This window comes from Triturus cristatus, chromosome 1_1 (assembly GCF_964204655.1).
Source record: "Triturus cristatus chromosome 1_1, aTriCri1.1, whole genome shotgun sequence".
In the NCBI taxonomy this organism is placed as follows: domain Eukaryota; kingdom Metazoa; phylum Chordata; class Amphibia; order Caudata; family Salamandridae; genus Triturus; species Triturus cristatus.
In genome coordinates this window covers 49,417,216-50,570,648 of record NC_140579.1, presented here as the reverse complement: position 1 = coordinate 50,570,648, position 1,153,433 = coordinate 49,417,216, and the positions used below count along the sequence as shown (strand labels likewise).

The window sequence follows — 1,153,433 nt, the reverse complement described above, 5'->3', positions numbered from 1 at the left end:
AACAGGGACCTCGATAAGGGGTAAACCAACTTCCCTCTCTAGGCTGTTTCATGAGTATCGTTGATAATCAGGGTAGTCATACTGTGCGGTCTGGTACATCTGTCGGGTCGTTGTTGGTGTGGCAGCAATAGGCTGCGGTGGTGGAGCTGGCATAGACTGTTGCGGAGCTGGCATGGCCTGTGCATGCTGCGGGGCTCCTAGTTGGTTCTGATCCTGTCTAAGTGGCCGTGGTCTTTCTTTTGTAATACCTATGGCGATATTATGTTTTAAGACTGGACAATCGTGTATATAATGACCTGACTGTTTACAATAGTTGCATGTCCCTTTTGCAGAACCTGCTGAAACACTGGACTGTGTCATACCCTTTTTATGACCGTCAGCTGGAACTGTCTGGGAAACTAGCATTTTCATTTTCGTGTCTTTCATGCGTCTTTGTTCATGTTCTTGTTCCTCTCTAATTCTATTGTGATGGTACTGTAGCATTTGTAACATTTGTGACGGAGTGTTACCTTGCCAGGTACTCTCGAATTTCAATACTCTATTCTTAACTTGGGGCAGGGCATTTTCAACTAATTTTGTCACAAACAGATGTGGATACGATTCGCTACTTGCTTTTATTCCACTATTTATACCAAAACATTTTTCGAATCGGGCATAAAAATCACTAGTGTCTTCATCTTGCTTTTGTTTACAGGCTGAGATTGCACCCCAGTCTTCCTTTTTCGTAGTTAATAAACGTGGCAGTACCTGTACTAATAAACCTGGTAGTATTTTGGTCTTTTCCCCAAGCCCTAAACCTGGACCTCGAGCTGTTTCTTCGTTTTCTAATGCTGTCCAATCTATCTTTTGGTCTCCCACCTCCCAATCCTTTTCTTTGAGTTTTTCATAAATGCCCGCAGGCATTAATACCTTTAATATTTTCATATTGTCGGGATAGGTATACTCTCCCATGAGCAACATGTCTTTAATTTCACGGTGGAAACCCGCTGGGTCTTTGTCATGACTGGGTACCACTTTCTTCATTTCTAATAGTTCCATTTTAGATATGGGTGTGTATACAAACACACGTTTAAACTGATTGTCCTCACCTTTTATCGGGTGGACTTCGCGTAAGGGATTCTGTCTATCCATATAATACGTCGTTCTTTCCTTGATGGGCAGTGAGACATGTTCGGGGCATACAAAAAGAATGTACTGCTTTCTGGATTCTAGTATTTCTCTAATTAACTCAGTACCTGAACCTCTCCATTTATTCGAGAGTAATTCAGTTAATATATCAGGTAAGGGACCAGGATCGGAGTGTTGGCTTTTATATAATATAAGGAGTTGTTGAATCATGTAGATACCAGCTAAACGCTGTTCATCTGGGGTGAGGTTCAAAAACGTGTGCGCTAGTGTATCATCACTATATTTTCCGGGACTGTCAACCCAGTGAACGGCTGACCTGGCTAATTCTTGTTCATCCATAGAATCTAGTATATGATAACCCCTTCGTTCTCGAAGTAATTTGTCAGCGGCTTGGAACGAATGTTCGGGGGACCTTATATTTATTATAGGGGTTTGGAAATCTCTGTTATTAACTGGACGTATCGAACGTATCGGATCAGTAAAGCATCTAGTATTATTACAAGATCTTCCTCTACCTACATAGGCCATTGTTTCTAACTGTCCTGTGGGCAGTTCTAATTCTTCCTCCTCCTCGTTTTGTTCAGGCTGGTCTACCGCTAATCTCTCTTCGTGTATTCGTTCTACTTCTTTGCGGATCTTTCGGCACATAGCTACTATACTTAATAGTTTATCATGTCTCCCCTCTGATATATTCCGACTCCATGTGGTAAGAATCCGCATTTCTTCCGGATTTACCCCTGGTCGGTCTTGATTTCTGATCACACAATTTATGAGGAAACGTAACAGTTCCCCCTGTATCTCCACTTTCTGGTACTCCATGGCTCTATTAATACTTTCAGAATCTCGCCCTGACTGGACAAAGTGATATATATTTTCTAAATGTGTAGTCATTCCTGGTAGCCTCCCCAAATATATTGCAGCTCGTCGGATACGTAATGATGCCAGCAGCATTTCATCCTCTTTGCCGGGCACAGGGTCATATCTACAATCTACTAGAAGTTCCTTAAGCATGTCGGGAGTTACTAGTTTGGGCGTACGTTGGTGGGCTAATTCTTGAAAGGAAAGTTTATTTACTCTGGGTGGCGTGGAAAAAATGTTTGTTGTACCGCCTGTAGCACCGCCTGGGGTGCTGGATGTGAAAGGATTCGTTGAACGTGATATAGCAACCATAGGTGTGGGTACAGCTGTAGAAACAGATGTGCTTGCCGGAACTAGTGTCGGAGTTTGTTGTTGCGGAGGTACAGACGGAGGGTCTTGGCGTTGAACCCCCTCGGCAGGCGGTCTATGCGGTGCAGTATTAGCATACTCGGGAGCTGCGTCGTCTAAATAAGAGGAAAGGAAAACATCTTCTGCGGTTCTGGGATGCCCTTTGGGATGTGCTTTTATCGGAAACAATGGAGGTGGTAAGTCTTTGGGTATCTCCAGAGTAGCCTTAGGTAACCCTTCGGCCAGGAGAGGATACATACCATTCTTAAGGGCATTTCTTTGTCTGTCTACTTGTTCTGCTTTTGCTCGGGTACCTTCTTCAATTAATAGATTTTCTCGGACTTTATTTGAATTCTCCTTACTCTTCTCTTCCTGTCTGAGTGCTTTTTCTGTACGTCTATACGATTCTTTACGCCATAATTCAATGGCATCTTTCTGTGATTGTCTAGCTTTCTTTTTCCATAATTCTTCCTCTACTTTCATGATGCAATCTGCATCCCAGGTCCCAGCTGCGGGCCACCTCTGACTTTCTGGTAATTCCTTGGTGTAGTCTACCCATAAATCAAGAAATAATATGGCGTCTAGGCCATGTTTATGATACATGAAGTACCCTGGAGTGTCCCTAGGAGGAATGGGAACAGCTTCTTCGAGTACCCCTTTTCTAGTTTTGATCTGTCTTAATTTTGAAAAGAGCGGCATATTGAGAACTGATCTGATACCTAATTTTGAATGCGTTTAATACAACAAAACACAATAATGAACAGTCATTCACACCACAATATGTAGAACGTATTTAAAACATTTAACATTTAACATTTAATGAACAACAATGATGGCCATTTAGGGATCTAGTCACTAAGCATAATACTCGGCACTAACTAGGTAATTCTGAATTATATACTAGACATACTAGATATACTGCTAAACAGTACAGATACACTGCTGAAACAGTGCAGACCGGATTTGTGTACCCAAACCCGTCTTGACCGGCACAACCTATGTGCACGTCAGAACGCCTCCCCGGCAATGGTACTCACCGGGTAGCTCGGAACGGAAGGCCTCGGAACTGAACTGAACTGGACTTGGACCGGACTGGACTCGACTCGAAACTTCGGAACTTCGGAACCTGGTGGGCCTCTGTATACCTCGGATCTTGCTCTCTCAGCTAGGCTCTGGTCGGGATACTTCGCACTTCTCACCGCCTCGTCTGGGTGTTGATCGCAGCCTCAGTTACCCCCGCTCGGCAGGAGGGAGATACAGGAAATCCTGTGGGTACGCGTTGTTGTCCGTCCAGCTGTGGCAGGAGACCGGGTCTGCAACGCACCTCCGGCGCGTGAGATGAGAAAGTGTCCCTATTCGGGCGCCATATATGTGGTAAATAATTTAATTACCGGTACTTAATTTGATGCGGAAAACTAATAAGATCAGCTCAGTAAAATAAGAGGCAGAATCCGTGGTATTAGAGGTTCGGAACGGGCTTTATTCCTATACAAAGGAACCTAATTCGAATTATGGACCTTCTATTCCATCACCACGAAAGTTCAGGAAGGAAGGAACAATACATTATTGACAGGTAGGCAGTTTTATAGAAAATACATTACAGTAAAGCAGATGCAAGAGGCGTAACAGCTGATAAAGGTGCATACGTAGCTAATAGAGGGCGTAATTTAATAAACGTCATCATACATGATGTCATGAGTGGGTGGTTCCATGAAAGAATTTCGCAATGTCAGCAGAAATACTTGGCAGAGATGCGCGCGCAGCAGCATGACGTGTGATTTGACGTGCAACTAGGGGGAGAATGGGACTTGACATTTAGCTCTACATGTGGAGACAGAAGTCTGGGGTTATGTCAACCTAATCCCAAATCATATCTAATATCCTATGTTTAAAGAACTGTGTTATCCAAAAAGAGAGGTCTCTTAGGATAGAATCTTATTCTATACTGACTATACTGACTGTTAGTGCGTGTACAAGCGTCTAAGTGTCTACACTAGATGCGAGGGGGTAGGAATATTCCATGGTAACGGGGTTATGAATTACTTGCATGAGGGCAGCGAGGCCTGGCCCTTTGCACGGTAGTTGGAGGAATGTTTACCTAAACTACTAGACAGGAATGCATCGGATGAGGAGCGAAGGAGATAATCTCGAAGGTGAAATACAGTTTTTTGGCAGGCGACGGGCCGAGTCAGTCACCGTTAGCCGCGCAGGGAGTAAGACAAAGTTCATGGTCACAGATGCAGGCTCAGACTGGAGCTTTCAGAGGCAGAAGGCAGGAAAAAGGCTTGGTGGCAGAATCAGGGCCTATTCGCCTGAATCTGTAGAAATGTGGAAAGTGAACCATATAAAGCCGGTGGCCTTTTATACTTAGGAATAGAATATCCGGCCCATTCATGGCGGATCTGAAAGAGGACATGTTGACGGTGGACGCACATGTGTTTGCGTCTTCATAACTGGAATTGGAGGGAACATACATGTACTTGTGATTTATACATGAAGCCGTTGGGGTCCAAGATAGGGGACATAACCGACCATAAAAATCCATATTTCCACATGGAAACTGCCCAGGAAGCTGGCCTGAGGTGACAGAGGGTGACAAATAGAGGGAGGGAGAGGGGGAATGAGAGGGAAGGAGACAGAGGGGGACACAGGGAGACAGACAGAGGGAGGGAGGAGGGTGACAGAGGGAGACCGACAGAGGGAGGAGGGTGACAGAGGGAGGGAGGAAGGGAGACACAGGGAGACTAAATCACCCTTGGGTGGTGTGTCCATGTCCACTCGTCAGCCGGTGGACTGTGTGCATGCAGACAAGGTCTGGCAGTGCCTCAACCCCCCCCTACCGTAGCTGAAGACCGGTCCATGTGTCAATCTGTGCACGAGTCCATCCGTGCTGCAGGCACAGACCTAACCACACACCCAGTATACCCACCCACTGTGTCGGTAAGAACCCTGTCACAAATGCTTCAGTCACCTACCTGCAACATCAAATTGCCTTGGCAAAACACCATTTGGCCACGTACAGTGCAACACGTAAGGCGCCTCTGCATGGCTCGCTACGCCCGCACACCACACTGCTGACTGTGTACCCAAATAGATGCATCAACTAAGATTGTGTCACACATGCGTAAAGCCATGACAGCTGTGGCCAAGGGACATACCCATGCACAAGTGCACTGTGAGAGGAATGCAAGACAGATCCAACTACCCAGAGGAAGAGTGCCAAATCAGAAATGCATGAAACATGGATGCCACATGTAACACTGTTAACATTGTCTCTCTCACACACAGGTCAACGTCGACGATCACCCCCCAACACTGGGGGGGAAGTCTCACAGGACCAGGCTCCGCGGGATGAGGACCCCACCGCCAGCGACGACTCTCACCACTCCGTGGATGACCCAGACCAACCTGGCCCCTCTGGTGTCCAACCACCTGCAGCACCTGCGTCAGGTACAACTGTGCCAACCACCACCCCCATTGCTGCCACATCCCAGGAGACGTCCAGGAGCCCTGCCCGCACACGACCACCCAGCCAGTCTGCCCAGGAGGGACACGGTCCTCCGGGCACCCAGGAGGAGGCAGGCGGCAACGCAGATGCCATCCCTCAGGGGTCCCGGAGACCCGATGTGCCCACAACGGTAGGCCAGGTGCACGTGGGCAGGGGTGGCGGGAGTGGAGGACGGCGGAGGCGCGGACCTGACCAGGGAGCTCAGGACCCGGTAGTGTCCCAGGTCAGCAACATCCTGGATACATACCGGCGCGACACCAGGGGCATGGACCAGATTGCGTCCACCCTCAATGACATCAAGGGGACCCTCGAGGAGATGAAGACCCTGCAGGCCCAGCAACATGCCTGTCAACTGCAACACCAAGGAAGGATGGAGGATAGACAGGCTGAGCTCGTGGCGGTGCAAACCCAAATGACCGGTGTACTCCGTCGGATTGCCGACAACATGGGCAACCCTCCCTGTGGCACCAGGCGAAGGCCATTACCAGACACAGGAAGGGATCAGGAGGAGGAGGATTCATCCGACGGAGCGTCACAGACATCGTCGCGGCCTGCTTCCGAGGGTCCCCGCAGGAAGGTGGGTCGTCCACGTAAAAGACTGTGAGAGTCAGCAGAACATCACCATCTCCCAGGTCACCTGGCCTGGCACCTGGCCCTCTGGCACATGACATTCTCTGCCACATGGACTTGCTGGTCACTGTCTGACCTATGTTGACGTAGACTGTGGCATGGACTCTGACATTTCGCTACGGCAAGGATAGCAACTCCCCCAGTGAACTTTGGATACTACACTCCCGCTGTGCACCTCTTGTCATCCCCACAAACCCGTACCCCACCACAAATAAATTAATCACACTTACAAGATGATGCCGTGATTCTGCATTATTACAATACATGTGTGTGTCGTAAAGTCAAAGCATGCCTGATCTCAGAATTAACTCCAACCATCCAAACCGTGGGGTCTCAGTCTTGCCCAGGACACACATGGGTCCCAATGTATCATCTGATACAGACATGGAGTACCATACTCACCTGTGCTGGGCCCAACCAGCTGAGTGGTTCCCGCACAACTGTGGCTACAGACACATTCAGGGGAGCAACAGTCATGCGCAGAGGTCAGGGATTATGTGGAGTGACCTGGCTTGCCGCTCCCAGGTATGTCTAGACATGTGTCCCTACCATGTCCTGCATGCTAGCGTCAGGCGGATGTTGAGAATGGTGGCTAGGCCAAGGTTGGATGCATGGAGATGCCAGAATGCAGTTTTGGATCACAGTGCCACATGGTTGTGTTGGGGTTGTGGGCTGCATCATGAGTGTGGGCGTGGATCGAGAAGGTCATCCTGCAGCTGGCTGTGAATCATTCCCCCCATCCCGTTTGGACGTTGATGTGGCCTGGTTGCCCGATGCAGTAGCAGAGCTGTGCAGATGCACTCCGGATATGGACAAGTATCATGGGAGTCGTAAGGCACATGTCTGTAGACTGCAGGGTAGGATTTGACACGGATGTTGTAGTTGCCCTGGGGGATGGTCTATCTCGCCTTGAGGTGGATGGAACTGTGCATCTTGTGCATAATACAGTTTCCACTCCCTGACAAACCGCTAGCATCTTGCTACTCTACACATAGACACATATGCACCACCTCTGAAAACTATGCCAGACATGCCGCACGCACAGTGGCAACAGGCCACCATTGACAGGGAAGAGGCACCTTGGACACAGAGGGACAAATTTATTAGTCATGTGTGTTGGAATGACAATGATACTCTGTCAACACATACACAGGTCATGTGGATGAACATGTGGGAGCAACACTGGCACCCCCCATTGCAACACAGATGCTGGTATTCCATAGAACTGGCACACAAGTGACGGATAACAGCTAAACACCCCCTGCTGCCACGGAGAGGCTGCTATACACCATTGAGGCCCTGATGGGGCAATCACACACCATGTGAACCCGGTGCAACCTGTATGTTTCCGAGGCCAGTGTTACACACATTGATGGCCTCATCACAATCCCCAATCCCCTGACACATGACAGTCACCAAGTCTGACCATGGCTCCAGGTGAAGCCTGCCCCATGTCATGTTCCCCATGTAGGATCCACATGTATGCAAATTGACCACACATGAACCGGAGAAGTGCACACAGACTACAAACAATTTACACACCCAAAACGCCGTGAGGCATCCCTTACCCTAAGGAGATTTCCAAACTTGCCCGTGCATGTGACGCAGAATCAGCACATGTTGCTGTGTTCATGAGGAGTAGCAGGAGCACAACAATGCCACCAGCAGACAGCATGCCCATGGACCTGTGGAAGAGAGACACACAAGGAGTCAGCCCAAACGAGCACATCCGCAAGCATGTACTCAACACGTATCATGTTGTCAACATGACAGGTGACAATGATGACTCTCTGACAACATCCTTCCATTGCGCCCTCACTCGAGTGACACTTCAATACACACCACTGACTCACTTGGCAAACATGCAGATGGACACACACATTGCAACACATGCCACACACGGCCCAATGCGTGCACACTCAGACACTGGAACTCACCACTAAGCAATCAATCAATCAATCAATCAATCAAAGGCATTTATAAAGCGCACTACTCACCCGGAGGGTCTCAAGGCGCTGGGGGGGGGGGGGGTCCGCTACTGCTCAAACAGCCAGGTCTTGAGATTCTTCCTGAAGGAGAGGTGGTCTTGGGTCAGGCGTAGTTCGGTGGGGAGGGCGTTCCAAGTCTTGGCGGCCAGGTGGGAGAAGGATCTACCTCCTGAAGTCGCTCTGTGGATGCGGGGGACGGCTGCGAGGGCGAGACTGGTCGAGCGGAGGTGGCGTTTGGGAGCGTAGAAGTTGAGGCGGCTGTTGAGGTAGGTCGGGCCTTGGTTGTGTAGGGCTTTGTGTGCGTGGGTGAGGAGCCGGAAGGTGATTCTTTTCTTGATCGGGAGCCAGTGCAGGTCTCTCAGGTGTCTGGAGATGTGAGTTCGTCTGGGGACGTCGAGGATGAGTCTCGCCGAGGCGTTCTGGATCCGCTGGAGTCTCTTCTGGAGCTTGGCGGTGGTACCGGCGTAGAGGGCGTTGCCGTAGTCCAGTCGACTGGTGACGAGGGCCTGGGTGACTGTTTTCCTGGTCTCGGTGGGGATCCACCGGAAGATCTTACGTAGCATGCGCAGGATGTTGAAACAGGACGAGGAGACGGCGTTGACTTGTCTGGTCATGGAGAGGGAGGAGTCCAGGATGAAGCCCAGGTTGCGTGCGTGGTCTGTCGGTTTGGGTGCGTTGCCCAGGGCAGGGGGCCACCAGGAGTCGTCCCAGGCGGAGGGTGAGGAGCCCAGGAAGAGGACTTCCGTCTTGTCTGTGTTCAGTTTCAGGCGGCTGGTCGTCATCCACTCGGCCACGTTTTTCATCCCTTCGTGTAGGTTGGCTCTGGCGGTGGCGGGGTCGTTGGTCAGGGAGAGGATCAGCTGGGTGTCATCGGCGTAGGAGATGATGTTCAGGTTGTGTTGGCGTGCGATGGCCGCAAGGGGGCTCATGTAGACATTGAAGAGGGTGGGGCTGAGCGAGGAGCCCTGAGGGACGCCGCAGGTGACTTCCGTGGCTTCTGATCTGAACGGGGGCAGGCGGACTCTCTGTGTCCTTCCGGTGAGGAAGGAGATGATCCATTCCAGTGCCTTCTCCTTGATCCCGACGTTGCTGTGGCGCTGCACTAGGGTGCGGTGGCAGACAGTGTTGAATGCCGCGGAGAGGTCCAGGAGGATGAGGGCCGCTGTTTCTCCGTTGTCCAACAGGGTTCGGATGTCGTCTGTGGCAGCGATGAGGGCGGTCTCGGTGCTGTGGTTGGCCCGGAAGCCTGACTGGGAAGGGTCGAGGGAACCAGTCGTCTCGAGGAAGGCTGCCAGTTGCTTGTTGATGGTCTTCTCGATGACTTTGGCTGGAAACGGGAGGAGCGAGATGGGGCGGTAGTTCTTGAGTTCGGTGGGGTCCGCCGTTGGTTTCTTTAGTAGAGCGCTGAGTTTGGCGTGCTTCCAGCTCTCAGGGAAGGTGGCGGTGTTGAGGGAGGTGTTGATGATGTCCCGCAGGTGGGGTGCGATGACAGCGTCGGCCTTGTTGAAGATGTGGTGAGGGCAGGGGTCGGTTGGGGAACCGGAGTGGATGGAGTTCATCGTGCTGATGGTGTCTTCGAGGTTGATCGGTGTCCAGGCGTTGAGGGTGGTGGTGGGGGGCGTTGGTTTGGTCGTGGGGAGCGTTGGTTGTGTTCTGAAGCTGTTGTGTATGTCAGCGATCTTGTTGTGGAAGTAGGAGGCGAGGGAGTTGCAGAGGTCTTGCGATGGGGTGATGTCGTTGGTTCCGGCGTTGGGGTTGGAGAGCTCTCTGACGATGTTGAAGAGTTCCTTGCTGTTGTGTGCGTTGTTGTCCAACCGGTCCTTGAATGCTGTTTTCTTGGTGGCGTGGATCAGTTGATGGTGCCTTCGGGTGGCGAGCTTGAGGGTAGTCATGTTGTCCGGCGTTGGGTCTCTTCTCCATGCTTTCTCGAGGGCTCGGCAGTTCTTCTTGGAGCTCTTGAGTTCGTCGGTGAACCAAGGGGCCTTCTTGCTTCCGGGTCTGCTGGGTGGGGTCCTCAGAGGGGCGAGCTCGTCCGCGCAGGTGGAGATCCATTTCGTGAGGTTGTCGGCGGCTTGGCTGGGGTTCGGTGAGCTGGCGGGAGGGTGCTGGCTCAGGGATGTGGTGAGTTGTTCGGCTGTGATCTTGTTCCAGCTTCTTCGTGCGGCCTGTTGCTGGTGGTGGTGGACCGTGGTTCTTTTGAAGGTGAAGTGGATGCAGCTGTGGTCCGTCCAGTGGAGTCCAGTGGCGTGGCTGAAGGAGATGTCTTTGCTGGACGAGAAGATGGCGTCGAGTGTGTGTCCGGCGAGGTGGGTGGGGGTGGTCACCAGCTGCTTGAGTCCGAGGGTGGCGAGGTTGTCAAGCAGGGTGGTGGTGTTGCGGTCGTTGTTGTTCTCCAGGTGGAAGTTGATGTCCCCGAGGAGGATGTAGTCGGCCGAGGGGAGGGCGTGCGGGCTGATGAAGTCGGCGATGTCTTCGCTGAATTGAGTGCGTGGTCCCGGGGGTCGGTAGATCAGGGTGCCTCTGAGGGTGGTCTTGGGGTCGGTGTGGATCTGGAAGTGCAGGTGTTCGGCGGATGTCAGGGTGTTGTCGGCGTTGGTCGAGATACGGATGGTGTCTCTGTGGATGATGGCGATGCCTCCTCCAGTCTGGTTGTCGCGGTCTCTCCGGATGATCTTGTAGCCCTCTGGGACGGCGATGGCGATGTCGGGCGCTGAGGAGTCGTTCATCCAGGTTTCCGTGAGGAAGGCAACGTCAGGAGCTGTGGTGTCGAGGAGGTTCCAGAGTTGAACGGCGTGTCTGTGGACGGAGCGGGTGTTGAGCAGGATGCACTTGAGGTGGTTGCTGCTGGTGTTCGGCTTGGCGGGTGCTGGTGCGGGGCAGGTCCGGATGCAGGTGAACTTGCAGGTGAGGCAGCTGAAGGGTCCGTGGGTGCGTCTCGGAGTGGCTCGGTAGCACCCGGGGGTTCGGCCGGTGTTGAGTGCGTTGAGGGTGGCGGCATCGTAAGTCAGGCGGGTGGGCTGGGGTCTGCGAGGGCCAGGGGTCCTGGCACTGGGCGCGGTCCAGGCGCGGACGGGCGCAGACGGGCTTACCTTTGGCGCACCTTCGGCGCTCATTCGGTGCTCCCGCTGCGCGCGTCCGCTGCGCGGTCGCTCTGGGGGCGTCATAAGAGGGGAGCCGGGAGGGAGGGTCTGCGGGGAGGCGGGGAGCGCGGGAACCAATCGGCGGGCGGGGGGGCGGGGTCTCGTGGGCAGCGGCGGGAAACCAGGGGGCTCGGTGGCGGCGCTTGGCGGCCCTGTGGCGGCTGGGGCGGCGCTCGGCGGCCCTGTGGTGGCTCAGGCGGCAGGCGGCAGCAGGAGGTCCAGCAGGTAAGGAGCAGGCGGGAGGTGTGTGAGCGACCAGGCCGAGGGCACAGTGGTCACACCTGGGACGGGGGAGAGGGTCCCCTTAAGAGGGGAGCCGGGAGGGAGGGTCTGCGGGGAGGCGGGGAGCGCGGGAACCAATCGGCGGGCGGGGGGGCGGGGTCTCGTGGGCAGCGGCGGGAAACCAGGGGGCTCGGTGGCGGCGCTTGGCGGCTCTGTGGCGGCTGGGGCGGCGCTCGGCGGCCCTGTGGTGGCTCAGGCGGCAGGCGGCAGCAGGAGGTCCAGCAGGTAAGGAGCAGGCGGGAGGTGTGTGAGCGACCAGGCCGAGGGCACAGTGGTCAGGCAAAGAAGTTGCGTATGAGCCGACTCCGCATGTCCTCCACAGCCTCCTCCTCCTCCACATCACTTGCCCCGTCACCAAGGCCTTCATCCTCCACGGGTGGATGGTCCTGGTCATCTTGATCCAGTATGAGTGGAACAGCTTCCTCCACTGCCATGTTGTGCAGCATGCAGCAGACGATGATGATCTTGCACACCTTCACCGGGGCATATGGGAGTGCTCCGCCGGTCTTGTGGAGGCACCGGAATCGGCTCTTCAGAAGTCCAAACGTCCTCTCAATGACTCTCCTGGTCCGCCCATGGGCGTTGTTGTAGCGGTGCTCGGCAGCCGTGCTGGGGTTGCGGACAGGCGTCATCAGCCATGGCATGTTGGGATAGCCAGCATCCCCTACAAGGAAACATCATGGACAGAAGTGTGTCAGCACAGGCAGTGAGATTGGAAGATGACGCCAAACACTGAACTGCCAGAGTCTACCCACCAACAATACATGCTCGCTCGTTCCGCAGCTGCAGCATCATTTCAGGCAGCCTGCTACGCCTCATGATGAAGGCATCGTGTGCTGATCCTGGAAAGCGAACACAGACATGTGAAATCACCATGTTGGACAGACACACCACAAGGGCATTAATGGAGTGATAATGTTTGCGATTCCTATACACCACCTCCTGTGCCTGTGGTGGTACCAACGCAACATGTGTCCCATCTATGGACCCAATGACATGGGGCATCCCTCCCAGGGCATAGAACTCACGCTTGACATCTGTTAACTGCTCACGAATTGGGAATTTAATGTACTCATCCAGGTGAACCAACATGGCCTCTAAGAAATCATGCAGAACACGGCTGAACATCGTCTGGGACATGCCCCCGACGTCAGCAATGGTATGTTGGAACGTACCCGTGGCAAGGAAATGTAGGGCTGCCATCACCTTCAACTTGGGTGTCAGTGCACTGGGATACCTGTGGCGCGGGAGGAGTTGTGCTTCCAGCCGGCCAGTCAACTCATCAATCAACCGTTGGCTGAATCTGTAGCGGCGTATACAGTCCCGTTCATGCAGGGCAGCCATGTCTGGCATACGTCGAGGGAGAGGCGGAGCCCTGCAGTGAAATGGAAGGAACACCGAAGAGTGAGCACTGTACAACGACATTGTCAATGCACTGAGCACATGTTACACAGCCAATACACAAATGCCACATTCTGAGTCAGGTCTGTGCCACATTTCCTGGACACGTACGCCAGTCAGGTGACACTCCTACCAAGGGACAGCCACTAACGGAGTGGGACAAGCTCACGATGACATGGCATGAGACTAGCTGTGGGCCAGTGTAAGTGAACATGCACACGCATCACAGGATTCACAGACATCCACACATGTGCAGAAGTAGTATGCGTATGGTACAGACAGGTTGGTGGATGCGATATGCACTGGTCACATGTCATAGGAAAAGGACAGGCCACACACATTGCCTTGGAGGAGTACATGTCGAGACAGAACATACATAGAGAGCATGTGGATATGTACTTGTTTTGATACTCCGTGTAGTTGCATACATACACACCTCATGGCAGATCACATATGTGGGCTGGTGTGCGGAACAGTGTGCCATGGCCATCTACACACAGACACATGTTGGCAGCAGCAACTGCTGATGCATTGGACCACACACCTACAGCAAAAGCATGGAAACACATGCCACACACATGACATGGTTGCAGCGTGCAACGCAGCCATACACATGTCATGTGTAATATTGCGTGTACCTGGCATCAGGGGACAGGTGCGGGTGTCCGTGACAGGGACATGCAAGTGACTCATGGCTCCACTAGTGTGTACGACATGCACACATGTCAAAGGAGTGCAGGGGATGTGTGGTACAATGCGCACCATCACACACGACATGTGTACACAGATAATCGTACATATGCTTTGCCCACACCTCAGGGGTAAAGTGCCACATCACATCCTGACACACCTGTGTCACACACATGTGGTATTGCACAGACAATGCATTGGTGTCCACCCTTGGCAAAATCTGACCGCTCCATTCCTGTCTGTGTGCCGCCTGTCACCACTGACAGGTGTGAAACGCACCGTACATACGCTCTGAGTGCGTGTATAGGGTCCCTGGGCCAATATGTGCGCTGGCGTATGCGTACGCCACAGTAGGACGGACTGTACACGCGCTTGTACGGTCTGGATCACAATATGGGCGCTGGCGTATGCGTACGCCACAGTAGGACGGACTGTACACGCGCTTGTACGGTCCGGATCACAATATGGGCGCTCGCGTATGCGTACGCCACAGTAGGACGGACCGTACAAGCGCTTGTACGGTCCGGATCACAATATGGGCGCTGGCGTATGCGTACGCCACAGTAGTACGGACTGTACACGCGCTTGTACGGTCCGGATCACAATATGGGCGCTGGCGTATGCGTACGCCACAGTAGTACGGACTGTACACGCGCTTGTACGGTCCGGATCACAATATGGGCGCTGGCGTATGCGTACGCCACAGTAGGACGGACTGTACACGCGCTTGTACGGTCCGGATCACAATATGGGCGCTGGCGTATGCGTACGCCACAGTAGGACGGACTGTACACGCGCTTGTACGGTCCATACTACTGTGGCGTACACATACGCCAGCGCCCATATTGTGATCCGGACCGTACAAGCGCGTGTACAGTCCGTACTACTGTGGCGTACGCATACGCCAGCGCCCATATTGTGATCCGGACCGTACTAGCGCTTGTACGGTCCGTATCACTGCTTGTGGGGTGCCCTAGGGCGTGGAACGCACCGTACCTGTGTGTAAATGTATGAAATCACATAGGGGACACATGAGGGACAAGTATAAGGGCCTAAATGCATGATGGTTGCCATGGAGACTGAGTTAGATTTTTGAATTTGAGCACCAGGTGCCCAGCAGAAGTCAGTTTGAAAGAATCTACATTGTTGCAAAGTGGATGTTGACTTGACATCATCATCAAAACTGAAACCATGCAAAGCCACACACTGGGGTAGGTTTGAAGGGATTGGATGAAACGTAGGATGCAAATGTGACTGACCAATCAATCTGTACTCCTGTACATGAACAGGCCAGCCAGGCATATATAAGGCAGCCAGGTCCCATGAGAGAGCACTTGCCTGCACATCCATTCATCCATGACCACTGCTGCTGATAGTGATTCCTCTGGCACCATGTCCAGGACTGTGGAGAGGTCACAGCCATTCACCCAGGAGGAGAACCTTGCCCTGATAGATGTGATCCTCCCACAGTTCCAGAGCCTGTATGGTCGACCAGGGGTTCAGGTGAGTGCAGACTCCACTAGCTTAGACTGTGTCCCTTTCGTGTGACAGTGAATTCTGGCATTGTGTCCATGTGTGACAGACATGCACTGTTGTTTAGAGTGGGTCCCAGGGTGTGGAAGGCCTCATGTCACCCATGCAGAGCATGCTGTGTTTCCTGTGTGCACTCCTCACTTGCATAGTGCCTACTGTGACAATGAATGCATGGTGCATGCCACATTCTGCCTGCATACTCCTCCTGGGGATGTTGTTTCCACAGTCCTGATGTGATCCTGTGTTCCCCCCAGTGTGACAGGTGACAGTACCCATGGATGTGTGTTTGTTCAGTGTACCTGTGCTGTGAGTGTCCAAAGGCCGTGTTCGTCCCCTGCACATTGGTGTGTGTGTAAGTCCCCTGTCATGTGGGTGAGTGCATATGGGGAGTGTTGCACACAAGCAGCATGAGGGATGGATATAGCCTGGCCATCCGATGTGAGCAGGGAGCAGTGCTGTGTGCATGCCGTGCTGAGCCAGCCCCACACCTGTGACACCCCCGTCTACTGGCACATGGGCAGAGTGAGGTGTGTACCCGCAGTTGGCAATGCCATGTGATTGTCCTGTACCTGTGTGTGTCTGTGTACTCTGCTGAGGTAGCATCAGTGTGCTGGGGCAGGTGACTGCTGTGAGGTGCTGTACATAATCCTGGTGTAGCCTGTGAGGGACAGTGTGATCCCTGGTCAGTGAGTGTGTGGTACCCCTCATGCCACCCGTGTACTTTCAATGGCACGTAGTGCATTTGGCCTTCCACAGTGGATAATGTCCCTATGACAAAGGTGCAATCAGTTGCATGCATACCATGGCCTGTTCATGAAGAGGATTGTACTATATGTTTGTCTCTGTGTCTTTGCTCATGTGGATTAATGTATTCTCACTTTTGCATCCTCACAGGTAGGCGCCATTGCCAAGGGCGAGATCTGGAGGGAAGCCGTCAGTGCCGTGAGGGGTACCGAGGGTCGGAGGCGGAGCCTGTCTCAGGTGAGGAAACGCTGGCAGGACATCCGGTGCTGGACGAGGAGGATTGCACGGCTCCTGCTGGGGGACTCACCTGAGAGCCGTAAGAACCGTGGGCGCCGTCGTCTGACCCACATCCAGAAGCGTGTGCTGGCGGTGGTCTTCCCCGATATGGACAGGCGCCTACAGGAGAAGCAGCAGCAGGAAGGGGGTAGGTACATGTGTGTCAGTTGTGTGTTCCCAGCCAATGTACGTGCGCAGTTGCATGGATACACTGCCAGGGTTTGATTGTGCAGTGCGTCAACTTCTCCCCAAAGTAGCCCGGTGCTGTTCTCACTCCCTCCCTTCCCCTCCTTGCCATGTGTTCCCTGGTCTGTGTGTAGCCACTCTTGCACAAGGTTATTTAGGCAGGCTGTTTATGCTGGTGCCCAATGCTAGCAGCATCACGTGTGGGGGTGATGTGTCACAGGTCTGGGGACCTTGCGTGTGCCATGGCCAATTTCAATCATTGTGGGGTCCATGTCACTTGGCAATGATTGTGAATCACGCCATAGGGGTGTGTCTCCAAAGTGTACAGCCTTCCAGCATGCATGTCCAATTGTGTGCCCTCTGACATGATGTGCCTGAGTGGGAGGCCTGCTAAGTGCAGGGACGGGTGCTTAATTTGCAGTCGTGTCCATCCTGGACCATGGAGGAGTGTGGGCACTACTGTGCCCTGGGGCACCTCTTCCTAGGTATCATGTGCGTCATCCAACAATATGGACATTCACTGTGTCTTCGCCAGGGGTTGGGTAGGGTGGCATTGTACCCTGGGCTCAACTGTTATGACCTACAGGATGCTACATGTGTCCACTGTACAGGGGGACCCATTTAGCTTGTGCATACTCACAGTGGGCATTACCTGTGTGTGTTGTTAAGACAATCTGATGATGTTTGCTTGTCAATGATGTGTGGACAGGCGCACGAGGGGCAGTGTGTGTACAGTCATGAATTAGTGGAGGCCATGTGTTTTCATCCCAGAGTAAGGGGTGTACATACTTTCTCCGTCTCCATGAGATTGTCTCAGGTGTGGGTGGTTTGTGCGTACAAGGCCTACATGTCAGGAGCTCCATCCTCCTTGCTGGCTTTGGCCTGTGTGTGATGTTTGACTGGACATACGCTCAAGGTGCAGTGACCCGGTCGTGTTTGGCATGGTTTCATGTATTGCCTTTGCAGCATGTGCCAAGAGTAAATGGATATGATTCCTGCTCATCCCTTTTTGACGACGCAGTGTGGTGCAGATGCTGTGCACATTTGTCCCCAGAGGCTGGCTCCTCTGTAAAATTTGAAGTGAAGTGATTTGCTATTGTGTCATGCTCTCCATTGTTTCTCAGTGGCATGGTGGGTCGACAAACTGTGTGTTCCATGGCCTACATGTGTACATTGTTTTGTAGGTGTAACTCCTGTTGCTTTTCAGGCTATGCAATGTGACCTATGTATCTTTGACACATGTGACATATGTGTACAGGTGTCTGATTATCTCCTGTCTCTTCACCTTGCCCACAGCATCGCCGGGGGACACGGAAGGAGACACTAGCACGGACCGGGAGGAGGGATTGAGCACCAGTGCCAGCAGTGCTGTCCTGTCTGGCACATGGAGTGGCACGGAGGCCGAGGGGAGTGAGGCAGAGGACCTGTTGACTGCCAACACAGACTATGACGCAGACGGGTCCGAGGCTGAGCTCCCAGAGGTGGCGGAGTCTGCCCACCCAGCTGAAGGCAGCCCTCCACATCCCCCCGCCACCTCAGTTTCCATCACCGGCCTCCCACCTGCTCGTGGCCCTTCCCTCCGTGCTCGGTCCCCACATGTCTCCTTCCTGCCAGGCACCGCACCCCCTGCCCCTGTCACCACTGCTGCGGTGAGTGCGGAGTCTGTGGACATCCTGAGGCAGTTGCAGGTTGGTCAGACTGCGATGCTAAATGTCCTCCATGCCCACACCCAGGTGCTGACCCAGATGGAGGCATACATGGAGGGCATGTCGGCTGCGCAGTCTGACCAACGGCAGTTGCTGAGGTCCATAGGCTCCACACTGACTGCAGGACTGGATCTCCTGCAGCGCTGCCTACCCCCCCTACCCCTGCCCCATCCACAATTCCCACTCCCGTGCCTGTCCCACGCACATCCAGACGTCAGCGTGCACGCACCCCAACAGACACAGGCACCACACCACCAGGGAAGTCGAAGCGCACACCTCCTGTCACGCACACACAGGGTGATGTAGGCACACCCACTGGGTCGGGGGGGAAACGTACAACACGCAGCCACAGTGGGAGTCCGCAGTCCACACAACCCACTCCCTCCAAATCCACTCCCCTTAGCTCTCCTGGCCAACAGTCGGTGACAGCATCATCCACTGCAAGTGTGCCCCCCAGCCCCAGGATGACACCACCCCGCAAGCGGTGGAGGCGGGACCCGGCCAGGGGAGTTCAGTCCCCCACCCTGTCCACACCCTCCCCCAGTGGCGCTGCGACCCATCCCTCTGCCCCCCCCCCCTCCTTGGGGCCTGTGGTTCGATTGGGTGCGGGGGAGTCGCTGGGGGAACTTGCCGACGTGTGCAGCGCCATTCTGTCCTCCACCTTTGGCGCTGGCACCCCCCCTGTGGCAGGATCATCCCTCCCTGCACCCACAACACCTACCCTTGCCCCTCCTGTCCCTGCGGTGCCTGTTTCCACCCTCCCCCCTGATGCCCCCTCTTCTGTGGATGAAATGGACATGTGAACTGTGCAGGCAAGCTAGGGGACACACGTCCCGATGTGTACCCCCCCCCGGACTTTGCTGCTGGCCTGGCCCATGGCCCTTGTACATAGTGGACATTTTCTCAGAGATATTTTCCTGCTGAATAAAGCCTTTTCTTTTGGTTTTGCACACTGCTGCTTTCCTGGACTTGCTGTTGGTGCTGGTGCTCCCTGAGTTGGGGTGGTGATAATGTGTTAGGGGTCTGTGAAATGTTGGAGTGTGCTGCTCATGGGGTGTACCCTGCCATCTGCGTGCCATCACAAAGGTCTCTGCCAATGGTATTTGGTCATGTTTGCTCTCACTGTATGGTGACATTGTCCCAAGGTGTGTTCCATCCTCTGTGGAGCAGGCCATTTTCCCTGCAGGGTGTCTCCCAAATGCTGTGCTGTGCTGTGTCTACATTTCCTTGATGTGTGAGGGTTGCCTTTCAATATAGCCATGCTGGCTCAGCGAAGGCTCCACCTGCATCTGGGGTATCACCCTTGTTGGTCACTGTACTTGTTGATGGGGTATATTGTCCTATGTCTGGGCACTGCTGGGAGGACTCTGCACCCACTCCTCCTGTGTCTGGGCACTGCTGGGAGGACTCTGCACCCACCCCTCCTGTGTCTGGGCACTGCTGGGAGGACTCTGCACCCACCCCTCCTGTGTCTGGGCACTGCTGGGAGGACTCTGCACACACCCCTCCTGTGTCTGGGCACTGCTGGGAGGACTCTGCACCCACCCCTCCTGTGTCTGGGCACTGCTGGGAGGACTCTGCACACACCCCTCCTGTGTCTGGGCACTGCTGGGAGGACTCTGCACACACCCCTCCTGTGTCTGGGCACTGCTGGGAGGACTCTGCACACACCCCTCCTGTGTCTGGGCACTGCTGGGAGGACTCTGCACCCACCCCTCCTGTGTCTGGGCACTGCTGGGAGGACTCTGCACCCACCCCTCCTGTGTCTGGGCACTGCTGGGAGGACTCTGCACACACCCCTCCTGTGTCTGGGCACTGCTGGGAGGACTCTGCACCCACCCCTCCTGTGTCTGGGCACTGCTGGGAGGACTCTGCACACACCCCTCCTGTGTCTGGGCACTGCTGGGAGGACTCTGCACACACCCCTCCTGTGTCTGGGCACTGCTGGGAGGACTCTGCACACACCCCTCCTGTGTCTGGGCACTGCTGGGAGGACTCTGCACACACCCCTCCTGTGTCTGGGCACTGCTGGGAGGACTCTGCACACACCCCTCCTGTCTCTGGGCACTGCTGGGGGTGTTAGGCACACACCATTCTTATTGCAGGTTAGGTGCGTACATAGACGGGTGGTGGTTCGGTGCATACATACACGGGTGGTGGTTGGGTGCGTACATACACGGGTGGGGGTTCGGGGCGTACATACACTGCTGTGGTGGGGATTCGGTGCGTACATACACGGGTGGGGGTTCGGGGGCGTACATACACGGGTGGGGGTTCGGGGCGTACATACACGGGTGGTGGTTCGGTGCGTACATACACGGGTGGTGGTTGGGTGCGTACATACACGGGTGGGGGTTCGGGCCCTACATACCCGGGTGGGGGTTCGGTGCGTACATACACGGGTGGGGGTTCGGGGGCGTACATACACGGGTGGGGGTTCGGGGCGTACATACACGGGTGGTGGTTCGGTGCGTACATACACGGGTGGTGGTTGGGTGCGTACATACACGGGTGGGGGTTCAGGCCCTACATACCCGGGTGGGGGTTCGGTGCGTACATACACGGGTGGGGGTTCGGTGCGTCCATACACGGGTGGGGGTTCGGGGCGTACATACACGGGTGGGGGTTCGGGGGCGTACATACACGGGTGGGGGTTCGGGGCATACATACACTGCTGGGGTGGTGGTTGGGTGCGTACATACACGGGTGGGGGTTCGGGGCGTACATACACGGCTGTGGTGGGGATTCGGTGCGTACATACACGGGTGGGGGTTCGGGGGCGTACATACACGGGTGGGGGTTCGGTGCATACATACACGGGTGGTGGTTGGGTGCGTACATACACGGGTGGGGGTTCAGTGCGTACATACACGGGTGGGGGTTCGGGGCGTACATACACGGGTGGGGGTTCGGGGGCGTACATACACGGGTGGGGGTTCGGGCGTACATACACTGCTGGGGTGGTGGTTCGGTGCGTACATACATGGGTGGGGGTACGGGCCGTACTTCCACGGGTGGGGGTACGGTCCGTACATACCCCTACCCACGCTCTGCGTGCCTGGGTACGGCCCGTACCCATGCCTTTGGTGGGTTGGTACGGTGCGTCCCCCCATTGTTGCGGTGCCGTGGGGTCCGCACCGTACACAGGCCTTGGGGGCGTGGCTACGGGTCGTACCACGCGTACCCCTACATGACCCCAGCAATGCTGTTACGAGCCGTACCACGGCCTTTCTGACGTGGGTACGGGCCGTACCGCCATTGTTGGAGTGACGTAGGGGGACGCGTGGTATGTTCCGTACCCACGCTCTTGCGGCCTGGGTAGGGTACGTACCGGTTCGCGTGACCATCCACTTCCGTTGTGGCGGACGCTTGCGTTGCTGGCCTCGCCCCCACCCCCTGGAAGTGACCAGGCCCTGATGGTCAGGTATGTCCAGGCCATGTGTGATTTGGTACCATGTGTTGGTGTTGTGTGTCCTGCCCCTGCCCCCCCCTTTGCCCCTGGTTGTTGTGCTGACCTTCTGCGGCGTCTGCGTCGGTTCCTGTACGCCAGGTGGACTGCTAGGAGGGCAGGGATGGCACGTAGGTTCGGGTCCATGTCTGTTCGTCGCGTCCAGCTGCTCCTTGCGTGTGTCGTCCTGATTTCCCGGCAGTTTTTGGCAGCCGGTAAATATTTTCCGTGCGGGATGACGTCGGTTCGATTCGTACTTCCTGGTTCGTGAAACGTAGGCTGGATGCGTACCGACGTCAGGTCGGCGCCTTTCAGGATCGGAATTGTGTTTAGATTCTGTTCGGTCGGTGTTTTGTTCGATTCGTACGGAAATGATGTTTCCGTGCGAATCGTACTTGCATTTTCGGATGGATTTCGCACCGGGTACGAGTCGGACGGAGAAACGGCTCTGTCCGACGGTTCGTACCAGGTTTTTACCGGATCGGAATTGGCACCTATATCTATCAGCCCGTAAAGGATACAGTTCTTCTGCGTCTCTGTGCCTCATAATTCCAGTCTTAGTACGAAATGTCAGTTTTCTTTCTTTAAAACCCCATACATATCTCAAATATAGTAAAATCTATTAACAAACTGCATTATTATGATCGTAACATAGCAGTCTCAGTGAGTAATTAAAACCACGCGGCCATTTTGTTCCTTTCTTGCTGTCTTTAATCACCATGTAATAAAGTTAAGACGTGGTGTTTATTTACATTGTTAGTGACTTAAATGGCCCTGCAACATAGTTTTTTTTAATACTAAGGCTAACTGTTTATCAATTGTAGATGTTGTAGAGAGGATGTAGCCTTACGGCTAGAGGGTCGACCTCGAAGCTGGGGAGCCGGGTTTGAGTCTCCTGTGATTCTGGGCAAATCACTTAATCTCCCCGTGCCTACCAAAATGAATGTGTCCTTCTGTAACAAAACCAGTGCTCTTGTAAAGCGATCTGATACCCGATGTCTCGGGTGTAGTTTGCGCTATATAAAACTCTAAAAAAATAATTTAAAAAAAAGTTATTTTTACATCAAAAACGTCATTATTTCAGCTACAGGTTTTAGGAGTTAGCTGCAACCTGATTTTGTGTTGTTACTTATATATTTCCTATTCTTCATACAGTCATTAAGGCAACACACCGACTTTTTTTTATTTTGCTACTGCTTTGTTTATTTTATAGATGCAGCATAAGTGTATATTTTGTATGTCACCATAATGCACTAATTATGAACTTTAATAGCAAAGTGATCTGCATGTCGTTCGGTCCCATAAGTGTGTCAACCGTTTGTGCTGCATTATATGCAGAATCCTTATGGTGACTAACTTTTAGATAACCACTTGGATCAGGCTTGGAAGTTTTTCTTTGTGTCGGCCTCGGTTCAGCTGAACTACAGCAAACCTTCGTCAGGACAAACCTTCTTCCTAAGGGTCCCACAAGTCTCATGTCTATGGGTGCAGATGCTCACATCGTTGAAAGGCCGCTTCCGCTGTGTCTCACATGGTCATGTGTTGGCCTGGTGTTTTGAGTGCTAGAGTTCTCAGTTGGCTGACTATTGCATATTAAGCCTCTTTCGCAGCACCCTGTCTAGCTAGCTGCTCGTAACATAATGCTCTCAATTTTAGCGTGCATATAATATTCAGGTAGTTCTTCCATATGTACTCTTCCGATTGTCTTCCGCAGTGGTGTAATTGCATATATGTCAAATTATCACTTCACTGCAAACAATAAATATAACTAAAAAACAGTGTAATTTACAATGCCAAAAGCTCCAACTTTTAATAATGCGATACCTATTGCATTGCAAATGCTTGTTAAGCCATGTTGCCCAGCAACCCACGCTATTGTGCAACATGTTAAAAAAAGCCAGGGTGGAGGGTTGGCCCCAGCCACAGGAGGGTGGTGTAGGGGAGGAGGAAGGGAGCAGCAACAGCAGACAGTGGGAGGTGGGGGAACTAACACAAGGTAGGCGTGGGGGGGAGGAGCGCAGAAAGCTACATGAGGGCGGTGTGGGGGAGGAGGAAGGGAGCAGCAACAGCAGACAGTGGGAGGTGGGGGAACTAACACAAGGCAGGCGTGGGGGGGAGGAGCGCAGAAAGCAACATGAGGGCGGTGTGGGGGAGGAGGAAGGGAGCAGCAACAGCAGACAGTGGGAGGTGGGGGAACTAACACAAGGTAGGCGTGGGGGGGAGGAGCGCAGAAAGCAACATGAGGGCGGTGTGGGGGAGGAGGAAGGGAGCAGCAACAGCAGACAGTGGGAGGTGGGGGAACTAACACAAGGCAGGCGTGGGGGGGAGGAGAGCAGAAAGCAACATGAGGGCGGTGTGGGGAAGGGAGCAGCAACAGCAGACAGTGGGAGGCGGGGGAACTAACACAAGGCAGGCGTGGGGGGGAGGAGCGCAGAAAGCAACATGAGGGCGGTGTGGGGAAGGGAGCAGCAACAGCAGACAGTGGGAGGTGGGGGAACTAACACAAGGCAGGCGTGGGGGGGGGGAGCGCAGAAAGCAACATGAGGGCGGTGTGGGGGAGGAGGAAGGGAGCAGCAACAGCAGACAGTGGGAGGTGGGGGAACTAACACAAGGCAGGCGTGGGGGGGAGGAGCGCAGAAAACAACATGAGGGCGGTGTGGGGAAGGGAGCAGCAACAGCAGACAGTGGGAGGTGGGGGAACTAACACAAGGCAGGCGTGGGGGGGAGCGCAGAAAGCAACATGAGGGCGGTGTGGGGGAGGAGGAAGGGAGCAGCAACAGCAGACAGTGGGAGGTGGGGGAACTAACACAAGGTAGGCGTGGGGGGGAGGAGCGCAGAAAGCAACATGAGGGCGGTGTGGGGGAGGGTGCAGCAATACCAGACAGCAAGAGGAGAGGGGCATGGGGGAAGCAAAACAAAGGAGGTGCTGGGGAAGAAGCACCTGCGTGGGATAGCAACACCGAGAAGGGGCCGCTGGGAGGGAAGGAAGCACCACGCACCATGGGGGGCAGGGGGAGAAGAAATAGTACCTCAATCACAGCTCAAGCAGTAGATGGGCCCTAATTAGGTAGAACCAGTCTATGCTTGGTCCATACTCCATAGAAAGGAATGGCAGTGATGCTTGGCATGCAATGGCTAATTGGGAGTCAGCAAAAAAGAGTGACAATAAAGCCAACGAACGGTAAGCAATGGGCGGGCTAAAAGCCTTTTAGTGTAAACCATGAGTCTTGAAAGCGAGAGCGCATGCGCTGTTGTGTGCTCGATCTAAAAAAGTGTTATGAAAATCTGAAATGTGCTATTTGCTGGTGTTTGTAATTTTGAGAGATGCAGGCAATAGAGCACTTCAGGCCCCTGATAAAGTAAACCTATAAGTTATAAAAAGAATATCTTTTGGCATTTCTCTGTGATTTTATTTCTGTTGTTTTATTAAGCACTCAGACAGTCAGAAGGCCACTTCAAAGCGCTGTTTAAATGTACACAGGGTCAAAAATCTCAAACACCATGAGACATTTGTAATGTATCACACATAGTTGTATTTTACTAAATGTCATCACGTGTCACATTTCAGCTACAGTTCACATTTTCTATATCAAAGAAGTCTCTAATTGATCACCGTATTTATTTATAAGTAGAGAAATTGAAGTCATAATTTAAAATTGGAAATATCCAATATCTACTTCTGCCTTGTGCATCAACATTGTCCCTAAGCACTCTGGTATAGAAATGCTACACCTCCCCCTTTCACACTGTAACGCACCACCCTGCTACATGTCAAAAATAATTCAAGATGAGACTAAACATGTATCCTTGCCACCCTGTACACTTGATTGTAGCGGTACACTGACGTGCTTTCTCCAATTGAACTCTGTTAGATATGGCTAAATGTTTATAATATATCATTTTATGTACTTTAATCTTAGTGCATAGTGGAACAAGAGTTACTACTACTACTTTCATGTATCTAAGGGACAACGTTGGGCTTCCAGCTGTAGATACTGAGCCTGGTTCTAGTGGACTAGTTTGCCAATTTGATGGGCTTTCTATGGCGAACCTGCCTTGGCATCCTTCTGTGAAAAGGGTAATTAAGCGTGAATACTGTGACTTGGCGGCTAGATGCATGAAACCTTTTTCTGGTCTCTGGTTTACAGAATTGGGGTGTTTGTGATTACAACAATGCCTTTCTTACGTACAAACCTCAAATTGTGATTAGCTAACTAGTTACCAAGTTGCAATTCGGGTTTGCAACCCCATATCAATTGGGTATTGGGAAGGGGCATGTTTCCGGTGTCCCTTCCAAATAGCAGTGGTATGGATTAGTATTTTGCAGCCGAATTCCATCACAAGACATTAATCTTTTACCACCTCATCAAAGGAGGTGGTAGGATTTTCAAGTGGGAAGGGGTCCAGAAAGACCCCTTCCCCTTTATCAATATTGACAAAAACATGGACAACTGCCTTATCTTAAACAAGCATTTACAATGCAATTGGTCTTACCTCTGGGACCTTATATGTATTTAGCTATGCAGCACATTAGCCTGGGTACTGAAACATTTACTGTTCTTTAACATGGAGGGAAGGCAATCACCAAACTGCGTGACACGCCCGGTATGGGAACACATGGAGAGAAATATTGCCTTTCAGCAGGAAATGGTATCGTCCAAAGCTCTTTTTTTCATATAAAAAGAGGGCCTTTGGTGGTCGTATCACTGAAAATACAAGATTTGAAAAAAATATAATTGTCTGCGGGTGCTCGTGGAAGACAATTTCTATGGACTGGAATCTAGAGAATGCTAAAGTGATTCTGGTATTTTACTGACCTCTGCAGGTCGTTTTCTATCAAGACAGTTAAATAGAGGCCGTTGCCAGAAAAATTAAAAAAATAAAATCCCTCAGCAGAAAACAATTCTGGTATTTTACTGACCTCTACTGGTCGTTTTCTATCAAGAAAGTTAAATACAGGCAGTTGCCAGAAAAAAAGTCCCTTAGCGGAAGCAGAAAAGTTCTAGGGCTGAACTCCAGAGCCCACAAAGTACATACACAGATAAGTATATACTAAAGTATATATAAGAGGTCTCTAATGCTCGACCTAAAAATGATACTTACACTTTCAATTATTTTTCTAATGCATCCCGTTTTCCTTTACAGGTTGAATTTAAAAAATGCTTAATTTAAGATCACAGATTTGGTGGTCTGCTCACCTTGGCAGGCCACCATCCCTGTGATGTCTGCAAATTCTAGTGGTCGCAATTTGCGACCAACCTCATTAATATTCATGAGGTAGGTCGAATAGCGACCCACTGGGAATCGGTAATTTGTGAACTGACTCATTAATACATTGATGATCACACTGGTGATAGAAAAACTGCTTGTAAAATGCAGCTAGGTCTCAGTACATCTTGCCCTTGGATCGTGTGCCCGTTCCAAATTTAATGTCTTGTCTATGTCCTCTGGAGGCCACTGAGTCAGAGTGTCCCCAGACTGTGGTAGTAGAGCCTTTGGTAACCAATCTGGTGAGAAGACTTACATTCACTCCAGAAGACGCTTCTACTGATCTTGTCTTCGTATGAATGCTGCACTATGCCACACTTACTCTGCCTTCCATCTATCTCACCTAACTGGGATATATTCGGCTTTTGCTTCTCACGTACTTGTAAAGACGGTTTTAGACTCTGTTACCAACAAGGAGGGTGGGGACTGCGCCAATCTTCTTATCAAAATGGAAGCTCAAGCCAAAGTTTTATCATATATTTGCTATGATGGGCTTTATCCATCTACCCGAGCTGTGGGTGCCTCCTTGGTACCCTGGCACTATGTTTGAGCCAGAGATTAGAAAGTGGAATGAGTCCAAAATCCCACATCCTGAAACTGCCTTTCCATGGCTCTAAATGTTTTGGTCGGGCATTAGACAACCTGCTACATAATGCATGTGTAGTAAGCTGGCTCTGGATATACTTTTCAAACAACAAAGATCTGGCCATTGGGGCACTTTTTTCTCTTTTTAGTAAGACCGAAGTCAGGGGGTCTTCACCTCATCCTAACAACTGTTTCAAGGATTATACAGTCTAATACGGTCTTCTGTGCCCGAAATACTTGGTTAACTTAAAAAGGAGTCATAAAACAAGTTTATGTCAGACCATTTACAACGACACATCCACTTAACATTAGAATATGTGTCCCACCCAAAAAATGTGTGTGGAAAAGAGAAAGTGCCTCACGTGCGCACCACCAGAGGAGCTACTGGCAGGTTCTCATCAGCTTGCCCACGTAATCCTCATCATCAGCAACTTTCTCATGTGAAATTATACAGTGTCCAGAAAAACAAATGTGCAGAGGTGTACTTAGTGCGAAAATCACTAATAGAGAAGAAAGAAAGAAAGAAAACCAGATCCCGTGAGGTGCAGGAGACAAAGTTGTCTCAAACCAAAATTAAAAATGAGCTAAGACTCACATACACAATTTTGACCCTTTAATCTGAAATCGTGAGCTTGCCCAATATTAAAAATACCAAGTAAGGTATAGTGTGCATAGAGTCCAGCGGATCCCAAGAGGCTTTACAGAGGCTAAGGTAGATAATACCTTACTCTCTTATGTGGTAGCGTGGTTGAGTAGTTAGGCTTATCAGAGGGGAGTGTTAAGCATTTGTTGTACACACACAGTCAAGAAATGAGGCGCACACTCCATGACTATCTCCATGTCCAATTTTTGTATTAAAATATCATTTTGTTTCCTTTATTTTAGAACCAAGAATAACTCAGTTACAGGTCAGGGCCAGTTTAGAAATAAAAAATACTTGAAGGTACAGTAAGGATATTTTGCAAATAGCAATAGGAAAACCTTGCAGTAGTATTAGAAATACTTTGTGGTGTGAATCAACAATTGCAATACTTAGCATGTAGAAAAATAGACACTTAGTGCAGGTTGCAAGAAAAACAATGTAATCCTATGGAAGGAAAACAGTTCTGCACCATAACAGGTAAGCACGCAATTTGCAATCCCAGTCTTTGGGGGTTTGGATCGTCACAGGGCAGGGTTCAAGTGGACACCAAATCTGCACCCCCAGCGGCACATGGGCAGCTGGGTGCAGAGGTCAAAGTTGGTGCCCGGAGCCCAATGTTAGTCTGTGGAGACTGGGGATGCACGGTTTGCAGCTAAGTAGCCGCAGTTTCAGGGCACAGGCCACGGGGTCTAAACAAGCACAGGAGGGGTAGAGAAGCCGCACTGAGCTTACAGCGCCAGCGGCAGAGGGGCGGCCGAGCGAAGGGTGCAAAGACAGCATTGAGTGCCCAATGCAAGGGAATGGGGAAACTCTGTTTCACAAAGAGGCTGCAGGCTCGGATCAGGAGGCTTCACGGAGGTGAACAATAACTGGGAAGGTACGTTGGGATGTCGGTGGACGCCTGGGCACCATCAGATGGGCTCCTCAGAGGCGGGGGGTTGAGGATGCAGGGGTGCCCTTAGATGTTGGAAGATCTGTACCGGAGCCGGTTGCGGTCAGGGGGACCCTTTGTGATGAGGCTCCAGGCTTCTTCGTGGAGTCCAGGAGAGGTCAGCGACCGATGGTTTTGAGGTCAGGAATGCCGGGGACACTTCACTGGACCGATGGGCCTCTCAGACTTGGGCCGTGGCTGTCGGTTGCAGAGTGGGCAGGACTCGCATATCCAGACGGGAAGGGAGTCCTTTTTGTTGATTTCTTTGTGGATAGGGCCGCTGTCCTCAGGAGTTCTTGATCTTTAGGGAAGGCAGGCAGTATTCCCAGAATTGTGGAGGTCGCTGGGCCTGCAGGATGAGTCGCTTCTTCGAGCAGGTTTCTTCGAGGGCTGCAGACAAGCCGGTAGTGTTGGGGCCAAATCAGTTGTCGTCTGCAGTCTTCACTGATGCACAGCTCTTTGGTCCTTCTTCTTTAGGTTGCCAGGAATCTGAGGATCAAGGTTCAGGGTTGCCCCTAAATATTCAATTTAGGGCTTTACAGGTACTGCCTGTTATGTTATGTTATGTTAAGTGCAATTTATAGAGCGCGCTAACACCAAAGGCTTCATGGCGCTTTAAGACAGAGTGAGTGAGAGGGAAGCGTGAGTGACGATGTTTTTAACCAAGGGGTGGGAAGAGGTGAGTTTTCAGTGATTTTCTGAAATTCAGGAGGGAAGGGCTGGATTTCATGAAAAGAGGAAGAGGATTCCAAAATCCGGGAGCTAGGTGGGAGAAGCGACGAAAACCAAATTTCTTGGTTTTGGCTTTGGGGGTGACTAGCAGATGAAGATGGGCTGATCGAAGGTTGCGCGTTGGTCGATGGGGAGTGATTAGGGATTTGAGAAATGCGGAGCCGGCGCAGTGGAGGGCCTTGAATGTGAGGCAGGCCACCTTGAAAGCTGCCCTTTGGCTTATTGGTAGCCAGTGCAGGCTGTGAAGTAGAGGTTTTGCCGATTGCCATCTAGGAGTTTTATGAATGAGGCGGGCCGCTTGGTTCTGGACAACCTGAAGGCGGTGCAGCAAAGATTGTGGGAGACCGTGGTAGAGGGAGTTGGAAAAGTCCAGACGAGAAAGTACTAGCGAGATGACGACCTGGGTGGGTGTGGCAGGCGGAAGTAGGTGGCGAACTTTGCGGATCTTCCGGAGCTGGTACATACAAGATGAGATGAACGCACCCACTTGAGCTTTGAGAGAAAGTTCGGTGTCGATAATCACACCCAAGCTCTTCACTGATTTGACCGGGACTGGGGGGGGACCTAGCTCAGGGGGCCAGAACTGCGAACCCCAGTGAGCATGGCTGAGTCCGAGGAGAAGGAGCTCGGTTTTCCCGGGGTTCAGTTTTAGCTGATTCAAGTTCATCCAATGTTGGATAAGGATCATAACAGTTTGAAACGTATTTGATGGCATGAGGTGAGTTTAGAGGGAGGACAATCTGTAAATCATCGGCATAGTTGTAAACAGTAATGTCCCATTTCTGAAGTGAGTGGATCTAGGGCCGGAGGTATAGGTTGAACAGGAGTGGTGAAAGGGAGGAGCCCTGAGGGACTCCACAGGTCGTGGGGGTTTTTGTTGCGGTATAGGGGCCCAGGCGGGCAGCCTGTGTTCTTCCAGTCAGGAAGGACTCGACCTACTTAAGGGCGGTACCCTGGATGCCTGCCTGTCCGACACGGTGGAGAAGGATGTTATGGTCCACCGTGTCGAACGCGGCCGACAGGTCCAGGAGTACAAGGGCTTGGGGGATCCCTGCGTCCGCATTACTCCTAAGCCTGTCCAGGACTGCCAGAATGACGGCCTCAGTAGAGTGGGCAGGTCTGAAGCCAGCTTGGTTGGGCTCAAGGTGGCAAGAAGATTCAATAAAATTAGACAGGCATCGGGTGACGTGGGCCTCCATTAATTTGGAAAAGTAGGGAAGGAGGGTGATGGGACGATAATTGGATGGTTCCGCGGGGTCGGCCCCAGGTTTTTTGAGGAGGGGCACTAGGATGGCCTCCTTGAGAGAGCTAGGAACAATGCCGCTGCTGAGTGAGCCATTCAGCAGGGTTAGGATACAATCAGGTAGATTGAGGCAGATATTCTGTAAGACAAATGGCGGACAGCAGTCGTTAGGGAAGCCAGATTTGACACGAGTAGCGAGTTCCGCTAATGAAATAGGGTTCAGAGCCGGAAAGGTGGTAAGAGTCAGGGGGTTGTTGGAGGAGGTGTCCGAAGAGTGTGGCTGGGATGGGGAAGGGATAGAGTTTTTAATTTTTATGATTTTTTCCACAAAGAAGAGGTTGAGAGTGTCACATGTTTCTTGAGTGGGGGTCTGGGCTGGGAGGGTTCTGTCGTCTGTGGTGAGTTCATTCATGACTTTGAACACCTCCTTTGATTTATTAACCGCAGACGAGATCCTATTGGAAAAATGTTCCGATTTTGCTAGGGTAATGGCAGTTTTGTATTCTTTGCGTGCAGCCATGTAAGACAACCTGGCTGAGTTAGAATAATCGCGTCTCCAGATTCGTTCCAGCTGGTGCGTTTTTAATTTGTGATGCTTGAGGTCATCAGAGAACCACCTATGGGAGTTATGATGCCTAGTGCGGGGGAATTTGGTAAGGGGGGCAAACTGGTCGCTGGCTGACCTCAGCCAGGAACCGATGTCATTTTCTATAACGTCGATGTTGTCAGTGGCATTAAAGACTGGGCGGGTGTCGGCCAGGGTAGTGAGAAAGCCCTGGGAATCATATGTGCTCCATTTCCGTGAGGAGCCACCAGCCATCAGAGGAGCAGGAATCCGGCCGACGACAGTGATGGAAGTGTCAACTAAATGATGGTCTGACCAGACGCAAGGGGATATTGCTGGCTGAGACAGAGCCAGATTGCAGGTCCAGATCTGGTCCAGGATATGGCCCTTGATATGAGTGGGTCGGGTGACCTGTTGGATAAGGTTTAATCTGTAGAGAGACTCAAAGAGCTTAATAGCATGGGGGCCGGCGTTGGTATCGTTGAACCAGTAGTTCAGGTCGCCGAAGAGGGCGAAACTGGAGTGTTGCGTTAGTAGATTGGATAGCTGTTCGCTCATGATGGTAGAGAAGGATGGCATAGGATATGGAGGCCGGTATAAGAGGAGGAAAGTGAGGGCACCGGCTCAGTTTCCAAGCTAACCAGCAAGTTGTCCACCTCTGGAAGGGGGAGGGAGTAAGAAGAGGTAGAGTTCAGGCGCTTAGATATGACGGCTGCCACCCCACCCCCGGGCCGGTCACCGGGGCGATCGGTGTGGAGGATGTAGTAGTCAGGGGGGAGGGCCGCCAGAATATCTGGGAGGGATTCTGATGTTAACCAAGTTTCCGTTAGCAGGAGTATGTCAGGGTTGTTATTAGACAACAGGATGTCAATGTCCTCGTGGTGTTTTACTAAAGAGCGGGTGTTCAGATATGACACCCTGATGGAAGTGGCCTTCCTGGTCGGTTTAACTGTAGGAGTGCGTCCACATGGAGAGAGTAGAGCAGGGCGCATAAGGCCGGCTGTGTGTATACGGCTGTGGGAATTAGGAGACACCGGGGGGGTAAGATGCTGTAGGTCTTTGAGAGCTTGTGCTGAGTATGAGATGGGACGCCCAGCATGGTTTGCCCTAGGGCCCGGCCTGGCGCGGACGGGCGCAGACGAGCTTTACTTTGGCGCGACTTCGGCGCGCAAGCGGCGCGCCCGCTGCGCTCGTCCGCTCCGCGTCCGAAAGCTGCACATGATTTATAGGTCTGGAAGGGCGGTGGCGGGGGGCGTGGCCTCTGAAGGGGGCGTGGCCTGCGGCCTCGCCGAGATGGCGGCAGGAAGAGATTGTTTGCTCTGGGGGCCTCGGCAACGCTAGATCCACTGCGCGGAGCACAACCGGAGCAGAGTAAGTGACACGTGCAACAAGTTAAAAGTGACAATCAAATTATTCGTAAATGTTTTAAAAAGAAGTAAAAACGCTCTCGGCTTCTGCCTCAAGAGCTCGGTTCAGTCTGTTAGTAGCCAGTGGCTACTTACCTTTAGGGTAAAAACACCCTTTGTATGTCTCCTCCTTTTGGGGGAGGGCACCCCTTAATCCTATTGGCTAAAATCCTTTCATCCAACATTGAGCATTTTAAAAGGAGAGGGTCACTTCAGCTCGGGTCCTGGCGTAGAGGAGACACACCTCTCCTGATTATTAATTTTCACACCAACAATGCCGCCAAAGTGGGGCTTGGTCAGGGGGGTGGACATCTCCACTAGCTGGAGAGGCCCTGGCTAACATAACAAAGGGCATGAAGGCTTTGAGGCTCGCCACCCTTGAATACTGTTTCTGCTTGGGGTAGATGTGAAGTACCTCCACCCAGAGCAGGCTTTTTTTCTGACCCACAAGAGCACAAGGCTCCCACCTCAGGGGTTCAGAAACATATTTGGAAGTGGCAGGCTGCTGCAGACCAGTCAGTTGCACATCAGAGAGTTGGTTGTTTTTCAAGGGCATCTCTAAGATGTCCTCTGAGTGCATTTTACAATAAATCCAACACTGGCATATTATGGGTATAGTATGCTGAGGCATTCAGTAAAGCCATCATGGAGCTGTGGAGTTCGTAATGACAAACTCCCAGACCATGTACTCAATATGGCTTCAGTGCACTTGCAATGCCTAAGAATGGACTTGGGCACTATAGGGGCATATTGCTCATGCAGCTATGCCCCCACTTGTGGTATAGAGCACCCTGCTGAAGGCCTGTGAGGCCTATTAGAGGGGTGAATTACCTGTGACACAGGCAGTGGTTTGTAGGCATGGCACTCAAGGATGTGTGCCATGTCAACTCTTCAGTTTTATCTGCACCAAACACACAGTCTGTAATGGCAGTGGGTATGTGTTTGGTGAGGGGTCACCATACATGCTGCACCCCTTAGAGGCCCTCTCTGGTCACAAGGCTCTTGGTACCAGTGGTACCATTTACGAGGGACTTGTATGTCGGCCAGACGAATGGCAATTGCAGAAACAATGGCACATTTTTGGGAAAGAACACAGGCACTGGGAACCTGATTAGCAGGGACCCAGGGCACATTCAGTCAAAGTACATCAGAAGTCGGAGGCGCGGAATCGCCAGCGGCAAAATGGTTGCACCTTAGGCGAGCTCTGCCGGCTGAGCGAAGAATCCTGCCCTATCCTGGCTCTGCTGCATTCCAGGCACCCACTGCACTGTGCATTTCAGCATTCAGACGGCTGCCAACCCAGAAGCCACTGTTAGCAGAATCCTGTGGGCCGCCATCTTGCCTGGGGTCACGCGTCCTCCTGCCTGACGAGCGCGGCCTATCCTCCATCGGCTGCCGCGGCATGGCCGCGCCCCAGCCCTCGGCCTCTGTCTGCTCTCCGGTGGGAGCTCCGGAGTGGCCGGGGTTGAGACTGCGGCAGAGACTCTGCAGTGGGCAGCCCGACTGAATCCTGACCCCCTACTGCTGTGTGGCCTGCGCGGAGGGAGCGGTCCCACCTGTCTGGCCCCAGCCCCCTTTCCGAGGGCTCTGACTGGTGCGGCATGGCCCGAAGGACTGTATAGGAGGCCTGTGCTTTACCCAACACTGCACCAAATACCGGGTAAAGAGAGGAGGAGGTGGGAATCACAGAGCTGAAGGCTGTTTCGATAAATTCCCTCAGCATCGCGGAGAGTAACTGCACACTGCGGAAGCGCGCAACAGCGCACTGATCTGATTGCCAGACAAGTCCAGGGGCCACTTATCCGACCTGCTCGTTTCTCCTTTGCATTCCTTTGCCAGAGCATCCTTCCCGTCACTGGATCGGCGATGGGCTTGCCTAGAGACAGGTACTAGATTGGTGCCCACGTCCTGCCCCAGCCTGACCGCCCTGTTTTGGACCCACTAAGGGCCCCTGCGATCTCCGTGCAGCCCGGGCCCTGGCCTTTATTCCCGGGCTGTAGTACACACTTATTCAAGTAGAAGGTTGGAAGGCAAGCAATCACTCCTTAGCCCCCTGGCCTGGAGGCTCGGAATTTGCACGAACGCTACATTGCTGCTCCCCCTGCTCGCCATCTTGTATTTCCCTACTTACGGCCTTGCTGGGACCCTGTCAGCCACCCACGTGCTCTCCCCGCGCTTGTTTAGCGAGAGCAACTCCTGCTGCTAGACGACTCTGTGGCTGCGTGGCCCGGTCCCTCGGCTCGTAATCCATCATGGGGAAGGCTGACGCAGAGCAATCCAGACTCACCTTCAAGGGCCACAGGGCTGGTTGGCTGGAAGAGTAATCTCAGGATGCTGGGCAGCATGCCACGCACTGAGGCCATGGAGGCCCAAGATGACAGCGTCCGCTCCTTGCTCCTCGAGGTAAAATCCAGTCTAAAAACTATTGATGAGAAGATCGGCAACTTCATTTCACGCCTGGACCAGGTAAACCAACGAGTAGACTCGCATGACCCCCGCATCGCGCAGCTCGATGCTGGGGCGGCAGACAAACAACAACTCATAAAAATGGACAAGGTGCTTGAACTTATTTGCGCCCAAAATGAAGACCTTGAATCTTGTTCCCGTAGGAACAACATATGCACTGTTGGCCTTCCTGAATCCACCGCCCTAGACAAAATTGGAGACTTACCTGGAAACACTACTTAGAGAGCTGTTCGGAGAGGCCCTGTCCGACTTATTCATTGTTGACCGTGCGCATAGATCGCTTGGCCCATGTCCCCCTCCTGCGGTCCCAGCCATAGTGGCTTGCTTACTTATTTATTGTGACCGCGATGAGATACTCCGCAGGGCGGGAGAGCTGGGGGAGGTCAGATATCAAGACAGCCTATTGTCCTTCTATCCTGATTTTACCAGATCTGTGCAGACATTCTCCCAGCTAAGCGCCTCCTTCAGCAACTTCATGTGCCATATGCCCCCCTGTACCCTGCTAAGCTATGCATAGACTCTGGAAATAAACCCCGTTCCTTTACGCACCCAAAGGCAGCCCTGGTGTTTGACAAGCAACTACAAAGCCAAGTTCCCGCAATCATCGGTCCCCTGCCGAGGAAGACCATCCAAGTGACAATGACTGACTCCGCCCATGCCGGTCCTTGATTTGCCTGGCTTGTCCATGCACTGTTCGTCTACTTTTACGGATTAATTGCTGTGCCATAGCCCACTCCCTTCTCTATGCTCAAGTTACCCTTATCTTCTCCCCTTGCTCGACTTAGCCACGCTCGGCCACCCAGCCGGTTTGGGGATGCCTGGCTGAGTCCACGTACCCCTTTGGGATGACTCCCGCCACAATTGTGTGTTCACCAAGTTGGGGTTCCCTGGGCGGTGGGAGGGTGATGACTCAACCATATTGGGGGGTTGGAGTGGGTGGGGGGGCAGGAGGCTTTTTGCGGAAATGTATGCCACAATCGCACTATTGTTTAATGATATGTTTTATAATTGCATACCTTTCCATGTACGAATGTTCATGGTAATTTGCACATGACAGCCTTGCACCGACCTAATGACTGAGCTAACACTCATGACGTGGAATATCAGAGGTATGAACAACTTTCGAAAAGCCCGTCTCATACATGCTTATCTTACCAGACATAAAAACAATATTTGCTTTCTCCAGGAGACCCACCTAACAGTCCAAAATGCTGTTAGGCTCAAGTCGAGACACTGGGGTGACACCGATCCTTCCTTTTATTCCAACTACCCCAGGGGCGTTGCAAATTTGATCAGGAAGGGTCTACCATGGGGTCCTGTTCACACCATTACATATACTGAAGGTCGCTATGTGATATTACTGGCACTCTATATGCCCAACCTGTGATCCTTGCAGCTGTCTATGGCCCAAACACAGACAGTCCTTAATTCCAAACCCATGTTTGGAAGCTCATCTCCTCTTTTGACCAGCCCCCATTACTATGAGGTGGAGACTTCAACATTGCCCCACACAACATTCTTCACCAATTTGGCCCACCCACACTCCACCCACAAGCTGCGGCCGGTCTGCGCTCCATAAGATTGTATGACATAATTTCGAAAGACAAAAATTCGACCTACAAAAATATCGCAACAAAAATATCGTGGTCAAGAATATCGACATCCTATCTACAACATGGTAAGTACAAAAATATCGATAATTTAATATCGATGTCAAAAATATCGTAATTCAAAAATATCGGTTTTTTTTTAGTTTAAAAATATATGTAAAATAAACCAAATAATACTTATAAATCAAAGAAACATAATTAAATATATTTTATAATATGTAAAATTTATAATAAATATATATAATTAAATGAAACTTTAATTAAACATATATATATAATATATAATATATACACTTATTTAATAATTACTTTTAATAATAATTTCTGTAACATATAAATTATTAAATATTTATTTAAATTACCAATACATCTATACACATAAAACAATAACATTCATAAATATTAAATAATTACATATAGCAAATAATAATCAATAATTTTAATTTGAATAATTTTTATTATTCATTATATATTACAATAGCTAAAATATTACAAAACATATTTAATATCACACACAATAAAACTACTAGTCCAACTTCAACAAAAACAACAGTAAGGAAAATGTTGGATAGCGTAGGGGTAAAAATAACTATTCCAACTCCCGAGAGTGCAACAGTAGGGAAAACATTGGATAGCGTAGGGGTAAAAATTACTATTCCAACTCCAAAGAGTGCAACAGTAGGGAAAGCGTTGGATAGCGTAGGGGTAAAAATTACTATTCCAACTCCAGAGAGTGCAATAGTAGGGAAAGTTGGATAGCGTAATGGTAAAAATTACTATTCCCACTCCAGAGAGTGCAATAGTAGGGAAAGTGTTGGATAGCGTAAGGGTAAAAATTACTATTCCCACTCCAGACAGTGCAACAGTAGGGAAAACGTTGGATAGCGTAGGGGTACAAATAACTATTCCAACTCCAAAGAGTGCAACAGTAGGGAAATCGTTGGATAGCGTAGGGTTAAAAATTAGTATTCCAACTCCAGAGAGTGCAATAGAAGGGAAAGTGTTGGATAGCGTAAGGGTAAAATTTACTATTCCCATTCCAGAGAGTGCAATAGTAGGGAAAGTGTTGGATAGCGTAAGGGTAAAAATTACTATTCCCACTCCAGACAGTGCAACAGTAGAGAAAACGTTGGATAGCGTAGGGGTAAAAATAACTATTCCAACTCCAAAGAGTGCAACAGTAGGGAAAACGTTGGATAGCGTAGGAGTAAAAATTACTATTCCAACTCCAGAGAGTGCAATAGTAGGTAAAGTGTTGGATAGCGTAAGGGTAAAATTTACTATTCCCACTCCAGAGAATGCAATAGTAGGGAAAGTGTTGGATAGCGTAAGGGTAAAAATTACTCTTCCAACTCCAGACAGTGCAACAGTAGAGAAAAGGTTGGATGGCGTAGGGGTAAAAATTACTATTCCAACTCCAAAGAGTGCAACAGTAGGGAAAGCGCTGGATAGCGTAGGGGTGAAAATTACTATTCCAACTCCAGAGAGTGCAACAGTAGGGAAAGCGCTGGATAGCGTAGGGGTAAAAATTACTATTCCCACTCCAGATAGTAAAACAGTTGTGAAAGCACTAGATAGCATAGTGATTCTATGAACATTATAACCAATTCAATAATTTCTTATGAAAAATTTGCATGTTAACAATGTTTTAAAACAAAAATATTATTAAATACCAATTATGTCAAATAAATATTTAAATAAATAAATTTAAATTACATCCCACACTATTCCCCCTTTGACACACAACACACTACACATACAAAATACACAATAGATTTATATATCAATTTCTCTCTTATTTGCAATTAATAATACATTCTTTATAATTAATATAGTTATTAATTGACTAATTAATACATATTAACTACGAAATTACAAATATTCACCTATTAGTTATTAATTAACAATACATTAATTAGCAATAACAACAAATAAAATACAATAATAAATTATTTATATTTACTATATTTAACTAACTAATAACAATTAATTAATATTAATTACAAATAAATAAAATATATCATTATTTATTTTATTTTAATTACATCCCACCCTATTCCCCTATAAACCCACAACCCACTACACATAAAAATTCACATAATTAATTTAATTATGAATTAATCACTTAATAAAATTAAATCACCAATTAATTACTAATTAACAATTAATTAATTAACTATAACAATAAATAAATATTATTAATAAACTAATTATAATGTATATAATTAACCAAATAATAAAATATTTTTACAATTAATAATTAATTACCAATTAATTAATCTATTAATCACATTAATTACCAATTATTAATTAATTACCAATTAATTAATCATAAATACCAATTAAACAATACATATTAATTCATTAATTATAATTAAATTACTTCCCACCCTATTCCCCTATAAACCCACAACCCACTACACATAAAAATTCACATAATTAATTTAATTATCAATTAATCACTTAATAAAATTAAATCACCAATTAATTACTAATTAACAATTAATTATTTAACAATAACAATAAATAAATATTAATAATAAACTAATTATAATGTATATAATTAACCAATTAATAAAATATTTTTACAATTAATAATTAATTAACAATTAATTAATCAATTAATTACCAATTATTAATTAATGCCAATTAATTAATCATAAATACCAATTAACCAACACATATTAATTCATTAATTATAATTAAATTACTTCCCACCCTATTCCCCTATAAACCCACAACCCGCTCTGATACTAAAACGCTAAATTAAATTTAAAATAATTATTAATCTCTAAACATTTATTTTTAAATGTATTAAAATACATTACAATTATCTTTAACATACAAATAAAATACATATTAAATGACATTACACTAAATAAATATCGATATTATTGACATCGAAATTTTTACTTACGATATTACTTACATCGAAATTAATCACCTCGATATTATTAACTTCGATATTACTTACCTTGGGATCGATATTCTGTCCCTCGATATTCTTGACTTCGATATTCTGTACCTACGATATTAAAAACACGATATTCTTGTAGGTCGAAATTTAAAACTCGATATTTTGGCTAAACACCCTCCATAATACAGGACAACTGCCTGATTGACGGCTGAAGACACCACCACCCCGAGAAGCGCAAAGGTACTTACATTTCCACCACTCACAATTCCTGGTCTCGCATTTATCTGTGGCACCTCACCCGCGATGTGCTGGGCTGGTTCACTTTCACTTCACACCTTGCGCGAATATTATCAGATCACTCACCCATGCTCCTGACTATCCAAATCCCGGATGCGCCAAAACGCATGATTGCATGGTGCCTTCCCCACACGCGCTTCGCAATACAGCGTTCAGAGAGGAGCTCCGTGGGCCTATAGTTGAATTTTTAAAATTATTGTCAGCTCTGTGGATTCCCCTTCTACCCACTGGGAAACATTTAGAGTTGTGATCAGAGGTTCGTGTATAGCGAGGCAATCGGGGGTCCTCAGATCCCTTAGGGGTACTCTGGAGAAGCTAGAAGCGGAACTCAAACAACTTGATTTAAATTATAGCAGCAACCCCATCCCTCCTCTATTAGCTGACATACGCCTAAAAATGACTGAATACCAGTCGGAAGCCGAACGCGAGGTTACACGCCGTGGCCGTGAAACGCAAGTGCGCAGGTATGGTGAGGGAGACCGCCCAGGAAGGACCCTCGCACATTTGCCCCATGCTTCCTCCTATATCACAGAACTACATGACGACAGCGGGGGCAGAATCATCAACCCTCAAGGCATACTTGACAAAATCTCTTCCTTTTATTCTAATTTATACACCGCCGGTGCCGAGACTCCTCCTGATGCCCTCACACAATATTTCAACACTATTGAGCTGTTATGGCTCCGTAACGTGCATCGGGAATACCTGGACGAACCCTTCACTACCAAGGAGGATGCACGGGTGATCGCTGGCCTCCCCGGCGACAAGGCGCCTGGTGCATACGGACTGACGGCAGCCTTTTATAAAGAATACGGGTCTATCCTCATCCCACACCGCAATGTATAACGAATCCGTTGAGGTGGGACACTTCCCTGACTACTCTCCGCGAGGCATTAATCACCCTCTTGCTTCAGCCTGACAAACCTCCTGAATCTTGCGACTTGTACCGCCCACTCTCAATCAATACAGATAATAAGATTCAGGCAAAACTGCTCGCCAACGGCCTTCTCCCCCTCATGTCTCTTATTGCTTGCCCAGATCAATCCGGTTTTATCCCTGGTCGTGGCACTATGCACAATCTGCGGACCATTTTTTCTATTATACACCGGATTAATCACAGCCTGCCAGCAGTTGCCGCCTTGTTCGATGCCACTAAGTCATTCAACTCTTTAGAATGGCCTTTGCTCTGTGCCATGCTTGACCAAATGGGGCTTAGTTTGTCTTTCATTAGAAAAATGAAGCTGTTATACACGTTGCCAGCGGCACAAATCCGTATAAATGGTCAACTCACTGAACCTATATGCATCCCCAGGGGCACCAGACAAGGTTGCCCTCTGTCTCCTATGCTTTTCGCCATTGCCATGGAACCATTCGCGGCGCGGCTGCGGCAACATCACACGCAGAGGGGTATTGGGTTCTCAACCCGCGGTCTGGTAACATCTATGCATGCGGATGATGTGGCACTTTTTATGTGTGAACTTCCAGAAAACTTAGCTCCCATGACCAGAGAGGTTATGGGTACAGATCAATTGGGCAAAGTAATTCCTGTTTCCCTTAACGGGCGCAACCCACCCCTTCCCCATGGAATACACGATACAGTGGGCAGCTGGCATGACCAGATATCTGGGCATCTGGCTCACGAGGAATAAGGGGAGCTGTGTTGTGCTAGCTACAGTAAAGCAATAAACTGGCTTGAGTCCAACATTTCTACCTGGAAAACCCTCCCCCTCTCCCTTGCGGGCAGAATTGCACTCGCCAAAATGGTTATCCTACCCAAATTCCTGAACCTGTTTTTAGACATTCCGATGCCGCTCACATCTCACTTTTTTCAGCGACTGCGTTCTAATATGATCACGCTTTTCTGGGCGGGCCACCAACCACGCATAGCCTACAATACACTAATATTACCCTTCTCCCGCATACTCGGCTCAGGGCAGCTTTCTCTACTTTTGGCTGCATCCCGCACCATTCCAACCACATTTCGCAGTCAAGACTGACCTTGTCTCCCCATGGCCACTGCAGTCGGCTCTATTCCTTCCTTACACGGCCCCAAAGGGTGAAATAGACACAGTAGAATGCATGTGGTGGGCCTGGGATGGGATTCGCAAACACACAGGAGTTAAGACTTTATATGCTTCAGCGATGCAGCTTGGTGCATGTGTGTGCGCAACATGTGTGCACAGTTCAATTTCAGGGGTGCAACAGGGTGTCCTTTTTGACACCCTTGCACCCTTGAAATTGCATGCACAATTTGCGAGTACCTATTGGTACACGCAAATTGTGCATGCAATCTCCCATTCTTTCCTATAGGCATGAAGGCCCATAGGAAAGAATGGGAAGGCATTCCTTAATTGCGACTCGCAATTTGCGAGTCGCAATTAAGGAATGTTTGGGAATCGCTAATTTTAAAGCGATTCCTACGTGCATAGGTTTTTGCAATTCCTTAATTATCGCAATTAAGGAATCGCAAAAGCCAACATTGATGCATGTGCCTGTTAGTCTGCCTAACATGCCCAAAGTGGCATCTGCGAAGTTCTCTGTCATCATGGGTTCCTTATCAAATTGGCCAAGCCCACCTGCACCACAAGACTAGATCTACATTCATCAGACCTGTTTCTGGATGCGTCTGAGTGCAGTGTTTCTAACTACAATCTCATGTTATATCATTGGTGAAGGGAAAATCTATTCTGGATTGGCTTCGAGTCCAGGATGTTATGATGAGGTTGGACACTACACACACAATCATTTACCGGCTATCTCTGATTTCTCATTATTGTCTTTTTTTGTCGGCTGATATAATGCTTGTCTGTCCATGGATGATGTTGCGTTTGGGTACAGTCTGACAGCACCGGAATCCTACAGATTGTCTTCTTGATGTCCCAATTCCTTCAACCTCAGTTATTCACCACAAACGGCACTAGTGACTGAAGAGAGAACACCTTGACAAAGCGATGCCTCTGATTTTACCTAAGCCCCTCTTGCTGAACATGGACGCTTCAGGTCTCGCATGGAGAGCAATATAGTGGTCACTCTTAAAACAGTGTCTTTGTCAGACCAGCAACTGGGCATGATTGTGAAGCCAAAGGAACCTCTGCCTTTCAGCCACTACTTTTCTCTAGTGTGTCAATCTGTGGTGCTCCATATGGACAACCTGGTGTTCAAATCATATGTAATTCAACAGGGAGGGACCAGATCCTGGTCTCTAGCAGCAGTTGCAGTATGGACATATTCCTAGGGAGCCTAACATATCTCACTGTCAGCTGTGCACATCAAGGGCCTCGACAGTGGGTTGGTGGATCAAGGTTGTTTCATATTCCCTGGGCTTGTGTCTGGCTCCAGAGATGGTTGCTAAATTATATAATTGATTTAAGGTCATTCTCTGGACCTCTTTGCTCTAAGAGGTAATACCTTGTAACACCAATCCTGCCGTTGTTATTCAGAACCAGATGCATGAGAGAGTAGATGGGATCCTCTGCTCTTGTCAAACACATCTGTCGTATGCCTTCCCTCGGCTTCCTTTCAATCCTTGTGTCCTCCTTCAGATCCAGAAAGAGAAGGCTGTTGTACTGTTGGTGGCTTCAGCTTGTAGAATTTGTAGGATGGCTTATTTTTCTCTCTTTTAACAGTTGTAGATTGCCAGGGAATGGAGTCACCTATTGTATTGGCATCCTCTGAGGTTTCTAGGTCTCTGTCGGTAGGAACATTCAGAGGTTAACTCAGAAAGGGCTATCATGAAGGGTAGCGTTGGACAAGAAAGCCTCGAGATAACCTGCTTTCCTCAGGACTTGTGACCATCGTGGGCTGTAATCCTCCTCAGATACTGGAGTTTCTTCAGGAAAAACTTGCTTCGGGTCTTGCTCCTTCTAATCATAGAGTGCCATGGGCTGCCACACTGTGCTTCCATGGACACTGGTGGAGTCTTCAGGGCATTGAAGGTTTTCTTCCCAGATCGCTGAAGGACTTCTTCTGGTCTTGTCCTCGAGTAAAATTCCCAGCTGCTATTTGAGATTTACTTTTGACGCTTTTTGCTCTGCAAGATTCTCCTTTTCAACCACTGAAATCCATTTCTTTACGTTTGCTTTCATTCAACGTACCAGTTCTAATAGCTATCACTGCAGCTCAAAGGTTAGATAAGCTTGGATCTTCAGTTTTTCATGCTCCTGTCTGTGAGTTTTTACGGATTACTTGGTTCTTAGACAGGTTCTCGGTTTTGTGCACAAGGTCTCTCAGAATTTCATTTTAACCATGAGACCACTTGGCTGTTTTTTTCTTGAATCGTTCATCTTCAGAAGAGATTAGACCGCACTCTCTTGATGTCTATCTGTTTGTATTTACCTAGATTGCACTTCAAGGGTTTGACAACTTGACAATCTTTTTGTTAATTTTGACTGGTCACTTTGGGGTTTTAAGCTCTCTGTATCTTCTCTGGAGTGATGCTTCATTCTGTCATTTTGGTGTCCTATGATAAAGTTGCTTTGACATTAGTTGATCAAATTCTCTGATGGTCTACCCAAGGCATGGCAGCTGCTTGGCCTGAATCTACGCGGATCTCCATTCCTGAAATCTGGAATGATGCAATTCTGGTTTCCACTTCAACACTCATATACTACTAATAGTTGGAGCTGTGGTGGTAATGTGTTTGGTACCGCTGTGTTGTCGGCTGTACCACCTTGCTAGAGGTTAGCATGATTTCATTTTCTGAAGAAATTGGTGCGCATTAGACTTCCATCTGGACTCATTTGTGACAGTAAGTATACTTGAGTATTTTCCCCATTTTTAAGGACTGGGTCGATCAGGTAAATCTTTGATTACATACAGGTAGTCTCATTACTCCGAATCCATCTGCCTCATCACGGTCCTTCTGTCCAGCTGGCCTTCCATTTTAAGGCCTGCTTAATTTGGAGATTCGGTAGTCAATATGAGATTAGCTGCAAGGCGAGCTTCTGGGTTATAGTGCCGGGACTAGGGAGGGTGGAAATTCCTGATTGGAAGACGCAAGAGATATTTTACAGCAGGGCAACAGTCTCAGATGTACAATTATCCAACTTTTAAGGCCTAAAATGAGGCAGATGGAATAAGATTAATGGGATTATCAGTCAGTAACCAAATCATTCACTGATTTGAATTTCCAGACAACGAGTCATTTGCATGTATGTTTAGTATAGATATGAATAATAACATGGCTATATTTTTGTTGATGTTCACATAGATGTTTATCTACTATATACAGTCAACACAGTATTTCAGCTCTGACTCTACGCTAGACCTACCTTTTTAAGTGAGCAATATGATAGTGTTTGGATATATCCCTTCATGTGGCATCACTTAGGTCCAGATGTACAACCCTAGTAAATTACGACTCACACTTTGCGCTCGATTGCGAGTCGCAATTTACTACGTACAACAGTGTCAGAGCCACTGATTGCGATTCCTAATGGGGTCGCAAAATGCGAGGCTCATTAATATTAATGAGTCACTCGCATTTTGCGACCCCATTGGGAATGGCTGGCCCTTCCAGGGATGGTGGCTTGCTGGGCTCAGCAGACCACTATGTCTGGGACTGCATTTAAATAAAGCAACATTTTTTTTTAGTGCAGCATGTTTTCCTCAAAGGAAAACGGGATGCATTAAAAAAAATTAAAATGAAACGTTTTCGTTTCATTTTTTAGGGGCAGGCTGTGGTCCCTGGGACCACTGCCTGCCCTTAACCTCTTCAGTGCCCCGCCCTTTCCCCGCCCTGTGCCGGGCGTTGCATTAGCAGGCGGGGTTCATGACGAGATAGTCTCGTCACGGGCACAGCGCAACCGCGCTCCATGACGAGACCATCTCGTCATGGGCACTGAAGGGGTTAAAAAAGATTTTTGCATGACTTTGCAAAGGGGAAGGGGTCCCCTGGGGACCCCTTCCCATTTGCGCATGCAATACCATCTACTTGAAGTAGGTGGTAATTGCGAGTGTTTTGCGACCGCAATCGCGGTCGCAAAACATTAGTACATGGGTTAGAGAGTCGCTATTTGAAAGGGAACGCCCCTTCCAAACAGCGAATCTCTAAACACTTTTTTGCAAGTCGCAATTCATTTATGACTCGCAAAATTGTGTTAGTACATGGCCATACCAATTTTAGCATGCGCAAACGGGTCTCTAACCCGTGTGCGCTTGCTAAAATTGGTCGTACATCTGGCCCTTAATGTGGTATCATTTAGAACTGCCTAGGCCAGAGATTGTTAACCTGGGGGATCCGTAACACCTACTAAAGCAGTCCGTGATTGTCTAGAAAATTCAAAGATATATCAGAGGACTATTAAAGCAGTGTGTTTTTATGTGTATAAGTGTGTGTATATATATATATATACATATTTCCATAGACAGAGCATTTTTTAGTTTGCTAATAACTTTAGCCTTGGTGACAAATTTTCTATAGCAAAAACTGCTGCCTGGAATGACACTAAATTTGTCAGGAAGCTAGATCTTGGTCCGCAGATTGTGCTTTTTGTAATTTGGTCTAAATCCGTTCAGTAGTTTTCTAGAAGTTAAGGGTCAAAAATAATTGTACATTTTGTCAGTATTATTTATTTAATATGTTTCATAAAGCACAAACATGACCATCACGGATCAGAGCGCTGTACAGCGAAAGAGTTGATAAAGGTTGCAGTACATTAAAACACCTGTCACCTAAGCTACACTGTACGTAGAATTCGAAGAGCGAGGTAACCCAAAAGAATACAGTATCATATAGAGTGAGATGACAGTTTCAAAATAGTTCTCTTAAGGCACATGTTTTTCTAGTAGTTTGGCTTTTACTTCCTTCTTGTAAAGCCTGAGTGAAGTAATTGCTTTCCTTGACTGTGGTTGGGAGTTCCAAATGTTTGGAGCAGATCCAGTGAAAGTGCGGCTGTGAGTTTTCCTTTTTTTTAATCCGGGTAGTTCTAGTATGAGGGATTCAGCACTTCTTGAATCACTTCCACCTCCTGAAAGCTTGATCCTATTTGCCATGTGTTTGGGACCAGATTTGTGTAGGGCTTTGTGTGTTATGCAAGCAACCTTCAGTTGGATCCGAGCTTCAACTGGGAGACAGTAGAGGGCTCTGAGGGATGGGTAGATGCGATCATAACGGCGGGTACCTTTTTAAAGACAGTCTATGGGGTGTGATCCCCAGGGGGGGCGTGGAGTCCTGGGAAGGGGGCAGGCATTCCCCAGCCTCACTTGTGCCTGGAATCCAAAATGTTTGCTTTCGTTTTGGAAAAAGACAGCCGCCCTGGGATGGCTAATTTTGATCATTAAAAGGCTTCAGCAGAAGTTTCATGAATTGAGTCTCCTGTGCTGTGAAAAGCTTTCGTGCCATGGTGCCTGCTTGTCTGAATGAAATGCAAATGTGCGCTATTGGTTAATCCGCAAGTGTAAAGGGTGCTTGGGAGCCGGTCTTGGTTTTAATTGATTGAATCACTCCAAGCCCTATGATGATAAAGATTTGTTTTTTTGAGTGATAGTGCAAAGAGTTAACAACTGGACTGTGAAGTGAGTGCTTGAATCATAACTGTATTTACAAAGCCCTTAGAATCCCTAAGGAGGTTTTGAAGGGACAGTTATGTAAAATACATTGCATAACATACACTATGGTATTACTAAAAGCTACATATTGGAAGCACCATTTTATCGCAAAATTATTTTCACATTTTGTATCAGTCTATTTTATACTGTGTGTAATGAGAACAGAGACGCAGCTGTAGCACTGCCTAGAGGACTAAGAATGAGGAATTACCACTGGAAACTGAGACGCAGCTTCAGCACTGCCTAGAGGACTACGAATGAGGAATTACCACGGGGAACAGAGACGCGGCAAGCAGCACTGGCTTGAGGAATCAAGAATGAGGAATTACCACTGGAAACGGAGACGCAGCTTCAGCACGGCCTAGAGGACAGAGAAAGGGGAATCACCACTTGGAACAGAGACACAGCTGCCACGTTTGTGACCAGATAAAGAACAAGATTGACAGCCCTGTTTACAGAAAACGAAGCAACGGAGTTCTAAGTGAGTGAAACATAATTAATGATAAGAACTAAAGATTTGGTGAAAGGTTGCTAGCGAGTAAAGTTACATTTCTAATATTCTAACTTCGTGACTGCTCAACTCGTTCTTCAGAGACCCAAACTCTGTAGGTCATAAGTGAAAGCTAAGGTGCGAAGGGACGAACACACGGAGAAACAGTGGGTGGGAGGGCAAAGCAGTAACAGTGGTCCGCTGCTCGTGTTTGCATCATTTCCAGAACATGGGGCAGGCAATCAAAAAAAATTGTGCATAAAACAAACTGAAATGGGCAGAAGGTAAATGAGTCCTGTAACAGGGCCAGACGCTATGGAAGGGAACGACAGACCATACAAGCATTTAAAATGCAATAGGTCTCGCCTTTTATTAAGTTAAAGCCATTTGCTTTGATATATAATACCATTAGCCAAGCAAATGGCTTTAACTTAAGCAAAGGCAAGACCTATTGCATTATCAATGCTTTTTAGGTCTCGCTGAGTCAGCGCGCATGCGCTGCTCAGAGAGACTTTAGTAGGTGAGTTTTCAAAGTGCTGCTGGCTGGCGACAAGCCTGCGTTCACGCGCAAACTGCCAGCCTTCAGCGTCATCTGTCTTTCCTCTTGCTTGATCCCCGCCTCCGCCCCTCCCCCCGCCTTCGCGCTTACAAGCGTTCGGGATTCTCCCAGTGGGTGCATCTCCATCAGGCAATATCACACCCACCTTAAATGTATCTTCCATCGCTGCCTCAACAGGCTTTCTCTTTCCACAAACTCGATGTTTGTGTTCCTTTATTTTGAGATGCTTTTAGTATTACTGTTTTGTGACTTAAGGAACATTAAGGAAATGTTACCGTGAAACTGGACAACGTTCACACTGTTTATTTCTGATCGCAGCGGCTGCTTCATGTCCGTTGCACCATTCAGGGAGACCTTTTGTTGGCGCTTTCATGATGACATGATGAGGAAGCTGGAAACTTTTGGCACATTCTCTTTAAAAGCACAGCATGTTGGTGACTGCTTAGTCGGTTAGACCTTTGTTGCGCTTTAGATCTCAAAGCGCTATGGTGGGTGCAGCAGTTATAACTCATGAAATATGGGGTGCAACTCACAAGGAGGGGGCAGGTTTGAGTGCCCATTGGTTGCAATCGAACTCTTAACCCCTTGTGCGCTCATGACGGAACCTCGCCGTCATGAGCCACGGGCGGCGTGTGCTCATGACGGCGTGGTTCCGTCATGTTGCGGCTGTTGGCTGCCGCTCCTCCCACGCGGCACTAATTCCCCGCCTGTGCGGGCGAAATAGACAGTGGGCGGAGTCGTGACGGAACCACGCCGTCATGAGCACAGCTCTCCCGTGACTCATGACGGCGTGGTTCCGTCATGAGCATGGCGGCGCCGCGCTCACCCCTCACCCCCCCCCAGCGCTGCGGCGGAATTCTCGCCGCAGCGAAGGGGTTAAGATGATGGGCTGTGTGTATCCATTATCAGCACTCAGTCTTCGCTAAGTGATCTTGTTTTGTTTTTGTTGTTGTGTCAATGCTTTGCTGCGCCCGTTTGACTTACAACGTGCTTTCTCTTTCTCCAACTCGATGTTTGTGTTCCTTTATTTTGAGATGCTTTTAGTATTACTGTCACACACACAACCACACACACAACCACAACCACACACACCTCCCCCACACACACACACAACCACACACACACAACCACAACCACACACACAACCACACATACAACCACACACAACCACCCAACCACACACACAACACACACACACACACAACCCCACACACACACAACCACAACCACACCCAACCACACACACCACACATACACAACCACACATACACAACCACACACACAACCACAAACACTACACACACAACCAGATACACACACACAACCACACACAACCACCCAACCACACACACACAACCACACACACAACCACAACCACACACAGAAGCACACACAACCACACACACAACCACACACAAAACCACACACACACACACACACAACCACACACACATAACCACACACAACTACACACACAACCACACACAAAACCCCACGCATTACCACACACACAACCACACATACAACCACAACCACACACACACAAACACACACACAACCACACACACATAAACACACACACAACCACACACACATAAACACACACAACCACACACACACACAACCACACACACACTCAACCACACACACACAACCACACACACACAACCACACACACGCACACACACACAACACATACACACACAACCACACAACCACACACAACCACAACCACACACAGAAGCACACACAACCACACACACAACCACACACACAACCACACACACACACAACCCCACACACACACAACCACACACACACACAACCACACACAACTACACACACAAAACCTCACACATAACCACACACACAACCACACATACAACCACACACACAACCACACACACATAAACACACACACAACCACACACACAACCACACACACATGAACACACACAACCACACACACACAACCACACACACACTCAACCACACACACACAACCACACACACTCACACACACACAACACATAAACACACAACCACACAACCACACACATAACCCCACACACAGAACCACACACACACACACAAACACACACAACCACAACCACACACACAACCACAACCACACACACAACCACAACCACACACACAACCACACACACACAACCAACCACAACCAACCACACAACCACACACACAACCACAAACACAACCACACACACAACCACACCCAACTACACCCACAACCACACAGAACCACACACACAACCACAACTACACACACAACCACACCCACAACCACACACACAACCACACACCACACACACAACCACACCCAATACACCCACACCCACACCCACAACCACACACAACCACACACACAACCACAACCACACACACAAAGGGAGGAGACAACTGCAGCAGGACCTTCGGCTTGATCAGGACAGCAGAACCACCGGAAAAGGAACCCCTCGCCACGACCTGGGCAGCAAGAAGTTGTCACTGGAGACATTGTGATCCTATGAACAATAGTGTCATCAATGATCTAATCCAAACTGTAAACTGTGACAAATAACATCCCTATATTTTGCAGTACCACAAAAGCAGCAACAAGCATTGGCATAGCCAATAGGTCTCGCCTTTGGGACCTTATAAGTGTTTTGCCATGCAACAGTTGTTGTTGCACCAAGGATATTGTGCTGCATAACTAAATATTTATAAGGTCCCAAAAGCGAGACCTATTGGCTGTGCCAATGCTTCTTTTTTTAACTTTTCAGTATGCACTCTTGGAGAGAGCATGCCTCTGCAGTCCCTCTCCTTCACTTCTACCCTCTGTGGTGTTAGCCGTACCCCTCCTGCCGCTCTCCCGCTCTCCGTTGGGTCATTCGTCCCCATCTGCCCTCTGTGCTGTCAATCCTCCGCCCTCACGATTTCAAGCTGAAGGAAGCAATTGATGACGGAGTAGTTTGTTCTAGCTGCACGAAGAAATCTGGTTAGGGTGAAGGCTCTAATTAATGTTCACAGAAGCACTTCATGATTTGCTGTTGTAGTGAAATGCCTCTGCAGTGCCTCGCCTTCACCTCCGCCCTCAGTGGTGTAACCCTTAACCCCCCTCCCGCCCTCCTCTTGTTTTCCATTGTGTGACTCTCCTACCCCACCCACCACCCACCATCAGATCTTTTTATCCTACCCTTCTCCCGCCATCCCTTTTTTGTTAAAACATCCTCGGCAGTTTTCTTTAACCCACACCACTGCTTCCCGCTGCACATTCTTTGTTTCCTACCCTCTAGTTGCTTTCTCACCCCCCCAACTCCACCATACTGTTTTAAGGCATATTGCACAGCAATGCAGGCTGCTGCGCAACACGGCTTAAAGTAAACAAGCAAAGCCCCATGGTGCGTTCCTTGCGATCTGCTCCATAGTGCTGTTTTCCTCAAGCCATGTTGCACAGCAGCCCATGTTGCTGTGCAATATCTTTAAAAAACATTTACAAAGCCAAATAGCTTTCGCAGAGCTATTTGCCGTTGGCAATGTTTTTTAAAGATGCTGCACAGCAGTGCGGTCTGCTGCGCAACATGGCTAAAAGTAGATTTAAAAAGCGCTATGACACGCTCAGCTCAGGCCGCACCATAGCGCTTTGTTTTTATTTACTTTGAGCTATGTTGCACAGCAGCCTGCTCTGCTTTGCGACATCTTTAAAAAAACACATGGACAATGCCAATAGGTCTCGCATAGGTGAAACCTTTTGGTGTTGCCAGTGCTTGTTTTGCTGTGTACCTCGAGCACGTTCCTTTATGTGCTAGAGGGCTTCCATGTGTCATGAGTATAAAGCCATCATCATCTTCCGGTATTACCCTTTTTAGGTCTCGCCTGACCCAGCGCATGCGCTGGTCTGGCGAGACTTATTGAGAGGGCTCCAAAAAGTGCTACCAGGCCAGCCTAGAGCTACAGTGCATGTGCGCGGGCGTGCGCACCGCACTTTTCCGAGATTTCTTTCACTTTCGCGGCCACACGGCCGCTTTGATGTTTGATCACGATCGCGATCACTTTTGCGGCCCCACGGCCTCCCCATAAAACCTTATAGGTTCATTTGTCTCGTCTTTTCTTGGGTTTTGACAGTCTTGCTGTTCTTGGTATTTTATTAATCTGATTTCTTACTGCATCTATTCACATTAAGGCTTAAAACAAGTCTGTGTCAGTTTTTGCATGCTGGCTTATATTTGCATTTCTTGAAATTGGTTTCTGCTATTCATGGCGGTGTATTTTCAAAATTCCAGCAGAACACATATCTTACTTTTAATTTAGGTTTGTCCTCTAAAGGTGCCTCATTGCCACTCTGGGAACTTCAATCCCGCTATAACCTAACATCCCACATACTTCACGGATAGAAATCCCATCACCGTGTGCTTAGACGTCCATCCTCCAACCATCACTCTAAGGCGAGAACTGTATGAAAGGCAGCTCAGCATTTAAAAACCAAGGGAGTGCAATATATAATCCTTTTTTTTTTCTTTAATATAGTTCTTCATTCACACTTTTGCTGCTAAGAGGTGTGTAACTAACCGTGTGGTTCCGTGAATTCTGAACCCATTTAATGAAGGTTGTCGTATCGTGATGGTTTTGGTATCGGCGAACCGCGACTGACAAGTGCGGTAAGCGTTTTCGTCATGCTACACTGATGGATTCACTGTGTAGTTGACGATCTAGTTTGCACCCTTGGGTTCCATTTTGTGCATAACCACCATTTTGTGGTTGCCCTCACATAGGCTAATGACTACAGGATGACTATGGCCGAGCGAGCCTCTAGGACGCATACACCTTAGCTTGAATACTGGCCGAATTCGTGTTGCCCGAGGCTAAACTTGTTGAGCCAGTACCTTGTTAAGCAGCTGGTCAGATAGAGATCAAAGAGCAGGACATTATTGATTCTATGGCACACGCACACACCCCTCTATCTTGCTTCTCATCTGTTTCTGCTCCTTCCTTTTATGGCCTTATGGCCTAATTATTGATTTGGGTTGAGGTCTTTTATGATGGACCCGTCCGGCCTGTTCGAGCAAGAATGCTGGATTTATGCTTTGTCATTGGCGATGGGTTGGATAACTGAAAGTGGGTTTGTCGTTATGTGATGCCTCTGTAAATATCATCCTCTGATTGGTCAAATTTGTGAGTAATTGATGCTAGCCAGGAACTCGGTTTTTGGCATAAAAGACGATGCTCCGCTCTATTATGTTGAGCAGTCTCCTGAGAACATACACCGTGTTGTACTTCTAGGATCTCTGTTACTGGCTGCAGCTAATAAATTTGATCTTTGATATCAACAGAAGAATCCCGTGTCTCTGTACTCTAAGACAGGTGAACCCGAAGACTTCGGGCGTGTCCCCTGCGCCGCTGGGTTTAAATCCCGGTTCTTCAGTTGGCGCCCAACATGGGGCGACTTCAGCGGTACTGGTCCAAGCCTGAAGATTGTGAGGAGCTTTGTGTGAAAATTCTGGAGGGAGGCCTACCACTTCATCGACCCCTGTATGTCGTTGTGGTCCGAAAGTCTTTGCTGCGAAGTTCCCCGCATTCCGACGGCTACGAAGGACTGCTGCCCTGACTGTCGCCCTGTCTTGGAGCCCTTTGATGACTTGTAAAGCGAGACGATAGACGGGTCTTCTGGCGACGTCATCGATATTTCAGTTAAGTATGAGTGGAGCGTCTCCCAGTCCTTAGTTTGTTTTGGTATCCTTCGGGATCGCTTTGATTTGGTACCTGCAGGCCCCAAAGCCGAGGGACTCGTGTATTCACGAGGCTATCGTTTTGATATTCCCTTGAAGTTTGAAGCTAGACTAGTGAGCGAAGATGCCTGGTCTTAGCAGACTTGGAAAGATATTTTGTTATGGTTGTAATAGGGATTCCCGATTGGAGGACTCGTGTCCGGTGCCTCCGATTGGAACTCCGACCTATGAGCTCTATTTAAAACACGGCGTGGGCCCCATCACGTATAATGATGTATGGATTAGGTATACTAGGAAGGATGGTATCCTAAAATGGCCCCAATATGGTAGTTATGACACGGAGATTTTAGATAATTTAGAAGTTAGACTCTTCAAAAAGAAAGCCCGGCCGGCAATGTTTGACTCTTTCCGCCTTTGGCGAAAAGAAGCCAAACAGAAGGAAATTAGGTTAGCGAAGCGAAATAAGCGTGCACGAGGTATGTCGATGGTGCAGGCTGCTGTACAGTTTAAGGATAATGAGGAAGAGCAAGAAAGCGAACAGATGTTTAGGCAACGTCAATTAGCGGTAGACAAATGTTATCCAGCTTTGCCGCCTCAACAGCAAGAAGAAAAGAAAGATCTTGCGAAAGATCCTTTAATGTCGCATCTATTAAGTTCACCACCCCCTTATGCTCAGAGTGCTACCGCACCTCCGCCACTTGTAGTTGCGCAACCCCCGGTTGTTTTACCTGCAGTGGTTCCTCAACAGCCAGCTCTCCCTCTACTGGCTACTACTGCCTCGGCGCAGCCTTCTCAAGGGCCGCCGTCTTTGCTACCTCCTTCGTCTGCTACTCCTATACCTGTGTTGTCTGTTCCTTCTGTTACTGTTCCGACTTCGGTTCCTTCTCATTCTGCTTTGTCTCCTGTTCTTTTGTCACCTTCTCCTTCTGCTCGACGGAGAATGACTAATGCGGTTGCTAGTCTTTTTTCTCCTCTAATGGGTTCATTGGGTATGTCTCCTGTTGTAGAGCGTAAGCAATTGCGTAGTCAATTGCCTGGTCCTGATGAACGGACAGTGTTAGATCACTTGGCGCGTAAATGGGTTACCTTTCCTTCGCACTATGATCTTGAGGGTGTTATGGATGTTTTCCATCAATGGGAAGCACCGAAACAGAGATACGTATTTGATATGATGTGTTCTTTCCTTCGTGAACAGTGGGAAGATAGTGAGGTAGGGCAGACTCCGCCCGAGTTGTTCCGTGTGCGGTCCGAGTTTGCGAAAGGAACTATAGTGGGTTTTGATGTTGAAAGAGCAGTCGCGACATTGTTGTCGTTTAGGAGTGAGTTTCCTTCTAAGTCATTATTTGAGCCTGATTCTTCAGTTAGGAGAAAGGCACGTCAATATCCGATGCATGAGGTTCCTCCCGTTTGGAGACCTGGCGATGCGAATGCTAATCCACCTGTTCTGGCACATTTCCAGCGCGTTTGGGTACATGTTCCATGGAAGCGTGCCGAAGTCCTAGCTCTAAAACAGACTCTGCCTGATCCACGTAAAAATCCTGCGGGGTTTTATAAGGAGCTATCTCAAACCGCGAGTTCCTGTATTATGAATTTGGCTGATATAGATATGTTATTTGGGAATGTTGTTCCACAGCCTATATGGAGTAAGATTCGTCATATGGATCATGCGCAGGAATTAGGTGATACATGGAATAACCTTAGAACTGCAGATGAAAGACAAATAGGTGGTGCTAAATCCGTGAATGTGATTGCTGATCTCCCTGGTAGAATTATTGAGTATATGAAGACTTTGATGCCTGCTATGCGTGTCAATTGGGACAAGTTGTCTGCATGCAAGCAGAAGAAAGACGAAACTGTGTCTGACTTTTTCACTCGATTTGAAGAGACATTTGCAGACCACAGTGGTCAAGACATGAGTACAGAAGGTCGTCAAAGGTTGTTCGTTGACAAGTTTGTGCATAATTTGCTTCCCGAGTTGTGCAATAGGTTGAAGAATTCTGAAAGTGCCTGGGCTGTTTCTTCGTCAGCACAGATATTGGCTACTGCCCAGTACTATGAGAATAGAAATAAGGATGAGATAGAGAAAGCGGATAAAAAGACTAAAGAACTGAAGACTAAGGTTCTTTTGCAGCAAGCATACCCGCCTCGCAATACCCAGCGTGATTATCAGCAACCCCAACAATATCAGAGAAACTCGCAAAGGTTCGAGTCTTCTCAACAGCGTTTTTCTGTAGGCCCTAATCAGTGTGCGTATTGCAAAGAAGAGGGTCACTTCAAGAATACTTGCCCGATTTTATTAAAGCGCACAAATGGTGTTTCTGGTATGAGAGGTCGAGGTGTTCAACAAGCTCCACGAGGTCGAGGACGTGGTATGTCCCAGATTGCGCGTTCCTTGCCTCCGCAGAATTCGATGAATTGTTTTGATCAACAGAATGGCGCGCCTGGTAGGACAGCTCAGTATTATGCGGACGATTATTACGTTGAAGGTGAGAATATGGAAGGTAATGATTGCTAGGACAGCCACAGACAAAGAGAGGGAGTCGTTTCAGTTCCAGTAGATCAGAGTGGACCTTATGTTGAAGTGATTGCATCAGGTGTGTCAGAGCCTTTTCTGTTGGACACTGGTGCTGCGAAGAGTTCTATCATGCACTCTAAACTCCCTGGCGCACCTTTGTCTGGCTTAACTAATGTTTCAGTGGGTTTTTCTGGCACCCCGGTTAGAAATCCGATTTCTAGTCCTTTGTCTCTTTCTGTCGGACCTTGTGAATTCGAAGCACCCCTCATTCTGACGACAGGTTGTGGTGAGAACTTGTTGGGATTGGACTTGTTGAAGAGATTGTATGCAACGCTTTATTGTTCTCCTTCAGGAGTACAGCTTACATTGGGAAAGAGAGTGATCTCTCCGATGTATTTGGCTAAAGACCAACTTCCAGCTGAATTGTCTTCTCTTCCTGATTCTCTTTGGGCTACTGGTCCTAATGATGTGGGTCTTTTGGAGATTCCGCCATATGTTGTGACATTAAAGGCGAATGCTAGATTGCCACGCATTCCACAGTATCGTATCTCAAGTGATGGTGAAAGAGCACTCTTGGCGATCATCTCTGATCTGATTGAGAAAGGTGTGATTGAGGAAACGAGAGGTAATGTGTGCAATAGTCCGGTTTTGCCTGTTCTGAAGAGAACCAATTCTTCTCAGTCTCCTGTATATAGGTTTGTGATCGATCTTCGCGAGGTGAATAAGATCGTTGTTCCGCAATTCCCTGTCGTGCCTGATATCACCGCTTTACTGACTTTGATTCCGGCTACAGCCACGTGGTTTTCGGTGATTGATCTGAAGAATGCTTTCTTCAGCATCCCAATTGCCGTGGAGAGTAGAGATATTTTTGGCTTCTCTTTAGGAGGCCGAAGTTTCCGGTTTAAACGTGCTCCTCAAGGCTATTGTGAGAGTCCATCGATCTATAGTCAAGCCTTGAAGACGCAACTTGATTTGTTGGTTTTACCTGATGGTGCTGCCCTTATTCAGTATGTTGTAGAGAGGCTACTCTGTCGTTGTTACGTCACTTGTCTGATTTCCATCATAAGGTTTCTCTTTCGAAGTTGCAATATTGCCGACAAGAAGTTACCTACTTAGGTCACCTCTTATCGAAGGAGGGAAGAAGATTGACCCCAGAAAGAATTCAAGCGATTGCGAAAATGAGTGTGCCTACGACACAGAGAGAAGTGCGTGCGTTTCTAGGTATTACATCGTACTGTAGACAGTGGATTGCTAATTTTTCGTTGCTTGCAAAACCTTTGATAGCTCTTACTGTTAAGGATACTCCGAATCCTATTCCTTGGACTGACGAATGTCAGAAGAGTTTTTCAGAATTGCGTGATGCGCTGTGTTCAGCTCCTGTGTTGGGTACTCCCGATTACAGTAAACCCTTCACATTGTATATCCACGAGAGAGAGGGATGTGCATTGTCAGTTTTGACTCAACAGTTTGGCGATAAGCAACGTCCATGTGCTTATTTTTCGTCGGCTTTGGATCCGGTAGCTAGAGCGTTGCCGAGTTGCTTGAGAGCTACAGTGGCAGCGGCTGTTTCATTCCGACAGTCTGCTGGTTTGGTGATGGACAATACACTGACTGTGATAGTTCCACATGCAGTGGATACCTTGTTGAACCGTACCAAGACGCAGCACTTAACTAGTGCTCGGTTGTCAGGTTACGAATTGACCTTGTTAGCAAGTCATGTACATATAAAGAGATGCAACACGTTGAACCAGCCACGTTGTTGCCGATCTCAACTGAGACAGATGATACCGAACAGCATGATTGTTTTCTTAGGACTGAGGAAGAAACGAAAGGGAGAATAGACCTTAGGGACACTCCTCTTGCGGAATGTGATGGTACTTTATGGGTTGATGGTTCGTGCTTCAAGCTTCCGAATGGTGATACGACTGCGGCATATGCGGTTACGACTTTGCATACGATTGTTGAAGCTGCTCGTATCCCACATAATTCAGCACAAGCGGCAGAGTTGATTGCATTGACAAGAGCGTGTGTGTTGTCGAAAGGGAAAAGAGTGACTGTGTACACGGACAGCCAGTATGCGTTCAGTGTTGCTCTTAGCTTTGGACGATTGTGGAGAGAACGTGGGTTTCTGACTTTGCATGGGACCAAGATCCAACATGGTCAATTGGTGAATGAACTTCTTGAATCTCTTACTCTACCATTGCAAGTTGCGATCGTGAAATGCAGTGCGCATAAGAAAGTCACGGATGATGTTGGTCGTGGTAATGCGTTTGCAGATGAAGTCGCGAAAGAGACTGCGAGAGGGGGAACAACCTTTACAACGCAACTTTTACAACGCACTACACTTACAACGCAATTTTTACAACGCAACATCCACTACAACGCATTACATTACATCGCATGACACTACAACGCATTTTTAAAAACTACCTTTACAACGCATTCCATTACATCGCATACTACCTTTACAACGCATACCATTACAATGCATAATATTACACTACACTATCCAACACTTACCCTACTGTTGCACCACCTGGAGATAGAATAGTAATTTTTACCCCTATACTATCCAACACTTACCCTACTGTTGCACCCCCTGGAGTTAGAATAGTAATTTTTACCCCTATACTATCCAACACTTACCCTACTGTTGCACCCCCTGGAGTTAGAATAGTAATTTTTACCCCTATACTATCCAACACTTACACTACTGTTGCACCCCCTGGAGTTAGAATAGTAATTTTTACCCCTATACTATCCAACACTTACCCTACTGTTGCACCCCCTGGAGTAAGAATAGTAATTTTTACCCCTATACTATCCAACACTTACCCTACTGTTGCACCCCCTGGAGTTAGAATAGTAATTTTTACCCCTATACTATCCAACACTTACCCTACTGTTGCACCCCCTGGAGTTAGAATAGTAATTTTTACCCCTATACTATCCAACACTTACCCTACTGTTGCACCCCCTGGAGTTAGAATAGTAATTTTTACCCCTATACTATCCAAAACTTACCTTAAATGCAATGTAATATTATGCGTTGTAATTGTATGCGTTGTAAAGGTAGTATGCGTTGTAATGGAATGCGTTGTAAAGGTAGTTTTTAAAAATGCGTTGTAGTGTCATGCGATGTAATGGAATGCGTTGTACTGGATGTTGCCTTGTAAAAATTGCGTTGTAAGTGCATGCGTTGTAAAAGTATGCGTTGTAACGTCATACATCCCTGCGAGAGATGTGATGAGTCGAATGTATGTTGCGGGTTCGGCGAGATGGATTCCAGATAGAAGTATGTGTGATGATACGATTGAGAGTGTGAAATCCATCCAAGCTGAAGCTACAGAGAAAGAGTTGAATGAATGGAGAGAAAGCAAGGGTAAATTGGACTCGAATGGTTGTTGGGTTGAGTTGTCAGAACATCAGCGATGGTTGTTGCCTGATGCGTATGTACTTCCAGTGGTTACAATGGCACATGGAATGGCCCATATCAGTGTGAAAGGGATTTGTAAGTTGTTGGCCCCAGTATGGCAAAATGCTGGAATTCCTAAGTGTGCAGAGAATTTGGTCAAGAACTATATGGTTTGTTTGAGGTACAACCCTGGTAAGGGAACTCCAACTCCAGCTGGTCATTTTGCTCCTCCCACGTATCCGTTTGAGGCTTTGCAGCTAGATTTCATCCACATGGAGAGGTGCAACAACCTGAAGTATGTCTTAGTGGTTGTTTGCTCTTTTTCTAGATGGGAGGAAGCCTACCCTTTGAGGGACAACACTGCCTTGTCCACAGCTTAAGCCCTTATTAAGGAATTTTTCCCTAGGTATGGGTTACCGAGATGGTCTGGAGTGACAATGGGAGTGAATTTGTGGGTCAAGTGATGAAGAGAGTGTGTGATGGGTTAGGAATCCGGCAGAAGTTCCACGCTGCCAATCATCCCCAGTCAGCTGGTCTAGTTGAGTGCTACAATGGCACGTTAAAATTGAAATTGGCCAAAATTCAAGCGAGCTCTGGTCTACAATGGCCTGATGCTTTGCCGGCTAGCCCTTCTGTCCACAAGAATGACTGTGCATTCGCGAATGGGTCTGAGTCCTTATGAGGTTGTGTTTGGTCGCCGGCAAATATTTGGGGAGTGCCGCGGCCGACTAAATTTAGTGAGATAGAACACCCTGTATTCCTTGACTACCTGTACGAATTGACGGCTAAATTGCGTATTCTGCATCAACAGGTTCATGATACTTTGCCACAGGTTTCTGAAGATCCAGGGCACACCATTGAACCTGGCGCGTGGGTGCTCGTGAAGAATTTTCAGCGAACCAAGAACGAGCAGCCCCGCTGGACAGGACCTTACCTAGTGTTATTGTCCACCCGTTCTGCGGTACGAGTGCACGGTAAAAAGAACTGGATTCACGGCGTACATTGTAAGAGGGCCCCTTTGCCTCTGCCGTACGACCGGTGGGTCCAAAAAGGACTTCCTGATTCTGAGACTGAGACCGTGCCTCGTTTTCTGCCTTTCAGCGATGCCCGTTTGATTGGAACAAACACTCAGCCAGAAAGCGATAATCTTCTTCAAGAAGCTGTGCCTCCATCGAACCGTTTGAACACTGTTAAACCTGAGCTACTTTTCAGAGAACAGACATTGCCTGGCAAAGAGCGTTATAATTTGCGACCACGAGTCGGGGGACAAATAACAAATTAAGTTCCTTCTTTGTTTTTTTAAGGTTAGCTCCCCTCCGAGAAACTATTTTGATTTTTGTTTTTCGAACCACCATCCGGGTTCAGCTGTAGGGTCGCGGTGCCAAGTCCTTGGAGTGCAAGCCGAAGACGTTAGGTCGACGGTTCTGGTTGGTCTAAGGGCGTTCCCTGGACAGACAGGCGCATTCCTTAGCACGGAACACCCATCCGCCGCGAGCAGCACGGTTAGAGGATGGAGTTTTTCGGGATGGAGAGACCTACTAAAAGAATGAGCTTCAAGAACGAAATGTGTATAATAATGAGTAGAAAATGTTTTTTGATATTATGTCTGTTTATACTGTTTAGTTTAATGATGTTTTTAATTGGATATGTGACATTCTCTATTCAAGTAACATTCATGCCCACTGCACAACCCATGCCTCCTCCTACTGTTTCTTCGCATTCTTTTCACCCTCTGCCCGAACATGAGTCCATTAGGAGAATGGAATTCGCTAATAATTCCTTTGTTCAGCTTCTGCACCAACACCAGCTAGTAGTGAACACAACTAATTGTTGGGTGTGTGGCCTTATGCCCCATACTACCGATAAAGGTATTCCTTACCTGGTCCTGCCATTTAGCTACAATGGTTCTGTGTGGGCATACAGAACAATGTTCATTTATGCCTGTGAAGTCAACCCCCAACGTTCTGTGAAGGATAATCCGAAGACTAGTGCTCTGGTCAAGGGAATAGTCGACATGATTAGAGGAATAGGTTCTTATGAGACTATCCCGAGAGATGAGACGCTAGCGTATATTGGATGGAACGTTACTGGATATGGAGCTAGTCTGAGTGGGAACCAGCGAGCGAAGAGATCCTCTCCGATTTGGATAGTACCCCATCAGGGTCATTACTGTCTGCAAGGTAATGGCAAGAATCCTAGAGCTCAGCTAGGGAAGAGTGTTTGCATTGAGACATACGTTTTTGCATCCAAGACTTCCCCACCGTTTCTAGCAGCTAAGGGTACCTACTTCATTTGCCATGACAGAGCGTATACATGGTTGCCCCCTGATTTCTCGGGCACATGTTTTGTCTCGTTCTTGTTACCTCCTACATTTACAGCTGCGACAGATTACCACAAGATGAGAGTCGTTAGAGGTGTCTTCAGAAAGGAAGATACCGCAGGACGAGAATTGGGAGATTTCTTGAAGGGTTTTCTGCCGTTTTGGGGACCTATGGTTAACAGCAGGAACATACGGCAATTGACAAGAGTAGTTGAGTCCACCATAGTCGAGACTGCCAGCGCCCTTAGTAATTTGACTGCTGAGCTCCAGTCGGATCGCCTTATGACTCTTCAGAACAGAGTTGCGTTAGATGTCATACTTGCAGATAGAGGAGGGGTCTGTAAATTGATCCAATCAAGCTGTTGTGTTTTCATTCCAGACAACGCTCCGACAGTTTTCCAAGCCATCTCCAAGCTACATAAGCTCTCCGAGTCCGTACATGTGGACGAAGGAGATTGGTCGTTAATTGGATGGTTCTGGGGATTGTTATCCACCTGGGGATGGAAGATTCTGATGGTCATTGGGATGGTATTAGCTATCCTTTTCCTGTTCTGTCTTTGTATACAGTGTGCTCCTGCTATATGTGGCCTTTTTGCTACCTCGTGTTCGAGGAGACCTGTCCAGAGAGAGTTACTAAGTACCAGGATGATGCTACAGCAACATCTCAATGATCTGATGAACATAGACCTGGATTCAGATTGACGTGAGTTTAGGTTATTGCCTATGTAAGGGCAAAAGGAGGGTCTGTGGTTCCGTGAATTCTGAACCCATTTAATGAAGGTTGTCGTATCGTGATGGTTTTGGTATCGGCGAACCGCGACTGACAAGTGCGGTATGCGTAAGCGTTTTCGTCATGCTACACTGATGGATTCACTGTGTAGTTGACGATCTAGTTTGCACCCTTGGGTTCCATTTTGTGCATAACCGCCATTTTGTGGTTGCCCTCACATAGGCTAATGACTACAGGATGACTGTGGCCGAGCGAGCCTCTAGGGACGCATACACCTTAGCTTGAATTCGTGTTGACTCCTGTTTGACCTAAGTCAACTGACCCTGTTGCCCGAGGCTAAACTTGTTGAGCCAGTACCTTGTTAAGCAGCTGGTAAGATAGAGATCAAAGAGCAGGACATTATTGATTCTATGGCACACGCACACACCCCTCTATCTTGCTTCTCATCTGTTTCTGCTCCTTCCTTTTATGGCCTTATGGCCTAATTATTGATTTGGGTTGAGGTCTTTTATGATGGGTCCGTCCGGCCTGTTCGAGCAAGAATGCTGGATGTATGCCTTGTCATTGGCGATGGGTTGGATAACTGAAAGTGGGTTTGTCGTTATGTGATGCCTCTGTAAATATCATCCTCTGATTGGTCAAATTTGTGAGTAATTGATGCTAGCCAGGAACTCGGTTTTTGGCATAAAAAACGATGCTCCGCTCTATTATGTTGAGCAGTCTCCTGAGAACATACACCGTGTTGTACTTCTAGGATCTCTGTTACTGGCTGCAGCTAATAAATTTGATCTTTGATGTCAACAGAAGAATCCCGTGTCTCTGTACTCTAAGACAGGTGAACCCGAAGACTTCGGGCGTGTCCCCTGCACCGCTGGGTTTGAATCCCGGTTCTTCAACCGGGGTAGTTCTTCGTTAATTGAACGGTCCTACGTTTACCAGTGTTAGATTGATAGAGGACTCAGTTGTCCTTACTGGGATTTGGACTTGTGGCTTGCGGATGTCCGCAGCTAGCGTTCACCTCACTGTACTACAATTTAATGATTCAACCAGTGTGTGTGAAATCCCATCTACCCCATTATGTAACCCGTGTTTTTTGTTCTCTCCAACACAGCTCACTGTTCAGTTGCCTCGGTGAAACTCAAAACAATAAAATGGATTTTGAATGTTCCGATAGTTTGTGAAAATGTCAAGTGGCTAAACCTTTTGTACTTGGTATCTATCCGGAATACACAAGTCAAGCCTAGTTTCGGGAGGGAATCCAATCATAACTTATATGTCGCCTGATGTGGGAAACATCAGCCCTGCCAAGCATTTGCTCATCCTGACAGAATTACTGTGGAATCCTTTGCTCTACGGAACAATGCTCCTCCCGCTGCAACAAAGCTCGCTGGTGCTGCACACCTCTTATGCACTGAGGTGACACTGGCCTTTTCAGTGGAAGGTGAGAAAAAAATCAAAGAACGAGATCTTAAGACAGTAGCTTGAGAGATTTGGTTCACATGATCCAGCTAATAATTCTATGATGTCGCACTACGAATGGAGAGCCTGCCCCCATATGGAACCTCAAATTGACTTTTATATCTGGCATTAGCCAAGAGCTTTTGATTTTAATAAAAGTTTTTTTACATATAAAAAATGTACAACTACATATATTTTAAGTCTATATATATATTTTTTATGTAGCCCCGCACACACTCATATATGGGCTTGTATACTTTTACTGCGCAAAATGCAGTGGTATTGAAAAAAACATATTTCACAGTGAACAACGGACATGCTTTACAGTTCCCTGTGAAATGAGGATTTCATATTAATGAGAGCTCCCACGCCACTATTCCAGAGGTATAGCATTGTATGGGCTACTAGGATTTTCCGCAATAGATTACCAAATTATTCAACAAGGTTTTTAACCTGCGTTCCACGGCCTGCTTTATCTAGTCTATGAGCACTGTTTTCTTCAATGATTTTCCCCTATTCAACCCACGACGGGCTTTCCTACAAGGCAGCACACCGCCCTCATTTATATTTTAATTAGTAATTGCGGTTTGCTTTAATTATAGCGGCGCGCTGCTTTATTTATTTACTTTGGCAGCGTGGTCTGCTTGAAGTATAGCCTCCGCGCTTCTTTATTTAATTTGCCAAAGCGGTCCGCTGTTACTGCAACGCTTCTTTATTTATTGTATTTGTCAGCGTGATCCGCTTTAACTTTAGAGGCCGTGCTACGAAACCTTTTTTTTTTCCGTCTTTGAAAACGCTCCATAACATGCTTTCAATTTAATAGTGGCCACGCCCCTTTTTTAGACTTTCCTTGCTGTATTCCGGTTATAGCGAGCCGCGTCTAAACAAAGGGTCGCTGCCGCCATTAAAGTGAAAGCAAGGCATGGGCCGCCTTTACAAAAAAATATATATATTTGTGAACTTGGCAAACAAATGTTTATTTGTTTGTAAAAGCACCCCATGCCGTGCTTTCACTTCAATGGTGACTGTGCCCCTTTCTTTAGACACAGCTCGATGTAACCTGAGTACGGCGAGCAGCATCTAAAGAAAGGAGCACGGCCACCCTTAAAGTGGTCTTGCATTTGCAAGAGTTTGAGCTATTGGCATTAGAAATTACAATGCCTTTTTAAATGCGCTTGTTTGCAAAACACATCAATAAATTGCATTGTCATTTACAATGCCAATAGCTTAAACTCTCGCAAATGTGAGACCTGTTGCATTGTGAATGCTTGCTTGCAAGTGCTTCCTAGGCATATACACAAAGTAGTAGTCCGGGCATTGATTTTATCACGTCTGGACTACTGCAATATATTGTATCTAGGTCTCCCTGCTAAAACTGCAGCTGGATTACAAAGAGTACAATACTGGGCAACAATACTACTAATTGGAATTAAGCGATGGGATTCAATCTTTTCAGCCTTAAAAGAACTTCATTGGTTACCAGTCAAAAACAGAGTACTTTTTAGGTCTCGCCTGAGCCAGCACATTCGTTGCACTGGCGAGACATTTAGTGAGTGGGCTTTAAAAAGCCTACCACAGCTTTTTGGGTGGCATACTGCGTGCGGTTACGTGCACAGGCACGAGCAGAGGCGCCACCTGGCTTTCCACTCGCTCTCCCAAGCACGCGCTCTCGCTCCGCCTCTGTCTTGCTCGCCCCTCCCCCTTCCCCACCATAGAGCGTGTCTCGCGGCCGAGCGTCTTGTTTCATGTAAGTGGGCTTTTTTTTCTTTTTCCTCTGCTTGTTTAGTATCTATCCTGTTGTGATTCACTTTGCTGCTGCTGCCCTCCCCGTTGTCCTATTCCCTATGTTTCCTTTGATCACAGCCCATGGTCTGTCGTTTCATCCCCCCGTCGCCTCCTCCGCTCCTTTGTCTGACCAAGGCGCCGGGATTAATATCTTTCCCAGATTGATGAGTACGGGCAGCAGGGCGACTGCGGAATGTTTCTCCCTTCTCCGCTAACACGCCTTTCTTCTTCACTTGCTTCAACTCTGTCCTCCCTTCGCGCTGGACCCCGTCCCAGAGATATATAAAGATACCTCAGCTTCAAGCGCCCGGTTGTATAGGGGGGACAGGGAGGGTTACAGACCTCTTAGTGGATTGCCTGTGCCAGAGTTGTCATGTTGACGAATTGGGGGGCGGCGCGGGTGCCTGAAGAGTGTAGGGTGGGGTGCATACTAAATGTGGCTGACTGTTGTAGGATGTTGTCACTACAAGGGGGGGATAGTTTTTTATTGTTTATGTGCATGGGTGCCGAAATTGGAGAGGGAGGGATGGACAGGGATGCTTCTCAGAGAGGGGGCTGGAAAGAAGGTGACTTACTGGAAGTGTTGCGATGGCTGAGGAAAGCTTTACGGCATTGACGTGGAATGTCAATGGGTTAGGCAATAAAATTAAACGGGGCTTGGTTTCCACTTATCTTAAAAGACTTCAAACCGACATAATATTCTTACAGAAGACACATCTGCTGGGTTCGAGCTGTTCTTTCCTGGGTAGAGGACACTATAATACCCTGGCGCATGCGGGCTTCACTAAGGATTCGAGAGGGGTGGCGATTCTCATTAAAAAGTCTCCCCCCTTTCGTGTCATTCACCAATGGGTGGACCCAGATGGGACCTATGTAGCAGTGAAGAGCAGCTGGAATCGTAAACAGTTTTTCCTTGCAAGTGTCTATGCTCCTCTGCGGCTACAGCAACGCACACTGGATAAACTGACAGCTCTTACTTATAGCCGAGCCTGCCACACATAATATAGGGGGGATTTTAACGACGTACCTGAGCCCTCGATAGATTGAACCCGAATAAGACCGGGATTCCATGGTCCTATGGCATTGGCACAGTTCCAAAACAGCCTCAGATTGACCGATCTGTGGCGCCGACACCATCCAACTGACCAGGCTTATTCCTATTTCTCAGGGGCTCACAGGGTGTTCTCGAGATTGGACTACCTCTTTGCTCCAGCAGGGGAGGTCGCAAAGGTGGATAAAAAAGAATACTTGGCTAGGGGCGTTTCCGATCACTCACCACTTCTGTTGAAGGTGGGAGGGAGGAGCGGCAACCAGGTAGAGTTTTGGAGATTGAGCCCCTGGGTTTTGAAAGATGACAGGGTTGCGGAAGAGCTCAAGGTGGACTCGGAGCTGTACTTTAAAGAAAACACTGGCTCTGTCCAATCGGCGGCCACCTTATGGGAGGCCTATAAGACAGTACTTAGGGACAGGGCACAGAATATTATCGCCCACAAAAATAAACATGAAACCCAAGAATTGGCTACCCTAGAAGGCACACTGCTATGTCTACAAAGAGAGAATACCACTACACCAGATAGCCACACACTGTGTCAACTTGAAGTAACTAGAAGAGAGTACCAGGCACTGGCGACCCGTGAGGGGCAGGCTCAGCAACTGGCAGTTCAGCACCGACTGTACGAAACAGGTGATAGGGCAGGAAAACTACTTGCGTGGTTGGGCAGGAAGGAAATGGAGGCGAGATGGGTATTGTCTATCCGGGAACACCAATGTACACCAATGTACATACACCACACCCGCAGACAACGCAGGGGCCTTTTCCCATTACTCTAAAGACCTCTATACCGCTAAGACCCAGATGAGTGTGGAGCAAATCACCCACTACTTGGACACAATTACGTTGCCCTCACTCTCCCAAGAGGATAGTGACAGACTGGAGGAGGACCTAACTCTTGAGAAAGTGACGGAGACCATTGGCTGCCAAAAGTCAGGGAAAACCCCAGGTCCAAATGGACTCCCGGGGGAATTTTTTTAATTAAATAGTGGCCTACTGGCCTCACACTTGCTACGGATGTAGCAGGCGTCAAAGGAACAAGGGATTCTATCACAAGACCTCCGGACACCCACTGTAGTGGTAATCCACAAACCAGGGAAGTCACCGGAAGACTGTGGGTCCTATCGGTCCATATCTCTGCTCAATATCGAAACAAAGATCCTGGCCACTATTCTTGCGATGCGCCTCTTGACAGTCATTGCCCCCCTGATACATAGTGACCAATCCGGTTATATGCCTAAACGTGCCACCCGATTTAACTTATGGCGCCTGGCTAATTGGATGGACACGATACAGGGCCGGCATAGACCCCATCTGCTCCTTTCTCTCGACGCTGAGAAGGCGTTTGACACCATTCATTGGCCCTTTATGAGATGCGCTTTACAAACATTTGGATTTGGCCCTACGTTTAGGGAATGCGCCCGAGGCTAAAGTTTGAGTCAATGGGTCGATGTCATGAAGTTGGCTGATTTAACGAGGCACTAGGCAGGGCTGTCCCCTATTATATGCTCTCATACTGGAACCCACGGCCTGTTTGGTTCGAACCAGCCAAGGCCTAGGTGGTTTTATACATGACTCCTGATATCTAGAGCCCGAACGCATATCGCTATATGCCGATGATGTTTTACTGTACGTTACAGACCCGGCTGAGACACTGCCCAAAATTCTGCGAATCTTTGAAGTATATGGCCGCCATGTGGGATATAAGATTCATTGGAACAAATCTACCCTATACCCAGTGGCAGGGGTGATGGAACCCCAAACCTACCCGAGTTGCCTCAGATTGTCCCTGGAAGGGTTTACATGCCTTGGTCTTTATATCACTACTAACTTGGAGGTTAACGTAGACCGTAATGCCAGGCGTATCCTTTTTCATTTTCAAGACAATGTTAAGAGGGGGAGGAAACTCCATCTAACGATCATGGGCTGAGCGGCTTTGTACAAAACGATCACACGCCCACAGTTGCTATATATTTTGCAAAACTCTTACTGCAAAATTCCAGAGACCGTATTCACAACCCTTAATAGCGAACTCCGCCCGCTTCTGTGGGACGGGGCCCAACCATGTATAGCGCTACAAACACTACAGCGAAACCCGTACAACGGGGGGCTGGCCCTACCAGATATCAGGGCTTACTATAGGGCGGCTCACCTCATTATAGTTAACAAATTGAATCGCGCACCTAGGGACCACCCCACCTACATGTTGGAGCGCCTGCAATTTAGAGACCATACACAATTACACTACCTCCATGAGGGTAAAGGCTGTAGCCAACTCCTCCCTGCCACCCAACGAACAGTGGAGGCGTGGAAACACGCGGAAAACAAATGAAATGGGATAAGAAACCCACAAGGGAAACTCCTTTATGGGAGGGAACTAGATTGAAGGAAATTGGCAAACTGAGCGGCTTTAAGCAATGGGATTTAATCGGCATCTCCAAGGTGGGAGGAGTTCTGGAAAAAGGCACATTGGCCCCGTTTACCTCGCTCCAAGCCACTTATCAATTTCACCAGACCCAATCCTATGCTTATCTTCGACTGCAACATGCCTGGCGAGCTGGAGTGATGGACGCGGAGACAATGCCTGAATATGCCCCCTTAGAAGGCAGACTCCTGCAGGAAGAGATCCCGATCAAGCCATCTCGTTAACATACGAAACACAAATTAACAATATGCCCGACAACCCAGGCCCACTTCGCACTAAGTGGGAACTCACCACTGGCCCGCTAGAGGACATCGACTGGGAGGCCGCCCTTATGCACCCACGTGAAATGGCGATTAAGTTACGACTGAGGCTTATACAATACAAAATCGTACATAGAACCTACTTTGATAGAGCGAGACTGCACGCTATGGGTAGGGCGGATAACCCGGATTGCCTTAGATGCCACACAGAATGCGGTACCTTTATAGACACCCTCTGGGAATGTAACAGGATTCAAACATATTGGAATATGGTAGTACAGGAATTAAATAATATACTGGGGGCTCCGATTGAGATGGAACCTCGACACCACTTCCTGGGAATCTCCACAGAGGTGGATCTCCCGCGACATCCGCTGGTGTTGATTAACCTGGGACTGGTAGTAGCTAAAAGAGATACAGCTCGCTATTGGGGTGCACCCCAACTCCCTACACTACAGGAATGGAGAAACTGTCTGAATCTGTACATGGTAGCGGAGAAAGTGCCATATGCGGCAAGGGGGTGTCTTCGAAAGTTTCGCAAGATATGGACTCCATGGCTACAGTAATATGGTTTAGAACTAGGACCAGAGGGGGAGAGACTAGATCCGGTATTGGGAGCACCGGGAACAGAGCCTTGATCCTTGTACTACCTGACCTACTGTGAGAACTGATGGTTGACTCTGCTGTGACCGTCAGCACATGTATATTTGTACCCCTGCAAAATCTGATTGTGCTCTCTCTCAGAGGAAATGTTGTACTGTTTTCTGTCACACATACTTCTATTGTTTATATGTGTCAATGTTTACAAGCAACTAAAAAACTAAATCAATAAAAAAATACAAATAATGAATCCCAGAAAGGTCATGGTCGGGCTAGGGAGCAGAGCCATCTTTACCTGGTTTATAACAAAACTCGTTGTCTGCAGAAGAGAAACCGCTGTTCTGTAGAGGTCTTATGAGACAGTCTGGAGACTCATCTATCAGGAGAATGTCCTATAGAAAGATGATCGTCTGTTTCCCCTTTGCTGGTGGAATCTCTGCAACCAGCTTGAGCACTTTCTTGAAGCACAAGGGTATGGCCAAAGGTCAAATGAAGTGTTCAGAATTCTTAAAGTTGGTTCTTCTAATGAACTACAGACTTCTATGATAAGCAGAAACATGTGGGTTGTAGGTCAGCGTCCTTCAGGTCTAGGGTCATCGTCTGTTCAGTCCTCCTGACAAAGGATGTCCCTTAACAGGTGGTTTCCTTCCATGTTGAAATGGCAGAACACAAGCTACTAATTGAAGTCCAGAGGCTAATCACAGGCCCTTGCTCCTGTCCTTGTTCTCCATGAGAATTTGTTTTCCTATTAAGTCTTTTGGATGAGCTACTGAGTGGGAGATGGCTCATTTCCCTTCCAGGCCCGCTACCTCCTAATCTGTTAGTTGTGGTTGAGGGAACAAAAGCATTATTTATCTCATGTGGCTTTATTGTTTTGGTGAAACATAAAGCTCTGTGGAAGCCTTTGATTCTCTGGAGGACGCAGGTGTTTGATGTTAGTTCCATGCAAACTCTGACAACCTCTCGCCTACTCTTAAAAGGAAAAAACAAGACTTATCCAGTATTAGGGTATCTTTCATAGATTCACATGCCTGAATCATTCCCCGTCGTCGGGAATGGGAGTCACCGGTAAATAACAAAGTAATGTCCAGAAGACATAAGACAGCCATAGGCCTCAGAGGCCTTAGATTAGTAAGCTATCCACGTCCTTATGTAAAAAAGGACCAAATTTTGGCCAGAGCCAATCAGCTAACACCACCCTCTAGAACCTTCCTGGTAGGAGCTCTAGTCCCTCAGATTTTCTACCGCACGTCGTGCTAAGAGAGTCTCCACTGAGCTCTGCTCATTTCCTTGGATTTAACAGTATTTCTTCTCAACTTTCTGGATTTTCAGCATGGCTGATACACCTAAGAAGGGTTTATTCAGGCCCTGTGCCTCTTGCGGAAAGAAGAGGCTACATATCGACGACCAACATAAGGACTGCTTGTATTGCCTCTATCCCAGTCACAGTTCTAAGAACTGCAAGGTATGTCGGACTTTCTCTTCTAAGACCTTGAAAGACCGAGAGGGGCACCTTTTAATCTGGCTGCAAAGGCTAAAGGACAAGGAGGCTGTGGTGTCCTCTGAGGAGAGTGAGAGTTCCTCAGTTTCGTCTCACTCTTCACGTAAAAGACCAAGGGTGGCATCGCCGGGCCCTTCGTCGCAGCCACCTCAGAAGAAGATGCAGAAAAAGTCTTCAGAGGTCCAGGATTCGCCTATTCCAGGGAGCTCGTCTCCTAAGGTGATGCCCCACACCTTCAAAAAGCCTATTGCCACCTCGTCGACAACAATGTCGACAGTAGCGTCGACAAGAAAATCTCCGTCGACAGCGATTTCAGTTACATCGTCGACGACGACTCTATCGACGATGACATCTCATTCCATGTCCTCGACGACGACAACTCCATCGTCGACGGCAGGCAAGACAATCTCGTCGACGTTAGCCATAAAAAAGTCGTCGTCGTCGAGTAAGCTGTCGACGACACCGTCGACGAGAGCTCCATCGTCGACAACAACATCGTCGACGACGAGGACTCCGTCGACGAAGCTGCCAACGACGAAGACACCGTCGACGACGAGGGTACCGTCGACGAGAACATCACCGTCGACGCCATCGTCGACGCAATCGTCGACGAGGAAACCGTCTTCATCGTCCTCGTCGCTGACGACGACCCCGACGACGATCCCGTCGACGACATTGATACCTGTAACGTCGGTTACAGCTATACCATCGAGCCCCTTGAGGGGTATGGACACGGAAGACCAGAGTACATTTGTGCATGTACAAATAACGAAACGTGCATTAACTCCGGCCCTCACTTCACCCAGTAAGGTCCCAACCTTGCCTCCTACTCGCCTCTTTGAAGAGGAGGATTCGGACGACGCTAGTCTCTTTCCTGTGGCGACTAGTCCATCACAGCTCCATGTAAAGTACCAGGATGTCTCGGATTACGAAGACATTCCCCAGGATGATGAGGAGGTTCCTCATCAAGAATACATGCCGCCTCCACCTCCCATGGTGTGTCTACCGGCATCCTTGGTCACAGACCTTCAGTTCTTAATATCGGACTATAAACAGCGATTTCCGACTCAAGCACCTCCACCAATGCCTGCGGGGCCTTCCACTCCACGGCCACGACCGCCTCCACTACTTTTGCAACCGGAGAGGAGGGCATCTCCGCCTCGCCCCACCACGGAAGACGAGGAGGAGGAGGAGGAGGAACCAGAGGAAGGAGAACTCCAGGACGTCCAATCCCAACAAGATGAATGGGATGATTACATCCTTCCAGGTCCGGTTTCGCCAGTCCCTACCACAGCCGACTCACCGCCCGACGACATCGGCGGTTTCCACAACATCGTTGAAAGAGCGGCCCAGCGCTTCCAGATCCCGATGCCTTCGCATCAACAAGACTGTTTCTTATATGACTTTAAGGAACCCTTCAAGAAGTCCGTCCGGGCAATTCCGATAATTGATTATATTTGGGACCAGGGCATAAAAATAATGCAGAACCCTTCATCAGTACCACCGGTTCTACCACGCCTGGACAAGAAATATAAAGCTCCGGACACTGCTCCGGTTTGTCTTACAGGCCATCCAAAGCCGGACTCGGTTATCACTCAGGCTGCGCAGAGGAGGTCAAACAACCCAGCTGCGCTGTTGACAGCTCCGCCGGATAAAGAAGGACGACGTATGGATAACATAGGGAAACGTTTCTCCTCTATGTCAGCCTTAACAGTGCGTGCCTCCAACGCTACTGCACTATTGGGACGGTACAACCGACAAATGTGGGCGGACATTGCCCCATACCTAGCGGATTTGCCTTCTGAATCAAAAGAAGAGGCAAGGAAGATTCTGTTGGAGGGTGAAAGATCTGCCACGGAACTGATAGACTGTGCAATGGATATTGCTTCCACAGGTTTTAGGCAGCTGGCTGGTGCGGCTGTTCTCCGGCACCAGGGTTGGCTCAAGGCAACTTCTTTCAGGCCAGAGGTCCAGACAAAAGTCCTGGACATGCCTTATGATGGCCAGCTTCTATTCGGTTCTCTTATTGATGAGGCATTGCAAGGTATCAAAAAAGATACAGATACTGCCAGAGCCCTGGGGTCTCTGCAATCTCGCAACCCTTACTTTCGTGGGTCAAGAGGAAGAGGTCAGACTTCCACCAGAGGAGACTTTCAACAGCGTTCCTCTTTCTCCTCTTCCCAGCAGTACCGTCCACAATATCAGCAGCGACAACAGTCTTCTTACCACAAAACTTCCTTTCGTACTAGAGGAGGAAGACAAAAGGGTGCCGCGCGGCGGCAATGACTTCCGGATGCAGCCGGTCTCAAACTTGTCTCCACCCTACAAGATTGGCGGAAAAATCTCCCATTTTCTCAAAAATTGGCAAACGATAACTACGGACCGATGGGTCCTCCAATTAATACAATTCGGCCATTCCCTGGAATTCATACAAATTCCTCCTCAAACTCCTCCACGCCAAAGGACTCACAAAAACCTACGCCCATTGCTCCAAGAAATAAAGATTATGCTTCTAAAGGGAGCTATAGAGAAAGTTCCCCAAAGCCAACGAGGGAGAGGGTTCTACTCCCATTTCTTTCTCATCCGAAAGAAAGAGAAAAAATGGAGACCCATATTGGACCTCAGAAATCTCAACAAATTTCTGAAAAAACAGTCGTTTCGAATGATTACCATACAGGAGGTTTTGCATTTACTCAATGCAAACGACTACATGGTGTCGGTGGACCTTCAAGACGCCTATTTTCATGTCCCAATACACCGCAACCACAAGAAGTTCCTGCGTTTCATGGTGGCGGGCAGGCATTACCAGTTTCGGGTTCTGCCATTTGGGCTCAAATCGGCGCCACGCATTTTCACCAAATGCCTAGCACCAGTGGCGGCGTACCTACGCCGTTTCCACCACCAAGTCTTCCCGTATTTAGACGACTGGCTTATCAAGTCCCCATCTCAAGAAGGCGTGATAAGATCTTCCAACGCTTGTCTGACACTCTTCGAGTCACTGGGGCTCACTCTCAACCACGACAAATCTGTCCTGCAACCATCCCAATGCATGCAATTTTTGGGAGCTACACTAGACACCATCCACAGGAAAGCATTCCCGTCACAGGAACGCCAGGACAAACTTCAATCTCTGGCACTCCAGGTAATGACAAGAAAGACGCTGTCGGTGCGCCTCTTCAAATCCCTCCTCGGGATGATGTCCTCCTGCATTCTATTAATCCCACATTGCCGCTTACGGATGCGACCCCTACAAGAGGCTCTGTCGAACCAGTGGATCCAGTGTACAGGGTCTTTCGACGACGTCATCCAAGTAACCCCGGCGATCAAACAGGCTCTGCAATGGTGGGTTTGACCCAAGAACCTTTCGCAAGGCTTGCCTTTCTTGCTTCCTGCTACTCCTCATATAATCACCACGGACGCCTCCTTAGAAGGCTGGGGAGCTTTCCTTCAGGAGCTACAGATAAGCGGAAAGTGGTCCCCTTCGGAGAAAATGCTTCATATCAACCTTTTAGAGCTCCGAGCAGTCTACCTAGCTCTAGTGGCTTTCCTCCCGAGGATAAAGAACTCAGTAGTGCTTGTCCGGACAGACAACACCACGACAATGCACTACCTGAACAAGCAGGGAGGGACTCGTTCACTGACGCTTTCGCGCGAATCGCAGAAAATCTGGAACTGGCTGCTCCGCCACAACATCTCTCTCCGAGCAGATTATGTTCCAGGCACCCACAACGTGTTGGCAGATTATCTAAGCAGGAGGCAGGCAGCGTGCCACGAGTGGGAACTGGATCAGCAGGTCCTCAACAATATCTTCGCCCAATGGGGCACACCTCGGCTGGACCTATTCGCCACCCAACGCAACGCCAAATGCCAATACTTTGCAAGCTGGCATCCCCAACCAGGATCCCTGGGGAATGCCTTTTCGATAGCATGGTGCAACGTCTTTGCATACGCCTTTCCGCCATTTCCCCTGATCCCCAGGGTACTACGGAAGATGAAGGCGGAACCTTGCACTTTGATATTGATAGCCCCAGCTTGGCCACGCCAACACTGGTTCTCGGAACTTCACCTCCTCTCCCAGGAACCTCCGATCAGACTGAAAACGTTTCCATCTCTTCTGACGCTCAGCGATCAGCAGATTCAACATCCGGATCTAGCCTCTCTCAGGTTATCAGCTTGGCTCCTGAGTTCAGAGAGTTTCGGGGCCTAGACATTCCTCCAGACTGCAGACGAATTCTAGCTCGGGCTCGAGCAGATAGTACCAACAAGACATACTCACTCAAGTGGAAAAGATTCTGTATCTGGTGTAAGACGAATAGGTTGCATCCTTTCTCTTCCACCCCAGGACAAGTCTTACCCTACCTTTTACATCTGGCAGAATCTGGTCTTGCTCATGCCTCCATTAAAGTTCACCTAGCTGCAATCTCACATTTCAGAAGATCTTCTTCCGGCCCCTCTTTATGGTCTCATAGACTCATAAAGCAATTCATGAAAGGACTGTTTCGCACATTCCCTCCAGTAAAGCCTGTTCCACCGGCTTGGCACCTTAACATAGTTCTAGCTCAACTAATGAAGCACCCGTTTGAGCCCATCCACAGAGCTGACCTTAAATTTGTTTCCTGGAAGGTGGCACTTCTACTAGCTCTTACCTCGGCAAGGCGAGTGGGGGAGCTCCAAGCGTTCTCTATCCAGGACCCATTCCTGCAATTCAAAAAGGATAGAGTCCTTCTCCGCACAAATCCAGCTTTCATTCCCAAGGTTCCATCTCACTTCCACCTCAACGAACCTATTGTTTTACAATCATTCTTCCCAAATCCACAAACAGTGGCGGAACGAACTCTACATTCACTAGACATTCAACGTTGCTTGAAATTTTACATTGAGAGAACGAAATCTTTTCGTAAATCAAATCAGCTATTCATAGCCTACAGCAGACCTCGAAGAGGGCTTCCGCTCACAAAACAGAGCATTTCCCGCTGGATTTCTTCGGCCATTTCCTTCTGTCACCAATGGTCCGTGCCCACTCCACAAGGGCCATGTCTACTTCCATGGCTCTTTTTGCTGGGGTGCCCATTGTGGACATTTGTAGAGCGGCCACATGGAAGACGCCGCATACCTTCACCAAGCATTACTGCCTGGATGCGGAGATCATGAAGGATGCGTCAGTGGGTCAAGCGGTACTACGTCATCTTTTTAAATAGAGGTGAGCCCTTTCTTTCATCCCACCATCCTGAGTTTATGCACATTTCGCACTATAATGTATGCATTACTTATTCATTGCTTTACAGTAGCACTGTTGTTTATCTCAGATAGATGTGGTTATCTAATACCTGTATGTTATCCATATCTTTCGAAATGTGCTTTTTTCACTGCTTGCTACTCTGATTCAGGCATGTGAATCTATGAAAGATACCCTAATACTGGATAAGGAACGCGTTACTTACCTGTAACTGCGGTTATCCAGTATTGGTATCTTTCATAGATTCACATGCAACCCACCCGCCTCCCCTGGAAGGGCTCTCTCGGATCTCTCAGTATACAGCTGCTTAGCACTGTGCTCACGAAAATCTGAGGGACTAGAGCTCCTACCAGGAAGGTTCTAGAGGGTGCTGTTAGCTGATTGGCTTTGGCCAAAATTTGGTCCTTTTTTACATAAGGACGTGGATAGCTTACTAAGCTAAGGCCTCTGAGGCCTATGGCTGTCTTATGTCTTCTGGACATTACTTTGTTATTTACCGGTGACTCCCATTCCCGACGACGGGGAATGATTCAGGCATGTGAATCTATGAAAGATACCAATACTGGATAACCGCAGTTACAGGTAAGTAACGCGTTCCTTACTATGGGGACTGCTGGCTCTCTGATGACCCTCTGTTTCCGTGTGTTCTCTCCACTCCAAAGTCCTTGGCTTCTTCTGTCACGTCCAATATCTTGGTCCGCAAACTAGTGATGTCCAACAGTTTGCCTTGGCAAGAGCACTGCGACTGGTCAGTGCCCTTCTTCCGATCCTTGACAAATTGAGCTAGAAACATCACCATCCACTTGTCAATTTTGGCCATTATCACCACCTTGCTAATTGAATTAGTCGCATAATGTTCGGTGATTGGGTAATTGTATATGTAGATCTGGTTGCTAGTTAAGGGTTAAGCATGTGTTTTTTTTTTTTTTTTTAAATAATAATAATACTTTATTGCGTGATTTTAAAAAAACCATTGCAAGTGCAAAATTAAAATATCAAAAATTCATTTAAAATAGAACTAATTTAGTCCGGTAAAAGTAGGGATGTCGGGTGGCGCCTGGCAAAACATTATGCCGATGGAGGATCGCTGACTGGGGGTCCCTCACAGAGTTTTTTTTCTGCGTGAGCCATGAACCTTACTAGGGCACAGTTTAATTTAGTGTTCTTGGGATCAAAGCAGGCCAAGACTGCTGCTCTACAAGTTCTAATCTTTTTTGTGTTCCAGTGGTGCTTGAGAAGGGCCCGTCTTTTAGTCAGTAATTTTGGGCATAGACATATGATGTGTATAATGTCTTCTTTATGATCCCCATAAAGTCGGCAGAGATCTCGTCCATGCTCTCTTTTCCATTTTGGCAAATGAACCAGCAAGTTAATGACACCCAGTCTCAATTTTAAGAAGCTTAGTTTTGTTCGTGCAGTAAAGGGGACAGTTAGGTACTGCTGTGGGATCGACGAGGCATAGGATTGCAGCGTCAGCCACCCGGGTCTTCTTTTGGCTAGGCGAGCCTTGTCATCCACTATTGAAAGTTGTTTTGTGCTTGTTTTCGCTAGCCGTTTGAATTCCTTCTGGCTTATGTGCATGCTCCAGAGATCGTTTAGGCCTAAAGTTGTTAGGCCTTTTACCAAATAGTTGTGACCTGCTCGCCATGTGTTTGTGTCGAGACTGGCCCACAGGTGGTTGCCTAGACTTCCCTCCTTAGATGACCTTAGTTTGTGGCAGCAGACAAGAAAAGACATAGCTCTGGCAAGTGGTTGCTGGCAGATTCCAAGTTCCAACCTGATTTGTGCTGGTGATGTTTGGGTTGGTAACTTGAACACCGATCTGTAGATCTTTGAAATTATTTTGTTCAGTTGGCAGCTGTCTAGTCCTTTGAGGACTTCGCTGCCATAGGTTAGGGTAGGGATGATTTTCGCCTGCGCGACCTGTGGTATAGGTGCGAGAGTTGGACCTTGTAGTTTCTTTTGGATTGAGCCAATTGCAAAAGCAAGTGCAGCACCCTTCCTTTTTAGGTCTCGGGACCATCCGGTCTGCCGAAGGCAGAACCGGAAGTCGAGAGATTTAATGACTTGGAGAAGAGGGGCTTGAACCCGCCCCTCTTCTCCCCTGTTCTCCATTGGCTGGCCTCTTGAATGCTGGCCAGCCATTGGAGAAGAGGTCAGTCATTCCGATTAGGCCCCGTCCTTTTCGGGTCGGGGGGCGTGTTTTTTGCAAGAAGTCTCATTCTCTCCTCCAGCCAATGGCTGGAGGAGAGAAAAGACAAACACGCCCCCGAATCCGAAAAGGACACTGCGTTTCTCCGAGGCATTTCTTCTTGACCTCGGAGAAAGACAGTGGTGTGCCTTTTGCTCTGCCTTGTTTCAAAATGGACTTACATCTTAGAGTCTCGCGACACCGCTTCACTGAGCCACCTGGAGGCACTTCTGTCCTGCCAGAAACTGAACATTAAAGCAGCAAACAGCATAGAGGAGCAGCTCTGTGGTAGGGACCCGCTGGAGTCACAGCACTCGGCCGGTGGCCTTCTGTCCCGAGGAAAGCTGCGAAAACGCGCATAGATTCCTGATTTATTGCCTTGTTCTTTTACCCTCTTATCCCTTCACCCCCACACCCTCAGCCCCTCCAGATTTGCTTTCACTCACCCTCCCAAGTATTTCCCCGTCTCCACCCCCACCCCCCCACACGGGAGGGGAGAATGAAGGCAGAGAGAGGAGAGAGGGCGGAGAGCTGGGAGTGAGTGGTACGCTGCACGTTGGAGAGGAATGGGTAGATCTGAGAGACACTGCTGGGTACGGGAGGGCAGAGGGAGGGGGGAAGACTGATGGAGGCGAGCTGGAAGTGAGAGTGCAGGGAGGTGGAAGGTTACAGGGCAGAGGTGCGCGAAGAACGAGAACCGCCAAGAGGGAGACTGCCGGAGGAAGGAGCTATGGACTAGGAGGTAGGGTGAGAGTGAAAGGGAGTAGGGGAGGTGGAAGTCTGCAGGGGCTGAGAGGGAAACTAAGGTGGAAGGAAGAGGCGACCTCACAGGGGACGGGTGGGTGCAGGCTGCACGAAGGACGGGGTTGACCTGAGAGGAAGATGGAGAGAGGTGACAGACTAGAGCAGGGGGGCTGCAGGAAGGAGAGACCGGGAGGAGAGCTGGGAAGAGACCACAGTGGGGAACGGAGGGAGGTGGCATAGGGTGACCAACTGGCATGGGTGCAAATTCAGGACGGTGAGTGTAAAAATTCAGGACAAAGGGTCAAAATTCAGGACAAAAATTCAGGACAGGAGGTCAAAATTCAGGACAAAACGTCAGGACAAAGGATAAGTTTTACAGACACATCAGAGGAGGTCGCGCAATAGTATATAAGTAAGCCCACATATTCAACCATTTGCAAACCTATACATCATGTATCCTTCCATCCACCCTTTCACTCATCCTTCCATTATCCATCCATCCACCCTTTCACCCTATCCATTCATACAGTCATCCATTCACTCTTCCACCCATCCATTCACTCATTCATCCAGCCATTTACCCATCCAGCCATCCTTTCACTTACTCATCCATTCACCCAGTCACTCATCCTTCCACCTATCCTCCCTTTCTCTCGCCATCAATCCTTTCACTTAGCCATTCTTCCTTCCATCCATCCACCAATCCATCTACTCATCCACTCATGAATCCATCCATTGACCCTATCACTCATCCATCCTTTCTCTCATCCGTCCACCCTTTCACTCCTTCACTCATCTATCCATCCTTGTGTCCATCTACCCTCCCTTTCACTCACTCATCCATCCTTACATCCACCCTTTCACTCATCCATTCATCAACCTTGGCCGATGTCCGGTGAAGATGTCCTATGCAGCTATAGAGGTGTTTGGCTCGGGCCACCCCTAGGCCGTCACCTACCCAGCCGGACATCGGACATTGTTTTCCTCGTCTCCCCGTTGTGTTTCTTTTCCCTCCCCCACCTCTTCCCTCCGTGATTCTTTGTCTGCCTCCCCTTTTCCAGCCTGACTTTTCTGTGTCCCCTGAAGTATTTTCCCCCTTGCCGGTTTTATTTTCTAATGTTATGCTATGCTTTTGTACGTACCGCGGTGCCCGAGAAACCTTGGCCATTGCCCCGTGGAGCTGTCACATGCAGCTGTAGAGGAGTTTGGATCTGGTTCACCCCTTGGCCGTCACCTACCCAGCCGGACATCGGACATTGTTTTCCTCGTCTCCCCATTGTGTTTCTCTTCCCTCCCCCGCCTCCTCCCTCCATGATTCTTTGTCTGCCTCCCCTTTCCAGCCTGACTTTTCTGTTTTCCCCTGAAGTATTTTCTCCCTTGCCGTTTTTTTCTAATGTTATGCTATGCTTTTGTTACTTATGTAACTACGTTATACTGTTTCCCTTTCTATGTTATGCGACGCTCCAGCAACTGATGTAACTGTGTAACAATGTTCTGAAACCAATATCTTACTTCATGTGAAGCACTCTGATACCTCTGGGTCTAGCCAGCACTATATAAAACTTTTCAAATATAAATAAAATAAAAATCCACCCTTTCACCTAATAATTCATCAATCATTTCACTCATCCATCCACCCTTTCACTCATCCATCCACCCTTTTACCCACCCATCTACTCTTCCACCCATACATCCATCTATTTCCCTTTTCTCTCATCCATCCTTTCTATCACTCATCCATCCTGTCTCTCATCATCCATCCATTCACCCTTTCATTCATCCATTCACCCTTTCATTCAGCCATCCAGCCATCCACCCATCCCTACACTTACTCACTTGCCCACCTTGTCATATTAATTATGAGCTGAGCCTTTGTCTGCAGAGTTGCAGACAGGAGAGGCCAATCAAGAATTTCACCCTGGCTGTAGTTCCTAAGGCAAGGGGTGGGTTGGGGGAGGGTTCACTATGCCCCTGCACATAGGCAATCTGAAAAAGTGGAAGTCATGAGTCATGCATGATGCACAGTGCCAGGCCATGAGGTGACTGTGACATGGTGTTGTTTCCAGGGCTTTAAGTGGGATGAAAAAACTGGGGGGGGGGGGGGTCTCTCCAAAGGGGGTGTTCGATGTAATTAAGGGCGTGGCATAAAACACCTAAGCCCAAAATATGTGCGCCCCACTGGTATTTTGCCTCTTCTGTCATTGTATCCAGATATATAAAACAACAAGAAACGTTACACCTACAACAAGCCTGAACTATTGGCTTTGTCAATAGTTGTTAGTTGCATAAAATAAAAAAGCAGCAATCATGGCTTCCTTGAATATAATATTGCAGCCCAAATTGGCACATTGACATTCTGTATGTGACAAACCGCTGCATACAGAATGACAAAGGGCAGGGTGGGGCTGCTCTTGTGCTCAAAGGAGTGCGTTGAGGCCGTCCCATCACAAAGTTGAGGCTTCATGCAGGGGGACAGTGTTGTTCCCTGCAATGCCCAAAATTACGGACAAACGGTGTCCGTAAAAGGGATCATCACGGACAATGGACGTGAGATCCAAATTACAGATGGTCTGTGAAATTTACAGACGGTTGGTCACCCTAAGAGGAGTACTAAACATCCAGCGTTTGTTTCACACATGCCAACAGCCACATCTTAGGCAGGAGACTCCCGATTTTCTCAGAAAAAAATGGCTTTCTTTTAGCAGTCTCCTGTCTAAATTGCCTTTTCTTCATGTCAATGGGGGGAAAATGAAAACTCCCGATTTTTTTATTCAAAATCTCCCTCTTTCTAGTGTCAAAATGCAGACGTGTGTTTGTTATTTGGTGAAAGGGAGGCCATGTGGCAGAGTGAACAAAGCTGCCCTTTGTAACTGGGGACCATGATCCTGGGCAAATTAATTCATTTTTCCATGACCCTAAAAAAAAAAATTCTGTCCTTGCATAATTTAATCTGGTGGTCATGTAAAGTGCTGCCATGCTCTTGGGTCGTGTTTGCACTATAATAAAACTGCAAAAGGAAAAAAAGAAATCATTTCTGTCAAAAGTAACCGTGTTTTTGTGGTATTTTGCATAATGAGGGCTTCAACAGAATATCACTGCCTAATTCTTAAACCTTCCTTTAGAGTGTTTTTAAAGGCTCACATATGAGAGTTTTTTGAATTGCTGCATATTAGCGTGTTCCAATTAGAGTACATTTGCTGTTAATAATTTACTGAAATGTGACAAAACTACATTATATTATTTAAAAAAACATGAAGCTTCTGATGTACGTGCAAAAGGTTCCTGTAATTTCTTTGCGCCTTAATTTGTAAATCTATTGTCAAGGCATCCCTCCTATTTAGTCATTTATGGGCTATTCAGCCTACCTTGAAAAATACCCCATATTATGAGGTGCACTGTATATATATTGAGAGATATATTTCCCAACTACAGTAATGTAACTGCTTTCTTATGGTATTACTCTTGATTTAGTACTACTTTCTGATGAGAACCTTAGCGTAAGAACGCCTCTCAAATAGAAACTTAATGCATGTGGAGCAATAAATGTGTGTGTGTGTGTGTGTGTGTGTATGTGCGAGAACCACATGTGAAACATTTCTAAGCCATTCTTTGGCTTTGACATTATTACCAAAACGAGCGGTGTCAAAATAGATTTGGCTTTTATGGGCTGCAATGTCTCAGGTACACCACTCATCCTCCTCTCATAAAGAAACATCACCCAATGTTGTTCACCCTACACTAACAGAGACACACTACCTACCAAGAACTCACAAGGGTGCACCATCCAGGCGCGCAACACCCATTGGACTCAAAGGGCTTCAGCCCTCCCCCCCCCCCCCCCCGTGTGTGGCAGCCCGGGATGAGACACCTTCCCGGGCAAAAAAGCAGCCGCACCCGAGCATTTCACAGGTCTTTAAAAGACCATTTGCATGTTAATGAGGCCTCGCTGCTGTTTCACCCCTTCTAAGAGCCCCTGCAGCTCCACTCTGCCTATTGCTTAAAGTTCAGTCCCCCCCCGAAATTTGACTCTAGTTGCGCCTCTGGCACCATCCCACTGGACTGAAATAACACGCAGTCGCAGTGCACCCTGAACTCACAAGCACTCCTCTCATCCTGTACTAACAGAGACACCACCTTACCCTGAACCCACACCAGTACAAGCCTCACTCTGCACACCTGGTGCACACCGGTCTCTCTGCATAGGTACAAGAAAGGCATGCACCTCAAGCACTTTGCTCACGATGCACTCACACTCGTCCACAAGTACAGTTACTGGGTATCCTAAAGATGTGCGCAACAGGGCAAATGAGAACACCAGCGAGCTCTAGGATTGGCTGACGGCTTTCAAGCCAATCCTAGATCGCTTTGTTTGTTCTTTCACAGCAAAGATTGGAGCAACGATTGGTGATAGAAAGGCACGATTGGCTGTCACCCAACAGCAGGTAAAATTACGGACAAATGGCGTCCGTTAAAGAATCCTTCACGGACAACGGACAGACGGCCGAAATTACGGACTGTCCGTGAAATTTACGGACGGTTGGTCACCCTACAGGTGGCAAGCTCCAGGGGAGGCACGGGCTGCTGTTTGTGTGCAAGGATAGTTTCAGAACAGGGGCGTAGCTTCCAACAGAGCAGCAGGCGTAGTGGCACCAAGCCCCAGGTATGTTAGCGGCCCACCTCACCCCAGTTACTAGCTGCGTTTTTACTACCAAAACAGGGCGTGGAGTCCAATCTGATTGCTTGCATTAGGGACCAAGGCACCCGTGCTACGTCACGGATGTAGACTTCACGAGGAAGTGAGAGAGAGTGGAGAGAGACAGTATATCCCACCATATGGAGCAACAACAGTCCTAACATCCTGCGTTACCCCTGAAGAACTCTCGACTTCCATCAGGATGATGGAACCCATTATTTTACAAAGAACCGGGAAATAGTTTCCATATTTCACGGTTCCCTGGGAAAATTGGGTTTTTATACCACTGCATTTTGTGCAATAAAACCACAAAAAAACATGCAATATATGTATAATAATTTAGTGACCTTGGAGGTATTAAGGAGATGTTCAAATTATCACGATCAACCAGATAATGTTCATGTCAAGAAGGTACGATATAGGCTCCTATACAAGATCTAAAGCTTACTAGCTTGTTTAGTGACTATTCACATTCAATTATGTAACATGGAAGTCCAAAATATCGGTTTAACGTTAACATCGACTAGTCTTCAGGCGAAAACCTCGAAACTACCCATCATCCCAAACCAACAATTCGCTAAAAGAGTAAGAAAAAAAAAAAAATTGCCACGGTTCAAGTTCACATTTAGTGGTAGCACAGTTCAACAATTCCAAAGGTTCGGTTGCACAAGAGCAATGACTCAGCAGTTTACATAAGAAGCTATAGCAGCGACATGCCAGAAGGGAGGGGCGGGGAGCACGCAGCCTTGCCAACAGAAGTGTTCGCCGTGTTACATAACAGCTCATCCCGATAAGACTAACATGCCAACCACAGCAGTTCGAAAATATAATTTGTGAGACAGGAGCTTTACTACTTTTTAAGTGAAGTGCTTTTTAAACTAATTCAAGGTTACAAGCAACGACCATCCAGTGGCAGAACCTCTGCACCTAGCCGCCCCCTTGTTAATGGCTTGCACCACCCCCTTGTTATCAGAGCATAGTGTTAGTTTCATGTTCTTTAACTCCTGTTTCCATATTGTCATGACCACCACAATGGGGAACAATTCCAAAAATGTTATGTTGCCTGTGAGACCTATTCTGTGCCATCTCTCCGGCCACTGCCTAGCACACCACTTCCGGCCAAGAATTGCCCCAAATCCCGCATTGCCCGCTGCATCGGTGAACAAGGCTATCTGCCTGGCTGTTACCCAGCCCTTCCTCCATATGAGGACGCCATTGAAGTTTGCGAGAAACTTATCCCACATACATAAGTCTTGTTTGACCCCCGTTCCTAACCGCACGTGATGGTGCTGGTGTGTGAGGCCTGCTGTCAACTTCGTGAGCCGCCTTGCGAACACCCTACCCACCGGGATAACCCTGGCAGCGAAGTTAAGCTTCCCAATCAGCCTTTGGAGTTCCCTGAGCGTAGCTTTCTTCTTACCGCACAGGCTTCTCACTTCCGCCCTAAAGTCCTCTACCTTGTCTTGGGGGAGCTTAGCCGTTCCGGCCACCGAATCCAACTCAATGCCAAGGAATGTGAGCTGTGTGGAAGGGCCCACTGTTTTGTCTGGGGCCAAAGGAATCCCTAGCGCCCCCGCCAGCTCCACAAACGCCGCCAACGTGCTCCCACAGATTGGTGACTGGGCGGGACCCGTGAACAGGAAGTCATCCAGGTAATGGAGCTTCCCCCCTTTTGGGTGTCTATCGTGCAGCGCCCATTCCACGAATGTGGCGAACATCTCAAAGTATGCGCATGATATGGCGCAGCCCATGGGCATGGCTTTGTCAATATATAGGTCCCCTTCCCACTGGAAACCTAACAGATGAAAACTGGAGCGGTGGACAGGTAACAGACGAAAAGCGGACTCTATGTCTGCTTTGGCCATTAATGCCCCCCTCCCAGCCATTTTAACCATATCTATAGCATCGTCCACGGATGCATAGTTCACCGAGCATGCCTCTGGGCTTAGACCATCGTTTACTGAAGACCCTTCCGGGAAAGAGAGGTGGTGAATGAGCCGGAATTGCCCCGGCTCCCTTTTGGGCACGACCCCCAGGGGGGAGATCACCAGGCCCTTTTGGAGGTGCCGTGGTAGAGGGCCCTCTATCCTGCCCAATGACTTCTCCTTTGCCAATTTCTTGGTGACCACCCCTGGGTGCTGCCTAGTGGATTTCAAGTTCTCCGCCCCCCCCAGGGGAGGTGTGCCACTGAACGGTATAACAAAACCCTCCTCGAAACCATTGACTAATGTTGCAGCGTCTGTTCTGTTGTGGTACTTATTTGCCAGTTCACGCAGCTGATGTACGTTAATTGGGGACCTGGCTAACTGGCAATCCTCCAGACCCCCCCGCTCCCCATCACTGCTTATTTTTCTTGTCCTTTTTGTCCCTCTTCTGATCCTGCTTGCCTCGGCAGCCAGCTGACGGGTGCCCACCCCCGCACTTGGAACATGCGTGCAAGAACTTACATGCTGCGCCCCACGTGCAATCTCCGGCATCAAATCTCCAGCAAATTGCCGCCGGGCCGTTAGATGGGTTCGGTTTCCCCCCGCCAAACTTGGGTCTGTGGAACGCCTTCCCCTTCCCTTTATAGGAGGTCCGAAAGGACTGGTCACTCTTTCCTGCCCAGGCTTTGACCTCTTTGGCCACTAGCATCTTATGTATGAACCCAGAGACATCCTCCTCGTTCCATTCCATCTCTGGATGTCTCTGCATCTTCAATCTGAACCCTTTATCATATTCTAGCCACGCATCACCAGGGAATTGCCTTTGGGCCCAATGAATGTTAGCTTCATATAGCCATAAATCCGCTGCGCAGCGCGGGAATTTCTCTACAATGATGCATGCCATAATTCTGAATGCATCTAACCAATTATCAAAGTTTCGCTCCTTCCTGGCGCCGCGCCTCTCCCTCCTGTCCTCCTCCTTCCTATCACAGGCTGTGAGGTCCAACCCCTCCATTTGAACCTCCAGCAAGGAAAAAATATCTATGAACTCTTTCCGCCATATCCTTTCCTTGACCGCTACCGGGATAAGACTTGCCAGGCCCGTAGCCCTTGTGGTCAAGGACGCAGGGCCAGGGGATGGCCTGCTGTAGCCTTCAGTGGCCTGAGACTCACTTGCTGGGGTGCTTACGCCGCCAGCGTATCCCCATGCTGCCACGGGAGACCCCGCTTCGCCCTGGCTACTCTGCCCACTTTGTCCTTGCAGTCTAGCTTGCCGTGCCCACCCGGGATCTATCAGGTGCCATGGCAAGCCGGTCGTGTCCTCTGCGCGCTGTGTCCGGGCTTCCCCAGCACCCTGCCCAAGACCCTTCAGCAATAAAGGCGCCATTGATTTAACACATTCCTGCACAATAGTTGCAATATGCTCACCACTTGTCGCTCTGCTGGGCTCTCCCTCGCTGTCGCCTTTTGTTGCGCCCCCCGCAGGTGGGTTCCTCTTTTGCGGCTTCTTTCTGGGCACCTTCCTCTGAGCCAGCCCCGGTGTGGCGGTCTCCGGCGCTGTCCTCTTCAGCTTTTTCGGTGATGGTGGATCAACGTCCTCCGATGCCTGCGTTTCCGCACTCTCCTCTCCTTCGAGGCCCAGATGTGGCTTCAGCCACTCCCTGCCGTGAATCTCCGCCGCTTCTTTGATGCGCTTGAGGAGTTCAGCAATTTCTTCCGGCTGCCCTTCTGCCATTGCTGCCAGCGGGGTGCTGCCGCTCACTTATGCACCAAATTGATTATAGCTGATCCCCCTTTTCCAAGCCCTCCGAGCCGGGCAATGCTTGTTTTTTGTGCTGCTCGTGCCTTGCAAGGGGGAGGGGGCGCGTGATGCCACCAAGGCCTGCCGGCCCGTGACCTATGCCCCCCCGAATCCTTCCGGCGCGTTTCCAAAAGCCGGGTGCACCCGCGACTCGGCGCGCGAGTGTCGATGTAGAAAGACGGAGCTGCTCCGCCACGCCCGTTGATGCCGAGGACTCCGATGAGCTCCTCCCTCTTTTTCCGGGTTGTTCAGGGGGGGGCCCCTGGATCGTTTCTTTTGAACCTGCGTCTGAAGAATGCCTGGCCCTTCACTGCAGTCCTCCGCTCCACCAACTGAGCTATCAAGGGCTCCACCGGCGCGCAGTGCACCTGCGTCGCTGCTGCAGAAGCGGAGCCAGCTGTTAGGGGCACCGACGGTCCCGAGAGCGGTGTTAAGAGGTGAGTCTCACTTCGGGGCTGGTCCTGTCCGTCCGCTCACCTCAAACCCCCACCGGCGAAGGCTGCAGGCGGGTCTCGTTCCTTGTGGCTCCGGTAGACTCCTCACCCAGCGCTCTCCCGTTACTGGAAGGGCGCTTCGCTCCACGGATGCAGGTCACGACCTGATAGTCCCGCCACTCCGCAAGTTGGCTGCCCTGGTCACCACCGTTCGTACCTCGCCGTCTCCTTGCGCAGCACTTCGTCCGGGCAGTACTTCGTCCTTCGTCCTTTGCAGAAACCACGTCGGTGCGCCGCTCTCCCTGCTCCCCGAAGTTAGGAGCTCCCTGGGAGAGCGGCCCCTTATATCCCTCATCTTCTTTTTCCCGCCGATCGTGCCTGCCCCCCCATTGGGGGGTTTGCATCCTGTCTCGCCCCCCCATTGGCTGCGGGGGGGAGTGGTAGCCGCGAGGCCAGCGCGTGGGCAGGAGGGGCTACTGCTCGCTGCTTTTGGTCGCCAAGGGCGCCCAAAACCGGTTCCTTCTTGTCACCTTCGGCGCGGCGAGGGTTATGGCGCCGGCCCCTGAGCCTCTCCCCCCCTACGGGGAGGAACGGCGGCCTCTGCAATAACAGCTCATCCCGATAAGACTAACATGCCAACCACAGCAGTTCGAAAATATAATTTGTGAGACAGGAGCTTTACTACTTTTTAAGTGAAGTGCTTTTTAAACTAATTCAAGGTTACAAGCAACGACCATCCAGTGGCAGAACCTCTGCAAGTTTATGAGCCCCGCTGCAAGATCAGCTGGCGGTGCTTAAAGTGGAGGGGGCATCAGTGGATAAGGGACATGGCTGTTAACAAGCCGCCCAATGGACGTCTGTATGACGCGTAATGCTGCTTTTGCGCCACTTTATAAAGGAACTTTGGGGCATATTATCAAGCCAGGCGATAAAATTATCGCCGCTTTAGCGGCAGAAAACTGCCGCTAAAACGGCGACAATGGGCTTGATAATAGGCTCTATGGAATTCCAATTGAAGCCCATGTTAAATGTGAAGGACATCTAACCTGAGCTTAGATGTCCTTCACATTTAACATGGGCTTCAATTGGAATTCCATAGAGCATATTATCAAGCCCATTGTCGCCGTTTTAGCGGCAGTTTTCTGCCGCTAAAGCGGCGATAATTTTATCGCCTGGCTTGATAATATGCCCCGAGTTACAGGGAGACAAGATGACCTGGTTTAACCAGAATCAAACTAATGAGGGAGGCAATGTGGGATGTCAACTAACCTTTGATGTTATCTCCTTTTACGACTACGTTATGTTGGCTAACTGGCTCCTTCACACACCGGTTTTAGATTCACTTTGAATTAACATAAATGTAAGCCACGCGCTATAAGAGTTACAGATCCCGCCCTAGCTACGGTTCAAATACCCGCTAGAAATAAGCGAAATTATTGAGTTAGGCATAACTAAACAGGTCTAATAGTACAGCTAGAAATTAGGAGGTGGGAGAGACAAACTAACAGGGCGAGTCGAGTGAAGGGTCAGGTTGGCTCTTCGAGCCCGCGCACGTCCAGAGCCATGAAAATGTCCCCCATGTGCACACAACATTTAAAGTATGCAGGTCTCTTCAAAATGAAAAAAAAACATTAAAAAAAGTATTAAACATGCGGTAGCTTTGATATTAATAGGTCACATTATAGCAATGCACTGAGAAGTACTTATTAAAAGTTAACTTAGAACCTGGCGACAGTGTCATTGGTGAAATATGAGGCAAGATAGTTGTCATGTGAACCCGATATGTGACCCGGATTCTTACTGTTCGAACATCATTTCTGTGTATTAAATCAAACAATAGGGTTGTGTATAGCTGGTATTCTGACGTCGCGCATTTCAAGGTGCTTTCGCATGCGATAGTGTAGAAAAAGGAGGATTCGTAAAATCGAATATCTGCTAAAGATCACACAGTTCTGTTAATCATGGCTTCCTCGATTAACCACATTTTACTGGTGTTACTTTGTACAAATAATGCTCTTTTTACTTTTGTGCATGAGGGTAGAGCGAGTGGCTGGCAGAAGCCACAAAGGCTTAGCTCGTGGTTTCAAAAGGACCTCGAGCCGAGCCGAAGCCAGGGGCTTCAGGGTCGAGCATTCAGCGGCTCGCCCACTTCTACCTGGAACCAACAGCATGACACAACAAGCATTTACAATGCAATGGTCTCGGCATTGTTAAAGTTAGACCTATTGGCATTGCTCATGACATTATTTTTGTTTATGTTTTTGTTTTTAAAACATTTAAAGAAACGGCATTGTCATGAGCAATGCCAATAGCTCTAACTTAAAACAATGCCGAGACCGTTGCATTGTAAATGCTTGGTAAACGGACTGCCAAGCTCCCGGACGCCAACTGGTGATGATACACCAACAGCCAAGAGAGGAGGTGCGTCTCTAAGAGAGTGCAAAGAAGGCGTCAATTACCAGCGGAAACCATCTGCCTGACTAGCAACAGAAACATGCGTTTCTGTGTAAGAAAATCTCACCCATGCATTTGTGGCATGCTTCATCATTAGCAACCGTACCCCATCCTTGCAACATAATAGGCGATGCGGGGAGCACACGGTAAGTGCTTTTATTTTAGTTTGAACCGCCGAAGGAGTAACCAGCATTTACAATGCAATGGTCTCGGCATTGGTAAAGTTAGAGCTGTTGGCATTGCTCGTGACATTAGTTTTGTTTTTAAAACATTTAAAGAAACGGCATTGTCATGAGCAAACCCAATAGCTCTAACTTTACCAATGCCGAGACCGTTGCATTGCAAATGCTTGTTTGTTCTTCTAAGTGGGATTTGTATTTGTCATTATTATTGTATATGACTCCAGGGTACTTGTGGCAGTTGGATTTGACGATGCTTTCCTTATTCAGGGTCCAGGACAATGTCTTGGCTTTCCCGGGACGAACCGCCAGGATTTTGGTCTTCTTGTTGTTGATCACAAGCTTGTTCTTGTTTGAATATTCAAGAGTGGCGTCCAGAAGCCTTTGCATTCCGATCTTAGTTTTGCTCAGAAGGACCATGTCGTCGGCGTATAAGAGGTTTGACAACAACAGGCCGGTTACTTTGGGAGCGTGAGAATTGACCTTATTTAGAGCTTCTGGGAGGTCGGATAGAAATAAGTTAAAAAGTGTCGGGGCCAGGACACAGCCCTGTTTTAAGCCTTTTCCCGTTGGAATTGGGCGGGATAATCTTGAGCCGTCCCCGACCTTGATCCCTACCCATGTATCTTGATGTGTGAGAGTTGGATGGCTCTTAGGAGGTCGGCTGGGATGTTGAGGCTGGACAGCTTCTGCCAGAGCTTTGATCTGTTCACGTTGTCGAAGGCCGCTTGGAAGTCGATGAATCCCATATAAAGTGGGCAGGAGCTGAACTTAGCTTGGTCAATCAGACAGGAGAGGGTCATGAGATTGACTGATGTGCCTGTATTGCTTGTAAACCCTGTCTGATTCGGGGGAATAACAGAGTTGTCATCCGCCCATGCCCGGAGTGAGTTGAGCAACACTCCTGCAAAGTACTTCGCTTCGTTATCGATGAGGGCAATGAGGCGGTAATTCCTGGGGGATAGTTTTTTCCCACCTTTGAAGATTGGTACGAGGATTGATCCCCGCCAAGAGGGCGGTATGATGTTATTCTGCCAAATTGAATTGAATAAGGTGCTTAGCTTCCCAGCCCAGAAAGATGCATCTTCCTTAAACAAGGCTTGAGGGATTCCTCCTGGACCTGGGGCCCCGTCCTTCCGTCCCTTTTTAATCAGTTTTTCAATATCTGCCTTAAGGATTGTTTTAGTTTCAATGCTGCTTTGAGGCAGAGGGCTCTCTTTTGTTATTTTCATTTTTGGTTCATCGTTCCGGCATACTTTCATTGGCGGATTTGTGATATTCGGAACAAGTGCCCAGTCGGCTGCTTTATGTGCCGATTTGTCTTCGACTTGGAGCCTCTGATTTTGGATATTTGCATCCCGATCGTTGAAGTGGAGATGGAGGAACACCGCCCACTCTGACTCCAATATACTTGATGTAGCGACTTTCGATACGCGACCAGATGCACTATTGATTGTCCTCCAAAACCTTGCGGAGTTGTTCGTTTTAATGTCATGCTGTAGTTTCGCCCAGAACGAGTTCCATTGGTTACTGCGTAGCTCTCTTTTGGCTTTCTTAAGATGGCTGCGGGCCGCTCTCAATTTTGTTATTTTTATATGGTCCGTTGGATCACTTTTTAGCGCCCGCCAAGTCCGGTTCATGGATCTTGTTGCAGCTTGTATCTCAAGATTCGAGCTGGGCGTCTGCTTCAGCCCAGTCTGGATCGCGTGCTTTACTGGTTGCGCGTATTTGTCGGTGAGATCAGTTGCAAATATTGACCAGTTGGAAATTGTGTCATCCGGGCATCTGCTGTGGCGCTCGATAAATCCTTTGGCCTCTATTGCTACTTGTTGGAGATTATTGAAGGAGCATTTGATTCGTTTTAGGTTGATTGTGAAGCTCTCGGATGGCAGTGCCCTTCCTTCATCGAGTTGCATGACACTGGTCCTCAGCGATAATTCTTGGGGACAATGGTCACTTTCAGTTCTGCTCCCTAGACTGAAATCTATTATTTGATGGAAAAAAGAGAGACTGGCGAATGTGTAATCTATTAGTGAAGTGCCTTTTTTCGATATATAGGAGAAGCGAGGGGGCTTGTCTGAGGGAAAGCGTCCGTTGAGGGCTCTGAGGCCCAGATTTTCAAGATTGCCTTGAAGGGAACGTCCCTTTGGATCGTTCTTGTGCCATCCTGGCCGGACCTGCGGTGGAATCTCCCAAGTGCTGTCATGTGATTTGGTGACCTCGTTTTTCTCTAAGTCTGACATTAGCCACATATTGAAGTCACCGGTTAGTAAGATTTCTGGATCAAGAGGTCCAGTTTTCACTCTCACTACTGTCGCAATCGCTTCTTCTATAAAGGATTGCCTTGATGCTGTAGTTGGGCGGACGTAGGCATTCATTAAGATCAAGATCCAGCGTTGACCTTTTCTAGGGGTGTAAGAAGTTCCCACACATTGGAGACAGTGTGGTGAGCCCAGAAGATCCCAAGAGGTAACTGCGTTTTTAGTTGATATGTAGATTGCGAGGCCGCCGCTTCCTCTTCCCGGCCGATTTAATTTATGGGCTGGAATGTGATGGATTTTAAAACCTTCTATGTGCTGCGGTTCAAAGAGCCATGTCTCTTGTAGTAGTAGTATGTCGAATTCCTGAAAGTAAGAGATTGTGGCATTATCCTCCAGTTTACTTGTTAGGCCATTGATGTTCCATGAACAGATCTTTAAGGGAGGTGTTTCGTGGCGGTTTTCCCTGTTGGGCTGTCATCGTAAAAGTCGAGTTGTGTTCAGGGTGCCTGCCAACCATGACCATGTTCCGGCCTTTTCCAGATCCCTAAGTGGTGTAATACCATCTTCTCTTGGTTCCCACTGTTTGTGAGCAAGAGTGGGGGTTTTGTTGCGAGCACCCCTGAGGACCGAATACACTGCACCCCTCCCTGGTCGTCTGTTTTCCTCGCCATGGCTTGCCTGCAGAATGTGTGGATAACCCGGTCCCCTGCCCGGTTTTATCTGTATACCCCATTGCTTAAAGGTGTCAGTTTGCCCTAGGATGTTATTCATTGCCTCTACTGAGCTCCAGGTGACCTTTGTTGTTTCGTTTGTTTGGCCCTGACACGGTGCAATAAATTCTATCGATGTTATGTCTTGTGAGGTTATTAGATTTGACATACCTGATGCTTGAATCAGCTTTATGATGTTGCCACGATTTAGGACGTCATGGCTGCCTTTTGACTGGTATTCTGGATAGAAGTAGGTAAAGCGGGCGTCCCCACTCATTGCTGTTCTTAGCGTCCTTGGAGTTGCCTCTGTTCTTTGTGCGCTAGACGTGTGAGCTACTTTTGGCTGAGGGCCCGTGGCTTGGTCTTCATTCTGCACTCCTACGAGCTTTTCATTTAGCCCTTGTCCCACAGTCCCTTTGCTACTAGCTGGAATTGCGCCCTGTTGGTTATTGGCGCGGCTAATTGTAGATGCCTGATTTGAGGTCATGGTACCACCGAGATGATTTGTCATGGGGCAGGGTGGTTGGCTCTGGGTCGTGATGTTCTGCATAATAGGTGTGTTTGGGGGAGCCAGGTGGGTGCTTGTGGTTAGATCTTTTGTCCCACTGTGCGCCCTTTTTCCTGAAGGTGCCATTGCTGGGTCCTTTTCCGTTGTCGGAGGGCTGAAGCCACTCTTCCTTTTTACGCTATCTTGCGTAGTCGGTTGTTCTTCCCTTATGTTTAGTGGCACGGCAGAGTTTTTTGGATCGTCGACCCCTGTGGCTGCCGGACGTCTAAAGGTGTTGAACATCGGGTAGAGGCTTAGGTCTTGTTTTCCCCTTCTCATTTTGTTTCGTCCTTTCCGCTTCCTTTGTCTTTTCCCCTTCCCCGAGGGGTCTCCCTGCTCTTGTTCTGTTGAAGTTAGGCAGGTAGAGTTTGCTCTGCTGTTGACCGGAGATGATTGCTGTTCCCTCTTGTGGCTCACAAGCCCAGATAGATCATGGGGTTGAGGGGAGTTGGTCCCTTCAGCCCCTCTTGGCCTTGAGTTAGGAGCTGTTGTTACTTGAGGATCTTCGCATGGGTCTCCTAAGTCGACGTCACTGCCTTTTCCGGGGATGGGTTTGACTTTAGCTTTTCCATTATCCCTGGGAGTGAGCTGAGCTTCTCCACTATTGGTGTGCCGTCACATCCTTGTTGCGGGCGGTCTGCCGCTTCTTGGGCTCGTCTGATCAAGCTGTTTAAGTTTGAGACCTGTCGTCAATTTTGACTACATACACGGCAAGCGTGTTTAGAAGGCTGATTTGGATATCCATTTTGTTCGCCTGATAAGTCATAGCGTCGGCTGACTTTTGAAGAATATCAAGGGCGGTAGCCCATGCCATCTCTTGTGAGGGGCCCGCACTTTTGTCCTGCCTTGGTGACAGTGGTGGCAGCGGGTGTCCAAAGGTGGTGTTCCCGTATGAATGCAGCATATTTTCCCATTCCTTTGACTCGAAGTAGGAGAGTTCTTTAGTGCTGCCATCTGCCTCAACTGCGTCCTCTGTAATTTCCGTGGGGTCCGGTTTCCTCACTCTATGTTGTTCCTGTTTAGCTGAGTCTATTGCGCCGTCCCCAAGGGTAGTGAATACTCCTTCCATCCTCGAAACCGTGGGGCTAGCCATTTTGGGGTAGTTTGAAAATTCGCCATTTTGGCTGCACGGAATGCTAAAACTGACTTTGTTTTGCAAATCGCTTGAGTCGTTTAAATCGTCTGAATTACTTATTTTTTCTCCAATTAGTTCTACTTGTAGGTCCAGTGGCTTATGTGCAGCGTTAGGTTTGGCGACATAAGATGGTGCTGGGTTGTGTTGACGCACTTGCTCGATTGGAGAGGACTTGATTGCTTCCTCTGGTGGCTTAGTAGTGACGCTGGCTGGCGTGTAACTGCTTCGCGAGGTCCCCCCATTTGCCGCTGAGCTGCCCTTGATGACTGTCACTAGGGGACTTAGGGGGGTTGGAAGGCCAGCGATGTTCATGTTGCTTGAGAAGATCGCTGAGCCGGCGTCTTTTAAGTAGGTGAATTTTGACGTTATCTTGGGCTGGTTGCTGAAAGGTTTGCAGGCCTTACAGGTAGATTGGGGCGTGCTGTCAGTTGTGGGTTCAGGATCATACAACAGCAGATTGGGTACAGGCTCAGAGTCTGTGTTGACAATCGTTGTTTTCCCTCTGCTTTTCTTTTTCTTTTGTGGGTCCAGAGCCCTCACTTTGCCAGATCTCATCTCGGGAGACCGGGTGTGGCAGGAGAGTGTGGCAGGAGGGTGGGCGAGAGCACGGGACCCCCTACCCACACTTCAACTCTACTTCTGCTTCCTTTCTGCCACTTGTCTCTGGCCGCTTGTTACAGATCACAGCCACAGGTCACGGGTCGCAGGTGCTTGCTTCGCCGGCTGCACACCAGGCTAAGGTGCTGTGGTGAGCCGCGCGGGAGGTTTAACACCCCCCTCACCCTATTCACTTCCCTCGCCTCTTCACGTCTCCCCTCTCCACCAGCTGTAGTAGAGAGCACCGAGGTCACTGCGGCAGGAGGGGTAAGGGGAGGGGAGCGGTGGGACGCGGCTGAAGCTGCGGGCTCTGCAGTCTAGTGCAGTCTAGCGTGGTGAGGCGATGGGGCGGCAGAGCTCCCTGCAGGCACCTCGCTGCTTTGCCCCACTGCAGTCGCCCACTCGTGGCCACCAGCTGTAGCCCTACCTCCTCTTCCTCCTCCTCCTCTGGCGTGGTCGTGACAGTGCTCGGACCCGGCAGTAGCTCGGACCGAATCGGACCTCCCTCGCCAGGCCGACTGCACTGCACGGCACGGCTCTCCTCTGCCCTCCTCTCTGTGTCCTGCTTTGCTCATGGCTCTCACGGCTCCCGGCTGCTACGTGCTGCTACGTGCCACTACGTGCTGCTTACCGGGGTAGTTAATCCGATGTAGTACGGCCCTTTGTTACGATATTGTTTAAGCATGTGGGTTAAAGTGAGAGAATTCTGTTAAACTACAGGATGGAAACATGTTTTGGAATATTGTTCTTTTCTGGAATGTTGTAATGTGGAGGAAGGAGGTTAGGACGTGTACAGTGATTTTGAAGTTAATGTTATCTTGTGGAAATAGGAAGAAAACAATGGTTATAGGGAGTATTCAGAAGTACAATTTATGTAGAGAAGAGACTGTTGCGAGGCAACTAATGTTCAGAGCAATGGGACAAGAAATATGAGCTGCTTACTTTCAATGTTTGCTCATTTATTAAATGAGATAGATTTCTATTATGGAGAGTTGGTTTGGATGTGTGTGTGTTTGTGTGTGGATGCATACATCCATATGGTGTCTGTGAGTGTTTCGACTGAATAGCAGTCTGATACTAAGTGGCGGGAAGCCTTGTGGTAGACTGCTTTGTACTTGATGGTGTATGTTTATTTGTCCTCCTAAATAAACACCTGTTCATCTCCACTACAATCTTCCTTAGATTCAACATTTGAGCAATAAATATACCATTGTATCCTATTACCCAGTTACATCAGGGTGTTTCACAAGTGCTTGTTGTTTGGTCAATCAGAGGCATTGACAGTCGTATACAGTAGAACAGAGCTCTAATGTTATATAGGCACACCTTAGGTGCCATCCTCGCACAGCTCTAATGTTATATAGGCAAACCTTAGGTGCCATCCTCGCACAGCTCTAATGTTATATAGGCACACCTTAGGTGCCATCCTCGCACAGCTCTAATGTTATATAGGCCCACCTTAGGTGCCATCCTCGCACCAGTTCCACTTGATAACGCAGATCATCGTGCATTTCACTAATTTGTGTTCTATTAATTTTGTTTCAGCGAATGGAGTACAGTGGCGGAGGAGTCATTCTGTGACTGAAGCATGGTCAAATTAGAAAGACCAGCACATCATTTCCATTCACTTGATTTTGTTATTTAAAACAGAAACACTGCCCTTCTTCCCAGGACAGCCTCATTCCACTTCTGAGCTCCGATTTAAATTTGCCGCTCCAGATTATCGTGGTAGAGGTCGATTGCTCTTTCTACAAGAATGACTGTTGGACCTGCCTTTGCTGCATCGCTGTTTATCGGAATAGTAGATTTAAAAATGCCTTCAGTAAAACAAGTTGAAAATAAAGATTTGTTTGTAATATTTTATTATGTGTGTAATTTCCTTTCCACTTTTATTTTTTAGGTCGAGCCTAGCGCAGCGCGCATGCGCTTCCCAATGGGAGGCTTCTTGTGAGCACTCCAAACTTCCCCTAAAATTGTCCTTGTGATTTTGGTAACTCCCACAGATTTCATTGGCCATTTCGTGTGTCTTTCAAAAATGAAAGCACGCAATTGACCAAAGGCGTGTGTTTGTCCCACCTTTTGTCTAAATGTTCACTCCCATAGCGTTTTGGTGTCGGGAGCGAGCAGCGGCTCGCATTGTGGCATCTGCATTCTACCCTTGGATCATGTTACTAATGAAAGACAAGTTTTTTGTCCTTGTGTTTGAATAAATTGCATGGACTAAACATTATTTTCAGATTGAGGCTCAGACGCTGATACTTTACCTTGTCTTTCTTTCAGCTGTCTACATCAATGCCTATACACGTGTTTCCATGGTTCGTTTTCCTGTAATAAAACTAAGTTAGTCGTTATTTGTGCAGAGATTGGTGTGTTGAAGTTTTAAGCTGTCATTTCTGGCATTGTAGTCCGTCAATGTTATGAACGCATTTTTGTTTTCAGCATGACCCACATAATGCATGATTTCTTTTTTCAATTGTCTTTTGCCCTTCTCGCCTTTTGTTGCTTGGCGAACAAAGCTTCTTGCCCCCTCATTTGTCAGGGCTGACGGCCGACTGTTGTCCTTGTCTGCCATCTGTTGTGGTCTGAAGAGGGCCTTTTGCCACCATATGCCAGGTAGTGGCAGGGGCGCCGTCTTCTGCCGTAAGGAGCAGATTGCAGTCCACTCATTGTTGAGAAGCATGTGGTGTTTTCGGTGTTTTTAGGACACATTGCAGGAGGGAGGTAAAGCAGACCATCGCGAGACCGGCGTCTCCGTGACCATGCCCTTTATATGTGCGTTTACCTAATGCACCTGTTCTTCACAGAACATTTACCCGTAGCATGTACGAAACTATTACCTCCATTAACCACCCACTTTCACCTCAGAAACGTTCACACGCTCTCCCGTGTTTTTTTTATGAAATGCGCTTCGTGCTCTGTGACCTCCGCTACCTTCAACGCTTCATAGCTACCCCCTCACAGAGCACCCTGTTCTCAGGCTGCCTCCTTCTGCCCTCATGGGAATACTTCAGTCTACTTTTAAAACTGAGTGCACTAATGCCTTCAACCCGAAGCTTGTGCTAAACTGCCCATAAGTGGAGAAAATGGGTTCTTATTCTAGTATTTTTCTGACGGTAAAAAACTACCTGAGGAAATTGTAACCAATTGTTCCTACTTGAATAAAAAATTAAGAAGACGACTCCTTCAGTCAGTTATCTTGATGATGCGTTTTACCCATCTTGTATCTCAAAGTACTATCCCTAGCTCTTTCTTGTGCACATTCGATATTAAGTATTGCTTAAGTACATCTTAATGTGAATTAGTCTAGCCTAATGTGTATAATGAGTTTCCATGCGCTGTATTTTTCATATGTGTTTTAATTGCGTTCAACCTGACATCCATGGAGGTGTGTTGTCTTTTAAACTTCATAGGGCTTCTCCTAGTGGTATGCCTAGCCTGATCAATTCGGAACAACAAGCATAGCCAATAGGTCTCGCTTTTGGGACCTTATAAGTATTTAGTTATGCAGCACAATATCCTTGGTGTAACAACATCATCCTTTGCATGGCTAAACACTTATAAGGTCCCATAGGCGAGACCTATTGGCTATGCCAATGCTTGTTTTTACTGCGTTTTCCACAGTGTGTGTGTTTAATTTGTCCAGTGAGAGAGAACATTTCTTTATCAAGTCTGCCCCCACCATATAGTGTCACAGACCAAGAAGAGGACGACTAAGGGTTTACAGTCCTTATGGTTCTGTCATCAATGAATGGTGTAAAATGCAAACAGAACTGATTCTTGGTGGCTTTAGTCCGTCCCAACCTCATTGTCTTAAACACTGGATTAACTTGTGGAACATGCTGTTAGTCTGCGCTCTGTGACATACGATGCACCAGAAAAGATTTGTGGTCCATATACTCTTATTCTTTTCCTGCTTGTGCGTATTGAAATCTAACATGGCGCGGGCAGGTGGGTAGAGGAGTGCTCAACGAGTGACTGTCCCTCATAGTATCATAAAATGATGGGCTCTGCAAAACTGTAAAAGACATAAGAAGCTCATGGTACCTCCTTGGCAAGGTGTAATGCCCACAGAAGAGACTCCAGGACCATCCACGCTCGTCCTTTTGATACCTTGGAATGTAGTCAGGTGTAGTCTTAACTACAAAACTCTTCCGTATCTGTCAAACTGTGGGAGTTCCCTATCCGGTAATGCTTGTGACAGTGTAACCACTAGACAATAAAGTGGCCAACGGCAGGGTCCTGCTGGAGAGAAGGCTACACGAATAGTATTTCATTGACCTGAAGTCAGTCAGGAAGTCACCACTCTTCTGAGAGTTTCAACTCCCCTACAGCCAGGCGCCATGGGGCTACGACACACCTAAAAGTAGTTTGTCATGAGTAGTTTGCCCCTCAAAGTTTCGGGCTAACTTTGAATCGCAGTGGCTAGTAGAGTTTAGGCCAGCCGCCACAGTATTGGGAGTATGCGGAACCTTTTCCAATATATCCTCTGGTCACCCTTTACTCAGAGGTCTGCGCAACGGTGTAAAGGAAAGTGAGGGCCATAGCCAGTATGCTTGGCTGTCTGCCAATTAACGGCTGCACCCCGAACCAAGGGGAAAAAACTTCGCTGCTTCATCTGAAGAAGGCAATTTCTGCCTTTCATGTGGAAGGAACCTCCTTATTTAAGGTAAAACCGAAGTCCAGCAATTTAGGGTGCTGCTGTGAGGCAGGAATAATGGCCTGAGTGGAGCCTGCAACACACTGCACAGCCGGACTTGTGGTCTCCCTTGCTAGTGGCACTTCTGGATTTTGCAGCTTATTTTGAGAGCTGTCAATTTGCGTTGCAAGCATTGCCCTTTTCATTTTAGCTAGGTCACTTTTATACCATTTGGTAGTTGATTTTATTCTTAAATGTTTGCCTCCTAAGCCAGTGCTGTGCCAGTTGAAATATTTAGTGTCCATGATGCAATGTTATAGAAGGGGGCAAGCAAGATGTCTGAATTAGTGCTGATAAATGGGCTAATTTTAGAAGCTGTACACTAATGTTGTAGGAAATGTAAAAACTAAACATGCTGTATAAAATATAACACACGAGAATATGACGCAACAACAAACCCCACCAGAAAATGCACAGCAGTTCATGGTTAAAAAAACAGTTTAGGATTTAGATCTGTTTTTATTATTTCAAAATAGGGACAATACAATGCTACCCAACTACATCCATTTGGCCGGTGGTAGTGTAAGTAATAAGAGAAGCGGTGCGTTGTAGGCGTAGAGATTGCAGAGTCAACTAAGGAAAAAATAACAAGAGGGGTGGGTCTAGAAGGGACAGAAAGAGGGGGGAGAGGCTGTTGCTCGTCCGCATTAGAGTCGGATGTGCAGTCAGGCAGTGTGGTGCTCGTTGGGCACACCTGCTGGCTTTAAACGCAGACTTCGAAGGTAGCCGGGGCATGAGAGGTACGTAAGGGCGAGCTGCCACATCTTATCAAACAGGGGAGCATGCTGCGTTGCCACGGCCATTAGTTTCTCCACCCCTATAATGTCCCACGATGTGTGTAGCCAGTCTAAGTGTGTCGGTTCTCCATTTACTCAGAAGGAGGTGTTTGGTGGCCCCGAGTGCGAGGATGATAGCTTTGCCCTGAGGGGACCGCAGAGGGTAAGTAAAGGGGGTTGGGAAGCCCAATAATACATAGCTGGGAAACCTTGGAATATCTGTTGTGTAAATGGTATTTATCACATCTAAGACGCCTTCCCAAAAGGGTTGTGATTTGGGGCATTGCCATAGAAGGTAAATGAGTGTGCCTTTTTCCCATCTGAGGACTATACGGCCATTTTAGCCGGTGTGAGATACCAGTAGTGTGCAATTTAAAAAACATTTCTTTACTGGTGGTGTTCAGAGCAGATGCTCGGCGCGGTGCAATATGTCAGTGAAGGGTCTCTCACATTCCCATCTGGCTTGCCCTGGTGATTTTAATGGGGATTGCGGCATATTTAACAAGCATTTGCAATGCAATAGGTCTCGCAATTACACGAGTTAAAGCTATTGGCATTGTAAATGACAATGCCAATAGGCATTGTTATTTGCAATGTCAATAGCTCAAACTCGCGTAAATGCGAGACCTAATGCATTGCAAATGCTTGTTTTTCTAAGTTGTCAAAAATAGTCAGGATAAATGCAGAACAGCGCACGGAAGAGGACAGGTTTCCCGCCTCCGTGCCCCGCTGCACTCCTTAAGCATAACTCACGAGGGGTACACAAAGGGCATAGACAATGAGGGCCGTGGGGAGCCTGCTTATACCTCGCTGGGGTGGTGATGAGAAAAGCAAACCCATTCTTTTTATTGAGCCAGCCCCACCCTCCTCGCCTCCCCTCATGCACACTCCCTTCCGAGGGGGTCTGTGCCGTACAAAGAGTCTTCCCTAAACCCTGTGCCCAGGTGCACCTCTGAGCCGCGCGAGCAGGGGGTCCGAGTGTGTGTGGGGCTCAGCCTCACCCGGTGCACCCACTGACACACTGGTAGGTGTACAAATGCCGCATGCTGGTTACAGCGCAGGGGGTTAATGCTCCTAGCACACCCCGCTCCCCAGTCTTCTGTCCTGTATTATCAGCCCGTCTTACGCTAGCCTCGCGCCTCCTCCTCACGCGAGTAAACATTTGGCTAAAGGCCTCAGCTCAACCTGAATGGCGGGGGTGGCCTTGTGAAGTGCCTCGCGCACCCCCCGATCGCTGATGGTTTTGTGCTGAAGTACACAGCTGATAACAAGCCTGTGACCCCGGCGGCGGCCGGGCCGTTAGAATTACAGGGTAACCAGGCGAAAGCTGGCTGCAATACACATATATCATAGATGTTGGGAATCTTTGAGCCGCTGACTATCTGTCAGGTCTTGCGAATTCGTACTGCCAATACAGCTCTAGGTGGGATTTCGTGGTGATGAAGGGCGGGTAGATGTGCCCAGGTGTCACTTCTTCTGCTTTTCGTTCGATTAATGTATTTAAACACCCCTTGCAACCAACAGGCACTTTCAATGAGATTCATCTCGGGCAGCGCTGCGAGGTCATAGTAGTGCAATGCAACGCTGCACAGATCTCTGTAACATAACATTCTAGTCACCTACTCTGTCATGGGGTATAAATCAACATCAGGGCTTTCTATCTTTTAAAATCTGCGCGCCAAGCACCCCTCCCTGCCCCCGGCCCGTTCCCTACAGAAACACCTGGACTCAGAGCTGATGACGCACATCCCATGCACGCGACCGGCCAGGGTGCACAGAGAAGCGCGTGGCGCCACGTGAAGTGCTTTGCATAATGGTACAGTTACAAACAAGACCCGCGTCTACTCTCAATCGGTGCCCGCCCTTTGCATATTAGCCTCGAGAGACAGATGTTTTTCCAAGAGACAATATGAAAATTACCCTCTGAAGAACATCCCGGCGGCCGGTGGGCCTCGGGTCCCAGTGACGAAGCCTGCAAATCCAAGTTACAATAAAAGCATGTTGACTTTTGGGTACTCTTGTGTAGCCAGAGGAAAAAGTGAACTTTAAAGCTGTTCATCGTATGATGAACTAGGCGGGCATACTCCAGAAGGAAGGGCACGTGAGGGAAGAGAAAAGGGGCAATTTTGCAAGGCTAATGTCTGGTAGGACAGGACCGGTGACAGCCTGACAAAAACAGATATGCTTTGAAGTCACTGCAATCCTCTTTCCATCAGGCCTTGACGCTTCCATATGGAGGGTGCATGTCAATTGCCTCTGACCCAGTTCACATCCCAGCCAGTGGCGTAGCTAGATCTTTTGGTGCCCATGGTGGTCCCTGCGTTTGCTGTCCCGCGACGGCAGTAGGTAAGAGCGGGGTGTAATTTCTGGGTTTAATATGCCTGTTCAAAATATTGTAACGTTGAGATATTTTGGTACCCAATTGATGATATATGGAGAAAAAAAAGTGATGTCATTACGACGTGTGCTCTGCACTGAAGTGTGTCTTTCAGAAGGAGACCGCACAAGTACCGTTTTGCGCAGCTCTTAGTTTCAAAATCCTATCCTTTATACTGAATGAAATAAAAAAAAAATACATTGCAATGTGAGACTCCAAAAGCCCTGTTCCTGTATGGTTATCATTTGTGGAAAAGCAGCTCGACCGTGCATATATCAAAAGTGTCTGGGTTGCAAAGACATGCGTTTTTGTGTATTTTCAAAGCACTGCCTATTTGGGTTTACCCTGTCGTGTCTGCAGAAGGGAAGCAGCTTGATTATCATTTTGACATGAAAGAGTGAAGATGGACAAAGTAAACGATTGTGACGAAGAGACGTGGGGCAGAGCAGAAAGCAAGCGCCAATCCGCTATGAGTGGTGTAATCAGGTCTTCGGACACTCGTGCACGGGGCAGTCAGTACCTGAAGTTCTGCCCACGTATACAAGTCGGGGGCAAATGACGTGGGAAATGGGTAAAAAAACACAAGACAAGCCCGCCGCTGGAAAAAAACATGAAGCTGACGAGGAGGGAGTGGGAGGGGCTTTCACTGAAAGTGACACGGCAGTGAAAGGAAAACAAACAAGCCCGGCGGAGCGTGGCGCGAGCGCTTGGCAGGGCAATTTAAAACGACCCATTGCTCATTGAAGGTGGGAAAAGGCTATGCGTGCAGCCAGAGAAAATAAACAAACGAGAGGGGAGGGGGGAATGCCAGCAACAGAGGAGCCCGCGAAAGTGAAAGTGATCACGATCGCTACGAAGGGCACATGGCGCTGCGCGCGTGCACGTTTACGTGCACTGTAGCTTTAGGCCACGGCAGCACTTTGAAAAGCCCAGATATAAAATGTCTCTTAGAGCCTTTGGCTCACGAGACCTAAAAAGGTCCATAGGTCAGAGAGTATTTTCTTGTCTGTGGATCGCATAAGCAGCCATTTTTCAAAAGGTGTCAACACTCTACTAGCATGTGGCCGAATCCACGGCAGCGTCACCCAGTGAGCTACTGCCAGGTATTGCCATATCGTGACTTCGGGAGGCCATAGGAGGCTTGGAGCATGGGAAAGTCCAAGGTGGCCTTCAGGGTTGAACAGGTCCCCAATGCGTTTGGAGTTGGCGTCCTGCCAGGCCGAATACGCCACACCTGTGGCTGCTGGGGGGAAATCAGGGTTGCCTATCAATGGAGTCTGGGGGGATATTGGCGTAGAGAGCCTGTGCCGTAGCTACAGTGAGTCCCAGACCCCAATAGTGTCATGTGTCACCGGAGGGACATAAACACTGGGCGGCCTACGGGTTTTCAGAAGCCAGGGAATTTTCCAAATGTGCATGCCTGCAATCGCCTGGTCCACAAAACACCAATGCTTCTCTATTAAGGTTCGGGACCATTCCACCATGTAGCGTAACTGCACTGCTGGATAATAGTAGCGAAGGTTAGGGATTAACAAGACGATCACCTCTAATGGCAAATAGGTGCGGATCTTGGCTATCCTAGCACGTTTGCTGGCCCAAATAACTTTCCAATGAGGGTCTGCAGTTTATCTGAGATTGCCGGAGGGGGTTGAAGCAGGAGTGTTTACTACACAAAGTATCTTGGGTAATAGTGTCATTTTAATGGTAGTTACACATCCGAGCCAGGATAAATTATGAGATCTCCAAGCGGTAAGAGTGGAGCGTGTGTTAGGAGGAGACCGTATTTCTGGGCAGCTGTGGACTGTAGCGTAGAGCGGATCTGGAGCCCCAGATATGTGATCCCGTCCTCCGCCATTGAAAGGGCATGAGGGGTGCCAGTCAAGCTCTCTCCATCACCAGGATGGTTACACCAAGGGCTAGCGACTTTTGCAAGTTGGTCTTAAAACCTGAAGCGGCACTGAATTCAGTCAGCTCAGTCACTACTGACGTTAAAGAGTGTTCGGGATCAGTAAGGGAAAGAAGGACATAAGGCATGATCTTGTGCTCTCTCCCAGCCATCCAGACCCCCCAATATTAGGATTATCCCTTATATGCTCCACCAAGGGCTCATATAGAGCACAAAAAGTAGAGGTGGCGGGGCAACCCTTTCATTTTCCACGCGTGATGGGAAACGGGGTGGATTTCATTCCATTTACCTACACACTTGCCCGAGGAGCATGATAGCACGACTAAAACCCTTTACAAAAACGGGAGCCCATACCTAGTCTCAGCAGGACATTCTGCAGACAGGGCCAATGCACCAGATCAGAGGCCTTTTCGCCATCAACAAAGAGGAGGAGGGTTGGTGTCTGAGTGCGCTGCACCTTGCACAGGTGGTTCAATCGCTTAGTATTATCACTACACCCCGCTCTGGAACAAAACCAGTTTGATCAGGATCTACTAGTCCTTGTACTGTACATAGAGGGCTAATCTGTGGGTGCGCATGCTGGTGAAAATGTTTGCGTTAACGTGCAGGCAAGAGATCGAATGGTATGAAGCGCAGCATTTAGGGTCCTTGCCAATTTTGGGGATCACCGTGATTGTAGCCAGACATACTGCATCAGGTAATGTGCCAGTGTCACTGAATGTGTTGAACAAGCGGGCCAGAAGGGAAGCGAGACGTGAGTGTAACGTCTCATAGACCTCAGCACTATAGCTGTCTGGGCCTGGTGCCTTGTTAGGTTGTAATTTCTGGTGTTATATTCCATATAGCAGTGGTGGCTGGTGACATTTGAAAGTGGTGGGGCGTAAAACAATTGTGAAACTTCACCGTTGCGAGCGAGCGTAGCCCGAACCACCTAAGGGGGGATTGGGGGTTCCCCCCCAAAGAAAAGTTTGTAAAAAGAGTGGACAAATGGTGCATTTTCAAGCAAATTTGAGAAAGCACTGGGAAACAGTATAATTTATTTTGGAACTTAATTCCTTGTTTCCAGCACAATAATTTGATGAACTGATATATTCTTGTGATGGTTCTACTTTTGGCCTGCAGAAGAATGTTGTCAGTTTTCGATTCGAGTAGCAATTTAAATGCCTGTGTTCAATAAATTATTTTGCTTGTTAGTGTTTACTAACCAATAAAGTTATTAGACTTGTTTTTTACTATGTTTTGCAAAAGGTTGCACATTTCTTAGCAGTGGAATTATGGAATTCAGTGAGCTCTTTTAAAGTAGTTAGTGCCATATGTATAGGTATAGTCACTCACTTCATGGTGCTGACGGGCCTCTTGCTGCTCTGAGCGGGCGCTCTATCTAATTATTGATGAACGGGGGGGGGGGGGTGCAGACACACAGCAAGGGCAACCTCGCAGACCCCATTAGCGGCACTGTTCTGGAATTTAAAACCAACATGGAGTGCCAAATCTAGAACTTTAAACTTCAACTCGAGTCCGACTCAAATCCCACGGTTACGTTTGTGAACGTAGCAAGTTGCAACCCATTAAAATGATACTTTCGCCCAAATACGCACGCACGCACAAAAGAGACACACACATACACTACGAACCTCACAAATAAACACAACACTCATAAAGACACACTGACACGCTTTTCGCATCAGACCGACTTGTCTGACAGCCTTCTCCCACCCCATGTAAAGACAAAAAGAGCAGGTTTTAGCTCACATTCTTCCCCAATTGCTTCTAATTTAAATCCTTCAACAATACCTGCTTTAAAAAAATCGTTGGGAGTTGATAATGATTAAAAATGAAAATTACCGGATGACGGATCCCCCTGGTTGAATACAGTATTTTCGTGCAATACATTTAGTTAACACAACATTTCTCTACATGGCTTGTGCGGGTGATTCGGGGTTAGCGCATGGACAGGTTTGCAAACAAAGCATTTTTCCCTAAACAAAATCTCACGTCGTCCTTGTGTACACACATGTACACTCACATCATCAATACTGTTTACATCAAAGGACGGAACACCCTGGCACTGGCAGGCCGTGCTGCTCGCTTTTAGCACTTTGTGTGCTTTACATTAAAGTCATATTCCTCATTCAATAAATACAATGTAAAGCCACTAAGTCACCCGCTCTCACTTGCAGGGCAGAGGGCACCGACACGTACTGAACTGCAAGTGCAACAGCACGGATATACAACTTTGATGTGTTACAATGGCACAATTACATTTAGACCGACAATTGTGGCAGAGTTCTGTTAACCTAAAAAAGACATCACACTCAGCGGGTGTCGGTGAACTTACTTGATAGTTTATTCTTCCCACACCTCATGAACATATTAATTTCTCAGCACCAACAGCTCCAAGGCGTGATTCATGATCACGAATCCATACTGTGTAACACAGCAAGGCATGGCTTCCTTCACACCTGCGATCAGAGACACTGCACTGATCTGATCTCACACACACTGCTAATACCATTAGATGTAGACACACAGCAGAGACCACACCTCGCTCTCACACACCAACTGCCACCCTCAGGCCTACAGCAGAGATCAGGCCTCTCGCACACTAACGGTAACGTAACGCTCGCTCACACTCACAGGCCTGATCTCCGCTGTACCACAGTCCACAGCATACCCCCAGCCTCTCGCACATGGCCGCACATCTGCTACTACTGCGCAGATCAGGCCTCGCGCTCTCACACCGTACTGTTTGTATGTACCACACACTACCTGTGCTTGCATTTGCATTGCAACTAGTAGTGTGATGTGCAAGGGCTGCTGGGCTGGAGATGCAGTACTGCGGCGGGGATATGGAGTAGAGGCTAGAGGACTGACCTGCTAAGGCCGGGCAATGGGGGGCAGTTGATCCGATCCAAGAAATGATCGCTGTCTCGATGAATGATGAATTGAATCGCGTCACGGACGGTGTCTCACAGAGAGTCTAGTTAGTAGTCTTGACTCTCTCCACGCGCTAGTCTCGACTACCGAGAGTGAGAGGAATTTGCCCAGCAACGGCACAATGGCCAATCACTGCATGGCTCAATAATAAACCATGACACTGATTGGCCATTGCTACGTTAGGCACTGGGCAGGCCCTCCCACCCCTGCGGATTGCAATGCAGTGCCAACTCCAACTCTAAGTAAGTTATACCCCTCGGCTGCAGCAGCCAATCCGGACGCAGATGCTGCTGTCGTAGGATGGGCATGAGCAGGCAAACTCGCCGCTCATTTTGCTCCTACTGGGATCTGCTGTTTTGGGCACCTCCCCCAGTCACCTTGTGCTTGCGGCAGCAAAGCCACTATGTGCATGCTGGGTTCCTGGCCGAGGAAAGGCAGCCGGCCAAACCCAACACGCGCACGCCATGTGACCACACGGTGCACATTGTGAGAGGCCGCGCCCCATTGAAAATCAATGCTGCCTGCCTCCTGCCTAACGGACATGGAGTCCGAGTTGTTGTCACGTGACGTGACACCGCGGCCGCGAGTGATGCGAGCGCGCCACTTTAAATTATTAATACAATTTCAACTTTGAAAGTTGAAATTGTATTAATAATTTAAAGCGGCGCGCTCGAAAATGTACACAAATAATTAAGTGGGGCAACGCCCCACCGCCCCAATGCAAAAACCGCCACTGCCATATAGGTACCCCAATATAGGCTCAGGTAACATCCTAACCCTTCAACTATATTCTTCCCTATATAACATACATAACGGTTCTTAGGGACTGACCTTTTACCTAGATACAACAATGCACACAGAATGCAGGATTTTCCCTGGTAAAGGCCTCATACATTATGCATGATGATTCTTGGAAACTCAGCAGGACTACCATCTCCTGTATAATAACTATGTATAACCGACGTCATCCTAAGTCCGACAAGTGGCACAGCAAGGTAGAAACCCCGGGGAGACCTTGGGGTAAATAAACATCACATCTTGTTGAGACAAGTAGAGGAGATCAGGATTTCCCTGCCGACACCCTGACGCGAGACGCTGAGGTTCCTGCATGCAGATACTCCAGCTCGTGGTGGTCTAACATCCCTTGCGGGGTGTACAGCTCGAGACCAAAGATGGGGTCCCACAGTCTCTCACTTCAGGTAATGGAGTTGACTTTATCCTGGAGGGATCCTTGGCTTACCACCTACATACATGCTAGGTACACTTAGGTACATCTAGTTAGGTTAGCATCGTAGGAGCATTTTATTGTCATGTATCTTATACACTTGCTTGTATTCATGATTATAGCAAAATGGTAGGAATCTACCATATTTTCCTTTCCTAGTGCTTCTAATTATTTATATCTGTTACTGTCTAATGGTTGTTTCAGCACACCTATTTTATACAAAAATAACGACTGTTCAATAAATGCTTTTTGGAAAACGTCCATACCGTTTATTCTGTGTATCTCTCTGAGACTAAGTGAGCTAGAGTGACTAGGTGAAAAGTAGTACACTGTTTCCAAGGTCCTGAGGGTTCTGGGTTGTCATGTTCGATAATTGCCAAGAACTATTCTCTCCTTGGTCAGAGGAGTTTCTAGTGGCACTGTGAGCTAGCTGGATTACATGCTGACATATCCGGTAGGGGTGTCCTGAATCAGTCTGACTCCAATCCTACAGTATATGTTGTATAAACGCGCAGATCCTATATAGATTTTATAAGAACTACACTGGATGGCCATTAAGATCTCTTGGGTGGGGATATCTGCATCCAAGGCAGAAAACGCTATGTCCACATCCCGCTGAAGGGGAGCACCATCTTTTCCCATTATCTCAGGGATTCTCCGCTCGATGTGCTGAACTAGGAGGCGGTGCGCTAGCATCCACCCTGCCTTGCTACCCCCGCATAGTCTTTTGGGCAGATGCGAAGTAGTGCATATTCTGCTTTACCCATTCCAATCTCCCAGAGTTGATTTCAGGCAGCTAATAGTTGGCTGCATTCTGCCACTGAGCCGGAATGCACAAGTTTGGCTTCAAGTTCCTTAACTAGTGTTTCAATTGTCTGCGTTTAGTCTGCCTCTCTCTGTTATGAGTTGTGGTTATTGTGATAAAATGTCCCCTAATCACCACTTTAAGTGTTTCCCACAAGGTGGCCAGAGTAGTCTCGGGTGTATCGGTAATGCCTAGGGAAGGGGTTTCATCAGCCAGCGTGATCCCTTGTACTTTGTCATATGTGTGAAGTTTCGTGTTAAGGCGCCAGGTTGGAAAAACCTGTGCCTGCCTGGTAATTCAAAATGGAGAGTGATGGGTGAGTGGTCAGAGAGGGCAGCCGCTCCGATGTCCACTGAGAGAGTATCGCTGGTGAAACCGGGCGTGATAAGGAAGTAATCGATGTGTTCATACGTTTGATGTGCGGCTGAGAAGGTGTATTCCACAGAAGAAGGATGTTTATGTCACCAAACATCGGTCCGACCCACCTCCTCCAACCAACGCCTGGTGTCCACAGTGAGCCCCCCTGTCTGACACACACTGGGCGCAGTTCGGTCCCTTTGTGTGTCCATTACAATATTAAAGTCCCACCAACTTATACATCTTTGTCTGCTGTGATCGAAAGTTGGCTAGGTAGTCCCTAATAAAAGATTCCTGTCCTTTGTTAGGGGCGTAGATCTAGCGCTAGAAAGAGAGATCTGCAAAGCCAATAACCTGCCTGATATGTCTAGGAGAACCGTCTCCACCCGTCCCGAGAAATGAGTGGCCACCAGGATGGCAACCCCTGCTTTTTTAGAGCTACCAGAGGAAAATATCTGGCAATCAAACCACCGGGAGCAAAGACGTCGCCAATCACTCTGAAGTAAATGTGTTTCTTGTAGCCTGCAGTTGACACATTTAGTGTTACTAAGATAGGAAAGGATCTCCAAGCGTTTAGACGGGGCATTAAGGCCTGGAACATTGAGACTAAGAATATTTAGGGCCGCACCATTACTTGATGGATGATGTGGCGGTATACCTCCCCCAGAGAGGAGCGCCTGATCTCAAAAGAGGAGAGTAGTAGAGCAATACTAAGGTGGAAATTGGGAAAGAGGTCATGGAGAAAGGTAGAGAGAACAATCCAAAAGGAGAGACAGCAACTCAAACATATCCCCCACTTGGGGCCAAACAACTGACATTTACTAGGGTGCATGTCATCGGCTAGTACACCAACAAAGTACTATCTATGTGGGGGAAGCTCTGCCGGAAGATGCATAGTCCTCAGCTGGAGTACAGCACCAGAGAGAGTTCAACATCCTTCGCAGATTGGCTAGTGAAGCGGGGTCAAGTAGGAGACAATGATTGAAGCTAGGCAACTAACGGCATTCAGTGCTCTCCAGTTGTTTGATTGAGGTGGCCATCCCGCTGGAGCTGCTGAAGTAGTTTAATACGAGCTTCCCGGCTGTTAGCAACGGATGGTTTACTCAGTATCTTCGCCCCCTGCCACCTGGAATGTCGCTTCGTGTGAGCCACTGCCATGTGGTCCCACAGCTGAGATGGCACCCTCGAAGTAGAAAGCATATCTGGCATCCCAGGGAGCGCCTGAGCGTCTTCTAGGGATCAAAATGTACGAGTTTCCTACTGCCACACAAACTGAAGGAAGGGATGACCCCACTTATATTTAATGTTACTGTCTTAAGATCTATGAGGGGTTTGAGCTCTCTCCTGCGTTGTAGTGTCATCGGCGAGAGGTCTTGGTAGAGCCACAGCCGATGGCCTTCGAAGTTGATAGTGCAATGGTCCCACGCAACCAGCACCTACTTCTGGTGGTAAGAGTGAAAACAGGTAAGTATGTCCTGAGAGTGCCCTGGCGAAGTGGTCGGTCGACTAACTCGGTGTGTCTGATCCAAGATGATCTCCTGGTCTTGCAAGGCAGGGGCGACAAGCTTGAAAAGACAGATAAATTCTTCAAGAGCCCCTGAGATTGCCTGTGACGGAACGCCCCTAATCCGTATGTTGTGGTGGCAGGATCTATTTTCCAGATCCTCAAGGTGAAAGCGGAGGTCTAAGTTGTGGTCGCACAGTGCTATCAATTCCTGTTGATGACCCTCGAGCTCCTCTTCACACGCGTCATGGCCTTCCTCCAGAGTTGCCATTCTCATACCCACTGCCTCCACGTCATGTCACAGCTCTTTAAGATCCGTGGCGATATCACGTTTGAGGCTGGTGAAGTCCTCTTGCAATGTCCCAAATAGGTGCTCAGGAAATGCCTTTGTGATAGGGGAGTAATCCCCGTCCAAGCCCTGGGGACCAGTATCCTCCGCTCGTGAGTCAGGGGCCCCAGTTCCCACCTTGACACCACTCTTCTTGGAGACAGACTTGGCAAAGATATTTTTCAAAGATGGCTCTTTCGTCCCTGCTTGAAGAGAGGACATGATGAAATGTGACTATACTGCCTCGACGACTCCAACAGATATGCTTCCTGCGAGGGGGACAACCCAGCCGAGAGTGTAGTTGATGCAATCACCCTCACTTCTGAGTAGAGGGAGTGAGACAGGCACACCTGGGGAGCCAAACGAGTCAACCAACAGGGGCTGGAACTCCATAAGCAGAGTTAAGCACAGGGGGGCCCGGTCACATGTGCCACCAAGGGGGACCACTCAACTCTCAGTCCTGGTCACCTCAGATGGGTCCTCAGTCTATCCCGGAGCCAATACCCAGGACCACAGCAGCACTTGGAGAGAAACCTAGGATCAGCAGGTAAATGACAGCTGGAGAGGGAGGCATCGGTAGTTCCAAGGCAGGCCGGCCCATCGCCTGTGGGCTGCAGAAGGCCACTAGCACGCCCTCACCTCGTGGATCCCCCCACAGAGTTATTCAGGTCTTAACTCTTGCCTGCACTGTCACAAGTAGGCCTCAACGCCTCGGGCCCCTGGGATTGCGATTGCCACACCTCTGTCAGCTGCGTTTGGTGTTTCCTCTTGCTCACCCTGTCTCACAGATCGGCAAAACTTCTCATGGCTCTCCTCTGCTGAGCACCTGCCAAGCCCCAATTGCCCTTTCACTTGTAGGCTGCTAGGTCTCGAGTCCAAGGTGCCAAAATCCACCGATGAATCTGTCTTCCCAGGGGGCAAAGGTCTGAGTCGGTAATCCCTGGTGGGGGGGGGAGGCAGACCGGCCCCAGTGCCCGCAAGTGTCCAGCGGCGCCCACTGCAGTCCTCACTCAACGCTGGGCAGCTCGCACAATCCCCCCGGGGCCCCAGACACATGCCGCTGGTCTGGCCGACCCGGCCATGAACAGCTTCACAGTAACACCCTCACCCCCGGACGAGCCGGTCACTAACCCTGTTCCGATGTGGGCAGCGATGGTGTTACCGCCCGAATGGAGACCGGGGCTCAGGATCACTCGGCCTGCCAGCAGCACCTCCATAGACCGCCAGCCGCAATGAACGTAGGGTGGCAACCAAGCCCCTGGGAGGACAGCACACGCACCAGGAAGAGGAGGCAGGTCAGGATCAGCCCTCGGTGTCGCACAGCACCTCGCTTGTCTGGCTAAGCTTCCCGAGTCCGGCGGAGCTCCTTGGTGTGCGACTTAGCCGGTCACCATCTTGGACACCCCCCCCAAACAAGCATTGGCATAGCCAAACGGTCTCACCGTTGGGTCCTTATAAGTGTTTAGCCATGCAACAGTTGATGTTGTTGCACCAAGGATATTGTGCTGAATAACTAAACACTTATAAGGTCCCAGAGGCAAGACCTATTGGCTATGCCAATGCTTGTTCTTAAGTGCCACTGTGGCTTATCTGGTTTTTGCTCTTGTTCCCACTGTGTTATTTTCTCTGACTGCAAAGCGCAAATTGAACTGTATACCTATCTAGCCTCAGGGCTCGATGCGGAGCACGCACAGCGGTGACTTAGCTAGAAGCTTTCAAATTTACAAAAATATAAGTGAGATATTGGAATTTGGGGTTCAATTTTCCTATGTAGTTACAAGGAGGTATGTAGGGGGGAGAAGGGTTAGTACCCATGACCTTCATTTTCAGAGAGATAGGACAGTCCTCTGAGAGATTTAGCTTCCAAGAGTGGCTGTAAGGTGTCCAGTATTGGGACTGATACTGTAAGGTGTCCAGTATTGGGACTGATACTGAGTCTTTTCTGTTTTGGGTCCAAAACTGTATTTTCGGATGGAAGTTCCTTGGAAGGAGTGTCTTTCCACTTAGGAATGGGTTTCGGCATGAGAGATTTATGAGGGTCCTTGTGCGCCGAAGGTTCAGAGTCCAAATGCTTACTTTTGGCATGATTAGAACCTGATTCTTTCAGAGCAGGATGTTTCGGCTCCGAGTGTTTCGGTGCGGAGGTTGACAGCTCCAAGCTTTTAGGTGCCAAGGATTTCGGCGTGGACGATTTCGGCTCCGAAGCTTTTTTTGGCTCTGAGGCATTCGGTGCCGAAGGTGTCTTCTGTGCCGCCGATGTAGGGAGTTGCACATTAGGCGGCTTATGTTTCGGTGCCGAAAGTGGTGTTTCAGTACCGGAATGGGGCCGGCTCGAGCCGGAAGTCTAGTCCTTATGTTTTGTAAGCATGCCGGAGCCTTCGTTTTTTTGGGGGTGCGTGGTCACATGGGGATTTGTACTCACGGTACGTTGACCCGGGGTGATGTTCAGGTCTTCTTCCATGTCGGAGTCGGCTTCGGAGACGGAGACCGGTTCTTCTTCTTCGGCCTCTATGTCTGTACGTGGTCGACACGGGTAGGCCCGACGGCACGCCTCGAAGTTCCTGATCGAAGGTTTTATGAATTCTACGATGTGCATCGAGTGGGAAACCACGATCGAAAGACAATACCGTCGAGGGTAGAGCATTGTGCGTCAAAGGGGTTTGAAAACAATACCGAACCGGAGCGCAGCAATACACTTGCGCTCTATCACCAAAAGGAGTCACCACCTACCTCGTAACTACAAAGACTTCTTCGAAGAAAAACAAAGTGCAAACATCCAGGCCCAACACCAGATGGTGATCTATGCTAAAGCATGTGATCTACAGCTCTTATGCCTCAAACACCAGATTTCTTACAGTCATGTAGACAGCTAGCATAAGCAGTATGGATCGAAGAGGACATATAAATTAACCTAACAAGCTAGAATTGACTTGAAGCAGTGATGATGTTCAGAGGCAGCTCACAAACTATTGTTCAAAAATTTTTTTGAAAATATGGCAACAAGGCACATTATTGCTGGCAATACAAGCTTATAGTAAGGTTAGCACCAGGAACCACACTGTAGTGAGAAAAAATGAATTATACAACAACAGATATTATTAATCCTTTCCAGGAGTTGTATTCCACAATTTATAACTCACAAAGGCGTGATGAAAGCATACTTAGCTATCTTCTCTTTTCCACCAGTCAACTCTGATGTTGTACATCTAGACAAACCTATTTCAAGACAATAGGTGATATTAGCTATTAAAACTATAAAGAGCAATAAAGCCCTCCGGCTGGATGGCTTTACAGCAACATCTATCAAGCTTTCTCTGATTTATTAATCAATCACCTGACTAACGTTTTTAACCATTTCCGGGAGTCTAGCAGAATAATAGACGCAAACTGAATCCCCACTCACCTTGTTGCTAAAAACCTGCTAAAGGTCGAACTATGGGGGGGCGTGGTCTGCAGCCCAAGATGGTGGTCGCTTAAGCGACGAGCTCCGGGCCGGGGCTTTACATCCGATTATTTCTCCAAATTTTCCTACCTTGTCGGACAGTGCTTTGGGCGCAACTGAACTACCCAGACTGGCAGGTTGCCCGATGGTGTTTCGTGGACGCCTGTGACCCCCCGGAGTGGTCTTGTGGGCGGCGGCGAATCCCGGCCTTGCTGCGGCCTGCTGGGCGTGTGGAGCCGAGGCCTGTCCTGAAGGCTGGCGGGGCTGTGGACGCCTGATCCTGGTTGTCGTGTCCACTCGCGGCCCCGGCTCTGGGCCTCTGCTTCTACACTGCCGCTGATTACCTTGATCGGAATCCTGTCGGGGCCTGTTACGGAGTTCCGGGTTCCCGACACGCTAGTGCGGCTGTTCCTGCTGCGGGGGGAGATCCCCTGGAAGGGCCCGTTCGTTTGCGGGGCCTCATCGTGCCGCGGACTCCAGCTGCACCCGCATCGCCATACTGGCCGGGGGGTGGCTAGGAGAGCCGGATTGATACCCCCCGCATCCGTGATGTGATCCAGGTGAGCACTGCCGCTGAGCGCCGTGGAAGTGGATCCTTGGCCCTCCCCCCGCACCGGGTGACGTCTGGAGCTTCCTCTCCCCGGGCTGCTGGTTGGACTGGAGGGGTGCAGGCCGCCGGGGTTGGTTGGAGTGCCCCCCCTCCCCTGTCTCTTACACTGGCAGTTGCGGCGAGGCGATTCCGGCATAACTGTGGGGCCGGATCCAACCACACGGCCACTGCGGAGTCTTGACTGGGCCGGTGGAGTCCAGCGTTGGATTGGGATTGGAGGCGAGTTGGGACTGTGGGGAGTGGCCCGCCTTGGCCTGCTGGCTGAGGGAGCGCCGGGCGGCGCCAGGGACTGATTGGACTGCTTGGCATTCACACCCGGGAGCTGCATGACACCCTATTGACGCCATTTCTTCTCATTCCGGCCCGGTGGGCTGGAGGGGCTCGCTGTTGTACGGGATATTGGCTGCCGCGCCCCGCCAGGGTACCCCGGGATGTCCTTGTGATAGAGTTGTGTGGCTTGCCAGACACTGGCTAGACTTGCTGGCTGGGGGTAGCTGCTTGTTCTCTGGCAAGGCTCTCCGCCGCCTGAGGAGCGGACTCTGATATCCAGTTACTACTGCTGGGGGCACACGGCCTGGCTTGGCCGCACCGCCGGCTATGGGCAAGGGAAAGCCTAGGGCGTCCATGAGGTCCGGGACGGCGGGATCTCTCTCTACGGCTTCGGGACATTCTTCTGCCCTGTCTGTCCCCACAAGCGGAAGGAGCCGTGGAGACCACCACTTCGGAGGACAAGCTGGACATGATCTTGCGGGAGATCCATGATTCGCGTTCTGTGTTGGAGGCACAGTTGGGCGTGATCTCGGTAGATCTCAACTTTTTGAAGGATCATCATAAGAAACTCGTTGAGAGGGTTAAAGCAGCTGAGCAGACGGTCGACACCGTGGTACCCCAGGTACAGTCCCATGAAGAGCAATTAAATCATATACGCCAGCAGATCGACTCCCTACAGGCACGGGCTGATGATGCGGAAGGCGGCGCACGCCAGAACAACCTCCGAATCGTGGGTCTGCCGGAGGGAACGGAAGGATCTACGCCTACAGACTACATTGAGAACTGGTTGAAGTCAGCTGTGGCCCCGACCGGATTGTCCGCGCACTTCACGGTCGAGCGGGCGCATCGGATCCCAACGCGTCGTCCAATTCCAGGCGCCAACCCGCGTCCCATCTTGGCCAGGATTTTAAATTACAGGGATCAAGATCACCTACTGCAGGCGGTGAGAGATAATGGCCCACTACAGATTTAAATGCGAAGATCTTAATATTTCCAGATTACACCTTGGCAGTGCAGCGCCGGAGGTTTTCCTTTATGGAGGTGAAGGCACGTGCTTGGGCAGCGGGCCTGTCGTTTGCCTTATTATTCCCGGCAAAACTGAAAATCCTGTATAACCATCGCTCTCTGTTTTTTGATACCCCCGACGGCGCATGGGAGTGGTTGGACAAGACGTTCCCTGATGTCCAGCCTATGAGACGCATGGACTCCTCACTGCCCAAATCGCAGCGCCCCCCTCGGAGGCGTAAGAAGGGGCTTCTTACTCAAAATTCAGTCTCCAGTTCTATGGTTCATCAACAAGCGATGGAGGGAAGGCGAAGGGCATTACACACTGCTGCAACTCTTCACATCACTCGCCTGGCTATCAGCCCGAGCCCGTCTGAGGGGTTGAACACGGACACTGACTCCGATGGTAGCGTTGCACTGTTTCCTTCGGAGACCTCATGTCTTAGCAAGGATCCCCCTGCCTCAGTGGAGTCATAGTTCTTTGTCTAATACCATTGTGGGGTATGCTTACCCTATTGTTGTCTTACTGTCCAGTCTGAAATGCGGTTGTTCATCATAGGCGCCTTGCTTGACTGGTAGAACATTATGAGACTGGGATGCTGTTACGACAGATGGGAACGGATGAGTAAGATCCCTGGCCCGGCCCGCGTTCTTGGCGCTTTAATGTGCTACTTACTTCTTTTGTGAGGTTGTTGATAGTGTTAGCGACCTTCCCCCAAAGGCGTTACCACTGGTTGAATGTGAAGCATGTTCATTTGGTTTTCACAGTTTGGTCGAACGATGTTTGGGCGTTGGACCCAGTATTGGGATATTGTTGAGTTTGTAGTAACTATGCCGCATGGTCTGGGGGTTGTCGGGGGGGTAGGTGGGGGTGGGTGAGTGGGGTTGGGATCCAGGGGGGTTTCTCATTCCTTTTCGATGATGCCAGCTGTTAATTCTTATAAATTTGTCTCGTGTAACGTTTGAGGGATGGGTTCTATGGCCAAACGACATAGAATAGCTGCGCAATTACTTCGCTGTAAGGCGCACATAATTTGCTTTCAAGAGACACATTTGATCCCCACTGAGACTACGAAACTACAAAGGAGATGGTGGGGTCAATTTTATGCAACGGCGTATTCGGCCTTCTCCCAGAGGGGCTGCCATCTGGATCCGGGCAGGCATCCCCTTCTCCCTAAATGAGAGCAAAATAGACGATCAGGGTCGGTTTGTACTGCTGCTGGGAACGTTGGATGGTAGACAGGTAGTGCTGGGGTCCCTTATGCACCAAACACAGATCAAGAGGCATTCCTTACACGGGTCTCCCGGGCACTTGCTGGCTGGTCCCATTTTCTGTGGCTTTTGGGTGGTGACTTAAATGCGGTGTTTGACATTAGTTTGGATCGTTCCCATCCCCCTTTATCTAACACTGCAGCGAGGGCACAGGCCGTGAACATGAAACGGTGGGCACAAGGCTGGAATCTGTTAGACATCTGGAGGGCGTTGCACGGGAACATGAGGGAATATTCATTTTACTCTTACCCCCATAAACTGCACACACGGCTGGATTACTTTCTTTGCTCCCCAGATTTATCCTCCTCCATCAAACATTGTGAGTATCTGGGCAAGACTATATCCACCCATAATCCCATAGAATTGCTGTTGACTCGGGGCCGTTCCCCTGCTCCAATTCCAACACAGAGAATGCAGCCTGTACAATTGGAAGACCAGGTATATCGGTCCGCACTGACTACAGCTATTGACACATATTTTGTGGAGAATGAGGGTACTGCCTCGTCCAGATCTATCGGGTGGGAGGCTTTCAAGGTCACTGTACGTGGGGTTGCCATGGGGACCCTGGCAGGATCGCGTAGGGAGACGATCAGGGACATCACTGACCTAGAAGGAGAATTGCAAGCCCTGGAGGTAGCGGCTCAGAGGAGTGTAGATGGCGCAGAGCCATTACAGTCCGCTAGGGTTAAATGTGCAGAGTTGTTGGAGCGCTTACGTCTGCTAGATTTTAATGCCTATACACTGCGTACACACTCTGAAGCAGAAAGGGCGGGTACACTCTTGGCAAGATTAATCCAACCCATGGTGAGGCCTACCCCTATTTTAGCAGTGAATACACTTAATATTGTATTAGTTACATCGCAGAGTGAGCTCAATGCTGCGTTTCAGGAGTATTATGCTCGTTTGTATACCGCCCCATGTTTAGATGTCTCGGCTCCCACACTTTCCTTTTTGTCCGAGGTTCAGCTTCCCACAGTTTCCGACCCAATTGCCGCAGATTTGGCTGCTCCGATTACTGCCACGGAAATCCGGGTGGCGATAAAGGCATTAGCCCGTAACAAGACGCCGGGCTCCGACGGCCTCCCTGTGGAGTTTTATTCCACTTTTGCTGATAAGTTGGTCCCGAGGTTGTTGCAGCTTTATATTACTTCCTTGGAGGACGGGGTCCTGCCTCCTACTACCAGGGAGGCGATAGTCACGTCCTTATTAAAACCGGATAAGGCACCAGCTGATCTTCTATCTTATCGACCGCTTTCTATTCTGAACACAGAATACAAGATACTCAGTAAGGTTTTGGCGTCGCGGCTCCTTCCACTCCTTCCTCGCTTGATCCATACGGATCAATGTGGATTTATACCCCAACGCAGTACTTCTCTGAATATCCGCCGGCTCTATGCTCTAATACACGCGGCGTCCGCCACGTCCCCGCTTGCTGGTTGCTTATCTTTAGACGTGCGCCAGGCTTTTGATACTTTGAGCTGGCCGTATATTTTAGCAGTGCTGTCTAAATTTGGTCTGCCCCAGTCCTATTGTGCGTGGATTAAATTGTTGTATACTTGTCCAACGGCGCACGCTAAGATGGGTAGGACCATTTCCCCCTCTTATATAATATCCCGGGGTACGCGCCAGGGCTGCCCCTTATCCCCTATGCTTTTTGTACTGGCCCTCGAACCCCTTGCGCAGTTCCTGCGTCAGATGATGCTCCCTTATGGCATCCCCTTGCGTGGGGTGATTCATTCAGTATCATTATACGCAGATGACATGCTGTTATATTTTCGAGATTTGGATGCTGATAAACGCATGATAGTTGCTGCCTTTTCTAGATTCGGGGAGATTTCAGGCCTAAGTCTTAACGCCTCTAAATCAGTCGCTTTTGCCTTCTATAATACCTGTGATTCTCCCACTCTACAATTTGGCCTGATGCACTTCCGAGTTGAGCCTGTCACTTTTAAGTATTTGGGGATTAATGTCTATAGAACAAATGCTGATACTATAGATGGTAACGTGGTTCGCACCATTGGCTCGCTGCGCTCCCAGATTGCCTTTTGGACTTCGTTGCCATTGACGGTGGTAGGCCGCGTAGCTGTGTCAAAAATGGTTATGCTACCCTGCCTCCTTTATTACTTTGTGAACTTGCCGGTGGTCCTTCCAGCCTGGTTTTTTAAACTTCTTGATACACTGTTGTCATCGTTGATATGGGGGACGGGCAGGCACCGGTTGGCGCTGTCTAAACTGCAGCTACCTAGTGCAGCGGGGGGCATGGGGGCACCTGATTTTAAAACGTATTGTGTAGTGGGACAGTTACAGTGGATGGTATATTGGTTGGCGGGTAAGAATTTATTTGAAATAGGGTATTCCCTGGAATTTTTGAAGGGTGGAATTCTTCAATCACAGCTCTGTACGGGGGCACTAAAGCTGCGTGATCCTCCTTACTTGCTGCACGTTGCATTACATTATTGGCAACAGGCGAAAAGACTGGCTAGAATGCCATTTCCATACGCCCCGAATATCCCCCTATGTGGACTGCCTACTAGGCGTGGGATACTTTTGATGAATCAAATACAGAGGGAAACACGGGAGGGGCTACAGACAGTCGCAGATTTATTTCTAGAGGGCCAATGGATGCCACATGCTGAGTTTGCACGTATTTACTCAGTGCCTGAAACCTTGTTTCTCACGCATTCTGCAGTAGTGCGCTTCACTCATACTTATTGGCATGCAGATCAAACAGAACCCCCAACTTTCCAATTGTTGAAATCGCTACACATTATGGGTCACGGCCGACACTTGGTGCGTTGGCTCTATCGTGGCTTGAGGGAACATCTACATGCTCCATTATTGCATCTTAGGCAGAAGTGGGACTTGCTCTTAGGGCGGGAATTAGAAGATAGAGAGTGGGCTCAAATGCTAGAACATCCCCGGCGAGTTTCTCGGAATTGTCGTCTCAAAACGATTCAATTATTTATATTACATAAAGCCTACCTTGCCCCGGCAACGATATGGAAGATGTTTCCAACTACGTTCTCGGCATGTCCGCGGTGTAAGCCGCCAGACGCTGATTTCCTTCACATGATGTGGTGTTGCCCGGTGTTGCGGGGGTTTTGGTCAGAGGCTGCCCGGGGGTTGGCGGTATTAACGGAGCGAACGCCATGAGACACAATTGAGGCCTGCCTTCTGGGACTTTTCCCTCTCCCTAAGAAGGCAAAATTGCTACGCAGATTTGCGGGATTGGCTCTGATGTTAGCTAAGCGTATGATAACGCAGCACTGGAAGTCCACTCTAGCGCCTCGTGCAGGCCCTTGGCGAGAGGAGGTGGGCAGATGGGCTGTGGCTGAGGGGGAGGCTTTGCGACGCGAGGAGCATAGGGGACTGTGGCAGCGGATGATCTCTTTGGACTGGGCACACTTGGTGGAACAATTTAGGGCTGTCGAGGGTGATGAGCTTGTGGAATCACAGAGTGGAGTGCGGGACACTGGTACAGTTATCTGACTGCTGACGATATAATGCCTGTGCACGCTCTGCCTGGGCACCTCCTGTTTCCTTCCCTCATCTCCGGCTCTGCTCCTTTTATTCCCCCCCCTTCTTCCTCTTCTCTCCCCTTCGGGGGCCCTTGTTTCCTCTCCCCTTCCCCCCCCCCTCCTCGCGCACCCTTCCCTGGGACCTCAGGCCTGATATGCACTGGACGCAGAGACATCAGCGTGGTGTACTGCCTATATGGTGGCGGTCAAGTTGCTTGTTTAAGTTTGGGAATGGTTGGGGTGGGATGTTTTGGGTAGGGGTGGTAAGGGGTACTGTAACTGATCGCACATATTGAGGTAAATATCCGATTTATGAATATATAGGTTGTACACTTATGATGAAAATATTGCTGTACTAATTGTAGAGAGTGTCTCCAACCCACGTAGGCTTTCCCTAAGTATGCGGATAAATTTATGCCAACTAGTTATTTTGAAATGTACTCCACTGCTTATTATCAATGGTGTGCATCTGTATGTTACTTGCAGTACTCAATAAAAATATTTTAAAAAAGGTTGAACTAAGTGTGGGTCTTATGAACCCATAGCTTTGTTTAACACGGACATGGATGTTTACACTGAAATTTTGGTTCCTCAGCTGCATTTGATATGGCCTACATTAATTTCAGAATATCAGACATGTTCTGTAAAAAATAGGCAAACTATATAGCAGTGTAGGACTTGGCCTTTTTGGCTAAAGTTCCCTAAACTTTTTGCTTTCCCCTAGACTGTTTTCCTGGCATAGAGTTGCCAATTCAGATGCTTTGGGTACTTTGCCACTACTGATCAGTGTCAAAGTACAAGGGTTCCCTGTGTAAAGTGTAATGGGGATTGGCTGGCCATGATTGGTATGTTTGCCTTACTAGTAAAGTCCCTAGTGATGTGCACTATGTGTGCAAGGGCTAGTAATGCAAAGACGCGCAGAGAAAGGAACTCAGGCCTTCAGTGTAGGGCCTGCGCGCAGAGTGCTAAGTTAGCATGTTGTCCTGACAAGTTTAACCACTTGTCAGGCCTTACTTTCTCTTTTGCGTACACAGTGGGCACCCCGGTGGTAGGTCCTAGGTAACCCTTGAGCAGGGTCCAGTGTAGGTAAAAAGCAGGACATATACTGAGGTGTGTGCTATGTCCTGAACAGTGAAAAATACTCCATTTTGTTTTCACTGGTGAAAGGCCATTCTGCCCATTGGACAGAATGAGGGAGGCTGGGTATTGTATTTTGTTAGCCTAGTTTCCTGTAAGTTTATAATGGAGAGGTGAAGTTTAGTATGTATGAACTCACAGTGTCATAACACATCTTTCTATGAAGGTGGTTTTGTCACTGGGTGTTCAGAAACCACTCTTTCAGAAAGTGGCTGAGTTTAGTGCTTTAAGCATTTCTGTGTGGCTCTGCTGAATGTGGATTAACTGTCTGGATCTGAGAGGTGCCAGGAGCTGGTAGAGGTCTTGACCTAGGGAGGGGTTGAGATGGCACCAGGCTGCCCTACATCTGGAGAGTAGGGGGAGGAGAAGCCCGGGAGGTGAAAAGGCCTGGGCTGGTGCTATAAACCAATTGACCCATCTCCTGCTGAGTGATTAAGGATCCAGACCCCCAGTATCAAAGGGAGAAAGGTGACACTGGGAGGGAGACACCCTGAACTGATTTAGGCAGGGGCCAGGGACCCCCGAGCACAACGAACTTCAAAGACATTGAGGGGTATAACTATGAGAGCTGAAACCCCTGAACGTTGGAATGAAACAGAAATGGATTGAGACTGAAAAGGCTTGGACCCGTTTTTGTGGTCAAGGGGAACCTCTGCTAAAGAAGGAGTAAATGAAGAGACTACTGGGAAAAGACCAATCCTTGATTCGTGATCTGGGGCTGGTCTGCAGTTTGCTGCTCTAACTAAGGAAGAGGCTGTTGGGACAGTGCTTGGAGGTGCTGGGTCCCCCTGCTTGACAAAGACTGTGCTTTGTGCTGTGTCTTGTAACCCCAAGGGCCCGAGGCGAGCTGGCTCCCTGTTTGGAAACACAGGAACATAAAAGTTTTTGGAGAAGTTTCAAGAGACCCTCGGAAGGTGTGCCCTGTGATCTTGGACACACGGGGAAGTGAGACTCAGACGCGCATGGTGCGTGTCGTGGTGCACAGGAGGCATTACGAAGAGCGCCTGGTCAATGTGTGCACTGAAGCTGAAGTGAGTCTCGGACGAGCTTAGTGCGTGTCGTGGTGCACCGCAATCGCTGGTGAGGAGCTTCTGGACGGCGTGTGCAACGGAAATGGAGTGAGCCTCAGACGTGCAGGGTGGGTGTTGGGGTGCACAGGAGGCATTGGTGAAGAGCGCCTGGTGATCGAGTGCACCGGAGGAGAAGTGAGGCTCGGACACGGTGAGCATGTCGAGGTGCGCCAAAGGGGTTGGTGACGAGCGCCTGGATATCGGGGACCTGGGACTGTGGAGGTGATCGGCTGATCATAGTGAGCACCGGAAGAAACTGAGTCTCTTCAGCGCGGTGAGCGTGTCTTGGTGCCAACTGAGACCGCAAGGAGGAGTGCCTGGTGAGCGTGCACTCGGAGTCGACGTGAAGTCCCATCAGCGTTGTGTGTGTGGCTGCGTGGCAGAGGAGACCCGGAGGGTGCGGTGGTGAATGTGCACCCGGAGTAAAAGTCATCTCAGGGGCGTGGGGTACGTGTGCCCTGAGGCTGCCTGAGACCTCCCTAACAGTCGCGGACCCGACCGGTAGCCCCGGAAGAGCTGAGCTGGCAGGCCGAGCCGCTGAGGCCTGTTGAGAGTACTGCACGGCAGTTCAAGGAAGGAGGAGAGGAGAGTGGGGTCATGCACCCAGGTGACATGGATTACTACCTGGGCGGGGTGCGGGCTCGGAGGAACACTCTCTCGGCCTCTCAGTCCTTCTGATGACGTGAGCCTTTTGCTTCGGCTCAGAGTGAGGCCCGTACTGACTAAAGGAGCGGCAGTACAGGGGCTAGAGTAATAAGTTGTGCTCCGTCGTCGTTTAACCGTGTGGGGGGGCAACTCTTATCGAAGAGGCTGATTGTCACAGAACACATTGCCAATATTGCTGCTAACGAACTGCCGGACTGTCTTCGGACGCCTGACATTATTATTGCCTAATGAAGTACACGATTGTAGCGCTACGCATTGGATTAATTCTCCCTTGCCAAGTACATGATTGCAGCGGGCCGCATTGCATTATTTCTTCATTGCAAAGTACAAGATTGTCGTTACGCATTGCATTATTCCTTAACTGCAAAGTGCATGATTGTAGCGGCCCGCATTGCATTGTTTCTTCATTGCAACGTACGTGATTGGGGTGTGACGCATTGCATTATTCCTTCATTGCACAGTACATAAAGATAGCGGTACACATTACATTATTTCTCCCATTGCAGGTACCGGGGTGTATCGTTATGCATTATATTATATCTCCTTTGCCCAGCACAGGATAATATCGTTACGCAGTGCACTATTGTTTGTCTATTGCAACGTGTGTGATTCGAGCATTGCAACCAGCATAGCATTTTGAAAGCGGTGGTTGGGATTTGAACCTACCAGCCAGCCGGAATGAATATTACCCTTTATTCTATGTTGGCTTATGTATCGTGTGGTCTGATCGTATATCTTTTTGTATAAAGTTTATACTCGTTTCTATCAAACTTGTGTGGAGTCCATTTGTGGTGTCACCGGGGGGTTGCTGTGGGGGTGGTTGCACATACTGAACACTCGTGCCTTGGAGATAGGCCTGGCTGCTCGTGCCAAGCTACTAAGGGGTTGAGCAGGGCTATCTCAAACGGTATCCTTACTTGACCTAAACGTTGAGTGGGGAGCGCCAGGTCGCACACCTGGTGACAGTAGTGCAGGACTGGGACTCCGGCTTCCAACAAGCGGATCTTACTAAAATGAAATCAGTCGTTCTAATGGCAAGAACCCCTTAACTAGGGTCTAGTGGAGGTTCCTATAAAATAGGACTAGACAATAACATGCCAATTTATATATCTATATATTAGAAAATGTTAAGGTTTCCAAGGCTAAAATAAACATTAATGGCAATTTTTTAGCCAATCTGGCTTTGAGAAGGGGTAGACAGGACTGAGAATTGCCCCCTCTACGGTACCATTTCCATGTGGCATTAAAAACGATCTAGAGATTCATAGTATAACCACTAAAAGTGTTCAGGACAAGCTAGTTCTTTTTGCTGATGACGTCTTGTGACGCAGCCGCAAAGGTCTCTTCTTGCTTTGACGCTTCTCAATAGTTTCCAGGTTCAGAGTTAACCATACTAAACAAATGGCAATGGGTGTTTTGGATTGCACTTGGCTCAACATACATCCCCTAAATATCTAGGGTCCCATTTCACCTGGATGGGGAAGGCTAGAGATTTCTTGGTTTCTATGGGTCTTGTCCATCAATATGAATTTCATACTGCAACTCTTGACATAGTATAGATGATACCACTTAGATTCGCACGTCAACCACTGCAACTATGCAAAATAAAAAATTAGCTTTCACTTGGTGTAATAAGATTCCTAGGTTCCTGTTGGACTTGGCCCTTTTTGGCTAAAGTTCAACAAACTTTTTGCTTTCCCCCTAGACCTTTTTTTCTGACGTGGTGTTGCCAACTTAGATGCTTTGGGCACTTTGCCACTGCTGATCAGTGTCAAAGTGCAAGTGCTCCCTGTGTAAAGTGTAATGGTAATTGGTTGTCCATGATTGGTATTTTTGTCCCTAGTAAAGTGCACTATGTGTGCCAGGGCTGGTAATGCAAATGCTACTAGTGGGCCTGCAGCACTAATTGTGCCACCCACACAAGTAGCCTTAAAGAGAGAACTCAGGCCTGCCACTGCAGCACCTGTGCGCAGTTTGTTAAACTGCCATGAAAAATGCACCCACTTGCCAAGCCTTACCCTTCCCTTTCTATGCACATCAGACACCCCTATGGTAGGTCCAAGGTACCCCCTGGGCAGGGTGCAGTGTATGTGAAAGTTAGGACATGTGTACCATGTCCTGACAGTAAAATACTCTCCATTTCATTTTTCACTGTTGAAAGGCCATCTTACCCATAGGACAAAATGGGAAGGCTGTGTAATATGTTTCCAGCCTATCTTCCCAAAGGCTTAAGATGGAGGGGTGAAGTTTAGTGTGCCTGAACTCACAATTCACATCTTTTTGTGAAGGTGGTTTTTGCATTGTGTGTTTAGAAACCACTCTTTTAGAAGTAGCTGGGTTTTTGTGCTCTAACATTTCTGTGTCTCTCTGCCTGGTTGTGGATTGACTGTCTGGATTTGAAAGTGATAACAATGGCTCCATCTCCTGCAGAGTGATTGAGGATCCAGACCCCCACTATCAAAGGAAGAAGGTGTCACTGGCAGGGAGACTCCCATAACTGATTTAGACAGGGGTCAGTGCCCCCTGAGCACAAAGGCCTCAAAGGCTTTTTGGGGGTATAAGTATTAGAGCCCCATGTGTTTGGGCTGCTGTTTGTCTGACTGGGGGAATTGCTGCTGCTGGGCCCCAGGAGGAGGCCGCCACGAGGGACTGCCTCCCTGCTGGAGGGCCCTGTGTGCTGGCATGCCCAGGCCAAGCTGTGCCCTCTTAAGCTTTGAGGACATCCAGGAACTGTGGGCTCAGCGCATAAGTGAGGACTGTACTTTCTTGGCCAAGGGAGAGGAGCTGGCTCAGCTGCAAGGAAATCCCGGCGTGTGGGATTCCCCCCTAAGTTGCGGATTTGTAAGGGGGAGCCCACCTTGCGTTTTGCTGTTGTGAGCGGGAGCCCACCCCGCATTTTATGCTTACAAGAGCCGGAGCCCACCCTGCATTTGCCAGAGGAATCACTGAGAGCGGCGATCACGGAGGAGTGGCAGGAAGTCAGGCCCCCATGCCTGACTTGGGGCGGGGCCATCTGGAGGAGGCTGCTGGGGCCGCCAATTACAGCACTACCGACCGGAAATCCGGGAGGGCTGGAGCAGTGTTCCTGTGAGTTTCAAGAGAGCCGCGCAGTGTCGGCCGGAAGAAGTACGGAGGAGCGGGAGAAGTCCCGGAGTCGGCGGATCCCTGAGCGGGGCCCCCGTGAGCTGTGGGAGCCCCACATGCCACCAGAAGAAGAGCAGAGTTCCCGAGGAGTCCCCAGTGGGTGGGGGCTTCCATTGGTGAAGCGAGGAGTTGAGGAAGTGAAGCCGGAAGGAGAAGCAGGACAAGAGCCTCACGGGCTCCCCATCGGACTCCTGTGTCTAAACAAGAGAGCCTCCAGAGAGCCCTGTTGAGTGGGGCTGCCATGTGTGCTGTTGGGGGGTTGATCGGGGCACATTGTCGGTGCCCTCCCCCGGTGTTCGGAAGTCCCCGCAGAGCCCCAGTGAGAGGGGCTCACCCTGAACATTTGTTGATGCTCCTGAGACACTTCTAGTGCGAGTGCCTATTTTCTCTCCACTGCTGCAACGCCGTTGCGGGCAGCTGCAACGTTTGGGGGCTATTTTCCTTCATTAAGGAGGGGGTGAGTTGCGCCCCACGCCCCAGCTTCTGCGCACTGTGTTTCTGCTGCATGGGCAGCAAAAGGGCCAGTAGAAGGCCCACCGCGTAACCCCTGACATTTTGGACAAAGGGCATTGGAGCCCAGTTAGCCTGGGCTCAACTCTATGGTTGGCAGGGCGCAAGGCCCTAAATTACTGTGCTACTGAGGTGCCCGGTTTAGGCTTATGATGCCTATTGCGTAATGTGCTTATGTTGCTGATTATGCCTAATCCAATGTGATCTATGCTATGGTGCTTATGCATAATGTATTTATGCCTCTGATGTTTATGCAGGTTGAGTTTTAGGCCTGAGATGGTATATTGCTGAGCACAGTATTTCACCAGTAGTTACTGGTTGTTTTATATTCACTACCTGCATTCTGATGGTTCTGACCGTGGCCCGATTGGCCTGGTCCTGCATATAATCCCCGGTGAATATATTGCCTAGTGCCAGTTGGCACAGTGTATATTGTGTGATTACTATTCTAATGTGTTTTGGATAATACAAAGGCTATTTTTATATATAACCTTGTGTGGAGTTTCTTTTGTGGTGTGTCTAGTGTGTTGCTGCTGTGTGAGTGTGTTGCGCAAACGCTTTACACATTGCCTCTGGGATAAGCCTGACTGCTCGTGCCAAGCTACCAAGCGGTTGAGCAGGGGTTATCTTCAACGTGTAACTCCCTTGCCCTGACTAGAAGCAAGGGTCCCTATTTGGGCTAAGGTACCTACCTCAGCCAACTAGAGACCCCCAGTTCTAACAGTTCCCAAGAGCCATACTATATAAACAAATATCTCAAAGATATATTAGCTTTTGGGATCTAGAGACCTAGATTACCTAGACTAGACTGGCCCTTGAAGGGATGCAAAAGCCCAACTTAAAGCCCTTGCTTAGAGTAGAAAAAGATCATTTAAGGCCTGCTTGGCATCCTTGTTATGATTGCCCCAATACATTGAGGCTAAGATGATGAAGAGACTCTTACGTCTGTTCGAGTTTACTAGATCACTGGAACAGTCGGGAAAAACAAGATAATCACAGATCTGGTGCCTATAATCCACAGAGTATATAACCCTGAGTTTCCTCAGAGATGATTGATGCAAGGTTCAGGACATGGAATCCAACATCCCCACCAGTACTAAGGAACCTATTTGAAAATGGGGTACTAAAACATGGGGAGACTTGTGTGGCAGAGTTTGATCTATCCCCTATAGATAATTTTAGATTGCTTCAATTGTTGCATTTCACCTAATCGAACTGGAATAGGTAACATGGGGCTAAAGATAACACAGCTACCGAAATCATTTTGAGTTGAGGGTAGGAAAAAGTATCATTAACCTCTACAAATTATTGAACCAGGCCACCCTCTATACCAAGCACAAAAATATAAAAAAAAAATGGGAGCTAAAAAATAAATGTGGAGTTTTCAGAAGGTTTGTGGGCAATCATCTAGATTAGGGCAGCCAAATCCTCATTTTTTTGACAATACATAGAAAAAACACAAAGCAACGCACCTAAAACCACCTTATGTGCATTCACCTGTCGACTGTGGAACAAACTCAATTTGGAACACTTAGAAACACAACTAACATCCAGTAAAGATCTAGACACAATAAATTCTGTTAAAAAGCTACATGAGTAGCTATAGGAAGCTTTGATAGCCTAATACCACTAAAAACGACACAACAGAACCAAAGAAAACAGCACCTTGGAGAAATACAGAGATAAAACAACAAATTAGAAAGCTGCAACGTGCCTGTCTCAAAACAAACACCAATCAAGACAAACTGCGGCTACAGAAACTTAACCGATTATGCAAGTCAGCTATCAAAAAAGCTAAGAAAATGTAATATTCAGACAGAATTAAAAATGCTAAATGTTTCGCAAACCAAATTGCCTAGAAGGAGCTCATCCCATTACTCAAGATTTCACAGACAAACTGGTAAATCATTACAAGGCTGAAGCAGACACGTTTGACGCATATTTAAAACAAAGAAAAAGCACCAACACTACCCTTTTCCAAAACAACAATCCAAGAATACTCTAACCCAGCCTCTCAATTCCTTTCAACAAATTTTACACAATGAATTTATGGACCTGGTCCAAGCAAGCATGCCTGCCGGCAGCCCTTCTGACCCGGTGAGCACCACAAACCTTCAAGACAATTATTCTAAGAACCTCTGCTTCCACACCAGTAAGAAGAATCATCAACAATTTCTTAACTAAGACCTAATAAAGTAATAAATATGCCCATTACCGCGACAACTACAGACAGATTACAAATGGACCTTTCCTGGGCAAACTGATAGAAAGAGCAGCATTCGCACGTATGTCACAATTCAATTGAAGATAATCCCTTGCTTTCGGGCTTCCAAACGGGATTCCGTCCGGGAAGAAATAATAATAAAGAAGTTTATAAAGCGCCTGGTTATACTAACTAGTATGTCCCCGCGCTGCGGTACAAATGGTCCGTCCTCAGTAAGCACTATCGATCAGAAAAGGAGAGAGAAGAAGAGACAAGCTACTCTATCCTGAAAAGCCAAGTCTTCAGTTTCTTCCGGAAAGTGGTTTCGGACTGCTCCAGTCGTAGTTCCACGGGGAGATTGTTCCATTGTTTAGCCGCAAGGTAACGGAAGGATCAGCCCCCCATTCTTGCTCTTTTTATAACAGGAACAAGAACACGCCCTGAGCCCGAGGACCGCAAGGCCCTGGGGGGCGAGTAGGGGGACAGCAGATCGTTAAGATAGATCGGAGCCTTCCCTAGGAGAATTCGATGACTAATGCAGAGGGCCTTAAAGGAAGCTCGTTCCTTAACTGGCAGCCAGTGTAGAGTGGAAAGAGCATATTTTGCTGAAGCCCTCCTGGGCAGCATCAAGACCAGTCGGGCAGCAGCGTTCTGGATATATTGCAACCTCTGCATGCTTTTATTGTTAGCGCCCAAGTAGAGGACATTCCCATAGTCCAAGCGTGAGGTGACGACAGGGCCGGACTGGGAACCAAAACCGGCCCTGGCAAAGTGCTCGGCCACCCCCCCTCTACGCCCCGTGGGGGGGTTGGGGGTGCCGCCAAGCTCTTTGCCAGGGCAGGTTTTCGGCCGATTTTGTTACAGGGCCGATGCTGCAAATACGGCCCTGTAACAAAAACGGCCCCCAGGGGCCAAAAACCGGCCCCCACCCATGCGGCGCACCGGGGGATTGCCCGGTGCCCGCTAGGGCCAGTCCGGCCCTGGGTGACGAGTGCGTGGACTAAGGTTTTCCTAGCCGCTACAGGGAGCACATATAAAACTTTCCGGAGGCCTTTCATTATACCAAAACACTTACCAGCAACTGTCCTGGATTGGTGGTCAAATGAAAGTTTAGAGTCTAACCATATACCCAAGTTCTTCACTTGTTCCCTCGGGGCAGGAGTAGGGCCGAGGGTCTGAGGCCACCACTTGGGAGACCATAAGTTGGTGTCCCTACCTACAATCAGTACCTCGGTTTTATCACCGTTCAATTTGAGGCAGTTGTTTGCCATCCAACCGGCAAGTTCTTGTAGGCACAGTGAAAAGTTGGAGGCGTCCTCAGCACGGGATTGAAAAAGAGATACAACAAGCTGTGTGTCTTCTGCATATGACACGACATTGACACCATATTTTTTTACACTCTCGGACATGGGAGCCATATAAAGATTGAAGAGCGTAGGGCTCAGAACGGAACCCTGAGGGACCCCCTGCTCTAGCCTGATGTTCTTGGAGTAGAACGGTCCTTGGGCTACTTGGAAACTCCTATCCCGTAGGAAGGAGCTAAGCCATTCCAGAGCCAGATTAACCACTCCGCTTTCCTTAAGACGCTGCAGCAGAATGGGGTAGGCTACAGTGTAGAAAGCAGCACTGAGGTCTAATAGGATCAGTGCAACCGACTGACCCGCATCGACCAAACTGCGGATGGTTTCCGTGGAGAAAAGCAGAGCCGACTCTGTGGAGTAAGTAGCCCGGAAACCCGACTGCGTGGGGTGCAGTAGGTTGTTCTGATTAATATGACTCACCAATTGCTCGTTGACCACCTTTTCTGCAATTTTAGCGATAAAAGGTAAAAGCGAGATTGGCCGCAAATTTTCCAGCTGACTAGACTTCATTCCGGGTTTCTTTTTGATAGGCACAACCACAGCCTGTTTCCATTCCCGTGGGACTAATCCTGTGTTGAATGAGAGTTGAATGAGGCGTCTAAAGTAAGGTGTCAAAGTGTCCATACTATCCTTCATGTTCTTAGGTTTCATAGGATCTTTTGGAGAACCCGACTAAACGCTTAGGGAAAGAGCATGAAAGTCAGTCATAGAAGGAAGGCTAAAGCTCGGGAGACAGGAGACCACATTCGTGCTCCCATCATTTGGTAAAGTGGATTTCCCATTACGAGCTGCCTCAGGAAAGGTAGAATAAATGTTCTCCACCTTCTCGGAGAAAAACTCAGCGATCCTGTCACAAGCCTCAGCTGAGTCCCTATTAGGGGGTGAAATTCTGTCCAGCGATGATAGTTCTTTAAAAATCCTGAACAGTTCTTTAGAGGAGTTCTCAGCTAATTCAATCTTGGTGTTGTAATAGGCAGCTCGTGTCTTTCTTATAAGAGAGTGGTATTTCTTGAGACCAGATTTAAAGGATAGTTTCCTATCTTCGGAAAAGTCCACTCTCCAACTACGTTCCAAACGTTTACATGAGGATCTGGCGACCTTCAGTTCTTCGTTGAACCAGGGAGCAGTTTTACTCTGTTTCCTCGGGGCACTAGAGGCCCAAGGGACTACCTTATCAAGCGCCTCATTGATACGGTGGGTCAAGGCACTGCAGGCAGTTTCCAAGTCACTCCACCCAGGGGCCCTCCTAACAGTAGGGCCTGATTAAACTTGGAGACCGAGAAACTGGCCCATTTCCTCTGAGGTTTACCTGTTATGAGCACAGTCTGAGGTTTGAGGATCGTAAAGCTAAAGGGGACCAGATAATGGTCAGACCAAGGGACCGGAATCGGAGCGTCCACCCTGATACCTTCCCAGTTGGCAAAGATGGGGTCTAACAGATGTCCCAACTGATGGGTAGGGAGAGTGGATTGGAGCATTAAATTAAGGGAGGTCATCTCCTGACAAAAATCTTGAGCAAGGGCATTATCCCTGTCATCCGGATGAAGATTAAGGTCGCCCAACACCATCACCTTAGCATACCGTAACGCTAAGTGGATGACCAATTCTCTAAGATTATTAGTAAATTGAAGGATAGGGCCGGGAGGACGGTATATTAGTAGGCCTTTGATAACATAGGCGCTATCAACCCCAATAGTAAAGAGACCTGCCTCACACGCCTCTATATCCGCCCTTTCCAGTGCACATTCAATAGAGAGTTTATGGATCAGTGCAATCCCACCCCCTTTATGAGTTGGATGGTCCAATCTCACCATTCCATAATTTGGGGGGAGTGCCACAAGGATATGAGGGACCGAGTCCTCTGACAACCAAGTCTCCGTCAACATCATGATGTCCGGCTGGCTATCTAAAAGGAGGTCATATAATTCAAGTTGGTGTTTAGTAAGGGATCTACAATTAATCAGCGTTATCCGGAAGTTATGTTCCTCTTTGGAGTCATCCTGATTGTTAGCCAGTGAGAAGGGGCAATGATTACATTTCTGAGTCTTGGAGGCTACCCGTATGCTGTGCGCACATGCAGCCAATGTAGGGGGGCGCAGCCTATAGAACAAGTTACTTACCTTCGGTAACGATGTATCTGTAAGAAACATTAGTTAGTTAGATTCCTCACCTTAGAATATCCCCAGGCGTCAGACTGGATCCGGAAGATTTTTCGTCAGCAATACCCCTTGCGCGTCGCTAGGCGTCGTGCGCCGGAATGACGTCGTCGGAGTACTTAGACGCCGCCCTCGCGCGCTGACGTCAGTTCTTGTACATAGCCTTCCGCGCCAGGAACGCAGAGCCATGCAAAGACCGACACTGGTGCCAAAAATAAAATCTAGGGGCCTGAAAAGGATAACCTTAACCCTAGATGTCAGTTCGCAGAACGGGGAGGATGGGTGGGTCGGTGAGGAATCTAACTAACTAATGTTTCTTACAGATACATCGTTACCGAAGGTAAGTAACTTGTTCATCTGAAAGAAACACGTTAGTTAGATTCCTCACCTTAGAATAGATACCCAAGCAATACCATCCCCGGTGGTGGGTCTGCGAACCAAGATCACACCAGAAAGTCCTGGAGGACAGAACGGCCAAAGAAGCCATCCCTCCGGACTTGGCTGTCAAGGCAATAATGCCTGGCAAACGTGTGTAACGAAGCCCACGTCGCCGCCTGACAGATGTCCTGCAAAGGGACTCCCCGTCCCAAAGCAGTAGTAGCCGCTGTGGCCCGAGTAGAATGGGCGCGCAGCCCAACAGGAGGGTCCTTTTTTGCCAAAGAATAGCAAATTTTGATACACAAAACGACCCACCGAGAGATGGTCCGTTTGTGCACAGCTTTCCCCTTCTTAGCGCCCACGTACCCAACAAAAAGCTGGTCGTCCACCCGGAACTGTTTTGTGCGGTCCAGATAAAAGGAGAGCGCACGTTTTGGGTCCAGACGGTGGAGCCTCTCTTCCTCTTTGGAAGGATGCGGAGGCGGAAAGAAGGTGGGCAAGGTGACAGACTGCCCAAGATGAAATGGAGTCACCACTTTCGGAAGAAAGGAAGGACGAGGCCGAAGGACAACCTTGTCCGGATGAACAGAGAGAAAAGGAGGCTTTGAAGATAAAGCCTGGAGCTCACTCACCCGTCTAGCCGAGGTGATGGCTACCAGAAAAGCAGTCTTAAGAGTCAGAAGACGAAGAGGACAATTGTGAAGAGGCTCGAAGGGAGCGCACATCAGGAATGTCAAGACCAGATTCAAGTCCCACTGAGGCATTACAAAAGGGACAGGAGGGAACGTGTGAGTAATGCCTTTGAGAAAGCGTGTAACCACAGGGGACTTGAAAAGAGAAGGCTGATCAGGAAGCCGCAAGAAGGCGGAGATGGCAGCAAGATAACCTTTCAGGGTGCCCAGGGCAGAGCCCTGCCGGGCCAAAGAAAGAAGAAAGAGGAGAACCTCAGAAAGAGGGGCGGAAAGGGGATCCACAGCCTTTGCTGTGCACCATGCCACAAATTTGTTCCACCGGCAGGCGTATACCGTCTTTGTGGAGGGACGCCTGGCTGCCAGAATGACATCACAGACTTCAGGAGGCAAGTCAAATGGCATCAACTGCCGCCGCTCAATCTCCACGCATGGAGGTGGAGGCTGGACAGGTTTGGGTGGAGGACCGTCCCCTGCTGCTGCGACAGAAGATCCTCCCGAAGGGGCAGACGTATCGGGGGATCGGTCAACATACTGAGTAGCTCGGGATACCAGTATCTTCGTGCCCAATCCGGAGCCACCAAGATGACTTGGGCCCGGTCGTGCCTGATCTTCTTCAGCACTCTGGGCAGAAGTGGTATAGGCGGAAAGGCGTACAACAGACCGCAACTCCACTCGTGACGAAAAGCGTCGCCGAGCGAGTGCCGCCTTGGAAATTCCAACGCGCAGAACTGCTGACATTGCGCGTTCTCTTCGGTGGCGAATAGATCTAACCAAGGCTCTCCCCACTGCTGAAAGAGACCTTGCGCCACTTCGGAGTTCAGACGCCATTCGTGATCCATCATGCACCGGCGGCTGAGTTCGTCCGCTCTGGCGTTCAGAGAGCCCGCCAGATGTTGAACCACTAGGGTGACGCCCTGGTGTTCCAGCCACGTCCAGAGGCGCAGAGCCTCCTGACAAAGGGTCCACGACCCCACCCCGCCCTGTTTGTTGCAATACCACATGGCGGTGGTGTTGTCCGTGAACACCTGCACGACACTGCCCCTGACAGAGGGAAGGAAGGCTTTCAGTGCAAGTCGGATCGCTCTCAACTCCAACAGGTTGATGTGGAGACGAGACTCCGCCGGAGACCAGAGGCCTCTGATCTCCGCCTCTCCCATATGGCCACCCCAGCCCAGGAGGGACGCATCCGTCACTACGACATGCTCCGGTTGGGGAAGGGAGAGGCTCCTGCCCATGACCCAATCGCGGTCCGTGAGCCACCACTGCAACTGTTGTGCAGTGCCCTCCGAGATCAAGACATGGTCGGACAGGTTGCCGTGATGCTGGGCCCACTGAAACTTCAGGTCCCACTGCAGAGCCCGTATGCGCCGCCTGGCGTGATGCACTAGTAGGATGCAGGAGGCCATCAGCCCCAGAAGCCGCAACACTAGCCTGACCGAAACCCAGGATAGAGGCCGAAAGATGGGAATCAGGGCCTGTATATCCCGGACCCGCTGTTCCGGTGGATAGACCCGGAACTGCGCCGAATCGAGAACCGCTCCGATGAAGAGGAGCTTCTGAGAGGGACTCAGGTGTGACTTTGGCACGTTGATGGAAAACCCCAGCAAATGCAGGAGATCCGCCGTAGTCTGGAGGTGGGAGACGACTGCCTGGGGCGAGCCCGCCTTCAACAACCAGTCGTCGAGATAGGGGAAGACTGGAACCCCTGATCTGCGCAGATGAGCTGCGACCACCGCCATCACTTTCGTGAACACCCGAGGGGCACTGGTGAGGCCGAAGGGGAGCACGGTAAACTGAAAATGCTCTTGGCCCACCGTGAACCGCAGGTAACGCCGGTGGGCCGGCAGGACGGGGATATGGAAGTATGCGTCCTGCAAGTCCAACGCTACCATCCAGTCTCCGGGGTCTAGGGCAGCTAGAACCTGAGCCAAGGTTAACATCTTGAACCGGTCCTTTCGGAGGAAGGCATTGACGTTCCGGAGGTCCAAGATGGGGCGTAGGCCCCCTTTGCCCTTCTTGGGAACCAGAAAGTAGTGGGAATAACAACCACGACCTACTTCTGGACTCGGAACGCGCTCGACGGCCCCCTTGGCCAAGAGGGCCGAAACTTCCTCGCGGAGAAGATTCAAATGATCCCCCGAGATACGGTGGTGCTGCGGTGGCATGGCTTGAGGGGTCGTCTCGAAGGGGAGGGAGTAGCCCCTTCGGACGATTTGCAGCACCCACCTGTCCGATGTAATGGACCGCCAGTGGAGCAGGTGATGGCGAACTCTGCCGCCCACTGGCGTGGAATGGGCCTGAAAGCTCGGACTAGGAAGGCTTTGAGGCGGATGTGGCGGGGTGGATGTGGGCTGACCACGTCGTCCTCCAGATCCGCCACGGCGGAAACCACGTCCGCGCGCAGGTTGGTTCTGCGGCTGGTGGCTGGGCGGACGTGAGGAGGCGCCCCTTCCTTGGCCACGAAAGGGGCGAAAAGCGGAGGTGTGCGCCCGCGGAGCCGAGAGGCCCAATGACTTGGCCGTAGCCCGGGAGTCCTTAAAGCGGTTCAGCGCACTGTCCACCTTCTCACCAAACAGGCGAGTGCCATCAAAGGGCATGTCCATGAGGGTGTTCTGGACATCCCCGGAAAATGACGTGGACCGCATCCAGGCGTGGCGGCGGAGCGCCACCGTGGTGGAAATCGCCCGACCCAGCGAGTCCGTGGTGTCAAGCCCACATCGTATGGCGTGCCGCGCTGCATCCCTCCCATCGGCCAAAGCCTGGGTAAGACATGTCCGGACCTCCTCCGGACACAGGGGCAGCACGTCCTCCACCGTATCCCACAGAGAATGGGAATAACGGTCCAAGAGACAGGCGGTGTTCAAAGACCGCAGGCCCAAACTAAGGGACGAGAACAGTTTCTTGCCAAACTGCTCGAGTCTCTTGGAATCCCGGTCCGGCGGAGCGGTCGGGAAGGAGGATTGGGAGGTAGAGGCCTGGATAACCAGACTCTCGGGGGTGGGGTGTTGGGACAGGAAACTGGGGTCACCCGGAGCAGGGCGGTGGCGCCTGGCAACGTTCCTATCCACAGGAGGAACTGTGGAGGGCTTGGACCAGGTGCCCTGCAGAACGTCAGTGAGGGCCTCATTGAACGGCAGCAGAGGCTCAGTGGAGCTTGCTGCGGTTTGAAGCACCTCAGTGAGGATGTTAGTCCTCACAGCCACGGCAGGCAGCTCGAGCCCAAGGGCTGCGGCCGCCTTGTGCAGCACCACAGAAAATGCTGCACCCTCCTCCGAAGCCACAGTCGGAGGAGAAGTGAATCCAGTGTCAGGCGAGGTATCCAGACCACTGGCCTCCCCCAGTTCATCTGCCCAGTCCTGTGAAAGCTGCGACTGAACAGCCATAGGGTCCTCGAACCCCTCCCAGTCACCCCGTCGTCCGATTCCTGATAAACAGGAGGAATGATCGGAGCCGGACTGTAGAGATGATAGGTCTCAAGAGGCGCCGGACGCGGCGTCGGTCGACGCCGTTGCGGCGCCGGGTCCGGAATAGGGCTAAACTGGGGTTGGACGCCGTCCGGAGTCGGCACCAAAGGCGTCGGCGGCACCGGAGGTGTAGGCGTCTGCGCCGGCGGCGCCGGTGACGGCGTCGGTGGTTCATTCGCCGGCGCCGGTGGAGGAGTGGTTAGGTCAACCGGCGTCGACGGGGGCCCAGGCATGGGCCCCGCGGGGACCTGCGGCGTCAAGACCGGAGTCGTCGACGGTGCCGGGGCCGAAGCCGCCGGCAGGCAAGGTCGCCCAGTCGAGTCCGCGGGGCCCGAAGTCGCGCCAGCGGGCGTCGACGGCGGGGCCAGGCTCCTCATGGCCGAGAGGAAGGCACTGACCTCCGCCGGCGTCGCGTTAGTCCCAGGGACCGGAGGGTATGGGGACGGACGCGGCGCCTGCGGCTCCGCCGGAGCCGCGGGGGTGGAACCACCCGGACCCTCGGCCGAGTCGCGCGACCGGCGAGGGGAGTCCGAAGAGCGATGTCGCCGCTTGGACTTCTTAGAGCGTTTGGACTTACCCGACGACTTGGAGCCCGACGATCGATGGTGGCGTCGGCTAGGGCTCCGCGAGCGATTCTTGGACCTCCTCCTGGACCGGGATCGCGCACGACGCGGAGCAGAGTGGCGAAGCTCGAGAAGCTTGCGGGACCGCTCCCGCCGAGCCTTCGAAGTCAGGGCCTGGCAATCGGAGCACGACTCCGCGTCGTGGTCGGGGCCTAAACAGTAGAGGCACCGGCGGTGGTGGTCGGTCACCGACATCAGTCGATGGCAATCCTCGCAAGCCTTGAACCCAGGCATCCTACTGGCACCAGATGTCGACAGACAAGGATCAAAAGTGATCAAAAAAGATTTAGTCAAAAAAGACTAAAAGGGGTAGCGCTCCCGGATCTGCGCTTACTGGCGCGGAAAAAAGAAAAACTGACGTCAGCGCGCGAGGGCGGCGTCTAAGTACTCCGACGACGTCATTCCGGCGCACGACGCCGACGACGGACGCGGAGCCGCAGACAACGCCTAGCGACGCGCAAGGGGTATTGCTGACGAAAAATCTTCCGGATCCAGTCTGACGCCTGGGGATATTCTAAGGTGAGGAATCTAACTAACGTGTTTCTTTCAGATAAGAGCATCAGGGGTGAAGCTGATGGTTGTTGGGGGACGAGCAGGGGTTCTGGCCCCAGGCCCCAGCCGGACGCGGACGGGCGCAGACGGGCTTGCCCTCGGCACGCCTTCGGCGCGCCCGCTGCGCGCGTCCGCTGCGCGTCCTCCCCAGCATGCACCTAAATAAGCCCCGCCCGCCTCCACACTAGACCGTCGACCAGTCAAGCTACCGGGAGACCGGAAGTGCCAATACCTACTTCCTGCCCTCCGTACAATCGGCACTAGCAAGCCGTGACGGACCGGGGCAAGGAAGGTCTAGTCCTGCACAGGTTCGTTAATTTTGTTTTTTAAAAGAGCTATTCACACAGTGTTCTTAAAACATAGTCACAAAGTATTGCACACACAATTGTAAAAAGTGAGCAGAGTTTCTCAGATTCAAGAGGCACAGACTCTGCCTTCGTTGCTATCTGGGATGACCTAAGAACACAGTTGACCACAGAAGGGTTGCTGCACTACTTCTCTTAGACCTCTCAGTTGCCTTTGATACGGTTGACCATGACACTCTGATACAAAGACTCTACGAAGCCGGCATAGAGTGGACTGCGCTAGACTGAATCACATCCTTACTTCACAACAAAATTAACGTCAGCCATACCCCCCCTTTCTCGCCCAAACCATACTTCACAAAAGCAGGGGTCCCTCAAGGTTCTATCATTTCACCCATGCTTTTCAACATCTACATGAAGTCATTGCCAGCACTGATCAATCAATTTTACCTTATGTGCTATAACCATACAGATGACACACATATACTCCTTCAACTGGAATGCCCAAATACATTGGTAACGTCCCACTTTTCAGTTGTCTCCGAGCCGTGGATCAATAGATAACATGGAGCCATCTCAAATTGAATGCTTCCAAAACGGAAATACTCACATGTGGAGGTTGGAAAAATTATGACCAGCTCGCCGTCTGACCTAATGATCTGGAAACACCGCCTAGTATCAAAAGGAAGTAAGAAACTTTGAAATGACCATGTACACCAAGCTATTAATGAATGCCCCCGTGGACAAACTAGCTAGATCGAGCTTTGTTACTATAAAAACTCTGCAACAAATCTTCCCCCACCTGGGATTTCCACACAAGGTCCAAGCTACCATCTCTCTTGTTCCGTCCAAGCTCAATCACGCCAATAGCCTCTACCACAGATCACCTTTAATAACTATGAAAAGACTACAACAGATTCAGAACTCGGCTGCAAGACTACTCTTACATATAAAGCCATAAGCCCACATCTCCCCTGCGTTGAAAGCCCTACATTGGTTACCGGTTGCCAGAAGATCCACATTCAAACTGCTTTGTATCACACACAAAGCAATATATGGAACAGCACCGCTCTTCATCAGGAATAAAATCACCAAATACATTCAACAAAGGATCCTCCACTCTAGAGTGACACCTCACTTCAAAATCCCATCATACAAGAAAAAAAACATGGGTGGCTCAACCTTCTCTGAAACTATGGCACTCTTTATCCCCAAACATATGATCCATGGATAACCACCTTATCTTCAGAAGACTACTCAGGAGGTGGTTTTTCCGCACATAACCACCATACTCAAACATAAATATACAGCATATCCTTCTGCATACAGGGGTGTGGAATTCCTATAGCCCAATGCCCAGGACATATTGTTTAAGGTCAAGGACAGCACGTTTTCATGTTTATTTTGTCATTGGGACAAGTAAACCCAACCCCCTGCTTCACTAATCCTTTGGCTTTCTAGTGTACAGTTCCACATTATGGATCAGGGAAGGGCATTGTCTGCAGTTAAGGTAGAATTTGTATCTATAGGTTAATGATGTTTGAACTTGTCTTTATGGTTCATTAATGCAAAGCCTTTATTATTAGGCTGAACGCTCTGAGGAAATGTAAGCACGGACTGCACTACTGACAGTGGTTCCAGTAAAAAACTGTATTCACACATTTGCAAAGTTTAGCAATATGAGGCAACATACAATGCTCCCAGAATGCTCTCTGATTAGATGCAATTATCTGCAGAAGCTTGAAAGCAAGACTGATGATCCTGTGCTTTCAAAATAAAATGTTCCCAAAACAAAAATGCAACCAGGAAAAAAATGTTTTGCCAAACTACTGTAAATATTACGTACCATTTCTTTGAAGCATCATTTAGGAAAATGTTGATGCATGCTAGAATTTACTAAAATATTCATAATGGAAAATCAGTCTAACCAGTTTCAAAATGATTATGGGAAACAAAAATAAACAAGCATTGACAAAGCCAAAAGTTCTGACGTTGGTATAGAGCATTTTAGTTTTGTCAATGTGTGACTTGTTTTGGCACGGTTTTTGTAAAACCTTATTGGTGTGGGTGCTGCCGGGTCCTTACCACTATAACAAACATTGGCAAAAGCAAAAATTGTTTTATGGCTTCAAAAAGCACACACTGCCACAGTAGTTAATGGCACTAAACAAAACTACTTTGTGTACCGATATGCTCCTTGTGAAAGAGCAGAATGCTGTCACTCACAGTAAAGCCAGCCGATAAAGAGAGACAGAATTTTAATAAACACAAAAGGTCAACGCCAGACCAAATTAGAGGCCCAATTATTAAAGAAAGCCTCAAAAGTGCACCCATGGTATATGTCCTTGCATTAAGTGCAGCTATACAGCTTTCGTGAATTCCCAAAAATGTACATAACTAGGACAAGAAATAGTACTCCTAGAAAATATTTATGAACTGCATTTTAGCATAAGCAAATATGCATGTGTAGATTTCCTCATGCGAAAATCTGAGTGTTTGCAAGTTCACTTTCCCTCCAACCACTTTTTTCCCCAACTCTGGAAGAAGGTTGACGTCCGCCATTGTCAGGAGTCAATTTCCAACATTTCTCAGTATGGGAAAAGAGTAGAGAAGAGTTGTTGAAAACCCTAAAAACATGCCAGTTAGTAGGTTTGCACACACTCAAAAGGGCATTCTAACCCTGGAACTATTGCTTACCACTGCCTTCAGCCCCAGTATCTAGATCTATGGGAAATGCGGCAATATACAGGGATTGCAAGGACTCAAACACTACTATGGTATGAGCCCTGGCATAATTAGAGAGGCTATATCAGAGCTTTTATATAATGAGACTGCTGCCATACTTTTCTGTTGCACTACATGGCACCAAAGGGACAAGTGGATTCTGTTACAGGACAAGTAGATTTATGAAGCAACCTACCCCATGGACAAGTAGATATTTTATTAAATTCCACACCCCTCTGCATATAGGCATTTATTGGACTATAGCTATGTACCTACAGATGTGTACTGCTTTGGTTAAAGTTACATTATTCTATATTTTAACATGTATATAAGTGACTGCATAAATAAGTAAATCTTTTATCATAACTATTTATCTACAATTGTTTCACAATTGTTTTACAAAAAATGAAAACAAATAAATTAAAGTACAACAACACTAGAAAGCTGGAGTTTTATTAAATGCAACTTTAATCTACATATATTACCTTTCTTATGCATATATATACTTTTCATGTAGTTATATATCTATATATTTATTACTTTGCTTCTAATTCAGCATATCCAATGCACTACCCTACATCTCACCCTATATCGCTTGCAATATATCCTTTATCTCCACTCACTCATCTCAAACCTTGTTCTACTACTCTCTCCAAAGCATTACCCTATTTCTCACCCTATACCGCTCTCAATATATCCTCTGATTCAACTCCGACTCCTCTCAAACATCATTCTACTACTTTCCAATGCACTACCCTAATACTCACCCTATACCTCTTTCAATACATCCTCTACCTCCACTGTCTCATTCATCCCAACACCCATACCACTACTATGATCCCCAAAAAAACCTTTCTAGACTCTTCCCTACTTTACCCCTCCTTCCATCATCTCATATCTCTTTTACTATTCAGTGCTCCCAAACAAGGTTTTCTAAACCCTTCCCTATGACTCTTCCCACTCCACTTCCCTTTTACTCATCCCAAACCCCCTCCTACTGCTATGAACTCCCCCCCAAAAAAAGATCTGCATAAATAACAAGTTTAACCATACCTCCATCCCAATTGACCTTCCCACTCTCTCCTTCCACAGCAGGCCCATCCCTTAACCTAAGCAAGACGCTCTAAAAAACATAAAAGTCTGAAAACAAACTACTCGGTCTCCAACTGTGCCACCCTCACCCCCAACAGCAGCTCCCCCATAAAAATGTGCTTCCACTGCCTCTATTTGCCTTGATAGGTCCTTCTAGCCCATCTTCAATTTCTATTGGTCCTTTGAGATTTTGTGGAGGAAGGCAGAAGTAGATAGTTTTGCATGGGGGTGTATTTGGTGGCTGAGAACCTCGGCTGGCTGCAGTGGCTATGACGTTGCCCAGGTCCTTCCAGAAGGCAACCCAAGGGAGTGGTGGCTGGCTGCTCCTCTTCCTCCAGGACCAACATCTATCGGTACACTACTGCAATTGTCTCTATTTTGTGGAGGCACAGTCAATCGGCTTTCTCCCACCAGGATTGGACCTTCGGGACATGTCCTCTGGCAGGAGTAGCTAGATGATCCAAAGAACGAGGAAAAAAAACTAACTGTGGTACTCAATGCAAACACTTGTTTACATACAGGAAAACAGTAGAAGAACATTGATTAGTTTGATGTGATTCTTGGTCACAAGGCCAAGATTTATCCCATACATACTTCACGTAATGCAGTTAGAAGGCGTGGTAAGAATGAATCCATGACCACCACAATAATCAAAAATAGATTTGTTCATATATATATATATATATATATATATGTTTCAGGCACGTTATAGTTAGGAATTGGCATTTAAAAAACATTAGAAATTCACTGAAAAAACCATAGGTTTCAGGGGCGTTCTAGTTAGCTGGACATTTCCCTCGTACAGAACCCTAGAAATTCCCCTGTTATAGTTAGTTCAGCTAACTATAACTCGCGCCCCCGCAATGCACTGCTGATGACGTCACATATTACATCACTCATGACATGGTCAGTGACATCACTAATGACATCACGGATGACATCTCAAATGACATCACTGATGACATCATCCATTGAGTATGTGTTTCTGAACAGTTTTATTATGTTTAATATATATAGGGAAAGGCCTGTTGAAAAATAAGTGGTTGTACAAGTGTGTGAATGGACGATTTTCTAGGTGCGTAACTGAGTCTATAAGTGAGTCATTAAATGTATCTTACTGCAGACTAGTGACTAAACTGTGTGAATGTCTGTATGTGTCTGTGTGTTGGTGTATAAGTGGCTGCATGGTTTTGTGAATAGCTACATGAGTGTCTATATGGGTTATTGATTGGTTGTCTGAGTATCTGTATGGGTGCCTGAGTGTTTGTGTGGGTAGGGTGTGTGTGACTCTGTGACTAGATGTGTGAGTGGGTGATTCAGTGGGTGCATGTTTTTAAGAGTGCATCTGTGATGGACTGTATGGTTGGGTGAGTGTATGTATGGGTGTGTTAGTGATTGAATGTATATCTCAGTTGTACATGTGTCAGTAACTACATATGTGAAACGCAGTGTATATGTGTGTAAGAGTATATAACTATCTATATGTGAGAGTGTGTGATTTTGGGAGTGGCTGTATGCGCCATAGTGCAAGGATATCTGTGTCATGTGCTGTTTGTTTTTCTGCAGGAAGACATAGAATTTGTTAGTATTTTTTATGAGTAAGTGAACTTGAGTGTTTTTAACTGTAAAGGTGAGTACATTTTACTGTGATTAATTATTTGCATGACTGACTAGATGTGTCAGTACCTCAATGGATGATTGGTGGTGTGTGAGTGTCTATATAGGTGTATAAATGCACAGAGTGACTATAAGTATGAGTGACTGTACAGGTGAGTGAGTGGAGATGTATGTAGACCTAAGAGTCAATGAGTGGGTGAGTAGTTATTGGTATTGGAGTATCTATGGTTGTCAAAATGGCCGTCTGAAATTTTGAGTCGGTGTATCAAAGGTTATATTAGGGTGTGAGAAGATGCACTAATTTATCACATGGATGACGTCATCAGTGATGTCATCAGTGATGTCATTTGAGATGTCATTTGTGATGTCATCAGTGATGTCACTGACCATGTCATGAGTGATGTAATATGTGACGTCATCAGCAGTGCATTGCGGGGGCGCGAGTTATAGTTAGCTGTACTAACTATAACAGGGAAATTTCTAGGGTTTTGTACGAGGGGAATGTCCAGCTAACTATAACACCCCTGAAACCTATGTTTTTTTCAGTGAATATCTAAGGTTTTTTAAATGCCAATTCCTAACTATAACGTGCCTGAAACCTATGGTTTTTTCAGTGAATTTCAAAGGTTTTTTAAATGCTAATTCCTAGCTATAGCAGGCCTGAAACCTATGTTTTTTTCAGTGAATTTCAAAGGTTTTTTAAATGCTAATTCCTATCTATAACTTATCTCTGAAGATATCATGTTTAATGATTTTGATTGGATTTCTATATTTTTCAAATTCAGTGTGTCATTTCATTAATGACATTTTTTTTAAAATACTTTTTTATCACCATTTTTAAATGTATTTTTTCAATTAATTCTTTTAAAAATTAAAAAATATTATTTGAACTTAATGGGTTTTTCAAACATATTTTTTAAAATATTTTTTTAACTATATGTGCAAAACTTTATTTTATATATTTTTTTTCCATGTTTTTGGATCCGCGCACCCTAAGCGCACCGTTCTCGATCCCTACGCAATAGCATCCGCGCATGGTATGCGTCGGGTACGTGGTTAGTGCGCGATTTCAATGCGACCGGTACGCGACTCCCAGCCTATACGCGGCAGGTTTGATGTACGTAACGCAACGTTTACGCGCTTCCGCGATGCGTCATCTGCGTCTATGACGTGGTGGGTACGCGGATCCCGCGAAGTATTTAACATTTAAAAAAACATATTTATGTATTTCATGTGAATATTAATTGAAGACAAACTCTAAACTAGTCTTAAAACTAATATATTTTGACATCTAATCCTATATGTCTTTTTAATTCAATTTCGCGGATGCGCGCTGTTTGCGTGCTGCGTAAGCGCACGGTGCGCGGATCCCATGTGACCTGCAAAAAAAGAGATTTGATTGGTTCATTACACTTCCTGTTCTAACTACTGAAAGACCCCACCCATTTCAATCATTCTTCTTTGAGCTTCTTTGGAGAACCACCTCTTTGGAGAGAAGAAGATTTTTTAGACTAAGTTTACACTTACCTCTAACTTTTTTCAACCAAAAATGGCTTCAGGCCAGCAGGCATCACCTCATACTTCTGAGGATGAATTTTTGCCGGAGTTTACTTTTCCCGAGGGGCAGAATAAAACCAATGCCACCTTGGTCACATGCAAGATTTGCAAAAGAGTCCTATCGAGAGGTGATCCTAACAAGAAATACTCTTGCGGCACGGCAAGTATGATGAAGCACATGAGGACCGTTCATCCAAACAATCTTGCAAAAGAAGAGTGCCGACGGATGAGAAACGCTCCTGCTCCTGCGCCATCCACCTCATCGCAGCCGAGCACATCAAGAGTGCATCCATCAGACCAAACCTTGGACATCCGTCCTCAATTTCAATTTTTAAAAGCCGCCAAGAAAGTCATATTTGCTATTTTTTTTTTTTATTGTTCCCTGAAGTTCATTCTTTGGTTTCTCCTGTTTTGTTTTTGGTTTTTTTTTTCAGAAAAACCAAAAAAATCACAAAATTGTTAGAAAACCCCCCAAAAATATATAAAAGAAGAAAGAAGAAAAAAAAAAGTTCTTGTAAGAACTAACTTTCCTGGTTTAAAAAAAGAGCTAAATTTCTTTGTTAGTGTGTGAAAGTTTAGATGAATGTATGTGTAGTACGTAATTGACTGAATGAATGCATTAGTAGCGTATGGTGAATGTATAAGTGCAGAACTATAAGGAAGTGCTGCAGCATCACACAGTAACCTCTTTAACTGCAGTGTGCTGTAGTACTTCCGAAGCACAGGGATGCAACATATGTACATAAATATGTTGCAAATCTATGCTTCTGTCTGCACGGCTGCTTAAACTGCAGCCATGTGGTGACACAGGCACCCTTGCACCATAGTGCAAGGATTTCTGTGTCATGTGCTGTTTGTTTTTCTACAGGAAGACACACCTTCCTGCACAAAAACAATGAGAAAATGCATTTTTCTCCTTCAATGTATGCTGAACATTTCAGCATGCATTGAAGATATAAAAATGTGGAGAAATTAAAACAATTCTCTTTGTTGTGCTTTCCTACACCAATTGTAGAATGGTGCACCATTCACACACATATCGAGATTTATGATTTCTGATAAATCTAGACATGTGTCTTGTTCTATGAGTATTAAGTGCAATCATGCACAACAACACTTATAGAACACCCTTTGAACACAAAGGTGCCGATCACGATCCTGTAAATACCGGGTACGAACCGTCGGACGGAGCATATTCTCCGTCCGACGCGTACCCGGTCGTCAAAATATACAAACATGGAATTACGATTCGCACGGAAACACCATTTCCGTACGAATCGTACAAAACCCCGACCGACGAAAATAAACGTACAAATGCGATCCGGGAAAGCGCCGACGTGACGTCGGGACGCACGCAGCCTGCCATTCACGAACCAGGAATTACGATTCGCACCGACGTCATCCCGCACGGTGAATATTTTCCGGCTGCCAAAAACTGCCGGGAAATCAGGACGACGCGAACAAGGAGTACCGGTACGCGACGGACAGACAGGACGACGCGAACAAGGAGTACCTGTACGTGACGGACAGACATGGACCCGAACCTACGTGTCATCCCGGCCCTCATAGCAGTCGACCTCCTCTACAGGTACCGACGCAGACGCCGCAGAAGGTCAGAGCAACACCCAGGGGCAAAGGGGAGGGGGGGGGCAGGGGCAGGCCACAAAACCCCCACCCAAGTCACACAGAACACATGCCCTGGACATACCTGACCCTCAGGCCCTGGTCACTACGAGGGGGTGGGGGCGTGTCCAGCTAAGCCAGCAACCGCCACAACGGAAGTTCTTGACGACGCGACCCGGCAACACAACCATACAGGTACGTCCCATACCCACGCCTTAAGAGCGTGGGTACGAGTCGTACCACGCCCACACCTACGTCACCCCAACAATGGCGGGACGGCTCGTACCCACGTGGCAAAGGCCTGGGTACGGCCCGCACAAGCATTCCACAGCGTGGGTACGGATATGTACGGACCGTACTCCCACCCACGTATGCATGGAGCGTACCCCCACCCCAACAGTGTACGTACGGAACGTACCCCCACCCCGTATGCATGGAGCGTACCCCCCACCCCAACAGTGTAAGTACGACCCGTACCCCACCCGCGTACGTATGGAGCGTACCCCCCACCCCAACAGTGTAAGTACGACCCGTACCCACGTATGCATGGAGCGTACCCCCATGCCAACAGTGTACGTACGGACGGTAACCCCACCCGTGTACGTATGGAGCGTACCCCCCACCCCAACAGTGTAAGTACGACCCGTACCCTCACCCGCGTATGCATGGAGCGTACCCCCCACCCCAACAGTGTAAGTACGACACGTACCCCCACCCGCATACGTATGGAGCGTACCCCCCACCCCAACAGTGTAAGTACGACACGTACCCCCACCCGCGTATGCAAGGAGCGTACCCCCCACCCCAACAGTGTAAGTACGACACGTACCCCCATCCGCGTATGCAAGGAGCGTACCCCCATGCCAACAGTGTAAGTACGACACGTACCCCCACCCGCGTATGCAAGGAGCGTATCCCCCATGCCAACAGTGTAAGTACGACACGTACCCCCACCCACGTATGCATGGAGCGTACCCCCCACCCTAACAGTGTAAGTACGACACGTACCCCCACCCACGTATGCATGGAGCGTACCCCCACCCCAACAGTGTAAGTACGACACGTACCCCCACCTCGTATGCATGGAGCGAACCCACACACGTGTATGTTCTAAGTGTACATATTGTGAAACAGGAGGGGTGTGTGCAGAGTCCTCCCAGCAGTGCCCAGAGACAGGAGGGGTGGGTGCCTAACACTCCCAGCAGTGCCCAGAGACAGGAGGGGTGTGTGCAGAGTCCTCCCAGCAGTGCCCAGACACAGGAGGGGGGGGTGCAGAGTCCTCCCAGCAGTGCCCAGACACAGGGGGGGGGGGTGCAGAGTCCTCCCAGCAGTGCCCAGAGACAGGAGGGGTGGGTGCCTATCACTCCCAGCAGTGCCCAGAGACAGGAGGGGTGTGTGCAGAGTCCTCCCAGCAGTGCCCAGAGACAGGAGGGGTGTGTGCAGAGTCCTCCCAGCAGTGCCCAGAGACAGGAGGGGTGGGTGCCTATCACTCCCAGCAGTGCCCAGACACAGGAGGGGTGTGTGCAGAGTCCTCCCAGCAGTGCCCAGAGACAGGAGGGGTGGGTGCCTATCACTCCCAGCAGTGCCCAGACACAGGAGGGGTGGGTGTAGAGTCCTCCCAGCAGTGCCCAGACACAGGAGGGGTGTGTGCAGAGTCCTCCCAGCAGTGCCCAGTCACAAGAGTGGTGGGTGCAGAGTCCTCCCAGCAGTGCCCAGTCACAAGAGTGGTGGGTGCAGAGTCCTCCCAGCAGTGCCCAGAGACAGCAGGGGTGTGTGCAGAGTCCTCCCAGCAGTGCCCAGAGACAGGAGGGGTGGGTGCCTATCACTCCCAGCAGTGCCCAGACACAGGAGGGGTGGGTGTAGAGTCCTCCCAGCAGTGCCCAGACACAGGAGGGGTGTGTGCAGAGTCCTCCCAGCAGTGCCCAGAGACAGGAGGGGTGTGTGCAGAGTCCTCCCAGCAGTGCCCAGAGACAGGAGGGGTGTGTGCAGAGTCCTCCCAGCAGTGCCCAGAGACAGGAGGGGTGGGTGCCTATCACTCCCAGCAGTGCCCAGACACAGGAGGGGTGTGTGCAGAGTCCTCCCAGCAGTACCCAGACACAGGAGGGGTGTGTGCAGAGTCCTCCCAGCAGTGCCCAGACACAGGAGGGGTGGGTGCCTATCACTCCCAGCAGTGCCCAGACATAAGAGGGGTGTGTGCAGAGTCCCCCCAGCAGTGCCCAGAGACAGGAGGGGTGTGTGCAGAGTCCTCCCAGCAGTGCCCAGAGACAGGAGGGGTGGGTGCCTATCACTCCCAGCAGTGCCCAGACACAGGAGGGGTGGGTGTAGAGTCCTCCCAGCAGTGCCCAGACACAGGAGGGGTGTGTGCAGAGTCCTCCCAGCAGTGCCCAGTCACAAGAGTGGTGGGTGCAGAGTCCTCCCAGCAGTGCCCAGAGACAGGAGGGGTGTGTGCAGAGTCCTCCCAGCAGTGCCCAGAGACAGGAGGGGTGGGTGCAGAGTCCTCCCAGCAGTGCCCAGTCACAAGAGTGGTGGGTGCAGAGTCCTCCCAGCAGTGCCCAGAGACAGGAGGTGTGTGTGCAGAGTCCTCCCAGCTGTGCCCAGAGACAGGAGGGGTGTGTGCAGAGTCCTCCCAGCAGTGCCCATGGAACGCAAAGGGTGGAGTAGCCAAAGATACCATGCCCACAAATGTCAGTCAGGTGCACAAAGACCCTGCAGTACATGTACCACATGTGTGCGAGGCTGGGAGTATACGCATGCATTGCGCCAAAAAGAAAACATGTCCACATGAAGTCATGTCAATAGTCCACATACACAAGTACAATGACTACCAAGGATGCCACGAATGATGCAGGTGGAGACATCGCTCAGCATGCATGTGCAAAGTTGAAGGAGTCCGTCACACACCCAGCAAATGTACACACAGCTCAGCGCTAAATAATGGCAACACCCTGCAGGGAAGATGGCAGGGTACACAGAGGAAGGAATACACCTTGGGACAATTTCACCATGCAGCAACTGCATACATGAACAGAGAAACATAGCTAACACCATGTGATGGCACACAGATACCAGGGTCCCCCCTCTGACCAGCACACTACTACATTTCCCACACACCCAACACATGAACACCACCCACAACCATGTAGCAGCCCCACCAACAGCAACACCAGCAAAGCAGTAGTGTTCCAAGGGAACAAAATAAATTGCTTTATTCAGCATGATCCAAAACCTCTTGTTTGTAGGAAGTTCAATATTTACAAAGCCCATAGGGCAGTCCAGAAGTCACAGCTGGATGGGGGACACAGTGGGATGCGTGTCCCCTAGCTTGCCTGCACAGTTAGATTCCGTCGTCTTCCACAGGGGTGAGGGCATCATGTGGGGGGGAAGGAACAGGCACCGCAGGGACAGGATGGCGAAGGGTAGGCGTTGTGGGTGCAGAGATGGAGGACTCCACCACAGGGGGTGGGGCAGGGCCAAAGGTGAACTCTAGGAGCTCGCTGCACACCTTAGCAAGGTCCTCCAGGGAATCCCCTGCACCCGAAGGAACCACAGGCCCCAAGGAGGGGGAGGGGTCAGAGGGATGGGTCGCAGCGCCACTGGGGGAGGGTGTGGACGGGGGGGGGGAATCAACCACCCTGACCGTGGACTTCCTTGACCGCTTGCGTGGTGGTGTCACTGTGGGGCTCAGGGACAGAGCGGCCATGAAGGAGTCTTTGGGGGAGATGTGGCCAGGAGAGCTGAGGGGAGGGGATTTGGAGGGAGTGGATTTGGTGGAATGCGGACTCCCACTCTGGCTGCGTGTCACACGTTTGCCCCCCGACCCAGTGGGTGTGCCTACTTCACCCTGTGTGTGCGTGTCAGGAGGTGTGCGGTGGACCTTCCCTGCTGGTGAGGTGCCTGTGTGTGTTGTGGTGGGTGCATGCTGACGTCTGGGTGTACGTGGGACAGGCATGGGAGTGGGAAGTGTGGATGGGGCAGGGGTAGGGGGTGGGACGTAGCGCTGCAGGAGACCCACTGCTGCAGTCAGTGTCGAGTCTATCGACCTCAGCAAGCTGCGTTGGTCAGCCTGCGATGAGTGAATGCCCTCCAAGTATGCCTCCATGTTGTTGAGGACCTGGCTGTGGCCATGGAGGACATTAAGGATCGCAGCCTGACCAATCTGCAACTGCCGCTGGATGTCCACAGACTCGGCATTGGCGGCAGCAGTGGAGACAGGGGCAGGGGGTGCGGTGCCTGGCATGAAGGAGACATGCGGTGACTGGGCACGCTGGGAAGGGACACGAGCAAGTGGGAGGCGGCTGATGGCAATGGAGGGGGCGGGGCGAGATGTAGTGCTGCTGTCAGATGGTGGTGCAGCCACCGCCCACTCGGAGAGATCATCCTCGGACCCGTCAGCTTCATACTCTGTTGTGCCAGTCGACAGGTCCCCGGCTTCACTCTCCTCCGCCTCAGTCCCACTCGATGTGCCAGCCACGATGTCACCGCTGGCACTGGTGCTCGGTCCCTCTGCTCCGTCTGTGCCCATGTCTCCCTCCGTGTCCCCCGACGATGCTGTGGGCAGGATGAAGAGACAGAAATTAATCATACACCTGTATACATATGTCACATGAGTCCAATCTACATAGGTTACAGTGCATAGCCTGAAACAAAAGAAGAGTTACATCTACAAAACAAGGTACATATGTAGGGCATGCAAGACACAGTTGTTTGACCCACCATGCCACTGAAAAACTATGGAGAGCATGACACAATAGCAAATGAGATGAAATGGAATTTTGACTGAGGAGCAAGGCCCTGGGGACAATCCAGCACTGCATCTGCACCACACAGCGTGGCAGGAAATAGGGATGAGCAGGGACCATAGCCAGGAACTAGAGGTACATGCAGCATAGGTAATACTGAAAACATGCCCACCATGACTGGCTCACTGCACCTTGAGTGTATGTCCAGACAAACATCACACACTGGCCAGTCCTAGCAAGGAGATTTCTGGTTTTGACATGTAGGCCATGGCCGCACCACCCACCCCCTACATGAGACAATTCTTTGGAGACACAGGAAGCACTTACATCTCTTAGTCTGGGTGAAATACACATGGGATGCAAAAATTCAATATTGCACACAAAATACCCAAGGTGCGCCTGTCCAAATAATCATGTACAAATGGGCATCATCAGATGATTGTAACAAGACACACAGGCAATGGCCACCGTGAGTATGAACCAGGAAAATCAGGTCAGGCTGGACAGTGGACACTTGTACTACATTTCACGTCAATATACATTGGGCCAGGGGACAATGGCACTGAGCACAACCTATGCTGTAGACACAGAGATTGTCGACATTTTCGGATTACACACATGATACCTAGGAAAATATGCCCCTGGGGACAGTAGTGGCCACACAACTCCATGCTCCTGAATGGGAATTACTGCAACACACGCTACTATCCCTGCACTATGCGTACCGCACACTCATGCACATCATGTCACAGGCCACCACATAGGACATGCGTGCTGTAAGGCCTCACACATGAGAGACTAACTCCCATGTCTGGACTCAGCATTAGTGCCAACTGACATGGAACCCACAAGTCCAGAACTGGACAGGGCACAGGCAAGGTCCCAAAACCTGTTACACACCACCCCCACACATGATGCTGCAGGCATAGTACACGTGGAGAAGGTGCCAGGCTACATAACCTTGTGAAGGAGTGACTACACACAGACCAAGGAACACATTGCAAGGAGGGGAAGGGAGGCAGGAGAGCACTGCAATACTGTGGGTAACAGGATCTGCACAGCACCATTAAACCCTGGCAGTGTATCCATGGAACAGTGCACTTACAAATGCTGGTGAAACACAACAAACACACATGTACCTACCCCCTTCCTGCTGCTGCATCTCCTGTAAGCGCCTGTCCAAGTCTGGAAAGACCACCGCCAGCACACGCTTGTGGATGTGGGAGAGACGGCGGCGCCCGCGGCTCTTATGGCTCTCAGGCTCGTCCCCCAGCAGGACCCGTGCGATCCTCCGCGTCCAGCACCGGATATCCTGCCAGCGTTTCCTCACCTGGGACAGGCGCCGCTTCCGACCATCCGCACTCCTCACGGCGCTGACGGTGGTCAGCCATATCTGCTCCTTGGCAGAGGCGCCTACCTGTGAGGATGAACAAGTGACACTACATCAATACACCTGCAACATGTCACAGAGACACAGATGAGAAGAAATTAGCTGGTTACAACAAGGCATGTCATGCAGCCAACGCATTGCACCTTTGCCATAGGGACATTCTCCTCTGGGGAAGGGCAAAAGCAGTACGTGCCAGTGAAAGTACACAGGTGGAATGAGGGCAAAGACACAATCAATGATCAAGGCTCACACTGTGCATCACACCCACCCCTCCTGCGTCTGGGCACTGCTGGGAGGACTCTGCACCCACCCCTCCTGTCTCTGGGCACTGCTGGGAGGACTCTGCACACACCCCTCCTGTCTCTGGGCACTGCTGGGAGGACTCTGCACACACCCCTCCTGTCTCTGGGCACTGCTGGGAGTGATAGGCACACACCCCTCCTGTCTCTGGGCACTGCTGGGAGTGATAGGCACCCACCCCTCCTGTCTCTGGGCACTGCTGGGAGGACTCTGCACACACCCCTCCTGTCTCTGGGCACTGCTGGGAGTGATAGGCACACACCCCTCCTGTCTCTGGGCACTGCTGGGAGTGATAGGCACCCACCCCTCCTGTCTCTGGGCACTGCTGGGAGGACTCTGCACACACCCCTCCTGTCTCTGGGCACTGCTGGGAGGACTCTGCACACACCCCTCCTGTCTCTGGGCACTGCTGGGAGTGATAGGCACCCACCCCTCCTGTCTCTGGGCACTGCTGGGAGGACTCTGCACACACCCCTCCTGTCTCTGGGCACTGCTGGGAGGACTCTGCACACACCCCTCCTGTCTCTGGGCACTGCTGGGAGTGATAGGCACCCACCCCTCCTGTCTCTGGGCACTGCTGGGAGGACTCTGCACACACCCCTTCTGTCTCTGGGCACTGCTGGGAGGACTCTGCACACACCCCTCCTGTCTCTGGGCACTGCTGGGAGTGATAGGCACCCACCCCTGCTGTCTCTGAGCACTGCTGGGAGACATGAGGCATTCCCCCCCCGGGACCCCCCCTACAGTACATAGCATGTGTGTTACACCTGGACACAATGGCAGAAGTCACAGTCACAAAAAAGGGACACAGTCTGTGCTAGTGGACTCTGCACTCACCTGATAACCTGCTCGCCCATACAGCATGGGGTACTGTGGGAGGATCACATCCAGCAAAGCCAGGTTCTCCTCCAGGGTGAATGGCTGTGACCTCTCCACAGGCCTTGACATGGTTGCAGGGAATCAGTAGCAGCAGCTGGGTCGTGGAATACAAAGATGTGCAGGCAAGTGCTCCCTCATGGGACCTGGCTGCCTTATATCTGCCTTGCTGGCCTATTTCATGCACAGGAGTACAGAGTGATTGGTCACTCACATTTGCATCCTATGTTTCCTCCAATCCCTTCAAACCTAGCACAGTCAGTGGGTTCTTATTCTGTTTTTTTCTTCAGCATGATGTCAACCCCACAAACACATTGCAACAAAGTAGATTCATTCCAACTGACTTCTGCTGTGCACCTTCCAGAACAAATTCAAACTTTAAACTTGGTCTCCATGACAACCAGCATGCATGTAGGCCTTAATACTTGTCCCTCATGTGTCCCCTATGTAATTTGGAGCTTCACACACAGGTACGGTGCGTTCCGGGGCCCTAGGGCACCCCAAATGCATAGCAACGGCCCGTACACGCGTGCGTACGTTCACTATCACTATGGGTGTCCTCGCGTATGCGTACTCGTAGTGGTACGGGCCGTACACACGCCTGTACGCTCCCTATCACTATGGGTGTCCTCGCGTATGCGTACTCGTAGTGATAGTGAGCGTACAGGCGTGTGTACGGCCCGTACCACTACGAGTGCGCATATGCGAGGACACCCATAGTGATAGTGAGCGTACAGGCGTGTGTACGGGCCGTACCACTACGAGTACGCATACGCGAGGACACCCATAGTGATAGGGAGCGTACAGGCGTGTGTACGGGCCGTACCACTACGAGTACGCATAAGCAAGGACACCCATAGTGATAGGGAGCGTACAGGCGTGTGTACGGCCCGTACCACTACGAGTACGCATACGCGAGGACACCCATAGTGATAGGGAGCGTACAGGCGTGTGTACGGGCCGTACCACTACCAGTACGCATACGCGAGGACACCCATAGTGATAGGGAGCGTACAGGCGTGTGTACGGCCCGTACCACTACGAGTACGCATACGCGAGGACACCCATAGTGATAGTGAACGTACGCACGCGTGTACGGGCCGTACCACTATGGGTGTTCTTGCGTATGCGTACTCGTAGTGGTACGGACCGTACACATGCCTGTACGCTCACCATCACTATGGGTACACATACGGCAGCACTCCCATAGTGATACGGGAACGTACACAGGCCCTCTTAGCAGAAGTACAGTGGTTTTCACACATCACAGTGGTGACAGGCAGCACACAGGAAGGAATAGGGCTGACATACTTGTCCATGGATGGACATCAAGGCATTGTCTGGGCAGTACTACATGTATGGGGCACAGGTGTGAAAGGCTGTGAAGTGGCACATTACTCCTGAGTCGAGAAGGCACCAGATGTATGATGAGATGTGTACATATGTAATGTGTGACGGTGCAATGTGTGCCAGGCATGCCCTTGACTCCTTTGACATGTGTGCATGTCGTACTGCACACTTGGGATGAGCGTCACTGGCATGGCACGGACACTAACACACGGAAGTGTCCCCTGAGGCCCGGTACAGGGGTTACCACACCTGACATGTCACTACACACGGTGCACGATGTGACTATGTCAACTATGTGTGGGGGGTTCCCATTAGGTTGATGTTGGAGCTCCCTCAAAAGCTGCAGCCGTTGCAGCAACCAACATGTGTCTGTGTGTAGATTGACATGGCACACTGTTCCGCACACGATGCCACATGTGGTATCGGATGTGAGGTGCGTATGTATGCATGGGACACGGAGTAGCGTAACAAGGACATGTCTGCATCCTCTCTATGAATGTGTGGTGAGTCATGACATGTACACCTTCATGGCAAGGTGTGTGGGCTGTCCTAGTGTAATGTCATGTGACCTGTGGCTCTAGTGTTCCGCTACCAGTCTCTGCAATCGACATCCTACTTCTGCTGATGTGTGGATGTATGTCACTCCTGTCTTGCGTCTGGCTGTTCATTTGCACTGGGACACAGCTAATCCCATGCCATGGCATGTGGAGGTTCACAATCTCCGTGTGTAGCTGGGTCTTGGTAGGAGTGTCACCTGCCAGCCATACGTGTCCAGGGCATGTAGCACATACCTGACTCCGTATGTAGCATATGTGTATTGACAGATTAACATGTGCTCAGTACAAATAAATTGCTGTTGTGGTGCACTCACTCTTCCTTGTCACTTCCAAATTACTGCAGAGCGCCGCCTCTTGCCCGACCAATTCCGGACTTGGCTGCCATACGGGAGAATGACTGTATCCGGTGCTACCGCTTCCCCCAACAGTTGATTGAGGAGTTGACGGCGAGGCTGGCACCACACCTGCAACCGCTGCACAGGTATCCTACGGCACTGACACCCAAGCTGAAGGTAATGGCAGCCCTACATTTTCTAGCCACGGGTACCTTTCAAAATACCATAGCTCATGTTGGTGGCATGTCCCAGAGCATGTTCTGCCGTGTGCTGCATGATTTCTTAGAGGCCATGTTGGTTCACCTGGATGACTTCATCCATTTTCCTACCCCAGAAATGTCGACTGGGGTCAAGCGTGGATTCTATGCCCTAGGAGTGATGCCCCATGTCATTGGGTCCATAGATGGGACACATGTGGCTTTGGTACCACCACAGGCACAGGAGGTAGCGTACCGGAATCGCAAGCACTACCACTCCATCAATGCCCTTGTGGTGTGTCTGTCCAACATGGTGATTTCACATGTCTGTGCTCGTTTTCCAGGATCAGCACACGATGCCTACATCATGAGGCGTAGCAGGATGCCTGAAATGATGACGCAGCTGCGCAACGAACGAGCATGTGTTGCTGGTGGGTACACTCTGTCTGTCCTGTATTTTGCGTAGACTTCCAGCACGACCGCTTCTCCTGTCCTACTTATGTCCATGTGCTTTCCATGTAGGGGATGCTGGCTATCCCAACATGCCATGGCTGATCACACCTCTCCGCAACCCCATCACGCCAGCCCAGCTCCGCTACAACACCGCCCATGGCCGGACAAGGCGAGTGATCGAGAGGACGTTTGGCCTCCTGAAGAGCCGATTCAGATGCCTCCACAAGACCGGCGGCGCCCTCCCATATGCCCCGGCGAAGGTCTGCAAAATCTTCATGGTCTGCTGCATGCTGCACAATGTGGCAGTTGAGAAAGCTGTGCCACTCATCCTGGATCAAGATGACCAGGACCATCCACCCGTGGAGGATGAAGGGCTTGGCAATGGGGCTAGTGATGTGGAGCCGCAAGAGGACATACGGACTCGGCTCATACGCGACTTCTTTGCTTAGTGGTGAGTACCAGTGTCTGAGTGTGCACGCATTGGTCCCCGTGTGGCATGTGTTGCGATGTGTGTCTCCACCTGCATGTATGGCACGTGAGTCAGAGGTGTGTGTGGATGTGTCACTGGAGTGATGGTGCCAGTGATGGGTGTATTTCCCCAGTCATAATTGTGACCTAGCATGTTGTCATCCATACATGTGTCGAGTACATGCACATGCAAGTGGCTGTGCTTTTTGTGGCTGACTTCTTGTGTGTCTCTCTTCCCCAGGTACTTACGCATGCCGTCTGCTGCTTGCATTGTTGTGGCACTGCTATTCCTCATGGACACGTCATCGTGTGCTGACTCAGCGTTACAGGCACGGACACGTTTGGAAGTCTCCTTAGGGTAAGGGATGCATCAGGGGTGTATTGGGTGTGGCAGTTGTTCACGATGTATGCACACTGCCCCTGTCGATGTTTGGTTCCTCTGCAGACATGTTGCATCACCATGGTACACATTACATGCAGCTGGGTACACCTGAATAGATGGTCAGACTTGTTGACAGTCATCAGTGATGGGATTGTGGAATGTGATGATGGCATCAATGTGTGTAACACTGCCCTCGGACACATACGGTTTGCATTGGCTTGACATGCTGTGGGACTTCCACATCAGCGGATCAATGGTGTATGGCAGGCTCTCCGTGAGCAGCAGGGGGTGTTTAGCTGTTAGCCGACCCTTGTGTGCCAGTTCCATGGCTATCACGCATTTGTGCTGCAGAAGGGGGGTGCCGGTGTTGGACCCACATGTTACTCCACATGAACTGTTCATGTGTACTTCGAGTTGCCTCTGCAATCCCGAATACATGACTAATAAAGGTGTCCCTATGCCTCCAAGGCGCCTCTTCTCAGTCAATGCTGGTGTGTTGCCACGGTGCATCCGGCATGTCTGTCATGGTTTTCCGTGATAGTGGCTATGTGTCGAGTAGCAAGATGCAAGCTGTTTGTGTGGGATTAGACTGTGTATTGTGCATGATGTCCATGACTGTGTGGGTATTGTGACATGTGCCATCCCCATGCATCCAACGTTGGCCAGGCCACCATTCTCTGCATCCACCTGACTCAAGCTTGCAGGACATGGTTCTGCCACCTGTCTACACATACCTGGGTGCCCCCCAGGACACTCGACATGATCCCTGACCTCTGCGCATGACTGTTGCTGTACTCAATATGTCTGTCGGCACGGTTGTGCGGCCACCCCCTCAGCTAGTTGGGCCCATCACGGGTGTGTATGGTGCTCCATGTCTGTCTTACCTAATACACTGTGACCCGTATGTCCTGTGCCAGACTCAGGCCACAGGGTGTGGATGGTTGAAGTCAAAAGAGAACTCAGGCATGTTTAGACTTTACAAGACACATGTAAGGTAATAATGCAACCAGCAGGCATCTTCTCTTCATGGTGTGACTTTTTATTTTAGGAGGGGGGGGGGGGGTTTGACATGACGGGCTTTCCGGGTGTGTGGAATCCAAAGTTCACTAGGGGAGTTGGTGTCCTTGCCATTAGAAATCCTCAGAGTCCATGCCACAGTCTTTGTCAACATTGGTCAGACAGTGACCAGCAAGGCCATGTGGCAGAGAATGTCTTTTGATGCTGTGCTGCTGTTGCTCCAGTGGGCCAGGTGCCAGGCCAGGTGTCCTGGGAGATGGTGCTGTAGCGCCGACCCTCACGGTCTTTTCCGTGGACGACCCGCCCTCCTGCGGGGACCCTCAGAAGCAGGCCGTGACGATGTTTGGGATGCTCCATCGGATGTTTCCTCCTCCTCCTCCTGATCCCTCCCTGTGGGTGGTGATGTTCTACGCCTTCTGGCACAGGGAGGGTTGCCCATGTTGTCGGCCATCCGACGGAGTGTACTGTGAATTCCCGTGAACACCGTCACGAGCTCAGCCTGTCTGTCCTCCATCCTCCATCCTCCGTTGGTGTTGCAGTAGACAGGCATGTTGCTCCGCATGTTGCTGGGCCTGCTGGGTCTTGATCCCCTCGAGGATGGACACAACCTGGGCCATGCCCGTGGTGTCCTGCCGGTATGTGTCCAGGATGTTTTGGACATGGGAAAATACCGGTTCCCCAGCCAACTGGTCAGGCTGGCGCCTCCACCGTCCTCCACTCCCACCACCCCTGCCCACTTGCACCTGGCCTGCCCTTGTGGGCACATCGGGTCTCCGGGACCCCTGAGGGGTGGCATTGGCGTTGTCGCCTGCCTCCTCCTGGGTGCCCGGGACACCGTGTCCCTCCTGGCCAGCCTGGCTGCTTTGTGGTGGTGGGGCAGGGATCCTGGGTGTCTCCTGGGATGTGGCAGGAGTGGGGGTGGTGGTTGGCCCCGTTGTACCTGACGCAGGTGCTGCAGGTCGTTGGACACCAGAGGGGCCAGGTTGGTCGGGGTCGGGTTCGTCCACAGAGTGGTGAGAGTCGTCGCTGCCGGTGGCTCCTTCATCCCGCCGACCCGGGTCCTGTGAGTCTTCCCCCCCCAGTGTTGGGGGGTGATCCACGACGTTGACCTGTGTGTGAGAGAGACAATGTTAATTTTGTTCCATGCAACATCCATGTTTCATTAGTTTCAAAGTTGGCACATTTCCTCTGGGAATTTGGATATGTCTTGCATTCCACTCACAGTGCACTTGTGCATGGGTATGCCCCTTGGGCACAGCTTTGGCGACTTTACCTATGTGTGGCACAGTCTTAATTGCTGCGTCAAGTGTGACTGCAGTCAGCAGTGGAGTAGGCAGGTGTGGCAAGCCGTGCATTGGCGCCTTTCGTGTGGCACTGTACGTGGCCACATGCAGTTGTTCCACACACTTATATGATGCAGGTAGCTGTCGTTGTGCTCGTGCACAGGTTGTGACATGGCCCTGTGTTTTGCCATGTAGGAGAGGGGGGGTGCTGGCACTGGCCACCCTTGTCTACATGCACGCAGTCCACCTGCTGACTGGCACACATTCCCACACACCACAAGGCTGATTTGCTCTCCCTGTGTGTCCCTCCCTCTCTGTCCCCCTCTCCCTCCCTCTGTGTGTCAGCCTCCTCCCTCTGTCCGTCTCCCTGTGTCTCCCTCCCTCCCTGTCCCCCTCTCCCTCCCTCTGTGTGTCAGCCTCCTCCCTCTGTCCGTCTCCCTGTGTCTCCCTCCCTCTCTGTCCCCCTCTCCCTCCCTCTGTGTGTCAGCCTCCTCCCTGTGTCTGTCTCCCTGTGTCTCCCTCCCTCACTGTCCCCCTCTCCCTCCCTCTGTGTGTCAGCCTCCTCCCTCTGTCCGTCTCCCTGTCTCCCTCCCTCTCTTTCCCCCTCTCCCTCCCTCTGTGTGTCAGCCTCCTCCCTCTGTCCGTCTCCCTGTGTCTCCCTCCCTCTCTGTCCCCCTCTCCCTCCCTCTGTGTGTCAGCCTCCTCCCTCTGTCCGTCTCCCTGTGTCTCCCTCCCTCTCTGTCCCCCTCTCCCTCCCTCTGTGTGTCACCCTCTGTCACCTCAGCCCAGTTTACTGTGCACACACTTTTTGCAGATCTTTGAATGGGCCTTGGATTGTTGATGTGAGTTTGTTTCTGATCTCCAGGCACCCATTGGGTGTTGTGTCTGCACTGCTGCTGTGGTGGTGTGTGCTGCCACTCTTTCACAGTGTTGGCTGTTCATTAGCTGCTGTCATGTGCAAGAACGTGCCGTCACCCCCATGTGTTAATGCAAGGCGTCCGCCATTTGCTGGCAAGTCTTTCCTGTGTGGGGACACACTGTTTGTCTGGCTGTGACCTAGGCCATATGGGCAGGGGGCATTGTTGTCTGCTTCTGAGTTGCACTATGTGATTTTTTGGGCCCACCCTTCCGCCATCCGGCTTACCGTGTCATGTGTTGGTGTCTTCTGTGGCCTGTGACTTGACATTGTCCAGCTGAGTGCATGGGGCATGGTGACGCCTGTGGCATGTGCGTGTTCATGGAGTGTGGTTGAGTAATGCGATAGCTTGGGGTGGTTGCGTGCCTGTTTGTGAGTTTGGTTGTGGATGACGTTCCCCCCATGTGAGGTGCATTGTTTGTGTACTCACCCGGGTCTCGGAGTCCTCCTAATCCCTCCACTGCCTCCACCGGCAGTATGGCCATCACCCTCTCCTCCCAGGGATGGTAGTGTACGGGTCTGCGGGACGGCCCTCCTCCAGTGACGTTGGCCTGGTTGTGTTCATCCGTCATCTTGGCTCGGACCCTCCTCCGCAGATCGTACCAACTGGCTTGGCATTCCTGCTTGTTCCTTCTGGTGTCCGCAACAGCATTCACAGCATCGACGATGGTCTGCCACATGGCTGTTTTTGCTGAAATGCTGGTCTGTCTGACCAATGTTCCAAAGAGGTGTGGCTCGACTCTGAGGATTTCATTGACAAGGACCTCCAACTCTCGGCTAGTGAACTTTGGATTCTTGTTGGTGGGCATGGTGAGGGGTGTGGGTGTGGATGGTGGGGGGGGGGGTGTGTGGATGGTTGTGGGTGTGGTTGTGCAGGTGTGTGTGTGAATGTGATGAGGGGGTGTTTGTGAGGGTGTGTGTGTGAAGGTGTGCAAGTGTAAGGTGTGGTGAAGCTTCTAGTATGGTGCTGTAGGTTGTCTGTGGGGTCTGGCAGCAGTGAGTCTGTTGCAAAGGCTCATGGTTTGTGTGTGTGGGCCCTTTTTATTGGTCCATTGGTGGGTGTGGCTGTGTTTGAACTTTGGGTGGGTGTGTTATAAGGAGTGGTGGTGTTTTAGGCCTCTGTTTGTTTTTGGCAGTTGCAGGTCAGTGAATGTGTTGTTTTGGTGGTTGTTGGACATGTTTTGTGGCTTTGTGCCATTCGAATGGTGTATTCTTGTGTCGTGGTGTTTGTCCTGGTTGTGTACGTGCGTTTTTAGCGTGTGTACGGTGTGTACATGGCCCATTTTGTGGTACAGTGCTGTCCTTGTGTGTGGCTTGGTACGACTCGTACATGCGGTTGTGATGTTGGGGCCTGGGGTGCGCTCCGTACTTAGGATGTTGTGGTGGGGGTATGCTCCATGCATACGCGGGTGGGGGTACGACTCTAACATACACGGGTGTACATACACGGGTGGGGGTTCGACACGTACAGGGGTGTACATACACAGGGGTGCAACACGTAAACGGGTGTACATACACGGGGGGGTTCGACGCATACAGGGGTGTACATACACGGGGGTACGACACGTACACGGGTGTACATACATGGGGGTACGGCACGTACACGGGTGTAGATACACAGGGGGGTACGACACATACACAGGTGGGGGTACAACACGTACACGGGTGTACATACACGGGTGGGGGTACGACACGTACAGGGGTGTACATACACGGGGGGTTCGACAAGTACAGGGGTGTACATACACGGGGGTACGACAAGTACACGGGTGTACATACACGGGGGTACGGCACGTACACGGGCGTACATACACGGGGGGTACGGCACGTACACGGGTGTTAACGGGGGGTACGACACGTACACGGGTGTACATACACGGGTGGGGGTACGACACGTACACGGGTGTACATACACGGGTGGGGGTACGACACGTACACGGGTGTACATACACGGGGGTACGACACGTACACGGGTGTACATACACGGGGGGTACGGCACGTACACGGGTGTAGATACACGGGGGTACGGCACGTACACGGGTGTAGATACACAGGGGGTACGACACGTACACGGGTGTACATACACGGGTGGGGGTACGACACGTACACGGGTGTACATACACGGGTGGGGGTACGACACGTACACGGGTGTACATACACGGGTGGGGGTACGACACGTACAGGGGTGTACATACACGGGGGTACGACACGTACACGGGTGTACATACACGGGGGTACGGCACGTACACGGGTGTAGATACACGGGGGTACGACACGTACACGGGTGTAGATACACGGGGGTACGACACGTACAAGGGTGTACATACACGGGTGGGGGTACGACACGTACACGGGTGTACATACACAGGTGGGGGTACGACACGTACAGGGGTGTACATACACGGGTGGGGGTACGACACGTACAGGGGTGTACATACACGGGGGTACGACACGTACACGGGTGTACATACACGGGGGGTACGGCACGTATACGGGTGTAGATACACGGGGGTACGACACGTACACGGGTGTAGATACACGGGGGGTACGACACGTACACAGGTGTACATACACGGGGGGTACGACACGTACAGGGGTGTATACACACGGGGGGTACGACACGTACACGGGTGTACATACACGGGGGTACGACACGTACACGGGTGTACATACACGGGGGTGTACGACATGTACAGGGGTGTACATACAGGGGGGGTGTACATACACGGGGGCTGTACATACACGGGTGGGGGTAGGACTCGAACGTACGGGGGCTGGGGGGAGTGTTGGGCGCGTATGCGGGCACATGTCTCCATGGTTGCAATGGGAGTTCGGTGCGGACGGTGTTTTTTCCATACGGTTGTGAGATCGGACGCACGGGATGGATCGTAATTCCGCGGTCGGACTTCACTTTTCACGTTTGTACGGTAAATCGTCCGGGGAGGTGTCGGACACATTTTCCGACCCGAGGACGTGTGGGGAATTATTCCCAATGCGACTCGTATGGGCTTTTTACCATGCGAATCGTGATTGCCAGTTTGTACGGCACTTGTACGAATCGTACGGTAAAAAGACCGGATACGAGTCGGACGGGCAATTTTTTTACCGGATCGTGATCGGCACCAAAGTGGTCTAAATGAAGAGGTTGTATTTACATGGAGTATAAAAAGTGCACAGAGTGCCTTTTCCTCTCTTTGTAAATATAAAAGAGTATCTTGCACAATAACTATGTTACAAAAAGTGACATATTTCCGTTTTTAAATTTCCTTGCGAATGATAAAAGTAAGCACAGAGTTTTGTCTGCAAAGATGTTCAAAGAAGAATGATTGAAATGATTGCGGTCCTTCAACAGCTAAAAACGTGAAATATTATGAACCCCTCAAATCTCTTTTTTTGCAGGTCACATGATATCTGATTATGGTCAGATTTCAAAACTACATAAACAGAGTGTTTTTAGAAACGTGTTTCAACTTTGTAGCTTCTTGCAGGCCACTTCATTCTGCATATTGAGACTTAGTTAAACTGACCTTCACAGTAATAGGAATTAAAATTTGTATTCATTTTTTGCTGTTTTTCATTCAAATATAAATTGTTAAAGATTTAAAAATTGCTTATTTTAAAATTTGGATCTGTGAAAGAAAAGAAAAAAATTATAACATATAATAATACATTTTTTACAACACAACATAATTTTCACAAAGTCATTTGTTTGCCTTTTTTGCTGTTCTCAGAATATATTGAATTTCACTAGAAATAGTGATTTCAATGGTACTCATCACTTAACAGCGGGCAAAAAAAAAACAATCAGAAGGATTGTTAAAAAAAAACAACATACTATTCTCAGTAAAATACCAGAGAATACAAATCATACATATATGAAATGCTTACAGATTACAAAAGTTTATAATTTTAACTCATAAAAACTGTAAATGTTGCCGCATTAAAATAATCACCGAATAAATGACCACCAAAAAGTCCATAATTCATAAATATACCTTTCCTTGAGGCCAAATGGTATTTTTGCACTTCTTCTTTATGTAAATTGTCCAATGGTAGTCCTATTAAATTATAATAATAAATTCCTCAGAGAGTGAATTATCTTCCTAAAACTTTGGCTTTAAAAATATTAGGTAGGAATTTTGTAATTCCCTAGGCAAACGTTGTTTGAAAACCAACTGGGCATCATTACAAAGTGTCCAGCCTTTGTCACATTTTAGATAGGCAGTGTAATGTCCAGATGTGGTGAAAGGACCATCATGGAAAATTATTGCAATTGCTACAAAAGTCCTTCCTGATATTGATACTTGTGTTGCTACAAACTGCTTTATTAAAGTATCCAATTTTCTTCCATCAGCTGTACAACGTTGCATCATTAAAATTATGTATTTTCCATATTTTGTTAAGAATAATGTGGATAACATTTCTGAATTACATTGGCTACACTCCATGTTTTGAATTGCACCTTTCACTAATTTATTGAAAGACACTGATTTACAGTCTGGTAATGTTAAATACAGAAATCTCTCAGTGTCTACATTGGTGCTACATGTATACATGCAATTGTCACAATAATGTTCCCATTTGTAAGAAAGGCCAAAAATATTTTCTATTTCTACACCTTAATTTTCAAAAATTGTAAGCATATACATTAAAAATTCCTGAGCATCTTGTTGGATATTTTGTGTAAATTGTGTAGAACCAGAACACACATCCAAAAGATTACGAACATCTGAAACAGATTGTATTTTACTTCTATCTGTTGTCAATTTTTCCTAAACAGAATGCAACAGAGAACAAAATCTTTTTTCCCCGATTCTGCATAATTTGTGCTTGCAAACCTTCCAGATATAGAACAACATTGACCACTACATTAGCATAGCAGTTGACACCAGAACTATTTTCAAACTGATAACCAACAATCTCTTCAACAGTGTCCAATTTCTTTTTACCTGCAATCGCAACATTATCTTGTTCTTTTCCCTTCTTGACATCTTCAGTACAGATATTCTCTAACCTTCTTTTTCGACCAACCACACGCTTTTCAAATACAGGATATTGACCTAAATTTGCAGCATACACCCTTCTTAACCTATTTTACTCTTTTACACAGTTTGCAACTGCAGTAACCTTTGTCTCATCAAAATCAATAAAAAACAAAACAGATAATGTTCTGACTCGCGACAAAGCAACATATGCCATACCCTCTTTAAATACAGTAGATCCAATGTTCACCAATGCACTGTCTACACTTAATCCTTGAGATTTATGAATAGTCACTGCATATGCCAGAGAAAATGGAAATTGTTTCCTACGGACATATAAATCTTTAACAAGCAAAAAACGAACTGAACGACCAATTTCTTTAACTTCATCAATCTGATCAAATTTAATTTTTAAAAATTCAATTCCTTCTTTTTTCTGATAATTCACAAAATCCACCACTTTACCCATTGCACCATTAACTAAACCTTTCTCTACATCCAAATTACGCCTTAAAATTACCCGACAGTTTACACACACATACAGTGTCTTTTCCAAACCAGCAGTTTTAGATATTTTTTTTTCTAAACAATCTAGTTTTGATCTCAACTTACCTGTCAAAATAATAGTGATTCCTTCATGTAGTATTTTATCGATGACTTCCATTTTAACAATTTCTTCATTTTCCAGTTTTAATAATTCTTCGTTGAATATTGAACACTCACGCAGTGTCGGCATTAAGCAAATCACTGACTTATTTTTAGCAATTTCCACGTACACTTTTGCAGCAACTGCATTTTCATTTGGAAATACATTGCAAAGTAATCGACTCTCCAAAGCTTCTGTCCCTTTTTTTGAAAGAATTCCAATTCTTATATCTTGAAGAATACTTCCATATTCAGCATCATTTGCCTGTCGCATATTTGATGTCAGTTCTTTGTATTCAAAATTACTCCAAATGTTTACATTACCAACACTGCCAAGAGACTTTCTGGTATCTTCATGGGCAAGTGTTTTAAATACCGGTTGTCCTTTTACCGGTGTCCGTTGCAGTAGATCTCCAAAAACTATGACGTGTTTTCCTCCAAATAACACGTCATACTCTGTTTTAAGAATTTGCTGCATTCTTAAATGCACAAAGGCAAGCATCAAGTTTGAGACCATGCTCACCTCATCAATAATGAGAAGTTTCATTTTCTTCAGCACTCTTGAAACTTCACAACAAGCTTCTCCAGATAGCTTGTGGTATTCCAATTTGTTCTCATGCTCTACTGGCAGCATTAGTAAACGATGTAAAGTAATTCCTTTCATGTTATGTGCTACCAACCCAGTTGGAGCAGTGACAACACAAGACAAATGCGACTCAGTTGTTTTTTGCAGATAACTTGTAATTACTTTAATTAAGAAACTCTTTCCTGTTCCAGCTTGACCACTCACATACATTCGGATAGGTTGAAATGATGTACATGAGCACACTCTCTTTTCATGAAGTAATCCATGGTCAATCTGCTCTTTCACTTGCTGATAAATTTGTTTCTGTTCAACATTTAGTTGCTCTTCCAAGTTTTCTAACTGTATTGCATCTTCTTGTGCTTCATACATTGCTGTTTCCACCTCATTCATTGCAATCGCGGCTTCATTTTCAACAATTGGTTGTCCCAGTGGATCTTGACTCAGTGCAGCAGAACTTTGACTGTCTTGAGAACTGTCTCTAGCAATCTCAGCTGCAATTGTAGCTTCTTGATCAATTTCATCATTCAACATTTTCACATAATTTGCGAAAGCACTGCATTGTATGCTATCTTTACAAGCATTAAATGAATCTTCATAGCTGGGAAAATCTCCAAGTAATTCCAGTTCAGAATGCCATGGTTTGAACATTTGCAAAAGGGCTAAATAGTAAAATTCCCTTTTGTCAGCAGTGTTGCAACTCAGCTTTCTGTGATTAATTAAATTTCCTTTCCTTTGTTTCACCAGACATCCTTCAGAACCAATCACTCCATATTTTCCATCGTTGATGTTCTCTGTAATATTCCGTTTAAAAGTGTAGTTTTGCAGCACTTCATAGAGACACATGCTCTCAAGATGATGACTTCTCTTTGGATAGTATGTGCCCAACATATTGGTTTTCAAAATATCTGTACTTTCAGGGTCATATTCTGCTAAATATTCAATTTCTTGAACAGATTTCAGTACCCGATTTCGCATTCCTGCAAGACCTAGACTCACATAAATGATTCTTCTACTTTTGGAATATAGACTTGCAGATGATAACCGATCTGAACATTCATATGCTCCAATTTCACGATGCGATAACATCTTCAAACTGAAACTGTATAATTTCTTACTTAGAGTCTTCTCGTGAGAAATCTCTTCCCACATTTCTTTCAATTCAGTCTTTTCTGATTTAGTAATGTAAGACGTTACGTATCGAGCAACTGCAATGGATTTGTCCGCAACATACTGAATATCCATGTTAGCGTTCCACATGGATAAAATAACTGGATTGTAGTCATTTATGTATTTTGATTCTTCGCTTCTTCTTAAGTTATAGGTGTTTTTCGGAGACTTTCTTGTGATGGTATGTCGTACAGCTGACATAAAACTGTTCACTCTTCCTTTGGCTAATACAGGACGTGGAAATCCAAAACGACATTTGGTATAGAACTTATCCTTTGACTTGTACTTTCGTCGACAGTATTTTCCACACCTATGGCTTTGAAATCGTAAGACTTGTTGTTTTAAGTTTTTCTCTTCTCTGCTATTTGGAAGAGCACATGTAGCATAATCTTCAATGAAAGACAAAACAGTTTCATCTGAATCTGTTCCAAATTTGGGGGCGTCCTTGACCCATAACAACATATGTATGTGAGGAGCACCTCTTGCTTGATACTCCTTTCTCCAAAAGAAATCCACAACTTCTCCAAGAGGAGGATTCTTTTTATTGCAGACGAAAGACATCATAGCTTCAAACCTATGATTGAAATGTCTGCATACATTGACAGGATCCAAAGAGCACAATTCTGCAGGTGTCTTGTATTCAAGTAAATCATCCCAAGCATACTCAGCACAGGTTAGTGTAACAAACCATGTAGGAGTTCCCAAGTTCCGTAGCATGCATTTCTGTTCTCCATGTCGACGGTACCAATATTCATTAGTCCCACGCTGACATGCCATCAGATTAATCAACTGAGATTCTAAATGATCATCTCTCTGATGCACTTTATCCATAAAATCCATTGCAGTTACATTTTGAAGATGCATTCCAGTTTTTAAAATGTGATTTACTGCATATGAAAGCCCAGACAAGTCACTTTCAAACAGAAGATGAAACATATAAGGGATACATTGTCGAAATCTTGGATCTTCTGCATATAATCTTGTTGTCCGATATTCAGATGCAGGAATCTGCACAGGACGTTCATCGTATCGTCCACCTTTTCCTGTTGGAAACAACTGCGGGAAACAACGAGCTTCCAAGCTCTCTTCCCATACACTCATGGGACTTCCTGTTCCTTTTTTTATTTGAAACAACTCAATTGTATTCCCCATCACCTCTTTGGAATGAAGTGGATGTACACTGTAATGTTCATAGATCTCTTCACATCTGGACATGTCCACTTTTTCAATTTGTCCACTTAATGTTTCACTATCTTCTGCTAAATCTATTTCTTCTTCTCCAACAAACACATTTCTATAGTACTCATTATTTTTTAACAGATACAATGAAGCCTTTTGCACTTTTCTAACTTCCACTAACTCTTGCCAGATTTTATTATTCTTAGTAGGAACACCATTAACTAGAATGACTTGTGGCTCATTTTCTGCATTATCTACACCAATAGTTTCAAAAATTTTCCTTAAATCTAATGGTAAATACACAACTCTTCCTTTCAATCCTCTTTGCAAATCTGATGGAGGTAATTTACTTGTTTTGGGCTCCATACGAACAATAGCCTGAAACGGGTGAACACATTGTATCAGAATAGACTCATACGTATTTAAATCAATCAGCTCTGGAGGAATAGCAACCAACTCTAGATTATTATGAACAGCTCTAGCAGGCATTTTATTCTCATCTAATTTATTATAACAATATTTGCAAATACGCTGCTCACATCCCAAATCAAAACAATCCTCTACCAACAAATAAGTTGCAAATTAACATCCACTTATAATTATCTTCTATTTCACTTTTTAAATACCGATTGACACCCCTAGTCTGATTTTTATAGTGATTTCGCCGACAACAAATACAAGAAACATTTGGTCTTTCACCTGAAATTACCTTAAACTTTGTGATTTCATCCTCAAATTTTTCTGTAATTACAGGTTCTACATTGTCTTCAACATTTTGTTCTACTAATGTGTCAGTTTCTTCACTCTCTTGCTGAGGCCCAAAGTAACAAAACTCAATATCCTCACAGACCTGCTTCACATCTGAAACTGACCCACGTAAACGAGCACTGTTCAACTCACTTAGCTTTAGTGCTGGACTTTTTGCATAATACAACCTTCGCACTAACTTCCGCATTTGAGTTTGATGTACTGCTAGCATTCTGAAATGGTGAAAAACACTTTCACAAACTTTCCTAGAAAGACAAGCCAGAGAATGACCTTGCAAACCAGTATGCTTTCTCACTCTGCAAGGGTCTAGTCCTTGCAACAGCTTAATCTTTTGTTTTACACTTTTTTTTAGTATAGACTCGTAAAAAACGACATAATTTTTCAATAGATTCCTGTCGTACACTACAAACACTACTGCAATCCCAAGTGTACACAGGGTTTTTAGCATGTCTCCCTAAAACTTCATCAGCTATCACTTCTGCATTTCTTTCAACCATTTTCTCTTTCTCCATCGGACAACCATCACTAACCTCATAACCTCTACCACTGGTGTCAACTGCATACAATAATGTTTCACTTAGTGAATAACTCTCTTCATTAAAAAAAGGCTCTGAACTAGAACTGTGTTTCCATTCTCCCAAAAAAACATCACAAAATGTTTTTTATTAATAACTCTTTCCCTCCTACTTTAGGCTTTCATTACATATATTGGTTTATCTAGGGATCGAATTCTGTTTAACAGTATAAAAAACAGTTTCCTTTTTACTTCAAAAGCCTTTTCCACAATGCTTTCAATATGCTTCTTCTTTTTATAAAATAAAGCTCTCTTTTTATATTTCTTCACATCTTTCAGCAAATTATGCACTACTCTCTTGTAAAATATTTTTTTGCGTAATTCCTTATACTGATTTTGTCTTCTTTTACCATACTTTATCTCCTTTGACTGAACATTTGCTTTTTTACTTTTCCTCTTATTTTGATTTTTTTTCTTCTGAAGTTGCAGCATTCTCTACATTCTGTTTGCTCCTACAAACATTTTTAATAAATTGCTTCGTGATCTTACCACAATTTTTTTTCCTTTTAGCCACATTATCTTGTTCATTCAATACTTGTGGTTGATGTTTCTTCAAATAATCCTCCTGTCTCTGTTCTTTTCTTTTTTTTTCTGGCATAATTTCTCGATTTTAACGTTGAAATACAGTATCTGCAAAAAAGAATCACAAATAAATGTATATTAATAACTTTAAAATTTATAGTATTCCATTACTGTACAAACACATTTTATATAAATACAGACTAAGAAACTATAGCCCTGACCACAAGTGTGACGATGATTAAAACACTACATACATAGTGCATACTACTTTGAAGCAGTTCATGCCCTAAAGCCTACCTCACTAAAAGACTACATGCTAAGTGACTGAATGATTACACTACTAAAAGGAGACACACTGGGTGAGTACCAGGGTGTTTGCTAGAAGTATATGAATACTAACTGGGGAATTGAAGGTGCGAAAGACAACTGTGTAGCTGATTAGAGAACTGAATGCATACTGGATAGGCATTTAAAGCAGTCCATGTGCTAAGGCCCGGCTCACTGCATGAGTACTTGGGTACTGACTGAATGATTAGACTACAGCAAGGAGACTGCCTGGATGAATTTATAAGTGGTAGGCTTTTCGCACAGGGAATGGATTAGTACTTGGTACTGAATGGGTCACTAGAAGAGTGCAAAGGGAGTGACAGGATGTTTGCTGGACTATATGGATACTGACTAGGGAATTGAAAGTGTAAAAGACAAGTCTGTAGGTGGTTAGAAAACTGCATGCATAGTGCATATGGGTTTGAAGCAGTCCATGTGCTAAGGCCTGGCTCAGTGCATGAATACTTAGACAGTGACTGAATCATTAGAGTACTGTAAAGAGAGTGTCTTAGTGAATTTATAAGTGTTTGGGTTTTGGCACAGTGAATGGATTACTACAGGGTGCTGAATGGGTCACTAGAAGACTGCAAAGGGACTGACAGGGTGTTTCCTAGAAGTGTATAGATACTGACTAGGGAATTGAAGGTGTGAAAACAACTGTGTAGGTGGTTAGAGAACTACATGCATACTGCATAGACATTTGAAGCAGTCTATTTGGTAATGAATGGGTCACAACATAAGTACTTAGAAACTGACTAAATCATCAGACTACTTCTAGGACAGTGCCTGGGTAAAAATTTAAAATTTTCAGCTCTGGTGCAGGGAAGACAATACTACATGGTACTGCACTTTAGTGTCAAATCATGACTCATTTTATCAATGCATAAGCAAACACTGGCTTCTAATGCTACTAAAACTTGACAACATGACAGCTTTTAAAACAGTTATCTGTCAGCAAATACACAATGTTACTAAACGCTTCTCTCACAGTGGTTCCCAAATGCACACAGACTCGCAGTGTGATTCTAGACAAGCACCACTATCCCTAGGAGTTTACCAAAACTCATTCACTACACTGGAAGTGGTAAGGGAACTGCACACAATCTACATATTTCACGACTACACTTTACTGTCAATACCTAACTCATTTAATGGAAGCATAAGCCATAACTGTCTTCTAATGCTACTAAAACTTGAGAACATGACATGTTTTAAAACAGTTATCTCTCAGCAAATACACGATGTTACCAAACGCTTCTCTCACAGTGGTTCCCAAATGTACACAGACTCACAGTGTGATTCTAGACAAGCACCACTATCCCTAGGAGTTTACCAAAACTCATTCACTACAGTGGAAGTGGTAAAGGAACTGCACACAATCTACATATTTCACGACTGCACTTTAATGTCAATGCCTGACTAATTTAATCAACGCATAAGCAAAAACTGGCTTCTAATGCTACTAAAACTTGACAACATGACAAGTTTTAAAACAGTTATCTGTCAGCAAATACACAATGTTACCAAACGCTTCTCTCACAGTGGTTCCCAAATGCACACAGACTCACAGTGTGATTCTAGACAAGCACCACTATCCCTAGGAGTTTACCAAAACTCATTCACTACACTGGAAGTGATAAGGGAACTGCACACAATCTACATATTTCACGACTACACTTTACTGTCAATACCTAACTCATTTAATAAAAGCATATGTCATAACTGTCTTCTAATGCTACTAAAACTTCACAACATGACCTGTTTTAAAACAGTTATCTGTCAGCAAATAAACAATGTTACCATATGCTTCTCTCACATTGGTTCCCAAATGCACACAGACTCACAGTGTGATTCTAGACAACAACCACTATCTCTACGAGTTTACCAAACCTTATTTACTACTATGGAAGTGGTAAGAGAACTGCACACAATGTGCAGATTTCAAAAGTGCACTTTTGTATCATTGCCTGACTCATTTAATCAATGCATAAGCAAACACTGGCTTCTCATGCTACTAAAACTTGACAACATGACAGGTTTTAAAAGAGTTATCTGTCAGCAAATACAAGATATTACTAAATGCTTCTCTCACAGTGGTTCCCAAATGCACACAGGCTCTCTGTGTGATTCTCTCTCTTGCACTATACCAAAACACATTTCTTCATCTACAAGGAGTACTACATTTTACTGCAGAAACATAACTCATTTCACAAATTCATAAACAATGACTGGTTTCTAATTCTACCAAACTATAAAAACTGCATAGTTATCTGTCTACAAACACATGAAAAAAACAAATCCTTATCACAAAATGGTGTCTACATGCACACACACTGTCAATAAGATTGTAGAGAAAAAAAGTACTCCCTACACTTTAGCAGAAGAAATACATTAGTCTGATTAAAATAAAAAATAGTCTACATACATCCCCTCACAATTAAATATCTCACGTTTCAAGATGTTTTGTAGATTAAGAAGTATATCAGTCACACACCAGATATCAGTCACACACCACATTTTCTTATACAGAATCTCTGCACTGTGCACCTGTCAGCAGAACCAAAGAATGGCAAAGTTTCCCTCTCATTTTCCACACACATACATGTAAACATCAAATCACATTCCTTCCCACATAAATTCAAAATCAAACACACATTTCTATTGGTTAAACATTTCAACCATTTCCAAATGACAAACTTCAACCCTTCCCCCAATCTGCCTTCTGCCCGTTACCATAGAAACAGGTCATGGAACACTGTACTGAGCACACAGGTCACAAGTTCAGCACACACAATGTTGCTAATCAAAACAGCAAGTGTGCTTGACTTCTCAACATATCAGCTTATCATATATAATGTTCCTTTCACACACTTTTTGTTAACCAATAAGAATCATGCGTTTAAAAAACAGAAACATGCACCCTACCTTTCAGTGTAGAAGGTTGTTAAACAACCAATGATTTCTTTTTTTTTTCAAAATTGCATCTTAGCCACCATTTTAGAAACATCTTACTTTCCAAACTGCCAATTAATTTACAGAGACCATCTGAGTGCATCCAGACCTCCTTACAAGATGCTTACAGTGTGGATTGTGGGACACAGCTACAATTTCTGGAGCCAAAGGTATGCAGAAAACAAAGGCATTCACAAAGACCTAGGTTTGCCAAATGTAGACATTAAATGGATTGGACAGAGAGGGTTAAAGTGGCACCAATTGATGCCATTGGTGAAATCCTTCATGCAAATCCAACACCCTGACCTCATAATAGTGCACTGTGGTGGCAATGACCTAGGCACTTTGACTGGGGTAGGTCTGGAAATGCTTATGAAGGACACCTTTGCACAACTGATTTCACTTTTCCCTAAAACTGCCTTTGTGTACTCTAACATATGCCAAAGGCAGAAATGGAACTGGTCCGATCATTTTTGTCCACAGATTGAGAAAGCTAGGAAACATGTCAATAAATCTGTTTCTGCTTTTCTCCGAGACTACAGGATGGGGTCCATTTACAATAACAATCTGCGCTTTCATATGCAAGAGATGTATAGGAGTGATGGAGTACACTTTACTGATGAAGGAAACAGAGTCTTCCTGAACAACTTTAGACTCTGTATAGGTACTTACTTATAAGTACCAAAAAATCTCAATGAACACAATGGCTCTTTTTAGAGCCACTCAAGAACAAAACACTTAAGCGTAATCTTTATCTCCCAACAATTTCATTTTTTTTCCCTTGGATCCGCGAACCCACCGCAAGAGGATCCGTGCATCCAACGCGATAGGATGCGCGCACTTCGCCGGTTTTACAAAAAAAAATGGGGGGGCCCCAGGGGGTCCTTCTGGGACCCCCTAAGCACCTCTAGAGGGTCAGAGTATTTCCACTCTGCCCCCTTTATATGTTTTACACACTTATTCCCCTTGCATCTTCAGCCTCGCTTCTACCGAGGCAGAAAATGGCCGCCAACAGTTCCTGGTTTCGAATGTAGAGAGACACTCGACAGCCAATTAGCATTCAGCGCGCGATCGGGAGGGTGCGCGCTCGGTTCGGGGAGGGTGCGCTTACGGTGCGGGTAGGGTCCACAGATCCTCCCCGGCCATAGATATCACTAACTTTTTTACCCTAATTTTCTCAGGAACTACTGAACAGATTCACACCATATATGCAAAAGGCACGAGTCCAAACTGAGGACTACCTCTTTGCCAAATTTGTTGTCATTCAGTTCAGCGGTTCGGGCTGTAGCTGCGACAACAGATCCTATGGGAAATTGCATGGGGAAAACGCGTTTTGGGACTCCCCTTTTTTCTCGGCCCCCGCTTGACGGATCACCGCAAAACTTTCAGGGTAGGAGTGGAGCGGAGCTGGCCAAAAGTTTGGAAAATTTCGCGAGGATTCATCAACCGGCGCCAACGTTATTCCTAATAGAATGTTGCGGATTTCCTATGGAAAATAGGTCCTAACTATAACTATCTACTTGCGACCGCCAGTAGATTATATATGTATATATATATATATATATATATATATACCACGAAATGCTCACTTACGGGTAAAGAAAGCAGGACACTGCTCCGGGATTCAAAGTGGCTTTATTCAGGCAGTTTGGAACGTGCAAAGAGGTCCGTGAAACGCTTGAGGCAGACGCGTTTCTGGCCGTAAGGCTTTCATCAGTGCCGGAGTCACAAGAGTAGTCTAATTCACCTGGAATGCTATTTGAGCCTGCAGAGATCACTCACAGTCAAACAGTCTCTTAGCTCCTCCTCCTTTTCCCAGGTGCGTGCCTCCTCGCACAGCATGTTCAGGCAGGCTGCATTCTGGATTACGTAGTTTCGTGGAGACTTCATCAAGTGGTGAAGAAAGTCCAAAACACACAGTGGTGTCCCCTATCATGGCGATTAACTACATGTTCCGCCGCTGCCTGCCCAGATGCAGATGTTCCGATTTGTGCCACTCGATACCCTTATTCAGGCGTAAAATACTCCTCCTCTCTCCCCTTGCAGACGGTACAGCTCCGTGGCAATATTTCTGCTTGGGGGGGCTCTGCGTTAGCAATTTCATTGCGCCATCCAGAAAGTTAGTTGAATTTCGCAGAGCACCTGACCGAGAGTGCGTGTCCTGTGCCAGTTTCAACCATGCCGGCTATAAACACCACGAAATGCTCACTTACGGGTAAAGAAAGCAGGACACTGCTCCGGGATTCAAAGTGGCTTTATTTAGGCAGTTTGGAACGTGCAAAGAGGTCCGTGAAACGCTTGAGGCAGACGCGTTTCTGGAGCGGAGCTGGCCAAAAGTTTGGAAAATTTCGCGAGGATTCATCAACCGGCGCCAACGTTATTCCTAATAGAATGTTGCGGATTTCCTATGGAAAATAGGTCCTAACTATAACTATCTACTTGCGACCGCCAGTAGATTGTATATATATATATATATATATATATATATATATATATATATATATATATATATATATATATATATATATATATATATATATATATATATTACCTACTGGCGGTCGCCAGTAGGTAGTTATAGTTAGGACCCTGTTTCCATAGGAAAACCGCAACATTCTATTTGGAATAACTTTGGCGCCGGTCGACGAATCCTCGCGAAATTTTCAAAATAGGTGGGGCGCTCCGCTCCGCTCCTACCCTGAAAGTCTCGGGGGGATTCGTCAAGCGGGGGCTGAGAAAAAAGGGGGGTCCCAAAACGCGTTTTTCCCATGCATTTTTCCATAGGACCTTTAGACACAGCTACAGCCCGAACGGCTGAACAGAGTTACTTGAAATTTGGCAGAGAGGTAGTCCTCCGGTCAAGGAAGTGCCTTTTGTAGGTCTGGTGTAAATCTGTTCAGTAGTTCCTGAGAAAATAGCATTTAAATCAATATATATATCTGTGGCAGCTTACGGTGCGCTTACGGTGCGCTTACGGTAAGCTTACCGTACGCGTACGGTGCCGTGCGCGAGCGCGAATCTGATTGGCTGTTAGATCTTAGTAAACATTCGAATCGGTCGAAACCAGGAAGCGGCGGCCGCCATTTTCTCTCTCGCACTCTGAGGGGGGGTTGAAAAACAAAGGCCAAAAACATGTAAAGGGGCTGTTTAGACAGCTCCTAAGCACATAGCCATGATGAAGGAGTCCCCAAAGATCCCACAAGGCCAAAAAGGCAATTTTAATTGTTTTGAAAATTTCGCCGATTACGATTACCCTACGCGTACGGTAAAAATTAAAAAAAAAAAAAAAAAAATAACCATACTCTCCCCACCCCGTGTGCAAATGGTGCCTGAAGGGCACCATGTGTGCAAGGCATATGACATTACAGAAAAATTAAAAGATTACCTTTCACAACGAAGCGCATAATATGTCCTCCATGTGCGCACGCTGCGCGAAGCGCATCGTGCGTACATGGCCCATCTAGCGTAACGTGGGCACACGGTGCGCGTAGCGCACCGCGTGCCCACCGTGCGTGCACGGCACTAACTGCGTAAAGTGGGCACGCGGTGCGCGAAGTGCACCGTGCGCGCACGGAACGAACTGCGTTAAGTGGGCGCGCACGCCACGAATGGCGTAAAGTAACTTAGCATTTAAAAAACCGTACAAATTCACTGAAATAACCATAGGTTTCACACACGTTATAGTTAGGAATTAGCATTTAAAAAACCTTGCAAATTCAGTGAAAAAACCATAGGTTTCACACATGTTATAGTTAGCTGGACATTTTACTGATAAAAAAACCATTGAAATTCCCCCGTTATAGTTAGTGCAGGCAACTATAACTCACGCGACCGCAATCCTCTGCTGATGACATATGTGTCTTTATGAAAAAAAAATATTTGTAATATATGTATAGCTAAAATTTAATGGAAGAAGACATGGGCAAATAAGTGTCTAAATACAGTATTAGCATCAGCAGAGGATTGCGGTCGCGTGAGTTATAGTTGCCTGCACTAACTATAACGGGGGAATTTCAATGGTTTTTTATCAGTAAAATGTCCAGCTAACTATAACATGTGTGAAACCTATGGTTTTTTCACTGAATATATATATATATAAATATATATATATAAATGATGGAAAGTTAGTCTTTTAATGTGGTGACACTTTCAACACATACTTAATAGTAATAAATGGATCAGGTGCCAATTTGTTTATGGAGAAAAGCTAATGGCATGTCATCATAAATTCCACTGGCTCTGCTCTTATCCTACTCCCTCCTGAGTTCCACATGGAGTGCCACACTAGTCTTCCACCCAAATAATGTTCTACAAAAACGTTTTTTCATGGCAATGGGGTAAGGAAGTGTAGGATAAGGTAAATCATAATATAACATTACAGGCTTGGCTATGGACTTGTTGGGCATGAGACTAACCATGTGCTAATAAGGTAAATCATAATAAAACATTAAAGGTTTGGCTATGGCCTTGTTGGGCATGAGACTCACCATGTGCTAATAGGCTCAGTCAAATAGTTAATGGAAGGAAGAAGATGGAACAGTAAAACAGTAATGGAAGCCATACAAAGTAGTCATTTTAAACTGTGGGGAAAATGTGCAGATACCAGGATGAGCTAGACTGTAGTCCCACTTGCTGATATGCAGCCAACCCAGTGTATCTTACTTCTGCTGAGCAGCAGCAAGCCTTGTTTTAAAAGGCATACAGTGACGGCTAGCAATCTCAGTCCCGCTTCAGAGAGTTTACAGTGAGAACAACTCATTGAGAGTCATTAATGGTAAAGGTCCAAATACTGGATAGTTTAAATGCAAAAGTATTCTGTTTTTTAAATAGGTCAGAACCCATTTTCCTACAGGACCCATGTGTTATTCAGACTCCTAATGACATTTTGATTTACAGACACACATGAACTGTCTACTTACTCTGGGCAACAATGTGCCATACATACTTACACGCATTGTATGAAATTATCTACTTATCTGTAACCGCAGTTCTCCAACATTGGTACCTTTTACATATTGGTTTTGAAGTTGGCTATTCCTTGGAGTATAATTAGGAAACATGCAATAATCCCATCATCTTACTCAGTCATGCAACTATTCCATCCTCTAAAGAGCACCCTCACTTGCTTCTAATAATGTCTAATTTTCAACTCCCAGTTTTGTCACTAAGGACTACTTTATTAAAAATATATTGTATACAATTGTAATGACATTAAAAATTTCACTAACTGTGTGTGACACAATTTTTCTAAATAAAAACACAATATTACATAAAGTACAGTACAATTAAAACATCATACAAAACAACATTTCATATGCAGAGAGAAAGACAACACGTGTAAGACCCGGTCACTCCGTCGATACGGAAGTGAATTGCAACAACAAGCGAGAGGAGGCTTGTAAAGATTTAGTCCCTCAAGCTGCGTCTATGGTAGGAGGTGTGATCTGAGACATACTACGATTCCCTGCTGTTTTAATTAAAGGTTAAGCAAAATACCAAGGGTCTACAACGTTTTTAAACCATACAGAATAGAAAGATAATCACGTAAGGCAGCCGTGAGCGCAGATTTAATATAGAGGCCAATTGAATAAAAAGGAAACTGTGCAGACATAAGAAGGGCTGATATATGGTCCCAACTTGTGCTAAATAGCAGCAGGGGCCCGGTACTTGCAATGACCAGGATGCTTAGAGCGACTGTATAATGAAATACACAGAGAGACTTGAATTTATCATGGTCTTGAAAAAGATGAACTATTAACAAGAAACCATCGAAACGCGTTGACGCAATTAATAGCATAATCTATGGGAACTCTTGGTCTTGTAAATGGTGTAACAATTAAGTGCATCAAGGCCTAGTTTTCAAACCTGTCCCAATCGATATGCTTTTTTTTTTTGAAACCTTTATTACAGAAGTCAAAAGAGATACAAAAATGGGCCTACAACCTTCGGGCCGGCCGCTAGCAAACAATAAGAGCATAGAATACAAGTGGGAAACACACGCTGCAGCGTGAGAGAGATCACAGGAGTTGGAAAGAAAAAAACCTTGGCGGCCACACCGTCTGGACCCCCCAGATGGCGGTTCCATTTTTATGTAAGAAATAACAAACAAATCCACAAGGCAGCAAGAAATCGAAGCAGCAGTATGCACTCCCCTGGGGAGGACCCTACCGATCCACAGGAAAAGCGGGGGGGGGGACAGGCCAGAGCGGAGACAAAGTGGACTCCGTACCCAGAACCAAGGAGACAAGGAGACTAGGGAGACGGGGCCAGTGCCAGAGCAGGCGTCAGCGGCGGGGTACAAATTCCGCCACGGTAGGAGTTCCAGGGGCCCCACACTTTCACCCATTTCCCAGGCTTACCTCTCGCGACATACACCACTTTTTCCCGAAACATACACCAATCCATGTTGTCCTTCCATGCCGAGATCGTTGGCGACCTCTGGGAGCCCCACAATTGCGCTATGTCACGCTTGGCCACCATATAGCCCAGAGTCACCCACCACGTCTGCGGCACTGAGTAATCAGTCGGCTCCCACACATTTAGCAGACACCTCCTCGCCTCAGGAAGCAGCGGCACATGTGTGACCGCCCGCAACACCGCATGCACACCACGCCAGAATCGCGCCACCTTCGGACATTCCCACAGAATATGGACGAAGGTCCCTAATGAACCACACCCACGCTTACACAACCCATCCACGGAATATCCCATACGCATCAGACCCGGCCCCGTGACATAGACCCTATGGAGTATTTTGAGCTGGACGAAGCGAAGGCGGGCCGGTATGGCCACCTCTTTCGGGGAGGCCAGCGCAGACACCCAGTCCTCGTCGTCCAGCTCCAATCCATCGGCGACCCACGCCTCACGAAGGCTCGCCAACAGTCCCGAGCGATCGTTGATGACCTTTTTGTAAATCAAGGAAATCGTGCCATCCGGCACATGCCCGTCTAGCACTCTATCTTCCAGAGGGGAGTACTCCGGGATGGAGGCAACGTTCGGGAATACGGAGACCAGCGCGTGACGGACCTGTAGATATCGAAAGTACTCCCTGTCCTGCAACTGGAATTCCGTCTGCAGCACATCGAATGTTTTGAATCCCCCCCCTCGTCCAGAGATCGCCCACCCTGCTGATGCCTATCATGTCCCACTTCTCAAAGCCCTTCGAGGTCCACAGGGAGCCCAGCCGCTCAGAGGCATACAGTGGCGTCGCCCGGGTCAATCGATCCTTCCACCCCATCGCCAAGTTTGCCGCGTGCCACAACCGTACCATGACCCGCGTAGGGCCCGTCAGACGCGCGTCGAGCGATCGAGAATAAAGCGCCCGATTATAGTCACCACCCGGCAGTAATAGTTTATCCATCTCAAAGGCCGGGTTCAGAGCGGGCCCGTAAAGGCCGTGGTTTATCGCGGCCAGCTGGGAGGCCCAGTAGTACCGTTTGATGTCTGGGAGGGCGACCCCTCCGTCATACCACGGGAGTGTCAGCTTCGCAAGGGCGATACGCGGCCTCCCATCCCAGAATAGTTGGCGCTGCAAACTCTCCACCTCGCGAAAGTAGCGCGCCGGGACAACATCCATCGTGTTCTGTAAAGCATATAGGAAACGTGGCAGCGACATCATCTTAAACAATGCCGCACGGCCAAGCGATGAGAGCGGCAAGCGCCTCCAACGCGCCACGTCCTCCTTCAGGCGCTGGAGGGGGGGGGAGCAAATTTTGTTTATATCGGGCCTCAGCGTCCAGGGTAATAAAGATACCCAGGTACTTAAATCCCTGCGGAGCGACCTGGATAGGGCAGCCCCGCGGTAGGATAGGAGTCTCCCCGGAGAGGACATACACACAGGATTTAGCCCAGTTGATGACTAGGCCAGAATTGCGGCCAGAGGAATGCAAGACATCCACTAATACAATCCGCGATTTACGCGGGGAAGCAAGGTATAAAAGGATATCATCTGCGTAAAGAGATACGCGATCCTCATACTCAGGGGTCCAACGGAGACCACGAATGGAAGGCTCCCACCGCAGCCACTCCGCCAGGGGCTCCAAGGCAAGCGCGAAGAGGAGCGGCGACAGCGGGCAGCCCTGCCGCGTACCCCTGCCCAGCTCAAACGGAGCCGACACTCTACCGTTCACCACCACCTGCGCCAGAGGTCCGGAGTATAACAGTTTCACCCAACCAATGAATCCCGGGCCAAAACCAAACTTCGCCAGCATCGCCCAAATATATGGCCACTCAAGCGTGTCGAACGCCATAGTGGCGTCCAAGGACGCCAAAATGGCTAGCTCTCGTATGAACGGGACCCGCGCGAGCACCCCGTGCAGACGCCGCAGATTAAGCGCGGTGTTGCGATGAGGGATAAAGCCGGACTGGTCCTGGTGAATCAGGTCGCACACCACGCTAACCAGCCGATTAGCCAGCACCTTGGCGAGAATTTTGGGCTCCGCATTCAACAGAGAAATGGGCCTGTAAGACGTGACCCGATCCCGCGGCCTCCCCTCCTTGTGATTAACCACGATAGTGGCCAAACGCTGGTCCAGCGGGAGGGAACCCGCCGAACGGGCCGCGAGGAACATAGCACGGAGATGTGGCGCCAGCGTATCCGGTCGCAGCTTGTACAATTCGATGGGAAGGCCAATAGGACCCATGGCCTTGCCGGAAGCGACCGAACGTATGGCGAGGGCAATCTCCTCAGATGTAGGGGCGGCGTCCAACGACACTTTATCCTCTTCCGAAAGGGAAGGCAGCGCAATGTCCCTGAGCAGAGCATGGGAATCCTCTTCCGAGCGGGAAGATACCGGGGAATACACCCCACGGAAATAGTCTGCGAAGCAATCAACAATTTCACCCGGATCAGTGACACACACACCATCCAATTTCTCAATCGACGGGACAACTCGACTCGCTCTCTCCTTTTTATCCAGTCACGCAATCAATTTACCAGCCTTATCACCCACATCATACAGTCTCCCATGCTGCTCTCTACTGAGGCCCCTGGCTGCCTCCGTGACAAGGGCCTTATAGTCCGCCTGCTTGAGCCGGAGAGCATGTAATTTGTCATCCGTCACCCCACAGTCCAGATCACCCTCCAATTCAGTTATCTCAGTTTCAATACGGGTCACCTCCTCCCGCCCGCGCCTCCGGGAATGGGAAATGAGGGACAGGGCCTCCCCCCGGATTACCGTCTTAAACGCCTCCCACAGAGAGACCGCAGACGATACAGACCCCACATTATCTTCAAAATACCGCTCAAGAGATTTAACCAAATCTGCGCGAATTGTGGGGTAACGCAGATACCAGGGATTGACCAGGACCACCCTCCCCTCCCTCCTCGGGACAATGTCGAAGTGCAGCAGGAGCGGGGAGTGGTCCGAAATACCCCGCGCCAAATGTCGTACCTCCCAAACCCTCCCCGCCTGTGCCGCTGGCATCAGAACATAATCAAGCCTTGAAAGACTGCCATGAGCCCCGGAATGAAAGGTGTACTGTATCTGCGTAGGGTGTTTCAGCCGCCAACAATCCACCAGCCCCAATGTATCCAAGAGGCCGGACAGCCACGCTTGGGCACGGGGGAGATCCCTAGGAGGGTGGCGGTCCTCGGTACCGGAAACTACAGCGTTAAAATCTCCCCCAACCACTAGAATCCCCTCCGGAAGGCCAAGGAGGAGGCGTCCCAGATCAGCGAAAGTAGTTGTTTGCAACCCTGGCGGGACATAAACAGAAACTAAAACAATCACTCTACCCTCCAATCTACCCACCAGAGCCGTGTATCGTCCCCTATCATCGTGGAACACCTCATCCATTTCCAACGGGAGCGAAGTTTTTACCATAATTCCCACGCCCCTCGAACCAGAGGTGAAGCCCAATTGGGCTATAAGGCGATAGCCCCGTCTATTCACAGCACGAAAGGAGTTTCCAATGAGGTGTGTTTCCTGCAGAAATACTATATCGGGAGAAATACGTTTTAAAAACTGCAGGACCACACCCCGTTTTATCCTGTCCCCCAGTCCATTAACATACCAGGACAAAAGACTCAGTCCCCTACCCCCCATCATAGCCGAAATCGAGCCATCTCCCCCCAGGGAGCACTGTAGAAGTAGCACAACAATACATCTGCCTTGTGGTACATATAAACAATACCCAACCCCAACCCAACAGCCCCAACAAAACTCCCCCCTCCCTGCACCCCTGCATGAGCCCAAACAGCCCCCCCAACTTGCAGTGTGCCTGTCGCCCCTATGTAAATGGAACTACTGAGACCCCCTAGAGGAGGAGGGTGAACCCCCTCGAGACCCAGCACAACCTCCCATGGAGGGGAAACAAGGCACAATAGGCAAAAGACCCTAAGCATGGCCAAAAGTGGCATCATCCGGGGTGAGCCACGGTGTCAGTACCTCAGACCCGGTCCGGTGAGCGCTCACCTCCCGTCGCCCCCCCTCCATCCCGACCATGTCCCCCAGTCAAAGTGTCCAACCAGTCCCCGGCCATGTCAGGACAGTCAAAAAAGTGAGTGCGACCATCCGCCTCCACCCGCAGCCTGGCCGGGAAGAGCATGGCATATTTTAGGTTCATGTCCCGAAGCCGCCGCTTGACACCCAGGAAACTCAGTCTCTGCTTCTGGACCGCCTGCGTGAAGTCAGGATAAAAGTTCACCTCCATGTTTTCCAGCTTAATCGGCCCTTGCAGTCTGGAAGCTTGCAGAATCGCATCCCTGTCCCGAAAGTTAAAAATACGGGCAATAAGAGGCCGCGGAGGGGCTCCAACCTTCGGCCTGCCTCCGGGAACTCTATGGGCCCTCTCCACCGCAAAGAATTTACTCAGCCCCTTAGGCTGGAGATGGGTAGAGATCAGGTCCTCCACAAAGAGATCCTTCGCCGACTCCTCCCGTCCCTCGGGCACTCCAATAATGCGGACATTATTCCTCCGGGCCCTGCTCTCGGAGTCCTCCAGGCGCCGATCCAGGAGCGCACTTGCCTGACGGAGCCGATGCACCTCCGTCTGAAGGGCCGCTACCTCAGTCGTGAGGCCCGACGCGGTGTGGGCCAAAGAGTCGACCCGGTCATTTATCGATATGCTTTTTGAATGACAAATTGTGCTGTCAATTTTCTCTTTCTCTCTGCATATGAAATGCTGTTCTGCATATGAAATGTTTTGTATGATGTTTTAATTGTACTGTATGTAATATTGTGTTTTTATTTAGAAAAAATTGTGTCACACACAGTTTGTGAAATGTTTAATGTCATTACAATTGTATACAATATATTTTTAATAAAGTAGTCCTTTGTGACAAAACTTGGAGTTGAAAATTAGACATTATTAGAACCAACTGGGGGTGCTTTTTAGAGGATAGAATTGTTGTATGACTGAAAAAGATGATGGGATTATTGCATGTTTCCTAATTATACTCCAAGGGATAGCCGACTTCAAAACTACTTAATAGTACTCCAGTCCCTTTGTGTTTAAAAGGGGTCTCTCTCTATTTTTATATATATCTTTTATATATTCACATGCTTGAATCATTCCATCGTTAGGCTGGGAATACCCGGTACATTAAAATAGATACATTGTAAAAACATATACAGTAGTGCTGTATAAACTGTGGGTCGCGACCCACTGGTGAGTCGCAAGCTGATTTTTGTTGAGTCACCAAAGTCCAAGCAATAAATAAAGATGCCTTTAAATTCTGTACATATGTCCCGTTTGCTGCGCTTCAAAAACAGAAGTCAAATGTCAGGCTAAGACTTCTGCTAGTTAATTTTTAACACAGAGACTGGTGTTTACACACACCTCTCACTTTGCAGCCAAAAAAAGAAAAAAAAAGTGAATTATGTGACAATTCTGATGGTGTACGTGAACAGTGAAAGGAAAGCTGAAGGGTATCCATATTTCCTAACACAACACAATGTAAAAAACCTGTACCTGAACTGTACACATTTAGCAGTTACAAAAGCACAATGAAGCACTTTGTTTTGTAAGTCTGAAGTGTGATGGATTTTAGCAGGATCAGAACAAATCAAGAAACTTTACTTGATGATGCAAATAATATTCACTGAAATCCGATTTCCAAACATTATCATTTGTATGCAGTATAGTTTTACCTATAAAACTGTATGTTTGTGCAAATTTAGAGATTATTTTAATGGAGCATGTGCTGTCTGCAAATACCAATATGCTACCCCACAATTCTTTATAACATTAAAAAAACACCTGCCTCATGATCATTAAAGCTAGGTGGATCATGAAATTTTGTCAAACTAAAACGTAGGTTGTGGTTTGAAAAAGTTTAGGAAGCATTGGTATACAGTGTAAAATGCCCATAAGCCTGAAAAACCCCCACTCCATTTAAAAGCACATCCACCTCATTTAAAAGAACCCAAATTCTGTCGTGCCAAGGCAAAGCGTCCACTACAAGGAAGACTAAGGACACATTCTACAAGAAGCATGGCATCTAATGCGGCACTCTATGCTGGGGCATCTGTGTGCCCTGCACGAATTATAATTACTCATGTACCATCCACACACCTGTGTACTCCAAGTTTGTAGAGGAAACAGCCTTTACAACGAGGTTTTTACCATGTTGTGCTTTTATGACGCATGTATTTACCATGTATATCCCTTTACAACATATGCCTTTACCACGCATTTAAGGTAAGTTGGGGGAGCTCTCCCCCCACAAATAGTTATTTTTATATATATTTAAATAATGCAAGGTAATGGCATTCATTGTAAAAATGTGTTCTAAAAAAAGTGGGGTTAAAATGTGTGGTAAAGACATGCAAAGTATTTCCATGTGTTGTTCTGTCATACAACCGTTTGTAGATGCCTTTCAGAAAAAAATCCCAGTATCCCCATCTCCTGCATGCATATGAAAGCACACACTTCACCTCTGCTTTCCAGACGCAATCCTTGATGAGCTGGTTGCCACATGCACAGGGCCGTTTTACGCACCTGTAGCATGATCATGATCATTTTTGTGGCATGAGGCCCTAGAGGAGGATACGTCTTTCAAATAACTCAATGACAAATGTTTTATAAAAACGATTTATTCATTTTCCATTTACACAGTGACGTTGATGTACACAAAGAATATTGCTGGTCTGTAAAAATCTCACAGTCCTAAAATAAATAACCCACCTGAATAAACTGGGAGGGAAAAGCATCATTGTTTTAGTCATGTTCAAAATATGTTCCCTTCAGTATCAATGTTTTTCATAACATTTTTCCCATCACTATCCCACCTGACCCCCAATAGGCAAACTGTAACAAGACGGAGAAATATTAGCATATGCCCCTATCGAGAAGAAATGATCCCTGGAACATGATAGCAAATATTGTACAAACATACAGACACCTAACGAATATGTTCAGTGTTCCTTCTGCAAACCATGCGTAGCGGGTACCTTTCAACTGTCCTATCACAGGTTCATCAGCTGGGTGATTTAATATAAAGGAACCGCCTGATAAAATACCTCTTCAGTGGGCACAAGGCTTTTTCCTTACAGAACAAAGGACACATTTCCAGAGGACTATAACATTTAAAGCCTGAAGGCCTCATCTTCAGAAGGTAAAAGGCATGGTTTTCTAAGGATGTAAGGCTTTGTATGCAAAGCGCAGAAGGGCTAACTGTCACAGTCTAAAAACCCTATCTTTCAAGGTTAAAAGGCCAGTTCATTCGGAGGGCAGAAAGTCTGGTCTTTAGAAGCCAAATGGTTTGGCCTGGCCTACAAGGGCAGAAGACCTTGCCATCAGGGGACAAAACGTCTCATCATCAAAAGACTCTTCTTTTTTAGAGGACAGCATATTTAGTCTTCAGAAGACACAAAGCCTGTGCTTTAAAATGCATCAGGAATTCAAGACCGTATCTTCAGATCAATGCCTCACTTTCAGAAAACCTGATACGCAAAAAAACTAAATGTGGTCCTTGCATTGCATAATGCCATACATAAAGCAGAGAGAATGTCGGTCAAAAGAGATAGTCTTCCAAGGGCTCATGCCCTTGCCACTTGGTGGCATTGTCATTAATGGAGGAAAGCCTAGAAAGCAGAAGGTTATTTTATTTGAAGGAGAAAATACATGATCTACAGAGGAGACTACATACTGGTCTTCAGAGAACTGAAAGCCTGTCCTTCAGATGGCACAAGTTATATTGTTTAGAGGACAGAAGTCCTGGAAAATACAAAATATACCTATCAATTTAACGTATTCCAAGTCCAGAAAAAATTCAGGAGTTAGAGATTTAGGGCTGACTAAAAAAAAACTACTAACAAACGTGTACTGAATGGGACAACTACAAAGGTCACAAACCCCACTGTTAAGTTACACAAAACAACTGAATTGTTTTTATTACAATGTTGAATTGGCATCTAGTTTGCTGCAATTACACCAAAAGGATGTTACAGTAGTTCAAAAGAACAACATAGGGCAATATTAATAGAAGCACATAACATTTGCCATGAGCATGGTCTTTGTTTACAAAGGGCTTCTTTAAGGCAGGTAATGGGAAAAGGAGAAAGACGTTGGGTGGTGTTTCCTTTTTAATTTTTTTCCCCTGCATCTGTGCAAATGAGGAAGAAGATCCTAAAGGGAGGAACCACAGTGTGAAATTAGATGAGAGAGCCTAACCACCTTGAAGTGTGAAAGTAAGAATCCAAAGTAAAGGAATAATTTTGAAAGTGGCAGAGATGTTAAGAAAATAAATGAAGCATTAATTTAGCACAGACGTACAGAAAAATAAACACTAGCAGAGACAAAAGAAATGAAAAGAACTTGGAAAGTATGAGACCAAAACTAAAGAGGTAAGATATAAAATCACAGATATGCAAAATTAAAAAATATCCCAAAAAATAAAATGTGAAATAATTTAATCCAAATGAAAGCTAGAAGTGAGGAATTAGCCAAGTGATTCTAAATTAAATGACAAATCAGAATCTCATAGGAAAAGACACAGACTTGCCTTTGTACTCACTGATTGATACGTTTTAAAATATGTAGGCTTCATTTTCTTTCACTAAGAAATATGTTGGAATTCATAGTTCCCTATAATTTTTAGGTGACACTAAAAAGAGGAATTGAATTTCTGTTCCAGTCACCCGAACTTCAGTTCACCCTCTGAATCACAATGCATCAACTTGGACAGTGGGAGCAACATCTTGTACTGATATTCTCTGTGCTGCATAATGGACATTAGCTCACAGTAACACAGTGTCAAAGAAATCTAGAACTGGAACATCTGCCCCTGCAGAATATACATTAGCCTGATTGCTACCCCTTACAAGTGGCATGCAGATCTGGGTCTTGACACCTGGTATGCCTCATGGAATGGATTTGCTAATCATTTGCCATCTAAAGCCATGGCATAGAAATTGTTCAAGGATCTCTGTGCGCCTATGGACAGGACATTAACCTACACACCTGCTGAGTAAAAATAACAGAGAATTCCTAGACAAAACTCCTATGAGTCCCTGGAAAAAGCAGCGGGTCACACTTCTTGCCCTGTGGTTACATTCTAAGCATCTTACATACATACACATACATACATACAACCATCTCACATTAGACTGTAGGGATCCTAAAGTAGAAGATGGTGGAAAGTCAGACTCATCCTCACTGTTTTCAGCACGTCATTAACAATGAACACTAGCTGAGGTGAAGTCTACCATGCACAACCATGTTGGAATCTCACTGGTAATATAGAGGCACAGTAAAACACTGAATTGGTTATTTTATATTAAGATAGCCAGCTAAATCGTAGCAGATAAAATGTTGGTATCCATGATAGATGGGTCCATTTGATGGTGCCCTCCAAGAATAGAGATAGTGGTCTCACATCAATGCAAAATTGGCATATCCAACCATATCAATACAAAGTTGGCATATCTGACAGGCAATCATAGAAACAGAATCTAATTAATGCTGGATAGGGGTTCCCCACAAGACGGGAGTTCTGGTAGAATTAATTGCTCTCCCAGTATACACTGTCTTGGACAGGAAAAGGAAACCAAATATAATTCTTCTAAACACTGATATGGCAAAATGGTTTAGGAATGTTTTATTAACTTCAGTGTCCTTATTACATCTTTCACATACTACGTTTTTGGTGCCAGGCAGCTTTCCTTATGAGGCAAAGTCCGTCATAAGAGGGGAAACACATATGCCTATCAATACATATGCTTATCAAAGTGTGCAAATTAAAATATATATATATTTCTTAAGGGACTGTGAGGTAACCTTCAGGGAGATATTCTGGTACAAAACACCCTAGCTACTTCAGCAGCATGTTGGGTTCAAAACTCCACACTCACCTGTCAAAGAAATGCCTTGTAAACTACAAACGTTGGTAGTTTAAAGATAGAAGTACGGGGCATGTAGATTTATTATCAAATTATCCAGAAATAAATACATTTTTATTGAATAGGGACACTTGTGCAGCCAAAAACAATGGCCACAAGTGTTGCTACTAGGCTCTTCCTAAACACACCCTCAGCCACTGTGGCTTCAGTCAATTCAGCAAAAACCACTGAGCTTTCAATCTCCAAATATTACTCTTAAGTTCTCAGGTTGAAGATTACAGATCTTAAGGTGCAGTTTTCCACAATGTCCATGTTTAGTTTTCTTCTCCCCAAGCAGTTCCCTCAGATTGCTAGTAGGAACGTCAAAGAACATGCCACCCCCCAATAAACAGGTAGCACTCAAATAAAAATGTACAATTACAAATTTATACCCAGCAGAATAATAGCCAATATTTAAAAGACTTTGAATTCAGGTTTGGGAGGTATCAATGACCCCAATCAGCCGAATGTCTTTCCCTTTGTAACAATGACCTCATCTGCTCTCTTGAGGTGTAGGTGTGCTGTTCAACAGGTCTGGGTAACCCAGCAGTGCATCCTGAGGAAGTGCACCTTCCATTGTGGAAACATATAACCACTCATCAGCAAAAAAAAGGTAAAACAAAAAAAATGATAAAGGCAACACTGTCCTTCATCAGTAAAACGGTCTTAAAATTATGTTTTCCATTGGTGAAGAGGGCAATTTACTATAAGATAAAATTGTCTCTATGGCCCCAATTCAGTCGCACCATAGAAGTTGGATGTAACTGGTAAGAGCTAGCAGAGAACCAGCAAAGGGGAGACAGGCCTGTTAGCTGACGTGCAGTGACCAACATGCAGGTCCCCATCTTTCTCATAGCAGTCTGTAAGGCATCTGCACTGAGAGCGCACACAAGTCTAACAGCAGCAGAGAATGGCCTCTGTAATCCTCCTGGCATTTTGATGTCCAGTTATGGGGATCTTTGATGATGAACAGCTGGAACAGGAAACAGCAGTTTATGAGTAGATAGTGATGACCTCTGTGCCACCCCCGCGGACCAAAAGGACTCTCTCCAGACCTTCCGTAAGAACCTCTAAGAATTCCATATCTGACAGAGTAGGTTAAGTATAAAAAGAAGATGCAGTAAGTATATTTGTCCCTAATGTAACATCTGCAAGTACTGTTTATAATGGAACATTCTCAATTACTCACCCTCTCACCACTCCAAACCGCACATTATCAGGCAGTGCAGCTTATAGAAAAAATGGCTGCCGTAATGACAGCGCATATTAAAAATTGTAGGTCTCCTGCAACACAAAACATAAGTCTTTATACTCCAAGGTGTAAATGGAAAGTCACCCATGATGCTTCACCAACAAGATGGGGAGCAAGTCTTAGTGTCACCCTGTAGGAAGCTCATTCATGAGAAAGATCATTTACTTACTGCTTCTTCTTCAATCTACAGTTTTGTGTTGCAGCTTGGTTTGGCCATTTGAAATAAGCCTTGCAAACAGGGGTGGAAGCCATAGCGTGATGGATGCGGACATAGTGGTCTCAAAGGCGAATATTACCCTGCTTTGATACGCAGAGTTCCACCAGCACTATCAGTTTTAATGTTAGAAGGTAATCTAAATCAATGCATAGGCCTGGAGCCCTCCTGGGAAAGAACTGCATCACTACAAAATGCACAGGTGAACCCATTTGTATAACTTTCCCTTTCACCTGTGCTTTGAAAAAGTGGAAGGATACTTAACTTGATCTTCTTGGCAAATTGTGCATCTTAGAAATCGCTGCAGCCATTAGACTAGATCTGGGATTTTTTATTTTTAGAAATGCCCCATAGTAACTTCAGCCTCACAGTCAGCAATGTTATCACTGCCATTCATGCCGTGATGTGTCAGTTCCGTCCATTCCCGTCAATAACCGCCATAACAAAATGTCAACCCATTAGCCACTGGAGAACCACTCTTTAAAAATGTGCCTTGCTTTCAAGTCGAGATATTGATGTTTGGCAAACATGCATTGGCCTCCAAGACCTAATTATCTCTCAGAAGCCCAGATGTTGGCACATACTTGGCAATGAATTTGCCCCAACAGTTACAGACATCTTTTATGTCGGTTCGCAACTGAGAGTAATCACAGCAGATCTGATGTCATTTGCGTTCTGAGAGTGTTTTTCTTTCTTCACCCTTTGAGAAACCAAACAAAAGGTGTATGTTAGCCTTTGTATTCCTCCTGTGAAGTGTGAGGTGGAGTAAAAAGTCTGCCAACAATCTCATTATGTGAAAATGTGAAACCACTTTAGGCAAGAACTTAGATCAGACGTATTACATTATCTTATAGAAACAGATTAGAGGGTTTATTTTAATACATCACCTGCAACTCACATTCTCCAGGAAAATGCAATAATCAACCAGAGTTGTTAGGGATACAATTCTATAGAGATCTCCCTTTTACTTAGAATAATGTAGCAGACTGATGTGAGCAGGAACCGGAGAGACGCCAAGCCCTGATGGAATTCCAAAAGAAAATGTGAACCTAAATGTAGGACTGAAGGAAGCCGTCTAAATTTGAAAGAGGAATACTTGCAAAAGCACAATGAATGTGCTCTAATTTAAAAAGAACAAAAATTATAACCATTCAGGGTCCTGAGGAGAATCCAAAAGGAATAAGAGGTTCGAAATGCATCGACTGACAAACTTGGGGAGTGTCTTCATTGTATTTAAGTCGTACAGTAGACATACAAAAAAAGACTTAATAACTGATAAAGTCTACTGTAACACAACTGACTTAGAACGACTAAGGTATACTAGTAGCAAGAGAGTTTGCATAAATAATCTTAGCAACTACAACCTTTGCATTTTGTTCATTATCAGACTGATCATATGAGTATGTGTCAATATATGTCACTATGGTATATAAGTAATATCAGAGTTTTGTACAGTGTTGTATAGTGTAAAAATGTGTCTTTTTATATATCTGAATGTGGTTTGACAGATATGTTTAAGTGTAAATATTGCATAGAAGATCACAAAATAAGTTGTGAATAAACACAGGTCAAACAATGTATTTACTTGACTGAAAACAAAGTGTTCTTTGAATAATTACATCTAGGGTAATCTGTTTTCTATCTGTTTTAAGGAGGCCCAACCCATCTGTTTAAAAGGGCCCTTTCCCAAATACAGTACATAAATAAAGAAAAAATATTATATTACAGACAATGTAAGGAACTAGTAATAGGTTGGTGAGAAGAAAGAGGTAGCTCAATTTTACTGGCAAAGATGTCTTAGAACCACTTGTCCTACTGCTACATCCCCTGAGGAGTTGAATCCAGGCAGTAGTGTTGCGTAAAGGTATGCGTCTTATTCCAGGTAGCTGCTCTGCAAATATCCTGGAGTGGCAGACCTGCAAACAGAGCTGTTGAGGTTGAAATACTCCTTGTAGAGTGGGCATGCACAGAAGTTTGTAACTGGTTTCCTGCTGCTTGGTTTCAGAAGAGAAATGTAGCAGATATCCATCTAGCTATGCTCTGTTTGGAAAGGGGTTGCCCCTTCTGTGGTGCACTGTAATGTGACAATTGGTTAGACTTACAAAAGTTCTTGGTCCTGTCTATGTAGAACTTGATGCACCTTTTGATGTCCAAGAGTGAAGAGCCCTTTCAACCGTTGTTGAAGGGTTTGGAAAGTCTTCAAAATCAGCGGCTCATTGAGGTGGAAGTCCAAAGGGTAATAGTAATAATGTGGTAAATAATTTAATTACCGGGACTTAATTTGATACAGAAACATAATAAAATAGCTCAGTAAATAAGAGGCAGAATCCGTGGTATTAGAAGTTCGGAATGGGCTTTATTCCAGTGGTCGATTATAATCGGTTGCTCCAGGTTCCATCACCACGAAGGTTCAGGAAGTGAAGTACATACATTATTGACAATCAATTACTTTTATACAATAGGCATTACAGTGAAGCAAATACAAGAGGCGTAACAATTGATAGTGGTGATAATATATTCGTACGTAGCAAAAATAGGCGTAACTGGGAGTGATTTAAAGAACGTCATCAGATGTGATGTCATAAGAGGGTGGTTACATGAAAGAATCCTGCAATGTCAGCAGAAATATTTGGCAGAGATGCGTGCGCAGTCGCATGACGTGTGATAGACGTGCAACTAGAGGGAGAAAGGGACTTGACATTTAGCTCTACATGTGGAGACAAAAGTCTGGGGTTATGTCAACCTAATCCCAAATCATATCTAATATCCTATGTTTAAAGAACTGTGTTATCCAAAAAGAAAGGTCTCTCGAACAAAATCTATTCTATACTGACTGTGAGTGCGTGTACAAGCGTCTAAGTGTCTACACTAAATGCGAGGGGGTAGGAATATTCCATGGTAACAGGGCTATGAATTACTTGCATGAGGACAGAGAAGCCGGGCCTTTTGCTCGGTAGCTGGAAGAATGTTTACTTAAACTACTAGACAGGAATGCATTGGGCAGGGATCGGAGCAGATAATTTCGAAGGTGAAATACAGTTCTTGGCAGGCAGCAAGCTGATGTCAGGCTTCGTGAGCCGCGCAGGGAATGAGACAAAGTTCATGGTCACAGATGCAGGCTCGGACTGGAGCTTCAGAGACAGAAAGCAAGAAAAGCTTGATGACAGAATCAGGGCCTACCTGCCTGGACTGTAAAAATGGCATAAGTGAACCATATAAAGGCGGTGGCCTTTTGTACTTAGGAATGGAATATCCGGCCCATTCATGGCGGATCTGAAAGAGGACATGTTAACGGTGGACGCACATGTATTTGCGTCTTCATAACTGGAACTGGAGGGAACATACATGTACTTGTAACATGCACATAGAACCGTTGGGGTCCAAGATAGGGGACATAACTGACCAGAAAAATCCATATTTCCACATTCCCTCCTTGTCCCCTACTTGCCCGTCAAGAGACATCAATCTTCATCAATCCATTGATCTGTTCGTATAGCATCATTTGTTCTTCTTTCTTCTTCCGGGATTTTGAACGAATGTTTTGATGTGGAATGCACGATGTGGCACACAGACCACAGATCGCTGGTCCACATTGCAGGCATAAGCAGCAACTGAATAGTATGAGAAGGCCAATACCTAGGAAGGATAGAACTCTCCATCCCCAGGCTGATAACACGCTCCAAAACCAACCGGACCAAGTCCAGGTGCCTGGATTCTGGTGTATCTGGCTTACAATCTTATGGAGGCGGGTTATGGCTTTATATACAGATGGCGAATTTTCTGGTATGAAAATGCAACAGCTTGATCCGATGACCCTACAAGCTCCGCCCCTATCGGCCAGGATGACGTCAAGGACAAGACGATTTTGAAGCACAACAATCCGCATAGCAGACTGCTCTTCTGTTAAATTGCCTAAGGCGGAAATAGTTTCGTTCACTACTGCTTCAAGGGTTCTAGTTAATCTACGTATCAGTTTACTATTAGTAACGGTACCTATATAGGGAAAGAGACCTTTATTGAAATCTGTGTATTTTTCCCATGCTGTTTCAGTGTAATCGACTATTGGGAGATCTCTCCTTTCTCTATTGTGTACTAACAGAGTATTTCTGTGATAATCAGGAGGAGCTAGGAAAACAGGTGGCAAAAGAAATCCAATGTAGCAGGTACCATCCCAATCTAGAGGCAAACGTACATATGCCGCCTGACCACATATGAAATAGGAATGGCGGGAAGCTCTAAATGTAGACTTGCCTTGATCACTAAATTCTATTACAGTGGTGCATCTACTATGGCCCATATATATGGAACCATTCTTTCTCACACATAATTCACCTTTTACTGAAAATACTGACATGGCGGGCAAACTTGGATTAGCTTCGGATTCGACATTCAAGATCAGGAGATTAAGCGTAAAATTACCTAATCCATATACTTCATTTTCTAGATCAGTTCCTGTTCTCTGGGGAAGTCCCTCCTTGTTGGGGTGGCAGACTTTAAGTAAAACTAAGTTCAGATTTCCCCATACCCAGTTATCTTGATAAACTGCAGAATTCGAATCTAGGGAATTGATTAAGCTAAACCATGCTCCACAGGAGCCGTTGTGTGTGAACGGATATGGAAAGAGAGGTAGAATTCCTTTATAGTTCTGATAGGGAGGGAGTCGGCCACATATCCAACAATTTGTAGTATTGCTAACCTGATGGGAATGATGTAACATTTTGATAAACGTGTTATTGCGCAGCGCAAATCTATATGACAATTCATGCGGAGGTAATTCACTAAAAGAATGTTCAGCAGTAACATTATAAACATGTCTAGAAATAGGATGATATATGTGCAACAATATACTTGCAGTAATTATTAAAAGACTTAAGGAAAATAAAATTAATAACGTCACTGTGCAATGACTACGCAGTGATTTACAGTACGCCTGTCGTTTCAACATTTTTCGGGTGTTATCTCTATTCAGGTCCAAGGGATACATGTCAGAGACAATTCAACCGCTTCACCTCGGAGAGGACTTAAACAATCAAATTGCTTGACTGATTGGGCCTGAGTTTTAGTTTATAATGTTCGGAATTACTTCTTTCAACAAGAGGAAGTTTTGAGTCAATGGGTGAAGACACACGAGGTGTGGTATTCACATCTGATTGTAGTCCATGAAATTTCTTGATATGACTTGAGTGGATCCAGCCTTTTCTGCCCTCGATCTTCACGGCTGTCCTTGTCGTTAATAACACGAGCTGAGGCGACCTCCACCTAGGATCCAGCTGAGTCTTTCGATCAAAGTTCCTCACTAAAACGAGATCCCCCGGAATTACGTCATGGGGTTTCACCTCAGTGTTGTCAGGAAAAGCTGCAGCTACCTGTGAACGACAAGATTGTAGTGCAGACATCAAGGAAGCCAAATAATCTGTCAGCATATTACAGTCAATATCAGTTATTTTACGTGGTATAGGCGTTCCCCACATATTTGGTGGTCTGCCGAAGATCACTTCATACGGGGATAGCCCTGTTCGAGAGTGTGCTACCATTCTCATGTAAAAGAGCGCAACTGGTAATGCTACTACCCAGTCGACACCTTTCTCCCTGCATATTTTGGACAATCTAATTTTCAGAGTCTGATTATGTCTTTCTACGAGACCTGCTGCTTCGGGGTGTCGGACACAGTGGAACTTCCACTGATATCCTAACAAAAGTGAAACGTGTTTCATTAATTCGGATGAGAACGGCTGGCCGTTATCTGAGTGAACAACACGTGGTAAACCGTATCGTGGGAAGAATTCTCGAACTAACTGTTTGGCAGTAGTCGGGGCCGTGTAATCTGAAACCGGGTATGCTTCCGTCCAACGGGAAAGAGCACAAACAACTACGAGAACATATTTGAATCCTCGACATCGTTCCATCTGGATATAATCCATCTGGAGGACTTCAAAAGGATGATCAGGAGGCTGAAATCCACCCTGTTCTACGGGAACGCTTTTTCCTGGGTTGAACTGGCAACAGATCATACAGGTACGAACTTTTTGTTTGGCTGCTGCTCGTAAATGTTTATTAAACCAAATGTGTTGAATGCTATCTAGCATAGCTTTTTCTCCTAGATGTGCGGGACTATGGACAGTGTTAATAATGACTTGGACCATTGAATCAGGAAGGAACCACACAGACTTTTCCTTCATCATCCATCCTTGATCCGTTTGGATCCCTCCTAATTCAGTCCATCTCTTTATTTCTTCTGGTGTAGCATGTGTCTGTATATCAATTACGTCAAGAGTAGGATCTTTAACCGTCATACAATGTGCTGGCGTCGGGACTATTGTCTTTGTCATGTCGGATGTTTGAGTTTGAGCAGTCTGTTTAGCTGTTCTGTCAGCTAAATCATTACCTTGAGAAATGATATCAGTAACTTTCGTATGAGCTTTACATTTCATAATTGATATTGCAGTGGGTAGATGTATTGCATCTAATAAAGCATGAATGAGGGGTCCGTGCTGAATGTGGGCACCGTGAGAAGTTAAATAACCTCTCTCTCGCCACAGCACGCCGAAGTCATGTACAACTCCGAATGCATAACGTGAATCAGTGTATATGTTGACTTTTTTATTTGTGGCTTGAATACAGGCTTGTGTCAGAGCGACGAGCTCTGCGGCTTGAGTGGACAAGGTATTTACGCAATTTGTTTCAATAATTTCAGTGTCTGTTGTGACTGCGTAAGCGGCCACTAGTTCTCCTGTACCTTTTCTCATACATGAACCATCTACATACAACGTCAGGTCTGGGTCTGACAATGGAACATCGGTTAAATCTTGTCTAGGTTTCGTCGTGATTGTAATAACTTCAATACAGTCATGAGCTAGTGGGTCTGTTCCATTTACAGGTAAAAGTGTGGCAGGATTCAATGTGGTACAACGTCTGATTTCTATATGTGGCTGAAACAATGTGAGTTCGTACCCTGTAAGTCTTGCTATAGTCAAATGTTGTGTCTGCGTTCGATTCACAAGAACCTCCACTGCATGTGGTACTTGTACTGTCAATGGATGTCCTAACACTATGGCATCGCTTTGTCTGATTGCTAAAGCTGTCGCTGCCACTGATTTCAGGCACGCAGGCAGAGCCTGAGCTACGGGATCTAATGTACTAGAAAAATAAGCACATGGTTTGTGTGATCCTGCTTGTTCCTGTGTGAGTACTGATAAAGCAGTACCTTCGCGTTCTGTAACAAAGAGTGTAAACTGTTTACTGTAACATGGTGTTGCTAAAACAGGTGCTTGGCATAGAGTTTTCTTTAAGTTTTCAAAAGCTTGTGTATGTTCCTGAGTCCAAGGGAGAACAGTCGATGTGGCTGCCTCCTGTGTTGTCAACTGAATGAGTGGTTTTGCTAGAAATGCATACTGAGGGATCCACTGCCTACAATATGAAGTGAGGCCTATAAAAGCCCGCACCTCCTTTTGTGTCTTGGGTATTGGCATGTTAGCTATTAACTGAATGCGGTCGGGTGTAAGCTGCCTTCCCTCCTTGGACAGCGAGTGTCCAAGATAAACAACTCGCTGGACACAGAATTGCAGCTTAGAAGGGGACACCTTGTGCCCCTTTTCGGCTAGAAATCGTAAAACTGTCAGTGATGCTTTCTCACATTCGGGTTCGCTTCTCGCGGTGATCAGCAGATCATCGACATATTGAAGCAAAGCAGTGTTGACTGGCATGTGTATACTGTCGAGTTCTCGTTTCAGTGCTTGGCTATAGATGCTGGGGCTTTCTGTAAATCCTTGAGGTGCGCGTGAGAATTTGAAGCTACGTCCATTTAAACTAAATCCGAACAAATATTGGCTTTCCGGATCTATGGGGACGCTGAAAAAGGCATTTTTGAGATCAATTACAGTAAAGAATGTTGCTTCGGAATCAATAGCTGTCAGTAATGACGAGATATCTGGAACCACAGGGAATTGTGGCACAATGCATTTGTTTAATTCGCGCAAATCAATAACCAATCGATATACTGGCGGGGCCTTCGGATCTGTTCGTTTAAGAATCGGAATTATCGGTGAATTACATACATTGGAGTCTGTTTCTACAACCACTCCTTGGGCAATGAGCTCGTCAATGATTTGCAGTAAAGCCATTACAGCATCTGGGGGTAACTTGTATTGTCGCATTCGTGGTAGTACCACTCCTGCCTTCAGTGTGACTCGATATGGTGTAATGTTCATGCAACCAACATCAGTAGGGCCTTGTGCCCATAGATGTGTAGGTAAAGTCTGCAATCGGGGATCCATGTCTCTAGACACATAATGACCTTTAAAATCACGTAAAAACAATCTTACTCCTTCTGGAGAACAACATATTATAGCTCCTAGAGCTTTCAGTGTTTTTATTCCTAACAAGTTTTCTGGACATGATTTAGTAAGCAATAAATCTGTAGTTCGGGTCAAAGGTCCTATCGTAAGTGGAAGAGGCTGTGACACTTCATTAACAATAGGTTTTCCTGAAAAACCAAGGGAAATATTCTGTGAGCCTGAGAGGGGTACCCCTGGAACTTCACTACGTTTTATAGTTGTTCGACTTGCCCCTGTATCGAGTAAAAATTTTCTGTCTTGACCTAATAATTCACTATGTACATAAGGTCCTTCTTGGTCTACAGGGACCTCGATAAGGGGTAAGTCAATTTCCTTCTCTAGGCTTGTTCATGCATATCGTTGGTAATCAGGATAGTCATACTGTGCGGTCTGGTACAGCTGTCGTGTCGTGGTTTGTGTGGCAGCAGCAGGCAACGCTGGTGCGGCTGGCACAAACTGTATAGACTGTTGTGGAGCTGGCATGGACTGTGCATGCTGTAAGGCTCCTTGTTCATTCTGATCCTGTCTAAGTGGCCGTGGTCTTTCTTTTGTAATACCTGTGGCGATATTACGCTTCAGGACTGGACAATCGTGTACATAATGACCTAGTTGTTTACAATAGTTGCATGTCCCTTTTACAGGTCCTGCTGAATCACCGGAATGTGTCGTACCCTTTTTATGTCCTTCAGCTGGAACTGTCTGGGAGACTAGCATTTTCATTTTCGTGTCTTTCATGCGTCTTTGTTCATGATCTTGTTCTTCTCTAATTCTATTGTAATGGTACTGTAACATTTGTAACATTTGTGATGGGGTATTACCTTGCCAGGTACTCTCGAATTTTAATACTCTATTCTTCACTTGGGGCAAAGAATTTTCAACTAATTTTGTCACAAACAGATGTGGGTATGACTCGCTACTTGCTTTTATACCACTATTTATACCAAAACATTTTTCGAATCGGGCATAGAAATCACTAGTGTCTTCATCTTGCTTTTGTTTACAGGCTGATATTGCACCCCAGTCTTCCTTTTTCGTGGTTAATAAACGTGGCAGTACCTGTACTAGTAAACCTGGTAGTGCTTTAGTTTTGTCCCCAAGCCCCGAACCTGGACCTCGGGCCTTTTCTTCATTTTCTAATGCTGTCCAATCTATCTTTTGGTCTCCCACTTCCCACTCTTTTTCCTTCAGTTTTTCGTAAATGCCAGCAGGCATCAATACCTTTAATATGGTCATAATGTCGGGATAGGTATACTCTCCCATGAGTAACATGTCTTTAATTTCTCGGTGGAAACCCGCTGGGTCTTTCTCATGACTGGGTACCACTTTCTTCATTTCTAACAATTCTATTTTCGATATGGGCGTATATACATATACGCGTTTAAACTCATTGTCCTCGCCTTTTATTGGGTGCACTTCTCGTAAGGGATTCTGTCTGTCCATGTAATACGTGGTTCTTTCCTTGATGGGCAATGAGACATGTTCTGGGCATATAAAAAGAATGTACTGCTTTCTTGATTCTAGTATTTCTTTAATTAACTTAGTACCTGAACCTCTCCATCTATTCGTGAGTAATTCAGTCAATATATCAGGTAAGGGACCAGGATCTGAATGTTGGCTTTTATATAGTATAAGAAGTTGTTGAATCATATAAATCCCAGCTAAACGCTGTTCATCTGGGGTGAGATTCAAAAATGTGTGTGCTACTGTATCATCATCATACTTTCCGGGACTGTCAATCCAATGAACGGCTGACCTGGCTAATTCTTGTTCATCCATAGAATCAAGAAAATGATAACCCCTTCGTTCTCGCAGTAATTTGTCGGCGACTTGGAACGAATGTTCGGGGGACCTCATATTTATTTTAGGTGTTTGAAAATTCCTGTTATTTTCTAGACATATCGGACGTATCGGGTCAGTAAGACATCTAGTATTATTACAAGATCTTCCTCTACCTACATAGGCTATAGTTTCTGACTGTCCTGTGGGCAGTCCTGATCCTTCTTCCTCGCTTTGCTCGAACTGGTCTACCGCTAATCTTTCTTCGTGTAAGCGTTCTATTTCTTTACGGATCTTTCGGCACATGGCTATTATACAATTTTGCTTATCATGTCTCCCTTCTGATATATTCTGGCTCCATCTGGTAAGAATTTGCATTGCTTCCGGGTCTACCCCCGGTCGGTCTTGATTTCTGATCACACAATTTATGAGGAAACGTAACAGTTCCCCCTGTATTTCCACTTTCTGGTATTCCATAGCTCTGTTAATACTTTCAGAATCTCGCCCTGTTTGGACAAAATGGTATATATTATCTAGATGCATAGTCATTCCTGGTAACTTCCCTAAATACACCGCGGCTCGTCTGATACGTAATGATGCCATGATCATTTCGTCCTCTTTGCCGGGCACAGGGTCATATCTACAATCTATAAGAAGTTCCTTAAGCGTACGGGCATTTATGAGTTTGGGGGTACGTGAATGTGCTGACTCTTGAAAGGTAAGTTTATTTATTCTGGGTGGCGTAGAAAAAATGTTGGTAGCACCTCCCGTAGCCCCATCTGGGGTATCGGGCGTGAAAGGATTCGTTGAACGTGATACAGCAACTATAGGTGTGGACACAGCTATGGAAGTAGCTGTAGGAGCAGATGTGGAAACAGATGTGCTTGCCGGAACTTGTGTCGGAATTTGGTGCTGTAGAGATACAGATACAGGATCTTGGCGTTGAACCTCCCCGGCCAACGGTCTATGTGGGGCAGGGTTAGCATACTCGGGAGCTGCGTCATCTAAATATGAGGAAAGAAAAACATCTTCTGCGGTTCTAGGATGCCCCTTGGGATGTACTTTTATTGGAAATAATGGGGGTGGCAAGTCTTTTGGTATCCCCGCAGTAGCCTTAGGTAATCCTTCGGCCAGAAGGGGATACATACCTTTCATAAGGGCATGTCTTTGTCTGTCTACTTGTTCTGATTTCACTCGTGCACCTTCTTCAATTAATAGATTTTCTCGGACTTCACTTGAATTCTCTTTACTCTTCTCTTCCTGTCTACGTGCTTTTTCTGTACGTCTATACGATTCTTTACGCCATAACTCAATGGCGTCTTTCTGTGATTGTCTAGCTTTCTTTTTCCATAATTCTTCCTCTACTTTCACGATGCACTCTGCATCCCAGGTCCCAGCTGCGGGCCACCTCTGACTTTCTGGTAATTCCTTAGTGTAGTCTACCCATAAATCAAGAAATAATATAGCATCTAGGCCATGTTTATGATACATGAAGTACCCTGGAGTGTCCCTAGGAGGAATAGGAACAGCTTCTTCGAGTACCCCTTTTCTAGTTGTGATCTGTCTTAATTTCGAAAAGAGCGGCATATTGAGAACTGATCTGATACTTGATCTTGAACAAACTTAATACAATAAACACGATAATGAACAGTCATTCATACCACAATATGCAGAACGTATTAACACATTTTAACATTTAACATTTAAATGAGCAAACAATGATGATGACGATCTAAGGAAAACTTAATCACTTAAACATAATACTCGGCATTATCTGAATTATTCTGAATTTATATACTTGATATACTAGATATACTGCTAAACAGTACAGATACACTGCTGAAACAGTGCAGACCGGATTTGTGTACCCAAACCCGTCTGGACCGGCACAACTTATGTGCACGCCAGAACGCCTCCCCAGTAATGGTACTCACCGGGTAGCTCGGAACGGAAGGCCTCGGAAACTGAACTGAACTTGAACCGGACTGGACTGGACTCGACTCGAAAACTTCGGACACCGGACTCGACTTGGGACTTCGGAAACTGGTGGGCCTCTGTATACCTCGGATCTTGCTCTCTCAGCTAGGCTCTGGTCGGGATACTTCGCACTTCTCACCGCCTCGTCTGGGTGTTGATCGCAGCCTCAGTCGCCCCCGCTTGACCGGAGGGAGATACAGGAAATCCTGCTGGTACGCGTTATTGTCCGTCCAGCTGTGGCAGGAGACCGGGCCTGCAACGCACCACCGGCGCGTGAGATGAGAAAGTGTCCCTATTCGGGCGCCATTCATGTGGTAAATAATTTAATTACCGGGACTTAATTTGATACAGAAACATAATAAAATAGCTCAGTAAATAAGAGGCAGAATCCGTGGTATTAGAAGTTCGGAATGGGCTTTATTCCAGTGGTCGATTATAATCGGTTGCTCCAGGTTCCATCACCACGAAGGTTCAGGAAGTGAAGTACATACATTATTGACAATCAATTACTTTTATACAATAGGCATTACAGTGAAGCAAATACAAGAGGCGTAACAATTGATAGTGGTGATAATATATTCGTACGTAGCAAAAATAGGCGTAACTGGGAGTGATTTAAAGAACGTCATCAGATGTGATGTCATAAGAGGGTGGTTACATGAAAGAATCCTGCAATGTCAGCAGAAATATTTGGCAGAGATGCGTGCGCAGTCGCATGACGTGTGATAGACGTGCAACTAGAGGGAGAAAGGGACTTGACATTTAGCTCTACATGTGGAGACAAAAGTCTGGGGTTATGTCAACCTAATCCCAAATCATATCTAATATCCTATGTTTAAAGAACTGTGTTATCCAAAAAGAAAGGTCTCTCGAACAAAATCTATTCTATACTGACTGTGAGTGCGTGTACAAGCGTCTAAGTGTCTACACTAAATGCGAGGGGGTAGGAATATTCCATGGTAACAGGGCTATGAATTACTTGCATGAGGACAGAGAAGCCGGGCCTTTTGCTCGGTAGCTGGAAGAATGTTTACTTAAACTACTAGACAGGAATGCATTGGGCAGGGATCGGAGCAGATAATTTCGAAGGTGAAATACAGTTCTTGGCAGGCAGCAAGCTGATGTCAGGCTTCGTGAGCCGCGCAGGGAATGAGACAAAGTTCATGGTCACAGATGCAGGCTCGGACTGGAGCTTCAGAGACAGAAAGCAAGAAAAGCTTGATGACAGAATCAGGGCCTACCTGCCTGGACTGTAAAAATGGCATAAGTGAACCATATAAAGGCGGTGGCCTTTTGTACTTAGGAATGGAATATCCGGCCCATTCATGGCGGATCTGAAAGAGGACATGTTAACGGTGGACGCACATGTATTTGCGTCTTCATAACTGGAACTGGAGGGAACATACATGTACTTGTAACATGCACATAGAACCGTTGGGGTCCAAGATAGGGGACATAACTGACCAGAAAAATCCATATTTCCACAGTAACACAACTGACTTAGAACGACTAAGGGATACTAGTAGCAAGAGAGTTTGCATAAATAATCTTAGCAACTACAACCTTTGCATTTTGTTCATTATCAGACTGATCATATGAGTATGTGTCAATATATGTCACTATGGTATATAAGTAATATCAGAGTTTTGTACAGTGTTGTATAGTGTAAAAATGTGTCTTTTTATATATCTGAATGTGGTTTGACAGATATGTTTAAGTGTAAATATTGCATAGAAGATCACAAAATAAGTTGTGAATAAACACAGGTCAAACAATGTATTTACTTGACTGAAAACAAAGTGTTCTTTGAATAATTACATCTAGGGTAATCTGTTTTCTATCTGTTTTAAGGAGGCCCAACCCATCTGTTTAAAAGGGCCCTTTCCCAAATACAGTACATAAATAAAGAAAAAATATTATATTACAGACAATGTAAGGAACTAGTAATAGGTTGGTGAGAAGAAAGAGGTAGCTCAATTTTACTGGCAAAGATGTCTTAGAACCACTTGTCCTACTGCTACATCCCCTGAGGAGTTGAATCCAGGCAGTAGTGTTGCGTAAAGGTATGCGTCTTATTCCAGGTAGCTGCTCTGCAAATATCCTGGAGTGGCAGACCTGCAAACAGAGCTGTTGAGGTTGAAATACTCCTTGTAGAGTGGGCATGCACAGAAGTTTGTAACTGGTTTCCTGCTGCTTGGTTTCAGAAGAGAAATGTAGCAGATATCCATCTAGCTATGCTCTGTTTGGAAAGGGGTTGCCCCTTCTGTGGTGCACTGTAATGTGACAATTGGTTAGACTTACAAAAGTTCTTGGTCCTGTCTATGTAGAACTTGATGCACCTTTTGATGTCCAAGAGTGAAGAGCCCTTTCAACCGTTGTTGAAGGGTTTGGAAAGTCTTCAAAATCAGCGGCTCATTGAGGTGGAAGTCCAAAGGGACTGTAGGGAAAACCTTTGGGTTTGTACGTAGGATGATCATGTCCTCTCTAAATTGTAGGACGGGTTCTTGATTAGCGAGGGCTTGGATCTCACTGACCAGTGTGGCAGAAATCAGGGCCACAAGGAGAGCAACCTTCCAGGACAGGTAGTTTAAACTCGCTCTGTGAATGGGCTCAAATGGGTTCTTCATGAGCTGTGATAGCACAGTCTTCAGATGACAAGATGAGGAGGAGGTCTGACTGGAGGGAAGATCCTAAATAAGCCTTTGAGGAATGGTTTGATTATTCTGGAGGACCATAATGAGGGTGACCTGGGTGATCATCTGAATCGAGTAATGGCCACCAGGTGAACTCTGATGAATGCATGAGCTAAACCTGAAGCACAAGTTACTTACCTATCGTAACACTATATCTGTAAGAAACATTAGTTATTTATAGATTCCTTACCTTAGAATTACCCCCAGGCGTCAGACTGGAACTGGAAAGTTTTTTCGTCAGCAGTACCGCTGCGCGTTGGAAGGTGGCGTCGGTCGGCTCCGCGTCCGTGTCGTAGATGCTGGGATGACGTCGCGGCAGCTACTTAGAAACCGACCTCGTGCACTGACATCAGTTCTTTACACAACTTTCCGCACCAGAAACGCAGAGCCATGCAACACACTGACCACTGGTGCACAAAACTAGGGCCCTGAAAGGATGTCCTTAACCCTAGAAATCAGTTCGCAGAACGGGGAGGATGGGTGGGGCGGTAAGGAATCTATAACTAACTGTTTCTTATAGATATATCATTACCAAAGGTAAGTAACTTGTGCATCTGAAAGACACCCATTAGTTATAGATTCCTTACCTTAGAATAGATACCCCAGCAATACCAACCCCGGTGGTGGGTCTGCGAACCAATCTCACACCAGAAAATCCTGGAGAACAGAACAGCTAAAGAAGCCGTCTCTCCGGACTTGGCTGTCCAGGCAGTAGTGTTTGGTGAACGTGTGCAGCGATGCTCACGTGGCCGCCTGTCAGATGTTATTCAGAGGTACTCCTCTTCCCAAGCCAGTAGTGGCTGCTGTCGCTCTGGTGGAGTGAGCGCGTAGCCTGACTAGAGACTCCTTTTAAGCCAGAGAGTAACAAGTCTTTATACACAACACGACCCATCGAGAAATGGTGCGTTTGTGTACGGCCCGACCCGACCCTTCTTAGCGTCCACGTAGCCAACAAAAAGTTGATCATCCACCTGGAACTGTTTTGTGCGATCCAGATAGGAGAGCGCACGCTTTGGGTCCAGACAGTGGAGCCTCTCTTCCTCCATTGAAGGAAGCGGAGGCGGAAAGAAGGTGGGCAAAGTAATGGTCTGCCCGATGTGGAAGGCAGTGACCACCTTAGGAAGGAAGGATGGACTGGTCCGGAGAACCACCTTGTCCGGATGAACAGACAGGAAAAGAGGTTTTGAAGAAAGAGCCTGGATCTCACTCGCCCTCCTAGCAGAAGTAATGGCTACCAGGAAAGAACTCTTAAGAGTCAGGAGATGTAAAGGACAGTTATGAAGTGGCTCAAAGAGAGCGCACATTAAATAAGTTAGCACATGATTCAAGTCCCACTGAGGCATAACAAAGGGGATAGGAGGAAAAAGATGTGTTAAGCCCTTTAAGAAACGGTTAACTACCGGGGACTTGAAAAGTGAAGGTTGATCTGGAAGGCAGAGATGGCTGAAGGATAGCCCTTGATAGTGCCCAGAGCAGAGCCCTTCCGGCGCGAAAGAAAGAAGGGACAAGAGTACTTCAGAAAGAGGGGCAGAAAGGGGATCCACAGCCTTTGCTGTGCACCATGCCACAAATTTGTTCCACCGGCAGCCGTATTCCGTCTTAGAAGAGGGACGCCTGGCTGCCAAGATTACGTCACAGACTTCGGGAGGCAGGTCGAAATACGTCAACTGCCGCCGCTCAATCGCCACGCAAGGAGGTGGAGACTGGACAGGTTCGGGGGGAGAACCCTCCCCTGCTGATACGACACAAGATCCTCCCAAAGGGGCAGCCTGATCGAAGGGCCGATGGCCGTGCTCAACAGCTCAGGATACCGAACTCTCCTAACCCAGTCCGAAGCCACAAGGATGACTTGGGCTCGGCTGTTACTATTCTTCTAAAGAACTCTGGGCAGGAGTGGTATGGGCAGAAAGGCATACAGGAGGCCTGAGCTCCACTCGAGACGAAAAGTGTCTCTGAGCAAGAGCCGCCTTGGAAACTCCAGTGCGCAAGGAGGTGGAGACTGGACAGGTTCGGGTGGAGGACCGTCCCCTGCTGCTGCGACAGAAGATCCTCCCGAAGAGGCAGTCTGATCGGAGGATCGATGGCCATGTTCAGCAGCTCTGGATACCAGACTCTTCGTGCCCAATCCGAAGCCACAAGAATGACTCGCGCCTGATCTTCAGCACTCTGGGCAGAAGTGGTATAGACGGAAAGGCGTACAACAGACCGCAACTTCACTCGCGACGAAAAGCGTCGCTGAGCGAGTGCGCCTTGGAAATTCCAAGGCGCAGAATTGCTGACATTGCGTGTTCTCTTCGGTGCAGAATAGATCTAACCAAGGCTCTCCCCACTGTCGAAAGAGACCTTGCACGACCTCCGAGTGAAGACGCCATTCGTGATCCATCATGCACCTGCGGCTGAGTTAGTCTGCCCTGGCGTTCAGAGAACCTGCCAGGTGTTGAACCACCAGGGATATGCCCTGATGTTCCAGCCATGTCCAGAGGCAGAGGGCCTCCTGACATAGGGTCCACGGCCCCACCCCACCCTGTTTGTTGCAGTACCACAAAGCGGTGGTGTTGTCCGTGAACACCTGCACTACCCTTCCCCAGACAGAGGGAACGAATGCTTTCAGTGCAAGACAAATCTCTCGGAGCTCCAGAAGGTTGATGTGAATGCTTTCATTGCAAGACGAATCTCTCGGAGCTCCAGAAGGTTGATGTGAAGCCCGGACTCCGCCGGAGACCAGAGGCCTATGACCTCCACCTCTCCCATGTGTCCGCCCCATCCCAGAAGGGATGCATCCGTCACCACATTGTGGTCTGGTTGGGGAAGGGAGAGGGATCAGACATTGACCCAATCTTGGTTCGTGAGCCACCACTGCAGTTGTCGTGCAGTGCCCTCTGAGATCTGGACGCATCGGACAGATTCCCCTGATGCTGCGCCCACTAAAACTTCAGGTTCCACTGCAGAGCCCGCATATGCCACCTGGCTTGATCGACCAGCAGGATGCAGGAGGCCATGAGGCCCTGCAGCCTCAGGGTCATTGTGACCAAAACCCTGGATAGAGGCTGAAGGATCGGAATCATAGCCCGAATATTCCGGACTCGCTGCTTGGGAGGATAGACCTGAAACTGCCTCATGTCCAGAACCGCTCCGATGAAGAGGAGCTTCTGAGAGGGAATCAGGTGCGACTTCGGCACAGTGATGGAGAACCCCAGCAAATGCAGGAGGTCGGCCGTAGTCTGGAGGTGGGAGACGACTGCCTGGGGCGAGCCCGCCTTTAACAACTAGTCTTCGAGATAGGGGAAGACTGAAACCCCATATCTGTGCAGATGAGCTGCGACGACCGCCATCACTTTTGTGAACACCTGAGGGGTGCTGGTAAGGTCAAAAGGGAGCACGGTAAACTGAATGTGCTCGTGGCCTACCCTAAACCGTAGGTGACGCCGGTGGGCCGGCAGGACAGGAATGTGACAATAAGCGTCCTGCAAGTCCAACGCTACCATCCAGTCTTCCGGGTCGAGGGCAGACAAGACCTGAGCAAGCATCAACATCTTGAACTTCTCCTTCCAGAGGAAGCGACTGACGTCCCTGAGATCCAAGATAGGATGCAGGGCCTTGTCCTTCTTGGGGACCAGAAAGTAGTGGGCGTAACACCACAACCTACTTCTGGGACAGGAACGCGCTTGATGGCTCCCTTGGCCAAGAGAGCCGTAACTTCCTGCTGGAAAAGGGCCAGATGATCCTCCAACATGCGGGGGTATCGCGGTGGCATGGCTGGAGGGATAGTCTCGAATGGAAGTGAGTACCCCCTTTGGACTATTTGTGAAACCCACCTGTCCAACATGATGGTGCGCCAGTGGGGGAGGTGATGGCGAATCCTGCTGCCCACTGGCGTTCGATGGGCCTGGAAGGTCGGACTAGGAGGGTTTGGAGGCTGCGGCAAAGGGGGGGGGGTTGGTGGACTGGCCAGCCCGCTGGCCCACTGAACCACGGCGTTGGTTCCCACGTCCCCAGCTGCGCAAAGGTTGGGTAACTTGCTGCGGCCTGTGGCTCTGGGTGAGACATAGTGGGGCACCCCTTCCGTAGCCAGGAAAGGCGCGAAAAGCAGACTGCGCCGGACGGGTGGCGAGGCGTTGTCTGCATTGTTGCCAAAAAGGCGACGGCCATCAAAGGGCATGTCCATCAAGGTGTTCTGGACAGCACCTGAAAAGCCAGTGGACCTCATCCAGGTGTAACGCCCTGAACGTCTCAGGATCGTTTAACAGACACGACAATGAGGACGCAACCACTTGTGAAGGGTTAGTTCTTTTAATGAAGGCAAATAAAATACAAAGAACAAACAAAAGTTATAGTCACTGGAATCCTCCAGGCTAAGTACGTTACCAGCCCACAGCACGGATGGTCCTAACCGTCCTCTGCATATACGCCGATCCCGGCGTATGCCAACAGAGGGCAGAAATGAAATGGCCGACAATGCCAATCGGTAGGCTGTGAGGGGCACGAAGAGTGTTGGGGAGAATCGAGGAGTCAGGGAAACACCCAGCCGGGGTCTCTACCTGAAGGGAGCAGCCGCTCAACCTCTTCCTCAGACTGCACCGGGACGCGGAGTCACCTCCTGGTGATGCGTCACCGATACCCCAATCACAAGCAAGAAGACTGAACCGAGAGCAGCCGCTCGATCGATCCTGTGGACTTCCGAGTCTGTAACGCGGCAAACACCTCCTGGTGTGCGTTACAGCTGGCAGTCCCTGTGTCTCTGGTCGGGCTGGGAGTTACGACTCCAACCAGCAAAAGCGCCACTGCGCTTGGACTCAGCCGAGTCAAAAAGCGAAGCTCAATGGTTGACCGGTAGAGCTTCCGGGTCCTTCACAGGTGACGATGGGGCAAGACACGGCCCAGGGAGTAACGACTCGACCTACCTCCGTTCTTGCCTTACTGGAGCACCACTCCGGAACACTGCTCTTCACGAAGCAGGTACGTCGGTGTAAACACAATATCTGACAGCCTTGTACCTCCCGGTTCCTCCCTTTATAGGGCGTGTTTTCCTTGAGTTATGTAACAGCTCTCCTGTTTACATAAGGGCGTGTTTCCCTTGAGTTATGTAACAGCTCTCCTGTTTACATAAGGGCGTGTTTCCCTTGAGTTATGTAACAGCTCTCCTGTTTACATAAGGGCGTGTTTCCCTTGAGTTATGTAACAGCTCTCCTGTTTACATAAGGGCGTGTTTCCCTTGTATGACAGGAATTCTTGACAGTACATCCTCCCTCTCAGCGGCTCCCCACGGGTCCAGCGCTGGCAGGAAAACGCCGATGGAACAAGGAGACCAAGCGCGGAGCATGAACCCCTTCAGCCGGTTCCCATGAATGCTCCTCCGGGCCATAGCCTTTCCACGCAACCAGGTACCACAGCTTCCCCCTGCGCCATTTGGACGCCCGTATGCCCGACACTTCATACTCCACCTCCGACTCCACGCATACCGGCCTGGGTGTCCCAGACGGCTTGGAGGGTGCTGGTTTGAGCAATGATACATGAAAGACAGGGTGTATCCGCAATGACTGGGGCAAGCACACCTTCACGTTCACGGGACCCATACACTTGGTAATTCGATAGGGGCCCATGTACTTGGGATGGAACACACTGTTCTTTCGAAACCTCATGTTTCTTGTGGATATCCAGACGTAGTCTCCAGTGCGGTACAGTGGCCCGGGCCTTCTCTTCCTATCTGCCGCAGCCTTGTATCTTCTCTTGGCCTCTATTAGGACAGCCCTTGAGCGCATCAACGTGTCTTTTATGTGTGCCACCCTGTCCGCTGTGGCGGGAATCCTGTCCTCTCTGAACGGATGTAGAAATGGCAAGAACCTGGGATGTTGGCCATAGTTGCTATAGAACGGAGATGACTGTGTGGAGCTGTGAGTGGCGTTGTTATAGGCTATCTCTGCAACCCATAGCAAGTCGACCCATTCTTCCCTGCCCTGGTCCACAAAACATCGCAGATACTGTTTGAGCGTTTGGTTCAGGCGCTCGGGTTGGCCGTCCGTTTGAGGGTGGTAGCTGGTGGACAGGGCGGTCTTAACATGCAGCGCAGTGCACCAAGTCTTCCAGAATTGCGCAGTAAACTGCGACCCCCGGTCCGACACGATCACCCCAGGTAATCCATGCAGTCGTACCACATTCTTTAGGAGTAGTGACGCCAATTCCCCGGCCGTAGGGACTCTCTTGCAGGGGATGAAGTGCCCCATTTTCGTCAAGTAATCCACCACCACCAGTATTGCCGTCATCCCCTGGTCTACCGGTAGGCCCACCACGAAGTCCAGTGATATGCTATCCCATGGTCTATCCGGGGTCGGAAGTGGATGTAAGAGCCCTTGGGTTCGGCCATGGTCGGCCTTCATGGTAGCACACGTAGGACACTCCTGTCCCCACCTCCTGACATCCACTCTCATGGTTGGCCACCAGAAATGCCGTCCCATGCTAGCCACCGTTTTTTCAAAGCCCAAATGACCTGCGCATGGAGAGTCATGGCACCAGATGAATGCTTGTTTCCTTAGCCTAGGCGTGGGTATCAATAGGCACCTGCCCTTCAGGGGTATCCCGTCCTTCAGTTGCCATTCTCTGTGACTGAGGAGCCACCTCCGCCATGCGAATGACCTGATCCCTCTCTTTATTCCCCTCAGGAAAGTATCCGGTTGGATAACCCCCAATACCATCCTCGGGGAAATGATGGAACGCTCGGTTGCAGGCAATGGTTCCTTAACTGCAGATTGACGGGACAGGGCGTCCGCCTTCCGGTTTTCCGTCCCCGGCCGATATGTGATGCGGAAGTTGAACCCCGCAAAGAAGATCATCCACCGCAGCTGCCTGGGAGAAAGGTGTCTAGTGGCCGTCATGAACTGTAGGTTCCGATGGTCCGTGTACACCGATACCACATGTCTTGCCCCCATCAACCAATGCCTCCATTCGGTGAAGGCGTCCTTGATTGCGAGAAGCTCCTTCTCCGCAATATGGTAGTTGCGTTCGGCGTCGTTGAGTTTGCGGGACATGTACGCAACGGGATGAAGCACCCCTGTGTCGTGGTTGCGTTGGGACAAGATAGCCCCCAGCGCCACATCCGACGCGTCCGCTTCCACCACGTAGGGGAGATCCGGATCGGGGTGAGCCAACACCGGCGCCTTACCAAAGGCGCTTTTCAGGGCCTCAAAGGCTTTGTTCGCTTCAGGGGACCAGACAAACTCCTTGGACTTCCTCAGTAGCTGTGTGATTGGGGCCACCACTCCTGAAAATCCATCTATAAACCGCCTGTAAAAGTTGGCGAAGCCAATGAAACTTTGGACGTCCTTCACGCTTTGGGGCACCGGCCATTCTTTCACCGCCTTGATCTTTCGTTCTGCCATCTCCTGTCCCTCTGGACTCAGCATCACTCCGAGGAATTCCACGGATGTGACGTGGAAGTCACACTTGCTGAGTTTACAAAACAGCATGTTTTCCCTCAGCTTTTGGAGCACAGCTTTGACGTGGTGTACGTGCTCCACACTGGACGAATAGATGAGGATGTCGTCGATATATACGACCACGTAGATATCCAACTCCTCTCTGAATACCTCATTCAAAAAGTACTGAAAGGCTGCCGGGGCGTTGCACAGTCCGAACGGCATGACGAGGTACTCAAAAAGGCCGAACCTGGTCTTAAAGGCGGTCTTCCACTCGTCTCCGTCCCTCATGCGCACCAGATGGTATGCCCCTTTCAAATCCAACTTGGTGTAGATACGAGCTTTCTTGACCTGTTCCAGAAGTACACTGATGAGAGGCAAGGGGTACCGATTTTTTATGGTTATCGCATTCAATGCCCTAAAGTCCACACAGGCTCTCAGCTCCCCATTAGCCTTCGGGATGAAGAAGAGTGGCGAGGCGGCCGGAGACTTGGACGGGCGGATGAATCCTAGCTTGAGGAGTTTATCCAGGTACCCCCGGAGATGCACGTTTTCAGGCTCCGTCAGGGCATACAGCCTGCCGCTGGGAACGCTGGCCCCTGGCACCAGGTCGATCTGGCAGTCAAACTGTCTATGTGGTGGTAGCACTTCCGCCTTCACCTCATCAAATACATCCTCAAAACTGTGATAAGCCTGGGGGAGAGCCACATCTTTTTCTGCCGCTGTAGCCACCGTCTGACTCCCGCTCTCATCTGCGTCAAGGGATTCCGTTCTTATTCCACAATGCAGGATGCAATACGGTGACGTCATTTCGATGCGATGTGTTGGCCAATCCACAAAGGGGTTGTGTTTCTGTAGCCACGGCAATCCCAATATGACGCCATATTGGGGCGCTCGGATGATGTTAAAATCGATTTGTTCCAAATGGTTCCTCCCATATCTCATCGGAAGGACCCCCGTGTGCTGTCCGATGGGCCCCGTCACCAATCGCCTTCCGTCTACCGCATAGACGTCTTCGGGTACTGCTTTGGGAAGAAGCACTAGCCCTAGCCTGCATGCCTCGTTGTGGTCCATAAACATGCCAGTGGCCCCTGAATCCACCATGGCCACAACGGGTATCCACTGGTCATGCACTCCCACGTGCACCGTGATAAACAGGTGTCGTTGTCCCTTAGTGACCGAGTTGGAAAGTGAAGGGATGGATGAGTGACTCCGAGATGCCCCTTCTCTGGTCTTGGAGTCCTCTAGTTTTCCGCCGGTATGTCCACCACGGCTGTTACCGACCGGTTGGCCCGATAACGTGACGTCTTCGGTTTGGCAGGGCATTCACGTACGTAGTGGCCTTTTTTGCCACAATATAGGCACAATCCTTGTTTACGGCGTGACTCTTTCTCCGTGGCTGTGAGGCTCGCTCGTATTGCGCTGATGTCCATGGGTTCTCCCTTGGATGCGGTGGAAGTTTCAGGACTTCCCACCGTCACATAGGATGGAAGGGATTTTCCTTTTCTCCCATGATCCCCCTTTCTTTCACTTAGCCTATGTTCCAGCCGTAATACCAGGTTGATAAGGCCCTCACATGTCTTGGGTTGAGGGTCAATATGAGCCACGGCGTCCTTGAGCTCATCGCACAGCCCTTGATGGAAGAGCGCCGTCTGTTTAGCAACAGGCCACTTGGTTTCCGCAACCAGCCTTCGGAACGCGTTGAGATACTGCACCAGGTCGTTGGATCCCTGTCTCAACTCAAGCATTTCACGGTCCGCCGTGTACGAGTCAGCCCTTCTGTCGAATACCTTCAGGAATTCCTCGCGAAAAGCACCCCAATCACATAAGAGGGGGTCGTCCCTGCTCACCAGAGGTACGGCCCATTGTGCCGCGTTTCCAGCCAAATAGGATATAAGGAAAGCCACACGAGCCTGACTCGTGGGGAACGCCTTTGGTTTGCACGATAAATGTAGCGCCACTTGTGTGAGGAATACCTGCACTGTGTTAGGATCCCCACTGTACCTCTCTGGTGTTGCCAAGGGGATGGCTACCGGCATTTCCACTACTACCGCAGGGGTCTGGTTCGTGAGGGAGGTGCTGGGCGTGAGCGGGTCCAATTGGATAGCATCCAGTCTGGCTTTTACATCGGCTGTTTCTTGCCTAGAGGCAGCCACTTCAACTTGCATGGCCGCTAAAGCAGCCAGCACATCATCAAGTGTTGCCATGTCTGTTATCGACCGGGAGACAGTTAGTGTTATTAAGGTCGGATATTTTGTAACGCCCTGAACGTCTCAGGATCGTTTAACAGACACGACAATGAGGACGCAACCACTTGTGAAGGGTTAGTTCTTTTAATGAAGGCAAATAAAATACAAAGAACAAACAAAAGTTATAGTCACTGGAATCCTCCAGGCTAAGTACGTTACCAGCCCACAGCACGGATGGTCCTAACCGTCCTCTGCATATACGCCGATCCCGGCGTATGCCAACAGAGGGCAGAAATGAAATGGCCGACAATGCCAATCGGTAGGCTGTGAGGGGCACGAAGAGTGTTGGGGAGAATCGAGGAGTCAGGGAAACACCCAGCCGGGGTCTCTACCTGAAGGGAGCAGCCGCTCAACCTCTTCCTCAGACTGCACCGGGACGCGGAGTCACCTCCTGGTGATGCGTCACCGATACCCCAATCACAAGCAAGAAGACTGAACCGAGAGCAGCCGCTCGATCGATCCTGTGGACTTCCGAGTCTGTAACGCGGCAAACACCTCCTGGTGTGCGTTACAGCTGGCAGTCCCTGTGTCTCTGGTCGGGCTGGGAGTTACGACTCCAACCAGCAAAAGCGCCACTGCGCTTGGACTCAGCCGAGTCAAAAAGCGAAGCTCAATGGTTGACCGGTAGAGCTTCCGGGTCCTTCACAGGTGACGATGGGGCAAGACACGGCCCAGGGAGTAACGACTCGACCTACCTCCGTTCTTGCCTTACTGGAGCACCACTCCGGAACACTGCTCTTCACGAAGCAGGTACGTCGGTGTAAACACAATATCCGACAGCCTTGTACCTCCCGGTTCCTCCCTTTATAGGGCGTGTTTTCCTTGAGTTATGTAACAGCTCTCCTGTTTACATAAGGGCGTGTTTCCCTTGAGTTATGTAACAGCTCTCCTGTTTACATAAGGGCGTGTTTCCCTTGAGTTATGTAACAGCTCTCCTGTTTACATAAGGGCGTGTTTCCCTTGAGTTATGTAACAGCTTTCCTGTTTACATAAGGGCGTGTTTCCCTTGTATGACAGGAATTCTTGACACCAGGCGTAGTGACGAAGCGCTACAGACGTTGAAATGGTCCTGCCCAGAGAGTCGGCGGTGTTCAGCCCGCAACGTATCGTAAACTTTGCTGCATCCCTCCCGGCGGCAACAGCCTGGGAGAGCACTGCCCGGGCTTCCTACGGACACTGAGGCAGCACTTGCGCCACCGTATCCCACACAGAGTGGGAATAATGGCCCAAGAGACATGCGGTGTTTACGGACCACAGTCCTAAGCTGGCGGAAGAGAATTTTCTTGCCAAGGTGGTCCAGCTTCTTGGATTCCCTTTCCGGTGGAGCGGTAGGGAAGGCGCTCTTTGAAGTGGAAGCTTGGACTACCAAGCTCTCCGGGGTGGGATGTTGGAAGAGGAAAGTGGGGTTACACGGACCTGGGCGGTGGCGTCGAGCAATCATTCTGTCCACGGGAGCCCCGCGTTGGGCCTGGACCACGAGCCCAAAAGGACGTCTGTGAGGGCCTTATTAAATGGTAGCAGGGGATCTGAAGAGCTCGCAGCCGGTTGAAGCACCTCAATCGGGAGGTTAGTCCTGACCGCCACCGTAGGAAGCTCGAGGTTGAGAGCCTCGGCCTGCGTATGACGCTCCCTCCTCCGTAGCCACGGTAGGAGGAGACAGCCTGCCAAGGTCAGGGGGTGTCCAAACCACTGGCATCCTTAGTTCCTCTCTCTTGTCCTGTTCTCCTTCTCCTCATCCTTTGGGTGCCATTGTGGTTGAAAAGGGACCCCAGGAGTGAACAGGGGCACAAAAAACCCAACCAGCACCAGATCCAGCGTCGAACGACGCCGGTCCGTCTCCGTATTCCCGTCGAAATGGAGGCCGGGGTCGATGCCGGCCTGGGGGGGCTGTCCGGCGTCGAACGCGGTAGTGGTGCCGTCGGAAGCGGCGCCGGTGGAGTTGTAACAAGGTCAACCGGAGCTGATCCGGTTCCAGGCCTGGATCCAAGGGGGGTCTGCGGCACCGGAGCTGCCGGCAGCAAAGACCTAGGCCCCCCAATTGAGTCCGCGGGGCCCGAAGGCGCGCTGGAGGGGTCGGTCTGCCCAAAGATGTCATGCATCGCCTCGTAGAACGTACGAAGCTAGGCGGGAGTCGCTCCGGGTCCCGGAAAGGGAGAGAAACTCTGAGTCGACCCTTCAGGCTCTGCGTGCGGAGCCACGAGAGGGGCACCACCCGTGTGCCTCATCGGATCGGCTGACCGATGTGGAGAAGTCTAAGAGAGACGATGATTCTCCGACTTCTTCCTATGCTTCGACTTACCCGACCCAGAGTGCAAAGACTTCGATGATTTTGAACCCGAATGGTGGTGGCTTCGCGACCGGTCCCTCGACCTCCCTCTCGACCGGGACCTCGAAAGGCACGGACGGAGCTGACTGTCAGTGTTCAAGCAGCTTTCGGGATCGCTCCCGCAAAGCCTTTGGCGCCATCGACTGGCAGTCGGAGCACGACTTGGGGTCGTGGACGCGCTCCAGGCAAAAAAGACATACGAGATGCGGATCCGTCACCGACATCATGCAATGACAGGAACCGCAGGCCTTGAAACTGGGCATCCCTTGTGCGCCTTTTCGGAGACGAAGACTCGAAAAAAGAAGTCGACAAAAGTCGAGAAAAAGTTAGTCAAAAAATGACTGAGGTACCGCTCTTCCCGGATCTGCGCTGGCTGGTGCGGAAAAAGAAAGAACTGACGTCAGAGCCCGAGGGCGGCGTCTAAGTAGCTGCCGCGACGTCATCCCAGCGACCACGATGCCAGACGCCACCTTCCGATGCGCAGAGGTACTGCAGGCAAAAATAAATTCCGTTCTGACACATGGGGGTAATTTTAAGGTAAGGAATCTATAACTAACGTGTTTCTTTCAGATAGTGCCAATTGCTATAGGTATGTTTATATATGTTCAGGTGAGGAGGACAGGGGATGTATCTGCTCTTGTTGACACCATAAACAAAATCTCTTCCACTTGTGAGAATAGGTTTTGTTAATACTGTCCGCTCTGGCCTTGGAAAGAATCTCCTTACATTCAGGAGGGATAGTCAGATGGGCAAATTCATTCTGCTCAGGAGCCAAGCCAATAAGTGAAGAGACTTAGGATATGGGTGCGGGACTTAACCCTCGCTTATCCTAGGCAGAGAAGGCGAGACCTTCAATCGGATGTGAGATTTCTCCAACAGCAGGCGGAGTTATGTAAACCAATGTTGGGGCTATCTGTATCAACCTGCAAGGTTCGATCTTCATCATTGTGGGAACCTTTGGAATCAGTGGAATGGGCGGAAAGGTGCAAGCAAAGATTCCAGACCATGCCATCGAAAATGCATTTCCCCATGATCCCGGATGGTGATGCCATCTTGCAAAGAGTCAGCATTTGGTGTTCTGAGGGTTCACCAAGCGGTTGAGACTGGGATTTACCCACTGTGAGAATATGTGGTTGACTTTTTCTTAATCTAGTTCCCGCTCATGGCAAGATGACCTCAGGTTGCTGAGAGTGTCTGCCATCTTATTTTGCTTTCCTGGGACATGCTCCGCTTGTAGATGCAACCCATTTCGGATGGCCCAATTCCAGATGACCTGTGACTCTCGAGAGAGGGGAAGTGATCTCATACCCCCTTGTTTGTTTATATAGTATATTGTTGTACTGTCCGTTTGTATGAGAACCTATGATTTCTTTATCTTGGGGAGGAAAGCCAGCAAGGCCAGATGTCCTGCCTTGAGCTCGAGCAGACTGATGTGAAAACGCTGATGGGGCTTCTGCCACTTGCAGCTGAACTATAGGTCTTGAAGGGATGCTCCCATCCATCCAAGGAAGCACCAGTGGTAATGACCAACGGAGAGGGTTGAGCTAGGAATGAAAGGCCGCCTGACAGTTGTGTCTGCTGTGTCCACCAAGCTAAGGTTTTGACCATGGCTTGAGTGACTTTTTAAAAAATTTCTTTTTTAGATTGTATTTATTAGTTTTCAAACAACATAACACCAATTCAATTAGCCTTCTTTTACAAAAGAAAAGAACAACAAAAAACACAAAGGAAAGGAAAAAAAAACTGCAGTTTTAAACACATCGGTTGCGTACTCTAGTACAGATGTGTTAGACCTGTCAGCCCTTTGGGTGGTCCCTCCTCATCATTATTTATTTTGTCCCACTTTTGCCTCAAACCCTGTTTGAATTTTTCCTTTTTGGGAACCACCAGACTTTTTCGTGTTGCTGCAGATTCAGGGAGCCATTTTAGCTACCCCTGAAACTTCTGTCTAAGGGCCTGGAGCACAAAATGGTGGCCACCTGTGACATCACCAGCATCCACTGGAACCTGCTAGCACCTTCCAGAACATTCCAGAACCCTGTGACAGTTGGAGGCGGTTTAGAATGTTGGGAAGCTAAGACAGAGAGGGGGCAGTTGGCACCTGACTGGTGAGGAGTGAGCAGCAGAAACTTGAAGGAGGAAGGAGTGAGGCAGCAGGGGTGGAAACTTGTGCCTGGAGTGGGGTCCATAAACCCACCCTTGATACTAGTCCCTACTGACTGAGCCCAGCCTGGAGCCCTGTGTGGGAAGAAGCCAGAAAAACCATCCTAAGGACCTGGACAGCAGGAACAGGCCTTAGAAACAGAGAACAGCAAGATCCTGACCTGGAAACTGGTTTCCCTGGAGTCCGACGTCGAGTAGCCTGAGACCCGGAGCCCGAGGTGGAGAAGCGGCGCCGACTGGAAAGCGGACGTCGTGCCCGGAGCCGCCAGAGTTCGAGAAAGGGCGCCATCAGAGGTCGTGAGGAGTACCAGAGGTCGAGGAGGAAGTCACCCGAGGTCGAGTGAGCGGCGTCATCGGAGGAGTGAAGTCCGCCCTCCGGAGTCGTCGGAGACCGAGGTGAGGGGTACCGGAGGTCGGGAGTGAGGATCGCACTCCGGAGTCGCCGGAACCTGAGAGAATCGTGCCGGAGGTCGGGAGTGGAGGTCGCACTCCGGAGTCGCCGGAAACCTAAGGAGAGGAGCACCGGAGGTCGGGAGTGAGGATCGCACTCCGGAGCCGCCGGAAGTCGACATCGAGTCAAGGCCGGCCGACGTCATCGAAGTTGAGGTCGCCATCGGACTGGAGCCGCCCGAAGTCGACATCGAGTAAAGACTGCCCGACGCCATCGAATCGGAGGTCGAGATCGAACCGAGGCCGCCGACATCGGAACCGGAACCGCCTACCGGCGTCGTCAAAGAACTGACATTGTGCCGAGGCCGCCGACAGCGAATCGGAACCGCCTCACGGCGTCGACACGACTCCAGCGGCGTCGGAGCATCAGAAAAAGGGCAGTAAGTGGAGTAGAGGGCGCCTAAGGCCCTGTGGAGACCTGAGAGACTGCTCTAAGGGGCTAGGGAGGTGCTGGAACCAACCTGACTGTGCCAGGGGTGAGCTGGGACTAATCTAGAGAAGTTGTGTGGAGGGAGAGAGCCAGGTCTCTGGTATTCCCCCCTTGATCTACCTCAGTTTAGGCCTCAGCCTTGTCCAAGCCAGGGAGTAGACACCCCCAAGCCTTCCACATCCCCACAAGCTGTGCCTGGGCCAAATCAGCCCTTAGGAATTCAAAAGTGATCTGATTCTATGAGTGTCACTGTCAGCTTTTAAGTATTTATTAGGGGCACTGTATTTATTGTATTTAACCTATTTATTGCTTCACTGTATTTATTGGTCCACAGTATTTATTGATGCACAATATTTATTGGTTTACAGTATTTATTGCCTCAGAATATTTAATTGCCTGTATGTATTGCACCTTTATTTATGCCTTCAGTATTTATGATCACCCCTATTTATTGAATCATTAGGCCAGTATTTATTTGACCTGCACTATCTAAAAAGTTTGTATATTGTGATTGTTATTTATTTTATCCAATCAGCAACTAAGAGAAAAAGAAGATAAAGAAAGATATTTTCATAATTTTTACGGTGTAGAGTCGTTTTTCGAACGGATGCACGCATGGTTATTGTATGGGTATGTCGTATGCTTAGCACGGAGCCTGATTCCTGACCACTCGAGCCAAGCTACCACAGAGTGTTCCGGAAGACCACCACCACCCTTTCAGAGTGGGAGTGTGGTTTTCTAACAAGATGAAACAGCACAATCCAAATAAGCAATAGCCTTTTCATCACAGCTACGATTCTCATTGCTCTGAGCACAAAATGGCAAAAATCAGTTTGACACTGTCCTAGGATTATACATGTTATTTCCCCGCCCCCATAATGGTGAGATGCACACTGGGTTCATCTTCCCCTCTTCCACCAGGCTCCCCCGATTCTTGGCCCACCAGGTATTGCTGGAACAGTCCCCAATAGGATTTGGGTCTGCTCTGTGAGAGGAGGAGTTCACTATAAGTGTCCGCCTAGGTATTACAGTATACCATGTCCTTGAACCACTCCTCTATAGTAGGGGCCGGGCCTCAAGCCCAGCGCATTGCCACCCTTCTTTTGGCCAACAATAGACCTATTGCAACTAGCCATCGCTCTTCCCTGCCTACTCCCTTATTATAGCCCAATAGCGCCAAGAACGAGTCAAGTGTGAGTGAAAGACCGGTGATATCACCGAGTGTCTGAAAAAGCTTTTCACAAAACTGCGATATTCTGGGGCAGTGCCAAGCTACATGTATGACTGTGGCTTCCGTCTCCGAGCAACGATGACAGGCAGCAGAATCCCTCAGACCGTATCTATGCAGCCTAGCTGGGGTATAGTGTATCCCATTGACATATTTAACATGAATGAGGCGGTGCCTGCTATTCAGGGAGATTCGCTTAGTGACCTCACAGCAGTATCGCAAGGTGTCATCATCTATTACTCTGGCTAAATCTTTTTGACAATGCAGCTGTGGTTTAGAGAGTAGTGGCCTTCTATTTTTTTGGTGTAATACTATATATTGTAGAGATTAGCTTAGATGAGGATGGGGTACGTATAGCATAGGTGAGGACTACCATCTCTTCTGGTTGTAGCATGCCATCCATCACCTAGCAGACTTTGCATTGCATGTTTAACTCTAAAAATCTGGTATTGCTCTAGTGGCTAATGCACTTTTCCCTCTCCAGAGACATCTTCCCACTCACGCAGTTCGCCATCCTGGAACAAGTCACCTACTACCTCAATACCCACTCTTTTCAAGTCTTTGGATACTTCCTTATCTATCCCCGTCGGAAGCCAGGTGCACAATTCTATTGGGATTCTGGGTGAGAACATAAGCGCTCCTGCTTTCCTGTAAATTAAGTTTCGCCATGCATGGATAGTAGCGTTGAGGGAGTCTAATATGCTGTGTGTGCGGGAAGGAGTGTTGGATATAACTTGCGGCAATGTGTTCCGGTTTGCAGCCACTCTCTCTATGTGTAGATGTGGGAGGTTCTGTGGGCCCTGCAGCCACGTATGAACATGTGAGCTAAGTACTACCCTGTAATATAATTCCAAATCAGGTGCGTTGAGTCCCCCCATGGAATACGGAAGTGTAAGTGTTTCCCACTTGACCCGGGGTTGCTTACCCGCCCAGGCTAGCTTAATTATGAGTGACCTGAGTTTGGTGAATATGTGTGCCAGGAGGAGCATGGGTATGTTCCTCAAGCTTCCCCACAGCTTTACCATAGTTATCCGTCAAGACTACCCCAGAGTCAGTGTGGATTTGTATCCCCAAGAAGCGGACCGATTCTGTGTTCCATTATAGAGGAAATTCCAGTTGAACAAGAACTGTCGCAGGGGTTAGAGGAAATATTAGAGATTTGGTCCAGTTTTTCTTTAAACCAGACAATTGTCCGAACCTGATCACCTCTGTGAGGACCGGGGTACGGTGGGTCTCCGGCTCCCTCACATATAGTTGCATATCGTTGGCAAATGCTTACACAATTAGCTGATAACTGGGGAAGCGAACGCCTCTCTGTCCGTGATATTCCCTCAATGCACAGAGTAGGGGCTCCGCAACCAGAGCATACAATAAAGGGGACAGAGGGCAACCCTGGCGAGTGCCTCTAGAGATGGGAATTGGTGCAGTGACTCTATTCACCAACCTGATCCTCGCCACTCGGGCCTCATATAATACCTGGACTAACTGTAGAAAGACCTCGCCAACTCCGATATGCCGTAGTACTGCCTCCACGAATGGCCATTCCACCGAATTGAACGCTTTCTCAGCGTCTAAAAACACAGCAACCGCTTTGGTTTCCGGGTTTATGTGTTGGATTGCGCCAAAGGCAGTTCTGAGGTTAAGGATTAAATTGCAGCCTGGAGCAAATCCTGCCTGCTCTGCAGATCAGGACAAGGGGAGCTATGCAGTTATCAAGAATTGTAGCAAAGAGATTTGTGTCCACCTTTAGGAGGGATAATGGCCTGTAAGATGAACAATTTGCCTGGGTTTTTCCTGACTTTAGTATAATGACGATTATTGCATTTCTCTCTCATCGACAGAGGCATCTTTTTCTGCGTTACCATCTCCTCAAATAATGTAACTAGTTGGGGCATGATCAGGTCTAGGTAAGCTTTGTAGATGGCCACAGTAAGGCCATCAGCGCCTGGTGCTGAACCTGATCGCATAGACAACAGCGCAACTCTTTTGTCTCTGGGTTCCAGTGGAGCTCTCTATGCTCATCAGCGAGCCATGCCATCTTGATGTGCGCTAATCTTCAGTGGCAGCAACATCTTGTATTATCTTAGTCCTGTCCGCAATCCCTTTCGAGTCGCGGACCTGAACACCCTGTTTGTTCTGTATTTCCACCACAGTGTTATTGTCCCTCTTAGGGTGCTGAAGGTTCACTAGTATAGCCCCCAGCCTCTCACCCTCACCATACACCCTCGCAGTAGCGTATTTACCTAGATGCTTGATTTCACTGTCTGCGGTGTCATGATACTTCTTGAGTGTTCGTTTAATCCCATCTAGTCTCGTCCTATCCCCAGTCCACTGGTGTTCCCTCACTAACTGCGCTATTTCTGTCTCTAGTCTTGCAAGTCTGTTTCAGATAGAACATAAGACTCCAGTGTGTTTTGAGATGGCCTCCCCTCTTATATACACCTTGAAGGCTTCCAATACCGTCAGGAATAAGTCAACTGACTCTATATTAGTCTCTAAATCGGACTCTATGGATGTGGCAATTTCCGCGTGGAAAACCGGGTCCAGCAGGGAAAAGGGAGGGAACCTCCATGTAAAAGGGGCAAAGTTCTCTGTTGTCATTTCTAGGTGGAGCTGAATGGGGGCATGATCAGAAGAGGTTCTTGGAAGGGGGATATAGGACTCAATCTGGAGGAGGAGATTCCTGGATGTCAGCCAATAATCAATTCTGATATGTGTGTTGTGAGGTGCTGAGTAGTGAGTGAACCCTGGGGAGTAACTGGCGGGCTGCTTCCATACGTCAACCAAACCCAATTGGTCCATAATGTCTTTAATTGCTACTGCCGTTGCAGATGGCTGCCTGGGTTGACCCTTGGATCCGTCACATGTTGGGTCTAATATACAATTGAAGTCCCCTACCATTAGTGGTAGGTCGCTACTTTTTATCAGGCGGGCCCGCTAGTGGGTGGTAAAATTGCGAATCGTCATGGTTGGTTCTGTATATGTTAACTAGCATTGCACTGAACCCCCTTTGCGGCATCGCGTGACAACAAATCTACCATTGGGATCCACATCAGCGTCTAGGAATGTGAGGTCTGATTTAGGATTAACCCATGTAAGGACACCCCTAGCATGTGAGGTGAAGTCTGCAACGCGTAACTGCCCCTGCAAGCACCTGGCGGACATCATCGCATTTGTGGGGGGGGGATGGGGGCTAAGTGTGTTTCCTGAATCGTCACATCAACCTGATGTTGCTTGAAGGAGGCCACCACTTTACGTTACGTAGTTTTCTATGGTCATTAAGACCTTGAACGTCCACATCTAGAGCCTCATCTTTTTCCTCAGCTTTCTTGAGTTTTCAGCTGCGAATTGTTTTTACCTGTGTAAGTGTGTCTGCCATCTGTGTAGTGTTCTTTTCTGTCCGAATCTTCAGAGTACGCAACTCTGTGTAAGATTATGACGTGCACCCAAACCCTCCCCCCTCCCACTCTATGCCAACCCCAACCTAGCATTATCGAAGAGAATCCCTCCAACCCTATAAAACCTAAACACGCCACTGTGGCGAAACAACCAATAACATTGATATCCTGGTGTAATACACACAGGGGCAGATGTTGCCGGCAGTCTAGTTTGTTTACCACCAGTCCAGCCCTTAACTAAAATAACATTTATGCTTCTCCAAATGATTAAACATACACCACCGCCCTCCACCATGTCATTAAATCACTCCCCATTACCACATCTTCCCATGTATCTGCGTTTCCAGTGCACAATCATATATGTCCGTGCGGCTAGTGGAGAATCCAGCTAGTGCCTCTTTTTAGTGTGCGGACCTGAAAACTGAGCAGTGAGCCGCAGTTATTGGTAGCTGCAAGTGCGAGTTTCCTCCATCAGCTTTGGGGAGTCGTAGACAGTGAAGGAGATAGAAGAGGACCAGGTCACGGCCTCCACGCTTGTTCTTGAGCGTTATCAGTGTCTGAATTCTCCAATTTAGTTTAGACGTACCCCATCCTGGCCATAACTATCCTCCCCTTTCTCGTGTAGGGAGCCACATGAAGCTCATATCCTGTCTCTTCCAGTGCAGCTAGCAGCCTGTCTCATTGTTCCTCTGGGTCCAGGGAGGCACCGTCCCGCTTCTCCTAAGACCTTGGGGATACTTCACGATGGCTTTCACGGTCTCTTTTTTTAAAAAAATTGCAGAGCATGCTTGGTTTCAGCAAAGACGTGTATATCTGTGCATATCCTCAGTTTCGCCGGGTATACCATGTTGTACTCTTGATTAAGTTCCCAAAGTCGACGCTTCACCGGCAGGAACTGGCGCCGCGCCTCTTGCACCTGATCGGTAAAGTCTGGGTACATGGATAAGTCCATATCTCGTACCTCAAGGTTCGAAGTTCTCTAGCGTTCTGAAGGGCCGCATCCCTATCTCTATAATTGAGTACTCTCAAAATGATGGGGCACTGGGGAGCACCCGGGATCGGTCTAGGGGCCAGGGATCGGTGTGCCCGCTCTATGATGAAAATGTCCGATAATGTATCTCTACCTAGCAGAGTTACTAACAATTTCTCCACAAACAGTTACATATTCTGGATACTTGCGGATTCCGAAATGCCAACTATGTGTACATTATTTCTTCAAGAGCGCGCCTCCAAGTCCTCTGCCGTAGCTTGCACATTGAGCAGTAGCTTATCCATTTTCATGGTTGAGAGCAGGTTGGAATTCAGAGCATCTTCCGCATCTGATACCCTTTTCTCCAGTGTCTAGCCTTTCCGTATGTTTGTCTAGGCGCTCGGACATCCAATCCATCCGAAATGCGAGAGCGTCTATCTCTTCCCACCTATCTTGGTTAGGCTTCGCTGCATAGCGGAAAGTATTTGCTTTAGATCCATATCAGCAGCCGAGTCACCCACCTCAAAACAAAATTCCGAAGCGTTTTTTTCTGCGTCTCTCTGCCTTGGAGTTTTTCGTGGTTAGAATTGTAACTTAGATTGGTACTTTTCTGTTTTTCCCATGTTGAGGGTGCGCAAGGCCGTAGGTTCGTAGGGAGGGTGTCTCCCCTCCCCCCAGCAAGTCTCCACTTGGTATGCCACTAGGTTACAAGCAACAACGCCGCTGCACGCTAGTACCCAGACCTCCGTCTAGCCTGACCTGCAAGGCCCCAGGTCGAGGCAGCAGGTGAAGGGATGCGGCGACCACTCTATCTTCCCCCTCCCCAGTCAGCAGAGGAACAGCCAACTCTTTGCAGTGCAGGTTCCGCACTTATCACTCCAGCATGTGTGCGGTCTCCACAAGCTCACTCCTCAGTGGCCCTTGAGGTAATAAAGGACAATAGGCTATTTGGGTCTGGCAGTCCTCGGAAGGGGCCCCCTTAGACCTTCTTTGGTTTCAGTGAGGGGGCAGTGAGCTGCACTTCAGGCTTCCGCTCCCTCTCACATGCCTTGCAGGTAAAGGCCCTCACTGCATCTGGTTGACACACAAAGGCACGCAGCGCCATTTTAGGCCTGACGGAGTTTTCAAAGTTGCCAGTCTTCACTTTGATCAGGGGGAGGGTGTCACAAGTGGCCGGAAGGCTGCGGAGCCATCAGGCTACGTGAAGACTCGCCACCCTCCTCCTCCCTCCCGCAGCTTCCCCCTACCTTAAAAGTCTGGCCGGTCGGAGTGTGACCCATTCACGATCCTCCCAGGTCCGTGCAGCAACAACTCATCAGACCCCCAGGGCTTCTGCTGGGTGTCTTGCAGCAGATCCCTCGATGCGTGCCGAGCCACAGGGAGGGGCAGCCTGAGGCTCAAGGTGTCTCCTAGTCGGGGCCGCCTCAGATTGCGAGCGCAGCCTGTGTTGTTCCAGAAGTGCCTCCACACTCCGGCTCAGAAGCGCGGGTCCCGATCCGCCGGTCACCTCCTTTTTCCACCCGGCAGCCTCCAGGAACACCAAAGGCACTTTCTCCAGGGGACCGCTTACGTACGGGTCCTCCCGGGCTGGACATAAAACAATGGGGGCGCTACCTACTCCCAGTAAAACCTTCTGTAGGACCGCTCCAGAGCGAGAGCCCGTAATGGGACCTTCTTGGCCCGTCGTCTCCCACTAGGCCAGGAGTCGCGTTTGCACTCTCTACTCTCCCGCCCGTGCTTTCGGTCACAAATCCGGCGGCATTCGTCTCCTTCAGTAGTCAGCACTCCCTGGCTGGGGGCAAAATTGAGGATTTAGCACTAGGAGAAGCAGGGTTATTAGTGATATATTAATGGGCTTATGGAGCTGCTCTAAGCCACGGCTATCTTTGAGCCAGACAAGCTCCGCCCCCCACGGCATGAGTGACTTGATGATATTGTTGAACAAACCTGTCGCTTGTACCCATTGGAGGTTTCTACCTGGAGGGGTTGCATCCTTAACCGGCAGAACAGAAGTAGAGGAATGCCTGATGACATCATCCCCAATATTGACTTGTAGATGAGTACTTAAAGAGACTCTTTTTTCAGAATAGACTTTTCTAATGTTATAAGCTTTACATGTCTTTCTGATGTGGGGCAAGCTTTGTTGGTTATAGTCCTCGTGTTGCTCCCAAAAATGGTTACAGTCCTTGATGGTTGTGGGCCTTGCTTTTTCCAATTCAGATTGCGACCTGGCTCGTTGAACAGGGCAATGCAAGCGTTTGTTGATTTTTGTGTTGCTTGACTTAAATGCGCCTTGAAGAGCCAGTCATATAAGTATGAGAACACCTGGTGTTTTTGTTTCCTTAGGAAGGCTGCTACAGGAGCAAGACACTTTGTAAATATCCTGGGGGCTGATTTCAGACCAAAAGGAAAAATCTTGAACTGGTAGTGGCTGACTGCTACTGTGAACCTTAGAAATCTCCTTTGGGAAGGAAGGACGGAGACTTGAAAATATGCATTCTGCAGGTAGAGAGTTGTTTAGATGGAGAATATCTTGCTATGTCACCATAAGGGATGATTGTTTTTTGAGATTTGAGATGTGTTGAGATCTCAGAGGTCGAGGATAGACTGCCATTACTAACAATTTTTGCGAATCGGGAAGAAACTGAAATAGAATCCCTTCCCTTGTTGCGAAAGAGTGACCCTCTCTATCTTTCCCTTCCTAAACATGGTCTCGAGCAGTTGTAAATGTTTGGGAATGGAGGAGTGCAGTGGGTTTAATAGTGGGTTCTAGACGAATTCTAGGGTGTGGCCAAATTGAACAAGGTCTAGGACCCATTGGTCCGATGTTATTTCTTGCCAATGTATTGAACTGGGATATCCTTCTAGTCTGAATGGTGAGAAGATAGGGGTACCCGGATCTTGTGACAGGTCATTGGGTAAGACCAGCATCTTTTACCTGATGTGTTGCTATTCCTCTAGGTGCAGGTCTGCTGTAGGCCACTTGAGGTGGTTGTCTCTGGGAATATAGTAGACAAAACAGCTGGGAGGTAGATGTGTAGGAGGGATATCAGTATTGCTGATAACCTCCCCTATATGATGGCATACGTCTTTCTCTGGACCCCACAAAAGGGCATCTTCTTGAACTCAAGAATCCCTCACAATTTAGCTGTCTCTGTGCCAGTCTTTGTTGCAAGGATGGCTTCATCAACATGCTTGCCGAACTAGGATTCTCCATCAAAGGGAAGATCTACATTTTATTTTTTACTTCAGGCCTAAAGGAAGTAGCTTTGAGCAAGCCTTGTCTGCTGAGAAAAGCAGAACCTGAAAGTTGCCTAAATGCAGTGGTGGCTATATCCATGACACATTCTATGATCTATGCTGATGTGTGCTCTCCCTCTTACAACATCTTTTTTGCTTCCAATTTCGTGTCTTCTGGAAGTTAACCTACATATAGGCTGATGTCAGCCTGCTGCTGGCAATCATATCTTCCCGAAACAGCCAGAGAATTTGCCGCTCTGTCAGCCCTGACATTGATGAAAAAAGTTTGCAGATTTTATCCAAGCATCTGCCCTCCTTGTCCAGAGCCGCAGAGATCGGAATGGAGGGGTTCTTTGATCTTTATTGGGCTGCTTACGTAATTACTTTGTCTGGCTTTGGATGGCTAGTTAGACAAGCCAAGCATCCTCTGGGGCTTTATATTTCTTATCAAGGCATGGAAGAAACGCTGTGACTGTAGCTGGATTTTTCATTACTTTTAAGCCCTCCTCCCAAATATAGCTGGCAATGGGCATGAACCTCACACTTTTCTGGAAAGGCTCCTTAAAATCATAAAAAACAGTCCATCAGCTTGGTGGGAATAGGGAGTGCAAAATGTTTAGCTGCCCTTTTCAACAAATTATGAAAACCCCCAATATCTTCCAGTGGCAAACCCACTCAGGTGGGTGATGGAGATGATTGCGTAGGTGTGGGAGTCGCAAAAGCTCTCCTTCCTCTCACTCATCTTCAGCTGTATCTGGATCATGGAGTATGGCTGCCTGTGGTGTATGCTTTACTGAGACAGGCAATGATGTAGTTTGTGCTGGAGTGGATCGCTGAGCAGCGCATGATCTGGTAGGCGTGGATACCTGTGGCGCCGTAGCTGTATTAGATGGAAATTGCTTCCTATAATCCGAAAGCACAAACTGCAAGTCAGAAACCAGAGAACCAGGTAGACAAACCATGTCCTCCTTGAATGGCTGCTGATACTGGTCATGGGAAGAAAATAGTGCTGTTCATATTCATCATCACAGACCTCCTCTTCTTCTTGGCATTTCACATGCAACTCAGAGGGACTGCGTGTGACACCAAAGGACCCGTCATCATCAGAGTCTTCTTCCTCCAAGAGATGAGCTTGAATTAGGATTGTCACTTTGCTTGGAGAGGTGTTTTCAGGGGTCAAAAACTTTGTTCTTTGATGTTTTGCCATTTTTTTCTATCTATGGTGGCGCTAACATCTTATTTGCAGTCGGTGGTGTAATCGTCGCTGGTATCGCAGTCGTCGGCAGGGTTATCGGAGTTGACGGAGGAGCCGAAGACAGTGTCGTCAATGATAAAATCAGGGAAATCTTCAGCATTGACGGTCATCATAGATGCCGTCGCCAACAATGTCGTCGTCAAGGAGGAGGAGGTGGGAGACAATGTAGTGATTGTAGCTCCTTTCTAGTTTTGTATTTTTGAAGCCAGATAAGTAAGCGTCCTTCTCTATCCTTCAAAGTTTTGGTTGAAAAGGTGCGACATACCGAACAGTCCTTAATAGAATGATTTGGGTACAGGCAATGAATGCAGTCTTGGTGTGGGTCTTCAGAGTGTGATCTCATTTTACTGCAGGTACTGCAGGCCCTGAAGAGACTTTTCTTCTCCTTGTCTGACATGATGGTTAAATGAAGTCAGATTTTTATGTAGGAAAACACTGAGGGTAGAAGGTAAATACTTCCACTGTACCAAAATATTGGAAATATTCTCTTGAAAGCATCCAAGTAAGAAATAACTGAGCAGAGCTCAGTGGAGACTCCCTAGCACAATGTGTGGTAGAACATCTGAGGGACTGGAGCTTCTCCAGGAGTGTTCAAGGAGGCAAAGCAGCCTGATAGGTTGCAAAATTGAAGGGCTTGGGGCCATTAAATTACTATTATATGGTACCGGGGACTCCCATCTCAACAACGGGAAATGATTCAAGCATGTGAATCTATGAAAGTTCCAGTACTGGAGTAACAGTATAATACCAGACTGCTTCATCAAGGAACCCATAGATGGTGTCCTTGACAATGGTATTTTTGCGCTTCAAAGTTGTACTACGCAGCCAAAATACAGTTGTTCACAAGAAACTCAAGAAATCAAAAAAATGAAATTTTAGCAAGGAGTTAGTTTCTTGTGCGATTTAAATGAAATTAGCATACGATAGAGTCAATATGTGTATCATTTGTTATAATTAAGTAATATAATTTCTTTGATTCTAGGGAACATATATGACTCAGGAGAAACTAACCCACACACAACAGTTCTTATGCTACACCCACTTCAGCCGAAGTGAGCGTATTTTATTTGCAATAACAATCCGGCAAAATAGAAAAATAGATTTCTGCTGTGTATTCACACTGTATACAAATTTATATTAGAACGTGACTTATGTGACCCCAGTGGAGTGACCATAACCAAAACAGTGAAATAGCTACAGTGAATAATTGGTTGTTGGAATGAAAGGGCTGTCCTTTGGATATCAGATTGAATCATTCGTTCTAGAGTATGTTTCTAGAACTCTGGGACGTTTCGACCCTCAAGTGGTACGGGGTCTCTTCAGAACGGGGATTCTGGGGACCTAGGCGCTATAAAAATACCGGAGACGTAATGAGATTCAATGGTCTGTTAATGGTTCGGTAAAGGATCCCAGTTGTAGAGGCTTAGGATGACCAGGATAGCCGCAATGGCTATAGTAATTCCATAAGTATTTAGATCAGCAGGAAGTGTATATTAATTCAATCGTCTAAAAGTAGTATGGTAAAGGATCCAATTTATGTCGGTGTCGGAGAACCAGGGTAACTTACGCAGCTATAGTCTATTCCTACAAGCTGAAGACCTGGATGGTACTGTAAACAGTGACACAAAAGACATTCACAAAGGGATAAACCAATTTACCCACACTAGAATATAGTCGATGCGGTATCTAATATCCACGGACGGAGGTCAGTCTGCAATCAGGACGATGCTAGCAAAGATGCCATCGACATCTGTCGGCGATGGTGCTGTCTGCGTCGAAGGTATTGCAGTCGATGACGTCATCAAAATCCTTGACGACTAAGCTACTGTAGTTGTTGATGTTGAAGATGTCACCTTCTTTGATGGTGGCCTCAGCAACGGTTTCTTTGATGACGTGTCTTGTTGACGAGGGGTCTGTCAATGCTTTTTTTAGTCTGATTTAGAAGGAACCTGAAATGAAAGAATGGGAGGCTCTGACCTGTATTTTTCAAGTTTTGATGAACAAGATGACTTTTTCTGCAGAATCTTCTTCGAAGGCAGGACTTCTCCCAGTGAGCTATTTCTCTTGGCCCTTAAGGACCTTCCAAAAGGGCTCATCAATAGAATCTCTTTCTGAGGAACCATCTCTTTTCTGTTTTTTTTTTTAGAGATCTAGAAGTTTCCTCACCTCTATCTCCACAGGATGGATCCTCTCTCCCTTTCATATTCTGGAGACAAATCAGTAAGCTACCCTTTTTGTCAATGAGAGTTTTTGCAGAGAAAGTACAGCAGTTCTTACAGTTCTTGGCCTTATGCTTTTTATGAAGACAGTACAGGCACTCCTTATGAGGGTCATCAGAGTGGAGCCTAAGCTTACCACACCAACCGTAAGACCTAAAAACTAACTTTTTAGAGACTTCAGTCATAATTCTGTCAGAATTAACACTGAAGTGATGTTAGACTAAAGGTTTTGTCAGTTGAGGTTGAAGACAAAAGTTGATAAAATCTACTTCTGAGAAAGTTAAAGTCAGCAAAGCGCAGGGAAGCTCCCCTTCACCTGACTTGCAGTAGGAATGGTGGTCCTAGAGGGGACAGGTGCATTCTGAGCTGCTTCCTGATTGGCTGGAGGTTGGTTGTTTTCAATGGATGTTAATTGGTTGACAGTATCGCTACTTTGAACTGTGTTAAGTTATGCTTTTCCTTTATACGGCTTGCTAAAATTACAGTGGGACTCCCACCTTGACGACAGGGAATATTCAAGCATGAGAATCTATGAATGATTGAATACTTGTGTAAAGTACCTTCCCACTAGCATGTTGTAAGTCTGTTAGATAGGTTGTACTGGAATGGGGGGGATATAGTAACCTTCAAATTCAATTCCCTTCCTCAGGGAATTCTGTTAACCTCCCCCATATGTAGCACCATAGACCTCAAAGTACCCTCCAGAAGTCAGCTTGGCTGTAGAAAGTACCAGGAGTTGTGTGAGTTGCGGGCATGTCTCACTGTTAAATGCATTGAGTATTATGTTCAAAAACAGCCTTGGGATCCATGCTTGATGCCATTGGGGCTATAATGTTGAAAGAAGATGTGGCAGAGGGCAGGGAAAAAGGAGGAACTGTCTATAAAAAGACCTTGGCCATTGTCTTCTGAAAATGGGCTGTTTCTGGGATGGATCCTTAAGGTAAACCATTTAGTAGCATCTTAATCTAACAAGAGGAGATAAGGAAGGCTTCCAAGCTGCTAAACACCACTGCTTACTCTGCTGTGAGAATGAGTGCAGGATTGGTGAGCTATGACCAAGTCGACCTTAGGCGTGACGTGGTTTGGAGTAATAAAAAGTTGAACAAAAAGGAATACGTTACTTACCCTGTAAGCATCTGTTTGTTGCATCTAGTGCTGTAGATTCACATGCTGTGCAAACACTTGCCATCTAGTGCTGGGCTTGGTCATTGCAAGTTGTTTTACTTCAAAGAAGTCTTTTGAGTCACAAGGTCTCTGTGACTCCTCCTCTAGGAATAAATGCGCATGGTCACGGACTCCAGTGTTAGATTGTTTTTCGCCCAAAGGGTAAGTGTAAATGAGGAGTAGTGTGCATATAACAGAACAATGACCATGCAAGCAGAAGGAAACGGATTAGAGGGAAAAAATCAAAAACTCTGCGTTAACCACTGGCTCCCGGAAATGAGGGTGGGCGCATGTGAATGTACAGCACTACATGCAACTAACAGACGCTTACAGGGTAACATATTATGTTGATAGAATGTGTGGCTGTAACTACACATGCCGTGCAAAGACTGAAAAAAATGTCTTCCTGTAAATTGAGGTTAGCCATTGGATGGGGCAGAGGTTTGAAACAATGTTCTGGTCAACTCTGGCTTGTTCTGTTGATAGCACGTCCAGACAATAATGTTTTGTAAAACTTTGAGGAGTGGGTTAAGTGTCAGCTTCACAGATGTCTGCTATGCAAATATTTTCAAGGAAAGCCACATTATCACCCTGTTTGTGGGTGGAATGTGGGCAGGAGGGTAGCTTTTTTTTCGCTTGATCGCAACAGGTTTGGATACACTTGACTATCCACCTGGATATCCCTGGCTTTGAAATGGCATGCCCTTTATGGGGTTTGGAGAAGGCTACACATATCTTCTGTGCCTTAGGAAAAAGTTTGGCGTTATCAATGTAATACATAAGAGCACATTCAATGTCTTGAGTGTAGAGTGCTCTTTCAGCTATTGAGTCAGGTTGTGGGAAGAAGACTGGGAGCTAAATAGATTGGTTGAGGTGGAAGGAAAAGGTCACCTTGGGCAAAAACCTAGCATTGGTTTTAAGAATTACTTTATCCTTATGGACTTGGAAGAAGGGATCTTTAAATGGGAGGACTTGCAACTCACTGATGTGTCTAAGTGAAGTAATTGAAAAAAGGAAGGCCACCTTCCAGGAGAGAAATTGAAGAGAGCATGAATTCATGGGCTCAAAGGGTTGATCCATCAGTCTTGTAAGGTCAATGTTAAAGTTCCAAGAAGGGGTGGGGAGTTCCATGGGTGAATTGACCCGTTTGAGGCTTTCCATGAAGGCTTTGATAAGAGGGATTTTGAAGAGACAAATGTTCTCTGTTTTGCATGTATGCTGCATTAGGGGTTAGGTGTAATCTGACTAAGGTATAGACCAAATAGGCTCTTTAAAAATATTAGGAACAGATTTGACCAACCCTTTTAGCATGGGGAAATATTGTAAAGAGTGCTCTGTCTTGGAGGAGTCTCCAAGATGAAATCCTCTTGGGTGGTGTAGGGATCCACCTTGTGATAGGCGGCGGCACACTGAAGACACTATGATATGCCGTAGTGTCATTGGGGAGTGAGGGATACAGGGATGTATTCTAAATCTGGGTCCACATCGTAGTCCTCCTCAGGGTGACTGAAAGCACCGTGGTACATAAGTGTGTAACCATCGGCTGATGAAGAGGGGTTTGGACTGCTAGTGTTGGAATAAGACGTCTGGTGACCTATGAGGTAGAGTAGGATGTGGAGGTGAAGATGGAAGAGGTGGACTGGGTGAGGGTAGAGAAGGAGTAGGAGGAGATGGTGGAGAAGGAATATGAGGACGCAATTTGCCCTTGTGCCTTTTGAGAAGACCATGAACCTCCAGTGGTTGAGTGTCCTCGGGAGCAACTTTGCCTTTTTGGGGTAGAAGCTTCTCAGAGGCTGCAATCTTTCCAGTGAGCAGTTGAATGATAATTTTGCACTGTCTGACGACCACTCCTCCTGGAACCTATTGAGCATGGGATGTTCACAGACGTCAAGGGAATGTGTTTTTGATGCTGGAGGCGGCTTTGACACCAAGGAGGGTTTCGGTGCAAGGGTGTCTTTGGGGCTGAGGAAAGCTTCAACAGCAGTTGAGGCTGGCGCCGGAAAGTCTGTGTCTTCAGTGTTGCTTGTGTATGGGTGCAGATGGGTATTCTCGGCATTGAGGCGGATTGAGGCTTGAGGGGTTTGGCTCTGTGGCCTTATTTCTGTGTCGACCAGTGCTGTGGTGCTCCTCAAGATGTGGCAGTTTTGGCAGTGGGCTTGATGCCCGATCCCTCAAGGGGGAGTGCTCGGCATCTACAGTACTCACTTGTGGTGTTATCTTGACACGTGGACCAGAGCCCACTTAGGTGGATTGGGCATCCTTGGTGGTATCATCTTCCTCTTTTGGAGGAACTCTTTGCCAGGCTCTGAGTCATCAGAGTGGATGTACTCATGGCTGGGCTGGCAGGCTGGGAGCTTGTTTGAATCGCTCATTTCCTCTTCTTCCTCTTTCTCCGCAGCCAGGGGTACGCTTCCCCAAAGATGTCGGGCATCTCCAATATAGACCAGGACAAGCTGGTGTGTGCCAACCATGAATCTTGGCGCGTGAAGAGTCTTTTTGCTTCAGAACGTCGAACAGCAGTTGCAGTGGCTTTTGTTATGGTCCGGCGATAGGCACAAGTTGTACACAGCATGGAGGTTGGCCCAGGGATATGTAGTGTGACCCTCGGGTCATCTCCTGGAGGTCGTCCGTTCACACACCTTAAGAGAGTCATCTTTTTCTGAAGGGAGGCTGGGGCATGCATTGGCCCAAAGTGCCCAGAGGGCCCTGAGGCCTGGACACTGATTGTTGAAGGAACCAGCCGATGGAACAGACGTGCAAGTATAGAGTGATGCATCAAATAGAGTATGCACAAGGTGGAAGTCAGCAGACTCAAGGCCATGACGGGAACCGACAAACTTGTCGAGACCTGCAGCTCACTGGATCACGTCAGAATCTAATGGCGGACAAAAACAATCTAACAATAGAGTTGGGTAATGATGTCATAAGTGTGTGTGGCCCTATTGTCGGCTCCAATGCTAACCCTGACAGCTCAGCGTCTATATTTACTTAGGCACTACTTTGTGCTTACTGCATGGATAAAAGTTGGCAGGCACATTTTGATATTTCAGTAAGCAGAGAATCTGTGTGACGGGTATTAATCGAAACCGGACATTTCAGTTTAGGTGATGGAATTTTGGAAATATTCCTGCGTGTCTAGCACTCTCATTTGTTTTCTTATGAGTTTACTTAGTTCTAGAGACTAAAACAAACCATTATGGGGTTTTACTGGGGCAACTGGCAGACAGAGTACAAAAGAAGTAAAGTGAATGAAAGAATTAACTAATCTGTAAACTGGATTGAAAAACCTGAAAAAGGATACAATTCTCATCACCGTCGGGGTTCTTGGGAGGCCCGGGCATATTCAGCAGGACCAGTTTGGCATCGTGCGACTTATTGACAATAACTTCATTCAATTTGACCGCCGTGTGCATGCGCCTCACATTTGACTGGTCCCTGAACACGAGAGGGAGGAGAAATAAAGGACAGGTTATACAACTCGGAGTATACTTCGAAATTACCACATCTGTACAAATTCACTTGTACAATGAATTTGTTGAATGTCATTCTTTGCTACTGCATCCAGACTCTACTGTAACAGAATCATTTTTTGTGGGGCACAACAGAGTCTGCACTAAGTCTCCATTTTAGCTTCACTTTTTAGCTTGACATCTTTTTCTGATGGTGACTTTTTACATGTTTTACACTTACACTATAATGTACTGAGAAGCTATTCTACATGTTGTTTATTTCTTAGTAAGCATTATTACCATGTTGGTTGTACACTCTGTCCAAGGCTAGGCACATGGAATGTGATGCCCTTGTATTTGTTTGTCCGGTTGGAGATAGCTCTAAGGCACCATAAACACTATTGCATCAGCTCTACACCTTTGGCACAGTGCGATTGGAACAGTGTTTTTATTATATTACCAGCCTCTGTATTACATTTAGCAGAGTAGCATCTCTGGTGGGATTGTCCTGGTAGTCGACGTGCTGTGGCTGAAATGCAGTCCTGCTGACTCTAACCTCCAATCTGCAAAGGACGATATCCTGTTCTATATAGGATGAGTTAGCTTCCTTATACATCACACTCTGGTATGGGGGGGTTTCAGCTAGCCCAAGGGATCTGGCCGAGGGCACTCCCACTATGCTCCAGATAGTGTAAGTAGTGTTAGGTAGGAGTATAATCTTCTAATCATATAATCACATAATAATGTTATCATGGTTGAACTGTTCATCTTTTTCAACATTCTTGTAATGCTGCTTACAATGCTTTGCTTCTCCTGCCTAATGATTGTAGCACACTCTTTGTATACAAGAATATAATTGTTTCAATAAATGGTTGAAGACCCAATTTGTATCTTTCTTGTGTTTACCTTGGGCATGCAAAAGTGAATAATGAAAAGATAGAACTGTTTAGACGATTTTCCTTGGGAACAAAGAGAGTGGTCAAGTTCAAGGTTGCTGATACCATCTGGTACCCTGGAAAGGTTAGGTGTTCAAATGGGGCACTGTGAGATAGCAAAGAATTAATTCAACATTTCCTATGTGTGAAGCAGCTATTCATATTCTCATGTTTAGGTTGTCCAGATACACAATCCTACTTAATTAGTAAGAACCGTATAACAAATTGGACTGTTGTGTACTATAAGTAGCACGCTGTATACACACATCTCCCCACGTCTCTACTTTGTATACACAAACTATGCTTCTTCCATCTCTACATTTCCCTATACCTCAAAGAGTAGTATACCTGTCAGGGGCTTTTCGTTTTCTGATAACACAGCGATACAGGAAATTGTCTACCTAGAAATGGATTGGTCCATAATTGACAAGCTATTTGGACTTTATATGGTTTGTGGTCTGGTATTAAAGAACAAGTTAATTACCTTCAGTAATGCCTTAGCTGCAGATTGATCACCTTTGCATTTTCTCCATGCATCAGACCAGATCTGGAAAATGTTCTTAAACAGTACTCCTGCACGCTGATCAGCTCCGCGTGGCGCTGTCCCTGCCAAAAGGGACATGTGCAATGCCCATATAGGTGCTCACCCCAGCACGCTGATGTCAGTTTCTTTTCATGACTTCCCACGCCAGGAACGCGAAGCAACGAAGAACACTGACCACTGGTGAGGAAAACAAGGGCTCTGAAAGGGGAATAACACTGACCCTAGAATCAGCTCACAGAGTAGGGAGGATGGGTGGGGCGACAAGGAATCTGTGGCTAGATATAGCCTCTACCAGATAGGTAAGTAACTTGTTCATCTGATCAAGACTTCTAGCAGCAGATTCCTCACTTTAATGCCCAAGAAATACCTCCCCGGAGGGGAGTCTGTGTAACAGGTTTTAGATTAAAAGGCCCTGCAGGACCTAATGGGCAAAGTGCCCATTCTGACAGACCAGATTGTCCAGGTAGTAGTGTTTGGTGAACATGTGCAACCTGGCAGATGTACAGGTCTGGAACTTCACATGCTAACGTAGTGGTTGCAGCTTTTGTTCTGGTGCAATGAGCTCGCAAACCCTCAGGGCTTGCTTGATAGCCAATGCTTTGCAGAGCTTAATGCAGAACATGATTCAACGGGATATGGTCTGTTTCTGCAAGTCTATTTCCTTCTTTGCTCCCACGAAGAGTTGGTCATTCGCCTGGGAACCTTTTGTGCGGTCAAGGTAGAACTGCAACACTCTTTTTGGGTCCAGATGGTGAAGTGGCTCCTCTTCTTTGGAGGGATGTGGTAGAGGGTAAAAAGTAGGCAAGGTGATGGATTGGCCTAGATGAAATAGAGTAACTACTTTCAGTACAAAAGAGCCCCTAGTGCGCAGAACCAGTTTGTCTGAATAGATGCTCAGATATGGAGGCTTTGATGATAAAACGTGCCCTAAGGGAAAAGGATACAGGGGGAATCCATTTTGATCGCTTAGCAAGAAAAAAACTTTTTTCCAGGCGATCCCTCACCCGCCAAGGTTCAAAGGGAGCGCACATGAGGAAAGTGAGCACAAGATTAAGGTCCCACTGAGCCATGATGAAGGGTGAAGGAGGAAACATGTATTGTAACCCTTTCAAGAATCTGTTAACAACAGGGAATTTGAAGAGGGATGGCTGATCAGGCAGCCGCGTGAAGGCTAAAATAGCAGAGTGATATTCCTTAAGGGTGCCCAGAGCAGAACCTTGCTGGGAGAGAGAGAGAATAAAGAGAAGGACCTGAGAGAGGGGAGCAGAGAGGAGATTAATCTGTTTCTCTGGACACCATGCCACAAATATGTTACAACGGCAGGTGTATACAGTCTTGGTAGAGGGACGCCTGGCTACCAAGATAAAGTTACAGACTTCAGGTGGAAGGTCCAAAGCGGTCAACTGTTGTCGCTTAATATAAACACATTTAAGTGGAGTGCTGGCAGGTTCAGGTGGAGAACCCTCCCCTGCTGCTACGACACAAGATCCTCCCAAAGGGGCAGCCTGATCGGAGGGCCGATGGCCATGCTCAACAGCTCTGGATACCGAACTCTTCTAACCCAGTCCGAAGCCACAAGGATGACTTGGGCTCGGTTGTTACTAATCTTCTAGAGAACTCTGGGCAGTAGTGGTATGGGCAGAAAGGCATACAGGAGGCCTGAGCTCCACTCGAGACGAAAAGTGTCTCTGACCAAGAGTCACCTTAGAAACTCCAGTGCGCAGAACTGCAGATATTGCACGTTCTCTGCTGTGGCAAACAAATCTAACCAAGGCTCTCCCCACTGTTCAAACAGACCTTGCACCACCTCCGAATGGAGACGCAATTCATGATCCACTAGGCATCTTTGGCAGAGTTTGTCCATCCTGGCATTCCGAGAACCCACCATGTGTTGAATCACCAGGGCCTCTTGAAAAAGGGTCCACGACCCCATCCCGCCTTTTTTGTTGCAGTACCACATGGCGGTGGTGTTATCTGTGAACACCTGTACTAGCCTTTCTTGATGGAGGGTAGAAAGGCTTTCAATGCCAGCCGGATCGCCTGGAGTTACAGAAGGTTGATGTAGAACTCTGATTCCGCCGGAGACCACAGGCCTCTGATCTCCACCTCTGCCAGATGGCTGCCCCATCCTAGGAGTGACACATCTGTCACTACTGTCAGATCTGGTTGGGGAAGGGAAACCCAATCATTGTTCGTTACTCACCACTGCAGGTCTTTTGCAGTTCCCTCTGAGGTCTGGGCCAGTTTGGAGAGATTCCCCTGATGGTGCACCCACTGGGACTTCAGGTTCCACTGTAGAGCAGGCATGTGCCAGCATGAGTCACAAGCAGGATGCAGGAGGCCATGAGGTCCAGCAGCTTCAGAGTCAGTCTCACCAAAATCCAGCATAGAGGTTGAAACATTGGTATAATAGCCTGAATATCCTGTACTTTCCTGCTTGGAAGGATAAGACCAAACTGCACTGTGTCTAGAACAGCTCTGATGAAAGGGAGCGTCTGAGAGGGAGTCAGGTGTGACTTCCTCATGTTGATAGTGAACTCCAGCGAGTTCAGGAGGTTTGCCTTAGCCTGGAGGTGGGAGACGACAGCCTGGAGGTGGGAGACGACAGCCTGGAGGTGGGAGACGAAAGCCTGGGGTGAGCCCGCCTTTAGCAGCCAGTAGACTAGATAGGGGAAGACTAGCACCCCTGATATCCGTAGATGAGCTGCAACCACTGCCATCACCTTGGTGAACAACAGAGGGGGGGCTAGTGAGGCCATCGGGAAAAACGGTAAACTGGAAGTGCTCATGGCCTACTGTGAACTGCAGGTAATGTCTGTTGGCAGACAGGATGGGAATGTGGAAGTATGCATCCTGCAGGTCCAACGCTACTATTCAGTCTTCTGGGTTCACGACAGACAGGACTTAAACAAGTGTGAGCATTTTGAATTTCTACTTCTTGAGGAAGAAGTTGAGAGGGTGCAGACCTAGGATAGTGTGGAAATGTGGATTTTCCTGATCAGTTATGTCCCCTATCTTGGACCCCAACGGTTCTATATGCATGTTACAAGTACATGTATGTTCCCTCCAGTTCCAGTTTCTAAGACGCAAACATATGTGTGTCTACCGTTGACATGTTCTCTGTCAGATCCGCCATCACAGGGTTGGATATTCGATTCCTAAGTATGAAAAGCCACCGACTTTATATGGCTAAGTTACTCCATTTTTACAGTTCAGGCAAGTAGGCCCGATTCTGTCCTCAAAGCCTTTCCCTGCTCTCTGTCTTTGACAGCTTCAGCTTGAGCTCGCATCTGTATCCATGAACTTTGTCCTACTCCCTGTGCAGCTAACGGTGACTGCCTCGGCCAGTTTTCGCCTGTCTGCCAAGAAGTTGTATTTCACCTTCGAATTATCTATTTTACTCTTCAGCCGATGCATTCCTGTCCAGTGATTTAGGTAAACATTTCCTTTAGCTCACAAGCAAAGGACTCAGCCTTTCCGTCCTCCTGCAAGTGATTCATAGCCCTGTTGCCATGGAAAGTTTTCTATCCCTCGCATCTCATATAGACACTTAGACGCTTGTACACGCACACAGTCAGTATAGAATAGATTCTGTCCGAGAGTTCTTCCTTGTGGATAACATAGTTCTTTAAACATAGGATGTTAGATATGATTTGGGATTAGGTTGACTTGACCCCAGACTTCTCGTCTCCACATGTAGAGCTAAATGTCAAGTCCCCTTCACCCCCTAGTTGCACGTCAATTACACGTCATGCTGCCGCGCGCGCATCTATGCCAAGTATTATCTTATAGATCCACCTATGTCTGATAATTCTAACCAATCATGTTTCTTTTATTCCTTATTACGCCTAGTTTCGATTATGTCACTGTTTTGTCACTTTTCTTATCAAATGTTACGCCTTCTACATTCGTTTCATTGTAATGCACTTATTATAAAAATACATGTCTGTTAATGAATTATTGTACTTCACTTCCTGAACCCTCGTGGTGACGGAACCTGAAGGCCGCGACTCGAGTCGGCCATTTTGAATGGAATAAAGCCCATTAGAAAACCTCTTATACCACGGATTCTGCCTCTTGTTATTTTGAGCTATTTACTTTATTTTAAGATTCCGTATGAAATTCAGTCCGGTATTTTTATTTACCACATAATGGCGCCCGAACAGGGACACTTTCTCATCTCACGCGCCGGCGGTGCGTTGCAGGCCCGGTCTCCTGCCACAGCTGGACGGACCATAAAACGCGTACCAGCAGGATTTCCTGTAAGCTCCCTCCGGTCAAGCGGGGGCGACTGAGGCTGCGATCAACCCAGACGAGGCGGTGAGAAGTGCGAAGTATCCCGACCAGAGCCTAGCTGAGAGAGCAAGATCCGAGGTATACAGAGGCCCACCAGGTTTTCCGAAATCCCGACGTCCAGAGGGTCCGATGTCCGCAGTTATCGAGTCCTGTCCATTCTCTGAGGCCTTCCGTTTCAAGGAGCTACTCGGTGAGTACCATCGCCGGGGAGGCGTGTTGACGCGCACATAGGTTGTGCCGGTCAAGACGGATTTGGGTACACAAATCCGGTCTGCACTGTTTAGCAGTGTATATGTACTGTTTAGCAGTATATCAAGTATTCCGAAGTATTCAGTTATTGTCAAGAATTCAGCGTGGTGATTAGTTAGGCAGACTGTCATCATTGTCGACCATTGTTATAATGTTTAATGTTTAAAGTTTAAAGTATTCAGAAATGTCTTGCATATTGTGGTATGAATGACTGTTCATTGTTCACTGTTCATTATTGTGTTTCTCGTATTAAGCAAGTTCAAGAGTAAGTATCAGATCAGTTGTAAATATGCCGCTCTTCTCGAAGTTAAGACAGATTACTACCAGAAAAGGGGTGCTTGAAGAAGCAGTTCCTATTCCTCCTAGGGATACTCCAGGGCATTTCATGTACCATAAACATGGCTTAGATGCCATATTGTTTCTTGATCTATGGGTAGATTATACCAAAGGATTACCGGAAAGTCAAAGGTGGCCCATAGCGGGAACCTGGGATGCAGAGTGCATAAACTTGTCTTTCAAGAGTCAGCGCATTCACGTACACCTAAATTCGTAAGTGAACGTACGCTTAAAGAACTCCTTGTAAATTGTAGATATGACCCAGTGGTTGGTAAAGAGGACGAAATGGTCCTGGCATCATTACGTATCAGGCGAGCCGCAGAATATTTAGCAAGGTTACCAGGGATGACTACGCATCTAGATAACATATATCATTTTGTTCAAACAGGACGAGATCCAGGATGTATTAACAGAGCTATGGAATTCCAGAAAGTAGAGATACAGGGGGAACTGTTACGTTTCCTCATAAACTGTGTAATCAGAAATCAAGATCGTCCGGGGGTAGACCCGAATGCAATGCTTATTCTTACAAGATGGAGTCAGAATATATCAGAAGGGAGACACGATAAGCAAAATTGTATAATAGCCATGTGCCGAAAAATACGTAAAGAAATAGAGCGTATTCATGAAGAGAGATTGGGAACAGACGAGTTTGAGCAAGATGAAGTGTCCGAATCAGGGAATTCCGCAAGACAGTCAGAGACCATAGCTTATGTAGGCAGAGGAAGATCTTGTGAAAATACTAGATGTTTTTCTGATCCCATACACTCCGTATGTCCAAATAATAGCAGAACGTATCCGACGCCTGTAATAAATCTGAAGTCTCCTGAACATTCGTTTCAAGCCGCAGATAAGATACTACGAGAACGAAGAGGTTACCACCTCCTCGATTCTATGGATGAGCAAGAATTAGCCAGATCAGCCGTTCACTGGATTGACAGTCCTGAAAAATACGGTGATGAGACCGTAGCACACACGTTTCTCAACCTCAGTACAGATGAACAACGCTTAGCTGGAATCTATATGATTCAGCAACTTCTCATATTATATAAGAGCCAACATGCTGACCCTGGTCCTTTACCTGATATATTAACGGAACTACTCACAAACAGATGGAGAGGTTCTAGTAATAAGCTAATTAAAGAGATATTAGTGTCACGTAAGCAGTACGTCCTTTTTGTAAGTCCGGATTCTCTCTCGCTGCCCCACAGAGAAAGAACGCCGTACTATATGGATAGACAAAATCCTTTACGAGAAGTGCACCCAATAAAAGGCGAAGACAATGAGTTTCACCGTGTATTTGTTTACACACCCATATCAAAAATGGAATTATTAGAAATGAAGAAAGTAGTACCTAGTCATGACAAAGACCCAGCGGGTTTCCACCGAGAAATTAAAGACATGTTACTGATGGGAGAGTACACCTTTCCTGATATTATGACGATATTAAAGGTGCTTTTGCCTGCTGGCATATATGAAAAACTGAAAGAAAAAGAGTGGGAAGTGGGAGACCAAAAGATAGACTGGACAGCATTAGCAGAGGAAGAAAGGAGCCGAGCTGCAGGTTCAGGGCTCGGGGATAAAGTTAAACTGTTACCAGGTTTACTAGTACAGGTACTGCCACGTTTATTAACTACAAAAAAGGAAGATTGGGGTGCAATCACAGCCTGCAAACAAAAGCAAGATGAAGACACAAGCGATTATTATGCTCGATTTGAAAAATGTTTTGGTATAAATAGTGGTATAAAAGCAAGTAGTGACTCATATCCACATTTATTTGTGACAAAATTGGTGGAAAATGCATTGCCTCCAGTGAAGAATAGAATATTGAAATTCGAGAGTACCTGGCAAAGTAACACTCCGTCGCAAATGCTACAAATGTTACAGTATCATCACAATAGAATTAGGGATGAACAAGAACACGAGCATAGACGCATGAAGGATACAAAAATGAAAATGCTAGTTTCTCAGACAGTACCAGCAGATGGTCACAAAAAGGGTGTGACACATTCTGGTGATTCTGCAGTTCCTGTAAAAGGAACCTGCAATTACTGTAAACAACTAGGCCATTATGTACATGATTGTCAAGTCCTGAAACGTAATATAGCTACAGGTATTGCAAAAGAGAGACCACGATTAGTTAGACAAGATCAGAATGAACAAGGAGCTATGCAGCATGGACAGTCCATGCCAGTTCAGCAACAGTCTATGCCAGCCTCACAGCAACCCATACAGTTTGTGCCAGCTGCACCACCGTTGCCTGCTACTGCCACACAAACCACAACACGACAAATGTATCAGACTGCACAGTATGAATACCCTGAGTATCAGCGCTACGCATGAACCAGCCTAGAGAGGGAAGTCGACTTACCGCTTATCGAGATTCCTGTAGATCAAGAAGGACCTTATGTACATAGTGAATTATTAGGTCAAGATAGAAAATTCTTACTCGATACAGGGGCAAGTCGAACAACCATAAAACGTAGTGAAGTTCCAGGGGCACCCCTCTCAGGCTCTCAAAATGTTTCCCTTGGTTTTTCAGGAAAACCTATTGTTAATGAAGTATCACAGCCTCTACCACTTACGTTAGGACCTTTGACACGAACTACAGATTTATTGCTTACTAAATCATGCCCAGAAAATCTGTTAGGAATTAAGACTCTGAAAGCACTAGGAGCCATAATATGTTGTTCTCCGGAAGGAGTAAGGTTGTTTTTACGTGATTTTAAAGGTCACTATGTGTCTAGAGACATGGATCCCCGACTACAGACTTTACCAGTACATCTATGGGCACAAGGCCCTACGGATGTTGGCTGCATGAACATTACACCCTATCGAGTTACATTGAAAGCAGGAGTGGTACTACCACGAATGCGACAATACAAGTTACCGCATGATGCTGTAGTGGCTTTGTTGAAAATCATTGATGAGCTAATTGCCCAGGGAGTAGTTGTAGAAACAGACTCCAATGTATGTAATTCACCGATAATTCCGATTCTTAAACGAACTGATCCTACTGCTCCGCCAGTATACCGATTGGTTATTGATTTGCGTGAACTAAACAAGTGTATTGTACCACAATTCCCTGTGGTCCCTGATATATCATCATTGTTGACAGCAATTGATTCCGAAGCAACATTCTTTACTGTAATCGATCTCAAGAATGCCTTTTTCAGCGTCCCAATAGATCCGGAAAGCCAATACTTGTTCGGATTCAGTTTAAATGGGCGCAGTTTTAAATTCTCACGCGCTCCCCAAGGATTTACAGAAAGCCCCAGCATCTACAGCCAAGCACTGAAAAGAGAACTTGACAGTATCCACATGCCAGTCAATACTGCACTGCTTCAATATGTCGATGATCTGCTGATCACCGCAAGAAGCGAGTCAGAATGTGAAAAAGCTTCTCTGACAGTTTTACATTTCCTAGCCGACAAGGGGCACAAGGTGTCCCCTTCTAAGCTGCAATTCTGTGTTCAGCGAGTTATTTATCTTGGTCACTCGCTGTCCAAGGAGGGAAGGCAGCTTACACCAGATCGCATTCAGTTAATTGCTAACATGTCAATACCCCAGACACAAAAGGAGGTGCGAGCTTTCATAGGCCTCACTTCATATTGTAGGCAGTGGATCCCTCAGTACGCATTTCTAGCAAAACCACTTATTCAGTTAACCACACAGGAGGCAGCCACATCGACTGTTCTCCCTTGGACTCAGGAACATACACAAGCTTTTGAAAGCCTAAAGGAAGCTTTATGTCAAGCACCTGTTTTAGCAACGCCATGTTATAGCAAACATTTTACACTCTTTGTTACAGAGCGCGAAGGTACTGCCTTGTCAGTACTCACTCAGGATCAAGCAGGATCATGCAAGCCATGTGCTTATTTTTCCAGTACATTAGATCCCGTAGCTCAGGCTTTGCCTGCATGCCTGAAATCAGTGGCAGCGACAGCTTTAGCAATCAGACAAAGCGATGCCATAGTATTAGGACACCCATTGACAGTTCAAGTACCACATGCAGTAGAGGTTCTTGTGAACCGAACACAAACACAACACTTGACCATAGCAAGACTTACCGGTTATGAACTGACATTGTTTCAACCACACATAGAGATCCGACGGTGTAATACATTGAATCCTGCTACACTATTACCTGTAATTGGAACAGACCCACTAGCTCATGATTGTGTTGAAATCATTGAAATAAAGACGAAACCTAGACAAGACTTGACAGACGTTCCATTGTTAGATCCAGACCTGACGTTGTATGTAGACGGATCATGCATGAGAGCAAGTACAGGAGATTTAGTGGCCGCGTATGCAGTCACAACAGACACTGAAGTTATTGAAACAAATTGTATAGATACTTTGTCAGCCCAAGCAGCAGAACTCATTGCTCTAACGCAAGCCTGTATTCAAGCCACAAATAAGAAAGTTAATGTATACACTGACTCACGTTATGCATTCGGAGTTGTACACGACTTCGGCGTGCTGTGGCGAGAGAGAGGTTATTTAACGTCCCATGGTGCCCACATTCAGCACGGACCCCTCATTCATGCTTTGTTAGACGCAATACATCTACCCACTGCTATATCGATTATGAAATGTAAAGCACACACGAAGGTTACTGATACCATTTCTCAAGGCAATGATTTAGCTGACAGAACAGCTAAACAGACTGCTCAGAATCGCACATTAGACATGACAAAGCCAATAGTTCAGACACCAACACAGTGTATGACAATTAAGGATCCCGCACTTGATGTAATTGACATACAGACACATGCCACAGCAGAAGAAATAAAGAAGTGGACTGAACTAGGAGGGATCCAGACAGATCAAGGGTGGATGACAAAGGAGAAATCTGTATGGTTTCTCCCTGATTCCATGGTTCAAGCCATTATAGCTACAGTTCACAGTCCAGCACATTTAGGAGAGAAGGCTATGCTAGACAGCATTCAGCACATTTGGTTCAACAAACATTTACGAGCAGCAGCTAAACAAAAAGTTCGTACCTGTATGATATGTTGTCAGTTTAATCCAGGAAAGAGTGTTCCCGTAGAGCAGGGTGGATTTCAGCCTCCTGACCATCCTTTTGAAGTCCTCCAGATGGATTATATTCAGATGGAACGTTGTCGAGGATTCAAATATGTCCTCGTAGTTGTCTGCGCTCTCTCCCGTTGGACAGAGGCGTATCCCGTATCAGATTACACTGCCCCGACTACTGCCAAGCAGCTAGTTCGAGAATTCTTCCCACGGTACGGTTTACCACGTGTTGTATATTCAGATAACGGTCAGCCTTTCTCATCCGAATTAATGAAACATGTCTCACTCTTGTTGGGATATCAGTGGAAATTCCACTGTGTCCGACACCCCGAGGCAGCAGGTCTCGTAGAAAGACATAACCAGACACTGAAAATCAGACTGTCCAAAATATGTAGAGAGAAAGGTGTCGACTGGATAGTAGCATTACCAGTTGCACTCTTTTATATGAGAATGGTAGCACACTCTAGAACAGGGCTATCCCCGTATGAGGTGATCTTTGGTAGACCACCGAATATGTGGGGGACGCCTATACCACGCAAAATAACTGACATTGACTGTAACATGCTGACAGATTACTTGGCTTCCTTGATGTCTGCACTACAATCTTCTCGTTCACAGGTAGCTGCAGCCTTTCCCGACAACACTGAGGCGAAACCCCATGACATTGTTCCGGGTAATCTTGTCTTTGTGAGAAATTTCGACAGGAAAAGTCAATTGGAGCCCAGGTGGAAAGCACCGAAGTTGGTCCTGTTGACCACAAGAACAGCCGTGAAGATCGAGGGACGTAAAGGGTGGATTCATTCAAGTCACGTCAAAAAATTTCATGGACTACCTTCAGATATAGACACTGTGCCCTGCACTCCCTCACAGACTGATTCAAAACTTCCTTTTGTTGAAAAGAATGACTCTCAGTGCTATAAATTAAAGCTTAGGCCCAAACAGTCGAGCAATTTGATTGTTTAAGTCCTCTCCAAGGTGAAGCGGTTGAATTGTCTCCGACATGTATCCCTTGGACCTGAGTAGAGAAAATACCCGAGAAATGTTGAAACGACAGGCGTATTGTAAATCACTGCGTAGCCACTGTATTGTGACTTTATTAATTTTGTTTTTCTTGAGTTTTTTAATAGTTACTGCAAGTATATTGTTGCATATGTATTATCCTGATTCTAAACGTGTTTTCAATATAACTGATGAACACTCTTTTAGTGACCTACCGCCACATGAGTTGTCCTATAGACTTGCGCTGCGTAATAACACATTCATTAGTATGTTACATCATTCCCATCAGACTAGTAATGCCACCAATTGTTGGGTGTGTGGCCGACTCCCTCCCTATCAGAATAACAAAGGAGTTCTGCCTTTCTTTCCACATCCGTTCACACACAATGGCTCCTGTGGAGCATGGTTTAGTTTATTAAATTCCATAGACCCAGACACAGCAGTTTATCAACAACATTGGATATGGGGAAATCTGAATCTAGTTTTATTCAAAGTCTGTCACCCTAATAAGGAGGGTCACCCCAGTAGAACAGGAACTGATTTAGAAAATGAAGTGTATAAATTAGGTAATTTTACGCCTAATCTTATGATTTTGAATGTCAAATCCGAAGTTGAACTAATTCTGCCCACTATGTCAGTATTTCCAGTTAAGGGTGAATTATGTGTAAGAAAAGTTGGTTCCATACACATGGGCCATAGCCAATGCGTTACTACAATAGAATATAGTGATCAAGGTAAATCTTCATTTAGAGCTTCTCGCCATTCTTACTTTATATGTGGTCAGACGGCATATATGCGTCTGCCTCTAGATTGGGATGGTACCTGTTACATAGCATTCCTTTTGCCACCTGTTTTCCTAGCTCCCCCTGATTATTATCGAAATGTTCATTTAGTACACAATAGAGAGCAAAGAGATCTCCCAGTTGTCGATTATACTGAAACAGCATGGGACAAGTATGTAGATTTCAATAAAGGTATCTTTCCCTATATAGGTACAATATCAAATAGTAAGCTGATACGCAGACTCACCAAGACTCTTGAAGCTGTAGTAAACAAGACTATAGCCGCCCTAGGCAATCTGACAGAGGAACAATCAGTGATGAGAATTGTTGTTCTCCAGAATCGTCTTGTCCTTGACGTCATCCTGGCCGATAGGGGCGGAGCTTGCAGGGTCATCGGATCCAGCTGCTGCATATTCATACCAGAAAATTCGCCATCTGTATATAAAGCTATAACACGCCTTCATAAGATTGTAAGCCAGATACACGAGAATCCAGGCACTTGGACGTGGTCCGGGTGGTTTTGGAGTGTGATATCAGCCTGGGGATGGAGAGTTCTATCCTTCCTAGGTATTGGCCTTCTTATGCTCTTCAGTTGTTGTTTATGCCTACAATGTGGACCAGCGATTTGTGGTCTGTGTGCCACATCGTGTATTCCACATCAAGGTTTTCGTTCAAAATACCGGAAGAAGAAGGAAGAAGAAATGATGCTCCATGAGCAAATCAATGGAATGATGAAGATTGATGTCTCGTGAAGGGCAAGAAGGGGACAAGGAGGGAATGTGGAAATGTGGATTTTCCTGATCAGTTATGTCCCCTATCTTGGACCCCAACGGTTCTATATGCATGTTACAAGTACATGTATGTTCCCTCCAGTTCCAGTTTCTAAGACGCAAACATATGTGTGTCTACCGTTGACATGTTCTCTGTCAGATCCGCCATCACAGGGTTGGATATTCGATTCCTAAGTATGAAAAGCCACCGACTTTATATGGCTAAGTTACTCCATTTTTACAGTTCAGGCAAGTAGGCCCGATTCTGTCCTCAAAGCCTTTCCCTGCTCTCTGTCTTTGACAGCTTCAGCTTGAGCTCGCATCTGTATCCATGAACTTTGTCCTACTCCCTGTGCAGCTAACGGTGACTGCCTCGGCCAGTTTTCGCCTGTCTGCCAAGAAGTTGTATTTCACCTTCGAATTATCTATTTTACTCTTCAGCCGATGCATTCCTGTCCAGTGATTTAGGTAAACATTTCCTTTAGCTCACAAGCAAAGGACTCAGCCTTTCCGTCCTCCTGCAAGTGATTCATAGCCCTGTTGCCATGGAAAGTTTTCTATCCCTCGCATCTCATATAGACACTTAGACGCTTGTACACGCACACAGTCAGTATAGAATAGATTCTGTCCGAGAGTTCTTCCTTGTGGATAACATAGTTCTTTAAACATAGGATGTTAGATATGATTTGGGATTAGGTTGACTTGACCCCAGACTTCTCGTCTCCACATGTAGAGCTAAATGTCAAGTCCCCTTCACCCCCTAGTTGCACGTCAATTACACGTCATGCTGCCGCGCGCGCATCTATGCCAAGTATTATCTTATAGATCCACCTATGTCTGATAATTCTAACCAATCATGTTTCTTTTATTCCTTATTACGCCTAGTTTCGATTATGTCACTGTTTTGTCACTTTTCTTATCAAATGTTACGCCTTCTACATTCGTTTCATTGTAATGCACTTATTATAAAAATACATGTCTGTTAATGAATTATTGTACTTCACTTCCTGAACCCTCGTGGTGACGGAACCTGAAGGCCGCGACTCGAGTCGGCCATTTTGAATGGAATAAAGCCCATTAGAAAACCTCTTATACCACGGATTCTGCCTCTTGTTATTTTGAGCTATTTACTTTATTTTAAGATTCCGTATGAAATTCAGTCCGGTATTTTTATTTACCACAATAGGACAAGGGCCTCTGTCCTTCTTGGGCACCAAAAAATAGAGGGAATAACAACTATGGCCTACTTCTGGCATCAGCACCCTCTCTATGGCTCCCTTGGCCAGGAGAGCTGTCACTCCGGGTGGAGAAAGGAGAAGTGGTCTTCTGTCAGTCTTTACTCAGTAGGTGGCATGGGGGGGCGTGGAAGTCACAGAGGGGAGGGAGTAGCCTGTTGGACAATTTGAAGAACCCACTGGTTTGAAGTTATAGACCGACAGTGGGGCATGTGATGGCATATCCTGCCTCCCACTAGTTTCCCATGATGGATTAAAGTCAAACTAAAGGGGTTTAGAGGCTGTGGCTATCAAGGGAGTGATGGACTGGCCAAACCTCTGGCTGGCCGACCCATGGGGTCTGTGGGTACCGCGTCCTCGGCCACGCAGAGGCTGGGAAGCTAGTGTGACGTGGTTGCAGGGCCTGTAAAGATGCAGCTGGAAGCCCCTTCTGTGGTCATGAAAGCAGCGAAAGGCGCGCTGGGGTTGGCGAGGGACCATAAATAGAACCCAATGATCTGGCGGTAGTCCTGCTATCCTTGAAGCGCTCCAGCGCCGAGTCTGCCTTTTCTCTGAAGAGAGGGGTGCCATCAAAGGGCACGTCCATAAGGAATGCCTGGACATCCCCTGAAAAGCGAGTCCACCTCAGTCACGTGTGGCGCCGTAAGGCCACCATTGATGAAACCACTTTGCTCAGCAAGTCGGTGGTGTCTAGTCCACATCGGATGGTGTGCATCCCTCCCGTCATTAACAGGTTGGGAGCTTGGGGGAATCTGGAGCCGTTGGCAGCACCTGTTCAACCGTATCACACAGTGCAGGGGAGTAGCAGCCCAAAAGGCATGCAGTGTTCACGGACCGCAGTACCAGGCTGCCGGAAGAAAACATTTTCTTTCCCAAGGTATCCAGCCTTTTGGATTCCCTATCCAGTGGGGTTGTAGGGAATGTGCCAGGATTTACACTGGAAGTTGAGGCTTAGACCACCAAGTTCTCCGGGGTTGCATGAGGAAGCTGGGGACCACTGGGGTAGGGCAGTGGCAGCGGGCAATCATCATTGTTCACAGGAGCCCCTGTGCAGGGTTTGGACCAAGACCCTAGTAGGACGTCCGTGAGGACTTCATTGACAGGAAGAAGCGGTCCTGAGAAAGACACATCTGGTTGAAGCACCTCTGTCAAGACATTAGTACTGTCGGCTACGGAGGCAGGCCAAAGTCCAGGATCTCAGCCACCCTCACCACCATAGCGAAAGAGCCTCCCTCCTCCGTAGTCACAGTAGGAGGAGAGACCATGTCAGTATCTGGAGAAGTATCCAGTCCGCTGACGGCCGGATGGTCCTCACATCAGTAAATGCTTGTATCTAGGGGCAGGTACCCTTCTGGTTCCAGCAACCCCTCCTACTTCTCCCTGAGTTCTACCCCATCGGAATGGGGTTCGGGAGTCCGACCTGCGAGGCAAGGCGCCAGTAAGCGCTGGAGCCAGCATTGGGCGATGTTCCTCCAGCTCCGTGTGAGAGTCAGGGATTAGAATGGGGACAGCGGCATCCGGGGCACCAGCATCGGAACCAGTGCTGGGGAACCATAGGCCAGAGCTGCCACCGTGAAACAAGTAGAGTCCCCACCCGAACCCAAGGGGCCCAAATGTGGGCTGCTCTACTATGAGGTGCACAGCCTCATAACACTCATGAATTTTTTTTTGGGGGGGGGGGGGGTTGCTCCGGCACCGTAAACGCGGGGAGGCTCTGAGTCGTCCCTCAAGCTGTCTCAACCGCGGAGCCAGGCCTCGAATGAGGGTGCTCCCTCGCCTCCTTTGAAGACTGAGACAGACAGAGCAATGCTGAAGACTTCTTCGAATTCTTGCTCTTCTTCATGCAGTGGGACTTACCTAAGTGACCCGACAATTTCAAATGCGACAAAGATCTTGGACTCCATGACCGATTGCAGGACCTTCCTCTCAACTGGGATTGAGCGCGTCCCAGCTTTGCAGGTCGAGCTGCCCTGAGCTTGAGGGAGCCGCTCCCTAAAGACCTTCAGGTTCATGGTGCGGCAGTCAATCGATCAATCAATCAATCAGGGGATTATAAGCACGCTACTCACCAGTGAGGGTCTCATCACGCTGAATGGGGGGGGAGGAGGGGGGCGCAGGTCTGCTTAGCCGAAGAGCCAGGTCTTAAGGGTCTTCCTGAAGGTGTTCAGGGAAGGGGCACTTCTGATGTTTGCCAGTAGCTCGTTCCAGGTCTTGGCTGCGATGTGGGAGAAGGACCTTCTGCCTGCTCTGGCTCTATGGATGCGCAGGGTTTCGGCCAGGCAGAGGTTGGTAGATCTGAGGTTTCTCTTGGGTACGTGGATGTTAACTCTGTCGTTGAGGTTTTTTGGCCCGTTGTTATGCAGGCATTTGTAGGCATGGGTGAGGATCTTGAAAGTGACTCTTTTCCCCACGGGGAGCCAATGGAGTCTTCGTAGGTGCTGGCTGATGTGATTGTGTTTGGGGATGTCTAGGACGAGTCTGGCGGCGGCGTTCTGTATAGTCTGGAGTCTGTGGAGTAGGGACTTGTTGATGCCGGCGTAGCGTACGTTTCCATAGTAGTTGAGTGCGTGGGTGACCGTCTTTCTTAACTCAAAGGGGATCCATTTGAAGGTCTCGCGGAGGATTCGGAGTGTGTTGAAGCAGCTGGAGGTGCCGGCGTTGACCTGTCGGTTCATGGTGAGTGAGAAGTCAAGTACGATGCCGAGGTTCTTGGCGTGATCTGTGGGGGTAGGCAGGCATCAGAGGGCGGTCGGCCACCAGGTGTGGTCCCATGCAGAGGGGGTGGTTCCAAGGACAAGGTTTTCTGTCTTCTCTGGGTTGAGTTTCAGGCAGCTGTTGGTCATCCAGACTGCGACGTCTTGCATACCTTTCTGAAGTTGAGTTAGGCGGTGGTGGGGTCTTTGGTGATGGAGAGTATGAGTTGGGTAACGTCAGCGCAGAATACGATGTTGGGCCGTGTTGTCGGACGATGGCAGCAAGGGGGGCCATATAGATATTGAAGAGGGTCGGGCTCAGAGATGACCCTTGTGGGACTCCACAGGTGATTTTTGTGGGATCGGAGAGGAAGGGTGGCAGTCTGATTCTTTGGCTTCTTCCGGTGAGGAATGATCTGATCCATTCCAGGGCTGTTCCCTGTATCCATGATAAATGTAGTCTGGCGACTAGTGTGCGGTGGGAGACGGTGTCGAAGGCCGCTGATAGGTCGAGTAGGATGAGTGCTGCGGAGTGGCCCTGGTCCAGGAGGGTGTGGATGTCGTCTGTGGCGGCGAGTAGGGCGGTCTTGGTGCTGTGGTTGCTTCGGAATCTGGATTGGGAAGGGTCGAGGATGGCGTTCTCTTCGATGAATCGTGTCAGTTTTCTGTTGACTGTCTTCTCTGCCACTTTGGCTGTGAAGGGGAGGAGCGAGATGGGTCGGTAGTTCTTTAGGTCGTTGGGGTCTGCCGTGGGCTTCTTGAGCAGGGGTCTGACTTTTGCACGTTTCCAATCATCTGGGAAGTTGCCTTCTGTAAAGGTGGTGTTGATGGTGCGTTGTAGTTCAGGTGCGATGGTGGCCGTGGTTCTGTGGTAGATATGAGGAGGGCAGGGGTCGGTGGGGGCCCCCGAGTGGATGCCTTTCATGGTCGAGGCGGTGTCTTAAGCCGTGATTGGTGTCCAGTTGGAGATGGTGGGCCGGCTAGTGTCTCTAGGGCACATGGGACCGTCTGTGGCGTCTGGTGGGTGGTCGATGAAGTCGTCGTAGAGGTTTTTAGGTCTCGCCTACACAGTGCGCATGCGCTGCATAGGAAAGAGACCTTTAGCCATCTGTTCCCTTTTTCGCCCAAAAACTTGCACGTGCTCCATTGTCTTCAATGGCAACGCGTGCACGATTGGAGATTCCCTTGCGGGAGCGAGCAGCTGGCGCCATATGTGATCAATTATCGTGCCTTGCTGCTCGCTCCCGCAAGGGAATCGCGCAGGCCCCCTCCTCTCTCCCTTCCCCCTGCTGCCGCGTGAGGCTTGCGCGCTAGTGCTTGTTTTCTTTTCCTCCAGCCACACCAGCTTCCTAGAATAGAGAGGAAAAGTAGTGAAGTTATGAAGCTTGGATCTCGATTAGGTGTGGCAGCTGCTACAGTGGGCATGTCTTTTGCACCCCTGGTACTGCACTTAGTACCACTAGTCTCAGTAATCATGAGGGCTGTGCAGGAACAGAAGGTAAACACGATTCCTTTCATTCTTTCTTTTCTAATCCGTGCAATGTTTTGAGCCCATCACAAGGCAATAAGAAGCTATTGGTTAGGAAGCTATGGGTAGGGCATGGGTAACATAGATTTTGTCACTGAGGGGTCAAATGATGCATGACGTCACTTCCGCGACCCTTGGGCATTTTGGTGATTTCGACTTTCATTTTAATGAGGCGAAGACCGAATGCCAGACGTGCGCCAAAAGCTCTCAACTAACAAGACGTGCGTGAGAGCGGTGCAGTCTGTGTGACTCCTTTTAGGCATCGGTGGTGGGCCTAATTGAGAAATGATTTTTAATAAGTGCTGAAGAGCTACAGGTCTTTCCGTGCAAGCGGCAAACAATCGTATCTCACGGCGGCTCATTACATATTCCTTTTGTAGTACAAGTGCCTTTAAAAGCGTGAAATTAGTTCTGGCAAAGTGTGCAGCAGAATACCCACGAGAGGAGGCTGAAGCAGTTCTGCATGGCTTCTCCAGGGCTCCACATGAAACGTTAACCCTTTCCTACCGCACGCATGCTCTGGACCTGGGCACATGCAGATGAATAAGGTTCCACTCAGTTTTAATTTAATTATTGCATTTTTGTAATGTATGTGATTCTTCTATTTATGCTTCTTCCATGCAATTTTTACCTCCAGGAGAGAGCAAAAAATGCCTCGTAGGCAGTGTGAACATGAAAAGGTGCCATGGGCATATGCACTAGCAAATTTGTATACATGGGCTCAATTTGCCCTTTTCTCAATCTGTATTGTGTGTTTTTCCCCCCTCAGCTGTGAAGCTGACACACACGCACACACACACACCCAGCTCAGGCACATGCACACACCCATTCACGGTATGCATGCATGCACGCACAAACACACAAACGTTCATACATACACACGCGCACGCAACATTACAAAAAGAAAACTTATTGGGCTGTATCGTGGGTGACAGGAGGGAAGTCTCTTGTTTTCTGGAGTAAGGGACTGAAGAATGATCTCACCACCTCCTCTCGCTGGCCAACCTGCCAATGACAGGAGGACCTTCATTAACTCATCACAGAATGGGATCAGTGAGAGTTGTAAACCCCACACCCTCTCTGATGAGTGTCACTGACGGACACTCTGCCTTGGGCACTTCAGGGCTTAAAACTGAAGCACACATGTCTGTGACACTAGCCCTCGTCATGAGGGGAGAGGGTGAGTCTCATAGAAGACTCTGCAGGGCTGAGGAGGTCATGCCCAGCGTGCTGTGAAAACTTCAGCCTGGCAAATTTCAGCTCCGGTAGTCATGTTCCTACAAATATAGCACATGTACAGTGCATTGATGACTGACCCAAACATGATGGATGCCTGTCAGATTGACCGTTGCTCAGCTTGACACACCTTCTTCATGAGTCAGAAAAATGTGAAGGGGCAGAGCTCCTCCGCTCCTAATGATGGGCCGCTTCTGCAACAAAACGGATTCTGTGCAGAGCCACCTATGATGCAGGAAGTTTACTTCTTTGGGGAAGTTCATTGTCTGCCACCTGCCTTTCTTTGATCTGTGGCAGGTGAAAGTGGCTCAGTGAAATTTTGCAGGTTTTGCATTACAATGCACTCACCGCAGGATGACCAGTAAAACAAGCATTGGCATAGCCAATAGGTCTCGCCTTTGGGACCTTATAAGTGTTTAGTTATCCAGCACAATATCCTTGGTGCAACAACATCAAGTGTTGCATGGCTAAACACTGATAAGGTCCCAAAGGCGAGACACTATTGGCTATGCCATTGCTTGTTAATTTTGCGGTGGAAGTAGGTTGAAAGTTTGTCGCAGAGGTCCTGGGATGGGGTGATGTCTGTGGCTTCGCTGCTTGGGTTGTTGAATTCCTGGATGACACTGAAGAGTTCCTTGGAGTTGATCGAGTTGGCAAGGATTTTGTTGTGGATGAAATTCCTCTTGGTGGTTCTGATTTGGTTGGGGTAGTCAGTCATGTCGTCCTTGTATGTTGAGTAGCTTTTGGTTGTTTCTTGGAGATCGGCGGTGAACCAGGCGACTTTCCTGGGTCGCTGTTTGCTGGGGTGGCGAAGCGGGGTAAGCTCGTCTGCGCATTTGTAGATCCAGGTGTGGAGTCCTCTGGCTGCGCTGTTTGCATCTGATGCGTCGGATGCCCAGGTGCAGTCGTCTCGGGTGAGGGTGGACTGAAGTTGTTCGTGGGTGACCTTGCTCCAGTTCCTTCGTGGTGGGTATGGGGCAGGTTTGGGTGCCTTGGGTTTGTCGACGGTGAAGGGTACGCAGTGGTGGTCGGTCCATGGCGGTTGTGTTGTGTGACTGAAGTGGACGTTGTTTCCTGCAGCGAAGATGGGGTCATGAGTGTGTCCTGCTCTGTGGGTTGGTGTAGTGACGAGTTGTTCAAGTCCGATGTTGGCGAGGTTGTCGCGGAGGGTGGTGGTGTGGTGGTCATTGGAGTTATCAAGCTGGAAGTTCAGGTCTCCGACGAGTATGTAGTTCATTGAGGCGATGGCGTGGGGGGCAATGAAATCTGTGATGGTAGTGGTGAAGGGATTTCGGGGGCAGGGTGGTCTGTAGACGAGGGTCCTTCTGAGTGTGGCGTTGGGGCTGGTCTGGATCTGGAAATGCAGGTGTTCGGCAGTGAGGAAGGTTTCGCTGGAGGTGTTGAGACGGAGGGTGTTCTTGTGGGCGATGGCGAGGCCTCCTCCTGGGTGGTTAGGGCGGTCCTTCCTCTGGATCTTGTATCCGTCCGGGATTGCTTTGTTGATGTCGGGCCGGAGGAGGCATTGGTTCATGTTTCTGTGAAGAAGGCGATGTCGGGTGAGAGAGAATCAAGTAGGTTCCAGATTTCCATGGCGTGTTTGTGTATGGAGCGTACATTGAGGAGGATGCACCTTAGGGTGTCGCTGGTGCTGGCGTCAGGAGTGTTGGTGGTGAAGGTCTGGCGGCAGCGGAGGCAGGAGAACTGGCCATTGGTTGTGTTCAGTGAGGCCTGTAGCCATTCTCCGAGTCTTCTGGGATTGACTGCGTGGAGGGTGGTGGTGTCGTAGCAGCGGATGGTTGGAGATACAGGGTTCCTGGTGCTGGTCGCGGACTGGCTTGCCTTAGGTGCACCTTCGGCGCGCAGCGGCCGCCATTAAGTAGGGGAGGGGGTGGGACGTGCAGCTGGGAGGCGGGGGTGGTCAGGAGAAGAGGATTTAGGTGGGAACGGCAGGCAGCACAATAACGGAAAAACAGATTAAACAGAACAATAGCAAGGGCACAATGCAAGTACAATGGAATTGAAAAGAAAGGAGATTAACCAGAATGAAAATAAACGGAATGAAAATAAAAATATACAAGGGCACAATGCAGGGACAAGAGGAGAATAATTACAATACCAGCGCGACAGGGGCACAAAACGCAGCACCGGGCACCAGTGAGGTGCACGACGCAGTCTTGAACCCTGCTTGGTGGGGTCAGAGGCAGAGCACGGCACAGCGAAGCTGCTGGGGAAGAGATGGGGTCTTGCTCACGCTTCCCCTAAGCAGCCGCCATTAAGTAGGGGAGAGGGGTGGGACGCACTGCAGCTGGGAGGCGGGGGTGGTCAGGGGCAGAGGATTTTGGCGGGAACAGCAGGCAGCACAATAAGGGAAAAACAGATTAAAGAGAAAAACAGCAAGGGCACAATACAAGTACAACGGAATTGAAAGGAAGTAGATTAACCAGAATGAAAACAAGCATTGGCATAGCCGATAGGTCTCGCTTTTGGGAACTTGTGTGTTTATTAATACAGTTTGGCTATGTTGTAGAGTATTGTGGCTGATTGTATAAGTAAAGCACAATGAAGCGTTGCCAATGTTTGTTTTAACAATAGGCTCTAGAATGACAGAGCGAACGCTGTTTTGACGAGACCTTAAAAAGCAGAGTATAGCAATGGAGGTCCCCAGGAGGGCAGGGCAACAAATTCTCAAGAGGACTTATGTATTGCACCAATTTCTACCTCACTTTGAATTCTGCTCTTCGTCTTGAACCGTTCGAAAGAGGGCCGTGGTTACCCTCTGCTTAGCATTGCCTGTGAAAAGATGCCGCTGTGGCTTTCAAGCTAACCTTTCAGGCATGTAATAGCGTTTTTGATTCATTACATTCTGTTTTTGCATCCACCAAGCTGGAAGTAATGCGCGAAAAGCTATCTGACCACCCTCCTCCTGACTGGTCCTGCGCGTGGTCATGCACACTGGCTCCAATTAACCTAAAGTGCGCAGGCACAAGAGCAGTATAGCGACACCATTTACAGACTCAAATTGGTTCCACCCCTTGGATGAAGCTGGGCATGCGCACAAGCATTCTACTCTGGAACGGAACGAGTGGCGGAAACCCCTCCTAAGACATGAGCACTTGCGTCTATAGCTCGTGTAGCAACCAGTTGGCTGGTGGCCCATGATTTTGACTACGGAACTGTCTGCATTGTGTAGATTGCAGAGATCTCAGCAACAAGTGTATTAACCTGCTGAGTTGTCCAACCGATTTGTGCATAAGGGAGAGATGTTTATTTGCAGCTGGTTGAATTTAAATGTTCTAAAAAAACAAGGCGCTATAAGTTGATGCTCAGCTGTCGCAAAGAAAAGAAGTCATAAAAACGGTATTTTCCTAACAGTGGACTTGAAATCCCAAAGCACCAGCTGATATGCAAACGATTGAGTCCTGCAGGTCTGACTATAAAAAACTAAGAGTTGATCGTGTGCATTTTATACCCAGCTGCTTGGTACTCCTCTTATCGACCTCTGAAGGATGAAAGGCTGAGAAGCCTCATTGGTCTTTGAGTCAGTGACTTGCATCAAGGGGTCGACCAGCAGACTTAACAGCGCCTCCTTTATTTTAGCAGTGACGTGCAGTAAAAAATCTAACGCACTTGCTCCTGACTGCCCTGAAGAAGTCCATACTAGTAAACGGATACCAGTCGTGCACTGCTTTTTGGCAGCACCAAACGCTGCACCACTGTGCGTGTGAAATCTAGGTGCTGCAGGAAGGCTTGCACGTTGAATCTCCAGCTCCGTGCATTATGGGTGTCTGGCTGGCATGTGGCAGTGTTGACCAAGAGCCCGTGATGCAGAAAATAGAGACACCAATGCCTCTTCCTAAACAAAAACAATGCCCTGAATGAACGGTGCGAGTGGTGCCATATTGCTGATAAATGCTCGGCATACCTAAAAAGAAAAAAAAATCCAAGTTAAGCAATCTTCACAGTGCTGGAGACCCCATACTTTCCTTTCAACCGGAGGCAAATAAAGGTCGTCATCGACCATGCAAAAAAACCAAGTTTGACGAGGAGAGGAGGAGGCAGCAGGGGGAGGGGAGAGAGGAGGGGGCCTGCGCCTGTTTCCCTTGCGGGAGCGAGCAAGAGGCACCATCTGTTTGCAAGTTAATTACAAATAGATGGCTTCAAAGCTCGCTCCCGCAAGGGAATCGCCAAACGTGCATGCGTTGCCATTGAAAGCAATGCAATGCGTGCACGTTTTTGGGCGAAAAACCGAATCGATTTCAAGAGGTCTCCTCCTATGTAGCGCATGCGCGCTGCGTAGGCGAGACCTAAAAAACAGAATGAAAATAAAAATATACAAGGGCACAATGCAGGGACAAGAGGAGAATAATTAGAATACCAGCGTGACAGGGGCAAAAAACATAGCACCGGGCACCAGCGAGGCGCACGAGGCAAGGCGCGGTCTTGAACCCTGCCTGGTGGGGTCAGAGGCAGAGCACGGCACAGCGGAGCTGCTGGGGAAGAGCAGATCTCAGACTGCATTCTGCTCTTGCACAATGTGCATTGACCCACAAAAAGTAGTCCTTTTGAACAGTTTTACAAAAAAACATTGACAAAACATTGACAAAGCCAAAGTTTTACAGCCAGCAAAAGACCTATTTATTGATTTTGCCAACACTTGTTTTTTTCCCTGCAGCACCATTAGTAGGGATACTTGTCGGCAATTGTGCTTCTAAATTACGACTTATTTTGGCTAATACGCTTTGTGGATGTTTCTGAATTGCACAATTATCTTGCTTTTTTGTGAGGACTTTTTGTCATGGGAAAAAACCTCACTACGGTTTCCTGTTAATAGAATTCAACCAAGCAAAAGCGCCTTAAAATTGCAGACATTTTTCTTTCTGGCATCCGGCTCAGGGAGCGAAATGACGCAGTATGTGGCAAATTGTTTAGGGGTAGAATTTTAGTAAACGGCTGCCTGGGGGAGGGGACATAAAGTAAACAAACTTGCGAGATAGAAACGTAGTTGGCTTTTTTAAATGGTGGCGGCAGAAGAGAAACCAGTGCGGGAGGGGAGCAGGCCTCTGTTGAGGAGAATGGGGGGGGAGGAGGAGGAGGGATTTTAAGCTGGGCATGGGAAGACATTGGAAGGATCCCGAGTGTCCAGAGGTGGAGGGGTCAGAAATTCTGCTTGGGTTGGAGGTTAGAGCCTGGGGCCAGTCAATCATGCGGGTGGGGGGTGTTTTAAGCAGGGTGGTATCGGAGATTAGAGAGGTGTACACGCAGGTGAAAACTCTTGAAATTAAAACAGAGCAGTACGCCATGGTTGTACTCGAGGTACGAAAAGCAAACAGAATGCAGGTACTTCACCGATATCAGTCAGTGACAGGCGCTGCAGGACTTGAAGTCAGCCTTTCTATATTGCACCTGCCACACCAGGAGCAAAACTCTCAAAGATTTGACAGTAGCTGAAAAAAGCTCAGTCAAAAAGTGACTAAAGGGCTAGCTCTCTCCAGATCTGCACTGACTGGCGCGGATGGTCGTGGAGTGTTGGTGCCTACATAGGCAACGCACATGTCACTTCCGACGTGGATAATGCCACTCTGAGCTGATCAGCGCCACCTACCGGATGACGCCTGGGGGAAATTCAAAGGTGAAAAATCTGGGGCTAGAAGTTCCTTTCAGCTCGTAGGTAGAATAATTCACTCTCTTCATTCATATGAAACTGCAACATCACTTCTAAGACAAAGGGGTAAGTCCAAAGATCCACCTTGCCACTATAGAAAACACAAACGTTCAGAGGAAAAAAGTTAGCTGCAATCCCTCTGTTTCATTACAGACAGACATCTTCAACGAAAATGTCTTCTTTTCCACAGGAGTCCGTTGGTGTGTTAACATGCTCAGGACCAGATTTATCTCACAAAACTCAGTCTTGTCTGTGAAAAAGATCTCCCCAACCCTGTACTGGTAAGCGCAAAATGAGAGTGGGGTAATTCTTCCTAGTTTCCACCTGCACCCACCTCCCATCTAAGTGATCCAAAAAGTTTCCTATCAACTGAGTGGGTTAATGTTTAGGGTGAGTGGCAGGATCAGTGCCATTTGGTTTTATACAAATGCCAAATATTAATATCTGATAAGAGACTTCTAGCTGCAGATTCCGTACCTTTGAATTTCCCACATGTCAGGCTGGATCCAGAACCTTTTGCTGAGCAATACCCCTCACACGCTCTATTCGGCTCCACCTGACGTTGATAGCGTCTGTAGCGTTGGTTATTACGTCGGGTGCCTACATAGGCACCACCCATGAGCAGACGTCCGTTCTTTTCTTTCCACACCAGTTAAGAGCCGATCTGGGAAGAGCTACCCTCCTGCTGCCTTTTGGCAGGCTTTTTTCTTGACTTTTGTCTAAATTTTTGAACAACTTTGTGTGCAAGGGATACCTGGTAGAAAGACGGGATTTAAACCATGTGGGACATGTTCCCACATGATGTCGGTTACCGATATCCACCGCGTATGTCTGTAGTGTCTTGAACGCGACCACGATTCGAAGACTTGTTCAGACTGTCAAGCGATGGCCCCGAAGACCTTGAGGGAGCGGGTGATGAAGTTGCTCGCGGCCCGGAAGTCGACACCGTTAAGCTGGACTCCGAGGTCACGGTCCCGTTCGAAGAAGAGGAGGTTGCGGAACCGCTCACGGAGCCCTAATCCTCTTCCTCCCATTCAAGATCATCTGGACACTCGGGAAAGAGGCACAAGAAGAAGAAGTCCCAGCGGACTTCGACTTCACCTCAACTGGTGTCCGTCATTGAGAGAGGTAAGGAGCAACGACGCTCTAGGCAAGGTTCTGCAGAGCCAGAGCCTTAGTCGACTTCGCACCTCGCCCCCTTTTCCTGGAGCCGGAGCGACTCCCGCTCAAATTAAAGATTTTTATGAGGCCATGCGCCGTGTATTTAAGCGGAACAACCCCGTTGGTGAGTCTTTGGGCCCTGCGGGGTTGGAGGGGGCCCCATCGGGTTCGAGGCCGTCGGCTTCAGCCACAGTGCCGGTGGGGCCTCAGGGATCAGATTCCAGATCCAGTTCGGCGCCGGTCGTGCCAACGTGATCTCCTGGGTGTCGAACCTGAAGTCAGTGCCTGCGAGGTCGCCGATGCCCGTCGGTGGCGTAAGCCCTATCCTTATCCCCGATCACACAGAGCCAGAACGTCGCCAAGCGACGCAGATTCCGACAGAACCCAGGGGTTCTATGTTGTTGCCTGAGCACTTTGTTGATGTGCTGGGCTCAGGAGAGGAATAGGAGGAGCCTGGAGACCCATTAGAGAACCAGGATGTCTCTGAGGAGACTATGGGCTGGTATAGGGGAACCTGGGGAAGCCAGTGGTCTGGACACTTCCCCAGACACTGGCATGCTCTCTCCGCCTACAGTGGGTACCGACGAGGGGGAGCCCTATGCCATGGTGGTTGAGAGGGCAGCTGAGGTCCTTGGACTGGAGCTGCCCTCAGTGCCTCTGAACCACTATTGCCCTTTAATGAGGCACTTACAGACGTTCTTCTAGGAACATGGTCCAAACCTAGCACACGGGCTCCTGTGAATAGGACGATTTACGCCGCCATCACCCAGCTCCGGGCGACCCAAAGTTCCGCAGCCAACACTCCACCCCAGAAAGTTTGGTGGTGCAGGCCTCTACTTCCCAGGGCACATTCTCTTCCGCCCCTCCGGATAGGGAATCCAAGAGACTGGACTCATTTGGAAAGAAGATGTTTTCTTCCTCCAGTCTGGCATTGTAGTCGGTGAATACTGCCTGCTTATTGGGCAGTTTCTCCCACTCTCTTTGGGAGACATTTGCGCAGGTGCTATCACAAGTCCCGGAGGAGGCCCGGGCTGTGCTCTCCCAAGCTGTCAATAACGGGAGAGATGCAGCGAAATTCGCCATATGGTGTGGTCTGGATACGGTGACCTTGAGGCGCCACGCCTGGCTTCATACAACTGGCTTCTCGGGGGATGTCCAAGCCAATTTGATGGACATGCCCTTTGATGGAACCCGCCTTTTTGGGGAAAAGGCAGACTCGGCACTGGTCAGGTTCAAGGACTCTCGAGCTACGGCCAGATCCTTGGGCCTCTCCTCCACTCCTCGTGGCTAGTCTTCCTTTCGGCCCTCTTGTGGCAACGGAAGGGGTTTCCAGCCGTGTCAGCCCTATCCTAGCCACCGTCCCGCTCAGACTACCAAAGCCATAAGTGGACGTGGTACATTCCGTCCTCGTAATGGAGGCCAGAAGTCGTTTGCCACACTGCCCCCAACAGCCACAAACTCCAAGCACTCCTAGGCGGTTTCTGCAGGACCATACCTTCTCCAGTGGGTGGGAGAATTCGTCATCATCCCCCCACTGGAGATCTATAACAACAGACAAGTGGGTCTTGCAGATCGTCCAGGAGGGCTATTCTCTTCCTTTCCTTTCTTTTCCTCCTCCTATTCCGCCTCAGGAATGGCTGACGGAGGATCATTTGAAGTTGCTCCAAGAGGAAGTTACACCCCCATTTGTCCCCTCCATTGACGACCAATTAACGCTCTGAAACCAAAGAAATCTGACAGCGTAGTAAAGTAAGTCAAACTGAGACACAATGCTACAGCCCGTAATAGACACCGTACCCAGGTATGTGGAAATGATAACTTGTATAACATGACCTTTCTTTCTTTGATGTTCAATAAAAATTATTTTTAAAAAAAAAAGAGGAAGTTACAGCTCTTTTGGCCAAGGGAGCTATAGAAAGGGTCCCAGCTTCAGAGGTAGGCGGTGGCTGTTATTCCTGCTACTTTCTGATTCTGAAGAAGAACAAGGGGCTTTAGCCAATTTTAGATCTTCGGACCGTCAATCTCTTCCTCAAAACTGAGAAATTCAAAATGCTCACATTGGCTCAGGTCTTGTCTGCACTAGACTAAGGAGACTGGATGGTGGTGTTGGACCTGCAGAATGCATATTTTCACATTCCCATCCTGCTGGGCCACAAGCGTTACCTGCGGTTCAAGGTAGGTTACGAGCACTTTCAGGTTACCGTGTCATCTTTCGGTCTTACCAGTGCCTCGCAGGTGTTCACCAAGGTGATTGCGGTGGTTGCAGCTCATCTGCGCAGGTTAGGAGTTTGTTTTCCCCTACCTAGACGACTGGCTGTTGAAGGTGTCCTCGTCCCAGGCAGTCATCTCCCACCTTCAGACTCCGGCGGACCTCCTGCATTAGCTGGGGTTCTCTATAAACGTGCCGAAGTCACACCTTACTCCTTCTCAGACGCTCCCTTTCATCGGAGCTGTTCTGCACACAGTGCAGTTTCAGGCTTATCCTCCCAAGCAGCGAGACCAGGATATTCAGGTTAAGATTCCGACATTTCAGCCTCTATCCTGGATTTCGGTGAGATTGACTCTGAGGCTGTTGGGTCTCATGGCCTCCTGCATCCTGTTGGTAAGACACGCCAGGTGGCGTATGCGGGCTCTGCAGTGGGACTTGAAGTTCCAATGGGCACAGCATCGAGGAAATCTCACTGACGTGGCTCAGATCTCAGAAGGAGCTGCAAAGGATCTGCAGTGGTGGTTAACTAACCACAATTGGGTCAACAGCAGACCGCTCTCCCTTCCCCAACCAGATTTCACAGTTGTGATGGATGCGTCATTTCTGGGATTGGGCAGCCACTTGGGAGAGGTGGAGATCAGGGGTCACTAGTCTCCGGCAGAGTCTAGCTCCACATAAACTTGTTGGAGCTCCGAGCGATTCAGTTGGCATTGAAAGCATTTCTTCCCTCTGTCAAGGGAAAATTATTAGTGCAGGTGTTCACAGACAACACCACCGCCATGTGGTACTGCAACAAGCAGGGGAGGGTGGGGTCGTGGACCCTTTGTCGAAGGGCCCTGCGTCTCTGGGCATGGCTGGAACAGCAGGGCATAACCCTGGTGGTTCAATACCTGGCAGGGTCTCTTAACACCAGGGCGGACAATCTCAGCCATCGATACCTTCAGGATCACGAATGGTGTCTCCAGGTCTCTTTTAACAGTGGGGAGAACCTTGGTTAGATTTGTTCGCCTCCGAAGAGAACGCGCAATGTCAGCGGTACTGCACACTGGAGTTTCCAAGGCGGCTATCGCTCAGTGACGCATTTCGTCGTGAATGGAGCTCAGGCCTGTTGTACGCCATTCCGCCCATACCACTCCTGCCAAGCGTTCTGAAGAAGATCAGGAGTGACCGGGGCCAAGTCATCCTTGTGGCGCCGGACTGGGCAAGGAGAGTCTGATATGCAGAGCTTCTGAGCATAAGTGTTGATCCTCCGATCAGGCTGCCCCTTCGGTAGGATCTTCTGTCGCAGCAGTAGGGGATGGTTCTCCACCCGAACCTGTCAACTCTGCACCTCCATGCATGGAGGTTGAGCAGCGGCAGTTGATGGCTTTTGACCTTCCTCCTGAAGTCTGTGATGTTATTCTGGCGGCCAGGCGGCCATCCACTAAGTCGGTATATGCCTGCTGTTGGCAGAAATTTGTATTATACGGTACAGAAAGGTCTATAGACCCTCTTTCTGACCCCATTTATACTGTCCTTATGTTCATTCTAACCCTTGCCCAGCAGGGCTCTGCTTTGGGAACTCTCAAGAGTTACCTTTCTGCTCTGTCTGCTTTTTTGCGGCTGCCAGACGAGCCTTCTTTCTTTAAATCTTCTATTGTAAATAGATTTCCAAAAGGATTGGTTCATTTATTTCCACCTACACCCATTGTTATGCCACAATGGGACCTTTATTTGGCCCTCACTTACCTGAAGTGCGCTCCTTTCGAAGCCTTTGCATAATTGTCCCCTCCAGCTTTCTTACTGGTGATTACATCGGCCCGGAGGGTGAGTAAATTACAGGCGTTGTCCAGCTCACCTCCTTATCTTATGTCTTTTCCAGAGAAAGTGGGGCTTCGCACCAGGACATCCTTTTGACCAAAGGTTGAGACCCCATTTCATCTGGGCCAATCGAACAAGTTACTTACCTTTGGTAACGATATATATCTGTAAGAAACATAGGTTAGTTATAGATTCCTTACCTTAGAATTACCCTCAGGAGTCAGACTGGATCCGGAAAGTTTTTCGTCCACAGTACGTCTGTACGTTGGAAGGTGGCGTCGGTCGGCTCCGTGTCCGTCGTTGGCGTCATGGTCACCGCGATGACGTTGCGGTAGCTACTTAGATGCTGCCCTCGCGTGCTGACGTCAGTGCAAGACACAGACCACTGGTGCACACAACTAGGGCCCTGAAAGGATGTCCTTAACCCTAGAAATCAGTTTGCAGAACGGGGAGGATGGGATGGACGGTAAGGAATCTATAACTAACCTAAGTTTCTCACAGATATATCGTTACCGAAGGCAAGTAACTTGTTCATCTGAAAGAAACGGTTAGTTGTAGATTCCTCAACTTAGAATAGATACCCCAGCAATACCAAACCCGGAGGTTGGTCTGCGAACCAAGTTCACACCAGAAAGTCCTGGAGAACAGAACGGCCAAGGAAGCTGTCCCTCCGGATTTGACTGTCCAGGCAGTAGTGTTTGGTAAACGTGTGCAGAGATGCCCACGTAACTGCCTGATAGATGTCATGTAGAGGAACTCCTCGTCCCAAAGCAGTAGGGGCTGGCGTTGCCCTGGTGGAATGGGCGCGGAGCCACACCTGAGGTTCCTTTTTAGCCAGAGACTAGCAGGCTTTAATACACAAAACGACCCATCTAGAAATGGTCCACTTGTGTACGGCCCAACCTTTCTTTGCGCCCACGTAGCCAACAAAAAGTTGGTCATCCACCTGGAACGTTTTTGTGCGATCCAGAGAGAATGAAAGCGCACGTTTTGAGTCCAGAAGGACGCGGAGGCGGAAAGAAGGTGGGCAAAGTGAAGGTTTGCCCAATGTGAAAGGAAGTAACCACCTTTGGAAGAAAGGATGGACGAGTCTGAAGGACAACCTTGTCCGGATGTAAAGCCAGAAAAGGAGGTTTAGAGGAAAGAGCCTGGAGCTCACTCACTCGTCTAGCAGAAGTGATGGCCACCAGGAATGCAGTCTTAAGGGTTAAAAGTCCTAAAGGACAGTTGTGAAGTGGCTCAAAGGGAGCGCACATCAAATAGGTCAAGACCAGATTCAAGTCCCACTGAGGCATAACGAAGGGAATAGGTGGAAAGAGATGAGTTATGCCTTTTAAGAAATTATTGAAAACCGGAGACTTGGAGAGAAGGCTGATCAGGAAGCCAAAGAAAGGCAGAAATTGCCAAAAGATAGCCCTTGATACTGCACAGAGCAGAGCCCTGCTGGGCCAAAGAAAGGAGGAACAAGAGAACTTCAGAAAGAAGGGCAGAAAGGGGATCCACAGCCTTTGCTGTGCACCATGCCACAAATGTGTTCCATCTGCAGGCGTATACCGTCATAGTGGAAGGACGCCTGGCTGCCAAGATTACGTCACATACTTTGGGAGGCAGGTCAAATGACGTCAATTGCCGCCGCTCAATCTCCATGCAAGGAGGTGGAGGCTGGACAGGTTCGGTGGAGGACTGTCCCCTGATGCTGCGACAGAAGATCCTACCGAAGAGGCAGTCGGATCGGAGGATCGATGGCTATGCTGAGCAGCTCAGGATACCAGACTCTTCGTGCCCAATCCGGAGCCACAAGGTCCGGATTGGGTCGTGCTTGATCTTCTTCAGCACTCTGGGCAGAAGTGGTATAGGCAGAAAGGCGTGTAGAAGACCACAACTCCACTCGCGACGAAAAGCATCGCCTAGCGAGTGCTACCTTGGAAATTCCAACGCACAGAATTGCTGACGTGCGTTCTCTGCGGTGGCGAATAGATCGAACCAAGATTCTCCCCACTGTTGAAAGAGAACTTGCACCACTGCGAATGAAGACGCCTTTTGTGATCCGTCTTGCACCTGTGGCTGAGTTTGTCTGCCCTGGCGTTCACTGAACCTGCCAGGTGTTGAACCACCAGGGATATGCCCTGATGTTCCAGCCATGTCCAGAGGCGGAGAGCCTCTTGACATACAGTACACGACCCCACCCCGCCTTGTTTGTTGCAGTACCACATGGCGGTGGTGTTGTCCATGAACACCTGCACTACTCTTCCCCGGACAGAGGAAAGGAAGGCTTTTAGTGCAAGAAGGATCGCCCGTAGCTCCAGAAGGTTGATGTGGAACCTGGAGTCCGCCAGAGACCAGAGGCCTCTGATCTCCGCCTCTCCCATGTGGCCGACCCATCCCAGAAGGGATGCGTCTGTCACCACTGTGTGTTCTGGTTGGGGATCTGCCGCAGAGCCACCACTACAATTGGCGTGCAGTGCCCTTCGAGATCTGGATGCAATCAGACAGATTCCCCTGATACTGTGCCCACTGGAACTTCAGGTCCCACTGCAGAGCCCGCATATGCCACCTGGCATGATCGACCAGCAGGATGCAGGAGGCCATGAGGCCCAGCAGCCTCAGGGTCATCCTGACCGATACCCTGGATAGAGGCTGAAAGATCGGAATCATAGCCCGAATATCCGGGACTCGCTGTTCGGGAGGATAAACCCGAAACTGCGTCGTGTCCAGAACCGCTCCAATGAAAGTGAGTTTCTGAGAGAGGATAGGTGTGACTTCGGCATCTTGATGGAGAACCCCAACAAATGCAAGAGGTCGGCTGCAAGAGGTCGGCCGTAGTCGGGAGGTGGGAGACGACAGTCTGGGGCGAGCCCGCCTTTAACAGCCAGTTGTCAAGATAGGGGAAGACTGGAACCCCTGATCTGTGCAGGTGAGCTGCGACCACCACCATCACTTTCGTGAGCACCAAGAGGGACACCGGTAAGGCCGAAGGGGAGCACGGTAAACTGAAAATGCTTGTGGCCTACCATGAACTGCAAGTAGCGCCGGTGGGCCGGCAGGACGGGGATATGAAAATAGGTGTCTTGCAAGTCCAACGCTACCATCCAGTCTCCAGGGTCGAGGGCAGACAAGACCTGAGCTAACGTCAACATTTTGAACTTCTCTTTCCGGAGGAAGCGATTGACGCTCCTGAGGTCAAAGATAGGACGCAGGCCCTTGTCCTTCTTGGGTACCATAAAGTAGTGGGAATAGCAACCACGACCTACTTCCGAGACAGAAACGCGCTCGATGGCTCCCTTGGCCAAGAGAGCCAAAACTTCCTGCTGGAGAAGGCCCAGGTGATCTTCCGATATGCGATGGTACTGTGGTGGCATGGCTGGAGGGGTAGTCTCAAAGGGGAGGGAGTAGCCCCTTCGGATTATCTGCAAAACCCACCTGCCTGACGTGATGGTGCGCCAGTGAGGGAGGCGATGGCGGATCCTGCCGCACACTGGCTTTTGATGTGCCTGAAAGGTCCGACTAGGAGGGTCTGGAGGCTGCTGCAGAAGGGGGGTTGGTGAACCGGCCCGCCCGCTGGCCCCCTGAACCACGGCAGTGGTACCCACGTCCCTGGCCACACGAAGGTTGGGGAACATGCGCCGGCCTGTGGCTCTGGGCAGGACGTAGTGGGGCACCCCTTCTGTAGCCACGATAGGGGCGAAAAGCAGATTGCCAAGGGCGGCTGGAGAGGCCCAAAGACTCGGCCGTAGCCTGTGAGTCCTTGAAACGATGTAGAGCGTTGTCCGCTTTGTCGCCAAAAAGGCGACGGCCATCAAAGCGCATGTCCATGAGAGTATTCAGGACATCCCCGGAAAAAGCCAGTCGACCTCATCCAGGCGTAGCTTAGAAGGGCTACTGACATGGAAATCGTCCTGCCTAGAGAGTTGGCGGTATCCTACCCACAACAGATGGTAAACTTTGCCGCGTACCTCCCGGCGGCGACAGCCTGGGAGAGTAGTGTCCGGGCCTTCTCCGGGCACTGTGCCAGCACTTGCGCAACTGTATCCCACACAGAGTGAGAAGAATGGCCCAATAGACATGCGGTGTTTACAGACCGCAGTCCCAAGCTGGCGGAAGAAAAAATCTTCATCCCAAGATGATCCAGCTTCTTGGATTCCCCATCTGGTGGAGTGGTAGGGAATGTGCCCTTAGAAGTAGAGGCTTGAAGCACCAAACTCTAAGGGGTGGTGTGTTGGGTCAGGAAAGTGGGGTCACCCGGGGCTGGGCGGTGGCGTCGGGCGATCATCCTATCCATGGGAGCCCCCGTGTTGGGCCTGGACCAGGTGCCCAAAAGGATGTCAGTGAGGGCCTCATTAAACGGAAGCAGGGGCTCTGAAAAGCTCGCTTGCGGTTGAAGCACCTCTGTTAGGAGGTTAGCCCTGACTGCCACAGTAAGAAGCTCGAGGGTGAGAGCCTCGGCTGCCCTACACAACACCACTGCATATGACGCTCCCTCCTCCGTAGCCATGGTAGCAGGAGACAACATGCCAAGGTCAGGAGATGTATCCCCCAGGTCTTCTCTCCAGTCCGGGTCATACTGGTCGGTCAGAGGGTCACCTGACCCCTCCCAATCCTCCTCCTCTTCCTCTGGGTGCCAATCTGGCCTAAAGGGACCCCAGGAGTGAACACAGGCACAAAAACCCTACTCGCCGCTGGATCCGGCATCGGTCGACGCTGGTCCGGCTCCGTGCCCACACCAGGATGGAGGCCGGAGTCGATGCGTTGAATGCGGGCACCGGTTGACCTCATTACACCTCCACCAGCACTGATCTAGATCCAGGCTTGGATCTAAGAAGGGCGTGCGGGGCCGGGGCCGGAGCCACCGACGGACAACGAGTCCATGGGGCCTGAAGCCGCGCCAGCGGGTTCGGGCTGCCCAAAGATGGTGTGCATCGCCTCGTAGAACTTAGGAAGCTGGGCAGGAGTCACTCCCGGGAAGGGAGGGAAACCCGGAGTCATCTCTTCAGGCTCCGCACGTGAAGCTGCGGAAGGGGCACCGCACGCATCCCTCATCGCGTCAGCCGACCGACAGGGAGAAGTCTAAGAGCGACGATGCTTCTTTGACTTCTTCTTGTGCTTCGACTTACCTGACCCCGAGTGCGAAGACTTAGAAGAGTGATGATGGCTCCGCAACCAGTCCCTCGACCTCCTTCGTGAACGGGACCTCAAACGGCACGGAGCCGACTGCAGAACCCCTCATGAAGCTTTCGGGTTTGCTCCCGCAAAGCCTTCGGAGCCATGTACAGGCAGTCGGAGCACGACTTGAGTCGTGGTCGCATTCCAGGCAAAAGAGGCACACGCGGTGGGGAACTGACATCAGTCGGTTACAGGAACCGCAAGCCTTGAAGCTGGGCATCCCTACGTGCACCAGGAGTCGTGAGGACTCAAAAAGGTGTCGACAAAAGTAATCAAAAAGTCAGTCAAAAAATGACTGGAGGTACCGCTCTCTCTGGATCTGCGCTGGCTGGTACGGAAAAAGAAAGAACTGACGTCAGCGCGTGAGGGCGGAGTCTAAGTAGCTACCGCAACGTCTTCCTGGCGACCACAACGCCAACGACGGACGTGGAGCCGACCGACGCCACCTTGTGACGCGCACAAGTATTGCTGCTGAAAAACTTTCCGGATCCAGTCTGATGCCTGGGGGTAATTCTAAGGTAAGGAATCTGTAACTAACTGTTTCTTTCAGATCATTACTTTGCCCAACTTCTTTGCTCACCCACATTCCTCTAAGGAAGTGGAGCGTCTCCACCGACTGGTCCCAAAAAGAGCGTTGTCATTCTACCTTGACTGCACAAAAGAGTTCCGGGTGGATGACCAACTCTTTGTGGGGTGTATGGGAGCAAAGAAGGGAAAGGCAGTGCAGAAAAGAACCATCTCTCGATGGGTTGCTAACAGACATTAAAATCTGTTACGCCTTGTGAAGCAGCAGCACCCTGAGGGATTAAGGGCCCACTCCACCAGGGGAAAGGCTGCGACTACGGCCTTGGCTCGGGGTGTCCCAGTCCAAGACATCTGTCAGGCAGCGACGTGGGCATCTTTGCACACGTTCGCAAAACATTATTGCCTTGATGGTCAAGTGTGCAAGGATGGGCACTTTGCCCGTTCAGTGTTGCAAGATTTCTTAGTCTAGGTCATGAGTCCGCAACCCACCGCCAGGATAGTATGGCTCGGGTATCTGATTCAAAGGTCAGGAATCTGCAGCTAGAAGTCTCTATCAGATGGGGGCGTGGCCGAGCCGAGCCGCAAGATGGCCGCCGTGTAACGGGGCTCTGCCGGCCGAACACAAAATCCGCATGCCCATCCGTACTATGCCTCCTTTTCTGTGCAGCAAAGATCAGGCGGGAGATGCCTGAGCGCTGGAGACCCGGCGACAGCTTTCGCGGCCGCGCTAGGTGGCGGCGCTCCGACGCGGTGGCCCATCGCTGCACCAGCGGCCTGCCCACATTGCACTAGGCGGCCTCGTCCGCTACGCGAGTCCCCGGTCGCGAGCAGAGGACCCGGCGCGCGGAGTGGAGCCGCCGCGGGGACTTGCGGGGGCGAGACTGGCCTGCCACACACAGCCGGATCGCTGAAGCAGACACCTGGCGGGCGGTGGGCTGGCTGACCCACGCGGGCGGCAGAGAGGAGTGCCGGAGTGCGCTGTGAGCTGATGAGGCCTTGGCAGCGAAGAAGCACCCTGCACTGCTGCATCCACTGACGCTCCCGCCGGCGCGGGGAGAGATGACTGCGGCGCCCCGGGGGTGAGAGCCGATTGGCCCCTGCTTGTGTGTGGCGCATGATTGCCCATCCATGAAGGTAACCATCCTGGGGAAAGGTGGTTTGCCGGCGGAGAGGACGGCGAGGCAGCTGCGCGGCAAGGGCGGACTGACATGCACAAGGTGACTGCCCATATGCCACACGATAAATGCGCACATACCTAGTGCACCGGAACCGATACACACCCACAGACGGAGCGCCCTGGTGACCTGCTGGGCTTGGCCGGCTGAAAAGGACTGTACCCGGGGCGGGGGCTGCGAGGGCGGCCCGGCGAGGGCGAGACTCGGGCGCCTGCAAGACCGGCTACCTTCGACGAGGACCGGAGCCTGAAGTGACCCATCGGGCCCCCCCCCCTGGGACCCTCCCGAGGTGTCTCCCCCGCAGAAACATGGGGAAGCCGGATGCCAAGCAGCCGAAGCTGCATTTTGAGAGGCGGAGTGCCCGGAACATTGAGGTAGAACCGGCGTCACAGACGGTGGTCCCTGAAACGCAGATGGAACCCACGCAAGAGGACGACATATGAAGTATGTTTCGCGACCTCAAAGGCTGCCTCAGGGAGATAGACAACAAACTAGACTCCATGGTTCAGCGAATAGACGGCATATCGCACAAAGTCGATCAGCACGAGGAGAGACTTGCGGCGGCGGAGACGCGGATTGCTGAATGTGAGGAGGGCCACAGTGACACCCGAGAAAAACTGCTACGCATGGATAAGGTCCTGGAAGTGATACGTGGGCGCAACGAAGATTTGGAAGCCCGCTCCCGCAGAAATAACATACGCATTATTGGGATTGCGGAATCCACAAATATTGGTAATATGGAGCAGTTCGTGGAGGGTATGTTCCGCGACTTGTTTGGTGCGGACCTGTCGGCCATGTTCCTGGTCGAGCGCGTGCACCGAACGCTGGGCCCACGCCCGGTGCCGGGGGCGCCGCCGCGCCCGATCCTTGCCCGAGTTCTAAATTACAGAGACCGAGACACAATATTGAGGCTGTCCTGTGAAAAAGGTGAGCTCACTTTCCAAAACATGGCAGTCTCCTTATACCCTGACTTCACACAAGCAGTGCAAGCTGCGAGGCGTGAATTCCTGCCGGCTAAAAAGATCTTCCAAAAAGTGGGGACCAAGTACGCCATGTTGTACCCTGCCAAGCTCAGAACAAGGGGAAACCGATGATCTTCACGGAGGCGAAGGAAGCGCTGAAGTTTGCACGACAGGCAGAGCGGTTGCATCGGGAGCTGCGCGACGGCCGAGAGACCCCCCCGGCTGGCCAGCTGAGTGACATTGAGTAGAACAGTGTACTGTTATGAGAACTATGCACGCCTGCAGCACTGAGAGACGCCCGGGGGATTTGCTGTTAAGTATACGCCATTTTCCTTACTAATGCTGTCCTGGGCCCTGGAGTGGGCAGGAGATGCAGGTAAGGGCTGACGGGGACAGTTGGACAAGGGCCAGAGACCATTTTTGATCCGTGGCTGAGCGCCACTACTATACTGGGTGAAGCGGAGGGCATATCCTGCTGTACTTAGACAGATTGCGAATATAGAAGGCGGAAATGTTCGGCCACCCTGTCGCTTTCAGATGGGGGAGTGTGCGGTGACCCCACGCCCTCGAAGGGATGATTCCCATGGTACTGTTACAGGAGAGTTGTTGTTGGGCCGGTTTGGGGGGGGGGGGTAATGCATCTCAACCTGATTGGGGGGTTGGAGTGGGAGGAGGGGGGGTATGTTCTTTATTGGTTTGTATTACTGTACTGCAGCATTTTCTTACACAACTAAATGATGAGACAGCACTATCACCTGCCGCCTATACGTTGCTGTTGGGTGCGAGACATGGTACACTAGGGCTCTTACCACATGCCCCACCTCTTGCGCCGCAGATAGACACACCGCTGAGTAGGACACATCTCCGTGCACATCTCTGACCGCGCTGCGCTGCCTGACATGGAATATTCGCGGTCTAAATGATCACCGCAAGATCCGATTGACTCACGCGCACTTGACCAGGCACCACATTGACATATGTCTCTTGCAGGAGACCCACCTGATGCAGAGAGCTGGGGAGAGGCTCAGGCATGCTAGATGGGGCGAAGTGCACACCTCCGGATGCTCCAGCTATTCCCGGGGAGTGGCCTTATTGATTCGGAAGGGCCTACCCTGGCAAACCTTTAAGGTGCACGCCGACACAGAGGGGCGATACATAATATTGCTGGGGAAATTGTTTCACATGCAGACAATCATTATTAACACTTATGGCCCTAACACGGACGACCCAGGCTTTTTCCGGCACGTTTGGCTCAAGGCACAATCAATGGGCGAGGGAGCGTACATTTGGGGCGAGGATTTTAATGCGGTGCTTTCCCTGGAACTCGACAGGGAGGGGGCCGCTCGCACACATCACCCACACACGGCGGGTCTTCTCCGAGGCCTCATGGAGGAATACAATCTGCTAGACTCGTGGCGGGAATTGCACCCCGAGATGAGGGAGGGCACCTGCTTCACCCCACACAGGAGAGCCTGGTCCAGACTGGATTTTTGGCTATTAACCCCACATATACATGCCTGGGTATCTGAGGTTCATCACAGAGCATGCACCCGGTCCGACCACTCCCAGGTTGAGCTGGTGCTACAAGTCCCCAAACCATATATTACACCTTTCACGTGGAGATTGCCGACGCAGGCCTTGTTAGATCAGGTATTTCGCGAGGACGTACGTCAACACATCCTCGACTATTTCGAACTCAACACAAACTCGGTGGCATCGGTTGGCACCCTGTGGGATGCGTTCAAGGTAGTTATCAGAGGCCACTGCATTGCGGGGCAGGCCAGAGTACTGAAGGACATCAGACATCCGCTCAAGCGGCTGGAAGACCGCCTACATGTCCTGGAAGTGCAGTACTGCTCTGACCCCTCGGCGACAGCGCTAGAGGAAACGCGCACCAAACTCACGGAATACCAGACTGAGGCGGATAGGGAGCTTACATTTTTACACAAACATGCGACGGCCCGCTGATATGGGGAGGGAGATCGCTCGGGCAAAACGCTCGCCCATTTGCTGCGATCGCAAAGAAATTCCTCTTACATCCCCGCAGTCGAAACACCGCGGGGTGACAATGCGTGCACACCTCCAGAAATCCTGGGTGCATTCCGGACCTTTTATAAAGACTTGTACCGTTCCCGGGGAGCGTCTACATTGGAAGACTTGTCCGGTTACCTAGACACGGTACAGCTGATCTGGTTCAATGCGCACCAACAAGGATATTTCGATCGCCCCTTCGCGGTAGAAGATGTCAAGGAAGCAATTGGGTCCTTGGCAGCCGGAAAAGCACCAGGGCCGGATGGCCTGCCAGTGCAGTTTTATAAGGAATACGCTGATCTCCTGGCCCCAAGACTATTAGCCGTGTATGCTGAGGCAGTTGAGGCGGGTATACTCCCAGCGTCGATGAGAGAGGCTATCATCATCGCCCTCTTAAAAACAGATAAGGATGCCCAGAAGTGCGACTCATATAGGCCACTATCCTTAATTAACACTGATGTGAAAATATTCTCTAAAATGCTCGCAACGCGGCTACAGCCGGTGCTGACACTCATGATACACCCAGATCAGTCGGGATTTGTGCCGGGCCGCTCCACGTCTCACAACCTTCGTACCCTTTTTGGGGTGCTGCATTATTTGGCCCCACACGTCAAAGCCGCAGTGGTGCTACTGGACGCTACGAAAGCGTTCGATTCCCTGGAATGGGGATTCCTGTTTCCTTTACTGCAGCGAATGGGGATGAGTGAGGCTTTTATTCGATATATCAGATTACTCTACACTGCCATCACTGCTCGTGTGCGGGTGAACGGGCTTATCTCTGAGCCCTTTGCCGTTAGCAGGGGCACGAGACAGGGCTGCCCCCTGTCACCCCTGCTATTTGCGATCGCCACCGAGCCATTGGCGGCCCGGTTAAGACAACACCATGCGGCCAGGGGCATCGGGTTCTCATCCCAGGCATTGACCGTCTCTATGTACGCAGATGACATTACACTCTATGTGGTGGACCCACATGAAAACCTCTCCCCCATGACAAGAGAGTTGATAAATTATGGCCTGCTATCGGGAGTGACCATAAACTGGGAGAAATCGGTCATTCTACCTCTGACGACTTGGACACCCCACTTTACTCCAGACTGCCCGCTAGAGTGGGTGACCGGTCCGGTGCGCTACCTGGGGATATGCAGAAATTGTGGGCAGAAAACTATGGGCGGGTGCTGCGGTGGATAGAGGAAAAGGTCAGCTGCTGGAAGCACTTGCCCCTTTCGCTGGCAGGGAGAATAGCTGTGGCCAAAATGGTCATCCTACCCAAGCTACTGTACTTATTTGTCAATATCCCGCTGCCCCTGACTGCACGTTTTCTGAACTAAGTGCGCTCGCAGATGATAGAACTGGCGTGGGGTGGAAGGCAGCCGAGGGTGGCCTGGGAGACCCTTACTCTCCCACAGAGACAGGGAGGCATGGCAGCACCGGATTTCACGCTGTATGCTTACTGCGCACAGGCGCAGTTCTTGCACGCCGTTTCAGCCACTTGTGGCGATAGAGGCGGATAGGGTGGCCCCGCTACCGCTCACCACGGCCCTATACACGCCACGCAAGAGGAGATGCACAGAAATAGACACGGTGCACGCACTTAAGTGGGCCTGGGACGGGTTGCGGCGCTGAGCCAAATTGGACCTCCTCTACACCAAGTCGGTGCCCCTGCGCGGGAACCCCATGTGGCCCCCGCTGCAAAACATGAAAACCGGGGAGCGTGCAGCGTCGCACGGCCTTAACACGGGAGGGGACCTATTCCCAGGCGATACTTTCATCACGCCGGAACAGATGTGTGGTGTGGAGGCCCCGACGATGCTCGACACACTGCTTTATTATCAGCTTCGCCATACATGTCAAAAGCTGTTTCCTACATTTCCGGCGCCGCCGCCGGATTTGTTGGCCCTGGAAAATGTGCTAAACGTGGAATCGGGGCGTAAACTTATCTCCCGATTGTACGGGCGCATGCAAAGCAATCATCCAATAGTGGTCCCAACGGCGCGCTGTATGTGGGTTACGGAACTGGGTACCAAAATCACTGACGATCACTGGGATATATGCTGTAGACTGCTTGAGACCCTCTCCCCTAACTATCGGCTCCGACTGATACATTTTAAATACATACATATGACATACCGTACTCCTAGCCGGCTCCATCGCATGGGCCTGAGGGACACAGACACTTGCTGGCGTTGTGATGCACACGGGGCTACTATCTTACATATGGCGTGGGAGTGTCCCACGTTGGCCTCCTTCTGGGCCAGGGTAATGGGGCTGGTGCGTGCAATCACTGGCCTACTGATCCCATGCACTCCGCAGACTACACTACTGGGGATCTTACACATGGTCAAGCCTAAACATCGTAAGCTGCCGGCCATACTCCTTTTGCTTGCCAAAAGACAGGTCGCGATGCACTGGGGAGCTACTACGTCGCCTAGCATTAGGGAATGGATTAAAAGCGCTGTATACTGCCAGACGCAACTCGCTTTATACTGGGAACTCTTGCCAGTGCGCTTGCGGCCAAAGGACAAATGGGAACCCTTCACACACTGGTTGGCTCAAACAACGCTTCAGGCACTGTAAAACGAGTGCTATTCACTGATGGTGGCTGGGCGGGGACGGGAACCAGGTAGATCATGGGGCGCTGAGGTCGATGAATGTGATATGGGGGATGTGGAGGGGCGGAGGTGGGAGGACCATGTGAATATTGCCGAGCACAGACAGGTTGGCACCTGGCAATCCTATTGATATTGTTGTGTTGGTGGGGAGCTGTATCGTCACTAGCATATCCTATGCACACTGCAGTGAATGGTATTTGTTTTGTTGCTGAAAATGCAAATAAAAAGAATTTAAAAAAAAAAAGAAGTCCATCAGATGAACAAGTTACTTACGTTCGGTAACGCATTAGCTGGTAGAGACTCTATCCAGCTGCAGATTCTTTACAGCCCCACCCATTCCGCCCCGCTTTGCGGACTGATGTGTTAGGACTAGCGTTGTTTCCCCTTTCAGGGCCCTAGTTTTGCACACGGTTATGTCAGTCACTTCGTGGCTCTGCCCTTCTGGCGTGGAAAAAACAAAACGTACTGACGTCCGCGAGCCGCCTATCTAGGCACCGCGACGCCATAACCGACGTCACGCAGAGCATGGAGCCACCCGACGTCGCACGCTGGGGGTGTTGCTCAGCATAGGTTTACGGATCCAGCCTGATGCCTGGGAAATTCAAAGGTAAGGAATCTGCAGCTAGATAGAGTCTCTACCAGATGTGTTGAACAACGCTGCGTCCTGGTGAAGGACTTCTTGGCATTCATCAAGGGATCCTAGTTCTTAGAGCAAAGACCTAGACGTACAAATGTTAGCTCTTCAAGACCATGTGTACAAGCTCAGAAAAGGTATAGATCAGTGTAAAACTCTCTTTCCCTTTATGGACATGTATGGTTTCTTCCCCAAACAAGTATGTGCAATGAATATAAAGTGACAGCAATAAGTACACTTTTGCTCAACCCCTGGTAAGCCACATTTTGAGAGGTTTACCTGCTGACTCTTATGTGGGCAGTAAGTGGGAAACTTATTGCAAGCCACCACTGCTAGGGGTACCAACCCAGGTGGGTGAGTTTAGGCACAGCAGGGCTCTAGTATTACTGCTTTGGTAGAACCTGTGAAGAAATTGGTCCACATTGCTTTCCACAGGTCACTTCAAGGCAGACCACAGGGAGGCTGAGGAGAGATCGAAATCACACCTCCTCGCATATGCTCAGTGCCGCCTATTGTGCAACTGCCCCAGTGTAGATGTCTCAGCCCAGAGTTGGGGTATAGCAGTTAAAGACCCCACACACTGCATGGGAGGATACAGATGCCACTGCCCATGGTGAAGACAGATTTTTATAACTTTGCTGCACACTTGTGAGAATGCGAGCCACATTGGCTGGAGTGCCAGAAGGGAGAAACTAGAGTTTCCCCCAAATTTCGAGAGAGCTGTGGTACTGTAAATAAGTTCAGTAGTAGTAGTAGTCCCTGGTGCAACAGGGTTGGTGTAAATAGATCAGAGTATGGTATGCAGCCTACTTTGCATGTGGTCTCACTGCGCTAGCAAGACACGCCTATGAATAGTTTCATGACAACAAGAGGTCTTTTTTCTGGGGAACAGATGATGTACTTTTGAAGAAGATGGAGCAGGTCTTATCCAGGCCAGGCTTGAGCCACCTGGATGAAAAAGCACCCAAAGTTCAGCCATATCTTTTGGACAAGCCTCGAAATAGAGGAAGTAGAAAATACACAAACAAAAACACCTGTGTCAGCACAGCATGTTTTTGGCTTCCTGAGTAATCAGAGCCCTGTGCAAAGTATTCTGATACTTGTGAAAGAAGAACTCATGATGGAGAATCCCATCTTCTAAGAATAAAAGCTGAGCCTCTCTATCTAGAAATAAAAGTCCTTACAAGTTCTGCAATCCTTCACCTCAAGATTAGGATAGAATTAGGTGAATATTAATTTTGAAGGTCACCACAGTAGATGACTCTGGCTGAATTTAAAACGTTTTTTCAGGCATGATGATAGTTTGAAGCTTATGATGGAAGAAGGAAACTATACAGTCCTGGAAATGCAGCAAGCATGAAAAAATGATAACAGACCAGCTTGGGAAGTGGAAATTGATTTGGGCAGCTGCTAAAGTATGTCAACAAAAAATGGCCAATTGAAAATAAATGAATTGGAAAAAGAGCACAATAGTTTCTGGAGTTAAAATCATAAGCTGAACCAAGAGGTAAACCGAGGAAAGCATCACTTTAAGCACACTGTAAGAATCTAAGAACAGCCTCTGGGAATGGATGTCAGACCTTATCCACTGAATGCTGGAGGCAGTAATTGTATTGGTTAACATGTAAATATTGCTCTGTACCTAATGGTTAGAATATCCCTATCCTTAAGACAGTCAATCCATGCTGATCTATGAAAGCTTTAATCGTAGAGAACTTCCACTGCTATGATCACAATTCATGCTGACACAAAAGACCTGCATTTCATCTCCTTGTTATGTCTATACTTTGCCCACATTCCCATTCCATTGCTTTGCTTTCATCTCCCTCCAGCTATGTCAGCTTCTCCCTGCGTTCTTAAATTTTGCTGGTATGCCCATACTTCCTGCTACAATTCATGTCACAATACTGCTGACGTTATCCTGCATGTACACTCAAAGAATAGATTGTGCTTACACCACCTTTATGCATACAAATCACACATGCTAGAGAACAGGTTCCTTACCTTCACTAGTGCGCTTTCTGGTGGAAGCTATATCTAACTACAGATTCCTCACCTTTTGAATTTGCCCAGGTTCCAGAATAGATCCGTAAATGTTACAGGAAGTGCTGTCATGCGCTGACAGGTGTTGCCATCAGACTCCGTGGCGGCCTCGTCCCACCTCTGGAAGTGACAGTGTGGAGCCATATGCAGACAGCACTCCTGTGCGCTGATGTCAGTTACCACCAAAGCACTCCATTCCCTCAGAATGTCAGCAGCAGCAACAGATATCACCTACAAATCTGCCTCACAGAACGGGAAGGAGGGAGGGTGGTGAGGATTCTGTGGTTAGATAGAATATCCACCAGAAAGAGTGTTACAAAACCTAAGGAACTTGTTCTTCTGATGGATATATCTAACCACAGATTCTGTGCCTTTTGAATAGATACCAAAGAAGTACCCTCCACAGTTAGTAGGTCTAACGGATGGGCTTTACATGAAAAAATCCTGCAGGACCGAGTGGTCAAAATAAATCTCCCTGAAGACTGAAAAGTTGATACAGTGGTACTTGGTGAAGGTGTGGATGGGCACGTTTTGGACAGTGGTCCCCTTTACATTAAGCGAGGACCACAAGTGCCGATTCCCCCTCCTATTAATGAATATAGGAATGGGTCAGCTTGACTTCATGATCTTTGTAGAAAGAGACCTTGGATTGCGGCCCAGTTCTACTCGTGCCTCAGTTTTCCCCTAAAGTATTTATAAAGATCAGTATAATACATGGAAAGAAATTCTGCCCCCTATATATGTACCATTGAGCAGCAATGTGGAAGTGCTGATGCCTGTGGGTTATCAATGATAATATTAATATGCTTGCTCCATTGCCCCTCTACTGATATGTACATTGGCATGAGTGATTTATCTTTCAGAGGAGTTTGGGGACAAGATATAGGGAGTAAGAAAAATAGAGCATGGGGATGTGGAGAAACTGGATGCCCTTCAAGCTATGGCAATCGCCACCCTGCAGCACGCTGCAGGGTGGCTAAATAATTGTGCTACGGTTGTTGGGCACACAGTGATGGTAGTGACAATTTGCACACAATTTTTAACTGGCCACGGTAACATTGTACCGCGGTCTTATGGCCCTGCAGAGTATCCTTGTGAGCTTGTACAGCCGCCTTGAACTACATTTCCCAGAAGGCAAAGCCCGTCGCTTGCTCAGACGTCACCGACCAGGTGCCGTGTTTCCCCTTTAGAACGTTGGCATGCTGCAATTGCGGTAACGTCAGTAGGAGATCAGGCAATTAGTAGGTATTTCAGCGAGGGTGATCTTTGATGAAGTAAGTCAGTAAGGATACAGAACCTTTCTCTCCCAACTACAAAATTGCCCCTCCCACTATGCATTTCTTAACCATGTATGCATGTTTGATTTTTAACCATGTATGCATATTTGGTTTACTACCCACACCGAGGTAGAGTGTGACTATAAGACTCTCCCTCCGCTCCTCCATGAGGCGAAAGATCCCCAAAAGTAGGTTAAGGATATTTGAAGCTGTATGAGTGACACATATGCCTCAATGAGATAAAATCTACGAGTGTTTTTTTTTGCACGTAACAAGTGGAATATGATTCAGATGTTAGGCCTGCACAAGCATGGGACTGCTAATAATGTGTACAATATTCACACGCCTCTCTATGATGTGACTAAAGTGGCAAATTGAAGTAGTATTGAATGCAAACTATAGTCACAAAGATCTGGCTACTACATACCTATGTCACTGTATAAGTGTATGTACATGTTACATGTATTGTTAGTAATTGACACGTTTGTTTTTATTGTATATGTTTTCATGTTCTCTCCTAGGAGTAACTTCCTAGAACAGAAGGTCCCGGACTGAACAGTGTAGAAATCTGGGTAGAATTGGAATGCATGTGTAATATATGTAAGCGAGTATTGTAGGGTCAAATTGGGTCCAACCTGGTCCAGAAGAAAGCCCAGGACCCCGTTGGGGCCATCGAAGAGCTGAAACATGTCGACCTTACCATTAGTGGACACTAGCACCATAATAAGGTTTTGACGGTTACCCCTTTTTCGTTTTTTAATCATCCCTCTTCCACCAAAGAATACAAATAATAAATACTAGTAAGTTTTGGATGGTAGGCGGTAGGGATTTTTATTGAACTCTTATTCCTTTTTTCCCTTTTTCCTTCTACTAACTGATTTACAGCCCTGAATGAGGAGCTTGCTCGCCATTAGAGGATGCTTTGGCAAACGCGGTATGGCCAATGTTGAAGCCTGTGTTTTTGTGGTCGTTTAACTTTCAGGGGAGAGCACCAACGGTTACCCTGAAAAACTTCTCCCATTCAATTAGACCCAGCACCTGTGGGGTTCATTGTGGTTAACACATTTTGGACAGCCCTTCCAAACGTCACGCTGGCAAATCCAATAAAGATTTGATCTTCCATGACGTGGTCCCTAGTCTGACGGAAATAGAAGCAAAGGGATTCTATTTCCGTCAGACTACTGAAGCCTCTCCAACTCTTCAGTGCAACATAGCGGAGAGAAGAAAGCAAAGAGTGTGAGGGACTACTCTACATGGAAGGGCAACACTACTTTCGGAAGAAAGGATGCTGGAGCCCTGAGCACCAACTTGTCTGGGAAAAAGGTGATAAAAGGCAGCTTTACTGAAAGATGCTACAGCTCACAGACTCTGTGTGCCGAAGTGATTGCAATACAATGTTAAAGGTCAGCAGTCTCAAAGAAAAACTGTTCAAGGGTTAAATAGGCAGAAATCAAAACTGTAAGCACTATATTAAGGACAAACTGGCATAATAAAGGGCTCAAAAGGGAAAATGCAAGTAAGTACTTTAAAAAAACAAAATAAGGCATAACCAATAGGTGATTTGAAGAAAGAGGGTTGATCGGGTAAATGCAGGAAGGCCAAAGGACCAACAAGTACCCTTTGACTAAGCTCAAAGCAAAACCATGCCAAGCCAAAAATAGAACAAATAGATATATATAGGAAAGTGTGGCCAGAAACATTTCGATCAGACAATCTTCTTGCACCAGGCTATAAACCTCATTCAGCCGCAACAATAAATCGCCTTTGTTGATGTGCAGTGAGCAGCCAACATCACGTCAACCACTTCACAAGTAGGTCAAAGCCACTTAGCTGGTTCCACGCAATCTCCATGCATGGCGGTGTTGGTTGTGGAGCAGAGCCTTGCTCTGTTGTTGGGATAGCAGGCCCTCCCAGAAAAGTAGACAAAATGGTGGGGGCGGTGGCGGGGAGTTAGCAAGCCCATGTTCAAACTCAGCAGCTTGAATACCAGACTCTATGAGCCCAGTCCGGGGCCATCAGGTTTAGCTCAGCATGGTCCCTACAGGCATTGTTCAAAACTCTAGGAAGTAGCAGCAGAGACCGGAACGTGTAAATAAGCCTGGAATCCCATGATAGGCGGATCTGTCTCCAAGAGAATCCTAAAATGGAAACTCTAGAGCGCAAAAAGATTGCGGGCATTCATGGAGGGGGAGAAAAGATCTACCCAAGGAGCGCACCACTGGGTGAACACACAATGAGGTTCGTACAGTGGAGGGGCCAAAATCTACATAAATAGTTCTTTCGATCCAAAAATCCTCATTGCAAAGCAAACATTAATTTCTTTAATGCATACAAAAACATACATACACATTACAATGAGTTCTCATGTGGCAGGATCAAATAATCTTATTGAGTTTCAAGTTACAATTTTAGTTCATAATGTTTTCCTTTTAGTCCATGTAACTTTCCTTTTGTATAGCCACTTTGCTTCTGTGTTCCTTATTAAAACACGAACATCCATAATGGGTGTTCTCGTTTGAATGCTCTTTAACCTGTTATAGAAGGTGGTTACTGCTAGAAAGTTACATGCACTAGATTACAACCAATATGTGTTTGGCAGTATAATACAGCTTCTTCAGGGCTGTAAAATACCATTAAAAATATAAAGATCTAAGACTGCTAAACACAACTGGATTAGAATCGTAAGCAAAAGCTAGTTGAACCGCTAATATCCTAAAAATGTAAACTGACTTTAATATTATTAATTATAATAACAAATATGGTGAAAATGTTCGTTTATTTGATCATTCATCATCGGTATCCAATCAATATGGGGAAAATGATTCTGTCACAATTAGCAGATAGTCCTTTGAATGTAATTTGACATAGTTTCCTAATTATTTCTGCCAAAACTCATATTAATATGAAACCTCAACAATAGGGAGAAACTCAGTTGAGCACATCAAACAGTGGAATTCCTGCATCATTCTAGATTTCGACAACATTCCTATGCTCATATAAAAATAACCTTGAAGTCCTAATGTTCAGCCGACACTGATCCTGCATATATAATTACAAATTACAATTCTAATTCTGAGCCAATAATATAGTTATCAGAATTCATACTTTAAACAAAAAGATAATAATCATGAGCACCTTACAGCAGTTTTTAAAAATAAAGCTATATATGATAGGTGGCAGTAATACATTTTGCAGGAAATTTGTTAGGCAGATTAGAATTATTCACAAGTTTCATCTATATACATAATGACATACATTAAATTATTTAGTGTCTTCGCCTAGATACTGTGTTTGCCTGTCACATGTCCTAGCTGCGCTTACCAATTACACCTTGATCTAATTTCTTAGTATCTGGGAACACGAGTAGTATGGTTCCAACGTCTACTTGCACACCAGCTACATGTTATCAACCACCCCCAATTGTCTATGGTAAAATGGATACCATTTCATCTAGAATTTGTAGATATAATATGCAAATAAATAACATTCACCTAAATATAACTAAGACTTCACTGTGACCTAAGATAGAGAGTATAAAATAGTCTGCTAACTTTGACAACACCATCATACAAACATAAAACAGCAGTGATGCGAGAAAAAATTAAGAAAACATTAATTCAAATTGCGAGGCTGATGAAAGATACATTAATAGTGCATACAATTAAGAGGATTCACAAAGTGGGCTAACTATGATCACTGCAACCTGAATTATTTCCAAACCTTTAGATTGATATCCCTGTTTGGCTGTTAGTAGCAAATGCTCCATGCCACCCTCATAATAAACCATTCTTATCTCTATTTATTCTATCTGTGTATACACCATAAGAAAGCCTAATAACCAGGTTACAATCTTATAAAATATTATATCAATTCCTTTCTCATTCTTAGCACAACCAATTATATATGCGTTTCGAGCCAATAGTACCAACCATGAGCAATCTATGCTGTTCACCTTCCGCATCAAGCAAACCTGTGTTATTGAAAAAAGGTTCTTAAATAACTCAGGATCAAGTTAGGCAACCAATGTCATGAGCAGGACATTTAACCACCTACGTTTAATTGAACAGTTAGTTAAATATGGGTTGTTTCAACACAAAGAAGATGTATAAGCACCAGACTTAACTCACAAAAAGTATAGCCTATATTCTTCTCTATTTCTTGTAGAGAATAATAAAAAAACAACAAAAAAAATGTAACCACCAAAATGAATTCAGTAAAAAGAAAAAGAAAAATCTGCAGAACTTGTAGTGAATCTTGAACATTGATCTCCTAAAAGCACCTAGATACCCTAACTGGTGATAAGCTGCGCTATATATATCTACAAATTTAAATTATAATGATTAATTCTCAGTCTGTCAACTGCCTCCTATGCCATGCCAGTACATTGACCAGTAGTTCACTGCGATGAGGTTCCTTGGTTAATGTATCCTATTACCCATAACACAAAAAACCCCAAAGGTAAGACTTTTCAAGAGTGAAAGCATTCTTCTAGAGGTAAAAAGAATCATACAGAATTCAATATTTTCCATTTATACTTAAGTGTATGTTACAAACTTTTTAGGAGGAATAGTAAACTAGATCCAAAAATATATAATCTTAATGTAGTCGGACTTGAACCATGATCTACTAAATACATTGCTCGGTCACCTATTCCTTGCACCACTCCCACAAACTACAGATTCAAAGGGTTGGAATGATCATTAATAATTTCATGACAGAGGATTATTTAAAAAAAAAAAAAAAAAACTATCACTAATAATGGTGGAAATAGTCGTGTCTTCAGAAAAACATTAGGAACTGGAACTGTGATTTGAAACTCAATAGGACTTTCAGATGCTGCTACATGAGAACGGATATAATGTGTAAATATCTTTGTTATTTTTACATAAAATAACATATGAAATGAATGATCATTGTGCAATGAGGACTTTTAGATATACAAAAATATTGATGCAGCTTTTGCTTCCCAACATTAAGTATTTTTTAAGATATCAACCAGATGGTTTACTGGCATAGAGGGTAGGAGAAGTACCTGAGCTTTGTCACTGGTTAATCCAATATAGTTTGACACTCCAAACTATCTCCAGGTGCAGAAATCACTCCTGGTCGACTAGATCGCATCTGATGAGCTTATCTGCTCTGCATTTAGGGATCCTACCAGGTGGTAAACAGTCAAAGAAATAGCCCAAAGGTCCAGTCAGATGGCGCACAGCTCCAGAAGACTGCTGGACTAGATGCATCACATCAGAGACCAGGGGCCTCTAATCTTCACCTTAGCCAGGTAGCCTTCTCATCCAGGAGCTGAACCATTACTACTACAAGCTCTGGATGTCATACAGGAAGTGGTCTCAATCCACCACTGAAGGCCCTTAATCATCTTTTCCAATCCCTGGATACGTCTGAGTGGCATCCCCACTGCTGCGCACATTGAAGGCAGAGGGTCCATGGCAGAACCCACATGTGCCAATGGGAATGAGGCACCAATAGGATACACAAGGCAGCATACCAAGCAGCCTCAGAACTATCTGGGCTGGAACATATGATTGAGTCCAAAATATCAGGATCATATCCTGAATGTTACAGATTTGTTGCAGAACATGTCCTATACACGGATTCCTCTGCCCTAGCGGAAGGTGGGAGTTTGGCTAGTTGATAGAGCAATCCGGGGTGGACAGTGGCAAAATGGCCGTCCCCAGGTGGTCCATGGCTGACTGTGATGAACCTGCCTTCAATGGCCAGTTGTCAAGGTATGAGAATACATGCAACCACCGGCCCGAGAAAATGGTCGGCGAACCACCACCATCACGTTCGTAAATACTCATAAAACCGATGTGAGGTCGAAGGCAAGGGTGTTTAACTGGAGATGCTCCTTTGCCACAACAAAGAGGAAAAAACATCTGCAAGGCTGCAGAATAGCTACATGAAAGTATGCAATCGGTATTCCTAAGGCTACCATCCAATCATCAGGATCTAGGGGTGGAAGGACAGATGCTAAAGTGATCATCTTGAACTTTCTTTCTGCAGGAAGGTGATCAAGAACCAAAGATCTTAAATCAGCACGAGTATCCGAATTTTAGGGTTACAAGGAGTAGCACCACTCCATCTTAGGGACTCTTTCTCTTATCTTTTTGGTTAGCAATGACTGGACCACTTTGGTAATTATTGAAACATGTTCTGCCGAAGTCTGAGTGAAAATAGGAGGGACTGGCGGCATGATGGAGGGTTGGACAGTAAAGAAAAGGGTGTAACCTGCAAGACTCACTGGTCTGAAGTAATTGCATGCCAGCAGGGAAAGTAAAAATACATTCATCTCCCTACTGGCAGCAGATGACTCCAAAGGGTGAATCAGAGAGGCCTGGCAGAAACAGGGGAAAAGGCAGATGAGGACTGCCATTCTCGATAGCCCTGTGCTCACGACGCCCCCCTGGTACTGCAAAAGAAGGGGAAGCGGTTTGTTGAATAGGATGTTAAATGGGCAGTCTCTGACAGTAAGCCAGGCCCTAGGAGTAACCCCCGGGTTTACGGTATTGTTGATGGAACTGGCAGCTGGGGTCACGAGCCGCAGGAGAGGGCCATAGCAGAACAATCCTTTATATGGTCTAAATCTCAATTTGCTTTGTTGCCAAACAGCCTGGAACCATCAGAATGCATATCTATAATGGATGCTTGCTCATACACAGAGAAACATACAGTGCTCATCCAGGTGTGATTACGAATCACCACACTAGTGCCATGGCAGAGCCCACATTGTAGTGTCCAGACCAGCCCGTAAAATGTACTTGACTGCATGCTGTTCGTTATGGAACCCCTAGGCAAAGGCACTACGCAACTCCTCCTGGAAGTCAGGCAACATTTCACTCACCTATCCCAGAGGGCATGAGTTGTATTTCCTAAGAATCAGACAGCTTTGAGAGACTGCAGTGCAAGACTGGTAGACGCGATCTCACTCCTGTTAAGCATATTTGTGCTCCTAGATTCTGTGTCAGGTGGCAAATTAGGTAGGCATTTGGGTTCACACTTTGCTGGATGAAGCCTGAACTATGAGTCTTTCTGGTGTGTGGGGAGCTATGTTAAAAAGGCATGGTCACTCAGAGCTGGCCTATGGCACCTACCAACTTACTGGCATGGTTTTCACCATGCCTTCTTCTTGGCTGGGTCTAAACTGAGGTGGCATGGTGAGGAAAAGAACGATGGATTTAACCCAGATCTATTGACTGGGAGAGAATGTTTGATTTGCTCTGCATTCCGTCCATCATCTGTGTGTTTTTGCTTTCTCACCCTAATTGCGCCGGCTATGCCCAAATGAGGGTCCCAGGCTCACTGTGCCACTCGATTCAAGCTAGCCTGGCTGATGAGGGGTGATGCCCTGAAACCGGTCCCAGGATGCTTGTTTCCGGTCAAGGGAGGACCTGGTTTGGCAGTTCGGTCAGGACTGTTCCCATGAGGCACAGGGTCAAGACTGATTTGCATATGGCTGGGTCTAAACTGGGTGGCATGGTGAGGAAAAGAACAATGGATGTAACCCAGATCTCTTGACTGGGGAAGAATGTTTGATTTGCTCTGCATTCCATCCATCATCTGAGTGTATTTTTCCTTCTTTCAGGGCTACACTGAAAGGCAGCAAAGGCTCTGAAGTTGCACGGCCAGGCTGCAAGATTTCTGTAAACAAATTGTTTTCAGTTTCCACTTGGCAACTGTAGTTCCAACACCTCTACAAACCACCACCACAAAGGTGGTGATTTCCACTGTGAGGGACCCAATAGGGAGTCCATCAGTGACTCGGGTAAGGTATCCTGGCCACTAGCAATCTGGTGGTCTAAAAACAGACCAGCTTCGTACAGCCTCCTCATCATGTGGAACATTCTGAAGGTCTTAAATTGCATCAGAGTTTGAACTGAACAAGGCCTCAAGATGCTTGGAATATTGGTGCCTTGTCAGAGGCACAGCCAAAGAATCTTCCAACAATAATAGGCTGTACTTTAATAATCTTATAATGAGACATTGGCTGAAATTTAGCTGAACTCTGCTCTGGATCGGAGACTGGCATTTGGGTCAGAAGAAGAGTACCATAGCCAGGGCGGGTGCCAAACCTTCTGGAATGAACATGGCCTTCGGCAAAAGAGTAGAGGCATGGCCGTGGAACTGGCATGGGCTGGGTAGAGACCTAACATTGCCAGTCTGCACCGAGGAAGGCACTGTCGGAGTCCTGGGGCTCCAGGGGGACCTGGAATCATTTGAAAAAGCTGCAGCATTGCCTTCTTGAAGGTGTTTGCCTCCTGCAGACTGAAACTTGGCCCAGGAAATTTGAAGCGCATCAGCTCCAGCTCTGGAATAAGGTTGGATCTGCATGAAAGGTGCAGAGTATGCCCTTTTGCTTGACGACTGCGCAATCTCTTCATAAAGGGCAGTGAGCAGGGAGTAGCCTCTTGTGTACACTTCTTGTGCTCGCACTTAAGATTTGTCCTTTCACTTCGTAATGGTCTTACCCAAAAAAGGAGAAAGAGATTTGGACTTAGAGCAGGAACGGGTTTACGATTTGGAGCGTGACCGACTTCGTTTCCAGTGCTCGAAGACATACAACTTTGCCTCCCACTCCCTGATGAAATTTGGATGAATCAGGAAGCATTTGCTGCATGACTTTGAATCATGTGTGGATCTGAGAAACCATAGATAGACATCATGCAAGTCCGTAACGAACATGTGCTTCATTCAGCCGGTAGTCTATACAAGAGATCTATCCCTAATACATTGTCACTAAAAAACGTTTTGGAAGTTGGAGAAGAACCAACAAAAGTTTGAGTGTAGCTTTGGATACATGTCATATGCTGTTCAAAAAAGGAACTGATGTCAGCGCACAGGGGTGGCGCCATTAAACATCTCTGCGCTGTCCATTTTGAGGCAAGAAGGTGCATAGGAGCACCTGCTGTAGACTTTCTGGGTCCAGTCTGGCGCCTGGGGGTATTCAAATAGTGAGGAATATGTAGTTAGAAGTATCCATCAGAAACATACCTCTTTATACTCCTGACATTCCATTGCTATTCTCACACATCCCCTTTCTTTCTGTGCTCCCACCACCAAACTGCTATACCCACACCTTTCCTTGTGATATATCGACCATGTCCTTCTACTGTGCCCACAAACTCTCCTGCAACACACAAAATCACCTTCATGCTAAATGAAAATCTTCATTCCTTTGCCAGCCCATACTTCTTTGCTGTGTCAACACCTTCATTGTGTTATGCACATCTTTTCTTCATTATATGCTCACTTCTCCCTGACTCTATCTATACTCCCATCCAATACTGGATGTAATCACAAGCCCATTTACAATCCTGATACTCACATTCAAAGCCCACACCTTCTACCTGTTTTCCAAACATCACCTTCCTACTATGTTCACTGTGTCACTACCATTTACAATTCTGGTGAGTCTATACTCTCCTCTTCCGTGTCAATAAACAAAAATGGCTTCCAATTTGCACGCACGCGCACTCACGGTCGTATGTTAAGTAGGTCCTGGAAGCCTTCCAGTGTCTTTGCCCGGCTTTGTGCTCGTGCAGCCAGGTACTTTTCCTTAGTCCAGGTCATGTGTACTTTTTCTTGGGTAGTTTCTGTCTCATCTTCCTCATCTGAGCCGATGCTCGTCAAGCGCAGCATTGAATTTCTGTCCTTTACCAGCTGAGCCTGAATATTTAAAAAAAAAAAAAAAAAAGAACTTCAGGTATCATGAATATCATTTCCTGTGATGGCCGTCATTACTCATAGTTGAGAACCTTTAAGGGTCTCATTCTGGAAAACTTGACATTTGACAATATCGCATATATTTGAATGCAAAGACTAGTTGAAGTGGCCCACTGCAAAGCTGTGAATGATGCATTCAGCATTCATCATTTAGACGGTAGAGGTTTGAATCTGGTCCCTTAAGGAAGCAGATGCTTCACGGTCTCAGAACATACAGTGAGGTCAGGCCGTTCATTTTTCCAGTCTGTGAAGCAGATATTTCTTATGTGTATGCTAGATTTCACGATTTTTCAGGTGATGTCTGCTGATTTATTCAATATTAACTATCGAATTCACTCTTCTACGGCGACAAGAACTCTACTGTTGCATTCCCCTCCTCCCTAGGTGCAGTCTCTGCCCCACTCTTTTTACAGCCATAATGTGGTCTCCTCTTAATTATCTTTCCGTGGTGAGAACAAATCTTGCAAGGACAGCACAGCAGTTTTTGCGGCCCTCCAGACTCTCACACCACTGAAGTGAGTGACATACGTCAAGTGAAGCCTAAATTACAAAGTAGGCCTTTTGGAGTAGATAAAACAACTGTGTACCTCAAGGTTTTACTTCGGTGAGGGGCTAAGGAAGGACACCCTGAAATGATCCCTCAAACAAACGGTGGAAAAGTGGTCAATTCTGCTTCTGGACATCTCTAATTGTTTGGTGTCAAGTTATGTGACATTTAGAACACAACCAGCAACCTGTTCAATAAGGTAATACTTTTCACCTTTGGAGACTTGTTTATCAAGGGCCTGAATATTCAGATATCCTTGATCATCAGGATCTGTCTCCATCAAGAGCTGCCTCGACATCCAGACCATGTATGAGACAATGCGCAGAAAAGGAATAAAGGAGAACAGTGGCTCTTCGTCATTTCAGCACGATGAGCTGCACGCAAGGGTCTCAGATGCCCAGCCCACCGCCCCCTCAGAACGATGACATACCTGCACATCAGAATAAGGTAGCTTACCAAAACAACTCCCCATGGAGGCTAGCATACAAAAATGTCATCCTAGTGCAGTGTATCCAATTCCTTAATAAACAAAATCCAATTGCCTCCAATACAGCTGTCCAGCATTGTTCCATTTCAAGGATTAAATAGTTGGATTATTCCCTGTTAAGCATGGTAACAACCCGGGGACAGGAATATCACACTGAAGCTTCTCTGGATTTGTACCTCGCTTTTTCCAGACTTAAACCCCTAACTTTCCATGCAGAGTGGATCCGAAAACATGTAAACTAAAGTGGTGACCTTTAAACGTGGCTGGCCTGGAGGAGGGAGGGAAGTCTTCTAGAATACAACTTAATTCTTACAAAGAGTGCAAGAGAATACCATAGGATTCCACATAAACAATCATAAATCAAGAGAGAGGACTTAGAAGTTTCTAAATCAGTCAGTAATCAGAGAAAGTTTATTTTAGAAACTTGAGTCCATAAAACAAAACAATCATTAATATACAGTTTTTCAGAATAGTTATGGTCAGGTAATAATCTCTTCAAAGCCTATTCCACTGCATCATAAAATCCCTTTGAAAAAGAATAAAAAACATTTTCGTAGCACACCAAGAAGTAACATTGAATTCTTTTGTAAAATAGCAACCAGTGGCATTCAAACAATTTCTTCTGGTCTACAATTTAAGACCATTAGCTTTCCTTATAAGCTCTACCATGAATAAGAACTTGCTTACAGCAAAAACAGTATAAATGGATGTGTCACCCTTCAAGACTCTCAATGCCTCCAAATACCTACGAATGCCATTGATACTTGCACACCGGACATATCATGTCCATCTAGTCTTTGTATATGCTGGACAGAAAAATAGCAAAAAATAGCTCTGTTTATTAACAGAGAACACATAGTACGTTCAGACAAGTTGGCAGTGCCCCTGTAAGGGCTCCATACTGCTGCGAATGACCACAATTCAAGAGCATCATAGCTACATTTCAGGTATAAAGATTTTACTAATTGTTGCAGCAAGAGAACGAGAAAGGTTTCATAAGAGACGATCCTTACTAAGCAAGAATTGGTTTGTCAGCCTACCAAGGGTGGAACAACAAGAGACTGGTTTGAATATACTCCCTATAGCGTATTTTTAGCTGGAGCTTGGAAGTAGCCACAAGCAAGGCAGATTCCGACCAGAATTGTCTAAGGTCCAATCTTTCAGACCAATGGCGGGCATGTTTGAACCACGGGAAGGTGAGGCCCTTACCAAGGGCTAACAATTCCTCAACTGACCTCCGATACGGGCTCAACTACTCAGTGGTTCAAAGCCTCACACAATATATGAGAGGCCCAAGTCTAGCTATCTCTCCCACCCTTTTTAGGTCGACATCATAAAACATTGGTATTAGAGGAGCGCTTGTGAGGAGATAGAGCAATGATCGAATTAACTTGTTTTCGCTTGAGGTGAGAAACTCCAGGGTGGCATATCTCCAAATTTCAGGTCCATACAAGGCAGCAGATTGGGCCTTTAGTTTGTATAGCAAGTGCCGATAGTAAGGCTCTCAAAGCTGTTCCCTGAAACCTCCTACAAATCGCAGAGGTTTGATGTTTGAGCACAGCCCTTCTTTGTAATATGTGGAGACCATGATAATCTGCTATCAAGCATTATGTGCAACTATTCAAATTTGAAAAAAAGTCTTAGTTTTAGCATGCTTAAATGTTTTGTGTGGTCTGACTGTCACAAATTTAGTTTTTGAGATAATAATCTCAAGGCCCTTAGATGAGCAAAAAGCATTAAAATTTACTAAAAGCGGTTGTAGGCCCATCAGAGTCTGGGAGATTAAAAAGGTATAGTCAGCAAATAAGAGTATGGGCACCCTGGGCGCGTCGAGTTTAGGTGCAACTATGTTCCCTTGTAGAAGAGCCTCCACTATGTTGTTGACATATAGGGAAAAGAGGGTAGGGGCCAGGATGCACCCTTGCCTCACTCCCCTGCCCCCTGGGAACTTGGGCATAATTGCTCTGGTGGAAGCTAAATATCTGGGCAAGGAGGACCTCCAGGACCCAGAGTTCCTTTAAGGATGCTGGGGACCAATCCAAAGGCAGCTCTGAGGTTGACGAATACAATATAAATATCTGGGCAAGGAGGACCTCCAGGACCCAGAGTTCCTTTAAGGATGCTGGGGACCAATCCAAAGGCAGCTCTGAGGTTGACGAATACAATATAAATATCTGGGCAAGGAGGACCGCCAGGACCCAGAGTTCCTTCAAGGATGCTGGGGACCAATCCAAAGGCAGCTCTGAGGTTGACGAATACAATATAAATATCTGGGCAAGGAGGACCGCCAGGACCCAGAGTTCCTCTAAGGATGCTGGCGACCAATCCAAAGGCAGCTCTGAGGTTGACGAGTACAATATAAATATCTGGGCAAGGAGGACCGCCAGGACCCAGAGTTCCTTCAAGGATGCTGGGGACCAATCCAAAGGCAGCTCTGAGGTTGACGAATACAATATAAATATCTGGGCAAGGAGGACCGCCAGGACCCAGAGTTCCTTCAAGGATGCTGGGGACCAATCCAAAGGCAGCTCTGAGGTTGACGAATACAATATAAATATCTGGGCAAGGAGGACCGCCAGGACCCAGAGTTCCTTTAAGGATGCTGGGGACCAATCCAAAGGCAGCTCTGAGGTTGACGAATACAATATAAATATCTGGGCAAGGAGGACCGCCAGGACCCAGAGTTCCTCTAAGGATGCTGGGGACCAATCCAAAGGCAGCTCTGAGGTTGACGAACACAATATAAATATCTGTCTCTCTGAGTCTAGTATGTTTCCAGAGCATAATCAGCAGCCTTAAGACTTGATCAATAGTACTCATTTTTGGTCTAAACCCTGCTTTGTATAGGGTCAAGATTTCTATACCCTCAATCCAATCGTTAAGTGTATTTGACAGTTGTCTTGCATACACTTTCTGGAGGGCATCTAAGAGGCGAAATGGCCTATAATTAGCCAAGATTCCCTGATTTCCCCCCTTTTACAAATGGGGATAACTTCCGCCCCTCTCCATGAACAAGGGATTGTGGCTCCTGCAATTAGTGCTGGTCAGACATTTGACATAGGGAACCCATACAGACAGATCTTTCGGCAATCTTGCCAACCGTTCCACCAAGAACTGCAGCCTGGTCTGACTTGGGGAATCTCGAGAACAAGGATTAGAATGAGGCAGTGAAGGCACCTTTACGGCTGCTATTGCAGCCCGGCTTAAGCTGATCCAACTTTAATACCTTCACAGAGTATATTTTACACACCATAGACTTTGGCGCATAGATGTGATCGCCTCCCTAACTTGTCTCCGTTGTGGCATCGGGGAAAAGGCACATTTATTTACATAGTGTGGAGCGGATGATGTTGTAATGCTTAGTTTAACAAGTGTTGGACTGTGAACGAGTTTCATAGATTCTGGTGGCTTGTGTGGGTGGGGTTCTCTTTGTCGATCCCAGTGGATCCTACACTTACCCTCATGCATCTCACCCATGATTTGGGTGGTAACAGATATCAATTATCTCCATTGTATTTGGGCTTAACTTTAGCTAAGTGGGTCATAGCGTGGGACCCACAAGTAGAACAGGCTCCCCCTATCCCTGGCAGTATGGAAGAAGGGAATAGACCATTGTAGAGGCTTGGAAATAGCAGTTTATGAGGCATTTGGCTGCTTCCCAGAAACACCGTAAGATATGGCAGAAATACACTGCTCGGAGAAATTAGAGGGGAGTGTAGCTGGTGTAAATCTAGAGTCACTGTCTTCTTGAGACCTGGCATTTGGAGTGACTTCTTTGTGCCTCTTGAGATGGGCAGAATATATTGAGATTTTTGGCCCAAGCTTCTGCATTGCTGGAAAAGGTAACAGAGATATCTAACAGGGCTGCTGTTTTCTTTACATTTAAACACATTTTATTTATTTTGCAATTTATACTAAGAACGGGGCCTATTAGGCCAACAAACAATGAAACAATGATTAATACGCACGCACATATCCACCCACCCCACATCCGGCAATAAAACACAGAAATAATCCACAGAAGACAATCAGTATGCCACATCATCATGAATCGACTAAGACCTGGGACAAACTGGGTCTAAATCTATGCCCCAGTAATCTGCCCATTTCTGCCATATCTTAGGGTGTTTCTGGGAGGCAGCCCCATGCCTTATAAACTGATATTTCCAAGCCTATACAATGGTCGATTCCCTTCTTCCATACTGCCAGGAATGGGGGGGGGGAGCCTTGTCCCTCCACTCCCGCGCTATGATCCGCTTAGCTACAGTTAGGCCCAAATACAATGGAGATAATTGATATTTGTTACCACCCAAATCACCGGTGAGATGCACAAGTGTAAGTGTAGGATCCACTGGGATCGAGAAACAGAACCCCACCCAGACAGGCCATCACGACACACCAGAATCTATGAAACTCGTTCACAATCCAACATTTGTTAAACTAAGCATTACAACATCATCCGCTCCACACTATATGAATAAATGTGCCTTCCCCCGATGCCACAACGGAGACAAGTTAGGGAGGCGATCACATCTATGCGCCAAAGTCTACGGTGTGTAAAATATACTCTGTGGAGGTATTAAAGTTGGATCAGCCTGAGCCGGGCTGCAAATAGCAACCGTAAAGGTGCCTCCAGCACCTCATTCTAATCCTTGTTCTCAAGATGTCCCACGTTAGACCAGGCTGCTGTTTTTGGTGGTACGGTTGGCAAGATTGCCGAAAGATTTGAGCTCAGTGACTGCAATCTTCTTGAAAGGCTTGTGGTTGGCGCACCTGGAGAATTCTTAAGTATCTCTGTGACTGTTTTGATAGGCTGGAGGCCATCATCCAGGTGGCATCCAAACATAGACTCTACACCATAAGGCAAATCCAGGCTGTGGCACTGTATGTCTGGTTGAAATCGGGTATACCGAAGCGAACCCGCATACTGTTATACAGCAGTCTCTGTTAGCTGTTAAATCAAATAAAAAATTCTTTATTGTTTTGGTTAGTTAAAACCGTAACTATGTTACTTATAAAACGTACAAATAGTTAATATATTGAATAAAACACATAAATATTGACTATTGTATCACTGTTCATGCTTTATCACTTAATATAAAACAAAACTAATTGTTTGTTTTCATTTGAACTGCTCGGATAAATAAATGAGACGCATACAGCCTAATACATAAACCCAGATTGCTTTGGATCCTCTTAATCCACATGGAAAATAATTTGTTTTTCAAAAGGGAACAGATTGATAAAATGCAACAATTCATATTCATTAATAAACAATGAAGTCATAACACCATCTAGTTAGCAGAAGTACTTATCAGGGAGTTCTTACTACTATTGACCCCTACGATTAACAGGATAGTCAAGGTTAACCCTATTATGTTCTTGGCCAACAGCCTGCCTTCACAGTTCAGTTTTGTTTCACAGTCTAACGATGGCAGTTGACCACCCACAAAGATGCATTAGGGTTCATTGCAATTTAAGTTGTATTGCCTTTTTGTGTAATGACAAATGCAATTCAGTTTGAGGTCAGCAGGATTAAGATGTTCTATTATGGCTGCCCTACATGTACACATGTGTACGTATGCCCCTGGCATTAATGCTCTTTTTAAGTAGAGTGACAAGTGACTTTTGTAAAGGATGGACATATATAAATCAGATGTATAAAGTCCTCCTTCTCGAATTCACAAAGTCTACATGATGTAGGGCCATTATATTTCCAAGACGGTTAGTCTACCAGTGATATTTGGCCAAACCTATTCTAACGTTCTATAGTTTACTAAGTCTCTGATCTGTGTCACTGCAACTGTGGAAAAAACGTATTAATGAGAGCATTCAACAGGCGAACCAGAGGGGCTTTTCAGCCTAAACTATACAATGACATTGTGTAGTTACTTCTAGCAAAAGAATATAGGTAGATATTTTAGAAACACGCTATTCTTTTTAGCATGCCACCTGATTGGGTTATATCCCTCATAAATACTCACTTTATAGCACATCTCATCATGTGCAATCCTCACTCATTGCTTATTCTAATTGCACGATCAACTTTTGAAGTTGTTGTGCCATTATCTACTTGCCCCTTATGAGTAATCATTCACTTTCCATGCTGGGGTACAACATGTCACTTGGTTTCACATCCCCCTCAGCACTAGACAACAGGACAACTCTCAATGGCTTGAAAGAGGGGCCATTCAATTTCTTGGCAAGTGTGCAAAATGCAAAGATAAGGGTGTTTCCCTGACATTAACTGTTTCTGCTCAAGGGAATTTGCTCTATTGTCTATATATGCTGCCAGGTATTTATTGCAGTTAACCTGCTCCAGCATCATCTCGTCCAGCCGGATCTTAAACGGGTGCCCTGGTCGATTCCCAATGGTCTTGTTTTCGTTTTTGTTGTATTTATTTCAAGTTTATTAGCAATGAAGTAGTTTTTCAGTTTAATAATTGATGTTCGCAATCCAACATTTGTTAAACTAAGCTTTACAACATCATCCGCATAGGATAGGTGTGATAGGCTTAGGGGGCACAGGCGTGGTGGAATGCAAATTTATCTGGGCTAACATTGGTGATAGATCCGCCATGAATATGTTGAAAAGAATAGCGCCAACACGCACTTGTTTCAGGCCTTTTCCCGTAGCAATCTTCCTCTAAAGCCTCGTGCCACATACCAACTTGACTTGAATTCAGGCTTGCGAGTACAATCGTTCTATAGCTCGTAGCATCTTAGCTGGGATGTTCTACTCACTTACTTTTCTCCACAAGATCCTGCAATCTACACAGTTGCATGCTGCTTTGAGATCTCTACAACAACGATGTAACAGTTTTTTTGCATCCACTTGCATTTATCTGCTATTAAGGAAACTGCTAAGATGTTCATGGTTGGACCAAACCAGCTTCTAAATCCTGTCTGGTTGACTGGGACCATGTTGTTCTTCTTGGACCACTTGATAAGGTCTGCAAGGATTACAGAAGCATAGTACTGAGCTTCTGAGTCTATTCGTGCTATGAGCCTGTAGTTGGCTAGACTGGAAAGATACCCACCGTGGAAAACCGGATTCCTGAACCTCGCCAGCTCGTGAGGATAGAGCCTGTTGGTTAGACCTCTTTATATAAAGCAGATAATGCAATTGCCTAGTACTGAGGGTCCATTTTAAAGATGGCCTGTAGTATACCATTTGGCCCAGACGCACCATCTTGCTGTCCCACTGATATAACGTTTTTTACATCATTGGGTGAATAGGACTGCTGTTCGTACTCAGGCATACATATTTGCATATCCAATGATGTATTGAACTCACTGTTTACCGTGCCTCTTGTATTACTTATATCATTTGATATAGTTTTTCTATCTTTTTGGCTACTCCCACTTAAGGGTTCTTGTGCTTATCAGTTTCATACATTACAGGGTTCTTGTGCTTATCAGTTCCATGTATTACAATGGTACAGCCCATTTCGTTGCCTGGAAGTCTTGTGTGTTCTTCTGTCACGGATACCTTAGAACAGGGACCACCGAATAACCTATCCGCCAGGTACACAAACCATGCTTGCTCAGCCACATCCGAGTTATTTATTACATTAACAGGTCTATCAAGCTCATTAATTATCTCCCAGAATAAACTGGAGTTGATCTGTTTGGCACTAAAAATTAGCTTTGCCCAGAACACGTCTGCCTTTGCTTTCAGATTTCACAGAACTGTTTTTTATAGTTTTTTTTTATTGTTTTCTCATGTTTTTACTTTTTACCATGGAGTAGATTGGGAGTTCATCTTTCTCAAGTTTCTGACTGAATTTCTGAATTCCCATTTTAAGATTTGTCACTTGAGAGAAAGGCCTATAGACCCCTTACCTAATTTCCACATGTTGTTTTTCACTTGGGCTGCATGCACTATCAAGCTAGCTGTAAATTACATCCATTTTATTGCTTGAAGTCTTAATGCTTGCTTCCAATAGTTATTTTGCTAAGTAGAACAGGCCAGTTAATGAGATGTTAGCTGTCGAAATCCCACATGGCATACATCCAAGGCAGTGTTGTTGATAGCAATAGATGCTTCTTTTCCAGCTTGAGAAAAGGCCTTGACTTCTTCCTTTTTAGGTCTCGCCTGACCCAGCGCATGCGCTGGTCTGGCGAGACATTTAGTAGGTGGGTTTAGAAAGTGCTACCCACATTTTTGTGCTGGCGACAAGCTACAGTGCACAATGGCGTGCACGCACACAGCTGCTCCCCGCATTCCCCCCTCCCTTCTCGCCCAGCCATCTGCCTTTCCTGCGCCAGCCTTCAGCACCATACCCCTCCCCCGCTGCTGCACGCGCATCCCTAGCGTACGTCATCGCGATCACTTTTACAGTGATCGCGATGAGGGATTGTAAGTGTGTAAGGGGTAGTTCAGAGTGCGTCGTGGTCTACACAAAGCAAGCATCACAGATCCGCTCACCTTCACAATCTAACGCCTGACAACCGCCGGCCGGGAAACAACAAAGGAACAACAGACCAAGGATGACTGACCCTACACTCGCCATTACAGCACTTCAGTTAGACTCGGAAAAAGAACGAACAGTTGCGCCCCTTTCTCTCTTCTCCCCCATGATTGTGTACTGCTCTATCACTCTAATCCCGCCCCACTCTTCTCCGTGGTCTGTCTACTGCTATAACCCTGCCTCCTTCAATCCCCTCTGTTTCCCCTTCTCCTGCCCGCGAGCTTTTCTACATTCTAGACCTGCCCATTCCATCTCCTCGCGCCTCTTCCTGTCCATGTGCTGCTTTCTCTATCCTCATAGCCCCGCCCTTCTTCCTCAATCCCAGTGCTGATCTAGAAACACTTTGATACCGCCTCTTCCGCCCTTCTCCATTCTCACGTCTGTGACCCCCCCTCAACCTTTTACGCTCGTGCCCGCACGTGCTCTGTTCACACACTGGGGGCAGCTTTGCATGATCTCAGCTGACAGGCGCCCTCTTCCCACCACAACATAAGCGGATTAAGAAGGGAACAAGGCGCATTAGAAATCTGTCTGTTTCATCCCTTTTCTTTTTAATCCCCCGATCATGCTGGACCCCTCCGTGTTACTGAAGTTCACTTAAGAAAATAAATATTTTTTGGTGCATGTAAAATCGATTTTTCAGCCTCTACCGCACAGTGTCCTGCATTGTTACGAATATATGGGCTCCTAAGTGTCTTTGTACGGCAAGAGCCTCCTGTCTCCAGGAGCTATGGGGCTGAGAGTACATATATTTCGTTTTATATTATTCTCAGTCCCTTTACATGGGATTTGCTAAATCTCTACTTATGTTGATGTAACATGTGACCAGTTCGAACGCAGGACTACTTCATAAAACAATTCTCAGTGCTTAATGACACACCAGGTGCTGCAAAAGGTCATCAGATGATGCAAATTGAGTAGAATTGGCTAAGTAAGTGCATTGAGATGAAATTGCACTGCCCCATAATGCATCCGGGAATATTAAAACAGGATATACTCAATTTCTCCATGTATCAGCTCTCTGTATCTCGCCATCTCGTGGGTACCCTTACAGCCGCGATTACTTTCACTTTTGCAGCGCCGCCATCTGCATAGCCAATAGGTCTCGCTTTTGGGACCTTATAAGTGTTTAGCCATGCAACAGTTGGTGGTGTTGCACTAAGGATATTGTGCTGCATACCAAAGTACTTATAGGGTCCCAAAAGCGAGACCTATTGGCTATGCCAATGCTTGTTTCTGGTATGAGTGCTAGATATGGAGCTATGTCATTCCACATCTGCTGGTCATATCTACCCAAGAAGGAAATAGGAACTGGTAGTGTGGGTGAAATTAGCTGCAAGTGAGGAGTTTCTTTCCCCAAACGCATTCATGCAATGATCTCCAATGTCAAGAGTCACTGTACAATGTGTGGATTAACTGCAAGCTCTGTGCAGCTTGAGCTACAATATAATCTGCTTTTGGGTGACTACTTAAAGTGTAGGTAAAGTCGCTAGACCAGAAACCAAGTTTTGATTACGTTTCTTCCCTTCAAAAGGGATATGGTCTACAATTTCAATGGCCTTGGAGGCCTTTCAAGGTGGATCTCTCAAGCCAAATATGAAGTGATCTTCTGGTTAGACCTTACAACACGAGAACAAATCTCTACATAACCTGTTACGGAGTGTAAAACTTGTTAATGTCGTCGAGCAGGGAATTTGCTGGTGGAGGTTCTCATTTTCTGGAAGTATGCGAAATAATCCTCACGTTATTGTCCTCAGTAGGATAATTTTGTCAAAAACCTATCCTTCACCTTCTACATCATCATCTTCAGAAGAATCTGGATCATGATGATGAGGTGGTGGATCCAGGGTAAGAGGGGGCAACAGAGGAGTGGACTGTTTGGGAAAAGCAGGTGCTCACGTAGCTGTGGCTGTGGCTGTGCTTTTGGCACTACCAATTGAGGGGGTACTGGGTGCTGTGCTTGTGGTAATGTAGGATGAAGTATTGAAGGTAACCTGGTATACTAATCGACCACCATGGATTGAAGTTCACGCAATAGATCTTTTGGCACTTGATTGGTAGGTGGTTCATTGTACCTGCTACCATGGTACTTCTGTTCATAATATGGATCCTATTGTGCATCACAGTTCTGGACACAGTACCCTCATGCGTGACTTGTATCCTTACCATGATATCAACATGAATTGGCCTGTGGCGAGTATTAACTATCTGGATCCTGATTATGGTCAGCATCCTTCCATTTGACAATCAGTTTGCCTGGGCTTTATGCTTGTCCAAAAGGGCCATCATCGCCTGATCCCTCATCACCCCCCTTCAATGACAGTTTCAAAGTTTTATTTGCAAATGGGGTCAGTGACATGTGAGCTCATAAAAACATGAATGGTAAGTCCAAATGAAACCTAAGTGCTAGTGATGCCACTACTGTCTTTGTCAACAAAGTGAGATAATATTTTCTGTCAATGGAGTAACACAAGGCTTCCAGGCTGATCTGAGACAGGCCTACCTCTGGAGGGTAAAGGGCGCTTTGATGTTGTGTCCACTTTTTAGGCACCTTCCAGGTGGGTTCTCCGGGGGCAGAGTTGTCCATATCTAAGGCTGTAAGAGAAATCTTTCCCTTTTCTGCACCTGACTCGCCTGCTTAGTGCCTTTTTTGACAAAGATGCAGTCGAACCGGGGAACAGCCGCTTTAAAGCGGGCGTTTTCATGCAATGCATTTACAACACAGCCCTCACCATGCACCTAACATTCCCATGCATAGTCTTTACCACGCGTGATTTCACGAGTATGCCTCTATCACGCATGCCTTTACAGCGAATTACGTTGTAAAGGTATGAACGCAAAAGGCATATGCGTTGCGTAAGTATCTTTACCTCAAAATTAGAGACCCTCTGCAGGAAAGACATCACGTCAGTCTTCAGAGCCACGTTTCAGTCTTTCCCCTTTTGTCTTAGTTTCATTTCTCCCCTTCTATTTAAAAAAACAGAAAAGAACACATGTGCGTCAGAGGAACTTCATACACCCTCGCCCCTCCCTTTAGAAGCCAAAGGTAAACATGGGGTTTTAGGCCTGAGAGCTTTTAGGGCTGATGCCACGTCGGTCTGGTATTGTGGCTCAGAGCGGGGGTCCGGGTTGTTTACAGGTGGTGTGTACCGGATTATAGCACTCAAGGCTGGGGGCAGGATGGTTTACAGGGCTGGGGAGAGGGGAGGAGTGGTGTTTAAGGCTTAGGGGTTGGGAGACTGAATTTGGATGGTGGGGAGGAGCTGCAGCGGGTGCAGGTATTAGGGTTCAGGGATGGGATCGGAATGTTTTAAGTGTTCGGAGTGTCAGTGACGGGTACCATTGCCACACATAACCTTTACCACACATATGCCTTTACAACGAAATTCATTGGAAAAGGCATGCATGGTAAAGACATATTCGTTATAAAAAGAATGCATGGTAAGGATGCATGGTAAACGCATGCGTGGTAAAGGCATGCTTTGCAACGGAATGCGTTCTTCTGTCATACAACCTGTAGAACCGTGAAGATAAATTTTGCCAGGTGATTCAGCCTGTGCAACACCATGTTTTCTCTGTTCTGGAGGTTTTTTCCCCAAGAATTTATAACAAAGTGTGTACAGAGGCTTATGATGCGGGTGCTGGCAATGTATGTAATTTTACGTCGGAACGAGAGGCGAGTATTATGCTCCTCTTTCTTCACTTTATTCAACAGCAGTATTGACAGTAACATGACACACTACTTTTCCAATGAGACTGCTTCAGCGGAAAAGGGCAGATTTACATATCCTCCCTATGTCACAGACTCGTCACCACACTACTCATTCATACATTCATTCATTGGTGGGGCCCATAACACCAACACTCATGAGTCTCACTCGAATCTGGACACAGGAGGAAAAGAAGCGCTGGACATGTGGGGGGGTACCTTGTTACCTGTCGGGAGTAATTCCTTTACATTATATACATCTGCACCTATAGAATCCTAACTTTAACATCAAGGCACTCCACCACTTGGTCGATGGACCAATTAGTTGGTCTGGTTGATGGTGATTTAGAACCAGCTAAAACACATTTAAAGCTTCGGAACCTTTCGATTAGCTTTTCAATACCTTATTAAAGAATCACAAACTCGTTTCTTATTAATCAAAGTTTTAGTTTATCTAATTAGGTCACGTTGTGTTGGCATATTCAGGATTACAGTTCAACAATTTCTCCTTTGAGCGATTTCCAGTCTTTGATCTCTAACATAAATTGACATGACATAAATTATTTACCTAAATTTGGACATTGGAGACCGCCTCCAGAAGAACCTGTCAACCCACAGCAATAAGCAAAATCCCTTCAGATGTAATCGTCCTTTTATCATCAAAGAAAACCCAGGTAAGTCCAGGAATTCTCCTTCAGCATGACACAGTCCCCACGATTTAGCCAAGGGACCAAGCGATCGCACCAACAATCCAGCAAATCGACTCTCCACACCAACAGCCTCTCTCTCTTCGAAAAATGATAATACTACATATCCCTACCCTCTTCTACCCTCACACTGACCCTAAGGTGGCAGGAGCTGAAGATGAGGAACCAGGTCTGTCTAGACCCTGGCTTCCATACCGCCCTTCTCAGAGTACGTCGGGCATGCTCGACCCCGACAACATTGTCCACCCACGCTCCTCAGAGTGGGCTCCGGCCGATATGGTAGCAAGCTATGTGACGGGGCGCATACATAGACCGCTAGAGGAGGCCTGCAGTTGCCTCCGGGCAGAGTGCCCGCCCGTCTCTGGAGGGGAAAGTGGCCCTTACCCCAGAAATTGATCCCCACATGCCACTTTCTTGCAGAAGAAATTTGTTAGGGACCCTAAGAAGGGGATCGACAGGTCATGGAGGGCATGCCAGGACAAGCTCCTGGATGCCCTGGGCCCCATGACAAAGATCCTCGACATGGCGAGGAGGCCATAGAATCCGGCTCTATGATTTCCACGGAAACCCTTTCAGGATGGGCAGAGAGGCACATTATATTTTTGGGCAATGCGAATTGCTCTCTTTCCACCGAACGCCGCTGCTCCCTGCTAAATAAAGTTGACCCGAAATTGGGGGATCTGGCGGACTCGGAGGCGGGCGCCGTTGCCCAGGGAGGTCTCTTTGGTGAGCCTTTGGTAAAAGAGCTCGGAAAGTTTGTCCACACTTTCACCCCATTAGATAAAGCACCGACCACCAAAAAAAGAGTGTTTCCTAGTGTTTTTCACGGGGCTGGCCAAGGCAGGGGCCCCTCGGCCGGTCGTCATCCCCACCAGGGTGCGCAAAGGGGACAAGGCTCCAAGCAGTATCAGGATCAGTCCCGTTTCAGGAATTTCTACCCGACCAGAGGCCGTCGCGGCAAGGGTAGAGGCTACAAAGGAGGAGTGACCACCTCAAGTCCCGGTGAGTGTTCTCCTTTTTTACCCATCTAAAAATAGAGGGGCGGCTGGCGAATTTGATCCAGGCCTGGAGTTTCATCACCCAGGAAGCGTGGGTACTGCAGAAGGTACACGGGTTCCACATAGAGTTTGTAGGGGAACCAGTTCAGCTTCCCAGACCCCGGACCATTCAGTTTTCACTTCAAGAGGCCGCCCTTGTGGATGAGGAAGTAGCATCCCTCCTCCACAAGGGCACTATCTCCCTATCCTCTCCACACTCACAAGGCTTCTTAAGCAATATATTTTTGGTCGACAAGACTGACGGTGGACGGTTATCAATCTAAGCGAATTCAACGAGTGGTTGGTCTACCGCCACTTCAAGATGGAGTGGATCCATCTCCTCCGGGATGTCTTGCGGCCTCAAGATTGGATGGTACGGTTAGACCTCAAGGATGCCTATTTGGTAATCCCAATCTTTCCTCCACTCAGGCGCTTCCTCCAGTTTGTTTGGCGCCATCAAACGTGCGAGTTCTCCGCTGTTCCATTCGCCCTTTCCTCGGCTCCCTGGTGTTTCACCAAGGTCCTCAAACCAGTGGTGGAGTTCCTGACAGCTCGAGGCATTCGGATGATCGCGTACCTGGACGATCTCCTTCGGATGGACTCTTGTCCTCGTCAGCTATCGGCCCATCTTCAGATTGCGGTGGAATTGCTTCAGAGTTTGGGATTTGTGGTGAACAAGAAGAAATCTCTGTTGGTGCCTGTGCAGTCCATTACCTTCCTAGGATTCGTAATAAACTCTGCTTCTTCCACCCTGAGCCTTCCCTCCAGGAAAGTGACCAAGATTCGGCACAAGCTGAGGAGTGTACTTTCCAAACAACGGGTGTCTCTCAGACAACTAGCTCGGGTGGTGGGCCTCCTTTCGCCGTCAATCCAAGCCATCTTCCCAGGCCCGATCCATTACTGGGCTCTTCAGCAACTAAAGGTATACTTCTTACGCAAGGGTTACCCTTACTCCCACAAGGTCTCCCTGTCCAACGACGCCCGGGAAGAGATCCAGTGGTGGCTGGATAACATGGAGGCTTGGAACGGCTGTGCGATTTTCGGCTCTGCACCAGATCTGATTATAGAGTCCGATGCCAGCAGGTTAGGCTGGGGCGCCAGGTGCGGAAACCTCTCTACGGGAGGATTGTGGTCTCCCGCCAAACAGAAGTTACAGATCAATTGTTTGGAACTTCTGGCGGGATCCTTCGCCGTCCACTGTTGGATGAGGGACTTGGTGCAATCATGTGTCCTCCTCGAGATGGACAACATTTCGGCAGTCCGGTATATAAATCACCTAGGAGGGACAAGATCCAAAGCCCTCTCGGACTTAGCCACAAGTTTTTGGCAATACTGCCCGGACAGCCAGGTTTCAGTCACTGCGGAATACCTTCCAGGGCGCGACAATCAGGTGGCGGATTTTCACTCATGGTATTTCAGATTCCAGTCTCTGGATGCTCGACCAGGGCATTTTTCCAATGTTGAACGACCGGTGGGGTCCTGTCAGGAAGGACTTACCGACTCTTCGCCATGGCCCGTGTACAACGATCCTCACCGTCCACATATCGGCACTAGGACCCCGGGGCCGGAAAACAGGCGAACTGTATCGGAGCCAATAACCAATCCCTTACGTCTGCCACCCTTACAGGAAGCACTCTCTCAGCTCCCGAGAGAAGGCGGGAGTGAACCCGGAAGTACTGAGGAGACCATGAAGAAAAAGAACCAATCACAGGACAGAAGGGGCGAAGAAGCCGGAGAGAGGAAGTACACAGAGGACGAGGCGTTAAGGAGAAGAGGTGCGGAGCACGGCAACCACGGCGGAACCAGAGCACTCCGAGGCGAGGAGGAGGAAGGCGACGAGACGTGGTGTGAGGAGTGGTGGATACCTCAGGAGGAGGCTGGAGAGCGGCCGCAACTCGGGAGAAGAGTTGCGGCGGAGCCGGTGAGTGGTACGGGACCGGGTCAGGGGGACGAAAGCGGGTGATTACAAACGAGGGAGGGGGGGACGTGTCGGGAGAAACCGGGAAACTGCGGGCACGTTCAAACTCTTACTTCTTGTGCACAGACCTCCTTTCTTTTGCCCTAGCGTGATAGCGGTAGCCGAGAATTAGGAAGGATCACGATAACCCCTAGCCTTGTGAAGTCCCCTGCCTTTATTGATAAATGCATGATTGATGTATATCTTGTTTTGGCACGTCCCGGATTGAAAGACGTAGTAGCACACCTGGGTGTTGGTGAAGGAACTATCCTGACCTCATGCTATATAGATTGGAACACTGACGAGCTCCTTTTTCTTTACATGCTCATGAGCCTCCGGGGGAACCCCACAACCCAAGAAGAAGAACCCTCCCGAAGGGAAACTACCGACAGGGACACCTGGGAAGGAAAAGAAGAACTACCCGAGGACACTGAACATTATTTCGTATCTCCAACCCCTTTGAACAAAGCACTGAATAAAACTCGACCATTATCCTCATACATACAGCCTCCGCGTCTGTTTATACGACCTGCCCTCCCACAAGTGGTGTCAGAAGTGGGATCCTCCAAAGACATGGAAGCTGTACTCGCCAGGATGGCCGATAACCAAGAGAGCCTGGGTAAGGCTATGGAGAAGTTTTTGTCGGTGGTGGAACAAGACAGAGGAAAGCTCCAACAAGTACTGTCCGACCAAGGACAAGCACACGATACCACCATGGGTAAACTTACGGATGTTATTGGGCAACAGAGGGCTCCCAGCACCATGCCTTCCGTTATATTGCAGAAATACGTGTCAGGAGAGGATCCGGACTATTTTTTCAACAATTTTGAGAGAATGGCCCTGGCCGCGGCATGGCCAGTTGATAAATGGGGTCAATATCTAGGACCTTTGCTATCTGGAGAACTACAAGCATCCTATCAAGCAGCTAATATTCAAGGAACTACCCCCTATGCCGATATTAAACGGTGCATCCTAGAAAGATTGGGGATAGACGACGATACTTATAGGATACGTTTAAGACAACTGAAAGAGGGTCCCCAAGAAACCCCCAGAGCATTATACTTCCGGGTAAAAGACATGGCTGATCGGTGGCTAAAGCCGCCCACTGCCACCAAGGACGAAATCATGGCAAAAGTTTACTTGGAACAATATCTGTCTTCACTCCATCCACCCATTCAGAAACGGGTTAGACAACACGCTAATCTAACCCTAGACACAGCAGTTGAAATTGCAAGTGCCTACAGCAGAGCCCAAGACGTACAGAAAGGGAGAGAAGACATATCATGGAGAACAGGGGTCAGTGGCCTGCATCGTCCGCCTCGACCAACCCTGCAGAGAAAGCCGGAACCGGCTGTTCTAGTCCCTGGTACACCGGTGTTCAGGGTTCCGGGGGTACCAGTCACAAGACCCTCGCAACCGGGTCCTCAATGTTTCCATTGCGGAGCCATGAGACACATAGCTCGGTTTTGTCCCCAAAAAGAGGAACCCATGGAAATTGGGATAGCCAGAAATTATTGTTGTATGTCACAAACCAGTACCGCCCCCCCCTATCATTGTGATATAGTGGTGAATGGTCGACCCATGACAGCTTTAGCCGACACAGGATGCCGACAGAGCGTAATACGGCCACAAGAATTGGGACCTGACCTCCAGATATCCGAAGAGATAGTGAACATACGATGTGTACATGGGGATACCAAGCCGTATCCTACCACCTATGTGCATATACAGCACCCCAACGATCCTGGTTCAAAATTAAAAGTCGGTCTCATCCCACAACTTCCTGAACAAATCATAGTAGGAAATGACTATCCACAACTGTCTCAACTATTGGATAAGGCCAAACCCGAGGACAGAGATTGGTGGGCAGATGCTCCCTTTTCCCGAGATGAAAATCCCGAGTGGCCCCCGTCAAAAAGCAGGAAATCCAAAACACAAAGACGTAAAGAACGGAAGAAACCCGCCATAGTCCTCCCAGTACAGACAGAGAACAATCCATGGGAGGAAGATCGGAACTTCCATGCAGCACAAAGAGAGGACCCCGTTCTTCAAGAAGCATGGAATCAGGCTATACCCAACGAAGACCCCTCACATGTATGTCCTTATTTTTTTATTAACAGGGGGTTGTTGTATAGGAAGGCTGAACCGGACTCGACACCCCAATTGTTGGTTCCAGGCCCTTTCCGGGGAAAAGTCCTATATATGGCCCACAGTCATCTGTTAGGGGGACACTTCAGCAACGAGAAAACGGAACGTTCCATCACGGAGCGATTCTATTGGCCCGGAATATACAGTCAGGTGAAACAATACTGTAGAGAATGTCCCGTTTGCCAGAAGAATAGCAGGTATCGACCACCTAAGGCCCCACTACAGCCCCTACCCATCATAGACGAACCCTTCCATAGAATAGGAATGGACATCATAGGCCCTCTTCTACCTTCTCGTAGTGGCTGCCGCTACGTTCTAGTGCTGGTAGACTATGCGACTAGATATCCAGAAGCCATCGCATTGCGACACCCAAATGCATCTAGTATCGCTAAAGCCATGATCACCGTCTTCTCTAGGGTTGGTTTTCCTAGCGAAATTATAACGGATCAGGGAACCCCGTTCGTATCCAAATTGATGAAGCAGGTGTGTTCTCAATTGGGCATTAAACAGATACGAACTGCAGCCTATCACCCCCAGACGGACGGTTTGGTGGAGCGTTATAACGCCACCCTTAAACTCACGTTAAAAAAACTGCTAGCCCTAGAATCAAGACGATGGGAAGATCTCTTACCCTTAGCTCTATATGCGATTCGTTGTAAACAACAAAAGAGCACAGGATATTCCCCATTTGAGCTGCTTTATGGCCACCAACCTCGCTCTCTGTTAGATATGACACGTGAGAGCTGGGAATCTGAACCTAACAACTCCACACCCCTCATCGAATATGTGAGTCAATTGAAAACGCATCTGCATCAGATACGTACCATTGTTAGGGACAATATGGAGAGAGCTCAAGAGGCCCAAAAAGCTCAATATGATAAGACCGCGAAGACCCGTAGTTTCGCCATCGGAGACGCCGTATTGTTAATGATGGCGTCATCTGATCACAAACTCTTAGGCCAATGGCAGGGTCCCTATGTTGTTCTTGAACAAATAACCCCCGTTACTTATCGAATAGAACTGGATAAAAATAGAAGGACATCTCAGATATACCATGTTAACCTTCTCAAGAAATGGGAGGGACCCCTTCCAGCTCACGTAGGCATCACAGAACCAAACCCTCCCCTATTTGTCCAATGCATTGATTCGGAGTTACCAGCCTCCCTAAAGACAACACTAGTCGAGGTCTTGACGCCCTTACAGGACATCTTCTCTCAGACCCCAGGGAGAACCACCTTGTTAGAACATTCCATTAAAACTCGTCCCGGTAAGAAAGTGCGTCTCCGACCATATAGGATTCCGGAAGCACGTAGACAGACCATACGAGACGAGGTACAGAAAATGATCAAGATGGACATAATAGAGCCCTCTATCAGTGAGTGGAATTCTCCCATAGTACTGGTACCTAAACCAGACAGCTCCGTCCGCTTCTGTATCGATTTTAGAGAGGTCAACAAAATTTCTGAATTCGATACCTACCCTCTACCGAGAGTAGATGAGATGATTGAACGAATAGGTAAAGCAAAGTACATCAGCACCCTTGATTTATGTAAAGGATACTGGCAGATACCCCTGAGAACCGAAGATCGGGAAAAGACGGCCTTCTCCACACCGGACGGCCTTTTCCAATTCCGAGTATTACCTTTTGGATTACATGGAGCACCCGCTACTTTTCAAAGGGCCATGAACATAATCTTGCGGCCTCATGAACAATATGCAGGGGCGTACATAGATGATATCATTATATTTAGCGACTCTTGGTCGGAACACCTTGATCACCTCTCTCGGGTAGTACGGTCCCTGGGAAACCATGGCCTAAACATCAACCCTGCCAAGAGTCACTTGGCGGCTCAAACCGTAAGATATTTGGGTTACCTATTAGGAGAAGGTGTCATACGACCACAAAGTCAAAAATTGACAGCGATATCCCAAATACCGTTGCCCCAAACAGCCAAAGACCTCCGTGCCTTCTTAGGGTTACTAGGGTATTATCGTAGATTCATTCCTCAGTTCTCCCAAATAGCTGCCCCTCTCACCGACCTCTTGCAGAAAACGGTAAACACCGAACATAAACTCCGACATCCTTCCCCAGAGATAGTCCGGGCATTTGAAAAGTTAAAATCATCCCTCACGTCGGACACGGTACTGGCAAGTCCTGACTACACCTTACCCTTTGTCCTACAAACAGACGCTTCCGATCAAGGGCTGGGAGCTGTCTTATCCCAGAGGGACACTCAGGGGGAGGAAAGACCACTGTTGTACATAAGTAGGAAACTGTTTCCGAGAGAACGGAATTACGCTGTCATTGAAAAAGAGGCTCTAGCCATCAAATGGGCCATCGACTCATTGAAATACTATTTAGAAGGACGCGAATTCACCCTTTATACAGATCATGCGCCCTTGGAATGGATGGCCCGTAATAAAGGGAACAACGAAAGGGTATTGCGGTGGTTCTTAGCCTTACAGCCCTACAAATTTCAAACCAAACATCGGAAAGGTACAGAACAGATAAATGCGGATTTCTTTTCTCGATATCCTCAAGGGAATCCCCCCATTAGAAAGACAGCAAGGGAAAGGAGATGTCAGGAAGGACTTACCGACTCTTCGCCATGGCCCGTGTACAACGATCCTCACCGTCCACATATCGGCACTAGGACCCCGGGGCCGGAAAACAGGCGAACTGTATCGGAGCCAATAACCAATCCCTTACGTCTGCCACCCTTACAGGAAGCACTCTCTCAGCTCCCGAGAGAAGGCGGGAGTGAACCCGGAAGTACTGAGGAGACCATGAAGAAAAAGAACCAATCACAGGACAGAAGGGGCGAAGAAGCCGGAGAGAGGAAGTACACAGAGGACGAGGCGTTAAGGAGAAGAGGTGCGGAGCACGGCAACCACGGCGGAACCAGAGCACTCCGAGGCGAGGAGGAGGAAGACGACGAGACGTGGTGTGAGGAGTGGTGGATACCTCAGGAGGAGGCTGGAGAGCGGCCGCAACTCGGGAGAAGAGTTGCGGCGGAGCCGGTGAGTGGTACGGGACCGGGTCAGGGGGACGAAAGCGGGTGATTACAAACGAGGGAGGGGGGGACGTGTCGGGAGAAACCGGGAAACTGCGGGCACGTTCAAACTCTTACTTCTTGTGCACAGACCTCCTTTCTTTTGCCCTAGCGTGATAGCGGTAGCCGAGAATTAGGAAGGATCACGATAACCCCTAGCCTTGTGAAGTCCCCTGCCTTTATTGATAAATGCATGATTGATGTACATCTTGTTTTGGCACGTCCCGGATTGAAAGACGTAGTAGCACACCTGGGTGTTGGTGAAGGAACTATCCTGACCTCATGCTATATAGATTGGAACACTGACGAGCTCCTTTTTCTTTACATGCTCATGAGCCTCCGGGGGAACCCCACAACCCAAGAAGAAGAACCCTCCCGAAGGGAAACTACCGACAGGGACACCTGGGAAGGAAAAGAAGAACTACCCGAGGACACTGAACATTATTTCGTATCTCCAACCCCTTTGAACAAAGCACTGAATAAAACTCGACCATTATCCTCATACATACAGCCTCCGCGTCTGTTTATACGACCTGCCCTCCCACAGGTCCTTTCTCAGTGGTCCTGTTCGCCTTGAGATTGGACCACCAGCTGCCCCGGTTCTTCAGCTGGAGGCCAGATCCCTCGGCGGTAGCCACGGATGCATTCCTCTAGGACTGGAGCTTGGAGAAGGGGTTCGCTTTTCCTCCCTACGTGATGATCACAAGAGTAGCAGACCTGATCCCCAGACGGTCAGCGGACCTTGTTCTTATTACTCCCCTTTGGAGATCGCAAGTCTGGTTTCCAGTTCTACTGGAACTTTCGTGGGATTCTCCAATCCTACTCCCCCACTTTCCGACCCTCCTCTTGAGTCCCGACAAAGATCCACATCCACATAGTGTTGGCGAACTCGCTGTGGCTCATGGCGTGGCAGATTTCAGGGGACGATGGGAAGTCCCGGGCCTTTCGCAAGAGGCTGAATCCTTCATCTCCAAGGCTTGGGCGGATAGCACCATCAAGAGGTACAGATCCGCTTGGGGCAGACGGTCCCGTTGGTGCTTGTGACAGGGTTTTGATCCCTTGGTCGCGTCGTGAATCTTTTGGCACAATTGTCCGCCAAGAGCATGGCTTACCGGCCAATAAACACCTTTCGTTCTGCGATTTCATCTGGGCATGTGCCATTTAATGACATGGCTATGGGTGCACACACAATGGTCTGCAGATTGCTACGCGGCATTCGACTCTCTCTAACCCACCCCCCCACCCCGAGCCTCATTACTTGGCACTCTGGGACGTGAACCAAGTCCTCAACCTATTTCTGTCTTGGCAACCAAATCGGTTATTCTCTAGAAAAGAGCTTTCCGCAAAACTAGCCATGCTCCTCTGCCTCATATCTTGCAGACGTGTTTCAGACCTCAGGGTTTTGGACATCACTAGCAGGATGTTTACTTCGGAGGGGGGGACCTTCACCCTTGTCAGACGCATGAAATGCCATATCAGGGTGATTTCTTATCCGGAATTTCCAGATTCTCCCAAATTGTGTGTTGTCAGATGCCTCAAGGCGTATGAAGAGATGACAGACAAATTCCGCCCTCTGGGAGAACGTCAACTGCTCATTGCACTTAGGAAGCCTTTTAAGGCGGTGTCGTCAACGACTATTGCTAGATGGGTCATATGGGTGATGCACGAGGCAGGTATCAACCTTGGTCAGTTCGGAGCTCATTCAGCTCAAGGGGCGATGGCCTCTAAAGCATCAGGTTGGGTGCCCGCTTGGAGGATATCCTCAATGCGGCAGACTGGTCTTCGGACTCCACATTTCAGAGATTCTATTTCAAGCCGGTGCTGAACATGGCTCCCCTCATTGTGAGCAAGCTTTGAACTAGCATAATTCTTGCCTCCAGTCCTGACACAGAATGAAAAATTTCCTAGCTAACTTAACGGAAAGTTTCAATTCTATTAAGGACTCGGAGGCGAGGATAATTCCACCCTAGAGTCCAAGAATTGTCAACCCTCCACATTCTGCAGTAAGTAATCTTGTTTACATACATGGGGTTGCATGGGTGTCTTTGACCTGTTGTGCTATGTTACGTTGACGTTGATCTTGCAGGCTGGTTCAGTCGAGGTGCCATTGGTAATATTTCTCTGTCTTTGCAGGATCTGGTGCTAACAAACAGGATGCCTGAAGGTGTACTGAGGGCTGACTTTGCGCAAAGAAAGAGGGCGAAGTGACACTGACAGAGGACTATGTTGGGCTCGGAGACCCCTGATTGGACACTGTTACATGGACTTGATTGGCTGTTTTTTCCACGTGTTTTTCTTTACTACCTTGCCCTAGGGTTCAGGGAAAATGTAGTTGTTAACCTTTTAATAGCTGCTATTAAATAAAGAGTGAAGAAGGTATAATCCTCGCCCCCAAGTCCTTAATAGAATTGAAACTTTCTGTTACGTACGTTAGGAATTTTTCATTCTCTGTGGGATGTAACTCAGGGACGCACAAGAGACTGAATACCCTGCCACTGAACTTACCTGACCACTGCCGTGAGGGGAACAGCCAGCAAGGGCAGCAGCAGTTCTTCCACCGCCATCAGCCTTCAGCGGACCGCCGTGAGGGGAACGGCCAGCGGGAACTACATTGCCCAGAAGCCCCATGCTCACCCCAGGCGCTTGTCTTTGACGTCCCTAGGCAGCGCCGGGGGAGCTTAAATCCGACGCAGGTGCCCCGCAGCGCGGGACGCGCGCAGGCAGCGCCCGGGCAAAGCCCGGGCCAAGGGCGGGGCCGTCTAAGGCCGTCACAGGCCGAAGGAGGCTGGGCTGGGCCACCCCTCTAAGCTCGTTAATAGAGGCCTGGGCTCCAGGAGATCGTGATTGTGGTGGGAGTGGTCTTGAAGGTAAAGACATTGGGACATTAAAACGCAGGTGGTGTTCAAAGGGGGTGTTGGAGGCCCTTACGGGTGGTACGGGAAACCTTGTAGGGGTTTCGTAGTGTGTGTGGTAGTTGCTGAATATTGTGTGAAAGTACGAGGCTAAACTATAGATAGAATGGCGGGCAAAGTTAGAACACGCTCAACCAAAACCAAGCCTAGGCTGCTCACCCCGCTAAAGCTGCTTACACAGGAAAATGGTATACTGCCCCCGCAAATTATTCAACCCATGGCAATCGATCGTATGCTACAAAAAGCAATTGGGGCAGTCTCTAGTGAAATCGAACGAACAGAGACGCCTTTCTCTTACCCCATTAACCGAGCCATTGAACCCAACCCAGGTGCTAGATTGTGAGATTGTGGATACTCCCCCTTCTTGCCCGCATGAGCTTAGTACCCTGGACTTACATTGTGCCCAGCAGATTTCCGAGGGGGAAACGGGGGACTTCATAATGGGTACACCAATAGAGGTATGTAGGAAACGCAAAGCCGGACCAATGAAATCTAGATTTAAGAAATTCAGAACCGGCAGCGCCCCGTCTAACACGAGAACTAAACCAGGGGAAGGGAGGGAGGCCGAGCCAAAACAACACACAGTCGTACCAATCTGGCTATCGCAAATAGTGGCTGACCTACAAACACATTTGGAAGCTTTTATTGTAAGCCAGATTAAACCACTTGTAAGTAGATTGGACAAAATAATTAATGAAATGAAAAATAGGGATAGGGCATATAGGTCAGCGGTGGATACGACTAACACCACAAATGCAACTAGCCCTAATCTAGCCCCTGCAATAGAGAGGCAAACTAGCAGACCTAAGGAGGGACAAGCTTTAGGCATGCAGATGCCAATACGAGAGGCCCATATAATGCAGCAGACCGAGATTATTAGATCAAATTAGAAGGATCAGTATAAAGGAGGGAGAGGACAGGGTTTATATACAACATCGAGGATCACTCAAGTTCCCTGAATATAACTCAGACAAATCAGGCGACTTATCAGTTAGTGAGTGTGCCTAGGATAGTACCCACTGCCCCTCTACCAACGATTAATCTACCCCCAGAGGCGTGCCCATTAGTGGTGATTCTTGCGGGGGTCCCAGAATTAAAGGGCGAACAGAAGGAGTCTCACCAGGAATTAAAAAATAAGATTATACATTGGTTGAGTCACAACAAACCGCTGCCAGAGGGGAAAGATGGGGAGATTCTCTTGGTCAGAAGGGTAAACTGGCTTGGAAATAGGCATAAAGATATCGTAGGAAATTGTATTATTATCAATTTCAGGGACAGTAGTGTAGTTAAACTTATTCTCAGTGAAGACATAGTAAATTACACTGGGAATATAAAACCCCTGCCCCTGGATTATTTCTATCCTCGTCAGTTTGCCCCTATTGAGGAAACACGCCATCAGGAAGGACGAAGGGAGAGAATGTACACAAGCTCCCACATGAACCAGTGTCATCATGGAGAAATGCTAGGGATATGGGAAGGGGGTTCGGCTAGCTGGAGAAACAGGTGTACCCCCCTGATGTCCTTAGGGGATAATGACTGACTAATTCCCTCTCCCGTTTCATTGTCACCGCAAAGAAATGAGGGAAAGTTAAAAAATGCGGTGGCTCTGAGGGAGGGACGGATGAGCCCACTACAGGATCGCTTTCCTCCAGTTAATTGGCCCATGGATAACCCCGAATCATTAGTGACACTGAGGGGAGTAAGAATAGAAGAGATTGCTGACCAGTTAATTCCATCTACCCGAGAAACATCGCAACCTATTAGGGTGGAAAGGGAGATAGAGAGAGGTGAAACCCCCCAGGGTCGCGAGGGAATGAATAGGGTGTTACGGTCTATGGGAGGGTTAAATGGGGCACAACAAAATATTCAAAGCCTGGGTCAGGCAAGGAAGGTAGAGGGAGGCTTAAGTATTATCTCCTGGAATACGGCTGGCTTAGCAAGCAAGTTTAATAACCAGGAGTGGAGGGAAAACATCGAACAATTTCAGGTAATTAGCCTCCAGGAAACTTGGGTGACCGATAATAGTTCCTTCCACATGCAGGGTTATAAATGTTTTTTTATCCCGGCTCTAAAATCTAGTTCAGGCAGAGCTATGGGAGGTTTGTCCCTGTATGTGGATTTAAGGGTGCAAGGTAAATGGTCCAACATAGCAAGCCCATCCCGCAATGTACAGGTTGTAAGGTTTGAGGGTAAGGGACTTGGACTGATCTTATACAACGTTTATAATCTGGGAGAAGGTAGGGAGGAAAACTACACCCTAGGGGTATTAGACTCTAAATTGAGTAAGGAATACCGACATACAAATGGGGCAATGAACCCATTTAATATAATCATGGAGGATTTAAACATTCATTTATGCCCATTCCTTCTCCCAACAAATCCAGATTGGTCACGTTGCCCTGCCAAAAAGGCCCTCATTTTGCCCATACACCAGAAGGAAGGGACCTGAGTAAGATTTTGTTTAGCCATGATATGGAACACACGATAAATATGATGGCCACGGAGAGTGATGGCACCCTCCCCCCGACTTTTAAGAGGAGAGGGTGTTCGTCAATTATTGATTACATTCTAGTCTCTAGGCCCCTCAAACACAGGATTGTAGCAGTTGGGATTGAGTGGAGCCCATTCAGTGATCATAACCCCCTAACAATGGTACTCCAGTATCAGGTTTTACCTAGGATACGTTCAGTGGGGGGCATTGTTGAGAGGGTGACAGACCAAGGAAGGCGACTCAAGTGGGCAAAAATAGGGAGTGCCACCTTCTATAGAGCCCTGATGGAGCAAGGGAAGCAGCCCATTGAAGAATGCCTAGACCTTGAAACTGATGGGCCACAATTACTAAATGCATTTGGGCAGATAACCAGTCTGATCGAAGGGCTTTTGACAACACGCATCTCAAAAAAAGCCTTTAACCAACCAAGATGGTAGGATAGGGATTGTTCACGGGCCCTCAGGGAGTTAAAAAGCTGCCTTAAACAGTAGCCCCGTGACATAAATAGGGTAATTCAGTGCAGAGCAAAATACAAGGTCGAGGTCAAAAGGAGAAAATTAGCACTACAGGGGGAAGTGTGGGCAGACTTAAGGGAGGCAGCGGAAAGAAGGGATATCACCAAATTTTGGAGCATAATTAATAAACCCTGCTTTCATGACAGCAGTGCCCCGGAGGTTGGGGCAAACATCCTACCGGAGCAGTGGGTCTCCCATTTTAAGAGCCTGGAGGAGGGTGCTGCCCCTCAGGAGCAGCTGGTCGAGTTCACCTCAAGGAGCGGATTCAGGAACACATCAGAGCTATCCGCAACAACAACAGGGATTACCCGCTAGCAGCACATTATAACACCACACATAAGGATTCTGAAGTTCTAGGAATTAGATTCCATGGGATTGCGGTATTAAAAGAGGACCCCAGAGGGGGTGATAAAACAATGGCCTTGAGGAAACTGGAGGCTAAATGGTTCATAAAATTACCAACTGTCGACTTGGGTCTAAATATAGATAGGGAGCTCCATGTATTCCTGAAAGACTAAAAAGTTTTATAACGTGTTTTCATCTACAATAAATGTAGAAATGGTTGCTTCATACTCCCATGCATGAATCATGTTAACTCTTGACTGCTTATGAGACCTACCCTGTTTGATCACTTATGTTAATCATGTTTCCATTTACACTGCACTGTATGTAAATGTATTCTATGACAGGCGGATTCATGATTGTCTATATGGATTAATTGAATAGGAGTATATTCAAGAGGAGGCCTAAGTTAGTACACAATACTTACCGATTGATGTATAAGTTTATTGTTCATTATACATTGACTTATGTATGTGAGGAGCACTAACTTACCTGGCATGATAACTAATTGCGAAGCTAACACTCTGGCGACTATGGTCGCTTATGTTTCTCTTAAACACTTGTATGTCTGTTATTTATCTTTCTTCCTTTTGCCATCTGCGATATTTATAACTAATGACTAACCGAGCTATAGAAGCAACATATTCTTTACTTATTATGTAACTGTTGTGGAGTGGCTATTTTCTTTTGGTGTTTGACTTCTTGAACTAATTGACAGGGGGGTAAAGTTACATTACGTTTTTCGTGTGGGGAGATACTAAATCCTCTAATAAAAATTCTGACATGGGCTTTTTTGTACTTTGAGGGTGGACACTCGGCACACGTTTTTCCCGATTTGTCCATACTTCTATTATTAATTCTTGGACACTAGGTAGTGTTTTTTTTGCGTTTTTAACAAGTAGGGATTATTGGGCAGATGTCTGTTTTCCAACAATTATTTTTAGGTAGTGTTTACAGTCTGGTTATTTGCTGATACTGTTTGGGTTTTTTTTTTATCTCGTGTAACATCTAGTTCCCTTTGATGTTACACTTACCCTATACAGAGGATAGAAGACCATTTAATTATGGCGCTCGTGAAAACTGCTAACCTAAATAATCCTAATGGGTCAATGATTCTTATGGGACGGGACATTGCTAGTTTTGCACGACTTGATTCAATGGAATTGAAATAGTGGTACGCGGGGATAGGGGGGGATTTATTACCTAAATTTTATCATAACTATCGACCCTCAAGTAAATAGGATTTTCTCTGAGGGAAATCTTGTATGTATTTTACTTTAATACTTTGGAGGTTTTCTTTTTATTTTGTTTTATGTGTAACGTTACACACGCGCTATTCTATGGTGTTATATATATATAACATGTAGGGTAGGTTACCATTCTAATATGGCGGCTAAACTGCCATGCCTTTTACACTTTCTAAACATTGTTTTTAGATCAGGTGACTCCATCTGACATCACGTGATACAGGCGTTTGGATATCCCGAACACGGGAGTTTCGCGCCGTTCACTTGTCAGCGAGACAGTGCGGATTGCGGTTATATTCTTTTCTCTGTGGAGACAGGTAAGAACCACAGGGCTTTTAGCTATATGGACTGGTGATATTTCACCTTCACTCATACTTATGGGATGTTTTTGGCCCTTATCTCTTTTGTTTTTTTCTTTGCGTGATTTTAGGCAGTGGGTGCACTCGTATCAAGGAGTCAGCACGCCACTAACTTCAAGAACTTTATTGAAAAGTTTCTATTTGCTCAATTGGAATGGACAACTGCTTACTTTAAATGGTATGTTTGTTCATGAGAGGGGGGTCACTCTTAGCTTTAACGCGACTTTCTTTTGTTTTGTTGTTCATGCAACTTAATTTATCAGCTTTGTATGTGATCATCTAATAATGTTTCATTCTGAATGTGCATTTAACCTACCAGTAAACTACTAGCTTTGGTCAGCATATATAGAGGAGAGATCGCAAAAAACATTCATAGTCACATGTTTATGACCTATTAGGTTTTTATGTAGTTTGAAGCGCTTCTGGCATATTCTGTGACATTATTGTTGCCACTTTAATGGAACCCTGGGATTATGGATGTCCAGGTGTGTATATATCTAGTATGGAGGGTTACAGTTTCTGGCATTAGATGAGAATGACACGGCTTGCCTTATGTCTGCCCTAGAGAGCCTTCGTAAGTTGACTTAATTGCAAATAACCGTATTGCTATAAGTTGAGCTTTAAGATACTCATTCTTCGTTAATGTTGATTAGTGATCTGATGGTGTTCTGTCCTCCCCATAGATGGTGTGATTTATCACGCGTTATAGTTACTTTGGACTTCGTGCTTTTGAACCACGCGTTCCAGAATATTATGAACAACATTAACCCAGCCTTCTTACGATTTGTGGTGGGTTGCTACGGTTTTGCTTTATATCTGACATACAGTTCATTTCAGCCGTACAACGCATGAGCAGTGTTTCCGACTTTTTCGTGTTCACAATCAATTTCTTTTTAGTGTTAAGAGATTCTTAAGTTACAGTGGTGCGATATATTTATTTCATTATATGGTTCTGATCTTCCTCTTGGCTTCAATACCTCTAATAGACCTTGGGAACTCTGGGTATCTATTTGCACATTTACTTTTGTTCATCACTAGTGTGGGTGAGCACTCTATTGTCAGCATTTTAACATTGATTCTCTACATTGCTTTTTTAAATTTGTATTGTAGGTGGATGTATTGAGTTATTGTGTTTATCTTTCCAGCCTTGAAAAAGTCTTTGTAAGACGAAACACGTGTCGGCTGGTCCGTGTAGTGGAACTTGCAATCCTATTAAAAAAATAAAGATGACAAGCAACTAATAACTAAGGGGTCTCGGATTTGCTATCAGACAAGACAACCAACTAATGAAACTGATCCTCTTATTTCCTTTGTTGACAAGCATATGCGACTTGAATTTAGCTGGCAAAATATATTAGTGGGGAACTTAACCCCCGTGTGGGAGTGCTATTTAAGTCTTTTCTTTTGCAACTATCGAGTTCACCTTAGCAGAAATTACTGAGGGCATTGAGGGACTAACTAAAAATAAACCACCTGGTCCAGACAGATCCCCACCTGACCTGTTCGTTAGTAACGTGGAGTTGTGGGCCCCCGATTATGACTAGGTTGATAAACGCAGCCATCATGTTTGGTCTGCCCCGATCTTGGTCAACTGACATCATTGTCACTATTTTCAAGAATGGTAACAGGGACAACCCTCAGTGCTATCGGCCCATTTCGCTGATTGATGTCTCTGTTAAGATATTGGGAAGGGTAATTCTTTTTTTTTTTTTTTTTTTTTTTTTGAAAACCTTTATTGACAGTTCAATCAAGAACAGGTATGGGCCTACAACCCCCCGGGGCCGGCCGCTAAGCAATCAAAGCAAAAACAGGCAAATGTAAACACAGGCAGCACTTCGGGGAGGAGAATCGTAATGCTAATACTGTGAACAGCGTAGGTAGGGCACCAGGAGAAAAAGGTTTTCATTTTATAATGAAACAAGGCAGAAGGATCAGGTGCCAGACAATTTTCAAACAGCAATTACAGGTATGCAGAGTAATAAACAGAAACGATTTACAGCAATCTGTTAGGTCAATGGCGCAAACACAAGAACGTCAGGATGGGGAAGAATATCGTAAGCAGTGGCGCCAGCAGTCCCCCGCCAGAACTCCCGGGGAGCACCCCGGAAATTGTGGTACACATGGAGCGGCAACGAGTCATAGCAAAGGAAGTGTATCACGCTGATCCCAGAAAAAGAAAAACAAAAAAGAATCAGAGAAGAAAAAGGAGGCCATGGAAAAAGAGAGAAAAGACTAAAGAATCCCCTCCCCCAACCCCCCACCCTGCACCTCTGCAGATGAGTACGGCCCCCCCCCCCAGCAGTGTGCCTGTCGCCCTGGAACCAGACCCGAAATATAGGAGAATAGGGAAAAAGAAGTAGGAAAAGAACCCCACCAGACGGGGGGTAGAGAAAGTATTAATAAACTGGAGGAGGGCCTTCAAAACATACCCCCGGCTTCTCCCTCCCGCACGGTAAGTTTCCCCCAAAGTGAACAATAAACAGCACAAAATCGATCTTCTCAAAGAAAGATGGGGAGCATTATGCACCTATTATGCTGTTAGCTATGCCAGGAGAGCACGCAACCCCTGAGCCCGCCCGTCCACTAGATGACCACCCCTGAAGGATCAGCCTTATCCCCGACCACTCTTTGGAATTCTGCCCATGCCTACCCCTCGACCCAGCACCATATCCGATGTTCCAAGGTAGAGGATTGTCCAATAACGTCCGAGAAGCGACGCACACAGGTGGGATGGAAGTCTCTGAGCATCAACACAGTCCGCAGCGTGGAGAAACAGGCTTCCCAGTGCTGCCCCAGGATATGCACTGCACGCAAGGTCCAGGAAGGCAGAAGCAGCCAAAGCAGACAATAGTTGCTGGAGCTGTCCTTGGGTCGCAGGAGGGCACGTACGGGACGAGGCTACCACATCCCATTCAGGGCCAATGCCTCCGGGGCAGATCAGGCCCTCAACTGGACGAACACACTGTAGCATACTGGCCGGAGTGTCCAGCTGTGCACTAACCTCAGGGGTGGCCGCCAAAGTGTCCTCCTGTGCGCAGTGTGAGTAGTCCCTGTGTACGTGCGGACAGGCGGGTCGCCATTGCCCCAACGCCGACGCCACACCGTTGAGCTTACTCCCCAAGACCCCGACACCATGAATCAAGGAGGAGTGAAGAGCACCAAGGGCCTCGAGGAGGTCGCCGTAACCCAGCACAGCTCTCTGGGATCGCGCCGCCACACTCCCGAAAGTCGCACTCTCACAAGCCCGCTGCGACCCAGCGGACAGGATGGTAGGCTTCATCGCAACAAGATGGCCGCCAAGTATGCCCGACCCTCACCGGGGCGGGAACCCTGGGACAAGCGTCTCGATGTCCACGTCACTGGTGACCGTGTTCCGGGGGCAGGCAAAAAGTTATCCGTTGCGTGGTCACGGGCAACAGTCGTCCCCACTACGGACCAGCTCCCGTAAAAATCCGGGGGCGGCCCGCAATGATCCGGGCAGGATACGGGCGGCGGCCGGGCAGCTCACCATCAAAGGCAGGGGCAACCACCGGAGGATCTGAGAATTGCACCCGGTCCGCTACGCTTGACAATAGAAACGACCACGACGAAATGTAGGCCGAGTTTGGCACCGCTCCGGTGGATCGACTCCACCCAGTCACAACAGACCGCTGTTGTTGAACTGCCACCCGGCCACGGCGTCCACTCGAGGTCCCGGCTCCGGGGCCGCACAGGCCGCAAAGTTCAAATGCACATTTCTCCGGCGGTACTGCAGCCAGAAACCTCGGAGTCACACAGTCGGGTGCCACTCTCCTTCAGAAACACGACCGCGTAGCACAGGTTGAGGATCTCGTGCAGGATATCCGTGCGGGATGCGGAGGTTCACGGAGCCGGGAGTCTACGCTGCCGTCCCGGTCGCCATCTTGGCTCCTCCCCTCGGGAAGGGTAATTCTTAACAGATTAATTGAATGGACCGAGGAAAAAAACATCATATCGGACATTCAATACGGTTTCAGATCAGGGAGGTCAACTAGTGATCAATGTTTGAACCTTTATATGCTAGTCGCCAAGTACACTAAAACAAGCAATGAAACCATTCATCTAGGGTTCATGGACTTGGCGGCTGCTTTCGATCATGTAAATAGGGACAAACTCTGGCTAATGATGGGCGAGCTTGGCATTGACCAGGGCCTGATCACCATACTCAGGAAATTACACAGGGACACCACAGCTAGGGTACGTTATAACACCGAGGGGGGCCTTACTGATCCCTTCCTGTGTACTAGTGGGGTGAGACAGGGCTGCATTCTTGCGCCCTTCTTATTCTCACTATACATTAACAATTTAGAGCAGACCCTAATTAATCTAAATGTTGGTTTCCCAAAAGCTGGTACACGCCACATCCCAGTTCTGCTCTACGCAGACGATGCGGTACTGTTAGCCCGAACGCCGAAAAGCTTACAGATCAATGGTTTTGTCAAGTTTCTGGGAACTTTAGATCTTTCCGTCAATCTTGGCAAATCATTTGTAATGGCGGCAGGCAATAAACCTCGGTCAAATTTCACGCACAGAATTGGGAGTCACATACTGGAAAAGGTGCAGACCTTCTCCTATTTGGGCCTACTGTTTGACGAGATGTTAAAATTCACCCCCTTGGTAGAGGAGCGATGTGGGAAATTAATATCATCAAATGGTGCAATAACCAGTTATGGGTGGAGGCTAGGGCAATGGTCTCCAGAACAAGCAATGAATTTGTACAGCTCCATCAGTTGTTCTAAAGCCATGTACGGCCCTTAAGTCTGGGGATTTGTAGATATAGAACAATTGCAGCGGGAGGAAAATAAAATTGCATGGTCAGTATTAAAAATCCAGTCAGAGTATTCCAGCTGTCATCGCCCACAGAGAGCTGGGAAGGCCATATATTGAAGATATGGTCAAGTACAGACCTATTCTATCGTGGCTTAATATCTGGACAAATCCAGAAGCTGCTATAAGTAGGCAAATATTGAGAGACTGTTTAGGAAGAGAAAGAAGCATGAACATACCTTGGCTTAAGTATGTTAAGACCAATTTGGAGAACCTGGGCTATAAAGATCTTTTGTTAATCCATCAGAAATTAGAGCCCAGGATAAACCCAAGTTAAAAAGATTGTTCCTGGCCCAAAGAAATATAAGTAGAATGATAGAAGAAGGGACCAAGGGAACAGTGAATGCCCATAGCTCCGTTAAGACCACCGAGGGAATGGAACCTTATCTCTACCTCATGCATAATGCACAGGATAGATTTTTAATGTCCTGTTTTAGGCTCAATCTTTTACCACATTTATTAGCTGACCCACTAGGTTACACTGTTTCGATTAAGCAGAAGGGTGCCTGCGCTGCGACAACAGGTCTCCGCAGGACACCCTTCATTTTGTACTTTTATGTTCTTTTTATTCAATGCCGAGGCGGAGATTTTTAATTGATATCATTAAAAGGGCCAAACTGACTCAAACCAAACCCGCGCTACTTTTCTTACAAAGGGCGGCTGATCCACTGACTCTGTGTTGTATATTGAATGTTATTAAAGTCGCATTGAGATTAAGAGCAACTAGAGGACAGGAGTAAATTGTGATTGTTATGAATTTTATGTACCTCTCTTGTGAATACGTATTCTTTTCTACCAGAGTTCTCATGATGTTGATTTAATTGGTTTAAAAAAAAAAAAAAAAAAAAATATATTGTGTATATATATCTTTTTATGTTGTTTTAACAACCGAATAAAGAACTACAGAACTGAACTGAACTCAGAAACAGAGGTCTGAGTAGCCCAACTGGAATCTGAATGAGTGTCCATCATACCTCCTAGTTTTCAGAGTGGAGTCTCACAGACATCCGCGTTGCTCCTCTCTGAAATTATGTTTTCTAGGAGGACCTTATCAGCATTTGTATGCTTTTGTGGGTCATTCCTCCGTTTTACTTTCTGAAATGGCCTATCAGGAGGTCTATCACTACTCGATCTTTAGTGGGTGTGGTGTTTATGTATGTGATTATGTTGTATGCAGGTGATGTTAGCGAACTAGCCAGAAAGGCAGGCATCTCATATGGCGGTTGCACCCCTTCCAGAGGAGCTGGTATAGCGTAAGGCAGAAGAAGAACCACGTTGACATCCTCGGATATCAGATATGGGGAGGAGATAAGGGCCTGAACCTTTTCAAACCTTTAGTTCTCCATGCAAACTATGTTTCTGAAACTGAGGCCATGGAAGTAGACACTCTGCAACGCTGAATTCCACATCAAAAGAGATGTTAATGCCAAATAAGAGTAATGTATGGATAATATTTATAGTGTACACTATCACATGATGCTTCTCGGATGGGGGGGGGGGTTAGGAGGGGTGCTAGCTGTTTGCAACTACCATGCCAAGCTTAGATGAATCGGTTCTCTGGGCAGTGAAGGATTGGAAATGTGCCATGTTGAGATCGTCCTAATCAACCACTTGTTCTCATTATGCTGAAGTTTGGTGGTTAAGCCACTGGGGAGGGTAGGTGACTTGATCCTTTCAGAAACCGCACAGGAAAAAAGCCACCCTCTTTCTATTTCCATCAAAGAGGACCAGTAGGAGCAGTGTCAGTAATTTCCAAGCTGTCCTTCCTGCTTGTCTTGGAGGCAAATCCATTCTCTGTTCTTCAATGTTCTAAGACATCTTCTAACAGATATTACAGTTCATAATGGCATGAGAGTCTAGAAGGTAGATCACACAAATCATTGTAGTCCTTGGAAGACATTTTCACACCAAAGAAAAGACACCTGTCAATGATAGCAGCCACGATGAATGGAAGCACAACAACACAAAGGAAAAAAGTCACCAGATGTTCAAAACTTTAAGTGAGAACAAAAGCCCTGTGGCAAACAAGTAACAAGCATTTTCAATGCAATAGGTCTCGCATTATTAAAGTTTGAGCTGTTGGCATTGCTAATAATAATGCAACACCAATAGCAGCTCAAAGATTCAGTAATGTGAGACCTATTGCATTGCAATTGTTCTTTGTGTGTTTTTTTTATATAGTACGAACTTGAGTGAAAGGTGTGTATTTATGTTGCATTGAGTACAGTGTAATTATGTGTTGTGTTATGTGGCAGAGTGGTATTGTGTGGAGTGTATTTATCTTGCATTAAGTAGAGTAATTATGTGGCGTGCAATTATGTAGTACTGAGTGGTATGTGGAGTGTATTTATGTTGTATTGAATACAGTGGAATTATTTGATGTGTAATCACACAACCACACCCAAACACAACACACACACATAACCACCACAACCACAACCACACACACAACCACGCACAACCACACACACAACCACCATCGAGGGAAAGGATTCTACTCACATTGTTTCCTAATAAGGAAAGAACAAAGTACCAAGTGGAGGCAGGTGATGGATCTAAGAGGTTTAAACAAGTACATCAGAAAGCAGCTCTTCAGAACGTTATTGCTGCAAGATATTCTGCTGATGCTGAACAGAGAAGACTATATGACATCTTTAGATCTATTAGATGCATACTGCCATGTTCCAATACACGTCAAACAGCGGCGGTATCTCAGATTCGAGGTGGCGGGGTGCCACTACCAATTCAATGTATTCCCTTTGGTCTCCGTTCCGCACCAAGAGTGTTCACAAAGTGCATGGCGCCAGTGGCAGCATATTTGAGACAAGAAGGACACAAGGTCTATCCATATCTGGATGACTGGCTGATAAAAGGTCCGATGTATCAGGACACTCAAAACTCTAAGACCTTGCAGGAATCTTTTCGTGTCCCTGGGTCTAAAGATAAATGTGGAAAAATTCCTCTCGGATTCCGTCCCAGACTCTACAGTTTTTAGGGGTAGTGTTGAACACAAAAGAAGCAAAGGCGAATCCATCGGAAAAGCGCATCCAGAAAATCTAAAAGCTGAGTTCTCAGATGCAAAAAAGAAAGTCAGTTTCACTGAGGATGTTCAAGTCCATGCTGGGAATGCTTTCATCCTGAATTCCGTTAGTCCCAAATTGCTGTCTTCACATGAGGCCACTTCAGGAAACTTCTTAACCTACAATGGGTACAAGCTCAAGGGTCTTTCAAGGATCTAGTCCTGATCACTCCTCTAATATAGAAAACACTGTCATGGTGGGGTATAAGAAAACATTTCTCGGCAGGTCTACTTTTCGAACCTCAATCGCCCAGTTACATAATGACAACGGATGCATCCTTGCAAGGATGGGGAGCACATCTGCAAGACCTAGAAATCACGTCCTGTCTTGCGATCTGACCGGTTATGATCAAAACATATGATAATAGAAAACAGGATCAGCCATTCACACAGGTACTGTGTGTTTGGCAGAGCCGTGTCCAGATGGACGCTTGTAGAAGTCGCCAATTGTAGTCCTTGACTCGCCACGCCAACATCCCCAGGTGGCGTCCTTTCAAGAGGCGTTTTGAGTCCCATTTTCACCCATAAATGATATACATTTCTAATGTGACTTTGCCTTCCCAGACACCTGCTACTAACAACATTTTGCTTTCCGTGTTATGGAAATCCAAACTGCCTGTCGTGCTAAAATGTTTACAGCTTCCTAGGAAATATGTACATGATTTGTATACAGGGGGGCCTGCATCTATTTCTTCTTGTTGATTGGATTATTTATTTATAAGGAATTCCATCCAGTTCAGGAGTCCGCTGATGCATTTAAAATAACTCAGACGAAAGCTATCACAGTGTACATATGTGCCATTACAACATACATGCTTTTCTATAGGCTGGCTTCAAATTCTCGTCATGAATAACGCTAAACAAATGCAATTTCAATTCAAGGTGCCCCGTATTAAGATTAAGTGTCCATACACAGCTGTGGGCTTTAGTGTATAAGCAGCATTGTATATATTTGTAATTCTAATAATTAGGGGAGCTTTAGGCACCTTGATTGAAGCACTGGTACTTATGTGTAGATTTAGGTAGGATTTAATGACATTTTTCCATTTTTTAAAATTCTGCTGACATTCATTAGACAAAAACAAAAAATGGCAATCTTCTTAAAAAAAAAAAAAAATTACCTTAAAAAACCACTGTCACCTATAGTGAAGAACAAAGGCTGAGGTAAAGGGCATTTAATCAATGGTCCGTGATCGGCTAAAGGCGTTAAGGGTCTTTACAATGTTTCTCTGAACACTACTTAGATAACAGGGAACGCTTTACAATAAAAGTGCATTACCCATGCACGACAAGAGTCCAGTAGCGTAACGCAAAGTGATGGGGGCCCCTGCAGAATATGAGGGTGGGCCCCTGAGTCTGCCGTATCTCATTGGGTTTGGGCTGAATGTGAGTCTCCCGACGGGGATGGGGGCTCCCTAACAGGTTGGACCCCCTGAATAGTGCCACCCGTCCCCCTGCACCGCAAGTGTTGCAGGGACCTGCTTTAGGGCCCTGCTATAAGTAGCGGCCATTTCAGTAGGGTGGGAGCGTATCGGTCCTATATTAAGCAGTTTACATTGGCTACCAATTGCTGATTAGATATAAATGAGCCTAGATAATGTTGCACGAAGTAATCCATCATGCACACACCATCACTCCAGTTTGAGGGTCGACACATTGTGTACACAAGCGGTTGCACATCGAATAGAATTTAATTGACCTGCCTTGCTTTTAATGCCACGACGCCTCAGGGCAGCAGTGCGCTTTACAAGACACATACATTTACATTTACAATAGAGCATGGGAGATCGCTTAGGTTTAGGGGAGGGCAGTGGTGGAGAGAAGGCGCTCGCGGTATTGTACATGAAACGCGGGCCCTTGTGCTCTGCGCTCCTAATCACCGCCGTCTGGCTGGGTGCTGCACCACGATCCTTAAGCATAGTCTTTTCGTGCTGTAAAGTGGGCTGAGTGGACATTCATTTGTTTTTTTTGGAGTGGTGTGTATTAACTGGCAAAATTAGCTCGAGCAGAGGTAGCAGCGCATGCCGCCCGCGGACTAACAGTGGACGCTGGTAGCTCTTATGCAGAGTGCAGCACTAACACTTACTAACCTCCGGCAGCTTCCACCTCTTTGGTCTCACCATGCACCCAATGTACTGCATTAAACCGCATAACTTCTTCTCTTTTGCCACCTATTACCCAAGCAATCCCTGCTGCTTAGCTATCTAATTCAATTAACCACCATTGATAAAGCCAATCGGCCCGACTTACTATCCGTATGCTGCTACTTCTCGACTCACATATCTGGATGCCATGACAAACCGCAAAATACAAATGGGGCGGCACACTATGCTAGGCACCGATTTTTAGCCACGAATTAAATGAGCCCGCAGCTGGCGTTATCCTGTCAAACCAATTTCTGCTGCTGTACTGCCCCTCACACTTCCTGAAATGCAGGCGTTATAGGGGGGGCTGTTAGGGCGGGATTCGATCTTATGTGGCATTGGAAATTGGAGGCGAAGGCAGGAGAACTCCTAAACTCCCATGGACAGAGGAGAGACACAAAGCCAGGCAGGATGTGAGGTGGCCGCCTGTGAGTGGGGGGCGCTCTTAGCAAGGCCCAGAAGGCATTAGTGCCGACATGACAACCCTCCCAATTCCTGCGGGAGACTACCGATTTCACGGCTAGTCTCCCAACCCTCTATTCATGCAAGCAAAAACCCAATTCCCCGGGCCTTTCGGCCGTCAGGGCTTGTTATTGTGTAACATGCTAATGCTTCGAGCAGTATCCGTGTAGCGATGCAGGGGCTCTATAAAGGGTGAAAAACCCACAAAGCCTCATTAACCAGCTAATGGTCAGATGAAGACCTGTGAAGTGCTTTGGGCGGCTGTGTGTCTGCTCGAGAAACTGTTTCCGCCGGGGCTGTCAACCCGGGGAGAGGGGGAGGGGGGGAGAGAGTTAGTGTCTGCCATTTATGCGGTATTATACCTCTACTTGTACTTTGTACGCTTATGAAACATGCGTTTGCTACCTCTTGTATTTTTGTTTGCTCGATACATGCACAATTGTCACTATTGCCTCAGGTAACATAACGTTTGCTTTTGTAACATGCTCACTTGTCATTACTGTTCCTATTGAGAAGCGCTGACACCTTCGGGTAAAGTCAGCGCTATATAAAAAACGCATTAAATAAACATAAATAAATAAGTGTATGCCCTGCCAGCAACCCGCCAGGCCAGTACTTAACACTCTCTCTCTAATTGCGATTGCACTCCATAATGTTGCCGACTGGTGCCTCTACGCCCCCGTGAGCAAATTCCCCCAGCCACTGTAAGAAATGGCGCCAATCCTGACTTCTGGAAATAATGTTTCTGACTATAGCTTTGCTAACTACACTCGCGCTGCCGATACGAGGAGTGGGTCGTAACCCCGTCTAAAGGCAGAAGACGGTCGATAACTGTTCGATAAATTAACTTCATAACTACTCTTTGTAGCGGAAACCGTTTGTATCCATGTTTTTTTTACCGTCGTCTCCTTATTTAATTTCCGAAAACACGGGGGGGGGGCTGGGGCGTGAATCCCCCTGCTCTCCGGTGCATGATCTGAAAGGCGGCATCCGCCCAAGGCGCACTCCACATGGAGCTGCTTGCCACAACTGCCCAACTGTACCACTCCTCCTGTTAACCCCAACCCCACGCTGTGTATTCTCTGGCTGCCTAGGTTAGCGCCCCCCCCCCACAACCGCACCGCTCCCCCTGGCCCGCTCCCCCTGCCCCCAACCCTACTCCCTTTGAGCTGCGACTTCGCCAGAGCCCAGGTACTACCAAATCCCCTCCAACACTGCCATCCCCCTGGGGGGGCAACCACCTCCACTGCCAGGCCTCCCCCGTCCAATGCTGCACTGCACACTCCCCAAAACAGTAACCACCCGGCCAGCGCTCATCCATCCCTGGAAACCCGCAGCAGCATCAAGACTCGCCCCGACGCTCCGCCACCAAACTGGGTGCAGCCTCTGACACCCCACGCATCCCCGTCTCCACCGCCCAGACAGCGGGAATTACCACGGCCACAAACTCCTTCAAAAACCCCACCGAACCTGTCCCCAGCACGTGATGCGCCCTCAATACCCCTGGACAACTGACCTACAACCTCCACTGTACCCGCCGCTGCATGTGGATGTAGAGTACGTAAGTAGATGATGTAACCTGTATTCTGTGATGTCAGTTCTCTTCTGTATATTCTTTGTTCTGTGGCGTGCGCTTATTGAAAGTATGTTTACTTTCAAGGAGCGCTTGTGTCGTGCCTCTGTTGCGGTAGATGATTCCAAACTGGAGATCTTGTTCAGCAGTTGGATTTCTACCGCAACAGACGTGCTCCAGTGACTTCCTTTCAAGTCTGAAGAATAAATCAACTTTCAACACAGACAACGATCTCTGGATTTCTTTGCAAGTTGCTTTTGTTTCCTGTAATCCTCACCTTTACATTTTGGCGACGATTTTGAAGAAAGGAAGATTTCACCAGACTTGCACGCTCTCCTCATTTAAAAGAAAAGAGGAAATTGATGTTGGCATTGACGCGTAGTACTTGTGGTGCTTTCCGGCGATCAATTATCTGCACGGGGGAGCAATCGGCGGAATTTTGAGTGCTTTGCAGCTTTTCAAGACGCACTCTTCTGACGCCTCACGCTCCAAGGTTGTATCTTAGCAAGGCATCGGAACAATACAACGTTGCGCTTCGTCACGCACAGACCGGACCGGTGGCCATTTTAAGGATTAAACAAGTGTGTTTCCATGGCAACGGAGCGTACGAGGGAAAGAAATTGAATGGGAAGGAGATTTCTTTGCACAAGCTTGCGAAGAGTGTATATTCTTCAGCGATATACACGCTATTTACAATAAAACAAGATAAAAGGCCTACATTTGGTAAGAGAAAGGTGTCAGTCACAAGAAGGAAGAGATTTGGAGGATATATATATATATAAAAAAAAAAAAGGTACTTTAAATTTAATTAAATCTTTTGCATGTCAAGTATATATATATATATATATATATATATATAAAAAAAATTATATATATATAGTAAATGAGAAACAATACATAGAAAATGGCAGCAAATCAACAAATTGTCCTACTTGAACAATTTCTTCCTTTATCTGGAAAACCAAAAGAAATATGGAAAACCTGGTTTCGCAGTTTTCCAGAGTTACTTGGTTGCAATTGACGATGATGAGTATTCAGCTAAAAGGAAGTTGGCAATTTTGTATAGTCATTTGGGAAAAGCGGGACGGGAAATATTTGACAATCTTCCTCCCGGTATTCCCCCACCTGGTAATGGAGATGGTTGGAATGTTTTTTCTGATGCAGTCCAGAGACTAAATAAAACATTTCTGGAACAACCAAATGTAATGCTTGAAAGATATAATTTCATGAGAAGAAAACAAGAGCCAAACAAAACGGTGGAAGAGTTTATTTCAGCACTCAGAAATTTAGCAGCAGAATGCAATTTTGGTGCTTATCTTGATATAGTCATCAGGGATCAATTTGTTTACAAATGTTATCATAAAAAAACTACAAGAAAGAATATTAAGCTGCCGTGATCCAACGTTATCAGAGGTGATAGATATGGCTAAAAGCATTGAGCGATCTATATTGTCATCACAGTGTATTTCACAAGAAGCGAGTTTTACTACAAGTTCACAGAATGAATCGCACGTCAATGCCATTTCCACAAAAAGCAAGTTTGTTAGACCTTTTGTAAAACCTTTTCAAAGGAGAATGACTACTTCATGCTACAGATGTGGTTCAAGAATGCATCTTGGGAACAGTCCTATTTGCCAGGCACTTGGAAAGAAATGTTCAAATTGTCAAAAGATTGGACATTTTTACACGGTTTGTAGGGGCAAGAGATTTGTTCAAGTCAGTGCTGTCTCATCACTGGAGGAATACCCAGACATATTGGTTCCGTGGATGTGGCTCTACATAACCTGGATATTAACACTGTTAATATTTCATCGCAGTCTTTAGAGAAAAAGATTATTCTTGCAATTGATACTGTCGGAGAGTCATCAATGAATAATCGTGCAAAAGAACCTACGTGCGAAGTTATGATTAATAACATTTCCTTTAGCATGATGGCAGACTCTGGTGCACCTGTAACCATCATTTCTGATGTTTTATTTCATTTTCATTGGCCATCTCATTCTATGAAGTTGCATCCTCTGGATATTGTTCCAAAGGGTTATGGTGGTAAAGACATTCAATCAATCAAGCATTTGTATAGCGCGCTACTCACCCGGAGGGTCTCAAGGCGCTTGGGGGAGGGGGGTCCGCTACTGCTCGAACAGCCAGGTCTTGAGTTGCTTCCTGAAGGAGAGGTGGTCTTGGGTCAGGCGGAGGTGGATGGGGAGGGAGTTCCACGTCTTGGCAGCCAGGTAGGAGAAGGATCTTCCTCCTGTTGTGGCTCTTCGGATGCGGGGGACGGCGGCGAGGGCGTGGCTGGTTGATCGAAGCTGGCGGGTGGGAGTGTAGAAGGTCAAGAGGTATCTTGGGCCTTGGTTGTGGAGAGCTTTGTGTGCGTGGGTGAGGAGTCGGATCGTGATTCTCTTGCTGACGGGGAGCCAGTGCAGGTTTCTCAGGTGTACGGAGATGTGGCTGTGTCGGGGAATGTCCAGGATGAGGCGTGCTGAGGCGTTCTGGATGCGCTGGAGTCGTTTCTGGAGTTTGGCTGTGGTTCCGGCGTAGAGGGAGTTGCCGTAGTCCAGTCGGCTGGTGACGAGGGCCTGGGTGACCGTCTTCCTGGTTTCGGTGGAGATCCACCGGAAGATCTTACGTAGCATGCGTAGGATGTTGAAGCATGATGCGGAGACGGAGTTGACTTGTCTGGTCATGGAGAGGGAGGAGTCCAGGACGAAGCCCAGGTTGCGTGCGTGGTCTGTTGGTTTGGGTGCGCTGCCAAGGGCAGGGGGCCACCAGGAGTCGTCCCAGGCGGAGGGTGATGATCCCAGGATGAGGACTTCCGTCTTATCTGAGTTCAGTTTCAGGCGGCTGTTCGTCATCCACTCGGCTACGTCTTTCATCCCTTCGTGTAGGTTGGTTCTGGCGGTGGCGGGGTCGTTGGTGAGGGAGAGGATCAGTTGGGTGTCGTCGGCGTAGGAGATGATGTTGAGGTTGTGTTGGCGTGCGATGGCTGCGAGGGGGCTCATGTAGACGTTGAAGAGGGTGGGGCTGAGTGATGATCCTTGTGGTACGCCGCAGATGACTTCGGTGGCCTCGGATCTGAACGGGGGTAGGCGGACTCTCTGTGTTCTTCCGGCGAGGAAGGAGATGATCCATTCCAGTGCCTTCTCCTGGATACCGATGTTGTTGAGGCGCTGCACTAGGGTGCGGTGGCAGACCGTGTCGAACGCCGCGGAGAGGTCCAGGAGGATGAGGGCCGTTGTTTCCCCGTTGTCGAGCAAAGCTTGCATGTCGTCGGTGGCTGCGATAAGGGCGGTCTCGGTGCTGTGGTTGGCCCGGAAGCCGTACTGCGAGTGGTCGAGGGATCCGTTCGTCTCGAGGAAGGCGGGCAGTTGTCTGTTGACGGTTTTCTCGATGACTTTGGCCGGAAAAGGAAGGAGCGAGATGGGGCGGTAGTTTTTGAGGTCGGTGGGGTCCGCTGATGGTTTCTTCAGTAGGGCGCTGAGTTTGGCGTGCTTCCAGCTCTCTGGGAAGGTGGCGGTGTCGAAGGAGGCGTTGATGATGTCCCGCAGGTGGGGTACGATGACAGAGTCGGCCTTGTTGAAGATGTGGTGAGGGCAGGGGTCGGTTGGAGATCCTGAGTGGATGGAGTTCATCGTGCGGATGGTGTCTTCGGTGTTGTCCGGGGTCCAGGCGCGGAGGGTGGTTGTGGGGGGCGTTGTTCCGGTCGTAGGGTGCGTTGGCTGTGTGCTGAAACTGTTGTGTATGTCTGCGATCTTGCTGTGGAAGAACGAGGCGAGCGAGTTGCAGAGGTCTTGCGAGGGCGTGATGTCGTTGTTTCCGGCGCTGGGGTTCGAGAGCTCTTTAACAATGTTGAAGAGTTCCTTGCTGTTGCGGGTGTTGTTGTCCAGTTGTTCCTTGAATGCGGATTTCTTGGTGGCGTGGATCAGCTGGTGATGTCTTCGAGTGGCGAGCTTGAGGGTGGCCATGTTGTCTGTAGTTGGGTCTCTGCGCCAGGCTTTCTCGAGGGCCCGGCAGTTCTTCTTGGAGCTCTTCAGTTCGTCGGTAAACCAAGATGCTTTCTTGGTGCTGGGTCTGGCGGGGGGGGGGGTCTTCAGTGGAGCGAGGTCGTCTGCGCAGTTACTGATCCATTTCGTGAGGTTGTTGGCGGCTTGGTTGGGGTTTGCTGATCTGGTGGGGGGGTTCTGGCTCAGGGATGTGGTGAGCTGGTCGGCAGTGATCCTGTTCCAGCTTCTGCGGGGGACCAGTTGCGGGTGGTGGTGAGTCGTGGTCCTTCTGAAGCTGAAGTGGACGCAGCTGTGGTCTGTCCAGTGGAGTCCGGTGGCGTGGCTGAAGGTGATGTCCTTGCTGGAGGAGAAGACGGGGTCGAGCATGTGGCCGGCGTAGTGGGTGGGGGTGGTCACCAGTTGCTTGAGTCCGAGGTTGGCGAGGTTGTCCAGCAGGGTGGTGGTGTTGCGGTCGTTGTTGTTCTCCAGGTGGAAGTTGAGGTCCCCGAGGAGGATGTAGTCAGCGGAGGGGAGGGCGTGCGGGCTGATGAAGTCGGCGATGTCTTCGCTGAATTGTGTGCAAGGTCCCGGGGGTCTGTAGATGAGGGTGCCTCTGAGGGTGGTCTTGGGGTCGGTGTGGATCTGGAAGTGCAGGTGTTCGGCGGCTGTGAGGGTGTCTTCGGAGTTGGTCGTGATGCGGATGGTGTTCTTGTGGACGATGGCGATGCCTCCTCCATTCTGGTTGGTGCGGTCCCTCCGGGTAATCTTGTATCCGTCCGGGATGGCGATGGCGATGTCGGGTGCTGAGGAGGCGTTCATCCAGGTTTCCGTGAGGAAGGCGACGTCTGGGCATGTGGCGTCGAGCAGGTTCCAGAGTTCCACTGCGTGCCTGTGGACGGAGCGGGTGTTGAGCAGGATGCACTTCAGGTGCTTCAGGTGGTTGCTGTTGGTGCTTGGCTTTGCGGGTGCGGTATGGGTCCGGATGCAGGAGAATTTGCAGGACTGGCAGGTGAAGGGTCCGTGGGTGCGTCTTGGGGTGGCTCTGCAGCAGCCAGGGCTCCGGCCGGTGTTGAGTGCGATGAGAGTGGCGGCGTTGTAGGACTTGCGGGCAGGCTGGCATCTGCGGGGGCCAGGGGGTCTGGCGCTGGGCGCGGGCCAGGCGCAGACGGGCACAGACGGGCTTGCCTTAGGCGCGCCAGATGCGCGGCCGCTGCGCGGCCTCCATATGAGTGGGAGAAGGAGGGAGGAGCAGCTGGGAGGTGGGAGCGGGGCAGCCAATAGGGTGCGAGGGGGGCGGAGCTACGGGACGCGGCGGCCAATAGGGTGCGAGGGGGGCGGAGCTACGGGACGCGGCGGCGGGAAACGGGCGGCGAGGGGGAGACGCGGTGAATGACAGAAGAAAAAAGGGACACAATCTGGGCACCAAAGGAGAGGGGAACAATCAAGGCGGCAAAATACACAGGTACAGTGGGGGAGAATCACTCACTCGTAGGTACAGAAGAGAAGGAGGGCACAGTCACTCTGACGCAGGCAGACACAATGCAGCAGCGGTCAGTGGTCACACAGGGGGGGCTGCGTGGCGGTGAGGGGAGCGACCTGCCTGGTAAACAGGGTCAGAGGTCGCTCTCTCTACCGCTGCGCGGCCTCCATATGATTGGGAGAGGGAGGGAGGAGCAGCTGGGAGGTGGGAGCGGGGCAGCCAATAGGGTGCAAGGGGGGCAGAGCTACGGGACGCGGCAGCCAATAGGGTGCGAGGGGGGCGGAGCTACGGGACGCGGCGGCGGGAAACGGGCGGCGAGGGGGAGACGCGGGGAATGACAGAAGAAAAAAGGGACACAATCAGGGCACCAAAGGAGAGGGGAACAATCAAGGCAGCAAAATACACAGGTACAGTGGGGGAGAATCACTCACTCGTGGGTACAGAAGAGAAGGAGGGCTCAGTCACTCTGACGCAGGCAGACACAATGAAGCAGCGGTCAGTGGTCACACAGGGGGCTGCGTGGCGGTGAGGGGAGCGACCTGCCTGGTAAACAGGGTCAGAGGTCGCTCTCTCTACCGCTGCGCGGCCTCCATATGAGTGGGAGAGGGAGGGAGGAGCAGCTGGGAGGTGGGAGCGGGGCGGCCAATAGGGTGCGAGGGGGCGGAGCTACGGGACGCGGCGGCCAATAGGGTGCGAGGGGGGCAGAGCTATGGGACGCGGCGGCGGGAAACGGGCGGCAAGGGGGAGACGCGGGGAATGACAGAAGAAAAAAGGGACACAATCTGGGCACCAAAGGAGAGGGGAACAATCAAGGCAGCAAAATACACAGGTACAGTGGGGGAGAATCACTCACTCGTGGGTACAGAAGAGAAGGAGGGCACAGTCACTCTGACGCAGGCAGACACAATGCAGCAGCGGTCCGTGGTCACACAGGGGGCTGCGTGGCGGTGAGGGGAGCGACCTGCCTGGTAAACAGGGTCAGAGGTCGCTCTGTTGGGTTATTTTATGGGTGATGTGAAATGTTTGGGAAGGTGCACTTGTACGAAAATATATGTTGCAATCGAGGAAAAATGTATTGTGGGTTGGCAAGATCTTGCAAAAATGGGACTAAAGCTAGTTCCAGGTTCAGATTCACCAGTACAGGTTAATGATGTCTCAGTTTCATTAGTGTCAGAAGATTTAAATGATCTAGCTGGTAGTATTATTTCAGAGTTTCCAGAGGTCTTCAAAGAAGTTGTTGGGAAAATTAAAAACTATGAGCACTTAATTAGACTTAAACCAGGTGCAGTCCCTGTTATGCACAAATTAAGGACAATACCCTTAAATGTCAAAGATGATCTTAAAAAATTATTAGACAAAATGGTCTCTGAAGGCATTATTGAATCAACCATCTCTTCACAATGGGTAAGTCCCATAGTTATTGTTAAAAAGAAGGATTCTAGCATTCGTTTGTGTGCTGACCTTCGCTCATTGAATCAGAATATAATTATTGACTGCCATCCTCTCCCTAAAATTCAAGATTTACTCACTGGTATATCTGGATCAACATTTTTTACTTTGCTTGATTTACGGAGTGCTTATCATCAAATTCCTTTGTCACCATTGTCATCTGAGCTTACTACATTTATCACTCCTTTCGGAGCATATAAATATTTAAGACTTCCTTTTGGCTTGGCTTCTGCAGCCAGTGTCTTCCAGAAGTTTATGGATGACCTTCTTAGAGATATACCATCTGTACAAGCGTACCAGGATGATGTCCTTATTTTTTCAAAAAACAAGTGTGATCATATAGACACTTTGAGGGCAGTCTTGTCTCGCTTTAAGGAGGTTGGCGTGACTTTAGGGAAAAATAAATGCAAATTTTTTGCAAAGGAAGTAGATTATTTGGGACACTCACTTTCAGAAAACGGAATAAAACCAAAATTATCACTTACTCAGGCGATATCAAATGTGCCAATTCCCTCTGATAAAGATTCGCTGAAATCTTTTTTAGGATTGACAGAGTATTATTCTCGGTTTATCCAGGGTTACCCCCAAATTGTTCAGCCTTTGCGTTCCCTTCTCAAGAAAAATGAGAAATTTATTTGGTCAAGTGAGGTTGAATATGCATTCAATCTAGTTAAGAAAGTCATAATTGAGGCTCCTGTTTTGTCATCTTTTACTCCAGGGTCAAAATGCACAATCTCTGTTGACGCAAGTCAACATGGATTGGGCACAGTACTTTGTCAATGGATAGGATCAAAAGAGCATACTGTTGGGTTTGCCTCAAGATCTCTGAGTAGTGCTGAAAGAAATTATAGCACTATTGAGAGAGAAGCTTTAGCCTGCTCTTGGGCAGTAGAAAAATTTAAAACGTATATCTGGGGTTCGCACTTCATTCTTCTAAGTGATCACAAACCTTTGTTGCACCTCCTCAGTGGTAATGGCACTGGTAAGGCATCAGCCAGGTTAGTCAGGATTTTGTCTAGGTTACATGAATTCAACTCTACCATACAACACATTTCGGGAGGACATAATTTGAGAGCAGATTGCCTTTCCAGATTATCTTTAAAAGAAAATTCATCTGATTCAAGTTTTGATGATGTAGAATGTGTTGTTGCTTCAATTGAGGATTTAGTTCTGTCTCCTTTCAGTATATCACAATCGGATTGGGTAAAAGCTTATTGTGAGGATGTCACACTTTCTGCTGTTAAGAACATGATTATATCAGGATGGCCCAAAGAACGTTCCCTTCCTGGTCCTTTAAAATCATTTGCACAGGTGTCGAATGATTTATCTATTGTTAATGATGTGATTTTCCGTGGAGACCAGTGTGTTCCTCCATCCATTTTTAGAAACAAACGTTTTCATGCAGCACATGAAGGACATTTAGGGATAGGTGCCACTTCTAGAAAACTTAAAGAACACTTTTGGTGGCCAGGTCTAGATGGAGACATAACAAATTGGATTAACAGTTGTAATACATGTTTGGTTTCAGATAAACATTGGAAGACTTCTCAGCTTCCTTTACACTGTGTTCCTTTACCCGAGGAGCCTTGGTCTAAACTTGCAATTGATTTTGCGGGTCCTTTTGTTGTTTTACCTCAACATAAACAGTTTATTATCTCTCTCATTGATTATCATTCGAAATGGGTTGATTTTGATTTTTGTGAAACTCCAAATTCTCATCCTGTCATTAAATTTCTGAATAGAGTTTTTCAAGCTGAGCGTTCACCAAGAGAGGTTGTAACGGATAATGGGTCACATTTCTGTTCTTCTTTAATGCAAGAGTATTTTAAAGCACATGACATTAAGCATCTAAGGGTTGCATTGTATTCTCCTTCCTCGAACGGTCTTATTGAGAGAATGAATAGATTGATTAAGGAGGGTATTCAGTCTGCTATTTCTACCAATGTTGATGTGGAAGACTTTCTAAGAAAAAAGATTTGGTCATACATTGTTACCCCTCATTCCACTACGGGCATTTCTCCCTTTAGATTACTGAAAAGAAGGAATCCTAATGGGAACATTTGCCCATCTTGGATAAAAGGTCTTTCAAGTAAAGACAGAAATTGTTTAGCTTCTACTGATAAGCATATTCTTAGAAGAAATGTCTTGGTGCAACAGGAAGCACAAAGAAGAAATTTTGATTCTGTAGTTAAACATGTTGTACATACATTCAAAGTTGGTGATTGGGTGATGATCAAAAATCCATGTAGAGTTAGTAAAGGTGTTTCGAAATTTTCTTTGCCCACACAAATTCTAAAAGTTGCAAAGGGGTCAGTTTTTTTGGATAAAAAGGGGTGGTGGAATAAAAGAGCTATAGTTGAACTTTCCCCTGAACAAGCTAATAGAATTAGGATGACTAAACACTCCTTTGATTCATCTGGTTGTTCTCATTTCCCCATTGGCTCACCTTCTGACAATTCTCACACACAATCCTTTCAAAGTTCTAATTTCCCCATTGGCCTATCTTCTGACAGTTCTCACACGCGATCCTTTCAAACTGCTCTTTGCAACCCAACTCGATCCACTTCCCAAGTATCGGATTCACAGATCAATTATGATTTTCCCACACCCACAACATCTGTATCATTCAGACCGACAAGGAACTGTTCATTCCCTGCAAAATTTAAGGATCTTTATTTGTCTTAGTTTTTTCCTATTTCGACAGCTTGTTTTCTTTTATTGAAAAAAGGGAGATGATGTAGAGTACGTAAGTAGATAATGTAACCTGTATTCTGTGATGTCAGTTCTCTTCTGTATATTCTTTGTTCTGTGGCGTGCGCTTATTGAAAGTATGTTTACTTTCAAGGAGCGCTCGTGTCGTGCCTCTGTTGCGGTAGATGATTCCAAACTGGAGATCTTGTTCAGCAGTTGGATTTCTACCGCAACAGACGTGCTCCAGTGACTTCCTTTCAAGTCTGAAGAATAAATCAACTTTCAACACAGACAACGATCTCTGGATTTCTTTGCAAGTTGCTTTTGTTTCCTGTAATCCTCACCTTTACAGTGGACCACTGATGACAACCTCCCAACTTCCCCCCTGCTGCACAATACATAAACAACTCCCGTGCCTCTCTCTACCCTGCCGCCCAACTCCGGCTTCAATGCGCCTACTTGTGCTCTCCTTCCGCTCCAAGGTCGGCCGCTCCGAACCTCCCATTACTCCTGCTAACAAATAAATGGCGCCAACCACTAACTCTGGGCGCCACGCCCCCCTGCGGTGCCCGGCGTTGCCACCCCACCAGATGCGAGGTAACACCCATTGGAGCCCAGGCATGGCCCATCCCGCCCACACCTCCCCTCCAAATTCCTCCTCCTGGATGCCATCCGTCAGACCCCACAACCGCAAGAGCGCCATGCCTGCCCCCCTCCACCCTCTTTCGTAAGCGCGAAACGCGGGCCCTTGTGCTCTGCGCTCCTAATCACTGCCATCTGGCTGGGTGCTTTTATGGGATCCTTATTAGGGCCATTAATGGGAACAGTAGGCATTCTTGGGGGGATGACTGCTTTACAGGCTCTTGGAAGTTCACAAAACTGCGTCGGGGTGATGTTACCAGAGCAGAGAGGGTCCTCATGTGTGAGCTTCCAGTCTCCCGCAGCTCCTACACGCCCTGATCAAGCATGTTTAAACTCAAACCTCGATTTTTACACCTTCACACACCGACAGTGTTTGAGCTGTTCTTTGTTTCTCGCCTTTAGAAGTGGAAGGTGATAGGAATGAAATAATAACAAGAAGCATGCAAGACGTCAGCGGTCCTTTCATTTAGTTACTTCCCTGTGAAATGGATCCAAGAAGCCCGCGAGCGGTGCGCGCGCGCCACAGCTGTAATGTTCTGCCTTCCCCCACAGTGAAGGACAGCAGCCAGTGCAAGATTTAACCTTTATTTATTTATTTAACTCTTCTTACACCAAGAGCGCCGGGCAGCCGCCTCCGAACGCTTCGTTCGTCTCTCGCGCGTCTCGCGCTCCCTCGCGCATGCGCAGACGTGCCCAATATGGCCGCCACGCTAATGCGCGTGATGACGTAGTGCCCGGTCAGCTAGACCGCGACACTACATATCTCCCCTTTTTACACCACACACAAAACTATATACATAACTGAGAGGGGTTACCGTTCATAGTCTGTTACTCCAGTTCATAGTCCCTAAGCTTGGCTGGTCTCACCACCGCTCTCCCAACTCGGGTGTATCTTACCGGGGTAGCGTGTCCTTCTCGACCCTCTGCTGCGACAGGGCTTCCCCTTCTTCCTTCTAGGGTACCTTTCCCTTCTTTTCCTCCTTTCTCACCCTCTTCCCGGGTCCTTTCTTCCCTATGTGGTCCTTCTCGTTCATCCTCTTCGTTGATATGATCTTCCTGCAGACTCTCTCCCTTTTCTCCGTTCGGTGTTCCTTCTTCGTCCCTCATGTCCTCTGGGGCTGTCACTCCTTCATTGTCCTCTCGGGGCCACTGTAGGATTTTGTTGCACTTGGCCATGCGGTCTTGGGACCATACATTCCCATCACTGAGTAGTGCCGCTCTGTCATACACCTCTTCCACTCTCAGGGGTGGGGAGTATTTGCTATCTCCCTTCCTCTTGAGGACTGCCAGCTTTACTCTGACCCACTCCCCTTTTTCCAAAGCTGTCTCTTTCACATTCTTTCTGTTGTTGTAAGGTCAGTATATATCTTCCGCGCTTTCTCCAGGTTATGTTGCACCACTGCAGGTGACCACTTGCTTGTGATTGTCTTCTCCTGCCACGCGACATTGTCTTTCGTGAAGGGTTGCCTTCCACGTAAAATTTGAAACGGGCTGTACCCCGTGCTAGTGGGGGTGATGCGGTATGCCCATAGTGTGCTTAGTACCTCCTTTTCCCAGTCCTTGCCCCCGGAGATGGCTGCCTGTATAGAGCCCATTATCACCCTATTGAACCTTTCTACTTGGCCGTTGCTGGCAGGGTGATATACCGCCGTGTGTTTAAGTCGTATGCCATTCCTTTCTGCGAATCGGTTCCATTTGTCCGAAGTAAATTGGGGTCCGTTGTCGCTTATAATGGCTCTGGGGATGCCTTCCCTGAGAAATACCATGGTTAGGAATCGAATGATTGTCCCTGTGTCCATTTCTTCTTGAATGTGTACCTCTGGCCACTTTGAGTATTTGTCCACTATCACACATATGTACTTCGGAATACCTATGTTGGCAAGTACCGGCCCCAAGATGTCTACCGCCACTTCTTCCCAGGGATTACATGGGTTTGTGAACCTCCCTAGAGCTGGTCTCATGGGTTTCAGAATTTTGTCAGCTCCTTGGCACTGCACACAGTCTCTGACATGCCTCTCCACCTGTAGGTCCATGCCTGGCCACCAATATGTCTGTTTAGTTAGTGCTTTCGTTTTCACGATTCCCAGGTGCCCCTCATGTATTATCTTCAGAAGATGTGGTATTATCTCTGCTGGTGGTACCACTCGGTTTCCTCGGTATACAAACACCCCATCATTTCCCACCGACAACTCGTCCCTGACTTCATAAAATTGCCGGAATTTGGGGCTTCTGGTGTCTCCTCTCGGGCCACCCTCGCACTATGCATTTCTTGACTTCTTCCAGATCTCAATCTGCTCCGTAGGCTTCCTTCCATTCTCTCCTGCTTATTGCCCTTTCCGGATCCTCCGTCACGGCTACCATCTCCTCATCTTCTTCCGTGCCCGTGGTGGCACTCTCCTTTGCCGCCGCCCTGCTGAGATAATCCACTTTCTTGTTCCTTGATCCTGGTATATATTCCACATCATAGCGATATTCCCATAGTTTCAGCGTCATCTTCGCTATTCGGGGAGTCGCGCCGGCATGGCCGCTGGACGTTAATACCTTCACCAGGGGTTTGTGGTCTGTCTTCAGCAGGAATCGCGTGCCCCACAAGAACTGGCGATACTTCCCCATGGCCCATACTGCGGCCAGCATCTCTTTCTCAATCACGCTGAACTTTTGTTCTAAATTCGTCAGTGATCTAGATGCAAAGCCGATCGTCTCCTTCTTGCCATCTTGTCTCTCTTGCATGAGCACTGCTCCCAACCCCTTTTCACTGGCGTCTGCCATCAGTATCGATTTCCCTAGGGGATCGTACCCTTGTAGCTGGATAGCCTGGCTTATTTCTCGTTTGACTGTGTCAAACTCTTCTTGCGCTTCTTCCGTCCATGCGAACGCTGTTTTCTCCCTCGTGAGCTGCCTCATGTGGTGCCTTTTCGTGGCAAAGTGTTGGACGAACTTACTATAGTATTCCGCCATCCCTAGGAAGGATCGTACTTCCTCCTTGGTGGTGGGTGGAGGAGCATCGCATATGGCTGTCACGTTCCCCTTCTTTGGTGTTATCCCACTCTCTCCAATTTCGTGCCCTAGGTAGGTGACCGACGACATGTCGAAATGGCACTTCTCCCATTCTGCTGTTAGTCCGTTATCCTCCAGGATCCTAAGCACCATCTCCAGCTTCTCGTCGTGGTCTTCTTGTTCCTTCCCCATCACTAGGATATCGTCTTGGAAGTATTGTACTCCCTCTATGTCCTTGAACAGTCGGGCCATTAGCTTTTGGAAGACTGCCGATGCCAACCCAAAGGGCATGCGGCAGAACTGATAACACCCGAAGGGAGTTATGAAGGACGTCAGTTTCTTACTCGTGTGGTGTAGGACTACCTGATGGTACGCTGACTTTAGATCGATGGTGGAGAACCACTTCACTCCTCTTGTTCGTGCCAGCATCTCCTCTATGCGCGGTAGCGGGAACCTCTCCACCACAATACACTTGTTGAGTTCTCTGAGGTCCACACATAAGCGCACCTTGCCTGACGGTTTCATGGCCACCACTAACGGTGCCAACCATTCTGCACTATCAATGGGTTCAATGATCCCTTCTTTTTCCAGTCGGTGTAGCTCCTGTTGCACTGCCTCTCTCACAGCAATCGGTATGTTCCTCACTTTGTGTGTGACCGGTTGGACGTTCTCCTTAAGCACGATTTTGTGAGTAAACTTTTCCAATTTTCCTACCTTGTCCCCAAATATTTTCAGGTGCGCGCTTCGCAGTCCCGCTGCCTTTGACCATTTTCCTTCCAACGCTACTAACACTTGTGTGTCTCCTCCCAGATGCAGTTGTATGCCCAATTCCCCTTGGTCCATCCACCCCAGGACCGAGGGTCCCTTCTCTGCAACGTACAATTTGCACTGGGCGCTGCGTTCTTTGAACTGGAAGAGCAGTCTTCTAAATCCCACCATTGGGATAGGTTCCCCCGTGTAGGTGACAGGCCGTATGTCGGGTGGTTCCAGATGTGGGCCTACTGTCGGTTCAAATTTCGCTTCCCACACCGACCTTTGGACGATCGTGTAGGGGGACCCTGAATCCGCTACTATGGTGATTTCCACTCCTCCGATGTGGATGTCGCACTGGGGTTTTCGAGCTCTTCTGCGGTCGATGCCTAGTACTTGGTCTTCCACGCACAGGACTTCGTCGTCTTCTTCCTGGCCCTCTTCTTCCTCTCCTGGGTCTTGTGCCACGTATTTTACCGCGTGCTGTTTCCACTTCCTGCGACACACCTTCTCGTAGTGGCCGACCAGGCCGCCAAACGCGCACTTAGCTCTGAAGGCGAGACAACGTTTGTCGTGCGCCGCATGGCTCGGGCTCCCGCACCTGTAGCACTTCGATGTTCCTTCTTTGTCCTGTTTCCACATTTGTCCCGGCTTTCCTTTCCCTTTGTACGTTCCCTTATTTTCTCCTGGCGCCGGCTTTCCTCCACCATATTGGTCGGCGTCTTCCACCTTGTTTATCGTGGGTCTCGGGACCTGGTCTCTCTTCGCTGCGTATGCGCCGCGCTTGGTCAGTTCTGCTCTTTTCACGATGGCTATCACGTCTTTTAACGTAGCGTGCCCGCTTGCCCACAGCTTATCCTGCACCGTTTTGCTTGTTGTGTGCATGACAATTTGGTCCTTTATAAAGTCGCCGTGTAGAGCTCCGAGCTTCCCCCACAGTGAAGGACAGCAGCCAGTGCAAGATTTAACCTTTATTTATTTATTTAACTCTTCTTACACCAAGAGCGCCGGGCAGCCGCCTCCGAACGCTTCGTTCGTCTCTCGCGCGTCTCGCGCTCCCTCGCGCATGCGCAGACGTGCCCAATATGGCCGCCACGCTAATGCGCGTGATGACGTAGTGCCCGGTCAGCTAGACCGCGACACTACATATCTCCCCTTTTTACACCACACACAAAACTATATACATAACTGAGAGGGGTTACCGTTCATAGTCTGTTACTCCAGTTCATAGTCCCTAAGCTTGGCTGGTCTCACCACCGCTCTCCCAACTCGGGTGTATCTTACCGGGGTAGCGTGTCCTTCTCGACCCTCTGCTGCGACAGGGCTTCCCCTTCTTCCTTCTAGGGTACCTTTCCCTTCTTTTCCTCCTTTCTCACCCTCTTCCCGGGTCCTTTCTTCCCTATGTGGTCCTTCTCGTTCATCCTCTTCGTTGATATGATCTTCCTGCAGACTCTCTCCCTTTTCTCCGTTCGGTGTTCCTTCTTCGTCCCTCATGTCCTCTGGGGCTGTCACTCCTTCATTGTCCTCTCGGGGCCACTGTAGGATTTTGTTGCACTTGGCCATGCGGTCTTGGGACCATACATTCCCATCACTGAGTAGTGCCGCTCTGTCATACACCTCTTCCACTCTCAGGGGTGGGGAGTATTTGCTATCTCCCTTCCTCTTGAGGACTGCCAGCTTTACTCTGACCCACTCCCCTTTTTCCAAAGCTGTCTCTTTCACATTCTTTCTGTTGTTGTAAGGTCAGTATATATCTTCCGCGCTTTCTCCAGGTTATGTTGCACCACTGCAGGTGACCACTTGCTTGTGATTGTCTTCTCCTGCCACGCGACATTGTCTTTCGTGAAGGGTTGCCTTCCACGTAAAATTTGAAACGGGCTGTACCCCGTGCTAGTGGGGGTGATGCGGTATGCCCATAGTGTGCTTAGTACCTCCTTTTCCCAGTCCTTGCCCCCGGAGATGGCTGCCTGTATAGAGCCCATTATCACCCTATTGAACCTTTCTACTTGGCCGTTGCTGGCAGGGTGATATACCGCCGTGTGTTTAAGTCGTATGCCATTCCTTTCTGCGAATCGGTTCCATTTGTCCGAAGTAAATTGGGGTCCGTTGTCGCTTATAATGGCTCTGGGGATGCCTTCCCTGAGAAATACCATGGTTAGGAATCGAATGATTGTCCCTGTGTCCATTTCTTCTTGAATGTGTACCTCTGGCCACTTTGAGTATTTGTCCACTATCACACATATGTACTTCGGAATACCTATGTTGGCAAGTACCGGCCCCAAGATGTCTACCGCCACTTCTTCCCAGGGATTACATGGGTTTGTGAACCTCCCTAGAGCTGGTCTCATGGGTTTCAGAATTTTGTCAGCTCCTTGGCACTGCACACAGTCTCTGACATGCCTCTCCACCTGTAGGTCCATGCCTGGCCACCAATATGTCTGTTTAGTTAGTGCTTTCGTTTTCACGATTCCCAGGTGCCCCTCATGTATTATCTTCAGAAGATGTGGTATTATCTCTGCTGGTGGTACCACTCGGTTTCCTCGGTATACAAACACCCCATCATTTCCCACCGACAACTCGTCCCTGACTTCATAAAATTGCCGGAATTTGGGGCTTCTGGTGTCTCCTCTCGGGCCACCCTCGCACTATGCATTTCTTGACTTCTTCCAGATCTCAATCTGCTCCGTAGGCTTCCTTCCATTCTCTCCTGCTTATTGCCCTTTCCGGATCCTCCGTCACGGCTACCATCTCCTCATCTTCTTCCGTGCCCGTGGTGGCACTCTCCTTTGCCGCCGCCCTGCTGAGATAATCCACTTTCTTGTTCCTTGATCCTGGTATATATTCCACATCATAGCGATATTCCCATAGTTTCAGCGTCATCTTCGCTATTCGGGGAGTCGCGCCGGCATGGCCGCTGGACGTTAATACCTTCACCAGGGGTTTGTGGTCTGTCTTCAGCAGGAATCGCGTGCCCCACAAGAACTGGCGATACTTCCCCATGGCCCATACTGCGGCCAGCATCTCTTTCTCAATCACGCTGAACTTTTGTTCTAAATTCGTCAGTGATCTAGATGCAAAGCCGATCGTCTCCTTCTTGCCATCTTGTCTCTCTTGCATGAGCACTGCTCCCAACCCCTTTTCACTGGCGTCTGCCATCAGTATCGATTTCCCTAGGGGATCGTACCCTTGTAGCTGGATAGCCTGGCTTATTTCTCGTTTGACTGTGTCAAACTCTTCTTGCGCTTCTTCCGTCCATGCGAACGCTGTTTTCTCCCTCGTGAGCTGCCTCATGTGGTGCCTTTTCGTGGCAAAGTGTTGGACGAACTTACTATAGTATTCCGCCATCCCTAGGAAGGATCGTACTTCCTCCTTGGTGGTGGGTGGAGGAGCATCGCATATGGCTGTCACGTTCCCCTTCTTTGGTGTTATCCCACTCTCTCCAATTTCGTGCCCTAGGTAGGTGACCGACGACATGTCGAAATGGCACTTCTCCCATTCTGCTGTTAGTCCGTTATCCTCCAGGATCCTAAGCACCATCTCCAGCTTCTCGTCGTGGTCTTCTTGTTCCTTCCCCATCACTAGGATATCGTCTTGGAAGTATTGTACTCCCTCTATGTCCTTGAACAGTCGGGCCATTAGCTTTTGGAAGACTGCCGATGCCAACCCAAAGGGCATGCGGCAGAACTGATAACACCCGAAGGGAGTTATGAAGGACGTCAGTTTCTTACTCGTGTGGTGTAGGACTACCTGATGGTACGCTGACTTTAGATCGATGGTGGAGAACCACTTCACTCCTCTTGTTCGTGCCAGCATCTCCTCTATGCGCGGTAGCGGGAACCTCTCCACCACAATACACTTGTTGAGTTCTCTGAGGTCCACACATAAGCGCACCTTGCCTGACGGTTTCATGGCCACCACTAACGGTGCCAACCATTCTGCACTATCAATGGGTTCAATGATCCCTTCTTTTTCCAGTCGGTGTAGCTCCTGTTGCACTGCCTCTCTCACAGCAATCGGTATGTTCCTCACTTTGTGTGTGACCGGTTGGACGTTCTCCTTAAGCACGATTTTGTGAGTAAACTTTTCCAATTTTCCTACCTTGTCCCCAAATATTTTCAGGTGCGCGCTTCGCAGTCCCGCTGCCTTTGACCATTTTCCTTCCAACGCTACTAACACTTGTGTGTCTCCTCCCAGATGCAGTTGTATGCCCAATTCCCCTTGGTCCATCCACCCCAGGACCGAGGGTCCCTTCTCTGCAACGTACAATTTGCACTGGGCGCTGCGTTCTTTGAACTGGAAGAGCAGTCTTCTAAATCCCACCATTGGGATAGGTTCCCCCGTGTAGGTGACAGGCCGTATGTCGGGTGGTTCCAGATGTGGGCCTACTGTCGGTTCAAATTTCGCTTCCCACACCGACCTTTGGACGATCGTGTAGGGGGACCCTGAATCCGCTACTATGGTGATTTCCACTCCTCCGATGTGGATGTCGCACTGGGGTTTTCGAGCTCTTCTGCGGTCGATGCCTAGTACTTGGTCTTCCACGCACAGGACTTCGTCGTCTTCTTCCTGGCCCTCTTCTTCCTCTCCTGGGTCTTGTGCCACGTATTTTACCGCGTGCTGTTTCCACTTCCTGCGACACACCTTCTCGTAGTGGCCGACCAGGCCGCCAAACGCGCACTTAGCTCTGAAGGCGAGACAACGTTTGTCGTGCGCCGCATGGCTCGGGCTCCCGCACCTGTAGCACTTCGATGTTCCTTCTTTGTCCTGTTTCCACATTTGTCCCGGCTTTCCTTTCCCTTTGTACGTTCCCTTATTTTCTCCTGGCGCCGGCTTTCCTCCACCATATTGGTCGGCGTCTTCCACCTTGTTTATCGTGGGTCTCGGGACCTGGTCTCTCTTCGCTGCGTATGCGCCGCGCTTGGTCAGTTCTGCTCTTTTCACGATGGCTATCACGTCTTTTAACGTAGCGTGCCCGCTTGCCCACAGCTTATCCTGCACCGTTTTGCTTGTTGTGTGCATGACAATTTGGTCCTTTATAAAGTCGCCGTGTAGAGCTCCGAGCTTCCCCCACAGTGAAGGACAGCAGCCAGTGCAAGATTTAACCTTTATTTATTTATTTAACTCTTCTTACACCAAGAGCGCCGGGCAGCCGCCTCCGAACGCTTCGTTCGTCTCTCGCGCGTCTCGCGCTCCCTCGCGCATGCGCAGACGTGCCCAATATGGCCGCCACGCTAATGCGCGTGATGACGTAGTGCCCGGTCAGCTAGACCGCGACACTACATATCTCCCCTTTTTACACCACACACAAAACTATATACATAACTGAGAGGGGTTACCGTTCATAGTCTGTTACTCCAGTTCATAGTCCCTAAGCTTGGCTGGTCTCACCACCGCTCTCCCAACTCGGGTGTATCTTACCGGGGTAGCGTGTCCTTCTCGACCCTCTGCTGCGACAGGGCTTCCCCTTCTTCCTTCTAGGGTACCTTTCCCTTCTTTTCCTCCTTTCTCACCCTCTTCCCGGGTCCTTTCTTCCCTATGTGGTCCTTCTCGTTCATCCTCTTCGTTGATATGATCTTCCTGCAGACTCTCTCCCTTTTCTCCGTTCGGTGTTCCTTCTTCGTCCCTCATGTCCTCTGGGGCTGTCACTCCTTCATTGTCCTCTCGGGGCCACTGTAGGATTTTGTTGCACTTGGCCATGCGGTCTTGGGACCATACATTCCCATCACTGAGTAGTGCCGCTCTGTCATACACCTCTTCCACTCTCAGGGGTGGGGAGTATTTGCTATCTCCCTTCCTCTTGAGGACTGCCAGCTTTACTCTGACCCACTCCCCTTTTTCCAAAGCTGTCTCTTTCACATTCTTTCTGTTGTTGTAAGGTCAGTATATATCTTCCGCGCTTTCTCCAGGTTATGTTGCACCACTGCAGGTGACCACTTGCTTGTGATTGTCTTCTCCTGCCACGCGACATTGTCTTTCGTGAAGGGTTGCCTTCCACGTAAAATTTGAAACGGGCTGTACCCCGTGCTAGTGGGGGTGATGCGGTATGCCCATAGTGTGCTTAGTACCTCCTTTTCCCAGTCCTTGCCCCCGGAGATGGCTGCCTGTATAGAGCCCATTATCACCCTATTGAACCTTTCTACTTGGCCGTTGCTGGCAGGGTGATATACCGCCGTGTGTTTAAGTCGTATGCCATTCCTTTCTGCGAATCGGTTCCATTTGTCCGAAGTAAATTGGGGTCCGTTGTCGCTTATAATGGCTCTGGGGATGCCTTCCCTGAGAAATACCATGGTTAGGAATCGAATGATTGTCCCTGTGTCCATTTCTTCTTGAATGTGTACCTCTGGCCACTTTGAGTATTTGTCCACTATCACACATATGTACTTCGGAATACCTATGTTGGCAAGTACCGGCCCCAAGATGTCTACCGCCACTTCTTCCCAGGGATTACATGGGTTTGTGAACCTCCCTAGAGCTGGTCTCATGGGTTTCAGAATTTTGTCAGCTCCTTGGCACTGCACACAGTCTCTGACATGCCTCTCCACCTGTAGGTCCATGCCTGGCCACCAATATGTCTGTTTAGTTAGTGCTTTCGTTTTCACGATTCCCAGGTGCCCCTCATGTATTATCTTCAGAAGATGTGGTATTATCTCTGCTGGTGGTACCACTCGGTTTCCTCGGTATACAAACACCCCATCATTTCCCACCGACAACTCGTCCCTGACTTCATAAAATTGCCGGAATTTGGGGCTTCTGGTGTCTCCTCTCGGGCCACCCTCGCACTATGCATTTCTTGACTTCTTCCAGATCTCAATCTGCTCCGTAGGCTTCCTTCCATTCTCTCCTGCTTATTGCCCTTTCCGGATCCTCCGTCACGGCTACCATCTCCTCATCTTCTTCCGTGCCCGTGGTGGCACTCTCCTTTGCCGCCGCCCTGCTGAGATAATCCACTTTCTTGTTCCTTGATCCTGGTATATATTCCACATCATAGCGATATTCCCATAGTTTCAGCGTCATCTTCGCTATTCGGGGAGTCGCGCCGGCATGGCCGCTGGACGTTAATACCTTCACCAGGGGTTTGTGGTCTGTCTTCAGCAGGAATCGCGTGCCCCACAAGAACTGGCGATACTTCCCCATGGCCCATACTGCGGCCAGCATCTCTTTCTCAATCACGCTGAACTTTTGTTCTAAATTCGTCAGTGATCTAGATGCAAAGCCGATCGTCTCCTTCTTGCCATCTTGTCTCTCTTGCATGAGCACTGCTCCCAACCCCTTTTCACTGGCGTCTGCCATCAGTATCGATTTCCCTAGGGGATCGTACCCTTGTAGCTGGATAGCCTGGCTTATTTCTCGTTTGACTGTGTCAAACTCTTCTTGCGCTTCTTCCGTCCATGCGAACGCTGTTTTCTCCCTCGTGAGCTGCCTCATGTGGTGCCTTTTCGTGGCAAAGTGTTGGACGAACTTACTATAGTATTCCGCCATCCCTAGGAAGGATCGTACTTCCTCCTTGGTGGTGGGTGGAGGAGCATCGCATATGGCTGTCACGTTCCCCTTCTTTGGTGTTATCCCACTCTCTCCAATTTCGTGCCCTAGGTAGGTGACCGACGACATGTCGAAATGGCACTTCTCCCATTCTGCTGTTAGTCCGTTATCCTCCAGGATCCTAAGCACCATCTCCAGCTTCTCGTCGTGGTCTTCTTGTTCCTTCCCCATCACTAGGATATCGTCTTGGAAGTATTGTACTCCCTCTATGTCCTTGAACAGTCGGGCCATTAGCTTTTGGAAGACTGCCGATGCCAACCCAAAGGGCATGCGGCAGAACTGATAACACCCGAAGGGAGTTATGAAGGACGTCAGTTTCTTACTCGTGTGGTGTAGGACTACCTGATGGTACGCTGACTTTAGATCGATGGTGGAGAACCACTTCACTCCTCTTGTTCGTGCCAGCATCTCCTCTATGCGCGGTAGCGGGAACCTCTCCACCACAATACACTTGTTGAGTTCTCTGAGGTCCACACATAAGCGCACCTTGCCTGACGGTTTCATGGCCACCACTAACGGTGCCAACCATTCTGCACTATCAATGGGTTCAATGATCCCTTCTTTTTCCAGTCGGTGTAGCTCCTGTTGCACTGCCTCTCTCACAGCAATCGGTATGTTCCTCACTTTGTGTGTGACCGGTTGGACGTTCTCCTTAAGCACGATTTTGTGAGTAAACTTTTCCAATTTTCCTACCTTGTCCCCAAATATTTTCAGGTGCGCGCTTCGCAGTCCCGCTGCCTTTGACCATTTTCCTTCCAACGCTACTAACACTTGTGTGTCTCCTCCCGGATGCAGTTGTATGCCCAATTCCCCTTGGTCCATCCACCCCAGGACCGAGGGTCCCTTCTCTGCAACGTACAATTTGCACTGGGCGCTGCGTTCTTTGAACTGGAAGAGCAGTCTTCTAAATCCCACCATTGGGATAGGTTCCCCCGTGTAGGTGACAGGCCGTATGTCGGGTGGTTCCAGATGTGGGCCTACTGTCGGTTCAAATTTCGCTTCCCACACCGACCTTTGGACGATCGTGTAGGGGGACCCTGAATCCGCTACTATGGTGATTTCCACTCCTCCGATGTGGATGTCGCACTGGGGTTTTCGAGCTCTTCTGCGGTCGATGCCTAGTACTTGGTCTTCCACGCACAGGACTTCGTCGTCTTCTTCCTGGCCCTCTTCTTCCTCTCCTGGGTCTTGTGCCACGTATTTTACCGCGTGCTGTTTCCACTTCCTGCGACACACCTTCTCGTAGTGGCCGACCAGGCCGCCAAACGCGCACTTAGCTCTGAAGGCGAGACAACGTTTGTCGTGCGCCGCATGGCTCGGGCTCCCGCACCTGTAGCACTTCGATGTTCCTTCTTTGTCCTGTTTCCACATTTGTCCCGGCTTTCCTTTCCCTTTGTACGTTCCCTTATTTTCTCCTGGCGCCGGCTTTCCTCCACCATATTGGTCGGCGTCTTCCACCTTGTTTATCGTGGGTCTCGGGACCTGGTCTCTCTTCGCTGCGTATGCGCCGCGCTTGGTCAGTTCTGCTCTTTTCACGATGGCTATCACGTCTTTTAACGTAGCGTGCCCGCTTGCCCACAGCTTATCCTGCACCGTTTTGCTTGTTGTGTGCATGACAATTTGGTCCTTTATAAAGTCGCCGTGTAGAGCTCCGAACTTACACATTATCGCCAGCTTCCTTAATGCCGCCACGTAGTCGTCTATCGTTTCTCCCGCTTCTTGCTTCCTCTGCTGGAAATTGTAGCGGTCGATAGATGTGCAGACTGCAGGGCGATAGTGGTTGTCTAAGTCCTCAATGGCGTGTTTGAACACATCATCGTCCGCTGGTGGACGGGTAACCGATGTTAAGTTTTGGAATACTCGTATGCCTTCTGGTCCCAGATTATGCAAGAGTATCCTTTTCCTCCGGCTGCTGGAGAACGCTTCTTCATTCTCGTCTTCCAGTGCTTCGAGGTAATTTTTGAAATATTCTCTCCAGTCCTCCCATTTCATTTGAGGCTCCCCTGGTCTTGGTAGGAAGGGGACCGGCGTCGTTAGCGCTGATGCCTGTGCACACATCTTGGTTTCCGCCTGTTTCCTGGGACTACCTGGAGCTTCCGTTCCTTTTCCCTTTCTTTGGGTCGTCTGGGCCTCTTCGGTCCCTTCTGCGCCGTCCCTCCCCGCTTCCGCCAGGGCCTCTTCTATCTCTCGCCCCTGGGTCGCTTACCGCGCTTCTTTGCACTTGGTTGGCACTCCTGCTTATTCTCGTGCCTCCCTCTGGCTCGCGTCTGCCACTGCCACGCTCTCTCGGTGTCCTGGAGTCTGTCCTGTGACCGCCTGGTGTTCCTGCCCCTGTAGGGCGTCGTCTCCTCCGGTTCTCCTGCTGTTGGGGGGCTTCCTCTCTCCTGGATGTCCTTCAGGGTCCTCTGCGTCCCGTCCTCGTCGCCACTGTAATGTTCTGCCTTCCCCCACAGTAAAGGACAGCAGCCAGTGCAAGATTTAACCTTTATTTATTTATTTAACACTTCTTACACCAAGAGCGCCGGGCAGTCGCCTCCGAACGCTTCGTTCGTCTCTTGCGCGTCTCGTGCTCCCTCGCGCATGCGCAGTCGTGCCCAATATGGCCACCACGCTAATGCGCGTGATGACGTAGTGCCCGGTCAGCTAGACCGCGACACTACAACAGCGAGGCATATGTTTTCAATTATCGTGCCAGTGTCTGAGCACGATAATTGAAAACAAATGGGCTTTGGTGCGCGTAACAGACACCAATAAGCCGTGGGCGGAGCAATGCGCCCGCCTTTGGCCTATTGCGTGCTCTGATGAAACAAAACACGCACTCAAAGCCCAATTACAGACCCCAAAACAGAAAACACGCACAAGCGTGTGCGATTCCAGGGTCTATTTCTGAACCCGGACAAAAGGACTCTCGCCTGCGGTCGCGAGACCTAAAAAAACACGTGATAGAAAATAGCTGAGGGGAATCCTTGCTCAGTGAATGGAAAAACAAAACTAACCTTACTTGCAGGGTAATTTAGGGTGACTATCACAGCTCTTAAAGTGGCACAGACAGTTTTGTATTCTTGTGTACATAACCACCATTCCATATTTTTTTTAACATACTTTGCCAGAGTGACACTTTCGGTTGAATGTACTTTACCTTAACCTTTTCAACGAACTGGATTAGGTTCTACAGTAAATAGATGAAATATTGCCTACCATGGCCCCATTTTCTTGTTTGCATGCTTTTAAAATTTGATATCACATACATAGATATTCCACCATTTATGAATATTAGAGTATACCAACACTGAGAACTATCATGCGAGTCCCAGAATTACATAAAAAAATACCACGTTTTTGTGGCATGCTTCATCACAGGCAAATTCTCCGCACCCAGGTAGGACAATACCGCCAGAGCGTACTCCACCTATACTGAACAAGGGAGTTCTTAGAAAAAGAGCTAATGGACAACAAGGGATCCCGAAAAAGCTAAAAAATACCTAGGTGTGCCCAGGCTATCACCTCTATCCTCGGGATCCCATGGTACATCTAAAAACTCACCCTAATTGGCAAATCTGAACTAAATGACTAAAACCATCTCTATTATGTCAACATGTTTTTGCCCATGCGTATCGCCAATCAGGTCGCGGGTATACATCAGGCCATAGGATCCCTTCTGGACTGGCCTAATCACCAATACAAGTGAGCAATAATATCAAGGTGAATGCTAACATGTATCTAAACTGTGCCTAGACTGATATAGATTTTTTATTTTTTTTATTTTACGGAGTTTTATATAACGCAAACTTGACCATCAGGTATATATAACATAGCACCAGTTTCATTACATGAGGACACATTCATTTTTGTTAGGCACGGGGAGATTAAGTGATTTGCTCAGAATCACAGGATGTTCAGCGTCATTGCTGAGACTCGAACCCAGTTACCCAGATTCGAGGCCGACCATCCTAGCCGTTAGGCCAACTTCTCTCGACTCACAGTAATAATATCATACTAAAAACCATTAATCCATTAGCGACGTACTCATGCATGGGAGGAGACTATGTCCTCTGTAGTCACACACTAATAAAGTGGAATATACTATTAATTAAAACAACCCGCTCAGAGCTGCAGCGGGGGCCCATGCCTTATTTTATTACGAATTATAAGAGCCAGATGTACAGGTCGTTCCTTGAAATGAAACCTGCTGGGTAATGGGCATAAATTTGTGTCCTAGTCGACATTTATCTACCCTGCGCCTTGAAAAACCCTGATGCTCAATATCCCTGGTACATACTATAGGAAGTTGTGTCTATACAACATACTGAGAAACCAAAAATAATTATCAGACTTCTGCAGGCTATTGAAAAAAATATTATTAAATTACTCCCAAATGACATTGCTCCCTGCAGATAATTATTGGTGTAGTGGGAGCCTTACGAGACTTCTCATGATTAGGGTTTCATATCTAATGAGGGGAGTATGGTCTCACCCCGCCAGGTGATACCATCTACTTCCGAAGGTCGTTGCCTCAACAGCCAACTCCTTGGAACCCACTTACTTCATCAAGATGTCCATTGTACTTCTTCATCTATCCAATACCCCACTCCCACGTTCACTCCCTTCAAGGCTAAATTGTTGATGGGAAAGCTTTAACGGGGGGCCATCTCCCAGATGTATTGCTCATTAGTTATTAATGTCCCAGAACACTTTTCCCAGGCTGCGACGGAAGTAGGAGGCCTGGGTGGGGGAGCTTGAGGATGCGGAATGGCGCATGGCTAGATTGCCCCTCCTCCTGGGAATTGGCTATTCCCACGCGGGGTGAGAGACGGGCTTTCTGCAGTTTCGGAACGCAAGTTTGTCCTTAACCAAAGGTTGCTTTGTTAGGGTTACTGGAGGACGTGGGTGGGTAGAGGATGGAACTAATTTTAGTGGGGTGGCAACATTCGTTGCCAATTGAGATATCATCCATAAATAGGTCTTCCATTCAACTTTGATGGCACAGTGGTGGAGCAGGGTTGACTAGTGTGCTCAGCAGTAACATCCTATGTACAAAGTCTGGGGATGCCCCAAAAGCATGAGAAGGTCTGGAGCAGGGGGTGGGCATACCGCGGACTGGATGAGAGAAATTACTGTCACTAGTGCTATGAATAATATTGTGCAGGCTTGATGGGAAGTTGTCTTATTTGGTTGTGTGGTAGGCAAATCAATAAAGTTGGTTATAAAAAAAACAAAAATTAAAATAAAAAAACAAAACCTACCTAAGTGTATATCGATCAATTCAATGTTGATATGCCTGCACAAACGCCATCGAGAATATATACAATTTCTTGAAATGTGCACCGTCTACTGTCCTAATGAGGAATATTGAAGCATTAATTTGATCTACATATGATAAAGATGTTCATATGCTAGAAAAGATAAATCAAATATGATCGTGTATAAGTAGTGTACATGAAAAAGTAAATGAAGTTGAGGAAAAAAGGAAGGGTGTAAACGAAGAAAAGTATATAATTCACATTAACATAACATTTTATGTCATTGTCCTTTGTGTCTACACAGAGACCTCTGAAGACATTTTCCAAGCATAAAGAAACAAATAAGATCCAAATGATCTGTTACCTATGGGGGAACTCATCAAGTCACACACTACTATATGTTGCTTAAAAGAAGGGAATAATTTGCCATTTATAAAAAGATGCCTTTAGTTCAGTAGATAGCTAACTCCTCATAGGCTGGGAAACCCAGCTTTGATTACTACAAAAAACAGTTTTTATCCAGAAAAACACCCTTCTAAGCCATAACAGTGGCTATGTTAGGAAAGAAAACAAAGAAAAGTCTGGACTGGCTGGGGTTAAAAGTCAACCTTGTCTCTGCGAAAAAATGTTCTAGGAGGAAATCTATTGTCCAGTCATCATAAGTAGAATCCCTTTTTATTTAGCACCGCAAAACATTTTTAAATAGGCCCATATTCATCACGAAAATGTCATTCAGTCTTAAAGATGACATGGGAGAAAATAGCTAATTACAATACACTTGTTCAGGAATTATGTAATACAATAGAATAACATATATTTAAACATGCTATATTTAAAATATTTTAATATTTACCTTGAAAGAAAAAAAGTGTTTAAATACTAAAGTGGGTTTATTCAGTTTTTCGAATTAATGAAGGCCATAATAATAACTGTTATGGATATATTAATTGGTAAAATGAAGAATGTTTTGTTTACCTTTTTGAAAAACTACGACAGGGGTTGCAGAGCATGTTTTTACTTTACTAGGGATCCCCACTTTATAGGTATCACAATTTTGAATCCTGGATGAAAGAATAATTTGATGAGAACTGCTGTTGACTCAGCCCTAGATAAGGCACATTAAATGAAGAAAGGACATGCTTACCTCTCTTTCCCGGTCAGACTTGGACAGGCGCATCTGTCTCAGCATCTGAGACCTCTGCTCCATCATCAGAGTGCGCTCATAGGTGTATGCTGAGATGTCACTGTCATGCTGTAGGAAATACACAGATGGGTGGGTGGGGAGGAGTTTAGTAAACTGACACATAGCAGAAATGTCACAAGACAGACATATCCAACCTAACATATAACATGAGGAGAGGATGATCAGGAAGCGGCTACTTACCTGTGGCACTAATTGTCCGGTCATATTTTCAGTAGATTATATCACCATTTAGAACCCGAATCATCAGGCTTTGGACCTCACATCACTTTAAGAACTACTACATTCCAGAGCGCCACTTCCATGTATTCAAAAACCTACATTAGAACATCTCTATAAAGGAAATGGCTATATATGCTAGTCTTAATTGTCTTTCAAGATTGGGAGTGATCAAAGGAACTAGTCCTCATTTCACCTGTAAAGGGCACAGTCTTGCGAGTGTTTCTGTCCCGGGTGTTCTATCATCACTTCAGCGACAGGCAGTAATATACATTACAGTTCCATGCAGTACTGACTTAGCAGGTATAATCTTTGCATGCATGAGGAAAGAAAGATACATAAATATTCATTTACTCAAACATTTCCGAAAACGCTCACTGCTTCCGGAAATCAAACCAGGACCACAGGGAAAGTGTCGAACATCATCCGCTGAGAGTGCGCTGTGGAGGCCTTTCAGGAGCTATCAAGAGATTATAAGGCAAATAACCTTTAACGCGGGCCTTTGAAAAGCAGCGTAGTCAAGTAGAGAGCACAAGCTGGAACAATGTGTTTGCATCGCTGGGACTTTATTATGGGAGTCGGGACACAGTCCCACTTTGCGCAGGTGCAAGTACAAACGGGAGTGAAGGATCATGCATGTACACAATGCCCAACGTATGCAGTTTCACCCACTGCTGCGTATGTGCATGTTTGGAACAAATTATTCTTCATCATTTTACCCGCACGTGTCTAGGATCGTTTCCAGGACCATAGCCCAGGGTAGGGGACATTCAGCATGTCTATCACGGGCAAGTAGCCTGGCATTGCAAAATGGGCAGATACACAAAGGGGCTGGGAATTCCGGTGCCCACTGCAAGTCCTTACTGCACTTATGATAGAACAGATGGCAAGACATCCAACAGTTTGGCCTGCAACAGGTTCCTATTTCGGGAGTCACACCAAGGCACAAGCTTGTCCCAGCGTTGGGCATAAACAAACTTTGTCCAAGGACACCTGGCTTTTAGGATAATACCCAAAACGATACAAGTAAAATCAAATGCAGTCAACTGCCACCTCTGAATCTCGACACACATGTGTAGAATGTGCACCCTACTCTGCTGCTGTGACAGAAGATCTGCCTGAAGCTGCAGCCTGATGGGAGACAAATGTTCATGCCCAGACGTTCAGGGTACCACTATTTCCTATCCCAATACGGGGCCACTAAAATGACTTGGGCACGGTCGTTCTTGAACTTCTTCAGAACTAGCAGCAGGAAGGCATGCAGGAGTCCCATCCTCCTCTCTAGAGGGAATGAGTCTCCTAACGAGATCATTTGTGGGAACTCTGGCTTGCAAAAGTGTTAACATACATTCTCAGCAGTGGCAAAGAGATTGGGCAGGGCTCTCCGAGATTGCTAGAAGATGTCCTGTGCCACCTTTGGGTGCCAAATGCAAAAAGAACTATTGATGGACAGAATGCATAACAATGTCATACATTCACCCCAGTACAGAGATCTGGACCTAAATCCATCGTTTTTTTGCTCACCATGCCATTCCAGTTTGGACCCAGCCATATGCAAATCAGTCTTGACGCTTTGCCCAATGGGAACAGTCCAGCCCGAACTGCCAGGCCAGGTCCTCCCTGGACTGGAAACAAGCATCCTAGGACCGGTTTCGGGATTTCACCCCTCTTCAGCCAGGCTATCTTGATTCCAGTGGCATGGAGAGCACGGGACTCACGTCTGAGCATACCTCAACATCATCCCCTTTGGTATCGCTTTGTTCGCCCTAAGTTGGCAGGGTATGCCCAGACGTGGGTCCCTTGCTCACTTTAATACTGGATTCAAGATAGCCTGGCTGATGAGGGTATGAACCCGAAACCGGTCCCAGGATGCGTGTTTCCGGTCCAGGGAAGACATGGCTTGGCAGTTCAGGCTGGACTGTTCCCATGAGGCACAGGGTCAGACTGATTTGCATATGGCCATGTCTGAACTGGGGTGGTGGAGTGAGCTAAAGAATGATGATGGATTAAACCAAGATCAATTGACTGGGGGTGAGTGTTTGATTTGCTCAAACGCTCCGTCCATCATCCTCTTTGGTATCGCCACCTTTGGGTGCACCTGCCACTAGTGATCTGATAGGCAGCACCAGCTGTGTTCATCAATCCTGGTGTTTAAAATTACCACTAGGTGGTGTGTGATCAAGGAAATGTCCTGATAATTCAGCCAGTTCCAGAGGTGCAAGGCCTTCTGGCACAGGGCCCAGGATCCACTTTGTCCTGTGTGTTGTAATACCACATGGCAGTGGTGTTTTCCATGAGAAACTGCACCAGCTTTCCCTTTATGGATGGCAGGAAGTCCTTCAAAACCAAGCAGATTGCCTGTAACTCGAACAGGTTGATGTGGAGAAGGGTCTCCGCAGGAGACCAGAGTCATCTGATCTCCACCTTTCCCAGATGACCGCCTCAACCTAGCAGAAATGGATCTGTCACTACCATCAGCTCTGGGTGAGGTAGTGAAAGGGGCCTGCTGCTGGCCCAACTGCGACCGAGCAGCCACCACTGCAGATTTTCTGCAGTTTCCGTTGAAACCTGTATGGGATCTAATAGGTTCCCTTAGTGCTGGGCCCAATGAGACCTTTGATCCCACTGGAGACCCCCATAAAACATATGGTATGGTGGACAAGCAGGATGCAAGAGGCCAATAGTCCAATAAACCTCAAAAGAATCTTCACTGAGACCCAGGACCGAGGCTGAAATGTCAGGATCAATGGCTGAATGCCCTGGACGCTCAGGTCCAGAGGGAAGTCCTGGTAGCAGATCATATCGAGGATGACTTAGATTAAAGGGAGCCTCTGTAAAGGAGTCAGGTGACACTTCGGCACATCGATAGTGAACCCAAACAATGTGAGGAGGTTCACAGTCCTCTGGAGTTAATCCACAACTGACTGTGGCAAACCCACCTTTTGTGTAAGCAAAGACAGGCACACCAGACCTCTTAAGGTATGCTGCAACAATCACAATCACCTCCGTGAACACCGGATGGGGCACTGGAGATGCTGAGAGAGAGCATTGGAAAGTGAAAATGCTTGTAGCTCACCTTGAACCGCATGTAGCACATCTGTGGACCTGCAGGACAGAAACATAGAATTAGGCGTCCTGGAGGTCCAACACTACCAAACAGTCTCCTGGATCCAGGGTAGACAGAAACTGACCCAAGGTGAGCATTATTAACGTGTCTCTACAGCAAGAAACTGAGATATCAGATCTAAAATAGTAACATTTTCCAACACTGGGACTCCCTAGGGTCCAAAAAAAGCTTGAACTTCCTGGAGCTAAATGGGCAAGCCCTCCTCTAAAAACTGGTCTAATGTAGGCGGAAGATACAGGACGTAATCTTGTTGAAATGATATGCAGGCCCAGTTGTTGGATGCTATGGCCTGTAACCCATTGAGAAAATGTCAAGTTCTGCCTCCCACAGGGTGGTTGTGTGCCCTTATGGACAAACTAAATCAGCTCGGCAACTGTTGCCAGAGAGGTAGGGAACTGAGGCTCACTGTCCTTGTAGGCCCGGACGATGTCTATGAATCCTGTACCCTAACTTTGAAAGGACTGAGGTACCTGCTAATGGCATCATGGGCCATAATGTTGCCTATATGAACAGCCCCTGGCAATGCCTCGAAGGCGAGGAACTGTTGAGAATACTGTCTTGTGGGTGTTGAGAGGCTGAGGGAGTGCACTGTGGTTCTGCTTCCTTTTAAGCGATCTAGGGTGGAACTGGCCTTCTCACCAAACAAGCTAAACCCATAAAAAGACATATCCATGAGTGACACCTGGATGTCATCCAAGAAGTGCATGGAATCCAAAACACCACATCAAACCGGATTGGTCTGCCTAAACATTCAGTCATATCCAGGTCTAACCATATGACATATTATGCTGCCTCCTGGCCATCTTGAATGGTTTGTGCCAAGCTGGCGTGGAATTCCGCTGGAACTGCCGGCAAGATTTCTACAACTATGTCTTGTAAAGCATGGGAGTACCTACCTAGCAAGCAGCTTGTGTTGACTGACAGAAGGGCACAGCTAGCTGAGGAGAACACTTGTTTCCCTAATGCCTCAATTCCCTTTGACTCTCTCTCTCGCAGGTGGTAGGTGCCTGAGGTGGGGTCATAGGGAACAAGTTTGGATTAATCCAGTTAGTGGAACCCTGAACTGCCACGCTTTGTGGAGTAGGGTGTTACATCAGAAAAAAGAAAAAGGGTGGGGGATAGGGAATGAGTATGAATACATCCTCCTAAACAGAATCACCAGGCTTTCCAGAGTAGGGTGTTCCGTCAAAAAAATCAGGGTTACCCAGGGCAGGTCTGTGGGGTTGTGCTACCTATCTAGTTAAAGGTGGGCAGGACTAAGTTTTAGCCCAGGTGCCTACGAGATTGTCAGTCAGGGCTTCGCTGAATAACAACCAGTAATAGGACGAGGTCTGGAAAACGTAAGTGAGAAGAACAAGTTACTTACCTTCGGTAACGCTTTTTCTGGTGGATACAGTATCTGCCTGTGGATTCCTCACCTTGTGAATATCCCCTGCGCCAGCAACATTCGGAAACTTTTGTAGCACTCCACGCCGATGAGGTCGAAGACGACGTCACAGAGACACGGCTCCACTCGCGACTCCGCTGAAGTCACCGGATCCATAAGAAGACCTCGTTGGCGTGATGACGTCAGTTCCGCCCTTTTTTCCGTGCCTTCGAGGCACACGGACGGACTGACAGCAATATATACACAGTATACACAGTACATAATATACAAAGCAACACACACAGTGTGGCGATAACATAGGAAGACAAAAGAAATAACACACTGCCTTTGACAGTAACAAATAAATTTTAAAACACCATAATTAGAATTGTAGGTATACAAGGGTGGACAACGGGGAGGCGGGTGGGTCAGTGAGGAATCCACAGGCAGATACTGTATCCAACAGAAAAAGTGTTACCGAAGGTAAGTAACTTGTTCTTCTGATGGATACATCTGTCAGTGGATTCCTCACCTTGTGAAAAGATTCCACAGCAGTCCCACTCCCGGAGGAGGGTGTCCACCCTTCTATACCAGAAAGTCCTGAAGGACGGAACGAGCAAAGTGTCCGTCCCTCCTCACCTCGGAATCCAAGCAGTAATGCTTCGCGAAAGAGTCGAGGGAGGCCCAAGTTGCCGCCCTACAAATGCCCTCCACAGGAACACCTCTTTTAAAAACCTGGCTGTTTAATCAATAATTTGCTTTCTTATTGTTCTGTTCCTGTCAGTTTTTAGCGCTGGGAAACCCTAGGAGGGTAGCTGTGCGCTCTACAAAATTACTTTAACATAACATAACCTCTAGACAAGGCAGATGTAGAAGACTTAGCCCTGGTAGAAAGAGCCCTTATACCCGCTGGAGGTTCCTTAACTGCCAAAGAGTAACATATCTTGATGCACAAGATAATCCATCTGGAAAGGGTGCGCTTGTGCACCGCTCTGCCTTTCCTGCAGCCAACATAGCTGTAGGAAGGTGGAATCTGACTAATGGTTGCCCCCAACATTTTGCCTGGTATTTGAGTGGTTTTTGACTAGTCTGGCTGGGATCCTGCTATCCAGGACCCCAGCCTATCTGCTTTCTCCTTAAAACTGATGTGAGTATCCTAGGTACAAAACCAATTGGATGCTGAGGGTGCCCTGACAGTCCCTTGTAGATGGTACCCAGGGCATGGGTCCCTCAGTAGGCCTACCAGGGCTGCAGCACTTATTGTGCCACCCTGGGACAGCCATACAAACTGACACCACCAGACCACTACTGTAGTCTGGGTAAGGTGGTGCTAGCACCCCTTACAGGGATATAGGTACCCTATATCCCACCCCATTACAACACATGTCAGTCAGTCAGTCAAAGCTTTTATTTCGGTAAAATACCATAAAAAGACATAAATACATATATACATTTAAAACATGATTAAATAACATTTGTGTAGAGTGTAATCCATTAAGACATTAAGACAATTTCCATAGGACATACGCAATAAAAACGTGAACTTTTCCATGAAGAGAAAAATGTTAAAATTAATCCAGGGCCAAAGATATACACATTATACCTCAAAGTACTATGATGAAGATAAAGATAATACTGAATCAGAAAGATGAGCGACAGAAGACAAAAATTTGGACCTTGCAAACCACATTGAGAGAAGGAATTTAGCCATTGCAAACACTATCAAAGGGGTGGTATCATATTTCAGAATTCTGAACACCTCCTTGTAGTTCCTGAGACCCCTAGACTTACATAACTGGATAATCCACTTTTTCCTTGCAATAGTATATAAGGGGCAAAAGAGAACAACATGTAGCTCTGTTTCACAGATAGCAGAACATAGGGGACACGAGCTAACGGGATCTACAACATTGCACCATCTGTGAGTGAGATCTCTCAACGGTAGCGAACCGTGTCTGAACTGGATGTAAAGTTTCTTTGCCAAAGGTGGTTGGATAGCGTCCAGGAAAACTTCAAACTGGGGACTACACTTAATATCCAGAAAGGTGTCAGTAAGCCTACCCAGGGAGGATTGGAGTAGGATACCCTTCCTATAAGATTTTAAAACCTCCCGCAATGAATTCTTCGAGAGTGAGCGGCAGGTCGCTTCCGGGGCGGACCATAAATTCCTCATCCCAATTAGGTTACAAAGGTTCTTTATGTAGGCAAGCCAAGGGATCTTATCCGATTTTCCCCTTGCCATAATGTCACCAAGATCGTACCTGTAGCTTGCCAACTCGGGCGTTGACCAAAGACGCCTCCAGAACTGAAGAGGACGGTTCCGGGCAATCTCCTCTATGGGAACCAGACCCAGATCCCATCTCAGAGGAATTAATGGGGTGCTGACAGGTAGTTTCAACAATCTCCTGATAAAAGAATTCTCAATAGATGAGAGGGAAGCGGGGGGAGAATATCCCCATAATTCAGCACCGTAAAGTGCTCCTCCTCTGGCTTGGGATTTATAGATTTCCATGGGGGGCCCCAAAGGTTTAAAAGAGGAGTTATTAAACACCTTCAGGATTCCCCCCACTGATTGGGCTAATCTCAAATTTGCCTTCGCCAAATGGGACCCCCAATTCATTTTATCATTAAGGGTCACCCCCAAATACTCAAACGTGGCAACCCTATCCAACTCAACCTCTCCCAGTTTAGGATGGGGGCAATTAGATGAATTAGAACCGAAGACCATAAATTTGGTCTTCGAAAGATTCAGTTCCAGGTCCCTGATTTTACAAAAGGAGCAAAAGGCCTCTAATGTACGCTGGATGCCCATGTAAGATTGGGATAACAGGAGCGTATCATCAGCGAACATTAGGGCCGGGACCTTACGCCCCGCCAGTACAGGGGAGTCCAGGTTAGCGGAGCGCAGTAGATACTCGATCAGCCCATTGATGAAAAGGGAGAAAAGGGTGGGGGCCAGGACACAGCCCTGCCTCACACCCTTCTCTACCGGAAATGGTCCAGAGATTTCCCCGCATCTCCCAAATCTCACCCTTGCGTAGGTGCCTAGGTGAAGGCGTTTGAATAAATGGCAAAGGTAGGGGGGGCACCCATCTCTAGCAAGAGGGCCCAGAGTTTTTCCCTTTGCACCATATCAAAAGCGGACCGGAGGTCCACAAAGATCAAAAACAAATTACCAGCACCCATGCTGACTGTTTTCCAATAAATCAAGAGTAATCTAAATAATTGATCAATAGTAGAAACCTTGGCTCGGAACCCCGCCTGGAGGGAGGTTAAAATTTGTTGATCCTCCATCCAGACCTGCAGTCTGGATAAGAGGACTCGGGCGAACAGCTTCTGTAAAACATCAATCAGGCTTATGGGGCGGTAGTTGGCTGGATCCAGTGGGGAAGATTTTTTGTGGATGGGTATAATTTCTGCACCCAGCCAGGTGTCCGGGATTCTAAGGCCCTGCAAAATAGCATTAAAATATACACATATATAAGGGGCCCAGATTTTTACATCACTTCTGTAGAGATCACCGGGGATCTTGTCAAGCCCCGGAGCTTTCCCTACTGATAGGGAATTGAGGGCCAATTCTATTTCTGGGATAGAAAAGAGACTAGTCTCAATTTCTTCCTGACACAACAGGTCCGTAGCAATATCAGTCCGTGACAAGCCTGCATCGGTGCCACCCGGGGGGTTAGTGACCGAGAAGAGGGGTTGGAAATGGGCGAGCCAGACCTCCTCGCTGAGATTGGGAATAATTGCTGGGGGACTGGCAACCGTGCCCGTTCGGACAATGTTCCAAAACGCCCTCGAGTCACGGTCTACTAAAGCTTGGAGTAAATTTTGCCACCTTAGATCCTCCCACTCGGCTTTTGCTTCCTTGATCAGGTTTTTATAGGTGGCCCTAGCCGCCCGGATACTATATGGGGTACCCTCCTTTACTTCTTTTAACAGGGCAGACTTAGCCTGCCTACAGGTACCATTGAACCAGTGCTCGGGCCTAGAAGGCCTTGGCTTTGAGACAGTAGGGTTGTAGAAGAAGCTAGCCAAACTGCCAAGGAGATCCTTGTGGATGGTCTGGAGATCGAAAAGGCGGGACTGCGGGATGTCCCCGGCAGGACTCAGGAGGTGGGAGACTGCTTCCAAGGAGCGGAACACAGTGCTATATATCTCAGCAAGCTTTAGGTCATCAGACGCTACCCTTTCCCACCTGATCCTTCTGCCACCTGCCACTAGAACCAGATTCTCGCTATGTAATGGAGATTGGGGCCTAGAAAATTCACTACCACCTAACTTGTTAATCAATTCCAGAGACAGTAGGTTGTGATCGCTATCGACCCGTGGAATAATAGAAAAGGCGGCCAAGTGGCACCAAAATTCCACGTTCACCAAAACATAGTCGATGGTCGAACATCTCCCAGCTCTGTTAAAGGTGAAAGACCCCGGCACGTCCGGGCAGAGTCTACCATTGCAGGCCCGCAAGGAGTGTGCGATGGTGAGCCTATTAATCTCAAGGGCTAGAGGGGAAAGGCGTTTGGCCGGATAGGAGATAAGGTCTGGGATTAGATCGGTTTCATCCTCATCACAGGTGGGAGAGGGGATCCCAAGGAGGGGTTCGAAGTGGCAATTGAGATCTGCGCCAATTAGTTTATGGGACGCAGGTGGAAGAGAATGTAAAACATCTTCCAGGGCTCCCAGGATCGACAGACCCAACTGAACCGGCTGGGGGCGCAAGTACACATTTATTACTACTAGCGAGTAGCTAGCAGGGAAAGTGAGTAGCAGGCATAGGATGTCAGGGGACTTAGGATCCAGTAACTTTACTGAGCACCCCAGGTGTGTTGCAACCCATACTACTAGCCCCCCTGAAGGTCTTCCTCTCGTCCCCTGGACTGCTGGGGCCGAAAACGATGCATAACCCACCCTCCGTGGTGTAGACCGTAGCCAGGTTTCTTGGAATATGCAGATGTCATATTTGTCCATTAGCTCTCCCCACTCAGGATCAGAGAGCTTGGACTCCAGACCGGCCACATTCCAAGACCTAACTAATGGTCTCCGGATAGGTATTCGGGGGGGGCTATCAACCGGAGAGGGGGAAGAGGGGGGGCTGTGGGAAGCAGAATGCACAAGGGGGTTCAACACTAAACAACCCACTGTGGTGCTGGGGGACAGAAATGAGGGAGAAGGGGGCCCAGGGCCACTCTCCGTGCCAAGAGCTACCGAGGACACAGCCAACATCGTATCAGAGACATCCCCATCCTGGGTCCCTCCCACGGGCATAAACCCTCCCTTACTAGGACTCAGAGGTGGTGGTCAGTCCACCGCATTAAGCACACCGAAACGGTTTCCAACCGGGATGTTAAAGAAGGAATTATGTGGGGCCTGGTGGAAGTATGGTAGATCAACTGGGTCCAGAGTATTGGGGATGGAATAAAAATACCCCAAATGCGATGCCTCAATGGCTCCCCTTCTATGGTGCCCTCCCTGCTCCAGTATGTGACCTACTACTCTGGGGTCCCTAAAGTTAATCAGGACACAGTCCCCCCCTATGTCCTTTGGGCGGGTCCCCAGCCAGTTAACCCTCCGAACATGAAGAATCTCCCCTCTCCCTGCTCCCTTCAATGGTCTATTTTTGGACACATGTACTCTCATGGGTCAGCCCTATGGCAGGCCTTGCTAATCCTACAAGGCAGGGTGCTGAGGTATGTGTGAGGGGGGACCCCTACATGAGTAGGGCCTCCCTGCAACCTTCGTAAAATCATTGCTGGGTTGTTTGTAGTGTAGCCATACCATATACTCTTAACCGCATTATAAGTCTATCGCGATAACGCGATAGCTTGAGAATGGCTACACAGAACCATATCGTGTTTGGTGTCAAACATGTGGGAATCATACCCCCAGTCCAGCCATGGGCATGAGGGTACGATTCCCCCCTGCTAGAGGGACGATATGGGAAAAGCGGCAGAATTTAGACACCAATTTAAAAGTGCACATGTAGTACAAAATGGCTACTACCCGCCACCCACACGACTCGGGCTGGCTGTTGCTGGGGAAAACCCCAGCCTCGCCAGCTGGACAATAGGGCTCCTGTGGCAGGGAGGTGCTAGCATCTCCCCAGACAGGATAATGTGGATTGGAACAGGGTGGGTGCACCAAATGTCCTTTCAGAGTTGCACGTAGGCAGCTGCAGAGCCTTCATTCTGCATACACCGCTTGGAACCGGTTCAGGGGCATCCTGCCCCTCGCCCAGGCGGGAAACACACAAAGGGGAGAGGGTGTAGCCACCCTTTCCCACCTCACCACTCATTGGTGGACACTACTCTGGACACTCCCCTAATCTTGGGGATAAAGGTGAATAACGTGGCCCCAGAGCCTCAGATTAATCTTGAACTTTACAGTCTTGACCTTCGACTTGCTGCTGCCCAGCTGATGGAAGAAATCTCCCTTGGGATAAAGGAGTTATCCCCCTGCTTGGCAGGCACCTGAAACACTGCAAGTGACCCGGTTGGAACCTCGCTGCTCCTACGGACTTCGACGACTTCCAGCACCCTTGAGGTGGGTTTCCAGCGCATCCCAGAGGCCAGTGAGTGTGCTCAACGAGTTTGGGCACCGTAGACCGCGAGGGTGCCGAGATCCCCAATACCCCAGGACACCGGCCACCTCTTGCGTAGCACACGACCCTGACCAGTGGGGAAGTTGTGCTTTGGCCCGTTTACGAGCCAACCACTCTACAGCAATTGTGCCAAAGACCAGCGCCCTAGCCCCCTCCGGTGGCCTGTGGGTGCCCTTTTACGCACTCCAAATTGCCGCCTCCCGCGGTCCCTTTTCTCTCGACTTGTGGGCCCCAGCGGAGGTCTATTTCGACAATCAAGAGTTCCCCTGGTTGCTCCAGGCCTGCTCTACAGTCTCCCCGAAGGAGACCTCTCCCAGACCTCGTGGGTCTGTACTGTAGCAGATTTGTTCATCGTGCGTGGGTTGCGGTTGCCAAGGCTTAGTGGATCCAATCCGGACACTAACACCGCAGCAACCCTCATCCGACGTGGGACAGTCGCCCTCCAGAAGCTGGCCTTCCTTGAAGCCTCCCGGTGCCCGTGGCTGCAGATCCAAGTTACACCACTTTCCACCTGAAGCACCCGACATCGAAGGGCTCTTCACTTTGAGCCTCCTGGTCACTTTGCTGTGACCCAGACTCTGTCCCCTCTGCTTTCAGGTTCTTTTCTACAATCTTCACATCTTTGATCACATCTTTGATCTTCACGGCATCATCGACGCTTTTGGCTAGCAGCACTTTTGAACATTTTCCTATAGAAAATCAGCCCGCGACCCGACATCGAAAACGACCTATGCACTGGCTTCCCTGGGGCAGGTAACAGTGGTACCTCGGTACTCTCGTGGTAGTGGGCTCCTCAAAAGCTTAAGTCTAAAGTTTTAACTTTATACTCCTGCTAGAAGTGACTTTAATCTGTGTAATTTCAACCGCGACATTCTCCATAGGCTATAATAGAGATCCCTATAGCAGCTATTTCCACTGCACGCGCCTCCCGTGGGTCCCCTTCCTCATAACCTGGGGTGGATTCTTAAGGGGCCAGCGATCCTAAATGCCCTAGGCATTGTCTGTAGAATTGTTGTGGTTCTTATACCACTTTTTTGATATATGGTTTGGTCCCCCCCTGGGGCCCTGTGATTCCTGTGCTATTTATTGTGTTTATAAATGCTTGTTTGAATTGTAACTTTGCCACTAGCCTCATAAAGAGACTGTGGGATTCTGTCTAGAATAAATACATATATTTTATATATATATATACCTGTGTGGGCTACTCTTTCATTTGGTTATTCAAGAGGTTATTTATGGTAAAACAATAAGCTTAACACTCCTTCAAGACTTAGCCTGAAGGCTGCTCTCCACAGCTACCACTAGGATAGCTTTCTTTAAAGGTTGTCTTAAACCTATCATCAATAAGAGTCGAATTGGACTGGTGCAAGGTGTCCCTATAACTAGGAGACAGCATATGCCAGGCCAACTTCTCACAATAGCCCACAAAAAGCTGGTCGTCCACTCGAAAGTCTTTAGTCATATCGAGGTAGAAGCTCACTGCCCTCTTAGGGTCCAAGCGGTTAAGCCGCTCCTCCTCCTTGGAAGGGTGAGGAGGAGGATAGAAGGTAGGAAGGGTAATGGATTGCCTCAGATGGAAAGGAGTTACCACCTTAGGCAGAAAAGCAGCCCTGGTCCTGAGTACCATTCTATCAGCAAGAATGGTCAAAAACGGGGGTTGTGAACTCAGAGCTTGAATCTCACTTACCCTCCTTGATGAGGTAATAGCAATGAGAAAGACCGTTTTAAAAGATAACAGCCTCAAGGGACACTTGTGCAAGGGTTCAAAGGGAGAACCCATCAAGTAAGTTAAGACAAGATTTAAGTCCCATTGAGGCACAATAAAAGGAGTAGGCGGAATCTTATTGGTAAGGCCCTTAAGAAAACGTAAAACAATAGTTGACTTAAACAATGACTGCTGATCCGGCAAGATAAAGGAAAGCCGACAAAGCCGATAGATATCCCTTCACAGTGGCTACAGCAAAGCCTTGCTGAGCAAGACAAAGAGCAAACTGAAGGATGTTGGATAAACGAGCCCTCAAAGGGTCAATAGATTTGTCTCCGCACTTAAGAACAAATTTAGACCACCTATAAGAATAAATAGATTTAGTGGAATGACGTCTGGCAGACAATATTACATCTACCACATCAGGCGGGAGAGAAAAATAATTCAGGTTGACCCATTCAATCTCCAGGCATGAAGGTGTAAGCTCTGGAGGTGGGGGTGTAGAACCTGCCCCTCCGACTGCGAGAGGAGGTCTGTCCTCAGAGGGAGACGGAGAGAGAGGGCACGAGGAGAGGTGGAGAAGATCTGTACACCACACCCTTCTTGGCCAATCCGTGGCGATCAAAATGACTTGGGCCCGGTCTTGGCGAATCTTCCTCAGAACCCGAGGAATCAAGGGTATGGGAGGAAACGCGTAAAGGAGATGTGAGTCCCATCTCAACTGAAACGCGTCCCCCAAAGCTCCCTGCATCGGATACTGGAGACTTCAGAATGACGGGCAGTGAGCGTTCTCGTGAGTGGCAAACAGGTCCACCCGAGGAGTTCCCCACGTCCGAAAGACGCGACGAACCACCTCCGGATGGAGCCTCCACTCGTGGTCGGTGGAGAACTGCCGGCTGAGACTGTCTGCACACACGTTCAGAACCCCGGCCAGATGATTTGCCATCAGACAAATCCGATGATCCTGAACCCAGGACCAGAGACGCAGAGCCTCTCTGCAGAGACAATGCAACACCACTCCTCCCTGCTTGTTGACATACCACATCGCGGTAGTGACTGACCGGGAAGGGAGGAAGGCCTTGAGTGCCAAACGTATCGCCCGCAATTCCAAAAGGTTGATGTGAAGCAACCTTTCCTCTGGAGACCAAAGACCCTTGATCTCTAGATCCCCCAGATGCGCACCCCACCCTAAAGTGGATGCATCCGTTATCACTGTGGCCACCGATGGAGGTAGATGGAAGGGCTTTCCTTGAGACAGATTGCCCTCCACGCTCCACCAAGACAGATCTGCTGCAGCTTCTCTGGAGATCCTCACAGACTCCCTGAGATCTCCCATGTGCTGATACCACTGCCTGCGGAGGCACCACTGGAGCGCCCTCATGTGCCAGCGTATATGGTTGACCAACAGAATGCAGGAAGCAAACAGACCGAGCAGACGAAGGACCTTCAGGACTGGAACGACCGCTCCATTGTAAAACAAGGGAATCATTTCTTGTATGTCGAGAATCCTTTGTGGAGGTGGGAATGCTCGACACACAGTAGTGTCCAGTACTTCCCCTATGAACAGGTTGCGCTGAGAGGGCACCAGGTGAGACTTGGGTACGTTTATCGAAAAACCCATTTTGTACAACAGCTGGATTGTAACTTGCAGATGATGAAGCACCTTCTCTGGCGACTCCGCTTTGATCAGCCAGTTGTCCAGACGTCCAGATAGGGGAAAACTGGAATCCCCGACCTTCTGAGATGGGCTGCCACCACTGCCATCACCTTGGTGAAGACTCGAGGTGCAGTAGTAAGACCAAACGGAAGGACCGCAAACTGATAATGTTGCGACCCTACCGTAAAACGGAGATACTTCCTGTGCGACTTCAGAATAGGGATGTGGAAATACGCATCCTGCAAGTCGATGGACGCCATCCAGTCCTCCTGTTGCAGTGCTTGAAGAACCTGCACAAGGGTGAGCATTTTGAACTTCTCTTGCTTCAGAAAAAGATTCAAGATCCTGAGGTCCAGGATTGGACGCAGCCTGCCATCCTTCTTTGGAATCAGGAAATACCGGGAGTAGCATCCCTGACCCATTTCCTGCTCGGGAACCACCTCTATCGCGCCTTTTTTTAGCAATGTTAGGACTTCCTCCTGGAGGAGAAGAAGATGGTCCTCCGAGCAAGCACCTTGGCAAGGAGGGTAATTTGGAGGGATTCTCGAAAGGGAAGGGTGTACCCATTTTCTACAAGATCGAACCCAAAGGTCTGTAGTAACCGAATCCCAATCTTGTAGAAAATGGGTAAGCCGCCCCCCACAGGACCAGCATGATCCAGAATGGTGGATCTAGGGCTGCTTTGCAGTGGTGGGAGGGACGGAGGAAGAGGAAGAGGAGGAGGGGAGAGCTGCCGACCTCGAGCACGACCTCTGATTCTGCCCCTGTAGCTCTTATACAGGGTGTTCTGTTGCTGTTGTTGCTGCTGGGGCTGCCTTAAGTACGAACGGACGATCTTCCAAAGCCCCTGTACCTCCTAAACGAACCCCTAGACTGAGTCTGCAGACCGAGAGATTTGGCCGTGGCCTTGCTCTCTTTAAATCTCTCGTGCAGCATCAGCTTTCTTACCAAAAAGACCAGAGCCGTCAAAAGGCATGTCCAGGAGCGTAGCCTGCACATCAGGGGAGAACTCAGATGACTTGAGCCACGCATCCCTCCTTGTGGCAACAGAAGAGCCCATAATACTAGCGACAGAATCAGCAGTATCCAGGCCGCTCTGGATTACTTGACGTGCAGCCGCCTGAGTGTCCGATAGCACCTCATTAAAGTTCAGTCTATCCTCCTCTGACAGTTTTGGGGCCAGTTGTTTCGCTGAATCCATTGGAGCATGGATATATCGGCCCAAAAGGTGGCATTTGTCGATTTTAAAGCCATACTGGCAGAAGAGAAGATCTTGGCTGACTGGTCTAATTTCTTTGCATCCCTGTCACTAGGGATTTGGGGAAAGGCACCTGAAGATCTTTTAGAACAGGCAGCCTGAACCACCAGACGCTCTGGAGAAGGATGGGAAGTCAGAAAGTCTTGGTACCCTGGAGCTGCCCTATATCTCCTTGCAACTACCTTAGAGACCGCAGGAGCAGAGATGGGCTTACGCCATACTTCCATGACCGGTTCAATAATGGCGTCATCAAATGAAAGCAAGGGCTCCGATACAAAGGAAGGAGAATGTAAAACCTCTGTGAGGATGTTCGGTTTAAACTCAGCAGATGGTAACTGCAGATCCAGAAGCTCAGCCGCATTTTTATTAACTGAGTGGTAGGGAGCCACATCTTTTAAAGGAGTAATCTCCCACTCAGGTGACAAGTCCAGGCCACTAGCCTCTTTCAACTCCTCAAACAGATCATCAGATTCCATGAGCTCACCTTCTTCCATCTGGTACCTTTGTTCTTCTAGTACCCTTTGAGCTTCCCTCCTGGATCGGATTCTCACAGCAGGAGTCGGCGGCGCCGTAACCGAATCTGACGGCGCCGGAGCTGGCGTCGAACCAGGATCCAGGGGGGCAGCCAGAGTCGAACGAGGTCGAGCCGGCGCCAGTGAAGATGGAAGCGGCATCGATGTCCTCGGCGCCGGTAAATGCCAAGACGGTGTCGCCGCGAAAAATGGCATAAAGGGAGCTTGAGGGTAAGCTTGAGGAACTCCCAAGTTGAAAGCCATTGGACCCGAAGGCGCTCCAGAGGGGTACATCGCATTTAAATAATGCGTCGGATCTTGTCCCGGGCCTGGAAATGAAGGATATGGCTCAGGCTGAGGCATCACCGGACTCGGGCCGATCGGTGCCGACGGTGGAATCAGCGGAGGCAAAGCCTCATCCGGAGCCGGAACTTCCTCAACCGGAGATGGAGCCGGCGTCGGAGATGGAGCCGGAGAATGAAGGTGATGATAGGCCAACAGGAGAATCAGGAACAGAGACAGGAGAAGGAGACACAAAGTCCTTACGACGTCGAGAAGGTGAGATTGATCTCGGAGCCGCATCCCTGTCCGAGCGATGTCGAGATCCATGCCTCTTCTTTTTCTTGTGTTTCTTGGATTTGGAAGCATGCCCCGACGTCGACTTCGACGCCGACCTCAATCTCGACCTCGATATTCTTCGACCTCTTTTCTCCATTTTCATCCTGGCAATGAATAACTTGGCCTCCCTTTCCTTCAGAGCCTTTGTGCTCATCTTGCGGCAGCAAGAACATCCTTCCACATCATAATCCGATGAAAGGCACCAGACACAGTCCTCGTGCTGATCCGTAATCGACATGTGCTTACCGCACTCCCTGCAAGGCTTAAACCCAGACTTTTTTTTTTTTTTTTTTGAAAAACCTTTATTGACGTTTCAATCATTTACACGTATGGGCCTACAACCCCCCGGGGCCGGCCGCTAAGCAATCAGAACAATAAAAGCACGTGTAAACACAGGCGGCACCTCGGAGAGCAAAGTCTACAATACAGTATAGTCCGGCCAATGAGCCGCTCAGGTAGGACACCAGGAGAGAAAAGGTTTTTCATTTTATGATAAAACAAAACAGTAGGATCAGGTGCCAAACAGTTTCCCAACAGCGATAAGGGCTAGGATAAGAGACGCAAGCAGCAAGCAGCAATACATTGAATCAATGGCGCAGACACGGGAAAGTACGGATAGGAAGAAATATCAAAGATAGTTGCGCCTACAGGTCCCCGTACCTAAAGCCCAGCGAACCCCCCGGAAACTGTGGCACACATTAAGAGCAAGCGATTCACGATAAGAGAGGTGTACCGCGCTGATCCCAGAAAAACAAGCAAAAAGGAACAGAGAAGAAAAAGGAGGCCATGGAAAAAGAGATAAAGACTAAAGAGTCCCCTCCCCCATCCCCCCACCCTGCACCTCTGCGAATGAGTATGGCCCCACCCCCCAGCAGTGTGCCTGTCGCCCTGGAACTAGACCCGAAATATAGAAGAGACAGGGAAAAAAGGAGTAAGAAAGAGCCCCCCCCAGACGGGGGGGCGGAAGAAATGTAATAAAACTGGAGGAGGGCCTTCAAAACATACCCCCGGCTTCTCCCTCCCGCACGGTGAAGTCTCCCCACGGCAAACAATTAGCAGCACCAAGTTGATCATATCAAAAAAAGGAGGGAGGGAGTGGGGAGCATTATGCACCAACTATGCGAATAACCATGAGAGCACGCAACCATGAGTCCGCCTGTCTACTAGGTGACCACTCCCGAAGGATCAGCCTCAGCCTTGACCGCTCTTTGCAATTCTGCCCATGCCTGCCCCTCGACCCAACACCATGTCCGATGTCCCAAGGTACAGGAGTGTCCAAAAACAGTCGGGAAGCGACGCACACAGGTGGGGTGGAAGTCTCTGAGCATCAGCACGGACCGCTTCATGGGGGGGCGTCTTTTCCAGTGCTGCCCCAGGATTTACACTGCACACAAGGTCCAGACAGGCTGAAGCAGTCGAATGAGACACACGCTGCCGGAATCGTCCCTGGGCCGCCAGAGACCGCGCACGGGACAAGGCCTCCATCTTCCGCTCAGGTCCAATACCTCCGGAGCAGATCAAGCCCACAGTTAGCCGACCACACGGTAGCATACTGTCCGGAGTGTCCGGCTGTACACTAATCGCGGGGGGGGCCGCAACATCTTCCTCCTGTGTGCAGTGTGGAAAGCCACTGTGTACTGGTGGACCAGCATGCCGCCACTGTCCCAACGCTGATACCACACCATCTAGCTTCCTCCCCAGGACCCCGGCGCCATGAGCCAAGGAGTAATGAAGGGCACCAAGGGCCTCCAGGAGGTCGCCGTACCCCAGGGCAGCTCTCTCCGATCGCTCTGCCACACTCCCGACCGTCACACACCCCCAGTCCCGCTGCGTCCCAGCGGACAGGATGGTAGGCTGCATAGTGACAAAATGGCCGCTGGGAAGGCCCGACTCGTATTGGGGCCAGGACCCCGGGACCAACGCCTCAAGGTCCACGTCGCTGAAGACAAGGATCCTGGGGGAGGAACAGATGCAACCGTTGCGCGGTCACGGGCAATAGTCGTCTCCGCCACGGACCAGCTCCCGCAAAAAGCCGGGAGCAGCCCGCAAGGATCAGGGCGAACCAGGGACGGCGTCCGGCCAGCTCACAGTCAAAGGCAGGGGCAAACACCACAGAATCCGAGAATCGCACACCCGGGCATGTCTTCGGTCCGCAGCGCTCAGCAGGGGGGGAGCGACCACAGCAAAATGCAGGCCGAGGGGAGCAACACTCCGGCGGACCGACTCCACCCAGTCACCACAGGCCGCTGTTGTTAAACTGCCGCCCGGCCAAGGCGTCCACTCGAGGTCCCGGCTTCGGGACCGCACGGGCCGCAAAGTTCAATCGCTGATTTCTCCGGCGGTACTGCAGTCAGAAACCTCAGGATCACACGATCGGTTGCCACTTTCGTTTACAAACACGATCGCGTAGCGCAGAATAAGGATCTCATGCAGGATATCCGTGCGGGATGCGGAGGTTCACGGAGCCGGGAATCTACGCTGCCGTCCCGGTCGCCATCTTGGCTCCTCCCACTAAACCCAGACTTCTTAGTCGACATCTTTCAACTGTAGACAAGAAGAGAGAGAGATACCAGCAGGAAAACAAAGTATCCAGCTAAAGCTACAGAGAGAGTCCCCGAAAACCGTTCGCGTCGACGGCGCGGAAAAAAGGGAACTGATGTCATCACGCAGACGAGGTCTTCTTATGGATCCGGTGACGTCAGCGGAGTCGTGAGCGGAGCCGTGTCTCTGTGACGTCATCTTCAACCTCATCGGCGTGGAGTGCTACAAAAGTTTCCGAATTTGCTGGCGCAGGGGATATTCACAAGGTGAGGAAACCACTGGCAGATGTATCCATCACAACATTGGTTTTTACTTAAGTCCAGGGCTTCAGCTGCCCATCTGATGACCACGGCCAATGAAGCGGTCTCTTCCATCAGAAGCACCTGAGGGAGAAACCAGCTCCATGCCAGAGCAAGTGTCCAATCCACTAGCCTTTTGTAGGACCAAGAAGAAATTCTCATCATTATCTTGGAGGGGGCAATTCATCCCCATCATCGGGGGAAGGGAATTCATCATCAAAGGCTGGCTGGCTGGCTTTGGTCCAAATCCAATCCCAAGAGTTGTTGGAGTGGTGAAGGAGCGACTCATAGGCAAAGGTGCAGTTTTGTGTGAAGCAGAGTGAACTAGAGGTGGTTGTGTTTGGACTGTTGCAGGCCCGACCTCTGTCGAAATGATGACACATTTGAATCACAGTCAGACAGGACAATAGGGTCAACAACCACCTCCGGCATTGATGTAGCAGGAACTGATATGAATTGTGGTGCTGGATATCTAGTCGGATTTGGAGTCCGCTCCGAAGTTTAAGCTGGACCCGAAATAGCTTTAAGAGGCACAGATGGTGCAGAGGATGAATCGGTCAGCGGTACCCCAACTGGAGGCCTTGGCAAATCTGTGGTCCGGAAGGTGCGCCAGTGGTAGCTAGTATAGTGCCAAAGATGTGCAATTTGGTTTCCATGAAAGCCTCAATCTGTCGTGACATCGCCAATGGCCCTGGAAATTCAGGGTCAAATTAAATCAACTGCATGATCTGCTTCTTGGTGAGGGAGCGGAACTGGGGGCACCTTGACATCCTTGCAACTTCTCAGAAGGAGAGTGGTAAGACTGGAAAAAGTCCTGTTTGGCCTTCCTATGTTTCTTTTTGTAGTTCGACTGGAGTTGATGTAGAGCGGGAACAGGTTTTACAAGACTTCCTGAGGTGTTTAGTGATATACAGCTTGACTTTGCGATAACATATTGCTTATGGGTGCATTATGGCACACTCCTCGCACAACTTGAAGTAATGGCCTAAACCAAAACATCAAAAGCATACCTTATGGGGTTCTGTCACAGACATCTGCTTGTGACAGTCCCTATAATACTTAAACCCTGAGTTTTACGAGAGGACACTTTCCCTTGCATACCGGAAACTTATTTTGAGAAAAAACGTGTGCACTGAAAAGTTAGGAGCAACTCCATATCTGCGTACAGAAAGGAACTGAAGTCCGAGCATTTAGGTGGCACTTTTATATGGGTCAAGCCATCACTTCTGTGGTGGAATGGGGTTAACTCAGAGCCTCACAACACTACCTACTGGCGCGCAGGTGCTGATAAACCTTATGGATTCAGTCTGGCACCCGGGGATATTCCAAAAATGAGGAATTTGCGGTTAGACGTATCCATCAGAAAATACACACAGTAATGGAGTTCAGCTGTAGGGTTCTACAACACTGCGGGCTAAAACCATTCTTATAGTTCTCCACATTCACCATAGTTTCCTAGCTCATTTGTGGCAGTTACCACCCCAACACAGCAGTCTAGCATATCCAATGCAGTGCCAAACTACTACAGTGACCTAGTAGTTCAGGAAAACATAGGGCAAGAATTGGCTTAGGTGCACGTTGACTATATGTTTTATGTAAGCAATTGCTAAACGTGGGGGGCCCTTGGGTCAGTTCATATTTTGCAACAGCACTCATTGCTCCTTTCAACATGCAGTTCTAGTGCAAGACACAGTCTCTCAACACTGCCTTATGTTTTACCTTTTTGTTATATCTTGCTTAGGTATTCGTGCATTTATGCAGTGTGGGCTTGAGCAGAAGTCAGGCTGCTCCTAGTGGGGCTCCTGTATTTAGATGCCATCCTGCAACTAAGACTAATAAACTATCTTCAGAGATACTCCTCAGCTACTGTTCATTCATCACAACATCATTTTGGCAACGATCTGGAGTCAGACTCGTGTGTTACAAGTTGTTTTACTGAGGCTGGCACTCAAAAGAAGATTGTAAAGCTTAAGAAACTTACATAAACTACAAAAGCTGACATTTAAAAGTACATTGAAAGTCCGAAGATATTTATTGAAACAGAAAGACTCGGACCCTGCGTGGTACAGATCAATCTACAGATAGCAGAACTTTAAAGGAAAATTAAGGTAACTTAAATCAAAGAGAGAGACAGATTGCCCTTCTGCCCCAACAGTGACCTCTACATTAGTCGGCCCCAGCCAGGGCTTGCGTCTGTTTACATCATTTGGATCTTCTTGTGTTTGGTTACAACTTTCAATGCACTGTCTGAGACCAGCCACAGCTTGTGCTGTCAATGATATACGTCCAGCTCTGCGCCTGCGCTTGGGGATATTCATGGACTGGACTTCTTATAGACCATCTGTCACAAGAACAGGCAACCCATTTGGATTTGGGAGAAGTCTTTGTCTTTTTGTGGTCGGGCAGCGCCAAGTAAACCGAACTGTTAGTCTTGGCGTATATCAAGTCCAGTCTACATCTTAGCCACATCACTAAGGGAGTTTAAAAAAAAAATGTAATAACAAATTTTATTAATTTTGTTTAAAGTCCTTACAAGGGATGGATGTGACGTGAAGCAATATATCATAACACAGAATTGTCAGGGTACATCACTTATTATTTAACTTCCATACACCGCCCCTCCCCCAGGCCAAGAGCAAGAAAACATTACACAATTGTCCAATACAAACAATGTCCGTTCCAATTGAGCAAAGAAAATAGTTTCATCTAACGAAGTTATTTTACCACTACACACACAACAACTGTTAAAAAGATATATAGATGAGCGGCGGAAGAGACGACTCCGGCTGAAAGCGGCAATGGCGCATTGATATACGGAGCCCGACAAAGCACTGCCGCGGCGAACATTGTGAGAGGGGGCTTAACGCGTTGTCCGGAAGATTGTTGCAAAGGCGGGGGCTTGGCACTACGCGAGGCCTGAGGATTGCAGCCTAGAATTGAAGCGGTAGTGACGGGGAGTGGCGGCCGTTCCACTGCTTGCACCCACCGTCACCTGCCAAAAGTTGAGACCCGGCACAGAACTCCTCTTCTCCCCGGCTCGCCGCAAACGGGGGAGCGGGTGGCCCACGTTGACGCAGTGACCGGCGTAACTGGAATTTCAGCGGAGACCTGGGCGAACAATCAGAGAGAATACAGGCCCCGGCTCCAGCCGACCTACAAACGGCGAAAGGCACCTGTGAACGGCGACCCTATATAACAGTAAGAGGGGGCGAAATCGACCAACGCGTTAGCCGGTGGTTCATTGGCAGAACGTGGGCTCGGCATCACGAGGGACCTGTGGCGTGTGGCACAGAAGTGGAGCGAATGTGGTGGTGACTGGGACATTACCTGCCATAAGGCGAGACCCGGTTGGGGATTCCTCCCCTCCCCCCCAACGCACCATAAACATCTGATCTTGCGCCTCACAACGACGCAGCGATCGAGGAAACCCGGATCTTCGGTGGAGGCCCGATCAGCCACTCGGAAGGGATACAGGCCCCTGATTATATCGCACTGACTAGTACCAGTAGCACACAGCATCATGACAAAGCCGAAGGGGGCTGCTGCATCTGTACAGGCCAACAAACTGGATAAATATACAGGACAGCGGCAGCACAATCCAGAGGAGGAGACACGTGCTGATAACGTGGCAACAGACGAACCCTCTCTAAGTTCCATCATGGCGGCGATCCAAACAGTGGGCATGAATCTTGAGACCTAAATAGATAAAGTCACGATTGAAATGAACCTCATATGCGCTGATATGCGTAAACAAATGCGAGAGAGTCACAGCCACGGAAGAAAGCATTGAGGAACTACAGTCTGTGACACGTAAATTGGAGGGCAGGGTTCAAAAATTAGTCCACCAACATAAAGAAATGGCCCTCCACTTGGATGACCAGGAAGGACGCGCCTGCCGCAACAACGGGGGCGCGAGTTATAGTTAGCTGAAATAACTAGAACGCCGGAATTTGTATGGTTTTATTCAAGTGAAATGGCCAACTAACTACAACGTTCCTGAAACCTATGTTTTTTTCAGTGAATTTAGATATATTATCTACTGGCGGTCGCCAGTAGATAGTTATAGTTAGGACCTATTTTCCATAGGAAATCCGCAACATTCTATTGGGAATATCTTTGGCGCCGATTGACGAATCTTCGCGAACTTCTCTAAACTTTTGGCCAGCTCCGCTCCGCTCCTACCCTGAAAGTTTTGCGGTGATCCGTGAAGCGGGGGGCGAGAAAAAAGGGGGGTCCCAAAATGCGTTTTCCCCATGCAATTTCCCATAGGATCTGTTGTCGCAGCTACATCCTGAACCGCTGAACGGAATGACACCAAATTTGGCAAAGAGGTAGTCCTCAGTTCGGACTCGTGCCTTTTGCATATTTGGTGTGAATCTGTTCAGTAGTTCCTGAGAAAATTAGGGTAAAAAAGTTAGTGATATCTATGGCCGCGGAGGACCCGCGGACCGTACCCGCACCGTAAGCGCACCCTCCCCGAACCGAGCGCACACCTTCCCGATCGCGCGCTGAATGCTAATTGGCTGTCGAGCGTCTCTCTACATTCGAAACCAGGAACTGTTGGCGGCCATTTTCTGCCTCGTTAGAAGCAAGGCTGAAGATGGAAGGGGAATAAGTGTGTAAAAGATATAAAGGGGGCAGAGTGGAAATACTCTGACCCTCTAGATCTGCTGAGGGGGTCCCAGAAGGACTCCCTGTGGCCCCCCTTTTTTTTAAAAAAAAAAGCGGCGAAATGCGCGCACGGTGCGCGCATCCTATCGCGTTGGATGCACGGATTCTCTCGCGGTGGGTGCGCGGATCCACGGCAACGTTTTTTGAAAAAAGTCGAGCGTCTCTCTACATTCGAAACCAGGAACTGTTGGCGGCCATTTTCTGCTTTGGTAGAAGCGAGGCTAATGATGGAAGGGGAATAAGTGTGTAAAAGATATAAAGGGGGCAGAGTGGAAATACTCTGACCCTCTAGATCTGCTTAGGGGGTCCCAGAAGGACTCCCTGTGGCCCCCTTTTTAAAAAAAAATAAAAAAGCGGCGAAATGCGCGCACGGTGCGCGCATCCTATCGCGTTGGATGCACGGATTCTCTCATGGTGGGTGCGCGGATCCACGGCAACGTTTTTTGAAGAACGACAAGAAATCATTGGTTGTATAACAACTTTCTACACTGAAAGGTAGGGTGTATATTTTTGTTTTTTAAAGGTATGATTGTTATTGGTTAACAAAAACAGATTGTAAGGAACATTATATATGATAAGCTGATATGTTGAAAAGTCAAGCACACTTCCTGCCTTGTGTAGGAACATTGTGTGCTGAACTTGTGACCTGTGAGCTCAGTGCAGTGCTCCATGAGCTGTTTCTATGGTAACAGGCAGAAGGCAGATTGGGGGAAGGATTGAAATGTATTTCAGTTGGAAAGGGTTGAAATGTTTAACCAATAGAAATGTGTGTTTGCTTTTGAGTTTATGTGCGAAGGATTGTGATTTGATGTTTACATGTATATGTGTGGAAAATGAAAGGGAAACTTTTTCATTCTTTGCTTTTGCTGAGAGGTGCACAGTGCAGAGATTCTGTAAAAGAAAATATGGTGAGTGATTGATATACTTCTTAATCTACAAAAGAACTTGAAAGATGAGTTATTTAATTGTGAGGGGATGTATGTAGACTATTTTGATTGTGTGCATGTAGAAACCATTCTGTGATAGGCATTTGCGTTTTTCATCTGTTTGTAGACAGATAACTGTGCAGTTTTTATATTTTTGTAGAATTAGAAACCAGTCATTGTTTATGAATTTGTAAAATGAGTTATGTTATGTTTCTATACTAAAATGTAGTACTACTTCTAGATGAAGAAATGTGTTTTGATATAGTGCAAGGGATAGTGTTGTTTGCCTAGAATCACACAGTGAGTCTGTGTGCATTTGGGAACCACTGTGAGAGAAGCATTTGGTAACATCGTGTATTTGCTGACAGATAACTGTTTTAAAACCAGTCAGGTTGTCAAGTTTTAGTAGCATTCGAACACAGTTATGGCTTATGCTTTCATTAAATGAGTCAGGCGTTGACAGTAAATTGCAGTCGTGAAATATGTAGATTGTGTGCAGTTCCCTTATCACTTCCAGTGTAGTGAATGAGTTTTGGTAAACTCCTAGGAATACTGGTGCTTGTCTAGAATCACACAGTGAGTCTGTGTGAATTTGGGAACCACTGTGAGAGAAGCATTTGGTAACATCGTGTATTTGCTGACAGATAACTGTTTTAAAACCAGTCAGGTTGTCAAGTTTTAGTAGCATTAGAAGACAGTTATGGCTTATGCTTTCATTAAATGAGTCAGGCATTGACAGTAAATTGCAGTCGTGAAATATGTAGATTGTGTGCAGTTCCCTTATCACTTCCAGTGTAGTGAATGAGTTTTGGTAAACTCCTAGGAATACTGGTGCTTGTCAAGAATCACACAGTGAGTCTCTGTGCATTTGGGAACCACTGTGAGAAAAGCATTTGGTAACATCGTGTATTTACTGACAGATAACTGTTTTAAAACCTGTCATGTTGTCATATTTTAGTAGCATTAGAAGCCAATCTTTGCTTATATGTTGATTAAATGAGTCATGGTTTGACACTGATGTGCTGTACTTAAATATGTACATTGTGTGCAGTACCATTAACTCTTCCTGAGTAGTGAATGAGTTTTAGTAAACTCCTCGGGCTAGTGGTGCTTATCTAGAATCACACTGTGAGTTAGTGTGTATTTGGGATCAGTGTGAGAGAATCATTTGGTAACATCATGTATTTGTTGACAGATAACTGTTTTAAAATCTGTCATGTTGTGAAGTTTTAGTAGCATTAGAATCCAGTCTTTGCTTATATGTTGATTAAATGAGTCATGCCTTGACACTAATGTGCTGTACTTAAATATGTAGATTTTGTGCAGTCCCACAGTGAACTCGACCATGTGCCACATGCTGGGCATCTCATCCATGATGACCACGGTCGCAGACATCCCACAACACCAACGACTGGCCTTTGTACACATTCTGTATGAATACAGCGTGGTTTTCACTTCTATGCTCGTTCAGTGGTGTGATGTTGGCGGGTTGTGTGACTTGTGCTCCTTGTTAGTGTGTTTCATTTTGGCCATTGTTTGTCAATTGTGCTGTACTTAATTTTGCATGTGTGCCATTCTGCCCATCTCCCCCGTCCCCCCACTCCCTGCTTCTTCCTCTTCCTAGTGTGTTGTGTGTATAATTTTGTTGCTGCACACATAAATACATGTAAAGAATAAATTAGATTAGTTCCTTGATTCTTTTAGGTTTCAAAACTTCTCTATTGGTTTCTTTTTAATTTTCCATATGAACCGTTTTTTTAAATATTCAACAACACATAGAAGTCAGAAGTGCAACGTATGCTATCAACACACTTTCTAGAACATTCTACAATACGTGCAGGTTAAAAGTTCATCAATTTTTTAAAACTTTACGATTTTTTTTGCAACATTTTCTTGAACATTTAACGACACGTGCAGGTTAAAAGTTGACGATTGTTTTAAGTTCGAACAGTGCCTTCCAAATGCAAGTAGCAGGTGTGGTTGAGCTGAGCAAATTTTATCCTATGATATGTACTCCACGTTGAAACTGCTTTTTCTTAACCAATCACAAAGATGCTTTTCCACAAAACAAATGTGCACCCTACTTTTAAAAAAGAATGCTTTTCATGATATCTTTAGAGATAAGTTATAGATAGGAATTAGCATTTAAAAAACCTTTGAAATTCACTAAAAAAACCATAGGTTTCATGCACGTTATAGTTAGGAATTGGCATTTAAAAAACCTTAGAAATTCACTGAAAAAAACCATAGGTTTCAGGGGTGTTATAGTTAGCTGGACATTTCCCTCGTACAAAACCCTAGAAATTCCCCTGTTATAGTTAGTTCAGCCAACTATAACTCGCGTCCCCGCAACGCACTGGTGATGACGTCACATATTACATCACTCATGACATGGTCAGTGACATCACTGATGACATCTCAAATAACATCACTGATGACATCACTGATGACATCATCCATTGAGTATGTGTTTCTGAACAGTTTTAATATGTTTAATATATATAGGGAAAGGCCTGTTGAAAAATAAGTGGGTGTACAAGTGTGTGAATGGGTGATTTTCTAGGTGCGTAACTGGCTCTATAAGTGAGTCATTAAATGTATCTTACTGCAGACTAGTGACTAAACTGTGTGAATGTCTGTATGTGTCTGTGTGTTGGTGTATAAGTGGCTGCATGGTTTTGTGACTAGCTATACGAGTGTCTATATGGGTTATTGATTGGTTGTCTGAGTATCTGTATGGGTGCCTGAGTGTTTGTGTGGGTAGGGTGTGTGTGTCTCTGTGACTAGATATGTGAGTGGGTGATTCAGTGGGTTTTAAGAGTGCATGTGATGGACTTTATGGTTGGGTGAGTGTATGTATGTGTGTGTTAGTGATTGAATGTATATCTCAGTTGTACATGTGTCAGCAACTACATATGTGAAACGCAATGTATATGTGTGTAAGAGTATATAACTATCTATATGTGAGAGTGTGTGAGTTTGGGAGTGGCTGTATGCGCCATAGTGCAAGGATATTTGTGTCATGTGCTGTTTGTTTTTCTGCAGGAAGACACAGAATTTGTTAGTATTTTTATGAGTAAGTGAACTTGAGTGTGTTTAACTGTATAGGTGAGTAAATTGGACTGTGATTAATTATTTGCATGACTGACTAGATGTGTCAGTACCTCAATGGATGATTGGCGGTGTGTGAGTGTCTATATAGGTGTATAAATGCACAGAGTGACTGTAAGTATGAGTGACTGTACAGGTGAATGAGTGGACATGTATGTAGACCTAAAAGTCAATGAGTTGGTGTGTAGTTATTGGTATTGGAGTATCTATGGTTGTCAAAATGGCCGTTTGAAATTTTGAGTCGGTGTATCAAAGGTTATATTAGGGTGTGAGAAGATGCACTAATTTATCACATGGATGACGTCATCAGTGATGTCATTTGAGATGTCATCAGTGATGTAATATGTGACGTCATCAGCAGTGCATTGCGGGGGCCGAGTTATAGTTAGCTGAACTAACTATAACAGGGGAATTTCTAGGGTTTTGTACGAGGGAAATGTCCAGCTAACTATAACACCCCTGAAACCTATGGTTTTTTCAGTGAATATATATATATATATATATATTACCTACTGGCGGTCGCCAGTAGGTAGTTATAGTTAGGACCCTGTTTCCATAGGAAAACCGCAACATTCTATTTGGAATAACTTTGGCGCCGGTCGACGAATCCTCGCGAAAGTTTCAAAACTAATGGGGCGCTACGCTCCGCTCCTACCCTGAAAGTCTCGGGGGGATTCGTCAAGCGGGGGCTGAGATAAAAGGGGGTCCCAAAACGCGTTTTTCCCATGCATTTTTCCATAGGACCTTTAGACACAGCTACAGCCCGAACGGCTGAACAGAGTTCCTTGAAATTTGGCAGAGAGGTAGTCTACAGGTCAAGGAAGTGCCTTTTGTAGGTTTGGTGTAAATCTGTTCAGTAAATTCTGAGAAAATAGCCTTTAAATCAATATATATATCTGAGCCAGCTTACGGTGCGCTTACGGTGCGCTTCCGTACGCGCACGCCGCCGTGCGCGAGCGCGATTCTGATTGGCTGTTAGATCTTAGTAAACATTCGAATCGGTCAAAACCAGGAAGCGGCGGCCGCCATTTTCTCTCTCGCAGTCTGAGAGGGGGTTAAAAAACAAAGGCCAAAAACATGTAAAGGGGCTGTTTAGTCCTCAAAGATCCCCCAAGGCCAAAAACGGAATTTTAATTTTTTCGATAATTTCGCCGATTATGCTTACCGTACGCGTACGGTAAAAATTAATAAAAAAAAAAAAATATCCATATTCTCCCCACCCCGTGTCCAAATGATGCCCGAAGGGCACCATTAGTGCATGGCATATCTTATTATCTGAAAAATTTAAATATTACCTTTCACAACGAAGCGCATCATATGTCCTCCATGTGCGCACGGTGCGCGAAGCGTATCGTGCGTACAAGGCCCATCTAGCGTAACGTGGGCACCGCGTGCCCACCGTGCGTGCATGGCACTAACTGCGTAAAGTGGGCGCGCGGTGCGCAAAGCGCACCGCGTGCTCACTGTGCACACACGGTGCGCGAAGCGCACCGTGCGCGCACGGAACGAACTGCGTTAAGTGGGCGCGCACGCCACGAATGGCGTAAAGTAACTTAGCATTTAAAAAAACGTACAAATTCACTGAAAAAACCATAGGTTTCACACACGTTATAGTTAGGAATTCGCATTTAAAAAACCTTGCAAATTCAGTGAAAAAACCATAGGTTTCACACATGTTATAGTTAGCTGGAAATGTTACAGATAAAAAACCAATGAAATTCCCCCGTTATAGTTAGTGCAGGCAACTATAACTCACGCGACCGCAATCTTCTGCTGATGCTAATACTGTATTTAGACACTTATTTGCCCATGTCTTCTTCCATTAAATTTTAGCTATACATATATTACAAATATTTTTTTTTCATAAAGACACATATGTCATCAGCAGAGGATTGCGGTTGCGTGAGTTATAGTTGCCTGCACTAACTATAACGGGGGAATTTCATTGGTTTTTTATCAGTAAAATTTCCAGCTAACTATAACATGTGTGAAACCTATGGTTTTTTCACTGAATATATATATATATATATATATATATATATATATATATATATATATATATTATATTCACTGAAAAAAACATAGGTTTCAGAGACGTTATAGTTAGAAATTAGCATTTAAAAAACCTTAGAAATTCACAGAAAAAACCATAGGTTTCAGGGGTGTTATAGTTAGCTGCCCATTTCACTCGTACAAAACCATAGAAATTCCGACGTTATAGTTAGTTCTGCTAACTATAACTCACGCGCCCGCAATGCACTGCTGATGATGTCACATATTGCATCATTCATGACATGGTCAGTGACATCACTGATGACATCACTGATGACATCATCCACTGAATGTGGTTTAGTTTGAGATTTAAATATGTATTATATATATACCAATCTGTATTGAAGATTGAGTGGATATATAACTGTCTGGATGGAGGATTTAGTAGCTGTCTGACTGTCTTTTTAAGTGAGTAATTAAAAGTGTCTCACTTAATACATGGATTAGTAACTAAACTATGTGAATGTGTGCAGCACTGTCTCTGTTGTTGTATAACATGCTGCCTCAGTTGGTCACTAACTACATGAGTGTGTATATTAGTTATTGATTAGTTGGGTGAGTATTTGTATGGGACACTGAGTTTGTGTGTGGTTGGATGGGGTGTGTGCAACTCTATGCATAGATGTGTGAATGGTTGATTGACTAGGTATATGGGTTTAAGAGTGCATGTGGAAACAGTTGTTTGGGTGACTGAGTGTATTTATTTGTGTGTTGGTGAGCGAATATATGTTTTAGTTGTACATCTTCAACAAAGTAAAAAAATAAAAGGCATTGTATGTGAGAGTTGGTGTATATAAATAAGTTTGTGTAGGAGTCAGTGATTGTGAGAGTAAATATATGAATGAGTGTATAATTGTAATGGTGCTTTTTTAACATATTAACGATGAGTTACTATGTGTTTGAATAAATGAGGTATCATTGGATAATTGTGTAAGTGAGTAAATTTAAGTGCGATACATTTTTTTCATGAGTGAATAGGATGACTGCATAACCGACTAAGATGACTGCTGATGTGTCAATGTCTATATATGTGTATAAGTGCATTTGATAGTGTTCTATTAATTAATGACTGCATGTATAGATGATTCTGTTGTTGAATGGGTAGTTGTGTGTGTAGACTTAGGAATCAGTGAGTGGGTATGTAGTAACTGGTATTGGTGTGTCAATGGTTTCAAATATGGTACTCTGTATTTTACAGTGAGTGATGAAAGGTTATACTAGTGTATGATGTGGTGTATCGGATTGTCAAGTGGATGATGTCATCAGTGATGTCATTTGAGATGTCATCAGTGATGTCACTGACCATGTCATGAATGATGCAATATGTGACATCATCAGGAGTGCATTGCGGGCGCGTGAGTTATAGTTAGCAGAACTAACTATAACGGAGGAATTTCTATGGTTTTGTACGAGTGAAATGGGCAGCTAACTAGAACACCCCTGAAACCTATGGTTTTTTCTGTGAATTTCTAAGGTTTTTTAAATGCTAATTAACTATAACATCTCTGAAACCTATGTTTTTTTTCAGTGAATTTCAAATGTTTTTTAAATGCTAACTTTTAAGTGTGATAGTAGTTATATTTATTTTTTTGTACTGATTTTCTACAGTTTTTTAACTGTTTATTTATAAATATTTTATTCATTAAATAACATATATTTTTCTGAAAATTGCAAAAAAACATTTTTTAATTAAAACTGAAATATTGATTAATTTTCTTGTTTTCATTTTTTATTTTAATATATTTATATCATTTTCTTTAAAAAAAAAAGCCAATTTTTTTCGCAGTCGCGCACTCAAAGTGTACACATCACGGTGGGTGCGCGCATTCTAGCCGCCATTTTAGAAAAGTCATGAAGGATCCGCGTATGGTGTGCGACGGCTGCGTGTTTTTCAGTTACATCATATACATTTAATATCACGTGATATGCGCGATTGGTATGCGACCAGTCTGCGACTCCTGCTCCCGTGCATTCGCGACACATGCGCATTACGGTACGAGATGTTTGCGCGCTTGCGGGTCCCGCGTGACATCATACATGTTCTGGGGCGCGCTGGGTGCGCGACTCCCGCAAAAAAAATGTATGTTCCAAAATGATATGTATGTGTCTTTAATATACATATTAAGGCAAGAGAATATGTAAGATATTCATCAAAATAATATATTTGTACTTATAAGAAACTTATATTATTTTTAAATATATTTTCGCGAAGTCGGGTGCGTGCGTCGTGAGTGCAGAAAACCAGGTCAGCAGAGCTGCTGTAGAGCCAGAGAACCAGGTCAGCAGAGCTGCTCTAGAGCCTAAGAACTAGGTCAGCAGAGCTGCTCTAGAGTCAGAGAACCAGGTCAGCAGAGCTGCTGTAGAGCCAGAGAAACCAGGTCAGCAGAGCTGCTTTAGAGGGAGAGAACCAGGTCAGCAGAGCTGCTTTAGAGCCAGAGAACCAAGCCAGCAGAGCTGCTTTAGAGCCAGAGAACCAGGTTAGCAGAGCTGCTTTAGAGCCAGAGAACCAGGTCAGCAGAGCTACTCTAGAGCCAGAGAACCAAATCAGCAGAGCTGCTTTAGAGCCATAGAACCAGGTCAGCAGAGCTGCTTTAGAGCCAGAGAACCAGGTCAGTAGAGCTGCTCTAGAGCCTAAGAACCAGGTCAACAGAGCTGCTCTAGAGCCAGAGAACCAGGTCAGCAGAGCTGCTGCAGAGCCAGAGAAAACAGGTCAGTAGAGCTGCTTTAGAGGGAGAGAACCAGGTCAGCAGAGCTTCTATAGAGCCAGAGAACCATGTCAGCCGAACTGCTTCAGAGCCATAGAACTGGGTCAACGGAGCTGCTTTAGAGCCAGAGAACCAGGTCAGCAGACCTGCTGTAGAGCCAGAGAAACCAGGTCAGCAGAGCTGCTTTAGAGAGAGAGAACCAGGTCAGCAGAGCTGCTTTAGAGCCAGAGAACCAGGTCAGCAGAGCTGCTCTAGCTGACACTGACTGACTGACACTGACTGACTGACACTGATTGACTGACTGACACTGATTGACTGACACTGACTGACTGACACTGACTGACTGACATTGACTGGCACTGACTGACTAATCTCTACTACTGACTCTCTACTACTCTCTCTCTACTACTCTCTACTACTCTCTACTACTCACTCTCAACTACTCACTCTCTACTACTCTACTACTCACTCTCTACTACTCACTCTCTACTACTCACTCTCTACTACTCTCTACTATTCACTCTCTACTACTCACTCTCTACTTCTTACTCTACTACTTTCTACTACTCTCTACCACTCACTCTCTACTACTCTACTACTCACTCTCTACCACTCTCTACTACTCACTCACTACTACTCTCTACTACTCAGTCTCTACTATTCACTCTCTACTACTCACTCTACTACTCTCTGCTGCTCTCTAGCACTCACTCTCTACTACTCTACTACTCACTCTCTACTATGTGGTAAATAAAATTCCTTTACCTGGACTGAATTTGATACAGTAACATTATAAAATAGCTCAGTAAAATGAGAGGCAGAATCCGTGATATTAGAGGTTCGGAATGGGCTTTATTCCAGTGATCGATTATAATCGGATGCTCCAAGTTCCATCACCACGGGGGTTCAGGAAGTGAAGTACATACTTTATTGACAAGAAGTAACTTTTATAGTACATACATTACAATGAAGCGAATGCAGTAGGCGTAACAATTGATAAGGAAAATGACGTTCTACCTGCGTAACCAAAAATGGGTGTAATAAGGAGTAAAAAGGAACATAATTGGTTATGATGTCATACATAGGTGGATCTATAAGATAATACTTGGCCTAGATGCGCGCGCAGCAGCATGACGTGTAATTGACGTGTAACTAGGGGGTGAAGGGGACTTGACATTTAGCTCTACATGTGGAGACAAAAAGTCTGGGGGGTCAAGTCAACCTAATCCCAAATCATATCTAACATCCTATGTTTAAAGAACTATGTTATCCAAGAAAGAAGGACTCTCGGACAGAATCTATTCTATACTGACTGTGCGTACGTGTACAAGCGTCTAAGTGTCTACACTGAATGCGAGGGGGTAGGAATATTCCATGGTAACAGGGCTATGAATTACTTGCATGAGGACAGAGAAGCCGGGCCTTTTGCTCGGTAACTGGAAGAATGTTTACTTAAACTACTAGGCAGGAATGCATCGGCTGAGGGGGAAGCAGATAATTCGAAGGTGAAATACAGTACTTGGCAGAGAATAGGCTGATGTCAGGCTTCGTGAGCCGCGCAGAGAATGGGACAAAGTTCATGGTCACAGATGCAGGCTCAGACTGGAGCTTTCAGAGGCAGAAGGCAAGAGGAGTTTTGATGACAGAATCAGGGCCTACTTGCCTGGACTGTAAAATGGCATAAGTGAACCATACAAAGCCGGTGGCCTTTCATATTTAGGAATGGAATATCCGGCCTGTTCATGGCGGATCTGACAGAGGACATGTTGACGGTGGACGCACATGTATTTGCGTCTTCATAACTGGAACTGGAGGGAACATACATGTACTTGTGACATGCACATAGAACCGTTGGGGTCCAAGATAGGGGACATAACTGACCAGAAAAATCCATATTTCCACATTCCCTCCTTGTCCCCTACTTGCCCTTCAAGAGATATCAATCTTCATCAATCCATTGATCTGTTCATATAGCATCATTTGTTCTTCTTTCTTCTTCCGTGACGAATGAAATCTTGGTGGTGGAATACATGATGTGGCACACAGACCACAGATCGCTGGTCCACATTGTAGACATAGACAGCAACTGAATAGTATGAGAAGGCCAATACCTAGGAAGGATAAAACTCTCCATCCCCAGGCTGATATCACATTCCAAAACCAACTGGACCAAGTCCAAGTGCCTGGGTTCTGGTGTATCTGGCTTACAATCTTATGAAGGCGAGTGATGGCTTTATATATAGATGGCGAATTTTCTGGTATGAATACGCAGCAGCTTGATCCGATGACCCTACAAGCTCCGCCCCTATCAGCCAGGATGACGTCAAGGACAAGACGATTTTGAAGCACAACAATCCGCATAGCAGACTGCTCTTCCGTTAAATTGCCTAAGGCGGAAATAGTTTCATTCACTACTGCTTCGAGGGTTCTAGTTAATCTACGTATCAGCTTACTATTGGTAACAGTACCTATATAGGGAAAGATGCCTTTATTAAAATCTACATACTTGTCCCATGCTGTCTCAGTGTAATCGACAATGGGGAGATCTCTCCGCTCTCTGTTGTGTACTAAATGAATATTTCTGTAATAATCAGGAGGAGCTAGGAAAACCGGTGGCAAAAGGAATGCAATGTAGCAGGTACCATCCCAATCTAGAGGTAAACGCATATATGCAGTCTGACCACATATAAAATAGGAATGGCGAGAAGCTCTAAATGAAGATTTGCCTTGATCACTGAATTCTACTATAGTAGTGCATTTACTATGGCCCATATGTATGGAACCAACCTTTCTTACACACAATTCACCCTTCGCTGGGAATACTGACATGGTGGGTAAGACTAGTTCAACTTCGGATACGACATTTAGAATCATGAGATTAGGTGTAAAATTACCTAATCCATATACTTCATTTTCTAGATCAGTTCCTGTTCTTTTGGGGCGACCCTCCTTGTCAGGGTAGCAGACCTTGAGTAAAACTAGGTTCAGGTTTCCCCATACCCAATGATCTTGGTAAACTGCTGTGTCTGAGTCTATGGAATTGATTAAACTGAACCATGCTCCACAGGAGCCATTATGTGTAAATGGATGTGGAAAGAAAGGCAGGACTCCTTCATAATTCTGATAGGGAGGGAGTCGGCCACACACCCAACAATTGGTGGCATTACTAGTCTGATGGGAATGATGTAACATACTAATGAAAGTGTTATTGCGCAGCGCAAGTCTATAAGACAATTCATGCGGAGGTAAGTCACTAAAAGAATGTTCAGCAGCAACATTATAAACATGTCTAGAAATAGGGTAATATATGTGCAACAACATACTTGTAATAATTATTAAAAGACTCAATAAAAACAGAATTAATAATGTCACTATGCAGTGGCTACGCAGTGATTTACAATACGCCTGTCGTTTCAACATTTTCCGGGTATTTTCTCTACTCAGGTCCAAGGGATACATGTCAGAGACAATTCAACCGCTTCACCTTGGAGAGGACTTAAACAATCAAATTGCTCGACTTGTTGGGCCTAAGCTTTAGTTTGTAAAGTTCGGTTTCAGTCTTTTCAACCAAAGGAAGTTTTGAATCAGTCTGTGAGGGAGTGCAGGGCACAATGTCTATATCCGAGGATAGTCCATGAAATTTCTTGATATGACTTGAATGAATCCAGCCCTTGCGGCCCTCGATCTTCACGGCTGTCCTTGTGGTCAGCAGGACCAACTTGGGTGATTTCCACCTGGGCTCCAGCTGAGTCTTTCGGTCGAAATTCCTCACACAGACGAGATCACCCGGAACTACGTCATGGGGTTTCACCTCAGTGTTGTCGGGAAAGGCTGCAGCTACCTGTGAACGACAAGATTGTAGTGCAGACATCAAGGAAGCCAAGTAATCTGTCAGCATATTACAGTCAACATCAGTTATCTTGCGTGGTATAGGCGTCCCCCACATATTCGGTGGTCTGCCGAAGATCACCTCATACGGGGATAGCCCTGTTCGAGAGTGTGCTACCATTCTCATGTAAAAGAGTGCAACTGGTAACGCTACTACCCAGTCGACACCTTTCTCTCTGCATATTTTGGACATTCTGATTTTCAGTATCTGGTTATGTCTTTCTACGAGACCTGCTGCCTCGGGGTGTCGGACACAGTGGAATTTCCACTGATATCCTAACAGAAGTGAAACGTGTTTCATTAATTCGGATGAGAACGGCTGGCCGTTATCTGAGTGAACAACACGTGGTAAACCGTATCGTGGGAAGAATTCTCGAACCAACTGTTTGGCAGTAGTCGGGGCAGTGTAATCTGAAACCGGGTACGCCTCTGTCCAACGGGACAGAGCGCAGACAACTACGAGAACATATTTGAATCCTCGACATCGTTCCATCTGGATATAGTCCATCTGGAGTACTTCAAAAGGATGATTAGGAGGATGAAATCCACCCTGTTCTACGGGAACGCTTTTTCCTGGGTTAAACTGACAACAGATCATACAGGTACGGACCTTTTGTTTGGCTGCTGCTCGTAAATGTTTATTGAACCAAATGTGTTGAATGCTGTCTAGCATAGCTTTTTCTCCTAGATGTGCTGGACTATGTATAGTGTTAATTATAACTTGGACCATTGAATCAGGAAGGAACCATACAGACTTTTCCTTCATCATCCATCCTTGGTCCGTTTGAATCCCTCCTAATTCAGTCCATTTCTTTATTTCGTCTGGTGTAGCATGTGTCTGTATGTCAATTACGTCAAGAGTAGGATCTTTAACTGTCATACAATGTGTCGGTGTCGGGACTATTGTCTTTGTCATGTCGGGGGTTTGAGTTTGAGCAGTCTGTTTAGCTGTTCTGTCGGCTAGATCATTGCCTTGGGAAATGATATCAGTAACCTTCGTATGAGCCTTACATTTCATAATTGATATTGCAGTGGGTAGATGTATTGCATCTAATAAGGCATGAATGAGGGGTCCGTGCTGAATGTGGGCACCGTGGGAAGTTAAATAACCTCTCTCTCGCCACAGCACGCCGAAGTCATGTACAACTCCGAATGCATAACGTGAATCAGTGTATATGTTGACTTTTTTATTCGTGGCTTGAATACAGGCTTGTGTCAGAGCGATGAGCTCTGCGGCTTGAGCTGACAAAGTATTTATACGATTAGTTTCAATGACTTCAGTATCTGTTGTGACTGCGTAAGCGGCCACTAACTCTCCTGTACTTGTTCTCATACATGAACCATCTACATACAATGTTAGGTCTGGATCTGACAATGGGACATCGGTTAAGTCTTGTCTGGGTTTCGTCGTGATTGTAATAACTTCAATACAGTCATGGGCTAGTGGATCTGTTCCGGTTACTGGCAAAAGTGTGGCAGGATTCAATGTGTTACAGCGTCTGATTTCTATATGTGGCTGAAACAATGTAAGTTCGTACCCTGTAAGTCGCGCTATAGTCAAGTGTTGTGTTTGCGTTCTATTTACAAGAACCTCTACTGCATGTGGTACTTGAACTGTCAATGGATGTCCTAACACTATAGCATCGCTTTGTCTGTTTGCTAAAGCTGTCGCTGCTACTGATTTCAGGCATGCAGGCAAAGCCTGAGCTACGGGATCTAATGTACTAGAAAAATAAGCACATGGTTTGTGTGCTCCTGCTTGTTCCTGTGTGAGTACTGACAAGGCAGTACCTTCGCGTTCTGTAACAAAGAGTGTAAACTGTTTTCTGTAACATGGCGTTGCTAAAACAGGTGCTTGACATAAGGCTTTCTTTAGGCTTTCAAAAGCTTGTGTATGTTCCTGAGTCCAAGGGAGAACAGTCGATGTGGCTGCCTCCTGTGTGGTTAACTGAATGAGTGGTTTTGCTAGAAATGCGTACTGAGGGATCCACTGCCTACAATATGAAGTGAGGCCTATGAAAGCTCGTACCTCCTTTTGTGTCTTGGGTATTGACATGTTAGCTATCAACTGAATGCGGTCGGGTGTGAGCTGCCTTCCCTCCTTGGACAGCGAGTGTCCAAGATAAACAACTCGCTGGACACAGAATTGCAGCTTAGAAGGGGACACCTTGTGCCCCTTTTCGGCTAGAAATTGTAAAACTGTCAGCGATGCTTTTTCACATTCGGGTTCGCTTCTCGCGGTGATCAGCAGATCATCGACATATTGAAGCAGAGCGGTGTTAACTGGCATGTGGATACTATCTAGTTCTCGTTTCAGTGCTTGGCTATAGATGCTGGGGCTTTCTGTAAATCCTTGAGGTGCGCGTGAGAATTTAAAGCTACGCCCATTTAAACTAAATCCGAACAAATATTGACTTTCCGGATCTATTGGGACGCTGAAAAAGGCATTCTTGAGATCAATTACAGTAAAGAATGTTGCTTCAGAATCAATAGCTGTCAGTAATGATGAGATATCTGGGACCACAGGAAATTGTGGCACAATGCATTTGTTTAACTCGCGCAGATCAATAACCAATCGATATACTGGCGGGGCTGTGGGATCTGTTCGTTTAAGAATCGGGATTATCGGTGAATTACATACATTGGAGTCTGTTTCTACAACTACTCCTTGGGCAATAAGCTCGTCAATGATTTGTAGTAAAGCCACTACAGCATCTGGTGGTAACTTGTATTGTCGCATTCGTGGTAGCACCACTCCTGCCTTTAATGTGACTCGATATGGTGTAATATTCATGCAACCAACATCAGTAGGGCCTTGTGCCCATAGATGTGTAGGTAAAGTCTGCAGTCGGGGATCCATGTCTCTAGACACATAGTGACCTTTAAAATCACGTAAAAACAACCTTACACCTTCCGGAGAACAACATATTATGGCTCCTAGAGCTTTCAGGGTCTTAATTCCTAACAAGTTTTCTGGGCATGATTTAGTAAGCAATAAATCTGTAGTTCGGGTCAGAGGTCCTATCGTAAGTGGAAGAGGCTGTGATACTTCATTAACAATAGGTTTTCCTGAAAAACCAAGGGAAATATTCTGAGAGCCTGAGAGGGGTGCCCCTGGAACTTCACTACGTTTTATAGTTGTTCGACTTGCCCCTGTATCGAGTAAAAATTTTCTATCTTGACCTAATAATTCACTATGTACATAAGGTCCTTCTTGATCTACAGGAATCTCGATAAGGGGTAAGTCAACTTCCCTCTCTAGGCTAGTTCATGCGTAACGCTGATACTCAGGATATTCATACTGTGCGGTCTGATACATTTGTCGTGTTGTTGTCTGTGTGGCAGCAGCAGGCAACGGTGGTGCAGCTGGCACAAACTGTATTGGCTGTTGTGCGGCTGGCATGGCCTGGGCATGCTGCATAGCTCCTTGTTCATTCTGATCTTGTCTGAGTGGCCGTGATCTTTCTTGTGTTTTACCTATGGCGATATTATGTTTTAAAACTGGACAATCGTGTACGTAATGACCTGGCTTTTTACAATAATTGCATGTCCCTTTTATAGGTCCTGCTGAATCGGAGTGTGTCATACCCTTTTTATGTCCTTCAGCTGGAACAGTCTGGGAAACTAGCATTTTCATTTTCGTGTCTTTCATGCGTCTGTGTTCATGTTCTTGTTCCTCTCTAATTCTATTGTGATGGTACTGTAACATTTGTAGCATTTGTGATGGAGTGTTACCTTGCCAGGTACTCTCGAATTTTAATACTCTATTCTTTACTGGGGGCAGGGCATTTTCTACTAATTTTGTTACAAACAGATGTGGGTACGATTCGCTACTTGCTTTTATGCCACTATTTATACCAAAACATTTTTCAAATCGGGCATAGTAATCACTAGTGTCTTCATCTTGCTTCTGTTTACAGGCTGAAATTGTACCCCAATCTTCTTTTTTCGTAGTTAACAAACGTGGCAGTACCTGTACTAGTAAACCTGGTAGTGCTTTAGTTTTATCTCCAAGTCCTGCTCCTGCAGTTCGGGCCTTTTCTTCCGCTTCTAACACTGACCATTCTATCTTTTGGTCTCCTACCTCCCACTCTTTTTCCTTGAGTTTCTCATAAATGCCAGCAGGCATCAATACCTTTAATATTGTCATAATGTCGGGATAGGTATACTCTCCCATGAGTAACATGTCTTTAATCTCTCGGTGAAAACCCGCTGGATCTTTGTCATGACTGGGTACCACTTTCTTCATTTGTAACAATTCTATTTTTGATATGGGCGTATATACAAATACGCGCCTAAACTCGTTGTCCTCACCTTTTATTGGGTGCACTTCTCGTAAGGGATTCTGTCTATCCATGTGATACGTGGTTCTTTCCTTGACGGGCAATGAAACATGCTCTGAGCATACAAAAAGAATATACTGCTTTCTTGATTCTAGAATTTCTTTAATTAATTTAGTACCTGGACCTCTCCATTTATTCATAAGCAATTCAGTCAGTATGTCAGGTAAGGGACCAGGGTCCGAATGCTGACTCCGATATAGTATAATGAGTTGTTGAATCATATAGATCCCAGCTAACCTCTGTTCATCTGGGGTGAGATTCAAAAATGTGCGTACTACTGTATCATCACTATATTTTCCGGGACTGTCCACCCAATGGACAGCTGCCCTGGCTAAATCTTGTTCGTCCATAGAATCGAGAAAATGATAACCCCTTCGTTCTCGGAGTAGCTTGTCGGCGGTTTGGAACGAATGCTCGTTAGACCTTATATTAATTATAGGTATTTGGAAATTCCTGTTATTATCTGGACATATCGGACGTATTGAGTCAGTATGACATCTAGTCTGATTCCTATTACAAGATCTTCCTCTACCTACATAGGCTATGGTGTCCGACTGTCCTGCGGGCAGTCCTGACCCTTCTTCCTCGCTTTGTTCGAACTCGTCTGCCTCTAATCTCTCTTCGTGTAGGCGTTCTATTTCTTTACGGATCTTTCGGCACATGGCTATTATACAATTTTGCTTGTCATGTCTCCCTTCTGATATATTCTGGCTCCATCTTGTAAGAATTTGCATTGCTTCCGGGTCTACCCCCGGTCGGTCTACATTTCTGATCACACAGTTTATGAGGAAACGTAACAGTTCCCCCTGTATCTCTACTTTCTGGTGTTCCATAGCTCTGTTAATACATTCTGGATCTCGCCCTGTTTGGACAAAATGATATATTTCGTCTAGATGCGCAGTCATTCCTGGTAACTTCGCTAAATACACTGCGGCTCGTCTGATACGCAATGATGCCAGGATCATTTCGTCCTCTATACCGGGCACCGGGTCATATCTACAATCTACGAGAAGTTCTTTAAGTGCACGGGCACTTACGAATTTGGGTGTACGTGAATGCGCTGACTCTTGAAAAGTAAGTTTATTTATTCTAGGTGGCGTAGAAAAGATATTGGTAGCACCTCCCGTGGCCCCATCTGGGGCGTCGGGTGTGAAAGGATTCGTCGAACGTGACACAGCAACTATAGGTGTGGACACAGCTATAGAAGTAGCTGTAGGAACAGATACAGAAACAGATGTGCTTGCCGGAACTTGTGACTCGATTTGTTGCTGTAGGGATACGGGTGCTGGGTCTTGGCGTTGGACCTCCCTGGTATGCGGTCTATGTGGGGCGGAATTAGCATACTCGGGAGCTGCGTCATCTAAATATGAGGAAATAAAAACATCTTCTGCGGTTCTAGGATGCCCCTTAGGATGTACCTTGACTGGGAATAATGGGGGTGGCAAGTCTTTCGGTATCTCTGGAGTAGCCTTAGGTAATCCTTCGGCCAGAAGGGGATACATACCATTCATAAGGGCATTTCTTTGTCTGTCTACTTGTTCTGATTTCACTCGGATACCTTCCTCAATTAATAGATTTTCTTGAACTTTATTTGAACTCTCTTTATTCTTTTCTTCCTGTCTACGTGCTTTTTCTGTACGTCTATGAGATTCTTTACGCCATAACTCGACGGCGTCCTTCTGTGACTGTCTGACTTTCCTTTTCCATAACTCTTCCTCGACTTTCATGATGCACTCTGCATCCCAGGTCCCCGCTGCGGGCCACCTCTGACTTTCTGGTAATCCCTTGGTGTAGTCTACCCATAAATCAAGAAATAATATAGCGTCTAAGCCATGTTTGTGATACATGAAGTGCCCTGGAGTATCCCTAGGAGGAATAGGGACGGCTTCTTCGAGTACCCCTTTTCTAGTAGTGATCTGTCTTAACTTTGAAAAGAGCGGCATATTGGCAACTGATCTGATACTTAATCTTGAACACACTTAATACAAAAGCACAATAATGAACAACCATTCATACCACACTATGCAGGACGTTTAACACATTAAACATTAAACATTTTTTTTTAACCTTTAAAATAAACAACAATGATGATCGTCTGCATAACTAATCACCAAGCATAACTCTTGACACTAACTAGATACTTCGGAATACTTGATATACTGCTAAACAGTACAGATACACTGCTAAAACAGTGCAGACCGGATTTGTGTACCCAAACCCGTCTTGACCGGCACAACCTATGTGCACGTCAGAAATGCCTCCCCAGTAATGGTACTCACCGGGTAGCTTCGGAAACAGAAGGCCTCGGTAACTTGAACTTGAACCGGACTGGACTCGACTCGCCTCGTCGGAAACTGGGCTTGACTTCGAACTGGTGGGTCTCTGTATACCTCGGATCTTGCTCTCTCAGCTAGGCTCTGGTCGGGATACTTCGCACTTCTCACCGCCTCGTCTGGGTGTTGATCGCAGTCTCAGTCGCCCCCGCTTGACCGGAGGGAGATACAGGAAATCCTGCTGGTACGCGTTATTGTCCGTCCAGCTGTGGCAGGAGACCGGGCCTGCAACTCACCGCCGGCGCGTGAGATGAGAAAGTGTCCCTATTCGGGCGCCATCATGTGGTAAATAAAATTCCTTTACCTGGACTGAATTTGATACAGTAACATTATAAAATAGCTCAGTAAAATGAGAGGCAGAATCCGTGATATTAGAGGTTCGGAATGGGCTTTATTCCAGTGATCGATTATAATCGGATGCTCCAAGTTCCATCACCACGGGGGTTCAGGAAGTGAAGTACATACTTTATTGACAAGAAGTAACTTTTATAGTACATACATTACAATGAAGCGAATGCAGTAGGCGTAACAATTGATAAGGAAAATGACGTTCTACCTGCGTAACCAAAAATGGGTGTAATAAGGAGTAAAAAGGAACATAATTGGTTATGATGTCATACATAGGTGGATCTATAAGATAATACTTGGCCTAGATGCGCGCGCAGCAGCATGACGTGTAATTGACGTGTAACTAGGGGGTGAAGGGGACTTGACATTTAGCTCTACATGTGGAGACAAAAAGTCTGGGGGGTCAAGTCAACCTAATCCCAAATCATATCTAACATCCTATGTTTAAAGAACTATGTTATCCAAGAAAGAAGGACTCTCGGACAGAATCTATTCTATACTGACTGTGCGTACGTGTACAAGCGTCTAAGTGTCTACACTGAATGCGAGGGGGTAGGAATATTCCATGGTAACAGGGCTATGAATTACTTGCATGAGGACAGAGAAGCCGGGCCTTTTGCTCGGTAACTGGAAGAATGTTTACTTAAACTACTAGGCAGGAATGCATCGGCTGAGGGGGAAGCAGATAATTCGAAGGTGAAATACAGTACTTGGCAGAGAATAGGCTGATGTCAGGCTTCGTGAGCCGCGCAGAGAATGGGACAAAGTTCATGGTCACAGATGCAGGCTCAGACTGGAGCTTTCAGAGGCAGAAGGCAAGAGGAGTTTTGATGACAGAATCAGGGCCTACTTGCCTGGACTGTAAAATGGCATAAGTGAACCATACAAAGCCGGTGGCCTTTCATATTTAGGAATGGAATATCCGGCCTGTTCATGGCGGATCTGACAGAGGACATGTTGACGGTGGACGCACATGTATTTGCGTCTTCATAACTGGAACTGGAGGGAACATACATGTACTTGTGACATGCACATAGAACCGTTGGGGTCCAAGATAGGGGACATAACTGACCAGAAAAATCCATATTTCCACAACTACTATCTCTCTACTACTCTCTACCACTCTCTCTCTACCACTCTCTCTCTACTACTCACTCACTACTATTCACTCTCTACTACTCGTTCTCTACTACTCACTCTCTACTACTCGCTCTCTACTACTCACTCTCTACTACTCACTCTCTACTACTCTCTCTGCTACTCACTCTCTACTACTCACTCTCTACTACTCTCTACTACTCGCTCTACTACTCACTCTCTACTACTCTCTCCTACTCTCTACCACTCACTCTCTACTACTCACTCTCTACTACTCTCTCTCTACTACTCACTCTCCACTACTCACTCTCTACTACTCTCTACTACTCACTCTCTACTACTCTCTACCACTCACTCTCTACTACTCTACTACTCACTCTCTACTACTCTCTCTCTACTACTCACTCTCTACTACTCTCTACTACTCACTCTGTACTACTCACTCTCTACTACTCACTCTCTACTACTCTCTACTGCTCACTCTCCACTACTGATTCTCTACTACTCACTCTCTACTACTCTCTACTACTCACTCTCTACTACTCTCTCTATCACTCTCTACTACTCACTCTCTACTACTCACTCTCTGCTACTCTCTCTCTACTACTCACTCTCTACTACTCACTCTCTACTACTCTCTAGTACTCACTCTCTACTACTCTACTACTCACTCTCTACTACACTCTCTCTCTACTACTCTCTACTATTCACTCTCTACTACTCACTCTACTACTCTCTGCTGCTCTCTAGCACTCACTCTCTACTACTCTACTACTCTCTCTCTACTACTATCTCTCTACTACTCTCTACTACTCACTCTCTACTACTCTCTCTCTACTACTCACTCACTACTATTCACTCTCTACTACTCACTCTCTACTACTCGCTCTCCACTACTCACTCTCTACTACTCGCTCTCTACTACTCTCTACTACTCACTCTCTACTACTCTCTCTGCTACTCACTCTCTACTACTCGCTCTACTACTCACTCTCTACTATTCTCTACTACTCACTCTACTACTCTCTCGTACTCTCTACCACTCACTCTCTACTACTCTACTACTCACTCTCTACTACTCACTCTACTACTCTCTACAACTCACTCTGTACTACTCTCTACTACTCACTCTCTACTACTACTCACTCTTTACTACTCACTCTCTACTACACATGCTCTACTACTTGCTCTCTGCTACTCGCCCTCTACTACTCTCTACTACTCACTCTCTACTACTACTCACTCTTTACTACTCACTCTCTACTACACATGCTCTACTACTTGCTCTCTGCTACTCGCCCTCTACTACTCTCTAGTACTCACTCTCTACTACTCTCTACTACTCACTCTCTACTACTCCACTACTCTCTACTACTCACTCTCTACTACTCACTCTCTACTACTCTACTACTCTCTACTACTCTACTACTCTCTCTCTACTACTCACTCTCTACTACTCACTCTACCACTCTCTACTACTCACTCTCTACTACTCTCTACTACTCACTCTCTACTACTCTCTACGCTACTCACTCTCTACTACTCTCTACTACTCACTCTCTACTACTCTCTACTACTCACTCTCTACTACTCTCTACTACTCACTCTCTAATACTCACTCTACTACTCTCTCTCTACTACTCACTCTCTACTACTCTCTCTACTACTCTCTCTACTACTCACTCTCTACTACTCACTCTCTACTACTCTCTACTACTCACTCTCTACTACTCTCTCTACCACTCTCTACTACTCACTCTCTACTACTCACTCTCTACTACTCACTCTCTACTACTCTCTCTCTACTACTCTCTCTCTACTACTCTCTCTCTGCTACTCACTCTGCTACTCACTCTCTACTACTCTCTACTACTCACTCTACTACTCACTCTCTACTACTCTCTACTACTTTCTACTACTCATTCTACTACTCACTCTCTACTACTCTCTACTACTCACTCTCTAATACTCACTCTCTACTACTCACTCTACTACTCTCTACTACTCACTCTCTGATACTTTCTCTACTACTCTCTACTACTCACTCTCTACTCTCTATTACTCGCTCTCTACTCTCTACCTCTCTCTCTACTACTCTCTACCTCTCTACCTCTACACCTCTACCTCTACACCTCTACCTCTACACCTCTACCTATACACCTCTACCTATACACCTCTACCTCTACACCTCTACCTCTACACCTCTACCTATACACCTCTACCTATACACCTCTACCTATACACCTCTACCTATACACCTCTACCTATACACCTCTACCTATACACCTCTACCTCTCTGTACATGCACACATATGCACATATATATATGCATATATATGAGCTCTCTTCGCTCACAAGTTTCTCCAAGGAAAAAAGAACGAACGTAGACCTCCTTGTGTAAATTCAAAGGTATTTTATTCCTCCTCGCCTGCCATTACGCGTTTCAGCCGTCAAAGCGGCCTTGATCACATGACAATGCTCAGAGAGTTTTGCTCATTATTTAAAGTGCTAGTGCTTGAAAAAACAACCCCACACACATGGTCTGAGTTAATAGACATAGAAAACAGACTAATAGGTTTCAAATAGATGCCGATAAAATAATACATTGCATATGTTCGACATTTTGTGTAAAATAAAATACATACAGGTAAAATACCTCATTTACACTAATCCTATGGACCAATAAAATCAAATGTTGCAATTTTGAACATAGATAATATTTGCCGATACCTGTTTAATACCTAAACAGGAGTAAAACTTTGTGAGAGTATTCTGGTCGTCCATTATCTACAACGTGTGTGTGTGTGTGAGAAATAAATAAATGTGCCTGCCCAATACCTGTGTAAAATACCTCGTGAATGCACCCTGGATAATATTTGAATTAAACTGCATATACCTGGGGCCTCATCCATGAAGAAAAAAATATATATTTAATTTTAATCTTCTTTAAGTTCCCCCCATGCGAAATACTTCTAAGGTGAGGTTTCCAATCTCATAATGGTACCTATAAAAGATAATCTATAATCATAATCTATAGGCTACCTAATAGATATGCATGAGAAAATCTCGTTAACTATATGCAGTTAAAAGGTACGCTGATCTATAATCATTGCAATATACCCTGATGTTTGAAAGATATAAAAACAATAATAGATGGTATAAAATCCAAAGGTGCAAAAAAAGGAGTGCAAATAGTCCGGTACTAGTCCAAATGGACCTCTAGTGCAAAATATAATGAGGTGGATATGTGCAAAGGAATGTAAATAAATATGCATACTAATGTTGATGAAGATGCTAAGGAGAGGGTTGTAGAATTGCCCCTGTAGTTTATGAGGGGAACAAGATAACTTAGATAATGTTTATATTCCCATATAATATCCTAAAACTCTAAACCATCAGAACAAACAAAAGACACACAATAAGTAAAAACTATATGTCTAAAATATCATTCTAAAAAGGTCTAAGCCAGAATAAATATTAGGATAAGAACAGTATAAATACTAAAAAACAATCAGTTATCTTATAAACACACATGACCAATATACATAATTTACAATTCATGGTTTCACTTTCTAGATTGGATCTATTTACAGGTTTGGTAGAATTTACAGATATGTGTAAAGGTCTTCGGTTGCATTAAGCCCTCCAGGATAAGGGAATCAAATTCCAATATATAGTTGGTTTCCAGACGTCTTAACTTAGCTTCCCTATCCCCTCCCCTTTTGGTGATAGGGTTTGCATCTATGACAAAGTATTTAAGATGACTGGGATCACTATCGTGAATGGCTTGAAAGTGTCTGGCCACTGGATAATTTTGATCTTTATTAATGATCGCTCGTATGTGCTGTAGTATTCTCTTATGGGCAGCCAACCTTGTGCTCTCTATGTACTTCAGATGACAGCTACATTCTAAAACATACACCACGTACTCAGTTTTGCATGTTAAGTGTTGCTTAATCTCCCGAATCTTGGATGAGAAAGCTGTTGTGTATGTTTTGACATTGTTGCCAAATTTACAAGCTTTGCAAGTGGAACACTTAAAAAAACCTTTTCTTGCGGTGAGCCACATATCTTTACGACCCTCATCTTGTTTGTTGCTTGCTAATTTGTTTCCCAAACTTTTAGTTTTTCTGAAAGTGATTGAAGGATTGGTAAGCATATGACTACCTATCACCGGGTCATCTTATGCATTTATATATATGTATGTGTATATATATATATATATATATACATATATAAACATATAATCTGCATATCTATATAAATATAAATTCATGCAAACATATACATATACATATATATGCATACATATGCATGGTATGTATATGAAATTTTGAAAAACACTAATAAAAGCAAAGCTAAAAAGCCACCTAATTATAAACAGAATTGCTTTAACTTAAACGAGGGCGAGACCTATTGCATTTTCAATGCTTGTTTACTTTGGTTCCATCAAGAAGGCATTCAGATGTGACACATTTGCCATAAATTCTGAATGGTAGCACTCTAGTTCCTCATTAGATCACTGTAGTAAAGCTACTGCTCACCAGGGAAGTCTGCTGCTGGTATTCAAAGTGCATGTTTCAGTCTGCATGTCAGAACTTTTTAATGAAATAGAAGAGGATTTGAGAAGTCAAAATGTGCTCTAAGTTTTCTTTCTGCAGCACTAATCAAAATTTCTATGGCAAAATGAACCCCCTCATTTTGTTTCTTTGCAAATTAAATGTTTTAAATGTTACCACTTTATTCCAATCAAGATGGCTTCAGGTGTGCCATACCTTTGTCATAAGTAAGACTGTTAGCGCTCTAGTTGTTCTTTAAAACACTCTGGGATTTCTGTCATTGGGCTATACTTGGACTACATATCGGTGATATTTGTGCTACATTTGGGCTCTTTTGTCTCTGGTGGCCATCTTGGGAACCTTGTTATGAAGATTCCTAATTTCCTCATTTACTGCAGTCTCCTCAGTAGGCATACTGTCAGTTTTTTACTTTGATTCAATGAAGAAGGCATTCAGATGTGTCACACATTTGCCATAAATTCAGAATGTTAGCACTCTAGTTGCTCATTAGATCACTGTAGTAAAGCTACTGCTCACCAGGGAAGTCTGCTGCTGGTATTGAAAGTGCATGTGTCAGTCTGCATGTCAGAATTCTTTAATGAAATAGAAGAGGATTTGAGAAGTCACTCAAAATGTGCCCTAATTTTTCTTTCTGCAGCACTAATCATACATTCTATGGCAAAATGAACCCTCTCATTTTGTTCTTTTTTAAATTAAATGTGTTAAATGTTACCACTTTATTCCAATCAAGATGGCTTCAGGTGTGCCAAAACTTTGTCATAAGTAAGTCTGTTAGCGCTCTAGTTGTTCTTTGGAACACTCTGGGAAGCTGCAGTACAACACAAAGGAATCAACTGACAGTCTCTGCCCTTGTTGGATGTACATGTTCTACTGAGAATGTCAGACTTAATTCTCACATGACTGAGAAAGATAATGTGAATTTACAGAAAATATGCTCTCAGTTTAGCTTATCACCTTCCAAACCTCTGTGGGAAAAGCATGTGAAAATAGTTTTCTCTCAAACATGATTCATGATATCCCAGCAGAAGGCTTTTTCACATGGTAAAATCACCTTAGAACATACCACAATTCCTAAAATGAGTATGGTACCATCAACAAATGATTTCTAATGTAACTAAAGTCTTAAAACCTTCTATTAACTGCAATGCTTTTTAATGAGGTGCTTTCATGTATATTTATCCCAAGATGGCTGCCAACACTTGGATGAAGTGCTGACAGCCAATCAGATCTCACAATGAGATGTGTGGTTAGGCTCCGCCCAGATATATATATGATTTTACTTTTGATTTTCTCAGGAACTGCTGAACGGATTTACACCATATATGCAAAAGGCACATGCCTGACCTGAGGACTACCTCTTTGCCAAATTTCAAGTAATTCTGTTCAGCCGTTCGGGCTGTACCTTCGACTAAAGGTCCTATGGGAAAATGCATGGGGAAAAAGCGTTTTGGGACCCCCCTTTTTTCTCAGCCCCCGCTTGACGAATCATCCCGAGACTTTCAGGGTAGGAGCTGAGCGGAGCGCCCCATTAGTTTTGAAAATTTCACGAACATAAGTCAACCGGCGCCAAAGTTATTCAAAATAGAATTTTCCGATTTCCTATGGGAACTCGGTCCTAACTATAACTATCTACTGGCGACCGCCAGTAGATAATATATATATATATATATATATATATATATAGAGAGAGAGAGAGAGAGAGAGAGAGAGAGAGAGAGAGAGAGAGAGAGAGAGAGAGAGAGAGAGAGAGAGAGAGAGAGAGAGAGAGAGAGAGAGAGAGAGAGAGAGAGAGAGAGAGAGAGAGAGAGAGAGAGAGAGAGAGAGAGAGAGAGAGAGAGAGAGAGAGAGAGAGAGAGAGAGAGAGAGAGAGAGAGAGAGAGAGAGAGAGAGATAACTCTAGATATATAGGAGTCAGGCTCTTTTGCCTGACTCTAATCCTGGCATCCAATTTACCATTCACCACCTCAACAGAGAATGCTACACTCTGGGCAGGCAACTTTCTTACTTGTGCTAATTTGGTCGCTGCACCCATTTATCAAATCCCTGCTTTTTAAAGGTGACAACTTTATTAACTACATCAGATTAATGGCAGACCCCCAATTATAACATGTTAACAGTGAATTGGCTAGAAATACTTGCTGCCCCAACGTTTCCTGGCCTCTCACTGCCCACGGACTGCTCCAAGGTCCCGGGGAACCACAAGCTCCAGAAGGACTAGCGCGAGGACACGCTAAAAAAACAAGACGCCGTCCCACGGCGCATTGTGGCCGCCCCAATATTTATTGGCCTCTCGCTGCCCGCGGACTGCTTCAAGGTACCGGGGGACCACAAGCTCCAGAAGGACTAGTGTGAGGACGCGCTATAAAAACAAGACGCTGGCCCGCGTCGCAGGGCGCACCTGGGCCAAGGGCAGGCCCATCCACGCCCATCCACGCCCGGTGGAAGGCTGGGCTGGGCCAACTCTCTAACATCTGATATAATCTGAATGTACTGAGCTTTTTTATCTTCCCATTTTCGACTTTGGTGGGGGTTTGTAGAACAATATCCCTGTCTTAATATGAGCAAACGGAAGGGACCAAATGAAAAACCGTGGGGGGGGGGGGGTGTTGCAGGCACACTGGACTCTTTTCTTACGAGGGCAGATACTGTTTTATCTCATGAAATAAAATTAACGGAGCAAAGGGTTTCTTTGGATTCTTTCATGACACAAAAGCGCTCCTCCCTAGGCACCACTAGCACTACCAGCACCATGAGCACGGAACCCCTACCCATAAGGTCTCCAAAACAACTCATCCCTAATCTGGTTGTCGCTACACTTCCCACCTCCTCTTCCTCCCTGGGTGTTATATCAACAGGCAACATAGTGACCCATGCCAAGTCAGTGCCCCCCACCCTGACTCAAGTCACAGTGGACCCCCAGTCAAGAGAAGAAAGGGGGGCGGACCCGCTAGGCAAAAACCCACGAAAGGGGCATGTACTGGGAAACGCACCAGGACAGACGACTTGGAAGTGGCCCAACCTGAACTAGTCAGCTCTGGGGTCTCAGATACTGTTAGTTTATCCATGTTTCGGCATGAGGAGGACTTCCTGAAACGGATGGAGACTATGATTTCTGTACTACTGAACCCTCTCCTGTATAAACTAACTATAATTGAAGAGAGGCTGTCAGCATTGGAGGTTGGCTGTAGATCGCATCACACTTGTGACAACAGAACCCAGACAAATGTAACACAGGGGTTGTCAGCCCAGACACAGGCCTTTGTTATATCAACAAGTGAGGAGACGGACAGTCGCGTCTCTCACCAGTCTCCAGGGCCCGCAGTTTCGTCAAGGGGGTCAGTTCTGCCTACAATGAAGGGAGCTGCCTCAAATATTTACAACACTAATCCCCCGGAAGGTGAAATTCTAGGAACTACAAGGGCCCAGCAGGACATATCTTTTGAATCAGCTTCTACTAGGTTTACTCTTCCAACCAATCCCCAAATGGCCCCGAGGGGGGGTGGTGATAAAGTAGCCAAACCAAGACAACATACCTATAGTGAGCACCACGCTCTCCAGCTCCCACCGGCAGCAATGCCCTTAGTGATAGTACTGAGAAATGTTCCACCTTTGAGGGAGGGTCAAGTGGAAACCACTTCACAGCTGATGGATAAATCCCTTAATTGGCTGAACCGTTATGCAGCAGGCACCGGTTGAGGGGGGGGGGTACATTTAACCAATCAAATCATCATGACTAGAAGGACAGGGTGGTTGGGTGTGTCCCCGAAAGTGACTCAGGGTGATTGCGTTGTGATTAACTTTAATAACCCCTACGTTGTCAAATTTATTTTAGATTATCTCCGCAGAATTACCCCCGTAGGGATGCAGATCACCTCATTTTCACTGGGCTACTTCTATAGGCCTCTTCCACCGCTCGTTTTGGGACCGCCACTTCAGATTAGGGAAAACCCAGGGAGCTACAATGAGATGAATAATCAGGGAATTCCCTGGGAGAACAGATTTGCCCCCCTTTCAGGGCTAGAAATGTGTGATTGACTACCCGAGAGCAAGCAAGCGGAGCAGGCCGTTTCGCCCAGGGCAGGTTCCGCAAATAATACCAACAGAGAAGCGACTATTACCCCTAGTAATAACAGGAGGGGGCACTCAGATATCATAAGAATAGTATCTTGGAATGTCGCAGGTATCACAAATAAACTTGGGGACGCCCATTGGCTCAGACTATGGCTGGATCAAGATATCTCCTGCCTGCAGGAGACCTGGGCCACAGAAGAGATCTTTGTAAATGGTTACCGTTCATACCAGACAAGAGCTACCCCGCCCTCCTCAGGAAGAGCTAAAGGGGGCTTAATAACTCTAATCCCAAACACACTAGCAACAAAAGTAAAAATGCTTGAAGGAACCTCCCCATATTTTCATCTCGTTATTCTAGAGTTCCCTAATCAAGATCAATGGCTCTTAATAAACTTTTATAATAACAATTTTTGCCTAAATATGCAAAAAGTTTTGGATGAGGTGACCTGTGCCCTTGATAAGGCGACCAATTTTATTAAACAAAAGGCTGTCTTAAATATCGTATGGCTGGGGGACTTCAACATACACCCATGTAATTATAACTTAGAGCGGGTTTGTGGTGTGGAGAATTTGAGAGGCAATCCTGTCCATCATTTCTTGCATAATATCTATGGAAACACCCGGAATACGCTAATCTCAATGAGAAATATGCTCACGGTCAACAACCTAGCCACTACCAATGATACTCTGTCTCCAACGTTTCACAGAGAACATCAGGAATCGACTATCAACTTTATATTGATCACAAACCACTTAAACATCAGGTGAACAAAGTAAATATCCAATTTAACGCCTTCAGTGACCATGCGATTTTATTATGTGAAATCCAACTTATGCAGAGGGCTGTGATAACCCCCCAGGTAATTGGTCAGCCTATATTCACCAGACGAAACGGATATCAACTGAAGTGGCCCAAAATTGATAAAACAAAGGTGATACCCAAAATACTTAGGAAAGCCCTTCACATTATTGGTAATTGCCTAGATCCTGACAACCATCCCCAATTCGTGGTGTCTTCCTTTTTAGATTTTTTATAATGTATAAGGAAGTCACTCACTGGGAAGATGACCAGTAAATCATAAAATGATAAGGGCTGGTTTGATTCGATCTGTTCCAAAAAAAAGAAAGCCCTTACCAAAGCTCTAGGTTCCAAACCAAGAAATTTCTCCGAAATTCCCATTCTCCGTAGGGAATATAAAATGCCCAGAAAAAATAGGGAAAAGGCGCTAAGGGAAGAAACTTGGGCCAAATTAGAATAGGGTTCGGCTTCAGGCAACTCAAAGGAGTTTTGGGGAATAATAAATGGCCCCCACTTTAAAACTCCGAATGACCCAGGGCTTGATGTTAATGTAGGGGAGGAGGAGTGGGTGGCTCATTTTAAAGGGCATGCAGTATTGGGAAAGTCCCGATGGTGTCACAATGGATTTTTTCTTCGAAAACATGGATATATGGGGCCGCCTTTTAACCAATGTTTTTAACAAAATCGTTATAGTGGGCCCCCCCACATCTTGGAAAACCAGTTTAATCGTCCCAATTCATAAAAAGGGAGATAAAAGAAATCCTGAAAATTACCGTCCAATCTCGCTGATCGATACGACGGCCAAACTCATGGGCCGCCTTCTTTTGAGGAGATTGGAGGCATGGGTGAGGAGCAAAAACATTCTAAGGGAGTCCCAATATGGTTTCCAAGAGGGAAAAGGCATGATAGACCAATGCCTGAACCTCTCACTGATCATGGACAGATATGTAAGAGCCTAGGGTGGGAAGATCTATCTTGCCTTTATGGACTTATCCGCAGCTTTTGACAGCGTGTCCCACCCTAGACTCTGGCATATTATGGAGGAGATGGGAATAGATCAGGCATTGGTCGACTTCATCAGACAGCTGTACTCTGACGCCTCTTCCTCAGTCCATTACGGGAAGAATGGGGAGTGCACCCGATCATTTAAGATCTTAAGCGGGGTAAGGCAGGGCTGCGTCCTGGCACCATTTTTATTCTCCATCTATACCAATGGTGTGGGAAAACATCTTGAGGGCGCATCCTTGGATGTCCCTGTGCTTTCTAATCATCAGCGGTTACCGATTTGGGCGTATGCTGATGACGCTGTCCTGATGGCCCGAACTGGGATGGGGCTCCAGCACCTTATATCCAGTTTTTATGAACTCACTAGATTTAAAAGTCAACCAGAGTAAATCTTTCATTATCATCGCGGGAGCGGAGAAACGTGACAGACCACCTTCTTCTTTTTTTATGTACTCTGGCAAAATGGATGTGGTGGATTCATTTCCCTATCTTGGCGTCCTTTTTTATAGAAAACAATCATGGTCCAAATTGCTAGAGGGAAGAGCAATGGGTATGCAAAGAAGCCTAATGGCGCTGAAAACATTCTCCAAAAGGTTGGGAGTCAAACCTCTAATCCCAATGAAAAAAATGTATCATGCAAAAACAAAGGCGGCAGCGGTTTATGGGGCAGGGGTATGGGGGATGGCTCCCAGTGATTGTTTGCAAATGATTGAGAACACATTTTTTAAGTCTTTTACTTCCCTCCCACAGTCCTATTCGAATTATGTTCTACACATGGAACTCGCTCTACCATATATTATCGATTCAATCAAAATGGCACCACTCCTGCTGTGGCATTCTATTTGCAAAACCAAAGGGGTCCCCCCTACGCAAAATTTGATAACACTTATTTTAAAATCTGATAACTACAGTAGGATCAGGTGGCTAAAGTACGTGGAGTCGGAACTTACTGCAATGGGCCTAAGTCACCTTTTTAATGATCCATCCACTTGGTAAGTCCCTAACAAAGCGGAAACTGGTTGAGATATTCATCTTGAGGGCCCAATACTTGAGAAAGGAAAAAAACTCCCACAGTCTGTATGAACTAACTCCAGCGCTGGAGGAGGGAAGTTTCTTTTACCTGGCTGATGTCACATTGCCATACCACACATATATTTTATTAAGAATCCGGCTAAACTTGATTCCATTGATGGTAGGACACCCAGGGAAGCAATACAGACACTCCGATCTTTCCGTGTGTCCGTGCAACAACAGGTCACCACAAACTAATCTTTATGTTTTATTTTTTTGTGGTTTTTACCATCAAGAAAAACATACTTTTATTTGACCAATTTGCAAGCTCCACAATTTTAAATGTTGTCGTGTGGCATTGTATTTCTTCAAATCCTTGCAGAATTCTTTTGTGTGTTTCTCGCTAGGATCATTCTTATGGGCAAGTTTGAAAAAGAGAAAGCAGGTTGGCCCATAAGATGAATTAGGACTGTCTATTATAATTTTACTGTATCTAGTTTATTTATACATGGATGACATGGATTTTATGATAAAGTGGATGATAGCACTTTTTTAAACCATAATTTCTGACTGTAAATACTTATGATCTTATGTGTAAGATCGAATAAAGGATTTTGACTTGACTACTTGCTGCATGGTATGTACTACTTGGAGCCTGTCTTTTAGGGCAAGTACCTTGAAAATTATTCAAAGTAGAAGGGGAGGCAGGTAGGAAGGGGTTTCATGTGTCCTGCTGGACAGGCTGAAAAACAGTGGGTGTGGCAGTTGGTGATGATTTAATAAAGAGATGGAGCTCACTTACAGAGGGACACTTGTGCATGTAGGGACAGTTCTGTTATTTGAGAATCATTATCCAGATCCCAGTTTTAGTGAAAAGCAAAATAAAAGAACTGACATCACTGACAAGGATGACAAGGTTATGGGCCTATATTGTCACCTCCAGAAAAGACATCTTGTAGATCTGCATCTGACTCTACAACAGTGGTAGCTGGCCCCTTGCAAATCTGTATTGATAAACATAATTCTGGATCCAGTTTGAAGACTAGTGAAATATCTAAATAGAGTAATCTCAAAGGATTTAGTATCTATTCGAAATTAAGTATACAATGAAATGTCCTGATTCCCTCAATCATGCAAGGGGATATTCAAATTGCCCCGATAAAGCTGGCGGCATGAGTAAGTACTTGAATAGTGAAACTATACACTAGCAACAACAAACAAGCAATGAAAAGAGACTTCAGAAAGCAGAGGAGACAAGAAAGACAGGCAAGTAGAATTCCATGAAAAATTATAACAGCTAAAGAAGCTAGCATATAATGAATGAGTGAGAAGGTATAAGAAGAACAACTATCTAGCATGTTTGTAACATTGTGTTAGTATGTAAAGACTTCTCAAAGAGTCCTCACCATTTCTACTACTTCGACATCCGCCTCGATACGTAAATGGTATAGAAAAGTGGCCAGGTCCTTTCTCATCTGGATGCTGTTATCTTCCATCTGAGCCACAGTGAAGATTCGAATTTTGCACTTACGCCAAACCTTAGACATTTGGGAGAGAGTATTACTTCAAATAAACAACAGATTATTCCACAGTTCTAGTGAACCAGTCTTTGAAACAAGCAATACATCACTGTTCAATAGTAAAAGCACATCTTCTGGGCAGCTCTGTAACCGTGAGGAATAGAGACAGAAAAAGTAAGTGACAATGTTAAAAAGGAGCACATAAAACTTAAGGCGTATTTCTTAGATTCAAGCCTTCATCCTCACTAAGTCCTAGGTATAGTGACAGCAAACTATCATTACACAACAAAGAGGATGTGGATCTCATAGTGCTCAACCTAGCAAATGGCTCATTAATTACTGCTAATGTAGTTACAATTGAGTTGCTATTGTCATCATGCTCATCCTTGAAAGTAAATTGGCAAAACAGTAAATCTCTTGAAACTTGTAGGGCTCTCAGATTTTATAGAGCCTGATCTTTCAAGGAAGAGAAGAGCAATGTCAATCATTTTCATCAAAAACTAATTATTTCTCCATGCAACCTTCAATGCAATGGGAAGTACAGCAACATTAAACACTCGAGTAGTCCAGAAGCATGTGTGCTCACCTTGTGCTGCTTAATCAAGAAGGGAAGCAGCATCAACATGCCACCATCATGCACAACCCACCACACATCTATGTTTCCTTCAGCGAATGGATCTGAATTGCAAGGGAAGAAGGAGGTGTTCTTGGCCACCAGTAGGGCAAGACGTGCTGCTGTTGTCACTCGCACAGTACCTGCAAGGCACAATAAGGTTACATTCAGCACACTAAAGGAATAGATGAATATGTTACCTTTGGTAATGCTCTTTCCTGTGTATACTATCTGCCTGCAGATTCCTCACCTTTTGAGTATCTCCCAGATGCCAAAGAATGTCCAGAACTTTTAAAGCAACTGTTCCTGGACGCTGATGGGTGGCACCACTGGCTCCATGGTAAGCCTGCGCCATTCAACAAAGTGACAACAGCCATATAATTTTGCCACCTTTGTGCACTCTTCGATGTCCTTAAACGCAGGTCAACTGTTCAAGACTGAAGTGTGAGTGTGTAAAATCTAGGTTGGGACCTTTATAGAGCCTTAAAAGTCCATTCTTTAGAACGTGGAGGAGAGAGAGCAGGGAGAAATCTGCATTTAGAATACCCACTAGAACAAATATCACCAAAGGCAACTAACTTGTTATCCTGATGGATATTTCTAATCCAACTAATGTCATCTTTGAACAGATACCAAAATAATACCTCCCAAAGGTGGGTCTGAGAAGTGGACTTATACCAGGGAACCCTGCTCGACTAGGCAGATGCACTGGGCCTCCCTATGGACTTGGTTGTCGACACAGTAATGCCTGATGAAAGTAAGAATGGATGCCAATTACACAGCCTGCTAGATGCCTATTCCTGGAACACCTCTTGCCAATGGTGGAGTGGTGGCATGAGCCCGAAGGCCTTAGAGAGGCTCCATTTCAGCCTGAATGTAGCATGTTTTAACAGGTCCTACTAACCTTATTTACTTGTCACACAGTAAAATATCCCACAGTGAACATATTTAAGTTTTGAAAATGATTCTGATTTTTCTTTTTTTTTTTTACAAAACTTTATATAATTTTTTCATAATGTTTGTGTACATAATTTAAACATGATTATTCATCTATTATAAACAATATACATTCATTTGTTTAAAAACAAAGACCATATCACTACTCAATTCAACAACCTGCCCACATGAGCTCTCATGTACCATACTCCCATCTCACATACCATTCATTCCATATTCCCTCATACATCAGTCCAGAAAGATTGCGTCCACCATACACCGGTAGAATTTAATTTCTTTTCTCCTTCTGGTGTATAGGCCCAGACTGGACACATCAACAGTTTTATTTTTCCTGTGACTAGTAATTCAGGGTAGTAGGAACTCTCTTCTTTTCATCTATTCATTTTGTAGCATGTTGTAATACACAGGATGATCCACCTGATTTAAGTCTGCTTCTGGACCATCTTCCCCTTCTTAGCACTGGCAAAGCCAATAAACAGGTGAGCATCTATCGGGTGCTCCTTTATGCACTTTATGTATAAGCTAATAACTCTTCTAGAGTCCAGCCTGTGAAGACTTTCCTCCTCAGAGGTGTGAGGTGGATGTAAGAAAAAAGGGAGAATGGTGTACTGTCCTATGTGGAAGGTTGACACCACATATCGCAGATAGAAGGTGTGAGTTCACAGAATCAATTCATCCAGAAAGAAGAGGGCATAATGAGTTTTCAACAGCTCATTGACAAGGTGTGTATAAGTAAGCAATGAGTAATACCAATGTAATGGTCAGCAATCTTAGTGAGCAATTGTGCATAGGCTCGAAGGGTGTGCACCTCATCAACACAAGGAGCAAGTTAATATTCCATTGTGGCATAATACAGGGCGCAGTAGGAAACATGTATGCAAGCCCCTTTAAAAATAGCATCACAACTGTTGACTTGAATAATGATGGTTGGTTAGGCAAATGTACAAAGGTCTGATAGGAATCCTTTAACACTGCCCACAAATCTTTGCTGGACCAAAGACAAACATCAAAACATCAGCCAGTTTTGCCTGTAGGTGGTCGACATAATGGTCTCTGCACCAGGCCACGACATTTGCCCAGCATCCAGTGGATGGGTGCCTAGACACAAAAATACCATCTACTACTTCAGTGGGCAGACCACACCCATTCATTTGGTGCCGCTCAAACTCCACACATGGAATTGTAGGGTGTAGGGATTCACATGGAGGACCCTCTCTGTTGCTGGGATGTGGCATTCTCCAGAATAAGCAGAAGAAACATAGGACAGATACTCAGGCTCTGAAGATCAGAGTACAACCCTCTTCTAGGTTAATCTGGGGCAGAATAGCAGAATCAGCTGAGCAAAGTCTATTCTAACCCTCCTCACAACTCTGGGAAGGAGAGGCAGCGGTGCAAAGGCGTAAAGTAGACTGGAGTTCCACTTCAGACGGAATGTGTTTCCTAGGTGGAAACTCTAATGCACAGTAGTTGTGACACTGTGTTCTCGTGGTAGTGAAAAGATCTAGCTAGGATATGCCCCATTGGGTGAAGAGGTCTTGAACCATCTGCATATGAGATCCCTTTTGCGGCCCACCAGATGAGATTGTCCGCCCTGTCATTCAGAGACCCTTCCAAACGGTTGACCTTCTGAGAGCTCCTCTAGTATTTCAATCATTTATTAAGCAGCAGTGCCTCCTGCAAATCTGTACCGCCATGCTTCTTGAAGTATCACATGGTGGTCATGTTGTCCATTCCCTGAATTGACTTTCCTCTAGTGGAGGAAAGAAGGGACTTCAGAGCCAACCAAAAGGCATGAAACTCCAGACACTTGGTGTGGTGTCTTTGCTCTACTACAGACCACTGATCTTTATCACTCCCCGATGAATGCCCTATAACCAGGGACAATGCATCCATCACTACTGTGAGCTCTAGGTGAGGTCGGTAGGAAAGTTTGCCGCAGGTCAGGTTGGTCTGCAGTAACCACCATTGCATGTCCCATTACTTCCTCCTCCGAAATATGGATGCTGTCCAACAGGCAGCCCTAGTTTTGAGCTTACTCCACACATAGGTTCTATTGCAGGCCCGGCATATGCCACCAGGCCGAAAGGACCGTCGGGATGCATGATGCTGTAGAGCTGTCCACTCTGGAACCCAGGTGTGAGCCCAACACATAGGATTCCCAGACATGTTGCAGGGTCAGAAAAGCTTTGCATGTCACTATGTTCAAGATGGTCCCTGCAAAAGGGATCCTCGCGTACACTGCAGGTGGGATTTTGCCACTTTGCTGGAGAAGGTGGCTGTGTCAAGCCCATTTCCAGCAGCTAGTCATCGAGGTACAAGAATAGATGCATCCCGACCTGAAAACATAGGCCACAACCACCATCTTCACCTTCATAAACTCCATAGAGCCTGAGGTGAGGCCAGAGGGCAGGATGGTTAACACTTAGTTGTTCGAACAAAAAAGTTATATAAATACAGTTACATGAAAGTATGCGTATGCAAGTTAAAATACACCATACAGCCTCCTGGATCCAGGGAGGAAAGAAACCATGAAGCAGAGTCAACATTTTGAACGTCTTTCAGAATAAATGTTCGGAAGTCAAAGGTCTGAAATTTGTCTACGACCTCAGTCTTTCTTAAGGAAAAAGTTACTTACCTTTCGGTAACGCATTATCTGGTAGAGACCGTATATAGCTGCAGATTCCTTAACTTTAAATTTCCCAGGCATCAGAATGGATCTGGAAACTTTTGCGTGAGCAATACCCCGGTGTTCCTTCGAGTGGCTCAGTTCGGATCTGCGTGGCGCATTCGTTGGCACCGGATGTAATGTCGCGGTCACCTATATAAGTGCTGCTCAGGCGTGCGGACGTTAGTTGCTTTTCACACTTTCCATGCCAGAAATGCAGAGCCATGAAGTGAACGGACTAGTGTGTCCCCAAACTGGGGCCCTGAGAAGGGAGCAGCCATATCCCTTTAAACGTGTCCGCAGAGAGAGGAGGTATGGGTGGGTCTGCAAGGAATCTGCAGCTAGATATTGTCTCTACCAGAAAGTGTATTACCAAAGTTAAGTAACTTGTTCATCTGATAGAGACTTCTAGCTGCAGATTCCTTACCTTTGAATAGACAACAAAGCCATAGCATTCAGGCAGTGGGATGCGGACAGATTGACTAAACTAAGAAGTCCTGCAGGACCGAACGGGTGAAATGCCTATGCCTATCCCTGCGGACCTGATTGTCTAGGCAGTAGTGTTTGGCAAATGTGTGCAGGGACACCCAAGTTGCTGCCTGTAAGATGTCTAGGACTGGAACACCACAAGCCAACAACGTGATTGCAGCTTTTCCCCTGGTGGAATGGGCACATATGTCCTCAGGAGGCTGCTTTTTAGCTAGGACGTAGCAGATCTTGATACAGAGAACGACCCAGCATGAAATAGTTTGTTTCTGAACTGCCCGACCTTTCGTAGCCCCTACATAGCCCATGAAAAATTGGTCAACCACCCAGAACTCATTGCTGCTGTCAAAGTGGAATGAAAACGCTCATATTGGGTCTAGACTGTGGAGTTGTTCCTCCTCTTTAGAGGGGTGTGGAGGAGCATAAAAAGTGGGTAGGGCAAAAGATTGTCCCAAATGGAATGGGGTCACCACCTTAGGTAGTAAAGAGGCCCGGGTGCGAAGCACCACCTTGTTCGGGAATACCATAAAATAGGGAGGCTTGGATGATAAAGCCTGCAGCTCACTGACCCTCCAGGCAGATGTTATCGCCAATAGAAAGGCTGTCTTGATGGTAAGCAGCCGGAGGGGACAACTGTGCAACAGCTCAAAGGGGGCACACATGAGGTAAGAGGGAACCAGGTTCAGGAGGAGGATAAGCCGGAAACTGCACTGTGTCCAGAACGTCTCCGATGAAAGGGAGCGTCTGAGGAGGAGTCAGGTGTGACTTCAGCACATTTATAGTGAACCCCAGCGAATGCAGAAGGTACGCCGTAGTCTGGAGGTGGAACACGACAGTCTGCGGTGAGGCCACCTTCAACAGCCAGTTGTTGGGGTAGGGGAAGACTGACACCCCTAACCTGCGCAGATGAGTGGCCACCATGGCCATCACCTTGGAGAACACCCAAGGGGCACTGGTAAGGTCAAAGGTGAGCACCGTGAACTGAAAGATGTTGAGGCTTGGACCACCAAGCTCCCAGGTGTGAGGTGCTGGCTGAGGAAACTAGGATCATCTGAGGCTGGGCAATGGCGGCGTCCTATTGTCCTATTCACAGGAGCCCCTGTGTTAGGCTTGGACCAAGTGCCTAGAAGGACATCCGTGAGTGCTTCCTTGAAGGGCAAAAGGGGCTCAGATAAGGAAGCCCCAGGCTGAAGCACTTCGGTCAAGAGGTTAGTCTTGACGTGCACTGAGTGCAGCTACAGGCCTAGGACCTCTGCTGCCCTCTTCGCCACCATTGCATAAGATGCTCCCTCCTCAGTACAGTTGGTGGAGCGAGCATACCAGTATCTAGAGAGGTGTCCAGTCCACTGGCCTCTGCGTGTTCCTTATACCAGTCCACATTCTCACCAGGGCTGTATAACTGGCGTTATAAAGAGTCCAGTGACCCCTCCCAGTCCTCCCCTATGCTTACATGCCCCTCAAAACGCTCAAGCAACAACCTAGAGACACTGGGTTCCGTTGGCGGCGGATTGATGACATTCTGACCCAGAGTCGTCAGGGATAAGAATGGAGCTGGCGCTGCCAGTGGGCGCCGGGACCATCGACGTTGGGACCGATGCTGGATAAGGTTGTGTTGGCACGACTGGCACCAATCCGGGATCAAATCCATGAGACCTCATCGGAGCCGTCGGCGCAGAACCTGATGAGGCCTCCTCTGACCCAGCGGGGACCAAAGACCGCACCAGAGGGGTCAGCCTAATCGAATACTCGGCGCATGGCCTTGTAAAACTCTTATTTGAGCGGCGGTCGCTCCGGCTCCCAGAAACGGGGGGAGGTGCAGAGCATACCTGGCAATAGCTCCATAGAACCGTGCCCAAAACATCGATGTTCTTCATTCGTCTCGTCAATCCTCGACAGACGTGGTGAAATCGAAGTCTATCTAGATTTCCTCTTTCTGTGCTTCTTCCCCGAGTGTCCTGAGGACCTGAAGTGTAACAAAGATGACCCGGGGCCCCTGGAGCGATCCCGTGAACTTCTCCTTGACCGGGACCAAGACCTCCTAGGAGTCGCGCTAGATGGCGTTGACTGCTGGGCAGCAAGCAGCTTTAGGGACCGCACTCTCAAAGCCTTCGGCATTCTGAGCAAGACTTGTGTCATGGTAGCACTTGAGACACCATAAACAAACAAGGTGTGGGTCAGTAACCGACACGGCGCAGTGACCGGTGCCACACAGCTTGAACCCTACCTTTCTACAGGACATTCTCTCGACACCCAAGAGAAAATCTTCGACAAAACGTCTAATAAGAGTCTGTCAAAAATAGGCAGAGGGGTAGCTCTTCTCCGGATCAGCTCTAACTGGCGCAGAAAGAAAAGAACTGACATCCGGCCTCTTGGGTGATGCCTATATAGGTGACCGCGACCTCACCTTCAGCGCCAACGATGCCATGTGGATCTAAACGGATGCACCCGAAGGCACACAGGGGCACTGCTCAAGCAAAAGTTTCTAGATCTAGTCTGACGGGAAACGACCTTTACAACACGGTCTTTGGATGGCGCTCTACACTAAGGAATAGTATGATTTACTATTCCAACACCTTCCCTACTGTTACACAAACTTGGAATAGTAAATCATACCATTCCTAAGTCCAGCACCTGAAGTGCAAGTTGTTGTAACGACTTGCGTTGTAATAACCGCGATGTAATGTACCGTGAGCTAAATGATCGCTTTGTATCGTCACATATCCAGTCTGATGCTTGGGAAATTCAAAGGTAAGGAACCTGCAGCTAAAAGCCTCTATCCGATACCAAAAAAATTGAATAAATAATTTGGGGGCTATTTTCTGATAAGAATCATATGTGCATGTAAACGTAAATCTATTGCAATTGAAACAAAAACACAGATGTTTAGAAATGCATTTTAAAGCCTATCTTTAACTAGGCCTCGACTCCATGTTTAACAAGATGGCTACTGTCTCATAATAATCATTTTGTGTATATTTTTCTCATTAGACACCACACGCAGCAAAATGTGCAGTTTGTTTTGTAATGATACGCTGTTCTCAAGAGAACTCCGGAGGAAGCCTTTGCTACTATCAAAAAGAACAAATGGACGGAATGCTGAACAAATCAAACATTCACCCCCAGTCACAGATATGGGTTAAATCCATCGTTTATTTGTTCAGACATATAATTGAGAAGAAGGAGATGTTTTTAAAGGAGTCTGGGTGGAAACTTGAGTAGTGCAATCCCTTATTTCTATCAGTTGATTTTCTGAAAACACTGGTTGAAAATGTTGTCTCATTAATGTTTACTAAAACATCTAGAAATGCAATTTGGTAATTGTCTACTTTGTGTGCAACTTTAATGGTCCGTTGTTTAGTATTCAAATCTGAACCTTTCCATAAAACATCAATCATCTATACAAAGTATAAATATGGCATAAAATCTGTACTCCATCTCTCCTGGTCATAAATGTAGCTTTCCTGAAAGTTCCCCATGATAATATTGGACCTCGTAATACCCATAGATGTACCAATTTTTTTGTAGGAAAAAGTCAGTTCCATTGAAAATATCTGTAGTGTAATACAATGTAAAGTATAACAATTTCAACAAAAACACTTCATTTGCTCCAATTTCTTCTTTTTTCAGTAATGCCCATTCCTCTGCTTTCATACCATCAGCACGTGGAATGAAAAATGTCCTAGCTAACGTAACGGAAAGTTTCAATTCTATTAAGGACTCGGAGGCGAGGATTATGCTATCCTTTCTTCACTTTATTGATAGCAGCCATTCTAAGTCAAAACAACTACCAGTCCCATGAACCATAGGGAATAAACATTAAAATTATAGAGATAGAATGTCCCCTTCAATGCAACAATCAGGCGTCCCCAGGGTGTTGATAGTCCTCTGTTTGTGACTATACTTCCTCTTTCGTTGCTCAGTCACCCAGTAGATTCACATCAGGAGTCTTGCTTACTCGAGTCCCCTGGAAAATTAAAAGAAGGCATAAGTGACAGCAGTGGCTAAGGTTTAGCCCTGAGGAGAGAATGCGACAAAGCATATACCAGATCACAATACCAGAATGTCACGTAAACATTTTACTTACCCCAATACGAGGGAGGGAAAACAACCAAGTTGTATCCTGGATGGGATAATCCTCGCCTCCGAGTACTTAATAGAACGGAAACTTTCCGTCACGTTAGCTAGGAAATTTTTCATTCCATGTCAGGCCCGGAGGCGAGGATTATGCTAGTTTAAAGCTTGCTCACAACCAAATGAGCCATGTCAATAACCGGATTAAAATAAAACCGCTTAAAGGTTGAGTCTGAAGACCAATCCGCTGCATTCAGGATGTCTTCCAGACAAGCTCCCAGGGTAAAGGTCTTGGGGGCCATAGCTCCTCTTGTAGAATGAGCACCAAAAGCTCGTAAATCTATGCCTGCCTCCTGCATAATCCAACGGACCCAACGGGCAATCATGGGAGAAGAGACCGCCTTATGAGGCTTCTTAAGCGCAATGAGCAACTGGCGTTCCCCAGGGGGTCTCAACTCCTCCGTCATCTCCTTGTAGGCCTTGAGACAGGCCACTACACAGAGTTTGGGAGAGTCAGGGATAGCAGGGTAGGAGACAGTCGTCCCACACTTGGTGCGTCCACGAATGGTAAACGTGACACCGGTGGGAGAGAAGATCCTACCAGACACATCCAAAGCTCTGACATCAGAGACCCGTCTGCAAGAAATCAGGCACAGAAGCCTGGCCATCTTAGCCGAAAGTTATTTCCTGGACAGAAACCTATTCGGTTGCCAAGACTGAAAGAGGTTCAATACTCTTAACATCCCATAACTGGGAATACCGAGGCTCCTGGGGAAGTGACAGACGTTTACCCGAGGAGTCGACAAACCAAGGGGTGTTCTCCGACAGGTGAGCCATCAACCAAAGCATGACCAGCAGAAATGGCGGACCTGAAGGTGTTGATGGTCCTATACGCGAGACAATCCTCTGCTAGGGAGGCCAAAAAACTCAAGATGGCGGTCACATCAGTTGCCACGGGATTGAAATTCCGTCACAGACACCACCGTCTCCATGTGGATCGATAACGCTTCAGAGTGCTGTCTGCCCAGGCCTTGGACAGGAAAGTCTCAGCCGCTCCCGAAAGGCCCGGGACCGCCCATCGTCCCCTGTAATCCGCCACGCCATTAGAGTCAGGGAGCCTTGTTCGATCAATGGGTGAGGATATCCGTCTGGACTCAGAAGAAGAGCAGAAAACTGGGGGAGTGGGATTGGAGAATCCCAGGAAAGTTCCAGTAGAACCGGAAACCAGACTTGAGACCTCCAAATCGGCGAGATGAGAACAATGGACACTCTCTGCCGGCGAACCTGAGCCGAAACCCAGGTTATCATTGCAAACGGGGGAAAGGCGTAGCCCGCTTCGGTCCGCCAGCCCTGGAGGAAAGCATCCGTCTGTTCCGCCAGAGGGTCCGGCCTCCAACTGTAAAACCGGGGAAGTTGGTAATCCAGGCGGGAGGCGAAGAGGTCGACCGAGAAGGGACCCCAAAGACTCTGAAGATCTGCAAACACCCTTGGATGTAGCTTCCAGAGACTAAGATCGTGGAAGTGTCAGAGTGAAAGTCCGCCACCTGGTTGTCCTGGCCGGTCAGATACTCTGCCGTGACCAAGATCTGATGGTCCAGGCAATACTACCAGAGGTTAACCGCCAAGTCCGAAAGTGCTCACGAGCGAGTGCCCCCAAGATGATTGATATACCGGACTGCGGAGATATTGTCCATTTTGAAAAGGACGCAGGAGCAAACCGAATCCTTGGTCCAACACTTGATGGCGCATGAACCCGCCAAAAGCTCCAGACAGTTGATGTGCAACAGCTGTTCCGAATGAGACCATACGCCCCCCATGGTGACGTCACCACACTTCGCGCCCCATCCAGATCTGCTCGCGTCAGACTCGATATCGATATCGGGCGCGGAACCAAAGATGGCATGCCCATTCCAGGCTTCCATGTGGGAGAGCCACCATTGAAGCTCCTCCTTGGTGTCTGTTGTCAGGCCCACCTTGAATGAATAAGGGTGACCCTTGCGGAGATGTTCCGCTTTGAGGCGTTGTAAAGCTCTGTAATGGAGCGGGCCGGGAAAGATGGCCTGAATGGAGGCTGACAGAAGACCGACTATCCGAGCCAATAGTCGGAGGGAGATCCGAGCCAGCCTTAAAGCTCTCCGAAGTTCGTGGCGAATCTTCGTCAGCTTGCGAGCAGGAAGGCTGAGAGTGGACTCCACTAAGTCTATCAGGAATCCGAGGAAAACCACTCTTTGGGAGGGAATCAGAGTAGATTTGTTCTCGTTTATCACGAACCCCAAATTCTGGAGAAGATCTACCGTGGTTTGTAGGTGTCGAGACAGGGTGCTCGGATCCTGCGCCATCAGCAGGATGTCGTCTAAATAGACAATGAGTCTTATGCCTGACGCCCGCAGGTGCTCCACTGCCGGCCTCAAGACCTTGGTGAAACACCAGGGGGCAGAGGACAGACCGAGGGGAAGGGTGGTGAACTCGTAGGTTTTGTTGCACCACTGAAACTGAAGGAACCTGCGATGAGGAGGGAATATGGGCACCGCTAAATAAGTGTCCTTGAGATCGAGACGCGCCGTCCAGTCTCCAGGACGCAGGATGTCTCGAAGGAGATGGATTCCCTCCATCTTGAAGTGGCGGTACACCAGCCACTCGTTGAATTGTCGCAAGTTGGTAACTGGACGTTGACCCCCATCCCCTTTGTCTACCAGAAAGAGGTTGCTGAGAAAACCTCTTGGATGCGGCACGGTTTCTTCTATTGCACCTTTGGTCAGAAGGGCATGGACCTCCTGGTCAATCAAACCCGCGTCTACCTCTGAAAAACAAAGTGGTCTGGGAGGCACTACCTGCACTGGGGTTCCTTGAAACTCTATATGAAAACCCCTAACTGTCTGTAGGACCCAAGCGTCCCCCGTGATAGAAGTCCACATTGGGAAAAAATGCGCTAGACGGCCCCCCACTTTTAGAAGGGAAGATGGGACAACACTCACCGGAAGAAATGGAGCCGCCTCCTCCTCTGCCGCCTCTGTTCTTGCCTCGTCTGCCCCTGGTGGGGTAGAAGTTTCAGAAGCGGGCTTGATCTTGATATTGTCCCTGGTTGGAGCCTTGTCCTCTGGTCTGGTTTGGACGGCCAGAGGAGCGGACCCTACCTCGTCCGGCCCCCCTGAAAACACGAGGGCGAAACACTTTCCTGATGGAAATTTGAGCCCTATCTAGGGAGGTGAAGGTGTTAACGAACCTCCCCAGCTCCTTGATATAGGTTTCTCCAAAAAGGCCACCCTGAGCCTCAGGGCCCGCCTCAGTGTCCGCCAGGTCCCCTAGTTTGGGATCGACTTTAATAAGAAGAGACCTGCGCCTTTCTGTGGAAAGCGCGCAGTTGGCGTTTCCAAGGAACACCACTACCCGTTGGGCCCATGAGGAGAGATGCTCCGGAGAAATTAGTGAGCCCGAAACCTTGGCTTCCTCTGCCATATCCAAAATTTTGGTAATAGGCCCCAAGATATCCAACAATTTATCTTGACAGGCTCGGCAGGACCTGTCTATACCGTTTTTAGGGTCTTTAACACATTTTTGTAGGAAGGTAGCCATTCTGGGATCAATTTCCGGAGTAGCAGCTACCTTCCCCTCTAAAGAAGGGTGGGGACACTCTGCCCTAAGGCAATTCCGGGTAGCAGGTTCTAGCGGACGGCAAATCCTACTGGCCACATATTGGGCGACTTTATAAGAGGGTGCCCAGTCAGAGGAGCGCGGGTGTAAGACATCGTCTGAATCCAGCATGTCTGCACAGACGTTTGTGTCAGCCGCAGGCGGCTTGGAAGGGAGCCACGGACGGGACCGCTCAGGAGAGGCATCCGCGTCCCCTTGGCCATGAGGTAGAAGGTATTGGTGGAGGTACAGAAGAGGGGGTTGCAGGGGGAGCAACAGTAGATAGGAAAGCCTGCTTAAGGCGGGCAAAGGCGTTGGAACTTGTCCCTGCATCCCTAGCCCGTTTAGGCGGAGGGGAATGAGCATCTGAGGCAGAGTCTTTGGACTGAAGGCCTGAAGCTGAGGATTGTGCGGCCCTGGCCAGTTTTTCACAGGCTTGGTCAATTTTGTGGGATAACCGCTCCTCCAAAGGAGTCATGGCCAATTCCACCGCTTTGTGGATGGATTCATCAACAGCATCATAGAAATAGTCTCCCCAGGGAAGAGCCGCCAGGGGGTCCTCTTCCCACTGATCATCGTAGACGGTGTCGTCAACGGACAATTGGCCAATAAACTTGTAAAGGAGGCTATCCTTAACTAGGGGTGGCTGGGAATCACCCAAAATATGGGCGGGCAGTGCTCACAGGGAAAAGGCCTGAAGCCTAGGACCCAAACAGCCCTGGTGCAGAATATATTACTATGGGCAGTCTGCCTAAAAAAGGGTCTTTGCAGTATAATTGCGCTACTGACTGTGCATAAAACAAAGCTTTGTTGGCCTAAATATACTGACCACCATGCAGAAAACTCTGCAATGCTACCTAATGGCAGATACAGACACGAGCAACCAGGCGTTCACAGGGGCGTTAAACAGTTAGAAGATGCCTAATGGCAAGGTACAGACCCTTGTCAGGGGCGTGCAAGGCAGACAGTAGACAAGGCTCGCGAGCGGCAGTGCAGCGCTGGGTTCCGACGCTTCGTTCCGACGCTTCAGGAATGATCGGAATCCCAAGCGCGCCCGCCGCGTCAGAGGACGTCGTTAGGCGCCCTCTGGTGGCGTTGTGAAGCCACCGCAAGCCCGCACCAACAACAGCCGCCAGGGAGTTGGGAGACTCCCGCGGCCAAAGTGAAGCGCTGAGTAGCGGCGGTTCGCTCAAGACCACACAGCACAGAAAAGACGCAAAGTAAATAACAAAAAACAAGGAGAGCGCGCCGGTGAATTTGACGCGTGCGCTCGACACAACCGCTCCATGAGCGACTGCAGTTTGAATAATGCCAGTAGAGTCTGAATTTGACGCGCGCGCTCGACACAACCGCTCCATGAGGGAAATGGAAACCGCGGTATTTTGCGCACGGAAAAGCCGCACTACAGCATATTACCCAGGTAATGAGCACACATCAAAGCGATATATGGCAAACAAGTGCATAAATAAAACAGCAGATAATATTACAAACAGTAAGCAAATAGAGCAAAGGTGACTTATCTTGACTGCAAGCAGCGAAGAAAGAGGAAGTATAGTCACAAACAGAGGACTATCAACATCCTGAGGACGCCTGATTGGTGCATTGAAGGGGATATTCTATCTGTGGAAACTCTATAGTTTTAATGTTTATTCCCTATGGTTCATGGGAATGGTAGTTGTTTTGACTTTGAATGGCTGCTATCAATAAAGTGAAGAAAGGGTAGCACAATCCTTGCCTCCGGTCCTGACATAGAATTGATTTGTAAAGTGAGTTCACAACTATGCTGCGAAGCCAAGTCTGATTAAGTTTATCCAATGTTTGTGATTGCCAATTTATTGAGAAAATCAGTAGTGTCTTTTATATACAATTTTTGTTCTTTAACAGTTGGTTGAAGAAAATCTACATCTTGTCCCTAAGGTTCATCTAATCCATTATAAGCTAATATAATACACCAGAAAAGAGGATCAGTAGGTTGCTTGTTTACTTTGGGTAATGTACAATTAAGAAAGAGCCTGCAAACTCTTGTTTTTTCTATAATCCTGCCATAATCAATTGCTTTATCAAGAATGGTATTATGAATAGATGAAGTGTTGGATCTGTGTCAAGTGCCTTATATGTAGTAACTTGACTTTGATAAAAGTGGCAATCAAAAACGTCAATGAAATAAGAATGTTTCATATAATAAATGTGTGGAAACACTAAAGATATAGAGGTTAAGATTATTTGTTTTGCAATTAGGAATATGGGAATGATTTCTTACATTCGATTTCATTAAAAATGAACACAATTTGGTTGAAATATTGATGATTGTATTTACTTTGAAAAAACAAGCTTGGGAGGTGGAAAATGAGTTGGGGCAGATGTGAAGGAATGGGCATAGCCATGCTGAACGACCTGCAGCACCCACTGGTCTAAAGTTATAGCACACCAGCTGGGTGGAAAAAAAAAATTCCTCTCCCTACAGGTTGCACGTTACCATAGCAGGGAGAATCAAAGCAGCTTGGCTACAGTTGCGCCGGGAGAGTGCAGAAGGGAGGGACTGCTAACCGTGGTGGAGTCCATGGTCTCTGCCGCCACCATGCCCTCTAAAGCTGCAAAAGGGTTGTGCTGGCTGTTCTATCAGTTGATAGTGGCCGGCAGTAGGCAAGCTCCCGAGAGCTTTCCGGTATTGCTGATGAGATTGATGGGCTGGAAAGAGTAAACCTAAACGCAGCATGTCTTTAAAGTGCTCGAGTGCAGAGTCAGTTTTTCACCAAAAAGCCTGGAACTAGCTAATGGCATACCCATAAGGGATGAGTGCATGCCACAGGAAGATCCTGTGGTGCCCATCCAAGCACAACACCCGATAATGACAATTGTGAACATGGCAAAGCCCATGCCTACTATTGTGTTCAGGCTAGCCAAACAAAAATATTTAGCGGCATTCTTTCTATCCTGAATTGTTGAAGTGAAAGTTCTTGAATTTGTCAAGGAAGGCCAGAAAGATCTCAATGGGCATATCCTACAAGGCATGCGAGTAGTGTTCCAGGAAGCAGGCGGTGCTCATGGACAATCGTGCTAAGCTGGGGAAGGAAGAGACTATTTTGCCAAATGCATTAAAGCGCTTCCACTCGCTGTCCAGAGGCGCAGTGGGGAATGCATTGGGATTCACCATGTTGGTAGAAACCTGAAGCCCCAAGCTCTAAGGAGTCGAGTGCTTGACAGGAAGGCTGGGTCCCCCTGGGCAGCTCTATGGCACCTGCCACCCAATGACAGAGGGTGAGCAAAACACACTGTATACCAGATACCCATTGTAGGAGAGTAGGATCTTCTTCTTATGGTTACCCCCACTTTTTGCTGATGTTTCACTGTTTTTCGACTTTAGTCTGGCTGGAGCCCTGCTATTCAGGACCCCAGCCTAGCTGCTTCCTCTCTAAATTGATTCCTAGTACCTTAGGTACACCACAGATTGGATACTGGGGTGCCCTTATAAGTCCCTAGAATATGGTATACTATGTACCCAGGCCATAGGTGCCCCAGAGGCCCACCAGGGGCTGCAGGATGTATTATGCCACCCCTGTGAAGCCCTCCACAAAGACACCACAGGTCTGCTATTGCAGCCTGGGTAAGGTGGCGCATGCACTCCTTACTAAGATATAGGTTCACTGTATCTCACCTATCACTACACATATAAACCTATCAGTCACCCCTATGGCAGGCCTTGGTTTTGTGCTTGGTTTTGTGTGAGAGGGTGCCCATGCATGAGCAGAGCCCCCTCTGCAGCCTTCGGAATCTCTTCTCCGGGGTGGTCTGTGATGCAGCCTGACCATATACTCTTATGGGCATTATAACCCAACGGTAAATGCTAAATTTGGACTGGCTGCACGGAAACATGTTGTGCTTGGTGTCAAACACCTTGGAATCATACCCCCACACCAGTGACTGGTGTGGGAGTATGATCCCACCCTTCTAGAGGGAGAGACATGACAGCACCGGTATACCTGGTAGCAGCTAACCGAGCCATGGCATCACAAAATGGATGCTGCCAGCCACAGACACGGGTCTGGCCTCCTGCTGCTGACCGAACCTCCGGCAGGGGAGGCCTGGACAATAGGTTTCCTGTCACAGGGAGGTCTTACCACCTCCCAGACAGGCCTTAGTGGATTTGGGCTGGGTGGGAGCACTCCAGGAGTGCTTTGAAGTCTGCACTGGAGCCACATTTGGTGTCCCTGTGCATAGTCTAGCTCAAACCGGTTGCAGGGGCTACAAGCCCCTGCTCTGGCGCAAAACTGGACAAAGGAAATGAGTGTAGCCACCCCTCTTTCCAAACCCTTCCATAGGTGGGTCCCCAGAGTAAGTCCATCCCCTTCCTTGGGTATAAAGAAGGAACCCCTGTCCTTAGGACTTTAGATTACACCTGGACGAAACTCTGCTACAGAAATCCTGGAACTTCGACGATCTACACAACTAGATGACTGAAGAATCTCCCTTGGAGTAAAGGAGTTACTCCTCTGCTTGGCAGGCACCAAAGACGCATCTGACCGGTCTGCATCTCCGAAGCTCCCGCCAGACGCCGAAGACTTTGCAGCCCAGGAGGTGGGTTTCCAGACTTCCCAGAGGCTGACCCGAGTCCCCAGCAAAGCTGAGACCCGTTGCCCTCGTGGGTGCCATGGAACCAGAACCCCTGGACACCGTGCACATTTGCAAGTGCATCAGCTTCTCGCCGTCCTTTGAGGCTGTGCATTGGGTTACTTGTATCCCAGACCCCGAGCACCTTTTCCACCGAAGACTGCTGGCCTACACTCCACGAGTGTTCCGTGAGCCCGCCCTTTGTGTGTTCGCTCGAGGCTTCTTCGCGATCCGTGGTCCGTCGGCTGTCCCTGTGAAGGCAACTCTGACTTCAATTGGGCTTCCCTGGTTGCTCCAGACGTGCCCTGATTCTCCATCACTTGGGGAGTCCCCAGGACCTTGCTGGTCCGCATCGAAGCATTTCTTCTCTTTCTGCGTGGGTTGCTGTTGCCAAGGCTTGTTGTGTCCAATCCGGGCACCAACGCTGCAGCACTCGAAACCCTTCGTGGGACAGCTCGAATCCAGCTCCTGGTCGTCCTCGACACCCCCTGGTCTTCGTGGCTGAAGAGTCCAGCTTCCCCTCTTCTCACCTGAAGCACCCGACATTGGTGGGCATTCGTCTATCGTGCCCCTGGTCACTGGCAAGTGACCCAGACCCTGTCCTCTCTGCTTTCAGGTTCTTCTCTACTTCGATCCAGGCTTGGATCTCTTCGGACACTTCTCCTCTTCCCGGCATCAGCACTTTTCAGTCTCCTGCCATTGAAAACGACGACGCGACCTGACACCTATGCACCCGGCTTCCCTGGGTGAAGTAACACGAGTACTCCGGTGCTCCCGTGGGTGTTGGCCCTAGAACTATCTAAGTCCAAAAGGGTTTGTTCCTAGTCCACCTCTGTCCTTAAACTTTCAAATTCTAACCGCGACTCTCCCCATAGAAGCTAACGGGAGCTCGCGTCTGTGTTCTCACGCTGCACACGGCCTCCGTGGGTCCCCTGTGTCCCGGTGGTTCCTTGGGGTCCCAGCGATTCTACAGGCTCTAGGCCTTGTGTCTAGTTAAGTTGTTGTTCTTATACCACTTTTTTAGTATATGTTTGGTCCGCCCCTAGGGCCTAACGTGTATTGTGCTAATTTACTGTAATATTTTAAGTGTAACTTATGTGCTTTTGCCTCTAGCCTCATAAAGAGACTAGAGGGGTGTGTTTAGTAATAAATACATATATTTTATATATATACCTCGTGTGGTCTCCTTTCATTTAGCCACTTAAGAGATTATAGACTGGTAAAACAAGCTGCTTTACATTCCTTCAAGACTTAGCCTGAAGTCTGCTCTCCATAGCTACCACTAGGATAGCTTTCAATAAAGGTTGTCTTTAACCTATCATCAATAAGGGGTTGTTTGGACTGGTGGAAGGTGCCCACTATAACTCGTGGACAGCATATACCAGGCCAACTTCTCACATTGGTGTGCAGCGGTTGGGATTCAAGCTTGCCATTGTTTTACCAGACAATCTCAAGTGAGTGACTAACTGAAAACCACTAAAGGTACCTAAGGTACATATAATACAAGCTTAAAATACAGTAAGTTCTACTGAACTTAGATTTGTGTGTCAAGGGCTTAGCACACCCTTTCTACAACTCAAGAGAGTTTAGTAGGCCACACTAGAGTAGGTAGTGCATACACCACACCTCACTAGTGATGTCTTCAAGGCCAGGAACCAGTGGGTCCCTGCCAGAAGCCAGTGGGCTTCTAGCCTCCAAGTATGACAAACTCCCATTCTTAGAATTGAGAGCATTGTGTAGTACTAGGAAGTTGAAGACAGGAAAAAGTGCAAACACCCAACGCCTCATAGAGGTACTGCTGTTGGATGATCTCAGAAAGACCTCCGGGTCTGAAGGGGTAGGCAGAGTGGGTGGGACAGCAGATGAGGTAGGGCCCAGGGGTACAAACACCCCTGACCTGACCTCAGGAGCTGGCCAGGAAGAGGACAATGATCTTGACCTGGACAATGCAACTCCACCTGAAGATGAGGAAGATGGCCATGATGGCCCTCTCTTTACTCCACCAGGAAGAATTGGGAGTGTGCCTAGAAGGTCCATATCTCATTCTCAGGAGTCTAACCATTCTGACACCTCCATAGGGACCTCTGTTTCCTCTCATAGGAGGGAATCCTCTCATGAGAGAAAAGAGAGACTGCTCAAGTATGAGGAAGCTCAGCTTAGGATCAGAAGAGAGCAGATAGCCCTAGAAAGGGAGTCCCTGGAGCTTCAGAAAACTAGAAAGAAGCTGGGGCTAGAGCCTCATGGTGGCAGCAACGTCCCTATTGTTAGGGAGAGGTCTCATGACCATAGAAACCTAAACAAGATTGTCCCTCCCTACCAGAGTGGGGATGACATCCACAAATGGATTACTGCACTGGAAAGGGCCTGTAAAGTACAGAGGGTCCCCCAGGAGCAGTGGGCAGCAATCATGTGGCTCTCCTTTGCAGACAAAGGTAGAGATAAGCTCCTCACTGTAAGAGAATAGGATGCTGATGATTACCAAAGCTTGAAGAGTGCACTGATTGAAGGGTTTGGCCTAACCACTGAACAATATAGATTAAAGTTCTTAGATACCCAAAAGGCACAGAATCAAGACTGGGTGGAATTCGTAGATTGTGCTACTACGGCTCTGGAGGGCTGGCTGCTTGGCAGCAAGGTATGTGATTTCAAAGGATTATACAACTTAATTATGAGGGAGCAGATCCTTAATAATTGTCAAAATCAGCTGTTGTATCAGTACCTGGTGGACTCTGATCTGACCTACCCCCAATAATTGGGAAAGAAAGCAGACAAACAGGTCAGAACCAGGGTGAGGCAGAAGGTTCAGAACCAAGGTGGTGACCCAGAGAAACAAGATTCAAAGAACTCTGACAAGGGTGGGGAAAAGGGTAAAGACCACAAGTCTTCTCAAGGTCCCCAAAAATCTTCATCGGGGGGAGGGGGGGGGTGGGTCCCAATCTAACAAACTGGTTAAACAGAAAACCCATTGGACTAGTGACTGTACAAAGTCCAAACACTCAACTCCAGCCACCATTGCCCCTAAGGCAACTGTTCCCCCTAGTGCAGCTACAATTGGTAGTACTCAGAATAAGGCTGTGGGAGGGTTATGAGATGGACTCTGGCCTAGTCAGAGTTCCAAATCAGGCTGTCCTGATCTGTGTTGGAGGCATGGATATGTCCTCCTTTGTGAGTCCCAGTAACTTGGGCAAATACAGTACAGACAGTAGTCTTTGATAAATGGAAAAGAGGCTTTGGCATTCAAGGGGACACAGGAGCAAGTGTCACAATGGTGACAAAAGATCTTGGGGATCGTGGGCAGATTATACTTGGTAAAATGTACAAAGTGACCAATGCTAGCAATGTCAGGACAGACCACCATTCTTTGGCAGTTGTTAATTTCTCCTGGGGAGGGGTAACTGGCCTCAGTGCTGTGGTAAGTGCAGACCTCCCTGTTGAATGCTTGCTTGGCAATGTCTAGAAACTTCAGCTTGGGCACAAGTGGAGCTCAGGACACATGCAGAAATGCTAGGAATCCCTGCACATGTATTTGCTGTGACCAGGTCACAGGCCAAAATGTCAAACACTGAACAGGCCCTGGATTCTGGAAGAATGGACCAGGTGCCTCCCAAGAGGAGGAGTAGTAGGGTTAAGGCAGTGCCTTTCCCCTGTCTCAGAGTACAGATCAGCCTCCTGAGGGAGATGATCTTAGTCCTGAAGAAGGAACTGTCCCAGAGGAGCTTGAGCCTGACCAGGTTGAGTTCTTGGGGACAGGGGGTCCTTCCAGGGCAGATCTGAGCCAGGAGCAGTTGAGCTGCCCCTCTCTTCAAACCCTCAGAAAGCAAGCTGCTGATGAGGCTGCTGGGAATGCTAGTGGCACCCATACAATTTAGTCAGAGACCCCAAACCTGGTGCTTCCAGGAGGTCGGTAATACCTTTGAGGTTTAGGGGCTTCCTATAGACACTAGCCCATGATATTCCCCTAGCAGGACACCTGGGCCAAAACAAGACTTGGGACAGAATTGTTCCTCACTTTCATTGGCCCCCACATATCTGAAGACACCAAGGAGTTTTGTCGCTCCTGTGTAACCTGTCAAGCCAGTGGGAAGGCAGGTGGAACACAAAGGCCTCCCTGATAACACTATCAGTGGTGGGGGTTCCCTTTGAGAGGGTTGGGATTGATATAGTTGGTCCCATGGATCCTCAAACAGCATCTGGGCACAGATTTATCCTGATGGTGGTGGACCATGCCACTAGGTACCCAGAAGCCATTCCACTTGGGACCACCACAGCACCTGTGCTGGCAAGGGCCCTCTTGGGTGTATTCTCAAAAGTGGGTTTTCCTAAGGAGGTAGTATCTGACAGGGATGCAAACTTCATGTCTAGTTACTTGACTGCAATGTGGAAGGAGTGTGGAGTGAATTATAAATTCACCACACCCTATCACCCACAATGCAATGGTTTAGTTGAAAGGTTCAACAAAACCTTAAAGGGCATGCTCAAAGGTCTCCCAGAAAAGCTTTGGCGCAGATGGGACATCCCCTTGCCCTGCCTTTTATTTGCCTACATGGAGGTGCCTCAAAAGGGGGTTGGTTACAGCCCTTTTGAACTTTTGTTTGGCCATCCTGTTAGGGGTCCTTTGTGTCTGGTGAAGGAGGGATGGGAGTTACCTCTCAAACCCCCCAAACAGGACACAGTGGACTATGTACTTGGTCTCCGCTCCAGGATGGCTGAGTATATGAAAAAGGCAACTAAAAACCTTGAGGCTAGCCAGGAATTGCAAAAGGTCTGGCATGACCAAAAGGCTGTGCATGACTGTTTACCAGCCAGGGCAGAAGGTGTGGGTTTTGGAGCCTGTGGCCCCAGCAGCCTTCCAAGATAAATGGAGTGGCCTCCATACAATTGTTGAACAGAAGGGGGAGGTTACCTACTTGGTAGACCTTGGAACCCCCAGAAGGCCCCATAGGGTACTCCCTGTCAACAGACTAAAACCATATGTTGACAGGGCAGACATGGGCTAGCTCATGGCTGCTGATGAGGGACAGGCGGAAGAGAGTGACCCACTCCCTGACCTGCACTCTCAGAACCCTGATGATGGATCAGTAGATGGTGTAGCCTTGGCAGGCAGCCTCACTGTCCAGCAGCAAACTGACTGCAGAAAAGTTCTCAGCCAGTTCAGACATATGTTTTCTCTGACTCCAAGTCAGACTACCTGGTGCACTCATGAAGTGGACACTGGGGACAGTCTGCCTGTTAAAAATAAGATTTACAGGCAACCTGATCTGTTGTATTCCGCTTTAGGTGTCAGTATATAGGTTTTCCTGATACATGTCCTTATATAGGCACAATTAGCTTTGCCCTTAATAGGCATGGAATCCCATTCCTTATTTAGGCATTAGCCATGCTATCCAAATATACGCATGGTCACTTACATCCGTCCAACACAACGTCACAACGAGTTCTTAGAAAACAGACCCATAAGCTGTTGGGAATTTCCCAAGCCCAGGATTATTGATTTCTACAAGAACTCATTTATTATGCATGAACCTCTATACCCTAAGCGTTCATTCATGACGTCTTCCTCTGCCCGACTGTACGTCAATGCAAACATTCCTAAACACCTTCCAGGTATAAATATACCTTACCGTACCATGGCAAGCCACAGCTCGGCTGCAAGACTTGATACTGCTCGCCACGGCGGCAAGCAAGGAGGAGACCTCAACTTAGAGGAGCTCGTGTCCCGGCCTGATGCACAGACAAGACGCTGTCATCCCTGCTCGTAGAGAATCCAGCTTTTACTGTTCTGACTCCCTTCGCGGGGTGTTAGAGTTTGAGAACCGGATAGATATTCTAACCTCTCTCATTCTTAAGGTATGGAGCTGACAAGAACCTAGAGGGACTCTTGCCATACAAACCTGGCATACAAACTATAGCATACCATACTATAAAATACAGCACCTACTTCTTACCTTGTCCTACACTTAGGTACACTGGGGTAGAATTAGTTAGAGAATGCATCGTATGGGTACTCGCATTTTTAGCCTATGTTATTTGTGTATCTGAATATATGTCATAGCTAAAAGATAATGCTAGCGCAGTATTATTTCTTTCTACTGTTTACGTAGTACATGATATATCTTGCATACTGACTTATGATTCTAACAGCACATATCTCTTACACGAGAAATAAGACTGTTCAATAAACTCTTTTATTGAAACGCCCGTCTACTCTTTCTGTGTAAGCTCTGCAGAAACTAAGCATTCACGATTAGCTGAGTGAAACTGTTATCTATTGTTTCCACGATTCTGAGAGTGTTCCGATTCTAAAGGGAAACAAAGTTGTCATGTTTATGCGGTTGCCAGAAACTACTCCCTTCTTGATTCACAAGGAGTTTCTAGTGGCCTCTGAGTTAGCTGGCACACAAAGAAATTAAGTTTAATATAAGCGATAGGGGCATACTGACCTCAGAATATGCCAAAACTATAGTGTATATTATTCCAATGCGCAGAGCCTATTAGGGAAATAGGAACTACACTACATGGTGGCCAACATTTGGTAAGGCAGTAATTTAACGCTAGATACTGAAGTAACTCAGTCGTGCTTTTCTCAGAGACCCCTACTCACATACTCCAAAGACATTTGGAGTGGGTAAGGTTAAGTATCCACCAAAACTGAATAGGACAAAAATCCTATATTAGCTGTTTGTTTTGTTCAACGTTGAAGGATACAGTGTTCCAAAATATTGTGCACCTTATCTTTGTTTCCTTGAAACTTGTTCTACATTTTTCAAAAAACAATGTTCAATTTTGGGGATAATGCTGAGGCTGTTCCAGCCAATGAAGCATTACATATTGTTGTAAATTCTACCAGTTGTAATGAAACCGATGAGGATGCGATTCCTATCCATCCGAATATAAGAGCCATCACTCTAAAACTTATACAACATGGCCTAACACCAATAGGTGGTAGAACAGTTTTTGTGATAGAGGCACCCAAATCTTTTCAGACAGAGGTATTCTATTAACGGATAGTATTCCCAGAATCATATCCAATAACAAAAGTGTTTCACTTCTTTAAAGAAGATGATCCACCTGAGGAATATATTCCTTTCGAGGATATTGAAATTCCACTCACATACCAGGAGCATGATCTCTGGTTTAAAGGTGCCCTAAAACATCACAAAAACATTACCAGGCTCGGTCCACTAGGTAGACCAGGATCAACATGGCCGATTTTAGCCGGCTACACACCTCATCCTGACATCGAAGAGATGTCAGATGAGGAATTACTCACTCGGTCCACTAGGTAGACCAGGATCAACATGGCCGATTTTAGCCGGCTACACACCTCATCCTAACATCGAAGGGATGTCAGACGAGGAATTACTCACTCAACTAAAAGAGTTAATAAAGATTTAGAGACAATTAGTCCAATATGTCATGCAGACTTTCACAGTCCAACCACCAATGACCATTGCAAATCAAACCCCTCAACAGGGTAAAACACTGAAAATTACTCCACAGACTTTACACGCAGTCATGGGTAAAATGCCCACAAAACGTGAACAAATTTCATTCTGGATAGCTCAAAAAATTACTCAAATCGAAGCAGTATTTCCTAATACTAGCCCTTATAAGAAACACAGAATTCTAACAATCTGTTTACCAATTGGGATCACACCACAACTGGAAGACTGCACCACTTGGGGCACAGTCTTTGCTGCCATCTATACTAAAACACATGGTGTTCCGTCAATTGCAGTAATACCAGATATCCTGAAACAAATTAAAATCTAATACGGGGCAGAGCCTGCTCTAAATTTAGGTATGAAATTACTGAAAAAATTCAACCAGGTCTCAACAATAATATTATCTAATATTAAAGGGGAGGCAGCATCAGTGGTGATCCGCCAACGCTTAAGGGAATTTTGATGTAACAGAACATCAACATGAACTACCCAGAATAATAGGGAAATCTTATGCAGAATTAGGCAGAGACAGTTTGGGTGGAAAACCTTTGAAGCCAAAACTGTCTGAAGGTCCTGAGGAGGACTGTATTAAACAAAATCCTACATCTTCTAAAAAGAAGTGGGAATCTAATAAACAAAATTCAAAAGAGAAACGTTCTCAATCCAGAGGTAGGTCTCCTCAAAAGAAGCCCTCTGAAAGGAGGTATAACCTCAGGAATAGGGATAATTTGAGAAAACCTGACAGGTATCAGGATACTGATACATGTTCCTCTCGTACCTTTCAGATTTCGCCACAGACATACGAAAGAAGAGGACGGTCAGATCACAAAGAAGAATGCGTGAAGTCCTGAGACGATCAACACGTTCAGAAAAATAAATCAAAACCTCAATTCACCAAGAAAAAGGTAGCAGGTCTGAAGATCAGACATGCCGAGAATATAGAGAACACAACTCTAGAACGGAGAATGGGCTCAGACAATGCAGCAGAAGTAACAATAGCTCGCCAGAACCTGAAGGAACTTCTGGAAATAGTGGACTTGAATGAGTACATAACAGTAGAGACTATAGACACCAGGGTTAGTACTCCACAAAGGTTATATGAAATAACACTCCGGATGGAGGGAGACATACCAAGAAAAGTGAAAGCACTCTTTTGGGTGAAACTTTCAAGGGGTGATGATATACTTCTAGCAGAACAGGACTGGCCACCAGAATTTGTCATGGAGTGTCGACATGGCGAGGACATCATTATGCCAGCCTTCTCCAACCATATTCCAATTCACTTAAAATACACTTATGCCAGGTAATGGGCAGTTGCCCAGGCCCCAGCATTATACAAAAATCATGTATGATGGGATGAGGACTCATCTCGCCACAAAATACAGTTAAAAAATCAACATACTGCACAAAGGCAGTATCCAATAAAGCAAGAAGCTACAAAACAGGCCAGGGAGATCTTAGATCAACTTGAATACCAAGGGGTGATTAAAACATGCACCTCCTCAATGAACAATCCTTTGTTTCCTGTATCCAAACCAGACAATACGTATCGTCTAGTTTTGGATTACAGACACTTGAACACTTGTTCTAAAACATTTGCAGTGCAAATGCACATAGTACAGCATTAATGAATAACATTGTGCTTAAAAAATATAAAACCACATTAGACATTTCAAATGGTTTCTTTTGTCAAAACATAGCACCTGAAAGCAGGTACTTAACAGCTTTCTCAATAATGAGAACGCAGCGTCACTTTTCTCGACTCCCACAAGGGTTTAAGAACAGCCCAGGGTTATTCTCAGCAAGAGTAACAGAGTTACTACAAATTTATTATGATGAGGCATTGTCATATGTCGATGACATATATCTAACAGACGATGACCTCGATAGGCACTTGAACAGGGTGAGTATCATTAGACTGGGCTTTGCCTCTGAGGGCTATAAATTCAACTTTAAAAAATCTAGAATTGCCCATCTCAATGTCCTTTACCTAGGATATGAGCTTTCAAGCGAAGGCAAAAGCCTGGCAGCTAACTTTTTAGAAAAGTGTGCGCTGCTCCAACCTCCAAAAACGCTGAAAAATGTACAGTCGATTCTAGGTTTCCTAAATTTCAGAAGAACATACATTCTAAATTACGCAGAAAGGATTAAACCTCTCTACAAATTAATCAAACCTGATTTTTCAATCGAAGATTGGACACAAGAACACCCAGAAATATTGCGTTTACTCCACGCTAACGTTGGCAACAAATCACTTACAAACATGCGTAAATAAACGCAATTTAGTGAGCCGAATAATTTCGGGTCAATGCGGATTCACCTATTTAACATTTAATGAGGGTGAAAAAGTACCTCTTGCATACAAATCACATTTGTACACACAAGCAGAAATGCGCTTCACTTCAACAGAAAAAATACTGACAGCAGTTCAAATCGCTGTAGCAAAAGAAGGAGCTCTAGCTCATGGGAAACAAATTATTGTCATGACTCCAGTACCAGCCTTAGAGGCGGTTACAAAAGCGAGCATTCCAAATGCAAAAGCTTTACATTCAAGATGGATACAATGGGTTAATTCTCTTGCTGCAACAGATGTTGAATATGTTTTTGATCCGGATTTAAAAACACAAGCATTCCTACAATATGAACATGAATGTCCTCTGCCCACTGAGATTCTTCCTCTTGATCAGTACGAATTTATAATTTATACTGACTGATCAGCACAACCCGCTACAGGGAGTAAGCAAGCTTACAGTGCAGCATGCGCAATCGTTAAAGGTCGCGGGCGAGATGGTATCTTCAGACCTATGGTCCCTAAAACTCAATCCCTAGGAGATTGTGCAGCTCAGCGAGCTGAACAACAAGCATTCAAACTGGTACTCAAACATATGGATCGCGTATTCCCCACACTTATAGTGTGCGATTCCTTTTACTGTGTTCAGTCATATAATGAATATTTACAGAATTGGCTGCTTCAAAATGGGTTCAAACATGCAAAAGGTGGCACAATAAAGCATAAAACGCTTTGGGGAACAAGTAGTTCAGTTGCGAAACGGACTAAAAAAAAATCATGTGATACACACACTGAGTCATCAACGTAATGGCGTTCACGTTGCAGGGAATTCATTGGCTGATGAAGCCGCGAAGGGGGCTGTGCAATCGGCTTCCGTAGCTGCGATCACTCGTTCAAAAACGAAAATAGACAATGAGATATTGTTGGCTGTCAATGCTTCAAGCAAAGGCAGTGGTGCAGCGTTACCGAAAAAACTTTCCACTCAAGTTCTCGTATGTAATTGATACGAACAACGTTCCCTCTGCTCAAATCCCTGGAGTGGGGGATAAGGTAATTCCAAACAAGGAATGTAGAGCAGCTTTGATTTATGAAGCACATCTTGGGGAGGATCTGTCACATCAGGAGATCTCTAAAACAATATCAGCATTAAAAGAGATGTACTGGTGACCTGGAATGAATACACTTATTCACATCTTCATCAATAACTGCATAGGCTGCAATAGACAGTGTTGTGCAGAATGCCACCAGACTACGAAGTAGCCTGCCCAGTACAGACACCGTTGTTAGATAGCATTAGAGTATCTACATACAGGCGTCCTTTTGGATAAATGCAATCCCATAAAAACGAAGTCAAGGTTCCTATGGATGTGGCCTCAGCGTTCGGCTGACGCTCGAACTGTTATAAAATATTTGCGAGTCTTTATCGGCACATACGCAATTGGCACACTACATTCTGACCAGGGCCCTGCGTTTAGCTCTCGGGCTTACAAACAGGCCATGGCCAGTTAGGGCGTTGCATTGCGGTACTCCTCTCTGTTTCATCCTGAGGGAAATTCTGTTGTGGAAAGGAAAAACCGAGATATAAAGCGATCTATAACAGCTAGAGTATGAGGTTTGGGTGATGGGTGGGTCAAACATCTTTATGGGGTTCAACGCTCATTAAACTATTTGGCAAAAATTTCTCTGGGGGGGGTCACTCCATATGAGGTCCTATTTGGGACAAGAATGTGGGTTCCTGATCTCGAATGTAAAGGCAGTGGTGGCAAATAAACCCTTTTATATCAAAGATCATTTGGCTGTTTTACAGGATCTAAATGAACTAAGATCGAAACAAAGCAACGTGTTCCTGAAGCCAACCACCACTGGGGAGAGAACATTGCAGAGAAGAAGGAATTTGGGCCTTCCTACAGACAACCAGTACCTGTCCTAGCTATCCACGGAACAAGAACAGTACTTCTGCCGCCCCTTGCTGGAAGAAAGGAGAAAAGATTTGTGTCAATCGACCTCATCAAACCACACTATGTGGCCAATACTAAACAGTAGGCCTTGTGGACTCCGACTTAGTAGCAGACGTACTCCTCTCGCTACTATCCAAGAGGTTCAGACTCAAAGGCTCATCACCATCGAGAATTCAGCAGTTACAGATGAAGGACTATGCAACCATGCTATGGAACTCATCCCTCTTGAAACTCAAGTAACAGTTCGTCCAGACACACCTGTCTACACCAATGTAACACGTGATCAACTGGTTCCAGCGATTTCAACGAATCCTGCTGCAATTCCAACAATTGACAAACTGCTTCTGGCTACTTCATTAACTTTGATACGTTTACTGAGGATCCAAGTGAGCCCGAAACGACGCCAGCCCAAAAAACTTCCAAAGAACAAGTACAAGACTTTTTTCATTTTCTGAAAGAGACATATCAGGTTTAACCGTGGATTGAAGTATGGATTATTTCTGGAATATTTTTCTTTCTGCTTTGCCTAGCTTTAGTAATGACTATTAGCGTGCTCGTGAATGGCAGATATATTCATTTAGACACTGAAAATAAACATGCAAACTTACTTTTAAAGCCACACAAATCATCCCATTGTGAAGCAAGAGACTTGTCAGCAGTGAACATCACAGCCGTTCCTATACAAGATGGTATAGTTTGGGACAAAACCGATTATGATTTATTCGGCCCGTCTGAACTTTTGAAGATTCTACACTTTTTTTAAATTTCATTAAGTGACTTTATTACCTCTAGTACCTATTCTGAAGATTGGGACATTGAGACTGTTGATAACACGATGTCTGATCTAGAAAGGTCTGCTGCATTTTCTAACAATGAAAATTTAGAGGGTTCATCAGACTACAAACAGCTTTATTGTTATAACCACTATGGTCCTCATTTCTTGCATAAATCTGCAACACCTAGAAATCTGTTTATGTTTAACCAATGGGAACATTGTCCTACCTCACCAAAGAGTAGTTCGAAAACACTTGCAGATAAGTTTCCATATTTTTCAGGATACAATACATCTGATCCAGAAACATTTTACTATAGAAAAGTAAACAATACAGGACTGTAAAGTATGTTAACAAATACTAAACAGATTTATTCTGCAGCCTTTATTACCCAACTGTCTAGACAAGGGTTTGACTTTTGGAGAGATACAATTAACACAAAATCTGTCTGGGGTTCTAAAGATTGGCAAGTGCAGGGGATGGAAGCTTTGTTTAGAGCCTAGATCATCCCACAGCAAATAATGTTCTTGAATGACTCTGTGCAACAAACATCTTGCCTTGGATTAGCCAAGATCAAGGACATGAACACACCTTCTGTGCCAACACCTGCAAGTAATAGCACTTCACAGGAAGCGGTCACAGTAGACACCATACTACAATACAACAGATCAGATCCTGAATGGGAAAAATTGTTGCTCTGGCCCACAGACACAAACATCTGCCAAGAAAGATTCCTGAATAGAATACAGGGTTTTACTATCAATAGGCCAGACCCACGTGATGTTCAAAGACAGCATCCAGAGGTAGTAACAACATACAGTGTAGGAAAATTGTGCCTCGAATGGTTACAAAAATCTACACTCGAGGATGTGAAACAACACTTACCTTTACTTAAAGAAGGCGCAGAACTTAGGGATTTCTTGCTAGGACCAAGAAAACCGCATCAAAAACGTTTCATATATGCTGGCATCTATGCTGCTTATAATGAAATATGGAAGGTTACACAAGCAGAAGCCGCAGAAGGAATACGAGAAATTGATTGTGTTAATTTAGCAAAATCTCTCGCTGTGGTCGACAATGGGTTAATGAATCTGTCATCCAGGATATATTCACTGGGCAACATTGTATCCTCTGCTATTGACATACTGGAACGAGATTTAGCCATACTGCAACAAGGCCAATCTTAATTACGTTCTATTATGTAATTAGGCTGGACGCTACACAACTTGCGTGCAGGCTATGTGCCTTGGCGTTTCGTCAACACTATATCTCTGTTTACAGAATACAATTTCACTGATAAACAGATCAAACTGGCACAAAGGGGAGCAAAGTATACAGTGCTGAGCATTGAAAAACCGGAAAAATTGCTGTTTACGGTAGCAGAAAAACCAGCAACAGAATGGATCATTCATGGCAAAATAACTTTGCCTGTTACAACTTTCCATTTTTGGTATTGCCTCAAACAAATGCAATCAGGCAAATATGAAAGGTTGGGTGAAGAATACACTAAGACATCCTGGGATTTACCTTACACACACAGATGTTGGAGTGGGGGTCGTGAAGTGTTTATTATCGGTACACACTGTGAAAATGCACTGAGCGGGTCACTCATTTGTCGGGATATTAGTTTACACGGGGCTTGTAACGGTTCTATGGCAAACCTGTCCTGCCACCTGCAGGGTACACCAGCTGCTGTGATTAATCCAATGTTTGGCCAACTTTCGAATGGGAGTTACCTCATGTTGAATGATCAGAGTTGCTGTGGCATGCTGCCAGGAATCCCATATCTGGTAACGGTTAGTGCCAGGGTCACTTGCTGTATGCGTGTATTGTTCCCCCAAATATACACAGTTAGGGAGTAGCCTTTATGGCCTTCATTGAATGTTTCTTCTATACGATTCGATACTTTAACCAGAATGAAAGTCATGCTTTTACAACAAACCGTGCCTTTGACCTCGGCCAAAGAAACCTATGATCTATCGGCTGCGATACAGGTTTTAATAAGTACAAACTGCCCTATACATTTCGTAGAAATGATGGAACGTATCTTCAATATGTCTGATACGAGCGGCATTGTACATGTATTTAAGAGCATATGTTCAGGACTGTTAGCACCTTTTCAGGCAGTCCTTGGAATCATTCCAAACTTTGTGCACTCTGTGTTTGGTGGTCTACCACTAATTCTAGCACTCGTTGCAGGAATCCTGTTTTTATTGCTGCTACTCTGCTATGGCAAGCCAATCCACCGGCGTCAATCCCAGCAACTTGGAGAAAGCTCTCCTGGAACGGGAGTGTCGTGAGCGCATGGTACAAATTTTGTGCGTACCTTGTCTACGAGAATTAAATACAACATGGTTTCTGTCATTCAGACCAATCTGGCAAAATTGCATCTTACCTGTTCTACGCTGCCTGCTTTGCGGTGAAGAATGCGTGCTAGACATCTGTCTAACACTCCCATCAGTCATGCCAATGGATATCGATACTCTGCTGGACCCGATAACGGCCCATGCTCAGTGTTGTCCCCAGAGGCTACCAACCCTGATGACAGCATTCTTTGAGATATCACAGACGCAACATGCTACTGCTGAGGTACGAGATGGATCAACACGCACACAGGTAACATCGGATACGAACATTGCTACTGGCGATGCTTCACATCAATGTGCAGTTAATCTTCTAAACAAGGTATTCCAACTATCACCGACATCGGTAGACTATCTTTTGTCTACAGGAGTAGAGGATTTCATATTTTCACCAGACCCTTGCACTGACTTTGATTCGGCTCACAGTGTACCAGGGATGTTATGAATTTGGCCCCCATATTTTCAAAACAGAACATATAAACTTGGAACGCTTCCTAGAATTTACTTTTTTCAAAATTTGAATGTACATGGCAATTCGTTTTAATCTGCTTACAGTACAACTATTCATAGAGAACAGACTTCTTTGAACACTTCCAGGGACACATTGTCACCTTTATTAACCACAATTTCATTTATGTACCATGACATGAAATGGCGTTTGAATATTTCTTATAAAATGTGAACCGTTTTCATCTTAGGTATATATTCATGATTCATTTATTTAGCATCTTTTGTAAACATATGCTTAGAATGTATAACTGCTTTAATATGTACAGCACCTTTGCATTTCATGTCTAGCTAAAGTTTTTTATAACAAAGACTTATTTTAGTATGCTTTTACAACTATTTTTAGCAACGTGTAGTACTCAATTTAATTGTTTAGCATTTTTGTCTAGCATCGTTCATTCGAAAATGGAGTGGGTGTTGTATTCGCTTTAGGTGTCCATATATAGGTTTTCCGGAAACATGTCCTTATATAGGCACAATTCGCATTGCCCTTATATAGGCACAGGATCCCAGTCCTTGCTTAGGCATTAGACATGCTATCCAAATACAGGCATGGTTACCTACATCCATCCACCCCAACGTCACAACGAGTTCTTAAAAACAGACCCTTAAGCTGTTGGGAATTTCCCTAGCCCAGGATTATTGATTTCTCCAAGAACTCATTTATTATGCATGAACCGCTATACCCTAAGGGTTCATTCATGACGTCTTCCTCTGCCTGACTTTACGTCAATGCAAACATTCCTAAACACCTTCCAGGTATAAATATACCTTACTGCACCATGGCAAGCCACGGCTTGGCTGCAAGACTTGATACTGCTCTCCACGGCGGCAAGCAAGGAGGAGACCTCAACTTAGAGGAGCTCGTGTCCCGGCCTGATGCACTGACAAGACGCTGTCATTTCTGCTCGCAGAGAATCCCTTCGTGGGGTGTTAGAGTTTGAGAACCGGATAGAGATTCCGAACTCTCTCATTCCTAAGGTATGGAGCTGACAAGAACCTAGAGGGACTCTTGGCATACAAACCTGGCAAACAAACTATAGCATACCAGTCTATAGAATAAAAGCACCTACTTCTTACCTTGTCCTACACTTAGGTACACTGGGGTAGAACTAGTTAGAGAACGCATCGTATGGGTACTCGCATTTTTAGCCTATGTTATTTGTGTATATGAATATATGTGTCATAGCTAAAAGATAATGCTAGCGCAGTATTATTTCTTCCTACTGTTTATGCTGTACATAATATATCTTGCATACTGTCTTATGATTGTAACAGCACATATCTCTTACACGAGAAATAAGACTGTTCAATAAACCCTTTTATTGAAACGCCCGTCTACTCTTTCTGTGTAAGCTCTGCAGAAACTAAGCATGCACGATTAGCTGAGTGAAACTGTTTTCTATTGTTTCCACGATTCTGGTAGTGTTCCGATTCTAAAGGGAAACAAAGTTGTCATGTTTATGCGGTTGCAAGAAACTACTCCCTTATTTTTTTATTTTTTTTTTGAAACCGTTTATTACAGAATCCAAAAAATATACAAAGATGGGCCTACAACCTTCAGGCCGGCCGCTAGCAAGCAGAAGGAGCATGTGATACAGACAATAGCACGCATGCTGCGGCAGAGGGAAAGTCACAGGAGTTGGAAAGCGTTGGCAGCCACACCATCCGGACCCCACATAACGGTTTCTTTTTAATATAAATAACAGCAAAAAACAAATCCACAAGGCAACCCACAATCGGAAACAGCAGCATGTGCTCCCCGAGGAGGGGGACCCCACTAGTCCATAGGAGTATCGAGGGGGGGAAAAGGTCAGGACGGGGACTAAGTAAACTCATTGCCCAGAACCGGAAAGACAAACTGGCTAAGGAGACGGGGCCGGTGACGGATCGGGCAATAACGGCGGGGTACAAATTCCCCCACGGTAGGCATTCCAGGGGCCCCACACTTTCACCCATTTCGCAGGCTTACCTCTCGCAACATACACCACCTCTTCCCGGAACATGCACCAATCCATGTTATCCTTCCACGCCGAGACAGTCGGCGACCTCTGGGAACCCCACAGTTGAACAATGTCACGTTTGGCCACCATATATCCCAGAGTCACCCACCACGTCTGCGGCACCGAGTAGTCGGTTGGCTCCCACACATTCAGAAGACATCTCCTCGCCTCGGGCAGCAGCGACACACGCGTAACTACCCGCAAAACCTCATGCACTCCACTCCAGAATCGCGCCACATCCGGGCACTCCCACAAAATATGGAGAAAGGTCCCCAAAGAGCCACACCCACGCTTACACAACCCGTCCACAGCATAGCCCATACGCATCAGCCTCGGCCCCGTAACATAGACCCTATGGAGTATCTTGAGCTGGACGAAGCGAAGGCGGGCCGGTATGGCCACCTCTTTCGGGGAGGCCACCGCAGACACCCAGTCCTCGTCATCCAGCTCCAGTCCATCGGCAACCCATGCCTCACGAAGGCTAGTCAGCAGTCCCGAACGGTCATTGATAAGTTTTTTATAAATTAATGAAATCGTGCCGTCCGGTACATGCCCATCCAGCGCTCTATCTTCTAGCGGGGAGTACTCCGGGATGGAGGCGACGTCCGGAAAAACGGAGCACAACGCATGACGAATCTGCAAATATCGAAAATACTCCCTGTCCTGCAGCTGGAATTCTGTCTGCAGCACATCGAACGTCTTGAATCCCCCCCTCGTCCAGAGGTCGCCCACCCTGCTGATGCCTATCATGTCCCATTTCTCAAAGCCCTTCGAGGTCCACAGAGAGCCCAGCCGCTCAGATGCGTACAATGGCATCGCCCGGGTCAAGCGATCCTTCCACCCCATCGCCACGTTAGCCGTGTGCCACACCCGTACCATGACCCCCGTGGGGCCCGTCAGCCGCGCGTCATGCGAGCTAGAATAAAGCGCCCGATTATAGTCACCGCCCGGCAGTAACATTTTATCCATCTCAAAGGCCGGGTTCAGGGCGGGCCCGTAAAGGCCGTGATTGATCGCAGCCAGCTGGGAGGCCCAGTAATATCGCTTGATATCTGGGAGGGCAACCCCCCCGTCGTACCACGGGAGCGTCAGCTTCGCCAGGGCGATACGCGGCCGACCCTCCCAAAGCAATCGGCGCTGCAAACTCTCCACCTCGCGAAAGTAGCGCGCCGGGACAACGTCCATTGTATTCTGCAAAGCATACAGGAAACGTGGCAGCTACATCATCTTAAACAATGCCGCCCGGCCGAGCGGCGAGAGCGGCAAGCGCTTCCAACGCGCGACGTCCTCCTTCAGGCGCTGGAGGGGGGGAAGCAAGTTCTGGCTATATCGGGCCTCCGCGTCCAGGGTAATGAAGACACCCAGGTACCTAAATCCCCGCGGGGCGATCTGAATAGGACAACCCCGCGGAAGGATAGGATCCTCCCCAGAGAGGACATATACACACGATTTAGCCCAGTTGATGACCAGGCCGGAGTTGAGGCCAAATGAGTGCAATACATCAACCAGTACTATCAGTGATTTACGTGGGGAAGCCAGGTACAGAAGAATATCATCAGCGTAAAGAGATACGCGGTCCTCATACTCGGGGGTCCATCGGAGACCACGAATAGAAGGTTCCCACCGCAGCCACTCCGCCAGGGGCTCCAGGGCAAGCGCGAAGAGGAGCGGTGATAATGGGCAGCCCTGCCGCGTGCCCCTGCCCAGCTCAAACGGAGCCGACACTCTACCGTTCACAACCACCTGCGCTAGCGGTCCCGAGTACAACAATTTCACCCAACCGATGAATCCCGGGCCAAACCCAAACTTCGCCAGTGTCGCCCAAATATATGGCCACTCAAGTGTGTCAAACGCCATAGTGGCGTCTAGGGATGCCAAAATGGCCGGTTCCCGTATAAACGGGACACGTGCGAGCACCCCATGCAAGCGCCGCAGGTTAAGCGCAGTGTTGCGATGAGGGATAAAGCCGGACTGATCCTGGTGAATCAAGTCGCACACCACGCCAACCAGCCGAGTAGCCAACACCTTGGCGAGAATTTTGGGCTCCGCATTCAACAGCGAGATAGGCCGATAGGATGTGACCCGGTCCTGCGGCCTCCCCTCCTTATGAATAACCACAATAGTAGCCAGACGCTGGTCTAGCGGGACGGAACCCGCCGAGTGGGCCGCGAGGAACATAGCACGGAGATGCGGCGCCAGCGTATCCGGTCGCAGCTTGTACAACTCGATGGGAAGACCATTAGGACCCATGGCCTTGCCGGAAGCGACCGAACGTATGGCAAGGGCAATTTCCTCAGATGTTGGGGCGGCCTCCAACGACACTCTGTCCTCCTCCGAAAGGGAAGGCAGCGCGATATCTCTGAGCAGGGCATGGGAATCCTCTTCCGAGCGGGAGGACACCGGGGAATACACCCCACGGAAATATTCTGCAAAGCAGTCAACAATTTCTTCCGGCTCAGTAACACACACACCATCCTGTTTCTCAATCGTTGGGACAACTCGACTCGCTCTCTCCTTTTTGTCCAGCCACGCAATCAATTTACCAGCCTTATCACCCACATCATACAGTCTCCCCTGTTGCTCTCTACTGAGGCCCCTGGCCGCCTCCGTGACGAGGGCCTTATAGGCCGCTTGCTTGAGTCGGAGAACATGTAATTTGTCATCCGTCACCCCACATTCTAGATCATCCTCCAACTCGGTTATCTCAGTTTCAATACGGGTCACCTCCTCCCGCTCGCGCCTCCGGGAATGGGAAATAAGGGACAGGGCCTCCCCCCGGAGTACCGTCTTGAACGCCTCCCACAGAGAGACCGCCGATGACACAGACCCCACATTATCGTCAAAGAATCGCTTAAGGGATTTAACCAACTCTGCGCGAATGGTGGGGTCACGCAGGTACCAAGGATTAATCGGGACCACCCTACCCTCTCCCCTCGGGAGAATATCAAAGTGCAACAAGAGTGGGGAGTGGTCTGAAATACCCCGCGCCAAATGGCGCACCTCCCCTATCCTCCCCGCATGTGCCGCCGGCACCAGGACATAATCTAGCCTTGAGAGACTACCATGGGCCCCAGAATGAAAGGTGTACTGTAGCTGCGTGGGATGTTTCAAACGCCAACAATCCACCAGCCCCAAGGTATCCAAGAGGCCAGACAACCACGCTTGGGCACGGGGGAGATCCCTAGGGGGGTGACGACCCTCCATTCCGGAAACCACAGCGTTAAAATCCCCCCCAACCACTAGAATCCCCTCCGGAAGGCCAAGGAGGAGGCGTCCCAAATCCGCAAAGGTGGTCGTCTGCCACCCTGGCGGGACATAGACAGACACAAAAACGACCACTCTGCCCTCCATTCTACCCACCAGAACCGTGTAACGTCCCCTGTCATCATGGAGCACCTCATCAATTTCCAACGGGAGCGAGTTCTTGGCCATGATGCCCACACCCCTTGAACCAGACGTGAAGCCCGAATGGGCCACAAGGCGGTAGCCCCGTCGATTCATAGCACAAAAGGAGTTACCAATGAGGTGTGTCTCCTGCAGAAAAACTATATCGGGTGAAATTCGTTTCAGGAACTGCAGGACCACACCTCGTTTTATCCTGTCCCCCAGTCCATTAACATTCCAGGACAAAAGACTCAGTCCCCTACCCCCCATCATAAACGAAAGCAATCACTCGTCCCCCAGAGAGCACTTTAGAAATAGCACACCGATACTTTTGCCTTGTGGTGTAAACGAACAACACCCTACCCCAACACAACCGCCCCAACAAAACTCCCCCCTCCCTGCACCCCTGCATGAGCCCAGACAGCCCCCCCAACTTGCAGTGTGCCTGTCGCCCCTATATAATGAAACTAGCTAGACCCTCTAGAGGAGGAAAGAGTACCCCTTCTAGACCCCGCACCACCTCCAGAGGAGGGAAAAACGAATACAGAAGAACGAAAAACCCTAAGCTTGGCCGAGAGTGGCATCATATCCGTCCAGAGTGAGGCCCAGTATCAACACCTCAGTCCCGGTCCAGTGGGCCGTCTCCTCCCGCCGCCACCCCCCCCCCCCCCCGCCAAACTACTCCCTTCTTGATTCACAAGGAGTTTCTAGTGGCCTCTGAGTTAGCTGGCACACAAAGAAATTAAGTTTAATATACGCGATAGGGGCATACTGACCTCAGAATATGCCAAAACTATAGTGTATATTATTCCAATGCGCAGAGCTTATTAGGGAAATAGGACCTACACTACAGAACATGTCAGGAACTGTATCAGGACAGAATTCCAAAAGATGTTGGATTTGGGAGTTATTGAACCCTCAGATAGCCCTTTGGCTAGTCCAGTAGTCCTGGTGCCTAAACCTCACACCAAAGATGGTAAGAGAGGGATGAGGTTTTGTGTGGATTACAGGGGTCTCAATGCAGTCACTAGGACTGATGCCCATCCCATCCCAAGGGCAGATGAGCTGATAGATACTTTGGCCTCAGCCAAGTTTCTAAGCACATTTGACTTGACAGCTGGCTACTGGCAGATCAGACTAGCTGATGATACAAAAACAAAGACAACATTTGCTACCCCTAGTGGGCACTATCAGTTTGTGGTGATGCCCTTTGGTTTGAAGAATGCACCTGCCACTTTCCAAAGGTTGGTGAACAAAGTCCTTACAGGCCTGGAAGACTATAGTGCAGCATATCTAGATGATATTGTTGTCTTTAGCTCCACCTGGGAGGATCACCTGGTCCACCTAAGGAACGTTTTGGAGACCCTGCAAAAAGCAGGCCTAACTATCAAGGCTACTAAGTGCCAGATAGGGCAGTCAGGTTTTGCACCTGGGCCACCTTGTAGGTGGAGGCCAGGTTCAACCATTGCAGAGTAAAATCCAGACCATAATGGACTGGGTTGCACCAACTACCCAGACTCAGGTGAGAGCCTTCTTAGGCCTGACTGGGTATTACAGAAGATTTGTAAAAGGTTATGGATCCATTGTGACTCCCTTGAATGACCTTACTTCCAAGAAAATGCCCAAAAAGGTTCAGTGGACAGTTAGCTGTCAAAAGGCATTTGATGACCTGAAGCAGGCCATGTGCACTGCTCCCATTCTGCAAAGTCCTGATTACTCCAAAAAGTTCATTGTGCAAACAGAAGCATCTGAGTTGGGGGTAGGGGCTGTACTGTCACAGTTGAATGATGAAGGTCAGGATCAGCCAGTAGCTTTCATAAGCAGAAGGCTGACCCCCAGAGAGAAACGTTGGTCAGCCATTGAGAGGGTGGCCTTTGCTGTGGGTTGGGCTCTGAAGAAGTTCAGACCATACTTGTTTGGTACTCACTTCATTTTTCAGACAGACCATGAGCCCCTCTTATGGCTAAAACAGATGAAGGGCGAAAACCCCAAACTTTTACGGTGGTCCATTTCCCTACAGGGGATGGACTATACAGTGAAACATAGACCTGGGGGTAACCATGCCAATACAGATGGACTCTCCAGATATTTCCACTTAGAACATGAAGACTCAACTGGTCAGGGTTAGTTTAATGTCCCTGCGTTTGGGGGGGGGGGTGGTTGTGTAGGAGAATAGAATCTGCTTCTTATGGTTACCCCCACTTTTTGCTGATGTTTCACTGTTTTTCGACTTTAGTCTGGCTGGGTCCCTGCTATTCAGGACCCCAGCCTAGCTGCTTCCTCTCTAAATTGATTCCTTGTACCTTAGGTACACCACAGATTGGATTCTGGGGTGCCCTTACAAGTCCCTAGTATATGGTATACTATGTACCCAGGGCATAGGTACCCCAGAGGCCTACCATGGGCTGCAGCATGTATTATGCCACCCCTGGGAAGCCCTCCAAAATGACACCACAGGTCTGCTACTGCAGCCTGGGTAAGGTGGTGCAGGCACCCCTTACTGAGGTAAAGGTTCACTATATCTCACCTATCACTGCACATATAAACCTATCAGTCACCCCATGGAAGGCCTTATCAATCCTGAAGGCAGGGTGCTTGGTTTTGTGTGAGAGGGTGCCCATGCATGAGCAGAGCCCCTCTGCAGCCTTCGGAATCTCTTCTCCGGGGTGGTCTGTGATGCAGCCTGACCATATACTCTTAAGTGCATTATAAACCAATGGTAAATGCTAACTTTGGACTGGCTGCACGGAAACATGTCGTTTTTGGTGTCAAACACCTTGGAATCATACCCCCACGCCAGTAACTGGTGTGGGAGTACGTTCCCACCCTTCTAGAGGAAGAGACATGACCGCACCGGTATACCCGGTACCAGCTAACCGAGCCCTGGCAACACAAAATGGATGCTGCCAGCCACAGACACGGGTCTGGCCTCCTGCTGCTGACCGAAACTCCGGTAGGGGAAGCCTGGACAATAGGTTTTCTGTCACAGGGAGGTGTTACCACCTCCCAGACAGGCCTTAGTGGATTAGGGCTGGGTGGGAGCACTCCAGGAGTGCTTTGAAGTCTGCACTGGGGCCACATTTGGTGTCCCTGTGCATAGTCCAGCTCAAACCAGTTGCAGGGGCTACCAGCCCCTGCTCTGGCGCGAAACTGGACAACGGAAATGGGTGTAGCCACCCCTCTTTCCAAACCCTCCCATAGATGGGTCCCTAGAGTAAGTCCTCCCCTTCCTTGGGTATAAAGAAGGAACCCCTGTCCTTAGGACTTTAGATTACACCTGGACGAAACTCTGCTACAGAAATCCCGGAATTTCGACGATGTACACGACTAGATGACTGAAGAATCTCCCTTGAAGTAAAGGAGTTACTCCTCTGCTTGGCAGGCACCAAAGACGCATCTGACCAGTCTGCATCTCCGAAGCTCCCGCCGGATGCTGAAGACTTTGCAGCCCAGGAGTTGGGTTTCCAGACTTCCCAGAGGCTGACCCGAGTCCCCAGCAAAGCTGAGACCTGTAGCCCTCGTGGGTACCGTGGAACCAGAACCCCTGGACACCGCGCACTTTTGCAAGGGCATCAGATTCTCAACGTCCTTTGAGGCTGTGTATTGGGTTACTTGTAGCCCAGACCCAGAGCACCTTTTCCACCGAAGATTGCTGGCCTACACTCCATGAGTGTTCCGTGAGCCTGCCCTTTGTGTGTTCGCTCGAGGCTCCTGCGTGATCCCTGGTCCGTCGACTGGTGGAACCTGTGAAGGCAACTCTGACTTCAATTGGGCTTCCCTGGTTGCTCCAGATGTGCCCTGACTCTCCATCGCTTGGGGAGTCCCCAGGACCTTGCTGGTCCGCACCGAAGCATTTCTTCTCTTTCTGCGTGGGTTGCTGTTGCCAAGGCTTGTTGTGTCCAATCCGGGCAACGACACTGCAGCACTCGACATCCTTCGTGGGTCAGCTCGAATCCAGCTCCTGGTCGTCCTCGATGCCCCCTGGTCCTCGTGGCTGGAGAGTCAAGCTTCCCCTCTTCTCACCTGAAGCACCCGACATCGGTGGGCATTCGTCTATCGTGCCCCTGGTCACTGGCAAGTGACCCAGAGTCTGTCCCCTCTGCTTTCGGGTTCTTCACATCTTCGATCCAGGCTTGGATCTCTTCGGACACTTCTCCTCTTCCCGGCATCAGCACTTTTCAGTCTCCTGCCATTGAAAACAACGGCGCGACGCGACACCATTTGGCACCTATGCACCCGGCTTCCCTCGGTGAGGTAACACAAGTACTCCGGTCCTCCCGAGGGTGTTGGCCCTAGAACCATCTAAGTCCAAAAGGGTTTGTTCCTAGTCCACCTCTAAGTGTCCTTAAACTTTACAATTCTAACCGCGACTTTCCCCATAGAAGCTAACGGGAGCTCGCGGCTGTGTTCTCACACTGCACACGGCCCTCGTGGGTGCCCTGTGTCATTACCTTGGGTGGTTCCTTGGGGTCCCAGTGATTCTACAGGCTCTAGGCCTTGTTTCTAGTTAAGTCGTGGTTCTTATACCACTTTCTTAGTATATGGTTTGGCCCGCCACCAGGGCCTAACGTGTATTGTGCTAATTTACTGTAATATTTGAAGTGTAACTTATGTGTTTTTGCCTCTAGCCTCATAAAGAGACTAGAGGGGTGTGTTTAGTAATAAATACATATATTTTATAAATATATATACCTGGTGTGGTCTCCTTTCATTCAGCCACTCAAGAGATTATAGACTGGTAAGACAAGCTGCTTTACATTCCTTCAAGACTTAGCCTGAAGGCTGCTCTCCATAGCTACCACTAGGATAGCTTTCAATAAAGGTTGTCTTTAACCTATCATCAAATCTGGTGGAAGGTGCCCACTTTAACTAGTGGACAGCATATACCAGACCAACTTCTCACAGCCATTAATGTTTGTTAAAAACGTTTTAAACACAGCAATGGCTCTGACATAACCGGCCAAGATTTTATGTTAGAAGATTTGCCTACGGGCATGCGGAAGCAGTTGCTTTGATATGCTTTGGGTGAAGTCAATGCCTTGGAAAATTCAAAAGGTGAGGAATTGATTAGAAGTATCCATCAGAAAAGCTTATCAACAAGGGGAAGTGAGAAACTTTTAATTCAGTAGCAAGGGTCTTGACAAGGAACAAGCGAATGTGCTCCTTCTGCATTGTAAGAATCTTCACTGAAGTAATTCACAATAGAATTGTCCCGCCCACATGCCGGTTTCTGGAACACATTTTTATCAAAAATATTTTCGCATAAATGGTAAAAATCTTATATATGTAAATGCATATCCCTGCACAGCAGTGTATTTAAGGATGTGTTTACTAAATTTTGGATGTTTTTCTTCTTTGAAAATGAGTTCAGATTGAAAGCATTAATACATAAAACAACTTTACAGCATCACTATCACATTGCAGTTGTATGTACCCTTAAAACAACCATTTGCAATGCAATCGGTCTCGCCTTTGGGACCTTATAGGTATTTATCCATACAGCCATAGACTAAATAAAATCAATAACAAAAATAGCTAATTAAACCTTACTGATGAAAGATTTCTGCTTTAGGAAAGGATACTCTTACCACAAAACTGTAGAGTACCAATACTATTGAATTCAGAAAGATGGCCTGACAGGATTCCATCCTGTGTCCTACCTGTTAAAACAGGTTATAATAGGAAACAGATTATAACAGGAGACCTGTGACATGCAGATTACACCTTCAGTAGTGAGCAGTTAGCTTTTTTGCCAATGGACCAAAACAGTAGTGATCATTTGGAATACAATGGCCCTCTATGTTGGGGTATAATCAAGAGGGGGACGTCAGAGCTTGTTATTTATCGAGGTCCTGTTCCCGTGCTCCAAGGCGAGTCTGTTAATATCAAAAAAGGGGGAACAGTTCCTCTCTATGGGCCTAAGTAGAGAGTTACAATGACTTACTACACTATTAAAGATGGTATCTGGGGGGGATCTGCAAATCCAGATCGTAATGCCCTCACACACCTGTTAGGGTGTCATGCTTCATCATTGGGCGCTCCTCGTCGGACCGGCGCTGCAATGTCCGACGGGCCTGGTGGCATCTTTGTCGGAGCTCTTTTGATCGGGGAACGCCGTTTGGTGAGTGAGGTGTGTGGGGCTATAGGAGAAACATTGTTTTCTAAAGGGTGTAGATTGTGATTTTTAAAAAAGGCCCCTAACCTTGTTAGTTCACTTTATTAATGCTCAAGGATGGGACTTTGTTAAAAACAGTGAGGCTACGTGCGACAGATGAGGGTATTCAAGTAGCCTTTTGTTGATTAAGTCTATGTTGGGGCTCACACTTCCAATTGCTAAACTAATACAGTTGGTTTCTTATGGATTATTTTTATTGAGCATCAAGTGGACTTTGGTAATTTCAAAATCTCACTGGTATCTTCGCGCCTACAATATCTATTAACACACTTTAGACAAATATTCTAACTTTGCTACATCTTCATTGTTGTTTTAAAACGACATTGACGATACTAGATTGTTAGAAATGGGGGTCTCTGGTTGGCAGTGGATGGCCACCGTACAAGCAGGGACCCTTCTTTCTAAGTCAGAGTGAAGGGCTGCACCCCCTTGACAACCCCTGCTCCACCCTGTGGTAACGTAGCACGAGCAGTTAGGCTAATCTCAGCGGCAATGTGTAAAGCGTTGATAATCATACACAGCAAATACAGTGTGGAACACTACAAATGGACACAACACAGGTAGTTATCAAAGGAAATAGTTATATTTATAGAGACTTATCACAAGACCAAATAACGAGGCAATCACAATACTGTACAAAAGTAGTTCTCTCGGGATGCTGCAAAAGTAGTTCCAAGGGGTAAGGTAAAGTTCAGTTCAGGACAGTGGTCTCTGCGACCCCTCTACTCACAGTTCTGAGATGTTGACAAATAATTCACAAGAAATGTCGCTCCGGCGGGTTAGCGATGTTTTTCCTCACGCTCTGGTCACGGCCGCTCGCTAACAGGGGTTAGCGACGATTTTCCTTGCGCTCAGCCGCTGTAGCGATGATTTTCTGGTCGCAAACGTGCGGGGCGATGATCAGGCCAGCGAGCCTTCAGCGGCAGTGATGCGACGCTTTTCTTTACGCTCAGCAGCTGTAGCGATGATTTTTGGCCGCAAACGTGCGGGCGATGATCAGGCCGCAAGCCTTCAGCGGTAGCGATGCGATGGTTTTCTATACGCTCTGTAGGTGTAGCGATGATTTTTAGGCTTTAGCGATCATTTTGAGGCTTTAGCGACGAAATGAAGTCTACTGGCCCTGAGACTTCAGTCAGGGGGCTAGCTCTCTCTCTAGCCCTTGGGCGATTGCAGGTTCAAGATTAAAAAGTTCTCTTACAGCTCCTTGTCTCTCCTTTTTCCAGTCCAATGAAAAGTACTGCAGGCCAATCCAGGGAACAGCACACAACACCAGGACAGTCCTCTCCTGCAGATTTCCTCAGTTCCAAGGACAGAGGTTCGTCTTGAAATCCAGGGGCAATACAAATTGTAGGGGCTTCAGCACAGATATTTATACCGCAAAAGTCTTTATTCTAAAGAGTCACAAGTCACTGAACCCAGCCAGAACTTGTTCTGCTCAGTCCTGGACCACTTTGTTTACCAGGCTGCTTCTTTCCTTTCAGAGTGCAGGGCAGAGACATCAGACGCACCACAGGAGGTGGAGCCAGCATTGTGGATGGAAGGCACAGCCCTATTCAGGTCCCAGGCGCAACTCCTCCCACCCATCTAGATGCAGATCTCTCTATTCACCACTGGGACACCTCACCCTGTCTCCTGGAATTCCCCAGCCCTGTCACTCCAAATCCAGACAGCCAATACACATAACAGCAGAGCACACTGGAAGGCTTAGGCAAGAAAATACCTACTTTCTAAAAGTGGTATTTTCAAACACAGAATATAAAAATAAACTTCACTAAAAGATGTATTTTAATATTCTGAGCTCAGGCATACTAAATTTGTTTTTCTACCATGTTCCATGGGTCAGTTAGGACTATAGAATGTAATAGCCAAACCTCCCATTCTGGCCTATGGAGAACAGGTAGCCTTACAGTAGTGAAACACGAAATTGGGTGTAATTCACTACCAGGACATGCTACACACATCAGAGCATGTCCTACCTTACACATACAACGCACCCTACCTTAGGAGTGGCTTACATGATGCCAAAGGAAGGTTCAGGGGTTGGGAAGTGGGTGCACTTCACAGCCAAGATGGCAGTTCTAGACTGCGCACAGACACTTCAGTGGCATGTCTGAGACACACTTTACAAGCTGCTTCTGTGGGTGGCGCAACTCAGCGCTGCAGGCCCACCAGCAGCATTTGGTTTACCAGCCCTGGGCACACACATGCTACATTACTAGGGACTAACAGGTAAACCAAATAAGCCAATCATGGATATACCAATTCACATGTCATATTTACACAGGGAGAGCATATGCACTTTAGCACTGATCAGCAGTGGTAAAGTGCCCAGAGTCATAAAATCAACCCAAACAGGTCAGAGAAAATACAGGTGGAAGGCAACAAGTTTAGGGATGACCCTGCAAAAAGGGCCATTTCCAACATAGATCAACAGTGAACGTTTGCATTTCTAATAAATATTGCAATAAGTGCATTTGAAAGGTCAATTTAATAAACATAGGCCACACAGAATCTATTTTCGTCAATTCTTTGTAGCATTTTATTCTATAGAGAATGGTCTTATACTAAGTAAGGCAAACAGTAAATATGATGTAAAACTTTAGAGTTTGGTCATGGTGGCTATAAAAAAATAACAGTTACATTCCATTTAACTCTTCATATACCGAATCGTGCTGTTCGCCACACAGAGGCTTTCGGAAAAAGATGCCTCAAATGGGGTAGAGAGTGATGGTCTTTATTAAAGTTTTAATTTAGGGAATGAATATATGCATGTGGCGTGTCCCACCTGAAGATCTAAATCCATACTAATCAATCATTCAGCAATAATTAGTACAGGCCTTGTCAGCCAATGTGCCATTTGCAAAAGTAATGAACAAAATATCTCAGTATGTGCAGGAGATTCCATTAAGGTGACAGTGCCTCAGGGCAGGTAGGGCATTTACATTAGAAGGTGTAGCACGTGGCCATGGAGGTTCTGTAATGTAAACCCCCTCGTCCTTCCGTCCTCCCTGACCCTATTCTGCCCCGAACCCTGTCTGTGACCAAAGGCCTTAGTGTATCGGTGAAGTAGCCTGACAAGAGTGCATAGGACTTGCACTTTCAATCTCACTGACCATAGACAGCATTTTGTGGGGGAGGGGAAGAGGTGGCTTCATTTTGGGCACATCAATAACATTTGCTGGTTAAATTAAAAAAGTGCTAGAAAGTTGAAAGTGTTGCCACTGCCAAGAAATGAGACTCTGCCATCCATTAGTGTTTTAAATGAATCATCCTCCCAGTGGGCCAAGAGCCCCCTCCTCCTCCCCCCCACTCCTTTTATTGATATAGTCAATGATTACTTCCCTGGCACCACACACATTCATTCGAATAAGAGTGGAACAACTCATTCTGAATAATAAAAACCCCAGTGCTTGTTAGTAAGGGAGTAGGTTCATCACGCCACTAAATCTGCAAATGCACACATTTATTTTACTCTCATTCCACTGAAGACGCCAATCATAAGGTCAGTAACTGCAATATTAGTCGCTACAGCCTCAAAACATGGGTGGGTGGATTAATGGAGAGGGCAGAGGGAAGGGCAAAAGGGTGGGCGGGGGCGATGGATATGGATTCAGATACACTGAACGAAACACGCTCTGGGCAGGCGCTGGAAAGAATTGTGTGCAGCCTGCTTGTCATAGGTTGGAATCATTGCAGTGCCTGGCCTGCCTTTCATGCCTGTGGGGTCGATAGCATTATTATGACTTAATTGCGTGACACAAATACCTAACAAAAAAGTACCGGAGGATGAATCAATTGGTGCTATGTCTGAAGTAAAGAAAGGTAGGGCATAAGAATAGGTGGGTAGATTATTTTATAAAATATAAATCCTGCAAAATTCTGGATACAATGCTGACGTGTTTGAGCTACTGTGTCCCGTCAGCTCACTGCAGACTGGGAGCAGGTTGTTCAAGGATTGTTAACAATTTCCTTTCTAGCTTAATCGTCCGAAAAATATAGCCCACTTCCTTGCTTCTTGGACCTGTGTCCCTGCAACAGACCCCCCACCCATCATGGTTTCCAGGACTTTAAGTGGGATAAAAAAAATGGTGGTCTCAAAGCGGGGTGTCTGATGTAATGAAGGGCGTGGCTTAAAACACAAGCTAAAAATCTGTGCTCAGCATAGTGTCGCACCCGACTGGTATTTTGCTGCTTCTGTCATTGCATCCAGATATATAACACAACAAGTAACATTACATCTACAACAATCCATGACTATTGGATGCATCCTTGTACTCTGATAAGACCAGCATGGTTGGTACCTTTGTCACTGCTGAGGCTTACTATTGATGTTGCGAATTCCAAAAAGGGGGTTTAACCTTCTCAGCCAGGTACAGATGGTAACTCCTTTCCTTATACTTGTACTGGGCTTCGAAGAATTTTAATTTTTCTTCCACAGCACCACCGCTTTCAGTGTTTCTGCCTCGCACAGCATCCTCTATATCGCCTCATCTGTTTGAGGCCAGACGAGAAGCAAGCTTGTAAAGTACATTCAATATCTTCATTTGTGCATCATGTTTTAAGGAAGTTAGCCTCAACCCAGATGTTCTTCATAGTGGTAACCCCCGATAGTACTCGAATGCAGCCACATTCACTGCATCAAGGGAGAAACCTATTACCTTGTTAAACCGCATACAACCGTGGCTAATTACCTCCATGTAGCCTTAACGTCCATCTCAAGGCAGGTCATCTGCAAACATGCTTATCGTTTCACACTGGTCACAACGCCTTCCTAGACTGAATGGGTGCCCAGTTATAGAGATGTTGCAGCAGTCCTGCAGATTTTATGCTGTAAGGTGTCCTGGCATTCGCTCTCTCTGAGGCTGCATTGTGCTTTCCGAAGCCAATACGTGCGGTTTCCTCACCGCTGAAAACAACCATAGAATCAGGATTAAGATTGGTAAGGCTAAGGTGGGTCGCATTGCCTGCCTTAAATGTCTTTAAAAGTTGAGGTGCTGCTGTCTTTATGGCCGTTGGTGAAAGGAACGTTAGGTCAGCAAGCTCTTTGAAGCCTGGGAGTAGTGGCAGTAAGGATCTGGGCTGAGCTTTCTGCTGGGAAGTCTCAACTACAACACAGGCAATACTTTGTGGTACTTTGAATGGCATATCCAGGTTTGCTATTTAGAGTAACAGTAGATCCTGGAAGGTGTTAATATTGTCTATCAGTGATACAATAGACAACAAGCCTGGAGCAGGGATATGAGTGTAGGTATCGGAATAGGTTGCAGTATCCAAATATTGTGACGGTGAAGGGAATGGTGGTCTTCTCTTCTTCCGAGGTGGTTGATCTTGTGGTATGTGGTAAACTGATAGGACCAGTCTGAGGTGACAAAGCTTTAGGTGTGGGCCAGGTGTGATCTAAGGTGTAGGAGGGACGATGTTTGTGGGCACCACAACACCTGTGGAGGTAGAGGCAAAACTGGTGATTGCACTGGATCATCATTACGTATGACAATGATCGGGGTTACTTGGATGGGCTGGAGAAACTACTAGACAAGGAGAAGTTGATGGTAATCTTCTTGAAGTCAAACTCTTGTGCTTCAATGTTTATGTTCTCAGTCGAATATCTGAAAGCCAAATGCCTCAACAGCAAAAGATATCGGTGACGCCAAATGGTGGGTCTTCTTCAATGTCTAAAAAATGTCCTTTTTCTAAGGGCAAGCATGTAGGAAGCATGCCCATCTTCAACAATAGCTTCTTGGAAGTTGTCCTCAATGGTGTCCTCAACATTGATTGGATGCAAGGTCTATACCTGTAGCAGCAATGCTTCTTGTGTCTCCTCCTCTCCCTGGATCTCTCTCTGAGGGGGTTCTTAGGGACTGCGAGCTCTGAACCAACTGATGGAGCACATTCAATCATGCCTCCCGCACTTCCTTTATCAGGTGGTCCTCCAGTCTGTCTTTAGGGCGGATACCCTCATGATCCTTCAAAGTTTTTTTTGTCATTTTTGGTAGAAACACATTCCTGCAGAGTGTGGGAATTGGAGAGGCTTAATCACACAAAGTGCGAGAGGATCATTTGGTGCACTTGACAAACAGAGATGGAATGAATGCCAAACTCTGTGGAGAAAATGTGGAAAAAGATGGAAAGATCTACAGATTGTTAATCAAAAAAATCTATGGCCTAAGGAAGACGTTGAGTGAGGGCAAAAACTTGGAAAAAAAGACTTTTTCAGTCAAAATATAAGGCATGATGTAACTGGGAAACTCCTTAAGGGAGCATTGCCTTAATTGTTGGCCAGAGTTCAGCCTGTCTGTTTTTGCCTTCATTTCAGAATTTTTTTCAGGGCTCAAAGGGCAGCGAGGTTGTAGTTACTCTCCAATGTTATGTATTAATGTTTTCAATTAGACCTCATTATAAAAGAAGAAAACACCAGAATTAGCTAAACCCAGTCTTGGACAGGCTGCATTACATGGTTATGCGTTTAAATTCATGCGAAAGAACCATTTATTTTGATTTTTTTAATTTTGGTAGAAAGTGTTCCAGAATCTGACGGCTAGGTGGGACCAGAATTCTTGATTGGGTGTACCAGCAGGAGAGCTCACAAAAGGAGTGATATAGGGCAAAAGTCATTCAGTGTTCTACACACCAATGTCAATATAGAGGAATACCTACTGATAAAGGTTTTGTAGGCTCTGGTATCCTCGTTTTGTCTCCATGCATTGGGCCAGCCCATGAGCACTGTATTGTGCTTCATACCGCCCAGACCGCAGGACTGGATGAGATGTGAGAGGCCGTCTCGCAACTTCTGTGCAACCACCAGCTGGACGAAACCCTTCGTTTTTTCCTTCTCCATAACATACTTGATTGTCTGAAACAAATCATATGGGATAAACATGTTAGGAAAGCTTGGAAGGAATTAGCTACTTACTTGTAACTCCAGTTTTCCTGCATTGCTGAAATCATTCCTCGTTGTTAGCCTGGACATCGCTAGTAAATTTAAATAGCATCAAACAGTGTTAAAATGGCCATAGGCCTCAATATACTGTTTGTTTAGTAGAGCGTCCACCTTATTTAAAACAGCCAATGAGCTGAAACTGCTGAGCTCTCTTACTCCCTCAAGAGCCCATCATGGTTCAGATTATGTGAAGAGTACACATCATAATAGTGAGCCTTATTCTAAGGAGGAGGAAAGGTTGCATTTAAACATATGAAAGATATCAACGATGGAAAACGGGAGTTACAGGTAAGTAACTCATTTTTTTCCTTGAGCATTGGATCTTTCATATATTCATATGCTTGAATCCGGATAGCCAGCAGTACATAACATTTCAATAAAGAGGGAAGCTGCCTTACCTTATTCATGTAGGTTAAGTAGAACTGCCTGTTCCACTGCTGAGTTGGTTGCTTCATTCATTTGTAGGTAGTAATGCCTGCTAAAGGCTTGCCTGCTTTTCCATGTGGCTGCACAGTAAATGTTCTGTAAAGACACTCCCAGCATACACTGCAGCTTGCAGCTGTTTTGCCATTGTTTTGGTAGAGTGTGACCTCACTCCACCCAGGAGTGGATGCTTTCTATTGTTGTGAGAGAAGGTGATGACGATGGACAGCCAAATTACAATGCCTTTTCCTGGACAGAAGAATGAGACAAATAATTCATCTGAAGAAAGCAAGTCCTTGGTTTTATTTATGCCGAACCTGATGCACCTACGAAGATCCAGCAAGTGGAAGGATCTCTCAGCAGAAGTAGACTGATGAGAGAATAAAGATCTCAGGATGACAGATTGATTCAAGTGAGCATTTGTTAGGAGCTTTGGTATGAATTTTGGGTTGCTCTGTAAAATCACCTTGTCTTTGGTGAAGCAAAGAAAGGGTGAAAGACTGTTGATTCTCCTACTCTACTTACTGTGGTGAGAGAAAGTAGGGCAGCCTTCTACGAGAGGAATTTCAGGTGCATTCTATATTTGGGTTCAAAAGAGACAGCAGGAGTTGGCTCACAACAGGTGTTGGCCTCCAAGGAACTGGAGGACGTCTGACTGTAGAAAGGCACTAAAGTGACCTTTCATTAACTGCTTTAAAATTCTCTGTTAGAAATTAGATGAGGAGTTTTTCCATCCTACGGAATCTTGTGATGGATGCCAAGTGAAGGATGAATAATTGAGAAGCTCTTGGCTAGCCCTAGCAAGTACGATAGCACCTGATAGGGCCGCATGGAAAGCGGGACAAGGCCCTTCATTTTGCACCACTCGCTAAGTCTTTTCCACTTCGCATTGTAGGCCTTAGCTGTAGATGATGTAGGTGCCCTCGCTAAGGTGTCTCATATGCTTAAAGGGTTAGTCATATGGACATACTTCAAGTGGTCAGGAAACATGTAGTCAATCTCAGTGGCTTCGAGTTGCACTGAAGAATCTGTCTGTTGTGTATGGAGGGAAGCCTGGGGAGATTTTTCAACTCGATTGGCAGGTATGAGGACAGCCTCAGCAGGTCGTAGTTCCAAAACAGACTAGACCTTGCTGAGACAACTGGAATCAGGTAACAGTGATCGACTTTTACCTTCCTCAGTACCCAGGGAATAAGGTTAAATGGAGGAAAATCGTAAGCAAACACGTTTTTGACCATGTCTTCGAAATGGCGTTGTCCTCAGGCCACTGCAGATGGAGCCTGCTGCCGTAGTACTAGTGCTTCTTGTTTTCCATGATTGAGAACAGATCTATGGTTAGCTGAACCTATTTCCCAGATGTATTCTACTTAGTCTGGGTGAATTCTCATTTCTGGAAATATGAAACGGCATAGCGGAGGACCATCTGCCTGGTTGTTTTGGTATTCCGGAAAACATTCTTCCTTATAGCTTACCTCAATGATGATGGCCTATTCCCACAATAGCTGTGCCTTTTCTGGCAGTGAACAGGGCCTTCTTCCTTTGCAATGCAGTACATGGAGGTTGTCTTGGCCATCCATATCAACACTGCTTGTTTTGTTAACCTTGGAAGGAACGACTGCAAACTAGTCTGAAGGTCCATAATTCCAGAATGTAAATGTGGGGTTCTTTCTCCACCACTAACTAGAGGCCTCTATTGGACAGCTGCATGTGTGACCCCAATCCATCTGGTGAAGCATCTGTTGTCATCATTATTCTGGTCTTGAAGGTTGATCTTATTTGAGATTTGATTGAAGTCTTCACCACAACAGGGGTCGGTTGAGCCGTCTTTTGACTTTCACTTTGTCGCTCCATGATCTAGTATCCTGCTATCACTGGAGATACAGATCCTTATCAATAGTCATAAAAGGTACTTGTATATCCTCACAGGCCCTATTTGCTTGGAGCAAAATGCCTTTGCCATAATCTAAAGTGTTGTAACTATTTCTTACAAGAGGAAAACCTTCCCCAGTTGTGGGTCCAAAATTACCCGTAAGAATTGTAATCTTTTCACGTGATAGATGGAGGGTTTCTCTGTATTCTGGGTCAGTCTAGTTCTTGGAACAGGTTCGCATAGGTGGCTGTGGAGGCACAAGCCTCTTCCTTTGGTGGAGCCATGACAAGCCAGTTGCCCAAGTACAGGTATACTTGGTGACCTTGCCTTTGAAAGAAGGCAGCTATCAACACCGCACATTTAGTAAGATCTGAGGTGCAGACTACAGACCAAATGGAAGCTCCCTATGTTGACAGTTCTGCTACTCCGCTGAAAACCTCAGGTTCAGCCTATGATTTGAATGTAGAAGGACGTGAAAAATATGCATCTTCAAAATGCATGGATGTCAGGTAGTTCCATTCCTGAAGCATCAGGAGTTCTTTGACGGTTACTATTTGGATTGTTTTTTCAGAAACATGTTCAAAGTTCACAGGTCCAGTATTGACCTCCACTGGCTTGAATTGTTTTTGACCAGAAATAATCTGGAGCAGAATCTGTGATTTCTCTGGAACTTTGGAACGTTTTTTATTTCTCCTATCAGGAGAGCCAGGACCAACTCTTGTTAAAGCTCCAACTGGTGCAGACAATGTTTGTTCCTTTCTGGGTGGAAGGGCAAGTGTTTTTTGGATAAACTCCAGCGATGAAAATCAAGCTCTCTTCTGGTTGTCCTGGGAGCATAGTCGGAAAACTCCCTTTTTCTTCACTGATATTTTGCCATAGCATTGGCTCTGATCTGTGACTATAGAGTAGCCAGATCTTCCTTAGATTCTGTGTTAGGGGAAGCCAAGTCTGTAGGTTTGAGATCTCCTTGAGCCATGAATAGTAGCAGAGGCAGGGCAACTCCGAGGAAGCATGCTGTGTTCCTGTCCCGCCAGCCCAAGAATACTGCTCCTGTGAGCTGCCGAAAGTCTAAACTGGAAACATCCATTGCTGTGTCGATAATGATGGCCAATATATTTACATCCTCCTTGATAATGGCATTAGCCTCTTCTCCCCCCTCCTACAGGATGTGGTTGAGGGTGAAAGATTGAGGGTGTAAGATTGTGCCATATCTGGGGATCATTTCATCCGACGATGGCCAAGTCATTTGCAGATTTTATGGATGTCGCAAACATAGAGCTGACCCTGCAACTTTTGTTGTTCATGTGCCTGCCATCCCTGTCTAGAGGTGCTGAAGCTGAGTGACAGATTTTTGATCTACACTGGTCCTCCGCCTCAATGACCAAGTCAGGTTTTAGGTGGGCAGTTAAACACAATGACAAAGAAAGTCGTGCCCAGTACTTATTTTCAATGTGTATAATTCTCTGCACAGTGCTGATGTATGCATTGGTTTGACACACTTCGACCAGTCGTATTCCAGTATCGGAATGGATCTTGTTTTCAGAGTTTCTTTGAAATCATATAGAAAACATTGCTGCTCCACAGAGCCCAAGGGAAGATCAAACTTGTTTGCTGCTCTTTCTAGCAGGTTGTGAAAGTGGGTGATGTTATGTTGAGGTAAATCAAGTTGTGTAGGTGATTTGTCACCGTCCTTAGAAAGGATGTAGACCACCCACTCATTGTCATGTCCATCTTCGCCCAAAACATATCTTGCATGCAATAAGAGTAAGATGTGGGGGCAGATGTATTATGTTCCGCTAGGTTCTGGTAGAATGGGGCCTAGAAATTGATCTGGCCCCATGGGAAAAGGCAGGGGCAAGAAGAGCAGTTTTACTGGTTGCAGAGGAGGTGTTGGCATTCAGGGAGGAGGGGGTGGTGGCACTGGCCTATTAAATAATAATCCTGTATGTGGTTGAGAATGAGGCTGCTGTGCTGTCCAGCCTCTTGGATTCCCTATCTATTGGGGTGGTAGGGAATGCACAAAGAATTACATGGGAGGTAGAAGTTTGGACCACCAACCTCTCCAAGGTAGGGTGTTGTGTGAAGAAATTGGCATCCCAGGGGCAGGGCAGTCACGGCAGGCAATTGTCCTGTTCACAAGAGGCTCGGAGCTGGGCTTGGACCATGTCACAGGCAAGGTGTCTGTAAGGGCTTAATTAAATGGGGGTCACTCCCAGCTGAAGAACATCTCGCAAGATGTTAGTCTTGGCTACCACAGAGGGACAGCTAAGGTCCAGGACCTCGGCTACTCTTCTTACCACCATTGGAAAGGACGCTCCCTCCTCTGTAACCACGGTAGGGTGAGAAAGCATGGCAGTATCCGAAGAAGTAGAAAGACCATTAACTTCCACCAAGTCCGCACACCAGTCCATGTTTGGGTCAAAAGGCTGGCATTCTTCAGAGTCCAGAGACTTCCCCCCCAATCCTTCCTGAGTGCCAGGCCATAGGAATAGAGCTCCAGCTCCGACCTGGAAGGCATGGCTCCAGTCAGCACCAGAGTCTGCATTGGATGACGTTCCTCTGGCTCTGTGTCGGTGTCGGGGATCAGAATGGGGACAGTGCCGTTGGTGAGTATCGGCATTGGCACTGGGGAAGGTCGAGGTGGTACAACCGGCGTCATTCTAGATCCATACATGGATCCTAGGGGTTCGAATGGTGCTGGGATGGAACCGCCAGCATTGATCAAGCAGGGGTCCCTCCTCCACCTGCGGGCCCCGAAGGCACGCTAGCGGTGGTGGGCCACTCAAATATGAGGTGCATGACCCCATAAAACTACTTAATTTGAGCAGGGGGTCATACAGCTCCTGAAAACTCGAGGAGGGGCGAAGCCAGCCCAGGCGCTGGCTCAATCGCAGAGCTAAACCTCGAATGTCGACTCTCCTTCGTCTCGCCTGCAGACGGACGAGATGAAGTCGAAGACCTCTTCGACTTCTTGCGCTTCTTCTTGAGGTAGGACTTACCAGAGTGATCTGAGGACTTCGAATGCAATGAAGATCTTGGGTTCTGCAACCAATCCAGAGACCTTCCTCTCGACTGGGATCCAGACTTTTGGGCATTGCACGCTGAACCATCAGGAGCTTGAAGGACTGCTCCCTCTGGGCCTTCGGATTCATTGCACAACAGTCAAAGCAGATCTTCACATCATGGTTGAGTTTGAGGAACCTGAGACGAGCAAGGTGGAGGTCCATCACCAGCATGATAGGTGACAGGTGCTGCAGGACTTGAAGTCGGACTTTCGAGATGACATCCCTGTCACACCAGGAGAAGATTCTCTCAAAAGAGTTTGGCAAAGGTGGAAAATAAGCTAGTCAAAAAGTGAATAGCGGGTAGATCTATTCGTAACTCCGATGACTGGAAGGGAAAGAAAAGAGCTGATGTCTGCAGCCTGGGGTGGCGCCTGTATAGGCACCACACATCACTACAGGTGTGGACATTGCCAATAAAGCCAGACGGAGCCGATCGATGCCACTCCCAGCAGACAGGGGTACTGCTCATGAAACTTTCCCAGATCCAGACTGACGCCTGGGGATAATTTTAAGGTAAGGATTCTGCAGCTAAAAGTCTTGATCAGATGACATCTCACAGTCTGATGACAGGTTGAATGACAGAAGAAATCCGAGCTATGGTGGCCCCTAGTGAGAGAATGAAACCTCAACACTTCCAACTCATTGGCCGAATTTCAGGTGGGTTCAAATGATGTGCATATGCTACTGAAAACACTGTTGTTCAGGCTGAAGGCTGTTTTAGCATTGTTTGCTTCTCTTTAAAATTACTGGCGATTCAGAGCCTTATGATGGGGAATGGTTCAAGCACGTCAATTTATGAAAGATCCAATGCAGAAGAAATATAAGGTATTTATATTAAGAACAACACCCCCACAGGGGAACTTAGTAAAGGTATTAAGCATCAGTGAAGTAGTGTGGGAATGTACTAGTAGGGAGAAACAATGCCCCATATTAAGCCATTAACTAGAGGTGAGGGAGTAATTTTCCACTCACATAGATAGATGGAGGAATAAAACGCTATACTGTGGTAGATGCACTTACCTCCTGGATGTAACAAAGAAATCCTCCAAACTGATCTTGTCGCACACTAAAAACTTTCCCCTAAATGCAGCTCCATCACATGTTGTTCAACACACATTTTACATGCTCACTTCTCTTCCCCTATAGTAATTTCTTTTGCTTCATTTGATTTGATTTATAGACTTATAAAGCGCAATGTATGCCCGAGGGCGTCTTGGCGCTAGAGTAGGTAGGAGTACTGAACTATTTGGTGGTCCTAGGAATTTGGCGTTTCAGTTGGCAAATATGCCAAGTTTTCAATAGCTTTCTAAATAACATGAGTGATGTGCTGTTTTTTATCTGAATCGGTAGGCTGTTCCAGGTTTTCGCTGTTCCTAACAGGAAACTTCTGCCTCCCCAACAGGCCTGCTTGTACCTGGGGATTGACAGTAATTGCGAATGACCTGACCTTAGATTTCCGGTTGGTATATATCTTTGGAGATGTGTTCTTATATACAAAGGTCCTCTGCCCTGTAGGGCCTTATATGCTAGGCATTGTGACTTGAATTTAATTCTCTTTTCCACTGGAAGCCAATGGAGGTCTCTCAACCGATGGGAAACTGGTTCGCATTTGGGTATATCTAAAATTAATCTTGCTGCTGCATTCTGCATTCGCTGAAGCTTCAGTAGGAGTTGAGACTGTAACCCCACATATAGCGCGTTGCCGTAATCCAGTCTCGAAAGGGCCAATGCTGTGACCAATGTCTTCAATGCATCTTTAGGGATGAACGGGCTGATTTTCCTGATCATTTTCAGGATGCCACAAAAAGTTGAGGCAAGTTTGTTGATCTGACATTCCAATGTCAGTTTTTCATCGAATATTACCCCCAGGTTTCTAACATTTGGGACTGGAGTAGGGCATTCACCCATATTAACTGCCCACCATCTTGGGGACCAGAAAGAGGTGTTTGCCCCTAATAGTAGTACCTCGGTTTTTTCACCGTTCAATTTAAGGCAGTTTTTCTGCATCCAAGTGTTTATCTGTGACATACAGATATTGAATTGATCGGGTGTGTCATTGATGTTATTTGAGATTGATACCACCACCTGGGTGTCGTCGGCGTATAATATCACTGAAAAACCACATTGCCTCATGATTGCTTCTCAAAGATCCCTTCTTCCTCCTTCTATTAGGCTACATTCCTTTTAATGAACTTGCTGTTCCAACCCTTCAAGTTACACCATGCTCTTTTCCAATAAGTCTGCCCTTAAACTCAGAATGCTGGTTCTGTTGTTGGAAGCTAACAGATGAGGAAAATGTGTGCCCCTCTCAACACAACTTCCCCATTGACGAGGAGCCAAGCTCTGCATATCTTATCCAATTATAGTAGCAATTCACTAGTATGATCTCAATCGTTGCCTCTTTCTATCGTTATTGACCACCATCATTGAAGATTCCGAGAGAAAGTTGGTGGCAAACAAGATGTCATACCCAATGACATTTAAAATAACTAAGTATCAATAATGTAGTTGCTTCTTTAGGATATCGCACCCCGCTGCAAAGAAACGTCATAAGAGACATGGGGTCCCTATGACAACTGACCTGCTCTGCTGCCAGGAATTCTCCATAGTTCTCCAGGAAGTTGCCTACAAGAACAGAGGCGACAATAGTGAGCCCTTTTCCTGCCTTGAGCTGAGAGGCAAAAGTCAGCAGACGAGGGTGCTTCACGTGGAGGTCCTCATCCAGCTTCAGCATCACCAGGAGCTGCGGCCTGCAGGGGTAAAGCAGGGATGGGTAAACAGAGAACTGATTCAGATAGCTCCTGGATGCAATAAACATATCAGGGACATTTTTATATGTTTGTGAGGATAAATACACTCCGCAAATCACCCGGTTTACATTGAAAGGTTCACAGCAATAGGAAGGATCTTTAGATCTAAAGCAAGCACCACAAATAAAGCTACTCAAACAGATTCTATAGTCTTGCAATTGACCTAAAAGCGGTCACAAGTGATGATATAATTGTGAGCACATACACTCCGGGTTTTCCATGGGCTCCTATCACCCGCCCACGTCTTCGAGGCCTTCTGCATCATAATAGTCAATGATGGAACACCACCTTCCTGGCATCCAAAATAAAGACATCTAGAGAACACCACAAAACATGCAGCACCAGCATCAGTCGATGATTAAATATCAGCAAATGCAGTAAAAAGGAGTATGCCATGCCATTCACCACACCTCAGGGGTACAAAATGACATCCTAGTTAAGTATTCCAGGACCAACCCATCCTCTGCAGCAGAAACCAGCTGAAGATCCTGCTCTTTCAAGCATTCCTTAGCAACAAGTTCTTGATCACCAAATTATCTGAAGAACTGCCCATCCGGTCTTCTATGCCTGCCCACTCCTCAACGGGACCCCTGCTAATGAATGCTCACCGACCTACACCACAACTATAGTTAGGTTGATGCGCTCTAAACTCACATATATACATATACAAAGTGCATTTAACTTTATTGAATATTCTCTGCACATAAGTTGAAGGCCTACCTTTGTGAATGATTCTTTTGATACCTGCAGTGGATCCTCATTTTTTTTAATTATAAATTGTAATAGTGCCTCTAGGTCAAACCATTGCAATTAAACGTGAGGTCTCTTTCAAGATATCCTATTTTTACTGTAGCAATGCAGGCTGACCACTGCAAACAGAAGTAAAGGAGGGACATACAATTGCCCCAAGAGCCAGAACAATTTCTGAAAAGAATATTATATTTCATTGCTTCAATATGCATTCATGGGGATGATCTTAACATGTGAAATGGATGTTCTCAGAATAAGAATCTGTCAAAGGTTGAATTTCATATGATGCAAACTTTCCTTTTGTGGCTGTACAACTAGCTGACCCCAATCCACCATGTTTACTCGCCACTACAGCTTCTGTAATACTTTTAATTCAATTATTTTTTGAATTTTTCCCGTATTCAGTTTTTTCCTCACATAGAATTTTATCATACATACTGGTTTTTGGTTGAAATAGAGGTTGTCTTCATTTCTAACTAATAGTGCTATCCAGCATATAAATACTAATTCGATTAAGACATAACTGCACACAATTATCATATTTTATCACATTTGTCTTTTCCTGTAAGAGTTTGGGTATGCGTTTTCGTCTTATGCTTCTCATATTTTATTTTAATGTAAACATTTATTTATGGACTTGTTTTTAGTTGGTCAGTATGTTGCTCAAAAATATGTTCACCCATCTTACGTAGGAGCCCATGTATGTATTTCGCTTTAAATTTTAATGTTAAAGGTTTCCGTCTGCTACTTTAGGGCCATCTTTATGTACTAGCTAGTGATGCTAGTATGAGTTAGAGATAATCTAAGTAAAAAACATGGTGTAATTTAGTTTTTTTTGCTCTCCTCGCCACTTTATTTCAACAAACAATTAGCTATGTTTATTTAAGGCAGTGATTTTAAGCTAAGTTTTGCTCATGTACACATTTTATTCTGCTTTATTTCATCATAGTCAATGTATGTGTGACAGCACATGTCTCTTAAAACTCTGATGCTCAGGAGGTATTAAGGCTTCACAGTTAAAGCTTACTTTCAAAGCTTGGTTGTTAGGGTAGAACCGCAGACCCAGTAAACACCTAGATAGTAAAGAATACATTCAGTTTTAGTTGTTTATTCATTGAAGTTTAATAGCTCAGCAAGTATCAGTTAGTTAGCAGTTGAAATAAAAAGCTACCCAGTGTAGGGGCGTACTGACTTTCTCAAACATAAACCCCACTTTGCAGGGGCACATTAGAAAATAAAGAAAATGGGTGGAACATGTGTGGATGGTTCTCAGTTTGAGCTTCAATGCTGTATGCCTGACTGGATAGAAAGTAGAATGAGTCCTGCAGCTACTGCTTGTGCTTTTGGGTCCCTTTGCTTTTGGGTCCCTTGTCAGCAGCGCGCACCAGGGCGCTTGATGGACAATGGACCAAAGGGTAGGGACCAAGTCTGCTGGGAGTTTATCTTTCTGAAACATGCCTGAAGTACATGGCTTACCCAAGGTGCAAGTAAGGTGGAAAAAAAGTCCTCCTTGGTCACTTTCGCCTTGGAGAAACTAGGGTAGGGGCAGAGCACAACAATGGCAGGAGCAACAGCTCATTCACCTCTGGAATGACACACAGCCAGCAGTGCAGCCTGGAACTGCCTACACTAAGACAAGATACAGTGCACAGAAAAGCTGTTGCGTGGGGTGACTGGCTGTGCTTAATTTGTACCGGTGGCTGTAGGTGGTGGGCACTGACACTCAATTTTGGGGACCAGGACTTAATGTTCATCTTTAGACTCTGACCCAGGAAAAGAGAGATGAAGACACAACAGAGAGAACAAAGTAGTAAGAAAAACATAGGAAAAGAGTTACAAAGGGAGAAAGCAGTAAGCGGCTTTAGGGGAAATAAAGACTATGCAGCTTTGATGGTAGGAGACCTGTACATTCGTAGCACCTGAGGAGGGCTTCTAAGAAGTATTTAAACTAAGCCCTTGTGAATGGGTGGAGGAGAAAGAGCTGGCTGCTTGATTTGTCACTGTATCTACCACTTGTAGCGGGGTGTTCTGTCAGATGTATTTGTTTACTGTTTTGGGCAACAGGATGATTTATTGAACCGTTCTAATCCAGGGGAATTAAACCCAAAGAATTGTTCCTGTTTCATCGAAGTGTATACAAATTCAGAAACAAGAATAGTTTCTGCTCCACTTAAGTGTGTATAAATCCAGAAACGGATCCAAAGTCAAGCATGCAATGGCTGGCATAGTGACTGTGGGAGAGCAGCATTGCAGACATGCAAGGAAAGAGAGACAGCAGTTTCCAGCATTAACAAGCACCAGGCAAACTGCTCTTAGGGTGGGATGATTCAAACTGCTCCTGAGTTTGAGGCCTTGGACTTCTATTTGGACTTGTGCAATAAAAAACAGAAACACGACTTTGGCAACAGGTCTTTGGATCTTAACTCTGCGAATAGGCCTTTGGGGCATGGTCTGGGGTCACGGCCTTCTATAGACTGGGCTTGGTAAAACAACCGATGACATGCTTTTGAGTACTGGCACTCTCATCTTCAATGGTTGTCGCTGTCGCGCCCATGCTCCGCACGCCTACCATCTCACAGCCTGTGAGTATTACTTGTGGGTAGGCCAGAGATGACAATATTAAAACTCACTAATAAGTCTGCCAAAAATGAACTAATTGTATGTAATTAGAAGAATGGAAAAAAATAGAACTGACTGCTGAACAACAGTAGGGAGGAATACGACTGTTAAAGGTCCCACCTTGTTTCACAACATAGGCCCTCATTCACCTAATAGATGGCATGCTTCATCCTCAGGCCCCTCCTAGCACCCGCTTGAGGAATCAATGAGCAAGCTACTATCCACCAAGTCATTGGGAAGCTTAGGAGGGTGCACTATTTAAACAAATTGTTTGCTATGACACTATGATCAGTATACATGTGAAGGTAATGTGCAGACAGGAATCAGGTGTGTATGCTGCAGCTACCTCCTAGATTGACTAGCTGAATTTATTGTGTCCTGCAGTGGTAGGATACAAGAAAAGTGGGGGTTAATTCTACCCACTAGCGTAGATCGATATGTTTTTGCCTAATCAACCATCTAATGAGGTGTCAGTAACATTCTTCAGGTTAGAGTCACCCTCTCTGCTTGAATGTATAGTAAATGATGTTTATGTCACAATCCACATCTGATAGATTGCAATGGCAGGGTTGCCACGATGAAAGAGTTCTGCAAGGAATTCGGTCTCTCACCTCCAGTTCTTGGTGTGTGGTGGTCCTTCCTCAAGCCGCAGTAAAGCAAAGCGGGCCGCACTGAGAGACAAGCCCCTTATCCCATCTCCCCACTCTGTCTCGGCTCTGTAGTGTTGTGACAAAAGAAACAGGAATGAGAATGAAGATCATTAAACAGCAAGAGCAGAATTAAAAAAATGTGAGTTTTTCATATAACTTTAAAGACATTTTAAAGACCTGTAAATAATACCTAAAACACGTTCTTCAGTACTCTCACATAGCAAATATGTTGAGTACTTAGACGATGGCCTGGTATATGATGTCCACTATTGTAAGTGGGCGCCTTGCACCAGTCCAGACAACCTGTATCGTGATTTAAGGCTTAGTCCAGAAGGAGTGTAAAGCAGCTTGTTTTACCAGAATGCAATCTTATAGTATAGATTAAGTGAAATACAACCACACAAGGTATTTATAAAAATATGTATTTATTATAATATACTCTCTAACACATTTAGATATCTCCTACCCGGAGATAATCACAATGCACACAATACTTTGCAAAGAAACACCGTAAATAGCACAGAATACACAGTAAACCCCAGGGAGGGTCTAAACCATATACTAAGAAAGTGGTATAAGAACCACCACTCGGGTCAAGACAGTGTCGAGAGGACGTAGAATCAATGGGGACCCAAGGAACCACCCAAGGTGAGTAGATAGGAACCTCACGCAGAACGTGTGCAGTGTGGGAACACGAGCGCGTGCTCCGTACAACTCTACGTGTAAGTTGTGGTTGGATTTTTAAAGATTAAGGACCCTTCCCAGGGGACCCTGAAGAAATCCAGTGGAAGACAGAAGGTTGAAGAGCCACCCCACCCATGGATATCCTAGTACCCATGTTACCTACAACACGGAAGCCGGGTGAATAGGAGTAAAATGGTGTCGGAAACCGCAGTCGAACCCAATGGAGGACTTCAGGAAAGTGTCGCTGCAGAAGAAGGAGAAAGTGTCTGGGGGAATCCAAAGGTGGATTCTAGATGAGAGGTACCTGCAAGCAGAGGGGACAGAGTCTGTCACTCAGAAGTGACCAGGTGACTTGGAAGACGAATGCCCTCCGATTTCTGGTGTGGCAGGATGGTTGACGATGACCTTGACTCTGCATCCGTGAGGACCAGGCGATACTAAGGAAGACCAGGAGCCGAGCACGGGCTGTCCCACGTCAGATGTCGATTGCTGAGGGGTGGGTGTCCAGCGGGAGTACCAACAAGCCTTGGCAAATGCAACCCATGCAGAAATCAAAAAAGGTGCAATGTTGGAACCAGGAAGGTCTAGGGGACTCACCAAAAGCAGGGGAGTCAGGGCAGGTCCAAGCAATCAGGGGAGCCCAAAAACAACGGTGACCCTCAAATGGACCCACATGCCAGAGGCCCTGGAGTCGTGAGAGGACCTCAAGCAGCTCACCAAAAGATGCAGGGCACGATGCACACGATGCGGTGTGGCTGAGGATTCTGTCACTTGAGGTGATCGAGGTTGGGGCTACTTGGAGCCTGAAGCTCTTCTTGGACGGAAGCCAACAAGCCTTTGCAACTGCAAGTTGACAGTCCACAGATGTTCAGTTATTGTAACCCCCACGAGGAATACTGGCCTCAAACTTGGTGAGAGGGCAGGCCTCGAGAGTTATGGAAAACCACCACCTGTGTTGCAGAACCTTACAGAGTCCGGAGGAGCTCAGGATCAGCAGACGGGTCGACTCAGTTGCGGTGCCTGAGAATGCAGGGGAGTGACTCCTGCACTCCAAGGGAGATTCCTCCATGTGTCTTTGATGCACACAGGACTTGGAAGGTTCCTGTATGGTGAAAAGGCGATGCAGCAGACTGGAAGTGCGACGAAGTCGAGCACAAACGAAGTCCAGAGTACCCATAATGTAGTGGTTTCTGATCTGAATCTTATCCCACGACAAATCTAGGGACCCAACCATAGGTAAGCCCTTAAGTACCCTCAGGAAAGGGCTGGGACGATTCAGGGACCCTCCCAGGGGAGGGTCTGGACAGGGGAAAGGTTGCTCCCATGTCCTTTGTCCAGTTTCGCGCCAGAGCGGGAGTCATTTACGGTGTGGGGGTTTGATTCCAACATGTTTGATACCAAACATGATAGGATTCGTTGCAGCCAGTTTCGAGATGGTCATCACGTAATTATGCGGTGCCCCTCTATTTAGTGTATGGTTGCTTCACTTACAACCCAGGAGAATGGGCTCCGTTGGCTGCAGGGGTGTTCTGCTCATGCAGGGGCACACTCACACTTAGAACCAAGCAACCTGCCTTTAGGATTGATAAGGCCTGCTATAGGAGTGACTTATAGGTTTTAAATGCACTGACCCCAGATATAGGAAACCTATATCTTTAGTAAGTGGTGCTAGCACCAGTTTACACAGGCCTGTAGTTCCATTTTGAATGGCCTCCCATGGGTGGCATAATGCATGCTTCAGTCCATGGGGGACCTCTAGGGTACCTATGCCCTGAATAACTTAGTAACATATACTAGGGACTGATAGGGGTACCCCAGTATCCAATCTGGGATGTACCCAAGTACTGAACATACCAATTTAAGGGAGAAAGCAGATAGACTTTGGTCCTGATTATCAGGATCCCAGTCAGACTAGTCAAAAACAGCTTAGCACCAGGCAAAAAGCGGGGGTAACCATGCAGAAGGATCCTACCTTCCTGCAAGAACTTACTCTTATATCTTCTGAAGGAGATTATAAAATGACTGACTACACAAGGCAACTGAGTATCTGTTGCCGTTTGTCAACAAACAGGACTGAAAGCCCATCAAAAGGAAATTCAATAGCATTCTTTGGTCACATTCAGACATGTCAGAATTCTTTATTTACTCATAAGGATGTGCTTTCAGTACGGTAGTTATTGTTTGATTCTAAATCGCAACATGATTGAGATCTTAAACAACCATCTCATTTGGTGGCCCAATGTATACACCAGTATATGTGACTAGTGGTGACAGAACATTTTTTGGGTGCACTCCATCAATGATAATTCTCAATGTTTCGGTTTGCTCTGTTCGTTCTACCTTGAAAATATAAGCTCAGAATCACAAAATATAGTTACAAAATTAAAGCCACTTGGTCACATTTTGTTATGCATTTTTTGTTGTTAGTGAAAAATCTAATTAATGCACACCATCTTCATAATTCAAAAGTCGAAAGGTACAGATATGTTCAAATAGTGCATCCTCAACAATAATTTTCCCTGTGAGGATAAATGTTTGTTTCACGATTCAATTCAAATGCTTCCTGAGGGCAAAAATATTTAATTTGTTTATTCAGTAAAACTTTATTAACAAACATAAATAAAAGTACATTTAAGAACCTCATGATTTACATCATGAAAGCAAATCAAACAAAGATACATCTATCAGCATCATGCAATTCTAGGATGCCATTATATGTATATTCTCTAATTTCTGCATATTCGCTTACTCTTCTTACACTATTTGTGCTGTGCTATCACTTAAAAATATGACATATATTCATGTTTCATATAAATATCACTGTATTGCAATATTTATTTCACAGTCACAATAGCAGATAAGATGTAGGTGCTGCACTGTCGCCTCAACTCAAAAGCAAATTTAATCAAACAGTAAAAGACCGGTCTATTACATTTCTCTTTGTTTATGAATAAGTGAAACTTTATTCATACTTGCTATAGCAGTATGCCGCTCCAACTGATTTCCAGGTAATGTGTACCATCTTCGTGACTTACTATGTGTCAAAAGAAATTACTTTCTCCGATTAGTGTAATTTCAAAAGTATTCATCCAGGCAAAAGTAATCTAAAAGATTGACCTCTATGCTTTTAGTATAGATGTCTATACACATCAAGTAAATATCCGTTTGCTGTGGTAGCTCACTCTCAAGTATCCATATAAAGTTACAACAAAGAAGTCCGCCATATGTTTTTTTGCCAGTTTAAAATGGCTGATCCTGCATAAAAATGGTGCCTCTATATATACTCTATGGTCCATCCTGACAGAACAGAACTCCCAGCATGGTATTTAGTCTGCACATTTCAAAAGAACATTTAGGTATTGTCTGCCATAGAAACAATCATGTTGGAGGAAAATCTATTTCATTACAAGTTATGATAAATTATAAGGGAGCATTGTGTGACAAAATTATCCTCTGGATTAAAAGTTATGAATTCAGGATAAACCAGTTTAATGTACAACATGCCTGAAGAACGAGTTACTTACCTTCGGTGATGCCTTATCTGGTAGGGACTATCTAGCTGCAGATTCCTTACCTTGGAATTTTCCCCAGGCATCAGACGGGATCCGGAAATTTCTAGTGAGCTGTACCCCTGTGCGCCCGTAGGTGGCGTCATTCAGTTCAGCATGGCATCATCCATGCTGGAAATGATGTGCCCGGTGCTTATATAGGTGCCACACCAGTGCAATGATGTCGGATTTGTTTTGGAACTTTCCACGCCAGGAGCTTGGAGCCATGAAGAACACTGACCACTAGTGTGGAAAACTAGGCCCCTGAAAGAGAAACAGCCATAACCCTAGAAATCTGTTCACTGAGTGGGGTGGATGGTTGGGTCTGTAAGGGATCTGCAGCTAGATAGAGCCTCTACCAGATTAGGCATTACCAAAGGTAAGTAACTTGCACACCTGAAAGAGATTTCTAGCTGAAGATTAATTAACTTAGAATAAATACCCAAGCAATACCTTTCCAGAGGTGGGTCTGCGAACATGATTCAAACCAGAAAGTCCTGCAGGACCGAACGGGCAAAGTGCCCATCCAGACTGACCTGCCTGTCCAGGCAGTAGAGTTTGTTGAATGTGTACAGCATGGCCCACGTTACTGATGTCCAGGACCAAAACTCCACATGCTAATACAGTGGTTGCAGGCTTGGCTCTGATGAAATGAGCATGCAAACCCTCTGGGGGTTGCTACTTGGCTGATGCGTAGCAGATCTTGATGCAGAGCACAATCCATCGGCAAAGTGATGGACTGGCCTACATGCCAGCTTGTCTGGGAAGTAAGACACATATGGAGGCTGAGATGACAGCGCCTGCAGTTCACTAACCCTCTGGGCAGATGTAATTGTCACTAGGAAGGGGGCTGAGTGTGGTTTCTACCGGGTTTCCTGCTGTCACTGTGGCGTGCTGTGACGTACAGGTCATACTTCCACCTGCTTTTCAAGAGTGCCTGACACCGTGAAGACCAGTAACACCAATCAGTGGGATCACTGTGAGCTGCAGGGGGTGAACCGTTAAATGCTGCAGCCGCTGGGGACTACCGCGCCCAGAATCCCCCTGCGGGGACTTAAACTGCTCGTAATCTGCCCTACTTAAGGGCTTCAGAGTTCTGCTGCGCTGGATGCAGCTGGGCCCGTCTGCACCCCTAGAATTTATTTTTGGTCATCTATGCCTCGAAGCAACAAAAAGGCTCTTACATTTTACAATTAATTGTTGCTGCCGGTTTTGTTCTCACCATAAGAGAACAGGCTTGTTTCCTTGTGATGGGTGGTGACGGATGCTGACCCTGATGTGACAACTCTGGAAAGTAGTTCACGAGCAAGCAAAGGAGGACCTTGTGCCCTAGGTTGACGCTTGTGCCCCAGGCAACTGTCTTGTGATTGACATACGGCGTTGAGGAGCTAAATAAGCTATCCCTTTGTGTGCTCTGGTCGCCAAACTGACTGCTGTACTGCCTCTTATCAGAACTGGTTTTTGTAACTAGGCGTTTTAAAACCGCATCTGAAGGAAAGTTAGCAAGAGTTTGTTTTGTATATAAGGGCTCTGGCTACAGAGAATACCGTTTAATGGTTACTCCTTCACCTCTGTTAGAGGGGGCAGGGAGGCGTTGATGCTTATTGACCACCTTACCAACTGTAATGAAACGATCATTTATCTAGATGTTTTTTGTTCATCAGATACATTTTTAGAGAAATTTGCATAACGCTCATTCTTTTTATTACAAAAATGGGGATGATTTTATTTTGATATTTTATGGTTCTCCTGAATGAATTTTGTATATGTTTTATTGCTGTTTTTACAAGATTCTCTGTAGCGTACTTTTATGGTTTTTATTAACCGAATAAAGTGATTATGACTGACTGACTGTTAGAACTGGGGGTCTCAAGTTGGAAGATGTAGATACCTTTGACCAAATAGGGACCCTTGCTTCTAAGTCAGGGAAAGGGGATTACACTACTGGATAACTCCTGCTCACCCCCTTGGTAGCTTGGCACAAGCAGACAGGCTTATATCAGAGGCAGTGTGTTAAGCATTTGTGAACACTTACAGCAATACACTGAAAACACTACAGATGGACACCTCACAGCTTTTATAAAAATAAGTATTCTTTATATAGACTTAACACAAGACCACAAACGACAAAAATCCACATTACTGTACTCAAAATTGACTTAAAGATGGTAGAATTGACTTAGTTGAGGTTGATGGTAAATACGATGCGTACATCACTTTTTCTGCTGCTTCTGTGGATGGTACAACCAGTGCTGCAAGCCCACCAGCAGAATTTGATTTACAAGCCCTTGGCACACATGGTGCACTGTACTAGGGTCTGACAAGTAAATCAAATAACCCAATCATGGAGTCACTAATCAGTACATCAATTTACAAAATAGAGCATATGCACGTTCGCACTGATCAGCAGTGGTAAAGTGCCCAGAGTCATACAACCAACAACAACAGGTCAGAGAAAATATAGGAGGGAGGCAAAAAGTTCAGGGATGACCCTGCAAAAAGGGCCAAGTCCGACACTGACCATCTTAATCACTTTTACTAGCTTCACAAATGCAAGAACACCAGTCTAGAGTGAGGTTGGGTGGGGCAGGGGTTGGGGATGAATAACCCTTGGTAATCGAAGTGCCTATATTTTACTTCTCTATATTTGTCCTGGGGAAACAGAAAGCGGAGGCTAAAAACTCTTGATAAAAGACCCAGAAGCAGTAATTCGATTTTATCTTTCTTGAATAAAGCGGTAGGAGCCTTGGCTGATGAAATTTCGTCTGTGGAAGAACAATTGACACACTCTAGACAGGGCCTGGACACTGACAGTAGCGGAGGTTACTGCCTCCTCGGACTTAGGAAACACTTTGGCCTGTAATAATAAAAAAACATCTGTTGGCGGGGCTGTGGCAAACTATTCGGATTGTGTGGTTTTGGTTACCCTGCTTGTAGGGCAAGAGAAGGGGGCACTGGGTGGGAGTGTTGTTACAAAAAAAGGCCTGACAGAAATAAAATAATAGGGTGGTACCACTGCCCCCTCTGTCGCCAAGTACAGGAACCGTAAAGAAACAAAAAAAAGGGGGCAGCAGGTGGCTGAAAATGTGCGCTCTACATAGTGATTTACACAGGATATACCTAGTACCATGGTAAATAATATCTCACCGGCTCTTGAAAATTTTAGACACAGATTGGATACACTTCAAGAAAAGGTGAACTCCTTGGCAAGCTCCTTAGTGACCCTCAGAGATCAGGTTGAAATTATGCTGAGTAGAACCGCACATATTTCGAATGCCCTGTTTATCAATGTAAAGGTGACTAGGCCTATCCCAGAAAAATCTTTTAGAGGAAAGCAGTGTCTACCTCCTATAATTGAACCTGTCCTGGGGGCAGACAGTGTGAGTGATAGTCAGCCTACCATCTCTATTAGCGCTAAGGGACCTCATTTGGGTACAAACCGTTATTCAATCCCTGAGGGCGGATCTATGCTAGACTCTCATGCACAAATTTTAATGCAATATCAGGGTTTTTTCGCATTAATTCTGATGTCACTTTACACTTACCCCCAGGGTGTACTCCTTAAGTTTTAGTACTGGCCAACGTTCCACCTGTATCGTAATCTTCTCAAGAAGATTTTCAGCAGCTCAAAAATAAGGCAGTTTACTCAAGGCCGTCCACTGGCTTGCAGGGGGAGCCCCTCAAGAACTCAGTTCTATGCTCTTTCAGGAAATAATCATGGTACGCAGGGTGGGCTGGATTGTTAATGCGCCTCAATTAATTGGGAGGGATTGTGTTGTATTCAACTTTGCCATCAACTTCAGGGCAGGATTTATGTTAACTAAACTTGGCCAAGCCTAGCATCTCCCAGTGGTATCGTAACTAGTCCCCTAGGTTATCTCTATAAACCGGTGTCCCTGAGGTTGTCCTGTCTGGGGTCTCCCCTTGAGACGTATGCAGGGGTCCAGCTAGAAGGGATCTTGTGCCCTTTAGGTCCTCCCACCGAGAGGTTTCTCCTAAAGACGTCTACAGGACTCCTGTTAGAAATGATGTTGCGAACTCTGTAACTCGTAACTTTACCCAGCCCAATCGCTATGGACCCATGACAGGTCTGAAGGACCAAGACTGACTGAGGATGGCGCCCTCTCCAAAGTATTTCTTAAGGGTACACCCACTATCCGGGCACTTCAGGCTATGTCGTGGAACATAGCGTGTTTGTGGGATAAGTTTGAAGAACCTAAATGGACCACTTCCCTTGCCCCATTTGATATTGTAGCCTTTCAGGAGATCTGGGACACGAGGGGTTAGATTTGTTTGGATGGTTATGTAGCATTTTCAATCAATGCCTCCCCCTCACCTACTGGAAGAGCCAGTGGGGGCCTTGTGCCTTTTGTTAAAGTAGATTTAGTTTATAAAATGGAGGAGATAGAGGGTATCTCTTCCCATATTCTTCGAGCCTTTCTCTCTTTTAAGAACACCACCAGGATTTTGTATCTAAATGTTTATAATGCAATACATGGGAGGACATCTGAGAATGTGATGGCCTCTTAGTATTTTTTGCATTCTTTCTGCCATGGTCGACAAAGTGTTCATACTGTTATGATCATACTAGGGGATTTTAATTATCTACCCTGTAGTGATTGCAACCTATATGAGGGAGGAAGCCTTCGAGGAAGGTGATCACAAGGATGAAGTCCATCTTAAGCATACCCCCCAGGGGGATTTCATGAATGAGTTGTCAGCTGAATATATTTTGGTGAATCTCTTGGATTTGGAGAGTTTGCTCACGGACAATAGTGCCCATACTTTTAAGAGTTCAGGAAATGGTTCTCACATTGATCACATCCATGTAACGGCTGGTTTATTTTCCTCTCTTCACCCATTCTCAGTGAACTGGAATATATCAGTGATCACAACCCTCTCGTTGCCAGCTTTCACTTGGAAATTGAGCAAACTGTACCTTTAAATCACCTTAAAACTCAGTCTAAGACAATCTCGCAGCGGTGAAGACTGAAGTGGTGCGATTCTTGAGACATTTATTCCTATGTTTGTTACATCTTGTTTTTCAGAAAGCCCTGTTTGAACACAGAGGCATCCTATCGGACTATTATAGAAGTGTCTGACGAGTTCGGTTCTTACATTAACACTGCCCTTTCAAGATCGGCCAGGTCGGTCCCCCAGCAGTTTGCCGCTGGTTTGAAAATAATTGTACTAGTTTACAAAAGTCGCTCCTAGCTGAGTAAGAAAAAAAAACCTTGGGACAGGCGAAGGTAAGAGGATGTAGGGTCACATAGAGCTGCAGTCAATAGCAGGAAGAAGGTACTAAAACCAGAGTTGTGGAAGGATCTTCTGATGGCTAGTACATCGAAAGATAGAACCCTTTTTTGAAAGGTTGTCTCGTTCCCTTTTTTTTCTTTAAGGAGGAAAGAGTGGCAGATTTGGCCGGCGTGATTCCTGTTCAGGTCTGGGATGTCCATTTCTCTGCTCCATATCATGGGGATAACTCATCTTGTCCACCCAGTTCAGGGTGCCAAATTGATGATGAAGTGGGAGGAGATCAGAGATGCAATTATGTCACTTCCAGTGGATAAGGCCTACAGGGCTAATGGGATCCCTGGTGACCTGTTTAAGTCTTTTGTGGATCTCTGGGCCCCTCTCCTTACAATCTACCTTGAAGCCACTATTAGTTATTACCTTCCAGAGTCATGGTGGCATTCAGATATCATACCCGTTTTTACGAAGGGGAACAGGAGTGACACCGCTTGTTACAAGACGTACAAGTTACCTACATTCGGTAACAATGTATCTGGTAGAGACGATTCTAGCCGCAGATTCCTTAACGTAAAATTATCCCCAGGCGTGAGACTGGATCCGGAAAATCTTTGCCACAGCACCTCTGCGTGCCGGGGGGCGGTACCACGCGACCCCTCCCTGACGTCATCCGCGGACGAGGAGGAGGAGGAGGACGGAGCCCTGCAAGGAGTCTCGGAATAGCTCAGTCCGCGTGGGTGTGAAATAACAGTGTTCCATCAAAGGGTAAATCCACAAGATGCTCCCGAATATTCTCTGGGAAGACACCATCCCGCAGCCAAGCATGGCGAACTCGCCATAGCACGGCCGAAGGAATCAGAGACGTTCAAGGCCGAACTGAGAATTAAAGTAGCTAACTCCTGACCATCCCGCACATGGTGCCGCAGATCCGCGCGGGCACCCTCTTGGGAGGCTCGAGACAGAAGGGACTCTGCGGAATCCCACAGATCGGAAGTAGCCCTGGCCAACACAAAAAGAGTGTTGAGTGCATGCAAAGCAGCGCTAGTGGAGGCGAAAATGTTACGCCCCCAGGAGTCCAGCCACCGAGTCTCCCGTGACGGCAGAAGTAGCACTGAAGGCAAGGAAGGAAAAGCAGCCCGCAGGACAGGGCCCTGGGCCGAGAGGTGGGAAAAAATAATGTCGATCGTGCGGAGCAGGACGGTGGCGGTGAAGGAGCGGTTGAGGCACCGGATCCCCCGTGGCAGGGCACCCCCAGAAAAGAGTTATGGAGCGACGGTTCAAATGGGAGAAGCGGCTCCCCTCCACCAGAGCCCTGGTGGAGAACCTCTAACAAGTGGTCCAAAGGGAGTGGAGCAACCGGTTTTCCCATCTGCAGAACGCCAGTGGGCGTGGAAATGGCCCGGACAAAGGCCACACTCACCTCCGTAGGGCGTCGTGGGGGGAAAGCAACTCCTCCGTGGGCGAAGGCTGCAAACTGAGACGCCCGTACCCGTGCCCCGCTGGAGGGAGAAAAGACCAGCCCCTGAGGGATGGGAAACCCAAAGACGAGTGGGAGACCTAAGGGGTCTCTGGACAGGGCGGAGAAGCCTGCGGGGCAGACAACTGCAGAGAACGGAAGAGCGGGTCTGGGGGTTGTGGACGTGGAGACGGCGTAGAACCCGCCCTGGAATCCGCCGGAGAAAAGGCCACGACGCGGCGTCCAGTCTCCGACGAAGAGGAGACAAGAAGATGACAACCCTCCGGAGAGGGAGGGACATCCGGAGAAGAGTCGACGATCCGACGTCGGGACGGCGCCGGGGAGTCCACCACAGACACCAATGAGTCCTCGACTGGCAAGGCATCGGCTAGGACCCCAACGAGGCAGCCGGCTGCACCGAGGGCCGAGAGGGGCCCAGGGAACATCCCGAATCCCGGCCTCCACCCGCGGCGCTGCCCGTGCCGGGGAGGAAAGCCGTTGACGCCGGAGAGGCATCGGCTCGACCTCCAGGAAGACAGCCGCCTGCCCAGAGGATCGAGGGAGACTGGGGGGCAAGCCCTGAGTCCCGCCGACCTCCTGCGACACCGCAGGGAACCCCGCGGGGCTTTGCAGCGAGGCAGGGACGCCATGGGCTAAGAGGGGGAACCCCGAAGGGCCGCACCTCGACGGCACCACACCTCCAACAGCTGAAGCCGAACGTGTCGGCCCCGGGGGCGAAGCCACTCGCAGAAGGCCCCGCAAACGGCAAGGAATCTACGGACATCGCAGGAAGAGGGGGAGGAGGAGGGCTCTAGGAAGCCTGCAGAGCCATAGCTTAGGCTTGCATCTGGGCCGTCTTCGCCCCGACGCAGGGAAACAGCGTATAGGGTGGCGACGGGCGAGGGCGCATATCCCGGGAGGGACCAGCGCCCTCTGCCGAAAGAGGACAAGGCCTCGGCGGCAAACTGCGAACGATGCCCATGGGGTCTCGGTGAAGGACGATGCCGCAGCCGGAAACGGCGGCCCCTGGACCCGTCCGAGGTAGGAGACGGACGCTGCGACAACACCGACCTGGACAAGCGGGTCGACAGCAACTTCATCTGGCGCTCCCGCCGGGACTTTGGTTTGAGATGCTGGCATGCCTCGCAGTCCGTAGAGTCATGGTGCTCGCCCAAGCACCACATGCAAATAGTGTGAGGGTCTGTCGCCTACATCTGACGTGCACAAGAAGTGCACGTCTTGAAGCCCGAAGGCATGGTACGCTGTTCTCAACTCAAGGCGCTAAGAGGCCCGAAAACAGGCCAAGGAGCACACTCCGGATCCGCGTTGCACGTGGAAAAGAAGGTAACTGACGTCCGCGCCGGAGTGGGACTTATGTGACCTCGCTGACGTCACGTCCGTGGATGACGTCAGGGTGGGATCGCGTGTACCGACCCCCCCCCGGCGCGCAGAGGTGCTGTGGCAAAGATTTTCCGGATTCAGTCTCACGCCTGGGGATAATTCTACATTAAGGAATCTGCGGCTAGTGGTCTCTATCATATCATTTCTTTAATTGAGGTTGAGGTAAAGATTGTTGGAAGGGCCATATTGAAAAGACGAACTTAACGGCCTGAGGAACAGAACATATTGTCTGATATAAAATCAGTTTGGTATAGGGAGGGATCCTGTAGGGCAGAATCTCATTCGCCTCCTTATAAATACTAACTAGGTCTGCCCAAAAAATGGCGCTCTCCATCTAGCCTTCATGGGCCTCAGCTCTGCATTTGGTCTGGTTAACAGAGAGAAGCTTTGGGCTGAGCTGGCGTGGAAGAGGAATTGGTAAGTTTTCTGGCTTCTGTTCACTATGTTGCACGAAGCACTTCGGTCTGAGTAAGGGGGTCCGGTAAGATTGTATTTTGGCCAACTGCCTTTTCATTATGTATATCAGTCGCCTTGAGAAAGCACTCCCCGTGCAGGGTATAGAGTTGCCAAGAGCCGGGGGCTGTCACTCCCGGCTCTCTTATATGCTGATGATGCTTTCTTAATAGCTCATACTGCTAGAAGTCTACAGCGACTTTAAGAACTTTTTATAGACTTCATTAGCAGCTTGGACCTGCATACCAACTTTAACAAGTCACATGTTATGGTCGGGCCCGAAAAATGTAAAAAGTGTGACTTTCTCCGTTCAAGGTCGTGTTTTCAGCAAGGTTGAAAATGTTACCAATTTAGATATCTAAATAGACTCAAGACTTAGCTGGCAACCCCTTTTAAAAAAGGATACTGGAAATGTTAAAACAGCGTGTCTTGGTGTACATGCTTTTTCCACCCGTTTGGGTCAGAAGCCACTCAAAACTATGTTGGAGGTTTATAAAGCTAAATGCATCCCTAGTTTTACATTTAGTAGTGAGATTTGGGGATGAGTGAACCTAGAGACTCTCAGGGTGGTGAGTTAGGTATGAGTTACAATATAGACTTAATTCGGCTGCGACCCCTTTTGTTATGGTGTGCTGTCTGGTTAAAGGATGCTCTAAGGCTGAACAGATTAGTTTTCTCAGACATTATGGAGCTGGACAATACGTCTAACATTCCCAGGCTGGTATACATTATATATAGAATCTCAGAGCCTTGGGGAGAACAAAGATATACTTGAATCCTCAAGGTATCATGAAATAAGATGTTGTTTGGTAAGGAGGGTCTTTTTTACAGAGATTGCAGGGGGGGGAGCCATTGCTCTAGTTATTTCAGAAATTTGTTATGGGTAAAACAGTTCCTGTGATAGAGCCATATCTTCTCTTTGAGATGTCTATTCAAAAGCCTTATCTTTAGACTTTCTATAGACTGGGACTGCTTCATCAGTTGTTGTATTCTGTAGGAACTTGGTATAAGTATTCGGATCCACCCTTATGACCTTATTTCCAAATGCAACACTTTGCACACTGTTTAGCTATGTCCCTTTTATAAATCTCTTCGGTACAAGTTTTTAAAACATCTGGTTTTATCATTGGATTTCCATCAGGCTAGTCCTATTTTCTATATTTACAACTTTTATCATGTTAAGTATGTTATAATGTATCAATGTTTCTCATGGGGGTTTATACTGCAGCATGTTTTCAGCTGGGTGGTTTTAAAGGTGCTTATATAAGTTGACTCTTTTTATATTTATGTTTGTTTTAAATTACAAATGTAATAACTGATCATCTTTCCTTGATGTCACTTGTATGATTCATTTTTTAAATCAAGTAAATTATTAAAAGTTAAAAAAAGAAAAGTTAGTAAACACTAGGAAGGCAGTCTTGATGGTGAGAAGCCTAAAACGGCAGGTATGAAGCGTCTCAAAGGGAGCACACCTACGAAAAGTAAGAACCAAATTGAGGTCCCATTGAGGCATTACAAATGTAGTTGGAGGAAACGTGTAGGAACCTATTTACAATAATGGACTTGAAAAGGGAAGGTTGATCTTGCAGCTGCAGGAAAGCAGAGATGCCAGATAAGTAACCCTTTTAGGTGCCCAAGGCAGAGCCCTGCTGGTCAAGGATAAGGATAAACAAGAAGACCTGCGAAAGGGGGCTCAATCTGTTTCTCAGCACACTATGCCACTGTTAGACCTGGCACCATTGGCGTGGGTCTCCTTTCCATCTTTCGCTTTTGTCTTCTCTGTGTTTGCTGGTGTTGGATGCTCTGGGCCACTGCCATTCAGTGCCACAGCGCGAATGCTCCCTATTGTAAAGTGACTGTATGAATTGGTATTCCCTATAACCCTAGCTGACCCAAGGAACATGTTTGGAAAGTCGAATTTAGTATGCCTGAGCTCAGAATATTGAAGTACATCTTTTAATGAGGATTATTTTTGTATTCGGTGTTTGAAAGTATCACTTCTAGAAAGGAGGTGTTTTCTTGCCTAAGTCTTCCAGTGTGCTCTGCTGTTATGTGTATTGGCTGTCTGTTTTTGGAGGGACAGTGCAGGCTGAGCCCGACCTGGATTGAATAGAGAGATCTGCAGTTGGAGTATGGGGAGGGGTGACCCTTTGATCTGAGCAGGGCTGTGCCTGGCAAGGTGAATGATGGCTCCACCTCCCACTGTGCATCTGATGGCAGAACCCCGCTTCCTGAAAGGCAGGATGCAGCCTTGTAAACAAAGTGCTCCAGGACCACACCGAATTGGTTCTGGCTGGGTTCAGTGACTTGTGACTTTTGAGGACAAAGACTTTTGGGGAATTAAAAATCGGTGCAAAAACCCCTACACAGTGTGTTACTTCGGGATGTCAAGACGAACCTCTGTCCATGTAACTAGACGAAAAGGACTTTGAAACGTTCATCCATCTTAATGAAGCAACTACCCAAGGCCTGATTTGAGCTTGCCTCCTGCTGGAGTCTCAGGGATATTAGACTTCACCCATCAGCCTTCTGAATTCCTATTGATGGGGATTCTACTCACAGGTGAGGCTTCTGTTGAGGATTCCAGAGCCTCTGGGTCTACTGCGGGGAACGCGGGCTGAAAATCATCGCTATCGCTATTGTGGGCCGCTGCAGCTGAGGAGCTTTTGCTGCGAGAGCCCGCATTTGCCTGTGCTACGAGAATCATCGCTATCGCTATTGTGGGCCGCTGCAGCTGAGAAGCTGTTGCCGCTGAGAGCCTGCATTTGCCTGTGCTACGAGAACCCTCGCTATCGCTATTTTAGGCCGCTGCAGCTGAGGAACTGTGGCTGCTGAGAGCCCGCATCTGTCTGTACTATGAGGATCATCGCTATCACTACTGTGGGCCGCTGCAGCTGAGGAGCTGTGCCGCCGAGTGCCCTCCTTTAGTCACCGTCTCAGGATCATCGTGAGTGCATGCCGTGGACCGCTGCAGCTGGGGGGTGTGGCCGCTGCGAGTCTGCCTGTCATCATCGCGGCTCCCTCACGAAGCTGCGTGCAGTGCCCTTTTAAACCTCAGGTACATTGTGCATCACCGGGTCGCGTAGACACCGGCCTCGAACTAAGTTAGTTTCACACGCTTTTGATTGCTTTTATTGCTTTTTAAGTGCATCTATATTTACGTGCATTGAGGCTACCTGATCGCTTTTGAGCCTTGTGTTAAGCCTATATAAAGATACTCATTTTTCTATAACTACTTTTGTGGTGTCCCTTTATAGTGTCTTCACTGCGTTATTGTGTATGGTCATAAATGCTTCACACACTGCCTCTGAGATATGCCTGTCTGCTCATGCTACATTACCACAGGGTTGAGCAGGGGTTAACAAAGGGTGTAGCCCCGTTACTCTGACTTCGGAAGAAGGGTCCCTAGTTGGACACTGGCGCCAGCCCTTGCCAACTAGAGATCCCCATTTCTAACAGCCGCAAATTTATTCCAACGGCCAGCGTACACTGCCTTGGTAGAGGGATGCAGGGCTGCCAAAAGACCATTGCAAAATTAAGGTGGAGGGTCGATTGATGTCAACTGTCACCACTCAATCTCCATACAAGGTGGAGCGATAACAGATTCAGGTGCAGAACCCTCCCCGGCTGCTGCGACAAAAGAGCCTTTCAAAAGGATAGCCTGATCGGAGGACCCATGGCCATGCTCAACAGCTCAGAATTTTAAACTCTCCAAGCCCAGTCCGGCGCCACGAGGATGACTTTGGCCCTATCATTCCAGATCTTCTTGAGTACTCTGGAGTGGTATGTGCGGAAGTGTACAGGAGGCCTGAGTTCCACTCGAGACTAAAAGCGTCGCCCAGCAAGAGCAGCCTTGGAAACTCCAGCGTGCAAAACTGGCATTGCACATTCTAGGCTGTGACAATCCAATCTAACCAAGGCTTTCCTCACTACTGAAAGAGACCTAGCACCACCTCCGGGTGGAGATGCCATTCATGATCCGCCGTGCATCTGTGGCTGAGTTCATCCACCCTAGTGTTCAGAGAGCCTGGCAGGTCTTAAACAACCAGGGATATGCCCGGATGTTCCAGTCATGCCCAGAGGTGCAGGGCCCCACCCCGCCCTGTTTGTTGCAGTACCATATGGCAGTGGTGTTGTCCATGAACACAGGTACTAGCCTTCCCTTGATGGAGAGTAGAAAGGCTTTCAATGCCAACTGGACTGCTCGGAGCATCATAGGGTTGATGTGGAGTCCAGATTCCGCCAGAAACCAGAGGTATCTGATCGCCAAATCTCCCTGATCATTGCCCTCTCCTAGGAGTGACGCATCTGTCACTACAGTCAGATCTGGTTAGAGAAGGAAGAGGGGTCTGCCGCTGACCCAATCGCAGTTCATTAACAACCACTGCAGATCTTTTGCAGTACTCTCAGAGACCTGGACCCTGATGCTGTACCCACTGGAGCTTCAGGTCTCACTGGAGAGCCTGCAGCGGGCATGTGACATAAGCAAGAAGCAGGAGGCCATGAGACCAGCAGCCTCAGTCAGTCTTCTCCACAAAGCCCATCGGTATCAGAGCTTGAAATATTCTGGATTCGACGTTCGGGAGAATAAGCCCGAAATTACAATATGTCCAGAACAGCTCAGATGAATGGGAGCGTCTGAGAAGGGAGAAGGTTTGACTGCAGCACATTGATATTGAACCCAAGCAAGTGCAGAAGATTTGCCTTAGTCTGGAGGTGGGGGATGACAGTCTGGGATGACCCAGCCTTCAAAAGCCAGTCGTCGAGATAGGGGAAGACTGGCACCCCTGAGCTCCATGGATGAGCTGCCGCTACTGGCATCACCTTGGTGAACACGCAAGGGGTGCTGGTAAGGCCAAAAGGTAGCACTGCAGATTGAAAGTGCTCGTGGCCTACCAAGAACAGCAGCTAATTTCTGTGGGCAGGCAGGACAGGGCAATAAGCATCCTGCAAGTCCAACAGTATCATCCAGTGTCCACGAACCAGTGCAGACAAGATCTATGCAAGTGTGAGCATTTTTAATTTCTTCTTTTTCAGGAAGGAACTGAGCGGCCTCCGTCCTTTTTGGACACTAGAAAGTAGCGGGAATAGCAACCATGAACTACTTCTGATGTGGATTCCCTTGGCCAACAGAGCTGCTACTTCCTGGCGGAACAAGGATAGCTGATCCGCTGTTAACCTGTCAGTAGGACCAGTGTCAGGGAAGGTCGAGGTGGTATGACCAGCACCAGTCCAGATCCATCTGTGGATCCAGGAGGCCTGACTGGTGCGAGGGCAGACCCGCCAGCGGTGTACCATTAGAGGCCCTCCTGAATGCATAGGCCCTGAAGGCGCACCAGCAGGAACAAGCCACCCAAACATGAGGTACATGGCCTCAAACAACTCTCTGGGAAACTCTGGGAGATCCAAAGACGGCCTAGGGGTTGGCTCAGTCGTGGAACGTGGCCAGGAGTGACAACGCTCCCTCGTCTAGTCAGATGACTTCGATGGACAGGGTGAAATCGAAGATCTCTTCGACCTCTTCCTCTTTTTCTTTATGTGGGCCTTACCTGAATGCCCAGACAACTTCAAGTGTGACGAAGATCAATGGCGCCGAGACCGATCCTGGTAATTTCCTCTCAACCTGGATCGAAACCATCATGGTGTCGCATGTCGAGTGGCAAGGAGCTTGAGCGATCACTCTCCCAAGGCCTTGGAGTGCATGGCATGACAATCGGCACAGGTCAGTGTTGTAGTTGTGCTCAAGGCACCAGAGACAGACACAGTGTGGGTCCTTCACCAACATCTGCGGGTGACAGGCACCGCAAGGTTTAAATTCAGCCTTCCTCATGGACATGCTTGCCACACAAGGAGATAAATCTACAAAAACTTCGACAAAAAGATGGAAAAAAGAAGCTCTCTCTGGATCTTTACTGATGCTGAAATAAAATAACTGACATCAGCGGGCTGGTGTGGCACCTTTAAAGGCACTGCGCACATCACTTACGGCACAGACGCTGCCGCAAAGCGGAGCTGACCAACACCACCTATTGACGCACAGGAGTACTAATCACAAATAATTTACGGATCCAGTCTAATGCCTGGGGAAAATTTTAAGGTAAGGAATCTTCGACTAGAAGTCTCGATCAGAAAGTGATAAATAAGTAGACCTAGTTCCATCAATATGGCATAATAAACAATAATTTTTAAAGGGCATAGTTGAAAGAGGGTGAAGATGGTTTATATTAATACATGAGAAATGTAAACTAATTGGATACATTGAACAGATAACATCTATGTGATCAAGATACATGCCTGGTGTAGATTGGTGTGATTTAACCATCACAGATTATAAGATGCATATAACAGGGAAGGCCCAACACTTCATTAAAATATTGCACAACTACAACTCTGGTGTAGTTCTACAAGATTTGCTTTCCCACTCAGGGGTGACACAGGTGAACGTAGTACAATGCACCACTGCTGAATGTGAAGGACCGGTTACTGTAGTCCTGCAGAACCCCACTAAATACATAGTTGAAGTAAAGTAATTGCTTTTGGGTTACTAACAATTCTCGGAAAGAAATCATGGGCACCGTGGTAACAGTAAACCTATTTCACTTTTTAACAGTATCACACACACAGCACTAACAGAGCAGATACATTTGACTAAAAGTATTTACTGCAAGAGGGCGAACCTGTTTTTTTAGTACATCTAAACTAATTACAAAGGATATCTCCCCCCCCCCCCCCCCGTATTTTTAGGTCTCGCCTGACCCAGCGCATGCGCTGGTCTGGCGAGACTTATTGAGAGGGCAATTCTGATTTAGCACCAGCACTGACGCCACTCACCTGCCTGAGCTAGAACGGCGCATTCTTGACGGGGCACCCACGCTGTTTGTCTCCCCCGCTGCCCTGACGACATCGAGGGCCGCGGTGGGGGGAGACTACAGCTCCCGTGAGCCTCCACTGCCACGCCCCCTTCCAGGAGATTGCGCGCCCGGAGGCGCTTTAAAATCGGCGGCTCCCTCGGTGGAGCGGGGGAATTCTGATTTAGCACCAGCACTGACGCCACTCACCTGCCTGAGCTAGAACGGCGCATTCTTGACGGGGCACCCACGCTGTTTGTCTCCCCCGCTGCCCTGACGACATCGAGGGCCGCGGTGGGGGGAGACTACAGCTCCCGTGAGCCTCCACTGCCACGCCCCCTTCCAGGAGATTGCGCGCCCGGAGGCGCTTTAAAATCGGCGGCTCCCTCGGTGGAGCAGGGGAATTCTGATTTAGCACCAGCACTGACGCCACTCACCTGCCTGAGCTAGAACGGCGCATTCTTGACGGGGCACCCACGCTGTTTGTCTCCCCCGCTGCCCTGACGACATCGAGGGCCGCGGTGGGGGGAGACTACAGCTCCCGTGAGCCTCCACTGCCACGCCCCCTTCCAGGAGATTGCGCGCCCGGAGGCGCTTTAAAATCGGCGGCTCCCTCGGTGGAGCGGGGGAATTCTGATTTAGCACCAGCACTGACGCCACTCACCTGCCTGAGCTAGAACGGCGCATTCTTGACGGGGCACCCACGCTGTTTGTCTCCCCCGCTGCCCTGACGACATCGAGGGCCGCGGTGGGGGGAGACTACAGCTCCCGTGAGCCTCCACTGCCACGCCCCCTTCCAGGAGATTGCGCGCCCGGAGGCGCTTTAAAATCGGCGGCTCCCTCCGCGACGCGGGACGCGCGCGGGCGGGCCGTCTGTGGCCGTCCGGGGTCGCTGGAGGTCGGGCCGGGCAATCCCTCTTGGCCCATTCCATGTTGGTGCCCAATCGGAAGTCATCGCCAAGTTCGTGAGTAAAGCACACGCTGTGCATGGGATTTAACTTTCTATTGCTGCCTAGTACACTCAAAACACTTATCGGAAAATGGGGAAAAAAGCCCCACCTGCGCATAAACCGAGTCGTAAGCAACTAACATCTCCCTCAACTGTTATTGCTCCCACCCAGCTGCCTAGTTTGACCGCAATTGATAAAATGCTGCAGAGGACGATTGGCGTTGTGGCTTCTGCCATCCAAAACACCGAAAGACGCCTCTCGCTCCCACCAAGCATGCAATTACCTTTGCTGCAGGACAATACATTGGATTCCCTGGTGGCCACATCGGACATAACCTCCTATGCGGGGCTACCAGGCACCAATTTAAATGCGAATTGTATAATCCTGGACAGTGTATCCCCTAATCATCGCACCATGGAAAATAGACTATCACAAACACCGTCCATGTCACGATTAAGTGTTAATAGAATTACTGATACTTCCCTAACTAATGAGCAGGAAGGGATAGAACTATGCTTAGACACGGACGTATCAACCACAGATAAAGAAAAAAGTGATAGTACACCAGCACGAACTAGGGGTCAAAAAGCAAGAAAACAAAAAGCAAAGCGGAAACAGAAACACCTAGAGTCACTAGCAGACAAACGTAGAGATAATGGTGGACGCCCTCAATTGAGTAGGCCTCTTTCTCCTGTAGTACAAAACCATATCCAAAGTGAGGTGCACTCGGGCAAAAATAACGAACAAAGCTCATTAAATAATGCAATGCTGGGCAATGAAGATTTTTGGGGGAGACTGGAGACCTTAATAACTACTCTATTAGGACCTTTTAGCCAACAAATCCTTAACATTGACAAGAGGTTGAAGGCATTAGATGACCATGTGTTGAAATTAGGCACAGGGTGTAACTCTACAATTTCATCACACCATGTTGCATCTAACACTAATATACAAAAATCACAACACATTACGGCCAACAAGAAAAGTGCAGTGGAGACCAATGCCACTCCCTCTACATCTAAACTGAGTAGAAATAAAGGTCAACCAAACACAGAATGCTTAGCCAAACAAGCATTAGACACCAAAACAGCTACAACAGTTAGTTCGGGAGGAAGGGAGAAACCTACTGACACAAATAATAGGTCAGCAACGAGGCAAGTGCAGGATGCTAACCAAAACCACCTAGCAGATAAGCCCGACATAATTGAAGTGACTAATAAAAGAAAGATCCCGGCCCGCATTAGCTTGCCCCCAGATTGCGGACCATATGTTTTGATTTTAGCCAATGTCCCAAAATTGGAGGAAACCAAAGAGGAAAATTACACAAGCCTAAGAAATAGAACTCTCCATTGGCTTTCTGCAAACTGTAATTTCCCTATGGAAGGAGTAGGAGAAATCATCCATACACAGAGAGTAGGGTGGGTGGGCCCATTGAGGAAAAATTTTGAAGGAGATTGCATCATTATAAATTTTAGATCTCCACAATGGGTGCAATCCACACTCTCAAAAGCCCCACCGCCCTCACCCTGGGAATTTAACACTACTCTGCTTCCCCTTGGGTACTTTTATAGACATTTAATCGACCTTCATTCTAACCCTGGGATTAACTTTTTAACAGATCAACCGGGCATGAATCGTAACATTGCCAATGGCTATGAACACCCTTACCAAGAGTTTAATACTAATTTTAGGAACGGTCGTTCATTAGGCCATCGGATTATACCCCCACCATATCAACCCCCATATTTACCTCTTCCCACCCCCTCCTATCCTAATCCAAGGGAGAGACCTTATGTAAGGCCTAAACAAAATTTTTACATGCCCCAGAACGAGCCAAGGTATATATACAATATACCAACGCACAATCGTTTTGAACATGTTCTCTCCAACCTGGAATGTCAAGACTGACTGGGGAAAAGAAATAGGGGGAGTGAGGTTGCACAAATTATTGCTAAGGAAAATCCCTCAGATGTACAACGCAATGAGACTGCGACAATGGTACCACGCACTGTTTTGACTATGTCCCCAATTACACTTGAGAACATAACTACTCCATCAATACAACCTAAGCAGTCTAGTGGCTATAATACTTCTTGTGCCCTAAAACGCTCCAAATTGTCCATCCTTAGTTGGAACGTTGCTGGGTTGGAACCAAGATTGCTTGACCCTCAATGGATCAAGCTATTGGATAACAAAGATATCGTTATGTTCCAGGAGACATGGGCTGTCAGCAACTTATTTATTGAGGGTTACCATTGTTTTAGTATAACCTCAAAGAAGCCTATTTTTGGCCGCGCAGTAGGAGGATTATTTATAGGTGTCAGTATATTGGTGGGAGGCACCATTAAGGACTTATCAGAAGGAAATCCGAACATTCAGGTCCTTGAGTTGAAGTTTAAACTTAAACCCAGGATTTTTATAATTAATTTTTATAATAACGATTTTTACTCCACACCCAACACAAACTATATAGCCCTCTCTAAGACTCTAAGAAAACTGGAAACAAACTTGGAATCAGAGGGGGGGACAGGGATTTTAATCGCCGGAGATTTTAATGCTAAATTATCAAAGAAGTCTTGGACCGAGGACACTAATAAAATCACGGACCAAGCTGAAAAAAGGGGGCTTGAAATAGCAAAATTATTGAATGAACACAACCTTGAGAATGCCATGGAAGTATCTTTTACATCTGACATGGACTATGTCCCCACGTTTAGGGGGCGCGATTGTTGCTCTACCATTGATTTTATCTTTATGTCCCCCGATTTGCTGGACCGTGTATTGGAATCTAAGGTGATAAAAACATCTTTTGGTGATCATAACCCCCTCACAGTTTCTTTGCACTTAGGCTCCCGCCCTGTATATCTGAAATCTATCGGTGCAAGAGACATTACACCATCAGGTGACGGTCTGCGGCTGAAATGGAGGGGGATTGACAGCGGAGCTATTTTAGAAAATGTGTAGAACAATCATGTTGAACTAATTAATTCTTGTCTATTTCCAAATGGAGATAATAATAGAATAATCTCTGACTTTGGCAAATTGTGTCTAGTGATCAAAAAATTGTTGTTAGTCCCACTACCAAAAATAGTGAAAGAACCGAGATGGTTTGACTCGACCTGTTCTAAGGCAAACAGGGATCTACGCAAAGCATTGTCTACTAATCCAAGGTGTATATTGGAGGTACAGATGGCCAGGAAGAATTACAAACTAAAAACTACTGAAAGGAAGGCCGCGCTGCTGGTAGAACAGTGGGAAGCATTGGTCGCGAGTGCAAATTTGAAGAGCAGCGGCCCCTTCTGGTCAGCCGTTAGGAAGACGCGTGATATGGGGAAACAATTGTCCCCAATTAGCTGCAACATTTCTAGTAGTAGTTGGGAGGCCCATTTTGCTAAAATATATGCTACCCCCTCTAAGGAAGTAATTATTCCTTTTATGAGGGTGACATGCAATCTCAAGATTGACCTCCCCGAGATAGTCACAGCCATTAAAGAAAGCCTTGGTAACAAGGCCCCTGGCCCCGATGGGCTTCCTATAGATATTATTAAGTATAACACGGATTTATGGGCACCAATTCTCCTTAACGTTTTCAACAGTCTACCTATGGCGCCAATGCCTGATACTTGGGCGACTAGCACCATAGTTCCCATTTTTAAGAAGGGAGATAGGTCAGACCCAGCCAACTATCGTCCAATCTCGCTACTGGACAATACCTTAAAAATCCTTGGACGAGTTATTTACAATAGGATGATAGAGTGGACTGAAGACACTGACCTATTGGATCCGTGTCAGCTGGGATTCAGGAGTGGCGTAGGCACAGTGGAGCAATGCTTAAATTTGAAATTGATTATCGATAAGTACAATGTTGCCCGCTCTAGTCCAATTTACCTTGCATTTATGGATCTTTCATCTGCATTCGATCTAGTTAACAGATCCAAATTATGGCTCATGCTTTCTGACTATGGTCTGGACGCAAGTCTTGTTAATTTTTTGGCCTACCTCCACACGGACCTTAAAGCACAAGTTAGGATCGGGTCTGGTGGCGATGTGTCCGGACCCATAAAAATAGGTAGGGGGGTGAGGCAGGGGTGCGTTTTGGCACCCCTGCTATTTATTATCTATATTAATGGTCTTGCCAAAGCCCTGAGACAAGTGACAAGAGATGTACCAATTATCCAGGGGAATCAACTACCAGTTTTATTATACGCAGATGATGCGGTCATTATGGGCCGCACCCCTAATGCTCTTCGTTCGCTCATTAGAGCATTCGTCCAGCATATGGAGGCACTCGATCTGCGTGTGAATTTTAAAAAATCTTTTATCATGTCTAGCGGACCCGGGAAAAGGAAGCTCAATACGATAAACGTAGGCTCGGACAAATTAGAATCCGTAACCTCCTTCCCATACCTAGGAATGGTTTTCGCTGCGAACGGCTCATGGAGTGGGCATGCTGCCCACGCCATGGGCAAGTTCTCGAAAGCCACCAATTCTATATTGAGCCTCCAACGCCCGAAGAAAATAGGTGCCACTAGGGCTATTTTAAAAAATTTTAAATTACAGTGCATTCCTGTGGCAACATATGGGGCTGAGGTCTGGGGTTCAGGGAGAAATTCAGGGATTCAACGGGAGGAAAATCGTTTCTGTAGAAAAATATTGGGTGCTCCCTTTTCAGCCTCTGAATTCATTTGCCACAAAGAACTAAATCTCCCCTATGTATGCGATTTTATCAGAGCCAGACCAGCCCTATTTTGGATTAGGATTTGGACAAATAACTTTGCGACCTTAACCAAAAGTATTATACTGGACTGCCTAAAATGTGATCACTATATGTCCATACCCTGGTTAGCTGAGGTCTCTAAAACCTTATGTGCAGTGGATAAAGGCAATCTTTTCTCAGAACCCACAGGAATTGAGATGAATGATAAAGTCATAGTCAAACAAGCACTTTATGCACTTTTTAACTCAGAAAGACTGGGGAAGGAACTATCTAAATCTTCTGTTGCTACATACATGGGGTATGACTTGTGTAGACACCCACTACCATCTTATTTAACTCTCCCCATGTCCAATTGGGAACGATCGCTGCTCTTTCGTTTAAGGGCAGGTTCTGTAAAAACTTTGTTGGCTTTCCCTTTGGGGTATCATCACACAGTAGAATACAATCCTTGCCCATGTGATGGAATTAGCAAACAGAATGACATCCATTTCTTATTCTTCTGTAAATTTTATCAAAAATATATTAACTGGTTTTTAACTCCCTATTTTAGGAAATTAAGACCTCTTACACTGGGGGAATCATGCTCACTTTTATTTTCCCTGGATACTGATGAATTAATTTTTCGCACCAGCACTTTTCTGAGATTAATTGTACACGCACGTAAAACGATGGAAAATCCCTGAGAATTATTTATGTTAGTTGTATATTTGCAAATGAATTATTGTGATTGTGGTGTTTTTATGGATCATATTATTGTACAAATGTGTTGTTTTTCTTTGTTGTACTTTTATGGATTTTACGAAATTCGAATAAAGGTCTTTTGAATTTGAATTTGAATTTTACAAAGGATATCATAAAAAACAGCAAGAAGGCACGCTAAAAACAACGAGAATAAAATGGACATTTCTAATATGGTTAAAATGTCATCGAAAAGCCTAACACCCTGAAACCTACATCTATGCGCTACCCTGGGAGAGCATGTAGTAGAGAAACATGTACTATTTAATTATTTGGGAGCAATGGCGCACTGCATACCTTGTTTATGTTTAGGTTTTTGTAAAGCGCATGGTTACCCAAGTGCTTCCCAGCGCTGGGTGAGATAGTTGCTGGTGGAGGTACATGTTGAACAGTTATCTTGGGAACAGCCATGCCTTGAGCTTCTTCCTAAAGCTAAATTCTTACAGCAATCTCAGCTCCCTGAGCATTGAGTTCCACAGCTACGGATTCAGGCATGAAAATGATCTGCCTACCCATCTTGATCTCTTGGTTCTTAGCGTTCCCATAAGCCGGTCTTGTGAGGACCTGAGGCATCTCTTAGGTGCATATGAGGAGATGAGGTCTCTGATTTGAAGTGGGCCCCTACCATTCATTTCATTGTGAGCCAGGCATAGAGATTCAAACTTTTTCCTGATTTCAAAGGACAGTCAGTGAAGCAGTTTCAGGGAGGTCTTTACTGATTTGTGTCTTGGGATTTTAAGGAGTAGCCTGGCCCCGGCATTCTGTGCAACTTGCAGTCTGTTGGTGACCTATTTTGGTGAGCCCAGGTACAGTGAGTTGCCATAGTCGAGGCAGGAAACCAAAAGGGCTTGGATCACAATTCTTCTTAGCTGTTCTGGGATAAGCCCTGTGAACTTCTGGATCATTTGAAGTAGGCCAAAGCAGGTGGCCGCTAATTCTTTTGCTTGATCTTCCATCGTTAATGTTTTATCCAACCACATGCCCAGATTCTTTATAGAGGATTCGGGGACGGGAGGGTTCTGGCCAGCTAATCACAGGCCTGGGGCAATGATTCTACCCAGGATCATCAGTTCTGTTTTGTCGCAGTTTAATTTCAGACAACAGTTGGCCATCCAGTTAGCCACCTTTTCCAGACAGGGCACGAATTGTTGTTTCGAGTTCTACCCACCCACCAACGATACCATCAGTTGCGTGTCATCCGCATAGGAGACAATAGATGGCCCAAACTCCTGTATGATTTTCAGCAACGGACACAAGTATCAGTTGAAAAATGGGGGACTAAGCGACAAGCCCTGTGGTACTCCACATTAGGCTGGCATTGAGCAGAGCGCTGCGAGGGATGAATCGTCCCAGAGCAGAGTGGATCCATCCTACCTGCAGGTCGGCTTGGAACACCGCTGGAGGCCGGAGGAACCCGGAGAGCAGACTGGGACCTGGAGCGAGGCAGAGATCAGCGAGTAGTTTGCAGCGATTCCCCAGAGTGGCGCTGCGGGAGTCTGGGGAGGGTCTTACCCAGCGCAACACCCGTAACTGCTGCAGTCTAACTTGGTAACACAGCAGGATGGAGGCCCTCTGCAGTGCGCACATCAAGTGTAGGGGGCCCCAACACGCTGGTAATAGAGGAAGGGCCCACAACACAGTCAATATCCCCTCGGGGTTAGAACTCGCCGATGACGTGGCACAGCACAGAAGCAGAGGGGTGCCCTTGAGATGATTCCCGAGCGTCAGGAAAACGCCGCCATAGTAGACCTGCCTTTCAGGACATGTGTCCTGAAAGGGAAACAAATGACTTGGCCGATTGGGAGTGAAAAGGGAACCTCCTGGTGTTCTTTACAACAGAGGGTCTGAAGCACTGGCCCTGCTGGCGCAGTATATCACAGCCTGGTGAAGCTGCAAGCATCATACTGCAGCCCGGGAGTCGTTACATAACTCACTGCACGGCGTCATATCCTGTCCAAAAGTATGTCTGGCGCCAGGGGCCCCAAAAACACCCAAACTAACAAACTAGCTCGAAGGCGGCCATGGTGGAACAGCAACTACCCAAGGATAAGCCAGCAGGGGAGCCAGAAGACTGGACCCCAGAACACACCTTGAAAGATGTCCTGGAAGCCATTGGGGGGATCCGCACATCCCTGGAGCAGAGAATGGACGCGATCTCCTCCAAGGTCATGTTGATTAGAGCTGACCTGGCAACTAATATAGAGAAGGTTAAACAGCTCGAAGTAACCACAACTAGCCTAGTAGAGGACACTAACCAGCTACAAAATGAAGTCCGAGAATTCCAAGCATTCCGTAAGTTCGCCGAGGGGAAACTGAACGATTATGAAGGTCGCAGTAGGCGCAAAAACGTATGTATCCTTGGTGTGCCTGAAAAAGCGGAGGGGCAAGTGGTGGACCTCTTTGTGGAGAACCTAATCACCAAACACCTGCAACCAAAAGGCCTATCCAACATCTTTGTCGTGGAAAGAGCCCATAGGGTGCCAGGAGGACGGCCGATATCGGGCCCCCCCCACCCTATACTGGCTAGTCTCTTGAATTATTGACACAGAGATGTCATCCTGTTGCAGGGATTCTGCTTATGCACAGAACTATGCGCAGGAAACCAGGACCTCAGTGAATTGTGGTGTACCAAAAACTCACCTCAGAACCCAGAACCCCTTATCCGACCAGCATCAGTGTCCCATTCGTTATCCGAGGTTTAGCTCGGCGGTCCCAATGTATAGACAACGCAGAACAAGCGACTTAGTGTATTTCTCAGGAATGGTGGGAATCAGAAATACCTGTTCGTAATTATTCTCACATCAGTCCACAACAGAATAAACAGAGACACGGTAAAGTTTAAAGAATTTATTTTATAAACCTTGTGTCCTAAAATGCAGTACTTTGGCTAACATTAGCAGACAAACGATTAAAATCAAAACCATCAGCATAGTTACAATACCATAGAAAATGAAAGGAGTAATCATACTAAAATTACAGTGGATCTCATCCACCTTCCTTTCCCTAGCAAACTAATATTATTATTATTAGACTAGTAAAAGGTCTCTAGGCTTGACTGGGGAACCCCATACCGTAAAGATCAGCTCAGTGAGATCACATCACAGGATCAGCTAGGCTCTGCTCCTGGGAAAGCTCTTCTTCCGAATGTAATGAAAACATGTAACACTGCAATATTAAAAGCACCCGATTTTCAGGTATTTGCAGCTGCGTGCGTGTTATGGCTAAATAGTGGGCCGATCAACCTGAACTCAACAACATGCACCGTCTAGCGACCGAGACTGTTTCTTTACACTATGTACAGACTATGTACAGACCAACGTCGCTGCTCACTGTTTGGGATGTGAACAACAGACAGTTCTCATGTGAAGCAAAGTCGAGCAAGCATTTCTCAATTTAATAACATGTGACTACAGTGTCGTGTGCAAAAGCAGCAAAAGCGGCAAGATGGCTTTCTAACATCTAACGCGGTTGTGCTAACTAAGCATTGTACATACATAGATAACGATCTTCACTACACCCCCCCCTTGATCGGACCACTAATCAGTAGGGGCGCACTTGCAAGAACGCAGAGTTCAAGTCTGATAGAACGGAACCAAGGGCATGAACTGCAAGACCATATAAGGGAAGTGAAAATGTTTGAAGAAAAAAAATAAAGAAAAAAATTTAAAAGGATCGAAAAAAATCCTTTCAAAGGATAAAAAAAACATCATTGAAGGACGTATGGCGAAATGAAAGTGCAAAAAGTCAATCCATCCATGTATAGGCACAATAAGTTGCAACAGCTTCCAAGAGGAAATCATTGGAACGTTCCGCAAAATTATCTGCCATCCAGTTCAGCACGGGGAAGGAACATACATGCTCCTCGACCACCGGAGCCTCCAGCACCATTCGAGGACAACTGGACTGCTCTTCAAGATAACTTCTCGCTAAGAAGTCAATCGCAGCCGTTCCGATGTCCCAATTCCCAAGGACTCCATGTGCTGCTCCACAGGCCATAATCCCGAAGCCAGAACAGTCCAACTCATGAGCCACTAAGGGGCTGATCAGCCGATCATAATCCGGGGCAGGAGACACCGAGTTCGACAGACACAAATCCAGAGCCCATTGGAACGGACAATCTAGGCAATGAAAGACGGGCTGCACACAAGTAAAGTAGGGAAACCGGAAGGACAATCCATAGGCTATGCTTAGAGTTGCCAGTGGTAAAGTGCCATAGTATTCAAGCATCCGGTTACGAAGATGGAGCAGCCGGGACATGCTGTCATGTGACGCAAGTCGTGCATCCATAGCGCAGTGCACAGATCAACAAAAGGATTCCAGTTATGAGGGCGAGAAGTAAAGGGAGACCTCCGAAGACGCTGGAAAAAATAGAATGAAAAAAGGCCGGGATCACACCAAAAATAGTTTGAAAGGAGGTCACGAGGCCGGAGCACACAATTTAAAAAAAATGAGCCAGGCCACTTGTTGACGAGGCATTAAAGATAGTCTGAATCAGGGTCCCAAAATGGGAGATCAGTATTCAAAAGCGCTTGCACCTCAGTGCGCGTGTTCGCTACGTGAAGGACAAATGTTTCCCGGGAAGAAGTCAACGCGACTTCTTTTTGAGACAATAGAGCCCTTATTCTGCTCATATTATTGAACTCTGCTTTCAAGGTTGGAATGGAAGGCCAGATGGATACATCGAGCCGTCCATGCGGGGGCGGGAAAAGGACGTTATTACAGCAAACCACTCTCTGTGATACAGTCACTATGTAGGGGATTCCCACTAACATCCCACAGCAAGCTTCATTATTTAATAGCAAATAACTACCGTTGGCAAGCAGCGTAAAAGACGGTGTTATAACTGGCACAGGGATCCCTTTCAGGACGCAAGCTAAATTAGGGGTGTGCACATTACATGCACCATGCAATTGAATGTGCCTACACACAACAGAGTGATCTGGAGTGGAAGTGCACTCTTCACCTTTTAAGTATACCTCTTTTCTGTCTCTCACACATCTATACGTGAATGGGAGTGCCCAAACCTCGTGCAGGAAGGCAGTTCCAAGTTGTTCATATCTGCCAAGGGCATAATGTTTCATGCACAAACTGAACTTAAACAGAGGGAACGGTAATGTGATCAACCCATGTATAAGCCACACAGCGGAATTCAATTCAGCAACAGAGAAAGGCAAAGGTTCTAACTTTTCAATGTGTAGCAATGAGTATGTAGCATCTGTCATGGACATGAACTGTTGTTTAGCAGTTAAATTAAAAGGAAGGAATAAAGATGAAGTATTCATATAATCCCAAGGGACTTTCCCCGCCTTTAACGTTTGCAACGTCCATGCAAACTGCATAATAGAACGCAATTGATTTTGACCATGATACAATACAGACAAGTCATCCTGCACAATGTCTACCACAGATGAAACTATATTGTCTAAAGTATAAATTCTGGAAAACAGGGTGTTAATGCTATTATCTATTACAGCCAATACCTTTTCCATATTGGCTTGATCAATCGCACGTAATCTGGATGCAGCCTCAATTTGTGATAACGTCCAAACCTTGTTGTAAATAGCATACACCCATCTCTTGGACCTGCCAACTGCAGGACCCTTAACAAAATCATTCAAATCTATTTTGTCGTTAAATCGTGCTAAATTAAGTTTAACTGATGCTAAGGTGGAATGTTGCAGCCAAGATTGGCATAACTTCCCTACTGAGTAAGTAGTTACAGTGTGAGAAGATTCAAAACGGGGGTCTACACGCACTTGTGTATACCCCTGCGCTAAACCAAGAAACCTATGTTGACAGGAATCTGAACTCGTCTGCCATACCAACCACCCTTCTGGATTCAATTCAGAAATATTGAAGGATGTGTTGGAAACGTATGTGTGCAACGTAGCAATGGACAGATCCGTATGATTACCCCAATTGGGATAAGCACCCAGACCCGGAATGGAGGGTGAATTTAATTTTTTAGAAGTAGCCAATCCAAAACAGGTGGTCTGAAAAATAGACGAATTTAAAAATAACATGTGATTCGGCATAAGACAGGCACGATGCAAAGCTTCTGTTCCCTGTACCTGCCACGGTTTAGAACCCCAAACCGATTTAAGATCGACAGTAGCTTTCCACAGATCATATCCTCCAATTGCCAACTCGTCCATAAAGGACTTGGAATACAACAATTTGGTATGTGTCAGTCTAACCTTAGAAGCAGACTCAGGCGCAACCTTAAAATAAAAGGATGCCGGATTTGACACACTAAAATCAGAAAAATAGGTGAATTTGTCCACTAACGTGGCAGAGCTGCCCAGCCTAGGGGCGGAACAGTGTTCCCATTGTGTATAATTTACAAAATTTCTAAACGTATTTGCTTCGTGTAGGAAATGCGTGCCATAATGTTGATTGCAGAATTGCTCATCATAATTAGCAGTATCTAAATACAAATCCTCAGCATCAAATGCAGCATAATATTTCAAATCAGAAAACAGTGCTTCTATGGCTTGAACATCCCAGTCATCCGAGTGGATGTTCTGCTTAACTACATCACTCATAGAAACACGAAATACATTTGGCACATTAATTACTTCAGTGGGGCCATGAATTTGAAATTTTACAGCATCCCAAGCGATCCAATCACGTACAGGCCAGGCAGTAATGTTCACAAAAGTCTGGTCCCTTTTCATAATATGTGATGAGGAGTGGGGGGCCAAAGTTCCATCAATCAGTCGAATTGTAGATCTTTCTTTCAGGTAGTGTCCATTGATAAGTCTGAAAAACACTACCATAAAGCCAATGGACATAAACAAAAAAATGCATATGAGCACCAGCCAAATGTAATTCCAAGGGGGAATTAAAAAATGTCTTTTGAACCAGGCCACAAAAATCGAAACTTTGGACGGGGCAATGGAAGTCATTGAATTAGAGTCAAAAGAGTCTCGTGAGTGCGCAACTGTGGTGGATTGTAAAACAGGCAATGTAACATCCGCAGGATAAGCATACTCAACATCTTCAGGAAGACCACCAGGTGTCGGTGGCAATAAGGGACCAGTAACTGTATGCATCTCGACGGCAACATCAGGCACGGTGTTAGAAGCTCGGGCCACAACAGAATTTCTTAGCATCGAAGGGCAAGAAACTGCCGGTGTCATACTAAGAAGAATCGGCCACTCGCTGTAGCTTGACATTGTCAATAGAGATGTACCTGTTATCTTTGCGACCAGGAAGTGGAGGTAAAATGACTGTTCGTGTACCCTGTACTCCAAGCACTGGAACTGGTGCACGATAAGAGGGGCCAAACTACTTCTTGTTCTCCACCTTCTCACGGACCAGATCACCAACTCGAGGTAGCCAGCCGACTACCGGAACCTGAAGCGCAGCATCAGATGAGGAGGGTACGTGTTCCTTCGCTAGACTGTCTCTGGCTTCTTGAAGATTCTGCAATACAGCCCAGTGATCATCTACGTCAAAGGGTGCGGCTGACGCCGCCATGTCTAGACCATCAAGGTCCGGGACAAACATTCGTATGCCAAAGAGCATCATGTATGGGGTCCGCCCACCCAGAGACCTTCTAGGGAGATTATTAAGTGCACGTTGTACGTCATATAAGTGGGCTAGCCAGTTCCGGCCAGTACCCAAAACCCTGGCTGTCAAAGATTGCTTTAAGTCACGGTTCAGTCGCTCCACTACACTATTACCCTCAGGTCGGTATGGAGACGAAAATTTGACTTGGACCCCCAAATTTCTCATGGCTTCTTTGTACGCCTTAGAGGCGAACGCAGGGCCCTGATCAGAATGAAAGGTACCACATGCAAAACTTCCAACAAAGACACGCAAATCCTTTATTTTTTTTTTATTTTGTTTTTTGGAAAACCTTTATTGTTCACAGTGGTATCTTTACATAGTGTACATGCGCCATCCATGGGAGCAAATCAGTTATGCAATAGGTGAGCGCTTGTTTAACAATATAACACAGCCATTTAGCCGACAACCCTGGGGTCCGGCGGCGTTGTACTTGGCGGCATTGTTGTAGCCCTTGGACGCGCACCTAAGCAAGTGATAGGTCTATTTTGTTGTGCGCATGTGCATGGTGTACCTGAGTCGCAGTGGTGTCAGCAAGGATGGCGTTGCGTCCCAGCCCGCGCCGCAGCCACCGCCCAGACCCCAGTGAAAGTCGCGCAGAGCTTCATTATAAACCTCAGGCATAGGGGTCCCTAGTCGGTTCAACATCTGCATCATGTCCGCAGCGCGGGCCGGGCGCGGTGTTGCTGCTTCAGCTTAGCTCACTACGACATAAAGGAAGGGCCGTGCATTTAAATCAAGCAATTCTAGTCTGTGCTGCCGTATTCGGGCCCATGTGTGTGCTGTGTGGTGCGCGCCCAGTCCCCGAGCGCTGTATCTCGCAAGCTGTTGGTCATCGGGGCATGCCCAGCTCTCAGCCCCACGCGTTCTCGACAAGAGGTTGCCGCAAGCTTCGGACGCTCCCATCCCTGGCAGGACAGATAGGTCATCGCCGCTCCACCATCAGAAAGCAGGGCACGCAAAGTAGGGCAGTGCTCCGGGGACGCTAGACAGCGCAGTTACCGTGTGTTATCTGTGACAAATCAGGAACCTAGTCGGGAAACACAGCCGATAAGTGAACCGCTCCCGACACTTATACGGCAATAGAGACAATAGGGATGAGGGTTATTAACGCAAACAGGGCCAAGGGGGGGGGAGGGGGGTGAGGGGAGAGATCATCTTGCGCCAGTGCGGTGAGATCAGCAGCCGCCCGGCGGGGCATAGCGAGCCCGTACGCCGCGCGTGGGAGATAGCGGCCGGGAGGGGGGGGGGGGGGCTGGAGGGGCCCCCGGTCTTGTTCAGAGTCCAAAGCATCTGCGCAACGCCCACAGTTGGAGTCGTGGAATCCTTTATGACAGTACGGGAATCAGCACTCCTTTGTGGCCAGACCCTCAGAAAACGTGTGCACGAATCCACTGCAACCAAGATGTATTTGTATGCAGTATCAGAGGTAAATGGACCGCAATGATCTAAATAAACACAACCCATTGGTTTATTAGATATGTACAACTGAGTTTGTGGTGGGCGCGCCGCAGTTGAAGGTTTAATCTGCTGGTAAATGTCACAATTAAGAACATAAGCCCGGGCTTGTTTATACAAACCGCACCACCAGTAACGTTGTTGTAGCAGAGATACAGTAGCTGCAACTCCGGCATGCGCAGATGCCATGCCCTCGTGAGCCGCTAATATCAAAGATGGTCTGCAGTCCGCGTTGGGAATCAATCAGTCACCAACGTCATTAATCCTCACTAATGGGACGTTATCAGGACTTAAGCGATAATGGTAACGAGAAGGGAAACCTCTCGGAAATTTCGTTCCCTGCTCTGTAGCAGCAATAGCTGCCAAGATGTCATCATCGATCTTACTTTAGGATCTTGTAACCGCTGCTACTAAGTATGTTGCCACTGCTGTTTTTGCTGCCTCATCAGCCAGGCTGTTGCGGACAGCATGGACACCAACGACATCGGATTGGAAATCACCATTTACGAAAGTACCGACTACAATTGCGCAGGCCGCTGAATAGGCGTGCTTTGATCCAGTTGCCGGTTGCGCATAACCGTCAGTGTAAATGACACAATGGTAATCCTCGAGCGGACGCAAAGACAGAGGAGCTGGGTGAACGAATTCATACTGTAAGAACTCCTGAGTCTGCAGAGCTGCGTCAAAGATATATGTGACGTTGGGCGATGTCAAGGAAGTAGCCCATTGTATCCACCTTGGATGCAAAGCCTTAGAATTTGGTACACTAGCTTTCGTCACCGCCTCAAGGGCAGGATATAGTGTTATCACCAACATGCGTTTTCCTTGCGATAGTGCTCGTTCTTTTAGAATCGCCTTCTGCACTGCCGTCAGAACTTTCTCGACAGCGGAAAATCGCAGTTCAGCCGAGGTGTACAAGTGAGATTTGTAGGCAATGGGGACGGTGTCGCCCTCATTGAACGTTAAGTATGTGAAACCCACTGCCCCGGCACAATTCTTATGGCCAGGTTAGTGTGGTTATCACACGTCATTAAGTATTGAGAAGCAAGAAGATCAGCTTGCAATGACTGCAATATAGCTGAATGCTCTGGCAGCCAACAAGATTTGGAAAAAGTAGGTTGTACCAAGGCATAAAGCGGCTTGATACGCTGGGCATAATCTGGAATGTAGGTTCGACCGAAATTCAGAAAGCCCAGCAGAGATTGTCATTTCTTCAGTGTCGTGGGAGCACGGAGGCATGCGCATTTCTCCAGGAAGTGCGGAGCCAATCCTCGACCTTCATTCTTGAGTTCGTACCCCAAGAACAACACTGTATATTCCGCAATGTGTGACTTCGCAAAGTTGAATTTGTAACCGAAGTCTGCAAACAAAACAATAATGCGATCGACGCGACGGAGATGCGGTTCCAACTAGTCATCTGTGAGATAAATATCATCCACATATGAGTACGCATCTGGGTCTATGCGCTCCAACAGAGAGACCGCGCAAGCGGCGAAGACACCAGGGCTGTTTTTATAGCCCATCGGTAATCTTTTGAATTGTTTTTGTTTGCCACCCGAGGTGAAAGCCGTCCACTCACTACTAAGAGAGGACAGGTTATGGCTATAAAAGCCATTGGAAATGTCAAGTGTGGTTTTAAATCTTTTTCTCACGAGACTATCGACGAGAGCCGAACTGTGGGTATTTTGTACTGCGCATGTCCGGCAATGAGAGTTTAAATGCCGGTAATCCAGAACTAGGCGGTATGACCCGTCAGGCTTCATCACAGTGAATAAAGGATTATTCATTGGTGACACACATGTTTCAATTACTCCTTGATATTCCAATTATTCAAGGATGTACGCGACGTGAGGTCTTGCTTCGCGACGCTTGGGGTATTGGGGTTGTGGTTGGGGCGTAGTCCGCAATGGAATCTCATGGCCGGGAGACAATTTATCCCAACCAACCTGATTTCGATATAACGCAGGTGGGAGCACCTGAGCCCATTCCTCAGCGTACTTTTTAGCTTGGACCTTCGGCACTGTGTGCGCAAAGGACGGGAGGATTACCTCCTCCCCTCTAGGAGTATCTAAAATGAAAGCTGGGGGCCAATCTGCCTCCGCCAACAGAATATCATAGGAAGTGGTCAGATTATCCCCAAAAACCCTTGAATTGTACGTTGTATGTCACCTTCAATTAGAAGGACTATATTATACAGTCTATGAGGGGGAGCCATTTGAGTATCAGCAGTTTCAATATTCACGAATGTATCAGTTGCTGTCGCCACCAGATATGGACGCAGTGCTCGTCGCTCTATTGTAACTTCCGCCGCGCTGTCGAGCAGCGTTAGTGCCCATGTCAGGTTCTGAAGCTGCGTCCGTACCATCTGAGGCATACCTCGCTGTCAGCGCAGCAACTTTCTTCTTCTGAAACGAGGGTCGTTGACGCGCAGACTCGTCCTGCTTGCCTTTGCCGTCAGACTGGCGAGGTTGCTCACGACCTTGGGCACCCCTTCCTTTCCCACCGTCTCCGCCACCGGATTGTGAAGCCGATGTTTCCTGTGAAGAACGAGGAGAGCGTTGTTCAGAAACCTGAAATCTATCAGGTGACTTAATACGAGATCGATCGCACAGGTGAGGCAGGACGAGACCCCTGTTTCTGTTGCTGCTTCCCCTGTTTCTTTGCTCTCCAACTTTGCTTAGGAAAGTTGGGGCGTTCGTCTTTAGTAGACGAGCTCACCTTAGTTTGCTGTACTATATCAGGAATGATCACTGTCGGTTTTACACCCAAGGTACTACGACCCACGGTCCTGTATGCCTTCGCAATTATTTTAGCGAACTCCTTGGGCTTGTCGGCGTCATCCACGCGGTCCATCATATTTGCAACTTGGAACTGCATGGCATCTCCTTTGAGGTTGCCCATTACCATGGAGCATACCACATCGGAGCTGTCGACAAGCCTCATTCCCAATTCAATAGCAGCCTCCGCCCCGTGATTCTCTTGAACCTTTTTGATGACGGACGGAAGCACAGACATAGACGGAGTGCCATAGCATTTCGAATAGGTCGCGGCAAAGACCTTGCCCCAGTTGTCACAATCGGCCATATCAGGGACCAGGTCTTTCGGCAAAGTAATGGTGAGGATCCTGTGTTTCTCCACAGGAGTGGTATGCGGTAAAACCGCCTCCAGTTGGTCAAATTTCTCAGCAAGCCAATAAGGAAATTTATCCTTATTTTGGGGGCTTGCCTACCACCGAATTAACCATAACAGGACTAATAACCACCGCGTGGTGGTCTGTTGGTTGTCCCGCAATAGCAGGTGCCCCCATCTGTACGTTGCGTGACACGTACTGCACTAAAGCCCTATGAACTGTAATCAGGGCTGTGTGTAGTACCCGCAACTCAGCCACCGTGAGATAGAGAGGATGAGGCGTAAAGCCGGCCAGCACCAGCCATGTGGCCCCTGCAATAGACAACGGGCCCATTCTCGCCGGTGCAACCGCATGGGGAATGGCGCCATTAAACCAAATAGTATGCTGCCAGGCAGGGATTGGAATTTCTTGTGTCCTATATGGGGTATAGACCGCAGGCAGCTGTGTGGCAGTATAAGTATGAAACGTATCATCGTCATCTACTGCTGGAAAAGTCACCCATGAGTAAAACAACTCATACGGGTATGACGCATCAGCGCTCACCACAAAAATTACAGCCATCCCATCATCTGGCACCCCATACGTCATCAAATGACGGCGCAGAGGTGCACGACTATGTGCGACTATGTCACCCGCCATTAGGACACACTCCCAAGGAGTCCCGCAGGGTTCGGCACTTAGTCCGATCCTGTTTAATTTGTATGTGCAACCGCTGACTGTGGTCGCCAATAAATGGGGCCTAACTATGGTGTCCTACGCTGATGACACCCAGCTAGCGGTTGCTCTAAACAGGAACACTGTGTTGGATGCTTCCAATTTTCAGAGGGCCCTCAAGGAGGTGGCAAGCTCGATGACGGATAACCGCCTCCAACTCAATGCCACTAAGACTGAAGTCTTAGTCTTGGGCAAAGAGGCTCATCTTTGGGGAGGCGACTGGTGGCCATCAGAGCTTGGCTAAGCCCCTATCCCGGTGACACAGGTAAAGAACCTCGGGGTCTGGCTTGATGCCAATCTATCATTTACCCCTCATACAAAAAAGGTGGCTGGTGCCTGCTTTGGTGCCCTTCAAAGTCTTAGGCCCATCTTTAACTTTTTCGATGCCTCCACTAGGCAACTCATAGTCCAAGCTATGATTCTTTCCAGATTGGATTACGCCAGTGCACTTCTATTGGGCACCAAACAAGCAGAGCTTACACGCCTTCAGCGTGTGCAAAATGCGGCTGCCAGAATGTTGGTCGGTTTGCCAAAATTCTGCTCAGCTAGGCGTTCCATTCTGGACCTTCATTGGTTACCTGTCGGGCAGAGGATAAAGTTCAAAGCCTTGTGCCTGGTTTTTAAAATCCTAAAGTTTGCCTCTCCTCCCATTTTAGCTCAGACCATCTCCTACTATACCCCTGCAAGAGCATTACGATCAACGGGTCAATTTCTGGCTAATGTCCCTCGTTTCAAAAAAGCCAGGTTGGGCGGCCGCTCATTTGGTGTTTTGGCAGCAAGCCTTTGGAACACACTGCCTGTCAGTATTCGTTCTATTTCTGATTTGCTGCCGTTCAGAAAGGCTGTGAAAACATTTTTGTTTCCTCTGGCTTGATGGTTTTTGCGGCTGGTTACCACGCGTCTTGTGTTATGTCACCTGATCCTTTATAGCGCCGGGACGCCACTTGGCTGCGGCATCTGTGCGCTTTACAAATATAAATAACATAACATAACATAAAGAGTATCAACGATATCAACAGTAGCACTGGGGTTCAGTAAAAATAACCTTTTTAATGATCAAGCTTGAAGGAACCTATTAGTCGAAACACAGGTAGGTCAAACCGTCACTCCCGTCAACCGGAAACTAGAGTGAGGGTGTTGTGGACTAATAAAAGCACTACTAAGGCGTTTCACATCAATAGACCAAACGTTAGGTGCGCCATGTTGCAGGGATTCTGCTTATGCACAGAACTATGCGCAGGAAACCAGGACCTCAGTGAATTGTGGTGTACCAAAAACTCACCTCAGAACCCAGAACCCCTTATCCGACCAGCATCAGTGTCCCATTCGTTATCCGAGGTTTAGCTCAGCGGTCCCAATGTAGAGACAACCCAGAACAAGTGACTTAGTGTATTTCTCAGGAATGGTGGGAATCAGACATACCTGTTCGTAATTATTCTCATATCAGTCCACAACAGAATAAACAGAGACACTGTAAAGTTTAAAGAGTTTATTTTATAAACCTCGTGTCCTAAGATGCAGTACTTTGGCTAACATTAGCAGACAAACAATTAAAATCAAAACCATCAGCATAGTTACAATACCATAGAAAATGAAAGGAGTAATCATACTAAAATGACAGTGGATCTCATCCACCTTCCTTTCCCTAGCAAACTAATATTATTATTATTAGACTAGTAAAAGGTCTCTAGGCTTGACTGGGGAACCCCATACCGTAAAGATCAGCTCAGTGAGATCACATCACAGGATCAGCTAGGCTCTGCTCCTGGGAAAGCTCTTCTTCCGAATGCAATGAAAACATGTAACAGTGCAATATTAAAAGCACCCGACTTTCAGGTATTTGCAGCTGCGTGCGTGTTATGGCTAAATAGTGGGCCGATCAACCTGAACTCAACAACATGCACCGTCTAGCGACCCAGACTGTTTTACACTATGTACAGACCAAGGTCGCTGCTCACTGTTTGGGATGTGAACAACAGACTGTTCTCATGTGAAGCAAAGTCGAGCAAGCATTTCTCAATTTAATAATATGTGACTACAGTGTCGTGTGCAAAAGCAGCAAAAGCGGTAAGATGGCTTTCTAACATCTAACGCGGTTGTGCTAACTTAGCATTGTACATATATAGATAACGATCTTTACTACAATCCTACAGACAGCCAGAGTAGCTCCGTCCGTTCGTTTGGAGAACTCGGAGGTAACCTTTTTTCCGGACTTCACTCAGGCGGTACAGAGACATTGCAGGTCGTTCCTGGGAGTCAAGAGGAGTTTGAGAAACAGAGGTCTTAAATACGCAATGCTGTTCCTGGCTCGACTGCGGGTGGAGGCCGGGGGAAAAACCAGATTCTTTCAGGCACCGGAGGAAGCGGCCGAGTGGCTGGACGGCTGGAGAGGCTCATAGGATCACAGCACCCAGAGAGACTAGGATGTATGAGGGGACCTAAGACGTTAGATCAGCACCCTCAATCACTGACTGGGTCCCTGTTCTGTATAGACGTCCACCACTCACATGCAGAGGGCGTGTGTAACAGACTATGTGTATGAAGCTGGCTGATCTAGGGGCAATCATTTACAATGTGTTTCGGTAGGGGTGGGAGAGGGTAGAGGGACGTTTCCCCCCAATTTTCTTCATTTAGTTTGACTTCTGGGCGACAGGCACTCTGCATTGAGATAGTTATGGGCAGTTCTGAGCCCAGAGTGCAGGGGAGCAGGGAGGGGGGGTGTTGGGAGGGGTTAAGGAATAGTTATATGTTTTTCTTGAATCAACGAGGCATCGTAGACCTGCAGCGAAGGCAGATTGGTAACACGTAACTGTCTATGAATACCCATTGGGACAAAGGATTTAAACTGATGAGCTGGAATGTGAATGGTTTGGGAGACAAAGTGAAGAGAACAGTGGTGATGCAGTGTATTAGGAGACATGCCCCTGATGTAGTATTGTTGTAAGAAACACATCTGGTGGGAAACACTTGTAAAGCCCTCAACCACTGGGGATACACTCTCGTGGCACATTCGGGGTCGAGAGGCACGGGGATACTGTTGAGGAACTCCTTTCCAATGATGGTGAAATCCACCTGGGTAGACACAGGGGGGAGATACATAGGCATTACGGGACAATGGGAGGGAAAAGTGTTGACCCTCATGTTGGTATATGTACCGCCTGGTCTTTAGGGACTCGCATTTAAAGACCTGGGCTCTATTCTGCTGACGGTACCAGATGGGCTCCTGGTAGTGGGAGGGGACCTAAATGCAGTGGTCAGCGGTAACCAAGAAAGAAATCCTCAGAGAGAACTCTGCCCCTCTAACAGCTGGCTCCTGGACTTTCTGGCGTCTCTGGGGTTGCAGGACACATGGCGGTCGTACCACCCCTACACTATACAATACATGTATCGCTCGGGCGCTCATAACAGCCACTCCAGAATAGACTACTTACTAGTCCCCCGGACCAACTGGCACACATACGAGAAATCAGACACATGGCAAGGGGTATTTCGGATCATTCTCCACTGTGGGCCCAGCTAGTGGTAGGTCACCATAGAGTGGGTAGAGTAGCGCCCATAAATCCCTGGCAACTCCGAAACCCGGTGGTTCGCGATGCGCTGAAAACCTCCATAAAACAATATTTTCAAGAAAATGAGGGATCTGTAAGCTCCCACCAGACACTGTGGGAAGCGTTTAAAACAGTGGTTCGGGACCAAGCACTCTTCCACATAGCGGGGGTGCGGAAAGGAAAGGTCAGGGAGGAGGAGGCATTGGAGGAAGAAATCCTCCGTTTGGAGGAGGAAATAGCAGAGGAACCTAACCCAGATACCCTACATGTTCTGCAGTTGAAGAGGGACACTTACAAAGCCTTAGTGACGAACAAGGCCAAGGAATTGGGCAGAGAGACGCTGGGTAGAATATACGATCAAGGGGATAAAGCTGGGAAATTGATTGCATGGCTAGATAAACGACAACTCGCTAGTAGATTGGTGCCGGAGCTAATAGACAAGACGGGAGGCACATTCACTGATCCCCAAGACATTGCTAATGCATTCGCACTCCACTTCGAACAGGTATACTCGTCGCAAAAATCTTACACACTGCAAGACTCCCTCGATCTCCTGCATGACATTACAATGCCTAAGCTCACCTCCCCAGAATTAGATTATCTGGAAGGAGCATTTACAACAGATGAGATTGCACAGGTGATCAGGGGCCTTAACTCTGGGAAAGCGTCGGGACCCAACGGCCTGCCGATTGAACTGTATAAACTCCGACTAGACATTCTTGCCCCTCATTTGTGTAAGATGTTCGAAGAAAGTAAAGAACGAGGGGAATTGCCACGTGACCACAGGGTGGCGACCTTAGTAATGATTCACAAAGAAGGCAAGACTCGCACAGACTGTGCCTCCTATAGGCCTATTTCATTGCTAAACGCTGAACCTAAGATACTGGCTAAACTCCTAGCCACTCGATTAGTCAAGGTAATTAATAACCTGGTACATCCAGACCAATCCGGCTTCATGCCCCAGCGGAACACCGCTTTGAATCTACATAGAGTACACGAGGTAATGGGGAGGGCAACCACGATTCAGGAAGAGGCGATACTGGTTTCATTAGACGCTACCATGGCATTTAATATGCTTGAATGGCCATATCTCTTTGCGGTCCTCGAAAACATGGGGTTTATGCCCAGATTCATCCAGTGGGTGCAACTCCTTTACTCGAAACCCCTAGCCCAAGTAGTTGTAAATAATAAAAAGTCTGAAGTCTTCAACCTTAGCAGAGGAACCCGGCAGGGATGCCTTCTCTCCCCCCTTCTGTTTGCTTTGGCCCTGGAGCCCTCGGCATCTTGGGTGCGGAGAGATCCGGTGATAAAAGGCCTAAGATGGGCGGACACGTGGGAGGATCGCATATCGCTTTATGCAGACGACATACTGTTATTTCTACGATCCCCAAAGGCCTCCCTTATAGCGGTATTAGACATCTTTGCCTTTTTTGGCAGGTATTCAGGATATTCGATCAACTGGGCTAAATCCATGCTATATGTTCTTCGGGGACCACTCACTGGCCTACCCAGGAACTGCCCGATACAGGTCACCACACAGGGCTTCAAATATCTTGGTATTTATATCACGGCCGACCCCGTGAGTAGATATGCTCATAGCCTACTCACACCCCTACGTTGACTTAAGAGTGATTCGGAACGCTGGAAGGCACTTCCGCTCTCGTGGTTGGGCAGAGCGTCCTTATTTAAAATGATGTCCTTGCCACGGTTTCTCTACGTTTCGCAGAATTCTCTAGATCTAGTCCCCTCGAGTTTTTTCAAAGAAATTGAAAGCCTGTTACGGGGCTTGCTCTGGAATGGAAAACCTCGCATAGCACTACCCAAATTGAATCTAAACTGGTACGACGGTGTTATTGGACTCCCGGACCTTAAAAAATATTATTGGGCAGCACACCTGGCAGCTATTAATCATGGCACGTACAGGCAAGCAGATGATCCGGGCTACGCGATGGATCGGTGGTTGCTACCAGGAGGGAATTACAACCAGGTGCTTTACTACAGCGCAGGGAGGCACCACCTGACTGGGCCAACCAAACACTCGGTGCAAATATGGCTAACAGAAGCATGGGATGGGAACGCAAGGTAACTCTGGCCACCCGACTATGGGATTCTGAACTGCTTGGGAATCTATGGTCCTCTAGAGGGTTCGACAAGTGGGACCTTATAGGTATCTCAAAGATCGGCGATCTCTGGGTGAAGGGTGAGGTCAAGTCGTTGCCCGCCTTGCAACAGGAGTATGATCTGGCCCCCATGGAATACTTTCGATACATGCAGGTTCTGCATGCATTGCAGTCGTGTCTCCAGAAGGGAGTAACCCCTCCTGAATCCTCCCCCCTGGATGACCGAATTTTGGACAGACATGTACCAACGAAGGCCATCTCGCTTACCTACAAAAAGTTAGTGAAACATTCTGGCGAACCCCTCCTGAAGGTAAGGGAAAAATGGGAAAGAGACTGCATTATACTCGACGACGAAGATTGGGTAATAGCTGTCACCTCACCTCGGGAAGTAGCCATCGCAGCCAGACTGAGGCTGGTGCAGCTAAAGATTCTGCACCGTATCTAAATCACTGGGCTGGGTTTGGTGCATATGGGGAGAGCAAAGGATAGTACATGTAGAAGGGGCTGTGGCACTGAAGAAACGTTCCTCCATATATTATGGGAATGCACACACATACAGAGATACTGGGGAAAGGTACATGAAGTAATGAGCGAGGTGCTCGCACATAACATCACTTTGGAGGCCAAGAGGTGCCTCCTGAATGTGTGGGAACCCACCGACCTGAACCGCACACGTATCACCTGGGTCACGTTAGGGTTGATGATAGCGAAAAGTAATATTGCACAGAAATGGGGGGCAGCGCAGGCACCTAAAGTATCCGCCTGGAAGAGGGATATGGACTGGTGTATGTTTCGTGAAAAGACTGTATATGTGGCCAGGGGATGGCCCAAAAAATGGACTCGAATCTGGAAGGACTGGAATGAATATAGAGGGAACATCTGTACCCCGCCAATACTCCCAGCTCATAATGAGCAAGTGTAGACAGAATGTGGGATACCAAGCTTTCAATCCATGTACGTTTAAATGTGGACTTATTTGATTTGTGGGGGGAATAATAGTGTACTGTGATATGCCTTGTGATGTTGATTCAACTTGTTAATAAAAAGAAATATAAAGAAAAAAAAACAAGGGCCTAACTACTGCATGCTTCCACTTCTTTGGGAGAATCACAGAATCTAGAGAGATTTTCAGAAGCTCTATTGTGGTGGGGAGAATGGATACCCAACCCTTGAGTAAGATATGGGGGGTGCCGGATCTAGGGGGGTTCCTAATTTGATTTTGCCCAAAAGGAGCCGAGTATTGTCCTCATTCAGGACTGGAATGTGATTCAGAACAGGTGCAGCTGGATCACTGTGGCGTCTGCTCCTAGATTCTGAACTATACCAGGGTTATTACAACGAAGTGCATCATAGATATCATCCACTTTCTTTTTTTTTAAGATCGCTGCAAACTTGTTGCATCCTTTTTTAGTGGTTTGCTGAGCGGAGTCGCCCTGCTCAACCTTTGTCAGGGATTTCACTATCTTAAATAGTTCTCTGGGGGGAATTGGCAGCCTTGTTGGTCTTCTCCTCATTGTGTTTAGCCTGGGCTTGTTTAATTTCATTGTGATAGTGTCTAATGATAGTTTTATATTGAATTTTTAAGGCAAGGTCGTAAGATTTCCTCCAGTTCCTTTCTACTTTCTTTAAAAAAAAAAATTGAGGGAGGATGAGTGACTATTAAACCAGGGGGCTCTTTTGCCGTTTAGTTGAGACCTTGGCCTGGCTTTCCGAATACATTTGTCTAGCGACTGATCAATCTAGTGTTCCCATTGTAAATAGGCCTCATCTGGATTGCTAAATCCAAATGGTCGCACACTGCTGACCTACCTGCGTGTTACCCCAAAGAACTGTGGTCCCTGTAGTCAGTGTCGGCGGATACACCTATGCTCTTGTCGTGAGTGCAAGTGTGAATAGCGTTAGCCATCCCTGGACACGTGTTTCGAGGTAGTTGCCTCTCGTCAGCAGGGAGTAGGAAAGAGTGCAGGGTTGCTGTGTAGGCTGCTAAAATCATTATCAGGTAAGGTACCTCTCATAGCAACGCAGGTGCGTAACCTGAGCCCGTCGACTCCCCGGCTCAAAGAGCCACTAAATAACTAAATCCAAATGGTCGCACACTGCTGACCTACCTGCGTGTTACCCCAAAGAACTGTGGTCCATGTAGTCAGCGTCGGCGGATACACCTATGCTTGTGTCGTGAGTGCAAGTGTGAATAGCGTTAGCCATCCCTGGACACGTGTTTCGAGGTAGTTGCCTCTCTGATAACGATTTTAGCAGCTTACACAGCAACCCTACACACTTTCCTACTCCCTCCTGACGAGAGGCAACTACCTCGAAACACGTGTCCAGGGATGGCTAACGCTACTCATACTTGCATGCATTACACGGGCATAGGCGTACTCGCCGACGCTGACCTTAGGGACCATTTTTCATTGGGGTAACACGCTTGGTAGGTGGAGCAGTGTGCGACCAATTAGACTTAACTTTATTTCAGGCTCCCTTGAGCCGTTGGAGCCGACGGGCTCATGGTTACGCACCTGCGCGCTACGAGAGGTACTTGACCTGATAACAATTTTAGCAGCTTACACAGCAACCCTACACACTTTCCTACTCCCTGCTGACGAGAGGCAACTACCTCGAAGTACGTGTCCAGGGATGGCTAACGCTACTCATACTTGCATGCATTACACGGGCATAGGCGTACTCGCCGACGCTGACCTCAGGGACCATTTTTCATTGGGGTAACACGCTTGGTAGGTGGAGCAGTGTGCGACCAATTAGACTTAACCTCATCTGGATTGCTGTTAGGTGTGGAGTGGAGGCCTCCAGGGTCTTGGCCCAAGCTTCAGATGTACGCCTGGACCAGCTTCTGACCGGTCTTGAGGTGATCTTTGATGGTACTCCCGGTAGTGTCTTTAGAGAGTGAAAGGGGTAACATATTGATCTGCCCATGGTACAAGGATGGGTGTATTCAACTGAATCTTTGGGTCGTTGGAAAAAATGGGATCAAGAATGTGGCAGCTCAGGCAGTCCTTATTGTAAGAGCTGTGAAGTAAAGGTTCCCTGTGAAAGGTAAACAGGTGCTACGGCAGCAGCCTCCCTCGGGTACTCAGCTCGTATCAGTGTAAGGCAAGATGCATCATCTTCCTTGAGTGCAGGCAATAATCAAGATCATCTTCAGATGGTATCTTGCAGGATAATCTGGGGCGAAGGACCTCTCTACTCAAGTGGTCGAATGAAGGTCCTTAAAAACTAACCATCATCAGGGATGAAAACCTTCAACATAATTTCAGGAATGTGGCAAATAGATTATGGGCACCAAAGAAAGGGTCCTAGACATATCTTTAGGAAGATGGGAGCTGAGAAGACGTCAGTTTGAACTACACCTCTTTGATGAATTATCTAAGGATGTCTCTTGATGGCCTGAAATAGTGATAAGGGAACACTTGTTCCAGACTGGGTGTCTCATAAGGTGTTATGTCTGGGTCATTATGGAATGACTTGACACTCTTGTAGTTCTACAAATGATAAAGGCAGATGACATTCATGTTATTATTGTTTATAACTGATGTGATAGAATTCAGGTGGTCCGAGGTGGAGTTGAGGACCTGACCAGAATGGGGTCAGACCTTAGGGGCTTTACGCCAGAAATATGCATTAGTCAGACCCTCCAGCATTTCGCGATTCACAAAAAAAATCACGAAATCAGCTGACTAGCGCGATGGCCGCAATATTTACAATTATTGCTGCGATATTTACAAAAAAGTGTCAGCAAAACAAACAATGCCCTTTTATTGGCTGTGAGCTCACACGTCACTAAGTGCCCCCGTCCAGTCATCCAATACCTGCTTCCTCCTGGCCAAGATACAAGCCTTTAGCCTATGTGGCTTTGATGTGCAAATGCACTCCTTACCTTCGGCTACTGGCACCTCGCTCCAGTCAGTTCCATGTGAACAGGACTTTTACTCTCATGACACAAGAGACTCAGAGAGAGTGCCGGTCGGCTCAGGCTGCAGCAGGATGTTATCAATTTCCTGCGGCCCAGGTTCCCAGGAATTGGTGCTGGCACTGAGCGTAGGCTTAAATTATAGGAGCAAGGGCAAGATGTGTCCATCTTTCCTGACCTGGAAATGTGCTGTACCCCTGCTGAGTGTGTGGGGGGGAGGGGGCGAGGACACCAGGGTTTGTGTCTGGTCATGGTGAGTCTGAGAGCAAGTGCGGAGTGTCTTTAAAAGGCAAACAGAACGGCTCTCAAGACAGTGGTGCCACGATGATGAGCTCCTCTCACCGGCCGGGACAGTCTTCAGTTTGGGGGGTTGAGGGGCGGTGTTAGAACCATACAGAGAAATGCTAAATGGTACATTTGTAAATTAACCATTGAGTGTGTAGGAGCAATTGTTACTTGTTGAAGATCACACACTCTTCGTGGGTAGCGGAGACTCAAGTTTTTTGGAGCTGTTTCCTCACAAATATAGTTACTCAGACACAAGTGCAAATCTTTAGGGTAAAAAATTGAGGAAGGGAAGGTAATGAAATATGGGGACAGGGTGAGGATGGATTGCGGAGACTGAGGGGGAACTTAAAAATGTAGGTGCGCCATCAAGAAAGGAAAACTTTGGAGCTGGCCTCAGTTGGTCTTTTATGGTCTGTAGTAATTGTGATCACATCTAGCATGCATATTCGCAAAACCATATTTTATGAGGATAACTGAGTTATTGTTTTTCTAACAGAGATCCTTTCGTTTGCTTGTGGAACTTATACAGCACAGTGCTGAATTACTTTTGTGTCTAGGAGTTTTCATGCAACAATAAAAATGTCAAGTTAACTGCAGAAGAATGCTCCTGCTGTTGCAAGATCAGCGTTTTGTCAAGATAAAATAGGGCAGAGGATAATTATGCCTGCTGAAAAGTACGTGAATCACGTAACAAAGGCACTAGGCTAGTGTCCTTCCATTTCTGGTACTTTGCTGAAGTTTTAAGACATTCTTAGAGTTTCTAATTGCTCAAATGGGGGTAATTTCTGATATTTATCTGTTTCCCTAGACCTCATTGTTTAATTTTGTTCAGGAGAAAGTGTCACTCATAGTCGTTGAATGTCACTCATATTTACAATGAATTTATGAAAATGTCACACACAAGCAATCTGAAACCTTGGCAGCTATGCACCCAGCAGCAGCGCTTCAGAACTGCTGGGGATATTTTAAGGCCCCTTTTAGACCATTGGGTTTCAGAAAAGTGGATAGTTTTTTAAATTAATTTCCTTGCCTTTGCCTACTCACAAAGTGTCACTTAAATTGCCACCCTTAATTTGCAGCATTACATTCTAGTAAAGCGCTCTAGCAGCAAAGCAGAACTCCCTGTATGGGTCATATTTGTATTAGCAACATATTTTTAATGTTGAAAAGGATGCTAGAAATTACTGTTTTTTAAAATGGACAGATCCAGGAGGCAGTGGTACACTGGCAGGGGTGCATACATGGATACTAGAACACCCCAGGGAGAAATGGGCCCCCCTCTCACGAGGTGCAGATTGGAGCTGTGCTTTCGTAGAGCCGCAGACACTTCAAACATGCCAGTTTCACAGCGGAATACCCTAAATCAGTTTACATTGATTTAAGGCTGAAAAGGAATGATTACGAGTAAAATAAAGTTCTGCAATAATGCAGCTAAATTTCGGTTTTTGTGCCGCTAAATTTGCAAATCTATGCCGCAAAAGCCTGGGGGGGTTTGATTAGTACCTTCTTGTGAATACTACGGCTTGTCCTGCCCCCCTCACAGGTTCGTCGCCAGTGTAATAATAAAGATGACACCCAGCAGTGAAGAACAACTGTCACTTTATTCCAAGCCATCCGCTCTCTGACATGAGCAGGTTGTCAACATTCTAAGGAGAGCTCCGGGAGCTACCAAGGTAAGAGGGGCGGTGGGGGTGGACGGAAGGTACCAAGGTGGGAGGAAAGGGAAAGATACAACACAAGTCTTTCATGATACAATGCAGGGTTTATATGAAGGTGCAGTTTTTAGGCTATTTTAAAAAGGCAATATAAATGTAGTGGCCATCTATGTTGTAACTTTACATGGTTACTGGAGATAGGATTACCATTCCCAATGTACATTCAAGCGGTACATTAATAGGCACTGATTAAAAGCAATTAGATCAATATTTCAGGTATAATTAACAATGTTATTATCTATGGGGTTGAATGCTGTTAAGAATGTACTAATGTAAGTAATTGGGCACCTTTGATTTTTGATAAATTATGAAGATTGTAGTTTTTAATTAGAAATCAATTTGAGGTGCTTGCTCCAATACTGGCATGGATGACATTTTCAATGCTACTTATTCATACGCAAATTAGAGTAACTTTTGAGTGAACAGGTTGCAGTTCAGCATCTAAATCTAACCCTTCATTGTGAATTTACAGGGAGCATTATTTTATTGTAGAGTTCATACAAATCATAAATATTGTCAGGTTTCCGGAAGTGCTTGGAAACTTTGGATAATGGCGCAGAGGAGACTGAAGGCAAAAGTACACAAATTTTACACAAAGTGCACAATAGTTATTGGCAGTTGTTCACTCACTTGCTCTGTACTGTAGCATTTCCAGGACAGAGTTGGTCATTTAAAGCCAACTCAACATGAAGCAGATGCCAGGCAACATTTTGTCGGTTGCAGTGGCTCTACGCTTCATATTAGTTCGCACCTGGATGTTTGCCACGTTTGTTTTCTCCCTTTTCTCTTCCCCCATGGTTACAGTTCTTCTTTACTTCCTAACATTGTTGTTTGTGCATATTTTTGGGTATCCTATCCACTATTTCCACTCCTCAGGTCTGGTGCTGCATGTCGTTGTGGCATCTGTGGATCCTGGTGGCTATAGTGGCATGTTAGGGGCTCATACTGCAGGTGTGACCAGTAAACATCCTTATAGCTGTCACAGTGCAGCTCTGCTCCCGATGGCATTTTAGGATCGGTTGTGGCTCACTCATTACAACTGGGCAAGTGATTCTGTTGCCTCCCTGCTGCAGAGAACAGCACATTACTGCATTGCAACTGAGATGAATCAATCGAAGGTAACAATGCGCCCCTGTTTCTTTCTCCCCCTTTCCCTGTCTTTACTGCAGTCCCACTGAAGGGATGCTGTTACCCTGAAACATCTACGTAGGGATTGAGGGGTGGCAGGGCCTAGCAATGGCTCCGCTTTCTGTGAACCTGGCCAAACATATTTCTAATTAATAGGCGGTGGTGCAGCGCGTCCACAGTGAAAAGAGAATATTCAGTGATACGAGTAAGACTAAACCAACATTTTGAAATAGAATATTATGGAGAAAATTATAACTATTTGAGGTATAAAGTACCAGAAAAACATGAGCTACAAAAACGGGATGCAATAATTCGATGATTTTCATAATGCAAATCATGAGATATTTAAACTGACTTTTTTGTGTTTGTGTTTAGCGTTTTATTGAACGAACAAATGAAATGTTTTTGTCTTGAGGAAACAAACTTATTGAATCAGGATGTAATCAGAATGAACTGTGAGGCACATTTCCTCAACACGGAATACTATGGTAGCAATAATTAGAGATATTGCTATTGATAAATGATTAGATTAAATAACTTTAATTGGAAATCAGTTTGGTGCCGCATACTACTAGACTAATGCTTTGCTGAATGAAAAAGTAAAATGTTTTTGCCCAAAGAAGCAATCTAACTGGATTGTAAAACATGTTTTCAAGGAGGCATATTTTGACAAATAATGAAGCATAAAAATTGATTTGACCCAGTGACTTGATTTTGAAACTACAGACTGTGTTTCTGGATTTACATTTTCAAAACAGAATGGAAGAGAAAACAGATGCTGATGATTATCGTTAATGGAGTGAACCCGAAAACTGTCTTGAGTTGCAATGAAATGTGAGGCACAGCAGCAATGTTCACACTGAGTAGCAGCAAGAGCTGGCCAGTGTCACAATTGATACTTATAGGTCTAGTGGACCAGGTTAGCCTCCCATCTCCTCATGTGTGCCCATGCTGCATTGTGGGGGATTTCAACTCAGGGCCCGATTTAGATCTAGCCGGACAAGTCACTCCGTTACAACGTTGACCGATATCCCATCCACTGAGATATATTTCCCATTATATTCTATGGGATTTATATTTCGGCGGACGATATATCTGTCACCGATGTAATGGAGTAACCCGTCCACCTAAATTTAAATCAGATCCTCAGTCTTCATTCATCCATAAATATTCATCATCAGGAATATGCTTGATGACACACAATCATTCTACATACTATTTCTAATCGATGGGCTTCCTAAGCGTGAGCTGATGCACCGGAAGTGAAGTCCACAACGGAGATACTTTTTTTTCAAAACACAAAATATGTAAATTTCTGTCTCATGAAGAAACTATGAGCATTGAAAATCATATCCAATTTTTATTGTTATTTTAATTTTATAAGGCGCACAGCTACCCTAGGGTTTCCCGGCGCCACCTGAAAGTGCACAACGAAAAGAAGAGAACTACATATTAAATAACCAAGTTTTTATACCTCGCCGGAAGATCTCATAAGAAGATTCACTACGGAGACCTGCCGGAAGGGAGTTCCATAAAGAAGGACCCAAGTGGGAGAAGGAGCGATCGCCCATACGCATTAGTCTCATCCTAGGAATGACAAACTTCGCCTGAGTAGCTGATCGAAGTGTGCGGGAAGGAACATAAGGGTGAACAAGAGTCAACAAGTAAGGAGGAGCCTTACCAGAATTTATCTTAAACATAAGACTCAAAGCCTTAAACTTAATGCGGCATTCGATCCTGAGCCAATGAAGTTCTCGAATTGAGCCTGAAATAGACGCAGTTTTGAGGATCTTACAAAGCAGCCATGCTGCGGCATTCTGTACTAACTGCAGCTTACGTAACACTTTCTTAGAGGCACCCAAGTACAGGATGTTACTATAGTCCATCCTTGAGGTGATAAGCGCCTGGACCACTGTGCGTTAGGCGGAAAAAGGTAACATCCATAAAAAAAATTATTAGCCACTTATTTATAAAAAGTAAACAGACAATCGGACAAGGAGAACACAATGTTATTCAGGGCACCGTAAAAATAATCAGAAGAAATCATTTGACGATAAACAATCACAAATATGTCTATTGTCTTACAAATTACCCCACATAAAATATATGCCAATGAGATGTAAGAGAACGTTGGTTAAGCATTAAGGAGTTTCACTTTCTCACGAACCTAGACATCCCAAATTTATATGCTACCTAAGGTACATACATATCTTGCAAACCATCTGGGGAAATAAACGGCCTTATTACGACTTTGGCGACTGTAGGACTACCAAAGCCACTGTGCTGTTGCCCACCAGATCAGGAGTTAAATCCTGGTCTGGTAGGCGGTCTAAGGCGGCGGTCTGCTCATTAAAGAGCCTGACATGCAGAGCGAAGCTCTCAGAGCACTAACTGCACCTTCTTGGATGATGTGGCATACATGCCACACCGTGCAGGAACTGGGGGTGCAAAACCCCGCATGCACCCCCAGGCCCAGGAGCGGCAGGGCCCCCTTTGCTGCCTCCTCTCACCCTTTTCATGGGGGGGCTCACCGCCCTGAAAAGGGCGGTGGACAGACATCTCCTAATAGCATAATAGTGCTCCTGACAGCCGCACGACTGTCGCAGGATCCTTGATACCCGGTCGGGGGTGCAGAAGTCCTGTGGCAGTTCGACCGCCGCAGTCGTAATACTGTGGGTGGTCCTACAGTGTGGCAGTGGTTGGAACGCCACCACGGGTTCGGTGGCCCTTGTAATAGGGCCCTTAGTGTTGCAGGTCTCCGGTTATCTTGGAACCTCTTTGCAAGTATGTGGATTGATTTATCAGGTCATTTTACCATACATCAAAGCAAATACCTGTGTCAGAATGGACGATATTAATTTGGTCAAAAGCTACTCTTTCCCTATCATCATGAACTACTTGTCACCACGGACAGAGTCCTTGTACGCAAATGTATTGCAGGATGAAGTAATCAGGGTAACTGATGAATGCCTTGACATCCCAACTGCAATGCATAGTGTGCCCACTGACTACAGTGCTGACAACGCCCATATTGTGTTTCCCAAAAACCTTTTTCTGTGCAAGAACTTCTTTATTTGCAGATAAAAAGTCATGCGACGGAAGCTTCTTTTTAACTGAATCCGACCAAATGTGCCCGACTTTGAAGAGAGTGACTTATCTGATTTGTAACATTTTAAATTAACATATGAAAGAGGAACATTGATAATATTTTTTATATGAAAGGAACCTAGGGCAGATTAGTCATGTTCCATGACTGGTTCAACCAAGAAATCCCACATTTATCATTCACTGCAAAGTCTGATAACCAATTATTCAATCTTCTAAATCTGAACATACAACATGAAGATTGCTAAAGGGACAATTGCTTAGCCTATAAAAAAATTTGCAAGAAGAAAGAGCTGCTTTAGAGAACCTCATCTATGCCAAGTTAGCTGAGAGAAGTTACCCATGTCAACTTCTAAAACAGTCAACAAAGTGCACTATGTTCTGTGCCCAGGTAAGTCTTGGGAGTACCCTGAATAACAAACCATGATGATTCATGTGCCGCAACTTAGAATCTTAAAACTTTTGTGCATCCTTTTCCTCGGCTTGAAAATATTCAAAGGCGGGTGCATATTAGCCACACCTTTAGTAGGTCAATACAGCAACACGGACTTCACTTTTATAGCATAGCTTGCTGTTTGGGTATAATAATAAACTATTTTCCATGGTACACGAGGAAATAGTCAATAGCCATTTCAATATATTCCCTTCAAAAAAATTCTATTAAAATTAATATGGTCTCACAGCAACAAATGCTCAAAGTGTTGTTAAGTACATCAGTTTTTGTCTTTAACCAAAACATTTTGAATATAGCAGATGTAGAAAATACTGAAACAAGACTAGCCTCTAAATTTTGATGATGTACAATCTCAATGACAAATGTTGACTTCCCTGGCCCTCTAAAATGAGCACAATGCCTACCTTACTGATCCCAACACTCATGTACATACACAGTGCTGAATTCAAAAACACCACTTTATCCTTGAAAATGCTCTGCACCTGCCAAAGCATAACTAGATATGACACAGAGGGAAGTGATGCTCACCCCCTGGAGCATGCACATAGGAATCGTTTCACTCACCCCTGATATTCAATGTACTTGTAGATCATGCCGGCGATCACCATGGCAACAATGGCATAGTACCAAGAGGAGATGAACATCAGAGCCAGGCATACACTCATGCCTAAGAAGGAAAGTGTCCTGGAAAAGTGAGAGGCGAGGGCATGAGAAGAAGAAGAAACCCTAGATTTTACATACACATTTGCAAACATCTTCTATTATCTAGAAACAGGTAATAAAAAGCAACAGAACCCTTTCCACTCAGGGAAGAAACAAGTTACTTACAACCACCACAGTTCTCCAGTGTTGCAAGTATTTCAACAAAAGATGCCAATGCTTGAGAGCCGTAGTTCGTGGTAACCTATTTCTTCTCTAGCATTGTATATTGTATACATGGACATACATGAATTCAAATAGCAAACAATACGGTAACAGCAAATTGTAATTGCATTTATCCATCTCTTACTACCCCTGACGAAGCGTCGAAGCGCTTTTCGGCAAGTAGCACACTATTCCAGAACCCAAAAAGGATTAGTGGTGAATTAGCATTGGAAAATATGAAATTAATTAGAGCAGTGGACATGTGAGTCTGTTATTAAGTCAAGTCTTTACCAATTTAACCATAATATTCAGCACAGGTGAGAAAGTGGGTCACCATACTGAAATAAGTAGCAAAATAAACATTCTGAATTGCTGATTCTTACCAAATTCTGCTTCCAAACAGTAATGTCTCACAAAGGCTTCTCTGCTCTTTCATGTGCCCGATATGCCAATGTCCAAAAGAGTAAGCTCTGCATAAAGGAGCGGTGTTGTAGGCATGCCTTTTATTAACTTCAATGCTACCCGTAACTGAGTGGTCTTAGAGTGACTGAAAGTGATGGCCACTGCAATCCACTTTGCGATGCCCTGTTATCCCATGCTTCTGCGATCAATGCCAGAAGATGGGACTGTCCTTGCTGGGTGAGCCAAAGTAAATACATATCTGGTATGTGCCCTTGTGGGTCTTTTGTTCTTGTCTATTGAATGCAGCTGAACTACTCGCTGCAGAAAAAAGGAATTAGAGAGAATGACATCCAAACATCCAGTTAATTCTGTGACATTTTGAAGGACCTTTGTAATGATCTTGGGAGCTGCTCAAATAATGACTCTGGAGTGAAGCTACGGCAAGAAAACCACCTAGATGGTAAAAACATGGATGTCACTGATTTTCCTCAAAGATCTGAGCAGCAGACGTAACTTTCTAAATGTGATGAATAGTATTTCGTATGTTGTGAATCTTACTGTCATATCAGCTCCGATACGTCGCTGCCTTCTGGAAGATGTCATTCAAAAAATGCCATCCCAACAATCAAACAACCTATTCTGCACTTTTTGATAGAGGTGGTGCTCCTCAACCAACCCCAGCTAATATTCACTATGTTTATGGTTGCTTTGATTATAGCAGAAGAGGTGTGTGCATGGGTGTTGTATTGAGCCTTTTATAATTTCTCAAGTTGTAGAAACAATACCAGGAAGGGTAAAGGGAGTAAATGTAATCTTTTTTTCCTTATATAAGAACCACAATAGTTATCACCTTCACCAGTTTCCCAAATGATTCACTGAGCTGTAAAGAAAGCAGCTTGGCTCATTGGCTGTGACGGGCAAGTCGTATCTCTTAGGGGCCCTCTGGTAGGAGGACGCAACACTGCAGAATCTTTGTTGTATAATCAGATGCGGGAGTGTTTTCACAGCTGCCTTCGGGGCTATGTAGTCCACCTATTAGCTTCCTGTAGCGCCCTTGAGTGTTTCTTCATCTTCTTCTTTGACTCATCTTCAAGTTCATCGCCCTACATCGTGCCAGTCTTGAATTGTTGAGGGGGTGTGACGGGCAGTAGTGGTGCGTACTGCGTCAGTACAAAGACCATCTGCTGCACTGGTGGACCACGTTGCTGTGCCAGATGAGGTTTTTGGGGCTATAGCTTGTAAGTCATAGCTGAGGTCTGCCTGTATCTTTAACATCAGTGGCACTTCGTACCAAAGTCTTACGTTGTAATAAGAATCATAACTTTCCAAATATTTGGTCTGTCTTAAATTCAGTGCTGGCCACCCTTCTCCTGGAAGGAGGGGTGTTGTCAACTCTCTGGATCGACCTTTCTATGTCCTTGGTACAGGCCAGGATCTCCCTCTTAGTCATCATGTATTTCACACACAACATTCCCAGGCTGTAAGCTGGGGCATCATGACCTCCTTATATCCATCGCCCTTCGCCTCACCATCCTGCTTGTTACGCAAGATCTTGACCGGAGGTTCTGCAGTGGCCTTTATAGATAATGTTACTGTCTAGTAATAGAAAGCATCTCTTCAATGGCTTCCAGATGGGTTGAAACTGAATTGAACCTGATGTCTGAAGACCATGGCCGTCTTGGAAGACCCCTGAAGGGCTCCGAGACAAATGCCTCCGAAAAGAGCTAACAGGCTACCAACCTAACATGCTTGTCCTTTTGGTACTGTATTTAACTGTTAATGATACATCTGAAAACTGCCAAATAGAAAAGGACACTGAACAACGACAGAGAAAAAGGTTTAAATACATTATAAACACCAAAGGAATATCATTCTCTAAATAGGTTCACCAGGCACAAGCAAAATTCTGCTCCCAAAGGAGTAAAACAAAGAAAATTCTTGAAATAAGCAGGGTCCTGTCTTTAGAGATCCTGTCAGGCAGAAGAATAGGTGAACAGAGGGTGAAGGACAATGCACATCTTTCTGGGATACTGAAGTGGTGTGGCTATCTGGATTATGGTCCACATTGTATTCTTGGAGCTTTAAGGCATATATTCATCCTCGTCATTGCTTTCACTTCTATTTTCTTATGGAATATATCTGGTCATGTATTTTAAGCCTGCTCTGGTGGTTTCTTAATGTGGTTTTAAAAAGTAGGACAAAAGAAAACAGACAATGTATATGGATGAGAGACGTGAATTATTTCATTAGTCTCCTTAGGAGTGTGTTTGGAGGGGGGGGGAGGGTTGGAGGGGTATCCAATAAACCGGTTTGTAGTCCGTGAGAGTTAGTGATATTATTAAAGAATTCATGATAAAGGTACATTTCATTAAATTAAATGGCAAGTCATGATTTAATATTTTAAAACCTCCTTAATTCAACTATATTGCAGAACAGTATAAGCAAAGGTGCATGCCAATTCTACAACCACCATAAATCAATTCAGATTTTACACAGCCACTAAATAGAGTTTTTCCATTGTCTTCAATGCGTTTTGACTAAGTGATAGAAGTTAACTGAACAAATTGCATGTACATTTAATGTTAATTACATAATATCTAAGTTTTCCTACTTTTAGTTTCTCTTTTTCGTCAATACTGGTAGGGTTATTTTAGTGCTTCTAAACTTGAAGGAAAAGCAAAAGTGGCTAACAGTCTTAACATTTGTGTGTCGTAACAATGCATGTGGACAGGGTTTTCCCAGCGTGTGTTTAAATAAGTCCGCTTTTATTCGCCGCTTTCCCTCGTTCATGCCTGTTAGACCTGGCATCTTTGGCGTGGTTTCCATTGACTTTTTGCCTCTGCCTCCTGTATTTTTGACACTGTGCTGGATTTCGTTTTTGCTGGTTTAGATGCTTTGGACACTTTGCCACTGCTGATCAGTGCCAAAGTGCAAGTGCTCCCTGGTTAAATTGTTATTATGATTGGCATATTTGTTTTACCAGTAGGTCCCTAGTAAAGTGCACTGGGTGTGCCAGGGCTGGTAATTGAGATGCTACTAGTGGGCTGCAGCACTGATTGTGCCACCCACAGGAGTAGCCCTAAAATGGTGTCTCAGGCCTGCCATCGCAGTGCCTGTGGGCAGTTGCTAACTGCCATGTTGTCCTGGCCAGTGCACCCACTTGCCAGGCCTGACCCTTACCTTTTCTTACACATTGGACACCCCTATGGTAGGCCCAAGGTACCCCCCTGGGCAGGGTGCAGTGAAAGGTAGGACATGTACTAGTGTGGGTGACATCCTGATAGTGAAATTCTGCCTATTTCGTTTTTCACTATTGAGAGGCTATCTTGCCCATAGGTTACAATGGGGAATGCTGGGTATCATATTTACCTGCATATCCCATAGCGGCAAGATAGACATATGAAGTATGGTATCCCTGAACTCAGAATTTGATAATGCATCTTTTAGGAAAGATGGTTTTTAAATTCTGTGTTGGAAAATAGCACTTTTAGAAAGAGTCTATTTTCCTGTTCAACCTTTCTGTGTGCCTCTGCCTGTTTGAGTATTGACTGTCTGGTTTGTGAGTGACAGGGGCTGGGGGTGGCTGCAGGGGAATGGGCGAGTCAGCACTAGGCTGAATAGACCTATCTGCACTTAGAGTGGTGGGAGGAGTTGCACCTGGGCCTGAATATGGCTGTGCCTGCCTTCCACAATGCTGTCTCCACCTCCTGCGGTGTGTCTGATGGCCCTGGCCTCCCCTCACAAAGAAAGAAGACATGCCCATGCAGAGGGCACCTAGAACTGGTTTGGACTGGATCCTGGACCCCTCACATATGTAAGAACAAAGACTTTTGGGGTATAAGTAGCTGTGCTGAAACCCCAGTAAAATTAGACTTCTACAATCAAGAGGAACCTCTGCCAGAAGAAGAACAGCTGAGGAAACTGACAAGGAAACCTGCCCTTGCTGTGTGCTCTGGGGCCGACCTGCAGTTTGCTGATTCCACTAAAGGAGAGGAAGGGGGGCTCTGCTGTGTGCTGTGCTCCCCCCACCTGCTGGAAGATAAGACTTTGCTGTGTGCTGTTTCTCCAAGTGCTGTCCTCCTGTTGGGAACGCAGGGATATCAAGGTTCCCAAAACAACACTTATTGAGAAGCTGAGTGCGTGTTTCTGCGCACAGCCGGTGCCTGCTGGTGATCAGTGTGTACTCCCTTACCCTGACTAGAAATAAGGATCCCTATTTGGACAAAGGTACTTACCTCTGCCAACTAGAGATCCCCAGATCTAACAATGCCTATTGTCAATAATTTTTTCCTGTTCTTCAACCTTTCCTTCTTCCTTTTCCTTCAATTTGCTCTTGCGTGTACCTTTACTTTATCTCACCTCTCTGCCATCTTCCGAGCAGGGTAATGGCACCCTATTTCAAAGATGGCATGGCTGGAAAAACACTCAGTCTCTAATTCTATTCTTCATGCAACTTCAAGCCACCCTAGAAACATAACTGACAACTTCCCCTATGAAGAATTCTAAGGATGAGAAGAAATGGTATGGTTCAGAACAAAATTTAAATTTAAAATGACAGAGTTACAAAACAAGGTTATAAACTACAATAATGTCAAGGCACTTCAAAGTAAAATCTACGACAAGGAAAAAATTGCTGTTTGAAGCTTCATTTAATCTCAGGAATTCAAAATATCACGCATTCGGTATCATAGAGATCATGGGGAAATAAGAATATTGATTAACAAACATTGGAACCTACTGACTCAAGATAAAATATGGAGTGTCCCAAAATAGCCATTCATAACATATAAAAAAAATGAAGAAACCTTTAAGTCAAACTTATTTAACAGTTACTTCAAAAAGCTAGCCATAGGAGAAAATACATGGCCCAAGGTTTTTATGCTTGTGGTATACAATTATGCACAAAGTTCTACCAAGAGTTTTGGAAAAAAGAAAAATAAGTCTACAAAATATGAAATGTGTCGATTTATAAATTATTTAACAACTTTATGCCTTTTGGCCAACAATATATAAGCACAATTCAAACGGGACTCAGGAAGTCCAGTTTTCCAAAGACTAATGATTCAATGGTTTGGTAAAACTGATAGGGTCAAAATCTTTCAGGATGATGTCCTTATTTTTGGGATGATGAAAATTGAACATGATAGGAGGTTAAGAGAAGTGACGAACACTTTAGAGCTAAAGGGTTTAACTGTGGGGATCTAAAAATGTGTGTGGCGTTCTCAAAATGTGCTTTTGCTTAGGATAAGATTACTTACTTGGGCTATGTTATTAATGTTGATGGTATAAAAACCATGTCAATATTAACTAATGCTATTCAATGTGTTCCTGCACCGTGTAATAAGGATGAAGTCGGGGTGTGGCCAAGCTGCCGACCGTAATGGCCGCGTAGGCTTGGAGCTCCACCGTAGAACCTCGGCATCCGACTACCCATGCGGCGTTCCCCATGACTAAGAGGCGGGCGAAGAAATGTGGGAAGCGGTGAGGGGCGGCCAGTAACTAGCACGACCCAGGAGGAGCCCTTAGTCCGCATCAGCATTGATGCGGTAGGCCCAAGAGAGGAGAGGCCTACTGCCATGTTAGAAGCCAGGGGCTCGATTTACTCGGAGCTGATGATCAATCCAGACAGGCTGTAGATGCCCAACGCGGGGACGGTGAGCTGTGTCGGAAGTGGCTGTACAAAGACGAGGTAAGCGGTGGGGGCATTAAGGGGCGCTCGGTACAGTTTCTATTGGATCAGTGTACCCCACAGACTTATACCCGGAGGCCCCGTGGCAACAGGGGCCACGGGCGAGCCTGAGGACCGGTCCCGGGCCGGGAGCTGTGGGGTTGTATCAGTGCTGCCGCACCTCATACAATATCGCATGAACCTTCAAATGCCACTGACCACCACCCCTCCCCAGCCACATAGTCTGATGCTGTGAACAGGGGCATGAACTGCGACATAAGCGCCCATTAACATTGGGGCGCCTTCAAAAGATGGCACAAGGCCAGGCCGAACCACTATGACCCAGGGGGCATAATCGGAGACAGAATATTGGCATTCTGCACATCCAATACTGCAGTGTCTTCGCACTAATTGGAGCACACAGTTAACCGCCCACGCTTGGCCAACTACCCTTCCAACAACAGGCCAGCGGAGCGGACACAGTGTGTCAACATGGCGGAGGGAGGCGTACCACAAGCAGAAGCAGTGACTGGATCTGATACCATGTTATTGGAACACCGGGCAGGCTTCAAGGCCCTGGAAAGCCACTTTGATGCCCTAGATGAGATTTGACACCATGGGCATTAGACTTGACAAGCAGGAAGGGCACATAACAGTTGAGGGCAGAATCTCCGGCCTGGAGGATGGAACCGCCCAAACCACCAAAAAACTCGAGCGCATGGAGAAGATACTTTTTTTAAACCTTTGTTTATTAGTTTTTGATAGTGAATAACAAAAAAACAGCAGACAATCACTGCAGCACATCCGCAAGTAATACAGAACGAAGCAGTATACATCATTAAGACATTTAACACATTACATGTACCCCATGCTCATATTAGTTGACTCGACGGCTTTCAAACAGTTCCATAGTCCATCATTCCATACTGCGCATATGTCCTCGAAATTGGCAGTATTTCACTATCAGGACATGTCACCCACACTAGTGCATGTCCTACCTTTCACTGCACCCTGCCCAGGAGGGTACCTTGGGCCTACCATAGGGGTGTCCAATGTGTAAGAAAAGGTAAGGGTCAGGCCTGGCAAGTGTGTACACTGGCCAGGACAGCATGGCAATTAGCAACTGCCCACAGACACTGCGGTGGCAGGCCTGAGACACCAGTGGGCCACAAAGAGATAGACATTAAAACGTTCCAGAAGGGGAAACTCATTGCGCGACCACCATCCCCGGCTCCCCACACATGCCCCCACATACAAACTTCAGCGAATGCCCACAGCATGGGGGAAACAAAGCACAGCATCGTCCCCCTACCTCCCCTCTCATGATCCACTTAGAGGACCATGAGCTTATTTCCCTGCAATCATCACATCAGGATCAACATTGCACCTCATGTGGTGTCTTCAGGGGTGTGTTGCAGGAGGTACTGTTTGAGGGGTCCCCATATATCCTTGGGTCTGGATCTGCAGGGTAACGATTCCGCATATATGGCACCATGGTCTTGACTATATATCAAATCATCGAGCCACTGTTTAAATTTGGGGGCACGTCCCCTACCCCACCTGCACGCCACCCTTCTTTTTGCTAACAGTAACGCAAGTGTGACATAACGGCGATAGGCCTGTGGAAGCCGCTGAGTATATCCCAGCAGTGCCAAAAGTGGACTACAATCAATGACATCCGACGTCATTTGTGTGAGTGCCTCAAAGACCTTCCGAGACCCGGGGGCATTCTCACACCAGATGTAAAAAACCGGCCCCTTGGCTACCACAGCGGTCACAGTTATCAGTGTCTCTCAGCTTGAGTCTGTATAGCTTTGCGGGTGTGCAATATATACGTTGAATGTATCAAAAGTGAATAATACGCAATCTGCAGCTGGAGGAGATGCGTGCAACTTGCATACAACAGTACCTCCACTGTTCAAGTGTTAATTCAAGACCCAGATCAGTGGACCAGTGACGCAGTGCCGCATGCCTAGGCTCCGGCTGGTGGGTGCGTATAGTATGATATAAAGTAGAGACCATGTGCCCGGGGCCATCAGCAGTCAGCATACGATGTAACGGCGCTAGGGGCTCCGGTTCCTTGGGAAACTCCGGGATAACGGTCCACATACCCTGTTGTAACCGTAAATATAAGAATGTATCTAACGGAGTGGGAGTCGTCTGCCGGGAGAATTGTTCAGCTGAGCAAAACTTCCCTTGTATAAAGATATCTCCCCATGTAAAAATGGTCAGTCGGGCACACAATTTATGAAACCCCCAGTTTCTTGTAATAATGACATCTGGGGATGATAGGAGAGAGGCAGTATTGGCGAATATATGATTGCGGCGTTAAGACGACGACCAATTCTATGCCATGCGGTGACTGTACTCGTGAGAGTGGTGGGTGGCACGTTTCTGGCAGGAGCGGGCTCATGAATCATCCCACACAACGGAATCGGGTCCGCCAGCCAGTTCTCTGCCGCAATTTGAGGCATACAGCGTGGGGGGTTCATCCAGAAATAAGCATAATGTGCCTGCGCACATTCAAAATATAGTTCAAAATCTGGTAAATCAAACCCACCTTGCACATACGGCCTCATGAGTACTGTCCATTGCAGGCGGGGCTGTTTCCCTCCCCAAAATAATCTCAGCAAATTCCGTTCTGAGGGAAGCGAAAAAATTTCGCCCTGGATGATACAGAATATTCAGAAAGAGATATAAGAACTGTGGAAGAATCACCATTTTTATCAGGGAGGCACGGCCAGCCATTGATAAAGGCAAAGCTATCCAGCGTGTGACGTTGCAGGAAAGGCGTTCCATGGCTGTGCCATAATTAAGGCGTAGAATCTCGTCGTGGGTATTTCCAATTTGAATCCCTAAGTAGCGCAGATCTGTATCGCACCAATCTAAGGGGAAATCAAGTGCAAATTTTGTCACTGCAGACATGAGGGGAAAAATCAACGACTTCGCCCAATTAATATGGACTCCAGAAAGGTGTCCAAACATAATAAATTCCCGCAATATTGGGTTAAGATTGTTTTGCGGATCCCTGACATATAACGTCATATCGTCTGCATAAAGCGTGATTAGGATTTGTCGCAGGTTACATCGCAACGCACGTTCCCGATGGTGCTGCCTTTACAGGCTAAGGGCTCTATCGCAAGGGTGAAGAGCAGGGGAGACAGTGGCACCCCTGTCTAGTGCCTCGGGCTATGGGAATTTCAGCAGACATGTGCCCATTTATGAGAATTCGGGCAGTGGGGCGAGTGTATAACAGGCGTATCCAGGAAACAAAGATCGCTGGGAAGCCCATCCGGCACAGTATGGCATTGAGATAATCCCATTCCATGGAATCAAATGCCTTCGTGGCATCTATAAAGACCGCAGCCATGGGTACTTCCGGCGCTACATTCTGGAGGATAGAAAATAATGCACGAAGATTATGTGAGTTGGCTCGCCCAGGTATAAAGCCAGATTGATCAGGCAATACCAATTTATCGATTAATAGAATTAGTCTATTGGCGATGACCTTTGCCAGGATTTTAGTGTCGCAGTTCACTAGGGATAGGGGCCTATAGGAATCATATGAAGTAGGGGCCTTACCGGTTTTAAGTAGGGACGTTATCAAAGCCGCCCTCATGGATGGGGGAAGTTTGCCATCTTCCATGGATTCGGCTTATACGTCCTTCAGCACTGGGGCCATGATGTCAATGTAAGTCTTATAAAATGTGGCTGGTAGACCATCGAACCCCGGGGCCTTACTAGATTTTTGTTGCATAATTGCCTCTCGAATTTCGTCGAGTTCAAAGGGGGCACTGAGGAAGTCCCTGTGGTGGTCCTCAAGCCACCCCAGTGCCACATCACCCAAAAAGCTGTCAAGTTCTATTCTGCCCTGGCGTTGCGAAGTGTACAGAGTGGAGTAGTGTGTTGTAAAGCATGCTAATATGTCAGCAGTATCCATGTATACCTCCCCGTCAGAGCCAAGTATTTCCAGAACGTTGTGCGAGCCTCTAGGTCTCTTAATCATGTCCGCTAAAGCCCTCCCAGGACGTTCCCCCTCTCCATATCTCCTCGCCTTCCAATATTTCCCCCTAAAATTGGATTCCCGAGCTGCAGTATCTGCATAGTCGGCCAGCTTCTCTTTAAAAATCAGCTGTGTTTGGGCGCCCCCTCCCCATTTCGCGTTCTAAAGCTTTAAGCTCAACTTCCAATTTATGCAACGTATTCCGCAAATCTCTAAGAACACCAAAACTTTTTGAGATACAGAAACCACCAATGGTGACCTTGAAGGCCTCCCACAATATTTCTATGGAATCCACCAAGTGTCTGTTTCTACGGAAAAAGTCACGTATCTCCTCCATGTGAAAGCTTGCATCTAACAGGGCAGTGGGTTGTAGTCTCCAATGCCGTCTGGGTGTATTGTATCCGGGCATGGTGATCTCTAGCTTAACAGGTGAATGATCGGAGAACCTTTTAGCCAAGTGGGTAATTGCTGCTATGGTGGGAGCTAGTTCCCTCGACAATAGGTAATAATCTAATCGCGCCCATGAACCTGCGTGAGTGTTACTATGTGTGCCCTCTCTAGTGTTCGGGTGTCGAAGACGCCACGCATCCCCCAGGTTGCCCTCCTGAAGGATCTCCCGTAGTACAGCCTGTGCCTTGGTATAGTGATGTGGAGCCGTATTTGATCTATCCAAGGTCGGGTTAATAGCTACATTAAAATCACCGCCCCAAATCAGCTGCGTGGGGCCTATCTCCATAATCTTCCCCCATAGCACTTTCAGGTGCGTCGATATTGGGGCCGTAGCAGCATACCATAGTAATTGTGGCTGTACCCAAGCGCCCCCATACCAATACATATCTCCCCTGTGGGTCCGTGTGTGCGCCACTGAGCGTGAAAGGCATATTTTTTTTTATTAGGATAGCAGCCCCTCTTGCATAAGTGGGATACGAAGCAGAACATCTGTGGTCTCCTCATTTGCTGACAAAGACAGGAGCTTTCTGAGGGTCCATGTGGGTTTCCTGCAGCATAGCCACCTGAATATGGTGGCGGTCAAGGTAAGAGATGATTTGCCTGCGCTTTCGCAGGTCTCCCAGACCCCGAATGTTCCAGGAGAGAAACTTTAGGCACGTATCATGTAGACTATCACCAGTTATGTATGTGCCGTGTTGAGGCATCATTCCCTCATCATATGACGATCAAATAAGATACATGTATGTGTTGCTGTGTCTGCAATGACTATTGATGCATACATTAGACATGGCCAAAACCAACCAACTCCCTTCCCAACCCCCTCCCACAATGACATCCCAATCATGCCAGAGAATTCTACCCTCCCACACTCCCTCCCACTCATCATAAACATTACTATTGTAAATTGAACCCATTTAAACAAACTGTGCATTATTTTGTATTTTACCAGGGGTTTTCCCTTATGGGGGACCTTTCTAGGTGGCCCAGCCCGGCCCCTCCAACCCTGAGGCAACGAGATGGGGGTACCTGCCTCTGTCAGAGTCAGTAGGGTGTTCGGCACTTACTAGCCCTTGAGCAGGTATCATAGGGCGACAACACATATTGTCATACCATATATCCCGTATGTCGGAGCGATCCAAGACACACAGCCTGACCTCTCGCACCCTGCCGTGGAGCAGCATTGCTACAGCAGAGACATCAGGTGCGCAAATCAAACTGTCAAAATGTGTTTAGTCTATCTCCTCAAGGCAGTCTGGGGCAGCCACCGTTTCCTTAGGCTTCTTGAGGCGTTTCAGGAATTCCTCAGCTTGTTGAGGCTTAGTAAACAACATCTGCTTTCCTTGATAAGTAATTCGTAATCGTGTAGGATATAACAGCGCATATTCGATTTTGGCTTGGCGCAGCTTTTGTTTCACAGGGAGAAAGCGTCGCCTGTCCTCCTGAACTGCAGCTGTGAAGTCCGGGTAGATTGTGAATGATGTGCCTTCATAATGTAGTGTTTTCTTCTCACGGGCGACCTGCAGGACAGTATCCCGGTCCCTGTGCTAATGGGACGTGAAGCATCACCTGGAGGAGGTCGGGGGCCCAGCGCTCTGTGCGCCCGTTCCACGATGAATTGTGGAGATAGTGCTTCCGACCCAACGGTCTCCAGCAGGAGTCTCTCTATATAAGTCTCCATCTTCCCCGTGTTGGTGCTTTCGGGTATTCCCAGCACGCGGATGTTATTCCTGTGACTCCTTGCTTCCAACTCCTCATTTTTAGCTGCTATGATTTTTAGGAGTTTATCCATTTGGGTAACATTGCTTTGGAGCTGCGTCGTAACGTCCTCGTTATCAGAAATTCTGCGCTCTGTTTCCGTAATGCGCTCGCCATGTTGATCAAGCTTGTGTACTATGTTGTCTATACGAGAGTTCATGGAGTCCATTTTGTCCGTCAGCGCTGTCAGGCCGTGCCGGGCCTCAAGCATAAGCGCCGTTGGCACCAGTGTCAACTCTCGCGGAACCAGCTTCAGCACCCACATCCAGCTCTGGCTGTTGAGAACGCATGGATTTTTTATTCTCGAAGTTGAGACGCGGTTGCTTTGCGTCAGGCTTCCCCATTGTGAGCGTGCACTTCAGCGCCAATGGCCACCAGACTACCAGGGCGGATTAGTTAGATGATCCTTGAGTCCAGTATAAGAGCAGAGCACACTGCTGGTAGTCCAACCTTTCAGACACAGCTCCCCTGCTGCTCCCTCCCGACAGGCATCAGAGCGCTACTATACAGTGAGAGGTTTCAAGGCCCCTCAGACACCAGATACACAGGAGCCTCCGTCGAGTACACCGACACTGGAATCAACAGCTATTTTGCCAAGCTGCGGGTCTTGCAAGCAGCCCAGGCATATCCTGTAATATCCCACCTGATGCAACAGGACCAGGCAGATCAGAAGCTGCGCCCGACTTATCAGCGCAATACGAGCCTTGTCGCAGACAGCAGTTAAATCTGGCCCGCGCAGCTGATGATTCTTTGGAATGGCCCTACCTTGCAGCAGTATTGAGCAAATATGAGTTGGGAGACGGGTATTTGCAAATGGTACAGCTACTATATCAGTCCCCTGCGGTGCGGGTCCGCACGGGTAAGCTAATCTCCGATACAATACGTGTGAGACCAGGAACCAGGCAAGGATGCCCGCTATCCCCATTGCTCTTCTCTCTCGCCATGGAACCATTAGCAGTCCTACTCCGGAAAAAAGGGGCACAGACTGGGGTATCCCCCTGGGAGATGGGTTACACGCGGTTTCCCTATATGCGGATGATTTGCTTTTATACGTGAAAGATCTGCATAATATTCCCCCAGCCATATCTGAATTATTTCGAACCTATGAAACGATGTCGGGGCTCAGGGTGAACTGGTCTAAATCGGGTGTCTATTCTGTTAATAATAATGTGGCAGAAGTTGACATAATTATCAATGGGACTGCCCTCGCCTGGTACCCTACCACATTCAGATACCTAGGCATTTACATATACAGGTCCCCAATGGATACATTAGATGGTAACCTGGTGCGAGCCATTTCTTCTGTTAAGGCACAGATACAGTTCTGGAAGACCCTCCCATTAAACGTAATGAGTCGCATCACGTTAGTCAAAATGATAATATTACCGAGATTGCTGTACTATTTTGCAAATCTTCCAGTATATGTTCCAGTTAGACTATTTCGAGAACTGGATGGCCTGATCCGAGGCTTGATTTGGAATAAAGGTAGGCCCAGAATAGCATTACAGAAATTACATGCGCCACCGGAACGAGGTGGATTGGCAGTTCCGAACATGAAACTCTATTACCTAGCAGCCCAGTTACAATGGGTTACTAAATGGAGGAGTGGCAAAAACATAGCTGACACAGCAACTGTGTCGCCTCCATGGACACAGCCCCAATTGTATAGACTGTTTCATCCGCTTGCGAAGCTCCCCTGCCCACCTCAAATACATATTGAGCTAGCTCATAGATGTTACTGGAGGAGCTTGCAACTCACCAGAGATACAGTCCCGTACGCCCAGACATTGCCACTCACCGGTGCACCCAGAGGCAGAGACGCTGTGACAGAAATAGAGCTGGCGTCCTGGCGTGAGGCAGGCGTGGAAACGCTGGGCGACCTGTACGTTGAGGGCACACTTTCTTCCTTTGAAACCTTGGTAGGAGATAGTGGCATACCTGCGGGCCAATTTCTTCTACACACTGCTATTATTCGGGCATTGACGCAAACATGGGGTGACTTGACAACTGAACCGCCAACACATTTGCTGGTACAGTGTTTGCGTGTCATGGGGGAGGGATCGCATGTGATCCACTGGTTGGTACAAGCTTTACTCATACACCTTCTAAAACCGTTTGCGAATCTTCGTGCGCACTGGGCTGAGGATAGAGGCCAACTCAGGTCTGATAAAGAATGGGGATGCATATTAGCCAGGCTACATACATACCGCGTAACTCCAGGTTTAAACTTCTACAAACGTATATATTGCATGGAGCGTACCTCTCACCTGATAAAATAAACAAATATTTACATATAAATACCTCTAGTTGCCCGCGCTGTCGGCTCAATGGAGCGGATTTCCTAAATGTGCTGTGGTCCTGTCCCTCACTCCAGACATACTGGTACACAGTTGCAGAGACACTCGCGAGGTGCACCAATGCTCAGATACCCAACACGTGGGAGGTCTGTATCCTGGGGCTTTACACTCGCACTAAAAATAATAGGGTGAGCTCTAGATTCCGCGACCTGGGCCTCATAACTGCGAAACGGCTGATTACCAAACGATGGAAACACGAAGATCCTACTGCGTCGGCTAGTTGGCTGACATCCCTGGAGGTATGGGCACAGGCAGAAAGCACCGTTCTCCAAAGGTAAGAAACGGCAGGGCTGCGCAAGTATCCAATAGCGCAATCCTGGGATGATATCCTCAAAACACTAACACATCCTAAAGCTGCACTGCACTCACCTCCTTCGCAGCAGGCAGGAGACAACGCTGGAGAGGACACCCAGTAAATATACCATGCTGTAGGTGTTGTTGACTCAGAGTATCTGCCGAGATGAGACTTGAACTTGAGTTTCTGAGGCACATTCCATGTAAGCAAACTCTGTTATACGTCACCCTGACATTCATTTAGCCATAAATAAAACATGAAGCGCGACTCACACTGCCCACCAATGACTCGACTTAGCTACAACATATATCAGATGTCACTTTTTGCAATGTTTTCATTAATGGCATTTACTTTGATTTTTTGTTTCTCTTTGTTTTCTTTTAGTTGTAGTTTACATATGAACATAATAATATCTATCACTTCCAAAGATATACATGTATATTGCTTAGGCACCATTATTTGCAATGCTCCGGCATGTGATATATATGTGGAAAGTAATGGTAAGCACTTGGGTGAATTTGAAGACTTCGAACAGCTGGCAGGAAAATGCACTAATGGTATGGAAACGCTGTTATGTTAATAGAGATGACGATATGCACATGTGCAGGGAAACTGCAACATTTTATGCATACAGGAAAGTACGAATGTTATAATTGTACATACTACAGTGTTTACATGATGGAAAAGTCTGATTCCACATACGCAAGTTCATAACTGTATGTCTTTTGCTCTATGTAACCCATGTACACCAGTATGTTTAAGTGTGACAAACAAAATGAAAATTAATAAAAGAATGAATGAATGAATGAAAAACGATTTATATCGCGCAAACTAAGCCCAAAGGCATCAAGGCGCCTAACAATACGATCAAAAACACAGAACCCAGCTCACGGATATGCCTTAACAAAAAGCCAAGTCTTTAATGCCTTCCTGAACAGGGGGACCGAAGGTTGAACTCTAATTTCCATGGGGAGAGCATTCCAAAGCTTAGGAGCTAAATGAGAAAAGGACCTTCCTCCCCACCTGGCTCTCCTGAAACGAGGCACAGATAGCAAGTTCTTTCCTAAAGAACTGAGATTTCTAGAGGGGACATAGGGTACTAAGAGGTCCTTGACCCCTCGGGCTCCCTGGCCTGATATCGCCCCGTACGTAAGGCTGAGGATCTTAAAGGTGATCCTGGCAGAAATAGGGAGCCAATGCAGGCTCTTCCTAACAACAGTAGCCGAGGAAAGCCTCGGGGCGCCAGTCACAAATTTGGCAGCCGCGTTCTGAACAATTTGTAGCCGTTGCACCAAACCCTTGTCTAAACCAGAGTAAAGGGCATTACAATAGTCAAGTCGTGAGATCACAAGGGCAACCACAATTTGTTTACGCGCAGGGGGAGCAAGATAGTGTTTTATTTTTCTTAAGATTTTGATAATGCCCCAACAAGTAGAGACCGTTCTATTTATCTGTTGGTTCATGGAGAGAGAGGAATCAATCAGGACTCCCAAATTGCGAGCTGAGTCAGTGGGTGTCGGACACAATCCCAAAGAGGGGGGCTACCACTCAGCCGACCATAAGTCACTCTTACCACCAAAGACAAGAACCTCCGTTTTTTCACCATTCAGCTTCAAAGAATTAAGAATCATCCATTTAGAAACTGCCTCCATGCAGTTTCTGAAGCCGAAAGCAGAGGAATTGCCAGGGTGTGAGAGGGACACCATGATCTGGGTATCGTCCTTGTAGGAGACCACCTCCATCCCATAAGATCTTATTAGCTTGGCAAGTTATGTTATGTTATGTTAATTTATTTCTTCTATAGCGCACGGCTACTCCAAGGAGCATCCCGGCGCTTTGCTGAAGAACAATAACAGATAGAAACAACACATAGCGACTGCAAAGAAAAATAGAGAGGAAGACACAGGTTGTCCAAAAGTACTTAATTAGCAAAGAGCCACGTTTTAAGCTCCTTCCTAAAGGCAAGGAGACTCGGGGCCTGCTTGAGAGAGAGTGGTAGTTCATTCCACTCCTTCGGGACTAGGTAGCGGAAGGATCTACCACCCATCCTAGCACGCTTAATGGCCGGAACTGTCATTTTGAATAACAGAGATGATCTCAGGGCCCTGCCCGGTACATATCGGGACAAGCGTTTCCTTATGTACTTGGGGCAAGGGCCGTGTAGAGCCTTAAAGGCAAAAGTCAGGCACTTAAAAAGAATTCTTTTAGTGATCGGCAGCCAGTGTAGGTCTCTCAGAAGAGCCGTAGCACCGGCTCTTCTAGGGAGCCCGTAAATAGCACGGGCTGCCGAATTCTGGACCACTTGCAAACGGGTCAACAGATATTTTGGAAGGCCCAGAAAAAGGGCGTTTGCGTAGTCCAGACGCGATCCAATCAGGGCCTGAACAATAGTCTTCCTATGTTGAACAGACAGAAGAGGAAGGAACTTTCTCAGCATACGTAAAATGCCTAAGCATTTACCTGAGAGACACGAGATGTGTGGCCCAAAAGACAGCTCAATTGTCCACAATTACTCCTAGGTTTTTTGCTTTAAGTGACACACTATTAGGAGGAAATAAATCTTGAGGCCACCAGGCTTTCCAGTCTGGTTCACAGGTGCAACCAAAAAAGAGCAGCTCCGACTTGTCGGGATTGCACTTAAGCCCATTACGCCTGAACCACTCGAAGACCGCCCCCAAGCAGTCCTTGATCTGTACGCCATCGAAAGTACCGCCCCTGTCACAAGTGAACAGGAGCTGGGTATCATCGGCGTAAGATATGACCTGGACGCCAAAGGATTCCGCGGCTGCCGCCAGAGGAGCCATAAAGATATTAAATAGCGTGGGGCTAAGAAGGGAACCCTGCGGTACCCCTACCTCTAGCGGAGACATTTCCGCGGAAAAAGGAGGCGCCCAGATCGTTTGTCGGCGGCCGGCTAGAAAAGATTTAAGCCAACTCCACACCGTTCCCTGAATGCCGCACTCCCAGAGTCTTTTAAGGAGGCGATCGTGGGGGACGGTGTCGAATGCCGCCGATAGATCTAACATTATCAGCATAGCCCTTCCTCCCGAATCGAGAACTTCCCTGATGGCATCCGTGACCTCTAAGAGGGCCGACTCTGTGCTGAAATTTGCACGAAATCCAGATTGCGTATCGTGCAACAGGTCGTGTTCCTCAATGAAATTAGAAATCGTCCGATGGACAAATTTCTCGGCCACCTTTGCCAAAGCAGGGAGAAGGGAGATAGGTCTATAGTTGGCATGAATGAGGGGGTCCAGGGCAGGCTTCTTGATCAATGGCAGGATCAAGGCGTGTTTCCATGCTTGTGGGACCGCTCCCGTGCTCAATGAAGAATTCAGGAGAGGATTCAATAGAGCATTTAAAACAGGTGCTACCCTCCCCAGATGTTTAGCTGGGCACGGGTCAAGTGGAGAACCGGACTTCAAACCAGACAGAAGCTCCAGGGAGGTATCAAGACAAAGATGAGGAAAAAATGTGAGAGAAGGGCCTAGACTCTCCCTAAAAACAGGGGGAGACGAGAGACCTGCGGCCACATGTGAGCTAGGGTCGAGAAGAGAGGCTTGAATAGTAGTAATTTTAGTTGTAAAAAAAGTTGCAAGCTGTTTTAACCATTCTTCAGAATGGATATGAGATGGAGTGCAAACAGCAGGGGACATAAAATCCAAAACAACTTTAAAGATTTCCTTACAACCATTTTCAGCCTCATCAATTCGACGCTCAAAGTATGATTTTTTTTCCTTCCAAATTGACTGATGATAGGCTTTAGTCAATCCTCGAAATTTTGCTTTCTCAGTCAGGTCATAGGCCCGTCGCCAGACTCTCTCTGCCTTTTTACAGCCTTGGCGCTGCTCCCTTAACTGGGGGGTGAACCACGGGGCAGACATTCTGCGTTCGCCACTATTCTGCTTCTTTTCGGGAACTAGGGTCTGAAGTCTTGCTGTCAACCAACTCTGAAAGAGATAAAGATTCTCTTCCAACGTACCCAAAAGAGGACAAGGAAAGATATTAAGAGCCTCAGATAGCATCTCGGCCGAAAGAAGATGGAAAGGGCGCGAGGAGCGCGAAGTCTGTATAGATTCTCTCAACCGGATGGGAGCTGCGACGGGAACCGAAAAAGAGACCAGAAAATGGTCTGACCAGAGTACCGGTTGTGAGGCCTCTATCACAAGTGGGGCCACATAGATATTAAAAAGGGTCGGACTAAGAGCCGAAAAGATATTTAAAAAAAATATTTAAAAAAAAAATAAAATGGTACCTTGCCAAATCATAAACACATCATCAATGTGCCAACTTCTGACCTTGTTGCGATGTGGATTGACTTGGTTAAGGACAAATGATTTTTCTATGTCGTCTACAAAAAGGATAGCAAAATTAGGGGCAAAAACTGCTCACATGCTGGTCCCTTTGCACTGTTTGTAAAACTTGTCATTAAACATAAAATAGTTCTTTGTCAGTGCTATCCATAGGAGAGAGGTAATGAACTCAGACATTACTTTGTGTGGTCTTGGTCTGTTCAAATGGTTCTCGATCACCGCTGTACCCCTATCCTGCAGGATGTTGGTGTAGAGGGATTCTATGTCCAGTGTGACAAGGAGTTCATGTGTGGGGGCAAATTGTTTGCGTTCAACCAGATTGATAAAGTATTTGGTGTCTTTTACATAGGAAATGGTGTCAAGTACTAAGTCATGGATAAAGAAGTCGATGTATCTACCTAATGACTCAAGGATGGAGCTGCATCCTGAAAGAATGGGTTTACTAGGGGGATTATTTTGATCCTTGTGAACCTTTGGAAGTGTGTATATAACTGGTGTCCTGGGATTTTTATTATTCAGATTGAGAAACTCGTTGTGACTAATAAAGCCTAGTTCCTCTGCTTCCTTGGTGGTGGTCTGGGTGAGGTTTTTTATCTCATTAAGGGGGTTGTGTCTCAGTAGTTCATAATGGGTTGTGTTGTTGAGTTAGCGTTTTATCTCATTGTCATATGATATTTTGTCTTGGATGACAATCCCTCCTCCCTTGTCGCATGGCTTAATGATGATATTATCCATGTTTTTTAGTTGAAGGAGACTCTTCTTTTCCTCTAAACTGATATTGTAAGGAATAAAGTGGTGTTGTTTCTTTCATTTTTCAAGGTCTTTCAGCAGTAAATTTCCAAACGTGACGACGGGGGTAGGGAGCCCGATGGTGCATTGAAGGTCCATTTTGGACGGAAGCCTGTCGTGTCATAGTTGGGGGAGACTCTTTATTAAGAAAAAAGGATTTCAATTTTATTTGTCTAAAAAATTGAAAAATCTCGGTTTGTGTGGTGAACCAGTTGGGTTTCTCTGGGAGTACATAAGAAAGTCCTTTACTAAGTAGTGAGATTTCTGCAGAAGCCAATTGATGGTTAGACAGATTGAAGATGGGGATCGGTTCCATGTTGGGAGAGGAAGAAGGATCCTCCATCCCCATGGTGTTTAATACTGGTAGCCCCATTGATAAAACTTCCGCCGTGTCTGATGTTCTCCTGGTGGGAAGTTGTATCATGGTTTCCCCCTCCCTGTCTCTGTTTGGAATGGTTGGCCTCGTCCTAAAAAATTGGGATTGTTGGAGGAGGAGCTAGGTTCAGCCCCTGCGTCAGAGGAGTCAGAGTCTGCAGATGAGTCAGAAAAAGACACCGGTTGTTTGTTCTTAAACCGGCCTCAGGTGCCTGCCTGTTGTCTCTGTGCGTACTGGGGATTTGTGAAGTAGTCGTCTAGGAGGTATGGGTAGGTCTATTCTTTGCTATAATTTTTTATATCCTTAGTTACTTTGGTTGCTTTTTTATGGTGTTCAAATTTTTGGAAGTCAGAGATAGTCTTTTCTCATTTCTAGAGGACTGTCTTGGCATCTGCCAAGCTGTCCAATTCTAAAATAGCTTTCTCTAGTAGTTGTATTTCTTCCAACTCCTTCTTGCTGTGTTCGAGAGCGGTGTCTATGCCGAGCACCATCCAATGGCGAGAGCACGTAGTGCCAATGTGAGCAAAACCGTGCTTGAATTTGGGGTCCTGTAAGAAGATTGCTGGGGTATTGCAGACCTGTAAGCCTATGGGTATTATGTCTGCTTTTAAGTACTCAGTTAGCATACGAGCATGTAACTCGGTCTGGATATGTTTTTTTTAAGGATGTTCTAGAGCCGTTATTTTGTCCGTGGCTGCATCAGTAGGTGCTATAGATGGCGCAGGTGTTTGGAACAGGGATGGGCCACTTATCATTTTAGCAATGTAGTCCTCTATGTAGGTGGGGACAACTGGTATGGACATAGTTTATTGGTCTTACTTTAGAATAGGTCTGCCTTTGGTATACACCATGAAATGTCTTCTTTAGGTAGGGTACTAGTTAAACTAGCTCTACAAAGTGGGGTAATAAAAAGCTCACATTCTAAAACGTAATTATTTAAGGGAGTGGTTAAGTCATTTCTAACTGTCGTGATCACTCCTTCCAGTGCTGCTCGCAGATCTGAACTTGAGTTCAGGAAGACCTTGAAGACTTGGCTCTTTAGCCAAAGCTAGAATCTTGGCTATTCACCTCTCCTGCTTGCCCGCTAAACCGCCGGGACACCTCTGTTTGAGGTAGCCGTTCTGCTCTATAAATGCTGATATTATATTGATATTATTTGTGATATGACCTGACCAAACAGACATTTATCAAGTCCACCGTTACCTCCCCCGAGCCCAATTTACCTAATATGCTGTACGCTCAAAGACATTACCTTAACTATCATTTACTCTCTCATGAAATGCAGCTTAGAAGAAACCCCTGTTGCACTGCCTGACTGGGCTTATCAGCTGGTACATGGTAACACGAGAGGGCATCTAAATCTATTTCTGACAGTGCCCAGGTTTCCTGGACACAGCATATAAAGGTTCATCATTGGTGTCATAGGAAGTCTTAATGAGCCTTCTTTCGGCACACAAACATGAAGGCTTTGCCTTGGTCCTTGATGGGGCTCAACCTAGAGTACACTGTGGCTCATTGAAAGGCACAATGTAATTACAAGTGACTGAGATTCATTGAAGCTGACCAGAAAGGCTGAATTCCGGGCTAAACAGGACTCTCCCGAGCCAGAGGCACCAGTCAGGTAGTGCTTAATTCACCTCAGCTGGAGGTAACCATGGAGGATTTATTTTTCCCTTTCATCTATATCCTCTGGTAAATATGAAAAAAGAAACCTTCTTTCACTTTCAGAACCCATGTGCGAGTTCCGAGATGTAGTTAAGAGATCCTTTGAAAAGCACAACAAAAAGTTAAAGGGAGCACTTGTCTCTATATTAACTTCTCGAATACAAAAAAACAAACCATTGGAATAAATGACCTTTTTTATGCTCCTGCTTACCTGTCACGAGAAAAAGGCAACAGCCTATTGAACAAATATGTGATACATCGAAAAATAAAAAATACATTTGCATGAAAGCCTGAATGCTGGCCTGTGGTCGCCAACAACGACAAGTTACTTACCGTAGGTAACGCATATTCTGTTGGATACTCTAACTGGAGATTCCTCATATTTAGAATATCCCACAGGTGCCAGAATGGATCCAGAAGGTTTTATATCAGCGGACGCTGTGCGGTTCCACGTTGTGTTCTGTCCCGAAGTGACAAAGCAGAGCTGCATTTAACTGCCATTCCTGAGTGCTGGTGTCAGTTTCTTTTTAGAAGGTAAAAAGAAATCACTCAACAGAACAGGGAGTTGGGATGGCAGTGGGGAATCTGCAGTTATGTAGAGTAGCCACCAGATAGACTAACTGAAGGCAAGTAACATCTGGTGGATATGTATGATGAACAAGTTAATTACCTTCGGTAACACCTTTTCTGGTAACAACTTTATCTAACCGCAGAAATCTCATCGTGTGAATACCTCCAGGCATCAGACTGGATCGGGATATTTTCAATAGCAATTAAGTCGTGCATCAGTAGGTGGCATTGTGCTACTCCGTGTTGGATCCGTCCCACTCCAGATGTTATGTTAGGCCACTATCTGCACCACCTCCATACGCTGATGTCCGTTTCCTTTGGATGTCTGTCCGTCCTGCCTGACACTTATCCCATAGAAATTAGAATATGCCAGTGTGCAGATCTTATTAGTGGACTGTACAAGTCCATTCCAAAGAACAGGGAGGTGGGTGGGTTTGTGAGGAATCTGCAGGTAGACAGTCAGAACCAGAAAAGGCGTTACTGAAGGTTAGTAATTTGTTCCTCTAATAGAGACTTCTAATCACAGAACCTCACATTGTCAACCAATATCAAAGCAGTACCTCCAATGATGGAGGGTCTGTGGAATGACTCAAACCAGGAAATCTTGCAAAACAGATTGGGCGAAGTGCCTGTCTCGCTGTACCCAAATGTTCAGACAACAGTGCTTCATCCACGTGCTATGCCCATGTTGCAGCTTGACAGATGTCCAAGACTGGCACATCATGCACCAGTACAAGGGTAGCAGCCTTTGCTCTGGTAGAATGAGCTTGCAAGCCTACTGAGGGCTGCTTCTTGGTTAGTCCATAGCAGATGTTTGCATAATACAATCGATCGGGAGATGATTCACTTTTGAATCTTTTTCTCCTTTTTGGCTCCAGAGAGAACCACAAAATGTTTATAATTCAATTATGATTTCTGGTCCAATTGATGTAAAAGATGAGGGCTCTCCTAGGATCAAGACGGTAGAGCTGCTTCTCATCCTTCGAAGGATGAGGTGGAGCGTAGAAAGATGGCAAGGTGATTCATTGCCCAATGTGAAAGAGCGTGTCTACCTTTGTCAGGAATGCTGCTTTTTGTCTGGAGGACCAGCTTGATTGGAAAGAACGATGTGTATAGCTGCTGAACTCACTGGGCAGAGGTTATGGGAATGAAGATTACAGTTTTGATGGTAAGCAGGCATAGAGAACTGCTGTGCATGGTTTCAAAGATAGTACACATGTAGTCGAGAACCAAATTAAGCTCCCACTCGGGCATTGCAAATGTGTTGGAGGGGATATGCGGATCAGCCCCATCAAGAAACGCATCCCAATACGTTATTTGAAAAGAGATGGCTGATCTGGCTAATGTAAACAGGTAACACTTAACTGTTGCCACAGCAAGGCCTTGCTGGGCTAAGGAGAGAAAAAGCAATAGAATGCCATGCAACTTTGTCTGAAAAGGGTGAATGTCAAGGGAAGAGCACCAGAGTAAATTTTTATCAGCATCTTTCATATATCGTTTTGGTGGAAAGACGCCTGGCTGCTGGAATGACACCAACCACTTCAGGAGTGAGATCGAAAGCCATCAAATGTCACCTCTAAATGTCCATGCATGAAAGTGTAGGAAATTAAGGTTTGGGGCTGCTGCGTCATAAAGTCCTCCCTAAGGGGCAACCAAGTGAAGGATAGATGCTCATGGTCAGTAGTTGTGCTGGCCCAGTCCAGGGCACCAGGATGACTTGGGCCCAGACCTTCTTGATCTTTTTCAGCACTCTGGGGAAAAGAGGTAGGGGCAGAAACACATACAGGAGTCTCACGTCCCAGTCGAGGCAAAAGGTGTTCCTGAGGAAGAATAACCTTGACAAATCCAAAGTGCAAAAGTTTGTACCATACATGTTCTCTACGGTGGCTAATAGATCGAGCTAGGGTTCTTCCAATTGTTGGAAGATGCTTTGTGCTACCTCCGTGTGTAACTGAAATTTGTGATCCACTAGGCAACATTTGCTGGGTTTGTCCGTCCTGGTGTTTGAAGATCCTGCCAGGTGCTGGGCGATTAGTTAGATGCCCTCAGCATTCAGCCACTTCCAGAGACTCAGGACCCACTACTCCATGCTGACCTGTTTGATGCAGTATCACATGGCAGTCGTTTTGTCCATTAGAATCTGTACCTGTTCTTCCTTGATGATTGGGAGAATGCCTTCACGGCCAAGCAAATCGCTCACAATTCCAGCAAGTTGATGTTGCGTCAAGTCTCCACCAGAGACCAGAATCCTCTGAACTCCAGCTCTCACAGATGACAGCCCGACACAGCAACGATACATCCATTGTGACCATCAACTCTGGGTAGGGTAGGGTGAGGGTTCTGCCTCCAGTCCCAATTGTTGTCAAGCAGCCATCCCTGCAGGTCACTTGCAGTCTCTTCCGAAACCAGAATGGAATCCGGGAGGTTCCCTTGGTGTTTAGCCCACTGAGACTTCAGATCCCACTGCAGGGCTGGCATTTGCCAACAGTCGTGCTCTGCAAGCAGAATGCAGGAGAGAAAAAAGCCAAGAAGTCTCAATGCTACTCTACCTAAGTCCCAAGGCACGGGTTGAAAGTTGAAGCCCAAATGTCTTGACTTCATTGAGGCGGAGGAAAGGCTCAGAAGAGTACCGTGTCCAGGAAGGCTTTAATGAAGGGGTGCTGTTACAAAGGAGTCAGGTGTGACTTTGGCATGTCGATGAAAAAGCTCAACGATATCAACAGTCAGTCGTTGTCTGGAGGTGGTTTATGACCTGGCAAGCTTTTCCTTTGTAGCCAGTCGTCGAGGTATGCGAAGACTGGTACTCCCAATGGAGGCAATTGGGCTGCGACTACTATCACAATTGTGAATACACAAGCAGCACTTATGGAGCCAAAGTGCAACACTAAGAATTGTGCTTGTGGTATGCCTAAAACCAATGGTAACGTCTGTGGGACTGCAGGACGGGGAATGTGAAAATGGGCAGCTTTCAAATCCAATGCCAGAGTCCAACCTACTGCTTCCAGGGTGGACATAATGTGGGCAACTTTGGACAGAATGTGGGCCACAGTGACCACTTTAACCTTGTCATTCTGAAGGAAAAAGTTCTGAGGGTGAAGATTGAGGATGAGGAGAAAGCCTCTTTCCTTTTTAGGCACCAGGAAATTACAATAATAGTAGTCTGTCCCAATCTCTGATGCCGGCACCCTCTCTATAGGATTCAAGATAGCCTGGCTGATGAGGGCTGTTAGCCCGAAACCGGTCCCAGGATGCTTGTTTCCGGTTCAGAAGACCTGGCTTGGCAGTTCAGGCTGGACTGTTCCCATGAGCCACAGGGTCAAGACTGATTTGCAAAAGGCTAGGTCTGAACTGAAGTGGCAAAGTGAGCTAAAGAACAATGATGGATTCAACCCAGATCTGTGACTGAGGGTGAGTGTTTGAAAAGTTTCAGCACTCCGTCCATCATCTTCTTGTGTTTTACCCGGTAATTGTCTCTAGACACTGCTGGCCTGTTCCACTAACTTCACCTCAGAAGGACTATTTGGCTTGTTATTGCATGGGTGCGTTTTGGTACAGTCTCTGATGGTATCCCCTAAGGAAACCTTAAAAGGGGCAAAGCTGCTGCGGGAACTGCCAACCAGGCAGAGCTAGGCCCAGAGAGCTGGTAGTAGCCTTGCTCTCCTTAAATCTTTCCAAAGTGGATTCCATCTTTGATCCAAAGAGCTTATAGCCAAAAAAGGCATATCTAATAAGTCTTGCTGGACATGTTGGAGAAGCTGGTGGTGCAAATGCAAACATGGCATCTAAGCATCATGCTGGTCCCGAATGTCCTACACAGCCAGTTGGTAGGGTCCATGCCTGAGTATATGGAATACTTCGCCCTTTTCAGACTGTCTTTTATGAGATTCTGACTGTCTTTTATGTCTGTAAGGTTGGCAATATGTCCCCTGGAATAGCTGGCAAACTATCTGACCCTCTATCCCTCAATGCACATGAATACCTCCATAGGAGGCAGCTGGTGTTGACAGACTTAAGTGCAAGGCTGGCAGTCGAAACCATTTGTGTAGCAGAAGATTCATTGTGCCACCTAAGTGTGTAACTGCAATTCCTTAAACATTCATTGATGAAGATTTCCATGAGTTTGGACTCCCTGTCAGGTTGGGTGATCAGAAACGTGTTTGGATTGATTCTGCTCATTTACGCCTGGACCACCAGGATTTCCGTAGCTGGATACAGCAAGACAAAATCCAGATCCCTGGAGGAAGGCCTATGTTGCCTTACTAACTGCTTGGTGGGCTAGATCCTGGCTTTGCCCAGGTGCCAATCAGCACACCAGAAGGAGCCTCACTAAATGTGAGAAGAGGTTCTTGGCTTGTCTATCCTGAGTTGAGGATATCATTCAGGACATTTGTTATGACCTCTGCTGTGGGTAAGATTAGGTCTAATACTTCAGCCATTCTCGTGATCATGGTTGCAAAGTAGGACATGGCCAAATAAGGGGAGGAAAGGCCAATTTCTGGAGCAGTAACAAGCCCGCTGGCATCTTGTAAATCATGAAAAATTTTCTAATCATCATAATTATCATCAGCATTATAATCAAGATGTGTTGTTTGTGACCTGGGGAGAGATGGTAGTGTGAAAATGACTCTTGCAGTCCAACAAACTGGCAGTGTCGGTCATGGCACAGAAGGAGGCACTACATGTTGTGTAAGAATTGGCAGAGCCAAGCACAAGGAGAAGACCAGCCTCTGGTTCAGATCAAGTGGTGCGGTCATTGTCTGGGATTAATTCGCAAATCGGAATACCACTGGAGTGGCGAGAGACGCTCCAGAAGAATTCTGAGGGGTACCGAAAATCTGGTCCATTACTAGTCTTTACTCATGGAGCTGTTGGGCTTCGCCAATATGTTGAAAACTAAAACAGCGATATGATTAAGCATTCACTAAAGACATGAATTCTCTCTAGTTAAAACATGTTTCTTGTCTTATGTTGACTAATGTCCGGACTCCATTTTGTATTGTCATGTCTCCACGTGCTTTGCACGAGAAGAGTCCTACCTTTTCGCTAGTTGCTCTTGTAATCTGCCTAGTAACAGTCTATAAATAGCTCCTTTGTCCGTCTGGCGCATGTCCAGACTTGACCACATCTGTTATCAGTTAGTCCTTGTTCGGCCATGTTTTCGCGGGCTCAGGAATTTGTTAACTCCGCCCACATATTGATCCTGTATCGAAAATGTCCATAAATGGTAATGAATTTTGCTCTATGTTGTATCCACCCACTTATGAGCCCCTCTGTTGTGTATAAAAGGGGACCGTGTACGCAAGTTCTTTGTGCTACTCTATGCAATACTGAAGAGTGTTGTGTAGGTTGTAGGACCACCCTTAAGGGTTAATAAACTCTGTCTTTGTATTTGCAGTTTCCGTGCCAACTTCCTTCTAGCTTTTGTTACAGGAGAGCGAACCCTTGTATTCTGCGGGCCTATCTGGGGCCTGTACTCATCAATTGGCGCCCAACGTGGGGCTCATCGGCGACTCGGATGCTCGAAGGACTGGTCGCGACGAAGGTGAGGAATTTGGCCGGGGATGTGATCACTGCCAGTGGCGTCTTTTAGTCCTGGCATCCCGAGGTTTCTTCCTTCCCTTCCGAGCTGACCATCTGGGTGGCGCCGGTCCTCGACTGAGACCTCTTCTGTCGGTTTGCCGTGTGATAGCCGTTTGGGCGAATTTTGGAACTTGGCAGTTGGAATCTGGACGCTCTAGATTGGTAAGAACCGTTGTACGGTACTTGCTCCGAGTTTTGAAGCCTGGGTTGGCTATTTGAGTTTGATTTGTGATGACCGGTCATATTTTGTATGGATTACTGTGAGAATATATGCGTTGCAACACATATAGGCAGGTAATGTGGAGATATTTCTCCGGAGTTGTTTAAATCTGAACGGCGCAAAGTTTAAGTGCCATTTTTGATAATACTGCATATTTTGCATTATTTTTGAGCATGCCTGCTTTGAGCGCACTCCGTAAGTGGTGCTGCTGTTTTGGAAACCGGTTAAATCTTAAGGAATCTGCTCCAGCCCCCCCAGAGGGGACTCCTAATAGGGATATGTATGTGAAGCATGGTCTTTCCTCTATAATGTACAGCACAGTGTGGAGGAAATACACCAAAAAGGATCCTGAGTTACGATGGCCTTTGTATGGATCGTTTGATATGCGTAAGATTGAATATGTGGAACAGTGTATGTGTAAACGGCGTGCTCGGCAAGACATGTTTGAATGTGTACGGTTATGGGTGAAGGAAGTGCGTGAGTGAGAGAAACGTGAGAAAGCGCTGATTGATAAAGAGCAATGGAAAAATGATCATGTGAGAGTGCAGGAAGCGAAGCGTCGGGAGGAAAGAGAACTGGCGGAGAGACAAGAGAAAGAGCGTAGGTTGCAAGTCTCGGGTCAATATGCTGTCCGCCAGCCACTTTATCCTGTCCTTACTAATCTTGAAGATGATTTTCATTTATTAGATCGCTCTCCACCCCCTTATGTTGGCGCGTCTGCCCCGGGGTCACAGGATTCTGGATCGGTTTCGGATAAGGTAGACACGCGGTCCATGTTATCAACTGAGCGTATGGGTGAGCTGCGGAAAATTTATTTTCGTGCGCTTAAGGGCACACTATCTCCTACTGAATTATTGGCATCTTTGGACAGCTGGCAGGATAGGGAAAAGTTATATTTTGCTGGTACTTTTTCTGATGAAGTGATTACTGCCTTTCGGAAATATTCTGATGTTTTTGAGCCTGATGATGTAGTATCAGATTCTAAAGCATTACGTAACGGTGTTTTTTCTCCCTCCAAGGTACCCGATGCGGTTCGACGGCTGTTTACATTGCGGGACGCGATGCTTGAACTTAAAAAGAGAGCGCGCCAAAAGACAGGGGAGGAGGAGCAATCGAATCCACACGTCGGCGGGAAACAATCGTCTACCTCCCATTCAGATAAGAGTGAACTAGTGCATGCTAAACCGATGCGAGAGGCGGCACCTTTGTATGTTCCTCCTAAACGAGCAGGAACTAGTTCAGACGTGTCTTCCCCCGATGCTAGGGGATATTTTGTGTATAATTGGGTTTATACTCCCTGGCATAGGACTGATGTTATGGCATTAAAGAATGAATTGCCTGACCCCCGCAAGAATCCAGCGGCCTTTTACGAAGAGGTCGAAGGGGCCTTGAATTGTTGTACTATGACTTTAGCAGATATAGATTTGTTCTTTGGGCTCATTTTACCACCGGATATGTGGCGATCTGTGCGGAAGGTGGATGATCAAGCCGCTTTCAAGGCCAAGTGGTCTGAGATTGAGGATGAGGATAGGGAGTGAAAACCCACGAAAAAACCGCCCCAGATTATTTTAGATCTCCCCGCTGCTATCTTGACTAAGTTGAAAACGATTATTCCCCCTAAAAAAATTGACTGGAATATGTTAGCCTCATGTAAACAGAAGGTTGATGAATCAGTTTCAGACTTCTTTACGCGCTTTGAGGAAACATTTCATGATTTCAGTGGTCAGTCGCTTACGGATGATACGGGTCGACATCTTTTTGTTGATAAATATGTGGCGAATTTATTACCGGGAATAGCAGCTCGATTGAAGGCGAGAGAAAGTTCTTGGTCCACCTCGTCTCCGGCATCCCTCCTGACTATGGCTCAGTATTATGAGCGTCAGGAACAAGAAGCGAAGGGGAATGAGGAGAAGAAATCGAAAGATTTGAAAACTAAGGTGATGTTAGCACAAGTGTATGGTCCGCCTCGTCGGGGTGTCGAAAGAGGTAGAGGAGGATTCTATGGTCCCCCTTCGGGTCGGTCAGATGTTAATACAAATCAATGTGCGTATTGTAAACAGTTGGGTCATTGGGCCAGGGATTGTCCGGTACTATATGTACCCCGTCAGGGACGTGGTCAGGGACCGCCGAGAGGTAGAGGGGGTTTTTCGAATTTCAGAGGGAATTCCAATGATCGTGCTCGCTTTAAGCCTAACGTGCAGCAACGAGATAGACCTAATGTGTTTGATCGGCAAAATCAGTATCAAATGTCTGGGAATGACCGTTCTGGGTACCATGATTCGCAGCATGCGTAGGATTGCGTTGGTTGGGGGTTGGAATCAGTTAAAGTGCCGGTTGATCAGAGGGGTCCTTATGTTTCAGCAAATGTTCTGGGTTCTACTGATCGGTTCCTAGTTGATACAGGAGCTACTTGCAGTGCGCTGTCCAAACAATTGGTTCCGAGGGCTGCCCCATCTGGCTTAATGGTTACATCGGTAGGGTTTGATGGTACACTCTCTCGAAGCCCTCTATCCCGACCCCTTGCATTTCGTGTTGAACACCTTTCTGCACCTTGTTCGTTTTTGCTTGCTCCGAACACGCCTGACAACATTATGGGTCTTGATATGCTTAAGCACTTCAGAGCTACGATCCGCTGCTCCCCTACTGGAGTACGTGTGATATTAAACGATAATCACCCTATGGCAGAACGGATGTGTGTGGTTGCAGAGGATACTGTATTAGCTTCTCTCCCTCGTACTTTGTGGGCCACTTCGGATACTGATGTGGGTCAGATGGTGATTCCGCCTGTCCACATTAGTGTCCAGGAGGGTGCGGTATTACCGCGCCTCCCTCAGTATCGTATTTCCCAGGAGGGGGAGGAGGCACTCATACAGATTGTGCAGGATTTGATTACGGTGGGAGTAGTAGAGGAAGTTCCCTACAACGTCTGCAACAGTCCTATTTTACCCATTTTGAAGAAAGATACCGATACTAGGGTTTATCGTTTTATTATTGACTTACGAGAGGTGAATAAGATAGTGATACCCCAGTATCCAGTGGTTTCTGATATCACGACGTTACTTACTCTGGTCCCGCCAACGGCGACCACATTTTCAGTTATCGATTTGAAAAATGCTTTCTTTTCGATTCCTATTCATCCCGATAGCCGGTACCTCTTTGGCTTTACTTTGAATAATAGGTCTTATAGATTTTATAGAGTCCCTCAGGGTTATACAGAGAGTCCTAGTATTTACAGTCAAGCATTGAAAAGACAATTGGATTCCTTTGTTCTGCCTGATGGTGTAGCCCTTATACAATATAAACCAGATTGGTCGCACACTGCTACACCTACCAGGCGTGTTCCCCCAATGAAAATGGTCCCTGAAGGTCAGCGTCGGCGGATACACCTATGCTCGAGTGTGAATGCAAGTATGCGTGGCGTGTGCTATCCCTGGACACGTGTTTCGAGGTAGTTGCCTCTCGTCAGCAGGGAGTAGGAAAATGTGTGGGGTTGCTGTGTAAGCTGCTAAAATCGTTATCAGGTCTAGTACCTCTCGTAGCGCGCAGGTGCGTAACCATGAGTCCGTCGACTCCACCGGCTCAAGGGAGCCTGAATATAAAGTTAAACCAGATTGGTCGCACACTGCTACACCTAACAGGCGTGTTCCCCCAATGAAAATGGTCCCTGAAGGTCAGCGTCGGCGGATACACCTATGCTCGAGTGTGAATGCAAGTATGCGTGGCGTGTGCCATCCCTGGACACGTGTTTCGAGGTAGTTGCCTCTCGTCAGCAGGGAGTAGGAAAATGTGTGGGGTTGCTGTGTAAGCTGCTAAAATCGTTAGCAGGTCTAGTACCTCTCGTAGCGCGCAGGTGCGTAACCATGAGTCCGTCGACTCCACCGGCTCAAGGGAGCCTGAATATAAAGTTAAACCAGATTGGTCGCACACTGCTACACCTACCAGGCGTGTTCCTCCAATGAAAATGGTCCCTGAAGGTCAGCGTCGGCGGATACACCTATGCTCGAGTGTGAATGCAAGTATGCGTGGCGTGTGCCATCCCTGGACACGTGTTTCGAGGTAGTTGCCTCTCGTCAGCAGGGAGTAGGAAAATGTGTGGGGTTGCTGTGTAAGCTGCTAAAATCGTTATCAGGTCTAGTACCTCTCGTAGCGCGCAGGTGCGTAACCATGAGTCCGTCGACTCCACCGGCTCAAGGGAGCCTGAATATAAAGTTAAACCAGATTGGTCGCACACTGCTACACCTACCAGGCGTGTTCCCCCAATGAAAATGGTCCCTGAAGGTCAGCGTCGGCGGATACACCTATGCTCGAGTGTGAATGCAAGTATGCGTGGCGTGTGCCATCCCTGGACACGTGTTTCCAGGTAGTTGCCTCTCGTCAGCAGGGAGTAGGAAAATGTGTGGGGTTGCTGTGTAAGCTGCTAAAATCGTTATCAGGTCTAGTACCTCTCGTAGCGCGCAGGTGCGTAACCATGAGTCCGTCGACTCCACCGGCTCAAGGGAGCCTGAATATAAAGTTAAACCAGATTGGTCGCACACTGCTACACCTACCAGGCGTGTTCCCCCAATGAAAATGGTCCCTGAAGGTCAGCGTCGGCGGATACACCTATGCTCGAGTGTGTCAGCAGCTTACACAGCAACCCCACACATTTTCCTACTCCCTGCTGACGAGAGGCAACTACCTCGAAACACGTGTCCAGGGATGGCACACGCCACGCATACTTGCATTCACACTCTAGCATAGGTGTATCCGCCGACGCTGACCTTCAGGGACCATTTTCATTGGGGGAACACGCCTGGTAGGTGTAGCAGTGTGCAACCAATCTGGTTTGCCCTTATACAATATGTCGACGACATCTTGTTGGCGGCCGACACTCCTGAGCTGTGTGAGAAGTGTACGTTATCCTTGCTTTCCTTTTTGGCATCTCACAATCACAAAGTGTCGAAGAAGAAATTGCAATTCTGTAGACCAAAGGTGACTTATTTGGGTCACCTTTTGTCTAAGGAGGGGCGTGCACTCACACCAGATCGTATTCAAGCAATTTGGACACGCCAGTACCTTCCACACGGAAGGATGTGCGTGCATTTTTGGGTCTTGCTTCTTTCTGTAGGCAATGGATATTGGGGTTCTCACACATAGCTAAGCCATTGTGAGCACTTTTGACAAAAGATACCCCAATTCCTCTTCCTTGGTCAAATGAGTGTGAACTTGCTTTTCAGCAATTGCGACAAGCCCTTTGTTCAGCACCAGTGTTAGGGATCCCTGATTATACGAAGCCCTTTACATTGTATGTACATGAGAGAGATGGATGTGCATTATCAGTTTTAGTACAGATGCACGGCGACAAGCAGCGCCCTTGTGCATATTTTTCGGCTGTACTTGATCCTGTTGCCCGAGCATTGCCTGGTTGTTTTCGCTCGGTTGCGGAGACAGCTGTGTCAATACGCCAAAGCGAAGGCATTGTGTTATCTCATAAGTTGTTGGTATTAGTCCCCCATGCTGTTGATGCCCTGCTTAATCAAACAAAGACGCAGCATTTGACCAGTGCTCGTTTAACGGGATATGAGTTGACGCTTTTGGCTCCTCATATTACGTTAAAGAGGTGTGCAATGTTAAATCCAGCCACATTGTTGCCGTTCCCGGAAACTCAGTCTGAAGCACGAGAAGCACATGACTGTATTCTTGTGACTGAGGAACAGACAAAGGGTCGTATTGATCTCCAGGATACGCCCTTTACAGATGTAGATGGAGAACTGTGGGTGGACGGATCATGCCTGAAGCTACCAGATGGTACGACTTCAGCAGCATATGCAATTACCACATTACAAACAATAGTGGAGACAGCACGCAAACCGCAGAAATCAGCTCAAGCAGCGGAACTGATAGCATTAACACGAGCATGTGAGCTCAGTACAGGATTGTGTGTGAATGTTTATACAGATAGCCGCTATGCCTTCGGAGTAGCGCACAATTTTGGCCTACTCTGGAAGGAGAGAGGGTTCCTAACGTCACATGGAGCACAGATAATGTATGGAGAGTTAGTCCACAACCTTTTGACTGCATTAACATATCCAAAGAAGATTGCTATAGTTAAATGTAGTGCCCATAAAAAGGTGGTTGATAAAGTTGGAGAAGGGAATGCTTTGGCAGACCGGGTGGCACGAGAGACGGCGATGCAGCCTGGCTCTACTGCAATGTATGTTGTGAAGTCACAGGCAGAAAGATGGCACGATGCTAGGAGAGAAGTGCTGGAGATACAGAGGACCGCTTCCGATAAGGAACGGGAGCAATGGTCCAATGATGGAGAATTAGATGATGAAGGGTGTTGGAGAAGTAAGCAGATGGATAAATGGAAGTTACCCACAGCTTTTGTACAACCTATGGTTCAGATGGCACATGGACTAGCGCATCTCGGAGCTTCCACAATTGTAAAATTACTCACACGAGTTTGGGAGCATCTGGAGATCGCTAGTACGGCAAAGAGGGTAGTGCAGACCTGCATGATTTGCCTGAGGTATAACCCAGGAAAGGGTACACGAACTCCAGCAGGAGGATTTGTAACACCTACTGCACCCTTTGAGGTTTTGCAGATGGATTACATTCAGCTTGAGCGCTGTAACAATCTGAAGTATGTTCTAGTAGTGGTTTGTGCCTTCAGCAAATGGGTTGAGGCATACCCTACGAAAGACAATACTGCAATGACTACAGCCAAGATGCTATTGAAGGAGTTTTTCCCTCGATATGGTGTTTGTAGATTGTTGTGGAGTGATAACGGACCTCATTTTATAGCAGACGTTATCAAGTATGTCCTGAAAGGACTGGGAATTACCCAGAAATTTCATGCAGTGTTTCACCCTCAGTCTGCGGGATTGGTTGAGAAATATAACGGTACTTTGAAGCTTAAGATCGCTAAGATCCAAGCTTCGACTTCTTTGACTTGGCCAGATGCTTTACCGCTGGCATTATTGTCAATTAGATCGATACCGCATTCTCGGACCGGTCTCACACCCTATGAGATCGTGTTTGGACGCCCAATGAATATTTGGGGTCCACCGAAACCGAAGTCAGTGTATGATGTACCTTGTGTAATGATGAATGATTATCTGGCACAGTTAACGGATAATTTGGTTTCTATTCATCAACAGGTTCGAGAAGCGCTCCCTGATCGGTCCACAGGTGAAGGACATAACCTCCGGCCTGGAGACCATGTTATGATCAAGGTGTTCGAAAGGACGAACAGTCTGGAACCGAGATGGGTTGGTCCTGAGCAAGTCTTGCTCGCAACGAGGACAGCTGTGCGAGTCTCCAATCGGAAGAACTGGATCCACTCCTTGCACTGTTGTAAAGTACCGCCTGGATTAGTGGAGCCTGCGGTATTGACCGACCATCGAGAAATCCTGACTGCAGAGAAAGGCCGTGCTGTGGAACCGAACGACACTGAGGAGCTCTTCCCAGACCAGGCGATTCCTGGAGGCAGAAGGTATCATCTCAGACCGAGGAAGTGATTTCTTTTTGTGTCAGGACACGTTGTCAGAACGGCCCTTAGGTTACTGAAACGGAGAGCCAATGAGGCAAGGGGGGGGATCAGCCCTGCATTAGTGTAGTGACACCCGTCTTGGCCCGGTGGTGAAGAAATCAACGGCTGCCTAAGGGGAAGAGTTCTGACAACCTTTTAGTTTCAGGAAGATATTGACTTTTATCATAAAATGGAGAAGAAGAAGATTTTTTGTGCGACAAGTTTTATTATCATTGTAGCTATTGTTGGTATAACCACGTGGTTTGTTGAGGATGTGACTCCTGCCCGTGAGTTACTTGTTTTGACTACTGCAGTGCCTGAGGAGCACTACTTCTACACCCTTCCGTATCAAGAATTGAAGCATCGTCAGTCTTATTTGAATAATACTTTTATCCAGATGTTGCATCATACCCATGTTGCTACAAATGCTACAAACAGTTGGATATGTGGTATGATGCCAGCTCATCAGAAGAAAGGAGGAACGCCGTTTATACCTCTTCCTTTCTCTCATAATGGCTCTTGTAGAGCATGGTACACTTTGCTTTTTGCCACACGGAAACCTACAGTGGAACGATTACTTTTTAGACTTAATAGGGAATGTCATCAAGATAAAGAAGGCTATCCACAAGCGAATGGGACAATATGGGAGTGGGAAGAATATCGACCAGACAATGAATCAATCCCCTATATCTTCACGAACACCAGAGACACTGCTGGGAATGAACAATTTGTGATTCAAGTGGCACAAGCTCAACCGGACCTGTGTGTTCAGAGTGTGGGTCATATTCCTGTTGGTGTTAGTAACTGTATTATTGTTTTGAATATAGATGGATTAAACAATAGTACTTTCTTAGCTTCCCATAATACGTATTTCGTATGTGGGAATAAGGGTTATTATCGCTTACCAGCCGGCTGGTCCGGAGTATGTTATGTAGCGTTTTTATTGCCCCCTGTATTCTTAGCGCCTGCATCCTATCATAAAGACTTGAAGTTATTGAATAATGTAACTGTAAATAGGTATAAACGTACTTTATCTATTGATGATGTTGACCAAACTGACACTAGCTTACAGCAGTATGTTGATTTTAACTTAGGATTGTTTTTCTTTGTTGGAGCTGCCCTAAATAGTAGGAAGGTTCGACGATTAACAAGAGTTGTAGAGGCTGTAACAAATCAAGCTGCTGTCGCTCTTGGGAATCTTACGGAAGAATTGCAAATAACGAGAATTGTTGCGTTACAGAATCGTATGGTATTAGATGTTATGTTAGCAGACAGAGGTGGAGCATGTAGAATTATCGGACGTAGCTGTTGTGTATTTATTCCTGACCACACGCCATCAGTCTATAACGCTATTAATAAATTGCATAAAATCGCAGCTGAAATTCATACAGAAAATGGCACTTGGACCTTTTCTGGATGGTTTTGGACATTGATCACTACATGGGGATGGAAAGTTTTAACTGGTCTCTGTATTATTGTAGCAGTTCTGTTTTCCTGTTGCATCTGTGTTCAGTGTGGTCCTTTACTCTGTTCTTTATGTGTGTCATTCTGTATTCCTGATAAGAAAGCTATTGCCAATGTCACCTATCAGAAACATTTAAACAAAGAGGTGGAAGAGATGATGAAAATTGACATATATGATGATTACCCCAACAAGCCGAATGTCTTCAGTAAATGCTGAAAGGGTCGTCTGTTGAAAACTAAAACAGCGATATGATTAAGCATTCACTAAAGACATGAATTCTCTCTAGTTAAAACATGTTTCTTGTCTTATGTTGACTAATGTCCGGACTCCATTTTGTATTGTCATGTCTCCACGTGCTTTGCACGAGAAGAGTCCTACCTTTTCGCTAGTTGCTCTTGTAATCTGCCTAGTAACAGTCTATAAATAGCTCCTTTGTCCGTCTGGCGCATGTCCAGACTTGACCACATCTGTTATCAGTTAGTCCTTGTTCGGCCATGTTTTCGCGGGCTCAGGAATTTGTTAACTCCGCCCACATATTGATCCTGTATCGAAAATGTCCATAAATGGTAATGAATTTTGCTCTATGTTGTATCCACCCACTTATGAGCCCCTCTGTTGTGTATAAAAGGGGACCGTGTACGCAAGTTCTTTGTGCTACTCTATGCAATACTGAAGAGTGTTGTGTAGGTTGTAGGACCACCCTTAAGGGTTAATAAACTCTGTCTTTGTATTTGCAGTTTCCGTGCCAACTTCCTTCTAGCTTTTGTTACAGGAGAGCGAACCCTTGTATTCTGCGGGCCTAGCTGGGGCCTGTATTCATCAAATAGCCTGGGAAGTCTGGGACCATCAGGCGCAAGGATGTAATCGAATTAATTCAAAGAACAACTCTGAAATGGATGTACCTGGGGTGTCACACGACCCCCAACGTAGGAGTTGCTGGACGAAGGAGAGTCATGTTTGGACTTCTTCTGCTCTTTGATTTCTTGGGCTTATCTGAGCTTTATGACTTCGATGACAATCAATTACAAGATTGGCCTAAGGAGCAGAAGCGCAAGTGTGTCTTAGCACCACAGTCACTCGACGTTGAGTTGTACTTGGACCCGAGACTTCTGGAGATGGCAGTCACTGCACTGTTTGAGCCCTGTAGTTTTAGGCAGGGACATGCCCCTTGCACACTGTGAAAATGTGAGGGAAATGGATTCTGTCAAGCTGACAGGATTTGATGGTGCTCTGGATCCGCATCAGAAGGTACGGAAAGAATGGAACGGACATCAGCACGCCGAGGTGGTGCAGATATAGTGGCCCTATTGTCACATCGGGGGCAGGTCCGGTCCGATGTAGAGTCCCATGGCACAGTAAAACGTGAGTAAATTGCTACTGGAAAGTTTCCCAATCCAGTCTAATGCCATTCACAAGGTAGCAAATCTATAGTGAGAAGTCTATTAGAAAGCAGGTTGTTTATCTTTAGACTAGATACCAAAGCAGTATCTTGCAAGTGAAGGGCCTGTGGATTGGGCTCCGAACAAAAAGTTCAGCAGAACAGAATCGCCAAAATGCCTTTCTGTTAGTAACTGACTATCAAGGCAGTAGTGCTTTGTGAAGTTATGCACTGATGCACAGGTCACGGCCTAACTGATGTCAAGGACAGGCACTCCCCATGCCAATACGGTGGCACTAGCCTTGGTTCTGGTGAGAAATGTCCTCAGTCCTTCCGGACACACTTCTTGGCTAATGGACAGCAGATCGTAATCTTACTAAAATTCTTTTCTGCACTGCCTTATCTTTCTCCACCCCAAAGAGCCTGTCATGTAGTTTCAACAAATCTGTATAGTATCTGCGCGTTTAGACAACATAAACTAAGGGATTGGTGTCCAGACTGATTCCAGTTCCTCTTACCAAGGAGCGAATAGTTTCTGGCAACTATCCAACATGACAACTCTGACCTCTCAGGGATCGTGGAACAGTAAAGTACTTTTCGCTCAGTAACTCATGCTCACTTTGTCTCAGAGAGATAGACAGAATAAAATATGGGGACGTTTTCATTAAGTATTTATTGAACCAGCGTCATTCTAGTGTAAAATAAGTGTGCTGCGACAACCATAAGATAGAAACCGATATATATACGGTTATTAGCATCAACAGAGTAAAAAAAGGTAGAATTCTACAATAATGCTAAAACAATTAATATATGCAGGCATATAGCTACATAACAGTAAAAATGTGTACTCCTACGATGCAAGCCCTAACTAGATGTACCTAAGTGTACCTGGCATGTAGTAGGTGTATAGCCAAGAATCCCCTTAGGATAGAGCCAACCCCATTACTTGATGTGGGAGAGCGAAGGACCCCGTCTTGGTCTCAAGGAGGACACCCCGCGAGGGATGTCAGACCACTGCGTGCTGGAGTGTCTGCGTGCAGAAACCTCAGCGTCTCACGTCAGCAGGGAAGTTTTTTTCTCCTCTCGTTTGCTTAGGGAAGATGTAGCGCTTATATACCTAACCGGTACATTCAGGGGATCTACCTAGAAGTGTACTATGGGCATGTCGGGCAAGGATGATGATAGAGGTGACCCTTATACAGAGGTATTATGCAGAAGATGGTAATCCTGCTGCGGTACTGAGAATCCTCATTCATAATACATGAGGCTAGTTTTTGGAGAAAACCACACGACACTCATGTGGCACCTAACTAGGTAAAAAGTCAGACGCGTTATGCAGAACAATGGGAGGACAGATGTAGGTAAAAGGTTGTGTAACTACCTTGGCCTATATTGGGGTACACTGGGGTTCATAACAAGCCAACAAAAAGCAGTTTGCCCTCTTGATGATCTTGGGCGTAACTGATTTAAACGTTTAAGGATCCTTGCAACTAGTGGAGTCTCTCCTCCTCTTTCAAGGGGGGAGGAGGAGCAAAGAACATTGGGAGTAATGGATTGTCCGAAGTGAAAAGGAGTCACAATTTTTGGCAAAAAAGCAGCGGTGGCCCTCAGCTATAGTTTGTCTAGAAGAGAGGTGATGTAGGGCGGCTGCAACAAGACACTTTGCAGCACACTCATGAGACGATCTTAACCCCTTCCATGCTCATGACGGAACGGTTCCGTCATGAGCCACGGTTGAGCTGTGCTCATGACGGAACCGTTCCGTCATGAGCCCGCCCGCGCTCGAACCCTTCAGCACCGCGGCGGAATTCGCCCAGCGCTGAAGGGGTTAAGGGATTGCCCTGAGCAATGTTGAGAGTTGGAAGGCACAGCGAGCAGCCATGGATTGGCTAGAAGGGCCGGTACATGAGGTGCCTCAGAACCAAGATGTGATCCTACTGTGGCATCGCAAATGGTTTGTGAGGGAATACAAGTATCAAACCCTTTAGAAATCTCATTACAACAGGTGACATAAAGAAGGATGGCTGGTCCGGCGAATGTAAAAAGGCCGAAAGGACAGACAAATAACCTTTCATAGTGCCAACTGCAAGACCTTGCTGGTACAAATATAAAACAAACCATAAAACATCCAGCAGTTTGGCTTGCAACAGACCTGCTTTACACACTCCATAACAGGCTACAAACGTACCCATTACCCGGCATAAACCGACTTTCGCAACCTCAGGTAGTAGATCGAATGCAATGAATTGCTGCCGCTCAATCTCCAAGCATGGAGGTGCACTTTACGCAGGTCTGTGTGCAGAACCTTTCCCTGCTGCTGCAACAGGAGATCTTCCTGAAGTGCCAGCCTGATCAGAGGACAGATGCTCATGCCCAGTAGGTGAGGGTACCACATCGCCCTGGCCTAATCCAGAGCCACTAGGATTAATTGGACCGGGTCTTTCCTAATCTTCAGAAGCTGGGGCAGGAGAGGCATACAGGAGTCCTAAGCTCCATTCAAGGCTAAATGAGTCTCCTAGAGGAGTGTTCTTAGGAATGCTAACACAGAAGTTTTGACACTGCATTTTCTCAACGGTCGTGAAAAGACCCACCCTGGGTTCTTCCAACTGTTGGATACACTGTGCCACCTCCGTGTGCAACTGCCATTTGTGATCCCCCAAGTGTTGCCATCTGAGCTCATCCACTTTGGCATTTAAAGATCTTGCCAGGTGTATCACGATCAGGGAGAGGCCCGAATGCTTCAGCCAGTTCCAGAGGTGCATAGCCTCTTGGCACAGGACCAAACTCTGCCCTGCTTGTTGCAGTATCATATAGTGGTAGCGTTATTTGTGAGAACTTGCACCAGCCTTCCCTTGATAGACTGCAAGAAGTCCTTCAATGCTAGGTGGATGGCCTGCAGCTCTAATAGATTTATTAGGAGCCGTGATTTCACTGAGAGCATAGCCCTCCAGATGGCCCCTCAGCCCAGCAGTGATGCATCCATCACCACCATCAGCTCTGGATGGGGAAGGGTCTACTGCTGGTTAGAATTCATACAAGTAGTCACCATTGTGGGTCTTTTGCAGTCGCCTCCAAAACCTGAATGATGCATGGCAAGTTCCCTTGGCACTGGGCCCACAGACTTCAGATCCCACTGCAGAGTCAGCATATGCCACCTGGTGGAATGGATGAGCAGGATGCACGAGGCCAGGAAGTCTCAGAGCTGCTCTCAACAAGATCCAGATCTGATGCTGAAACACCAGGATCAAAGCCTGAATGTCCTGGTCACACTGGAACGGAGGTAAGGCGCCGAACTGCACTGTGTCCAGAACAGCTCCAGTAAAAGAAAACCTCTGCAAAGGAGGCAGGCATGATTTTGGCTCATTGTTTGAGAACCCCAATGATTGCAGGAGGTTCACTGTCGTCTTTATGCAGTCTACTACTTACTACGGTGAGCCCGTCTTGAAAGGCCTGTCATCAAGGTAGGGGAAAACTGGCATCCCCAACCTCAGACATTGGGCAGCAACCACCACCATCATTTTTGTGAACGCCCACACTGGTAAGGCCGAAAGTGAGCATATCAAATTAAAAACGCACCAGGCCGACTTTGAACCATAGGTGCCGTCTCTGGGGCTGCAGCACCATCACATTAAAGTATGTATCCTTCAGGTCCAGGGCGACAAGCCATTAACTAAGATCCAGGGCAGCGAGAACCTAGGCCAGCATGAGCATTTTGAATTTTGAACAATAAGGCAATTACAGGATGAAGATCTAAAATAGGATGAAGGACTCCATGCTTCTTTGGCATGAAGGAATAGCGGAGAAATAACCTAGTCCTATCTCTGACGTTTGCACCTTCTCTACAGCATCTATGGACAGAAGAGCTCACCTCTCTTGAAGTGAAATGGATAGGTGCTGCTCTAATACAGTGGGTCAGAAAGAAACGACAGGGCATAGCCTTGTTGAACTATCTGGGGGGGTCCCATCTGTCAGTTGTGATGGACAGTCACTCTGTAAGAAAATGTTGAGTCCTGCCTCCCATAGTCTGGTGATGTGCTGCTAAGGGCAAAGTAAAGTGGTTTAGAGGCAGATTACGCAGCGGCTCTTGGCTGGGACGATCAGTGCCCCTGGTGACCTGTATGTTGTCAGCTCAGTCTCCGTACCTGGCCACGAAAGGGATGAGGTACCTAGAACTGGGCTGATTGGAGCCTGGCACTTTCTACACACCAAACCTCTGGAGGAGCCCTGAAGACCTGAAATTGTTGCGTTAACTGTCTGGCAGGGGTAAAAAAAGGCACAAAGAGTGCACTGTAGCCCAGCTTTTATTGAAGTGCTCCAAAGGGGAATTAGCTTTTCGCCCACCAGTAATGAGTAAAAATAAAAAGGCATATCCATGGGAGATGCCTGCACATCCCCAGAAAAGCCTGCAGATCTCATCAATGCGTGGCACCACACCAGTGCCAACTGCTCGCTGCAAACAATCTATAGTGTACAGGCCAGTCCAAATTATATATTTAATCACATCCTGAATGGTTTGAGCCAGAGAGGCTCTTAACTCCTAAGTAGCTGCCAGCAACATCTTGCAGGCCATGTCCCAGCTGCTATGCGTATTACGGCCCAGTAAGCAATCGACATTGACCTGCTTCAAGGCTAGACTGACCGCAAATAACATTTATTTCCAAAACCCCTCAATGGTTTTCGACTTCCTGTCCGGGGACGAGGGAGTTATAGTGAAAGCATTAAGAATAATTTTGCTAGTGGATGCTTGGCCCACAAAACTCACAGGCGGAGGACGATGCATTTAAAAATGAGGGTTGCCAGGCATCAGTCTGTGGCGTCTGGCCACCTGTCTGTTCACTTGTGGGCAAGCTTTAGAACAAGTGCCCAAAAGTGGGCAAGAGCAAGCTTTAGTCCAAGTGCCCAAAAGGGTGTTGGTTATGGCATTATTGAACAACAGTTGATGAATTTCTGTAACCACATTTGTTTTAACCTCAACAGAAGTCAGTTGTCTATCCAGGACCTCAGCAGCGTGTCTGATAACTTCTACAAAGGAAACACTCTTGCCCATTGACAGCCGAAGGGGGGAACCCGTTCCTGTATCAGGGGAAGTATTCAGCCCACCAGCCTCTTGTGAAGCCAAATATTAACTGTCACCATCATAATGCAGGGCAAATCATCCCATTATCCCCATTGAAAGCTCCAACTGGAGCTATGGTCAGAATCGAAATAGAAAGCAACTGAAGACAGTTATGAGACAGCTGAAGAATGTTTTCTAAATCAGATTTTATGTGACCTGGGGCTGGAGTACAGCAAAGTGTGACCTTAGTAGGTGTCGAGAGGGGTTGGGGTTGTAACCTGGGGTCGACACAGAATCCCCTCCAGTGACGTCGGGAGTGGCGTTCACAAAGAAGGGAGTGACGCGGGTAATGGAGCTGGATTGGAAGTCAGCATCAGAGACCCCGAGGCAGGTTCCAGGGGCTCCGATGGTGCAGATTGCTGACCAATGAGCGGACACTTGGGCTGTGAAAACATGCCACATGGAGCTGGAAGAGTGCCAGCAATACACACTATGGCCTTCGTAAATGCCTCCACCTGCGGGGACATCGGCAATGGTCTGGGAAACTCTGAGCTCATTGATAACAAATAAAAAGAGGCCCTCCGAACTATAATGCAGGGAGGCTACAAGAGAAATCAAGAAGCCTAAATACAAACAAAGAGGAAAAACCTGCCTCGGATTGCGTAAAGCGGAAAGATCTCACTGTTCAATGTTAAACAATAACCTGCCACATACTTGTTTTGAATTCTTTACCATTTAATCAAAATGGGTATCAGCCGTTTATATACATATATTATGACCACTTATGAAACTACACAGTAATATGTTATAAGTACAAATTTTACCTTCTTCTGTCACCCCCATTCACTCATTCTATTCAGTCTCTCCTACACAGCAATCATACATACCACATACAAACTATTTCCACCAACAGACACAAAATATAAATGGACTAGCATTTGTAAACACAAACAGGAATGCATGTAATGATAAAAGGATCAAAATCATATATATTTGTCTGTTCACTTGGAGAGTTCTGATAAAGCTTAGTGCGCTAGAAAACATTTCAATTAGTCTTTTGATGTAGAACATAAGTCTGGTCACCAACATTCAGTTTTGTACATTGATTTTTTTTTTACAATATATGATGTAAACAGCATCATCCAGAGGAGTGCTCCTCATGTTCCTGTTTCGTCATGTGCCGACGTAGGACCAAACCTTCCTCAGGGTGCTCAAATGAACAATTTCTCAACTCGATGTGGGGTTGAAAAGTTGAGGGGGAGAAAAAAAATACAATTGAAGGTCCACCCAAAGATTGCCTCAGCTCTTGTCAGGAACATCAGAGAGGGACAACAAAGAAATAGAATAGTTGTTGCCCAGATAGAAATGAAGTGATCCGCCGATGACTGTCCTCAGGAAAGGATACATGATCTTTTTCTGATAATCTACAATCCAATAGACGTAAAATGACCAAATTGACAGGAGATCTTGGATCCCCAAAAGCAACAGATAGAAATGGATTTATGGGAGACACTGGAACAAAGGAAGCTACGAGCTCAAACTCCCTTTTCGGTAAAATGCTGTTGAAGAGCAGGCGTATTCCTCAATATGCCAATCAATATCGACGCTGGGGGTCCGCTATACATATCAATGGGTGCGGCATGAGGTAAGCGCAGGTCCGACGGAGGCCAAATCGTCACATGTCTCTTTCAAATCATATGACCGGAATGAAAAGGTTCTTTCTGTAAACTAGGTTGCAACAGCCTCACTGAAACGTCTTTCCAGTGCCACCGTCGGACCGGAGCTTACCTCAAGCCGCCCCCATTGTTTTTTATAGTTTGGCCATACCAGATGCGGATACTCATCCTGAGTAAATAGTAAAGAATTCAACACAAGTATGTGGCACTGGTTACTGTTTACTACTGAAGCTCGACCCCTTTGGAGATTTGCTCTCCTTCTACAGCGAGGTACTTCCGCTTTACGCAATCAGAGACAGGTTTTTCATTTTTGTTTGTAATTAGATATCAACTGTGAAATCGGTTCCTCAATCAGGGGCTGGAAGTGAGATCGATTGGCACCTTGCCACTTTCAGAATGTCTCTATGGATAGATCAGTGGCAGGTTTGAGTCGAGCACATCTTTGTCACCTTGTCTTTCCACTTAGACTGAACGGACGACCTGTCACAGGTCAACAGACAACTGTTTACTGCAGCCATGAGATGACTGGCACCCTGTAGCTTTAGTTGGGGACATGGTTACCTTGACACTGAAATTCAATGGAAAAGCATGTCAACTGACCTGACTTCAAAGGAACAGCAAGGAAGGAACGGACGCCAGAGACCAAGAGTGGCACCTATAAGTGTCTCTGCTCTGTTCATTTAAGGGTGGAACAAAGTTAATGCAGAATCACACGGCACCATCTGAGGAAGAACTGCTCTAAATATGTCCGGATCCAGAGTAGCGCCTTGGGATATTCCAAAGGTGAGCAGTAAAAGAAACAAGCATTTGCAATGCAATAGGTCTCGCATTTATAAGAGTTTGAGCTATTGGCAGTGTAAAATTACAATGCCTTTTATTTATGTTTTGGTTTTAAAACAAATAAAAGGCATTGTCATTTACAATGTCAGTAGCATAAACTTGCATAAAAGCAGTGTGCGGCGTGCAGCAGTGTGCGGCGTGCAGCAGTGTGCGGCATGCAGCAGTGTTTCGTGCAGCAGTGTGTGGCGTGCAGCGGCGTGCGGCGTGCAGCGGTGTGCGGCGTGCAGCAGTGTGCTGCGCGCAGCAGTGTCGTGCAGCATGCAGCAGTGAGTAATGCAGCAGTGTGCAGCAGTGTGCGGCGTGCAGCAGTGTGCGGCGTGCAGCAGTGTGCGGCGTGCAGCAGTGTGCGGCGTGCAGCAGTGTGCGGCGTGCAGCAGTGTGTGGCGTGCAGCGGCGTGCGGCATGCAGAATCAACAGATGCCAGGTTCAGAGGGCAGAGTGACGTGATGCTTAGGTGATGCAAAATGATGGTGGTGAGTGATGTTTGGTGCTCAGGTGGTGCCACTATATGGTGTGGATTGGAAGTACGTTGTGGATTGTGGAGTTGTGGAGTTGAAATATGTGGTTTTGAGTGGAATTATGTGGTGTGTATTGGAAATGTGTGGAGTTGAATTGTGTGGCCTGGAACTGTGGTGTTGAGTGAAATTAAGCTTAGTGAAATTGTGTCATGGTGTGGAGTGCATTTATGTTGATTGGTGGAATGTGGCATAGAGTGCATTTCTGTGGAGTGTATTTGAGCAGCGCCTCAAAAAACACCAAGTGCCCTTGCATGTTCAATGTACTGAAGACCATAACCCACCACACTCAAACACACCACAACATAACACAGACATAACACAACCAAGCATTTGCAATGCAATAGGTCTCGCATTTGCGAGAGTTTAAGCTATTGGGATTGTAAATGACAATGCCTTTTATTTATCTGTTTTCAAAACCAACACATAGATAAAAGGTTTGTCATTTACAATGCCAATAGCTCAAACTTTTGCAAATGCGAGACCTATTGCATTGCAAATGCTTGTTTTCTTTTGCTGAGGTTATATGTCTACAGAACAATTCAAAAACTGAAAAATACTATGAAACATGAACGACCACTCCAAAAAATAGTTTTTGATTGCCTTTTTCCACTAACTTGGAGGAGTATTTCACCCTCCTGGTTTACAGCAGAAACATGCTTCTCTCTATCTAATAATCTGTCTTCCATCTGTCACCTCTTGTTTTTGTATTTTTTTTTACTAAACACTGGTTAGTTATTTGTCAAGGCAGCCCTCCCCACCTCCCCCACCGATTTCTCTTCTCATTTAACATAAATCACGTTGATGCCCCCGGGTCTGCAATGGCCGAGCAAGAGTGCCACGGGCCCTGATGGCAGTAAGGGTAACGGTCCCTGCTACCCCCTGATGGGTGGCAAAAATATCCATAACTGAGGTGGGGTGCCCTTCACAACTGTGGGCGCCGGTGCCACTGCACCTGCTGCACACTAAGAGATACGTCTCAGCAGTCCCGCAGCGATACGTAAAACCAGCACTTAAATAAAGAACGTACCCAGAAATATGATGTAGGAAAAACACTTTCAACACACAACGTACTGACTTATTGTGGCTGTTATACATATTCTATCACTGGAATGGCCTCGTAGCGCTAGAGTTAATCAAACAAGCCCTTCAATTTCTGCTCAGTCTATCGTGACACACGAAATGTCATTTCACAGACTCAGATTCCTTAGCCTTTAGCACTGACATATGAATACATACTGCGACTAAAAGAGCAACGCTGGCTGCAAGGGACGCACCTCCTTAATCAATCCATTATTTCTTATCTAAGTTTTATAGATCGCAAAGAAGGGCCCAGAGGCCATCAAGGCGCTGTGCAGTGGTTAAAACGCCAGGCTAATATAAGGCATAACATAGCACAACTAAGTGACATTTAACAATGAAAACCTCTCACAAGTGCTTATTGGCGCCTAATAGTTTCAGTTGCTATGTTGGCACTGTAGAAAGCGCCTGAATCTGGTCAACTGAAATTTCCATAGGGCTATGTGCTTTCCAAAGCACCTGTACTACAACACATTGGCGCTATATAAAGCAGATAAACAAATCATTTAAGTGAAACTGCCAAGGTACCTTGGCCAATGTTTGCAGCTCCAAACTGCTTGGGCAGAGATATATTCCAAGCGCTATATAAACAAAAGTATACCAAATAAACTCAAATAGAGAGGAGCTTTGGAGAGGCCCGAGCCTGGACAGGAAGGGGGCAGGGGGGGTTCCCAGGCTCACGAGCTGTGCATGCCGCCTGGCCTCTGCAGCATCCCACAGCAGCTCAAATAAAAATAACTCAGAGCTGCACAGTGACAGCAATTTATCTAGTCCCCTGTGAACAATACACTCGCATGACCCAGGCACAGACAGTGAGGATGGCAGGGAGCATCATAAATAGCGTGGAGAGAAAGCCAAGTGGGTGTAGCCTGTCCGCAACAGGGTCAAATCAGGGCAGGGCTGATGCTGCGTTTCATCCTGCCCTAGGTCGACAACAACAACACCGCTAAGTTCGGTAATAACAGCTAATATTATTATTTAAAAAGAGACGCAGCTGTCTGTGTGTGCGTCGGATAGATCATGACACCCACAGCAAAGGGTGGGTGTAGAATGTGTTATGTGTCCCGGAAAGCACAGATTCGGGGGTGTTTCTGGCAAAAGTTGAAATTCCAGCGCTACCACTTGTGATCTGATTCCGGGGTGACAAGGGCAATTAACAAGTGTTGGGGTGTGTTGTGTGTGGAGGCGAGGATGTTTATCACCTTTTATAACTACCCACATCACTAAGGTTAACCTCTGTAATGCAGCTGAAAGCCCATCCACACCCTAGGTCTGTACAGCCTTTTTTATTTTTAATTAGCAACAACAATCAACAGTCCGATGTTCAACGTCGGCTTTAAAGTTTTCTTTTCCTTCACGCTGTTCTCCACATTTAAAGATCATTTGCAGGCAATTTGAACCCATGTAGATTTTTTCTTGCCAATTTCCTTTTTTTTAAATTGTGAACTGCCAAAAGCCGAGAATAAAGAACATGGAACTGGAAAGATTTTTGGTAATGAGGTCGTCTGTTGTTCCTGCCACGCTCCCCTCATGCACCTCCTGGGAAGTCGCTCCTATCCATGTTAAATACCTTTATGATTGTAAACGGTTGCATTCTGTAAACCGTTCGCAAATACCCATCCAGGTCCTTTATTCAAATTTGTTCTTTTTGATTCGGGGGAGAATAAGATTTGCCACAGCTCCCGATTTCATGACCATGTTAAATTAAAATGGGCGTGACTTTTAAAAGACCCTATGTTGTAGGCTATTCGCACTGGTTATCCAGGTGTTTTTTACCAAGAAACTATGCATTCGTGCTGGTGGAGTTGTCTGTCCATTAACAGTCGACATTGGAGTTTTTCTCTAATGCTTAAGTCTGGTGCGCACTTTTCAATGTTTAATAAAAACCGCTTTCTGCTACTTTGCTTAAACAAGCTGTCGCCGTTGCGCCCCACACAGCACTGGAGGAAGGGGGAGGAACAGGAGAGAGAGTGGGGTGGGGGGTAGAGTAGCGAGGGGAGGGAGGAAACAGAAGAGGCATTCTTGTTGCTTTGAAGACAGACTAACATTAACGGTCTGAACTATAATAAAGGTAAACAAGTTTGATAGCAAAACATTACATAAGACTCGTGGACAAACACAGCATTCCGAGAATGGCTCCCACAGTAGCAGGGTGCTAGGTTTACATTTCTGACAAGCTCAAGAATGGCAACTTGTGCTGTTAAACGTCACACTGACACATCTTGCAGCACCCGTTTAATGTACAGCGCTGTAAAATGGAAGCCTCGGTATTACGAGTTACTGCTATGTTCACGGTAGCTAACTGCAAGTCAGTCAGTGGCACTGCTGACAAGTGTGTGAAACGCTCTTGAAACGGGCGCAGCGCTGATAAAATATGTTCAAAATTATTAAAACATGCAAGATGGGGGGGTTGGAGCGAAGTGCAAAGAACACAACAGGCTCCCTCCAGACACCTCTGATGATGAGCAGGATACAAATGCTGTGGGTTAACTAGGAAGCAAAACAAGGGTAAAGAGAATGTCTCCGTGAGCCTTGTGCTGGCGCCACTACGGGAACACATGGGAATGCAAAGCCATTAATCAAGCAGGATGGCTCTGTCTCCCTTCACGCCCAGGGAGGAGGGAGATGCGAGCAGAGCATCAAAGGGCTGGGTGAGAAGGGAGGGGGGAATGCAAGGGTCAAAGCAGCGAAAGTGAAAGTAATCGAGCAGAGTATCAAAGGGCTGGGTGAGAAGGGAGGGGGGAATGCAATGAGCAGAGGAGCAGCTGTGCACGTGCATGTGATCGTGCACTCAAGGTTTAGGCCAGCCAAAGGACTGTGGGTAGCACTTTGAAAATCCCACATATAAAATGTCTCTTCGAGCCTTTGGCTCGCGAGACCTAAAAAAGACTTGCAGCAGCTTAAAACTTAAAAACAGCATCACATGATTTGTGTACTTCCACGTATTCCTCAAAACACAAGCATGAGGAATTCTCACTTCTGATTAGAGAAGAGCTGCATGATCTTGAAAAGAAATATTTAAGCAGTGAGGGTCGAATTAAGGAAATGAGATCATTTTTGACAGCTTGCTTAATTTTTTTTTCCAAACCAAAGGCAAGAGGCTGACCTTATTTTTGTCTGCCCACAATGCTAATGTGCTAAAATATTTGGCAAATCAACAACACTTACCAGTGGTAATAATGAAATCGGGGGCGCCAATTGGGAGAACGGAGCAAAGTCTGCAAAGCACATGCTAAATTCACAAAGAGGTAACACATCAGAAAAAACCTGGGGACAATGAAAAAGAGAAATACAAAATGTATTAAAACGGCACTAAGATTGGCATTTGGCACTCTTATCAATAATACCCGTCTAAGACCATTATCACGAAAACAACATTACTTTCAAGACAAAATAGAGTGGCACTAACTGCTGACAGACTTCAGAGGTTGCTAAACTTGTTGTAGTCATGCGGGCTTGATAGTAACAATAGAACAGGCAAAAGCCATAGACTTCCATTGATAGCTTAAGGTGATCTTTTCAAAGACCGACCTCATTTATTTGACTGATCTGCCCACTTACTGCTACAAATATTCCTGCAGTCGATCCTTCCAGAGAACAGTCCAAGAATCCTTCACATGCTGTGATGCCTTTCTTGAGGACAAGAAATAACTCATCACAGAATGACAATATTATTGAAACAGAGGAACATGAATCTAAGAATGAACTGGTTTATAAATGATACAACACAAAAATGCCCCAGTTAATATATACCCTGTTTTTTTAAGTATTAACACTCACAATACATGTTACATGACGCGCAAACAATATAAGGCATGCGTGCTCTCCTTATGCAGATTCTCATTGGTGTATGTTCAATTATGCAAATCATGCATGCAATTTGAATAGAAGTTTGTCAAACTGTATCTAAAATGTTAAAACTCAAACAAATTTAAACAAAAAAAGGAAATGAACTGCTTTAGTCAAAAAATTAATCTCTCAGGTTTAGAGTCCATCAAAGACTAAAGAAGAGAGTTATGAATACACTGTGGTTTCTATGAAGGGATATTTAAACCACAGCAATGCGAGAACACGTACATGGAGAGGATTGGTGCCACAAGGTCCAGCGAAGCAATGAGGATACCCAATTCTGCAATGGCAGCTGTCAGGAGGAGCGCCCATGTCGGTTCACCATTTGACTTTCCATGCCCAAAGACCTGTTGGGTTGAGAAATAAGTAGCTAATTAGGACAAAGTTCAGACATGGAAGACTATGTGTACCTGGTTAGAGTGCTCTTCGAAAGAAATATGGCTTGGACCTCACACATGGAAGTGCTGACCAGGATTGCTCATACTAGCAAATGAGTGTCCCTAGTCAGAAGTGTGTGGTGGGCATTGTATTGCTGCAAAGCATGCAAAGGCAGTCAGTGAGTCATCCCCGGTGAGGTGAAGGTAAAAAGAGAGGATTGGATGATTTCGCCCTCACATATTGGATTATTCTTTCTGCTTTGTCAGATTGACTGAAATCATTAAGGACTGCATGCGATGAGGGTTTATTTGGTTGGACTGAAGGCGAGTCAGTGTATCTGGCTTAAAAAAAAGAGACCATGGTTTAAAAAAGAGACCATGGCTTAAAAAACAGACCATGGCTTAAAATACAGACCATGTGCTCCAAGTGTTTCAGTCTAAATGCTGAAGGTAAAAAGGGCAAGAGTCACATACATCACTGAAAAACAATATGCTGATGGAAATATCGTACCAGCAGGAACAGGGGTGTTTGTTCATAGGGGGAGTGGCAGGTGGCATTGTGGCAGATGTTAAAATATGATAATGGAGAATTCTTACCCGCAGGAACGGAATTATATTGTCCTTGGCTATGGCTTGCAGAAGTCGTGGGGCACCAGTCAGGCTCTGAAGACCGGCTCCACAGGTGGAGAAGAAGGATCCAATCACAATCACCCAAAGAGATGGCCATGACAGTGTACCAACAACCAAGTTCCTGTTCACTGCATGGCCAAACCTGAGGAAAGGGAAACGAGTTTGGTGTTTGCTGGACAGTTTAGAAATGTGTTCTCTAAAATAATACATCACAGACAAAAGAGCGTAATTGGTTGCCTTGTGCACAACGAATCTATGGAAAACCCATGAGGTAGGGTAGACCATCTCAGCCAATGCATCAAAAACCGACCTTCTACAAAGCAGTCAAAGGAGGAATACTTCAATGCTCCCTGGATTAAATAATCTGCAGGCTATCCTAAGCATGGCTTTAAATCAACTAAATTGCCTCAATAAACCTCAATCTGCATTTACTGTGGATTATTCATTACTTTCTATCACTTAATGTAGCCCATTTTGGATTCCAAAACAAATGACAGAAAAACAAGATACAAAGATTATAGAATCAGGGAGTTCGATTCTGCCTCAATAGTCACAAGTGTGACCACATAAAAACAGCATTGCAAACATTCAACATAACATTAGTTACCAACACTTGAGCCATATGGATACCTTGAGTGGGGAGCTGGGGGGTATAGAAGGAGAACCACCATACAGAACAGACTCAATGACCTCCTACAACTACACTCAAAACCAGCCAATGCCTTCAAGATCAGTAGATCAAGGTCATCAACCATAAGATCATCAGGCACTGAAGCCACATAGATACACTATTAGGGGAACTATAATAAGGACTGGAATGCACAACAGACCACAGGGAACCAATTTTCATTATGTCATAAGCATACATTCACTATTAGTATTATCCATACTTAAGGACTCAAGTAACAAAGTAGCTAACAAGGAAGAACTCAGAAGTCCGCTATGTCATCATACTTGCACTATGCTGAAGTGGTAATACTGAGTAGGAAGAAGTAGAATGGGGCAATTTAAAGTACCTGATCTGTAGAAAGCTTCTGAGAGTAAGCCTAGAGAATATATCTAGGTTTCTCCAAACCTCTAGAAGGATGACGCCTAGACCTCAGGTGGGACTCGAACTCAAAATCCCTGGCTTAAAAGGCCAATGCCTTATCCATTGTGGCACTGACCCTCCAATCCTGCTCACTAGAAGCCTTTTTTGAAAATTATTTCACCGTAACCACTTCCAGCTAAGCTTTAGCTGTTGGACAAGTGCTCTCACAATTTCCTCGGAAGGAGCAGTTGTAGAGAGGAATGAAAAATTTCCTAGCTAACGTAACGGAAAGTTTCAATTCTATTAAGGACTCGGAGGCGAGGATTATGCTACTCTTTCTTCACTTTATTGAATTGCAGCCACTTTAAAGTCAAAACTACTTTTCCCATGAACAATAGGGAAATAACATCAAAACAATAGAGTGCCCACAGATAGAGTGTCCCATCCATTGCACCAATCAGGAGTCCTCAGGTAGCTGATAGTCCTCTGTCCCTGACTATGCTTCCTCTTTCGTCGCTCGGTCAGCCAGTGAACCTGCATCAGGAGTCTTGTTTGCTTGAATCCCCTGGAAATTAAAACAAGCATTTGCAATGCAACAGGTCTCGCATTTACGTGAGTTTGAGCTGTTGGCATTGTAAATGACAATGCCTTTTATTTATGTTTTGGTTTTGAAACATAAATAAAACACATTGTCATTTATAATGCCAATAGCTCAAACTGCATTGCGAGACCTATTGCATTGCAAATTCCTGTTTGCGTTTGCAAACAGGAGATGGGTACGTTTGCAACCACAAAAAATCCAAACGTCTTGGAACAGCCATGGACTTTAGCAGCAAATTCGTGATTTCTGTGGGATGTCTGTCTGGTAAATGTGGAGAGCAAAGCGCAATATGGCAGATACAAAGGCGCCCATCAGCATGGAGAAGAACCATACTATAACGTTTATTTGTAAAGCGCACGCTCACTAAAGGATATTTTGGCACTGGATAACCGATGTTTATTGTTACCTTGCTCAATGTCACTCATTTTATCGACCTCAGAAAGATGAAAGGCTAAGTGAACCCCCTGTGATTTGAACCTGTGACCAAGAAGTCGAACACAGGCCCCCTACCATGGATGCATTTGTCCACCTAGCCACCAGACCCGGTGTGAAGGAGCCATTCACATGTTCCTACAGGCATGAAGTTACAAATTGCACATCAAAGGATCTCTAAATAATGGGTACAAAAGTCAGGATGGACTTCCGTTTACTGAGTATTAACTAGCAAGAGTTTAGTTAGCTTCAAAGGAATAGTAAGTCTGGCAAATAGTGAAAGCAAAAGTAATTTAAAGAAACAGAATATTAAACTACGTGATTATAATAATGTGGTTAATATCTTTCGGTTTAATAGATGTAAAGCCAATAGATTTGACTATGTTCACTTGAGAGCTAAGGTATTGTTAGGGCTTCTAGAATTATGTGGCTGAGGAGGGCAATAATATGTGGCAGGGTTGAGGAAAATATGCAGCGGGAAAAGGCAAATTATGCGGCATAATGCACCACATTTTGTAATAGTATTACTTCATGATTTTGTCATTTTTATTAAACTTGGTAATTCTGTTTGGGCATTAGTTGCACTTTATTAGTAACAGTTTAATACTTAAATATAGCAATAAGCAACAGAAAGGTGACCAGTTCAACTTTGCAAAGGGCCGTCCAATGCGCGGCAACATGCATAACTGCATTTTTAGTAACTTGTGAACTGTTTGGGCTAGAAACAAATTTAGTTTTTCTTAAAATATGCATATTATGTTGCAAATTATGGATTATGTGGCACATCTATAGTAATGCGGAAAATCTATTGACTTTGTTAATGTTCATATGCTAAATATACAATTCAGCAGGCGGCTTCTACTCATAAACCGTTTATTGTGTTATTATTGAGGTTGCTGTGTGGCATGTAGGAGAGAGTCGGTTTCCCAGACAATAAATTATTTCTTTTCAGCTGGTTGGCTGTTTTACACAACTCGGGTGACCGCTGCGGGCCTTGCTAGATAAAATGTTTATTTTTACTACAGCGCTGAGTGCATTGTGTTATCTCTGTCCCGGGCCATAAAAGCTTCCTGTGCTCGCGGTCCGCTTTCCTAGTTTTCCGAAGCTCTGCTCAGGAGCCGGCGGCCAGAGCAATAAATGCAACAGCATTGACATAGATACTAGGTCTCACCTTTGGGAATTTATAAGTATTTAGTCATGCATCACATTATACTGGGTGCTATAACAGCTACTACAGATGCAGTATTTTTCCATTCCCGGTTGATGTAGTCCCATTAATAGTGGATCTGGTAGAGGATGGTAGTGGGTGACTGCGCTTAAAACAATGTTTAAACAAATCTGCTCCTGGACAGGCACAGAGACAGATGCAAGTGTGCACACGGACAGACATAGCGACAGAAGAAAGCGTGCGCAGACACTGCGATAGCCGCAAATGTGCACACTGACACAGACAGGGCGACAGCTGCAAGCACGCAACCCTACAGATTCAAGTGTGCGCACACACTGACACGGTGACAGTCTTAAATGTACACAAAATACAAACCGCCCCACTAATTCAAAGCAAAGGACTGTAAAGAGCATCACACATATGGAGACATGCAAACTACAGATAGTCACGGACAAACCAATACGGACAGATTGATAGTCACAGAGGATCATTAACCATCACACAGACAAGTAAAGGTTAACACATCTAGAGAGGCACACATAGCACGCTGGGTTGTATGCAAACAAAGGAAGTTAGAAACACACACTGTTTGCGAACAGACGTAGACAGAGACATACATCCGCGAAGACATGCCGAGGCAAACATACACGCCCTGCAGACTGCTACGAGGATAAGGGGATATGCACACAAAACTTAAAGAGAATGCAGAGCACATGAGACATACCGACAAGTACGCACACATGCAAAGAGGCACATCCGCAGATAAACAATGGGGGAAAGGGTCAGCATGCAGACACATAGAAGCAGGGTGTGCGTTAAACAAAACCTATACAAAAAGAGAGCCATGGAGATTCCTACTTTAATACGTGTGCACAAGCACAACACAGTCGAGTTAGTATGTTCAGCACTGCTCGGTGGTTTTTGGTGTCACTGATGCTACCTTGCGGGGGCTGCAGGCAGAAGAAACACATGGAAAACAACCAACAGATGAGCATGCATAAAAATTTGTAAGAAAAGGTAGGGGTGAATAAGAAAGACTGCAGAGACATGCAGTAAAAAAGAGTGCATGTAAAAAATTAAACATGCAGAAGCTCCATTTCTCCTTTCTTCGAAAAACATGCCTTGAACAATATGGGGGTGGCAAAGATATCGGAGGGCGGTGGGGTTAATCACAGGGAGTGGGAGGAGGGTGCGGGGATGCTAAACGCAGCTTGTTCTGAAACTTCTGAACAGAATATAAACACGAACAGAGGCAGATTAGTGAGGCCACGAGTGCAATAGAGCCTCTGCATGTGCACGTAAAAGCGGCAAATAATCCATTTGCCAATAAAGACTCAAGTAAGTTGCCGTGGACATTTTACCTGGCGTGAGTATGTCTGCCGTTTTCTTACGTGACGCAATACACAAGCGCAGTTTAGCTCATGTTGATGCTTTTGTTGATTGCGTGCTTTATAACTGAAGTTAACTAAACGACATAAAAGAAATCTTAACGAGAACAGAGTAGCATGTGCTTTTAAAAAGAAGAAGCGCATCATGGCTGAAATGTTTAACAGTTCAAATAATGAGGATTAAAAAGCAGATATACAGGGCTGTCGGAGCAGCATCGACGTGCAGGAGGTGGTGGGGACTGCACATGGAGATGTGGTGATTTACGCCAAATATGAAGCTCTGTGGCCACCAGGCTGATAAAAGGCGCAGCGCCGCACAACCATAAACAGAAGTACTCGTTAATAACAAGAAGTGGGATAAGGGAGGGGGTAGGTCGCGCAGTCTAAGGGGAGAGGCACAGGCTGGCAAATGGTGAGCACTTTCGCGGGCGCTTTGATGTTCGCAGTGGCCGCGCGGCTCACTGAGAACATCAAAGCGCCCGCGAAATGATCACGCAGGCTGCCAAATGGTGCGCGCGCCCGGCGCACATGCACTGTAGTTGGGGGCCTGGAAAGCACTCGTTTGCACTTCCAAATCCCCGTTCTCTATAGCTCTCGCCAGAGCAGCGCTAAAGCGCTGGCTCAGACGAGACCTAAAAAGCGTAGCCCTGAGGAAAGAAACTTCAAAGTATGTATGCAAGTACAATACATTGGAATCATATCAAAACACCAATACTAAAACATCGTACTTACTCAAATACGAGGGAGGGAAGGTAGTCAACGAAGTTGTACCCTGGGTGGGATAATCCTCGCCTCTGAGTCCTTAATAGAATTGAAACTTTCCGTTACGTTAGCTAGGAAATTTTTTATTCTATGTCAGGACCGGAGGCGAGGATTATGCTCGTTTAAAGGTTGCTCACAACCAAATGAGCCATGTAAACCACCGGTTTGAAGTAAAACTGTTTAAAGGTAGAGTCTGAAGACCAATCCGCAGCATTCAGGATGTCTTCCAGACGAGCTCCCAGGGTAAAAGCTTTAGAGGCCATAGCACCTCTGGTAGAATGAGAACCAAACGCTCGTACATCAATGCCTGCTTCTTGCATTATCCAGCGCACCCAACGGGCAATCGTGGGGGAAGACACCGCCTTGTGGGGCTTTTATAGTACTATGAGCAACTGGCGTTCCCCAGGAGGCCTGAATTCCTCTGTCATCTCCTCATAAGCTTTGAGACACGCAACAACACATAATTTCGGGGAGTCCGGAAAGGTGGGGTAGGACACAGAAGTCGTACCGCATTTAGTGCGCCTACGAATGGTGAACGTTACACCAGCGGGGGAGAACATTCTGCCGGACACATCCAGAGCTCTGTCGTCCGAAACCCGTCTGCAAGAGATCAGACACAGTAGCATGGCTAGCTTCGCTGACAGTTCCTTCCTGGAGAGGAATCTATTCGGTTGCCATGATTGCAATAGATTCAACACCCTGCTGACATCCCACAACTGAGAGTAACGAGGTTCCGGGGGAAGCGAGAGACGTATACCCTGAAGGAGACGACAAACTAAAGGATGTTTTCCAACAGGTGAACCATCAACTAAACCATGACCAGCAGAAATTGCGGACCTTAAGGTATTGATGGTTCTGTACGCGAGACCGTCCTCTGTTAGGAAAGCCAGAAAATTCAAGATGGCAGACACATCAGCTGCCACGGGATTGAAACTCCGTCGCATACACCAACGACACCACCTTCTCCAGGTGGACCGATAACGCTTGAGGGTGCTGTCTGCCCAGGCCCTGGACAAGATACTCTCAGCCGCTCCCGAAAGGCCTGGGACCGCCCATCTTCCCCTGTAATCCGCCATGCCATGAGAGCCAGGGAGCCCTGCTCTATCAACGGGTGAGGACACCCGTCCGGACTGAGAAAAGCTGGAAAGAGGGGAGTGTAGGATTGGAGAATCCCAGGAAAGTTCCAGAAGAACCAGAAACCATACTTGCGACCTCCAAATCGGCAAAATGAGCACAATGCTTGCTTCTTGGCGTCGAACCTGGGCGGAGACCAGAGTTATCATTGCAAACGGGGGAAAGGCATAGGCCATCTCGGACCGCCAATCCTGGAGAAACGCGTCTGTCTGCTCTGCCAGAGGTTCTGGCCTCCAATTGTAGAACCGGGGAAGCTGGTGATCTAGGCGAGAGGCAAAGAGGTCTACAGAGAAGGGACCCCAAAGACTCTGGAGATCCGCGAATATCCCCGTGTGTAGTTTCCAGAGGCTCAGATCGTGGAAGTGGCACGAGTGAAAGTCTGCCACTTGGTTGTCCTGCCCGGGCAGGTACTCCGCCGTGACTGAGATCTGATGATCCAGGCAGTACTGCCAAAAGTTCGCAACCAGGTTCAAAAGAGCTCTGGAGTGAGTGCCTCCCAGATGATTGATATACCGGACAGCCGAGATGTTGTCCATCTTGAGAAGGACGCACGAGTGAACCGAGTCCTTGGTCCAGCATTTGATCGCGAACGATCCAGCCAGAAGTTCCAGACAGTTGATGTGTAATTGTTGCTCCGACGGAGACCACACCCCCCCCGTGGTGAAGTCGCCACACTTCACGCCCCAGCCGGATCTGCTCGCGTTGGACTCGATAACGATGTCTGGCGCGGACCCGAAAATGGCCCGACCATTCCAGGCTTCCATGTTGGAAAGCCACCACTGAAGCACTTCCCTGGCCTCCGGTGTCAGAACCACTTTGTGGGAGTATGATCGGCCCTTGCGGAGATGCGCCGCTTTGAGACGTTGAAGTGCTCTGTAGTGGAGCGGGCCCGGGAAGATAGCTTGGATGGATGCAGATAGTAAGCCCACCACCCGAGCTAATTGTCTGAGGGAAATCTGAGTCAGGGATAAAGCCCTCCGAATCTCGTGGCGAATTTTCGGCATCTTGCGAGCAGGAAGGCTGAGAGTAGATTCCATTGAGTCTATTAAGAAACCGAGAAATACTACTTTTTGGGAAGGAACCAGAGTGGACTTGGTTTCGTTTATCACGAACCCAAGGTTCTGAAGGAGATCCACCGCGGTTTGCAGGTGCCGAGAAAGGGTTCGAGGATCCTGCGCCATTAGCAGAATGTCATCTAAATAGCCCGACGCCCGAAGACGTTCTATCGCCGGCCGCAGAACCTTGGTGAAACACCAGGGAGCGGAGGACAGGCCGAATGGGAGAGTGGAGAACTCGTAAGTCTTGTTGCGCCAAAGGAACTGCAGGAATCGGCGGTGAGGGGGAAAGATAGGGATCACTAAGTAAGCGTATTTGAGGTCGAGGCGCGTCATCCAGTCGCCCGGACAGAGAATATCGCGAAGAAGATGGATCCCCTCCATCTTGAAGTGGCGATAAACTAGCCACTCGTTGATTTCGTGTAAATTGATGACCGGGCGCTGGCCCCCGTCCACTTTGTCTACGAGGAAGAGGTTGCTGAGGAAACCTCTGGGGTGCTACAGGGTTTCTACTATCGCCCCTTTGTCTAGAAGAGAATGGACCTCCTGGTCGACCAGGACAGCGTCTGCCTCGGAAAAACAGAGTGGACGGGAAGGAGTGCGTTGCAAAGGGGTCCCCTGAAACTTTATGTGAAAGCCCCTTACAGTCTGCAGAACCCAAGCACCCCCCCGTGATGGAAGTCCACATTGGGAAAATATGCGCCAGGCGGCCCTCCCACTTTTAGAAGGGAAGAAGGGAGAACACTCACTGGAAGAATTGGATCAGCCTCCTCCTCTGCCACCTCTGTTCTTGCCTCGGCGTCCATGGGTGGGGTAAAAGTTCCCAAAGCGGGGTTGATCTTGATATTGTCCTTGACTGGAGCCTTACCCACTGTGCTGATTTGGACGGCCGGACGAGCGGCCCCTACCTCGTCCGGCCCCGCGGAAAACCAGAGGGCAAAACACCTTCCTGATGGAAGTCTGCGCTCTATCCAGGGAGGTACAGGTGTTAAAAAACCTCCCTAGCTCCTTGATAAAGAGTTCGCTAAAGAGGCCAGCCTGTGCGACTGGTCCCGCTTCAGTGTCTGCCAGGTCCCCAAGTTTGGGGTCAACCTTGATTAGAAGCGACCTGCGCCGCTCTGTGGAAAGCGTGCAGTTGGCGTTCCCGAGGAACACCACTACACGTTGGACCCAGGAGGAGAGATGTTCGGGGGATATGAGAGAGTCCGAGGCCTTGGCCTCTTCGGCCATATCTAGGATTTTGGTAGCGGGCCCCAAGACAGCCAGTAGTTTGTCTTGACAGGCATGCCAGGACCTGTCGATGCCTTTCTTAGGGTCTTTGACAAATTTTTGTAAAAAGGTAGCCATTCTGGGGTCAATCTCAGGAGTGGCGGCTACCTTCCCTTCCAAGGAGAGACAGGGGCACTCTGCCCCAAGGCAACTACGAGCTGTTGGCTCGAGAGGGCGCCGGACCCTGCTGGCCACATACTGGGTGACCTTCTCGGAGGGGGCCCAGTCAGAGGAGCGTGGATGCAAGACGTCGTCCGGGTCCAGCATGTCCGCACACAAATTTGGCTCGCTAGAGGTTGGCGCTGACTTGGAAGGAAGACAGGGACGGGACTGTTCAGGAGAGGCGTCCGCGTCCCCAGGGTCCCCGTCTGCCGAAGTAGAGGGGGTTGCCGGCAGGACAGAACTTGCAAGAAAGGCTTGTTTAAGGCGGCTGAAAGCATCAGAATCCACCCCCGCCTCCCTAGTACGTTTGGCTGGGTGTTGGTGTATGTCCGAGGCCGGACGGCTGGGGGAAAGACCTTTGGACGAAGCCTACGTGGCTCTGGCTAGCTTTTCGCATGCCTGGTCAATTTTTCGGGACAGTCGCTCTTCAAGAGGGGTAATGGCCTGCTCTACCGCCTTATGTATAGAGTCATCGACCGCATCATAAAAGTTATCATCCCATGGAAGAGCCGCAAGTGGGTCCTCTTCCCATTGATCGTCTTGATAGACATCTTCTTGATAGTTCTCCATGGAGAGGTAAGTAGAATAACAGGTAAGTGATGACTAGGGCTGTAGAAACTAGGAGGTAAACCTCTAATAAAGGGGGGCTGGGTGTCAGCCGGTAATATGGGCGTGCAGTGCTCGCAATTTAAGGCCCAAAGCCTGGGACCCAAACAGCCCTGGTGCAAATATATATATAATTGGGCAGTCTGCCAGCCAATGGATCCCTGCAGATTGAATCTGCACTACAGACTCTAAACAGAGTGTTGTTGGCCTATAGAATACGGACCCCCAGGCAATGAAACGCTGCCAAAGACTGCTTAACAGCAGTTACAGACCTGTGAAAACGGGCGTTCAAGGGGGCGTGTGAAGGAAATTATAAAAAAAATAAATGCCTAAAGGCATATAGCACAGACTCTTGTCAGGGGTGTAGGGCAGATGCGACAAGGCCCACGCGGCGATGCAGCCTGGGATCCGACGCGCTCAGGAATGTGCGGAATCCCAGGCGCGCGCCGCATCAGAGACGCTCTCAGGCGCCCTCTGAGGTACGGCCGCTAGGGAGCAGGGAGACTCCCACGGCCGGAGCAAGGCGCCGAGTAGCGGCGACTCGCAGCTGAATTTTCCCTGAGAAAAAACTCGTTTATCAGGCAAAGCGGGCGCCGCGCGTTTAAAATGAAAAATATGGCGCGCGCGCCCCTGACAGCCTCCGTGCAGATAACGCGTAACAACACAAAGAAACGTCGCAGGCTGTCAAGCCGTGTAACAAACAAAGTCTGCGATCGAACAGTGCAGATAATACTAATCTTGGTGAAAAACAATATTAAGCAATACCATAAATTACATCACAAAGCAATACAAGGAAAAGGAGACTTATCTTGGCTGCAAGCAGCAAAGAAAGAGGAAGCATAGTCAGGGACAGAGGACTATCAGCTACCTGAGGACTCCTGATTGGTGCAATGGATGGGACACTATCTGTTGGCACTCTATTGTTTTGATGTTGTTATTTCCCTATTGTTCATGGGAAAAGTAGTTTTGACTTTAAAGTGGCTGCTTTTCAATAAAGTGAAGAAAGAATAGCATAATCCTCGCCTCCGGTCCTGACATAGAATTAATGGTGGAACAATGACTGCGAGGCATTTGGTGGCTGTCGATGCAAAGGAGATCTAAACCATCATGACTCCACCGCCATGCTTGATGGTTGGTTTGGGGTTCTTGTGGTGGTATGCAGTGTTCGATTTTCACCCAATATGTTCCTATGTGTTACAGCCAAACAACTCAACTTTGGCATCATCTGTCCACAACACACTGTAGTTCATTCAGGTGTTTCTGCAAACACAAGCCCTGCAGCAATTTATTTTTTCAAGAGAAGGTGTCTTCTCCTGACTATCCTTCTACAAATGTCACACTTATTCAGCCTTTTCCTATAGGTAGAATCACAAACTCTATGAAATATGATTTCTAAATCCCAGAACCAGGCTTTGGGTTTCTGTACAATCTCTATGAGATTCATTCAGGCTGAACTTGGGATGATTCTCCTCACACAATGCTCAGCTGACAACATTATTAAAATATATAGTTCTAAATATTCTTTTTCACTAAGGAATGATGGATTTCATATTGTTTGGGAATGGCCAGACTGATGAGTAGGAATGATTCTTTCTTCAAAGCAGCCTTAGATATCTGTTGACCTAAGTATGACGCGTTACCAGAAATCAGAATACTTGAGACCAAACTGAAAAGCTTATTTTACATGCCAGAGACAGTTCTTCCTGATCATCACAATCTTGCAATCTTGGTTAGAAGCATCTAATTCCAATTACCTTATTTACTGGTATGGAAGCCGCAAGGATATGCTTAGATTTTCACACAAGGCTTCCAAACGCTGGCTGATATCTGGGTGTGATATTAGTCACAAGAGGTTACATTTATTGATTGTGAAGACTTGATGAACCCAGGTTATTTATATATAATACTATATATATATATATATATATATATATATATATATATATATATATATATATATATATATATTCACTGAAAAAACCATAGGTTTCACACATGTTATAGTTAGCGGAAATTTTACTGATAAAAAACCAATGAAATTCCCCCGTTATAGTTAGTGCAGGCAACTATAACTCACGCGACCGCAATCCTCTGCTGATGCGAATACTGTATTTAGACACTTATTTGCCCATGTCTTCTTCCATACATTTTTAGCTATACATATATTACAAATATTTTTTTTTCATAAAGACACATATGTCATCAGCAGAAGATTGCGGTCGCGTGAGTTATAGTTGCCTGCACTAACTATAACGGGGGAATTTCATTGGTTTTTTATCAGTAAAATTTCCGCTAACTATAACATGTGTGAAACCTATGGTTTTTTCAGTGAATTTGCAAGGTTTTTTAAATGCTAATTCCTAACTATAACGTGTGTGAAACCTATGGTTTTTTCAGTGAATTTGTACGGTTTTTTAAATGCTAAGTTACTTTACGCCATTCGTGCGTGCGCGCCCACTTAACGCAGTTCGTTCCGTGCGCGCACAGTGAGCACGCGGTGCGCTTCGCGCACCGCGCGCCCACTTTACGCAGTTAGTGCCGTGCACGCACAGTGGGCACGCGGTGCGCTATGCGCACCGCGTGCCCACGTTACGCTAGATGGGCCATGTACGCACGATGCGCTTCGCGCACCGTGCGCACATGGAGGACATATGATGCACTTCGTTTTGAAAGGTAATATTTTAATTTTTCGTATATGTTATAAGCCATGCACAAATGGTGCCCTTCGGGCACCATTTGCACACGGGGTGGAGAGAGTGTGGATAATTTTTTTTTTTATTTTTTTTTTTTAAATATTTTAGTTTAACTCATCTTTAATAAGACATGCACAATTGGTGCCCTTCGGGCACCAATTGCACACGGGGTGGGGAGAGTGTGGATAATTTTTTTTTTTTCTAATTTTTTACCGTACGCGTACGGTAAGCATAATCGGCGAAATTTGCGAAAAAATAAAAATTCCGTTTTTGGCCTTGGGGGATCTTTGGGGACTCCCTCAACATTGCTATGTGTGTGGGAGCTGTCTAAACAGCCCCTTTACATGTTTTTGTGCTTTATATTTTAAACATCACTCTCAGTGCGAGAGAGAAAATGGCGGCCGCCGCTTCCTGGTTTCGGCCGATTCGAATGTTTACCAAGATCTAAGAGCCAATCAGAATCGCGCTCGCGCACGCCACCGTACGCGTACGGTAAGCGTACCGTAAGCGCACCGTAAGCTGGCTCAGATATATATATTGATTTAAAGGCTATTTTCTCAGAATCTACTGAACAGATTTACACCAAACCTACAAAAGCCACTTCCTTGACCTGAGGACTACCTCTCTGCCAAATTTCTAGTAATTCTGTTCAGCCGTTCGGGCTGTAGCCCTGTCTAAAGGTCCTATGGAAAAATGCATGGGAAAAACGCGTTTTGGGACCCCCCTTTTATCTCAGCCCCCGCTTGACGAATCCCCCCCGAGACTTTCAGGGTAGGAGCGGAGCGTAGCGCCCCACCTATTTTGAAAAATTCGCGAGGATTCGTCGACCGGCGCCAAAGTTATTCAAAATAGAATGTTGCGGATTTCCTATGGAAACGTGGTCCTAACTATAACTACCTACTGGCGACCGCCAGTAGGTAATATATATATATATATATTAGAGAGAGAGAGCAAGAGAGATAGAAAGAATCTTAAGAGGGTGTACTTTATTGATTCATCATGGACTGATAGTAAGAATGTATTATAAATTACAGCATTTGAGGTTGGCTAGATTGACTTCTGCATTCTGGGCTGAATTCGAATTATTTCCTCTTAAGGGAACATATAGTGTCACACAGAATGTCTGAAACATTCCAATTATATACAACTGTAGTGATCGATAAGAATGAACATTTCCTTAATTATTGTCCGTAAGGGAAGCAGTGCAATAAAAAAAACCTGGATGGTTCCCGAGCGTCATCTGTCAAACGCTAGACTGGGTTGGTCAAGCAGGAGTGTTTGTGAAAGTAATGCCCATCTACCAAGTTACTGCTTTGAAGATATCCAGTAATAGCACTCGCACAAAGTCTGCAACTCTAGCTGTCCTGCCTTTGTTGGAATTCTAAGAGCATTTAAGAGATAAACATCCTTATCGCCATTGGTATGGCAGAAGGCTATGCAGGCTACAACCTCCTTATCAACTCTATTATTTTAAAATTGTTTGCTCTTTGCGAAAATGGCCAAAGAAGACAAACAGTCCAGGAAATGCTCTAAAAACATTTGCTCTATCTATGTAAAACTTAAGGCATCTTTTCATTTCCACGTAATAGAGAGCCTGATTTGCTTAAAATGATGGCTCTGCAAAGAGAGTGGAAAGAACTACATAGTGACTGAGGTGAAAATCTTTAAGGTCAAATGTAATACATATTTGCTTATTTCTTAGCATTGCCTAGAACAGTAGTTCTTAATCTTCCGACTTCTGTGGACCCCGACTTAATCATTGCTGGACCTCAGGGACCCCCAATGAATCATCTTGGAATCTAGGGACCCCCATTGAGAAATTACTGGAAGCCTGTGACCTCAGGCTAAGCGTTTAAGCATTTTTTAGAATTTTAACCACAAAACATTACAGAAACAAGCAATCATCACAAAAAATATAGAAATTATGACAAATGTTATTTAATTCACAAGACTATGAAGGTTGGAGCTTTTTTAAATTCAATTGAGGCCACTTATCATACATACTATGTTCTGTTTGAATGTTTGCTGAACTATTTTTTAGCTTCCAATTTTAAATTCCTAGGCATTTACAGAATGTTTTAAAATAAAATTTTCAATTGCACATTTTATTTCTCTAATTGTGTACAATTTATTAATCTGTTAATATTATTTAATTTTCTAAGACGTTTTGGGCCCTCTGAGTAGGCTTCACGAATGCCCAAATATGCCCAGACCACAGGTTAAGACCAGTTGACCTAGGGTTCTTTGGTACAGAAAAGATGCTTATTGTGTTAGGATGAACCATACTGAAATTCCATTTACATGGCGCTTACACAACCAGTGAAAATGTGCAAAAGAGGTCTTCATAAACTTTTAGCATGCACTGAAATACCAGCAAGTTGGAGTCTGGCTCTATTCTTTTTTCTTAAAATACCAGCAACATGAACCCTGATCAACTAGTACTGGAGGTCAAAGTGTGCAAAGACAGACGTTATACCACAGCTGGAGAGCTCGGACAGAACTGGATGCAGACCCTTACTTTCTAACTGGTGACAGACCACTTTCACTTTACTGTTATAGCTTTCTTGACGATTCTGCTCTAACTGCCTGGCGGATGTTCCTACAATCCTTAGTGATATGGAGCGTTTCAAACTCCAACTACTACTGAGGCAAGCAGCTAGCTGTAATGACAATTGTTTGATTGTTGCAAACAGACCAAGAAGAATTCTACACTTGCTGAAGACATAATTTACCTGTCAACCATTTAGCTTCCATTTGTAGGAAGAACTTTTGTACCTGATGAGGGTTTCTGCCAGGTTGTTGGTGAGGCCTTGAAAGTGCTCATTCAAAACGGAAACCTTGTTCTAAACTCCCCAGTGCCATAACCTCTATGCTTCGGTGGAAAGTATACTTCAGTTTATGCCCCCTTGTTTTATCTCTAAAAGAGGAAGGTCATGTTATTCATCTGGATCCTTAATGAAGGACAATTAATTTAGGGTCAAAAGGTTTTCACAGCTGTGTCCATAACTCCGCTCTGACACATTTATCTATTAAAGTATGTGCAGGTGCCTTCCTTTGTGGACAGAATACTTAAGTAGGAAACTCTTAAGGTAAACTGAGGTTGCTCAAAAGAGAAGCTGATGGAAAGATTGAAAGCATGATGCTATGAGACTAACCTAATTTAGGCTCCCATAACCTTTACTATGTCTTGCAAATAGTCTTCCATCTGTTGCTACTAGCTAACCAGATGTTCTTGGTTTGGTCTCCTGGTTACTCAAAAGTAACTAGTGGAGTGCTTAAGGATATGGCCCAGGGTATGAAATTGTACTTCCATAGTTTGCGGGATGAATGGCTTTTGATCTGGGCTGCAAGTCTCCAGCTATTTTGTTGTCTTAAGAAGGGAGCACTTCAGTCTAAACCGCAGTGTTAAGCTTGTTTAGCTTTCAATGCAGAAGAGCGAGGATTGCAGTTGTTGATCTCTGCTTATCCCACCATCAATTAATTTTGCAGGTACTCATCCAAATAGTGCAATATTTAAAAGTTCAAGGTGTCCAACGTGACAAAAAACTGAAGAAATATCAGTTGTTTGGGATGAGTGTGCATAGGAAACTAGATATCTTGGAAGAGGGTGAACAATAGCAACTCTATGAACCAAGAGGGATGTTGTCCTAGAGCCTGAGTCATCACGGCTTTCTTCCCAAAAGTCTTCATGTACTAGGGTCTCTTTATATGCAAGATTTCACTTTGAAGCCATTGATAAAATAGTTATTTTCCCTACTGTGCACTAAAGGAAAATGTAATAGAAATCCACTATTCAATGAAAGCCATTTTCAAATATTTGGGTGAACCAGCAGATCTGCAATGGGTGGTCCAACGTCCCCATTCTTCATCTCCCGGAGCACTGTAATTCCCCTGCCAATTGCTATCATTATCGTACAACATATCCTTACATGATTCTTCTTGACCTGTATAAATAGGAAAATAAGGTAGGGAAGCCCCTTGGTATTCAACATGAGCTGGAGGTTCTTGAACAGTTTTGGTGGTACACAATTGGACACAGAATATTTTGCTGATTAAATGAGGAGTATAAGAGGATGGGTCACTGACTCCAGGGATCTCCTATACAAGAGGTCCATCGTTGTTAGAATTGATGACAAGACGTTTGCTGGACATCTAACTGCGGGGGAGCCAAGTGTCACAGCAGTGATGAAAGGGGGGTTTTAATTGGACACTACCGTCTTGTACTTCATAATAATTCTACTCTTAGCTAGGGACAAAATGGATTTCAAGCTAGCCAGGACGTGACAATAAGCACGTTTTTACCTCCATTTAGTCATTAACAAGACTGAGGACCTAACAAGGGGCAATGGCATTATTTTCACAAAGTAGACCTTTATTTAAATTCTAAAATGTCCTTTTATCTTGAATAGTTGGTACAACAGCATGCATATAATTTTGCATCTTTTTAGAAGCAGAAGTAGGAAAAACACTCCTAATAAACTTTTCTCTCTGAAAGAAAACAGACTTTTCCTACTCTTTGTGGTTTCTGCTGAAACGTACTTGAACATTTCACAACAATTAGGCACATGCTGGGATACAAACGATAAATGCCTTCTGAATATGGATTGCCAAAACATATCCCAAGAATAATATTTATGCTAAACCGTAAATTTATTTATTTAGCAGGAGGATCAGACATGGTTATAATGTAGATCTGAAATAAATGGTGTTAACTGGAGTTTTCCCAGAGCCGGCTACCCAGAGAACCATCGTAAGTGAGTCACAAACAATACAAGGAAAAAGAAATTAAAGTGCAATCCTATCATCTGGAACAGATACAGTAGGCAACATGCAGAAATGGATTACATCTACAAAAACTAGTAAAAGAAGTGTAAACTGCTGAGAAGAGCAGAGGTGTCAGAGGATTTCCCTTCACATTACAGGCGGTAAAAAATTGTTGCATGGACAATTTGTGCATGGATATCTCAAGAAGTAGAACTTAAAACCTGTCGGAGCATGGCCAAGATGGACGACCGGAGCGGACGCGCACTGAGTAGCTCAGCTGAGGTCCACTCAACATCCTGGAATAAGCGCCACTCCACGGGGGCCCAAAGGTCGGAAGACTGCCCTTCATCATTGGGGGGGAGCTCCTTGGACCCGCAGGGGGCAGTTCCGCGACGAGCAGTGGCACTTCTGCTGCGTCCGACATGGGTGGTGGCAGTGCGCCACGACCTCTGTCACCAACTGGGAGGCGCATCGCACCCAGTGGGGAGATCTTGGCGGAGGGAGCCGACATGGCCGTGCACGGCCAGAGCTGTGCGGGACATTGGCGGGAATGCTGCTGAGATGTGGCCCACCCGGAGACAGCGACGACCCAGAGGTGCTATGCATATCATGTAAACCTCGGCTACCGCGGTGGGCCGATTGCGATGGAGAATCTACGGTGGCAGGCCTGAGTGCGGACCCTTAGGTGCCGGATGCTCCTGATCCGGGGACAACTGTGCTGCCTGCCGGCATCTGGCACCCTCGCCCCCCCCCCTCTCAACTGAAATAGTGTCACCTCCCTGGGGGGAAGGCACAGATGGCCAGCTGCGCCTCCTGCTGTCAGGTGCCCCAGACCTGGGCGAGGATGCCAACCCCAATGACCAGACTCCACGTCAGGAACAACAAGATGCAACACAAGAGATTGGCCCACAGTGGAAAATAATTCTCTGTAACTGAGCAAGACTGGCTCCAAAGAAGTACTGGGGAGCTCTACTGCTCCATCAACATGTCTGCATCATGAGAAAGCAGCACACTGAGGCCTTAAAGGCCCAAAATTACATGAGAGCACTTGGATTTACACTCGCCATGGTAGTGCCACAAGAAATCCATCTCTGTATACAAAGCTAAGGGGGAATAGGAGGGAAAACTCCACTCTAGCCCTCCACTACTACTGCCCCATCAGAGGGGAGCATGGGCTGCGGTCCAAGAGATACCATCCCTCACCTTCAATAAGCCCCAGACTTCAGGCTCAGCGACACAGAGCCCCATGGCAGGCTAGCGGTTATCAGGTGGGGGCGGGGGGGACCTACAGTGACGTGTAATCTAAGCAACTATTCCCCCACGTCCCACGCACACAGGAGGGGTTAAGAACTGTCCCCCTGCCTGGGACGGAAGCATCAGCCCATGGAACTGACCGGGCCCTGCGGGGATTCAAATAGGAGGTGCCCCCTCTCTGCATTCCACAAGGCCACAACCCAACGTTGAGAACATAAACACTACCTCCCTCAAGATGGGCAAAAATAAACTGGATAGGCCCAAGTACAAACAGGGGGCGCCCCGACCCTGCGGACTGATCACAGAGACAAATGCCAAAAGCACTACTTGATCATTCACATTCCTTTAATGAACTCAAGGCAGAAGGCCCAAATATCAAATCCATTCTAGGACCCAAGATTTACTCACTATGCAACGAGATGGGTCTCATGCGAGAAGATCATAAGCAACTTAAACAGGGTCGAGAATTCTGAGTCAACGCTGGCAGCCCTGAAGCCCACGGTAAAGGAAACGGATAAACAGCTTAAGACTCTACAAAAGGAGGTGGAATACCTTCGGGACCAGGTGGAGGACCAAAAAGGAAGATCCCGCAGGAACAATGTCCATATAGTGGACCTCCCAGAGTGTGGTGAGGGCCAAAGCATGGAAATCTACCTCGAGGCTTGATTTGTTGACATGGTCCTACAGGGCAAAAAATCAAAATTCTTCTCTGTGGAGAGGGCCCACAGAGTGCTGGGAGGCCCACCTCGACCAGTATCCCTGCCGAAGCCTGAGGTGGCATGCCTCTTCAACTACAGATCATATACTGCACGTTATGAGAGCATGCAGCCCTTGGTTGATCGAAAACGCCCTGATGCACATAAACCCGGAATACACACTAGCGGTACAACGTCGCAGGTCCTTCTTGCTCGAACTGAATAAAACCCAGAGGGAACACTACGTGACTTATGCCCTCCAATTTTCAGCCACTCTTAAGATACAGCATGAAGACAAAACCAACTTCTGGATTAAACCGAACGGCCTAGCCCCCATCAAGATAGTAACGACCAAAGGTCGGCAGCGGTGGCAAACACAGAGAGGCCGCGGACAATGGAGCAGACGTCAACAGGGACCTACCAAGGACCAAGCTGCGAGGGAGAGGGCTCAGGCGGAGAGGAATGCCGAAAGGTATGTGGAGTCTTACCCCCATCAACATCCAGGTCAGAGGATGAACCTGGCGGAGGACACCCCATCACTGCCGGACTCACAGCAAACAGCAGTGATGGGCAGAGGACCTACCGTCACCCTGCAGATGTCCGACAAGCGGATGTGATGCACCCCACACAGGTTTGGTACATAATACCACAACGAGTGAGTACCGGCGAGGGTTGCCACAGCACCCCCGCCTGAACATTACTATATAAGACACTTTAGGGTTATGAACAATAATCCACACAAGCGGGTACACCCAGCTCGCCATACATCCCTCACTCCCCACTCACATTGTGTGACTGACACAGAAGCCACATCAATACTTTTATCTTTTTGTCTCCTTTCTTTCTCTCTTTAATCGTAAGTACAATTGTATTGCAGTTAAGTGCTGATGGCCGGCTGCCCGCTGGCACATAGGCCTGGGAATGGGAGTTGGGGATTGTTATTGTTTAAGTAGCGCTGTCTGTGCTACAAAATAGTAGTCACTGCTCAGCACAAACAACTGCCCGCACAGCACGCGGGATACATACACACATGTGCAGGAAGGGGACACGCTACTGACCCAACGGGACTCAGACCGTCTCTTTATATCAAGTCTACGCACATGGGCACCCAGGAAACCCAAATACTGCTACTGACCAAGAATGTTCGCGAATTAGCGGGACATGCAAATGACACCGGGTCTACCAAAACTTACGGAGGCGTAGGATTACTGTTGCGCTTCTTCAAGAAAACCATGCGTCCACTCAGACACTCACTTCAACTCCGGATATGCAAGAGGGGCTTTGATATGGGTGGGACCCGGTACCCCAATGGAGGTGCTCCACACCCACATTGACCCGCATGGGCCCTACGCGATATTAGAGGGGGTACTAGATGGCCAGCCGATACCATTGTTCTCACTCTATGCTCCGAACTCCGGCCAATCCCTATTCCTGTTATCGCTGATACCAGCACAACTTCACGATCTCTTAACACCAGTTTACTGGGGCGGGGACTTTAATTGCACTCCAGACTTAGAAATGGACCGCTCACACCTTCCGCTCCCAGGTGCTCAATCCATCACTTTGTCACAACACTCAGAGACATGGGACACCACTCTCCACTTGCAGGATGCATGGCACGGCATATCTCCTACTCAGAGGGAGTTCTCCTACTACTTAGGACTCTCCAACTTACACACAAGAATAGACCTAATATACTGTTCCCACGAGGCCCTCCCCAGGGTGTCTCATGCAGAATACCTTGGCCGTACACTATCGAAACACAGCCCTCTACAACTACAGCTAACATGGCGGAAAACCAAATCTAGAATCTTGAATTTGCGCTTGCCCCCAGAGGCACATAGGGCCAGATGTAGGTGGCCAGATACCGAGCGGTAACGCAGCAATTCGCAGAATTTCTGCGTTACCGACCGGTATTTCGCTGAGAGCAATGTAGGTGAGTGTAAACCTACTTGCAAAATAAGGAATCGCAAAATTACGATTCCTTATTTTGCTCTTGCATTTAAGGAATCGGAAATTGCGATTCCTTAAAAAAAGCACTTTTTTGCTTTTTTAAAAGTACCATGTGGCACACATCCATGCCCTTAGGGCATGGATGTGTGCCACATGTGCACACATGCACTTTTAAGGAGTGCAACAGGGTGTCCTTTTGACACCCTGGCACCCTTGAAATAGCTCCCGCTATTTGCGATTCTTTAATACCGAATCGCAAATAGTGAATATCTTCCCTTTCATTCCTATGGGCCTCTTAGCCCATAGGAATGAATAGGTAGGTATTCCTTATTAACGAATCTCAATTTGCGATTCGTTATTAAGGAATATTAAGGAATCGCTAATATTTTAGCGATTCCCACCTACATTCAATTTAGCGAGTCCTTAATAGCAAATCGATAAAATTCGCTATTAAAGACTCGCTAAATTTAATTTACCTACATCTGGCCCTTAATGATGCCCCATTATGCACCTCTCTATTGTGGTAAATAAAAATTGCTTTACCGGGACTGAATTTGATACAGAAACATTATAAAATAGCTCAGTAAAATGAGAGGCAGAATCCGTGATATTAGAGTTTCGGAATGGGCTTTATTCCAATAATCGATTATAATCGGATGCTTCAAGTTCCATCACCACGGGGGTTCAGGAAGTGAAGTACATATTTTATTGACAAGAAGTAACTTTTATAGTACATACATTATAATGAAGTGAATACAGTAGGCGTAACAATTGATAAGGACATGGACGTTTGGTCTGCGTAACCGAAAATGGGTGTAATAATGAGTAAAAAGGAACATGATTGGTTATGATGTAATACATAGGTGGATCTATAAGATAATACTTGGCATTGATGCGCGCGCAGCAGTATGACGTGTAATTGACGTGTAATTGACGTGTAACTAGGGGGTGACGGGGACTTGACATTTAGCTCTATATGTGGAGACGAGAAGTCTGGGGGGTCAAGTCAACCTAATCCCAAATCATATCTAACATCCTATGTTTAAAGAACTATGTTATCCATAAAAGAGGGACTCTCGGACAGAATCTATTCTATACTGACTGTGCGTGCGTGTACAAGCGTCTAAGTGTCTACACTGAATGCGAGGGGGTAGGAATATTCCATGGTAACAGGGCTATGAATTACTTGCATGAGGACAGAGAAGATGGGCCTTTTTGCTTGGTAACTGGAAGAATGTTTACTTAAACTACTAGGCAGGAATGCATCGGCTGAGGGGGAGGCAGATAATTCGAAGGTGAAATACAGTTCTTGGCAGAGAGTAAGCTGATGTCAGGCTTCGTGAGCCGCGCAGAGAATGAGACAAAGTTCATGGTCACAGATGCAGGCTCGGGCTGGAGCTTTCAGAGGCAGAAGGCAAGAGGAGTTTTGATGACAGAATCAGGGCCTACTTGCCTGGACTGAAAAGTGGCATAAGTGAACCATATAAAGCCGATGGCCTTTCATATTTAGGAAGGAGATATCCGGCCTATACATGGCGGATCTGTCAAAGGACATGTTGACGGTGGACGCACATGTATTTGCGTCTTCATAACTGGAACTGGAGGGAACATACATGTACTTGTGACATGCACATGGAACCGTTGGGGTCCAAGATAGGGGACATAACTGACCAGAAAAATCCATATTTCCACATTCCCTCCTTGTCCCCTACTTGCCCTTCAAGAGATATCAATCTTCATCAATCCATTGATCTGTTCATATAGCATCATTTGTTCTTCTTTCTTCTTCCGGGATCTTGAATGAAAATCTTGATGTGGAATGCACGATGTGGCACACAGACCACAAATTGCTGGTCCACATTGTAGACATAGACAGCAACTGAATAGTATGAGAAGGCCAATACCTAGGAAGGATAAAACTCTCCATCCCCAGGCTGATACCGCATTCCAAAACCAACTGGACCAAGTCCAAGTGCCTGGGTTCTGGTGTATCTGGCTTACAATCTTATGAAGGCGAGTGATGGCTTTATATACAGATGGCGAATTTTCTGGTATGAATACGCAGCAGCTTGATCCGATGACCCTACAAGCTCCGCCCCTATCAGCCAGGATGACGTCAAGGACAAGACGATTTTGAAGCACAACAATCCGCATAGCAGACTGCTCTTCCGTTAAATTGCCTAAGGCGGAAATAGTCTCATTCACTACTGCTTCAAGGGTTCTAGTTAATCTACGTATCAGCTTACTATTAGTAACAGTACCTATATAGGGAAAGATGCCTTTATTAAAATCTACATACTTGTCCCATGCCGTCTCAGTGTAATCGACAATGGGGAGATCTCTCCGTTCTCTGTTGTGTACTAAATGAATATTTCTGTAATAATCAGGAGGAGCTAGGAAAACAGGTGGCAAAAGGAATGCAATGTAGCAGGTACCATCCCAATCTAGAGGTAGACGCATATATGCAGTCTGACCACATATAAAGTAGGAGTGGCGAGAAGCTCTAAATGAAGATTTTCCTTGATCACTGAATTCTACCATAGTAGTGCATTTACTATGGCCCATATGTATGGAACCAACCTTTCTTACACATAATTCACCCCTCGCTGGGAATACTGACATGGTGGGTAAGACTAGTTCAATTTCAGATACGACATTTAGAATCATGAGATTAGGTGTAAAATTACCTAATCCATATACTTCATTTTCTAGATCAGTTCCTGTTCTTTTGGGGCGACCCTCCTTGTCAGGGTAACAGACCTTGAGTAAAACTAGGTTCAGATTTCCCCATACCCAATGATCTTGGTAAACTGCTGTGTCTGAGTCTATGGAATTAATTAAGCTAAACCATGCTCCACAGGAGCCATTATGTGTAAATGGATGTGGAAAGAAAGGCAGGACTCCTTCATAATTCTGATAGGGAGGGAGTCGGCCACACACCCAACAATTGGTGGCATTACTAGTCTGATGGGAATGATGTAACATACTAATGAAAGTGTTATTGCGCAGCGCAAGTCTATAAGACAATTCATGCGGAGGTAAGTCACTAAAAGAATGTTCAGCAGCAACATTATAAACATGTCTAGAAATAGGGTAATATATGTGCAACAACATACTTGTAATAATTATTAAAAGACTCAATAAAAACAAAATTAATAATGTCACTATGCAGTGGCTACGCAGTGATTTACAATACGCCTGTCGTTTCAACATTTTTCGGGTATTTTCTCTACTCAGGTCCAAGGGATACATGTCAGAGACAATTCAACCGCTTCACCTTGGAGAGGACTTAAACAATCAAATTGCTCGACTGGTTGGGCCTAAGCTTTAGTTTGTAATTTTCAGATTTGTTAGGTTCAACAAAAGGGAGTTTTGTATCAGTCTGTGAGGGAGTGCAGGGCACAGTGTCTATATCCGAAGATAGTCCATGAAATTTCTTGATGTGGCTTGAATGAATCCAGCCCTTGCGGCCCTCGATCTTCACGGCTGTTCTTGTGGTCAACAGGACCAACTTGGGTGCTTTCCACCTGGCTCCAGCTGAGTCTTTCGGTCGAAATTCCTCACAAAGACAAGATTACCCGGAACAACGTCATGGGGTTTCACCTCAGTGTTGTCGGGAAAGGCTGCAGCTACCTGTGAACGAGAAGATTGTAGTGCAGACATCAAGGAAGCCAAGTAATCTGTCAGCATATTACAGTCAATATCAGTTATTTTGCGTGGTATAGGCGTCCCCCACATATTCGGTGGTCTACCGAAGATCACCTCATACGGGGATAGCCCTGTTCGAGAGTGTGCTACCATTCTCATGTAAAAGAGTGCAACTGGTAATGCTACTACCCAGTCGACACCTTTCTCTCTGCATATTTTGGACATTCTAATTTTCAGTATCTGGTTATGTCTTTCTACGAGACCTGCTGCCTCGGGATGTCGGACACAGTGGAATTTCCACTGATATCCTAACAGAAGTGAAACGTGTTTCATTAATTCGGATGAGAACGGCTGGCCGTTATCTGAGTAAACAGCACGTGGTAAACCGTATCGTGGGAAGAATTCTCGAACCAACTGTTTGGCAGTAGTCGGGGCAGTGTAATCTGAAACCGGGTATGCCTCCGTCCAACGGGACAGAGCGCAGACAACTACGAGAACATATTTGAATCCTCTGCATCGTTCCATCTGGATATAATCCATCTGGAGTACTTCAAAAGGATGATTAGGGGTATGAAATCCACCCTGTTCTACGGGAACGCTTTTTCCTGGGTTGAACTGACAACAGATCATACAGGTACGGACCTTTTGTTTTGCTGCTGCTCGTAAATGTTTATTGAACCAAATGTGTTGAATGCTGTCTAGCATAGCTTTTTCTCCTAAATGTGCTGGACTATGTATAGTGTTAATTATGACTTGGACCATTGAATCAGGAAGGAACCATACAGACCTTTCCTTCATCATCCATCCTTGGTCCGTTTGGATCCCTCCTAATTCAGTCCATTTCTTTATTTCGTCTGGTGTAGCATGTGTCTGTATGTCAATTACGTCAAGAGTAGGATCTTTAACTGTCATACAATGTGTCGGTGTCGGGACTATTGTCTTTGTCATATCGGGGGTTTGAGTTTGAGCAATCAGTTTAGCTGTTCTGTCGGCTAGATCATTGCCTTGGGAAATGATATCAGTAACCTTCGTATGAGCCTTACATTTCATAATTGATATTTCAGTGGGTAGATGTATTGCATCTAATAATGCATGAATGAGGGGTCCGTGCTGAATGTGGGCACCGTGGGAAGTTAAATAACCTCTCTCTCGCCACAGCACGCCGAAGTCATGTACAACTCCGAATGCATAACGTGAGTCAGTGTATATGTTGACTTTTTTATTCATGGCTTGAATACAGGCTTGTGTCAGAGCGATAAGTTCTGCGGCTTGAGCTGACAAAGTAGTTATACGATTAGTTTCAATGACCTCAGTATCTGTTGTGACTGCGTAGGCGGCTACTAACTCTCCTGTACTTGTTCTCATGCATGAACCATCTACATACAAGGTCAGGTCTGGATCTGACAATGGGACATCGGTTAAGTCTTGTCTGGGTTTTGTTGTTATTGTAATAACTTCAATACAGTCATGGGCTAGTGGGTCTGTTCCGACTACTGGTAAAAGTGTGGCAGGATTCAATGTGTTACAGCGTCTGATTTCTATATGTGGCTGAAACAATGTAAGCTCGTATCCTGTAAGTCGCGCTACAGTCAAGTGTTGTGTTTGCGTTCTATTTACAAGAACCTCTACTGCATGTGGTACTTGAACTGTCAATGGATGTCCTAACACTATGGCATCGCTTTGTCTGATTGCTAAAGCTGTTGCTGCTACTGATTTTAGGCATGCAGGCAAAGCCTGAGCTACGGGATCTAATGTACTAGAAAAATAAGCACATGGTTTGTGTGCTCCTGCTTGTTCCTGTGTGAGTACTGACAAGGCCGTACCTTCGCGTTCTGTAACAAAGAGTGTAAACCGTTTTCTGTAACATGGCGTTGCTAAAACGGGTGCTTGACATAAAGCTTTCTTTAAGCTTTCAAAAGCTTGTGTGTGTTCCTGAGTCCAAGGGAGAACAGTCGGTGCGGCTGCCTCCTGTGTTGTCAATTGAATGAGTGGTTTTGCTAGAAATGCATACTGAGGGATCCACTGTCTACAATATGAAGTGAGGCCTATGAAAGCCCGCACCTCCTTCTGTGTCTTGGGTATTGACATGTTAGCAATTAACTGAATGCGGTCGGGTGTAAGCTGCCTTCCCTCCTTGGACAGCGAGTGACCAAGATAAATAACTCGCTGGACACAGAATTGCAGCTTAGAAGGGGACACCTTGTGCCCCTTTTCGGCTAGAAATTGTAAAACTGTCAGTGATGCTTTCTCACATTCGGGTTCGCTTCTAGCGGTGATCAACAGATCATCGACATATTGAAGCAGGGCAGTGTTAACCGGCATGTGGATACTGTCAAGTTCTCGTTTCAGTGCTTGGCTATAGATGCTGGGGCTTTCTGTAAATCCTTGAGGTGCGCGGGTGAATTTAAAGCTACGCCCATTTAAACTAAATCCGAACAAATATTGGCTTTCCGGATCTATTGGGACGCTGAAAAAGGCATTTTTGAGATCAATTACAGTAAACAATGTTGCTTCGGAATCAATAGCTGTCAATAATGACGAGATATCTGGGACCACAGGAAATTGTGGCACAATACATTTGTTTAACTCGCGCAGATCAATAACCAATCGATATACTGGCGGAGCTGTAGGATCTGTTCGTTTAAGAATCGGAATTATCGGTGAATTACATACATTGGAGTCTGTTTCTACAACTACTCCTTGGGCAATAAGCTCGTCAATGATTTGTAGTAAAGCCGTTACAGCATCTGGTGGTAACTTGTATTGTCGCATTCGTGGTAGCACCACTCCTGCCTTTAGTGTGACTCGATATGGTGTAATATTCATGCAACCAACATCAGTAGGGCCTTGTGCCCATAGATGTGTAGGTAAAGTCTGCAGTCGGGGATCCATGTCTCTAGATACATAGTGACCTTTAAAATCACGTAAAAACAACCTTACTCCTTCCGGAGAACAACATATTATGGCTCCTAGGGCTTTCAACGTTTTTATTCCTAACAAGTTTTCTGGACATGATTTAGTAAGCAATAAATCTGTAGTTCGGGTCAGAGGTCCTATCGTAAGTGGAAGAGGCTGTGACACTTCATTAACAATAGGTTTTCCTGAAAAACCAAGGGAAATATTCTGTGAGCCTGAGAGGGGTGCCCCTGGGACTTCACTTCGTTTTATAGTTGTTCGACTTGCCCCTGTATCGAGTAAAAATTTTCTATCTTGACCTAATAATTCACTATGTACATAAGGTCCTTCTTGATCTACAGGAATCTCGATAAGGGGTAAGTCAACTTCCCTCTCTAGGCTAGTTCATGCGTAACGTTGATACTCCGGATATTCATACTGTGCAGTCTGATACATTTGTCGTGTTGTTGTCTGTGTGGCAGCAACAGGCAACGGTGGTGCAGCTGGCACAAACTGTATTGGCTGTTGTGCGGCTGGCATGGCCTGGGCATGCTGCGTAGCTCCTTGTTCATTCTGATCTTGTCTTAGTGGCCGTGATCTTTCTTGTGTTTTACCTATGGCGATATTATGTTTTAGCACTGGACAATCGTGTACGTAATGACCTGGCTTTTTACAATAATTGCATGTCCCTTTTACAGGTCCTGCTGAATCGGAATGTGTCATACCCTTTTTATGTCCTTCGGCTGGAACTGTCTGGGAAACTAGCATTTTCATTTTCGTGTCTTTCATGCGTCTGTGTTCATGTTCTTGTTCCTCTTTAATTCTATTGTGGTGGTACTGTAACATTTGTAACATTTGTGTTGGAGTGTTACCTTGCCAGGTACTCTCGAATTTTAATACTCTATTCTTTACTGGGGGCAGGGCATTTTCCACTAATTTTGTTACAAACAGATGCGGGTATGATTCGCTACTTGCTTTTATGCCACTATTTATACCAAAACATTTCTCGAATCGGGCATAGTAATCGCTAGTGTCTTCATCTTGCTTCTGTTTACAGGCTGAAATTGTACCCCAATCTTCCTTTTTCGTAGTTAATAAACGTGGCAGTACCTGTACTAGTAGACCTGGTAGTGCTTTAGTTTTGTCCCCAAGCCCCGAACCTGGACCTCGGGCCCTTTCTTCTGCTTCTAATGCTGACCATTCTATCTTTTGATCACCTACCTCCCACTCTTTTTCCTTGAGTTTCTCATAAATGCCAGCAGGCATCAACACCTTTAATATTGTCATAATGTCGGGGTAGGTATACTCTCCCATGAGTAACATGTCTTTAATTTCTCGGTGAAAACCCGCTGGGTCCTTGTCATGACTGGGTACTACTTTCTTCATTTCTAACAATTCTATTTTCGATATAGGCGTATATACAAATACACGTTTAAACTGATTGTCCTCGCCTTTTATTGGGTGTACTTCTCGTAAGGGATTCTGTCTATCCAGGTGATACGTCGTTCTTTCCTTGACAGGCAATGAGACATGCTCTGAGCATACAAAAAGAATATACTGCTTTCTAGATACTAGAATTTCTTTAATTAATTTGGTACCTGGACCTCTCAATTTATTCATAAGCAATTCAGTCAATATGTCAGGTAAGGGACCAGGGTCCGAATGCTGACTCTGATATAGTATAATGAGTTGTTGAATCATATAAATCCCAGCTAACCTCTGCTCATCTGGGGTGAGATTCAAAAATGTGCGTACTACTGTCTCATCACTATATTTTCCGGGACTGTCCACCCAATGAACAGCTGCCCTCGCTAAGTCTTGTTCATCCATAGAATCGAGAAAATGATAACCCCTTCGTTCTCGGAGTAGTTTGTCGGCGGTTTGGAACGAATGCTCGTTAGGCCTTATGTTAATTATAGGTATTTGGAAATTCCTGTCATTATCTGGACATATTGGACGTATTGGGTCAGTATGACATCTAGTCTGATTCCTATTACAAGATCTTCCTCTACCTACATAGGCTATGGTGTCTGACTGTCCGGCGGGCAGTCCTGACCCTTCTTCCTCGCTTTGCTCGAACTCGTCTGTCTCTAATCTCTCTTCGTGTAGGCGTTCTATTTCTTTACGGATCTTTCGGCACATGGCTATTATACAATTTTGCTTATCGTGTCTCCCTTCTGATATATTCTGGCTCCACTTTGTAAGAATTTTCATTGCTTCCGGATCTACCCCCGGTCGGTCTTGATTTCTGATCACACAGTTTATGAGGAAACGCAACAGTTCCCCCTGTATCTCTACTTTCTGGTATTCCATAGCTCTGTTAATACATTCTGGATCTCGCCCTGTTTGAACAAAATGATATATTTTATCTAGATGCGCAGTCATTCCTGGTAGCTTCGCTAAATACCCTGCGGCTCGTCTGATACGTAATGATGCCAAGATCATTTCGTCCTCTTTACCGAGCACCGGGTCATATCTACAATCTATAAGAAGTTCCTTAAGCGTACGATCACTTACGAATTTGGGTGTACGTGAATGCGCTGACTCTTGGAGAATAAGTTTATTTATTCTAGGTGGCGTAGAAAAAATATTGGTAGCACCTCCCGTGGCCCCGTCTGGGGCGTCGGGTGTGAAAGGATTCGTCGAACGTGACACAGCAACTATAGGTGTGGACTCAGCTATAGAAGTACTTGTAGGAACAGATGCAGAAACAGATGTGCTTGCAGGAACTTGTGACTCGATTTGTTGCTGCAGGGATCCGGGTGCTGGATCTTGGCGTTGGACCTCCCTGGTATGCGGTCTACGTGGGGCGGAATTAGCATACTCGGGAGCTGCGTCATCTAAATATGAGGAAAGAAAAACATCTTCTGCGGTTCTAGGATGCCCCTTAGGATGTACCTTGATTGGGAATAATGGGGGTGGCAAGTCTTTCGGTATCTCTGGAGTAGCCTTAGGTAATCCTTCGGCCAGAAGGGGATACATACCATTCATAAGGGCATTTCTTTGTCTGTCTACTTGTTCTGATTTCACTCGGATTCCTTCCTCAATTAATAGATTCTCTCGAACTTTATTGGAATTCTCTTTACTCTTCTCTTCCTGTCTACGTGCTTTTTCTGTTCGTCTATGTGATTCTTTACGCCATAATTCAACGGCGTCTTTCTGTGACTGTCTGACTTTTCTTTTCCATAACTCTTCCTCGACTTTCATGATGCACTCTGCATCCCAGGTCCCCGCTGTGGGCCACCTCTGACTTTCTGGTAATCCCTTGGTATAGTCTACCCATAAATCAAGAAATAATATAGCGTCTAAGCCATGTTTGTGATACATAAAGTGCCCTGGAGTGTCCCTAGGAGGAATAGGGACGGCTTCTTCGAGAACCCCTTTTCTGGTGGTGATCTGTCTTAATTTCGAAAAGAGCGGCATATTGAGAACTGACCTTATACTTGATTTTGACCTGATACTTGAATTTGAACAGACTTAATACAATAAACACGATAATGAACAGTCATTCATACCACGATATACAGAACATACTTAAACACTTTAAACATTTAACATTAAACCTTTAACTGAAACAACAATGATGATCGTCTGCATAACTAATCACCAAGCTTAATTCTCGACAATAACTAGACAATAACTAGATACTTCGGAATACTTCGGAATACTTGATATACTGCTAAACAGTACAGATACACTGCTAAAACAGTGCAGACCGGATTTGTGTACCCAAACCCGTCTTGACCGGCACAACCTATGTGCACGTCAGAAATGCCTCCCCAGCAATGGTACTCACCGGGTAGCTTCGGAAACGGAAGGCCTCAGTAACTTGAACTTGAACCGGACTGGACTGGACTCGACTCGACTCGTCGGACACTGGGCTTGACTTCGGACTGGTGGGTCTCTGTATACCTCGGATCTTGCTCTCTCAGCTAGGCTCTGGTCGGGATACTTCGCACTTCTCACCGCCTCGTCTGGGTGTTGATCGCAGTCTCAGTCGCCCCCGCTTGACCGGAGGGAGATACAGGAAATCCTGCTGGTACGCGTTATTGTCCGTCCAGCTGTGGCAGGAGACCGGGCCTGCAACGCACCGCCGGCGCGTGAGATGAGAAAGTGTCCCTATTCGGGCGCCATCATGTGGTAAATAAAAATTGCTTTACCGGGACTGAATTTGATACAGAAACATTATAAAATAGCTCAGTAAAATGAGAGGCAGAATCCGTGATATTAGAGTTTCGGAATGGGCTTTATTCCAATAATCGATTATAATCGGATGCTTCAAGTTCCATCACCACGGGGGTTCAGGAAGTGAAGTACATATTTTATTGACAAGAAGTAACTTTTATAGTACATACATTATAATGAAGTGAATACAGTAGGCGTAACAATTGATAAGGACATGGACGTTTGGTCTGCGTAACCGAAAATGGGTGTAATAATGAGTAAAAAGGAACATGATTGGTTATGATGTAATACATAGGTGGATCTATAAGATAATACTTGGCATTGATGCGCGCGCAGCAGTATGACGTGTAATTGACGTGTAATTGACGTGTAACTAGGGGGTGACGGGGACTTGACATTTAGCTCTATATGTGGAGACGAGAAGTCTGGGGGGTCAAGTCAACCTAATCCCAAATCATATCTAACATCCTATGTTTAAAGAACTATGTTATCCATAAAAGAGGGACTCTCGGACAGAATCTATTCTATACTGACTGTGCGTGCGTGTACAAGCGTCTAAGTGTCTACACTGAATGCGAGGGGGTAGGAATATTCCATGGTAACAGGGCTATGAATTACTTGCATGAGGACAGAGAAGATGGGCCTTTTTGCTTGGTAACTGGAAGAATGTTTACTTAAACTACTAGGCAGGAATGCATCGGCTGAGGGGGAGGCAGATAATTCGAAGGTGAAATACAGTTCTTGGCAGAGAGTAAGCTGATGTCAGGCTTCGTGAGCCGCGCAGAGAATGAGACAAAGTTCATGGTCACAGATGCAGGCTCGGGCTGGAGCTTTCAGAGGCAGAAGGCAAGAGGAGTTTTGATGACAGAATCAGGGCCTACTTGCCTGGACTGAAAAGTGGCATAAGTGAACCATATAAAGCCGATGGCCTTTCATATTTAGGAAGGAGATATCCGGCCTATACATGGCGGATCTGTCAAAGGACATGTTGACGGTGGACGCACATGTATTTGCGTCTTCATAACTGGAACTGGAGGGAACATACATGTACTTGTGACATGCACATGGAACCGTTGGGGTCCAAGATAGGGGACATAACTGACCAGAAAAATCCATATTTCCACACTATCACAATCCATTTCATCATATTTTCAAGACAACGAGGGTACCGCAACCAATGCTGGGCTGGAAGAGATATTTTTAAAGAGGTCTTACGTGGATACATGATAAAAGCAATGCACCATTTACCTTTTACCATTCCCCTTTCCCCCAGACAGAACGAGGTTGGGGGAAAGCATATTAGCCTATTTAAAATAAGCTCTTGGAACATGGCAGGAATTAGCAAAAAGCTGGATAACGTACATTGGTAAAATCTCTGGCAGGCAAATGATATTACCTGCTTTCAGGAAACATGGTCCATGGAACAAGTTTTAATCATTGGCTACTGTTCTTTTCAAACAATGGTCTTGCCATCAACTGCCGGGAGGGCGAAGGGGGGCCTCCTAACTCTAATACCAAATACATCGTCATTAAAAATAAGGAAGTTTGATGACAGGAGCCCTTTATTTCACTTCCTTGTTTTTGAGTTTCCGAAAATGGGCATTTGGATTATGATAAATTATTGTTATAATAACTTCGACCCAAAAATGCACATGGTTGTAGACGAGGTCAACACCTAAATTGAGGAGATGTTTAAATACAACAAGCGAGATGAGGTATTTACTATAATTTGGATGCAGACTTTAATATCAACCCATGTAAACATAATCAAGACAAATCATAATCATTGTATTTGTATTGGTGTATGTTGTTTTGTGGATATTATGTATTTCATGATATGTATTGTGTTGATTTTTGTGCTATTGGTGGTATTGTATTATTTGTTTATATTTTCAATAAAAACCTATAAAAAAAAATAATCAAGACAAACCATGCGGTTTGGTTGACTTGATGGGTAATCCTGTCTCCCATTTTGCCCATAGCATCTAATTGGACCCTGTTTTCTAGAAACCTGGCCATCATGAACATTGGGGGTAATTCAGAGGGTTACCCCATGAAAACTTTTACCTGAGAGGCCTGAGTCAACAATAATTTTTTTATTAGTTTCTTCTACGATCAAGGGTAGTTTCAGTAATACAGACGCCAATTTTAATAGTTTTAGCGACCATGCTATTTTAACTGGTATAATAACTTTGAATTCTAGTGAGAAGGTTACGCACTTGGTAGTCGATCACTCTGTATTGGCCAGAAAAACGGCTATCAATTGAAATGGGCTCAAAGTGATAGGTTTAAATTTATTCCCGAAATAATAAAAACGACTCAAACTAGTATTGAAAAGTGTGTGGAATTAGGCATAGCACCGTCATCCCCTGGTCCTTTTCTTCACAGATCTTCTGAAGCATAAAAGTATTGGAAAGAGCCCTAATCAAAAGGAATGGTCGGACCCCACCTGTAGTAAATCCAAGAAAGCCCTTACCTTTGCTCTCAAAACTCGGCCACGTGATCAAACTCAGATTGCCCTACTCCACACTCAGTTTAAATTGGCTAGAAGAAAAAGGGAGAGAACACTAAGGGAGGAGATTTGGGAAAAGGCTCGCCCAAGCAACTATGTCGGGAAACAGCAGAGAGTTTTGGGGGGCATAATCAATTCACCGTACTTTTAGACCCAAAGGGACCCCTCGCTGGATACAAACGTTGGTGATGAGGAGTTGGTGGAGCACTTTGCTAATATCTTCTTGTCCACAGAGTCTCCTGTCCTTTACTCACCGTTCTTCTGAATAGAAGGAGGGCATTCCTGTCATTCTCACTTACTGAGGTTAGGAGCGCCCTATCGTCATGCAGTACAGGAAGAGCCCCTGGCCCAGATGGGGTCCCAATTGACTTCTCCCAGGACAACTATGACCTCTGGGTTCCTTTACTGACCAATGTTTTTAATATCATAGCATATCGTAGCCCCTGCCATGGAAAACAAGTATAATAGTTCCTATCTATAAGAAGGGAGACAAGAGTAGCCCAAAAAATTATAGGCCTATCTCCCTCCTAGATACCAATGTGAAACTCATGGGACGTCTGCTTTTAGCTAGATTAGAGGCTTGGGTAGATAAGAACATACTAATGCAGGCCCAGTAGGGTTTCAACAGGGCAAAGGAACCGTAGATCAGTGCCTGAACCTTTCATTGATCATTGACAAATATACAAGGGCTAAGGGTGGGAACATTTATCTCTCCTTTATGGACCCTTCAGCAGCGTTTGACTGCCTTTCCCACCCAAAGCTCAGGTATATCATGGAAAAGATGGGAATCGACCCTCCAATAATTGATTTTATCCGGCAACTATACTCGGAGGCATCAGCATCGGTCAGATATGGAAAAAATGGGAAATGTACCCGCCCTTTTAAGATCTTAAGGGGGGGTAAGACGGGGCTGTGTCCTCGCGCCGTTCCTATTTTCCATCTATATGAATGGCGTGGGGAATGCCCTTTTGGGTGTAACCCCTGACCTCCCCGTGTCGGATTCCATCCAGCTCCCAATTCTGGCATATGCAGACAACGCAGACCTCATTGCCAGAACAGGGATAGGGATGTGTCGTCTAATCACCACCTATGCCGCCTTCATGGACTCTCTTGACATGAAGGTTAACCAGTCAAAATCGTTTGTAATTATTGCTGGGGGGTGCTAGAGGTAAACCATCCCATCTCCACACAGAGTCAGGGAAAATCGAGGTGGTGGAGTCCTTTCCCTATCTTGGGGTACTCTTTGATAAGAACCAAACGTGGTCAAGATTAATTGACGCAAGGGCCATGGGAATTGAAAGAAGCTTGGGAGCACTAAAGGCATTTATCTCCAGGATGGGCATAAATCCTCTGGCTACTGTCAAGCATATCTATCATGCGAAAACAAAATCGGTGGCCACATATGGAGCAGGTGTCTGGGGTCCGGCACATACTGAACCACTCCAAATTATTGAAGATTAGTTTGTTAAATCCTTGGTCTCTCTTCCCCAGTCAACATCTAATTATGGTGTGCATCTGGAGTTGAGTCTACCCTATATCATGGACTCAATTAGACTGGCTACTTTGCTCCTGTGGTTCTCCATCAGGTGAAGGAAAACTCTCCCCTTAACTCAGAGTTTAATAAAAGATTGCCTTAGCCTAGATAATTATAAGAAAATTATATTGATAAAGTACGTCGAGAGAGAATTGATGGAATTGGGGTTGAAAGTACTGTTTACGGACCCAATGGCTTGCAGGCTAATGTCAAAGCAAAGATTGGTGGACACTTTTAAGCTGAAAGCCCAGTACACTCGCAGGTAGAATAACCACAGGAAGCGCTCTATTCTTGCCTATAACCACATTTACCAATTTGGGAAGGTCAATACCCCTACTTAGAGGAGGTCATAATACCGCACCATAAATTCATATTATTGCAGTTTCGGTTAAATCGAATCCCACTAATGTTGGGGTTTCCATCGAAAACATTTAACCACTCAGACCGGATGAATTGCCCCTGTGACAAGTCCTCTGCCCAAACAGACCTTCATATACTGTTCTTCTGTGGTTATTATATTAAAGAAAGGAAAAAGTACATTATACCAATTTTAAAGAGCCATCACTTTGTTCAATGTAGGGTCACATTATTTTTCTTAAAATCACTACCCGACCACCTAGTGTGTTTCTCGCTAGCTTCATTCCTTTGGGCTTGTATAAAAAGACAAAAGTCCTTGGGTTCATACATTTTTTATGGAAATTCATTTAATCATATATATATTGTATTTAAACTTATATTTGACCTGGCAGCTTTAAGTACCTATAAACTGAAACCTCGCATGAATTTTGTACCCTCTTTTATAAGGATCTAGATGAAATGATTACCGTATTCCATCAACGAGAACTATTTTTTAAATTTATTGTTGTTTATGTACTTTTATGATCGTACCTAATAATGATCGAATTATGTTGAAAATGAATTGATTAAGGCAATGTATGGCGCCCGTATGACCCTCAATAGGAAATTACAAGTCCTTGAGACGGAGATACAGCGGTGCAAGCGCCTATCGCCCACCGACCCACAGATCATGCATGCACTGGCCCATGCCAGGCTGTCTTACAAGACAACGCTAGATCAGCTGTGTGCTCTAGATTACAAAAAAATACCTAACCAGAAGACATGAGGAAGGGGACAAGGCGGGTAGGACATTAGCATGTTTGCTGAAGATCGACTAATCTCAAACACCCATTACCGCACTCTACAATCCGGAGGGCCGCCTTGTTAACACTCTGGCCGAGATCAAGTCGGCCTTCTGGCAATATTAAACCTCCCTACACAGTGTCCCTCCGCCCTACGATGACAGAGCTATAGCCCTTCTTTGAACAAATAACATCTCCCCAGATCCCGCACCTTTACTATACAGCCCTAGAATCCCCCATCTCGGGTACCGAGATAACAGAAGCTATCCAGCAATTGGCAAGGGAAAAAACCGGGGACTGATGGATGGTCCCTGGAATTGTATACTTCATTCAGCACGCAACTAGTCCCTTGCCAGAAGCTTACGAGCGAGGCATACTGCCGCCCTCACTTTGTGAGGCCGTATAAGTGTTGCTCCGAAAGCCGGGCAGAGACCCGGTACAGATGGGATCGTCCCTCTTGAAAACAGATTACAAAATACTGGGTAGGGTACTGGCCAATGGATTTAGAAGTGACACAGCTGGTGCACTCAGACTAAAATGGATCCTTTACCGGCAGGAACAACAGCCTCAATTTACGTCAACTCTTCCTGCTATTAGAATGGGCATGTCTGATGGGGGAATCAACCTGGATTGCCTCTCTAGATACAGAGAAGGCGTTCGATACCCTGGGATGGGAGTACCTAAGAGCAACATTGGCGGGTTATGGTTTAGGCCCCAGTTCTTACACTAGACACCGCAGGCACGTGTCAAGACAGGCCGCATGATCTCGGATTCTTTCAATATCGAGTGGGGCACCAGACAAGAGTGTCCTTGACCTGTGCATTACGCATCCTTATGATTGACTAGGGTATCAAAGCGCACAATCAATGGCACACCATCTCACTTTACGCTGATGATGCGCTGGCGTATCTTCGGGCCATCGGACAGTGTTTTACAGCCTAATGGAACTGTTGGATCGACATGACTGCATCTGTGGCCTCAAAGTTAATTGGGGAAAATCTCTCTTGTTCCCAATGACACCTCAGACTTTTAAACAAACGGTGGGCCTATCACAGGCCCCACCTATTTGGTCTTATGACTCCTACAAGTACTTAGGAGTACAAATATATTATTCTCAAGCAGACTAAATAGATAGCAATCTGGGAGGGGAGATTACAAATGATCGCTCCTCTATGGCGTTCTGGACGGAACTGCCACTCTCCCCATGAGGCACATAGCTATATCTAAAATGCTGTTGCCTCCTAGGCTGCTATATTCCTTTGCAGCTCTCCCATTCCTGCTGCCAGGTAAATTGTTGTGAGACCTGAATAACTCCTAAAGTCTCTAATCTGGGGTAAGACCAGAATGAGGGTTGCCCTCACAAAACTCTATGCCCCAATCACAGAGGGTAGCCTGGGAGCTCCTAATTACACGCATTATTACGCAGCTGCACAGCTTCAATGGCCACTGCGGTGGCTGGCAGGCCGCAACACTACTGAACTGGGTCACTGGATGTGATTTGATTTGATTTTGGGTTTCATAAAGCGCTCTTTGCCATAAGGCGTCTTGGTGCTGATCTAAGCAAGAGAGGATTCAGAAATAACAGCAGGGTAAGAGATATATTATTTGCAGAAGAGCCAGGTTTTTAATTTTTTTTATAAAGATAAGGAGAGTAGGGGCAGTTTTTAAATCAAGTTGAAGTTCATTCCAGAGGAGTGCAAGGTTTTAGAAAGCCTCTGCCACCCCAAGTAGTCAGTCTGTGATGTGGCACAACTGTTTTCGCCAGGCTTGAGCGGAGGGATCTATTACGAATATACCAGCAGAGTTTCTTTTTCAAGTACTAAGGACATGTGCCAGCCAACGCCTTATAAGCAATACATAAAGATTTAAAAGCACCTTGCTTTCTCACTGGAGGCTAGTGGAGACCATTCAACGCTGGGGTAGCAGATTGGATTTTAGGCAATTTTTTAAGCATTCTAGCGGAGGAATTTTGTACATTTTGCAATTTCCGCATAGTAATCACTTGCAGGCTGAGACAGAGGTCATTGCAGTAGTCAATACGTGAGAATACTAAAGCAATGACCAATGTTTCCAGAAGGTCAGGAGGTATCACATTTTACATTTTCTTCAAGGTTTTTAAAATAAAAAAAGAAGAGACTACTGCATTAACCTGGTTTTTATATGTTAATTTATTGTCCAAAAGGATTCCTAGGTCCCTGATTTTATACTTAGGGACGGGAAGAGTCCGCATATCTTTGGACCAGCATGATGGGGTCCAGAAGAATGTGTTATGGCCAAACAGCATCACTTCAGTTTTAGCCGAATTTAATTTGAGAAACTTCCCACCCAGTCGCTTACTGCAGACATACAGTTGCGAAAGAATTCATCAATACCTTGATTAGAATTGGAAAGGGACACTATTATCTGGGTGTCATTGGCATATGCAACCAATGGGAATCCAAAAGATCTGATGAGTGCTGCCAGCAGAGTAACATAGATGTTCAACAATGATGGGCTTAATGATGAGCCCTGGGGAACCCCGCAGGGTGAAACATAGGATTCAGAGGTGCATTCATCAAGACGAACTCATTGAAATCTAGAGGGGAGGAAACATTTAAGGCCGGCAATCACTTTGCCATTAACTCCTAAATCGCCTAATAGGTCGACCACACAAAAGTGGTCGACTGTATCAAATGTGGCGGAGAGGTCATGTAAGACCAGACTCTCCCACCTCTCTCCAGAGTTGCACAAATCTCCTCCGTAGCAACTATAAAGGCAGTCTCTGTGCCATGTCTAATAGGTTGTTTTGTTCAATGAAAGATGTCAACTGTTCATTCATGGCTTTTTCCACAAGTTAGGCTGGAAAAGGCAACCTAGCTATGGGGCGGTAATTGTTGGTGTCTAGGAGATCAAGATTAGATTTTTTTAATTATGGCAAAACCTAGGCTTTCTTACAGTCTTCAGGAAAAGTCCCTGATTGAAACATGATGTTAAAAATAGTAACAAGCAGTTTTGTCACAATATCCAGGACCATCTTAATTATGGATGAGGGACAAGGATCAAAAGGGGAACCTGAATTAGGAGTCAAGATCAACTGTCTAATCTTTTCCTCAGATAGCTCAGAAAACTCTTATAGACCTAGATTCCTCATTTACATAGGGGTAGGAAGAGGCGGGCACTAGAGAACGCTGATTAGTAGTCAGAAAATGTCCTGAACCTTCTTCTGAAATAAGAGTGCCAGAGCATTGAAATATTAATATTGATTACGGTGGAATTGGGAATAGGTTGGAGTGAACATCTTGGCTGAAACAGATTTGAAAGTCGGAGAAAATCTAGTCCCGTTACCTCAGAGACAAAGGCGGCATTGAATCAGCTTAATAACGTACACCCGTCATTAGTTGGCCGGGGCAATGTCCTCAAAAAGATTTTTTCCCCTGAAAATTTATATTTTTTTAGAGCTATCCCCCTTGAGTTCACTAACACAAAGCTAAAGAAGTTTGATGGTCTCTTCTCACGATTTATCTGGGCCTATTCACAGCCAAGCAGGTCCCTGGGCGCTTTCAAACCTGAAAATATACTACTGGGTCACTATCTTGCAGATATGCCCAGTATTTCTACAAGACCAGCCATCAGGATTTACAACGGACCTTTCATCTCCGTTTGAGCTATCACTTGGGCCAGATGCCTGGGGGTGCTTATGGCGCCAACTCGAATTCGGGTATTACAAGAAGGTAAAGTTTAGGATCCCTATGGGAACCTATAAGGTCTTTACCACTATGCGCAAGCTATTGTGGATTGGCAGACTGAACCATTACACCCCTACCAGCAACAAGAATATGCCAGATATATTTGGGGGCTCTTATTTTCAAAATTGGCTTAACTCCGGTATTAATAAACTGGGGGTCCTACATTCGATCAAGGGCGTTCTGGCATTCGAGGACCTTAAAACTCAATTTGGTTTGAGCCATGAAGAAGCCTTCAAATATCTAGCTATCAGGAATTTTTTATCACGCTAGGCAGGAGGGCCCTCGGGGTTCATAAAAAGCGAATCTATTGAGAGATTGTTAGATCCCAATATCCCCTCGAATAGGGTCCATCTATGGCACTCTTAAGAGCCTAATGCCGGATGATCTGGTCAAAATTTCTGGGAAATGGCAACGGAAACTAGACATCTACAATAACGTCATACAGCTAGCTCTTCAATCTGCTCAAAGTGATTTACTATCAGCTAATTAACAAGCCCAATTTTACAAAACATTTTTTTCTGTATTCTACTCCGAGTAAAATTGCGAAATGGGGAACTAGTAGAGGTATTAAATGTCCCCAGTGCACCTAATATAGTGCAGACTCCATTCATATGTTTGCCACATGCGAGGAACTTGGCCATTTGCTAATTGAGATCCAAGGCTTTCTCAGGATGGCTCTATAGTGAGATATCCTGCTTACTCCCATTACAGTTCTACTGGGAGAACAAGACTCCATAGACAGGAAAAGTGGAGGGGCCTTAATCTTTATCGCTATGGCAATTTATAAGCTGAGTATAACATCTGCATGGCTAGACCCCAATCCCCCATTTATTTTCGCAGTGGCTGGCCCGGTAATATTCAATACAGTACCTGAGAGGGCTATTTACGCTAAGAAGGGTATCCGGGCCAAAAGGAAGGCTTTGGTGATCGGGGAACCATTGTCTAGCTGGCTTTGCCAGACAAACATACAATATATTTTGGGAGGGTGGCAATGCCACCTATTCCTGAGCTTGTCTGGCAAACCGCTAGAAGAGCGATCAGTCTATTTAATTGAAGATTAGAAGGGTCTCATCTGCTAAGTTATCTCTATGCACCTTTTGCACTTTTTCTACGCACTTTGCATTTTCGATTGAGTCACTTTATATTTGTGAATGTATTCTTGCAAGCTGATCAATTACACTTTTTGCACATTAAGAATGGTTGGGGCCGGGAGGATTGTGTTATGATTATCGCTGCTTACGAACTTGATGGTCTAATATGATGGATCATTTAATTATGCAAAATGGATTATTCTCTAAATGATGATTTTTTTGTTCTCAGGATCGTGTTGGACCGGGAGGTATAGGGTGGAGGGGGGAATTGACCTCGGACACTGTTGCGCTGTTTTTTTCTTGCATGGTGTATACTTAAAATGCTAATAAAAATCTAAAATAAAAAAAAATAAAAAAGGAATTGGGAGTAGGAATAGTAGTTAAAGTGGTGATCGTGCAAAAGAGCTCCTTAGAAGAGTTTTTGCCTGTTCTATTTTTTCCGTAAAGTATTCTGGACATCTGACCTACACCACTCCACGATCTTGGAGTGGCTGAATGGCTCCGAGACAGTGATCCAGAAGAAACCAGGAAATATACTAATGTCCACGGCTTCCAGCTGCTGGATCTGCTACCTATGAACTAGGCACTCACTCTCCCCCTATATGCCCCAACCTGCCACTCGGGGTACTCCCCAGCCCTAATACAAGAGCGAGACGCCCGGAAATGGCAGATTGGACCACATCCAGCCTAATGACCTGGGATGATTTATTCGTCAACTCAACGCTCTGGGAGTTTGCAACTCTTGTGGATGAGCCAAGGCAAGAGCTATCTCGGAGGCACAATGTAGCGATCATCCAGAGAGACAGGCATGAACGAGAGTTCCCTCACGCGTATCAGGCCCCTCCAACCAAAATAATAGGACGGGAGCAGTGCACACACACACGCACTACAACTCCCATAACACCGCGGGGCAGGGCCGGGAAAAGAGCGGGCACCAGGAAAGAACCCGCCCCTATATAAGCTCCACCTTGGAACAAGGTGAGTGCTTGACAATCCGACCGGAACCAGAAGACTGCTTCGAGGCTTCGTTGTGGTTTACCTTCGCCTAGGATTCCCAGAGGACCGCGGACGCTTGCCTTCCCGCTACGAGCCGCCACAGACCCAGTGTTACCATTGGGACCTCAGCCCACCGCGGACGCTTGCCTTCCCGCTAGGAGCCGCCACAGACCCAGTGTTACCATTGGGACCTCAGCCCACCGCGGACGCTTGCCTTCCCGCTAGGACCAGCCGCACTTCCCGCCATCTACACACACGCCCCTGCCGCAGCGCGGACGCTTTTCTTCCCGCTGGAGCTGTCGGCAGCGTGACCCAGGTATTCCGAAAGCGGACGCTTTCCTACCCGCTTCGGTATACGGAACCATCCCAAGCTGTACTCACGGACACTGACTCGACTACGGCCAACGGTGACAGGTAAGGGGCGCTAAGTGCGTGTTAACCAACGCCCTTTTAGACGCTCACATACCTGTTACTTTGCCTAGCTTCACTACAAAGCGGAGTACACGCTGTTCACTTTCGCATTGGTACGAAGCCATCGTATTTCCAAAGTACATTACCTTGACTCTCATCCCAGACATTGTGGCGCTGAGCAGCCACAGGGAGGACTGGAACCCACTACGCCATAGCGTACCCACACGACAGACTTGTGAGTAGTAGAATCCACCACTACTGATACTGTACTGTCTTGGTCATGTTCATTCCCAACAAGATACTTATGCTTATGTTTTAATCCCTCCGCAGTTACTCCCAGCCGTGTGGAACGGGAACTTCGCCCGACACTCACATCCGCTGTTTCCCGAGTTGCTCTCTCTTCCCTGTTCCCCACGGTGCTTCCTTCCATACCAGTGACCATCCCTGGGTGGGAGGCAGTATCAGGGCGAATAGGGAGGCCTCTCTCCGCTGCTGTCGTCCCTGCTGGCTGTTTTCACAGGTTAGTGGCTCTCCTAATTACCTTGTGCTGCTGACAACCCGACAGATTGTCAAGCCCAAGTTAAAAGGACCGGCCTGGACGATGGACACCAATGTGGTTTTGTCCTCTTTGCTGGAGACTCTTACGGCACTCCAGCAGGAAGTACATACCGCAAGGGTAGAAAACCAAGACCTAAGAAAAGACATGAATACCTTACGAAGGGAGGTAGCAGGGCTGTCACGTAGGGGCCCCGGGACAGGATCTTATATTCGTGAGGCTACCCTTCCTCCACCAGGGGCGGTAGCCCCCACCCCGGTGACAACCCCCACAAGTGAGGGTGGGTTTTTTGTGATACCTCCTGTCTCCTCTACCTCCTCCGGCACGAACCCTACAGTGCACGTAATACAAAACACTGGGATTCCCCTGGCACCTCTAGAGCGCTTCCACGGAGACCCGAAGAAATTTGAAACATTCCTAAATCAATGCCGACTCCATTTCCTCTGCAAACCCTCAGTCTTCCAAACGGATGTTGCTAAAACGGCGTTCATGATGTCATACATGGGAGGCAATGCTGCCAGTTGGACTATACCGTTAATGGAACAAAACGATCCAACGCTGCATTCCTTCCCTGACTTTTGTGTGGCACTGAGGAAACTGTTCGATCGCAAATCGCACATGTTGTCCCTGGACAGAGAATTGCTGACCCTGCGGCAAGGAGCGCAGGATTTATTGTCCTACATCACTTCCTTTAATAGATTGATAGTGGAAACAGATTGGCCGCCAGAGAAACGGACCACTCTGTTCTATCAGGGTCTGAGAGGGGAACTAAAGGACGTACTGGCACAGGTAGTACAGCTTCCTGCCACCTGTGAAGACATGATCGACCTCACCGTCCAATTGGACCATCGGTTGCAGGAAAGAAAAGGAGATAAGGGTAAAAGTGATCCTCGAGGGTGGTACCCAAAACCCAAAGCAAGCACGGAGGAACCGCATAAAACTGTGGAAGGGACAGAACCCATGCAGATAGGAGGCATTAGAGGCCCCCTCACCACTGAAGAGAAGGAAAAAAGACGCAAGATTAAATTGTGCCTTTATTGCGGGAAAGGAGGACACTTCGTTCGAGAATGTAGAGCCAGAGCCCAGCTACCCGAACGGGCGTCTTCTTCCAGACAACCATCCGTGATGGGAATACAAGACCCTTCGGAAAACTAAAGAGCCCGAGCCAGAAGGAGATCGCTGGGTCGGGTGAACGACGAAATTTGATCTCTTCCGTCTTAGCGAATACCTTGCAGCCATCGGTGGCGCATCTCTGTGTAAACGTTACCTTATGGATCTCCGCTAACGACCCTCGAGAGGTGGATGCCCTATTGGATTCGGGTGCTACGGGAAATTACATGGATCAAGGATATGCCAAGAGCATCGGAGTGCCGTGGGAGAAAAAGGAAAGACCAGAATTCGTGAAAGCGGTCGACGGATCTGCGCTGACCTCAGGCCCAGTGACATCCCATACGGGGCCTCTATTGATGCGTTTTAACGCCTGGCACCACGAGTAGATACAGTTTGATTTAATAGATGCACCTCAATTCCGCCTCATCCTTGGTATGCCATGGTTGACCCTCCATGATCCCACAGTGAGATGGGGGGATAGAACAGTGACCCTGGATTCAGAGTACTGCTCCAAGAACTGTCATAAAGACCCTTTCTCGGGGACCAGCTCCCCCGATACTCAAGCACGCCTGCTTGCTATAGCCAACACACAAGAGATGATCCTCGTCAACAACACATTGCCACAGGAGTATGAAGAATATCGTTCTCTCTTCGATAAACAAAAGGCTACACGGCTTCCTCCCCACAGAGTATACGATTGTCGTATCGACTTGATACCAGGAGCACACATCCCTTGTAGCAGAGTATATGCACTAACCGAACCCGAGACACTGTATCTACAAAATTACTTGAAGGAGAATCTGGCCTCCGGATTCATTGTCCCGTCCTCTTCACCTGCTTCTTCCCCACTTTTTTTTATACCGAAGAAGGACTGCGACGAGCTAAGACCCTGCATAGATTACCGAGCGATCAACAGTATAACAGTAAAGAACAGATACCCGTTACCTTTGATTCCTGTTTTACTGGACCAGCTCAAGGGAGCTCGTTACTTCACAAAGCTAGATCTCCGGGGCGCATATCATTTAGTGAGAGTCAAAAGTGGGGATGAATGGAAAACAGCCTTCCGAACGAAGTTCGGACTCTTCGAGTATAAGGTAATGCCCTTTGGGCTCTGCAACGCCCCGGCCGCCTTCCAATATTTCATGGACGAAGTGCTGAGGGGATTGCTGGATACCATATGTGTGGTCTACATAGATGATATACTCATTTATTCGGCTAGTCTTCAAGATCATGTGAAACACGTGAAAACCGTCCTAAATAGACTGCGTCTTCACGAGCTCTACGCAAAATTGGAGAAATGCTTTTTTCATGTGCAAGAGGTAGCCTTTTTAGGGTATGTCATCAACGCCCAGGGATTCCAAATGGAAACGGGAAAGATCGAAGCCATTACCCAGTGGCAAACCCCCCAACACGTAAAAGCAGTGCAAAGCTTTTTGGGGTTTGCAAATTACTACCGTAGGTTCATTAAAGATTTCTCAAAAATAATACATCCCATTTCAAGTCTGTTGAGAAAAAATACGCCATTCGACTGGACCGAAGAGGCAGAAAAGGCTTTCCAACTTCTAAAGACACGATTCACACAAGCCCCAATACTGAGACACCCAGACCCGCAACTCCCCTTCATAGTCGAAACCGACGCATCCCATTACGCACTTGGAGGGGTGTTATCCCAAAGACATCCCCAAACCGGACAAATACATCCTGTGGCGTATTTCTCGAAAAAACTCACCCCCAGTGAGGTAAATTATTCTATCACAGACAAGGAGTTGCTGGCGATAAAGAGGGCGTGCGAGGAATGGAGGCATTATCTACTAGGGGCCCATCATACAGTCGAAATTTACACAGATCACAAAAATCTGCTGTTCTTGAAAACCGCCAAGGCCCTCACACCCCGTCAGTTGCGTTGGACTCTCTTTTTTGCCGATTATGACTTTGTAATAAAATACCGGCCAGGGCCGCAAATCGGCAAGGCAGATGCCCTTTCACGAAGTCTGAACACAGAGAGTGACACACCTATGGACGTCTCCGAGATCCCTTCGATATTGGCGGAAGGCGTGTTCCGGCAACAGTCCGTAGCCCTACTAACAAAAACCGACTTCGTAGACAAAATCAGAACCGCAGTAAGGGACGTAAACGAGCAGGAATGGATTGAGGAAAACCCAAACCATAGAACCATGAACCTTGGATTACTCTACCACTTCCATGCCGTGTACGTACCCATCCCTGACCTACAGCGCCAAGTATTGCAATGGGCACACGATTCCAGCCTTGGAGGACATCTAGGAATCAATAAAACAATCGCCTGTGTGGAAAGAGCCTTCTGGTGGAAAGCACTGAAGGAAGATACCAAGGAATATGTCCAGAACTGTTCGGTGTGCGCCCAAGGAAAAGCGAGACATGAAAAACCCGCTGGACTACTTCAAGCAATCCCTATACCTCCTAGACCATGGCATACAGTGTCAATGGATTTCATTGTGGAAATGCCCCCCTGTCAAGGATACACAACAATACTAGTAATAGTGGACCATTTGACTAAGATGGGCCACTTTGTATCGTTGACAGGATTGCCTACATCCTCAGCACTAGCTCTTTTGATCCTACAGCATGTAGTGAGACCTCATGGTATACCAAGCGTCTTCATCACAGACAGAGGAACTCAATTTACCTCCCGCTTCTGGAAGGCCTTATGCACAACAATGGGAATAGAAGCGCACCTTTCCTCCAGTTACCATCCCCAAACAGATGGGAAGACGGAGCGCCTCAACCAGACTCTAGAACAGTATCTCCGGTGTTTTTCTATACAAAACACAGCCCATTGGGTTACATTAATGTGGATGGCGGAGTTCGCATACAACAATGCGGACCATGCAACATTGGGATGCTCCCCTTTCTTTTGTCTCTATGGATACCATCCGAACATGCTACCTTTTGAATGGCCTGTTACCACCAACCTTCCCAGTATAAAGGAACATCATGAACACCTGAAGGCGGTTTTACTAGACGCCAAACAGCATCTCGTCGCAGCTCAAGCAGCACAAAAACGCTATGCTGACACGAAGAGAACAAGAGAACCTGAGTATCAAGTAGGGGACAGGGTATGGTTGGCCACAAAAAACTTACACTTAAAGGGAGTGGGAAAACTAAAACCCAAATACATCGGTCCCTACTATATTGAGAAAGTAATAAATCCCGTTGCTATGAGATTGACTTTACCCGAGGCATGGCACATACACCCTGTGTTTCACGTGTCCTTGCTCCAACCCTGCCCCACTACCATGAGGTTGCCAGATAAACCTCCACCCATAGATATTGATGGCCAAGAAGAGTTTGAGGTCCACCAACTATTAGATTCCAGATTGGTGAGAGGGAGAGTGCAATATCTGGTTGAATGGAAGGGGTATGGGGTGGAAGACAGGACCTGGGAACCCATACAGAATCTCCGATGCCCTGAATTGCTAGACCAGTTCCATAGAAACAATCCTGGTAAACCTGGTCGCCCGCCGAGTCGGCGGTCCTTGAGAGGGGGTTCTGTAGCGATCATCCAGAGAGACAGGCATGAACGAGAGTTCCCTCACGCGTATCAGGCCCCTCCAACCAAAAGAATAGGACGGGAGCAGTGCACACACACACGCACTACAACTCCCATAACACCGCGGGGCAGGGCCGGGAAAAGAGCGGGAACCAGGAAAGAACCCGCCCCTATATAAGCTCCACCTTGGAACAAGGTGAGTGCTTGACAATCCGACCGGAACCAGAAGACTGCTTCGAGGCTTCATTGTGGTTTACCTTCGCCTAGGATTCCCAGAGGACCGCGGACGCTTGCCTTCCCGCTACGAGCCGCCACAGACCCAGTGTTACCATTGGGACCTCAGCCCACCGCGGACGCTTGCCTTCCCGCTAGGAGCCGCCACACTTCCCGCCATCTACACACACGCCCCTGCCGCAGCGCGGACGCTTTCCTTCCCGCTGGAGCTGTCGGCAGCGTGACCCAGGTATTCCGAAAGCGGACGCTTTCCTACCCGCTTCGGTATACGGAACCATCCCAAGCTGTACTCACGGACACTGACTCGACTACGGCCAACGGTGACAGGTAAGGGGCGCTAAGTGCGTGTTAACCAACGCCCTTTTAGACGCTCACATACCTGTTACTTTGCCTAGCTTCACTACAAAGCGGAGTACACGCTGTTCACTTTCGCATTGGTACGAAGCCATCGTATTTCCAAAGTACATTACCTTGACTCTCATCCCAGACATTGTGGCGCTGAGCAGCCACAGGGAGGAGTGGAACCCACTATGCCATAGCGTACCCACACGACAGACTTGTGAGTAGTAGGATCCACCACTACTGATACTGTACTGTCTTGGTCATGTTCATTCCCAACAAGATACTTATGCTTATGTTTTAATCCCTCCGCAGTTACTCCCAGCCGTGTGGAACGGGAACTTCGCCCGACACTCACATCCGCTGTTTCCCGAGTTGCTCTCTCTTCCCTGTTCCCCACGGTGCTTCCTTCCATACCAGTGACCATCCCTGGGTGGGAGGCAGTATCAGGGCGAATAGGGAGGCCTCTCTCCGCTGCTGTCGTCCCTGCTGGCTGTTTTCACAGGTTAGTGGCTCTCCTAATTACCTTGTGCTGCCGACAACCCGACACACAAGCATGGGAAAGCGCCGTGACAGGAGAGAGAGAGAGAGAGGGTCTGCAACCACAACCAGAAAGGGAAGGGCCACAAGCCCGGAACAGAGGAACAGCAGCAATCCATCCCCAGACTACACTGCCAAGGATGGCCATACCTCTGAAAGGAGTAGGAGGTCAAGGACAGATAAAAGAACCCCCAACGAAGAAGACCGGGGGGGATCAGAAACTCTAACAACAGAGGGAAAGAGCAAAAGTAGGCCCTCAAACTGGAGAGAAACCAGCTGGAGTAATGCCTGACCGTAAGAAAACGAAGAGGATACCCACAGAAGACAAGCCACCCATAGGGAGGTGACTGCAGAAACCCAAGCAGAGGGTCCTCGCAGAACGGGGAGGAAGGGCGGGTCGTGAAGGAATCTGCGGCTAGAATCGTCTCTACCAGATCCATCATTACCAAAGGTAAGTAACTTGTACATCTGATAGACTACTAGCCGCAGATTCCTTAACGTAGAATAGATGCACTAGCCATACCCAGAAGGGAGGAGGGCCTGCGAGAGAGCCTCCTCACCAGGAGAGACCAGGGCCCCAGTAGGGGACATGGCAAAAGAACAAGAAGGAAAAAGGGGCCAGGAGATCCTAAGCCCTACCAAGAGAGAGAGCGCACAACACCCCGCAGGGGCAGACAGCACCCAACAACCTTTAAGGAACACAAGGGTCACGTCGAACCCAGTGAGAAGAGGCAGGGCCCACTGGAAGAAACACATGCACAGAGATAGAAAAGAGCTGAAAACACCGTGGTCGCAAGCAGCGGACAAGGCCGGAATGGCGCCACCGCCAACAGCACAGGCGGAAGAAGAAAAGCACCGTTGCATGAAGCTCCAACGGAACCAGAGGCTGGGGCGCAAGGAAACACAGCAAGAGCACCACAGTGGAGCAGAACAAGCAGTCCCGCACGGGCACGCGTTGCCAGCAATAGGCAACATCATGGAACAGCGCACCCAGGAAAAGGCAGACGCCAACTAAAGGCAGAGGCCCTGGAGGACCAGGATACACCCCTAGGGTGGGGCCGAGCCAGAACACACACACACACACACACTGACCATGAAGAAGTGGAGGAACCAGCAGAAAATAAGAGGGAGACGGAGGACGGGCCCAAGCCGGCCACCCGAACACAGAGGCCAAGGAAAGCCAAACCCTCTGGAGCAGACGGCAGAGGACCCAGCCAAAACAGTGGACAAAAGTCCGGAACCGCCACAACACGATGCCGCAGACAGCAGGCCAGACAGGCCAAGCGGCATGGTGACAAGGAGAAGGACAGACCTAGCGCAAGCCGCTCCAAGACAATTGGCAAGAAAATCGCACCTGCGACATACCGTGACGCCACAGAGAGCAAGGAACCCGATAGGGTGACCACACCTCCCCAGCACATTACAGAGCTATGTAATAGCTACAAATACCCCACATAGGGTAGGTTACGTTCCAAGAACCATGGGAACATCTCTTAGGAAAACATTTCCGCAGCAGAGGACACAACAAAAAGACCTGCAGAAAATACCCGCAGACGGCTTATGAAGCAGCCAATAAAGAAGAGACAGAAGGCCTAATCTCAGGGCCTACCGGGCTTACCAACAGCCCAAAACCACAAGACAACAAAAGGGCCGGACCAGCAGCCAACAGCACCAAGGGTTCCACAAAAGGACCCCCAAGGCACATCAACCAGACAGAACACACAACTTGGACTATCCGTTACAGGGCCCCAGGAAAGCAATGGGAGAACATCTCCCAAAACACAGACCGACAGTCAGGTCACTGAGGAGGAGGAGGAGGAGGGCGAAGCCCCGCAAGAAACCTCTGAATGGCAGAATCCGCAGGGTCGTGGAACAGAGCGCCATCAAAGGGGAGGTCAACCAGCCGTTCTCTAACGTTCTCAGGGAAAACACTATCCCGGAGCCAGGCATGGCGATGAAGGGCCACCGAAGTAGCCATGGTACGACCAAGTACCTCCGAAACGTCCAGAGCCGAGCGAAGAATAAACGGCGCCAGCTCTTGGCCATCCAACACATGGTGCTGAGAAGCAGAAGACAGAAGGGACTACGCCGAGTCCCACAAGCAAGAGGTGGCTCTGGCTAATACACAAAGAGTGTTAAGGGCCCGCAAAGCAGCACTGGAGGAGGCAAAAATGTTGCACCCCCAGGAATCCAACCAGCGGGCCTCCCGCGACAGGGAAGACAACACCGACGGCAAGGAGGGAAAGGCAGTCTGTAAAAGAGGGCCCCTGGTAAAAGGGTGGAGGGAAAGACAGACAGGATCATGCGGAGCAGGACGGTGGCAGTGCAGAAGAGACTGGGGCACCGGGTCCCCCATGGTAGGACGCCCCCAGGCCCCCAAAAGAGAATTGTGGAGCGCAGCCTCGAAGGGAAGAAGCCTTGGTGAAGAACCTCCAGCAGATGATCTGTAGGAAAATGGGCAGCTGGATCGCCCATGCGCAAGATGCTCGCAGCCGTGGAAACAGCCCGAGCAAGGCAGCGCTCACCTCCGTAGGGCCCCGCGGCGGGGAAAGCAGCTCCTCCGTGTGCAACGGCTGCAAGCTAAGGAGGCCGTTCCCCAGCCCAACCGGAGGAAGGAAAGGCCAAGCTCGAAACGGGGGAGGGTGGACAGATGAATGGGGAACCTGAGGCGCCTCCGGCGAGGATTGCAGGCGCGGAGATGGCGAAGAGCCGTCCTTAGAAGACACCAGGGAAAAAGCCACGACACGGCAACCCGTCTCCGGAGAAGATGAAACAAACAGCTGCCGAACGTCCGGGGAAGAGGGGGCGTCCAAAGACGAATCAACGGCATGACGTCGGACCGGCGACGTAGAGTCTGCCACCGGTGTCAGGTCAACGTCGACCGGCGCCGAAGGGGATGCCGGAACAACCTCCGCCACAACACGCGGCACGGGAGACTGGGGCTGGGTCGGAGCCGGGTCGGCAAAGGAACGGTGCCGAAAAGGCGTCAACTCGACCTCCGACGAGGCAGCCGCCTGCGTGGAGGGACGAGGAGGGCCCGGGGACACGCCCCGACCCCTAGCCAGCCCCTGTGGTGCCTTCCGGGCTAGCAGCCGCCAGCGCCTGAGCGGCGTCACCTCGGACAAGGCCGCCGCCTTCCCAGAGTACTGAGGGGGACTCAAGGACACGCCCTGAGCCCCGGCAACCTCCCGCGACACCACAGGGACCCCAACAGGGGTTTGCGGCGAGGCAGAGGTGCCGTGGTCCGAAGGAGGGAACCCCAAAGGGCCACACCCCGACGGCACCACATCCTCTGAACCTGGATCCGAACCGGTCGGCGCTGGGGCCGGAGCCGCCGGCGACGCCGCAGGAATCCCCGCACGTGGCGAGGGATCCGCAGACGTCCCCGGAAGAGCCAACGAGGCCTGCAAGGCCACCGCATAGGCCTCCATCTGGGCTCTGGTCGCCCGCGGGGCCGCACCACTCGCGGAGAACCCACGCCCCCAACAGGCCGGGGACTGGGCCTCGGGGACAAACTGCGACACTTACCAGGTGAGCGACACCCTTGCGGCCTGGAAGAAGGACGATGTCTGATACGGAAGCGGCGGGTCTTGAAGACGTCCGCAGCAACGCCGCCGACCGGGACATGCGTGCCGAAAGGAGTTTCATCCAGCGCTCCCGCAGGGACTTTAGCTTCATTTGCTGACACGCCTCGCAGTCCATTGAGTCGTGGTGCTCCCGCAAACACCACATACAAATGGGGTGAGGATCCGTCGCCGACATCTGGCGTGTGCAAGAAGAGTACGTCTTGAAGCCCGAAGGCATTCGCACACTGTACCCAAGAAAAACGCTAAGCATAAAAAGAAGGCCTGAAAACAGGCTAGGAACACGGGTCCACGTTGTAAGCGGAAAAGAAGAAAACTGATGTCAGCGCGCCGGGGTGGAGCTTATGTGACCTCGCTGACGTCACGCCCGCGGAGGACGTCGGGGCGGAGTCGCGTGGTTCCGCCCCCCGGTGGGCAGAGATGCTGGGCAAGAAAGTTTTCCGGGTCCAGTCTCACGCCTGGGGATAATTCTACGTTAAGGAATCTGCGGCTATTAGTCTCTATCAGATATTATTAACACAGGGTAAAGATAAGAGGGCAATTGGAATTTGCCTAACAGAGGTGTGGGTAAGTTCCAATTCTATTAAGGACACGGAGGCGAGGATTATGCTATATTCTCTCTTCGCTTTATTATAATAAAACATCCAGCAGCCAGAGATAAAGCCATTGTCATGAACCAGAAAAAAAAACTACAACTCGAGAGATACATAAGTCCATAGTCCTTCCACCATTTCGATAACAGGTCCTCATAGTCCCCTGTCTGTCTCCTCTCTTCCTCTTTCTTCGCGCGAATCACGGCAATTATCACTGGTCCTGTTTTGACCCCTCAGTTCCTGGAAGGACAAAAATCAAATATCAGGGAAACGGCAAACCAAGCTGAAGACAACTCAAACAAATTGCATGAGAGACGACAGCATCGAAGCACCTTAAAGAACTCAAAATATTTTACTTACTACAGTACGGGTGGGTTCGCACCATCGTGCACCCGGTGGGATAATCCTCGCCTCCGCGTCCTTAATAGAATTGGAACTTACCTACACCTCTGCAAATTTCGATTCTATGGCAGGACCGGAGGCTTCGGATTATGCTAGTTCAAAGCTTACTTACCACCAACTGGGCAACCTCCAAAACCGGTTTAAAATAAAACCTCTTGAAGGTCGAATCCGAGGACCAATCTGCCGCTCGCATCAGGTCCTCCAAACGAGCTCCCAATGTAAATGCCTTAGAGGCCATGGCTCCCCTGGCTGAATGCGCACCAAACTGTTTTGTATCAATGCCCGCTTCTTGCATGACCCAACGCACCCATCTGGCAATTGTAGGCGAAGAAACAGCTTTGTGTGGCTTCCGGAGTGCAATCAAAAGTTGACGCTCGCCCGGAGGGCGAAGTTCCAGGGTCAGATCTTCATAAACCTTGAGGCAATCCACTACACACAACTTCGGGGAATCCCGAAACACAGGGTAGGACACCGTTCGGGTGTGTGATTTGGTCCGACGTCCAATAGTAAAAACTACGCCTTCTGGCGAAAAGGTGCGTGCCGAGATATCCAGAGCCCGGACATCCGACACTCTCTTACATGAGATCAGACACAACAGTGTAGCCAATTTAGAAGATAACTCCTTCAAGGAGAGATATTTATTGGACTGCCAGGACAGAAAGAGGTTCAGCACCAAATTAACATCCCAAAGGGCCGAATACCGAGGCTCCGGTGGCAAGGACAGACGGATTCCCCGCAACAGCCGGCAAACCAAAGGATGTTCACCGAGCGGTTTGCCATCCACCGGAATATGACCTGCAGAAACTGCTGATCGAATCGCGTTCACCGTGCAGTAAGCCAGGCCCTCGGTCGCCAGATTGGCCAGAAAATTTAAGACGTGAACAACATCCCCGACCACGGGATCCAGGTCCCTTCGAACACACCAACGAACCCATCGAAACCAGGCGGACCTGTAACGTTTTGTGGTACTGTCAGCCCAGGCCTTAGACAAGAGCGTCGCAGCCAATCTCGAAAGGCCTGGCAGCGCACAGCGTTGCCAGAAAGGCGCCATGCCATGAGACGGAGTCGCCCCTGAGTGACCAGATGGTGCGACATCCCGTCCGGATTCCGAAGCAGATGAGGATACAGGGGGAGTAAGATTGGAAAATCCCAAGAAAGTTCCAGAAGAACCGGAAACCAGACTTGAGACCTCCAGCACGGTGTCACCATGGTTACTTCCGCCCTTTGACGGCGAATTTGGGCCGCCGACCGAGTGATCATTGAAAACGGGGGAAACGCGTAACCGTTCTCCTCCGACCAAGTCTGAAGGAAAGCGTCCGTGGCTGCCGCCAGCGGATCCGGCCTCCAGCTGAAGTAACAAGGAATCTAATTGTCCAACCGGTTGGCAGAGAGATCCACTGAGAAGGGACCCCACAACGACTGGAGCCACTGGAAGATCGGTGGATCCAATTTCCATAGACTGGAATCGAACAGGTACCGAGAATGCCAATCCGCTACCTGATTTGTCCGGCCCGGGAGATATTCTGCTGTGACCGAAATATGGTGATCGAGACAGAAACTAAAAAAATCTTTTGCCAAATTCGCTAAAGCCCGGGACCGGGGGCCCCCCAAGCGATTGACGTAACAAACAGCTGAGACGTTGTCCATTTTCAGAAGAACACAGGACTGCACTCTGTCCTTGGTCCAACACCAAACTGCGAAGGATCCTGCCAAAAGTTCCAGACAGTTGATGTGGAGACTCTGTTCGTCGACAGACCACAACCCGCCGATGGAAAAACCCCCGCAGCTGGCGCCCCAGCCCGTTCTGCTGGCATCGGATTCTATGATCAGGTCCGGGACTGACCCGAAGATTGCCCGACCGTTCCAGGCCTCCATGTGAGACAACCACCACGCAATTTCCTCCTTGGCCTCCTCCGAGAGGGGAATGATGTGGTCGTAAGACTTTCCTTTCCTTAAATGGAAAGCTTTGAGGCGTTGCAATGCTCGATAGTGCAGGGGCCCCGGAAAGATTGCCTGACTGGACGACGAAAGAAGGCCCACAAGCCGTGCCAACTTCCGCAAGGAGATGTGAGGCTTGGAGATCGTCTGACGCAACTCGTGACAAATGTTTTCCATTTTCCGTGACGGAAGGCTCAAAGTTGCTTGCACGGAATCTATCACGAAACCCAGAAACGTTACCTTCTGGGAAGGCTGGAGAACAGACTTGTTTTCGTTTATTACAAAGCCCAAGTTCTGCAAAAGAGACACCGCCAATTGGAGCTGTGAAACGGGGTTCGCGGACATTGAGCCATCAACAGCATATCGTCCAAGTAAACGATCATGCGAACCCATTGGGCCCAGAGAACTTCCACCGCTGGATGGAGGACCTTGGTGAAACACCATGGTGCGGAAGACAGACCGAACGGAAGGGCAGTGAATTTATATACCTACCCCCTCCAACAGAATTGTAGGAACCTACGATGTGGAGGATGGATGGGAATTACCAAATAGGCATCCTTTATGTTGAGGCGTACCATCCAATCGGCTGGCAGGAGGACGTCCCGTAGAAGATGGATACCCTCCATCTTGAAATGCCGGTAAACCACCCAGCCGTTGAATTCTCTGAGGTTGATGACCGGCCGCTGCCTGCCATCGGTCTTGTCGACCAAAAAAATATTGCTGAGAAAACCACAGGGATGGAGTGTTGATCGACAAACAGCCCCTTTGTCGAGCAACGCGGAGAGCGCTTTGATCAACTGAGCATCTTGGGCGCTGAAAGAGATCCGGAGAGGCGGAGCCTCCTGCAGGGGTTCCCCCTGAAAGTCTATGTGAAACCCGCGAATGGTTTGAAGAACCCAAGCATCTGAAGTTATTTCCGCCCAAGCATCCCGAAACCATGCCAACCGACCCCCAATGCGGATCTGATCCGCTGGAAGCACACTTACCGGAGGGAGTAGCCCCAGAGTTGGACCTGAAGTTTCCACGTCCGCGGAAGCGTTGCCCTCTTGTGGGGTAGAAGTTATTGAAGTTTGCCGAGGTGGTATACTGAACACGAGTGGAGCCTTGCCCCCTACCGGAGTTCTGTTGGTTGCCTCGGCTGGAAGAGCGGCCCCTACGTCTCCCGGCCCCGCGGAAAACCCACTGGTTGAAAACCCGCTTAATACTGGTCTGTGCCTTATCTAGTGACGTGAAGGTTGCCACAAACTTCCCCAGTTCTTTAACAAAGGGGTCTCCAAAGAGGCCACCTTGTGCCACAGCACCAGCCTCCGAGGATGCCAGGTCCCCAAGTTTTGGGTCTAGTTTTATCTGAAGCGATCGGCGGCGCTCGGTAGATAGAGCACAATTAGCATTGCCTAAGAAAACGATGGCACGCTGGGCCCAATTCGAAAGAACTTACGGGGAAATGGCCGATCCTGAGACTTTCGCCTCCTCAGCCATGTCCAGTATTCTGGTCATGGGGCCCATGGCGTCCAACAACTTATCTTGGCAGGAACGCCAAGACCGGTCGATGCCTTTCTGCGGGTCCTTGACAAATTTAGCCAAAAACGTAGCCATCTTGGGATCAAGCTCCGGCGTAAATGCGATTTTATTTTCTAATGAGGGTCTGGGGCATTCCGCCCGAAGACAACCCCGAGCCTCCTTTTCTAGTGCTTCCGGAGCCTACTGGCCACAAACCTGGCCACCTTATCCCCAGGAACCCAAGCCGCCGAACGGGGATGCATAATCTCATCCGGGTTAAGCATGTCTGCGTCCTCTGGGTTCGCAGACGCGGAGGTGTAAGAGGTGGCTGACGGGAGCCAAGGCCGTTAAGACCCCGCTTCGTCATCAGTATCCCCTAAAGTACCATCGTCGTCCGTCGCAGGCGAGGGTGGTTCTATAGGTTCCTGCGGGACATCCGCCGGTAAAGTCGGGGGAACGGAAGGTCCCGCCGAATCCCCAAAAGGGGACTTGAGGCGCGCAAAAGCAGCCACATCTTCACCCTCAAAGCACTGTCTCTTAGGAGGTGGAGGTTTCTCCCCGGACTGTTTGAGAGGCTCAGCTGGGGGTTCAGAACGCTGCGCCGCTAATTTTGCACACTCCTGGGATAGGCGATGTTCCATGGGACCCACCACCTCGTTGACTACTCTATAAATGGAGGTGTCCACCGCCTCAAAAAAATCATCATCCCAAGGGGAAAAACCTTGGACCTCCTCTTCATAATAATCAGCCTGATCAGCCATGACACTAATAACCTCCAGACACACACTGCAAGAACAAACAACCCAAGGTGATCCTCTCTCCTTAACACTAAGGAAATTACAAAATAGAGGGACGAGCCCTCCAATAGTTTTAGAGGCAGGCTGTTACTTGCAAAGATTATGGGCAACCAAGTGGTGGCAATAGGCGCAGCACAAAACCCCCTACGCGCGTGGTCCCTCAAGAGTTGACCGGGCCTGCTGCCTCCCTCGCGCGTACCGCAAGATGCGTGAGGTTTAGGAGGGCGCGTTCGCGTGCCGAAATCAAAGCGGGTCTTCGTGCAAATGCAACGCTCAGATGAGCGTGTCAGTTTCCAAGGCCAATACGGATCCCCGCCGGGGCGTTTAGAATGGTATGCGGGATAAATACAACCCAGGACGGGCGTCAAGGTGAGGCAGCCGGGACAAGGCAACCGCTCATAGCTCTCGCAGCGCAACTCCTCCGTGAAGAGCGCCGCTGCGAGAGCAACGAGAGGGCTGAGTCCCTCTAGCGGGCAATACAAGCACCGCAAGGGGCCGAAACCGCTTAAGGAGCGAAGGAAAGCGCTCCCGCGGTGAAACAAAGGAATCTGCAAAGAAAAATGCAAATCACACAAAGAATAGGAAACGCATGTGAAAAGCCCACACAAAAAATACCAAAAGCCACTGATAACAAAGAGAATATATAGGAGCACTTAACTGGCTGCGAAGCAGCGCAGAAAGAGGAAGAGAGGAGACAGACAGGGGACTATGAGGACCTGTTATCGAAATGGTGGAAGGACTATGGACTTATGTATCTCCCGGGTTGTAGGGAGTTGGAGTTTTTATTTCTGGTTCATGACAATGGCTTTATCTCTGGCTGCTGGATGTTTTGTTATAATAAAGCGAAGAGAGAATGTAGCATAATCCGAAGCCTCCGGTCCTGCCATAGAATCACTATGTTGTATAACTCCTTGAGACCAGCCAAGCTATCCCTCTTAGCACCACTCAGAGAATACTGGGATGTGGCACTATCAACCACACTTACTGACAAATAGTGGGCGCAGTCCATAGGGTTCCCTAAAATAATTTCTACAAATGACAGAATTAAATATACTCCATTTAATTACCTCCACCCCACATACCTTGCTCCAAACAGGCTGGCACAAATGTACAAGAACTCCCCAGATATATGCCCCTGCTGCTACGACCCCAAAGCCAAGTTTATACATGTGGTGTGGGAATGCCCTCAGGTAACAGCATATTGGAATGAGGTGGCCACTACACTCTCCGAGGCCACAGCTACAACGATTGTAGCATATGGTCTTCACTTTCTGCTGGGCATAACCAAGCACAACATGGCGTAAAACCATCAACACATTTCTAGACCTACCACTAGGTCGAGCCAAATGCAGGCTGGCTATGTGCCAGAAGTCGAACTCAGCACCACAAATACACCCATGGATTACCAACCTCCGCGGGGCACTAGTGGTGGAAAATGAGTTGGTACACAGCAATACTTTCAACTACCCCACTGTTACCAAAACTGCCAGACTGGCAAACGTATCTAACACTAATAGAATCAAAACTGCACCGGGCTCCATCCGAACCAGGGTCTAAATAGAATCAATTCAACATCCAATAGTAGTTGACCCCCCCCTCCTTCTGATGATTGCATTCTTCACCTCCCCCTTACCAACCTCCCCCATAACCAGGACGAATGCATAGCACAGTCATATCTGTACATCCATGCGGTCAGGCCGTCACCTAATTCCCCCCGCAAGCAAACATAATTAGTCCGGAACCCACAATCTACAAATTGTTAAAATACACTAAAATAAATATGATATCACGAATAGCCTCATCGGTCCATCAAGACGCTTCATCTGGTACATGACAGAAGTGTTAAAATGTATGATAATAGTGTTATATGGAACTACAGTTATCCGTAGGGACATCGCTAACAGCTTTATATCAGTGTCAAGTGCAGTAGTTGTTACATTGTAATATAGGGTCATAAAATAATATGTATAATGCCCATTGTCCTTGAGGCTGAGTAAACTAAAGTCAATATCAATAAACATTATTTAAAATTAAAAAATAAAAACTTAAAAATTGTCCACCTCACTTACTAAGTGCAAACCCGAGCAAACAGGTGGATGGGGAGCATGCGCCATTATATTCAAATAATTTATCCTTAAAATCACTGAATATAGCATTTTAGCAAGAATTCCACGTCAAACAATGAAGCAAATGTCAAAATACGTGAATTTTAGAAAAATCCAAAGGTTGAGAATGGCATTTTTTATTGACTTTCCCAGGAAGACAGCACTTCAACGAAGGTGAACAATCCCTAAATTAACTCTTGGTGGCAAGTATGTTCTAACACCCATCAAGAAGCAAATTCTTCAACGAAGACTTTAAGGTACTCTTTGCCAGTGACCTTTTCATCTCAATTAAAGGATAGCGTTTAATGAAGGTGTAAATGCTTTAATCATCTCGTCAACACCAGCATTTTTCGCCTTTGGTCTCTAACATGTTATTCCTAAGAGATCTTGGGAACTGATATCTTACTTACTTGTCTCTGAGAACCACTCCTTCAACGCAAGCCCCAAACAAGACCACATTACTCAGATCTGCAGCATCAGATGATCAAGGAAAAATCATTGGATACGAGCATAGTTTACAGCTGGTCAGAAACCCCCACCTCTATACCCACCCACCACAAACAAATTAAATGGAATGCACATACTTCCAGGGAAGAACGCAGTATCTCTGAATGACAGGAATTTTTTCCCACTACAAATGAGATCTCTCCACTGGATACTGAAAGGCCAAGAAGATTCACACACTTTACAAAGTTTCCATTATAGGTAAGGCTCCCTGTTGAACAAGTTACTTACCTTCGGTAACGATATATCTGTAAGAAACATAGGTTAGTTATAGATTCCTTACCTTGGAATTACCCCCAGGCGTCGGACTGCATCCAGAAGGTTTTGTGTCAGGAGTACCCCTGCGCGTCGGAAGGTGGCGTTGGTGGACTCTGCGTTCGTCGTTGGCGTTGTGGTCCCTGAGATGACGTTGCGGTAGCTACTTAGACGCCGCCCTTGTGTGCTGAAGTCAGTTCTGTACACGACTTTCCACGCCAGAAGCGCAGAGCCATGTAAGACACTGACCACTGGTGTACAAAACTAGGGCCCTGAAAGGAAGTCCTTAACCCTAGAAGTAAGTTCACAGAAAGGGTAGGATGGGTGGGGCGATAAGGAATCTATAACTAACCTATGTTTCTTACAGATGTATTGTTTCTGAAGGTAAGTAACTTGTTTATCTGAAAGAAACAGTAAGTTATAGATTCCTTACCTTAGAACAGATACCCCAGCAATACCAACCCCGGAGGTGGGTCTGCAAACTAAGTTTACACCAGAAAGTCTTGGAGAACAGAACAACTAAAGAAGCAGTCTCTCTGGACTTGGCAGTCCAGGCAGTAGTGTTTGGTGAACATGTGCAGTGATGCCCACGTAGCTGCCTGACAGATGCCATGATGGGGGACTCCCCGTCCCAAAACAGTGGTACCTGCCGTCCCCCTGGTGGAATGGGCATGCAGTCCCACCGGAGGCTCCTTCTTTGCCAAAGAATAGCAAGCTTTGATGCACAGAACCACCCACCTGGAGATGGTCCATTTGTGCATGGCCCGACCCTTCTTATCGCCAACGTAAACAACAAAAGCTAGTCGTCCACCCGGAATTATTTGGTGCGATCTGTAGGAGAGTAGGGTCTGCTTTCTATGTTCACCCCCACTTTTTGCTTTTGCTTCACTGGTTTTCGACTGCTAATCAGACCCACAGCCCAGCTGTTCTCTCTCTAAATTCATACTATGTACTTTAGGTGCATAACCCAATTGGTAATAATCACCATTTAGGGCCCTGTACAGTGTACCTTAGGTACCCAGGGCATAGGTGTACCCTAGGCCTACCAGGGGCTGCAGCATGTATTATGCCACCCATGGCTGGCCTTCCATTATGACACAACTGGCTGATCACTCAGCTGGGGCAAGGTCGTGTAATCACCCCTTGCTTAGGTGTAGTATTCCTATACCTACCTTATATATAGACACATGGCTAACCTATCAGTCACTCCTATGGCAGGCCTTAACAATCCTGAAGGCAGAGTGCTTGGTAACATGTGAGATGGTGCTCTAGCATGAGCTGAGTCTGTCTGCTGCTTTCGGAACCATGTCCTTATAGCTGTTCTATGATATCGCCTACCATATACTCTTAAAGTGCCTTATAATCCTCACGGTTATGGTAACTATGGTTTGGCTTTATCAAAACATGTCGTGTAAGGTGTCTAACACTTTGGAATACTACCCCCACACCATTTCTGGCGATGAGGATGGTATTCCTCCCTTCTAGAGGGAGAAGACATGTTGAAGACCTACTACCCGGTTAAAGTTAACCAGAGCCCCAGCATTGGTTCCTGAGATCCAAGATAGGACGCATGCCTTTGTCCTTCTTGGGCACCAAAAAGTAGTGGGAATGGCAACCACGACCTACTTCTAGGACAGGAACTCGCTCGATGGCCGCCTTGGCCATGAGTGCCGAAACTTCCTGTTTGAGAAGGGCCAGATGATCCTCCGACATGCAATGGTACTGAGGTGGCATGGCTGGAGGGGTAGTCTCAAAGGGGAGGGAGTAGCCCCTTCAGACTATTTGCAAAACCCACCTGTCCGACACCAAGGTCTGGTGAGGAATCCAGACCACTGGCTTCCCCCAGTTCTTCTCTCCAGTCCGGTTCATAACCTAACTGGTCAGTTAAAAGGTCTCCAGACCCCTCCCAGTCCTCCTCACCCTCCTATGGCTGCCAATCTGGTCTCAAAGGGTAGAACAGGGGCACAAAAAGTACCCGCTGACGCCGGCCCGGCTCTGTGTCTACCCCGAGGTTCAGGCCGGGGTTGACGTCTGCTGGGGACTCAGCCGACACTGGCTGCAGACGTGGTGCCGGTGGAATCGGCGCCAGGGAGGCGTGACTAGGTCGACCGGCGCCAAACTGGATCCAGGCCTAGATGCAAGGGAACCCTGCGGTGCCAAGGGCGGAGTCGCCGGCGTCGAAGGCCCAGGGCCTCCAGCCGAGTCCGTGGGGCCTGAAGGCACGCCGGCGGAGTCGGGCTGCCCAAAGATGGCATGCGTCTCTTCGTAAAACTGACGAAGCTGGGCAGGGTTCGCACCTGTCGGAAAGGGGGGGGAACCCGGAGTCGACCTTTTGGGCTCTGCACACGGAGCCGCGGGAGGGGCACCACCCGCATCCCTCGTCGCGTCGCCCGACAGATGGGGAGAAGTTTAAGAGCGAAGATGCTTCTTCGACTTCTTCTTGTGCTTCAACTTATCTGACCCTGAGTGCGAAGACTTGGAAGAAGAATGATGGTGGCTCCATGACCGGTCCCTCAACCTCCTATGTGATCGGGACCGCGAGCGGCCTGGAGCCGACTGCCGGGCCTCGAACAGCTTTCGGGAAAGGTCCCGCAAAGACTTCGGGTTCATGGTCTGGCAGTCGGAGCACGACTTGGGGTCGCGCTCCAGGCAGAAGAGGCACAAGCGGTGCAGATCCGTCACCGACATCCGTCACCAACCCTTGTGCACCAGGAGTCGATGGACTCAAAAATCGATGTCGACAAACATCGAGAAAAAGTCAGTCAAAAAGTGACTGGGGGTACGGCTCTCTCCGGATCTGCACATGCTGGTGTGGTAAAAGGAAGAACTGACGTCAGCGCGTGAAGGCGGCGTCTATGTAGCTACAGTGACGTCATCCCGGTGACCACGACGCCAACAACGAACGCGGAGTCGACCAACGCCTTCTTCCGTCGCGCAGGGGTACTGCTGATGAAAAATTTTCCGGATCCAGTCTTATGCCTGGAGGTAATTCTACGGTAAGGAATCTATAACTGTTTCTTTCAGATTTCCGTTTTTATTGATTTTTACAGACAAATAAAGACAAAAAATAATTTATTTTCCTTGAATGTATTTATTTTTAAATGTGGATAAAACTGGAACTTGGGTTGCTTATTTAATGATTCTAAATACTCTCTGCCATGACTGCCAGGCCAATAACTGTGTGGATTGATAGGTAAGGGGGGTTAAAAAAGAAAGGAATTTTAGCAAAGAGGCTTAAACAGTAGAAGATATGCACATGGTTGATACTAAAATGTGCATATTTTCATATAAGTAGACTGAATTATCTTCTACGGGTGTTCAGATCACTGAAACTTGGCAGACATTAAAGCATGAGTGCATATTTATCAAATAAATGTGGAAATATACCAGTTTAATCTTTAATCTTCATTTGTTCACAAAATCCAAAATAAATATGGATAAAAACAAAAAATAAATATGGAGAAATCTAGATGGAAATGTAAAAAAAAAACAAATAAGAAAAATACTATATAACTGGGAGCCCTAATTATAGGCAGTGGCAAGGATCATTCTAGAGCAGAAGGTTTAAGCATCTCTTCGTTAACGAGGAATTTTGCCATAATCTTCTGAGCTCCTCATAGGAGCAAATGGATACCCGAAAAAAAGATCCGAACATCCCCCATAGGAAACCTAACTGGGGAGACATAATACTTCTAGCTTGTGTTCTCCTAAGCAAAAAAAACATTCAGAACGAGATTGTGACAGCCTTTTATTCTTTAAAATTGGTCACTTAAATGTTATACTGTTTCTGGTGCCTGCCTCTGGATTCTCATGTCAATGCAAAAAAGTGGAATAGTAGTTTCATAGTTACTCACATCCAAACATACTTCTAGAACACATCAATAATAGATTCACATTCTATTAATCTATCTCAGAACACATGCAGACAATACTTTTAGCCTTTCACTCCCTTTGCAGGCAGTGATTTGTTTGGGGGTCTTAATTATATTAAATTTCACCTAATGTTGCCTTGTGATCAGGAATACAACAGAGAACATCATTTTAGAAAAATGAGGCTTAGGAATGCTGAAAAACAGTTGTTAGCTACTGTTGACATACCTTTTTTTAAAGATTTAAATATTGTAAATGGAAGTGATTATCAAAAGGGAACAGAAGATGCAGTGGGGGGGGCAAAGGGGGAATTTTTGAGAACTCACGGATGAGACCTTATTATTAGTGCTACACAATAATGTTTACAGAAAGCTTGAAAATATGTGTTTGTGTTGGACTTCAAAATTATAGCGCCCTGGCCATTTTCCAAGATGCTTGAAAAAAAATTGATTGGTAGTTAGGTACATAATCATAGTACGAATTGTGAAATAGTTTTTCTCTAAAATGATCCACCCTTGTAAATTGACATTTATACCAACATTTTACACAATGTTTGTCATCTTGGGTGGCTTTTACTATCCTTTTCACATCTTTTACTTTGCAACAGTGCTTTTATATGTTTTTTGCTATTATTTTTTGTTGTGTTAGATTAATGTTGGGCCTTTCTCCCTTCACTGTCCATATTTTTGCATTTATAGTTCTGGTGTGTATCATCCCACCTCCCCTTCTGCCCTGGTGTAGTTAAGCTAAGAGAACACTGTTTAGCATTTGTCCGATAAATTGTCAGGAACAAAGACGGGAAAAATACATTGATGATTAATGATTTCAATTTTTTTACAATTTTCCTTGCTAATCTATCTCTTTACTAAGAAAAGTGTTTTAGGACTGATAATCAGTATAGCAACAATCCTTTAGGAAGAAAGGGTATTGTACTCCAATAACAGAGCTACTAGTTCAGCTTATGAGGTTAACAAGTTGTTTCTAGAGCATTTGTAGACATTCGCTTGCTCTTATCCCAGGTGCAGAGGTCTCAAATACGAAAGCTGCGATATTTGGAGAGTGAATGTTTCTGCAATTTTCTGGTTTGATATGTGTTCTATTTCACTAATTCAATTTTCAAACGCAATGTTGGGATAAACACGTCAGAGTTGTGAAGACAGTGGCCCTGAGCCAAAGCCCCCATCAATCTTGTCAAAACTATAACCAGCAATCCAGATGATGTGGTTCACTTGAGAAATGATAAAACTTTCCTGAGGTCGTGTAAGAAATCTTTCATCACTTGAATTGTGGAAACAACCTATACTTTTATTGATGGAAACTTGACAGGCACATAATGTGTCCAACAGCTTCTCTAGACACCAAAATGCAGAACTTCTTTAACTTAAAGGCTTAGAATAGTATTGTGAAAAAAATATGTATGTGTAACTGCATAACGCAAACCTAGGCAAAAAGGCAGCGGAGCAATGTTCAGGGTCTAAAGCTAGCTCAGTCAACGAGTGAGAGGACAGCTTGTTAGTTATTACTGTGTGAGTTAGGATCCAGGTAGGTACTGGACATTCAGGTCGGAATGAGGTGCAGACAAAGTTTGAGATGTTGGATGTCTGGGGCAAAGGAGAGTTTCTGTAGGAGCAGTATGTCATGGGCATACTGGTGAATGCCGATGTTGTCTGCTAATAGAGCTCAAAGGAATTCAAACAGGTTGAAGATGACAGGAGACAGTATGGAACTCTGTCGGACTCTGCAGGTAACAATAATCTTCTGGGACCTGGAGGTGCCTATGTGAACAAACCGTTTTCGACTAGAAAGTTAGGAGGAGCACCAGTGATGAACATTGCCTTTGAATCTCATTCAAAACTCCAGGGTGTGGTTGAGGTTTGTATGAACAGCTTAGTTGATGGCAGGTGAGCGGTCTAGCAGTATCGGGAGGCAGGGGCCTCTTTATCTGTTTGGAGGGTGTCGTCTGTGATTTGTACATTAGCAGTCTCCATGCAGCAGCAAGACTTGTATGTTAGCTGTCTCTGTGCAGCAGCATGATCTGAAGCCAGGCTGATAGTCATGTAGGAGATGGTTAGCACTGATGTGACAAGGGAGTTGAACATAAACTGCTTTTTCCGTGATCTTGCTAATGACGAGTGAGCGAGTGATGGGCTGGTGGTTGGAGAGGTCATCAGGGTCTAATGTAGATTTCTTTAGGATTGGGTGGATCTGACCTGTCTTGAGAGCTATTGAAAAGATGCCCTGAATGAGGGCGGCATTGATAATGGTGAGTGGGGGTGAGAGCGCTTCCCCAGAGCGACATCATCTTCATAGGTAAAGGCTTTGAGGGAGCTGGGTATGTCAGCAAGATTTGTGAGAGACAGGGCTTTGAAGGTCACCATTGTTAAATTGTAAACTAGGGAGTGGATGTTAGAGGAGAAGACTTGGTTTTGTCAATGTTCTGTTGGATGCTCCTTATTTTTCACTGAAGAAGAGATTGATGGCATTGATCTTGTCTGTAGAGTGTGGAATAGGTGGGTCAGGCAGGGGATTAATGCAGTGATTCATTATCTTGAAACCTTCTGGTCTTGTGGAATAGTGGAACAGAAGTCAGGACAAATTGGGTGGAGAGGAGTTATCTGGCAGGTGTGTGGAAAACAAGACAGCGGTTCAGATATTCTGGTATCTGCGTCGTGGAGGGCCTTGTAGACATGTGTGAGGAGCTTGAAGGTGATGCTCTTGTTGATGGGGAGCCGGTGGAGTTGTCAGAGGTGTCAGAGGTGTGTCATGTGGCTGTGGTGAGGGCTGCGGAGGACCAGTCTGGCTCTGACGTTGTGGATGTTCTATAGTTTTTCTGAGCTGTTTCTGGGTGATGCCAAAGTAGAGTGCATTGCCATAGTCCAGTCTACTAGTGATGTGTGCGTGGGTGACCGTCTTTCTGAATACTGTGGGGAGCCATCTGAATGTCTTTTGAAGCAGACAGAGCGTGTGGAAGCAGGATGACGATTCTGCATTAACTTGGTGGTTCATTGAGAGTGAGGAGTCCAGTATAATGCCAAGGTTGCATGTGTGGTCCGTAGGGGTGATAGAGATTCTAGTCCAGCGGGCTACAAGGAGTCAGCCCAGACTGAGGGGGTAGGTCCCAGGATGAGTACTTCGGTCTTGTCCGAGCTGAGCTTCAGGCAGCCGTCTTGCATCCAGGTAGCAACTGCCTTCATTCCGTTGTGAAAGTTGATTCTGGCAGCTGTGGGTCCGTTGGTTAGGGAGATGATCAGCTGGGTGTCGTCAGCATAGGAGACGATGTTGAGTCCATGGCTTCTGATGATGGTTGTGAGGGGAGCCGTGTAGATGTTGAAGAGGGTGCGGCATAGGGAGGAGCCCCAGGGCACTCCGCAGCTGATCTCTATACGCTCTGAGAGAACAGGGGTTGTTTGAGTCACTGTGTTCGGCCGGTCAGGAAGGAGTGGAGCCAGTCCAGTGCCTTGTTGCAAATGCCGGTGTAGTGAAGTCATGTGGTGCGGTGGGAGAAGGCGGCCGAGAGGACCAGTAGGATGAGGGCTGTGGTATCGCCCAAGTCGAGGAGGGAGCAGATGTCATCGGTGGCAGTGAGGAGTGTGGTCTTGGTGCTGTGGTTGCTTCGGAAACCGGACTGGGAGGTGTCCAGATGTGGTTTTCTTTGATTAACTCGGAGAGTTGGGTGTTGATGGCATTCTAGAGGACTTTGGCTGGGAAGGAGAAGAGGAAGATGGGTCTAAAGTTCTTGAGGTCTGTTGGGTCAGCGGATGATTCCTTCAACAGGCGGTTGTTCTCAGCGTGTTTCCGGTCGTTGGGGAAGGTGGGGGATTTGATGGAGCAATTGATGGAGCAGCGAACCTGGGTGGGGGCGATGGAAGATGCTGCTCTGTGGAAGATGTGGTACAACAAGGATCCGATGGGGCTCCTGACTGGATGCTCTTCATTGTCTTGAGTATGTCATCTGTGGTTAGTGAAGTCCAGTTGAGCACGATCTGTTGGAGTGCAGCGTGGTTGCATGCAGTGGTGATGGGTGTAGTGGCCGGGTCTTGGGTGTTGAAACCGTCATAGAGCTGCCTGATCTTCTGGTGGAAGAAAGGTGCTGAGTTTGTTGCAGATGTCTTGGGAGGGAGGGATGTCTAATCTCGATGTTGGGCCTGGCGAACTCCTTGATGATGGCAAAGAATTCTTTGCTGTTGTGTGCATTGGCATTTATCCTGTCTTGGAAAGCCGTTTGCTTTGAGGTTTTGAGGAGAAGGTTGTGTGCGTTGACGGCGGATTTGAAGGTTGCATGTGTTTCTTGGGTTTTGTTCCTCCATCTAGTCTCAAGTCATCAGCAGGTGCGTCTGGACTTGTGGAGGGCGGGAGTGAACCACCTGGCTTTTTTTGAAGTGTTGCTTGCCTGATGTTTTCTTTAGGGGTGCCAGAGTGTTGACGCAGTTGAAGATCTATCGGTGAAGAGCTGCTGTGTTAGCTTCTGTTGATGTTGGCAGGTTGGCCATGCCGAGGAGGTCGAAAAGATGTTCTTCGGTGGCCTTGTTCCAGGTGCGACAGAGGGGTGGGGCAATGAGGGCAGTGGTGTACGATGGGCGTGGCGAAGGACAGATGTATGTAGTGATGGTCGGTCCAAAGGAGGTCGGTGGTGTGGCTGTAGGTGATGTTCCCGCTAGCAGAAAAAACAGGATCGAGCATGTGTCCGGCTGTGTGGGTCGGTGCAGTCACTAGCTGCATGAGCCCAATATTGGCGAGGTTCTCCAGTAGGGAGGCCATTTTCTGGTGACCAGAGTTGTCTAGGTGAAAGTTGAGGTCTCCGTGTTGAATGTACTTAGTGGATGCGAGAGCCTGGGGTGAGATGAGGTCTATGATGGTGTCAAAGGATGGCGGACAGGGACTGGGTGTCTGTAGACGAGGAGGGAGGTTTTGGGGTTGGTCTGCATCTGTAAACGGAGGTGTTCCATGGTTGTCGTTGAGTCGTATGAGTCATTTGAGTGCGTGGCCAGTCAGATGGTGTTCTTGTACACGATGGCGATGCCTCCTCCTGGTCGGTCAGCGCAGTCCTTGCGGGTGATTTCATAGCCGTCGGGGATGGTGATGGCAATGTCCGGTTAAGAACTGGGGTTGGTCCAGGTTTCTGTGAAAGAAGTCGATGTCGGGAGAGGCGGCATCAAGAAGGTCCCAGATTTCTGTGGTGTGTTTGTGGAGGGATTGCACGTTCAGGAGGATGCAGTAGAGCCGGTCGGGTGTGCTGTTGGTCGGCTGAACAGCGAGAAGAGTAGGTGTGTTGGCATGGGTGAAGGTGTGGTTGCAGTTCCGGCAGGAGAAGGGTCCATCTGTCTCCTTCAGCGACGCTTGGTGGCAGGGTGCTTGCATCGTAGTGGTGAAGGATCTGAGAGCTAGGGTCCCTGGTACTGGGTGCGGTCCAGGCACAGCCAGCATGTCTTTGACACACCTGAGCACGCTTGCTGCACGGCTGCCATTAAGTGGTGATGCAGGGGAGCTGGGAGGTGCCAAAACATAGGAGTGGGAAGGGTCAGCTGGGCTGCGGTGATCACAGCGGCAGGGGCGACAGAGGAAGAAAAACAGGAAAGAAAGGCAATAGCGCAAAAGGCAGAGGCAGGAAAAAATAACGAGAGAGAAAAGCAGAAGGAGAGGCAGAAGGGCAGTCAAGCAGCAGAGCTGTTACGCTCTACCACTAGCCCACCATGGATAAGGCGTGGTGGAGGTGTGGAAATATGGATTTTTCTGGTCAGTTATGTCCCCTATCTTGGACCCCAACGGTTCTATGTGCATGTTACAAGTACATGTATGTTCCCTCCAGTTCCAGTTATGAAGACGCAAATACATGTGCGTCCACCGTTAACATGTCCTCTTTCAGATCCGCCATGAATGGGCCGGATATTCCATTCCTAAGTACGAAAGGCCACCGCCTTTATATGGTTCACTTATGCCATTTTACAGTCCAGACAAGTAGGCCCTGATTCTGCCATCAAGCTTTTCTTGCTTTCTGTCTCTGAAGCTCCAGTCCGAGCCTGCATCTGTGACCATGAACTTTGTCTCATCCTCTGCGCGGCTCTCGATGCCTGACATCAGCTTGCTGCCTGCCAAGAACTGTATTTCACCTTCGGAAATTATCTGCTCCGCTCCCTGCCCAATGCATTCCTGTCTAGTAGCTTAAGTAAACATTCTGCCAGCTACCGAGCAAAGGCCCGGCTTCTCTGTCTTTATGCAAGTAATTCATAGCCCTGTTACCATGGAAGATTCCTGCCCTCGCATCTAGTGTAGACACTTAGACGCTTGTACACGCACTAACAGTCAGTATAGTCAGTATAGAATAAGATTCTACTCCATGAAGGCCTCTCTTTTGGATAACATAGTTCTTTAAACATAGGATGTTAGATATGATTTGGGATTAGGTTGACTTGACCCTCCAGACATTTGTCGCCACATGTAGAGCTAAATGTCAAGTCCCCTTCACCCCCTAGCTGCACGTCAATCACACGTCATGCCGCTGCGCGCGCATTTTTGCCAAGTATTTCTGCTGACATTGCGAAATTCTTTCATGTAACCACCCTCTTATGACATCACATCTGATGACGTTCTTTAAACACACCCAGTTACGCCTATCTTTGCCACGTATGAATATATTATCCCCACTATCAATTGTTACGCCTCTTGTATTTGCTTCACTGTAATGCTTATTGTATAAAAGTAATTGATTGTCAATAACGTATGTACTTCACTTCCTGAACCTTCGTGGTGATGGAACCTGGAGCAACCGATTATAATCGACCATTGGAATAAAGCCCATTCCGAACCTCTAATACCACGGATTCTGCCTCTTATTTACTGAGCTATTTTATTATGTTTCTGTATCAAATTAAGTCCCGGTAATTAAATTATTTACCACATGAATGGCGCCCGAACAGGGACACTTTCTCATCTCACGCGCCGGCGGTGCGTTGCAGGCCCGGTCTCCTGCCACAGCTGGACGGACAACAACGCGTACCAGCAGGATTTCCTGTATCTCCCTCCGGTCAAGCGGGGGCGACTGAGGCTGCGATCAACACCCAGACGAGGCGGTGAGAAGTGCGAAGTATCCCGACCAGAGCCTAGCTGAGAGAGCAAGATCCGAGGTATACAGAGGCCCACCAGTTTCCGAAGTCCCAAGTCAAGTCCGGTTTCCGAAGTGTTCAAGTCGAGTCCAGTCCGGTTCAAGTTCAGTTCAGATCCGTTCCGAGGCCTTCCGTTCCGAGCTACCCGGTGAGTACCATTACTGGGGAGGCGTTCTGACGTGCACATAGGTTGTGCCGGTCAAGACGGGTTTGGGTACACAAATCCGGTCTGCACTGTTTCAGCAGTGTATCTGTACTGTTTAGCAGTATATCTAGTATATCAAGAATATAAATTCAGAATAATTTAGTTAAATGTCGAGTATTATGTTTTAGTGATTAAGTTTTTCTTAGATCATCGTCATTATCACCGTTGCTCATTGTAAATGTTAAATGTTAAAATGTATTGATACGTCCTGCATATTGTGGTATGAATGACTGTTCATTATTGTGTTTTATTGTATTAAGTTTGTTCAAGATCAAGTAGCAGACCAGTTCTCAATATGCCGCTCTTTTCGAAACTAAGACAGATCACAACTAGAAAAGGGGTACTCGAAGAAGCTGTTCCCATTCCTCCTAGGGACACTCCAGGGTACTTCATGTATCATAAACATGGCCTAGACGCCATATTATTTCTCGATTTATGGGTAGACTACACTAAGGAATTACCAGAAAGTCAGAGGTGGCCCGCAACTGGGACCTGGGATGCAGAGTGCATCGTGAAAGTAGAGGAAGAATTATGGAAAAAGAAAGCTAGACAATCACAGAAAGATGCCATTGAATTATGGCGTAAAGAATCGTATAGACGAACAGAAAAAGCACGTAGACAGGAAGAGAAGAGTAAAGAGAATTCAAATAAAGTTCAAGAAAATCTATTAATTGAAGAAGGTACACGAGTAAAATCAGAACAAGTAGACAGACAAAGACATGCCCTTATGAAGGGTATGTATCCCCTTCTGGCCGAGGGATTACCTAAGGCTACTGCGGGGATACCAAAAGACTTGCCACCCCCATTATTTCCAATAAAGGTACATCCTAAGGGGCATCCTAGAACCGCAGAAGATGTTTTTCTTTCCTCATATTTAGATGACGCAGCTCCCGAGTATGCTAACCCCGCCCCACATAGACCGTTGGCCGGGGAGGTTCAACGCCAAGATCCTGTACCTGTACCCTTACAGCATCAAGTTCTGACACAAGTTCCGGCAAGCACATCTGTTTCCACATCTGTTCCTACACAAACTTCTATAACTGTGTCGTCCACACCTATAGTTGCTCTATCGCGTTCTACGAATCCTTTCACGCCCGATACTCCAGACGGGGCTACCGGAGGTGCTACCAATATTTTTTCTACGCCACCCAGAATAAATAAACTTACCTTTCAAGAGTCAGCACATCCACGCACCCCCAAACTCATAAATGCCCGCACGCTTAAGGAACTTCTAATAGCTTGTAGATATGACCCTGTGCCCGGCAAAGAGGACGAAATGATCCTGGCATCATTACGTATCAGACGAGCCGCGGTGTATTTAGGGAAGTTACCAGGAATGACTATGCATCTAGATAATATATATCATTATGTCCAAACAGGGCGAGACTCTGAATGTATTAACAGAGCTATGGAATACCAGAAAGTGGAGATACAGGGGGAACTGTTACGTTTCCTCATAAATTGCGTAATCAGAAATCAAGACCGACCGGGGGTAGATCCGGAAATAATGCAAACTCTTACCAGATGGAGCCAGAATATATCAGAAGGGAGACATGATAGGCAAAAATGTATAATAGCCATGTGCAGAAAGATCCGTAAAGAAATAGAACGCCTACACGAAGAAAGATTAACGGTAGACCAGTTTGAACAAAACGAGGAGGAAGAAGGATCAGGACCGTCCACAGGACAGTCAGAAACCATAGCCTATGTAGGTAGAGGAAGATCTTGTAATAGTACTAGATATTTTACTGACCCGATACGTCCGATATGTCCAGATAATAACAGGAATTTCCAAACACCTATAATAAATATGAGATCCCCCGAGCATTCGTTCCAGGCCGCTGACAAATTACTGCGAGAACGAAGGGGTTATCATTTTCTCGATTCTATGGATGAACAAGAATTAGCCAGGTCAGCCGTTCATTGGGTTGACAGTCCCGGAAAGTATGATGATGATACAATAGTACACACATTTTTGAACCTCACCCCAGATGAACAGCGTTTAGCTGGGATTTATATGATTCAACAACTTCTTATACTATATAAAAGCCAACATTCAGACCCTGGTCCCTTACCTGATATATTGACTGAATTACTCACGAATAAATGGAAAGGTTCAGGTACTAAGTTAATTAAGGAAATACTAGAATCTAGGAAACAGTACATTCTTTTTGTATGTCCAGAACATGTTTCATTGCCCATCAAGGAAAGACCGATGTATTACATGGACAGACAGAATCCCTTACGAGAAGTACACCCAATAAAGGGCGAGGACAATCAGTTTAAACGTGTATATGTATATACGCCCATATCGAAAATAGAATTGTTAGAAATGAAGAAAGTGGTACCCAGTCATGACAAAGACCCAGCGGGTTTCCACCGAGAAATTAAAGATAAGTTACTCATGGGAGAGTATACCTATCCCGACATTATGACAATATTAAAGGTATTAATGCCTGCTGGCATTTATGAAAAACTCAAGGAAAAGGAGTGGGAGGTAGGAGACCAAAAGATAGATTGGGCAGCATTAGAAAATGAAGAAAAGGCCCGAGGTCCAGGTTCGGGGCTTGGGGACAAAACTAAAGCACTGCCAGGTTTACTAGTACAGGTACTGCCACGTTTATTAACTACGAAAAAGGAAGACTGGGGTGCAATCTCAGCCTGTAAACAAAAGCAAGATGAAGACACTAGTGATTTCTATGCCCGATTCGAAAAATGTTTTGGTATAAATAGTGGTATAAAAGCAAGTAGCGAGTCATACTCACATCTGTTTGTGACAAAATTAGTTGAAAATTCTTTGCCCCAAGTGAAGAATAGAGTATTAAAATTCGAGAGTACATGGCAAGGTAATACGCCATCACAAATGTTACAAATGTTACAGTATCATTACAATAGGATTAGAGAGGAACAAGAACATGAACAAAGACGCATGAAAGACACAAAGATGAAAATGCTAGTCTCTCAGACAGTTCCAGCTGAAGGACATAAAAAGGGTACGACACATTCCGGTGACTCAATAGGACCTGTAAAAGGGACATGCAATTACTGTAAAAGGCCAGGTCATTACGTACACGATTGTCCAGTTTTAAAACATAATATCGCTATAGGTAATACAAAAGAAAGACCACGGCCACCCAGACAGGATCAGAATGAACAAGGAGCACCGCAGCATGCACAGGCCATGCCAGCTCCACAACAGTCTATACAGTTTGTGCCAGCCGCACCAGCGTTGCCAGCTGCTGCCACACAAACCACGACACGACAGCTGTACCAGACCGCACAGTATGACTATCCTGATTATCAACGATACGCATGAACCAGCCTAGAGAGGGACGTTGACTTACCCCTTATCGAGGTCCCTGTAGACCAAGAAGGACCTTATGTACATAGTGAATTATTAGGCCAAGATAGAACATTTTTACTCGATATAGGGGCAAGTCGAACAACCATAAAACGTAGTGAAGTTCCAGGGGCACCCCTCTCAGGCTCACAGAATATTTCCCTTGGTTTTTCAGGAAAACCTATTGTTAATGAAGTATCACAGCCTCTTCCACTTACGATAGGACCCTTGACCAGAACTACAGATTTATTGCTTACTAAATCATGTCCAGAAAACTTGTTAGGAATAAAAACACTGAAAGCTCTAGGAGCTATAATATGTTGTTCTCCGGAAGGAGTAAGATTGTTTTTACGTGATTTCAAAGGTCATTATGTGTCTCGAGATATGGATTCCCGACTGCAGACTTTACCCACACATTTATGGGCACAAGGCCCTACAGATGTTGGTTGCATGAACATTACACCCTATCGAGTCACACTAAAGGCAGGAGTGGTACTACCACGAATGCGACAATACAAGTTACCCCCAGATGCTGTAATGGCTTTACTGCAAATCATTGACGAACTTATCGGCCAAGGAGTGGTTGTGGAGACCGACTCCAATGTATGTAATTCACCGATAATTCCGATTCTTAAACGAACTGATCCAAAGGCTCCCCCAGTATATCGATTGGTAATTGATCTGCGCGAATTAAATAAATGTATTGTACCACAATACCCCGTAGTTCCAGACATCTCTTCATTACTGACAGCTATTGATTCCGAAGCAACATTCTTTACTGTAATTGATCTCAAGAATGCCTTTTTCAGCGTCCCAATAGATCCGGAAAGCCAATATCTGTTCGGATTTAGTTTAAATGGACGTAGCTTTAAATTCACACGCGCACCTCAAGGATTTACAGAAAGCCCCAGCATCTATAGCCAAGCACTGAAACGAGAACTCGACAGTATCCACATGCCAGTTAACACTGCTTTGCTTCAATATGTCGATGATCTGCTGATCACCGCCCGAAGCGAACCTGAATGTGAAAAAGCATCACTGACGGTTTTACAATTTCTAGCCGAAAAGGGGCACAAGGTGTCCCCTTCTAAGCTGCAATTCTGTGTCCAGCGAGTTATTTACCTTGGTCACTCGCTGTCCAAGGAGGGAAGGCAGCTTACACCAGATCGTATTCAGTTAATAGCTAATATGCCAATACCCAAGACACAAAAGGAGGTGCGGGCTTTCATAGGCCTCACTTCATATTGTAGACAGTGGATCCCTCAGTATGCATTTCTAGCAAAACCACTCATTCAATTAACAACACAGGAGGCAGCCACATCGACTGTTCTCCCTTGGACTCAGGAACACACACTAGCTTTTGAAAGCCTAAAGAAAGCTTTATGTCAAGCACCTGTTTTAGCAACACCATGTTACAGAAAACATTTTACACTCTTTGTTACAGAACGAGAAGGTACTGCCTTGTCAGTACTCACACAGGAACAAGCAGGATCACACAAACCGTGTGCTTATTTTTCTAGTACATTAGATCCCGTAGCTCAGGCTCTGCTTGCGTGCCTGAAATCAGTGGCAGCGACAGCTTTAGCAATCAGACAAAGCGATGCCATAGTGTTAGGACATCCATTGACAGTACAAGTACCACACGCCGTAGAGGTTCTTGTGAATCGAACGCAAACACAACACTTGACTATAGCACGACTTACAGGGTATGAACTAACATTGTTTCAGCCACATATAGAAATCAGACGTTGTAACACATTGAATCCTGCCAGACTTTTACCTGTAAATGGAACAGACCCATTAGCCCACGATTGTATTGATGTTATTACAATCACGACGAAACCCAGACAAGACTTGACAGATGTTCCATTGTCAGATCCAGACCTGACGTTGTATGTAGACGGTTCATGTATGAGAACAAGTACAGGAGAGTTAGTGGCCGCTTACGCAGTCACCACAGACACTGAAATTATTGAAACCAAGTGTATAAATACCTTGTCCGCTCAAGCAGCAGAGCTCGTCGCTCTGACACAGGCCTGTATTCAAGCCACAAATAAAAAAGTCAACATATACACTGATTCACGTTATGCATTCGGAGTTGTACATGACTTCGGCGTGCTGTGGCGAGAGAGAGGTTATTTAACTTCTCACGGTGCCCACATTCAGCACGGACCCCTCATTCATGCCTTATTAGATGCAATACATTTGCCCATTGCAATATCGATTATGAAATGTAAAGCTCATACGAAAATTACTGATATCATTTCTCAAGGCAATGATCTAGCTGACAGAACAGCTAAACAGACTGCTCAAACTCAAACATCCGACATGACAAAGACAATAGTCCAGACACCAACACATTGTATGATGGTTAAGGATCCCGCTCTTGATGTAATTGACATACAGACACATGCTACTCCAGACGAAATAAGGAAATGGACTGAATTAGGAGGGATCCAAACGGATCAAGGATGGATGACGAAGGAAAAATCTGTGTGGTTCCTTCCTGATTCAATGGTCCAAGTCATTATTAACACTGTCCATAGTCCAGCGCATCTAGGAGAGAAAGCTATGCTAGACAGCATTCAACATATTTGGTTCAACAAGCATTTACGAGCAGCAGCGAAACAAAAAGTTCGTACCTGTATGATATGTTGTCAGTTCAACCCAGGAAAAAGCATTCCCGTAGAGCAGGGTGGATTTCAGCCTCCTGATCACCCTTTTGAAGTCCTCCAGATGGATTATATCCAGATGGAACGATGTCGAGGATTCAAATATGTTCTCGTAGTTGTTTGTGCTCTTTCCCGTTGGACGGAGGCATACCCGGTTTCAGATTACACTGCCCCGACTACTGCCAAACAGTTAGTTCGAGAATTCTTCCCACGATACGGTTTACCACGTGCTGTCTACTCAGATAACGGCCAGCCGTTCTCATCCGAACTAATGAAACACGTTTCACTTTTGCTAGGATATCAGTGGAAGTTTCATTGTGTCCGACACCCCGAGGCAGCAGGTCTCGTGGAACGACAATCAAACTTTGAAAATCAGATTGTCCAAAATATGCAGGGAGAAAGGTGTCGACTGGGTAGTAGCATTACCAGTTGCACTCTTTTACATGAGAATGGTAGCACACTCTCGAACAGGGCTATCCCCGTATGAGGTGATCTTTGGCAGACCACCAAATATGTGGGGGACGCCTATACCACGTAAAATAACTGATATTGACTGTAATATGCTGACAGATTATTTGGCTTCCTTGATGTCTGCACTACAATCTTGTCGTTCACAGGTAGCTGCAGCTTTTCCTAACAACACTGAAGTGAAACCCCATGACGTAATTCCGGGGGATCTCGTTTTCGTGAGAAACTTCGATCGAAAGACTCAGCTGGATCCCAGGTGGAGGTCGCCTCAGCTCGTGTTATTAACGACGAGGACAGCCGTGAAGATCGAAGGCAGGAAAGGCTGGATTCATTCAAGTCATATCAAGAAATTTTATGGACTACCATCAGATATAAAAACTACACCTTGTGTGTCTTCACCCATTGACTCAAAACTTCCTTTTGTTGAAAAAAGTAATGCCGAACATTATAAACTAAAGCTCAGATCCAATCAGTCAAGCAATTTGATTGTTTAAGTCCTCTCCGAGGTGAAGCGGTTGAATTGTCTCTGACATGTATCCCTTGGACCTGAATAGAGAATACACCCGAAAAAATGCTGAAACGACAGGCGTACTGTAAATCACTGCGTAGTCATTGCACAGTGACGTTATTGATTTTGTTTTTCCTTAGTCTTTTAATAATTACTGCAAGTATATTGTGGCACCTATATGATCCTATTTCTAGACATGCTTATAATATTACTGCTGAACATTCTTTTAGTGAACTACCCCCGAATGAATTATCATACAGATTTGCGCTGCGCAATAACACTTTTATTAGTATGTTACATCATTCCCATCAGGTTAGCAATGCTACAAATTGTTGGATATGTGGCCGACTCCCTCCCTATCAGAACTATAAAGGAATTCTACCTCTTTTTCCATACCCGTTCACACACAACGGCTCCTGTGGAGCATGGTTTAGTTTAATTAATTCCCAAGATTCGAACTCTGCAGTTTATCAAGACAATGGGGTATGGGGAAATCTGAACTTAGTTTTACTTAAGGTCTGCCACCCCAACAAGGAGGGACTTCCCAAAAGAACAGGAACTGATCTAGAAAATGAAGTATATGGATTAGGTAACTTTACGCTTAATCTCCTGATCTTGAATGTCGAATCCGAAGCTAATCCAAGTTTGCCCGCCATGTCAGTATTTCCAGTAAAAGGTGAATTATGTGTAAAAAAGAATGGTTCCATACATATGGGCCATAGTAGATGCACCACTGTAATAGAATTCAGTGATCAAGGCAGGTCGACATTTAGAGCTTCCCGCCATTCCTATTTTATATGTGGTCAGACGGCATATGTACGTTTGCCTCTAGATTGGGATGGTACTTGCTACATTGGATTCCTTTTGCCACCTGTTTTTCTAGCCCCTCCTGATTATCACAGAAATACTCATTTAGTACACAATAGAGAAAGGAGAGATCTCCCAATAGTCGACTACACTGAAACAGCATGGGAAAAATACACAGATTTCAATAAAGGTCTCTTTCCCTATATAGGTACCGTTACTAATAGTAAGCTGATACGTAGATTGACTAGAACCCTTGAAGCAGTAGTGAACGAAACTATTTCCGCCTTAGGCAATTTAACAGAAGAACAGTCTGCTATGCGGATTGTTGTGCTTCAAAATCGTCTTGTCCTTGACGTCATCCTGGCCGATAGGGGCGGAGCTTGTAGGGTCATCGGATCAAGCTGTTGCATTTTCATACCAGAAAATTCGCCATCTGTATATAAAGCTATAACGCGCCTTCATAAAATTGTAAGCCAGATACACCAGAATCCAGGCACCTGGACTTGGTCCGGTTGGTTTTGGAGCGTGTTATCAGCCTGGGGATGGAGAGTTCTATCCTTCCTAGGTATTGGCCTTCTCATACTATTCAGTTGCTGCTTATGCCTGCAATGTGGACCAGCGATTTGTGGTCTGTGTGCCACATCGTGCATTCCACATCAAGATTTTCATTCAAGATCCCGGAAAAAGAAAGAAGAACAAATGATGCTATATGAGCAGATCAATGGATTAATGAAGATTGATATCTCTTGACGGGCAAGTAGGGGACAAGGAGGGAATGTGGAAATATGGATTTTTCTGGTCAGTTATGTCCCCTATCTTGGACCCCAACGGTTCTATGTGCATGTTACAAGTACATGTATGTTCCCTCCAGTTCCAGTTATGAAGACGCAAATACATGTGCGTCCACCGTTAACATGTCCTCTTTCAGATCCGCCATGAATGGGCCGGATATTCCATTCCTAAGTACGAAAGGCCACCGCCTTTATATGGTTCACTTATGCCATTTTACAGTCCAGACAAGTAGGCCCTGATTCTGCCATCAAGCTTTTCTTGCTTTCTGTCTCTGAAGCTCCAGTCCGAGCCTGCATCTGTGACCATGAACTTTGTCTCATCCTCTGCGCGGCTCTCGATGCCTGACATCAGCTTGCTGCCTGCCAAGAACTGTATTTCACCTTCGGAAATTATCTGCTCCGCTCCCTGCCCAATGCATTCCTGTCTAGTAGCTTAAGTAAACATTCTGCCAGCTACCGAGCAAAGGCCCGGCTTCTCTGTCTTTATGCAAGTAATTCATAGCCCTGTTACCATGGAAGATTCCTGCCCTCGCATCTAGTGTAGACACTTAGACGCTTGTACACGCACTAACAGTCAGTATAGTCAGTATAGAATAAGATTCTACTCCATGAAGGCCTCTCTTTTGGATAACATAGTTCTTTAAACATAGGATGTTAGATATGATTTGGGATTAGGTTGACTTGACCCTCCAGACATTTGTCGCCACATGTAGAGCTAAATGTCAAGTCCCCTTCACCCCCTAGCTGCACGTCAATCACACGTCATGCCGCTGCGCGCGCATTTTTGCCAAGTATTTCTGCTGACATTGCGAAATTCTTTCATGTAACCACCCTCTTATGACATCACATCTGATGACGTTCTTTAAACACACCCAGTTACGCCTATCTTTGCCACGTATGAATATATTATCCCCACTATCAATTGTTACGCCTCTTGTATTTGCTTCACTGTAATGCTTATTGTATAAAAGTAATTGATTGTCAATAACGTATGTACTTCACTTCCTGAACCTTCGTGGTGATGGAACCTGGAGCAACCGATTATAATCGACCATTGGAATAAAGCCCATTCCGAACCTCTAATACCACGGATTCTGCCTCTTATTTACTGAGCTATTTTATTATGTTTCTGTATCAAATTAAGTCCCGGTAATTAAATTATTTACCACAGAGGAGGGCCTCGAACTCCTGACCAGGTGTCAGCAGCCGCCACAGCGGCAGCTACCAGACGGAGCTGAGCCGTGAAAGGAGCAAGTTCACCAAAAGGTTAGTGCACTATATTGGTTTATATGTGCTATCCCTTTGTTAATCTTGAGAGGTGACCCCTTTTGTGGTTTGGTAATCTTAGACTTCACCGGATGTTAGTTTCAGAACCAAGGCCAGGCATTGCGCCACTATGCCCTACCAGTCCAGGAATATGAGCACAGAAACAACTCCACTGATGTTGTGAAAGTTCTTAAAAGTGACAGATACCCTTATCTTCACAAGCCTGAGGATACTCCAGCAGCGGTAATTAAAAAAGACGTCATCAGCACAAAAGCCATCAAAGTATGAACAGACCACCTTACAGGCTACACAGCAAGGGCCCACAGAGAGCCATGAGAATATCAGCAGGTTGGTAATTCAAAACAGGGCACAGGAGGCGTAAGTAGCCCAACTGGGCACGGCTAAGAGAACAGGACCACCAAGAGGACATTTGAGATGAGTCCTGGAAGAGATGAGCATGAATATTGTACCCCGTTTCCAGAGCATTAAAGGCTTCCTGTTGTGGATGGGCAAAGGTAAAAATAGGGGGGGGGGGGGGGGGGGGGGGGGGTTTGCAAACTGTCTAATCACATCAATACAGAGTCCCTTTCAGATGACCCTTACTGCCTGCAGAAATATTCTGGGGCAAGGATTCCATTCGAAATGAAAAACTCCCACAGAAAGAAGTTGGCAACAATACAAAGCAGACAAATCTCCAAGCAGACATAGACAGGGGCAGTAGGGGGGCCCAATACTACATGGCCAAAACGGCAGACTATCCGATGCAATGAGTACCCCCGAGGGTGCCTATGCTACCGGTGAAAGTAGCACTAATGCGGCCGAAGCCCCCTTTCAAAGATATACGATGAAAGCTCATGTCATTGTTCACAAAGGGGCCAGAAGCTAAATGCTCTTTGCTAACTGCTAACTGCTGCAATGCCACCATGGCGAGCTAGATGCAGCGTCTCCATTATGCCAAACATCCCAACAAGTAACTAGACCACACTTGCTATCACAGTTACATGAAATGTTCCATTTACAATTTCTTTCCTTTATTTCCATTTTGTGTGTTAAAACATTTTCCTTGCTGCTATCAAACTAGGACAGCTGACATTTTCTACCTAGTGGAGAGGATAATCTATCGGACTCTAAAATACTGAGAATATGAGAGTAAGGTTAGATATTCTACCTAACCTGCACATGGCGAGTGTTCCCTAAGCACTAGGAAGCGATGACAAATGAAATGAAAAGGCTGCAATGAGAAAACATATCAAAGGCTAACATACCAAACACCTCTTCATAGTGTCTACATGGTTTAAACAGTTCCTTGTTTAATGTGAATTTCCCCCCTCAATCTCAGTTTAAGATTTTGTAACAGCAAGCAGCAACATTTCCTTCTAACCTCCTGATTCGTAAAATATTGCCGACCTCAACAAAATGTAGGTGGAAAAAAGTAATCTGCACACGTAGATGTCACAATCCGGATTCAGAGAACCCGAGTCAGTAAATATCTGTACCTGTAATAGGAGATAACAATGGGAACGATCCACAAATACGGAGGACTGCCCGGTGGAACTCGTTTTGGGGACGGAATGGGAAAGGTGTTAAGTGGCATGCAAAACGCTATACATGCCTTCGCATGCACAAACATTTTGCAGGCAAATTCCCACTTGGAAACGCACATAAAAGCATTCATTTTAACATCAGTAGTAAGTGTTTTTGCAGGGTGGAAAAAGGGAGTAATCATCCCTATATTCTATTTTGTGTAGAAGGGAGTTTCACCAGAGAGAACAAATGTTCTATGTGCCACAAATACATAACTGTGCACATGTAGATCCATAGTAAGCGTATTCAAGCAGATTGCTGGCTATGCAGACAATATGCAAGCCGGGGCATGCAAATGAATGATATGCATAGATTTGCATGAGTAAGCAAGCTAATTCTTTGTGGATCCCTGAAAAATGTTGATCCAGGTAAATCCTAGACAAAGCTATGATGCACAGACTAATAACTTTTCAAGAATTCTTACTGAACCGCCACAATTGTATTGTATGGGCCGTAGACCACATACATGTATATAGAGTGGAGAGGACATCACAGAATCCGTCGATTTCTTTGAGAGTCCCCTTTTACTCTGGCACAGTGGAATGCTTTCTCAGAAAGCAGTGAGAGGGTAAAGCATTAAGAGCCGCCCCTATTTTTAGTGCTGTTTGCTTTTCTTAGTGCAGGAGGAGTGCCCTGCTTGGAGAGGGGATGCATCTATTAATCAGAGAATCTTTCATTTCCATTGGCATTCTTCTTGTAATGGCCGTCTGAGCTCTTGTACAAGATGGAAGAAATCCATGTAGCATATAAAGGACCCAAGAGAAACTGCCCCTGTGTATGGCTTCCAGGTTTTCATTTTCAGCTATTCCTGCCTGTTTCTGGAGACTCAAAGAGCCCATACAGTGTTAAAAAGAAAACAGAGAGTGCCTTCATTATACAGAAATGTCCTTATTTCGCCAGCAGAAAGAAACCCTTGTCTGTAAATAATGAAATTGTGAAGCACCCTGAGCCCCCAAATTCTGGCCCTTATTAATTTTCAAGGATACAGACAAAAGACGTAGTAAGAATAGCTAGAATGGTGCCAATGGGAATGGATTTCTGAGCATCTTTTAAATCTCCAGAGCGATTGGATCCAGCCATGATGCCTAGGAGGTAGAAGCAAAATGTTAGGACACAGGCAATAGCAGAAACAGGCAAATCCTTTTTCAGGTGATCAGAAGAAAGGCTGGGGCACAGGCAGAGAGGGAACAGCAGCACCTCGTGTATTGCATTTCTAACATTTGACAATTGTTTTATTATCAAACATAACCCATGTTTCAGACTACCTTTCCTCTAATAAACGGGCACACTGAGCCACAACAATCCCACCCCCTTATCATATTTATGGAAAGAGGGGGTGGAGCCACACGTGGTGTGAACAAAGAAAACTATATCGAATATGCTACTTACCAGTATGCATCTGTTCTTGGCATGTAGGGCTGCTGACATTCATATCGGTTCATAGATCGCCGCCTAGTGTTGGGTCCGGATGATTGCACATTGTTGTCCTGGAAGAGTCTTCGAAGTATCACGAGATAGGTGGCTCCTCCCCTGGACTACAGTGCGCATGGGTATCCTCTCCATCCTCAGATTGTTTTTCGCCATTTTGGCAGTGATGGAGTAGATACAGTAAGTGATGACCATGCTTACAGTAATTCTGAGAGCTGCAGCCGCTACAGGCGCCGGGGAGGAGGGTGGGCGATATGAATGTCAGCAGCCCTACATGCCAAGAACAGATGCATACTGGTAAGTAGCATATTCGGTTCGAGGCATGTGGGCTGCTGAATTCATATCTGTGCATAGATTATATAGTAGTCTCTCCATTAGCGGCGGCTGCCCGTGTCAGCTGCAGCAGTCTGAAAAAGGGTCTTGAGAACAGCCTGTCCTACAGCTGCCTGCTGTTTTGAATGTACATCTACACAGTAGTGTTTAGTAAATGTATGCATAGTGGACCATGTGGCTGCTCTACATATTTCCTCTACAGGAATGTTGCCTAGGAAAGCCATGGACGCCCCTAACTTTCGTGTTGAGTGGGCTCTTGGGGGAATCGTTAATGTGCGTTTAGCTTTTTCATAGCAAATTTGAATACATTTAACGATCCATCTGGCTATCCCTGCTTTGGAAATGGCGTTGCCCTTGTGTTGTGGAGAAAAGGCAACGGACAGTTGTTTTGTTTTCCTAAAATCCTTTGTTCTGTCTATACAGTACATGAGGGCCCTCTTTACATCTAGTGTATGGAGCATTCTCTCTGCGACATTTTCTGGATTTGGAAAGAAAACAGGCAGTTCAATAGTCTGATTCATGTGGAACTGCGATATCACCTTAGGCATGAATGTGGGGTTGGTACGTAGTACAACTCTGTTTGCGTGAACCTGTATGAATGGCTCTTGAATGGTTAGTGCCTGGAGTTCACTAATTCTTCTCAACGAAGTTATTGCCATTAAGAAAGCTACTTTCCAGGTGAGGAATTGAATCTCACATGAATGTAGAGGTTCAAAAGGTGGACCCATCAATCTGGTGAGGACCACATTCAGGTTCCATACCGGTGCCGGTGGGTGTGTTGGAGGAATCACTCTTTTGAGTCCCTCTAAGAAGGCTTTGATGGCAGGCACTCTGAATAAAGAGAGGTGCTGCCTGTTCTGAAGATAGGCTGCTATGGCGGTTAGCTGTATACGGATGGAGCTGTATGCCAGATTGCATCGGTATAAGTGTAACAGGTAACAGATGATGTTCTGAATGGATGCATCCAGCGGATTAATGTAATTGTTTTTACAGTAAATGACAAATCTTTTCCATTTAGCCGCATAGCAAGCTCTGGTCGTGGGTCTCCTGGCCTCCTTGATGATATTCATACATTCTGGAGGCAGGTTCAGGTAGCCAAACTCTAAGACTTCAGGAGCCAGATCGCCAGGTTCAGCTGTTGCGGATCTGGGTGCTGAATTTCGCCATGGTTCTGTGTTAAAAGTTTGGGTGTTAGCCGCAGTCTTTGAGGCGGCACCACGGAAAGTTCTAGTAACGTGGTGTACCATGGCTGGCGTCCCCACATTGGAGCAACCAGGATGAGTGTCATTGAGTGTTGCCTTAGTTTGCGTGCCACTAGCGGTATTAATGGCACTGGGGGAAAAGCGTACGCAAATCTGCCTGACCAGTTCATCCATATCGCATTGCCCTGCGACTGTGGATGCGGGAACCTGGCGGCAAAGCTTTGGCATTTTGCGTTTTCCCTTGTGGCGAATAGGTCTATCTCTGGATGACCCCACTGCTGGAAGTACGGTTGGAGTACTGATGGATGTAGCTCCCACTCGTGCATTTGGTGGCTGTGTCTGCTGAGCAGATCCGCTATTTGGTTGTCCTTGCCCGGGAGGTGTTCTGCCATGAGGAACATGTTCCTCTGAATGGCCCACCTCCACATGCTCTGAGCCAGATGAGACAACTGTGGAGAGTGTGTTCCTCCCTGCTTCTGTATGTAGTACATGGCAGTCATGTTGTCCGTCCGGATCAACACGACTTTGTTGCACAAGTGTACTTTGAAAGCCTTAATTGCCAGGAAGATTGCCATCAGTTCCAGAAGGTTGATGTGCATCTTTTGTTGCTGTATCGTTCATAGTCCCTGCACTGTGTAATTGAGTACATGAGCTCCCCATCCGTGGAGAGACGCGTCCGCCGTCAGTATTATTTGTGGAACAGGCTCTTGGAACGGTCGGCCCTTGCAAAGGTTTTGTGGATTCCACCAATGCAGAGAGTTGTATGCCCGACCGCTCACCAACACTAGGTCTTTCAACTGTCCTTGAGTCTGATTCCATTGACGTGCCAGGCACTCCTGAAGCGGGCGCATATGTAGTCTCGCGTGCCGGACTATGAAGATGCAGGAGGCCATCATGCCTATCAACTGCATGAACACTCGCGCTGGAAGGGAGTGTTGAGGTCTGAACTTTTTGATCAGCAGTTGCATGCTGTTGATCCTCGGTAAATTTGGCTGAGCTTTGGCTGCCAGAGTGTCTATGGTCGCGCCCAGTTATTGCCGTACGTGGGCGGGTTGAAGATGTGACTTTGGATAATTCAGTGAGAATCCCAGACTGTGAAGAAGGTGAATGGTGTGGGATATGTGGCTGGCACACTGCCTGGCTGACTTTGCCTGAACAAGCCAGTCGTCCAGGTAAGGGAAGACGTGCATGTGCTGTCTCCTTAAGTGTGCACCCACTGTCGCTAGGCACTTGGTAAAGACTCTGGGCACCGTTGTTACTCCGAAAGGGAGGACTTTGAACTGATAATGCTGATCCTGAAGAGTGAACCTGAGATATTTTCTGTGTGATGGGTGTATGGGTATGTGGAAATACGCATCCTTTAAATCCAGTGTTGCTAGGAAGTCTCCCTGACTGAGTAACGGCAGAACCTGCTGGAGGGTGAGCATATGAAAATGCTCTGACAGAATGTATTGGTTGAGAGGTCTCAGGTCCAGTATAGGTCTGAGAGACCCGTCCTTTTTTGGGATTTAGAAGTACAGAGAGTACACCCCTGACCCTCGCTGTTCTACAGGCACGAGCTCTATGGCTTCTTTCTGCAGCATACTTAGTACTTCTTGCTGCAATAATGCCAAGTGCTCTGCGGACATAGGACGGTGTCTTGGTGGTATGTTGGGTGGATTGGATGTTAATTCCAGACAATAACCGTACTGGACAATTTCTGTGACCCACCTGTCTGTGGTGATGGATCTCCAGACTGGCAGGAACTGTTGGAGTCTCCCCCCGACCGGTGTTATGTGGGCGGGGGGCAGTGACAAGACGTCACTGTTTGTTATTGGCGGAGGACCTGGTGTTGTTGTGTCCTCGTACTCTGCCTTTGGTGCTGGATCCACGAAATCCACCCCTATTGTTCTTATTATAGGTACTCTGGGTACCTCCTTTACTGTACTGCTGCTGGGACCCCTGACCTCTAGCTGCTCCTCTATTCCCGGGGCGACGAAAGGAGCCACTCCGAAACTGCTGCGACTGTAGAGCCCCCATAGATTTCGCAGTTTCAGTGTCCTTTTTAATCTTTTCCAGTGTAGCGTCAACCTCGGGGCCAAATAAAAAGTCTGGGTTGACTGGTTGATTCAAGATATTATTTTGAATCTCAGGTTTGAAACCTGATATTCTCAGCCATGCGTGCCTCCTCAACATCACACTAGTGTTGATTGCCCTTGCTGCAGTGTCAGCTGCATCTAGTGCGCATTTGATGGACGCATTTGTAATGGGTTGTCCCTCTCTGATGAGGAGCTCCGCTCCATCTTTGTATTCATCTGGTAGGTGTTCTAGCAGTGTTTCTAGGGTATCGTAGTGTGACCTGTCGTATCGGGCCAGGAGTGCCTGAGTGTTGGCAATGCGCCAGATGTTTGCTGCTTGTGCTTGTGCTGCTATCCTCTTTCCTGATGTTTCTAGCACTTTGGACTCCTTGTCTGGAGGAGGAGCATCACCTGTAGTCTGCGAGTTAGCTCTCTTGCGAGCATTAGAAACTACCATGGAGTCCAACGGCAATTGACCCTTAATGTACGTATTTTTTCTCTATTCTCGGGTTCAATACCCGTGCTCTTGTTGTCTCCTTAAAGATGTCCTTAGCATGTTTAATAACCCCTTTTAACATTGGTAGAGTCTTGTCCGTTCTTTCTGATGTGGAGAACGTGTCCACCAAGAAATCCTCCTCCACAGAGTCAGTATGAAGTTCCACTCCGTGATTGGCAGCCGCTCTTTCAATGAGGGTGTTAAAAGCAGCAGTATCTTCAGTGGGAGATGGTTTTATATTATAAGGATGAGTGTCAGGAGCATTTTGTGGGTCTCCTGGGTCATTAGGGTCTCCCCATGCTTGATCCTGGTCTTGCTGTTGTTCATCAGGGTCATTATCCACAGGATAAGTGGTATCATCCTCAGTATAGCCCTCTCCTGCATCCGCCTCAGAGTGTGTGGGGGAAAAGGATGGTGGTTCCTGATCATAGGTGTGGTAAGGTTCTACAAGCACTGGTGTCGAACCTGACACCATTTTCCTTTTTAGTGGAATTTTGTATGAGTCCAAAGCCTTTTCTGGAACAATTCTCCGCTTGCGGAACAACAGCCTACCAGTGTCGGCGTCGATAAACTGGTCCTGTGAGTCTTCGACATCGGTTCTTTCCGTGGACACTGTTCTTGGTTGTTCGATACTCTTCCTAAGTTCGAACATCTTCGGTGCCCCCGGTGGTGGCAATCCAAACTTGATCGGTGCCGGCGCCGAGTGAGCCTTGGCGACCTTGTGCGGTTCGGGACCCGCTTTCGGTTCGAGAGTGGCCCGTTCCCTGATGCGCTTTAGGGACTCCGACACCTGTTGCAACGTGAAGGCAGACGGTGCTTTGGAACCGACAGGCTCTTTGGAGACAGGCCTCGACGCGGTCTCCGGTTTCTTTCCAGTCTTCGGGTGTTCGATCCGAAGTTTGGGATCGACGCCTTGTTGATCCAGTATTTTGGCAGTCTCAGCACTCTTCGGTGTTGTTGTAGTCGGATCGACCACCTTGACCTTGGTCGTTGGTGCCCCAACCTTCGGTGCTATAGGCCGTTGCGTCTTCTGTTTCTCGGTGCCAAAGTCCTTTTTTGGTTTCTCGGTACCAAAGTCCTTCTTTCTTTGGTCGGCTCCGACGTCCTTCGGTGTCGACGGATTGGAGGGCTTCGATGCCTTCGGTCCGACCTGAACCAGTTGCACTTTCGGTTTCGATTTGACCGGTGCTGGTTTTGGTTTCGATTTCACGGAATCGACTCCAGTCATTTTGGATATTTCTGGCTCTTTTGAAATGTTCGAAGCCGGGCCTTAAGGCGGGGCTGTAGAACGATCCGACCGATCTTGGGTAAGGCCCGCAGGCGATCCCTCGACCTGAGCCTTATCAAGACTATCTCCCTCGGCCTCCGCATCGACGGATTGGCCTAGCTCCTCGCCTGAGCTATCTTCCTCGGCCCCAAGGGCCTCATCGTTGTCTCCTACATCGTCGACGACGTCTTCGTCCTCGAAGATCTCCTCATCATCGTCGTCATATTGGGATTCATGCGCCGAAGCATGGCTCGAGTCTATCTCTTCAACGCTCTCGACTTCTTCATCCTCGGTGCTGAATATGTTAACCGGGTTAGGCGCCGATTTTTTGGCCTCCAATCTAGCCGCCTGTCTATTCCGAAGGGTCTTCTTCGACCGGAACCGGGCGCAGGCCATACACCTGGACTCATCATGATCCGGTGATAAACATTAGTTACACACCGGATGGACATCAACGTGTGGATATTTTGCGTGACATAGAGGACATCTCTTGAAGGGAGTCCTCGATTCCATCTTCGAACGTTGATCGATGGTCAGACCGAAACTCGGTCCGAGAAGGGTGAATAAGTCCGAGAACGAGTATAATAATTTATCGATACCGAACGCAAACAATACCGACGATATCTAAAGGCTTTTGGCCTTAAATATAGTTTTCCTAACTTGAGCTAAGATAAGCACATCCGAACCCAATGGCGGAAAAAAACAATCTGAGGATGGAGAGGATGCCCATGCGCACTGTAGTCCAGGGGGGGAGGAGCCACCTATCTCGTGATACTTCGAAGACTCTTCCAGGACAATCATCCGGACCCAACACTATGCGGCGATCTATGCACAGATATGAATTCAGCAGCCCACATGCCTCGAACACTCTTTTATGCCTTATACACAGCATGTTTTTACTTTTCTGTTTTCACAGCCCAAAATCTTTCACAAATTCAGTAAATTTCATCACAATTATTCAACTATTTGGGGATGTCTGAGTAGTCATGGACATGCTATGAAGACAAATTAAACATTGTACCATGGTTCTCCTGACAAAATCAAACATTCTATGAGTGATAATATGAAATGATAAAAGCAAAGCCGATCACAGCAGTCTTTTCAGGTCTCCAAATAAGCACCACTAACTATAAGCTTGTCCTGAAATCCAAGCAGCACATACCTGTCACAGACGGAAAGAAGATTCCAACTAAAAGAGTGAAGGAGGTAGCGACGTCTGCAAGAACATAGTCTTGGTTCGTAGCGCCCATAGCATCCACAGATTTGGCAGAGGGCTTCTCGATGATATCACCTTTCTGAAGATAAAAGCTCCACAGGTTCTCTAGAGAGGTCGGATAAAGAATGAAGGACCTAACTAAGCAGCAAACAACTGAGAAAGACAAGACTGTACAGAAAGACACAGTGCAGGCTGGAAGCCAGGGCAGAGTTGCTCTTACCTGTAAATATACCACTTGCCATTCCAGGAATGCCCTCAATGACTGTGACATTGTTATGAACAAAGTATTCATCACAGCTAGCGTTTAGCTGGTTTTTGGAGGGGCAAAATAGGTTCCAGAGTTGAGTGGGCACAGTGATATTATCCTTTTCCTCAGTCTTGGCACAGACATCTATGTGACGCTGGGAGAGTGTACGGTTTCCAAGCAGGCATACACTAGGAGAAAGCAGACAATACATTACAAATTGAGAACAGTAGGCGGAAGTGAAAGATTGATATCAGACAGCCAACAGTAGGCAGAAAAAGGGACTAAGAATCAAGATATTTAATTGGGGAGAAGAGATTTATGCAGAATTTATGTTGGAAACAGAAGAAAGCAGCTCAAAGAGAAATGGGAATTAGGGATATTTGTCTCACCCAAGACTAACAAATTAGCTCACAATGGCTAAGTAAGACTGATAGTAAAACTACAGATTTATGTACTAGCTTCCCCAAAATTGGCATTAGATCACACACAGTGATTTAAACAATGAAATAACAGATTTGATTCTGCACCCACTTAAATGGACATTTATTCACACGTCATAAAGACAGTGAAATCAAAGAGATTGAAAGAGCAGGAAAATGTAGCTTAAAATAAGTATCCTAAATTGTGCAATATATTAACACAAGAATGCCCAAAGAATGAAATAATCGAAAACGTGCCTTTTCTTAAACATGCAAATTAACGTGTAGCATGTTTTTTTTTCATAGTAAGCATCCATTTCTATTGTAATTATATTGTCAAGCCAGACTAGGCTAATTTATTTCTCTACTTCTGCCTTGCCTTCTTTTTTAACTTTCTCCTTAAATAGATGCCTTTAGAAGATGCTGAACAGTGCTGTAATAAACAAATAGTTCTCGTTTGACATGGCATCTTTGTAGAATGTGCTGACTTTAAAAATGTAATGCTTTTTTGTCTAAGCTACATGTTCTCATCGTATTTAGTTAGATTTTAGTTGCTACATATTCACAATAATGAATTCTAAACAGTATATTAAAACACTGGTGTATGCAGGAAACTGTGAAGCTCATGACTTAATTCTGTAAAAGTTACAACTAGAATGTTTCTGCTCTAGAATAGTTCATTGTCACACAGTGGAGTTCTGAATAGATAGTAATTTAGACTGTAGGGTTCTCGTGGGACCTCAGAGTGAATTTAACGCACATTAATGTTAGCAACTAAGTAGACGACCTGTAGATAGTATCTTGCTGACTTTGTGCGTTTACCGTGGGAATGAAGAAAGCGGCAGACCATCGGATGATCCTTTTCCACGGTTCGAGATGACCTAACACTGGTGTGGATAGATACGTGTCTTTGTATTTAATATATGTGTTTCTAGTTAGATGGGAGAGAGTGTTCTTACACCGGCCTCTTGAGCTCGCTCTGACGGCTTTTATGCTGTCCAAACTGGCCCAGGCTATTTTCTCTGTGACAGTCATTTTTTCTTTAGCCTTTTCCCCTATTTGCTATAAGGTCCTGCAGACAGGGATTTTTAATTCTTAAATGGTTACAGCTACTGAGGTGCCTACTTTCCCAGCTTAACTTCCAGCAGTTGCTACTGCGACTGTTTGCTGATGCTGTTTTGAGAGAGTAAATTCAGACGAGTTTCCAGGACTACTCTTCACGAGGAGTTCAACTACAATCCGATGCTATTTCAATGCTCCTTTAAAACCCACTCTTTTCTGCAAGGACTCTTTATGTGTTCTGGTAGGGTAGAATAGGGACTTAGTATTGTCTTTACAGAACACGCTGTAATGTTCTTGCTTGTCTTTAAGCATTATTATTTCTTGATATTTCTGTAAACAGATTGATCAAATTTCTAATTTGAATAAAGATACCAAAAACAAAATACTAAACTCTTAAAGACCAATAAATGTTTTGGAACTATATTAAAACTCATTTTTGACTAAATATCATAAGTTGAGTTTAATGAGATTCTGGTGACTTATGCTCCATTCTGAAACGGTGGCAAAGATCCAGGTGACCTGATGAACAAAGCGCAGAGTTGGAGACTACCTTTGTAAGTCATGGGCTGAAGTGATCTAAATATAAAGTATTTCGCACCAGCAAATGACATCAATCACATGCATGATGAGGATAGGCAGCGAAATCACAGATATGAATCATGTGTCCCGTGAAACGGAGATTAACTCCTTTTGTACAAGAAGAACGACAATGAAATCCTTATTGGTTCATAGTGCGACAAACTGGGACTGGATATCCTGGTCTGGATTCATGTATCTGTACTGCAATTAACATAACATTAAATTAACAGTGAACAAGAAATATTAAACTGAATCCTTGCACCCCTCTTCAATGGAAAATAGGTTACATCGTTGCCCAGGACTATGTCACAGAAATCACTGATCCTATTCCAGTGCCTATTTTGTACATTTTATATACATTGTTTTATGACTTGTATACGTACGGAAAGTTAGGTGGTGCAAATGCAGACTTTATTGCTCCAGCATAAATGGCAAGGATGGACACAATCACGCAAGCCAGGAACAAGGAGGCAAACTTGTTGACATACTTGACTCCAACAAAAACCACAAGAGCCATTACCACTAGGAAGATGGAGCCATAGATACGCATGTTATTCAACATGGCTGCTGAGCTCTCTCCATCTTCGTTGGTGTCGAAGATTTTAGCCTCTGGAGCAATGTACACCTGCAAAGACAAGCAGAAAAGGGAAGTGTTAAACTCTAAAGTAAAAAAATGACTTAATATTCCTGACATAATCATAACATTTTGATATGATGGGAGCAGACAACAAATAGTACTATCATATTTCCAAAAATTTAGTACTAACTACTAGTTTGGCGTTCTGTTTTTTGGAACAAGTATAAAGAGCTGAATTTATTCCATTTTTTTGTATTGATTTCAGTGCATTACCTGAATCTAAATAGACTATTATGATCAAACGGAGTAGCAATGTTGTAGTAAGGAGGTTGCTAATGTGGAACAATAGTGAATTTTGCAACGATTTATTGCTTTTTTTTTATAACAAAGGCTAAGTAGTAATCAAGCACCTTTAAAGTCATCTAGCCTAGAAAGCTTATTGGCCCATACCGAAATCTGCACTTTCGCTTTGAAACATGAGAAGGCTGTTCCTCTATACAGCATCCCTGAGCTCGAGGTCTATTAACACAGGTATCTTTTCTATCGGCAGGGTATCTTTTAATGTGTCAAGTGAAGCGGTCCTGTCTCCGTCTCCCTTGCTACTGTCAGCCAGTGAGGCTGGGAGAATGCTAGGAGCATGGTGGGTGTGTGCTGGGGCTGGGGGTAGAAGTGAGGACCCTGACCCTGATTTTACACCAAGCTGCTGCGGGCATCTGCCCCTGCTGGGGTCAGTTTTACTTCAGCAACCTCAGGCGCAGACCACATGACAAATTGCTAATGTGACGATGTGTAACATCTAACTTTGGACCCTTTCTGAACACTAAAGGTACATGCCATTGAAAGTAAAGTTAGAGGGCAGCGATGAATCCACCAGAAAGAGCATTACCAAAGGAAAGCCACTCGTGATGGGTATTTCTAACTATGGGTTCCTTATCTTTTGACTCGATACCAAGGCACTACCTCCAAAAAGGGGGTCCTGCGGAGTGGACTTAGACAAGGACCAGCACATTAAATGGCTCTCCCTGCCAAAGGCAGTAATGGCCGGTGAAGGTGTAAACTTGTTCTCATGCAGCAGCCTGGACGATGTTTAACACTAAATCACCCCTAGCCAGCCCCATACTGGTGGCCTAGGCTTTGGTAGAATTAGCCTGGAGGCATTCAAGGGGCTCCCTTTTGGCCAGAGCGAGGCACGTTTTCATGCACAGAGCAATCCTGTACCAGTTTATCTTTCAAGGAGGAGAGTAAGGCCTTCAGAGTCAAACAGGTGGAACGAAGCTCAAATAGGTTGACGTGGCGCCTCTGGTGCAAGGTCCCTATTATTCACCTAGTCTAGAGGACTGCTCAACCACAGGGACAACTCCTCCATCACTGCACCTCTGAGCCCAAAGCCTATCCAGAAGAAAAGAGTTAAGAATGTGGGTAAAACAAATTGATGTATCTGCTGTTAAGGCCCTTTTCTTCCAATGTCACTCATTAAAGCATATTCTATATCTCTTTTCATTTCCTGCCCAGGTACTGATTCTTAATACCTTTGTGTCGGCACGACTCAATTACTTGAACTCGATCTTTCTTGGTCTTCATAAGTAATTGATCCGTCAATGGTAGTTAATCCAGAACTATGGCACAAGACTTGCCAAAGGCCCTTACCCAAGGGGTCTCATTACACCTGATGTTCATAGTACATTGGTTTACATTTAGAGATCAGATTCTTTTTGAGGTCGTGTGTGGTACACACAGCTGTCTTTACCCTTGAACTATCACCACATAACCATAATTTTCACTGGAACAGTGTTGCGATCACAGTACAAACAGAAGGAAGCACCTGTATACCTGCAGGACTTGTATGTGTTCTTGAAAGTACAGGACACTGTCCAGCACCCAGGATCCAAGAGAAAAAAGCCTGGGTTAAAGTCAACATCTTGAACTTGTCCTTCCAAATGAGGTGTTCAGAAGTGGATGGTATCGAGTAGGCTTGAGTCTGGCTTTTTGGGCACCAAAAAGTATAGGCAGTAAAACCCACTGCTCTTAATCTACAAAATCCTCTGTATGGCCCCTTCCCCAGTAGAGATTGAACTTCTAGAAGCATAGCCTGATGAATTCTGTAAAAACACAGGTGGGTCATAAAGGGGACCAGCAGTAAAGGGGAGGATGTAACCATGCTGAATAACCTGCAGCACCCACAGCTCTGATATAATTGCATGGTAGTCAGGAAAAAATGTATTCGGCCTCTTATTACCTGTGCATGACCATGAAAGTGGGAATCAAAGAGGCTTGGCAGCAGTCACAGCAAGTCATGACTGCCATTTTTGGTGGTGGTCACTGTCTTAGCTACCAAATCATCCTGTGGAGCCGTGAAATGGCTGCTTGTTGTATGGTGTACAAGGGCTGCCACTGGGAACAGGCAAAACTCAGAGTATCCTCTAAATTTCTAGTATTGCTAATGGAATTGATGGTGACAAACCCCCAGAGCAAGGTATAGCAAGATTGTCTTTGAAGTGCTCTAAGGCAGAGCCTGCCTTTTATCCAAAGAGCTTTGAGCCGTCAAACAGCAAATCCATAAGCGATCCTGTGGTTCTCAACCAGGCATTAAGCCTGATCACTACACTCTTGCCCATGGTGCAACCCCCAAAGTCTGTCATGTCCATGCCGGCCCTCAAGGCACACTAAGCTGGATGGTGTTCATCTTGGATGGTCTGAGAGAAGGAATTCCTTCCTACCTTTGTCAGCGATGGCCAACAAGAGCTCACTAGCCATATACCAAAGGGCATATGTATAGTGTTCTAGCAGGCAGATGGCATTCAGGAACCTCAGAGCCAAACTAGAGGGAAGAAGACTCTTTCCTGAATGAGTCAGTAGGCTTAGATTCCATTTCTGGCAGCGCAATATGCAATGCTCTGGGATATATTTTGTGGGTAGAGGGCAAGCTCTCGGGAGCTTGCTCAGAAAAGCTGGGTCTCAATGGGTAGGCCTATGATGGCTAGACACTGGAAGGCCTAAGAGGGGAACCAAACATGGTTTAGACCAGGTCGCCATTAACGCTTCTGCCAAAGCCTCGTTAAAGGACAGCAAGGTCTCTCAAGGAGCAAGACAAGACTCCAAAATGTCATTCTGTAAATTTGCCTTTGTCTGTATATCTATAGTAGGTAGCTGAAGGCTTTATGCAGATTTGCAGGCTACAAATAGAAAAGAAGTAATCTCCTCAGTAGGAAGCAGTGGGATCGACAGCAGCCTGTGGAGTTCTGGGCATAAAGTGATCAGCCTTGGAATGGGTTCCGAGTAGGATGAAGGGGGCGGAAACAGTGCATTTGCGTGCCAACTGTGCAACTTCTCCTTGACGAAGAGTTAAAAGATTGCGACAAGTTCAGCATGAACCTCTTGCGTTCATGGCAAAACTAGTCTCTCTATTTTCTATTCCACTTACCCGAGGATGGTGACGTGGAACAGGACCGGGCGGGACGAAGTGGGAGTACTGTCTTCAGCAAAGTACAATTTTACTTAACATTTGCTAAAGGCTTTCAGGTGCATCAGAAAACATTTTTCGCAGGACCTGGAGTTGTCCTTAGACATTTGCCAAACTTCATGTGAATCCGTGACTGAGATATGCTTCCTGTAGTTGATCCACGTTTCAAAGCCAGGGGTTTTTGGCAACTGCATCATCCTTAGCACACCATCTAAGAAAACCAATTATGAAATCATTGAAACGCAGGAACAAGTTGGGAGCAGGGCTCCAGATCTGCATTGACGGACATGGGAAAAACAGAAGTGAAATCAGGATGCAGGGGATTGCCATATATAGGGCTCCATGTCTTCCCTTTCAGGGGTGCTCTGAATTTACCGCAGAGCCAGATGGAGTCACCTATAAGTGCATAGGAGTTATTCAAATGAAAAGTACCAAATCCTGTCTGGTGCCTGGGGAGAATCCAAAGGGTGTGTGAGAGTTGTGATTAGAAGTATCCATGAAAACAATAGTTTAAAAGGGGTCTTGATTCAAAGAAAGAGGTTAAAAGGCAGCCTTTATGGGATGTTGAGTGGTGACGTGAATGGAGCACGCCAGGTGCTGTCAATGTGCTGTTGGTTAAATGTATTTTTTGTGAAGAAGACATTGATAAAATTGCACTTGTCTGTTACATGTGACATTTGTGGGTCTAACAGATGGTTGCTATAATGGTTGACTGTCTTGAAGAACGGTCGGCTTCTGTTGGAGTCTTCAATGATAGTATTGATGCAGTATTTTGCTTCTGCTGATATGAGTTGTCTGCATGTCGTGCAAAGGCAATTGAGTGGGGCAAGGTCGTCAGGGCATCGACCTATCTTCCCTTTCATGCCTACAAACGTTGCACTACTTGTTAGATGGGTTCTTGGATTACCAGGGTGCTGTTTGTTACTTTTGAGCTTGAACGTTTTCATTGGAGGAAGGATGTTTACAGGATTGGCCAGCAATATTTTCAAGTTGTTGTAAAGGAAACTCATGACAGATGCTTGGGGGGTGGTGTTGGCTGATGGGTTTCAGCTGTAGGTTGTTGATGAAGAAGTGCCTGAAGAATATTTACATTTATTGTTATTTAGCTGCCTTTTATGTATTGGGTGGATGGAAAAACGGGTTTTGGGGGTGGGAAGATGGCCAGTCAACACCAAGAGTTGGGAATGTTTGCACTGAATGCTTGGTAGTCTTGACAGGAAGAGGTCTACGGCCTTCACCATGAATTGGTTTGGTGACATGCTGTACCTTGCTGAGTATTTCTATGTTGAGAAAGGCGTGTCTAAATATATTTGTGCTTTGGGTTGTCAGGGAGGTCGAAGTCTGAGCAGGGTAGTATAGGTATTTTAGATAGATGGGATAGTGAGAAGGTCAGAGAACTGAAGAGCACCCTGGTGGCAGAGAGTAGGAAGTGGCGTGTGAGACCCTTCATGGTCCTGAGTGTCACTTGTTTGCCTATGGGGCGGAGCCTGGAGGACCTGTGAGTGACAGAAAGGCCTAACCCTTTCTGTGGGCATACTGATTGTTGTACCCTGTGGGCACAAAGGTAAATAGTATGAAAAATGATGTGGTAGCAAGCCAGGTTGCAGTTGAATTTTCATCAGGGTTCTGCTTTTCTTCCATTTTTTCATATTAGCCAATGATGCACTTGTTGTCAGACACGTCTTTGGAGCAGTATGCGGTCCACTTCTTAGGTTTGAACTAACATGATTTTATTGGTGCTTGAGTCTTTATATGGTTACCTAGGAATATGTTAGAGTTACTGGGAACTAGCAAGTGTTTGCTGGAACAATGTTAGAGCGATGAATTGTGGGCTTTTTATTTTATTCCTACCTTAGTAGGTGGTGAGATGCAAATGTGGAGTTGTGATCAGCTTATTTTAAATTGCTTCTAATGTGCGAATTAGACAGGCCACACGATGAGCTGAAAAGGGACCTGGTCTGCTAAGAGTATCTGGTACAGCCTAGTGTGGCCTTTTATAGTATGTGACTTCACCGTGGATTCAACCTTGCAAGACCTACTACAGATGTCACAAAAGCATTCACAATGTATAATACATTGTGAAGTATGAATCAGTGGTTTACGCCCTTGCTTCAGTATCTTCTGAGGACAAATGTCTCTCAGGTAGTCTTAAGTCTTGCTTCCTCAAAAAATTGTTTGAATAATTTTTCAGAAAGCTGGTGAAAATTCTTCAAACATACTAACAAGGTATGATCTATCTCTCTTCATAATGTTAAATGCTTTCATATTAAATATATTATGATTTGTTTAATTTTTCCAGTTGTATGCAAAACATTGGGGCTAATTTCTAAATGAGTGATTGATGGGGTAGTGTGTTCTGGATGGAAGGACAGGACTGATATGTTAAAAAATCGATTACTACTAGAAGATATCTTTATCTATATTTTCAAGCCATGAAAATGTTTGTCATTATACTATCATATTTTTTTAGTTAACAGAAGATCACATTCTCAATGATATCCTGGTCAATGAAAGAATTTACAGTTCACGAAGCAGTGAGGGACATATATTTCAGAAACCGGGACACTGAAGTGGCACCTGTGTTTTAGAAGCAGGAAACTCCGGGATGGACTTAGTGATTCTTTCTGGTAATGGGACTTTGGTTATCGGATCTGTGGACTACAAGCTATCATTTAGCAAAGCTTACACGTAGCCTTTCTTTGCTTATTTGGGCTTTTTGTAGACTAGGTTTCAGATTGGAATGTTAAGTACTGTTTTAATTGTGATACTCTGACCTCTCAAAGGAAGTAAATAACTTTTCAGCCATTAGCAAACAGTTGAAAGAGTAGAATGTAATAGTAATGGTCATTAACATATGATAATTCGGATTATTTACTATTATAGAGAGATTTTAGAATTATTCTTCTCCTTTGCTGTGATTTACTTGTTTGAGTCTTGCGACTAGCCTGTGTATCAAAAGCTTAACTGTAAATAATTTTTGGAGTTAATAGGCTTAACCAACTACCCATGTCTTTTAAGCCTCTGTACAACTGTTACATTTAGTAAAGACATTTACTGTATGTTGTTTCTTTTTATCTATGCAATGATATTAATTAGCTGGTCGATAAACTAATTTGCCTCATTCTGGCAGTGGTAGTACCTTGAATAATCTAGTGTCCAGACCTACTCAAATGAAGACACTCTTGATACAACATACTAGTTCCACTGTGTTCAGAAGGCGAGGATAGCCTAACCCTGTGGTGTGATAATGACTGGTACGCAGATAAGAAGTCACAGTAAGTCTGTCAGCTCAAGGATTCCTCTAGAATATATTGAATATTTGTGTATGCAGAATTGTAATAGAAGAGAGCCACACCACAGGGGTAACTGGGTCTTAAACATTTCTGGGCTTCAATTTAAGATGAGGGAGAACAATCAAAAACCAATTAATCCATCAAGGGCTGTTGAAGAGGGGAGACCCTCGGTCAGTGATCAGCTCTCCCCCCGCAGCTCCGCTCGTACCCTCTCTGCCCTGCAGTCCCATACAGGCAGGGTTCAAGACCTCTCCCTGCTCGCATTTTTATTTTAATTTCCCGCACTCACATTTTATTTTAATTCTCTTGCCTTATTTTATTCCTGGCATTTTCGATATATTTCTTGGCTCGCTCACTTGCTTCTTGACTTGCCTGCCTACTGCCCTTCTGGGCTTGCTTTCCCGCTCCCCCCGTAGTCCATATTCGCCGCTAGTGCGCTTCTTTTCCTGCCATAACCCGCCCCGCTCCCGCCTCCCAGACGCTCGCCCATCCCCTACTTAAATGGCGACCGCTGGCACGCCGAAGGGGTACCTAAGGCAAGCCCATCTGCGCCCATCCGCGCCTGGACCGCGCCCAGCTGCAGACCTCCTAGTCCCCGCAATAGCCACGACAACCGACGATGCTACGACACAGACTTCCTCTATGGACTCAACACCAAACGATCATCAAACTGCTTCCAGGCCAGCCTGATACTCACCCACGGACCCTTCTCCTGCTGACACTGCAGCTTCTCCAGCCGCCGAACACCAGCATGCCCCGCCCCACCCGTCAAAGCAGGACGCAACCACCTCAGATGCTTTCTACTCAACACCCCTCCGTCCACAAGCACGCCATCGAACTCTGGGACCTACTCAACTCAGCCTCCCCAGACGTCGCCTTCCTAACAGAGACCTGGCTGAACTCCTCCTCGGAACCCAACATTGCCACTGCCATCCCAGATGGCTACAAGATCACCAGGAGGGACCGCAACAACAGAGCTGGAGGAGGAATTGCCATCGTCTACAGGAATACCCTCAGAATCTCGACCAGCACAGCAGACACCTCCAGCACCACCGAACATCTCCACTTCCAGATCCACATCGAACCCAACACCACCCTCAGAGGAACAATCGCCTACAGATCCCCGGGGACCCGGCTACAGTTCATCGACGCCATCTCCGACATCGTCAGCACGCAAGCCCTTGCATCCACAGACCACATCCTCCTCGGAGACCTGAATTTCCACCTCGAGAAAACCGACGACAGCAACTCCATCGCACTGCTCGACAACTTCGCCAACCTCTGACTCAAACAGCTCATTGCGGTCCCCACCCACACCACACACGCTAGATCCCATACTCTCCGCCAGCAAACACATCACCTTCAGCCACACCGCCGAACTCCACTAGACCGACAACCACTGCATCCACTTCACCTTCGAGAAACCCACCACGCAGCACCACCCGCAATGAATCCCCAACCGTAGCTGAAACAGGATCACCGAAGACCAGCTCATCACCACCCTCACCCACAACCCACCTACCGACACCACCAACACATCCGCCCACAACCTCAGGCAATGGATGGACGACTGCGCCAACATCCTCGCCCCGATTAACAAACCCTCAAACCGACGTACAGACAGAAAGACCGGCTGGTTCACCACCGACCTCCAGGAGTCCAAGCGGAATTGCCAAAAACTCGAGAAGTGGCACCATGAGCAGACACCGGACAACCACGCTGCCCTCAAGGACACCAGCCGCAAGCACCACCAACTCATTCGAGCCACAAAAACGGCCTCCTTCCAGGAACGTATCAACAACAATGCACACAACAGCAAAGAGCTCTTCAATGTCGTGAAGGAACTCTCCAACTCCAGTTCCAGCGCAGACATCCCACCATCGCAAGACCTCTGCGACTCACTAGCCTCCTTCTTTCACCGCAAGATCGCAGACATCCATGACAGCTTCAACACCCAAACCCTACCAACACCCGCTAACACCACTGATTCTCTACCCCCCAGCCTCACCAATCTCCTAGTCTCCTGGACCCACGTCAACGACGACGATACCATCAAGACCGTGAACACCATCCACTGCGGCTCACCATCCGACCCTTGCCCTCACGACATCTTCAACAAAGCCAAACGCATCATCGCTCTCCAACTCCGGAAGATCATCAACAGCTCCTTCAAGACCGCCACATTCCCGGAAAGCTGGAAACACGCGCAGGGTCAACGCACTACTCAAGAAACCCACAGCGGACCCAAAAGACCTTAAGAACCTCCGGCCCATCTCCCTGCTCCCGTTCCCGGCGAAAGTCATCAAAAAGATCGTCAACAAGCAACTGTCCCACTTCCTCGAGGAGAACATCATCCTGGACCCGTCCCAATTAGGATTCCACAGCAAGCATAGCACCGAAACTGCCCTCATCGCTGCCACCGATGACATCAGGACCATGCTAGACGACGGCGAAACTGCGTCCCTCATCCTCCTGGACCTCTCGGCCGCCTTCGACACAGTCCGCCACCACACCCTCCACACACGCTTCCACGACGCAGGAATCAGCAACAAGGCCCTGGGCAAGATCACCTCCTTCCTCACTGACAGAACCCAGAGGGTCCGCCTCCCCCATTCCGCTCGGAAGCCACCAAGATCATCTGCAGCGTGCCCCAAGGATCATCCCTCAGCCCTACCCTTTTCAAGGTCTACATGGCTCCACTCGCCAACATCGTCCGCTCGCACAACCTCAATATCGTCTTTTATGCCGACGACACACAGCTGATCCTCTTACTCACATGGACCCCGCCACTGCCAAAACGAACCTCCACGAAGGACTGAAGGCCGTCGCCGACTGGATGGAGAACAGTCACCTGAAACTGAACTCGGGCAAGATGGAGGTCCTCCTCCTCGGCTCATCCCCCTCCGCCTGGGACGATTCCTGGTGGCCGGCCATGCTGGGAGTCGCACCGACACCCACCGACCACGCACGCAACCTGGGATTCATCCTGGACTCATCACTCTCAATGACCCAACAAGTCAACGCTTTCTCCTCCTCCTGCTTCAACACCCTACGCATGCTTTGCAAGATCTACAGATGGATCCCCACCGGAACAAAAAGACGGTCACCCACGTCAGCAGCAGACCAGATTACGGCAACGCCCTCTACGCTGGAACCACAGCCAAACTCCAGAAAAGACTGCAACATATACAGAACGCCCCGCACGCGTCGTCCTCGGCATCCCCCGCCACTCCCACATCACTTCCCACCTGAAAGACCTGCACTGGCTCCCCGTCAACAAGAGGATCACCTTCAAGCTCCTCACCCACACTCACAAAGCACTCCACAACGCCAGACCAGCATACCTCAACAAGCGTCTCATCTTCTACACCCCAAATCGCCAGCTTCGCTCCGCCGACCTCGCCACCGTCCCACGCATACACAGAACCACCACCGGTGGCAGATCCTTCTCCTACCTCGCCGCCAAGACATGGAACCTGCTGACCTTCATGAGACACCTCAAGACCTGGCTGTTCGAGCAGTAGCTGCTACCCCCCAACCCCCTCAGCGTCTTCAGACGCTCACGGGTGAGTAGTGCGCTATACTAATGGCTGATTGATTAATTGATTGAGATGAACCACTGACAAAATGCAAGTTGCTATACCCAGAATTATTTAGAAGAGTGCAACTTCAATCTTCAGCCTTTACGGACACTTTTCATAAGTATAACCCACAAAGGACGGTTTGCAATACCAACAGGAGAGTATCTTGAAATGCAAAAAACGGCATGTAAGCAGAACCTCTGACTAAACGCTTAGTAAGGTAACAGACACCAAGAGAATTAAAAAGTAAGATACTATGCAAAAGTGCTGTTTCATGCCTGAGAACTGACCTCATTCCTGTGAATGTAGGTTTCCAATACTTAACACCATAGCTAAAGGTTATTGACAGTGTCAAGTCAGACATATATTCATGTGAGCACTGCAACACTCAAGGTCAATACTCTTGGCACCAAAGAGTGCTGTTATAACTGTCAACATGTTTGACATTATGTGTGCTCAGAGCACAAATCAAGGGAATGTTACATTTATATAATTTGAACACTATAGTATCCAAACTACTATGACAAGGAATCAGAATGGATCCAAGGGTGTTTATGTGTAAAGATGCTATTTCTTTTCAAGATGGAAACATTTACACATACGAGAAACATAATTAAGTGTTACTGTTAAGGGCCTATTTAGAAGTTCAGCTGTCTATGAACATAGATAGCAATGCTTTGTATTTTCTTTCTTCAGTCGTTCATTGAAGAGAATGACTGGTCAATGTAAGTGTAAAGCAGACTGGATGTACTTCATGAGACCAATATCACTTTTGAATAATGTTAGGCAACAGGTAAAGCAAGCCATTTAAAAATAGCATATCCAATCAACACCTCCCCAAACATAGATCTGTATAATGTTTCCAGCTCTGCATTAAAAGCCAGCAAGCCAAAATGTACATGATGTCCCAAACACACGATCATTCGCACTCAAAGGATTTGCTAGGTTTTGTACAGGAAAAACATTTCATTCCTATTGGGGCATCTCAGAACAAAATTAAAATAAACAAAATCTTAACTGACGTTTTAGCAATAGACAAGGTATAAGGATTGATGCAAAAAGTAATTCCTTCTATCAGCAAAATATTTTTGACCAATACTACTTCACAAAGTAATAATTGATCAAACAGGGGCAACCCTATTACCCGAACCTGGGGCAAATTAAAGACTATAATACTAACAAAGGTTCAAGCATAAAATTGCACAAATCATAAATCTAACTAATATTGAAAACAATACAAATGAAAGAATTATACTAACAAATCATGAAAACTATATCACATAGAATTATTTTTGCTAAATTATAAAATGATACACCTACAGACTTAAGCAATATGTGCTGCTTTTACTAAGACAATAATGTAAAAAGACAATTCAATAATAGACCAATTGTGCTCACACACTTACACAACAAACCTTATAAAAAACACAATTGTCAGTGTAAACAGAAAAACAATGGCAGAGGCAAATAAATTAACAAAGACTGATCGAACAAAACCAGAAGTAGCAATCAATGCTTCCTCTTCAATATGTGCCAAAGGTAGGCGTTCACGGCGTTTCGACCAAACTAAATTGGTATGGTAATCATCAGGACAGACAGTATAATTATCAGAGCATCCAACAGAAAATTCTGAAACAAATGTATATAGGGGTATAAAAGTCAAAGAATCAAATTCAATGATATCAGCATAGCACAAGACCAAAATATCAGTGTCAAGCTTTCTAATATGATAGTGTGCTGATCAGCAAAAAAAGAGAAAAATCCAATTGAATCTTAAAAACACACCGGGTGGTGGAAAAAGGCAAATCAGTGTGCTCACAGTGTCATGCATTAAGGAAACAAGAAAGAAGACACCGAGATATGGTCCACCAACAGTGCATGCGTCAGTCAATCATAGCACGAGGGCTCTTAGGTGATCAAAATCTGTGAAAACCTACTTGATTATGACCCTAATTTTAACTAGGATTGCAAAAAAGGTGATGCCACTCAATGTAAAATGTAAGTGGCTCCTCGCCTGCAGGGTTTCACTATTGGTTACAGACAGGAAGTATGAAAACCTGGTACTAGTAAATGTATATATGCAATGGGGTTTCCAGGTTGAGTATGGGGTAGAGTTGGAACACTTCAAGGAAGATGTGGATGCATTGTGCGAAAAGCATGGTAATGATTTGATCATTGTGATGGGCGATTTTAACCATAAATTGAATCCAAAGAAATTAGATCCTTGATTTAAATAAATACTGGGTGCATACAACATAGAGCCAGCAGTCTTTCCCAAATGCACATCAACTAGACAAGATTTAACATTAGGGAAGTACTTGGGGTCGAAGGACTTGTTTAGTCTAAATGGCAGGATGAAAACTGATCGCCCTGCAAAACAAACCTTTAAGATAGGCATGCAGCATTGCCCCATTGATTACATGTTTATTCAAGCATGGAATTTTTCAAAAGTAAAAGGCTTCCAGGTATCCCAAAGAGAAGGCAGCGACTATAAGCCCTTGCACCTTAGAATATTCAGGGAGTCTATGAGTCACCGTGAAATAGTACTTTCACAACAATTGATGTACCCAAAAAGCCTGACGACGAGACTAACAGAAGCCTATGTTGAAAAATTGACTAACTTCCAACAGACTCTAAACACGGAAACTGCAAGGGGGCAAAATGTTTCTTGGTTTGAAGAAACAATATAACATGTAGTCCAATGCTTCAGAGTTGAGCTAAAAAACAAGAAAAAGTGTCATAGTGAAAAACCAATAACCTATGGTAGACATTCTGGGTGGATCAATATAGAATGTGTGAATATGAAAAGGTTAATAAGAGAAGAAAGAAGATTAAGAACAAGTAATTAAACTGAAACAGGAATATAAAGTGTTAGTTAGGAACCAGAAGAGGATTTATAAAGAGAAAAGCTGGGAGAGACTACTGGAAACAATAGAAACAAAAAATATACGCCAGTTCTGGAGACTAATACAGGAAGCCACTGGACAGACACCTGGGACCTTGAGCTGTGTAGTGGAGGAAGCAGCATGGGAAGAGTACTTAGGCGAATTGTATGGGACAGTAAGTAAACAAACACACTGCGGTGGGGAGGTTGATGAATTTAAAAATCTCTTTACTGTAGATACCGTAAAGAATACTATAAGAAAGTTAACATTATCCCGGGCAGCAGGCCCTGAAAACCTCCCTGCAGTTATAATAAAGTCCCAGTTTTAAATTGGTGGGCAGAATTTTTATCTCACAGAGTCTGGTAACTGGAGGGGGTCTATAATTAGACCAATACACAAGAAGGGAGACAAGAAAGCCCCAAAGAACTATAGATTGATTAACTTGTTAGATATTGGTGAGAAGGTCTTTTCAAGGATAGTCCTGGTAGCTTGAAGGATTGGGTGGTCCAACGGTCGATTGTGCCGGTGGAACAAGGAGGATTTAAGGAAGGACACTCAATGATCGACCACTGTTTTGCTCTATGGGTAGTGGCGCAAAAAGTATATGGAGCAAAGAGAGAAGTTGTACTATTGCTTTGTAGACTTCCGCACCGCGCTCGACTTGGTCGACAGGAGTTGTCTTTGGGAGACCTTGAAAAATATGACATCCCAGAAGGGCGCCTGGTGGTAATCTAGCAGTTACACACTCAGAACTGGGCCCAAGTAATTAAGGATAAGGTGGGATCCTTGACACAGAGAATTGCAATCAACAATGCCCTAAGACAGGGCTGTGTTTTGGCTCCCTTACTCTTTTTTTTTTTTTCGGCAGATCTGCCAAGGTTTTTGGAAGTAGACAGAAGTGCAAGCCCAAAAATGAACGGAAAACAAGTATCCTGTCTACTTTATGCTGATGACCTAGTAATTCTGGACCAGACAGAGCTGAGTCTGCAGCGGAAGTTAGATGCATTTAGCAAATATTGTGGTGCAAAGCATTTAACCGTAAATATGGAAAAGACTAAGATTCTATGCTTTGGGAAGAGAGATCAGAGGCTCAATTGGTACCTGGGCACATCTAAATTGGAAATTGTGAATGAGTACAAATACCTATGGGTCTGGTTTGACAAATCCTTCAAGTGGCGTATGCATTTGGAGGCCCAAAAAGTAAAAGCTCGGACATCTGTCTATGGGCTGAAAAAATTAAATCGTATCTACGGGTACATGTCTCACAGACCAGTGTTAAAGGCCTATAATGCTATGATACCACCACAACTACAATACGGCTCTGAAGTAATTGGCTTAAGTGGCAAAAGCAGCTGGAATGTAGAGGAAGGGAAATGTATAAAATCCCCAATGTCTCTACCAGGCTCATCTATGGTCCAGGCAATTAGACTGGAGCTGGGAGTACAGGCACAAGAGCCCTTAGTAAGATTTTGGAAAAGATTGGGTACAAGCCCAGTTTAGTGAACTAAAATGGGCAAAAGAGGTCAGGAAGAAATTGTATCTAGTTTGTGAAAACTTAAATGTGAGAATTGACCGTAACGTAACAAAAAGCGAACTCAGAACTCTAGGGACAGAATTGTCTAAGATGGAAGACATGGAGTATCTGAGAAAGAAGAGTCAGTGAAATTTATGATAGCAAGATGGGAGAAAGAAATTTGGTTCCCCTATTTGGATATATTACCCAATCAATGGCTTAGAGCACATGTTTTAAGATTGAGAGTTGGTGTTAATTTGGTATGATTAACAGGAAAGTAAAAGCAGAAAGAAGGCAACCTGATGGTAAATGTACATGTAGACTGGGCATAAAGTGCAATAATTTACATATTTTAGTGGACTGCCCAAAAGTGCTAGCCCTGCGGACAGTTTTTACGCCCATTTCTTTTTTAAATATGCGACCGTTTCATGCGCACAAGCAATCAAACTTCTCGCTGATATGACAAATCTTGAAATTTCAGCAGCCATCGCAGAGTTCATGGAGGCCGCAAAAAGGAGTTTCATGGAAAGGGCAACGAATGGCTGAGAGATATGATGGAAGTTAGGATAGTTTCCTTGTCAGAAAAAGCCTTGTGTCTTATATTGTTTTAAGAATATTGTATAATAGAAATTTGTTACTGTTTTAAAAAATTCTATGTCATTTTATAGAAGTGTGTATGTATAACAGTTTTAATACCGAGTAAACGAGGGAAAAAGCTCATGGAAATTGGATAATTGTACTGGAAGTTATGATGAATTGAACATATTTTTAGAGTTATTGTAAAGGGTAATGTTTAATGGGTTTAAACACTAAATGGTCTAAATAAACGACATGTTTGACTTGACTCAGAACACATGAATTCCAAGTTACCAAATCATTGAACAATCCGTAAAACACACCCACCCAGAAGTCCTGGCCTGCCTTCGTCTCAATCGCTGTGCATAAAGGTGTAGGCATGTCGGAAGCAGCATTTAATAAGGCACTGCTCCCCAGCATGGAGACGGAGGAAAGACAACGTAACTACGTAGTAGTCAAACCTACTGACCGAAGGTCTTAAACAAATAAATAACCGGGCTGAAAATAAATGAATTAAAACAAAATAAGGAAAATAATAAATAATATTATAGAAAATTAAAACAGATACCACACATGCATGGACATAGTGATACTATTAGACCGATCGTAACAAGGTAATTGGGACAAAAGCACCAGGATAAAGCAGTCCAAAAAAGCAATCCTACTTACAAAAAAAAAATATAACACCTTTTGGCTAAGGCCCTATATTTTATGCTTCGAGCAAGTCAACCTCATATTTAGTGGGGTATGCAAAAAGGAAAGCTCAAAAAGGATGCACCAGGACAAGAACTAGCTGCAAGCAATCCTTATTGCTGGACTCCTAGATCCGGCAATTTGAGGTCAAGCTGGAAGATATACTGCCATCTACCCATTCACAAATCCAAATGTGACAATCTCTTCAAACACAAGCTGCTAATAAAGAATTCAGAGACGAGTTGAGTTTGAACTATTGTACGAAAGGGCTGGTCTCATAGCTGCCACTAACAATGACTGAGATGATGATCGAGTTGATTTAATGAAAGATAACCTTTAGCCTTAACAAGCTACCCCCAATGAATAAGAATTGGTGTAACACAAACGTGTTCAAAGCAACAAATAAATAATGCAACCATGACCTGGCACTAATAAAGGCACTATTAACCCCTTCTGTGCCACGCCCTTTTCCCCTCCTGTGCCGGGCGTTACATTAGTGGGTGGGGTTCATGACGAGATAGTCTCGTCATGGGCACAGCGCAACCGTGCTCCATGACGAGACTATCTCGTCATGGGCACTGAAGAGGTTAAAAAAAAATACTGTAAACATGACTGTTGATGGTGTGAATCACAACAAAACAATCTATCAATGATTAGAAAGCATTATCAAAAGGTCGTTTGGAAAATGAAAAAGGTTGGCGAACCAATTTCATTAAAGAAAACAAAGGTAATCTTCGGCATTTATAAGGAACTGGTAAATAGGGAAGCCTTTAAACAATATTATACATGCCACAACTCAAAATTGTGAAAACCGACTGCAGTTTTTCAAATCAAAAACTTCGACAATCCATGACAGTCATCCTTTATCTTCTTCAAAACAGCTCAAGAGTAGAATATAGACTAGTAAGCCTCTCTAAGACCAAACACCAACCAAGCTTCCACATAGTTAACAATATGGTGAAAGGAATGCAGCACAGCAGTATTACACAGGGTCTAATAATAAACCGGGAACACTTTATGTATCTCTACCTACCAGGCCATCAAATGGTCTTCTGGCATGCTTATGATGCAGAGACATATGAGATTCCGAGACACATAAGATTGTACGAGACACACCTAAAGCCATCTCGCCCTGTAACGTATATCAAGCAGGCGTGCCAGATTGTAATCCCCTCCCCATAAGGAAGAAACACCTAGCGTCCTAGTTTCATGTGGTGCCATATTATCTAGGAATTGCATGTGTCCCATACTCATATATACAGGCAATTATTAATGGAGTGCCATCCAGGAAACCCTTAACTTTGTTAAACCTACCCTTGACATCCACTGTTTTGCACTGTATTGTGTAAGGCACCCGTGTGCTATCAAAACCGATGAACCCCAAGAGAATGCAGAGAACGTAGTACTCCAAATCAGGCCTCACCATTTGTTTTCCAGTTTCCATAATTTGGATAGTATCATGTGGGTTTCTTGCAGACAGGCTATTTGTATGATTCTACGTCTAAGAAAGGAATGTAAGTGACAGTGGTTGGCAGGTGTGCCCATCCCCCTGACGTTCCAGGTAAGAAATGTGTATTGCTGGATCATGGTGCAAAAGTGAGTCGTTTCCTAAAATGGGGGAGCCATTCATGGCCCCCCGCCTCTCTGGTTGAAAGGTAGAGTACGGACAGAACATGTTGAAAAAAGGTAGGAGAGTGTATCTTGTGGGCACCCGTACATAGATACTTCACAGTATCCCCAAGTTGTGCTATATATCATGATGTCGGAGATGATAATCAATCCATACAATGGTCATAACGGCCCAGTCAACAGAGAAAACATGTACTGGCAACCCAAGCAACAGTAATCAACAGAAATTTAAACAAAGAAAGGAAAATGCTACTTACCCAGTATGCATCTGTTCTTGGCATGTAGAGCTGTAGAGTCACATGCTGAGCATAGCCCGCCATCTAGTGTTGGGTCCGGATGTTTGCACTTTCGGTGATGGTGCGCATGGGCTTCGACTCCATTGTTAGATTGTTTGCCGCAGAGGGTGATAATAGAGTTAGTAAGAGTAGTAAGAGATGTCCATGTATGTATGTATCTAAGTAAGATGTAACTGAAACAGGTATAGGTACCCAGGGAGGCGGGTGGGGGCATGTGACTCTACAGCTCTACATGGCAAGAACAGATGCATACTGGGTAAGTAGCATTTTCGGTTCGAGGCAAGTGAGCTGTAGATCACATGCTGTGCATAGACTAAACAACAGTTATCTCCCAAAGCGGTGGCTAACCTGTAGCTGATGCAGTGGTCTGAAATAGTGTACATAAAACTGTTCGGCCCACACTAGCTTGCTGACTTGCTAACACATCTACACAATATTGTTTTGTGAATGTGTGAGGTTTAGACCATGTTGCAGCTTTGCAGATATCATCTATGGGTATGTTTCCTAGAAATGCCATAAAAGCCCCTAGTTTGCAAGTGGAGTGTGCTCTAGGGAGAATTGTTACAATTATTTTTGCTTTTGCATAGCATATCTGAATGCATTTGACTATCCACCTTGCAATAGTTGTTTTGTTTTCCGAAAAGGTTTTGTCCTTTCTATGTAGTAAAGAATAGCTCTTTTCACATCTAAAGTGTGTAAAGCACTTTCTGCCACAGAATCTGGTTGAGGTAAGAACACAGGCAACTCAGCAAATTTGTTGATATGAAAGGCAGACATGACTTGGTAGAAATGTACGGTTGGTCCGCAGAACCACTTTGTTTTGATGTATTTGTATGATTGGTTCTTCTATGGTTAGTGCCTGAAGCTCACCCACTCTCCTCAGAGATGTGATAGCTATGAGGAAAGCTACCTTCCAAGTAAGGAACTGTACCTCACATTTATGCAATGGTTGAAAGGGTGGACCCATTAGCCTGGTGAGGACAATGTTGAGATTCCACACTGGAACAGGTGGAAGTCTTGGAGGAATGATTCTTTTAACTCCCTCCATAAATGCTTTGATGACGGGCACTCTAAAAAGAGACAGATGTTGTCTGTTCTGTAGGTATGCAGCTATTGCAGCAAGATGTAAGCATATGGAAGAAGAGTACGCTAAATTGGAACGCTGCAGATGTAGTAAATAGCAAATTATGTTTTGAACTGAAGATGGATCTATTTGATTGTTATTGAAGTATATCACAAATCGCTTCCACTTTGTTGCATACCATGCTCTTGTGGTAGGACGTCTAGCCTCTTTGATAATATTAATACAGTCTGGTGGGGGGGAGGAGCCAAGATGGCGGACGGACAGGACGTCTGAGCTCCCGGCTCCGCAGCCCGTCTGCTGTTTACATGACATCCTGATCTTTAATCCTGCCTACGGCGCGAGCAAATGTAACCACGAATGCGCTGATACTTTCCGCATTCCTCCGATGTTCCCGCCGGCTTTTTTGGTCGAGGATTCATAGAGTTTGCCGACTTTGGACTTTGCCCACGCATTCTGGCCCGACCACCACCGCCGGACACCGCTTATCACGTACGGTGAGACGACCTGGGGCTGGACCGGCGCCGGGGGAAATGTGACCGGACGTGGAGTGGACGGCCTGGCGGAGCCTTCTTCGCGACGGAGAGAATTCCTGTACGATCGGGTCTGGGCTGGCGAACCTTCCTTTGTCCTCCTACCAGCGGTCAGAGCGGTGACCGTTTGAGAGCGCCCACCACCCGCATTGCAACACAGCCGAGGGCTCTCCCATCGTGTGAGCCCCGTATAGCGAGCAGCAACTCCTCTTGCCCTCACTATTGTTCCTCCGTCCTATGGAGTCGCCCTCACCCCCCCGAGGTGGGCTGGCGGCGGAAATGGTGTCGGTGCCGGTCTGCTTCGCCGGAGAGGCGGAGGCCGCCATGTCCCTGACGCAGGCTTCACTGCCTGCTGTCGAGCTGGAGGGTGTCCCGGTGGCGCCTTTACATACAGTCGGCATGCTGCAGCAGGGAGCAGACCTGACCTATGGTGATATCCTTCTAGCCCTGGGGGACTTGCGGGCGACATGGTGCCAACGCACTCGAGAACTGGAGTGGAAGATCGATGCTGCTATGCCATCCAGGGAACTACTGCGGTTGTCTGACCCCCCCAATGCCTCTCATTCCCTTCGAGGCGGATACAAATTGGCGACAGGGGGATACTATGGATCGTCCTCTCCCTGGTTACAGTGTCGAGGGTTTGTCTAATGATCAAGTTGCAGATACAAAGCTCCCTTCCACTTTACAAGCTGAGACTCTGCCTCTGCGGGTGTTGCCGTGTCTGCCTCAACATCGCCGGAGTGTGTGCCGTTCGGTGGGGAAAACTGTGTTTGTCACTATCGATGTGGTGATGGTCTATGACTGGGAACTCTCGCTTCTTCTCCCTCTGCGTCTTCTTTGCCGTGAGCGGCCATCTTGCTCCTTTGTTCTGCCTGAGGTACACTCCCAGCGGCGGCCATGTTTGGTGGGGTCTCCGCGTTCAGGCCAGGGTTGATGTTGCCTCCCTTGATGATCCTGCTTGACCGCCTGGCATGACCCGGACTAGAATATTTGCTTATGTATCGGTTGTGCCGCATGTGTGTAAATTGCTACTGTTTACCGCGGGGGTGGATCTGTGGGGCCGCTCAGGATCGGGCCGGGGCTGGGCGATTTTCTTTAGTTTGCTGTACGTATTGGCGGGCGGGGACTAGGATGAGGCTGCTAATTATCTGCTTTGCTCGCACATCTGAAATGGAGTCTCCCCACCTGCCGCTTTGCTTGCTTCTTCAGTTGTGCTGATGATTTTCAGGGTGGGGGATGCTTAATGGGCTGTGGTGACCGGGAGTATGTAACATTTCCTCCTCCTGCCTTCTCTGGGAGTCGGAGACTGGGAGGTTATTTCCCACTCTCCGGACTCTCTTTCCTACTTGGGGTTCATTTGGGGCGACAGGCATGCCTATTGGGGGGGGGTGGGCCATGGCCTTCCGCTGGTATGCAGGGTGGGGGGATGGGATGTGTTTTATGTCTTCTTCGTCTCTATGGCCCTCTCTCTCTTTCTTTCTCCCTTCCTCTTTGGTTTCCTTTTCTTTTATGTTTCTTTGTTTCTTCGGGGTCGGGGTTCAGTGTTAGTAAGGAGCTTATTGTGTTTTATCATTCTGTGGTATAGTGTATGCTCTTCGTCCCTGGATGGTGGCCACCTGTCTCCTTACCAATGCCTTCCTATATAACGCTTCCTTCTGGGTGCTCCGTGAACGGTGATGTCTCTCCTGGTCAGTGATTAGCTTCGACTCTTTTCGAAGTACACTACGTTGTACTCGACAAAACCATAAAATTAAACCTTTTCTTATCCTGACATTATTGTTCTATGTTCTCCAATGTCATAGCGGCCGGCCCCGAGGGGGTTGTAGGCAGACGCTGTGTATTGTGCATCTATCGAAATAAAGGTTTTTAAAAAAAAAAAAAAAAAAAAAAATACAGTCTGGTGGAAGATTAAGGTAGCCAATCTCTAAAATTTCAGGTGCCAGATCATAACGTTTAGATTGCTGGGATCTGGATGTCTTATTTCTCCATGGCTCTGAGTGAGCATATTGGGAGTGAGGTGTCGTTTTTAGTGAGGAACTACTGAGAACTCCAACAGGGTTTTGAACCAGGTTTGCCGAGCCCATGTGGGAGGAACTAGGATTAATGTCAAGGACGCCTGTCTGAGCCTCTGAACCAGTAATGGAATGAGTGGGAGAGGCAGAAAAGCGTAGGCAAACATCCCAGACCAATTCATCCACAGTGCATTGCCCTTGGACAATGGGTGAGAATGTCTGGATGCGAAGTTTGGGCATTTTGCGTTTAGGTTTGCGGCGAACAGATCTATGTCTGGAAAGCCCCACATCTGAAAGAATGGGAGGAGAACTTGAGGGTGGAGTTCCCATTCGTGAATCTGTTGTCTTTGACGACTGAGCAGATCTGCAACCTGATTTTTTACTCCTGGAAGGTGATCTGCCAGGAGAAACATTTTGTGACGTATGGCCCATCTCCAGATGGTCCGTGCTAGTTGTGCATATAGTACATTGCTGTCATGTCGTCTGTATGGACCAGGACAGCTTTGCCTACTAGATGAACTTGAAACGCTTTGAGAGCTAGAAAACTTGCTAGCAGCTCTAGATGGTTTATGGAGAGTTGCTTTTGCTGCAGGCTCCACATGCCCTGAATTGTATGTGTTTGGAGATGAGCTCCCCAACCAGTGAGCGATGCGTCTGCTGTTAGCACTATCTGTGGAACTGGGTCGATAAAGGGCCGCCCTTTTGAAAGGTTTTGTGTATTGCACCACTGCAGAGAGCGATGGGTGCGGCCGTCCACCAACACTAGATCCGATAACCGACCCTGAGACTGGTTTCACTGACGTGCTAAGCACTCTTGAAGGGGACGCATGTGAAGTCTTGCGTAAGGGACTATTAGTATGCAAGACGCCATCATCCCTAGTAACTGCATGAACACTCGAGCTGGCAATGAGTGATGAGGCTGAAACTGGCAGAGCAGTTTTTGCATGTTGCGTATTCTGGCCAGATTGGTGTAGGCCAAAGCCTTTTGTGTATCTATTGTGGCTCCCAGATACCCCTGTGTGCTGAATGGCTGTAGATGAGACTTAGACAGGTTTACTGTGAATCCAAGCTCGTGGAGCAACTGCACTCTTTTGCGAGTGTGACAGACAGCTGTTTTACAAGCTGGCTTTTATGAGCCAGTCGTCCAGATATGGGAAGATGTGAATGTGCTGTCTTCGAAGGTGAGCTGCGACTACTGCAAAGCACTTGGTGAAAACTCTGGGTGCGGTTGTTACTCCGAATGGGGGCACCTTGAACTAATAATGCTGTCCTGCTACTACGAACCTTAGGTATTTGCGATGAGCAGGATGTATTGGGATATGAAAATAGGCATGCTTTAAGTCCAGAGTGGACCGGAAGTCACCTTGTTGAAGTAGTGAAAGTACTCGTAGAGTGATCAAGTAAAAGTGGTCTGATTGAATCTATAGATTGAGTTCTCCGAGTTCCAGTATAGGCCTGAGAGATCCGTTCTTATTGGGAATTAAGAAGTATAGGGTGTATACTCCTGTTCCCTGATGTTTTAATGGGACTGGCTCTATTGCTCCTTTTTCTAACAGAGATTGAACCTCTTTTTTAGAAGGGTGAGATGGTTCTGTGACATTGCATATGATCTTGGAAGAATGTTTGGGGGGAGTGTCTGTAAGTTCCAGGCAGTAAACTTATTGAATAATTTGTAGATCCCATTTGTCTGAGGTGATGGTGTTACAGACAGAGAGAAATTGAGAGAGACGTCCCCCAACAGGAGTGGAATGATCAGAGGTTAGTGGAAGCAAGCCACTGTGTTATTAGCGGGGGAAGTGCGTGTGGAGTTGCCTCTGCCTCTTCCCCTACCATTGTTTCCTCTAAAACCTCCTCTAAAATATCCTCTTGATGAGGGCGATTGATTGTTGCCCTTGTAAGAGGAGGAGGGATTTTCTGTGGTAACAGTTTTGGAACCACCCCCTTAAAAGGAGCGGCAAAAGAAACCTCTACTAGCAGGTAATTGTAAAGCCCCCATGGACTTTGCGACCTCAGTATCTTTTTTCATTTTTTCCAGCGACATGTCAACTGCTGGGCCAAATAGGTGTTCCTTGTCAAAAGGTTGATTAAGAATGGAGGCCTGTACCTCAGGTCTGAAACCTGATATTCTTAACCATGCGTGTCTGCGTAGCAACACACTTGTGTTTTCTGCACGTGCTGCTGTGTCTGCTGCATCTAATGCCAGTGGCGTAACGAAAGTTTAAGGGGCACCCTGCAATGTACACAGAGGGGCCCCCACTTCGCGTTTTATCCGGAGGCCTCAGACCGTAGTTCTGTTCTGAGGGGGGCCCCCTGCAGCTGGCCCCCCCCCACCACTGCAGGGGATGCGGGGGCCTGTGTTACGCCCCTGTCTAATGCACATTTGATGGAGGTATTGGTAATGAGTTTTCCTTCTTGTATGAGATCATTTGCCTTAGCTTTATGCTCATCAGGTAGATATTGGATAAGTTTTTCCAACTCATCATAATGAGCGCCATCATATCTGGCTTGCAAAGCCTGAGCAATGCACCAGTGATTAGCTGCCTGAGAAGCTACCCTTTTACCAGAGGCATCAATTAACATGGACTATTTATCAGGAGGAGGAGCTTTACCTGTTTGAGAATTTGCTCTTTTACGAGCAACAGAGACCACCAAAGAGTCTAAGGGCAGTTGACCTTTGATGTAAGCAGGGTCAGTAGGGGCATCTGCATGCTTAAGCATCCCCTTAAGCATTGGTAAAGTGTGTGTTGTTTTCTGAGTGGAGCTTAATGTCTCGAATAAGAAGTCCTCCTCTAAAGTTTCTTTATGTAATTCCACCCCATGATAGTGAGCAGCCCTATTAAGAAGCTCAATATTACCTATATTATCATCAGGAGGTGATGGCCTTGATGGATACAAATCAGGGTAAGTATCTGTATGTCGATCAGTATTATAATCCTTCCATGGATCAACATCGTGTGTGCCTGTTGTCATCCCCTCCCCCTCCCCAACACCCTCATCCTGTGGGTCAGGTGATAGTGGTGGTGGTGGTGGTGAATTAGTGGGGGTAATAAGTAGGTGAGGATTAGTAGGTGAAGAAGGTGGAATATCAGGTGGTGATGGGTTTGTAGCCATATTCCTTTACTTTAGAGGTATATGATGCTCATCCTGATGTGCCAATTTCCTTTTTTCAGGTAACTTGACATGAATATGTCCAGTATCTGGGTTGATAACCAGTTCTTTTTGTTTCGGATCCGGAGTTGGAACATCGGACCAAAAGTCTTTTTCTCTTTAGTTGTAGTTTTCGGCGTCGAGAGTTTCGGCTCCAAACTCTTCGGCACCGAAGATATAGGCTTGGACAAAGATGGAGGCTAGACATGCTTGATTTTCGGTGCCGAGGATTTTGGTTCGGTGCCGCTAAGAGGCTGACTCGATCACGAGCCGAAAGGCTTTTTCTTGGTGCCGACCCTGGCCCGTAGGCAAAGGAAGGACCTGAGCCTTTTAAGGTTTTGGTTGTTGGGTTAAGGGGGTTTCTGTACTCATGGTACGTCGACCCTGTGTATTGTACTCCACTTCTCTCTTCCATGTCGGAGTCGGCTTCGGACACCAATACATGTTGTTCTTCTTCGGCTCTTTGAGCGTGTTCTTGGTTGGAATCTTCTCCGAAGATGTTCGGTACGGAGCCGCCTTGTTGCATTTCGTTACGTCGAGCCCGACGGTCACGGAGCATCTTCTTCGATCGAAACGATCAGCACGCATTGTAGTCCTTCTCGGCATGATCCGGGGACAAGCAGAGATTGCACACTTCGTGCAGGTTGGTGTGCGGAAACTTGGCACGAGACCTGCTAGCGAGCCCAGCGCGGGTAGCCCAACGGCCCTCCACGAGTTGTCGGATCAAAGATTCTTGGTTCGAAACGATAAGCAGAGAATAGGAAACGTGATCGAGAAACAATACAGTCGAGGGTAGTGGACTGCGCGTCGAAGGGAACCCGAGAAACGGTGCCAAACCGGAGCGCAGCAATTCACATCCAAACCCGATGGCGGAAAAAAACAGTTCAACAATGGAGTTGATGCCCATGCGCACTATCACCGAAAGGAGGAGTCACTTACCTCGTGACTGGAAAAGACTTCTTCAAACAAAAACAAAGTGCAAACATCCGGACCCAACACTAGATGCCAGGCTATGCACAGCATGTGATCTACAGCTCACTTGCCTTGAACACAAACTTATTACAGTTGCAATTGTGTATTAGCATATGGGGGTAGCTAGAATTATCTCCAGCTGTATCACTGTTTCACTGCCACATCAATATGGATTTTGAAATGGCACAAAAACCGGACCATTTGCTGCTCTGCTCAACAACAACAAGACAAGACCAGGCCATCATACAGAACCTCACTGCAAAGGGCAAAAAGAGCTCAGGCAATGCCATCCTCTGTCATTAGAAAGACTGTATGGCCTTGTTGGGACAATAACACATCTCCTGATGCCAATGAGTCAAAACCTTAATATGCTGCCTCTGCAAGGTCCCATAAATCTTGAACCAGCGAGGCCTGTGCGGCCACATCTTGCTCCCTAGCCGGGGCTCTCACTATATGACATGGACGCTACCTCTGCCTCCGAACTTGTTCTGAACGTTGTTTCACCAGACAAATGTCATGCCCTGTCATTTCCAGCCACGACAAGACCTGCACCAGTGCAATGAAAAAATATCTTGCCATCTGCCAGCACTATGTAAAGATCCAGCCATAGGAGAGGTTTAATTGTTGCAGTGTGCGCTTGACTTCCAGGAAACTCTGCCTTCTACACTATATTCATCTTGTGTAATAGGGGTAGAAGCAGGTTTTACTGCCCTTCAGTTCTCATAGGCCATGTTTGATAGCTACACGGAAAATATGGTCTCTCTCACAGTAAACAAAAATAAGTGCTCCACCATTGGACATGGGGGCATTCCAGGGGAGATACGGAGTGGATTGGGGGATTAAAGACCACACAGGGACTTTATGTGCCCTCTCCGCAGAGAAGAACTCCCCCAGGAGCACAGTCTGATTTAGCCATATTTAAATCAAATGGACCACAGAAGGATCTTCAATCTTTTCAGGGAGTCCAATGATGCAGATATTATTTTGGCGCAACTGCCCTTCAGCGTCCTCTGATCTATCCTGGAGGAGCTGTATCCCTTTTCTCAAGTTGGTCATCTGTCGCTGGAGATCAGAGGCCGATGGTCTCAAGACTGCTAATATAAATTCAGTCTTACCAACAAGGGCAGGGTGAGCCCACAGCCTGCAGCACTCCAGTCGGGTCACATAGATTAAGGTCTTTGTAATGAGTGCAAATGGGGGTAGGAAATTAGCACCAACCCACTTTGAGCAATAATTGGAGGGCCGAACCTGTTCCACAGTTTCCTGTCTTTCCGTGTGTGTAAACTGGCTAAACAATATTAAACACTTGCTCACATTCCACTAGCAGCTATTTGCAACAATGACACCAGATTCCAAAATTCGCAGAGACACTTACCAAAAAGATTTCAATGGCACCCAGGATGTACATGGAGGCTGCAAAGGTGGTTCCAAGGTAGAAGCAAAGCCCCACTGCTCCTCCGAACTCTGGGCCTAGAGCACGTGAAATCATGAAGTAAGAGCCTCCGGCTGTGAAGGCAAACAAAAGAGACAGGTTGTGAGAGGCTATAAGACTAAGGGATTGAGACGCTTAGCAAGGATGATACACATAGATGAACATCTACTCAGTCGGAGACAATTGAAAACTGAACATCAGAATTTCAGGTTAGTGTGCGAACACTAATATTACTATCAAGACAGAGAGGAGTGACAGCTATTGACGCTGGTTTTAGATTGCAAATATGTTAACTGGATACAAAGGAGGAGGAATTGCTTCTGGTAGGGTCTGGATAGGGTTAAAGGAGTAGGGCCGTTTCTACCATTAGGCAAGGCTAGGCGGCCGCCTAGGGCGGCAAAAGGTGGAGGGCGGCAAAAAACTAAACATGCATGCATGTGCGTAATGCAGTCCCAGGGTACAGAAGGCTCCAACCCTTCAGGACTCAGTGCCCCATTTTGTCGGGGTCAATGAATATCTGTGTTGTTCGGCAGAGTCAGGGGCCCCTCATCACAATCTGCAGGGAGTAGGGGCTGGGCATCATTCTTTGTCACGCTACTGAACGGAGGCCAGAAAGTGAGAACCATGCAGATTCCGGCGATGGAGACTCTTTTTCTGTTGAACCCGCCTGTGCCCCTGGGCAGTGTGCCGACTGCGGGACACGAGAAAAGTGCTGCATATGTTCTCACATGCGTTCAGTATGTGCTATACCATGAGGTGCAGTCTGGGGGTCGGGAAAGTGATAATGGGATACACCGTTCCACCCCTCTACCCCCTCTTCCCACCATCACTCACATTCAAAAGGCCTTACTTGGAGCACACATGCATTTTTCCACCCTTGATGGAACGAGGGCCTAAAAACACCACTAGGCCACAGCCTTACCACGACACAGGGACTGCTGGACCAGGCCTGGCTTAGAAGCCACGTCTCAAGTTTGATGGCACTATATTCCTGTTTCTATTCATGCCTTCCTTTACAGTCCACTGTTGATGTATCGTGACGGCAGGTGTACCGTGAGTGCTGCCTCCTCTGTGCACCTTTACAGATGTTACACTGCCCTCTGCTGGTAGTGCCTGCCACTGTGAGCCTGTATAACTGTCTTCTGGCCTCCGTACTCTGGTAATGTACTGCAGCTGTGCTTCCCCCGTTACTGTCACCTGTCCCTGTGTTAACATTACTGTTGCCATGGGGGCCCACCAGCATTCCGGGATATTTAATACAGATTGAAAACCATGCAGCAGAAACGTGTACATAATATATTGGCACAAAACTCAAAAAGTGACGTCCCGGTCTGTTTAATTAAAAACAAAACAGACATCACTTAAAACTACAGATCTCACATGTGGGGGCCTCGTGGTGGTCTCCTGCTTGGAACAAGCTTTTGGAGATGGTTACAGAGCATGAAAAAACTGACAAGAAGTTTTTGTCCCAAGCTAAGTAAAACTACATTGAAGAGGGTAATAGGAAGCACTTGTGTCGTTTGAATGGAACATTAGTATTCTGTCGCATTTTGAACAAGCATTTGCAATGCACGAGGTCTCGCATTTACGCGAGTTTGAGCTATTGGCATTGTAAATGACAATGCCTTTTATTTATGCTTTGGTTTTTAAAACAGAAATAAAAGGCATCGTCATTTACAATGCCAATAGCTTAAACTCGTGTAAAAGCGAGACCTATTGCATTGCAAATGCTTGAGCTCACATGGGGCCTTCCACCCGTTAAGTACCAAGAGTCCTGGGTGCCTGTGTTATTGTACAGCTGGTACCTGGCCCGCCCCGAAAAAGATTATCCTGGCATTGCTTGATATCTTGTCTACGATAAAGCTTGCTCGGCCTCTAGAATCTCGCCCCATAAAGCAGCATACTATGGGTTGGTTTGATTCTGCGTGGGTCTGTGTATCTGCCCGTGTTGGGTGTGATCGGAGGTGGTAGAGGCCAGTAGCCCTACTGTTCTCCCAACTCAAGCCCATGATAGCATAACTGGGCAATAACTTACATAGCCACAACAATTGACACAGATGACTTACTTTAATACAGATTTGACAGTCCAGATGAGATAGAGAGACACCAAAGCAGGCCTCTATTCCCCAACACCTGGATGACAGGGGGAGAGAGTGATGGTAGTAAAAGGGAGGGGGCAGCATTTTTCAATTCTCGCCTAGGGCAGCAAAACACCTAGAAACGGCCCTGTAAAGGAGGGGATAATCCGCAGAATATTTCCTGTTCTCAGGGAGATAGATTTCTGCCATCTCTTGGAATATACCTGGCATAGAAAGCCAACTACTCCATGAGGAGCTGCGTTTCTTTTTTAATAAATTAAAGAAAGGTATAATTCTGAAACACTTTTGTTCAAAGAGATTATTAGCTAATAAAGTAAGAGCAGTACTTCCAAAAAGAGGCATATTTATATTGAGCAATATTAAACTGGCCTGAAAGGGATAATAATTAGAGCTGTACTTTGAAGCAGTAAAGGTGATAAAATTCATATCTGGTAATAGAGGGACTTGTATCCAATAACGTGTATATAAGATCAAGCTCTTCCAACAAGTAGCTAGTGAGCTACTGGTAGCTCTTCAGTGACCTGCGGGGAGCTCTCCTGTAGACAAAAATCGAAAAGACTATATTTGAGACGAAAACGCGTTTAATCAACAAACCCATAACTTCCAAAGTATATTTAAAACTGATATTGAGTGATACAACTTGCAGAATTGGCAGAGTTATTACAAATATATCTAGCTTGGTGCCAGAAGGGCATTGCAACTGTGGCTGTATTACTCCTAAGAGGCATTCCAAATTGACCAGGCCTTTTTTACATTACTGCTGGCAATCCTACACTGAGGTGATCAGAGCCTGTGATCATGCATACGGTGGCCACTCATGTACTCTTGTTTGATGTATACAACTCAAATAATATTAGTAGCTCTGGATGAATCCATTCTAAATAAGTAGCCCTTATCATGGAATAGGTTGGAGCCCACTGATAAATATCAACATGATCATGATCAAGGGTCCACCCAGACAATAATGGTTGCTTATTAAGTAACTACTAAATATGCAGCAGGCTTTAAAGCAATTACCAGTAATTTCAAAACACATCTTTTCGAGATTGAACCACTAATTGGGAAGTCACAATTGTGGGACTTTTTTTGGGCCCTTTGTTGCCTAATTTTCCCAAACTGTATTTAAGGGCTTGAGTATTGTTTGTTTGTATGAATGAGATATTATGTATTCACAAGCTCAGTTTATATTTTTATCCAGGGGACCTGGTTTACTGTCTGATTACATATTGGTGCATAGCACAGATTTCTTTTTGTTAAGAAATGTTCCTAAATTGATCAGGTTACAAACAAACTTTACATCTCCCCCATTTAAAATCATATTCGACACAATGTATTAGCTTAATACAATTAAATGTGCTCCATTTAACATACTCCTAAAAAGGGTATTAAACATGTATGAGCTACACAGGTCAAGGTAAAAACATGGATACACTCTACTAGAGTGCCCAACGATATTGAGGCAGGAATAGAATCTTCCTCGGGCCAAACACAAATACGCCAGCCAAAGGAAACAGCCCATCCCGGATTGCAGCAGTGATAAAGAAATAGAGGCGGAATCCACCTCCCATTGCAATGTGATATTTGAGCCTAGCACTTCTGGTTCTCTAGATAAGGCCACCAAACATGGTGTTAATTTCCTCCCCACAAAGTTTTTGCAGGCGTTACATCTTCTGTAAGAGAGGGGAGAAAGGCCCCTATCCCTTACTCGCCAGGTTTTAAGCGTTGGTCAAAAGGTGCTGGTTCTTGCCCGATGACAGGGGGAGACCCCTATCCCCCTAATTTTAGCAAAAGTTCTGATGGTTTGTCTAGGCAAGATTGATATATTTTAATTCTTGGAGGAACAAATTCCAATTCAAAACAAGTTGATCCAGAGGTGAACAAGTCCTTTATTTGCACTCTCACATAGGAGTGGGTATGAAGGATGAGAAAAAGAGGTGGCACAGCCAACACGTGTTTCGCCCCCTACATGGCCTATAGGCCTGGGGCTTCTTCAGGGCTGTACAGTAAGTGTAAATAAAAGCCATTTGGGAGTATGCAGATACATACAAAAGTATATAGCACGAGAGTTTAGAGATAACAAACCAGTGGGTCAAGATGTGAAAGCGCGTTGGGAGGAGAAAGCAAAACGAGAGGATGAATGAACAGGGTGATAGACATTACAGAACAGCGAGTATATAGTTGACAGCGGAGAATTAGTGAGGGAATGGGTAGTGCATTACAAGGGAAAAACAAAAAGGGGGGGTTTTGTAATGCAAAGGTCACGTGAGGGTTAGAGAGGGAGATGCAGTAAGTATCAATATGTATAAGTTTAGATACAGTGTGTAACATATTATAGAATAAAACACGATAATGATCATAACACATGTCCATATTTTAGAACAGCATTTCAAGAGTCATTTTATTGCTTTCCAATAGGTTGGCTGATTGTGTCCATAATGAGAGTTGTGCTGCAGTTAATCCATCGCGGTGTTCGATGGATGTGTACAGGCTAACAATGTCAATAGAGACTAGTATGAAATCTGATTCCCAAGTTATATCTTGGAGTTTATTAAGAATGTCTTTTGTGTCTTGGATGAAATACGGTATTTCTTTCATAAGTCCCTGTAGTTTTCTGTCCACGTACTCTCCTATCCGTGAGCAAGGGGAATTGATTCCTGCTATGATAGGTCTTCCAGGTGGGGGGTAGATGCCTTTATGTATTTTGGGAAGGAGGTAGAGGGTTGGCATGGTGGGGTATGGTATATATAGGAATGATTTTTCTGATTGGGATATAAGTCCCAAGGTATACCATTTGTCAAGTCTGGTTTTGATAGATTTGAGGATATCTGTGGTGGGATCGCTCGTGAGGAGTTCATAACAGGTGTTATCCCCAAGTTGTCGATTTGCTTCTAGTATGTAATCATCTATGTGTATTGTGACTGGGTTACCTCCTTTGTCAGCCTCTTTCACTATCAGGTGATAACCCTTTACCAACTCATTACCAACTCATCACCTTGCTGCCCGTGATCCGGTACCGACCTTGTAAATATACAACCTTTACTTATCTATATTCCATATAATAATGTCTTGTTGGCCCTCAATGTCTTATATACGCATTGTTATTGTCGTTACCTCACCTTTATGTTCCATGTTCTATGACTTGTCGAAATTCTCAATTTTTTGTCGTTGCACCTATGTGGATCACATTCCATTTACCCTGTATATTGTAACAACCACGTGTTCAATCTCTGTTTATGGCCCTTACTGACATACCAACTGTATATAACAATGTTTTTCCTCGTACACTTAAATGACTTGTGGCCTATGGAACCCTTGATGTCTTCGGTTTTGGTGACCTATAATCACGTACTGCTTTTTCTTTGTTCTAAAATATGGACATGTGTTATGATCATTATCGTGTTTTATTCTATAATATGTTACACACTGTATCTAAACTTATACATATTGATACTTACTGCATCTCCCTCTCTAACCCTCACGTGACCTTTGCATTACAAAACCCCCCCTTTTTGTTTTTCCCTTGTTATGCACTACCCATTCCCTCACTAATTCTCCGCTGTCAACTATATACTCGCTGTTCTGTAATGTCTATCACCCTGTTCATTCATCCTCTCGTTTTGCTTTCTCCTCCCAACGCGCTTTCACATCTTGACCCACTGGTTTGTTATCTCTAAACTCTCGTGCTATATACTTTTGTATGTATCTGCATACTCCCAAATGGCTTTTATTTACACTTACTGTACAGCCCTGAAGAAGCCCCAGGCCTATAGGCCATGTAGGGGGCGAAACACGTGTTGTCTGTGCCACCTCTTTTTCTCATCCTTCATACCCACTCCTATGTGAGAGTGCAAATAAAGGACTTGTTCACCTCTGGATCAACTTGTTTTGAATTGGAATTTGTTCCTCCAAGAATTAAAATATATCAATCTTGCCTAGACAAACCATCAGAACTGTTACATCTTCTGTGACAGAAATCCACTGGTGGCTTCTATAAGCACTCTACCATCATGAGTGCTTCTGAGCACCACTCTCTAGGGGCATGCGACTTGAGGTCTGAATGCCTCACACCTCATGGCCTGGCAGGGCAGATCTTTCAGTGAGCTGCAATGGCAGTTTTTTAAACTGTGTCCTGCCACAGGACATCGCAGTCCCCCTCTTCTAGAAAGTATTTATTTGATTGACTCCTCAGCAGTCAGTCGGCTCCATCTTTAAAAAAAAAAAAAAAAAAAAAAAAAAGCTAAAGGCGTTTTGCCTCTAAGCATGCTGTACAACTTCAAGGTCTCTTTCCCCAAACTTGTTGAAAAGAGGTGGACAGCCAGCAACCACAGCCACATTGAAGCACAGAACAGTTGCTCAGACTCTAGTGGTGTAAGACCCCAAAACCAGCAGGTAGTTTTTGCCCAAAACGGATACTATGTATTTCAACTCTGGGAATAGTTTCAGACAGTTGCTAACATATGCTAATTCCTCCCACACTGTCCAGTTCTAGACTTTGCTCCATAGTGTCAGAATGACACTGAAGTGTAATTGGGAGCCTCATGTCAGGGAAGACCCTCAACAAAGGTACAAAAGAGTGAAAGGCTTCCCCATTGTTTGAAATGGGGGTCTCTAGTTGGCAAACGTAGGTACCTTTGTCCAAATAGGGACCCTTGCTTCTAGTCGGGGTAAGCGGGATAAATTCCTAAAATAACTGCTGCTCACCCCCTTGGTAGCTTGGCACGAGCAGACAGGCTTATCTCAGAGGCAGAGTGTAAAGCATTTGTGAACACATACAGTAATACAGTGAAAACACTACAAATGGACACCACGCCAGTTTAGAAAAATAAGTAATCTTTATCTAAACCAAAACAAGACCAAACGACAAAAATCCACAATACAATATTAAAAATAAGGCTTTCAAATGGTAGAAATAGTTCAGTTCAATGCAAGTTGTAAATGCAACACTTTTATCATAAAGTACCTTGGATGTGTCACGCAAAACAAACAAAATGGCCGCAGGGAAGGTGATGTGTCGGTTCCTTACACACAAGAAAGGTGATGCGTCGGTTCCTTGCTTCGAGGGGTGATGAGTCGGTTCCGTACTGCAGCGCAGGGGAGGTGATGCATCGGTTCCTTACCAGAGAGGAGGTGATGCGTCGGTTTCTTAATGTGTGTGGAGGTGATGCGTCTGTTTCTTACTGCATCCACCAACGATGCGACAGTCTTGGCGCCTCGATGCGTCGATCCGGTACGATGCGTGGTTTCATGCAGCAGCACAGCAGGCTTGCATCGGGGTCGGTGCGGTGACCTCGGACTTCAGAGATCGTGCCACCCGATGCATCGTGCGGCGATTTAGCGAGCCGCGGCAGGCGCTGCGGCGGCTTCTTCGGCGATGCGTCAGAAATAGGTGCGGATGCAGCACGCTTCTTCAATGTTGCATCAATTTTCCAGCTCCCAGCGATTAACAGCCTCCAGAGGTCCTAAACAGCAGCAGGCACCTCTTTGGCGGTTGGAATTCCCAGCAAGGAAATTCAGGGGAGCTGGTGGTGAAGTCTTTGCGTCCGTGAGACTTCAGAACAGGAAGCAAGCTCAGTTTCAAGCCCTTGGGAGATATTCTTGCAAGCAGATGACAAAGCAAACAGCAAAGTCCTTTTTCTCCTTTCCTTGGCAGCAAGCAGCCACTGCAGGTAAACCTCAGACAACAAACAGCACAGGGGCAGTATTCCTCCTCAGCTTCTCTGGTTCTTCTCCATGGTAAAGGTTCCTCTAGATTCCCAGATGTGATCTAAAAGTCTGGGGCCCTCTTTTTATACGCCAAAATCCTTTGTTCTCTGAAGGCAGAGAGTGTCTGTACCCAGCCAAAACCAGTTCTGTCCTTACTGGTGCAGCTTCCTGGCAGGAGGTGGAGACAGCATTGTTGAAGGCAGACCAGGCCCATTCAGGTGAAAGGAAATCTCCTCCCCCTACTCTAAATGCAGCCCAGGTCTATTCAGCCCAGCCCTGGCTCATCAGATTTCTGGAGCTGCTGCCCCTCTAAAGCCCCTGTCATCCAAAAGCCGGACATGTAATACACAAATCTAGCAGAGGACACACTGGATGGTTAGGCAAGAAAATACCTACTTTCTAAAAGTGGTATTTTCAAACACAGAATGTAAAAATCACCCTCACTAAAAGATGCACTTTAACATTCCGAGTACAGGCATACTAGACTTTATTTTTCCACCTTGTTCCCAGGGCCAGCTATGTTTATAAGATGTTATAAACAAACTCCCCATTCTGTCTTATGGGAACAAGTAACTTTGCAATAGTGAAAAACAAAATTAACAGCATTTCACTATCAGGACATGCCACACAAATCAGGCCATGTCCTACCTTTTACATATGATGCACCCTGTCCACAGGGGTACCTTCGGCCTATCTTAAGGGTGAATAATATGTAGAAAAGGGAAGGTTTAGGGACTGCCAAGTGTGTGCGTTTGCCAAGTCGACATGGCATTCCCAAACTGCACACAGGCTCTGCAATGACAGGCCAGAGTTAGATTTTACAGGCTGCTTCTGTGGGTGGCACAATCAGTGCTGCAGCCCACTAGCAGCATTTGATTTCAGGCCCTGGGCACACACAGTGCACTATACAGGGTCTGGCAAGTAAACCAAATATGCCAATCATGGCATCATTAATTCATAACAGTAATTTACAAAGGGAGCACTTGCACCTTGGCACTGAACAGCAGTGGCAAAGTACCCAAAGCATCTAGACCAGCAAAACGGAGTCCAACACACAGCAAAAACACAGGATGCAAAGGCAAAAATGCATGGCAGACCCACACCAATGGTGCCAGGTGTAACACCCACTTAACTACCACTTCACATGTTGGTGTAAAACGTCTAATGAACAATGGAGCAGGAAAGGGCAGCGGCTCTTACATATACTCCTAAAAAAAAAAACTCTCTTCTGTGACATAGACCCCCCATGAATGCTTTGGAGTGGTCTTGAAATTCACACTGCTGTGTTGGATTTATCCAACCTCCATTTTATGTACCACTCTAGTTCAGGAAATCAAAAGCGATTCCATGTTGCAGCAGACCCAAGTGACAATGCTCCACCCACAATAAACTGCACATGTATACAATACACACATGCTCTACATTGCCCACATGGAAGGAGTAAATTACCAATTTAAAACACAGGAGAGGCCAACAGGCAACTCTATACGGAAAGCAACAGGTAAAAAGGACCCTCTTGTCATAATTTGCTGCTGGCACCACTGTCAGTCTTTTAAAGCCTGTAGTGAAAGAGGCACTCTTGGGGTTTGGCACCCTATAATGACCTTAAACTACCACCATTTTAACTGACTTTAGTGTGTAATTTTCCCCTAGCCTGGATTTATGAGACGGTCCTGCATATGCCTGCTTCTCTTCGGTCTTGTAATCTTCTTGTTTTTCAGTGGGAGCTGTCATGGAGTAGAACAGTACATTAATATTATGAGTTCTTACTATTGGCTTTGACGTGGCCTCATGTCATCTTGCTTTCTGACTCTACCTTGCTCTAAGCTTTTCTGTGTGCCCAGCAGTGCTTGCAAGTTGTCTGGGTTATGAGACTTTGCCTTACTTCTGCGTACACAGCACACTCAAGATCTTTCTGCTCCTCACTTTTTTTTCGCTCTTCACTGACCAGAGTGAACTGGAACATGTTGTGAGAAGTGTACTGTGGAATGTACAACTCTGCCTCAGAGCCAAAACATGGGAGCTTGGCCAGCCTCCGTCTTGGCCTTGACGCAGACGGGTACCAGCCAGCTCGTTTTTTTCTAATGAGAAGGGGGCAAGATTTTCTAGAAGCTTAACTTCCCGTTGAGTAATGGTATTAAAGCTGGGTGCTTTCGGGGGCCAGGTGGAAGTTCACCATAGAATAGACGTATTGCTGTGGAGGTGACGGAACTTGGGCCCTGACTGAACTCCTTCCTGGGCTGTTGAAAGGACTTCCCCAGCTAGAGTTGGCAAGGATGTTGCAGAATCAGTCAGTGAGGTGTTCCTAACCATTTATATGTATATATTTTCTACTCTTTGCTATTTGTATATATACTGCATTTTATTCTAATTGTTTGTTGTAGTTAATAGGCATTTGGGAGTCTGCAATTACTGATATATTCGGCCTGCCTTTTTAAAATATTGCATTAATAAACTTGTGTGTCAGTTTAAATGCACCAGAATTTGTCTTCTTGCCTCACCTTTGGGAGTGCTGTGCAAAGTGTGTGATTTAAAGGTGCAGTGGTACATTTGCCTCTCTGTAGGGGAGTGCACGGTTTGGGTGTGTCCTTTTAGTGAAAAGCACATTCATTACACAGCCCAAGTGATGGTAGTCACGCTCAACAAATAAGGGCACACATGCATGCTACTGAGTCCAGCTCTTGGTCTCACTGTGTCACAGGAATCACTGGACGTGGCTTGCCAGTCTCAGAATTCCCATGCCCTTATTCTGAGAAAAAGGGTGCCTCTGCCAATGTAACAAATCTTCTCCCTAGGTACAAATCCCCCTATATTTAGTATCCACTTGTCTTCTAACATCTCACTGTCATGTCCCCCGTAATCTGTATAAAGGGGTGTATACTCCACAGCGAAATACTGATTGCGAATGGTGGAAGTTTCGTAACATTCTGAAATGCCCATACGTTACCCACTTGCCTAATGTAAGAAAAGTGCCTCGGAACATTACCACCCATCATGAGTAGGTCCGGCATTTTCAGACAGTGTTAAGCCAATACACATGTTGTAATTTAAAACAATTACATGTCTGAGACCTCCAGCCCACCTTTCCACCAGGTCAACTTTGTGTCCAACTACTTTTTTTTCCTGCTAACACCAGGAATACTAGTTGCCGATCCAATTTTTCAAGGGCTAGGGATATAGGTCCCAATTTAGAGTTTGGCTGGCAGGTACTTTGGGGCATATGTACGAAGCATAATTGCCATCGCAAGTGCCACAAATCTGAAAATCGGGCCATTTGAGATTACAAAATGCTTTTCCTGATGTTTAAACACCAAAACTGTGAATCCCAAGAATAGCAGTTTGGGTGTAGAAATCGCTATTTGGAAGGGATGTGTTTGGGCGCCCCTTCTAAGCAGCAATATCCAGCGTTATGTCTCAAGGTTTTGTGACCAAAATGCGGTTGGAAAACCTTGATATTTTACCACCAACTCAAAGATGGTGGTAATGCCCTCGCAAATTGGAAGGGGTCCAGTGGGACCCCTTCCCCTTTGAGAATGTCGGAAAAACATTTGTTAAGAGCAGGCAGAGGAACCACAGACCACTGCCTGCTCTTAAAAAAATGAAAACAAAATGTTTCATTTTTCATTGTTAAAACACATCCCGTTTTTCCTTAAGGAAAACGGGTTGCATTTTAACAACAGCAAAAGAAAAACCTTTATTTAAAAGCAATCACAAACATGGTGGTCTGCTGCCCTCCTCAGGCCACCATCCCAGTGATGGCAGCCATTCCTAATACATTGCAAACTGCGTCCAACCTCATTACTATTCATGAGGCAGGTCAATTTGCGACCCACCAGGAATCGAAAGTAGGAAAACAAAAATGTTCATACATAAGGAATAGCGATTTCCAAACAGCAATTCGGATAAAATTGCCATTTGGAAATCACTATTTCTACTCTTTCTACACCTGGCTCTCTGTCACATACTTGAGAGATCTCCTGCCTGCCTTATTACAAATGCATTAGACTGTAATGCTTTTGTAATAAGGTGGACATGATATCCGTCATGTTTGTGATGGAGTACCGATCTGCCAACCTCTAAATGAGGCCCGCAGGCACACATGGGTATCGCAGCAGGAATACCTTTGCCAGTGAGACCTTGCCCATTATCGACAGTTGCAATGTATTCTAGAAAACAATAAAAAACTGTAGTCCTGCCAAAATCTGACCTATATTCAGTGAATGAAAGGCTTCCCGTGTAGTGTGATATGTAAGTGCCTAAGTAGTGAAAACTGGAGATTGTCCAGGTAAGGCCAACATCAAGGTAATTATTCTTCTCCAGCATGCTGAGGCACAATAAATGCATGCGCTCGCAAGGCTGTGAAGTACATGGCTAAGATATCAGATATTAACAGAGTTCTTCTCAGTGGTATACACCCACATTAATCGTACCCTGAATGTACTGGACTTGCTGAGGAAGCAGAAGAGCCTTCAAAGTCACAGTGTCTAGGAAGCCAATTCTAAAGGGAAAACCCATGACAAAGAACCCCCATGAATGCTTTGGAGTGGTCTTGATATTCACACTGCTGTGTTGGATTTATCCAACCTCCATCTTATGTACCACTCCAGTTCAGGAAATCAAAAGCGAAGTACGCGAAGAATGCCCAGGCTGAAGATGGGAGTTCAGCTCTTTATGGAGAACCCCATGGTGCAGAGCAATAAAATCATAATTTTCAAGTGGTTCAAAACCGATTGAGACAAGCCTACATTTAGCTGCCAGTGGCTGAGGTACATGTATTGCAAACCTAAGAAAAGCCATGTCCACGGACATCACTTTCATGATCATCTGGTGGGGCCAAAGTAAGGCAGAAGGGCAGGACGGTAAACCGGTAGTGCTCTGACCACATGACAAATCGGAGGAAAAGCCTGTAAGCCTTCAGGATCGGCACAAGGACACAATCCAGTTCCTGGGATACAAGGCTTAAGCATCTTGAAATTGTCCTATCCATGGAAGGTGTTCGGAGCCCCGAGACCCAGTATCAGCCTTAGGCCCCTGTTCTTCTAGCACAATAAGAGGTATCAGAAGCAACATTGGGTGCTCCTCTATGCTTCAGGTACCACTTCAATAGCACCTTTGGGGAGCAGTCTCCGACTACTGCGGCTAAAATGGCAGCACATTCTGCCAATGTCTGGCCACAACCTAGTGGATTGAGGAGATGTATAGACAACAAGAAGAGGGCATAACCAAAATGAACAACCTGAAGGTTGTCCAAAATAACTGCATGCCGGCAGGAAGGCAAAATCAAAGTGTGAATCCTACAGGTCCTAAATGACCATTGGAAGGAAATCTAAAGTTGCTTAAGGGCAATATCGGCTAGTGAAGAATAGGATAAGGACTTTAGCATCTATTGTTGCCCCCATCCTCTGCCACCACGCCTTCCTTTGAAGCCTTGAAAAGGCTGCACTGACTGCTGGAGAGGGCTGCCTCCATCAGTAGGCATGGCTCATTCATTAAACCCAGAACCTCTCGCATGACTGGTATAGCTGGTAAAAAGGGGAAAGGGAGCTGTAGCCTGGCAGTCCTTAAAGCACTCCAGTGCCAAATCTACCTTCATTCGCTCTGTCAAATAGCATATTCATTACCTGGAGGTCTCCATAGAATCTAGTAGCACCCATCCAAGCGTGCTGTCCAGCATAAACGCTGTTGCCCATGGAATGGCAGACATTGTTTGTAGTGTCTAGAATACCTCGAAGGATATATTTTCCCACAACCTGGCAATAAAGCCACTGGCATTCTGAATGTCGAGGTCGAAGACGACATCAGTATAACGGGGGGGGGAGGTAAATTGTCCCTCCCTCTAGTCATCTCTGTTGTGGTGAACTGAAAATGATGTTGGGGCAAGGGAACACAAGCAGAATCTTCCCAAGCCACAGTATGCACTTTTTTATCTTGTAGCATAACATAAGCTGAGACCTGTCTAAAATCGGTTCCAATCAAAGATGTCGCAAAGTCTTTTCCTCTGAGGTAAATTATTAGTTTTGGCTTCTCAAAGGGAATGTGTGAAAAAGGGGGTGGTGTTGAGATGCATCTTGATCCTATTTTTAATTGCATTCACTGCCCCTTGCTATACATTTATGATGGGTACTTCTAACAGCAGATTTCTCACCTTGTGAATATCTCCTGGTGCCACACTGGATCCAGAAAACTCAAAAATAAGTTCTCCTGTGCACCTGTAGGTGGCGTAGTGCAACATCGTTCCACTCAGGAAGTGATGAGCAGAGCAGGAAATAAGTGCCACCCATGTGCTCTGACATCAGTTTCTTTCGTAAGCTTGCCCAGTCTCTTAGAGGAGGAGCCAATCAGCAAATTGGAAGATTCCTAAGGTGGAACATTTTTAGATGGAAAAAAGCCCACTCCACAGAACAGAGAAGTGTCTCCACCACAACCACAGATTCCTTGCCTTACGATTAGATACCAAAGAGTTCCTCTGTGGTGGTTCTATGGAATGTCTCAGACTAAAAGGTCCTGCAGATTCCGAACAGGCAAAATGCTCATCCTGGTGGACCAGACTGTCTAGGAAACAGTGCTTTGCAAACATGTGCACTGGTACCTATGTAGCTGCCACACACAGCTTTGGCTCTTAGGGAATGAGCCCTCAGACATTCTCGAGGCTGCTTCTTAGCCAATGCGCAGTTGATCTCAATGCAGAGGACTATCCATGAGGAGATGGTCAACTTCTGCACTGCTTTGCCCTAGAAAACCCCAAAGAGACCTGATCAACTATCCAATGTTTTTTGATGTGATCGAAGTACAAGTTGAGCGCTCTCTTTTCCTCTTTAAAGGGATGAGGCGGTGCAAAGGAGGTCAGGAGAGTGAGGGCGTGTGCGATGTGAAAAGGTGTCACCACCTTCATCAAGAACACAGCTCAAGTCCTACACAAGTTTGTCCTGGTAAAAAAATTGTATAATGTGGTTGGAACGAGGGTGCCTGCAGCTTACACAGTGTGCTGATGTTATCACAACCATCATTTTTGATTTGAAGAGGCGCAATTGACAACTGTAAACCGGTTCAAAGGGAGCACACATGAGAAAAGTAAGGAACACATTTTAGTCCCACTTTGCCATCTTAAAGAGCATCAGCAGAAACATATGTTGCACAACTTTACGAAAACGCATCACAACAGATGATTTGAACAACGACAGCTGACTGTGGCAGCCCAGCCTTCAACAGCCAGTTGTTGAGGTAGGGCAAGACTGGTACACCAGACAATGGGCAGCGACCAACACCATCACCTTTCTGAATAGCCATGGGGCACCAGTGAGCTCGAAAGTGAGCACAGCAAACTGAAAAGGCTAGTCCCTCCCCCCCCCTTGAACTGGTGGTAGCCCTTGTGAGCCTGTAGTACAGGGATGTGAAAACAGGTGTCCAACCGGTTCAATGCCACAATCCAGAATCCGGGATATAGAGCAGAAAGAACCTGGGTTAGCGTGATCATCTTACATTTGTCCTTGTGGAGGAAGGCACTGAGAGGGGGAAATCCCATATTGGACAGAGGCCTCCAATCTTTGGCACATGAAAGTAGCAGGAATAACATCCAGTCCCCACTTCTGAGACCGGTATCCTCTCTATGGTTCCTTTGGTCAAAAGAGGCTGAATCTCCTGGTGTGAAACGGACAGATGGGCCTCCAAAAGCTGCTCTGATGTAGGTGGCACATGTGGTGGGGTGAAAAAGAATGGTAAGCTATAACCCCGTTGGACAATTTGAAGAACCCACCTGTCAAATGTAATATTCCACCACTACCGGAGGAGGGGCTGACCCTACATACTACTGGATGGTTTTATGCACCTCAGCAGGGCACTAAAGAGATTTTGTGGTTGCTGACAAAAGGGCAGGGGATTGGTATCCACCCTGCACCTGATGGCCTGTTGCTGCATGGTCGGCCCACATCTCTGACCTTGCAAGGGCTAGGCCTTTTGTGTAGACAGCGGGCTTGATACTGTGGATACGTCAAGCACCTGGCATATCCCCAAATAGAGCAAAAATCCTGAAGAGGGGCTGTTGGACTGGTGACTAAAGGTCCCAAGAGCGTGCCATTGCTGGGCTCTTTTTAAAATGATCCAGGGCTGAGTCTGCCTTTTTGACAAACATGGTGGGAACTGTCAAAGAGCATGTCTATTAGGGATACTTGGACATCCCCAGAGAAGTATGTAGATCTCATCCATGCATGGTGCCAAAGTGCCACGCTTGTCCTAGTAATTCTTCCTAAAAGTGGTGTCTATACCTGAGAGGATGATGAACTTAGACACATACTTGCCACCCTGAAAAGTGTTGACCAAGAAAGCCTGTAAGTCTTCTAGAACTGCCAGTAAAATGAGGGTTAAGCAACCCAGTATTGGGAGATGTATCCAACCCACTGGCATCCTTCAGATCCATATACCAATTATCTTCATCATAAGGTGGGCAAACTCTTCCCCATCGTCGCCATTGTCATTGCTGACGGAGTGCGAGCTAAAAAGCTGGTGCTGCACCAGGGCGTGACTTCACTGTAGTTGAATAGTGTATGAGTCTGAGTGACCGAGTAGTGGCTGCGTCACATGAGGATCTGAGCACTGCCTCAGTGAAGGTTGGGACAAATTTGGCTCAGAGAAAGATATCACAATTGGTTGTGGCTCCGCCGGCAGCTTTGGTGCTGGCATTCAAAGGACCACCACAAATTTTGGCACTGGACCCAAAGTCCGCACCGATGCTGGTGTGGAACCCGAAGAAGGCTCAAGGAACAGAGACAGTGCCAAGGACAGATTTGCCTGCAGTAACTGGACTGGAGGATTGTGCGGATCCTTGGGGGCTGAAGGTGCACCAGAGGGAGCTAGAAGTATGACAAAGATGCACAGCATGAACTCTTGAAATGTTCCGAACTGCTGCAATGTTGATGGACCCAGGACCCGGGATGCATCAGGACCAAAGATGATATCAGCTCCTTCGTGTGTTTCTTCTTGGACTTACCCAAAGACTGTGACTGGGAAAAAGATCTGATGTGGGAATGGCTTCGGGAGCCAGCCTGCCCTCATGCTTTCAACCTGGCGTGGGACCTGCGTGTTGATTTGCAATGAGGAGCTGCACTTTGTGGTCTGGTATGGCTGTTGGATTCATTTGGGCGCAGTCCTTGGAACTGTGCGCCAAACTTCAACACCGGAGGCACACCTCTTGGGGATCTGTGACAGGCACCTGTTTGGGACAGTCCCTACAAGGTTGAAACCCTGTAGTCTTGGGTAGGGAATTGCCCCTGTGCCTACTGTGTGAAGTTTGAGAAAATCATAAGAAAAAATTTCTTCACAGAGTGAAGAAGAGCGGAGCTCCGGATCCGCGTCTGACGCTGTGGAAAGAAAGCAACTATGTCAGCATGGTTTGATGGCAATTATATACGTCACAGAGTCGACACATAGTCCCACAGGGCCACCTACTGGTACGTAGGAGCACTACATTTTGAGTTTTCCAAACCCAGTGTCACCTCAGGATAATTACAAGGTGAGGAATCTGTGGTTAGAAGTATACATCAGAAATGTAGCGCAAGGGGCAGTGAACGCAATGAAAAATCAGGGCTCGAAATACATTGCAACACCACCACCCTTTCCACACTCTCCCTTTTATAAGCCAGAAATAGAAACTAACCTTAAAGGAAGAGACTATGGAACATCTTGGATAGATAAGTAAGTTAATGTGATTCCTAAAGGAGAAATCACTTCCTTGGATTGGACACTTATGGTCAAGCTATGCCTTTCAATAGAACTCATGGCATCCTTGATGCAACAAAGAAGCCCAGTTTTGACCTTCTGTATGCCATGCAATAAAGTGGAGGACCGCCATCACTCCATGCCAACTGATAACATCGACGTATCCCCTTCGGCGCTTGCGGAGATGCTGAGAGTGACTAACAAACATAACAGGCCTGCTTTGAACATGGCGTTGTGAACAGTAATGCACTGACCAAGAGAGTGTCTAGCCACACTGTCTCACTTGAAAGCTGCACAAAGTTCTAGCTCTTTGTATAACTCTGGGCATGAATATAACAAAGGAACTCAGATTTGCTCAAACGACACAAACAATGACTACAAAATCCCGAATGCATTTGGTTGTTGAATGAAGGCCCAAGAAATAATGTCACTTTTAGCACAAAGTCATCTGGAAACCTTATCTTTCTAGGAAGTACAAAAAGTAGCAAAATCCAGCAATTTCTCAGTGAACAACCAAGCCCAGCCCCTGATGCTAGGACTTCATAATCCATTTTTAGGAAACAATTTCACATCTAAATAACAAAGGGCTGCTTTGAAAATTATTATAATGTTCAATATAGGTTTTGAAGGGAACTTGGCTTGGGTTACAAGCACATTTATAAGTTTGAAAGACAGATACCCAACTCTGTGCTTTTTAATTGCAATAAACATAAGAAATACGCATGTCACATGTCTATTTCTGTTATCTGCATTGCTTATGAGTCACTAAAAAATGTTACACAGATTAACAAAACAAAAAAAAGTGTTGTCTCCCAGCCTTTTGACTTTGTCCATGCTTATTTTGTCACGGTTTTTGTAAAATATTTTTGCGGTGGGAGCTGGCCGGCATTCAACATAAAAAACTACTGTCTAAAAACAAACTTTTTTGGTTTAAAGAAAGAACACATTGCCACTGTGGTCAATGGCACTGAAAGGAATTACTTTATGTGTTGATGTGTTTTGAAATAATAAATCCTGTGAAGTTAGCCAAAGGCTGAAGAGGTCTGACCCACTGCCCCATGCTACAGTGGGTGGAACAAAAATGTGAATGACAACAGACTAATGGAAGAAGAGGGTCGGCTGAAAGTCCCTATAAACAAATATATAAATTACTTACTGGAGGTCGCCAGTAGGTAGTTATAGTTAGGACCAAGTTTCCATAGGAAGAGCATTTTTTGTTTTGCTTATAACTTTGGCGTCGTTTGATGAATCTTCATGAAATGTTCTAAACTCATTCTTTGTTGATATCAGCTCCTCTGTGGGAAGTTTGGGGGTGATTCGTCAAGGGGGGGGGGGGGGGGGGCAGAGAAAAAAGGGGGGTCCCAAAACGTGTTTTCGCCATGTTAATTTCCGTAGGAAACTTTAGACAAGGCTACAGGTCGAACGGGTGAACGGAATTACCCCACATTTGGCAGGAAGAAGGGTCTTGGTCTAGAAAGCACGCTTTTGTTAATTTGGTGTAAATCCGTTCAGTAGTTTTTGAGAAATATCGAAATTTACAGATATCGATATTTGGGAAGTCTGCCATCTGATTGGCTGAGGCGTTACGAGCACGACCTTGCTGCTTATTGGTTGTGAGCGCTGCGAGAGGCTGTAACTAGGAAGTGTTGCCCACCATTTTGTGATTCCATTGAAGCGAGTAAGGGGGGAAAAAGGGCGAAAAGAGTAGGAAACAGGAGGATAGGAGCACTGTAACCTCTGTGAGGGAGTGTGAAGCGAAGTAGTTACACCTACCGGTGTTGCTCAGAGTGACATGGTGCTGAGATGAGATGCTGCTACAGTCTGGCATGAAACCTAGAGCCTAAACCGGGAGGTCATTGCTGTAAAGTGATGTGCTGTGGTGTTTGTAGGATACCTGTGGAAATAGTGTTAGTAGGCGTTTATACGATACAGGGAGTGGGAAGCGAACTACTGAGCTCTACCATGCATTTATATTATACAGGACGTGGGAAGCGAATTACTACGCCTACAGGTGTGAAGATTCGGGGATCAAACCGAGCTGATTGTTGTAAAGTGATGGGCTGTGGGCGCTGTAGCATACTGGCCGCTGTAGTATAACTGTAAGTAGTGTTAGTATGCGTTTATACTATACAGGGAGTGGGAAGCAAACTACTCACCCCTACTAGTCTGAAGACTCGGGGACTAAACCGTGAGCTCATTGCTGTAAAGTGATGTGCTCTGTGTACTATTTCAATGCAAGTCATAGTACAATGTTAGTATGTAATGATAGTAAAATGTAAGTATGTAATGTTAGAATATAGGGCTGTCATGAGGGGAATCTTGGGGAGTTTGTACATGGTGCTGGAGAAGACGGATGCCTTGGTGTCTGGTCCTGTTGGTGGCTGTCTTTTCCTGCAATAAATCTACTTATCGGATCCACTGCGGTCTTCCTGTTCACTACATAAATTTGGCGACGAGCGGGAGAAGGTGAAAAGAAGGCAGCACTCACCAAGATTTTGTGCATCTTGGTGAATCTGTTTCTACTCATCCCAGGGTCGTGTGCTGAAGACCCGTTTTCTTGGTGAATCTGTTTCTACTCATCCCAGGGTCATCGGCTGATTGAACTATGTGATCCTACCTCTGGTAGGATTTATATTTTTTGATTTTGGGATTCCTCTGCCTCGTCACTACACTCTGGTTGCTGTACCACACGTGTGCAAGTAGTGTCAGTATGCGTTTATACTAATTCTGTAGTAATGCATTAAACAATGGATCGCCACCTCCCAGGCGCAGGTCATACAATGTCCCGGGGTGTGCAAGCGCGGGACATTAATGTATGCTATTACAGGGTGGGAGCATTGCTTGCACCCTGTGATAGTAAATTCTTGTTTGCCTCGGAGCGAGAGGAGGAAAACCTCGTATCGTTTCAATAAAGTGGAACCGGATGGTAAAAATAGAGAAGAAAAAAAATGAAGTGGGGTCTCACCCGTTCATTTAAATATGCCCACTAGTGGGTAATGTTCCGGGGCAAATCCTATTATTATATTGCGGGGTCTCTGCAGCACTGGGGATCTTAATCTCACATGTAAATAAGTTGCGGGAGGGCACAGAGACGTTTCGCAGACTAGGGGATCGACACCTCCCCGGGGTATTGTTTACGAATTGTTCTGGGGGCTTCGAGGCCAACTAGAGAATGGGGATCGGCAACCTCCGGGGCTTTATTTAAATATGTAGGGTGGGCCTCGCCAGTCCTTGATGCCTCGTTGGCCCTAGGCAGTGCCTTATTGGTTCTGAAATCACACGGGCAGTACTCATGGTGTTATAAAGTGATACACTCATAGAACTCTTCCCGTTGTACAATTACCCAGGCTTCACTTATGTAATAGTCTGTTGGTTTATATTTGGTAGGTGCACCGGAAAATTAAACAAAAGTTTCCTTATAACCTACTATCAACCGCCGATTTTTACACTACAGACAAGTGTTGTCAGAAAAAGAAGACCCATAAACTCAGTTATTTATTGGTAAAAATAAATAACTTTTATTAACGCAACACAAATAAATGGAAATGTAAGTTTATTCGAACAACAGTAAAACATGAAAGAAGTGGGTGGGACTCCTCCGGAAGCAGCGTACAAAACCTGCAAGACAAAAAAGAAACATAAGTATGTGTGCCATGTCTAAGAGAAAAAGAAAGGTAGTGAGAATGAACGGAGGAAAGTAAGAATGGGACAGAGAGCGAGTGGGTGGAAGGGAGAATGGGAGGGAGAGTGAAAAGAACAAGAGGAGGAGACAGAGCGCCGGCCTACTGCACCCAGCCCTCACTGTTCACTTCCCGTCACCCGTGTGTCTGGGACGCTGGGGTCCGCGAGAAAGAGTGCGGTCCAGCAAGTCCTTAAAATGAAACATAGATATGAATGAGGCCAGAGATTACATTCTTATCTATGGGAACATCGCTTGCCTGCACCCGTGCACCCAGGCTGCTGCTCCCCAGCCCCTTTCTCTGTCCTGTGCTCACTTGCAGCTCCTGCGCGCTGAGGCTTGACTGCTCACCTGCCACAACCGGTGTGTCCAGGGACGTGCCAGTGCGAGCTCCAACTCCGGGGTGCCGCTATCAGGGTGGACCAGCAGGTCTCTGGTCGGGGACGGTGTCTTGATACTACGGTGGAAGGCGTCAGAATGCCAAGGGCATCATCACGGGGTGAGCACCCGCTCCGCCCATTTTGGCTCCACTAACCCAGTGTCTGAAAAGGGACAAAAAATATGTTGGAAACGTCTTGAGGTAAATGAAGGTTTCTTTCAACGTTAATAGAGAACACCAGTTGAGTGCATCCTTCCTTCTTGAAGCACGATCTTTGAACTGTTAGTGGTAATCGTGGTTCAAAGAGGAGTTGGAGTGCACGAGAATACACAAGGTTAAATAATAATATGTTATGCCAACGTTCACATACAAAGGAACAGAGCGCATGGTAGAAGCATAATGTGTGGATGTAATGTAGTGGCGCAAGCCTGTGTGCATGTACACTTAGTAATCAGCTCACTACAGTGCACCAAAAGCCAACGCCACGTGTCTGTAGGGCAGCGTTGCCTGCTGGCTCAGGCCTACAGTACGGTCCAGCAGGTCCTTAAAATGAGACAGATGTGACTGAATGAGGTCAGAGATCACATCGGCACGCAGGGTAACATCGGTTGTTCGCACCTTTGGACACAGGCTGATGCACCCCACCCCTCCCGCAGCACTGCGCTCAACACGTGTCTGTAGGTCAGCGCTGCCCGCTGGCTCAGGCCTACAGTACGGTCCAGCAGATCCTTAAAATGAGACAGACATGTGACTGAATAAGGTCAGAGAACACATTATTAAGCAGGGCAATATCGCTTGTTTGTACCTGCGCACCCAGGCTGATGCACCCCACCCCTCCCGTAGCATCGTGCTCAATTGCAGCCTCTGTGCACCCAGGGCCCACTGCTCACCTGCTGTCATTGTTGTGTGTCCAAACACGACGGGCGGCAGTGTTCACAATTCAGGTGCAGTGTTGATTGCGACGATGGTGTACGCCTTATGGAGCGCTTTTTTTATTGCGCACTGTGATATGCGAGGTGGATGCGGCCATATCACCTGAGGCAGTGTAGAATAACTGGGACATGTGGCGTCGTCGTTATCCTATTTATACGTATGCAAAGTGGGCTGGGCTTGCGTACGCCAGGCGAGCGTAGGGGTGTGAATAATAGTTCCGGGGACCTGGGCGTTGTTCAGTTCCTGCCTGGCCAGGAAGTGTACTTATGTGTGTTTCTGTTGCAGTTTTGACGTTGCAGAATGCGGAATTTATATTAATGTAGCATGTACCAGGAGGGCGGCAACTATCACTAATGAGATGCTGTTCGAAAAATTCAATGGCCAACATCACATGTCGTTGTCAAGGTTGTGGATATGCGCAGACACTCATGTCAATGGTGTGCGGTATTATTGAAAGTGTTGCTATCGCGAAGCGCACACATGTGAATGTGATCGGATGGAGGGAGGATCAGCAGTGAGGCTACGTCATAAATAGTGATAACAATCATTATAGTTAAGCAATGCATGCCAAACGTGAATCTGAAAGTCTCACATATGACACTACTATACTGGTAAAGCCTGACAACAGAGAATACAGCAATACAAATGTACACATTACTGTTTACTGTTTGTCACATGTGATATAGGATGTGCACTCTGCCCGTGGCTGATGATACCCCTTCGGGCCAGCAATACCCAGGTTGAAAGGCAGCACAATAATGTGCACACACACACACCAGGGGCATCGTGTAACACACATTTGATTTTTGATGTAACGTTTGAGATGCATGGCCATCACACATGGAAGGCTAATGTACAGACCATGAATATTGATCAAGATGATCGTTGTGTGCAGTAGAAGATAGGTGCACACAGCAAAGAAACCTTTCAAAAAAGATCTCTAAGCAGAAGGGGTGTGTCTCATCAAACGCTGTAGAGAGCATGACTAAAATGGGTGGGGTCCTCCAACTGTTACAATGTGAAATGTTATGAACTAATCAAATGCTTTTTTTTTTTAAGGTCACATGGCAATCGCGCATCGAGGGTGCAAGGAGGCCGCACCCGACAAGATTTTGAGAAAATATTATCATAATATAAGTTTATTACAGTTAGAAATATATAAATGTTTAAAATATTTTAGATTATCGCTTGCTCTCATATACGGTTTAAAGTTATTTAGATATAGTTTTGAGACATATAAAAAAAAACCGAGGGAAAGGCGTACCCGGCACGACACTATACGTCTATGACGTAACACAGGTCCTAGCAGCGTGCACTCGTCGCATACGCAACGCACAGCGATGCGACCCCATACGTACATGACGTAACGCGTGGCTTGATACTGTGTACCAGTCGGATACCTATGTAGCCACTGGCACGAACTCATACGTATATGATGTTGAACGGGTTGCGGTGCCACGGATCCGTCGGATACAAAATGCGCATCCTTTACGAGTTTAGCAAAATGGCAGATAGGATTCGCGTGGTGATGGAGCTTGGTACACTACCGGTATGGGAGTGCAGTTTTCTAAAAAAAAAAAAAAAAAAGATATACATATTTTTTAAGGAAGATATAAAACACTACTTAATTTTTAAAGTAAAAAAAAGAAGTATAATAGAGATCCAAAATATTACAAAAAAAATAGAAAAAATATAGGTTTTATAAACATTAAAATAGGAAATTAACATTTAAAAAACCTTTGAAATTCACTGAACAAACCATAGGTTTTACAGACGTTATAGTTAGGAATTAGCATTTAAAAAACCTTTGACATTCATTAAAAAACCCTAGGTTTCAGGGACATTATAGTTAGTTGGACATTTGACTTCTATAAAACCAGAGAAATTTGCCTGTAATAGTTAGTTGAGCTAACTATAACTCACGCGCCCGCAATGCACTGCTGATGATGTCACAAATTACATCACTCATGACATGGTCAGTGACATCACTGATGACATCTCAAATGACATCACTGATGTCATCATCCACGTGATAATCTGATGCACATACTGATGCCCTAATATAAACTTTGATACACCCATACTAAAATGCAGACTACAATTTTTGAAACTATACACACAACAATGCCATATACTACATACCACTCACTGTTTCCTAGGTCTACACACACATCCAGTCACTTATACAGTTACTCATCAATACAGTAGTATAATATGCACTCATACATCTATACATGCAGTCACACTCCGCAGCTCATCCATAGAGTTACTCACACACCTAGTCAGTAATGCAAAGAATCAATCACATATCCATTTACTCATGTATACAGTTATACACACCAAGTCCGTTATTTATAGACACACCATATCACTTATTTATAGAGATACTAACACATATTTACTGTCTTATCCAATTACTGATACAAGCAGACACTCATTTATACACAAACTCTTCAAATAAGCTACTCTCATGTATAGTCATTTATATACTCCAACACTCACATATAGGGCCTTATGTAGGTAAATTACATTTACCACTTCATAAATACCGAATCATACCGATTCAGTATTTATGAATCGGTAAATGTAATGTAGGTAAAAAAATACCGATTCGGTAAGTGTCGGTATTTTAGAATCGGTATTTACCGATTCGGTAATGGTAACATGTATCTCATTGATTCCTATGGGCCAGGAGGCCCATAGGAATCAATGGGAAGCCAGTTACCATTACCGAATCGGTAATGGGGGGAGCTCAATCAAGGGTGGCAGGGTGTCACATTGACACCCTGTTGCACCCCTGATTTTTGCATGTGTGCACATGTGGCACACATACATGCCCTGAGGGCATGTGTGTCTGCCACATTGCACACATCTAAGGGCCAAAAAATGCATTTCCCGAGTCATTTGTCATTTACCACCAACTTACAGTTGGTGGTAAATAACGAATCCCCACACCCACCACACACTCCCCCTACATCTCATTTCTGTATTCGGTATTTACCGAATCGGTAAAATTACCGATTCGGTAATTTTACCGATTCGGTAAATTACCGAATACAGCAATGAGCCCCCTACATGTCAAAAGCCTAAATACCGGTCGGTAACGGTATAATTACCGAAAATCGGCCGTTACCGACCGGTATTAGGCTACGTACATATGGCCCATAGTGCCTTAAAACATATACCACTGAGACATTCATTCACTCAACAACACACGCATACACACAGTAACTTATCCAAACAGTCCTTCCCAGATGCGCTTTTGAATCCATACAACCAGTGAATCACCCACTCAGACATCTATGCACAGAGTCATACACCCCCCACCCACCCATACAGACACTCGGACGCATGCAGATACTCAGACAACAAATCATTAACCCATATAGATACTCATGTACCTATTCAGCAACCCATGCAGTTGCTTACACACCAACTGAGAGACTAATACAGACTTTTACACAGTGTAGTCACTAACCCATGCATTCATTAAGACATGTTCAATCACTCGCCTATACAGTCAGTCACGCACCTACTAAATAATTCCTTCAGGTACTTGTAAATGCATTCATTCTTCAATACACCTTGGCATAGATATATATCAAAAATATTTCAACTTTACAGAAACATACATTCACTGGATGATGTCATCAGTGATGTCATTTGAGATGTCATCAGTGATGTCACTGACCATGTCATGAGTGATGCAATATGCGACACCATCAGCAGTGCATTGCAGGCGCGCGAGTTATAGTTAGCTCAACTAACTATAACAGGCGAATTTCTCAGCTTTTATATGAGTCAAATGTCAAAACTAACTATAATGTCCCTGAAACCTATGTTTTTATTTGTGTATTTCAAAGGTTTTTTAAATGCTAATTCCCAACTATAACGTCTGTAAAGCCTATGGTTTTTTCAGTGAATATATATATATATATATATATATATATATATATATATATATATATATATATATATATATATATATTATCTACTGGCGGTCGCCAGTAGATAGTTATAGTTAGGACCGAGTTCCCATAGGAAATCTGAAAATTCTATTTTGAATAACTTTGGCGCCGGTTGACTTATCTTCGTGAAATTTTCAAAAGTAATGGGGCGCTCCTACCCTGAAAGTCTCGGGGTGATTCGTCAAGCGGGGGCTGAGAAAAAAGGGGGGTCCCAAAACGCGTTTTCCCCATGCATTTTCCCATAGGACCTTTAGTCGAAGGTACAGCCCGAACGGCTGAACAGAATTACTTGAAATTTGGCAAAGAGGTAGTCCTCAGGTCAGGCATGTGCCTTTTGCATAAATGGTGTAAATCTGTTCAGTAGTTCCTGAGAAAATCAAAAGTAAAATCACATATATCTGGGCGGAGCCTAACCACACATCTCATCATGAGATCTGATTGGCTGTCAGCACTTCATCCAAGAAGTGTTGGCAGCCATCTTGGGACCAATATACATGATAGCACCTCATTAAAAAGCATTGCAGTTAATAGAAGGTTTTAAGACTTTAGTTACATTATAAATCATTTGTTGATGGTACCATACTCATTTTAGGAATTGTGGTGTGTTCTAAGGTGATTTTACCATGTGAAAAAGCCTTCTGCTGTGATATCATGAATCATGTTTGAGAGAAAACTATTTTCTCATGCTTTTCCCACAGAGGTTTGGAAGGTGATCTATAAGCTAACTGAGAGCATATTTTCTGTAAATTCACATTATCTTTCTCAGTCATGTGAGAATAAAGTCTGACATTCTCAGTAAAACATGTACATCCAACAAGGGCAAAGACTGTCAGTTGATTCCTTTGTGTTCTACTGCAGCTTCCCTGAGTGTTCTAAAGAACAACTAGAGCGCTAACAGTCCTACTTATGACAAACGTATGGCACACCTGAAGCCATCTTGGTTGGAATAAAGTGGTAATTCTTAAAACATTTAATTTAAAAAGGAACAAAATGAGGGGGTTCATTTTGCCATAGTATGATTAGTGCTGCAGAAAGAAATATTAGGGCACATTCTGAGTGACTTCTCAAATCCTCTTCTATTTCATTAAAAAATTCTGACATGCAGACTGAAACATGCACTTTCAATACCAGCAGCAGACTTCCCTGGTGAGCAGTAGCTTTACTTCAGTGATCTAATAAGCAACTAGAGTGCTAACATTCTGAATTTATGGCAAATGTGTGACACATCTGAATGCCTTCTTGATGGAATCAAAGTAAAAAACTGAAAGCATTTCCTACTGAGGAGACTGCAGTAAATGAGGAAATTAGGAAACTTCATAACAAATAAATCTCCTAAAATGGCCACCAGAGACAAAAGTGCCCAAATGTAGCCCAAATATCACCCAGATGTAGCCCACATGTAGCCCAATAACAGAAGTGTGCAAAACACTTATTTTTTGTCTATTTGCAGTTTTATATAGTGCAGACTTGTCAGGTATTGGAATGCTCTACATGAGCATTGGTTACATCACACAAGATCAAATTCATTTTGGTTGTAGACATGGGGAGATTAAGTGATTTGACCACAATCACAGAATGTTGAGCTGAAGCAGAAACTCCAACCTGGTTCCCCAGTTGCAAAGTCTGCAGCTCTGGAAGTAACACCACATCCTCTCGCCAAGGTGCAACATTAAATCAAGTGGTCAACTGGATAAAAAAACATAAAGATTACAAATAATTTAAAAGTTCTTTGTCGCTATTTAAAAACTCAGAAAATATGTCCTCATTTTAGTTTTTTAGAGCACTAACCATAATTTTGATGCAAATAAGACCCTCTCATATATGTAATTTCTAAAGGAAATACTCTAGGTATTACAGTTTTGATTACATCAAGATGACGTCAGGCGTTCCACACTTTTGTAATAAATATAGAATGTTAGCAATCTAGCTGTTCATTGGGATACTGTTGAGAGGCAGAGGCCAGGGGCACAGACTCTGAAAATTGAAGGCAGGTAGGAGTGCGCAGAGGCAACAATTTGACCACACTGGGCAGGCAGGAAGGGCAGTGGCAGCACAACAGACTATGGAGGGCAGTGGAAAGGGGGGCAGGGGCAACAAACCAACAATACAGGACTGGCAAGAGAGGCTGTGGCAATATAATAGACCATTGTGGTCAGAAGGAAGAGGCAGTGGTAGTACAACCATACATGCCAACAGACCCGTTTCAGCCAGGAAACGTCCAATGTTTTTAAGCTCAAATGGGCTTTATTTGATCTGTCTCCTGTCTACAATCTCCTCTTTTTCAATGTAACTCAAAGGGGAAAATCAATACCCCAGTTTTTTTTCAAAATCTCCCTCTTACCAAGTTCAAAATGTTCGCAAGTATGGTACATTGAATCATGGTAGGCAGGAGGAATTGCGGTAGGGACATGGACTCGGATAACAGAGGACAGGAGGGACATGGAGAGGTGCACCAAACTGACCCTACAGGGCAGGCATCAGGGTTTGCAGCAGCACAATACACCACACAGCGCATGCGGGACGGGAGTGCAGCACAACAATCCATAGAAAGCAATAGGGAGGGGACAGGACCATGCACATGGACAACAGAGAACAGATGGGAAAGAGGCAATGGTAGCTAGCTGACCATAATGGACAGACAGGAGAGAAAGCTTCAGCATAACAGACCATAAAGGGCAGGAGGGACGGATCAGGGGCATTACAATGGAACAGACAAGCCAGGAGGGAGGGAATAGGGGGTCTGCACATGGAAACAGAAGGCTGGAGGCAAGGTGGCAGGGCAGGAGCAGCAAGATGACCATGGAGGTCAGGCAGGATGGGCACTAGAAACAAGACACACCATGGAGAGCAACAATGAGACTATGGTGGCATAAACACAGACCATGGAGGGAAGGTGGGAGGGGGTCAGGGACAGCAAGCTGACCACACAGGGAAGGTGGGAGGGGCCATGGCAGCACAGAAGACCATGCATGGCAAGCAGGAGGGTTAGTGGCAGCACAATGGCTATGATGGGCAAGAAGGAGGGTGCAGGGGCATGCACAAAGGACCATGGAGGATAGAAGGGAGGGTCAGGACCTGGACACAGACAAGAGAGTTCAGGGGAAGGGGCCTCACAACAGACCGCGTGGGGCAGGCAGGAGGAGCAGTTGCAGCACAACAGATCAGGGAGGGCAGAAGGGTGTGGCAGTAAAATGGACCATGGAGGACAGGAGGAAGGGTATAGGGGCATGGCATGTGGACAGGCAGGGTGGAGGTGGCAGGGACAGGTTACAGTCATCTGACAATGCTAGGCAGGTGGGAGGGGAGTGGCAGCTCAACAGAACACTCAGAGTAGATAGGAGTGGCAGGTCCATGGAACATAGTGGGCAAAAAGGATGGAGCAGGGGCATGCACAAAGACATCGGAGGGCAGGGGGAAGGAGAATAGGGGCAGCAAGCTAAGCACAGAGGCTAAGCAGGAGGTCAATGATGGGCCATAGAATTGGGCAATGGAGGGCAGGAGGAGTGGACTGGTACATCATGCTAAATGGAGGGCAGTGGCAGCACATCAGACCATGCATGGCAGGAGGGAGGAGGCTAGTCCATGGATTCAGACAACAGAGGATAGGGAGGAGGTGGATGGGGCAGCAAGCTAACTGTTCAGAGAAGGTGGGTATTAGGAACTTTATTGTTTTTAAAATGTGTGTCTGTGCGAACTACTTAAAATATGAACAAGTAGGCAGCATAATCTCACTTTTATTCAGGAAGAAGAGGACGTTTGTGACTGTGACTCCGAGCTCACTTGGCAGAAACACCCCCTGACCCTCCACCCCCATCGCAAAATGTAATGCCCGTGAAAAGGGTAGGTGGACGCAGTGTTATATAGAACATAGTCCTGAGAGCACGATTGAAAATGAAAACTAGATGTAGTATATGGTATAAAATGTGCACCAAAAAGTGTGATATAAGATGAAGCGGGCGTGAAATATAATATGCAATACATTGTGCGCAATGACTGATTCATTGGAGAGCGCGAGATAGCACAGGCACTAGCGTGTGCTATGCGATATGCGCCTTGGAGTGTAATATGCACAGGGCAGTGTTGTGTAACATAACTAGTCTCTAAAGTTGTAATATAAAATATGTGCTGGGGAGTGTAACGTTGCATATGCACTGTGACAAAGATATGGATCCCAGATTGTAATATGTATGGCATAGCGCTGTGCGTTATAACATACACATCGAGGAAGGCACGTTAGATGGGGCAATATAACCCGTGCGAAGGCAAGTGTGGCATGACATATTAACGGGGTGGTGTTACAGTGCACATGGGCTAGAGAGTGTCATAGCATTCGCACTAGCTGGTGGAATACAACACAGAGGTGTGAGGCAATCGGCGGGCACTGGTGGGTGTAACACAGCATTGGGCTCAGCCAGGAGCACGCTGTGACTCTCAAGTGAGGTTTGTCTCCTTTCCAGAGAGTAAAATAAAAAGTATTACACATCCGGGGGTGGATGTGTTTTTTATTAACCTTGAGGGGGGTTTCTTGCATAGTTTGGTCGAATTTTTGTCGAATCCCCTTTGAATGGCTTGGTGTGCGTATATATTAAATGTGCCCGTCGATAGCTACCCATGTTTGTATAAATAAATGACAAGGGTGTCTTCTTGGAGAGTACCCACCGGCGGGGGCGCCGGGATTAGGCACGGTAGGGCATCAGACACGTCAGAGCTTCACTAGCGGTGTAAATACATTCCATGTGGATTCATTCTATGCATAGTCGCCTTTTAATGAATATTACGCAAATCGTCATGGTGATAGGTACATGGTGGTGGTCGGGCCTGTAACTCCCCTGTCACACAGTTTACAGTCCACGCAGAGGGGGCGCTGGGATTTTCAGGCTCGCCCTGCTCCTAGCAGTGAGCCCAGCGGGATCCTGGGGCAGAGTTTTCAACCGACCCCGGCCCCCGGTGCGCTGCCCGGGGACTGTGGGAAACAAGCGCTCGCCAGGCAGAGAGCTTTACATGAGCGCCAGTTACGTTACACATTATGTAATACAAAACAGCAGAGAGAAGATCAGGGCACTAGAAAACCTGCACCAATCAAGCTAGTGTAATAGTGTAAATAAACAAAAATGTGGTGCAAAGAGCCAGGGACGTGACCTTCATGCGTCCCTAATATTTGGTGTCACCCAAAAAATGTAGAAAAGAGAAATAGCTCAGCACACAACTCAAATTCATGTATTATAGACAGAAATATATGTCAAAGTCAATAAACAAACAGGTTGTGATATATCCCCCATGAATTGTATGCTGTACTTTTAAATCAGAATAACTTGAACAACTAAATAAAGAAAAATTAATCATCAAGATACTGAAGTTTACCGTGAATCTTTGGGGATATATTACATAGCTGTTTGTTTATTGACTTTGACATATATTTCTGTCTATAATACATGAATTTGAGTTGTGTGCTGAGCTATTTCTGTTTTCTACGTTACACATTATATAAATAATAGAAAACACTAGTGAACGTTGCAAGAAGAGCCACATTCCGTGTGAGAAATATTGGTATAACTGTAGCAATACGCAGTGGAGTGAGGTGCATTGGCAGAGCTGCCTGTGATCCCGGTTTTGCAGCAGCAAAATTTACTATCGTCGGTTGCGTTTTCTGAGACGGGGGAGGTCGCGGGGGTGTCGGGTAGTGGAGGAGAGGGGTTATGATGGCTGGAGTGCGCACTCGCCAGGCAGCCACGGTTTAGCGAGATGCAAAAATAAACACGCAGCGGAGCTTGTCTTTATGGGGCCATGCGTTTGAAACACATGGCCCGATAAAGATAAGAAACCTTTTGCAACGGGAGGAAGTCAGACGAGCCCGTCCAAGTGGGCCGTCTTAAAAATGGAAAAGTCTACGTCACAAAGTGCTCTTTTCCAATGGCTGGCCACCGTTTAGCATAAACGGTGACACCAGCCAATGGGAAAGAGGGGCGGGGCTTGAAGCCCTTTACAGAATTCCCTCAGAATCATGAAATCTCGCCGAGCGAGCTGCGCATGTGCGCAGCCATGCTAGCCGAGACCTAAAAACAGAACTGGATAAAATATGAGGACCACAGGTCCATCAAACCATGCTAATGGATGAGTAACTTGGCCATGAGCAACTCCAGGCTTCCTCATTTACAGAAGGACAGAAGGGTATGAAATCACAGCTCACCTGGCACAACTCCATTGGTTGCTATGGCACTCATAGAAATGGCAGTCAGCAGTGTCTGGAAAAGAAAAGGATAGCATGATTATGAATCAAAAGCAGATGCCTCTGTAATGCCTGTTTTGCAGGAAAATGCCAGTGCACCAGCCTACAGTCAAGGAACATTGCTAATATTTAAAACAATCTGCACAAATGCCTTTTTATAGTGAAGACCACTTTTTAGACTATGAAATAATACAGTGAAGATGAAAGGTTAGTAATGTCTGAGAGCTTTGAAAAGTTTTTAACTTCAGTGTTTTTACTTTTTAGTCTTTAATTCTTTCTTGACACTTTAGATAGTTTGTTCCCTCTTTTGTCCCCTTTTTCTTTCATTTATAGGCAACTTATATAACGACACTATCCAATGACATTGCTGGCAGGGGGAGGATCCCGGAATCATGGAAGGGGGCCGAAGTGATCCCTATCTTTAAAAATGGTGATAGGGCCAACCTCTCTAACTATCGGCCAATCAGCCTGATCGATTGAGTCCAAAAAGTCTTCTGCCGCTCGCGGTTAGCTAAGGTCTAGGCCTGGATGGATGAGAATCATATTCTCTCTCTCCTCCAAGCGGGAGGACTGGTACAATCGATCAGGTCTTCCACCTCCTCATGCTGTACTGGAAGGTGGTATTGCTGGGCAAGGGGAGCCTATACATAGCGTTCATAGACTTAAAATCAGCTTTTGACTTTGATCCCAGGGACAAACTTTGGTGGGTGCTTAGGGAGAAGGGCATGCTCCCGGGAATCCTGGCGCTTTTAATTAGGCTGCACGAAGAGAACTTTGCCAGGATAAGATGGGGTAGCCAAGGACAAGTCACCGATCCCATTAAAATACAGCGGGGGTTCGCCAGGGTTGCGTCCTGACTCCAACTTTGTTTTCACTTTACATCAACCAAGTTGTTGAATTTTTATCTGCCATCCCAGCGGACGCTCCCTCTCTAGCAAACCAAAAAATTGCCACTCTCCTATTCGCAGTCGATACCCTTCTTGTCTTTAAGACACCTATGGGCTTGCAAAAATTATTAAATCAATTCAAGTCAGCTTTATTTGGTATATAATATACAACCATAAAAGCATTCTAAAAAATGTCTCCATTATTAATCGCAATAATTATTTGAGCCGATTAAAAACAATTCAGTGCATAATAATACTCCATCTTGAGGTTTTCTGTGCTTGTAACAACTCCATTATTAATCGCAATAATTACATAAACTTGTTAAAAGCAGTTCAGTGCATAGTACTCAGGCTAAAAAGTAGGAACATTTATCTGCTTAAAAAAACACAATAATTATGTAAACTTGAACTCGCAGTCACAATACAAAGTGCAGTGCATAATAGTGCTTCATTGTAAGAAGTTTCTCAATTATTAATCACAATAGTTATGTAAACAAAGCTCTAGGGAGCAGGACTCAAGAGTACGATGCAATGGCTATGTTCCAGCATAAGTATATAGAGCCTTAACCAAATATTAAAGAATCTAGTTATTTTCATATGTCAAGGCTTCCAAATGAGAATTATCCTTTTTTTCCAATTGCCATTTGTATAAAAACAATTACGGCATTGCAAACTTTCTCGTTTTCCAGGCTACAGATATAATTAAATGCGGATTTATAAAAAATACAATTTGTTAGCAATAAATAAAGGTCGTAAAACAAATTTCCCGATGTCCCGATAAAAATTACAAAAAAGTATAAAGTGCAATGTGGTCTGTGAAGACTTTCCATCACAAGGGAAGTTTGGAAGATTATAACTCCACTTGCCCATTCTGGGGCATGCAATCTGGTAATCTAAGGTACCCATCCTTAACCTTGTTAAATAAAATTTGTGTTGCACATTTCTCATTGAGATGAGGTATGATTGGAAACCCGACAAAAGCAGGCCTTCACAGAATGATCTAACACTCGATTTTGAGCTTACTCCTACATCTCTTGCAAATTCCCTTGAATTTGCTAACCTTATTTTTAGGTCCCCTTTAATGTAATCCTGGATGAGCTGTGGGTCGTAAAAGTCAATGTACAACTTACACTCTACTAAAAGATTATAAATATACTGTAGCCAAGGGATATTTTTTACAGTAACCAAGGGCAAGGCAATCCATTATTCTTTCCTTAGTGAATTTACTCTCCACCTTACTCCAAATCCCGTGCCAAAGCGTCAGGGCTGCCGTACTAATGTAATCGCTAATATAAGGTACACATAGCTCCTTATGAACTAGATATGAAGCAGTTGAGTTATGAATTGCTAAGAACCTCCTTAGGAATTTATTTTCATGAACTTGCAGCAAAGAAGTATTTGCCCTTCCCCATAGTGCTGCTCCATAACATGTACCTGTGATACACTTACTCCTATATAGTGTAAGGATTTCCTGTACTGGCTTGTTACCAATTTATTTTGAAAATCTAAAAAATACCCTCACTCGATCGTATCCATTTTAACTTGCATAGGTCGATATGTGCACCCAAAGTTCCATTCCTATTAAAGAGGCGTCCTAAATATGAAAATGTTATTCTTTCAATATGTAAGCCTTCTACATCATGGTCCCTACTCTTTATTTTACTTTTCCCACAAGTCGTGACAAAAGGTTTACTAAGATTCAGTTTTAAATCTTTTCCAATCATAAATTGCGTGAAGTTTTCAATTAAACATTGAAGCCCTTGCAGTCCTTGATAATATAACTGCATTGTCTACATATAAGAGTACTGGCTTTACACGTGTACCAACTCTAGGGGCGTCAGCATTAAAATTCGGCAAAGATAGGTCAACATTGTTAATATTAGGAAAAAATAAAAGAGGTGCAAGGACGCAACCTTGTCTGATCTCACAGGTAACTCTAAAATGGGAAGTGCATTCACCTTTTGGCCCGTATCGGACTCTTGAAGTCAGAAGGGCATATACTTGTGATAATTAAATTATAATATTGTGCGATGCACCCATCCCTTGCAACGATTGCCATCATTTTACATGATTAACTAGATCAAATGCGCTAGTGAGGTCAACAAAACAAAGATGTAGTTGACCTTCTTTGGCAAGGGTATATTTCCCTATCAATAACTCGAGGTCAACGCACTGCTCTACCGTCCCTATACCCATCTGAATCCATACTGGGCGTCAATTAGATTATTCTCCTCATTAACCCAGCTTTCCAATCTTTCTAGCATGATTCTGCCCATCAATTTCGATGTTGAATTGGGTAGGGATATATATCTGTAGCTTTTTTTTTAAAATAGGGACAATAATGCTTTCCACCCAAGTTGCAGGTAACACCCCTCCTATTGTAGCATTTAAAAAGCTTACTAAAATTAGGGACCAAAAATCAATACTAGACTTAAAAATATCGATAGGAACCGCGTCTGGTCCTGCAGCTTTACCATTTGCGCTTTTGTTTAGGGCAGTTTTAATTTAGTCTAGGGCGATGGGTGCTATCTTGACAGTATCCACTAAAATAAAGTTACTATTATCATCAATCGTGGGGTCCTCTTTTTTGGGGTTAAAAATATGTTCAAAGTGGATCAGCCATTCCTTGGGAGTTACTAGAGTGTCTATCTTAGCAGCTGATATGTCGTTAAACAAGCATTGGCATAGCCAATAGGTCTCGCTTTTGGGACCTTATAAGTATTTAGTTATGCAGCACAATATCCTTGGTGCAACAACATAAACCATTGCATGGCTAAACACTTATAAGGTCCCCAAGGCGAGACCTATTGGCTATGCCAATGCTGGTTTTCTTTTCTGCAACTTTAACATATTAAAAACTAGATTTATTCCCCAAGTATGGCTTTCTATCTTCACTCTTTATAGAACACATTACTTTCTCGTGTAAGGTACCATAGTGTGTCTGTATTGATATACGTAATCCTTGCCCTAAGAGGGAAGACAATGCGGATATAATGAATTTTGCTTCTGTAAATTCGCCGACTGAAAAATAGACAGAAGAGTTTCTCTTAAGACATCAGCGTTCTAAGTGTTCTGACTTTGACAAGTCACAGCAAAAAAAAACAAGCATTAAAAATGCAATAGGTCTCGCATTTACAAGAGTTTGAGCTATTAACATTGCAAATGGCAATGCCTTTTATTTTTGTTTTTAAAAGATCAATAAAAGGCATTGTCATTTGCAAAGTCAATAGTTCAAACTCGCGTAAATGCGAGACCTATTGCATTGCAAATGCTTGTTTATTTTTAGGAGAGGAAAAGCAAATTTCCCCTTTCCCAGAACAAGCCCAGGATGGTACCTGGTGTGAGCAGATGCTACTTTAGTCCTCTTATTGCCTCTAAACTTTTTTCAATGTTAGCTCAGAAACCTTCATTTCGTAAATGCAATAACTAACGTTTTTATATTGTGCTTTGTGTTGGCAACATGGGCCCCGCACAAGAAGCTGAGAAAAAAATGCATAAGTCAGTCTGATGAATATAGTGCGGAAAATATTTCCTGCTAAAAAGACGTTTCACCGCATCTCAGCTATTAATCTCCCCCTGTACTCTGGGGCACACAGACTTGCCGCTTCGCTTTACTGCTTGGTGTAAACGACTTTAAAATTTCGCCCAGCAGGTCGTCAGCAGCGGGAGAGTGAGGAGTGCTCTCCCCTTCCCAGAGGAACTGCGCCTTCACCCACACAGTGCCGCCAGAGGGAACTGCGAAGCAGTGTTTTCCCCTGGACCGGGAGTCCTGTTACTACCAAGGAGGCCTCCGAGGCCCTGGTAGCTGCGAAACAGAAGCCGGAGGTTGGGGGGCGGAACGGCCCTCCTTTTTCACGTCGACGGTGGGAGTGGTGTTGGCTCCTGCGGGGAAGGGGGGGGGGGGTGGAAAGAGAGCCTCGGAGCGTGGAGGTGCCCTTGGGAGACACTAACAGCAGAGGCGGTGGCGGAGTTTCAACGCGTCCCGAAGCCCTATTACCGTCTTGTAGTAACCGGGAAGGGGTTTTCTAGTAGTAACCGCACCTGGTCCGAGATTGGTGGTGGCCGGGGCACCTGTGACATTACGGGGGCACACTTTGTTTCTCTACTCCCTGACAACAGCAGAGGGGGCCGTTTCACATACCCCTGCAGTAAAAAGATCACGGGGGCAAACCTCTACCGGTGACATCGCCTTTGTCAAGAATTCCTGTCATGCGAGGGGAGGAAAACGGTAACCAGCGAAAACGGACTACATCTCCCAGGATGCTTAGCGGTTGAGAGGTTATGTAAACAGGAGAGCTGTTACATAACTCAAGGAAAACACGCCCTTATGTAAACAGGAGAGCTGTTACATAACTCAAGGAAAACACGCCCTATAAAGGGAGGAACCGGGAGGTACAACGCTGTCGGATATTGTGTTTACACCGACGTACCTGCTTAGTGAAGAGCAGTGTTCCGGAGTGGTGCTCCAGTAAGGCAAGAACGGAGGTAGGTCGAGTCGTTACTCCCTGGGCCGTGTCTTGCCCCATCGTCACCTGTGAAGGACCCGGAAGCTCTACCGGATAACCATTGAGCTTCGCTTTTTGACTCGGCTGAGTCAAAGCGCAGTGGCGCTTTTGCTGGTTGGAGTCGTAACTCCCAGCCCGACCAGAGATACAGGGACTGCCAGCTGTAACGCACACCAGGAGGTGTTTGCCGCGTTACAGACTCGGAAGTCCACAGGATCGATCGAGCGGCTGCTCTCGGTTCAGTCTTCTTTGCTTGTGATTGGGGTATCGGTGACGCATCACCAGGAGGTGACTCTGCGTCCCGGTGCAGTCTGAGGAAGAGGTTGAGCGGCTGCTCCCTTCAGGTAGAGACCCCGGCTGGGTGTTTCCCCGACTCCTCGATTCTCCCCAACACTCTTCGTGCCCCTCACAGCCTACCGATTGGCATTGTCGGCCATTTCATTTCTGCCCTCTGTTGGCATACGCCGGGATCAGCGTATATGCAGAGGACGGTTAGGACCATCCGTGCTGTGGGCTGGTAACGTACTTAGCCTGGAGGATTCCAGTGACTATAACCTTTGTTTATTCCTTGTATTATTTTTGCCTTCATTAAAATAACTAAACCTTCACAAGTGGTCGCGTTCTCCTTATCGTGTCTGTTAAACGATCCTGAGACGTTCAGGGCGTTACAGCCTTGGGGCTTGCTTTAAATAGTGACACCATTGTTGAGATTACACGGGGAGTGATTCTGTGGAGACCATGGATATTGGAGTCTGAACTCGGACAAGACACGATCTGATTGTTTAGTGGCTCTTACGATACCTGTCAGGAGATCAGGGTAGATGTGCTCTGCGAGACTCAGGCTAAAGATTGTACCCCAGTAATCCAGCCCTCAAAACCTGCTTCGCTTAAGTAATCCATGAAAGGGATTGTATCCCTGGCCCCCAGTACAAGGAACAGCTCTTTGTTGGTGTGATTTATGTACTTATTGGAGCCCGCAACTTGCTTCATTCTGCCGCCAGCTGCCTCCCGCTGCCAGATGGGACTCCAGCCCCCAGTAAACACCACGCCTAGAAGCCAAGCGGATGCCATTACGCCCTGACGTATTTGCTCAGCTTTTTCTGCCGGCCTCGCCTGCCAAATGGTTTCTTGTCTTTATGGGGCCATGTGTTTGGCCCCATAACGATAAGAAACGTTTTGCGACGAACGCAAAGCAGGCGAGGCCGTCCGAATGGGACGGCACAGAAAGCCAAGCAAATACGAAACGGACACCTCTTTTCCAATGGCTGGCCACCGTTTAGCATAAACGGTGACGCCAGCCAATGGAAAAGAGGGGCGGGGCTTAATGCCCCTTACAGAAAATAACCACATCTCATTAAATCTCGCCAGCGAGACTGCGCATGAGCGCAGCCTACGCCAGGCGAGACCTAAAAAGGAAGATCAAGGCCTTTTTGCAGATTTCTCAGTAACCCCAATTCAGGTAGAAACTGGAGCTTCCATATGAACAGTGATTACCAAATACGCGATGAAAAAACACACACATACCCACCAGGAATTTCGAAGTACACATTTCACCGGTGAAAACCTGGCAGGCTATGCTAAGTAAGAACTGACAGGCTTCCATTGGAATTCCCATCCCTTCGGTAAATTCCAGGACTTCCGGGTGCAGCAGCACCACAACAGAATCTCATAAGGAGGACTTGAGGGGACGATGGATTTTGCACACACCTGGGGATATCCTTGCTTTCCCAGTCTAGGTCGCCCCAGTGTGGTGTTTCGCCCTGGTACACGGTGTACCCAAGTGATGCTGACAGATGCAGGGGTTCATTATTTATTTATATTTTCGGCTGCGCGCGGGGCCTTTATCCATTATCAGCTGAACCAGAGCTGTGGGATTTACTCCGGGCACTAATGACTGGCCGATCCTTATTGCGATGGTAATGGATGTCTGCGAAGGTCACAGTGTGTATTAATAACCGTAAAGGCGCCAAACAAAGGAAAGACGATCTTGTGGTAGTTTGTTTACATAGGCAGTGAACTGCTAGGAGCGTCCTCTGGCCAATGGGAGCACAGGACTCAATCTGCACGTTAAGCTCTCGTTCCCAGGTTTTTTTCACTTAATGACTGGAATTCTGAACAGGTCAAGGAATAAGAAAATGTATAATCTTTATTAATCTCCTTTTCCTGTATTGGACTTTAAAACTGTAACCACTTGGTGACACACGTCCCCAGTAAAGAGATAAATGCTTTGTAAACAATACTAGTGTGAAAGAGTTTCACGGTGTTAACCTTTCTTTCTGAAGAAGATAAAGCAATCAACCGGAGTTCCGTACCCTGTGAAAAGGGGTGTTTCAGGATTCCTTCAAAGTCTGGACATGATGAACAAATTTATGGTATTTATTCATTACAACACACACACATGCCTCTTCAGTTCGTTAAAATGTCCAGTTTGAAATAAACTTTGGAATAACTCGTATTTTTATGTAGCGCTTCACAAAACACTTGTACCGTATATAAGAGCTGCACATTAGATGTTACTATAACTCAAATTAATGCTACTTAATTTACCCGCCTAAGAAGGATAGAAGGCCGAGTCGGCTTGCTGAAATTTAAACTTGTGACCTGAAGACCACCACATTTCTCAGTGCTTAAGGTTCAATCCACCTACCCATGGTTCTACCTATGGACATGTTTAACCATGGCGGGCTCGATTCTCCAAGAATTTGATGCGACATACACTTGAAGTACTACTGCCTCACCACTAAATTCCAGAAGTAAGCCAGGAGTTCTCAGAATTTATAAGTAAGTCAGGAGTACTCGGTGAGTAACTCACACCCACTAACAGCTAAATCTTAGTGAATTAGGCCGGATTGCATATAAGGGAGTGCATACATACTAAACAACCACATAAGGCACTCACTACTTTACTCGTTCATATGCTGTCTCGACTGCACTTGCAAGCCCCAGATTCTACCAACCTGGTATAAAGTCTAGATATCTTAGTAAACTGATGCATCACCCAGGGTTGGATTGGGATGAAAAATCGGCCCGGGGACACCAAGAAAAAAGTGGCCCACATTTGCGTATTGCCTTTCCGCAAAACACTGCTTCAGCAAAGTTTTCTGTAAAGAAAGGGGGCGGGGCATATGTTATTAACTTCATTTAGATAAAAAAAATGCACAGATTAGTTCACACTGCTGAGCCACACATGAAGGCAAGTGAGACCACTTGCGCTCAGGCCCCCTGCCCCCACTAAATCAGCATACATTAATGGGCCGGCTCAGCTAGAGAAAGGGAGGGACACCTCAGTCCATCTGCCTCTAGAAAGGCCACTCAGACACCCACTGGGCCGCTGGCGGCATCCTAACAGCACAGACAGCCCCCAGGCTGCCCAAAAATGCAGCCCACAGCTAGAACTCGGCTACCGGTCCTTCAGCCATTTTCCGAGTGCCCACCTTACCAATCCGACCCTGGCATCACATGTATTATTTAGTAGTAGCCCCAAGGTCGTTTTAAGAGACTGTGGCAACAGAAACACAGTATGAGAGGGGCAAAATAGCTGACAAATGAAGATAATTTCTATAAAAACCCATCTCTCATCTAACAAAAACTCAGTCCCTACAACTGGCCACCCCAAAGGCTGCTTGCAGCATTTATGCACGGATCAAACACTAGGTGGGAGTACTAAGACGACCCTCACTCCTTAACTCACCACCATCTAAATGTGTCCTTAGCCCAATACAATTGTTTTATACAATATGAATTTTGCAGTCTATTGGGAATCAACTCCAGTACTGTGTTACAAGTACCTCCAAGTGCTTAGGCCTCACTATTACTATGTGTCTGATTGGTAAGACTTTGATTTGGCACATGTGCATGCATACAAAGTTTCAGGATACTCGGATGCACCCCAAATCCAGCATTTGTGTTACATGAAATTGCTCCTTCAACAAAATAGTTTTTCTTAACATCTTTTGCAAAACTTTCTTCTCCATAACAATTTTATTCTACACATTCTATTATTTTGACTAAACCAATGTATTTTTATAAATTTTAAATTCCTTCCCATCCTGTTAACATATTTTATGAATCATTTTCTTGTTGTACTAAATCAGAATTAAAAAAAAATATGATTTTTCTTACATATGGATACGCACCCTATAATCTCTCTACATTAGCTTTACAGATGGTGTTAGCCCTAGTATCTCCAAACCTTTATTTGACCACCAACACATCATTTCTATAGCATTTAATTTCAGTGCAACCTATTTTAAACTTATTTACATTCTAGAATAATTTTGCTGTTCTAAATTCTCTTTATTCACTATCCGCTTTTCAAATTGCAAAGAAATATTATAGATTCTTAAAAATACTTTATGCATAGTTAATAAATCAGACATGTGAAACTGCACTGTCCAATTAGAAAAATACTTTTTGCAGTAGTTTGTATTTTGTGCTATAGAATGCATATTGATGTAGGTCGAGGTTATTATAAAATATGTTTTGGAAAAGGGTATTGTAGCAAAAGAAGTTTTGGAATGTAATTTTTATCACAGGCTATCATTTCATATCATAACAAGCATTTGCAATGCAATAGGTCTCGCATTTGGGCGAGTTTGAGCTATTGACATTGCAAATAACAATGCCTTTTATTTTTGTTTTCGTTTTTAAAACATAAATAAAAGGCATTGTCATTTACAATGCCAATAGCTTAAACTCACGTAAATGCGAGACCTATTGCATTGCAAATGCTTTTTTATTTTGTGTGATAGTCGCTGAGAGTGTCACACACAAAGCACTAAAACGTTGCCACTTAAGTGGACTGAAAATACTGAAATGTAACATATAAACAAACTCGAAACTTGGATAAATGATTGGGTGACAACACTGGTGCAGCGCTGTTAGGCGCACCAAATGCCAAGCACAAAAGGGTGGGCTCCTGGCTACAGCAGTGAAACAGCAGATGTGCAACACTAGGTTAGTAACACATCTCGACCTCCCTGATCAGGAGGGTGTTTGCTTGAAGGTAGAAATGAACAGCTATCCTTGTGCTAAAACAAAGCTCTCTTAGTTGGGTGGGCCTGGTAGAGCTGAGCGTAGAAATCATGCCCCCTCCACCAATTTAAGCAGGGACGTGGAGGGGATTTCGGTGATGGCTACCTTGTAATACGGAATAAATGTGGCGCCTTCAAGTAGGCGTGAAAAGGGCTATTTTTACCACATTCAGACATCGGCAGATTCTTAATGGGTTTCGTAAGCAGCGTTTTAGCACCCACTAAGATTCTGCATCTCTTCACTGTCCTGCTAAAGAAAGCCATCACATTGTCTCAGTGATCATGTCCCTGCCGAGATGGGTGGTGGGGGAGTCGTGCATACTCAACTAGGATTTGCGCGCTTAAACTGGGCAGATAATGGTAGATGGCGCCCAAAAAAGTGAAGGAGACAAAAGAAGCTTTTTACTGCGTGTTTGTGCAGTCTTGGGCTGGCTCCAAATCCTGTGAATCAATACCGCTAGGGCACGGCCCCTGCCAACTCTACACCTGCCCTCTTACACCTCATGCAAATAAGAACCACTGCGTGTTTACATATCCTGTCACCGCTGCTTCTGGTGCCGAAAGAGGATGGGAGAAGGGTAAGTGACTTGATCAATAGGAAACTAATCCTTTTGTACCTGCAGCGGCAACCCTAGAAATGCTGGCATTCAGTCATAGATGTTTCAGCGTGATGGCTGGGACCGATGGGCTAGTTCCCGATGGCGCAGCCCTTTGAAACTTGTGGCCATGTTACGGTAAACTCTGCCATAACAAGCAACAAAAACAACAATAGTGTGTGAAATTTGGAAAGGGTCCCAAATGGGGGTCAGTATGTCTCTCAGAGCCAATGCTACCTCACTTCAGATATCTGACATACCCAACACCATGGTTCTGGAACTTCCATTTTTGGCCCAAACCCAATAGAGGCGGCTCTGGCAGACCTGCTCAATGACATCTCATCTGAAGGAAAGTACAAGCAACCCCAGGTTGGCTTCTTCTTAGCTGGCCCGCATTTGTGTATGCACTTCCCACCTGGACCTACACTAAGTGGGGGGTGGAATGCTTAGTGTGATCCAGACATTGGAAATCGTCACGTGTTTTCCCAAGTGGACTAACCATTCATCTTTGCAGAGTCACATTCAGCGGTGCTACTTATTCGATACTTTGTGCTTCTGGGCAGTGTTTCCGGAAACGGCAAAGAGGCGCATTACCGGTTACATTCAAGGGGCTTCACACGGGCCACTTCCTCGCTCGCGCTGACAGACTAAAAGAGCTCTTGATGAGGACGTTAAACAAAACCAGCAGTGCCTAGAGGCCCTTGCTCCCTGTGCCATGATTCAGGTGTAAATGTGCGGAAATACCCCGCTGCTCTGCAGTCAGAACACTGCTGAGATGTTGAAAGGTTGCTGGCTTTCCCTGCGGTACTCTAGCGTGCACTCTAACAGATGGATAGCGCCTCATTGACAGGAGATGGGCTGACGTCTCAGAAATGGAGGGTTTGGTACTGGGGTGAGGGGGAAGAAGGAGGGAATACAAGTTTTATTTGTGTACATTTTTATATAGCAAGAACATTTATGTGATTAGATGGATGGCCACAGACAGTTACAAAGCACTAGAATTCAAAAATTACCAAAAGAAGTAGGTTATACCTCAGGAATGTACATTAGTGAAACAATCGCTAATTACAACAGTGAGCTAGTGTCTTTCAATGTCACGGGGCGAGTGAGACCGTAAGACAAGCAACTATTATCTGAAACAACCCATCTGGTACTTAAAAGGTAGTCAGTGTGACACACTTACTTGTGGAACACTGCAGCGCAGTTGCGGTACGGGCCAGTCAGCTGCGACAACTTCCCCCTGCACCGTGAGCAGAGGCCGCGGTCCAGGCCTCGAGTCAAGGACTGGAGCAGGCCTCGAATTTTATCATGGCCTCGGTTCTGCTGCACTCACTGCTGCGCTACAGGCATCAGTGCCTGTTGAGGCACCATCACAGACTTTGGCAGCGGACGGGTCGCGGGTCAGATCGCGGCAGTAATTCAGGACACAAGTCACCAGTGCGAGGTGAGAGCAGAAACTGTCTGCGCAGCCCACTCATGCCGAGGGCGGCCAGACCACCCTGTGTGTGTCTGATGGATAGTGCCGCTGATTGTACGCAGTACATAAAGACGAAGCAGACTCATGAGAAAGGAGGCAATGGCGCAAGGAGACACTAGAGAGAGGAGGTCAGACTCTGCGACATGATGGACAATTTGAGGGAAGAGACAAAGTCCTGTGAGGATATAGCTTTCCACACCCATGGTCCCTCCCAATCATCTCTGTTTCAGGCCGCTGCCCGAGCTGACAGGGACCCATTGAGGACACACAGAACAAGCCCACGAGTGGTGCGAGCACGCCACACCGCTGCCATGTGGTTTCAATTATCGCGCCCGTGTCTGGGCATGATAATTGAAACCACATGGCAGCGGTGCACGTAACAGACATCAATAGGCCATGGGCGGAGCAATGAGCCCGCCTTTGGCCAATTGCGTGCTGTCTTGGATAAAAAGACGCACGCAAAGGCCAATAGCGAGGCCCAAAAGGAAAAGCACACGCACGAGCGTGTGCGATTCCTAGGGCCGTTTTCAAACCCCTACAAGAGGTCTCCCGCTACGCGAGCAGTGCTGCAGACTGCAACGTTAGGCGCGAGACCTAAAAAGGGATGATCTATTGTTTTCCAAAGTAAAATAGAACATGTCTCAGCTGCTTGGATCAGTTTTTCCCATGCCCTTTCCCGAATTTCTATTTTTTTTGTATTTAACGTTTGTTTACAATTTTTCCGTAGCATACAAATTCTTTCTCTGTCCGTCGGTCTAGCTTTTCATGCTTCCTTTATTTCCTTGTTTAATTTGGAGCACTGCTGGTCGAACCATCTGGGATAGTGATTGCTATTTTTCTTGTGTTCTTTTATTTTCAAATCTCCAGAGATTGCAGCCGCAATGTTGTGGAATGCCCTAGCTATATCTGTATTTGGGGAAGATCTATCCAAACAGATATTTATGTGTTCTTGATTTTTTTGAATTGTACTTTCCATAAACACCATGGGATTAACACCAGACCATTTGATAGAAATCCCATTTTCTCCTTGTGTTCTAATATCAGCAGGGGCTATGCTCACCTTTTCTTGTTGTGAGGGGCTTAATTTCAGTATCAGGAATAACAGATGGTGATCACTAAACGGACTTGCCTTTATATAAAGGTTTTTGACAAAACCCTTACAATTCCCTGATACTAGGGCATGGTTAATATTAGACTAGGATCTCGCTACTTCATACATTTGGACAACAGTCTCTCCCTCTTGTTCGCCTATCTCCATAATTTCTAGATTATGTTTGTACATAACAGTATTAATCACTTCTCCATATGGTTTATGGGGGAAATGAGGACAAGGGTCGCCATGTTCATCACAATGGCCACATTGATCCCCTATAAAAATTTTACACTTTTCACAATTGAAATCACCGGCCCAAATAAGCAAATCTCCCCCCAACCCCTTTAAAAAGTCGTCCAACTCCTCCTCCAGTGACATAATTACCCTATGTCTAGTACTATCAACAACATTATCATAAAAGTTTATTACTACTATGCATTGTTTTACTTTAGTGCAAACATATAAAAAATTGAAAAACTGTGATTTAATGTAAATTTTCTGTAAAATTAATGGTGAAGTTACTGGGACTAAGACTAAACCTCCTTTTGCTCTCCCTACCTTCGAAGAGATAGCTTGTGTAGAGATCGTTTTTAAAACCATTAATAAAGAAAGATTCTGTATGCCAAGTTTCTTGCAATAAAGTTAATGCACAATTCTGTATCGATTTGAACCATTCCCTGCCAATGAAGTAATGTTTTACTCCTGCAACATTCCATGACGTAATGGTTAAAAACCGATGTAATAAATGGCTATTTGAAATATTATTAACAGTGCTTATGGGAGCGAAGGCGTAATTAACATCTATTGTTGCGCTACATCATCCCGCAGTCAATCAGTTTCGCTACAGCACCTATTGGACATGGGTTGTATCATAAACAAGTCTATATGATGGGATTTGTTGCGGAGATGTGATGGTGGCTCGTTTCTAGGTTTGTAAAAGTAGCCAAGTGGGACAGCAGTAATGGTATCATCAGTGTGGTTAAGTGTCAGGGCATATTTAACTGAGAGTTCTTCAATCAGAGACCCCATAACCTCTGGGCTGCAAAACTTCACGACAACACAATCTCCCTGACATAATTTCCTCATATTGCCAACTCAACGTACTCTTCTTAACATTATTATGTTCTGGAAGACTTTGTTAATGCTGCAAATAGTAGTTAACGCGAACCAATGCACAACCCAATTCTTCAAAGTCTCCATGTCTCTATGGTATTGATAGAGCGCCAGGTTTCGAAAATTGTAGGGGTGCACCATAATCACTGTTAGTCCGCACCCACATAAAGGACCCATATTAACGTGTGACTTAGAAATGTGTTACTAAAAACTGCTTATTATAGAAAAGTAACCATGCCATTTATGAAGCGCAATGTCGTAGTTAATTGCAAATGTATTTTAGTTTAACGCATAATGATTGTTTTTTGTGTAATGTGATGCATTAGGTTTAAACGTGCACCATATTAAAGTCTGCACGTGTAGTTTGCTTATTCTTATATATGTAGAGTAATGAAATCAATGTTTATAGTGCGATTTTATAAGAGTGTGTTTAAATTGTGTAAAGGCCTGATCGCATATACGTTTAAAGAAAAAGGCCTGTTCGTTTCTTATGTTAGCTAAATATTGCAGAACTGGAACAACAATATTGGTGGTTGAGGCACTCGCTGTGATTAATTAATTTGGAAGATCAATGTTAATCTTGATTTACTGTGTTTAAAATCAGCGTGCTGTAGAGAGGCATGCAACAGTCATGGATGCCAATTTTGCAATACTCCAATTATGGGGCCTGTAGGGCCCTTGTCTCTACGCACAGTTGCTCGCAGGTAAAAACCTTGATAAATGTTCAAAATAACATTCTTGTATGTAAACAAATCTTTTGTTTTGGAAGAAATCTCTCAATTCCACTATAGGTGTCACATTAAAGAATAAAACAATACTTTATCATTGGTTCATCGCAATTTTATTCATTGGATGTCCATCATTTTCTTCATACAAATCCAAATGTGTAATAACTTTGCTTTGATAAATGCCCAATGCATTTCGAGCCGAGGGGCTCTTCTTCAGGGGCTCAGTTTCTAATGATAAATAAACAATGAATTTGTCAATCAATATAACAATGATGTTAAAGCGTCATTTTGCAAATAACAATGTAAAAACGTTATAGGTAAACAAACTAAATTTTGTAATAAAAGATGACCAGGAGTGACCTGTTATTATACTGTTATTTTGAACATTTATCAAGGTTTTTACCTGCGAGCAACTGTGCGTAGAGACAAGGGCCCTACAGGCCCCATAATTGGAGTATAGCTAAATATTGTAGGCCAAAATTGATTTCCCTTGGTAAGGCTTTGGGTTTCAGGACGTTAGAAAATCTCAGAGAAGTGGAAAGTTTCTCGTTCCCATGTTTTGTTGCAGGTGCAAGGATACCTAGTTTGTTAGAGGAACTAACTCTTTGTTTCAGGAGTCAGGATGGCCTGAGAAGCCAATATGGGAGTATACTGGAATGTAGGGATGATACTTTTGGCGAAGAAGGTGCCTGGGACCCAAGGACGAGTAAACCGTTGTTGGAAGGGAGACAAGTTTCACTGGAAAATCACTGGGAGAAGACCTGGCTGAAGAGGTGTGCCGGAGGGCGTGTTCTACGTTTTTGGGATTTTGAATTAGGGACAGTGCCCCGTGGGTTGAGGAGTTGAGGTTTAGATGGGGCGCTAGAAGGAGCATCTTAGAACGAGCTCTGGCTAAGTGAGTGTACTTCTAAGGAAGTCTTTACTTCTGACACCTTTTTACTCTCTTGCCTGGGAGGGAAAATGCTAAGTAGGGATGTCACCTTAGAGATAGAGTAAGGATAGACTAACTGATTTCCTTTTTAGGTTAATGACTTCTAATGTAGAGATTGGAGTGATTATCACTTGCCTGATGTTACTAGAGCTGACTATTCTTATTCTGAGTCGGATGAGACTCCTGCGTAGGATATTTTATTGTATTAGTGCCCATTTATTTTCTTAACCTCGTGCTGAGGTGCTTGTATGTGCAGTTATTTTTGGCTTTATAATAAACCCCTAGAATTTGAGATTTGGAGTCAGAGGTCCTTTGGAGTTCTAATTAATTTTCCTTTGATTATGTGTTAATGTTGGATTAACTCCCCTCTACACTATTTAGCAGATAAAAAGATCCTGGCGACCTGAGAGGATTGTTGGTGATGGTAAGACAGATAAGAATCTGGCTTTATCAGTTGGTAGCAGAGTAGGATGGTTATCTCTGATAGTGAGGGGAGATCTAGATCAAGATAAGAGATTTTAGAGGCCCATAGAATTCGAGTGATGGTGACCCATTGGATTGTGAGCGGCAGACGACGGCAGCTGATGGAAACTGACGGAGAGTAGCGGTGCGGCGGAAAGCAGCAGTTCGTGGAGGAGTGAGTAGTAATAGGGTGATGTGTTTTGTAGATTGCGATGTTGATTTGATTGTGTGATGTCTTGCGGAATTGGAATGAGAGTTGAGTGATTGTGAGATCAGGCTGCGAGCGCGTGCAGGCCGGGGATTCTTAGACTCGACGAGTAGTCTGAGAAGTTATGGTGTAGAAGACACCCAAGGTAGATTTTGTTGACCATTGAAAGGGAATCGTGAGGCGTCATTGATTACCCAGACCGAGATAGGGGCAGCAAATGTGTGAGTGCGTGAGTAACCAACGCTGATTGTGGGTTGTTGCATGTGGAACTTTGAGCGTTTGAAACCTATCAGTTGAGGCGATTGTCCGGTCGTTTCGCGGACAGACAGTTGCCAGGTTTGAGGTCAACAATTTCGAGAGACTGTCAGAGGCAGTCAGAGAAGTGATTGTCTGGTCGATTCGTGGACAGATAATTACTTCAGAGTGTGAATGGGACGAATGCAAGAGTGAGAAGCGAATTGTGAAGGAGGGGAACTACTGCGAGTGGAGGAAGTGTGACGCCGGAAGGTGTCACGCTGCGATAGGTCGGTCGCTGCTATTGGTGGATTGACATCAGGAAGTGAATAAATACGTTGTGCGCGATCGAAATTTTGTTCATCATGAAATGTTTCAAGGTTTTCTGAGAATTGTGTAGAGGTGACAAAAATGTGGTTACTCAAGGGGGAGAAGAAGCCCCTCCCGAAGATACTCCAGCTCATTATATGGCAAAGAATGTGGGATTGCATACCATAATTTGGCTTGAAAATTGGCATAAAATGACTCGTGGTGAGGGAGAACTGATTTTCCCACAATATGGTACTTTCAGGTTGGATGTGTTGTATCAGTTAAAATCTGTGATGTCTTCTTTGCGACCTCTGCCTAGACCAACCCAGTTTGAGACATAACATGCATGGATCAGAGCAGCATATGATAGGAAAAGAGACAGAAATCAGGAAAGAGTGAAGAAGTCGATCAGATGCGAGGTGGGATGCACTAGAGAAGATGTGGAGAGTGGAAACGATTGAGGGGGATAGATTGTACCCACTACTAGAGAAAACAGACAGTGCGAAGGCAAAGAGCATAGATGAGGATGATAGTGATACGGATGACAGCTTGGTAGAGAGGTTGTTGTCGGAAAGACAGTCTCCGTTTAATCCAGATTCCTATGAAGGAAAGTCGGCTCCAGCGGATGAGTTCCAAAAAGACAGTAGGAGACGCTAGGCATAGGAAATTTCCCTTTACGAGAGGTACAGAATGGAGGGTACGTGCATGTGCCCTAGAGTAGGGGTGATTTGGCTGCATTTACGAACGATTTTCCTCAGCTGAGGGAGAAGCCTGTAGAATGGTAAAAGCAGATCGATCGCTTTGTTAAGATCTCAAAAGTATTGTGGATTGATTTGAACACGTTGTTTGACATCGTGACCTGACCTGACTCTGGTCGGTGACGGTCGCTCCACCCGCCGCACAGCTCTCCTTGAGGGTGCCCGGTGTCCCTGCCTGCCGATTCTGTCCGCTACCTGTGGTTGCTGCTCCTCTGGTTCCTGCTCCTGTTCACCTTTGCAGTCTCCTCGCCCTTCTCTGCCCGCTACCTGTGCCTGCCGCTTCCCTAGTTCCTGCTCTTGTTCACCTTCGCCGTCTTCTCACCCTTCTCTGCCCGCTACCTGTGCTTGCCGCTTCGCCACCTTTCGCCGTCTTCCCGCCCTCCCCGCTCCCTGCAGCTGCTCCCCTGCGGCCCCGCCCCCCCTCTTGCCTTCTCTACCTGATCCCCCTCCCCGCACCACCCCGCTGCCGCCTCCCAGCTGCTCCTCCCTCCCACTCAGCCCCCCCCTACGCCATTTATGGCGTAGTCCACGTGTACTCGCAGCGTTTACGCGCAGCGGGCGCGCCGATTGTGCGCCGAAGGCGCGCCAAAGGCAAGCCCGTCTGTGCCCGTCCGCGCCTGGACCGTGCCTGGACCGCGCCCAGCGCCAGGACCCCTGGTCCCCACAGATGCCATCCCACCCGCCGGACTTACGACGCAGCCATCCTCAACGCACTCAACACCGGCCGGACCCCCGGCTGCCACCGAGCCACCCCAGGACGCACCCACGGACCCTTCACCTGCCAATCCTGCAAGTTCTCCTGCATCCGGACCTGCACCGCATCCGCCAAGACAAGCACCAGCAGCAACCACCTGAAGTGCATCCTGCTCAACACCCGCTCCATCCACAGACACGCCGTGGAACTCTGTAACCTCCTCGACACCACATCTCCAGACGTCGCCTTCCTCACGGAAACATGGATGAACGCCTCCTCAGCGCCCGACATCGCCATCGCTATCCCGGACGGATACAAGATCACCCGGAAGGATCGCGTCAACCAGACAGGAGGAGGCATCGCCATCGTCCACAAGAACACCATCCGCATCACGACCAACTCCGACGACACCCTCACAGCGGCAGAACACCTGCACTTCCAGATACACACCGACCACAAGACCACCCTCAGAGGCACCCTCATCTACAGACCCCCGGGACCACGCACACAATTCAGCGAAGACATCGCCGATTTCATCAGCCCGCACGCCCTCCCCTCCGCTGACTACATCCTCCTCGGGGACCTAAACTTCCACCTGGAGAACAACAATGACCGCAACACCACCACCCTGATGGACAAACTCGCCAACCTCGGACTCAAGCAACTGGTGACCACCCCCACCCACTACGCCGGCCACACACTTGACCCCGTCTTCTCCTCCAGCAAGGACGTCTTCTTCAGCCACGCTACCGGACTCCACTGGACGGATCACAGCTGCGTCCACTTCAGCTTCAGAAGGACCACGATCCACCACCGCCCACAACAGATCCCCCGCAGAAGATGGAACAAGATCACAGCCGACCAGCTTGCCACATCCCTGAACCAGAACCCTCCAGCCAGCGCAACGAACCACGACCAAGCCGCCAACAACCTCACGAGGTGGATCAGCAACTACGCAGACGACCTCGCCCCACTGAAGACCCCCCCGCCGGACCCGGCACCAAGAAAGCGTCCTGATTTACTGACTAACTCAAGAGCTCCAAGAAGAACTGCCGAGCCCTCGAGAGAGCCTGACGCAGAGACCCTACTACAGACAACATGACTACCCTCAAGCTCGCCACTCGAAAACACCACCAGCTGATCCGCACCACCAAGAAAACCGCATTCAAGGAACGACTAGACAACAACGCCCACAACTGCAAGGAACTCTTCAACATCGTCAAAGAGCTCTCGAACCCCAGCGCCAAAGACAACGACATCACCCCCTCGCAAGACCTCTGCAACTCACTCGCCTCGTTCTTCCACAGCAAGATCGCAGACATACACAACAGTTTCAGCACACAGCCAACACCCCCTACGACCGCACCGACACCCCCTACCACCACCATCCGAGCCTGGACCCCGGTCAACACCGAAGACACCATCCGCACGATGAACTCCATCCACTCCGGATCACCAACCGACCCCTGCCCTCACCACGTCTTCAACAAGGCCGACTCCATCATCGCACCCCACCTGCGGGACATCATCAATGCCTCCTTCAACACCGCCACCTTCCCCGAGAGCTGGAAGCACGCCGAACTCAGCGCCCTACTGAAGAAACCATCAGCGGACCCCACCGAACTCAAAAACTACCGGCCCATCTCGCTCCGTCCTTTTCCTGCCAAAGTCATCGAGAAGACCGTCAACAGACAGCTGGCCGCCTTCCTCGAGACGAATGGATCCCTCGACCACTCACAGTCTGGCTTCTGGGCCAACCACAGCACCGAGACCGCCCTCATCGCAGCCACCGACGACATCAGATCCCTGCTCGACAACGGAGAAACAGCGGCCCTCATCCTCCTGGACCTCTCCGCGGCATTCGACACGGTCTGCCACCGCACCCTAGTACAACGCCTCAGCAGCATCGGAATCCAAGAGAAGGCACTGGAGTGGATCATCTCCATCCTCGCCGGAAGAACCCAGAAAGTCCGCCTCCCTCCGTTCAGATCCGAGGCAACCGAAGTCATCTGCGGCGTACCCCAAGGGTCATCCCTCAGCCCCACGCTGTTCAACATCTACATGAGCCCCCTTGCGGCCATCGCACGCCAACACAACCTCAACATCATCTCCTACGCCGACGACACCCAGCTGATCCTCTCCCTCACCAACGACCCCGCCACCGCCAGAACTAACCTACACGAAGGGATGAAAGACGTAGCCGAGTGGATGATGAACAGCCGCCTGAAACTGAACTCAGATAAGATGGAAGTCCTCATCCCGGGATCCTCACCCTCCGCCTGGGACGACTCCTGGTGGCCCCCTGCCCTGGGCAGCGCACCCAAGCCCACAGACCACGCACGCAACCTGGGCTTCATCCTGGACTCCTCCCTCTCCATGACCAGACAAGTCAATGCCGTCTCCTCGTCATGCTTCAACATCCTCCGCATGCTACGCAAGATCTTCCGGTGGATCCCCACCGAAACCAGGAAGACGGTCACCCAGGCCCTCGTCACCAGCCGACTGGACTACGGCAACACCCTCTACGTCGGAATGACAGCCAAACTCCAGAAGAGACTCCAGCGCATCCAGAACGCCTCAGCACGCCTCATCCTGGACATCCCCCGACACAGCCACATCTCCGAACACCTGAGAAACCTGCACTGGCTCTCCGTCAGCAAGAAAAATCACGTTCCGACTCCTCACCCACGCACACAAAGCACTCCACAACCAAGGCCCAAGATACCTCAACGACCGTCTGACCTTCTACACACCCACCCGCCAGCTACGATCGACCAGCCACGCCCTCGCCGCCGTTCCCCGAGGAAGATCCTTCTCCTACCTGGCTGCCAAGACGTGGAACTCCCTCCCCATCCACCTCCGCCTGACCCAAGACCACCTCTCCTTCAGGAAGCAACTCAAGACCTGGCTGTTCGAGCAGTAGCGGACCCCCTCCCCCAGCGCCTTGAGACCCTACGGGTGAGTAGCGCGCTATACAAATGCTTTGATTGATTGATTGATCGTGGTTCCAGGGGACTTATGGTCTGCATGTAAGGTTGCTGTTGAATGGCCGACTTCAGAGCCAGAAAGAGATGATGTCACGAATGGTCCGTCACCCATAGTTATGAAAAAGTTTGAGCAAGTGATCACATGGCTAAAATCGAAAATCTCGCCTCAGGGTATTGATTGGGTTAAGATAGATCGGACAGTCCAGGAACCAAAGGAGACGGTGCATGAGTACTATGAACGCCTGTTGCAGGCTTTCAAACAGTACAGTGGATTAGATGCCTTAGATTCAAAAGACATGGGACAGTTTGTTTCGAAGTTTGTGTTGGGTTTGAGGCCAGAAGTTAGTCTCATGATACAGCAACATCTGATCTGTTGGCAGAACAAGCCGGTGGATGAAATCTTGCGGTATTCCAGATACTACAGTGATGAGGTAGATTCGAAGCACAGGAAGTTGAAAGACAAATTGATGCTTGTTCAGATGCAAACGGCTCAAGTTCAACCTAGCGGAGGGACGTTAGGAAGGAGACAGGGAAATAACCAAGGAGGAAACCAGAATATCCAAGGTCAGGGAAGACCAAAGTCAGTTGATCCCAAGACAGGAGTGGATGTGGCGACATTGAACTGCATGTCATCTTTGTCACCAGATTGGACATTGGAAGCGCGAGTGTCCTTTGAACCCGATTAACCAAGTGCAGCAGGAAGTAGAGATAGTTCAGGTACCTATACCTGAAGCTGTCCCTACCATGACTAGACCAAGGTCGATGAAAGGGGGACGTTCAGTCCGCAGGTACAAATTCCCCAGCCACCTAGGGTTCAGCAGGGAACTCGGACTTGCCAACAGATGCCTTGGTTCGAAGGGTATGAGGAGTACAGCCCAGACCCGTTGGCATGACGGTGCCTGAGAGGGAAGGAAGGCTGCACACTTGGAGCAGTCTTAGAGATAGACCAGAGGGGACCATTTGTGGAAGCAGATGTTGATGGTCACCCTACCACCTTTTTGGTTGACACTAGTGCTACCCGGTCTACTGTGAGATCAGCAGTAGTCCCTAACCTACCCCTCTCGGGACAATCGATCCAAGTTGTAGGAGTAGCAAACAAGAAAATGACTAGTCCGTTAACAGAGCCAGTTCCTGTGAGAATAGGAACTTTCCGAGATCGACACCAGTTTGTGGTGTGTGACTCGAGTCCAGTATGCCTGTTAGGTAGAAATCTGTTGTGCAAATTAAATTGCACCATCTATTGCACACCTAAGGGAGTTGAAGTATAGACAAAGGATGATGATGCAACCTTTAAGGTTGCCAATCAGCACTTGTGTATAGAAATGTACCCAGCGCTGACAGTGGAGGAGCTTCCACTCGACTTGAGAGACTCTGTGTCACATGAGGTATGGGACTTCACTGGAGAAGAGATTGGGTTGATCAAATGTGTAGAGCCAGTGAAGATTCAGGTCAAGCAGCACGTGGAATTTCCTAGGACGCCCAAGTACAATTTGTCACCCAAGACTATTGCAGGGATCCAACCTGTAATCCAGTCTATGATCAAGCAGGGAATTCTGAAAGAGATTATGGGTAGCCCATGTAGTTCACCTATCATGGGATTAGAGAAACCGAGTGGGAAATTCAGGATCATGCAGGACCTGCGAACGGTCAACACGATAGTTGTTCCATGCTGTCCAGTGGTACCGAATCCATCTGTGATACTGTTTCAGATTCCATGTGAAGCTGAGTGGTTTACAGTGATTGATCTGTGTCAAGCATTCTTCTCGATTCCACTCCATGAGGAAAGCCAATTTCTTTTTGCTTCCCGGCTGGAAAATCGCGTGTTAACGTGGTGTCGTATCCCTCAGGGGTACTCAGAGTCCATCGATCTTTAATCAGATCTTGAAGAAGAATCTTGAGAGTCTCGTGTTGCCACAGAACTCTGTTCTGGTGCAATATATCGATGACTTGCTCATTGCCTCAGAAACGGAAGACGCTTGCAGGATTGATACCATTGCTTTACTGAACCATTTGCAGAGAATCGACACAAACAAATTGCAGTACTGTCTGAGTGAAGGGCAGTATTTGGGTCACAGAATTGAGAAGGGCAAGAGGAAGGTGTCACCAGATCGCATTGAGGCAATTATGAACATGCCTGTACCTACCACACAGAGAGAGGTTAGAATGTTCTTGGGGATGGTTGGCTACTGTTGCCAATGGATTCCCAACTTCGTTTGAAGCGAAGCCTTTACAGCGACTGACGCACAAGGATGTGAGTGATCTGGTACCATGGGACGACGACTGTTTAATGTTGTTTTTAAGGCTGAGAGAGGCTATGTGTCGCGCTCCAGCTCTGGGAATGCCTGATTACAACAAATCTTTCTCGTTGTTCTGTTGCGAGAGAGAAGGTTGCGCATTGTCAGTTTTGACTCAGAATCATGAAGGTGTCCGTAGACCAGTTGCCTACTTTTCAGAGAGCTTTAGATCAAGTAGCTTCTGCGTTGCCCGGATGTCTGAAATACGTTGCTGCAACAGGTGTCAGTATTGAAAGGTGTGAGAGTATTGTCATGGGACATCCACTTACAGTTTATGTGCCACACTCGTTGAACTGTTGATGACGAGGACCAAAACACAGCACCTCACAAATAACATGTTAACACGCTATGAACAAGTTATACTTGCAGAAAATGTGACTTTGATGAGGCGTTCTGTTTTGAATCCCGCGACATTGATGCCCATTCCAAATGCAGATGATGAAGATTGTGAGGACCATGACTGTCTCGATGTGACTGAGCTGTGCACCAAACCGAGACCAGACATTGTTGATGAACCACTCCCTGATCCTGATGAAATTTTCTTTGTGGATGGTTCATGCTTAAGGGACAATGTTGGTCGATTAAGAGCAGCATTTGCTGTATGTACTATCACTGGAGCGGTTGAAGCTGCTTGTTTAGAGGGAGTACACTCCGCACAGGTAGCTGAAATCATTGGTTTGACCCGTGCCTGTTTGGCTGCTGATCAGATTCGGATAGCGATCTACACTGACAGTCAGTATGGGTTTGGTGTGGTTCATGACTTCGGGCAGCTATGGTACTGTTAAGTCCTCCTACTTGTCGACTGTGCATTTCTATATAACCTTATATGTACATAAAACCTTCTCCTGTACTTGTACCACCCTCTTTTAAGCCCCTGTGTGGGTATAAAAGGACCATGCTCCTTCTGTTTGGTGTGCTACTTCATTCCATACCGAAGGGTGCTGTGTGAATGTAGTTCCACCTCATGAGGTTTATTAAACTTTGTATTTTCTATTCCAGTTTCTGTGCCAACTTCTTCCTATTGGTCTGAGGACTCTGTGCAGAGAAGGGCGAACCCCTTGCACTGGTAGGCCTAGCTGAGGTCCACTTCTACAAATTGGCGCCCGACAAGTGGGGCTCATCGGTGACTCGGATGCCCAAAGGATTGGTCGCGACGAAGGATTAGAATCTCGCTCTGGACGCGATCGCTGCCCGATGAGACCAGAGTCTTGGCAACCACGGCGTTTTTCCTTTCTTTCTGATCTACCATCCAGGTGGTGCCGGTCCTCGACTGAGATCCCTTCTGTTGATTCGCCGTGCAGTGACCATTTGGTCGATTTTAGAACTTGGCAGTTGGAACCTGGACACCAAGTGATTGGTAAGTGTCATTCTGCGGCGCTTGCTGTTGGTTTTTATGCCTGGGATTGGTAAGGTAGTTTAGTAACACTTACTGCGGCTTTTGTATTGGCCAACTTAGATTTCTATGTGATTCATATATAAATTGCAATTTATATAGGCAGGTAATGAGGAGAATTTTCTCTATCTGAATTGATTTGCACGGCACATCATACTAAAAGGTACCTTAAGTGCTACTTTGATTATAATACTGCATATTCTGCACTATTTTTGGCATGCCTGTTTTTAGCACACTTCGTAGGATGTGTTGCTTTTGTAGTGGTACCAATTTGAGACTCGAAGCACAACCGGCCCCCCCGGAGGGGACGCCTAATAGGGGTATGTATATTAAGCATGGTCTTTCTTCTATAATGTACAGCACATTATGGAATAAATATACTCGTAAGGATCCTGAGTTGCGTTGGCCTATGCATGGGTCATTTGATTTACGAAAGATTGAGTATGTGGAACAATGTATGTTTAAGCGAAAGACTAGGCAAGATATGTTTGACTGTGTACGAATGTGGGAGAAAGAAGTGCGTGAACGAATGAAGCATGAGCAAGCCTTGATTGAAAAAGAACAGCGAAAGAACATTGATGCGAAAGCATTCGAGCTGAAAAACAAAGAAATAAAAGAGTTAAGAGAGAGAAGATAGGGAGCTCAATCTACAGGTAACTGGCCACTACTCTGTTCGGCGGCCCCTTTATCCTATACTTAATAAACCACAAGATGATTTCTTATTATTAGATCGTCCTCCACCTCCGTATACTGTTCCTTCTGCCCCTCATGAGTCAGATGAGGACTCCGGTTCGGAAGAACACAAGGCACGAGAAACTCGTTCTATGTTGACCGCTGAGCGTGCGTCCCAGCTTAGATCTGCTGCTCGTAAAGCAGTTCGGAGCACTGCCCCCGCCTCTGAACTTCTAGATAGTATGAAAGGGTGGCAGGAAAGGGAGCAGCTGTATTTTACTGAGGTGTTTGCCGCAGAGGTCCTTGAGCTGTTTAGGAAATATTCTGAGGAGTTAGAGCCCGACGATGTAGCAGATAATTGTAAGCAAATGCGTGATGGTCTTTTTATTTTCTCCCAGGTGACTGATACAATCAGGCGTTTGGTTAAACTGCGTGTTGATGCAGTCCGTTTGCGAAAGGAAAAAAAGGCTGCAGACGTAGCTGCACAGACATCTCAGACCAGCATGGCACAAGCTTCTATCTTCGGAACAGATAAGACTATGATAGTTCATGCGAAACCATTGCGGGAGGCCGCGCCTTTGTATGTTCCTCCTAAAGGACAGGGTACAAGTGATGATAAGGCTTCTCTCGATGCAAAGGGTTATTTTATCTATAATTGGGTTTACACTCCTTGGAATAGGACGGATGTCATGGCACTTAAAACTGCATTGTCTGATCCACGGAAAAATCCAGCCGCTTTTTATGAGGAAGTTGAGGGTGCTATTAGCTCTTGTACTATGACTTTGCCTGATATTGATTTATTTTTCGGATTGATATTACCACCTGATATGTGGAGAACTGTTCGTAAAATTAATGATCGTGCAGATTTTGGGGCATTATGGAAAAACTTAGAACAAATGGATGTAGAAAGGGAACCCGCACAGAAGCCATGTCAGTTAATTTTAGATCTTCCCGCAGCTATATTAGTTAAGTTAAAAACGATTATTCCCCCTAAAAAGATAGATTGGACTGTTTTAGTGTCTTGTAAGCAAAAGGCAGATGAATCGGTCTCTGATTTCTTTACACGTTTTGATGAAGCATTCCACGATTTTAGTGGCCAGTCATTGACAGATGACACGGGCAGACATCTGTTTGTTGAGAAATATGTCGCTAACCTCTTGCCAGGAATAGCTAGTCGCCTAAAAGCCAGTGAGAGTTCATGGACTACCTCTTCGCCGGTTTCTCTCTTGACTATGGCTCAGTATTATGAACGCCAGGAATTAGAAGCAAAGGGTAACGAGGATAAAAAGACTAAAGAATTAAAAACGAAGGTTATGTTGGCTCAGGCTTATGGTCCGCCTTTTAGAGGTAGTGATAGAGGTGGACGTGGATCTTATGGTTCGTCTTTCCCTTCTTATACTCGTTCGAATTTGTCTGTTGACCACTGCGCGTACTGTAAGAAATTTGGGCATTGGGCTTCCGATTGTCCAGCACTGCGTGCTCAGCAGTGTCCACGTGGTCGGGGACAAATGAGAAATTGTTCAGCATATTCAGGGCCCAGAGGAAGCACAGGTGATCGTGCTAGGTTTGATGCTAATATACGTGGGCAGGATGGGTTTAACACTCTTGATAAAAGGAACCAATATCAAATGTCTGACTATGTGCCGTCTGATTCTCAAGATTCTGCTTATGCATAGGATTGCCTATGATGGGGTAAGGAATCAGTTAAAGTTCCAGTAGATCAGAGGGGTCCCTATGTTACAGCAAATGTTTTGGGTTCTACTGATCAGTTTCTGGTTGATACAGGAGCTACTCGTAGCGCCTTGTCTTAACAACTGGTTCCAAGGGCTCCCTTGTCTGGCTTAACCATTACATCGATAGGTTTCGATGGAACCCCTTCCCTTAGCCCACTGTCACAACCACTTGCATTCCATGTGGATACATTTACTGCTCCATGTCCATTTTTGCTTTCCCCGAATACACCAGACAATATTGTGGGTCTTGATATGCTGAAGTATTTCAGGGCTACGATACGATGTTCTCCAGAAGGTGTACGTGTTATCTTGAATGACAACCATCCTGTGAAGCAGAGAGCTTGTCTTGTTAAAGAGGATATTGCATTAGCTTCACTCCCTAGTACTTTGTGGGCTACTTCAGACACGGATGTAGGGCAAATGGTTATTCCACCAGTACATATTAGTGTCAAGGAGGGCGCTGTGCTGCCACGTTTGCCTCAGTACAAAATTGGGGGTTGGTGAGGAAGTTCCTTACAATGTTTGTAACAGTCCGATTCTTCCTATTCGGAAAAAAGATACAGACACTAGGATTTACCGATTCATTATTGATTTACGAGAAGTTAACAAGATTGTAGTACCACAATACCCTGTGGTTTCTGACATAACTATACTTCTTACTTTGGTTCCTCCGACAGCAACTACATTCTCTGATAGGCTTGAAGAATGCTTTCTTTTCGATCCCTATTCATCCTGATAGCCGATATTTGTTCGGTTTCACTTTGAATAATCGATTGTATAGATTTTGTAGAGTTCCTCAAGGCTATACTGAGAGTCCTAGTATTTACAGTCAAGCATTAAAAAGACAACTTGATTCTTTCGTTTTGCCTGAAGGTGTGGCTCTCATACAATATGTCGATGACATCTTGTTGGCAGCCGATACCCCTGAACAGTGTGAAAAATGTACTTTGTCCTTGCTTTCTTTTCTTGCTTCCCATAATCACAAATTGTCACGAAAGAAATTGCAATATTGTAGACCAAAGGTAACCTACTTAGGTCACCTTCTGTCTAAGGAGGGCCGTGCACTCACACCAGATCGCATTCAAGCTATTTAGACACACCAGTGCCCCTTACTCAGAAAGATGTCCGTCTTACTTCTTTTTGTAGGCAATGGATATTAGGGTTTTCACACATTGTTAAACCCTTGCTAGCACTTTTGACTAAAGATACTCCAATGCCCTTCCCATGGACAGATGAATGTGAGACTGCTTTACGACAGTTACGACAAGCTCTTTGTTCAGCACCAGTGTTAGGTACTCCAGATTATACGAAGCCTTTTACACTCCATGTACATGAAAAAGATGGATGTGCATTGTCAGTTTTAGTGCAGACACACGGTGACAAACAGCGTCCCTGTGCATATTTTTCAGCAGTACTTGATCCTGTTGCTCGTGCGTTACCTGGATGTTTCCGTTCAGTTGCAGCAACAGCTGTGTCAATACGTCAGAGTGAAGGGATAGTTTTGTCACATAAGCTGTTGGTGCTAGTACCCCATGCGGTTGATGCCCTTTTAAATCAGACGAATCAGACGAAGACGCAGAATTTAACTAGTGCTCGTCTGACGGGATACGAATTGACATTGTTGGCCCCTCACATTACACTAAAGAGATGTGCGATACTAAACCCAGCCACTTTGTTGCCATACCCGGTGACTCAGTCTCAGTCACAGGAGTTTCATGATTGTATATTCCTTACTGAGGAACAGACAAAGGGTCGTGTTGATTTGCAAGACCCGCCCCTTTCAAGTGTTGATGGGGAACTATGGGTTGATGGGTCCTGTTTGAAGTTACCAGATGGTACAACGTCAGCTGCATATGCAATTACAACACTTCAGACGGTAGTTGAGACAGCTCGTATTCCACAGAAGTCAGCTCAGGCAGCTGAGCTAATAGCTTTAACACAAGCATGTGAACTTAGTACTGACTTATCTGTGAACATTTATGCAGATAGCCGCTATGCTTTCGGAGTGGCTCATGATTTTGGCCTACTCTGGAAGGAGAGGGGCTTTCTTACATCCCACGGGATGCAAATAATGCATGGAGAATTAGTACATAATCTCTTGACTGCTTTAACATACCCGAAGAGAATAGCAATTGTTAAATGTAGCGCACATAAGAAACTAATTGATAATATAGGACAAGGCAATGCTTTTGCAGACCAAACAGCCTGTGAAACTGCCATGCAGCGAAGCACCACGTCTATGTACGTAGTGAAGTCACAGGCTGAACGCTGGCATGATACCAGACAGGAGGTGCTAGATATGCAGAGATCTGCTTCTGCAGAAGAAATTGAGCAATGGTCTAAGGAGGGAACATTGGACGATGAGGGCTGTTGGAGGAATAAAGAGATGAGCAAGTGGAGATTGCCTACAGCCTATTTACAACCTATGATTCATATGGCACATGGGCCGGCACATGTTGGATTCTCCTCGATCACAAAATTGCTCACGCAAGTTTGGGAGCATCCAGAAATTGCCGGCACAGCTAAAAAGATGGTGCAGTCTTGTCTGATTTGTCTTCAGTATAATCCTGGTAAAGGGACACAAACTCCTATAGGAGGGTTTGCTACGACAACCGCACCTTTTGAAGTTTTGCAAATGGATTACATCCAGCTTGAGCGCTGTAATAACTTAAAGTATGTTTTGGTAGTGGTATGTGCCTTCAGTAAATGGATAGAGGCATACCCTACGAAGGACAATACAACTCTCACTACAGCAAAGGTACTTTTGAAGGAATTCTTCCCTAGATTTGGTGTCTCTAAACTTTTATGGAGTGATAACGGACCCCATTTTATTGGGCAAGTTGTCGAATATGTCCTGAAGGGACTAGGAATTAAGCAAAAATTTCACGCTGCTTTCCATCCACAATCAGCAGGGCTAGTGGAAAGGTATAACGCCACACTTAAATTGAAACTGGCTAAAATACTGGCTTCCACATCCTTGAATTGGCCAGATGAATTACCTTTGGCACTGTTGTCCATTAGATCAGTGCCACATTCGCGATCTGGTCTTACACCATATGAGGTGGTGTTTGGAAGGCCTTTGAACATTTGGGGAATTCCTAAACCACGTCCCATACATGATGTACCATGTGTGTTGATGAGTGACTACCTATCACAATTGACTGACAGTTTGGTTTCTATTCATCAACAGGTTCGAGAAGCTCTTCCTGATAGGTCTGCAGGTGAAGGCCATGGACTTCGACCTGGAGACCAGGTGATGATCCGATCATTCAAGAGGTCGAGCAGCTTGGAACCGAGGTGGCGCGGCCCAGAGCAGGTGCTCCTTTCAACAAGAACTGTGGTCCGAGTGACGAACAGGAGGAACTGGGTGCACTCCACCCACTGCAAGAAAGTGCCGTCTACCTTGGTGGATCCTGCTGTCTTAATCGACCATCGGGACATACTGGATACAGAGAAAGGCCAAGCCATATCACTTGAGGAACCTGAGGGAGTCTTTCCGGACCACACGATTCCTGGAGTATACTGATACCAACTGAGACAACGGAAAGAGCCTGCATCGTCGAAATAGACTGGTTGAGCAACCGCCCTGGGTTAGTGAAACAGAATGCCGATGTGGCAAGGGGGGGGGGGGGATCAGTCTTGTATAGTGTAGCGACACCCGTCTTTACCCTCAGTGAAGAAACCAACGGCTGCCCAGGAATAAGAGCTCCAACGATTCTTTCAATGACAAGCTGATCATGTCCACAATGAAATCAACTGTTGCTAAGAGTAAGGTAATTTGTGTTATAGGGTTTGTTGTTGCTATGGTGGCTGTAGCAGTAATAACCTGGTTCGTTGAGAAAGTGGCTCCTGCTCGAGAGCTTTTGATCGCCCCTACTCCAGTTCCAGTTGAACACCACTACTTTATGCTTCCCTACCATGAGCAGAAGCATCGACAATCTTATTTAAATAATACCTTTATCCAGATGTTGCCTCATACTCATAATGCCACAAATACTACCAACTGTTGGGTGTGTGGGATGATACCTGCACATCAAAAGAAAGGAGGAACACCTTTTATTCCTCTTCCCTTTTCTCATAATGGTTCTTGTCAAGCTTGGTATGCGCTTTTGTTTGCATCTGGAAGACGTACAGTAGGCGGACTTCTTTTTCGCCTTAATAAAGTATGCTACCAAGATAAAGATGGTTATCCTCAAGCCAAAGGGACCAAATGGGAATGGGAAGAGTATCAACCGGACAATATTTCAACACCATATGTCTTCACAAATATGAGAACTTTTACCAGTAATGAACAATTTGTGATTTCTGTTACTAGAGCTAAAGCAGATCTATGTGTAAGCAGTATTGGGAGAATTCCAGTGGGGAAAAGCGAATGTACTGTAATTCTGACTATTGAAGGTATAAATAACAGTAGTTTTATAGCCTCACATAATACCTACTTTATCTGTGGTAGCCACGGATATTATCAACTACCTGCTGGGTGGTCAGGTGTGTGCTATGTGTCCTTTCTATTGCCCCCTGTGTTTCCGGCACCTGCATCATACCACCGGGACCTTAAATTATTCAACGATATCGCTAGAAATAGATACAAAAGGACAATAAGTACTGACGAAGTAGACCAAACTGATACCACTCTGCGACAATATGTCGATTTTAATTTAGGTTTATTCTTCTTTGTGGGTGCTGCATTAAACAGTAGGAAAATAAGACGATTGACTAGAGTTGTGGAAGCTGTTACCAATCAGACAGCTATGGCACTTGGGAACATTACGGAGGAGCTGCAAATTGGAAGGATTGTAGCTCTCCAGAACCGAATGGTTCTAGATGTGGTTCTGGCTGATCGAGGTGGTGCATGTCGCATCATCGGTAGCAGCTGTTGTGTATTCATACCGGATCACTCACCTTCAGTATATGACGCAATATCAAAACTGCATAAGATTGCTGCAGAAATTCATCCAGAGACTGGTACTTGGACTTTTGCTGGATGGTTTTGGACTCTTGTTTCTGCTTGGGGCTGGAAGCTGCTGACTATCCTGTGTGTAAAGATTCCGATACTTTTTACATGCTGTGTATGTATCCAATGTGGTCCAATGCTTTGCTCCATTTGCATCTCTGCCTGTATACCTGTCAAAAGGAATGTTCCAGAAACAGAGGCCCAACAAATGTTGAATAAAGAGGTGGCCGAAATAATGCTAATAGACGTACGGGATGCATATTTAGATTACCCCAGAGGAACAGATGTCTTCAGCTAATGCTAAAAGGGACGTCTGTTGTAAATTGGCAGCGATTGGCTTAGCATTAGCGGAATCCATCTTGTATTTAGAGGCTATCTTGTCCATTTTGTGGAATCCATTTTGTATTTCTGGCAGCCATTTTGTTTACCATGTGCTGCCATGTGCTCACCATCTGCTTTGTCCTCCCTCAGTGTTGACTGCTCTTGTAATCAACCTAGAAACAAACTATATTTAGCATCTTTCACCTTCGCACATGCCCAGTGAGTTTTCAGCTGTCCTTGCAGCTGTTAGTAGTATGTAACTGTCAGGATGTGTTTACTAGCATTGGCAAACTGTTAACTCCTACTTGTCGACTGTGCAATTCTATATGACCTTATATGTACATAAAACCTTCTCCTGTACTTGTACCGCCCTTTTTTAAGCCCCTGTGTGGGTATAAAAGGACCATGCTCCTTCTGTTTGGTGTGCTACTTCATTCAATACCGAAGGGTGCTGTGTGAATGTAGTTCCACCTCATGAGGTTTATTCAACTTTGTATTTTCTATTCCAGTTTCTGTGCCAACTTCTTCCTATTGGTCTGAGGACTCTGTGCAGAGAAGGGTGAACCCCTTGCACTGGTAGGCCTATCTGAGGTCCACTTCTACAGCTGTGTTCCAGACAGGAGAACTGGGTTATCACCCCACGAGATCCTGACGGGGAGGGCAATGCGACTGCCAGCAATACCTGCTACTGCTCTAATTAGCATCACTGATGAATTAATTCTCGATTACTGCAAAGGACTGGCTGATGTGGTCCGTTCTGTGTCTCAGCAGGTGCAAGCAGCAACTGTTCGGGCCTCAAGAGACCTGTGCCACAACCTGTGTCCGGGAGATTGGGTGCTTGTTCGCAAACACGTGAGGAAAAGTCCCCTGATGTTCGTTGGCTTGGCCCGTACCAGGTAATATTGGTCACGAACACGGCAGTGAAGTGTGGAGGGTTGCCGAACTGGGTGAATGCCACCCATACCCGCAGAGTCCCAGCACCCTTGGAAGAAACAGCCCCTCTTGTGAATGAAAATCCAGCTGAGGTGGCAGGGCCATCTGAGAGGGCAAGTCAAGCTGTGAGGGTCGCTGACGCATTGGTTGTACACTGGATCGAGCTGAGAGGGGTTGTGTCAATCAGAGCCCCGAATTTGACTCAGACGGAGAAGAGTCAAATTCAGCCAAAGAAGGAAGTAGTGTACAGGGTACCCAGAGGGAGAGCAGAAGTGCCACAAGAGCAGAAGAGATTTGGCCCGGGAGTCAGAGGCGGCTGAACCTAAGGTTGGCACCTGAACGAGATCTTGCCCCAGTTTCTGAAACGTCTGAATCTGAACAGAGTGACAAAGAACAAGCTCGAGGAGGTCTGAAAAGATCCAGGAGAGCAAGAGTGCCTTGTCAGAGATACGCCACCCCAGAGTGGACGTACGTTGTGACTGATGCCAGGAGTTCTGAGTTCGGGGAGGTTGAGGTTCGTGACTGTGGTCAGCAAGACACCGAATGTGAAAATAGACGTGGGATTGGTGGTCCCAGGTCTCGAAATCGAAGGAGTGCTGACCCTGACCGTTCCAAATCCCCCACTTCGGAGTAAAGTCCGTGAACTGATACTACAAAGATTGGTCTTTCCAACGTTTGGATTTGAGGCACCGACCCATGAGGTGGTTGTTCTTCATCTTGAACTTTTGCAGCATGTTTTAGAGAATCTGGGAGCTGATCTTATTTTTGGACTGAAAAGCGAACTATTGTAAATAAAAGTCTATGAAGAAGATAACCTAGGCCCGAGTGGAAGAAGAATAAAGATAGGGACTTTCCGGAGAGAAGACGAAAGAAAGCTAGGGAAGTCTTTTTGTGGACTGTGTAAATAAGCAACTGAAATAGTCAGGGGATTTCCAGCTTCTCTGAGTATTGTTCGAACTGGTTAGCAAGCAACGTTTGGAGGAGAAAAGAGACTCTTAATTGTTTGCTGCTGAAACCAAGAACTTTTGAGAACTTTGTGAGATCATGGATGCTGGAAAAACTCATCGTAGGTCCAAATTAGTAGTAGGTACACTTGTAGGTGGAGTGATAGTCTCTATAATCATTGTGGTTGTAGCTTCGTATATTGTTTCACATGAGCAGGAAGCGGCGGTACAGGGAACACCTACACCTACCACTTCTAGCCAAAAGGAGGTCACCATAGGAGCTGAAAGAGCTTTACTAATCGAAGAGAGTCGTAGATTTTACATAGATTTGTCAAAAGGTAATTTTAAGTTTAATGCGTATGCAAGGCTGCTGTATGAGTACGTGGATGCAATGGATGCGAAAGACTGCTATGTGTGTATGCAGTTACCTGTCTCAGTGGACGAGGGTATTAGATATCACCATCTTCCACTGACGTATGGAATTTCATGTAGTTTATTGCTTAGTATCTTCTATGAGAGAGGTCAGTTTGAGAATTTATTTTCCAATTACGATGCAGTGCTTCCTGAATTTCCAGCTTACAAGCATTTGAATAAGTATGACTAATATAAGTCAGAGGACAGACTTCGGAAGTACTTCATACCGTCTTTGGAATTGGATACGGCTTATGCTCATCGGCATAACTTGACCTGTTCATTGTCAGATGTAGAGAAGAAATTCGTAGATCAGGTAGAAGATAGATATAGAAAGTTAACACAGACTCGAAATACAGGGGAGAGTCCGGTAGATTGGACTGAAGAAGAAAGATCTCATAGAGCTAGAGGAAGTTATGGTCCTATAGCATTGGACAAGGAGCAGAAAGGGAAGTTGTGTGTGAGACGTTATCAGACCTACTATGAAAAGGTTCCGGTGGGTCAGAGTGCGTGTGATCATATTTTCACCATGGAAGATTCTGCTAAGAACTTTCTGCAAGGCTCTGTGCAAGTGATTCCAACTGTTTATTATGTGTGTGGAAAGAATGCCTATGTCAGGTTGCCTGCGAATTGGTATGCTACGTGCTATTTGGGAATCATTTTTCCAAAGATTTACCATGCAGACGATTTGGAGCTTTTGGAGGATGGACAGCACTCGAGAGTGAAGAGAGCTGTGAGTGCAGGAGCAGTGATTGGAGATATTTTTGGAGCAATGATACCTAGTTTGGGTGTGGTTTTGAATGATGTGAAGATCAGACGATTGGTGACTGTAGTTGATGAGTGGTCAATAAATACGGCGAAGTCACTGATACTTGTGGATGGAGAGATGTTATCGATAAGGACAATGGTTTTGCAGAACCGACGTGCTTTAGATGTATTATTAGCAAAAGAGGGCGAAGTCTGCACATTATTGAAAGTTCAGGAATGTTGTACGTATATTCCAGAGAACAGCAAGGATCTGGAGAAATATATAAGCAACATTACCACGATCCATAATGAGGTAGAGGATTTGACTGAAGAGAGTGTGTGGGAAAAGATTGGTAAAGGATTTGGTCGTGTGGGAAGTTGGTTTGCCAGCTTAGGAAAGGGTTCCTTGGCTTTGTGCTAAAACCACTCATCATTGTTGTGGTTTGTGTGGTTTGCTTGTGGGGATTCATTAGAGCTTACAAGTGGTATAAAGGAAATAGAGTTGAGAGAGCTCTCAGAGCAAGTGAAATGCGAATGGCCAGACTGCAGGACAGTCAATATCAGAACCTTAAGAATATGGAGAGACTCCGAAGGGGGAGGATGGCAACAAGCACTGTTTAGGTCGGTTCTTTCTCCAAGGGAATTGTGAAATGGTGTGATGACACTAGTCATCAAAGGGGGGGTGGGGGGAACTGAGAGAGCGCCATGTTGTTTCAAAAATTGTAGGGGTGCACCATAATCACGGTTATTCCGCACCCACATATTAAAGGACCCATATTAACGTGTGACTTAGAAATGTGTTACTAAAATCTGCTTAGAATAGTGCGATTAGAAATGTAACCATGCCATTTATGAAGAGCAATGTCGTAGTTAATTGCAAATGTATTTTAGTTAACGCATAAGGATTGTTTTTTGTGTAATGTGATGCATTAGGTTTAAACGTGCACTATATTAAAGTCTGCACGTATGGTTTGCTTATTCTTATATATGTAGAGTAATGAAATCAATGTTTATAGTGTGATTTTATAAGAGTGTGTTTAAATTGTGTAAAGGCCTGATCGCATATACGTTTAAAGAGAAAGGCCTGTTCGTATCTAATGTTAGCTAAATATTGTAGGCCGAAATTGATTTCCCTTGGTAAGGCTTTGGGTTTCAGGACGTTAGAAAATCTCAGAGAAGTGGAAAGTTTCTCGTTCCCATGTTTTGTTGCAGGTGCAAGGACACCTAGCTCGTTAGAGAAACTAACTCTTTGTTTCAGGAGTCAGGATGGCCTGAGAAGCCAATATGGGAGTATACTGGAATGTAGGGATGATACTTTTGGCGAAGAAGGTGCCTGGGACCAGAGGACAAGTAAACCGTCGTTGGAAGGGAGACAAGTTTCACTGGAAAATCACTGGGAGAAGACCTGGCTGAAGAGGTGTGCCGGAGGGCGTGTTCTACGTTTTTGGGATTTTGAGTTAGGGACAGTGCCCCGTGGGTTGAGGAGTCGAGGTTTAGATGGGGAGCTAGAAGGAGCATCTTAGAACGAGCTCTGGCTAAGTGAGTGTACTTCTAAGGAAGTCTTCACTTCCGACACCTTTTTACTCTCTTGCCTGGGAGGGAAAATGCTAAGTAGGGATGTCACCTTAGAGATAGAGTAGGGATAGACTAACTGATTTCCTTTTCAGGTTAATGTCTTCTAATGTAGAGATTGGAGTGATTATCGCTTGCCTGATGTTACTAGAGCTGACTATTCTTCTTATTCTGAGTCGGATAAGACTCCTGCGTATGATATTTTTTTGTATTAGTGCCCATTTATTTTCTTAACCTTGTGCTGAGGTGCTTGTATGTGCAGCTATTTTTGGCTTTGTAATAAACCCCTAAAATTTGAGATTTGGAGTCAGTGGTCCTTTGGAGTTCAAATTCATTTTCCTTTGATTATGTGTTAATGTTGGATTTCCTTCCCTCTACACTATTTAGCAGATAAAAAGATCCTGGCGACCTGAGAGGATTCTTGGTGATGGCAAGACAGATAAGAATCCGGCTTTATTAGTATTGCTTGTCAATTTCGGGACATTTTTGAAAACGATTACATAGGGGGTTGCCTGGGGAGATACGTGGAAAAAAGACCTGGCCAGACTTCGTTGGGCAGCAGTTCACAGTGGGTTTGTTCTTATAATACCTTCAATTCCTGTTTGATTTATATTACGTAAATTATAGTCTCTTGATGTTACGGTAGGTTGTATATTAAACACTTCCTTTACTTGTGGCCCCGTCGTCGGATAGAGTTTTTCAGATGCAACTAGGAAACTATGCCCTACTTTTGTCTTCTCATCCAGGTCTCTACCAGGCGTAGCCTTATGGGGAATTTCTGGAGGCAATAGGTTTGTGACCAAATCAGTTAAGTGGGTAAAATAATTTGCGCCGACTTAATTTCCAACATTAATCGCCTTTCAATATTGTCAATTTTTCCATGCAATTTTTTTAAAAGAGTTTTGATACCTTGTGTATACTTTATTTATTTGTCAGCCCCTGTTCCTTTTGCCTCTACTGTGTATTTTTTCCTTTCTTTTGCTTAGCTTTCGGGTTCATTGGCTGATTTGGAGATGGTACTTTCATTTTTACTGATTGTTGTTTGCTCTTTTTGGCAAGTGGGGAAACCAAGTCAGTATTATTTGATGGTATGGATATCTCAAGTGGGAGGGTCGATATGCACGGGCCCTCTTTTAAATTATCCGTATTTGGTACATTATCTCCTTATTTTTACAATTTAGCCTGGTCTTCTGAGATGGGTTCAGGTTCCACCAAATCTGTCCGATCTGACCTAGTCTCTTTTAGAGCTGCATTTAGTGCTGTTTTTGTAGCAGCTAAGCATTCTCCCACTTGGACAATCTTGTTAAATCAGTCCCATGGCGGTTTTCAAATAGTTAGTTATTGGCACATTTTTGCCTGCGGGATTTCCATTGGTAGTCATGGTCGGCGTTAATTTACTTTTACCCATTTTCCGAAGTTATTAATTATACCTAGTTTAAAAAAGGTAGTAGATTTCCTTACCAGCTAAGGGATGAGGGCAATGGAGTCCTCCGGGCTTTTTACCGCTGTAATGTGCCTCAGTGCAAAAGAACAAGGGCTCCCATGCTGCGGGAGCCCGGAACGGCTTAAATGCGCCTCCTGGCACAGACCCAGTGACGGTGGCGGCTCCAGCCGTTAAGGGATGTGGGCAATGGAGTCCTCCGGGCTTTCTGCTGCAGTGAAGATCCTCAGTGCAAACGAACAAGGGCTCACGTCAGTGATCTCCTCTCACATGTTCGAAAAATCTCTACCATGGACATGCATTCAGTTAAAACCCGCATTGTGACCAATCAATTCAAGCTCTTCTACGATGGGAGGGGCCTTGAAATAAACATCTCCAAAACGAAGCTAATGTTGCTGAAACCCCATAAGTCTTTCAAATGGAACCTGCTTTTAGACAATATCCCCTTAGAGAGAGTGAGTTCCTTCGATTACCTGGGAATCAAACTGTCTGAGGGTATGGCCTGGAGACATCTCAACAAGGCCTACCATAAATGTTCCCAGGTAACCGGGGCCCTGAGGAAGGAAAACTGTCTCTCTCACACTAAGCCAATAGCAGCAGCACTAAAACTGTATAGCTGCAACTGTGAGCAGTGCCATATATGGGGTCAAGCTGTGGGGCATGGTAAGAGTAAGCGACCTCACAGTCTTAGAGAACAAGTTCCTCAAAAATCTGGTCCCCCTCCTGCAAAGCACTCCCCTTTGCCCATTAAAGCTCGATATGGGCATTACACTTATTAGTGATCTATCAAAGCTCCGCTCCCTGCGATTGTGGCAGAGGATTGTTGCTACCAACGAATTGACACCCTATCTCGCAGCTTTTAATGAGGTCTGTGCCCTAGACACCACGAATAAGATAGGCTGGATCAAACATGTTAAAAGCCTTATGTCCAGCATTGGCTTACCATGACATATTGATTGCCCAGCAACCCATACCAGAAGACAGATCAAACTACTATACTGGGAATGGGTTGAACAAAATGCAGGCTTTAATAGTAACCAGGGCAGACTAACTGAAGAACTTAGAGACTTCAAAGTCAGCCGCTCTCTAGAAAGCTACCTTGACTTAATCAAGGTGTCGGCAGACCGGAAGCTCTACATTCAATTCATGCATGGTAGTCTGCCAATCAATGTATTTATAAACTCTTGGCTGTACTACAAAGCCCAGTCTAAGGGCTGCCCTTGTTACCCCTGCCCGCACTAATCAATAGGCATGTCCTCTTTGCCTGCACATCATAGGCAAAACCCAGGGGTAAATGGTTAACCCCAGTTGGCAGACAACTTGGAACTCGAGATTCTAGAGTGGCCCTGCGCCTCTGGAAATCTGATGCAAGACCCTTATTCGTGTGCGCAACTGCGAAATTCTTAGGCCACTCTTGGGCAAATAGAAGGAAGGCACTGGCAATCCTCCTAATTCACCCCTGAGAATTCTAGATGTGATGACCCGTCCTATCAAGATTAATCGTTGCAATGGTCACTAGTTTAAAGTTTTAAAATGTAAATAGTCTTCTCTTACCCTTGAACTCAGGTTAACCGAAGTACCAATTAATTAATGTGTTCTTATTGGGAGTATTGAAGTTTTTAAACAACTATTTTAATCTTGCTGTGTGATGCCTATGAACGTAATTTTATGGTCTGAGGACCACAGAACTATTTAACGAATGCATTTGCACTTTAGATAAGGGATACTGCCACGTTGCACAGTAATCTCTGGCTTGTCTGTGGCTTAAAAGCTACGAATTATATGATAACTATTGTCCTTAGGTATCCTATTGCGCGCTTTCACAGTTTTTGATAACCAGTTCTATTTCTTAACTGTATTTATTTTTAACATATACAGGCTTGTTCCCTCTTAAATTGGAATGCATGATGTCTACCCTAAACGTATGTTTCTTTTATTGTATTTTACCGAAATAAAGAGTTTCAATTGCACTCATTTTATGTTTTTCTTTTTACTCATTTTTTTTTCTTTTGAGAGTAAGCCCCATATTGTTTTTTTTTCGTTTTCTTCATTTTCTTTTTCACCCCACCTCCCTTTTGTTTTCTTTGATATTTTTCCTTTTGTTCTGTCCTTGTTTTTCTTATGGGTGAACTCTCTACTGCCTTTTTTAATCTTCCTTTCAACTTTTTCGTTTCCTGGTACTTTTTTTCCGCATCTTCCCCAATTTTTGTTTTTTTAAGCCATTTAAAAAATATTTTAAATATTGTTTTCGAGAAGTAAACTTTAAAGTAATAGACTGAGAGGTAAAAAATGCGAAAGGAGAAGTAAAGCACTCCCCCGGTGTAATCAAGTTGGTATATATTACGTTGTCCATGGTTTTATTTTGTATTGTATTATATCACACTTACACAACAGCAACACATGAGGACAATGCTGAAAGCCTGAAGCACACCAGCTGTTCCGACGACCCAAGTCAGCCTCAAGAAGAGAATCACTCCAAAAATGTTCTGCAAGCAAGGGAGGTAGACGCCCATGAAGGTTCCCATCCTTGGAGACTGCCAGAGAAGAAAGACCAAAGTCAGCCTGGGAAACAGATCTAGTAACGGTTGCAGTGAAAATGGTGTAACTAATTATCTGCCATTCTCCGTGGATATACCAGCCGTTAAATACATTGTGTAGCAGAAAGAGTTAAAAACTTATGAATTTGTGAAAAATATGATGATGTTGCTGAACCATTCTGCTAAACTTTTTCATAAAATCCACAGTTAAATAAATGTTCTTAAATCATTAATTTAATGCAGATTCTGCTTCTGTTCCATAAGAGGTCTATACAGCGCCCATAGCTCGTGACTTCAAATATTGATACCATCTTCCTAACCCATAAGACCTCCACGAAATGCCCACGCCGTCTTAGCAGGATACTCTCCTCGGATAATCCCCTCTTAACTAGGCACAACATTTTATACAGTGCAGCAATCACACAATTCCTGTCACTGCCATTACAGTATTCAGTTTCAAATGTTGACACAACATATGCTTAAAGTTGAAGCTGTTGTCAAACAATATTTCTGTGATACACATCCCAGTGCAGGTTGCTCAACTTGACTACTATTCTACTGCTGGCCATAAAGCACATGTTCCTTCTCAGTGGTGGCCCCCACCCTCCAGTTCCCAGGACATGCAACAAGACACATGCAGTTTCCCTCTGCTATTGCATATTGAAAATATATAGATAGAAAACAATGCTATCATCTACTGTGAAAAAATGAAAGGCATTCCTTCATGGCATTATTATTCATAATTAGCAATAGAACAAGCTACCGCACAGTGACTAATCTAAAAAAGCATGATGCTGAGAGGAGCATTAAGAGTCAGCTAAAAATGGAGAACTTGATAGTAACTTATGGCCTTTGGCAGAGAGATAACCCTGTCACAAAGCTGACAGAGATCCTGTCCCTCTTATTACAAGTGCCATAGCCCATAATGCACTTGTAATGAGGCGCACGTGATATACATCACGCTTGTAACAGAGCAGCCCATTGGTCAAACTCGACATCAGGCCTGGTGAGCCTTTATGCCCTCTCCCATGACACCAGTGTCTCTGCATCAACACTAGTGGGAACAGAAAGCACCGCTGTAGTGGGTTTAGTGGAACCATAAACATGTAGACTGTACCTCCGCATTACCATCACCTATGTAAACATATTCGGAGCAGCAAGCACTCCATTGGAGAGAAACTCGCACACTGTTGTCCTTTGCTGGTTCATGGCTTGCTGCAGAGCACTATTGGGCAGGTGAATTCCATAGATGGAGTAGGGGCCGTTCACCAGGTACCCACCACCACCTTATCTCTTTGCTACATCACACAATACTACGCAGTGTTTCGTTTACGGCTGTCAGTGGGGGGGGGGGGGGTTATTAATCAAAGGCCAACAGACAAAGTAACAAAGTCACAATAAAGGTAGTTTTATCCTACAGCTGGGTCCTGGTTTCTCTCCAGTGCCAACCTGGGGGTAGATTCCATAGCAAAGGGTAAAGAAAGAGGGGAATTAGATCTGGCAGAACCTCCTGGCCAAATCAAGCATTACTTTGGTAGGAAACACCCAGTGTACTGCTTGCAAAATGTACAGGAGAGAAGCTAAAGGGCCACCCTACACATATTTTCCAAGAAAAAACTACTAGAAGAAGCCAATGAAGATGTATTAGCTCCATGCAGTGATTTGACACTGCGTGCAGGGTCTGTCCCATGCAGGTGATGTCACTGCGGGGCGTGCGCAGCCATCCATCTAGCAGCTGTGGCACCGAACCTAGCTCATGCACCATCGCTGCTTTCTAAAGGGACCAGTTAATCTATTACAGGCAGTGGCTCGGGTTTATGAAGGTAAAAGCAAAGAATGCCAGATATGAAGTTCCAGCAGGATTTCCAAAAGTGAGGAAAAGTGAAGGCAGAAACAAACTGAAGCAGAAAAGGCCTTTGTTTCAGTCCGCACCTTGGATAAAAGAAGGCCGTGCACCGGTGGAACCAAGAGTACGGTTCAAAGGCACACGAGGCTCCAAGCTGGCTAAATGCTATGGCAGATGTTACAGCAAGAGTAGATTTGTTTTGAAGGAGGCCAAGAAAAACTCCATGTTTCTCCCATTCAACCTCCATGTCTTTCCACCAGCAATTAAAGTCTTCTTTTCGTCCATCCATATTTCTGAATTTCCACATCAAGTCGGCACCAGCAGCACCTTGGACATTTTGAACGTGAATCATTTGAGCAGGATATTCTGGGAAATGACAAAGGCAGCTTTGGAAATTAAAGACGGAATTAAGCATTAAGAACGTGCGGGGCTAAGACGCCTCATTGGGTTGTCTGCCCTCTAGTTGTTGAGCTCTGGTATGTGAGAGAGCAGCCATAACATGCCCTCCATGATGAGGGAGAGCAACTCCTATTTTCCTTATCCAGAAGTATGGCGTGGCACTGCCCATGTGCGCCATCACTAACCTGGAACGCGTCACTTGAAGAAAGGGCTGAAGAGCCAACAAGACCTCATGGAGTGATCTGGAAATCCTAAGGTAATGTGTCTCAAAATGTACCGTCTGTGTCCTCTCAGAAGCCACCTTGTAAAACGGGTCATGGGAAGCAATTTTTTGTAAAGAAATACAAATTGACCTCGCATGCCTTAACTTGCAGGCAAACTATAATTAGGAATTGTTATTTTACATCAAAGGAGAACAGCAGAGGACCTCCGTTTGACACACAACCGTGAGCCACTGAAGCAGCCAAGAACAATCCTGGACTTTAGAAAGACAGCTTAATGTGTTAACATCCGCTGGAACATTTGGGGCTATACTATGCTTAACAAGTGAGTGATAGATGTTAACGGGGTCCTTGAGATCTATTTTTCTCATAATATAACATCCCATGAGGAGCAAATGGGCGTCAAATAAAACTCTTCTTTCTCCAACTGTGCTCATTATTCATTGTGACATCCTCAGCCACTCTCCACTTCTCACCTTATAGGTTTTCTTCCTGCCCTCCCCCAAGCATTCTGCCTCTTCATGCTCCTTTGCTCCCTGTGGCAGGTTGGTGTAGTTGGCCAGATGGTTGAGGAGCGATGAAACCTTGGGTCTGGTATCCATTTCTTCCTAAAATAATCAGACCAAAAAAACATAAAAAGCGAGACAATATGAGGGAGATAAACTCGAAAATGGAGCAACTATGTAAAAGATGAGAGGAAAGTGACAAAAGAAAGATGTGTGAAAGATGTAGAAAAAACAATTTTGTGAAAGAGAGAAAGACAGATGGAAAAAGGGTAGTGAACAAGAAAAAGAACGACGAGCAGAACAAGAAGATGGTAAGAAGAAAAGACAACTTATGTGGCAGCCGAGTATATCGGAATGAGAATGTGAAATAGAAAGAGAACACAAAAAAAGAGAAAATGAAAAAAGCATTTAACCCCTTCAGCGCTGGGCGAATTCCGCCGCGGTGCTGAAGGGTTCGAGCGCGGGCGGGCTCATGACGGAACGGTTCCGTCATGAGCACAGCTCAACCGTGGCTCATGACGGAACCGTTCCGTCATGAGCATGGAAGGGGTTAAAAGATGAGGGCATAGAGAAAAGAACAGACAAGAGAAGTTGCGCGACAGAGAAGAGAAAGGAGATGGAACAAAAGAAGTTAAGAAAACAGCTATTATGTGAAGTAGAATGGGAAGCTAGAGAGAGAAAAGCAATGTTTTCAATAACAACAGGACTATGCCCTGTACTTCGATGGTAAACGTACCTAGGTACAGTGGCGTAACGAAACCTGAGGGGGCCCCCCTGCAAAGTATATGGAGGAGGCCGCCCACCACTTTGCCCCACCGCCAAAAAATCTGGTATATTTTGAATTGAAACCTCCAATATTTAATGAAATGCCTCTACATCGCGTACTCAAAGTTTGAATAAGAAAGTAAGAAACACTCTTAACATATAAGCTACGCCATTTTCAACATTATTGTCAAGAGCAGATTATTTAACAGAGACCGGAATCAAAGCAATGCCAAGGAGCGGTCCTATTGTTTGAGGAACTGCATATCGCTACAGAACAAAGAACAACTACATAGGGTCTGAATTAGAATTGACATTGATGGAAAATAACGTGAAACTTTGAAAGACAAACCCAAATCTGAAATTTAACAGACTTGACTGACAATATACAAGAGCAGTACACAAGATATAACCCAGTATCCTGCCAGCTCCAAGAGAAATAAACTGGTGTGAATTATCTGCATGCCACACGCTTGCATCTGTCAGGGATTTTGTATTGTATGAACCACTCTATAGTATTTAAAATGAACTGAGGATGCAATTTCAATATCTACCATCAGGGCTTTATTAGGAAGCAGGGCATAAACAGGCAGGCACACAAGGCTGAGGATGAAAACTGCTTGGATGCTTCAGAACATTGATGCAGATGTGTGTCTGTATTTATCATTTCTGTATTGTAAACAGAGCTAATTACACGATTTCAGGTGCACATATTATAGACAAGTGAAAACATTTCCCTCATTAACGCATCATGTAGGATAAAAACAAACCATATTAGCAAGTACCTAATGACAGAATCTATACTAACTGTAGCTGGTGAAGCAAAGGAAAAAGTGCAAATACTTTCAAAGTGCATAATAAAAGAATCAGCAATCCAGCAATATACAAAACTCAAGCGTGTTTTGTAAAGCAATCCCCCCTTCTTCTTGCACCAAGGTGAAAACACTTTAATCAAAGTGCGTGATAAAAACAAATGCAGCAGTATGCAGAAATGAAGCCAGGTTGGTCAAACAAATTCCCCTTTGGTTTGTATATGAAGGCGCAAATATTTCAAAGTGACTGGTCAAACAATAACCAGCACAACAGCATACAAAAATCAAATCTAACCAGTTTAATCAGACTATGGTCCTTTGGTTTGTGAATAAAAACGCAAATATTTCACAATGACATTGTAAACAATAACAAGTACAGCAGGCAGCAGCATACACAAATCAAACCAGTTTAGTCAACCGATGCCCCTTTGGTTTGTGCATGAAGGTGCAGATATTTCAAAGTCACTGTTAAAACAATAATAAGTACAGCAGGCAGCAGCATATAAAAATCCCTGTACTGTACCCTTCCCAGGCACACACATCTAGCGCAGAGTCACTGCTCCTGCGCAGCACTGCACATCTACCTGAAGTAGGCCATGGGTGAGTTAAGCACGTAGCAGTGGAACTTTAAAGTGAGTGAGCCTGTTGGGCTCAATCCAGTGACAGGGTAAAAAGGATCTGTTCACTACTACTGATCACTAAACAGTATGCTGCTACCACGGCGCATGTGCTGCTTAAAACCTGGCGAAGGCTGTAGCCTTCCACCACTATAAGGATAGCACTTTGGGTGCCCCACCTGGTCCAACAAGACTGCATACCGTGAAACAGACCTGTGTCATGGCACACCCGCATGATCTGTGATCACCTATGAGAAAAAAAAATCAGCCTTAGGGATACAGACAACAGTACAGTAGAGCCATCAGGGCAGGAGTACACGTCTTTAGACATGCAGAGGACTAGATAGATAGATTCTCTAAGGGGGTGAATGTCATTTGTATGCAATTATGAAGGCATTTCAAGCCAGGATCAAAATCATGATTCTAGGTTTCGAAAACCTCTCTCTGAAACCATAATAGTATAGGCAATAGCTTGTTACTCTTCTCTTCAAGCCTGAAGGGGGGCATGGTACCATAAATTGAGATAACACTTCATCCCCTCTTACTTTGTCTATTTTGAGTTCCTGCTAAAAAAAGATCCACAGTAGGAGAGAACTAATATTTCTCTTCAAGATTAAAATACTCAGCAGTCTCTTTTGAAAGCTAAAGTGGTATTTCTCACTATGGTTATAAAAGCAGAACATGCAGCAGTCATGGGTCGTCGGGTAGGCACTCAGGGTAAGCCAATTCAAGGTGTCCCCAAAACTGGTGCAGAGAAAATGAACAGGTTTAAAAGAAAGGAAACATTAAGCCCCCAATTACAGGTGGTCTGGATTGAGATGTCAGGAGACTATCTAGCCAGAAAGAGCGATTCCAGATGGTATATCCAGACCTGAATCCTACTGTTCTGAGTACTGGTCTCTAGAATGTGAATTAACATGTGAACTGGGAATTACCAGGTCCAAAAAAACATCTTGAGCCTTCCTTCTGTGGACAAATCTGCTTCAATTCACAATCAGCTATTAGGAGGTGATAAATGGGTGCAGGACCAGGTCAGTCTTTGTAGGGTGGGTAGGGTTTCATGGGTTCTGATGTTGTAGGAGGGGACCAGAGAATGGCGTGTATTCTTGGCACTGAATTCCAGAAGTAAGCCAAGAGTTTTTCTGGTTTATTAATGAAATTTGGAAGTAAGCCAGGAGTACTGCAAGAATATCCCATACCTACTCATAATAAAACCTTTTGTGAATCAGGCCGTGTGTGAATTGAGTCCCATGATCCAATTCACAAAAGATTTGCTGGGAGTAGGTGAGACTTGCACATATACTTCTCCTATCTTACTCATGAATTGTAGACATAAGGTAGACTGTTCCTAACTTACTCCTTCCTTCCTCACAGAATTCAAGCATAAGCCAGGAGTACTACAAAATTAATTTATAGCAAAAACCTTTGGAGATTGAGGCCTGTGTCTTTCCTTCTGCAATGTCATTACACATAGAAAAACTCGGCAAAAGGTAAACTCGCAGACACATTTTTCATCCTGGCTTGCTTTGTTGAAAGTGAAAAAATATATGGCTATGCAGTAGAAATTATCACACTATGCAGATACAAACTTTGTGGGATTGCAATGGGAAACTTTGCAAGCTTCGCAAATGGAAATAATTGGGCACTATGTAAATCCTTGCAAGTTAAAAACAGCACCCTTTTTCACTCTAACCCTTAAACCTGTTGTGCATCAAATGTCCTCTTTTGGCTGACACTATTACCCTAGTCATTCCTTTTTTGTATGTTTTGTAAAATCAATATAAATGCGCTCAGAAATTAGACAAATCAATGTCATGAGTGTCCCAAACGTACTTTCAATGCACATTAAGTAATTTAACTTAAATAAAGGGTCAGTACATACAAAAATATAGTAAAATGCAACTGAAAGCTACAACTGATGACAAAAAACAACCAGTACAATAAAACAAACCCAATCCAGGTTCATGATTAGAGAGCCCTGCCAAGTGTCACACATCTTGCGTTATACTAACGCATTTTAAGTCAATATACTGCATTACAGCAAGCAAACATATTGTCACGCACTTCAGCTTATTATAAAATTTGAGCGAACTACCTGTTTTTGTGATCCATAGTATCAGCTCCCTGTGTTTTTTCATGAGCCTTTCGATGCACACGTGGGTCAAGGGCACTCAGCAGCAAATTGATGTTCTTACAAGTTATGATGAGGCTGGCTGATTCACCCTGATTGGACGCCATTTTATTTGTAAGCACAGTGATTGGTCACTACCATTACGCACGTGCGTGCTCTGTGCAGCCTGCCCTGCACCACGAAAATCACCGCTGGTCGGCCAGAAGAATGTGTGCTGGTAAGGGATGTTTGGCAGTTGCTTGAATATGGCCCACTGGGACTGAGACAAAAAAGCATCTGCGACTGGGACTGAGACAAAAAAGCATCAGAATGCTAGCAAGGGTGTTCTGGCCGTGAGATGCTGTGATATCACCCAACAACAACAACTGTTTGAGTTTTTTCCGAGGTTCGATGGTGCCAGGTGCGCAGATCGCCATATAGGCCCAGCTTTTGATGACGTACAATTTCACTGCATTCTTGAGACACTTGGACTGATAATGGCTTTTCAGTAGCTCTGTATGAAAATGAGGCGTGTGTGTGTGTGTAAAGATTTCACTGCCGCTGTCTATTTTGCTTTACTGTATGGGACTAGGAATGAAGCTTGCTCCGCTACTTTTGGTGCGCTTCTGTGTTTGTGAAGCTTGGCCTGTCTATTCTGTGTGTCTTTTGTATGCATATGTTGCTAGCACTGCCATCCCAGAAGGCCTTTTTGCCCTTCGGACAGGTCAGTGCCTGGTGCAGAGTGTCAGGCCCAGATCAGTACCGGAGAAGCATTGGCCTGCCGGCAAGAATAGCTACAAGGGTCCGGGTCATGGTGGCAGAAAGATAAGAGGGCCTGTTTTAATAATGGCCTGCTGCCTGTGCACAGAGCCAGCATTTGCAGTGCATGGGTGGCAGGTCATTATCTTTATTGAAATGCTCCTCTGCCTCGGAGACTCTTCCCAGGCAAATCGTGCAGCCAGTCTTCTATGTGCTGAGGAGGCCCATAGCTGCCAAGGGTTCAGATTGCGGAGTGTGACATTTTCGTAATTTCAGTGTAATTATGAGTGACATTTGAAAGACTGACACTTTCTTGCAAACAAAATCAAGCAATGAAGACAAGATAAAACATATAAATATCAGAAATTACACCCATCTGAGCAACGAGAAACTCTAAGACGTTAACTGCTGCAAAGTAACAGAAATGGAAAGGCGCCAACCTAGTACCCTTGTAATCTGAAGTGGCCTTTGAGCTCTGTGGAACTGACTGGTGATTGCTTGCCTGTGATGCAATTAGAGGAAGACTCCAAACAGCAGAAAGCTGTTATGTAGAGATGGTAGGTAATGGGGCATCCTCCGAAAACTGATGGCTACAAAATCTGTCTTACCTCTCAGTACCCCCCAGTCCCGCCCCTCCTCATTCTGAGTTTGGATACCTCTGTGTGTTCGATTATGATGTTGAATTGTACAGTAGCTCCATCGTCACGTAAGCCTTGCAGGAGTGGTGTGGGGCATCAGCTGCTACAATTTGGTATAGCATTACATAAGAAGGCAAACCAAATCTGTTCTTTTTTTCTGCATTCTCGATGCAGAACATGGTGGTGCTGGCCATGGAAAAATTATCAATGGCTGCTGACTTTGGCACTGAGAGTCAGGTTCGAGTCTCAACGAAACAACCCAAAATCTTGTGATTCTGGGAAAATTAGTTAATTTCCACGTGCCAAACAACAAATGAATGTGACCTTGTAATGAAACTGTGGCGCAAGTATAACTCTTCAATACCTTCGGGTCACCTCCGCGCCTTATAAAAAAACTGCAAAAGAAAGGACGCCCTTGGACAAAGGTTCTAGTGTGTTTGGAACACTGGCTGAATAGCGGACTAAATAAGGGCCTGCCTGAAATCTCCTTCGCACTAGGTGTCTCGTGAAAAGGCCAACTGAATCTCCACCACGTGGCACAGTAGGTTGGGGAAAACTGAAAAATGTCAATTAAGTACTTACGTAGTTTGGTGAAGTCCAAGTTGGGCGCATAGCAGCAGGGTCAGCGGTAACAACAGGTCCACAACGCTCCAGTAGTTTAAGTCTGAATGAGGCCGTAATTAGTTTATTATTTAGAAATAGTGAAGGCGGCTGCAATAATTTCGGCGGGAGTGAATGAACAGCTGAGCAACAGGCAAGGCGACAGCCCGGGTCAGTGTGAGGTGCCTGCAGCAGTAGTGAGAACAGCACCATGATTGAATTTACGGCGTCTCCGCAAAACGGCCAGCACGAAGTGGCACCTTCTTCCTCAAATCTCCGCGCTCCAGCAGCAGGATGTGACGTCCCCCACGGCGCTGCAAAGTACTAGCACAACTTGATTGGGCCCGGCATTCTAGTCGTTGCAGCATGACGTCAGGCGTCAGAGCCGTGCCGTGGGGGAATGAACCCAATAATTAATGGTGATACATTTGAAGCACTGGTGAAGTTGAGTGAGTTATGAGGCTGCCAGTAGTCCTGACCTCATAGCGCACGCACTGCACGACACTGGGGGCGCGGTGCACTGTAGCTGCCACACTTTCTGCTTTCAGAGTCACAGTAGATATGCATGACAATGCATTTTAGTGCGGTAATGCGAATGACCACACTGAAATGCATTTGTGTCGCGCCTGATGCGTGATACTTGACAGGACTGGGGGCCCCCTAGACTTGGGGGCCCCCCCGCACCACGGGGGCTGCGGGGGCCTGTGTTACGCCCCTGCCTAGGTAGCCGAGGTCATTACCATTTTTCATGCAAAATATGCCCGATATAAACACGAGCACCATAGAGACGTCGATGCTGAATTCACAGTGCAGGACAAAAGTCAAACACTTAGTATCAAACGTACAGTTTATGTCTTTCACCAGAGGTGCAACTAGAGCCAAATGTCGGGGGGGCTACTAAAAAGTTGGGGGGGGGGGGCTGATACTTCCAGCAATAGGCAGAGTGGAGATGCAAGGGCTCTAAGAAGGGGTTAAAAAAACAACAAAGCCTCATTAACAAGCAAATGGCCTTTTAAAGACCTGTGAAGCACTCGGGTGCGGCGGTGTGGGTGCCCGGGAAGCGGTCTCAGCCCGGGCTGACACACACGAGGGGGAGGGGGCGCTGAAGCCCTTTGAGCCTAATAGGCGTTGTGCGTCTGCCTTTCACCATACTTGTGAATGGGCGTAACTGAAGGCAATGTCGCACATGCACTACCAACTCAACTGCTTCAGCACTGGTAGGCGCGTTCCTCTTTTTTTAGGTCTCGGCCTGGCGAAAGCAGCGCATGCGCTGCACTGCCATGAGAGGCCTTTTGCAATCCATACGATTCCAGCGTGCACGAGGGGAGACAAACTGAAACAGAAGATGCACGCGGGTATTGTCCCCTTTACTGGCGGCGTGATACTCTGTGGACTTTTTTTTCCCGCTGCCAGTAAAGGCACCCGCCGCGTGCACATCTTCTGTCCGTCCCATCATTGGCCGCGCTTGTTATTTGTATGTATTTACTTTTTATTTGTTGAATTCAGGAATAATTCTCAAACCAGGAGTCGGACTGTACTGTTTATTTCCTTAGTTGTTCTTCAAACAAAATGTATGTGCATGATGACGGTAAAGTGGTGCATATGACCAGTTAAACAGGGACTGAGCATGTAAATTGCTGAGTTTTAAGTTTCGTGTGGATGTTAAGATGGCAAAAATAACAGTGCTTATGGTGACACTACTAACTGGACTCATTTGGTTATGAAGAAAGGAACAATAAAAGTGCAGCACGTGTATCGACACTTCATTGTCCAAACAGGAGCCATCGGCAGGTGGCATAGAAATAATCCCATACACTAGAGGTCTTTGTAAGCAAAGCTGTAGCTCTTCATTCCCTCTCGGTGTTTACATGAGATCACGCGCTTCTTTCCTGTTTTTATGGTACCAGGAGTTTACGTCATTTCCTAGAATGACAGGATGTTGAGCCAAAGACAAGACTTAAACCTGGTTCTTCAGTTCCAGAGTCGGCAGTTCTGGCTGATAGGCCACATAGATAACCCCGATGACACATTCCAGATACTCATAGCACACGCACAGTGTAGGCATCCTCTATTGGCAAGCTTTCTAGAAGTTTGGGCAAATTCAGTTTGGGAGACAATTGAAATGTTTTCCTTGGTAGACAATCTTGAGCCTCACAGGACGTCCAATGCAACCAGATCCAGCGTTTTCAGAACTCTTTATAGCCCACGGCCACATAGTGAGCGGAAGAAAAATGGGAAGAGCACACAAGGGGACGACGAGCCCTCACAAGTATTCTACATCTAAGGTCGTGGCCATCCCCAAAACTAAAGAAAGCAATAACATATACACAAAGCGCATTTAGGGGGAAGGACGGGCGCAGCAGCAACATCGATGCTGCCAGGCCCTGCAGAAAAAGCTAATAAATAAACATGCATAAAAATGGAAAGCTTGGGGTAACACAACTGAATAGGAGGAGAAACCTATACCACAGCGGAGGGGAGAGAACAGAGAGCAACAAGGAGCGTATGGGGAGTGGTGGGTAACAAAAACAAGCATTGGCATAGGCAATAGGTCTCGATTTGGGACCTTATAAGTGTTTAGTCATGCAACACTTGATGTTGTTGCACCAAGGATATTGTGCTGCATAACTAAATACTTATAAGGTCCCAAAGGCGAGCCCTATTGGCTATGCTAATGCTTGATTGTTTAGCCAACAGCAAATATAATCTCTGTAAATACTTACGATGTTAAAAAATAAACTACAGAGGAGGAGCCAAGATGGCGACCGGGACGGCAGCGTAGACTCCCGGCTCCGTGAACCTCCGCATCCCGCACGGATATCCTGCACGAGATCCTCAACCTGTGCTACGCGGTCGTGTTTCTGAAGGAGAGTGGCACCCGACTGTGTGACTCCGAGGTTTCTGGCTGCGGTACCGCCGGAGAAATGTGCATCTGAACTTTGCGGCCTGTGCGGCCCCGGAGCCGGGACCTCGAGTGGACGCCGTGGCCGGGTGGCATGTCAACAACAGAGGTCTGTTGTGACTGGGTGGAGTCGGTCCACCGGAGCGGTGCCAAACTCGGCCTACATTTCGTCGTGGTCGTTTCTATTGTCAAGCGTAGCGGACCGGGTGCATGCCCGGGGGTGCAGTTCTCAGATCCTCCGGTGGCTGCCCCTGCCTTTGATAGTGAGCTGCCCGGCCGCCGCCCGTATCCTGCCCGGATCATTGAGGGCCGCCCCCGGATTTTTACGGGAGCTGGTCCGTAGTGGGGACGACTGTTGCCCGTGACCACGCAACGGATAACTTTTTGCCTGCCCCCGGAACCCGGTCACCAGCGACGTGGACATCGAGACGCTTGTCCCAGGGTCCCGGCCCCGGTGAGGGTCGGGCATACTTGGCGGACATCTTGTTGCGATGAAGCCTACCATCCTGTCCGCTGGGTCGCAGCGGGCTTGTGAGAGTGCGACTTTTGGGAGTGTGGCGGCGCGATCCCAGAGAGCTGTGCTGGGGTACGGCGACCTCCTCGAGGCCCTTGGTGCTCTTCACTCCTCCTTGATCCATGGTGTCGGGGTCTTGGGGAGTAAGCTCAACGGTGTGGCGTCGGCGTTGGGGCAATGGCGACCCGCCTGTCCGCACGTACACAGGGACTACTCACACTGCGCACAGGAGGACACTTTGGCGGCCACCCCTGAGGTTAGTGCACAACTGGACACTCCGGCCAGTATGCTACAGTGTGTTCGTCCAGTTGAGGGCCTGATCTGTCCCGGAGGCATTGGCCCTGAGTGGGATGTGGTAGCCTCGTCCCGTACGTGCCCTCCTGCGACCCAAGGACAACTCCAGCAACTATTGTCTGCTTTGGCTGCTTCTGCCTTCCTGGACCTTGAGTGCAGTGCATATCCTGGGGCAGCACTGGGAAGCCTGTTTCTCCACGCTGCGGACTGTGTTGATGCTCAGAGACTTCCATCCCACCTGTATGCGTCGCTTCTCGGACGTTTTTGGACAATCCTCTACCTTGGAACATCGGATATGGTGCTGGGTCGAGGGGTAGGCATGGGCAGAATTCCAAAGAGTGGTCAGGGATAAGGCTGATCCTTCAGGGGTGGTCATCTAGTGGACGGGCGGGCTCAGGGGTTGCGTGCTCTCCTGGCATAGCTAACAGCATAATAGGTGCATAATGCTCCCCATCTTTCTTTGAGAAGATCGATTTTGTGCTGTTTATTGTTCACCTTGGGGGAAACTTACCGTGCGGGAGGGAGAAGCCGGGGGTATGTTTTGAAGGCCCTCCTCCAGTTTATTAATACTCTCTCTACCCCCCCGTCTGGTGGGGTTCTTTTCCTACTTCTTTTTCCCTATTCTCCTATATTTCGGGTCTGGTTCCAGGGCGACAGGCACACTGCTGGGGGGGGGGGCCGTACTCATCTGCAGAGGTGCAGGGTGGGGGGTTGGGGGAGGGGATTCTTTAGTCTTTTCTCTCTTTTTCCATGGCCTCCTTTTTCTTCTCTGTTTCTTTTTGTTTTTCTTTTTCTGGGATCAGCGTGATACACTTCCTTTGCTATGACTCGCTGCCGCTCCATGTGTACCACAATTTCCGGGGTGCTCTCCGGGAGTTCTGGCGGGGGACTGCAGGCGCCACTGCTTACGATATTCTTCCCCATCCTGATGTTCTTGTGTTTGCGCCATTGACCTAACAGATTGCTGCAAATCGTTTCTGTCTATTACTCTGCATATCTGTAATTGCTGTTTGAAAATTGTCTGGCACCTGATCCTTCTGCCTTGTTTTATTATAAAATGAAAACCTTTTTCTCCTGGTGCCCTACCTACGCTGTTCACAGTATTAGCATTACGATTCTCCTCCCCGAAGTGCTGCCTGTGTTTACATTTGCCTGTTTTTGCTCTGATTGCTTAGCGGCCGGCCCCGGGGGGTTGTAGGCCCATACCTGTTCTTGATTGAACTGTCAATAAAGGTTTTAAAAATAAATAAATAAATAAATAAACTACAAACCCCAGATGCAGTATGTTCGACAAACGCCAGAACTAGCTTAAGACGTTATCATGGCATGCCACAATAGTTACATTATGCTACAATCAACCTCGTATTCCGGACTTTCCTTTCAGAATGTGCTTTCTTTCTTGTGCCTGTACAAAGCAACCAGTGAGGACCCAGACCTCCGCGCACAGCTTAGGGCAGAGAGGGCAGGAGGTCTCAGCCATTGGTTTCTGTGTCATTCACATGTTAATCAGCACATATAACGCTAACAGGATTCGGACCTTCTGTCCCTTGACTGCAGGGAGAGGGCCCAGTACTCACGCACTCGGGTGCTGGTTTACATAGCATAGCAGGAAACACGTGCATGTAATGGTGGGAACGTGTGACAGCATGGGGGGAGGAGGGTGTTCAGAGGGAGCGTCATGGATGTGCTTTCTCCTCATTAGTTGGACAGTCCATGTAGGTGGTCACCTGTTGAGTTTCAGAGTGGGGATTATGTCTTTTATCGGTGGCTTATGTACCTGTGTGGTGTTTATGCTTGGAGTGTAATGTAAGTGGTGTGGCATGTCTTTCGTATATGTGTACTCTCTGCTACTCTCTCTCTACTACTCTCTACTACTCATTCTACTACTCACTCTCTACTACTCATTCTACTACTCACTCTCTACTACTCATTCTCTACTACTACTCTACTACTCTCTACTCTACTCTCTCTCTACTACCCTCACTCTACTACTCACTCTTCTACTACTCACTTACTACTACTCACTCAAATACTCTCCACTACTCACTTTCTACTATTCACACTCAACTACTCTCCACTACTCACTTTCTACTACTCACTCTCTACTACTCTCTACTACTCACTCTCTACTACTCTTTACTACTCTATTACTCTCTACTTCTCTCCACTTCTCACTCTCTACTACTCACTCTCTACTACTCACTCTCTACTACTCACTCTCTACTACTCTCTACTCTCTACTACTCACTCTACTACTCTCTACTACTCACTTTCTACTAACTCTACTACTCACTCTCTACTACTCTCTACTACTCACTCTACTACTCACTCTACTACTCTTTACTACTCTCTATTACTCTCTACTTCTCTCTACTACTCACTCTCTACTTCTCTCTACTACTCACTCTCTACTACTCACTCTACTACTCACTCTACTACTCACTCTACTACTCACTCTACTACTCACTCTACTACTCACTACTACTCACTCTACTCACTTTCTACTAACTCTACTACTCACTCTCTATTACTCTCTACTACTCTTTACTACTCTCTACTACTCACTCTCTATTACTCTCTATTACTCTCTACTACTCTCTGCTCTCTCTCTACTACTCTCTGCTCTCTCTCTACTACTCTCTACTCACTCTCTTACTCTACTCACTCTACTACTCACTACTACTCTCTACTACTCACTCTATTACTCTCTACTACTCTTTACTACTCTCTATTACTCTCTAGTTCTCTCTCTCTCTCTACTCACTACTCACTCTCTACTACTCACTCTCTACTACACTCTCTACTACTCACTCTCCTATTCACTACTACTCACTCTACTCACTCTCTACTACTCACTCTCTACTACTCACTCTACTACTCACTCTCTATTACTCTCTTCTACGCTTTACTACACTCTCTACTCTCTCTACTACTCTACTGCACTCTACTACTCACTCTACTCTCTACTACTCTACTCTCTACTACTCTCTACTACTCACTCTCTCCTACTCACTCTCTACTATCTACTGACTCTACTCTCTCTACTACTCTCTACTACTCACTCTACTACTCACTCTCTACTACTCACTCTCGAGTACTCTGTCCCTACTACTCTCTCCCTACTACTCACTCTCGAGTACTCTGTCCCTACTACTCTCTCTCTACTACTCACTCTCTACTATCTCTACTACTCTACTACTCACTCTACTCACTTTCTACTCTCTACTCCCTCTTTACTATCTACTACTGACTCTAGTCTCGCTCTACTACTCACTCTCTACTACTCACTCTCTACTACTCTCTTCTCTACTACTCACTCTACTACTCTCTCCCTACTTCTCTCTCCCTACTACTCACTCTCGAGTACTCTGTCCCTACTACTCTCTCTCTATTACTACTCTCTACTATTCACTCTCTACTACTCTCCTACTCACTCTCTCTCTACTACTCTCCTACTCACTCTCTCTCTACTACTCTACTACTCACTCTCTACTATCTCTACTACTCACTCTCTACTCACACTCTACTCTCTACTCCTCACTCTCTACTCCTCACTCTCTACTCCTCACTCTTCTACCTCTCTCTCTACTACTCTCTACCACTACCTATCTCTACCTCTCTATGCGCACACATAGGCACGTACATATATATATATATATATATATATATTATATATATATATATATATATATATATATATATATATATTACCTACTGGCGGTCGCCAGTAGGTAGTTATAGTTAGGACCCCTTTTCCATAGGAAATCCGCAACATTCTATTTTGAATAACTTTGGCGCCGGTCGATGAATCCTCGCGAATTTCTCAAAATAGGTGGGGCGCTACGCTCCGCTCCTACCCTGAAAGTCTCGGGGGGATTCGTCAAGCGGGGGCTGAGATAAAAGGGGGGTCCCAAAACGCGTTTTTCCCATGCATTTTTCCATAGGACCTTTAGAACGAGCTACAGCCCGAACGGCTGAACAGAATTACTAGAAATTTGGCAGAGAGGTAGTCCCTAGGTCAAGGAAGTGCCTTTTGTAGGTTTGGTGTAAATCTGTTCAGTAGATTCTGAGAAAATAGCCTTTAAATCAATATATATATCTGAGCCCGCTTACCGTACGCTTACCGTAAGCGTACGGTGGCGTGCGCGAGCGCGATTCTGATTGGCTCTTAGATCTTAGTAAACATTCGAATCGGCCGAAACCAGGAAGCGGCGGCCGCCATTTTGTCTCTCGCACTGAGTGTTGTTTATCAAACAAGATGGCCAAAAACATGTTACGGGGCTGTTTTGACAACTCCCTCCCACATAGTCATGTTGAGGGAGTCCCCAAACATCCCCCAAGAGCAAAAACGGTTTTATTTTTTTTTCGGCAATTTCGCCGAGTACGCTTACCGTACGCTTACCGTAAGCGTACGGTAAAAAAAAAAAAAAAAAAAAAAAAAAAAAAAACACTATCCACACTTACCCCACCCCCTGTGCTTTTGGTGGCCGTAGGCCACCAAATGTACAGGGCTTATTAATAGGTAAAAAAACTTAAATTTTGGCAACATGAAATTATAAAATCGAAATAAAAAAAACACTATCCACATTGACCCCACCCCCTGTGCTTTTGGTGGCCGAAGGCCACCAAATGTACAGGGCTTATTAAAGTTGGTAAAAACCGTGCACGGAACGAACTGCGTTAAGTGGGCGCGCACGCCTCGAATGGCGTAAAGTAACTTAGTATTTAAAAAACCGTACAAATTCACTGAAAAAACCATAGGTTTCACACACGTTATAGTTAGGAATTAGCATTTAAAAAACCTTGCAAATTCACTGAAAAAACCATAGGTTTCACACATGTTATAGTTAGCGGAAATTTTACTGATAAAAAACCAGTGAAATTGCCCCGTTATAGTTAGTGCTGGCAACTATAACTCACGCGACCGCAATCTTCTGCTGATGACATATGTGTCTTTATGAAAAAAAAATATTTGTAATATATGTATAGCTAAAAATGTATGGAAGAAGACATGGGCAAATAAGTGTCTAAATACAGTATTAGCATCAGCAGAGGATTGCGGTCGCGTGAGTTATAGTTGCCAGCACTAACTATAACGGGGCAATTTCACTGGTTTTTTATCAGTAAAATTTCCGCTAACTATAACATGTGTGAAACCTATGGTTTTTTCAGTGAATATATATATGCATATATATATATGTATGTATATATATACACATATATAAACATATATATACACATCTGCTTATCTATATAAATACAAATATAAATGCATGCATACATATACATATATGCATAGATATGCATGTTATGTACATGAGTTTGAAAAACACTAAAAAAAGTACAGCTAAAAAGCCACCCAATTACAAACAAAATTGCTTTAACTTAAACGAGGGCGAGACCTATTGCGTTTTCAATGCTTGTTTCAATTTCTTCCTGCGATATTGAACATAGATGAAGAATTTGGTTAAAAAAGACTATTTTCTGCTTACCTTCTTTCTTAATACATTTTACGAAGCGGAAGACCAGAGAGCAGCAATATGTTTTGTCTCTGTGGGGTGGAAAGCACCCATTGGTTGAGGGGTTTCTATCTTTTGCTATAACGTGTCAGGATGGATGGGGGGTATGACAATCTCCTACAGCGCCCCTGTCTCTTTGTGCCCTGTACCAGCCGCACATGGCAAGCACCTAAGAGCGGCCCTATTGTGAGACTCGAAACCACGCTTGGGATGAGATGTGAGGCAGGTTACGGCTGCCACGATGGCCTATCCGTGATTGAGGCACCGGGGCAACAGTCAGAGGGCGAGCATTACCACTGATCCGGGCTAACGAAACCTCCCCGGCCCTTGGCTCGGCCAAAGGGGTGTGGGGCCAGAGGGCGGAGGCCTCACATTGCTTCGTGGGTGTTGGCATCGACTGCGTTACGTAGCAGCAACTCCTGCGTTTCTGTATTACTCAAACAGACATCGGGGGATTATATTTAACAAATGGGCCCTTTTCTCATCAGTAAAGGAAAGTATCATACTGCTTCATGCTGGCTGTTAAACTAGTGTAGCACAGGATTGCAAGGATGTATTCATGGTATTTATAAAGGGCAAACGTGGTTGGGTAGTAATTCACAATGAAATTACATTTCACATATTTAGCACTGTATTATATTCCTTACTTATTTACAATATTATACTTCGATAGATTAAGAAATTTGCATAGATTCACACAATTTACTTCCAAATACTGGAGTGGTGATTAGAACCAAGAGCCTCAGGCTTTAAAAGGCTTCAGGGCTGTCACTAAAACATAACACCCAGTACAGCTGCACTGTGTTGTAGCTGCATTTATTCAGTGCTTCATACTGCTGCCGAGGCACCACACTGCTTTTGTGGAGTGGTAAAATAAATGCTTGGATGAATAAGTCTATCTCTGTAATGCTGCTTCTGTGGAAAGTTCTGATGCCATTAACCCCTTTGCTGCTAGGCCTTTTCCCCCCCCTGTGCTAAGCCTTTTTTTTGACTATTTGGGGTATTGCGCGCTTAGGCCCCTGTAACGTTTTGACCACATAAGGTATCCACACCAAATTTGCGTCCTTTTTTTCCAACATCATGAGGATTGTAAAGGTACCCAGGGTTTGTGGATTCCCCTGGAGGAGTCCCAAAAATTAGCCAAAATACAGCAAAATTTGTTTTTGGGGGGAAAAATGGGAAAAACAGGCTGCAAATGAAAGCGTCTGGGTTGTTCTCTGCAAATGGTATCAAAAATGGGTTTGTGGGGCTGAAATCACCACTTTCCCAGCTTTTAGGGAATGACAGACTTTTGTCAGAAAACCAACATGTTTTACACAGTTTTGGCATTTGTCTGGGACATTCAACCTCCTTCCAGTTAATGGTAGAAATGGGTGTGAAAGCAATAAAGGATCCTGGAAAGCTATACATTTTAGAAAAGTAGATAAAATTCTGAATTCAGCAAGGGGTCATTTGTGTAGATTCGTCAAGGTTTCTTTATAGAAACTAACAGTTAAATATAGGAAAAATTGAAAATTAGTTGAACAAAACAGCAATTTGTGTCAACGTTTTCACCTGTAACGTCTTCCAATTATGACAGCTCTTTGAAAGCAATATACCGTTACATCCGCTGGACCTTCCTGGTTGTGGGGATATATAGGACTTGTAGGTTCACCAAGAACCCGACGAACCCAGAATCAAAAACTGAGCATCAATTTGCAATGGTTTATTATGTTCCGGGTATATAGCAATTATTGTGGGAAAATGTATACATGGAAAAATCGGTATGAAAGACACCTATGTATTTCTGAAATGGGAACAAATTATAGAGTTTAGATACAGTACATATTTGCACATTTTCTAAATTGGAAATACTCATACCAGCATGAGAATTATCGGTCATTTATCAAAATGACTTCTTTTTAGGTCTCGCCTTGCTATCGCGAAAGCGATCGCAAAGCGAGACTATTGTAGGCGGGTTTTAAAAGTGCTCCCAAAAAGCGGATTGCATTGCTAGCACGCGCACAATCACGCGCATCGTGCCGCCATGCAATCCGCTTTTTGGGAGCACTTCAAAGGGTCCGCTCCCCCGCCTGGAATGCGCTCCCCTGCCCCCAAGCGCGCGCGCCACGCTCCGCCGGGCTTGTCTTTTTTTTTTTTACTTTAATCACGAGGCGCGCGTGCGGCCAATACTTGTCCTTTTTGGACCCTTTCCCACTCCCGTGTCCATTCTTTACTTTCTACAAACGTCTATTCTGGTTTACGTTGACCATCCAGCTTCCTCACTCTTCACCTATTTACCATTCCACAGGCGGCCACATTCTGGTGCCAGTCTGACACCCTCTGTTTTACGTTTCTGTAGCCAGCCACAAGCATTTTCAGGCCCACTGATAATCTGTTGTAAATCCTCTAACATACTCTGGCAGAATGATCGTGCCACAGCTATGTTGTGAAGCAATTTTCTGTTTGCAACCCACGGAGCTGCGTCTGCTTCTCTCCTTCCACAATGTGTTCCAGATTTTACTGTCCCCCGTAGTCAGGCTGTGTTCAAAAGTCTCTCAGCTTTTATTCTCCATGGAGGTCCTCGTATGCCACACGACTGGTATCTAGCAGAGCTAGTATTGGCTCATTGCTCTTTTGCGTATTCATAAATGATGGGGAAAAAAGATGAACACACAGTCCATCTTTCTGACATTGTAAAACTATATATGATTTTAAATAATGTAGGACTAGGAAACATTAACGGTATGACTGCATAGGGGAACTCTCAGGGGAAATAGGCAGCCAAGAAACTCGCGTAGAGTTTGTGAACAAGCTGTGACTGGTCGCTTCTAAAGCGCTTTAGAATCTTTGGATAATGTCCGGCACTATATAAAACTTCACACATACACTAATAACCAACTCGCGTGATTCAATAATGTCTAAATAAACAAACAGTATGCCCGGCAAACAGGTACATCACAGCAAAACGGAGCAAAGCAAGGCAAAGTCCCAGCTAGCGCCGTGACACCGCTCGGCGTGTATCTTATGCTACAAGTGACTTAAAGAAGAACAGCCATTCGTAATATTAGGGTCCCTCTATTCTCCTGCCCCACAGACTCCCTGTTCTCTCCCTCATCGCACTCCGGTGTGCCTTGCTCTGGGATTTGCTTATTTAAATTTTTTAAACTATATTCCCTTTGATTACGGGAGTCTACTTTTTAAACAAGGAGGACAAAGTATATATCCCAGAATGCATTATAATTTAACACGGAATACTAATTACCAATAGGACTTCAGGTTTGTTAAATACTTTTGGGCGGAAAAATATTTTGCGGCCTGGTTCCTGCTAAAACTTCTCAACATGTCTGCTGGTACTCCTCTGTTGACACATGCCCTCACAGGGTAGTGCCACTCCACAGTAAGAGTAAATTCCCTCTTCTGAAACATGGCCCGCTGAGAAACACTGGACCCATTTAATTAAAACTGTATCAGTCATTTTAACAAACGCTGGTCTTGCCCCATAAAATGTATTGCAGCCCTGCCCGGCAGATTTGTAGCGCGCACCGTCACCCGGGAGGGTAGGGCCGGCTTTAGCGCTGGTGGGGTGTTATCTTTATGGGGCCATGTGTTTCAAACACATGGCACCATAAAGACAAGAGATCGGCTTTCACATTGAAGCAGGCAAGGAGCGCACAGGGTCACAGGGAGGACAGGCTGCTCTCGCTGCCCACCCCCTCTATCACTGGCTGGGAGACCTGCACACCCTTACAGGCTGCTGTCTCCACTTCCCTTAATGTGTGTTTCAGGTCGGCGCATCTGGAGGGGGAGTCGCCAGGTTCCCTTCCCCGCACCTCACTGGAATTATCAAGGACGCAGCCAGCCCCCTTGCTGTCTGTGTTTGCATTCGCAGTTTGGACCAGGGTCGGGTTGCAGCTCCTCTCACCCCAAGTCTACACGACAACGATGCTTAATCCCTGCCCTCCTTTCCAGTACCTTAGCAATAGACGTCTCAAAAGGGCGGTGAAACAGATGCATTTCTTTTTTTTTTAAACTCCCTGTTCTTTGCAGCTGTGACTGGTCGCTTGTAAAGCGCTTTAGAATCTTTGGATAATGTCCAGCGCTATATAAAACTTCACACATAAACTAATAAACAACTCGCGTGATTTAATAATGTCTAAATAAACAAACAGTATGCCCGGCAAACAGGTACATCACAGCAAAACGGAGCAAAGCCAGGCAAAGCCCCAGCTAGCGCCGTGACACCGCTCGGCGTGTATCTTATGCTACAAGTGACTTAAAGAAGAACAGCCATTCGTAATATTAGGGTCCCTCTATTCTCCTGCCCCACAGACTCCCTGTTCTCTCCCTCATCGCACTCCGGTGTGCCTTGCTCTGGGATTTGCTTATTTAAATTTTTTAAACTGTATTCCCTTTGATTACGGGAGTCTACTTTTTAAACAAGGAGGACAAAGTATATATCCCAGAATGCATTATAATTTAACACGGAATACTAATTACCAATAGGATTCAGGTTTGTTAAATACTTTTTTCAAAATTAGTATTTTTTTGCCTTTTTTCCCTCAACTTCATATATGTTAGTATTCTTCTCCTAGCACACTTACAAACAGTTTGCTCTTTTCTTATTATAAAGTTTCCGTCTTCCTTCTATCATAATGGGATTGCCTTTCACTGCTCCTATAAAACAGCACAGCGCCTACAACTGTAGCAATCACCACAAACGGGATCTAAGGTTCAAAGCAACATTGCAGTGTTTGTGGGATACTTCTTACCTGTGGGTCACCAGACATCAATCATTCTGTGCTCTCAAACAGATAACAATCTCAAAGCCAGGCTCTGTGGGTTTTATTTGCTGCCACAGCCTCCGATTAAAGAACAATTGGAAGATTTCCCACCATGCCAGACGTCTTGGCGCTGGGAAGAAATGAAGACCGGAGCGCTCATTCCTACGTCATGGCACAGAGTTCGCTCTGTTGATATCAGTTACCAGTTGTTTACTAGCGTAAAGCCCCCACGTTACGTCACGGGTCACACCAAAGCAACGTCCAGCTTTCTCATTTCCTACAGACGGACACTTTTAAGTGTGCTGCCACAGTCTCGAAATTACAATATAAAAGAAAAAAGATTTCGTATACCAGCAAAATAGTAAAGATCTTTTAAATACTGTACATCTACAAATTGCATAAAAAGTTACCTTGTAAATGAAAAAGCTTTTTTTTTTACCACTTTATCAACTTTCAAAAATATACATTACTTTACAATATTTACTGTCTGTTTCTGTTTTACAAAGAAATAAATACTTCATTTTCCTCACTCTGGTGCGTTTATTTCAGCATTTCACATTGTTGGCCTTAGATTAGGGTTTATAGCCAATTGAACAATTGCTAAAAACAAAGATAACAATAATCACTGCCACACAATGTAAAGAGTTTTGGGAGATGCTTTTGTGAGCTCTATCGGCGCTGATTTTACACATCACACACTCCACTACCTTATTGTCTCTCAACTTCTCTCTCTTTTCCCACTCAACATCTCGCAGTACTTACAAACTCTTATTTGGTGTACTATTTGACCAGATAGATTTCTGTCACACACCTCTGTAACTAATTTGCTTGCACAACGATAAATTCACTTCCTTTCAATTTGTTAGTCTCTCTGTATCACGCTCTACACTTTTCTACATGTGCATCTTTTATGTAACATGTCAAACACTATCTGTATTTGCCTCTTTCCTTTATCACTACACACTCTTTTAGGTACACACTTTAAAACTACTTCTCTATCCACACTATTTTAGTTCTTCCCCTATCCTCTTTGCCTACAACTCTCTCACAGACTCCCTCTCCCACAGACTCCCTCTCCCACTCTCTCTCACTGATTGACTCACTCAAAGACTCACTCTCTCACTAATTGACTCACTCTCAATGACTCACTAATTAACTCACTCTCACTAATTGACTCACTCTCACTGACTCACTCTCTCTATCACTAATTGACTCACTCTCAAGCTAATTGACTCATTCTGACTCACTCTCACTCTCTCACTAATTGACTCATTGGCTCACTCTCACTGACTCACTCATTGGCTCTCTCTCACTCACTCACTAATTGACTCAATCTTAATAACTCACTAATTGACCCACTCTCACTTACTCACTCTCTCACTATTCGACTCACTGACTCTCACTAATTGACTCACTCTCACTGAGTCACTCTCACTAATTGACTCACTCACTGAGTCACTCTCTCACTAATTGACTCACTCTCTCACTAATTGCCTCACTCTCACAGACTCACTCTCACTGACTCACTCTCACTGACTCACTCTCACTAATTGACTCACTCTCACTGGCTCACTCTCACTGACTTACTCTCACTGACTCACTAATTGACTCACTCTCACTGACTCACTCTCACTAATTGACTCACTCTCACTGACTCACTCACTAATTGACTCACTCTCAATGACTCACTAATTAACTCACTCTCACTGACTCACTCTCTCTCTCTCTCATGACTCACTCTCACTGACTCACTCTCACTAATTGACAACACAAGCTAGCAGTGCACACTTCCACCAAGCACATACACCACCACCCATCAGGGAACAAATTAAAGGGAAACACACAACAGCAACCATAAATAGATTTAAACATGTGGCTTCTGGTACACACATAGGTGTAATAACAACAAACACAACACCACCACAAATGTACCACTTTTCATTGCAGTACCACCACCATAAAAATGCAGACAAAGATGGACTTTGGGGGCCCAAGCACGGCTCCCGTCCCCCTTGGGCCACTAGTAAGTAGCCCAGGGGGAACATGTAGTGCCCACCAACATCCATGCACTGTGCACACGGTGCATGAATGTGCACAAAGTGATTTTTCGATAGAGCATAGCCAGCGCATGCGCTGCTCTGTGAGGAATGCTGTATTTGACTACAGACTACAAGCTCCGCCTACTCTCCGCCCATATTTTTCATTCAATTATGTAATTGCCGTTTGTAAATACTGACTTCTGATTCTTAATAAGCTTGTTAGTCCCTTCTTAGTACCGCATTGTCAACATTCGTAACCTCCCATAACAACTGGCCCTTTTACTTCTGTTACACAGTATATCTTATTTAATCTGTAAAAATTATTTTCTTTGATGCGTTTCTCCTGCTGCAGGCATAACATGCTTTCCTGCAACATGCACTGCCATGTGCACTTACACTTTTCAAACAGCCTGGGGCAATAGCAGCCGCTTCTTTCAAAGGAAATAGGTCTTGCATTTACATGCGAGGAGCGATTGCCATTTTAAATAACAATGGCCTTCATTTATTTGTTACTTATAACAAAAGATAAATAAAAAGTATTATCATTTGCAATGCCAATAGCTTTAACTCTTCCTAATGCGAGACCTATTGCATTGCAAATGCTTGTTTACACAATGTCTTTCATTTGGAAGGCAGAAATGCATCAAAAATCAATAGGTAATAACAGTTGCTTTACAAATCTGAATTACCCTAAGTCTCCCGATAAAAATGGTACCTCACTTGCGTGGGTAGGCATAGTGCCCACAACAGGAAAGGGCTCAAAATCCAACGTGAACACACCACATTTTCACAATGAAAATTTACCCTTTTTTTGCGAAGTGTCTAGCTGTACTTTTTTAACACTAGCTCTGACGGCACATAGGGAAACCTAGCAAACCTATACATTTTTGAAACCTAGACACTCAGGGGAATTCAGGATGGGGTGACTTGACTGCCTCCCACCAGGTTCTGTTACCCAGAATCCCTTGCAAACCTAACAAATTGTCCAACAAACCACATTTTCCCCACATTTCTGTGGTGGAAAGTTCTGGAATCTGTGTGGATCCACAAATTTCCACCCACCCTGCGTTCCCCAAAGTCTTCAGAGAAAAATGGTACCTCAATTGTGTGGGTCGGCCTAGTGCCCGCGACAGGAAATGACGCAAAACGCAACGTGGACACACCTCAATTTCGCAGTGAAAAATTTTGGCAAAGTGCTTAGCTGGAGTTTTTGAACCATAGGTCTGCCGGGACCTAGGGAAACCTAGCAAACCTATACATTTTTGAAAACTAGATACCCAGGGAAACCAGGATGGGGTGACTTAGTTGCCTCCCACCAGGTTCTGTTACCCAGAATCCCTTGCAAACCTAAAAAATGTCCCAAAAAAACAAATTTTGCCCACATTTCTGTGGTGGAAAGTTCTGGAATCTGCGTGGATCCACAATTTTCCACCCACCCTGCGTTCCCAAAAGTCTTATGAGAAACATTTTGTGGATCCACGCAGATTCCAGAACTTTCCACGACAGAAATGTGTGGAAAAAGTGGTTTTTTTGACAAATTTTTAGGTTTGCAACGGATTCTGGGTAACAGAACTTGGTGAGAGCCAGTCAAGTCACCCCATCCCGGATTCCCCTGGGTGTCTAGTTTAAAAAAATGTACAGGTTTGATAGGTTTCCCTATGTGCCGGCTGCGCTAGGGCCCAAAATCGACAGGTAGGCATATTGCTAAAAACAAATCCGTGTCTAGTCTGCTGTCTGCCGCCCTGGGGGGGATATCGGGGGTTGGGGTTGCCCTGATATGCCCCCAAGGGGGGCAGAAACACTGTGGCTATTTGTTTAGGGGGTGGGGGCATGGGCATGCACGTTTTGGTCAGCCCCACTCGAATTCAAAATTTGCCCCCCAAAAACCCTGGCATCTAGTGGGCTTTTTGCCCCCCAGGTGGGGCACATTGGGGGCTAATGCCCCCATCTGCGCCCCAGGGGGGGGCTGAAAGTCCAATAGACGCCAGGGAGTTTTTTGGCCAAATTTTAATTAGGGTGGGGGCTTCCCAAAACAGGCATGCCAATGCCCCCACCCTAATTAAAATTTGCCCAAGAAATCCCTGGCGTCTACTGGGCTTTTTGCCCCCCCAGGGGCAGATTGGCAGCTAATGCCCCCATCTGCCCCCCAGGGGGGGTAGGAAGGCTGTCATTTTTGCAGGGGAGGGGTGGGGGCATGCCTGTTTTGGGCAGCCCCCACCCTAATAAAAATTTGCCCCAAAAAAATCCTTGGCGACTAGAGGCCTTTTTGCCCCCCCCCCCCCCCCCGGCGGGGCAGATTGGGGGCTAATGCAGTAGTGATGTAGCGTAATGTAGTGATGTAGGCGAAAAGTGAGAGAATAGTCGTGGATGCACATGTGTATACCTAACAACTTCTTTGTAATGGTGTGCATCATATACTGTGCAAATACACCGTACAAGCACACTGTAAAATCATATTCAATATGGAACAGATTAATGAATGAACACATTTGTAGCACAACCACCGACTGAGTCACTTGGCCTGTGCTTGAGAAGCGTTTCCCAAACTATGGGTCACAAGTCGTATTCTGGTGGGACGGGAACATCCATGCAGTAAATAGAGGTGCCTTTAAATTCTGTGTTTTTATTTTGTCACATTTGTTGGTGCTTCAAAGACAGAAGTGAAATGTCAGGCTATGTCTTCTGACAAATTGCTTATTCTATTCACATGGTGATTGTTTATTTTTCTTACTCTGGCTGCAGAGTAAGAGGAGATTTTAAATTTAATTAAATTATGTGAAAGCCTTGCTGACTTACAGGAAGTGTGAAATGAAAGGCTGGATGATGTAGTTTTTTTGCAACATACAACATGTAAGTACCTGTACGTGAACTGTATGCAATCCGAAGTTAGGAAAGCAATGATGAAGCACATTCGATTTTGTAATTTGAAGTGTGCTGGAAACAGATTTCAATAGGATCAGAACAACTCAAGGCACTTTAGTTGGTGATGCACAAAGGAAAAATATTTTCAGAAACCAGATTTCCACATTTTAACATTTCTGTGCTATACAATTTAATAAATACAACTGTATGTCTGCACACGTTTAGTGGCAATTTCAATGGAAAATGTGCTGCCTGTAAAGGACTATGCACTACTACACAGATATTTTGGTTAAATAAAAAATGGTTGGTGACAGTGAATGAATATTCTTTATTGTTTGATTACTTAACATCTTACGAGACATTGTACATATATTATATACAATATAAAACAGTTAAAAGAAGAATAAAAGTGCAATATCTAATTTGTTTTAAGCCAGTTGCATTTGATAAAATCCATTTCATAGTATATTTTTAAAATATTCATTTCATAGTATATTTTTTAAATATTTCATACAGTGCTAATAGATTTTTGATTGTGATCTAATTTGGCTCCTACTCTTAATAAAAACTTTACAAAAGCAGAATTCATAATTATATCATCAGATTGCAGACATATTATCAAAGCTTGCCTACATGTCCTTACTCCTCGAGCATTGAGAAGAGTTTTGAGTATGGTTTTTCTTTCAGTTTTCAGTTCAGGGAAGAGACATAGTAGGTGAATAATGTTCTCTTCCTGTTTTACATAATCTACATAATGTGTCCTCTTTTGACTTTATTCATGGTAGGAGATGGCATAGTCAAGGTAATACACCAAATCGTGCTTTTGTAAAGATTTGTTTATTTTTCAATGACCATGGTGTTTCTAAATATGCTTGCATCTTCTTTTTTGAAAACCCACTCATTATTGGCCATGCATGTTTTCTTGTTGCTAATATATCTTTATCTCTTACAATCGATAGATGATTTGTTGTTTTATTGATTGCTTTTTTAAATGATTCCCGGGTTATTATAGTTTTCCAGATTGGCATCACATCAAATTCTTCTAGCGCTGTATTTAAATATTTCCAGGCCTGTAATTTTCTGTTTTCATTTATTTCCTGCCATATTAGCTGAGACATTTGATTTTCATGATCATTTTTTATTCTGTTCCATATTTTAATAAATTGGCCTTTTCTTGTGTACAACTGGTTATTTAGACCAAACTCCAGCCTTATTTGTGCTGGTGATGCGTTATTTGGTAGGTGAAAAGGGGATTTAAAAGTTTTTGAGAGCGCATTATTTATAATCGTAGCATCTTTCCCACTTAGAGCCTCACTACCGTATGTTAAGGTAGGAAGAGTTTTGCTGATATAACCTTCAAATGGGGCGATAAGTAAGATTACCTAATGATTTCTGCAGGATCATAAATGCTGCAGTCAAAGCATTTGCTTTCCTTTGAATATCTAATTTTTGCGGGCGAAAGTTTCCATTATCATTGAATAATACTCCCAAGTATCTGTATGATTCTACTTGTTCTAATTGGACTTTCTCCAGAAACCATTTGGATTCGTTTTTTTTGTGTGATTTCCACATATTTTTATTAAAACATTTTTTTACATGAACATCTTTGGCGTTTCTGTTACAGGGTTAGTAGAGTTGTTTCAGGCACATTTTGTACTTCGAAATATGTTTAGCAAACCCCACCCGACGGTAGCACGCGAAGAAGAGAAAGACAGGGAGAAAAAGGGGATAGAAACAAGGGAGGAAGAGGAGACGGGAGACAGGCAACGAGAGTTACATTTCTTGACTTATACATATGGCAATCTAAGACCTCCTTTGGGGTGATTGGCCTCCATGTAGGTTGCGTGCTGTCGGTACCTTAATTTCACGGGGGTTCATAAAAGTCCAGGTACGTGTCCAGCGCCTTCCACATTTTCCTGGATGCTGGTTTCCATGGTGAGTTCCGGAGTGCAATATTGTCCGTCCCTCTGAGATGTGTGATCCAGTTGAACCATCCGCTGTAGGTGGTTTTGCTTGTGTCTTTCCAGTTAGCTAGTACCATTTTCACTGCCGCAGTTAGTAGCAGGTCAAGTAGGTCTTTGTCGGGTGCGGTACTTAAGTCTGTGCTCATAAAAGCCATGGTAAGTGTGGAAAATTCTTTTGTTAGTGTACGATCAAACAAACCTTCTATGAACCCAAATATTTTCTCTCAGAATGATTTGAGTGTTGGGCAGTGGAGGATGAGGTGTGCTAAGTCCCCGGTTTCTCTGTTACAATTCCAGCATATCGCGTCATCCCTGAGGCCTAGTGAGAATAACTGGGCCTTGTGAAGCAGCCAGAAATTTGTTTGTGAGAGCAGGGGAATATCTTGTTACGTGAGGGTGAGCTCCATATTATGGCCCAATCTTGTTTGCTGTGTTTGACGTTTGTTTGTGCCTCCCAGTGTGCAACCGTCTTATCATTAAGCTTAGAGGCTTGGGGGCGGAGGAGTTTGTAGAGGTGTGAGACCTGGTGACCCAATTTGTTAATGCTCGAGACAAAACGGGAGATTGATGGTTGTGAAGCGGATAGTTTTGTTCTTGCCAGGGCCGTTCTAATTTGTAAAAAGTTATAGAGTTCTATGTCCTCTAGGTTGTATCTTGTTTTAAGGTCTGCGAAATTGATAGGGTATGCTCCGTTATAGAGTTGGTAAGGGAAGTGAATACCTTTCTCAATCCATCTCTCGAAGGCGAGGCTTTTCCCCTTGTACAGAATCTTGCTGTTGGCCCATAGAGACTGCATTTTTGATTCTTTTATGCTATACTCCAGTTTCTTATCTACTTTTAGTAGCGCCATTTTTGTGTTTTTGAAAATTGATTTGGCTGTGTGGGGGTATCTATTTGCAGTTAAGAGAGCCAGGGGGGTTAGATTGTTCAGGACGGCCCTCTCTATCTGTAGCCATACCGGCGTATAGTCGGCGGGCGGTGAAATCCAGTATGTTTGTTTAGCCGGAAAGGCAAGCTGGAATATTTTGAAGTCTGCTAGGTTTACTTCCTCCTTGGTTTCTATCCAATCTTAATTTTTTTATACTTATCCACGCCTTCTTCCCTCGCCAAAGGAATTTAGAGATCAGGATGTCAGTTTTGCGGTGGAATTAATCTGTTAGGAATAATGGGAGCATGCTGATCAGGTAGTTGAACATTGGAGTGATCATTTTAACGGTTTCGATTCTGCCCCACCACGTTATGAATTTTGGGGACCAGGAGTCTAGGAGTTTCTTTGTCTTTTCTAGTAGTAGTTTCTCATTGTAGTGTAGTGTGTCAATTAAGTCACTGCCAAAATGTATACCTAGGTATTTGATATATCCTTTTTGCCAGGCTAGACCTGACCCACCCAGGATGTCTCTCGTGCAGTGAATGTTTAGTGGTTTTCATTCTGACTTCTCTGTTAAGTTTGTAGCCTGGGAATCCAGAGTATTCTGCTATTGTCTCCATCAGGGCCTTGATTGATGTCTCTGGCTGCTCGGCTACTATGAGTATGTCATCTGCGTAGGCAGCTAACATCACTTTAACGCCATTGAGATCGATCCCTCCTATGTACGTATTCAGTTTGATATCTTGGATAAGGTGTTCTAGAGCCAGTAGAATAACGAAGGGGATAAGGGGCATCTCTGTCTAGTGCCTTGTTGTAGTGTAAACGGGACCGAGAGGGAGCCATTAACCACGATACGGGCTGACGGTTCCACGTACAGGGCCATAACCATCCGTATGAAACCCGCCCCTAAACTGAATGCCTGCATGCATCGTTCTAGGAAAGCCCATTAGACTCTATCTATGGCCTTTTCCGCATCTAATGTGATGGATACTGCTGGATCAGCTTTTGTGGCCGTGTGTTCTAGTATGTGGCAGAGAAGTCGGGTGTTATCATTAGACATTCTAGTGCGTAAGAAGCCGACCTGGGAGTTGCTTATTAGTTTTGGAAGAACGGAGTTGAGTCTGGTTGCTAGTATTTTGGCGTAAATTTTGCAGTCGACATTGATAAGGGATATGGGTCTGTAGTTTTTTGGTGACATTTGATTTTCCCCTCCTTAGGAATGACTATAATGTTAGCTTCTGACATGGATTGGGATACTGACCCTCCCGCTGGTTACTGTTTACATACTTGTTTCATGGTTGTCTTCAGCTGATCTAAGAAAGACTTGTAGAAAGCGGCCGTAAAACCGTCCGCCCAGGGGCTTTATTATCTTTCAGTGATTTGACCGCCATTTCGATTTCGGTACAGTTAAACTCTTGGCCGAGCCTCAGTGAGTCTTTGGCGCTTAATTCTGGCAAGCCTAGTCTATTGAGGTATTTAGTGCACTCTTCAATGTTAAGGTTCTGTTCGTTTTTGTAAAGCTCTTGGTAGTATTCTTGAAAAGTCTTTAGGATGTCTGTGTCTTGTGTGTGTTTGGTTCTTAGAGTCTGTGATGAATGAGATGGCAGTCTGTTGCGTTTGTGTTTGAGGTAGGAGGCGAGGAGTTTCCCTGCTTTGTTGAGGTTAAAGGGCCTTGTATTTGTGTTTCCATAGACCTGCCCTCGCGCTCAGTATTTTGTTGTACTCGTACTTTGTTTGTGTCAGTTTTGCGAGGGACTCGCTGTCGTTCAGGGCCTTGTGTGGGCCAATTCTAACCTTTTGATTTCCTGCTCCAGCTGGGATAGTCTCAGGTTTGTGCTCTTATTTAATTTTGATTTTATTTCTATTATTGTGCCTCCAATGGTTGCCTTCAGGGCATCCCAGAGCGTGGCGGGGTTGGTCTGCGGGATGTCATTGTGCCTGAGGTAGTCTATAATGGCCTCCTCGATCTTTTTTTTGCTCGCGGGGTCCGCAAGCACATCATTGTTGAAGCGCCATCTCCGTGGGACGGCTTCATTGTGGCACCCACTCAGTTTTAGGCTAATGCATGAGTGGTCTGATACTAGTCTAGGAGCTATATCTGAGTGTTCGATTAGGCGCCTGTGAGATCCAGAGATTAAAATATAAACTATCCTGGTGTAAGACTTGTGAGGGATGGAGTAAAATGTGTAGTCTCTAGTGTCAGGGTGTTGAAGGCGCCATGCATCCTTTAAGTCAAATTTAGAGCAGATATTTTGGACTACCGTTTGTGAGTTTGTGGGGTGATATTGACAGGAGGATTATCTGTCCGTTATGTGGTCCAATGGGATTGAGTAGTTTCTTTTCTGTAACTCCAGTTCTGTAGTAGGATTATCTCTGTTATAGTCATAATCTAGTGAATAGTCCCGCCCATGTGCGCAGACCCCAGAGCAATAAAAATAATCTCTTAAGTCGTCAAGCCATGCAGACCTGCATCTACACTTAAGAGAGAATTCAAAGACAGATAATGCAGCCTATATCCACAGGCTACACTTCCCAGTACTTCAACTAGAAAATTCCACCAACATCCACAAACAGCACTGCCTGCCCAGCTTTTTCCACAGAGAAAACCCTGCCTCTACCAGCAAAAGCCTCTGGAATGATAGAGAGGGAGGAATGGACAGACAAGCCCCATAGGCTGCCATTATGTGGCTCAGAACAGGATACCGTGCCTTTAAGAAAACTTTCCAGAACTTTTCCAGTATCCCAGAATGCACAGCAGGTCCCTTTTACTTTCAGTTTTTTTTAAAGGCGTAACACGCCAGACCTGTAGCTTTCCTTACATTAACATTTATCTCTCCACCGGGGAGGAGGGCGGGCGCTTATGACTATAACAGAGATACCCCTACTACAGAACTGGAGTTACACAAAAGAAATCACTCCTTCTGTAGTAGGGGATCTCTGTGTATAGTCATAATCTAGTGAATAGAATGGCAAGCCCATCCCCACACCAAAACGGCAGTAGAGAAGACTACAAAATATTACCACTACTGTGCGAACAAATTTCGCAGCGAAGCCTGCCCAACCTGAGCATCTGCCCTGGCATCCGTGTCCAGACAGTAATGCGCAGCAAAGGTATGGACCGACCTCCAAGTGGCCGCGTTGCAGATTTCTGCAATCGGAACATTACGCAGCAAAGCAGTCGTGGCAGCTTTGCCCCTGGTGGAATGAGAACTTAGGTTTGCCCGCTAAGGTCTTATTAGCCTTTTGGTAACACAATTGTATACAGGACACAATCCACCGAGAGATGGACTGTTTGGAAGTAGCAAGACCGGTCCTGACTCATCCATAATTGATAAACAATTGGTCTGACCTACGGATATCTTTGGTCTTATCAAGATAAAACTTCAACACCCTCCTAACGTCCAGGGAATGTAGAGACCTTTCCGCTGGAGAAGAGTGATTCTGAAAAAACGTAGGTAAAGTTATGGTCTGGTTGACATGAAAATCAGATATAACCTTAGGAATAAATTTAGGGTGAGTACGCATAACAACCTTAGCAGCATGAAATACCGTATAAGGTTCTTGGCAACACAACGCCTGAAGTTCACTCACCCTGCGGGCAGACGTAATGGCCACTAGGAACGCCGCCTTCCAAGACAGGTGCTGCAACGAAGCCTTGTGAATAGGTTCAAAAGGCTCCTTCATCAATCTGGACAGCACCACATTCCATTCCCATGAAGGTGAGGGAAGTCTGACAGGAGGGAACACCTTCTTCAAGCCTTCCAAAAAATTCTTGATCACGGGGATCTGAAAGAAGGAAGTCTGTGAAGGGCATTTCCTGTAAACAGTCAAAGCAGCGAGATGGACCTTAATGGGATGGAAATTAAGGCCAGACTGCGCCAAATGCAAAAGATACGGAAGGATGACATCTTCCTTACATGTCGTCGGGTCAAAGTGCTTGGACTTGCACCAGATGCAGAATCTCGTCCTAGTGGAAGGTCGCTTAGCCTCCTTCAGTATATCCATACAATCTGCTGGTAGATTCAAATGGCCATATTGCACTATCTCAGGAGCCATGCCGCCAAACTCAAAGACGAGAGGTTGGGGTGCACCAACTGCCCCCCGAACTTCGTGAGAAGGTCGGGCCTGCACGGCAGCCGTATGTGAGGAAGGAGAGACCGGTGAAGCAGGTCCGTGAACCACCACTGTCTGGGCCATTACGGGGCAATCAGGATCATCCGCGCCCCGGACTGGGACAGCTTGATGAGCACCGCCGGAATCAGGGGAATGGGTGGAAAAGCGTATAGAAAGCTGTTCGACCAGTCGATCCATAGTGCATTCCCCAGCGTCCCCCGCTGGTAGTACCTGGATGCGAAGTCTTGCCATTTGCTGTTTTCGGCGGTGGCGAACAGATCTACGTCTGGAGTCCCCCACCTTGCGAAGACGTCCCCTAGTACTTCGTCGTTTATGACCCATTCGTGGTTTTCCTGAATCAGTCTGCTCAGTGCGTCCGCCTGAACATTCTGCACACCTGGCAGATGCGTGGCCGTAATCGTCAGTCCTCGGGCCAGAAGCCAGTGCCAGATCGACTGCGCCTCCTGCGACAGAGTGCGCAATCTCGACCCCCCCTGCTTGTTGAGGTAATACATCGTGGTTGTATTGTCTGTCTGTACAAGCAGCGAGTTGGTCTGGAAGGACGGATGGAAGGCCTTCAATGCCAAGTAAACGGCTCTGAGTTCCAGGAAATTGATGTGGTACGTCGACTCCAACGAGGACCACTTTCCTTGTATCTGTAAGTCTCCAGAATGCGCTCCCCAGCCTTGGAGAGACGCATCCGTCACAATACTCTTCGTGGGAATGTCCTTGTGGAAGGGAACCCCCCTGAGGAGATTTTCCGCCGAACACCACCACTTCAGCGACTGAAGAGCATGCAGAGACAGCTGTATCTTGTCGTCCCAAGAACCTGTCCTCTGATCCCACTGATCCTCCAAGCACTCCTGCAGTGGTCTCATGTGCAGCCGTGCGTGAGGAAGATACATGAGGCCATCGATCCCAGCAGCGAAGACACCTTCCTCACGGTCGTCGATGGAGCGGTCATAAGAGCCTGAGCCTTCCGAAGGAGTGATAACTGTCTCTCCTCCGAAGGAGACACGCTTGCTGACAGCGGATTGATGGAGGCCCCCCAAGTACTGTATGCACTGGACCGGAGTAGGGACAGACTTGGACATGATGACGTGCAACCCCAGCTTGTTCAAGAGAACGCACGTCTTCTGGAAGTGCGCTTGTGCTTCCGAGAAGGAGGAGGCCTTGATCAACCAATCGTCCAGGTACGGGTAGACAAACACCTTGTTCCTCCGCAGGTGTGCAGCTACCACTGCCATGCACTTCGAGAAGGTCCTGGGCGCAGACTTTAGCCCGAATGGCAGTACTGTGTATTGATAATGATTGGCGCCGACTTGGAATCGCAGGAACTTCCTGTGTTTCTGTGCAATGGGCACATGGAAGTACGCATCCTGTAGGTCTATGGCACAGAGCCAGTCTCCCCTTTGCAGCCGAGGGTAAATCTGATGCAACGATAGCATGCGGAATTTCTCTCTGCGAATCCATTTGTTTGCTTGCCGCAAATCCAGAATGGGCCTGAACTCGTTCTTGTCCTTCTTGCGAACCAGGAAGAACCAAGAGTACAGACCTCTTCCCCTTTGAGACAGAGGTATGTCTTCCACCGCCTTTTTCCTCAACAGGATGTCTGCCTCTGCCTGGAGCTCTCGCAGTTGATACCGTGAGCTTACCGGCGAAATCGCTGGAGGCGGGCTGATGAACCGAAGACTGTATCCATTGCAAACAATATTCAGCACCCACTTGTCCTGAGTAATTTTTCTCCACTCTGCCAGAAAAGATTGAACGCTTCCCCCCCCACTGGAGTGGGTAACGGTTGCAGGGGAAGTAATCGCTCAGGGCCGAGACCCAGCCGGGCCCTTGGTCGCTGTAGCGGACAGCTGGCCTCCTGTGGAAATATGGATTTTTCTGGTCAGTTATGTCCCCTATCTTGGACCCCAACGGTTCTATGTGCATGTCACAAGTACATGTATGTTCCCTCCAGTTCCAGTTATGAAGACGCAAATACATGTGCGTCCACCGTCAACATGTCCTCTGTCAGATCCGCCATGAATAGGCCAGATATTCCATTCCTAAGTATGAAAGGCCACCGGCTTTATATGGTTCACTTATGCCATTTTACAGTCCAGGCAAGTAGGCCCGGATTCTGTCATCAAACTCTTCTTGCCTTCTGCCTCTGAAAGCTCCAGTCTGAGCCTGCATCTGTGACCATGAACTTTGTCTCAGTCTCTGCGCGGCTCACGAAGCCTGACATCAGCTTACTCTCTGCCAAGAACTGTATTTCACCTTCGAATTATCTGCTTCCCCCTCAGCCGATGCATTCCTGCCTAGTAGTTTAAGTAAACATTCTTCCAGTTACCAAGCAAAAGGCCCGGCTTCTCTGTCCTCATGCAAGTAACTCATAGCCCTGTTACCATGGAATATTTCTACCCCCTCGCATTTAGTGTAGACACTTAGACGCTTGTACACGCACGCACAGTCAGTATAGAATAGATTCTGTCCGAGAGTCCTTCTTTCGTGGATAACATAGTTCTTTAAACATAGGATGTTAGATATGATTTGGGATTAGGTTGACTTGACCCCCCAGACTTCTTGTCTCCACATGTAGAGCTAAATGTCAAGTCCCCTTCACCCCCTAGTTACACGTCAATTACACGTCATGTTGCTGCGCGCGCATCTATGCCAAGTATTATCTTATAGATCCACCTATATGTGACATCATAACCAATTATGTTCCTTTTTACTCCTTATTACACCCATTTTTTGGTTACGCAGATAAATCGTCATTTTCCTTATCAATTGTTACGCCTATTGCATTCGCTTCATTGTAATGTATGATCTATAAAAGTCATTTCATGTCAATAATGTATGTACTTCACTTCCTGAACCCCCGTGGTGATGGAACTTGGAGCAACCGATTATAATCGTGCATTGGAATAAAGCCCATTCCGAACCTCTAATACCACGGATTCTGCCTCTCATTTTACTGAGCTATTTTATTATGTTTCTGTATCAAATTAAGTCCCGGTAAAGGAATTTTATTTACCACATGAATGGCGCCCGAATAGGGACACTTTCTCATCTCACGCGCCGGCGGTGAGTTGCAGGCCCGGTCTCCTGCCACAGCTGGACGGACAATAACGCGTACCAGCAGGATTTCCTGTATCTCCCTCCGGTCAAGCGGGGGCGACTGAGGCTGCGATCAACACCCAGACGAGGCGGTGAGAAGTGCGAAGTATCCCGACCAGAGCCTAGCTGAGAGAGCAAGATCCGAGGTATGCAGAGGCCCACCAGTTCGAAGTCGAGTCCAGTTTCCGACGAGTCGAGTCGAGTCCAGTCCGGTCCAAGTCCGGTTTCCGAGGCCTTCCGTTTCCGAAGCTACCCGGTGAGTACCATTACTGGGGAGGCATTTCTGACGTGCACATAGGTTGTGCCGGTCAAGACGGGTTTGGGTACACAAATCCGGTCTGCACTGTTTTAGCAGTGTATCTGTACTGTTTAGCAGTATATCAAGTATTCGAAAGTATCTAGTTATTGTCAAAGAATTATGCTTGGTGATTAGTTATGCAGACGATCATCATTGTCGGATTATTTTAAAGGTTAAAAAAAAAAAAAAAGAAATGTTTAATGTTTAATGTTTAATGTGTTAAACGTCCTGCATATTGTGGTATGAATGGTTGTTCATTATTGTGCTTTTGTACTAAGTGTGTTCAAGATTAAGTATCAGATCAGTTCTCAATATGCCGCTCTTTTCGAAACTAAGACAGATCACTACAAGAAAAGGGGTACTCGAAGAAGCCGTTCCTATTCCTCCTAGGGACACTCCAGGGCACTTTATGTATCATAAACATGGCTTAGACGCTATATTATTTCTTGATTTATGGGTAGACTACACCAAGGAATTACCAGAAAGTCAGAGGTGGCCCACGGCGGGAACCTGGGATGCAGAGTGCATCATGAAAGTCGAAGAAGAGTTATGGAAAAGGAAAGTCAGACAGTCACAGAAAGATGCCGTTGAATTATGGCGTAAAGAATCTCATAGACGTACAGAAAAAGCACGTAGACAGGAAGAGAGGAGTAAAGAGAATTCCAATAAAGTTCAAGAAAATCTATCAATTGAGGAAGGTATCCGAGTGAAATCAGAACAAGTAGACAGACAAAGAAATGCCCTTATGAATGGTATGTATCCCCTTCTGGCCGAAGGATTACCTAAAGCTACTCCAGAAAAACCGAAAGACTTGCCGCCCCCATTATTCCCAATAAAGGTACATCCTAAGGGGCATCCTAGAACCGCAGAAGATGTTTTTCTTTCTTCATATTTAGATGACGCAGCTCCCGAGTATGCTAATTCTGCCCCACATAGACCGCCTATCAGGGAGGTTCAACGCCAAGATCCAGTGCCCGTATCCCTACAGCAACAGATCGTGTCACAAGTTCCGGCAAGCACATCTGTTTCTGCATCTGTTCCTACAGCTACTTCTATAGCTGTGTCCACACCTATAGTTGCTGTGTCACGTTCAACGAATCCTTTCACACCCGACACCCCAGATGGGGCTACGGGAGGTGCTAGTAACATTTTTTCTACGCCACCCAGAATAAATAAACTTACTTTTCAAGAGTCAGCTCATTCACGTACACCCAAACTCATAAATGCCCGTACGCTTAAGGAACTTCTTGTAGATTGTAGATATGACCCTGTGCCCGGCAAAGAGGACGAAATGACCCTGGCATCCTTGCGTATCAGACGAGCCGCAGTGTATTTAGGGAAGTTACCAGGAATGACTGCGCATCTAGATAAAATATACCATTTTGTCCAAACAGGGCGAGATCCAGAATGTATTAACAGAGCTATGGAATACCAGAAAGTGGAGATACAGGGGGAACTGTTACGTTTCCTCATAAATTGTGTGATCAGAAATCAAGACCGACCGGGGGTAGACCCGGAAGCAATGCAAATTCTTACCAGATGGAGCCAGAATATATCAGAAGGTAGACATGATAAGAAAAATTGTATAATAGCCATGTGCCGAAAGATCCGTAAAGAAATAGAACGCCTACACGAAGAAAGATTAGAGGCAGACGAGTTCGAACAAAGCGAGGAAGAAGGGTCAGGACTGCCCGCGAGACAGTCGGACACCATAGCCTATGTAGGTAGAGGAAGATCTTGTAATAGTAATAGATGTCTTACTGACTCGATACGTCCGATATGTCCAGATAATAACAGGAATTTCCAAATACCTATAATTAATATAAGGTCTAACGAGCATTCGTTCCAAACCGCCGACAAACTACTCCGAGAACGAAGGGGTTATCATTTTCTCGATTCTATGGATGAACAAGATTTAGCCAGGGCAGCTGTCCATTGGGTGGACAGTCCCGGAAAATATAGTGATGATACAGTAGCACGCACATTTTTGAATCTCACCCCAGATGAACAGAGGTTAGCTGAGTTTTATATGATTCAACAACTCATTATACTATATCGGAGTCAGCATTCGGACCCTGGTCCCTTACCTGACATATTGACTGAATTGCTTATGAATAAATGGAGAGGTTCAGGTACTAAATTAATTAAAGAAATTCTAGAATCAAGAAAGCAGTATATTCTTTTTGTATGTTCAGACCGTGTCTCATTACCCGTCAAGGAAAGAACCACGTATTACATGGATAGACAGAATCCCTTACGAGAAGTGCACCCAATAAAGGGCGAGGACAACGAGTTTAAGCGCGTATTTGTATATACGCCCATATCAAAAATAGAATTGTTAGAAATGAAGAAAGTGGTACCCAGTCATGACAAAGATCCAGCGGGTTTTCACCGAGAAATTAAAGACATGTTACTCATGGGAGAGTATACCTATCCCGACATTATGACAATATTAAAAGTATTGATGCCTGCTGGTATTTATGAGAAACTCAAGGAAAAAGAGTGGGAGGTAGGAGACCAAAAGATAGAATGGTCAGTGTTAGAAGCGGAAGAAAAGGCCCGAACTGCAGGAGCAGGACTTGGGGATAAAACTAAAGCACTACCAGGTTTATTAGTACAGGTACTGCCACGTTTATTAACTACGAAAAAGGAAGATTGGGGTACAATTTCAGCCTGTAAACAGAAGCAAGATGAAGACACTAGTGATTACTATGCCCGATTTGAAAAATGTTTTGGTATAAATAGTGGCATAAAAGCAAGTAGCGAATCATACCCACATCTGTTTGTAACAAAATTAGTAGAAAATGCCCTGCCCCAAGTAAAGAATAGAGTATTAAAATTCGAGAGTACCTGGCAAGGTAACACTCCATCACAAATGTTACAAATGTTACAGTACCATCACAATAGAATTAGAGAGGAACAAGAACATGAACACAGACGCATGAAAGACACGAAAATGAAAATGCTAGTTTCCCAGACAGTTCCAGCTGAAGGACATAAAAAGGGTATGACACATTCCGATTCAGCAGGACCTGTAAAAGGGACATGTAATTATTGTAAAAAGCCAGGTCATTACGTACACGATTGTCCAGTTTTAAAACATAATATCGCCATAGGTAAAACACAAGAAAGACCACGGCCACTTAGACAAGATCAGAATGAACAAGGAGCTCCGCAGCATGCACAGGCCATGCCAGCCGCACAACAGTCTATACAGTTTGTGCCAGCTGCACCAGCGCTGCCTGTTGCTGCCACACAGACAACAACACGACAAATGTATCAGACCGCACAGTATGAATATCCTGAGTACCAGCGTTACGCATGAAAAAGCCTAGAGAGGGAAGTTGACTTACCCCTTATCGAGATCCCTGTAGATCAAGAAGGACCTTATGTACATAGTGAATTATTAGGCCAAGATAGAAAATTTTTACTTGATACAGGGGCAAGTCGAACAACTATAAAACGTAGTGAAGTTCCAGGGGCACCCCTCTCAGGCTCACAGAATATTTCCCTTGGTTTTTCAGGAAAACCTATTGTTAATGAAGTATCACAGCCTCTTCCACTTACGATAGGACCTCTGACCCGAACTACAGATTTATTGCTTACTAAATCATGTCCAGAAAACTTGTTAGGAATAAAAACACTGAAAGCTCTAGGAGCCATAATATGTTGTTCTCCGGAAGGAGTAAGGTTGTTTTTACGTGATTTTAAAGGTCACTATGTGTCTAGAGACATGGATCCCCGACTGCAGACTTTACCTACACATCTATGGGCACAAGGCCCTACTGATGTTGGTTGCATGAATATTACACCATATCGAGTCACATTAAAGGCAGGAGTGGTGCTACCACGAATGCGACAATACAAGTTACCACCAGATGCTGTAGTGGCTTTACTACAAATCATTGACGAGCTCATTGCCCAAGGAGTAGTTGTGGAAACAGACTCCAATGTATGTAATTCACCGATAATTCCGATTCTTAAACGAACAGATCCAAAGGCCCCGCCAGTATATCGATTGGTTATTGATCTGCGCGAATTAAACAAGTGCATTGTGCCACAATTCCCTGTGGTCCCAGATATCTCGTCATTACTGACAGCTATTGATTCCGAAGCAACATTCTTTACTGTAATTGATCTCAAGAATGCCTTTTTCAGCGTCCCAATAGATCCGGAAAGCCAATATTTGTTCGGATTTAGTTTAAATGGACGTAGCTTTAAATTCACACGCGCACCTCAAGGATTTACAGAAAGCCCCAGCATCTATAGCCAAGCACTGAAACGAGAACTAGATAGTATCCACATGCCAGTTAACACTGCTCTGCTTCAATATGTCGATGATCTGCTGATCACCGCGAGAAGCGAACCGGAATGTGAAAAAGCATCACTGACAGTTTTACAATTTCTAGCCGAAAAGGGGCACAAGGTGTCCCCTTCTAAGCTGCAATTCTGTGTCCAGCGAGTTATTTATCTTGGACACTCGCTGTCCAAGGAGGGAAGGCAGCTTACACCCGACCGCATTCAGTTAATAGCTAACATGCCAATACCCAAGACGCAAAAGGAGGTGCGGGCTTTCATAGGCCTCACTTCATATTGTAGGCAGTGGATCCCTCAGTATGCATTTCTAGCAAAACCACTCATTCAGTTGACAACACAGGAGGCAGCCACATCGACTGTTCTCCCTTGGACTCAGGAACATACACAAGCTTTTGAAAGCCTAAAGAAAGCTTTATGTCAAGCACCTGTTTTAGCAACGCCATGTTACAGAAAACAGTTTACACTTTTTGTTACAGAACGCGAAGGTACTGCCTTGTCAGTACTCACACAGGAACAAGCAGGAGCACACAAACCATGTGCTTATTTTTCTAGTACATTAGATCCTGTAGCTCAGGCTTTGCCTGCATGCCTAAAATCAGTGGCAGCGACAGCTTAGCAATCAGACAAAGCGATGCCATAGTGTTAGGACATCCATTGACAGTTCAAGTACCACACGCAGTAGAGGTTCTTGTAAATAGAACGCAAACACAACACTTGACTATAGCGCGACTTACAGGGTACGAACTTACATTGTTTCAGCCACATATAGAAATCAGACGCTGTAACACATTGAATCCTGCCACACTTTTGCCAGTAACCGGAACAGACCCACTAGCTCATGACTGTATTGAAGTTATTACTATAACGACAAAACCCAGACAAGACTTAACCGATGTCCCATTGTCAGATCCAGACCTGACATTGTATGTAGATGGTTCATGTATGAGAACAAGTACAGGAGAGTTAGTGGCCGCTTACGCAGTCACAACAGATACTGAAGTCATTGAAACTAATCGTATAAATACTTTGTCAGCTCAAGCCGCAGAGCTCATCGCTCTGACACAAGCCTGTATTCAAGCCACGAATAAAAAAGTCAACATATACACTGATTCACGTTATGCATTCGGAGTTGTACATGACTTCGGCGTGCTGTGGCGAGAGAGAGGTTATTTAACTTCCCACGGTGCCCACATTCAGCACGGACCCCTCATTCATGCCTTATTAGATGCAATACATCGACCCACTGCAATATCAATTATGAAATGTAAGGCTCATACGAAGGTTACTGATATCATTTCCCAAGGCAATGATCTAGCCGACAGAACAGCTAAACAGACTGCTCAAACTCAAACCCCCGACATGACAAAGACAATAGTCCCGATGCCGACACATTGTATGACAGTTAAAGATCCTACTCTTGACGTAATTGACATACAGACACATGCTACACCAGACGAAATAAAGAAATGGACTGAATTAGGAGGGATCCAAACGGACCAAGGATGGATGATGAAGGAAAAGTCTGTGTGGTTCCTTCCTGATTCAATGGTCCAAGTTATAATTAACACTACACATAGTCCAGCACATCTCGGAGAAAAAGCTATGCTAGACAGCATTCAACACATTTGGTTCAATAAACATTTGCGAGCAGCAGCCAAACAAAAGGTCCGTACCTGTATGATCTGTTGTCAGTTTAACCCAGGAAAAAGCGTTCCCGTAGAACAGGGTGGATTTCATCCTCCTGATCACCCTTTTGAAGTGCTCCAGATGGATTATATCCAGATGGAACGATGTCGAGGATTCAAATATGTTCTCGTAGTTGTCTGCGCTCTGTCCCGTTGGACGGAGGCATACCCGGTTTCAGATTACACTGCCCCGACTACTGCCAAACAGTTGGTTCGAGAATTTCTTCCCACGATACGGTTTACCACGTGTTGTCTACTCAGATAACGGCCAGCCGTTCTCATCCGAATTAATGAAACACGTTTCACTTCTGTTAGGATATCAGTGGAAATTCCACTGTGTCCGACACCCCGAGGCAGCAGGTCTCGTAGAAAGACATAACCAGATACTGAAAATCAGATTGTCCAAAATATGCAGAGAGAAAGGTGTCGACTGGATAGTAGCGTTACCAGTTGCACTCTTTTACATGAGAATGGTAGCACACTCTCGAACAGGGCTATCCCCGTATGAGGTGATCTTTGGCAGACCACCAAATATGTGGGGGACGCCTATACCACGCAAAATAACTGATGTTGACTGTAATATGCTGACAGATTACTTGGCTTCCTTGATGTCTGCACTACAATCTTGTCGTTCACAGGTAGCTGCAGCCTTTCCCGACAACACTGAGGTGAAACCCCATGACGTAGTTCCGGGTGATCTCGTATTTGTGAGAAATTTCGACCGAAAGACTCAGCTGGAGCCCAGGTGGAAGACACCCAAGTTGGTTCTGCTCACTACAAGGACAGCCGTGAAGATCGAGGGCCGCAAGGGCTGGATTCATTCAAGTCATATCAAGAAATTTCATGGACTATCCTCGGATATAGACATTGTGCCCTGCACTCCCTCACAGACTGATTCAAAACTTCCTTTGGTTGAAAAGACTAAAACCGAACTCTATAAAGTAAAATTGAGGCCTAGAACGTCAGACAATTTGATTGTTTAAGTCCTCTCCAAGGTGAAGCGGTTGAATTTGTCTCTGACATGTATCCTCTAGACCTGAATCATGGACAGTCGCGGAAAATGTTGAAACGACAGGCGTATTGTAAATCACTGCGTAGCCATTGCATAGTGACATTAATAATCTTGTTTTCCTTAAGTCTTTTAATAATTACTGCAAGTATATTGTTGCACATATATTACCCTATTGCCAGAAACGTTTACAATGTTACTGCTGAACATTCTTTTAGTGACTTACCCCCGCATGAATTGTCTTATAGACTTGCGCTGCGCAATAACACTTTCATTAGTATGTTACATCATTCCCATCAGACTAGTAATGCAACTAAGTGTTGGGTGTGTGGCCGGCTCCCTCCCTATCAGAATTATGAAGGAGTCCTGCCTTTCTTTCCACATCCGTTTACACATAATGGCTCCTGTGGAGCATGGTTTAGTTTAATCAATTCCATAGACTCAGACACAGCAGTTTACCAAGATCATTGGGTATGGGGAAACCTGAACCTAGTTTTACTCAAGGTCTGCTACCCTGACAAGGAGGGTCGCCCCAAAAGAACAGGAACTGATCTAGAAAATGAAGTATATGGATTAGGTAATTTTACACCTAATCTCATGATTCTAAATGTCGTATCCGAAGTTGAACTAGTCTTACCCACCATGTCAGTATTCCCAGCGAAGGGTGAATTGTGTGTAAGAAAGGTTGGTTCCATACATATGGGCCATAGTAAATGCACTACTATAGTAGAATTCAGTGATCAAGGCAAATCTTCATTTAGAGCTTATCGCCACTCCTACTTTATATGTGGTCAGACTGCATATATGCGTCTACCTCTAGATTGGGATGGTACCTGCTACATTGCATTCCTTTTGCCACCTGTTTTCCTAGCTCCTCCTGATTATTACAGAAATATTCATTTAGTACACAACAGAGAGCGGAGAGATCTCCCAATTGTCGATTATACTGAGACGGCATGGGACAAGTATGTAGATTTCAATAAAGGCATCTTTCCTTATATAGGTACTGTTACTAATAGTAAACTGATACGTAGATTAACTAGAACCCTTGAAGCAGTAGTGAATGAAACTATTTCCGCCCTAGGCAATTTAACAGAAGAGCAGTCTGCTATGCGGATTGTTGTGCTTCAAAATCGTCTTGTCCTTGACGTCATCCTGGCTGATAGGGGCGGAGCTTGTAGGGTCATCGGATCAAGCTGCTGCGTATTCATACCAGAAAATTCGCCATCAGTATATAAAGCCATAACTCGCCTTCATAAGATTGTAAACCAGATACACCAGAACCCAGGCACTTGGACTTGGTCCAGTTGATTTTGGAGTGTGATATCAGCCTGGGGATGGAGAGTTCTATCCTTCCTAGGTATTGGCCTTCTCATACTATTCAGTTGGTGTCTATGTCTACAATGTGGACCAGCGATCTGTGGTCTGTGTGCCACATCGTGTATTCCACCACCAAGATTTCGTTCGTCCCGGAAGAAGAAAGAAGAACAAATGATGTTATATGAACAGATCAATGGATTGATGAAGATTGATATCTCTTAACGGGCAAGTAGGGGACAAGGAGGGAATGTGGAAATATGGATTTTTCTGGTCAGTTATGTCCCCTATCTTGGACCCCAACGGTTCTATGTGCATGTCACAAGTACATGTATGTTCCCTCCAGTTCCAGTTATGAAGACGCAAATACATGTGCGTCCACCGTCAACATGTCCTCTGTCAGATCCGCCATGAATAGGCCAGATATTCCATTCCTAAGTATGAAAGGCCACCGGCTTTATATGGTTCACTTATGCCATTTTACAGTCCAGGCAAGTAGGCCCTGATTCTGTCATCAAACTCTTCTTGCCTTCTGCCTCTGAAAGCTCCAGTCTGAGCCTGCATCTGTGACCATGAACTTTGTCTCAGTCTCTGCGCGGCTCACGAAGCCTGACATCAGCCTATTCTCTGCCAAGAACTGTATTTCACCTTCGAATTATCTGCTTCCCCCTCAGCCGATGCATTCCTGCCTAGTAGTTTAAGTAAACATTCTTCCAGTTACCAAGCAAAAGGCCCGGCTTCTCTGTCCTCATGCAAGTAACTCATAGCCCTGTTACCATGGAATATTTCTACCCCCTCGCATTTAGTGTAGACACTTAGACGCTTGTACACGCACGCACAGTCAGTATAGAATAGATTCTGTCCGAGAGTCCTTCTTTCGTGGATAACATAGTTCTTTAAACATAGGATGTTAGATATGATTTGGGATTAGGTTGACTTGACCCCCCAGACTTCTTGTCTCCACATGTAGAGCTAAATGTCAAGTCCCCTTCACCCCCTAGTTACACGTCAATTACACGTCATGTTGCTGCGCGCGCATCTATGCCAAGTATTATCTTATAGATCCACCTATATGTGACATCATAACCAATTATGTTCCTTTTTACTCCTTATTACACCCATTTTTTGGTTACGCAGATAAATCGTCATTTTCCTTATCAATTGTTACGCCTATTGCATTCGCTTCATTGTAATGTATGATCTATAAAAGTCATTTCATGTCAATAATGTATGTACTTCACTTCCTGAACCCCCGTGGTGATGGAACTTGGAGCAACCGATTATAATCGTGCATTGGAATAAAGCCCATTCCGAACCTCTAATACCACGGATTCTGCCTCTCATTTTACTGAGCTATTTTATTATGTTTCTGTATCAAATTAAGTCCCGGTAAAGGAATTTTATTTACCACACTCCTCTACCCTTCTGGCGCTTCTGGAAGGGTTTCCGGAACTGCTGCTGCTGTTGTTGCTGCTGTCCCGAGGCCTGCCCAGGCCCTCTGCCTGCAGCCCAGAACCGTCTCTGGAACGGGCGCTTTTTCTTCTCAGGCTTCTCTAACCCGACAGCCGTCAGGGTCTCTGCCTCCGTCTTCATGAGGGCCATTTCGTCGTCCGCATGCTTGCCGAACAGGGTTTCCCCCGAAAAAGGCAGGTTGGCCACTCTTTGTTGTGCCTCCGGTTTGAGTGAGGTAAGGCGAAGCCAAGCATGACGCCGTTGGTTGATGCCATGACAATATCCATGTGCCGCTAACAGAGACACATCCGCGGCCGCGCTGATAATCTGATTTGACACCAGCATCCCCTCACGCAAAGTCTCTAGAAAGTCCTCCTTCTTGTCGCGAGGCAGCAGCTCCGCGTACTGCTGGAGAGACTCCCATAGGGCACGGTCGTAGCGCCCCAACAGAGCCCCGGCACTTGCCGCCTTCATGGTGGTAGAAGCCGTCCCACAGACCTTTCTGCCCGCCGAGTCTAGCCACCGTCTATCCTTATCAGGCGGCACTTTCGAGGAAGGAGTGGTAGCATGCTGCTTCCTTGCCGCCGTCACAATGACCAAGTCCGGTTTCGGGTCCATCCTCAGAAAGGTCAGGTCCGATTCCGGCGCCCGATACTTCTTCAGGAGCCGTGAGGGGGCTGGTTTCGTCACCGCCGGAGTGAGGAACAACTCCGTAGCGGGCTCCACCAATCCCGGCACTAGTGGCAGCAAGGGGCGAGGCAGGTGCTTCTTGTGCACCGTCTCGAATATCACGGACGTCGTAGGTGTTGGCACCGTCACCGTAATCCCTAGCTTGGCCGCACCCCTCAGTAGCACCTCCTGGAAGGAGACTATATCGTCGACAGGCGATACTCCCGTCCCTGGCGAGTCCGACAGCGTCGGCGAGCAGTCACTGGCAGACGATTGGGTGCGGGATCTGGCTCTGCGCCTCCTGCGGCGTCGCTCAGATGTCGATGACGACCGTCCACGGCTCCGTGATCTTCCTCTCCGTCCGGAGCGGGAGCGCGATCTGGGCTTAACCTGGTGCCGCGGCCTCGGAGTTCTCTTCGGAGGCGTCGGATACCTAGGCAACGACAACGACCGCGGCGGGGCCACAGGTGGGCCCGACGGTGTGTCCGGAATGGTATGAGGCGGAGGAGGAGGAGGAGGAGGAGGAGGCGGTGGCGTAGGGATCCGTGGTGAGGGCTCCCTTGGCAAAGGAGACAAGGGTGGCGACCTAGGCTTCGGAGGTGTATACACCACTGAGTACACCGAACCCGGTGACTCCGTTCTCTTCCTTTGTGACCCCGAGGAACTCCTGGCGTCAGGACTCCTCCTGCGCTACCTCGGTGTCGAAAAACGCCTCCTCGACGGCAAACGCCTCCTCGACGGCGAACGCCTCCTCGACGGCGAACGCCTCCTCGATGGCGAACGCCTCCTCGACGGCGAACGCCTGGGACAGGTCCTCGACATCGGGGATCCCCTCGACGGTGACCGTCTCCTCTTTGCCGCGCCTCGACGGCGAGCGCCTACGCCGGTACTGGTCTCGACGCCGATGACTCGACGGAGAAGGCGACGGCATCGACGAAGATGCTGTCGTCGTCGACGGCGGACTGCTCAGCTCCCTCGATGGCGAACGTCGACGCCGTTTCTCCCCAGAGCCCTGGGGAGACGGTGAGCAGACTGCAGTCATCGCCCTCGACGCCATAGTCGACGTCGACGGAGAATGGGGACGTTTGCTGGGCTTCCTGCCCCTGGGGAGCCCCCCAGGGGCCTCAGCATGGGCAGAATCAGCCCGTCCTGACCCACCTTGTGCCCTCAGCCTTCTGTCCTCCAGGCCCAGGAGCCTGATCTTCATCCTTTCCTTCAGGGTCCTGGCTGAGAAAGATTGGCAAATGTCACACTCCTCTGGAACATGGGACTGGGGAAGGCAGACGATGCACACCCTGTGTGGGATCAACTTGGCCTTCATTCTCTCGCACTCTGGGCACTTGTCAAACAAGCCAGACATGTTGACCACACAGAGCACACACAAGAAGGAAGGCAACAAGGTACTTAATAAGCACTTGAAAAGTGAACAATATCCAAAGAAACCCTTGAAAAGGGAGAGCTCAATGCTCCAGGGTCCTGCTAGCAGGAGCCGGAAAAAAGAACTGAAAGTAAAAGGGACCTGCTGTGCATTCTGGGATACTGGAAAAGTTCTGGAAAGTTTTCTTAAAGGCACAGTATCCTGTTCTGAGCCACATAATGGCAGCCTATGGGGCTTGTCTGTCCATTCCACCCTCGCTATCATTCCAGAGGCTTTTGCTGGTAGAGGCAGGTTTTTCTCTGTGGAAAAAGCTGGGCAGGCAGTGCTGTTTGTGGATGTTGGTGGAATTTTCTAGTTGATATACTGGGCAGTGTAGCTTGTGGATATAGGCTGCATTATCTGTCTTTGAATTCCCTCTTAAGTGTAGATGCAGGTCTGCATGGCTTGACGATTTAAGAGATTATTTTTATTGCTCCGGGGTCCACGCACATGGGCGGGACTATTCACTAGATTATGACTATACACAGAGATCCCCTACTACAGAAGTTGAAATCCCCTGCTACTACCATGAGATCGCTTTGGGGGAAGTTATCTAACGTGCTTGCCACTTCCGACCAGAAGGATGGTTCGTCTGCATTGGGGCCGTATATGTTTGCCACGTGGATTAACTCCTCCCCCTTCTTAGATGTCACTAGTAGCCTACCTTCGCTATCGTGGGACTGTAAATCTAGTGTAATGTTGGATGTTTTGTATATCAGGGTCATGACCCCACGTTTCTTTTTGTCGGCTGGTGAGCAGGCTACCTGCGAGATCCAGTTACCTCTCACCAGGCTTGCATCCTCCAGGGATAGTTTGGTCTCCTGTAGTAGGATTATATCGCCTTTGGTTTTAGCCAGGTAGTCTATGATCTTCCGGCGCTTAATAGGGTGGTTAAGACCTTTGACATTAAGGGATTCTATGTTCAGGTCGGTTATGAGGGTGGCTGAGTTATTGCGGGCCATCAAATTGGGTGTTAGAAACTTCTGTTCTATGTGCATGATTCGTAAAGTCGCTGCCTCTGATTTTGGCCTTTAGGAGCTGGAATGGCGGCCCACCCCTCTGCCCTCGGTGTTGTGTGCGTTTATTCCCCCAGGGGTTCTGCAAACATTGTAAAAGTCACCTCTGGGTCCACCTGTAAGCCAAGAAACCTAAAGGAGTTGGATAACACTGCCTGTCGTGTACAGTCTCGAGGTACAAAAGAGGTGAAAAGGAAGATAAAGGATATAGAAAGCCAAGAGCCGAGAAACCCTAGTGCGGATATCCCCCCTCCCACCGCACCCCCCTCCCTCCCCACCCACCCCGAGAATACTCGCATGTCGGAGATGCGACGACAGGATCGTCTTACCGCCCCTCGGAGATTAACTTTCTGGTTAATACTTAGTTGCAATCCCTATGGAATACTACTAGGAGAGCAGCTTCTCTATGCATTAGGACCTTTTCTCTATCCCTCTCCCATAGATCCCCACAAGTTGCCTGGCGTAGCAAAATATAAAAGCAGAATAATTGTGTCTAAAGGATACAGAGGACTTTCAGCATACCTTGTCCTTTTGCTTGCCACCCCATCTACGGGCGGAACAGCTCGAGTTAGTGAGGTATATAGAGGTTGGAGAACTCGTCTTTTCACACTGTGCAAATATGGTGGTTAGTGGTTGTGTTGCCGATCATTAAGATTAGTTACAGGAGCTTGTCCTGATCGTGAGGCAGAGCTTCAAAGAGCGTTTGGTTCCTCTGACGATCTTCGTTTGCTGGAGCCGGCTTGTGATGTTTCCATGTCTTGTGCGGATGGTCCATCCAGGAAAGCAGCTAGGTCCTTGGGGTCACTGAAGTAGTGATGTCTGCCCTTATCGATTATCCTGTATTTGGCTGGGGCAACGAAAGAGAACTGCATGCTTTTGCTCCTGAGTTTATCCCGTAATGCGAGGAAACCTTTCCTGGTATCGACCGGGGGTTTAGTGTAGTCTTGTGTGAGGAGGATCTTATGACCTTTCCATGTGATCTGGTGATTCTTGCGTGCGTAGCTAAAAATGGCATCCGTGTGGTGTGATCTCAATGGCTTACAGATGATAGGCCGGGCTGCTTGGTTAGAAGTGGTAGGTTTAAAAGTTGGTACTCTGTGCACTCTGTCAATTTCGAACTGCCTGTCAAATTTTATATTTGTAAGTTTGGGGATCAGATCTTCAAGAAAAGCAGCGCAGAAGCTCGATGAGTCTTCTGAGCCCTCCGGAACTCCCAGTATCCGAATGTTCCCCCGTCGGTTGCGGTCTTCTAGCTCTGCTGTTTGTTTTTGCAGTGACGTGGTAATTTTGGATAGTGCTTTTAGCTCTTGGCTTGATGTGTGGGTGGTATCTTTTATTCACTGTATTCAGGTACACTCTGACCGCTGCGATCTCAATTTGGATCGCGTCTGTAGTGTGCTGCGTGGTTTTTGCCAGGTCGTGCACATCGCCTAGTTTTTTAAGGATCATGTCAAGGGTGCTGTTAATATCAGGTTTCTTTTTGAGCGGGGAATCAGATAGCACTGGCTCTCCCTTGCTGTTTTTTAGTTGTTGTTGCAGCCTCGACTCCCTCTCTGCCATGGGTATTTCTACTGGGTTAATCTTGGAGAACTTGTACGCAGATGGAGCCTTGTTGGTCCTGTTTTTGCTCCTGGTAGCAATAATCACACACTGTTCTAGCAGTTCGCCTGTGTGTTGTGTTGCTCGTGTTTGGTTCTGTTCTTGGCTTAGTTTTGTTCTGTTTTGTTTTGCTTGCTTCTCTTGTTTGCTTATCCTGTTTGCTTATCTGGTTTTGATGGGTTTGAACAGCTGTCTGCTCTGGGCCCTATTGCTATAATGTCTGGGGGGTCAAGGCCAGTCTACAATGGGTCACAGCCTAGTTGGTACAGCTGACACCCTCCCGCACATTCGTGCGCGCGTCGTTGAGCCTTGTGGAAGGACGTCTGTTGCTGTTTTTTTGCGCTGCTCTGCCGGAGACTTTAGCAGGGTACGTTGCGTGACTGTGGTGTTTATGTGCAGACAGTGCCTTCTCTATGACTGTGTCTTTGCATTTGTGGTACCCTCTTAGGGACCCCCCCGCCCCTGGCTGCCTGCCTCCCCCCTGTTACCTTCTGCTTCTTACTGCCCCCAGATTTGTGCCCGTTTGACCACTGTTGATCCTTCTGTTCTGCCCTAGTTAGCCCTAGTCAGCTCGAGCTCTTCTCCAGCCGGTTGTTGAATTGACACAACTGCAACTGCTCACAGTCACCATGGCTCTTAGTGCCAGACTTGTGTGCAACTGCGTGTGTTTTGATTGGGTCCCCTTGGTTGTGCTTGGCAGCTCCCTCTCGCCAACTGCTGCTGAATCTCTGCCCCCACTTGCATGAGGTGATAGTTTCCTAATGGCCCCCCACTGGTATTTGCATCACCAGCGCTCGCATTTTGTTAAGAGCAATACACTGTAACATGGCAGTTGATGGCAGGCGGGTTAGTCTACGGTTAGCGGTGTGCTTAGCGGTTTGTTGTTATATCGCACACCAGACTTTTCGCCGCTCTATTGATTCCGCTCGCCGAACCGCTCTCTCACCCACTACACCTCTGTTGCTCTGTCCCCCTTGTGCAAGCACTGGATACCGTAGCCGCGCCTATTCCTTTGTTGTGGTGGACGCCATTTTGTCTTCCCTCGGTGCTTTGGTTACAGTTTCGGTTTTGTAGTTTGACTGCTCCGCAATGCTTTCTTATCGGCCCACGGATGCCACAAGTACCCAGCGGAGTGCCGTCATTCGCACAGTCCACAATAGGCAGCACTGTGTGTGTCCTCTACACTCCCGGAGAAAACTGCTGGAGTCGCTGCCCCATAGGTCCTCACTCCCCCTCACTTCCTTTCTCATGCGCTCGCGTCTCTTGTGTGATGCCCCCCCGGGTCGCTGACAATCGCTGACAATCCCTGTTGTCAGGCCAGGTGTTAGGGCTGGGAGGAGTCGACAGGTGAGCTTATTGATGCTTAGCGAGGTTACGATGTCTCGCTCACCTTACTCGGAGCCGCCCATCAAAGTCCACTCAGCATTCTATGGGTGATCGGGCCGCCATTTTACTCTTCCTATTCCCACCTCCTCAGTGTTGGCGATGATTTTCTCGCAATAGCGGGCATGTGAGGGGTTTACTTGTGCCCAGGCTATTCCGACGTGCAGAACCTCGATCGCTGCAACTTCCATTCCATACGCTCGCTGTGGACTTTTAGTTCGATTCTCCGATACGGCGGAGCGACAGGATCAGGAAGCCATTAACTCTGCCGTCCAAGCCACGCCCCTGGATTTATGTTTTAATGTTCTTGAGTTTTTAGTAATCACCATAACATTAGTCTTTGTTTCGTTTATCACCATCCCATTTTCTTTTGAATACGAAGAAATTCGATCTATTAGGCGTTGCAACCTCAATTTCGTTTGGCTTAGAAGGATGACAATCTGCGTATAGCAGATTAGATATTTGTTTGCCAGCTAATTTTGTCGGATGTGCATTTGTTTCATTAAGAGCATCCTTTAGATCCATTAAAAACAGATTAAAAAGTACAGGGGCCATAACGCAGTTTTCTCCACAGAAGAGGTCTGTACGCGCAATCGAAAGCCGATCTAAAATCAACAAAGCACAAGTAAAAGGGTTGTTTCTTTAAAATAGTTTTGTCCACTAATACTGATAAGGCTAATATATTTGTAGTAGTACCAAGTCCTTTAATAAATCCTGTTTGATTCGGTGGGAGTATTTTATTATCCGCTGCGCATTCGGCGAGATTTGAAAGTAAAATCCCCGCGAACAACTTGGCATCTGTATCTTGAAGAGTTATTAGTCGGTAATTTTCAGGATGGGCCCAATTTCCTTTTTTATAAATAAGGGATATTAACGACCCTCTCCAGTATTCGGGTATTTTCCCCGTCCGTACTAATTCTTTAAAAACTTCAGTGAGATGTTCTGATCATAGATCCAGTTTTTCCGTATAAAGGGTAAACTGAATTCCGTTGGGTCCTGGTGCCCCATCTTTTTGCTTAGTTATTAGTTTAGAGACTTGAGATTTTTTATATCAATTTCACAGCCAATGTCATAACTTGATGTATCAATCCTGCTCTGATAGCCTTCCTGATTCATTATTTTCCGATTGGAGTTTAGATGATTTACCAGAAAGTTACCCATTCTTTTTCAGTTAGTACAGATGAAACCACAGATTTATTAGGTCTCACTAGACCATTTATTAATTTCCCAAATGCCCTTGAATTCGTTTGGTTGCTGGCATATGCCTTGCTTAGCTTTGTTTCTTTCATTCCAAATTCATTTCCTCAAATTCTGATTTATGGTTTTTAATATGATTGGTAATCCCTCATTATATGGAAACTTGGTAATCTGTCTCCTTAGATTGTTAGGAGTCCTTCTCAGTTTCCTTATTGTACAAGATAAATTGAGATCGGTTTTCCTTTTCTCTTCTTGTATCACTTGTTTTTTCTTAACTTTAGGTGCAGAGTCGTAGGATTTGACTAGCTTGCAAGTAAAGTTTACCCATTGTTCAATTGGGGACTTCAAGGTTTTATCTTCAAAACAATCTTTTACCAGTTTTTGCGCCAGTTCATTGGTGTCATCTTTGTTATATGGCATCTAGACAAGTCTATAGTTGATAGTTCCCGTCTGGCCTTGCGTGGTCAGGTACAATTGATGTTTTTTTACTAAACAAATTTGTGGTGATTATTTGCTGACTATGATCACTATCATGGACCTTCCTCAAATGATACGAGGTAATATTGTTAAAGATATTAAGTGATACAATCGTATAGTCAATGCGTGACTTCGAATTGTGCGAGTAAAAAGTCCATGCAGGTGGCGAGTCTAACGTTTATCTCCCATTTATTATTCGTAGACCCATTGCTTCTATGTCCTTCACAAAATGTGTTACTACTTTGCTTTGTTTGGGCTTTATTTCTGTTTCTAGTACCTGGTGAGGAATTGCCTATTGATGATCTAGTGACTATGTGATATCATCTCTGATAAAAGGTAATAAAAGATTTAAATTAAAATCCCTTGTGAGTATAAAATCTACAAATGGGTCATCCATCGTTTGTTCCAACAAAAAACTGCTATGGGTAGCACATATATTAGACCTTGAACTCTGCGTCGGATGTACATATACATTGATCAATATTAGGGTTTTTATTAATTATTCGTATCCAGTTGCTCATGTTCTACTTTTAGGTCGATGGATATGAATGTTGCTAGACCCCCACTCGGGCGGCCATATTTATGTTGCTTGATTGCAGGCTCAAAATAACCTTTATATCTCCGTAGCATAATAGGGTTGATTTCCCATGTTTCTTGTAGTAAAATGATCTGATATGTATTACACAAAGTTTAGGTGGGCGTTATTAACCTTGTTTCCTACCCCATTTATATTCCATGAGCACATCATAAATATTTCACTGTCTTTATTTTCTTCTTTTGTTGTACATATTGCTGTGTTCTGTCATGGATCATTATTACCATGTAAAGCCGAAGATATCAATTTTTCGTTTATTCCGGTTGCCTTTTCTACTTTGCTTTGGGTCAATGTCGCTTCAACATCTCGCTCTGATCTTCCAAGGGCATTTTTTAGTACAGAGAAAACCAGCTTGTTTTTCTTTCCTTTTTTCTGTATCGAACTCTCTTCATTAATGAGAGGGTTGGATATACTTTTGGAACTGGCTTACTAATTATTATCCCCCAGCTATGGAATATTTCTTTTTCGTTTATAATTTGTTCTGCTAAGGACACAGAATTTACAGTTATCAAAGTTAGTGTCTGGATGCCTTCAGTATTTGGTAAGAATCTGATACATTCAATATCTTTACTTGTCACATTTGCTAGTGACGGTATCAACTTGAAGAGGCGAAGAAGGTTTCCTCTATTCATTGGGTCTTGCTTACCACTGGAGTCATATACCGGTTTAAAAATTAATTGTACTGTCGCATTAATTAATTTTCCTTCCTTCCTCTGAATCTTGCGGGACTTTATATGCGACTTGTTTGTCCTCACCATGTCTTACTATAACCAGATGATCCCAATTTGATTAGTACCGGGTATCTTCATATTGTTCTATCATATCGCTTTGTTTCACAATTATATGGTTTGGTTTCTTTATCTGCTGGTCTAGATTTAGCAAATATTGTTGGTACTGTTTTTGAGTTATTTTCGAACTTAAACTTTGGACTATGTTATGATTCCAAACTTGTGACCTCTGTACTACCGGGCCAATATATATTTCTTTCTCCTCTTCTTCTTCTTCTTTTACCAGATCTTTAGATTTGAGAGGAATTGATGCGCTCTTTGCGTGAACCATCTCTTCAGGCGATATACTTTTTATACCCTCAGGTGCATGTTTTATAATACACCCGTTTCCCTATAGCCTAAGTTTCTTTTCCTTTACTCTCGTTCTTTCTTCCCCCATCTAGGTTTTGTTCAGGGTTCATCTAATTTTGTCCGATGTAATGGCTATATCTGTCTGAGTACATGTTTGGTCGATTGGTTATTTTCCTGTTTTAGTGAATATAGCGAAATACTTATTGGGGAAACAAGAAAATGTATTGTATGGAGAGCAGTCTTCAATAACGAAGAACAAGAATAATGTTTCCTTGCATAGATCTTTTCCTTCACTGCCTATTTCTGCTGATACTTTCTCTTCGGGCTGTGTTGCTACTATAATTCTATGCTTAGCTTTATTTCTTGCTTTGCATAGTTTTTTCCTATGTCTTTTTGTCACGCTAAACAATGGAGAAACGGGTTCTTTGACTTCCTGGTCATCAGTTGTCTTTTCTGTTTGAGGGACCGAAGGTTTTGTGCCCGTTACCTTTTTACCGTCCTGATGCACGATCAGTGATTTTTTCGGAGTTAATTGATCCGGGCCATATAGGTGTTTTATGGGCCTAAGTTGTTCCATATCTCTAACGTCCGTCATGTTATTGTTGCTTTTTTGTATTTCGCAACTATCCTCTTGACATTTATATTTTTCCCTTTGAAGGCTCATTTTGACATCTTCTAGTATGGTATTCATGACATCCGGTATTGTTGCCAATTTATTTATTATTGGAGCACATGTACAATCAGAATATGTTATGGCAACTTCGGTTTGAGCTCTAGTTCTCAAACGATTTAGCTGAGCGAGTTTATGATCTATTCCAGCTACTGCATTTGCCATCACTCTGAGTAGTTCAATTTGAATGTCCATTTTATTCGACTGATATGTCAGTGCTTCTAACGTTAGTGATGATGTTTGGTAAAAAATATCCCAGATAGACCCCAAGTCCTGGTTGCCCACGGTTTGTTTCTTTTGGTCATTCTGGTGTTCATGCACAATGTTGGTGGAACTTTTGAATTCAACACTGGGGATTTCTTGCACTTCAGTTACTTTTTTGAGGTAAGCCATATTAATATATTCGCTACGATCTTTTCCACTATATTGTGTTTTACTGCTATTAGTGCTATTGTTCAAATGTAAAATCTAATTCTCCTGTTTTTTGATTGAGCTATGCCTCATCCATTTCTCACCCCTGCTCTGCTTTCAGCCTGGCTCTATCCTTGACACCGCATCTGTATAAACATGAGTAAATCTAGATTGGGGCATTGTAGGCTGTGTATACATGTAGAGTCAGCTCAATAGAACAGCTGGCATCTGCACAGGGTTTTTCAGACAGTGGTAAAGCCTCAAGTAAAGTTTGCTCAGATAGCATTTCTTGTTGTGCAGCTTCAGGACGCGACAGTTACACAAGGCACCAAGGCTGTTGATTCTTACCGATTGTTTCATTTGTGTGTTCTTCCCAAAGCTCTATTTACCTCTGGGCGTCCCTGGTTTGTAATCTTTTCTATAAAAACCCATGTAACCATCGTTCGGTGTGCTCTCTCCTTGAGTATCTCTATGGTGCTTGTCGGACAGAGCCCCATTCATGAATGCTAATTAAATGACCTATGGTTTGTACTTCGCTCCAGTGTCGATTCCTCCTTACTTGTTAAGAACCCGTGGACTAAAGGGGGCCCATGCACCAGTGGGTTATTAATAATCCACTTCCACAAATTGGCGCCCAAACGTGGGGCCCCATCAAGGGCTTGCAGTCGGACCAGGGGAGGAGATCGGGTCGGTAAGACGAACTTCGCTGAGGGACGCCCCACCTGAAGAGACAATTGTTGCTCGTGGTCCAAGGTGATTTTTCAGCTCTCCGACTCTGATCTACCTGGCGGCTGCTGGCCTTGACTGGGGCCTTCGGACGGTCATTCTTTCGTATCAGTGAGGATCGACGGGGGGAGTTGAAGACCATACATAAGGTAAATCTGTATTGAACCGGTTCATTTGGTTAGAATTTGTTTTGTATTTGCCTCGGCATTTGTTTGGTATCCGTTCGGAATCTGCTCGGAATTTTGAATCTGTTTTGGAACTTGCTATTTTTTTTTACTAACATTTTTTCTTACAGGTAATGTGAGAATATTTTTCTCTTAGTTTATAAGTTTTTTATATCTTATATAACATGCCTGTGATTAGCACTCTTTGGAAGTTTTGTTGTTGCTGCTGCGATGAGCAGAGCACTTTGGAAGCAAGTCAGCCGGCGCCACCAGAAGGTACGCCGAATTTTGAGATGTACATCAAATATGGTATTTGTTCCACAATGCATTATACATGATGGGACAAACATACCAAAGGGGATCCCCAGTTGCAATGGCCATTAGAGGGAACAATGGACCCTCACAAACTCGAGTATCTAGACAAACGATTGTTTTTAAATAAAGTTAGGCCAGCTATGTTTGACAGTTTGTGTATGTGGAGGAAAGAAGTGAAGGAGCAGTAACCCAAGGCAGAGAAGGTACAAAGGAAACAGGAAAGGAAGACAGAGTATCAGAAACATAAGGAATTTAAGGATAAGGAAGTTCAGGAGAAAAAGGAATGTTTACATAGGGAGCATAGATTATTAATATCTAAGGAATATATAGTTAGACCGACAGTAACAGTTCAGGTTCACCAAGAGTATGTGGATTCAGACATTGATGGACTATTGATCGAACGACCCCCCCCCCATATGTACCCTTAACACCTCTTCCCCCTGGACCACCAAATGTTGTTCTCCCTGTACCTAGGGTTCCACTTCCTTTGGCCGCGGTTGTCCAGCTCCCTATTTTACAACCAGTACTGATACATCTTTTACCCCCTCCATCCAAGGCCACTGCGCCCCCAACCCAGGCCACTGCGCCCCCATCGAGGGTTACTGCCCCCGAATTGACTGATGATCCTGTACTTTCTGTATCTGTCCTGACACCTTGAATTCTTCGTTCTACTGTACCTCAATCACGTCAGGATGCGATAAGCTTGATGGTATTAAATTGGTTGAGTGATCTAGAAATGGATGTAGGATAAATGATTGTTCAGATACAGAATTTTTCTGAAGGCGAGCTTCTTGGTCTCATAAATAAGCTTTCTCATCAACTTATGGTCCAATGGGAGAGGACTAAATGGCCCTGATGATGTTAGAGCTATTAATCGACAGTGTCAGATAGGAGCCTTCCCTGTAAGTAGGATTAACAATGCCATAGCAATGATAATTGGATATCGTAATGAACTCTCTTCCTCTCCTCGAATAAGACCTATGAGGGAAGCTGCGCCACAGTTCATTCCTGGAAGAGGGAATGCAGATAATGATGACCCTAATAGTCCTGATGCTAGAGCCCCTTTTTTGTATAATAGGGTATATATGCCCTGGAAAAGGTCGGATGTACTCACTTTAAAAGCCACCTTACCAGACATATGGAAAAAATCCTGGAGGATTTTATGATGTATAGGCAGCCATTGATTCTTGTATCATGACCTTAGCAGATATTGATATGATCCTGCCACCAGATATGTGGCGACTTACCCGGAAACAGGATCATGCTGTTGACTTGGGAGGAGACTGGGCTGCCATAGTAGCAGCCGATAGAGATAGGAAGCCTGGTAAGAAACCTAGTCAGCTCCTACTGGATCTTCCTGGAAACAAACTCACTTATATAAAAATGATGGTTCCGGCCAGGAAAATAGATTGGGCACTTCTCACAGCTTGTAAACAAAATCAGGGAGAGGCCGTCCCTGATTTCTTTACTCGCTTTAAGGAAGTGTTCCACGATTTTAGTGGGTAAGCTACATCTATACCTACAGGTGCACATTTATTCGTAGATCGATCTGTGGGAAATTTACTTCCTGAGATATCGGTTCGCGTAAAATATTCTGAGAGTACATGGGCTTCAGTAACCCCAAAAGCTATATTAGATATGGCTCAGTATTATCAGAATCAGGTGACCACTGAGCAAGAATGAAAAGAAGGAAAACTAAAAGAATTGAAGATGAAGATGGTCCAGGCCTACGGACCTCAAGGTCGAGGTCAAAATTATGGTCAGAATTTCAGACAACCACCTCTAGTAGGGCCACCGCGTAGACAAACTCCACTAGGGCTGGATCAATTTGCTTATTGTAAGGAGAAGAGAGATTGGCGTTTCGAATGTCCTGTTTTAGCTGCTGGTGGGAGAGGAAGGGGACAAGTGAATGGTAGTTGGGGGGACTTCAGCTTCCCGACAGCAGCCCAAGCAGGTTCGAGTTCCAGAGAGAAATAGGTCAGGAAATTATTTTGATCAACAAAATAATCAATATTCTATGGAGATGGGAATCAGAGGAAACTGTGGGAACACATTGTGCCTAGGACAGTGTAGGACAAGGAGGACCAGTTGAGATACCTGTAGGCCAGTCAGGGCCCTATATAACAGCCACTATCCTTGGGCACAATCAGAATTTTTTTGTGGATACAGGGGCGACACGTAGTGCAATATCTCAGAAACTGGTCCCTGGGACACCCTTGTCTGGCCAAGTGATTACATCAATAGGATTTGATGGAACACCAATACCTATCCCTGTGTCCCAAAAACTACCTTTGCAGGTTAAAAATGTCATCACTACAGCCCCCTTTTACTTCCCCCACATGCTCCAGATAATCTGATAGGACTCGATCTTTTGAAATATTTCCATGCTACTATACATTGTTCCCCATCTGGAGTACGGGTCATTTTTGGGAACAAGACATTGCCTAAACAATATCATTTTTCTTTATGTTCGGACCTTGATTATGTCCCTTCATGTGTTTGAGCTACTGCTGACACAGATGTGGGAAGAATTGACATTTCTCCAGTGCATATACAGGTTCGGGAGGATGCTTCCTAACCAAGGGTCCGGCAATATAAAATATCAAAGGAAGGTGAGGATGCGCTATTATCTATCATTGAGGACATGCTATGTACAAGAGTGGTTGAAGAAGTTTCCTCTAATGTATGCAATAGCCCCATTCTCCCTACCTTAAAACGGGGCGATGGAATAGGGGATAAGATGTACCGATTCGTGATTGATTTAAGAGAAGTCAACAAAATAGTTATTCCTCAATATCCTGTCGTCTCTGATATTACGACCTTGTTGACATTAATCCCACTTACAGCCACTGTATTTTCCGTTATCAACCTCAAGAACGCCTTTTTCTCTATTCCTATACATGAAAACAGCAGATATCTATTTGTATTTTCATTACGGAGCCGCTCATTTAGGTTCTGTAGGGCTCCACAAGGCTATACAGAGAGTCCTAGCATTTACAGTCAGGCACTTAAACGACAGTTGGATGAACTTCTTTTGCCACCAGGAGTTACACTTGTGCAATATGTCGATGATATTTTGATAGCCGCAGACACAGTTGAGCATTGTAAAGAGGCCACTCTCTCCTATTGTGAGTCTGAGGTCACTTATTTGGGTCACCTCGTGTCTAAGGAAGGCCGCACTCTGACTAAAGACAGGATTCAAACTAACCTAAGAATTCCTATTCCAAGTACTCAAAAAGAAGTCAGGGCACTTATTGGTATTGCTGCCTACTGTAGACAGATGATCCCAAACTTCTCACTTATCATCAAACCTCTTTTGTCCCTTGTTACTAAAGACGCTCTCTCTCCTCTACCATGGACATCTGAATGTCAGGAAGCATATCAGCAGCTTCGTGCATCCCTATGTTCTTCTCATGTTAGGCACTCCAGACTATGCAAAACCTTTCATACTATATGTACACGAGAGAGAAGGATGTGCATTGTCCGTCTTGACACAACCATATGGTAATAGCATTGTCCATGTGCTTATTTCTCAGCTGTATTAGACCCAGTGGCCAGAGGACTTCCAGGTTGTCTTAGGGCAGTTGCTGCCACCGCCATCTCTATACGACAATCTGAAGGTATAGTGTTGAGTAACAAGCTTATGGTTACGGTACCACATTCTGTAGATGCGTTCCTGAACCAGACTAAAACACAACACTTGACTAGCGCTAGACTCACAGGATACGAACTACGCTGTTGGCACCTCATATCACACTCAAGAGATGTTTGACATAAAACCCAGCTACATTGTTACATTTGCCAGCTGAACAAACTCAAGATTTACATGACTGTATTTTCCTCACAGAAGAACAAACTAAGGGAAGAATAGATCTCAAGGATACACATATTTCAGATCCTGAGGGAGAACTATGGGTGGATTGCTCTTGTTTAAAACTACCTGATGGTACCACCTCTGCAGCCTATGATATAACCTCATTACAAACTGTGGTGGAAACAGTCTGTATCCCACAAAAATCTGCCCAAGCAGCTGAACTCATTGCGCTTTTAAGGGCTTGCGAACTCAGTCACGGATTATCAGTAAATATTTATACTGATAGCCAGTATGCATTCCCTAACCTCCCATGGTTCTAAAATACAACATGGCGAATTGGTAAATAGTCTTCTTACTGCCTTGACATTGCCAAAGAGTGTAGCCATTACCAAATGTAGTGCCCACAGGAAAATTACAGACAAGGTGGGACAAGGAAATGCTTTCGCTGATGAAGTTGCACGAGATACTGCAAGTGCACTCACGAGTAAAGTATATGTACTACGATCCCAAGCTGAAAGATGGGAAAACGTATATAGAGATTAAGGAAATACAGCAGTCAGCCAATGGCAAAAGGAAGGAGAGTTAGATGATGAGGGATGTTGGAGGTCAAAAGATATGTCAAAATGGAAGTTGCCCTATGCATTACCTTTTGTGACTATGGCTCATGGACCTGCTCACGTTAGTGCCAAAAACACCATCTCCCAACTAGATCAGGTCTGGGATAATCCACTCATACGGAAAACAGCTGAAAATTTGATTAAACATTGTATGATATGTTTACAGTATTATCCTGGGAAGGGAGTATCAACCCCTACTGGTGGATTCTCCACCTCAGGTTCCCTTTGAAGCACTTCAAATGGATTATATTCAGTTAGAGCACTGTAATAATTTGAAGTATGTTAGTTGTGGTTTGTTCCTTTAGTAAGTGGATAGAAGCTTATCCCACCAAAGACAACACAACCTTCACAACAGCTAAAGTTCTGTTGAAGGAGTTCTTCCCCCGCTTTGGAATTTGTAGAGTCCTATGGAGTGACAACGGCCCCCACTTCACTGGCCAGATAATAGAGTACCTAATGAAGGATTTAGGGGTAAAACAGAAATTTCATGCTGCTAATTATCCTCAGGCAGCAGGTCTGGTAGAAAGGTACACTGCCACATTGAAGTTGAAACTAGCAAAGATACAAGCAACGACGGGCCTTAATGCACAAGTTACTACTTGTGTAACGATATATCTGTAAGAGACATTAGTTAGTGATAGATTCCTTACCTTGGAATAATCCCCAGGCGTCAGACTGGATCCGGAATGTTTTGCTAGCAGTACCCCTGCATGTCAGTAGGTGGCGTCCATCGCTGGCGTCGTAAGCGCCGAGATGACGTCATGGAGACTACTTAGGCGTCACCCATGCGTGCTGACATAAGTTCTGTACACGACTTTCCGCGCCAGGAACACTGAGCCATGTAAGAAACTGACCACTGCTGCCAAAAAACTAGGGCCCTGAAAGAGATGACCTTAACCCTAGAAATCAGTTCGCAGAACCGGAAGGATAGGTGGGGCGGTAAGGAATCTATTACTAACTAATGTCTCTTACAGATATATCATTACACAAGTAGTAACTTGTGCATCTGGAAGAGACATGTTAGTGATAGATTCCTTACCTTAGAATAGATACCCCAGCAATACCAACCCCGGTGGTGGGTCTGCGAACAGATTACACCAGAAAGTCACGGAGAACAGAATGGCCAAAGAAGCCGTCTCTCCGGACTTGACTGTAATGCTTGGTAAACGTGTGCAGCGAGGCCCACGTAGCTGCCTGACAAATATCCTGCAAGGGAACGCCGCGTTCCAAGGCAGTAGTGGCTGCAGTTGCCCTTGTAGAATGGGCACGCAGCCCCATAGGAGGCTCCTTCTTAGCCAAGGAGTAACACACTTTGATGCACAGAACGACCCACCTCGAGATGGTTCGTTTGTGCACAGCCCGACCTTTCTTGGCGCCCACATAGCCAACAAATAGCTGGCCATCCACCCGGAACTGCTGTGTACGCGTCAGATAGAACGTGAGCGCACGTTTTGGGTCCAGACAGTGGAGCCTCTCCTCCTCCCTTGAAGGATGCGGAGGCAGAAAGAAGGTATGCAAAGTGATGGTCTGCCAGATGTGGAAGGGCGTGACAACCTTTGGCAAAGAAGGACAGGTCCTTAACACCACCTTGTCCGGATGAACAGAAAGGAAAGGAGGTTTGGAAGAAAGAGCCTGGAGCTCACTCACTCTTCTGGCAGTGGTGATAGCTACCAGGAAAGCCGTCTTGAGTGTGAGAAGACGTAAAGGACAGTTATGAAGGGGCTCACATCAGATAGGTCAAGACAAGGTTTAAGTCCCACTGAGGTATTATGAATGGCACGGGAGGAAACGTGTGTGTAATGCCTTTTAGGGAACGGTTAACAACCGGGGACTTAAAGAGAGAAGGCTGATCTGGAAGCCTGAGAAAGGCGAAGATGGCCGAAAGATAACCTTTGATAGTGCCCATAGCAGAGCCCTGCTGGGCCAAGGATAGCAGGAACACAAGGACCTCAGAAAGAGGGGCAGAAAGGGGATCCACAGACTTTGCTGTGCACCATGCCACAAACCTGTTCCACCGGCAGGCGTATACCGTCTTAGTAGAGGGACGCCTAGCTGCCAGAATGACATCACAGACTTCGGGAGGAAGATCGAAAGACGTCAACTGTCGCCACTCAATCTCCACACTTGTAGGTGGAGGCTGGACAGGTTCGGGTGGAGGACCGTCCCCTGCTGTTGCAACAGAGGATCCTCCCAAAGAGGCAGTCGGATCGGGGGAGCGATCGCCATGCTGAGTAGCTCGGGATACCAGTACCTTTGTGCCTAATCCGGAGCCACAAGGATGACTTGGGCCCGGTTGCACCGAATCTTCTTCAGCAGTCTGGGCAGAAGTGGTATAGGCGGAAAGGCATACAATAGACAGCAACTCCACTCACGACGAAAAGCGTTGCCTAGCGAGTGCCGCCTTGGAAATTCCAACGTGCAGAACTGATGACATTGCGCGTTCTCTTTGGTGGCGAAAAGATCTAACCAAGGCTCTCCCCACTGCTGAAAGAGACCTTGCAGCACGTCTGAGTTCAGACACCATTCGTGATCCATCAAGCACCGGCGGCTGCGTTCGTCCGCCCTGGCGTTCACAGAACCTGCCAGGTGTTGAACCACCAAGGTAATGCTTTGATGTTCCAACCATGTCCAGAGGCGCAGAGCCTCCTGACATAGGGTCCAGGACCTCACCCCGCCCTGTTTGTTGCAATACCACATGGGTGTGGTGTTGTCCATGAACACCTGCACCACACTTCCCCGGACAGAGGGAAGGAATGCCTTCAGTGCAAGTCGGATCGCCCGAAGCTCCAAAAGGTTGATATGGAGCAGGGACTCCGCCGGAGACCAGAGTCCTCTGATTTCCGCCTCTCCCAAGTGGCCTCCCCATCCCAGGAGGGACGCATCCGTCACCACTGTGTGCTCCGGGGGGGGAAGGGACAGGGATCTGCCATTGACCCAATCGCGATTCATGAGCCACCACTGCAATTGTTGTGCAGTGCCCTCTGAGATCTGGACATGATTTGACAGGTTGCCCAGATGCTGCACCCACTGGAACTTCAGGTCCCACTGCAGAGCCCGCATATGCCATCTGGCATGTGTCACCAGCAGGATGCAGGAGGCCATCACGCCCAGAAGCCGGAGGGTCATCCTGACTGAAACCCGGGACAGAGGCTGAAAGATCGGAATCATAGCCTGCATAACCTGAAACAGCGTTGAATCCAGAACCGCTCCGATGAAGGGGAGCTTCTGAGAGGGACTCCGGTGCGACTTCGGCACGTTGATGGAGAACCTCAGCAAATGCAGGAGGTCGGCCGTAGTCTGAAGGTGGTTGACGACTGCCTGGGGTGAGCCCACCTTCAACAACCAGTCATCGAGGTAAGGGAAGACTGACACCCCGACCTGCGCAGATGAGCTGCGACCACGGCCATCACCTTCGTGAACACCCGAGGGGCGCTGGTAAGGCCGAAGGGGAGCACGGTAAACTGAAAATGCTCCTGGACTACCGTGAACCGCAGGTAACGTGGGTGGGCCAGCAGGACGGGGATGTGAAAATATGCGCCCTGCAAGTCCAACGCTACCGAGGGCAGCCAAGACCAGAGTCAGCATTTTGAACTTCTCCTTCCGGGGGAAGCGATTGATGTTCCGGAGGTCCAAGATGGGGCACAAGCCCCTTTTGTCCTTCTTGGGGACCAGAAAGTATTGGGAATAACAACCACTCCCTACTTCCGGCCCAGGAACGCACTCGATGGCCCCCTTGGCCAAGAAGGCCGTGACTTCCTGCTGGAGAAGTACCAAGTGATCCCCTGACATGCGGTGGCACCGAGGTGGCATGGCTGGAGGGGAGGACTGAAAGGTGAGCGAGTAACCCCAGCGGATGATCTGCAACACCCACTTGTCCAATGTGATATCGCGCCAGTGGGGGAGGTGGTGGCGGATTCTGCCACCCACCAGCGTGGGGTGCTCCACAAAGCTCGGATTAGGAAGGTTTGGAGGTAGGTGCAGCGGAGGTGAACTAACCCCCACGCTGATTCCCAGAACCGCCCCTGGGGAAGCCGTGTCCGCGGCCGCGCTGAGGCTGGTTCTGCACAGGTTTGCTGAAGGAACGTGCCTGGGCACCTCTGCCATGGCCACGAAAGGAACGAAAACCAGGAGTGGCCGGGCTCTTCGCGGAAAGACCCAAGGACTTGGCCGTGGCCCGCGAGTCCTTAAAATGCTCTAGTGCACTGTCGGCCTTATCACCAAACAGGCGAGTGCCATCAAAGGGCATGTCCATGGGCGAGCTTTGGACATCTGGCGAGAACCCGGTAGATCTTAACCAGGCGTGGCGATGAAGTGTCACAGTCGTAGAAATCGCCCTACCCAGTCAGTCCGCGGTGTCCAAGCCACAGCAAATGGCGAACTTAGCCGTATCCTTACCCTCAACAACCGCTTGGGACAGCACAGCGTGGGTCTCCTCAGGACACTGAGGCAACACCTGCGCAACCGTATCCCACACCGCGTGGGAATAGCAGCCCAATAAGCAGGCGGTGTTCACTGACCGCAGCCCCAAGCTGGCCGAAGAGAACAACCGCTTGCCGAACTGTTGCAGCTTCTTAGAGTCCCGATCAGGCGGAGCCGTGGGAAAGGCACTCTGCAACGTCGAGGCCTGGATAACCAGACTCTCAGGCGTAGGATGAGTGGTCAGAAAAGCAGGGTCCCCAGGCGCCGGGCGGTGACGCCTGGTGACATTCTTATCTACAGGGGCCCCAGTGGCTGGCCGCGACCAAGTGCCCAACAAGACGTCAGTGAGGGCATCGTTAAATGGGAGCAGAGGCTCCGACGATGTGGACGCCGTCTGGCGCACCTCAGTGAGGAGATTAGTTTAAAGGGCCACCTTAGGGAGATCAAGGTTTAGAACCTCAGCTGCCTGACGGAGCACCATTGGGTAGGAGGCGCCCTCCTCTATGGTAGGCAGGGGAGAAGCAAACCCCGGGTCAGAGGAGACAACGAGGTCGCCGTCCTCCTCCAAGTCATCCACTCAGTCCTGCTCGGGGTCGCACTGACGGGCAAGAGGGTCCTCGAACCCTCCCAGTCGTCCTCCACCTCTGTCACATGGGGAACAGACCGCGGCAGCAGAGCTGGGGCCGGAGAAGGAACAAACGGCGTCGGAAACGGCGCCGGCCAGGGCCAAGCCGGTGCCGCGTCCCAGTGTGGATCCCAGACCCGAACAAAATGTTCCTGGAACCTGGGCAAGGGCGGGACGAAGGGCACCCGCCGGGGGTGGAGCCGAGGGTAGCGCTGGGGCCCGAGCCGGCAGTGCTGGACCTAGTAGCGCTGGGGCTGGAGCCGGCAGTGCTGGACCTAGTGGCACCGGGGCCGTAGCCAACGGAGCAGGATCCTGTGGCGCCATACCTGGATCCACCGGCGGCCAAACAGGATTTGGACACGGGACCGAGGAGTCCGAAGGCGTGCCGGCGGGAGCCCGAGGCCTAAAGAGGCGGTCAATGGTAGCAAGAAATTCTTGCACCTGTTCGGGAGTCGCCGACAGACCCGGGTAAGGCGGGTAGACCACGGGACTCCCAGGCTCCAAAGGAGCCACAGGGGCAGAGCCCCTACCCCCCTCGTCCGCATCCGAGGACCGACGGGGGGACATCGGAGAGCGAACTCACATCTTCGACTTCTTTTTGTGTCATCTCTTACCCGAATCCGAGGGCGAAGACTTGGAGCCCGAGGAGCGACGACTGTGGCCCCGCAAGCGTTCCCGGGAACGGTCCCTGGACCTGGAACGGCGCTGGGACGAGTGTCGGACCTCCAGCAGCTTCCGGCACCGCTCCCTCAAGGCCTTCGGGGTCATGGCCAGACAGTCCCGGGAGTCGTGGTCGGTCTCCAGGCAGTAGAGGCAAACATCGTGGGGGTCCACCACCGACATATTGCGACGGCAGGCCCCACAAGACTTAAATCCAGGCCTACGTGCACCAAGGAGAAAAGGAGACAAAAAGTCTCAAAAAGGTTGTCAAAAAGTGACTAAGGTACGTGCCCTAACCGGATCTGCGCTTGCTGGCGCAGAAAAAGAAAGAACTGATGTCAGTGCACATGGGTGGCGCCTAAGTAGTCTCTGTGACGTCATCTCGGCGCTTACAATGCCAGCGACGGACGCGGAGCCGCACGACGCCACTTACTGACGCGCAGGGGTACTGCTAGGAAACTTTACGGGATCCAGTCTGATGCCTGGGTGAGGAATCTATCACTAACGTGTCTCTTTCAGATTGGCCAGAAGCCTTGACTCTAGCATTGTTATCTGTTCGTTCCACCCCACATAGTAAGATTGGACTTTCTCCCTATGAGATAGTCTTTGGTAGGCCTATGAATGTATGGGGACCTCCCAGCCCAAATTTAATTAAAGAAATACAGTACCCTGTTTTGAGTGATTACCTAAAAAGGGTCCGGCTCATGGTTTTCAACCTGGTGACTTCGTCCTCGTAAAAAACTTCCAACGTCAACGTTCTAAAAATTTGGAGCCTCGCTGTTAGAATCCGGAGCAGATACTGCTTGAGACTCGAACTGCTGTCCGTGTCACCAACAGACACCATTAGATTAATGCAGCACACTGCAAGCGAATCCCAGCAACTGTTCTCCAGCCAGAAGGCAGAAACGATCTGAAAGACATCTTACAGACTCAGAAAAGTGTTGCTCCTCTGAACGAAGACACTATTTCCTGATCAAACTAAAATGTAAATGTAAATTTGATAATTGTATAGCGCACTACTCACCCGCAAGGGTCTCAAGGCGCTTGTACGAATACCGCTGTGGAACCCATCCTGGCTTTCCCTTTGAGGCGTCCACTCCTGGGCACCCCCAAGGTGGAGGCCAGGCATCCTTAGCGTTGTGGGGGCCGTTGTGGAGATTAAGCAAGCTATTGCCCAGAGTTGCAGAGTGGGACTCCATGATTGGAATAGGCACCGAGGCGAGAATTATCAGGTCCGTGGAATTTTTGAGCCCAAGACCCGCCGAGGCGGGGAATTGAACCCTGGTCCCGGGCTAGACCTCTGCATCAGGGTCTGCCACTCTAATCATTGAGCCACACTTCTCCACTCCGCCTTCAGCAACAAGGTACAATTTTGACCAAGGAAGGGAAGGAGCTTATAGAGATACCAGAGGACCGGTTTCAATTAGTGGAACGATTCGGCTGTGACAAAGTAGGATCACCGAATCTGGTGAACTACGTTCAGAGGGGATTATGATACATGTTCAGTGGTGCCTGGATTTAGCTCCGACCTGTGGTTGTATCGATACCAAGAAGGAGAAATGCAGAAATTGGGATCCAAGTTGCAAAGTAATGACAAGACTCTGTATGGTGACTCTGATCATATTGTTGATAATATTGGCAGCTGTTTTTTAGACAATGAAGAAAGTGATTCCGGCTTGAACCCTATTGGCCGCTACTACTCCTGTCCCCACGGAACATTATTACTTCACTCTTCCCTACCATGAACAGAAACATCGGATGTCCTACCTCTAACACTTTCATCCAAATGTTACATCATACTCATAATGCTATGAACACTACCAACTGCTGGGTATGTGGAATGATGCCAGCTCATCAGAAGAAGGGAGGAACACCTTTCATTCCCTTGCCATTTTCACATAATGGCTCCTGTAAAGCCTGGTTCGCACTTTTGTGGGCCTCTGCAATTAGTAATATCACTCAAGCTGATGTAGGAAGACTCAATGCCCAGCTAAACAAGGTTTGTTACCCCGATGAGCAAGGGGATCCACAAGCCAAAGGAACAGTATGGGAAATGGAGGAGTATCGCAGAGGGAATTCCTCTACAAGATATGTTTTTCCCAACACTAAAACAGCCAAGGGTAATGGGCCTCCTGTTATTGCTGTAACCAGAGTCCGAGCAGAACTTTGTGTGAGCAGTATAGGCAGTATTCCCGTGGGAAAAAGTGACTGTACTATAGTGTTGAATATCACTGGAACGAACAATAGCAGTTTTTTTATCTTCCCATAACACTTACATCATTTTTGGAAACAAATGTTATCATCATCTACCAGTCAGTTGGTCCGGCATCTGTTATGTGTCCTTTTTGCTTCCACCTGTGTTCTTAGCACCTGCCTCTTATCACAAAGACCAGAAACTGTTTAATAACATTTCTTTGAATAGATTCAAAAGAACTATAAATAATTGATGCGGTATATCAGACTGATACAGCATTACAGCAATACGTTGATTTTAATTTGGGACTCTTTCTTTGTTGGTGCAGCCCTAAATAGTAGAAAGATTAGACGCCTGACCCGAGAGGTAGAAGCAGTGACTAATCAGACCGCAATGGCTCTAGGAAATATTACAGAAGAGCTTCAAATTACAAGGATTATAACTCTTCTAAACAGAATGGTGCTTGATGTATTACTCGCCGATCGTGGTGGAGCATGTCGCATCATCGGTAGTGGCTGTTGCGTGTTCATACTTAACCACACCCCTTCTGTCTATAACTCCATTTCCAAATTACATAAAATAGCAACAGAAATACATCAAGACCAAGGCACATGGTCCTGGTCTGAATGGTTACACTTGGGGTTGGAAATTATTAATGGGAATAGTAATTATAGGAGCCATCTTTCTCACTTGCTGCTGCTGCATTCAATGTGCTCCTACGATATGTACAGCTTGTATAACCACTTGAAATCATATTAAACCTCTCTTGATTAATGTTCTTCAATTGAATCGAGAAATGATGATGCACACTGAAATTTACGAACTTATGAATATCAACATTTAATATTAATATATGTTTTTTTTTAGATTGGATTCAGCATAGCTGAAAAGGAAGAACTGTTAAAATGTAAAATCTGATTTTCTTGTTTTTTGATTAAGCTATGCCTCATCCATTTCTCACCCCTGCTCTGCTTTCAGCCTGGCTCTATCCTTGACACCGCATCTGTATAACATGAGTAAATAATCTAGATTGGGGCATTGTAGGCTGTGTGTACATGTAGAGTCAGCTCAATAGAACAGCTGGCATCTGCACAGGGTTTTTCAGACAGTGGTAAAGCCTCAAGTAGAGTTTGCTCAGATAGCATATCTTGTTCTGCAGCTTCAGGACGCAACAGTTACACAAGGCACCAAGGGCTGTTGATTCTTACAGATTGTTTCATTTGTGTGTTCTTCCCAAAGCTCTAGTTGTAGGCTGGTGAAGGTAGGCCTGTGAGACCCATACAGATGAGATGGCAACTTCACAGCCCAGAATTTCACAGTAGCAGATCTATCAAGTCCATCTGTGGAAATGTACCTTTTCAGGGGTACACTGGTGCAGGGTCACCCTTTTGTCCACGGGTTCAAAGATCAACAAAATAGAGATCAGCACTGGATTTGGGAATAAATAACAAGTTTATTAATCACTCATGAGTGGGACCACATCCACACAGCACTCTCAAGGGCTGCCTGAGGTAGTACACTGAAGTCACAGAACTCAGGGCTTTTATACAGGTTTTCTGCACTGTAAGCATGTGAACAGAAATAGGGAGAACGAGTTTTATAAATAGTTTTCAGAAAAAAGGGCAGATGAATAATCACTTGGTCAGCAAAGTGGGAAGGGGAGCAGGAGTCCTTATGGCAGCATTAAATGGTTGACAGTTAACATCTGAGACCAGGTGCTCTGGCAGCTACAAACCCTCAGCACGTACATTGCTTTTAGCTGAATCAGGAAGTCAACTAAAATAGAAGCACAGGCAGAGTGAAAAGACGAAGGAAACTTAAATGCACACCACAACCAAAATGGCTGTCGCTTATGCCAAGTAAAATATTACATGTTTTCCACAGACGGCCCTTTTGGCATAAGCGAAGACATTTTCTTATGCTTTAAAAGGGGTACGATAAATATCATGTATATCAATCAGCATCATATTGCTGACTTCTCGGTCTATTGCTAAACAGGCATTTACATTTTGGACATTTGTTTTAGATGGTAGACAAATAGTAAAAGTGGAAATACAGAGGGAACAAAGCATTGGCCCGCATTGGATACATAAACAACAAGAGAAGAGAGTTGCAATAATTATAAATAAGTCCGACAATATTTTTAAGCCCCATACAAAAAATACGCTCCAGAACCATCCAGCCCAAGTCCATGTTCCTAAATCTTGATGTATCTCTGTGGTTATTTTATGCATTTTGGAAATGGCATCATAAACAGAAGGGGCGTGGTCAGGGATAAAGACACAACAACTACTACTACTACCAATAATGCGACATGCTCCACCACGATCAGCTAGAACCACGTCTAGCACCATTCGGTTTTGCAAAGTCACAATTCTCGTAATTTGGAATTCTTCTGTAATATTTCCAAGCGCCATTGCTGTCTGATTAGTCACAGCCTCTACTACTTGGGTTAAGCGTCTGATTTTCCTGCTATTCAAAGCCGCACCAACAAAGAAAAAAAAGAGTCCCAAATTAAAGTCAACATATTGCTGTAATGCAGTGTCAGTTTGATCCACTTCATCATTATTTATAGCTCTTTTGAATCTGTTCAAGGAAATGTCATTAAACAGTTTTTGATCTTTATGATTAGATGCAGGTGCTAAGAACACAGGAGGAAGCAAGAAGGACACATAGCATGTTCCGGACCATCCGATTGGTAGATGATAGTGGCCTTTACTCCCACAAATGAAATAAGTGTTGTGGAAACTAGCAGAAATCGCTGTTAGCATGAGCTGAAGCCATTTTGGTTATGACAGCCATTTTAGTTAGCCATGTGCTCGCCATGTGCTCGCCATGTGCTTCTCCCGTCTTCACTGTTGCCTGCCCTTGTATTCTGCTTGAGTCATCAGTTACAGTTAACTCCTTCAGCACTGAGCCAGAGCAATGTATGATCAGAAAGGCCTATAGCTAATAGAATGCACCTGTGACAGACTTAACTGTCAGGCTATTTTAACTGATGTCAGCAACTATGTAACTCCTCCCACTCTGTTGACTAAGTGATTTTCATGTACCCTTATATGTGAAATTCTATTCGTGTGTACACTTGTACCGCCTCTTTTTGAACCTCCATGCTTACACTGCAACTATCACAGTATATAAGCACCATGGTTTCTGTACTCCTTGGACTACCTCATACAGTGGCCTGAGGGTACCGTATTGACATAGTCTCCCTCATGAGAGGTTAATACATCTATTTCCTTTGATATTACAGCTTCCGTGCCAATCTCTATTTTGTTAGTCTAAGCACTTAAGGACAAAGAAGGGTGAACCCCTGCACTGGTGGGCCCCTGAAAAGGCTCACCCCACAGTGTTGTGTGAAGATAAACTGCAATTGTTCGTTCCAGTAATGTTCAATACTGTGGTACAGTCACTTTTTCTCACTGGGATACTACCAAAACTGCTCACACAAAGATTTGCTCAGACTCTAGTAACAGCGATGACAAAAGGCCACTTACCCTTGGCCGTTCGAGTGTTGGGGAAAACTTAACATGTGGAGGAATTTCGTCCGCGATACTCCTCCATTTCCCATACAGTTCCTTTGGCTTGTGGGTCCCCTTCCTCATCTGGGTAACAAACTTTATTAAGCTTTGCATTAAGTCCTCCTACATCAGCTAAAGTGATATTAGCAATTTCAGCAACAGTGCGAACCAGGCTCTACAGCAGCCATTACGCGAGAAAGGCAAGGGAATGAAAGGCGTTCCTCCCTTCTTCTGCTGTGCTGGCATCATTTCACATACCCAGCAGTTGGTAATGTTCGTAGCAATAGGAGTATGATGCAACATTTGTATGAAAGTGTTATTGAGGTACGACATTCAATGCTTTCTTTCATGATCGGGAAGAGCAAAATAATAATGTTCAGTGGAGACAGGAGCAGTAGCAGTCAGTAAGTTTTGAGCTGTAGCTACTTCCTCTACAACCCACATTATGACAGCAAAGATGACAACAGTCAAAGTTAGTCCAATAGCGAGCATCATGTTTTTACTAGACTTTTGCAGCACTCGATTTCTTCTCCTCCGGTATGTTCATTTCGTCGGTAAACAATAAAACAGATGGTGCCCTAAGGTCCTGGGCAGGCGTCGGTTTCTTCACTAACGTTGAGACGAGTAGTCACTAATAAGCTACCCCCCTTTGTAGTCAGTCTTTAACCACCCAGGATAGTGGCTCAAACAGTCTCTGCACTGAAATGACTTTTTTCCTGGATCGAAGCAGATATCTAGATGTACTAGGGATTGTGTGGTCTGGGAAGAATTGCTCAGGTCTTTCAGGTGACGCAGCTCGTCCTCTCTCAGTGACCAGGATGTCACGGTGATCTGTCAATGCAGCTGGGCTCAAGAGGGCATGCGGAACTTTACGACAGTGGGTAGCATGCACCCAAATTTTCCGGCTGGTCACTCGCACTGCAGTTCTAGTAGCCAGAAGGACTTGTTCCAGTCCACACCAACGAGGGGCTAAGGAACTGGTCCATTGAAACGACTTTGTCAAGACAAAGTTACCAGGCCGCAGATCATGGCCATCACCCTGCGACCTGTCTGGAAGGGCTTCCCGTACCGGCTGATAAATAGAAGACAATTTGTCAGTTAACTGGGACAAATAGTCACTCATCAACACATGGGGTATAACATGTTTTGGGTGATGCTTAGGGATTCCTCAAATATTCATAGGCCTGCCAAAACCCAACCTCATATGGCGTAAGGCCAGATCGTGTATGTGGTATTGATCTGATAGAAAGTAGTGCTAGGGGGAGGGCATCAGGCCATTTCAAAGACGTGGAAGCCTGTATTTTAGCCAATTTCAATTTCAGGGTCGAGTTGTAACGCTCCACCAAGCCTGCTGATTGTGGGTTAAAAGCAGCATGAAATTTCTGCTCAATCCCTAACCCCTTCATGACATAATCGACAACTTGCCCAATGAAATGAGGTCCGTTGTCACTCCATAAGACCAGACAAATGCCGAATCTAGGGAAGAACTCTTTTAGGAGAACTTTCGCTGTCGTGAGAGCTTTATTATCGTTCGTAGCATACGCCTCCACCCAATTACTGAAGGCACAAACCACTACTACGACATATTTGAAGTTAGTGCCAGCAATATCAGGATGATTCCAAACTTGCATAAGTTGTTTTGTCACCGAGGATGCACCAACATGTGCCGGCCCATGTGACTCATGGGGTATAAGTAAGCTATTGGTAACTTCCATTTGGTCATATCTTTATTCCTCCAGCAGCCCTCATCATCCAGTGCGCCCTCCTTAGACCATTAGTCTAATTCATCAGCGGAAGCAGATCGTTGCATGTCCAGCACCTCTTGCCTGGCATCATGCCAACGTTCAGCTTGTGACTTCACTACATACATGGATGTGGTACTTCGCTGCATTGCGATTTCACGTGCTGTGCGCTCTGCAAAGGCATTACCTGCTCCTATTTTATCAGTCACTTTCTTGTGTGCACTACAATTAACAATTGCCACTTTCTTAGGATAGGTTAGGGCAGTAAGGAGATTATGTACTAATTCTCCATGCACTATCTGTGTCCCATGTGAGGTGAGGAAGCCCCTTTTTTCCATAAGCGGACAAAATTGTGTGCCACCCCGAAAGCGTACTGGCTGTTGGTAAAAATGTTAACAAGTAAGTCTGTACTAAGCTCACACGCTCTCGTTAGTGCAATCAATTGGGCCGCTTGGGCTGACTTTTGTGGGATGCGATCTGTTTCAACTACTGTCTGAAGTGTTGTAATCGCATAGGCAGCAGATGTGGTGCCATCAGGCAATTTTAGACACATGCCGTCAACCCATAACTCCCCATCAACCCTAGAGAGAGGTGTATCTTGTAGGTCAATGCGGCCTTTTGTTTGCTCTTCAGTAAGGAATATACAATCATGTGACTCTTGTGACTGTGGCTGAGTAGATGGAAATGGCAACAATGTGGCAGGGTTTACTGTCAAACATCTTTTCAGTGTAATATGAGGGGCCAAAAGTGTCGATTCATATCCTGTCAAGCGAGCACTAGTCAAACGCTGTGTTTTCGTTTGATTTAGCAAAGCATCAACAGAATAGGGTACTAACACAAGCAGTTTATGTGACAAAACGATTCCTTCACTCTGACGTATTGATACAGCCGTTGCTGCCACTGCTCGAAAACATCCAGGCAGCGCACGGATGACTGGGTCAAGAACAGCTGAGAAATAGGTACAATGACGTTGCGTATCACCGTGTGTTTGTGTTAAAACCGAGAGGGCACAAACTTCCCTCTCGTGGACATAGAGTGTAAAAGTCTTGGTGTAGTCTGGAGTTCCTAATACTGGTGCAGAGCAAAGAGCTTGGCGTAACTGTTGGAAGGCATTCTGACATTCAGTAGTCCATTGGAGGGACATCCGAGTGTCTTTAGTCAAAAAGGCCAACAAAGGTTTAATGTGTGAAAAACTAGGGATCCACTGCATACAAAAAGAAGTGAGGACAATCAGTGTACGAACATCCTTCTGAGTACGGGGCACGGGAGTATCTAAAATAGTCTGATTGCGGTCTGGTGTAGGTGCACGTCCCTCCTTAGACAGGAGGTGACCTAAATAGGTAACCTGCTGTCTACAAAATTGCAATTTCTTTCGAGAGACTTTGTGATTCTGAGAGGCAAGAAATGATAACAATAACAGTGTTCTGTCTTTCCACTACTCAGGGGTATCTGCAGCTAACAAGATGTCAGCGACGTATTGGATAAGAGCCATCCCTTTGGGTACAGGAAAGGAATCAAGCTGCCTTTTTAATGCCGGACTGTAAATGCTGGGACTCTCTGTATAGCCCCGGGGAGCTCTACAGAACAGATATGATCTATTTTTCAGGGTGAACCCGAACAAATAACTGTCAGGGTGAATGGGTATCGAGAAGAAAGCATTCTTCAAATCGATCACCGTAAAGGTAGTGGCAGTAGGAGGGACCATAGTGAGAAGTGTAGTGATGTCAGAAACTACTGGATATTGGGGCACTAAAATGTTATTAACTTCTCGCAAATCAATAATGAATCTGTAGATTTTAGTATCACTGTCTTTTTTCAAAATAGGGAGGATAGGGCTATTGCAAGTGTTATAGGGGACCTCTTCCACTAACCCCACTTTAATCAAATCTTGAACAATATGTGCTAATGCTTCTTCACCTTCTCTGGATATTTTGTATTGGGGCAGTCGAGGCAATGAGACACCCTCCTTTACTTGAATATGTACAGGTGGAATAACCATTTGACCCACATCGGTATCTGATTTAGCCCACAAAGTACTGGGTAAGGAGGCCAGAGAAACATCCTCATTGATAAGACAAGACCTCACAACCATTGTATAATTGTCATTCAAAATAACACGCACACCTTCCAGAGAACAACGTATTGTGGCACGAAAATATTTAAGCATATCGACACCCATAATATTGTCAAGTGTGGTAGGGGAAAGCAAAAATGGACATGCTGCAGTGAATTTATCAAGCCTGAATTCAAGTGGCTCTGAAAGTGGGCTAGGTGTAGGTGTCCCATCGAATCCTATCAACGTTATCATTGTGGCAGACATAGAAGCCCTAGGAACCAGTTTCTTAGACAGAGCACTATGAGTAGCCCCTGTATCAACCAGAAACCGATCAGTAGATCCCAAGATGTTTGCGTCAATATAAGGACCTATTTAATCTACTGGCACCTCAACCGGTTCCTTACCCCATCCTAGGCATCCCTATGCATAGTCGGAATCCGCAAGGGCATCAGCAGAATAATCAGACTTTTGATATTGATTTAGTCTATCAAAGGTATTAGAGTAATTTGGTCCTTGTTCAACTGCCTCAAACCTGGGACGAGCTCCCATACCTCCCCTGTTTCCTGAATTTCCTGGGCGTCCTCTCATACTGCCCCTTCCCCGCTGATACTGCGGACCTCGCAAAAGAGGGCACTCAGAACGCCAATGCCCTGTCTCTTTACAATAAGCACACTGATCAGGGGACAAATATGCTTGAGGGAGTGCTCCAGGTGTATACATTGCACATCCGCCTCTTCCACCTCCCCTAAACGGTGGACCATATATTTGAGCCAACATAACTTTGGTCTGTAACTCCTTAACCTTCTTATCTTCCCTGCCTTTTGCTTCCTGTTCCTGCCGCTCATAATATTAGGCCATAGTCAAAAGGGAAACTGGGGAAGACGTGTCCGAGAACTCTCGCTGGCCTTTAAGCGACTAGCTATTTCCTGTGACATATTAGCGACAAATTTATCAACAAACAAATGCTTACCCGTATCATCGGCCAATGACTGACCACTAAAACCATGGAATGTTTCCTCAAACCTTGAAAAGAAATCAGAAACTGACTCATCCGTTTCCTGTTTACAGGACGCTAATGTAGTCCATTCTATTTTCTTAGGAGGTATGAGAGTTTTTAACTTAGTCACAAGAGCTTTATCGAATATCTCCTCTTGAGGTTTCTGCGCAGGCTCCCTTTCCGCATCCATTTGTTCTAAATGTTCCCATGTATCACCATATGCTACATTGTCATCTATTTTACATATTGTTCTCCACATATCAGGAGGCAAAATAAGCCCAAAGAACATATCAATATCTGGCAAAGTCATAGTTCAGGAGCTAATGGCTTCTTCCACCTCCTCATAGAAGGCGGCAGGATTTTTCCGGGGGTCGGGCAAAGCAGCTTTAAGAGCCATCACATCAGCTTTACTCCAAGGAGTATAAACCCAATTCTATATAAAATATCCCTTTGCATCATCCAAAGTTTTATCATCATTGGTTCCCGCACCCTTCGGAGGAACAAACAGGGGTGCAGCTTCACGCATAGGTTTTACAGTAACTGTAGTACTACTGGGTGCAGCCTCTTCCACCGGGCGTCTACACTTTGTGCTTGAGATTGAACTGCTTCTATACCTCTCTGTGTTCTAGCTAACTCTTGCTCCTTTCGTAAACACAATGTTACGTCTCGTATTTTAACCACTAGTCTAATCATGTCAGATAGGTCTGAAAAAGGAAAAATCCCCTCTGTTAAGCGTTTGTAATCAGTATTTATATCAACTGGCTCTAGTTCGTGAGAAATTTGTCTATAATCAAATATTACCTCCCAAACAAATTTTTCTACAAAATAAAATTGCTCTGCGCTGTTCCACTGTTGAACCATAGTTACAATGAGCGATGCCGCTCGAGAAAGACGAGCCTCCTCCCTAGCAGCGGTTTTTAAGGTATCCTTTTCTGCTTTAGTCAAAGTAGAGCGAGTCTGTAGCCCATCTTGTTTATCTTGTTCTGTGTCATCTGAAGACAAATGCGCGTCGTCAGAAATCTCAACAGGGGCACTTGGAGTGGGAAATGTATACAGGGGTGGGGGGGGCGTTCTGAGTCATCCTGAGGTTTATTAAGTATGGGATAAATAGGGCGCCTAATAGGATACTGGCCATTTACCTCTACTCGACGTTCCCTATCTTCATCTTCTATTTATTCCTTCTTTTCGTTATTTTTTAATTCTAGCGCTTTTTGATATATCGTTTTTCGTTGTTCTTTTTCTGCTATAGATTCTCCTCTTTTTGCTCTCTCTCGCACTTTTCTCCCAATACGCACACAATCAAACATATCCTGTCTACTTTTTCCTTTCAATAAACACTGCTCTACATATTGAACCTTTAAAATCAAATGAACCATTTACTGGCCATTGTAGATCAGAATCTTTTTTGTGTATTTGTACATTATGGAAGAAATACCATATTTGACATACATATCTCGATTTGGTTTCCCCTCTGGGGGAAGTCGGCTGACTTTGTTAAAGACTTTCTTTGGTACCTCCAGAGCAGCAAAACCATCTACGGAGTGTGCTGAGAGCAGGCGTGTTCTACAAATATTAATAAAATAATACTACTCCAAATATTTTGAAAGGAGAAAAATCTCCACATTACCTGCCTTCAAAGGTTGAATAACAAAAAGCCCAGGTTTAACAAATCAAGAGTGCCGCTTTAGCGACCTTACCAAACAGAAGACTCCAACTCCCACCTGCCGATCTCCGGTTGACCTAATGGTCACTACAGAATGCGCCAAAGAAACCCCGTCGAGACCGGCCGCCACCTGGAGGGTCAAATTGGGAAAATAGGAAAAGTCATGTCGGCCTGCAAAGACAAAGGTCTCCTCGTGCAGTGCGCTTCCTCAGTAAATGTTCGGTCTTCTGTCAAGACCACTCCTTCGGACGGCCGCGTCTCCGATGGGGCCACTCGTTGGGCGCCACCTGTGGAAATTTACTTTTTCAGGGGTACACTGGTGCAGGGTCACCCTTTTGTCCACGGGTTCAAAGACCAACAAAATAGAGATCAGCACTGGAGTTGGGAATAAACAACAAGTTTATTAATCACTCATAAGTGGGACCACATCCACACAGCACTCTCAAGTGCTGCCTGAGGTAGTACACTAAAGTCACAGAACACAGGGCTTTTATACAGGTTTTCTGCACTGTAAGCATGTGAACAGAAATAGGGAGAGCGAGTTTTAGAATTAGTTTTCAGCAAACAAGGGCAGATGAATAATCACTTGGTCAGCAAAGTGGGAGAGGGGGCAGGAGTGCTTATGGCAGTAGTAAATGGTTGACAGTTAACAGAGACCAGGTGCTCTGACAGCTACAAACCCTCAGCACGTACATTGCTTTTATCTGAAACAGGAAGTCAACTAAAATAGATAGCACAGGCAAAGTGAAAAGACGAAAGAATTACGAAGGAAACTTAAAGGGACACCACAGCCAAAATGGCTGTCGCTTATGCCAAGTAAAATATTACACGTTTTCCACACATACAGAGGTGAAAGTGTAAGGAGTGCAATGGGATGTGTGAGGTTGGGGGGGCAATATGATTGTACCAGGCCCTGCCGTTCACTCATGCCAAGCAAACTAAACACGTAAGACTCTTGGCTATGTGGAGCGCCCAAGTTCTACACCCAGCCTCAGCCACACCAGCTGCAAAGCTGGATGTAGCGACTTGTGAGTTCTCTTGGTCCTAAGGAAAAGTTAATAGAGTGGAAGGTTCAAAATAGTTTTAATAATGAATTTGGCCTAATTTGACAAATCTGCATGAAATTTAGATGATGAGCAAGTTAAGTGCAATTCGACTATCTCACATTTTGTGCAGATCAACCAAATGTTACGAAGTAAAGTTCTAGTATGCAAGTGTGATGTAATTCTATTCAGCAGTTTTTACTGTAACAGAGCAAATATTCTAACTGAACCCATAATGGAAAACTCATTTTTGATCCCTCCTTTAACCTTTCTCCCGAGATAAATAAGCATGAGACTTGGCATAACAAAATGCAGCCTATGGTGCTAATTATGTGCCAAGTTTCCTGCAGGTGTGTCAAATATGGTAACTGAAAGGTAATGATAACTAGACACACTCTTGCAGACTTTAAACTAGACCTTGTGCTCTCTCTCTCTCTCTCTCTCTCTCTCTCTCTATAGGTGTGGCAACTGTGTAATATAGCCCAATAATGCACTCGAGGGGTTCTGGTGACAGTGTTTGCATGGAGGTAGAAAAAGTTAGGATTTGTGTTGCTAACCATAACTGACCATTTTCTGTGGGTTTTCGGTTTCAATTCCAAGTCATCAATGTACTTTAGCTGTTGTTTTAAAGTGAATTTCTAAGGATTCTTTAAACACTTGTAAATGTGTCTTGAGCAGAGAAAACCTAACTTACACTTATTTCCACTGTGCACTGCATTTGGTCACGCCCAGCAGCAGCTGCTTAATCACCTTGACATCCACCGCACTGCAGACAGTCCCAAGCCATAAGCAACAAAGGATGGTTACAGAGCTGGCCTGCAACCATGCCCTACGGGTAACTTCTCTCGATGTCAACCTTTGTGGCCCCAACCCCAACTGTGTACGGCCTTTGGCCAGGTCATGTACCTATTTTCACAAGACCAACGTCCTTTGGCAGTACGCAGCTTGGTTTGGCCTCAGGATATGGCAGTGTTCCTATGCATGGCCATATGGAGTGAGTGCTGGCTGCAGGCCACACACCCAATCTCTGCTGCACTTGTTTGGCGATGGGTAGTGTGATTTTGAAACGGGCACCATGACACTTAACCAGCTGCATAAGGTCTACGACACTGCTCGTTTTTTTTTGTTTTGTTTACTGCTGCCATTTAAATGTGTACCCCCTTCACACATCTGCATGAATCTTGTGATGCCAACACTGGATTTAACTTGACAAATATCGTCTACATTTCATGCAGGTTTGTTAAATGCTGCCTATGTTCTTTACTGTGTCCTGCAAAACACACAAGATGATGGACATAATGTTGCACATTGGCAAAACATTAACCCCCAGTCACAGATCTGGGTTTAATCCATCGTTATTTTGTTCACCATGCCACCCCAGTTCAGACATGGCCATATGCAAATCAGTCTTGACCCTGTGCCTCATGGGAACAGTCCAGCCCGAACTGCCAAGCTGTCAGGTTCCTCGTTCCGATGTCCCCGGGGCTGTGTTGATGCTCTATGGGGGCCCACCTCTGGATGACCCCAAGTCCGGCTATTGAAACCACGGACTTTTGAGGTGATCGAGCGGGGGAAGGAAAGGGTGGGGACTGCAGGGAGGGAGATCTGTGAAGGCAAAAGAGACAACAGAACACAGCATAAGACGTTTTGTTTCCAGTTTCTCAATGGGAACCATACGCGTTACTTTTAGCAGGATTGTGTTAACGCTAGCTTGCCCTCTCCCCTGAAAAGGAAAATAAGGTATGCCCGGACATATGGGGGAGAGCTACGGGTCGTGGTCTTTTCGTTGCAGGCACTAATATAAACGACAAGGAAAGACACACGTAGGGAGAATGACAGGGATCAACATACAGACGCACATACACCATATAACAACTTTGTGGTGCAATACCCACTTGTAACTGCCCAGCTCATTCCATGCCTTCGGCGTTGTGACCACCCCTCTCTCCTGACTCGCACATATGTCTAGGAATAAAAGCAGAAGAAATCGAAAGTGAAAACCAGGCCACCGCGGGGTGCGGGTGCACACTGCTAGTGTCTGCCCGGGAACTGAAGTCTGTGAGGCTGTAGCACGCTTCGCCAACTGCCTAAAAGCCTTACTGCTTTCCTTTGCCTCCGATCTGTCTGATGTTTGCTTGAATCAAACACTCTCGCTCTCGTTTTCTCAGAACAATTTTCGGGCTCGCACACCGCCTGTCTTGAATGGCGTGGCTTGCCCCCTTAAGTCTAGTAACTCTCAATATACTTGTTCGCTCCCCTGCATGAGACCAGCCGGTCTCGCCAACAGAGGGGCGGGCCTGGGAATCTCTATGGTTCGAAGAGCTTGTCTCCGACTAAGATGGGTCGAGCCCCGTAAGAAATACTGCCACAGTACTCCTACCTCGGTCACGACGAACCTCCGGATGTCACGGGCCTCTACCTGGGTGATGAGCTCGTCCGAACCTCCGTCTCTCGGCGTCTCCTCGTCTCGTCTCCCGGGTTCGAAGAATTATCGGCTCCGTGCTCGGCGACCTCTCGCCTTTTGACGTCTTGTGGTGGGGCGTGGCGTGCGTTACGCAGCGCACCTCCCGCACTGCCCATCGGGAAGTGTAGTTCCTCGCGCCGTTCCTAGTGTTGCGCGAGGATGGGCCGGCGTGCGCTGATAAGTCTGACACAAGCCATGTCTTCCCTGGACCGGAATCAAGCATCCTGAGACCGGTTTCGGGGTTTCACCCCTCTTCAGCCAGGATGGCTTGACTCCAGTGGCGTAGTGAGCACGGGACCCACATCTGGGCATACCCTTCCCACATAGGGTGAACAGCAAAACACACAAGATGATGGACGGAATGTTGCACATTGGCAAAACATTCACCCCCAGTCACAAGTCACAGATCTGGGTTTAATCCATCGTTATTTTGCTCACCACGCCACCCCAGTTCAGACATGGCCATATGCAAATCAGTCTTGACCCTGTGCCTCATGGGAACAGTCCAGCCCGAACTGCCAAGTCAAGTCTTCCCTGGACCGGAATCAAGCATCCTAGGACCGGTTTCGGGGTTTCACCCCTCTTCAGCCAGGATAGCTTGATTCCAGTGGCGTAGTGAGCACGGGACCCACAACTTCATCTGCCAAAAGCGTGAGACACCGGCTTCGTGCTTAACTGAAAAGCTGTGCTAATAACAAACACGTTTTTCACACCCAAAACCCTGTAAAAGTATTTTAAATTTCCTTTGCGACGTATCTGCACAATCTTGAGATACCAGCACTGGGCTAATGTGGTAATCGCCACACACAAAAGGAAGTAGGAGTGAAAAGACTGAAAGCTTATAGAGATATGATAGACAAAGACAAAATGTTTGAAAAACTGCCCTCACACACACGAATGTGGCATGCTTCATCATAGGGCTGCTAACACACCCCTGCGCAGACCAACGCCTGGGATGGAGCAATAGGGTGGGAGGCAAAACAAGCAATAATAGGGATCAAAGATATGAAAAGTGCAGGAAAATATATTAAAACTAGCTCAGGGATGTCCCAAAGCCCATTTTATTCCTGGGCTCCCCGGCTAGAGTTGAAAAGGTCTATCGACCTCAAGGATGGCGGTGAGCATGGTTTTATTATGCACCATTCGCCCCTCCTCACTGCAGAATGGACAACATGTTTCAGCCGGCTATTTGTCTCTTCCCCGGTTTTCTTCAGGACTGAGAAAGAGCCCTAGCGTCACGACCTCTATTCTGTATTTGAGGGTCTAAGACTGAACCAGTACTTACGTGTGGGTCTCGTATCCACACTCTGGATTATTAATCTGCAAATACAAAAAATAATAAAGTGAAAGAAATGTGTTCATTTTTACATTCAAAAACATGTTGCTTTGTGGGTGAGGGTAGTTTTTCAAACATGTTGACTTTGTCTATCATGTCTTTAAGCGGTGAGTCTTTTCACTCCTACTTCCTTTTGTGTGCGAAGATTGTTGTTGAGGAGGTCGAAGTAGGAGTAGTTTCTCCTACCCCTCCCCAGTGTGTGGAACTAATGTGGTAATCACCTTCACAATTTCGGGTACATTTGACAAAAAGTGCTAACATTCTCAGATCTACATTAAACTACACATTCCGAAAAGCAATGTAAACATGTAAGCGTCTGCCACATTACATACTGTTTTGTCGATAGCTGATAAAGTTATAACAAAATCAAGAAACGCATTTAAATGAACTTTCAGATGTCCGCTGTTTATAACTTAAATATAAAAAAAAAACCTACTTTACGATTTATAAATAAACCACAAAAAACACATTCAAAGTTAAAGTCTAATTTTAGGGCAGGTTCAGTGCAATTCTGTGGGGCACACACTCCTAGGTGACCTACAGTGAAAAACACTTCTGTTTTTAACCCCCGCTGCTACCATGGTTACCTTATCCTCTCCTGGACAGATATTAAGGAAGCCTGACACAACAAGACGTAGCTGGAAGGCCTATTGGGATCCACATTTTTTGCAGATTTGTTAATTATGTCAAAATTATTCGCAAACCAAAAAAAGTCTTGTCAATAGAAAGTGAGGCTCAATCACACCTATAGAGTTGCTATGGCTGAAGCGAACGTATATCACAATATGATGCTATGCATCATATATGCTGGGTATAGATAGGGACCGTAAAGGAGCACAACAAATATCGCAGAACTCTTGGCTAATCTGAATGTACGGTTTATGGAGCACTCTGTGTGTGCAGAAGGTACTTAGGTTTGTAGTAGATAAAGCAGATGTGAGCAGTGTTCCTACACACTGTGCCACAGTGGGCTCGAAGTAGGGAAAGATTAACAGCAGGTGAAGGAGTTGCTTGGGGGATGCTGAATGGTCTGGCAGAGATCACGGTATTAAGAATCTCTCAGATGGCAGATAAAGTCCAATAAAGGGCACATTACTAACGACACGTGCCGCCCAGTCCCATCCGCCACACCATACAAACTCACGCTGACGCTCACCTCAAACAGCGCCAGGTTCCGGTCAAAAGACTCTTCTCCATTGTCAAAGTTGTTGAGGTGTAACACAGAATCTTTCCTCGGAGTGTCTCCTGCAAAGGGAAAGAAAAAAAGAAATAGTGAGGTCGTGAGAAGGGAAAACTGCTGCATTCCGCCATGTTTTGAGTGTTGCCCTGCAGACGCAGTGATTGATCGGCGCTGGGGCCCTGAAAATCAATAAAGGTCGACCTTCCCATTCTCAAATCTTAAGAAAATATGTATAGATTCTAAAACGCCTCCTTCTGAACAAGAATCGTAATAAACACTTCTCACTTTTAGAGGTCTTCGCCAAACACAAACTTAAAACAAGCATTGGCATAGCCAATAGGTCTCGCTTTTGGGACCTTCTAAGTATTTAGTTATGCAGCACAATATCCTTGGTGCAATAACAACTGTTGCATGGCTAAATACGTATAAGGTCCCAAAGGCTTGACCTATTGGCTATGCCAATGCTTGTTTGTTGTTAATTGCGCCCTGCATGAGGTTATAAGTCTAGCACACACTGCTACCTAGAACAGCACTTGGACTTCCAGAGAAAGAGAGATTAGGAAGATAAACAGGGAGGCGGTATCCGCTCCCACTGCAGCCCGGGCCACACTCCGAGGAAGGAAGCTGAAAGCGGTTGTAATTTCATCTTGAATCCTGAAAAACGTAACTTTTCTATCTTATATTAACCTAAAATACCCCTTAGTAGCAACGTTTCTTTAAGTTTTCTTTCACAGCTGTTTATTACTGATATGGCTTAGCACTTTGATGCACACTTGGGTCACGCCAATTCACATCCCAAAATGAACAAATAAATAGAGACATGAAGGCTGAGAGAGGGCTACAGAAAGCAAGAGACTGATACAAGATATATCTAGGAAAATAGAGAAAGTTCGAGAGAAGAGTGTGAGAAAATGGGAAATAGAACGAGTGAAAAAAACCTGAGAGATACGAAGGGCGAATTGCAGGAGAGGGGAGAGAAAAAAAGCGCATCGAAAGAAGACAGATGAAGGGACAGAGATGGAGCGATAGATAAGAACACAAAATGGGTGCATAAATGAGTAGAGGGAAAGTAAGGAAAATAAGATAGAAAGAAAAGAGAAGAAAAGCGATGGAGTGTGACAAACCGGGAGCACGAAAGGGAAAAGAAGAGTGAGTGAATGCGGAATATAGCCTTAGAAGAAGGAAATGGTTACCTTTATGTAGAACGATAGAAAGGAAGGCAGATTAAGGGGGGCGTCAAGGTGGGGAAGACGGGGCGAAAAGAAAAGAGAGCGGGGAGTCGCGGGTAAAAGAAATAGATTAACGGATATCCCGAACTGAATGAGATGCCAAATATATCGGAAACGTTCGGCTTACTTCGGAGAAGTTCCCGCATTGGCTTCGTATGGTTCCTCTGGGTTGCCGTCTCTTTTCGACATATTGTCCGCAGGACGTAGAGAACACACCGGGGAAAGGAAAGAACCCCGGCAGAGATGGGCGAGTGTTGATAGGGTACCTGGGTCGCTTGTATGCATGGAGGAGTCGGGAGAGAAGCGGGAGGTAATACATTAGATAATACATTCTGCGCTCATCTTACAGAGAAAAAAGCGTGTAGAAATAGTGCCGGAGCGTAGAGTAACACCTGCCACCTGAAAGTCAACAGAGGTTTGGACGCCCCATTGTTAATTGGGCGCCGCGAGTAAACAACATTAGAGACAGGCTGCCCGAGTGTAAAGAGTGACTCCAGGCACCTGTAGGCCACCAAAATAAAATGTGCGATGTGAAAGAATTCAGCAGCGGGAAAATCGCGCTGTGAGAAACGCTTGTAGACCAGACCCCGGAAAACCTATGCAGCAGCAGAGATGAGTTCACAACCATATGTGAGGGATCACATGCACAGACAGCAAAGGGATTGAATCAAAAAGAATGCACAGTGGGTTGCTAACGCGTCTTTCCTCTCTCGGCGCGGCTCTCTGAATGAAACGCGAGCGCCCTAGGGGGAGGCGGGTATTTAGGAGCTGCACGTGATAACAAGGCAGGCACTTAATTAGTAATGCACGATAGCACCTGTGGGCTAATTAGCTGGTCCGGGTGTACTGGAGCCCAGTGGCGGAGAAACCTATTACCCTCAATGCGTGGTGACTTGAGAAGCACCGATCACATGGAATGTATTGATTTGTAGTCCAATTAGGGTTATGCCAAAGACAATCCAGCTATTGCCCAAAAATTGTGGTTTTTAAAAGAATAAGCATTGGACACACGCGCGCCTCGCGCATGAAGTTTAAAAAAAAAAGAAAAATAAGCCTGGCGGAGCGTGGCGCGCGCGCTTGGGGGCGGGGGAGCGGACCGTTTGAAGTACTCCCAAAAGGCGGATTGCATGGCGGCACGATGCGCGTGATTGTGCGCGTGCTAGCCATGCAATCCGCTTTTTGGGAGCACTTTTGAAACCCGTATTCTATAGTCTCGCTTTGCGATCGCTTACGCGATAGCAAGGCGAGACCTAACAAGAATGCACCAAAAAAGACCAGAGTGGCAATTTCTACCCTAATGTACCACCTGTGACACAACTGACCAGGTACTGCAAAAAGAATTTCTCATGAAGGTAAGTGAAATGCGGGGCTGTGGGGAAAGCACTGCCAGACAAAAGTGTTAGTGAAACGGCTTTGTGCAGTACGTAGGGAGACCATAGCAGGTACTGCGCCTTGGGTATGTATGAACGGAGCTCAGTTGTGGGGGACTGCACCTGGGAAGGAGGCATTCCAAGGAGTTTTCCAGATGGCGAGGTGAGAGGCTGTTTACAGGAAGTATTGGGGGGGATGAGAGCTGAAGAAGGTAGAGTCATGATGTAAGTGGGACTGGCTGACAAGTGATACATGGTTGGCAGGTAATGGGGCTTGAATCTTGACGGCTGGTTATTGGAACTAGCGATAAGGGAAGAGGGAAACAGATTTTGTTACTAGGTACTAGTACTTGGGCGACATAAAGAGGCAGACAGCAAAGTGGTCTGAAATTGTCCCGAAATTCTCCCAGGTTAGGTGCACAAAACTTTTTTTTTTTTTTTTTTTAATATGTACATTCCGAAACTAGTAATTTTGCATTCCACGTTCTGAATAAGTACCAAAATACAAAGGAAGAATAACCAGGACTAGATGACTCACACAGTGGACATTCACACCTTAAAATCTTCGAGGGGAGGCAGAAAGAGGATAGAGAAAGGTAGGGAGACAGATAGTCCCGTAGAGAGAGAAAAAATATTGTAGGAGGAAAGTGCATATCAATGTGAGGAACAGAGAGGGAAAACAAAAAGCTATTTATAATGGGTTAGAGGGGGATACATGTGAAGGGAAGAAGAGGCAAAAGGAACGCAAGAGAGTGAAAGACAGAGCTCTGAAGGGTACGTGGTGATCAATCTCCTCAAACACTTTGATCTCCTCCATTAGTAAAATTCCCAATTCCAGCCATCATGTACACTCCATTAGTACCAATTTCTTGAATGCAACCAAGTGCTCACCACCGTACGAGCTTCCAGTTCTAAGCCAGTGTTTTCCACGTCCAGTCTTGCGCTGTGCTGCTACAGAAAGTGACCAATCACATGCAAATCAGCCCCAGCTAAGACGAACTAAATGGTGCACATCTTAACAGGATAACAAGCAACCCCAGACCGAAATTCGCCTTCCGGGTCTCATCATCTAGATACAACTAGAGTTCAATGACATAGCAAGCATTGGCTCCTATCTGGATATAGCATCTGCATTTAGGATATTTCAGTGAGTGGCCCCAATCAAGCCTCTCCAGTTCCCCTATAGGCTAGACTGAGTCCAATAAACTCACATTCCCGAGCAGACCTTTGTCTGGACCCGTCTAGTCAACTGCGGTATATCAAGAGGTCATACGGGAATAGAGATAGATTTGTTCTGTCTAAACCTTACAAACCCATCTTCGCCCCCTAAATCCACACCACTGGTTCTACTGCTCCTGTTCTACAAGCATTGTCAAAACTAATAGTTCTGGCTTTAATGTGGCAACATATGAATTACCAACCTCTGTCAAATTCTGTACTTGTTATGTCTTTGATCTGTTTTTTAGTCACCAAGCTTGCTAATCCATGCAGCAAAATACACAGTGAAGTGACACAAACTTGCAGATTTGTGCTTGCCTATGTTCCCATTCTCGGATCATACATCCATAGCCAAACCAACAGGCTTTGCTAAAGCCTGTATGTTGACCTTAATCGTCCTCTCCAGTAGTTATCTCCTCTGACTTGTCCATTTCCTTCCTCTTCTCCTTTTAACTCCCACCTGTCTCATCATGCTCAGGTCTTCCAGAGCAACTCCCAGACACCATAGACTAAAGGACTACTGTAGACACCAGAACTAACGCTTAACACTATATTTATTTTACACAGCTTGCCATCTGCGACATTGAGACACTCTAGGCATCAGCCCATTGTACCACATCGAGGCTGTAAGTGTGGCTTTATCCTGACTGTTCCATCTTGTTTGACCTACGTACAGTAGATTTTCTCAAATGTCTCAGTACTGCCGACCACTTTCACGTACTGTTAAGCATTTGGCTATATTTGCCATGCCCAGGACCTGAGATCAGTTCCAACGGTCTACCTTACGGGGTGTCTGCAGAATCTTTTTTTTTTTTTTTTTTATAATTTTTATTGGCATTTGCACAAGTTATCATATAACAAAAAAAAAAGAAAGGATCTTCCTGATACAGTACAGTTTGCATTACACCAAGATTAGGAAGGAGAAGGAAACAAAGAAAATCCCCATTACCTTGAGTACAGTTTCAGAAAGCCATTCCTTTGCCTCATATGGTTTATGTAGGGATCTGTGCCAGAAATCCCCCCATTCATACTTGCAAGGGGGTTGACAAGGTCTAAATGTCTCCTTAACTCTATTCCTTACATGACAATTTCAATAAGGCCAAAACCCTCCGTATATGCTCCAAATATTCATCACTGAGCTCAATCCCTTTATAGGGTAACCAAACCACCAAACAATAACTGAATCCCGCCAGGGGCCTACCCCTATCCCATGGTCCTCTAGAGTCATGCATTACTATCAGTGTGGATCCCCCCCCAACAAAGGCGGGGTGGTGCGGGGGGGGGAGGGACAGAAAACTAGAAAAAGAAAAGAAAAGCAAAAAAAAAGAAGAAAAAAAAACAAGAGGGAGAGAGGCAAGGAAATACCCATATCACCCCATCTCAAGCCCAGGGACCGCCTAACCAATAGTTTATCCCCACTATTTCACCCAACCCCTGTCCGGTCCTCCAGTGTCTCCAGCTCCGCACTATCACTCCTCTCCGGATCATCCCTAGACTCCCATGCCTGGACAATAGCTCCCCAGCGCTCGGCAAGCGGTTTTCGCCTCTTGGTGATTCTGTCTTCTGTAATAAGGGCCTTCTCCTCCGCCCTTGCCCATCGTGTGACCTCTGCTCCCCAGAGCATTATAGACGGGGTAATTTTAGCCTTCCACCTAAGCGCTATCTGGCTCTTCGCCAATAAAAGCACTAAGTCTACAAACCGGTGCCCCAGCTTGCGAGCCTTTGGTCTGGGATAGAGACCCAGTAAACAGACCTCTGGGGTACAAGCCAGAGTCCCTTCCAGCACTCTATTGACTTGTGCCAGGACCTCACCCCAATACACAACAAGCTGGGGGCAAGACCACATCATATGGTCAAAATCTGCGTCTAGGGCTGCACATCTAGCGCAGAAGATGTCCGTCCGCTGATAAATAGTATTCAGCCTATGCGGGGTCAGGTATGTCCTGTGGAGCACATTAAACTGTAGCACCTTAAATGCAGTGTTTCTAGATACCTTCTTGGGGCTTCGTATGACTTTCTGCCACTCTTGATCTGTGAAAGGCCTGCCTATGGAAGCCGCCCATCTCCCCCTAAGGCCTCCCAATTCTTCTGGCGTCAAACCCCGTATTGCCAAGTACAGCCATCTGATCAGGTGGCCCGCTGAGCCCAAAGTTGCCACCGCTTCCAGTGCAGAGTGTGGATCCAGTTCCGTAGTGTGGGGTCCCCATAACTCAACTATGGCCCGTCTCAGCCTATGGTAATTCAGGAACTGTCCCGCCGGGAGCTCATGGTATTCCAGGAATTCCTGTAGTGGGAGCCACTCACCATCCCTATAACAATCCCCAATGGTGTGTATCCCCGCCTCATACCACCCAGTCAATTGTCGGTGGGTAAGCGGTGGTCCTCTTCCTGCCTGCGGGATACCTGTGAGGGGGGATACCTGTAGCATACCGTGTTCGGGCTCGGGAACGTGTCACACAGGGGTCCCAGCATTTCACCGCCACGGAAATCAGTACCCCCATAGGTAGTATCTTTTGCCGCCTATCCAAAAGTCGAGGATATAATCTGGCTGGAGCCGTCCCCATCGGCAGCAATATAGTGTCACTGTCTCTACCGCCCAACCAGCGAGTCAGCCACTGCAGCTGTGCCGCCAGATAGTACCCTTCGAAATCCGGGGCTCAGAGTCCTCCGGAAGCCAACTGCAGCCTCAAAGTTTGCAACGATACCCGGTTCCAGCCACCATCCCATATAAGAGAACACAGGAGTTCATCCAACGTCTGAAACCAAGCCCTGGGGATCAGCACTGGAAGGTTCACAAAGTGATACAACAACCGGGGGAGCATCACCATTTTAGAAAGTGCCAGGCGGGCCATAAGGGGCAACTTTAGTGAGTGCCAAAATGTGACCTGGGACCTGAGGCTTCTTAAAGAAGCCCCCAGATTCCCTTCGAACATATCCATCTGTGTGTGGTATATCTGAATCCCGAGGTATTTAATGGAAACCGGTGCCCATACCAATGTGTTCGGCACTGTCACAGGTCGGGGCATGCTAGGCCTAAGCGGGAAGACAAAGGTCTTTCGTGTATTCACTCGTAGGCCTGAAAAGGCTGCGAATTCTCCAAACAAGTCCATGATCATCCGGACTCCCGTAGCGCAGTCTCTCAAATAAGTCAGGACATCGTCCGCGTATAAGGAAATGATATGATTCGCTCCCTCTATCGGTATTCCCACTCCCTCCGCCTCCCTCCGTATGCGTGCGGCCAGAGGTTCCATGGCGAGTGCAAAGATCAATGGGGATAATGGGCATCCCTGCCCAGTCCCCCTATAGATGGGGTAGGGGGACGAGATGGTGCCTCCCGTCCGTACTCGTGCACTCGGGCTCTTGTAGAGGAGCTTAATCCATTGCAACCAGCCGTCTCCCAGCTGCATCTCCATCATAACTGCGAATTTGAAAGTCCCACCGGAGGGAATCAAAAGCTTTCTCCAGGTCGATGGCTATCACAACGGCATCCGGGAAATCGCCAAGTGAGGGGTGGAACATCACATGATAAAGACGTCTCAAATTACTTGACGTCGAGCGAGCTGGAATACAGCCGCATTGGTCCGTGTTGACCAGTTGCCGCATATGGGGAAGAAGTCTCAACGCTAAGGCCTTACTCAGGATCTTAAAATCCATATTCAACATGGAAAGTGGTCGGAAATCGGATAGTGGGGCCTGACCCGAATTTGTTTTCGGGAGGGGAATCACCAATGCTTCTCTAATCGAGGGAGGTAACAGTCCAGCTTCCAGGGCCAGAGCATAAACCCGTTCCAGGAGCCAGTATATCAATATACGTAGCATAGAACTCCGCGGGCAGGCCATCCGACCCAGGTGTGTTCCCCTTCGCCATCTCTCTTATCGATTCTTTGATAGCTCCTACCCCCAGCGGAGCAGCCAGTTGAGTCGGATAGGTACGGTCCAGCTGCACTAAACCTTGAGTCTCCAGGTACCGCTGCATTGATGCAACTTCACATGGGTCAGGGTCATCGTATAAGGCCTCATAGTACATCCGGAAGGCTCCATTGATATCACCTGGAGAGGTTAGTATCTGGCCCGTAAAATCCGTAACACTGGTTATGGGGGACCCCCTGCCCACCAGCCTAATCAACCACGCGAGTAGTTTACTCCCCCTTCCTCCTTCTGCATGCTGGGCAGCTTGATGCATTTGCCAGACTATGGCCCTCAGTCGGTCCCAGGCATGGTGATACTGGCTCCTCAGCTCCACAAGTCGGTCCCCTGTTTGTCCCCCCTCCACCGCTTCGTTATCTGCCAGGAGTATCCAGGCTTCTATCTCTTCCAACTCCTGTGTTACCAAGCGTCTTGTGCCAACTGTCTTCCCTAAGCAAAACCCCCTCACCACCACCTTGCACGCATCCCACTCTACCAGCCGAGAACTAGCCGTACCTCCATTAGTGGTGAAGTAGTCTGTCAACCGTTCAGCGAGATTGTGTTGGAATCCTTCATCTTCCAGCAATATAGGACTAAGGCGCCAGCTGGGAATCAGAGTCCGCTCCCGAAGTGGAGTAAACCTCATAATCAATGGGCTGTGGTCTGATAGTGATCGACCCAGATACTCAGTAGCAGAAAGTAAGGAGGACAGGGATGAAGAGCACCAAAACATGTTTAGTCGGGTATGCAGAGCATATAAATGCAAGTAATAGGAGTAGCCCCGCGTCCCGGGATTATGTAGCCTCCAAACATCCCTTAAGTCCCATCCCTGGGCCCATGCTCTCAACCCTCTAGCTGTTGTTTCAACCGGAGTCCCATGAAGCAGGGGTGTTGATCTATCCCAGTGCACATCAGCTATGCAATTAAAGTCCCCAACTATTATCAGATCTGTATGTGGGAAGTTGGCCAGGACCTCCGAGAGGTCAGACAGAAAGGAAATCTGATCTCTATTCGGGCTATAAACATTCACCAATGTCACCTCTCTGCCTCTCAAAGTACCTGTAATTATCACGTATCTCCCTTCCTGATTGATCCTTTGCCTAAGGAGCCTATAGGGAACCCCCGGTTTAATCCAAATCAGGACCCGCCTGGAGAAAGCGGAATACGTAGTAGCATACAGCTGTCCCCGCAAGCGCCTACCCAGACGTGCCATCTCCCCCTCCGCCAAATGAGTTTCCTGCAGCATAACCACCTGCGCCCCTCTACGCCGAACATAGGACAGTACCTGATATCGTTTCAGCGGTGATCTCATCCCTCAAACATTCCAGGTTACCAGTTGGAACTGCTCGGGCTTACCGCCTGTCATCACCATTCTGCAATATCGTGCTCCCGCACCCCCGCTCCACACTTGAAACCTTTTCTGTGCCCCTGGCGGAAGCAAACAACCCCCTTATCTAAAACTCCCCATCCCAAGAGCGGATTGGCAACGGCCAACCACCCAAACCTATCAACAGAACCCATGGTGATGCTTCTCACCACACAACAAAGGCAAAGTAATCAAAGGTCTAAAGGAAACTACCCTCAGACCTGCTGTGGGTGCGTGGCAAGATCAGGGACGTCTGCCAAGATAGCCCGCTAACCGCCGACTATCCTCATGATTAACCCTGAACCCCTTTCCAATCCCAATCTCACCCCCAGAAAGCCGCGCCCCCGCAGGACAACGCTTCTCTGTCAGGCTATACCCCCCGCAGTGTTCTACCGCTTTCCCCCTGTAGCAAGGCCAACCCCCACTACACCATACAAGTGATTATAATCTAGTCCCTCTCCTACAATAACCCCCTACAAGTCATCAGCAGTCCGCAGTGTTACCGACGGCGGGATCCCACTGGTAGCCTGCGAGCTCTCTGAGTCTATGTCCTCCTCCCCATACTTAGCCTCGGAGTCCGTTTCAGAGGGAGAGTCTCTGGACTGCATCACTGCGGCCACCGTCTCCAGAACTTCAGCGCGCTCTGCGGCCAGACGTGTCGGGCTGGGTTTCTTTACAGTTGTCCGGCGCCTCCGTTGTCGTAAACGTTTCCCTGCACGCATCTGACCCACTGTTTGGCGTCTCGAGGTCGAGTGAGGGGAGCCACCCGCCCGATACGTCTCCAACCAGTCCCAAGCTGTTTGTGGGTCCTCACAGAAGTGAGTCTTTCCTTCCATCATAATTTTTAGACGAGCAGGGAACATTAAGGCGTACTGAATGCCTTCTTCTCTTAGGGCCTTCTTCACTTCAAAGAACGAGGCTCTCCGTCTTTGTACCTCCAAGGTGTAATCAGGGAATAGCGTCACTTTACTGTTGCCTACTGCAAAGGGGCCCACTTCTCATGCTCTCCTCAGCAAAAGGTCTCTGTCTCTGAAGTGCAGCAACTTAGCCACCACCGTCCGTGGAGGCCGACCAGGAGCAGGCGGACGTGCCGGCACTCGGTGCGCTCGTTCAAGGGTATAAAATGTGGAGAGGCCCTGCGGCGCCACCACCCTCCGACGCCAGTCCTCTAAGTAAGCCACCATATCCATGCCTTCTTCACCTTCCGGCAGTCCCACCACTTGAATATTACTTCTACGGTTCCTCCCTTCCGCATCCTCTGCTCTCTTTTCCAGTAGCAAAATTCTCTGGGATAGGTCCCCCACCTGCCCTTGCAGCCCCTGCTGTATCGGTACCATAGTCTCCAGTGATCCCTCCACCTGCTTCACCCGATTCGAGAGCTTCGCGTGTTCAGCTCTCAAGATGCTCCATGTCCTTAGAGTCTTGCGTCCCTCTACTTACATCCCGTTCAAGAGGGGGGACCCGTCTGCCGTGCCCTGGGATTCCCCATGTCTGTGGTTTGTCGTGCTCTTACCGTCCGAGGGTTGCTGACTCGCTGTGGGACAAGCTCCTCCCCCGGGCAAGGGGGTATCCACCACTCCAGTGTCTGTCAAGGATGAGGATGAAGAAAAACTGCCAAATGGTGAGTGATGGGAACCCTATAGTACCAGTCAATAACACAGCAGAGCGTACCTGTTCCCAGAACACCGAGTGCCTCTCGGAACCCGGCAAAAGTCACATTGCCATCTCAAGGAGTTTACCAAATGTGGGATTCGCAGTGTGACATCCTAAGTACTCCCACGTCGCCACCCAGCCGCCGATATCTCATTCTGGCATACAAACTCCATGCGAGGTGGCTGTCCTCTCAGCCCTGGAAAAAAACTGGCGCTGCTCCGCTCCCCCGGGACTCCCGCCTTTTATGTCACCTCCTTTCCAGAGGGCCGCCAGGTCTCTGCACCCCGTGCGCTTCTCCAGGTGTTGGTATTCCACTTCCGGTCTTATCAATGCGGGTGATCTCTCTTCCCCTCGCCGGCTCCCAAAATGAGGCCCCACCGCCAGCGGCGCCGACGGAGCCAACACCATCCACCTCGTCTCCTGTAGGGACCCCGCAGTGCATCACCTTAAGCACTCCCACATCGCCTTCCAGTCGCCAATGTTTCTTTGCAGCCTATGAGCTCCGTGTGCGCCTTCCGATCATTCAAATTGGCCCCTCCTGCCACCTCTTCAAACGTCGGGGGCCGCCCGATTTCTGCACCCCAGTCGCGCCTCCAGGCAGACCCCGGTCGCTGGTATATAGTACCTGCGCAGGCTTCTCTGGTCGTACGGATGCGGCCTATCTCCCCTCTCTTCGCCGTCCCTCAAGGCAAGGCCGCCGTGCCAGTGGTGTAGGTGGGGTGTCACCATTCACCGCACGTTCGCCCGGGACCCAGTTCTGCAGGGACGGTGCCGCTCACCGGGAGGGGAAAGAATCGCCTCGGCGGCCCGCCCGCCCCACTCGGCGTCTGTCCTCCGCCACCTGTCCCGGACGCTTCAACCAGCTCTCGGGGCTCCGATCTCCCGGCCTCGATGCCGTTAAGCTGTGGAGCCGCCGCGTACCCACCATCTTGAATATCACGGCCGGCGGCCCGAGAAGGCGACCCCGCCGGCAGCTCCTCCGCAGTCCTCACTACCACAACCGGCATCGCTCGGCTCCCCCGAGTCTCAGGGGTCTCTCCCAGTTTCTACCCCACATGGGGCCGAGGGTAAGCAGGTAGTATACAGGATAATTGAGTCGGCTGGTGCGGAGCTGAAGGCTCACGCGTCCGCCATCATCGACTGCTTGGCCACGCCCACCGTGTCTGCAGAATCTTGGCCTTGCAGACCCTGTATGTAATATAAATATCTCAGCCTACTACAAAAGTTTGGCGGACACCAACCTTGAGAATAAGGGTACACTGTAGGGACTACTCTACCAACATTGAAAGCATCTGAATGAAATCAAGAATCTTTCTTGGGAGTCATGGAACAACTCCTCTATATAGTGGCACAGGCCCTTCAACGTCCAAGACTGCTCCATAAAATGTCGGGAGAGCCTCCTGGACATTTTGCAGGCGTAGGGGACAAAAAACATTAAGTAAAAGCATTGCTCCTCTGAGATCCACTTGAGCACTGAACATTAAAACTGGTGGAGAACAGGCAAACTCTTCAGATGTATTGACCCACCCCAGCCCACAAGGCTGTACTTTTTTTTTTATACTCATGTTTGTGAAAATCTTTTCCACTCCGTCAAGAAGCCCAGAGCAAGAACCTAGTGAGGAAACAAAGCCACTGCGAGGTCACATTATGAAAACGACAGTCATGCAAAACAGGGTTTCCGCAGAGCAATGTTCAAAATCCAACCATAATAATGTTGCTTTATGCATTTTAAAAGCAATTTGACGTACTAGTTTTTTTTCGTTATACCTTCATTTCTGCAAAGAATACGAACAGAAAGAAAAACCAAAAATGTATTTCTCTCCGTTGCAGGATCCTTAACTTTGTGAGATATATTTAACAATTCTGAAAACTAATAACGACCCCATGATGGAGAAATACGTTTTCTAAGCTATGTAATGCTTTGAAACCGCAGCAAACTATGGCTCTGCACGCTCAATGATATTCAGTTGCGCTTCAAATAAGTCATTTTAGGAGCAATAACTAACTACCTGATGAACACCTGTCAAGTAGCATATCCTTCCTGCCCCAGCAATGCCTTTTAGAGACTACACTTTTGAGGAAGACTCCGTATATGACAGACCCTGGCCTAACTAGAAACCTTAGCAAATTACCAAATGGCCTGTTCTCTAAATACATTACAACGCTTCAGTGAAGTCTAATCACAGACAAAGACATGGCCAAGGAGTCTAGAGTCACCACTGAGCTTGAGTCTTTGTTTATTCCAAGCGTGTATACAGCACCATAGCACGCGGGGCACTTTACGAATGACAGAGAACCCATTCCAGACAACGAATGATCATGGGACTTACATCTTATAACAGAGTACAGGGAGCAGGTCACATTTCACAGAAGAGGAACAGGAGAGAAGCGGGAGGGGAGGTTCCGTGAAATCTGAATCTGCGTTTTAAACATCATGGTTCCGTTACGATTTTGGTAACAGCGAACCGTAACTAGTGAGTTCGGCTAGTACGTGTGTTTTCGTCACATTACACCAATGAATTCACTGCGTATTTAGGGTTTTCGTATCGAACCCTGGGTTCCATTTTGCGCATGGTAGCCATTTTGTGGTTGCCCTCACAATGGCCAATGACTGTGGTTAAACGAGCTTTTTGGACAGGCGCACCTTAGCTCGAGTTTGTGCTGACTCCTACATGACTTGAGTGAACTGACCTCGTTGCCCGAGGCCGACCCTGCCAAACCCGTTCCCGCCCGCTAGCTGATCTTGATTAAGGGTCAGAGCACGGGATCTTGTAAAGTTTTATTGCACACAAACATGCCTCATCCTACTTCTATCTGTTTCTGTTTCCTCTTTTATGGGTCCATTTACGATATGGGTTGTGGTCTCTTTATTATGGGTCTGTCCGGCTTGTCTAAAGAAGAATGTTGGGTTTGTTCGATGATTGATCATGGGCCGGACAGCTGAAAAGTGGGTTTTACCGTCATGCGATACCTTTGGTGTGGTTACATGTGATTGGACAATTTGTAAAATAATGGGAGTTTGTCTGGAATGTGATGTTTCTGGCATAAAAAGGGATGACTTGCTTTGTAAAATTGAGCAGTCTCCTGAGAACTCATACCGTGATGACTTCTAGGACTTCTGTCGATCTCGGACGCCACCAAGAAGTATCCTGTGTCTCTGTATTCTAAGACAGGTGAACCCGAAGACTTTGGGCGTGCCCCTGGCGCCGCTGGGTTCAGATTACCCGGTTCTTCAGAGGTGTGACCAAGGAGTGTTAAGAGACTTCCGGTTAGTCCAGGAATCGTCAGAACAGATGTGCCCTGAGCTGCTTCCTGAAGGAGAAGATTGGACTATTGAGTTCCCAAAGTGAGTGGGAGGGAGCTCCAGACAGATGCACCCCAGTGAAGATGTGGATCAGTGCTGAGGAGGCTTTGAATCTGGCTACCTCAATTCTAACAACATTCCAATGCATACAAGTTTGATTCTCAAAGATATGGGGGGGAAGGTAAGCAGTATTTGGGAGTGGTGGTGGGTGGGTGGGTGGATGAGTTGAGAAGAATAGCCATACAAGTAAAGCATGCAGAAGATGTTGAAGGTGATCCTAGAATTTCATAGAAAACAAACGACTTCTCTGAGGATGAAGAGATAATGTTGAACTATTAATAGCAGGTAATCATTCTGGCTGAAGAATGGAAGATTCCACTTTCCCAGTTCTGGCTTTTTTTTTATAAACCACTTTATTGGCATATTAACAATATGACTGTCAAATGCAATCATATCACTGCAGAGTGTCCCCTAAAGAGCTTAATATTCAATCTGTTTGTTCAATAAGTCACAGTATGCAAGGCAAACATGTCAACGGTCTATTTATCTTTAAAGAAAGGCAAACATGTCCAAGGCAATCACAGCTCTCAATGTCCCGGATTCATTTCACCAACCCCATACCTTTTAATGAGACAGGTCTCGTCTATACATTTATCAAGAAATCTGCATTGATCCAATCCAACTTCCACTTGGAGATCAACAGGCCAATCACTACCTACACAACCTCTATTCCCAAACAATACCTTGTTTGGCTACTTTCAAGCTGAATTCTACAAACACCCTCACATATCTTTCTAGGCCAAATCTTCTAGGATACTAAGAAGGAATTGCTTGGGGAGGGAAGGGGGTGGGAGGGGCTGTCCTAAGACTCGGGTCATGGTCCCCACAATTGTCTCTCAAAACGCCTTGAAAACTCTACAGTTCTACACTTTATGAAGTAAGTCACTCCTCTGCTCTTGACACCTCGGGCATGGTGCTGAAGCCTTCCTTCCCACCCAGCAATGTATTCCCCATGTCTAGTAAATGCAATTTAATTCCTTAAACTGTACGAGTCTGTAGGAGACGAAGATGGGCACCTCCATGTGAGCCCCCCTGTTGGAATGTCAATCTGCATCCTCCAAGGGGCCCAAGTCTGTTTCTCACACCTGTTGCAAAGGTGTCAAAAAGCCAGTCATCAATGACTGTGGGGTGCAACGCCCTGTAGTAGTCTAGTCTAATTTGCTATGCCGAGTCCACCATTATCTGAGGATTTACAGCATTTGGCCATGCACATTCTTCGTGTCCTGCTGTTCCACAGAAATATCTAAAAGTCATACATTTAAAGAAACAGAGTGGGGCAATTAGAGGGATATTCTGTACTTTTATATAATATTTTGTGCAGCACCAATCCCCATCAAGGATGATAGCAGCAACAGTGCCCAATGTGAAAGGTCCCTTTCAAGTGCTTCCATTAGTCAACCTATGTTACCTTCCCACATCACTGATTAATTATTAGACCTACATCCCAAGGTATTCCAAGGTATTGAAGCCACCTCTGACTGGGTAATCCAGACCCCAACCCTCTCCAGATCTCCTATAAGCTAGAATTACTCCATAAACTCACAGTCCTGAGCAGAACCTGTTTTGGACTGGTCTGGCCGACTGCTGAATATCAAGAGGTAATCCAGATATAGTGATAGAGTTGTTCTCAATTTCTGTCTAAACCTTACAATACCATCTTTGCCCCCGAAATCCACGCCAATGGTTCTACTGCTGTTCTAAAAAGGACTGGTGACAGAGGACAGCCTTGTTGAATACCCGGTCTCATGAGTAATGAGTCAGCCAGGTCATTATCTACCTGGACTCTTGTGAAGATTACGGCCCTATAGTAATATTTACCTAAATTGCAAATAAATATTCCCAGTTCAGATATCAAATGCTTAATGAACATCACTTTGGAGAACCATGAGTGGCGCATGAAGGTGTCCTGCTAACGCCAAGGTATTGGTAAGGCGATGGATACTATGTTTCATCATCCTCCATCAGGTGGTTATCCAGGATCTTAGCAAGTAGCTCTGATTCAACTTCATTAAGGGGAATCTGTCTGTAAGAGATACATTAGTCGGTACTTACAACCTTGCTTTATTTTCTTTACCCTTTATTTAGATATATATTGAACTGCGTTTTCTGCATTTCAAATTAATAGTAATACACAACCAGTACTTACCAGTCCCATCACTTTCTGCATCAACATGACTATCATTTGTGATTTTTAGGTCTTAAAATCATATATATATATACCGCACAATCGAAGAAGCAATCCAACAAACTAGGTCACACTCTCTAAGTGAACTGCTAATGAAACCACCGCGAGATAAAAAGAAGATCCTCAACAGTAGTACTGAGAGCAGCAACAATCAGAGACTCATCCTGACATACAACAAACAGAAAGATAGTTTGTCCAAAATACTTAAAAAGAATTGGCATCTAATCTTGAGCGACCCCATTCTAGGTGACAAGGTATCTCATACCCCCATGATTACATTCAGAAAGGGCCCCCAGTACTAGAGATCTAGTGGTAAGCAACAGCCCTGATTATCAACCAGCCAGTAATTGGCTATCAGCCGCCAAGGGTTTTTTAAATGTTCCAATTGCAGAGCTTGCAAATATGGAACGAATAAAACAACTTGCATTTCACCTTTCAAAGATAAGCCCTGTACAATAGATAAATGGCTAACCTGCAAGTCGGAGTTCGCAGTGTATGTGCTGGAGTGCTCTTGTGGACTGCAGTATGTAGGCAGTACCAAACTGCAAGTCCACAAGAGAGTGCTCCAGCACCTTAGGGCCATTACCAATTCAGATCCGAATTACCTTGTGGCACGCCACTTCGACGAGGTTCACGAAAACAACAACCTAGACAAACTGAAACATTCTGTGGTTGATGCAGTGCCACCACCTAGACGGGGAGGCAATAGAGAGGCAATTCTAAGACTATTAGAAACGAGATACATCTTAGAATTAGATTGCAAGAGCCCCAATGGGCTGAATATAACTGAAGATCTATACACCTGGCTTTGATGGGTGGGTCACCCTTGGTTGGTCAGCATCCGATATATTCGATATAAAAGTAGGATCTGATTACGAATAGGCTTTTCTGGATAAAAATATCACTATGAAATCAATTTTTAAATAAAGTTGTGATAGCTATTCCCTCCGTTTTGCCATCTTCTCTACTGATGGTATATCCTCACTACCCTCTAACCATTGGGGTGTCCTGTTTCAGGCCCCTAACGGTATGCAGAAATAAGCAATTTTAACAACACTTAAGCACTTTATTCACATAAATTCAATTTTAGAATAATTTTTCAAATTGCACTTTAGAGCACACAACCTTAACAGGACACGTTTTTTACAGCAGGTTTTGTCATCGCGGCAAAAGTAAATGTAGGACAGGTACGGAGAAGGAGGGGCATTGATGCCGGAATTGTAATGTATTAAGAAACCCGTACCAGCAGAAAGTGTGTGTACGCAAGCAATATTATGTATTTGGACTTTAATATGCATTTCTCAGTATCAACTGTGATCAACATGTATTGATAAGGTGACTATTGCGTTATTTGCACATGTGACAAGAAGTGATTAAGTGTTAAGGTTTACATACAATAGATTGCGCTATTTGCACATGTAGAGCTGACCAATTATGGGTTATTGCTTACAGATATTATATGGTGAAAATCAGCATATAATAAGAAAAATTGGCGAGTACCACCAGTATTTAAACTGAAACAATGTGGTATTTAAACTGTAACCATTGCGAACTTTGCACATGTAGGGAGGAGCGTTCAAGTGTGATTGTTTACAAATAACAAATTGCATGATTGGCACACATACAACTGATTGATTATATGTGTCATTGTTTATAAACAATACAATGCGTAATTTTGCACACGATTCAAATGTCAAGTATCACTGTTAAACTGACCTTGATATTGCTGTACAGAAAACAAACGGAAGTCTGTTTTCAGTTGCTGTTAATATGTGGCACTTTAAATGTTTGGGGATCTATGGGTACGTCATGTGACCAAGGCCTCTAGGGGCTGAAACGTGTTGTGTTGGCTGAGCATGTTTGCTAATAAAGAAATTATTTGCACGCATTGTGTGGATCTGCAGCTCTACATGCCAAGAACAGATGCATACTGGTAAGTAGCATTTCCCATTCGAGGCATATGAGCTGCAGATCACACACTAGCATAGACTATACAGCAGTATCTCCCCTAGCGGTGGTCACCTGTATCGGTTGCAGTAGTTTGAAATCAAGTTTTAAGGACAGCTTGGCCCACAGAAACTTGTTGCTTTGCTCGTACGTCAACACAATAATGTTTAGTGAAGGTGTGTATTGTAGACCATGTGGCTGCCTTACAAATGTCTTCTAAGGGAATGTTCCCCAAGAATGCCCCTAGTTTGCGTGTGGAATGCGCTCTAGGGGGAACTGTTAATGTGCGTTTAGCTTTTTGGTAGCATATTTGGATACATTTAACTATCCACCTTGCAATCCCAGATTTGGAGATGGTGTTACCCTTATGTGGTGGAGAGAAAGCTACAAACAATTGTTTTGTTTTACGGAAAGATTTAGTTCCGTCAATGTAATAAAGAAGGGCTCTTTTAACATCCAAGGTGTGAAGAGCTCTCTCCGCTACAGAGTCTGGGTTTGGAAAGAACACTGGTAACTCCACTGATTGGTTAAGATGAAAAGGAGATAAGACTTTTGGAAGGAAATTTGGATTTGTCCTAAGAACCACTTTGTTACGATGTAATTGTAAGAATGGTTCTTGTATGGTTAAAGCCTGGATCTCACTCACTCTCCTGAGAGATGTGATTGCAATAAGGAAAGCTACTTTCCATGTAAGGAACTGCAGTTTGCATTTATGTAGAGGTTCAAATGGGGGTCCCATGAGCCTAGTAAGAACAATGTTTAGATTCCACACCGGAGAGGGTGGTAATCTGGGAGGAATAATTATTTTAAGTCGTTCCAAGAAGGCTTTAATCGCAGGGACTCTAAACAGTGACAAGTGTTGTCGATTTTGTAAGTAAGCTGCGAGTGCTGCTACATGCAGTCGTATGGATGAGTATGCTAAGTTACATCTTTGCAAATGTAGTAAGTAGCAAATGATGTTTTGGATGGAGGCATCCAGTGGGTGTATATTATTGTTAGTGCTGTAAATGGCAAATCTTTTCCATTTTGCAGCATTGCAAGCTCTAGTAGTAGGTCTTCTGGCTTCTTTGATGATGTTCATGCAGTCCGGTCGAAGGTTAAGGTAACCAAACTCTAGGACTTCAGGAGCCAGATCACTAGATTCAGTTGATCTGGATGTCTGATGTCTCCATGTTTCTGGGTTATTTAGGACGGGGATAGACGTAGTTTTTGGTGTGGAACTAGTGAGAGTTCCAGTAGTGTTGTGAACCACGATTGGCGTGCCCATGTGGGAGCTACTAGGATCAGTTTGAGAGATTGTTGCCTGAGCTTGCGTACCACTAGTGGAATGAGAGGGAGAGGCGGAAAAGCTTACGCAAATCTGCCTGACCAGTTCATCCATATCGCATTGCCTTTTGACTCCGGGTGCGGAAACCTGGCGGCGAAGGTTGGGCATTTTGCGTTTTCTTGTGTGGCGAACAGATCTATGTCTGGTTGGCCCCACATTTGGAAAAAAGGGTAGTAGAACTTGGGGATGTAGTTCCCGCTCGTGAATCTGTTGTGTCTGTCAACTTAACAGATCCGCAATCTGATTGTGAACTCCTGGAAGGTGTTCTGCAAGTAGGTATATGTTGTGAGGAATGGCCCATCTCCAAATGTTCTGTGCGAGCTGGGACAGCTGCAGAGAACGTGTGCCTCCTTGTTTTTGTATGTAATACATGGCTGTCATGTTGTCCGTCCGGATGAGGACAGCCTTGTTCTGTACATGTAGTTGGAAGGATTTTAGTGCTAGGAATATTGCCAGCAGTTCTAGGTGATTGATATGGAGCACTTTTTGTTGAGTGTTCCATTTGCCCTGAGTTGTGTGTCCGAGGAGATGGGCTCCCCATCCTGTGAGTGATGCACCTGTCAGCACTATCTGTGGAAGAGGCTCGAGGAACGGCCGCTCTTTGTACAAGTTTGTTATGTTCCACCACTGTAGAGAGCGATGTGTGCAGCTGTTTACCAACACCAGATCTGTAAGTTGTCCTTGAGCCTGGTTCCACTGACGCGCTAGACATTCCTGTAAGGGACGCATTTGAAGTCTTGCATAAGGCACAATGAAGATGCAAGATGCCATCATGCCCATGAGTTGCATGAACACTCTGGCTGGAAGAGAGTGTTGGTTTTGACATTTTGTGACAAGAGTTTGCATACTGGCTATCCTAGCTGGACTGGGATATGCTAGTGCTGTGGAGGTGTTTATTGTGGCTCCTAGATATTGGTGTATATGAGAGGGCTGGAGATGTGACTTTGTGTAGTTGATGGTGAACCCCAAGTTGTGTAACATTTGGATGGTTTGGTGAGTCTGTAGAACACATTGGTCGAATGACTTGGCTTTTATTAGCCAGTCGTCTAGATATGGGAAGACATGAATTTGTTGTCTTCTGAGATGTGCTGCTACTACCGCAAGACATTTCGTGAATACTCTGGGTGCGGTGCTCACTCCAAATGGAAGGACTCTGAACTGGTAGTGTTGTCCGTCCACTACAAACCTTAGGTACTTCCTGTGAGCAGGATGTATGGGAATGTGGAAGTAAGTGTCCTTGAGATCTAGTGTGGCAAGGAAATCGCCTTGTTGCAGCAGCGGGAGCACCTGTTGAAGAGTGATCATATGGAAATTATCTGAGTGTATATACAGATTTCGGGGTCTGAGGTCGAGTATTGGTCTCAGAGTCTCGTCCTTTTTGGGTATTAGAAAGTACAGTGAGTAGACCCCTGTTCTTTGATGCTCTAAGGGAACTGGCTCTATTGCGTGCTTCTGAAGCAGTGAGAGAACCTCTTGTTTGAGGAGCGTAAGATGGTCTGCGGACATTGGGCGCTGCTTGGGTGGTATGTGTGGGGGGGGGTAGCTGTAAGTTCCAGGCAGTAAACATACTGGATAATTTGTCTTACCCACCTGTCTGTTGTGATGGAATTCCAGACAGGTAGGAACTGTGTTAATCTGCCCCCGACCGGAGTGGAATGGTCTGGGGGGAGCGGAGGAAAATCACTGTTTTGTGGCGGGGGAGGAGCGAGTGTTATTACCTCGACCTCTTCCTTTATTGTTGTTTCCTCTGTATCCACCTCTAAAATATCCACTACTGGGGGATGTTTGTGTAGTGGCTTTAAATGAAGATGAGGTGTCTGCGCCCATGTTTTTGGAGGCTCCTCTATATAAGGAGCGACGAAAGGAGCCACACGTTTGTGGAGACTATAACGCTCCCATGGACTTAGCAGTCTCTGTATCCTTTTTCATTTTTTCAAGTGTAGTGTCCACAGCTGGGCCAAAAAGCTGTTCTTGGTTGAATGGCTGACTAAGTATGGTAGTCTGAACCACCTGCTTAAAGCCTGAAATGCGTAGCCAGGCATGTTGTCTAAGGAGTTCACTGGTGTGGATTGATCTAGAGGCAGTGTCTGCTGCGTCAAGTGCACATTTAATTGACGCATTTGAAATTAGCTTGCCCTCTTGGATAAGGTAATTTGCCTGGGTTTTATACTGGTCAGGCAAATGCTGCAATAGGTTTTCCAGCTGGTCATGATGTGCCCTGTCATATCGTGCCAGCAGTGTTTGTGTGTTGGCAATACGCCAGTGATTGGCTGCCTGTGCTTTTGCCAGAAGCTTCTAGCAATTTGAAATCCTTATCAGGGGGTGGCGCATCCCAGGAGGTCTGGGAGTTGGCGCGCTTTCTAGCATTGGAAATGACTAGAGAATCCAAAGGCAACTGTCCTTTGATGTAATTAGGATCTTCAGGGGCAGGCCTATATTTCTTATCTATTCTAGGGTTAAGAATCCTGGCACGTACGGGATCTTTAAATACTTTTGGGGAATGCTTAATGACTCCTTTGATCATTGGTAATATTTGCACTGACTTTTGGGATTGTTCAAATGTATCTAAGAGGAAGTCTTCCTCTGGTGCGTCTGAGTGCATTGTGACACCATGATAAAGTGTAGCCCTATTTAATAACTGTCCAAACCCAAGGTGATCATCTGGGGGAGATGGTTTTGAGGGATATGGCTGTGGGTCTGGTAGGTCTGGTAGATCTGTTGGGATATGGTATGCCCCATCATCTTGTGGTGAGGTATCTGGATCATCTGGAGGTGGTGTATGTGGTGGAGAAGTTAGAGGTAAGGGTGGTTTAGGCAGAGGAGGTGGGTTAGAAGGTAGTATAGGAGAAGAAGGAGGCATAGATGATGTGGCAGAGTCCTTCTGTACAGGAACTGGAGCAGGTGGTGTGTCCAGTTTCCTCTTTTTACATGGCACAGCCATGTCCTGTTTTTGGGTTTATATCAATCTTTTTCTGCCTTGGAGCGATAGGATCTGGGTGAAAAAGTTCTTGTTCCTCGGGAACGGCTTTCGATGCCGGTTTTTTTTCGGTTCCGAACGAGGCTGCAGTTGAACCTTATGGTCTTTGGCCTTAGGAGGCGTATTAGAGTCCTTAGGCTTCTGTTTCAGTGCCGAGGATGTTGGTTTTGGAGCCGAAGCCGGATCTTTAGGCTTGGAAACGTTCGAAGTTGGCTTATCCACGGGCCTTGCGGTTTTTGGGGCCTTTTTGGAGGTGGAAGGTGTCAGAGCCGATTTCGGAGCAGAGTGTTCCTTTGGCTTCGGTGCCGAAGGCGCCGGCGGGACAATTACATGAGGTTTGCTTGGTCCCGAGCTACCGGAAGGCTTGTCCCTTTTCTTCGGAGCCGAGCCCGGAGGCGGGGCTTCTAAAGGATGTTTTCGGTCTCGTCTGGGGCCAACAGGCGAAGTCTTGACCACTGCCTTCGGTTTTGGAGGGGTTGGAGTAGGGGCAGTAGTACTCACTCGTTGCCCAGGATGATGGGGTCGTCTGAGTCTTCTGCCTCTGACACGATTGAGAGCTTCGGAATCTTCTTCTGGGACATCGGAGCCTTCATCAAAAATGTCTTAGATCGAAAGGATGCGCAGGCTGGACAGCTGGACTCGTCGTGTCCAGGTGTTAGGCACAGATTGCAGACCTGGTGATGGTCACTGTGCGGGAACTTTGCTCCACACTGGGGGCATTTTTTGAATGGCGTCCTTTCCATGAGCCGTAGGCCTTTCAGCGTGGATAGGCCCAGCGGCCCGCGTCGACGACCGGAATCGAGCCGATGAAGTCGGGTCTAAGATGAAAGTGAATCCGATGATTTTTTGGAAGTTTTGCGCTTCGAAAAAGTTTGAAATTGAGATTTCGAACCGGAGTGGAAAAGTTTCATCCGAACCCAATGGCGGAAAAAACAATCTAAGGATGGAGTCGATGCCCATGCGCACGATCATCCAAAGGAGGAGTCAGCTATCTCGTGACTACAAAGACTTCTTCCAAGACAACAACAAGGTGCAAGCATCCGAGCCCAACACCAGATGGCGATCTACTATGCTAGTGTGTGATCTGCAGCTCATATGCCTCGAACATTTACACATAGATAGATATATATATACACACACACACACACACACACATACATATATATAGACACACACACACACCATTGAACTTTTCGTATTAGATGTTACAACATTTCGGTTTCTAGGGTGGTCCTGTGTCAGGTTGGAGCAAGTGTATGTCACATTTCTAGAGCTTTAGGTACTTTTTAATCTGTTCTGATCATTTTCATCTTTATTTAACTAGTGTCTATTCTTAGGCGTTTTTAGTCCAGTCTCTCACCTTTTGGAGTCCCTGAGAGCAGCCAGGGTACGGAGACTCTCCTTGTTAATAGTAGGATGAGGTGAAGGAATTTCGTTTTCATTTTACAATTTGTTTAAGTGACTTCTATGCTTAGCAGCAAGGTTGGGGTCTCAAGATTACTTCAATATGTAAATGTTCTGATAACCCGTTTTTCACTACTTCTCAATATGCGTGCAATCCGGGACAGTCCCAGATCCTGTGGGAAAACGTTGAGTCTTTCTGTTTGTATTTGGGACTACCGGAGTTTCTTGTGGGGTTAACCTTGTGTAGCATTGATAGGGTTATGTAGAATTTATACATTATATTGAACTGGGAGAGGAGTTGGCCTAACAGCTAGGGCGCTCGACCTCGGACCTGGGGAACTGGGTTCGAGTCTCGGCAATGACGCGGAACATCCTGCGATTCTGGGAAAATCACTTAATCTACCCTTGCCGAACAAAAAACTGAATGTGTCCTCATGTAACGTAACTGGTACTATGTGAAGCGCTCTGATACCTGATTGGATTCGGGTCAAGTTTGCGCTATATAAAACTCTGCAAAAAAAAAAACTGTGGGAGTGGGAATCTGCCATTGCTCAATGTTTGTCGTAATAAGCCGAGTTCTTCTAAATGTTTAAACAACTCCCATTTCTGCCTCACAGCTGTAGTGGTTCTTTTAAAATATATCCCTACACCGCTTAATAAAGATTAGTGATTATAGCCCGGCGTTGGTCTGCTGTTTCTATCAATTCTATTGTGAATGATGGTTGGGGGAGTTTCGTGTAGTATGCCTGTTTTCTTGGTGAGTTTGCACATGCTATAGTATTGCAAAATGTGGCCACCACTGAATTCAGTGAGGCAGGACCGTTTGGTTAATTTATATCACTTGATGTATAACAACCCCCATTTTCCAACTCGCTTGGTCCATTTTTTCCTCTAGGCATATACATTAAAGCAGAGTTTCCCAAACTGTGGTCCGGGGACCCCCAGGGGTCCCTGACACTTTCCCAGGGGGTCCGCGGGCAGCAGTATAAAAAGCACTGCACTTGTATAATTAGCAGTTTTCCAGCAACAATAAAAGTGCCAAGATAACACCAGTGATTAATGTACCTGCTGGAGAGAGATGAGAGTTTTGTCCTGTGGCAGCTTTGAGTTATCTAATGTAGCACAGAGGGTTAATTTGCCTATTGCAAAGAACGTGTAGTGTGCATTTTAAATAACAGTATTTTATGTGCATAGGCGAGTGGGTTACTGCTTTTGTCACAAAGATTATTTTGTTACTGTGCAGTACATAAGTGACAACCGTAATCTAGCACAGTGACCTATAAACTGTCAAAGAGCTGCTTGCAAACTGCTTGGTACAAGTTAGTAACTTATATTTTTTCCCTGTCTTTCATTATCCCGATGCTGCTAAAAAGATTTATTAGGGTGGAAATAAATTTTTATTGTTAAAGTCAATGCTAACCACTGTCTTATGTTCTGAATCCCGAGTTTTTTGTGCTTCTTCAGACCAAGCACTCTTTAAAAATGCCTACCAGTATAAATGACATGTGAATCCTACACCTTGTAGTCCCCTTTGCCTTATATAACATTTTCTATACACTGATTTACACTTATAATTAATTGTCTCTATATGTGTGTGATGTAAAGTGATAAACGTGTTGTAGACAGCACCATTGTTTCCTAAATTTCTTTGGGGGGAGAGCCTCCCAAAGCCCCCTTTGTAGTGGTCAGGCACACTCAATGCACTTGGTGTGCACCGTATGGGGACTGGTCTGAAAACATTTGCCAGGGCTGCTTTGGGTTTCCAGTCCGGCCCTGGCAAGAGTAGGAGCCTCGTACTGCGAAATAAAACCAACCATTTAAAAGTTAGTCACAGAGATGCAACGCCAACCTTCCCATTAAAATTTTGTTTTTTGCAAATTCTTTCAATATAAAATACTAAGGGGGATATTTACAAAAGAAGTGGTGGAGCGTGTCGTTAGCCTCTGTGGCTTAACGACACGCGCCGCCACTTCAGAAACGCAGGGCTGCACCATATTTACAAGAATATGGTGCAGCCCTACATTTTGCCCTGTGCTGGTGCTACACTTAGCAGTGTAGCGCCAACGCAGGCACCCTTGCAACACAGTGCAAGGGTGTCTGTGTGCAGGGGAAGATTGTTTATGTAAAGGAAGGTCCCCCCTTCCTGCACATAAACAATCTTGAAATGGGGTTTTGTCACTTGTGCGTGTGCTGCTTAATGCAGCACACATGGAAGTTACAAAATGCCATTTTTTTAATGATTGTTTATGTGCAGGAAGGGTCACCTTCCTGAACATAAACAATCCAAGGCGTTTTGCTTTTTCCATGTGTGCTGCACAAGGCAGCACACATGGAAAAAGCAAAAATGAGGCATTCCTCCTCTTTTCGCCAATTTAAGACCTGGTTTTCCCTGTTGTTAATTTTGGCGCTGCCTCCTATTTACGCTGCCCCTGTGAATAGGGGGCAGCATCAAAATCAATGGGTTTTGCGGTGGAATGCCCACTGCAAAGCCCACTACCCACCCCTTTCACGCTAAGCATTGCGCGAAATGTGGCCTTATTTACAAGGCAGCATTAAGCCATATTAAGTGGCTTACTGCTGCCTTATAAATAAGGCGAAGCCCCTATCGACACGCGAACGTTACAAAAAGTGATGTTTCCATGGTGGTAGGGGTTTGTAAATATGCGCCTAAAATCCTTAGTATTTCGAGTATTTGTTTTGTGTGCACACGTGTTTATTTTTTTCGAATTACTGTTTTAACGTTTGAAATTTAAATCATACAAATTGCTTGGGGGTCCCAGAGTTCCAGTGGTTACTCAGTGGGGTCCTTAGGAGTCAAAAGTTTGGGAACCACTGCATTAAAGTAATGTCCAGAGGTGAGGGATGTCTGGCGGGTGCGGGCCCTGTTTTCCACAGAATGTTGCCCTTTCAAATATTGCAATTTTAATCATGTGTGGGAATTTGCAATTGGTTACTTTATTACTAAATAGACTGTATTGAAGCCCAGTTATGCTTAACAACTCTCTATCTATGCCTTCTACGTTCCTAAACAACCCATCTGCGAATAGCAATCGAGCAACTAAGGTCGCCAAATCGGAAACTAGCATTCCTCCCCCGCGAATACACGTTCTAACATGCTTATCCTCACCTAGATTTCTTATTCCACATAGGCACTCGTGTTACCGAGTTGAGTTATTTAACAAAACTTGTGTGGTATTATGTACATGCTACACTGCATGGTACAGGCATCTGAGGAGTATGGACATTTTCAGTGTCCGCTATTCTCCCTGCGAATGAGAACAGCAGGCATGTTTAAAATTCTTTCAATCCAGTTAGTGACCGGAGTAGTTTGTCTGTGTTTAATTCATGACAATTTTTCCCAGTGGATTATCATTATTGCCAACAATACGAATGAGTTTCTCACCCAGGGAAGATCTGCGAAATATCTGCGATTCTCTTCTACAGACTGCCTAGAGGAAACATTTGTTTATTAACATGTGGTTTTGTCTATTACAATGTAGCCCTGATTTTAGCCCGAATGTTTCTAGTGCACTCATTGATATTTGTATTGATTCTGAAGGATTTGACAAGTATAACGACACACCATACCTATATCTACACAGAGTACAGCCTAGAAGCTCCCTGCACAGTTGGTGACACTGCAGCAGGGTTACTGAGGCATGGTATTGAACATGGCACTTCACAAGTGTCAGATTCCATTGCTCTCCTCCTGGGTGATTAGTCCGTGTCTGTCAATATTATCCATGAGTCTCTATGGGTCCGCTGCTGAACCTTAGCAGCATTGGCATAGAATCTCTTGGAACATGTCCGTCTGCGACTCCTCTGCCTCAGCTCTTAAGTCTTGCTCTAGTTCAATGTTCAGTTACTCTGATGTCAGGGTCATTTGAGTGCCATCTCCTGAGGTCCTTTCTTTACCTACTCAGTCCCAGCCAAGCTCAGGTATGTCAAAGAAAGTCTTTTTTCAGAATCCGGCTTTGAGCTCAGCCGGTGAGAAGAGCATACACAGGATGTCCATTGCTTTGAGCTTCTGATATACCTTCTCAAATGACTTACACTGCTGCTGGGCACACCTGGTGTAGTCCTCAAAGATCATTATCGTCCTGGAGTCAATGAGGACAGTTTGAAGTTCTCTAGTGGCTCTTAGGATGACATCTCTACCTTGCAGTTCAGGATGTGAACTATAAGTGGATGTGCCAGGCTTCAGAAGAGGGTTGGGGGTCAGCACTCGATGGGCCTTCTCAATCAAGAAAGAGTTGATTCTTAAGGAGAAACTAGTGAAGCCAGTGTCCTAGGAAAGCCACTGATTGAGCGAGTTTCCGCACCCTCTGAGAAACCTATGAACCTCATGTTTTAACTGGCTATGCCTTCTATGCTTTCAGCATGGTCAACCAGCTCCCTTGACGTCTTTCTTAGATGTGACACAGTAATTTATAGCCTGTACATAGTGTCTTCTAGCTCAGAAAAACAGCTCTCCGCCTCAGTGATTCTATAAACCGCATTCCTCAAATTCTGCAGCAGAAAGACCACATCCATTCCATCTTTGCTTTCCTTAGTCTCCATGGCAGCATGAGACAACTGAACTGCCTTTAGGATGATGTCAGTCAAACAAGCGGCTTCAGTATGATGAGCCCATAAAGCATTTTAGCTCTGTGCCGCACTCCTGATTGTGGCAGTTAGTGCTCCTGCTTGGATACATATATCCACCTTGCCATGCTTCTATCATATCTATGCTTGGCCATCGCTACAGAGTATGAGAAGAGCATCCACTGAACTATTTGCAAATGGTAAATCGGGCCAGGCAGTACCTGTTGTGTTTCTGAGATAGTCTACTGTCCAACATGTTGTCGAGCCAACCCGTCTTGCCATGCATCCTCATACCTCTGGGTCAGCAGGTTAGTCTTGCAGCCCATCACTGGACCTGCCAACAACATATTCCACGTATAACTGGGAGTGGTCTTCTCTCTCAGATAAGATCATGTCTTTTCCCAGGTCCCACCGGTCTTCCAAACCCTTTTCCTCCCGCAATGAGGCCTCTTCGTAGGCCCTTCGGCATGGCCAAACAGCGATTTCCAGCTCAGCAGCTGGTACGATTGGGAGGACATGCCTCAATGTAGCATCTTGGGGCCCAATTTCCCATCACTTCTAAGAAGGTGCCCACTCGGCATGCTTGCAGCAATGGAGAGCATGAGCAGCCAGCACACTAGGCAGGTGGCCAACTCTTACAAGCACTTCCACCAGACTGGCTTTATGCACCACGTCAGTCCGCTGGCATCTTGTTACAATGTTCTAGCGCCAGCCCTCGCAACTATCTTCAGCACCGATTCCCAGGGGAAAGGTCACGCTTTCATAATCGATGAAGGGTTCCAGTGGTGTAGATGCTAGGCAGGTGAGCTAGCCGCCAGCCTGTGGTTCCGTGAATTCTGAACCCATTCAATGAAGGTGGTCGTATCGTGATGGTTTTGGTATCAGCGAACCGCGACTGACAAGTGCGGTATGCGTAAGCATTTTCGTCATGCTACACCGATGGATTCACTGTGTATTTGACGATCTAGTCTGCACCCTTGGGTTCCATTTTGTGCATAACCGCCATTTTGTGGTTGCCCTCACATAGGCTAATGACTACAGGATGACTGTGGCCAAGCGAGCCTCTAGGGACGCATACACCTTAGCTTGAGTTTGTGTTGACTCCTGTTTGGCCCGAGTCAACTGACCCTGTTTCCCGAGGCTAAACTTGTTGAGCCAGTACCTTGTTAAGCAGCTGGTCAGATAGAGATCAAAGAGCAGGACATTATTGATTCTATGGCACACGCACACACCCCTCTATCTTGCTTCTCATCTGTTTCTGCTCCTTCCTTTTATGGCCTTATGGCCTAATTATTGATTTGGGTTGAGGTCTTGTATGATGGGCCCGTCCGGCCTGTTCGAACAAGAATGCTGGATTTATGTCTGGTCATTGGCGATGGGTTGGATAACTGAAAGTGGGTTTGTCGTTAGGTGATGCCTCTGTAAATATCATCCTCTGATTGGTCAAATTTGTGAGTAATTGATGCTAGCCAGGAATTTGGTTTTTGGCATAAAAGACGATGCTCCGCTCTATTATGTTGAGCAGTCTCCTGAGAACATACACTGTGTTGTACTTCTAGGATCTCTGTTACTGGCTACAGCTAATAATTTTGATCTTTGATGTCACCGAGAAGAATCCCGTGTCTCTGTACTCCAAGACAGGTGAACCCGAAGACTTCGGGCGTGTCCCCTGCGCCGCTGGGTTTAAATCCCGGTTCTTCAGTTGGCGCCCAACTCTGGGGCGACTTCAGCGGTACTGGTCCAAGCCTGAAGATCGTGAGGAGCTTCGTGTGAAAATTCTGGTGGGAGGCCACCACTTCATCGACCCCTGTATGTCGTTGTGGTCCGAAAGTCTTTGCTGCGAAGTTCCCCGCATTCCGACAGCTACGAAGGACTGCTGCCCTGACTGTCGCCCTGTCTTGGAGCCCTTTGATGACTTGTAAAGCGAGACGATAGACGGGTCTTCTGGCGACGTCATCGATATTTCAGTTAAGTATGAGTGGAGCATCTCCCAGTCCTTAGTTTGTTTTGGTATCCTTCGGGATCGCTTTGATTTGGTACCTGCAGGCCCCAAAGCCGAGGGACTCGTGTATTCACGAGGCTATCGTTTTGATATTCCCTTGAAGTTTGAAGCTAGACTAGTGAGCGAAGATCCCTGGTCTTAGCAGACTTGGAAAGCTATTCTGTTATGGTTGTAATAGGGATTCCCGATTGGAGGACTCGTGTCCAGTGCCTCCGATTGGAACTCCGACCTATGAGCTCTATTTAAAACACGGTGTGGGCCCCATCACGTATAATGATGTATGGATTAGGTATACTAGGAAGGATGGTGTCCTAAAATGGCCCCAATATGGTAGTTATGACACGGAGATTTTAGATAATTTAGAAGTTAGACTCTTCAAAAAGAAAGCCCGGCCGGCAATGTTTGACTCTTTCCGCCTTTGGCGAAAAGAAGCCAAACAGAAGGAAATTAAGTTAGCGAAACGAAATAAGCGTGCACGAGGTAGGTCGATGGTGCAGGCTGCTATACAGTTTAAGGATAATGAGGAAGAGCAAGAAAGCTAACAGATGTTTAGGCAACGTCAATTAGCGGTAGGCAAATGTTATCCAGCGTTGCCGCCTCAACAGAAAGAAGAAAAGAAAGATCTTGCGAAAGATCCTTTAATGTCGCATCTATTAAGTTCACCACCCCCTTATGCTCAGAGTGCTACCGCACCTCCGCCACTTGTAGTTGCGCAACCCCCGGTTGTTTTACCTCCAGTGGTTCCTCAACAGCCAGCTCTCTCTCTACTGGCTACTACTGCTTCGGCGCAGCCTTCTCAAGGGCCGCCGTCTTTGCTACCTCCTTCGTCTGCTACTCCTATACCTGTGTGGTCTGTCCCTTCTGTTACTGTTCCGACTTCGGTTCCTTCTCATTCTGCTTGGTACCCTGTTCTTTTGTCACCTTCTCCTTCTGTTCGACGGAGAATGACTGATGCGGTTGCTAGTCTTTTTTCTCCTCTAATGGGTTCATAGGGTATGTCTCCTGTTGTAGAGCGTAAGCAATTGCGTAGTCAATTGCCTGGTCCTGATGAACGGACAGTGTTGGATCACTTGGCGCGTAAATGGGTTACTTTTCCTTCGCACTATGATCTTAAGGGTGTTATGGATGTTTTCCATCAATGGGAAGCACCAAAACAGAGATACGTATTTGATATGATGTGTTCCTTCCTTCGTGAACAGTGGGAAGATAGTGAGGTAGGGCAGACTCCGCCTGAGTTGTTCCGTGTGCGGTCCGAGTTTGCGAAAGGAACTATAGTGGGTCTTGATGTTGAAAGAGCAGTCGCGACATTGTTGTCGTTTAGGAGTGAGTTTCCTTCTAAGTCATTATTTGAGCCTGATTCTTCAGTTAGGAGAAAGGCACGTCAATACCCGATGCCTGAGGTTCCTCCCATTTGGAGACCTGGTGATGCGAATGCTAATCCACCTGTTCTGGCACATTTCCAGCGCGTTTGGGTACATGTTCCATGGAAGCGTGCCGAAGTCCTAGCTCTAAAGCAGACTCTGCCTGATCCACGTAAAAATCCTGCGGGGTTTTATAAGGAGCTATCTCAAACTGCGGGTTCATGTATTATGAATTTGGCTGATAAGATATGTTATTTGGGAATGTTGTTCCACAGCCTATATGGAGTAAGATTCGTCATACAGATCATGCGCAGGAATTAGGTGATACATGGAATAACCTTAGAACTGCAGATGAAAGACAAATAGGTGGTGCTAAACCCGAGAATGTGATTGCTGATCTCCCTGGTAGAATTATTGATTATATGAAGACTTTGATGCCTGCTATGCGTGTCAATTGGGACAAGTTGTCTGCATGCAAGCAGAAGAAAGACGAAACTGTGTCCGACTTTTTCACTCGATTTGAAGAGACATTTGCAGACCACAGTGGTCAAGACATGAGTACAGAAGGTGGTCAAAGGTTGTTCGTTGACAAGTTTGTGCATAATTTGCTTCCCGAGTTGTGCAATAGGTTGAAGGATTCTGAAAGTGCCTGGACTGTTTCTTCGTCAGCACAGATATTGGCTACTGCCCAGTACTATGAGAATAGAAATAAGGATGAGATAGAGAAAGCGGATAAAAAGACAAAAGAATTCTTTTGCAGCAAGCATACCCGCCTCGCAATACCCAGCGTGATTATCAGCAACCCCAACAATATCAGAGAAACTCGCCAAGGTTCGAGTCTTCTCAACAGCATTTTTCTGTAGGCCCTAATCAGTGTGCGTATTGCAAAGAAGAGGGTCACTTCAAGAATAGTTGCCCGATTTTATTACAGCGCACGAATGGTGTTTCTGGTACGAGAGGTCGAGGTGTTCAACAAGCTCCGCGAGGTCGAGGACATGGTATGTCTCAGATTGCGCGTTCCTTGCCTCCGCAGAATTCGATGAATTGTTTTGATCAACAGAATGGTGCGTCTGGTAGGACGGCTCAGTACTATGCGGATGATTATTACGTTGAAGGTGAGAATATGGAAGGTAATGATTGCTAGGACAGCCACAGACAAAGAGAGGGAGTCGTTTCAGTTCCAGTAGATCAGAGTGAACCTTATGTTGAAGTGATTGCATCAGGTGTGTCAGAGCCTTTTCTGTTGGATACTGGTGCTGCGAAGAGTTCTATCATGCACTCTAAACTCCCTGGTGCACCTTTGTCTGGCTCAACAAATGTTTCAGTAGGTTTTTCTGGCGCCCCGGTTAGAAATCCGATTTCTAGTCCTTTGTCTCTTTCTGTTGGACCGTGTGACTTCAAAGCACCCCTCATTCTGACGACAGGTTGTGGTGAGAACTTGTTGGGATTGGACTTGTTGAAGAGATTGTATGCGACGCTTTATTGTTCTCCTTCAGGAGTGCAGCTTACATTGGGAAAGAAAGTGATCTCTCCGATGTATTTGGCTAAAGACCAACTTCCAGCTGAATTGTCTTCTCTTCCTGATTCTCTTTGGGCTACTGGTCCTAATGATGTGGGTCTCTTGGAGATTCCGCCATATGTTGTGACATTGAAGGCGAATGCTAGATTGCCACGCATTCCACAGTATCATATCTCAAGTGATGGTGAAAGAGCACTTTTGGCGATCATCTCTGATCTAAGTGAGAAAGGTGTGATTGAGGAAACGAGAGGTAATGTGTGCAATAGTCCGGTGTTGCCTGTTCTGAAAAGAACCGATTCTTCACAACCTCCTGTATATAGGTTTGTGATCGATCTTCGCGAGGTGAATAAGATCGTTGTTCCACAATTCCCTGTTGTGCCTGATATCACCGCTTTGCTGACTTTGATTCCGGCTACAGCCACGTGGTTTTCGGTGATTGATTTGAAGAATGCTTTCTTCAGCATCCCGATTGCCGCGGAGAGTAGAGATATTTTTGGCTTCCCTTTAGGAGGCCGAAGTTTCCGGTTTAAACGCACTCCTCAAGGCTATTGTGAGAGTCCATCGATCTATAGTCAAGCTTTGAAGACGCAACTTGATTTGTTGGTTTTACCTGATGGTGCCGCCCTTATTCAGTATGTTGACGATCTATTAGTCACTGCTGACAAGGAAGAGACTTGTAGAGAGGCTACTCTGTCGTTGTTACATCACTTGTCTGATTTCCATCATAAGGTTTCTCTTTCGAAGTTGCAGTATTGCCGACAAAAGTTACCTACTTAGGTCACCTCTTATCGAAGGAGGGAAAAAGATTGACCCCAGAAAGAATTCAAGCGATTGCGAAAATGAGTGTGCCTACGACACAGAGAGAAGTGCGTGCATTTCTAGTTATTACATCGTACTGTAGACAGTGGATTGCTAATTTTTCGTTGCTTGCAAAACCTTTGACAGCTCTTACTGTTAAGGATACTCCGAATCCTATTCCTTGGACTGACGAATGTCAGAAGAGTTTTTCAGAATTGCGTGATTCCCTGTGTTCGGCTCCTGTGTTGGGTACCCCCAATTACAGTAAACCTTTCACATTATATGTCCACGAGAGAGAGGGATGTGCATTGTCAGTTTTGACTCAACAGTTTGGCGATGAGCAACGTCCATCTGCTTATTTTTCGTCGACTTTGGATCCGGTAGCTAGAGCTTTGCGGAGTTGTTTGAGAGCTACAGCGGCAGCGGCTGTTTCAATTCGACAGTCTGCTGGTTTGGTGATGGACAATACACTGACTGTGATGGTTCCACATGCAGTGGATACCTTGCTGAACCGTACCAAGACACAGCACTTAACTAGTGCTCGGTTGTCAGGTTACGAACTGACCTTGTTAGCAAGTCATGTACATATAAAAAGATGCAACACGTTGAATCCAGCCACGTTGTTGCCGATCTCAACTGAGACAGATGATACCGAACAGCATGATTGTTTTCTTAGGACTGAGGAAGAAACGAAAGGGAGGATAGACCTTAGGGACGCTCCTCTTGCAGAATGTGATGGTACTTTATGGGTTGATGGTTCGTGCTTCAAGCTTCCGAATGGTGATACGACTGCGGCATATGCGGTTACGACTTTGCATACGATTGTTGAAGCTGCTCGTATCCCACATAATTCAGCACAAGCGGCAGAGTTGATTGCATTGACAAGAGCGTGTGTGTTGTCGAAAGGGAAAAGAGTGACTGTGTACACTGACAGCCAGTATGCGTTCAGTGTTGCTCTTAGCTTTGGACGATTGTGGAGAGAACGTGGGTTTCTGACTTCGCATGGGACCAAGATCCAACATGGTCAATTGGTGAATGAACTTCTTGAATCTCTTACTCTGCCGTTGCAAGTTGCGATCGTGAAATGCAGTGCGCATAAGAAAGTCACGGATGATGTTGGTCGTGGTAATGCGTTTGCAGATGAAGTCGCGAAAGAGACTGCGAGAGATGTGATGCGTCGAATGTATGTTGTGGGTTCGGCGAGATGGGTTCCAGATAGAAGTATGTGTGAAGATACGATTGAGTGTGAGAAATCCATCCAAGCTGAAGCTACAGAGAAAGAGTTTAATGAATGGAGAGAAAGCAAGGGTAAATTGGACTCGAATGGTTGTTGGGTTGAGTTGTCAGAGCATCACTGATGCGTATGTACTTCCAGTGGTTACGATGGCACATGGAATGGCCCATATCAGTGTGAAAGGGATTTGTAAGTTGTTGGCCTCAGTATGGCAAAATGCTGGAATTCCTAAGTGTGCAGAGAATTTTGTCAAGAACTGTATGGTTTGTTTGATGTACAATCCTGGTAAGGGAACTCCAACTCCAGATGGTCATTTTGCTCCTCCCACGTATCCGTTTGAGGCTTTGCAGCTAGATTTCATCCACATGGAGAGGTGCAACAACCTGAAGTATGTCTTAGTGGTTGTTTGCTCTTTTTCTAGATGGGTGGAAGCCTACCCTTTGAAGGACAATACTGCCTTGTCCACAGCTAAAGCCCTTATTAAGGAATTTTTCCCTAGGTATGGGTTGCCGAGAATGGTCTGGAGTGACAATGGGAGTGAATTTGTGGGTCAAGTGATGAAGAGAGTGTGTGATGGGTTAGGAATCCGGCAGAAGTCCCACGCTGCCATTCATCCCCAGTCAGCTGGTCTAGTTGAGTGCTACAATGGCACGTTAAAATTGAAATTGGCCAAAATTCAAGCGAGCTCTGGTCTACAATGGCCTGATGCTTTGCCGTTAGCCCTTCTGCCCACAAGAATGACTGTGCATTCGCGACTGGGTCTGAGTCCTTATGAGGTTGTGTTTGGTCGCCCGGCAAATATTTGGGGAGTGCCGCGGCGACAAAATTTAGTGAGATAGAACACCCTGTATTGCTTGACTACCTGTACGAATTGACGGCTAAATTGCGTGTTCTGCATCAACAGGTTCATGATACTTTGCCACAGGTTTCTGAAGATCCAGGGCACACCATTGAACCTGGCGCGTGGGTGCTCGTGAAAAATTTTCAGCGAACCAAGAACGAGCAGCCCCGCTGGACAGGACCTTACCTGGTGTTATTATCTACCCGTTCTGCGGTACGAGTGCACGGTAAAAAGAACTGGATTCACGGCGTACATTATAAGAGGGCCCCGTTGCCTCTGCCGTACGACCGGTGGGTCCAAAAAGGACTTCCTGATTCCGAGACTGAGACCATGTCTCGTTTTCTGCCTTTCAGCGATGCCCGTTTGATTGGAACAAACACTGAGCCAGAAAGCGATAATCTTCTTCAAGAAGCTGTGCCTCCATCGAACCGTTTGAAAACTGTTAAACCTGAGCTATTTTTCCCGAGAACAAACATTGCCTGGCAAAGAGCGTTATAATTTGCGACCAAGAGTCGCGGGACAAATAACAAATTAAGCTCCTTCTTTGCTATTTTTTTTTTTAAGGTTAGCTCCCCTCCGAGAAACTATTTTGATTTTTGTTTTTCAAACCACCATCCGGGTTCAGCTGTAGGGTCGCGGTGCCAAGTCCTTGGAGTGCAAGCCGAAGACGTTAGGTCGACGGTTCTGGTTGGTCTAAGGGCGTTCCCTGGACCGACAGGCGCATTCCTTAGCACGGAACACCCATCCGCCGCGAGCAGCACGATTAGAGGATGGAGTTTTTCGGGATGGAGAGACCTACTAAAAGAATGAGCTTCAAGAACGAAATGTGTATAATAATGAGTAGAAAACGTTTAATATTATGTCTGTTTATACTGTTTAGTTTAATGATGTTTTTAATTGGATATGTGACATTCTCTATTCAAGTAACGCTCATGCCCACTGCACAACCCATGCCTCCTCCTGCTGTTTCTTCGCATTCTTTTCACCCTCTGCCCGAACATGAGTCCATTAGGAGAATGGAATTCGCTAATAATTCCTTTGTTCAGCTTCTGCACCAACACCAGCTAGTAGTGAACACAACTAATTGTTGGGTGTGTGGCCTTATGCCCCATACTACCGATAAAGGTATTCCTTACCTGGTCCTGCCATTTAGCTACAATGGTTCTGTGTGGGCATACAGAACAATGTTCATTTATGCCCATGAAGTTAACCCCCTACGTTCTGTGAACGATAATCCGAAGAATAGCACTCTGGTCAAGGGAATAGTCGACATGATTAGAGGAATAGGTTCTTATGAGACTATCCCGAGAGATGAGACGCTAGCGTATATTGGATGGAACGTTACTTGATATGGAGCTAGTCTGGGTGGGAACCAGCGAGCGAAGAGATCCTCTCCGATTTGGATAGTACCCCATCAGGGTCATTACTGTCTTCAAGGTAATGGCAAGAATCCTAGAGCTCAGCTAGGGAAGAGTGTTTGCATTGAGACATATGTTTTTGCATCCCAGACTTCCCCACCGTTTCTAGCAGCTAAGGGTACCTACTTCATTTGCCATGACAGAGCGTATACATGGTTGCCCCCTGATTTCTCGGGCACATGTTTTGTCTCGTTCTTGTTACCTCCTACATTTACAGCTGTGGCAGATTACCACAAGATGAGTCGTTAGAGGTGTCTTCAGAAAGGAAGATACCGCAGGACAAGAATTGGGAGATTCCTTGAAGGGTTTTCTGCCGTTTTGGGGACCTATGGTTAACAGCAGGAACATACGGCCATTGACGAGAGTAGTTGAGTCCACCATAGTCGAGACTGCCGGCGCCCTTAGTAATTTAACTGCTGAGCTCCAGTCGGATCGCCTTATGACTCTTCAGAACAGAGTTGCGTTAGATGTCATACTTGCAGATAGAGGAGGGGTCTGTAAATTGATCCAATCAAGCTGTTGTGTTTTCATTCCAGACAACGCTCCGACAGTTTTCCAAGCCATCTCCAAGCTACATAAGCTCTCCGAGTCCGTACATGTGGACGAAGAGATTGGTCGTTAATGGGATGTTTCTGGGGATTGTTATCCACCTGGGAATGGAAGATTCTGATGGTCATTGGGATGGTATTAGCTATCCTTTTCCTGTTCTGTCTTTGTATACAGTGTGCTCCTGCTATCTGTGGCCTTTTTGTTACCTCGTGTTCGAGGAGACCTGTCCAGAGAGAGTTACTAAGTACCAGGATGATGCTACAGCAACATCTCAATGATCTGATGAATATAGACCTGGATTCAGATTGACGTGAGTTTAGGTTATTGCCTATGTAAGGGCAAAAGGAGGGTCTGTGGTTCCGTGAATTCTGAACCCATTCAATGAAGGTTGTCGTACCGTGATGGTTTTGGTATCAGCGAACCGCAACTGACAAGTGCGGTATGCGTAAGCATTTTCGTCATGCTACACCGATGGATTCACTATGTATTTGACGATCTAGTCTGCACCCTTGGGTTCCATTTTGTGCATAACCGCCATTTTATGGTTGCCCTCACATAGGCTAATGACTACAGGATGACTGTGGCCAAGCGAGCCTCTAGGGACGCATACACCTTAGCTTGAGTTCGTGTTGACTCCTGTTTGACCCGAGTCAACTGACCCTGTTGCCCGAGGCTAAACTTGTTGAGCCAGTACCTTGTTAAGCAGCTGGTCAGATAGAGATCAAAGAGCTGCAGCTAATAAATTTGATCTTTGATGTCACCGAGAAGAATCCCGTGTCTCTGTACTCTAAGACAGGTGAACCCGAAGACTTCGGGCGTGTCCCCTGCACCGCTGGGTTTAAATCCCGGTTCTTCAAGCCTCATTGCTGGCTGCTCCAGCAACATGCCATCTGACTTTCCCCTCAGAGCTACAGGTCACCTGGGTTCAGCTCATCTCCAGGCAGGGAAGCAGATAAAGCCAGGAGTCACCAATCAGCAGGGACAGGATAAGAATAAGAGTCCCGTAGCTCAAGCTGCCAAGAGCGCAACGGGAAACATGATGCTAACGGATGATCGGCTGTGAGGATGGAGCCACAGTGAAGTGCATCTGTCGTAATATCTATTCAAGCCAAGGCCCCTTCTGTCTTTTTGACAATCTTAAATTTGTACTTAAGCTTTGTTTCCATTTAATCAATTTGACGGACATACCTGAGAGCACTGATTTGTGGAAAAAATAACAAGCACTGGAAACATGGTATTCTGACGACATGGAGCTAAGTAAAATAAAAAAACTGTGGCTAATCAGATAAAATTTCAGGCGGTCTGCCCCCACAAGCATGAGTGAAAATGTGGGAAATGGTTAGACCATTATGAGCTGAGGTCAATCAATGTCGGTGGTTAAACATGTACTTTTGTATGGGATCATGTTGGTGCATAGGACTATTTTGGCGACTGACATTGTTAATGTTTTGCAAAATCAGTTATCAAAACAAGTTTCAAGAGGTCCACCTCAGGCTTTCATCTTTCCAAGGTTGATAAAAGAAGTCCTAATGAGTGTCACAGAAACATCTGTGAACCAAGAATTGATGTTTCAGTGACTTAGTATTACTATTGGTTATAGCATCCCTACACCCGTCTGGCACACTTAACTACCACACCACTTGGGTCCCTTTCCAATTAATTCCATGACTTGCTGTACTCTGTTCATAATTCCTCTAAACTCTTCTACTACACCACTAGGTCCCTTTCCACTGCATATACATTAAGGGCCAGATGTACGGCGATATTTAGCATGCGCAAACGGGTTTGCGACTTGTTTGCGCATGCTAAAAACTTGTGGCCAATGTACAAACACTATTTTGCGAGTCGCAAATAAATTGCAACTCGCAAAATAGTGTTTAGCGACTCGGTATTAGGAGGGGGCGTTCCCTTACTAATAGCGACCGCATAGCCATGTACTAAAACACTCGCAAATTACTACCTTCCTCATGAGGGTGGCAATGCAGTCGCAAATGGGAAGGGGTCCCCAGACTCCTTCCCCCAAGGACCACTGCCTGCCCTTAAATAATGAAACGAAAAGTTTCATTTTTTTTTTTTTTTTAAATGCATCCCGTTTTCCTGCAACTCACAATTTTTTGCAATTGCAAAAGCAAATGGTCGTACATCTGGCCCTAAGTTTACATCACTGCTGACTCCTTGCACCAATCTGGAAAATCTCTTTATCACTGGGCTTACCCACCACATGCTTAAACCTCCCAATTGCACGACATATCCAACACCACCCCACACACTACCAAACCTCTTCAAAAACAAAAAGAAGGTGTCCAAGATGTCGCCCGTGCAGTAATGCTTCTGTAGAGCTCCGCAGCACCGAGTTTGCATTTTGGCCGATCCGAAGTGCGTGCATGGAGCGCTAAGTCCGTGAGGTGTTGCCCTGAGGCAGTAAAGTCTCTCCCGGACTGGAGTTCCAGCGTTGGCGGGTGCTTTGGTTGCAGCCGGCCTGGCCGCGAGGCAAATTGGCGACTGGGCGGCTCTGATGGCGCCGTACGAAGGAACGAGGCGGATGCCGGGCCGACTGGTTGCACCGGGTGGATCTGTGTGACCGGAGGTGTTGGAGGGTGGACCAGAGGCAACAAGTCAAAATAGTCTCCCAGCGCTGAAAGCAGGACGGCCTGTGCGCGTGATGGCTGTAGGATGCCGCCGGCCCAGCCCTGCATTCAGCGAGCTGCCCAGCCAGGTGGCAGTGGACCAGACTTCCGCCAGACTAGGCGCTGTGGTGGAGGTAGGCGGCCCGAACCGGGAATGCAAATAAGGCCCCAGGTCACGGCTGAAATTGGCGAGCCTGGGACTGAGATGGGAAGGGCCGGAGCGCAGGTCAAAGGTCTGCCAGAGAAAGCTGGTCATGCTGTGTCTCTCTCTTCTGCCTGCCCCATCCCCGCAAAGTGGGACTGACATCCCTGGGGCCTAATGCCATACCAGGGCAGAGTCCAGAGTTTGTGGCTGCCCTGGTGAACTCTAGCTTGACGAAGACCACCGGCAGGAGACGGTGCCCTCTACCACGACACCGGAGCAGACGGGACATCGGTGGCTTGACCCCCCCAATCCATTCAGGAAGGTACAGGAGCGCCGGCAGGGGGATGTAGGCCATCACGCAACAACAGTGCGCCAGCGGTGGAGCAGGCCTGGATTCCCCCCATAGCATAATTCCCTGGTGGTCTGCCTGAGTGGAGTTCCACATGCACCGTGAAGAGGGGTGAGGGGCTGATCGCACTGGTACCAGCCATCCCTGGGTGGGTAGGAACTCTGAGGGACACTCCAGCAAACGTCACGGGATCCCGGGAGTGGCACTGGGGGTAATCAGCTACCCGAGCCCCCAGAGGGGAATCTAGCAAGAAGTTTGCCAAGTCCTCTCCTGCAAGATTGGAGCGCACCGCGCGGTGTCAGGGCAGCCATGTGGGTCGTACCACGGAGGGTCCAGTCCCAGCCATCACCACACAGAAGTTTGGGCATCTTGAACGTCTCTGGGAGCTCATGAAAGGCGAGCGACGTTAACGGTCCAAGTGCATTTGGAGGATCACCTGCCCTCACCCAAACTTTGGTGCCATTTTGGAGAGTAAGTGGGGGCAACGGCTAAGCCTCCAGGGCCAAAGAGACTACATCAATTCAGAAACACGCTGAAGAAGGATACCGGAACTGGACAAGATGACCTCCTCTAGAACCAAAAGGGACACTACCACTGTCAAGGACCTCCTGACCAAGTGCTCTGCCAAGAAGATGGGGGTGATCCCGGTCCCGGCTTCCCCAACTGGTGAAGCGGCAGGATCTCCTGCGAAGCACGAAATTAGTGACAAGGCCCCTATCACGCGCAGCTTCACGGAAGCCCTTTTCAGTACATTAAGAGACCTCATAGCGGCCCTGACATGGAGGTGGCCAAATAGGTCAAGGAAAGAAATCGTATGCCAGAATTTACTTTTTTAATATCTGCATCAATGCTCTCAATGGTAACACAGGCGGACATTGAGGTAGCGTCCATATCAGACCATGCCCCCATTCAGCTTAACTTCCGCTTCCCAACCAGTAGTCAGGGATGTAAAATGTGGCGTCTCAACCCTAAAACGCAGTCCTATGACGCGGCGGTCCAGGAAGTGGAGAAGGCTATTATAAACTATCTTGGGATTAGCGACACTCCACACAAAGCAATAGCGACAATCTGGGAGACCTTCGAAGCAGTAGTTAGGGGCACATACATTTCCATAGCCGCGTGGCTCAACAAGGAATGCACAACGAAATGCACGGGCCTGATGAAGGCAGTGAAGGACTTAGAGGAGGCACACCGACGAACAGTTTTGCATAGAACCAGGTATCAAATGACCATAGTGCGTAAACAGGTCTGGGCCCTCGACATGTATGCTGCAGAGCAAGCATTACTGAGCACGCGACAGAAATGTTACACAGGGGGAAATAGGGCTGGGAAACTATTGGCCTATAGATTACGAGCTTGGGTACACTCCCGAAACATGCATGGCCTGATAGATCAAGCTCAGAGGCTTATAACACAGGACGAAAACATCGCGGCCTAGTTCGGCAGATTCTATGTACAGCTGTATGGGGCGCATGGGCAATCACCGAAGGACTGCACTACCTACATTGCACAGACCCCATTGACAATACTACCGGAGCACACCCCTGCACCTTTAGAGGCTGACATAACCGAGCAGGTAGTCCTCGACGCAATAGGGAGACTTAAGTTATAGAAGGCGCCAGGGCAAGTCGGGTCCACAGCTGCCTTTTACAAGCAATATGCAACACTATTGTCCCCTGTGCTAGTCCGGATATATAAATTCTTTAGCACCTCTGGGGCACTTACAAAGTCGATGCGCACAGCGATCATAACTGTACTTCCTAAACCGGGGAAGGACCCCCAGCGCTGTACGTCTTACCATCCCATGTCACTACTCAATGTAGATGCCAAAATCTTCACAGGCATACGGCATGCAGACTAGGGAGCTATATGTCAGAACTGATAGATCCTGACCAGTCGGGATTTATACCCAGCCGCATATGTGGGATAACACCAAGCAGCTTTCCACTGGCTGGACACAACCCAGTGTGCCCAAACACCGACTTTATTTCTTTCCATAGATGCCAAAAAGGCATTTGACCGGGTGCACAGGCAATTCCTGCGGACGGTGTTGTAGGCTGTTGGCCTGGGTCCCCGCTTCCGACAATGGATTTGGGCCAGCTACGCGGAACTAAGAGCGCTGGTCCAAGTCAATAACGCTCTGTCCTCTGCTTTCTCTTATCTCCAGGGGGACGTGTCAGGGATGTCTGCTTTCGCCACTCCTATTTTCGCGCTATAAGAAGCCTTTAGCGGAACCCATTCGAAATCATCCCTGTATAGAGGGAGTTTGGATGAGGGGCCAATCCCATAAAATAGCCCTATATGCGGACTACGTGTTGTTGACCATCACACACCACAACAGTCACTGCCTCCACAACTAGAGGAACTCACTGCATTTGGAGAGGTCTCCGGTTTTAAGGTGAACACCACCAAGTTCCAAACACTTATCACCATCCCACACAATGAACAAACAAGCCTTGCCAAGTGCTTTCCCTTCACATGGGCAAAGCAGGGAATCACGTACTTGGATATCCACATACTACATACTATAGATAGCTCGGTATCCCATAACTATTCCGAACTAATAAAAACAGTGCGATCCCTCATCCAATCCTGGCACGGGGGTCCCTCCTCCTGTTTGGGACGTATAGCAGCCGTGAAGACGACTATTGCCTAAGATTCTTTATTTTATGCAGGTAATGCCACTGATGCTGCCTGCCTCTACGCTAAAGAAGCTACAGTCCACCCTAGAGGCCTTCATATGAAGTGGCAAGTGGGCTAGAATGGCCAAGGAGCGGCATATCTCCCGGTAGCCAAGGGAGGGCTGGGTATACCCAACCTAACATGAGATTACTAAGCCGCGCAGCTGCGCTTCATGGTGGAGTGGCAACATCCACTAACCGAGAAGCACTTGTGCTTTTTACACCAGGGATTGGCTGGGATACATATTTGGAAAATACCATGGCTCCCGCGTAGAAGTCGCCCACCGGGAGATTATATCTCCCCAGTGGTCAGGGCCACAATAGGAGTTTAGGATAATACTTTCTCTCCTAAACAGTGTTCTACACCGATCTCCCCACTCACACCAATCATAGCTAACCCGGACTTCCCGCAGGCAATGCAGGAGCAGACTTATTCACGTTGGGAAGAAGCCAATTGCAAACGCATTGTTGATTTATTTGACGTACGGGCCTGCTAGACTGCGACTGTGCAACAAGATTTCGGGCTTCCGGACTCTGAGTATTGGCACTATGTGGCAGTCCGGTACTGGGTAACACTTCCTACCGTTGGGCCCCATGCAAGCAGGCTACTGACTTTGTTTGGGCGTTGGCTTTTGTCTAGAAAAGATGACTGTCACATATTATCGGACAAACTCATTCCTAAACACTGTAGCTAACCCTCTGCATACATCCGTACGGAAGCGGTGGGAGAAAGAGTGTGAACGCAAATTCACTGACAAGGAGTGGACAGACATTTTACATCGCACTCGCACATCATTCAAAGAAACGTTCTTGAAGATAGTCCACTATTGGCACTATACCCCAGCCAGTTTAACTCACTGGCTGAAAGGGAAAGATGACATGTTGGTGTCACTGCACTCACTCAGGCACACTCACCCATTTGTTATGGCTTTGCCCCAAACTCCACCGTTACTGGAGGACATTCTGGCGGATATCGATCTGATGTTTAAAACAGAAATACCCAGCTTCCCCAGCTATGTTTTACTTGGACTGCCCAATGTTCAAATATATCCACTACACTCTAATAAGGGGAAGGCTATCACCCTGGCGCTATGTGCAGCGAAGCATTTCCTGCTATCCAAATGAGGCACTGACACTATCCCAACGCATGCAGACTGGCTGCACTAACTCTGAAACTTATCAAGAATGGAAAAGTTAACTGCAGTCATACTATGTCCAAGTTCGAGAAAATGTAGGGGAACATGTATAAAGCACCTCTCTAGCGTGTACCACGAACTCACATGCCCAATATATCTACGAGTACTGCGACTTACGCCCAGCACCCAAGTCAACAACCAAGATTAATAAGAAGTGCGATGATTAACCCAACAGAACTGTGAAGGATGAGCATGGACTGTTCTGTTCCTTTCTGTATGTTGGACCTCTCCCCTTTTTCCTTATCTCCCCCTTCCCTTGATTTTCCTTCCCGTGCCTTCGCTGGCCAGTGGATGTAGGCAAAGGAAGTTGTAACCCAAACTTAATTAAAAAAATTATACAATCCTAAAAACAAAAAGAAACCATGCAGCACTTAGACTCATCAATCCCCCCGCTCCAATTAATACCACATATCTTACACTCTGTTAATATCATTGACTGGCACTCCAGATTCTAAACACGTCACAGGCCATACTCCACTAAGTTAAGCCATTACAATCATCTCTTACACACAACCATACGTAAGCTTTATCTTTCTCACACACTCTCTCTCTCACACTCCCTTGGCTCAAAATACACAAACTATCTGAGTGCCAATCTAAAGTTCTATAAACCTTCTCCCCATCCAATCAGGAAGGCCTAAGATGCTGCCACAACAAGCAACCAGTTACAGAACCTCCATCCCTGCCAAGAAGCACAGCACAACACTGCCCAGGATCCCCACCGACCATCCCCTCGCCATAGAGGTCTGTGAAATCCTGATAGAGAACTGCCGCTACCGCTCTTCACATGTCCACGTGCAGGTCTGTTAGGAGAGAAAGCAAAGAGCTGCACAAATTGCTATTGACGCCCAGCTAGGGTAATTCCACAGTGTGAGGTACACATGATTTGTACCAAAGACAGCTACGGGAGGAATCAGAAAATGAGGACATAGGTAGTGGAACACAAGATGCAATAGTGACAGGTACATAGTGAGAGGGATCAATAGCGAGTGCTAGAGGAGGTGGAGTCGTGAGAGACAGTAACGGACGGATAGTGTAAAAGCTGGACAGGGTGACAGAGTGAGAGGAATCAAGTATGAGAAGAAAAAGACTTGCCACTGAATGTGGCAAGGAGATAATACAGGAAGAATTTAGAAGTCACACAAAAGATTAGAGTGACAAGGATTAGTGAAAGGGGTGGTAGAAATAATGAGACATTGGAAGAAAGTCAAAGGATCATGGTGAAATTAAGAAAGTGAACAGGCTGTGGATGAAGATCTCAGATCCCTGTTCATTTGAAAACAATGAAGTGCACCTTTTCAATGTCATTTAGTTTCTGGGGGCATACATGTTACCAGCTTTTGATCTTGGATACGGGAAGGGGACCTTAAATAAAAAAAAACTTATTTGTCTATCTTTTGTAAATGGTCTTGTAGCCCTCACAGACTAAGGAGATGTTAAATGGTATTCCAGTCCCTGTGTTTACAATGCTCTCACATGCTCAGGTGTTGTTGGAAGGCAGATCTATCCCCATGGTTACACTAATCTTACATGCTCATATGCCATTGGAGGCCAGATCATTCCCTTGTGTCACACTGAAGTCATAGTCGAGAGGCTCCGTAGAGAGATGAGTGCTGCATAAATGAAGTCATTCACTCAGGCAGCCGTCTTCAGGTTAGAAGCTGTTCACTTCCGTGTAGTCGGTTTGGGTGCATTTGTTGCTGCTTTCAAATATGCATCTGAATTTGGTTTGGTCCAAGGAAGATTTTAAAGCGTCAGAATTTAGTATTTCTTCTCCAGACCTAAAACGTCTATTATATCTTATCCTTCTGAATATCAATAAAGGGAAGAGATTCTCCCAAAATTGATAACCTTTGGCTCTCATGGGAAGCGCATGTCACACAAACTTTCTGAAGATGAATCTTATCTTTGCAACATTTATTAATTTTGTTCTCTCAGTGAGAAAGTAATTTTAAAGAAGGTGTTACTCTACAGAGAGGATGACACTACAGACTGATTACACAAGGGGGGCACCTATTCTTGACCTATACTCAAGCCATGAGGTTTGGCTCCAGGAAGAGATTCTGATACTGCAAGTGGTTTGAGTGCGCTGATGTACTTCACCATCCATAGGAAAGCCACAACAATTTCACGAGTAGCCGTCAACACCTTTGAGGTCAGCCAGAGCAGGTTCTTGCACCCTATAGGCAAATTTGTTGTGCTGAATCTTACTCGGAGGGGATAAACTGTTCTGGAGATCAATTCCTCCTGCAACCGTACAGTGGGTCCCTTTATGCATTACCGAACTTAGTCTCATGTCACCTGAATTGCTAAGGTCTCAGTTCCCCAATGTGGCCTTCCCCATCCCGAATGGATTTGTGTTAATGAACACAGCTTCGTTGTCTTTTCAAAAGGTACGTGCACAGCAGCCACATGTGCTATGAACAAAGCCTTATGGAAATAGTTTGTGCTGCGAAACATCTCCAGATTAAACAATCCGTTTGGTTATGCAATGGTTAAGAAAATTCTTAAATGAACTTGCATGAGCTCATTTAAATTTGCAAATGTTACATTTGTGTCATGTTCTTCGGAATCTTCCCTGTCACTTAAGAGGAATGGTTCAAGGGGATCTGCATAGGTACAAATTACCCATTACTAATGAGTATCAGATGCAACATACCAAAAATGTAAATATATTTAGGTGGTTAAATAGGTTCTGATTTTGCCCAACTCAAAACACACGTTTTGTGACCATTGTGGAGATTGAAACCAAAATCTGCAGGTTCTCGCTGAGCCATTCATCAGGCACTTAACTGAACGGTCCTTGGTCTTCCCAAGAACAGCCTGTTTTTGTCTTTTTTTACAACCCATATTTTTCTGCATAGGGAAGTGACTGCAGCAAGAGGCAAAGTAGTCCATGATAATCCCCAGATCAGCTTTGTTGCTACTTTGTCCAACTGCCTTGTTGTGAGAAGTTGGCCTGGCACATGCTGGTCACTAGTTATAGTGGCCACCTTGCACCAGTCCAATTCGACTCTTATGGTAGATAGGTTTAAGACAACCTTTTAAAGAAAGCTATCCTAGTGGTAGCTGTGGAGAGCAGCCTTCAGGCTAAGTCTCAGAGGAATGTAAAGCAGCTTGTTTTACCTTGTAATCTCTTGAATTACCAAATGAAAGGACACCACACAGGTATATATATCAAATATATATGTATTTATTTCTAGACGCACTCTACTAATCTCTTTATGAGATTAGAAGCCAGGAACACATTCAAATATCAACGTTTCACAATAAGTTAAGCACAAATATGGCTGGGGCCCGAGGGGCGTACCAGACCATATACTAAAAAAGAGGTTTAGCAAACTCAACTTGCGAGGGGACAAGGCCTAGGGCCTGTAGAATCACTGGGGCTTCACTAAGCCACCCAAGGCAGGTAAGTAAAAGACCCACGGGAGACGCGTGCAGTGTGAGAACACAGCCGCGGGTTCCCTATTGATTACAATGGAGCAAGTCGCGGTTGGATTTTTAAAGTTTTAGGGTACTTCGAGGAAGTCTACAAGCAAGCCACTTACAAGGTAAGTAATTCGAGGGCCAACACACACTAGGGCACCAGAGTGCACGAGTTACCTCACCCAGGGAAGCCGGGTGCATAGGTGTCTTTTGGTGTCGGGTTGCGTCGCTGTTTTCTATGGAAGCCAAAGAAGATGTGCTGCTTGCGAAGACTGAAGAAGTGTCCGGTGGAATCCAAGGCTGGATTCAAGATGAAGAAGACCTGAAAGCAGAAGGGACAGTGTTCACAGTCACTTGCCAGTGACTCAGGGCCAGGAAGATGGATGCCCATGGATGTCGGGTGATTTCAGGTGCTTGAGGGTGTTTTGACTCTTCGCCCACGAGGTCCAGGAGAGATTGACGATGACCAGCAGCTGGATTCGGAGTGTCCCACGACGTCTGCAGCTGACTGCGGGGTCGGTAACCGGATTGGAGCCAACAAGCCTTGGCAACAGCAAGTCTCGTGAAAAGTGAATAAAGTCAATGGTGCAGACCAGCAAGGTCTGAGGGACTCACCCAGCGAGGGTGAGTGAGGGCAGACCTGGAGCAAAAAGGGGAGCTCTTTGGTTCGGTAAGAAATTCTTCAGGGGACCCACAAGCCAACGGGCAAGGGATCGCGAAGATGCCTCGGGAGGAAATGCCTTACAGGATCCCACGGTCACTCGGGACGGGGTAGGCCTTTGATTTTCGGTGCACAACCTGCTGGAGGCTTGGGCCACAAAGGGTCTATAGCACAAATTCGTAGAATGTCGTGAAGGGGTTGCACTCGACAATAGTGCACGGTTCCCAGGTATTGCAGTTCCTCGTCACTCAAGGGGTCCACTCGCTTCAGCTCGGCTGGGGACTCACAATGGCCGTCGAGAAGTCAGGAAGTCCACTTCTGGGGCTGCAGGGACTTCGGACTCTGGCGGGAGCGGGAAAGTTTGTGACCGTTGATTCAAGGTTTTAGTGCCTGCCAAGCAGAGGAGTCACTCCATGACTCCAAGGGAGATTCTCCTGTCTTCCAAAGGTAGTGGAACGTAGAAGGACCAAGATTCTTCTTGTAAAGCGTCGTCCAGAGTTATCTAACTTGCAATGGCAAGGTGTACCTATCTTATAGAAAAAGAAAGGGGGGGACTAGCTCTATGACCACTCCTCCAGGAGGGTCAGGGGGGTGGGTGGTTACACCCACTTCCCTTTGTCCAATATCGCGCCAGAGCAGGGGCTGGTAGCCCCATAACCGGTTTGAGCTGGCATATGCACAGAGGAGCCTACTGCTCCCCCATTGCAGGACTTCAAAGCACTCATGTCTGGAAGGTGGTGACACCTCCCTGTGACAGGATGCCTATTGTTGGGCATCCATATTGCTGGGTGTGGTGTTTCAGGCTGGCTTCTCACCACAGATGACAGGGACAATGTATAAATGTATAACTTGGAATGTTCGGGAATTGAATACCCCAAAGAAGATTAGACAGGTACTAGCACAACTAGATAGGCACGCCGTGTCGATCGCACTGTTACAAGAGACTCACTTGAATATATACTCAGAGGATAGGATGGCATGCAGATGGGCGACATATCGGTTGGCATCCTCATACTCTACCTACTCAAGGGGTGTACTCATTCTTGTCAAGAGGGGGGTACCGTTTCAGCCTATGCATACCTGTGTTGACACGGAGGGCCGATGGGCAATGGTGCAGGGAAAGCTGGGAGTGACGCTGGTAACAGTGGTGAATATGTATGGTCCAGTTGTGGATGACGCGGCGCCTTTTCTGCAGATGCTTACTACACTGCGCACTTGACCTGAGTCGGCGATACTTTGGGGTGGGGACCTGAATACCCAACTCAATCCTTTAGAGAATAAATCTAATCCAGCAGGGGCGCGGACCCAGAGGGTGGCACAGTGTGTGAGGGACGTAATGGAGGAGATGGGGCTCGTGGACGTGTGGCGACTGCGAAATGAGGGAGTGTTGGAGGGCACGCACATAACACCTGCGTTTGGTAGCTGGTCGAGGTTGGACTATTGGCTGCTGAATGATGAGGCTAATGGGTGGGTGGAGGGAGTCCGCATTCTCCTGCGCACGTTGTCGGACCATAAACCGGTGGTTCTGGAGGTGTCCATTCCCACTAACCCGCACCGTCCCTTTACATGGAGGTTCAGAGCAGAGGCTTTGTTAGATCCGATCTATAACGACACTGTTAGAAAAGATATTGTACAAATCTTTGACTTGAATGTGGGCTCTGTGGATAGTCAGGCGATACTATGGGAAGCCTTCAAGGTGACTATCAGAGGGGTGTGTGTATAGGTACTTCAGCGGGGATTCTTAAGGACCTCAGGGGGCAGTTGACAAAGATAGAGGGGAAGCTAGGGGAGCTCGAGAAACAGTATCAACAAGAACCAACTGCGGCTGTATTGGCGCAAATTCACGAGCAATTGGAGGAACATAGGAAATTAGCAGAGACGGAAATAAGATATCTCTCCAAGCGACAAGTAGCCAGAGCGTACGGGGAGGGGGGGGAGATCGGGTAGGAATTTAGATGGAAAATTGCGTTCAAGAATGGATAATCCCCCAATTGATCACATTATGGATTGTAATGGTACAGCATACTATAATCCCCATGAAATAGTGGAACAATTCAAAAAATTTTATGCAGACATCTATGCCTCACGTGGCGGCATGGATGAGGCAGCGCTTAATGACTACCTGGAGGACACGGCCTGTGCATGGCTCTCCGACACTCACAGAGAATATTTAAGTCAGCCCATTGATGAGACAGATGTTAGAGAAGCTTTATTATCCCTGTCCAATAATAAAGCTCCGGGGCTGGATGGCCTGACGGCGGAATTTTACAAGACTTACGCGGACCTCCTCATACCGCACTTGCTAGAGATGTATGCGGAGGCGCATGAGTTGGGGATTCTGCCTCCTTCGTTGCGTCAGGCACTACTTATCACTCTCCTTAAGAAAGACAAGTCTCCCGTGCACTGTGATTCATATCGTCCACTCTCACTGATTAATGTAGATGCCAAAATATTAGCAACAATACTGGCCACTAAGGTGCGGCCGTTGATGCCACTCTTGGTGCTCCCAGATCAATCTGGATTTATTCCCGAGCGCTCCACTTCCCACAATCTACGCACCCTTTTTGCCATGTTCCACGTGCTCAACCCTGACATGTCAGCTGTAGCAGTTTTGTTGGACGCTGCAAAAGCATTCGACTCTGTAGAATGGCATTATATGTTGTATATTTTACACAGAATGGGGTTTCCCTTCATTTTGACTCGTTGGATTCAGGTTCTTTATACGGATGTCTCGGCAAGAGTTCGAGTGGGCGGCCTCACTTCAGAACCATTTCAGATAGCACGCGGTACTAGACAGGGATGTCCTCTGTCCCCTCTGCTATTTGCCCTTGTACTAGAGCCGTTAGCATGTAAAATAAGGCAGAGACATAGGGATGCTGCCCTAAATTTTAATCATCGACCGGTAGGGATTGCCCTATATGCGGACGATATGGTCCTCTTAGTTCGGGAGCCCCAGCGTTATCTATCTGAGATTATACGAGAATATATCAAATGTGGCCTTTTCTCAGGGCTACAAATAAATTGGGTAAAATCTGTCATCATCCCTCTAACGCCAGCTACGACTCCACCCCAAGTGGAGTATCCACTGGTATGGGAGGATGAACCGGTCAAGTTTCTTGGGATATGGGTGCACCGAGATCCTGAGGTGGCGATCACGGTGAATTATGGGCAGGCATATAACACTTTAGTGCAGCAGGTTGATCGGTGGGCCCGTCTACCGTTATCATTGGCGGATCGTATAGCTGTGATCAGGATGGTCATTCTCCCTAAGTATCTGTATCTTTTTTGCAATATTCCAATCCCACTAAACAAAACATTTTTTTTTAAAACGGTACAAACTCAAGTATTGAGGCTGGTATGGGGGAATAAGCAGCCTAGAATTAGCTGGCATACTTAAACGCAGACTTACGAGAAAGGTGGGTTTACTGTTCCAGACTTTTGTGTGTACTATTTATGCGTGCAGGCGCAGTATGCATAATATTGGTTTAAGCCCCATGGGTATATTCCGCATGTAGCTGTTGAGGAAGGTGATGCGCACCCTGTGCCTTTGAAGTGTGTCGTCACGCATACTCATACACAAATGCCCAGGAAAGAGATCAATACAATAGACGCCACTGTCAAGGCATGGCAGGCGATTGGTAGGCAAACACATAGGCTCCCTTTATACGCGCCGGCGTTGCCTATTGAGGGGCATGCGGCAATATCCGTGGCATGTGAACCGGGGCCAATAGCCACTCTCCGAGAGGTTGGAATTACCCATATGGGGGATCTTTATGTTGGGGGACGGTACATCACGGAAGATGACTTACACTATATCCAAAATCCCACTCCGCTTTTTCGGTATACCTGCTATAGATTGAAGCGGGCGGTGAGGGACCACTACACCACTTTTCCTGATGAGCCAGCACCACTTAAGGCACTACAGACCCTGATAGTAGCCCCAACTAGGAAGAAGATGATCACCAGGCTGTACAAAGTGGTTCAGGGGGTTGCAGTCCATAGGCCAGACAGGAGTCTGGAGCGCTGGAACGCATTGCTGACCCCCACGATCACGGATAGGGAATGGGAGCAGATCTGTGCACTGACGGGTCGACTGACCTCCAACAATAATCTGAGAATTATACACTTTAAGTTTTTACATCAAGTGTACTACACTCCAGAAAAGTTGTATAAAATGGGTCTTAGGGATTCCGACGCTTGCAGGAGATGTGGGCGGGGGGGTGCGGATTTCTTTCATCTTGCATGGCAGTGTGGTCCAGTATTTCAGTACTGGGAAGCTGTTGTTGCTACCATACATGCTATGACGGGACGGGTTCTGCGATATACGCCATTGGAGTGCCTTTTGGGCTATGTCCCCCAACTCAAGGCTGCGGTGGGAAGGTTTGTGCGAGTGGCCCTCTTGCTTGCAAGAAGGCGAGTGTTGTTCACGTGGGAAAGCAGGTTGCTGCCAAAGGTTGATGGGTGGTTAAAAGACATGGTATATTGTCGAGACCAGCTGGAATTATATGCTGAGGAACTATCGTCAACTTGCAGACCTATGGATATCTGGGCACCTCTGAGAGCCTATCTATTGGCACAGACTGACATAGATGCTGTATGTGCTGAGAGGGTAGAAAACGATTAAAGGGGACCACTGACTCCTGGGCTGACAGATCTGTTTTTGTTGTGGGGAGAGCGGGGCAGGAAGTGTACATGTATGCTATATGCTAATCGGAAGAAGGTACCTACTGAGGTAATTCAGTTTCCGATCTCGTTCGTATTTAGCCACCATTTTGTGTCTTTTTGCCATTTTGTGTTGCCCTCACTCAGGCGGCACGGTGAACGAAGAGTTGTTTTTCCTCATCCTACTGCAACGTGTCAAATAACCTCCTGCCTCTGTTTATAGCTGGTGTCAGGGTCCGGCCGACTCCACTAATCCTCGTCTGGTCTGACGGATCCCCGTTTCAACTATCTGTTGGTGCGCACCATTCTTTCCTGACTTTATCTTATCCTCTGGCCTTCACTATTCTTTACTCGTATTCTCTCATTTCACAACTGTCCTCTAGGCCATACAAATGTGTTCTGTAACCTGCAAGTCGACTTATAAACACTACCACTGATTAACTTGTGGGGAAGGGTGACAAACACTGTTGGGAGAGGGGCTTATTTGAGTTACTTAATATCTTGTTTTCACTGTCTTCTCATTGGTTGACCCTGTATGCATTGGGAGTGTTCTTTGTGAATATGTATGTTATAAAAGATTGTGCGCCACAAAGTAAAGTGGCAGTCTCCTAAGAACATATTGAGTGTACTTCTGGGACAACTGTACTTAGCTGCAGCTAATAAACCCTATCTTTTACGCCTAACGGAGTGTCCCGTGTCTCTGTTCGACAAAGCAGGTGAACTCAGGAGATTAAGGCGTACCCTGCGCCGCCAGGCCCCTAAGGTCTTGGTTCTTCAATTGGCGTCCGAACGTGGGCCAGCTTCAGAGGTAGCAGTTCTTGCCCGAGGATCGTGAGGAGCCCCGCAGGAAAATTCTGGAGGAATCGCGAACCACGTCAAGTGACCCCTGTATGTCGAAGTAGTCCGAAGGTCTTTTGCAGCGCAGTTTCTCCTTTCTGACAGCTGCGGATGACTGCTGCCCTGACTGCCGCCCTGCTTTTGTCCCTTTGATGATGTTTGGTATCGCGAGACATTAGACGGGCCTCTGTTGGCGTAAGTAGACACTTAGTTAAGTATTGGTGGGTAGCTCCCACTATTTTTGTTTTGATTTGGGTCTTTCATTCGGCTATTGCAAAAGCCGAAGCCGAGGGGTGAGTACGTTTGTGCTATAGTATTCGATTTAACCCCTTGATGTTTGTAAACAGTCCAGTGAAATAACGATGCCTGGTCTGAATAAGTTTAAGAAGTTCTGTTGCTTTGGTTGTAATAGGGATTCCCGGCTGGAGGACTCTTGTCCGATTCCTCCGGTTGGTAATCCCACCTATGAGCTTTATTCAAAACATGGTGTCGGCCCCATCGCCTTTAATAAGGCATGGATCCGATACACGAAGAACAATGGCGTTCTACAGTGGCCCCTAAATGGTAGTTTTGAGCCTGACATATTAGACAATTTGGAAGCGATATTGTTAAAAAAACAAGCCCGGCCGGCAATGTTTGACTCTTTCTGCCTCTGGCGTAAGGAAGCCAAACAGAAAGAAATTAAGCAGGCAAAACGAGATAAGAAAGCACAAAATATGACGATTACACAGGCTGCCCAGCAGTTTAAAGATAATGAGATTGATAATGCAACGGAAATTTCAGAGAGACAGCATCGTATGGCAATAGATAGATGCTATCCGGTGTTGCCTAATTCCCCTGCTAATAAAAGTAAGGATCTGGAGGAAGACCCTTTGATGTCTCACCTATTGAGATTGCCTCCACCCTATGTACAAGGTGCTAATGCATCCCCGTTGTTACAACCTGTTCAGATACCTGTTGTCCCCCCACCTGTTCCGGTTCTTCCACATTTGCCTCTTCCGGTATTGCCACCCCCACCTCTCGTGCCACCGATTCCTTTGTCTCCATCTCTTGAACCCCAATCTTCTTTGCCTTCGGCTCCCCTTATAACTGCCAGTTCCTCTCCTGTATCGCCTAATACCTTGTTCCCTGTCCTTATGTCTAATTCTCCTACTGTGCGCAAACGAATATCTGGTTTCTTGTCCCCTTTCTTTGAGACTCTGAACATGTCTCCGGCTTTTTCTCGAAGACAGTCTCGTAGTCAACTTCCAGGTTCCGACGAACGGGTGGTACTGGACTCTCTCGCTCGCAAATGGATCGAGAAGGGTCCCCAGTATAGTGTGAAAGATATCATGGCCACCTTTCATTAGTGGGAGGCGCCCACGCAGAGATATGTATTTAATGTTATGTGTGACACTCTCGCTAAAGAATGGGAGGATATGGATTTGGGTTTACTTCCTCAGGGTTTGTTGGATGTTCAGGCTAATTTCGATAAAGGACTCATTGTGGGTTCTAAGGTTGAGGACGCCGTAAGGACACTTGTTACTTTTAGGTCGTTATTTTATTCACAAACTTTTCTTGATTCTGATCCTGCTGTTCGGCAGACATTTAAACATTACCCAATGAGAGAGGTTCCTCCGATATGGAGGGAAGAGGTTGCACAAGCAGGTAATAATCCAGCTATTCCCGCTCACTTCCAGCGTATATGGGTACATGTGCCCTGGAAGAGATCTGATGTTTTGGCCCTCAAACAATCGTTACCGGATCTCCGTAAAAACCCTGCTGGTTATTATAAAGAATTGTCTCAGACTGTTGATGCCTGCATTATGAACTTAGCGGATATTGACATGCTGATGGGAAATGTAGTCCCACAAGCGTTATGGGCTCGGATTCGTAGAGAGGATCACGTTCAAGAATTGGGTGGTACATGGGATGCTATTTCTGCCTCGGATCGAGCACAAGGGGGTGGTGCTAAGCCTAATGTTTTGATCACAGAACTCCCTGGTATGATTATTACTTTAATGAAAACAATGATGCCCGCCTTACGAGTTAATTGGGATAAATTAGCCGCGTGTAAACAGAAGAAAGAGGAGTGTCTCCGATTTCTTCACTCGTTTTGAGGAGACGTTTATTGATCACAGTGGTCAGGATATGACTACGGAGGGTGGACAGCGATTATTTGTAGATAAATTTGTATTCAATTTGCTCCCCGAGTTGTCACATAAGTTAAAAGACTCTGAAAGTTCATGGGCTGTTTCTTCTTCGGCTCAGATATTGGCTACTGCTCAATATTACGAAAACAGGGACAAAGAGGAAAAAGACAAGCAAGAGATGAAGACAAAAGAATTAAAAACGAAGGTTCTTCTGCAACAAGGTTATCCTCCTCGCTCTGCTCAGCGCCAGTTTCAACAGCCTCCCCAGTTTCAGAGGATGTTTCAAAAACCTGAGCCCTATATTCCGTGGCCTTTGTTAGGTCCCAACCAATGCGCCTATTGTAGGGAGGAAGGTCATTTTAAGAATAGCTGCCCGGTTTTATTACAGCGTAATGGAGGACTATCTACTCAACGAGGTCGTGGTGGTTCCCAGTTAGCGCCCAGTGGTAGAGGTTGAGGTATGTCGCCCCAGACACAGCGTTCCCCTCCACCTCCATCTATGAACTACTTTGATCAACAAAATACTCAGTCTACACAGTATTACAATGATGATTACTATGTTGAAGGTGAGAATGACGGTCTTCACGCTAACTAGGACAGCCATAGACAAAGTAAGGGAGTTGTATCTATTCCAGTAGATCAGAATGGGCCTTATGTTAATGTCACTACAATGGGTGTTTCAGAGCCATTTCTTTTAGATACTGGTGCGATGAGAAGTTCTATTATTCACTCCAAACTCCCTGGGGCACCTTTGTCTGGCTTAACAAACGTATCCGTAGGATTTTCTGGCGCCCCAGTTCATAGCCCGGTCTCGTGTCCTCTGCCTATTTCAATTGGTTCTTATGATTTGGAAGCTCCGCTTCTTTTAACGACTGGTTGCGGCGAAAATCTGTTGGGTTTGGATTTATTGAAAAGACTGCATGCAACGATATATTGTTCTCCTTCTGGTGTACATCTTGTTTTGGGGCAGAAACTGACTTCCCCAATGTATTTGTCTAAAGATCAATTTCCACCTGAATTGCTCTCTCTCCCTGCAACACTTTGGGCTACGGATCCAAATGATGTTGGTTGTCTTGAGATCCCACCCTATGTTGTTACCCTCAAGCCCAATGCTAAGTTGCCACGCATCCCTCAATACAAAATTCCCAATGATGGTGAAAGAGCACTTTTTGCTATTATTTATGATTTGGTTCAGAAGGGTGTGGTCGAGGAGACAAGGAGAAATGTATGCAATAGTCCTGTTTTTCCGGTTCTTAAACGCACTGATCCTTCTCAGCCTCCTGTTTATCGCTTTGTTATTGATCTCCGGGAGGTTAATAAAATTGTTGTACAGCAGTTTCCTGTTGTTCCAGATATCACTGCCCTGTTAACTAGGATACCTGCTTCGGCAGCTTGGTTTTCTGTTATCGATCTGAAAAATGCTTTCTTCAGCATCCCCATTGCTTTAGAGAGTAGGGATATTTTTGGCTTCTCTTTAGGAGGCCGAAGTTTCCGGTTCAAGCGCGCACCCCAAGGCTATTGTGAAAGTCCCTCCATCTATAGCCAAGCTCTGAAATGCCAGCTTGATGCTTTTCCTTTGCCGCCAGGTGCTACCCTTATTCAGTATGTGGATGATTTATTGATTGCTGCTGATTCAGAGGATATTTGCAAAAACGTGACTATTGCACTACTGCGTCACTTGTCTGATCTTCACCATAAGGTTTAACCTTCTAAATTACAATATGCCCGCCAAGAGGTTACCTATCTAGGTCATCTCTTGTCGAAGGAGGGAAGGCGACTGACCCCAGAACGTTTTCAAGCAATTGCACAAATGTCTGTGCCATCCACACAAAGAGAAGTGCGTGCCTTTCTGGGCATTACCTCTTATTGTAGACAGTGGATTCCAAATTTTTCTTTGTTGGCTAAACCTTTGTTGGCACTCACTTTGAAAGACACACCCCAACCCCTTCCTTGGACTGATGAATGTCAGAAGAGCTTTTCTGATTTACGTGCTGCTCTGTGCTCTGCTCCTGTGTTGGTTACCCCGGATTACAGTAAGCCCTTCACGCTCTATGTTCATGAAAGAGAAGGTTGTGCGTTGTCAGTCTTAACGCAGCGATTTGGAGACAAGCAGCGGCCATGTGCCTACTTTTCGGCTACATTAGATCCAGTAGCCAAGGCATTGCTTAGTTGTCTTAAAGCTACAGCAGCAGCAGCAATTTCTATTCGTCAATCTGCTGGTGCTTGATAACACTCTTATTGTCATGGTACCACATGCAGAGGATACCTTGCTAAATAGGACAAAAACGCAGCATCTTACAAGCGCTCGCTTGTCTGGGTATGAACTGACGCTCTTGGCTAGTCACGTGCACATCAAACGATGTAACACTTTAAATCCAGCCACATTGTTACCTCTTCCAGAAGAGAAAGGTATACAGGAACAACATGATTGTTTTCTCCGTACTGAGGAGGAGACAAAAGGTAGGATTGATTTGAAAGATACACCACTAATGGACCCGGATGGGATCCTATGGGTGGATGGCTCTTGTTTTAAACTCCCTAATGGTGAAACAACTTCAGCTTACGCTGTTACAACCTTGCATACTATTGTGGAGACAGCACGAATCAGACATAATTCAGCTCAGGCGGCTGAACTGATAGGTTTGACTAGAGCATGTGTGTTATTTAAGGGAAAGAGAGTGAATGTATATACCGACAGCCAATATGCGTTTGGTGTGGCACATAGCTTTGGACGTTTGTGGAAGGAAAGAGGATTCTTTACCTCCCACGGTACTAAAATACAGCATGGTCAGTTGGTAACTGATCTTCTTGAGTCACTTGCTTTGCCTACCCAGAAAGCAATCATAAAGTGTAGTGCGCATAAGAGGATTACTGATGATGTTGGTCGCGGGAATGCTTTTGCGGATGAGGTAGCGAAAGAAACAGCCAGAGATGCTATGAGTCGCATGTATGTTGCGGGCCCTGCAAATTGGGTCAAGGAAAAAGGAATGTGTGAGGATACTATAGAAAGTGTGAGATCGATTCAAGGAGAGGCTACAGAGAAAGAGTTGAGTAAGTGGAAAGAGAGTACAGGAATGTTAGACGCGATGGGATGTTGGATAGAATTGTCAGAACATCAGCGTTGGCTGTTACCAGATGCCTATGTACTGCCTGTAGTTGCTATGGCACATGGTCCAGCCCACATCAGTGCGAAAGGAATATGTAAGCTTCTGGCTCCAGTGTGTCTGAACGAAGGGATTCCAAAATGTGCAGATAATTTAGTGAAGCATTGTATCGTTTGCTTGATGCATAATCCAGGAAAGGGAACCCCAACTCCATCAGGTCATTTTGCTCCCCCAACATATCCTTTTGAGGTGTTGCAAATTGATTATATTCACATGGAATGATGCAACAATCTCAAATATGTTTTGGTGGTGATGTATGCCTTCTCCAGATGGATAGAGGCCTACCCCCTGAAAGACAACACTGCTTTGTCCACTGCCAAAGTTCTTCTGAAAGAGTTCTTCCCTAGGTTTGGTTTGCCGCGCATTGTCTGGAGTGACAATGTAAGTGAATTTGTGGGCCAAGTTATGAAAAAGGTGTGTGCCGGTCTTGGTATCGGCCAGAAATTTCATGCGGCGAACCATCCCCAATCAGCGGGTTTGGTAGAGTGCTATAACGGCACTCTCAAACTTAAGCTTGCAAAGGCACAGGCTAGCACGGGACTTGCCTGGCCCGATGCTTTACCTTTGGGTCTCCTACCCACTAGAACAGCTGTACATTCTCGTTTGGGACTCAGCACAGAAGAGGTTGTTTTTGGGTGTCCAGCTAATGTTTGGGGAGTTCCTCGCCCTAAAAAGTATTCTGACATACAGTATCCAATGCTGATTGATTATTTGCATGACCTCACCACTAAATTACGTGTTCTCCACCAACAGGTTCGAGACGCTTTACCAGCGGCCTCCACAGACCCAGGTCATTCTATCCAACCGGGAGACTGGGTCTGTGTGAAAAATTTTCAGAGGACAAGGAATTTGGAGCCTCGTTGGAGGGCGCCTCGACAGGTTCTTCTGGTCTTTTGCCAGTGGGTACGTAAGGGTGTAGGTGATATTGAAGGCGAAAGGGTCCCTCGGTTTGTACCTTTCAGTAGTGCACACTGTGAGATGTTGGCCTGGTATATGATGTTCACTAATTAAAGTGACCACCCTGTACCATACCAAGCAACCCTTATCGTGTGGTTGTAAGTCAACCTTTTCGGAACAGCTGCCCTAGTGGTAGCGTAGGCTAAGCAGTCTTTTAGGCTAAACTCGTTTAGGCATGTTAAGCAAGCTGTTTCACCATATGCAACCCCCCTTTATACCAATGAAAGGACACCACACAGATATATATTCAAAATATATATGTATTTATTACTCAAAGTATCCCCTAGACTCTTTATGAGCACAAATCGCTAAACAAGAAAGTATCACAATATACGAAAGTTGCACTTTATATGGATAGGCCCTGGTGGCCGCTCAAACCATATACTAAAATAGTGGTATAAGTACCACGAACAGGAAAGGGAGAAGGCCTAGGGCCTCTAGAATCGCTGGGCCTACAAAGAGCTAACTTTTGTTAGTGACCAGGAGGTCCACGGGTCGCGTGTGCAATAAAGAAAGTTACACGCGGGCGCCCATGGGTTATCAATGGGTGCGTAATTGTTCAAAAGTTACTGCTAGAAGGGTCTTCTGGTTGGACTACGAATTCAAGACTTCAAACCTAGACATTAGAGATGTTAATCTACACTTGTGCACCGGAGTGCCAGCTTTACCTCACCCACAGGAAGCGGGTGCATAGGGCTCGAAGTGCGGCGGGTTTCGCCTATCTGTTCAATGGAGCCTGACGACAAAGATGCTGCAGGCGGTCAGTCCAGAAGAGATGCAGTGGATCCAAGGATGGATCGGAAGTGTAGAAGACCTGAAAGCAGTGGGGACAATGTTCACAGTCACTAGCCAGTGACCGGCGTGGCACCAGGTAGGTACCAGGCGATGTCGGGTGCAAACAGGCAGAGGGGTGAAGCTTGTCTCCGCAGCCACGTGGTCCCTGAAGGTCGACGACGTCCAGGAGTCGGTTCACGAGCTGTCCCACGCAGGCTCTCGCTGTCGGCGACTCAGAAGAAGCAACCAAGCCTTGGCAAAAGCAGGAGTCGCAGGAAGTGAAGAAAGCTTTTAGCTCGGACCAGCAAGGTCAGAGGGGCTGCTCCTTTGGAGGGCAGCAGGGGCCAGTCTGGAGCAACCAGACCAGCGTCGTAGTTTTTCAAGATGGTCGCCAAGATGGCCACTGGCTAACGGACCAGTGACCGGTTAGGCGGCTCGAGTCGCGAAGTGCAGAGGGGCCCCACGCAGATCGTGGAGATGCTGGAGGGCTCACCTTTGATGCAGATGCTGCTCGGATGTTGGGCTTCTCAGGACCCAAAGCACAACTCGGAGGGAGCCTCTGTTGTCGCGCTTTCAGCTAGTCGAGTGTCTTCCAAGGTGGCTGGCTCTACGGGTCTCGGTGCCTCCACGGGTTCCTTCTTTGCAGGAACTGTGGATCGGGCGGTGAGAGGTCTGGAGGTCCAGTTCTTGTCGGTCTCTGGGCTCGGGCTCCGGCGGGAGGCGGTGGCAAAGCAGACGTCAATTCGCTGGGTGGTGCTTGCGTTAGCAAGATGGTCACTCCCTGACCATAGGGGAGATTTTCTTCCGTCTTCTGTGCAGCAGAACGTCGAAGTTCCCGTCTTCTTCTTAGTTGTAAGTTGATTTCAGGATGTCTTAAGTCTTTGGACAAAGCTCCTACCTGTAAGCGGATTCTAGGGGCCGGACTACCTGGTAGGTCCCTCCCTAAGGGTGGGACCAGGAAGGGGGGTGGTTACACCCCCAATCCTTTGTCCAGCTCGCCCCAGGTCTGGGGCTGGTGTACCCCAGGACCGGATTGAACTGGCATATGCGCCGAGGCTCCTTGTAAGCCTCAGGCATGTCTGTTTCCTTTCAAGCCCTACCTGACCAATACACAAAATCCTGTCTGGGGTGGTGCTCGCACCTCCCCTGGCAGGAAACCCTTTGTCCACGTCTCCCAAGCTGGAAGGACTCCCAGCAGCAGGAGGGCAGACTTGTGTCTGGGGTGGCAGCGTCCATTTTGTGGAGCTGAGGCTATGTCTGATGTTACCCGGGTTTCAGGTTCTGTACATGTCGTGTCCCTCTAGGAGGGTGGAATGCTAACCCCGTCGCCAGAATTGGCGAGGGGTTAGTATTCCAATTCGTATGACACCTTACTCGACATGTTTAGATAAAGCCAAACCAAAGATAGCATTTAACCGCGAGGTTCATAATGCACTTAAGAGTATAGGTATGGCGATATCTGGAAACGGTAGAAGGAAGTTGTTCCGACTACTGCAGATAGGCTCAGCTCATGCCAGAGCACCATCTCACATAAAACCAAGCACTCTGCCTTCAGGATTGTTAAGGCCTGCCATAGGAGTGACTTATAGGTTAACATGTGTCCCATTTACGGTTAGGTATAGGCATACTACACCTAAGTAAGAGGTGGATACACCAACTTACCCCAGCTGAGCGATCAGCCAGTTGTGTCAAATTGCTAGGCCAGGCCAGGGTGGCACAACACATGCTTCAGCCCCTGGTAGGCCTCAGATACACCAATGCCCTGGGTACCTAGGGTACACTAGTACAGGGGCTCACAGGGTGATCCAGTTCCAATGGGTCATGCACCTAAAGTGCATAGTGTCACTTTAGCAGAGAGAACAGCAGGCTGGGGGTCTGATTAGCAGACACACAGCCTCAATACGTCGAAAACCAGTGAAGCAAAAAGCAAAAATATGGGGTGACCATAGGATAGCAGACCCTACTCTCCTACACAACCCCCCCCCCCCCCAAACGCAGGGACATTAAACTAGCCTTGACCAGTCGTGTCTTCATGTCCTAAGTGGAAGTACCTGGAGAGACCATCTGCATTCCCATGGTCTGTACCTGGCCGGTGCTCCACTGTAAAGTCCATCCCCTGTAGGGAAATGGACCACCTAAGCAGTTTGGGGTTTTCACCCTTCATCTGATTTAGCCACAAGAGGGGCTTATGGTCGGTCTGAATCTTGAAGTGAGTGCCAAATAAGTATGGCCTCAGCTTCTTCAGGGCCCACACCACAGCAAAGGCCTCCCTCTCAATAGCGGACCAATTCTTCTCTCTGGGGGTCAACCTTCTGCTAATAAAAGCAATGGGTTGGTCTTGACCATCTACATTAAGTTGTGACAGCACAGCTCCCACACCCAACTCAGAAGCATCTGTTTGGACAATAAACTCTTTGGAGTAGTCAGGACTTTTCAGGATAGGTGCAGAGCACATGGCCTTCTTCAGTTCGTCAAATGCCTTTTGACAGCTTCCTGTCCACTGAACCTTTTTGGGCTTCTTTTTGGATGTCAGATCATTAAGAGGAGTCACAATGGACCCATAGTTCTTAACAAACTTCCTGTAGTACCCAGTCAAGCCCAAGAAAGCTCGGACTGGAGGCTGGGTGGTGGGAGGAGACCAGTCCTTGATGGATTGTATCTTACTCTCCAGTGGTTGAACTTGGCCTCCACCTACAAGGTGGCCCAAGTACACAACCTTACTCTGCCCTATCTGGCACTTAGTAGCCTTGATAGTGAGGCCTGCCTTTTGCAGAGCCTCAAGTACCTTCTTCAGGTGGATCAGGTGATCCTCCCAGGCGGAGCTAAAGACAGCAATGTCATCAAGATATGCTGCACAAAAGTCATCCAACCCAGTAAGGACTTGATTCACCAACCTTTGGAAGGTGGCAGGTGCATTTTTCAGACCAAAGGGCATCACCACAAATTGGTAGTGCCCTCCTGGGGTTGAAAATGCTGTTTTGGCCTTAGACTACTCCGCTAGCCTGATCTGCCAATAGCCAGCTGTCAAATCAAATGTGCTCAAAAACTTAGCAGAAGCCAGTTTATCTATGAGCTCATCTGCCCTTGGAATAGGATGTGCGTCTGTCCTAGTGACAGCATTGAGTCCTCTGTAATCCACACAGAACCTCATCTCTCTCTTGCCATCTTTGGTGTGAGGTTTGGGGACCAGAACCACTGGGCTAGCCCAGGGGCTCTCTGAGGGCTCAATGACACCCAATTCCAGCATCTTTTGTACCTCAGTCTTTATACAGTCCCTGACATGGTCAGGTTGCCTGTAAAGTTTGTTCTTCACAGGAAGACTGTCACCGGTGTCTACCACATGGGTACACCAGTCAGTTTGACTAGGTATCAGTGAGAACATATGCTGAAATGATTGTAGAACTTGTCTACATTCAATTTGCTGATGCTCAGTGAGGTTGCCTCCAAGGGTCACTCCTTCAACTGAACCATCTTCAGGGTTCTGAGACAACAGGTCTGGGAGAGGGTCACCCTCTTCCTCCTGTCCCTCGTCTGTAGCCACGAGCAAGCCCAGGTCTGCCCTGTCAACATATGCTTTTAACCTGTTAACATGGAGTATCCCGTGGGGACTCCTGGGAGTGCCTAGGTCCACCAAGTAGGTAACCTCTCCCTTCTTTTCCAGGATTGTATGGGGTCCAGACCATTTGTCTTTGAGTGCTGCTGGGGCCACTGGCTCCAACACCCATACCTTCTGTCCTGGCTGAAACTCAACCAAGACAGCCTTTTGGTCATGCCAAGCTTTCTGTAGGGCCTGGCTTGCCTCAAGGTTTTTAGAAGCCTTCTTCATGTATTCAGCCATCCTGGAGCGGAGACCAAGTACATAATCCACTATGTCTAGCTTAGGCTTTTTGAGAGGTAACTCCCATCCTTCCTTCACTAAACACAGTGGGCCTCTTACAGGGTGCCCAAACAACAATTCAAAGGGGCTGAATCCAACTCCTTTTTGTGGGACCTCTCTGTAAGCAAACAGAAGGCAGGGCAGAAGGATATCCCATTTTCGCCTGTGTTTCTCAGGTAATCCTTTGATCATGCCCTTTAGAGTCTTGTTGAATCTCTCAACAAGCCCATTAAATTGTGGATGGTAAGGGGTGGTAAACTTATAGTTGACACCACACTCCTTCCACATGGCTGTGAAATATCCTGACATGAAGTTTGCACCTCTGTCAGAGATCACCTCCTTAGGAAAGCCCACTCTGGAGAAGACTCCAAGTAGGGCCCTTGCCACAGCAGGAGCTGTGGTTTTCCTTAGGGTAATTGCCTCCGGGTACCTGGTGGCATGATCCACTACCACCAGTATGAATCTGTTCCCAGATGCAGTTTGGGGGTCCATTGGTCCAACAATGTATATCCCCACTCTTTCAAAGGGCACTCCCACCACCGGTAGTGGTATCAGGGGGGCCTTTGTAGTGCTACCTGCTTTGCCACTGGCTTGGCAGGTCTCACAGGAGCGACAAAACTCCTTGGCATCTTCTGACATGTGAGGCCAGTGAAAGTGTGGAACAAGTCTGTCCCAAGTCTTATTCTGGCCTAAGTGTCCTGCAAAGGGAATTTCGTGGGCCAAGGTGAGAAGGAAGCCCCTAAACTGCAGAGGTATAACCAACCTCCTGGTTGCACCAGGCTTGGGGTCTCTAGCCTCTGAGTAAAGGAGCCCATCATCCCAATATACCTTATGGGTACCTTGAGCATTCCCAGCAGCCTCAGCAGCAGCCAGCTGTCTGAGGGGTTCAAGAGATGGACAGGATAACTGAGCCTGCCCCAAGTCAGCCCTAGAAGGTCCCCCTGTCCCCAGAAACTCAACCTGGTCAGGTTCAAGCTCTTCAGGGACAGTTCCTTCAAGGTTCTCGAGATCATCTTCCTGGGAAGACTGATCATCACTTGGAGGCAGGGGGGAAGGCACAGCCTTAACCCTCCTTTTCTTCTTCTTGGAAGGTGCTTGGTCCATTGTTCCAGGATCCAAGACCTGAGGTTCAGTAAGGCACTTTTTGGCCTGTGACCTGGTCACAGCAAGGACATGTGGTGATATACCTAACATCTCTGCATGTGTCCTGTACTCCACTCCTGACCATAGAGAACTCTCTAGGTCATTGCCCAACAAATATTCTACTGGGAGGTCTGCACTAACCACAACCCTTTTTAGGCCAGTTACCCCTCCCCACGAGAATTTAACAATCGCCACACTATGGGAAGTAGTGGTATTGCTGGCATTGGTCACCAGGTAATTCTCACCTGGTATGTACTGTCCAGGATCCACAAAACCTGGTGTCACCATAGTGACACTGGCACATGTGTCCCTGTAGGCTTGAGCCACTTTTGTATTGATCAATGGAGTCTGTCTGTACTTGCCCAGATTACTGGGGCTCACAGTCAGGGACAAATCCATGTCCCCATCACAGATCAAGACTGCCTGTGTAAGGGTTCTGTCTAGGTCAGAATCTCCTTCAGTTCCCATAGTGATTGCCACTACACCCTTTGTCTGGGGACCAACACTGCTAACAGTACTACTGGGAGCAGGTGCCTTAGGGGCAACAGTGTTGGGGGCTCCACCCTTCTTACAATCACTAGTCCAGTGAGTTGTATTCTTGCAAGACTTGCACCAGGGTTTATTTGGACCTTCTTTCTTCTTTCCTTTAAATTGTTGGGACCCACCCTCATTAGTACTAGTTTGGGGCCCTGTTGAAGACTTCTGGTCTTTGGATTTCTGGGCATTACCCTTTTGGTCTGTTTTCTTCTGATCACCCCCTTGGCCCTGGTTCTGGTTCTTTTGCTTAACCCTGGTTCTGACCCATTTGTCTGCCTTCTTTCCCAATTCTTGGGGAGAGGTCAGATCCGAGTCAACCAAGTGTTGATGCAGTTGCTGGTTTTGACAGTTATTTAAAATCTGTTCTCTCATCATCAAATTGTACAATCCTGTATAATCTGAAACCTTACTTCCCAGCAACCAACCCTCCAAAGCCTTAGTGGCACATTCAACATATTCAGACCAGTCCTGAGTCTGCGCCTTCTGGGTATCTCTGAACATTAACCTGTACTGCTCAGTGGTTAAGCCTAACCCATCAACCAGGACACTCTTCAGGACTCTGTAGTTTCTGACATCCTCCTCTCTAACAGTGAGGAGTCTATCTCCGCCTCTACCTTCAAAGGAGAGCCATAAGATTGTTGCCCACTGGTCCTCAGGAACCTGCTGTACTTTGCAGGCTCTCTCAAGAGCAGTCATCCATTTGTGGATATCATCCCCACTTTTGTAGGGGGGCACAACCTTGGACAGGTTCCTATTATCAAAGACCCTATCTTTGTCCCTCGGGACAATGCTGCCACCAGTGGGTATAGACCCACTCTCTCTAGGTTGCCTAGCCTTGTTCAGTTTCTCTTCCATCAGGGCTACTTATAGCTCTTGTTTCCTGATCCTCAGCTGAGCTTCCTGCATTCTGGCCTCAGGTTCCCTCCTCTGAGGGCTGGTCATCCTTTTCCTGGACTGACCCTGAGAGCCTCTAGAGGCGTGAGAGGGATTAGAGTCACCTGAGTGATTCCTCTGTCTCCCAAACCTCTGGTTAAGTCCACTGGGGAAACCCAATGGGGGGAACCCATTGTCATTCCCAAATAGTCTTAAATTAGCTGGGCCAAGTATAACACTTGGCACTGGGCTAGTTCTCCCATCAGAATCACTACTATTATCAGAATCATCACCCTTGTCACTCTCGTCCCTACGCTGATCCTCATCATCTGTAGTCTGATTCTCACCTAAGGGGTGACTGTTAGGAAGCGGTGCTTCAGTAGCATCTTCAGAAGGAGGGCCTCCTGTTCCAGTCCCGGAGGGGCCTAACTGGGGGGCTTTCTTGGGAGCTCTCTGATCTTCATCAGTTTGCAAGAGTTCTCTGAGTTCAGCAGAGGTAGGGTTCTTGGGCTGTTTAAGGCCCCTGGAATTAGCCAACTGCCTGAGCTCTTTCTGGTTTAGGATAGCAAAGATGGATGGTGCCCTCTGGGGGTCACTCTCGACAGAGATGGGTACCTTGGACCCCTCTGCCCCAGCCATTGCTCTTAAGTGTGGGTGGAAGTGTTGCAACTACCTACACTTGGGTTTTCCTACAAAACCTATCTAGTAGTTGTAGTCGCAGTGTGCTACTCCCTTTGCTCTACAACAACTAAGTTCAGTAGAACTTAAGTATATAACTAACTTGTTTTATATGTACCTAAAGGTACCTGTATGATCTTTCAATTGGTAACAAAGAGATTACAGAGGTAAAACAACAGCAAGCTCAAATCCCAACCGCTGCTCACCAATGTGAGAAGTTGGCCTGGTATATGATGTTCACTAATTAAAGTGACCACCCTGTACCATGCCAAGCAACCCTTATGGTGTGGTTGTAAGTCAACCTTTTCGGACCAGCTGCCCTAGTGGTAGCGTAGGCTAAGCAGTCTTTTAGGCTAAACTCGTTTAGGCATGTTAAGCAAGCTGTTTCACCATATGCAACCCCCCTTTATACCAATGAAAGGACACCACACAGATATATATTCAAAATATATATGTATTTATTACTCAAAGTATCCCCTAGACTCTTTATGAGCACAGGAGCACAAATCGTTAAACAAGAAAGTATCACAATATACGAAAGTTGCACTTTATATGGATAGGCCCTGGTGGCCGCTCAAACCATATACTAAAATCGTGGTATAAGTACCACGAACAGGAAAGGGAGAAGGCCTAGGGCCTCTAGAATCGCTGGGCCTACAAGGAGCTAACTTTAGTTAGTGACCAGGAGGTCCATGGGTCGCGTGTGCAGTAAAGAAAGTTACACGCGGGCGCCCATGGGTTTTCAATGGGTGCGTAATTGTTCAAAAGTTACTGCTAGAAGGGTCTTCTGGTTGGTCTACGAATTCAAGACTTCAAACCTAGACATTAGAGATGTTACTCTACACTTGTGCACCGGAGTGCCAGCTTTACCTCACCCACAGGAAGCGGGTGCATAGGGCTCGAAGTGCGTCGGGTTTCGCCTATCTGTTCAATGGAGCCTGACGACAAAGATGCTGCAGGCGGTCAGTCCAGAAGAGATGCGGTGGATCCAAGGATGGATCGGAAGTGTAGAAGACCTGAAAGCAGAGGAGACAATGTTCACAGTCACTAGCCAGTGACCGGCGTGGCACCAGGTAGGTACCAGGCGATGTCGGGTGCAAACAGGTGGAGAGGTGAAGCTTGTCTCCGCAGCCACGTGGTCCCTGAAGGTCGACGACGTCCAGGAGTCGGTTCACGAGCTGTCCCACGCAGGCTCTCGCTGTCGGCGGTGTCGGTGACTCAGAAGAAGCAACCAAGCCTTGGCAAAAGCGGGAGTCGCAGGAAGTGAAGAAAGCTTTTAGCTCGGACCAGCAAGGTCAGAGGGGCTGCTCCTTTGGAGGGCAGCATGGGCCAGTCTGGAGCAACCAGACCAGCGTCGTAGTTTTTCAAGATGGTCGCCAAGATGGCCACTGGCTAACGGACCAGTGACAGGTTAGGCGGCTCGAGTCACGAAGTGCAGAGGGGCCCCACGCAGATCGTGGAGATGCTGGAGGGCTCACCTTTGATGCAGATGCTGCTCGGATGTTGGGCTTCTCAGGACCCAAAGCACAACTCGGAGGGAGCCTCTGTTGTCGCGCTTTCAGCTAGTAGAGTGTCTTCCAAGGTGGCTGCCTCTACTGGTCTCGGTGCCTCCACGGGTTCCTTCTTTGCAGGAACTGTGGATCGGGCGGTGAGAGGTCTGGAGGCCCAGTTCTTGTCGGTCTCTGGGCTCGGGCTCCGTCGGGAGGCAGCGGCAAAGCAGACGTCGATTCGCTGGGTGGTGCTTGCATTAGCAAGATGGTCACTCCCTGACCATAGGGGAGATTTTCTTCCGTCTTCTGTGCAGCAGAACGTCGAAGTTCCCGTCTTCTTCTTAGTTGTAAGTTGATTTCAGGATGTCTAAAGTCTTTGGACACAGCTCCTACCTTTAAGCGGATTCTAGGGGCCGGACTACCTGCTAGGTCCATCCCTAAGGGTGGGACCAGGAAGGGGGGTGGTTACACCCCCAATCGTTTGTCCAGCTCGCCCCAGGTCTGGGGCTGGTGTGCCCCAGGACCGGATTGAACTGGCATATGCGCCGAGGCTCCTTGTGAGCCTCAGGCATGTTGGTTTCCTTTCAAGCCCTACCTGACCAATACACAAAATCCTGTCTGGGGTGGTGCTCGCACCTCCCCTGGCAGGAAACCCTTTGTCCACGTCTCCCAAGCTGGAAGGACTCCCAGCAGCAGGAGGGCAGACTTGTGTATGGGGTGGCAGCGTCCATTTTGTGGAGCTGAGGCTATGTCTGATGTTATCCGGATTTCAGGTTCTGTACATGTCGTGTCCCTCTAGGAGGGTGGAATGCTAACCCCATCGCCAGAATTGGCGAGGGGTTAGTATTCCAATTCGTATGACACCTTACTCGACATGTTTAGATAAAGCCAAACCAAAGATAGCATTTAACCGCGAGGTTCATAATGCACTTAAGAGTATAGGTATGGCGATATATGGAAACGGTAGAAGGAAGTTGTTCCGACTACTGCAGATAGGCTCAGCTCATGCCAGAGCACCATCTCACATAAAACCAAGCACTCTGCCTTCAGGATTGTTAAGGCCTGCCATAGGAGTGACTTATAGGTTAACATGTGTCCCATTTACGGTTAGGTATAGGCATACAACACCTAAGTAAGAGTTGGATACACCAACTTACCCCAGCTGAGCGATCAGCCAGTTGTGTCAAATTGCTAGGCCAGGGGTGTCACAATACATGCTTCAGCCCCTGGTAGGCCTCAGATACACCAATGCCCTGGGTACCTAGGGTACACTAGTACAGGGGCTCACAGGGTGATCCAGTTCCAATGGGTCATGCACCTAAAGTGCATAGTGTCAATTTAGCAGAGAGAACAGCAGGCTGGGGGTCTGATTAGCAGACCCACAGCCTCAATACGTCGAAAACCAGTGAAGCAAAAAGCAAACATTTGGGGTGACCATAGGATAGCAGACCCTACTCTCCTACACACACCTAGATGGAGCTCGGTCTGAAAAAGAAGATGACAACGTTTTACAAGAAGCAGTACCGCCACATCTCCGATTGAACACTACAGATCCACAGACACTATTTCAGGACCAAACTGTACTGAACAGAACTCAAAATAATTTAAGGCCTAGACTGGTCAAGGACACCTGAAATTTTCATCTCTTTTATGACATGTATCATCTGTCCAGGTTGCAGGGTCACGGTAGGAGTCTTGGTTCGTGACCTGTATAGTGGCTAGGCCCCCAGGACTTGCAGTGTCATAGGACGGCTAATAATCACAGCCAAGTGAGTAAGGAGGATTACCGTGAGCAACAATTTTAGAGGATGGATGTCAAATTGGGAAAGAATAATAAGAAGGAAGAGATGAAAAAGAAATATTGTAAATTAGTGTACAGTCAATGTGGCATAACATTGTGTGTTCTTATGTTTTCTAGTATCTTATTGGCTTGTATAGGTTGGATTGTTCATGTTCTGCAGCACAAATCTGTTCCTACTTCTATTTCCTTGCCTTTTCATTCTATCTCCCCACATCAATTATATACGCTTCCCCAACATGAGCTAATCAGGAGAACAGAATATTTTAACAATTCATTTGTCCAGCTATTGCACCAACACCAATTGGTAGTCAACACAACCGACTGTTGGGTGTGTGGACTTATGCCTCATACCACCGAAAAAGGGATGCCATATTTAGCCCTTCCATTTTCCTATGAAGGTTCCGCTTGGGCCTATTTTGTAATGTTTTCAAATGCATATCAGAACCGATTTAGACGTCCAGCTGGTTCATATGGTAATGGACAAGATTTTAGTCATAGTTCTCTGATAAAAGGAATAGTGGCTATGGCTAGAATCGTGGAGAATGGTAAGATTCCCATTGATGAGAAACGGGCATACGATGCTTGGAACGTGACTCGTTACGCCACTAGCCTTACAGATAGGGGTAGACAGGGAAAATCTCCACCAATTTGGACTGTGCCTCATCGAGGTAACTTTGGTTTACAAATAAATGGCCAGACTACTGACACTGGACAAGGAAAGAGTGTTTGTTCCCATACGTACATTCACACATCTCAGAATTCACCACCGTTAGTAACATCCCAGGGCACGTATTTTGTCTGCCACGATAGAGCCTACATGTGGCTACCGACGGATTTTTCAGGAACATGCTATATAGCCTTTCTTCGCCCCCTACATATACTGCTCCTTCGGCACATCACAGAAACAGATATGGCAGAGGGATTATTGATTCTAAAGACACGGCAGGACAAGAGGGAGGTGATTTCCTGAAAGGATTTCTTCCTTTTTGGGGCCCAATGGCCAACAGTAGAAACATGAGACAATTGGTTTGTGTTGTTGAGACTACCATAGATGTCACTGTGGGAGCTTTGAGCAATCTCACAGCTAAACTTCAGGCAGATCGTCTCATGACATTGCAGAACCGGATTGCTTTGGATGTTATTCCTGCAGATCGTGATGGCGTTTGTAAATTGATCGGATCTAGCTGTTGCATTTATATACCTGACGACGCCCCTACGGTATACCAAGCCATCTCCAAATCACATGTGATCTCCGAGTCGATTCATCAGGACGAAGGAGATTGGTCTTTGTTGGAATGGTTTTGGGGATTACTGTCCAAATGGGGATGGAAGGTATTAACATTCCTTGGAGTGATTTTGGCCATAATTTTTTCCTGTGGTCTCTGTATGCAGTGTGGCCCCGCCATCTGTGGTCTTTGTGCCACTATGTGTGTCCCAAGGCCTGTGCCACGGAAGACGGAGAGCATTAAAATGATGTTGCAGCAACAGCTTGATGACCTCATGGCCATTGACGTCGACTCAGATTAAAATGAGTCTGTGTGTCTTGCCTGAGTAATGGCAAAAGGAGGGTCTGAGGTAATTCAGTTTCCGATCTCGTTCGTATTTAGCCACCATTTTGTGCCTTTCTGCCATTTTGTGTTGCCCTCACTCAGGCGGCACGGTGAACGAAGAGTTGTTTTTCCTCATCCTACTGCAACGTATCAAATAACCTCCTGCCTCTGTTTATAGCTGGTGTCAGGGTCCGGCCGACTCCACTAATCCTGGTGTCAGGGTCCGGCCGACTCCACTAATCCTCGTCTGGTCTGACTGATCCCTGTTTCAACTATCTGTTGGTTCGCACCATTCTTTCCTGACTTTATCTTATCCTCTGGCTTTTGCTATTCTTTACTCGTATTCTCTCATTTCACAACTGTCCTCTAGGCCATACAAATGTGTTCTGTCACCTGCAAGTCGACTTATAAACACTACCACTGATTAACTTGTGGGGAAGGGTGACAAACACTGTTGGGAGAGGGGCTTATTTGAGTTACTTAATATCTTGTTTTCACTGTCTTCTCATTATTTGACCCTGTATGCATTGGGAGTGTTCTTTGTGAATATGTATGTTATAAAAGATTGTGCGCCACGAAGTAAAGTGGCAGTCTCCTAAGAACATACAGAGTGTACTTCTGGGACAACTGTACTTAGCTGCAGCTAATAAACCCTATCTTCTACGCCTAACGGAGTGTCCCGTGTCTCTGTTCGACAAAGCAGGTGAACTCAGGAGATTAAGGCATACCCTGCGCCGCCGGTCCCCTAAGGTCTTGGTTCTTCACTACCATTTTGTTTTTGTTGTAACTCAGTTGTTATGTTGTTCTATGCAGCAAGGAATAGTATAATAGTGTACTTGTGAACTGTGATTATGCTGTTGCAAAAACCTCAATAAATAAAATAAAGCAAGTTGGAAAAATCAAAAAAGTGTAACTCAAAAAGAAATGTGTGAGCGATTCAGAATGCAAAGTAACAGTTGGAAAATAATTTTCATTAAGAGAAGTACCTGGATGAGCATATGTGTATGTGAAATGATATGTAGACTTTTACAAAGAATTTCCTAAAGCTCAAAGAGGAGCCAGAAAAGTAGTTTTGTTACTTTCAGTTGTAGTAACTGAAGATTTGTGGATCAAAAGTAAGACTATACTTCAAAAAATGAGGAAGAACAACAGAGTTGGTCTGAGTAATAAGCCTTCCACCGTCATGGAGAAATATAAACATGTTATTGAGCATCTGAAACGAGAGGTTACACAGAAACAAGTCAACTGGCCAAAAATCACAAGAGAGGTGCAAAATTCAGATGTCTTAGCGCATGCATATTAGGAGATATTGATGCAGATTTAAAGGCAGCACAGTGGAGTTCATGATCGAGCAAAAGGCAGCATGTAGGGATTTGTTTCGGATTTTGTGTTGGGATTGTCTCTGTTGATCATTGTGCATATACAGCACAGTGTAATGGGCTGGCATATTACATTTTTGTATGAGATCCTTGTTGTGACAGCTGCAGACGAAAAGAAAAAAAAAAACAACTACAGAAAAGGTGACGGCGACCCAGACAAGGTTTTTCAAAAAGGTGGTAAAGGGGTTTTTCAGCCACCTTCACCAAATGGTGTACAATTTATGCGAGGATGAAATACTGGTCTTTGTGTTAGAGGCTCTGCTAACAATAATAGCAATACTGCTAAAACAATTCTGATAAGGTTCAAGCGAAATTCGGAGCGTGTCTTAATTGTGGTAATGAAGGTCACTGAAAAGACAAATTGCAGATTTACTCTAAAATAGATTTCAAAATGTGTCACAATGGTTCCTCAAACGCAGTACAATATGCATCAGATGGCACAGAATGGGATAATGTAGTCAATGATCCCAGCCCTTCTAACAGAACATGCAGAATACAAGGCAGTTCAATGGGAACATGCATTCAGCCAAAATCATACAACGACCAAAGCAGAACAATAAATAATTTCAGCCAAATTTAAAAATTCCAACAGAGGCATTCAGTAATTGATGCAATTTTTCTACAATTTGCGACTACATTCTGAGTTCCTACAGGAACAGATTGGCACAATCATGGTGCATCAGAGCGCCGTGGGGGGTGGGCAGCTGCATGCTTGGTGCAGTCCTAGGGCTGACCCGGATGGTCCTTTTATTGAAGGAGAAGTACACGGCCATCCAGTATCATTTTTAGGTCTCGCCTAGCAGCGCGCTTGTGCAGCTCTGCGAGACTTATTGTAAGGGGGCTTCAAAAAGCTCACCACAAGCTTGTGCGTGCGTGGCCGATTGCTTGAGGTTACCCGCACGGGCGCCATATGTTTTGAATAATCATGCACAGACACGGGTGCGATAATTCAAAACATATGGCCTGGTGCTCGCTCTCGGCGCACCACTCGCAGGACGCTGCAATCCTTGAATTCCTTGTCTAATAAAGGAATCGGGCTCACTTCGGGGGAAAAGGCGAGGGTGCCATGATCTGATACGGCCGCGCATGATGCAGCTCGACAGCTAAGGGAGCAATTTTTAGTTAGGCCACTGGGTGGCATGAGAGCTCAGGTGTAGATATTCTGCAGACTTGGAGAGAAAGAAGTCAGATGCACATTCTTTTTGAAGGGCCCAGAATACTGGGACCAAGAGATTGAATTCCTGGCTGGTCTGTATTCTCAGAGTACGGCACTCGACTCTAACCTTGTTGCTGGGATTTTGAAAGCGTAAAGCATGAGATTTTCACAAAAGCATCCCCTGCAGAGTAAGTCAGATGCCATTTCTCAGCATACTAGAGACATAGAAAATTGGAAAACGTCCTTACTACACTTTAGTGTCACAATTAGTCATCCGTTCGTAATCGTCCCAGGGGCCAAGCCTTTACCACAGATTTTGTCCACACCCCAAAAAAAATGTCTTCAAACCATTTAAAAAGCAGTTGTTACATTTTCTTTAACGATTCCAAATGTCAGCCTTGTACAAATTGTTAGGGTGGAGTCTGACTATTTACTGGCAGACGCTGGAGCTTATCTGAGCTTTATCCACTGCCCATTTGGTGCTTCCTGTCACCGGGCAATGCTTATTGCAGATATTAAATGTGCCCCGTGAAGGGCGAGGCTACGCAGACTGCTAGTATTATTATAGAACTTTTAAAGCGCATGGCTGCCCCATCGGGTTCTTCCAGTGCCACAAAATAGAGATTTTATATCAGGAATATTACATTGGAACAGCCATGTCTTAAGCTGCTTACGAAATGTCATTAATGACGGACACTTTGTCAGTGCTCCTGGAAGCCCGTTCCATAGTTTTGCACCCTGGAACGCAAAGGGCCGCAAAATATGATGTTCTAGTCAATGTTTCTTGTAGCTTCAGTGTGTAAAATAGAGGGCGCGAAGCGGTTAGCCTTTCATAGATGGCTGTGATGTTTGTGAAGACCTTTATCTCTTGCCATTTGATGCTTCTAGGTGTGGTAAACTGATAGAGTTTCTGCCTTGTATCAATATATCTAGAAGCAATGTTTTCCCTTAAATTTCATAAGTTCTCAGAGCTCCAGCTGTTGGCGTTGAAAATGTTCGTCTGTTGCAGCAATCATTTATCTGTTTGTGACCCTGGTGTAACACTTGCGGCGCTGCAGTACACATTAATCCATTTCTTCTTTCAACAAATGAACTGTTGTCGAATCAAAAATCGGCAAATCTGTTTGTGGCTCATGTAGGAGAGTAGGGTCTGCTTTCTATTTTCACCCCCACTTTTTGCTTTTGCTTTACTGGTTTTCGACTTAGATGTGGCTGTGGGCCTGCTAATCAGACTCACAGCCCTGCTGTTCTCTCTCTAAATTAATACTATGTACTTCAGGTGCATAACCCATTTGGATAGGATCACCTTATTGGCCCCTGTACAGTGTACCTTAGGTACCCAGGGCATAGGTGTACCCTAGGCCTACCAGGGGCTGCAGCATGTATTATGCCACCCCTGGCCTGGCCTTCCATTATGACACAACTGGCTGATCACTCAGCTGGGGCAAGGTCGTGTAATCACTCCTTGCTTAGGTGTAGTATTCCTATACCTAACTTACATATAGACACATGTGTACCTATCAGCCACTCCTATGGCAGGCCTTAACAATACTGGAGGCAGAGTGCTTGGTAACATGTGAGATGGTGCTCTAGCATGAGCTGAGCCTGTCTGCAGCTTTCGGAACCATGTCCTTATAGCTGTTCTATGATTTAGCCTACCATATACTCTTAAAGTGCCTTATAATCTTAAACGGTTATGGTAACTATGGTTTGGCTTTATCAAAACATGTTGTGTAAGGTGTCTAACACTTTGGAATAATACCCCATCCCAATTCTGGGGATGAGGATATTATCCCTCCCTTCTAGAGGGAGAAGACATGTTGTAACCTACTTACCCGGTTAAAGTTAACCAGTGCCCCAGCATCACAAAATGGATGCTGCTGCCACAGACACGAGTCTGACCTCCTGCTGCTGGGAGTGATCCCGGCAAGGGAGGCTTGGACAATAGGTTTCCTGCCTTGGGAGGTGCGAGCACCACCCCAGACAGGCCTTAGTGTATTGGGGCAGGGAGGGATGAAAAGAATGAGACATGCCTGGGGCACACAAGGTGTCCCGTAATTAGTCCAGTTCAAACCGGTGCTGGGGCACTCCAGCCCCAGTCCTGGCGCGAAACTGGACAAAGGGAAGGGGGTGTAACCACCCCCCTCCCAGGTCCCACCCATAAGGTGTGACCTAGCAGGCAACCCAGCCCCCCAGATTAGTATAAGAGTGGTAGCTGGGCCCCAGGAGATTAGATTATCCTGAACCTGCAACTTGAACAGAAACTCTGGACCTTCGACATTCGACGAAAGAAGAAGACTGAAGAATCTCCCTTGTGGCCAAGGAGTGGCTACCCTGTGTAAACAGGCACCATCAAGAGACTACCCTTTGCTTTGCTGAAGTTCTACGAGGGACCGACTGCAGAGCCCGACCAGAGCCTTGACTTCCAGACTTCTCCGACCCTGATCCACATCCACAGCCGAGCTGAGATCCGTGGAGGTGACGAGAGACGTGGGACCGGCTACCTGGGAAAAGTGGCTAGTATCTTCCAACGCAGCTTCTGAGGCACCCTCGAAGTTGTGCACCAGGGATTGAGACGCCCCAACCCCAAGCACCATCTGCACCGAAGATCAGCCCCCCACACTCCACGAGTCCTGCGTGGGGCCCTTCTGCATTTTCCTGCTTGCCGCGTCTGTCCGGTTGCTTGCCCGTTGGCTAGTGGCCTTTGTGACGACGCACACTGAAATCTTCACTGCTGGTTTGGCTCCTCCAGACTTGCTCCCGCTTCTTTGCAAAAGAGAAGCACCCCAGACCTTCCTGGTCTGCACCAGAAGCAAGTCCTCCGTTCTTCGTGGGTTCCGCTTGCCAAGGCTTGGTGAGTCCTAGTTAGACTTAGACGCCGCCGACAGCAAGAGCCTTCGTGGGACAGCTCACCTCCTGGTCCTGGTCGTCCTCGACGTCTCCTGGTCCCCGTGGCTGCAGCGACAAGCTTCACCTTCACCTGCAATCTTCACGACATCGCCTGGTTCCTTCCTGGTTCCACGTGGTCACTGGCTAGTGATCTTGACTCTGTCCCTTCTGCTTGCAGGTCTCTTCTCTTCTTGATCCCAGCCTTGGGATCCACCGGACACTCTTCACTGACTGCCTGTCAGCAACTTTCCTTCAGGCATCCATAGAAGTCCACGACGAAACCCGACGCAAGTTCACACCTATGCACCCGCAGCCCGTGGGCTAGGTAACTTGGGTACTTCGGTGCTCACAAGGGTAGTGACTGTCCTAGGGTCTAGTTTCCGAGTCGACTCTCTAGCTGCTTCAGAAGTGTCCTTAAACTGTTAATGTCTAACTGCTAGTAATTCTATCGACTTTTACGCATTACGCGTGAGTGTTTCCACTCTGCACCTGAATCCCGTGGGCCTCCCACTTCCTAACTGTTGCTAGTGTAGTGTAGCCCCAGCGATCCCCTAGGCCCAGGCCTATCCTATTTCCGTGACAGTGGTCCTTATACCACTTCTTTAGTATATGGTTTGCGTGGCCCCTAGGGCCTAACTGTATTACTTGCCTGTGTGACTTAATGTATGCTTAAAGAAGACTGTGTTGTACTTACCTCTAATCTCATAAAGAGTGCTGAGGGTTTGACTAGAATAAATACACTTTATTTTATATATATATATATATATATATATATATATATATATATATATATATCTGTTGTGGTGTCCTTTCATTTGGTATTCAAGGGATTATATATGGTATCACAGCTGGCTTCACATGCCATTCAGAGTTTAGCCTAAGACTGCTCTTGTCCATGCTACCACTAGGATAGCTGGTCCATAAGGTTGACTTTACAACCAATCACCATAAGGGTTGTTTGGACTGATAAAGGGTGTACACTAGAACTAGTGACATCATACATCAGGCCAACTTCTCACATTGGTGAGCAGCGGTTGGGATCTGAGATTGCTGTTGTAATACCATTGTAATCTTGAGATACTAAATTGAAAGATCACACAGATATTGTTTAGGTACATATAATATAGATTATAATACTTAAGTCCTACTGGACTTAGTGGTTGTAGGGAGTAACACACCCTGACTACAACTACCAGAGAGGTTTAGTAGAAACAACTAGTGTAGGTAGGTGCACACACCACACCCTCACTAGATCATGTCTCTGGGAGGAGATCAAGTAGATGCTCTCTCAGGAGGGGCAGGTCTGAAGAAGACCCCCTCTAGATATGATACCCTAACTTTTCAGGAGATGAGACAATTGTGTACCTTCAGAAAGTTAAAACAGGGTGCAAACCCTACCCTCCTTCAGCTAGTACAACTCCTAGAGGAGTATGATACTCTTAGGGCCTCACAGGCCAGTACCCTAGGTACAAAGGAGGGTCTACCCACCCCAGATGAGTCAGATGGGACTTCAGATGAAGAGGTAGACAGCCAGGGCCAAGTAGGAAGACTTAGCCAGGCTAACCTAAGCTTACATGGGAGTTTGCATGGGGTCCCCCCATACAGACCCCCAAGTGGGCTTACACAGAGAAGCATGAGGGACAGATAGCCTTCAAGGGAATCCATCCACTCCCATGTCTCTAGCATCTCTAATGCTTCCTCTCACAGGGGAATGACTTCCCCTGAGAGAAAGGAGCATGAAGCCAGAATGAGGGAAGCTAATCTGAGGATTCAGAGGGAAGAACTTGCCCTTGCCAAGGAGAAGCTTGCTCTGGCTAGAGAGCAAAAGTTAAGTGGGTCAGAACCCACTGGTGGCAGCAATATCCCTAAGGATAGAGACAGGCACTATGATAATAGAAACCTGAGCAAGATTGTCCCTCCCTACAAGTGTGGGGATGACATCCACAAATGGATAACTGCTTTGGAGAGAGCTTGCAAAGTACAGCAGGTACCCCAAAGTCAGTGGGCAGCTATCTTGTGGCTCTCCTTCTCTGAGAAAGGTAGAGGCAAGCTCCTCACAGTTAGTGATGAGGATGCAGACAATTACACTGTCCTGAAGAGTGCTCTAATTGATGGGTTTGGCCTAACCACTGAACAATACAGGTTGTTGTTCAGGGATACCCAGAAGACACAGACTCAGGACTGGACTGACTTTGTAGATTGTGCCACTAAGGCTCTGGAAGGCTGGCTAGTGGGAAGTAAGGTTAAGGACTATACAGGATTGTATAGTTTGATCATGAGAGAGCAAATCCTTAACAACTGTCAAAACCAGCTACTGCATCAACACCTGATTGATTCTGATCTGACTTCTCCCCAAGAATTGGGAAAGAAGGCAGATAGATGGGTCAGGACTAGAGTTAAGCAGAAAAACCAGAACCAGGGCGGTGATCAGAAAAAGGCAGACCAGAAGGGTAATGATCAGAAACAAAAAGACCAGAAGTCTTCACCAGGCCCCCAAAAGGCTCAGGGGGAGGGTGGTCCCAAAAAGGATAAAAAGAAAGATGGCCAAAAGAAACCATGGTGCAACTATTGTAAGTCCAACTCACATTGGTTTAGTGAGTGCACCAAAAAGGATAAGCCCCCAGCCACCATTGCCCCTAAGGCAACTGTACCCCCTAGTTCAGCTGTAAGTGGTGGTTCCCAGCAAAAGGGTGTAGTAGGGTTAACCCTGGGAACTGAGGAGGATTCTGGCCTAGTCAGAATACCTACTCAGGCTGTTCTGATCTGTGATGGGGACTTAGCTTTGTCCTCTACTGTAGGCCCCAGTAACCTGGGCAAGTACAGACAGACTCCTTTTATCAACCAAAGAATGGCTCAGGCCTACAGGGACACTAGGGCTAGTGCCACAATGGTGACACCTGCTTTTGTGGACCCTGGACAGATCATACTAGGTGAGAATTACCTAGTGACCAACGCTAGCAATGCCACTACCTCCCATAGTGTGGCTATTGTTAACTTCTCCTGGGGAGGGGTAACTGGCCTCAAGAAAGTTGTTGTTAGTTCAGACCTTCCTGTAGAGTGTTTACTGGGCAATGATCTTGAAACTTCAGTTTGGTCTGAAGTGGAGTATAGGACCCATGCAGAAATGCTGGGGATAGATGCACATGTCCTTGCTGTGACCAGGTCACAGGCCAAAAAGTGCACCACTGAACAAGTGCTGGATCCTGAAACTATGGACCAGTCACAACCCAAGAGAAAGAGCAGTAGGGTTAAGGCTGTGCCTTCCCCCCTGCCTCAGGTGGTGGATCAGCCCTCCCAGGAGGATGATTCTGAGAGCCCTGAAGGAACTGTCCTAGAAGAACTTGAACCTGATCAGGTTGAGTTTCTTGGGACAGGGGGACCTTCAAGAGCAGATCTGAGGCAGGCTCAATTAGACTGCCCCTCTCTTGAACCCCTCAGACAGCTGGCTGCTGCTGAGGCTGCAGGGAATGCTCAAGGTACCCATAGAGTCTATTGGGATGAAGGGCTACTGTATTCAGAGGCTAGAGACCCCAAGCCTGGTGCATCCAGGAGGTTGGTCATACCACTGAAGTTCAGAGGCTTCCTTCTTACCTTGGCCCATGATATTCCCCTTGCAGGACACTTAGGCCAGAACAAGACTTGGGACAGGCTTGTCCCTCACTTTCACTGGCCCCATATGTCAGAAGATACCAAGGAGTTTTGTCGCTCCTGTGTCACCTGCCAAGCCAGTGGCAAATCAGGTGGCACCACAAAGGCCCCCCTCATACCACTCCCTGTGGTGGGGGTTCCCTTTGAAAGAGTGGGCATAGATATTGTTGGAACAATGGACCCACAAACAGCATCTGGGCACAGATTCATACTGGTGATAGTGGACCATGCCACCAGGTATCCAGAAGCTATTCCCCTGAGGACCACAACAGCTCCTGTTGTGGCAAGGGCCCTGCTTGGAGTATTCTCCAGAGTGGGCTTTTCAAAGGAGGTCATTTCTGACAGAGGTGCCAACTTCATGTCAGGATACTTGACTGCAATGTGGAAGGAGTGTGGTGTGAACTACAAGTTCACCACACCCTATCACCCACAGTGCAATGGGCTTGTTGAGAGATTCAACAAGACCCTAAAGGGAATGATAAAAGGTTTACCAGACAAGCTTAGGCGAAGATGGGACATCCTTTTACCCTGCCTTCTGTTTGCTTACAGAGAGGTCCCACAAAAGGGGGTTGGCTACAGCCCTTTTGAGCTTTTGTTTGGGCATCCTGTAAGAGGACCCCTATGTTTAGTAAGGGAAGGATGGGAGAGACCTCTCAGACAACCCAAACTGGATATAGTGGATTATGTACTTGGCCTCCGCTCCAGGATGGCAGAGTATATGAAGAAGGCTTCTAAAAACCTTGAGGCAAGCCAAGAACTCCAAAAAGCTTGGCATGACCAAAAGGCTGTGCTGACTGTTTACCAGCCAGGGCAGAAAGTGTGGGTGTTGGAGCCAGTGACCCCAGCAGCACTCCAAGACAAATGGTCTGGACCCCACACTATTGTTGAGAAAAAGGGAGAAGTCACCTACTTGGTGGACCTTGGGACTCCCAGAAGCCCCCACAGGGTGCTTCATGTCAACAGATTGAAGGCATATGTTGACAGGGCAGACATGGGCTTACTCATGGCTACAGATGAGGGGCAGGAGGAAGAGAGTGACCCTCTCCCAGACCTGTTGACTCAGAACCCTGATGATGGCTCAGTTGATGGTGTGGTCTTTTCTGACAGCCTCACTGTCCATCAGCAACAGGACTGCAGACAGGTTCTGCAGTCCTACAGACATATGTTCTCTCTGACCCCAAGTCAGACAAACTGGTGCACCCATGAGTTGGACACTGGTGACAGTCTGCCTGTGAAGAGTACAGGCAACCTGACCATGTCAGGGACTGCATAAAAGTTGAGGTACAAAAGATGTTGGAGCTGGGAGTCATTGAACCTTCAGAGAGCCCTTGGGCTAGTCCTGTAGTCCTTGTGCCAAAGCCTCACACCCAACATGGTAAGAGAGAGATGAGGTTTTGCGTGGATTACAGAGGTCTCAATGCTGTCACTAGGACAGCTGCCCACCCAATACCTAGGGCAGATGAGCTCATTGACAGACTGGCAGCTGCTAAGTTTTTGAGCACATTTGACCTGACAGCAGGCTACTGGCAAATCAGACTAGCTGAGAATGCAAAGGCCAAAACTGCTTTCTCGACCCCAGGAGGACATTATCAATGTGTGGTAATGCCCTTTGGTTTGAAGAATGCACCTGCCACTTTCCAAAGGTTGGTGAATCAAGTCCTTACTGGGTTGGATGATTATTGTGCAGCTTATCTTGATGATATTGCTGTCTGTAGCTCCACCTGGGAGGATCACCTGGTCCACCTGAGGAATGTTTTAGAGGCCCTGCAAAAGGCAGGCCTCACTATCAAGGCCACTAAGTGCCAGATAGGGCAGAGCAAGGTTTTATACCTGGGCCACCTAGTTGGTGGGGGCCAGGTTCAACCACTGGAGAGCAAGAGCCAGACCATAAAGGACTGGACTCCTCCAACTACCCAGACTCAGGTTAGAGCTTTCTTGGGCCTGACTGGGTACTACAGAAAGTTTGTTAAGAACTATGGGTCCATTGTGACACCACTTAATTACTTGACCTCCAAGAAGATGCCAAAGAAAGTTCAGTGGACAGTAAGCTGTCAAAAGCATTTGATGACCTGAAGCCGGCCATGTGCAGTGCACCTATTCTGAAAAGTCCAGACTACTCCAAAGAGTTCATTGTCCAGACAGATGCTTCTGAGTTAGGTGTGGGAGCTCTTCTTTCACAACTGAATGTAGATGGTCAAGACCAGCCCATTGCTTTTATAAGTAGAAGGCTGACCCCTAGAGAGAAACGTTGGTCAGCTATTGAGAGGGAGGCCTTTGCTGTGGTTTGGGCCCTGAAGAAGCTGAGGCCATACTATATGATAGATAAGGTGGAGACGGATGCAATGGGGAGATTTGTCCTACTGTCTGGGGCCCTGCGAGGACAGAGATTAGCTGTAGTGAATGTGTATGGGCCTAACGTGGATGACCCACAGTTCCATCACTTACTGTGGGGTAAACTGCGTGAATTGCAGGCGCCACACGTGATTTGGGGTGGTGACTTTAACCTTGCGCTCTCGGACGATGTCGATAGATCCGGAACGACGACGGAGCCACATAGGCGAGCATTACGTGTCCTACATGACATAATGGTTGATAGAACACTCACTGACATCTGGAGAAGTAGACACCCGGGAGAGCTGGAGGCCACACACGTAGCTACATCACACGGCAGTTGGTCCCGCATAGATTACTGGCTGGTGTCGGGGGATATAGCATTGTGGACACGGGAGGTTAGGCACTTACCCAGAACACTCTCGGATCATAGCCCGGTGCTCCTTACTCTGGAGCTCCCGAACTACACGCCGCCGCCATTCAGTTGGAGATTTAATGCCAAAGCCCTGATGGACCCTGTCTATGCAGATACCATTGGGAGGGCGATACAGGATTTTTTCGACACCAATGCGACTCCCATGACCGACTCGGGAGTACTATGGGAGGCTTGTAAGGCCACCATACGGGGGGTCTGCATCAGTACTAACGCAGGTATTCTAAAGGACATCCGACAGCAGATACGAGCCAGGGAAGACAAGTTGAGACTTCTTGAACGGGAATATGAGAGCACGCAGAATGCGCAGGTACTGGGGGACATTAGGAAAACACTGTCCGAATTCCAGAGCTTAGCGGACGACGAAATTAAATATACAACTAAAAGACAAGTGGCGAGGGCGTATGGGGAGGGCGGCAGACCGGGCAGGCGCCTAGCGACTGCCATCTGCGAGGGCCGGGCCCCGCAAAACATACAGGTGATTCGTGGGCGTCAGGGGGAACGGCACTATGACGGACAAGCAATATTGGGTGAATTTGTGGCTGCCTACGGTGAACTGTATGCATCCAGGCCAACGGCCAATGAGACCGAAATCGCGGACTACCTCGAAGACGTGGCGATAGCGTGGCTGTCCGATTCACACCGCGAATACCTCTCCCAGCCTATCACAGTCGAGGAGGTCACCGAAGTAATTAAGTCGCTGCCGAATGGCAAGACGCCGGGCCCAGATGGCTTCACTGGCGAATTCTATAAGGCGTTCGCTGACCAACTAGCCCCACATTTGGTGGAAATGTATGGCAATGCTCACGAGCAACAACATTTACCGCCAACCCTGCGAGAGGCGCTGCTGTTGGCGCTACCCAAGCCACAAAAAGACCCGGAACTTTGCGACTCTTACAGACCACTGTCCCTTATAAATGTAGACAACAAGATACTAGCAAAACTACTTGCGACAAGGCTTAATCCGCTCATGCCTAGATTGGTCCTGCCTGACCAGGCTGGATTCATACCGGAACGCTCCACGGCACACAACACGCGAACACTGTTCGCACTCGCGCACTATCTAACACCTGAGACGAAGGCGGCGGCGGTCTTTTTGGACGCGGCCAAAGCCTTTGACTCTCTGGAATGGACTTATATGAGCAAGGTGCTGAGGAGGATGGGCTTCCCGCCCATGTTCCTCCAATGGATTAACTTACTATATGACGCACCTGTGGCACGGGTTAAGGTGAATAAATATATTTCAAGCCCAATTGACATTCGGAGAGGGACGAGGCAGGGCTGCCCCCTGTCCCCCCTCCTGTTCGCACTTGCGCTGGAACCCCTTGCGTGCAAAATACGACAAGGGCACCACTACTCGGCCCTGCAGTTTCCGCAGCGGCCACTACACATATCACTGTACGCAGACGATATGCTACTCTTCGTGAGGAACCCACAAGACAATTTGAATCGGCTATTGAGTGAATATATCAAATTCGCGCGACAATCCGGGGTCATTATAAATTGGGCCAAGTCCATGATCATTCCACTGACCGACAGCACGCACCCACACCCAATGGACTATCCTCTGGAATGGAAGATGGACCCGATAAAATATTTGGGCGTGTGGTACCATAGGGACCCGGAGGTCGTGATCCGGACCAACTACGGGACGGTGGTAGATGCACTAGACGCGAAGGTGGGGAGGTGGATCCAGCTCCCACTGTCGGTGGCTGACCGAATTGCTATTGTCAAAATGGTGGTACTACCAAAGCTACTCTACCTCTTCACTAACATCCCAATTCACCCTCCAGCGGAGGTGTTCCGACGGATTAACTCGCTGGTCCTTCGCCTTATCTGGGCGGGAAAGACGGCCAGGGTAGAGATGCGGACATTGACACTGCCTTACAGTAGGGGGGGGTATGGGGTGCCTGACTTCTGTCTATACTATCTCTGCGCACAAGCACAATATGCACATTTTTGGTATCACAAGATCCCATTTCTTACCCACACTGCGATTGAGGAGGGGGATGCTATGCCGGTTCCACTGGAGGCGATTATCACCCATCGCAGGCCCCCTTTGCACAGGAACGACATAAACACTATTGATGCTACAAACAAGGCGTGGCATGCGATGGGCAGGAAAGCTAATAAATTGCCGCTGTATGCCCCGGCGCTTCGGCTCCAGTGGCACCCGGCGATATCGGTCACGCAGGAAAAAGTGGGACTGGAGCTGCTGCGCCAAGTGGGCATTGACACCATGGGGGACTTGTACGACGATGGGACCATTAAAACGCTAGAAAACCTGACATTCATTAGTAACATGACTGCACTATTTCGCTTCAATTATCACAGACTGCAGAGGGCTATGAAACAGCTATACCCAACGTACCCGTTGGAACCCCCGGGGCTAACCGCACTGCAGTGGCTGATCACCACACCTGCGAGAAAACATGTGGTTTCCACACTGTACACGAAAATGCAAGAGGACATAGCGGCAACCACGACTGCTTCCATGGAGAAGTGGAATGGCTGTCTTGACACTCCGCTAACGGAGGATGAATGGACTACCGCCTGTACTCTGACGGGCATGCTGACACCTAACGGCAATCTCCGCATTCTGCATTTCAAATACTTACACCAGACATACTACACACCGGCCAGGCTGCATCGCTATGGGCTGCGGGAGGACTCTAGATGTGAGCGCTGTGGCGCAGACGGGGCAGATTTCATACACCTAGCCTGGTCGTGTGAGACAGTCGGAGAATACTGGGTGCAGGTAACGCAGAAGATTGGGGCTATGGTAGGCGGGGAAGTGCGATGTGAGGTCAAAACCTGTTTGCTGGGAATACTGCCTGACTTGCGAGCCCTGAAACGCAGATTCTGTATGATTGCGCTACTAATAGCTAAAAGAAGGGTCTCGATATGTTGGAATGGCAGGCGCAGCCCGCAGCCCACGGACTGGCTCACGGACTTAACATATTGTAGGGATACCCTGAAGACCTATGAAGAAGAACTTCCAGCCGGATCGCAACCCAGAGACTACTGGGTGTATTTAACCCAATATTTGCAATCGCAGCAGCAGGCTTAATAAATGACTCGCACATGAGATAAATGATGGTGGGTACGGGAGACTCCTGATTAGGAAATGTACAGACAAAATTGGATGAAGGATGCTGTTGTGAAGTGACCGCAATGTTATGATTGTTTTTTTTCCTTTTGTTCTGTTTGTATACAATTACAAATGCCAATAAACAAAAAAAAAAAACAACAAAAAAAAAAAAAAAGAAATGTGAAGGGAATGTTAGATGCACCACAGGACTGGACCATGACACATGTTTGCTCACACACACATCGCAAGCAACACCATGACAACTGCGCGTTTGCAACTGGATGATCGCCATGCCCCGGGCGCCCCATTGGCCGTGATATAGTGGAATGTGAACGGCCTGGGCAATAAAATTAAGAGGGGGTTGGTGTTATAACACCTTAAGAGGCACGCTCCGTCAGTGGCTCTCCTACAGGAGACCCATTTAGTAGGCACGGCCATCAAGGCGCTAGATAGATGGGCTTTAAAATGATAGCACACTCTGAGTTCACCTCCGGCTCCAGGGGAGTTGGGATCCTCCTCCGTAAGAGCTGTCCCCTGGTGGTGAATGGGAAGTGGGCAGACGACCAAGGACGGTTGGCTGCGATCTCCGGGCACTGGGAAGGGCGTAACTTCAATTTCAGCACGGTATACATCCCCCCGGCATTGCACTCGCTTGCTTTTCCGGCTCTGGGGAGTTTCCTGCTGGGCTTACCCCCCGGAGAACTGATACTAGGGGGCGACTTCAACACCACATTAGACGATGAGTGGGATAGGCATCCCCCGAGAGGGCAGGGTGCAGTTTCATCGCCCTTACGAGACTTTATAGACGCAATGGGGCTACTTAATAGCTGGCGCATGCGACACCCCACAGAACGTCAGTACACACATCACTCTGGCGTGCACAACAGTCTCTCGCGTATAGATTACTTCCTCACTTCCCCTACCTGTACTGATAAAATACAGGAGATCAAACACCTGCCCAGGGGTATATCTGATCACTCGCCAATGTTATTAACTTACTCCTCATGCCTCTTGGGTAGGAGACGTACTTTCCCTATACATCCCGGATACATGAAGGTCCCTGGCGTGCGAAAGGCCCTACATAAAACTACGAAACACTACTTTCAAGAAAACATACAGTCTGTTTCCTCGCCCATTGTCCTCTGGGAGGCCTATAAAACAGTGCTGCGTGGACAGGCCATTGCAGTGATTACAGCCCACAAACGTGACTCGGCACGCCAGGTATTGGAGCTCGAAAAGCAGTGGCCACGGCAGAAAGAGCATACCAGGGACCCCACCAACATAAACACACACTTAACCTCGCTAAACAAGCATATAGAGACCATCTATGGGAGGCAGCCCGGACACGCCTTACGAAAACACAGCATACAGTATACGAGATGGGGGACACGGCGGGCAAATAACTAGCGTGGCTAGACAAAAAAAGAGAGCCAATCGCTGGGTGGCACGGCTAAGTTTAGCCACAGGGGAGGTCGTGAAACAAACAACGACATAGTGATGGCCTTGGCAAATCACTATGAAAAAGTGTACACCTCTGTTGCAACGACTACAGTCGAGGACAACTTAGCATTCCTAAAGGACATGCAACTTCCACTACTGACTTCGGGAGACGCGCTGGCACTGGAGGCGGACCTTACAGTAGAGGAGGTTGCCCTGGCCGTTAAAAGCCTCCAGTCGGGGAAAGCACTGGGGCCGAACGGGATTCCAGTGGAGTTGTTCAAGCGAGAGACGGATACGGTGGTTCCGCACTTACTGAAAATGTATGAAGCCAGTCTGAAAGAGGGCATACTTCCCCGTGACCAAAGGGTCGCGACATTAGTAGCAATACTAAAACCCGGGAAACCCCCTCAAGAATGTACCTCCTACAGACCTATCTCACTCCTCAATGTGGAAGCCAAAATATTGGCAAAGGTACTAGCGACCCATATACAGCCTCATTTGATGGGCACTTTTTCACCCAGACCAATCAGGCTTTATGCCAGGGCGAAACACGGCAATGAATATTAGACGATTGCACGGGATACTGGCCAGTGGGCCTTACATCCACGAGGATGCAGTCATTCTCTCGATGGATGCAAGTATGGCTTTTGACCGAGTAGAGTGGTCCCTTCTCTTTGCAGTGCTTGCGCGTTTGGGTTTCGGGCCCAGATTTTGTGCATGGGTGCGGTTGCTATATACAGGACCTCTGGCGCAGGTGGCGGTGAACGGACGACTGTCCGGGGACTTTGTGCTTGGACGGGGGATTAGACAAGGGTGCCCTCTCTCCCCACTGCTATTCGCCCTGGTGCTGGAACCGTTGGCGGCATGGATAAGGCAGGATCCAGTTATAACAGGACTAAAGTGGACGGAGGGCTGCGACGACCGTGTCTCGCTATACGCGGACGATATCTTGGTATACCTGACGCGACCGGAGCGATCCATAGGTAGCCTACTTGACATTTGCGAGTCCTATGGCAGAGTCTCCGGTTACTGGATCAACTGGGCGAAATCAGTGCTTTACGTTTTACATGGGCCGACACCACAGTTGCCCAGAGGAGTGATGATATCAGTGGCGGGGGATGGTTTCAAATATCTCAGTATTAACAGCACGCCTAATCCGGCACAATTCATTGAACGCAACCTACTTCCGCCCCTGAGAAGACTACAGAGTGATGTCAAGCATTGGCACTCCCTTCCACTGACGATACTAGGGAGAGCAGCTTTGTTCAAAATGATGGCTCTCCCTCGGTTCCTCTATGCACTGCAAAACACGCCCACATCGGTCCCAGACTCTTACTTCCAGTCAGTCGAGGCAGAGGTGGGCTGTCTGCTGTGGGAGGCTAAGCCTCACCGAATAGCTCTCTGTAAGCTTGTGCGAAGTTGGTATGATGGTGGAATCGCCCTGCCCAACATGCGTCTATACTATTGGGCCTCCCAGCTCATTATAATTAATCAGTGGCTACACGCACCACAAGACGACCCGGCTTTACGGATGGATAGGTACATGCTGGGATCGAAGGGAGTCCTCCGAGCCTTGTACGATAAATCCTGGAAAAATAAGCTAACAGGCCCCACAGCACACACCGTACAGATATGGTACACGGCGCAGCGCAGGCTGGGTTGGTCACTCAGCAGACGCAATTGTGGGCCTCCCCCAAGATAGGCATGATACACCCAAGTAAAGGATTTGCGGGGTGGGACCTTATAGGCATCTCCAGGGTCGATGACCTCTGGAAGCGGGGCGGGATGATCCCGTTCGAGCAGTTGCAGACAGAATATCGGATGGAACGGACGGAGCATTTCAGATTTCTGCAAATACAGCATGCACTGAGGAAGGCCATATTTAAGGGGACCGTCCTACCCGAATCCTCCCCACTTGAGGATTGATTGCTCACGGACCACTTAGTCAAGAAAGCTATATCGTTGACATATCGTAAACTGGTGAACCATCAAAAAGATCCCACAGGGATCCTTAAAAGACACTGGGAGGCTGAGGTGGGGGAAATGGACGAACAAGAGTGGCAGGAGGCGCTGGCGTCCCCGCGGGAGGTGGCGATCCCGTCCAAAATAAAACTGGTGCAACTTAAAATACTACACCGGGTATACTACACTAGATCCACACTTCATAAAATAGGGAGGGCAGATACTCCGCTCTGCCTACGGGGGTGCGGCCTCCAGGGCACCTTCTATCATACCATATGGGACTGCCCTGACATCACTACATACTGGAGGGAAGTTATGGCAACGGTCTCCCGGGTTACTGGTCATGATGTCCCCCTGAGCCACGGATGTGTTTGCTGAATGTGCGGGACGCTACCGATCTTAACCACGCCGACCAAATCTGGGTAGCCATGGGACTGGCGTTAGCGAAGAGGAATATTGCACAACACTGGGGGGTGCAGTCAACCCCCTCCCACGCGTGGTGGTGTCGTGACCTGGACAGTGCCATGATTGCGGAAAGGGCGGTCTGTGTTAACAGGGGTTGCCCCCGGAAATGGCAGCGGGTTTGGGGAAAATGGAATACATTTAGGGGTAATATATGTGAACCCCCTCTGCCAGACTGAGTCGGAAATGAGCGAATAGAATCTGGGCATCATTACACTATAAGGGATAGTGGAACCAGGGAATGGGAGAGGCTCTACGATGTAACATGAGGTGTGTGGAAAATGTTAAACATCAACACATAATGGTACTATCAAGGGTGTTATAATTTGAACTATGTGGTTACAAACTGTGTCTTCGGGAGTGAAGCCTGTATTGACAAGAGGTGTGCAATTACTGTTAATAAAAATTGTTTAATAAAAAAAAAAAATGTCAGTCGAGGAAAGGACATGGCAGTTGTTTCTTCCTCACATTTAGCCAGTCTCTTCTTCAGATGTCCCAGCAGCATCAGCAAAAGCTCCTTCTGTGCTTCTAAACTGCAGAATCCACAGCAGCAATATTTCACGGAAATGGTCGTGGGACTCTTACACTCTGACACAGAGCTGTTTTGAGAGTATTTTAAAAGCCAGTGTGTTCGTGCAGTTCATATAGCGTTTCCACTCGCACACATATTTGGAATTTGCATTAATCCCAAGTTATTCTTCACATAGTTTTGCAGTTATCCTTGCAATTCATGCCTCAGTTGCCTTCATTTATTTATTTATTTATTTATGGGTTTGTATAGCGCTAGAATCGACTCCGAAGGAGTATCTCTGCGCTTTGGGCCAGGTTGTTCGACTGTTCAATTCATAATAAGGGAGAGCTGCACTAGATCTCATTTTTAAACAACAGAGTTTTGAGCGGTTTCCTAAATTTCAAATTATCGGGACATAATCGTAGTGTTAACGGGAGATTATTCCACAAAATTGGTCCCATCACTGATAGGGCTCTACCACCATGTCTAGCTTTCTTGGCCCGTGGTACTGCCAACAGATGACTATTGCTAGATCTAAGGGTCCTAGTCGGGGTGTAAGGAATGAATTTCCTTTCCAGATAAAGGGGGCCTTGCCTATTTATGCTTTTATGAATCAGACAACATGTTTTAAATGTTATCCGTTGACGGATTGAAAGCCAATGCAATTTTTCTAGGAGTGGCTTTGATGCTGTTCTTGGCGGGGCATTAAGGACCAGTCGAGCCGCAGTGTTTTGAATTACCTGTAATTTGGCCAACACTCCCTCATTAGCTGAGAGGAGCAGGCCATTACAGTAGTCGAGCCGACTCAGAACAAGAGCCTGCACTAAGGTTCTTCTGAAAGAATCCGGCAACAAAGGGAAAACCTTACGTAGCAGGCTAATAGTGTGAAAACATACGCCTGCAATGTAGTGTGAATGCTGTTTTAACACTAGATCCCGATCGAGGCGGACCCCTAAATTTTTGACGACCTGTTTAGGTTCTGGAGCAGTGCCAAAATCAAAAGGCCACCAGTCAGGGGACCACAATATTCTGGCTTCCCCGAACAACATAATCTCTGTTTTACTGACATTGCATTGCAGGTAGTTAGTGGACATCCATTGTCCTACAGCCTTCATGCCTGCTGAAAAGGAGTTCTTTATTTCCGTAGTAAGGGTTTTGAAAGGAAAGAGGAGCTGTCTGTCATCGGCATATGACACGGGGATGAAACCAAATTTGCGCATCACTCTTGCCAGGGGTGCCACATAGATGTTAAAAAGTGTAGGGCTCAAACAAGAGCCCTGTGGCACCCCTTTCGTAATTTCAACCTCCCTAGAACGGTACGTGCCCATGGTGACAGTCTGGGTACGATCAGTAAGAAAGCTCCTTAGCCAGGCAAGGGCTTTGTTCTTAACTCCTACGTTCGACAACCGGTTAATAAGAATGTTATGTGACACGGTGTCGAACGCTGCTGACAAGTCAAGTAGCACTAAGATTACCGAATAGCCTTTGTCTTGGAACATGTGAAGGTCGTCAACCACCGACATAAGAGTAGACTCAGTGCTATGTTTTGGCCTAAACCCCGATTGAGAGTAATCCAGGCCACCCACAGATTCAATGTAGCCGGATAAAAGTCTATTGACATATTTTTCTGTCAACTTCCCCATAAAAGGTAGCAGTGAGATAGGCCTTAAATTGGTTAGTTCAGTCCAAGGGATGGTGGTATTTTTCCTAATGGGCCTTACCAACGCACGCTTCCATTCTCTGGGGACGGAACCAGAATGAAGAGACATATTAACAAATTTCCCAATTATGGGACCTAGTTGTTCAGATAACATAGGCATAAGTCTAGCAGGTATAGTGTCATCTGGACTACCGCTTTTAATCTGTGTGATTAATGCTAGTAGATCCTTAATGGTGATGGGAGGAAAAATGTCTAAAGAGTGTACATTGTGTACATGTTCCATGTCTTGAAAGACACGAGTAGAATCAGAAATATTCGCCTTGTTACAACCGACTATTTTTTCATAAATCATATCTATCTTATTTGAAAAAAAAAGAAGATATTTGGTCACAAAGCTGTTGGGATGCCAACTCAGAGCTTTCACAGGCAGCCGGTTTAACAAAGGACTGTAATACCTGATAAAGTACCCTCGGGGAGTTCTCTGCAGCAGCAATTTGGGTAGCTATATGGGTTTTCCTTGCCCCACGAATGGCTTTATGATAGTTAGACAAGGAATCCCAGTATTGCTTCCTATCATTCTCCTGGTGGGAGGTTCTCCATTTTTTCTCCAATTTCCTAGCGGCCTGTTTTAATGCCCTGAGATCTTCAGAGAACCAGACTTCTTGTCTGTTAACATGCCGAGGTTTAAATTGTTTCAAAGGAGCTATAGTGTCTATCGTCAGCCTAGTTGCTAAATCGTATCTCCTTAAGGCATTGTCAATGTTCTCTGAGGCAATATAAGGAGGTTCAATAAAATTGTCTTTAAAGGTTACTTCATTGACTTTATGCCAAGGACGTCGTAGGCAAGGAAGAGAAATAGGCCCATGACCAGTCTGTTTATACTGAGAGGTATAAAATTCAATAATGAAATGATCAGTCCAGCTGGTTTGAAGAGGGGGTAGACAGGACACTGTAGGAAAATTAGCTACTATTAGATCTAGAGTATGTCCTGCCTGATGTGTTGGCCCTGAATTAAATTGTGTCAGCCCAAGTAGGGAAAGATCATGTAGTACCGATTGTGCTTCTTTGCAGTTTTTTTGTTCACTGTGTATATTAAAATCTCCTATTAAAAGAAAATCTCTATCATTGCTAATAAATGGAGCAAGGGTCTCAAGCAATATGTTAGAGAAGTTCGTACATGGACCTGGGGGGCGATATACTAGAGCACCCATCTGTAGATCCTTTGATGAAGAAAAGATTTTGAAAATTAATAATTCAATATCCGGTGTGGTTAGCTCAGTTACCATAGTACAAATAAGTTCTTGTTTGTAAACAATGGCAATCCCCCCTCCTGTTTTCGAGGGACGGTCTAATCTGATTATTTTAAAACCAGCGGGAATTGCTAGTGCAATAGCTGGAGTAGAGTGTGGTTTAAGCCATGTTTCCGTGAGGAAACATAAATCCGGATTGCTAGAGGAAATTAGGTCCCATACCTCAGAAGTATGTTTAGGTAGCGACCTTATATTACACAATACATTTTTCCTCCCTGTGTGGATTTTACTAGTATTCTGAGTGATATTAGCAGTGGGTGTATGAGCAATAGTACCCTCATGAGTGTAGGCTTCATGGAGACCTGTAGTGAACTGTGCACGACAGCAACGGCATGAAAATGGACCCTCCAATTCCACATTACCTCCCAGGCTGCATGTCCACGTTACATTCCCGGCAAATTGTCGTAGTGCCGGACCGGAGTAAGTTATCCTTGCTGTAGGGAACGGTAGTGGGTTGGTCGTTCTAGGTACCATAGCTCCCTGCCCCGTGCCCCGTCCTGTCGCGGACGGGCGCAGACGGGCTGGTCTTAGGCTAGTCTTTGGCGCCGTCGAGGGCGCCCCTCTGCGCGCAACCGCTGCGCGCTAGGGCCGACGACTGGCTAAATAGTCCTTCGTCAGTGCAGCTGCTAGAGCGCTAACCGACTGCCTCTGTGTTGGTGGGCGTGTCTGGCTCTCACCTGCCCCGCCCTCCGCTCAACGGTAAAGATACCGAGTCGGACCCGGTCGGGCAAGCTTGAATATCGAGCACAGACCGCAATTAAGCCCCCAAAGCCCCCGCAGATCAAGAAAGTCAATAAAATGGTAAGTAAGTAAAAACCTATAAAATGTTAAATGAACAACTTGTAATTACGATGTTTAAATATATTTTTAAAATGATCAGTGGTTTAGCGTGCAAATATGCCAAAAGTGCAAAGAATCATCAATAACGATGTTTTTAGGGTAGCGAACAATATTCAAGCAGAAAGAACAGCTCTCTCTCATCATAGCCATGATTAGTGAAGCCTGACGCCAAGCGGACCAGGAAGACACTGCCACCGTCCTCCTCTACCGTCCTCCTCATTGACTCCAGTGACTGCACTGGTTCCTGTACATCTAAAGCCTTGTGCTAACATCCCTCCTCAGCCCAAAAATACCTGTGGCCCAGATGTATTTGCTTTCCCAAAGCCGTAACAATATTCTGAGATGTGATCCTGTGACTACAAGAGAAGAAATGCCATACGCCGGAAAGTTAGAGTCTAGTTTGTTGCCATATCCTGCTTCACCAATCCAGATGCATTCATTTGGCACTTGGATAACTGCGTGTATTTGAGCCATACATGCTCAGAAGGTGCATGGCTAAACACTTATAAGGTCCTAAAGGCGAGACCTATTGGCTATGCCAATGCTTGTTAATTGATACAGGCTCTACCAGATCCACGGCAAGACTGGTGAAGGTTCCCAACCTACCCTTCTAGGAAAAGAAGTCCAAGTTGTAAGTATTCCAAATAAGTAACAAATATGTTGTCAGCAAATGCCCAAGTTAATCTTGATTCAAGTGTTAATAATCATGATTTCCTAACTAGAGAGGCGAGTCCAGTGAATTTGCTGGGTTGTGATCTTTTGAGAAAGTTAAATTGTGTGATTTACTGCACACCGGATGGTGTTGGTATTTAAACAAAAGATGACGACATTAACTTTGAAATAAAATCCCAAGAGACAAAGATTACTGTTGTGCTCTGTGGTAGAAGTAGACACTGGTAGCCAAATAGATTTAACATGTACCTTTAATCTGTAGTCGGTTCAAGTACATCCAGATGGTTGGTAAGTACATCAGACAGGTAGTCCAGGTAACAGGTGAAGAAGCCAGTAGATTAGCCAGTAATCAAGACATTGGTTCCAGGTAGTAGGAAACCCCTTGTAGTAGCACACCCCACCAGGAGCAGCCTGCCTGCTGCTCAGCCCCTCTCTAACTGTCATTCCTCACTCACACAGACACCCAACATTCCATGCATCACTGCATTCCCAACATTCTACAGTTTATATGCACATTGGCTGAGCAGCAGGAAGAAAGGGTGAAGTGTGGAAAATAGAATAACTATGCAGGGCATAACAATTACATTGTTCACAGTTCCACATCAGAGGATTTAACTCCAGGTTTAAAGCACAATGTGAAGGAGGGTTGAGGTATTTATAGGAAAATAAATTTGGTTGCTTAAAAGTGCACAGCCAGTGCAGATTACTGTAAAACAAAATACGGTGTATTCCTGCACTCTTCAATATGGGCTTCCTTGTGAACATGAGGGGATCACATCTGTCATGGATAAAATGATCAAACAGGGCATTCTAAATGAAGTCCTAGGTAGTCTAAGTAATTCACTACAATGGACTTGAAGAAGTTAAGTGGTAAATGGTGAATAGTACAGGCTACGAACAAAATAAATGATGTAGTGATTCCATGTTGTCCGTGGTACTGAATCCAACCGCGGTTTTGTTTCAAATTACAGATAATGAAGAATGGATGAGAATAATTGATGTGTGGCAAACATTTATCTATATTGCTTTTCATGAGGCTAGTCAGTATCTTTCTGCATTCCGATTCCAAAATAGAATTTTTGCCTAATGTAGAATCCCACAAGGGTATACAGATACCCTTCTCAATCTATACACCAATATTTAAGTAAGATTTGGAAAGTTTATTTACCTTGTGACTCTGTGCTGGTGCAGTATATTGAGTATTTGGGGATTACAGCCAAAACAGAAGAAGGTGGTAAGCTGGACACAATTGCTTTATTAAACCGTTTGGCTAAAATAAGCATAAAGTGTCTGTAGTGGGTTGCAATGACAGGGCAGGAGACTAGGTCTTGATAAGGAAGGTTTTATTTGGTGCAAAACCTGCCTTTGCCTGGTAGACAGTCTTTTTAGAAATGTTGGGGATAATGTCTTCTTATCCTCGCCCTCTGCGTCATCTGGCGATCTCCACCTTCTCATCCGCTCCTGTGGGGACTCGTGGGGCCGGTGGTTCCGGTAAGGTAAGGGCCGTGAAACAAAAAAGAAAGTGTGGTGTAAGTGTGGGGAATTAGAACGTAAGATCAGGAAGGGGGGTGAAGGTTCACACAGATAGTGCAACACGTCTACATAAGTGAATGAGGTGCTCGGGAAAGGGTAACCTGGGGGGGGACCAGCAGGGTGCTTACGCCCTAAGCGTTGGGTCTCTCCCTCCTCCCCACCCAACCCGTAAACCTCTTGCGTACCTGCGAGAGCCACGCTCCTCCTGGAGCGTGGCTGGGCGACTCATGGGCGACTCGTGGTGCGTTGGCCTCCTGGCTTTCTTGCTTCTCATTGCAGCTTTGCTTCACCTCCGTCAATCGATATCGTCCACTGGAAGAGGTGTGGCGCCGCAGCCAGGGCGACTGACTCCGGAATCTGGGAATCACGGTTCGATCCCCAGCGCCGGCGGCAGATTAGCCCAGCACCATGTGACTCTGGGCAATAGCTTGCTTAATCTTCCCGACGGCCCCCAGCGCCTAGAGACCCTTACGGGTGATTGTTCGTGCTTTACAAATGTAGATTATTATTATTACTCCTCCTCGTACATCCTTCTCCGGCTCGCCTTCCTCTCCTGCTCCGGTGATACCATACACCTCTTTCCGGATTCCCAGAGTTCTTTTTGGAAAAAGCTCAGTGACGTCATCGCTGGGGGTGTGTTCCTCAGGATCTGGCTCCAAGTTAAAGGAGCCGTACCACTTTTCGCCGTCTCCTTCCTGTGTGCCTGTAACAGGCCGATTCCATTCACCTTGCTGTTGGAAAATAGGAGGGGAATCGGTGGATGTCAAGATCTACCAGTCCACAGTTTGAGCATTATCCTCCCTGGTCTCTCTCGCCCCGTGACACATCCCCCCCCCCCCCCCAGATTCTCCCAATCGAGGCGAGGGAACACCCTGGAGAGAAAGTCGGCACTACCATTGTCGAGCCTTTGCGGTGTTTAACCGAAAAGGAGAAGGGTTGCAGCGACAAAAACCAGCGTAGAACCCTGGGGTTATGAGCGAAGTTCGGGCTCATCCATTGGAGAGGAGCGTGGTCCGTTAATAAGGTGAAAGGGCGGGCCTCTAGGTAATATTTTAGTTTGTTGACCACCCATTTTATTGCCAGGCACTAATTCTCAACGGTGGGGTATTTTAGTTCTCTGGGATGGACGGGATGTTCTACCCCTCAGGCGATAGCTGTGACAGGACGACCCCTATCCCATAATCAGAGGCATCAGTGTGGAGAACAAAGGGTCGTGTGCAATCTGGGGAGGACAACACAGGACTAGTGGTGATGGTTTTTTTCAAGGAAAGGAACGCACTCTTCATATGTTCAGTGGGCTGTAAGAGGCACTGAGGTTTAACTTCTTTCCGGAGGGTATCGGTTAGTGGGGCGGCTACTTCGGAAAACTGTGGTATGAAGCACCTATAGTAACCTATTAACCCTAGGAATGCCCTCATGTCTCTTTGTACTGGGAAAAGAGGTTTCGGCTATAGCCCTGACTTTTTCCCTCTGTGGCTCAATCATCCCATGCCCTAACACATAGCCTAAATATTTCACTTTCTGATAGCCAACCCGGGATTTTCTAGAGTTAATGTGTAGACCTGCGTCTTGGAAGGCTTGTAGAATGGTATGTAGGTGTTTCAGGTGGGTTTCCCAGTCGGGGCTAAAAACCACTATATCGTCGATATAGGCGGAGGAAACAGATTGGTATTCCCTGAGCACTGTGTTCATGAGGAGTTGGAATGTTGCCGGTGCTCCATGTAGGCCAAAGATAAGCACCGTAAATTCATAGAGGCTGTCAGAGGCTGCGAAGGCTGTCTTCTTTCGGTCTTCTTCTCTTAGGGGCACTTGCCAGTAACCTTTGGTGCGGTTTATGGTAGTGATGTACCTGACTTTTCCCAACTTCTCGATCAATTCATCAATGCGGGGAATGGGGTAGGCATCAAAAGAGGAGATCGCATTGAGGGCCCTAAAGTCCATGCAGAATCTTGTGGTACCATCAGGTTTGGGGACCATAACGATTGGCGAGGACCATTCACTTTTTGAGGGTCATATGACCCCCATCCGCAGCATGTCGTGGACTTCCTTTTAAACAGCGGCTCTTTTGGCAGCTGGCATTCTGTATGGACGCTGTTTTATGGTTTTTCCGGGCGTCGTCTTAATGCAATGTTCTGCTAAGGTCATCCTTCCTGGGTTGTCCGAAAACAGGGAGGAAAACGAAGTGAGGGTTGCTCGGGGAGAAGTGCTTTCTTCTGTACTCAAACCTTCGTTGATCTCCAATTGGTCCAACGTACTGGAGGTTGGAGAATTGATTAGTAGGGTGAGGTGTGCTGTTTTAGGTGGGGGACCCACCATTTATTTTTTGAAGATTAACGTGGTACTTTTGGCTTCTCCTAGGGGTTATCTGTACCCGGTAGGTGGTCTTCCCGATGGTCCAGACGATCTTGTATGGGCCCATCCATTCCGACTGGAACTTCTTTGTGGAAGAGGGAAGCAACACCAGCACCCAATCGTGGAGCTCCAGTCTTCTCCACTTCTTCCCCTTGTCGTAAAAGGCTTTTTGTCCCTCCTGTCTTTTATCCAGGTTCGAATACGCCAAATCCCTTAGTTTTTCCGATCTTCGATTTCAGTGCATGTGTATATTCCAACATTCCGCATTTTTCTTCCGCTTCCTCCCTTTCCCAGGCCTCTTTCGTCATTTCTAGTAATGTTCTTGGTTGTCGCCCATATCACATTTCAAAAGGACAAGCAGCCCAGGCTGCTCTGCACTTGGCCTCTAATGACATAACGCAAGAGGCAAAAGCTGATCCCATTCCTTGCCGTTTACCGCGATCATCTTTTTCAGTGTGGTCTTTAGGGTCCCGTTGTATCTCTCAACGAGACCGTCGGTTTGGGGGTGATATAGCGATGTTCTGATGTGACACAGATCCAACGTTTGGCACACCTCCCTCATGAGCCGAGACACAAACGGGGTGCCTTGATCGGTTAGGATCTCTTTGGGAAAACTCACTCTAGAGAATAGCTCTAACAGTTTCTCCGTAATACAACGGGTGGTGGGTGATCTTAGGGGAAACGCTTCTGGGTAACGGGTGGCGTAATCTACTATGACTAGAGCGTACTGGTTTCCTTTCTGGGTTTTTGGCAATGGCCCTATCAAATCCATCCCCACTCTTTGAAAGGGGATACCGACTATTGGTAGGGGTTGCAAAGGTAGAGCTGGGGGTCGGTGTGTGTTCTTTTTCTGGCATATCTCACATGTTTTGCAGTGGGTTTTTATGTCTTTATACACCCCCGGCCAAAAGAAATGTCATAGCACGTTTTGGGTTGTTTTCTCAGCCCCCGTGTGTCCTGCGGCAAGATGGGAATGGGAAAAAAGTATTTGGTCTCTAAAGGAAAGGGGAACCAGTAGCTGTTGGGGGTCGTTGGTGGAACCCGGACGGTACAGTAGACCCTCTCTAATAAGGAACCGGGGAAAGGACGTGGTGAGGTTATCCTGGGTCCTGCGTGCCTGCTCCCAAGCGTTGAGAAGAGTCCCATCATTTGCCTGCGCAAATCTAAAACTTCTATCTAGCAACCAGGGTTCGGGGGTTATAAGGGCTGGGATGGGATGGGGGTGACTATGAGCCTCCCTGACCCCACCTTTGTTCTCCGGGTTTGTATAATTTGTAAGAACAGATCCAGAAATTCGGGGTTATCCGTCCCTATTATCAGCTCCTCAGGTAAGCTCTCCAAAACACCCACCCTTATGTGATAAGACCTGCCGTTGGGGAGGGCAAGGGACACGGAAGCTACAGGGTAGGGCTTGACGTCCCCATACACACACCTAATATGGACTATGGAGTTGGGTACGATCTGGAAGGGTTGTAGAAAAACACCTTGTATAGTGGACTGTCTGCAACCGGAATCTAACAGGGCCTTCACTATCCTCCCATTCACCTTAACACTCACATGAAAAGTGCTCCCCATCTCGGTGGTGTAGAAGATGCATTTGGGTATGTATCCCACCTCCATAGGTTCTTCCATAGGTTTCCGTCTGATACACAAGCGGGCGATGTGGCCCCAATCCCCGCACTCGAAGCATTGGGGTCCCTTGAAAACTGGTATTTCCGGTTTGCCAGATCTTGGTTTAACAGTCTCTGGGATGCCTCGGGTTCTTTTCTCGAACTTCACCGGTACATGCCGGGACATTTTCTCAATTTCCCACCCTGAGGGCCTCGGCTGGAAACAAGTAGGTGGTAGCCATTTCGAGGGATTGCTCCGTGGTTAAGTGAATATGTTGACAATGCTATTTCTGTGTGTTGAAAGGGAGAGCGTCCAAATACTGCTCCAGGTATATTTTATCCATTATCTCCTCTTTCGTGCTCACGGTAGGAGTTAACCATTTATCGGCCGCCATCTTCAAGCGGAAAAATAATGCCTTGAGGTTCTCCCCTGGGGCGCCTTTTTCCTTCCGGAAGCGCACCCTATAGGCTTCAGCGTCGAGGCCCAGATGATCCTGTATTGTGTCTTTGATGGTAGCATATGGGGTACCCCGATGGCGTTCGCCACCTGATAGGCGGCTTGGACTTCGCCTGTCAAGAGCGAGGCTAAGAAGAACGGCCATATCTCTATGGGCCAGCCACAGGCCCGGGCTGCCCTTTTGAAATTGAGTAAAAAGGCATCGGGGTCCTCATCTGACACATATGTTTGCAATGATATCCCGGAGGGTCCGTGGGGAATGTTTTGGGTAGGCTGTTCGGTGAACATCTTCTGCATTCCCTCTATCTGGGCGGCTATGGTATCCTTAAAGACATCCCTATCTGCCTGGGCCTGGGCCGATGTCATTGGCCAATTCCAGCTTCTCCTGACCCTTCAACAGTTGTTGTATTAGTGCATCCATCTCGGGGTTACAGACGGACGGGGCTATGCCCGCATTCTCCACCAGATGTAACGGGTTGGAATGACAGGACAGGAGACTAGGTCTTGATGAGGAAGGTTTTATTTGTTGCAAAACGCGCCTTTGCCTGGTAGCCAGTCTTTTTAGAAATGTTGGGGATAAGGTCTTCTTATCCCCGCCCTTCGCGTCTTTTGGCGATCTTCACCTTCTCATCCGCTCCTGTGGGGACTCGTGGGGCCGGTGCTTCCGGTGAGGCAATGGCCGTGAAACAAAAAAGAAAGTGCGGTGTAAGTGTGGGGAATTAGAACGTAAGATCAGGAAGGGGTGTGAAGGACCACACAGATAGTGCAACACGTCTACATAAGTGAATGAGGTGCTCATGAAAGGGTAACCTGGGGGCGGGGACCAGCAGGGTCTCTCCCTCCTCCCCACCCAACCCATAAACCGCTCCCATACCTGCGAGAGGTGACTCGTGGTGCCGTTGGCCTCCTGGCATTCTTGCTCCTCGTTGCAGCGCTGCTTCACCTCCGTCACTCGATCGCGTGCACTCCACTCCTCGTACGTCTCACTCCTCGTACGTCCTTCTCCGACTAACCTTCCTCTCCTGCTCCGGTGATACCACACAACTCCTTCTGGTTTCCTAGAGTTCTTGTTGGAAAAAGCTCTGTGGTGTCATCGCTGGGGGTGTGTTACTCGGGATCTGCCTCCCATACCACTTTTCGCCATCTCCTTCCTGTGTGCCTGTAACGGGCCGATTCCATTCACCCTGCTGTTGGAAAATAAGAGGGGAATCGATGGATGCCATGTTCCACCAGTCCACAGTTTGAGCATTATCCTCCCTGGTCTCTCTCGTCCCATGACAGTGTACCCTATTAAAAACAGTGCTGCCAAAAGGTCATTTATTTAAACACCGAATTAAAAAAGGAGTCAGCTGGTGCCCAAACAATGCATGTCTGCGATTCTGAAAATGAATGCACCAACTACACAGAGAGAAGTGAAGATTTTCTAGGAATAGTTGAATACTGTTAATGGATTCCAAACTTTTCCTTGATTGCAAAGCCCCTACAGAGGCTAACACACATGATGGCGGTGATCTGCTGCCCTGGGACAATGAAAGTACGAAATCCGTGATTGTGTACCAAACCTGCTCCTGAAATGCCTAACTCGGGGATGGATTTATATTTATTTTGTCATGAAAAGAAAGGGTGTGCACTTTCTAATCTTACTCAGCAACACTGATCTGGGAGAGACCCATCACATACACTTCTGCAACACTAGATCCAGTAGCCACTGATTTGCCTGGTTGTTTAAAGAACATCCAACTACTGCTTTGGCAATAGTGCGGAGTGAGAAAATTGTAATGGTGTATACACTTATTGTGCTGGTTCCACATTGGTTGAGGCACTCCCAACTTGAACATGCACTCGATATCTCACAAGTGGCTGCTTGACAAAGTATGAACTGATCATACTGGAAGCAGAGAACATTTCAAATAAACTAGGTTATACCCTGATTCCTGCCACACTCTTCACTTTGCCAAAGAGAGAAGCCGAAGAAGCTCTAACACCAGACAGACTCTTGCCTTTGCCAAATAAAGAAGCTGAGGAAGCCGATGATGCAATTAATGAATTTGAGCATTAGTGTATGGATGAGGCTGAATTATGCACCAGGCAAGACCATACATTCAAGATGTACCACTTAAGGTGGCTGATTTAATTGTATTTGTGGGTGGTTCTAGTCTGAGAGACAGTCATGGAATTCTTTGAGCAGTATATGCAGTTTGCACATTGACATGTTGTAGAGGCATCATACCTATGTAATGTAACTTAAGCACAAGCAGCAGAACTGAATGCTATTACAAGAGCATGCTGTGTGGCTAATGAATAGAGTGATACAATCTACACAGATTGTCAGTATGGTTTAGGAGTGGTCCATGATTTTGGCCAATTATGGTCCCAAAAGGGTTTCACGACTTCCACTGGTACTCTAATAACAAGCATTAAAAATGCAATAGGTCTCGCCTTTCAGTGAGTTAAAGCCATTTGCTTTGCTATACTGTTCCATTAGCAATGCAAATGGCTTTAACTTAATCAAAGGCGAGACCTATTGCATTTTCAATGCTTGTTTTTCTGTGTGGGGGCTATACAAGTGGTCATTATTAGTGTAAACACTTGTGCAAACAGAACATGGAAAAGTAAATGCGTTCGATCTCTTGCTTGCGGTCTCTTCTCGCATTTGTGAGGGGAGCAGTCCGAGTGTAGCTTTGTTTCTCCTGATGGACAGACAGTTAAGTGTAGTATCTAGGAGTGATAGTGTTAACCTGGGCAGCCTTTGACCTCGACTCTCGCACACAACTCAGGCAATAGGCAACCCTTTAAATATGGCTATTTGAAGCAGAGCCCACAGTCTCCAATGTAACTGCTCATTACCCCCAGCTTCTGTGTCCGAGACCGCCAGCACTGATTTGGGGTGATTAACAGGAATCTGCCAGAATTGCTCGCTCCATTAAATATTTTGGACAGGACTCCGAATCCCTCCATGACAGTCATGACATTACCTTCTTAATATAGAGCTGGGAATCTGCTGCAAGCCACACGTTTTGCCTCCCATGAAACTTTACAGACACGCCCTAAAACTCGTTCACAGTCAAATGATGTCATTGTTTAAGATGCACCAGAAGTTTTTAGACCAGTCTGGGCCATTGGGATCAGATATTGTATTGTAATTGCATTTATCCAGCGCTTACTACCGTACTGGAAGGCCAGCCTAAGAATAGTGCAACTGCTGTTCTGCGATTAGTTCCCTCCTTAGCCAATCCTGGGTGTACTTACCCACTCTTTTTACTGCCTCGGAATGTTAAAAGGATGTTTATACCGCACTGCGGTGTGCTTTGGGTGAATGTAGACCTAAATGTACAAGTGTAAAAGTTCCACCAAGTTGGTGGAATGTCCATAGTCTCAAATCCTGTCTTCTATGAATCTTGTGATTTCCCTTCGTAAATGCATCCGTTTGCTTGCCTTTATTAAACTTCATGTGTGTAACAGAATCTTTGTGGTTCAGGCCCAGAAGGCGAGATATGTCGCGCATCGAGAGCACGAACTTGAACTAGTAACAGTAATTGGCGGTCGACATCAAATCTTGGGGACCGGGTTCGAATTCCAGCAATGACGCGAAACATCCTGTGATTCGGGGCAAATCCCTTAATCTCCCCGTGCCTACCAAAAACAAGGTGCCGGACCATGTGCGTTATGAAGTATACTGTAGTTTACGACACATACTAGCCGTGGCCGTTGTGCAGTATGCTGTAATTTAACCCACTTACCGGGTGCTGTGGCAGTGTGCGTTATTCAGAATGCTGCAGTTTAAACCACTTACCGAGTGCTGTGGCCGTGTGTGTTATAGGCGATACGATGTTTTAATAATCTTGCCGGGTGCTGTGTGACTGTAAAGTATGAGGTGGTTTGAGGCACTTACCAGGTACTGGTGATCTTTGCGTTATCTGCAGGGCCAGTGGAACTATGTGGCAATAGATGACCAAATTATGCGGCAGAGTTTACTTAATTATTGCCATATCTACATACATTAATACTGTCTGGGCAAAGCTTATGTCTCATTAGTACCAATTTAACGCACAGCAAACTTTGTAGGGGGTCTGCCACTCCGTACTTCCAAGTGTGGCAATTTTTGATGAACTCTTCAAATTTTGCAGTAGGTGGTTGATTATGTACAAAGTGTGGAAAATTCAGGATTATTCAGAACATTTTGCGGCAGTTAACTCATGATCCCAATGCCGTTCCCTGGTGACAGGTAATACAGTTATTTACTTGCCCGGGGTTGTAGCTTTATGTGCTAGGAGGCTGTTCTATTGTAGCGCTGTCATGGCACCTCATCCATAGGGAGGCCTCGAAGCACTTCCACGGGAAGCGCGGGAAGTTGTACAGTGACGTGCATGATGATGACACGACTGGACGGAGGGAACATCCATGATCGAACACATAAATCCGTCTCACAGATGTGGACTGTGAGCCCGTTCTGCACATAGATCTGCAGCTGATAGACGCTTCATTCAAGCATTAATCCACTTCGTGTCTGTCGCCCATCAGTCATGGGCCTGGCACAGCGGATGCCTGCGTGTTTATTTTTGCATCTCGCTTTCACTTTAAAGTGAAAGCACGATGCAAAAATAAACAGCGGATGCCTGGCGAGCGTTTGTTGTACAGGTCCTCGGGTTTTCTGAGACCGTCTTAAATTGGGTACTCGTCGGAGTCAAAATCACTGCTCAGATCTGCAACAGTAGCAAGTTACTCAATGTGAACACACACAGTGGTCCATCGAATCAGATGAATATATATTGAAAAGTGTGTTTTGATAAAGCCAACATTCTTAAATCGCCATAAAATGGCTGCACATGATTTGTTAAAAGACGTGCTTCCGACGCTAAAATGTGAGCTGTTCTTGTTTCGCATCTACTGATAGAAATCAGTTAATAAAATCAGAGAACAATAAACGTGCATCTCCGATCCTCACTCATTCATTGCGTTTTTTCTCTGTGGAAGGAGTAATTGGGACTATTATTAAGAGAATGTCCGCCAAGGAGAGTTCTGTATAGCGCTTCATGACCAAGTTATGACGTCTCTACGGTATTACCCAATTTTTTTCAACAACTTCAGAATATTTAAAATGCGCAGCTTTCTTTGACTGGATTAAAAATGGTGACAGCAGTGAGCGTTTAACTCTCGGAGCCAACTTGTGACTCCATGAGCTTGTCAAGGCCGAACATGTTTTCTGTGTTTTTTTCTGTACCTGCCACGGCCCTTAAAAGCTGGACAACAACATGGAATTAGTCATTACTTTACACAGTTAAAGATTTTATTTTTTTACGCAGATTTTATATAGCGCAAACTGGACCCAAAGGTATCGGGTATCGGAGCGCTTTACACGAGCACCAGTTGTGTTACGAGACCGAGTGGTGTCGGATATTAGTTGGGGGCAGTAGGTAACCCCTCCCCCCCCCCCCCCGTTTTCTTGTTGTTTGGAGGGATTGATGGTCTTCTGCGTCAGAAAATTTATTTTTCCGGTGGATGGTCCCAGGGGCATGGCAGGGCAGCTGGTGAGTGGAGTGGAGTGGAGTGCTACTTGGCCCGTTCTGCATCATGATTAACTCGTGCATGTCACCCAGGGCCCATTTCGTGGAGATTCTGTTGGATTTTGCGTGGTGGGTCAGTGGGGCATGCATCTCACCCAGGGACTATTTTGTTGGGATTGTATTGAGATTTGTGGTGGATGGGGTGGCAGCAGCGCTGGGTCGGTGGGCGCACCACCCTCGACACTCCCAGGGCTCAGATTCCTCAGAGAGGTCCAACAATCACAGACACCGTGGGCCGTTTTTTGGATTGTCGCGGTGGTGAGCTGGAGGCGCTTTGAAGTCTGGGGAAACTGCTCAAACCCCAGGACTGATCATTGGACAAGAGCTAGCAGTTCAAGGTGCGCAGATTTTGATGGGGGAGTTGATTTGCATGTCACCGTTGTGTTTCTGCAGGGCACTAGCAGTTCATGGTGCACAGCTTTTGATGGGGGGGTTGGTCTTCATGTCAGCGTTGTGTTTCTACAATTGATACTGGGGGGTGGCCCCCTACTCGGTGCTCCATTGTTGATGTGTACAGTTCATTGTGTGCAGCTTGTATTGATGGCGCACATTCTCTGAAGGTATTGTTTGGAACTTGATTCGGCCCTGTCGCCCGCTGCCGAGAGCTGTGCCGGGCATTGAAGGCCTGGGACCCGAGTTTGCTTTCTGACTAGAACGTATATGCAGCTGACTTGGGGAGGGTGGACTTCTGCGCTGCGGTTTGTCGCTGTTTGGGACGGACTACACTCCATTGCCTCTGGAATCTGGCGTGTTAAACTACTACAGTATTCTGCGCGCTCGCCAGGCAGCCGCTGTTTATTTTTGCATCGCGCTTTCACTTTAAAGTGAAAGCGAGATGCAAAAATAAACACGTGGCAGAGCTTGTCTTTATGGGGCCATGTGTTTGAAACACATCGCCCCATAAAGATGAGAAAACGTTTGCGACGGAAGGAAGCAGGCGACCCCGTCCAAGTTGGCCGTCTAAAAAAGCCAAGGGGAGGCAACATGGAAAGCTCTTTTCCAATGGCTGGCCACCGTTTAGCATAAATGGTGATGCCACCCAATGGAAAAGAGGGGCGGGGCTTAAAGCCCTTTACTGAAACTCCTCAAAAACATGAAATCTTGCCAAGCGAGCTGCGCATGTGCGCAGCCACGCTAGCCGATATCTAAAAACTGCCCCACGACTTTTGGATTTATTGTAAGTATTAGCATATCTAAAGAAAATAAGTGTTGAGGAATGTGCCACACACAAGAGTGGAGATGACATGGCTTCATTGGGCAATAACTGTGCAGCTTAAGTTACAAAATGTTTTGCTCTTGTGTCTGGTACATTAGAACGGGACGGGAATTGTGAAACAGAGCTGAAAAATGTAAATACGTTTTTGTCAATGTCAGCTCAAATTTTGGATGAATGCAGAGTCTTGCAAAGTGAGGTGTCAGAGGATGACAAGAAATATTGGTAAAAAGAGGGATGTACTCAAGGTAAAGATGATTTGTGCGAGTCAACTGAAGGGAGATTTGTGTTCTCACTGCAGATGACAAGGTACAGGCACAGATTTAGATATGTGGGACGCAATGGAATGTTAGCCACATTCAAGATGTATTACTTTAATCCTCATTTTAGAAACATAGCTGAAAACCTGTGTCAAAGGAGTGTATTCGGTCAGCAAATCAATGCTGCTAGAAAAACATGAGTGACTACGAGTCAAGTGGGAAAATCAAAAGCTCCATGTAGGTTTTGAAGAAATGCTTTGTAATGACCTCCAATACATCTTAGCATTTATTATTTCAGTAGATGGATTGAAGCATACCCGACCATAAGTTGTGATGCACTCACTCTAGCCAAGCAAATATTGAGAGTTGATCTCTAGATTTTGTCTGCCAACGTCATTAGAATCAGATATGGGAACTAATTTGAAAAATGAGGTTATGAGGGCCTTATGCATGGCATTGAAAACAGACCAAAAGTTCCATTGTAGTCACCATCACGAAGAATCGGGTGTAGTGGTGAGAGTGAACAGTACTATGAAAGCAAAGTTGACGACAGTATGAACTACATGAAAAACCAAATCAAGACAATAAAACTTTTAAGAGTTAATTTATGCATTTTAACCTCTGCCATCACTCAAACCTTATCGATAAGAAACAAGCATTGGCATAGCCACTAGGTCTCACCTTTGGGACCTTCTAAGTGTTTAGCCATGCAACAGTTGCATAACTAAATACTTATAAGGTCCCAAAAGCGAGACCCATTGGCTATGCCTCGCGGCCCTGCGGCCGCGAATGTGCTCGCGATCAAACATCAAAGCGGCCCTGCAGCCGCGAAAGTAATCGCCCGCGCACAATTCTGTCATGGATAATGTCACTGCTTGCCCTGTAGTTGCTTCCTAGTCGTCGTTCCATGCAGTTGCCTCCATTCAGTACTGTTTGCTACCCCTCATGCTCACCGTTGTTTCGGTTGGTTTCTTTTATATGATGCATATTTTCATGACACTTAGTTCTGATGTCGGAGGCACCGTGAAGGCACTAATCTTTCACTTTGTACGTCAATGCTTTCTGCTTGCGCATGCAGTAGACATGGGAAAACCGATGTTATATTTTACATTTTCATGGCATATTACAAAATCGCTGATCACAGTCCATGTATCAGCACTCACTTGTGTTCTCCTCCAATCTCTATCTTTGCTGTCTCCTGTTTCCTACATTTTCACCTTTTTTCTCCCGCTCGTAAATTTCTCACCCTTGTAATCCTTATTTTTATTTTTAAATTTACTGCTAAACCCAAAAAAAGGCTTTTGTGCTGCATTACCAGTCCGTTTCGGATCAGGAATAGAAAAAGGAAACACACTTCATACAAATGCATGCGCACAAATGATGCCTTGTTAGGTCTCGCCTGAGCCAGCGCTTTAGCGCTGCTCTCGCGGGAGCTTTTGTAAATGGGGGATCTGGAAGTGCAAACGAGTGCTTTCAGGCCTCCAAATACAGTGCATGTGCGCCGGGCGTGCGCACCATTGGCAGCCTGCACACCATTTGCTTTCATTTTCACGGCCGCTTTGATGTTTGATCGCGATCGCTTTCGCGGCCGCTTGTTCTAATGTAACCCAGATTGCTTTCCGACTTAAAAACAAACACTCGCCATGTCCTTCTCACCATATTGTTAGAGTTTGTGATGATTTATCAACTCTTTCAAAACGAAGCATCCATTACATGAGATTTATTGTGCACCGGCACATTCCTTTTTCTTATAATTTCAACTTGTTGCTAAAACTTGCATTTCTTGGCTTGATCGTTGTCTGGGATACTTTTGAAGCTCTTAGTTTAAAAAATTAATTGCTTAGCAAACAGTGCCTGGGTTAACAGTCAATGTTGTAAGGATCATGCTTACATGGGTTTCTATAATTTATGTGCTGGTTTGCTTCGTGCAGTCTGCCCCACCTTATCGACCCTTTAGACAAGCATTTGCAATGCAATAGGTCTCGCATTTACACGAGTTTAAGCAAATGGCAATGTAAATGACAATACCTTTTATTTATGTTAAAAAACCAAAAATAAAAGGCATTGTCATTTGCAATGTCAATATCTCAAACTCGCGTAAATGCGAGATCTATTGCATTGCAAATGCTTGTTTATTATTATTCGGTATGCTGTACATAATGAACTAAAGGCAGAGGCAATAGGTTGCTAAAGAGAGGGCTTTTAGCGTTGAAAGTGCATGCTATCCACCTCTTCAGAGGAAGCAGACGTCCCTCCCTTGAAGATCTCTGCACAAGCGCTCGATCTGAGCCGGTTCACTATCAGCTGCAGTTGGGTCCTTTTCGTACTCGGATAATTGGTTCGGCGATGCGGAAACACAGTTGATAATGTCTGTGTATTATTCTGATGTTGTGCCCCCATAAGCTAGGCCTATTGGCTTTGCCAATGCTTGTTTATTGGAAGTCTAACCTACGATAAAAAGAAAACCTGCACCCATCTGAATATGGCCAAATATGGTTGCAATAAAAACTGCATATTTAAAAAATATTGATGTTGCGGTTTTCTCTGGTTTAAGAAACTGCCTACCAAGCTGCTCCATGCATTTTTGTATCATTGCTTGTGACAGTCAGGTATACATCCAAAAAGCATATGGAAAAATGAATCCAAATGTAACTGGGCTGGCCTAGTGCAGCAAAATGAAAAGCTCACATTTATGTTAAATTTAAATAAAAACGCACACTTTGAACCAGCTTTGTCACTGAAGAGAAAGGAACTGTGTTTAGACAGATTTGAACAATGTGCACATAATTTGTGCAGTCCCTAAAAAAAGTGAAGACCACCAACGGGTTGCGGAATCAAAATGTTTAATCGCCCAATGGGTGAAGCCTGTTGCCAAAATGGACCTTTTAGGTATATTATGTATTATAAAAAAAAACACAATAGTCTGGTGAGACAGCTGAAACTGACGCAGAGGGCAAGCCTAAACAAGCATTTGCAATGCAATAGGTCTCGCATTTGCAAGAGTTTAAGCTATTGGCATTGTAAATGACAATGCCTTTTATTTATCTGTTTTGATAATTAACACATAAATAAAAGGCATTGTCATTTACAATGCCAATAGCTCAAGCTCTTGTAAATGCGAGATCTATTTCACTTCAAAGAAGCGGCCGTCATTGTCACAGGCTGCTTGGAAAGTAAAAGCGCGCATGGCGCTTAATGTTGCAGGAAAGCATGTTGTGCCTGCAGTAGGAGAAACTCATTAAAGATAATAGTGCTTACAGACTAAATAAGATATATTGTGTAACAGCAGAAGTAAAAGTGCCAGTCCTCATGGGAGGTTATAAATAAAGACAAGGCGGTACTAAGGAGGGACAAACAAGCCTATTAACGAATCAACAGCCAGCATTTACAAAGGACAATGACACAAGCCAAAGAGAAATATGGGCTTCAATTGGAATTCCATAGAGCATATTATCAAGCCCATTATCGCCTGGCTTGTTAATATGCCCATAATTATTTAATACTGACAAAATGGTTCTGCATTACATATATTTAGAGGTATGAGAAATTTGCGTAATGTGCTTTCATGTTATCATGCAAAATTCAGGCAATATTGCATACAATTATGTATAATAAAGCAAAATTCGCAATTATGCACATTTTTTTGTTTAGCACAGAATGCATCCTCACATCATTTTTTGCAGCAAGGACGCATTCATCAAAAGCCCTGCAAAAAATATCAACTCGCATTCTGGTGTTCACGTGGATTTGCGGTCATTTTTTACAGTGAATGCCGCTTAATTATACAAAGGGGAATAATGGCATAATTTCAGGAATTTGACGCAGAAGAGAAGCAGAAACCCACCTCCCCAAAAATTTGGGAATTTAGCATAACAAATGTAATGCGAAAATCTCAAATTACGCAACATACACATGCATAATTTCAAATTGGCCCAGGACAACATATATTATGCAATGACATTGTGCACAAAAAATTCAGGAAAAGGTAGAATTGCCCATAAATGTTCTGACTATTTTTTACCAGCGTGGCTTGTTTAGAGTGAAAAATATCTCGCAATGCACTGAACATCATCTCACAATAAAGCATAAATTTCCTTCTGGATAAGCTACAAGGGAAACCTTCAGAGCCTTTGGGATGGTTGAAAATGATGAACATCGCACAACTTTGCTGATGGGCACACAAGCGTCACAGACCCATCCTGTGTTCCCTATCAACCTATCACACATCTACAACACAAAAGCAACTTCTTACAGAGGGAAAGGTCTCTTGCAGGGAAGTGAAGCAGAAGATTGAAAGACTAGGCCACAAGTAACAAATGGAAGTTGGACACCAAAGGAAAGGCTGAGGTTTTGTACCAGGTCTTGGGGTAGACTCAAAGGTACTAATGGTGTTTTATGGATGAGAAAGGTAGACTGACAACTCACAAGTCCAGAGTGGAACACACAACTCCGCACGCGCATCAAGAAGCGCCCCAATCTTTGGGATAGTTAGGCAAAACAACTGTGACAAAGCAGTTTATGCGAAAGTTAACAGAGTTATTCCAGCAGGTGCTAAACGGTGGCGTGCAGAAGCAAGCAATAGCAAAACCATTAGCTCTGGGTTTAAAGTGCTAAGGTATTTAAAGATAGGCATGCACAAGTATTCATTTGTGCATGCGTTAGCAGCGAGCAGATGATGGAGGCAGAGAGATGTAAAATACTTCTTGATAAATTGCAAAGCATACAGTCCGCTGGAGGCGGAAGCATACATTCAAACTGCCAATATCATCAGAGGGGAGAGAATACTTCTCTGGTGCGGCGGAGCGAAAAAATACATAGTTTGAAAGGGGTGGAGCCAAAGCCCACTCTAAGCGTATTAGAAACAAAAGGTCTATTTAGAGCGGTGCACTGTCAAATCCAGGCCTAAAAATAGCCTTTCAAGGAAAAAAAACATAGGGAAATTGTGGTAGGAGATGATGTAGGTTGCCAAACCGATACCAAATATAACTCTTGAAACTGACTAATCATGCACATCGATACTACCCAAAAGAGTTTAATTAACCTGGATATTAGGAGACCTACATCCCAAAATGGAAACTGTGTCGACAAAGGTTGGTGTGAAGTCATCTTTCGCATTGCGCTGGAATGGAACGACTGCTTGAAAATCAGAGAGAACTTAGGATAATAGGAAACGTGCAAACCAGGAGTAGGTGCAACTTCACCCAAAGCTGCACTGTGAACGGTGCAAAGCGAATCACGCAATAAGAAGTTGGTGAATCAGGATTTGAAGGTCTAAAGTCCATACTGGGGCGTCCATTTTTAGGTCTTGCCTACGACGGCGCTCGCAGCCCAGACCAGCCGGATGGCCGGGCACAATTGGACAGACAAGGTAGCAAGTTTGAGCCTAACAGCAGTGGGGAAGGTACTTCCCTCGTGGTTAGAGGAAAACCCAACACAGAGAACTCTATTTACCTCCCAAATTGACATGTATGATTTATGGTTTATCAAGGACGTATGACAAGCTGATTTATGACGGGCTCCGTCAGAATGATTTCTGACCCCCTCATGTCAAGGGGGAGGAAGTGCTATGCATACATGCTAAATAGAATTGAGGCCTATAATTCCAACAGAACACATCGCTCATGTTTTTATGATGTAAGAAGGGGGTTAAAGTGGGCCAAGTGCAAGAATGAATACAAACAAATAACAGCGCTTGCTGTGAAGAACCAGTTTTGCTTTGCTGTTTTTTTTAGTAATGTTTCATAATAATGATTGCAACTTTAAACATTATTTTCTACCGTTTAATCACACTATTTTCCAGATGGTTGATTGCATTTCTTCTGATTTTATTATCAAGCTTTATCAGCTGACACGTGTTTCACTGACGTGCCAACACGCATCCATACTGCCGGCTTTATCAAAGTTTGCTCCCTTATTTTGTTCCCTGTCCAATAACTTAAATAAAAAGCCAATCACAGGGCGTGGTAACCCTAAAGCTGGCCAATGTTCAAGATGGTCTTGTGAACTGAGATTGACAGTACCCACAGACCGGAACTCCGGAAGACAAAATCACGCGATAGCCAGCTTAGGAGAGGCTTCAGCCGGCAATGTGTTTCTACGAATGTCGAACAAGCCTTGATGAAGGCGACAGATTAGACGGTCATAGCAACGCGAGCAAAACACGCGTCGGCTGCCAAGGTTGATAAAATCAGAATTAGACTCCACTATTTAGAAAACCGTTTCATTAAACAGCAATGGGTGAATAAGGTTGAAGACTGAACACTGGCAATGCAACGAAACTGGCCTTTCACAGCAAGCATTTTAACAAAGGAGAAACAAAGCAAGTTAGACGAGAAGGGAGGGGGGAATGCCAGCATCAGAGGAGCCCGCGAAAGTGAAAGTGATCGTGATTACGATCGCTACGGAGGAAAGACACATGGCGCTGCGCGCGTGCACGTTCACGTGCACTGTAGCTTTAGGCCACGGCAGCACTTTGAAAAGCCCAGATATAACATGTCTCTTCGAGCCTTTGGCTCGCGAGACCTAAAAACTACTGTGATTACCAAGACACTATGCATCCATCTCAAGAAGGGTCATTGGGGGCGAACAATGGCACCAGTTGGAAGAAAGAAATGGACACTGCAAGTGCTGAGGGTTGTTACACACCATATAACAAGGGGACAGACTTGTGAACTAGACTGTTGCAAAGAGCCAGTCACTCCTTCCTGTGGGTGCAGAATTGGCCCTCTGCATGAGCTGCAGTGGGCGTGGCATCCTGCATTTCAGGGGCTTGGAAGTGTCAGGTTCCGAAATAGAACAAGCCAACGCAGCCTAAGTGCTTCTCATTGCGGAAGCTTCTTTAGGGTTTAGTAACAAAAGAGCAGCACTCAGAATGTCAATTCATTACGTAATCCCTCTCGAATTCCACGAACACATTTGCACTCACCTAGCACAATGAGGATGCTGTCATTTTTAGCAACCCACTTATTATGCACGATAATTGTGCATTGTATGCTTCTGCAAGACTTGGGGGGTGCATTCTGAGGGCCATGAAAAAATGCATTCAAAGGCCAGGCGATGGCGGCTACCCGACAGGCAGCGGGTGGAGCACTGCAACGCCTGCACTTGTAAACACAGCCAAACACAAAAGAACCCGACAGAAACATGCCGGCTCTGCCAGTCAATGACCTGTGAAGCAGCTGATCACAGCGCTTGGGTTTCCTTGCTATCAGCACATCTATCCAGACAAGCTCCGATCAGGTGGCTATATAGACACCCCCTCACACGTCAGCAAGGAGTCCATCCTTAGATTTGAAAAAAAATTGGAACACCCACTCTTGCTCTGGTAAATAGCTGTCAGGTCACAAAGCCAACCTGCCTGCCTTTTCAGGCTGCTGCAATAGGCAAATATTTGATTTTTTTATTGTACGCATATGCCACAAAAAAAAAAAGAAAAAATACTTCTAAGGTCCCAAAAGAGAGACCTATTGGCTATAGCAAGCGGCCCTGCGGCCGCGAAAGTAATTGCGGTAAAGCGCGGCGCGCGCGCCTGCGCACATGCACTGTAGCTCTAGGCTGGCCTGGTAGCACTTTTTGGAGCCCTCTCAATAAGTCTCGCCAGACCAGCGCATGCGCTGGGTCAGGCGAGACCTAAACAAGCTTTAAACAGCAATGACAGGAACGGCTGTGACACCAGTTCCTGCCAATGCTTTAGATAGGACTGTCAACTTAGGCGTTATATCTATATTTGGCTGGCGGAGTTGACTCGGCCTGGCGGACATTAACTCCTCTGCCAGGCCAACAGAGATTACTCCGTCCACCAAAAATTAAATCTGCTCCTACATTTGTACCTACTTGATTTCCCAGCTTAAGGTATTGGGGACAGTTTGGTGCCCACATAGACCTTTGCAAACAATTATTGGCCTTCATTTCTTGCCTGCATAATCTTTGTGAACATTTTATCAGACTTTTGTGTTACAATAAACTGTTTCCCATGCCTGCATTATTTCTGGGGATATCTAAGCTGCTGATTTATGTGTCTATATCTATTTTATTTCCTGCTTGCATCAATATTACTGAAGGACTATTCTACTAGTGCTTGCAGGATTTACCCAAATGTGTTGCTTGAAGGATTATTTTTGTTAAATACCTACACCATATTAATTGTAACATTTTTGGAGAATGTTGTACCTTGTATTTTTCAGACTAAGATTTAGTAAGAGACTTTTGTAGAAATAAGATGGCCTTATGTAAAGAAAGATTTAGGTTGAATCTAAAAATAGTTTTTATGAGTTTTATTTTAATAGTATTAATTGGAATCTTAGTGGGCTTATACTTCCCTGTCAGACACGCTTCAATTAATATAGATAATACACTACATAATAACAATACTAGAGAAAGAAGATTAGATCTTGGGAACTGATTTGATGGAGTCTTGGGGGAAAATAATTATGCAAATCTACTTAATAAGTAACAGCATAATGAGTGTTCCTAATTGTTGCAGCTGTACAGACCGGCCTACTTCTGTTTCAAAAGGAGTGTCCTATTTGCGTTACTCTTGTCATACGGCTTATCATGCAGTGTTTATTTTACCCTTTTGTTATGCATCAGAAAATGTTCAAATAATTCAAAGTAGATTGTAATGTTTCAGTAGACAAAATGCCTGAAGTTTCAAGATGAGATTCTCCTACTAAAAATAATATTCACATTATGTTTTATAATTTGAAGACAAACAGCACAAAGTAGAGGAGTGGATGTGAATTGACAGATGCAGAAGCTAATTTTATGAAAGAATAGAAATGAGAGGAAAGTCTACATTAGTATGAGTGGTGTTGAAGAAATGGAGTTTTATTCAAAAGATGAGACTATAAATCAAGGAAGAAAAGGTGCCTCCTAGAGTTAGGATTTAATATGAGAAAAAAGGAGTTGTGTGTATCATGTGTGCGAGACATGATAAATGGGATACTTGTCAGGCAGGCGCTCGAGCTCGACACGCCCGCCAGTTGGTTGGGTATGGGGGCCTCAGCTGGTTCTGCTCGCATGGTGTGTTGGCTGAACTCCATGGATATGTGGTGCTTGCGTGTTCCCTTCACTTCCTCCTCTCGGATCACATCTTCTTCCACAGCACCCCACTTTTTGACGGCTCCCACCCAAGCCTCCACCGGGGGCCCTCCCGGAGTCCTCCAGTGCATAGCTATGGATCTCTTTGCCAGAAGTAATAGAATAACCATGTTTAACCTCTTAAAACTATTTCCCATGAGAGAGGTTTCAGGGAGGAGGGTTTAGTGGCAAAGGGAGTAGAAAATCACAGGCCCCAGAACAGAGAATCTCAAGGTTCAGGTGGGATATAAGCAGATAAACACCAAACAGAGGAACAGAGACTCGCCAGGTTAATTTTGGAATATGTGTGGATAGACATCAGAAACCGAGAGTTAGTAAGAGTAAGTGTGAGAAGCCTGTCGAGTATGCGGGATGAGAGACAGTTGTCATTATAACTAGGTGAGGCTCTTCAAATGCCAAGCTTATGGAAACAGTTCATTGTACTAAAAGTGAACTTGGTGCTTGTGATCCCACACACCTTTACAAACATTAATGCAACAGAATGAAGATTTACAGAGCAGGTGTAGCATCAGTGGAACAGAAGCCAGAAAGAACAGGCCTCGCAGAATGCGGGAGGAAAACGATAAATGTATGCTCTCAAGACCAGGTGGGAGAAGAAGCAAGGAGACCGATAATTGTAAATAAGCCAGAACGAGGGAACATTAGGAGAGAGGACTTGTCAAGAGTGAAGTTTGAGTGAATAATGGCCAGCTTGAAGAAGAGGAGTAAGACACAGGCGAGTGGTATTAAGACAGAGAAAATAATCAGAAGAAGAAAAGAGGGAGATGCTGCATGAGATAATTAATTTACACAGAGAAGAGCAAACCGCCACCAGGAGAACAGACCATAAACCAAGGGTACCAAAGAGCAAGAAGACCAAGGGACTGAAGTGTGGGGATGAATGGGAGTAGAAGGAAAAAGAACGCGAGTAAGAGTTGCAAGAGGGGGAGGAGTGATAATTGGGGGGCGATAACAAACAGAGAGGAGTAAAGCCGCGAATGGTTGGAAGAGAGCAATCAAAGGGGGGAAAATGCATCAAGATGGGAAAACGCAGCAAGGGAGAAAAAAACAACAAGAGGGGAGATCAATGTTCAGAAACCTCCTCCGGGACGTCACCAATATATACTACACGTTAGCAACACATAAGAACACATCCCTCTTCAAAACCATTAAATACTCCCTAGAACACCTTCCAAGTCCACCTGTGCCAGACTCAAAAGACAAATCCACTTCTAACAGCAAGAAATATTGGCAGAAAACAAGAACCTGAGACAGCATCTAGAGCTTCATCCCACCGTGACCCACGCCACCATGCAACAGGCCCACGCGGATCACGCTTAAGATGAGTTCAACAGACTGCCTTCTGCCATCGTGATCACGGTCAAGGCAACTGCATATGAAGGCAATATCCCCATCCCAGGTATTTTAAAAACCTTCCCAAGCAGAGCACTTGTACTTGGCCAGGCGGTCAAGGAAGCACCGACAGCAGGACCTCATCTTTCATTCTTACAGAAAGGTAGCTCTTGCTGCCTTGTAGCAGACTTCAGACCCACGATTCAAAGCCACATCATTCTTAAACTTAGGGGCAAAGCCCTACTTACCAGCTTCGCCGATTTTACCATCACTCTATACAATGAGCTCCCGGAGTCTACACCTCTCAAAGTACTGAGGGTGCTTCGATCATATCACTTCTATCTGGATATACATCCATCGCTTGCCCCGCCAAGCCTTCCCTGTCTGAGATGTGCTGCACCACATACAAAGCAGCAACAAACCTTCACGTCGTCCATAACCGGCCCAGAAAGGAAAGCTCTCCCGAGGCAAGTTTAGGGATAGGAGGGTATAATGCAATATATTTAAATGGATATCATCAGTGAACTAATTATGAACTGCAAAAAGGAACAAATCTTATGGCACACTGACTGTAGGTACATGCTTAAAAAATGTTACAACATCCCTCCAAATAGAAGGCTTGACTCTCCAATCCGAGGATTCAGAAAACGACACATCTCTTCAGAGACAATTTCATTCATCATCAACAAGAGCTTCCTGGCTTGATCCGCCCAGCCGGGTCCCACACAGCTGGAATCCACCCTCTTTATGCTATCGACCTGTTGTGCTTGATTTCCATCATCAAAAGAGCATGTTATGCAGTGCTCAGCTGACCTCTAGCCACGTTCGTACTCTATAACTATAAAGATATATACAATATGGATAGAAAGGAATGCTTCAAGAAGGATAAAAGGGAAAGCGTCAAGCGAGAAGATTAGCATCAAAAGAGACAAATTAAACAAGCATTGGCATAGCCAATAGGTCTCGTCTTTGCGACCTTATAAGTGTTTAGCCATGCAACAGTTCATGTTGTTGCACCAAGGATATTGTGCTGGATAACTAAACACTTATAAGGTCCCAAAGGCGAGACCTATTGGCTATGCCAATGCTTGTTCATATAGGCCTTACAATCAAGTTATACCTCATGAGTTCCCATCCACGAGGGCTGTACCCAACATTGTCATCCCCAAAACTGTCTGTGTGAAGAGGAGCCCTATGCTGTTGTGATTAGACAGACATACGCATGTTGTTTCTCCTCCAGACGATAATTAATGCAGGTCACTAAAATAAGGTGCCCCAAAAAAACCAATAATGTTCTGTAAAATTTCTTAGTCCATGCCAGAGTATCCTCGGGGTTTGTGCAAGGAATGCTGTCAGACCTTAACTGCATAGATTATATGTACAAGACTGTATCAAGGAACCGGATATGAAAAATTATTGGAGTAGAGTCGTTCACATCCTTATAGTGACTGTATAAAAAGATAAAGAGGTTGGGTTCGACATATAAATATTTGAATGCCGAAGGTACGCAATTTCATCTTAAAGCCAGTCTAGATATGTATAGTCCTTGTTTTTAGGCCTGGCTTGGCAGTGCAGTAGTCGCCAAACATGCAATCAACAGAAAAGAACTTTCAGAAGTACTACCGAAGGAGGGGCTTAGCTTTAGTCCACATGGTGGATCAACTGGATACCACAGCATTTGATTGGGCAGAAGTTGTGCTTGCATTGCACTTCTTGAGTTCTGTGAAAGCTTATGCTTTATACCACCTACTGAGTTGATTATGGCGGCAAGCCAATGATCAAGGCTATAGGCCTGATTTGTTGATTATGAAAAGCTATGATAAAGGCAGCAGGGCTGACGTAGTTTCAGCCAAAAGCATATGTTAAGGTCAATAGGCATTTACAGGTGGTATGTTATTACTCTGTATTAAAGCATGCAGAGGTGTATTTTGTTACATGGAATCTCACACGGCACCATAGTAGGCAAGAGTTTTGACACTGGTTACCCTCTCTATTAAACCGTGGAGATAAAAGATTTACACTGTGATCATCCTGGTTAGACCCTCTTGAGAGAGACAGTATTTTTGTTTGCCAACTGTAATTTTGCATCCATTTGTAGTTGTATGACTATACACCTGATGGTTCTCTTGTGGGAAACCTTTTGTTAAATCTAGTAAACTGGAGTTGGTTATGAGGACATGCATGCTAGCATTAAAGGCTACAGGCCTGACTCCTTCATTGGAAAAGGTTACGTCTGATGCCATGGCTCTGAATTATCTATTATGACATGTTGTAACAAAGGCAATAGACCTGGTTTATTTATTGTGATATGCATTTCTTAAAGACAACAGGCCTTCAACAAGGGTGGACTGTTCTTGCATTTTGCTGCTGATTGAAGACAAGTATTTTGTTACGTCAAATTGCAGGGATTACCACAGAAGGCAAGGGATTTTGGTGTTAGTCACCTCCTCTAACAAACCTTGGTGGTAGACCATTTTCATTCACTGTGATAATCCTCGTTAGTCCTTTTTGAGAGGTTTGTTTTATATCGTCTTCAGAACTGTAAATGTGCACATACGAGTAATGCTATAACTGAATGCATGATGGTAGCAAGTTTATGACCACTTTGTTTGTTATGATGTACAGCAGGGCTGTTCAGATGGATGAAAAAGGTCAGGTGGGTCTTTAAAAGGGGTGTGGGGGGCGGAGCCAAGATGGCAGAGTGAGCAGACGTCCTGCTCCGGAGCTCCCGCTAGGATCAGCTACAGCACCGGCCGTCGGGCCGTTAATAGCGCTGACAGTACCGATTTTTCGGAGCCCGGCGACCCGCGACTTCACAGAGGGTGAGGTGGCAGCGGCGGAGAGCGGCAGGAGGAAGGCCCCGCCGAAGAGCACAGTGTGGGCGTGGAATCTGCTGTGCGGCGGCGGCCTGGAGACGGAAATTGGCGGTGAGCAGCGAGAGTGCGCACCGGAGTGGTGCGGGGGCCCTGTGAGTCTGTGGAGGGGATCCACCGCCGCTTAGACCGGACTTGCCGTCCTCTAGGTGCGGGCGATGCCGGAGAGGGTGCGGCCCGCAGGGGGCTCGAGAGTGCACAGAGAGCGGGGTCCGGAGCCCACTGGTAACCCATAACGCGGTGAGAACCTGAGGAACACGCCCCGTCGCATGGTGAACACCGGATCGGCGGCGGGGGGTATGGAGGACCGGGCCGCTCGGGGCCGGTGGGGAGGCCTGCGAGGCTGGGCCTGAGACGCCCGCGGACTGCCTGGAGGTGCCCATACCCCCGGAGCAGCGGAAGTGTGGTACGAGCTGGTGGCGATCGGGGGGCTGCCTACCGGCGGATGGATCGGGCTGGACGGTGGAAATTGGCCCTGCTGACTGGGAGTGGCCGCGCTCGGCGGAGCAGGCCCTAGCCGGACGGCCGCAGTGGAGCACACCGGAGGGGGGCTGTGAGGAGTCCTCGCCTCCCGGAGGTTTGCAGCAGTGGTTGGGACTGGCGGGGCGCTTGGCTTCCCCCGGGGGTCGGTTGGAGCGCACCGGGCAGGCCTGGGGCCGGACGGGATCCATGGGGACCGTGTCCCTGTGCTCGGCCGGGTCTCGAGGTGGACGGAGCTGCTTGAGGTGTTGGGGGAGCCCGTGCCCTGCGCCGGGCCTAGCTGCGACAGGACTTTCGAGGCTGCCCGCCGGGGAGATACCGCGGCCAGGTGGAGTGAGCTGGTTGTCTTCCGGCATTACCGGCGTCCTTCCAAGGACAGTGGATAGACGCGCCTGCCCGTCGGACACACGGGGATCCCCTGGGTGGAGGAGCGGATCCCCGGACTTGGGCCTCCTGCCGAGCCTCGATTGGGTGGCGCTCCCGCGGGGAGGCATTCTACGGGAACACGCAGCGAACAGCGGGCGGTGACATGGCCACGCACAAGAAACGACTGGACAAGAATATCAAGGATTTGATCTCCAAGTCCCCGGGGGGTCTGATGGCTGCGACAGCGGACGCCGGGGGCTCTGGCAAGGGGAAGCTGGACGCTGAGGGCTCGGAGCCTATTACCAAAGCCTTCTTGGAGTCAATGTTCGCTGCTCTGAGGGACGACATTCAAACTTTCCGACAGGAGTTCACGTCTGAGCTCAAGGACGTCCGACGCGATGTGGATAGTATTGGCGAAAGAGTTGCGGACCTAGAGGGCAAGAGTGATGGCAAGGACGAGGAAATCGCAAATCTTCAGCAGGAGATTATCCGCCTGCATGATCAGCAGGTGGACCTACAGGTACATCTTGACGACCTCGAGAATCGCTCCCGTCGTCATAACATCCGAATTAGAGGCGTGAAAGTGGACGACGACACGAAGGACCTGTTCGCCTACTCGCGGGAGCCATTCAATCACATCTTGGAGCGCCCGCTGGATACGAGCCTGGGGATAGACCGAGCGCACAGGGTGGGTCCCCCTAGGGCGTCCTCGGAGTCCCCGCCGGATATCCTGGTATGCGTGCAGGACTACCTTACCAAGGAACTGATCATGCAAAAAGCACGCCGTATGCAGCCCTTACACTTTCGAGATCACAAACCGGTGCTGTTTCAGGACCTGTCTGCGCTCACGCTGCAAAAACGGCGCCTGTTCAGACCTATCACGGCGCACCTCCAGCATAACAACATCCCTTATAGCTGGGGTCACCCCTTCCGTTTGGTCTTTCGTAAGGACGACAAACTCTACCAGCTACGCTCTCTGTCCGAGGCCGCCAGCTTGATGGGGGTGGCCCTCCCCGAGGAAGGAGGGGGAGAGGGGGCCGCCGCCTCCGGCACGGGACAGGCTGGGCCTCGCTGGAGGCAGCAGGGTTGTAGACGCCGTTTTAAAAAACCGCCAGCTGCTGAGATCACGAAGGGTCGTCAGTCCGCGTTGGAAGCTGTGTCAACGGAACTTCCGAGCTCGCAGAATGGCTGACCTGGACAAGCACGGTACCTGATATATGTCTTTTCTTGCAGCTGGATTCTCGGCGGGAGGGAGGCTTCTTTCCATGATTGATGGACGTTCCCCAATGACTTTTTGCCAGTCGCTGGCGTGCGACTGACTATATGGTTACAGTTTTCATGGTTTGGGTTTTTCCTTTTTTAGTTTTGAGGGGGTTTGTTGGGGTGGGAGAAGGGTGGGGGCCCCGTGCTCGTCTTTCTCGCACAGCCTGATTCATCGCTTGCACTCTCACGTCCCTGTCCCGCTGCCACTCCGACGGCTTAGAGCCCCTGTCGGCGCTGCTGTTCCGCGGCGGGGTTCCCAATGCGTTACCCATCATGCCACCCGCTACACTTAAAATACTGACCCTGAATGTCCGGGGTCTTAACAACACAGTCAAATGTAAGGCTGTTATATCCTACCTGGAAAATTCCCAAGCGGATCTCTGCCTCTTGCAGGAAACTCATCTGCTGGCGCGCGACTGCCACTGCCTTAGGTCCCGGAGGTTCCCCACCCAGTTTTTTTCCTCTGGCCCCACAGCTGGAGTGGCGATACTAGTGGCACAGCGATTTCGGGGGGGGGGGGGGGGGGGGTCCTCCACAAAGTGGCTGAGATCAGGGGACGCCTTCTGACCTATCGTCTCGCTCTTGGGGGGATGCCATTCACTGTTAGCTCCATCTACGCCCCGAACGAGGGTTCTGAGCGATTTTTGCATTCTGCACTCACAGAATCCACGACCACACCAGACCGCCATATCATTATAGGGGGGGATCTTAACCTGGTGTTCGACACTGTTCAGGACCGATCCGGTCAGCGCTCACACCAAGCTGGGGCCATTACTGCGGAGGGGCTTGCGCGCTTGCAGGACTTGGGGCTGGACGACCTCTGGCGATCCCTGCATCCCCGCGATAGGGAGTACTCCTTTTACTCCAATGCGCACAAGACCTATGCCTGATCAGATTACCTATTAGTCTCTGCACCGATGAGAGCACTTGCGACAGCAGCGGACATAGGGGTGGTGTCTTTATCGGATCATGCCCCGGTGACCGCTGTGTTCACTCTCCCACCCATACCACGTCCCTCTAGGTGTGGCATCTCAGAGATGGCCTTTTGCACCGCGACGAGGTCCTTCAGCGCATTAAGTGCACCATTCAGGAGTATCACACATATAACGACAACACAGACACTTCGCTGGCTACGCAATTGGCGGCGCTAAAGGCAGTCCTTAGAGGGGAGTTCATTTCTATCTCGGCGGCGGACAATAGGGACCGTGGCCGCAAGAGGGACGAGCTTACGCAACAGGTGGGAGAGTTGGAATGCATGCACCAGAGAACGGGGGCCCGAGAGTATGGCGGCAACTTAAAGCGGCTAGCCAACAGTTGACAGCGCTGGACCAAGACAGGGCGGAGTATGCGGCACTGCGGCTGAAACACGCTTACTATGCAGGGGGGGATAGGTGTGGGCGGCTCTTGGCTCATAAGCTCAGAGAGGTACATCAACGACAGCCTGTTAAGCGGATTTCTAGGGCAGACGGCTCGACAGCAACGGATGATAGTGCTATTGCAGAGGCGTTTTGCGACTTTTATGCATCCCTGTATGCGGAGGCCCCGTTGGCTCGGGCGCAGGGGGAAGCCTTGCTGGATGCGGTGGATTTACCGGCTTTGTCACCTGAGCAGGCCGAACACCTGGACAGAAGCTTTCATTTGGACGAAGTCGTGTCTGCCATTTTGCGGCTTAAACTAGGGAAAGCCCCGGGTCCGGACGGTTTTCCCGCTCTTTTATAAGAAATTTGGCTCGCTGTTGGCCCCGGTCCTTACTAAGCTGTTCAACTCCTTTGCCGCTCAAGGAGCTATCCCAGGCGACCTCCTGGAGGCGTCGATAGGAGTGATTCCAAAGCCGGGCAAGGACGGTGCTCAATGTGGCTCCTACCGCCCGATATCACTCCTCAATGTGGATCTTAAGCTATATACGGGGATACTGGCCTCACGCCTTTGCCCTCTTATGCCGGGGCTCACGAATCCGGATCAAGCAGGCTTCATCCCCCAGAGGCAAACGTCTGATAACACTAAGCGGATACTGCATCTTATAGAGAAGGCCACTCGGGCACCGGGGGAATACATGATGCTTGCCATTGATGCCGAAAAGGCGTTCGACCGGGTTCATTGGCCATTCTTAGAACAGGTACTGGGGCGGGCTGGAATTGGCGACCGCTTTCGCACGCAGGTCCTTAACCGTTATAGATACCCCACAGCCAAGGTTAGAGTGAACGGATGCACGTCTTCCAGATTCCACATTGAGAGGGGCACGAGGCAGGGATGCCCGCTGTCTCCCCTCCTCTTTGCCCTCTATATGGAGCCTCTGGCCCAGAGAGTGCGACAGAACCCAGAGATCACGGGCATCCGGTTTGGGGGCTTTGTTCATACAATCAGCTTGTATGCGGACGATGTACTGCTGTTATTATCTGACCCGGGCCCTGCCCTCCCAGCGTCCTGGGCAGAATTGGAGGCTTTTGCACTGGCGGCCGGGTTTAAGGTGAACGCGGAGAAATCCCTGGCCCTGGATCTGTCGTTGTCGCGGTCCACCCGTGAGCATTTGCAATCCCGACTCCCTATTCGTTGGGCAGCGGACACGATACCCTATTTAGGGATCCAACTAGCCCCATCGCTTTCTCAGATAGCGCAGACGAACTATGCACAGCTGCACGGCAGGATCTGCCGGGGTCTCGACAGATGGCGGCATTATCCCCTCTCGTGGTTGGGCAGGATTGCAGCGGTTAAGATGACCATCTTCCTGCAGATTCTCCATTTCTTTCGCAATATACCTCTTCGTCCACCGGCGGGATGGATTTGAGTGACACAGTCAGATCTGGCTCGGTTTATCTGGAATGGGAGGAAACCGCGGATCTGGCGGGCGCTGTTGGGTTTTGGCCCCGGGGGCGGGTGGTTTAGGGATTCCAGATTTGGGACTCTACTTTCGGGCAGCTCAGCTGCGATATTTAGTGGAGTGGAGTAGATGGGAGTCCGAGAAGCATTGGCTATTTCAAGATCAGGCGGTGGCTGCGCGACCGCTACAGGATATCCCCTTCTTGCGCAAGGCGCATCGACCGCCTAACCTATATGCCTCCTATATTACGCGGGTCCCCCTGGAGGTATGGGACGCCACTAATGTCACGCACAAACTCACATCGTTCCCGTCCCCGCTTACCCCGCTGATAGGCAACCCCGATGTCACCCCGATGTCACCCCGGGACTAGAAGAGGCTGCTTTTTCGAGCTGGAAGGCAGCGGGCTGTAGGTCCCTGTGTCATGTTTATGGAGAGGGGGGGTGACCTCGTTCGCTTCTTTGCGAAGGGAATTCGGGCTGCCGGAGGTGGTGCGGTTACGGTATCTGCAGGTAAGGCACTGGGCGCTTCAGCCGCAGGTCCGCTCGGGGGCGGAGCGGCGCCTTTCCCCCTATGAACGATGGCTTATCACTCGTACATCCGACAAACACCTAGTCTCAGACCTTTATAAACAGTTGCAGGTTAAACACAAGCACACATACAATGCGCACAGGCTCCGATGGGAACGAGAACTGGGAAGAACCCTGACTCATAAAGAATGGGAGGACATCTATTACAGGGCACGACACTCGGCTTATCATATGGGGCTCACAGAGACCCTCACAAAAGTAGTGACTTATTGGTATTATACGCCGGAGCGCATACACGCGATGGACCACACTAGGGAGGCGACGTGCTGGAGGGGTTGCGGGCAACTGGGTAGCCTTACGCACCTATTATGGGACTGTACACACCTCCAACCCTTTTGGAAACTGGTGCTGGATGAAGTGGACAAGCACTTCGAGACAGAGATACCGCGCTTCCCTGCTTATGTGCTCTTGGGTCTGCCCAACCCCCTGACATACCCACTACGCTCCCGCAGAGGCCGATTGATGGCCATCGCGTTGGGGTCTGCTATACAAAACATACTTGCACACTGGCGCACACCTCAGCTGCCGACCTTTGTGGGATGGCTCCACTGCTTGTGGTATGTCCTGGGTATGGAAAAGTTAGCGCTGACCTTGGCTGGGGAGGGAGACAGGTGCAGGGAACTGTGGCAGCCCTTTTTATCGCTCTTGTCCTCAGAATTTAGGGAAGTTACATGTCCCCGATATTTAAGGTTGTTACGTATTGCAGAGACTTCCGATGGGGACGGACATTAAACCTGGCGGGCCTTGGGCGTGCTGTGGAGCGTGGGAGGAGGGGAAAGGGCTTGACGGGCGGCGGGGGGGCAGAGTTATTTGGGGGGGGTTTGGTGGGAAATGGGGGTTCACAGTGGTACGTTGTGGTCTAGTACATGATCATTCAGTTCGAGCACACTTCGGGGGACAAGGGAATGACAAGGGCCCAGATGATTGTTCTGGCATTGTAAGAGGCACTCGGGTCTCTCTGTATGTTCTTTGTCCTGATGTTCTTTGAGCTATCCCTCAATAAAAACATTTAAACCATAAAAAGGGGTGTGGCCAATGAAGCATAAATAGGCCATACCTCTTGGGCAGGATTCCTAAGTAATTAAAGGTGCAGTTCAAAATATGTGAACTAAACTCCTGCGCTTTACGCAGCACACCATCTGACGCTTTAAACAGCATACCACCTGACAAGTATTTAGGTGCCTTTCTGCGAGTTTTCTATTATTGGATACTGACATATCACACAACAACGAACATATGCCTAAAACAAGTCTGACCTATTGGTTTTGCCAATGACCGTTACATAAATGTTTAAACAGGAGGATCACTGATAATATCTCATCTAAACGTAACTCATCTATTTGCCCTCTACCAGACTTAGAGCATTTTTGTTTGTTTGCCCAGATTTATCTGTCGCACATCAACACTATTTAATGCCAATGTTATTTAAACATGCTATTGATACATGGTTCGACGCAATGGCATTGTTTGATTTACCCAACTTAGTTAATATACGCTACCATCTGTATACATTTATTACATCTTTTTTATCTATTAAAACGTTATTCTAATTCTGAGTAATATGCAATATAAATACAAGTATACAATAAATGTGTTCATTCACATCTTTTACCCCATTGTGAGAGAAGACCAACTAGAACTGATCAAAGCCTTCTCTTGACCAAGGTCTTTCATATTCAGTTCCCCTCTGGGATAACAATTGCCTGGCAATGGGTTCTCAGACACACCTCTCCTTTAAGGGTAGATCTAGAAAAGGTATTGACCATAAGCCACTGACCATAGGGGGTGGGCGCAGATGTGCCCAACCCCTGCGGGGGCTGGAGTGGGTTTTCCAGGAGTTAGGAGGAAGAGAGAGGAAACTAAATTAAAGGCTCAGTTGTGCCTTTTAGCAAAACTTGAGAGCAAAGCATTGTGGCTCGCTTTAGTGGTAGGTCTGCTTCAGGGAAACAGGATTTTGATCACAGTGTTGTAAAAGACAGGAGAATGCACCGGATTTGTAGCTGAAATCACTTAGGGTGTTCACCAATCACAGTTGAGTACATCCTGTAAGAACTAATGCAACCAGGCTCAAGGAGACAGGCAACTGGGACAGAAGAAATTACCCACTGAAATAGGTTACGCTTCCTGATGAGTGGGGACACTACTTTGACTTGCATTTCTGTTTCTGAAAGGTTTCTCTGACGTTTAGGGATGCTAGTCGCTTGCTGACCAACAGAAAAGAAGGCACTTGAAGGGCCTGACTGAAAGAGGCCAACCCGATGCAGTGCCCCTTTCCCAAGATGGAAAAACTGTTAAAGATTCTACAGCCAGAGCCAGCTGCAGATGCCTGAAGAAATACATCAAGAGCAGTAAGGACTGGATTTTGGCCTTGAAGTTAAACCTAAATGAAAATGAGGAAAACGTATTGCTTGGGTCCAGGAAGGCTACCCTGAAGAAGCAGAGACGTTGACGAACCAGGAAAGTAATGAGTGGTCCCTACAACTGGAAACTTTGGGTTGGGTTCTAAAGAAATCAGTCCCAAGGACATTTATTCATCAGATATTTTTAAAGAACATTTAAACCTACATGTGATTGAAACTATGTTATGTTATATGGGGTTTTATTGAGCGCTCAGCTACTCAAGCAGAGTGTCCCAGCGCTATCAGACCCGAAACCGTAAAACTCCATCCGGGGAAGGTGGAGCCTATTGGCCAAACAGCCATGTTTTGAGATTCTTTCTGAAGGCCATCAGGCTCTCACTCTTTCTTAGGGACAGTGGAAGGGCATTCCAGGCCCGGGGCGCAAGATACTTAAAAGACCGTCCACCGATCCTGGCAAGCCTAATTGCCGGGATCGTGGTGAGAGACAGTGAAGCTGACCTCAAGGCTCTAGCTGGCAGATGAAAACCGATCCTCTTCCTCAAGTAGCGGGGGCCAGTGCCATGCAGAGTCTTAAATGCCATACTAAGCGCCTTAAATTCAATGCGCCTCTGAATAGGCAGCCAGTGAAGAGATTGCAGCAGTCCTGTAGCGTGAGCGCGGTGGCCAAGACCGAAGATCGCCCGAATTCTGCACAATCTGCAGGCGCGAAAGAAGGAACTTCGGAAGACCCAGATACAGGACATTGGCGTAATCCAGCCTAGATCCTATCAGGGCCTGCACAGTGGTTTTCCTATGAGCGATGGAAAGAAGGGGAAGAAATTTTCTAAGCGCCTTTAGAACCCCGAAGCATTGACCAACCAGGCTCATAATCTGCGGTTTAAAGGTGAGAAGGGTATCCATCTTAACACCGAGATTTTTAGCCAACAAGGCCACATTGGAAGGGGGAAACATATCCGCTGGCCACCAGGACTTCCAACAGGTATCCGGGGGACAGCCGAAGAAAAGAACCTCGGATTTATCCGAGTTGCATTTAAGCGGATTACATTGGAACCAGTTAAAAACCGCACCCAAACAGCCTTTAATAAGATCTCCATCAAAGTCCATATCTTTCTCGCAGGTGAAAAGAAGCTGGGTGTCATCAGCATATGAGACAATCTGGGCACCAAAAGACTCAACCAGCGCCGCCAGAGGGGACATATAGATATTAAAGAGAGTCGGGCTTAATATTGACCCCAGCGGGACTCCCACATCCAAAGGCGGCACTGCAGCGGAGTACGGAGGTGCCCAGACTGTCTGTTGGAGGTTGGTCAGAAAGGACTTGAACCAATTGAACACCGTTCCTCCAACACCAATCTCCGCAAGACGCGTTAATAGGCGGTCGTGAGGAACGGTGTCAAATGCCGCCGAGAGATCCAGCAGCACCAACAGTGCCTTCCCCCCAGAGTCCTGGACTTCCTTAATGGCCTCAGCCACCTCCAACAGAGCCGTTTCCGTGCTCATATTTGCACGGAAACCAGATTGAGTATCATGCAAAACACCATGAGACTCAACAAAATGTGAGAGGACAGACTGAACATGCTTCTCTGCCACTTTTGCCAGGGCCGGGAGTAAAGAGATGGGTCGGTAATTAGCATGAATGGTATGGTCCAAGGAGGGCTTTTTCAGGAGTAGGAATGACCATCGCCCGTTTCCAAGTAGACGGTACTATCCCTGTTTCCAATGAGCAATTTAAAATTGGGTTAACCATAGGGTTAATAGCATGAGCAACTTTGGCCAGAAACTTTGCGGGACAGGGGTCCAGTGGAGAGCCAGATCTCATTTTTAGAAGAATTTCCAAAGAAACTTGAGGTTCAATAGGAGGAAAACTCATCAAGCTGGGCCTTCCCAGATCAGGCACATCGGACTGGATTTTAGGACAGGGCAGTCCCCCCCGCACCAAGGAAGGAAAAGTTGCCTGAATGCTCCTGATTTTATTGGCAAAGAAATTAGCTAATTGCAGAACCCAAGGTTCAGAGAAAGAACACTTAGGAGAAATAGCAACTGGTGATGTGAATTCCTTCACAATTGCAAAGATTTCTTTACTGGTGTTGGCGGCTTCTTCGATCCTTTGAGCTAAGTAGGCTTTTTTGGCCAGATAGATTTCCTTATGATAGGCCTTGATACAAGACCTATAGGCCTCCTTCATAGGATCCAGGTAGTTTGCTCGCCACGCTCTCTCGGCCTTCTTACAAAGCCTTCTGCTGGAATTCAGCACATGCGTGAACCATGGGGCAGACACACGTGAGGATTTCTTAAAGGACCGCCTAGGCGGGGCCAAGTCCTCCAGACATTGCACTAGCCATGCTTGAAAATGAGTAAGGTCCAGTTCTAAATCCCCTGTAAGAGAGCAGGGGTGAGTCAGTCGATACTGGTCAATCATTTCCGGTGTTACTTGGTGGAGAGGACGCGATAACCGGGGCTGACATCCGACATCTCTACTAGTTACAGTAATTTTAGACTGAATTTTAAACTATGGTTGTAAGTGGCAGTATTTAACCATTATAACGTAGGGCAATGCGTTATACATGTGCCAACAATTAATGTAAGCTGCCTTCAAGAGGCCATTTTTGAGAACCTCTGCCAAGCTGTTGGTGGTGTTACTTTAATACTTCCAAACACTACTTTTGATGAAAAAAGCACTTCAATTCTTGTCTTCAAGTCTCCTGAACTATAGATCATATTTACTTAATTTATGTGTTATTGTGATCATAACTGTTGTTCTTTTTAACTAAATCGGATTGGGAATTTTTACTTATTATAAAACTGTGATGTTTTGATGTTGCTGTTTTTGTACACATGTACATTTCCCTTGCTTCTTTTGCCATACGGAGTTAAACATGAGATTTATCGCGGCAACCTCTCCACCTATAAGAAATGAGATTGTGTTGACTTTGAGGAAGCACCACTTCATATCAAAATAAAGACATCTCTTCAGTATTCCTACAATTATGGGCTACAGAGAAAGAGGGACCCTTCGCTGTCTTTCAGGAAGTATGCAAGTTTGTAGTTGTTTTGTAGGTTGCTACTTCCGATTGTCTGTTTAGCTTTCGACCAAGGGGCAACTCAACGTTTTAAAGCAGGCAAGACAATGATGGCGACCTGAGGGCCAAATGGATGTGCATGCAGCCAATGGAGAAAGGGCCATTTCCCGACCAAAAAAGGAAGGCGAAGCTGAGCCTCACTTCAAAAGAAAACAAGCATTGGCATAGCCAATAGGTCTCACCTTTGGAACCTTATAAGTGTTTAGCCATGCAACAGTTGCATAACTAAATACTTATAAGGTCCCAAAAGCGAGACCTATTGGCTATGCCAAGCGGCTGTGCGGCCACGAAAGTGATCGCGATCAAACATCAAAGAGGCGAAAGTGCGGCGCACGCGCCCCCGCACACATGCACTGTAGCCCTAGGCTGGCCTGGTAGCACTTTTTGGAGCCCTCTCAAAAAGTCTCGCCAGACCAGCACATGCGCTGGGTCAGGCGAGACCTAAAAAGAGGGCTGGGAAAAGGACCCAGGGGGCAAAGACAAGAAGCAGGTGAAACGAAGAGGAAGAAACATATGGGCCCCCCCCCGAAAAGTTTGCTGAAAAGCAGGGGGAAACTAGAGAAGCAGCTGGAACAAAAAGAAGCAGAATGGGACTGGATCAGTGAGTCTTACAAAACAGAGACTGTGCCTAGAAAGCAAAGAAACAGGGTACTGCCTAGGGGATAGGAAAGGAAGTTACAGCACAGCATGTGGAGTCCTGGTCTAGACGTCTGACCGTCATCCTGCATGTATGGATACCGACAGGGAAGACTCAAACTTTTGTTTTTTTAGAGGTCGCTAAATAGAGCATAAGTAAATTCAGGAATAAAATCCATTCGTCTACAAATGGTACATATTCTGGGGTGGGGGAGAGAGATACAAATTCTGGGTCAGGGGAGATAGAATGGGAAACGAGACACAGACCATGGCCATTTAGTGGTCTGTAGCCATGTGCATGGGCTTCTATTCGAAAGGCCTTACTTGTTCGGTTGGTGAAGATGTCTGCTCCCCAAGAGAACAATTCATCGAAGGAGCAGGGAAGAGAAAAGCTGTCGGACTATGTGTGAGGAGTTCTGTTGGACTTGGCCCTTCTGGCAGGTTCACCCCTAAACTTTTTGCTTTTACTGGTGACCTGGTGGTAGTGATTTTTTGGTTCCTGCGCACTTTCCCTGTGTCCCAGAGTAAAGTGCGTGTGCACTCTGAATGCATTTGGTGAGATAGGCCTGCCCTCCCATAGGAATGCATGGGGAATGTATGTGTCCCTGGTAGTTCCTGATGCGTGGGGTGTGCAGGCTCGAGTTTGGTATGTGCGGACTCGTGTGATTGAATGCTACGCAATGATGTATAATGCGTGATTATGTCATGTGCGGAAGTGCCACTTCTAGGAGTTGGCATATTAGTGTAAAATGTGTCTGGCGTGTGATTGGCTGGAGCTGGCTGGTGAGCCTGGCTTCAGGAGTCTGGGTGGGTCTGCCCAAGTGGTGAGTGTGAGATTAGCATGCTGATGGCTGGGGAGGAGTGCCCCTTGGACCTGAATAGGGCAGGGATTTCCCTACACAATGCTGGCTCCGCCCCCTCTGGTGCAACTGATGACCCTAGCCCTGACAGTGAATAGAGTGAGGGGCTGAGCACATCAAGGGTGCTCCCCAACCAGCTGCGACTGGTTTTCCCCCTCACCCTGAACCAAGAACAAAGGGAAAAGGTGTATAAGAAGGGGCTGTGTCCCCTTACAATTTGTTCTCTTCCAGGATCCTATCTGAGGGGGGCTGCTGCTGTAGCTGGACCAGAAGACCGCCACTTGGACTACCTCCCTGCCTGGAGGCCCAGTGAGCTGGTTCTGGGTCCAGCCTTGCCCCCCCCTGCCTTGCTGCATACAGGGGAGAACTTTGCTGGACTTTGGTATTCTCCCCTGGAGCGCCTGGAGGTGCTTTTATTTGACTTGTAGCGCTGGGAGCGCTTTGTTTGGGACCCCAGCGTCGAGGAGCGCTTTCCTTGGCGCTTCACTGAAGCCTCCAGCGCCTAGAAGCGCTGGACTTGCCTTTGGCGCAGAGAGCGCTTTCCCCTGTGCCCTCAGCGCCAGGAGCGCATTGTTTCTGATGGCGGGTGCCCACCCCGCTTAATTAATTCGTTCTATAGCGGGTGCCCACCCCGCTTATTTCCACCTATTTGTACTTTAATGCGAAGGCGGGAGCCCACCCCGCGCTTCGGAGAAAGTCGAGAAGATCACCGCCGCGGCCGGGCTCATAGGAAGTCAGGCAGCCACAGAGGGGACGGGGGCGTGGCCAAGTACAGGAAGCGGACGGGAGCCTACCCCGCGCTCCTGCAGCCGGACGAGGGAAGCCCCACGGAAGGAGAGTCCGCGCCGGGACCAAGAAGTGAAGACGGACGGCGGCTTCACCAGCGGGGCTCCCGTGTGTGGTGAGAGCCCCGCGGGTGTGTGTAGAGTCCGGAGGAGTCCCTGCCAAGTCCCGGGTCCCAGGAGGGGGCCCGGGTGAATCTCCAGTCACCGCTGCAGAGGGAACGCCACCTCCCAGACAGACGGTGAATGCGGGCGTCCCTGCTCCGGGCATTGTGTGATTAAGGGCCCCGAGAGGGCTCCAACTGCGAGGAGGTATTTCTATCGTGCCGGCACAAGGCACGGGGGCAGTATGAGTGTCGGGCGGCCCCGGAAGGCAGCGGGGCCACCCCAACGTGTTCCCGAGCCCCCAACTACGGGGGCATTTTCATTTTGTTGACTGGTAAGAGCGGCCCTGGAAGGCAGCGGGCCGCTCCAACGTTGCCCCACATTTGGTCCAGAGCCCACGAGGCTCCCACGCTGGGCATTGTTGTTTCAGAGCGCTCGGGCGCTCCAACTTTGGGGGCACATTGTTCTTGAGCCACGAAGGCTCTAGGGGGCATTTCTTGTGGTTAGAGCCCAGAGAGGCTCCACGTGACTGCTATATTTGTTTTAAAAAGGCACAGTGGTGCCCACGCTCATTTTCCCAGCTGCCCAGCACTTAGTGGGCAGCAGCAACGTGTAGGTTGTGCCTTGTGCGCCCTGGTTTGCGCAGCCTGCGTAGCCTTGCCCTGACTCTGCTGGACACAGGGCGTTTGAGCCCCTGAAAGGCCAGGTTGGCCTGGGGACAGGTTGCTGTGTTGTGCCCTCACCTAGGGTACGGGATTATTGTTACTGGTGTACTTTTGCGCCGGCGCAATGCCTTGATGCTATGTTTCTGTCTAGCTGTGCCTATGCGTAGGAGAGGGTTTTTCCTGGTATAGGTTATGCTGATGTGTTCATGATTCCCTGCGTAATATTTTCCTACGGTGGTTAGGGTTGCGTAGGTGGTACTTACCTGTTACCAGGGATTACTGGTTGTGCGCTACATTTTCTATTTTGTGCTACAGTAATTTTATATCCTATGTTCTAGGTGCTAAGTTCTAAAAGTGCTAATTTCTGACAGTGGTCCATGTGGCCCTGTCCCCTGTACATATAATCCCTTGTAAAATTCTGCCCAGTGCCAGTTGGCACAGTGTAAATTGTGTGACTAGTATCTCATGTGTTTTGGTATAATACAAAGGCTATTGTTATATAATACCTTGTGTGGAGTTTCTTTTGTGGTGGGCCTTGGGTGTTGTTGCTGGGTGCGTGCGCAAACGCTTTACACATCGCCTCCGGGATAAGCCTGACTGCTCGTGCCAAGCTACCAAGGGGGTGAGCAGAGGTTATCTTTGGCGTGTAACTCCCCAGCCCTAACTAGAGTGGTGGTTTCTGCCTGGCTTTGGCGCCAGCCCTAGCCAACCAGAAATCGCCATTTCTAACAACTTCATATATTTAAAATGCCATGCAAGAAAGATATGCGGGAATTGTGTGATTCTCTTTCTTAAAACGAGAAGGGAGGCTGCAAGGAAAGGAGTATCACAAGTGATCCGCAAATAACTGCAGATGCTGGTTGTCAACTCCTTCTGCGGGAGCTGGTCACATTAAAGATGATTTAGGATAGGATAGGATATATGTTTTTAAAGCAGTGGCGTCTTGGCGCAAGAGTGAGTACGAGTATTACAGCCTATACCATACACCTATGTTATGGCAAACAGCCAGGTCTTCAATTCTTTCCTAAATACTAGTCTGTTTGATTGAAAATGCATGGCTGTTGGCAGTGTATTCCACAGCTTCGCTGCGCAATGGGAGAAAGCTCTCCCACCCATCTCACTTTCCTGATCCTATCAATATGGAGAAGACCCAACGTGCTGGATCTTAGTGAGCGAGCTGGAGTATAGGGTCTGAACATTTTTTGAATGGCCTTGGCTCCTCCACCATAAAATGCCTTGTGGACCAAGCATAGGGCCTTGAAATCAACTCGCCGCTGGATGGGAAGCCAATGAAGGGCTCTTGGTATGTTTAGGAGTAATCTGGCAGCGGCATTTTGGAATGATTGTAACCTGCTCATTTGGAATTTGTTGGTCCCCAGTAGCAGGTCATTACAATAATCTAACTTGGACAACAGAAGAGCCACTACCACTGTCTTCTGTAATTCCTTCCCGATAAAGGGAAATATCTTCCTCAAGGTTTTAATTCAAAAGAAACAGGAAGAGGTGAGGCTGTTTACCTGGGCAGAGAAGGTTAGTTGACGGTCGAAAATAACTCCCAGGTTTCTAACCTTAGGAGCCGGACTGGGGCATTCTCCAGCTGTCGTTGGCCACCACGAAGCATCCCACTGGGGTTGCCCCTGGCCAAACTCGATAACCTCCGTCTTATCCGTATTAATTTTTAGGAAGCTGTTGTTCATCCCGGTCATAATCTCCTCTAAACAGGTGTGGAACCTGATGGCTGTATCTTCAGGCTGTTTAGCAATTGAGATTATGAGCTGGGAGTCATCTGCATATGACACTAAAGCAAAACCATGCTTCCTAATGAGACTGGCCAGGGGCAGCATATAGATATTAAATATCGTTGGTGATAATGCTGATCCCAGGGGAACCCCACAGGGCAGATAAAAGCTATCTGACTGCAGGCCCTCCCAGTACAGGCTCTGTACTCTCCCCTCCAGAAATGAGGATAGGAGGGACAGAGCCGAACCCCCGATCCCTACCTCCCCCAGCCGCTGCACTAACACCGTGTGGTTCACAGTGTCGAAGGCTGCCGACAGGTCAAGTAATACAAGAACTGCATTACCCCCACTATCAACTGTTCTCCGGATCTCCTCGGCTGCTACAATTAAGGCTGATTCGGTCGTTAACATTTACGTAACCTAGGGGACTCGAAAAAGCTAGTGGCCAAATGAACAAGCAAGGGCAAACCCTTTAAGTTTGCATGCCCAAATGTACATAAATTATTGTGTAATGTCACTGTGCAACCTGGTAAATGGCGCCAAAAGCTTTGGGAATAAAAACGTGGGCACAGAGATAGAATGTACAGAGACAAGTCTCAGATATTCTATGCATATTTGTGCATGCCTCTAATTATCTGTGTTAGCACAAGGTCAAATCTCCTGGTTTGGCGAACGCTTATTTGCTTTATTCAATGAGACACTCTAAAGTGTTCTCTCACTTTGGGTCCACTACTCTTCGTCCCATGAACTGAAGCTGTGCCTTACTGATGAGGGCTAACAAGGCCACTTCGGATGTGGACATGTCTGTGTTCTCATCCAGAGGATACACCGCTTAGTGGGTTGGGGGAACTGTTGCCATAGGTTCAGGCATAAGGCTTATTTGCACAGAGCTAGTTCCTATCTGCAAAGGTACAGTAAACACAACAAGCATTGGCATAGCCAATAGGTCTCGCCTTTGGGACCCAATAAGTGTTTAGCCATGCAACAGTTGCATAACTAAATACTTATAAGGTCCCAAAAGCGAGACCTATTGGCTATGCAAAGCGGCCCTGCGGCCGCGAAAGTGATCGCGATCAAACATTAAAGCGGCCGTGGGGCCGTGAAAGTGAAAGTAATCGCGGTAAAGCGGGGTGCGTGCGTGCGCCCGCGCGCATGCACTGTAGCTCTAGGCTGGCCTGGTAGCACTTTTTGGAGCCCTCTCAATAAGTCTCGCCAGACCAGCGCATGCGCTGGGTCAGGCGGGACCTAAAAAAGTGTCTCCAGTACTTTAAACAAGCTTCCGACACAAATAGCTGCTATTGCAAATGTGCCATTTTCCTCTGCACAACATTTTATGGGTGTTTTAACATTACCTCCAATGGGTGAACACGTTGTTGCTCTATATGCAACATATTTTAATGCAAAAGGTGATAATTAACTGCACGCACAGTGGTGCCTAGCCTCACCCTTACCCTCTCCACTACATGTCGTACCTATAAGCAGCAGCACTACCACACCTTTCTTGTTTTAACCTCATATACATCATTCAACATATCCAATCTAGCTCCAACTTCAGAAAACATCTTTTGGGCACTAACAACCTAACGTTTTTGTGCAAAAGCAAACCTTACTAATCGTAGGGGAAATGGCCAGTTCCTCATTTATTTAAATAGGAAAGGTTTAATTGATTTCTGAAAGGCCAAATAATTTTGGATTTTATTTACAAAGATTGGAAGTTCATTCCGAAACTTATGATCCTGAAAGAGAAATCACCATCCCCGACCGGCAAGCTCAATTTGTCTGGGGAACTGGAAGAAGAGAATACCCTGAGGATCTCAGAGATCTTTGTGGATAGCAGTGCTTTAGATGTTTATCAGTCAGATGAGTGTTTATTGTTGTAGACTTTATGAGAAAGGCAGAGGATCTTCGGTCCAAGGACAGCCAGTGAAGCCTATGACATACAGCCGTCGTACGATCATTTCTTTAGCTTACAGACCAGACTTAATTCTGGAGCCTAAATGTTTGAATTTCCAGCAAGCCTAAATTTGGGGAATTACGCTTCTAACCTAGCTATAATGCAAGAACATACTACCATAGCGCAGGGATCACTTGGAAGGAATATTAGAATGTTCCTATGTGCCTTCTCCAAAGCTAGGGTTAACAGGGGACATGTGAAGGACAGAGTCTCATGATGAATCATCTTCCACGATTAGATCTTTGCCACAGGGATTGGTGGGTCACCCACAATGAAGGCTGTAAGCAGATGCTTCAACAAACTTACCTGAGAAGTAAGATCTCTGGTTTTGTCAATGTTTAGGTTTAGGAAGTTGGGGTCCACTCATTGCTGGGCAGGGCCCAGATCATCATGCAAACTGACTCAGCGATCCACTGCTTTTTGGTTTAGCTGCATCATGATATGTGTCATCCATGTATGAAAATGCTTGGCATCCAAATGAGTGGATAAGTCATAGCAGAAGTTGAATGCTGAGATTAAATTGCATCAGGGACAAGGAGGTGTCTTGCAGCACACCGCAATAAATTATGTCACATGTCTACAAAAAGGTAGCCAACCATACCAATTGTGTGAGCCTTTTTAAGAAAGATCCAAGCTAACTGCACAGTAAACCTACGAACCTTCAGTCTACAAGTCTTCTTAACAGCACTTTGTGGTGTACTGTACCAAAGTCAGCATAGAGATCCAGGAGTATCATTATGACTGCATCATCTTGATCTGTCATAGAGACTAGCACCATCTCAGCACCGCTCTGTTAGCAAAAGTCCAGATGCCAGTCATTCATCCAAAGGTTTGCCTCTTCCAGGACCATGGACAGTTATTTAGCTACCAGCTTATCTAACATTTTTCCTTAGGCTGGTAGAAGTGCTATTTGGAGATAATTATTATACATTTTTCTTTTTTTTCCACACAAATACATCCAGATGTTTTTGTTTTCAGTAAAGTATCTAATGGCTCTTTCTTCCATGAGGCCTGAACCATACCAGACAGAAGTAAGAGTTTCCAGAAGTTCAGTGGTTTTTCCCATCAGTAAAGGAGCAGGAGTTTTTAGCACAGCAGAAGTGTAGGGTGACTCCAACTTAATAGATAAGAGTGAAGGCACTACTTCCTCTATAGCTTCTGAAGCGGATTGTTTTTATTTTTAACTATTTTCCATCAACATCTATCTGCACAGGAAGTGACATAACTGGATTCTCCATCACCCATCTGCACAGGAAGTGACATCACTGGATTTCCCATAACCTCACTACTCTCCCTTCCCAGGACCTACTTAATGGCTGCCACAGCGTCGACACGCAGCAGGTGTACCACTGACACACCAAAGGCAATGCAGTCAGTGCCCGTCTGCACCTGGACCACGCTCAATGTCAGAAACCCCGGTCCTCTGCCATTTCATCGCTACCATGCTTGACCGTCTGCCTGATAAAACCCCAGCCTCTGCTCCACATGCTGCTGCCGCACCACACAACATTGAGGGAGAATTCTCCTGCACTTCCTTCAAGCTTTCTTGCACTTACCAAACACTCATCACACTGGCAGCACAGAACACTCGCTGACACAAACAGTCCTGCAATCACCTACACAACAATTCACACTTGCGTGCATGCTTATCAACACCCAGTCACTCACCAAACACGCCACAGATATCTAGAACATGCTGCACGACAATGCCCCAGATCTACTTTTTTCATGGAACCTTGGCTGAACACTACATTGGGCCGTGGCTGAACACTACATTGGCCCATGACATCACCACAGCCATCCCCCCTGGATACAAAAAGGCCAAGCAAGACACACTTTACAAGCCCAGAAGCGGAATCACCATCATCCACAAGAATACCATCGGCTGCATTACATCCAAGGACAGGTCTCATGCTGCAACATTGAAAACCTGTCATTCAAAGTTCATGTCACAACCAACTTAACCCTAAATGACACTCTCATATAAAGACCACCGGGACTGCGCACCAACTTCACCGACCCCATTACAGCCTTTGTTGCACCATCACCCTCAATGCTAGCAATTACATCCTACTTGAAGACCTCAACTTACACCTGGAAGACCAACCATGTCAACTCCAATTCGAGAGCCCTCATTGAAGACCTTGGAGGCCTGGGCCTCACCCAATTAGTAAAGCGGCCTACCCACTTCGCCGGATACCTGCTGGACCTTATTTTCTCAAACTTCTGCGACATCCAAGTCGACATGCCCAGACCAGTTCAATAGGCAGACGTGCCCTCGTCTAGTTTAGCATCCAGTCCTAACGCGCATGCACCACCTCCAGACCAGCCTGCCAAAAGTGGAACAGCATTACTGACAAAGACGAACACCACTCTAAACACCCACCGACCAGAACACAGCATTTGTCTCCCCAAAGACAGCAAGAATTTCAAAAGTTGAAACCAAAAATTGGGCTCCCTCCTCCATCAACCCTCTGGCCCCCCTCAAATACAACAAGATCCCAAAACTTCCTCCAGCAACTGGACCAGAAAGACCTCGATAAATGCATCCCGATCTTATCCAAAGTACCAATGCTACCCTCATGGCATTATTAACTGTGCCAACAAGGGATTTCTTTTAGTACACTCAGTTCAGCATTCAATATGCAAAGCAATAGTGGCAAGCTCCGTCTGGTAGCTCACATTCGATTATTCAAAAATTGAATTTACTCAATTCCATCAGACTAAATCTGCAACAAATACTCTTCAAAAGGGTGTGTTTTAAAATGCAAACTTTATAATGAAAAAAGATTTTTCAAAGGGTACAAAAAACTATTACAGATATAAATATAAAACAACACACAGCAACTGAGGTTACAAATAATTCGTTGTTACACCTCATGGGCACTAATGTGAGCATCTATTCCCAACAATATATATAGAAGGAAAATGTAACGGATCAAAACAGAAAACAAATCTTTAGGAAAAGTAAATCACAAAGGAATTAGATGTGGTTGTCGACGTTTCGGTCTATAGGGTTTAAGCATCCGTTAGACCATCTTCAGGACTATGAATTTGAATGTTGAATGACCCTTAAATAATTTAGGCCACTAACACTGCAGTCAATATTTGTGGACTGTGGCCTCAACACGTTTGTCACAGGACAAACAGTGATGAGGTAGGCACATTTTGAGTATTAAATACAATGATGTGTCAGGAAAAGGCGAAATTCAAGTTTCAGAGACAAAATGGGGGACTTAAAAAAATATAGGAAGGGTGGCAGGAACAGAAAGCAACCGATGGCATAGAAAAAGTACTTAAGATTATGGAGACATCACGATGGGCTGACGGCTTATAGGAAGGGTGGCAGGAACAGAAAGCAACCGATGGCATAGAAAAAGTACTTAAGATTATGGAGACATCACGATGGGCTGACGGCTTAGAAAGGAGGCAGTCGCACCCTGTCTGAGGCAGAAAGTCCAGAGCTGTTGACAACACTTTCTCTGTGTTTCCCTAAAGTGCATTCGTTATAACCAGCCTGCTTGTTTATTTGCTCCACTCTCGGAAAATGTCACGAGTTTAATCAATGTATGCAGTAAAAAACTCAACTCCGCCCCGTAAAATAACCATGGCAGTTGTCTGGGGGTGAAAGGCAAGAGGGCTATCATAGACAGGATAGTAGATCACTTGCCATCCTCATGCAGTTTCCTGGGCACCGAGATTTGTGCATGCGAGTCTCGAGAAGGGAAACTGCGGTACAGGTCACAGGAAAGACAGCAGCTTGTGCAAAGCAAATATGTGTGTGCGCAACCTGCCACCGGTAGAGGGGCAGAACCTCGCTACCTTATTCCGACATCAATGAAAATGCATACCACTGCCAGAACACGTGGGTATTTATGCAGAGCAAAGTGCAAAAACTACACCTGCGAGTCGCCATAGTCCACTGTCCACTGATGGATGAAGGCTTACACACCGAAAGTCACGTGACGCGGGCAGACCAATAAGTCTTATTACAAAGAGCGCACAGACCCGCAACGCCAGAGCCCAGCAAGTGCGCATTTCTCCTCCACGCAGAGGACACCTCGTCCATGGCGCCCTCGACCTAGCCGCCTCCCCTGAGCCTCGCAATTCGAGCTCTGGCCACAACACACAGTTTCGCCTCAAGTCAGTGAGATCTCCACGGGAGCCACCACACAAAGCGCCTCACCTGAGCGCCCAGTTTCGTTGAGGTCCGTGAGGCGAGCTGTCACTGCGGGGTCTGTTTCGGACACCTTGGTTACCGTGAAGTGCGGCATGCCTGCCTCGAGGAGACTCTCCGGTAGTCCTGCCTGCCTGCTCGGCCTGTGCTGGCCTAGAGGGAGGCAGCGTCCCGATTGAGAAGCACGTGACCGATGCTGGGGCGGAGACGCCACCCAGCCCTGCCCCGCGCTGTTTATCCGTCTCTTAGCAGCGTACGTTTTGCCGCCAACCGTGCTCTCCGCACTCAGCAGCCGCCAGGCACCTCGACGCGCACCTGGAGACGCCAACACACGCAGGTGCACAAGTGTACACTTTCATTCACGCAAACCAAATCAAATCAGGTGTTTGTTAAGCGAGACTACTCACCCAAGGGTCTCAAGGCGCTGGGTGTGTGTGTGTGTGTGTGTGTGTGTGTGTGGGGGGGAGGGGGAGGGGGGGCTTCGCAGGTTCCAGTCCATCAAGGAGGGGGTCTGTCGAAGAGCCAGGTTTTGAGGTTGCTTGCGAAGACTGGGAGCGATATTGTCTGTCTGAGGTGGAGTGGAAGGTCGTTCCAGGCTCTGGCCGCGCGGAAGGAGAAGGAGCGGCCTCCCGATCTGGTCTTTCTGGTGCGGGGGACCACTGCGTAGGAGAGCTGGGCTGATCGTAGGGTCCTTTTGGGTGTGTGGAATTTGAGTCGGCTGTTCAGGTATGCTGGTCCGGTGTCTTCGAGGGCCTTGTGAGCGTGGGTTAGCATCTTGAAGGTGACTCTAGCTTCGATGATGAGTTTGCAGGTGCTGGCAGTGTCTTGGCAGGTTGAGGACCAGTCTTGCGGCGGCGTTTTGGATGATTCACGCGTACGTGCTATCATGTTATATGTGCTGGGCGACTGAAGAAAAGATCTCACTGTTAACACGAACACAGGTGGAATGCACCTCGAGCATTCACGCTCATCAGTTCTCAGTTACGATTCACACCTCGTGATGGCTCCGCCGAGGGATCCACCTGCATTTGACAGAACTGGCACACTCTTGGTTACAGGCCCGTTTTGAATAGGTAGAATGGCAGTTGTCCACAAGCGCACAACCAGGGGCTGTGCTACAGCACCACAGATAGCAAACATCCAGTCATATGTCAGGCACCAACAGATAGGGTGCCCAGATGCCTCGGTTTTCACGGACAGTCATGGTTTTCAGTGGACTGTTCAGGCGTCCCAAGGTTTTTCTTAATTTTAAATACTCTTTTCTTTCAGGCTGCACAGAAGGCAGCCAGCTGCGTGCTCCCAGCAGAGGTGAGACAGAGTGAGCAGGCAGGGCCGGTCCTACTATTTGTAGGGTCCTGAGCAGGATAGGAACATGCCGGGCCCCTCTAATTTGCATAAGATGTAATGTCACAGGAAGTGTCAACTGACCATTCATTTTCTGGCACTGTTAAAGCGGCTTTGCAAGAAGCTACTTCTCTAATGTGGATATCACAGAGATGGCTACAAATACAAACAATAGCCCTAATAAAATAAGTGCAAATGTTTTAAAGCTCTATTAAGTAGAAATACAACACGTCAAACTGGGTTGAAATAAAGGCCTTTATCTCTCCAAAACTGATGTTGCCAGATTAGTGCATGATTAAAATTCTAAGACCTATTGTCCTATAGCTACACAGTGGGTCTTCAAGTGATTCCCAGATGCTCCTATTGCACCAGTGAAGTTCAAGGTTAAGGCATTTGGTTTTAGCAGGTATGGTCATCAGCACAAAGGGATACATGCTGGTTTGGGTGAGCGACCTGCAAATGCTCCAGTAAACAACAGAAAGCAATGATTTCAGAAAATAAGAAGATGAGCTGGCATGCATAAGTGGGGTGGCTAATATATTGGCAGTCAGAAGGTGCACCGAAAGCTGGACCAGTCCCAAAAATTGAATGCCTAAATCCAGCAACTACTCTCGAACTTCATTTTTAAGAGATTAAAAGAGCTGAAGTAACTTAAAGATGTAAAGATGAGATGGCTAAATGGGACAAAAATGTGTAGAAAGGGAAAAAAATGCCAAAAGCAACACAGAGAGCCAGGCACTAGACAGACAAGTAGTAAATTAAGGCAACAAAACAAGAGGGCTTTATTATAGCAGACTCAGTGCAGTTTTCCCTTACAATGCAAAGAAATCTAGCAATGTGGAATAGGTTGGGGAGGTGGTGTTTCAATTTCATAATAAAGCTCCCATAATCCCAGAGATTTGCAGTTTTAAAGATTTTAAGTCACATTTTAAGATCCATGTCCTTTTAATATCTGAGAAGACACTTTCAAAATTGCGATGGGTCCAGACGCATGTTACTCGGCTCAAATTTAGCCAAAGAAGTAACAACCAAATTGCACCTACCCTCAGGTAAGTCCACTGGATCTTGGTTAAAGAGATAATTGAATGCAAGACCCTTGAACGACGATGTCCATCATCCATAAATTACTCCACTCATGCCCCAAGCTACCTAACCAAATATTTTTGATCCTTCCAATTGCCAATACAAGATTTGCCTTCCTAAAACTACTGGCCATCCACTCTCCTAGGCTCAATGACTGGCTAAACACTCCATGCGCAATGATGTACTCTATGGAATGAGGCACTCACTCCTCAGTCAGCTCCCCTTTTCAGCCCTTTTTTCCTGTACACTGCCCCTTCCTCTCAACTCCAAAGCAAGGTTAATTCTAACTGTACTGCTAAAAAGCAGTCATTTCCTCAGGCCTCACTGCCACTCCTTGAGGTTTGGCATAATTTGTTGTGGGAAGAGGCACACATGTTGTGCTTGCCCAGGCCTGCCAGTATCATTCTGCACTTGACAGTGATCAGGATATCTTTGGTAGCATGACCAGACTGACCCTGTGCAGCAGCCTGGTAAATGTATTTTAATACACTTTGGGACACGATAACTAGTGTGTAGCATATATGGCTCTAGTTTCTTGGACAGCTGGTGTCAAATGAGGCACTGTAAAACACACTGGAGCAGATACCTAATAGGCCTTCAGACTACTTTTACAAGATACTTGGGCTTCTTCACTTCCTCAGAGTGTTTTGTTAAAATACACCAAATGGTGCAGATAATGCACCTTTCTTTAGTTATTGTTCTATGGAAAGAGATGAACGAAAATATCACACCAAGGGGGTATCCTGCGCTAAGCGATTTCCAACAAAAAAGGTACAGACTATACTAATCTTTGGAACGACCAATTAGAAGTTTTTTTCCCAGAAGATATAAGATGCACCATAGCTCAAGACTGACAATTCCAGTCCTGTGCAGCTAGAAAGATAGAGGATCTACCTCCAATATGTTCCCTCTTAATTATAGGATGGCACAGGTGTATGGTTGCTACAGAGCATAGTATTCTGGAATAAACAAAAGGAATAATTTATGCACTCCACAATGGCAAATGGATAGATTGTTTGGTAGCTGGAATCAGCAGAAAGATGAATAAAAATGCTACAGCATCTAGGGCAGCCTCAGATGAGAATCCTATCACTGTTGTTAATGATCTGTAGGGTCCCAAATGCAAAAGGTGGGAAATTTCAAGGCAGTGAACACTTGGGTATTCTGGTTGTGAGAAGATAATTGACTGTGCAACAGTCTTGCAGAAGTAACAGGGGTGAAAATGCAGAATCTTTGTGTTGCATATGGATGTAGTAGAAGTAGATAACATACTGTTTGTCCAGACAAGGAGAGAAGATGTTGGAAAATGAATCCAATATTTTTTTGTTGATGCAACAATGGTGGTTTATTATCCAAGCTCCACAGGCCACCAAAGAGAAGTGTATATGGTACCAGGCCTCTTAAAGACGCGGATGCCTGATGTTTCACTATAAAGTTTGAATGAATTTGTCTTTATCCAGAAAGCAACTGATTGCATGCAAGTCGAAAACATTTTCTTGGTATTAATATGCATAGAACATAAGCAAAAAACCAAAGGATTTAATGACTAAAGCTAACTGGGTAAGATGAAGAATAAAAAGCAGAGGCCCAAGGAATTCTACAAGGCAGAGGTTTAGTAATGCTGGATACACCTGAATACAACTTCTGCCTCACACACCACTGACTGCTGCAGCTGGTCTTTCCCCCCAATACCATAAACGCCTTTGTGTGCTAAGGTCTGTGCTGTCATGTGATATGTGAAATCAAGAAGAAAAAACAACCTATAAAGTCTGTTCATTAGTCATACCCTGACAAAAATACAACTGTTGCTAAGCTTTTGCAAGCAAGCGGCGAGGGATGGAGAGCAATATTAAGAGTGCATGGATTAGGTATTTGCAGGTAGAAGCAGCACACGAGAAAGAGAGCAAGAAAGCACACGTATTCTCATTGAGTTCGGACTGCAAAGAAAAACGTAGTTCCATTAATTTAAGCAGTGGAAGGATGCAAGCCATCCACTTGAAAGGAAGGTAAATAAGCTACACTTCAGAGGAGGCATGAAAGAACGAAAAGGGAGGAAAGCCATTAAACCACAAAATAAGAAGCAAGCAAATCAGAGTGGCAAGAGGGCCAACTAATGTTAAGAAATGGGCTGGACCCAACCCTCGATGCCTTAAGTCCACCGAACAATACCAGGTCCACAGAGGCGCGGCTCCTTGCTAGTTGGGCGGACACACTCGCTCGGTGTGACAACTGGAGAATATGGCACCCCCAGACCATTGAAAGTTGCACTGCTTCCCACTAACATTCGAACAAACAGCCTCCTAGACTCTCTCCAATCAGGTTTCCACCAGGGCCACAGTACAGAAACTGCGATCTTACAAATAGTCCACAACTCCCTTAGAATCCTGAACTCTGGAAATGTGTGCCTCCTGGTCCTCCTAGACTTGTCTGCTGCATTCTATACTGTCAATTATCTGGACGTCCTTCGCAATCTTGAACAGCGCTTGAACTGTGGAGGCACAGTCCAAAATTGGTTCTCTTCTTACCAAACCAACCACTCCCAAATTGCGAAAATGGGCAACTTGTTCTAGGGACCAGTCAATGTATATCAAGGAGTCCCTCAAGGCTCGATCCTCTTCCCAACCCTCTTTAACCTTTACCTAGAACCACTATGTGTGATTCTCAGAAATGCTGGGATTCTCTTCCACCTCTACACTGACAGTCAAATATACATGAAATCTGTTCCCCTGAAGACCTTGCCCTCCTTCCAACCACACTGCTAAAGATTCAAAACTGGATGTCTAACCATCATCTAAAACTCAACCCAACTAAAACAGAATTTCTTTTGATCTCACTGCCAAAAGCAAAACCCCAGTACAGGAATAGATGACCAACTTTCCTGCCATGGAGGCTGCCCCGCCATTGTACAGAGTGCTATATCTCTTGTATCACCCTTGACAAACAACTAAACCTTCACAGCCACTTTACAGCCATGGCCAAAAGCGCACAACGCCAACTCACGCACCTGTGGTGTGTCAGACAACTGATCCCGGCACAAGACCTCAAAACAACGGTGCAGTCTCTCGTCCTCTCCAGACTAGATTATGAAATTGCTCTTCTGTCAGGCATTCCCAAAGTTCATCTAGGCCCACTGAGACCAACTCTACATGCAGCAGCGGGCTTCATGTTAGGTCTTAAAAAATGTGACCACATTTCCCTCGCCCTGCTAACCCTCCAATGGCTTCCCATTGAAGCTTGGGCCCAATTCAAAACCACCTGCATTACCCACAGAGTGCTGCACTCCTACTTACCCTCCTATTCTGAAAATCTCTGGAGCAAACAGGGGTTCCAGAAATGCCCAACCTTTGCTTCTGTAAACCAAACCTGCAGTCAAGAACGGTACATGAGCCAGTCATTCTCTGGCAGTGCCACAAGAATCTGAAACTCCTTACCTCCCCACCTTCGCCTAACAACCTGCATATCCACCTTCAAAAAGGACCTCAAGCTCCTCCTATTTGGCAGACACCTGCGTTAATCGCCCTTGACCACACCTAAGTACTTAATCAATGCTTGAACATGTACGTCCCAAGTCCAAAATCTGCATTCGCCCTGATCGCAGCTAATGAAAGTAATTATTCAAACTAACTTGCAGTACCCCTTGTATCATGATACTGCTGTAAAGCGCTCTGATGCCTTCGGGCCATGTCCGCACATTATAAAATTGCAAAAATAAAAGGAAATTAATAAAATAAAGCCCTGCCCGGGACCTACTTGATGTTGCTGGCACCTATGCGCCTAACATTAAACAAAGTACTTTCCTCTTACTTGATTGGTTCCAGACTCTTGTATGAAGAATCTGCCGAATGCAACTGCCCTAGCCGAGAAAGCAGACATGTAGGTTAGATGTCCCTCCTCTCACTGTGCACATCCTGCCACCTAAAGGAGCGCTGAGATGTCTACTAAAGGAATCCCTAAAGCAGGACTGCGTTTGCGGAGTGCTATATGCCTTGTCTAATATAAGAGTCCTAAAGTGGCTGAACATGATCAAGCATCCCTGTAGTGGGGGCCACTGTATTTAAATATGCCTGTAGTAGGATGCAGATAAATGGTGAGAAGGGAAAAAGAAAATCTGCATTGGTATGGGTACAAAATGGGGCGTGTGGGAGTGTTCATAAAGGGGGAGAGAAGGGAGGTGGAAAAGACAGGGGTTCTTCTCAGAGCAGCCTGGTGTCCGCGAGGTTACATTGAGACGATGTTACTTGAAAAGATGGGTCTTTACCTTCCTCTGGAAGTGGAGGAGACAGGAAGACTGCGGAGTCTGAGTGCACATGACACCGCAGATCATCGGTGCTTATAAGGAGAATGTATGTCGTCTTCTCCAACCTGCACTTTCTGGTCTCAAACCTAATTTGTTTCTGCTGTAGTTCAGTAATTAGCTAGTGGGATTTAGACCAGAGTTTAACATGTGTGTTATTTTTACTGTGTACCGTTTTAAGGTACATTTTAAATGCAATTGTAAGTAAATACATCTGCCTTGATATTTACCCCTCAACTTTACTGGCTATCAAAAAGTAAACTTTTGAACTACTTAGCTTTCCATTATCAGCGCAGAATTAGCCTGATAACACACAATGAAGACAATGAAGACCTCTACAGACATACATTGATGCCTACTGACCAGACTAGAACCAAACACAGGATTTCTTCAGATTTGAAAAGACTTTCCCCCAGTCGATGACAGGCCTACCAACTCACTGGGTGCCATTGTGTGACAAAAAAATCACACATGGAGCTAAAAACTTGCACAGAAAAGATTTAAAGCTCAGGTGTGAATACTCTACACACTGGCACTACATAAGTTACTTATTGTTGTGGGGGAGGGTAGCTGTGGTTGTTTAGGCAAAGAAAAGGATCCATAGTCTCACCTCATGATGGCTCTGCTCCCTTCTCCATATATATATATATATATTATCTACTGGCGGTCGCCAGTAGATAGTTATAGTTCGGACCGTGTTTCCATAGGAAATCCGCAACATTCTATTTGGAATAACTTTGGCGCCGGTTGACGAATCCTCGCAAAATTCTCAAAATAGTTGGGGCGCTCCGCTCCGCTCCTACCCTGAAAGTCTCGGGGTGATTCGTCAAGCGGGGGCCGAGAAAAAAGGGGGGTCCCATAACACGTTTTCCCCATGCATTTTTCCATAGGGACCTTTAGTCCAAGGTACAGCCCGAACGGCTGAACAGAATTACTTGAAATTTGGCAGAGAGGTAGTCCTCAGGTCAGGGAAGTGCCTTTTGCAGGTCTGGTGTCAATCTGTTCAGTAGTTCCTGAGAAAATCAAATGTAAAATCATATATATATGTGGGCGGAGCCTAACCACACATCTCATCCTGAGATCTGATTGGCTGTCAGCACTTCATCCAAGAAGTGTTGGCAGCCATCTTGGGACCAATATACATGATAGCACCTCATTAAAAAGCATTGCCGTTAATAGAAGGTTTTAAGACTTTAGTTACATTATAAATCATTTGTTGATGGTACCATACTCATTTTAGGAATTGTGGTATGTTCTAAGGTGATTTCACCATGTGAAAAAGCCTTCTACTGGGATATCATGATTGAGAGAAAAATATTTTCTCATGCTTTTCCCACAGAGGTTTGGAAGGTGATGTATAAGCTAAACTGAGAGCATATTTTCTATAAATTCACATTATCTTTCTCAGTCATGTGAGAAGGAAGTCTGACATTCTCAGTAAAACATGTACATCCAACAAGGGCAGAGACTGTCAGTTGATTCCTTTGTGTTCTACTGCAGCTTCCCAGAGTGTTCCAAAGAACAACTAGAGCGCTAACAGTCCTACTTATGATAAACCAATGGCACACCTGAAGCCATCTTGCTTGGATTAAAGTGGTAACTCTTAAAACATTTAATTTAAAAAGGAACAAAATGAGGGGGTTCATTTTTCCATAAAAAGTATGATTAGTGCTGCAGAAAGAAAAATTAGGGCACATTTTGAGTGACTTCTCAAATCCTCTTCTATTTCATTAAACAATTCTGACATGCAGACTGAAACATGCACTTTCAATACCAGCAGCAGTTTTCCCTGGTGAGCAGTAGCTTTACTACAGTGATCTAATGAGCAAAAAGAGTGCTAACATTCTGAATTTATGGCAAATGTGTGACACATCTGAATGCCTTCTTGATGGAATCAAAGTAAAAAACTGAAAGTATTTCCTACTGAGGAGACTGCAGTAAATGAGGAAATTAGGAAACTTCATAACAAATAAGTCTCCCAAGATGGCCACCAGAGACAAAAGAGCCCAAATGTAGCCCAAATATCACCCAGATGTAGCCCAAGTATAGCCCAATGACAGAATGTCCCAGAGTGTTCTTAAAAACAACTAGAGCGCTTACTGTCTTCATTATGACAAAAGTATGGCACACCTGAAGCCATCTTGATTGGAATAAACTGGTAACACTTAAAACATTTAATTTAAAAAGGAACACAATGAGGGGGTTCATTTTGCCATAGAAATTATGATTAATGCTGAAGAAAGAAAATGAGGGCACATTTTGAGTGACTTCTCAAATCCTCTTCTATTTCATTAAAAAATTCTGACATGCAGACTGAAACATGCACTTTTAATACCAGGAGCAGACTTCCATGGTGAACAGTAGTTTTACTACAGTGATCTAATGAGCAACTAGAGTGCTAACATTCAGAATTTATGACAAATGTGTGACATATCTGAATACCTTCATGATGGAATCAAAGTAAAAAACTGAAAGCATTTCCTACTGAGGAGACTGCAGTACATGAGGAAATTAGGAAACTTCATAACAAATAAATCTCCCAAAATGGCCACCGGAGACAAAAGAGCCCAAATGTAGCCCAAAATCACCCAGATGTAGCCCAAATATAGCCCAATGACAGAAGTGTGCAAAACACTTATTATTTTGTGTTTTTGCAGTGCAGTGCAGACTTGTCAGGTATTGGAGTGCTTTACATGAGCATTGGTTACACCACACAAGATCAAATTCATTTTGGTTGTAGACATGGGGAGACTAAGTGATTTTACCAGAATCACAGAATGTCGAGCTGAAGCAGAAACTCCAACCTGGTCCCCAGTTGCAAAGTCTGCAGTTCTGGAAGTAACACCACATCCTCTCCCCTAAGTGCAACATTTAATCAAGTGGTCAACTGGATAAAAAAACATAAAGATAACAAATAATTTAAAAGTGCTTTGTCGCTATTTGAAAACTCAGAAAATATGTCCTTATTTTAGTCTTTTAGAGCACTAACCATAATTTTGATGCCAATAAGACCCTCTCATATATGTAATTTCTAAAGGAAATGCTCAAGGTATTACAGTTTTGATTACATCAAGATGACGTCAGGCGTTCCACACTTTTGTAATAAATATAGAATGTTAGCAATCTTGTTGTTCATTAGGATACTGTTGAGAGGCAGAGGCCAGGGGCACGGACTCTGAAAATTGAAGGCAGGTAGGAGAGTGCAAAGGCAACAATTTAACCACACTGAGCAGGCAGGAAGGGCCGTGGCAGCACAACAGACTATGGAGGGCAGTGGAAAGGGGGGCAGGGGCAACAAACCAACAATACAGGACTTGCAAGAGAGGCTGTGGCAATGTAATAGACCATTGTGGGCAGAAGGAAGAGGCAATGGTAGTACAACCATACATGCCAACAGACCCGATTCAGCCAGGAAACGTCCAATGTTTTTAATATCAAATGGGCTTTATTTGATCTGTCTCCTGTCTACAATCTCGTCTTTTTCAATGTTACTCAAAGGGAAAAATCAATACCCCAGTTTTTTTTCAAAATCTCCCTCTTACCAAGTTCAAAATGTTCGCAAGTATGGTACATTGAATCATGGTAGGCGGGAGGAATTGGGGTAGGGACATGGACTCGGATAACAGAGGACAGGAGGGACATGGAGAGGTGCACCAAACTGACCCTGCAGGGCAGGCATCAGGTTTTGCAGCAGCACAATACACCACACAGGGCATGCGGGACGGGAGTGCAGCACACCAATCCATAGAAAGCAATAGGGAGGGGACAGGACCATGCACATGGACAACAGAGAACAGATGGGAAAGAGGCAATGGTAGCTAGCTGACCATAATGGACAGACAGGAGAGAAAGCTGCAGCATAACAGACCATAAAGGGCAGGAGGAACGGATCAGGGGCATTACAATGGAACTGACAAGCCAGGAGGGAGGGAATAGGGGGTCTGCACATGGAAACAGAGGGCTGGGGGAAAGGTGGCAGGGCAGGAGCAGCAAGTTGACCATGGAGGTCAGGCAGGATGGGCACTAGAAACAAGACACACCTTGGAGAGCAACAATGAGACTATGGTGGCATACACACAGACCATGGAGGGAAGGTGGGAGGGGGTCAGGGGCAGCTAGCTGACACACAGGGAAGGTGGGAGGGGCCATGGCAGCACAGAAGACCATGCATGGCAAGTGGGAGGGTTAGTGGCAGCACAATGGCTATGATGGGCAAGAAGGAGGGTGCAGGGGCAAGCACAAAGGACCATGGAGGATAGAAGGGAGGGTCAGGACCTGGGCACAGACAAGAGAGTTCAGGGGAAGGGGCCTCAAAACAGACCGCGCGGGGCAGGCAGGAGGAGCAGTTGCAGCACAACAGATCAGGGAGGGCAGAAGGGTGTGGCAGTAAAATGGACCATGGAGGACAGGAGGAAGGAGATAGGGGCATGGCATGTGGACAGGCAGGGTGGAGGTGGCAGGGACAGGTTACAGTCATCTGACAATGCTAGGCAGGTGGGAGGGGAGTGGCAGCTCAACAGAACACTCAGAGTAGATAGGAGTGGCAGGTCCATGGAACATAGTGGGCAAAAAGGATGGAGCAGGGGCATGCACAAAGACATCGGAGGGCAGGGGGAAGGAGAATAGGGGCAGCAAGCTAAGCACAGAGGCTAAGCAGGAGGTCAATGATGGGCCATAGAATTGGGCAATGGAGGGCAGGAGGAGTGGACTGGTACATCATGCTAAATGTAGGGCAGTGGCAGCACATCAGACCATGCATGGCAGGAGGGAGGAGGCTAGTCCATGGATTCAAACAACAGAGGATAGGGAGGAGGTGGATGGGGCAGCAAGCTAACTGTTCAGAGAAGGTGGGTATTAGGAACTTTATTGTTTTTAAAATGTGTGTCTGTGCGAACTACTTAAAATATGAACAAGTATGCAGCATAATCTCACTTTTATTCAGGAAGAAGAAGACGTTTGTGACTGTGACTCCGCGCTCACTTGGCAGAAACACCCCCTGACCCTCCTCCCCCATCGCAAAATGTAATGCCCGTGAAAAGGGTAGGTGGACGCAGTGTTATATAGAACATAGTCCTGAGAGCACGATTGAAAATGAAAACTAGATGTAGTATATGGTATAAACTATGCACCAAAAAGTGTCATATAAGATGAACCGGGGCGTGAAATATAATATGCAATACATTGTGCGCAATGACAGATTCATTGGAGAGCGCGAGATAGCACAGGCACTAGCGCGTGCTATGCGATATGCGCCTTGGAGTGTAATATGCACAGGGCAGTGTTGTGTAACATAACTAGTCTCTAAAGTTGTAATATAAAATATGTGCTGGGGAGTGTAACGTTGCATATGCACTGTGACAAAGAAATGGATCCCAGATTGTAATATGTATGGCATAGCGCTGTGCGTTATAACATACACATCGAGGAAGGCACGTTAGATGTGGCAATATAAACCGTGCGAAGGCAAGTGTGGCATGACATATTCACGGGGTGGTGTTAAAGTGCACATGGGCTAGAGAGTGTCATAGCATACCCACTAGCTGGTGGAATACAACACAGAGGTGTGAGGCAATCGGCGGGCACTGGTGGGTGTAACACAGCATTGGGCTCAGCCAGGAGCACGCTGTGACTCTCAAGTGGGGTTCGTCTCCTTTCCAGAGAGTAAAATAAAAAGTATTACACATCCGGCGGTGGATGTGTTTTTTATTAACCGTGAGGGGGGTTTCTTGCATAGTTTGGTTGAATTTTTGTCGAATCCCCTTTGAATGGCTTGGTGTGCATGTATATTAAATGTGCCCGTCAATAGCTACCCATGTTTGTATAAATAAACGACAAGGGTGTCTACTTGGAGAGTACCCACCGGCGGGGGCGCCGGGATTAGGCACGGTAGGGCGTCAGACACGTCAGAGCTTCACTAGCGGTGTAAATACATTCCATGTGGATTCATTCTATGCATAGTCGCCTTTTAATGAATATCACGCAAATCGTCATGGTGATAGGTACATACGGTTTGTCCAGCATGTCCTAGGTGTTTCTATAAATATATATATTTTTAAAATAATAAAAAACAAAGGCCGGCCCCGGGGGATGGGGTCCTCGGAGCCATAAGTGGCCTGAGGAGGGGGCAACGCAGCCCCCTCCTAAAGAATTTAAATTAAAAAAAGGCCATGACCCGGGGGTTGGGGTCCCCGGGGCCGATTAAGGCCTTGGGAGGGCCAAATTGATTTTCTTCAACAAAAACAATTAGGGTGCAGGCCCTGGGGGATGGGGTCCCCAGGGCCAGTAAATTAGAAAAAGAAGGGGGGCCACACAGCCCTCCTTCTTAAAAAAATAAAATAAATAAAAGACCGGCATCGCGCTGGAGGCCACGCCCCCTCCTTGCAGCACTCTGCAAATGCGCCCCCTGGCCAGTTGTAAGTTGGGGAATTAATTCCCCTTCAATACTGAGGGTCAACTAGCCCAACAGGTATGTCCAGTGTGCGCCAGGGAGCTGCGTTGCAGACAGGTGTTCTGAGGCCACGCCCCTTTTTACACCTCTATGCAACGCAGCTCTGTAGCGCTTACTGGAGGTACCTAGTGGGCTAGTTTGACCCTAAGGACCCTTAGGATTTAAGGGGACTTAATCTCTCAACTTAGAACGGCCACAGGGCGCGTTTACACAGTGGTGAAGGGAGGGGATGGGGCCTGAGGTGACGTGTGCAAACACACCCTGTGGCGCGTTTTAAGTTGGGGAAATAATTCCCTTTCAATCCTGAGGGACCCTGGGGGCCAACTAGCCCATCAGGTGCTTCCAGTAAGTGCCACTGCTCTGCGTTGCAGAGAGGTGGTGCAGGCCGTGCCCCTTTTTACACCTCTCTGCAATGGCGCTTACTGGACGTACCTAGTGGGCTATTTTGCCCCTAGGGATCCTCAGGATTCAAGAGGACTTAATCTCCCAACTTAAAAAACGGCCACAGGCCATATTTACACAGTGGTGAAGGGAGGGGACGGGGCCTGAGTTAACGTGTGCAAACAAGCCCTGTGCCGCGTTTTAAGTTGGGGAAATAATTTCCCTTCAATCCTGAGGGACCCTGGGGGCCAACTAGCCCACCAGGTGCTTCCAGTAAGCACCACTCCGCTGCGTTGCAGAGAGGTGGTCTAGGCCGTGCCCTTTTTTACATCTCTCTGCAACACAGCTCTGTGGCGCTTACTGGAGGTACCTAGTGGTCTAGTTGGACCCTAGGGACCCTCAGGATTCAAGGGGACTTAATCTCCCAACTTAAAACGGCCACAGGGCGTGTTTACACAGTGGGGAAGTGAGGGGACGGGGCCTGAGGTGACGTGTGCAAACACGCCCTGTGGCACGTTTTAAGAGGTAGTTTTAATCCCCTGCCCTATTATATACTAGGGGCTTACAGAGGAGGTCATGCTGATCACAGGGGGACCCCAACGCATAGTGTTCCCTAGTGTATGTAGGTGTTTTCACTGTATCCTGAGTGTTTTTTAACATAGCACTGGCTCTAGGACTGGTTAGTCAGACTCAGTTACCACCAGTATCCGTCTGAAAAAGTTGAGGGTACAGGATGATTTTGCAACAAGGCTTCTTTCTGCTCTTCTGTTTGTTCTTTCTGCAGGTTATCCTTCTTCTTGCACTTTTCTTCGTCTTTGAGGACTTCTGTTGCTTCTTTCTGCATTTCTTTTTTTTCTTTCTGTGCGTTTTTTCTTCTTTCTTTACATGTCCTATCTCTGTAGGAATAGTTAGAAATTAGCATTTAAAAAACCTTTGAAATTCACTGAAAAAACTATAGGTTTCAGGGGCGTTATAGTTAACTGGACTTTTCACTCGTACAAAACCATTGAAATTCCCCCGTTATAGTTAGTTCAGCTAACTATAACTCGCGCGCCCGCAATGCACTGCTGATGACGTCACATATTACATCACTCATGACATGGTCAGTGACATCACTAATGATATCACTGATGACATCATCCTTGTGATAGAGTGGCAGACCTCCTCTTCCCCTAATATTACCTTTGATACACACATTCAAAAATAGAAACTACAATGTTCAAAACAATGGACATACCAATACCAGTTACAACAACCTATTCAGTAATTCTAAGATCCACATACACATCCACTCATTCACCAACAGTCCTATACAGTCACTCATACATGTACTCACTCATTGTTAGAGTCGGGGATCTCTGGTTGGCGCAAGGTTGCCCTTGTGTCAAGCAGGAACCCTCTCCTCCACGTCAGGGCGCAGGATAACCCCTCGCGAATGACCCTTGCTCACCCTCTAGGTGCGTGGCGTGAGCAGCCAAGGCGATTCCTCAGGCGTTGTTGGTTAAGCACTTACAATTGTACACACAGTAAATACATCAATCCCCCCAGAAACGGACACCAGACTTGGATATATATAAAAATACGATTCTTTATGTAAAAATAAGGTATATATATATCAACAGACTTATCACAAGACCAATAACGTTTTCGCTATGCCACCAGGTTATACAGCAGGCAAATGTTCTTGGTTCGTAGTTTCAAATGGACAGTTCGTAGTCTCTGTACTTGTAGTTCCAGTACTCACAGAGATCGACTCCTGCGAACGGGGAAATAAGGCGTTGCGGGCCCCGAGCCCGATACTGGAACTTCTTTCGTGATGTGGAGAGTCGGCACAGGTCGGTGCGACTCTCAGCTTGGGAAGTGTTCTTGGGTCCTCAATCAGCAGGTGTGGGCACGTAGGCAGGCGCGGCCAGCGACCCTTTAGCACGGCGGTGCAGGAGGGTCTCCACAGCGGGGGCGGCGCGGCCTGAGTGGTCCGGGGATAGCGAAGCGGGGTCACAGGGCACAGTTAGTGCAGCTGGGTGACCCGGCGTAGATCACAGTCGTCGGACGGCTTCCGGCAGGAGGGGTGATAGCGCGTTCAGCGCCCTCCAATGGCAGGCGGTGACAGGGATGCAGGCGGCCTGGCCCGGGAACAGAGAGCGGCTCCGGACGGAGCGGGGCTCTCACGGGTTGGAGGCAGGCGAGCTTCTGAGTGTCACGGCCCTAGGAGGGGCGATGAGGGGCGCAGTCTCTTTTCCGGCGGGATGCACACACGGCTCGAATTGGAGGACGAGCAAGAAGCACAGAGAACCCACTGTTCCTGGGGTTCAGTTCAGGGGGCAAGCTCAGATCAAGCCCTTGGAGAATGTTCAAGCACAAAGTAGCAAAGTCTTTTCAGTAAGTCTCTTCCTCTCCTCTCTCAGCAAGGCAAGCCGCAGGCCAGCTCCTCCGGCGTCTTCTTCTCCTTCTAGTCGGGCAGAGGTTCTTTGTGGTAAACAGGATTCTGATTTCTTAGGAGCCAGGCTCCTACTTTTATACCATGATTCTTTTGTTCTTTAGCGCCAGGGGGCCTAGGCCTGGCTCAGTCCAGTTCTGGAGCACTTTGTTATGGTGACTCTGCTCTTTCCTTTCAGCAGCAGGGCAGAGACATCAGCCGCCCCACAGGGGGTGGCGCCGGCTTTGTGGTGGCAGAGCACAGGTCTATTCAAGAGTCAAGGTGTACTCCTCCCACCCATCCAGGGGTAATCTCTCTACCCACCACCTGGCAGCCAACCTGTCTCTGGGGATCCCCCCACCCTGCTCCTTACTGTTGCTGGGCAGAACACACACACATACAGCAGAGGCGGACTGAGATGGTCAGGTCAGTAAATACTAACTTTCTAAAAGTAGTATTTACAAACCCAGGATATTAAAATAAACTTGACTACAAGAAGTATTTTATCATCCTGAGTTCAGGCATACTAAACTTGACACTTCTACCATGCTCTCTGAGTCCACTGGGGTCACAGCGTTGGCGTGATCCCAGCAGCCCATTCTGGCCTATGGAGAGCAGGTAGCCTTCAATAGTGAAGAACGGAAAGGGCTGTAATTCACTACTAAGTCATGCCACACACACCCGGGCATGTCTTACCTTAGGCCTACAATGCACCCTGCCCTTGGGCCTACCAGAGGGGTGGCTGATATGTAGGTAAGGGAAGGTTTAGGGACTGGCAAGTGGGGGCACTTGCGCAGTCAGCGCGACGGTCCCGGACCGCGCACAGGGTCTGCGGTGGCAGACCCTAGACACATTTTACAAGGCCGCTTCTGTGGGTGGCGCAACCAGCGCTGCAAGCCCACCAGCGGCATTGGCATTCACGAGCCCTGGCACCCCTGGTGCACTTTACTGGGGACTGACAGTGAATCCAATAAACCAATCATGGACATCAATTACAGGTACACTTTACCTAGGGAGCACTTGCACTGCGGCACGGATTAGCCGTGGCGCAGTGCCCTGAGCGGACAACACCAGCAAAACAATCGAGGCACACCATCAAAAAAGTGGAAGGGAAACTCACGCCAAGGTGCCAGGTCTAACACGTGTCCCCTCCAGCTGAAATGTGGGGAGAACTACCCTTGCCCAGGGGGTTCCTCGTCACTAAGGCGGAAATACCTGGACAGACCGTCAGCGTTGGCGTGATCTGTACCAGGACGGTGTTCCACCGTAAAGTCCATACCCTGTAGGGAGATGGACCACCTCAACAGCTTCGGGTTTTCACCCCTCATTTGCATCAACCATCTGAGGGGCCTGTGGTCCGTCTGAACCCGGAAGTGAGACCCAAACAAGTAGGGTCTTAGCTTCTTCAGCGCCCAGACCACAGCAAATGCTTCTCGCTCAATTGCACTCCACCTACTTTCCCGTGGAAGTAACCTCCTACTGATGAAGGCTACGGGTTGGTCCCAGCCCTCTCAGTCATCTGTGAGAGAACAGCCCCCACACCATGCTCTGAAGCGTCTGTCTGGACTAGGAATTCCTTGGAGAAGTCAGGGGCCAAGAGCACGGGCGCCGTGCACATGGCAGTCTTCAGGGTGTCGAAAGCTTTCTGACAGGTGTCAGTCCAAATCACGTTCCTGGGCTGCTTCTTCGAAGTCAGCTCTGTCAAGGGGGCAACGATCGTTCCATAGCCCTTGACAAACCTCCTGTAGTACCCAGTGAGCCCCAGGAAGGCCCTCACTGCGGTCTGCGTCTTGGGGGGTTCCCAAGCCAGGATGGTCTCAATTTTGGGTTGCAAGGGTGCCACCTTGCCACTCCCCACTTGGTGTCCCAAGTACACCACGGAACCCTGCCCGATCTGGCACTTGCTTGCCTTGATCGTGAGGCCTGCTCGGCGCAGCGCCATCAACACTTCCCAGAGGTGGCGCAGGTGTTCAGGCCAGGTGGCACTGAACACTGCGATGTCATCCAGGTAGGCGGCACTGAACGCATCCAGCCCAACCAGTACCTGGTTGACCAACCTCTGAAAGGTGGCAGGGGCATTCTTCATCCCAAATGGCATGACTCGGAACTGGAAGTGCCCATCTGGTGTAGAGAATGCGGACCTCTCTTTGGCCCCATCGGTCAAGGCGATCTGCCAGTACCCAGACGTTAAATCAAACGTACTGAGGAACCGGGCAGCTCCCAGCCGATCAATGAGCTCGTCAGCTCTGGGGATGGGGTGCGCGTCAGTCTTCGTGACTGAATTGAGTCCTCTGTAGTCCACACAGAACCGGAGTTCAGGTGTGGCTCCCGGCGCAGCAGCCTTTGGGACCAAGACCACGGGGCTGGACCAAGGACTGCTGGAGGACTCAACCACCCCTAGCGCAAGCATTTTGGAGACCTCCTCCTTGATGCAAGCTCTGACCCTGTCAGTTACCCTGTAAGCCTTGTGCTTCACAGGTAAGCTGTCTCCTGTGTCCACATCATGGACGCACCAATCTGTGACACCAGGAACCAGGGAGAATCGGTCGGAAAATTGTCCCAGCAAGTGGCGGCAGTCTTCCTGTTGTTCGGGCGTCAGGGTGGGTGAGAGGTTAACTCCATCCACTGACCCATCTTTCTCCGAGGCCACTAAGAGGTCAGGAAGAGGCTCGGTCTCCTCTTCCATTCCATCATCAGTGGCCAGCAGCATGCCCACTTCGGTCCTCTCTAAGTGGGGCTTAAGGCGGTTAACATGTAGGACCCTCAAAGGGTTCCTGGGAGTCTGCATGTCCACCAAGTAGGTGATAGGACTTTTGCGCTCCACAACCTCAAATGGACCTGTCCACTTATCCTGAAGTGCACACGGCTCCACTGGGGCCAAGACCCACACCTTTTGTCCAGGTTGAAGCTCTACCAGAGTGGCATTCCGGTTGTACCACCGCTTCATCTCCTCCTGGCTGGCTTCCAGATTTGCCTCAGCAAGTTGCCTGAAACGCCGAGTCTGGTTTCGGAAGGCCAGCATGTAACTATATACATTCTGGGGAGGTTTCCTGGGAGATTGCTCCCAGCCTTCCTTCACCAAACTCAGAGGTCCTCTTACCGGGTGACCATACAGAAGCTCAAAGGGGCTGAACCCTAGAGACTTCTGTGGCACCTCTCGGTAAGCGAAGAGCAGGCATGGCAAGAGGACGTCCCACTTACGCCTCATCGGACCGTCCAGGCCCATGATCATGCCTTTGAGGGTTCGGTTGAATCTCTCAACCAACCCATTTCCTGGGGGATGGTAAGGAGTGGTGAACTTGTACGTTACCCCACACTCCTTCCACAGGGATTTCATATATGTGGATATGAAATTGGTCCCCCTGTCGCTCACCACCTCTAGAGGGAATCCCACTCGGGAGAAAATTCCCATCAGTGCCCGTCCCACCACGGGGGCCGTCACTGTCCTCAGAGGGATGGCTTCAGGGTACCGGGTGGCATGGTCCACCAAGACCAGGATGAACCTGTTGCCCAGGGCTGTCTTGGGGTCCAGAGGCCCCACAATATCAATACCCACTCGTTGGAATGGCGTACCGACCACAGGGAAAGGTTGCAGAGGAGCCTTGTGCTTCCCTCCGCTCTTGCCACTTGCCTGGCAAGTCTGACAGGTTCTGCAGTAGGAATCGGAATTCTTGTGCATTTGGGGCCAGTAAAAGTGGGTGACAAGCCTGTCATAGGTCTTGTCCATCCCCAAATGTCCTGCTAAAGGCACATCGTGAGCCAGCCCCAGTAGGAAGGTTCTGAACTTCTGGGGTACCACCAGCACACGGGCTGACCCAGGTTCAGCAGCCTTAGGCTCGGAATACAGGAGGTCACTCTCCCAGTACACGTAGTGTGTTTTGGCCTGAACACCATTGGCCTGGTCTACAGCCTGTTGCCGCATACCCACGAGAGAAGGGCATTCTTTCTGCTCCCTGCAGAATTCCTCCCTGGAGGGACCTCCTTCTTGCTGCCAATGGGTCAGCTCAGGCAGATCTCCCAGTTCGGCAATCTGTTCCCCGGTAGGCTCCAGAGCATCCCCCTCAGGGTCTACTTCCTCCTGGGCCGTGGGAACTTCGGGGGCCGGTTTCCCGCGCCTCCTGCGCCTTCTCCCTAAGGCCGGTTCCTGGACCTCTCCCTCAGGCTCCAGGACCCTCTCAACACCCCTACTGGCTGCCATGGACCGGGTGGTCACGCACGCCCAGTCGGGTAGACCCACCATCCTCAGATGCGTGGTCTTCTCCACCTTTTCCCAAGGGGAACTCTCCAGGTCGTTCCCTAGCAGACAGTCTACAGGCATGTCAGTTCTCACAGCGACTTGTAGAGTACCAGAGACCTCCCCCCACTCAAAGGGAACTTGAGCCATTGGACAACGACTCTCTACGTTGTCAGCATTGACAACCCTACAGTAGGCATTGGGTACAATTTGCTCTTGAGACACCAGGTGTTGCCTCACCGAGGTCACGCTGGCTCCTGTATCTCTAAGAGCCTCAACCTTCTTTCCATTGATGGTCACTACTTGCCCATATTTCTTAGTGTTAGAGGGTAAGTAAGTTTCAGGGACCATCTCACTGTCTCCTAGCGAGACTAGGGTCATCTGCCCGGGACCCCCACCCTCCTGGACTGCTACCTCCTCCCCAAAGTTAACACTAGCTACTTGCCGGGGTGGAGCACCAGTGGGTGCGGTCTTACCAAACAGGCGACACTTAGGATCAGAGGCAATGTGACCCGGGTCACCACACTTATAACAATTGAAGGGCCCCTTTGGAACAGGTCTACCTGTCGGGGCCCCGTTCTGCTGCGGGGGTGGGGGAGGCTGAGAACCCTTCTGCTGGTTCCCTTGGGAATTACTTTGGGGGCCTTTTTGGAACCCCTTCTGTTTACCCTTGTCCCCCCCACTCTTCTGCTGGGGACCCTGCCCACCTTTGGCGGAGTCTCCCACTTGACCCTTGTGGACCCTGGTGCTGAGCCAGCGGTCCGCCTCCTCAGCAAGCTTCCTCGGGTTGGACAGCTTGCTATCGATCAGGTGCTGGCGTAGCTCAGGAAAACATTGACTGGACAAGTGCTCCCATGCAATTAAATCAAGCAGCCCTTGATAATCATTCACTTTGCTACCCTTCACCCAACCATCCAGCGCTCTGCAGAAAAAGGTCACATATTCCACATACGTACTCTCAGGGATCTTCTTGGTCTCCCTGAACCTCTGTCTATATAGCTCAGGAGTTAACCCATACCTGGTCATTAAAGCTTCCTTCATATGGGGGTATGAGGTTTGGAGATCTAAGGGTAAATCTAACAGTGTGTCACGCCCTTCAGCAAGGAACCTTCCCCACAGCCCCGCTCCCCAGTCTTTCTCAGGGACCCGGTGTGAGGACATGGCCACCTCGTAGGCCCTAAACCACTGCCCTATGTCATCCTTTCTGAAATACTCCTTTACTACATCTTTGGGGATGTACACCTTGGACTCTACCTGCGCTGGTGGAGTGCTGCCACCAGAAGGAGCGGTGTCCAAACTTTTCGCCTTCAGCTCCAACTCCTTCAATCTTATATCATGATCCATTTGGCGTTGTTGTGCCTCCAGGGCCAACTTCTGCTTTTCCATTTCCATTTGTCCTGCCAACTTTGCCATCTCCATTGCATGCGCCCTGTCCGCTGCCCTGTCTGCCAGCTCCTCTGGCGACCGGACTCTGCTGGGCTCCTCAAGGTTGTCGGGTGGAACGATGTCCCCCGCATTCCGTGGGTCTCGTGACTCCTTCCAGGCTCTCAACGCCTTGGCGTACTGGACCCTCCTCTTGAATCCAGCATGGGGGACTCAGAATTTTACACTGTAGCCTTTCAATTGCTCCATCGAGTAGCCTTCCAGTCTCTCCCAATCCACCTCATCTATTCCAGAAATCACAGAGAGCGCTCTTCCAGCAGAGAGTGAGCCAGGCATGGTTGCAGTAATGGCAGATGTCTCAACAAAGTTCAACAATTACAAACCTGTGGCTGCGTTATTTGGTCTGCTCTCACTATCTGGTGATTAATAATTCACTGTATGCAAATTACAAGTGCAAATCCGAAATCCCAACCGCTGCCACCAATGTTAGAGTCGGGGATCTCTGGTTGGCGCAAGGTTGCCCTTGTGTCAAGCAGGAACCCTCTCCTCCACGTCAGGGCGCAGGATAACCCCTCGCGAATGACCCTTGCTCACCCTCTAGGTGCGTGGCGTGAGCAGCCAAGGCGATTCCTCAGGCGTTGTTGGTTAAGCACTTACAATCATACACACAGTAAATACATCAATCCCCCCAGAAACGGACACCAGACTTGGATATATATAAAAATACGATTCTTTATGTAAAAATAAGGTATATATATCTCAACAGACTTATCACAAGACCAATAACGTTTTCGCTATGCCACCAGGTTATACAGCAGGCAAATGTTCTTGGTTCGTAGTTTCAAATGGACAGTTCGTAGTCTCTGTACTTGTAGTTCCAGTACTCACAGAGATCGACTCCTGCGAATGGGGAAATAAGGCGTTGCGGGCCCCGAGCCCGATACTGGAACTTCTTTCGTGATGTGGAGAGTCGGCACAGGTCGGTGCGACTCTCAGCTTGGGAAGTGTTCTTGGGTCCTCAATCAGCAGGTGTGGGCACGTAGGCAGGCGCGGCCAGCGACCCTTTAGCACGGCGGTGCAGGAGGGTCTCCACAGCGGGGGCGGCGCGGCCTGAGTGGTCCGGGGATAGCGAAGCGGGGTCACAGGGCACAGTTAGTGCAGCTGGGTGACCCGGCGTAGATCACAGTCGTCGGACGGCTTCCGGCAGGAGGGGTGATAGCGCGTTCAGCGCCCTCCAATGGCAGCCGGTGACAGGGATGCAGGCGGCCTGGCCCGGGAACAGAGAGCGGCTCCGGACGGAGCGGGGCTCTCACGGGTTGGAGGCAGGCGAGCTTCTGAGTGTCACGGCCCTAGGAGGGGCGATGAGGGGCGCAGTCTCTTTTCCGGCGGGATGCACACACGGCTCGAATTGGAGGACGAGCAAGAAGCACAGAGAACCCACTGTTCCTGGGGTTCAGTTCAGGGGGCAAGCTCAGATCAAGCCCTTGGAGAATGTTCAAGCACAAAGTAGCAAAGTCTTTTCAGTAAGTCTCTTCCTCTCCTCTCTCAGCAAGGCAAGCCGCAGGCCAGCTCCTCCGGCGTCTTCTTCTCCTTCTAGTCGGGCAGAGGTTCTTTGTGGTAAACAGGATTCTGATTTCTTAGGAGCCAGGCTCCTACTTTTATACCATGATTCTTTTGTTCTTTAGCGCCAGGGGGCCTAGGCCTGGCTCAGTCCAGTTCTGGAGCACTTTGTTATGGTGACTCTGCTCTTTCCTTTCAGCAGCAGGGCAGAGACATCAGCCGCCCCACAGGGGGTGGCGCCGGCTTTGTGGTGGCAGAGCACAGGTCTATTCAAGAGTCAAGGTGTACTCCTCCCACCCATCCAGGGGTAATCTCTCTACCCACCACCTGGCAGCCAACCTGTCTCTGGGGATCCCCCCACCCTGCTCCTTACTGTTGCTGGGCAGAACACACACACATACAGCAGAGGCGGACTGAGATGGTCAGGTCAGTAAATACTAACTTTCTAAAAGTAGTATTTACAAACCCAGGATATTAAAATAAACTTGACTACAAGAAGTATTTTATCATCCTGAGTTCAGGCATACTAAACTTGACACTTCTACCATGCTCTCTGAGTCCACTGGGGTCACAGCGTTGGCGTGATCCCAGCAGCCCATTCTGGCCTATGGAGAGCAGGTAGCCTTCAATAGTGAAGAACGGAAAGGGCTGTAATTCACTACTAAGTCATGCCACACACACCCGGGCATGTCTTACCTTAGGCCTACAATGCACCCTGCCCTTGGGCCTACCAGAGGGGTGGCTGATATGTAGGTAAGGGAAGGTTTAGGGACTGGCAAGTGGGGGCACTTGCGCAGTCAGCGCGACGGTCCCGGACCGCGCACAGGGTCTGCGGTGGCAGACCCTAGACACATTTTACAAGGCCGCTTCTGTGGGTGGCGCAACCAGCGCTGCAAGCCCACCAGCGGCATTGGCATTCACGAGCCCTGGCACCCCTGGTGCACTTTACTGGGGACTGACAGTGAATCCAATAAACCAATCATGGACATCAATTACAGGTACACTTTACCTAGGGAGCACTTGCACTGCGGCACGGATTAGCCGTGGCGCAGTGCCCTGAGCGGACAACACCAGCAAAACAATCGAGGCACACCATCAAAAAAGTGGAAGGGAAACTCACGCCAAGGTGCCAGGTCTAACACTCATCATATGTACTCACACACCTATACATCCTGTTACACAACGCCACTCATCCATAGAGTTACTCACACACATAGTCACTCATGCTAATAAAGAATCAAACATCCATTCACTTGCATATACAGTTATACACACACCACCACACTTACTTCTACAGAAACTTACACATACTTAGTCTTTTAAACAATCACTTATAGAAACACATACTTATTCATACAGGAACTCTTTCAATCTCTCACTCTCACATATACTCACTTATATACACCAATAGTCACATATACTAGTTTAAAACATATGTAGTTACTCATAAAGACACTATTGAGACAGTCTATCACTCACTAACACACCCATGCACACACTCATCCACCCATACAGTCCTGCACACATGCTGTCTTCAACACAAACAGTGAGTCACTCATTCATGCACCTATGCACTACGTAATACCCCCCACCGAACCATACAGACACTCAGACACTCATACTGATACTCAAAAAAACAAATAATAACCTATATAGACACTCATGTAGCTACTCACCAACCCATGCAGCCACTTATACACAAAGTGAGAGACTGATACAGATATTTACACATTTAAACATTACTCACTAAGCCATGTATTCACTAAGATACACTTAATCAGTCAGTTATACAATCAATTTTTCAAAAGCAAATCATCCATTTAGACACTTATATACCCATTTATTCATCCATCGACCTTGAGATATACGTATATAAAACATATGTAATTTTCAGAAAAACACACATTCACTGGATGATGTCATCAGTGATGTCATTTGAGATGTCATGAGTGATGTCATGAGTGATGTCACTGACCATGTCATGAGTGATGTAATATGTGACGTCATCAGCAGTGCATTGCGGGCGCGCGAGTTATAGTTAGCTGAACTAACTATAACGGGGGAATTTCGATGGTTTTGTACGAGTGAAAAGTCCAGCTAACTATAACGCCCCTGAAACCTATGTTTTTTTCAGTGAATATATATATATCACTGAAAAAACCATAGGTTTCACACATGTTATAGTTAGCGGAAATTTTACTGATAAAAAACCAATGAAATTCCCCCGTTATAGTTAGTGCAGGAAACTATAACTCACGCGACCGCAATCCTCTGCTGATGCTAATACTGTATTTAGACACTTATTTGCCCATGTCTTCTTCCATAAATTTTTAGCTATACATATATTACAAATATTTTTTTATCATAAAGACACAGTAAAATTTCCGCTAACTATAACATGTGTGAAACCTATGGTTTTTTCAGTGAATTTGCAAGGTTTTTTAAATGCTAATTCCTAACTATAACGTGTGTGAAACCTATGTTTTTTTCAGTGAATTTGTACGGTTTTTTAAATGCTAAGTTACTTTACGCCATTCGTGGCGTGCGCGCCCACTTAACGCAGTTCGTTCCGTGCGCGCACCGTGCGCTTCGCGCACCGTGCGCGCACAGTGAACACGCGGTGCGCTTCGCACACCGCGCGCCCACTTTACGCAGTTAGCGCACCGCGTGCCCACGTTACGCTAGATGGGCCATGTACGCACGATGCGCTTCGCGCACCGTGCGCACCTGGAGGACATATTATGCGCTTCCTTGTGATAGGTAATCTGTTGAAATTTTTTGGGGAAATGCTGTGCTCTTATATGCCATGCACAAATGGTGGCCTTCGCCCACCATTTGCACACGGGGTGGAGAGAGTGTGGATTATTTTTTTTTTTTTAATTTTTTACCGTACGGTAAGCGTACGGTAAGCGTAATCGGTGAAATTTTCGAAAAATAAAAAATTACCGTTTTTTGCCTTGGGGGATCTTTGAAGACTCAACTAACATGGTTATGTGCATGGGCGCTGTCTAAACAGCCCCTTTATATGTTTTTGGCATTTGTTTATCAGCTCCCCCCTCAGAGTGCGAGAGAGAAAATGGCGGCCGCCGCTTCCTGGTTTCGACCGATTCGAATGTTTACTAAGATCTAAGGGCCAATCAGAATCGCGCACGCCACCGTACGCGTACGGTAAGCGCACCGTAAGCGCACCATAAGCTGGCTCAGATATATATATTGATTTAAAGGCTATTTTCTCAGAATCTACTGAACAGATTTACACCAAACCTACAAAAGGCACTTCCTTGACCTGAGGACTACCTCTCTGCCAAATTTCAAGTAATTCTGTTCAGCCGTTCGGGCTGTAGCTGTGTCTAAAGGTCCTATGGAAAAATGCATGGGAAAAACGCGTTTTGGGACCCCCCTTTTATCTCAGCCCCCGCTTGACGAATCCCCCCGAGACTTTCAGGGTAGGAGTGGAGCGTAGCGCCCCACCTATTTTGAAAAATTCGCAAGGATTCGTCGACCGGCGCAAAAGTTATTCAAAATAGAATGTTGCGGATTTCCTATGGAAACGTGGTCCTAACTATAACTACCTACTGGCGACCGCCAGTAGGTGTTATATACACACACACACACACACACACACACACACACACACACACACACACACACACACACACACACACACACACACACACACACACACACACACACACACACACACACACACACACACACACACACACACACACACACACACACACACACACACACACACACACACACACACACACACACACACACACACACACACACACACACACACACACACACACACACACACACACACACACACACACACACACACACACACACTGATTCTTAGTTGGGCAGATCTACTAATAACATGAACTTTCTCAAGGAAAAAGAGGTTGAAGTAAGATGTGCTTGATTACCGTTGACCTGTCGATGACAGGACCTATGCTTGGAGGCAATCTTAAAGATGGAAAGCTGCTTGCATATAACATCACATCTAATTCAGCATGACATTACCCTAAAATGTGATCATTGCCATAGGGACACGAGTGGTAACCCGAGCTCTTCAGGTGTTCGTGAAGAAAGTCCTACGAAATAAAAATACAGGACCCCACACATATTGCTGGTTAAGCCCCTGAAAGACACAATGACAGAGATATTGAGGAATCTTGACAGAGTGGACAAGAACCACACCTGTGTTATCTCAATACCTCAAAGTGACGAGCCCTTTACAAACGTGAGGAGGGTAACCTACATGCAGGAGACCCAGATACACTTGACGAGAACCTGTAGGCGTAAAAACAAAGACCACACAACATATTTAGGTGATTCATTACATAAGTGATTCACCTCTACATATCTACTGAGAGTTGTACAAGCACGAGACCAAAAATAAGATTAGACTCCTACAGATTTTATGGCTACACCACCCACACAATTACATCAGCCCACAGGTTAGCCCAACATATAATAGGACCCTCACATAGGATAGCAAGAGTCAAAGAAAAAGTGATGAGACCCTCGATAAAAACAGTTCAAATGATTCCATATATGCCAGAGTTAAATAAACATACCCATCTAGATTTTCAATAGAAAACAATATTTTTAAGATACAAAACTACATCTGCCAAGTTGAAATAGCAAATATAAAAACATGTTAAAATACAATCCCATGTGTACTCTGAAAAATATTCACTGGGTTTGCACCGAATTAAACAAAAAGTGGACAACTCCCCTCCCCAAAAAATCACATTTCATTAAAAGTTTAGCGTTGAATAACAATGCCCTGCCATTTAAAAACTCATGCAGTTGTGTTACCTATATCATGTTCGAGGTAGGCTCATTCCTAATGAAATTTATAAACACACATGCATTAAACATGCTTTCGCAACATGTCCAAGTAACCAATTAAGATTAACCAATGAGACCCTCACACACGTAACCGAGACCCCCATAGGACAGATCGAAAGCCCTGTAGAAACCCAATGACAAAACATGAGGAGTACTGCTATCACAAGGGAAGAAATGGAGGCTTCCCATTCCCCACGTTGCCTTCCAGATTGCACAACCACAAAAGGATGTGGCGACCATCTCGCGGGCCACTATATGTGTTACAGCTTCTACCGCTAATATTGGAGCAGTCTGTCATATGAAAGTTTATTTAACTAACAAGCAGAAACATGTTGGCAAACAGGAGGGATGTGAGGTACATTGTACCCAATAGCATCCGCTACTATATAGTATTTTTATTCATACCCAAGGAACCACCTAATAAAGGCATTCTTTGTGCTATACCTTAAGGTATTTTTAGATCAGAGATAAATCCACAAAATATTATACAGATTATACCTTAAGTACTAACTCAACAATTGGGAGGTTGAGTCTGTCCTGGTAGTACCATCTTACCAGGGTGGGATGAGGTGGCCGATGATGAAGCATGTCACATTACGTGGCTGAGACCATGTCATCCAATCTCTTAAAATTGTAAGATGGGATAATCACCTAGGATAGTCACACTTTGGTAGACTCTCATGAATCTTTCATGATAAGCCTTGCCGTGTCCTTTTATGGTAGTGCAAGACATGAACACTACCTTACATGCGGCACGAGACCTTCTTACACTCCCGAAACTGTGAACAAGCAAAAGGCCACAATGATACCAACATCAATCTCAAAGTCAGGGATTTTGAAAAATGTTTTTCACAAATTTAAGTGTGAAGGGTGCTGAGAACTCAAGGCGCCTGACACAGAGAGCATCACGTTGTTTCCACGAACGGGCAAGCCAAGCACGCCAAGGTGAACTTTGTTTGCAGACGCTGACTTTGGTGCCAGACACCATAGGGACTCGTTCCCTCTGGCAGTTTAATCTCTACAGTAACATATTAGCTAATATTTGCACTGGCTTCAGTTCCTTTACTTCCCAATCTCCCGCCACTTCTCTTAAGAATAACCAGCACATTGTAGCATAGTTTGGGAAATCAGACCAGCAAATACAAGAATAAATTTGCAGGAAGTTTGGAAACCAGAAAGCTCACTTGAGGACGAGTTGGGAAAATCCTGCAAGATATGTGACAAGACTCCACGTTTAGGCTGGAGTTCCCCTAATTGTTAGCATTGTCTCTCGTACATAATTGTTATGCTCCCTCTATTGCTTCTCTATTCACGACTGAATTCTAGCTCCTTCTAACATGGACTTCACCAAATGCTGTGTCCAGAGGGGCCATAAACACGAGACTGGAATTCAGCGCCTTAGGGAATGAAAGTATGCCTTAGAATATTATAAGTGACAGTAGAGTTGTGTGTTCCTTCCAAAGTAGACACCAGACCATGCTGTAACTCCTGCAACTGTGGCTTAGGACTACCAGACTGGACTCTCGAGCTCCTTGGGAACGAACAACCTGGGACTAGGACTGGAAATCCCAAGCTGGGGTTCTGTGCCCTCTAAAACAGTCACTTTGGCCAGGATATTCCAGTAGACAGGCAGACTTCCAAACTCTTCCCAGTGATCAATCTGAGCCAATCAAAAAGCAGTTTTGAAAGTGGCATGAGAAAACAACATTGGACGACCAACTTTCACCAAACCCTTCAAAACACGCGCCTGCTGAAGGGTTCCAACAACAAATGCCATATCTATATGACAACAACACATGGCTATTTCAGGCAATGGCTGTCAGCCACAAGAGGGAACGCTAATCACATCTTTCATGTAATTGAGATAAAGACGCTTAAATGCGGCCTGAGCTCAGCTCATGTTGATGGGCGCGAAACAGAAGGTGAGACAGGCAGCCTATTCCCTTGAACGTGGCAGTCAGCGCAATGTCTGCGCACCTGACTGTCCTGCTGCAACGCCCGTCCTACAAAGACACCTAGAAGAGAGGACCGACACTGGACCCTTCCTCTAAGAAGAAACACCTCCTCGTATCAACAGTGATTACAGAGCTACCAAATGGAAAACAGTCGGTAGAAAGCATTGTGTGGCCTGGTATAGGTACTAGCAACATTAAGCTTGACTGGAGCAATTTTCCTGTGTCCTCCCTACGGCCGGACTGGGCACTCTGCCACTCGGTCATTCCCGGGTGGGCTGCTTTCATTCTAGGAGTGGCTCCCCACTGTGAGGCTAGTTGGATCAGCTTTGCCAGGACAGATATTGATTTCTAGTCCGCCCCGTTGCGTGGATGCTGGAATCCCAGCCTTCCAAAAGGCCAGGAGAGAAGCCTATGACCTTTCTTGTATGGACCTCAGTGAAGCACTTAAAGCCCTCTTCTCTTTCTCTGCACTTCTTCTGAGGCTCTGAGTGCTAAGGCAGGGTGAGGGAGGAGGAGGACTCAGCTACCCCCCATACCCTGCCAGTCCTTCAAGTAATACTGGAAGACAATGGGAGAGTCTGAGAGGGGGAGGAAGGCATACGAAGTCGGACACACATTCATTCTTATTGTTTTTAACGAAAAGTACTTGAGCCACTTTTGCATTTATTAAAGGAGTCTGTCTGTACTTGCCCAGGTTACTGGGGCTCACAGTCAGGGACAAATCTATGTCCCCATCACAGATCAAGACTGCCTGTGTCAGGGTTCTGTCTAAGTCAGAATCTCCTTCAGTTCCCATAGTGATTCCCACTACACCCTTTGTCTGGGGACCAACACTGCTAACAGTAGTACTGGGAGCAGGTGCCTTAGGGGCAACAGTGTTGGGGGCTCCACCCTTCTTACAATCACTAGTCCAGTGAGTTGTATTCTTGCAAGATTTGCACCAGGGTTTCTTTGGACCTTCTTTCTTCTTCCCTTTAGGTCCCACCCTCGTTAGTACTAGTTTGGGGCCCTGTTGAAGACTTCTGGTCTTTAGATTTCTGATCTCCACCCTTTTGGTCTGTTTTCTTCTGATCACCCCCTTGGCCCTGGTTCTGGTTCTTTTGCTTAACCCTGGTTCTGACCCATTTGTCTGCCTTCTTTCCCAATTCTTGGGGAGAGGTCAGATCTGAGTCAACCAAGTGTTGATGCAGTTGCTGGTTCTGACAGTTATTTAAAATCTGTTCTCTCATCATCAAATTGTACAATCCTGTATAATCAGATACCTTACTTCCCAGCAACCAACCCTCCAAAGCCTTAGTGGCACATTCAATGTATTCAGACCAGTCCTGATTCTGTGTCTTCTGGGTATCTCTGAACATTAACCTGTACTGTTCAGTGGTTAAGCCTAACCCATCAACTAGGACACTCTTCAGGGCTCTGTAGTTTCTGACATCCTCCTCTCTAACAGTGAGGAGTCTATCTCTGCCTCTACCTTCAAAGGAGAGCCATAAGATTGCTGCCCACTGGTCTTCAGGAACCTGCTGCACTTTGCAGGCTCTCTCAAGAGCAGTCATCCACTTGTGGATATCATCCCCACTTTTGTAGGGGGGCACAACGTTGGACAGGTTCCTATTGTCAAAGACCCTATCTTTGTCCTTAGGGACAATGCTGCCACCAGTGGGTATAGACCCACTCTCTCTAGGTTGCCTAGCCTTGTTCAGTTTCTCTTCCATCAGGGCTACTTCTAGCTCCTGTCTCCTGATCCTCAGCTGAGCTTCCTTCATTCTGGCCTCATGCTCCCTCCTCTGAGGGCTGGTCATCCCCCTTCTGGAGCGACCTTGAGAGCCTCTAGAGGCATGAGAAGCATTAGAGTCACCTGAGTGATTCCTCTGCCTCCCAAGCCCCTGGTTAAGTCCACTAGGGAGATCCAATGGGGTGAACCCATTGTCAGTCCCAAGTAGCCTTAAGTTAGCTGGGCCACGTATAACACTTGGCACTGGGCTAGTTCTCCCTTCATCCCCACTACCATCTGTATCAGTACCCTTATCACTTTCATCCTCTGTAGTATGATTCTCATCTAAGGGGTGACTATTGGAAAGGGGTACCTCAGTAGCATCTTCAGAAGGGGGGCCTCCTGTTCCAGTCCCTAAGGGTCCTAACTGGGAGGCTTTCTTGAGAGCTCTCTGATCTTCATCAGCTTGTAAGAGTTCTCTGAGTTCAGCAGAGGTAGGGTTCCTGGGCTGTTTAAGGCCCCTGATATTTGCCAACTGCCTGAGCTCATTTTGATTTAGGGTAGCAAAGATGGTTGGTGCCCTCTGGGGGTCACTCTCGACAGAGATGGGTACATTGGACCCCTCTGCCCCAGCCATTGCTCTTAAGTGTGGGTGGATGTGTTGCAACTACCTACACTTGGGTTTTCCTACTAAACCTATCTAGTAGTTGTAGTCAGGGTGTGCTACTCCCTTTGCTCTACAACAACTAAGTTCAGTAGAACTTAAGTATATCTAATCTTGTTTTATATGTACCTAAAGGTACCTGTATGATCTTTCAATTGGTAACAAAGAGATTACAGAGGTAAAACACAGCAAGCTCAAATTCAACCGCTGCTCACCAATGTGAGAAGTTGGCCTGGTATATGATGTTCACTAGTTAAAGTGACCACCTTGTACCATGCCAAGCAACCCTTATGGTGTGGTTGTAAGTCAACTTTTTCGGACTAGCTGCCCTAGTGGTAGCGTAGGCTAAGCAGTCTTTGAGGCTAAACTCGTTAAAGCGTGTTAAGCAGGCTGTTTTACCATGTGTAACCCCCCTTTATACCAATGAAAGGACACCACACAGATATATATTCAAAATATATATGTATTTATTACTCAAAGTATCCCCTAGACTCTTTATGAGCACAGGAGCACAAATCGTTAAACAAGAAAGTATTACAATATACAGAAGTTGCACTTTATATGGATGGGCCCTGGTGGCCACTCAAACCATATACTAAAATAGTGGTATAAGTACCACGACTAGGAAAGGGAAAAGGCCTAGGGCCTCTAGAATCGCTGGGCCTACAAGGAGCTAACGATGGTTAGTGACCAGGAGGTCCACGGGTCGCGTGTGCAGTGAGGAAAGTTACACGCGGGCTCCCATAGGTTTTCAATGGGTGCGTAAAAGTTCAAAAGTTACTGCTAGAAGGGTCTTCTGGATGGACTACGAACTTAAGACTTAAAACACAGACACTAGAGATGTTTCTCTACACTTGGGCACCGGAGTGCCAGCTTTACCTCACCCACAGGAAGCGGGTGCATAGGTCTCGAAGTGCGTCGGGTTTCGTCTATCTGTTCAATGGAGCCTGATGACAAAGATGCTGCAGGCGACCGGTCCAGAAGAGATGCGGTGGATCCAAGGGTGGATCGGAGTTGTAGAAGACCTGAAAGCAGAGGGGACAGTGTTCACAGTCACTAGCCAGTGACCGGCGGGGCACCAGGTAGGTACCAGGCGATGTCGGGTGCAAACAGGTGATGAGGTGTAGCTTGTCTCCGCAGCCACGTGGTCCCTGAAGATCGACAACATCCAGGAGTCGGTTCACAAGCTGTCCCACGCAGGCTCTCGCTGTCGGCGGTGTCGGCGACTCGAAGGAAGCAAACAAGCCTTGGCAAAAGCAGGAGTCGTGAAGAATGAAGAAAGCTGATTGTTCTGACCAGCAAGGTCAGAGGGGCTGCTCCTTTGGAGGGAAGCAGGGGCCAGTCTGGAGCAACCAGACCAGCATCGTAGTTTTCAAGGTTCGTTGCCAAAATGGCCACTAGCCAACGGGCCAGGGACCGGGCAGGCGCGTCAAGATGCAAAGTGCAGAGGGGCCCCACGCAGATCGTGGAGATGCTGGAGGGCTCACCTTTGGTGCAGATGCTGCTCGGATGTTGGGCTTCTCAGGACCCAAAGCACAACTTGGAGGGAGCCTCTGTTGTCGCGCTTGCAGCTTGTCGTGGGTCTTTCAAGATGGCTGGCTCCACGTGTCTCGGTGCCTCCACGGGTTCCTTCTTTTCAGGGACTGTGGATCGGGGGGTGAGAGGTCTGGAGGTCCAGGTCTTGTTGGGCTCTGGGCTCGGGCTCCGGCAGGAGGTGGCGGCAAAGCAGACGTCGAGTAGCTGGTTGGTGCTTGCGTTAGCAAGTTGGTCACTCCCTGACCATAGGGGAGATTTCCTTCTGTCCTCTGTGCAGCAGAGCGTCGAAGTTCCCGTCTTCTTCTTTGTAGTAAGTTGATTCCAGGATGTCTGAAGTCTTAGGACACAGCTCCTACCTTTAAGCGGATTCTAGGGGCCGGACTACCTGCTAGGTCCCTCCCTAAGGGTGGGACCAGGAAGGGGGGTGGTTACACCCCCAATCCTTTGTCCAGCTCGCCCCAGGTCCGGGGCTGGTGTGCCCCAGGACCGGGTTGAACTGGCGTATGCACCGAGGCTCATTGTGAGCCTCAGGCATGTCTGATTCCATTCAAGCCCTACCTGACCAATACACAAAATCCTGTCTGGGGTGGTGCACGCACCTCCCCAGGCAGGAAACCCTTTGTCCACGTCTCCCAAGCTGGAAGGACTCCCAGCAGCAGGAGGGCAGACTTGTGTCTGTGGTGGCAGCATCCATTTTGTGGAGCTGAGGCTATGTTTGATTTTACCCGGGTTTCAGGTACTGTACATGTCGTGTCCGTCTAGAAGGGTGGAATGCTAACCCCGTCGCCAGAATTGGCGAGGGGTTAGTATTCCAATTCGTATGACCCCTTACTCGACATGTTTTGATAAAGCCAAACCAAAGATAGCATTTAACCACGAGGTTCATAATGCACTTAAGAGTATATTGAAGGACTGGGTTATTCTAAGACCCAGCGGTGCCAGGGAACAACACCTGAAACCTTCGTGGGTTACCTGTTCTGGCGTACGAAACACAGAGACACGGGACACTTCCAGCGACGTCTGAGATCAGCGTTTATTTACTGCAGGGATACAGAGGTCACAAGAAGTACACAACGTGTAGGTTCTCGGAGACTGCTTCGAATTGCAAAAGTGGATCGCTCCTTTTATACACGTTTTTCCCATAGAACAGTATGGTGAACAAAGATTACAACTCAGTTCCCACAATAAACTTCAAAGAGTAGCGTTCATGTTTCAGGAGGCCGGAACATAATTACAACAGTATTGCCAGTTCCCAACTGTAAAAACATATCTTCTCTGCAATAAAACACATTCCATCCTGACCGTAAACACATTAGGAGAAGGGACAAAAACAGATGCAAAGAAAGGACGAGGATGCACAACAGATTAGAGAAGAGTGTTAGGAGTAATAAAGGAAACTTGATAACGGGATCAGAGACCTCGTGTCTAATGTATGCATGACTGAAACAATAGACCGGCACGGCAAGATGAGCCTTGAGCGGGGCCATCTGCCTTCGCCGTGTCATTTCCCTCGTCATAAAAGTCACACTCAAAGGAACACGTGTCCCTCGTGTAAGCTTGGGAATCCCAGGGTCACGAGGCGGACAAAGTCCGTTCGCTGGCTACTTGAGGGCAAGAAACAAAATGGATGCCGTATCTAAAATGGAACCCGAGGGTTCCGATGAACAAACCCAAAAATAAGACGAACCATACGTGGTTGTATAGCGAAACTGCGTACACCCACTATACTCGTCATTTGCGGTTCGTAGACACCAAACTCATCCATATTCGTCACCACTCAAAAGTGTCGTTCCGTCCCACACGGAACCTCAGACGCTCCTTTTGCCCTCATGTAGGCAAGCACTAGTCAAGATCGGAATCTATTTCAATATTCATCAGATCGTTCAGCTGCTGCTGGAACATCATTCTATTCATCAACGTCTCCTTGGTAACAGATGGCCGTCTTATACACGTTGTAGCCCATAGGCCACATAAGGCAGGACCACACTGTACACAAAGACAACACGTGAACAGAAACGTTACAACAACCCCTACGATCATCAGAATCTTCCAACCCCAAGTTGACATCAGGCCCCAAAACCATCCTAGAAGCGTCCAATTACCTTCGTCCACGTGTATGGACTCGGAAATCTTGTGCAACTTCGAGATGGCTTGGTAGACAGTTGGAGCATTGTCAGGAATAAAAATGCAACAACTTGAATGGATAACTTTACACACACCACCTCTATCTGCAAGAACGACATCTAGAACCATACGGTTCTGCAACGTCATGAGTCTATCCGCCTGAAGTTCTGCTGTTAGATTACCAAGAGCACTCGCAGTTATGTTAGCAGTCGACTCAACTACACGGGTCAACTGTCTTAGGTTCCTACTATTAACCATAGGTCCCCAAAACGGCAAGAAACCCTTAAAGAAGTCTCCTGCTTCTTGACCGGCAGTATCCTCTTTGCTAATAACGCCTCTCACGACTCTAGTTTTGTGATAATCTGAGGCGACTGTAAAAGTTGGTGGTAAAAGATTCGCAATATAACATGTACCCGAAAAATCACGGGGTAACCACGTATATGCGCGTTCATAACATACAAAATAAGTGCCCTTAGCGGTCAGAAAAACAGGGGAAGAGAGCATCGGTAGAACATACGTGTCAGTGCAAGCACTGTTCCCAAGTTGCGCTCTCGGATTTCGACCCAAACCTTTCAAGCAGAAATTACCGAGGTGTGGTACAATCCATATTGGGGACGAGCTCTTAAGCTGTCTATCACCCACTGACGTACTATACTCAGCCTCGCTCAGATCCTTATAAGCCTGCACCTCTTCATTCGGGATAAGCGATGCATCAAAAACATCTCTATCTAAATCCGCTATCGCTATCGCCAAAGGCTTGTGATACGGTCCAGGACCAAAATTGACAGAACGGGGCTCTCGATTGGGGTAGGAATCTAGTGCACTACGAAACATAGTTTGGAATGCTCGAGCCGAACCCTGGGAGCTGTAAGGAAGGACCAAATATGGAATACCCCTATCCATGGTATGTGGCATTAACCCACATACCCAACAATTGGTAGTGTTCATCACCAACTGATGCTGATGTAGCAGCTGAACGAAGGAGTTATTCATAAATTCCGCACGCCTAACCTGTTCATGTTGAGGCAAAGGATGAAAAGAATGTGGGGAAACAGTGGTGAGGGAGCTTAGTTTAGGAGAAAAGGTAGGTGAAACAGAAGGTAATAACAACTGTACTCCAAAATACACTCCACCCACCAATAACATAGATACGGTCAGGAACAGTAAGAACACCTGAAACAGAAAACATTTTGTTCGTACAACTCTCCTTAACTCCGATCTCTGCGCCGACATCCTTTCTACTTCCAACAGCTTAGAGAATGCCATCCTCTACAAACCGTCCGTGACGTACTTGACGCACTTCGTTCTGAGTAGCGATTATCAATCCCCAGGAGTTCCCAGGAATCGACAAAAGTAACCGACCTAGCGTCAGAAACCTGCTAAACAGAAAGGAGTACCCGCACGGCCCTACGGTAACCCGGATGGAGAGGTTTCCTCAAAACGTTCAGTTTTATTACAAATCTCTTAGCAGTGGAAAAGCACATAAGAACTCAAAAAGAAAGGATATAATTGTCCATAATGTTCATAGCATCAAAAAGCAAATATACAACTAATTTTTATTAGTCCTTGAACGAAGGAAGTATCGACTTCTTCCAGGTCGAGTTTGCTCTACAAACAAATGTTCAGCTGGCGCAACAGTGTTCGATGAAACGGACAACGAGTCAGACCTTGGGTTCTCTGCTACCGATGACTCCACATGTGGGTTTGGCAGTGACAAATCATTCCCCACAGGTTGAGCGTCGCTAAACGGCACAAAGTGCAAAGGAGTCTCAGTTTCCGTTGCCGAAATCCCAGTCCTCACCCAACCATCCGTTGGTAAGGGGATCGGTACCTTTTTCGTGTGGCTAGCATGTACCCAATTCTTCCGGCCCTCCAGTCGAACCGCAGTCCTCGTTGTCAATAGGACTTGAAAGGGTCCTACAAATCTTGGCTCCAAGTTACGCTTCCGACCAAAATTTCGGGTAACAACCCAGTCGCCTGGCCGGAGCTGGTGTCCAGGACCCTCTGTCTGCGCCGGTAGAGCTTCAAAGACCTGTTGATGGATTAACCGTAGTTTAGTGGTCAAATCATGCAGGTAATCAATTAACATTGGATACTCAAGACTATCAAAAGCCCTTGGCCTCGGGACTCCCCAAATATTCGCAGGGCGGCCGAACACAATCTCATATGGGCTAAGCCCTACTCGAGAGTGTACGGTCGCTCTGGTCGATAGGAGAGCCAGAGGCAAGGCATCAGGCCATGATAGACCAGTCGTAGCTTGAATCTTGGCGAGTTTTAGTTTTAGGGTACCATTGTACCCTTCAACCAAACCCGCTGCCTGAGGATGATTAGCACTATGGAATTTTTGACGAATTCCAAGGCCCTTACACACACTCTGCATTACACTTCCCACAAACTCGCTTCCATTATCCGACCACACGATCCGTGGCATTCCATACCGAGGAAAGTATTCCTTCAGCAGGATTTTTGCTCTGGACAGGGCAGTGTTATCCTTAAGAGGATAGGCCTCAATCCATCTGGAGAACGCACAAACCACAACCAAAACATACTTCAGGTTATTACATCTCTCCATATGGATAAAGTCCAGCTGGATAACCTCAAAGGGACAAACAGGAGGAGCAAAATGACCAGGTGGAGTGGGGGTGCCCTTGCCAGGATTGTGCATCAAACACACCATACAATTCCTAACCACTCTCTCGGCACATTTAGCAATACCCTCATTCCTCCATACAGGGGACAAGAACCTACATATTCCTTTCGCACTAATATGTGACAACCCATGAGCCATCGTCACAACAGCTAATACATTCGCATCTGGTAACATCCACCTCTGACATTCCGTCAGGTCAACCCAACATCCATGCGTGTCCAACTTTCCCGTACCTTCTTTCCACTTAGTCTTTTCAGCTTTAGTAGCCTCATTCTGAATTGCTTTCACACTCTCAATAGTATTTTCACACATACCAGTCTCCGTCGGCCACCTCACTGAACTCGTAACATACATTCGGGTCGCAAGATCCTTAGCCGTTTCCTTAGCGATCTCATCCGCAAACGCATTACCACGACCAACATCATCCGTCACTTTCCGATGTGCACTACATTTAACAATCGCCACTTGTTTAGGCAATGTAAGTGCATCCAAAAGGTCATTCACAAGCTGCCCATGCTGAATCTTCGTACCATGCGATGTCATAAATCCTCTTTCTCTCCACAGTCTTCCAAAGTTATGCGCAACACCGAATGCATACTGACTGTCGGTAAACACATTCACTCGCTTACCTTTAGACAAAACACACGCTCTTGTCAATGCAATCAACTCTGCTGCTTGTGCTGAATTCTGATTCAATCTCGCAGTTTCCACAACAGTGCTCAACGTCACTACAGCATATGCAGTCGTCACATCGCCATTCGGTAACTTAAAGCACGAGCCATCCACATACAAAGTACCATCGGGATCTGTCAAGGGAGTGTTTTTCAGGTCCACACGACCCTTTGTTTCTTCCTCAGTTCGTAAATAACAATCATGTGGCGGCACATCATCTGATTCCATATTAATCGGCAACAATGTCGCCGGATTCAGTACATTACAACGTTTGATCTGTATGTGACTTGCCAAAAGGGTCAGCTCGTACCCAGACAACCTTGCACTCGTCAGATGCTGAGTCTTTGTCCGATTCAAGAGAGTATCAACTGCATGCGGAACCATCACCATGAGCATATTATCCATAACAAGACCTGCGGACTGCCGAATAGACGCCGCTGCTGCCGCTGTCACCCTCAAGCAACTTGGCAACGCTCTAGCTACCGGGTCTAAGGTCGAGGAAAAATATGCACACGGGCGCTGCTTGCCACCAAATTGTTGCGTTAAAACACTCAACGCACAACCTTCCCTCTCGTGAACGTATAATGTGAATGGCTTGCTGTAATCAGGAGTACCTAACACGGGAGCCGAACACAATGCATCACGTAGTTCAGAAAAACTTTTCTGACATTCCTCCGTCCATGGCAAAGGAGTCGAAACGTCCTTGCACGTGAGAGCTATCAATGGCTTCGCTAACAGTGAAAAATTCGGAATCCACTGTCTGCAGTATGACGTAATACCTAAAAAGGCACGCACATCTCTCTGGGTCGTCGGCACAGTCATTCGAGCGATTGCTGCGATTCTTTCAGGGGTCAACCTTCTTCCCGCCTTTGACAATAAGTGACCTAAGTAGGTAACTTCTTGACAACAATATTGTAATTTAGAAGGTGACACTTTGTGGTGTAGGTCACAAAGATGCTGTAACAGTGACACAGTAGCAGTCTTGCAAACTTGTTCAGTGTCTGCAGCTACCAACAGATCGTCGACGTACTGAATCAAAGCCGCACCAGTCGGCAGCACAAATGCATCTAGTTGACTTTTAAGAGCTTGGCTGTAGATCGATGGGCTCTCACAGTAGCCTTGAGGTGCGCGTTTGAACCGGAAACTGCGACCGCCCAATGAAAACCCGAACAAATCACGACTTTCCTCAGCAATCGGAATGCTAAAGAACGCATTCTTCAGATCGATTACCGAGAACCATGATGCAGAGGCTGGAATCAGAGTCAGTAAGGCTGTAATGTCTGGAACCACAGGAAACTGCGGAACAACAATTTTATTCACTTCCCGTAAGTCAATAACTAGACGGTACACGGGAGGCTTGGACGGATCAGTTCGTTTCAGAATAGGCAACACGGGACTATTACACACGTTACCTCGTGTCTCCTCGATAACATCTTTATCGATCAGATCATAAATGATCGCTAATAGTGCCCGTTCACCATCAAGGGAAATACGATACTGGGGTATGCGTGGTAAGCGCGCATCAACTTTCAATTGAACAACATACGGTGGTATATCCAGCAGGCCCACATCATTGGGACCTGTCGCCCACAAAGAAACCGGAAGAGAACTCAATTCCGGTGGGAGCTTATCGATCGATAGATACATAGGGGAAATCACATTCTCACCCAATGTAAGCTCCACGCCCATAGGAGAGCAGTACAAAGTCGCATGTAACCTCTTCAACAAATCCAAACCCAAAAGATTCTCACCACAACCAGTAGTCAAAATCAAAGGAGCTTCTAACTCATGAGACCCAATCGTAAGGGGCAAGGGGCTAGAAACTGGATTGCGAACGGGGGCGCCAGAGAATCCAACGGAAACATTCGTTAAGCCAGACAAAGGCGCGCCAGGGAGTTTCGAATGCATAATGGAACTTTTTGCTGCACCAGTGTCCAACAGAAAAGGCTCAACGACGCCCAATGTGGCTACTGCAACATAAGGCCCTCTCTGATCAACCGGAACTGATACTTCTCCCTTCCTTTGTCTATGGCTGTCCTAGTAGATACCGTCCATATCAACATCACGCTCGACGTAACAGTCATCCACATGATACTGTGCAGATCTACCGGACGATGGTTCGCGTTGATCGAAACAATTCTGCAAGTCTGAGGAAGTAGCAAACCGTTCTGCCTGATTCTGAGTAACTCCACGACCTCTACCACGTGAAGCTTGTTGAGGACCACCACGACCTCCTCGAGCCGACACACCATTGTTTCTATCACGGAGAACCGGACAATTAAACTTTAAATGGCCCTCCCCTCGACAATATGCACATTGATTATATCCCAACACAAAACGAGGTGCGGGAGAGTCATTTCGTGTCTGCGATCTGGAAAACTGTGATTGCGATCGATTTGGCTGCTGCGAATCACTGAAATTCGAGCGCGGAGGATACGCTTGTTGCAATAAGACCTTAGTTTTAAGATCCTTCGTTTTCTTATCTGAACGCTCACTTTCCTCCTTTTCCCTATTTTCGTAATATTGGGCCGTAGCCAATATTTGAGCAGTGGTAGAAACAGCCCACGAACTCTCCGAATTTTTCAACTTATTGCTAAGGTCGGGCAACAGGTTCGATACAAACTTATCAACAAACAGTCGCTGACCACCCTCTGAACCCATGTCCTGGCCACTGTGATCAACAAACGCTTCCTCGAATCTCGTAAAGAAATCGGAAACGCTTTCATCCCTCTTTTGCTTGCACGCGGACAACTTGTCCCAATTGACGCGCATCGCTGGCATAAGCGTTTTCATAAGGGTAATTATCCTCTGGGGCAAATCCACAATAAGCTGTTCAGGCTTAGCCCCACCAACTTGCTGAGCGTCTGCCGCCGTAAGGGCAGCCCAGTCACCGCCTAACTCGGCCGCGTGATTCTCGTGACGAATTTTCGCCCAAATCGGCTGAGGCACTACATTGCCAAACAACATATCAATATCAGCAAGGTTCATAACAGTACCATCCACCAATTGGGACAGCTCCTTATAATAACCTGCAGGATTTTTACGGGGATCGGGCAAAGTTTGCTTCACCTGCAAGACTTCCGATCGTTTCCAAGGGAGGTGTATCCACACTCTCTGAAAACGGCCTGGGACAGCAGGGTTAGCATTAGGATTACCTGGCATCCATACTGGGGGAACTTCCCGCATCGGATATTGACCAGGTTTTGCCATCCACTCTGCAGTCTCTTCCTTAAACAATGCTCGAGGTTGCACTGTACATCGAAATGATAACAAGCGTTCTAGAGCTTCTCGAACCTTGTCACCTACGATCACACCAGTTGTGAACTGATGCTGGAGCTCAGAAACCTCAGACGGTACGTTATTAACCACATCATGATCCCACTCCTCCTTCAAAGATTTACACAATTCCTCAAACACGAATCGTTGAGTGGGCGTTTAAACTGAGAAAATGTTTCAAACACTACACGTGAAGTGTATTTAACAGGATTACGAATCCATTTACGTGCCATTTTCACCAGCGATTCACGTTCCCTACCATCAGGAAGCTGGCTGCGCCTCTGAGCGACATCCGAAAGAGTCGAGCCGAGTATTGGCCCAAAAAGCGGAGAATAAAGAGTAGCAACAGCAGTCAGGAGACGGCTACGGACAGAAGGAGAAGAGGAGGAAGATGCAGGCGCAGCAACAGTAGGGGTAGAGGCAGTAGAGGTAGACGCGGCACCAGGAGTAGCGGGAACAACAGACTGAGGAGGGACTTGGAAAGGCGCAGTAGGAAGAGAAACCGGTAAAAGAGGATGAACGATCTGCGGCACAAGGGGATTCGGGAGAACAGGAGGAACGGCGGGCTGACCAGCAGCCGCCAAAACAGCAGGTTGAGGAAGAGGTAGAATCACAGGACCCACAGCATCGGGAGCATAGGGAGGTGGTGATTTCAACAGATAAGACAATAGCGAATCCTCTATCGCTTCTTCTCCCGTCTTATCGACATTAGACGGTAGCACCGGATAACATTTGTCCACCGCCATATGATGAAGTCGAGCACTAACTTCCTGCTCTTTCTCATCTTTATCTCGCTGATACTGTTCTGCATTTTGCATCACCGTAATAACGCCTTCTCTTTTATTTTTCTTACTCTGTTTGATTTCTTTCTGCTTGGCCTCTTTCCGCCATAACCGGAAGGAATCAAACATGGCCGGCCTAGCCTTCTTTTTGAACAGTCTAGCTTCCAAATTGTCTAAAACGGCAGTTTCGAAACTACCATGAGATGGCCAACTAAGAACACCATCATTTTTAGTGTAGCGGACCCAATATTCATTATTCACGATAGGACCCACGCCATGGCGACTATAGAGCTCGTAAATAGGAGTTCCAACCGGAGGTATCGGACATGAATCCTCCAGCCGGGAATCCATTCTGCAACATTTAAGAAACCCAAACAAAGTACTACGGCCAGGCATCGTGCACACTAACCGAGTTTACAAACTTCAAGGGTTATCGAATTTATGATATCCTCGCAAAAAAATGCAAGACCCTCGGTTTTTGGCAATTGCAATCGTCAAATAAAACCCAACAACTAAGAACCACAAATGCTATGGTACCATGCAAACAACAAAGGAACACCGGGAGCGACCCACAAATACTTAACTGAGAGAACAATGGCGTCACCAGGAAGGCCCGTCTATCGTCTCGCCGTACAAAGGACTACGCCAGGCGCCAAAACAGGTCGACAGTCAGGGCATCAGTCCGTCGCAGCCGTCAGGAGGCGGGGATCTTCGCGGGAAAAGACGTCGGGCCACTTATTTCGACAACTGGATCGATGAAGCGGGGTGCACCTTCCCTCGGAGATTTCACACGAAGTTCCTCACGATCGTCGGGCTTTGGACCGGTACCGTTGATGTCGCCCAACGTTGGGCGCCAACTGAAGGACTGGGTTATTCTAAGACCCAGCGGTGCCAGGGAACAACACCTGAAACCTTCGTGGGTTACCTGTTCTGGCGTACGAAACACAGAGACACGGGACACTTCCAGCGACGTCAGAGATCAGCGTTTATTTACTGCAGGGATACAGAGGTCACAAGAAGTACACAACGTGTAGGTTCTCGGAGACTGCTTCGAATTGCAAAAGTGGATCGCTCCTTTTATACACGTTTTTCCCATAGAACAGTATGGTGAACAAAGATTACAACTCAGTTCCCACAATAAACTTCAAAGAGTAGCGTTCATGTTTCAGGAGGCCGGAACATAATTACAACAGTATTGCCAGTTCCCAACTGTAAAAACATATCTTCTCTGCAATAAAACACATTCCATCCTGACCGTAAACACATTAGGAGAAGGGACAAAAACAGATGCAAAGAAAGGACGAGGATGCACAACAGATTAGAGAAGAGTGTTAGGAGTAATAAAGGAAACTTGTTAACGGGATCAGAGACCTCGTGTCTAATGTATGCATGACTGAAACAATAGACCGGCACGGCAAGATGAGCCTTGAGCGGGGCCATCTGCCTTCGCCGTGTCATTTCCCTCGTCATAAAAGTCACACTCAAAGGAACACGTGTCCCTCGTGTAAGCTTGGGAATCCCAGGGTCACGAGGCGGACAAAGTCCGTTCGCTGGCTACTTGAGGGCAAGAAACAAAATGGATGCCGTATCTAAAATGGAACCCGAGGGTTCCGATGAACAAACCCAAAAATAAGACGATCCATACGTGGTTGTATAGCGAAACTGCGTACACCCACTATACTCGTCATTTGCGGTTCGTAGACACCAAACTCATCCATATTCGTCACCACTCAAAAGTGTCGTTCCGTCCCACACGGAACCTCAATATGGTATGACGATATCTGGAAACGGTAGAAGGAAGTTGTTCCGACCACTGCAGACAGGCTCAGCTCATGCCAGAGCACCATCTCACATGGAACCAAGCACTCTGCCTTCAGGATTGTTAAGGCCTGCCATAGGAGTGACTTATAGGTTAACATGTGTCCCATTTAAGGTTAGGTATAGGTATACTACACCTAAGTAAGAGGTGGTTACACCAACTTACCCCAGCTGAGTGATCAGCCAGTTGTGTCAAATTGCTAGGCCAGGCCAGGGGTGGCATAATACATGCTTCAGCCCCTGGTAGGCCTTAGATACACCAATGCCCTGGGTACCTAGTGTACACTGGTACAGGGGCTCACAGGGTGATCCAATTCCAATTGGTTATGCACCTATAGTGCATAGTGTCAATTTAGTAGAGAGAACAGCAGGCTGGGGGTCTGATTAGCAGGCCCACAGCCTCAATATGTCAAAAACCAGTGAAGCAAAAAGCAAAAATTTGGGGTGACCATAGGATAGCAGACCCTACTCTCCTACAGCCTCCATCGCTGCGGCAGCCCTCTCAACCCCCCCATTCATGGTGCGCCTCCATCGCTGCGGCAGGCCGCTCCGCCCCCCATTCATGAAGCGGGTCCATTGCTGCGGCAGCCCTCCCAGTCCCCCCCATTCATGGAGCGCCTCCATCGCTGCGGCAGCCCTCTCAGCCTCCCATTCATGGAGCGCCTCCATCGCTGCGGCAGCCCTCTCAGCCCATCCATTCATGGAGCGCCTCCATCGCTGCGGCAGCCCTCTCAGCCCCCCATTCATGAAGCACCTCCATCGCTGCGGCAGCCCTCCCAGCCCCCCCATTCATGGAGCGCCTCCATCGCTGCGGCAGCCCTCTCAGCCCCCCCATTCATGGAGTGCCTCCATCGCTGCGGCAGCCCTCTCAGCCCTCAATTCATGGAGCGCCTCCATCGCTGCGGCAGCCCTCCCAGCCCCCCCATTCATGGAGCGCCTCCATCGCTGCGGCAGCCCTCTCAGCCCCCCCCATTCATGGAGCGCCTCCATCGCTGCGGCAGCCCTCTCAGCCCCCCATTCATGGAGCACCTCCATGGCTGCGGCAGGCCTCTCAGCCCCCCCCATTCATGGAGCGCCTCCATCACTGCGGCAGCCCTCTCAGCCCACCCATTCATGGAGCGCCTCCATCGCTGCGGCAGCCTCTCAGCCCCCCCATTCATGGAGCGCCTCCATCGCTGCGGCAGCCCTCTCAGCTCCCCATTCATGGAGCGCCTCCATCGCTGGGGCAGCCCTCCCAGCCCCCCCATTCATGGAGCGCCTCCATTGCTGTGGCAGCCCTCTCAGTCCCCCCATTCATGGAGCGCCTCCATCGCTGCGGCAGCCCTCTCAGCGCCCCCATTCATGGAGCGCCTCCATCGCTGCGGCAGCCCTCTCAGCCTCCCCATTCATGGAGCGTCTCCATCGCTGCGGCAGCCCTCTCAGCCCCCCCATTCATGGAGTGCCTCCATCGCTGCCGCAGCCCTCTCAGCCCCCCATTCATGGAGTGCCTCCATCGCTGCGGCAGCCCTCCCAGCCCCCCCATTCATGGAGCACGCCCATCGCTGCGGCAGGCCTCTCAGCCCCCCATTCATGGAGCGCCTCCATCGCTGCGGCAGCCCCCCTAGCCCCCCATTCATGGAGCGCCTTCATCGCTGCGGCAGCCCTCTCAGCCTCCCCCATTCATGGAGCTCCTCCATCGCTGCGGCAGGCCTCTCAGTCCCCCTATTCATGGAGCGCCCCCATCACTGCGGCAGCCCTCCCAGCCCCCCCATTCATGGAGCGACTCCATCGCTGCGGCAGCCCTCCCAGACCCCCATTCATGGAGCACGGCCATCGCTGCGGCAGGCCTCTCAGCCCCCCATTCATGGAGCGCCTCAATCGCTGCGGCAGCCCCCCTAGCCCCCCATTCATGGAGCGCCTCCATCGCTGCGGCAGCCCTCTCAGCCCCCCATTCATGTAGCGCCTCCATCGCTGCGGATGCCCTCCCAGCCCCCCCATTTGTGGAGCACCTCCATCGCTGCGGCAGCTGTCTCAGCCCCCCCATTCATGGAGTGCCTCCATCGCTGCGGCAGCCCTCCCAGCCCCCCCATTCATGGAGCGCCTGCATCATTGCGGCAGCCCTCTCAGCCCCCCATTCATGGAGCGCCTCCATCATTGCGGCAGCCCTCACAGCCCCCCATTCATGGAGCGCCTCCATCGCTGCGGCAGCCCTCCCAGCCCACCCATTCATGGAGCGCCTCCATCGCTGCGGCAGGCCTCTCAGCCCCCCCATTCATGGAGCGCCTCCATCGCTGCGGCAGCCCTCTCAGCCCTCCCAGTCATGGAGCGCCTCCATCGCTGCGGCAGGCCTCTCAGCCCCCCCATTCATGGAGCGCCTCCATCGCTGCGGCAGCCCTCTTAGCCCCCCCATTAATGCAGCGCCTCCATCGCTGCGGCAGCCCTCTCAGCCCCCCCATTCATGGAGTGCCTCCATTGCTGCGGCAGCCCTCTCAGCCCCCCATTAATGGAGCGCCTCCATCGCTGCGACAGCCCTGTCAGCCCACCCATTCATGGAGCGCCTCCATCGCTGCGGCAGCCCTCTCAGCCCCCCCATTCATGGAGTGCCTCCATCGCTGCGGCAGCCCTCTCAGCCCCCCCATTCATGGAGCGCCTCCATCACTGCGGCAGCCCTCTCAGCCCCCCATTAATGGAGCGCCTCCATCGCTGCGGCAGCCCTCTCAGCCCCCCCATTCATGGAGTGCCTCCATTGCTGCGGCAGCCCTCTCAGCCCCCCATTCATGGAGTGCCTCAATCGCTTCGGCAGCCCTCTCAGCCCCTTCCATTCATGGAGCGCCTCCATCGCTGCGGCAGCATCTCAGCCCCCCCCATTCATGGAGCGCCTCCATCGCTGCGGCAGCCCTCTCAGCTCCCCATTCATGCAGCGCCTCCATCGCTGGGGCAGCCCTCCCAGCCCCCCCATTCATGGAGCGCCTCCATTGCTGCGGCAGCCCTCTCAGTCCCCCCATTCATGGAGCGCCTCCATCGCTGCGGCAGCCCTCTCAGCGCCCTCATTCATGGAGCGCCTCCATCGCTGCGGCAGCCCTCTCAGCCTCCCCATTCATGGAGCGTCTCCATCGTTGCGGCAGCCCTCTCAGCCCCCCCATTCATGGAGTGCCTCCATCGCTGCGGCAGCCCTCTCAGCCCCCCATTCATGGAGTGCCTCCATCGCTGCCGCAGCCCTCTCAGCCCCCCATTCATGGAGCGCCTCCATCGCTGCCGCAGCCCTCTCAGCCCATCCATTCATGGAGCGCCTCCATCGCTGCGGCAGCCCTCTCAGCCCGCCCCCATTCATGGAGTGTTAGAAATGGGATTTCTGGTTGGCTAGGTCGTGCGCCAAAGCCAGGCAGAAACCACCACTCTAGTCAGGGCTGGGGAGTTACACGCCAAAGATAACCCCTGCTCACCCCCTTGGTAGCTTGGCACGAGCAGTCAGGCTTATCCCGGACGCAATGTGTAAAGCGTTTGCACGCGCACCCAGCAACAACACCCAAGGCCCACCACAAAGGAAACTCCACACAAGGTTATATATAAAAATAGCCTTTGTATTATACCAAAACACATTAGATAATATTCACACAATTTACACTGTGCCAACTGGCACTGGGCAGAATTTTACAAGGGACTATTTACACGGGACAGGGCCACATGGACCACTGTCAGAATCAGCACACATCACCAATTGTACATGTAGAACATAACACAAATTAGCACTGTAGAACACAACCAGTAACTACTGGCGCAATAATGACCTCAGCGTCATCACACTAGCATCAGGTATAAAACCTATCCTGCATCCATCACAGGGGCATAAACACATTATGCAATTTCTCAGTAGTCTAACGCATTAGACCTAACCACCTAAGTATACCTACACTAGGGGCATATATCGCACAGGGAAGTACAATCTCCCTAACATCACCCTAAACAGGTAAAACAACCTCCTAGGCAGAAATGACCACATTTAGAGGTATAAAACACAGGGTGCGCAAAACATGCTATACACAGTACATTTCCTAGCTCCATCGCTGCGGCAGCTGTCTCAGCCCACCCATTCATGGAGTGCCTCCATCGCTGCGGCAGCCCTCCCAGCCCCCCCATTCATGGAGCGCCTCCATCGCTGCGGCAGGCCTCTCAGACCACACATTCGTGGAGCACCTCCATCACTGCAACAGCCCTCTCAGCCCCCCATTCGTGGAGCGCCCCCATCGCTGCGACAGCCCTCTCAGCCCCCCCATTCATGGAGTTCCTCCATCGCTGCGGCAGCCCTCTCAGCCCCCCATTCATGGAGCGCCTCCATCGCTGCGGCAGCCCTCTCAGCCCCCCATTCATGGAGCGCCTCCATCGCTGCGGCAGCCCTCTCAGCCCCCCATTCATGGAGCGCCTCCTACGCTGCGGCAGCCCTCTCAGCCCCCCCATTCATGGAGTGTGTTAGACTCGGGGATCTCTGATTGGCGCAAGGTTGTCCTTGTGTCAAGCAGTGACCCTCTCCTCCACGTCAGGGCAAAGGATAACCCCTTGGGAATGACCCTTGCTCACCCTCTAGGTGCGTGGCGTGAGTAGCCAAGGCGATTCTCCAGGCGTTGTTGGTTAAGCAATTATAATCACTCACACAGTAAAAACATTAATCCCCCTAGAAACGGACACCAGGCTTAGGTATGTGAAAATACGGTTCTTTATATAAAAATAGTTATCTTAGTATGCAGATTTATCACAAGACCAGTAACGTTGTTTCTATGCCACCAGATTATCAAGCAGGTAAACGGTTCTTTTAAGCGGATGCTTCTTTAGTCTCTTTTCAATGTCACTTGGGAGATTCCAGTCTTTGACTTACGTTCAGGCCTACCGCGGCTCACACATCGGTCGTGGGCGCGCTCGCGCCGTGCACAGCTCCTCCCGGTGGCTCCCGGGTAGCGGCGGTGAGACGGGCGTGCGGTGAGGATTAACGGGGAAGTAAGGCGGTGCGGGCCCCGAGCCCGATACTGGAATTCCTGTAGCACTGTTGCGAGGAGAGAGTTGCTCAGATCGGAGCGACTCTCGGCTTCGGGGTAGTGTCTTTGGATCCTCAATCAGCGGGTGTGTGCAGCAGGCAGGCGCGGCCAGCGACCCTTAGCACGGTGGTGCAGGGGGGTCTCCACAGCGGGGGCGGCGCGGCCTGAGATGTCCGGGGATAGCGAAGCGGGGGTCACAGGGCACGGTCAGTGCAGCTGGGGGACCAGGCGTAGATCACAGTCGTCGGACGGATTCCGGCGGGAGGGGTGACAGCGCGTTCAGCGCACTCCAGTGGCAGGCGATGACAGGGGTGCAGGCGACCTAGCCCGGGGGCAGAGAGCGGCTCCGGACGGAGCGGGGCTCTCACGGGGTAGAGGCAGACAAGCTCCTGAGTGTCACGGCCCTAGGAGGGGGCGATGAGGGGCGCAGTCTCTTTCCAGCGGGATGCACACACGGCTCGAATTGGAGGACGAGCAAAAGCACAGAGAACCCACTAGTCCTGGGGTTCAGTTCAGGGGGCAAGCTCAGATCAAGCCCTTGGAGAATGTTCAAGCACAAAGTAGCAAAGTCTTTTCAGCAAGTCTTTTTCCTCTCCTTTCTCAGCAAGGCAAGCAGCAGGCCAGTCCTTCCAGCGTCTTCTTCTCCTTCTAGTCGGGCAGAGGTCCTTTGTGGTAAACAGGATTCTGATTTGCAAGGAGCAGGGCTCCTACTTTTATACCACATTTCTTTTGTTCTTTCAGGCCAGGGGGGCCTTCGCATAGTCGTTCTCAATCCTGAGCACTTTGTTGGGGGTACTCTGACTTCTGCTTTCAGTGTGAGGGGCAGGCACATCAGCCGCTCCACAGGAGGTGGAGCCGGCATTCAGGGGACAAGTACTTTCAGGATCACCTTGTGGACAGCACTTCGCCCGTCCGGGGCCAGGTGCAGGCTGAGTCATCAGTCGCTCCCCAGGGGGCGGAGCCAGCTTTGTGATGGTGGTGCACTGCCCTATTCAGAGTCCAAGGGGCACCCCCACCTCCCACCAAGGTGCTCTCCTGCCATTCGCTACCTGTCATCCCCCCAGCCCTGTCACTCACATAGCCCAGACAGTCAGATACACGCACAGCAGAGGCGGGCTGAGATGGTTAAGCGAGTAAATACGGACTTTCTAAAAGTCGTATTTACAAACCCAGGATAGTAAAATAAACTTGACTACAAGAAGTATTTTATCATTCCGAGTTCAGGCATACTAAACATATCTCTCTACCATGTTCCCTGAGCCTGCTGGGATTATAGGATGTAATAATTCCAGCAGCTCATCTGGCCTAAGGGGAACAGGTAGCCTTGCAATAGTGAACCACGAAGATGGCGGTGATTCACTATTAGGACAGGCCTCACAACCAGGGCCTGTCCTACCTTACACCTACAACGCACCCTGCCCGCGGGCCTACCATAGGGGTGACTAACATGAGGCTAAGGGAAGGTTCTGGGGGCTGGCAAGTGTGTGCACTTGCCCAGCCAGCGTGACAGTACGGGACTGCACGCGGGGTCGACTGTGGCCGACCCAGGACACATTTTGCATGGCCGCTGGTGTGGGTGGCGCAACCAGCGCTGCAGCCCACTAGCGGCATTGGCATTCACAAGCCCTGGCACTCCGGGTGCACTTTACTGGGGACTGACAGTGAATCCAATAAACCAATCATGTATACCAATGATGAACACTTTATCTTAGGGAGCACTTGCGCTGCGGCACGGATTAGCCGTGGCGCAGCGCCCTGAGCGGACAACACCAGAAAAACCATCGAGGCACACCATCAAAAAGTGGAAGGGAAACTCACGCCAAGGTGCCAGGTCTAACACGTGTCCCCTCCAGCTGAAAGGTGGGGAGAACTACCCTTGCCCAGGGGGTTCCTCGTCACTAAGGCGGAAATACCTGGACAGACCGTCAGCGTTGGCGTGATCTGTGCCAGGACGGTGTTCCACCGTAAAGTCCATACCCTGTAGGGAGATGGACCACCTCAACAGTTTCGGGTTCTCACCCCTCATTTGCATCAACCATCTGAGGGGCCTGTGGTCTGTCTGAACTCGGAAGTGAGACCCAAACAAGTAGGGTCTTAGCTTCTTCAGCGCCCAGACCACAGCAAATGCTTCTCGCTCAATTGCACTCCACCTACTTTCCCGTGGAAGTAACCTCCTACTGATAAAGGCTACGGGTTGGTCCCAGCCCTCCTCAGTCATCTGTGAGAGAACAGCCCCTACACCATGTTCTGAAGCGTCTGTCTGGACTAGGAATTCCTTTGAGAAATCAGGGGCCAAGAGCACGGGCGCCGTGCACATGGCAGTCTTCAGGGTGTCAAAAGCTTTCTGACAGGTGTCAGTCCAGATCACTTTCCTGGGCTGCTTCTTAGAAGTCAGCTCTGTCAAGGGGGCAACGATCGTTCCATAGCCCTTGACAAACCTTCTGTAGTACCCAGTGAGCCCCAGGAAGGCCCTCACTGCGGTCTGTGTCTTGGGGGGCTCCCAAGCCAGGATGGTCTCAATCTTGGGTTGCAAGGGTGCCACCTTGCCACTCCCCACTTGGTGTCCTAAGTACACCACGGAACCCTGCCCGATCTGGCACTTGCTCGCCTTGATCGTGAGGCCTGCTCGGCGCAGCGCCATCAACACTTCCCAGAGGTGGCGCAGGTGGTCGGGCCAGGTGGCACTGAACACTGCGATGTCATCCAGGTAGGCGGCACTGAACGCGTCCAGTCCAACCAACACCTGGTTGACCAACCTCTGAAAGGTGGCAGGGGCATTCTTCATCCCAAATGGCATTACGCGGAACTGGAAGTGCCCATCTGGTGTAGAGAATGCTGACCTCTCTTTGGCCCCATCGGTCAAGGCGATCTGCCAGTACCCAGACGTTAAATCAAACGTGCTGAGGAACCGGGCAGCCCTTAGCCGATCAATGAGCTCATCAGCTCTGGGGATGGGGTGCGCGTCAGTCTTATTTACTGAATTGAGTCCTCTGTAGTCCACACAGAACCGGAGTTCAGGTGTGGCTCCCGGCGCAGCAGCTTTGGGGACCAAGACCACGGGGCTGGACCAAGGACTGCTGGAGGATTCAATCACCCCTAAAGCCAGCATCTTGGAGACCTCCTCCTTGATGCAAGCTCTGACCCGGTCAGTTACTCTGTAAGCCTTGTGCTTCACAGGTAAGCTGTCTCCTGTGTCCACCTCATGGACGCACCAATCGGTGACACCAGGAACCAGGGAGAACAGGTCAGGGAACTGCCCCAGCAACTGGCGGCAATCTTCCTGTTGTTCGGGCGTCAGGGAGGGTGAGAGGTTAACTCCATCCACTGACCCATCTTTCTCAGAGGCCACTAAGAGGTCAGGAAGAGGCTTGGTCTCCTCTTCCATTCCGTCATCAGTGGCCAGCAACATGCCCACTTCGGTCCTCTCTAAGTGGGGCTTAAGGCGGTTAACATGTAGGACCCTCAAAGGGTTCCTGGGAGACTGCATGTTCACCAGGTAGGTGATTGGACTTTTGCGCTCCACAACCTCAAATGGACCTGTCCACTTATCCTGAAGTGCACACGGTTCCACTGGGGCCAAGACCCACACCTTTTGTCCAGGTTGAAGCTCTACCAGAGTGGCATTCTGGTCGTACCACCACTTCATCTCTTCCTGGCTGGCTTCCAGATTTGCCTCAGCAAGTTGCCTGAAACGCCTAGTCTGGTTTCGGAAGGCCAGCATGTAACTATATACATTCTGGGGAGGTTTCCTGGGAGAGTGCTCCCAGCCTTCCTTTACCAAACTCAGAGGTCCTCTTACCGGGTGACCATACAGAAGCTCAAAGGGGCTGAACCCTAGAGACTTCTGTGGCACCTCTCGGTAAGCAAAGAGCAGGCATGGCAAGAGGACGTCCCACTTACGCCTCATTGGACCGTCTAGGCCCATGATCATGCCTTTGAGGGTTCGGTTGAATCTCTCAACCAACCCATTTCCTTGGGGGTGGTAAGGAGTGGTGAACTTGTAAGTTACCCCACACTCCTTCCACAGGGATTTCATATATGTGGATATGAAATTGGTCCCCCTGTCGCTCACCACCTCTAGAGGGAATCCCACTCGGGAGAAAATTCCCATCAGTGCTCGTCCCACCACGGGGGCCGTCACTGTCCTCAGAGGGATGGCTTCAGGGTACCGGGTGGCATGGTCCACCAAGACCAGGATGAACCTGTTGCCCAGGGCTGTCTTGGGGTCCAGAGGGCCAACAATATCAATACCCACTCGTTGGAATGGCGTACCGACCACAGGGAAAGGTTGCAGAGGAGCCTTGTGCTTCCCTCCGCTCTTACCACTTGCCTGGCAAGTCTGACAGGTTCTGCAGTAGGAATCTGAATTCTTATGCATTTGGGGCCAGTAAAAGTGGGTGACAAGCCTGTCATAGGTCTTGTCCATCCCCAAATGTCCTGCTAAAGGCACATCGTGAGCCAGTCCCAGTAGGAAGGTTCTGAACTTCTGGGGTACCACCAGCACACGGGCTGACCCAGGTTCAGCAGCCTTAGGCTCTGAATACAGGAGGTCACTCTCCCAGTACACGTAGTGTGTCTTGGCCTGAACACCTTTGGCCTGGTCTGCAGCCTGTTGCCGCATACCCACGAGAGAAGGGCATTCCCTCTGCTCCTTGCAGAATTCCTCCCTGGAAGGGCCTCCTTCTTGCTGCCAATGGGTCAGCTCAGGCAGGTCTCCCAGTTCGGCAATCTGTTCCCCGGTAGGCTCCAGAGCATCCCCCTCAGGGTCCGCTTCCTCCTGGGCCGTGGGAACTTTGGGGGCCGGTTTCCCGCGCCTCCTGCGCCTTCTCCCTAAGACCGGTTCCTGGACCTCTCCCTCAGGCTCCAGGACCCTTTCGACACCCCTACTGGCTGCCATTGACCGGGTGGTCACGCACGCCCAGTCGGGTAGACCCACCATCCTCAGATGCGTGGTCTTCTCCACCTTTTCCCAAGGGGAACTATCCAGGTCGTTCCCTAGCAGACAATCTACCGGCATGTCAGTTCTCACAGCGACTTGTAGAGTACCAGAGACCCCCCCCACTCAAAGGGAACTTGAGCCATTGGACAACGACTCTCGATGTTGTCAGCATTGACAACCCTACAGTAGGCATGCGGTACAACCTGCTCTTGAGACACCAGGTGTTGTCTCACCGAGGTCACGCTGGCTCCTGTATCTCTAAGAGCCTCAACCTTCTTTCCATTGATGGTCACTACTTGCCCATATTTCTTAGTGTTAGAGGGTAAGTAGGTTTCAGGGACCATCTCACTGTCTCCTAGCGAGACTAGGGTCATATGCGCGGGACCCCCACCCCCCTGGACTGCTACCTCCTCCCCAAAATTAACACTAGCTACTTGCCGGGGTGGAGCACCAGTGGGTGCTGTCTTACCAAACAGGCGACATTTAGGATCAGAGGCAATGTGACCCGGTTCACCACATTTATAACAATTGAAGGGCCCCTTTGGAACAGGCCTACCTGTCGGGGCCCCGTTCTGCTGCGGGGGTGGGGGAGGCTGAGAACCCTTCTGCTGGTTCCCTTGGGAATTACTTTGGGTGCCTTTTTGGAACCCCTTCTGTTTACCCCTGTCCCCCCCACTCTTCTGCTGGGGACCCTGCCCACCTTTGGCGGAGTCTCCCACTGGACCCTTGTGGACCCTGGTGCTGAGCCAGCGGTCCGCCTCCTCAGCGAGCTTCCTCGGGTTGGACAGCTTGCTATCAATCAGGTGCTGGCGTAGCTCAGGAAAACATTGACTGGACAAGTGCTCCCATGCAATTAAATCAAGCAGCCCTTGATAATCATTCACTTTGCTACCCTTCACCCAACCATCCAGTGCTCTGCAGAAAAAAGTTACATACTCCACATACGTACTCTCAGGGATCTTCTTAGTCTCCCTGAACCTCTGTCTATATAGCTCAGGAGTTAACCCATACCTGGTCATTAAAGCTTCCTTCATATGGGGGTATGAGGCTTGGAGATCTAAGGGTAAATCTAACAGTGTGTCACGCCCTTCAGCAAGGAACCTTCCCCACAACCCCGCTCCCCAGTCTTTCTCAGGGACCCGGTGTGAAGACATGGCTACCTCATAGGCTCTAAACCACTGCCCTATGTCATCCTTTCTAAAATACTCCTTAACTACATCTTTGGGGATGTACACCTTGGACTCTACCTGCACCGGCGGAGTGCTGCCACCAGAAGGAGCGGTTTCCAAACTTTTCGCCTTCAGCTCCAACTCCTTCACTTTCAGATCATGATCCATTTGGCGTTGTTGTGCCTCCAAGGCCAACTTCTGCTTCTCCATTTCCATTTGTCCTGCCAACTTTGCCATCTCCATTGCATGCGCCCTGTTTGCTGCTCTGTCCGCCAGCTCTTCTGGGGACAGGCCTCTGGTGGGCTCCACAAAGTGGTCGGGCGGAACGATGTCCCCCGCATTCTGTGGGTCTCTTGACTCTTTCCAGGCTCTCAACGCCTTGAGGTACTGGTTCTTCTTCCTGAATCCAGTATGGGGAACTCTGAATTTCACACTGTAGCCTTTCAATTGCTCCATGGTGCAGTCCTCCAGTTTCTCCCAATCCACCTCATCCATTCCAGAAATCACAGAGAGTGCTCTTCCAGCAGGAAGTGAGCCAGGCATGGCTGCAGCTAATGGCAGATGTCTCAATGGTTCACAAATGAAAAAAACCTGTGGCTGCGTTACTTGGTCTGCTCTCACTATCTGGTGATTAATAATTCACTGTATGCCAATTACAAATGCAAATCCGAAATCCCAGCCGCTGCCAACAATGTTAGACTCGGGGATCTCTGATTGGCGCAAGGTTGTCCTTGTGTCAAGCAGTGACCCTCTCCTCCACGTCAGGGCAAAGGATAACCCCTTGGGAATGACCCTTGCTCACCCTCTAGGTGCGTGGCGTGAGCAGCCAAGGCGATTCTCCAGGCGTTGTTGGTTAAGCAATTATAATCACTCACACAGTAAAAACATTAATCCCCCCAGAAACGGACACCAGGCTTAGGTATGTGAAAATACGGTTCTTTATATAAAAATAGTTATCTTTGTTGTAAATTAAAGCAGAATGTGATTAAGCATTTACTGAAAACATTAATGCTTCCCCTTTAATCGTGTTTTCCTCCTTATGTTGGCCGAAGTCCGGACTCCATTTTGTATTGACATGCTGTCATGTGTTCACCACGAGGAGAGTCCGACCTCTGTGTTAGTTGCTCTTGTAATCTGCCTAGCAACAGTTTATAAATAGCCCTCTTGTCCATCTGGCGCATGCCCAGACTTGACCACATCTGTTATAATTAGCTTTGCTTGACCATGTGTTTTCACGGGCCTAAGGAGTGTGTTAGCTCCGCCCATGTATTGATTCAGTATCGAGAATGACCCTAAATGGTAATGTTCTTCGACTTCATGTGGTATCCACCCACTCATGAGCCCCTCTGTTGTGTATAAAAGGGGACTGTGTACGCAAGTTCTGTGTGCTACTCCTTGCAATACTGAAGAGTGTTGTGTGGATTGTAGGACCACCCTTAAGGGTTAATAAACGTTGTTTTTGTACTTTGCAGTTTCCGTGCCAACTTCCTTATAGATTTCGTTACAGAAGAGCGAACCCTTGTCTCTTGCGGGCCTAGCTGGGGCTTGTATTCATCAATTGGCGCCCGTCACGTGGGGCTCATCGGCGACTCGGATGCTCGAAGGACTGGTCGCGACGAAGGTGAGGAGTTTGGCCGGGGACGTGATCACTGCCAGCGGCGTCTTAGCCCTGGCATCCCGAGGTTTTTCCTCCTTCCCTTCCGAGCTGACCGTCTGGGTGGCGCCGGTCATCGACTGAGACCTCTTCTGTCGGTCCTGCCGTGAGAGCCGTTTGGGCGATTGTGGAGCTTGGCAGTTGGAACCTGGACTCTTGATTGGTAAGAACCGTTGTACGGTACTTGCTCCGAGTTTTGAAGCCTGGTCTGGCTATTTGAGTTTGATTGATGGTGACTAGTCATATTTTGAATTTGTCTTTGTGAAAAATATATGCGTTGCAACACATATAGGCAGGTAATGTGGAGAAATTTCTCCGGAGCTGTGTAAACTTGGAACGACGCAACGATTAAGTGCCATTTTTCTTGATAATACTGCATATTTTGCATTATTCCTAGCATGCCTGCTTTTAGCGCACTCCGTAAGTGGTGCTGCTGTTTGGGTAACCGGTTGAACCTCGAGGAATCTGCTCCAGCTCCCCCAGAAGGGACTCCTAATAGAGATATGTATGTGAAGCATGGTCTTTCTTCCATAATGTACAGCACGTTATGGAGGAAATATACTAGGAAGGATCCTGAGTTGCGATGGCCTTTGTATGGATCGTTTGATATACGTAAGATTGAGTATGTGGAACAGTGTATGTGTAAGCGACGTGCTCGTCAGGATATGTTTGAGTGTGTGCGATTATGGGTGAAGGAAGTGCGTGAGCGAGAGAAGCGTGAGAAAGCGCTGTTTGATAAAGAGCAACGGAAGAATGATCATGTGCGAGCGCAGGAAGCGAAGCGTCGGGAGGACAAAGAGCAGACGGATAGACAAGAGAAAGAGCGTAGGCTACAAGTTTCGGGTCAATATGTTGTTCGCCAGCCGTTTTATCCTGTCCTTAATAATCCTGATGATGATTTTTATTTGCTAGATCGCTCTCCGCCCCCTTATGTTGGCGCATCCGCTCCGCGGCCGCAAGATTCTGACCCGGCTTCGGGTAAGGTAGACACACGGTCCATGCTGCCGGCCGAGCAAATGGCTGAGCTTCGGCAAATTTCCTTCCGTGCGCTCAAAGGCAAGGTATCCATGGAGGAATTATTTCAAATTTGGGGGCCATGGCAGGAGAGAGATAAAGTGTATTTTCTGGGTCATTTCGCGGACGAAGTGATTAATGCTTTCCGAAAATATTCTCATGTTTTTGAGCCTGACGAAGTGTCTTCGGATGCCAGAGCAATACGTAACGGTGCTTTTTCTCCCTCTAAGGCTCCTGAGGCGGCTCGGCGGCTGTTCGCCTTGCGGGACGAGGTGCTGGCCCTTCGAGAGAAAGCACGCCAACGAGCGGAGGAGGAGAAGCGGTCGGATTCAGTTGCGGCAGGGGGCCACCCATCCACCTCCCAGTCAGATAAGGATAATGTAGTGCATGCTAAACCGATGCGAGAGGCGGCACCTTTGTATGTTCCTCCTAAGGGAGCAGGGACTAGCTCGGATGTTAACTCCGCCGATGCAAGGGGATATTTTGTATATAATTGGGTTTATACTCCATGGCATAGGGCCGATGTTATGGCATTAAAGAATGCGCTGCCTGACCCCCGCAAGAATCCAGCAGCCTTCTATGAAGAAGTCGAGGGGGCCTTGAATTCTTGCATTATGACCTTAGCGGATATAGACCTGTTCTTTGGCCTTATCCTACCGCCGGATACGTGGCGCTCTGTCCGGAAGGTAGATGATGCGGTTGCCTTCAAGGCCCGGTGGTCTGACCTTGAGGATGAGGATAGGGAGCGGAAGCCTGCACAGAAACCACCCCAGAATATTCTAGATCTCCCTGCTGCTATTGTGGCTAAATTGAAAACAATAATCCCCCCTAAAAAGATTGACTGGAATATGTTAGCGGCATGTAAGCAGAAAGTTGATGAGTCAGTTGCAGATTTCTTCACGCGCTTCGAAGAAACGTTCCATGACTTTAGTGGCCAGTCGCTTACCGACGACACAGGCCGCCACCTTTTCGCGGACAAATATGTGGCCAATCTGCTGCCGGCAGTTGCGGCCCGGTTAAAAGCGAGTGAGAGTTCTTGGTCCTCCGCGACACCGACGGCCCTTCTGACCATCGCTCAGTATTATGAGCGTCAGGAGCACGAGGCGAAGGGCCAGGAGGAGAAGAAATCGAAAGATCTCAAAACCAAAGTGATGTTAGCACAAGTATATGGCCCGCCCCGCCGGGGTAATAATAATAGGGGAAGGGGCGGAGCTTATGGTCCCCCTTCGGGCCGATCTGATTTGAATAAGAACCAATGTGCGTACTGTAAGCAGTTGGGCCATTGGGCCAGGGAGTGCCCAGCATTGCGTGCTTCGCGGCAGGGGCACACTCCGGGTGGCCAGAGAGGTAGAGGGGGCTTCTCGAACTTTAGAGGGAATTCTAACGATAATGTCCGTTTCGACACTGCTGGACAGCACCGAGATAGCTCAAACGTTTTCGATCGCCAGCATCAGTATCATGTATCGGACATCGATCACTCGGGATATCATGATCCTCAGCATGCATAGGAATGCGTTGGATGGGGGTCTGAATCAGTTGAGGTGCCGGTCGATCAGACGGGTCCTTATGTATCGGCTGAGGTTTTAGGTTCTACTGATCAGTTCCTCGTGGATACAGGAGCGACACGTAGTGCATTGTCTAGGTACTTGGTTCCGGGGGCTCCCCCATCCGGCTCAATGGTTACATCGGTAGGGTTTGACGGTACACTCTCCCGAAGCCCTCTTTCACAGCCCCTTGCATTTAAAGTTGATTGTTTTTCTGCGCCTTGTCCGTTTCTGCTTGCTCCGTATACACCGGATAACATTATGGGCCTTGATATGTTAAAGTACTTTAGGGCTACAATCCGCTGCTCCCCTGAGGGTGTGAGGGTGATTTTGAATGACAACTACCCCCGGTCTGGGCGGATGTGTACGATATCAGAGGATGCGTTGTTGGCTACCCTCCCCCGAGCTTTATGGGCGACTTCGGACACAGATGTGGGACAAATGGTGATTCCTCCGGTCCACATTAGTGTCCAGGAGGGGGCGGTGCTACCACGCCTCCCACAGTATCGTATTTCCCAGGAGGGCGAGGAAGCTCTCATACAGATTGTGCGGGATTTGATCGCAGTAGGAGTAGTGGAAGAAGTTCCCTATAATATCTGTAACAGTCCGATTCTCCCTATTCTGAAGAAGGACACGGATGCAAAGGTCTATCGGTTCGTAATTGATTTGAGGGAGGTAAACAAGATCGTGATACCTCAGTACCCGGTGGTTTCCGATATCACGACGTTGCTTACCTTGGTCCCGCCTACGGCGACCGTGTTCTCAGTGATTGATTTGAAAAATGCCTTCTTTTCTATTCCCATTCACCCTGATAGCCGATTTCTTTTTGGGTTTACATTAAACAATAGATCTTATCGTTTTTGTAGAATTCCCCAAGGCTATACAGAAAGCCCTAGTATCTATAGTCAGGCTTTGAAGCGACAGTTGGATTCCTTTGCCTTACTCGAGGGGGTCGCCCTCATTCAATATGTCGATGACATCCTGTTGGCGGCTGACACCCTGGAGTTGTGCGAGAAAAGCACGATAGCCTTACTTTCCTTTTTAGCCTCCCACAATCACAAGGTCTCTAGGAAGAAATTACAATTCTGTAGACCAAAGGTGACTTATTTGGGTCACCTTTTGTCTAAGGAGGGGCGTGCACTCACACCAGATCGTATCCAAGTAATCTTGGACACACCGAGGCCATCCACGCAGAAGGATGTGCGTGCATTTTTGGGCCTCGTTTCTTTTTGTAGACAGTGGATATTGGGGTTTTCACACATAGCTAAGCCATTACTAGCGCTCTTGACAAAAGACACGCCTATCCCAATCCCTTGGTCAGATGAGTGTGATGCTGCTTTTCAGCAATTGCGACAGGCCCTTTGTTCAGCACCAGTGTTAGGGACCCCTGATTATACAAAACCCTTTTCGTTGTATGTGCATGAGAAAGATGGATGTGCATTGTCAGTCTTAGTACAGATGCACGGCGACAAGCAGCGCCCTTGTGCATACTTTTCGGCTGTGCTTGATCCTGTCGCCCGAGCATTACCAGGGTGTTTTCGCTCGGTAGCGGCGACAGCTGTGTCAATACGCCAAAGTGAAGGAATTGTGTTGTCCCACACATTGTTGGTGTTAGTTCCCCATGCTGTGGATGCCCTGCTTAATCAAACAAAGACGCAGCATTTGACCAGTGCCCGTTTAACGGGATATGAGCTGACGCTTTTGGCTCCTCATATTACGCTGAAAAGGTGCGTAACGTTAAACCCGGCCACATTGTTGCCATACCCCGAGACCCAGCCTGAGGCGCAGAAAGCGCATGATTGTATTCTTGTGACTGAGGAACAAACAAAGGGTCGTATTGATCTCCAGGATACGCCCTTTTCAGAGGTAGATGGAGAATTGTGGGTAGATGGATCATGTCTGAAGCTACCAGATGGTACGGCTTCAGCAGCGTATGCAATTACCACGTTGCGGACGATAGTGGAGACAGCACGCATACCACAGAAATCAGCTCAAGCAGCGGAACTGATAGCGTTAACACGAGCGTGTGAGCTCAGTACAGGATTGTGTGTGAATGTTTACACAGATAGCCGCTATGCCTTCGGAGTAGCGCACGATTTCGGCCTACTCTGGAAGGAGAGAGGGTTTCTAACGTCACATGGGGTACAGATAATGCATGGGGAGTTAGTCCACAATCTTCTAACTGCATTGACATACCCGAAGAAAATTGCCATTGTTAAGTGTAGTGCGCATAGGAAAGTAGTTGATAAAGTTGGAGAAGGGAATGCGTTAGCAGACCGAGTGGCACGGGAGACTGCGATGCAGCCCGGTACTACTGCCATGTATGTAGTGAAATCACAGGTGGAGAGATGGCGTGATGCAAAGGAAGAAGTGCGAGAAATACAAAGGACCGCTTCTGATAAAGAGCGGGAGCAATGGGCTAGCGAGGGAGAGTTGGATGACGAGGGTTGTTGGAGAAATAAACAGATGGATAGATGGAAGTTACCCACGGCTTTTGTACAACCTATGGTTCAAATGGCACATGGGCTAGCACATGTTGGAGCTTCCGCAATTGTGAAATTGCTTACCCAAGTCTGGGAGCATCCAGAGATTGCTAGCACGGCAAAGAGGGTGGTGCAGACCTGTATGATCTGTCTGAAGTATAACCCAGGGAAAGGCACGCGAACCCCAGCAGGAGGATTTGCGACGCCCACTGCACCCTTTGAGGTTCTGCAGATGGATTACATCCAGCTTGAGCGCTGTAACAATTTGAAGTATGTTCTAGTAGTGGTTTGCGCCTTCAGTAAATGGGTTGAGGCGTACCCTACGAAAGACAATACTGCAATGACCACGGCGAAGCTACTGCTAAAAGAGTTTTTCCCTCGATACGGCGTCTGTAGACTTCTGTGGAGTGATAATGGCCCTCACTTTGTAGCGGATGTTATAAAGTATGTCTTGAAGGGCCTAGGCATCACCCAGAAGTTCCACGCCGTGTTCCACCCTCAGTCTGCAGGACTAGTCGAGAAGTATAATGGTACGCTGAAGCTTAAGATGGCCAAAATCCAAGCTTCAACATCTTTGACCTGGCCGGACGCCTTGCCACTGGCGTTATTGTCAATTAGGTCGGTGCCACACTCTCGAACCGGCCTTACACCCTATGAGATTGTATTTGGACGCCCAATGAATATTTGGGGTCCACCAAGACCTAAGGCTGTGTATGATGTACCTTGTGTGATGATGAGTGATTATCTGGCACAGTTAACGGATAACTTGGTTTCTATTCATCAACAGGTCCGAGAGGCGCTCCCTGATCGGTCTACTGGTGAAGGACATGGTCTCCGGCCCGGAGATCATGTGATGATAAAGGTTTTCGACAGATCGGACAGTTTGGAGCCGAGATGGGTCGGACCTGAGCAAGTCCTTCTTGCAACGAGGACGGCAGTGCGAGTCTCGAACAGGAAGAATTGGATCCATTCCTTGCACTGTCGAAAGGTACCGCCCGGATTGGTGGAGTCTGCCGTGCTGACCGATCAACGAGAAGTCCTAGCAGCAGAGACAGGCTGTGCTGCGGGGCCAAACGACACTGAGGAGCTCTTTTCGGACCACACGACTTTTGGAGGAAGGCGATATCATCTGCGACCAAGGAAGTGAGGTTTCCAGTACCGGGACATACTGTCAGAACGGCCCTTGGGTTAGTGAAACGGAGAGCCGATGAGGCAAGGGGGGGGGATCAGCCCTGCATTAGTGTAGCGACACCCGTCTTGGCCCGCTGGTGAAGAAATCAACCGCTGCCCAAGGGGAAGAGTTCTGACAGACTTTTTAGTTTCAGGAAGACATCAGGGTATTGTTTCCTTTGACATGGAGAAGAAGAAAATTTTTTGTGCGTTGGGGTTCATGCTAACAGTAGCTATCGTTGGTATAACCACATGGTTTGTGGAGGAGGCAACTCCTGCCCAAGAGACACTTGTGTTGACGACTCCAGTGCCTGCGGAGCACTACTTTTATACATTGCCATACCAAGAGTTGAAGCATCGACAATCCTATTTGAATAACACTTTCATTCAGATGCTGCATCACACCCACGTTGCTACGAACGCTACGAACTGTTGGATATGTGGGATGATGCCAGCCCATCAGAAGAAAGGAGGTACGCCATTCATACCACTTCCTTTCTCTCATAATGGCTCTTGTAGAGCATGGTACACTTTGTTGTTTGCTACTCGGAAACCGACAGTGGGACGATTGCTTTTCAGACTTAATAAAGAATGTCATCAGGACAGAAATGGATATCCACAAGCAAATGGAACAATTTGGGAATGGGAAGAGTACCGACCGGACAATGAATCCATTCCCTATATCTTCACGAATACCAGAGACACTGTGGGGAAGGAAAAATTTGTGATCCAAGTGGCCCAAGCCCAAGCGGACCTGTGTGTCCAGAGTGTGGGTTTTATCCCTGTTGGTGTCAGTGATTGTATAACCGTATTAAACATCGATGGGCTGAACAACAGCACCTTCCTAGCATCCCATAATACCTATTTCGTATGTGGAAATAAAGGTTATTACCGTTTGCCGGCTGGGTGGTCTGGGGTATGCTATGTATCCTTCCTATTACCTCCTGTATTTCTAGCACCCGCGTCATATCATAAGGATTTGAAGTTGTTGAATAATGTGACTGTAAATAGATATAAACGAACTTTATCGATTGATGATGTGGATCAAACTGATACCAGTTTGCAACAGTATATTGATTTCAACTTAGGACTGTTTTTCTTTGTTGGAGCTGCTTTGAATAGTAGGAAGATCCGGAGATTAACGAGAGTGGTAGAAGCTGTGACTAATCAGACTGCTGCTGCTCTTGGGAATCTTACGGAAGAATTACAGATAACCAGGATTGTTGCATTGCAGAATCGTATGGTATTGGATGTGATGCTAGCTGATCGAGGAGGAGCCTGTAAAATTATTGGAAGTAGCTGCTGTGTGTTCATCCCTGATCATACGCCATCCGTTTATAATGCCATTAATAAACTGCACAAAATAGCAGCTGAAATCCACACAGAAAACGGCACTTGGTCCTTTTCTGGATGGTTTTGGGCGTTGGTTACTGCCTGGGGTTGGAAGGTTCTAACTGGTCTCTGTATTATTGTAGCAATTCTGTTCCTTTTTTGTATGTGTATTCAATGTGGACCATTGTGCTGTTCCGTATGCATTTCATTTTGCATTCCAGATAAGAAAGCTATTGCCGATGTTGCCCGCCAGAAGGGTCTAGCTAAAGAGGTTAAAGGAATGATGATAATTGACATATACGATGATTATTCTTGGAAACCGGATGTCTTCAGTAAATGCTGAAAGGGTCGTCTGTTGTAAATTAAAGCAGAATGTGATTAAGCATTTGCTGAAAACATTAATGCTTCCCCTTTAATCGTGTTTTCCTCCTTATGTTGGCCGAAGTCCGGACTCCATTTTGTATTGACATGCTGTCATGTGTTCACCACGAGGAGAGTCCGACCTCTGTGTTAGTTGCTCTTGTAATCTGCCTAGCAACAGTTTATAAATAGCCCTCTTGTCCATCTGGCGCATGCCCAGACTTGACCACATCTGTTATAATTAGCTTTGCTTGACCATGTGTTTTCACGGGCCTAAGGAGTGTGTTAGCTCCGCCCATGTATTGATTCAGTATCGAGAATGACCCTAAATGGTAATGTTCTTCGACTTCATGTGGTATCCACCCACTCATGAGCCCCTCTGTTGTGTATAAAAGGGGACTGTGTACGCAAGTTCTGTGTGCTACTCCTTGCAATACTGAAGAGTGTTGTGTGGATTGTAGGACCACCCTTAAGGGTTAATAAACGTTGTTTTTGTACTTTGCAGTTTCCGTGCCAACTTCCTTATAGATTTCGTTACAGAAGAGCGAACCCTTGTCTCTTGCGGGCCTAGCTGGGGCTTGTATTCATCAATCTTAGTATGCAGATTTATCACAAGACCAGGTAACGTTGTTTCTATGCCACCAGATTATCAAGCAGGTAAACGGTTCTTTTAAGCGGATGCTTCTTTAGTCTCTTTTCAATGTCACTTGGGAGATTCCAGTCTTTGACTTACGTTCAGGCCTACCGCGGCTCACACATCGGTCGTGGGCGCGCTCGCGCCGTGCACAGCTCCTCCCGGTGGCTCCCGGGCAGCGGCGGTGAGACGGGCGTGCGGTGAGGATTAACGGGGAAGTAAGGCGGTGCGGGCCCCGAGCCCGATACTGGAATTCCTGTAGCACTGTTGCGAGGAGAGAGTTGCTCAGATCGGAGCGACTCTCGGCTTCGGGGTAGTGTCTTTGGATCCTCAATCAGCGGGTGTGTGCAGCAGGCAGGCGCACACAGCGGGGGCGGCGCGGCCTGAGATGTCCGGGGATAGCGAAGCGGGGTCACAGGGCACGGTCAGTGCAGCTGGGGGACCCAGCGTAGATCACAGTCATCGGACGGATTCCGGCGGGAGGGGTGACAGCGCGTTCAGCGCACTCCAGTGGCAGGCGATGACAGGGGTGCAGGCGACCTAGCCCGGGGGCAGAGAGCGGCTCCGGACGGAGCGGGGCTCTCACGGGGTAGAGGCAGTGTTGGACAGGCCACATGAAGGGCTTGCTCCCTCCCCGCATGACAGGGCCCAAGCCCCGGCCCTCCAGGTGTTACCCACAGAAACAACCCGCACCCCGTCTCCAGACGGAGCTCCTGCCCCCGGACATCTATGTATCATGGGGCCGAACCACTACCGGCTCCCCAGGCCGGACCAGCCGCCATCTTGGACACGGCACCACGAGGCCGCTTGGCCTCAGCTCGACCCTAACCCTGGGCCTGGCCAGGCCCCGACATCCCGGCACCACCATCCACCCAGGAGGTGAACGGACCACTTGGCAGGTCGATGGGAGAAAGAAGTGTCGATGGCTCTCCCCCGCCAGGTGCCGATCGCCCTCCAGCTCCCCCGGGCGCTGGCTCCCCCCCCCTGCTGGGTGTCTGGACTCCCTCATCCCGGACCTCCCGACCTCCAAGTGCGAGGGTCCGGACATCAAAGGGCGCCAGACCTATAACTAGGGCAGCTCCAGAGCAGGAAGGCAGTTGTATCCTGGAGTCGAGAGACACCGAGAAGAACTCAGCCTTGACGGACTACCGGCGCTGCCGTAGCCCTGCCTTGTGAACTATCGTCCTGCCTGCTGGCGCTGCCGCGGCCTTCTGCATCCTCCATCCTCGTCGGGACCTGCTGGCGCTGCCGCGGACCGTTGTAACGACCACCTTCACCGGGACCTGGTGGCGCTGCCGCGGACCGTGTAACGACCACCTTCACCGGGACCTGCTGGTGCTGCCGCGGACCGTGTAACGACCACCTTCATCGGGACCTGCTGGCGCTGCCGCGGACCGTGTAACGACCACCTTCACCGGGACCTGCTGGCGCTGCCGCGGGCCCGTCCAAGCTAGAACACCGAGCTCGAGGATTGTGAGCTATCCATCATCACATCTACCAGATTGGTAACCAGACTGTCCCGCTACCCCCTTTCCCAAACCAAGAGACTAGAATCGAGGGGACCCCTGAGTCCAGACCTCCTTGTACCATTCCATCGTACCTTAAGAAATCGCTTATAAAGAACGTTAAATCCTATCCTTGTGTGGTGTACATCTGTGGGGGGGAAGTTACTCATCTGTACGATCGCTGGAGACGGCTCTCCCCGGAGACCTCTCCCCTTGTCCTCGGCCGATCCCCCCGGTCCGTCTAACATTGGTGGCAGCGGTGGGATCCGAATCAACGCGTAATCGTACAGAGAGTAGCTCACCCCACGACAAAACCACAATGTCAACCAAAGAGAGCGGATCCACCGAGAAATTCCAGATGGATAAATTGGAAGAGTACAGCCATCGTGAATTGAAACAATTCTGCATGGTACTAGGCATTGCTACCACCGGCCTGAGTACCAAAGACGATTTTAAGCACGCCATTGAGTCATGGGCCGAAACCGGGGTCGCCAGATCCCCAGACCGAAACAGTGCAGCATCAGAGAGGAACGCCACGGCTCCCGAGGAGCGAGGAACGGGCCTCTCGCAGGAAGAGATCCAAGAAAGAGAAAAAAACAGACTACATGAGTTAGAAATGGCACGGCTCAAAATGGACGGTGAACTAAAATTAGCCGAGCAAAAACTGAACCTAGAACATCTGCGGCTCCGAGAAGAACGGGAAGAAAAACAGAGGCAGAGAGAGCTCGAAGAAAAGAGATTAGCATACGAACACGAGCGCAAACTGGCAGAAATAGAACTACGGAAGCAGAACAAAGAACCGGAGGTGCCCGAGCGACCGCGCACCCCGGGAGCGACAGAAAAGAAAGTCCACATCCCCAAGGATGTCGTCCGAGAGTATGTCCGAGAGGACGACATACAACAGTGGTTCAAGGCCTACGAGATCGCCATGACCTCCCACCGGATCGATCGAAGTGACTGGGGAGCCGGCCTATGGGGGAGGTTCGTCAACGAAGGCCGCGATGCCCTGCTACAGCTCCCAGACCATCAGATGTCATCCTATGACCACATGAAGGCTGCCCTCCTCACCCGATATGGGCTCACACCCGAAATGTACCGCCAGAGGTTTCGGGACTGCACCCGGATCCCGGGTACAACTTGGGTGGAATATGTCAACTATTTCAGCCGAGCCTTCGAGGGTTGGATCAAGGGAAGCCACGTAACGACCTACGAGCAACTTTTTAATCTCATGGTGTGGGAGTACCTCTCTAACAACTGCTTCGTCGAGCTCAGGCAGCACCTCCTCGACAGTAAATTGACTGACCCACGGCAACTCGCCGCCGAAGCTGACCGGTGGGAAAGCACCCGAGTGGGCCGGAGAGGGCCACACGAGCAGAACCGGAACAACCAAGGTCAGCACCGTCCCCGAGGAGGAGGAGGAGGCCAGGGGCGAGGGAGAGACACCGTCCCGGCCGCTCCCGCTGCCAGCACCCCGCCCCCGGCCAGCCGGGGCAACCCCCCGATGCGCCCGGGGTTCCGAGCCAACGTCACGTGTCACCGATGCCAGCGAGTCGGCCACTACGCCAATGACCCGAACTGTCCACAGAACCAAACTCCAAAACCCCGCCAGGTAGCTGCCGACGCCCTGGGGGGAGAACAAATCTCCGAAGAACAAGAAGAATACGAGCAGGCACAACAAGAGTGGGAACCGGCCGCCATGGTTCTAGCGTGCCTAGGGGGAAAAGACATGGTCCCGCGGGCCCCCCTACCCGCCAACACCAGAAAATATAGCCAGTGGGTGAACATTAATGGGCGCCGGGCCGAAGCACTACGTGACACAGGGGCCAGTGTGACGGCCGTCCGCTGTCACCTGGTAAAACCAGAGCAGATCCTGCCGAACATTCTCTGCCCCGTCCGCTCAGCCGACAATTCAGAGAGTCTATGTCGAATGGCCTGCGTCCCCTTCGAATGGGGAGGGGTCTCCGGCATGTTGAAGGTGACGGTCCGGGATGATGCCCCCGTGGACTGTCTCCTGGGGAATGATCTTGAGAGTTCCCCGTGGGCCGCCGTCGAAAGGAGAGAGCACCTGGGGATGTTGGGCCTCCCGGACTGGGCGTGCGTAACCACCCGGTCCATGGCCGCCCGTGCCATCCCCCGACCAGAAGAACCAGAATGGCCTGCACCTCCTCCCCCGATCGCTCCAGTAGAGGAAACCGACTATACCGACCCCCCAGAGCAAACCCCCGAAGGGGTCGCCCAGCCCCAGGACCTTCCCGACCTGGCTCAGTGGCGTCAAGAAGGGGGGCCCACCCAGGAACAGTTCCGTCAAGAGCAGAAGACCTGTCCCTCCCTCGAGGGACTCCGCCAGCAAGCCATCGCCCAGAGCGCAGGGGACACCACCGGAGCCCATTGGATCTATTGGGATAACGACCTGTTATACAGTGAACAGAGAATCGCGGAGTTAGGGGCCAGTCGAGTGCTGGTGGTGCCCCTCCGTTTCAGAGACTTCCTGTTAAATTTGGCCCACGATGTCCCTCTGGCTGGACACCTGGGCCAGGACAAAACCTACAGTCGCCTGGTGACCCACTTTTTCTGGCCGAAGATGAGAAACGACGTCCTCAACCACTGCCGGTCCTGCCCCACGTGCCAGGCCAGCGGGAAGAGTGGCCGCAAACTCAAAGCACCTCTGTAACCCTTCCCAGTTGTCACCACCCCGTTCAAGAGGGTGGGAATAGACATTGTGGGGCCCCTGGACCCCCGCACAGCACAAGGACATCGGTTCATCCTGGTACTGGTGGACCACGCCACCCGCTACCCCGAGGCTGTGCCCCTGCGAACTGTAACAGCCCCGGTGGTCGGCCGGGCCTTAATGGGGATCTTCTCCCGGGTGGGCTTCCCCCGGGAAGTCATCAGCGACCGAGGCACAAACTTTATTTTGAAATATATGAAGTCCCTCTGGCAACAGTGCGGGGTCACCTACCGATTCACGACCCCCTATCACCCTCAAGGAAACGGACTAGTTGAGCGATTCAACCGCACGCTCAAGGGAATGATTGGGGGATTGGAAGAGCCCCTCCGTCGCCAGTGGGATGTACTACTTCCGTGCCTCCTCTTCGCCTATCGAGAAGTTCCCCAGAAGTCCCTCGGTTTTAGCCCTTTCGAACTATTGTACGGGCACCCTGTGCGAGGGCCCCTCAGCCTAGTCAAAGAAGGTTGGGAGATGGCCCCCCTAAAGACCCCTCCAGACGTCTTCAAGTACCTCCTGACACTACGCAATCAGACCCGGCGATTCAGGGAAATGGCAAAAGCGAATCTTGAGGCCAGTCAGGAGGACATGAAAAAATGGTACGATCAAAATGCCTCCTCCGTCGAATTCGAACCTGGTCAACAAGTGTGGGTGATGTCCCTCACCGAACCATGTGCCTTGCAGGACAAGTGGACGGGGCCCTTCAAAGTGGTCGAACGCAAGAGCCCCGTCACCTATCTCATCGATATGGAATCTCCCCGGAACCCCCTCCGGGTCCTCCACACCAACAGACTCAAACCCCACATTGTGCGCTCGGAACTCAGCCTCCTGATGGCTACAGACAGTGGAGCGGAAGAAGACTCCGAGCCTCACCCTGATCTCCTGAAGACTCAGGAGAAAGATGGTTCCGTGGACGGGGTCCGGCTCTCCGATGCCCTCACCCCAGAGCAGCGCCAAGACTGCCGGGACCTCCTGCTGCAGTTTGCTGCCTTGTTTTCCCTCACTCCAGGGGTCACCCCCTGGTGCTTGCACGACGTGGACACTGGGGACAGTCCCCCTATCAGACACCGGGCATACCGCGTACCAGATCGGGTGCGGGCCTGCATCCAAGAGGAAGTATCCAAGATGCTCACGCTCGGGGTCATCGAGCCCTCGGACAGCCCCTGGGCCAGCCCGGTCGTGCTGGTCCCCAAAGCTGCTGCCCCCGGCACCACTCCTGAACTCCGATTCTGCATCGACTATCGGGGCTTGAATGCTGTCACCAGGACCGACGCTCATCCCATCCCCCGAGCGGATGAATTGATCGACCGCATGGGGGCTGCCCGCTACCTCAGCATCTTCGACCTGACAGCGGGCTACTGGCAGATCGGTCTCACACCCCGGGCCCAAGAACGGTCCGCCTTTTCTACCCCCGATGGCCACTACCACTTCAAAGTCATGCCCTTCGGCATGAAGAATGCCCCAGCTACTTTTCAGCGACTAGTGAAGCAGGTCTTGGCGGGGCTCGAGGAGTTCAGCGCCGCCTACCTGGACGATATCGCTGTGTACAGCCGCCACTGGTCCGACCACCTCCACCACCTCCGAGAGGTCCTGCAGGCCCTCCAGCGGGCCGGCCTCACAATCAAGGCCGGCAAGTGCCAAATTGGTCAGGGATCCGTGACCTACCTCGGACACCAGGTGGGAAGCGGTCTGGTGGCCCCTCTGCAACTCAAAATCGCTGCCATCCAGTCCTGGCAGCCCCCAGTCACGCAGACCGAGGTCCGAGCCTTCTTGGGGCTCACCGGCTACTACCGGCGGTTTGTGAGGGACTATGGCAGCATTGTGGGGCCCCTCACGGGTCTCACCTCCAAAAACCACCCGAAGAAGATTAACTGGACCCCAGACTGTCAAGCGGCCTTCGAGAAGCTGAAAGCCACCCTGTGCACTGCCCCTGTGCTCCAGGCCCCCGATTACAGTCGGGAATTCATTGTGCAAACGGATGCCTCCGACCACGGCATCGGGGCGGTCCTCTCCCAGCTGAACCCCGAGGGTCTTGACCAGCCGGTGGCCTTCATCAGCAGACGCCTCCTGGCCCGAGAACAGCGCTGGAGCACAATCGAGAGGGAGGCCTTCGCAGTGGTGTGGGCCCTCAAAAAGCTCCGGCCCTATCTCTTCGGTACCCACTTCCGGGTGCAAACAGATCATCGACCCCTGCAGTGGCTAATGCAGATGCGGGGGAAAAACCCCAAACTATTGCGCTGGTCCATCTCCCTGCAGGGGATGGACTTCACTGTGGAACATCGACCGGGCCAAGACCACGCCAACGCAGATGGCCTGTCACGCTTTTTCCGCCTCGACGAGGAGAGTCCCCAAGAGGATGGGTGACTCTCCCCGCCTTCAGCTGGGGGGGACGCATGTTGGACAGGCCACATGAAGGGCTTGCTCCCTCCCCGCATGACAGGGCCCAAGCCCCGGCCCTCCAGGTGTTACCCACAGAAACAACCCGCACCCCGTCTCCAGACGGAGCTCCTGCCCCCGGACATCTATGTATCATGGGGCCGAACCACTACCGGCTCCCCAGGCCGGACCAGCCGCCATCTTGGACACGGCACCACGAGGCCGCGTGGCCTCAGCTCGACCCTAACCCTGGGCCTGGCCAGGCCGCGACATCCCGGCACCACCATCCACCCAGGAGGTGAACGGACCACTTGGCAGGTCGATGGGAGAAAGAAGTGTCGATGGCTCTCCCCCGCCAGGTGCCGATCGCCCTCCAGCTCCCCCGGGCGCTGGCTCCACCCCCCTGCTGGGTGTCTGGACTCCCTCATCCCGGACCTCCCGACCTCCAAGTGCGAGGGTCCGGACATCAAAGGGCGCCAGACCTATAACTAGGGCAGCTCCAGAGCAGGAAGGCAGTTGTATCCTGGAGTCGAGAGACACAGAGAAGAACTCAGCCGGACGGACTACCGGCGCTGCCGTAGCCCTGCCTTGTGAACTATCGTCCTGCCTGCTGGCGCTGCCGTGGCCTTCTGCATCCTCCATCCTCGTCGGGACCTGCTGGCGCTGCCGCGGACCGTTGTAACGACCACCTTCACCGGGACCTGCTGGCGCTGCCGCGGACCGTGTAACGACCACCTTCACCGGGACCTGCTGGCGCTGCCGCGGACCGTGTAACGACCACCTTCATCGGGACCTGCTGGCGCTGCCGCGGACCGTGTAACGACCACCTTCACCGGGACCTGCTGGCGCTGCCGCGGCCCGTCCAAGCTAGAACACCGAGCTCGAGGATTGTGAGCTATCCATCATCACATCTACCAGATTGGTAACCAGACTGTCCCGCTACCCCCTTTCCCAAACCAAGAGACTAGAATCGAGGGGACCCCTGAGTCCAGACCTCCTTGTACCATTCCATCGTACCTTAAGAAATCGCTTATAAAGAACGTTAAATCCTATCCTTGTGTGGTGTACATCTGTGGGGGGGAAGTTACTCATCTGTACATTCGCTGGAGACGGCTCTCCCGGAGACCTCTCCCCTTGTCCTCGGCCGACCCCCCCGGTCCGTCTAACAGGCAGACAAGCTCCTGAGTGTCACGGCCCTAGGAGGGGGCGATGAGGGGCGCAGTCTCTTTCCAGCGGGATGCACACACGGCTCGAATTGGAGGACGAGCAAAAGCACAGAGAACCCACTAGTCCTGGGGTTCAGTTCAGGGGGCAAGCTCAGATCAAGCCCTTGGAGAATGTTCAAGCACAAAGTAGCAAAGTCTTTTCAGCAAGTCTTTTTCCTCTCCTTTCTCAGCAAGGCAAGCAGCAGGCCAGTCCTTCCAGCGTCTTCTTCTCCTTCTAGTCGGGCAGAGGTCCTTTGTGGCAAACAGGATTCTGATTTGCAAGGAGCAGGGCTCCTACTTTTATACCACATTTCTTTTGTTCTTTCAGGCCAGGGGGGCCTTCGCATAGTCGTTCTCAATCCTGAGCACTTTGTTGGGGGTACTCTGACTTCTGCTTTCAGTGTGAGGGGCAGGCACATCAGCCGTTCAACAGGAGGTGGAGCCGGCATTCAGGGGACAAGTACTTTCAGGATCACCTTGTGGACAGCGCTTCGCCCGTCCGGGGCCAGGTGCAGGCTGAGTCATCAGTCGCTCCCCAGGGGGCGGAGCCAGCTTTGTGGTGGTGGTGCACTGCCCTATTCAGAGTCCAAGGGGCACCCCCACCTCCCACCAAGGTGCTCTCCTGCCATTCGCTACCTGTCATCCCCCCAGCCCTTTCACTCACATAGCCCAGACAGTCAGATACACGCACAGCAGAGGCGGGCTGAGATGGTTAAGCGAGTAAATACGGACTTTCTAAAAGTCGTATTTACAAACCCAGGATAGTAAAATAAACTTGACTACAAGAAGTATTTTATCATTCCGAGTTCAGGCATACTAAACATATCTCTCTACCATGTTCCCTGAGCCTGCTGGGATTATAGGATGTAATAATTCCAGCAGCTCATCTGGCCTAAGGGGAACAGGTAGCCTTGCAATAGTGAACCACGAAGATGGCGGTGATTCACTATTAGGACAGGCCTCACAACCAGGGCCTGTCCTACCTTACACCTACAACGCACCCTGCCCGCGGGCCTACCATAGGGGTGACTAACATGAGGCTAAGGGAAGGTTCTGGGGGCTGGCAAGTGTGTGCACTTGCCCAGCCAGCGTGACAGTACGGGACTGCACGCGGGGTCGACAGTGGCCGACCCAGGACACATTTTGCATGGCCGCTGGTGTGGGTGGCGCAACCAGCGCTGCTGCCCACTAGCGGCATTGGCATTCACAAGCCCTGGCACTCCGGGTGCACTTTACTGGGGACTGACAGTGAATCCAATAAACCAATCATGTATACCAATGATGAACACTTTATCTTAGGGAGCACTTGCGCTGCGGCACGGATTAGCCGTGGCGCAGCGCCCTGAGCGGACAACACCAGAAAAACCATCGAGGCACACCATCAAAAAGTGGAAGGGAAACTCACGCCAAGGTGCCAGGTCTAACAGAGTGCCTCCATCGCTGCGGCAGCCCTCTCAGCCCACCCATTCATGGAGCGCCTCCATCGCTGCGGCAGCCCTCTCAGCCCACCCATTCATGGAGCGCCTCCATCGCTGCGGCAGCCCACTTAGCCCCCCCATTCATGGAGCGCTTCCATCGCTGCGGCAGCCCTCTCAGCCCCCCCATTCATGGAGCGCCTCCATCGCTGCGGCAGCCCTCTCAGCCCCCCCCATTCATGGAGTGCCTCCATCGCTGCGGCAGCCCTCCCAGCCCCCCATTCATGAGGCGCCTCCATCACTGCAGCAGCGCTCTCAGCCCCCCATTCATGGAGCGCCTCCATCGCTGCCGCAGCCCTCTCAGCCCATGCATTCATGGAGCGCCTCCATCGCTGCAGCAGCCCTCCCAGCCCCCCCATTCTTGGAGAGCGTCCATCGCTGCGGCAGCCCTCTCAGCCCACCCATTCATGGAGCGCCCCCATCGCTGCGGCAGCCCTCCCAGCCCCCCCCATTCATGGAGCGCCTCCATCGCTGCGGCAGCCCTCCCAGCCCCCCATCCATGGAGCACCCCCATCGCTGCGGCAGGCCTCTCAGCCCCCCATTCATGGAGCGCCTCCATCGCTGCGGCAGCCCCCCTAGCCCCCCATTCATGGAGCGCCTCCATCGCTGTGGCAGCCCTCCCAGCCCCCCCCATTCATGGAGCGCCTCCATCGCTGCGGCAGTCCTCCCAGCCCCCCATCCATGGAGCACCCCAATCGCTGCGGCAGCCCCCCTAGCCCCCCATTCATGGAGCGCCTCCATCGCTGTGGCAGCCCTCCCAGCCCCCCCCATTCATTTAGCGCCTCCATCGCTGCGGCTGCCCTCCCAGCCCCCCCATTTGTGGAGCGCAACCATCACTGCAACAGCCCTCTCTGCCCCCATTCATGGAGCGCCTCCATCGCTGCGGCAGCCCTTCCAGCCCCCCCCATTCATGGAGCGCCTTCATCGCTGCGGCAGCCCTCTCAGCCCACCCATTCATGGAGCGCCTCCATCGCTACGGCAGGCCTCTCAGCCCCCCCATTCATGGAGCGCCTCCATTGCTGCGGCAGCCCTCTCAGCCCCCCCATTCATGCAGCGCCTCCATCGCTGCGGCAGCCCTTTCAGCCCCCCCATTCATGGAGCGCCTCCATCGCTGCGGCAGCCCTCTCAGGCCCCCATTAATGGAGCGCCTCCATCGCTGCGGCAGCCCTCTCAGCCCCCCCATTCATGGAGCGCCTCCATCGCTGCGGCAGCCCTCTCAGCCCACCCATTCATGGAGCGCCTCCATCGCTGCGGTAGCCCTCTCAGCCCCCCCCCATCCATGGAGCGCCTCCATCGCTGCGGCAGCCCTCTCAGCCCACCCATTCATGGAGCGCCTCCATCGCTGCGGTAGCCCTCTCTGCCCCCCCATTCATGGAGTGCCTCCATCGCTGCGGCAGCCCTCTCAGCCCACCTATTCATGGAGCGCCTCCATCGCTGCGGCAGCCCTCTCAGCCCCCCCCATTCATGGAGCCCTCCATTGCTGCAGCAGCCCTCTCAGCCCCCCCATTCATGGAGCGCCCCCATTGCTGCGGCAGCCCTCTCAGCCCCCCTATACATGCAGCGCCTCCATCGCTGCGGCAGCCCTCTCAGCCCCCCATTCATGGAGCACCTCCATCGCTGAGGTAGCGCTCTCAACCCCCCCATTCATGGAGCGCCTCCATCGCTGCGTCAGCCCTCTCAACCCCCCTATTCATGGAGCGCCTCCATAGCTGCGGCAGGCCTCTGAGCCCCCCCATTTTTGGAGCGCCTCCATCGCTGCGGCAGCCCCCCTAGCCCCCCATTCATGGAGCGCCTCCATCGCTGTGGCAGCCCTCCCAGCCCCCCCCCATTCATGGAGCGCCTCCATCGCTGCGGCAGTCCTCCCAGCCCCCCATCCATGGAGCACCCCAATCGCTGCGGCAGCCCCCCTAGCCCCCCATTCATGGAGCGCCTCCATCGCTGTGGCAGCACTCCCAGCCCCCCCCCATTCATTTAGCGCCTCCATCGCTGCGGCTGCCCTCCCAGCCCCCCCATTTGTGGAGCGCAACCATCACTGCAACAGCCCTCTCTGCCCCCATTCATGGAGCGCCTCCATCGCTGCGGCAGCCCTTCCAGCCCCCCCCATTCATGGAGCGCCTTCATCGCTGCGGCAGCCCTCTCAGCCCACCCATTCATGGAGCGCCTCCATCGCTACGGCAGGCCTCTCAGCCCCCCCATTCATGGAGCGCCTCCATTGCTGCGGCAGCCCTCTCAGCCCCCCCATTCATGCAGCGCCTCCATCGCTGCGGCAGCCCTTTCAGCCCCCCCATTCATGGAGCGCCTCCATCGCTGCGGCAGCCCTCTCAGGCCCCCATTAATGGAGCGCCTCCATCGCTGCGGCAGCCCTCTCAGCCCCCCCATTCATGGAGCGCCTCCATCGCTGCGGCAGCCCTCTCAGCCCACCCATTCATGGAGCGCCTCCATCGCTGCGGTAGCCCTCTCAGCCCCCCCCCATCCATGGAGCGCCTCCATCGCTGCGGCAGCCCTCTCAGCCCACCCATTCATGGAGCGCCTCCATCGCTGCGGTAGCCCTCTCTGCCCCCCCATTCATGGAGTGCCTCCATCGCTGCGGCAGCCCTCTCAGCCCACCTATTCATGGAGCGCCTCCATCGCTGCGGCAGCCCTCTCAGCCCCCCCCATTCATGGAGCCCTCCATTGCTGCAGCAGCCCTCTCAGCCCCCCCATTCATGGAGCGCCCCCATTGCTGCGGCAGCCCTCTCAGCCCCCCTATACATGCAGCGCCTCCATCGCTGCGGCAGCCCTCTCAGCCCCCCATTCATGGAGCACCTCCATCGCTGAGGTAGCGCTCTCAACCCCCCCATTCATGGAGCGCCTCCATCGCTGCGTCAGCCCTCTCAACCCCCCTATTCATGGAGCGCCTCCATAGCTGCGGCAGGCCTCTGAGCCCCCCCATTTTTGGAGCGCCTCCATCGCTGCGGCAGCCCTCTCAGCCCCCCATTCATGAATCGGGTCCAACGCTACGGATGCCCTCCCAGCCCCTCCCATTCATGGAGCGCCTCCATCGCTGTGGCAGCCCTCTCAGCCCCCCATTCATGAAGCGGGTCCATCGCTGCGGCTGCCTTCCCAGCCCCTCCCATTCATGGAGCGCCTCCATCGCTGCGGCAGCCCTCTCAGCCCCCCCCAATTCATGGAGTGCCTCCATTGCTGCGGCAGCCCTCTCAGCCCCACATTCACGGAGCGCCTCCATCGCTGCGGCAGGCCTCTCAGCCCCCCCCATTCATGGAGCGCCTCCATCGCTGCGGCAGCCCTCTCAGCCCACCCATTCATGTAGCGCCTCCATCGCTGCGGCAGCCCTCCCAGCCCCCGCATTCATGGAGCGCTTCCATCGCTGCGGCAGCCCTCCCAGCCCCCCCATTCATGGTGAGCCTCCATCGCTGCGGCAGCCCTCTCAGCCCACCCATTCATGGAGCGCCTCCATCGTTGCGGCAGCCCTCCCAGCCCCCCCCATTCATGGAGCGCCTCCATCGCTGCAGCAGCCCTCCCAGCTCCCCCATTAATGGAGCTCCTCCATCGCCGCGGCAGCCCTCTCAGCCCCCTATTCATGAAGCAGGTCCATCGCTGCGGCTGCCCTTCCCATTCATGGAGCGCCTCTATTGCTGCGGCAGCCCTCTCAGCCCACCCATTCATGGATCGCCTCCATCGCTGCGGCAGCCCTCTCAGCCCCCCATTCATGAAGCGGGTCCATCGCTGCGTCAGGCCTCTCAGCCCCCCCATTCATGGAGCGCCACCATCGCTGCGGCAGCCCTCTCAACCCCCCATTCATGAAGCGCCTCCATCACTGCAACAGCCCTCTCTGCCCACCCATTCATGGAGCGCCTCCATCGCTGCGGCAGCCCCCCCATTCATGGAGCGCCTCCATCGCTGCGGCAGACCTCTCAGCCCCCCATGCATGGAGCGCCTCCATCGCTGCGGCAGCCCTCTCAGCCCCCCCATTCATGGAACGCCTTCATTACTGCGGCAGCCCTCTCAGCCCCCCCATTCATGGAGTGCCTCCATTGCTGCGGCAGCCCTCTCAGCCCTCCCATTCATGGAGCGCCTCCATCGCTGCGGCAGCCCTCTCAGCCCCCCCATTCATGCAGCGCCTCCATCGCTGCGGCAGCCCTCTCAGCCCCCCATTCATGGAGCTCCTCCATCGCTGCGGCAGCCCTCTCAGCCCCCCATTAATGGAGCGCCTCCATCGCTGCGGCAGCCCTCTCAGCCCCCCCATTCATGGAGCGCCTCCATCGCTGCAGCAGCCCTCTTAGCCCACCCATTCATGGAGCGCCTCCATCGCTGCGGTAGCCCTCTCTGCCCCCCCATTCATGGAGTGCCTCCATCGCTGCGGCAGCCCTCTCAGCCCCCCAATTCATGGAGCGCCTCCATTTCTGTGGCAGCCCTCTCAGCCCCCCATTAATGAAGCGCCTCCATCGCTGCGGCAGCACTCTCAGCCCCCCCATTCATGGAGCGCCTCCATCGCTGCGGCAGCCCTCTCAGCCCCCCATTCATGGAGCGCCTCCATCGCTGCGGTAGCCCTCTCAGCCCCCCCATTCATGGAGCGCCTCCATCGCTGCGGCAGCCCTCTCAGCCCACCCATTCATGGAGCGCCTCCATCGCTGAGGCAGCCCTCCCAGCCCCCCCATTCATGGAGAGCCTCCATCGCTGCGGCAGCCCTCTCAGCTCACCCATTCATGGAGCGCCTCCATCGCTGCGGCAGCCCTCCCAGCCCCCCCCCCATTCATGGAGCGCCTCCATCGCTGCGGCAGCCCTCCCAGCCCCCCCATTAATGGAGCGCCTCCATCGCTGCGGCAGCCCTCTCAGCCCCCCATTCATGAAGCGGGTCCATCGCTGCGGCTGCCCTTCCCATTAATGGAGAGCCTCCATCGCTGCAACAGCCCTCTCAGCCCTCCCATTCATGGAGCGCCTCCATCGCTGCAGCAGCCCCCCCATTCATGGAGCGCCTCCATCGCTGCGTTAGCCCTCTCAGCCCCCCATTCATGGAGCGGGTCCATCGCTGCATCAGGCCTCTCAGCCCCCCCCATTCATGGAGCGCCTCCATCGCTGCAGCAGCCCTCTCAACCCACTATTCATGGAGCGCCTCCATCGCTGCGGCAGCCCTCTCAGCCCCCCATTCATGGAGCGCCTCCATCGCTGCGGTAGCCCTCTCAGCCCCCCCATTCATGGAGCGCCTCCATCGCTGCGGCAGCCCTCTCAGCCCACCCATTCATGGAGCGCCTCCATCGCTGAGGCAGCCCTCCCAGCCCCCCCATTCATGGAGAGCCTCCATCGCTGCGGCAGCCCTCTCAGCTCACCCATTCATGGAGCGCCTCCATCGCTGCGGCAGCCCTCCCAGCCCCCCCCCCCCCATTCATGGAGCGCCTCCATCGCTGCGGCAGCCCTCCCAGCCCCCCCATTAATGGAGCGCCTCCATCGCTGCGGCAGCCCTCTCAGCCCCCCATTCATGAAGCGGGTCCATCGCTGCGGCTGCCCTTCCCATTAATGGAGCGCCTCCATCGCTGCAACAGCCCTCTCAGCCCTCCCATTCATGGAGCGCCTCCATCGCTGCGGCAGCCCCCCCATTCATGGAGCGCCTCCATCGCTGCGGCAGCCCTCTCAGCCCCCCCATTCATGTAGCGCCTCCATCACTGCGGCAGCCCTCTCAGCCCCCCATTCATGCAGCGCCTCCATCGCTGTTGCAGCCCTCTCAGCCCCCCATTCATTGAGCTCCTCCATCGCTGCGGCAGCCCTCTCAGTCCCCCATTAATGGAGCGCCTCCATCGCTGCGGCAGCCCTCTCAGCCCCCCCATTCATGGAGCGCCTCCATCGCTGCGGCAGCCCTCTCAGCCCACCCATTCATGGAGCGCCTCCATCGCTGCGGTAGCCCTCTCAGCCCCTCCCCATTCATGGAGCGCCTCCATCGCTGCGGTAGCCCTCTCAGCCCCCCCCCCATTCATGGAGCGCCTCCATCGCTGCGGCAGCCCTCTCAGCCCCCCAATTCATGGAGCGTCCCCATTGCTGCGGCAGCCCTCTCAGCCCCCCATTAATGAAGCGCATCATCGCTGCGGCAGCCCTCTCAGCCCCCCCATTCACGGAGCGCCTCCATCGCTGCGGCAGCCCTCTCAGCCCCCCATTCATGGAGCGCCTCCATCGCTGCGGTAACCCTCTCAGCCCCCCCATTCATGGAGCGCCTCCATCGCTTCGGCAGCCCTCTCAGCCCACCCATTCATGGAGCGCCTTAATCGCTGCGGCAGCCCTCTCAGCACCCCCCATTCATGGAGCGCCTCCATCGCTGCGGCAGCCCTCTCAGCCCCCCATTAATGAAGCGCATCATCGCTGCGGCAGCCCTCTCAGCCCCCCCATTCACGGAGCGCCTCCATCGCTGCGGCAGCCCTCTCAGCCCCCCATTCATGGAGCGCCTCCATCGCTGCGGTAACCCTCTCAGCCCCCCCATTCATGGAGCGCCTCCATCGCTTCGGCAGCCCTCTCAGCCCACCCATTCATGGAGCGCCTTAATCGCTGCGGCAGCCCTCTCAGCCCCCCCCATTCATGGAGCGCCTCCATCGCTGGGGCAGCCCTCTCAGCCCACCCATTCATGGAGCGCCTCCATCGCTGCGGTAACCCTCTCAGCCCCCCCATTCATGGAGCGCCTCCATCGCTTCGGCAGCCCTCTCAGCCCACCCATTCATGGAGCGCCTCCATCGCTGAGGCAGCCCTCTCAGCCCCCCCCATTCATGGAGCACCTCCATTGCTGCGGCAGCCCTCTCAGGCCCCCATTCATGAAGCGGGTCCATCGCTGCGGCTGCCCTTCCAGCCCCTCCCATTCATGGAGCGCCTCCATCGCTGCGGCAGCCCTCTCAGCCCCCCATTCATGAAGCGGGTCCATCGCTGCGGCTGCCTTCCCAGCCCCTCCCATTGATGGAGTGCCTCCATCGCTGCGGCAGCCCTCTCAGCCCCCCATTCATGGAGTGCCTCCATTCCTGCGGCAGCCCTCTCACCCCCCATTCATGGAGCGCCTCCAACGCTGCGGCAGCCCTCTCAGCCCCCCATTCATGGAGCGCCTCCATCGCTGCGGCAGGCCTCTCAGCCCCCCCATTCATGGAGTGCCTCCATTGCTGCGGCAGCCCTCTCACCCCCATTCATGGAGCGCCTCCAACGCTGCGGCAGCCCTCTCAGCCCCCCGTTCATGGAGCGCCTCCATCGCTGCGGCAGGCCTCTCAGCCCCCCCCATTCATGGAGGGCCTCCATCGCTGCGGCAGCCCTCTCAGCCCACCCATTCATGTAGCGCCTCCATCAATGCGGCAGCCCTCCCAGCCCCCCCCATTCATGGAGCACCTCCATCGCTGCGGCAGCCCTCCCAGCCCCCCCATTCAAGGAGAGCCTCCATCGCTGCGGCAGCCCTCTCAGCCCACCCATTCATGGAGCGCCTCCATCGCTGCGGCAGCCCTCCCAGACCCCCCCCCATTCATGGAGCACCTCCATCACTGCGGCAGCCCTCCCAGCCCCCCCATTAATGGAGCGCCTCCATCGCTGCAGGCAGCCCTCTCAGCCCCCCATTCATGAAGCGGGTCCATCGCTGCGGCTGCCCTTCCCATTCATGGAGCGCCTCCATCGCTGCGGCAGCCCTCTCAGCCCACCCATTCATGGAGCGCCTCCATCGCTGCGGCAGCCCTCTCAACCCCCCATTCATGAAGCGTCTCCATCACTGCAACAGCCCTCTCAGCCCACCCATTCATGGAGCGCCTCCATCGCTGCGGCAGCCCCCCGATTCATGGAGCGCCTCCATCGCTGCGGCAGCCCTCTCAGCTCTCCATTCATGGAGCGGGTCCATCGCTGCGTCAGGCCTCTTAGCCCCCCCCATTCATGGAGCGCCTCCGTCGCTGCGGCAGCCCTCTCAACCGTCTATTCATGAAGCGCCTCCATCGCTGCGGCAGCCCTCTCAGCCCCCCATTCATGGAGCGCCTCCATCACTGCGGCAGCCCTCTCAGCCCTCCCATTCATGGAGCGTCTCCATCGCTGCGGCAGCCCCCCCATTCATGGAGCGCCTGCATCGCTGCGGCAGCCCTCTCAGCCCCCCCATTCATGGAGCGCCTCCATCACTGCGGCAGCCCTCTCAGCCCCCCCATTCATGGAGTGCCTCCATTGCTGCGGCAGCCCTCTCAACCCTCCCTTTCATGGAGTGCCTCCATCGCTGCGGCAGCCCTCTCAGCCCCCCATTCATGCGGCGCCTCCATCGCTGCGGCAGCCCTCTCAGCCCCCCATTCATGGAGCTCCTCCATCGCTGCGGCAGCCCTCTCAGCCCCCTATTAATGGAGCGCCTCCATCGCTGCGGCAGCCCTCTCAGCCCCCCCATTCATGGAGCGCCTCCATCGCTGCGGCAGCCCTCTCAGCCCACCCATTCATGGAGCGCCTCCATCGCTGCGGTAGCCCTCTCAGCCCCTCCCCATTCATGGAGCGGCTCCATCGCTGCGGCAGCTCTCTCAACCCCCCATTCATGAAGCGCCTCCATCACTGCAACAGCCCTCTCAGCCCACCCATTCATGGAGCGCCTCCATCGCTGCGGCAGCCCCCCCATTCATGGAGCGCCTCCATCGCTGCGGCAGCCCTCTCAGCCCCCCATTCATGGAGCGGGTCCATCGCTGCGTCAGGCCTCTCAGCCCCCCCCATTCATGGAGCGCCTCCATCGCTGCGGCAGCCCTCTCAGCCCCCCCATTCATGGAGCGCCTCCATCGCTGCGGCAGCCCTCTCAACCCACTATTCATGAAGCGCCTCCATCACTGCAACAGCCCTCTCAGCCCACCCATTCATGGAGCGCCTCCATCGCTGCGGCAGCCCCCCCATTCATGGAGCGCCTCCATCGCTGCGGCAGCCCTCTCAGCCCCCCATTCATGGAGCGCCTCCATCACTGCGGCAGCCTTCTCAGCCCTCCCATTCATGGAGCGCCTCCATCGCTGCGGCAGCCCCCCCATTCATGGAGCGCCTCAATCGCTGCGGCAGCCCTCTCAGCCCCCCCATTCATGTAGCGCCTCCATCACTGCGGCAGCCCTCTCAGCCCCCCCATTCATGGAGTGCCTCCATTGCTGCGGCAGCCCTCTGAGCCCTCCCATTCATGGAGCGCCTCCATCGCTGCGGCAGCCCTCTCAGCCCACCCATTCATGGAGCGCCTCCATCGCTACGGCAGCCCTCCTAGCCCCCCCATTCATGGAGTGCCTCCATTGCTGCGGCAGCCCTCTCAGCCCCCCAATTCATGGAGCGCCTCCATTGCTGCGGCAGCCCTCTCAGCCCTCTCAGCCCCCCATTAATGAAGCGCCTCCATCGCTGCGGCAGCCCTCTCAGCCCCTCCATTCATGGAGCGCCTCCATCGCTGCGGCAGCCCTCTCAGCCCCCCATTCATGGAGCGTCTCCATCGCTGCGGTAGCCCTCTCAGCCCCCCCATTCATGGAGCGCCTCCATCGCTGCGGCAGCCCTCTCAGCCCACCCATTCATGGAGCGCCTCCATCGCTGAGGCAGCCCTCTCAGCCCCCCCATTCATGGAGCGCCTCCATTGCTGCGGCAGCCCTCTCAGCCCCCCCATTCATGCAGCGCCTCCATCGCTGCGGCAGCCCTCTCAGCCCCCCCATTCATGGAGCACCTCCATCGCTGCGGCAGCCCTCTCAGCCCCCCCATTCATGGAGCGCCTCAATCGCTGCGGCAGCCCTCTCAACCCCCCCATTCATGGAGCGCCTCCATCGCTGCGGCAGGCCTCTCAGCCCCCCATTCATGAAGCACCTCCATCGCTGCGGCAGCCCTCCCAGCCCCCCCATTCATGGAGCGCCTCCATCGCTGCGGCAGCCCTCTCAGCCCCCCATTCATGGAGCGCCTCTATTGCTGCGGCAGCCCTCTCAGCCCCCCCATTCATGGAGCATCTCCATCGCTGCGGCAGCCCTCTCAGCCCCCCATTCATGAAGCGGGTCCATCGCTGCGGCTGCCCTCCCAGCCCCTCCCATTCATGGAGCGCCTCCATCGCTGCGGCAGCCCTCTCAGCCCCCCCATTCATGGAGCATCTCCATCGCTGCGGCAGCCCTCTCAGCCCCCCATTCATGAAGCGTGTCCATCGCTGCCTCTGCCCTCCCAGCCCCTCCCATTCATGGAGCGCCTCCATCGCTGCGGCAGCCCTCTCAGCCCACCCATTCATGTAGCGCCTCCATCGCTGCGGCAGCCCTCTCACCCCCCCATTCATGGAGCACCTCCAACGCTGCGGCAGCCCTCTCAGCCCCCCATTCATGGAGTGCCTCCATCGCTGCGGCAGGCCTCTCAGTCCCCCCCATTCATGGAGCGCCTCCATCGCTGCGGCAGCCCTCTCAGCCCACCCATTCATGTAGCGCCTCCATCGCTGTGGCAGCCCTCCCAGCCCCCCCATTCATGGAGCACCTCCATCGCTGCGGCAGCCCTCCCAGCCCCCCCATTCATGGAGAGCCTCCATCGCTGCGGCAGCCCTCTCAGCCCACCCATTCATGGAGCGCCTCCATCGCTGCGGCAGCCCTCCCAGCCCCCCCCCATTCATGGAGCGCCTCCATCGCTGCGGCAGCCCTCCCAGCCCCCCCATTAATGGAGCGCCTCCATCGCTGCGGCAGCCCTCTCAGCCCCCCATTCATGAAGCGGGTCCATCGCTGCGGCTGCCCTTCCCATTCATGGAGCGCCTCCATCGCTGCGGCAGCCCTCTCAGCCCACCCATTCATGGAGCGCCTCCATCGCTGCGGCAGCCCTCTCAACCCCCCATTCATGAAGCGCCTCCATCACTGCAACAGCCCTCTCAGCCCACCCATTCATGGAGCGCCTCCATCGCTGCGGCAGCCCCCCCCATTCATGGAGCGCCTCCATCGCTGCGGCAGCCCTCTCAACCCCCCATTCATGGAGCGGGTCCATCGCTGCGTCAGGCCTCTCAGCCCCCCATTCATGGAGCGCCTCCATCGCTGCGGCAGCCCTCTCAACCCACTATTCATGAAGCGCCTCCATCACTGCAACAGCCCTCTCAGCCCACCCATTCATGGAGCGCCTCCATCGCTGCGGCAGCCCTCTCAGCCCCCCCATTCATGGAGCGCCTCCATCGCTGCGGCAGCCCTCTCAGCCCACCCATTCATGGAGCGCCTCCATCGCTGAGGCAGCCCTCTCAGCCCCCCCCCCATTCATGGAGTGCCTCCATCGCTGCGGCAGCCCTCTCAGCCCCCCCATTCATGGAGCACCTCCATTGCTGCGGCAGCCCTCTCAGCCCCCCCATTCATGCAGCGCCTCCATCGCTGCGGCAGCCCTCTCAGCCCCCCCATTCATGGAGCACCTCCATCGCTGCGGCAGCCCTCTTAGCCCCCCCATTCATGGAGCGCCTCAATCGCTGCGGCAGCCCTCTCAACCCCCCATTCATGGAGCGCCTCCATCGCTGCGGCAGGCCTCTCAGCCCACCATTCATGAAGCACCTCCATCGCTGCGGCAGCCCTCCCAGCCCCCCCCATTCATGGAGCACCTCCATCGCTGCAGCAGCCCTCTTAGCCCCCCATTCATGGAGCGCCTCCATTGCTGCGGCAGCCCTCTCAGCCCCCCCATTCATGGAGCATCTCCATCGCTGCGGCAGCCCTCTCAGCCCCCCATTCATGAAGCGGGTCCATCGCTGCGGCTGCCCTCCCAGCCCCTCCCATTCATGGAGCGCCTCCATCGCTGCGGCAGCCCTCTCAGCCCCCCCATTCATGGAGCATCTCTATCGCTGCGGCAGCCCTCTCAGCCCCCCATTCATGAAGCGTGTCCATCGCTGCGGCTGCCCTCCCAGCCCCTCCCATTCATGGAGCGCCTCCATCGCTGTGGCAGCCCTCTCAGCCCACCCATTCATGTAGCGCCTCCATCGCTGCGGCAGCCCTCTCACCCCCCCATTCATGGAGCGCCTCCAACGCTGCGGCAGCCCTCTCAGCCCCCCATTCTTGGAGTGCCTCCATCGCTGCGGCAGCCCTCTCAGCCCACCCATTCATGTAGCGCCTCCATCGCTGCGGCAGCCCTCCCAGCCCCCCCATTCATGGAGCACCTCCATCGCTGCGGCAGCCCTCCCAGCCCCCCCATTCATGGAGAGCCTCCATCGCTGCGGCAGACCTCTCAGCCCACCCATTCATGGAGCGCCTCCATCGCTGCGGCAGCCCTCCCAGCCCCCCCCATTCATGCGCCTCCATCGCTGCGGCAGCCCTCCCAGCCCCCCCATTAATGGAGCGCCTCCATCGCTGCGGCAGCCCTCTCAGCCCCCCATTCATGAAGCGGGTCAATCGCTGCGGCTGCCCTTCCCATTCATGGAGCGCCTCCATCGCTGTGGCAGCCCTCTCAGCCCCCCCATTCATGGAGCGCCTCCATCGCTGCGGCAGCCCTCTCAGCCCACCCATTCATGGAGCGCCTCCATCGCTGAGGCAGCCCTCTCAGCCCCCCCCCATTCATGGAGCGCCTCCATCGCTGCGGCAGCCCTCTCAGCCCCCCCATTCATGGAGCGCCTCCATTGCTGCGGCAGCCCTCTCAGCCCCCCCATTCATGCAGCGCCTCCATCGCTGCGGCAGCCCTCTCAGCCCCCCCATTCATGAAGCACCTCCATCGCTGCGGCAGCCCTCTCAGCCCCCCCATTCATGGAGCGCCTCAATCGCAGCGGCAGCCCTCTCAACCCCCCCATTCATGGAGCGCCTCCATCGCTGCGGCAGGCCTCTCAGCCCCCCATTCATGAAGCACCTCCATCGCTGCGGCAGCCCTCCCAGCCCCCCCATTCATGGAGCGCCTCCATCGCTGCGGCAGCCCTCTCAGCCCCCCATTCATGGAGTGCCTTTATCGCTGCGGCAGCCCTCTCAGCCCCCCCATTCATGGAGCATCTCCATCGCTGCGGCAGCCCTCTCAGCCCCCCATTCATGAAGCGGGTCCATCGCTGCGGCTGCCCTCCCAGCCCCTCCCATTCATGGAGCGCCTCCATCGCTGCGGCAGCCCTCTCAGCCCCCCCATTCATGGAGCATCTCCATCGCTGCGGCAGCCCTCTCAGCCCCCCATTCATGAAGCGTGTCCATCGCTGCGGCTGCCCTCCCAGCCCCTCCCATTCATGGAGCGCCTCCATCGCTGCGGCAGCCCTCTCAGCCCACCCATTCATGTAGCGCCTCCATCGCTGCGGCAGCCCTCTCACCCCCCCATTCATGGAGCGCCTCCAACGCTGCGGCAGCCCTCTCAGCCCCCCATTCATGGAGTGCCTCCATCGCTGCGGCAGGCCTCTCAGCCCCCCCCATTCATGGAGCGCCTCCATCGCTGCGGCAGCCCTCTCAGCCCACCCATTCATGTAGCGCCTCCATCGCTGCGGCAGCCCTCCCAGCCCCCCCATTCATGGAGCACCTCCATCGCTGCGGCAGCCCTCCCAGCCCCCCCATTCATGGAGAGCCTCCATCGCTGCGGCAGCCCTCTCAGCCCACCCATTCATGGAGCGCCTCCATCACTGCTGCAGCCCTCCCAGCCCCCCCCCATTCATGGAGCGCCTCCATCGCTGCGGCAGCCCTCCCAGCCCCCCCATTAATGGAGCGCCTCCATCGCTGCGGCAGCCCTCTCAGCCCCCCATTCATGAAGCGGGTCCATCGCTGCGGCTGCCCTTCCCATTCATGGAGCGCCTCCATCGCTGCAGCAGCCCTCTCAGCCCACCCATTCATGGAGCGCCTCCATCGCTGCGGCAGCCCTCTCAACCCCCCATTCATGAAGCGCCTCCATCACTGCAACAGCCCTCTCAGCCCACCCATTCATGGAGCGCCTCCATCGCTGTGGCAGTTCCCCTATTCATGGAGCGCCTCCATCGCTGCGGCAGCCCTCTCAGCCCCCCATTCATGGAGCGGGTCCATCGCTGCGTCAGGCCTCTCAGCCCCCCATTCATGGAGCGCCTCCATCGCTGCGGCAGCCCTCTCAACCCACTATTCATGAAGCGCCTCCATCACTGCAGCAGCCCTCTCAGCCCACCCATTCATGGAGCGCCTCCATCGCTGCGGCAGCCCTCTCAGCCCCCCCATTCATGGAGCGCCTCCATCGCTGCGGCAGCCCTCTCAGCCCCCCAATTCATGGAGCGCCTCCATTGCTGCGGCAGCCCTCTCAGCCCCCCATTCATGGAGCGCCTCCATCACTGCGGCAGCCCTCACAGCCCTCCCATTCATGGAGCGCCTCCATCGCTGCGGCAGCCCCCCCATTCATGGAGCGCCTCCATCGCTGCGGCAGCCCTCTCAGCCCCCCATTCATGGAGCGCCTCCATCACTGCGGCAGCCCTCTCAGCCCTCCCATTCATGGAGCGCCTCCATCGCTGCAGCAGCCCCCCCATTCATGGAGCGCCTCCATCGCTGCGGCAACCCTCTCAGCCCCCCCATTCATGGAGCGCCTCCATCACTGCGGCAGCCCTCTCAGCCCCCCCATTCATGGAGTGCCTCCATTGCTGCGGCAGCCCTCTCAGCCCCCCAATTCATGGAGCGCCTCCATTGCTGCAGCAGCCCTCTCAGCCCCCCATTAATGAAGTGCCTCCATCGCTGCGGCAGCCCTCTCAACCCCCCATTCATGAAGCGCCTCCATCACTGCAACAGCCCTCTCAGCCCACCCATTCATGGAGCGCCTCCATCGCTGCGGCAGCCCCCCCATTCATGGAGCGCCTCCATCGCTGCGGCAGCCCTCTCAGCCCCCCATTCATGGAGCGGGTCCATCGCTGCGTCAGGCCTCTCAGCCCCCCCATTCATGAAGCGCCTCCATTGCTGTGGCAGCCCTCTCAGCCCCCCAATTCATGGAGCGCCTCCATTGCTGCGGCAGCCCTCTCAGCCCCCCATTAATGAAGCGCCTCCATCGCTGCGGCAGCCCTCTCAGCCCCTCCATTCATGGAGTGCCTCCATCGCTGCCGCAGCCCTCTCAGCCCCCCATTCATGGAGCGCCTCCATCGCTGCGGTAGCCCTCTCAGCCCCCCCATTCATGGAGCGCCTCCATCGCTGCGGCAGCCCTCTCAGCCCACCCATTCATGGAGCGCCTCCATCGCTGAGGCAGCCCTCTCAGCCCCCCCCATTCATGGAGCGCCTCCATCGCTGCGGCAGCCCTCTCAGCCCCCCCATTCATGGAGCGCCTCCATTGCTGCGGCAGCCCTCTCAGCCCCCCCATTAATGCAGCGCCTCCATCGCTGCGGCAGCCCTCTCAGCCCCCCCATTCATGGAGCACCTCCATCGCTGCGGCAGCCCTCTCAGCCCCCCCATTCATGGAGCGCCTCAATCGCTGCGGCAGCCCTCTCAACCCCCCCATTCATGGAGCGCCTCCATCGCTGCGGCAGGTCTCTCAGCCCCCCATTCATGAAGCACCTCCATCGCTGCGGCAGCCCTCTCAGCCCCCATTCATGAAGCGGGTCCATCGCTGCGGCAGCCCTCTCAGCCCACCCATTCATGGAGCGCCTCCATCGCTGAGGCAGCCCTCTCAGCCCCCCCATTCATGGAGCGCCTCCATCGCTGCGGCAGCCCTCTCAGCCCCCCATTAATGAAGCACCTCCATCGCTGCGGCAGCCCTCTCAGCCCCTCCATTCATGGAGCGCCTCCATCGCTGCCGCAGCCCTCTCAGCCCCCCATTCATGGAGCGCCTCCATCGCTGCGGTAGCCCTCTCAGCCCCCCCATTCATGGAGCGCCTCCATCGCTGCGGCAGCCCTCTCAGCCCACCCATTCATGGAGCGCCTCCATCGCTGAGGCAGCCCTCTCAGCCCCCCCATTCATGGAGCGCCTCCATCGCTGCAGCAGCCCTCTCAGCCCCCCCATTCATGGAGCGCCTCCATTGCTGCGGCAGCCCTCTCAGCCCCCCCATTAATGCAGCGCCTCCATCACTGCGGCAGCCCTCTCAGCCCCCCCATTCATGGAGCACCTCCATCGCTGCGGCAGCCCTCTCAGCCCCCCCATTCATGGAGCGCCTCAATCGCTGCGGCAGCCCTCTCAACCCCCCCCATTCATGGAGCGCCTCCATCGCTGCGGCAGGCCTCTCAGCCCCCCATTCATGAAGTACCTCCATCGCTGCGGCAGCCCTCTCAGCCCACCCATTCATGTAGCGCCTCCATCGCTGCGGCAGCCTTCCCAGCCCCCCCATTCATGGAGCACCTCCATCGCTGCGGCAGCCCTCCCAGCCCCCCATTCATGGAGAGCCTCCATCGCTGCGGCAGCCCTCTCAGCCCACCCATTCATGGAGGGCCTCCATCACTGCTGCAGCCCTCCCAGCCCCCCCCCATTCATGGAGCGCCTCCATCGCTGCGGCAGCCCTCCCAGCCCCCCCATTAATGGAGCGCCTCCATCGCTGCGGCAGCCCTCTCATTCCCCCATTCATGAAGCGGGTCCATCGCTGCGGCTGCCCTTCCCATTCATGGAGCGCCTCCATTGATGCAGCAGCCCTCTCAGCCCACCCATTCATGGAGCGCCTCCATCGCTGCGGCAGCCCTCTCAACCCCCCATTCATGAAGCGCCTCCATCACTGCAACAGCCCTCTCAGCCCACCCATTCATGGAGCGCCTCCATCGCTGTGGCAGTCCCCCCATTCATGGAGCGCCTCCATCGCTGCGGCAGCCCTCTCAGCCCCCCATTCATGGAGCGGGTCCATCGCTGCGTCAGGCCTCTCAGCCCCCCATTCATGGAGCGCCTCCATCGCTGCGGCAGCCCTCTCAACCCACTATTCATGAAGCGCCTCCATCACTGCAACAGCCCTCTCAGCCCACCCATTCATGGAGCGCCTCCATCGCTGCGGCAGCCCTCTCAGCCCCCCCATTCATGGAGCGCCTCCATCGCTGCGGCAGCCCTCTCAGCCCCCCAATTCATGGAGTGCCTCCATTGCTGCGGCAGCCCTCTCAGCCCCCCATTCATGGAGCGCCTCCATCACTGCGGCAGCCCTCACAGCCCTCCCATTCATGGAGCGCCTCCATCGCTGCGGCAGCCCCCCCATTCATGGAGCGCCTCCATCGCTGCGGCAGCCCTCTCAGCCCCCCATTCATGGAGCGCCTCCATCACTGCGGCAGCCCTCTCAGCCCTCCCATTCATGGAGCGCCTCCATCGCTGCGGCAGCCCCCCCATTCATGGAGCGCCTCCATCGCTGCGGCAGCCCTCTCAGCCCCCCCATTCATGGAGCGCCTCCATCACTGCGGCAGCCCTCTCAGCCCCCCCATTCATGGAGTGCCTCCATTGCTGCGGCAGCCCTCTCAGCCCCCCAATTCATGGAGCGCCTCCATTGCTGCAGCAGCCCTCTCAGCCCCCCATTAATGAAGTGCCTCCATCGCTGCGGCAGCCCTCTCAACCCCCCATTCATGAAGCGCCTCCATCACTGCAACAGCCCTCTCAGCCCACCCATTCAAGGAGCGCCTCCATCGCTGCGGCAGCCCCCCCATTCATGGAGCGCCTCCATCGCTGCGGCAGCCCTCTCAGCCCCCCATTCATGGAGCGGGTCCATCGCTGCGTCAGGCCTCTCAGCCCCCCCATTCATGGAGCGCCTCCATTGCTGTGGCAGCCCTCTCAGCCCCCCAATTCATGGAGCGCCTCCATTGCTGCGGCAGCCCTCTCAGCCCCCCATTAATGAAGCGCCTCCATCGCTGCGGCAGCCCTCTCAGCCCCTCCATTCATGGAGTGCCTCCATCGTTGCCGCAGCCCTCTCAGCCCCCCATTCATGGAGCGCCTCCATCGCTGCGGTAGCCCTCTCAGCCCCCCCATTCATGGAGCGCCTCCATCGCTGCGGCAGCCCTCTCAGCCCACCCATTCATGGAGCGCCTCAATCGCTGAGGCAGCCCTCTCAGCCCCCCCCATTCATGGAGCGCCTCCATCGCTGCGGCAGCCCTCTCAGCCCCCCCATTCATGGAGCGCCTCCATCGCTGCGGCAGCCCTCTCAGCCCCCCCATTAATGCAGCGCCTCCATCGCTGCGGCAGCCCTCTCAGCCCCCCCCATTCATGGAGCACCTCCATCGCTGCGGCAGCCCTCTCAGCCCCCCCATTCATGGAGCGCCTCAATCGCTGCGGCAGCCCTCTCAACCCCCCCATTCATGGAGCGCCTCCATCGCTGCGGCAGGTCTCTCAGCCCCCCATTCATGAAGCACCTCCATCGCTGCGGCAGCCGTCTCAGCCCCCCATTCATGAAGGGGGTCCATCGCTGCGGCAGCCCTCTCAGCCCACCCATACATGGAGCGCCTCCATCGCTGAGGCAGCCCTCTCAGCCCCCCCCCATTCATGGAGCGCCTCCATCGCTGCGGCAGCCCTCTCAGCCCCCCATTAATGAAGCACCTCCATCGCTGCGGCAGCCCTCTCAGCCCCTCCATTCATGGAGCGCCTCCATCGCTGCGGCAGCCCTCTCAGCCCCCCAATTCATGGAGCGCCTCCATTGCTGCGGCAGCCCTCTCAGCCCCCCAATTCATGGAGCGCCTCCATTGCTGCGGCAGCCCTCTCAGCCCCCCATTCATGGAGCGCCTCCATCACTGCGGCAGCCCTCACAGCCCTCCCATTCATGGAGCGCCTCCATCGCTGCGGCAGCCCCCCCATTCATGGAGCGCCTCCATCGCTGCGGCAGCCCTCTCAGCCCCCCATTCATGGAGCGCCTCCATCACTGCGGCAGCCCTCTCAGCCCTCCCATTCATGGAGCGCCTCCATCGCTGCAGCAGCCCCCCCATTCATGTAGCGCCTCCATCGCTGCGGCAGCCCTCCCAGCCCCCCCATTCATGGAGCACCTCCATCGCTGCGGCAGCCCTCCCAGCCCCCCCATTCATGGAGAGCCTCCATCGCTGCGGCAGCCCTCTCAGCCCACCCATTCATGGAGCGCCTCCATCGCTGCGGCAGCCCTCCCAGCCCCCCCCATTCATGGAGCGCCTCCATCACTGCGGCAGCCCTCTCAGCCCCCCCATTCATGGAGCACCTCCATCGCTGCGGCAGCCCTCTCAGCCCCCCCATTCATGGAGCGCCTCAATCGCTGCGGCAGCCCTCTCAACCCCCCCCATTCATGGAGCGCCTCCATCGCTGCGGCAGGCCTCTCAGCACCCCATTCATGAAGCACCTCCATCGCTGCGGCAGCCCTCTCAGCCCCCCATTCATGAAGCGGGTCCATCGCTGCGGCTGCCCTTCCCATTCATGGAGCGCCTCCATCGCTGCGGCAGCCCTCTCAGCCCACCCATTCATGGAGCGCCTCCATCACTGCGGCAGCCCTCTCAACCCCCCATTCATGGAGTGCCTCCATCGCTGCCGCAGCCCTCTCAGCCCCCCATTCATGGACCGCCTCCATCGCTGCGGTAGCCCTCTCAGCCCCCCCATTCATGGAGCGCCTCCATCGCTGCGGCAGCCCTCTCAGCCCACCCATTCATGGAGCGCCTCCATCGCTGAGGCAGCCCTCTCAGCCCCCCCATTCATGGAGCGCCTCCATCGCTGCGGCAGCCCTCTCAGCCCCCCCATTCATGGAGCGCCTCCATTGCTGCGGCAGCCCTCTCAGCCCCCCCATTAATGCAGCGCCTCCATCGCTGCGGCAGCGCTCTCAGCCCCCCCATTCATGGAGCACCTCCATCGCTGCGGCAGCCCTCTCAGCCCCCCATTCATGGAGCGCCTCAATCGCTGCGGCAGCCCTCTCAACCCCCCCATTCATGGAGCGCCTCCATCGCTGCGGCAGGTCTCTCAGCCCCCCATTCATGAAGCACCTCCATCGCTGCGGCAGCCCTCTCAGCCCCCCATTCATGAAGCGGGTCCATCGCTGCGGCAGCCCTCTCAGCCCACCCATTCATGGAGCGCCTCCATCGCTGAGGCAGCCCTCTCAGCCCCCCCCATTCATGGAGCGCCTCCATCGCTGCGGCAGCCCTCTCAGCCCCCCATTAATGAAGCGCCTCCATCGCTGCGGCAGCCCTCTCAGCCCCTCCATTCATGGAGCGCCTCCATCGCTGCCGCAGCCCTCTCAGCCCCCCATTCATGGAGTGCCTCCATCGCTGCGGTAGCCCTCTCAGCCCCCCCATTCATGGAGCGCCTCCATCGCTGCGGCAGCCCTCTCAGCCCACCCATTCATGGAGCGCCTCCATCGCTGAGGCAGCCCTCTCAGCCCCCCCATTCATGGAGCGCCTCCATCGCTGCGGCAGCCCTCTCAGCCCCCCCATTCATGGAGCGCCTCCATTGCTGCGGCAGCCCTCTCAGCCCCCCCATTAATGCAGCGCCTCCATCCCTGCGGCAGCCCTCTCGGCCCCCCCATTCATGGAGCACCTCCATCGCTGCGGCAGCCCTCTCTGCCCCCCCATTCATGGAGCGCCTCAATCGCTGCGGCAGCCCTCTCAACCCCCCCCATTCATGGAGCGCCTCCATGGCTGCGGCAGGCCTCTCAGCCCCCCATTCATGAAGCACCTCCATCGCTGCGGCAGCCCTCTCAGCCCCCCATTCATGAAGCGGGTCCATCGCTGCGGCTGCCCTTCCCATTCATGGAGCGCCTCCATCGCTGCGGCAGCCCTCTCAGCCCACCCATTCATGGAGCGCCTCCATCGCTGCGGCAGCCCTCTCAACCCCCCATTCATGAAGCGCCTCCATCACTGCAACAGCCCTCTCAGCCCACCCATTCATGGAGCGCCTCCATCGCTGTGGCAGCCCCCCCATTCATGGAGCGCCTCCATCGCTGCGGCAGCCCTCTCAGCCCCCCATTCATGGAGCGGGTCCATCGCTGCGTCAGGCCTCTCAGCCCCCCATTCATGGAGCGCCTCCATCGCTGCGGCAGCCCTCTCAACCCACTATTCATGAAGCGCCTCCATCACTGCAACAGCCCTCTCAGCCCACCCATTCATGGAGCGCCTCCATCGCTGCGGCAGCCCTCTCAGCCCCCCCATTCATGGAGCGCCTCCATCGCTGCGGCAGCCCTCTCAGCCCCCCAATTCATGGAGCGCCTCCATTGCTGCGGCAGCCCTCTCAGCCCCCCATTCATGGAGCGCCTCCATCACTGCGGCAGCCCTCACAGCCCTCCCATTCATGGAGCGCCTCCATCGCTGCGGCAGCCCCCCCATTCATGGAGCGCCTCCATCGCTGCGGCAGCCCTCTCAGCCCCCCATTCATGGAGCGCCTCCATCACTGCGGCAGCCCTCTCAGCCCTCCCATTCATGGAGCACCTCCATCGCTGCGGCAGCCCCCCCATTCATGGAGCGCCTCCATCGCTGCGGCAGCCCTCTCAGCCCCCCCATTCATGGAGCGCCTCCATCACTGCGGCAGCCCTCTCAGCCCCCCCATTCACGGAGTGCCTCCATTGCTGCGGCAGCCCTCTCAGCCCCCAAATTCATGGAGCGCCTCCATTGCTGCAGCAGCCCTCTCAGCCCCCCATTAGTGAAGTGCCTCCATCGCTGCGGCAGCCCTCTCAACCCCCCATTCATGAAGCGCCTCCATCACTGCAACAGCACTCTCAGCCCACCCATTCATGGAGCGCCTCCATCGCTGCGGCAGCCCCCCCATTCATGGAGCGCCTCCATCGCTGCGGCAGCCCTCTCAGCCCCCCATTCATTTAGCGGGTCCATCGCTGCGTCAGGCCTCTCAGCCCCCCCATTCATGGAGCGCCTCCATTGCTGTGGCAGCCCTCTCAGCCCCCCAATTCATGGAGCGCCTCCATTGCTGCGGCAGCCCTCTCAGCCCCCCATTAATGAAGCGCCTCCATCGCTGCGGCAGCCCTCTCAGCCCCTCCATTCATGGAGCGCCTCCATCGCTGCCGCAGCCCTCTCAGCCCCCCATTCATGGAGCGCCTCCATCGCTGCGGTAGCCCTCTCAGCCCCCCCATTCATGGAGCGCCTCCATCGCTGCGGCAGCCCTCTCAGCCCACCCATTCATGGAGCGCCTCCATCGCTGAGGCAGCCCTCTCAGCCCCCCCCATTCATGGAGCGCCTCCATCGCTGCGGCAGCCCTCTCAGCCCCCCCATTCATGGAGTGCCTCCATTGCTGCGGCAGCCCTCTCAGCCCCCCCATTAATGCAGCGTCTTCATCGCTGCGGCAGCCCTCTCAGCCCCCCATTCATGGAGCACCTCCATCGCTGCGGCAGCCCTCTCAGCCCCCCCATTCATGGAGCGCCTCAATCGCTGCGGCAGCCCTTTCAACCCCCCCATTCATGGAGCACCTCCATCGCTGCGGCAGGCCTCTCAGCCCCCCATTCATGAAGCACTTCCATCGCTGCGGCAGCCCTCCCAGCCCCCCCCATTCATGGAGCGCCTCCATCGCTGCGGCAGCCCTCTCAGCCCCCCATTCATGGAGCGCCTCCATCGCTGCGGCAGCCCTCTCAGCCCCCCCATTCATGGAGCGCCTCCATCGCTGCGGCAGCCCTCTCAGCCCCCCATTCATGAAGCGGGTCCATCGCTGCGGCTGCCCTCCCAGCCCCTCCCATTCATGGAGCGCCTCCATCGCTGCGGCAGCCCTCTCAGCCCCCCCATTCATGGAGCATCTCCATCGCTGCGGCAGCCCTCTCAGCCCCCCATTCATGAAGCGTGTCCATCGCTGCGGCTGCCCTCCCAGCCCCCCATTCATGGAGTGCCTCCATCGCTGCGGCAGGCCTCTCAGCCCCCCATTCATGGAGTGCCTCCATCGCTGCGGCAGGCCTCTCAGCCCCCCCCATTCATGGAGCGCTTCCATCGCTGCGGCAGCCCTCTCAGCCCACCCATTCATGTAGCGCCTCCATCGCTGCGGCAGCCCTCCCAGCCCCCCCATTCATGGAGCACCTCCATCGCTGCGGCAGCCCTCCCAGCCCCCCCAGTCATGGAGAGCCTCCATCGCTGCGGCAGACCTCTCAGCCCACCCATTCATGGAGCGCCTCCATCGCTGCGGCAGCCCTCCCAGCCCCCCCCCATTCATGGAGCGCCTCCATCGCTGCGGCAGCCCTCCCAGCCCCCCCATTAATGGAGCGCCGCCATCGCTGCGGCAGCCCTCTCAGCCCCCCATTCATGAAGCGGGTCAATCGCTGCGGCTGCCCTTCCCATTCATGGAGCGCCTCCATCGCTGCGGCAGCCCTCTCAGCCCACCCATTCATGGAGCGCCTCCATCGCTGCGGCAGCCCTCTAAACCCCTCATTCATAAAGCGCCTCCATCACTGCAACAGCCCTCTCAGCCCACCCATTCATGGAGCGCCTCCATCGCTGCGGCAGCCCCCCCATTCATGGAGCGCCTCCTTCGCTGCGGCAGCCCTCTCAGCCCCCCATTCATGGAGCGGGTCCATCGCTGCGTCAGGCCTCTCAGCCCCCCCATTCATGGAGCACCTCCATCGCTGCGGCAGCCCTCTCAACCCACTATTCATGAAGCGCCTCCATCACTGCAACAGCCCTCTCAGCCCACCCATTCATGGAGCGCCTCCATCGCTGCGGCAGCCCCCCCATTCATGGAGCGCCTCCTTCGCTGCGGCAGCCCTCTCAGCCCCCCATTCATGGAGCGCCTCCATCGCTGCGGCAGCCCTCTCAGCCCCCCATTCATGGAGCGCCTCCATCACTGCGGCAGCCCTCTCAGCCCTCCCATTCATGGAGCGCCTCCATCGCTGCGGCAGCCCCCCATTCATGGAGCGCCTCCATCGCTGCGGCAGCCCTCTCAGCCCCCCCATTCATGGAGCGCCTCCATCACTGCAGCAGCCCTCTCAGCCCCCCCATTCATGGAGTGCCTCCATTGCTGCGGCAGCCCTCTCAGCCCCCCAATTCATGGAGCGCCTCCATTGCTCCGGCAGCCCTCTCAGCCCCCCATTAATGAAGCGCCTCCATCGCTGCGGCAGCCCTCTCAACCCCCCATTCATGAAGCGCCTCCATCACTGCAACAGCCCTCTCAGCCCACCCATTCATGGAGCGCCTCCATCGCTGCGGCAGCCCCCCCATTCATGGAGCACCTCCATCGCTGCAGCAGCCCTCTCAGCCCCCCATTCATGGAGCGGGTCCATCGCTGCGTCAGGCCTCTCAGCCCCCCCATTCATGGAGCACCTCCATCGCTGCGGCAGCCCTCTCAGCCCCCATTCATGTAGGGCCTCCATCGCTGCGGCAGCCCTTGCAGCCCCCCCATTCATGGAGCACCTCCATCGCTGCGGCAGCCCTCCCAGACCCCCATTCATGGAGCGCCTCCATCGCTGCGGCAGCCCTCTCAGCCCCCCCATTAATGGAGCGCCTCCATCACTGCGGCAGCCCTCTCAGCCCCCCCATTCATGGAGTGCCTCCATTGCTGCGGCAGCCCTCTCAGCCCCCCAATTCATGGAGCGCCTCCATTGCTGCGGCAGCCCTCTCAGCCCCCCCATTCATGGAGCATCTCCATCGCTGCGGCAGCCCTCTCAGCCCCCCATTCATGAAGCGGGTCCATCGCTGCGGCTGCCCTCCCAGCCCCTCCCATTCATGGAGCGCCTCCATCGCTGCGGCAGCCCTCTCAGCCCCCCCATTCATGGAGCATCTCCATCGCTGCGGCAGCCCTCTCAGCCCCCCATTCATGAAGCGTGTCCATCGCTGCGGCTGCCCTCCCAGCCCCCCATTCATGGAGTGCATCCATCGCTGCGGCAGGCCTCTCAGCCCCCCATTCATGGAGTGCCTCCATCGCTGCGGCAGGCCTCTCAGCCCCCCCCATTCATGGAGCGCTTCCATCGCTGCGGCAGCCCTCTCAGCCCACCCATTCATGTAGCGCCTCCATCGCTGCGGCAGCCCTCCCAGCCCCCCCATTCATGGAGCACCTCCATCGCTGCGGCAGCCCTCCCAGCCCCCCCAGTCATGGAGAGCCTCCATCGCTGCGGCAGACCTCTCAGCCCACCCATTCATGGAGCGCCTCCATCGCTGCGGCAGCCCTCCCAGCCCCCCCCCATTCATGGAGCGCCTCCATCGCTGCGGCAGCCCTCCCAGCCCCCCCATTAATGGAGCGCCTCCATCGCTGCGGCAGCCCTCTCAGCCCCCCATTCATGAAGCGGGTCAATCGCTGCGGCTGCCCTTCCCATTCATGGAGCGCCTCCATCGCTGCGGCAGCCCTCTCAGCCCACCCATTCATGGAGCGCCTCCATCGCTGCGGCAGCCCTCTAAACCCCTCATTCATAAAGCGCCTCCATCACTGCAACAGCCCCCTCAGCCCACCCATTCATGGAGCGCCTCCATCGCTGCGGCAGCCCCCCCATTCATGGAGCGCCTCCATCGCTGCGGCAGCCCTCTCAGCCCCCCATTCATGGAGCGGGTCCATCGCTGCGTCAGGCCTCTCAGCCCCCCCATTCATGGAGCGCCTCCATCGCTGCGGCAGCCCTCTCAACCCACTATTCATGAAGCGCCTCCATCACTGCAACAGCCCTCTCAGCCCACCCATTCATGGAACGCCTCCATCGCTGCGGCAGCCCCCCCATGCATGGAGCGCCTCCATCGCTGCGGCAGCCCTCTCAGCCCCCCATTTATGGAGCGCCTCCATCACTGCGGCAGCCCTCTCAGCCCTCCCATTCATTGAGCGCCTCCATCGCTGCGGCAGCCCCCCATTCATGGAGCGCCTCCATCGCTGCGGCAGCCCTCTCAGCCCTCCCATTCATGGAGCGCCTCCATCACTGCAGCAGCCCTCTCAGCCCCCCCATTCATGGAGTGCCTCCATTGCTGCGGCAGCCCTCTCAGCCCCCCAATTCATGGAGCGCCTCCATTGCTCCGGCAGCCATCTCAGCCCCCCATTAATGAAGCGCCTCCATCGCTGCGGCAGCCCTCTCAACCCCCCATTCATGAAGCGCCTCCATCACTGCAACAGCCCTCTCAGCCCACCCATTCATGGAGCGCCTCCATCGCTGCGGCAGCCCCCCCATTCATGGAGCACCTCCATCGCTGCAGCAGCCCTCTCAGCCCCCCATTCATGGAGCGGGTCCATCGCTGCGTCAGGCCTCTCAGCCCCCCCATTCATGGAGCACCTCCATCGCTGCGGCAGCCCTCTCAGCCCCCATTCATGTAGGGCCTCCATCGCTGCGGCAGCCCTTGCAGCCCCCCCATTCATGGAGCACCTCCATCGCTGCGGCAGCCCTCCCAGCCCCCCCATTCATGGAGCGCCTCCATCGCTGCGGCAGCCCTCTCAGCCCCCCCATTCATGGAGCGCCTCCATCACTGCGGCAGCCCTCTCAGCCCCCCCATTCATGGAGTGCCTCCATTGCTGCGGCAGCCCTCTCAGCCCCCCAATTCATGGAGCGCCTCCATTGCTGCGGCAGCCCTCTCAGCCCACCCTTTCATGGAGCGCCTCCATCGCTGCGGCAGCCCTCTCAGCCCCCCATTCATGGAGCGCCTCCATCGCTGCGGCTGCCCTCCCAGCCCCTCCAATTCATGGAGCCCTCCATCGCTGCGGCAGCCCTCTCAGCCCCCCTCATTCATGGAGCGCCTCTATCGCTGCGGCAGCCCTCTCAACCCAATATTTATGAAGCACCTCCATCACTGCAACAGCCCTCTCAGCCCACCCATTCATGGAGCGCCCACGCTGCGGCAACCCCCCCATTCATGGAGCGCCTCCATCGCTTAGGCAGCCCTCTCAGCCCCCCATTCATGGAGCGCCTCCATCACTGCGGCAGCCCTCTCAGCCCTCCCATTAATGGAGCGCCTCCATCGCTGCGGCAGCCCCCCCATTCATGGAGCGCCTCCATCGCTGCGGCAGCCCTCTCAGCCCCCCATTCATGGAGCGCCTACATCACTGTGGTAGCCCTTTCAGCCCCCCCATTCATGGAGTGCCTCCATTGCTGCGGCAGCCCTCTCAGCCCACCCATCCATGTAGCGCCTCCATCGCTGCGGCAGCCCTCTCACCCCCCCATTCATGGAGTGCCTCCAACGCTGCGGCAGCCCTCTCAGCCCCCCATTCATGGAGTGCCTCCATCGCTGCGGCAGGCCTCTCAGCCCCCCCCATTCATGGAGCGCTTCCATCGCTGCGGCAGCCCTCTCAGCCCACCCATTCATGTAGCGCCTCCATCGCTGCGGCAGCCCTCCCAGCCCCCCCATTCATGGAGCACCTCCATCGCTGCGGCAGCCCTCCCAGCCCCCCCATTCATGGAGAGCCTCCATCGCTGCGGCAGCCCTCTCAGCCCACCCATTCATGGAGCGCCTCTATCGCTGCAGCAGCCCTCCCAGCCCCCCCCCATTCATAGAGCGCCTCCATCGCTGCGGCAGCCCTCCCAGCCCCCCCATTAATGGAGCGCCTCCATCGCTGCGGCAGCCCTCTCAGCCCCCCATTCATGAAGCGGGTCAATCGCTGCGGCTGCCCTTCCCATTCATGGAGCGCCTCCATCGCTGCGGCAGCCCTCTCAACCCCCCATTCATGAAGCGCCTCCATCACTGCAACAGCCCTCTCAGCCCACCCATTCATGGAGCGCCTCCATCGCTGCGGCAGCCCCCCCATTCATCGAGCGCCTCCATCGCAGCGGCAGCCCTCTCAGCCCCCCATTCATGGAGCGGGTCCATCGCTGTGTAAGGCCTCTCAGCCCCCCCATTCATGGAGCGCCTCCATCGCTGCGGCAGCCCTCTCAACCCACTATTCATGAAGCGCCTCCATCACTGCAACAGCCCTCTCAGCCCACCCATTCATGGAGCGCCTCCATCGCTGCGGCAGCCCCCCCATTAATGGAGCGCCTCCATCGCCGCGGCAGCCCTCTCAGCCCCCCATTCATGGAGCGCCTCCATCACTGCGGCAGCCCTCTCAGCCCTCCCATTCATGGAGCGCCTCCATCGCTGCGGCAGCCCCCCCATTCATGGAGCGCCTCCATCGCTGCGGCAGCCCTCTCAGCCCCCCCCATTCATGGAGCACCTCCATCACTGCGGCAGCCCTCGCAGCCCCCCCATTCATGGAGTGCCTCCATTGCTGCGGCAGCCCTCTCAGCCCCCCAATTCATGGTGCGCCTCCATTGCTGCGGCAGCCCTCTCAGCCCCCCATTAATGAAGCGCCTCCATCGCTGTGGCAGCCCTCTCAGCCCCCCATTCATGGAGCGGGTCCATCACTGCAACAGCCCTCTCAGCCCACCCATTCATGGAGCGCCTCCATCGCTGCGGCAGCCCTCTCAGCCCCCCCATTCATGGAGCGCCTCCATCGCTGCGGCAGCCTTCTCAGCCCCCCAATTCATGGAGCGCCTCCATTGCTGCGGCAGCCCTCTCAGCCCCCCATTCATGGAGCGCCTCCATCACTGCGGCAGCCCTCTCAGCCCTCCCATTCATGGAGCGCCTCCATCGCTGCGGCAGCCCCCCCATTCATGGAGCGCCTCCATCGCTGCGGCAGCCCTCTCAGCCCCCCATTCATGGAGCGCCTCCATCACTGCGGCAGCCCTCTCAGCCCTCCCATTCATGGAGCGCCTCCATCACTGCGGCAGCCCCCCCATTCATGGAGCGCCTCCATCGCTGCGGCAGCCCTCTCAGCCCCCCCATTCATGGAGCGCCTCCATCACTGCGGCAGCCCTCTCAGCCCCCCCATTCATGGAGTGCCTCCATTGCTGCGGCAGCCCTCTCAGCCCCCCAATTCATGGAGCGCCTCCATTGCTGCAGCAGCCCTCTCAGCCCCCCATTAATGAAGCGCCTCCATCGCTGCGGCAGCCCTCTCAACCCCCCATTCATGAAGCGCCTCCATCACTGCAACAGCCCTCTCAGCCCACCCATTCATGGAGCGCCTCCATCGCTGCGGCAGCCCCCCCATTCATGGAGCGCCTCCATCGCTGCGGCAGCCCTCTCAGCCCCCCATTCATGGAGCGGGTCCATCGCTGCGTCAGGCCTCTCAGCCCCCCCATTCATGGAGCGCCTCCATTGCTGTGGCAGCCCTCTCAGCCCCCCAATTCATGGAGCGCCTCCATTGCTGCGGCAGCCCTCTCAGCCCCCCCATTAATGCAGCGCCTCCATCGCTGCGGCAGCCCTCTCAGCCCCCCCATTCATGGAGCACCTCCATCGCTGCGGCAGCCCTCTCAGCCCCCCCATTCATGGAGCGCCTCAATCGCTGCGGCAGCCCTCTCAACCCCCCCATTCATGGAGCGCCTCCATCACTGCGGCAGGCCTCTCAGCCCCCCATTCATGAAGTACCTCCATCGCTGCGGCAGCCCTCCCAGCTCCCCCCATTCATGGAGCGCCTCCATCGCTGCGGCAGCCCTCTCAGCCCCCCATTCATGGAGCGCCTCCATCGCTGCGGCAGCCCTCTCAGCCCCCCCATTCATGGAGCATCTCCATCGCTGCGGCAGCCCTCTCAGCCCCCCATTCATGAAGCGTGTCCATCGCTGCAGCTGCCCTCCCAGCCCCTCCCATTCATGGAGCGCCTCCATCGCTGCGGCAGCCCTCTCAGCCCACCCATTCATGTAGCGCCTCCATCGCTGCGGCAGCCCTCTCACCCCCCCATTCATGCAGCGCCTCCAACGCTGCGGCAGCCCTCTCAGCCCCCCATTCATGGAGTGCCTCCATCGCTGCGGCAGGCCTCTCAGCCCCCCCCATTCATGGAGCGCTTCCATCGCTGCGGCAGCCCTCTCAGCCCACCCATTCATGTAGCGCCTCCATCGCTGCGGCAGCCCTCCCAGCCCCCCCATTCATGGAGCACCTCCATCGCTGCGGCAGCCCTCCCAGCCCCCCCATTCATGGAGAGCCTCCATCGCCGCGGCAAACCTCTCAGCCCACCCATTCATAGAGCGCCTCCATCGCTGCGGCAGCCCTCCCAGCCCCCCCCATTCATGGAGCGCCTCCATCGCTGCGGCAGCCCTCCCAGCCCCCCCATTAATGGAGCGACTCCATCGCTGCGGCAGCCCTCTCAGCCCCCCATTCATGAAGCGGGTCAATCGCTGCGGCTGCCCTTCCCATTCATGGAGCGCCTCCATCGCTGCGGCAGCCCTCTCAGCCCACCCATTCATGGAGCGTCTCCATCGCTGCGGCAGCCCTCTCAACCCCTCATTCATAAAGCGCCTCCATCACTGCAACAGCCCTCTCAGCCCACCCATTCATGGAGCGCCTCCATCGCTGCGGCAGCCCCCCCATTCATGGAGCGCCTCCATCGCTGCGGCAGCCCTCTCAGCCCCCCATTCATGGAGCGGGTCCATCGCTGCGTCAGGCCTCTCAGCCCCCCCATTCATGGAGCGCCTCCATCGCTGCGGCAGCCCTCTCAACCCACTATTCATGAAGCGCCTCCATCACTGCAACAGCCCTCTCAGCCCACCCATTCATGGAGCGCCTCCATCGCTGCGGCAGCCCTCTCAGCCCCCCCATTCATGGAGCGCCTCCATCGCTGCGGCAGCCCTCTCAGCCCCCCATTCATGGAGCGCCTCCATCGCTGCGGCAGCCCTCTCAGCCCCCCATTCATGGAGCGCCTCCATCACTGCGGCAGCCCTCTCAGCCCTCCCATTCATGGAGCGCCTCCATCGCTGCGGCAGCCCCCCCATTCATGGAGCGCCTCCATCGCTGCGGCAGCCCTCTCAGCCCCCCCATTCATGGAGCGCCTCCATCACTGCGGCAGCCCTCTCAGCCCCCCCATTCATGGAGTGCCTCCATTGCTGCGGCAGCCCTCTCAGCCCCCCAATTCATGGAGCGCCTCCATTGCTCCGGCAGCCCTCTCAGCCCCCCATTAATGAAGCGCCTCCATCGCTGCGGCAGCCCTCTTAACCCCCCATTCATGAAGCGCCTCCATCACTGCAACAGCCCTCTCAGCCCACCCATTCATGGAGCGCCTCCATCGCTGCGGCAGCCCCCCCATTCATGGAGCACCTCCATCACTGCAGCAGCCCTCTCAGCCCCCCATTCATGGAGCGGGTCCATCGCTGCGTCAGGCCTCTCAGCCCCCCCATTCATGGAGCACCTCCATCGCTGCGGCAGCCCTCTCAGCCCCCATTCATGTAGGGCCTCCATCGCTGCGGCAGCCCTCGCAGCCCCCCCATTCATGGAGCACCTCCATCGCTGCGGCAGCCCTCCTAGCCCCCCCATTCATGGAGCGCCTCCATTGCTGCGGCAGCCCTCTCAGCCCCCCCATTCATGGAGCGCCTCCATCACTGCGGCAGCCCTCTCAGCCCCCCCATTCATGGAGTGCCTCCATTGCTGCGGCAGCCCTCTCAGCCCCCCAATTCATGGAGCGCCTCCATTGCTGCGGCAGCCCTCTCAGCCCACCCTTTCATGGAGCGCCTCCATCGCTGCGGCAGCCCTCTCAGCCCCCCATTCATGGAGCGCCTCCATCGCTGCGGCTGCCCTCCCAGCCCCTCCCATTCATGGAGCCCTCCATCGCTGCGGCAGCCCTCTCAGCCCCCCCCTATTCATGGAGCGCCTCTATCGCTGCGGCAGCCCTCTCAACCCACTATTTATGAAGCACCTCCATCATTGCAACAGCCCTCTCAGCCCACCCATTCATGGAGCGCCCACGCTGCGGCAGTCCCCCCATTCATGGAGCGCCTCCATCGCTTCGGCAGCCCTCTCAGCCCCCCATTCATGGAGCGCCTCCATCACTGCGGCAGCCCTCTCAGCCCTCCCATTCATGGAGCGCCTCCATCGCTGCGGCAGCCCCCCCATTCATGGAGCGCCTCCATCGCTGCGGCAGCCCTCTCAGCCCCCCATTCATGGAGCGCCTCCATCACTGCGGCAGCCCTTTCAGCCCCCCATTCATGAAGCGCCTCCATCACTGCAACAGCCCTCTCAGCCCACCCATTCATGGAGCGCCTCCATCGCTGCGGCAGCCCCCCCATTCATGGAGCACCTCCATTGCTGCAGCAGCCCTCTCGGCCCCCCATTCATGGAGCGGGTCCATCGCTGCGTCAGGCCTCTCAGCCCCCCCATTCATGGAGCGCCTCCATCGCTGCGGCAGCCCTCTCAGCCCCCATTCATGTAGGGCCTCCATCGCTGCGGCAGCCCTCGCAGCCCCTCCATTCACGGAGCACCTCCATCGCTGCGGCAGCCCTCCCAGCCCCCCCATTCATGGAGCGCCTCCATCGCTGCGGCAGCCCTCTCAGCCCCCCCATTCATGGAGCGCCTCCATCACTGCGGCAGCCCTCTCAGCCCCCCCATTCATGGAGTGCCTCCATTGCTGCGGCAGCCCTCTCAGCCCCCCAATTCATGGAGCGCCTCCATTGCTGCGGCAGCCCTCTCAGCCCACCCATTCATGGAGCGCCTCCATCGCTGCGGCAGCCCTCTCAACCCCCCATTCATGAAGCGCCTCCATCACTGCAACAGCCCTCTCAGCCCACCCATTCATGGAGCGCCTCCATCGCTGCGGCAGCCCCCCCATTCATGGAGCGCCTCCATCGCTGCGGCAGCCCTCTCAGCCCCCCATTCATGGAGCGGGTCCATCGCTGCGTCAGGCCTCTCAGCCCCCCCCATTCATGGAGCGCCTCTATCGCTGCGGCAGCCCTCTCAACCCACTATTCATGAAGCACCTCCATCACTGCAACAGCCCTCTCAGCCCACCCATTCATGGAGCGCCTCCATCGCTGCGGCAGCCCTCCCAGCCCCCCCCATTCATGGAGCGCCTCCATCGCTGCGGCAGCCCTCCCAGCCCCCCCATTAATGGAGCGCCTCCATCGCTGCGGCAGCCCTCTCAGCCCCCCATTCATGAAGCGGGTCCATCGCTGCGGCTGCCCTTCCCATTCATGGAGCGCCTCCATCGCTGCGGCAGCCCTCTCAGCCCACCCATTCATGGAGCGCCTCCATCGCTGCGGCAGCCCTCTCAACCCCCCATTCATGAAGCGCCTCCATCACTGCAACAGCCCTCTCAGCCCCCCCATTCATGGAGCGCCTCCATCGCTGCGGCAGCCCCCCCATTCATGGAGCCCCTCTATCGCTGCGGCAGCCCTCTCAGCCCCCCATTCATGGAGCGGGTCCATCGCTGCGTCAGGCCTCTCAGCCCCCCATTCATGAAGCGCCTCCATCACTGCAACAGCCCTCTCAGCCCACCCATTCATGGAGCGCCTCCATCGCTGCGGCAGCCCTCTCAGCCCCCCCATTCATGGAGCGCCTCCATCGCTGCGGCAGCCCTCTCAGCCCCCCAATTCATGGAGCGCCTCCATTGCTGCGGCAGCCCTCTCAGCCCCCCATTCATGGAGCGCCTCCATCACTGCGGCAGCCCTCTCAGCCCTCCCATTCATGGAGCGCCTCCATCGCTGCGGCAGCCCCCCCCATTCATGGAGCGCCTCCATCGCTGCGGCAGCCCTCTCAGCCCCCCATTCATGGAGCGCCTCCATCACTGCGGCAGCCCTCTCAGCCCCCCCATTCATGGAGCGCCTCCATCGCTGCGGCAGCCCCCCCATTCATGGAGCGCCTCTATCGCTGCGGCAGCCCTCTCAGCCCCCCATTCATGGAGCGGGTCCATCGCTGCGTCAGGCCTCTCAGCCCCCCATTCATGAAGCGCCTCCATCACTGCAACAGCCCTCTCAGCCCACCCATTCATGGAGCGCCTCCATCGCTGCGGCAGCCCTCTCAGCCCCCCCATTCATGGAGCGCCTCCATCGCTGCGGCAGCCCTCTCAGCCCCCCAATTCATGGAGCGCCTCCATTGCTGCGGCAGCCCTCTCAGCCCCCCATTCATGGAGCGCCTCCATCACTGCGGCAGCCCTCTCAGCCCTCCCATTCATGGAGCGCCTCCATCGCTGCGGCAGCCCCCCCCATTCATGGAGCGCCTCCATCGCTGCGGCAGCCCTCTCAGCCCCCCATTCATGGAGCGCCTCCATCACTGCGGCAGCCCTCTCAGCCCTCCCATTCATGGAGCGCCTCCATCGCTGCGGCAGCCCCCCCATTCATGGAGCGCCTCCATCGCTGCGGCAGCCCTCTCTGCCCCCCCATTCATGGAGCGCCTCCATCACTGCGGCAGCCCTCTCAGCCCCCCCATTCATGGAGTGCCTCCATTGCTGCGGCAGCCCTCTCAGCCCCCCAATTCATGGAGCGCCTCCATTGCTGCAGCAGCCCTCTCAGCCCCCCATTAATGAAGCGCCTCCATCGCTGCGGCAGCCCTCTCAACCCCCCATTCATGAAGCGCCTCCATCACTGCAACAGCCCTCTCAGCCCACCCATTCATGGAGCGCCTCCATCGCTGCGGCAGCCCCCCCATTCATGGAGCGCCTCCATCGCTGCGGCAGCCCTCTCAGCCCCCCATTCATGGAGCGGGTCCATCGCTGCGTCAGGCCTCTCAGCCCCCCCATTCATGGAGCGCCTCCATTGCTGCGGCAGCCCTCTCAGCCCCCCATTAATGAAGCGCCTCCATCGCTGCGGCAGCCCTCTCAGCCCCTCCATTCATGGAGCGCCTCCATTGCTGCGGCAGCCCTCTCAGCCCCCCATTCATGGAGCGCCTCCATCGCTGCGGTAGCCCTCTCAGCCCCCCCATTCATGGAGCGCCTCCATCGCTGCGGCAGCCCTCTCAGCCCACCCATTCATGGAGCGCCTCCATCGCTGAGGCAGCCCTCTCAGCCCCCCCCATTCATGGAGCGTCTCCATCGCTGCGGCAGCCCTCTCAGCCCCCCCATTCATGGAGCGCCTCCATTGCTGCGGCAGCCCTCTCAGCCCCCCCATTAATGCAGCGCCTCCATCGCTGCGGCAGCCCTCTCAGCCCCCCCATTCATGGAGCACCTCCATCGCTGCGGCAGCCCTCTCAGCTCCCCCATTCATGGAGCGCCTCCATCGCTGCGGCAGCCCTCTCAGCCCCCCAATTCATGGAGCGCCTCCATTGCTGCGGCAGCCCTCTCAGCCCCCCATTCATGGAGCGCCTCCATCACTGCGGCAGCCCTCTCAGCCCTCCCATTCATGGAGCGCCTCCATCGCTGCGGCAGCCCCCCCCATTCATGGAGCGCCTCCATCGCTGCGGCAGCCCTCTCAGCCCCCCATTCATGGAGCGCCTCCATCACTGCGGCAGCCCTCTCAGCCCTCCCATTCATGGAGCGCCTCCATCGCTGCGGCAGCCCCCCCATTCATGGAGCGCCTCCATCGCTGCGGCAGCCCTCTCTGCCCCCCCATTCATGGAGCGCCTCCATCACTGCGGCAGCCCTCTCAGCCCCCCCATTCATGGAGTGCCTCCATTGCTGCGGCAGCCCTCTCAGCCCCCCAATTCATGGAGCGCCTCCATTGCTGCAGCAGCCCTCTCAGCCCCCCATTAATGAAGCGCCTCCATCGCTGCGGCAGCCCTCTCAACCCCCCATTCATGAAGCGCCTCCATCACTGCAACAGCCCTCTCAGCCCACCCATTCATGGAGCGCCTCCATCGCTGCGGCAGCCCCCCCATTCATGGAGCGCCTCCATCGCTGCGGCAGCCCTCTCAGCCCCCCATTCATGGAGCGGGTCCATCGCTGCGTCAGGCCTCTCAGCCCCCCCATTCATGGAGCGCCTCCATTGCTGCGGCAGCCCTCTCAGCCCCCCATTAATGAAGCGCCTCCATCGCTGCGGCAGCCCTCTCAGCCCCTCCATTCATGGAGCGCCTCCATTGCTGCGGCAGCCCTCTCAGCCCCCCATTCATGGAGCGCCTCCATCGCTGCGGTAGCCCTCTCAGCCCCCCCATTCATGGAGCGCCTCCATCGCTGCGGCAGCCCTCTCAGCCCACCCATTCATGGAGCGCCTCCATCGCTGAGGCAGCCCTCTCAGCCCCCCCCATTCATGGAGCGTCTCCATCGCTGCGGCAGCCCTCTCAGCCCCCCCATTCATGGAGCGCCTCCATTGCTGCGGCAGCCCTCTCAGCCCCCCCATTAATGCAGCGCCTCCATCGCTGCGGCAGCCCTCTCAGCCCCCCCATTCATGGAGCACCTCCATCGCTGCGGCAGCCCTCTCAGCTCCCCCATTCATGGAGCGCCTCAATCGCTGCGGCAGCCCTCTCAACCCCCCCATTCATGGAGCGCCTCCATCGCTGCGGCAGGCCTCTCAGCCCCCCATTCATGCAGCGCCTCCATTGCTGCGGCAGCCCTCTCAGCCCCCCCATTCATGGAGCACCTCCATCGCTGCGGCAGCCCTCTCAGCCCCCCCATTCATGGAGCGCCTCAATCGCTGCGGCAGCCCTCTCAACCCCCCCATTCATGGAGCGCCTCCATCGCTGCGGCAGGCCTCTCAGCCCCCCATTCATGAAGCACCTCCATCGCTGCGGCAGCCCTCTCAGCCCACCCATTCATGGAGCGCCTCCATCGCTGCGGCAGCCCTCTCAACCCCCCATTCATGAAGCACCTCCATTGCTGCGGCAGCCCTCCCAGCCCCCCCCATTCATGGAGCGCCTCCATCGCTGCGACAGCCCTCTCAGCCCCCCATTCAAGGAGCGCCTCCATCGCTGCGGCAGCCCTCTCAGCCCACCCATTCATGGAGCGCCTCCATCGCTGCGGCAGCCCTCTCAACCCCCCATTCATGAAGCGCCTCCATCACTGCAACAGCCCTCTCAGCCCACCCATTCATGGAGCGCCTCCATCGCTGCGGCAGCCCCCCCATTCATGGAGCGCCTCCATCGCTGCGGCAGCCCTCTCAGCCCCCCATTCATGGAGCGGGTCCATCGCTGCGTCAGGCCTCTCAGCCCCCCATTCATGGAGCGCCTCCATCGCTGCGGCAGCCCTCTCAACCCACTATTCATGAAGCGCCTCCATCACTGCAACAGCCCTCTCAGCCCACCCATTCATGGAGCGCCTCCATTGCTGCGGCAGCCCTCTCAGCCCCCCATTCATGGAGCGCCTCCATCACTGCGGCAGCCCTCTCAGCCCTCCCATTCATGGAGCGCCTCCATCGCTGCGGCAGCCCCCCCATTCATGGAGCGCCTCCATCGCTGCGGCAGCCCTCTCAGCCCCCCATTCATGGAGCGCCTCCATCACTGCGGCAGCCCTCTCAGCCCTCCCATTCATGGAGCGCCTCCATCGCTGCGGCAGCCCCCCCATTCATGGAGCGCCTCCATCGCTGCGGCAGCCCTCTCTGCCCCCCCATTCATGGAGCGCCTCCATCACTGCGGCAGCCCTCTCAGCCCCCCCATTCATGGAGTGCCTCCATTGCTGCGGCAGCCCTCTCAGCCCCCAATTCATGGAGCGCCTCCATTGCTGCAGCAGCCCTCTCAGCCCCCCATTAATGAAGTGCCTCCATCGCTGCGGCAGCCCTCTCAACCCCCCATTCATGAAGCGCCTCCATCACTGCAACAGCCCTCTCAGCCCACCCATTCATGGAGCGCCTCCATCGCTGCGGCAGCCCCCCCATTCATGGAGCGCCTCCATCGCTGCGGCAGCCCTCTCAGCCCCCCATTCATGGAGCGGGTCCATCGCTGCGTCAGGCCTCTCAGCCCCCCCATTCATGGAGCGCCTCCATTGCTGTGGCAGCCCTCTCAGCCCCCCAATTCATGGAGCGCCTCCATTGCTGCGGCAGCCCTCTCAGCCCCCCATTAATGAAGCGCCTCCATCGCTGCGGCAGCCCTCTCAGCCCCTCCATTCATGGAGCGCCTCCATCGCTGCGGCAGCCCTCTCAGCCCCCCATTCATGGAGCGCCTCCATCGCTGTGGTAGCCCTCTCAGCCCCCCCATTCATGGAGCGCCTCCATCGCTGCGGCAGCCCTCTCAGCCCACCCATTCATGGAGCGCCTCCATCGCTGAGGCAGCCCTCTCAGCCCCCCCCATTCATGGAGCGCCTCCATCGCTGCGGCAGCCCTCTCAGCCCCCCCATTCATGGAGCGCCTCCATTGCTGCGGCAGCCCTCTCAGCCCCCCATTAATGCAGCGCCTCCATCGCTGCGGCAGCCCTCTCAGCCCCCCCATTCATGGAGCACCTCCATCGCTGCGGCAGCCCTCTCAGCCCCCCCATTCATGGAGCGCCTCAATCGCTGCGGCAGCCCTCACAACCCCCCCATTCATGGAGCGCCTCCATCGCTGCGGCAGGCCTCTCAGCCCCCCATTCATGAAGCACCTCCATCGCTGCGGCAGCCCTCCCAGCCCCCCCCATTCATGGAGCGCCTCCATCGCTGCGGCAGCCCTCTCAGCCCCCCATTCAAGGAGCGCCTCAATCGCTGCGGCAGCCCTCTCAGCCCCCCCATTCATGGAGCATCTCCATCGCTGCGGCAGCCCTCTCAGCCCCCCATTCATGAAGCGTGTCCATCGCTGCGGCTGCCCTCCCAGCCCCTCCCATTCATGGAGCGCCTCCATCGCTGCGGCAGCCCTCTCAGCCCACCCATTCATGTAGCGCCTCCATCGCTGCGGCAGCCCTCTCACCCCCCCATTCATGGAGCGCCTCCAACGCTGCGGCAGCCCTCTCAGCCCCCCATTCATGGAGTGCCTCCATCGCTGCGGCAGGCCTCTCAGCCCCCCCCATTCATGGAGCGCTTCCATCACTGCGGCAGCCCTCTCAGCCCACCCATTCATGTAGCGCCTCCATCGCTGCGGCAGCCCTCCCAGCCCCCCCATTCATGGAGCACCTCCATCGAAGCGGCAGCCCTCCCAGCCCCCCCATTCATGGAGAGCCTCCATCGCTGCGGCAGACCTCTCAGCCCACCCATTCATGGAGCGCCTCCATCGCTGCGGCAGCCCTCCCAGCCCCCCCCATTCATGGAGCGCCTCCATCGCTCCGGCAGCCCTCCCAGCCCCCCCATTAATGGAGCGCCTTTATCGCTGCGGCAGCCCTCTCAGCCCCCCATTCAGGAAGCGGGTCAATCGCTGCGGCTGCCCTTCCCATTCATGGAGCGCCTCCATCGCTGCGGCAGCCCTCTCAGCCCACCCATTCATGGAGCGCCTCCATCGCTGCGGCAGCCCTCTCAACCCCTCATTCATAAAGCGCCTCCATCACTGCAACAGCCCTCTCAGCCCACCCATTCATGGAGCGCCTCCATCGCTGCGGCAGCCCCTCCATTCATGGAGCGCCTCCATCGCTGCGGCAGCCCTCTCAGCCCCCCATTCATGGAGCGGGTCCATCGCTGCGTCAGGCCTCTCAGCCCCCCCATTCATGGAGCGCCTCCATCGCTGCGGCAGCCCTCTCAACCCACTATTCATGAAGCGCCTCCATCACTGCAACAGCCCTCTCAGCCCACCCATTCATGGAGCGCCTCCATCGCTGCGGCAGCCCCCCCATTCATGGAGCGCCTCCATCGCTGCGGCAGCCCTCTCAGCCCCCCATTCATGGAGCGCCTCCATCACTGCGGCAGCCCTCTCAGCCCTCCCATTCATGGAGCGCCGCCATCGCTGCGGCAGCCCCCCCATTCATGGAGCGCCTCCATCGCTGCGGCAGCCCTCTCAGCCCCCCCATTCATGGAGCGCCTCCATCACTGCGGCAGCCCTCTCAGCCCCCCCATTCATGGAGTGCCTCCATTGCTGCGGCAGCCCTCTCAGCCCCCCAATTCATGGAGCGCCTCCATTGCTCCGGCAGCCCTCTCAGCCCCCCATTAATGAAGCGCCTCCATCGCTGCGGCAGCCCTCTCAACCGCCCATTCATGAAGCGCCTCCATCACTGCAACAGCCCTCTCAGCCCACCCATTCATGGAGCGCCTCCATCGCTGCGGGAGCCCCCCCATTCATGGAGCACCTCCATCGCTGCAGCAGCCCTCTCAGCCCCCCATTCATGGAGCGGGTCCATCGCTGCGTCAGGCCTCTCAGCCCCCCCATTCATGGAGCACCTCCATCGCTGCGGCAGCCCTCTCAGCCCCCATTCATGTAGGGCCTCCATCGCTGCGGCAGCCCTCGCAGCCCCCCCATTCATGGAGCACCTCCATCACTGCGGCAGCCCTCCCAGCCCCCCCATTCATGGAGCGCCTCCATCGCTGCGGCAGCCCTCTCAGCCCCCCCATTCATGGAGCGCCTCCATCACTGCGGCAGCCCTCTCAGCCCCCCCATTTATGGAGTGCCTCCATTGCTGCGGCAGCCCTCTCAGCCCCCCAATTCATGGAGCGCCTCCATTGCTGCGGCAGCCCTCTCAGCCCACCCTTTCATGGAGCGCCTCCATCGCTGCGGCAGCCCTCTCAGCCCCCCATTCATGGAGCGCCTCCATCGCTGCGGCTGCCCTCCCAGCCCCTCCCATTCATGGAGCCTTCCATCGCTGCGGCAGCCCTCTCAGCCCCCCCCATTCATGGAGCGCCTCTATCGCTGCGGCAGCCCTCTCAAACCACTATTTATGAAGCACCTCCATCACTGCAACAGCCCTCTCAGCCCACCCATTCATGGAGCGCCCACGCTGCGGCAGCCCCCCCATTCATGGAGCGCCTCCATCGCTTCGGCAGCCCTCTCAGCCCCCCATTCATGGAGCGCCTCCATCACTGCGGCAGCCCTCTCAGCCTTCCCATTCATGGAGCGCCTCCATCGCTGCGGCAGCCCCCCCATTCATGGAGCGCCTCCATCGCTGCGGCAGCCCTCTCAGCCCCCCATTCATGGAGCGCCTCCATCACTGCGGCAGCCCTTTCAGCCCCCCCATTCATGGAGTGCCTCCATTGCTGCGGCAGCCCTCTCAGCCCACCCATCCATGTAGCGCCTCCATCGCTGCGGCAGCCCTCTCACCCCCCCATTCATGGAGTGCCTCCAACGCTGCGGCAGCCCTCTCAGCCCCCCATTCATGGAGTGCCTCCATCGCTGCGGCAGGCCTCTCAGCCCCCCCCATTCATGGAGGGCTTCCATCGCTGCGGCAGCCCTCTCAACCCACTATTCATGAAGCGCCTCCATCACTGCAACAGCCCTCTCAGCCCACCCATTCATGGAGCGCCTCCATCGCTGCGGCAGCCCCCCCATTCATGGAGCGCCTCCATCGCTGCGGCAGCCCTCTCAGCCCCCCATTCATGGAGCGCCTCCATCACTGCGGCAGCCCTCTCAGCCCACCCATTCATGGAGCGCCTCCATCGCTGAGGCAGCCCCCCATTCATGGAGCGCCTCCATCGCTGCAGCAGCCCTCTCAGCCCCCCATTCATGGAGCGCCTCCATCACTGCGGCAGCCCTCTCAGCCCTCCCATTCATGGAGCGCCTCCATCGCTGCGGCAGCCCCCCCATTCATCGAGCGCCTCCATCGCTGTGGCAGCCCTCTCAGCCCCCCCATTCATGGAGCGCCTCCATCACTGCGGCAGCCCTCTCAGCCCCCCCATTCATGGAGTGCCTCCATTGCTGCGGCAGCCCTCTCAGCCCCCCAATTCATGGAGCGCCTCCATTGCTCCGGCAGCCCTCCCAGCCCCCCCATTAATGGAGCGCCTCCATCGCTGCGGCAGCCCTCTCAGCCCCCCATTCATGAAGCGGGTCAATCGCTGCGGCTGCCCTTCCCATTCATGGAGCGCCTCCATCGCTGCGGCAGCCCTCTCAGCCCACCCATTCATGGAGCGCCTCCATCGCTGCGGCAGCCCTCTCAACCCCCCATTCATGAAGCGCCTCCATCACTGCAACAGCCCTCCCAGCCCACCCATTCATGGAGCGCCTCCATCGCTGCGGCAGCCCCCCCATTCATGGAGCGCCTCCATCACTGCGGCAGCCCTCTCAGCCCCCCATTCATGGAGCGGGTCCATCGCTGCGTCAGGCCTCTCAGCCCCCCCATTCATGGAGCGCCTCCATCGCTGCGGCAGCCCTCTCAACCCACTATTCATGAAGCGCCTCCATCACTGCAACAGCCCTCTCAGCCCACCCATTCATGGAGCGCCTCCATCGCTGCGGCAGCCCCCCCATTCATGGAGCGCCTCCATCGCCGCGGCAGCCCTCTCAGCCCCCCATTCATGGAGCGCCTCCATCACTGCGGCAGCCCTCTCAGCCCTCCCATTCATGGAGCGCCTCCATCGCTGCGGCAGCCCCCCCATTCATGGAGCGCCTCCATCGCTGCGGCAGCCCTCTCAGCCCCCCCCATTCATGGAGCGCCTCCATCACTGCGGCAGCCCTCTCAGCCCCCCCATTCATGGAGTGCCTTCATTGCTGCGGCAGCCCTCTCAGCCCCCCAATTCATGGTGCGCCTCCATTGCTGCGGCAGCTCTCTCAGCCCCCCATTAATGAAGCGCCTCCATCGCTGTGGCAGCCCTCTCAACCCCCCATTCATGAAGCGCCTCCATCACTGCAACAGCCCTCTCAGCCCACCCATTCATGGAGCGCCTCCATCGCTGCGGCAGCCCCCCCATTCATGGAGCACCTCCATCGCTGCAGCAGCCCTCTCAGCCCCCCATTCATGGAGCGGGTCCATCGCTGCGTCAGGCCTCTCAGCCCCCCCATTCATGGAGCGCCTCCATCGCTGCGGCAGCCCTCTCAGCCCCCATTTATGTAGGGCCTCCATCGCTGCGGTCGAGCCTCCGGTCATGTGGGTGACACCCCCTGCCGCTGGACCAATCCCAGCGCGGCAGGGAGGTGACGTCAGCGAACTTTCGGGCTGCCGGCGGTGAATTCGATACCGGCTTTCTCCGAAGCGCGGGGTGGGCTCCCGCCTTCGGATTTAAAGTATTAAGGGACGGAAACAAGTGGCAAGGTCCCTGGCGGGGTGGGCACCCGCTAGGGATATATATTTTCCAATAAAGCGGGGTAGGCTCCTGCTCGAGCTCCACAATGCGGGGTGGGCACCCGCTTTACTACACGGCGGACTAGCAGGGAATCCCTACGTCGGGGTTCCCTCGCTAACAATTGCAGCTCCGCGCTGCTGGCCACGAATAAAGCGCTCCTAGCGCTATAAGTGAAAGAAAAGCGCTTCCAGGCGCTTCAGGGGCAAAATACAGCGCTCCCAGCGCTTAAAGGAGGACACAAACAGAGTCCAGTAAAGTTCTCCCCTGCATGCAGCAGGGCAGGGGTGGGGGGGGGCAAGGCTGGACCCAGAGCCAGCTCACTGGGCCTCCAGGCAGGGAGGTAGTCCAAGTGGCGGTCCTCTGGTCCAGCAGCAGCAGCAGCCCCCCTCAGGCAGGATCCTGGCAGAGAACAGTTTCTGTGGGGACACAGCCCCATTTTTATACAGGCAAACCCTTTGTTCTGGGTTCAGGGTGAGGGGGAAAACCAGTCGCAGCTGGTTGGGGAGCACCCTTGATGTGCTCAGCCCCTCACTCTATTCACTGGCAGGGCTAGGGTCGTCAGTCGCACCACAGGGGGCGGGGCCAGCATTGTGTTTGGAAAACCCTGTCCTATTCAGGACCCAGGTGGACTCCTCCCACCCATCTAGCTGCTGATCTCCCCATTCACCACTGGGTGACTCATCCTGACACTGGGGAATCCCTAGCCCGTCACATGACACGACCAGCCAATCACGCGACAGACACACTGCACACAGAAGTGCCCACTTCTAGAAGTGGCACTTCCACACTAGGTACATGCACGCCGCACACATCATCGCGCAGCATTCACTCCCACGAGTCCGCACATACCAAACTCGGGCCTGCACACCCCACGCATCAGGAACTACTAGGGACACATACATTCCCCATGCATTCCTATGGGAGGGCAGGCCTATCTCACCACATGCACTCAGAGCACGCACGCACTTTACCCTGGGACACAGGGAAAGTGCGCAGAGACCAAACAATCACCATACCAAGTCACCAATAAAAAGCCAAAAAGTCCAGGGGTGAACCTGCCAGAAGGGCCAAGTCCAACACAACCCCCTTCCAGCCAAAACGCAGGGCAGACCAATCACCACCGTGATGGACTTCCCTGCTTGGGGCGATAGAACACGGACGCGGGCCCGCAACTGCATGGACACCCTCCGGTTCTACGCCACGGTGAACCCATGGAATTCTTTTTAACACCACTGTCCGGACCAACTGGGCTACCCCACTGGTACTCCCAAGCTGTCCGCGGCCAAGACCAGGCCCTAGGCCACCCAGGTGCCACTGGTCTTTGCCTAACCACAGAGTGGGGGGTAGTAACCCCTGGCACATAGCGGCCATTCTCCACTCTTCCTCTCTGAAAGACAGGACTAGACTGCCACTGGTTCTCCAGCCTAGGGTCTACACCCTCAGGCGGACCAGGAGTCTCAGGGAAAGCTCTCCTCCCCCTACCCCTTCTCCTAGGGTTCCTCCTCCTCTGGCGAGGGGTACACCTAGAACGCCATCCCAACCCAGGGTTTAACCCCTCAGGTTGTACCGGGGGCAGAGGTGGGCTCTCCCACCCTCTGCACCCCCTTCCAGAGCCCTGCTCCCTACCAACTGGGGCGGTACCTCCGGAAGAAGAACTGGTCGGGACGCTGGTTACAGACGTCCCACCCCTCAGGTCAGGCTGATCCCGAACCTGGCCTTCCAACCTCCGGCCTAGAACCTTTGGTGGAATAATTGCCTGGCACTCCAGGACTTCTGGGGATTTCCACTCCATCCCCCTGAGGCTATCAAAGGACACATATGTCGAGCGACTGTCTGTCTGGCGCTGATCTCCCGTCCCCTGTCCACCTGATAGTGCGCGGAGATCCCCCAGAACAGAAGTGATGCCACCCTGGTCACTACACGGGATCCTAGCCCAACTGGGTAGTCCCTGACCCACAGGCTCTTCCACTGGGAAACTCATCCCCCAATCACTCCTCACACTGGACTCCTGTACCCTCCCTACCGGAGCGGTACTGCCAGACTCTAGAACCACAGGAGCCCTGGTTACAGGTGCTCCAGGTCCTCTACTCACCAGGAGATCTCCCTCAAATGGGCTAACAGGACAGCCTAGGTCCCCAACTTGGTGTTCCCTCATGGAACCATCCAAGTCCTGAGGCAGGGTTTCGTACGTCCGGGGACCCTCGGTCACCCTCTCACTCCTGCTCCACTGAGCCAGGCAGTGAGCCCCTACACCCTCCTCGCTATCCTGGGACCTAGCTGGGCTACACTGAGCCTCTTCCACCACGCTGGGCTGGAAGATACCTGACCCACTACTTTTGGAGTCACTCCCTAATGACTCTAGAGAACCTCTAGCCCTTTCCCAGTGCTCTGCTTCCTCTGCAAGCTCCCAAGGACAAAAAGAGTCGTACCTCTGCAGGTGTTGGCGCAACCCTGGAGAAGAACTACTGAGCATCTGCTCTTTGATAATCATTTTGATCACTGCCTTCAAATCCTCTTCCGGGTTAACCATCAGCCATTCCACCAGTGCATCCTGACAGTCATCCACAAACTCCTCCCAAGACTGGTGAGACAGCTTCCTACTGCCCCTGAATTTCAACCTTAACTCCTCCTCCTGGGAAACAGGTACCAGACTGGGGGAACTGGGACTGGGATTTCCTACACTGGAATCTATCTGGCTGCTACCACTGGACTCAACCCT

The 1,153,433-nt window shown here is 47.8% G+C and overlaps 1 protein-coding gene across 3 annotated transcripts; it reads right to left on the bottom strand.

Moving 5' to 3' along the window:
- Positions 1-195,956: 195,956 nt before the first annotated feature.
- On the bottom strand, positions 195,957-1,032,863 carry LOC146869338 (solute carrier family 12 member 6-like). Of its 3 annotated transcripts, none has more exons than XM_085651026.1 (24): positions 1,032,669-1,032,863; positions 886,872-886,960; positions 801,492-801,623; positions 798,400-798,546; positions 756,544-756,598; positions 723,828-723,958; positions 696,588-696,829; positions 694,118-694,332; positions 693,844-694,002; positions 686,885-686,983; positions 662,939-662,996; positions 602,167-602,341; positions 601,421-601,539; positions 600,512-600,610; positions 549,078-549,197; positions 493,273-493,377; positions 489,064-489,232; positions 480,842-481,037; positions 430,846-431,015; positions 430,146-430,277; positions 371,839-371,946; positions 301,591-301,778; positions 244,056-244,189; positions 195,957-197,093 (listed from the first exon to the last, which is right to left on the bottom strand). In XM_085651026.1, the coding sequence occupies exons 1-24, from the start codon at positions 1,032,754-1,032,756 to the stop codon at positions 197,002-197,004; spliced, it is 3,222 nt and encodes a 1,073-aa protein (XP_085507152.1). In that variant the 5' UTR covers positions 1,032,757-1,032,863; the 3' UTR covers positions 195,957-197,001. The 3 variants fall into 3 exon arrangements, with proteins under 3 accessions (XP_085507152.1, XP_085507167.1, XP_085507113.1); XM_085651041.1 differs by lacking the exon at positions 1,032,669-1,032,863 and adding an exon at positions 885,665-885,699 and having other exon boundaries at positions 886,872-886,961; XM_085650987.1 differs by lacking the exons at positions 886,872-886,960; positions 1,032,669-1,032,863 and adding an exon at positions 807,802-808,121.
- Between the last annotated feature and the right edge of the window lie 120,570 nt (positions 1,032,864-1,153,433).

Bases quoted from the DNA above. Each gene is read 5' to 3' on its own strand.
- LOC146869338 (XM_085650987.1), bottom strand. From the start codon at position 808,032: ATGGTGCTGTTCTCACTACTGCTGCAGGCACCTCACACTGACCCGGGC. The intron at 801,624-807,801 runs GTAAGTACTTAA...TGATTATTTTAG, and splicing joins CTTGGACTTCACCAAACTAC to GAAGAAATGGATACCAGACC. The intron at 481,038-489,063 runs GTCAGTTGTCAT...GATTTGTTTCAG, and splicing joins AATTCCTGGCAGCAGAGCAG to ACAATCAAGTATGTTATGGA.